We start from the raw sequence: 1,153,433 nt of genomic DNA, 5'->3' as shown, positions 1-1,153,433 counted from the left end.
CAAAGAATATAATCAATCTGATTTTGGTTTTGACCATCTGGCGATGTCCATGTGTAGAATCTTCTCTTGTGTTGTTAGAAGAGGGTGTTTGCTATGACTAGTGCATTCTCTTGACAAAACTCTATTAGCCTTTGCCCTGCTTCATTCTGTACTCCAAGGCCAAATTTGCCTGTTACTCCAGGTGTTTCTTGACTTCCTACTTTTGCATTCCAGTCCCCTATCATGAAAAGGACACCTTTTTTGGCTGTTAGTTCTAGAAGGTCTTATAGATCTTCATAGAACAGTTCAACTTCAGCTTCTTCAGCATTACTGGCTGGGGCATAGGCTTGGATTACTGTGAAATTGAATGGTTTGCTTTGGAAATGAACAGAGATCATCCTGTTGTTTTTGAGATTTCATCCAAGTATTGCATTTCAGACTATTGTTGATTATGATTGCCTGGGGATAATGGTGACCTCCTTCAAAAGGTCCCATGGAGGCACTGATACACTCAGTGTCCCCAACCCTGCAGCAGGCCACTGCTGACCCAGATCTCTGCCGCAGACTCCTGGACACTCACGGGCAAGTCTGGGTCAGTCTCTTGTGGGATCACTGCTCTTTTACCCTGGATTCTTGTGCACACAAGGTTCTCTTTGTCTCCTCCAATGTGCACCTCATTAGATGGACTTTAAAATTCTTGCCCTTTCCATACTGTCAGATTATTTCCAGGTCAGATGTTCCCTTCTCCACTGTCTCCATTCTAACACCATTTACTCCTTTCTGCTCCCCCAAAACTGGCACATCTCTCTAGGCTAGCTCTTATCACATGAGATTATTCGTAATTATTCATCTGCCCACCTATGACCTTCTGGGAAGTGTCTTATTCTCCCCTCTATTCCACATTCTCAGTTCAGTGTCAGGTCTACATAACACCTGTTCCATGAATATTTTTAGAAATTAATTAAATTCCTACATTTCTAATTATCAAATATATTATCTTTTGTAGAGGGAGTAGAGAGTTACATAAATTGTGAATGAGAAGGAAATCCCCCTATCTGTCCATTCTTTTCTGTAAGAACAAATCTTTTTGGTTCCCAACTAGTCCATTGTTCTCTGTAGGTTGTTGCTGTTGTTCAGTCACTAAGTTGGGTCCAATTCTTTGCAACCCCATGAACTGCAGCATGCCAGACCTCCCTGTCCTTCAGTATTTCCCTGAGTTTGCACAAATTCATGCCCATTGAGTCAGCAATGCCATCCAAGTATCTCATCCTCACTCCTTTCTCCTCCTGCCCTCAATCTTTCCCAGAATCAGGGTCTTTTCTAGTGAATTGTCTCTTCACATTACATGGCCAAAATATTGGAACTTCAGCTTCAGCATCAGTCCTCTCAGTGAATATTCAGGGTTGATTTTCTTTAAGATTGACTGGTTTACCTCCTTGCTATCCTCTCAAGAGTCTTCTCCAGGTACACCTGCCATAAGATAAGGGCAGGAGAATTACCTCCATGCTCCACTGGTTCAAGGCCCTGAACTCTCAAGGTCTTGCTGCTTTTGAAAGGATTGACCTGCCAGGGAATTCTTACTGAGTCCAGCTAAGCAGGTCTCAGTCAGAGACTCCTTTCCTTCTAGAAGTCTGAAGCAGCTTCACCCTGTTTTCTTAGTTCATTTTCTAGATCTTGTGGCCACAAGATGTCCTCTGAAAAACCAAACAAGCAAACCACAAAAACAAAGAAAATAGTACCCTCTGGCTTCCTTATGTAAAAAACATCCTTGTATTTTCCTGTCCTTCAACATCAAAGCTAAACTTCTCTTTGGCCATTTCATTCTCTCTTTCACAGTTCATTCTTGGGCACCAAGCAGACTCAAGAAAAGACTTCTAAAAATTTCCTGCTGTTCCGAAGAGAGAAAACAGCAGGGGAAGCCCGATTTCCTGAAGAGGGAAGGGGAGGCAGCCATCTTGGCTGCCAACTCATTCCAACATCCAAGCAATGCCTTTATTTACTTGGCAAAATACAAACCAGCAATTACCCAAGACAAGAAGTGAAGTGGTTTTTATTCTTGCCTGCATTTTTTTGCCTACATGAGGGAAATTACAAAAATTTTTATCTTGCTCTCCAAAGAACCAGTCTTGGCCCAGCAGAAAAAAAAGCTCTGCTGTGTTGTGTCAACTGATGAGAATATTTCTAGAATGTTTTAAAGAATTGATTATGGGCCCAGAGCCTTAGGAAATGTATTAAGTGACACAGTTTGGGGAAAATAGGTGTTTCTGTGAAGAAAGTAAAGCAGGACTTACTTCTTTTTCTCCTTAATGTATATACAAATATATATATATATATATATACATATATATATATATATTTTTTTTATTGAAGTCTAGTTGACTTTACAATGATTCAGTTATACATACACACATATATTACTTTTGAAATTATTTTCCACTATAAGTTATTACAAGATATTGACTATAGTTCTCTGAAGCAGGACTTACTTCTGATTATCTTAACCTTAGTTTTTCAGGCTCACCTCTGTCCTTACCCCCTAAACTTTAACAGCTTAGGAACATGAGTGCAATGACTTCTGAAACTACCTACCTGGAGTTAGGACAAAGTTCACAGCCTGCCTTTAATTTAGACATCAGTCACAGGACCCTTAGATTCCCAGGTCCCCTTGTTTCTGACTCGCTGGCACAACTCAAGAGCTCTTCCTACTTCTTCTGGTGTGATAACTCACTAGAATGACTTGCAGAACTCAGGAAAAGTCTAGACTTATAATGATATTGTTGTCATAGCCAAAGGATACAGAGAGAAGCATAAGGTGAGGTCTGGGAGGGCCCCAGCTTCTGTTGGTGAGGATGAGTACCCTCCAGTGCACTGTGGACTATTACAATGAGGGGAGCTCACTGGAGCTTAGGGGGATTTAATTACATGAGTATGATTGGTTACTGATGCTGAAGCTGAAGCTTCAATACTTGGGCCACCTGATACAAAGAGATGATTCATTGGAAAAGACCCTGATGCTGGGGAAGATTGAGGGCAAGAAGAGAAGGGGGCGACAGAGGTCAAGCTGGTTGGATGGCATCATTGACTCAATGGACACAAGTTTGAGCAAACCCCAGGAGATGGTAAAGGGCAGGGAAGGTGATGGTGAAGGACTGGTATGCTGCAGTTCATGGTGTCACAAAGAGTCAGACATGACTGAGAGACTGAATAACAACAAATGATTGATTGGTTCACGGGCATGTACTTGAATTCAGTTTCCAATTGCTCTATCCTAGAGGTGAGGGTGATATCATATAATACAAAGCTTCAACTCTCTAATCACATAGTTGGTCTTTCTCATATGATGGACCCCTATCCTCAGGCATCTCATTAGCATAAACTATGTAAGGGCCTACCAGGAGTGACTTTATTAGCATAAACTATCAGGTGAGCAGGTGTGATCAGAGGTACTTATAGGAATAGAAAAGACATTGAGTCCCAGGACTGAAGAAATTCTGATAATTTAGAGGCTGTCACCCATGCTGCTGCTGCTGTTAAGTCGCTTCAGTCGTGTAGACTCTGTGTAATCCCATAGACAGCAGCCCACCAGGCTCCCCAATCCCTGGAACTCTCCAGGCAAGAACACCAGAGTGGGTTGTCATTTCCTTCTCCAATGCATGAAAGTGAAAAGTGAAAGTGAAGTCACTCAGTCATGTCCGACTCTTGAAGACCCCATGGACTGCAGCCCACCAGGCTCCTCTGTCCATGGGATGTGCCAGGCAAGAGTACTGGAGTGGGGTGCCATTGCCTTCTCCATAGCTGAGGACAAAGATAGCTAAATTCGTTATTACACAGCAAGGAAGTTTGTATTTGGGCTTAAATATGACCTAAGCAGTGTTCTCTGACCTTTTTGGCACCAGGGACTGGTTTTGTAGAAGACAGTTTTTCCATGGACTGGGGCAGAGCGGGGATGGTTTTGAGATGATTGCAGTGCATTACATTTATTTTGCGCTTTATTTCTATCATCATTATATCACTTCCACCTCAGGTAATCAGGCATTAGATTCTGGAGGTTGGGGACATCAATGGATTTTGCCATTTTATCTCTTCTCCGCCTTAGACCAAATCATCTTAACTGATTTCGAGTGCTGCCAACTCAGCATGGGATTCTGAGAGTTCAAACACCTGAATCTCCTCCTGGACCCCCCATCTCACTGTGTAATCTTGGAAAAGTCTTTTAACTGGCTGAGCCTCAGTGTCCCTAACTGCAAGTGAAAATGTTAGACTGCAATATCTCCATGGACTACTAATACATCAAACTGATGCTTCTATGGCTACTAAGGCTCTCTGAGACTCAATCTCCTTATCTTAAAATAAGAGGGTTGGATTAAATGATTTCTAAGGTCTCTTGCTGAGCTAATAATTGTGATTTTCATACCCTAAGACCTCCTTAATGTGTAAGGAAGAGATGACTCATTGCTCTTCCACATGGTGGATAGCATTTTTGAGTTTATTGTTCTCTCCTCTCCAGGAATAAGATGTTGGCTGGCTACTACCTTATCAGCAGCCCCTCGCACAGATGCATGAGAGGATGCCAAAGACTTTTCTTAGTTCTGGAGAAATGAAAGAAACAGAAGGTGGGAAACAGGAATAAATTTAAAGTCTGTGCCAAAGAAGACTGGGTAATGGACCAGCCAAGAAGGCACAGCTAAAGGAATTTTTCTCCTCTAGATAGATCTTAATTTTGCTTTAAATACTGTATTGCAACATATAGGAAACCATTTACAGGAAAAGGACCTCAGTTCCAAAATGTGGGCATTTTCTGTCAGGCAAATGTGTTTTTCTGGAGGCCTATAAATATTTTGTACATAAAAATATGAAACAAATAAATACTGCATGATAATGCTACTAATATTCCCTGAAGCAAAAACAAAAAGTGTCCCTTTGCAGTTTTTAAGACTCCCCTGCTCTACGTCTTTGCCATTAAAGTTGGCAAAAACAAAACAACAACAACAAAAAAAGCAAACATTTATTTACTAGTATGTCTGACTCCCTGAACCAGAAACTTATAAACTTTTTTGATAATAGACCTCCAAAATGGGTATAAAGTTCCTAAACATATATCATGTATTTTAAAATCACACATAGGTCATATTTTATCCAAATATATCTATTTTACACAAAACAATAGAAAGAAAGACAGCTAAGTTAAAAATGAATTTATTTACAATAATTTCATTTGATATGATAACAAAAAATCTCATTTCTTTCACTAAAACATCTCAACATTAAAAATATTTTAGCGAAGACAATGTGACTAAATATAATCTATTACTTTTGGAAATTGTAGTTTATTATAACATGATACAACAGTCTGAAGATCTGGCTCAAAATTCAGTCTGATACTTGATTTTAATGGTCATCATAACTGGAAAAAAATTTTTTAATATGTATTTATTTGGCTGTGTCAGGTCTTAGTTGTGGCACACAGGATCTTTGTTGCATCATATAGGATCTTAAGTGCGGCGCACAGATCCTCTAGTTGTGGCACTCAGGCTTAGTTGCCCCGTGGGATGCGGGATTTTAGTTCCCTGACCAGGACTCGAACTCAAGTCTCTTGCACTGCAAGGAGGATTCTTAACCACTGGATCACCAGGGAAGTCCCTCTAACTGAAAATTGTAAAGCCAAATAGTACAGGGTTCAAATAGAAGAACTGTGTCATTGGCTGGACTGATTAAATCATAATAATGATTTTTCAACTATGCAAATGCTTTCATTCAAATCTGACTAGCATATTTTATACTCCCTAAGATTCATTACATTTTCTGTAAACAAAATGGGAACTACTGCATTGCTATATGTGTGTGTGTGTGTGTGTGTCTGTATGTATTATCGTGCATGCATGCTTTCCTGCTAAGTCACTCCCATCGTGACTGACTCTCTGACCGACTCATGGCCTGCAGCCCGCCAGGCCAGGCTCCTCTGTCCATGGGATTCTCCAGGCAAGAATACTGGAGTGGGTTGCCATGCCCTCCTCCAGGGGATCTTCCCAACCCAGGGATCAAACCTGCATCTCTTATGTCTCCTGCCTTGGTAGGCACTTCTTTACCATCAGCACCACCTGGGAAGCCCCATACATACATAAAATACATACATAATATGCATGCTGCTGCTGCTAAGTCACTTCAGTTGTGTCCAACTCTGTGCAACTCTATAGACGACAGCCCACCAGGCTCCCCCATCCCTGGGATTCTCCAGGCAAGAATACTGGAATGGGTTGCCATTGCCTTCTCCAATGCATGAAAGTGAAAAGTCAAAGTGAAGTCCCTCAGTCATGTTCAACTCCTAGCAACCACATGGACTGCAGCCTAACAGGCTCCTCTGTCCATGGGATTTTCCAGACAAGAGTACTGAAGTGGGTTGCCATTGCCTTCTCCGATATAATATGCATATATATATATATATATATATATATATAATACATATATAATATGCATAATATGGATCCAATATCTGATGGATCATTGAAAAAGCAAGAGAGTTCCAGAAAAACATTTATTTCTGCTTTATTGACTATGCCAAAGTCTTTGACTGTGAGGATTACAATAAACTGTGGAAAATTCTGAAAGAAATGGGCATACCAGACCACCTGACCTGTCTCTTGAGAAACCTGTATGCAGGTCAGGAAGCAACAGTTAGAACTGAACAACAGATTGGTTCCAAATAGGAAAAGGAGTATGTCAAGGCTGTATATTGTCACCCTGTTTATTTAACTTATATGCAGAGTACATCATGAGAAACACTGGGCTGGAGGAAGCACAAGCTGGAATCAAGATTGCTGGGAGAAATATCAATAACCTCAGATATGCAGATGACACCACCCTTATGGCAGAAAGTGAAGAAGAACTAAAGAGCCTCTTGATATAAATGAAAGAGGAAAGTGAAAAAGTTGGTTTAAAGCTCAACATTCAGAAAACTAAGATCATGGCATCCAGTCCCATCATTTCATGGCAGGTAGATGGGGAAACAGTGGAAACAGTGGCTGACTTTATTTTTTGGGGCTGCAAAATCACTGCTGATGGCGATTGCAGCAAAGAAATTAAAAGACACTTACTTCTTGGAAGGAAAGTTATGACCAACCTAGACAGCATATTAAAAAGCAGAGACATTACTTTGCCAACAAAAGTCTATCTAGTGAAGGCTATTGTTTTTCCAGTGGTCATATATGGATGTGAGAGTCCGACTATAAAGAAAGCTGAGTGCCGAAGAATTGATGCTTTTGAACTGTGGTGTTGGAGAAGACTCTTGAGAGTCCCTTGGGCTGCAAGGAGATCCAACCAGTCCATCCTAAAGGAGATCAGTCCCGGGTGTTCATTGGAAGGACTGATGTTGAAGCTGAAGCTCCAATACTTTGGCCACCTGATTCGAAGAGCTGACTCATTGGAAAAGACCCTGATGCTGGGAAAGATTGAGGGCAGGAGGAGAAGGGGACAGCAGAGGATGAGATGGTTGGATGGCATCACAGACTTAATGGACATGGGTTTGGATGGATTCTGGAAGTTGGTGATGGACAGTGAGGCCTAGCGTGCTGCAATTCATGGCGTCGCAAAGAGTCGGACACGAGTGAGCGACTGAACTGAACTGACTGATGCATATACTATTTAATCTATTTATATTTAATGTCTATGGACTTATAACACACTTCATATTTTTAGGACAGTTTTAGTTTCAAAGCAAAATTGAGTCAACATTAAAGAATCCTCATAGAATCCTATTTCTAACCTGCACTGCCTTCTCCATTAGCAACATCCCATACCACGATGATATACTCATTACAATCAAGGAACCTACTTGATATATTGTATATTTATTACAATCAAGGAACCCATTACTATCACCCAAAGTCTATAGTTTACATTAGGTTTCACACTTGATGTACATTCTATGTGTTTTGACAAACATGTAGCAAATATCCACCAATAATGCATCATATGAAATACTCTATGTGGTCTAAAAATCCTCTGTGATCCCCTATTTCTCCCTTTCCCCCAACTTCTGGCCGCTATTGATCTTTTAAGTTTTCCATACTTTTGAGTTTTACATGTACTTTGGCCACCTCATGCTAAGCGTTGACTCATTGGAAAAGACTCTGATGCTGGGAGGAATTGGGGGCAGGAGGAGAAGGGGACGACAGAGGATGGATGAGATGGCTGGATAGCATCACTGACTCGATGGACGTGAGTTTGAGTGAACTCTGGGAGTTGGTGATGGACAGGGAGGCCTGGCGTGCTGCGATTCATGGGGTCACAGAGAGTCGGACACGACTGAGCGACTGAATTGAACTGAACTGATACACTTGGAATAACACAGCATGAAGCCTTTTCAGATTGGCTTCTTTCACTTAGTAATATGCATTTAAGGTCCTTCCATGGTCTTTTCAGGGCATGATCTTTCATTTTTTTTTTTAGTGCTGAGTAACATCTCATTGTATGGATGTGCCATAATTTGTTTATCCATTTGCTTATGGAAGGAAATTTTGGTTGCTTTCAAGTTTTGACAATTATGAATAAAACTGCTGTAAATGTTCATGCTCAGGTTTCTGTTAAGATATAAGTTTTCAGCTCTTTTGGGTAAATACCAAGGAGCACATTGCTGGATTAATAGTCCGTGCAGTAATAGATTAGAATTGGACAATTATCAATTACTATTTTGTTTAATATAGACACAGTTGTCTAAATACAGAACTATTTATAGATATTACATATGAAGTAATTAGTAGATACACATCTATTTTCTCATTCTGTTGGCTGAGAGCATCTGGAAACAAAGTCACCGCAGTAGCAATGAGACTACCTTGTACCCAGATCTTGGTTTTTAATACCATTTTCTAATAAAAGAAATCCGTGCTCTTGGAGAAGCAGCTGTTCCTAAGACTGGGGCAGTGAATTTATGAGATGAATCTGAAGCTTCTTGTGGTTCCAGAAAATAAGAAAGTTTTTTTTTTTTTTCAAAAAAAGTACAATGAAGGGGAATGTCAAAGGGACATGAGAGCCTTTGAAAGAGCTGCCAAAGGAAAAGTGAGAACAATTTGAGCAACAAAATAAGACGGTATTCCATTTGAAGTATAAAATAAAAATGTATGAATGCACACTGATGTAATAAGTTATTGAATAGGTAAGTGAAGGAGAGGAGACTCATCTCCCACACAGAGGAACTGCAAATAATGTACCACATAACCCACTCTCAAGGGTTTGGAGCGTCTCTCTTCACTCCTTAAGTGTGGACCCTACATGGTTACTTCCTTGCAAAGAGCACAGTATGCCAAGATGGAAACAAGAGTACAGGGGAGAAACCTGACAAATGATGCCTTTACTGCATGATCAAAGTGAACATCTTGAAATGAGAATTCATGATGCTAGTATGTCATGAGAATGGCATTTTACCTCTTTGGTCTTCCTCCCAAGAACTCATCATCCCAGTCAAAATGTGAAAAAAACATCAGAAAGCCAATGGTAAGAGAGTCTGCAAAATACTGCCAAGGTCATCAAAAACAAGGAAAAATAGGAGAAATTTCATAGCTAAGATGAGCCTAGGGAGACACAGGTCAGTTTCAGTTCAGTTGCTCAGTCATGTCCAACTCTTTGCAACCCCATGGACTGCAGCATGCTGGCCTCCCTGTCCATCACCAAGTCCCAGAGTTTACTCAAACTCATGTCCATTAAGTTGGTGATCCCATCCAACCATCTCATCCTTTGTTGTCTCCTTCTCCTCCTGCCTTCAATCTTTCCCAGCATCAGGGTCTTTTCCAATGAGTCAGCTCTTCGCATCAGGTGGCCGAAGTATTGGAGCTTCAGCTTCAACATCAGTCCTTCCAATGAACACCCAGGACTGATCTCCTTTAGGATGGACTGGTTGGATCTCCTTGAAGCCCAAGGGACTCTCAAGAGTCTTCTCCAACACCACAGTTCAAAAGCATCAATTCTTCGGCACTCAGCTTTCTTTATAGTCCAACTCTCGCATCCATATGACTACTGGAAAAACCATAGCTTTGACTAGATGGACCTTTGTTGGCAAAATAATGTCTCTGCTTTTTAAATGACTTCAATAGTATGAAAAGGGAGCCATTACATAAATATTATGCAAATATAAATATAAGGTGGTGTTCTGAATGAATTCTGGGACAGAAAAGGCATATTAGGTACAAACTAAGGGAATCTGAGGTAATGAATTTAGTTAATGAAAATGGATTAATATTTATTCATTAGTTGTGACAAATATACTTTAGTAACATAAGATGCTGATTCATTCGAAAAGACCCTGATGCTGGGAAAGATTCAAGGCAGAAGGAGAATGGATGACAGAGGATGAGATGGTTGGATGGCATCACCGACTCAATGGACATGAGTTTGAGCAAGCTTCAGGAGTTGGTGATGGACAGGCAGTTGGTGATGGACAGGAAAGCCTGGTGTGCTGCAGTCCTTGGAGTCGCAAAGACTCGGATACTACTGAGCAGCTGAACTTGAACATAAATGCTACTAAAAAGGGTAAGTGGCTATGGGGCATTAGTGAATTTTATACTATCTTCTTAATTTTCCTGTAAACTCAAAACAATTCTGAAACTAAAAATTTATTTAAAATTTTAATTGATATTGACAAATTACTCCATTAAAATGCATCAGTATGTACTTCCACCTTCAATATGTGAAAGTCTCTGCTTCTCTGTACCCTTGGTAACAGTGAATATTATCAATCCTCTAATATTTGTACACTTGAAAGGTGACAAATGATATCTCACAGTTAAATTTGCATTTTTAAATTACAAATGAGATTTAGCAACCCTCTTGTCATTGATTGGTCATTTATATTTCTTTTTCTACAGCTGTACTTTGCTATCTTTTGCTCATTTTTCAAACTGGTTGCTGGTCTTTTTCCAACTGATCGCTGGTCTTTTTCCTGTGTAGAACTCTTGGTGTGGTTAAAAAAATAATCATTTTGTTTTATAGGTTTGCAAAACTTTTTTGCACATTGTTTTCTTTTGACATTCTTTCATTTTTTAAAAATATGCAAAAATTTAGCATTTATGGTAATCAAATCTCTCTTCATTTATAATTTCAGAGTTTCATCACACTTCTATTTTATTCTCAAATAAAGCTCCCAGTGGCTTGATTACTGTAAATGGGTCCCTTCAAGCTTGCTCCTAATTATTTTAGGTGTTCTTTTTTATTTTTTTGGCCATGCCATGTGTCATGTGGGATCTTAGTTCCTTGTCCAGGGATCGAATCTGAGTCCCCTACAGTGGAAGTGGGGCATCTTAACCACTGGACCACCAGGGGAGTCCCTAGGTGTTCTTGAAAGGATGTCTCACACAGGTTCACAGTCCACTATCACTTCAAATCTGTCTTGGGCTTTGCTCTTGTTCTTCCACTGCCATGCTACTTGTTTTCTGAAAGCCACATGGAGACAGGTACTTACATCAACCCTGGAGACTCTAATCCCCACACCAAGAGCATTGTCCTCCCACCAGGTTAGGTTCCAGTCCTCAGGATGTCAGAACAGGTCGGTTCGATGCAATGGTATAAGCATCTTCCTTTTGGAAGGACGTTTGTTTTTGAACTTGGTTCCTGTACACTTCTGGTTCCTCACCAGTTATTCTGAATATCCTTTGCTGATTTCTCCTGACTTCCTGGTGATTAAATGCCAGATTGATGCTGCAGGAACTGGACCTTGATCTCCTCTTTAGCAGCAATTATTTATTGGATAATCTCAGTTCATTTCCCTGCTCTAGCTAATGCTTACCAGTGGCACATATTCCCAGCTGTAATTCTACTCTGACCCTCCTACTCTCTCCTCTCCAGACTCATACACTGAAGCCTGTTCAGCCTTTCTGCTTATTTATTTAATGACCGTTTCAAGGTTAACATGTCCAAAACTGAACTCCTGATCTTTGCTCCAGTCTTCAACACCTGAATAACTGGGAACTCTGTCATTCTGACTTCTTGGGCCAAAATTGTTAGAGTCATTCCTTACACTTCATCCCATCTCCAGTCTGTCTGGAAATTCAGTTAGCTTTAATTTCAAAGTATATCCATAATCCAAACATTTTCCCAGACTCTTACTGATAAGACCTAGGTCACAGTCACTATCACCTCTCTTCTGGAATTCGCTTACACCTCCTAATCCTTCCTCTCACTTCAGGCTTTGTCTGCATCATCTATTCTCTATATGGCTACCAGAGAGGTCCTTGTAAAACATGTCAGAATATTTCACTTCTCAGCTTAAAACCCTCAAATGGCTTCCCATATTACTCTTTAAACCCCCAAACCCTATAAGTGGCCTCGGGCCCTAAATTATTCTGACACCCTGCTATTTCTCTGGTGTGATTACTTTTTTTTTTCTCGCTCTCATCTGCTTTATTTTCCACCCTTTATTTTATTGCCACTGGATATACTATGGCTGTTTATTTGTTTATTGTATAACTTCCCACACTAGAGTTTAAACTCTGTATGAAAGAGCTACTTTATTATTTCGTTAGCTATATCCTTAGCAGAAAGAACAATGCCAGGTACTTAGTATGTATTCACAAATACTTGTTGAATAAGTGAATACATCCCATTATGTGCCTGGCAGCCAAATCTGAAGTGAACACTGAACTCTGGATCTGATCCCATCACTTACATTTTTTCCTTCTAATCTGCGGCCATATCTAGGTCCCCTGGTGTCGCAGCAGCCAGCACATTGGACCACTTCATGCTGATTTCGTGTGTCCCCATGGGCTGTAGCCTGCTGCAAGGCTCCTCTGTCCATGTGATTTTTCCAGGCAAGAAGACTGACACGGGTAGCCATTTCCTTTACCACGGGATCTTCCTGACCCAGGTCAGGATCCTGATCCAGGATCAAACCCCGGTCTTCTGCATTGCCAGTAGATTCTTTACCATTTGAACCCCCAGAGAAGCCCATCTTAATGAATAGAACTGAATTCCAAGAGTCTTGCAAACTGGAGAGGGTCCAGAAAGAGAGCAGAATAGGGTCTCCAGGAGCAAGTTCAGAGCATGGGGAGCATGAACAGAAGCGCAAGTAGAGAGGGCTCATGAGAATCTTAGCGCCAGGTCTAGTGTCAGTGTGGGTGCAGAGGTAAGAGAACAGGGTCATTTTTCTGTGCCCTTTTCCTTCCATCAGATCTCATTTTTCTCTTTTGGATTCCAATTCCCAGTCACTGTTGGAAAAGGAGCCAGGGTTGTGTGGTGGAAAGAGTCCTGGATTCTTAGAAAGACTTGGGTTAGAATCCTGCCTCTGACACTGAGAGCTGAATGAATTTGGACACACCCTTTAATCTTTGGGAATGTCACTTTCCTTACCCATGAAAGGCGGCTAACAATGATTACTACCTCTCTAGTTCTGTATATGTATTAAATAGAAATGGTAAAAGAAAATATCCCATACCCAACATACACAATGGAGTCTCAGAATTGTAAACGGAGCCTATCAAGTTGGCAGGAATTGATCAACTTTATATGTGACTTGACATCTCTCTGGCTTTAATTATAGCCTCGGCTGATGGAATTTGTCCTGTTTATCTCTCTTTTAGACCCTTTTCCCATTCCTTCCTTGAATATCCTCTAGTCTGAGTCTTTGAACCCACAGGATTCTTATGTCTCTCTGATTCCTCTATCCACAAGATGGCAAACTCTTGGGTTTTAGAACGAAGAGAAATAAAAGAGAAGATAGTTAGATACTTTTATCTGGAGAAGTAGAGAAGTCAGTTCTCTCTCTCTCTCTCTCTCTCTCTCACACACACACACACACACACACACACACACATTGCCCGTGGTGATGGAAAGGAGTGAAAATGGAAAGGAAGTGATTTCCATACCCCTGCCTCTGCAGTGCCAGCTACAAAAGCAGAACTGCTTAACAGAGCCCTGGGAAGCCCCCTAAGTGCATCCCACCCAGCATGGCATCAGCAGCTTCCACCATTAGGAAGCAGCAGGGCAGGTGAGGGTTTAGAATAACATGGGCCCCTGGGGTGTGCAGAACTGCCTTGATGAGAATGGACTGGGGCCCCCCTGGGAGCTCTGGCTTCTGACCCATGAGAGGGAAAAGGAGGCTTTAAGAATTAGAACTACACTTGAATTCTGGGAGGAAGACGTGTCTCCAGCACCGGTGAGAGCGATCCCAGGAGCGACATACCTGAAAACATTAAAGAAAGTGAGACAGAGTGAAAGCCACCTCCAGGATGTGTGTGTCTGAGCTGCTACTGCCATTTCCTTGGGCTCCCCTCTGAGTTCCAATCCTCTGCAGAATAATTCTCACCTAGATTCAGATGAAGTTTTCTTCCCAGCATGGTGTCCTTGAGAGACACACCTATTAGGGCCATAAAAGTCTATGTCTGAATTCCATCTTTGCCAGTCACTAGAGACTGACTTCAGAAAGTTATATAACATCTCCGAGCCTCATTTTCCTGTCTGTACATTGGAGGTAATAATGTTTGTCCCTCAGAATTGTTTGAGGCATCAAATGAGAGAGCATATGTGTAATATGAATATGCTGTTGTCGATCATTTCTTATTTGCATGGACGATTTCCACGTGGCAAAGCCCCTTTCTCTTTCCCAGTTCTCTGGAGAATTTCTGAGGTTGGGGATTTAAGTGTTAACCAGAAGGATTGTGATTTATATTCCTATCACTAGTGCTCCCTGCTTGGTTTATTTCTTCCATTTCTCCCCCATCACCAAGATCTGGCCTCACCTCTTTTTCTCTTCAGAAAGACAACGTGACCACCGTGGACCACTTGGCACAGCTGGTCTTCCAAAATACTGGTCTCTTTGAATTGCCTTGTATTTCTCACCTCTGGTATCAACCAAGGAGACCCAAAGATTCTATCCTTATAAATAAAGGTAATGGAGTATGCGGTAATGCATAATTCTTTGCATTAACGCTCTGTTAACCCTTTCTCCATATGGTCATGACAATACTTTATTAAAAATTCCCAAGAATCTCACTTCTCTGCTAAAATTCTCAGGCGGCCTCCTGTCTCAGTAGGGGGTACAATGTCTTTAAGATGACCTGCAAGGTTCTCCTTTGTCCTTCTCTCTGTTTTTCAAGTTTCTTCTCTAAGCTGATAAGTTGCCAAGAGTGCTGAAGTGTGTCCTTCCTTCACTCGTCTTGCTGGATGGGCCACTCAGTAATCTTCCTAAGTAACCAGCCTTAGGATTTCACTGTTGCCTTAAAATGGTTTAACAACTGACTTTTGTTTATTGTGGAACACTGAAGAAACTAATTTAATTCTTGAGCTCTGCAGTCAGGATCCACCCCCCTGGGATCTGTGTAACTGTTGGAAACTAAATCCCATTGTGCCCATTTTATTTATAAAATGAAAATCATAAGAGTACCCTATGTAAAATCTCTGGTACAGTGCCTACCACCTAGTAAGTAATAAATAAATAGTAGGTGGTTTTGCTGAATTATATGGCAGATTCTAGACTCCTATAATACCAGGTAACACATTTAAAAAATCTTTTTAAAATTTTTATTGAATTTTGTTACAATATTGCCTCTGTTTTATCTTTGGTCTTTTGGCCCCAAGGCATGTGAGATGGTAGCTTTCTGATCAGGATTAAACCCATACCTCCTGCATCTGGAGGTGAAGCCTCAACCTTTGGACCGCCAAGGAAGTCACAAGGCTCTTTTTATTAGTAATATCCTCTAAACCTATCTAACTTTTAGATTCATCTTGTCTCTCTGTGTTTTCATAACTGCATTGCCTTGGTCTCTGTTTCTATCTGGCAAATACCCTCTTAATCTTCAAGACCCATTATAAAAATTGGATCAAGATGGTAGACTGAATTCACTTTTTTTTAATACCTTTTGCATAAAAATCTCTTTGAATGATGGAAAAAATATTGTAAAAGATAGTAAATACTTAACAGCACTGGAAAACATAAGAGAATGTCATAAGCGAACCATAATTCTGATGTATATTTAAAATACAGAAAGCAATCTATTTCTGGCTATCTGAGAAGGTTTTTGGAAAGCTCCTGAATGAGGAAAAAATACTTGGAAATGATAGATAAAATGTTGCAAGCATTCTTTTAAATGCATAGCTGAGCTTCTGAGAAAGAAGGAGAAATCCCCAGGGACCTGAAACAGAGGGAGATGTAATTCAAATTGTAAGTTACACTCATGTAGATCAACTGTGAGAGCATTTGCCATGCTTATTAAGCAAGAAGCTTGAGCTTTAGTAGCTGTCACAGAAGAAAACAAGGCCTTTGACTTTTTAAAAGTAGAAGTTGCAAATGAAACTCTGCATAAACCTGGAACCCTCAAGAGGTTACACTGTGGGTAAAATAGTGGATCAGAAAAAAATATATCCTGGAACAAAGGAGACCGCAAGGAAATCACCTGTAACCACATGAGCTTGGGGAGGGAAAACGTCTTTCCTGTATATTTATAACCCTAGGCTGTCCATTATGAAGAAATGAGGTTCTGAGACAGCCCAAGCACATCAGAGTACCTCTCAATAACAAATGAAAATCTCTTAGCAGAGAAATGCCTTCAATTTAAGCTTCACAGGATTTTGAAAGCTGGAGATGCACTGAAGAACATAGCCAGGTTCAAGAAAGAAAGCATGAGAAAATCAAATCAGAAAGCAAGATTCAGCAGAAAGAATAAATACCAGAATTAGACATGCAATCAGCTCAGCTAATAGAATTATTTGATTCAGACAAATAAGTAGAGAATTAAAAGCGGAATTGAAAATATATGAAATGAGCAGTGCACAATAAAAACTACAAAGTAAGACTGGCACAAAAAAAAAAAAACAAATAAATCTTAAAAATAAGATATACTTTAGTTTTGAAAAAGATAATAGAAAAATTTTGAAGTGGAATAAATATTAGAAGACTTTCAGAATGTGGCACAAATAGTAAAAGAGAGAGAACATGTCAGGTATAAAGAGTAAATAGAGAAATTAGCAGTACATACTGAATCAGATTTCTAGGGAAGAAATTGAATGGAATGTGGGGCAATTGTTGAGGATATAATGGGCAAAACTTTTCCATAATTGATAAGGAATTATGTTTCAGATTTGGAGAAGGCAATGGCACCCCACTCCAGTACTGTTGCCCAGAAAATCCCATGGATGGAGGGGCCTGGTAGGCTGCAGTTCATGGGGTTGCTGAGTTAGACACGACTGAGTGACTTCACTTTCACTTTCCACTTTCATGCATTGGAGAAGGAAATGGCAACCCACTCCAGTGTTCTTGCCTGGAGAATCCCATGGATGGAGAAGCCTGGTAGGCTGCAGTCCATGGGGTCGCACAGAGTCGGACACGACTGAAGCGACTTGGCAGCATGTTTCAGATTTAGAACACAATGGAAATTATTCAGGATAATTTTTTTTAAATACACATTTGAACACATTACTATAATACTGAAGAACACAAAAACAGAGTAAATTTGCTGAAGCAAGAAAGCAGGAAAGGCAGAGAAATATAGCTTTCAGTATCAAATAAATAGCTTCTTATTTTTCAGGGGAAAAATGTGAGTTTATTACAAAAGTTCCTTACTAATGAATGTATAAAAGATGTATGTTGGGAAGAAGAAACTCATGTCCAGAGGAAGGACTTAGATATAAGATGGAGTAGTGAGTAATTTAACAGAGAAATGTGATAGAGAATTTGAAAAGTACTATCTATATGAAACAGTGATAATAATAGCTAACTTGGAGGTGTATTAAAGGCAAATTGGAAATTAAAATATATGGATAATAAAAAAATTGATATGAGTATATTGTAGCAAAATTCTCTAAATTTCTTGTATAATCCTGTAGGAGATTGTACACTTAAATTTTAATGATTAGCACAAAAAGAATAGAAAGCAGTGTGTAACTTACAAAAAATGAGGAAAACACTATTTGGCCAACCAAAAACAAGTCAGGAAAAGAGAAAAATAACTATAAAATAGATAAATAGAAAGCAACAATTTATTTTCAGATATATATGAATATACAATATTTATATACTTTATATACTGTATTTATATGCAAAATATTTACATTATTGTATATAAGACCATCACACATATATGTATGTATATTATATACACATGTAAATAAATAAATAAATACATTCGTTATTGTTCAGCCAGTAAGTTGTGTCCGACTCTTTGAGACCCTATGAACTGCAGCATGTCAGGCTTTCCTGTCCTTCACTATCTCCTTGAGTTTGCCCAAACTCATGTCTACTGTGTCAGTGATGCCATCCAACAATCTCAGTCACGTCTGACTCTTTGCGACCCCATGAACTGTAGCACGCCAGGCCTCCCTGTCCATCACCAACTCCCGGAGTTCACTCAAACTCATGTCCATCTAGTCAGTGATGCCATCCAGCCATCTCATCCTCTGTCGTCCCCTTCTCCTCCCGCTTTCAATCTTTCCCAGCATCAGGGTCTTTTCCAATGAGATGGGCTCTTCTCATCAGGTGGTCAAAATATTGGAACTTCAGCTTCAGCAGCAGTATTTCCAATGAATATTCAGGGTTGATTTCCTTTGGGATTGAGTGATTTGATCTGCTTGCAGTCCAAGGGATTCTCAAGAGTCTTCTCCAGCACCATAGTTCAAAAGCATCAACTCCATGAACAGTGTGAAAAGAATACTGGAGTGGGTTGCTGTTTCCTTCTCCAAGGGATCTTCCCAACTCAGGAATCAAACTTGTCATCTCCTACATTGGCAGGCAGACTCTTTACCACTGAGCCAGCAGGGAAGTCCACAATAAATACATAGGATTTTTTTATAACTTAATGTGAGGGATGAAATTGTGTCTCCTCTCACATTCATATGTTAAAGCTCCCATCCTTCACAACTCAAAATGTGATCTTATTTGGAAATAGGGCCATGTAAATAGTTAAGACAAGATCACAGAGAAGTAAGGTGGACCCCACACCCAATTATGACCGGTATTCTTCAGTTCAGTTCAGTTCAGTCACTCAGTCATGTCCGACTCTTTGCGAGCCCATGAATCGCAGCATGCCAGGCCTCCCTGTCCATCACCAAAATCCCGGAGTTCACTCAGACTCACGTCCATCTAGCCATCTCATCCTCTGTCGTCCCCGTCTCCTCCTGCCCCCAATCCCTCCCAGCATCAGAGTCTTTTCCAATGAGTCAACTCTTCGCATGAGGTGGCCAAAGTACTGGAGTTTCAGCTTTAGCACCATTCCTTCCAAAGAAATCCCAGGGCTGATCTCCTTCAGAATGGACTGGTTGGATCTCCTTGCAGTCCAAGGGACTCTCAAGAGTCTTCTCCAACACCACAGTTCAAAAGCATCAATTTTTTGGTGCTCAGCTTTCTTCACAGTCCAACTCTCACATCCATACATAACTACTGGAAAAACCATAACCCTGACTAGACAGACCTTTGTTGGCAAAGTAATGCCTCTGCTTTTGAATATACTATCCAGGTTGGTCATAACTTTCCTTCCAAGGAGTAAGCATCTTTTAATTTCATGGCTGCAATCACCATCTGCAGTGATTTTGGAGCCCCCCAAAATAAAGTCTGATGCTGTTTCCACTGTTTCCCCATCTATTTCCCATGAAGTGATGGGACCAGACGCCATGATCTTCGTTTTCTGAATGTTGAGCTTTAAGCCAACTTTTTCACTCTCCTCTTTCACTTTCATCAAGAGGCTTTTGAGTTCCTCTTCACTTTCTGCCATAAGGGTGGTGTCATCTGCATATCTGAGGTTATTGATGTTTCTCCCGGCAATCTTGATTCCAGCTTGTGTTTCTTCCAGTCCATCATTTCTCATAATGTACTCTGCATATAAGTTAAATAAGTATTCTTAGCAAAGAGTAAAAGTGGACTCAAAGACATAAACACGTGGAGGACACATGTGAAGACTAAGGCAGAGCTCAATCGGGGTGATGCTTCTGTAAGCCAAGGACTGCCAAAGCTTGTCAGCAATTAGCCAGAAGTTAGGCAAGAGGCATGGAACAGTCTCTTCCTCACAAACCTCAGAAAGAACAAAAGCTGCTGACACCTCATCTCAGACTTCTAGCCTCCAGAACTGTGAGGCTATAAATGTCTATGTGTAAGTCATCCAGCTTATGATACTTTTTACAGTACAGTTATGGCAGCCTTAACAAACTAATATACTCAGTGGTGTGTGTTTTTCCAGACATGTATCTTTAGAAGATAAGTACAAACAAAGCTTGAAAGTAAAATAGTTAGAACAAAGATATATCAGGTAAATTCTGGAAAAAAGAAACCTGAAACATTGGAGTAATATAAGAATTAAAAAAATAACTTCAAACAATTTTGTGGTAATAAAAAGGATCACTCTATGATGTTAAAAAATGAACTGGGAAAATTGGATGATTCTGAAATTGTATGCGTATTACATAGCTACATATACACTGCATATTTACATATGTGCTGTGCTGCTGTGAAACTGTGCTAAGTTGAGTCAGTTGGTTCCTACTCTTTGCGATTCTATGTACTGTAGCCCACCAGGCTCCTTTGTACATGGGATTCTCCAAGCAACAATACTGGAGTAGATTACTGTGCCCTCCTCCATGGTATCTTCCCAATCTAGGGCTCAAACCCAAGGGATCTTCTTTTTTATGTCTCCTACATTGGCAGGAGGGTTCTTTATCACTAGCGCCACCTGGGATACATACATAATTTACAAAAGAAAAATAAACAACTCAAAACTAAATTGAAAAAATAGAATTACAGTGAACTACAAGAAGATATCATAACACACCATTCTTTGTATTTAAAGAAAAAGCAATGAGAAAACCCGGAATATATAAAAGAATAGAACACAATTGAAAAATAATTTGAGCAACATAATTGACAAGCTTATTCTAAGAGTACTGGGAACCCTGACCACAACTCAAAGAATATACATTTTTCTTGAGGATATACTCAACATTTATGAAAATGAGTAACTAGCAGATCATAAGGCTAGGCTCAATAAATTTCCAAAAATAATTATCCCAGGCATCACATTTTTTAATGCAGTGCAACTTAAATTAAAAAAATTTTTTTAATTAAGTATTTCAGGAAAGAGCAAGCATTAGAACAATGTAAATAAGACATATCACACTTTATGGGATACAACTGAAGGCACAATTAGAATAAAACTAATATTCTTTTAAATATTGTGCTAAATCTGAAAATTGATGAAACAAAAATTCACTTAAGAGTTTAGAGTAAATTTTTGAGATTAGTTGTTTGTCAGTTGCTTCATTTGCTATTATTTTCTCCCATTCTGAAGGCTGCCTTTTCACCTTGCTAATAGTTTCCTTTATTGTGCAGAAGCTTTTAAGTTTAATTAGGTCCCATTTGTTTATTTTTGCTTTTATTTCCAATATTCTGGGAGGTGGGTCATAGAGGATCCTGCTGTGATGTATGTCAGAGAGTGTTTTGCCTATGTTCTCCTCTAGGAGTTTTATAGTTTCTGGTCTTACATTGAGATCTTTAATCCATTTTGAGTTTATTCAGAAAAATAAATGACCCAATCAAAAAATGGGCCAAAGAACTAAATAGACATTTCTCCAAAGAAGACATACAGATGGCTAACAAACACATGAAAAGATGCTCAACATCACTCATTATCAGAGAAATGCAAATCAAAACCACAATGAGGTACCATTTCACGCCAGTCAGAATGGGTGCGATCCAAAAGTCTACAAGCAATAAATGCTGCAGAGGGTGTGGAGAAAAGGAAACCCTCTTACACTGTTGGTGGGAATGCAAACTAGTACAGCCACTATGGAGAAGAGTGTGGAGATTCCTTAAAAAACTGGAAATAGAACTGCCTTATGATCCAGCAATCCCACTGCTGGGCATACACACTGAGGAAACCAGAAGGGAAAGAGACACGTGTACCCCAATGTTCATTGCAGCACTGTTTATAATAGCCAGGACATGGAAGCAACCTAGATGCCCATCAGCAGAAGAATGGATAAGAAAGCTGTGGTACATATACACAGTGGAGTATTACTCAGCCATTAAAAAGAATACATTTGAATCAGTTCTAATGAGATGGATGAAACTGGAACCTATTATACAGGGTGAAGTAAGCCAGAAAGAAAAACACCAATACAGTATACTAAGGCATATATATGGAATTTATAAAGATGGTAACAATAACCCTGTGTACGAGACAGCAAAAGAGACACTGATGTATAGATCAGTCTTATGGACTCTGTGGGAGAGGGAGAGGGAGAGGGTGGGGAGATTTGGGAGAATGGCATTGAAACATGTAGAATATCATGTATGAAACGAGTTGCCAGTCCAGGTTTGATGCACGATACTGGATGCTTGGGGCTGGTGCACTGGGATGACCCAGAGGGAGGGTATGGGGAGGGAGGAGGGTTCAGGATGGGGAACACAGGTATACCTGTGGCAGATTCATTTCGATATTTGGCAAAACTAATACAATATTGTTAAGTTTAAAAAAAAAAAAAGAATTTAGAGTAAAATAAAGAGGACTAAACCAAAAATCAAGTAGGGAAATAACCAGGATGACAGCATATAACAATAAATAGAAAACAAACTTTAAATGGATTGGAAATGATTGCTAATATTTTTTTAAACCAATGAAATATATAAACTAGTAAAACAGATAACCTAGCATGATTTGTCATACCAAAAAGAGTTAAGGTCTAAGTAACTAATACGAAAATGGAGTAGAAAAGAAAGACGGTGAGCAAAGATTCAAAATATAAGTGAAAGAATGCTGTTTTAAAATAGATGATTAAAATTTTATTACATGGGCGATTTCTTAAACACAAAGAAAGCCTAGCTCAGTAAAACAAACAAAAAAGGCAAAAATCAAAACAGACTGACATCATTAAGGAAACTGAATATGAATCTAAAAAAAAAATCATCACGAACAGATTTACAGGTGGGTTCTACTAAAAAAAATCAAGAAACAGAGCTCCAATATTATGGAAAATCTCATAAGAAATCAAAGAGACAGAAATCAAAGACAATACTATAGTTTTACTGTAAAAGACTAATATGACTTTTATACCAATACCAGACAATGATTTTGTGAAAATAAAATGACAAATCTCTCATACTTATGAACTTAGAGGCCAAACATTCTCTAAATATCTTGGTTAATCAAACATTGTGTGAGTTTTTCTCACCACCCCCAACATTCTCTTTCTGTTTCCACAGACTCATAATCATGATAAAGTTGGATTTACCCCAGAATACAAGAACTTAATATTAGATAATCTATTATTGAAATTCACCGCGTTTAGAGATTATAGAGAAAAATCACGTGGTTTTCTCAATAGGGAAAGAAAACACAGCTGATAAAGATGAATATTCACAGGGACAAAATTTCTTAGCAATTAAATGGAAAGAGAACTTAATTTCATCAAGAACATCTCTGTAAAACCCTCAGAAAGTGTCATAATTAGTGGGCAAAACAGTAGACTATCTTGCCCTGTTAAATCAGAAATATAACAGGGCTGTCCGCTAGTGCTTCTTCTGGGGATCTTGCCAGCCCATAGTATTGCTGCCTTTCCCAAAGGGCATTACTGCATAAATGGTATTCCCCAGAGTCCTACAGAGCTCATCTTGTATGGCTATGCAACTGAAGTCCTGTTAGCAGAACTAGATAAGAAACAAAAAATATTAGGATTGAAAAGCTTCTTAATTCTTAGATATTATGATTATGTATCTAGAAAATCCAATAGAATCTATCTTCAAATTATTAAAATTAATAAGAGCATTGCCAAGTTGTCTGGACATAAAATAATCATACAAAACGTATTTGCCTTCTTTTAGAAAAGGCAGAGGAACCACAGACCAAATTGCCAACATCTGCTGGATCATTGAAAAAGCAAGAAAGTTCCAGAAAAACATCTATTTCTGCTTTATTGACTATGCCAAAGCCTTTGACTGTGTGGATCACAAGAAACTGTGGAAAATTCTGAAAGAGATGGGAATACCAGACCACCTGACCTGCCTCTTGAGAAACCTGTATGCAGGTCAGGAAGCAACAGTTAGAACTGGACATGGAATAACAGACTGGTTCCAAATAGGAAAAGGAGTACGTCAAGGCTGTATATTGTCACTCTGCTTATTTAACTTATATGCAGAGTACATTATGAGAAATGATGGGCTGGAAGAAGCACAAGCTGGAATCAAGATTGCGGGGAGAAATATCAATAACCTCAGATATGCAGATGACACCACCCTTATGGCAGAAAGTGAAGAGGAACTCAAAAGCCTCTTGATGAAAGTGAAAGAGGAGAGTGAAAAAGTTGGCTTAAAGCTCAACATTCAGAAAACGAAGATCATGGCGTCTGGTCCCATCACTTCATGGGAAATAGATGGGGAAACAGTGGAAACAGCATCAGACTTTATTTTGGGGGGCTCCAAAATCACTGCAGATGGTGATTGCAGCCATGAAATTAAAAGATGCTTACTCTTTGGAAGAAAAGTTATGACCAACCTAGATAGCATATTGAAAAGCGGAGACATTACTTTGCCAACAAAGGTCCGTCTAGTCAAGGTTATGGTTTTTCACATGTATGGATGTGAGAGTTGGACTGTGAAGAAGGCTGAGTGCCAAAGAACTGATGCTTTTGAACTGTGGTGCTGGAAAAGACTCTTGAGAGTCCCTTGGACTGCAAGGAGATCCAACCAGTCCATTCTGAAGGAGATCAGCCCTGGGATTTCTTTGGAAGGAATGATGCTAAAGCTGAAACTCCAGTACTTTGGCCACCTCATGAGAAGAGTTGACTCATTGGAAAAGACTCTGATGCTGGGAGGGATTGGGGGCAGGAGGAGAAGGGGACGACAGAGGATGAGATGGCTGGATGGCATCACCGACTCGATGGACGTGAGTCTGAGTGAACTCTGGGAGTTGGTGATGGACAGGGAGGCCTGGCGTGCTGCAATTCATGGGGTCCCAAAGAGTTGGACACGACTGAGTGACTGATTTGATCTGATCTGATACACAGCAACAAATAGTTAATTAGATAAGGCAGAAAAATGATTAGATACACAGAGGAAAAAATCTAAAGAAAATGTGTAAGATCTTTATTTGCCAGGGTCCAGCCCCGGTAGATCCAGGGAAATTCGAAGGAGAGACGGCTTCAGCAAATACACTGGCTTTAATTAAATATTAATTAGAGATATAAAGAGTAATAGAATGAGGATAGCTCAGTAGGAAAATTCAGTGGAGAAAAGAGGCTGAATAACTTGGTTTACATGGAAAGCTAGTAAAATTCGAAGGCAAGGAATTTACTTCACCTATGTAGGCCGCAGGCGTCCTCCCGTTCTCCCAAAGGAGAGGAGACACTAAGGCCTCCCCGGTCAGATCTTAGAAGCCCAGGCATAATTAGTAGGCTTGACGAGCCTCCACGTTCCAGATCGGGGTTCAGCCAGAAGGTGAGAAAAAGAACGACATGGGGAGACCAGTCTTTCTAGGAACTGATCCCATTTTTTATTTTTCCAGGGTCTGTTTTTATACACTGAGATGTTATACAAAAGTCACGCGGGGTCAGCAGTCCTGACTTTTATTAAAGTCAGGTGCTTCATACAAATGTGTACAGAGGTCTTAGGGGTGTTACATCATCTTCTGGCCAGGGGGCCTGCTGACAATTTATGACCCTCTCCTTGTGACAGTGGTCAGTCAACACTTATTTCTCCAAGGGTGATTATTCTTAAAACAGACGCCATCTTCCGAAGGTACCAGATAAAGTTACATTCCTATAGGGTGAGGGTGTAGTGGGTTTTAATTAAAGAAAGAATTTGCTTAGCCTAAAATATCAAAGGTTAATATTTATCTCTTCTATATATTCATTGATGTGTGTAAGGGCAGGGGATGTGGAGACTTAGAAGCAAACATTGGCTCAACAAATGAAAAACCCTTCACCAATACAATTTCTAATCAGCCCACTATACTATACTAATAGTTTTCTAACTTCTCTAAAGAACCTGTTTTTAGAAGGTTTAAAGCATCTCGTGCCTCTCGCTGTTGGGAGGCTGTGAGCAATCACATGTGGCCGGACAAGCCTGTCAGGCAGGCTATAGAACCTTCAGAGGAGTTTGTGAGTTTGGAACACTCCTGTCACGCCCAGGAATTATTATTACCTGGATCTCTAAGTTAACTCCTTCTCCGAAAGAGGTGGTGGGGGACAGCCCCCCGTAAAGTCAGAGGTGTAGGTGAGAGCACAAAGTAGTAAAGTAGGCAGACTCTGGTTTTGGGGGTAGATGCTCGAGAATTTCCAGGGAGACTCCTGGGGCTCGATCCCGCCTTTGCATATGTCGAGCCTCCTTCCTCATGACCTTTGCCACCGGCGGAGCTCCTCACACTGGCTCCCGGCATTTATTGGTGAATATTATGATATAACACTGGTACAAAACATTGTATCAATTACATACAAAAGTGGGAAAACAGCCTGTATACATTGATAAAATTAAGATCACAAAGCTGTCTCTTATGCCCAAATATGTGTAAATGTTCAAATAATTCCGGTTAGAATCCAAACTGGGTTATTTATTTAACAAGTTCATTCTAAAATTTATTTGGAAAATTGATGGGCCAAAAATAGCCAGTTCCTTTCTGAGCAAGGAAAACCTGATGAAGGGACATGTCCTATCAAATATCAAAAATTCTAGAAATACATAATATATTTTAAATATGGCATTTTAAAAGGAATAGACAGATCAAACAATGGACCAGGGTAAATAATCTGGAAACAAAATTATTTAAAGGGAAACTTAACAAATTAAAATAGGCGTTGCACACCAGTGGAGAAAGGACAGTTTATTGAATAAAAGATGTGGTGCTGTTTGATTAGGTACAGAGGGAAAACGGATTCTTAACTCATTCATAAATAAAAATATATTCCTGGTGAACTCAATACCTAAGTATAATAAGAAATCTTTCGTTTTTTAAATTTTTGTCCACACTGTGCTTAATTCTCCAACCAGGGATTGAACCCATTTCTCCTGCAATGAAATCATGGAGTCTTAACTACTGAACCACGAGGGAAGTTCCTAACAAGCAAACTTTTTAATCTTTAAAAACAAATTGAGAGGCTATCTATATAAACTTATGCCAGCAAAGTTTTATTTTAAAAACACAAAAACATAGAGCATAAGGAAAAGTTACCTTATACAACATTAAAGTCAGTAGCTTTTATCAAAATTCATGTAAATAAGCAATATAAAGACAGGCTACAAATTACTAAAAGATATCTGCAATTCACTATGATCAATAAGAATTACTAATGATTTGCATTTCTCTGATAATGAGTAATGTTGAGCATCTTTTCATGTGTTTGTTAGCCATCTGTATGTCTTCTTTGGAGAAATGTCTATTTAGTTCTTTGGCCCATTTTTTGATTGGGTTGTTTATTTTTCTGGAATTGAGCTTCAGGAGTTGCTTGTGTATTTTTGAGATTAATTCTTTGTCAGTTGCTTCATTTGCTATTATTTTCTCCCATTCTGAAGGCTATCTTTTCACTTTACTTATAGTTTCTTTTGTTGTGCAGAAGCTTTTAATTTTAATTAGGTCCCATTTGTTTATTTTTGCTTTTATTTCCAATATTCTGGGAGATGGGCCATAGAGGATCCTGCTGTGATGTATGTCAGAGAGTGTTTTGCCTATGTTCTCCTCTAGGAGTTTTATAGTTTCTGGTCTTACGTTTAGATCTTTAATCCATTTTGAGTTTATTTTTGTGTATGGTGTTAGACAGTGTTCTAGTTTTATTCTTTTACAAGTGGTTGGCCAGTTTTCTCAGTATCACTTGTTAAAGAGATTGTCTTTTCTCCATTGTATATTCTTGCCTCCTGCTGGGCATACACACTGAGGAAACCATAATTGAAAGAGACACGTGTACCCCAATGTTCATTGCAGCACTGTTTAGAATAGCCAGGACATGGAAGCAACCTAGATGTCCATCAGCAGACAAATGGATAAGAAAGCTGTGGTACATATACACAATGGAGTATTACTCAGCCATTAAAAAGAATACATTCGAATCAGTTCTAATGAGGTAGATGAAACTGGAGCCTATTATATAGAGTGAAATAAGCCAGAAAGAAAAGCACCAATATAGTATACTAATGCATATATATGGAATTTAGAAAGATGGTAACGATAACCCTATATGCGAGATAGCAAAAGAGACACAGATGTATAGAACAGTCTTTTGGACTCTATGGGAGAGGCTGAGGGTGGGATGGTTTGGGAGAATGGCATTGAAACATGTATATTATCATATGTGAAACAAATCACCAGTCCAGGTTCAATGCATGATACAGGGTGCTCAGGGCTGGTGCACTGGGATGACCTAGAGGGATGGGATGAGGAGGGAGGTGGGAGGGGGCTTCAGGATGGGGAACACATGTACACCCATGGTGGATTCATGTCAATGTATGGCAAAACCAATACAATATTGTAAAGTAATTAGCCTCCAAGTAAAATAAATATATATTAAAAAAATAAATAAAATTTTTGAATAACAACAACAACAAAAGAATTACTAATGAGCATTTAAGAAACTCCTTCTCAATAAAAAGGTAAAGTTAACCAATAAAATGTTAATTCATAGAAGAAATAACAAAACGTAATAAAATATGAAAGATACTCTATTTCACCAACACTTAGAGAAATGAAAATTAAAACTATGAGATATAATTTCATACTTACCATTTAAGCAAAATTTAGAAAGTATGCTGGGGCTTCAGGGGCAGCACTAGTGGTAAAGAATCTGCCTGCCAGTTCAGGAGACTCAGGCAATGCGGCTTTGATCCCTGGGTCAGGAAGATCCCCTGGAGTAGGAAATAGCAACCCACTCCAGTATTCTTGCCTGGAAAATTCCATGGACAGAGGAGCCTGGTGGGCTATAGTCCATGGGGTTGCAAAGAGTGGGACATGACTCAATGACTGAACATACACACACACAGAAATTATGACAATAATACGCATTTGAGGATGTGGATAAATGGGAGCTCTTACATACTGTGGTGAGGTTGGAAAACTGTTTCAAAGACTTTGGTGAACAATATGGCAATACCTACTATAGATGAAAATGAACATACTTGATGACCCAGGAATTTTAGTTGTGATTATAAATTGGAACACCAAACATAAAACCTGAAAGAGACAAAAAAAAATAAAGCATACTGGGTTGGTCTAAAGGAGAATCAAAGACAGAAAAAGTCAACTCTGGAGAGAAGTAATCACTGATGTTAAAGCTCATTCTCCCATAGACTCTCCTGAGAAATGCCGAGCTCAGAGTGAACATATACAAAGGTCTAGAGGGAACACGAGGAAATCATCAGATAAGTTAATTAAAGGACTAAATTCAAAACAGCTGCTCACATTGAACTTCTCTCCCTCCTCCGTTTTGAACATCTGGCTGCAAGGGCTTTTGCCCTTGGGAAAAAGCCTTGAGAAGTGGTATAAAAACAAAGTGAATAACTTTTCTCTGAAGGGCTCTTAGCAGAAGTGTTGGCACTGAAGAAATAAACATAGAGTCTCAGGTAAATCTGTAAGAGTGTACATACATACAGATAGAACATCACACTTTGAAAATGTTAGCTGCCTTTAAGGTCTTCAACAAAGTAGTTGGAAGTGTAGATTTAGCCTGAGAGATTTAACACATTCTGTGTTCAGAGAAATAAGAAATGACACCTAGATGATAAAGCATAAAAACTTTATATAAGCACCTTCCCCTCATTTGTCAGCACTCATAAAATGTTTTTGCAATGTCCAGAATTTAGATTCATTGACAGGTAAGCAGAGATACCTAGTTGATCAAGAAAAGGGTATACTAGCTTCCACTATTGATCAGTCTAGCCTTAACCTACTGATAGGAGCAGCCAGGAATCATCAAGTATTGGAAAAAACATGCGCCTTGAAAGAGGCATCAGATTGAATACTCAGAAAAACTGTCTTCCTTCCGCCCCCTCAAGAAACCCCAAATACAACTGAGGATATAGAGAAACCACTTCAGAATAAATACAGTTAATATCCTCAGGGAGATTATAAAACCATCTGCTGTGAAATAGAACCATAATTCTGGAACTTAAAAATAGGATAATTAGAAAAAATATATTAATAGGTAAATGACAGAATGTGAATAGCTGAAGATTCAATTAATGAGCTAAAAGACTGAACCAAGTAATTAGCCCAAGAATATAGTGCAATAAGACGAAAAGATGAAAAATATGAGACAAGAGTTAGGAGGTATGAAGAATAGATACAGAACTTCCAATATCTGTCTGTTAATATGTTCCGAAGGGAAAGTAATAGGCAAAGGAGAGTGGTAGGCAGAATAATGCCTCTACAATAAACAATGGCCTAGTCTCCAATCTGCACATATGTTACATGATACAGGAGACTGCATAGTGGTCCCCCCGATATTTCCATGTTCTAATCCTCAGAACCTGTGAATGTTAATTTATCAGGCAAAAAAAGAGTCTTTGTAGATGTGATTAAGTTAAGTATCTTGAGATGGGGAGCTTATCTTGAATTATTTGGATGGCCCTGCTTTACTTTCAGTGATCCTTTTAAGAGGGACATAGACAGGTCAGAGACAAAGCAGAAAGTGATGCTGAGAGATAGCAGTAGGAAAGAGTGGAGTGATGGAGCCAAGAGCCAAGAAATGCCAGCAGCCATCAGAAGTTGGAAATGGCAAAGACCACAGACCACTTTGGAGCCTCCAGGAGGAGCCAGGCATACTGACAACTTGATTTTAGTTCTTTAAGATTCATTTTAGACTTTTGAAATCCAGAACTGTGAGAGGTTATACAGAAATAAATGTAAAACCTAAAATGATAACATTTCTGGAAGAAAACATTGGAAAAAATATTCATGATCTTGGGTAAGGAAAAGATTTCTTTGATACAGATGGAAATCGTGACCCAAAAAGTGAAATATTGATCAACTGAATTTTTGAAATTCAGAAGGTTTTTTTTTGTTTGTTTAAATTTTTATTAATTCAACCAAATTTTTGGAATTTTTAAAATTAAGAAGTTCTGCTTTTTAAAAGATAAGTGTTAGAACTCTGTCCATAGGATTTTTCAGGCAAGAATATTGGAGTGGGTTGTCATTTCCATCTCCAGGGGATCTTCCCCACTCAGGGATCGAGTGGGTCTCCTGCATTGCAGGCAGATTCTTTACCAACTGAGTCACCAGGGAAGTCTATTAGAACAAAGGAAAAACAAATGACTGACTGGAAGTAATAACAAATATTAACAAATTACATGTCTGATCAGAGACTTGTATTTGTAACATATAAAGAAATCAATATACATTAATAATGATAAGATAGCTCAATAAAAGAGCAAATGGTTTAGTAGACATTTTACTAGCAAATAAGCACATAAAATAGTGTGGTAATGTGAGAGTTCTAACATAAAGAAAGCTGAGTGCCAAAGAATTGATGCTTTTGGATTATGGCGCTGGAGAAGACTCTTGAGAGTCCCTTAGGCAGCAAGGAGATAGACAGTCAATCCAAAAGGAAATCAACCCTGAATATTTTTCGGAAGGACTGATGCTGAAACTGAAGCTCCAATACTTTGGCCACCTGATGTAGCGAGCTGACTCATTAGAAAAGACCCTGATGCTGGGAAAGATTGAGGGCAGGAAAAGGGGATGACAGAGGATGAGATGATTGGATGGCATCACCCACTCAATGAACATGAGTTTGAGCAAACTCCGGGAGATACTGAAGGACAGGAAAGCCTGGTGTGCTTCAGTCCATGGGGTCACAAAGAGTTAGACATGGCTTAACAACTAAACAACAACAAATCAGAACAAATCAGTGGTCATAAAGGAAATGCAAATCAAGATACACATTTAAGATGTCACGACATATGTATCAGAATGTCTATAATTAAGAAGACTGATGGTACCAAGTAATGGGAAGGATATCAGATCAGATCAGATCAGTCGCTCAGTCGTGTCCGACTCTTTGTGACCCCATGAATCGCAGCACGCCAGGCCTCCCTGTCCATCACCGACTCCCAGAGTTCACTCAGACTCACGTCCATCGAGTCAGTGATGCCATCCAGCCATCTCATCCTCTGTCGTCCCCTTCTCCTCCTGCCCCCAATCCTTCCCAGCATCAGAGTCTTTTCCAATGAGTCAACTCTTCTCATGAGGTGGCCAAAGTACTGGAGTTTCAGCTTTAGCATCATTCCTTCCAAAGAAATCCCAGGGCTGATCTCCTTCAGAATGGACTGGTTGGATCTCCTTGCAGTCCAAGGGACTCTCAAGAATCTTCTCCAGCATCACAGTTCAAAAGCATCAATTCTTCGGCGCTCAGCCTTCTTCACAGTCCAACTCTCACATGGGAAGGATATGGAGCAACTCAAAATATCTTGCACAAGGCGGACTTCCCTGGTGGTCCAGTAGTTAAAACTTCACCTTCCAATGCAAGGAATACAGGTTCAATCCCTGGTTGGGGAGCTAAGATTCCACATGCCTCATGGCCAGAATATCAAAATATAAAACAGAAGCAATACTGTAATAAATTCAATGAAGACTTTCAAGAAATGGTCCACATTATTTTCTTTTTTTTAATTTCATAACACTACTGGTGTCAATGAAAATGACATAACCACTTTGGAAAAGAGTTTAACAGTTTCTCAAAATCTTTATATACACTTTCCATTGTAATGGGACATTCCATTACTGGGCATTTACCCAATGTAAATGAAAGTGTATGCCTACGTGAAGACTTACACACTAATGTTAATAGCAGCTTTCTTTTGTAATGATCTCAAATTGGAAATAACCCAAAAGTCCATCAACAGGTAAATGGGTAAACAAATTGCTGTTTATCTTTTCAAATGACTACTATTATACTTAATAACAAGGACTGAGAGCTATTTATACATGCAACAACACCAATAAAATTTAAAATACTTATGAGAGTTAAAAACAAAACCAAACAAAATGGGGTATATGCAGTTGATTTTATTTATATCAAACCTCTAGATAATGGATGCTAATGAATAAGGCATAAAAAAGATTAGTGGCTGCCTGGGGGTAGGGTGAGAGGCAGAGAGGTCAAAGAGGGAGTGATGGCAGAGGCCATTAATAAACCTCTGGAGATGATTTATATGCTTGTTTTCTTGATTTTTGTGATAGATTCATTGGTGTACACATAGGTCAAAACTTATTAAAATTTACACTTTAAATACATTCAAAGTCTACTGGATCAAAGCTGTTTAAATAAAAACTTTTAAAAACGATAATATGAACAATGGAGCACATGTGTCTTTTACATTTGTGGTTTTCTCAGGGTATATGTATAGCAATGGGATTGCTAGGTCATATGGCAGATTTATTCCTGATTTTTTAAGGAATCTCTGTACTGTTTGCCATAATGGCTGTATCAGTTTACATTCCCACTAAGAGTGTAGGAGGGTTCCCTTTTTCACATCCTCTCCAGCATTTGTTGTAGATTTTTAAATGATGGCCATTCTGACTGGTGTGAGGTGATACCTCATTATAGTTTTGATTTGCATCTCTCAAATAATAAGCAATGTTGAACATCTTTTCATGTGTTTATTGGCCATCTCTTGTGGACACAGCAGGTAAAGGAGAGGGTGGGATGAATTGAGAAAGTAGCATTGACGTATATACATTATCATGTGTAAAGTAGATAGCCAGAGGGAAGCTGCTATAAAACACAGGGAGTCCAGCCTGGTGTGCTGTGATGACCTAGAGGGGTGGGATGGGGGGATGCAGGGAGGGATATATATATATATATATATATATATATATATATATATATATATATGTGTGTGAATAATTCTGGCTGATTTGTATTGTTGTATGGCAGAAACCAACACAATATTGTAAAGCAATTTTCCTAAAGAAAAAAAATGATAGTATGAACTATAACTTATTGAATAAAATTTGAATACTTTAAAATCAATAGCACATGAATAGTTAATCTAAATGTGATAGATAAAACAATACAGATTCCAGAAGATAACCTAGGAGATACATTCATGACACTGAGACAGGCTTAGTTTTGTTAAAGTAGATACGAAGAAACTAGCCATGTTAAAGGAAAACATTGGTTAATTTGATCAAGCTAAAATTAAAACTTCTGTTAATTAAACAATATTTTTTAAAAAGTAAAAAGGCAAGGCATAGAGTAAGGATAGATAGATAGGTGATGATAGAGTATATGTTGAACAATTTTATATAAATAAAATAAAAAAGGGCAAAGCTAATCTGTGTATATATAAGTGAAACTACAGTTGCCTTGATTGAGGGGGCAAGTTGTGAGAGTTCGTGATGCATGCAGGCTTCTTGGGGATGGGTGATACTTTTTAAAATCTGGGTATAGTCACAAGGGTGTTATCACAATGTACAAATTCAATTAATTTATGATATGTACACTTTTCTGTGTGTATGTTATCCTTCAAATTTATTATGTAGAAGAATAAATTAAAGAATAAAAACTTATTATGATAATGAATACTTCTGAGTTGTTTTATACAAAATAAATGCTATTAAAAATTGCATAGAAAGGAAATAAGAATATATGCCTTTGTTCACTTATAAATGAATTCAAATTCTAAAAAAGAATAAATGAGGAAAACCTTTACTAATGAGATTATGCCTCTTTTCATGCTTCCCTGGTAGCTCAGATGGTAAAGCGTCTACCTACAATGCGGGAGACCCAGGTTCGATACCTGGGTCGGGAAGATCCCCTGGAGAAGGAAATGGCAACCCATTCCAGTATTCATGCCTGAAAAATCCCATGGACTGAGGAGACTGGTGGGCTACAGTCCATGGGGTCCCAAAGAGTCGGACATGACTGAGCGACTTCACTTCACTTCACTTCACTTCAATAAACATTGCCACAGTCTATTTTGTAAGGTGCTTTTAAAATATCTGGTCCATTATAAAAAATTATGCTATTTATCTTTTCCTTAGTACTGTGTAAAAGTCCTTTATATATTTAGGATAAAAGTTTTTACTTGGATCTCTCTTTTTCTATCTATCATCTGTTTATCTATGCCTTGCCTTTTTATTTTGTAAAATATTGTCTTTTAATTAACAGAAGTCTTAATTTTAAAACAATTGTGAGAAACAGTATCAGGAGAGGGAATTTTTGAGGTTTTGAAAAAATTTGAATTAAAAAATCTGAGGTTTGCAAAAGAAAATATAAATGGGAGGAAGAAAGAAAGGGAAGGTAGGAGAGTTGAGGGGGTGGAGAAAGAGCCTTCCAAAACCAGAGCCAGAGAAAACATGGTTGTCCATCCTGAAGATGATCAAGCAGGCCAGAGGTTTAGGGTCAACAATTCAAGGATGCCCAGATGGTGTCTCTGGGTTCTCTTGTCTCTCAGCATCTGCTTTTTGTTTCAGGGTTTTGAGATGGGTATTGTAACTTAGGACTTCATATTCGACAGACATGGCCAAAGAAGAGGAAAAAAGACAAAGGATCTAAACTGTGTCCCTTTTAAATGCTTTTCTAGAGCCCAGTCCATGACGTGGGTTTGTATCTCTTTGGCTAGAGCCCTGTCACGTGACCACACCTGGCTGCACGGTAACCTTGCAAGTGGGGATTCTGGGTAGAAGTATGTCTGTCACCCAGCAGGCTGGCTGTCACTGCACTGATTACTAGATCAAATTGGTAGGCTTGGTCCCTTGTCCTGTCTTTTTGGACTGGAATTCGTTCTTCTTAAAACTTTCTGTGGTCCCTATAGTCTTAAAATAAGCTTAATCTCCTATTTATGACAGCTAAGGGTTTCATGATCTGGGTCCTGTCTACCTCTTTGTCTTCATCAACTAATACTCTGATTGGCACATAAAACTGCTCTCCTAAATAATTTGCCATTTTCTCTGCATGCTAGGCTATTTCACCCCTTCCCATATGCAGTTCCTTCTGCCTGAAGCCCTCCTTGACCTCAGCACAGAGTGTATTTGGCACTCATCCTCCAGGTTCCTACATCACTGGTGCACTTCCTTTCAGAGCAGCAACCAATCTTTATCACAATAGTCTGCCAATTTGTTCTACGCATGTGCGCGTGCTCAGTCACTTCAGTTGTGTTTGACTCTTTGCAACCCCATGGACTGTAGCCTGCCAGACTCTTCAGTCCATGGGATTCTCCAGACAAGAATAATGGAGTGGCTTGCCATGCTCTCCAGAGAATCTTCCCTACTTAGGGATGGAACCCAAGTCTCCTTCCTTGCAGGCAGATTCTTTACCGCTGAGCCACCAGGGAAGCCCCAATTTGTTCTATATCCCTTATTGAGTTGGGATTTTCGTGGCAGAAACTCTGTTGCTTATCTCTACAACCTCCATCCCTGAGATAGTAGTTGCTAAATTAATATTTATTGAATGGATAAAAGCTAAGAAGGGAAAGAATGCAGCAGCTCTATAATTTTACCAAGCATAAACCTCAAAACACTGGGAGAAGGCATTCCTCTCCTGTAAAGCAACATCTGGCAGGCACCTGCAAGTCCTCCTTTGTTGAGAAGCTTCTGGGAAATCAGAAATGTATGTAATAAAAGGTTTGGGCTTTTTACTTCCATAGGGCATTCACTGAGCCCCACAGGGTGCTCTGGGGAAGAACTCAGGTTAGCAGCCAAGCAGAACCTGATTATAGATCAGCTGTCAAACTGCAGAAGAAATCTTTCTCATGCTGGACAGATTGCTTGCTGAGGATCATTAACCATTCGGGACACACGATATCTTTTTCCTTTAAAATTGCTTTCAAATCTAGCTATATGAAAATGAAACCCCATTATGACAAAATTATCTTTCATTTGTTATTGGAATCTCATCCTTCAAGTGCAATTAGGGAGAATTTGAGGTTGTCTCCCAGTCTTTGAGTTAGACCAGGATCAATAAAATGTTGACTTGGAAAGGGGATAAAGATTGAGTTGGCCTCCAACTACTTACGTATATGGAGCTCCTACTATGTATAAGACAGTTAACATAAATTTATTCTTAACATAAAGTGAAAGTGAAAGTCACTCAGTCATGTCTGACTCTTTGCGACCCATGGACTATACAGTCCAGGGAATTCTCCACATGAGGAAGTACTTACAATTATAATGACAAAAATGGATTTCAAAGAGCATAAGCAAAAGGTACAGACTGATAGGCAGTGTCAGAACCAAGGTCTGCCATTAAGTCATTAATTTATTCATCTAATAAATAAATAATGATTGACTGCCTAATGTAAATTCCATCTCTGGATACAACAGTCAGAAAAATGAGGTCACAAAACATAGTATTTGGTTGTCACAACTGAGAGGGGTGGTACTGGCATTCAGAGAGTACCGGCCAGGGATACCGCTAAACATCCCACAGTGTATAGGACAGTCTTTGATCCTTGACAAAGAATTATCCAACCCCAGATGTCAGTAGTAGGACTTCCCTCGTGGTTCAGTCAGCAAAGAATCTGCTGGCAATGTGGGAGACTGCCTGCAATGCAGGAAAACTGGTTTCGATCCCTGGGTTGGGAAGATCTCCTGGAGAAGGAAATGGCAACCCACTCCAGTATTCTTGCCTGGGAAATCCCGTGGGCAGAGGAAACTGGCAGGCCACAGTCCATGGAGTCACAAGAGTTAGATAAGACTTAGCCACTAAACCAGCACCACCACCACCACCGCCAACGTCAGTAGGACGGAAAATCCTGATACACACACAGACACATACACACATACACTTCATCACCACTGTCACCAACCCTTTCAACTTACTGTTTCTTCATAAATACTTCAGACATGATGAATATCAACTCTAAATTCAGAAAATCCAACTTTTCTGAAACTATCCAGATTATGGAACTGTATAGACATGTTATGCTTGAATAAATAAATTAGGAGTAGATTAAAAACTGGAATTTATAAGATTAAATCTGTGTTATTAACTTAACCAATTAGAGGTACTCTAAGCATGTTTCCTGTCTTTAATAATTATATTAAAAAGTTAAAGACTACAATTATTACAAGAAATTAGTAAGTAAGTGGTAATGTCCTTAGGATTCTCTGAGGTGTTTTGGTTTGAAATTTAGAACTTTTTTCTACAGAAATCCAAGAAGATATTAAGACATTCTAGTTAATAGAAGTACAAAGCAAAATTATTTATTTTTTTTTAACTTTTTATTTTATAGGTGTGTGTGTGTGTGTTCTCAGTTGTGTCCGACTCTTTGCTACCTCTTGGACTGTAGCCCTCTAGGCTCCTCTGTCCATGGAATTTCCCGGGCAAGAATACTTGAGTGGGGTGCCATTTCCTTTCCAGGGGCTCTTCGCCACCCAAGGATCCAACCCTCTTGGCAGGCAGATTCTTTACCACTAGTGTCACCAACCTAGAGAGCGTATTAAAAAGCAGAGACATTACTTTACCAACAAAGGTCCGTCTAGTCAAAGCTATGGTTTTTCCAGTTGTCATGTATGGATGTGAGAGTTGGACTAAAAAGAAAGCTGAGAGCCGAAGAGTTGATGCTTTCAAACTGTGGTGCTGGAGAAGACTCTTGAGAGTCCCTTGGACTGCAAGGAGACCCAACCAGTCAATCCTAAAGGAAACTAGTCCTGAATATTCATTGGAAGGAATGATGCTGCAGCTGAAACTCCAATACTTTACCCACCTGATGTGAAGAACTGACTCATTGGAAAGGACCCTGATGCTGGGAAAGATTGAAGGTGGAGGAAAAGGGGACGGCAGAGGATGAGATGGTTGGGTGGCATCACCAATGCAATGGACATGAGTTTGAGTAGGCTCTGGGAGTGGTGATGGACAGGGAAGCCTGGCACGCTGCAGTCCATGGGGTTGCAAAGAGTTGGACGTGACTGAGCGACTGAAGTGAACTGAGCATCACCTAGTTTCAGGTGGACAGCAAAGGGACTCAGCCATACATCTACATGTATTCATTCTCCCCCAAATTCACCTCAAAATTATTTTGTTTATTTTATAATAACAATCAGAAGAATAGTAACAACTCAATCTGACTTCCATATCCTAAAAATTGAGGTGATCTCTTAAGAGAAAGAAAATATCAAGATTGCTTAAATAATTTTGGAAAAAACATAAAATACTTCACAATTAAAAACTGAGGGTACAAAAATCTAAAGGTAGACACTAATTAATTTGTCTTAGTGGGATCTTCAAAAATCATTCCCAAACCCTTAATAGCCTACCCCTATGCCCAATTCACTCTACAGGAACTGGTAACACCAAGGAATTTTTAAAAATATATTTATAGAATAAAGAATGGACTTCCTTTCTCTTTACTGCAGACAGTAAAGAATCTGTCTGCAGTGCAGGAGACCCAAGTCCGATCTCGGTCAGGAAGATCCCCTGGAGAAGGGAATAGCTATCCACTCCAATGTTCTTGCCTGGAGAGTTCCATGGAGTCTGGCAGGCTACAGTCCGTGGGGTCGCAAAGAGTCACGACTGAAACGACTGACATTTTCACTTTTCAAAGAAGGAATAGCAGGCAAAAGTCCTTGAATTTCTATTTCAATGACTTGAGCAATAGCACAGAATATTGGCAAAGGGTATGAGTCTTGGACTTGTACAGCCCAGAATCAAATTTGGCTCAGTCATTTATTTGTTATTTTTATTTATGTATTTGTTATATTTGGCTGTGCCAGGTCTTAGTTATAGGACATGAGATCTTTGATCTTCGCTATGGCAGGCAGGATCTTTAGTTGCAGCACACAAACTCTTGACAGTAAGTAACTCACTAGCTTGTCTGTGCTTCCTTGTCCACTTCTGTATGTTGTGTAGAAATAGAACCCAAATTATACTTTTAAGTAGTCAATATAAGTAAAGCATTTTGAACTATGATTATCTAATTCTAGATGCTACACAAATATCAGGTGATACCAGATTAATGTTGTTGCCATTGTGGCAGATGTCATCATTATCTTTGGTAAACTGATGAGAGGTTCTAGAGTTGGAATCGTAGTAGAGAAGAAGGAGGCAAAGCCAAGGATCAGGACCGTGTAGACTGCAGAGATGGCTGAATTTGCCACATCAGTTGGACCCATTCACTGTCACAAATTAGTGGTCACTTCAACTCTATTTTCTTCCCAAGCTCCCAAGCCTTGAGGAAGCCATATCGTCTTCGTCTCTCACTTGCCTCTTAGTGGGTTCGTGTGTGTGTGTGTGTGTGTGTGTGTGCATGCATGCGCATGCACTGAGTCGCTTATTGTGTCTGACTCTTTTCGACCCTATGGACTATAGCCTGCCAGGCTCTTCTGTCCAAGGGATCCTCCAAGCAAGAATACTAGAGTGGGTTGTCATGCCCTTCTCCAGTCTCTTATGTCTCCAGCATTGGCAGGCCGGTTATTTACCACTAGCACCACCTGGGAAATCCCTGCCTCTTAGTAAGACTCTGCTCCTGCCACACACAATCTGTGCAGCAGTTGAAGGCTCCTTTTAAAAAAGAAGTTAGACCATGCCACTCCCTGGCCCAGTACCTTACAATGGTTACTCATTTCTTCACAGTGACAGACAAGGTCCTTACGATGACCCTTTAGGCTTTCCATGATCCAGTTCTTCTTACTTCTTTGTTCTCCTGGTATTCTCCCTTCCCTGGTTCCACTCCAGCCCCTCAGGCTCCTTATTGCTTTTCAAACATACCCAATGTGCTTTTCCCACAGACCCTTTGCATTATCTATTCTCTCTGCCTAGGATGTTCTTCCCACATTTACCCACTGAACTAACTCTTTATCTACTTCACATCTTTGCTCAAATATCCTTTTTCAATGCAACATACACCAGCCACACTATTTAATGAAACTACCTGCCTCCTCAACTTCAACCCCTTGGCTAACTTGGTCCTTCTTTCCCTGCCGTACAGTTACCATCATGACCCTTTCTTGGACCAACCCATAGCATCCTAACAGGATCCCTATCACTATACTTGCCACCCTGTCTAATACTCACAGAAGCCAGGGTGTGCAGGACTCATTGCATTTCAATATACTGCATAATTCACTTAATTGTTATGCATACCATTTATTTCCTATCTGACCTTGCTAGAATGTAAGATCCAGGAGGGCAGAGATCTTTGTTTCATTCAGTGATATCTTACAAACACCTTGTACAATGTTTGGCACACAGGAGAAACTAAAAACCTGAACCATGAATGAATCTCTTTCATTCTTATCCAGAACATGATAGCCAGACTCCTCAGGCAATGAGAGCCCTGGGGACATTCATTCATTCATTCATTCAATCATCCACTCACCCTACTAAGATATATTCAGTGTCTATTTGGCTTTCTGCCTTTGGCAAGGTATTATCAAAACAATGATGTTTTACCTCTGTCTCTTCTCAACCCCCACTCATTCATTTTATACTCCATCCCCACTTAGTTCATTAATTTTCCCCAAGCAAACAATGTTCTTTCAAACTCTGAGTTCACTAACCCTGTGATTTCCTCTGCACAACGAATAATAATGAATAATAGCTAAAATTTATTGAGGGCTCTGGTCCAGTGCTTTAAATGCATTTATTTATTTAGGCTTCATATCAATACAGTGATTTGGGCACTTTTAATATCCCTATGTCGACAATGGAAGAAAGCCAAGGCCCAGGAGGGTGAATTAATTATCTAATGTCATGTAGCTGGTGAGCAATTCAAACATAGGACATTTGATTCCAAAATATCTCTTCTTTTAACCACTATACAACAGAGGAAGACCCTTTTCTGTTTTTTATATGCCCTGAATCTTGTCTTTGCCTAAATTAGAGGTCATGAACTTAAAAGCATTCAGGAACCAAGCAGGTAACAAAAATATATGAAGGCATTAGATAAAATTATGGGAGTAGTGGGCTTGTAATAAATTAGCAACTTGTCTAGTTTTCTTATAAATGCTGGTATGCGTTGACCAAAGCATGTTTCTGCTGGATTCAGTCCATAGGTTTGAGAATCAGCCACATTGCTTTGGCCACATCTCAGAGATCAGTGTTGGTTATTACTCCCTCGTTGGTGTCTTTGTGTACTTAGTACTTCATCTATGACAGCACAGAATAAGTTGTTAACACACAACTGATTGAATGCAGATACATATAATATGGATGGAGTTCAAGGTATCCTGGTACATTCCTGAACACGTTTGATCTGGCAAGGAGACAGACCTATACTAATGGTATCCAACGTGGAGACAGACCTACACTAATGGTACTCACTATTACAACTGCAGGGATAGAAGCTTGTCCAGGATCAAGTAGGGGACCGAGGGAGAAAGGGGTGGAAATGCTCAGTAAAGGCGTCAAGGAGGAGCTTGCCTCTGAAGTTGAAAGAGGGAAGCAACTGGAGGGGAAAAAAGTGGTTGAGGGAGGGTTTTCTTACTACCGAAGGCATTTGAGTATGTTACTCATCGGAAAGGAAGCAGCCTAGAGACAGTCTGGAGGTACAGGGTCTGAGCTGAGATGGAAAGGCATGAGATCAACAGCATAGGTCAAGGGTGTCCACACAGAAAGGAGACCATGGCCTCTGAGCCTGGGAGAAAGGAGATGTAAATGTGAATTGAAGTTACATTTTCAGTACCCCACTAGGAAGTGTGGGAAGGTCTCATCTGATATCATCAATTTTCTCTAGGAAGTAGCAAAGAAGGACCTCCAGTCAGAGGGCCATTTTCATAATCACATGGCCCATGTTCCAGAGAACATGCTTTTTTTGCTTCTGGGATTGTTTCTGTGTGTCTTTGTACTTTCTCAGGCAGTTGGAGGGTTTTTGTTGCCATAACAACAGGATGTGGTATTTTAGACTAGTTCATAAAGAGTGTTTGTGTGTGCACGCGCGCGCGTGCTATGCACAAACAGACTTGCATATTGTAGTAAGCATGATGTGAATATGGGCTGAAGTGTCTGAGTGTTAGACTGGGTGTTTCTTGTGATTATGCATGTGGATAATAAGTTGGCAAGAGTGTGAATCATTGTTGTGTGTCGCTGTGTGGCAATGGAGAGGCAGCAACTGAGTATCTCTCTCTTTTTTTTAAAATTTAATTTTATTTTTTAACTTTACAATATTGTATTGGTTTTGCCATATATCAACATGAATCCACCACAGGTATACACATGTTCCCCATCCTGAACCCTAGGTATGAGTGTGTTAGGGTATAGGGCTTCACTGGTGGCTCAGACGGTAAAGCGTCTGTCTGCAATGCAGGAGACTCGGGTTCTATCCCTGGGTTGGGAAGATCTCCTGGAGAAGGAAATGGAAGCCCACTCCATAATTCTTGCCTGGAAAATCCCGTGGATGAGGGAGCCTGGTAGGCTACTGTCCAGGGGTTGCAAATATCAGCATGATGGTGTGAACACAAGGGAAAGGTTGGTGTCTGGGCATGTGTGTGTGATATGTAGGTTTCTGTGAGGGAGAATCCACAAGCATGTGAGTTTTGAGTGTGTATGGTCAAGTTAGTAGGTACGTGTCTGTGTATATATACCTTGTCATTGTTGTTTAGTCACTAAATTCTATCTGACTGTTTTGCAACACCATGGACTGCAGTCTGCCAGGCTCCTCTGTCTAGGGGATTTCCCAGGCAAGAATACTGGAGTGGGTGGCTGTTTCCCTGTCCAGAGAATCTTAGTGACCTCAGGATCGAGCTTGCATCTCCTACATTGGCAGACAGATTCTTTACCACTGAGCCACCACGAAGGCCCCATGTATATATTTGAGTGATGGCAAATGTGTGTGAATGTGCATATGGGTGCATGACAGTGTGTATATGAATCTGAGTGCATACAGGTAGAAACCAGAAACTACTGTATGGCCTTAAAGTCCTTATGAAGACTTGTTAAAATTTTCCACATACTCCTTTGCATTTTCCATACAGATTTCAAATTTCATTTTGACCATCTTCTTTCATGTTGACAGACACCGAGAAATGATGTTAGATTTCACCTGGTGTTAGGGGGAGTCAGATGCAGAGGACTTTGTGGACACCCTGCAGGTGTGTAAGAGTGATAAAGAGCAAATGTACATCAGAGGGTATGTGAGAATTGTGGTGGTGTGTATGTTTGAGTTTACATATGTTGTATGTGAGGGTCGGTTTTGCTTTGAGAGAAAAAACAGAGCCCAGCTCTCTTTTGATAAGTATTTTTAGAGCAAATTCTCTGTGTCAAGCTTTGTTCCAGGTGCTGGGAAACAACAGTAAACGGAAAATCATGTTCCAGCTCTCCGAAAGCTTACATCCTAGTGAGGTGTGACAGGCCATAAAGGAATAAGCTGATACATAACATGTGGTGCGGGGAGAAGTATTAAGAAGGAAAACAGAGCAGATAAGGCAAAAGGAGAGTGATGAAAGGCACTCTTTTATATCAGATGGTCCTGGAAGCCCTCTCTGGGGAGGTCATCTCTGAGCAGAGGCTGGTTTCGGGTAATGGAGCAAATGATGAAGTAGCTGGGGAAATTGTTCCTGACACAGGAAGAGCAGGAGCACCAAGGTGGGGGGTGGGTGCAGGTGGGGTGTTGAGAAGAGCAAGGAGGCCAATGTGGCTGAAGCAGGGAATTGTATGAAGATGTAAAATCTTCCTCAATCCTCACGTACTAAAGTTATCATGTGAAAGTGAAAGTCGCTTAGTCGTGTCTGACTCTTTGAAACCCCATGGGTATAGTCCATGGAATTCTCCAGGCCGGAATACTGGAGTGGGTAGCCTTTCCCTTCTCCAGGGGATCTTCCCAACCCAGGGATTGAACCCAGGTCTCCCGCATTGCAGGCAGATTCTTTACCAGCTGAGCCACAAGAGAAGTCCAAGAATACTGGAGTGGGTAGCCTATCCCTTCTCCAGTGGATCTTCCCGACCCAGGAATCAAACCAGGATCTCCTACCTTGCAGGCGGATTCTTTACCAACTGAGCTATCAAGTTATCATAAGTTAGTAAATTTGAGGATTTGAGGTCGGTCTTTGACCAGGGAAAGGGTGTACAAAGAAGGTTGGCAAAGAAAGTAGGAAGATCTTGATCATCACAAAGGATAACAGAACTGGAGCAGGGATAAAATATGGGGGACCTAAGGAAAACACAGATGTCCCCAAAGTGTTGATGTATGGCAAAACCAATACAATATTGTAAAGTAATTAACCTCCAATTAAAATAAATAAATTTATATTAAAAATAAATAAATAAATATAAAGCAGATGCTTGGGGGGAGGAAAAAAAAACTGCTTGGGTGAGAACACCAAACACAAGACAGGGCTGGAAGATCTGGCCTCCAAACCAATCTGTGTCACTTGAGTATTGCATGATCTTGAGCACATCATTTGTCCTCTTCACCTCTTTAAAAAGTAAATGGTAATCCTTTATCAAAGGGTTGTTCTGAGAACTGAATATTGTTTAATCCTCACTCAACAAATATTCTTTTAAAAAAGTTTTCTTTTAATTTATTTGACTTGAGCTTCCCAGGTGGCGCCAGTGGTAGAGAACGCACTTGCCAATGCAGGAGACAAAAGAGACACGGGTTTCATCTCTGGGTTGGGAAGACCCCTGGAGGAGGGCGTGGAAACCCACTAAAGTATTCTTGCCTGGGAAATCCCATGGACAGAGAAACCTGGCAGGCTATAGTTCTTGGGGCTGCAAAGAGTTGGACACGACTGAAGCAACTGAGCATACAAGCAAGATGAAGGTTAATTCTTTCTCACATAAAGGTTGAACTGGAATAACTTTTCCACAAAGGCAGCAAGAGGCCAGGCTGCTTCTCTCTCTCTCTCTGTGCCTCAGTTTCCTCATTTGTAAACTACCAAAAATAGTACTATCCAACTGGTAAGAATTAATTATACAGACAAACCTATATCTGTATCTAGCTTAGACTACGGTCACTTCACAGCAAGCACTATAAAACTATTTGCTATTATTGTACTGGTGAACCCTATATTTTCATAGACTCTGTTTAACATGTATGTAACTTCTTCCAAGGCAATGGTAACTATGTGCAGGTAGTATATGAAGCATAGTGTACTGGTTGTATGAGCTTCCCAGGTGGTGCTAGTGGTAAAGAAACTTCCTGCCAATGCAGGAAATGTAAGAGCCATGGGTTTGATCCCTGGGTTGGGAAGATCCCCTGGAGGAGGGCATGGAAATACACTCCAGAAATCTTGCCTGGAGAAGCCCATGGACAGAGGAGCCTGGTGGACTATAGTCCATAGGGTTGCACAGTCGGACACAACTGAAGTGACTTAGCACACACACAACATACTAGTTACATACAAGCTTTTTTTCGAATATATTCTAGTCAATACTAAAACAAACCCACAAGTTTAAACATGTGACATCTGCAGTCATCTTATACATTATTGGTGCACCTGCCCCCCACTTCAGGAAGTAATACTGGACCTGCAATGAGAAGACTCAGACTCCAGTTATTTGCGGTTTGACCCTGGGCTGTCATTTCTCTCTTCTAACACTCAGTGCCCTCCTGTATTAAACACGGAGAGAGTAAAGTCCATTTCAGGGGCTGATTGAGAAGACTAGGTGATAAAGCACCAAGACTCCAAGCCTGGTGGGGAATGGGTGTGTAGCAAAGTCCATCTGAATCTGAAACTCCCCAAAGACAGATTTTGTTTTTGTTCCCCTCTGAGAAGAGTGGGCTGTGGGGAGAGTCTTCCTTTAAAGGCTTTTGGAGAGGAAGTAGCAGCTTTAGAAGTCAATGGCCCATGACTGTCTTCTTTGCTGGATACAGAAGTCTCTTCTTTGAAGAGTGAGGTACTGAATCTGCCATGTAATTGTCCATTTCTTACAGTTCTTGCTAAAAGGAGGGCATACAGAAGTCAAGAGCAAGGTGACCTCCAAAGCTAAGATGGTTCCTTGGAAAGACAGCTCCCTTCTGCTTGCCTCCCCCACCTCCATTTTTTTTTCCCTTTCCATCTGTGCCTCCAACAGTTTCTGGGGATAAAATTTTCTTAGAATTGGGGAAGGAGCTCTGTTAGGGAGATGCAGCTCCTTATCCTAACAAGGTCACTATTGTCTCCACCTCCACCGTTTCCTTCTTATCTCTCCCCAGCTCTTCCAGATCTCTGGCTCATCACATGTCTCCTACTTTCTCTCTTCTTTGTTTTTAACACTCCCATCCTCATCTCTGGGGTTTACTTTCCAAGATTAAAAGGAAACGTGTGCCATCTGAAGACATGATGTGACTTTAGGGTCTCCTCTTTCTTTTTAAGGAATTGATCTCCACTCTTCTGATCTTCCATCCATGATGGCAACTTCAGATTCCAGGGGTGGGACGTTTTAGATTCTATTCAGTGCACTAGTTACATGACTTTGGACAAGTCAAGCTATCATACGTTCAAGAGGCCAGTTTTCCTCTTCTGTAAATCCTCTCCTCTAGGGGAAATAAAATCAGGAGATATTTTTATGGGACCTAGTGCAATTCCTGGAATGGAACAACTGTTCAATCAATGTTACTTTTTTCTTCTTTGCTTTCTTTTGGTTTTCTTCACTCCACTTCTAACTCTCCCATTACAGCAAAGGCTGGAGAGCTTATCCACAAAGAGTTGATGAAACTCACAGCTGAGGCTCACAAAGGAGATGAATTTATTTACTGTTGATATTGATGAATATGACATTAGGTTACTGAGTACCTACCTTGTATCAGATCATTTTTTATACCTTCATGTGTGTTAATTCACCTAAAATCTTTCTAAGACCCTTAAGAAATCAGTATGCTTGTTGATTGCATTCCTTGCCTGAAGTCACTGATAAAAAACTAGCAAAACTTGAATCTGTGTCCATCTTTTGTGATTAAGGTGAATACAGTTTCCACACTTTCATGCTGGTATGAGATGATGCATCATTCAGGCCTACCAAGGAACACAGAAAATATTTCAGATATAAAGCAAAGGATATTTAATTATACAGCTGATAGAAGAGCTGAAAAACCCTACAGGGTTCCAACAGTTTAAAAAAAAAAAAAACCCACACAACCACAGGCAACTCAGATTCCAGCAGTAAACTGGTTCTGCTGAAATCCCCTCTAGGGCTTTAATGTCAAGGAGAAATGATGGAGTGAACAGAACCCATAACAGCAGGAGGACCTGAATCCCAGAAGAGATAAAAGCTGGAGATGCTCCCAGAAGTCCAGAGAAAGGGGAAAAGAAATAGCCAAGTTGTCTCCTTGCCAGTCTTCTGCCAGTGCCTCCCATTGCCTGAAACCAGTTGGCGATTCAAGTGCAAAGGATTCTGGGGAGTGTAGTTCTCTGGGGGCAGGGGGTCAGGGAGCACACTGGGAGAGGACCTGGGAGTGAGCTTTTGAGAACCAACAAGCAAAAGGGCCACCAGGGTAGCAATGATGGAACAGAAAGAGAGCTTAAAAGAGGAACTGGTTAACCCTTTACACATGCATTTAAAGACAGAAACAAAGGAAAGTTGTTTGATGGAGGAAGAGGCGCTCACTTCCATTTGAGGTGATTTTCTGCCTGATTGGTTTGACTGAGAGCCTAAGATATTTCTTTTTCCAGGGAGGTAGAGAAAAAGCACACTTTAGGGGAGGAAAACAATCCAAAAGATATTACTGTAATAGGAAGACAACTGTACCTGCTGATAAATTGGGCACAAGCACTTGAAGAAAGGTTTGTTATGGATACCAATGACCTGCTGCAGGATTTTGGGGAAAGGAGAGTTGATCAGAGCTGGGAAGAAGGCCATTTTCAGGACAGCAGTAGGTGGTGGCATGGGCTGAATCCCCTTATGTTCACTGTAGCTTATAGTGGAAAATGCTTGGAAAACCGTAGGAGGACCATCCCAGGTTGCAATACCTCCTGAGGGGGTGCTGCAGAGACCCTGATCCTCTTCCCTGTAGGAACAACCAGTCTGAAACCAGGAGTGCTCCTGCACTATCCACCCACTGAGGGTAACAGCCAGAGGCAGGTTTAATTCTGTGTTAGAGCTGAAATATATTTGGAGCTAACAGCACAATGAGTAGAGATATCTACTGCACTTTGCCCCATTTCCTTTAGTATCTATCTATTTGTCCTTCTGGGTTGGACATCTGTATTCTGGGGCTAACTTTTATTCTGGTTTCTCACTGGGTTTAGGCAATGGGAGGCACCAGCTGGAGTCTGAGAAAGGAGGAGCAAGACACACAAGCCCTTGTTCCCTGCTCCCTCCTTGGGAGCTTCAGGTGGAGGTTATAGTATGTTAAGCCTAAGGCAACACCTTCCTATGGTTGCTAGTCTCTGGCTGCTTCATTGGCCCTTACTGGTCTTCTCAACTCCACCCCAAACTCTGTAAACAATCCTTTCTGTTAAACTTTCTCAGCAACCCTTTGAATGTGCTCTTTGTTTGCTGCCTGGACAATGACTGATCCAGCATCCGTAGGTTACATACATTATCACGGAATCTCTATCAACAGATCACAGAAAACCTAGATGGTGAGAAGGACCTTGGACACCACTGGGTCTGACTTCCTCATTTTACAGTTGAAGAGTCTGAAGCTCATCATAGTTAAGTTACGGCTGGATGAGAAATGACTCTTATCATAGAATATTTTCCATAACATTACACCAATTTTTTGCCTTAAGTAAAAATATTTTTTTCTGTGTCAATTACCTCTTGTAAAACTAAAACTGTGTCATCACAGCAGAACTGCCTTAATAACATGGAGATTCAATCAGCTGCTATTAAATATAACACACACCGAAGAAAATAGTAATTTGTATTATGCCACATCAGATTGTTTGAGCTGAAGTTTGTTGTGTTTGTAGAATCAAGAGTTTCCTTCCCCAATCCTATGCCTGTCTAGTCAACATTTCTTCTTTTAAATTTCTAGCTGAAATATAAAAGGGCATCTGGCACTATAAACTGTAACCATTCACCTGAGACATAAGGTGACAGGATGGTGATCATATTCAGCACCAGCCAACAATCAGCACCCTGGTTCATTTTTTAAAATTATTATTAATTTTTATTGGAATATAGTTGCTTTACAATATTGTGTTATATATACTACTGATATTATGTATAAAATAGATAACTAATGAAAGTCTATTGGGTTATTCAGTGCTCTCTGGTGATCTAAATGGGAAGGAAATCCAAAAGAAAGAGGGGGGGGGATATATACAAATATAGCTGATCCACTTAGCTATACAACAGCCCTGGTGAAGAGAATTTGAGATTTTTCTCCAATCTTGTCAAACAAAATGACCATGTCTGATGGTCCGCCCCATTTCTAGGAGCCTCCTAACTTGCTCTCACATCCAGGGGCGGTGGGCTTCCCAGGTGGCCCAGCGGTAAAGAATCTGCCTGCCAATGCAGAGATGCAAGGGACGCAGGTTTGATCCCTGGGTTGGGAAGATCCCCTGGAGAAGGAAATGGCAACCCACTCCAGTATTCTTGCTTGGGAAATCCCATGGACAGATGACCCTGGCAGGGGTGGGGGTAGGGGGCACCGTCCACGGGGTCATAAAGAGTCAGACACAACTGAGCACACACACACATACACACACACCAGGGGTGGTTCTCAGCTATTAAGTTGTATAATGATACTGTGTCTCTGACCACAGATGATTAGACCAAGAAATGGGAGGTATTTAACTCAAGTCAGCCAACTAGATTCTCTTTCCTGGGGATCCGGAAATAGGAGAGGATGACTTCTGAAGAGAGAGAAGTAAACAGAGAGACAGAGGGTACAGAATCACGTAGCCAGAAAACTCCAGAACTTGCCTGGTGATTATCCACCAAGTGGACTGGAGAACAGAGAAATCAGACCCACCAAGCCAGAGTGGTGATATGGCTTCTGATACCAACAGCTCCCATCAAGACTTGGCCATCTTCTTGGCTTGAGATCATGGTCCATGTCCTCCCATATTAAAATGCTTTCTACTTTTATTTTGCTCAATGTGTATGCTGGTTCCTGCTGTTTAAAAAATGCCTCTACCGCTCACACTCCCTAAAAGAGTTCCAGTCAACTGTGAAAAAATAGAACTTCCTTGAAGAACAAACTCAGAAGTTCTGGGCTGAAAATGGACTCAGAATCTGCCCCATGGGTCATGACACCTCCAATGTGCTAAGTTTCCTTAGGTCTGACCTGCAGGAGTTGGCTCAGAAAACCTCCTTGGCATTCAGGAAAAAGGAAGAGCTTACTAGAAAAAAGAAAAGTACATTTTACCCCAAGGGTGTAGATCCAAAGAGGTTAAGTAATCACCTATGCAGGGGTTACTTCCCACAAATTCCATTAATCAGTTCCAAGGGAACTTATCTTTACTTCTCCTTATCCCTTGCAGATGAGAAAATGGGAGTGAACAAGGTTAAGAAATAGGAATAAAGTTAAAGTAACAGTTGAGTGCTTGAGGTGAAACTTGGAGGTGGGATGCTCTACACACAAGATACGATTCCTCCTGCCCTGAGGATCTGATTTGATTATTCCCAGTTTTCAGCTTCACCCACTCTCTTGGGCTGGCATCAGCCTGTCATCCACACCTTCCAGAGTTTCTTCCAGGTGCAGAGTCCTGAGCACTCGGCCAGTCCAGTGGTTCTCCAGCTTTGCTGTGGTCAGGACCTCCTGTGGGGTGGAATGGGAGAGGTTATGAAAACACAGTTTATTGGGCTTCATCACCAGAGCATCAGAGAAGGCAATGGCACCCCACTCTAGTACTCTTGCCTGGAAAATCCCATGGACGGAGGAGCCTGGTGGGCTGCAGTCCATGGGGTTGCAAAGAGTCGGACACGACTGAGTGACTTCACTTTCACTTTTCACTTTCATGCGTTGGAGAAGGAAACGACAACCCTCTCCAGTGTTCTTGCCTGGAGAATCCCAGGGACGGGGGAGCCTGGTGGGCTGCCGTCTACGGGGTCGCCCAGAGTCAGACACGACTGAAGTGACTTAGCAGCAGCAGCACCAGAGCATCCAATTTACCAGATCTGGGGTGGGACGGAGGTTTGCATTTCTAATAAGTTCCCAGGTGATGCTGATGCTGCTGGTCTGGGGACCACAGTTTAAGAGCCTGGTCCATCTCTTTTATTTGACAGGTGAAGATGCTGGGGTTCATAAGGTGCAAGCAACCTTCCCTGGCTCACACAGTGAGTAATGCAACTTTTCATCTTAGACTTGCAGCTCCTCATACCTGTCTTTAAATCTGCTTTAACCTGCTTACATACATTTCAGGGTGGACATGAAGGTAAAACCAAAATTGTAGGTAATTTTTCAGTTCCTTTGAGAAAGAATGGTTCAGGATGCAATTTAGGCATAGAGTAAAAGTTAGAAGTTTGGACTATGTACTTCTTCTCTGTTCCATGATTTTCTCTCCTGGGAATGAAAGTACTGGGCTATGTAAGGACTCTTGTATCTCTCAGTTGTGGGACAAGATACTCTTCCCTGAAGTCAAGTCCTCATGTAAATTAGGAAACTTGCTACTTACTAATCATAAGTGATTTTGCCAATTTATTAATCTCTATGACCTCCTCCTCCTTCAATATGTCCTATGCACACACTGCTACACTCAGTGTCGCCAACCCTGCAGCAGAGTACTGCCGATCCACCCCTCCACCAGAGACTCCTGGACACTCACAGACAAGTGTGGGTCAGCCTCTTGTGGGGTCACTGCTCCTTTCTCCTGGGTCCTGGTGAGCACAAGGCTCTGTTTGTGCCCTTCCAGAATCTGTTTCCCCAGTCCTGTGTAAGTAAGTTCTGGTGGCTCTATGGTGGGTTAATGGTGACCTCCTCCAAGAGGGCTGGTCCCCTGCCCTTGTGGCAGTCCACTGCTGACCCATACCTCCTCAGGAGACACCCAAACACAGTTCTGTCTCAGTCTCTGTGGGGTCTCTGGGTCCTGGCACACATAAGGTATGTTTGAGCCCTCTGAGCATCTCTGGCGGGTATGGGGTTTGGTTCTAAATGTGATTTCCCCTATCCTATCATTTTGCTGGGGCTTCTCCTTTGCCCTTGGATGTGGATATCTCCTCAAAGTCACTCCAGAACCACCCCAGCCACCACTCCAGCACCTACCATTTTGCTGGGGCTTCTCTGTAAATCTTTAATCCAAAGTTATGGTTGTTCAGGTAGTCATGTATGGATGTGAGAGAAGGACTATAAAGAAAGCTGAACGCCAAAGAATTGATGCTTTTGAACTGTGGTGTTGGAGAAGACTCTTGAGAGTCCCTTCAAATGCAAGGAAATCCAACAAGTCCATCCTAAAGGAAATCAGTCCTGAATATTCATTGGAAGGACTGATATCGAAGTTGAAACTCCAACACTTTGACCACCTGATGTGAAAAATTGATTCATTTGAAAAGACCCTGATGCTGGGAAAGATTGAAGGTGGGAGGAGGAGATGACAAAGGATGAGATGGTTGGATGGCATCACTGACTCAATGGACATCAGTTTAAGTAAACTCTGGGAGTTGGTGATGGACAGGGAGGCCTGGTGTGCTGCAGTCCATGGGGTCACAAAGAGTTGGACACGACTGAGCAACTGAACTGATGACCTTCTCCATCTACCTGTGAGAAAGGAGTAATTATAACTCCCTCATAGAGTGGTAGAGAATATAAAATGTTGCTAAGCAGAGTATCCAACATAGTCTCTGGAAGGGAGGAGGTTCCCAAGAAATGTTAGTGCTTCTCTCAACTCTCTTTCAAAAACAGAATAAAACAGCTATAGAGTGCTATGTGAATAACAGATCGGTGTAAGAATAGAGTGTAAGACCTTAGAGATTGTCTAGTTCAGTCTAAGCATTTTGTAGATGGAGAGACAGAAACATGAGTAATGAAAGCTGGGTAGAACAGAGAATGTTTCAAGGATGAGGGTGTACAATCTCCTCTATAGTTTTTTCTTCCTAGAATAGAGTGTATTTACACATGCAATGGCCCTGTCTGAAAGCTAAAATTTTGATCAAATAATTCCCTGTTGCCATTACACAATATATTAAAAAACACATTGTAAACAGAAAAAAATGGAAGAAGATAACTTATATCTGGTGCATCTTTTATGTGTTGAGCACTATATTAGACCCTTTGCTTGTTTGATCTCAATAACGACACCGTGGGGAGTATATTACTTCTCTGACTTGCAAATATAAGAGGAAAATGAGATCCAGGGAGATAGCCTAGCAAGTCCAAGGGCACAAGATAGTCAGTGGTAGAGGCTGGCTTTGAACCAGGTCTGTCTGGTTCACAGCTCCTGCTTTCGTGTGTTTACCACTCTCTCTCACTCTTAAATTAGTATAAAGACTTCATGCTTTTGATGTACAAATGCTGTCATTGTGTGTATCCAGTGATGCCCTAGATATACCAAAGGCCACTTGACCATCTGGCACCAAAACAAGGGTGCCATTTGCATGTAAATTCCACATTTGTTAGGATCATTGGGCACCAAGGTCAGGTCTCCTTTAGGGCCCTAAGAATGGGCAATTTCATTAACAAATGAAATGGAGATGTATCAGGACCCTTGACATCCATCCATTGCCATTACCTGTACCCTAGCTGTTGCACTCCATTTGGCTGTGTACACAGAGGGGACTTAAGAGCAGCAGATCAACAGTGGCTTGCCTGAACTGAGCACTGAGCAGAAAAGTCAATTACACAGAAGAAGCTGACACTTGGGAATATCTCCTTTTCGTGGGTTATCAGACCTTGACATAACTAGAGGGAATTGTAGGCAAGTTGAAGAGCTGTTACACTAAAAAAAAAAAAAAAAGGAATACGTTTGTTAAATTCATTCCATTTTAGCCCCGAGGGGTAGAAATAGGACTATGAGATGGAGGTTACTGGAAGTCAGACTTGGTTTGATACACTAAGGAACATTTTATTCATAAGTGTGGAAAGATGGAAAGAGGGGCTTTGTGAGATAAAGAGATCCTTGTCACAGGAGGTGTATATGTACAGCTTGCATCAGTGTTTTTTGAAGATGTTGAAGATAACATTCAAGTAACAGATAAGTGGTTGTAACATTAGGAATTCTTTCTCTTACAAATGGGACAAAGTTCTGATATCATTATTGCCAAGAAAGTTGGGAATACCTAAATCCTACCTCATCCCAGTGACCTCTTTCCTATGCGGTTCTTAAGGAAACTGTACTTACAAGGAGCAGTGGAAAAATGAGAAGCAAAATGAATACTTTATGATTGATTGGGCCAGTCTGTACCTCCAAGAGAAAAATCCTCCTACTGCTAGGTTGTAGGAAAAGCTTCACCTATACATCCCGTAGGATTTCCATCTCAAACTGTTGAGTGTGTCTGTTTCCTTGACTGTGGTGATGGTATCACAGGTGTTTGCATATGTCTAACCTATCAGACTACAGACATTAAACATGTGCAGTTCCTTGCATTTCAATTATAAATATGTTCTGTATGTTTCCTTTTTTAAAAAATGTTTTCCTGTATTTTCCATTTTTCTACACTGGATATGACTCCAAAATTTCTTTATCATCTAAACTACTTTTTTGAACTTCAGACTCAGTATCCAACTGCATCCTTGACATTTGTACTTGGATGTTTAATGAGTAACTTATTAAACTTAGCATGTCCCAAACCTGCTCCTCCCACAGTCATATTCATCTTGGAAAAGACTAACTGTCTCTCCACTTGATCAGGTCAAATCCTTGAGGACATTCTTCACTTATTTCTTTTCATCTGCAGCTCAGGTCCAATCCATAGCATATCTGTTGCCTCTGTCTTCAGAGTGGAAGCTGGATTAGACCATGTGGTAGAGGATGGAATTATTTTCCAACTATCCTGACTTCTTACCTTGTGATGCTCCTACCTGTGGGCAGAAGGATTTTTCATCTTTGCATTGCTGAACTCAGGAGGAATTCTGTGACTTCATTTGGTGAATGTCTCTTTTACACCTGCCACTGTTCCAGATGGAAACCAACTTGCCATCCTGGGTTTGGAAGTGAAAATGACATGAATCAGAACCACAGACATTCCACGAAGCACAAATTCTTCAACAAGAAATAAATCTTTGTTGTTCTATGCCACTGAGATATCAGATAACTTTTGTTATCACAGCATTATACAGCCTATTCTGATGGTCACAAGTCACTTTGGTCATCTCTACTATGACCATAGTAATCCAAGTCTCCTCATCTTCAGAAGCGAGCTTGCAATAATTCCCTGTTTCTTCTTTGTCCTCTTATGGTTTATTCTCAACACAGCAGCTAGACAGATCCTTTAAAAACACACTGAACCACGTCACCCTTCCACTTAAAACCTTCCAGCTCCTTTTCTTCTTAAAATAAAGTATGACAGCCTTGTGCACTTGTTTCCAAGGCCTTATGCGACCTTGCAGGGCCATTTATGTCACTCTGTATTCAATACCACTATCTTTCAGATCTCATAAACTACTCCTCTCTTCTACTCTCTGGACTTCAATCACCTAACCTCCCTGCTGTTCCTCAGAGATGCTAAACACCACCAGGCCTCTTAGCCTTTGTGCTTGCTGTTCCCACTGCCTAGTTGCTCTTCCCTCAGATATCCCATGGCTCCTCCCTCACTTCCTTCTGGTCTGCACAGTTTTCTATGTCCACAGTTTATCTTCAAGCACTCCTTCTCCTTCTACCATTCTTTATTTCTCTCCATATGTATATTATCACCCAGAATAATATACATTTTATTTTTCATTTACATTTTAAATATTATAACTATATATTTTCTTTTCATTCCTTAAAAAGTTTTTTATTGTGGTACAAGTCACAATATAAAACATACCACTTTAAGCTTTCATGGTGCAGTCACTGTCCACAGTGATTTTGGAGCCCAAGAAAATAAGATCTGTTGCTGCTTCCACTTTTTACCCTTCTGAAATTTACCGTGAAGTGATGGGACTGGATGCCATGACCTTAGCTTTTTTAATGTTTAAAAGATGCTTGCTCTTTGGAAGAAAAGCTATGACAAACTTAGACAGTGTATTAAAAAGCAGAGACATCACTTTGTTGTCAAAGGTCCATATAGTCAAAGCATGGTTTTTCCAAAAGTCAAGCACAATGTGAGAGGCGGACCATAAAGAAGGCTGAGTGCTGAAGAACTGGTGCTTTCAAACTGTGGTGCTGGAGAAGACTCTTGAGAGTTCCTCGGAATGCTAAGAAATCAAATCACTCAATCCTAAAGGAAATCAACCCTGAATGTTCATTAGAATGACTGATGCTGAAGTCAAAGCTCCAATACTTTGGCCACCTGATGCCAAGAGCCAGCCCACTGGAAAAGACCCTGATGCTGGGAAAGATTGAAAGCAAAAGGAGAAGGGGGTGGCAGAGGATGAGATGGTTAGATAGCATCACTGACTCAATGGACATGAGCAAACTCTGGGAGATAGTAAAGGACAGGGAAGTCTGGCATGCTGTAGTGCATGGGGTCACAAAGTCAGACATGACTTAGCAAATGAACAACAATAACAGTTTAACTTTATTTAACTGTACAGTTCTGTGGCACTAAGTACATTCACAGTGTTGTGCAACTCTCACCATCATCCACCTCCTGAATTTTTCACCTCCTTAAACTGAAACTGTGTCCCCACTAAACGCTAATTCCCCATTTCCCCTCTCGACTCCCACCCCACCCCACACTGCCTGGCTCCTGGCACCAAACAAGGTACTTTCTGACTCTATGATTTTGACCACTTGCAGAGATGTGGATGGACCTAGAGACTGTCATATGCAGTGAAGTAAGTCAGAAAGAGAAAAATAAGTATCATATATTAACATACATACGTAGAAATCTAGAAAAAAAACAGTACAGATGAACATATTTACAAAGCAGAAGTAGAGACACAAACATAGAGAACAAATGTATGGACATCAAGTGGCGGAAGGAGGAGGGTGGGATGAATTGGAAAATTGGGTTGACATATATATATATACACATTCACTTTATATTTGTCATCCATCTCCTCCTCCTAAAATGTAAGCCTCATGAAGGCAGAAATTTTATTTTGTTACTTGCTATTTTCCCCAGTATTTGACTTGTACTCAGCACATGGATCAATAAATATCTACTGAGTCAATGAATAAGTGAAATTTTTATAAGCATAAAAAAAGTAATGGGTAGTGAAGAAAGTATGTTTCTTTAAAAAAGCAACTTATGCGTGGAGGAGACAGTAAGTCACATACTAACATGTCACAAATTTCAAGACTATATTAATGAATGCCATGATTTGAGTGGCATCCCTGATAAATTAAGCTTTTCACTTTGAATTCAATTAGCACCTATATAGTTGGCACAAATTTACTTCTCACTTAAAAATAAAATTCCTTAAAAATTGTGTTTTGCTGATAACAGCAATAAAAAGTCAAGTAAGAAGAAGCTGAAGTAAAATGTTACCATACTTTATATTTTGGTAGAACATTGCATTCTTACTTGCTCAGTCGTGTCTGACTCTTTGCGACCCCATCAAATGTAGCCCGCCAGGCTCCTCTGTCCATGAGATTCTCCAGGCAAGAATACTGGAGTGGATTGCCATTCCCTTCTCCAAGGGATCTTCCTGAACCAGGGGTCGAACCCAGGTATCCTGCATTGTAGGCAGATTCTTTACCATCTGAGCCACCAGGGAAGCCGAGGTAGAACATTATAGTGTTCAAAGGTCTTTTGCTTTCTTTGTCTTGAGGGGCTTTGTTTATTCCCATTTTATGGTTAGGGAAACACAGGCTCATAAAGGTGAAGTGACTTGCCCAAAGTCATAACAGAAGAGAAGTGGCAACACCAGAATTCTAACAGAGGCCTCCTGACATAGGACCAGTGATCTGTTTTCACCCTCCAAGCTACTTGACTCTGCATAATGTACTGTATGAAACATAATCCCATCAGAGAAAATCCTTTGCAAATGGTAAAGTCTACAGCACATGCTATTATTGTTATTATTTTTATTACCACAACTACCACCATTCACATGGCTTATTTTGAAAACTGTGACCTCACTGAAAGAGTTTGAACAAAAGCATCTCCTGGGGTCTTTTTCAGCATCAGTAGTCAATGATTTATTTTCCTTTAAGATCCTCTGGCATTACTAAATGGGCCTGGGCAAGTTCTTCCAGAAAGATCAAAGAAAAGGCTGTCAGGGAGGAGAGACAAACATGAAAAAGTTCAGCACCTCAAAAAAAGTAATTATTTCAGAGCAGGAGAAGCCAGCCAACAAAAACACCACACTTGAGGGTTGCAAATGAAAGTTTCTTTTCAACCATAGCTTTAATGGAAACCACTAATGAAACAGAACACCTGGTAAGGAATAAATAACTTCAAAGGGGGTTGGGACTGGGGCAGATTATGGAGTCTGATCTAAGACAGCCAAACAGGACATGGAAGGTTGGTTTTATTTTGCTGGAAGGCACGAGCATGGAGCATGTTCATGACATTTCATTTGTTTCAACAAATACTTATTGAATGCCTACTAAGTGCAAGGCCTCATTGTAGAAATAATTCACTTTCTAGTTGTGATCAAAATAGAAGGCTAACAGGAAACAAGGTAAAGATTCTGTGATCTCTCATTGATTCAAATATTCAGCTTCTCCCTTAAATATTAATACTGAAGACTTGGAAGAAGCTGTCTAGGTAGCTAGGTGCCTGGGTAAACTGGAAAGGAAGTATTTTCAAAAGAGTTGATCCTAATTCTCTAAGGACAATATGGAAACAATTATTACATAATGAGAAAATGTATCTGAGCCCAAGTTGAGACATCATGGAAAATATCACTTTTTTAGGTGACAAGCTGAACTATAAATCTTGAAGGAAGAATGGGAATTTTCCAAATGTGACTGAGGTACCCATTCCCTTCTGTACTAGTCAGGGTTCTCTAGAGACACAGAACCAATACAGTGTGTGTATGTATGTGGATCGATCAATAGATGGATGAATAGATAGGTCATTAAATAGATAATACAGACAGATAGATCAGATCTGTCTATCAAGAGATCAATGTGTTTTAAGGAACTGGCTCACATGATTGTGGAAGCAGCAAGTCCAAAATCTGCAGGGAGGCTGGCAGGAAGAGTTTATGTTGCAGTTTGAGTCCAAACAGAGAGTGTAGGGAGAATTCCCTCTTCCTTGTGGAGGTAAACCCTTTTCCTCTTAAATTGATTGATTGATCTATACATCAGTGATTGAGTTTCACTCCCATTATAGAAAGTAAACTTCTTTACACAGAGTTTACTAATTTACATGTTAATCTCATTTAAAAATACTTTCAGGGCAAAATCAAGACTAATGTTTGACCAAATACCTAGACGCAGCAGCCTGGCCATGTTGACATATGAAATTAACCATCACTCCCACTGTTCCCTGTGTACTAGGAGACACAGAGCATATTGGCTAGCCATAGTCTCACTCAATGGCACCCCACTCCAGTACTCTTGCCTAGAAAATCCCATGGCCGGAGGAGCCTGGTGGGCTGCAGTCCATGGGGTCACGAAGAGTTGGACACGACTGAGCGACTTCCCTTTCACTTTTCACTTTCATGCATTGGAGAAGGAAATGGCAACCCACTCCAGTGTTCTTGCCTGGAGAATCCCAGGGACGGGGGAGTCTGGTGGGCTGCCATCTATGGGGTCACACAGAGTTGGACACGACTGAAGTGACTTAGCAGCAGCAGCAGTCTCACTCTCAGAGAAAATCATGGCACATCAAAGTAATATCTTGGTGGTTCACTGGATCATATCTTCCATGTTCATGGGGCATCTGCTTTGCATGGTCTACTGCTGCTGGAAACAGGAAACAGCAGTCCACACACATAATGAGGCTATAACTTGTACTGACACTGGAGGGGCCTTAGGATTCCCAGTCCTCTTATTCTTTTAGAGTTTGGGCACATATTTTGGTTTAATCTCCAAAGAACATTTATTGTTGAAAGTATCATCATCATTTTCCTATGGCCTATATTCGGCAAATTATAAATGTAATTAATAGGAAAAATATGATTTTTAGCATTTTAGTGTATTACTCATAGTGCCTAAAACAAGACTGAACACATAGGACAGATGCTAAATAAAATACTAAATAACTGTACTCTGATGCATTAGGGTATTTCTATCAATTCAGTTCATCAAACTGTTAGAATCTAAGTGTATTCATGCTGAATTGATGAATCATTTAACCCCATTCATGTGCTGTATAGATACAGAATACCCAACATTTCCTATTTCCTTAACAAACCAAACTAAAAATACCTTAACACAACATTCAAATACTCTCCCAGTCTGGACCCTCACTTTTCCAGACATGTATTTTATCAGGTTTGTGTATTTTCCTAATACAGCATGTATTTTCACAACTTTGAACTTCTGCTTATATCTTTCCCTCTTCTTACAATGGCCATTTCTCATTTTCCTCAGTCTGTAAGTGTGTGTTAAATCGCTCAGTCATGTCCAGCTTTTAGCGACCTCATGGACTGTACCCACCAGGCTTCTCTGTCCATGGGATTTCCCAGGCAAGAATACTGGAGTGAGTAGCCATTCCCTTCTCCGAGGGATCTTCCCAGCCCAGGGATTGAACCTGGGTCTCCTGAATTTGCAGGCTAACTCTTTACCCTCTGAGCCACCAGGGAAGTCCCTTTCTCAGTCTAGATAACTCTTATTTATCCTTTGAAATTCAGTTGAAAAATCAATCCCACTCTTGGGCATATATCCAGAAAAAACCATAATTCAAGAAGATACGTTCACCTCCAATGTTCATTGCAGCACTATTTACAAGTCAGGACATGGAAGCAACCTAAGGTCCATTGACAGGAATGGATAAAGAAGATGTGATATATATATACACAATGGAATACTTCTCAGCCATAAAAAGAATGAAATAATGCCATTTGAAGCAACATGGATAGATCTAGGGATTATCATACTAAATGAAGTCAGACAGAAAGACAAATAGATGATATCACTTATAGGTGAAATCTAAAAAATGCTATGAATGAACTTATTTACAAAACAGAAATATAGTCGCAGATATTAAAAACAAACTTATGGTTACCAGGGGACAAAGGGGAGTGCTAAACTGGGAGATTGGGATTGACACATACACTATATACACCACAAATATATACTACTATATATAAAATAGCTAACTAATAAGGACCTATTGTACAGCACTGGGACCACTAAGAGTCGGACATGACTGAACGACTTCACTTTGACTTTTCACTTTCATGCATTGGAGGAGGAAATGGCAACCCACTCTGGTGTTCTTGCCTGGAGAATCCCGTGGACAGAGGAGCCTGGTGGGCTCCCGTCTGTGGGATCGCACAGAGTCAGACATGACTGAAGCGACTTAACAGCAGCAGCAGCAGTACAGCACTGGGAACTCTACTCAATACTCTGTAATGTCTTACTTCACTCTGTATAATAGGCACCAGTTTCATCCACCTCATTAGAACTGATTCAAATGTATTCTTTTTAATGGCTGAGTAATACTCCATTGTGTAGAATGGATACACATATTAAAAAAAATACTCTGTAATGACCTATAATGGAAAAAGAATCTATAAAAGAGTGGATATATGTATATTTATATGTATAGCTGATTCACTTTTCTGTACAGCAGAAACTAACACAACTTTGGAAATCAACTATACTACCATAAAATTTTTTTTAAAAATCACTTGTTCCATATACTATGTATTAGTGACTCTAGAGTTGATTATTCCACTCTGTACTCTCAAAATTCTTGGTACTTAAGGTAATGGCAGCATAAAATGTAATGCATTGTGATTTTTAAAAGGAAACATCAGTTCAGTTCAGTCGCTCAGTCGTGTCCAACTCTTTGCGACTCTATGGACTGCAGCATGCCAGGCTTCCCTGTCCATCACCAACTCCCAGAGCCTACTCAAACTAATGTCCATCACGTTGATGATGCCACCCAACCATCTCATCCTCTGTCATCCCCTTCTCCCCCCACCTTCAATCTTTCCCAGCATCAGGGTCTTTTCAAATGAGTCAGTTCTTTGCATCAGGTGGCCAAAGTACTGATGCTTCAGCTTCAGCATCAGTCCTTCCAATGCATATTCAGGACTGATTTCCTTTAGGGGGGACTGGTTAAATGTCCTTGCAGTCCAAGGGACTCTCAAGAGTCTTCTCTAAAACTGTGGTTTTGAACACCACAGTTCAAAAGCATTAATTCTTCGGCTCTCAGCTTTCTTTATAGTGCAACTCTCACATCCATAAATGACCACTGGAAAAACCATACCTTTGACTAGATGGTCCTTTGTTGGCAGAGTAATGTCTCTACCTTTTAATATGCTGTCTAGGTTGGTCATAATTTTTCTTCCAAGAAGCAAGCATCTTTTAATTTCATGGCTGCAGTCACCATCTGCAGTGACTTTGGACCCCAAAAAATAAAGTCTGTCAACGTTTCCACTGTTTCCCCATCTATTTGCCATTAAGTTATGGGACCAGATGCCATGATCTTAATTTTCTGAGTGTTGAGTTTTAAGCCAACTTTTTCACTCTCCTCTTTCACTTTCATCAAGAGGCTCTTTAGTTCTTTTTCACTTTCTGCCATTAGGGTGGTGCCATCTGCGTATCTGGGGTTATTGATATTTCTCCCTGCAATCTTGATTCCAGCTTGTGCTTCTTCCAGCCCAGCGTTTCTCATGATGTTCTCTGCATAGAAGTTAAATAAGCAGGGTGACAATATACAGCCTTGATGTACTCCTTTTCCTATTTGGAACCAGTCTGTTGTTCCATGTCCAGTTCTAACTGTTGCTTCCTGACCTGCATACAGATTTCTCAAGAGGCAGGTCAGGTGGTCTGGTATTCCCATCTCTTTCAGAATTTTCCACAGTTTCTTGTGATCCACACAGTCAAAGGCTTTGGCATAGTCAAGAAAGCAGAAATAGATGTTTTTCTGGAACTCTCTTGCTTTTTCAATGATCCAGCAGATGTTGGCAATTTGATCTCTGGTTCCTCTGCCTTTTCTAAAACCAGCTTGAACATCTGGAAGTTCACGGTTCACATATTGCTGAAGCCTGGCTTGGAGAATTTTGAGCATTACTTTACTAGCGTGTGAGATGAGTGCAATTGTGTGATAGTTTGAGCATTCTTTGGCATTGCCTTTCTTTGGGATCAGAATGAAAACTGACCTTTTCCAGTCCTGCGGCCACTGCTGAGTTTTCCAAATTTGCTGGCATATTGAGTGCAGCACTTTCACAGCATCATCTTTCAGGATTTTGAAATAGCTCAACTGGAATCCCATCACCTCCACTAGCTTTGTTCGTAGTGATGCTCCCCAAGACCCACTTGACTTTGCATTCATCCCTATATCCTTACTACCTAAGGGAATACCTGGCATGAGCTATGTATGTATGACATTTTTTAAATAATTGCCTTGATCTTATGAACTTAAAAAAAAAACAAGCTAGCAAAGTATGTCACATAGAACACCATAATATTCATTAATTAGAATAATTTAAATGCTTTGATTATAATTACTGACTGACAAACACAAAAGACAATACAGAAATACTCAGGTTATGAATTTAAAAAGAATACTGGACAAGAAATGCTGATAACTCTCTAAATACTACTGAGTTGGATTATAAGACCCCAAAATGTGTTTTATTACCAAAGAAACCAATTATAAAAATAGATTGTTACAGTATCTTTTAAATAGTTGTTTTCCTTGATAATAGAAGTCATTCACACTATTTGCCAAAATTTGGAAAATGCAATAATATATGTAGAAGAAAATAAAAGCAAAACATAGAACCCCACATTTCCTACCTAATAACCACTATGATGTATTTTATTCCAGCCTTTTTTATTAGCACAATATATGAAGACTTAGTGACAAAAATCAATGAAAGTGTTTACTCTTCTACTTTTTTCATTTATTATATTTTGAGTCATTTTTCCATGCCATTAAATGTTATTTGAAAACATGATTGCTGTGACGATGCTATCTGCTCACATTGGTTTAGCTGTTCTCCTCTTGTTATACATTTAGATTAATCCCTTGTTCTTTTGCTTCGATAAACAACATTGTGATGCACATGCTGTAGCAGAAAGTTTTCTTCAATACTAGTTTGCATGACATAGCAGGATAATGGTTTAAGGTTCTAACTCTCATACCCAGAGACTGCGTGGGTGCAAATTAATGGACAGTATTTATTGTCCAGACTACTTTGGAAGAGCCAGGACCTAGAAACAAGGATGAGCCTGGTCCCCCTGACCATTCACAGACCTGTCTGACAAAGCTCTCAGGTGATGGGATTGTATAAGGGGTCTTTGGTCCTTAGAGGAGGGGCACTAGTCCCAGAAGGATATCACATGATGTCCCTAAAGAGAATATACCATCTGGTCACATGGGAGCTTTTACCTTCTCCCAATCTGTGGGGCCTCAACTGTGGTGCTCCCTGACTGCTCCCACTCAGGAGAAAGGAGATGCTGGGGACAAACCCAAACATTCTTGGAAAAGAAATATGGAAATCACCTGTGAAGCAGCAAAAGCACCTCAAAACTCCATATCCAAAGGAATGCCAATTCAAGCCCAAGCAAAGATGAAGTACACATCCCAAAGGGAAGATTCAAGGGCAAGGTGGTCAATTCAATGCAATAAACAGAGTGCCTCTGGCTCTGAACTCTCCAATGCACTCAGGGTCTTATCCTGGCTTTGCCTCTTGGAGCATTTTGAGTTGGTAGGTCACCACTCAATGTCTTGGCTTCCTGATTATAAGACAATAAATAATATCTACCTTGCATTATAGCTGTAAGGATTAGAAGGGCTTTAAGATGATTAAGAACAGTGTTGCAGCATATAGAGCACAGTTAGCAAATAGCAAGAAGAGGAAGAAAAGGGGGGAAAGAGAAGTGTATTATGTCAGGTTTGTTGAAAACCAAACTCTGAGACAGATGTGTGAGCAGAAGCTTTCTTGGGGAATCATCTCGGGATCACCACCTCTGAGAGAGTGAGGGAGGCAGATAGGGTGGGGTGGGGTGGGGTGGGGAAGATACGCTGCTGGGACATTGCAACGAAGACTGTGACCAATTCCAATGGAGCTGTGAATCTGGGATGGCCCTTAAGAGTTGTCCTGAATCATGCAAGGGAGCCAGGCCCAGCTGCCCAGGAATGATCAGTCATTGGATACAGGCTGGCCCCAGAGACATGTGACCTTGGGTAAGGTAGCTCTCCTCAGCCAGCAATCCCAGTATCTGGGGAATGAGTGTGTTAGTCCTAAAGAAGGGATCTTAGATGGCAAAACACTGCATCTCCTGGAAGGAGAAAACTTATTTTTAATTTAGGCTGCGCTCAGCCTTTGCTGCTATGGGCACTTTTCTCTAGCTGCAGACAGTGGGGCTCCTCTCAGGTTGCGGTGCACTGGCTTCTCCTTTCGGCGGCTTCTCCTGTTGCGGAGCGCAGGCTCCAGGGCCTTCGGGCTTAGTAGGCGCAGCCTGTGGGCTCTAGAGCACAGGTTCCGTAGTTGTGGCGAATGAGCTTAGTTGCTCCATGGCATGTGGGATCTTTCTGGATCAGGGATTGAACCTGTGTCTCCTGCATTGGCAGGCAGATTCTTTACCACTGAACCACCAGGGAAGCCCTGAGAAAACCTGTTATTCATCTAATCCTTCTACCATGTCCCAGACACATCTTCACAATAAAATCGAACACTTTTAGCATTTGCTTTCTTTCAGGCACAGTTCAAGTTACCAATATTGACTCATGTACTCTTTAAGACAGCCCTTAGAAGGCAATGGCAACCCACTCCAGTATTCTTTTTTTTTTTTTTCCCACTCCAATATTCTTGCCTGGAGAATTCCATGGACAGAGGAGTCTGGCGGGCTACAGTCCACGGGGTTGTAAAGAATCGGACATGACTGAGTGACTAACACATAGGAAGTTTTACCACACTCAGAGTGATTAAAAAATTGACCCACTGTTACCCAGCAGTACATGTCAGCGGCAGAGTTTGAACCCCAGTGGTCTAACTCCAGAGTCTATGTTCTTAACCTCAAGGATAATGAAATATATCCTCTGCTCTGGAGTAGCTCACTATTTCAATAGCTGTGGAACAAATTCTTGTTAAAGGCAGTGATTAGTTATTTATTGCTTCCCTAACAGATTACATATTACCACAGATATAACGGCCTGTAACAAAACTCTTATCATCTCACATTTCTGTAGATCAAAGCCCGGTGCAACATGGCTCCACTGGGTCTCCTGCTGAATTGCCAATGGGGCTGAAATCAACGTGTCAAGGAGGCTGGTTCCTTTTTGGAGGTTCAGGACATCCATCTACCTCCACACTCATTCAGTTCCTTATGGTTGTAAGACCGAAGTCTCTATTTCCTGGCTGGTGTCACCTGGAAACAATATTTGCTCTGAGAGGCTGCCGGCACTTTTCCTGTTTTCCAATTGTCCCTCCTCCAGTAACACTAGGTTGAGTCCTTCTGCTGCAAACGTTCCTGACTTCTCCATGTGTCTCACATTTCTTACTCCAGCCTTTTCCTTGCTTTTAAGGGCTCAAGTGTCCCCTTGATAATCTGAGATAACCTCCCTATCTTAATTATAACTGCAAAGTCCATTTTGTCATGTGACATAAGATATTTATTTGCAAGATCTAAGGATTAGGAAGAAGACATCTTGGGATGGGGGTGCATTCTGACTTCTACCAGCATTTAGGGCAACAGTCACACCAGGCTCATCATCACAGTGAATGTTCACTCTGATCTTTGTTTTTATATCAGGCAGTGCTGCCACTTATCCATGAAGCCAGCATCCAATAATGATGAGGATGGGGCACTACCATTCAACTGATGATATTATTTTGGCTCTTTTCCTGATTAATAGTTTACTCCTCCTTTTGCTCTTTAATTTGTCTGCTTTTTGATTTTGTTTTTATCTCCATCTTCAAACCCTATTCATGTCCTTAGGCTTAATAAAGAAGGGGCTTCCCTGGTTTCCACTTGAGTCACCTACAAAAACAAGGCTCCTTGGGTTGGCAGGTCTAGGAAACCTCTCCACCTGACTGATCCTCCTTGCACTTCTTCAAGCCCTTCACTGCCCAGTCTCTGCCTACCTCTCAAACTCCACTTCCTTCTGCTAGGAATCTCCTCTCATAGAAGCACAAGGACAGTGTCTTATTCATATCTTTAGCCACAACTTCAAGAATAGTGTCTGGTGTAGGGTAAGCAATCAATACAAGCTTGTCCAATTTTGAATGGAGGGAAAGTGGATGGATGTGTGGGTGAACTAAATGAACAAAAGAGCTCAATTAGTTATGAGATAAGAAGCCTTGCCTTTCCTAAGTGTGATGATTCATGAGTTAGGCTAGCAGGGTGAAACCAAATGTATTTTCCTTTATAGTTTACTTATTAAACAAATATTTACTGAGTGCCCTTATAAATGAGATTCTATAATAAGTTCTGGTGGTGATGAATGAGACATGCTTCTTGGCCTGAGAGAGGTTTACTTTCCATCAGGGAGAGAAGCTATGTACACATTTGTTTCTTTTCTCTCCCTCATGCCTTCTGACCCATCCCTTCCCCATCTGTATTTCTTGACATTCTGCCGCTCCTTCCTAAATCAATCCCAAGACCCTGACCTGTGCCAGCAATTCCTCAAACAAAGAAATTGCTCATCTTAGGCTCAACTTTTAAAACTAAGTATGAGAAAGGGTTTGAGAGCTGGTTAAATGCCTTTGTTGGCAAGAAAGAGAATTAGAAAAGAACTTAAAAGAATTTTGTTATTTTTGACTGTTTCATGGTTACTTTTGAGGTTATTTATACTTAACTTCCATCCTTTCTGGCACAGATAAACCTGTCTTTCTACTGGTTCTATGATCAAACCAAATGAGAGAAACACCATGACTGTTGAAAGCAAGAAGATGGAAACTTTGGGGCCAGAGACACTGGGATATTTCATTATTTTTGTAGTTGTTGCTGAGGTGAAATTCACATAACATAAAACCACCAATTTAAAAGTGACAACAACAGTTTATTCAGTGATATTTAGTATAGTCACAGTGTTGTGCAACCATCATCTCTCTCTAATTCCACAACATTTTCATCACTCCAAAACGGAATCCCATATCCATTAAATCATTATTCCCTGTCCCCCCTCCCCAAAGCCCCTGGCATCCACCAATCTGCTTTCTGTCACTATGGATCTTCCTATTCTGGATATTTCATATAAATGGAACATATAATATGTCACCTTTTGGTTTTTGGCTGCTTTCCCTTAGCATAATGTTTCTGAGGATCATATATACACATTGCTGTGTATATCAGTAGTTCGTTCCTTTTTATGGATAAATAATGTTCTATTGTATGTATATACCATAATACTTCAGTTGTTTTCAACTTTTGGAATTATATTGCTATGAAAGTGCAGTTATGTGTATTTGTTTGCATACTCGTTATCATTTGGGGGCGTTTATACCTAAGAGAGGAATTCCTGGGTCACTCATATATATTTTATATATATATATATATGCCACTAGTGATAAAGAATCTGCCTGCTAATGGAGGAGATGCAGGAGATGCAAGTTGGATTCCTCAGTTGGGAATATCCCCTGGAGTAGGAAATGGCAACATGCTCCAGTATTCTTGCCTAGAAAATTCCAGGGACAGCTATCCTCATGGGCTATAGTCCATGGAGTCACAAAGAATCAAACATGACTAAACACACACACACACACACACACACACACCTCTCCCAGGTAGCTCAGCTGGTAAAGAATCCACCAGCAGTGCAGGAGATCCTGGTTTGATTCCTGGGTCAGGAAGTTCCCTTAGTGAATGAATAGGCTACCCACTCCAGTATTCTTGGGCTTCCCTGGTGACTCAGATGGTAAAGAACCCGCCTGCAATGCGGGAGACCTGGGTTTGATCCCTGGGTTAGGAAGATCCCCTGGAGAAGGGCATGGCAACCCACTCCAGTATTCTGGCCTGGAGAAACCCCATGGATGGAGGAGCCTGGCGGGCTACAGTCCATGGGGTTACAAAGAGTCAGACACAACTGAGCACTCATGCACACACACACACACGCATATATATATATATATACACACATATATACATATATATATATTTCTATGTTTAACTTTTTGAAGACTCACCAAACTATTTTCCAAAGTGCCTACACCATTTTATTTTCATACCAGAAATATATGGGTGGGAGGTATTCCTTGCCAGCGCTAGTTATTTTCCTTTTTTTCCCCTTACATTATATCTATGCTGAAGTGAAAGAAAGAAAAGTGAAAGTGAAAGTCGCTCAGTCATGTCCGACTCTTTCGGACCCCACAGATTATATAGTTCATGGGATTCTCCAGGCCAGAACACTGGAGTGGGTAGCCTTTCCTTTCTCCAGGGGATCTTCCCTACCCAGGTATCAAACCCAGGTCTCCCACATTGCAGGTGGATTGTTTACCAGATGAGCCACAAGGGAAGCCCAATAGCTATGTTAGTGGGTATGAAAAAGCATCTCACTCCTGACCCACCAGTTTCCCTCTACTCCATTTCCCACTTTCCTTCCTGTTGGAAAGGGTTTATTCTTCAGAACTTTGGCCTCTTTCATGCCAATGTGGACGTTGCTATCTCTAGGAAACCCTGTAGTCCTCATCTACCCCAGACTAAGTCCTTTATTTTGCAGAGATAACCTTCTGGGTTCTTAAAAATTACCAGAAAATCCAAGTTCACAGCATACTAAATAGGAGGTTTGGAGGAGACAACTTGACCTGAGGGACACTTAGGCTCTTTATTTGTTAAATGCATGGGAATTAACATCCCTTACAGGGTTGATATAAGAATCAAAGATGTTATGAATTGCAAATGCTTTGCTGTGTTATTGCTATTACTTGCCAGAAGGACTGGATGTATTATGACTGCATTTCTCCAGCATCGATCTGGCCAACAATAAAAGATCTATGATGAATGAATGACTATTATATCATTATTATTTCACTGTGGAAATGGCAGAGAGATGGAAAAGATATTCCAGTTCTTCTTTCATCAAAGAAGTGTGTAACAGACTAAAGTATGTGCAAACTGGAGAGTGCATAAATCTAGTCCTACAAAAGGACTCCCTCTCTTCCTGTACTGGGCAGTCCTGGGTCCACTTGAACAACAAGGTAGCAGGCTCAGAAGGCAACCCACTGCCCACCAGCCACATTTTGCTGGCATAGTCTTGGCTACCATATGCTGTAGGAAGGCAGAGATAACATGGTCTCAGTTTATGGGCCTCTAGGCTTCACATCAGAGAAGGCAATGGCACCCTACTCCAGTCCTCTTGCCTGGAAAATCCCATGGATGGAGGAGCCTGGTGGGCTGCAGTCCATGGGGTCGCTAAGAGTTGGACTCAGCTGAGCGACTTCACTTTCACTTTTCACTTTCATGCATTGGAGAAGGAAATAGCAACCCACTCCAGTGTTCTTGCCTGGAGAATCCCAGGGACGGGGGAGCCTGGTGGGCTGCCATCTCTGGGGCTGCAAAGAGTCGGACACGACTGAAGCAACTTAGCAGCAGCAGCAGCAGGCTTCACATACAGAACAGAAGAATAGTCCTTTCCATGCATGAGATATACTTGGTCCTAATCCCCATTTGGGAAAGGGGACTCCAACCCCAACTACCTGTATCTGGTTCAAATCCCTACAATTCATAATCATTTAGCTTCAGGCTTGCAACTCTGGGCTCTCTGTTATCTTTGAATGTAGCTGTGTTCTTTTTATTATATAAAATATTTTACCTACAATATCTATGCAACTGGATCAGAGAGAGAGAAGTTTCAGAGTATGCTCACTTCTCCAAATTACCCTGGAGAGATCTTCATTGCTTTTTCTACCATTCCATTAACCAGGGTTATCTGGTTCATCCTACACTCTCTCCACTTACAATCAAATAAATAACTCTCAGAGAATAACTTATAGAAGGTGTGCTATGTTTGGTCTTCATAACAACTCTATGTGGTAGATGGTTTTATTATCTTCCTATTGCATCAGAAGCATTAATTTGCTATGTCCAGGATGCCCATGTGAAATTGGATTCTTGTTTTACTCTGACTCTCACTACTGTTAAAGTTGATGTCTGTACACACTATATGGATGTGATAAAGAGAGGACACACACACACACACATGTGTATGTGCACACACATGCCCAGATACCCATATACACACACAATAGATACATTTTTTGGTCCATGCTGCTAATCAAATGTTGAAAGGATCTTTGCTTAGGGCTTGTCAACAGACTCACTTGCTTTAGATGTCGAAATAGAGCATAGTACAGTTGCTCACTTGTCTTTCCCACTTGGATTGATTGGACAAATCAAGGCCTTTTCAGTGAGCCCAGCCCTATTAGCAGCCTACAGAAGTGGGTGCCCTTTGCCCTTTCCCACCCCCTTTCTCCAGAAGCCAGAGTGTATGGAGAGACAGGGAGCACCAAATCCGACAGTAATGGGCTGTAATTGAGTTCTCAGTTTGTTTTAACTGCCTGAGTGTGATTGCCTGTGAAAACGGTTTGATTTTATGCTCTTTGTGAAGCTGCATCAAGCCCCATTTGAAATAACAAGGGCCTTTCTTTCCTTTGCTTCTGTTCAAAGTGGGGATGAGTGGAATCGGGGAAAGAAGGGAGGGTGAGTTTCCAAGAGAGCTGGCAGGGCAGGACTGTGAGCGATCATGGGTAGGAGTGAGTGGGCAGAGGGGGGAAGCAGTGCCATACAGGCACTGCCCACAGGCAACCTGCAGCCTCGGCAGATGCAGGCAATGGCATCTGGCACCTTCCAAACATCCCCTCCATTCGGCAGCTGTTCCGTGAGGACTGACCAGGCAGGCATTTGGTAGGACCTTCTCTATGTCTGTGTATAATGATAAAGCATAAGGGAAAAGTAGGAGGGTCGGAGGTTAGACATAGTAACTTGAGCACCATAGAATCCATACTGTTCATACTAGCTAGTCCCGGCTATTTCTTACAGAAACAGACCCCATAGCTGTGATGTCCAGGTCAGTAGACACATGTAGCTACAGAGCACTTAAAAGGGAACTGAATTGAGGTGGGCTCTGACTGTAGCATACACAGCAGAGTTCAAGGGCTCAATGTGATAAAAATAACTTAAAAATATCTCATTAATAATATTTTATGCTTTGCAAATATTCAGAAATATAGACAAAGAGGTAGAGAATAAATATATGGATACCAAGGGGGAAAGAGGTGGGGTGAGAGGAATTGGAAGAGTGGGGCTGACACACACTTGGAACTATGTATAAAATAGGGCTTCCCAGGCGGGACAGTGATAAAGAATTCACCTGCCAATTCAGAAGATGTGGATTCCATCCCTGGGTCGGGAAGATCCCCTGGAGAAGGAAATGGAAATCCACTCATATTCTTGCCTGGGAAATCCCAAGGACAGAGGAGCCTGGTGGGCTAAAGTTCATGGGGTCTTAAAGAGTTGGAGATGACTTAGCAACTAAACAGTAAACAGCAACCAAACAATAAGACAGAAAACTGATGAGAAAGTACTCTATAGCACAGAGAACTCTACTCAAAGCTGTGTGGTGTCCTAAATGGGAGGGAAATCCAAAAGGGAGGAGATATATGTGTATGTCTGGCTGATTCATTTTGCTATGTAGTAGAAGCTAACACAGCATTGTAAAGCAACTATATTATAGTAAAAATTAATAAAAATCAACCAAACAAAAATATTTTATGCTGATTCAATGTTGAAATGATAATGCTTTGGATACATTGGTCTAACTAACATATATTATTAAAATTAATTTCTCCTTTTTGTGCTTTGTTAATGTGGTTACTGGAAAATGTGAAATTAAACGCATGGCTCCCATTACATTTCTACTGGACTGTGCTGATCCAAAAACCAAATCCAGCATGCTCCCATAGGTTCCTGTAGGCTGCAGTAGTTAACATCGAGTTCCCCACACAGAAACCTCACTTTGGCAACCCCAAATGTAGCTCAGTTTATTATACACTCATAAAAATGGCTTTATGAGCCCTTAATTGCTGCAGTAAAAGCTCAAAAATGCTTGATGTTCCAACTCCAAATGCAGTCAGTTGCAGAAAATCTTGTGGGCAGAATGGGGAAAAATACTTAAGACAGCACAGAGGTCACAATCCCCAGGAAGACACTTGCCACATTTTTCATCCACTTTGACCCCTGTTCTTCTTCTCTCCTTTTGTATCACCACCTTCCCTTACTTGCTTTTCCTTCTCCCTCCTAATGTTGGAGAAGCAAAGCTAGCATTTACCGCATAGCTACCAAGAGCTAGGTTTATGCCTGAAATAATCACACAACATTCATATGAACTAGGTATCATTGTCCCCATTTGAAAGATGAGAAAACTAAGGCTCAGGGAACTGAGGGCATTTGTCTGAGGTCACATCAGTCAGTTCAGTTGAGTTGCTCAGTCGTGTCCAACTCTTTGCGACCCCATGAATTGCAGCATGCCAGGCCTCCCTGTCCATCACCAACTCCTGGAGTTCACTCAAACTCACGTCCGTCGAGTCAGTGATGCCATCCAGCCATTTCATCCTCTGTCGTCCCCTTCACCTCCTGCCCCCAATCCTTCCTAGCATCAGAGTCTTTTCCAATGAGTCAACTCTTCACATGAGGTGGCCAAGGTATTGGAGTTTAAGCTTCATCATCAGTCCTTTCAAAGAACACCCAGGACTGATGTCCTTTAGAATGGACTGGTTAGATCTCCTTGCAGTCCAAGGGATTCTCAAGAGTCTTCTCCAACACCACAGTTCAAAAGCACCAATTCTTCGGTGCTCAGCTTTCTTCACAGTCCAACTCTCACATCCATACATAACCACTGGATAGTAAGCAGCAAAACTGGGATTCTAAATACAAGAAGTCTGAATCCAGTGCTAATGCTAATTCTATTCCTTAACTCCACCACTCTCTTTCCCATTTTGCTAAAGCCATCTCTGGCTGTTAATTGTAATACCCTTGCCTTCACATAGTCCAAGAAGCCCAGGGCTTCAAGCTTCATAGAAAGGAAAGGATAGAACCAACAGGGAAGCATCCTTGTTTTGCCCTTTGTAATAGATACATTGTCTTGCCTTTTTTTCTGTTTGAGTGGTTGACCTCCTGTTTCCATGTTCAGGACTTTTGTCTGTGGTGCAGAATGATCGGATGTGTATAAGCAGAAGCAAGAGGGCTGCTGCATCCTGGATATCTGCTTCCAACCTAACCGGCTTGCTCACCCTCCTTGTCCTGTATGTTTCACTCTTGCTGGTGTGATACTTCATCTTATGTCCCAAAGTCTGGTAGGCTCAGTGCCACCTCCTCTCATATATCCTAGTCTATTTCATCTCCAAGTCTCAACTTAATTGCCTCCTCCTGTTGGAAGTATTTCCTAATCCTGTTTAGCGAGACATGATCTCTTCCTGTATCTGTCTTATGTTGCTCAGTTAGTCCTTTTCAGCCGTGTATTACAATGATGACTCATGCTTCTCATCTCCCCTACAATGTTTTGAAGGAAAAACAGGCATTGTGATGACTACATTGACCTGGAGGCAAAGGAACTTGGGTTCATATTCTGGTTCTGCCACTTAGTAGCTCTGTAACCTCAGGTAAGTGATGTAAACTCTCCAACTCCCATTTTCTTCATGTCTAACAAGGAGGGGCAAATGAATTTCAATTTATGATGATTTAACCTACGTTTTTTTCGACTTTGTGATGGTGTGAAAGACATACACATTCAAACTTTGAATTTTGATCTTCTCCCAGGCTAGTGATACACAGTATGATAATTCTTCCTGATGCTGGGCAGCAGTGAGCCACAGCTCTTAGTCAGCCACAGGACCACTAGGGTAAACAACCTTCATACTCACAACCATTCTGTACCACACAATCATTCTGTGTTTCATTTTCAGTACAGTATTCAAAAAATATTTTAAAATTCATATGATTTTCAGCACTTTATTATAAAATAGGTTTTAAGTTAGGTGACTTTGCCCAATTGTAAGCCACTGTAAGTGTTCTGAGTGTATTTATGTAGGCTAGGCTAAACTGTGATGTTTAGTAGCTTAAGTGCTAAGATGCAGTTTTGACTAATAATATTTTCAATTTACCATGGATTTATTTGGATGTAATCACATTGATAGATGGGGAAACAGTGGAAACAGTGTCAGACTTTATTTTTTTGGCTCCAAAATCACTGCAGATGGTGATTTCAGCCATGAAATTAAAAGATGCTTACTCCTTGGAAGGAAAGTTATGACCAACCTAGATAGCATATTGAAAAGCAGATACATTACTTTGCCAACAAAGGTCCATCTAGTCAAGGCTATGGTTTTTCCAGTGGTCATGTATGGATGTGAGAGTTGGACTGTGAAGAAAGCTGAGCACTGAAGAATTGATGCTTTTGAACTGTGGTGCTGGAGAAGACTCTTGAGAGTCCCTTGGACTGCAAGGAGATCCAACCAGTCCATTCTAAGGGAGATCAGTCCTGGGTATTCACTGGAAGGACTGATGATAAAACTGAAACTCCAATACTTTGGCTACCTCATGCTAAGAGTTGACTCATTGGAAAAGACCCCTTTGCTGGGAGGGATTGGAGGCAGGAGGAGAAGGGGACGACAGAGGATGAGATGGCTAGATGGCATCACCGACTTAAGGGACATGAGTTTGAGTGAACTCCGGGAGTTAGTAATGGACAGGGAGGCCTGGAGTGCTGCAGTTCATGGGGTCGCAAAGAGTCCGACACGACTAAGTGACTGAACTGAACTGAATAACATTGAAATTCGAGGTGGATCTGTACTAATATCTACATCATATATGTTAAAACCTAGCTCTGGAGTGAGGTGAAAGTGTTAGTCACTCAGTTGTGTCTGACACTTTGCCCCAGGGACTAGGGCAGGCTTCTCTGTCCATGGACTTCTCCAGGCAAGAATATTGGAATAGGTAGCCATTCCCTTCTCCAGGAGATCTTCCCAACCCAGGGACTGAACCTGGGTCTCCTGCACTGCAGGTGGATTCTTTACTGTTTGAGCCACCAATGAAGCCTAGAACACCACTCTACCTCTTACTAATCATTTGACTTTAGATATCTCCTTGAGTTTCAATTTCTTTACCCTTAGAATAGGAATAATACTTTTCTGATAGATTTTGAGATTAAAAGATACTGTATGTAAAAGGCACAGCACAGAAAATTATGACAAAGTTGGTATTCATAAAATGCTTACTTAATGAATTAATAAATTAACAAATGGGGATGACAGGACCAGGGATATACAACAGATGGAGTTGGAGTCTATTCTGGTTTATTTAAAGACTACATGACCACTTACTGAAGATCTTACATAAAAATTAAACAGTAATAATCAAAACCATTTAGTGAGCACCTCCAATATGCAAATATTTAAAAACAGCATCTGATAACCTTATCAGACAGTAACCATTAGCCCTGACAAAGCTCTGCCCCATTTAGACTCCAAGCTTCTCACCACTCCATGATGCTGACATTCATCAAATGGGGGAATCCAAGTTTTTTGAGAGTCAAGACACTGTTAGTCTAAATGATAGAAAGGCAGCTTCAAATAGCACAAGCCAAAGAGAAACTTGTGATTCAAATAGTTGGGAAGACTATAAGCCTCTGAGATTTGAAAGAACTCCTGGAATCTTATGTTCTCCAGGACCCCTAACTATACTCACCCCATATCCAGATAGTATAATAAAAACTGCATACTATTTAGGTGCATTTCTCTTCATTACTTTTCTCCATCTCTTCACCTTGAAACACTAATTGCTCTATTCTCAGATTTCCCTGAATACTTTGTGTGAAAGTACTTGCCATGTTTTACCTTATATTGTGGTGGTAGTCTTCTTTGCATTCATACATAGACCAGTTAGCAGATTGGCTGCTTAAATATATTTGACTAGATTGATGGGTAGATCAAGAGGTGGCTGGAGAGCTACATAGATAAACGGGTAGAGGTAAGATGAACATGTAGATGAACAGATGGATGGATAAATAAATGAGAGATGGAAATATATTGATGGATAGAATTGTGGTCGGATGAATGGACTGAAGGATGGATGGGTGCAAATGGATGGAGGGGGATATTTTGTGGGTGTTAGATTGATGTATGAATAGTTTATTGTATTAGTAGACATATTGGAGTATGTCAAGGCTGTATATTATCACCCTGTTTATTTAACTTATATGCAGAGTACATCATGAGAAATGCTGGACTGGAAGAAACACAAGCTGGAATCAAGATTGCTGGGAGAAATATCAATAACCTCAGATATGCAGATGACACCACCCTTATGGCAGAAAGTGAAGAGGAACTCAAAAGCCTCTTGATGAAAGTGAAAGTGGAGAGTGAAAAAGTTGGCTTAAAGCTCAACATTCAGAAAACGAAGATCATGGTATCCGGTCCCACCACTTCATGGGAAATAGATGGGGAAACAGTGGAAACAGTGTCAGACTTTATTTTTTGGGGGTCCAAAATCACTGCAGATGGTGACTGCAGCCATGAAATTAAAAGACACTTACTCCTTGGAAGGAAAGTTATGACCAACCTAGATAGCATATTCAAAAGCAGAGACATTACTTTGCCAACAAAGGTTCATCTAGTCAAGGCTATGGTTTTTCCAGTGGTCATGTATGGATGTGAGAGTTGGACTGTGAAGAAGGCTGAGCACTGAAGAACTGATGCTTTTGAACTGTGGTGTTGTAGAAGACTCTTGAGAGTCCCTTGGACTGCAAGGAGATCCAACCAGTCCATTCTGAAGGAGATCAGCCCTGGGATTTCTTTGGAAGGAATGATGCTAAAGCTGAAACTCCGGTACTTTGGCCACCTCATGCAAAGAGTTGACTCATTGGAAAAGACTCTGATGCTGGGAAGGATTGGGGGCAGGAGGAGAAGGGGACGACAGAGGATGAGATGGCTGGATGGCATCACTGACTTGATGGACGTGAGTCTGAGTGAACTCCAGGAGTTGGTGATGGACAGGGAGGCCTGGCATGCTGCGATTCATGGGGTTGCAAAGAGTCGGACACTACTGAGCCACTGAACTGAACTGAACTGAGACATATTAGAGAATGGATAAATGGACAATGAGAGAGGTAGCTGAAATGACAACATAAGCATCTGAAGGACACCTGTTCCTTTCAAGTATGCATAGAATTTTAGTTCTGTCTTTTATAAAATAATAAAATATGCAGCTGGCACAATTTTCATTTTTCCATGGTTAATATCTTAGAAGTCATCAGGGAAAGTTGATGCCTTCTTTCGATGGAGTCTGCAGAAATGTAAGTAAAATGTTTACCTGTGTTGTGGTTTACATATTACACATCATAAGATGTCTGAGTATCTTAGGGAAGAAGAAATGGAGAAAGATACTTTCTGTAAACATATGACAGTCCATTAATCTTGAACTCTGAGAGTAATACTGTCCACTTTTACAGGGAGAGAGAAAGGGGTTGGAGGCGAATGGAGCAGGAAGAGGAACAAGTTAATCACTTAGTATCACTCATGGGGTAAAACAGCACTCAGACAAGCAAGTCCTACTTTCTTCCTTTAGCCTGCTCTTTGCTGTGCTCCTGCCACCAGGGTTAGCTGCTTTCTCTGCTTTGGAATGAGCAGAAACAAGTTGTATTCTGGAGCTCAGTCATAAGGAAAAGACATATAAGTTCTTAGCAATAAAGCTAGCATCCTTATTCTGATCTGACTCAACTGAAATAGAGAGGAACCATCACTATTCTGGTATTAGATGTAATATGTTTCAGGAGCTCTACCAAAGATGGGTTCTTAGAGGGAGGCAAATTTGGGTTTGTGTCCAAATTCTTTCTCTTACTGAGTGAGAGACTTCTGTTTCTAGCGTCATGGTCTACCAGGTGTCTTCTATCAGCTCCCCGCTACCAGTTCTCCTGCTGAAAACAACCATCAATGCTAGATAAAACATTTTTATGCCTTTTTGAATGTTTCTCTGAGCTGGCAAGAAGTTAAATGGTGCTCATTATAAGGACCTAGAGATGTAAACATAACACTGAAGCTGCCTTGTGCCTAGAGGGCATTTTCTGATCTCTGTGAAACAAGTTTGTGCAGCCTTATGGAGCTTAGAGACAGAATACAAAACTCAGTCCACCCAACACAAGAGGATGGGACCCGACAGAGCTTTAGTACACTTTAGTGTACAGGAGAATTAGAAACACACACCCTGGACGATTTCAGAGAAATTTACAATGAAAGAAGTTTGCTCAAGAAATTTTAGCAATGAATGGAGAGAAAACACATCCCATGAGAAGTCATAAACGCAAACCAGCCATCATACAAAGTTGTAGTCGGAAGTCACTCTGTTGAATATCTAGCTACGAAAAATTTAAAATGGTTTTATCCTTGTTGTCCCTGAGAGACAGCAGAAACCTAGGCCAATCTTCTTTGGAATAACCATCTCAAATTATGTCTATAGGTAAAGTTTCAGGGAAATATGTCTATCTCAATAAATTCTTGACTGTATACATCATTTTATAGGCTAGACATAGCTTTCTCCCTCAACCTTATAGTTACCATCTTTCAAAATGGAAGGCTTTCATTTGGGTCCTGGATGATACTGCTTTATTTAAACGAAGAAAATAGAACAGAAGATAAGAATAAAAATTAGAATGAGAAGGAGGAGGAGGAGAAGAAAGGTGCAAATATATAGAAGAAATGAGTGTTACCATATTGCTAGACATACAGACTTTGACCAGTTTCAACTAATATAATTAATGCTCAAAAGAGTATATTTATACTCAGAAGTTTGACTGTATTCTTTTTATGTACTTGATAATTCCCTAAAAGTACAATTACTGGATTGAAGTGACTGAACATTTTTATATCTTCTAATTCCTGATGGAATAATTTACACAAAAGATCCTTATAAACCTCAATGCAATAAAATATAAGGGACTTAATGTTATTTTTATGAAAAGGTAGAGAAATATGAAGAGTAAGAAAAGCACTGAATTTCAGTTTGATTAATTCACTTAATATGTCTTTGAGCTCATGCTTTTTCATCAAGGGAATTCTAGGTGCTGAGGATATCATCATAATAAGTAGTCACAACAGCCTAGAGGGGTGGAATGGGGTGGGAGGTGGGAGGGAGGTTTAAGAGAGAGGGGAGATATGTACACCTATGGTTAATTTATGTTAATGTATGGCAGCAGCTGCTGCTGCTGCTAAGTCACTTCAGTCGTGTCCAACTCTGTGCGACCCCATAGATGGCAGCCCACCAGGCTCCCCCATCCCTGGGATTCTCCAGGCAAGAACACTGGAGTGGGTTGCCATTGCCTTCTCCGATGTATGGCAGAAACCAATACAGTATTGTAAAGCAACTATCCTCCAATTAAAAATAAATATGAAACAGAGAAGTAGTCACAAGCTTTGCCCTCAAGGAACCAACTACAAGTAAAAGGAGATGGATAAACAGTTGTATATCCATGCTTGGAACTGTGCCAGCACATAGCAGATGGTCAGTAAATAGTTGTTGAATCAAATAAATGAATAATTTGAATACAATGATGCCATGATAAGGATGTAGAAGGGATTTTTCAGCTGAGCCTAAGCAGAGGCAGATGTAGGTTTGAAGGAGAATTTACAGAATCAGTTTCATGGTAAAAAGGCAGTGCCCTGGAAGGAGATGTGAAGGGTGAAATTACAATTGGCTTGGCCAAAAAGTTCATTCTGGTTTTTCCATACCAGGAAAAACCAAACGAACTTTTTGGCCAACCCAGTACCTTCTGCTGGGAGACTTGGGAAGTGAGTGCTAACAAACTTGGGGCAGTGGTGGAGAGTGGAAGCACAGGATACCTTGTGGAACCTTGAGTTTGAGCCTTACTGAAAACCCCCAAGATAGAAGCCAGAATTTTGAGTTGCTAAAATCCAAGATAACCTATGCTTCAAGGTGGCACTAGTGGTGAAGACCTCACGTGCCAGTGCAGGAGGCCTAAAAGACTCAGGTTCGATCCCTGGGTCAGGAAGATTTCCTGGAGGAGGGCACGGCAGCCCACTCCAGTATTTTTGCCTGGAGAATGCCAGGGACAGAGAAGCATGGAGGGCTACAGTCCATAGGGTCACAAAGAGTCAGACACTGACTGAAGTGACTTAGCATGCATGCAAGATAGCCTACGGGAAAGACGGGTCCAGACATGGAAAATATTTCACGTGGATCAAATATCACTTCATTGGAGAGAATTTGCATGTCTCTCTTGAACTCCTTACACCCCTTATCCTATTTATCTCCATTTTACTACTAGCTGACTACTATTCTTATTTGTTGTCAACCTCCTACATGAAAAGAAAGAAGAAAAGGATATATGTCTTTTTCATTCACAATTATAACCTAAGTGTTCAGAACAAGCATGTAGTAGGTAGCAGAAGTTCTGTATAGTCTACGGTTAATAATATTCATTGTTGTGTTTATTTCACAAAAGGGTGGAGAAACTCAAGAAAATTTTGAGGTGATGGCTGTCTATTACCTTATTGTGATGGTTTCACAGGTCTGTACATATGTCCATACTCATCAAATAGTACATATTAAACATGTGCAGTTTTTGCAAATCAGTTATACCTCAATGAAGCTATTCAGAAAGGAAACTCAAAAAATATGTGCTGAATGAATAAGTAAATAAAGGCAATTTTGCCTAAAGACCCCTCTTATTTAGCTACTTATTCTTGTAGTAACTGCCATTCACTCAGTGACCACTATTTTCAGGCACCATGTTGATTTTTGTTTGTACATTACTTCATTTAATCACCCAAAAAACATATGCAATGAACCCTGTTTATTTCTCATTTTATAGAGACAAATTTTACAAGACAGAGAGGTTTTAAAATGTTCTTGGCCTAGTAGCTTTTATTTATTGTTGTTGTTTTGCTTTATTTAACATAAAGAGGGCTTTGTATGTCATCTTATTTATACCACGTAACAGCTAACAGAGTGAGGTCGTGGGGGGGAACATGGGATTTGAAATTAGGTCACCTGAATTCTAGCTCAAACTCTGGGACTATGTGGGGCTTCACTTTCCCGTTCCTAAAATTGAAAGCTTCTCCCTATCTTTCCTACTTCATAGGAATATTGTGAGCATAAGGCAAATTAATAAATGTGAAGGTTCTTAGCAAGCTATAATTTGCTGTACAAATCTGACTATACTTTTATAGCTATCCCCTCAGGGGAACTAAGTCTGAAAGACCTAAAGCTTCTGAGCTTCCAAGTATATCTTCCTTTGCATATTTCATTTGCCTAACTTTGGTGGACAGGATCATTAATATTAATGTTCAGGCTTCATGAATTATACACCTGAACCAAGAAAATTTTCTTCTACCTTTCCCATCTTATACTTCATCTCACAAGCCCAATGAGCTCCAGCCACTAACAAAGACCTCGTAGAGGATGAAGGCAAGATGTGTCCTTGGGATGGCAGGGCATGGGCCATTCCCACACTAGGCATCACCCACTGCCAGCAGGAAGTCTAGACTTATCAGTATGCCAGGATGCATCTACATTTCCAAGTATTGATCTCCATTTTCACAGAAGTCCAATTGGGCCATTTGCCACCTATTGACTCAGATGGAGACAAGGTTGGAAGTGCCTCTAGTGGAACCTGTTTACATACTCGGTCAATGGCCTGTCCACAAAATAACGGACCCTGAGGAGGCACATTAAAGATGTAACTTTAAAGGAAAAGACGGAAGAACATACATATGTGGTAAATAATGGTGTTCCTACCACATTCCACAACCAATAGGTGCCAAGGGAAGTAGGAAGAAAATGCCCCCATCCCAAAGATGTCCACATCCAAGGACCCAGAACGCATGAAGTTGTTACCTACAGGACCTTTTTTTTTATGTTATTTTTTAACTTTACAATATTGTATTGGTTTTGCCATATATCAAAATGAATCCGCCACAGGTATACATGTGTTCCCCATCCTGAACCCTCCTCCCTCCTCCTTCCCCATACCATCCCTCTGGGTCCGGCTGCAGAACATACAGGACCTTTTTAAAGTTTGCAAATAGAATTAAGGTTGCCGGTCATCTGACTTAGAGATGGGTTGATTGTCCTAGACTGTCCAGGTGGACCCAGTGTAATCACAAGAGTTTTTAAATGGAGAAGATACAGGCAGGAGAAAATGCATGTTGGAGTTAAAAAGACTCAATTTGCCATTGTTGGCTTTGGAGATGAAAGGATATGGGCAGCCTTTAGAAACTGGCAAAGACAAGTAAATACATTTCTCCTAGAGCTTCCAGAAATGAATTCAGGCCTACCACATCTTGATTTTAGCCCAGTGACTCTCATTTCAGACATCTGACCTACAGAACTGTAATATAATAAATCTGTGCTGTTTTAAACTACTAAATTTGTGGTTAGTTGTTATAGAAGCAATAGGAGAATAGAACAGTGCCAACAGTTTGTGTATCGTCTACAAGTTTCTGATCAGAGATTCTGGCTCATTGCCATGAAGGCTAGAACTACAGAGATGCTATATCAATCTGGAAATTATAAGATCATGGGCATTATTCCTGAACAATATAGTGAGTTGAAAGATCTGCCTCCTCTTTGTTCATCTGGCTCCTCTTTATTCATCTCTGAGAGGACTGGACATTGGTCTCTAGGGTTCCTCTAGGTCTGTGACCAAAGTCTCCAGGAAGGTTTTTCCTTGTGCTGATCACTACTGTCCTAATGGGAATGGACCCACTAATGTGGCTCTAGATGATAGGGTTACAAATACCAAGGTTATTTTAAAGACAATTCGTAAGTACATGAGACATTTTATAATGCATTAAGTACTCATTGCTGTATAAAAGGACTCCCCAGGTGGTGCTAGTGGTAGAGGACCAGCCTACCAAGGCAGGAGACATAAGAGATGTGGGTTTGTTCCCTGGGATGGGAAGGTCCCCTGGAGGAAGGCATGGCAACCCACTACAATATTCTTGCCTGGAGAATCCCATGGACAGGGGAGCCTGGCAGGCTACAGTCCATAGCGTTGCAAAGAGTCGAACACGACTGAAGTGACATAGCATGACACAGCATGGCTGTATAAAAAACTTGCAATTTAGGATAAGGAATATTTTCTATCTCACAGTTCCCATGGGTGAGGACTCTGAGCTCACCTTAGCTGGGTACCAATGGCTCAGAGTCTCTCTTTCACGAGGTTGTAATTAAGGTGTTAGAGCCACAGTCAACACTTGACTGGGGGAGAATCTGTTTACAAGCTCATTGTTATGGTTTCTGGCCAACTTCATGTCCTCACAGGCTGCTGGGTAGACAGATTATTTCCTTGCCGTGTGGTCTTTTCATAGAGCAACTCACGACAGGGCAGCTGGCTTCCTAAGAAGGAGTGAGCCATAGTCTTAATGGGATCTAACATCTACAGTGACATCTGATCCTTCTGTATTCTATTCATTAGAAGATAATTAATAAGTCCAGTTCATAGTCATTCGATAGGGGCAGAGGATGACACAGGGCATGAACACCAAGAGACATTGCTCATTATAGGGGCCAACTTAGAGGCAGAACACCTTGGATGCATTCTATAATATGTGGAATGATAAATCAGTGAATATCCCCCAACATTACAAAGGATAATGAGTTTGATTCTCAGATAAGGGGGAAACAGTCGTATTTTAATAAGGCTGACCTATATGCAGGTCAGGAAGCAACAGTTAGAACTGGACACGGAACAACAGATTGGTTCCAAATAGGAAAAGGAGTATGTCAAGGCTGTATATTGTCACCCTGCTTATTTAACTTCTATGCAGAGTACATCATGAGAAACACTGGGCTGGAAGAAGCACAAGCTGGAATCAAGATTGTCAGGAGAAATATCAATAATCTCAGATATGCAGATGACACCACCCTTATGGCAGAAAGTGAAGAGGAACTAAAAAGCCTCTTGATGAAAGTGAAAGTGGAGAGTGAAAAAGTTGGCTTAAAACTCAACATTCAGAAAACGAAGATCTTGGCATCTGGTCCCATCACTTCATGGGAAATAGATGGGGAAACAGTGGAAACAGTGTCAGACTTTATTTTTGTGGGCTCCAAAATCACTACAGATGGTGACTGCAGCCATGAAATTAAAAGACACTTACTGCTTGGAAGGAAAGTTATGACCAACCTAGATAGCATATTGAAAAACAGAGACATTACTTTGCCAGCAAAGGTCCATCTAGTCAAGGCTATGGTTTTTCCAGTGGTCATGTATGGATGTGAGAGTTGGACTGTGAAGAAAGCTGAGCACTGAAGAACTGATGCTTTTGAACTGTGGTGCTGGAAAAGACTCTTGAGAGTCCCTTGGACTGCCAGAAGGTCCAACCAGTCCATTCTGAAGGAGATCAGCCCTGGGTGTTCTTTGGAAGGAATGATGCTAAGGCTGAAACTCCAGTACTTTGGCCACCTCATGCGAAGAGTTGACTCACTGGAAAAGACCCTGATGCTGGGAGGGATTGGGGGCAGGAGTAGAATGGGACGACAGATGATGAGATGGCTGGATGGCATCACTGACTCGATGGACGTGAATCTGAGCGAACTCTGGGAGTTGGTGATGGACAGGGAGGCCTGGCGTGCCGCGATTCATGGGGTCACAAAGAGTCAGACACAACTGAATGACTGAACTGAACTGAACTGATGTTGAAGTTATGTCTTTAAAGTCCTCATGGGCTTACCACCTGAGCCCTGCCTGGGTCTGCTAAGGTTGAACGATGGGAGTCTTTCTGCTGCACTCTTGGTATAAGCTCCCATTATTTAACACCTAGATAACTGCAATAGCTCCTTAATGGCCTATTGCCTTTTAATCTTGCTCCTTTTCAACTCATTTTCTACAAAATAGCTAGAATTATGCTACTCTTTAAAATAAATTATGCTACTCTTCTGCTTAAGGTCTTTCAGTGGTTCTTACATAAAATTAGGATAAAGCCTGAAATTTTTACCAGCTTAAAAGACCAGCGTGAGCCAGCAGATGCCTGTCTCTCTAGTTCTGTTTCAGGCTTTTATTCCCCCTCATCCTCTGTCCTCAAGTCACCATATCCTTATTTTAGCTCCTTGAACCTATCAAATTATTTCTGGCCCAGGGCCCTTGTACAATGCAGTTGCTTCTTGCCTGAATCAAGTTTCTTTGAAGTCTACCTGGTTAATTTCTAGTTAAGTAAGTGCCATATATTCATGTGATGTTCTTTTTAATTTTACTAGTGGTTTCCCTGTTGAAGGTCTATATATTTCATTTGACTCCAAGTTTCAGAGGAGAAAAATCATATTTCATATGCTCACTGCTATATACCAGCATCCTTAAAAAGTGCCTAGCATGTAGGATAAACAATTACTGAGTGAATGAAGAAAACACAAAAATATCCAAACTTTAGCTTGGTCAAGCCACATCTCCTTCCTGTAGGTCTTAGAAGAACTATATACACAAAGAAATAAGAACAAGACAGGGAATTTACATTAGAGTTGAACTCTAATAATCATGTAAGTGCTTTTCCCCCTATACTTATTATCTCTAAATATAGCTTAAATCAATCCAGCCAAAGATATATGTCTATTTCCTCCCATTGTTAAAATATGTATCCTAATTACTTTAATGAACATAGAGGCACTGCAGAAAAAGGATATAGAGAGAAAAAGAATGTTTGCTCCATGGTATAGTGCCAACCTCGCTTAGGCTGCCCACTGACCTCTCAGCCTGGGTCAGAATCTATAGGAAGAAAAGAGGAAAAATAAAGGAAGAGAAAGAGAAAAGTAAGGCTGTACAATCACTGACTTCAAAAGAATGAAAGAGAAGGGCATGTGTACCCTCCTCATTTCCTTGAAAGTTCTACCCATCAGGATCATGGTCCTAATAAAATAGCCTGGATTAAAGTGATCCAAGAGAGCCTCCCCCTTCCAACTCTTCCTCCCTGATGGGGGAATGCTGTGACCTTGATCCTGCTGCTTCTTTAGGGACGACTAAAGATAAGAGTGGAAGAAAGATGGATTGGGGCCCTGGACTCTTTTCCCTAGAGGACAGTAACAACAGTTACTGGGGGAAATGGTTCCTGTGTATATGGAAAATTGAGATACTAGCTTGAGGCTTTTATTCTTTCCCCTTAGATAACACTAACGTTTAAAGAGCAACTTCACATTTATTATCTTATTTGATCTTTACAGCACCTCTGCAACATTGGTTGGGATAAGATTTTGATCCTATTCGAAAGATGAAGTATTAGACTTGGGTCAATTTTAGGTCAGTTTTATGTATTTGAAAATATCAATATTTCTGCATTAAAATATGTGTATATACACACATATGTTCCCTGGCTCTGTCTGTCAAGAAAATTTGGGAGCAGCAACATCCTGATAGCAATGAACACACCTAGAGTGAATATCTTGGTTTCTTAATACCACTATCCACTAAAAGAAATCTGAACTCCTAGGGAAACAGCTAATTTCATGAGTGGGCAAAGAAAGTACAAGGTCAGACTGAAATATCTTATAACAGAGAGAGATAATAAGAAAATTTTAAAGGGGTATAAAACTCAGCTTGAATGGAATCCCACTGGCCAAATTGGGAACAATTGAGTAACCAAATAAGTAATGATAGTCATAGATTATAATAACTGAATAAAATAGAAAATCATGAATTTATACTGATAAAAATAACTTAAAAGTATAATGATGGTGGCATATTTACATAATGTGAAAATACTTTTCCATAAAATACTTGTTAGTTACAAATTGAAGAGTAGTGACTTTACAGCTAGGAAGACTGGCAGATGCACCTTAATCAAGAGATCAAGGAAACACATGGAATCATTCACCACCTGATGAGAATCAATGAGAAGAATGCAGCATCACTTTGGCAATATTTCTGCCAAGAATGCAGAACCTGAATTTAATCATAAAGAAATATAAAATCAAATTGAGAGACATCCTACAAAGTGAGTGACCTGTTCTCTTCAAAAGTGTCAAGGTCAGGAAAGACAAAGAAAGATTGACAACAGACTGAAAAAGACCCAAGTCGCACAAAACCAGACACAAACCAAGAATTATAACTCAGTCTTTTAGCAATAAGGGAAATTATTTGGGACAATTGGAAAAACTTGAATGGATCTGTGGGGCAGATGACATATTTAAGCTACCTTCCTGATTTGAGTGATATGCTGTGGTTATTTAGGAGAATACCATTGTTTATAGGAGAAATACACCAACGTATTCTGGGGTAATCGGACATCATGTTGCCAGCTCACTCTCAATTGATTTAGGGAAGTGTTTATAATCTTTTGCATAATTTTAGTGCTGTTTCAAAAAATTTTAAAGGCAGTTGGAGGGATAACTCTGCGTTGGTTAAGAAAAATGCCCAAAGTCTTTGATTGGAATTAGTTTCTGATTAACACTGGTGGGATTTCTGTTCCTCTCAATCAGAAATCCTGATTTGTAGTCATGAATATCTTCTTTTTAATTAATGATTTTATTCTTGGCTGCACCGGATCTTCTCTGCTGCGAGCAGGGGCTACTCGTAATTGTGGGGCATAGGCTTCTCATTGCAGTGCTTTCGTTTGTCGCAGAGTGTAAGCCTCTAGAGCACAGTCTCAGTACTTGTGGTGCACAAGCTTAGTTGCTCCGTGGCACGTGGGGTCCTCCCAGACAAGGGATTGGACCAGTGGCCCCTGCATTGACAGGCAGATTCTTAACCACTGGACTACCAGGGAAGTCGTTCATGAATATTTTTGATCCATTTTTAATGAAGTGGTGAAAGAGGGAAAAAATTAAGCAATCCTTACATGACTGAACAGACTATATTTTCCAATTTTTGCAATTCCTAGAATAAAAGACTACAAAAAGGATCTCAGTAACAATTTGTTGTTGTTTTTAGTCTCAAAGTAATGTTCAACTCTTTTTCATGACCCCATAGACTGTAGCCTCCATGTTCTCCTGTCCATGGGATTTCCCAGGCAATACTGTAGTGGGTTGCCATTTCCTTCTTCAGGGGATCTTCCTGACAAGGGATAGAACTCATGTCTCCTGCATTGACAGATAGATTCTTTAACACTGAGCCACTGGGAAACCCCATAATTAAGGATAGATTTCATTAATACCACATTTTATGGACAAGCCCACAAATCTGATAAGTAACATAGCTGAGATTCAAGCCTGTGTATGTTGACTCTTGGGGCCAAAATTGCTATGTTGGTAATAACAACTATTAACATTTTGGCGGTAAGTATTTAACATGTCTAAGGCACAACGCTAGTAACTTGCGTTGTTCAATAGTCACATGAACCCTATAAATCAGAGTTTTCAGATAAGGAAAATGTGACCAATGATACCCAGTTAGTAAGTTTGAGTAGTAAAAATTCCAACCTGGCTCTATCTGACCCCAGAATCTGGACTCTAAGCAACTATACTACATCATCTATCTGCTGCTAAAAAGTCAGGAATCCTAGAATTTTACTTTGCTTTTCACTGTTCCCCAGAAGGTTTAGATTCTTTGTACAATGTCATTTTTTAAAAAGATAGAAATGAGGTTTGATATCTGTCAAACCCTGTTAGCAGCTGCCATGTTTAACTGATCTGGTCCTGTGAATGGTTGATCAGTTAGTCAATATACTTTCGAATAACCTTGTCTAGCAGAAAACTGACTTTGAAAGTCTCCCTCACAGTAGTGATCATGCACACATTGCTCTTATCACCCATCTTTTTCAAAGGCCAAGCTGATCAAAATCTTCTAACAGTCAGCCAAGTTGTTTCCTGAAACTTCACCTAATGGGTTCAGAAGCAGCTGTACTTTGCAAAATTGCCTCTTCTCTACTGTCATGTCTGAAATGGGATGAGTGGGAAAGCTGGATTGTATATAAGTGAAACCAACTGTCAAAGGTAGCTCTTTCTGTTGTCTCAGTGTTTTAACAGAGATCTCAAAAGTTTAGAATGTATAACAGATGATATGTACCCCTATACCCTAAAATGAGATACCATATCCCTCATATGGGACTTGGAAAGGATGTGATAAAAGCTGGCTCTTTCAGCAAAATCCCAGCCTGTAAAAATGTTAAGTTGCAAGTATTTGGAGAGTGGAACCTTTTGGAAAATGCTGTTGGAATGCTGTAGGGTCTTTTTTCCTTTTTCCCCTCAAGATGGAGGGAAGGAACTATACCTCTTGACTTTAAATTAGATAATAAAAGATTACTGGGGTCACAGAGACAACTTGGCCTGTGTCCCTGGGGATTAAAAGAGTATTAGAATGGCATGAGCAGCTGAGTTGAACATGAGTAGAGTTCCACTGAGTAAAAGCTATTCTCTCAAGGGTGTGTATTTTCTTGGACCAGACAGATATCAGCCACAAATGAGAGATTGCCCAGAATGTCTCTGAAGAATCTTGTCCATGAGGATGCCTAGAAGCACTCAGTCAGAGGATGAACTACCAGAAGACCAAGGGCTGATGGGGAAACAAAAGATTGTCCCCCAGAGAACACATTAGTTTCAGTAGAGGAATTGCCCTGATGGAAAATCCCAAGGAAAACACACAAAAATGATCCAAGAAAGAAAAGTCAGTTTTAACTGTTCACCAAGCCTAGATGTCAACATTAGCTTCCAACAATGTCAGCCACGTGCAATTACTCCCCTCTTCATTCGGGCTAGCCCTAAAGGTGACAGAAGCAGCACATTCCTAGTGGAGTAGAAGGTGATCAAAAGAAAGACCAGAGTCAACCATATTCTTTGTCCCCACTGAGGGCCAATTTCCAAGCTGAGGGAGGTCAGAAGTTTAAATTTGAATTGTGTATGGCTTTACATGCATTATGGGCTTCACTGGTGGCTCAGATAGTAAACAATGCCTGTAATGCAGGAGGCCCAGGTTTGATCCCTGGGTTGGGAAGATCCTCTGGAGAAGGGAATGGATACCTACTCCAGTATTCTTGCCTGGAGAATTCCATGGAGAGGAGCCTGGCTACAGTCCATGGGGCTGCAAAGAGTCAGATACAACTGAGTGACTAATGCTTACATGCATTATAAATCTGAACCACGTGAAATTTCTTTTACATAGATCAAAAATTATCAAACATTGGCAATTTCTCATGGCTCAGCCTAAAACCCTAGATTGTATTAAATGGTTTGATTGCCTAGATGAAATTACTCTTGAGAATGAAAGGAACTCAAAAAGTTGTGGTACCTATATGAGATTTCTTTCAAGGTCAGGTTAAGAACTGACCCTAGTAGAGCTCCATGTGCTCAATATTTGACTTGGAACAGCCCAGGGAGACTTCTCTTAGCATAAAAATGCTTCCATGAAATCTGAAGGTGTCACCCTTGGGGGCTATCAGCCACCTCCATCCCTCACAGCAGGTTCCCTCTTGAAGGGAGGTTTTAGTGGGACACTCCCACATCTGCACAGATGCCTACTTAACAAATGGGGCATCTGAGGTCCAGGGAAGTTGGGTGCCCTGCCCAAAGTCATTCAGGAACTGACAGTTGTTATTCTAACCCAAGTCTACCCAAAATCAAAATGCTTTCCACCACCACAAAAGACAGGAGAGAAAGGTCAATGAAAAGGTATGGTACCTTTGACTTCTTCTCACTGTTATCCACCCCTCCTCTGTGTTTTAATTTCATCCTGATTTTTATCTTTACTGCTCCTCCCATCTTATCTTTAATAAGTCAAGACCCAAGTTGTTGAGGCAGGAATAGCGATTTTATTTGGAAAGCCAGGTGACTGAGAAGATGGTGGACAAGTATCCCAAAGAACAATTTACCTAAGCTGGAATTCAGGCTTACTTTATACTAAAAGGGGGGAGAGTATGGTTGATTATTTCAAACTTCTTGGTGTAAGAATCATTTGTTCTTGAGCTGTCCATGTAGGTTAGGTCACGATGTTCCTATAAACCTCCAACAAGACAAATGTTGTTCTCTGTTATGAAACTTTTTATCTATATATGAATGGAAAATGTGAGAATTCTTGAGAATGTGCTCTTCTGTATATTTCAGGCTGTAGGTAACATTCTTAACTTGCAGCACAAACAATAGAATGCAAGGGTTAAAGTAAAAGAAACGGCTAACATGGAGTCAGATTCACTCTTCCTTACTACACCCTGAATCTAGGTTCCACTGAGATCCACTATACAGTCTTGGACAAGCCACTCCACCTCTCTGAGCCTGCTTCTTTGAATATAAAATGGACAATAATGCCTTCCCTCCTGGGTTGTTAGATGAATTAGATTGGACCTGAATTGAATTCTTTAAAGACATTCGATAAACAGTTCTTACTATCAGGAAGAGACTTCCTATCAGGAAGTGCAGAGGACCATGTGAACTTGACCGAGATCACACAGCAAGTTTGTGAATAAGGAACAGGACACAGGATTGCTTCTGCCTCAGTAACTGCACATCTGTGTAACTGAACCAGGAGGAGGACCTTCAGGTAAGAAAAGGACCTGGGCAGGGTTAAGGAGAGCAGCAAGCCAGCTCTGCTCTGTGGGGCACTGGGGCATGGCTGGCTGCCTGCCTGGCACATCAGATCCCAGATACCTGGTACTACGTGAAAGCCTGCAGCCAGGCAGCAGGAGTGCAATCTCTCTGCAATTAAGAAACTAATAGCATTTAAATGGAGCTGCTTCTTAAGCCAGCAAAAGCCAACTTGCCTCCAGGTTGTAATAGAAGATGGAGAGAGAGGAAGATGGAGCTTTTAAATCCAATCCAAGAGCATTAATTTTATACTACCCGTCTCTTCCTTTCATCCAGGCCACAGGCAATGTCTTCTCTGAAGGGTGGGCTAGGTGTTCTAGGTTTGGGCGGAGAGCTCAGACCCCTGGGATTTGGATGACTCCAGTACTCTTGCCTGGAAAATCCCATGGACAGAGAAGCCTGGTGGGCTGCAGTCCATGGGGTTGCTAAGAGTTAGATACAACTGAGCAACTTCACTTTCACTTTTCACTTTCATGCATTGGAGAAAGAAATGGCAACCCACTCCAGTGTTCTTGCCTGGAGAATCCCATGGACAGGGGAGCCTGGTAGGCTTCCATCTGTGGGGTCACACAGAGTCGGACACGACTGAAGTGACTTAGAGGCAACAGCAGCAGCAGCAGCTATTCTCTTCATACCCAGCCAGTTCTGGGGCCTTTTGGGTTCTGGGTTAGTGGTCTGTCACTCACTTGACAAACCCAAGGAGCTGGAGCTGTTGGTTAAGGGTTGAGCTAGGACCATGGGAAGACCAGGAAGTGGCGAGATGTTGCCAAAAGAACCCTGGCTGGGAGTTATGACACTTACGTTCTGCTTCCAGCTCTGATACTCACTAATTGTATGACCTTATAAAGGTCACTTCTCTTCTTATCCCTCCTCATCTAGGAAATAGCAGAGAGGCTGGTTAAATCAGATGATGGTGACAGTGATGATGATGATGGTGATCATGATGGTAGGCAGCATTTAATTTAGTGTTTACCACTTCCTAAGCACTGTTCTTTTCACAGCTATTTGTAAGGCCTCCTCAGACAGCCAATTTGCTTTTTTGCATTTCTTTTCCACGGGGATGGTCGTGATCCCTGTCTCCTGTACAATGTCACGAACCTCCTTCCATAGTTCATCAGGCACTCTATCTATCAGACCTAGGCCCTTAAATCTATTTCTCATTTCCACTGTATAATAGTAAGGGATTTGATTTAGGTCATACCTGAATGGTCTAGTGGTTTTCCCTACTTTCTTCAATTTCAGTCTGAATTTGGCAATAAGGAGTTCATGATTTGAGCCACAGTCAGCTCCTGGTCTTGTTTTTGCTGACTGTATAGAGATTCTCCATCTTTGGCTGCAAAGAATATAATCAATCTGATTTCAATGTTGACCATCTGATGATGTCCATGTGTAGAGTCTCCTCTTGTGTTGTTGGAAGAGGGTGTTTGCTATGACCAGTGCATTTTCTTGGCAAAACTCTTTTAGTCTTTGCCCTGCTTCATTCCATATTCCAAGGCCAAATTTTCCTGTTACTCCAGGTGTTTCTTGACTTCCTACTTTTGCATTGCAGTCCCCCATAAAGAAAAGGACATCTTTTTGGGGTGTTAGTTCTAAAAGATCTTGTAGATCTTCATAGAACCGTTCAACTTCAGCTTCTTCAGCATTACTGGTTGGGGCATAGATTTGGATTACTGTGATATTGAATGGTTTGCCTTGGAAAAGAACAGAGATCATTCTGTCGTTTTTGAGATTGTATCCAAGTACTGCATTTAGGACTCTTTTGTTGACCATGATGGCTACTCCATTTCTTCTAAGGGATTCCTGCCTGCAATAGTAGATATAAAGGTCATCGGAGTTAAATTCACCCACTCTAGTCCATTTTAGTTTGCTGATTCCTAGAATGTCGACGTTCACTCTTGCCATCTCCTGTTTGACCACTTCCAATTTGCCTTGATTCATGGACCTGACATTCCAGGTTCCTATGCAATATTGCTCTTTACAGCATCGGATCTTGCTTCCATCACCAGTCACATCCACAGCTGGGTATGGTTTTTGCTTTGGCTCCATCCCTTCATTCTTTCTGGAGTTATTTCTCCACTGCTCTTCAGTAGCATATTGGGCACCTACTGACCTGGGGAGTTCCTCTTATAGTATCCTATCATTTTGCCTTTTCATACTGTTCATGTGGTTCTCAAGGCAAGAATACTGAAGTGGTTTGCCATTCCCTTCTCGAGAGTTCCAGAAGAACATTTATTTCTGCTTTATTGACTATGCCAAAGCCTTTGACTGTGTGGATCACAATAAACTGTGGAAAATTCTGAAAAAGATGGGAATACCAGACCACCTGACCTGCCTCTTGAGAAACCTATATGCAGGTCAGGAAGCAACAGTTAGAACTGGACATGGAACAACAGACTGGTTCCAAATAGGAAAAGGAGTATGTCAAGGCTGTATATTGTCACCCTGCTTATTTAACTTCTATGCAGAGTACATCATGAGAAACGCTGGGCTGGAAGAAGTACAAGCTGGAATCAAGACTGCCGGGAGAAATATCAATAACCTCAGATATGTAGATGACACCACCCTTATGGCAGAAAGTGAAGAGGAACTAAAAAGCCTCTTGATGAAAGTGAGAGAGGAGAGTGAAAAAGTTGGCTTAAAGCTCAACATTCAGAAAACAAAGATCATGGCCTCTGGTCCCATCACGTCATGGGAAATAGATGGGGAAACAGTGGAAACAGTGTCAGACTTTGTTTTTTGGGGGCTCCAAAATCATTGCAGATGGTGACTGCAGCCATGAAATTAAAAGATGCTTACTCCTTGGAAGAAAAGTTATGACCAACCTAGATAGCATATCGAAAAACAGAGACATTACTTTGCCAACAAAGGTCCGTCTAGTCAAGGCTATGGTTTTTCCAGTGGTCATGTATGGATGTGAGAGTTGGACCGTGAAGAAAGCTGAGCGCTGAAGAATTGATGCTTTTGAACTGTGGTGTTGGAGAAGACTCTTGAGAGTCCCTTGGACTGCAAGGAGATCCAACCAGTCCATTCTGAAGGAGATCAGCCCTGGGATTTCTTTGGAAGGAATGATGCTAAAGCTGAAACTCCGGTACTTTGGCCACCTCATGTGAAGAGTTGACTCATTGGAAAAGACTCTGATGCTGGGAGGGATTGGGGGCAGGAGGAGAAGGGTACTACAGAGGATGAGATGGCTGGATGGCATGCTGACTTGATGCACATGAATCTGAGTGAACTCCAGGAGCTGGTGATGGACAGGGAGGCCTGGTGTGCTGCGATTCATGGGGTCTCAAAGAGCTGGACCCGACTGAGAGACTGAACTGAAGTGAAGCACTGTTCTAAAGGCCTCACACTGATGAACTTATTTAATTCTCATTAATCTCACTAGTCATTCTTGTTCTACAGATTGATAAACTGAGGCACAGGACATTTAAATGACTTCCTGGGACTCCCCCAGCAGTCCGGTGGTTAAGACAGCAACTTCTAGTGCAGGGGGTGCAGGTTTGATTCCTGGTTGGGCAGTTAAGATCCCACATGTCTTGCAACCAAAAATCCATAACATACAACACAAGTAGTATTGTAACAAATTCAATAAAAACTTTAAAAATGGTCCACATTTTAAAAAATCTTAAAAAAAAATAACTTTCTGAAAGTAACACTTTTGGTAAGCATCAGTTCAGTTCAGTTCAGTTGCTCAGCTGTGTCCGACTCTTGTTGACCCCATGAATCGCAGCATGCCAGGCCTCCCTGTCCATCACCAACTCCCAGAGTTCACTCAAACTCATGTCCATCGAGTCGGTGATGCCATCCAGCCATCTCATCCTCTGTCGTCCCCTTCTCCTCCTGCCCCCAATCCCTCCCAGCATCAGCATCTTTTCCAACGAGTAAACTCTTCGCATGAGGTGGCCAAAATATTGGAGTTTCAGCTTCACCCCAGAACCCTCCTTCAGGGCTCAGCTCCAGCATCATCACTTTTCCCAGCTTCTTCATGACCACTCTTCACCCAAGATAAATTTGGGTGACTACTTCATCTCTGCTACACCTTGCCTCTTCTGCTACACTATGAGCTCTTTGATGTCATAGATGGGGCTTTATACTCTTTCCCATCTCTGTACCCTCAGTTTACATAGCCTGGTGGATACATATGCAGAGGATTTACCCCAAATTAGGTCAGGTCATGGTGAGCTCTGACTAGCTATCAGGAAGGTTTAGATTTGATCTGAATTTGGGCTGGGGAATCAAATGACCCTGGGCAGATGAGTGATCCCATAAAATTTGTGTTCTATAAAACCCAAGCCAAAATGTGGGGTGGGTAGGACAATAATCTTTTCCCCTTTTCATATGGATTTAAGACAGATGAAGAGATACTTATCATTCACCCTCTATAAACTTTATGGGGCTATTGGTAAGGATGAGTATGATGGTCAAGTTTGTCTTTTGGGTTTTGTTCTTCCAAGAATTCTTTTCCTAAGCGAGAAATATTTTTTACTTATTTTCCTTTAGAATTTCTCTCTGACAGCTCCCATGTCACTTTTAGGTTCTAAGACAATGATTTCACATAGTAGGTTTAAAAAGTGAGGCAGGAGAAGGAGTTTTTCACAGCTTTTAGCATTTAGTAGATTTTAGGTCAAACAATCTAACTGAAGAGTTCCAGGTAAAATATTTCTTTGTTACCCAGATAGGCTATTTCCCCATTATACTACACTTGAAACTCGGTAGTTCTTTGTAGCTGATCAACTACTCTCCAGTTACAGGAGACACGGGAGAAGGGGTTAGGGTGGGCAGAGGAATCCTAAAGCTAGAAGCTCAGATGTACCCAGAGGAATTTTTTTTTTTTCAAAAAGTGAAAGTAGATGGAATTCAAGATAAATTGGGATGAATGGCTTTGAGGTAATTCAGATAAGAGGAAGGTGCCCCAAACTGCTTTAATCCCAGAGCAGGGCAAGAGAATTAGCCAGCACTTAGAGCTCTTGTCAGCAAAACTAGAGATGACAAGCAAAAGAATAATTCTTTAGAAATAACTAGAAAAGAAATGAGCCTCCCTAGTTGAAGAAAGAGGGAGCTGAAATGGCAGGGGTATTTAAACTTTCAGAGTATATTCATTCAAATCTTAGAGAGTGTCTCTAGAACCTGAGAGGTAAAGGCTTGACTCTTGGAAAGAACATACACACACACACACACACACACACACACACACACACACACACAGCCACAATAAATGTCTGCTACAAACTAAAGAAGCTACCTGGACTTTAGATCCTCATGTTTTATAGGCATATCTTACAGGTATCCAGGAGGACCTGCTGCTCATTTGAGAGACCACTTAAGAAGAAAGAATTCTAGCTTCCCTTTAACCCCATCTGTACTTTATTAGGTAATTATGGCTCCTGAGACCCAGCTGTCGAGACAGGACTCCTCATTAGGAAGACACAATATAGCTTCAGGTCCCTGGAACCTGGGGGAAGTCAACACCTGACAAGACACACCCCAGTGAGATTGCAAATGACATTCACTCAAACATAAACACACCCCACCTTCTCCCTCTACCATCAACACCAACCACATATCCTTCAAGTACACATTCAAACTTTCATTACATATTTATGTGCACACAGTACGCAATCACACACAAAGCCTGTCACCTCTACACAACCTCACTCTACTTCTTCACTAACTCACAGATAATGAGCTACCCAATCTCATTTCTACTCTCACAGTAAATTCTCTACCACCATTTTACATATACTCATATGCACATACACCCCACTGTCACATCACCTCCTAGATCCTTTTATTTTTTTATATGTCATGCACTGTTCTAAAAATAATTGATGCTATATCAGTAAATAAGATACAGGTGAATCCTACTCATAGAGTTTACATCCCAGTGGATAAACAAATATGCAATTATGTAAATAAGATAGACAGTTATGAGTGGAAAGAAGACATTTAAACAAGATGATGTCATAGAGACAGAGAATAATTGAGCAGGATCCACAAACTCACACCCCTACCACTCACATGCATTACACCTCAGACTCTACCGCAAATGGCCCCATGTATATACCCTACACACAAGTTCATTTTACTTTGCCATTCCAAGTCATCACCCACATCATCACATGTCCTATAGACAACTATACACATGACTCCTTCCCTACCATGTAGTATCACGACCTGTTTACATACAAATATTTTACAGTTTTACAAGCACATTCTTCCCATCACAACTACCTTACTTTACCACCCATGACAAACTCTTACAGATGGATAGACCCACACATAATTCTCCCCAACCACACTTCAGCTTCACCAACATGCCACAGGACTCCACAGGGACTCCGCATCACAGCACTCTGGTATCTGTAGATTGCACCTTCTGTTTACACAAAGTTCACACCCACTTGATTCCCACAAAAACACACACAGCTGATCTGGCATTTTGCTTCAGAAGGGAGTGCATCTGGTCTTGTTCACCAATTTACTTCAAGAAATACAGTGCCTATTATTCCTGCCACAGCCCCAAGGATCAGTCTGTAGTTCTGTTGAGAAAAGACAGAGCTTACTCTGACCTCAAGCTAAATGATATCTGTAAATAGTGATAGGAAGAAAAAAGAAACGAATTTATTTGGTTGAGATCCACATCAAGAACATTTTGTCATTTCCCTTGAAGGCAAAGCCATAGGGAACTTGCCTCTTCCTTTCCCTCACCTCAGTTTCTCCACTGGCCATTCATTTTTAGAAACAAAGATTGTTCCAGAGGTCTGATGGAGACAACAGCATGGTGACTTGGCCAACTCTACAGAGAGTGACGCAGCCGCATGTCTGCCCACAAAGCTAGAGGGGTGGGGGTGCTTTAGAGGAGTCAATGGCCCAGAGATCATTATGGAATATCAGTTTTATAGCTTAGTGACTTGAAACAACACCCATTTACCGTCCCAAAGATTTGTAGGTAAGGGACCTGAACATGGGTCTCTGCTTAGAATCTCAAAGGCTGAAATCAATGTACCAGCCAAGTTCTCATGTGAAGGCTCTGCAGAGGGGATTTATTCCCAGCTCATTCATGCTTGTAATCTGGTTCCTTGTAGTAATAGGACTTAAGCCCTGTTTCTTTGTTGACTATCAGCCAGGAGTTGCTCTCTGCTCCTGGAAGGCATACACCGTCTAGGTTCTGACGTCAAAGCTCTTTCATGCTTTGTAACTCTGACCTTCATTTCTGACATCTAGACCCAGATCTAAAGGGCTGTGTGATTAGGTCAGTCTCACCAGGATTATCTATCTGAAGGTCAGCTGATTTAGGACCTTAATCACATTTGCAAAATATCTTCCCAGAAATGCTTAGTGGGTAATATATAAACATATATATATATAATAAAATGTATATACATCAATTTTTAAATAAAATGTGTGTATATTCATATATATACACATCATTATAGCACTCAGGCTCTTCCTTGTGGTAAAGGGGCTATTCTAGTTGCTGTGCACAGGCTCTCTAGTTCTGGTGTGCAGGCTTAGTTGCCCCTTGGCATATGGGATCTTAGTTCCTTGGCCAGGGATTGAACTTGCAACCCCTGCATTGAAAGGTGGATTCCTTTTTTTTTTTTTTTTTTAGTTTTTAACTTTACAATATTGTATTGGTTTTGCCATATATCAAAATGAATCCCCCACAGGTATACATGTGTTCCCCATCCTGAACCCTCCTCCCCCCTCCATACCATCCCTCTGGGTCGTCCCAGTGCACCAGCCCCAAGCATCCAGTATCGTGCATTGAACCTGGACTGGCGACTCATTCCATATATGATATTAAACGTATTTCAATGCCATTCTCCCAAATCATCCCACCCTCTCCCCCTCCCACAGAGTCCAAAAGACTATTCTATACATCAGTGTCTCTTTTGCTATCTGATATACAGGGTTATTGTTACCATCTTTCTAAATTCCACATATATGCGTTAGTATACTGTATTTGAAAGGTGGTTTCTTAACCACTGGGCCACCAGGGAAATCCCTAGACTAGTATTTTAATAACTGGGAAAAGGTGTGTGTAACCATGGACTGGGCACCTTAGGCTCATCATAGAATTCTGCCAACCACACCCAAGGAGTTGGTATCTGACTCACTTCTGTTAAGATTTCCTTTGGCCCTTACTTAGCCAGGTATCTCTATTTCCACTTTCATTTAATCTCCTGGCTTTAATCCATTCTTAACTAATCACTGTGCTGAGACCTAAGAGTATACTCTCTTTTTGACATCTAGTCTTCAAATATTTGGCATTGATTAGCAACCCCCCCTCCAACATCATTTTGCTTTATCTCACAAAGCCAGGACTTTGCATTTTTCCTCATAAAGTACTCTTGACAGCCTTCCTCCTTCCAATCCTGGCCTGCATCCTCTAAGGACCAGGAAGTGTCATCCCAGAAAGGGCATTTAAGTCATCAAGTTCAAGTCTCTCATTTTTCTGTTGAGGAAGCTCAGGTTACCCGAGAGATTGCTCAAGGTCATAACATCAAAGGGTTGTTAGAACTACATTGTCCCTGGATATTTCTGATCCATGAGCCCCAGTGGGGAAGACGAGAATGTTCCCACCCAATGAACCAGAGCAGAAGAAGGAACCAGAGACCAGAGACAGGAAGAAAGAACCCAATACTTGCTGAGTCCACTCCATGTTGCAGACACTGGACTGGGCATTGAACACACCACATCCTAAATTCTCATGATAATCTTTTGAATCGGTGGTTCTCAATGGAGCAGTTTTGCCCCCAGAGGACACCTGGCAGTGTCTGGACATATGTTTGGTGGTCACAACTAGGGGCAGGGGTGGGTGCTACTGGCATCTAGTGGGCAGAGGCCAGGGATGCTTCAAATATCCTACATTGTGCATGATAGCCCCTAAAGTAAAGAATTCCCTAGCCTAAGATGCCAATAGTGCCAAGGTGGAGAAACTGTGCTTTGAGTTACAGCCTACAGCTCATATGCTCCCAAGATTCTCATAGTGCACCAGACTTTTAGGCAAATTGGATATAACAATAGTAATTATCTTGGTTGTGTAGGCTGTTACCTTCCCCCTCTTCCAACCTGAAAAGACTCAGCTTCCCTCTGTTATCTCACACATCTCATGAACAGTTTTCTCTGCATCAAAAGGCACTCACCAGGCTCCTATTCAACTTCAGATATTTCTGATGTCCCCTGGCCTGGGTGGTGAACACCTGTGCTGCTGTGGGAAGGCACTTGTCCCTGCTTCTGAGGCTCACTTCCCTGAGTCCTTCTTCTGGGTGCTGTTGTAGCCTCTATTTTCCATGATGCATTGCAACCCTTGGAGTTCCAAGATGGCACTCCTTTCCCAGGAGCTTACAAAGGGCCCCATAGAGAAAACTTTCCCACTCCCTAGATTGGACATATCACTTGGTCCTCTCAGCCCCCAAACAGGGCTGCCTGAGCCCCAAAATATCAAGGATTTTTTAAAATTTTATTTTATTTTTAAACTTTACAATATTGTATTGGTTCTGCCATATATCGAAATGAATCCGCCACAGACATACATGTGTTCCCCATGCTGAACCCTCCTCCCTCCTCCCTCCCCATACCATCCCTCTGGGTTGTCCCAGTGCACCAGCCCCAAGCATTTAAATGACAACAGTAGAAAGCTTTTCTTCAGTTTCTGCCTTGATTGTCTCTTTTTCTAGGATCTGGATACAAGTTAGAAATCGAGGCTGAAAGGACAATTTGTGAGAGAAATAATGTTTGCTTCTCCCCATCCTTCTCCACTCTGCTCAAGCATTCATTGCATTCCTTCTACCAAACCCCATTGAGCAAGTAAATTTATGAAAAATGTGTCCTCAGGTATCTCCCCTACAGTCCTTTATAGCTGCCTCTAGACATTTGTCAGGCCAAGTCTGGGATGCTTGCTACTTACCAACGGGGAAAGTAAGACTCAGAAAGGTTAAGAAATGTGCCTACAAGTACACGATGTTGGAGCCAAGATTCTTTCAGGCTCCGAAGCCTGTTCTGATATATCCACAGAGATAGAATCAACTACCTACCTGCTGCCCAAGTATGAGACAAAAGCATATCCGTAACCCCCTGAATCTATTGTTAGCCAAAATGTTCATTCATTTTGGTCAACTCAATATTGTCAACCATAAAACTCAGTCAACCTAAGGCCATATTATATAAAATACATAGCTAAGCCAATTCTAGCTTCTCCCTCTATCTCTTATTTAATTTAAATTAGCAACTCATTTCTTTGTATTATTTATCCTAAAATGTGAGTTACATTAAAAAGTCATTTGGTACAGCAGAAATTAATGCAACATTGCAAATGAACTATACTTCAATAAAATTTTTTTAAAAAGTCATTTGGCTTAAACTTGCTCAGCAACAAGGCAAGCCTCTTTCTGTACGCGTATTAGGCCAAGGTGTCCCAACTGACTTTTCCAAAGTGCATTCATTTCAGTCTTTTCTCCAAAATTTGGGGTCATTCTCCTCCCTCAGGAAAGCAATATTTTCATCTAGTTGGAGTCAATTCACCCTTTCCCTCCTTCACTAGAGGTTTAAACTGCTGCTTCATTGTTTTCCTGGCTTCCTGGTTGAACAAAGCCTGAGTCTTTCTCCTCCCAAGCTTCTCTGCCTACTCCTCTCAGTTCAAAGAGACCTTTCTGACCCAGTTCCCATGGGAACAGAGGTTCACATTGCTGAGGCCTTGTGCGACCAGAGCCTCAAGATTTCTTTGTGAAAACTCATTGTGATGCCCAATAGGCTCAGTTGCAGCCCTCTGGCCTCCTCCACCTGTTCTAACCGGATGTCTGCCAAACCGCTGGTGGCTGAGATTCACTTGAAGGATGTCAGATTCAGTGGGTCTGGAGTAGGACCTAGGAATTGTTATTCGTATCGATTTAAATTATCCAGGTGAGCCAAGTTCAGGAACCACTTTTCTAACCAATTAGCAATCCTGCCAAGACATCCCAGGGCCCAAGGCCTCCTACTAATGGAGATTAGGGCCAGGGGGAATGGTCCCAGGGCCAAATCCAATTTCTTGCTTCTTTGAGTCATTCATTCACTCACAGATGATTATTAAAGACCTATTGAGAGTCATGCACTGCTTTCAGGTAACACAATCCATGGAGGGACAGTAGTCTTCATCAAGAAAGCATTGCCAGAGCTCTTTGTCCCTGGTCCTGCTTACCCTGAGCAATGTCATCCTGGCTCAAGTTCAGATTTACCCATCAGGCATTGAAAAGTAAACATACCCAGAGAGTATGTTTATACCATGACGAGGCCAGTTTGCATGGAGTAGACCCTGAGGGAGCTGCTCACTTCACCATAAGAATTTAGCTGCAAAAACTGTCCCTGGGCAACCTCACCAGGTTTTACACTTTGACTGTTTCCATAAAACATTTGAGGCCAATGCACGATGTTAAGAAAAATAGATAAGGCATGTGAATTGAGGTCTAGGGGAGGAAGAGAGGGCAATAGTTACCACCCCTCCTTCTTTGGTGAAATTTCCTTCTTCTCCAATTCTTTCCCCATTCTGTGTCACTTAAAAAGAGAGCTAGGAGTTTTATGAGGCTGCAGAAGCCCTTACAGTCCAATAAGTCACAAATCTCAAGTCATCTGAGCTGCCAAAGAGCTCTGTTTGGGGTCTACTACAGGGTATATTTGTGCTCACACATCAGCCACTGTCTGAGATATATTTTCAGTCTTCCCCAGAAAGTCTTCCCCTTGTGATCCTAGGACCAACAGCTCACTGAATGCTCTGGCAGAAAGAGATGCTGTGGGTCTGAAGGGTCTCACATAGAAGAATTCTTGCAGTCAAATGATTGGAAGAGATCTCTGAGGACAGCTATTCCAAACCCTCCATTTACAGATGTGAAACTAAGGCTCAGTGAGATTTTCCTATGACCTTTCAGCCTATGGAGGGAGTGATTTGCTCAAGTGAAAGTGAAAGTGGCTCAACTGTGTCCAACTCTTTGCAACCCCATGGACTATACAGTCCAGGCCAGAATACTGGAGTGGCTGGCCTTTCCCTTCTCCAAGGCATCTTCCCAACTCAGGGATCGAACCCAGGTCTCCCACATTGCAGGTGGATTCTTTACCAACTGAGCCACAAGTGGAGCCCAAGAATACTGGAGTGGTCACCTAGTTAAGGCCAGCCAGAGTGAAAGCCAAAGTCTACATCCCAACCAGATTCCTTTCACTTCTACCAGAGAGTATCTATATGTAAAGTTGTGGTGCTTAATCTATATTGCAGAATTACAAATTATATAATTATCTCCCTGTTAGGATGAGAATTTCTGGTGGCCAGATATTTCATTTTAATTTACCAATATTTTAATATTTGGCACATAATAGGAAAAGAGTGAAGGATAAATGAGAGGATGCATGAATGGCTGACTGGACAAATGGATGAATTTAGGCAGAAGCTTTCTCCATCCTATCTCTTTCTCAAAATGTGGCTTGCCTTTGGCACTACTCTGGCATTTTCAAAGGTCCTAAACAGTGCCATCATGAGAAACGCTGGGCTGGAAGAAGCACAAGCTAGAATCAAGATTGCCGGGAGAAATATCAATAACCTCAGATATGCAGATGACACCACCCTTATGGCAGAAAGTGAAGAGGAACTAAAAAGCCTCTTGATGAAAGTGAAAGAAGAGAGTGAAAAAGTTGGCTTAAAGCTCAACATTCAGAAAACTGAAGATCATGGCATCTGGTCCCATCACTTAATGGGAAATAGATAGGGAAACAGTGGAAACAGTGTCAGACTATTTTGGGGGGCTCCAAAATCACTGCAGATGGTGATTGCAGCCATGAAATTAAAAGATGCTTACTCCTTGGAAGAAAAGTTATGACCAACCTAGACAGCATACTGAAAAGCAGAGACATTACTTTGCCAACAAAGGTCCGTCTAGTCAAGGCTACGGTTTTTCCTGTGGTCATGTATGGATGTGAGAGTTGGACTGTGAAGAAGGCTGAGTGCCGAAGAATTGATGCTTTTGAACTGTGGTGTTGTAGAAGACTCTTGCGAGTCCCTTGGACTGCAAGGAGAACCAACCAGTCCATTCTAAAGGACATCAACCCTGGGTGTTCTTTGGAAGGAATGATGCTAAAGCTGAAACTCCAGTACTTTGGCCACCTCATGTGAAGAGTTGACTCATTGGAAAAGACTCTGATGCTGGGAGGGGTTAGGGGCAGGAGGAGAAGGGGACGACAGAGGATGAGATGGCTGGATGGCATCACTGACTCGATGGACGTGAGTTTGAGTGAACTCTGGGAGATGGTGATGGACAGGGAGGCCTGGCATGCTGCAATTCATGGGGTCTCAAAGAGTCGGACACGACTGAGTAACTGAACTGAATTGAACTGAAACAGTGCCTAGGGTTGAACTAGATAAAATTGTAAAGTTGAATGAATTTCTTTCTGACACCTTCCTTTATCCTGGTCAGTTGGTGTCTCTCAAAGGACTAATATTCTCCTATGTCTACAGATGTTAGGAAACTTCCTACTATGCCACACTGCCTGGGCCTGTTTCCTTCACCTGTTGCCCATATGCTGGAGCTTTGATGAGAAACTGTTTTTCATCAGAACTTATCTGTCATGTTTCCCATTCACTCATCTATTTATTAATTCTTCCTCCACAAAGAGAAACCTGGTAATTGACAGTGCTTTTCTCCTTGCCATTGTCTACATGTGAAATCCTAGTGTCACCTTTGAATCTTATATCTTAAGTTCCACAGCCAAGTTGTCATTCAATCCACTTGCTTCTCCCTCCACGGCATCTTTATATTCATTTGCTCTTTCCTGCCTCTGATACTATTAACTTACTTCATGTCCTCACTCACTTTCTCCTTGTCCATTACAATGACAACCTAATTAGTATCATTCTCTTGCATCCATTCTCTGATTTATTTAGTCTAGCACTAAAGTGGTTCTTTTTCTGGTCGTATCACTTACTCTCTGCTATATTCACACATACATATTCACAAACACATAAATACATATTCACACACGCTCACACATATGTTCACATATATTCACATTTTCTCGTCTTGACTTCACAATTTGTAAAACAGGGCCAGGGACTATTCCTCAGGTGCCATGTAAATGCAAAAATATTAATAAGCCCTGTCATCTATTACGGAGAAGGTGATGGCACCCCACTCCAGTGCTCTTGCCTGGAAAATCCCATGGATGGAGGAGCCTGGTAGGCTGTAGTCCATGGGGGTCGTGAAGAGTCGGACACAACTGAGCGACTTCACTTTCACTTTTCACTTTCATGCATTGAAGAAGGAAATGGCAACCCACTCCAGTGTTCTTGCCTGGAGAATCCCAGGGACGGGGGAGCCTGGCGGGCTGCCGTCTATGGGGTCGCACAGAGTCGGACACGACTGAAGTGACTTAGCAGCAGTCATCTATTAGGTATTTAGCAGAAGTGAAGCACAGCACCATGATAGTAGTAGTTACGGCATGATGCCATGTATCTCCCATGATAGTCCCAGAAGACAGGTATCTTTCACCTTCACTTTATAAATGAGGACCCTGAGGCAAAGGGCTGTTAAAGCACACTGCTCAAGTTTAAGTAATAGATTCTGAATTTAAACCCAGGCAGCCTCCCTTGAGAACCACTGTACTCAATTGCTAAAGAATACCACTTACATTTTATATGAAGCACCCAGTAAACTGCCTGGCAACCTAGGTGCTCATTTAATATTTTCACTTATGTCCCCTACAGAAATGTTTCTGGCACTCAAGTGGACATTTAAAATGTTGTTGGATTGACTGCAATTGACATTGGAACTCCAGGTTTTATCCAAGTTGGAGTAGCTTGTATCAGACCCACCCTCTTGCCAAGAACAACTATAAAAGCTGAGTCAACAATAACAATGATAATATCTACAAAAGCGGCTGTTTGAGGGCTTTGGAGAGAAATCAAGTCAGCTACAATGTGAGAGAAGACATGGGTTGATTTGTTTACCATGGGGGGTGGGGTGAGGTAAATCTGCAAGGCTGAGGGGACTGGGGAGACAAACGTTGAACTTCATGGTTTCTAAATCAGCCAGGAATTAGGGACTGATACTCTCTAGCTATTCTTTTTCAAAGACTTCTTTTATCAAGGAGTTAGTTGAATTTGAAACCAGAGGTCTCAGCACTGTACTCTGATACTTCCAGTTCAGAGCTGATTTATCTTCCAGTTTATTTGCTGGGAGCAACTTGGGGGAGAGTTTCCACCCCTCAGCTCTCAAGTATTAGTCATGCAGTTGTGTCCACCTCTTTGCAACCCTCAGGACTGTAGCCCACCAGGCTCCTCTGTCCATGGGATTCTCCAGGAAAGAATACTGGAGTGGGTTGCCATTTCCTTCTCTAGAGGATCTTCCCAACTCAGAGATCAAACCTGGGTGTCCTGCATTGCAGGCAGATTTTTTACCATCTGAGCAACCAGGGAAGCCCTCGCCTCCCATATCCCATACCACATCCCATTAATCTCCAATTCCTGTTGCTTCTGCCTCCTTAATATCTCTCTAAGCTGCCCTGCTTTTCCATCCCCAATGACTAACATGCGGTGCTGTGCTAAGTCACTTCAGTCATGTCCAACTCTTTGTGACCCTGCGTACTGTAGCCCGCCAGGCTCCTTTGTCCATGGGGTTCTCCAGGCAAGCATGCCCTCCTCCAGGGGATCTTCCAGACTCAGAGATTGAACCCATGTCTCTTATGTCTCCTGCACTGGTAGGTTCTTTACCATTAGTGCCACCTGGGAACCCCAGAGCCTAAGGTGTGCTAAGTTGCTTTCAGTCTTATCTGACTCTTTGCAACTTCATGGACTGTAGCCCACTAGGCTCCTCTGTCCGTGGGATTCTCCAGGCAAGCATACTGGAGTGGGTTGCCATTTCCTTCTCCAGGGGATCTTCCCAACCCAAGGATCAATACATATCTTACAACACATCAATCAATACATCAATACAATCTCTTACATCTCCTGCATTGGAAGGTGGGTTCTTTACCTCTAGCATCACCTGGGAAGTTAAGGTAACTGCCTTGAATTGCTCAGATTTTCCTCCTGGATTCCTAACCCATCTCCTTGTCCCAGGCTCTCGCTGTGGTAATCTGTTCTTTGCACAGATGCTAAACCTATCTCCCAAAAACTAGAATCAGATCAAAAGATTTCTTGATTAAAAACTTTCCATGACTTCCCACTGCTTTCAGAAAAAGAAAAAGAAAGGTCCAATCTTTTTAGCATAATTCAAAAGTCTATTTATGCTCTGCCCCCTGCAAATATTTCATTTCTTTTTTAATCCTCTTACCCTCTGATCTGTCATCGCTGCCCACTTCAGTTCTCCAAACTCCCTTCATGTGCTTCTATATAATATACCCTGTTCAGAGAGAGTATCACCTTGTTCCCTCTGCCTTTACCCTGTTAGTTACTATTAATTGTCATACCCAGCACACACAATTCTGCCAGAACCTTCCCTAAGTGTTCCCTCTCTCCCACTCTTATGGCTGAACCACATGACCTTTCCTGTGTTATCACAGCACTTTGTATATTCATCTCTCTCAGCATTTACTATGATATAGGAAGCGGGTAGGGCACAAACCTATGAAGGAATGACATGGCCCAAAGACACAGCATAGACTGGTTGGAACAACTGGGTCCAAGATAGTGGACAAATCAACCTCCACTGGTTGTTGAGCCTTAGTATATGCTTATTGTAATACATCAGCAAGCTAAGCGACACATCCACAGGTGACATCAGAGCTCTGAGGCCAGCCATGAAAGGCCAAAATATTGACCCAACACCCCTTCCCTCAAATAGTTGGAATGATCCTCCCACTCATTAGCCTATAAAATCACCCAGCCCTATAAAAATTGACAACTCCATACCCTTGCTCTCTCTCTCACCTCTCCTGCCTTTTGAATTGGCTCACTCTCTGTCTATGTTGTGTGTTGTTGTTTAGTCACTAAATTGTGTCCAATTATTTTGTGACCCCAAAGACTACAGCCCTTCAGGCTCCTCTGTCCATTCAATTTCCTAGGCAAGAATACTGAAGTGGATTGCCATTTCTGAATAAGCTTTCTTTGACTTTATTATGACTAGCTCTTGAATTCTTCCCTGCATGAAACCAAGAACCCACACTTGGCCGTGGTCCTAGGGATTCTAATGTGACCTAGGACATGACCATCCTCCAATGACCCACTTTCTTTCCTGCAACAACTGTGTCAGAGAGAACTGACTGGCTTCTTGCCCTACTCAGCCATGACCTTGCCAAGGGTAGAGCCCCATGACTTGTCTGCACATCTCTGATGTATAGCATGGTTCTTGCCCAGCACAGCCAATATGTTTTGAATAAATACAAAAGGGTCATGGAAAGAAATGTATATGATGATAAGAGCTTCATTCAAACTAAGGTACACTCAGCTAAGCACAGAAGCAACTCAGCAGGCAAAACATTTTTTTTTTTTCCTCCCTCAGGTTTTATAAAGGAAGATTGTTTACCATAGAGTAAGGCTTCACTTACAACTCTTTGGTCGCAACTCACAGAGGCCAAGTCAAACTAGCTTGAGAAAATAGGGGATATGATTGATTCACACACTGAGTCCAGAACAAGGTCAGGGAAGGTTGACACCAGGGAGTCTTAAGGTCACCTGCTGAGTTACCTATTCATAATTCAACTTCTATCTTCCAGCTCCCTGCTCCTAGATCAGATTCTCCATTTGACAGGGATTTGAGCAATGGTAGCTTCAGGTTCATATCTTTACTGTCCCCTTTCTAGTTTGGATGAAACGTTTTTCTTACCTTGCATCAATTTTCCAGTTGAGAAGTTCCAGGAATGACTCTGATGGCCCTGACATGGTCATGTGCCCTCCTCCCACTGGACTAATCACTGCTGTTGGGAGTAAAGCACTCAAATTTTGTCCATATTGGACCATATGCTCATCTGTAGGCAGGCAAGAAGGTGGAGACAATGTAAGAATGGAGGCTCTCCCTTTGGACCCTGTGGCTAAAGAAGGAATAAGAGGAAAAGTTCTCCTGGCTGACACATCATTGGTGGCTGGGACATCACGGAGCTAGAAAGCCATTCCAATTTGTGTCAGTGAAAAATAGTTCTAGAGGAGCATTTGGAAAAGTGTGAAAGGGAGGTGTATCAGTTTGGTTGTATTAAAAAAATTAGTAGCTTAAATAACACTCTTTGGTTAGCTCACAATTCTGTAGGTTGACAATTGGTATTGGCTCAATTGATTGGGTACATTCCTGAATTTATAGTCAGCTTCTAGTCAATGAGTGGCTCTGATTTAGGGTGCTGACTGGCTTTGTTATGATGGCAGAGGTGATGGGCCTGTGTATCCCTCATTGTACAGCTGGATAGCCTGGTTGTTAACATGGTGGCTCAGCATGATTCCAAGAGAATGAATAGAAATACCAGACATGTTTTCAGTCTGAGGCTCAGAATTGGCACAAGGTCAATTTTTTTTTTTTTGGCCATATTTTATTCATCAAAGAATCCTCCTGCCAAGCAGGAAATATGAGCTTGATCCCTGGGTTGGGAATATCCCCTAGAAAAGGAAATGGCAATCTCCCTCCAGTATTCTTACCTGGGAAATCCCATGGACACAGGAGCCTGGTGGGTTAAGTCCATGGGGTCACAAAGAGTCAGACACAACTTAGCAACTAAGTAGCAGCAGCAGCAGTATTCATCAAAGAAACTCACAGAACAGCCAGATTCAAGGGGAGTGAGAAATGGATCGTACCTCTCAATGGGAAACCTGGAAAGTGCAAGGAAGAGTGAGGAATTGTGGCCACTTTTGCAAATAACTTGCCATTGGAGGAGAGAAGTGAGAAATAAGAAGAAATAGAAGAAAGAGAAGGGTTGATAAGGGGAGGATAAAGGAAACAGAGGGACTAAAAGAATGAACAGTGTCCTGGGATATCAAGGGAGTGTAGCCTGGTGGGATTGAGGACCACAGAGTCAAGTTCAGGAGTGTTCACCTGTCTGGGGAGCTTGATGGTAGACTCTGGAGGACAAACATGCCATAGTCTTAACTTCATGGCACCTAGTTCCAACACTGCCTCTTCGATTTTTCATCGAATAAAGAGTGTCTTTTCATTGGCTATCTCTAGGAAGACATTGAGACTCTGTCTTGGCCCAGAATTGCCAGGGACAAGAACAAGCCAAAGAAGAGAGGCATTTCTGAAGCAGATCTAAGTTTGGTTCTCTTCTTTGGCTTATGCATTTTGTTTTATAAAAATTAAAAAGATAAAAGGAAGGCAGCTCCTGAGTTCCACTAAACAGGCTGTTAGGAGACTCCAGAGGCAAATTAGCAATTGTGTATTATGATGATAGCATCTAGTTAAGCTAGCAAAATGGCTCCTCTGACTCCATCAGCAGAAAGAGTGGGTGGGAATTCGCACAGCATCTGAGAAAGCCAAGCATTTACTCCTAACAGGCATTGTAGAAGCTGCAGCAGAGAGAAACTTCCTACTCAGGAATTTCTGTCTGGGCTGAATGCATGAGGATGTGCCAAAAGAATTGGGCAGGTAGGTGGAAAACTGAGGAGCAAGCCCTAGGAAGAGCTCATGGTTTGGCATCAGAAAGCCTATTATTTGTGAAAAGTCCTTTCTGCCACTTTCAAACTGGGTAACCTGGGGCAAGTCAGTCTCTGAACCGCAGGCCCCACATCTGCAAAATAAGGATACCTGCTTCGATGGAAGATGTTAAGTATTCAATGAGATACACTGGTAGAGATGTGAAAAGTTTAAACAGAAGACATAGTTCTTGCTATCTTGAGGAAGGTGAGTTCCACAAGTCAAAAGCAAGATACAGAAGGAATGATAAAATTTCTTCCCTGAGCCATAAAACTCCCTGCTCCCATTCCATAGTTCCAAATAAATGAAACTTCTCTAACCAGAATCTAAAGGAAAAGAACTCATTTATAAATGCCACTCTGCCTCAAACCCCACCCTCCCACCTCCACACACATAATTATTCAACGTGGTTGGCAACATGAGGCCTGGGCTGAATCAGGACCACTGGACCCACTCTCCCAGGCTTGGGTCTCCAGGCTTTCCTTTGCGTTTCACTGGAATCCTGGGAAAGAAATCTTGATTGGAGGGATCACATGCTAAGGATGAGCAATCATATCTGCAAGTAAGCGAATATAATAAAAATAAAAATCCTTGCTGTGTATGCCCAGGAGTGGGATTGCTGGGTCATAAGGCAGTTCTATTTCCAGTTTTTTAAGGAATCTCCACACTCTTCTCCATAGTGGCTGTACTAGTTTGCATTCCCACCAACAGTGTAAGAGGGTTCCCTTTTCTCCACACCCTCTCCAGCATTTATTGCTTGTAGACTTTTGGATTGCAGCCATTCTGACTGGCATGAAATGATACCTCATTGTGGTTTTGATTTGCATTTCTCTGATAATGAGTAATGTTGAGCATCTTTTCATGTGTTTGTTAGCCATCTGTATGTCTTCTTTGGAGAAATGTCTGTCAGCAGATGAATGGATAAGAAAGCTGTGGTACATATACACAATGGAATATTATGCAGCCATTAAAAAGAATACATTTGAATCAGTTCTAATGAGGTGGATAAAACTGGAGCCTATTATACAGAATGAAGTAAGCCAAAAAGAAAAACACCAATACAGTATACTAACACATATATATGGAATTTAGAAAGATGGTAACGATAACCCTGTATGTGAGACAGCAAAAGAGACACAGATGTATAGAACAGTCTTTTGGACTCTGTGGGAGAGGGAGATGGTGGGATGATTTGGGAGAATGGCATTGAAACATGTATAATATCATATATGAAATGAATTGCCAGTCCAGGTTTGATGCATGATACAGGATGCTTGGGGCTGGTGTACTGGGATGACCGAGAGGGATGGTACGGGGAGGGAGGAGGGAGGGGGGTTCGGGATGAGGAACACATGTATACCTGTGGCAGATTCATGTTGATGTATGGCAAAACCGATACAAGACTGTAAAGTAATTAACCTCCAATTAAAATAAATAAATTTATATTTTAAAAAATAAGAAAAAAATCCACATTTAAAAAATGATATCTTTCTAAACTACAAAATCAGGAAATAGAACAGGTAAAATTGCACTAAAAGATTATTCACTCTCTCTTTGTCAGTAAGCCAGGGAGTTTGTGCGTGACTAAGACACATCAATAATTATGCCATTAGCAGACACTGCAGCGTCTGGCGGTACTGTACATGCACTCAGGAGCAAATTCTGTATGGAGTGAATCTTGTAGGTGCAAGGTAGGGAGGTGTCACACATTGGGGATGGGGAAGCAATAAGATGGTACCAAACAGTTTGGACACAGAGGTGGGTGAGAGGGCGAAAAGGAGTGAGAAAGACAAAAGAGAATGTGACGTGGACTGAAGGAGTGTAAGTTCCAAGGAGCACTGGGTATTTTCTTTCTTTTCTTTTTCCTTTTCCTTTTTTTCTTTCTTCTCATCATTTCCTGAATGTAAAATGCTGGCACATAATATGTTCTTGATAAATTTTTGCTGAACAAATGAATAAAAAGTAAATGAAGAGCAGGCCACAAATCAGGTGGGATCTCAGCCAGGGTGGAATATACGTTTAACACCATCCACTCTGAGAAAGAAGGAATTCCCAATAGATGATAGCAGTTCATTGAAGTGGAATGTCCAGATTAAGCAAATCTGTAGAGACCAAGCAAAAGTATGTTAGTGGTTGCCTAAGGCTGGGGTCTTGAGGAGAAATGGGAAGTGAATGCTGATGGGTTAGGGTTTCTTTGAAATTTATTATGGTGATAATTGCGCAACTTTGCAAATATACTAAAAACCACTGAATTTTTTCCTTTAAATGGGTAAATTGTATGGTCTGTGCATTACATCTCAACAAAGCCGTTGTACTTAAAAAAAAAAATGCACTTTGAATACTATTTCCCTTTGGTCCTAATTTGTAAACCCCCCCAGAAGCAAATACTTTGGCAGCAACACTTCCTGGAAGGAAGGAGAAACAAGCCCCTCTACTCTTCTTCCTGGGGCCATCTCTCTCTCTCTCTCTCTCTCTCACTCATCAGGGCCTCTGTCTTTTGCCCTGTTTACACAGTTCTGAATGCCACCTCCCACCAGTGTCCCTGCCAGTGTGTGTGTGACTGTGGTGGCAGCTTCTTCCTTGGCTTAGTTCAGAAGCATCAGACTGCTCAACCTGGGAAAGACTGCAGCTTGGAGTAGCAGAGAACACTGATGCACCGGACTGGGTACCTCCTTTCAGTAAGAAGAGAAAGAGAAAGAAAGGATTAAGTTACTCCTGAACAGGTCCTCCTTCCCAATTCACCAAGGGAAAAAAATGCAACTTCCGTAGAGGCAAAAAATGGAGGTGGAAGATGAGGGTCCAGGAGTGTTAACCTCATTTATGTTCCAACACATGGAAGGGAACAGCAGGAGCGAGAAGGAGATGTTTTGTCTTCACAAATAATTAAGCAAAAGGGCCTCTATAAAACACACAGCAGAGTATTTGACCCATAGCCTGCATTCAGTGATAATAATACCAAAAAAGATGAAAATAACAACAATCATAAACATTGCTGAGTGTGCTACAGGGGCCAGAGACAATGCTAGGACTTCCAATATGTATTTTCATTTACTCTTTACAGCAATTCTTGGAGGCAGGCATGAGTAGTAAGTTGAGGCAAGTGAATTTACCAATATTTTACTGTTGAATCTACAGTAGGAATGTATTTTCCTACTTTAGAGGGAAGAGGAAAAGTTAAAATTTTACATAATCTCCTGCTCCTTCTGCGTCTGTAACTCAGCTTGCTCCTTGCAAAGTCTGGATCACGTAGGTCACTTAGTCTCAGGAAGTGGGGGCTTACAATACTAGGAACTAGAGCTTATCTCACTCACCCTTGTCCTGCTCTTTGCAACTGCCCTGCCCTTGCAAACTAGCTTAATCATGCCTGTCCATGTAAAGGTCAGGCATCCCCCTCCCCATCTTGACTGCTATTTTGCTGCATGCAAAACCCCTTAGTTTAAACCAGCCTATTAGCAGCTAGTGTCCATAAAAACTCTGTAACTCCTTTGTTTGGGGCTCAGAGCTTGGAGTGTTAACTCCTCTGGGCCCACTGGTGTAATAAACCTGAGTTCTTCAGCTCTCTGAGTGTGGTGCTTGGTTTCTCTAGTACTGGTTTCTGCAACAATAGGTTGGAAAACAATTTTGATTAATATTATTGTTGTTGCTGCTGTCAATGTACACTGTCAGTTTTTGAACTCACAGAAGCCCCTCCAATGAAATGCAATGTAAGACAGATATGGTGATTTCTACTTTCTTTAATAGGGCTGAATTTGCATGGGGCCATCCTCTTTACCATACAGCAGTCCTTGTGCTCTGGAGCATAGTCCAAAATGCCAGGGGGAGGGGTCTTTCGAGGCTTGGTCTGTGCTCAACCTGGAACCACCCTCATCAATAGTTTTATCAGTTGGAGGGAGATTTAGCACATTGAGAAAATGTGCAAATGACATAGTGCCAAGACAGCTAAATGAGCAAGTATAATTTAAAAAATCTGATTAAGAGCTTTCATCAAAGGGATTAAATTCAATTAGATTACATACAACAGAAATAAACTCATCCATGCATTCTTTCACTCAAAAGATATTCATTGCTTGGGGGGGGGGGTGGGTGCAGGGGGGGGGCGGTCCCTACATACACCAGGCACTGTGCTAGATGCACAAACTTCCTTAATGATCGAATTCAGAGACCAACAAGGAAGACAAGGTATCTACAGGTGCTCTGTTGAGCTTATATTCCAGTTTCAGAGATCAACAGTAAACCAGTAAACCAATAAGATCATTACCAACTGTGACAAGAGCTATAAAATAGGGTGAAATGGAGTGTAGTCGGTGGAAAGGGGCTCTTTAGAGGTTTGTGGTTTGGAATTTGGGAAGGACCTGCGTCATAAGAAGGAGGCAATCATGAGAAATTATGGAGCGGGACGAGCTTTCCTGTCCTCAGCAATGCTTTGTACCAGGTTCCTGAGCTAGGAATGGCCTTGGTGAGTTCCAAGAATTAGACCAGAGGGACTGGAGTGGAAGAAGTGAGGAGGAGGAGGAGAGTAGCAGGAAATGAGATGTGAGCAGGGGCCAGATTGCACAGGGCCTTGGTAAGGAAAATGAGCTGTACTTCTTGTGACTAAATATGTGCTAATTCCCACAGGCTCAAAAATTACCTGCTCAAATACTGGATGAGGGAGAACTGGGAGAGACCATGAACTCCCTTAATGATCGAATTGTGCCGTGAGTCAGCATAGCAACAGCAGGCTATGTCTTTGGAAAGCTATTCATAGAGCTATGTTGTTCCTTATCAAGGAGGCGAGCATCTGGTCTCTCCGGAATGCTCAGTGCACAGCTGTGGTCCTCTGTTCAGACCTGAGCACCACACATTCAAAACAGTGTCAACAAACTGAAGCACATCTAGAAGATGGAAAACAAAGTCCAGAGTGTCTGTAAACAATGTGAACAGCCAGCACTGAAGAAAGTGTGGCTTCATGGGCTGAAGGAAAGGAGATTCATTATGATCAAAGAAACCTTAAAAGTCATTATCTCAGGACTCCCCTAGTGGGCCAGTTAAGACTTCATGATCCCAATGCAGACAGCATGGGTTCAATCCTTGCTTGGGGAACTAAGATGCTATATGGTACAAATGAATAATAATAATGAAGTGCTTATGTCACTGAATCTGTCCAACAAGCTTTATGAAGTATGGAGCATCACTCCCACTTTTTTCTATGTGAGGAAACTAGCACTTAAGAATCCTAGATTCCTTGTCTAAGATTTCGTAACTGGTCAGTGACAAAGCGGGATTTGAACTCAGGACCAAGCTGGTGTTCTTTTCATTATGTCTCACTACCCTCAAAAGAAAGACAGTCACTTACTCATCATAAGTCCAAAGGACAAAGAGAGGCAGCCGTTATATCAAGGCAGATGTGGTTTCCAGAGGAGGAGGAACGTCTTAGGAACATCCATGCTGTATGTACAACAGTGGGTTATACAGCATCATAACAGAAGGCGTTTGGCCCTAAGACTGGGGGGAACTTTTATATAGGAAGCTGTGGAGGGATTCCACCTGTAGTGGAGAGTGGACTGGGGCTTCAGCACCCACAGGATTCTCTGGTCGTGTCTCGGGAGCAGTTTCCATCCAGCAGAACTAGCATGCTCAAAGCACTATAGGAGGCACATTAAACAATGGAACAGAGTTGACTGTCCAGAAAGAAACCTATGCATTTATGGCCTCTTGATTTTTGACCAGAAAGCTAAAGAAAGAGAATGTCTGGTAAATCCCCTCCTCCCTGGGCAGTTCTAGGGGATGCGCCTCCTATTCATCTCATCTCCTTAGCTCCATCCAAGGTCATCCAAGGCAAAGTGAAACAAGTCCAAGAGCTCTGATTTGACTTCTGGCTCTCTTCCCCTCTTGGATAAAGAGTTCTGTCTCAAGATGCTGACATGGGGATACTGCACAAACTCTTTTTCAGAACAGACTTAAATTCATTTCACAGATCCATCTGACCCAGAGGCTGATGTCCCTCTAGACCCAAGTTCCACAGACGAAGAGAGATCAAGAGAGTGGAATTTACCTCTTTTCTTCACTTTTTGAAGAATTAATCGCTTAAAATTGACTAGTGCTAATGTGCTATGCTTAGTCAGGCAGTCGTGTCCAACTCTTTGTGACTGTAGCCTGCCAGGCTCCTCTGTCCATGGGGATTCTCCAGGTGAGAGTGCTGGAGTGGGATGCCATGCCCTCCTCCAGGGGATCTTTCCATCCCAGGGATCGAAGTCAGGTCTGCCACATTGCAGGAAGATTCTTTATCATCTGAGCCACCAGGGAATATACTACTCATGTTCACTGTACATGTTAAATTAGCAAATACATCCTGGCAACTTACATTCCACAAAATGAGCAAACACACAAAGTCTCCATACAGGACACAGTCATTCTAGGCATCATACACACCTTTCTACACACACCAAAGCCTCTGTCTCCTGCACAACACAAATATTCAGTGCAGATGCATTTTCAAGTTCCCTCCAATACAAGGGCATGCACATGTGTGGTACAGGCATATTCATAAGTGTGTGCATACACCTACTACTAACTAGAACCATCAGTAAACTAATCCCAGTGTGCCTGATTTTCCTGCAGATTCATGGTCAGAAAGGGACTCATCCTTTCTCCCTGCATCCCCTACACACAGAAGCCAATGGAAAATCTGCCTGTGTCTGTCAGCAGAAATATGTGCTCCCTTTCTGCACGCAGTCCCATCTATAAATAAATGTAACATCACATTCTCTGGTCCCCTGGGGCTGGGGATTAGTTAGGAGCATAGGTTGGTAATCTCTAGATAAACAATTACTCACATCTCCCAAATTGGAAACCAGGTGTTCTGAGCCAGCTGGAAAAGTATGAAAATTCTCCCTTCTTTGTCTTGAACAAATGAACTCTCTCTTCAAATACCCTTTAGCAGAAAAGTAGGAGATAAGAAGCAAATGGAAGGCTACTAATCTCTCTTTTATTTCATAAGAACAATATCTTTTTTTCCCCCTTTTTCTATTCTGCAGAAAATGCTAGTGAAAATCTAAATCAGTCTAGAAATTCATGGAAGGGGAGAAAAAGTAGTCACAGACATTCTAGCCTTAGACATGGTTTTCCTCTTCCCTCAAGGCTAAGTTTCCCCATCAGTGTAATGAAATTAACTCACACAAGAAATTTCTTGGCTCCATCCCATGTTAAATGTGCTACTCAAGCTAGTATTTATCGTAAAATAAATGTCAGACTGACTTGGGTTCAAACTGTAGCTTTGCTGCTTACTGGGCATATTCAAGTAAAATAATTCATGTCACTAAACTCCCCAGTTCTCTTCTGCAAAATGGGGAACTAGTACCCATCTCACACGATTATTGGAACTGGTCAGTTAATAATATAATAATTGTAAAACACTCTGTAAAACATAATGAGTCTAAAATCATTAGTTGTGTGTTGATCTGGGGGAATAGCAACTAATTTCCCACATTTGTAAAAGTTCAAAATTGTAGAGAATAAATGTAGGTAGACTGTTGTGTGTGGCACAGAAAATAAAAAGTGCTTCTATTCAGTCTTAGTCGCTCAGTCATGTCTGACTCTTTATAACCTCACGGACAGCAGCATGGCAGGCTTCCCTGTCCTTCACTATCTCCCGGAGTTTGCTCAAACTTATGTCTACTTTCAGATAGTACACCTGGAAAGAAAATAGTTGAAATAAAGAAGTGGTGTCAAGGTACCTGTTAGAATCCTAATCCTGTTACTCATCTTTAAGTCTCAGTATAAATATTATCTTCCTTTTATAAGACCCAGGAATGAGGTGTGATGCCTTCAGTTATTTCTCCAATAGTACCATGTTTTTTTTTTTTTCCTACTGAAGCAATTAATCACATTTTCTCCTACACTTGATGATTTGTCTGTGCTTCCTGCAGTCTATGAGCTTGATGAGATATGAATCTGAGTTTTTGTTGCTTATTGCTTTAAGCCTAGCACCTGGCATAGAGTAGATGCTTGGTAAATAATGGCTTCGTGAATGAAAGGATGATCTCTGTCTAGTGATCTGTCGCTTGCTGTTGTTCAGTCACCCAGTCACGTCTGACTCTTTGCATCCCCATGGACTGCAGCATACCAGGCATCCCTGTCTCTCACCCTCTCCTGGAGTTTGCCCAAGTTCATGTCCATTGCATCAATGATGCCATCCAGCCATCACATCCTCTGATGCCCTCTTCTCTTTCTGCCCTCAATTTTTTCCAGCATCTGGGATTTTTTCCAGTGAATCAGCTGCTTGCATCAGATGACCAAAATGCTGGAGATTCAGCTTCAGCATCAGTCCTTCCAGCAAGTATTTAGGGTTGATTTCCCTTAAGATTGACTTGTTTTATCTCCTTGTGTCCAAGGGACTTTCAGGAGTCTTCTCCACCACCACAGTTCAAAGGCATCAATTCTTTGGCACTCTGACTTCTTTATGGTCCAGCTCTCACAAATTTATGTGACCAATGAGGAGACCATAGCCTTGACTGTATGGACTTCTGTCAGCAGAGTAATGTCTTTGCTTTTCAACAAACTGTCTATGTTTGTCATAGCTTTCCTGCCAAGAAGCAATCATCTTTTGATTTCAAGGCTGCAGTTACCATCTACAGTGACTTTAGAGCCCAAGAGAAGGAAATTTGTCACTACTTCCACCACTTCCCCTTCTATTTGCTGTGAAGTAATAGGGCCAGATGCCATGATCTTAGTTTTCTTAATATTTACTTTTAAGCTGGCTCTTTTACTCTCCTCCTTCATCTTCATCAAGAGGCTCTTTAGTTCCTCTTCGCTTTCTGCCATTAGAGTGGTATCATCTACATATCTGAGGTCGTGATGTTTCTCCCGCCTGTCTCGATTCCAATGTGTAACTCATCCAACCTGGCATTTCTCATGATGTGCTCCACGTATAGGTTAAACAAACAGGATAACAGCAGACAGCCCTGTCACACTCCTTTCTCTATCTCAAAGGAATCGATTGTTCCATAGTGTTTTAACTGTTGCTTCTTGACCAGCATACAGGTTTCTCAGGAGACAGGTAGGGTGTTCTGATATTCCCATCTTTTTAAGAGCTTTCCACAGTGTGTTAAGATCCATACAGTCAAAGGCTTTAGTGTAGTCAGTGAAACAGAGGTAGATGTTTTACTGGAATTCCCTTGTTTTCTCTATGATCCAGTGAATGTTGGCAATTTCACCTCTGGTTGCTCTGCCTTTTCTAAACTGAGCTTGGACATCTGGAAGTTCTTGGTTCACATAATGCTGAAGCCTAGCATGCAAGATTTTAAGCATGACCATGATGATCTCTGTCTAGAGATCTGTCTCTTAGTACATAAATAATCTCTCTTCTCTGCTTCTTATGCTGGATATACAGCTTTACCATCTTAACATAATTTCTCAGTAATGGGATATGCTATTTCCAAACCAAATGGTTGGACCGTATGTACTTCCCTAACTTGGGAATGTCTTTGCTGCCCCGGGGGTGAAGAGGTGACAAACATGACCAATCTGCTTTGGCAGAACTTGGATGAGACATCACTGTACTTGCTGAGCCTACAATACACACAATTCCAATGGGCTTTAGGACTTGTTTACATTAATTATAGAACATGCTTCTGTATAGGGAACAGGAGAGTTTGCACTGAGTGCAACGGATCCCAAGAGTTGAAGCAGCTTTGAAAGATGTGATGTTATCATCGGTGCTATGCAAACTGAGTTTGGGTTGAAATACGAGTTCTGCTTGCCTGACTTAAAAGCACCTGGTGAAAACATCAGTGCTACTGTAAAATATGGCGACATGCTGGAGTTCATACATTATGCCGAGAGGCCTCCAATAAGACAGTGCAGCACAAACAGTTCTCCTTTATTCTTTTATTCAGTGTTTGAAGGAGTTGCTGATCTAATAATAAATTCTTCTTCTTGGGAAAAGGGCACCAGATGAGCACAAAACAACATTTTTGATGAAGAAAAATGTATATATGTTGGAGGAGAAAATTACTTGGCATTTTTTCAGCTCTTTCACAGAAGGAATGAGTGTGGAAAAACACACACTCGTTTATTGTCACAGCAGCAGAACAGCAGGGACTCCACACTGTCTGTTTTTCTAAGAAAGGAGAATGGAGCCACAGGAGAGTTTCTGAGAACTAATAGCGACATGGAATCAGGGGCCAGAATGTTGAGCTGGGTCATCACTCTTAAGACTAGTAAGGTTCTAGGGGACCGCACCATCTGCAAGGACATAAGTGTGTCCAGTGTGATTGCCAAGACTTATGCTGGGTTTGTATAGAGTGGAATGAACTTGATTGTGATACTTAGAAAGCTTAGATAAACAGTTTCTAAATTTTGCAAAATTAATTACTTCATAAATTTAAAAAAAATTTGAGTATGCATCACTAATACAGTAACTCCCCTGCATATGAATTAGTTCCGTTCTGAGAGTGCATTTGTAAGTCCAACAAAGTTAGCCTGGTTACCCAACTAATATAAACCACTGCTTTTACGCATACTTCTGGACATTCCAGGTTTGACATAAAGATACCGTGCTATTGTACTCTGTTCAGTACTGTACCGTAAGATGCACAGCAACACAACCGCTTTCGAGGATGCATGCATGTGACAATGTACGCCAGACACATGAACTAAATTATGTGGTTGGACATGCTAACATACGTGCACATCTTTGAAAATTCACAACTTGAAGTTTCTCTGTCTCTCCCTCACCTTCCATGAGGAAAATATAAACTCCATAAGGACAAAGACTCTGCCTTATTCTATACTGTATCTGAAGAGCCTAGAATAGTGCCTGGAGCATAGTGTGTGCCCAATAAATAATTGAAGAGTGAAATAATAAACATGAATAAATACATGTATATTTATTTATGAATTATATTCATGTTCTTAAACAAACCAATGTATATTCATGTAGTGAAATATTATGCAAATTTTGATACATATTGGAAAAGGGGGAGACTTTAAAGAAAGAGATATGAATATGAATAGTAGTTCTAGTGACAACTTCCACTCCCCAAATATTTCTATCTATGCCACTTTTCATTGGATATAAAAATATTTTTATACCTCAAAGTGAATATGAATCACCAGGGAAGCATTGTTTAAATGAATATTTTTATCCAGATCTCCCTTCTCTCTTCTGTCCAATCTTTGCCTTCAGTTCAGTTCAGTCGCTCAGTCGTGTCCAACTCTTTGCAACCCCATGGACTACCGCATGCCAGGCCTCCCTGTCCATTGCCAATACCGAGAGTTTACTCAAACTCATGTCCATTGAGTTGGTGATGCCATCCAGCCATCTCATCCTCTGTCCTCCCCTTCTCATCTTGCCTTCAATCTTTCACAGCATCAGGGTCTTTTCAAGTGAGTCAGCTCTTTGCATCAGGTGGCTAAAGTATTGGAGTTTCAGCTTCAGCATCAGTCCTTCCAGTGAATATACAAGACTGATTTCCTTTACGATTGACTGATTTGATCTCCTTGCAACCCAAGGGACTCTCAAGAGTCTTCTCCAACACCACAGTTCAAAAGCATCAGTTCTTCGGCACTCAGCTTTCTTCATAGTCCAAGTCTCACATCCATGCATGACTACTGGAAAAACCACAGCTTTGACTAGATGGACATTTGTTGGCAAAGTAATGTCCCTGCTTTTTAATATGCTGTCTAGGTTGGTCATAGCTTTTCTTCCAAGGAGCAAGCATCTTTTAATTTCATGGCTGCAGTCACCATCTGTAGTGATTTTGGAGCCCCCCAAAATAGTCTGGCACTATTTCCACTGTTTCCCCATCTATTTGCCATGAAGTGATGGGACCAGATGCCATGATCTCAGTTTTCTGAACGTTGAGTTTTAAGCCAACTTTTTCACTCTCCACTTTCACTTTCATCAAGAGGCTTTTGAGTTCCTCTTCACTTTCTGCCATAAGGGTGGTGTCATCTGCATATCTGAGGTTATTGATATTTTTCCCAGCAATCTTGATTCTAGCTTATATTTCTTCCAGCCCAGTATTTCTCATGATGTACTCTGCATATAAGTTAAATAAGCAGGGTGACAATATACAGCCGTGTTGTACTCCTTTTCCTATTTGGAACCAGTCTGTTGTTCCATGTCCAGTTCTAGCTTTTGCTTCCTGACATGTATATAGGTTTCTCAAGAGGCAGGTCAGGTGGTCTGGTATTCCCATCTCTTTCAGAATTTTCCACAGTTGATTGTGATCTACACAGTCAAAGGCTTTGGCATAGTCAATAAAGCAGAAATAGATGTTTTTCTGGAACTCTCTTGCTTTTTCGATGATCCAGTGGATGTTGGCAATTTGATCTCTGGTTCCTCTGCCTTTTCTAAAAACAACTTGAACATCTGGAAGTTCATGGTTCACATACTGCTGGTGCCTGGCTTGGAGGATTTTGAGCATTACTTTACTAGCGTATGAGATGAGTGTAATTGTGTGGTAGTTTGAGCATTCTTTGGCATTGCCTTTCTTTGGGATTGGAATGAAAACTGCCCTTTTCTAGTCCTGTGGCCACTGCTGAGTTTTCCAAATTTGCTGGCTTATTGAGTGCAGCAGTATCACAGCATCGTCTTTTAGGATTTAAAATAGCTCAACTGGAATTTCATCACCTCCACTAGCTTTGTTCATAGTGATGCTTCCTAAGGCCCACTTGAGTTCACATTCCCGGATGTCTGGCTCTAGGTGAGTGATCACACCATCATGTTTATCTGGGTAATGAAGATCATTTTTGTATAGTTCTTCTGTATATTTTTCCATCTCTTCTTAATATATGCTTCTGTTAGATCCACACCATTTCTGTCCTTTATTATGCCCATCTTTGCATGAAATGTTCCCTTGGTATCTCTAATTTTCTTGCAGAGATCTCTAGTGTTTCCCATTCTATTGTTTTCCTCTATTTCTTTGCATTGATCACTGAGGAAGGCTTTCTTATTTCTTCTTGCTATTCTTTGGAACTCTGCCTTAAACTCTAACTCTAACTTTGCCTTTGATTCTGACTTAATAAGCAAGTCTTGGAAATTGCATTTTTACAAGTCCAGGGAAATTATGTTCTAGTTGTAATACTTGGAATTGCACTTTATGAAGCATGTTATAGAGAAAGCATTGACTACAGGGGGCTCAATTCCCTCCAGGTCCAAGCTTCTGGAATGAGCCAGCTCAAGCTTCCACAGTGATGAAGTTCTTTGGAGCCTAGCTTAACAAATAGGAAAATACACACACACACACACACACACACACCCCATAATTCCCACAGTGCTTGGTACTCTAAAGTTCGTATTTAATTACAGTTGCCACATGCAAAATCTAAGATCCCTGCCGGTCCAGGTTTGATGCATGAGACAGGGTGCCCAGGGCTGTTGCACTGGGATGACCCTGGGGATGGGATGGGGAGCGAGGTGGGAGGGGGCTTCTGGATGGGGAACATATGTACGCCCATGGCTGATTCATGTCGATGTATGGCAAAACCACTACAATATTGTAAAGTAATTAGCCTCCAATTAAAATAAATTAGTTAATTTTTTCAAAAATTAAAAAAAAAAATCTAAAATCCCATGCCTGGGCCAGGTTAGGTCCTGGACATCTATCTCAGGACCATGGACAGCTCCCGGGAGCTTCTCAGCTGGCCAACTGCAGAGCCTCCTAAGCATCATTCTCAGTTGTCTGCTGCCCCCTATGTGGGAGTGCAGAGCAGTACATATGACTATAAGATGCTGGAGCTGGGCTTCTGCTCTCCAAGGCCTCAACAGCACTGTGCACTGCGGTGCCTCTCAGTTTCCATGCCTATCTTTGTTTCTTCTCTAGTTCTCTCTTCTCCAGAATGTTTGTGAAACTGATCAGCAACTCACATCAACATCAAATAATTCATGGCCACATATAATGTCATAAAGTGAAAGTTGCTCAGTTGTGTCCAGCTCTTTGCAACTCATGGACTATACAATCCATGGAATTCTCCAGGCTGGAATACTGGAGTGGGTAGCCGTTCCCTTCTCCAGGGGAATCTTCCCAACCCAGGGATTGAACCCAGGTCTCCCACATTACAGGTGGATTCTTTACCAGCTGAGCCACCAGTGAAGCTCAATAATACTGGAGTGGGTAACCTATCACTTCTCCAGCAGATATTCCCGACCCAGGAATTGAGCTGGGGACCCCTTATTCCAAGTGGATTCTTTACCAGGTGAGCTACTAGGGAAGCCTATTGTCATAAAATGAATCAAGAAATGTGGGATTGAGAGAATAACACCTCAGATGGGGGAAACTGGCAGATCAAGTATATGGTGCAAAAAAATTGCATGTGCATTCTCAGTTGTGTCCAGTTCTTTGCAACCCCATGGACTATAGACCACCAGGCTCCTCTGTCCATAAGATTATCCTGGCAAGAACACTGGAGTGGGTTGCCATTTCCTTGTGCAAGGGATCTTCCCAACCCAGGGATCAAACCTGTGTCTCCTGTGGCTCTTGCATTGACAGGCAGATTTTTTACCACTTAAGCCACCCGGGGCACCCAAAGCTATTCTACTAGCATATATTAAATTTCTACTGTATGCCTGACACTGTGAAGGATCAACCAAATTAAGTATCTTTTTCATCTTTAAAATTTTTATATCATTTTAGATTTACAGAAAAGTTACAAAAGTAGCATTAAGTGCTTACATTACTAATGCTAACAACTTAACCATAGATCAATTATCAAGGTCAAGAAATGAACATTAAACACTATTCAAATCTGACTAGCTTTCCCTGAATGTCCCTTATCTGTTCTAAAGTCTAATCTAGAGTCCCACATTCCATGTATTAGTTATCAGTCATATTTCATTACCTTTGAATTGGTCACAGTTCCTCATTCTCTCCTTGTTTTTCATGACTTTGATACTTTTGATGGGTTTTGATTAGTTATCTTATAGATTGTCTCTCAGTTTAGGCTTGTCTGGAATTTTCTCATGATTAGTCTGAGGTCATTCACACTCAACATTCAAAAAAACTAAGATCATGGCACCTGGTCCCATCCTTTCATGGCAAATAGTTAAGGAAACAATAGAAATAGTGAGAGACTTTATTTTCTTGGGCTCCAAAATCACTGCAGATTGTGACTGCAGCCATGAAATTAGAAGACACTTTCTCCTTGGAAGAAAAGCTATGACCAACCTAGACAGCATATTAAAAAGCAAAGACATTACTTTGCCAAGAAAGGTCCATATAGACAAAGCTGTTTTTTCCACTAATCATCTGTGGATGTGAGAGTTGGACTATAAAGAAAGCTAAGTGCCAAAGAATTGATGCTTTTGAACTGTGGTGTTGGAGATGACTCTTGAGAGTCCTGTGGACTGCAAGGAGGTCCAACCAGTCATTTGTAAAGGAAATCAGTCTTGTATATTCATTGGAAGGACGGATGCTGAAGCTGAAGCTGAAGCTCCAATATTTTGGCCACCTGATGTGAAGAACTGACTCCTTTAAAAAGACCCTGATGCTGGGAAAGACTGAAGGCAGGAGGACAAAGGGATGACAGAGGACGATGTTGTTAGATAGCATCAGCAACTCTATGGACATGAGTTTGAAAAAGCTCTGGGAGATGGTGAAGGAAAGGGAAGCCTGGCATTCTGTACTCTGTGGGGTTGCAAAGAGTCTGACATGACTGAACTGAACTGAATTTGAGGTCAGTGGCTTTGCTTAAATTCTGTAAGTGGCCAGATTTGGGAAATACAATCATGCACATGTATCGATACACATCTCATTCACTTGTCTTTATATATTCTAGAACCATAAATTCATACAGATATCTCTGATTTTAATCAATGGCACTAAGCTCATTCTAGCTTTTCTCCATCCCTTATTCTTAACTTCCTTCTCTGCAAAGATAACTAGCTCTCATTATCTACAATTTATTCACATGTTTGTGCAACAAGAATATATATAGAGTAAGAAAATACAATGCATATCCTACGAGAATACAGTATTTATGCACAGTTCTCTTTGTCGTTAACCTTAAAGCCTTCTGATTAAAAAAAAAAAAAAAAACTGCTTTCCAAATGTAAAGTATCTTTGTTGCCAATTTATGGGGAAGGTGTGTATGTTTGTGAGCATATTTTACTCAGTTCAGTTCAGTTCAGCTCAGTCATTCAGTCGTGTCTGACTCTCTGCAACCGCATGGACTGCAGCACACCAGGCCTCCCCATCCATCACCAACTCCCGGAGTTTACCCAAACTCATGTCCATTGAGTCGGTGATGCCATCCAACCATCTCATCTTCTGTCATCCCCTACTTCTCCCACATTCAATCTTTCTCAGCATCAGGGTCTTTTCTAATGAGTCAGCTCTTCACATCAGGTGGCCAAAGTATTGGAGTTTCAGCTTCAACATCAGTCCTTCCAATGAACACTCAAGATTTATCTCCTTTAGGATGGACTGGTTGTATCTCCTTGCAGTCCAAGGGACTCTCAAGAGTCTTCTCCAACACCACAGTTCAAAAGCATCAATTCTTTGACACTCAGCTTTCTTTATAATCCAACTCTCATATCCATACATGACTACTAGAAAAACCATAGCCTTGACTAGACAGACCTTTGTTGGCAAAGTAATGTCTCTGCTTTTTAATATGCTATCTAGGTTGGTCATAACTTTTCTTCCAAGAAGTAAGTGTCTTTAATTTCATGGCTGCAGTCACCATCTGTAGTGATTTTGGAGACCAAAAAGATAAAGTCTGACACTGTTTCCACTGTTTCCCCATCTATTTCCCAATAAAGTGATGGGACTGGATGCCATGATCTTAGTTTCCTGAATGTTGAGTTTTAAACCAACTTTTTCACTCTCTTCTTTCACTTTCATCAAGAGGCTCTTTAGTTCTTCTTTTATTCCTGCCTTAAGGGTAGTGTAATCTGCATATCTGAGGTTATTGATATTTCTCCTGGCAATCTTGATTCCAGATTGTGTTTCATCCAACTCAGTGTTTCTCATGATGTACTCTGCATATAAGCTAAATAAGCCGGGTGACAATTTACAGCCTTGATGTACTCTTTTCCTGATTTGGAACCAGTCTGTTGTTCTATGTCCAGTTCTAACTGTTGCTTCCTGACCTGTATACAGATTTTTCAAGAAGCAGGTCAGGTGGTCTGGAATTCCCATCTCTTGAAGAATTTTCCACAGTTTGTTGGGATCCACACAGTCAAAGGCTTTGGCAGGTCAATAAAGCAGAAATAGATGTTTTTCTGGAACTCTCTTGCTTTTTCAATGATCCAGCAGATGTTGGCAATTTGATCTCTTGTTCCTCTGCCTTTTCTAAAACCAGCTTGAACATCTGGAAGTTCACGGTTCACGTATTGCTGAAGCCTGGCTTGGAGAATTTTGAGCATTACTTTACTAGCATGTTGCAATTGTGTTGTAGTTTGAGCATTTTTTGGCATTGCCTTTCATGGGATTGAAATGAAAACTGGCCTTTTCTAGTCCTGTGGCCACTGCTGAGTTTTCCAAATTTGCTGGCATATTGAGTGCAGCACTTTCACAGCATCATCTTTTAGGATTTGAAATAGCTTAACTGGAACTTAATCACCTCCACTAGTTTTGTTCATAGTGATGCTTCCTAAGGCCCACTTGACTTAGAATTCCAGGATGTCTGGCTTTAGGTGAGTGATCACACCATCATGATTATCTGGGTCATGAAGATCTTTTTTGTACAGTTCTTCTGTGTATTCTTGCCACCTCTTCTTAATATCTTCTGCTTATTAGGTCCATACCATTTCTGTCCTTTTTTGAGCCCAACTTTGCATGAAATGTTCCCTTGGTATCTCTAATTTTCTTGAAGAGATCTCTTGTCTTTCCCATTCTATTGTTTTCCTCTATTTCTTTGCACTGATCACTGAGGAAGGCTTTCTTATCTCTCCTTGCTATTCTTTGGAACTCTGCATTCAAATGGGTATATCTTTCCTTTTCTCCTTTGCTTTTTGCTTCTCTTCTTTTCACAGCTATTTGTAAGGCCTCCTCAGACAGCCATTTTGCTTTTTTGCATTTCTTTTTCTTGGGGATGGTCTTGATCCCTGTATCCTGTACAATGTCATGAACCTTCATCTATAGTTCAGCAGATCTAGTTCATCATATCATATCTAGTCCCTTATATCTATTTCTCACTTCCACTGTATAATCATAAGGGATTTGATTTAGGTCATACCTGAATGGCCCAGTGTTTTTGCTACTTTCTTCAATTTAAGTATGAATTTGACAATAAGAAGTTCATGATCTGAACCACAGTCAGCTCCCAGTCTTGTTTTTGCTGACTGTATAGAGCTTCTCCATCTTTGGCTACAAAGAATATAAACAGTCTGATTTAGGTATTGACCACCTGGTGATGTCCATGTGTAGAGTCTTCTCTTGTGTTGTTGGAAGAGGGTGTTTACTATGACCAGTGCATTCTCTTGCAAAACTCTATTAGCCTTTCCCTGCTTCATTCTGTACTCAAAGGCCAAATTTGCCTGTTACACCAGGTGTTTCTTGACTTCCTACTTTTGCATTCCAGTCCCCTATAATAAAAAGGACATCTATTTTGGGTGTTAGTTCTAAAAGGTCTTGTAGGTCTTTATAGAACCATTCAACTTCAGCTTCTTCAGCATTACTGGTTGGGGCATAGACTTAGATTACTGTGATATTGAATGGTTTGCCTTGGAAACGAACAGAGATCATTCTGTCATTTTTGAGATTGCATCCAAGTACTGCATTTAGGACTCTTTTGTTGACTATGATGGCTACTCCATTTCTTCTAAGGGATTCTTGCCCACAGTAGTAGATATAATGGTCATCTGAGTTAAATTCACCCATTCTGGTCCATTTTAGTTCGCTGATTCCTAAAATGTCGACGTTCACTCCTGCCATCTCCCGTTTGACCACTTCCAATTTGCCTTGATTCATGGACCTAATATTCCAGGTTCCTATGCAATATTGCTCTTTACAGTGTCGGACCTTGCTTCTATCACCAGTTTTACTCAGTACCTTCCATGATTTAAATGTTCCTGCTAGTGCCATTTCCCTAATGTAAACTGAAAATAAGCCAGTATAAATAGTTATTAATATGCAAGATGACTATAGTAGGTGTAGGAAAAGTATGAATGTCACAGAAGGCATTCTGTCTCAGATATCAGTTCCTTTCGGCTCTAACCCTTTTCATCTGTACTCAGACCTGCTCTACAAAGCTCAGGATTAATTGCTTGTCACTTTTGCATAAGCAAGAGCCAAACCTTCTCTGACCACTGTTTTCCAAAGTGTGTGCTTCCACAGACATCTGTGATTGCCTCTGTCATAACATTTACTAGAAACTATCTTTTTACTATTCTGTCTCTATCTCTCTCCTCCCAAGACCCTAAGTCTTTGAAAACAAGAGATTTTACCTTACTTGTATCTCTCTCTCTACTGAGACTGAACAACGACAACAAGAAGAAGTCCAGGTGCAGAATCCATAGCTTTGACCATCACAGGAGAAGGCAATGGCACCCCACTCCAGTACTCTTGCCTGGAAAATCCCATGGATGGAGGAGCCTGGTAGACTGTGGTCCATGAGGTCGCTAAGAGTCAGGCACGACTGAGCGACTTCCCTTTCACTTTTCACTTTCATGCATTGGAGAAGGAAATGGCAACCCACTCCAGTGTTCTTGCCTGGAGAATCCCAGGGACAGAGGAGCCTAGTGGGCTGCCACCTATGGGGTAGCACAGAGTCAGACACGACTGAAGTGACTTAGCAATAGCAGCAGTGTGATGTGAAAATCCTGTGTTTTACATAGCTACAGTTATTAATAATAGATATGGACTTCCTGATGGCTCAGCAGGAAAGAATCCTCCTGCAATGCAGGAGACACAGTTTCAGTCCCTGAGTCAGGAAGATCCCCTGGAGAAGGAAATGGCAACCCACTCCAGTATCCTTACCTGGAAAATCCCATAGAGAGAGAACCTTGATGGGCTACAGTCTATGGGGTTGCAAAAGAGGCGGACATGACTCAGCAACTAAACAATAAAAGTTAACAGATATAAGTATATGAGTAAGTGTGTGTGTGTGTGTGTGTGTGTGTGTGTGTATGTGTGTTTCTTTTTGGCAGTGATGTGGCGGGGCCCCTAAAACTTAATCAGAAGCACTGTGAATTTATAATCTTTGTTCACTCTGAGGAAGATGAATGGGGAAGAGGCAACTGTGCTAGAGCACTGCATCTTGAAGCCAGCTTGATGAAGCTGAAGCCATAAATCTTCCTTCTGGTAGCAAAGCCTTCTTCCTAGGGAGACTGAAAGTGATGAGCAGAGGAGAGGGGTGCTGTCATCCAGATTATGGACATAACGGGACCTTCTCTGGGAGCCTGGGCAGCTGAGAGGCAGAGTAATGTATGATAGGAATAGTCCTCTGTTCTCTTCTCAGGCATAACAGGAGGGGACAACTAGGGACTAACCCCGAAAGCTCCAAAGAATATGCTTTGGAAACAGGGAAACTGAGGTCTCAATCAGGGCTCTTCCTCTTATCAACTTTGTGACCATGGGGGAGTCATTTAATGTCTCCAGCCTAACCCACTAATGTGGGTGATCCCCCATGTGAAAACTGGATGATAATAATATCTCCCTCAGAAAGTTGTCAGGGTGATTTAGTACAATAGTATTTCATAAAATACTAGCTTGGAGGCTGGCATCTGGTAATGTCCAGTGTTTGTTGGAGACAAACTCTTTTTCTCCTTAACTAATGGTAATGAGACTAATGTTAGTCAGCGTTTTTCCTATAATCAGACCCCAAGCACATTCTGCAAGAAACAAAGTCAAAAGTAAATCCCTCCCCAGGTTTCAGATGTGGTAGAGCCAATGGGCTATGTACATGGACTTTGGCCAAAGCTACCTGTCTTCTAAGTCCAGCCCCACTGCTCACCCGTTTTCTGGCTTGCAACAAGCTTATTAAGGTCCTGAAGCCTTAGTTTCTTCATCTGTGAAGTGGGTGATAATAGCAGTGTGCCACTGTGGGGTAGTTATGAGAGCTTGCCAGGCTAGTGTGGTTTATGGACTTGACAGAGTCCATGGCACATAGTAAACTCTTGATGCTCATTACCTCTGGTCATCATGGTACATGATATGAGATACATTGATTGAGAATGTGGGCTCTAGAACCAAACTTAGTAAACTCAAAACCTTCTGTGAGTTCCCAGAGCACAGTAGGCAACCTTGAGCAGCAGCTCAGTCTTCCTGGTCTCAGCCTGCCTACCTGTAGTATGGTGATAACAGTGTAATCCTCACGGATGTTGCTGTTAAGATGAACTGAGTTGGTACATGAAAAACACTCAGAATAATGTCTGGCTAAAATAAGGACTCAGGAACCATTACATTGTCTTAATTTCTTTAAAAAAAAGTATCTACTTTGGGGCACAAAGGGACCCAAAATGTCTGCTATTTTGTGTCCCCATGGACTGTAGCCTGCCAGGCTCCTTTGTCCTTGGGGTTTCTCAGGTCACAAGATGACAGTATATATACACAAAATTCATTCTATCAGGAACATGAGCAGAAACAACCAAATAAAACTCCAGTAAAATATCTAGGAGAAAGGAATTAAAAAACAAACAGAGGTTACTGATTGGGCAGGAAATGAAGTCAGACCATGGTTTCTAAGCTCTATTAAATGGAGAAAAATACAAACAGTTGTGTCTGTAATAGAAGAGGTTCTCAAAAATTTAAATAGATATGATTTATGTATTTAAAATTATATATTTTATAGAAGTGAGCACATTTATATTTTGACTATATAAAATATGGAAATGTAGCAAAATGCTAAGAATTCTCAATGCATGATATCCAGGAAACTGAACCTGGTCTATAGTTAAGGGAAGCAATGTGGTATATAACAGATGTTCACTAATGATTTATTGAATGAATGAATGAATATTGGGGATATAACTCAAAATTATGAATTAATTTAATACCTGACCAAAAAAGCATGGAAACCACTGGTTTACAGAATTATTCTCCAATTCCTAGTTTAAGAATCCAAACTCTCCCCATTTCAATCCCATCACCCTTCCCTTTCTTTGTTCCTCCATCCATCCTCCATCTACTTGTGATTTCATCTCATTTTCCAAACATAAATTGCCCTGCTTCTCTCTTTGTTTGAGATATTCTTCCTTCTGTCCTCATTCATCCCCAATTCTTCCTTTCAAGCCCTATTTAAATGACTCATCCTCTATGAAGTCTTTCCTAACTCCCCCAATGGCCTCTTTCTTTCTTGCCTCTATATCATCTTGTACAAAGTTTTATTACAACTCTGATCACAGTGTATTGTAATAATCCATTTTGAGTCTGTCTTCCCATTCTCTGTTCAACTGTGATACCACAGTGCTAGGCAAAAAGTGAACCCTTAATTTCTTTTTGTGAAAAAATGAACAAAATAATGAATGGAGGGATCTATGAGTGAATATTTTCAACTACTGGATGGACTCCTGTCCTCCTCTTCACTTCCCTTCTAGCAGAGACCTCTTTTTCCTCTGACTGTCCCTGAGGGACTTACTGAGTTATTTTTTCACCCTTATTTTTAAAGTTTTTGTCAATGTGGACCACTTTTTAAAAATCTTTATTGCATTTGTTACAATATCGCTTCTGTTTTATGGTTTGGCTTTGGGGTCACAAGGTATGTGGGATCTTAGCTCCCAACCACGGATCAAACTCACATCCCCTGCATTAGAAGGCAAAGTCTTAATTATTGGATCACCAAGGAAGTCCCTCTCTCACCTTTCTTAATCTTCCATCTTTGCATACCTTGCTTTTTTCTTTTCTTTTTACACGTTCTTCTATCTTTCTCAGCAATTCTAACATCTTCCATTCTCTATCCATACCTGGTCTTCTGACCTACCAGCTATTTCCCAAATGCCTTTTTTTTTTTTTTTGGATCCAGGTCTCTGATAGACACTGATCTCAAAAGTCTTCTAAATCACCCATTTGGCTCTTTCCTACTCAGCGTTCAAAATTCTTGGTGGTGAATTCATCACCACCTCCAGCAAGTTTTGTACAACCAACTCAGAGCCTTTCAAAGAGCCTTCCAGGATTCAAGTCAAGCTGCACCAGGGCACCCTCATCCTCCACATCCTTGCTGTACATTAATTTCCACTTTATGCACTTGCATTGTGCCTGGAAATCTTCCTCCTTCTCTGGCTCCACTTCCAGTCTGCCTGCTGTAACACAGGGAGTTTTGTGTCAAACGCACAATTAACAAACTACTGTATTTAAGCTAAAGTATGAAGTAAAAGTGTTGGTTGTTCAGTCAAGTCCGACTCTTTATGACCCCATGGACTGTAGCCCCCCAGGCAACTCTGCTCATGGGATTCTCCAGGCAAAAATGTTGGAGTGGGTAGCCATTCTCTTCTCCAAGGGATCATCTGGACCCAGGGATTGAACTTGGGTCTATCGTATTGCAGACAGATTCTTTACTGGCTGAGCCACCAGGGAAGCCCTGTACTGAAGCTAATCTCAGCCTAATTAATGGCTGCTTGAGGCATCAGTGCTGATAAAGCAGGGACTCAGGCAGCTCTGCTGCTTCTAGACTCAATTGTGTCAGAACAAGGAGATGGCATGCATCCTGCCTCCATCAGAGCCCAGGGATTTCTTAGTTCAGTTGCAGGGGATTGAACATGGAGATGAATTTGCATTTTCCAGCCTTCTAGAACTCTTGGGAAGGCTGTCCTGTGGACTCAGTTCCAACATCCCCCTCCCCAGCTCACTTAGAGATGCTTTCAGGAGCCTCCAGTATGCAGTGAATATTTGCCAGGCAAATCTGCTTGTTGATGTTCAGTCACCAAGTCATGTCCGACTCTTCAGGATTCCATGGACTACAACACTCCAGTTTTCCCTGTCCCTCACCATCTCCTGGAGTTTGCTCAAGTTCATGTCCATTGAATCGGTGATGCCATCCAACCATCTCATCCTCTGTCACCCTCTTCTCCTTCTGCCTTCAATCTTTCCCAGCATCAGGTCTTTTTCCAATGAGTCAGCTTTTTGCATTAGATGGCCTTCAGCTTCAGCATCAGTCCTTCCAAAGAGTATTCAGGGTTGATTTCCTTTAGGATTGATTGGTTGATCTCCTTGCTTTCCAAAGAACTCTCAAGAGTCTTATTCATCACCACAGTTTAAAAACATCAATTCTTTGGTGCTCAGCCTTCTTTATGGTCCAACTGTCACATCAGTACATGACTGCTGGAAAGACTAGCCTTGACTGCTTGCACTTAGTCAAACTCACATTTTTCTGGTGAAAACATTTCAAAACTTTTCTGCTCATTTCCTTTGATGATTAAGGTAACATTAGCATATAATATTTAAAATTATATAGAATTAAATTTCCCTTTAATAAAATGCAGCATATTCTGATCACAGAAGTTTAAAAATATGGAAGTTTAATAAAAGGAAATACTGCCCATGCTTCTAAAGGCAACCTCTTGAATACTTTTGATACATTTCTCTGCAGTCTTTTTCTATTTTCATTCTCAATGTTTGCATAGTTTCAATGGTTTTATGAGTGCAATTTTGAATCTCAATTTAAAAATTAATATATTTAATACTTCCTAAGACTTTCTTTCCCCTGGAGTGGAGCATGGCAACCCACTCCAGTATTTTTGCCTGGAGAACCCCATGGACAGAGGATCCTGGAGGGCTACAGTCCATGGGGTAGCAAAGAGTCAGATATGACTAAAGAGACAGCACAGCACACATGCAAGTTTCTCTTGCTTGCATGGGTATAAGTAAGCGTCTGGAATACAACAAAATAATAATAGCTCATTTTGAATATTTACCTTTGTCCATAGTACAAGGCAATGGCACCCCACTCCAGTACTCTTGCCTGGAAAATCCCATGGACAGAGGAGCCTGGTAGGCTGCAGTCCATGGGGTCGCTGCCAGTCGGACACGACTGAGTGACTTCACTTTCACTTTTCACTTTCATGCATTGGAGAAGGAAATGGCAACCCACTCCAGTATTCTTGCCTGGAGAATACCAGGGATGGGGGAGCCTGGTGGGCCTCCATCTATGGGGTCGCAGAGAGTCGGACACAACTGAAGCGACTTAGCAGTAGCAGCAGCAGCAGCATAGTACATATTTCTATGTTATATGTATTTTCCAAACTAGAATCTGTGCACTAATCTTACAAGGTTGATGCGATTATAAACACTTACCCACTCAGGACAATGGGCCTCAGAGAAATGAAAGAACCCATCCAAATTCACAGGGTTAGGAAGTAGCAGAGATATTGTTTGAATTCTGGTCTCCTACATCCCAAAACCTGCTCTCTTAACCATTAAGCACACTGCAGCTCCAAAACACATTGACCAGTTTTCTCTACACTAGTGGTCTTTGTACATATTCATGGGAGGGAGAAATCTATTTAGATTTTAATAGATAAAAATCTAGTTAGAGTTCACGCATTTTGGGGATTCATTTTTCTTCTTAGCAGGTTGTTGTTCAGTCGATAAGATATGTCTGACTCTTTGCGACTTCATGGATTGCAGCATGCCAGGCTTCCCTGTCCTTCACTATCTCCCGGCACTTGCTCAAACTCATAGCCATTGAGTCGATGATACCCTCCAACCATCTCATCCAGTGTCGTCCCCTTCTCCTGCTCTCATCCTTTCCAGCATCAGGGTCTTAGTAGGTGGTTTATAGTAAACCATGTGATAGATAAGGCAGAAACAAAACAGAAGAGGAGCTGTAGAGATTTCTCTTTGTCATCAACTTAAACCTCACCCGCAAGTTCACATTATCCTTTCCCTGATTTTCTTATCATGATAACATGATCCTGTGGCTATTGATATAACAAGGGCTTGGAGCATGCCAATTTAATTTGAATGCTAACTGTGCCACTTGCTGCATCTGTAGCTTTGAATCAGTTCCATACACTTTTAGTTTTCTCATCCACAAAACAGAAATAATAATGCCTATCCTACAAAGATAATTGCTTTGAGTCTTAAATGAGGATTAAAAGGTCAACAAATATAAAGCCTCTCAGAGTGTCCCTGATAATTAGTAGAGTACTGTTAATGGTAGATACTTCTTTACGTAGGATTCAACACATTTAGGGTTTTTTAGCTTTTCTGATAGTATGTATTATCATCCATTTTGTTGTAAATTTTGTTTTTACTAAGAACAAGCCCTTGAGCTAAATTAGAAAGATGCCAAGATTAAGATTTTACTTATCTTTGGATTTTTCTCTGTCTCTTCTGAGCGGTCCAGATACTCCTGCCTAAAAGGAGGAGGATGAGAGAGAAAATAAGACACAGGCTACTGCCAAATGCTCCAGCTCCAAGCAGCTTAATGGACCAGGAGAAGCAGGAGCTTGGCCAGGCCAATGTCCCTCCACACAGTAGTGATTCTGGGTTGTGGCATGAGGATTCCCATTTATTTCATTATTTGTATTAACCACAAATATACTCAGTGGCTTACTGAAACAGAGTCTGAAAAGGTTGGCCCCTTATAAATCCCCTTTGTGTGTGTGTGCGTGTGCACACTCAGTGACTGTCATGTCCAACTCTTGGGACCCCATGGACAGTAGCACACCAGACTCCTTTGTCCTTGAAATTTTCCAGGCAAGAATACTGGAGTGGGTTGCCATTTCCTTTTCCAGGGGATCTTCCTGATCCAAGGATCAAACCCGTGTCTTTAGAATCTCCTGCATTGGCAGGCAGATCCTTTACCACTGAGCACACAGGAAGCCTATAACTCCCTTTACACAAGGTTCAAATTCTTCTCCTCCCAAGTTCCTTCTTTGCTGAGCAAATTTTCAAATTTGTTCAAATACTTGCCAAATACTTCAAAAATTTGCCAAATACTTCTCTCGGCCTGCCTCCAAAATGGAGCTGTGTAGAACTTTGGTTGCTTGTCTGTAGTTATGATTTATTTCATTAGCATATGGGATTGGTTCCTTATTTCAAGATCATCACCACAGGGTGGCTTTATCACCAGGATACAACTTTATTATACCTGCACCTTCAGCTCTAGTCAGACAAATTTTTTATGTGCATACAGCAGATCTCATTTTTATGATCACAAGGGTGTAAAGATATAGCAGTTTATTTATTTTCTGAGGTTCCATTTGCCTATATACTCTTTTTTGCATTTTATCCCTGTATCTTATTCTACTTCCATTAACTAATATTGATAATTTTTCTTCATCTGATATAAAATATTCCCTTGTGATCAATGCTGCTTAATTAGCAGAGTTCACCATGTAATCCAGTAGACACACATAAAATCAAATATGGAAAACATCGGGGAAAACAATCTTACATCTGAACAGTGTGCACACTGTGGAGTGGTGACTGGAAGGAGAGTAGTTAATTCTGCTTCGAGCAATCAGGAAAACCTTTCAGGGAGGTAAAAGTTAAATTGTGTCTTTAAGACTCAGTACAAGACTTCCAGACATCTCCCTGAACAAATCAACAAAAAAGAACTGAGAGGTTAGTATGAGGCCAGACATGTGCAAAGACATTGGAGGCCTGAACCACGATAGACCAAGTAAATATTAGGTTCTTCAGCATGGCTAGAGTGTAGGGAGTATAGGGTTAAAAGTGGAAGACAATGATGGAAAATAGGTTTGAAGCCTGAGCACAGAAGGCTGTAGGTCTCTATAGGGTTTCAAACTGTAGGTGACTGGGAGCCATTAAATAATAAGCAAGCAAATAAAAAAATCTGTAATTAAAATAGCAATCATTTAGTGAGCCCAAAATAAAGTGACAGACTCTGTGCTAATTTCATGTAATTTCACTGTTAGAGATGAAAGGGAATTAAATGAGATTAAATAACAATATCATATGGTATTACAGTTAGTGACCCAGGAGGGCCTGGATGCTGCCTAGGAAGTCATACTGACCCTACCAAGAAGCTCTAATGTAGATAGTAAAATATGCAAACTTTAAATCCAGCCCTGTCACACTAAGCCTGCACTTCTAGTCACATTTTAGAGTGATTGGTAGTGACTGGGTGGGGAAAACCTTGGAGGAAGTAAAAAAGCAAGCAGAGTGTTATTTCATGAGTCAAGGTAAGGAGAAACTAAATTAAAGAAGTGCCCCTGGGGATGAAGAGAGAGAAACAGATTGGAGCGGTATTTAGGAGATAGAATAAACAAGACTTATTCACTGAAAGCAAAAAGTGAGCAAGAGAGAAAACATGACTGGGCTGCAGACTCTGAGATTTCAGGGATAAAGTACAGTTTGGAGAGCACTGCAGCCCTCTTCCAGCTGTCCTCCCATCCAGAACCTCAGCATACCACATCTTGAAACCGTCTGAAACTGCCCCCGAATGCCAGTACTCCCACTGCCTCCTCAGTCTTCCTTCTGTAACTACTGCAAACACAGAGGTGATTTAACTGTACCCTCTCAAGCTTTTCATCACCTTTGTTTGCAGTTAGCTCTTCATTGTTCTGCACTAATTGTTCTTCTGGACACAGCTCATGCTCAGCCAGCTCCAGCTCTACACAGAGCCAATTTCTCCTGAACTCTTGTGTCCCTGGTTGTAGAGTGATGGTGAATTGATCTTTACTTTTGAATCTCCAGTGCCTGGCACAGTATCTGGCACATAGAAGGCAAATGAATAAATAAATACTTGACTTTTCTAAGCTTAAGTTTCCTTGTACAAGAAAAGAGGATAGGAAGTCCTATCTTAGTGCATGGTTCTTTTTTCTTTTTTTTTTTTTTAAGGTTTTTAAAATGTGGACCATTTTTAAAGTCTCTATTGAATTTGTTACAATATTGCTTCTGCTGTTTATGTTTTGGTGTTTTTTGACCATGAGACATGTAAGATCTTAGCTCCCCGACCAGGGATTGAACCTGCACCCCTGGATTCAAAGGTTAAGAGTTAACCACTGGACCACCAGGGAAGTCCCTCAATGCATGGTTTTGATGATAAAATGTGATTTTATTTATTTTATTTTTAGAGTCACTTTCTTCTTATTATTATTTTTTTACTTTACAATATTGTATTGGTTTTGCCATACATCAACATGCTTTTAAAAAGGTAAAAATGTCTTGCAGGTTGCATTGTACAATGTCCGTGAGAGGAAATATTACTGTCTTCATTACCATGAACACTGGTTAACTTTGTGGGTCAACTTGACTGAGTCAATAAGTATCCAGATATTTGATCAAACATTATTCTGGGTGTGTCTGTGATGGTGTTTCTGGATGAGATTAACATTTGAATTGGTAGACTGAGGAAAGTATATTGCCCTTCCCAATGTAGGTGGATCCTGAAAAATCAATGGAAGGCTTGAATAGAATGAAAAGGCTGACCCTTGCCTGAATAAGAGGGAACCTCTCCTGCTTGGCTATCTGTGAACCGGGACATCAGTTCTTTTCTTGGATTCATGACTGAACTGAAAACTCAACCCTTCTTGGGTCTTGAGGCTTCAGCTTTCAAATTAGAACTTCAGTCTCAGATTGGAACTGCACTGTCAGCTCTCCTGGGTCTCCAGCTTGCCAACTTCAGATCTTGGGATTTGTTAGTCTCCCTAGTCACATGAGTCAATTCCTTATAATACATCTCTTTCTCCTATGGACTGATCGATCAATAGATAGATTGATTGATAGATAAAACATAGATATAAGTAAACAGAGAGATGAATGGCATGTAGATAGCTAGCTAGATGGATAGATAGATGACTTTGCTGTTACTGTTCAGTTGTCTGTTGTGTCTGACTCTCTGGGACCCCATGGACTACAGCACACCAGGCTTCCCTGTCCTTCACCATCTACCAGAGTTTGCTCAAGCTCATGTCCATTGAGTCAGTGATGCCATCCAACCATCTCATCCTCTATCACCCCCTTCTCCTCCTGCTTTCAATCTTTCCCAGCATCAGGGTCTTTTCCAATGAGTCAGCTCTTGGCATCAGGTGACCAAAGTATTAGAGCTTCAGCATCAGTCCTTCCTGTGAATATTCAGGGTTGATTTCCTTTAAGACTGATTCATTTGATCTCCTTACTGTCGAAGGGAGTCTCAAAAGTCTTCTCCAGGACCACAGTTCAAAGGCAGCAATTCTTTGGCACTCAGCCTTTTTTATTGTCCAGCTCTCATATCTGTACATGACTACTGGAAACACCATAGCTTTGGCTAGACAGACCTTTGTAGGCAAAGTAATGTCTCTGCTTTTTAATATACTGTCTAGGTTTGTCATTGCTTCTCTCCCAAGGAGCAAGCGTCTTTTAATTTCATGGCTGCAGTCACAGTCCACAGTGATGTTGGAGCCCAAGAAAATAAAGTATGTCACTATTTCCATTGTTCCCCATCTATTCACCATGAAGTGACAGGACTAGAAGCCATGATCTTCATTTTTTTGAATGTTGAGTTTTAAGCCAGCCTTTTCACCTTCATCAAGAGGCTCTTTAATTCCTCTTCATTTTCTGCCACAAGGATTGTATCATTTGTGTATCTGAGGTTATAGATGATAGATAGATATAGATAGAGATTCTATTGGCTCTATTTCTCTGGAGAACACTCACTAATAAGACATGGTTATTGCCAAGGCCAACATTCCAGAATTCTTCCCTTCTAAGAAGCTCCCACTGAAATCCAACCCATGATGAACAGAGTAAGAAATTTTACTGTGGAGAACTTGGGCAAACTCAAGGGACTGGAGTGGACTGTATATGTGGGAGCTGGGCAGGAGAGACCCACAAGGTCAGCAGCATAATCCACACCTTCTATTAAGCAAAAAAACCTCAGAAGTGTCCTCAAAACCACAGCAGGAGCAACGGCTGGACAGTCAACTACTGGAAGGAGACATAACCAATCGTATCAAGATAAACCCCAGGGCTACACTCTGAGACTTCCAGCTTGTTACTTTTTGTTGTGATGTATCCGGATACACTCAGGATTATTTCAGGAAACAGAATGAGAAGTGAACAGACAAAATATGTGGCAAATGGCCAGGGTATGGGCATCTTTAATATGTGAAAAAAAATCATTGAAAGATTCAAAGATGCAGGGTGAGTTCTAACAAGTGGTTCAACACATACACACACACACACAAAGTCATGGAGTCAGAGGCCTGTGTGTAAGTCGTAGCTCCAACTTGGTGTGATAACAGGAGGGAGGTGGGAGGAGGGTTCAGGATTGGGAACATGTGTACACCTGTGGTGGATTCATATTGCTGTATGGCAAAACCAATACAATATTGTGAAGTAATTAGCCTCTAATTAAAATAAATAAATTTAAATTAAAAAAAAGAAATTAGGTAAATTAAAGGCTCTGGAGGAAATTCTTTTCATTTCTTTCTTCATTTTTTAAAATATTTGAACCTAAGCATTCATTTTCCAAAAGAAATTCTCTTTAGAAACATGTGCAGCCTAAATAGCTCTGGACTTGAGTTGGAAATGAGTTCTTCCAACAGACCTTTAAACTCATCTGTCAGGCCAGAAACAAATTAACTCTAATATTGTGAAATCACCATCCCCAGCTCTACAAGGTCCCCAGGAAACATGTCCTTGGACAGCAGAGATGCATAAGAAATATGAGTGGACTGCCCTACCTGAAGGGAGACTCTGATCAATGTGTTCTTGAATGTCCAGGAAGGATCCGATATAAACTACATCAGCCTTGCTATAAAAGAGTGTGCAAAGACCTTGATGGAAGAGCTGCCCAGTTTTGAACCAATCATAAAAGGCACAGACATGATAAAGGACAAACTGGAGGATCAATGCTGGGTCTGGGCCAAGTCAGGTGGTGGACCAGATGAGCTCTACTCAGTTTCAAGGTCACCTGCTTGAATCAAGAAAGCTTACGAATAATTCAGTAGGCCAAGTGTGTGGCTCAGGGGCCTGGGTTGATCTCTGTGAATGCATATATACTTATAGAGGTACCAGTGCATTAGTAGAAAGATATTTTCCTCTGAAAGAATTCTTTTTCAGTATCATTTATAGCACTATAAGTTATGAGATATTTAAAGATTTACATACCTCTCTGATCTATCTTTCACTTTCATGCATTGGAGAAGGAAATGGCAACCCACTCCAGTGTTCTTGCCTGGAGAATCCCAGGGACAGAGGAGCCTGGTGGGCTGCCATCTATGGGGTCCCACAGAGTTGGACATGACTAACACAACTTAGCAGTAGCAGCTGATCTATCTGGGCTTTTCTGGTGACTCAGTGGTAAAGAATCTGTCTGCCAATACAGGAGATATGAGTTTGATCTCTGATCTGGGATGATCCCTTGGAGAAAGAAATGGCAACACACTCTAGTATTTTGCCTGGAGAATTCCATGGACAGAGGAGCCTGGCAGGCTACAGTCCATGGCGTCACAAAAAGTCGGACACGACTGAGGAACTGAACATTGCAATGCATTGCTGATTTATCTATCTGCTAAAAAGAAATTAAGATTCTTTGGGGAGACTTCCTTGGTTAAAACTTTGTGCTGTCATTGCAGGGGGCATGGGTTCGATCCCTGGTTGGGGAACTAAGATCCCACATACTGCATGTCACAGCCAAAAATAAATGAATAAAAATAAAACAAAATCTCTTGGGTACAAATGAGAGGAAACCAATTTAATCAAGCTTAAGGAAAAAGGAATTTGCTGATTCATTGACTTACATGGTTTAAAATTTACTTTTTGATGTGGACCATTTTTTTTTTTAAGTCTTCACTGAATTTGTTACAATATTGCTTCTGTTTTATATTTTGGCTTTTTAGCTCTTTGATCAGGGATTGAACCCATGCCCCCTGAATTGGAAGGAGAAGTCTTAACCACCAGGCCAATTTTTTTTTTCTTTAATGTGGACCATTTTTTAAAAGTCATTATAGAATTTACTGACTTGTATCAAGGAAAAGTTCAGAAAAATGCAAAAGTCAGGCAAGGCAAGGATTCAGTCAAAATAGTCAAGATTCTGTTACTCTCCCCAGTTCTCAGATACAGTCTATCCATATGAAGGAAAATATGGGAGCTGGCAACTCCAGACCCAGAGTTTATTTCCAATGGAAACAAATCCTTCCAAAAATTCCAGCAGAAGGCATCTTGGAAGATTCTAATTGGTCCAACTTGGATCATATTTCCATATCCCTAAGCAAATCACTTTGGCAAGGAGAATAGGATATTCTTATGAAAACAGAGATGCAAGAAACGGTAGTGCAGTGGTGAAATGGGTGGTATATAGATAAAAGGAACAGATGTCTATACTTGTTTCCTTTTCTATGTTTTTAGGACCAGATGAGATAACTACTTGAAAATTATGTTTTAAAGTGAAAATTCTTATAAAAATTCAGATATGTCTAGCACTTCACAGAGGGATTGTCAATGTTAATGCTTTATTCATCCACAAATAGCTGAGAGATAAATGTGGGATCTTTTCTGGCATGGCAACCCACTCCAGTATTCTTGCCTGGAGAATACCATGGACAGAGGAGCCTGGCGGGCTACAATCCATGGGGTCGCAAAGATTCGTACACAACTGAGCGACTTCACTTCTCTTTTCCACATTGAGTAATACAAAGATAGAGTTTCTGGAACAATGAGACCTGAATCCAAGTTTAGACACCCCTGTGTTACCAGATGCATGATCCAAGGCATGATCTGCTAGTTCACAGGACTGCTAGGGGGAGTAAATGAAACTTACTATGTGGAATTACTTTGTTACCCAGAGAGCTGTATGCAAACATAAGAGGAAACAGTGAGAGTTATGAAGCCATGTTCCAGAACAAAGAGAGATGGGAAAAATGCAAACAGCCAGGAGCTTAAATGCCCCCCGAAAGCCTGCAAGGCAGCTTCAAGGTCTGAGGTGGAAAGGTCAGTTAGATTCAACTCTCTGGAATGGTCAGTTACAAAAGCAGGGTCAGCCTGGAGCAGTCACTGATGTCAGGGTCTTTTGGTAAATACTTTTAGTGGAGAGAAGACCAGGTTCAAGACTTCTCAGCCATGCCAGCTTCTCTCCATCATCCCACATCACTCTGGTCCTACAGCCTACACTTCAGCCTCCTTGGGAAAGGTCCAAAGAAAGGATTCTTAACAAAAGAAAGGCTATGCAGAAAGCAGAGCTTAGTGTTAATATCTCATCATCCAAGATTCAAGAATAACATCTACATTTGCATTTACATGAGCTGGGAAAGGCAGGGAGAGGGAGACTGGTGGATGGGGGTTGAATAATTTGGCTAGAGTACATAGATGTTTTCTACACCAGACTCTTGGACTTAACCTTGCCTGATGAGCCCTGTAAGACAGAGCAAAAAAAAAAAAAAATAGCCCTTTTTGGGGGGTCATCCTCTGCCTAATTCATTGATTTAACTAAACTATTTCATTCTTATTCTCTAAACATCCCATCGAGTTGCTCAGTGCTTTTCTATTAAAATTCATTGAGTCCTTACTGTGTGCCAGGTCTCATGCTGGAATCTGAAATGTGAGAATGAACCCATGTTCCCTGTCATATCAAGAAGCCCAAGAGGTAAGGATAGTGCAGCATGATAGGGATCACAGGGGAATTAGAAAACAGAAAAGTGGTATTAAATACAGTCCAAGGAGGCATTCCAAGAATGCTTCCCGAAGGAGGAGAGTTGACATTATCCAGGCAAAGGAATGTGGGAAGACCATTTTGAGTTAAAGAAATATGAGAAGCCTCATAATATGTACAGAGATTATGAAAAAGTGTATTTTACAAAGGACAAAGTGTGTGATAGAAATGACGTTGTTGAGGGGGTAATTTGGGTGTATAAGGAGCATGGACCTTATCCTGAGGTTGTTACAGAGCCAGTGAAGGGCCTAACATGGACTGCCTGGTCTTATTTTTGTTTCAGAAATATCTTTATGGTGTCTGCATGGATGATCTATTAGCGGTAAAGCTGGGTGTAGGAAATAGAGAGCTAGAGCAATAACTCAGTTGGAAGATAATGAGGTTTTGAATGAAAACAGAGCTCTAGTAGGGATGAGAGAAGAGAATTAATTTTAAAATATATATGGAAGGTAAACTTGGCCAGATAGGCTACAAACTGATTGAATATAGAGCTGAGGGAGAGGGCAAAATCCAGTCTAACTCCAGGCTTCTGACTATGGGAACTGGTGTGGGTGTGGGTGTGTGTCTGTCATGTTTGACTCTTTGTGAATCCATGGACTATAGCCCACCAGGCTCCTCTGTCCATGGGGTTTCCCAGGCAAGAATACTGGAGTGGGTTGCCATTTCCTTCTACAGGGGATCTTCTTAACACAGGAATTGAACCCACGTCTCTTCCATCTCCTACACTGGCAAGAGGAATCTTTACCACTAGCGCCACCTGGGAACAAGTAGTACCATTAAATGAGTTACTGAAAGCAAGAGGGATAGGCTTAGTGGAGCCATGATAAATTTGCTTTGCTGCTGCTGCTAAGTCGCTTCAGTCATGTCCGACTCTGTGCCATCCCATAGACGGCAACCCCGTCCCTGGGATTCTCCAGCCAAGAACATTGGAGTGGGTTGCCATTTCCTTCTCCAATGCATGAAAATGAAAAGTGAAAGTGAAGTCGCTCAGTCATGTCCGAATCCTAGCGACCCCGTGAACTGCAGCCTACCAGGCTCCTCCATCCATGGGATTTTCCAGGTAAGAGTGCTGGAGTGGGGTGCCATTGCCTTCTCCAAAATTTGTTTTAGGATGTATTTAAAACTGTGATGTTCATGGAACATCTAAATGAAGAGGTCTGTTAAGTAACTGCATCCACAATTCTCTGTGTCAGGGTGAGTCACACCAGACTAGGGGCTTCCCAGGTGACTCAGTGTTAAACAATCCTCTTGCCAATGCAAAAGATGTTGGTTCAATCCCTGGGATGGGAAGATCTCCTGGAGGAAGAAATGTCAACACACTCTAGTGTTCTTGCCTGGAGAATCCCATGGACAGAAGAGCCTGGTGGGCTACAGTCCATGGGGTCACAAAAGGAGCTGGACACAACTTAGCAACTAAATAACAGCAATCACCAGACTAGAGACAGTAGTTAAATCCACAGAACCATGTGCTATTGCTCAAGGATAACAAAGACTGATGAAAGGTGTCAGCTGTGTATGCCAAGAATCCAAGATGTAAGGGAAGAAAGGAGGAAGTAGAACAGATAAACAAAGCCAAGAAAAGAATGGCCAGAAAAGGAAAGACAAAGAAGAGGGAAGTCTCAAGACAGAACGCAAGTGGTCATTGTTATCAAAGGCTACTTAGCTGTCAGGTGAGTGACAGGCTGAAGAGTCCTTTGGAGGTGGCAATTAGTAAGTCATAGGTGAGAAGAGTAATTGTGATTGAGAGAGATCAGTTCTGGGGGAGCCAATTAATAGCATCCCTACCTCCTCAGTCTGTGGGCAGAACCAACTGAGAAATTAAGACAGAAAAATCAGATGGAAAGCAAAATGTGGCTTAGAAGTGTAATGAGAGAGGCTTGCTTCTTCTCCCTCTTCCCTGAATTGACCTCCTCCCTTGCTAGTTGAGTTCTATTGGTTGCAGTGTAGAATGTGTCAGAGTGAGCTCACTGCATGGATGAACAGATAAACCTGAAAGAAGGCAGGAAAAGGTTGAGGAAGCAGGCTTCATCTTGTTTCCAGTATCATCCTTCAGATGAGTCTATCCATCCACAGAAAATCAGAGGGAACAGTGAAGCTGCCTTTTTGGCAAAGTTTCATTCTGGGAGGGAAGGAAAAGTTGCCTTCCCTGCTTGAAACAAAAGTGAGAGGAGAAGCTAATGTTCTCTTCTAACAGTGGTGGGGATAAAATCCAAATTTTAAGACACTGAGGATGTGAAGAACTGACTCATTGGAAGAGACCCTGATGCTGGGAAATATTGAAGGCAAGAGGAGAAGGGATGACAGGGGAAGAGATGGTTGGATAGCATCACTGACTCAATGGACATGAGTTTGAGCAAGCTCCAGGAGTTGGTGATAGGACACCATGACAGGGAAGCCTGGCATGCTGCAGTCCATGGGGTCACAAAGAGTCAGACACTACTGAGAGACTGAACTGACTGACTGACTGAGGAATGAATGGGAATGAGGAAGTAGAGACTGTCCATGTAGATAACTCATTCTGGGGGCCCAGCCAGGAAGGGCAGGAGAGAGAGACTGGGAGAGGAGTGTTGAATGTTTGGGTTGGAGCACATGGATGTCTTCGACACCAGACTCAGATTTTGTCTTACTTGCCACAAGGCCATGACTCCTCAATTTCAATTAGCATTACACCCAGAGGCAAGAGAGAAACTTCCTTATCTTAACCAAGCTGAATCAGCTGGTCTTTCCCTCAGTTTGCTCTTTGATGATAGAAAGAGCACTGGGTTTGGAATCAGAACATCTGGACTCCAATGCCAGCTCTTTGATTCACTTCTCTCATCTGGAGTAAATCTTTTTCTATTCTGAGCCTCAGATTTCCCATCTCTGAAATGGAAGTAATTGGCCATATCTCATTGGGTTGCTGTTAAAATTGACTCAAGTGGGATCACGTCAGTTTAGGCTGATATCAGTAGGAGAATGCACATGATCTGGCCTCAGTACATTGCTCAGGTACTTGATACACCTTCATTGATTCTAAATCCGTTTACTGGCAACAGCACTTTCTATAAAAGCATCTAAGAACTATAATTTAGGACTGTTACACGTGACAGTTAGTACACAGTTGTCCCTCTGGGAAGACTCTCTTTTTGTTTACATAGAAGAAACATTGGGCCAAGAGTTTGGCTGACTGCTCAGAGCACAGCACTGTCTTGTCAAAATCACACATTTCTAGAGTTTAGTCACCCACTTTGCCAATTTGGATTCTCAACTTTGTCTGAATACCTAGAGGCAGTATAATTCAAGGGAATAGATTAACAGTGGCCAAATTTACAAGAGACCTGGTATGTGATATAAGAGGTGCCAGTATATTTTTAACAAATCTGTCTATTGGTGTTATATTTAATGTGTTACTTTTCTATACTCAATCATTCATTCAAAGCTTAGTTTGTTCTGTGCCAGATATTGTGAATACAAAGATGACAATAATGATCCCTTTAGGAGCTAACAGTCTGTTAGCAGAGAGATTTGGGCAAACAGATGCCTGAGAAGCAAGAGATGAGTGCAAAATATCAAGTCTAGGGACTTCAGTATCACTGAAGAAAGGTGATCTCTTCTTGTAGGAAATCAGGGGAGATTCGAGAGTAGCAACTGCTTGAGCCCAGTCTTGAAGAGTAAGTAGGAGATGGAGATGGTAAGAAAGAGTCCTGCAGACAGAGGGAACTGTGATCTGGAGGCGTGAAAGAAACTGCTCATTCTAGAAAATGTTCATCTTGGGAACAAGTTCCATGGGAATGGAGTATTGGGTGTAAGTGATGTAAGCTGCAGTGGAAAGTGGAAAAGCAGATGTTATATCAGGGAAGACCATGAATATGAGGATTTAGGGCTCATCCCATGGGCAGAGGTAGTAAGGGAGAAAGACTAGGATGAGGCAGTCTCTGCATGCGTGAAACCAGACTCCCAGGAAATGACTTGCTGATCCTGATGTCAGAACAAACATATATTGATGACATTCTTCATTAAGATCATACAACCCACCTCATTAGTTCATTACTCAGTTGGCTTGCCATCATTAGTTTGGCAGAGCATCTGCCTTCCTCTTCTATGAACGAGGAGACTATTCTATGTCCCATATGGATAACTTGTTTCCATTTTAAAATATCTTGTTTCTAACCTATTACAATATAGCTCAGCCATCAAGAACGTGGAGCCAGACTGCTTGGGTATGAATCCTGGCTTCTTCATAGTCGTGGGACCTAAAATGTGAGCTAAAGGCTGTTGTATCTCAGTTTCCTTATCTATAAAATGGGGGGTAATATAACTGTCTACCTTTAAATGTTGTTGGATTAAATGGGTCAGTATACACATGAAGTGCTTAGAAATGTTAGTTGTTGTTATTATATCTTAGCAATTAGATTATAGCTTTAAAAGTTCTATTCTAGACTTTTAACAACACCAGGCCCCAAATGGAGTCATTTATGTTAAGCCCCATGTCACCAAACTGAGACTTAATTAACAGTTTCAGCTCTCCCAGAAATGGAATCTTAAAACAGTCAGTAAGGAATTGCTTGATCAGCCCTACTTAGGTAATCTGCCTGATATACTCTTATTATCCCCTAAAGAAAAGTCAGCTTTCAATAACAATCCTTTCTTTTTTTCTCTTTGCCTAGTATAACTTCATTATTCTTGCTTCCTTCTGCCTATAAGTCTTTCATTTTGTTCAACTCCTCAGATTTCCTTTCTATCTGTTAGATTGTATTCTACATGAATGTGCTCAGTCACTTCAGTCATGACCGACTCTATTCAACCCCATGGACTGTAGCCAGCCAGGCTTCTCTGTCCATGGGATTCTCCAGGCAAGAACCCTAGAGTGGGTTGCCATTCCCTCCTCCAGGGGATCTTCCTGACCCAGGGATGCATCATCTGCATTTCCTGTATTGCAGGCTGAATCTTTACTACTGAGCCACTGAGAAAGCCCAGATTGGATGCTACCTGATTCAGATTGATTTTTGTTCAAATAAACTCTTAAAATTCTTAATATTTCTCAGTTTGTCTTTCAACAAGACCCATGAGATTTCCCTAGACTCCGGAGGATTCTGTCTGGTGTTAATCAAAGAAGTTCAAACTGTCTAGGTTCAAATCCCAGTTTTGACCCTCAGAGTCCAGATAATCTTTGGCAAGTTATAAAATTCTGTTAACCCCAATTTCCTCATTTATAATATAAAAGTGATAATGTGCACCTCAAAGGATTAGCGTGAGGGTTTAACACAATAATGGCTGTAAATATTCTCATCACACAGAAGAGATACAATAATTTCCTATTTTTTCCATTAGGAATCAGTGAACACTGATTCTTCCCTGTAACCCAAATAAGAAAATCAACCCAACAAGAAAGAGCACATAGGGAATTTTGTCAACTAGGTTTCAGAGACGAAAAACTGAATAAGAATGGACTTTGGATTTGTCTTTAAAGCCCAGTGAATAGATTAATCATGTTTTATCCAGACACTAATTAACCTAAGTAGATTTGAAAATTGTGAAAAATGTCTTTTTTCTCTTTGACCATAAACTTGAGTCTTGGGCACATCCATCACAGATTTCTTTCATGTAGATAAATGGTGCTGAAATTGCACTATGAATAGTCACCTTGGTTATAGCCTCTGGATTCCTATACAAGTTGTTTCTGAAGTCCCAAAGCATACATCTATCTGACCTGAAGAGGTGCCAGTTGGAAGATGATTTTGAGTTAATCTAGCTGCCTTTCAGAGACACTCAAATGTATCCCTGGTTTAGGCACACCTAAGTGAATAAACTGGAAAATTCTGAAAGAGATGGGAATACCAGTCCACCTGACCTACCTCTTGAGAAATCTGTATGCAGGTCAGGAAGCAACAGTTAGAACTGGACATGGAACAACAGACTGGTTCCAAATAGGAAAAAGAGTACATCAAGGCTGTATATTGTCACCCTGCTTATTTAACTTATATGCAGAGTACATCATGAGAAACTCTGGGCTGGAAGAAACACAAGCTGGAATCAAGATTGCTGGAAGAAATATCAATAACCTCAGATATGCAGATGACACCACCCTTATGGCAGAAAGTGAAGAGGAACTCAAAAGCCTCTTGATGAAGGTGAAAGTGGACAGTGAAAAAGTTGGCTTAAAGCTCAACATTCAGAAAACGAAGGTCATGGCACCTGGTCCCATCACTTCATGAGAAATAGATGGGGGAACAGTGGAAACAGTGTCAGACTTTATTTTTGGGGGCTCCAAAATCACTGAAGATGGTGATTGCAGCCATGAAATTAAAAGACGCTTACTCCTTGGAAGGAAAGTTATGACCAACCTAGATAGAATATTCAAAAGCAGAGATATTACTTTGCCAACAAAGGTCCACCTAGTCAAGGCTATGGTTTTTCCTGTGGTCCTGTATGGATGTGAGAGTTGGACTGTGAAGAAGGCTGAGCACCGAAGAACTGATGCTTTTGAACTGTGATGTTGGAGAAGACTCTTGAGAGTCCCTTGGACTGCAAGGAGATCCAACCAGTCCATTCTGAAGGAGATCAGCCCCGGGATTTCTTTGGAAGGAATGATGCTGAAGCTGAAATTCCAGTACTTTGGCCACCTCATGCGAAGAGTTGACTTATTCAAAAAGACTCTGATGCTGGGAGGGATTGGGGGCCAGAGGAGAAGGGGACGACAGAGGATGAGATGGCTGGATGGCATCACTGACTCGATGGACGTGAGTCTGAGTGAACTCCGGGTGTTTGTGATGGACAGGGAGGCCTGGGGTGCTGCGATTCATGGGGTTGCAAAGAGTCGGACACAACTGAGCGACTGAACTGAACTGAACTGAAAGTGAATATACATTTACAAACATTTCTTCTGAAATATACTCATCTTGGCAGCCAGTTTCTCATTAGTAAAATGGGGAGTTTTGATTACCTGGGATCTTTTTTCAATTTTTTATTTTTTGTTAAGATATAACATTGTGTTAGTTTCAGGTTGTACAGCATAATAATTTGATATGTATATATACTGTGAAATGAATACTACAACAAGTCTAGTTAACATCTAGTTTGTAACTAGTTAGTTACAAAATATTTTTCTTGTGTTGAGAACTTTTAGGATTTATTCTGTTTAACAACTTTCAAATATGCAACGCACTATTATTAACTATAGTTACTATGCTTTAAATTATATCCCCAAGATTTATTTGTTTTATAACTGGCAGTCTGTACCTTTTGACCACCTTCACACGTTTCACCCACAGCCAGTCTGCATCTCTTACAATTACCAGTCTGTTCTCTGTAACTATGAGCTCACCTGTGGTCATTGTTGTGTTTTATTTTTAGATTCCACACATATATGGTATAGAAGAGAAATTTGGGAGTTGTCAATATTTTCAGGGTAGATATGCTTTCTTTAAATGGTGCAAGCCTCCTGGGTATTCTGACAGTTGCTTTCCTGGAAAAAGGAAAGAGGAAAATGCTTCCCTGCTCCCATAATGGAGAAGTCCAAAATCATGTAATAAAAGCTCTTTATTTATTTTTTGGGTAGGAATATGAAGAAGAAATGTTAAGAACTATTGGATTATAGTATTTCTGAGAGCTTAGTAAACTCTCAGAAGTGAGGTAGTTGAAAGGGAACAAGTTTAGATGCTGGAGAGGTGATATTCAAATTCCAAATGCATCTTTTATTAGTGAGAGTGAAAAGTTGTTCAAGTCCTAGCCTTGATTTCTCCATCTTCAAAATGGGGATGATCATAACTATCTCACAGAAGAGTGAGAGATTGTAAAATCATACTAAATGCTCAAAAACATTAGCTACTTTATCCCATGCAGGACACTATGGGACCTCCCCAGAACAGACACCACTCCCTCCCAACCACCATCCCTTGTCCTCAGCCTGCCTCTTGCCTGTAAAAAATTTTATCCAAAGAATAAATTTAATCAGAGAAGACAGAAAATGATGAAACAAAAGAAAACAAGACTAAATAATAATAGTTTAGCCCCATCAAGCAAAGTCAATGACCTTTAGTTCCTTCTCAAGGGCTATAGATAATATTCTGAGCCATATAGCCTTTGATTTGTTTTTCAGGTACTGAAACTCCCATCAGGTGGAAGAAGTTAACTACATGGTAACCAGATTATAGCCATGACATAAGATGCTCCATTTGGCCAAATTCCAAGGAAATGGGAACAAACCTACCCTGGAGTTGAAGGTAAATTGTACTTAAAGCAATCAAGATGATACTGATCAGACCATCACATGACCAATTTCAAGATGATTGCAGGAGCCACCTGTGCTGTTATACATGTAACCCCCCTACCTGTGAACTCCTGAATCCCCCCTTTAAAAACTGTTGCCCCTTGATTGCAGTGAGGACTTGAGTCTTTGGGACATGAGTCTACCTTCTCCCTAGGATTGCCAGCTTTCTCAATAAAGCTATCTTTCCTTTTACCCAGTATCTGTCTCTCTGTATTGGATTCTTGAGCGATGAGCAGCCCAACCTAAGTTAGGTAACAATACCATTTTTTTCCCTAACATCCTGAATCTATGATTCAGAGTAGAGGTCATAGTCATCCATCGTTTTACTCTGTATTTGAAATAAATTACTAATATTGGGTGTCTCCCAGTAATTAAATATACTGATTCATACAATTCAACTCCTGTTGCCATTGCTGGAAATACTTAAATATAGTAACAATAATCTGCTTTTTTAATTACTTTAAAAGATGATGGGATGGGAAGTTGTATTAAATGCAATTTAAACTCAAAGTCTTTAAGATTCTTTGTAAGTCACTTCTAACTTTTAAAATGTCCTAATAGATAAACTAGATGTTCTAAAGACTATTCACAAGAGTTCAAAGTGACAATACCTCAATGACCCAGAGAAAGAAAATCTTTAAACATGAGCTTGATCATGGGAAGAAAGTTCTATTTACATTATTTAACTTCAAAGGCATCAATATCCTCGAGATACCATAGAATTAATTGATTACTTTGTAAAAATATAGATTACACAGAGTCACACCTGTCAACTGCAAAAAAAAAAAAAAGGACAGGAAAAACTATGCAAAAAAAAGGTTGCTCATTTATGTGTCCCCCAAAACAAACAGTTTCACCTCTTGTCCTTTGTGAATTGACTTGAATTAACTTCAGCATTTATCAGAGGGAAGGAGAATAATACAGCCTTACAGATTGCTATGGCCTCTTTTATTTAGAAAGAAAGCAAGGTTTCATGATGCAATCCTAAGCTTCAGCCCCATCTCCACCCCTTACAGCAATATGTCTTTGAGCTAGTCATAAAATGCCCTGGAATTTCAATTTCCTCATCTGTAAATAGGAATAAGTTTTAAACACCTTGAAGAGTGGTTGTAAGAATAGTTGAGATTTGCTTTCCAAAATGTGTATTTTCTTTTTTTTTGCAAAATAGTACAGCCACTTTGGAAGACAGTTTGGCGATTTCCTACAAAACTAAATGTGCTCTTAAAATTATTGACTCAAAAGGCACAGAAAATTTATGTCCACACAAAAATCTGGACAAGGATGTTTATAGAAGTTTTATTCATAGTTCCCCAAACCTGGGAGTAGCCAAGCTGTCCTTCAGTAGATGAATGAATTGTGGTATATCCAGGCAATGGAATATTACTTAGTGCTAAAAATAAATAAGCTATAAAGACATGAACAGATATAGAGGAAACTTAAAACTTAAATGCATATTACTAAGTAAAAGAAGCCAATCTGAAAAGGCTACATACTATATGATTCCAATTATATAGCATTCTGGAAAAGAAAAATCTATGAAGACAATCTGATAGAGTGCCTGATGAACTATGGATGGAGGTTCGTGACATTGTACAGGAGACAGGGAGCAAGACCATCCCCAAGAAAAAGATGTGCAAAAAGCAAAATGGCTGTCTGAGGAGGTCTTACAAATTGCTGTGAAAGAAGAGAAGTGAAAAAGCAAAGGAGAAAGGGAAAGATATACCCACTTGAATGCAGAGTTCCAAAGAATAGCAAGGAGAGATAAGAAAGCCGTCCTCAGTGATCAGTGCAAAGAAATAGAGGAAAACAAGAGAATGGGAAAGACTAGAGATCTCTTCAAGAAAATTAGAGATACCAAGGGAACATTTCATACAAAGATGGGCTCAATAAAGGACAGAAATGGTTTGGACCTAACAGAAGCAGAAGACATTAAGAAGAGGTGGCAAGAATACACAGAAGAACTGTACAAAAAAGATCTTCACTACCCAGATAATCATGAAGGTGTGATCACTCCCACTTACCTAGAGCCGGACATCCTGGAATGTGAAATCAAGTGGACCTTAGGAAACATCACTACGAACAAAGCTAGTGGAGGTGATGGAATTCCAGTTGAGCTATTTCAAATTCTAAAAGATGATGCTGTGAAAGTGCTGCACTCAATATGCCAGCAAATCTGGAAAACTCAGCAGCGGCCACGGGACAGGAAAGGGTCAGTTTTCATTCCAATCCCAAAGAAAGGTATGCCAAAGAATGCTCAAACTACTGCACAATTGCACTCATCTCACACGCTAGTAAAGTAATGCTCAAAATTCTCCAAGCCAGGCTTCAGCAATACATGAACCGCGAACTTCCAGATATTCAAGCTGGTTTTAGAGAAGGTGAAGGAACCAGAGATCAAATTGCCAACATCCAATGGATCATCAAAAAAGCAAGAGAGTTCCAGAAAACATCTATTTCTGCTTTAGTGACTATGCCAAAGCCTTTGACTGTGTGGATCACAATAAACTGTGGAAAATTCTGAAAGAGATAGGAATACCAGACCACCTGACCTGCCTCTTGAGAAACCTATGTGTAGGTCAGGAAGCAACAGTTAGAACTGAAATGGAACAACAGACTCGTTCCAAATAGGGAAAGGAGTACGTCAAGGCTGTATATTGTCACCCTGCTTATTCAACTAGTATGCAGAGTACATCATGAGAAACGCTGGGCTGGAAGAAGCACAAGCTGGAATCAAGATTGCCGGGAGAAATATTAATAACCTCAGATATGCAGATGACACCACTCATATGGCAGAAAGTGAAAAAGAACTAAAGAGCCTCTTGATGAAAGTGATAGAAGAGAGGGAAAAAGTTGGCTTAAAGCTCAACATTCAGAAAACTAAGATCATGGCCTCTAGTCCCATCACTTCATGGCAAATAGATGGAAAAACAGTGGAAACAGTGTCAGACTTTATTTTTCTGGGCTCCAAAATCACTGCAGATGGTGACTGCAGCCATGAAATTAAAAGATGCTTACTACTTGGAAGGAAAGTTATGACCAACCTAGACAAACCTAGACAGCATATTTGGAGAAGGCAATGGCACCCCACTCCAGTACTCTTGTCTGGAAAATCCCATGGATGGAGGAGCCTGGTAGGCTGCAGTCCATGGGGCCACTAAAAGTCGGACACGACTGAGCGACTTCACTTTCAATGTTCACTTTCATGCATTGGAGAAGGAAATGGCAACCCACTTCAGTGTTCTTGCCTGGAGAATCCCAGGGACAGGGCAGTCTGGTGGGCTGCCGTCTATGGGGTCACACAGAGTCAGACACGACTGAGGTGACTTAGCAGTAGCAGCAGACAGCATATTAAAAAGCAGAGACATTACTTTGCCAACAAAGGTCCATCTAGTCAAGGCTATGGTTTTTCCAGTAGTCATGTATGGATGTGAGAGTTGGACTATAAAGAAAGCTGAGCACCGAAGAATTGATGCTTTTGAACTGTGGCGTTCGAGAAGACTCTTGAGAGTCCTTTGGACTGCAAGGAGATCCAACCAGTCCATCCTAAAGGAGATCAGTCCTGGGTGTTCATTGGAGGGACTGATGTTGAAGCTGAAACTCCAATACTTTGGCCACCTGATGAGGAGAGTTGACTCATTTGAAAAGACCCTGATGCTGGGAGATTGAGGGCAGGAGGAGAAGGGGATGACAGAGGATGAAATGGTTGGATGGAATCACTGACACAATGGACATGGGTTTGGGTGGACTCCGGGAGTTGGTGATAGACAGGGAGGCCTGGTGTGCTGCAGTTCATGGGATTGCAAAGAATCCGACATGACTGAGAGACTGAACTGAACTGAACTGATGAAGACAATAAAAGATGGGTGTTTGCCAGGAATTGGTTGGGGCAGGTGGAGGAATGAAGAGGTAAAACATAGAAGATTGTTAAAGCAGTGAAAATACTCTGTCATTAATGATGGATCCATGTCATTATACATTGGTCTAAATCCATAGAATTCACAACAGGAGTGAACCCCAAGGTAGACGATGGACTTTGGTTGACTATGATGTGTCAGTGTAGGTTAATCAACTATAACAAGTGTACCACTCAGGTGGGGGATGTTAATAACCTGGGCGGGGGGTGGTGGGGGATGCTATGTGTGGGAGCAGGGAGTATGTGAAAAATGTCTTTACATGCTGTGAACCTAAAACTGCTCTTATTTGCTGCATGTCTCAGGAAACCCAAACAGAGGCTTTGTATCAACCTAGAGGGGTGGGATGGGGAGGGAGATGGGAGGGAGGTTTAAAGGGAGGGGATATACGTATACCTATGGTTGATTCATGTTGAGGTTTGACAGAAAACAACACAATTCTGTAAAGCAATTATCCTTTGATTAAAAAATAAATAATTTAATTGTTTAAAAGTCTTTTAAAAATGTGATTCTTGTGTCACTACTGTTCTGCCTATACAGAAGGTATAAAGAAACCAAACAGATAAAGTCTGGGTCTTCTCACTCCACAAAGTCAAGAGTAGCTCTATATTGGCTCCAAGATTTTAAGTATTTGAAAACTCTTAAACATTTTCATTTAGTTATTCAGGTATTCACACATGTATACTTTATTTTGCTATGATCCAGACACTGTTGTAACTCCTGGGGATACAAGAGTGATCAAGATAGACAAAGTCCTGGACTTCATATTCTAATGGGGTAATGTCCATAGGACTGAGGGGAAAGTGATTATTATTTTATTAGAGGATTGGCTTTAAGAAAACCAACAAGTCTGGCTGTCACTTGGAGAATATGTGAAATCTGAGTTTGGAAGCCAAATCTCTATGTCATATTTTTCAAGAAGTTGTGCCAGTCTGGCCAAAATGCTTCTACGTTGGGGAAACGGAGTTGCCAAATGGCAAGACAGGTTCCAGTGAGATGGTACAGGCATCCTTCCCCAAGGTGGGGCAAGTAACCTACTGCTCAGAGTAACTTGCCAAGTATCCTCTTTATGACATAAAAAATTCACCACTCTCCACTCTTTAATCATACTGCTGCTTAACCAGCAATCAAATGCTGTCTATGGATTGCGTTGAACTAGTCTTTACTAAGCATGGGTCATTTTCATATCACTTTCAAGGTATTTCTCCTCTTTTTTGCCATACACATGTACTTTCATTATCATGTATAGATGTGAGAGTTGGACCATAAAAAAGGCTGAGCACTGAAGAATTGATGCTTTTAAATTGTGGTGCTGGAGAAGACTCTTGAGAGTACCTTGGACTGAACAGAGATCAAATTATTCATTCATAAAGGAAATCAACCCTGAATATTCACTGAAAGAACTGATGCTGAAGCTCCAATAATTTGACCACCAAAGAGCTGACTCATTAGAAAAGGCCCTGATGCTGGAAAAGATTGAAGGCAAAAGGAGAAGGAGGCAACAGAGGATGAGATGGTTAGACAACATCACCGACTCAGTGGACATGAATTTGAGCAAACTCCAGGAAATAGTGGAGGACAGAGGAGCCCGGTGTGCTACAGTCCACGGGGTTGCAAAGAGTTGGACACAACTTAGTGACTGAAAAACAACAACAACTCACTACATAGGTTTAAATCTACTCACATTTTACCAAAATTTACTTATAAAAATTTCTAGTACATAAAAACCTGGGATCACTTTCCAGAAACCAGAAGGTGTGCATAGGGAATAAATGCTACACACACACACACACAATAATGTTACTAAACTCTAACGTGCTGTCTGCTAAAGATTTTTAGCCTGAGACCTGCTTTCTCTTTTTAAAATATACTAAAGAAAGGGTTCAGTCAGTCAGTCAGTAGCTCAGTTCAGTTCAGTTCAGTTACTCAGTCGTGTCTAACTCTTTGCAACCCCATGAATCACAGCACGCCAGGCCTCCCTGTCCATCACAAACACCCGGAGTTCACTCAGACTCACGTCCATCGAGTCAGTGATGCCATCCAGCCATCTCATCCTCTGTCTTCCCCTTCTCCTCCTGTCCCCAATCCCTCCCAGCATCAGAGTCTTTTCCAATGAGTCAGCTCTTAGCATGAGGTGGCCAAAGTGCTGGAGTTTCTGCTTTAGCATTGTTCCCTCCAAGAAATCCCAGGGCTGATCTCCTTCAGAATGGACTGGTTGGATCTCCTGGCAGTCCAAGGGACTCAAGAGTCTTCTCCAACACCGCAGTTCAAAAGCATCAATTCTTCGGCGCTCAGCCTTCTTCACAGTCCAACTCTCACATCCATACATGACCACAAGAAAAACCATAGCCTTGACTAGGTGGACCTTTGTTGGCAAAGTAATGTCTCTGCTTTTCAAAATGTTATCTAGGTTGGTCTTAACTTTCCTTCCAAGGAGTAAGCGTTTTTTAATTTCATGGCTGCAGTCACCATCTGCAGTGATTTTGGAGCCCCCCAAAATAAAGTCTGACACTGTTTCCACTGTTCCCCCATCTATTTCTCATGAAGTGGTGGGACTGGATGCCATGATCTCAGTTTTCTGAATGTTGAGCTTTAAGCCAACTTTTTCACTCTCCTCTTTCACTTTCATCAAGAGGCTTTTGAGTTCCTCTTCACTTTCTGCCATAAGGGTGGTGTCATCTGCATATCTGAGGTTATTGATATTTCTCCCGGCAATCTTGATTCCAGCTTGTGCTTCTTCCAGTCCAGCGTTTCTCATGAAGTACTCTGCATGTAAGTTAAATAAGCAGGGTGACAATATACAGCCTTGACGTACTCTTTTTCCTATTTGGAACCAGTCTGTAGCCCGCCAGGCTCCTGTCCATGGGATTTTCCAGGCAAGAATGCTGGGTTGCCATTTCCTGCTGCCGGGGATCACCCCAACCCGGGAATAGAACCTGTGTCTCTTGCATCTCTGGCCCTGGCAGGTGGATTCTTTACCCCTAGCATCACCTGGGAAGCCCGTAACAAGTGTTAGAGTGCTGCTAAAGATATGCTGACAGTAAACTGGACTTCCTGCTTGCCTTAATCAGAAACATGGAAATTGAAAAAGGGCTGTCTCAGTATGTGACTCAATGATATTTAATTCCGTGGCTGCATACCACCTAAATTCTTCTCACAGCACACACTGATCTAAAATAAAAAGACTGCCATATATTTCTCCAGCAAAAATGGGTTATTTAGAATCAGCAGACAATTGCAATTTGGGGTCTACAACCATGGTGAGCCACATGCAAGACTCCACATGGCAAGGGAAGGAGAATCTTTTTATAGAGGGAGAAGAAAAAGAAGAAGGGAGGGCTGTAGTAAATGAGGAATCTGTGGCTTTTCATTGGCTGAATCCTTGTCAGGAAAAAAGAGGAGTCTCTCTTCCTCCTGTTGGGCTCAGCTACCATCGCAGGGTATGAGAGCTCCCCCTGCAGGTCTCCTGACTATTCAACTGTGGTTTCTGTTCATTTGGGCTTCCCTGGTGGTTCAGGCAGTAAAGAATCAGCCCTCAATGCAGGATACGCGGGTTCGATCCCTGGGTCGGAAAGATCCCCTTGATTTGGGAATGGCTACCCCACCCCAGTACTCTTGCCTGGAGAATCCCATGAACAGAGTTGTCTGGTGAGCTACAGTCCATGAGGTCGCAAGAGTCGGACACGACTGAGCAACTAACACTCTGTTTATTAAATGTTTATCATTTCTGGCCTTACATTTAGGTCTTTAATCCATTTTGAGCTTATTATTGTGTATGGTGTTAGGAAGTGTTCTAATTACATTCTTTTACATGTAGCTGTCCAGTTTTCCCAGCTGCACTTACTGAAGAGGCTGTCTTTTCTTCATTGTATACTCTTGTCTCATTTGTACCCAGAGGTGCCCAGAGGTGCATCAGTTTATCTTTGGGCTTTCTGTTTTATTCCATTGATCTATATTTCTGTGTTTGTACTAGTACCATACTTTTTTGCTTACGGTAGCTTTGTAGTATAAGTCTCAAGTCAGAGAGCCTGGTTCCCCCAGCTCCATTTTTCTTTCTCAAGATTTCTTTGACTATTCAGGGTCTTTTGTGTTTCCATACAAATTGTAAAAGTTTTTATTTGAATTCTGTGAAAAATATCCTAACCTTAAGATTTTGATTCAAAGGAAAAGGGAAATCTCACTTGGACCTCCAGGGTTAAACTCAATGATAGCTCAAAACAAATTTTTATCATACTTAGTCAGCCATCTGTATCTATGGGCTCAGAATCTGCAGATTCAACCAACCACAAATTAAAAGTATTTGGGAAAAAAAGTCCAGAAATTTCCAAAAAGCAAAACTTGAATTTGTTGTATGTCAGAAACTATAACATTTTCACTGTATTAGGTATTATAAGTCATTTAGACGTGATTTTAAGTCAGTGGGAGGACGTATGTATATCACAAACAAATATTACACCATTTTATATGAGGAACTTGATCACCTGTGGATTTTGGTATCTGCAGGGGGTCCTGGAGCAAATTCCCCATAGATACCAAGGGATGGCTGTACATTGAGCTTTTGGGGAACTGGATCTGCTAATGATAAAGTGGAACTTTGATGTATCCTCCTATTGGTTTTCCTGTATTTTGCTTCCTTAGGAACTTGGTGGAAATGAGAGTTGTATTATTTTCTATTACTGCTCATCAAACCACCCCAAAACCAAATGGATTAAAACAATGACCATTGATTTGTTCATCATTCTCCGGGTTGGCAATTTGGACAGGGTTCATCTGGGATGGCTCATTTCCGCTGCACCTGTGTCAGCTGGGCTCATTCATGTGTTTCCAGTTGGTGGATCAGCCAAGTGCTGGCTGTCCCTGGATGCCTGACGATTGCCGAGGGTGATGGGGGAGCTGGGCCACATGTCTCTCACCACCCGCCTTGTTAGTCTGAATGACTTCCTGTGGTGACTAAGTCCCAAAGGCAGCAAGAGCAACTTTCATTCCTTTGTTACCATTCTACTGGTCCAAACAGACCCAGTCACATGACCAAGTCCAGAGACAATGTGGGAAAAGATAGGTATAAAGCCTTGTATGAACTGGGGCCACATTCACCTCTCTGGCTTTGTCTTTAGCCAGATTCCCCTCATCCTCAGCCTCACCAGTCTCCTTCCTTCTCCATCTGCCTCACTCCCACCGTATCTTATGATCTAGACTCATGAAAACTAATTGCATTCCCTACCTTCTCCATGTTTATTTTTCATCTCTGGCCCTTTGCTCATGCTATTTACCCAGTTTTGGACTTTTTTTAACCTACCACCATCCCTCTTCTGCTTCTTGTGACCAGTGCTGGCCATTCTTCAGTGTTAAATGCAACTTCCTACTTGAAGCTTTCTGCCAATCCTCTGAGACTGTAAACTTTTCTTAAAACACGTTTTCATGGCACCCATCTCCTGTGCTATTACATAACATATGGAACTTGTCTGTTTGTTCATCTGTACCCCCACCAAACTATGGGCTTTATAAGGCTGGAAACCATGCACATTTCTGTGAATATAGCCCATCAAACTTGTTTCCTCTAACTTTCCCAAGGAAAGAGTTCTCTAGAATATAAGAAACTCACTTTCGCATTACAATGGTGTGAGAACAGGGCAAACTCAGGACATGGAGATGTGGCATTTTTCCATTCTTTTCTGGATTTATGTTTGGCTAATGTGCTCTATAATCGGCCTTCTGAATCTGAAATGTTCTCCTCTGAAAGAAGTTTACCTATTATATATAGTTACTCTAACCTGCTCCCTGGGGGTGTTATTGGAAAGGAGAAGATTTAACTGCTACAATGTTAGGATTTTTTTTTCCTTTTTTTTTTTCTTATAAAGAGCTTGTATTTGTAGACATAAATGGGGGGAAATTGACCCACATGGTACAACAATAGAGAGATGAATCAGACAGCTAGACTAGAATTTAAGGGCTAATAACCAGACCTCAACACAATCATCAGTGTTTCTGCTTACAGGACACGTGTTGTGGGGCAAACGCCAGGAACACCTTGGTGAATAACCCTTGTCTGACCTTCAAGGATTGGGAGGCATCTTGCTTTGGGGAAGGAACCCTTCACATACATACCATCCCACCACCCTAGATGTCAGTGTGGAAACCAGAGAAACTTTCACAAAGTAATTAGTCATCTAAAAGGAGACATCTAGAAACCCATCCCCATCCCCCCACCCCCTCCCACCCCCCGCCACATCCAATGGTCATGAGGGTTGGATGCATGTCTTGTTCACAAAGCACAAACACAGCTTTATGCATCAGAGATACTTAATAATAATATGATGAATAAATTGATGATCTTGACGAACAGGAATATAAGGTCCACATTCAAGCCTATGTTCCAAGTGTGTAAAATTATGAACGAAGCACACCTTCTAGAAGGTGCTGAAAAAGTCTTTGTTGAATGAAGGAAGGAAGCTGATGCCCTGGAGAATGTCATCATTGCTATTCAATCTCAGGAGTTAGCCTCCTCTCTTTGACGTTTCTTCCAAAGTGAAAGTCCATTATCCTTGAAATCTGCTCCAACACTTTGCCTCTGATTATTCTTGAATATGTAAACAAAAGGAAAAACAAAAACAACAACAAAAAAAACAAGGCAATCACCTGGGGAAGTAAAACTTATGATGGTAGGCTTTGAGAGGGAGATTTGATTCATTCTGGAACATCCAAGATGGAAACTTAATATGTAGCAATGGTAGAATAGTGGCAATGTCTCTGGGAGTGACGAGTCCGGCCTACTGCTTCTCATTCCAAACTCCTACCTTGGGAAGCTGCAAGGTCATTAGAATATCAATCAGATCAGATCAGTCACTCAGTCGTGTCCGACTCTTTGCGACCCCATGAATCGCAGCACGCCAGGCCTCCCTGTCCATCACCATCTCCCAGAGTTCACTCAGACTCACATCTATCGAGTCAGTGATGCCATCCAGCCATCTCATCCTCTGTCGTCCCCTTCTCCTCCTGCCCCCAATCCCTCCCAGCATCAGAGTCTTTTCCAATGAGTCAACTCTTCACATGAGGTGGCCAAAGTCCTGGAGTTTCAGCTTTAGCATCATTCCTTCCAAAGAAATCCCAGGGCTGATCTCCTTCAGAATGGACTGGTTGGATCTCCTTGCAGTCCAAGGGACTCTCAAGAGTCTTCTCCAACACCACAGTTCAAAAGCATCAATTCTTTGGCGCTCAGCCTTCTTCACAGAATATCAATGCTGGGTCTGAAATAGAAGCCACCTTGTCTCTGCAGCTTCTTTGACTATATAAAGCTACAAATTCATCTCAAGACAAACAGGAGGGCAGCACATGGCATAAAGACAGAGTTCCATGTTGCAAGTTGATAAACCTGGGTTCAAATTCAGGCTCACCAAAGTGAGCTCAGGCTCAACAAAGTCTAGATACTGCATAAATTATTTCTGCCTTTCAGGCTTTAATTTTCTCATCAGTAAATAACTACAATGATGTTTCAGGTTGTGGTAGGCAGTAAAAGAGAAAATTATTTTATAATGAGCCGCAAGCTGTCATTACTATAAAGACAGAGCTCTCAACTAGAGGAACTTAAAATCTAATCAGAGATAGAATCTGTGTTTGAAGCTGGAATTCATGGAAATCCATAATCCTAATCCATCTGTTCCTTGAGTGATTTTCAATCATTATGTGTTCATTTAACAAATATTTATTGGTCAGATAATGCCTAGGCACTGCGAGGATATCATGGCAGGAAGAAGAGAGACCATCACTCTTCTCATGGACCTTCTAACTAGGAGGGTGATCTGCAGACACATTCAAACTGGATGTTGAGAGCTTTAAAGGCAAATCTCATTTGATTGCCTCCTATCTTTTTGTTCCATGGACTATACAGTCCATGGTCAACAAAAAGTCGGATACGACTAAGCAACTTTCACTTATTCACTATCTTTTTTTAAAGGCTTTTTACAATGATACAACAATTTATTTACTTGTTTGTTTGTTCATAATTTTAGGCCACATGCCACAGCATGTAGGACTTTAGTTCCCTGGCCAGAGATTGACCCTTGCCCCCTGCATTGGAAGGTGAAGTCTTAACCACTGAATCGCTGTGCCAGTCCCTCTCATCTCTCTTCTTTGACTAGTGTGATCACTCTAGTTATTTCAACTGCCTAATCTTTGAAGGCAAATGAGTTGGCAACAACTGGGCCTACTATCTGGCTTTTTGATGAAGGGACTTTATGAGCCAAGTTGTTGTTGTTTAGTCTCTAAGTTGTGCTCAACTATTCTTGCAAACTGCTTGGACTGTAGCCTGCCAGGCTCCTCTGTCATTGGGATTTCCCAGCAAGAATGCTGGAGTGGGTTGCCATTTCCTTCTCCAGGGGATCTTCCTGACCCAGGGAGTAAACCCACATCTCCTGTATTGCAAGTGGATCCTTTACCACTGAGCCACCTGGGAAGCCCTTATGAGCCAAAAGGAATGTTAAGATACACCTGACCATGGAAGGGATATGAAAAAAGTCTGGGAATGGAAAGATAAAAATTCTTAGGGGTTAAAAAGATTCCCAGTCTGAACATTTTCACTGACATAAAGAATTCAGTTTAGGGACTTCTCTAGTGGGCCAGTGGCTAAGACTCTGTGCTTTCAGTGCAGAGGACCTGGGTTCAATCTCTGGTCAGGGAACTAGATCCCACATGCTACAACTAAGACCTGGTACAGTCAACTAAGTAAATAAATAACTTTTCAAAGAATCCAGTTTAGATGAAGAAGTTCTTATGTTTTTCCCTGGACTGGTTCTTCAAAGTTTTAGGAAAGTGGCCTTTGTAGAGGTAGGTCCAGGTCCACATGGCCCTTGTTTCTAAAGTCAAGAAAAGAAAATCGGTGACTCCTTCAGGGATGTAGACAAAGCTGAAGTCACTAGCTTAGTAAAAGGGACTCTGAGGAGTAGAAACATGGAAAATTTGTGAAATTCCCATTCTTGTTTCTTTATTTGCTTTTTCATACAGATCAACAGTGAAAACCCTTAAAAAAGACAAGAAGGGACCATTTCTTCAGGAGAAGCTGAGAAAAGAAGATGTGGATAATTTCTATCTCCTTTTGCAGCTAGAGTGGATCCCAAGCAAAAGCCTGGATGGGGTGTGCTGCAAAGACAACATGCTTCAGGGGCTCTGCTGGTTGGTAAGGGAGGGAGGGGGAATTAGCTGTTTGGATGCTGATCTGGACCAAAGACGGCATCTGGGGCTGAGCCAGGAAGACCAGGGAGGATTCCCCGAAGAAGGGATTTAGCTATGAAGCCAGAGAAAGTCAGCTAGGGCAACTGTGTCATTACCCAGATGGAAAGGCTGAAATCCAAGAAAGGGCTCACTTTTCACTGACAAGGACTCCTCTCCTCAACTGAACTCTAGTCAGGCCCCTCTGAGCCATCTTCTTGAGTAAGCATCAACCTTCGCCCCCATTCTGTCCTAAGACAGCCCTACAATAGCCCAGTTTTAGCAAGAATCCTGCTAAGTCAGTTCCTCAACAATCCTCTAACCTTGATGACCTCATCACCATAGATAATCTGATCAAGTTCATCATCCCTCATCTTTGATGTGTAAATCATGTCTGCCTTCAGCAAGAATCCTGTTAAGTCAGTTTAGCAAAAATCTCCCTCCCCTTAGTGTCTTCTCTTAGCAATTTTCCATCCACTGATCCCTCATTCTGTTGATTGGCTATAAATCCTGCTGCCTCTGCTCTGTTTACTATTGAGCTGAATTCTTCTCCCCAGTTGCAATAGCCTTGACTCCTAATGTGACAGTCCTGAATAAAAGTCTTCTCAACCCACTCCAGTATTCTGGCCTGGAGAATTCCATGGACAGAGGAGCCTGGCAGGCTACAGTCCATAGGGTCACAAAGAGCCAGACACGACTGAAGCAACATACCAGCAGCAGCTACCATTTTAAGTGCCAGAATAACTTTATTTTCAACATAAACTCTAGTGACTCTGCAGAATAAGAACCAGATCCCATGGTTCCAACTCCTAGGCTATTTCTCCCAGTCATTCAGACTTATAGGTTCATACTACTCTACCCGCAGCTTGACACAGGTCCTCTGTCTTGCAGATCACAGGGAAGCCTCATGGCAGGTCTTACTACTTATCATGATCTCTGCTGCCATCCTCTCCACAATGTGGCCCATGCAGTATTTCTGGAGAATGCATGGCAGAATACATTTACACCCAGAGCAGGCTCTGTGAAGAAGAGAGAGGATGAGTTGTCTCTCAGTTTGCATATGAAGGACTGGAAGTTAGATGCAGTTCTCATATATGTTTGTTTTACCCACAGTCTTTTAAAAGTTTTCCCCCCATTTGTAATTAACAAAATATATTGTGTGTGTGTGTGTGTTCTCAGTCGCTTCAGTTGTGTCTGACTCTTTGCGACCCTATGGACTATAGCCCGCCAGGCTCCTCTGTCCATAGCATTCTCCAGGCAAGAATACTGGAATGGGTTGCCACGCACCCCTCCAGGGATCTTTCTGACCCAGGGATTGAACCCATGTCTCCTGTGTCTCCTGCACTGCAGGCAGATTCTTTACCCACTGCACCACCTGGGAAGCCCAAAATATATTTTAAATGGGCTAAATATATTTACATATTCACAGCAGTCTACTGGACTCTTTTAACTCTAACTCCTTTGAGTCAGTTGATCAGGAAGCACTGTGAAGGCTTTCATAACACTGTGGATGGTGTTATTTCCACTGACACTTTAAATATGGTCTGACTTGATTAGCAAGAAGTCTGCTTCATGTCTAGTTGAGATGGAGTTGGTGGTTGGTGACCTCAGAGTTTGTTTTTTTTTTTTTAAGAATCAGTTAGTTAACAACTAGAATTAAGAATGAAAATCAACGTGAAGAATCAGCTAAGAGCCTAAATTTCTTCCCTTGAAAAAAATGGAGCATCTAGCCCTACTGGGCCAGCATTTCTAAAAGGCAACAATCTATTCATCAGTTGATGGACTTTTAGGATGCTTCTTGTCCTATTGTAAATAGTGCAGCAATGAACATTGGGGTGCGTGTATCTTTTTTGAATTATGGTTTTCTCAGTGTAGGGTGCTCAACTCAATGTTCTGTGGTGACCTAGATGGGTGGGATGCAGGTGGGGTGGGAGGAAGGACCAAAAGAGAGGGGATATAAGTATATATACAGCTAATTCACTTTGTTACACAATACTATAAAACAACTACGCCCTTATTTTGTAAATGTAATTAAAAGGCAACACTCCAGTGGGGGAGCAGTTGATGTTGTTCTCCTAGGTGAAGTGTGTGCCCCCAGTTTGCTCCCATCCTCACCGTTCCCTGTTGCTCTACCCCCATCCCCCTCCATTGAGTGATTTAACTGCCTGATCTTTGATAACATGTATGTTTATAACAATTGGGGGACCTACTTGGGCTTTTCTGTGCTGTGTGAGATTTGCAAGTTAAAGGGAAGCATGGACATGTACCTAACAAAGGAAGAGAGAGAAAAAGATTGGGTGGGCGGGGGGAAGAAGTTGGAGAGACGTATCAGAAATGGCTAATGGAAAAGTCTGATGAAGCAACCCACACCTTCCATGAAATCTCTACTTTTGAATGCTTTTTGTCATTGGCTTTGAGAGTTACAGAAAAGCATTCAGAATCAGCCACAGGTAGACATAGTCCCAGAGCAGACACTGCCTAGGGGGTTGCCCAGCAAACATGGCTTGTGGCTCTTCCTGGTCACATTGCTCTCCTGTGATGAATCTGTGGCCCTCTTTCCTGCTCAGCTGTGGGCTTCTCATGAGTAGGGACCGTGCTTTTTATCTGTGTCTCCCGTATCTTTCTATCACTTTCCTGATTAAATCCAAGTTGCTGAGACTAAAACATAAGGCCTTCAAGATCTGATTTACTTCCCAATTCTTTTTTTCTCACTTCTTACTCCAAAGCACTGTAAACTCCTTCATTAGCAAAATGTTTACAGTTCTCCAAATGCACCTTATTCTTCTACTTCCTCCTGCCTCCACATTTGATGCTTCTACTGCCTGCAATATCAAACGTCACTAAGCAAACAGAAAATTTTCTTCAAGCCTCAGCTTAAGTTTCTCCTTGTTTTTGAATTAATCCCAAAGTCTCATTTTTCCAAGGGCCAAATGAATCATTCAGCTGTTTTTGTGCATACCTGCATTACGGGCATTTCATTCATCATATTGTCATGTGAGCCCCTCTTTACAGGATTATCATCCCAAAAGTTTTCAGAGCAAAAGATAATAGTAAAAGCATCATTCCATAGCTCAGCCCCCACCTGTTAATGTTCTGCAAATGGAATGCTGGCCCATCTATGAGCATTTCTCTGCCCTCTAACCAGTATGCGCTCTGCTGAATGGATGAGTCTGTGGATGGATAAACATATACACGGCTTAAGAAATGGAAAAATGATTCCTGATGTGTCCTAAGAAAGACTGCTTGCTCCCCTCCATGCCCATGTTGTCTTGGCTCACACCCAAACTATCTTACCTCCCGGCCATTGCCGGATGCAGCCCTACACTTGAGTCCTCTTAGTCTAGAAAGTGCCACTGAAGATGCTCCTGCTTGGCATCCATAGAACCTAGGACTCTGTCTCTGGGTCACAGAATCTTTCATGTAAGGGGCCAAATAAAGCCTCTGGCATGATTCTTCAGAGTATGCTCTGTAATTGGATCAGCAGATGTTCTTTCTGTCTTACTTGTCATTTTTCTTATCATGCAGTGAAAGCCTTCCAAAAGGGATACATCTCACACTGGGAATGTTCTCATTTCTCAGACACTTGCACCATTATCTGGGTGGTTTTTTTTTCCAAGTTCCATGGAGCGATTCAGTTCCCTCCATAGGGGAAGGTGCCCTTTCAGAGAGCTTGCCCCACCTTCCAAGCAGCTCTTTCAGCTTTCTGCTTCCTCTTCCCATTTCATAATATCTCAGTCAGCAGGCTTGACTTAATTCTTGTGATTTTCTTGAATGCTTTTGCTACACATAGAGGTCTATCTCTCTCACTAGACAAGGCTTCTGAAGAGTAGGAACCATCTTTTCTCATCTTTATGGGCCCTAGCCCAGCACTGGCCAAAAGCTGTTGCTTAATATTAATAACTACTTGATAATTAATAATGATCTTAAATCCTGGCCTATAGTAGTAATAATAGCTATAATATTAATGACACAGTTTATTGAGCATGGGCATACATAAATTATGTCATTTAATTTTGCCCTGAATCCTGAATGGTCATATAATTTTTCCATTTACCAAACCAAGGTTCAGAAAAAGTATAGGAGTTGCCCAAAGTTACACAGTTTAAATAGTACCCGCATTTTAGATTCAAACAAAGATTGGACTTCAAAACACATCCACAGAATGAATGCAAGAGCAACTATGTGAACGTTTGCATTTGACAGTAAATGAACAATTAAGTGGAGCCTAAATATTTCAGTGTAGGCATGATCCTATCACCTCCACACATGCTATAATGCTGTACAGCTCTTATGAGCTGCAGGTGCCTGGGGTCTTAGAAGCAAGAAGCTTGGGTACCCTTAAGTCTCCCAAATGTTGCTTGGTGATGAAGAAGACTCAGGGGTTAGGACAGAGTAGAAGGCAGAAGGAAATAGGGGAGGAAGTTAACAGAATTTTGCTCTGATCTATTCATCCATTCTCTGGCTTGAAACACATTGTTCTCCAATTCAAAAAGGAAAGAAAAACCAGAGATCTCTTTTGCCTGCCCCTGCTCTTCCTAAAGTCTCAAGCTCTTTCCCACAGGTCCACAGAACTATCAAATATCCACTGAAGTGGAAAAAAGAAGGTTTTCTATACTTCAAGTTCTGATCTTAGAAACACCTCTGGAATGGATCTTTCAAAGAAAAGGCTGTTACCTCAGTAACTACATCACCCGCCACAAATTTCCTTGATGCCTCCAGCACACCTTGCTCTCCCTGGAATAGGTGACCTGAGACTGGAAGAGCTTCATTTTGTTGACATAGGTGAGGGGGACTCAGAGCCCTTTTCTGTAAGTGGGTTTTCCTCATATTCTCAGGACTAGGAGTGAGAGGAGTGTTGAGCCTTCTTGCTAAGGACACTGTGTCATTCCTCCAAAGAGTTGGCACCAGGGACATGGAGGTAGCTAGGCATCGTGAGGTAGGTAGCAGGCCTTCAGGACTTCTGGGCTTCCCTCAGAAGCCCAAACATGAAACACTCTCTGATCTTAGCAGCTTTTCCACTTGCTATTTTCTCTCATCCTCAAAATATGTGTCTTTGGTCTCTTCATCAAAGCTATTGGAATCCAGACTTGTGATCTCAGCCAAAAGATCACCTCCTCCAAGAAGTCTCTCTTGACCATCAGATTATGTCACAGTGGTAGAGTGGTTAAGAGTGTAGGAGCTGGAATCCCTTGGCTTGGAGTTGTACCCAAGCTACCACTTGGAGTTGTACCCATAGCTGTGATCTTTGGGCAAATTGAGCACATTGCCCTGAGCTTCAATGTTCCCATTTCATATTAAATTGGGAGAATAATGCTGTGAGCATGAACTAAGTTACAGCATATAAATCACATAGAACAGCCCCTGCCATGTAGTAAAAATTCTATAACTGTCAGTTATTGTCATTATTATTATGATTTTCCTTGATTACACTTTGGCACTTGGAGTTATTTGTTCAATATCAGCATTTGCCCCTAGACTTCAAGATCCAAGGGCTGCAGCAAGTGTGTTTGTCTTGTTTACTGCTGAATTATGACTGCTGCTCATGACACATCAATGAATAGTTTTGAATAATGAGTGACTCAATCAATGAATTGAAAATCTTTAACAAACGTTGAAAGTAACACCAGATACCTCTAAGAACATCTATCATGTTTTCTTTTAAACCCCGAAGACCCACCACAGTTTCAGGCTTCTAATAGACAAGAAAGAAGTATTTTGGGGGTGAGCAAATGACACTTCTATGGGGAGGAGGAAGAGTAGTAGAAATAAGAAATGCAGTTGCCATGCATGTGGCAAAATGCCAGAAAGTGTTTGTTTTTGCAACTGTTTAACATCCAACAAAAGTCATCTAGGATAAAGGGGCTTGCCCTATAGCAACCTATGAGAACACAGGAAGGAAGCACAGTGTGGCTGCCAAGTGAATATGTTTCAGGCAGGTGAGGCCAGGTTGTGTGGTGAAGGGTGAAAGCGAAAATAAATTCCTCACCACTGAAATCAATGAAGTTTGATTTCTGGTCCTGCTATTGGCGCAGGGCTGATCTACAGGGAGCCTGCTCCTTGGACTCCCCCAGGCACCAGGCTAATAGTGGCTCTGTGTGTGTGCTAAGTCCTGTCTGACTTTTTGAGACCCCATGGACTGTAGCCTGCCAGGATCCTCTGTCCATGGGATTCTGCGAGCAAGAATATTGGAGTGGGTTGCCATGCCCTCCTCCATGGGACCTTCCTGACCCAGGAATTAAACTGGGATCTCCTGCATTGCAGGAGAGCTACCAGCTGAGCTACCAGGGAAGCCTCAACAGAGGCTCTGAGTTCAGTTCAGTTCAGTCACTCAGTCATGTCTGACTCTTTGCGACCCCATGGATTGCAGCACACCAGGCCTTCCTGTCCATCACGAACTCCCAGAGTTTACTCAAACTCAAGTGCATTGAGTCAGTGATGCCATCCAACCATCTCATTGTCTGTGGTCCCCTTCTCCTCCCACCTTCAATCTTTCCCAGCAACAGGGTCTTTTCAAAGAGTCAGTTCTTTGCATTAGGTGGCCACAGTATTGGAGTTTCAGCTTCAGTCCTTCCAATGAATATTCAGGACTGATTTCCTTTAGGATGGATTGGTTGGATCTCCTTGCAGTCCAAGGAACTCTCAAGAGTCTTCCCCAACACCACAGTTCAAAAATTCTTCGGTGCTCAGCTTTCTTTATACTCCAAATCTCACATCCATACAGGACTACTTGAAAAATCATAACTTGGACTAGATGGACCTTTGTTGGCAAAGTAATGTCTTTTAATGTTTTTGAATACACTATCTAGGTTGGTCATAACTTTTCTCCCAAGGAGTAAGCGTCTTTTAATTTCATGGCTGCAGTCACCATCTGCAGTGATTTTGGAGCCCCCCCAAAATAGTCTGTCACTGTTTCGACTGTTTCCCCATCTATTTGCCAAGAAGTGATGGGACCGGATGCCATGGTCTTAGTTTTCTGAATGTTGAGCTTTAAGCCAACTTTTTTCACTCTCCTCTTTCACTTTTATCCAGAGGCTCTTTACTCCTTCACTTTCTGCCATAAGGGTGGTGTCATCTGCATATCTGAGGTTATTGATATTTCTCCCAGCAATCTTGATTCCAGCTTGTGCTTCATCCAGTCCAGCATTTCTTAAGATGTACTCTGCATAGTAGTTATATAAGCAAGGTGAAAAATATAGCCTTGACGTACTCCTTTTCCTATTTGGAACCAGTCTGTTGTTTCATGTCCAGTTCTAACTGTTGTTTCCTGACCTGCATACAGATGTCTCAAGAGGCAGATCAGGTGGTCTGGTATTCCCATCTCTTTAAGAATTTTCCAGTTTGTTGTGATCCACACAATTAAAGGCTTTGGCATAGTCAATAAAGTAGAAGCAGATGTTTTTCTGGAACTCTCTCACTTTTTCGATGATCCATCAGATGTTGGCAATTTGATCTCTGGTTCCTCTGCCTTTTCTAAATCCAGCTTGAACATCTGGAAGTTCACCATTCATGTACTGTTGAAGCCTGGCTTGAAGAACTTTGAGCATTACTTTACTAGCGTGTGAGATGAATGCAATTGTCTGGTAGTTTGAACATTCTTTGGCATCGCCTTTCTTTGGGATTGGAATGAAAACTGACTTTTTCCAGTCCTGTGGCCACTGCTGAGTTTTCCAAATTTGCTGGTATATTGAGTGCAGCACTTTCACAGCATCATCTTTTAGGATGTGAAATAGCTCAACTGGAATTCCATCCCCTCCAGCTTTCCATCAATACCAGCTTTGTTCATAGTGATGTTTCCTAAGGCCCACTTAACTTCGCATTCCAGGATGTCTGGCTCTAGGTGAATGATCCACCATCGTGATTATCTGGGTCGTGAAGATCTTTTTTGTATAGTTCTTCTGTGTATTCTTGCCACCTCTTCTTAATATCTTCTGCTTCTGTTAGGTCTCTACAATTTCTGTCCTTTATTGAGCTCATCTTTGCATGAAATGTTCCCTTGGTATCTCTAGTTTTCTTGAAGAGATCTCTAGTCTTTCCCATTCTACTGTTTCCCTCTATTTCTTTGCATTGATCTTTGAGGAAGGCTTTCTTATCTCTCCTTGCTATTCTTTGGAACTCTACATTCAAATGGGTATATCTTTCCTTTTCTCCTCTGTCTTTCACTTCTCTTTTTTCAGAGCTGTTTGTAAGGTCTCCTCAGACAACCATTTTGCCTTTTTGCACATCTTTTTCTTGGGGATGGTCTTGCTCCCTGCCTCCTGTACAATGTCATGAACCTCCATCCATAGTTCATTAGGCACTCTGTCTATCAGATCTAATCCCTTGAATCTATTTCTCACTCCCACTGTATAATAGTAAAGGATTTGATTTAGGTCATACCTGAATGGTCTAGTGGTTTTTCCCTACTTTCTTCAATTTAAGTCTGAATTTGGCTATGAGGAGTTCATGATCTGAGCCACGGTCAGTTCCTGGTTCTGTTTTTGCTGACTGTATAGAGTTTCTCCATCTTTGCCTGTAAAGAGTATAATCAATCTGATTTTGGTATTGATCATCTCATGATGGCCACGTGTAGTGTCTTCTCTTGTGTTGGAAGAGGGTGTTTGCTATGACCAGTGCATTCTCTTGGAAGAACTCTATTAGACTTTGCCCTGCTTCATTCTGTACTCCAAGGCCAAATTTGCCTGTTACCCCAGGTATTTCTTGACTTCCTATTTTTGCATTTCAGTCCCCTATAGTGAAAAGGACATCTTCATTACTTCCACCATAGTTTGGGAACACTGCTCCACCCATCAACAGAAAATTGGATTAAAGATTTACTGAGCATGGCCCCGTCCATCAGAAGAAGACCCAGTTTCCCCCTCAGTCAGTCTCTCCCATCAGGAAATTTCCATAAGCCTCTTATCCTTCTCCATCAGAGGGCAGATAGACTGAAAACCACAATCACAGAAAACTAAATAATCTGTTCACAGGGACCACAGCCTTGTCTAACTCAATGAAACTATGAGCTATGCTGTGTAGGACCACCCAAGACGGAAGGGTTATGGTGGAGAGTTCTGACAAAATGTGGTCCACTGGAGAAGGGAAGGGCAAACCACTTCAGTATTCTTGCCTTGAGAACCCCATGAACAGTATGAACAGGCAAAAATATAGGACAGTGAAAGATGAACTCCCCAGGTCAGCAGGTGCCCATGCTACTGAAGATTAGTGGAGAAATAACTCCAGAAAGAAGAGACAGAGCCAAAGTAAAAAAAAACCCAGTTGTGGGTGTAACCCGTGATATAAGCAAAGTCTGATGCTGTAAAGAGCAATATTGCATAGGAACCTGGAATGAAAGGTCTATGAATCAAGCCAAATTGGAAGTGGTCAAACAGGAGATGGCAAGAGTGAATGTCAACATTTTAGGAATCAGCGAACTAAAATGGACTGGAATGGGTGAATTTAACTCAGATAACCATTATATCTACTACTGTGGGCAAGAATCCCTTAGAAGAAATGGAGTAGAGCTCATAGTCAACAGAGGCTCTACCATCTTATAATTCACCATCTGAACACAAAACTTCAGGGTTTGCATCAGCATTGTGAAGAGCACACAGAAACATATGTCCCACAGTTCAGGGAAAGAAATTGAGCCTTGGATCATTTGGCAGTTCAGTTCAGTTCAGTCACTCAGTCACATCCGACTCTTTGCAACCTCATGGACTGCAGCATGCCAGGCTTCCCTGTTCATCACCATCTCCTGGAGCTTGTTCAAACTTGTGTCCGTTGAGTCGGTGATTCCATCCAACCGTCTCATCCTCTGTTGTCCCCTTCTCCTCCTGCCTTCAATCTTTCCCAGCATCAGAGTCTCTTCCAATGAGTCAGTTCTTCACATCAAGTGGCCAAAGTATTGGAGTTTCAGCTTAGCATCAGTCCTTCCAATGAATATTCAGGACTGATTTCCTTTAGAATTGACTGGTTCGATCTCTTTGCAGTCCAAGAGACTCTCAGTAGCCTTTTCGAACACCGCAGTTCAAAGGGATCAGTTCTTTGGTGCTCAGGTTTCTTTATGGTCCAACACTCACATCCATACATGACTACTGGAAAAACCGTAGTTTTGACTAGACAGACTTTTGTCAGCAAAGTAATGTCTCTTCTTTTTAATATGCTGTCTACTTGCATCTAAGTTGGCACCACTCCAGTATTCTTGCCTGGAGAATCCCCATGGACAGAGGAGTCTGGCAGGCTACAGTTCATTGTGTCACAAAGAGTTGGACAGCACTGAGCGACTAGGCAAACATGCACGCACTGAGTTGGTGCCACTGGATCTGAGTCTGTTGTACAACTCCTAGAAAGCAAAAGTCTTTGAAAGTAGAGTGGGAGTGAAAATGCATTATCTTAGGATCCGGTAGCAGCATTTTTCTTGAGGATGAAACTGTCTTTTTTAAGGGAAATGCTTTAGGAAGTTTCTTGGGGTAGGAGGTGGGACTCTGAAAGCAGTGATGCTGGCAGGAGCTCTAAGCGGAAATAAGCCATTCTGCAGGAGATAAAAGAAACAAATGTAAAGGAGAGGAAATCTCATTTGTTCCTAAGAAGGGAAAGATGGTTAAGTGAATGAAATGATGCTCTTGAGATCTAAATCATGCCTCAGCTTTCCTCTTCACACACATCTTCAGTAATATCAACCAACACAAAGACAGCTTAATATAAGCGTATGGTGCGTGAGTGTGTGGGTGGCTGAGTTCCTATATAGGCCGACCATGTATGGAGCCAAGACTGTACACTGGTGGGTGAGATATCCTGCACAACAAGGAAGCCAAAAATTCTGCCAAAGGCAGCTATGAGGAATGTACAGGCCCTGGGAATTGTCAAAAATATGGGACAGTACTTTGAATTTCCGGAGACTAGGATGGAAGCCAAAGAGATAGGAAGAGTCTGGCTAGAATCTGGGACATCTATAAATTAAGCGATCATGAAAACATTTCTTCTCTAGTGCCCTGCAGTTGTAAAAATTGCACACTAAAAATAAAAGAGTTCATGGGAAGAATGAATTGGGGAAGATCATTCAAAGCTATTGGTTGGCCAAAAAGTTTGGTATTTTTCTGTAGGATCTTACAGAAAAACATAAATGAACTTTTTGGCCAACCCAGTATTTGTAACCAGAGCACTCATAAGAAAATCGCAACCCTAGTACAAAGGTCCGTGTAGTCAAAGCTATGGTTTTTCCAGTAGTCATGCATGGATCTGAGAGTTGGGCCATAAAGAAGACTGAGCACTGAAGACCTGATGCGTTCGAACTGTGGTGCTGAAGAAGACTCTTACGAGAGTCCCTTTGACAGCAAGGAGATCAAACCTAAAGGAAATCCTAAAGGAAATCAACCCTGACTATTCATTGGAAAGACTGATGCTGAAGCTGAAGCTCCAATACTTTGGCCACCTGATGTGAATAGAAGACTCATTGGAAAAGACCCTGATGCTGGGAAAGACTGAGGAAAGGTGGAGAAGGGGGCAACAGAGGGTGAGATGGTTGGATGGCATCATCGACTCAATGGACATGGGTTTGAGTGAACTCCAGGGTATAGTGAAGGACAGGGAAGTCGGGTGTGCTGCAGTCCATGGGGTCACAAATAGTTGGCCACCACTGAGTGACTGAACAACAACAACAAAGTACAAATAATAACAGGATAAAGTTTGCAGCAGCAAATACATGCAGAGCAGAGTGAGATCTCAGGACCTTTACACCTAGGCCTTATGTCTCCTTTAACTAATAATTTCATCAAAATTAAAAATATGACCTAGGGTACAACTTTCTTCCTGAACCCATCTGTTTAATATAGGAGGAATGTCTTCCCAGATCCTCTAGAAGCTTAATATGTGGAAAGCACAGTAGTTCTTGTGGAGAAAGAAATGACACCTACTCCAGTATTCTTGCCTGGAGAATCCCATAGACAGAGAAGCTTGGCAGGCTACAGTCCATGGGGTCGCAAGAGTCAGACATGACTTAGCAACTAAACCACCACCACAGTAGTTCTTGAGATGATCAAACTAGCCATGACATGTACAAACATTGCTGGGTCACTATCTTCTGTTATAAGCTCTTCTTTAATTACAGGAAAACTTGCTCCTAATCATGTCAAAGCATTAAAATGCTGGGGAAAAACTGTGGATGAGCTAATGTGACTTCTGCCTTACACAGACATCATGTCTTTCTTAACTGATCACATAGGAGATAATTCATGTCAATGAAATATGTTGGTAGAACAGACAGTACTGGCTACTTGCTTCTCTCTATCCCTTCTTTGTTATTTTTTCTTTAAGATGATAGAGACTTTAGGGCATCTTGGATCCCTCTGAATCACCCATTCGAAGCCCTGCTTGCCCCAGACAGCATCCCTGGCAATAGAGTAGCAGTGATCATTGAGACCTGGACAGGACCAAATGTTAGTCTCTCAGTCGTGTCTGACAGTTTGTGACCCCATGGACTGTAGCCCATCAGGCACCTCTGTCCACAGAATTCTCCAGGCAAGAATGCTGGAGTGGGGTGCCATTTCCTTCTCCAGGGGATCTTCCCAACCCAGGGATCAAACCTGGGTCTCTTGCACTGCAAGAGCAAGAGCTCTTTGGAGCTCTATTTGGACCTGGACAGGACTAAATATCTGCTAATTAATTTTCAAACATTTTCATCTCCTCCAAAAGAAACCTGCACCTCTCAGCCATCACTCCTAATCCCCTCAATAACTCGTCTCAAAACTCTATTGAAAAATGTGTCATAGATGCAAAGGAATAATTTAATATATATGTAAAGTTTAAAAAAAAAAACAAATAAGCTTTCATTGAATGAAGAACTAATAAGTAAAACAATGTTAAAAAGTGAAAATGAAACAAATCTCAAATATTCATTTCCTAGATAAAAATACAAAACATTGCAAATACTATTAATGCTCCCCATGCTTTTCTCTGATTTCATGCACTTACTTTCCACCTAGAGGTACCCAGAGTCCTGAATATTTAAACACTAGTTTGATTGCTTTTGCTAATAATTTTAGAAGAAATGCATATGTTCTTTTGTTGTTGTTGTTGCTGTTGTTTAGTCGCTCAGTTGTGTCTGACTGCAGCATGCCAGGCTTCCCTATCCTTCATCATTTCCCAGAGCTTGTTCAAACTCATGTTCATTGAGTTGGTGATGCCATCCAATCATCTCATCCTCTGTCTTCCCCTTCTCCTCCTGCCTTCAAGCTTTCCCAATGTCTGGGTCTTTTCTGGTGAATCAGCTCTTAGTATTAGGTGGCCAAAGTATTGGAGTTGCAGCTTCAGTATCAGTCCTTCCAATGAATATTCATGACTGATTTCCTTTAGGATTGACTGGTTTGATCTCCTTGCAGTCTAAGGAGCTCTCAAGAGTGTTCTCCAACACCACAGCTCAAAAGTGTCAATTCTTCAGCGTTCAGCCTTCTTTATGGTTCAATTTTCACATCCATACATGATACTTGGAAAAATCATAGCTTTGACTGTATGGACTTTGTAGGCAAAGTGATGTCTCTGCTTTTTAATACGTTGTCTAGGTTTGTCATTGCTTCTCTTCCAAGAAGCAAGCATCTTTTAATTTCATGGCTGCAGTCACCATCTGCAGTGATTTTGGAGCCTAAGAAAATAAAGTCTGTCACTGTGTCCATTGTTTGCCCATCTATTTGCCATGAAGTGATGGGACTGGATGCCATAATATTCATTTTTTGAATGTTGAGTTTTAAGCCAGCTTTTTCACTCTCCTCTTTCACTTTCATCAAGAAGCTCTTTAGTTCCTCTTCACTTTTTGCCATAAGGGTGGTGTCATCTGCATATCTGAGGTTATTGATATTTCTCCCAGCAATCTTGATTTCAACCTGTGCTTCATCCAGCCCAGAATTTGGCATGATGTACTCTTAATATAAGTTAAATAAGCAAGGTGACAATATACAGCCTTGATGTACTCCTTTTCTTGTTTGGAACCAGTCTGTTGTTCCATGTCTAGTTCTAACTATTGCTTCTTGACCTGCACACAGGTTTCGCAGGAGGCAGGTCAGGCAGTCTGGTATTCCCATCTCTTTAAGAATTTCCCACAGTTCTTTAACTATGTATTATTTAGTTTTATCTGTTATCGACTAGGTTTCCCTGGTGGCTCAGTGGCAAAGAATCTGCCTAACAATGCAGGAGCCATGCTTCGTTCCCTGGGTTGGGACCATCCCCTGGAGGAGGGCATGGCAAACTACTCCAGTATTCTTGTCTGGAAAAGTCCCATGGACGGAAGAGCCTGGTGGGCTACAGTCCATAAGGTTTCAGAGTTGGACATGACTCAACGTGCAGGCGTGCATCTGTTCTTGAAAGTTGAATAAATGATATCAAACTTAATATACTTTTCTGCAACTTGTTCTTTTCCCCTTCAATGTTATGGTTCTTGAGCTGTATCCATGTTGATGCTTGTAGCTATAGTTAATTTCACTGCTTATTCATTTCTGTTGTATGAGTGGAACACAATTTATTTATACATTTCATTTATAGACAATTTAGTCAGACATTTTAGTCATTGTTTTTGCAATTCTGAAAAAAATGCTGCAATAAACATTCTTTACATGCCTTTTAATATTCATAAGTATGCATGTATAAGGAGTATAGTTTCAGTTGTAGAAAGCTGGATAATAAGGCAAGTCCCTCTTCAACTTTATGAGCTAGTGCCAAGATGTTTATCAAGGTAGTTGTTCTATTTTCCACTCCTTTTGTAAATAAATGATATTCCTAGTGTTTCACATCTTTGGTATTTTTAGACTTAAATTTTTTTTCAATTTAATATATTTATTTGGCTTTATCCCAATTAATACTGAGGTAACAAACTTTTTGTCACATACATATTAGCCAATCATGTTTCCTATTCTGAGAAATGCCTAATTTTGTCTTTTGCTTATTTTTCATTTTGATTTGTCTTTTCATATTGTTTCACAGGCACTCACTATACATTCTGGATAATAACTCTTCCTTGGTTATGCATATTGCAAATACCTACTTCAAATTTATGGCATATGTTTGTGGTGTCTTTTGATGAGAAGGAATTCTTAGTCAAAATTACCAAACTTTTCTTTACGGGTTGCATATTTTTGAATCTTGTTTAAAAAATTCTATCCTTTTTGCTGTCAGAAAGACTTTCTTTTATACTGTTTCATTCTTTATTTTTTAAGGTTTTTTGATGTAGACCATTTTTTAAAGTTTTTATTACATTTGTTACAATATTGCTTCTGTTTTATGTGTTAGTTTTTTGGCCCCAACAGAGGGATCTTAGCTCCCTGACCAGGGATTGACCTTGCATCCCCTGTATTATAGAGCAAAGTCTTAACCACTGTTATGCCAGGAAAGTCCCTTCACTGTTGTCTAGTAATTTTAAAAGTTTTCTTTCATATTTAAATCTTAGATCCATCTGGATGTAATTTTTATGTATACTGTGCAGAAAAGATCCATCCTACTTTTCCTTATGAATAAGCACTTAATATATAATGAAAAGGACTTCCCTGTAGCTCAAATGGTAAAGAATCTGCCTGTGATGCAGGAGACCAGCCTTTGATCCCTGGGTCAGGAAGATCCTGTGAAGGGAATGCAATCCACTCCAGTATTCTTGCCTGGAGAATTCCATGGACAGAGGAGCCTGGTGGGCTATGGTTCATGGGGTCACAAAGAGTCAGACATGACTGAACTACTAACACACACACATAAATAATGAAAAATAAGTAATAATACTGTTCATGTGAAACATCAGCTCCATCATGTATCATGACTCCAAGTAGACAAGGGTATGTTTATGGTACAAAATTGTGATCATATGGATTAATTACACCAATACCATCAATTACTAACTATTATAGCTTAATTGGACTTCCTCAGTGGCTCAGTGGTAAAGAGCCTGCCCACCAATGTAGGAGACACAGGAAACTCAGGTTTGATCCCCAGGTCAAGAAGATCCCCTGGAGAAGGAAATGGCAACTCACTTCAGTGTTCTTGCCTGGGAAATCCCATGGACTGAGGAGCCTGGCAGGCTACAGTCCATGGTGTCGCAAAGAGTTGGACACAACTGAGTGACTAAACCACAACAGCAACAACTCTTCATTCTTTCTTCTTCATAATTATTAGTCTATCAAGTTCCATGAATACTCTTCTTGGGATGTTGATTGGGATTTTGGTGAATTTTCAAATGAATTTGGAAGGAATCGACATATTCATGACATTGAGTTTTCCTGTTCATTAGCACAGTTATCTCTTCCTGGTATTTGAATTTTCTCTAGTGACTTTCATATAACATTTTGTACCTTTTGCACTAAAAGTCCTAGACAACTTCTCATATATTTGGTAATTTAAATATTGTTGGTTCATTCATTTTCAAGAAGGCGATAGCACCCCACTCCAGTACTCTTGCCTAGAAAATCCCATGGAGGGAAGAAACTGGTAAGCTGCAGTCCATGGGGTCTTGAAGAGTCGGACACGACTGAGCGACTTCACTTTCAATGTTCACTTTCATGCATTGGAGAAGGAAATGGCAACCCACTCCAGTGTTCTTGCCTGGAGAATCCCAGGGACAGGGGAGCCTGGTGGGCTGCCGGCTATGGGGTTGCACAGAGTCGGACACGACTGAAGTGACTTAGCAGCAGCAGCAGCAATGTATAGAAATGCAATTGACTTTTGCATGTAGATCTTTTATCTAGAAATTTTGCTAAATTCTCTTACACATTACAAAAATCTTCAATAGATTCTTTGAAATTTTTGATATAGAAGATCTCATCCTCAAAAATGACAGTTTTATTCTTGGTTTTCAGTGCATTTATCTTTTACTTCCTTTCCTTGTTTTATTTTGTTGACTAGAAATTTCCAATAAAATACTGGAAATAATTTATGATACCTATCATTTTCATCTTTTTTTCTGATTGTACAGAAAATACATTATCTATTCTACCAGAGGTATAATATTTGCTGCAGGGTTTGTGTATATATGTTAAAAGCAATTTTTAAACTCCAAATCTGAGAATTATAATGTTATTAATTGGCATGGAATTTTGATAAATTCATTTTTGTATCCATTGAGGTGATCATTTATTAATAATTTCCCTCTAACTTGAAACACAATGGTTATAATAACAAAACTTTCTAATTTGAAATAACCAGGCATCCTTGGAAGAAACTTGGTCATGCTATATTATATATTTTTATACCTATGGATTATTAGATTTAGAGTACAAGTATATTCAGGAGTGAGATTGATCTATAATTTTTTGTCATTATGATTACATGGTATAGTTTTGATGTCTAAGTTATGGAAGGCAAAGAGTTGGGAAATTTTTCATCATTTATTTTTAAAATTTATTTTAAATTTATATATAGTAAAATTCATTATTTTTTATGCATATTTGGCAAGGTTTATTTTTTTCTATTTCAGCCTCCAAATGCACTGATAGATGTGCACTGATATCTCAAGCAGTGACTAATGGTGTTGAATATCTTTCCACCGAGCCACCCATATATCTTCCTTGTTAAAGTATCTGTTCAGATTACCTGCTCATTTTTTAAACTGGATTATCTGTTTTATTATTGTGGCACTTTAAAAATTCTTTATTATTCATATGTATATACATATAGATATATATATGTGCTTCCCTAGTGGCTCAGATGGTAAAGAATCTGCCTGCAAAGCAGGAGACCCAGGTTCAGTCCCTGGGTTGGGAAGATCCCCTGAAGAAGGAAATGGCTACCCACTCCAGTATTTTTACCTGGAGAATTCCATGGATAGAGGAGCCTGGTGGGCTACAGTCCATGGAGTCATAAAGGGTCAGAAATGACTGAACAACTAATACTACACATATATATGCATATATATATGATTTAAAATATTTTCTCACCCTTACAGTTATGGTCATTCTTCAAGTTTTGATTTCCTGCTCCAGTTGGCCTGTTATTATTTTTTAGAATTCTCAGGTAGTTACTTTTGGGGGGAGTGAGGCAGGAGTCTAGAGCTTTGTTATAATCAATGGGAAAGACAGGCTATAAAAAATTAATTTCATCTCGACCTGCATGAAAATTCAGTCATTCTTTTATCCTCAAAAACTTTTTTATGAAAGATTGGAATGATTAGTTCTTTATGTTCCACAGAATTCACATATAAGACCATTTGAGCCTCTTAGGGTAGATTTTAATTATCTCCAGGTTTTGAAATGATCATAACATCATTCAGTTTTTCTATTTCTCCTTTAGCAGGTTCAGTAATATACATTTTGGAGGGAATTTGTGATATTACTTAAGTTTTAAAATTTATAAGCATAAAGTTATTCATAATATTCTCTTTTCAATTATTGTTTATTTCTAGTTATGGCTTTCTTTTGTTACAGTATTGTTTATCTTTGGCTTCTCTTTTTTGTGGAAGAGGGATGTGTCAACTGTGACAGAGGTTGACAAATACATTACCTTTTATAGAAAAGGACTTTCTATTTTTTTATACATTTGCATTCTATTTAATCTCTTCCTATTATCTTCTTTATAATTTCCTTCCATCTCTCTTCTTTGAATTCTATTTTATCCATAACTTTTCTAGTTGGCTGTGTATTTCATTTATCTCCATCTCTTCAGGATTGTGAGCATTAAAAGTTATACTTCTCCTCTATGTAGTTTTAGTCCACATGAGTACAGGTTTGTGGTTAAGAATTCTTACAATAGAGTCTTTCTTGGTTATGCATTTCTAATAGTCTATCCCACGGGGAAAATACAGGCTTTTGTTTGAGGTTTCTGCAGTTTCCAGTCAATTTTACTAGCCTCGCATGAATAGCCCATGCCTTGTTGGTCTCCCCCCAAGAAGAGTCCATCTGGGTATGACATGTCTGATTCTCATGCCTGATTTTCAGTATCTATTGTGGCAGAACCAACAGGGAATAAGTGACTGGCAATCAGCAGCTCACCCAGAAAAGTCTGATCTCTCTCTGGGGTTTTCATTCTTCTATTTTTCTTTGCTCTCATAGCCCTCAGTTATCTTTCAAAATATGAACTTGCAGTTTACTAATTTTTTCCGGTTAATACAAAGGGAAAGTGAGTCTGCCTCAACCTACAACATATCACTTAGAAATAAAAGTCCTCTTTGTACATTTTAAAACCATTTCTCATTTTCTTATGATGCATAAATTTATATCTCTAGTCCTGACCTCTTTCCTGATTCTTGAATTCACATGTTCACCTGCCCTCAGACCCATCAACAAGAACGCTCTGCTTAGAGTTTCAACAGGGTATCCAGAGTGGAACTCCTTAGGCACAGCTTCCCACACAGCTCAGTCCTCTCATGTTCCCTGCCTCAGTTGATGGTTCCCCCATCTCTCCAGTCATCCCAGGTGTTTCCATACCACGCAGCCCTAATGTGAATTGCTATCTACTTATATCTGTAAGCATAATGATTGGTTAATGAACGAAACATGCCTAAGCCTGAAATAAGAGGCCTTTTTTTCCCATCTAGAAAGACATGTGCCTGAAGCTATTTGAGACCATGGTCCCAGTCTCACGGATAAAGCAGGGTGAGAGGGTGAGACAGTAATGATAGCTCCCGTTACTTGAGCACTTACCATATGCCTGGCACTGTTCTTAACGCCTTGCATGTATTAACCGTTCAAATACTTCTAATAACCCTATGAAGAGGAACTAAAAAGCCTCTTGATGAAAGTGAAAGTGGACAGTGAAAAAGTTGGCTTAAAGCTCAACATTCAGAAGATGAAGATCATGGCATCTGGTCCCATCACTTCATGGGAAATAGATGGGGAAACGGTGGAAACAGTGTCAGACTTTAATTTTTTGGGCTCCAAAATCACTGCAGATGGTGACTGCAGCCATGAAATTAAAAGACGCTTACTCCTTGGATGAAAAGTTATGACCAACCTAGATAGCATATTCAAAAGCAGAGACATTACTTTGCCAACAAAGGCCGTCTAGTCAAGGCTATGGTTTTTCCTGTGGTCATGTATGGATGTGAGAGTTGGACTGTGAAGAAAGCTGAGCGCCGAAGAGTTGATGCTTTTGAACTGTGGTGTTGGAGAAGACTCTTGAGAGTCCCTTGGACTGCAAGGAGATCCAACCAGTCCATTCTGAAGGAGATCAGCCCTGGGATTTCTTTGGAAGGAATGATGCTAAGGCTGAAACTCCAGTACTTTGGCCACCTCATGTGAAGAGTTGACTCATTGGAAAAGACTCTGATGCTGGGAAGGATTGGGGGCAGGAGGAGAAGGGGACGACAGAGGATGAGATGGCTGGATGGCATCACTGACTCGATGGATGTGAGTCTGAGTGAACGCCGGGAGTTGGTGATGGACAGGGAGGCCTGGCATGCTGTGATTCATGGGGTCGCAAAGAGTCGGACATGACTGAGCGACTGAACTGAACTGAACTGAATAACCCTATGAGGTAAGTCGTATTATTCTCCCCATTATACAGATGAGAAACTGAAGCACAAAAGCATAAACTAACGGCCCAGACAGTCCGGTGCGGAGGCCAGACTAGGAACACAGGCAGCCTGACTCTGCTTTTAGTCGCTATGCTATACTGCCCCCTAATGGTTAGTCAGGCATTGCAGCTGAAGCACATCACTTGCAAAAGCATGATCACGTGCAAGTTCATGGGAACAAGTATTCCCATTTGTATGGAGTAAATGTTCCTACAGAAAAGAAGTAGGAGAAAAGACTGAGTTCTGTCACTTGCTCAAGGTAGCAGATCCAGCACTCAAATTCAGATCTCACTGCTAGCAGCAGTGATATTTTAGTCCATTCAGCCTGCCTCTTTATCATCAAGGTTACACAAGATTTCCGCCATGGACACCGCGCTATTGATGAGCCAGTGCCAGGGGAAAGCTGACCAGCTGGTTCCTGATCAATCACACCTGGGATCAACTGTTGTCATTCAGTTGCTAAGTCCTGTCTGACTCTTTGTGACCACATGGAATGCAACACAACAGGCTTCCCTGTCCTTCACTATCTCCCTGAGTTTGCTCAGACTCATACCCATTGAGTCAGTGATGCCATCCAACCATCTCATCCTCTGATCAAAGACCCTGCTGAACTTCCCATCAGCCCAAGAAGGCTTAAAGAAAATTAGCTTCCGGGTTGGAAAGGTAATAGTCCACGGAGTGGACTGCTGTTTGCTCTGAATACCACCAGGAAATAAAGCACAGAAAACAGGTGAGCAGTGTTCCTGGCAGCCGACGAAAGTGAAAATGAAATCTATTCTAAGCTGCCAACTCGCACCTCTCCTTCAGTTTAACAAGTATATTATTGTCGACTTTGCAGCTACGGACATGCCAGTTATGGTTCAAAACCATTTCTGTTTTAGCCCCAACTCAGTCAGATTTGGCAGGGAAGGATTTAAAAAAAAAAAAAAAAAGAATACTTTTCAGTCATTGTTCTCCAATGTGAATCTTAAGTTACTGTGACTGTGTGTGAGTAGCAGTTGGAGAAGTCCCCGGAGGTTTTTCTCAGGTCATTGAAGAGGGCATTTGGCCCCGATTCCATTCCCTTATCTTTAACTGGTAACTTCTTCAAACAGATTTTTTTTTTTCCCCTGGAATTGTTTAAAATTTCAAACATCAAACACAGCCTCCAGGGAATCCTGGTTGAGAGCATAGAATCCTTGCTGAGCCAAAGGAAAAAAGAGATGATTTTGAATTAAGGAACTTACTCCCTTGAAGAGATGCTACATTAAGACCTGAAGATGGATGATGAGTCAAAGAACCAAGAGATCCGTTGTAAGAAACAAGAAAAGGAAGAGAATCCTGCCATTCCTGCTAGGTGTTGGGTGCTGTTCTAAAAATTTACACTTATTAATTCATTTAAACATCACAACACCTTGACTGGTCAAATGCCATATTAGTCATCTCCTTTTACAGATAAGGAAACCGAGTCACTGAGAAGTTAGATAAATCACTCAAAGTCAAAAACATTGGTAGAGGTCTGGTTGAATGCAAGCTGTTGGACGCTTGTTTGGATATTGACCATCATGCCACATGCCTCTGAGTGCTTGCTTTGTTTCAAGGGACTTTCATGAAGACAATTCTCATGCAGCTGAACAGAGGAAGAGCTTAATCAGGGTACAAGCAATGTGCAATGGGTGCATACAAGAAGAAGCTAGAGGGGATGGAAAATAAGCACCCACCTTAGAGTATGGGTAGATTTGGGCAGGATCATGGGAAGTAGGTAGGATTTTAAAGGATCATAAACAAGAGGTTTGTGGATGGTTCCTTGCTCTTGAGTTCAGGCATGCAACTTCTTTTTGGACCTTCTAAACTTGGCCATTCACTGTGATTTCAACTCAGCATATCTGAAACTGAACTCAAAAGTTTTCCTCTCCCTCCAAACCTGTTTCTCTTGCACTCTGCTTCAAATAGTGGTCCCTTCATTCCTTCAACCACCCAACTCAATAATCAACCTTTATTCACTTCCTCAATATCTCATCAACAATTATCCTGACTCTCAAAATTTCTTATTTTGACAGGAAACCCAATTTATCAGGAAGGCTTGGCCTAAGGGACACACAGGGGAGTCTTTGGGAAACTCCACATGGGAAATACCCTCAAGAAGCTTGATTTGTTAAACTTAAACTGCTGCAAAATGAACACATATCCTTGGGGCTCAAATTCCTCTTCTGTAAAATGGCAGAAGAAACAATAAAGAATAAAAGTTGATGGACTAAATTATTTCTAAATTTCTTTTTAGTTTTAGCATTCTCTTGTTCTTTGCTTTCTGTCTTTGCTTGCAGTTACTTAAGAATTTATGATAGATTTTGTTTGGTCTTCATCAAGTTATAATTAATCCTTTTCCCATCCTTCATAAGTTCTGAAGGCAGAAAGAGCTTGATGGACCTGTAAATTCTGATTCCTACAAAATCAGAGGCCCTAGGGATCCTCAGGAGGCTCAGTTGTAAATAACCTGCCTAACAATGTGGATGATGGAGGAGATATGGTTTTGATCCCTGGGTGAGGAAGATACCCTGGAGAAGGAAATGGCAACCTGCTCCAGTATTCTTGCCTGGGAAATCCCATGGACGGAGAAGCCTGGCCGGCTACAGTCTATGGGGTCTCAAAAGAATCAGACACGACTGAGTGACTAACCACACACACACACGGAAGCCCCAGTGAATCACCTTGCTGTCTTCTTGTTCTCATCTTAGTTATCAAGGTTAGTCTGTTGGTTTCTCTATCCTAGATCAGAGAGCAGATCTATGGCCTCAACAAAGCTTCTTTCTCTATAAACCACACTCTGATTCCTGCCAGGTCCCTCAGGATGAAGTTTTCTCTTGAGAAGAGGCATTCCTTGATCTGCCTTATTGAGCCAGTCCCATGGGATGGAAAAAAGAAAAAAAGAATCAGATGAGAGAGAGAGGAGTCTAAGAAAGAACAAAGGAAAGAGTATCATAAATTCCCCAAATTTGAAACAAGAAATCTCAAAATACAAAGGTACCCAAATGCAATAAGAAGTTGATTTTTCCGTCCCAAAATTCCACTCCTTCCCTCTTCCCCCAAGGTCACGGCTCAAAACTGAGTCTTTGACAAAGAAACTCTCCTTTGGAGTAAAATAAGGCAGAAGAGACCTTGAGCTCCTCTTAGAACTCAAATCCTGCCACTGCTATACAACCTGCCAAATAAAAGGTAGATGTTCAATCAATATCTGTCAAGTGAAGGATGAATACATTAACATTGTTATGTTCTTCTCAACACTATATTTAATAAAAAATCTGATTCAAGCCACCATAAGTATTTGACCAGATAAAGCTGAGTTTCCTTCTCTCTGTTTTCCAATCATTTGGGCTTTGGATCTCTACTAATGTTGCTTTTATTTTTGTTTTATATATTTGTCAATTGAAAACATACTCATTATTCCATTCTTTTCATCGACGAGGAAACTGAATTTCAGAGAGTCTAGGTGCTGACTGACAAGTAATAGAGCTGTGAGGGTAGCCAAGATTCAAATCCATTTCTACCAATTTTCAACTGGATAACTTTTCCATCTCACTGTGTACTGATAGGAACAGATGTGAGCAAAATTCAGGACAGATAGACTCAAGTTTTATCATCCTCATACCCTCTAGCTTGCTGAGAAAGTAGAAATTTAATTTCCACTTTGCCTGTTCAAATATGTCTCTTAGGAGCTACATCAAGAGGAAGATAGTGTTTCTTGAAGGAGTATCCCATTTCCATGTCTACATATGATGGCAATACTGCAAGGCTGACAATACATTGCTATAGACTTTTTTTTTACTTAATTGAAATTAATGAGCATTTCAGCTGGGACTCTCCTCCTAAGAATCCATCCTAAGATGCTGAAAGTACAGTCAGGTATATCTTTGTTACTCTCTTCCATTTCAAAAAAGAATAGGGACAAAACAGCCTTCTTACCAGGTGTGCAGGATGAGTGTGAGAGGCTGACAATTTTTTTTCCTTTTGCCCTTTCCCATCTCTGTCACAGCAATCCAGTCTATTCCACTTGCAGTTTAAAGAAATTATTAGACCCTTGTTGATAATAGTTCAGTTGGTAAAGAGTCTGCCTGCAATGAAGGAGACCCCAGTTCTATTCCTGGGTCAGGAAGATCTGCTGGAGAAGGGATAGGCTACCCACTCCAGTATTCTTGGGCTTCCCTGGTGGCTCAGCTGGTAAAGAATCCACCTGCAATGTGGGCGACCTGAGTTTGAAATCTGGGTTGGGAAGATCCCCTGCAGAAGGGAAAGGCTACCCACTCCAGTATTCTGGCCTGGAGAATTCCATGGACTGTATAGTCCTGCTGCTGCTGCTAAGTCGCTTCAGTCGTGTCTGACTCTGTGCGACCCCACAGACGGAAGCCCACCAGGCTCCCCCGTCCCTGGGATTCTCCAGGCAAGAACACTGGAGTGGGTTGCCATTTCCTTCTCCAATGCATGAAAGTGAAAAGTGAAAGTGAAGTCACTCAGTCGTGTCCAACTCTTTGCAACCCCATGGACTGCAGCCTACCAGGCTCCTCAGTCCATGGGATTTTCCAGGCAAGAGTACTGGAGTGGGGTGCCATTGCCTTCTCCAACTGTATAGTCCATAGGGTAGCAAAGAGTCAGACACGACTGAGCAACTTTCACTTTCACTTATACTCTTGTTGGTTCTTATGGAGCCCACTGTTCTTTTCAAAAGACCTGTGCCCAAAATACAAAGACCTAAGTCAAACTCTTGGAGGTATCAGCATGAGCTGCAGGGCTTATCTAGATATTAGCTCAGCTGAATGTAGATGCTAAATCTTAAGGAAAAAAGAGACAATGTATATACATTGCAAAGGTTTTGGTCTTCCAAATGAATCATACACTTATAACTTTAAAGAGTTTCTGTTCTTTAAAGATAATTTTTTGTGATGATATTTCAATTTCTGTATCTTGTCAAGGTAAAATACTAGTAAAATGACTGGTTGGATAGTGCCAGTATTCATCAATTCATATTGATCCATATTCACCTGTGCCCATGTATAAGTACCCACACACAGCAGCTCCCTTTTCACCCCTTTCCACTTTAGAATTGGTAGACAGGAAGTCTTATTCCTGTAATTTGATGTTTACTTGCAAATGAATTAATATCCACTAGAAAGATTCCCCTGTGTCTTGCTGACACCTCATCCCCTCCTCCTCTGAGTGTGAGGGGCTTGCTCTGGTAACATTTATATGTTATATGACTTTGAGAAGATGAACCAGGTACGAATAGAGATCTACCTCTTCCATTCTTATTATCTCTTTAAGAGCACCCTTCTGTCAACCACAGGTAAGTTTACCTGTAAAGTCCTGCCTCTTGTTAGTGAGACTTTTCCTAACCCTGCTTGTGTCTCATTCTAAAGCTTGGTATCAGGAAGCCCACAGTGGCAACTCATCCAAGCCATGAATCTAGCTTTAATAATGCTAATACCTTCTCTCTCAGTGCTGAACACAGGCAGGAGGAAGGGAAATTATGTATTTACAACAACAACCCTCAACAATGGCAACTACAATTGCCCCTTACTATGAGAGAGTCAATTCCTAGGCAGGTTGATAAGAAGTTCAGGGGTCCCCAAGGAGAGAGGGGTCTGGAATTCTCAAGGAGGAGGAAAGGGCAAACTTTTTTTGGCTACATTCCTTATTCTTAGTCAATTACACAACTCAGTTTAAACTCTGTACTAGGGATTATGCAACAACAATGTATCCTGCTTGAGGACAGTTTCACCTTCCTGAAAACCTTCTGGCTAATCCTGTTATCTTAAAATGTAAATTATGGGAGTGGGTCTAGTGAGGTCTTTACAACCTCCAGACATTCTTTTGATTCACTGTAATAAGTAATTAAAAAGTATATAACTCCCTTGCTAACACTAGGAGGGGGGGGGGTACTCTTTCTGCCCCCTTCTGATGTCTATGTCAGAAACTTTCTCTATCTCCTTTATACTTTAATGAAACTTTATTACACAAAAGCTCTGAGCGATCAAGCCTCATCTCTGGCCCCGAATTGAATTCTTCTGGAGGCCAAGAATCCTGGTATCTTTCATGGTTCAGCAACAGCCTTTCATCTATCTGTAGAGAGCTGGTTCTAGGACCCATGGCGTACCCCAAACATTATAGATGCTCTAGAAACATAGTTGACCCTCTGTATACACAATTCTCAGGGAAGGCAATGGCACCCCACTCCAGTACTCTTGCCTGGAAAATCCCATGGACGGAGGAGCCTGGTAGGCTGCAGTCCATGGGGTCGCTAGGAGTCAGACACGACTGTATAACTTTCAAGTAAACAACCTGAGCGACTTCACTTTCACTTTTCACTTTCATGCATTGGAGAAGGAAATGGCAAGCCACTCCAGTGTTCTTGCCTGGAGAATCCCAGGGATGGGGGAGCCTGGTGGGCTTCCATCTGTGGGGTCGCACAGAGTTGGACACGACTGAAGCGACTTAGCAGCAGCAGCAGCATACACAGTTCCACATCTGAGGACCAATAGACAAGTCTGAATGGTGCAATGCTGTATATATTTACTGAAAAAACTTGCATGTAAGTGGACCTGGGCAGTTCAAACCCATGTTACTCAAGGGTCAACCTTATTTCCATTTTCTAACCTGTAAGTGGACACTGGCTAAAGGAAGGGAACAAACACATGCTATATTGATGGAACACAAAAGTCCTCCCCAGACAACAGCTCTCAAATATCCCTTCCATTAAATGGTGGGGGTGGGAAGGGAATTCTGGCTTCCTTTTTGGGCTCAGCCATGAAACCAGCACCATCACAGTACCACCAAACAAGTTACACACACTCTTATGTTCATAGCAGCACTATTCATAATAGCCAAGACATGGAAACAGCCTAAATGTCCATCAAGAAATGAATGGATAAAGCAAATGTGGTGCATATATACAATGGAATGCTACTCAGCCATAAAAAACAACAAAATAACATTACTTTGTCAACAAAGGTCTGTCTAGTCAAGGCTATGGTTTTTCCAGCGGTCATGTATGGATGTGAGAGTTGGACATAAAGAAAGCTGAGCACCGAAGAATTCATGCTTTTGAACTAGGGTGTTGGAGAAGACTCTTGAGAGTCCCTTGGACTGCAAAGAGATCCAACCAGTCCATCCTAAAGGAGATCAGTCCTGGGTGTTCATTGGAAGGACTGATGCTGAAGCTGAAACTCCAATATTTGGCCACCTGATGTGAAGAGCTGACTCATTTGAAAAGACCTTGATGCTGGGAATGATTGAGGGCAGGAGGAGAAGGGGATGACAGAGGATGAGATGGTTGGATGGCATCACTGACTCAATGGACATGAGTTTGGGTAAATTCTGGGAGTTGGTGATGGACAGAGAGGCCTGGTGTGCTGCAGTTCATGGGGTCACAAAGAGTCAGACATGACTGAGTGACTGAACTGAACTGAACTGAATGCCATTTGCAACAACATAGATGCAAATAGAGATTATCATACTAAGTGAAGTAAAGATATCTTCACACTGTGCAGTGAGGATAGACAAATACCGTATGGTATCACTTATATGTGGAGTCTAAAATATGATACAAATGAACTTATCTATGAAACAGAGACAGAATCACAGACGTAGAGAACAGACTTGTGGTTGCCAAGGGGGAGGAGAGTCAGAAAGGGTGGGAGTGGGAGTTTTGGGATTAGCAGATGCAAACTGGCATATATAGAATGGATGAACAGAAAGGTCCTACTGTACAGCACAGGGAACGATATTCAATATCCTGTGATAAACCATCGTGGAAAAGAATATGAAAAAGAATATATATAACTGAGTCACTTCGCTGTACTGCAGTAATGAACACAACATTGGAATTCAACTACACTTCAATAAAATGTAAATTAAAAAAAAAAAGATACTTCCCCCACACCCCTTGTGAGCATAGAGATCCTCTACTGACCCATTTTATAGATGAGGCACCTCTCTGGGCTGTACCTCTTTCACCTTCTGGGGATAATATGTAAATAATAGTGTTATCCACCTTATAGGGTTACTGGCGGATAAAATGAAGACACCAGACAGAAAATAGTTTTGGACACTCTAGAGGTCTCAGTAATAGAGACTTTATCCAGATTTGTTATTTCTTTGCTTTGTTTTTACTTCGCTTTGTTAGTTTTGACAATGAGGCCCAGGGAGGTTATGCATCTTCATGCAAACATTCATTTCACAATTTGGCATCTGTTTGCTTTGACATCTCACCCGTCTCTCATCTCAGCTCGTTGTTAGCATAATGCCAAATTAGCCTAAGTGGGCAGGTCTCCTTTTCATGAAGATTGAGTTAGAATCCTAATCATTTTTTCTAAGTGATCACCTTTAGTCAAGAGAGACAGGACCTCTGTGTACACAAGAGTCCTCACTCAGTCCTGCATTGATTGGTAAAGGTGTTCATGGCACCAAGTCTATAATTAATTATGCAACCCTCATAGGTCAGCTTTTCCAGTATCTCCAATTTTATTACAGATGCATCCAAAGTGAGGGAGGAAGGCACAGGGGAAGAGTCTAGTAGGCTCTTCAAGACAGTTACAACCCTGTGAGGACTCTGGGAGCCATAGCTGCAGAAGGAGCAGATCAGGTCAAGAGGAAGTGATGATTTCAGATGCGTGCATGCATGCTAAGTTGCTTCAGTTGTGTTCAACTCTTTGCAACCCTATGGACTGTAGCCTACCAGGCTCCTCTGCCCTTGGAATTTTCCAAGTAAGGATTCTAGAGTGGGTTGCCATGCCCTCCTCCAGGGGATCTTTCTCCACCCAGGGATTGACCCTGTGTCTCTTATGTCTACTGCACTGACAGGCAGGTTCTTTACCACTGGCGCCATCTGGGAAGTCTGATAGTTCAGAAAGCTGGGCCCCTGAGCAGAAAGGGTATGGCTTTGAAGTTTGGAGTTCTGGGTTCAGGTCACCTGTCTGCCTCTAAGTGGCTGCCTGAACGCTGACAATAGAAGGAAACTGGCGTCACTGAATGCTTACTCTGCCAGACTGCTCATGAATTTTATTTCACTTCTTTAAAATCGCCATGAGAGAGACATTATTTCCCCTTCCCCCAATCTACAAAGAGTAAAAATTAAGCTCAGACCAACAAAAACTGACTCAAGAGCACACAGTGAGTAGATTGCAAATATGGGATCCAAACCCTAGAGACAGGCTTGTTGCCTGGCATCCTTCTGTCTCCAAGATACCAAGCTTCTAAACTGCTAGATGAAGGATGCCTCTACATCACAAACTGTTCACATGTTGCCCACCAGCCAGCGGAAGCTCTGTGCTATTTCATCCATCACATTGCCTCTGACTCCATCCAGGTACTATTATCTTTTTGTCCTTTAGATGCCAAGGTTATGGTCATTTAGAGGAATCTTCTCCATTACCTCTGCCTTAAATATACTAGTCCTTTAAAAAGCATTTTGCTTGTGCCTATAATGGACATAAATTATTAAGACTTCCCAGAATTTCTCCCTTCCAACGGGAATAGAAATTTCTTTTCCTGGAGCTTCTCTTCCTGCAATTTCAGCCGTGGTGTTCAAGTGGCTACCACTCTCTTCTTACAAGCCCTATCTTCCTGATTACATTGAGTTCAAACCAGTCTATCATAATAGCACATCTCCCAGTCTTTCTCCACTCTTGCTATGAAACAAGCAAAGGAAAGACTCTGAAAGTGGAAGCAGCAGGATTAAAAATGGGTGGCCCATGGAACTCATGGGTGGCTATATCCCATGCCAAGCAGAGAAAGCAGTGTGTGTTGGAACTGATTGAAACAGATGATTAAGACCAAGGCAAAGGGGGCCCTGTTATTGTTATGGCTCAGTTGCTAAGTCGTGTCCAACTCTTTTCGACCACATGGACTGTAGCCTGCCAGGATCCTCTGCCCATGGGATTTCCCAGGCAAGAATACTAGAGTGGGTTGCCATTTCCTTCTCCAGGGGATCTTCCTGACCCAGGGAACCTTCACCTCCTGCACTGGCAGGATTCTTTACAACTGAGCCACCTGGGAAGCCCAAAGGGCATCAGCTCAGTTCAGTAGCTCAGTCGTGTCCAACTCTTTGTGACCTCATGGACTGCAGCACACCAGGCTTCCCTGTCCATCACCAACTCCTGGAGCCTACTCAAACTCATGTCCATCAAGTCGGTGATGCCATCCAACCATCTCATCCTCTGTTGTCTCCTTCTCCTCCTGCCTTCAATCTTTCCCAGCATCAGGGTCTTTTTCAATGAGTCAGTTCTTCACATCAAGTGGCCAAAGTATTGGAGCTTCAGCTACAGCATCAAGGGCATCCAGCGATGTTCAAATCCTCCAGGTCCTGTTTAGCTGCATCTGTACACTGCCTGCCACATTGTAGTTCAGCTAATACCAGGATACCTTCACAACAACTTCTAGTTTTTGCCTTCTTAAATTGAGTATACTGATAACAAAAATATCCTAATTTAATATCTATTCACTCCTCTTTTAGAGAAAGAGAAGGAAAATCAATCCTCATTATTCAGATTCCTAGTCACAAATTTTTATACTTGCTGAAATTATTTATAAAAATTGCTCATGGCACTTTTGCAGTCACTTGTAGATATGTAGGGATACAAAAATACTTGTTGCTGACATGCATGTTTTCAGATGAGGTTGAACGAGGCATTGGTCTGCTTTCTTGTTTCATGTCATACTGTAAACAAATGTCCTTTTCACAGTTATTTAGTTCTACTTTTTTTTGGTGATGCTATCCAACCATCTCATCCCCTGTGCCCTCTTCTCCTCCTGCCCTCAGTCTTTCCCAGAATCAGGGTCTTTTCTAATGAGTCAGCTGTTCACATCAAATGGCCAAAGTGTTGGAGCTTCAGCTTCAGCATGAGTCCTTCCAATGAATATTCAGGATTGATTTCCTTTAGGATTGACTGGTTTGATCTCCTTGCTCTTAGAGGGACTCTCAAAGAGTTTTCTCCAGCACTGCAGTTCAGAAGCATCAGTTTTTTGGCTCTCAGCCTTCTTTATGGTCCAACTCTCACATCCATACATAACTACTCAAAAAACAATAGCTTTGACTATACAAACCTTTGTTAGTGAATTCATGTTTCTTCTTTTTTATACATTATCTAGGTTTGTCATAGCTTTTCTTCCAAGGAACAAGTGTCTTTTAATTTCATGGCTGCAGTCACCATCCACAATGATTTTGTAGCCCAAGAAACTAAAATTGGCCACTGTCTGCATTTTTTCATGATCAATTTGTCTTGACTGCATGCCATGATCTTAGTTTTTTGAATGTTGAATTTTAAGTCAGCTTTTTCACTTTCTTCTTTCACCTTCAAGAGGCTCTTTAGTTCCTCTTCACTTTCTGCCATTAGGGAGGTATCATATGCATATCTTAGGTTGTTGATATTTATCACAGCAATCTTGATTCCAGTTTGTGATTTATCCAGCTCAGCATTTTGCATGGTGTACTCTGCATGTAAGTTAAATAAGCAGGGGGACAATATGCAGCCAATTTTTATTATTCACACACACACATATATATGCCTGTAAAGAGAATATTACATATATATGTATGTATATAAAGAGAACATAACTGCCATATATATTTATGTGTGTGTGTGTGTGTGTGTGTATCTTCCCTGGTGACTCAGTGATAAGGAATCCACCTGCCAAGCAGGTGGGTTTTATCCCTGGGTGGGGAAGGGCCCCTGGAGAAGGACATGGCAACCCACTTCAGTATTCTTGCCTGGGAAATCCCATGGACAGAGGAGCCTGGTGGGCTACAGTCCATGGGGTTACAAAGAGTTGGACATGAAGGGGCAACTAACACTTTTACATACACATACACACACGTATCCATATATGTGTGTGTGTGTGAGAGAGAGAGAGAGGAAAAGAGAGTGAGAGAGATTTATTAGAAGTATTTTCCAAAATCTTCCGATGGATAGGGACAATTTTACACATATTCTTAAACCCTTTCTTCACCACTACCCTACTTTCCTCTTATTATTGAGTAAATAAATGCCTACTCAATGAAATGATGGTTTTCTCACCTATCTAATCAGAGGCTGATTATCAAGCACCTACTATATCACCATAGACTGTATATTATGACTCATCTGCACAGAAATCCTGCAGAAGCAATCATAGCCACTCCCAATAAAAGGAGAGCAGCTTATCCTGGGTTTGCCCATTGTCAGGGGCATTGGAGAGTAACTTCAAGGGGAAACAGAAACATGAACTTGGGTAGTCTAATACCTGAGTTCGATTTTTAGCACTCATTAGCCCTGAGACTTTGGCCAGTCACTTAATATCTGTCCCATAAAATATTCCTCTCGCCATGAGAAGGTGCTCTAGAGAAACCCTTGACCAGCAACCCTCTGAGATGTGTGATGGGCAAATGTCCCTGCAATCATGCAGAGGAAGGGGTTCTAGAGAATAATACACTCTCAATGCCTCCCCTGATAGTGACTCATATGACAGGTAAGACGAGAGAGAGAGTTCGCATAAGACAACACAGAGAAAGCTTGAGCCCACAGCTTCATTCTGAAACCACCAGAAATAACCTGCCAGAGTCAAAGCTGAAGATGTCAGCAGGGATAAAAGGAGGTTGAGTAATTAAAAGCCCCAGCGAGGGTTCTGTAATAAGGGGAAAGGTGAATTGTGGCATGGTGGGCAGAAGCTATCCTGGAGCTATTTGCAAGTTAGGAGAACAAAAAGACAAATCTCTGAGGAACCTTTAGTGATCTGGGGAGCCAGGTCTCTATGGCCGAGCCTCCTGTGCATGCTTGGAAGCTGCTGACTAGCTAAATTTGTTGCATAAAAGAAAATAACTGCTTACACATGGCCTAAGCACTTTTTAGTCAGCAAAGCACTTTCCCTATGTTGTCTCACATTTGATTCTTGCAAATACTCTAGAAAGTAGGCACTTTTACAATAAGGAAATAGAGACACAAAAGTTAGGTGAAATGCATGAGGTTACACTGGCAGTGAGGGCAGAGCTGGGGCCAGAACTCAGGTCATCTGATTCCAAACCCAGAGCTCTTTCTGCCCACCATCACTGTGTCCACTAGACATAGGGACCCTAGGGACATTAGGAGTACATTCTGGACTTCTTCATAGAAGACAACAGTGATAAACCTAATTTCCTATACAGAAATCAAGGAAATATGATATCAACAAAGGAACAAACACCAGGGTGGACCCAAACATCTTCGCATGGAAAAGGAGAAAGTGTTTAAAAATATTCCTCAGGTGATTCCAATGTGCAAACAGGAATGAGAACCACTGGACTAAGATAGTGTTTTTCAAACTTTGATATGCATCAAAATCACCTGTATGATTTATTAAAACCCCTGTTACTGGGCCTTTATGTGCCAAGTTTCTGATTCATTCAGGGGGTCATTCATTTTCACTTTTAATAAGTTGTCAGGTGGTTCTAATTGATACAGCTGGTCCAGGGACCACACTCTGAGAACCACTGGGTTACAGCATGACAGGCTCAGGTGTGCCTCTCTCCCCTCTTCAGCCCTACCGGTTTGCAGAGGGATTTCTTTCTAGGCAGCTTCCCTGCCTAGGTGGTAAACTGCATGGGAGAGACTCTTACTCCATCAGAGTGAGATGTGCAATTTTTTTAAGGGAAACCAAATAAATCTCAGACTGAAGCTGTATTTCCCAATCCAGCTGTGCTTGAAGTGAAGTTAATGTTTCTGATTCCTTGTACAATTTTCAATTGATTCCATACCCAGAAGATGAAGACAAAGTTATAGTTCATTGGTACTCTTCAAGCTCCAATAATAGAGAACATAATTTTCAGAACTTTGAGCTTGATGCTGCTGCTGCTGCTAAGTCACTTCAGTCGTGTCCAACTCTGTGCGACCCCATAGACAGCAGCCCACCAGGCTTCCCCATCCCTGGGATTCTCCAGGCAAGAACACTGGAGCGGGTTGCCATTTCCTTCTCCATGAGCTTGATGCTAGATGGGATGAAACTTTGGGGGCCTTGGGTGAAGGTGAATATATTTTGCATATGTGACCAAGAAGGTTGCTGTGATAGATGGAATCATTAGCCCAGATGCCTCATTTCCCCACTGTGATGTTATGTATCCACAAGCATGCCATGTCATTGATGATGTTTCCCTATCTATGCTTTGACTTGACTTCACTCAATGGGATTTTAGCAAATGTAACATTGACAAGACTTAAAATATGCCTTCCTATTTGGATTTTCCCTCTTGTGCTTCTGAACATGTCACTGTAGGAAGAATGTGTCTAAAGAAGCCATGTTCCTCTGACCTCTGCTCCCCTAAAGATATATGGAACAGTGTTAATCTGACCAACACTCAAAACTGAAGCTCCAAGCAGAGTCATCTGTGAAAACCTGAGTGAGAAGTATCTGCTTATTACTAAATGTCATTGCATTTTATAGCGAACTTATGTAGCACTATTATAATGATGACTGACTAATACAGGAAGAATGATAGAAATTTCAGAATGAGATTAAATAAGAAATAGAGGAATGAAAATATCTGGAGAAATTATACGTGTATCAGTCAGAGTTGTCTATTAAAAAGAGACAGTGGCATACATATATATTAAGAAATTGGTTCATATGATGTTGGAGGCTGACAGGTCCTAAGATCTGCAAGCTGGGGACCCAGGAGATTTGGTGGTATAGTTCTAGCCTGACCTGTAGTCAGCAGACCTAAGACTCAAAAGCATCAATGTTTCTGCTAAAGACTGAAGGCAAATAAAGAAAAAAAAAATCCCAGCTCAAAGGCAGTCAGGCAGGAGGAGATTCCCCTTATTCAAGAAAGACTCCACATTTCTGTTCCATTCAGGCCTCCAACTGATTGGATGAGGCCCACCTACATTAGGGAGGGCAATCTGTTTTATTCACTTTATTACATGGCTCAGTAAAGTTGACACATAACATTAACCATTATTATCTGCAAGAATGTTCCCAAAGTAAAGAAACAATAAGACCGCATATTGAAAAACCTCATGCAATACCAAGCAAGATAGAAAAAAGAAGCCCTCAACTCAACATACATAGTGATACTGAGCACAAAAGGACAAAGAGAAAAATATAAGTGCTTATGAGAAAAACGTCTTTTTGTAGTGATCACACCAGTCAATCTTAAAGGAAATCAACCCTGAATATTCATTGGAAGAACTGGTGCTGAAGCTGAAGCTCCAATACTTTGGCTACCTGATGGGAAGAGCTGACTCATTGGAAAAGACCCTGATGCTGGGAAAGATTAAGGGCAGAAGGAGAAGAGGGTGTCAGAGGATGAGATGGCTGGATGGCACCATTGATGCAATGGATATGAACTTGGACAAACTTTGGGAGATGGTGAGCAACAGGGGGGCCCAGTGTGCTGTGGTCCACAGGGTCACAAAGAGCTGTACACGACTGGGTGACTGAACAGCAACGAGAGAAATGGAAGGCCAAGTAAAGAGAGAGAATATTTGGTTTGGGGAGTTTGGGGTTGACATAAATGCATTACTAAATTTAAAACAGATAATGGAATTTAGAAAGATGATAACAATAACCCTGTATTCGAGACAGCAAAAGAGACACTGATGTATAGAACTGTCTATTGGACTCTGTGGGATTGGGAGAGGGTGGGATGATTTGGGAGAATGGCATTGAAACATGTATAATATCATATATGAAACGAGTCGCCAGTCCAGGTTTGATGCACGATACTGGATGCTTGGGGCTGGTGCACTGGGACGACCCAGAGGGATGGTACGGGGAGGGAGGAGGGAGGGGGGTTCAGGATGGGGAACATATGTATACCTGTGGGGGATTCATTTTGATATATGGCAAAACCAATACAATATTGTAAAGTTAAAAAATAAAATTAAATTAAAAAAAAAACAAACAGGTAACCAACAGGAACCTGCTATATAGCATAGGGAGCTCTGTTCAATGTTGTATAATAACCTAAGAAAAAATTTAGGTTTTTAGGGAATATTATTTTTAGGGAAAAATATTTAAAATAATAGATATGTGTATACGTACAACTAGATCACTTGGCTGTACACCTGAAACTAACACAACATTGTTAATCAACTCTACTTCAATATAAAACAAAAGTTAAAAAACAAAGATCTTATTTAAGAGAAAAAAGCAATTTTGCATAGTCAAATTCAGCTGGACCGATGGCTAGCAACATATCATTAGTCAAGTGATGTAACTTCACTGTACCTCATTTCCTTATCTGTAAAAAGGGTTAATAATGGTCATACCCACATTTATGAAGTCTTTATGAATAGTAAATGGACTACTACACATCAAGTGCCTAAAATAAGACGTGGCACATCAGGACTGATGTTTAAGTGTTTATTTCTGTTATCTGGCTAAAACTTGTAAAAAGCACCAGATGCTAGAATATGATGTAATATTTTAAAGTGTTGTATGATGGGGATTTTGGATTTATATTTTATGCTTCACTAAACTAAAAGTTAAAATTAATATAAAATATATTCTTGGATGTTTAAGCCCTCTAATGTTTACGTTTAAAAAGACCTTTATGAAAATGTTCATGAAGAAGAAATATGGCAGGGAGGAACCAGAGAAATATGGTGCCAAGAGGGGGGATTAATGGGACTCAATAAGAGTTGATGTTGATTAAATAAACAGTAACCAAACATACAAGGAAAGGAAAAGCATACTTGTGACAACACAGACCAAAACTTTTTGATTAAATCGAATTGCTGGGGCACACACCATGACGCATGAAGTCAAATGTTCAGGCAAAAATTTGTGCACAAATGAAAGAACTTGCCAGCCAATGCAAGACATGTGGTTTTAATCCTCGGATTGGAAAGACCCCTGGAGAAGGAAATGGCAACCCACTCCAGAAGTCTTGCCTGGCAAGTTTCATGGACAGAAGAGCCTGGCGGCCTATAGTCCGTGGGGATGCAAAGAGTCAGAGACAATTAAGCAACTGAGCACGCACATTCATAGCAGCGCTGTTCGTAATGGCCAGAAAGCAGAAACAACTCAAATTTCCATCAACCAATGAATGGGTAACTAATATGTGGTATCCACAGCAGATTATTATTTAATAATAAAAAGTAATGAAGTGCTGGTACATTTCACAATGTGGATGAACCTTGAAAACACTGTGCTAAGAGAAAGGAGCCAGTCACAGAAGACCACATATTTTACAATTCAGTTTATATGAAATGTTCAAAATAGGCAAATCTACAGAGTCAGAGAGTAGATAAGTGGAGTCTAGGGCTCAGAATTGGAGGCAGGGGAGGAACACAGAGGGTAACTTAGTGGGTAAAAGTCTTCTTTTTTAGGTTACTAAACATAACCTAAGATAGATCATGACAATGGTTGCACAACTGTGAATACACTGAAACTATTGTACTGTGCAATTTAAATAGGTAAATTGAATAATACATAAATTACATCTCAACAAAGAAAAATGAAAGTTTAAGCAAATTTAAACAAAAATTCTTCAAGAATTCATAAAAATAATTCTAGGCAATAATCATTTCAAAAAGGTCATTAAAATGAATAAAATATTAATACCAGACCCAGAGGGATGGTATGGGGAGGGAGGAGGGAGGGGGGTTCAGGATGGATTTTCTTTTAAAAATTTAAAATAAATAAAAAAAATAAATAAATATTAATTTCATAGTGATTATAAAAGAATCACTCATCTTAAAGGTCAAGAAAAAGATCAAAATTTTTATATATTAGATGAGATATTCATAAAAACAATCTTTGAGAATGACTTTAATACCCCTTTCTTGCTTTGGACAGAACAGAATGTGAAAAGAGAATGACAAAGAAGGTTTAATCATTTAAACAGTATGAAAAAATTAATAAACTATATATACAAATATACTGACATTAAACAGAAGACACACCTTTGTAAGTATTCCTGTGATGTTTCCAGAATTAAATTATATTGTAGAAATCATACAGGCCATATTATATTCTCTGGCAACATTGTATGAAAGCTAGAAATTAATCACAAAGTGTAATCTAAACAATGTGAAAAAACCACTTGGAAATTAAACAACATTCTATTAAATAAGGATTGGTTCAAAGAAGAAATAAAAAGTATAATTACATGCTATTTAGAAAACAAAAAAATGAGAACAATATTTATCAAAACTGATGGGAAAAGTTACCCTTTACGTAAAGTCACAGTCAACAAAAAAGTCTGAAATGCAGTACTTGGATGCAATCTCAAAAATGACAGAAGGATCTCTGTTCGTTTCCAAGGCAAACCATTCAATACCATAGTAATCCAAGTCTTTGCCCCGACCAGTAATGCTGAAGAAGCTGAAGTTGAACTGTTCTATGAAGACCTACAAGACCTTCTATAACTAACACCCCCAAAAGATGTCTTTCATTATAGGGGACTGGAATGCAAAAGTGGAAGTCAAGAAATACCTTGAATAACAAGCAAATTTGGCCTTGGAGTACAGAATGAAGCAGGGCAAGGCTAATAGAGTTTTGCCAAGAGAACACACTGGTCATAGCAAACACCTTCTTTCAACAACACAAGAGAAGACGCTACATGTGAACATCACCAGGTGACCAACACCGAAATCAGATTGATTATATCCTTTGCAGCCAGAGAGGGAGAAGCTCTATACAGTCAGCAAAAACAGAACCAGGAGCTGACTGTGTCTCAGATCATGAACTCCTTATTGCCAAATTCAGACTTAAATTGAAGAAAGCAGGGAAAACCACTAGACCATTCGGTTATGACCTAAATCAAATCCCTTACAAGGATATAGTAGAAGTGAGAAATAGATACAAGGGATTAGATCTAATAGACAGAGTATCTGAAAAACTATGGACGGAGGTTCGTGACATTGTACAGGAGGCAGGGATCAAGACCGTCCCCAAGAAAAAGATGTGCAAAAAGGCAAAATGGTTGTCTGAGGAGGCCTTACAAATAGCTATGAAAAAAGAGAAGTGAAAGGCAAAGGAGAAAAGGAAAGATATACCCATTTGAATACACAGTTTCAAAGAATAGCAAAGAGAGATAAGAAACCTTCCTCAGTGATCAGTGCAAAGAAATAGAGGGAAATGGGAAAGACTAGAGATCTCTTCAAAAAAATTAGAAATATCAAGGGAACATTTCATACAAAGATGGGCTCAATAAAGGAAAGAAATGGTATAGACCTAACAGAAGCAGAAGATATTAAGAAGAGGTGGCAAGAATACACAGAAGAACTATACAAAAAAGATCTTCATGACTCAGATAATCACAGTGGTGTGATCATTCACCTAGAGCCAGACATCCTGAAATGCGAAGTCAAGTGGGCCTTAGGAAGCATCACTATGAACAAAGCTAATGGAGGTGATGGATTTCCAGTTGAGCTATTTCAAAACCTAAAAGATGATGCTGTGAAAGTGCTGCACTCAATATGTCAACAAATTTGGAAAACTCAGCAGTGGCCACTGGACTGGAAAAGGTCAGTTTTCATTCCAATCCTTAAGAAAGGCAATGCCAAAGAATGCCCAAACTACCACACAATTGCACTTATCTCACACGCTAGCAAAGTAATACTCAAAATTCTTCAAGCCAAGCTTTAATGGTATGTGAAAAGTGAACTTCCAGATGTTCAAGCTGGATTTAGAAAAGGCAGGGGAGCCAGAGATCATATTGCCAATATCTGTTTGATCATTGAAAAAGGAAGATTTCCAGAAAAACATCTTTGACTATGCCAAAGCCTTTGACTGTGTGGATCACAACAAACTGAAAAATTCTTCAAGAGATGGGACTAGCAGACCACCTGACCTGCCACCTGAGAAATCTGTATGCAGGTCAAGAAGCAACAGTGAGAACTGGACACGGAACAACAGACTGGTTCCAAATAGGGAAAGGAGTATGTCAATACTGTATATTGTCACCCTATTTATCTAACTTACATGCAGAGTACATCATACGAAATGCTGGGCTGGATGAAGCATAAGCTGGAATCAAGATTGCCAAGAGAAATATCAATAACTTCAGATATGCAGATGACACCACCCTTATGGCAGAAAGTGAAGAAGAACTAAAGGGCCTCTTGATGAAAGTGAAAGAGGAGAGTAAAAAAGTTGGCTTAAAACTCAACATTCAGAAAACTGAGATCATGGCATCTGGTCTCATCACTTCATGGCAAATAGATGAGGAAATAGTGTCAGACTTTATTTTGGGGACTCCAAAATCACTGCAGATAGTGATTGCAGCCATGAAATTAAAAGACGCTTACTCCTTGGAAGGAAAGTTGTGACCAACCTAGATAACATATTAAAAAGCAGAGATATTACTTTGCCAACAAAGGTCCATCTAGTCAAGGCTATGGTTTTTCCTGTGGTCATGTATGGGTGTAAGAGTTGGACTGTGAAGAAAGCTGAGCGCTGAGGAATTGATGCTTTTGAACTGTGGTTTTGGAGAAGACTCTTGAGAGTCTCTTGGCCTGCAAGGAGATCCAACCAGTTCATCCTAAAGGAGACCAGTCCTGGGTGTTCATTGAAAGGTCTGATGCTGAGGCTGAAACTCCAATACTTTGGCCACTTCATGCGAAGAGTTGACCCATTGGAAAAGACCTTGATGCTGGGAGGGATTGGGGACGGGAGGAGAAGGAGATGACAGAGGATGAGATGGCTGGATGGCATCACTGACTCAATGCACATGAGTTTGGGTGAACTCCGGGAGTTGGTGATGGACAGGGAGACCTGGCGTGCTGTGATTCATGGGGTCACAAAGAGTCAGACATGACTGAGTGACTGAACTGAACTGAATGGGAGGCAGCAGAAAGAAGTAATCATGCTCACAATGACTGTAGATGTGGGAATTATCAGATAGATGGCATAGAACTGAATATACAATTTACTTAAAAACAAAAGAGGTCAAGAAATTTAGAGTTCAATATGCAGTTATTGTTTAGTTGCTAAGTCATGTCCAACTCTTTTGCAACCTCATGGACTATAGCCCACCAGGCTCCTCTGTCCATGGAGTTTCCCAGGCAAGAATATTGGAGTGGGTTGCCATTTCCCTCTCCAGAGGATCTTCCCTACTCAGGGACCGAACCCTCATCTCCTGCATTGCAGGTGGATTCTTTACCTCTGAGCCACCAGGACAGCCATAGCTCAATAGAATGTCTATCAAAATCCCAATGACTTTTTTTTTTTTTTTTTTGCAAAAGTAGAAAAATCCACCCTAAAATTCATATGGAATCTTGAGGGACCCTGAATAGCCAAACAAAATGTTGAAAAGGAAGAATAAATTTGGAGGACTTATACCTTCTGTTTCACTTACTGTAAAGCTACCACATACAGCAGCAAAATTAAAAGAATTATTCACAACGACCAAATAAGAGTTACCTAAGAAATGCAAAATCACTTATTATAAGGAGATCTATCAGTGTAACATTTCATATGAATATACTTAAGGAGAAAACAGGAGTAACAATTTTAATAGAGGAAGAAAAAAAAAGTCAGTAACATGCAAAGTACAGGATACAATCCCCAAATTTGCTTTTTTGGGGGAAATATAAATAGAAGATTTTTTAAAAACACATTAAGGCTTTGAGTCTGAAACTAACTACTAACATTATCTTTAAGAGTGAAAACTAAAAAAGAATTCTTATTAAAACCATAGGCAAAAGCAAGCAAACAAGATATCATTGTCATCATTATCATTTGCCATTGTTCTGAAAATTCCCAGCAATGCAATCAGCATGAAACAAGAAGAAGAGATATGATTATGAAAAAGATGGCAAAACTATCTCTTTGTACAATAATGCAATTATATTCTTTAAAACTTCAGAGAATCAATCTTTAAAATTTATCTTTTTAGTTTTGTAAAATAGCTTCATAGAAGGTATTGTTAAAATCTGTATTTTTATATCAGTTCAGTTCAGTTCAGTTACTCATCGTGTCAAGAATCTTTGCGACCCCATGAATCGCAGCATGCCAGGCCTCCCTGTCCATCACCAACTCCCGAAGTTTACCCAAACTCATGTACATCGAGTCAGTGATGCCATCCAGCCATCTCATCCTCTGTCATCCCCTTCTCTTCCTGCCCCCAATCCCTCCCAGTATCAGAGTCTTTTCCAATGAGTCAACTTTTCGTAAGAGGTGGCCAAAGTATTGGAGTTTCAGCCTCAGCATCAGTCTTTCCAATGAACACCCAGGACTGGTCTCCTTTAGGATGGACTGGTTGGATCTTCTTGCAAGTCAAGGTACTCTCAAGAGTCTTCTCCAGCACCACAGTTCAAAAGCATCAATTCTTCACCACTCAGCTTTCTTCATAGTCCAGCTCTCACATCCACACATGACCACTGGAAAAACCATAGCCTTGACTAGACTGACCTTTTTTGGCAAAATAATACCTCTGCTTTTTAATATGCTATCTAGGTTGGTCATAACTTTCCTCCAAGGAGTAAGTGTCTTTTAATTTCATGGCTGCAATCACTATCTGCAGTGATTTTGGAGCCCCCAAAATAAAGTCTGACACTCTTTCCACTCTTTCCCCATCTATTTCCCATGAAGTGATGGGACCGGATGCCATGATCTCAGTTTTCTGAATGTTGAGCTTTAAGCCAACTTTTTCACTCTCCTCTTTCACTTTCATCAAGAGGCTCTTTAGTTCTTCTTCACTTTCTGCCATAAGGGTGGTGTCATCTGCATGTCTGAGGTTATTGATATTTCTCCTGGAAATCTTGATTCCAGCTTGTGCTTCTTCCAGCCCAGCATTTCTCATGATGTACTCTGCATAGAAGTTAAATAAGCAGGGTGACAATACACAGCCTTGACGTACTCCTTTTCCTATTTGGAACCAGTCTGTTGTTCCATGTCCAATTCTAACTGTTGCTTCCTGACCTGCATATAGGTTTCTCAAGAGGCAGGTCAGGTGGTCTGGTATTCCCATCTCTTTCAGAATTTTCCACAGTTTATTGTGATCCACACAGACAAAGGCTTTGGCAGAGTCAATAAAGCAGAAGTAGATGTTTTTCTGGAACTCTCTTGCTTTTTCGATGATCCAGCAGATGTTGACAATTTGATCTCTGGTTCCTCTGCCTTTTCTAAAACCAGCTTGAACATCTGGAAGTTCACGGTTCATGTATTGCTGAAGCCTGGCTTGGAGAATTTTGAGCATTACTTTACTAGTGTGAGAGATGAGTGAAATTGTGTGGTAGTTTGAGCACTCTTTGGCATTGCCTTTCTTTGGGAATGGAATGAAAACTGGCCTTTTGCAGTCCTGTGGCCACTGCTGAGTTTTCCAAAGTTGCTGGCATATTAAGTGCAGCACTTTCACAGCATCATCTTTCAGAATTTGAAGTAGCTCAACTGGAATTCTTTCAGCTCCACTAGCTTTGCTCGTAGTGATGCTTTCTAAGGCCCACTTGACTTCACATTCCAGGATGTCTGGCTCTAGGTGAGTAATCACACCGTTGTGATTATCTTGGTCATGAAGATCTTTTTTTGTACAGTTCTTCTGTGTATTCTTGCGACTTCTTCTTAATATCTTCTGCTTCTGTTAGGTCCATACCATTTCTGTCCTTTATCAAGCCCATTTTGCATGAAATGTTCCCTTGCTCTCTCTAATTTTCTCGAAAAGATCTCTAGTCTTTCCCATTCTGTTGTTTTCCTCTATTTCTTTGCATTTATCATTGAAGAAGGCTTTCTTATCTCTTCTTGCTACTCTTTGGAACTGTGCATTCAGATGCTTATATCTTTCCTTTTCTCCTTTGCTTTTCACTTCTCTTCTTTTCACAGCTATATGTAAGGCCTCCTCAGACAGCCATTTTGCTTTTATGCATTTCTTTTCCATGGGTATGGTCTTGATCCCTGTCTCCTGTACGATGTCACGAACCTCCATACATAGTTCATCAGGCACTCTATCTATCAGATCTAGTCCCTTAAATCTCTTTCTCACTTCCACTGTATAATCATAAGGGATTTGATTTAGGTCAAAGCTGAATGGTTTAGTGGATTTCCCTTTCTTCAATTTAAGTCTGAATTTGGCAATAAGGAGTTCATGATCTGAGCCACAGTCAGCTCCTGGTGTTATTTTTACTGACTGTATAGAGCTTCTCCATCTTTGTCTGTAAAGAATATAATCAATCTCATTTCAGTGTTGACTGTCTAGTGATGTCCATGTGTAGAGTCTTCTCGTGTTGTTGGAAGAGGGTGTTTGCTATGACCAGTGCATTCTCTTGGCAAAACCCTATTAGCCTTTCCCTGCTTCAAGGCCAAATTTGCTTGTTACTCCAGGTGTTTCTTGACTTCCTACTTTTGCATTCCAGTACCCTATAATGAAAAGGACATCTTTTTTGGGGTGTTCTAAAAGGTCTTGTAAGTCTTCATAGAACAGTTAAACCTCAGCTTCTTCAGCGTTACTGGTTGGGGCATAGGTTTGGATGACCATGATATTGAATGGTTTGCCTTGGAAACGAACAGAGATCATTCTGTCGTTTTTGAGATTGCATCCAAGTACTGCATTTCAGACTCTTTTGTTGACCATGATGGCGACTCCATTTCTTCTAAAATATTCCTGCCTACAGTAGTAAATATAATGGTCATCTGAGTTAAATTCACCCATTCCAGTGCATTTTAGATAGCTGATTCCTAGAATGTCAATGTTCACTCTTGCTGTCTTCTGTTTGACCACTTCCAATTTGCCTTGATTCATGGACCTAACTTTCCAGGTTCCTATGCAATATTTCCCTTTACAGCATCGGACCTTGCTTCTATCACCAGTCACATCCACAACCGGGTATTGTTTTTGCTTTGGCTCCATCCCTTCATTCTTTCTGGAGTTATTTCTCCACTGATCTCCAGTAGCATATTGGGCACCTACCGACCTGGGGAGTTCTTCTTTCAGTATCCTATCATTTTGCCTTTTCATACTCTTCATGGGGTTCTCAAGGCAAGAATACTGAAGTGGTTTGCCATTCCCTTCTCCAGTGGACCACATTCTGTCAGACCTCTCCACCATGACCCATCCGTCTTGGGTGGCCCCAAATGGCATGGCTTAGTTTCATTGAGTTAGGCAAGGCTGTGGTCCGTGTGATCAGATTGACTAGTTTTCTGTGATTATGGTTTCAGTGTGTCTGCCCTCTGATGTCCTCTTGCAACACTTACCTTGTGTCTCATTTGGGTTTCTCTTACCTTGGACGTGGGTTATCTCTTCACAGCTACTCCAGCAAAGTGTAGCCGCTGCTCCTTACCTTGGACGAGGTCGCCCCTCCTGACCTTGAATGTGGGGTAGCTCCTCTCACCTGCTCCTGTGCCGTTGCTGCCTGGCGCTCTCAGTCGCCACCCCTGACCTTGGGCGTGGGGTAGCGCCCCCCCTTTTTTTTTTTTTAATAATCCATGAGAATGCCAAAAAAGACATTTTACCATGGTAATCAGAATATAAAACTCTGAGAAAAAAAAGACTTTTGGAAGAATAGATAGAATTTATGGGGTACCCTAAAAAATTTACTGAAAATAACAAGAACAATTTTTAACTTACAGGCAAAAATATTCATGCGTGAGAGATTTGTATAATAATTCTTCTGGAATTAATTTATGGGCTTAATGAAATCCCCATTACAATCCTAATGGAATTTGTTTGGAACTTAATTATTGGATTCTTAAGTTCTCCTGGGGGAAAAAGCAATAATAAGACAAACAAAGCAGATTAATAAAAAGAAAAACTACAGAGAATTTTTTTTTTAAGAGTGATTAGGAGAGAATTTTCTTACAAAAAATAAAAAAATCAAAGCATGCAACCATCAAAATCATGTGATAAAAGCAAAAGGAGAAAGCTCATTTGAGGAGGGTGGTTGAGAAATAGGACTGTTTCCTAACTGAGTAGGAAACCTCTACTCAGGAAGTGAGAGAATATTCACAATATTTTAATGGAAAAATTCACTCTAGGTTTAGGGGAATGAACTGTAACTTCAACCAAACCACTACACACAAACTTTGTTAAGAAAAAAGTTAAAACAAACAAACAAATATACAAACTCAGAAATCAGAAATAAGGGGAAAATATGGGTAAGTGTTTTAACTTCTGTAGCTCATCAGAGTTTCTTCATCAAGCCCTGCCTTCCTCCTCACACCCCACCACTACCCCGATCTCACCCCTCATCAAGTCCTTTGGAGCTAAGTTCTACAGCCTGTCTCGAATGCTTGCCCATTTCTCCATCTTCTCTGCTACCTCACCTGCCCAGGTCACTCTCCCCTGGACCACTGCTGCTATCTCCAGGGGTCTTCTGGTCTTTCATCCTTCCAATCCATTCCCCACCTAGCAACCAAAGTGACCTTCATCACACACAAATTTATTTGCATTATTGGTATCCTTACTTCCCTTCCAGGATTCCCAGGTGGCATTGGTGGTAAAGAATCTGCCTACCAATGCAGGAGACGCAAGACACACCGATTTGATTCCTGGGTCGGGAAGATCCCCTAGAGGAGAAAATGGCAACCCACTCCAATATTCTTGCCTGGAAAGTTCCATGAACAGAGGAATCTGTGTGGGTCACAAAGAGTCGGACATGACTGAGCACGCACGCCAGTGCACTTCCCTTCCTGGCAATCTGTTGCACTTAAATACATCCCACAATCTAAAGAATTTTCTTATCTGTCTCCTCTTTGCCTCTCCAATCCCAAATTTGCACATCTCCCTCTCTCTCATCTTCTGCTCCAGCTACATTGCATTGATCAGTTTTCAAAAATAAGAAGCTTGGGAAGAAAATAGAAACAGGCAATGAAAGAATAGCTAAGAGTAAAGATTGATAGACCTGATAACATAAAATTTTAAACCTTCTTTCCATAAAAATCATCACTGAAGAAAATCATCATTAATAAGAGGATGAGAGATGATGAACTGGAGAAGGATTTGCCACAGATAACTAGACCTGGATTCAGATGCACTGCTACTTAACAAGGCTTTTCAAATTAGTGTGATAAGACCCCAAAATTCTGATTGGAATCTGGGTCTGGAATACACCCGGGAAATTCACCAACTAAATGCTTAAGACAGATTAACATGTGAAAGATTTTCTTTCTTACTGAGTCAAAGAAATGAAAGTTTGAACTACAAGATAGCATTTTTCACCTATTGCTTTGGTAAACAGATTTTTTCTTTAAAAATATGTTTCTATTGAGTTTTAATGTATACACTAAAATATTCATATATGAAACATACATAGTTTTTGTATCCATGTAACCACACCCATTGGAGAAGGCAATGCAACCCCCTCTAGTACTCTTGCCTGGAAAATTCCATGGACAGAGGAACCTGGTAGGCTGCAGTCCATGGGGTCTCGAAGAGTCGGACACGACTGAGTGACTGAACTAAGGTTTGAAGAGCACCCCACTCCAGTACTCTTGCCTGGAAAATCCCATGGATGGAGGAGCCTGGTAGGCTGCAGTCCATGGGGTCGCGAAGAGTCGGACACGACTGAGCGACTTCACTTTCACTTTTCATTTTCATGCATTGGAGGAAGAAACGGCAACCCACTCCAGTGTTCTTGCCTGGAGAATCCCAGGGACGGGGTTGCCATCTATGGGATCGCACAGAGTTGGACACAACTGAAGTGACTTAGCAAGGTTGTTGTTTAGAACAAATTTGAAGAGATTTGCTCTGATACAGGCATGTGTGCTAAATCACTCTGTTGTGCCCAACTCTTTGTGACCCTATAGACTGTAGCCCGCCAGGCTCCTCTGTCCATGAGATCTTCCAGGAATGAATACTGGAGTGGGTTTTCATGCCCTCCTCCAGGGGATCTTTGTGACCCAGGGATTGAACCTGTGTCTCTTAAGTCTCCTGCATTGGCAGGTGGGTTCTTTACCACTAGCACCACCTGGGAAGTCCTTGCTCTGATATTCTTGTATATATATTTTGGGGGACATATATATTCATTTCTCCTAGATATAAGTCTTGGAGCTGGACCAGATTGCCTGGGTCATACATATTTCATACATTCGGCTTTGGTTCAGCTCAGTTCAGTTCAGTCACTCAGTCGTGTCCGACTCTTTGCAACCCCATGAATCACAGCATGGCAGGCCTCCCTGTCCATCACCAACTCTTGGAGTTCACTCAAACTTATGTCCATCAAGTCGGTGATGCCATCCAGTAAATAATACCAAAAGTTGTTCAAAGTTATTACATCAGTGATTGGTGCTCAAGCCTTCTACAATGGAGTTTGGTTCTCTTTCCTAGAATGTGAAGATAGAATATTGTTTCCTTCTTTTCTTCCTCCACCACTCCTTCCTCCCATCCTTCCTTCCTTTTCCAATCTCTCTCTCCCTCCTTTAATCTCACACTCTTTTTTCTTTAATCTCTTTCCCTCTCTTTCTTTCCTTTACTCTCCCTACTCAACTTGTCCTCTCCCCATTCTCTCTCTTGCCCTCCTACAGGCACCATTTCAGATCACTTACAGCTGGAGATGCTTCTGGCCTGAGCAAGGCTGTAAACTAGATTTTGTGCTCCTTGGATCAGCAACTGCCTAATTAGAGACACAATTTGCGGTCCAGTGAAGTCTCCACCAGCCTAATGTGCCTCACAGAGCTGCATCCTGCCTGTAATTACCTCCAACTTCCAGTTAACAGAAGGGCAAGAGCAAATGTATCAAGAGTGATGAGAAAGCCCTTGCCCAGGGTCTTCTGCAACAAGAATGTAAAGCAGGGAGCCAGCATGAATGGTCCTTCTGTGGGCCATCCTTTACTCCTTCTGACAGCTCCTCGGCACTTCCTGTCCTCTGTCTCTCTTGCTCAAAGGAGAGGACTCAGTTTCTGCTTTTGGAGCCAGTATTTATCATTTAAATGCGAGAAGAAGGACAGAATGAGGCTTGTGTGCAGCATATATTCTTATTTTTAAAAATTAATTTTTTAATTTTATTTTTGGCTGTGCTGGGCTGTCGTTGCTGTGCAGGCTCTTCTCTAGTCGCAGTGAGCACGGCTACTCTCTAGCTGTTGTGCACGGCTTCTCTTGCTGCAGTGGCTTCTCTTGTTGCAGAGCATCGTCTCTAGGGTACGTGGGCTTCGGTAGTTGCAGCTTCTGGATTCTAGAGAACAGGCTCAGTAGATGTGGTGCATGGGCTTAGTTCCCCTGCTGTGTGTGGGATCTTCCCAGATGAGGGATCAAACCTGTGTTTCCCACATTGGCAGGTGGATTCTTTACCACTAAGCCACCAGGGAAGTCCTGGAGCCTGGATTTTTAAACATAAGAACACTGAGGCATGTTGCAAAGTTAGTCTGTTCCTAATAATTAAAGCACCAAAATCTCCAAGTGATTCTCTTTTCCTATAGATAGAAGATGCACATCTTTCCTTACAATAGCAATTCAATACCATGCGTTTGACTCTCTTTAGTACCTACCATGTGCCAGGCAGTGGAGATTCAGTATAAGAAAAATAGAAGCTGTTCCTATTGTGGTACTTTTACAGTCTAGTTGTATATTAACCAAATCATCTCTCAGTTATTTACTTAGTAACTGTTTCATGTTAGGAAGTAAAGGAGAGGTTACGGAGATTTAAGGGCAAATTTCAAGGGTCTTAAAGAAGGGTGAGGAGGTCAGGAAAGGCATCACTGAGGAAATGACAGTTGTGGGCTACAGGATGGATGGTTGTTAGGAGGTTGGAGGGCCATGGATCAAATAGTCCAGAGTGAAAGGGTGCTGTGTTGGTGGGAAAGAAGGGGCCAGAATGACAATTAGGTACTGGAATTACCAACTTCCCTGGTCATTCCCATTAGAACATCACAGGCATGCAAAATTTACTGTAGCTTAATTGGCTGGAACAGATAAAAGCAGAAACTTGGTCTGGCAGATATCATTTCTTGAGCACTTACTATGTCCCATGCATCAAACCAGTCAATCCAAAAGGAAATCAGTCCTGAATATTCACTAGAAGGACTGATGCTGAAGCTGAAACTCCAATTCTTTGGCCACTTGATGCAAAGAACTGACTCATTGGAAAAGACCCTGATGCTGGGAAAGATTGAAGACAGGAGGAGAAGGGGACGACAGAGGATGAGATGGTTGGATGGATGGCATAACTGTCTCAGTGGACATGAGTTTGAGCAAACTCTGGGAGACAGTGAAGGTCAAGGAAGCCTGGCGTGCTGCAGTTCATTGGGTCACAAAGAGTTGGACACAACTTAGAAACTGAACAACAACAACAATGATTTAAAAGTATTTTCTCATTTAATCTTTACACTCATTTTTTGAGCTTGGCCCTCTTGTCATCCCCAGTGTACAGAAGTGGAAACGGAGGCACAGAGTAGTTAAGCAAACTTCACAAAGTTGCCTTACTAGTAATTTCAGAGCCAAGTACACAAAAATTCCTATGTTCGGTGGAAGCAGCAGCAGGCCACCATCCGTCCTGGGCCTTCTCTTTAGTTGCAAACCTATTGTCAGCCCAGGGAGTTCCCAGACTCAGTAAAGCCAAAGGCTTCTCAGGGGCCTCTTCTTTCATGCAGACACAGCTGCTGGTCCTGACCTTGCCCAACTGAACTTCTGAGATATATCCACCCAAGGAATCTGGAGAAGCCTAGGAATGGCATGAGGCAGCTGGTAGAACAAACCCTGTACTTTCAACATGATATTACCCAGTGTCGCAAGCATGACTTTACTCCACAAATTTCAGGTTGAAAAATATTTCAGAATGTGTTCTCTGAACCAAAAGAAATCTGGCTTCTAGGGTCATTAACAGGCAGACCATTCCACTTTCTAAGTTCACTCAAGGGCTCAGAGGGACAGAATCGGTACAAAAAATGTTGTGAGTACCACTGTTTTCTTCTTCCCTCCAGGCTTAGTCTTCTCAGCTCCCTCTGATGAAATTTGGACTTCTCCCCATCATGGGAGTTCCAGCCCTAAAGCCCAGCTTTGGGGGTGGGGTGGGGGGAATGTTCATTCATGCCCTGTTGGGGCAAGTGGAATCCAGCCCTCCATTTGCTACATGGCAGAGCAAAATAATATATCACTTAGTACTTTCTAATGAGCTTAGGGGAGAATCAAGTTATCTTGGGGAGTCTGTGTGAGAGAGAGGAGACAGGAGAAAAAGACAAAAATCTAACTAGAAGAAAATACTCCAAATATAAATACTAATTATCTCAGCATATCAGGATTTGGGATGATTTTTGCTTCTTAACATGTTTTGCTATTTTCTAAATTTTCTAAGACTGACTCTTGTTACCATCATAATCAGAAAGGAAACAGTAGAAGTCCTTCCTCTCTCCTGCTTTTTTCCTTCCTTCCTCTGTTTCTTTCTCTCTCTCCATCCCTCTCTCTCTCTTTCTTTTTCTCATTGGCTCTTGTGTTTATTCAACTCTGTATAATTGCAGGGTGCCTTCACAGAACGTGAGCTCCTAGAATTCCACAGCACTTTCAGCTGCATTTTTGTTTCCTTCTGTCTAACTGGCATCAGCAAGCACTGTTATTATCACCAGCTTTCCCCCTGCCTCACGGTCCAGGGAAATGGGAGCTCAGACACCCAGCCTCCGCGTCTCACAGCTGCAAATTAGGTCTAAGTTTGCGGTGACCGTGGCCCGCGCCAGGAGTCCAGAACTGAGAGGGAATTTGTTGAGGCCACTTGGGCCTCCATTAGGCTAGGAGGAGAGAGGGGGAGGCACTTGGGACAAAGGGACCTGAGATGCTGTCGTGCTGGCTCTGCAATTTTGTGTGTTTTGACAAGAGTGATTTAGCTCTAATTACCGACAATAATTATTTTCCAGCCACAGTGGGAAGCTGTCAGGCTTGTAGCTATGTGGATTCTAAGGACCTCTACTTGGGCAATGCCTCTGCTGAGAAGCAGTTTGGACCCTAAGGGCTCTCTGGTATGAAGGACTGAGCCTAGAGATGAAGGGGAGTGGGGAGGAGGAATTCCAGGAGGGCGAGAGCTGCTGGAAACCAGGCTGATGGCCAGAGCGCCTGCATCAGAGCATCTGCCTGTGGCAAGAACACTAGCCTCAGCACCAGGAGCCCAACTCTGATGCTAACTTGCTGTGTGAATGCAGACCTCTTTAAGCCTCAGATTTCTCATCTGTAAAATGGTGATATAATGCCAACCTCACAGGCTTGTTGTGAAGATTGAATGGAAAGCTCTGGAAGAGAGAGCCTTTGTTGGGTTTTGGCCTCCCAGCCCTCTTCCTACCTTCCCTGAGTTAATGACACTTCAACTTCTATCTGAGGAATTTCTCCCCCCCCCAATCTTGGTTCACACGTTTCAGAGGCTTCCCTCTCTTGGCTCAAGTGGCCCCAAGTCAATCAGTGCATACAGATCCAAGACCCTAGGGTCTCACACGAAGAATGTGTGTGCGCATGTTGAGTTACAAAAGCCAAATGGAAATTGTACACGTACTCAAAGCGAGGTCACTCAAGCAAACTAAAACGTCAAATTTCCCCCCCCCCCTTTTTTTTCCCCAAACTTAGGACTCAAACTATATTCATTCAATGTTAAAAAAAAAAACAAAAAACTGATTAATTCGTGCCCATCAGTAGGTCTCTTTGTGGAATATCTTTGGTTTTCAAAAAAGCATAAGTACAAATTAATTATTACTTAACAGATGCACTGTTTTAGATATAGCCTTCTGAAACATTCAGTCCCAGGGGAAAATAGCTACAGGGCTGCTTGGGTGTTAAAAATGATGAGATCCTAACGAATTCCCTTCTGGCTCTAACCATCTAGGAGCATCCTGTGGAAATTGTAAGCCTCCTGACAGACAGAAGGGAGTGTTTGAGGACTCGGAATGTAGGTCAACAAACCTGAGACCACGCTGGACTGCCAGGTGAAGGAATGGCCGAATGAATGGCTCTGCTGGGCTCCTCCCATGAGTGTTCTCACTGAAGTCTCACAAAACCCTGAGACGTAGGAAGATTATCCACATTTTATAGGTGGGAAAATTGAGGCTTGGTGAAGTGAAGTAACTTTCACAAGGTCCCTGTAAGAAAGCAGTGCAGTGAAGGCTAGAAGGCAGAATTCAGAACTTTAAAGGGATGTTATGTCCAGCCTCAGGCCCAGCTCCCCCAAGCCGGCTCAGAGGCAAGAGCTACAGCCAGTTTCCTGACCCCTGAATCGTAGCTCAGCTGTTTTGCACCTGAAGCCAAAATTTCTAGTGTTGGAACTTCTTAATCCCCCAAATTCTTGAGAGTGACCAAGGAAGCAGCTCCATGGGTGGGCTAGTTCTGTAGTGTCATTCTGGGATGTTCTATGAGCCCAGACTTCTGGCCACTCCTCTATCCTTTCCAAAGATTCTGAGATATCCTAATCTTCTGTTTGGGCTTCCTAGGTGGCTCAGTGGTAAAGAATCTGCCTGCCAAGGCAGGAGATGCAGGAGTGTGGGTTTGGTCCTTGGGTCAGGAAGATCCCTTGCAATTGTTGTTTTTCAGTTACTAAGTCATGTTTGACTCTTTGTGACTCCATGGACTGAAACACACCAGGCTTCCCTGCCCTTCACTATATCCTGGAGCTCGCTCAAATTCACATCCATTGAGTTGGTGATGCCATCCAACCATCTCATTCTCTGTGGCCCCCCTACTCCTCCTGCCTTCAATCTTTCCCAGCATCAGGGTCTTTTCCAATGAGTTGGCTCTTTGCATCAGGTGGCCAAAGTATTGGAGCTTCAGCTTCACTGTCGGTGCTTCCAGGTAATATTCAGGGTTGATTTCCTTTAGGATTGACTGGTTTGATCTCCTTGCTGTTTAAGAGATTCTCAGGAGTTTTCTCCAGCACCACACTTCAAAAGCATTGATTCTTCCATGCTCAGTAACCCACTTCAGTATTCTTGCCTGGAAAATTCCATAGACAGAGGAGCCTAGCGGGCTACAATCTATGGAGTCGCACAGAGTCACACATGACTGAGCAACTAAGCACAGCAGACAGCAATCCTCTGTTTAAAATACTTCCTGATGAAAATACCTACCATAGTCTCTATGCCTGCAACTGATTCCTGATTGAGTCAACTCTCAACCTCTCGCACCATAAACATGCTTCTCTTATCTGGGAACAGGAGGAAAGGAAACAGCCAGCATGTCTGAACACAAAGCAGAATGCCTCCATGGGGCTTATTTTCATTTCTTTACCCAGTGGGTTCTGTCCTCTTACCTTGGGATATCTGTGACTATACTGGTTTGGGGGCTATTAAATCCACTCCTTTTTTTTCTACTCTGCAGCAGAATGTCTCCCAGAACACATTTGCTTATGGAGCAGTGTGAGCCTTCTTTCTGAGATGTCCTCCAAGGGTAAACTGGCATTTAGGAAGTCCTTGCACATTGATAAAGAGTTTAGCAAAACTATTTATCTAGATATTCCTTCCGCTGATATACCAAACTAGGCTCCGGAATAGGGCCTCAGAACGCATGTCAGCAGGAAGCTAAAAATTCCTGCGAGCAGAGTACAAATAAGCACATTCTAGGAACCCAAAGGTACCTCTAGGATCTCCCCCATCTCCCAATCCTTGCTGGAAGGCAGCATGGTTCTCTGGAACCTCCCAGGTCTAGAGTAAGTATTTTGTATTTATACCAGTTTTCCATAATACTATATAACCATGGAAAAATTTTTAACCACTTGTGTTATTGTTGCATTGACTGGAAAACTATGATTAAATGGTACCTATGTACTCCGTAAAGTGGTTGTCAGAATTAAATGAAACGATGTGTATATTTCACTTAGGACAAACAGGTCCAAGTAAAATTAAGTTCTGTACAAACACTCACTATTATTATTGTTCACTTAATGTACAAGGCAGACGATATTTCTCCATGTTACATTTGAGGAATCTGAAGCTCAGAGAAGTAACTCACCTAAAATCTCTGCTGCCACTTCCTGTCTGTCAAACAAAATGTCACCCCACTTCCTGGCCCAGTACGAATGCTCTTCTCTGTGAAGCTCTTTCTAGTACATGTACACTTATGGATGGGCAAACACACACACATACAAAGAAACAGCCGCCATGTTAGGTGTAATGTTTCCTTTTACTATATCCTTCCCATAAGATTTAACACATTTTGACATATACAATTGGCAAGGGCACTAACGTTATCCACTTTCACAAATTGCAAGTGAAATTTCTATGAGACAAAGACACTGTATTTCAGTGTTTGAATTTGCCCCAGTGCCTAGCATTTTTCCTTTCACATAATAATTATAATGATCACAACACGGGTATGTGGCCTTTCAGTTTATATCAAGCTTTCATTTGGTCCCTTAGTTCTCACCGTCCCCCTAAGGATTGGGTATCGATCTCCACATTTTACAATAAAGAAACAGAGCTGGGAAGCGTGGTGGTAGAGTGAGGGTTTGAACTTCAGTCCGACATCAGAACTCGTGGCTTTTGTAATACACTACTATTACTTCAGTAAGAATCTTTGAGACAGAATGGAGTGAAGGAGGATGGACTGGGGAGATGAGACAGATGAGAGGCAAGGCGAGGACCATGTGTACAGGAAAAACAGGATGCCTTATCAGAGTCAGATGGAAGAGGTGAGCAGCACAGCTTGATCACTGGATCACACTTTCACAATAAAACCACTGGTACCTTCCTTTTCTTCAAGGCTGTTGTGAGAGTGAAATGAGGGGAAAAGCTGAAACTGTTGAGGAGAAAACAGTGCTTTCTGAAAACATAAAGGATGGTTAATGTCATCCCACGTCATCTCAGTGACGACCAGAAGATGACAAAATTCCTGGGCACTCTCTGGGCACTCTCTCAGTCAGAAAGCCCTGGTCAGACAATACTGACACTGAAACTATTGAGGGCAAATCATGCTTTCCTCTCCTCTCACAAATGCAGTGCCCATTTCTCCTCTCCATGGAGCTGGGATGCCAGAACAGAAGGTAAAGGCTAGACCTACTAGGCTCAGGGCAGCTCAGAGGAACTGAGGCCCTGGGTCATGTTTCTAGCTGGTCAGTCAAAGGCAGGAATTCCTGTGGGGATAGTACTGTAAATCTGAGGGGGAACCATGCAGAAGCTCAAGACCTTAGTTTTAGGTCAGCATCTGGACACCCTGATCTAAGGCAGCAAGGACTCACTTCACCAGAACAGACTTCATGCTCAAAACTCCATTTTTTTAATGAATTTTGTACAGAAGCAATATCTTTCTGTCTCACTTATTTCACTTAGCATAATGCTTTCCCAGTACATCCACCTTGCTGCAAATGGCAAAATTTCATTTTTTATGGCTGAATAGCATTCCATTGTGTTTGCGTGTGTATCTCACATCCTCTTTGTCCATTCATCTTCTGATGGACACGATTCCATATCTTGGCAATTGTCAATAATGCTGCTATGAACGTTTAGGTAAATGAAATAAGTCGGACTGAGAAAGACAAATATGGCGTCTTTGACAAATGTGGAATCTAAAAAATACAAAAAAAAAATACTAGTAAATATAACAAAAAAGAAGTAGACTCACAGACATGGAGAATAAACTAGTAGTTACCAGTGAGAAGCAAGATAGGAATGGGGGAATGGGAGATACAAACAAACTACTGGGTATAATATAGGCTCAAGAATGTATATTGTACAACACAGGGAATATAGCCAACATTTTGTAATAACTGTTAATGGAAAGTAACCTTTCAAAATTATTAAAAACATAAATTTAAAATTGTAAATATTTGACACTCTTTCCACAGGCAACGCGCCTTGCAATGGATAGGAACTGGACTACAAGGACGTTCAAAGCCACGTTGACTCAAATGGAGGCACAGTGGCCAGAGCAAGTCTAGGAACAAAAGTTCTGTGATTCTGAGTCCCAGGAACTCCCCAGCAGCCATAGTCTAAGCATCAGAATTGACCAGGCTGCTCTTCTAAGCAGAGGTCAAGAGTTTCCATCTTCAGGAGTTTCCATCTTCCAGGTCATGGGTCTGCTCCTATTCATGCAAAATAAAGATATCTACTGCCGATTGTATTCAAAGCAAGTCATGCCCTTGCTTTAATATTATGGGATGTATATAAGATATGGGATGAAATCTTGGAATCACAACCTGAGCTATGGACACTCTCCCTCCTACATTTTTAGATATTTCCAGATTTCAAGAGTCCATTTATATGAGAATTCAAGAAGCACACAGCAGGGCCAATGATTAAACACGTGTGATCAGGGACCAAGGTCACACATTCATTCATTCTTTTTATTTTTTACTTATCAAACATGACAAATGGAAGATTGTCCCTGACTTTAAGGACCTTGCATGAGATAAACATGTAAATAAATGATTGTGTTCTTTGAGCAAAACGCCATGCCACTGGCAAGCATGTTAGCATTGAGAAAAACATCTTAATCACACTTGGGATGGAGAGAAGGCTTCTAGGAAGAGATGAGGCTTAGCTTGAATCAGTTCAGATCAGTTCAGTTGCTCAGTCGTGTCTGACTCTTTGTGACCCCATGAACTGCAGCACACCAGGCCTCCCTGCTGCTGCCCCTAAGTTGCTTCAGTCGTGTCTGACTCTGTGCGACCCCAGAGACGGCAGCCCACCAGGCTCCCCCATCCCTGGGATTCTCCAGGCAAGAACACTGGAGTGGGTTGTCGTTTCCTTCTCCAATGCATGAAAAGTGAAAACTGAAAGTGAAATCGCTCAGTCGTGTCCAACTCCTAGCGATCCCATGGACTGCAGCCTATCAGGCTCCTCCATCCATGGGATTTTCCAGGCAAGAGTACTGGAGTGGGGTGCCATTGCCTTCTCTGCCAGGCCTCCCTATCCATCACCAACACCAGGAGTGTACCCAAACTTATGTCCATTGAGTCGGTGATGCCATCCAGCCATCTCATCCTCTGTCTTCCCCTTTTCATCTTGCCTTCAATCTTTCACAACATCAGGGTCTTTTCAAGTAAGTCAGCTCTTTGCATCAGGTGGCCAAAGTATTGGAGTTTCAACTTCAACATCAGTCCCTCCAATGAACATCCAGGACTGATCTCCTTTAGGATGGACTGGTTGGATCTCCTTGCAGTCCAAGGGATTCTCAAGAGTCGTCTCCAACACCACAGTTCAAAAGCATCAATTCTTCTGCACTCAGCTTTCTTTATGTCCAACTCTCACATCCAAACATGACCACTGGAAAAACCATAGCCTTGACTAGACAGACCTTTGTTGACAAAGTAATGTCTCTGATTTTTAGTATGCTGTCTAGGTTGGTCATAACTTTCCTTCCAAGGAGTAAGCGTCTTTTAATTTCATGGCTGAAATCACCATCTGCAGTGATTTTGGAGCCCAGAAAAATAAAGTCTGACACTGTTTCCATGTTTTCTGATCTATTTCCCATGAAGTGATGGGACCAGATGTCATGATCTTAGTTTTCTGAATGTTGAACTTTAAGACAACTTTTTCACTCTCCTCTTTCATGTACATCAAGAGGCTCTTTAGTTCTTCTTCGCTTTCTGCCATAAGGGTGGTGTCATCTGCATATCTGAGGTTATTGATATTTCTCCCAGCAATCTTGATTCCAGCTTGTGCTTCTTCCAGCCCAGCATTTCTCATGATGTACTCTGCACATAAGTTAAATAAGCAGGGTGACAATACACGGCCTTGACATACTCCTTTTCCTATTTGGAACCAGTTTGTTCCATGTCCAGTTCTAACTGTTGCTACCTGACCTGCATACAGATTTATCAAGAAGCAGGTCAGGTGGTCTGGTATTCCCATCTCTTTCAGAATTTTCCACAGTTTATTGTGATCCACACAGTCAAAGGTTTTGGCATAGTCAATAAAGCAGAAGTAGATGTTTTTCTGGAACTCTCTTGCTTTTTCGATGATCCAGCGGATGTTGGTAATTTGATCTCTGGTTCCTCTGCCTTTTCTAAAACCAGCTTGAACATCTGGAAGTTCATGTATTACTGACACCTGGCTTGGAGAATTTTAAGCATTACTTTATTAGTGTGTGAGATGAGTGCAATTGAATACTGGGGGATAAGAAGGTGTCCAGTGGATGATTAAGAAGGAGAAGAACATCTGGGGAAATATTTAGTTTACTGAACATGTATTTGCTGAGACTATATTATGTGCCACGTCCTCTACTAGTAACTAGGCATATACAGTGAATGAAACAAGCATGGTCCCTGGCTTCATGGAAATTGCCTCTAAGTACTTAACTGTAGATACCAAATAAATTTACTTCCAGCTGGCATCCCTAATAGAAAAATAAATTGCAGAGAGACTTATTTTATATAAAGTTGTGGGAAAGAATGGTAACAGTTAATGAAAAGCTGGATCAAGTTTCCCATGGACATAAGCGATGGCTTTTATCTAGGAACTTGAACCAATGTCCTAGGAAGCAGAATCCACTCATGCTGAAGCTGAAGATCCAATACTTTGGCCACCTGATACCAAGAGCTGACTCACTGGAAAAGATCCTGATGCTGGGAAAGATTGAAGGCAAAAGGAGAAGGGGGCGGCAGAGGATGAGATAGTGAGACAGTATTACCAACTAAATGGACATGAATTTGAGCAAACTCTGGGAGAGATGGTGAAGGACAGGGGAGCTTGGCATGCTGCAGTTCATGGGGTCAAAGAAAGTCGTACACAACTTAGAGCCTCTGAACAACAAAAATAAAAAGGGAACAGAATCGCGATATAGGGTGGCAACTTGATGCTAAAATAAGACTGCATTCAAGGAAATGGCTATATCTCTGCATCTTTTGGTGGAAACCAAAGCTTTATAACCCAGTGAGAGAAGGCAGTGTGGGTAAAATAGAAAATGAATTCACAGGGATTCACTTAACAATTTTTGGAACAGAAGAAATCTGTTAAGTTGTTAGGGAGAAGTGTTATCTCACCTCAGTAGCTTTTAAGTAGAGAAAGGACTACCCTTCAGCTAAAGGGTCATTTAGTGGTCTGTATCAAGGGAGGAGGAGCTAGAAGTTGCCATGGATGGAAGGAAATGGTGGGTGCAGCCAGTGGTGATCCCTACAAGGCACCCTCATGGACCCCTGCAGGGAAGGGCAGAAGGATTTGCATTGGCGGGGTCCTAAGGACTCATTGTAGGGACTGAACTAGGGTATTAATTTTGGTGTCATCCAGAGAAGTCATGGTACCCCAACTCAAAGACCACCACCTCTCGCTCATCAAGTCCCCCCTCTTTGAGATCAGAACGGCAGACCACACTGCTGGGGACTGGGTAAATTGGTACACACTTTCTTTAAAATACTTGTAAAATTTCTATCATGAATGTTTTTTGAAAAAAAAAAATCAGGCAACATGATATTTTGATATCTATACACATTGTGAAACTATTAGCATAGCCAAGCTAATTAACATATCCATCATTTCAACAGTGGGAGAATGCCACTGAAAGAACTTCTAATTGACACCAACTCAGTACCCCCAGATCTGCCAGGATAGCCAGTAAGGAAAGGTCACATCCTTCCCCACCACTGGCTGCAAGCCATCCGCATCCCCTTGTGCTGCTGCCAAATTCCACAGCTCTCAGTGGGGACACTTCAGACGAGCAGGAGCAAGTGGCCCACGGGAAAGACAGACACTGGGGACTGGCAGAACACTTGAGACATAAAGTCAAAACCCAAGATTCTGGGAACAATGCAGCCTGCAAAGCGTACACTGTCAGCAAGTTCCAGGACTCTTCTTCCTAGAAAGTTTTTGAAAAGAGAGAAATAGGGAGTGAGAGAAAGCATTATTTTACTGACTTTAAAAGCCCTGACCTTTCAATCCAGCCAAAGAGAGAACAGTTTGTGTTTCACAATGTCTTTGGAGTCAATGAGCCTGAATACGTTCCTTGAAATAGGCGCTCATAAATCTATATATATACAAGTTAAAAAGATAACGAAGTGCTCTGATTCTGAGAAGCAGCAGTCCTTAACAATTAAAAAACTGAAAATGCATTCATCTCAAACTCTTCTCTTCTTAGACCCAAAGACCTTCCTTCCTATTCTCACTCATTTTCATAATAATTCAATCAAAGCAACACCCGGAGCATATTTTCTTGTCCAGCTTGAAGAAAGCCTTGCAGAGAATACAAAATAAATAAGAGAATGTGGACCCTAGACTCAAAGAACTTAGACCTGGGGCAAGGAAAATACAATTATTTACCCCACACGTATTGTCAGGTGCTAGAGCTATAATAGGGACCTATAGAGACACAGTCTTTCACCATATGGAGGTTAAAATCTATTGAAAATAGGTAATGGGCAACCCAAAGTGAAACCCCGAGGCTCAGATAAGTGGCAAGGACAGGAAGAAGCTGAAAGTGTAACTGGGTGAGGCTGGTACTGAACCCAAGTTCGGCTGCTCGCCACTCAAAAGGCCAATGCTTTTGAGACAAGTGTTAATGGAAAAGGAAGAGTTGCTTTATTCACTAGGTCAGCAACCTGGAAAGATGGTAGACTAATGTCCTAAGACCATGTCTAAGTTGAAAATTAGGAGACAAAGGTTTTAAAGACAGTGTGAGGGAGGGGTCTGTAGGGTGTGTGGTCAGCTTGTGCTCAGTTCTTGGATTGATTGGCATCAAGGTGAAGTTTTGAGCATCAGTCTTCTGGTTTCAGTGGTTCTGAGATCTACATGCTCACAGTCAGCAGTTCTTACCTGGTGGGGTCTGTTTCCTGTTAAAACAACTTAGTAGTGTGTGTCAGACCTTTATATCTTTCAAGGAACTGGGAGTTCGTTTGGTAACTCTGCTAAGTGGTTGGTTTATAGTCTAAATTGTTACCAGTTTCCAGGCCAAACAAGTAATTCTTTGTTTCTACATCTTCACATTTCCTAAGAGAAACCTGGTGGGCTACACTCCATGGTGCTGCAAGAGTCAGACATGACTTAGCAACTGAACAACAACTCTTGAGCCATCCTTTTGACACTCAAGGGAGACCCTGGGAGTGTCAGGGCCAAAAATCCTTTTACTTTAAAGGACAGAGACACAGGAGCTTGTATGCAGTTTCAATTCCCCCTTTTCTGTGATGTCCCTCAACCTTGAGGGGAGCACATGTTGGATAAGAAAGGGAATAAGGTTTTGGATAGAGAGGTTAATCATACACTCCTCAGAGGAGTGCTTGTTTTGTGCCAACACCATGAAGGATGCTTGGCATGCACTGTATCATTTAATTCTAGAAGGAAGGAGTAGGGATTGTACTCCTTGGTGGGAAATCGATTGCCTCCAGATTTCATGAAGAGTATGATGACATAAGCCAGGTCTCACTCCAAGTGTGTGTTCTTCCAGCAATAATAGAAGTGCTACAGGGACTTCCCTGGTGGTCCAGTGGCTAAGACTCTGTGGTCCCAATTCAGGGAGCACAGGTTCAATCCCTGGTCAGGGAACTAGATCCCACAGGCTACAATGAAAAGATCCTTCATGCTGCAACTAAGACCCAGCACAGCCAATATGTATTTTTTTTACAAATACAAATTGTAAAAAAAAAAAAAAAGAAGAAGAAGAAGAAGTTTCACAGCTTAAGATGCTGGATCCAGGGACCAAAGGATTGATTGGCTCCCCAATAAGTGATACTAGTAAAGCACATTCCTCATTGGATACTGAGGGTCACTGAAATAGACAAGATTCCTCACAGAAGGAACAGGCATACTGTCATTTCCCTGCCTCAGATAAAATCCTGCTTTGGAAAGTCTCTGTTTCCAGCTCCCCTTGGAGTGAAATTGAAAATTCCCCTCTTTGTTCCTGGGAAGCATCAGTATTGATTTTCTAGGGCTGCCATAGCAAGTTTCCATATACTTGGGGTGATAAGTTTAAATAAAAGAGATGTATTGCCTCCCAGGTCTGAAAGCTAGAAGTCCCAAATCAAGTTACTGGAAAGGCCACACTCCCTCTGAACTTGCAAGGGCAAGATCTTTCCTTGCCTTCAACTTATGGTGGTTCTGGGTGTTCCTTGGGCTTCTCTGATGGCTCAGATGGTAAAGAATCCACCAATGCGAGAGATCTGGGTTTGATCCCTGAGTAGGGAAGATCCCATGGAGAAGGGAATGGCAATCCACTCCAGTATTCCTGACTGGAGAATTCCACGGACAGAGGAGCCTAGTGGGCTGCAGTACATGGGGTCGCAAAGAGTCAGACATAACTGAGCAACTGATACTTTGGATGTTCTTCGACTACAACAGTGTAACTCCAGTCTCTGCCTTATCTTCACATGGCTTTCTTTCCTGGGTGTCTGTGGCCTCTCTTCTTTTTATAAGGATACAAGTCATTGGATGTGGGAACTACCTTACATCAAGGAGGATATCTTGATATCCTACTATATTTCAGAGACTCTATTTCCAAATAAGATTATATTCTGAGGTTCTGAATGGATATTTTTGGGTGGTACTATACAACCTATTGCTGGACCCCATCACCCATTTCTTTGTTCTATAAAAACATCTAAATGTTGATCAGTTTAAAATAATTCTTTCCTAAGCTTCAAATAGGGTATAAGGAAAAAGTGGAAGGGAAATGGTCTTCACTGACCTGAAACATTTTTATGATTTTGAGAGATGTGGTAGTGACAGTATAGAAGATGAACTGGGAGATATTGCTTTCAGTATTAACCCCATTGTTTGCCAATAATGAGACTTCAGATAATTTATTTGACATCTCTTGGAACTCCATTTTTCAGGTCAAGAACTGGAGGCTTAGAGAGGTTTAGTAGGTTGCCATTTCCTTCTCCAGGAATAGCTCACCAACCACCAAAGAGTGTTGTTATCTCTTCAATAGTATAGGTTATTGCTTTGAAGTAGTTGACCAACCAAAGGTTACATTTCAAGTTCACCTTTCATCTTACTGAGTCTTTTGAAAAGATCTTGCCAATGGGATTGTGTCACCTTCAGGCTGAGTTGGCCAAGAATTGGTAACGAGATGCCAGTCCAGGTTCGATGCACGATACTGGATGCATGGGGCTAGTGCACTGGGACGACCCAGAGGGATGGTATGGGGAGGGAGGAGGGAGGAGGGTTCAGGATGGGGAACACATGTATACCTGTGGTGGATTCATTTTGATATTTGGCAAAACTAATACAATTATGTAAAGTTAAAAAAAAAAAAAAAAAGAATTGGTTACACCTCTTCTATCCCCTACTTCCCTGTATGGAGATTGGATGAAGAGGATTCTGAGGGCCTCTGAGAGGGTGGAGAATGGGCAGAGCCTAAGTTCCTGAATCACCATATGGAAGGCTGCCCAATAACAAGGAGCACAAAGGTCAAGTTCTTAAGTGAACAAGAAATATGGAGGACAGTGTGGAGATTCCTTAAAAAACTGGACATATAACTGCCTTATGACCCAGAAATCCCACTGCTGAGCATACACACTGAGGAAACCAGAATTGAAAGAGACACGTGTACCCCTATGTTCATCGCAACACTGTTTATAATAGCCAGGACATGGAAGCAACCTAGATGTCCATCAGCAGATGAATGGATAAGAAAGCTGTGGTACATATACACAATGGAGTATTACTCAGCCATTAAAAAGAATACATTTGAATCAGTTCTAATGAGGTGGATGAAACTGGAGCCTATTATGCAGAGTGAAGTAAGCCAAAAAGAAAAACACCAATACAGTATACTAACGCATATATATGGAATTTAGAAAGATGGTAACAATAACCCTGTATACGAGACAGCAAAAGAGACACTGATATATAGAACAGTCTTTTGGACTCTGTGAGAGAGGGAGAGGGTGGGATGATTTGGGAGAATGGCATTGAAATATGTATAATATCATATATGAAACAAGTTGCCAGTCCAGGTTCGATGCACGATACTGGATGCTTGGGGCTGGTACACTGGGACGACCCAGAGGGAGGAGGGATCAGGATGGGAAACACATGTATACCTGTGGCAGATTCATTTTGATATATGGCAAAACCAAAACAATATTGTAAAGTTACATAAAATTAAATTTAAAAAAAAAAGAGAGAAAAAAAACATCAATTACATATCTCTTACATCTGGGGCTTTGTCATTCATCATAGCACATAGTATCACCCTAGATAATAATCCTAGGGTGCGCTGACATGTGATTAAAGCCCTTTCCCTTAAGACCCATATTCTTCACCATACTTTCCTGTTGCAAGATGTGAAAGGAGTGGACCTGGACTCAGGCCAGTATCTCCATCCCACAATCTAGATGAGCATTTGGCTGGAATACAGCTCATCCTAAAGCCTTAGGGAACTGAGCTTGTTGGAAGCAAGTACTAAAAGGGGTCACAGAGCGAACTGGAAAGGTGAGTGAGTGAGTGAAAGTCGCTCAGTCATGTCTGACTCTTTGCGACCCCATGGACTATACAGTCCACAGAATTCTCCAGGCCAGTAGATTGACTGAATCAGCATGAAGGTTGTTGAGGATGAGTTCAGGACCAATACTGGAGGGAATATTGTACAAGCTTCCCTTGTCGTTCAGTTGGTAAAGAATCTACCTTCAATGTAGGAGACCCAGGGTTTGATTCCTGGGTTGGGAAGATCCCCTGGAGAAGGAAATGGCAACCCATTACAGTATTCTTGCCTGGAAAATCCCATGGACAAAGAAGCCTGGCAGGCTACAGTCCATGGGTTGCAAGAGTCAGACACAACTCAGCGACTAAGCCACCATTGGAGGGAAATCTCCACACCAATGAGCAAGTCCTCAGTTTCGCAAAGGGTGCTATCTTTGAGATGCAGGGTAACCTCTTTCAGACCTGCCTCTTCCTCATCTTCCAGACGACCAACCCAACAACTTCTCAAAGATGTATAATTGTTCTTTTAATAAACCCAAGTTTCTCTTCTCTTTCCTGTCACAGAAATGTATGGGCCTATGGTAAAAAAAAAAAAAAAAAAAAAAAAAAACCCTAATGACAAAGTCAAACATCAGATATTAAAAGTCAACTGTTGGAGTTTAAAAAAAAATAATAAAATAAAAAGAACACTTCTTGTACAGCACATTCCTTTGAAAAGCCTTTGTATTTCCCATTATTGAAGTGACGGTATTTTATTCAGCCCAGCATAAGAAATTTGAAGCCATTGTAGAATATCCAGAGGAAGTTTGCAGATGGAATTTTCTGTCTGAGATTAAAGGCGTGTTAGAGCAAATGCTTAGCATTTTATTATACAGAGGAGATCCCATCAGAGCTCATGCTTTGTTAGGTGGTGGAAAGGCCTTTATTGCTACATTTAATGCCTTGTGTTATACCAAGTTTTGTACATTCAGAGCACTGGATTTGAAGCCTGACAGGCGTGATTTCAAGAATTCATTGTAAGAAGGTTTTGGTCTTTGGAACCCAAAAGAGTACTCAGATCCAGCCACCCTGGCTTCATCCCAAGGGAGAGACACTCACAAAGGACAATGACAAGTGGGAAAACTCGGTAAAATGTTATTATTAGTTGGGCTTGTGCCTAAAGCCACATGCAGAGCTTTCTGGTGAATATAACTGGAGAATGAAGAGGTTCACGTGAAGCTTGGGGCAGAGGGATCTACTCCAACCCCAAGGGACCAAACCCTATGTTTACCTGATGACAACATTCAAGTCCAAGGAACAAAGAGAGAAGAACAGAGAGAGAGAAGACAGATAGATAGAGAAGCTATTATCATCCCAGTGCTGCCTTCGTATGGATAATCAACCCCACCCTCTAGGACAGGGGTCCCCAGCCTCCAGGATCTAATGGCTGATGATCTGAGGTGGAACTTATGATGTAAGAAAAACAGAAATAAAGTGCACAATAAATGTAATGCACTTGAATCATCTGAAAACCATCCCCCTCCCTGGTCCATGGAAAATTGTTTTTCATTAAACTGATCCTCAGTGCCAAAAAGGTTGGGGACCACTGTTCTGGGATACTGAGCCAAATCAGACTTTTCAAATGTACCTATCGGATGAAGAACTCCTGAGTGAAGGGTTAAAGGACAGTAAAATTGCAGGGGGAAGGAAGACACATGATTTGGGTGCATCTCACATCCTAAAATCCTACCCTCCCTCAAAACCCATCCCTCCCGCTCACTATTTGTGTGCCCTTGGGACAGTCATTGGTCCTTCTGCCTCGACCTTCTTCAGATGATTGACAGAGGCAGTAAAAGGAGTAAAATACATAAAGTTTCTACAGCAATACCTGGATTCTATAGAGGTGGTGCTATTCCCAGGTCAGATCAAAATAGACCCTACAGATTAGGTGGAAGGATGAGCTGAAGGTAGAGGTTAGGTTTGTCAGATGGCAACTAAGAAGGACGCAAGCCTGATGAGGTTTCAAAAGTAGGGTGACAAGCCAAGAATGAAGACAAAAACTGAAATTCCTTGCTTGGAAGCAACAAGAGCCAGGGTCACCCTGGGTTTGGAGCACAGGTCACCATGAGATCCTCAGATAGGCTAGGTAGCCAAAGATTTCTGCCCCCCACCCCTACCTCTGATTAAGAGGCTGATTAGTTTCAGAGCCTGAGGCAAGTCAGACCTGCTTTGAGGACTAAATCGCTAGTGCTGCAGAGGATTGGAGAAATATGGGGGCAGGGAGCCAGGCAGGTTTATTACGAATTCCAGGTGCCAAGCTACAAAGGAAGTAGGGTCTGGCAGTCACAGGCCAAAGAACTGCCAAGACTTTTGACAATTGTCATTTAAGATTTAATTGTTCTGAGGCAGCATTGCTCAGAAGTAAATACACTTAGGAGGCTTGCAGAGAACTGGGATATTCTGGTGGCCGTTGTGGCATGATAAACAACTGAATAACTCTGTCAAAGAGGAAGCAGGCCAGGGGAGGAAAGGAGACCCCTGTGAAGGGAACTGTGCTGCCCCATTGTTTTGGCAGAAAAATGTCCAGGACTCAGAGCTCAACAGTCCCTCTTCTGGGCCCTGATCCCTGGTCTAGAAGTTTATTTAAGGTAATTTTTGTTCAGAACTCTCTGCCCTACCAGGGAAGCCAGGGATAGTTGGGCTTTTCTAGGTCTCCCAAAGGCTGGGCGTGTGCAAAGGATTTTCCTTAACCAAAGCCATTAAGTGAAGATTATAGAAAGTAAATTGTATTTCCTTATATTTGTTAAACATTTCTAATTTTCAAAGCACTACAGGAGTGCTTTCTAAGGATTATTTCATTTAACTCTCTAAATAGCCCTATGGATTCAGAACAATTATATACCCCTTGTTTAGATGAAGAAACTGAGGCCTATGTATGTTAAATAACTTACCCAAGAATGCCCAACTGGTCAGCGGTCAGTCAGGAACTCATACCAATGCCCACATCCCTAGCTATTATACATCGCCATTTGCTAGGAACCCAAGAGCCTGAAGAAAATATGTATTTGGCACCATTTCCACTAGAATACATTTGAATGCAAGTAATAGATTGTTTCAGAGCAGCTTAGAGCCTAAAAACAGTTGCTAGTAAAGTCAGCACTTCATCAACGTAAACACTGGTCAAAGCTTTTGAAGTCTTCTTGGACTTTCCCTGGTGGTGGAAAGGTCTTGCCTCAGCTGTAAGGGTTACTTCCCACCTAAGTGTCACCACCTCATTTCTCTGACCCCCTTTACAGGGCAGCTCTTCAAAATCATTTTCCATGCCCTCTCTTTCTCCTTCATCTCCAGCCATTCTCTCTAGAAACAAATCCAATCTGGCAATTTTTTCACCCCAAGCCCACCGAAACTGCCTCTTTGCAGGTCACCAATGACCTCATGTTGTCCAATCCAAGAGTCAGTTCCCAGTCCTGATCTTACGTAGCCCACTTACAGCATTTGATACACAGGACAACTCTCTCCTTTGTGAAACACTGCCTTGTTTTGCTTCTGGACATCACTCACTCTTTGTCCCCCTTTCTGGTCACTATATTTCAGTCCCTCTGCTGGTTTCTCCCCATCTTTTCCAACTTCCAAATGCTGGTGTGCCTCCAGGCTCAGGAGTTAGACCTCATTGTCCTATATTCCATACACAATCCATAGGTAACATAACCCAGCAAGGTTTTAAACACCATATGTAAACTCATCATTCAAAATGTATCTTTCCAGCACTAACTTCCAGATCTAAATATAAGACTGACTTTTTAATAGCTTCATTTAGGTACATTCAAAGTTAACATACCCCAAACAGAATTTCTGATCTCACTTTCTCTCCCAAACTTAATTCTTGTTCAGTTTGACCCTTCTCAGTAAATGACCACTCTATTTCTCCAGTCACTCAAGTCTTAGGATTGTCTTTATCTTTCACCTTTATTTATCACCCCATGTCCAACTTATCAGAAAATGTGCTGGGTCTTTCTCTGAAATAAATCTATAATCAGACCACTTCTCACCACTTCTAGTTTTCGGTTCCAACCACCACCACCTCTTATGTAGACTGTCACAGTAGCCTCTGTCTGTTCTCTGTGCCTCCACCCTTGGCCAATTACATTGCATTCTCCAAAGAGCGACCAGAGTTATGTTTTTATTGTATTTATGTATTTTTGGCTGGGCTGGGTCTTCTTTGCTTCATTTGCTTTTCTCTAGATGCAGCAAGTGGGGGCCACTCTCTAGTTGTGGTGAGTGGGTTTCTCATTGTGGTGGCTTCTCTTGTTGAGGAGCACAGGCTCTAGGGTTTGCTGGCTTCAGGAGTTGCAGCTCCTGGGCTCTAGAGCGCAGGCTCCGTAGCTGTGGTGCAGGGGCTTAATTGCTCTTCGGCATGTGGGATCTTCCCAGATCAGGGTTTGAACCCATGTCCTCTGCATTGGCAGATGGATTCTTTACCACTGAACCACCAGGGAAACCCCAGAGTCAAGTTTCAAACATATAAATCACTCTTTAACTCCAAATGTTTTAATAGCTTTCTTACCCAGTCCCCTTTCAGAACCTGAAAAGCACATTCTCTGCCCCTCATTACCTCTCTGATCTGAATTCCTACCACTCTCAACCTATCTCAGTGTAACTGTGGGATCTGATCTACTAATAGGTAATATAATCTATACAGATAATCATGACCAGACTTTTTTTTTTTTTAATTGGGGTATAGTTGATTCACAGTGTGTGTTAGTTTCAGGTGTACAGCAAAGTGAATCTGTTACACATATTCATATAGCCATTCTTTTTTAGATTCTTTTCCCGTATAGGCCATGACAGAGTATTGAGTAGAGTTCCCAATGCTATACAGTAGGTCCTTATTAGGTAACAAAATAGAATAAAATAGAATAGACAACATCAGGGTGCACTGCACAGGATAAAGGCAAGCATTCCTTTGTGAAATTTTGAGTTCAGTGTGTGTATGTGTGTGCAAGTGAGTGAGTGTGTGTGTATCTTGGTTCCAGCAGAAAATTTATGTCTCACTGTGGGTCATGGTCCAAAAGTTTGAGCCCCAGCTCACTCTGCTCCAATCATTCAGATTCCTGTTTAATTTCTCCAACATGCCAATCAAACCATTGCCTGAAGGACTTTGCCCTCTGCCTGAAATTCTCTTGCACCAGATATCTGCTTTCTCACTTCTTTTCAATCATTTCTCAAGGTTCCCCTGATGAGAGAGGTCTTCTCTGGTCACATTATATAAAATAGCACCTCATCTCTTTCTGCTCTACCCTGCTTAATTTTTTTTTCATATGACTTCTCACCACTTGACATGCTGTGGATTAATTTTTAAACTAATTCCTATCTTCCTTCTTCCAGTATAAGTTTCATTAGAGTAAAGATTTTTCTGTCCTGTTCCTTACTGTTTCCTGGCAAATATTGGCAACTCGACAAATATTTTTCAAATGAATGGATTACATAACTCAAATAATATCCTTCCTAGAGATGGGAATAAGGTATTCTCCCAGTATATTTGATTTCTCTCACTAAGAAGAGGTAGAAGAAGCCTCCTTCCAAATGCTGCTTAGTCGCTTCAGTTGTGTCCGACTCTGTGCAACCCCAGAGACGGCAGCCCACCAGGCTCCCCCGTCCCTGGGATTCTCCAGGCAAGAACACTGGAGTGGGTTGCCATTTCATTCTCCAATGCATGAAAGTGAAAAGTGAAAGTGAAGTTGCTCAGTCGTGTCTGACTCTTAGCGACCCCATGGACTGCAGCCCACCAGGCTCCTCGGTCCATGGAATTTTCCAGGCAAGAGTACTGGAGTAGGGTGCCATTGCCTTCTCCATTCCAAATGCTGGGTATACTCAAAATTGGGAAGGAAGAACCTAGACTCCAGGGTAGAATTATAAACTGAAGGCTTACGGCTTCTCTAAATGAGTTCCTCACCCAGCAGACCCAAATCCATATTGGGCTCTGTCTGGGCATCAGATTGGAAGGCTTCTTATCTGCCATCCCCAGCTCCTGGCTCACACTCAGGAGTGGCCCCAGCCCCATTTTGAAACAGCAGTGAGAATTTAGCTAGCCCATCTCAGGGGATAGTAACTCATTCATATCCCAAAATGTTGAATGAACATTTTTATATGAGGCTCTGCTCTAAATTCTTGGGATAGAGCTGTGAATAATACAGACAGAGTCCCTGTTCTGATGAAGCTCGTGTTGTAGTCAATTTTAGAATAATTAAACTAATGAATAGCTTCAGCTTGATGTAAATGCTATGAAAAAATTAAATAGGATAATGTGACAGAGTGACAGAGTGACAGAGGGAGGAGGAACAGGACCATCTGAAATAAGGCAAGTTAGGGAAACCTTCTCTGAGAAGGTACATTTGAGTAGAGACAGGAAAAGGCACATGGTAGGATACATCACTGCTCTTCCAAATACATGCAGACATTGTTGTGCACAGGAGTGTGGGATCAGAAAAATGGCCATGCAAGTAGAACAAAGCAATCTTAGCAACAGGAACAATTATGATCATTCCACGGCCTTGAAAATGTTTGTCAAAGCATCACACTGCCTACCATTTGTAAATCCATACAGAAATGAGAAAATTTAAAAATAGATACAATAGTTCTGCTTCTCTTCCAAGGTATCCCCTCTCTGTGACAGGATTATGTTTCTGCCTCATTCCTGGGAGATTTGATGAGGACAATGGAATGTAAATTCAGAGCAAAATTGTTTTTCTTTTTAATATATATATATATATATATATATATATATTTTTTTTAATTTAGCTGCATCAGGTCTTAGTTGCAACGTACGGAGCCCTGCAGTGTGTGGGATCCAACTTCTCCCACAAGGAATCAAACCTGTGGCCTCTGCATTGGAAGGTAGATTCTCAACCACTGAACCACCAGGGAAATTCCCTGAAGTGAAGTTTTAAGAGCTAACTCTTGGTTTGTGTCTCTCTTTTCGGTCTCAGTAGGGTGTGCTCCATATGCTAGCAAAGTAAGATGTAGAACAAAGCTACAGACAATCCCCAGTGCTTTTGTAAGTTTAATCAAAAGCAAACCTTTCTTATTTAAGTTTTTAAAATTTTAGTGTACACCAAAAGCAACCAGAGGTCTCGGTAAAACAAGAGAAATGGACCCCATCCCAAGTTTTTCGTTCAGGAGGTCTGGATCTGCATTTTTACCAAGTCCCCACATGAATTGATGCTGCCTGTCTAGGGATCACACCTTGAGAATCATTGTTCTAAATCACTCTAATTTGGGGGTTCAGTTGTTACGTGGGATAACTTAGCCTACACTGACTAGTACGAGAAGAATAAACAAGTTCTGTACAGACAGAGGTAAAGAAGGATGCAAGTAGAAGTTACTTTAGGGCTTTGAAATTAGACAGATTGGAATTAAAATCTTTGTTGTTGTTCAGTCTCTAAGTCGCATCTGACTCTTCAATCTCATGGACTGCAGCACACCAGATTTCTCTGTTCTTCACTATCTCCCAGAGTTTGCTCCGATTATGTCCATTGAGTTGGTGATGCTATCTAACCATCTCATTCTCTGCCACTCTCCTCTCATTGTGCCTTCAATCTTTCCCAGCATCAGGGTCTTTTCTAATGGGTCATCTCTTCACATCAGGTGGCCAAAGTACTGGAGCTTCAGCTTCAACATCAGTCTTTCCAATTAATATTTAGGGTTGATTTCCTTTAGGATTGAAAATCCTTACAACTGCTTATCATATATCAGGCATTGTGTCAAGATTCATGAAGAGGAGAGTTGCTACTTTCAAAAGTTTGTACCCTTGGAATGTTTGTCTGGATTTTTTTTTTAATGGTTCTCTAATTACTTCTATTACTCAACAAAATAACACTTATTATTCCTCTAGGTAATTTTACACTGAATCAAAAATGGGCCAATTTGAATATTTCTCCAAGAAAGTTAAAATTTGATTATAGATATTCTAGTTAAGGCTGACCTATACTTGCAAAAAGATGGTAACTCAAGATTCTACTGTGTGGCCAAGGATAGCTTGGCATGTGTAATGTGGAATATAAAAGAAAGCTTTAGAAAAATATGATGTAATTGTTCAAAGAAAAGTGAACATGTGAGTTAAAAAGATTGTCCTGATGTGTTTCCAGATCCTGGTTCCAATTTTTTTTCCTGAGACTCAGCTACTTTCTTCCCCTTGGGTGATGTAAGACACTTAAGTATTTTTATAATGAAGTCCTCTAATCCCTCATGATTTTTTTTTTTTTTTTGGTTTAGCAATCTCCAGTGGATATCTACAATTTATACTTTAATAAAGTTTATAAGAATGGAGTTTTTAAATAAAGAAATACACTATACTGTGAGAAGTATAATGGCATTAATCCATTGGATATATTCTGAATGGTTTTGATGAGTTTAATCATCCTAACAACTCTGGCAAACACATTATCCTTATGCTCTAAAACTGCAAGACAGATGTAATGAAATGTTTCTTTGGCAGCATTTAAATATATAATGACTCGCTAAATTCTCATCTGACTAGACACTGCTTTTAGACAGGATGCCATATAGGCGATGGTAGGAGGTGGAATGTTTGTTTTCAGAGTCAAGGACGGAGTAGTCTTAGAAGAATGAGACTTTATGTCAAGGATTTATCAGTTCCACCCTAATCTCAACCCCACGTTTTAGAAAGGCTCACTGCTTGGTTTTAGTAACCAACTTCAGGCATGCTCCCTACACAGAAGACCTTGAAGTCTTACCTTGGTCATCAATGTATGTCATTGTCTGCTGCTGGAAAAGTTTGTCATTTTCAAACTGAGGTCTGTTCAGGGCACAGTCTATCAGTGGGTTGGTGAGGCATTGTTGCATCTCCAGATATATTCATTTCTTCATCCAGCCAGCCAGCCAATCATCCATTCATTATTCATTATGGTGGAAGGGAGGCTCTGTATGGGGGTAAAACATATCAGTTCAGCTCAGTTCAGTCACTCAGTCATGTCCGATTCTTTACGGCCCCATGAACTGCAGCATGCCAGGCCTCCCTGTCCATCACCAACTCCCAGAGTTCACCCAAACTCACGTTCATTGAGTCGGTGATGCCATCTAACCCTCTCATCCTCTGTTGTCTACTTCTCCTCCTGCCTTCAATCTTTCCCAAACCAGGGTCTTTTCAAATGAGTTAGCTCTTCACATCAGGTGGCCAAAATACTGGAGTTTCAGCTTTAACATCAGTCCTTCCGATGAACACCCAGGACCGATTTCCCTTAGGATGGACTGGTTGTATCTCTCTCTCCTTGAGAGTCCAAGAGTCTTCTCCAACACAACAGTTCAAAAGCATCAATTCTGCACTCAGCTTTCTTTATAGTCCAACTCTCACATCCATACATGACTATTGGAAAAACCATAGCCTTGACTAGACAGACCTTTGTTGGCAAAGTAATGTCTCTGCTTTATAATATGCTGTCTAGGTTGGTCATAACTTTCCTTCCAAGGAGTAAGCGTCTTTTAATTTCATGGCTGCAATCACCATCTGCAGTGATTTTGGAGTCCCCCAAAAAAAGTCAGCGACTGTTTCTGCTGTTTCCCCATCTATTTCCCATGAAGTGATGGGACCAGATGCCATGATCTTAGTTATCTGAACGTTGAGCTTTAAGACAACTTTTTCTCTCCTCTTTCACTTTCATCAAGAGGCTCTTTAGTTCTTCTTCACTTTCTGCCATAAGGGTGGTATCATATGCATATCTGAGGTTATTGACATTTCTCCCAGCAATCTTGATTCCAGCTTGTGCTGTTTCCAGCCCAGCGTTTCTCATGATGTACTCTGCATATAAGTTAAATAAGCAGGGTGACAATATACAGCCTTGACATACTCCTTTTCCTATTTGGAACCAGTCTGTTGTTCCATGACCAGTTCTAACTGTTGCTTCCTGACCTGCATACAGGTTTCTCAAGAGGTAGGTCAGGTGGTCTGGTATTCCCATCTCTTTCAGAATTTTCCACAGTTTATTGTGATCCACTCAGTCAAAGGCTTTGGCATAGTCAATAAAGCAGAAATAGATGTTTTTCTGGAACTCTCTTGCATTTTCAATGATCCAGAGGATGTTGGCAATTTGATCTCTGGTTCCTCTGCCTTTTCTAAAATCAGCTTGAACATCTGGAAGTTTATGGTTCACATTTTGCTGAAGCCATGTATACCTATGGCTGATTCATGTTGATGTATAGCAAAAGCCATCACAATATTGTAAAGTATTTATCCTCCAATTAAAATAAATAAACATCTGCCAGTCCAGGTTCGATGCATGATGCTGGATGCTTGGGGCTGGTGCACTGGGACGGCCCAGAGGGATGGTATGGGGAGGGAGGAGGGAGGAGGGTTCGGGATGGGGAACACATGTATACCTGTGGCGGATTCATTTTGATATTTGGCAAAACTAATACAATTATGTAAAGTTTAAAAATAAAATAAAATTGGAAGAATAAAAAAAAAAAAGAAATCACAAAAAAAATAAAATAAAATAAAATAAATAAACATCAAAACAAAGCAAAAAGTCTAATTATCAATCACCTTTCATGAGTCAGATCTCATGTTGTAGATATACAGACACTATAGATATAAACATTGTTGTTCAGTTGCTAAGTTGTGTTCAACTCTTTGTGACCCCATGGACAGTAGCATGCAGTCTTCTCTGTCCTCACTATCTCTAGGAGTTTGCTCAAACTGATGTCCACTGATCTGGTGATGCTATCTAACCATCTTATCCTCCATTGGCCCCCAGTCTTTCCCAGCATCAGGGTCTTTTCCAATGAGTTGGCTCTTTGCATCAGGTGACCAAAGTATTGGAGCTTCACCTTTAGCATCAGCCCTTCCAGTGAATATTCCAGGTTGATTTCCTTTAAGATTGACTGATTTGACCCCATGGACTATAGCCTGCCAGGCTCCTTTGTCCATGAATTACCCTGGCAAGAATACTGGAGTGGGTTGACATTTTTTCCTCCAGGCGATCTTCCTGACCCAGGGATTTAAGCTGCATCTCCTGTGTCTCCTGCATTGCAGGTGGATTATGCACTACTGAGCCATCAGGGAAGCCCAGATAAAAACATAAATACAGTTTTACTCCTACCTTCCAGAAGTCTAAAGTCTTTTGGTAGTCAAGAGCATAGACTTTGTGGTTTCTTTATCTTCAAAATGATGACTTATTCATCATAAATTGTTTTAAATATTCTTTGAGGTTGGGACTTTCCTGGTGGTCCAGTGGTTAAGACTTCATTTTCCAATGCAGGGGGTGTGGGTTCTCAATGCCTGTACAGGGAACTAAGGCCTACATGCCTCGAGGCCAAAAAACATAAGGACTTTTTAAAATGGTCCACGTAAAAAAATTTTTTTTAATTTATTGAGGTAATGCATGTAAATAAAACACTAAAACAGCCTAGAATTTTGGTAAGTCTTTGCATGATGTGTGTGTGTCTGTGTGTACACTCTCCCTTTTACTTATGACCTATGTTTTTATATTTAAAGTGGTTTATTGTAAGTAACATATAGCTTGGTGTTTATTTTTTATCCAATATGAGCATCTCTGGAGCATCATACCATTTTGATTTAATGTAATCATCAGTGTGATTGTGTTTTAAACTACCATATTGCACATTTGTTTTCTTTTCATTCCATCTGTTCTTTGTTCCCTTTTCCCTATTTTCCTGCCTTCTTTTGAATTAATTCAGTATATTTTAGCATTTCATTTTGTGTCTATGATTGGCTTCTTGACTATGCCTCTTCATTTATTTTCTTAGTGGTTGCTCTTGAGTTTACATTATATAACTTTAATTAATCATAGTCTACCTTCAAACAATATTATAATACTTCATGGATAGCATAAGAATATTACAGTCTTGCGCTTCCTTGTCTCCTCCTTATCTCTTGTGTTATTCTTATATTTTTTTCTATAGGTTATAAACCTCAAAACATATTGCTAAAATTTTTGCTTTAAACAGTCAATTAACTTTTAAAGTGATTAAAAATGAGAAAAAGGAAATTCCCTAGCTGTCCAATGGTTAAGATTCAGTGCTTTCACAGCTGTGGCCCTGGGTTCAATCTCTGGTTGGGGAGCTAAGATCCCGCAAGCTGTGTAGCCAAAAGACAAAATGAGAAAAAGCACTTTATATTTATTTCAACACTAGTTACTTCTGGTTGTGTTTATTTCTTTACATATACTGAAATTTCTGTCTGATATCATTCTCCTTCTGCTTACATAGCTTAACAATTTTCATAATGTGGTTTGTTCATAAACTGACCCAGGTTTTAGTTTTCAATTACTTTTGAATAATATTTTCACTGAATGAACAATTTTTCTGATCCTGTCAAATTCGTCACTCCGATGTCTTCTTGCTTGTATAAATTTTGATGACAGGTCTGCTGTGTTTACTAAATTTGCTCCTCTACATGCTATGTGATTTTCTTTTGCTCTGACTTTTCTAATTTTCTAATTACTACTAGCTTTTGGCAATTTAATTATGATATATATTTGTGCAATTTTCTTAATTTTTTGTCAATTTTTATTGGAGTACATTGATTTACAATGTTGTGTTTCTTACTGCTCTACAGCAAAGTCAATCAGTTATACACATACCAATATCCACCCTTTTTAAGGTTTTTCCCATATAGATCATGGCAAAGTATTGAATAGAGTCCCCTGTGCTATACAGTAGGTCTTATTAGATGTCTATTTTTATATGGTAATGTGTATATGTCAATCCCAATCTCCCAATTTATCCCTTCCTTGTTACCCCCAGTGAAACTATAAGACTGTTTTCTACATCTGTGACTCTGTTTCTGTTTTATTGACTTTCTTACTAGTTTACTTAGGGTTCACTGAGCTCTTTGGTTCTGTGAGTATATACTTCTCATCAAATATGGGCTTTCTTTAGCTATTATTTCTTTAAATACTTTTTCTGTTTCCCACCTGCTTCTGAAATTTTAAACACATGTGCTACATCGTTTGACATTCATGCACAGAACGTAACAGATTTCTCTGCAGCCTATTATGAAATATTTGAGTTCTCTAAGCTTGGGTTTCCTGAGTGGTGATGCAAACTCTCTTGGACCCTTCTGTGTTGCTCCTGTGGGATTTGGGAGGCAAAGAAAACCAAGGAAAATCTGAAGCTTAGGCTTCTTGCTGTGCTGTAAGTGATCTGTGTCCTTTGACTCTAACTCAGGAATTTCATGTCTCCTACCAGCACCCAGGAAGCTGAAGCAGTCGTCACAGTTCTTGACAGTTGACTCCACATCAGGCCCTATACCACACAGTCTAGGCTAACTGTGATAATTCTATCCCCTTTTACAGACCTACTAAGGTGTGGACATGAGCTCTGATTTTAACTAATGAGATACAAGAGGAAGCTAGCTTCATAGTGCCTCTGGGCAAATTTTCTTGTTTTCCAAGAGAATGAAAAACAGGAGGAGGAGGAGGGCAGGGGAGAGGAGAGAAGGAGGAGAAAGAGAAGGAGGAGATTTCTTCTGTTTCTCTCTTTGTATAGGATGATAATTTCTGAAATTAATAGAATCATATTTAAACTAGTATAAAAATAAAGAAGTTTATCTCAAGAAAGCAAGGTCTATTTAATGGCTGAGTAATACTCCATTGTGTATATGTATAATATCATATATGAAACGAGTCGCCAGTCCAGGTTCGATGCACGATACTGGATGCTTGGGGCTGGTGCACTGGGACGACCCAGAGGGATGGTATGGGGAGGGAGGAGGGAGGAGGGTTCAGGATGGGGAACACATGTATACCTGTGGTGGATTCATTTTGATATTTGGCAAAACCAATACAATATTGTAAAGTTTAAAAATAAAATTAAAAAAAAAGAAAGCAAGGTCTAAATGTAGGAAGCTTCCAGGGTTAGGAATCAAGAACTCAGATTTTTTTTCATGTTTCTTCACTCCTATTTTTAGTGTTTTTTTTTAAACTGATCTTTGGAATGATAACCAATGGCTACTTATTCAAATATATTTTGGGGAAAAGCAGGGTCAGAGGCTGTGCTGTCACCACTTTCTTCTCCACCCTGCTCCATTACCCTGCCTTTTTTCCTTCTCTGCTTCTTCCCCCTTCCCTTCATCTTCCAACCAGAGATGTCTAAGTGTGCACTAAAACCACAATGGAGGGCTGCCATAGTAAGCACTAACAGGGACCATCCTGATGATACTATGATCACCAAGAAGGAGGCTGCTGTGGCTAAAGCTAGGATCATCCCAAAAGGGTAAAACTTTTTCTGGAGACAGTACCAAGAGCAGAAAAAGAGAAAGCAAATATAAGGCTTTTCCCCCTCCGACAGTATCTTTTTATTGGCAAAACTGAACAAAAAGCCAGATGGTAAGTGAGTTCAGGAAATGTAATTTACACAGGCTCCTGGCCTCAGCATTACAGACAGAGGTACAGGTGTATCACTTCTACTGGAGAAAGGAAAATGGACTGGAAGGGAAGAGATGATGATGACGATGATGGCATTGATGATGATGGTGGTGGTGATGCTGCTGGTGATGAAGAAGATGGTGGTGATGATGACGAAGATGATGACTGTAATGATGAAGATGGTGGTGGTGGTAACAGTGATGATGAAGATGATGATGATGGTGGTGATGATGATGGTGGTGATGATGATGGTGGTGATGAAGATGGTGGTGATGATGATGAAGATGGTGATAAGATGATGATGACAGTGATGATGAAGATAGCGGTGGTAATGATGATGATGAAGAAGATGATAGTGGTGGCCATGGTAACAGTGACGATGAAGATGATGACAATCACAACAGAAAGACTAACAACAACAGAAAAATTAGGATTTGTGGCCAGGCCCTGTTCTAAGCACTTTGAATGTATTTGCTCAGGAGAGAGAAGGAAAGAAAAGAGGAGAAATCAGGGGGAAAGGATGGACAAGAAGAAAACTCACTGCTCTGATATATAGCTTATCATCCCTGAGAAACTTCAGTTTGCCCTTGTTCTTGCTCACTGCCGTGCTCTAAAACACAGAGGAGAAAAAATTAGCATATGTTGAATGAGAAGCCAGGGACTAGATATGGTGCTGAGGACTCCTTACCATTTATCTCATCCAATGTTTGCAATAATTGTATGTTAAAAAGGGCACAAGGGGACTTCCCTGGCAGCCCAGTGGTTAAGACTCTGAGCTTCCAATGCAGGGGATGTAGGTTTTATCCCTGATCAGGGAACTATGATCCCACAGGCCCATGGTATGGCAAAAATAAAAAAATAAATAATAAATAAATAAATAACCAGATAAATAGTTCCACATCATTTTTAAAAAGGAAAAGAAAGAAAGAAAAAGGAGTACCAGGACAAGTTAAATAACTTGCTAACCATCAGTAAATAGCTTACAGAAATAATCAGAATTATTTCTGATTTTAGAGTTCCTGCTCATTCAATCTAAGTGAAAAAAATAAAAGCTATTCTCACCTGGATATCCAAGCCCCGTGCTCATACCTGCACCCTCTCAGAAGGCTGCTTCCACCCACGAGAGGCACAGGGGATATGGTGCTGTCTTTTAACTGGGAATCTGAGTGAGTCTAGAGCCTCTGGCCTGGGGCAACCCACTCGGGCCTAAAGAGGATTTGCTTTGAGAAAGGGGTTTTGAAATTGACAATGAAAGTAATTTTCTCCCCAATAGAGCAAAAATAGCAGATCATGAAAATCTGTCAAGCAAAGAATAGTTTAAAAGAGAGAAAAATTCAAAGTGCTACCACTATCCACCTTCCTTCCCCCAAAGCGGAGACATAATTCAAGACATAGTGAATTATCTAAATTAAATAGTCACAAACAACCAATAAACCTTTTTTTCCCCAGCTTTATTAGAACATTATTAACATATAATATGTGTCAGTTTAAGGTGTTCATTGCAGTAATTTGATATGTATGTATATTTGTGAAATGATTATCACAAGAAGATTATTTAGCACTTCCATCCTCTCACATAATTACCATTTTTTGTGTGTGTAGGTGATGATAACAGTTAAAAATCTATGTTCTTAACAATTCTCAAGTATGTTGTATGGTGTTGTCAATTATAGTCACCATGCTGTATATTAGATCCCCAGAACTTATTCATCTTATACCTGGAAGTTTGCCCCCTTTGACCAAAATTCCCCCTTTCCCCCATCTCCCACCCCTTCATAGCCACTATTTTACTGTTTATTTCTATGAGTTAGGCTTTTTTAGACACCACATATAAATTAGATCATATTTGTCTTTCTCTGAATTTTTCATTTAGCATAATGCCCTCAAGTTTCATCCATGTCACAATGGCAAGATTTTCTTTCCTTTTTATGGATGAATAAAACATATAAGGGAGAAGGCAATGGCACACCACTCCAGTACTCTTGCCTGGAAAATCCCATGGACAGAGGAGCCTGGAAGGCTGCAGTCCATGGGGTCGCTGAGGGTTGGACACAACTGAGCGACTTCACTTTCACTTTTCACTTTCATGCATTGGGGAAGGAAATGGCAATCCATTCCAGTGTTCTTGCCTGGAGAATCCCAGGGACGGGGGGACAGATGGGCTGCCATCTATGGGGTCGCACAGAGTCAGACACAACTGAAGTGATTTAGCAGCAGCAAAACATATAAGACCATATATACGCATATATATTTGGCTTCCCAGCTGGTACTAGTGGTAAAGAACCCTCCTGTCAATGCAGGAGATGTAAGAGACAGACGTTTGATGGATTTGATTCCTGGGTTGGGAAGATCCCCTGGAGGAGGGCATGGCAACCCACTCCTGTATTCTTGCCTGGAGAATCCCATGGACAAAGGAGCCTGGCAGGCTACAGGCTATATGGTCACAGAGTCAGACAATCTGAGGTGACTTAGCACACATGTGTGCGCGCACACACACGCACATAGATAGATATACATCACAACTTCTTTATCCATTCATCCATAAGTGGACACAGGTTGTTTCCATGTCTTAGTTATTATAAACAAAGCAGCAGTGAACACAGGAATGCAGGTATCTCTGCAAGATAGTCATTTCATTTTGAATATATACCCCAAGTGAGACTGTTGGATCATATGGTGGTTCTATTTTTAATTTCTGGAGGAATATTCATGATGTTTTTTATCCTGGCTGCATCAGTTTACATTCCCACCAACAATGCATAAAGGTTTCCTTTCCTCTCCATCTTTATCAGCATTTGTGGTCTCATGTCTTTTTGATAATAGCCATCATAAAAGGTAGGAGGTGATATCTTATTGTGGTTCTGATTTGCATTTCCCAAACAATTAGTGATAGTAAGCATCTTTTAATGTACCTGTTGGACATCTGTATGTCTTCTTTGGGAAAATGTCTATTCACATTCTTTCAGTTCAGTTAAATTCAGTTCAGTCGCTCAGTCGTGTCCAACTCTTTGCGACCCCATGAATCGCAGCACGCCAGGCCTCCCTGTCCATCACCAACTCCCGGAGTTCACTCAGACTCACGTCCATCGAGTCAGTGATGCCATCCAGCCATCTCATCCTCTGTCGTCCCCTTCTCCTCTTGCTCCCAATCCCTCCCAGCATCAGAGTCTTTTCCAGTGAGTCAACTCTTCACATGAGGTGGCCAAAGTACTCGAGTTTCAGCTGTAGCATCATTCCTTCCAAAGAAATCCCAGGGCTGATCTCCTTCAGAATGGACTGGTTGGATTTCCTTGCAGTCCAAGGGAGTCTCAAGAGTCTTCTCCAACACCACAGTTCAAAAGCATCAATTCTTCAGCGCTCAGCCTCCTTCACAGTCCAACTCTCACATCCATCCATGACCACAGGAAAAACCATAGCCTTGACTAGACGGACCTTTGTTGGCAAAGTAATGTCTCTGCTTTTGAATATGCTATCTAGGTTGGTCATAACTTTTCTTCCAAGGAGTAAGTGTCTTTTAATTTCATGGCTGCAGTCACCATCTGCAGTGATTTTGGAGCCCAAATAAATAAAGTCTGTCAAGTTCTTTAATCATTTTTAAATCAAATTTTTTTTTCTTGCTACTGAGTTGTATGAATTCCTAATATATTTGATAAAGGGTTAATATGCAACAGTTTCATTTACAAGTAACCACGGCTTTTAAGGCTCCCTGTGTATGACAGCTTCTGTTGGCAGAGTAGCTAGTTAAGTTCATGTAAGTGTGAATGGATTTACTGTCCTTTTCCAAGAGGCATTTGTGATGATGGAAGAAATAACATCCAGGCCCTAGTGCTCAAGGCAGGAAGGAAAAGGGGCCACTCCATTCATTTTTTATCACTGTTGGTTTCTGCCACTGTAGACATTACATGTTTATTATAGATATTACACATTTATTATCTCACAGTCTCTGTACATCAGGAGTTCCAGCATGGCTTATAGTTCTCTGTTCATGGGTTACAAGCCTGCAGGCAAGGTGTCGACCAGACCTGGACTTCATCTGAGACTGGAGGTCCTTTTCCAAGCTCATTTAGTTTGCTTGCAGCAGTCAGTTTCAATCTTAGTTGTAAGATTCCTAGTGGCTCACTTCTTCAAGTCAGACACACAGAGAGAAAGATTGTCTAGAGTGAAGTGAAAGTTACTCAGTCGTGTTTGACTCTTTGTGACCCTGTGGACTATACAGTGCATGGAATTCTCCAGGCCAGAATACTGGAATGGGTAGCCTTTCCCTTCTCCAGGGGATCTTCCCAACCCAGAGATCACACTCAGGTCTCCCACATTGCAGGTGGATTCTTTACCAGCTGAGCCACAAGGAAAGCCCAAGTGAACTGGTCAGCAAAATGAGCCTTACATATCCCGCTCACAGGATGTCTTATCACCCTTGACATGTTCATTGGTTAGAAGTGAGTGGCAGGGTCCATCCACACTGTGGGGAAAGAACTTACACAGGGGTGTGAACACCTGGAGTCGAGGATCATTGGAACCACCCTAGAGTCTGTCTGCCACAACCACTGGGGCTGCAGAGCAGAGTAGTGACAAGATGCTGATGGGGGCCTTCTCAGCTTCCTCACTTTCTCTCTATCTTGTGCCCTTCACCCACTCTTTTCCTACTTTGCCCTGCCACCATCCTCTAGACCACGCAGCAGCCTCTGATCACACCTCACATCTGCCTAGAAGCAACACTGGAAGTCTTTGCCACTCAGGGCTCTCCTAACAGGTCCAGGAGCAGGAAAGGAGGCCTTCAAGGGCTCTGTGTGCCTCGGCAGATCCACGCCTAAGGCCCCTGCACCAGGGCCTATGGTGGGAATGAAGAGCAGGGGATTAGCAGGTGATGAGAACAGGCAGGACTGTGCTTAAACCTTCTCCCCTATCTAAGCTCTTATTGACTGAGAAACATCACAAGGAGGTGTCTGGGAGGAATTAACACTAATCCCTTTCCAACTCCGCAGTGCCTTCATTCACCAACCTTCTCCTCTGCCTGGATGCTCCACTGGGGATCTGTCAGTCACAGAGGATCCTGGGTAATCACTTAAGATGCTCACACACCACCTTCAGAAATGCATTAGCTATGGTCCCACCAATACATTTTTAAGTAAATCACAATAGAAGTGAGATCTGGAGCATCACAAATGAATTAAAAGGGGAAAATGAAAGTGGGAGAGACAGGCATGGTACAGGTTTTCACTTAAATAGGAAAAGAGAGATAAGAAAAGGAAAGGAAGACAAAGGGAAAGGAGAGAAGAAAAAAGAGAAAGGAGCTAATTTTTCTTTTAAAGCTTAATTCTGCTGCTATAAACTGGGTCTGACAAAGTCCCCAAGAACCTACTTGAAATACATAGTTAGGCCTGCCAAAAGGTGAAATTCACAGTCGTGAAAGTGTAACAAGAGTTGAATGGTCCAAAATGAGGGACTTGTGCATTAGAAAGAAGTCTGATCCTTATGTCTTGGGTCATTTTGTCCAGCACATGGCCTGATACAGAGGAGATATTTTGGAAATGTTTTGTTAAATGAATGTTTCCTATACCAATGTTTAATCACGTTATCTTCCTCCAAGTTTCTGCTTACCCTATTTTCATTCACTCATCTATCAGTTCATCTATTTATCAGGCATTTATTGAGTTTAACCCCATCTGTGCCTGTCCCTATGATAATAAGTGGTGACATAACAGTGACTGAGATGACATTACTTTTCCAGCATACCCCTTTAATTGGGCAGATATTCATAAGAGCTAGAAGATGTTAATAAGTGATTAAGTATTAAGTTAGGACCCATAGGAAAGGCACTTAACCTCTGTTTTATGGGATATAGAGAACATTCAGGAGCTAGTTACATCTAAGTTAAGACCTAACAAGCGAAAGCAGGCAAGGGAGCTTGGGACAAGAGTCTTCCATTCAGAGAGAAGAGCATACTTGAAGACTTGATGTCAAAGCAGCACATCAGAGGAGATCAGCATGGTTCAGAATGACAAGAGCAGGGGCCAGGTACAAGTTACCAAGTATAATAAGTACAGGGGTGTCTGAGACATAAGCCTGGAGAAATAAGCAGCATCAGATTATGTTTCATGTTTTGTTCTCAGGGCAACAGAGGCCTCCTGGAGAGTTTCAGGGAAGAAAAATGGCATAAATCGATTTGTGTTTAAAAAGTGTTACCCCAAGTCTAGAGAAGTCTCAAGGAAGTAAAACTAGAGGTAGTCAAACTAGTCAGGAGGCAGACTGAGACAGCACTCTTGGTAATAGATAAAGGTGACTTGAATGTGGGTAGCAGTGGAGGTGATGGGGAAACGAAGAAATTTGGGTGGGGGGAGGGTGGGAAATTGGCAGAACTTAATGGCCGATTGTGTCTGGGTGGAAAGTCAGGAATGGCTTTTCTCCTGGTATCTCTCTTGCTCAACTGGGTGATTGGTGGTTCTGTTTACTGGTAGAGTGGTAGGACTGGGGAGGGAGAGAGGTGCTGAGTTTAAGTATAGGGACTCTCGTTTATCCACAGCACATCCAAGCAGAGATTTCTAGTAGGCTTTAAGGGAGAAATCCTGGCTAGAGGCATCATCATATGGATGGTGATCAAGATCATGGAACTAGATGAGATTACTCAGGGAGATGTGGGTCCCACAGGCATGCCTTGCTTTACTCATTCTTCCTTCCCCCATCAGATCTTGACTCCCAGCCCATGTCAGAAGTATAGGTGTGGCTGAGCTCCACTAAAATGGACTTTATAGCAGCTTTTGGTGGGGAGTGAGAGTTGGGGAGGGACCACTTCCTTAGCATTAGGTTTGGACCACAGAAAAGCTTTCTGCTGTTCTCACTGTGATTCTTAGAGCCAGAAATATGTATTTGGAACGCTAGCTATTTTTATACTGCCTGTATTCACTGCAATTATTTCCTTTCAGTTTCTCTTAGTGTTTAGTAAAACTCTTTCTGAAAATACCAGCCTGTCTCAGTTGTGTTAAAGAAATAGAAGAAAAAGGAGTTTTGTCAAGCTTGGGTTGCACTGTTGAAAGGGTAACTGTGGCCCTTGGGGCCCTGGCATGGTGTCACAGCAGGGACCAGCCAGGAAGAGACCCGAATGGAGGGTAAAACCCTGGGGAATGGAGTTGGGGGCCATGTACACATCTGTCCCCTCTTACATGAAGGGGGACATATCTGTCCCCATGTACACATCTGTCCCCATGTACACATCTGTCCCCTCTACATGAAGATGGTCTTCCAACCTGATTCTCTGCTCTCACTTGTTCTGTGAGATGTGGTGGAATATTGTGAAAAGCAGAAGGAGATTGGAGGTAGACAGAAAGGACTTTGATCCTCAAGACTGACATTTAGTAAACTGAGAGATTTGGGGCGAGTGATTTAACCATTCTGAGCATCTGTTGTCTCACAGGTAAAATGGAAATAATGATAAACAACCTTGCAATATTGTTAGAAAATGTCTATAAAACTCAAGGCACAGAGTAGGAACTCAATAGATGGTGATTATTGTCATGATTATCCCTGTGAGTAGCTGTAAGGAATGAAAACGGCTGAGGTCTAAAATTAAAAAATTAAAGATGAGCCTAAAGGAGTTGAATCTAGGGAACTAAAGGAAAAAAAAAAAAAAAAAAGGTCAACATTGGGGTCAAAATCAAGATTCAGACCCGCTGGTGAGAAACAGGAGACCTGTCAGAAACAGAAGCACAGAACAGAGAGAAGATAAGAGGCCCCACCTTCAGAAGATACCAACTTGAGATCAAGTCATGCCTCAGCCCTTGCATTCTTGTACTTTTCCTTCTGGGGCAGAAGTCTACCCATCAGCTCAGTTCCCCTGTGATCTGAGGCTGGCCCAATGGCCAGAGGGAGCAGGTGTCTGGAACATAGATGGAAGATTCTGGTGTTCTTTCTGGGATGTTGAAGTTATTGACCTATTCACACTGAGCCCCTACTACCTACCAGTGACTCTGGGTGTAGCCTGTATGCTCTATTTACCTTCTCTACTTCTTTTCTCATCCCTAAGAAATGGATTGGGATGAGACTTCAGTTACCTTTCAAAGACTGGGTGGGTGACTACAGAGAACAACTGGTGGCCTCCAGCTCATTTCCTCCCCCTTGCCAGTTGTCTGCATTCCTCTTCCCATCTCCAGTGGTGGGAGGTGGTTGGATTATAGTTATTTCCTAGGAATTACAGCTGTGGAGATGACAAGATGGCTAAGAAGTAGGTCTACCTGGCACAATTCACCCTTTTTGGGTAGATATTTATGATGCCAGGGATGAAAGAAAGAGCTCATGAACTCACAAAATACAGAAGTTGCAAACTAAACTGCCTCACCTCAATCCTATGTGCCCTTGTCCCTGGGAGACAAGGTACCCAAGCCAGAGGGATGCACTCTCCCAGGTGTCCACCAACCAGTACATGCATTCTTCTGTGGGTACAGGACTGATGTTGTCACAAGGGAATGAGCTTCAAGACATTCATTCAGTGGTTGGCAGGTAAAAAGTCATCTCTCTGCTTCTAGATGTGAGTGAGGGACCAGGTAGCCCCAGGAGCTGTCAGCATCTATAGTGTTGACCTGAGAACTGAGCCTGAGATCAAAGCCAAACTACGAAGAAGTAGAACCAAGACACCTGGGGGGAAATGGAATGGCAGCCCCATATCCCTGGTATGTCCCTAAATGCAACAAACTCTGAAACCTGCTCTCCTGGTTTCCTGGATCACTGCCTGTAAGCCACCTTGAGTCAACTTCTCATAATTTGAAATATCAGAGCTTTCTCTTGACTTACTACATGGAGAGTCTTACTGTTCTGCTCCCCTTTGGATCAACATGGGCCCCAGAAAGTACATGCACATTCCCACACTCTTCTGTACTCCATATGGAGTGCTGACTACCCTTTTGACCTTTGGAAAATTATGTAACCTCAGAACCTCAGGTTTTATTATCAGCAAAATGGGATAATAATAGATGAACTGCAAAGAATGTGCTCAGACCAGCACATGAGTGCTCACTGTACACTGACAGCTGTTGTTGCAAACTGTAGTAATAGCACTGATGGTCATTTTATCATGTTGGTATTATTACCCACAACTCTAATTCTGGGACAATTCTTCATTTTTTTCCCCTTGCTCTGTGGTCTGGAGTTAAGTCATTGGGGATAAGTATTAACTTTGTATTTAATAATCCCCAAGTCTGGGAAAGAGCCTGGGTCTAAGAGGGAGCTAGGTGGGGAGATCTGGCCAGGTATCAGTCATGTGGAGTGTGCTGTGATCTGAGTGACAAGGGGTGACAGCCAGACAGCCAGACTGAGAGGTGCTTATCAGAGGAGAGAGGAAACACATGAACAGGCAAATTCAAAGCAAACCCAAACAAACTGAAGTTAACCAAGTCTAAAAGTGATTAACCAGGTCAAAATTCAGGCACAAATAAGAACAGAACTAGGGTAGGGGAGGAAGGAAGAAAGCTTCTAGGGAGATTGCTCTCAGGCCATGTGGTCTTTGGTGAACTGGACTGCCTCCTCTAGACACAGTTGTCACTGAGGGAGTTAGCATGTTCTCAGCTCCACCTTACTGGTCATTGCTTGTGTGGGTCATGGGGATGGGGGCAGGGAGAGCTGCATTAAAGAATCAGGGTCAGGGTGGACAAGAGCTACTGAGGATTCAATGTCAGTTACTGCAAAGCCCCTATGGGTCCTGTGATTCTGTGAACCCTAAAAAACAGGAGCAATCTTTCCTGTTGTTTTTTGTGGAATTGTCAACTTCCAATGGCATCCTGAATTTTTCTTACTGCAAAGTAGTCATCAACCTGCCTGATGCCTTCCTGATCAGTGCTTCTTCCTGATACCAAGTCATTCCAGGTGGACAGAACAATTTTCCAGGGGAACCAAGAGACATCATTTTGCTTTCTTCATAATACAATTTGTCTCTGATAATCAGCTCGTCATTTCTAACTTTCCCCCTTCCTACCGGCAGCGACAAGGGCCCTTCTCATTACATGGCTGCCAGTCTGTCTCCAGCCCAGCCTGCTGCAGAATTAACTTGTCATGTCCACCTCACTATGGGGACCGGCAGGGTGTCAGAGACACCAGCAGATGAAATGCCTGAGGGAAAGAGGACCGGCTTCCTGTGTCAGTTCCCATCTTCAGCACCACGGCCAGCTCATTAAGGAGTGCGTTGGAAAGTGCTGTGGATGGATAGTGTACAAGGAGTATGGGGACTTGTTTTCGAACTTAAAGCCAGGAGGACACGTGTTTGTAGGACATTTTACACCTTCCAAAACACTTTCTCACATTCTCACGTGTGAGGCAGGCCGTTGGGAGGTGATTATTTCTCTTTTCACAGAGTTAGCTGCCATGCTGCAGGAAAAGAATCCCTGAACTCTGAGTCAGGAGCACTCGTCTAAGTAATGTCTCTGCTACCAACCAATTTGTGAATTTGTGCAAAGTCACTTAACTTTTTCAATCTTTGGTCTTCTCAGCTTCAAAATCGAGGCCATAAAACCAATGTTAAGAGGATTTGATTAGGTGAACATGATTTTAAAATGTTTTATAAATTCTAAAGTGTTGCAAACATTAATCCATTATAATGATTCAATTATGAAGCTGCAGTTCATGCTGAAGTTATGAAGTGTCAGCAAAGGCAGGAGGGCAGCATGTGCCCTGGGGCCAAACTCCCCAGGTTCCAATTTTTTTTCCTCCTCTTCCTCACTCTGTGGCCTGGGGTAAGATACTTAACTTCTTTGTGGACTGATTGTTGCATCTGTAAAATGAAAAATAATAAAAGCTACTTTGAGGTTTATTTCTTATCCCTCTGTGCTATCCTTTGGAACTCTGCATTCAAATGGGTATATCTTTCCTTTTCTCCTTTTCCTCTCACTTCTCTTCTTTTCTCAGCTTTCTAAGCCCTCCTCAGGCAGCCATTTTGCCTTTTTGCATTTCTTTTTCTTGGAGATGATCTTGATCACTGCCTCCTGTACAATGTCACAAACCTCCATTCATAGTTCTTCAGGTACTCTGTCTATCAGATCTAATCCTGTGAATCTATTTGTCACTTCCACTGTATAATCATAAGGGATTTGATTTAGGTCATACCTGAATGGTCTAGGGGTTTTCCCTACTTTCTTCAATTTAAATCTATATTTTGCACTAAGGATCTCATGATCTGAGTGACAGCCAGCTCCCAGTCTTGTTTCTGCTGACTGTATAGAGCTTCTCCATCTTTGGCTGCAAAGAATATAATCAATCTGATTTCAGTATTGACCATCTGGTGATGCCCATGTGTAGAGTCTTCTCTTGTGTTGTTGAAGAGGGTGTTTGCTATGACCAGTGAGTTCTCTTGGTAAAACTCTGTTAGACTTTGCCCTCCTTCATTTTGCACTCCAAAGCCAAATTTGCCTGTTACTCCAGGTATTTCTTGACTTCCTACTTTTGCATTCCTGTCTCCTATAATGAAAATGACATCTTTTTTGGGTGTTAGTTCTAAAAGGTCTTGTAGTTCTTCATACATCTGGGCCCACAACCTCATGGCAAATAGATGGGGAAACAATGGAAACAGTGAGAGACTTTATTTTGGGGGGCTCCAAAATCACTGCAGATGGTGACTGCAGCCATGAAATTAAAAGACGCTTGCTCCTTGGAAGAAAAGTTATGGTCAACATAGACAGAATATTAAAAAGCAGAGACATTATTTTGCCAACAAAGTTCCATCTTGTCAAAGCTATGGTTTTTACTGTAGTCACGTGTGGATGTGAGAGTTGGACTATAAAGAAAGCTGAGCACCGAAGAATTGATGCTTTTGAACTGTGGTGTTGGAGAAGACTCTTGAGAGTCCCTTGGACTGCAAGAAGATCCAACCAGTCAATCCTAAAGGAAGTCAGTCCTGAATATTCATTGGAAGGACTGATGCTGAAGCTGAAACTCCAACCCCAATACTTTGGCCACCTGATGCGAAGAACTGACTGACTGGAAAAGACCCTGATGCTGGGAAAGATTGAAGGTGGGAGGAGAAGGGGATGACAGAGGATGAGATTGCATCACTGACTCAATGAACATGAGTTTGACAAGCTTCAAGAGTTGATGACGGACAGCGAAGCCTGGTGTGCTGCAGTCCATGGGGTCTCAAAGAGTCAGACATGACTGAATGACTGAACTCAACTGTGATTTATTTTGAGGATTAAGTAAGATAGTGCAGGCAAAGTACACAACACAGAGACTAGAACATCATTACATGTTCAGTGAATACTTAGTATTGTCATCATCATCATTATTCACTTCTAGTTACTAAACTATATAATTAGAAGCCAGAATCCATGATTCCTTGTCCAGTGCTGCAGAAGTCTCCCATCAATTTGATGACTCTAAAGGGGTACTGGCAACCACAGGCCGCCTATCTACTATTATAGACAAGACAACTGGTGTTCAGAGAGGGAACTGAGCTACTCAAGGTCATAGGAGGTAAGGAAAGGGCTCAGACTTCAACTCAAGTTCCTGGGCTCTCAGTCCAGTTCTGGCACCATCCTGCTGAGCCAGAGACACATAGATCTTGGAACTGTGAAGAGTGTGAAGGGTCATCTATGCCTCCTCCCATTACTCATGATGGGAAATGGGAGGCACGTCCTATTAGTCATGATGGGAGATGGGAGGCAGTCATGACCCAGCAGACAAGGAAACAACGTTGCTACTCCAGGGTCCTCCTGATTCACCTCAAGTCTCCTAAGAAACTTTGCTCTGAGCACCAATGTCAAAATGAAAATCTAAAAATTCCAAACCAAAAGGAGAAACTGCCTTCAGAGAAACAAAAGAAACAAAGATAACACACTTATCAACAGATACCAGCAATGCCAGAAAACAAAAGGAATGGCCTCATAAAGCTCTGAAAAAAGCAATTGCCAGTATACAATTCTACTCAGAAAAACCATGCCTAAGAAATGAAGGCAAAACAAAGACATTTTCAGAAAAACACAAAAGGAGAGAATTTGTGGTCCACAGATTCACATTGCAAGAAATGAAACCTTTTGGAATGAAGAAAATTTACTCCAGATGATTGTACAACAGTTCAGGAAGGAATGACCAGCACTGAAGGGCCTAGATCTGATAGACAGAGTGCCTGATGAGCTATGGAATGAGGTTCGTGACATTGTACAGGAGACAGGGATCAAGACCATCCCTGTGGAAAAGAAATGCAAAAAAGCAAAATGGCTGTCTGAGGAGGCCTTACAAATAGCCGTGAAAAGAAGAGAAGCAAAAAGCAAAGGAGAAGAGGAAAGATATAAGCATCTGAATGCAGAGTTCCAAAGAATAGCAAGAAGAGATAGGAAAGCCTTCTTCAGCAATCAATGCAAAGAAATAGAGGAAAACAACAGAATGGGAAAGACTAGAGATCTCTTCAAGAAAATTAGAGATACCAAGGGAACATTTCATGCAAAGATGGGCTTGATAAAGGACAGAAATGGTATGGACCTAACAGAAGCAGAAGATATCAAGAAGAGATGACAAGAATACACAGAAGAACTGTACAAGAAAGATCTTCACGACCCAGATAATCACGATGGTGTGATCACTGACTTGGAGCCAGACATCCTGGAATGTGAAGTCAAGTGGGCCTTATTAGAAAGCATCACTATGAACAAAGCTAGTGGAGGTGATAGAATTCCAGTTGAGCTATTCCAAATCCTGAAAGGTGATGCTGTGAAAGTGCTGTACTCAATATGCCAACAAATTTGGAAAACTCAGCAGTGGCCACAGGACTGGAAAAGGTCAGTTTTCATTCCAATCTCAAAGAAAGGCAATGCCAAAGAATGCTCAAACTACCGCACAATTGCACTCATCTCAAAATTCTCCAAGCCAGGCTTCAGCAATATGTGAACCATGAACTTCCTGATGTTCAAGCTGGTTTTAGAAAAGACAGAGGAACCAGAGATCAAATTGCCAACATCTGCTGGATCATGGAAAAAGCAAGAGAGTTCCAGAAAAACATCTATTTCTGCTTTATTGACTATGCCAAAGCCTTTGACTGTGTGGATCACAATAAACTGTGGAAAATTCTGAAAGAGATGGGAATACCAGACCACCTGATCTGCCTCTTGAGAAATCTATATGCAGGTCAGGAAGCAACAGTTAGAACTGGACATGGAACAACAGACTGGTTCCAAATAGGAAAAGGAGTACATCAAGGCTGTATATTGTCACCCTGTTTATTTAACTTATATGCAGAGTACATCATGAGAAACGCTGGGCTGGAAGAAGCACAAGCTGGGTCAAGATTGCTGGGAGAAATATCAATAACCTCAGATATGCAGATGACACCACCCTTATGGCAGAAAGTGAAGAGGAACTAAAAAGCCTCTTGATGCAAGTGAAAGTGGAGAGGGGAAAAGTTGGCTTAAAGCTCAACATTCAGAAAATGAAGATCGTGGCATCCGGTCCCATCACTTCATGGGAAATAGATGGGGAAGCGGTGGAAACAGTGTCAGACTTTATTTTTCTGGGTCCAAAATCACTGCAGATGGTGACTGCAGCCATGAAATTAAAAGACGCTTACTCCTTGGAAAGAAAGTTATGACCAACCTAGATAGAATATTCAAAAGCAGAGATATTACTTTGCCAACAAAGGTCCGTCTGGTCAAGGCTATGGTTTTTCCAGTGGTCATGTATGGATGTGAGAGTTGGACTGTGAAGAAGGCTGAGTGCCGAAGAATTGATGCTTTTGAACTGTGGTGTTGGAGAAGACTCTTGAGAGTCCCTTGGACTGCAAGGAGATCCAACCAGTCCATTCTGAAGGAGATCAGCCCTGGGATTTCTTTGGAAGGAATGATGCTGAAGCTGAAACTCCAGTACTTTGGCCACCTCATGCGAAGAGTTGACTCATTGGAAAAGACTCTGATGCTGGGAGGGATTGGGGGCAAGAGGAAAAGGGGACGACAGAGGATAAGATGGCTGGATGGCATCACTGACTCGATGGACGTGAGTCTGAGTGAACTCCGGGAGTTGGTGATGGACAGGGAGGCCTGGTGTGCTGCAATTCATGGGGTTGCAAAGAGTCGGACACGACTGAGTGACTGATCTGATCTGATCTGATCTGAAGAGGGTAAATATATGGGTTCACTTTAAGAAATATATGGATGGTTTAAAGCAACATTAAAAGCAATGCCTTGTGAAAAGTACAACATATTTTGAGAGAAATATATAATAAAAAAAAAGAAAAAACTGAAAAGAGATAAGTGGAGTTAAACTACAGTAAAGATGAAGCAGTGTTCTGAGTGTGATAAAATATTAACTGTAGGTAGATTATAATAAGTTTAGAATGCATTTCATAATTTCTGGGATAATCACAAAAATATGATATTGAAAGGAAAAAATGGAAGAGATAAAATGGACTAGTGAAAATACATAATAAATACCTCATACATAGTAAACAGGGAGTAATAGAGCAAAGAACAGGCTGGACATACAAAAAATACCAACATGGTAAATTTGATAATCTTAACCTCAATTTTATAAGTAGCTGCCTTGAATTACAATAAATACTTCAATTAAAAGATTTCCAATGAAGCAAGAAAAAACAAGACCAGCATGTGTGTTAATTACAAGAAATACATTTCAAATATAAGGGATAGGTTGAAAGTAAAAGGATGAAAAATATATATCAGTTCAGTTCAGTTCAGTGGCTCAGTCGTGTCCGACTCTTTGCGACCCCATGAATCGCCACACGCCAGGCCTCCCTATAACATTTATCAAAACAGACTGCAGTGCAGGCTACAAATCAAGTCTTAAAAGAATTCCAGGGCTTCCCTGGTGGCTCAGTGGTAAAGAATCTGCCTGCCAATCGATGCAGGAGACACGAGTTTGATCCCTGATCCAGGAGGATCCCACATGCCAAGGAGCAACTAAGCCCATGTGCCACAATTACTGAGCCTGTGCTCTAGAGCCTGGGAGCGGCAACTACTGAGCCCATGAGGCAACTGCTGAAGCTCATGCTCCCTAGAGCCCGTGCTCCACAAGAGAAGCCACCCCAATGAGAAGCCTGTGCACCACAGCTAGAGAGTAGCCCCTGCTATCTGCAACTAGAGAAAAGCCCAAGCACCAATGAAGACCCAGCACAGCCAAAAATAAATAAAATTATTAAAAAGGAAGAAATAGAAACAATTATTTTAAAAGAACTGCAAAGAAGAAAATAATTCAATGCATACTCTGATGAATGTGAAATTAAATTAAAATTCAATAACAGAAAGATAACTAGAAAATTTCCAAGTGGTTGAAACTTAGTTAACATAGCTCTAAATAACCCACATGTAAAATGGAAATCTAAATGGAATTTAGAAGATAATTTTATCTGAATACTGAATATCTCAAATACTAATATCTAAATTTGTGAAATGAAGCTAAAGTAGGACCTGGGAGGAAAGTATATATTTATGTGCATATATTAGGAAAAAAGAAAAGTTGAAAATCAATTATCTAAGCTTCTAACTCAATAAACTTGAAAAATATCACCAAATTAAGCCCCCCAAATGTTAACAAAAACAAAAAGAGAAGCAGAAAAAATTATGAGAATATAGACTGTGGACAGGATAAATTTATACAGCTAAAAGTTGATTCTTGAAAAGATCAAAAAAAAAAAAACAATAGTGAGACAAAGAAATAAAACAAAAAGCAAACACAAATTATGAGTATCAGGAATTAAAAGTTACATTATTATAGAGTTTGTTGACATTTATGTTGACATGTTGACATTTCATGATAAGAGATCATGAAAAATTTTATTCCAATAAATTTACTAAATACATGCAATGAACAAATTTCTTGAAACACACAATTACCAAAACTTTTACTGGGAGAAATTGAAAGTGAGGACAATCCTGTAACTACAAGGCTTCACTGTCAGATAGCAGAGGATCAAATAATACAAATCTTTTTGAAAGTCTTCCAGAAAACAGAAAAATAATGAACACTTGCTAACTTCTATCATAGTTCAGTGTACTCTTGTTCTAAAACCTGACAAGAACATTGTAAGAAACAAAACTTGAGATTAATATCCTTCCTGAATAGAGAAGAAATCAGCAAATATTAGCAAATCTAACTCAGTGGCTATTTTTATTTGTTCCACTAATGCACTGAAGAATAAACATTACAGGAGACATTTTAAAAAGTTGCATGTCAACCTCTCTTGTGAACATAGTAGTAAAAATTGCAAAGAGCACTCCTATGTATGTGTACAGGAGAAATGAGTGCATATGTACAGAAGCATGTACAGAAATTTATATTCATTTATTCATCACAGTCAAATCCTAGAAATGGTCAAAATGTCCAACAACAGAAAAAGGGATAAAATTTTCTACATTAGGTATGAAATACCGCACAGCAACAAATAAGAACAAAGCACTCAAACACAGAGCAACATGAATAAATTTCACAGGTATTAGCACGAGTGAAGCCAGTTTCCATCTGCTGATTGGACTCTGATTATTGCAAACACATACTGTATGATCTTGTTAGACATGCCTGAACAGACCCAATTTATCTATGGTGCTAGAAATCAGAACAGAAGTTACCTCTGGGGTGGTAATATTGACCAGGAGAGGACAGGAAGAAATCTTTTGAAGTGTTGGTGGTATTCTATATTTTGACTAGTATGGCAGCTACACAGTTGTATACACATTGCAAACACTTAATTGAGTTTTCACTGTATGTAAAAAAGAAAAATACTGAACTGCCCTTTCAAATCATTTTACTGTTACAGTATCTTTTTCTTGTCAAGCTGTAAGCACATTTTTAGTTTACAGATACCATGTCTTGATCTTTCAGCAATATTAAATTTTTTCAGATCTATTATTTATTGATTCTGTCCATTGCTTTTGTTTATGGCATCTTTCATCACACAGAGTTTAAGTTTTTTTTTTTTATATAGACAAATATTCTGCTTTTAAATCTTCTGGGTCTCTAATTATGGTTAGCCAGTTCTCAAGGTCCCAGATTATATATGTTATTCCCTGGATACATTGTAAGATATTTATTCATTTTCCTTACATACATATTTCAATCTATATAGAATTTTTTGTACATCGTGTGTTCTATGGGTTGAGTTCTGTCCACTCAAAATTTATACACTGAAGCCCTAACCCCTAATGACTATGTTTGAATATATGGCTTAAAAGGAGGTTAGATGAGGTCATTAGGGTGAGACTCTTGACACTATAGAATTAATACCTTTGTAAGAAGAGACATGAGAGACAGATCACTCTCTCTTCATTATGTGAAGACACAGTGAGAAAATGACTGTCTTCAAGTCAGAAAGAGAATCCCCACCAGAAACCAAACACTACCAAGAACTTGATATTGGACTTTGTAGCCTCCAGAACTGTGAGAAAATATATTTCTGTTGTTTAAGCCACCAGTCAATGATATTTTGTTATGACAGCCAGAGGAGACTAAAACCATCTGTTATGTTAATCTATTTTTTATTTTCTTCGAGGTATATAATCAAACTCAAAAGATTTTAAATAATATTTCTTTATCACAAATATTTTGGGATCAATATCTGGATTCTCCATTCTATTACATTAATAAGTTTGCCATTTCTATATACATTTCAATACCGTATGAAAGAATAAATGCCCAGGAATAGTCACAAAAAAAGAACACTATACTACAAAGCTCCTAAAATCAAATTAACATAGTGTTGCCAAGGGGGATACACTTAGAAGTGCTTTCACATATTGCTGGTGGAAATGTGGAGGCCACAGCACTCGTAGAAAGCGAATTTTCCAACATCTATTAAAATTAATAATACATAGTCCCTTCAATGAACCATTTCAATTCAGAGTATATACCAATGGAAATGAAAGAATAAGTACACAAAGGCATGAATTCTGGGGTGTTTATTTCAGTATTTTTCTAAGTAGAATGCACTGGAAATCAAGTGAATACCCATTAATAGATAAAAGGCTGAGTAAACTATGGAATATTTACATGCAATAGTATGTAGTCCATTTATAGAAAATTAATTAAAACTATCTGAGGACTTGGAAACATTTCTAAAAGGAACTGTTGAGTGAGAAAAGTAAGATGCCTGAAAGATCATAAACTATGACTCCATCTGTGTAGGTTGAACAATACTATCAAACGTTTGATATGTATGTGTATTATGTGTGCTCAGTCACTCAGCCATGTCTGACTCTTTGCTATCCTGTGGACTGTAGCCTGCCAGGCTCCTCTATCCATGGGATTTTCCCAGCATGCATACGGGAATGGGTTGCCAAAATATCTATATAGAATCTTATGGGCTTTCCAGGTAGCTCAGTGGTAAAGAATCTGCCTGCCAATGCAGGAGATGTAGGTTCCATCTTGGGTCAGGAAGATCTCCTGGGGAAGAAAACAGCAACCCACTCCAGTATTCTTGCCTGGGAAATCCCATGGACAAAGGGGCCTGGTGAGTTACAGTCCTTGGGGTCCCAAAAGACTCAGACATGATTGAGAGACAAAACAACAACTCAGAACTATATGGATACCAATAGAAATATGGAAGAATTCATCATAGTCTATTAATACAAGTACACAGGGAGAGCAAGAAGGTAAAAAGATTAAGGATGTGGGGGGAAAAGTCACACTAAGGAAAAGCAGGTTTATGACTACATTTATGTATTACTGTAAAACTCTGTGTGTGTGTGTGTGTGTGTGTGTGTGTGTGTGTGTGTAGGGGACAATGTACAAAATCTTTTAAAGAATTTTTACATAAAAGGAAAAACATTGAAAATTTAAAAACTGAGGTTAAGCTCAAGAAATTACAGTAAAAAACTGAGAAATAGAGGATGAAACAACATAGAAAATATCAGAAAGTAAATAAATAGAAAAAAACAACTATAAAGGTGAGTAATAAAAAAAACTTGCTATTTTAAAAGGCTAATAAATACATCAAATGTCTGGCAAAATAAATCAAGGGAAAAGGAAGAGGGAGTGCTACTGCATACAGCAGCACACAGAAACCAGAAGAAATCTGCTAAATGATGTAACAGATTGTCCTAAGAATCTAGGTTTGGAAGAGGAGTTAAACATCACTCCAACAATTTAAACAGTGATGGAATTCTCATTCACCTTAAGGGTATCTATAATCATTTGTGCAGCTACATAGCTATTTCAGCACTACAATGGGCTTACAATGGGAAGATCTGGATCAAATTAAATGTCTACAACAACAGGACAATGAGAAACCAAATCAATTTTCTAAATATTCTTTGAAGCTTAATTCAGTGGCAAGCCTTGTGTTAAAAGCTTTAGTTGCTTTCTAATTTACTCTTCACAGCAATCTTGTAAGATAAGAACTATTATTATTTTGCCCATTTTTTGTTTTCAGGTGAGCAAGTTTCAACATGAGGAATTAAATTGTCCAGAGTCAACTCACTTGTAAATGATAGAGCTAGAACCCACTCCAGTGTTCTTGCCTGGAGAATTCCAGGGATGGGGGAGCCTGGTGGGCTGCCGTCTATGGGGTTGCACAGAGTCGGACACGACTGAAGCGACTTAGCAGCAGAATCATCCCACGTACTCAGAACCTCAGTTTCTCATTTATAGAAGGTGGCTAGTGACCTCTATCTCAGAGGGTGGATCTCAGAACAAAGAGATCAGGAGATGGAATGCTGGACATCTACTAAATCTGGATGAATGATTACCGGGTTTCCAGAGACAAACAGATCTAGGTTCAAGTCAATCTCCGTTAACTGAGAAGTGGTCTTGAGAATGCTGACTCTCTAAACCTCCACTGAGAGCTGCTAGATTTAACAGGTAAAATGCAGAAGTGGAATTAAATTTGATTTCAGATACACAGTGAATAATTTGAGCATAAGTATGTCCTAGGCAACATCAGAGACATAATTGTACTAAGAAAATGTTGTTCATTTGAAATTCAAATTTACCTGGGCAGCCTCTATTTTATCTAGCAACTCTACCTCAGTTTTCTTGTCTGAAAAGATGAAAATAAGGTGGAAGTAACTACCAAGAACATTAGTGTCACTGAGTGTGTTAGTTGTGGCCAAGTATCCATCCTCTTCTTTTCCCTAATAGAACCCTGATTTGTAGCTTAGCATTTAGGTACCCACCTAAATAACTGCATTTTCTAACCTTCCTCATAGGAAGTTGTGGTCATGTGACTTCGTTCTGTCCGATGAAGAGATAGAGGAGTATAGAATGGATTTCCAGGAACTTGCCTTGAAAGTAAAAAGATATGCCCATCCTTAATCTCATTTTCCTCCATCTTACTTTTCAAAACATGGATGTGATGGCTGAAATTCAAATAGCCATCTAGACCATGAGGTTAGCCATAAAGCTCATGTCTGTCCTAAGGTTTGCAGTGCCAAGAGTTGGAAAAATTGGGGAGTAATGACCATTATCAATGGTCTGTAACTTGCCTGCCTATTAGAATTACCTGAGCAGCATTTAAAACTCTTAATATCTCAAATGTTTAAATTAGAACCTCTGTGGGCATCTGTATTTCTTAAATACCCCTTAGGTTACATTATTTGGCCAAAGTTGAGACGTTCTCTTCTTTTTATTTTATTTATTATTGAAGTATAGTTGATTTACAATGTTGTTAGTTTCAGGTGTACAGCAAAGTGATTCATATATACATATATATGTATATATATATTCTTTTTCAGATTCTTTTCTCTTATATGTTATTAAAAATAGTGAGTATAGTTCCCTGTGCTGTACAGTAGGTCCTTCTTGTTTATCTGTTTTATACATTGGTGTTGTTTAGTTGTTAAGTCAATGTCTGACTCTTTTGTGAACCCGTGCACTATAGCCTTGCATGGGATTTCCCAGGCAAGAATACTGGAGTGGGTTGCCATTTCCTTCTCCAGGGGATCATCCTGACCCAGGGACGGAACCTGTGTCTACTGCTTGGCAGACAGAGTCTTTACCCCACTGACCTACCTTATATATATATATATTTATTTATTTATTTATACTGTGTATATGTTAATCCCAAACTCCTAATCTATCCCTCTTTCCTCTTTCTACTTTGGTAGCCATAAATTTGATTTCTATGCTCGTGGGTCTATTTCTGCTTTATATATAAGTTCATTTGTATCATTTTTAAAAGCTTCCACACATAAGTGATATCATATGATATTTCTCTCTTTCTGACTTATTTCACTTAGTATAATGATCCTAGGTCCATCCAGGTTGCTGCACATGGCATTGTTTCATTCTTCTTCCTGGCTGAATAATATTCCTTTATATATATATATATATATATATATATATATATATATATATATGTATATGTATATGTATACACCCCATCTTATTTATCCATTCATCTGTCAATGGACATTTAGGTTGCTTCCATGTCTTGGCTATTGTAAATAGTGCTGCAGTGAACACTGGGGTGATCCCATATACCTTTTCAAATTACAGTTTTCTCTGGACAGAAGTCCAGGAGTGGGATTGCTATATCATATGGTAAGTCTATGTTTCACTTTTTAAGGAACCTCCATACTGCTCTCTATAGTGTCTGTACCAATTTACATTCCCACAACAGTATAGGAGGGTTCCTTTTTCTCTATACCCTCTCTATCTTTTATTACTTGTAGAATTTTTGATTATGGCCATTCTGACTCTTGTGAGGTGATACCTCATTGCAGTTTTGATGTACATTTCTCTAAATTCACGATTTCTCTAATAATTAAGTTCTCTTCTGTGTTTCCCAAACAATATCCAATGAACAGCAAGAGTTACTGTGCCCTTCCATACCCACCCAGTGGAGACTATAATTCAGTAAATTTACATGGGGGCCCAGGAATCTGTTTTGTTTCTGTTTTCACTCGGCACTCTGAGAGATGCTTATCTTTAGTCAGGTTTGGGAAATACTAGGTCAGTGTGTCTGAGTCTGCACATCTAAAATTATAATGAGCATCAAAATCACCTGGAAAGCTTGCTTTTTTAGAACAACTTTATTGAGATATATTTTACATATCATAAAATTCACCTATTTCACATGTACAATTCAGTGATTTTTAGTAACTTTACTGAATGGCACCATAAATCAGTTTTAGAACATTTTCATTCTCCCAGTAAGATCTCTCAAGCCTGCCAACAATTAATTCCCGTTATCACCCCCAAGCCCGGACAACCACTAATCTACTTTCTGTCTTTATAAATTTTGCCTTTTCTGGACATTGCCTATAAATGGAATCATAAAATGAGTGGTCCTCGGTGTCCGGCTTTTTTCACCAAGCATCATGTTTTTGAAGTTTATCCATGATACAGCATTTATCAGAGTGCAGTCATTTATTTTTGCTGAGTGGTGTTTGGACAGTTTGTTAAAACTCAGAACTATCAGTGGGATCCACCCCTCAGAGATTCTCATTCAGTATAATTTGCATTTCTAACATGCTCTCAGGTGGTACACCACACTTGAGCAGTGGTCCAGAAAATGCCAAACCACAACTGCCTATACTAACACACCTGTCTACTAAATAGCACTCCCACTTTCCTTTAAGTGCCAGGATGTCATTATGAAGGTGTCCCCAGCATAAGGGCTCATCCTGAGGAGGCTTGTCGCTGGAAGTTACCTTTTATTTTTACTTTATCATTTACTGACACACATGTCACTGCATGCATGTCCCTGCAAAAATCTCAGAAGTCATTTAGAAAAATAGGGAAATCAGGTCATTGACATGTGGGAGCATTGCATTTGTCCAATAACTGGGAAGAAAATGTTAAATTTCACTAATAATTTAAAAGATAAAAATTAAAATCATCTTATCAAATTGCCAATGATGCATTTAAATATCAAATGCTCAGAGTTGTGGGGGTCATCATTAACTAAGTGTCCCCAGCTGATGGAAGATTAATTGGTAAAACCATTTTTGAGGATAATGTAGCAATATTGTCTGTATCAAGATCCTTAAAAAGGTTTGTGCTTCTTTCTCTTCTGAATTCTATTTTTAACTTAATCCTAACAAAATAAAGATGTACACACATAAACAATGTTATTTGAAGCAGTGATGTTTTTCATGTTGAAAGCTAACTGCAACTTAAGTCCTCAGCATGATAAGGAGAGGGGTTACACATATTTTAAGGCATTATATGGTAGAGGCCAACAGCAGGAATTTTTGCTCTAATTTAGAAGAGTTCAAATCCCAGCTGTGTCAATTGTTGGCTCCATAACTGTGGGAAAATAACTTAATACCTCTCTGCCTTAGTTTCCCCATCTGTAAAATAGATACAGTAATATTACCTATAGGCTTCCCCAGTGGCTCAGTGGTAAAGAATCCACCTGCAATGCAGGAGATGTAGGTTAGATCCTTGGTTGGGAAGATCCCCAGAGAAGGAAATGGCAAACCATTCCAGTTTTCTTGCCTGGGAAATCCCATGGATAGAGAAGCCTGGTGGGCTACAGTCCATGAGGCCACAGAAGAGCTGGAAATGACTTAGTGACTAGACAACAACAGTCTACCTCCAAATGTATGATGGTTAATTCTATGTGTTAATTTGACTGGGCCACAAAGTACACAGCTATCTGGTCAAACATTATTCTAGGTGTTTGTATGAGGGTGTTTTGGGGAGGAATTTAGACTGACTTAAGTAAATTGTCACTGGAAAAGACTCTGATACTGGGAGGGATTGGGGGCAAGAGGAGAAGGGGATGACAGAGGATGAGATGGCTAGATGGCATCACCGACTCGATGGACGTGAGTCTGAGTGAACTCCGGGAGCTGGTGATGGACAGGGAGGCCTGGCGTGCTGTGATTCATGGGGTTGCAAAGAGTCGGACACAACTGAGCAACTGAACTGACCTGAACTGAAGTAAATTGTCCTCAGTAAGTAAGTAAATGGGCCTCATCCAATCAATTGAAGACATGAATAAACAAAAAAGGCTGACACTTCTCCAGATAAAACCTCCTGAGATAAAACCTCCTACCTGACTGCCTGTGATGTGAGACAATGGGTTTTCCCTGCCTTGAGAGTCAACTGAAACATTAGTTCTCATGGTTCTCCAGCTTGTTGACTGCCGATCTTGGGACCTGTCAATCTCCATCCTCATGGGGGCTGACTTTACATAGATCTATTGCCATAGATGACAGATAGAAAAATAGAGAAAATATATGTAATGTACATATATCCTCTCGGTTGCATTTCTCTGGAGAACTCTGGATAACATAAAATGGCACTATGGTGATTTCTCAAAACCTTAAAAATAGAATTACTGTTTGACCCAGGAATCTCACTTCCAGGTTTATTCCAAAATAATTGAAGGCAGAGACTGAAAAAGATATTTGTGCCTCCATGCTCATAGCAATGTTACAATAGCCAAAAGGTTGAAGCAACTCAAGTGCCCATTTGGCCTATGACTTGATAAACAAAATGTGGTCTATATACATTAAAAATAATCCTATTCAGGCTCAATTAGGAAGAAAGTTTTTGACATATGCTACATGGTGGATTAACCTTGAAGATATTGTGCTAAGTGAAATAAACCAATCAAAAAAGGACAAATGTTGTATAATTCCACTTGAATGAGGCACCTAGAATAGTTGAATTCATAAAAACAGAAAGCAAAATGTTGGTAAGCAAGGGCAGCAAGTAAAGGAAATGGAGAGTTAGTATTTACCAGGTCCAGATTCACTTTGGGAAGATGAAAAAGTCTAGAGATGGATGGTGGGGATGGCTCCACAGCCCTGTGAATATACTTTACGCTACAAAATGATACACTTAAATGGTTAAAGTGGTAAATGTTATGTGTCAGTTCAGTTCAGCCACTGAGTCATGTCCGACTCTTTGCGACCCCATGAATCACAGCATGCCAGGCCACCCTGTCCATTACCAACTCCCGAGGTTCACTCAGACTCACGTCCATCGAGTCAGTGATGCCATCCAGCCATCTCATCCTCTGTCAGCCCCTTCTCCTCCTGCCCCCAATCCCTCCCAGCATCAGAGTCTTTTCCAATGAGTCAACTCTTCACATGAGGTGGCCAAAGTACTGGAGTTTCAGCTTTAGCATCATTCCTTCCAAAGAAATCCCAGAGCTGATCTCCTTCAGAATGGACTGGTTGGAACTCCTTGCAGTCCACGGGACTCTCAAGAGTCTTCTCCAACACCACAGTTCAAAAGCATCAATTCTTCAGCACTCAGCCTTCTTCACAGTCCAACTTTCACATCCATACATGACCACTGGAAAAACCATAGCCTTGACTAGATGGACCTTTGTTGGCAAAGTAATGTCTCTGCTTTTGAATATGCTATCTAGGTTGGTCATAACTTTTCTTCCAAGGAGTAAGCGTCTTTTAATTTCATGGCTGCAATCACTATCTGCAGTGATTTTGGAGCCCACAAAAATAAAGTCTGACACTGTTTCCACTGGTTCCCCATCTATTTGCCATGAAGTGATGGAACCAGATGCCATGATCTTCGTTTTCTGAATGTTGAGCTTTAAGACAACTTTTTCACTCTCCACTTTCACTTGCATCAAGAGGCTTTTCAGTTCCTCTTCACTTTCTGCCATAAGGGTGGTGTCATCTGCATATCTGAGGTTATTGATATTTCTCCCAGCAATCTTGACCCAGCTTGTGCTTCTTCCAGTCCAGTGTTTCTCATGACGTACTCTGCATAGAAGTTAAATAAGCAGGATGACAATATACAGCCTTGACGGACTCCTTTCCTATTTGGAACCTGTCTGTTGTTCCAGGTCCAGTTCTAACTGTTGCTTCCTAACCTGCATATGGGTTTCTCAAGAGGCACATCAGGTGGTCTGGTATTCCCATCTCTTTCAGAACTTTCCACAGTTTATTGTGATCCACACAGTCAAAGGCTTTGGCATAGTCAAGAAAGCAGAAATAGATGTTTTTCTGGAACTCTCTTCCTTTTTCGATGATCCAGCGGATGTTGGCAATTTGATCTCTGGTTCCTCTGTCTTTTCTAAAACCAGCTTGAACGTCTGGAAGTTCACAGTTCACATATTGCTAAAGCCTGGCTTGGAGAATTTTGAGCATTACTTTACTAGCATATGAGATGAGTGCAATTGTGCAGTAGTTTGAATATTCTTTGGCATTGCCTTTCTTTGAGATTGGAATGAAAACTGATCTTTTCCAGTCCTGTGGCCACTGCTGAGTTTTCCAAATTTGCTGGCATATTGAGTGCAGCACTTCACAGCATCATCTTTCAGGATTTGATATAGCTTAACTGGAATTCCATCACCTCCACTAGTTTTGTTCATAGTGATGCTTTCTAAGGCCCACTTGACTTCACATTCCAGGATATCTGGCTCTAGGTGAGTGATCACACTATTGTGATTATCTTGGTCATGAAGATCTTTTTGTACAGTTCTGTGTATTCCCACCACCTCTTCTTAATATCTTCTGCTTATTAGGTCCATACCATTTCTGTCCTTTATCGAGCCCATCTTTGCATGAAATGTTCCCTTGGTGTTTCTAATTTTCTTGAAGAGATCTCTAGTTTTTCCCACTCTGTTGTTTTCCTCTATTTCTTTGCATTGATCGCTGAAGAAGGCTTTCTTATCTCTCCTTGCTATTCTTTGGAACTTTGCATTCAGATGCTTATATCTTTCCTTTTTGCCTTTGCTTTTCGCTTCTCTTCTTTTCACAGCTATTTGTAAGGCCTCCTCAGACAGCAAAATGTTATGAACCTCTGTCCATAGTTCATCAGGTACTCTATCTATCACATCTAGTCCCTTAAATCTATTTCTCACTTCCACTGTATAATCATAAGGGATTTGATTTAGGTCATACCTGAATGGTCTAGTGGTTTTCCCTTCTTTCTTCAATTTAAGTCTGAATTTGGAAATAAGGAGTTCATGATCTGAGCCACAGTCCACTCCCGGTCTTGTTTTTGTTGACTGTATAGAGCTTCTCCATCTTTGGCTGCAAAGATTATAATCAATCTGATTTCAGTGTTGACCATCTGGTGATGTCCATGTGTAGAGTCTTCTCTTGTGTTGTTGGAAGAGGGTGTTTGCTATGATCAGTGTGTTCTCCTGGAAAAACTCTATTAGCTTTTGCCCTGCTTCATTCCGTATTCCAAGGCCAAATTTGCCTGTTACTCCAGGTGTTTCTTGACTTCCTACTTTTGCATTCCGTCCCCTATAATAAAAAGGACATATTTTGGGGGGTGTTAGTTCTAAAAGGTCTTGTAGGTCTTCATAGAACAGTTCAATTTCAGCTTCTTCAGCATTACTGGTCGGGGCATAGACTTAGATTACTGTGATATTGAATGGTTTGCCTTGGAAACGAACAGAGATCATTCTGTCGTTTTTGAGATTGCATCCAAGTACTGCATTTCAGACTCTTTTGTTGACCATGATGGCTACTCCATTTCTTCTAAGGGATTCCTGCCCACAGTAGTAGATATAATGGTCATCTGAGTTAAATTCAACCATTCCAGTTCATTTTAGTTCACTGATTCCTAGAATGTCGATGTTCACTCTTGCCATCTCCTGTTTGACCACTTCCAATTTGCCTTGATTCATGGACCTGACATTCCAGGTTCCTATGCAATATTGCTCTTTACAGCATCAGACCTTGCTTCTATCACCAGTCACATCCACAACTGGGTGTTGTTTTTGCTTTGGCCCCATCCCTTCATTCTTTCTGGAGTTATTTCTCCACTGATCTCCAGTAGCATATTGGGCACCTACTGACCTGGCAAGTTCCTCTTTCAGTATCCTATCATTTTGCCTTTTCATACTGTTCATGGGGTTCTCAAGGCAAGAATACTGAAGTTATTATGTTATGTGTACTTTACCATAATAAAAAAAAATGAAGGAAAGTTACTTACCTCATAGAGTCTCTGTGAGAAATAAAAGCATTAATATATATAAAATGACAGACACACTGAGCATGATATAAATATATTTGTTTCACAAATACAGATCTCACATATTTTCCAAGTACATTAACACATAAAAATACTCATGAGAGAAGGTAAAATTAAAATGCAGAATACAAAACTATGCATTACCAGTATAATTCCAGCTTTACTTGAAATATTTTTTAAGATCTACATATATCTCTGCTTGGCCATCTGATGCAAAAAGTTGACTCATTGGAAAAGACCCTGATGCTGGGGAAGATTGAAGGCAAAAGGAGAAGGGTATGGAAGAGGATGAGCTAGTTAGATAGCATCACCAACTCAATGGACACAAATTTGAGCAAACTCCAGGAGATAGTGGACAGAGAAGCCTGGCATGCTGAAGTCCATGGGGTCACAAAGAGTCAGATATGACTTAGCAACTGAACAGAAACAACAACAAATATCTATGCATGGAAATGTGATCAAGAGTCTTGACATGTTTCTTATTTTCCCAGTTTTGACAAAGGATGTGTATTATTTTATTAGCTTCCCCCCTAAATGATGATTGTACGTGCTTAAGGGGAGCTTATCTGTATCCTCTGTTCTAACACTTCCTCATTTACAGGGGAAGACTGTCTGTGCACTGTTTATATCCCGCAGACACTTCACCTATATGTCCAAGACAAAGCAAGGGTCTAAGTACTAAGGACATTTCTTGGCCCATTTGTTTCACATCCTGTCTTCAGAAGAATTTTGAGAATCCACAGAGACATGGAGACTATAAATTAGAAACAGGAGTCAGATAAGAAAGTTGGCTCCTGTCAGATATGGGCAAAGTTGGCATTTCTGTGTATGTTCCACTTTTTTTCAGTTAAAGAGACATCAGGGAACTCGCCCCACATCCCATGTAATCAGGGCTTAGTTGGACATCTCTGAGACTGTTCTTATCTCTGGGCTCTCTGTTGTCAACCACATCTTCTCTTGCCTTCTGTGTAGTTGGAGGGTTTCAGAAGCAAAACTTCATAGAATGTCACTTACGTCCTTCCAAATTTGGCCTCAAGTCTCATCACCTTACTCCAGGAGTTCTAAATCTAAAACATACCAGCTACAGCTTTTCACCATCCTCTGCTGGGCACATGCACAGTATGCTTGTGCTCTTCTCCCTGCCTAGATGTATTCTTCCTGTCTTCTGCCTTTCTACTTCCCATTCTTCAAGGCCCACATGAATTGTCACCTCTGGACAGCCATTCCCAACTCTCTAGGCAGAGTGGAGTTCCCCATCCTCTGAGTTGCCAGGGCAGTTGGCAACCACCCAGATGATTCTCTCTTGATGTATGTCTAGGGAGACAAATCAAGAAAGAATCTGAGAATGTGAGCTTCCTGAGGGCAAGGATGGTAGTCACTCAGCTTTGTAGCCAGAACTCATTGACTATACATCAGATATTAAAGTATTCCGTTCAGCTTCCTCTCAGCTGTGACATATCCAGGTGGCGCTAGTGATAAAGAGCCTCCTGCCAATGCAGGAGACATAAGAGATGCAGGTTTAATCCCTGGGTCAGGAAGATCCCCTGGAGGAAAGCATGGCAACCCACTCCAGTATTCTTGCCTGGAGAATCCCAAAGAAGAGGAGCCTGGTGGGTTACAGTCCATAGGGTCCCAAAGAGTTGGACACAACTGAAGGAACTTAGCATGCATGCACGAACTTGATCAATAACGGTATCCACAATGGGAAGACCATTCTTGTCTACTTTGCTTGGTTGGCAGAAGGTGAAAATCCGAAAAGTTATTGAAAATCTCTTAGTCAGAAAGTTTCAAAATTATCCCAAAGGATCATGATAACAACCATGAACTTGCCTGACTCCAACAAAGCAAGCCTGAGCCAAACCATTGCTCTGGTCACAGCATTGCTTAATACTGCTAGAAGTGGAAGCTTTTCAACTGCATTCACCTGAATAATTGAATGGTTCCATGCTTGGGAGAGGAACAATTGAGTATTCAACTGTTGGGAGAGGAACAATTGAGGATGCTCCATTGTTTGGGAGAGGACTGATTGAATGTTCCATTGCTTGAGAGAGGAACAATTGAGCATGGAACTATTTGGAAGAGAAATAATTAGGCATTCCATTGTTTAGGAGAGGAACAATTTAATATCCCATTCCTTGGGAGAACATTTAAGGACACACATACACCAAATTAGGCTGCTGTTCCACCTAAAAAGTTAGTTTCCAAGTCATTTATTTGTTTGGAACAGAGAACATTTTTATCCAGAAAAACAATGTTTATAATGATTTATAGATTTGTAGATTTCCAGAGTAGCAGTTTCACCCCCTGCAACATCTATTAACTTTCCATTATATTTGAAGGAGAGTGCTGGCTTCGATTTTCCCTTTCAACGTATCACCACTTCTGATTGTGCATCAGTAAGAAAGTGTGTCTTGGCAATACAGTCCATGGAATTCTCCAGGCCAGAATACTGGAATGGGTAGCCTTTCCCTTCTCCAGGGGATCTTCTCAACCCAGGGATCAAACCCAGGTCTCCCGCATTGCAGGCAGATTCTTTACCAGCTGAGCCACAAGGGAAGCCCAAGAATACTGGAGTGGGTAGCCTATCCCTTCACCAGAGGATCTCCCCAATCCAGGAATTGAACTGGGTTCTCCTGCATTGCAGGCAGATTCTTCACCAACTGAGCTATCAGGGAAGCCTGCTCAGTCACTCAGTCATGTCCAACTCTTTGGGACCCTATGGACTGTAGCCTACCAGGCTCCTCTGTCCATGGGGTTTTCCAGGCAAGAATACTGGAGTGGGTTGCCATGTCTCCTCCCAGGAGACCTTCCCAACCCAGGAATCGAACCTGTGTATCCTGTGTCTCCTGCATTGGCAGGCAGATTATTTACTACTGAGCCACCTGTAAGCCCTTCGGTAAGGAAATGCAACCCTAAATTCAGCCCTGGATGGCAAGAGTTTGCATTCCCTGCCTTCTCTGCAAACATGTGAACTCTTTTTTGTTTTTTACTGTCCCTGTTGTTTTGGTCCTTCACAAGTAGAACGTGCTGGATAGCCCAGACTGGTCACTCTCTCAATCACTCTATGTACATTGAAATCAGTTCTGTGTATATACAATTAAAGAAAGTAACTCTCTAGGCCATTCACTCCTCAGTGTGTCCCAAATGTCCAAAGGTCAGTGTTATACATCAGGTTACCATAGTTTCATTGCTTTATATTTCTTATCTTCTAAGAGCAAGTTACAGTGAATTGTACCAACTGCTAAGCCACTGGTACAAGATTTCTTTTTTTCTCTATTTTTTAAATTAAAGTATAGTTGACTTAAAATGTTGTACTAATTTCTTCTGTACAGCAAAGTGTGTACAGCTATAAACATATGCACATTCTTTTTTAATATTCTTTTCCATTATGGATTATCTCAGGAAATTGTATATAGTTCCCTGTGCTGTACAGCAGGACTTTGCTGTTTATGCATTCTAAATGTAACAGTTTACATCAACTAACCCCAAACTCCCAGTCCATTCCTCTCCCCACACTTCCCTCTTAGCCACCACAACTCTGTTCTGTAGTCGGCTTCTGTTATGTAGATAGGTTTCAGTTCAGTTCAGTCATTCAGTCGTGTCCGACTCTTTGCGACCCCATGAATCACAGCATGCCAGGCCTCCCTGTCCATCACCAACTCCCGAGGTTCACTCAGACTCAAGTTCATCGAGCCAGTGATGCTATCCAGCCATCTCATCTTCTGTCAGCCCCTTCTCCTCCTGCCCCCAATCCCTCCCAGCATCAGAGTCTTTTCCAATGAGTCAACTCTTCGCATGAGGTGGCCAAAGTACTGGAGTTTCAGCTTCAGCATCATTCCCTCCAAAGAAATCCCAGGGCTGATCTCCTTCAGAATGGACTGGTTGGATCTCCTTGCAGTCCAAGGGAGTCTCAAGAGTCTTCTCCAACACCACAGTTCAGAAGCATCAATTCTTCGGCACTCAGCCTTCTTCACAGTCCAACTCTCACATCCATACATGACCACAGGAAAAACCATAGCCTTGACTAGACGGACCTTTGTTGGCAAAGTAATGTCTCTGCTTTTTAATAGGCTATCTAGGTTGGTCATAACTTTCCTTCCAAGAAGTAAGCGTCTTTTAATTTCATGGCTGCAATCACCATCTGCAGTGATTTTGGGGCCCACAAAAATAAAGTCTGACACTGTTTCCACTGTTTCCCCATCTATTTCCCATGAAGTGATGGGACCAGATGCCATGATCTTCGTTTCTGAATGTTGAGCTTTAAGACAACTTTTTCACTCTCCACTTTCACTTGCATCAAGAGGCTTTTGAGTTCCTCTTCACTTTCTGCCATAAGTGTGGTGTCATCTGCATATCTGAGGTTATTGATATTTCTCCCGGTAATCTTGATTCCAGCTTGTGCTGTTTCCAGCCCAGCGTTTCTCATGACATACTCTGCATATAAGTTAAATAAGCAGGGTGACAATATACAGCCTTGATGTACTCCTTTTCCTATTTGGAACCAGTCTGTTGTTCCATGTCCAGTTCTAACTGTTGCTTCCTGACCTGCATATAGGTTTCTCAAGAGGCAGGTCCGGTGGTCTGGTATTCCCATCTCTTTCAGAACTTTCCACAGTTTATTGTGATCCACACAGTCAAAGGCTTTGGCATAGTCAAGAAAGCAGAAATAGATGTTTTTCTGGAACTCTCTTCCTTTTTTGATGATCCAGTGGATGTTGGCAATTTGATCTCTGGTTCCTCTGTCTTTTCTAAAACCAGCTTGAACATTAGGAAGTTCACGGTTCATGTATTGCTGAAGCCTGGCTTGGAGAATTTTGAGCATTACTTTACTAGCGTGTGAGATGAGTGCAATTGTGAGGTAGTTTGAGCATTCTTTGGCATTGCCTTTCTTTGAGATTGGAATGAAAACTGACCTTTTCCAGTCCTGTGGCCACTGCTGAGTTTTCTAAAGTTGCTGGCAAATTGAGTGCAGCACTTTCACAGCATCATCTTTCAGGATTTGAAATGGTTCAACTGGAATTCCATTATCTCCACTAGCTTTGTTAGTAGTGATGTTTTCTAAGGCCCACTTGACTTCCTATTCCAGAATGTTTGGCTCTAGGTGAGTGATCACACCATTGTGATTACCTTGGTTGTGAAGATCTTTTTGTACAGTTCTTCTGTGTATTCTTGCCACCTCTTCTTAATATCTTCTGCTTCTGTTAGGTCCATACCATTTCTGTCCTTTATTGAGCCTATCTTTGCATGAAATGTTCTCTTGGTATCTCTAATTTTCTTGAAGAGATCTCTAGTCTTTCCCATTCTGTTGTTTTCCTCTATTTCTTTGCATTGATAGCTGAGGAAGGCTTTCCTATCTCTTCTTGCAATTCTTTGGAACTCTGAATTCAGATGCTTATATCTTTCCTTTTCTCCTTTGCTTTTTGTTTCTCTTCTTTTCACAGCTATTTGTAAGGCCTCCTCAGACAGCCATTTTGCTTTTTTGCATTTCTTTTCCATGGGGATGGTCTTGATCCCTGTCTCCTGGACTACATCACGAACCTCCGTTCGTAGTTCATCAGGCACTCTATCAGATCTAGTCCCTTAAATCTATTTCTCACTTCCACTGTATAATCATAAGGGATTTGATTTAGGTCATACCTGAATGGTCTAGTGGTTTTCCCTACTTTCTTCAATTTAAGTCTGAATTTGGAAATAAGGAGTTCATGATCTGAGCCACAGTCTGCTCCCGGTCTTGTTTTTGTTGACTGTATAGAGCTTCTCCATCTTTGGCTGCAAAGATTATAATCAATCTGATTTCGGTGTTGACCATCTGGTGATGTCCATGTGTAGAGTCTTCTCTTGTGTTGTTGGAAGAGGGTGTTTGCTATGATCAGTGTGTTCTCTTGGCAAAACTCTATTAGCCTTTGCCCTGCTTCATTCCGTATTCCAAGGCCAAATTTGCCTGTTACTCCAGGTGTTTCTTGACTTCCTACTTTTGCATTCCAGTCCCCTATAAGGAAAAGGACATCTTTTTTCGGTGTTAGTTCTAAAAGGTCTTGTAGGTCTTCATAGAACAGTTCAGCTTCTTCAGCATTACTGGTCGGAGCATAGACTTAGATTACTGTGATATTGAATGGTTTGCCTTGGAAACGAACAGAGATCATTCTGTCGTTTTTGAGATTGCATCCAAGTACTGCATTTCAGACTCTTTTGTTGACCATGATGGCTACTCCATTTCTTCTAAGGGATTCCTGCCCACAGTAGTAGATATAATGGTCATCTGAGTTAAATTCACCCATTCCAGTCCATTTTAGTTCGCTGATTCCTAGAATGTCGATGTTCACTCTTGCCATCTCCTGTTTGACCACTTCCAATTTGCCTTGATTCATGGACCTGACATTCCAGGTTCCTATGCAATATTGCTCTTTACAGCATCGGACCTTGCTTCTTTCACCAGTCACATCCACAACTGGGTATTGTTTTTGCTTTGGTTCCATCCCTTCATTCTGGAGTTATTTCTCTTCTGATCTCCAGTAGCATATTGGGCACCTACTGACCTGGCAAGTTCCTCTTTCAGTATCCTATCATTTTGCCTTTTCATACTGTTCATGGGGTTCTCAAGGCAAGCATACTGAAGTGGTTTGCCATTCCCTTCTCCAGTGGACCACATCCTGTCAGACCTCTCCACCATGCCTGCCCATCTTGGGTGGCCCCAAACATCATGGTTTAGTTTCATTGATTTAGACAAGGCTGTCATCCTAGTGTGATTAGATTGACTAGTTTTCTGTGATTATGGTTTCAGTGTGTCTGCCCTCTGATACCCTCTTGCAACACCTACCATCTTACTTGGGTTTCTCTTACCTTGGGCATGGGGTATCTCTTCACGGCTGCTCCAGCAAAGCGCAGCCGCTGCTCCTTACCTTGGACGAGGGGTATCTCTTCACCGCTGTCCCTCCCCACCGTGAACGTGGAATAGCTCCTCTAGGCCCTCCGGTGCCCGCGCAGCCACCGCTCCTTGAACGTGGGGTTGCTCTTCCCAGCAGCCGCCCCTGGCCTTGGGCATGGGGTAGCTCCTCCCGGCCGCCGCTGCGACCTAGATAGGTTTATTTGTGCCAAATTTTATATTCCACATGCAAGTGGTGTCATACAGTATTTGTCTTTCTCTTTCTGTTCTATTTCACTTAGTATGGGATGAGACGTCAAAGCATTCATTCTTTTGGAGCTGGTTGCTTCTTCTAAGAGAGAAATCTCTGACAGTGACAGTTTTCTTCAGATAGGACTTTGAACACGTCCTTCCCTCTTTCCTTCTCTTCATTTTATACCTGTGATAACTGTTTGCCAAACTGGCTGCCATAGTCACCATCCTTGTGACCATACCCCTGGGTAACCTCTTCCCATGCTGACTCTGGGCTTGACCGTATAACTTGATTGAGCAACAGAACAACAGAGAATGCAAAGCAGGCAGAGACTTGAAAAGTGTTTATGTGTTGGGGCTTTATCTGTTCTTAAAGCTCAGCTATCATGTGGGCAGGCCTGACCTAGCTTGTTTGATGATGGGAAACACATAGCCAGTTACCCCTGCTGCCTCAACTTTCAATTGGTTTTCAACTTCCAGGTGTATGAGTGTGGTTACAGATGACTCACTCAGTCACTGGTCATTCTGCCAGGTGACAAGAGGCTCATGAGCGAACCTAACAAACATCAGCCAAGTTTGGTTGGCCCAAACCAAAAGTAAGAGTCGGTCCATGGAATCAGAAGCTGAAAAAAAAAGTGGTTAGTGTATTACTCCAGTGAGTTCTAGAGTAGTTCTGTATACAAAGGCTTCCCAGGTAGCGCAGTGGTAAAGACTCTGTATGCCAATGCAGGAGATGCAAGAGATTTGGGTTCAATTCTGGGTCAGGAATATTCCCAGGAGTAGGAAACAGCAAACCATTCCAATATTCTTGCCTGGGAAATCCCATGCATAGAAGAGCCTGGCAGGCTACAGTCCATGGGGTCGCAAAAAGTCAGACCAAACTTAGCAACTGAACTCACGTGCACACACACACACACACACACACACACACACACACAAATTATATAACAAAAGCTAACTGCTACAGGAATTGACACCTAAAAGTTGGAAGCTGCTGTAACTAAAATCTAAGGTCTCTAGATCAAAGAGACCCACATTCAAAGAACCACAGCCACAGAGCCTCATCATATCTGGGCTTGAAGAAGTTTAGGAGATCCCAGACTTTCATTCTACTGTTGTAACTGGATGATATTTCAGAGGATTCAGAGACGGAACAAGTATGTTTTGCATGTGGGTGGAACGTAATTGATTTTTCAGAGGGAAGACTGTGGTAGATTGTATAGGGAGCCAAAGACTCTTCTTAGAAAGGCTTGTACACTATGTTTTCACTTTCTTGCTTCTCTTGAAATGTGTGCCTAGTTACTCAGTCATGACCAAATTTTTGCAACCCTAAGTACTGGAGTCTGCCAGGCTTCTTTGTCCATGGGATTTCTCAGGCAAGAATACTAGAGTGGTTAGCCATTTCCTTCTTCAGGGGATCTTCTTGACCCAGGGATCAAACTTGGGTCTCCTGCATTGCTGGTGGATTCTTTACCATCTGAGCCACCAATAAGCCTCGGTAATTCTGACATGTGGAAAAGTCTTAGCTAGCCGTGAGTCTGAGTGAACTCCCAGAGTTGGGGATGGACAGGGAGGCCTGGCGTGCTGCGATTCATGGGGTCGCAAAGAGTCGGACATGACTGAGTGACTGAACTGAACTGACTGAACTGAGCCTGTTGGATGATGAGAGACCTGTGGCAGACATGCTCCTTGCCAGTAACCCACCAGAAGTTTGAGTGATGCCATCTATGACCAGCCAACCTGCTGAGGCCAAACGATACAAAGTGAATGCAAACCTATGAGCAAGCTCTGCTGAGATTCACAGAGTCCCACCTGTTAGAAGAGTCATACATCAGAAATGTGAGCAAAAACTGACACACCTCTAAACACCTATGATTTACTATTAACTGGAGCTTCCCAGGTGGAGCTAGAGGTAAAGAACACACTTGCCAATGCAGGTAATGTAAAAGACACCGGTCCAATCCCCTGAGTAGAGAAGATACCCTGGAGAAGGGTGTGGCAACCCACTCCAGTATTCTTGCCTGGAGAATTCCATGGACAGAGGAGCCTGCAGGGGTACAGTCCATGGGTGCACCATGAATCAGACATGACTGAAGTGACTTAGCATGCACAATTAACCACTTTATCAAAATGATACCATAAAACCACTGGAATAAGTTATACATATTCTAATTTTTTGTTTAAGATTTCTTTTTTTTTGACATGGAACATTTTTTAAAGTCTTTATTGAAGTTGTTAAAATATTGCTTCTGTGTTTTGTTTCAGTTATATGGCCATGAGGCACGTGGAATCTTAGCTCCAGAACCAGGGATTGAACCCACAACCCCTGCACTGGAACTTGCAATCTTAACCACTGGACCACCAGGGAAGTCCCTACATATTCTAATTTGGAAACTTTAAAGATGCTCCAACTATACCATGTACTTACCGCTCCCTTTTATCCATTCAAAACAAGGCTTCCTCCTTTATTTATTAAGGAGAAAATCTCACCTCTTCCCTATCTATACTGTAAACTCTACCCACCTCTCCCCCCCAAAAATGTGGCATAATGGTTAACTTCACAGACTTCGGAGTCACACTATGTGAGTTCAGGTCTCAACTTCATGACTACAAGTTCTGTGACTTTGAGTAAGCCATGTGACCTCACTGTATTCAATTTTCTTAGCCCTAAAATAGGTATAGTAACAGTATTCACCTCTAGGGCTGTGGGAGAATTACATGAATCAATATGTGTTACCTGCTGACAATAATGCCTGGCATTCACTAATAGTGAGTTTTATGTGTTTCCATTATTTGAGGTTCAAGATGAGTCTTAGACAATGCCAGATCCCCCTCAATTCCTCATGCTTTGATTGGTAGTACATATCTATAAATTGTTTGCTGTTTCATCACTAAGTCAAAGTCCAACTCTTTTGAGATGCCATGGACTGGAACCCACCAGGCTCCTCTATCCATGAGATTTTCCCAGACAAGAACACTGGAGTGGGCTGCTCTTCTCCAGTGGATCTTCCAGACCCAGGGATCGAACCCATATCTCCTTCACTGGCAGGTGGATTCTTTACCACTAAGCCACTAGGGAAGCCCGCATCTATAAATAAAGTAATGGTTAATCAAAGATGTGGGAAATTCCAGGGATTAATTAGACTAGGAAGGAGTGAAATAGATGTAATATATTCATAAAGTTGTCAGTATATGGTATTTGCGCAGCACTTTGCTTTTAAGAATCTGGGAGTATTCCTCAACCATTATCACAACCAGCTCTGCCACATGCCCTGCTATGTTCTAAGCCTAAAAATGGGTAGATGACTTTTTACACATTAAAGCTGTGTTTTATTATTAGAATCTCCCTTCCTGTGCAGTGAAAACAAGAAAACACCTGTGGTACTTCCTCCAAGTCTGGCCGAGGCTGACAAGGGCAGCCCCCAGGTGTTCACATCTCACCTTCTTGATGGGATCTACTGTGTGTTCTGTGAGTTCTGCTTTTCACAAGGCCTTTGTCAGGTCTCTGGACAATCAAGCAGCACAATGTCTTTGAAGGCAAAGTCACACTTTGTTGCATGAGACAAAATCTGGAAAGGAGTCCTCTGTGAGTCAGCACAGGTGAATTCTCCATAGACGGAGGAAGGGTGAATAGGTAATTCCATGAAAAGAGGAAGCTGCCTCAATGCAAGGAATCTTCATCTCAGGCATGAGGCTTGTCATCCCTCAGTCCACTGTGGTCTTGGTAAGAATGTCTACTGGACAAGTCAGGCATAGCTGGTTGCTATCAATCAACACCTGCATTGATTTAATCTGTCCTTGCATTATGGATATTTGTAAAATATGATCCTTGACTCTACATCTGAATCTCCATGAGCCAACTCAAAATTCTGATGCTGAGCTCAACCCAGGCATATCAGGTACATGTCTCTAGGGTGGGTGGGGCCTGGGAAACTCCTCTTAATGATCTCCCAGATGCCCCTTGCGCCCACTCACGTGTAGGTCAGGTGCTGACTTGTGTTATAATGACGAGAAGCACGATGAAGAGATTGCAATAGAGAGGAAACAGAGTGCATCAAATATCCATCCTTAACACATTTCTCCTTTCATTAAAGACAGAATGAATGCCTGTGCAGAACATTTTTTACATCAAGAGCTGACAGACATACCCAGAAACACACACACTTAACCAAAACAAAAGTTTCTGAAAATAATACTTACAAAAACTTCCAGACACAACTTGGCTTTCTTCTATCTTTTCAGTATACTTTTTTAAGAAACCAGTCACATTCAAGTAAATTGGTTTTTTCCACCCACTAATGGTTTGTAAAAAGCATTGGTGTGGATGAATTGGTTGGTGGTAACAGTGGAAATTGAGACTCTCTCCAAGTGAGAGTTCCTTGGACTGCAAGGAGATCAAACCAGTCAATCCTAAAGGAAATCAACTCTGAACATTCTGTGGAAGGACTGATGATGAAGCTGAAGTTCCAATACTCTGGCCACCTGATAAGAAGAGCTGACTCATTGGAAAATACCCTGATGCTGGGAAAGATTGAAGGCAAAAGGGAAAGAGGGTAGCTGAGGCTGAGATGGTAGATAACATCACTGACTCAATGGACATGAGTTTAAGCAAACTTCAGGAGACAGTGGAGGACAGAGAAGCCTGGTATGCTATAGTCCACGGAGTCTGCAAAGACTTAGTGATTGAACAAAACAACAATGGAAATCAAGGTAGATGAGAATCAGAGATTGGGCTTTTTCTTCTTGCAGGGAGAGGTGATAACTAATATTGCTCAGAAAGAAAAAGAAATCCCTTTCTTCCCCTTGCCTCAGTCACTTTCATGACATGGATCTTATGGATTCCCTATGATAAATAAAAATCTTGGGAAAGATGAATTGAGAATAAAAATGGTAGCTAGCCAGGAAGCAAACACACTGAGTTGGAGGAAGGGAATAGAATAAGATGACTTTCTGGGGACAATGAGGTTTATACCAAAGCTGTTTCTCATGGAGGAACAGTTGTCCTTAGGTCAACATGAATCTCCAGAAGTCTGGAGACATTCAGCTCTGGTTTGTGCCAAAATACCTAACTTCCCACAACATTCTTTTGCTCGTCCAACAGAGATTTATTGAATGCCTAGTGAAATGAGGGATAGAGCACTGAACTAAAAGAGAGGAAATCCCCTGCCTTCATGGAGCTCATATTCCAGTGGAAGAAGGCAGAATTTTTTTTAACTTTTTTATTTTGTATTGAATTATAACTGGTTAACAATGTTGCAATAATTTCAGGTGAACAGCAAAGGGACTCAGCCATACATCTACATGTATCACATTCTCCCTCAGAAGTCTTCTTTAAAGTGAGCAACATATGTGATATGTTTAATAACAGTGGGTGTTAAGGAAACAAGGAAGACAAGAGTAACAGAGGATGTTGGGGAAAGGGTTGCAGTTTTAGATAGAGATAGCCAGAGAAGGTTTCACTTCAAAGTGCCTGTAGTGGTAGAATTGTGCCACATCCCCACTTTTCCCACTTTGGGGGTAGGGATATGGTTGCTTTACGATATTGTGTTAGTTTCTGCCATACAATGAAGTGAATCAACTATATATGATTACCTCTTGGACCTCTACAGATACCTGCAACCTTCCTTCAAAGAGTGTTAAACTTTGCTTTAGCAAGTACTTAAGTTACTGGAGGATCACCTATTCATTTTGAGATTTCTTTTGAAACTTTGCTAGACTGTGTTTACAGCAGACTTTAATCCAGGCTAGTTTCTCCTTGGGCTTCCCTGTGGCTCAGATGGAAAGAATCCACCTGCATTCCGGGACACCTGGGTTTGATCCTTGGGTTGGGAATATCTCCTGGAGCAGGGCATGGCAACCAGTTAATCCTTAGTACTAAAGTGTGACTCCACTGGGGTCTCTACTGAATGCCTATTGTTCATCAAGGACTCTCTACTGAAGCTGATTGGAGCTCTAATGCCTTCAGCCCTGTATGGGGTCTGGAAACGATTTAACTTACAGCTTCCTGGCTATTCTTTGCCCAACCTTGCAGTTACACCCTATACATCTATGTAATGTATTAGTGATTTAGAGTCCTCCCAGGTGGCGCTAGTGGTAAAGAATCTGCCTGCCAACATAGGAGAAGGTAAGAGACGCAGGTTCGATCCCTGGGTCAGGAAGATCCCCTGGCGTAGGGACTGGCAATCCACTTCAGTATTCTTGCCTGGAAAATTTCATGGACAGAGGAACCTCACGGGCTACAGTCCAGGGAGTCACAAAGAGCTGGACACAACGGAGTGACTGAGCACATGCATTAGTGACTTAGTAGTCATCAGCAGACTCAAGAAAACTCGTGTTCAGATGTCTGAAGCTTTCTTTTTATTGCATTGATTCTCTGCTGCTAAGTCACTTCAGTCGTGTCTGACTCTGTGTGACCCCATAGACAGCAGCCCACCAGGCTCCCCTGTCCCTGGGATTCTCCAGGAAAGAACACTGGAGTGGGTTGCCATTTTGATTGTCTAGGTTAGACTAATCTCAGTTATTCTATCATAGCCAGAAATAAAAATCTTGTTTGGGCTTAAGTACTATTATAAAACACTGAAGAACTGTACAAAAAAAGATCTTCACAACCAAGATAATCACAATGGTGTGATCACTCACCTAGAGCCAGACATCCTGGAATGGGAAGTTAAGTGGGCCTTAGAAAGCATCACTACGAACAAAGCTAGTGGAGGAGATGGAATTCCAGTTGAGCTATTTCAAATCCTGAAAGATCATGCTGTGAAAGTGCTGCACTCAATTTGCCAGTAAATTTGGAAAACTCAGCAGTGGCCACAGGACTGGGAAAGCTCAGTTTTCATTCCAATTCCAAAGAAAGGCAATGCCAAAGAATGCTCAAACTACCGCACAATTGCACTCATCTTACATGCTAGTAAAGTAATGCTCAAAATTCTCCAAGCCAGGCTTCAGCAATATGTGAACTGTGAACTTCCTGATGTTCAAGCTGGTTTTAGAAAAGGCAGAGGAACCAGAGATCAAACTGCCAGCATCCGCTGGATCATGAAAAAAGCAAGACAGTTCCAGAAAAACATCTACTTCTGTTTTATTGACTATGCCAAACCTTTGACTGTGTGGATCACAATAAACTGTGGAAAATTCTGAAAGAGATGGGAATACCAGACCACCTGACCTGCCTCTTGAGAAACCTATATGCAGATCAGGAAGCAACAGTTAGAACTGGACATGGAACAACAGACTGGTTCCAAATAGGAAAAGCAGTATGTCAAGGCTGTATATTGTCACCCTGCTTATTTAACTTATATGCAGAGTACCTCATGAGAAACTCTGGGCTGGAAGAAGCACAAGCTGGAATCAAGATTGCCAGGAGAAATATCAGTAACCTCAGATATGCAGATGATATCACCCTTATAGCAGAAAGTGAAGAGGAACTAAAAAGCCTCTTGATGAAAGTGAAAGAGGAGACTGAAAAAGTTGTCTTAAAGCTCAACATTCAGAAAACTAAGATCATGGCATCTGGTCCCATCACTTCATGGGAAATAGATGGGGAAACAGTGGAAACAGTGTCAGACTTTATTTTGGGGGGCTCCAAAATCACTGCAGATAGTGATTGCAGCCATGAAATTAAAGGACACTTACTCCTTGGAAGGAAAGTTAAGACCAACCTGGATAGCATATTCAAAAGCAGAGACATTACTTTGCCAACAAAGGTCCGTCTAGTCAAGGCTACAGTTTTTCCAGTGGTCATGTATGGATGTGAGATTTGGACTGTGAAGAAAGCTGAGTGCCGAAGAATTGATGCTTTTGAACTGTGGTGTTGGAGAAGACTCTTGAGAGTTGGACTACAAGGAGATCCAACCAGTCCATTCTAAAGGAGATCAGTCCTGGGTGTTCTTTGGAAGGACTGATGCTAAAGCTGAAACTCCAATATTTTGGCCACCTCATGTGAAGATTTGACTCATTGGAAAAGATTCTGATGCTGGGAGGGATTGGGAGCAGGAGGAAAAGGGGACGACAGAGAATGAGATGGTTGGATGGCATCACCGACTCGATGGACATGAGTTTGAGTGAACTCCGGGAGTTGGTGATAGACAGGGAAGCCTGGCGTGCTGCAATTCATGGGGTCACAAAGAGTTGGACACGACTGAACAACTGAACCAAACTGAACTATTATAAACACAGATTTAAGTATGTTTTGTAGTTATTATTCTCTTTTCACCAATAGATGTCTCATAAAGGTAAGTTTCAGGTCTTCTGTACATATTCTCATTAATTACAATAGCTTTCTGGGTTCTACGAAGATGGTTCAGGCTTGTCTTATTATTTTGTCTGTCCAAGATCTGGAGTCAAACATTTCTACAGATGCCCTGGTTTCTTCCATTTGGAAGTGGGGTTGGGGACCACTCTGCTTCCTTTGCAGCTCAGTCTGTAAAGAATCTGCCTGCAGTGCAGGAGACCCACGTTCGATCCCTGGGTTGGGAAGATCCCCTGGAGAAGGAAATGGCAACTCACTCCAGAATCCTTGCCTGGAAAATCTCACGGGCAGAGAAGCCTGGTGGGCTGCAGTCCATGAGGTCACAAAGAGTCGGGTACGAATGAGCGACTAACACTAACTTACTTACTGTGATACTAGGGACACTCATTGCTACAGGACTGGTCATCGAATCCCGTACTTCTCAGTACGCTAAGCTAGGAAATAAGATTTTTATTTTCTTTTTCATTTGAGGGGATTCATTATGAGTCATATGCAAACTTCCAAATCAAATTCAAGACTAAGGAGTTTTTATTCTCTTCAATCTGACACCTTTATATCTACTACCCCCCACCACACACACACGCTAATAATTTTAGTTCTCAAGATACCAATATAAGCACTCATTTAATTTATCCCACAATGTACACACAGAAGTCTCAGAATAACCATAGCAACACTACACCAACATTATTACTGCAGATGTTTAAGTGTATTTTATAGCTATTTTTATCCATGGAATGTATGCCACTAGAGATGTAGTCAAATTATTGTGTTTGGAAGTCACTCAAAATAATTCTTCTCTATTTGATTATTGAACACACGGCTAAATTCATTTCTTTCACTTTGCTTTCAATCTTTAGAGATTGCTATCTTCTAAATTTGATTTTGCTTTGTAATTATGTAAAATGCCTTTCTGGTTCCAGAGTTGAGTCTATAAAGCCAGGTATATTCAGAGATATTTCACTTCACCCTCTATGTCCTTCATCTTGTTTCCTCACTGTCCTTAGAGGTATGCGTAACCTTTTTATTTGTGTTATCCTTCCAGCATTATTCTAAATATCCATATATATATGTGTGTGTGTGTATATGCGTGGGCTTCCTTGGTGGCTCATATAACTTATAAACTTACTCCTGTTTTCTCAAATTACACATGCTTCTTTCCACTTTTTTTGATTTACTTGCTTTATCCCAGAATATACTCTGAGATCACTCCATTGCCGTTTATAAACATACTCCTTGTTATAGCCCTGTGGACATTCCAAAGTTTATCCAGTTAGTGCCCTGTTGATGAACTGCATTTAGGTTTTCCCACTCTGTCATATGCCTTTCTTTTTGCCCAAGAGTATTTTTAGGCTCTCCTGTGGATTTTTATGGAATCTTTGACTCTATAGACAATAGGGTCTTTAATCAATGGCGAGAAATATACTCTTTATGCCTTATTTCAACTTCAAGGATATTATTGATCCTGTGCTATGTCCAAAGCACTGCGCTAAATAAGTGTACAGGCAACACTAAGATAATGAGAACCATCTTGCCCTAAAGAGCCCCAAAAGAGTCACAAAAGCATGAGACAATTAGTCATTAATAAAAGGCACAATAAGATCAGTGTTAAAGAGAATTACAGATGAGAAGATGAAGAAAAAATATGGGATGACATAGCTGGGAAGAATCAGATATAATATCATGATGGAAGAATATTGGATCTTTTAAACAATTATAAATTTTTGACCAACAAAGGTAAAGGAGGATGGGCATGCCAGGAAGAATTACAGGGCATAAGCACAGCTGTGCTCAAGGGACATGTGGCTTGAAGCTTGGGGGATTCAAAGGGAAGCATTCAGAGGTAACATAAGGATAGCATAAAATTACAACTCGGGAGTCAGACACCAGAGTTCAAGTCTTGGATGTTCACTTAGGCTCTGATCTTCAGCAAGTTCACGCAACATGTATGTTTGTTTATACTGGACCTGTTGTGACATATAATTTGCTTATATTGGACTTATTAGTTTTCCCTTGTCCAGCCGAGTCCTAAAATAGAGTTCCACAGTGCCTGACATTGTTGATGACCTCCTTAAAACTCTTCATCATGGACTTCTGAGATGTCCTCCTCATTTTCTGAGACTAACTCCCCATTCTTCTCTCCTCTGACTGGCTGCCTTTCTCCTAAGCTCACAGGGAGGAGCTCTAGCTGCAGAGGAAGCTGGACCTTTGTTCTTAGCACAGATTTCATCTTCCCCAGGTTCCTGCCTTCATGGTGTGGTGATGTGATGGCTTCTATGGCAACCATCTCCTTCATGTGCACATCTCTACTTGCATGGCCCTTTCTTCAGACATCTCAAGACATCTTCAGACATCTATTCCATGCCTGAGATGCTGGTTTGCACCAGCAATATCTCAGCCATCCTACGACTATATAAGTCAGAGAAGTTTCTCCAAACCATCTTTCCCAGCACACCTTACTCTTTGTTTCCATACCAAACTCCTTCAGGCATGTGATGTAAAATTACCCTTCATCTCTCCTCAATTACAATAATAATGATCAATTGATAGCTGACATTTTAATATATATTCAACAAATATTGATTGATTGCCTCTTTTGTACCTGGCAAAGTTCTAGACATTGAGGATAAAGTCATGAACAAAATACCCTGATGAAGCTGTTAAGGAGCATGCAATATATCAACTGTTTAGTCACTAAATTATGTAGGACTCTTGCAACCCCATGGAATTTAACCCAACAGGCTCCTCTATCCATGGGATTTCCCAGGCAAGAATACTGGAGTGGGTTGCTATTTCCTTCTCCAGGGGATCTTTCGGACCCAAGGATTGAACCTGTGTCTTCTGCACTGGCAGGCGGATTCATTACCACCAAGCCACCAGGGAAGCCCTAAAGAGAGCTGGGACACTCAGCTGAGGCACCACTGGGGTATATGCCAGTCAGTCTGCTAAATATTTTATGTCTATCAAATGACTGAATCCTTGCAAAAAGTCTGTGGGATCAGTATTTTTCTTGAGTTTGTTATAGGTAAATAAAATGAGTGTTGGTTAGAGGAACTAATGTGACACCTGAGCTTGTTTGTATTTTGCTCTTCCTCTGACGAGTTGTCTAATTTTGACACAAGTTTCTTTTGACAGCTCTGTGCCTCACTTTCCCTACCTGAGAAATAGGGATTATAGTCACTCCCTCGTAAGCCTTGTGAGAAATAAATGAGCTCTTTCCTGGAAAGGAAGTAGTAGCAGTAGTGACAGGGTATTTCATAAATGTTAAAATTATTGTTGTATGTTTCCAGACTTATCATGCTTCCCTGGTGCCGTAGAGGCAAAGAATCCATTTACAATGCAGGAGACGTGGGTTCGATCCCTGGGTGGGATCTCCAGGGGAAATCCCCTGGAGAAGGCAATGGCAACCCATTCCAGTATTCTTGCTTGGGAAATCCCATGGACCGAGGAGCCTGGCGGGCTGCAGTTCACATTGTCAGAAAAGAGTCGGACACGACTTAGCAACGAAACAAGAACAACAAAGAGTGTCCTACTCATGGGACAGGACAGTGTTGGCAATTTATACTCTTGCTACTTTCTAAGTCTTATATGATATGACATTCATTTGTTTAAGCATTTGTTCCCTTAGATTGTGAGAGTCAAAGGATCTCAATTTTGCTTTATTTCAGTTTCAAAATCCTCATGTATAAATGAGGTTGCTAATACTTTGCAGCTGAGTTGCAGGATTAGTGTGAGTATTTTGTTCTTGTTAAAAGCACAGTTCCTAATCTATAGTAGATGCTTAATAAATTTCTATTTTTATAATTATTATTGTTATTACTATCATCACTATCAATTCTTTAAAGATTAGCACAGTTCTAGTAATGAGAGAGTGTTCAAAAAACATTTTGTGACTCAAATGGAAATAAGTGGGAAAGAATTGATTTGGAAGCACCCCTGCCGTCCATGAGACCTGAGGGCATACCATTGCCCCCTTCTGCTTCCTAAATGGCAACTCATCACTCGCTTTGGTTGACACTGAGCAGGAAGGGCTTACCCTTGCTAACTACTTAAAAACTAATATTGAGTTTGCAAAAACTGCTTTTAATGATCTTCAACAGCCCTCCAGAAAACCTCATTAGCAGGCATCAAATCACTTGGGGCTGTGCAGAGTGGGGTTTGCATGCATGGCCAGAGGTCATTAGCACCCATTTGTCTCTGATTAAAGGCAGAGCATGTGCTCTGTACGAGCTCCACAGAGACACTTCCCCCAGGTTCCTGAGAATCACTTCTTCTTGTCCATCTTATCTGGGGCCTCAGGGCTCAGCCACCAGCCACCTGACCCACTAGATTCCAGATTTTTCCTGCATGGATCCTCCCTGGTCCTAACAGATAGGCACCATTCCTCTGCTCAAATGTCCAGCATGGATCCCTATTTCCTCTGCCACCAACTCTGAGCTCTTTACAGGGGCCCCTTCCCACCTCCATCACTTGCTTCTCATGACTCCCCCACCCTGAGACTGTCTGAATCAAGTAAATCGGGATGCTGTGTCCCAGACCCACAACTTCCCTGCTTCTAAGCTTTTGCCCATGAAGTTACCACCACGTGGATTGCCACTACTCACTCCCCAGTTGCCCCTGTGGCAACGTGGGGGAAGAAAAAGAACTCAGGAAGTGGACTCCATAGATAGGGGTTCTGATTCTATCTTTGTCCCTAAACAATTCTTTGTGAGAGAAAATTCCATGGTCCACCTGTTCTTTATGATTCAAAATATTTCTACAGTACTAACATGTACGGCCAGGTAATTCTTTGTTGTTGGGGTGGGTTGGAGGCTGTCCTGTACATTGTAGAATGTTTAGGAGCATTCTGGACCTCTATCCACTAGATGCTGGTACTTGTTCCCTTTCCCCAAGCATGACAATTCAAAATGGATCCAGACATTTTCCAATGTCCCCTGGGGAGCAAAACTGCTGGCAGTTAAGTAGTATTGCATCATACTGATCATAAGAACCTTTCTCATATTCTACCTAGGATACTGTAATTTTCCTCTTCATATATCTAGTATCCCTTTTAACAAAAACAGCAACAGCAAATACTTCTGTAACCCTCATTAAATGCCTAGCATTGTCCTTAAGAGAGCTACTTACATTAGTTTATCATCACCTCCCCAATGAAGTAAGTACTTTTATTGTCTGTTTTACAGAGATGAACATAAGAGTCACAGGGAAGTTAGATAACTTGCCCACAGTCACACAGGCAGAATTTACTCCCAGGCACTGTGTCTCCAGGATTTCCCCTCTGAATCCATAACAGCTCTTGAATTAAGCAAATATTTTGAAATAAGAAAGATCTAGGTTTACATTCCAGCTCTGGCAACTGTGAGCTCCAGAGTTTTGGGCAAGTTGGATCTCTAATTTCCTTAGTCATCAAAATGGAGATGAAAATATTGATGTTGCAGGACTGTTTGAAGTTTAAAACTAATATGTGTGTGTGTGTGCACTCAGTCATGTCCAGCTCTTTGCAACCCCATGGACTGTAGCCCACCATGCTCCTCTGTCCATTGGATTTCCCAGGCCAGAATACTGGAGTGGGTTACCACTTCCTTCTCCAGGGGATCTTCCTGACCAGGGGTCGAATCCATGTCTCCTGCTGCATAGCAGGTGGATTCTTTACCACTGAGCCACATATATGTATGTGTGTGTGTGTGTGTGTGTGTGTGTGTGTGTATATATATATATATATATATATATATATAGGAAAGGTCCCGGTGGGAGAGAGAGGGAAAAAGAGCTCCTAGAATAGGTCTGGCCCAGAGAAGATGCACCATTAAGAGGGCCAATGGTGGTGGTGGTGACTGAGATAAAAGAGAAGTCAAAAAAGGAGAGAAGAAACTGTAAAATCCTAGGGGAAAAAAAAAGGTCAGTGCCCTTTTTCTTCTATATATTCCCACAGTGCAGACGGTTCCTGGCGTAGAGGAGATGTCGTAACTCTGTCTTCCTGGGCCCCCAGAGCATGGGCTGGCAAACCACAGTCCACAAGCCAACACGGCCCACCATCTATTGTTGTTAATGAAGTTTTACTGGAATCCAGTTCCACCTGTTCACTATTCATTGTCTATGACCACTTTGATACCGCAGTGGCAGAGTTCAGTAGTTTCAACAGAGACTGATGGCCCACAAAGTCAAAAATATTTATTAGGTTTTTTTTACAGAAGAGGTTTGCTTACCTCTTGTATATAATGCGAATTATAAAACTCTGAATGTTAAGATCTCTAATGTTCTTTCCTGATTCAAATGCATCCTGTGATTTTCTGAATTCCCAGCTCCAGACTCACTTCTTCCACATTACCTTCTGTAATCGACTTCATCCAGTTCAGGCTTTGCTTATTGTTTTTTTCTCGTTGTCCCTCTTGCACCCTCAGATGAAGGCACTGTGCTGTTAATTTTCACCATCTCTCATGTTGTCAATCTGCAGGTGTCTCACGATTGCTTCCAGCATAAGCTTCTGCAGACAAACTCCCTGGGGCTAGCTCAATGTTGTTGCCAAGGGCTGCCCTCTGAAGCTTTCTGACAGCACAGCTGCTGGCTTCCAGACTGGAGAAACAACACTAGTCTTGCATTCAAAGGGAGCAGACTGAGACAGACCCACAGCTGACCCAACCCTTTGCATCCTGGTTTCCCCTCCATCCCTCCTAGGGTCTCCAGATCTGGTTGATTTCCTGTAGATATTGCCATGACACTCAACAGCTATCAAAACTCCTCTCTATCTTTATCAGTTACAATAGAACAAAGTTCTCTCTTAAGAAGAATTCAGAAACTTGAAGGGAAGAATAAAACAAGCACAAAAGTATAAAGAAAAAGAAGTTCTGGGTCCATTTCGCTTTCTAGAGACAGGTGCTTAATTTTTAAGGTAGCTTCCAACTCTGTAACTCCATTTTCCACAGATTGATGCTGTGATATTAACAGACAGGGTGTTCAGCAAATGTAGATCAGGGCCATTTACCAGCTGTGACACTGAGGTATCTCTCTTTATTGGGGAAGAAAACTCTTAAAATAGGTTCATATGCTCTTGCCATAGCTGCATGAGAGTTTGAGGTAGTGAGCACCTGTCATTCTCAACATCTGTTGTGAGAAGTGGTCTCTTCCAAAAGGAGGAAGAGAGAGGGAAATGGCTGTTGAGCAGAAGTGATCTGTGTTTGTCATCCTGAGTTACTACTATCCACGAACATATAATAAAATGCCCTATGTCTATACACAACAATGTATATTATTGTTTACAAATGTCAGCTACCCAGAGGGCCCACACTGTGAGTCTCTTTTCATTTTTGCTCACAGAAAGACAAGGCTCTATTCATTCTAGCAAGATGCTTTTTTCCCTTTCAAAAGGCTTGAAATTTTTAACAAATTCCTTGAGTCACCTTTTCACAGCCTGTTGAGATTGGCACATTGGAGACGGGAGCTCAGTATGTGACTATTCACTGTCCCCATGTACCCAACATCCCTCTAATTACTTTCCATTCATCACTTTATTTAGACTCAGGCAGGCCTATATCTCTATCTCATATCAACCCTATGAGAAAGAGATATGATCATCATCAGGGCCAGGGGACTAGGGTGAAGGATTGGGTACCTAAGGCTAAAATTTTAAGGAGATTATTCTCAGGGCTGAGCCAGTGGCTTCCCTGTACTGACAAGACCTAGAGAGTGGGTGCCTCCTTAAATTTTGCACTCTAAGCTCCTCACTCAACTTAGCCTCAATCTGGCCTGATCATCACCCCTGTATAGAGGAGACCATCCTAGAGGCTGTAACTTCTCCAAAAAGTTCTCCTGGAATTCTCCTGGAATTTGACTGTCTGCCTGACTCCAGAGAACTCACCCTTAAACACTGGATTCTGCTGCTTTAAGTGATGCAGGCAGGTTCCATGGAAATAGGGTGGAGGTCTGTTAGAAGAGCTGGGACCTACTGGTAAGCCAGACATCTTAAAGAAACAAGGCTCCACTTTGCTGAGTAGCTCAGCCATTAAGGGTATGTGTTGACCTCAGGTGGTAGAAGGCAGCTGCTTCCCTCCCCTCCTTGGCTTGCTGTTAAGTCCCACCCACAGCTCCAGCCCCTTTTGTTCTGTTCCTCTCTGTGGCATTTGCCTTCCCTCCTGGTAGAATACACCTGCAAGTCCCTAGAGCATTCCCCAATCCCTCTTCTGAGTAATTAATTAAAAATCTGAAATACAGCATTACCCCATGCCTCCCTGGTGTCATTCAACAAGAGATAGCTTGTTGTTTACCACTTCTTAGCTTAGATTTCCTGTGTGCTAAGTATTGAGGCAACTTAGTAACAGAGTTCTTTTCCACCTCCAGGTGAATGTCACAAGACAATTTGTCTAACTGTGTCTATGCCCTTCCAGTTAATCACAAGAATCTGAGTATAGAAAAAAAAAATCCATCTGGTGTCCAGAAAAGAAGACAATGTTCAAATGGTGTTTAATTTGATTGGCAAGTACTTGGTGAGTTGTTATGATGTGTGAGACACTGTATAAGTCTTTGCCAAGGACACAAGGACACATGTGCTGAGCTGCTGAGGTTCTGCCCTCCCTGTAACCTAAATTTATGGGCCAATTAACACCTGCCCATAGATCCATCCTGCCACAAATGTGGTGACAGATTTTTATCACTCAAGTAAGGGGTACATTACAAAAAGACATCCAAATCTACCCAGCCCCATGCTTTAGCTTTTATTTCCTTAACTAGATGAAGTGTCATTTTACTTTATAATTTAACAGCTAAGCTTCTACTGTATATCCCACATTTAGGGAGCAGGTTTCTCTTACCTCACCAGGCTTATACAGCACCTTTTCTATCCCTGGGTAGACTTCATGGTGTAATGGAAAGAACATGGACTTTGGAAGGAGTTAGATCTGTTTAGGAAAACCTGAGCTGAAGCAGGAAGGGTCCCTCCCAGTCTAAATATTACCTATGGATACTAGCTAACACTTAACAGAGATCATTTGCCAGGGACTGTTCTGGGTAGTTTATATAGGTGGACTCATTGACTCCCCATAGAAACTCTTAAGCACAGTTGTTATGTCTGTGAGGAGGTCGAAGGCACAGAGGGTTTAAATATCTTGTCCAAGTTTGCATAGCAGAGTGGTGGGGCCTCATCAGCCCCAGCAGTCACATGTGAGAGACTGTGATCATAAATACTATGCTTTACTGCTTCTCATATGAAATTATTGGACAAAAGTAAGGACAACAAAAATTAAAATTATTTTTCACTTTTAGAGATGATTCTCAGATGCCACAAAGAGAGAATTTAAAGCAAAGAAGTAAGCAGGGGTAGAAGTAAATATCCAAATTGGTACTGGAATAAAATGTGGAATTTAGGAGCTATGACTAGGGTTCTAATATCCATTGAGGAACAGGGACTGATATCTCATAACATATTTAAAGAAATAAAATAGGGTAGTAAAAGTATGACAAAAGATCATCTCTTCTCCTCCTATCAAAATTGATGGGGAAATTTTGAAAAAGAATTTCAAAATGGGAACTTTAATAACTGAATAAATAATACTAATTAAACACTATGAATAGATTACATAGTAGATTAGGTAGAGATGAAGAATCTTGGTGAACTGGAATATAGGTTTAATTAATTACCAATATTGCAATCAAGAAAGACAAAAAGACAGGAAATATGAAAAGGAATCATAGAAGATACAGCAAAAGATCTAACCCAACAGTTGGTGTCCACAGGAGACAAGAGAAAGACTAGAGAGACAAAGGTCATATTTAGATTGTTACTGAAAAATTTTCAGAATCACTGAAAGGCATAATTCTATAGTTTTAGGAAATCTAATAAGTCCCAGAAGACAAAAATGAATGTTACTGTCAAAAGGATTACAGACTAAAATATGATTTCTCATTCACAAAACTGAAAGCCAGAAGATGATTGAATAATATCAAAAATAGTGAAAGAAAATCATTGTCAATCTAGAATATATATAGTCAGAGAAACCATCTTTTCATAGAAATAAAGACATTTTCAGACACACAAAAACATAGTATTTACTACCAAGAAACTTTCATTAAGTATGTATTTAAAAAGGAAAAAAAGTGAGCCTCAAAAAAGGAGTTACATACAAGGAGGAATGGTAAGGGAAGAAAGTAAATGTGGGAAAAGTAAATGTGGGTGAACCTAAATAATTTAGAAATGTACACAGCAATAAAATGAAGTCTTAAAAAAAATGAAGTCTTGTTTGTCAGGCTAAAAAGGAACTAAAAAAATGCATCAATTTTTATTACTGGAGGGTAAGAAGTGAACAGCAACTAAAGAGCCTCTTGATGAGGTGAAAGATGAGAGTGAAAAGCTGACTTGAAACACAACATTCAAAAGCTAAGATCATGGTATCTAGTCCCATCACTTCATGGCAAATAGAAAACATTGACAGATTTTATTTTCTTGTGTTCCAAAATCAGCGTGGACGGTGACTGCAGCTAGGAAATTAAAAGACTCTTGCTCCTTAGAAGGAAAGCTGTAACAAACCTTGACAGTATTAAAAAGCAAAGACATCACTTTGCTGACCAAGATCTGTATGGTTAAAGCTATGGTTTTTCTGGTAGTCATGTATAGATGTGAGAGTTGGTCCATAAAGAAGGCTGAGCACCAAAAAATTGATACTTTTGAATTGTGGTGCTGGAGAAGACTCTTGAGAGTCCCTTGGACTGCAAGATCAAACCAGTCAGTTTTAAAGGAAATCAACCCTGAATATTCATTGGAAGGACTGATGCTGAAGCTGAAACTCCAATATTTTGGCCACCTGATGTGAAGAGCTGACACATTGGAAAAGACCCTGATGCTGGGAAAGATTGAGGGCAGGAGAAGAAGAGGGAGGCAGAGGAAGAGATGGACAGATAGCAACCAACTCAATGGACATGAATTTGAGCAAACCTCAGGCGAGAGTGGAGGACAGAAGAGCCTGGTGTGCTACAGTCCACGGGGTCACAGAGTTGGACACGATTTAGCAACTAAATAACAACAAGACGTATAAAAGCATTCTCTGATCCTTTTATTGGTCTATGCTATGCTTAGTTGCTCAGTCGTGTCTGACTCTTTGCGATCCCATCCCATGGACTGCAGTCTGCCAGGCTCCTCTGTTCATAGGGATTCTCCAGGCAAGAATCCTGGAATGGGTTGCCATGCCCTCCTCGAGGGGATCTTCCCAACCCAGGGATTAAACACAGGTCTCCTGCATTGCAGGCAGATTCTTTACTGTCTGAGCCACCAGGGAAGTCTTATATTTATTCATCAGGAAAATAATAATTGGTCCTTTTATTTGTCAGGAAGATAATTGGGCTTCCCTGGTGGCTCAAATGGTCTAGAATCTGCCTGCAATGCAGGAGAACCAGGTTCAATCCCTGAGTCAGAAAGATCCCCGGAGAAGGGAATGGCAACCCACTCTAGCTTTCTTGCTTGGACAGAGGAGCCCTGCAGGCTACAGTCTGGGGTTGAAAAGAGTAGGACATAACTGAGCAACTAACCCTTTCACTTAGATTATTTTAAGTTAAATATACATTTTAAAGGGCTTCCTTGGTGGCTCAGTGGTAAAGAACCCACCTGGCAATGCAGGAGACATGGCTTTGATCCCTGGGCCAGGAAGATCCTCTGGAGGAGGGCATGGCAACCCACTCCAGTATTCTTGCCTGGGAAATCCCCATGGATGGAGGAGAGTGGAGGGCTATAGTCCACGGGGTCACAAAGAGTCGTACACAACTGAGTAACTAAATGACAACAACAACATACATATTAAAACATCTAACTACTAAAAGAACAGAAATAGCTAACTTTAAGACTAACAGTAAGAAAACTATAAAATGAAAGATCTCAATTCACAAGATGAAGCAAAAGGAGATTGAATTGAAACATAGAAATTAAAAACAAACAAAAGTAAACCATATTATCTTTATTCCCTTCCTTCCTTTATTCCATATTATCTTTATTTCCTTCCTTGGAGAAGGAGCAATGAACTTTCCTGACCACCTGAGCTGGAGGAAGTTGTCTTCACTGGATATCTCCATAAGTCGGGACATATGGGCTCCACAAAAGTTGCAACTAAAAATGAGCTTGTAGTAAAAAAAAAAAAAAAATTAGTAACTACATGAGGAATAAATGTCAGTGAGAGTCAGTACAAGTGTTAGAGTCACATGTTAAGAACCGTGTATGATAATAACAACAACAAAGACAATAATAATATAACAGCACTATTTTATAAACATAGAACTCAGTTTTAGAGAAGTTAACCTGTTTTTCTAGTATTCAGTATGTTACTTTCTACTCAACATTCTGACATTTTGGAGCCAAGGCCAGGTAGAGGATGAGGCTTCCAACTTAAGTATGTTTAAAAATATTCAAAGAGATAAAAGAAGGAAGAGATTCACTAATACAATAACTACAAAAAATTACCACCAGATTTGAAAAAGAACAAAAAGAAACTCAAGAAGTGAAAAATATAGCAATAGAAAACAAATAAAACTTCAGTAAATAGATCGAATGGAAAATCTTTCATTGAATTTCAATTCTATAACCTACTGATTAATCACAGTTAGGCAAATTATTTTATTTCTCTAAACCTTTGTTTCTATATTTATAAAATGGTCTATTAATAGCTATCGCATAAGACTATTATGGTATTTAAATGAATAATATACGTAGACTGGCATGTGGTTATGCTCAACCTTGTTCATTTTCCACATGCTTGCCTGTTGTTATTTTTTTTTGGTCCTGTATTATAGTTATTTTTATACTTGAATTTTCCACTATCTAAGTTCTTCACAAGAAAGATCTACCACAAAGTTTGCTCAGAGAGGATTTTGAATAAATAAAATTATGTATGTATAATTAATATGAGAAAACTAAAATATATTGAAAATGAAGTAGAAAATGAAGGATCTCTGTTCAAACACACTCAAAAAAAGAACCTGAACAGTGCTCCAAATTTGAACTGATGGTTCCTGGCATTCAGCCACACTCATTAAAATAGCTTAGAAATCAACAACCTTTTTCTGTTAAAGACTGGGAAGTAAATATTTTAGGTTTTGTAGATCATATGGTTTCTGCTGTAACTACTGAACTTGGCCACTGCTGTGCAAAAGTAAGCTCTATTTAAATAATTGAGTGTGGCTGTGTTCCAATAAGATTTTACTTATACAAACAGGTAGCAGGCTGGATTTGGCACATAGGGCATAGTTTGCTAACCTCTGAAGCAAGCTGCTTTTCTCTATGCTCTTTCTTCTTTTCGTTCCTTCCTTTTCTAGTCACTATCATAATATATGCACGTTAGGGGTATGCACATCTGCCTCTATTACTGGACCATAAGCTTCTCCAGGTTAGGTATATGAATAATTCTCTTTCATAACACCCAGTAGTACTTAGCCATGCCTTGACACAGGAGAGAAGCTCTGTAAATACTGACTGTGGAAATGAAAGCTTGAGAGGTGGGGTTTAATACCCCTCTGCTTGAATCTGCACTGGTCTTAGGACTTACTTAACTAATAGAATGTGACAGAAATGATGGGGGGGGGTTGTTTCTGAAACTTTGACATAAGAAATCTTACTGCTTCTGCTTGGGTTTCATGAAACACTGTCTCGTAGCCCTGAGTACCTATGTGAGAAGTCAGACTATTCTGCAGGAGAGAATGTTTGGAGTGGCAGATGCTGAGATTACATGCAGTGACCTGAGACTGGTCTTCTAGTCACTCCTGGCAAGGAAACAGTGTAAACAAGTTATATTGGACCCTACAGCCCAGCCCAGCCCAGCCATCTCTTGAATACCATGGTTGTAGGTGCAACATGGAACAGAAGAATCATCCAACTGAGCCCTGTCTGAATTCCTGACCAACCAAGTTATAAAATTAAAAAGTGGTTGTTTGGGGCTGCTACAATTTGGGGTGGTTTGCTATACAGCATCAGACTATTGGAACCCTTGAAGATGTATTTATAACAAGGAGGTAAGCTCCTTCCATGTCTCTGGGTAGCACTTGTTTGAGAAGCTGTCTTCTCCAGCAGTCTTAGAATTTTTCTGTTCCATTCATCACTTTTCCAGAGGGCTCTCCTGGCTTATGCTGACCTTTGAAAATCTTGCCTTCAGGATCTAGACCAAGCCTTGTAGACCCCAAAGAAAGGCCTTTCTGGGTTCCTGCAGGCCATGGTCAACACTTCCTTCTCTACAGATCAATACTACTTATTTCCTGGTCCACCCTCTGGAAATTCTTACACTGCTATTATCTAAAATTGTTGTTTAAGTCTTACTTAGGTTTTTATTAACACATTTTATGTTCCAACATTTGTGGGAGATTGGGCTGTATGACTTCTGAATTCTCTTCCAGCTCAGCAATTCCTAGGTCACATCTAGGATAGCTGAGCACTTATTCTAGCTGGGTCTAAACTTCTCTTTAACAATATAAATAGCAAGGATAAAGCCTGGAGCAAACCCTCAGGATCACTGAATGCACAGGAAGAAGGGCAACACGTTTGTGGGTCCCCTGTAATCTCTTCACCTGCAGTGATGGATACTTGGGTCTGGGCACAGCTGGACAACCTGTCAGTCTGAACTCAAGAGAAGGGACCCCACCTGTTGCTCTCCCTTTGTAACAGGTGATCATGAATATGACCTTGCAAAGGGAAATACACATTCTGGACTTGTACACAGGCAGACTGAGGCTGGGTGCCAGATACTGAGAGGCACCTTGGGGATGACCAGATGCCCAACACCTGGAGACCTGGGGAAGCAGGTGTCAAGCATAGCCCTTCCCACTAGGGGCAGGGCTAAGACCCCTCTCACTGGTTGCCAGGCAACGTGAAGAGAGCTGGAGAGGTTATTCAGCCGTTCTAGGCTGCCCTGGAAGCCTTGTCCCCCGTCCCTTTTATGCTGTCCTATGGGCTAAAACAATCCTAAACTTTTGCATTGCTGGGCCCCTTCCCCCACCAGCTCTGCCTGATGGGGAACAAACAAACATGCCCTGTGCTCTTTAGGGCTGTCAAGAATTTCTTTTTCTCACACTCTGTATCCTTGAGCAGTCCTTCATGAATCCACAGCAGATGTTTCTTAGTCCTTTCATTTTCCTTTTTCAGAGGAATTGTAATCGGCTGTGCTTTAATTAGGATCTCCCTCAGGATACTCCTGCTTTCTTCCACACCCGCGAGTTTGCAGCTTCCTTCTTAGTGCACCAGGCTGATTAGATTTCTTAATTCTCTAAAATTTCCTGTCTCAAAGCCTAATACCCTTGTAGTGATGAGGTCTGCTCCTCTCCCTCTCTTCTCCCTGTGCTCACTCCAGGCACCTGTCCCTGGTTAAGAGGCTGATTCTCTGACTTGGGATCCCTTTCTCCAGCAGGTAAGCTGGCCTTGCAGATGGAGCCTCTCCTGGGCGAACAGCTTTGCTGTGCCCTCTGCATTGGGATTCCCAGGTGGAGCCAGAATTAAAGAACCCACCTGCCAATGCAGGAGATATGAGATGATGGTTCAATCCCTGGGTGGGGAAGATCCCCTGGGGGAGGGCATGGCAACCCACTCTAGTATTCTTACCTGGAGAATCCCATGGACAGAGGAGCCTGGCAGGCTACAGCCCATAGGGTCGCAAAGAGTTGGACACCACTAAAGCGACTTAGCATGCACACACTGCACTGATTTGGACAGTCCTCCTCCTCAGCAGATTGCTCTGGCCCCAGCGGGTTGAGGGCTTCCCAGGTGGCTCAGTGGTAAAGAATCGTCCTGCCAACCTGGAGACTCTGGTTCCATCTCTGGGTTGGGAAGATCCCCTGGAGAAGGGAATGGCTACCCACTCTAGTATTCTTGCCTGGAAAATTCCAGGGACAGAGGGAGCCTGGCAGGTTACAGTCCATGGAGTCACAAGAGTCTGACACGACTGAGCATGCATGCACACCACCGGGTTGAGTCTAATTTGGAGGCACCAGAATCAGCCTAGCATGGGCTATAGCTTCTTACTCATTCACCATCACGCCTTCCATGAATTTTTATGGGGTACCTACAATTTGCAGTGGAGATATCATGATAAACATGGCCATTAATTTCTTAGAAATTATTAAGAGGGAGAGACCAGTAAGTGGAAAGACAATTAAATACTCGGTGGTGAAAATGCCTTTGAGCAAAGCAGGACACCTAGGTGGGCATCTCATCAGTCTTTGTGGAATAGAGAGGAATTTCTGGAAAGAGAGGAGTTTCTGGGAAGAGAAATATTTAAATTGAGACTTGACGTGTAAATAGATGTTTCAGGCCAGGAAAGCATGACAGAAAAGAAGGTCTTCTAAGCAAAAGGAAGACACAGTGAGGCTTGTGGTAGGACTTGCAAGCAATTCATTGTTTCTGGAGGGTAATCCAGTGGACAAGCAAGTGAGGTGGGATGTATTTGTGTAAGGAGTGTTGAGAGCGAAAGCTGGCAGAGCAGGCAGAGGCCACAGCAAGAGTCAGTGAAGCAATGGGAACCATTGATCACGTGCAATGCATCTGATAGAAGTGCTGCTCTCACTGCTTTCAATCCCTTATAATGTGGGGTTTACGACCTGGCACATCTGTGTTCAGTTTACATGTGGCACACCTGTGCCAGTTTACACCTGGCACCTAGTGTTCATGGGAATTGGGAGAGTCCATCACTACTCACATCCTAGTTCAGGCTGGTCCTGGCTGCAGTGTTGCCATCAAAATCTAAAATACACACCATCTCTGCTCTTTGAAGCCTGTAAACCACTCTAATGGCAGAAACTGAGGGGCAACTGAAGAGCCTCTTGATGAGCATGAAAGAGGAAAGTGAAAAAGCTGGCTTGAAACTCAACATTCAAAAAACTAAGATTATGATATTCGGTCCCATTACTTCGTGGCAAATAGAAGGAGAAAAAGTAGAAGCAGTGACAGATTTTATTATCTTGGGCTCCAAAATTACTGCAGATGGTGACTGCAGCCAGAAAATTAAAAGACACTTGCTCCTTGGAAGGAAAGCTCTGACAAACCTAGACAGTGTATTCAAAAGAAGAGACAGCACTTTGTCTATGAAAGTCCATATAGTCAAAGCTACAGTTTTTCCAGTAGTCATGTATGGATGTAAGAGTTGGACCATAAAGAAGGCTAAGAGTTGAAGAACTGATGCTTTTTAATTGTGCTACTGGAAAGACTCTTGAGAGTCCCTTGGACTGCAAGGAAATCAACCAGTCAATCCTAAAAGAAATCAACCCTGAATATTCATTGGAAGGCTGATGCAGAAGCTGAAGCTGCAATGCTCTAGTCACCTGATGCAAAGAGTCAACTCATCAGAAAAGACCGTGATGCTGAGAAAGATTGAAGGCAAAAGGAGAAAAGGGTGGCAGAACATGTGGTTAAATAGCATCACTGACTCAGTGGACATGAATTAGAGCAAACTCAGAGAGATGGTAGAGGACAGAGGAGCCCAGCATGCTGTATCCATGGGGTCTCAAAGAGTCTGACGCAACTTAGCAACTGCACCACCGCAACAAACCTTCTGACCAAGGAAGCAGTTTGGAAAAGGCAAAATGGGTCCAGCAAAGAAGCAGACAGAAAATGCTCACAGCCTCTGTGAACCAGAAGCTGGGAGTCCTGGGCTCTTAAAGAAGAAGCCAGAGTGATGGGGCAAAGCTGCCTTCAATTTTCTACTGTCAGAAATACCCTCGCTACATCCAAACATGGCCAATAGCCTCTCCAGGTGGACCCTGTCATTGATACTTGACACAGATGTATGGGTTGTCTTTTTTTTTTATCTTTTTGAAGTTTTGAAACTTTAGTTTGTCTCAAAAGCTTCTTACTAAAGGGTAGAACAATGGAGGAATGGGGCAGACACGGCAGTTGTGTTTGTTATTTTTTTAATCCAGATTCAGGGAAAAACAGAGAAATAGAGCTTTCTCAGAGGATCCAAGATCAGGATAAATAGGAATTCACGGAGACCAGAGAATGACTGGAGTTAGAGACTAGGATAGGAAAAGAGTAAAAGGCAAGAAGACATCAGAAACTGAAGCCAGCCAGAAGACAAAACCCACAAAATCCCAGTAGCAGATTGGGCAAAAGTATCAGGTATGAGGGCTTCTCTGATGGCTCAAATGGTAAAGAATCTGCCTACAATGCAGGAGACCTGGGTTTGACCCCAGGTTAGGAAGATCCTGTAGAGAAGGAAATGGCAAACTAATCCAGTATTCTTGCCTCAGAAATCTCATGGACAGAGGAGCCTGGCAAAGAGTCAGATATAACTGAGCAACTGAGCACACACACACAAACATCACTCTTTCCTCAAGCCATGGGGTCACAAAGAGCTGGACAAGACTGAGTGACTCACACACACACACACATCAAGTGTGAACATTAATAAATATCAACCAGTTGATAACACTGTTATCAACATTAGTTACAATGATTGTTATTGTTAACATGATAATCTGTTATCAATCAATTAACACTATCAATGATCATTAACAATCAGTGTGCCATTATCAGGCATTTACTTTGTGCCAGGCACAATGTTTTCTAGAAGATTGGTAGACAAATACACACACCTACATACATTTAGATATCTAGGTAAGTAGGTAGACACATAGCAGGACTGTCTGTCTCCTGTTCCCCCTTATTAGTAGCTAAAATCCAATTACTTCAAAGCCATAATTGGGCAAAACAGTGGTCATGTATAGATGTGAAAGTTGGACTGTGAAGAAAGCTGAATGTCGAAGAATTGATGCTTATGAATTGTGGTGTTGGAGAAGACTCTTGAGAGTCCCTTGGACTGCAAGGAGATTCAACCAGTCCATTCTAAAGGAGATCAGTCCTGGGTGTTTTTTGGAAGGACTGATGCTACAGCTAAAACTCCAATACTTTGGCCACCTCATGCAAAGAGTTGACTCATTGGAAAAGACTCTGATGCTGGGAGGGATTGGAGGCAGGAGGAGAAGGGGATGACAGAGAATGAGATGGCTGGATGGCATCACCGACTCGATGCACATGAGTCTAAGTGAACTCTGGGAGTTGGTGATGGACAGGGAAGCCTGGCGTGCTGCAGTTCATGGGGTCGCAAAGAGTTGGACACGACTGAGTGACTGAACTGAACTGACATCTGAAATTAATTCAGTTCAGTTCAATTGCTCAGTAGTGTCCGACTCTTTGCAACCCTATGAACTGCAGCATGTCAGTCCTCCCTGTCCATCACCAACTCCCGGAGTCTACCCAAACCCATGTCCACTGAGTCGGTGATGCCATCCAACCATCTAATCCTCTGTTGTCCCCTTCTCCTCCCACCTTCAATCTTTCCCAGCATCAGGGTCTTTTCAAATGAGTCAGCTCTTCGCATGAGGTGGCCAAAGTATTGGAGTTTCAGCTTCAACATCAGTCCTTCCAATGAACACCCAGGACTGATCTCCTTTAGGATGGACTGGTTGGATCTCCTTGCAGTCCAAGGGACTCTCAAGAGTCTTCTCCAACACCACAGTTCAAAAGCATCAGTTCTTTGGAGCTCAGCTTTCTTTATAATCCAACTCTCACGTCCATACATGACCACTGGAAAAACCATAGCCTTGACTAGATGGACCTTTGTTGGCAAAGTAATGTCTCTGCTCTTGAATATGCTATCTAGGTTGGTCAAAACTTTCCTTCCAAGGAGTAAGCGTCTTTTAATTTCATGGCTGCAATCACCATCTGCAGTGATTTTGGATCCCAGAAAAATAAAGTCAGCCACTGTTTCCCCATCTATTTGCCATGAAGTGATGGGACTGGATGCCATGATCTTAATTTTCTGAATGTTGAGCTTTAAGCCAACTTTTTCACTCTCCTCTTTCACTTTCATCAAGAGGCTCTTTAGTTCTTCACTTTCTGCCATAAGGGTGGTGTCATCTGCATATCTGAGGTTATTGATATTTCTCCTGGCAATCTTGATTCCAGCTTGTGCTTCCTTTAGCCCAGCGTTTCTCATGATGTACTCTGCATATAAGTTAAATCAGCAGGGTGACAATATACAGCCTTGACATACAAAGTTAATAAAAAAGGTTTATATTGGGCAAGAAAGACATACAAGCACTGTGAAAAACTGAATCTTATATATAGCCCTCAGGGAGGACTTTTGGCAGAATATTAACCCTTGAGGGACAAGGTATCTGATTTAAAAAAAAAAAAGAAAAGAAAACTACTCCAGACTACTGAAGGGAAAGAGGGGGATAAAAGAGTCAAGAAGGGACCCACGGCAAATGGTTCTCAAGTATTTCCCTAACCCCACTTCACCTCCATGGTTTTCTGTCTGCCCTCACCCAGGAATAGAAATACATGCAAGAATCCTGAGATGCAGAAGGAGGCTGGAAACTTGATCATTGCTAGAGAAGGATGATGGTCTGGGAAAGGAGTGGAGGGGCCTTTCTGAGAAAGGTAGGAAGCTGCTTGACATTCTTCACGGACTAGAAGATTGTCTGCAAGGGCTCCTGGAGACAGGCAGCTGGGGAACTGCTGCAAAAGCCCTAATCCAGAGCAATTAAACCAGCTAGTTGAAAAGATGGTTAAGGAAGAGAAATCTTTAAAAATGAAAGATGCATATCTTAAAAATTTTGTTTCCACCTAAAACATATTCATGAACATGTGTTTGCCTTTTTCCAGAGGGCCCATATCTTTTTTCCACATCATCCTGCAGATTGGATACCCCCAGTCTTCACTGGGAAAGACCCTGATGCTGGGAAAGATTGAAGGTAGAAGGAGAAGGGAGCGACAGAGGATAAAACGGTTGGATGGCATCACCAATTCAATTCACATGAACTTGGGCAAACTCCGGGAGATGGTGAGGGACAGGGAGGCCTGGCATGCTGCAGCACATAGGGTCTCAAAGAGCAGGATATGACTTGGCGACTGAACAACAACACAACAATCTTCTTGTGGCTTCCCTAATGGCTCATTGGGGAAAGAATCCACCTGCAATGCAAGAGTCACAGGGGATGTGGGTTTGATCCCTGGGTCGGGAAGATCCCCTGGAGAGGGAAGTGGCAACCCACTCTAGCATTCTTGCCTGAAAAAGTCCCATGGACAGAGGAGACTGGTGGGCTACAATCCATGGACTCACAAAGGGTAGGATACAACTGAATAACCAAGCACACACACAGTCTTCTTTTAGAAACCACCTTTATGTTTCAATTTTTAGTTTCAAATCCTTTAAAATGGAATGAGAGTACAGAGACCCACGTGAAGCAATCAGACTGAAGAGTCATTTTCCGTTTTTACTACTATTTTCCAACCACTTACTATTGCCTCACGTACACCTGATGGAACAGCATTTTTTAAATGACTTGCCTTTTCCAATTTTTCCAATTAATTTAACTTTATTTTTATGGGCACGCTGCTCTATTTCCTTTTACATGCACATTTTATCAACTTATATAATTTCTAATTAGGTTAAAGTAACAAGAGTAGCAGGATCTCAAATGCAATTTTTACTGTTGACCCAGAATTAGCAAATGACAAGGTGGTGTTGAGTAGCCCATATGCTAAAGAGAACTGAGAAGACCCTCCCTCAGGGTGTCTAGGGGAGGCTGAACCTGCAAACCTCTCCTGTGTATGAGCAGATTGCTAGGGGAAGGATGAGGTTTCAGATACCAGCAGAGTCCTCATAGGCATCAGTATGGTTTTGTCCCTCTCTTCTCGCAGGGGAAAGAGAAGATGGCCCCTTCTTCCAAGACATGAAAGGAAGATGATGAGGGCACCCCCAGTAAAGGCTGGGGACACTTCAACCTTTAGTGAGTTGTTGGGTATACAGCATATTTCTGATTTCCCTTTGTTCCATGCCTGTTTGAGCAGAAGGAGAAGACAGCGGGGAAGAAATGCCAGGGCTAAGAGGAAGAAGCAGCAGAGAAGACTGTACTCTCACAGCTGTGGCAAGGAGGGAGGGCCTCCTGTGGGTTAGTGGATACTGCAGAATGTAGCCATGAGCTGGGAGCAGAGAGTTGGTCACTAGTGAGAAGACTTTCTTAGCCAAAGTATGAGAGTTGTAATATAGGAAATGAGCAGAAGACAGGCGTTACATCCTAGTACACACAGTAGAGAGCCCCCCGCCCCCCCACCACAAAGGCCCACACGTGTGTCTGAAGAGTCAGTCTATCACCACACAAAGGGCATTGCTGGCAATCAATGATGGACACAGCTGGCTTGCTGCTGCTACTGCTGCTAAGTGAAAAGTGAAAGTGAAGTTGCTCAGTCGTGTCCGACTCTTAGCGACCCCATGGACTGCAGCCCACCAGGCTCCTCCATCCATGGGATTTTCTAGGCAAGAGTACTGGAGTGGGGTGCCCTCGCCTTCTCCGACAGCTGGCTTATAGCATGGTTTATTTCTCCCTGTTGCCCATTTGTATCCCAGGAGTTAAAGAGATGCTGGTAATTACTGAAGGCAGTAGAGAGTACTTCTAGAAACTGTCTGAATATACATATAAACCTATAGATACCTAAATGACAAAAAAGATACCAAATCTTTATATGGTACCTATTAGTAGGCACTACTTTAAATGCTTCACCTCTGTGCTAATTAATTTCTAAATATTTATTTGCATATTTATATATAAGAAGATAAAAGAATATATATAACATATGCATTTTATCCAATAAAAGTGGAACTTATTTATTCAGGAATAGAGACCTGTGGCAGATACTGCTAGTTGCTTACCCACCAGCCATCCTTCTTTCTTCTTCCTTTCTAACAGAACCTGACTTTATTTCAGGCAAAATCATCCCCATCTCCAACTGATGAATTGTGATTGCTCTTAGCCTTTTTTTCCTTGCTACCCGTCTGTTTCTTCCCAAGGGGTAAAAAGGAAAGTGTACCAGGAACTTTTCAGAAAGGTTTTGCTTTTCTGATTAAAGAGGCCGCTGAAGCTGCTCCTTCCCTCCTTCTTTCTCCTTGGATATGGATGTGGTATCTGGCACAGCAGCAATCATCTTGCATTTATTAGGTAATAACAATTATTATCATTGTATTATAATTATATATTGTTATAATTATGATATTATATAATTATGATTAGGAAAAGCCAATGTACTAAGGATAGTGAAGCAGAAGGACAGAAAAATGCATAGTCTTTGACAACATTTTTCAGCAGCTGAATCAGTAACAACAACAAACTCCTTAATGGGATAAAGGTGGGTGTTATTTAACCATCACTTAGGTTTAATGCTATTAATTATAGCCACCCTCAAATAGTCTTATTCCTAAACTACTACATATCTAGATTTAAAATCCTTTTTGATAAAATTGTATCAGTTATATATTAAGATACAAAATAAAGTTTGGAAGATGATATGAGTTCATAAGAATAACATATAAATAGTACTGTAACTGAAAAGTAACTTCTACATAACTAGTCAACCTCATATAAGGGACTGAATGACTCTGAAACATGGTTCTGATTAGAAATATACATATCATCACAGGGTTTTATCAGAACAAGCAAAGTTACATTCTCATTATTTTTCTGAGCATGTCTGCTCTAATTATAAAAGGATAAGTTTTTAAAATGAAACAGAAGAGATGTGCACCAGTCGCTGGATTTCTTGAGCAAGACAGAATAAAAACAAGGGGGGGGGGTGCTATTCAATAAATAAAAGGATTGCTTCTGTATTAATTAGGAATAACTAAGAATAAGATGTCACACTCCACAGTGATCTTCATTAACTTCTGCTACCCCTAGCCGTCAGAAGTTAACTCGCACTGTGGTTTATCAAGCATTCTGTATGTTTGTTCCCCATTTGCTGAAGTTGTGCGTTCAGACCCAGGCTGAAAGGTGCCCCGTGAGAATAGTAACCATCTGACCTTAGGAGTCTTCTGAATGGACCACTCCTGATACACAAGTAAACTTGATCTAAGGAAAGCAGTAGCAGGACCTTCACTTTTTGAAAAGCAGAGGCTAGAAGCATATCTTGGTCAAATCTCTTTCGACTGCAAATGACAGAACTCAACTCTGCTTTGAAAGAATGGAGGGGTAGCTGTTGGTGGCTCATTCAAAGGCAGAGTTGGGTATTCTAGCTTTAAGCAAGACTGGATCCAGTTAGTCAGACAATATCAACAGAAATCAATCTCCCTGTCTTTTAACTGTTCTTTCCATTGTATTGGCTTCATTTTCAGCCAATGCTTCTCCATACTGGTTGGAGGAGTGGGGATAAATGGCAGAAGCTCTTGCAAGCTTCATGTTTGCATGATCCCAGCCTCAAGGCAAGAGGAAAGAAAGGTTCTTCTTTCCAGGAGTCCCAACAAAACTCTGTAATTGCATCTTATTGATGCCTGGACTGGGTCACATGCCCCCTGATTTGGTCTACTCAGACTGCTCTAACAAAGTACCATAGATTGGGAAGCTTAAACAACAGTCACTTACTTCTCATGATTCTGGAGCCTGGGAGTTCAAGGTCAAGATGCTGGTATGGCCATGTTCTGGTAAGAGCCCTCTTCGTGGCTTGCAGATGGCCATTGTCTCATTGTGTCCTCATATGGCAAAGAGAGAGGGCTTCACTTTCTGTTTCTCTTCTTATAAGGACACTAATCTTATTATGGGGATCCCATTAGCATGACTTCATCTAACCCTAATGATCTCTCAAAGTACCCACCTACAAATTCCAATACATTGGAGGTTAGAGCTCCAGCATATGAATTTGAGATGGGGCTGGGGGACACATACCTTCAATTCTTAATACCCATTGTGAACCAACTGCTGTGCTGAAAGGGAAGAAGCTATGCTGTGAATAGCCCAGCTCACAAGGGCTAGGTACCCTTCCCTGGGGTGAGGGGTGAAGTCAGCTCTACCTGAACCACATAGACTAAGCTAGGAGAGCTTTCCCAGAGGAGTATCAGGACACTGTCAAAAGGAGAAGGGGGATGGATCCCTGGTAGGAAAAAAATCAGATTTCTTCAACAGATAAGGAAGGTTATTGCACTGCCACTAACAGAGAGCATACTATGTGCTAAGAGAGCTACATGCCTTGTGTCTGTTCATCCCCACAACCACTTTGAGAGACAGACAGCATTATCCCTATTTCACAATAAAATAAACTGAGACTCAGTACCTTGAGAAAACTTTCCCCCAGCATCACAGAACTAGTAAATAAAGTCGCAGGGACTCTTATCTAGAATACATCTCATCTCTAAGTGCCTAATCCCTGGAATTCTGCCTTCTGTTGTGTCATTTACAAATCAACCAACATAGCAAGCAAGTCCCTGCTCCATTTGATGTGGGGGTAAGGTTGGTGTTTATCTTCCATAGTCTTGGGATCAGCAGGTAATTTCAATGGTGGGCAGAGAACTGAATGGGATTTTGAAGGCGAGGCATAATTAGCTAATTGTGGGGGGAAAAAAACATTCAAAATTATAAATACTGAATAGTTTATTAGAAATGTAGAAAAAGAAAAAAAGAAAAACACACAAACTGGAATCATATAACCCAAAGGTTGAGAATAAATGCTTCAGGGAATTAAAATGTAAGGAATTCTTTTTTCCTCTTTATATTTTTCTGATCTTTCCAAATTTCCTGCCATGAGAATGATTTCTTCTTAATCAAGGGAAATTTTCTTTTTTTTTTAACAATCCTGGAAATACAGGGTGAGAAAAGCTAAAATAACCACTAAAATATTTGAATCAGGTTGATTAGCTGGAAAAGCTAAAAATCTCATCAGGTTTCTGTGAATGAATTTTTTAAAAAATGAACCATTGGAGTTAATAGGAAATTCTCTGCATGAACAGAAGCTGATATTTTCATGCCCTCCGGCTCTCGGAGGCCAGAAGCACAGAGGGCAGGTATATATATTAACAACCCAGACATGAGTGCAAGTAGCAAGGTTGAAAATTTTTTCTGATTCAGCCAAGCTCCCAGGGTTGGAGGAGATGAAGCAAAGGCAAAATTCTGAGAACTCTTCCTGGAAGAACTAGAGCTTCCAGGATCACAGACAAGGGAAAGGTGAGCGATGAACCTGGAAAAGGAAAATGAAATGGAATTTTCCCCTGGGATGCAAAGCTCCAGGCAATACTTGGTGGTGGCTCCCTCCTGGTCACCACCTAAAATGCCCCTCAGATCTTTCTATTCATTACAGTTTACAAACCACTTTCTCATTTACAACCTCATTGTATTCTGGTTGTATCAAAGAATGATTTTGTTTTTTAAGAAACACTGAAGTATTTGGGGGTAAAAGGCATCAAGCTCTCAAATGAAATTATTCAGAGAGAGAGAGCGAGCAAAGAAGCAATGGAGAGGGAAAGAGAGAGGTCTACACATACACACACACACACACACACATACATATATATGCACATACAGAAAGATAAAACCAATGGTATATAAAAGTAGACATAGAGATATAGGCATAGGTATAAAATAATAAAGCCTGCTGACAGTTGGGCAATCTGAGTAGAGGTTATAAAACATTTCTTTTTACTCTTCCTGCAGCTTTTATGTCAGTGTGAAACTCTTTCAAAATAAGAAGTTTAAAATAAAGAAAATAAATAAATGAAGTACCTCTGAGTGTATAGATTTGGGGTAGATGGGCACCTGAGAAGCAAGTTCCCACTGCATTCGACAGAGGCAGGAAGAGGATAGGTGGTTGAATATGGTCATGGATGGGACTCATGAGGTGTACATTACTTGTTTCGAAAATGAGGTGTAAGTGGCTTGACTCTGTTATTTCTTCTACACAAGTCACTGTCTGGAGAAAACTCACTACAGTCACATGAGAGCTGCAATCATACCCGGACAGACATCCTAATGCATGTGAATATCATGCCTTGGATCCAAGAATTGGAGATGAGGGGAAATTAGCTATTTGTGACTCCTCTAATAAATACACTTCAGTCTTGAGTATGAGTGTTAAAAGCATTTATTTCAACTGGTCCATCTGGACAAGTAGTTGAGGAGCGTAATAAGTTGTTCTTATTACGCTGAAATAATGGAGCTTATCCATGAGCTGGACAAGTCTCTCATGTTAGCTATAATAAGATGGTTCAGCAGAGCCAAAAGCATCTATCTTCAGCGCAAATGAAATGGATCGACCACAGAAACCCTGCCCACAGCAAGATGCCAGTGACGTACATGAGATTAAGTGCCCAGACTAGGACAGCATCTGAGGAAACAGCAGAGAGATGTCTTAAATAACCTGTGTGACTTCTTTATGGTGTTTTGAAAGACTGTCAATATCACTCAGTCATGGATTAAATTTCAAATCCTCCACATCGGTCTGGGGGCCCTCTGCTTATCATCCTAGCTAACCCAACGTCTCCTGGGAAAGACAAGTCCCTTTTCCATTTTGAAGGTGAGAAAAGCCCAGAGATTAAATGACTGGCTCAAAGACACACAGAACAAGACTATAGACCCGAAAATTGCACATCTTACATCCTCTTAATTGCACATCTTAGAAGAATCACTTTTAGAACTTGTGATTTTCCACACAGTATTTCCATCTTTGTCCACTAGACAAAAAAAAATTTGTGAACAAGATCTTTGTAGATTTCGTTTTGAATTTACCCCAATTCTAGGATAATACCAGTTATGAGGTTAGTGTATAAAAAGTGTTTGTTGAGTAGATAGTAATGAAACCTTAGTGGTCATCTCAACCAGTGGTTCTCAATCATGGCTATAGATTAGATTTATCTTGGAAGGCTTATTTAAAAATCTCAGTCCCCCCAAAAATGTGGATACACGTGTTATATGTATAACTGATTCATTTTGCTATATAGCCGAAACCAATACAACATTGTAAATCAATTATACTCCAATAAAATTTTAAAAAGAAAAAGAAAACTTGCAACTTCACTCTAATCATGAAAAATCCTCAGTCATACACGAAATGAAGGACACTCTACAGACTACCTGACAAGTACTCCCCAGAGTGTTGCTGCTGCTGCTGCTAAGTCGCTTCAGTCGTGTCTGACTCTGTGCGACCCCGTAGACAGCAGCCCACCAGGCTCCTGCGTCCATGGGATTCTCCAGGCAAGAGTACTGGAGTGGGTTGCCATTGCCTTCTCCAACGCATTAAAGTGAAAAGTGAAAGTGAAATCGCTCAGTCGTGCTGACTCTTAGCGACCCCACGGACTGCACCCTACCAGGCTCCTCCGCCCATGGGATTCTCCAGGCAAGAGTACTGGAGTGGGTTGCCATTGCCTTCTCCCCCAGAGTGTTAAGGTCATAAAATGTGAGCAACTGTCACAACCAAGAGGAATCTGAGGGGACATGACAACTAAATGTCACACGGAATCCTGGCTGGGATCTTGGAACAGAAAAAGGACATTAGGGAAAAACCAAGGATGTCTGGATTTAAAAAAAAAAAAAAAGGACTTGAATTAATAAGAAAAAAAATTTAAGTTAAAAATTAAAAACTGAAAACAATCACTGACCTACCTTGGATTATTGTTTTTATTCAGTCTGTCTTTGATTTATTTGTTTATTTGTTTTATTTATTGTTTTTATTTAGTCATGTCTGACTCTTTGTGACCCAAGGGACTGCAGCACACCAGGCTCCGCTGTCCTCCACCAATTCCTGGAGCTTGCTCAAACTCATATTCATCGAGTCAGTGATGCCATCCAACCATCTCATCCTTTGTCATCCATTTTCCTCCTGCCTTCAGTCTTTCCCAGTGTTGGGGTTTTTTCCAATGAGTCGGCTCTTCGCATCAGGTGGCCAAAGTATTGGAGCTTCAGCTTCAGCATCAGTCCTTCCAATGAATATCAGGCTTGATTTCCTTTAGGATAGACTGGTTTGATCTCCTTGCAGTTCAAGGGACTGACTAAATTCAAATACATGGGATTAGGGGGAAAGTTGAGGAAGGCAGAGGTTCTATAGTTCTTTAAAGTTATTCAAGTGATTCTAAAATGCTGCCAGGATTGAAACCACAGATTAAACCAAAATCTCTCACATTTCAGAGGCAGAATTGAGAAATGTGGAGAAGAGAAGTGAATTTGTTAAGGTCTTACATAATTAAATGGGATGACAGAGACTGGAAGGCTCTTTCCTGGCTATCAGCCCTATAATCTTTCCATTCATCATGATGCTTCCTAATTCAGTCGCATTGTCTGGAATGGAATGAGGTGAGAATAAATGGGGAGGTACAGGGTGGAAACGGATGCAAGAAAGAGGAATAAGATGGGATGGGAAGGAATGGGATTGGAAGAGATAGGATAGGATGAGATGGGTTGTAATGGTCTGGAATGGAACGGAACTGAATGCAATGGGATGGGCAGAGATGATATGTTATAGAAAGGAATGAAATAGAAAGAGCTGTGATGCAGTGTGGTACCCTGCAATGTGTGCGATAGGATTATAAAACGGGAAAGACACCATCAGGCAGAAAACAGAATGTGGATGACAGATCCTAACATTCATGGCAGGAAACAACATTGCACCTGGATAACACACTCCATACTCAAAATTCTGCACAATTTAGTTCCATGTTCTTATATATTTAGATCCATGTTCCTCTCAGACAGAAGTTTGTAATATGAGCATCTGACTTGCCAACCAGGAAGATCAAGATATTTGTATCCACTGGCCAGCCAGGCAACTTTGGAAAAGTCCTTAATCTCTAAATCCCCCAAGCCTTACCTCTGTAAAGTTTCCAGAAACATCTGATACAATCCACTGCCAAATGCACAGAGCACAGAACAGCTCCCTGGAATAAATGCATTATGTTCCACTGCCTAAATTCAGGGTTGACTCCATTCACCCCATTACAGGCTCCTGAAAAGACCAACTTGAAACTCATATCAACATATAAATTGTCAGGGTGTGATTAAGCCTTAGAGAAGATTAATTACTGACTTATGTATTAACCCTCATCCTCTGCTCACATTCCCTACCCCCGACTAAGCCTCTGAAAGAATCTAACATTATAAACAAGGATCTAATTAGCAACTTGAATTCAGACTTAAGATCTTTTGTGAAGGTTTGGTCACAGGTGCTGCTTTAATCTCTGAGGATTATTCCTCAGCATCCAGAGATACATCAGTTATTTTCCAGGGCCTTTGAGGAATTTTATCCCATTTGAATACTGCTGCCAGCTTCTGAAGACCTGCTGAGAAGTGGACCCAAGATTAGCCCTGAGAGTGCTTAAAAGAGCTCTCTCTCTAGCATTAGACTTCCTTCCCATTCTGTTTTCATCTTCAGAGGAAGCTAACTCCCCTAACTCAAGTTATTGGTTGGGATGACAAGGAGAATGTAAGTCTTCAAACGCTGGCTTCATGTTGGGGAAGATACAAGAGAGCACTGGTTTGCTTGCCAACTCTAAAGAGCTTTGATGGTCAAGACCCCCAGTGTGGTCTCTGGAGCTGACATTCCTTCCCTCCCCTCATTCCCACTGTTCCATCCTCACAGGAGTTATGAAATGAAATGTTTTCTGCTCTATGTTTACAAGTAAACAAGCCTTTTCCAAATGCAGGCTTCCAGTCCCAGGTGAAACAAAGTCAGCTATTTGGAAGCCATCAGCTACTTCTTCCCCAGCTACTTTCTTCCCAGCTACACACTCTCCACTGGAGAAGAGAATGGCAACCACTTCAGTATTCTTGCCTTGAGAACCCCAAGAACAGTATGAAAAGGCAAATTCATCAGGTCGGTAGGTGCCTAATATACTACTGGAGATCACTGGAGAAATAACTCCAGAAAGAATGAAGAGACGGAGCCAAAGCAAGAACAACACCCAGTTGTGGATGTGACTGGTGATGGAAGTAAAGCCCGATGCTGTAAAGAGCAATAATTTATAGGAACCTGGAATGTCAGGTCCATGAATCAAGGCAAATTGGGAGTGGTCAAACAGGAGATGACAAGACTGAACATCAACACTTTAGGAATCAGCAAACTAAAATGGACTGGAATCAGTGAATTTAACTCAGATGACCATTATATCTACTACTGTGGGCAAGAATCCCTTAGAAGAAATGGAGTAACCATCAAAGTCAACAAAAGAGTCCAAAATGCAGTACTCGGATACAATCTCAAAAATGACAGAATGATCTCTGTTCGTTTCCAAGGCAAACCATTCAATATCACAATAATCCAAGTCTATGCCCCGACCAGTAATTCTGAAGAAGTTGAAGTTGAACACTTCTATGAAGACCTACAAGACTTTCTAGAACTAACACACAAAAAAGATGTCATTTTCATTATAGGGGGCTAGAATGCAAAAGTAGGAAGTCAAGAAATACCTGGAGTAACAGGCAAATTTGGCCTTGGATAAAAGAATGAAGCAGGGCAAAGGCTAATAGAGTTTTGCCAAGAGAAGGCACTGGTCATAGCAAACACCCTCTTCCAACAACACAAGAGAAGACTCTACACGCAGACATCACCAGATGGTCAACACCGAAATCAGACTGATTATATTCTTTGCAGCCAAAGGTGGAGAAGCTCCATACAGTCAGCAAAAACAAGACCAGGAGCTGACTGTGGCTCAGATCATGAACTCATTGCCAGATTCAGACTTAAATCAAAGAAAGTAGGGAAAACCACTAGACCATTCAGGTATGAACTAAGTCAAATCCCTTATGATTATACAGTGGAAGTGACAAATAGATTCAAGGGATTAGATCTGATAGACTGTCTGAAGAACTATGGACAGAGGTTCATGACATTGTACAGGAGGCAGGGATCAAGACTATCCCCAAGAAAAAGAAATGCAAAATGGTTGTCTGAGGAGGCCTTACAAACAGCTGTGAAAAGTAGAGAAGTGAAAGGCAAAGGAGAAAAGGAAGGATATGCCCATTTGAATGCAGAGTTCCAAAGAATAGCAAGGAGAGATAAGAAAGTCTTCCTCAGTGATCAGTTCAAAGAAACAGAGGAAAACAATAGAATGGGAAAGACTAGAGATTTCTTCAAGAAAACTAGAGATACCAAGGGAACATTTCATGCAAAGATGGGGTCAATAAAGGAGAGAAATGGTATGGACATAACAGAAGCAGAAGATATCAAGAAGAGGTGGCAAGAATACACAGAAGCACTATACAAAAAAGATCTTCATGACCCAGATAATCACAATGGTGTCACGATTACTCACCTAGAGCCAGACATCAACATCTTGGAATGTGAAGTCAAGTGGGCCTTAGGAAGCATCGCTATGAACAAAGCTAGTGGAGGTGATGCAATTACACTTGAGCTATTTTGGATCCTAAAAGATGATGCCTTGAAAGTGCTGTGCTCAATATACCAGCAAATTTGGAAAACTCAGCAGTGGCCACAGGACTGGAAAAGGTCAGTTTTCATTCCAATCCCAAAGAAAGGCAATGCCAAAGAATGCTCAAACTACCACACAATTGCACTCATCTTACATGCTAGCAAAGTAATGCTCAAAATTCTTCAAGCCAGGCTTCAACAGTATGTGAACCATGAACCTCCAGATGTTCAAGGTGGATTTAGAAAAGGCAGAGGAACCAGAGATCAATTTGCCAACATGTTGGATCATCGAAAAAATGAGAGAGTTCCAGATAAACATCTATTTCTATTTTATTGACTATGCCAGAGCCTTTGACTGTGTGGATCACAATAAACTGTGGAAAATTCTTCAAGAGATGGGACTACCAGACCACCTGACCTGCTTCCTGCTTCTCCATACAGAGAAATCTGTATACAGGTCATTAAGCAGCAGTTACAACTGGACATAGAACAACAGACTGGTTCCAAATTGGGAAAGGAGTATGTCGAGGCTGCTTATTTAACTTATATGCAGAGTGTATCATGAGAAATGCCAGACTGGATGAAGCACAAGCTGGAATCAAGATTTTGCGGTGAAATATGAATGACCTCAGATATGCAGATGACATCACATGTATGGCAGAAGGCAAAGAAGAACTAAAGAGCCTCTTGATGAAAGTGAAAAAGGAGAGTGAAAAAGTTGGCTTAAAACTCAACATTCAGAAAACTAAGGTCATGGCATCTGGTCCTCTCATTTCATGGCAAATAGATGGGGAAACAATAGAAACAGTGACAAACTTTATTTTCAGGGGCTCCAAAATCACTTCAGATGGTGACTGCAGCAATGAAATTAAAAGATGATTGCTCCTTGGAAGAAAAGTTATGACCAACTTACAAAGCATATTATAAAGCAAAGACATTACTTTCCTAACAAAGGTCTGTCTAGTCAAAGCTATGGTTTTCCAGTTGTCATGTATGGATGTGAGAGTTGGACTATAGAAAGCTGAGTGCAGAAGAACTGATGCTTTTGAACTGTGGTGTTGGAGAAGATTCTTGAGAGTCCCTTTGATTGCAAGGAGATCCAACCAGTCCATTCTAAAGGAAATCAGTCCTGAATATTCATTAGAAGGACTGATGCCAAAGCTGAAACTCCAAGACTTTGGCCACCTGAGGCGAAGAATGGACTCGTTGGAAAAGACCTAAAAGACCCTGATGCTGGGAAAGATTGAAGGCAGGAGGAAAAGGGGACGATAGAAGATAAGATGGTTGGATGGCATCACTGACTCAATGGACATGAGTTTGAGCAAGGTCTGGAGTTGGTGATGGACAGGGAAGCCTGGCGTGCTGCAATCCATGGAGCCACAAAGAGTTGGACACGACTGAGTGACTGAACTGTACTGAACTTCCTCCCCAGTAAGGGCTGAGGAGCTGGGCGAATGTGATAGGTGGTGACCTGCCACATTCACCATCTCTTACAGTAAACAAGGAATTAGTATGTGAAAAAATAAAGAAAGCAAGATTGGCCCCAGATAGCTAGATGCATATGAAAGAAATTATTTCAGCAAGCCCAGACACTTGCATCTTCCTACACATAGAAGATCGCTAAATCTCTTCATGTGAGAGATTTAGTTTTCTCTTAACGAACAGTAATCTTTTAGTATTCGGATTACCTGCCCCTTGTTGCAAACTTCTATATAGCCTGGTTCTTTCACTGGCTCCTTCTCCACCTTCTCAGAGTCTGCTTTCTCAGGGTCACCTGAGATGGTATATCCCAGGCTTGAGTCCTAATATTCACACTGAATAAAACCTAACTCTCAACTTGTAGGTTGTGTGTATTTTTTTTAATCAACAGGTTCCATATGCCTCATGCCTGGACCACATCTATCTTCATTCCACTCCCATCTGTCTTCACTCCTACATAACTTTTCTGCTACAGCCAGCTTCATGGTCTTCGAAACAGTTTTCATCATATTACTGCATTCAAACCTTTAGTGGCTCCTGGTTGTTCAGTGACCAAAATCCAGAGTCCCTGATATGGATCCAAACCACCATGTCTACCCTTCTGCCTTACCCTCACTGACACACTTTTATACCAGGTTCTTCAAGCTGCTGGCAATGGCTTATTAAGAAGGCTCTACAGGATGTCCCTGGTGGTCCAGTGGCTAACCCTTTGAACTCCCAATGCAGGGGGCCTGGGTTCAATCCTTGGTCAGGGAACTAGATCCCACATGTCACAACTAAGGCTCAGCATAGCCAAGTAAATAAATATTTTAAGAAGGGGGGGTATCAACATTTAAAAAAAGGAGGTCCTGAAAATCAATTAAGTGTATTGTGATCAGTATTTTTAATGAGGTGTACAGCAAAATGGCAAATATGCATTAATATTTGGCTTCATCCCCTGGAAAAGGGAATGGCTACCCACTCCAGTATTCTTGCCTGAGACATCCCATGGACAGAGCAACCTGGCAGGCTACAGTCCATGGGGTCATAGAGTCTGACACAACAGAGCGACTAACACTTTCACTTTTTCCTTAAAGCAGGCTCTGTGCTAAATCCTTTACATTAGACTCACAGATGAGGACACTAGGACCCCATGAGTTTAAATAAGTTGCCTAAGGTGGTTAAGCCAGGCGCCTGAGGGCAGAGGCCGTATCCCTAACCACCATGCAGTATGGCCTCCTATGCTATAGAACTATATGGAATAGAAGAGAAAATCCAGGTGCACTGCTTCCATAAGGGCAACCGTTTTATGAAGGTCTGTTGCAGATGAATGTAAATATATATATACACAAGAATGACAGAAAATGTGTGTCACCTTGAGCACACAGTGTAAGAGTGTCTTATTGGCACTTGAGGTCAAAATGTGTGAAACCCTCTCTTCCAGCCAAACTGAAGGACCCTCCAGTGGTTCCCTCACACTTCTCTGCCTCCATGCCTTTACCCACTCTGAGCCCAGCACTTGAAATGTCTTTCCTTATCTTCTTCTACCTATGCATCTTCAATCCAAATACTATCTTCTCCACAAAGCCCTTCTTAGTTCTTCTCTCCATTCTGTCTTCTAAAGTAGAACATTCTCAAGGACTTGTGTATATTAATTTCATGCTTTCTGATTGAGCCTCATCCTCCCAGAAGTTTTCACTCTTACTCCCCATCAATTTGATAGTTTTCTTGGTCTTCAACTTCTTTCTGTGTCAGTTCAGGGCAGTGGGAAGTGTGGTCCCCAGACCTACAGCTTCAGCACCACCTGGGAACCTGTTAGAGATGCACATTCTCAGGTACCGATCATCACCTACTGAATCACAGATTCTGAGGGTGAACAACAGGAATGTGTGCTACAATAAGCCCTCCAGACAACTCTGCTGTTTGCTCAAATGTGAGAATCATTGGCTTAAGAAAAAATCATTCTTATTCAATATCAGAGAAGAGTTTCCTCCATGAATCTGGGCCAGTTGATGCAATGTGATGTTGATAAGGACAAGGTCACGGGATCAACCTCATGGATGCAGGTCGGAGATATTTCTCACTTATATGCTGATCTCTAGTTTTAGCCTTTGTGCAATTGTAGGCTATTTAGTCCTAAGACAAACAATAGATGCTTCAGTGCTCATCTGTCCCCTGTTCAAGGCTAACTTGCAGCTCTAAATGATTACTGCATAGCCCTGGCTCATTTGAGGAGCCAGGCCTGGGCCATGTGCTATCAGCACTCAGAAGCAGGCAGTAAAAGCAAATCTAGGAATGGACAAGGATATGGTCAGAGACCAAGAGAACCTGGGCAGAATAGCAGTCTATAAGGCAAAAGCATTTCCAGAAGTATAGCCAAGACAGATTGAAAATGATTCCAAAAGATAACGCAAGTCCATGTGGGTTTAGAATGGGAATAAAATTTCACAGGACATTCAGTGAAAGTCGCTCAGTCATGTCCGATTCTTTGTGACCCCATGGACTGTAGCCTGCCAGGCTCCTCTGTCCATGGGATTCTTCAGTCAAGAATACTGGTGTGGATTGCCATGCCCTTCTCAGAACATCCAAGGTCATAAGAATAACAAAGAAGGCTTGGGAACTAGCTCTTGGATACCAAAGCATTTCTGTGGACATTTTATATTTGGAAACTCAAATGCATATTCTAAGAAGTACAGAAACAAGATTACACAATGAGGAAGTGGTAGAGCTAGAATGCAAAACCAGCTTTTGCTGCCTCCAGCCTCCCTGCCCTCAGGGAGCTGTCTGGTCTTCTGAGTGCACCCTTCCAATTCTCAATTCCTTTTCCTCTGTGCTCCAGCCATTGTTGTTGTTTAATTGTTAAGTCTTGTCCAACTCTAGCCACTAGCCCACCAGGCTCCTTTGTCCATGGGATTCTCCAGGCAAGAATACTGGAATGGCTTGCCATTTCTTCTCCAGGGGATCTTCCTGACCCAGGGATCAAACCTGAGTTTCCTGAATTGGCAGGCATATTCCTTATCATTGACCACCAGGGAAGCACACAACCCCAAATGCCACCATGTCTGATCCCAGGGCTCTGCCCTTTCTGTTTGTTCTCCTTTAAGTATTCTGCCCCAGAGGTTCCCACAGCTGCCTCCTCCTAATCCTCTCAGTCTCAAATGCTGCTTCCTCATAAAGGTCTTCTCTGACCACTCAGGCTACCCTCTATCCCTGAATTTGTTTCCTGAGGCTGCAAAAATCAATGGCCACAACTGGATAGCTGAACACAACAGGAATCTATACTCTCATGGCTCTGGAGGCCAAAGGTCTGAAATCAAAGTGTCAGCAGGACCCTGTCTCTCTAGGGGAGAACCTGCTCCATACCTCTCTCTTGGTTTCTGGTGGTTACCAGCAACCGTTGGCATTCCTTGGCTTGTCAATGCTTCACTCCAGGCTCTGCCTCCATCATCCCATGGCATTGTCCTCTCTGTGTCTGCGTCCATGTTTTCAGAAGGACACCACTCACTGGATTAGGGACCACCTTGACACACATGAGCTCACCTCAATTTGAATACATCTACAAATATCCTATTTCCAAATAACGTCACATTCATAAGTCCTGGGGATTAGGACTTCAATATATCTGTTTGTGGGAGACACATATCAACCCACAACAGCCCCAGACACTTCCACCACAGTATCTTGTTTTATTACCTTCATAGCACTTATCAGTACATGGTACTATCCTATTGACTGATAAGCATATTCATTGTTGCCTACTCCTACAGTCAACTAGAAAATTGAGAATCCTTCCAGCCAAGGTGTCTCTCTATCTTCTTCACAGCTACATCTCCAGCACCTAGAATGGGGCCTGGCACAAAGTGATGTTTATCACATATTGATGACTGAAATCCCTCTCTCCACTGGGATCTTTAATCACCTGGACCCACCTCTGCAACCACAGGGATGAGTGTATGACCTGGGCTGGCCAATCAGAACCATTTTAAGGAGATAAGATTGTGTAAAAGGGGGAAACCATGATCTTTCTTTGAAGTTACTGGCTGTGCAGATGATGAATGATACTGTGGGGTTGCCAGATAAAGATCAGAATAACTAATACATGTTTTAGTATAAGTGTAAACCAAATGGGCTTCCCAGGTGGCACTAGTGGTAAAGTACCTGCCTGCCAATGCAGAAGACATAAGAGATGCAGGTTCAATCCCTGGGTTGGGAAGATCCCCTGGAGAAGGGTATGGCAACCCAGTCCAATATTCTTCTTTGGAGAGTCCCATGGACAGAGGAGCCTGGTGGGCTACAGTCCACAGAGTCACAAAGAGTTAGATACCACTGAAGTGACTGAGTATGCATGGACGCATATCTCAAATATTGCATGGGAAATACTTATACTAAAATATGTACTAGCTGTCTGAGATTCAAGTCTAACTGAGCCTTCTATATTTTTATTGGTAAATCTGGCAATTCTATGATGTCAGCCTCAAACCACCAGCAGCCAGGTTGTCCACCCCATGGAGAAAGCATGCCTCAGAATGAAACTTTCGAAAAGAAGACAGAGCCAAGATAAAATGACTGATTCCTGGTGATATTTTCCAAATGTCTGCATCCTGTCATGTCTAAATTCTTTCTTTGCCACAGGGACTTTCTGGTAATCTGGCTCAATAAAATCATCTTTTTTTCTTTCCTTAATTTTTTTGAATTAGGTTTTGCCACCTGCCAATGAAGGCATTCTGGTGAATACAAGCTGTCTTCCAATCAGCACCAATTCATAGCTCCATGAACAGCAGAAAGTCCATGATCTCTCCATTTCCCTCCTTGCTTTTCTACCACTTTCTTCATGTATCCCTATTTCATTCTGATGTGGTCCTTTGTATTCAGGCCAGACATCTCATCTGCACACCCTGGATCTGCATTATCAAGTCCCACCAAGATGCAGAGCAAGAATCAACAAGATACAAAGCCTTGCATGTTGATGTTGATCACCTTTCAGAGCATAAATTCAATGTGTCATTTGATGCAATTTAGTAGTGATGAATGAGAGGGACAAAAAAGGTGAAGAAGACAGAGAACCCCATCCTGTTGCAGCAAAAACGTCAACAGAACCTCAGGAGAGACAGGCCCTAGTGCTTGAGCTGGATGCTGTAGATTTCCTGAGCAACAGGACCCCAGCCTTTCACTCCCTTCTCCAGCTTCACAGCAGAAGCCCTAGAGAAGACCTAGTTGACCATACAAGAGAGACAGCAAAGGGAAAGGCCCCCAGAGGGAAGAGAACACCCCAGAAGGCATTACCTGGAGAAGATTTGTGCATTATTTTCACTGTAAAATGTTCTCCTTTGCTTCTGCATAATAGATCTTCTCTTGTTGAAGCGGCAGATAGCTGGGATTGCTACATTTAGTGTTGACAGATCTTGATTTAATAAAGCTTGACTCTTTCATTCCAGGAGAAGAGAAAAAAGAGGCCAAATACCAATGTGCCAGTCTCTGACCATCTGAGCAGGAGAGAAGAAAGAAAACTCATGGCCTTATCAAGAGATCATTCAAATGGCCATAGGCAAGGTCACTGACCTCCATTCAAATGAAACAGTCAGGCTTCTGAGTCCCGTATTTGCCAAGCATATACTTCATAAAGACACTGCTTATTTATCCACCAAATATTTATTAAGCATAAAGAATATACAGATATTGTGCTCTGCATTTGGGAAACAATAGTGTGATCTCTTCACCCTGGCTTCTCTAGTTGGGAAGATGAACATTGATCGAATGAACACTCAAGTAAATGAAAACATTATTGTGCTAAATGCTTCCAAAAAGAGAAATATGTAATATGAGAACAAATAAGAGAGATTCAACAGACTTTATTCAATATTCAACAAATATTTGTTGAACCCCTGCTGTGTGCCAGGCACTTGTGGGTAAGTGACAACCACACTCTATTCATCCAGGGACTGGATGTGTTTATTAACTGGAGTTATTTACCACCCCACCCCACCACCAAACACCCAGTGTAGAATCTCCTCTTGGTCCCAACTTATATAATGAATATTCCTTCCATCCTGTTGCCCATTTCCTGGTTATCTTTAGCCCAGAATAGACACTTGTCATACCTGTTAGTTTAAACCTGCAGAAGTCCAGGGTCTGCAATCAGTCAGACTCTGGGCTCTCAGGGAAGCAGGGCACAGGAAAATGAGGTCCTGAATCTGAACAGAGCAGGCTGTTATTTTGTTTTTGGCCTCCACCTGAGAAGGAGTAGAATTGAGAGAATTACAGAGTGGTGTTAATGCAGTACCCAACTGGTTAGCATTCAGAGCGCTACACTTTGTTGATGACTCATGAGGTGGGAAGTCTGGAATTTTAACTGTTACATATGGACCTTTGCAGTGTTTTGTTTTGTTTAATATTCCTGACTGCCCATGGCATCTCTCCAAGTGATGGGCCCTGTGATAGCCTGACTTCAGACCCACTCACCACAGCCAGCTGAGGAAAATCCAGTGGTGGTTTCCTTGCCATGAAATTACCCTTGCTCTTCCTATAGTTTGGCTATTTGCCCAGATTCAAAATTCTCAAAAATTTTGCAAACTTAGAAAGCAAATTCCAGCAGTTCTGGATCACAGCAGTTCATGTGTTCATCAAGTCTTTTGAGGGTAAAAGCAACCCACTCCAAATGAATTTAAGCAGCAAAAACAAAAAGTGGAGAGGGACATGCCTGGTGGTCCAGGGGGTGAAGACTCTGCTCCCAATACAGCTGGCTCAGGTTCGATCCCTGGCTGGGGAATCAGACTCAACAGGCCACAGCTAAGATCTGGGACAGCTAATAAATAAATAAAAATAAATATTAAAAAAAAAAAAGAAAAGGGGGAGAGGTAGGAGGATGTATTTGGAGGACACACATGTGACTTACAGAACCCAAGGGAGCAGAATGTCACCAGCCCCTACAAGGGTCTGGAACCAGGAATTGGGAAGCCCACAGGGAACAAGATGATCACAAGTTAATTTCCTCAGTGTCCCCAAGGTCTCTCCTCTTCACTGGCCTCTATGTTACCAGAGTCATTCATCTTGTGCAGAATAGCTGTCTCTTCACTCTGTGCCCGGATGGAAGGATGACTACTCTACAGTTTCTGCATTTCTACGTCCTTACTTTCTGCCACACCAGAGGTTAACTAGCTGTTGTTTTCCTCTGAAGTTGTAAAATTCAGCCACATACTCACTTAACTGCACCTATGACAGGTGACTCAGTGGTAAAGAGTCCACCTGCTAATGCAGGAGAGGCAGGAGATGCAGGTTCAATTCCTGGGTTGGGAAGATCCCCTGGAGGAAGAACTGGCAACTCACTCCAGTATCCTTGCTTGGAAAAGCCTATTGGCAGAAGGGCCTAGTGGGCTACGGTCCATGGAGTCGCAAAGAGTCAGACACAACTAGCAAGCATGCACGTATTATGAAGCACCTGCCAGAACCCTGTTCTAAGCACTCTACAAATATTCACAGGTTGAGGTGAGCCCTTCAGAGTTATTATTGTGAGGGTTTTTTGTGAGGGTCTGATAAATGCCATCCCCTCCCATATGGTGTATGGAATAATTTGAGAGACAAGAATATCAAGCCAAGTGCAACTGAAAGTCACTCAGTTGGGTCCGACTCTTCGCAACCCCATGGACTATACAGTCCATGGAATTCCCCAGGCCAGAATACTGGAGTGGGTAGCCTTTCCCTTCTCCAGGCTATCTTCCCAACCTAAGGATCAAACCCAGGTGTCCCACATTACAAGTGGATTCTTTACCAGCTCACGTAGGAGGGAAGCCCAAGAATACTGGAGTGGGTAGCCTATCCCTTCTTCAGCAGATCTTTCTGACCCAGGAATCAAACTAGGGTCTCCTGCATTGCAGGCGGATTCTTTACCAACTGAGCTATGACAGAAGCCCCATAGCAGTAGTATGTTTTTATTATTTTCAAACCAAGTAGTATTGTTTTTATTATTAAGACTAGGTTGGATTACGTGAGTTCTATTTGTACATTTTCGAAAACTGAACCCCAGAGTTTAAGACATACCCTCAATGGCAACCCACTCCAGTACTCTTGCCTAGAGAATCCTATGGACAGAGAAGGCTAGTGGGCTACAGTTCATGGGGTAGCAAGGAGTTGGACATGACTGAGTGACTAACACTCTCAGACATAGGCGAACCTGCCAGGCTAGGCCTAAAGCCCTAAGCAGAGATGAGAGCCACTGCCTGCAGGAACAGCTTAGAACTCATATACCCTAAGGGCAGCTTATCCCACAGAAGAACCAGGAAGAGTTTAGATGAATGTGACCCGTTTACTTTTTCTAAATATACCAAATAGATAAATCATTTTTCCTCCCCTCCGGCAGAGCGTCTGAAGAGGCAGAGAGAGCTCAGGAGTAGCAGAACTATCTTGCTACATGGGAAAAAAACAATAAGAATAGGAAAAGCACCGTTCATCCTGAAATAATCATGTATACTATTATTCTTTGTCATTATCATTTTTTTAAATCTTTCATTAAAAAGCCTGATTTTCTTTATTTTTAAACTGTGTGGGCATGTTTTGCTGCTGATATTTTGGAAATTTGGGGGCTTTGTTTGTTCCAAGTGGCTGTCTTTATAACTATGTGTGATACTTTATTCTTCAGCTGATGTCTGTCAACTCTCTAATATGAACTATGACAACAATATATTTTCTCTTCCTCACATATCTTCTTTCTTTTTGTTAGTACTCAATTTTCATTGAAGTATGTTGACTTAACAATGTTTTGTTAGCTTCAGGTACATAGCAAAGTGATTCAGTTATACACATTTTTAGATTTTTTTTGATTATTTTTCATTATAGGTTAAAAGCTATGATAAACCTAGACAGCATATTAAAAAGCAGAGATATCACTTTACTGACAAAGATCTGTATAGTCAAAGCTATGGTTTTTCCAGCAGTCATTTACAGATGTGAGAGCTGGACCATAAAGAAGGCTAAGTGGTGAAGAACAGATGCTTTCAAACTATGGTGGTAGAGAAGACTCTTGAGAGTAGCTTGGAGCTCAAATCAGTCAATCCTGAAGGAAATCAACCCTGAATATTCTTTGGAAGGACTGATGCTGAAACTGAAGTTTCAACATTTTGGCCACCTAATGCGAAGAGCTGACTCACTGGAAAAGACTGGGAAAGGTTGAGGGCAGGAGGAGAAGGGGGCACCAGAGGATGAGATACTTGGATGGTATTACTGACTCAATGGACATGAGTTTGAGCAAACTCTGGGAGATAGTTAAGGACAGGGAAGCCTGGCACACTGCAGTCTGTAGGTCTGCAAAGAGTGAGACACGATTTAGCAACTGCACAACAACAACACAGTATTGACTATAGTTCCCTGTGCCATACAGTAGGATCTTTTATCTGTTTTATATATATTTGTATGTGCGTCTCAGTCACTTCAGCCGTGTCCCGCCAGGCTCCTCTGTCCATGGGATTCTCTAGGCAAGAACACCGAAGTGGGTTGCCATTTCCTTCTCCAGTGATAAAGTATGAAATGAGTGAAGTGAGTGAAGTGAAGTCGCTCAGCCGTGTCCGACTCCTTGCAACCCCATGGACGGTAGCCTACCAGGCCCCTCCATCCATGGAAATTTCCAGGCAAGAGTACTGGAGTGGGTTGCCACTTCCTTCTCTTATATTTGTATGTATCTGGTATCTACTAATCCCAAACTCCCAATTTATCCTCACCCTGCTTACCCTTTAGTCACTGTAAATTTGTTTTCTATGTCTGTGAGTCTGTTTCTATTTCATAAGCAAGTTTATTTGTATCATTTTTTGGAATCCACATATAAATGATATCATATGGTGTTTGTCTTTCTCTGTCTTACTTCACTTAGTGTGATAATCTCTACGTCCATCCATGTTGCTACAAACGGTATTATTTACTTCTTTTTTATGGCTGAATAATATTCCATTGTATATATGTACTACATTTTCTTTAATCTGTTGATGGACATTTAGGTTGCTCTAGTTGATTCTTATATTTTTAAATATACTTCTACTACTTGATTTATCAGCTTTGTGTTGTTGTGTTGTTAGTCACTCAGCCATGACCAACTCTTGCAACCCCATGGACTGTAGCCCACCAGACTCCTCTCTCCATGGAATTCTCCAGGCAAGAATACTGAAGTGGGTTGCCATTCCCTTCTCTAGAGGGTCTTCCTGACCCAGGGATTGAATCCAGGTCTCCTGCATTACAGGCAGATTCTTTACCAACTGAGCTATCAGAGTAGCCCCTTCGCCCTTACACACCCTGACAAACGTCTCTGTATCCTTCAAAACACAGTGGACTATTTTGCCTACCCTGCCCCACCTGCAGACTGCTTCTTGGGTTTGTGGTTTGTCTGTGTGAATTTCCCATTCAGTCCTCCCTTCTCTGCTTCTCCATCAGGTCAAACTGGGTCCAGGGAAACTACTGCCATGAATTTATATACCAGTCCCTGGTGTTCTAATAAGGGCTCACTGGGTTTGCCTTCTGGCTGTACCATGGACTTTGGAGAATGTGTTTGACCATTTTCTCCTGAGGATCTGTAGTGTGAACATACTCTCTCTGTACTTTCCCTCCCTTCATTTGATCTTCACTCTATCAGCAGCTCCTCTCTATAAACTGTGGTTCAGGGTTGCCGATGTCTCCTGGCATCGCTAGAGATGGAGATTTCATTTCTTTCCACACAATCTTTGTTGCTTTGAGGGTGAACTCCAAGAGGAGAAAGAAGAAATAATCTCTCTCTACCGTATGAAAGTGGAAATCACAAGATATGCGATTAGTAATTTGCTTTTAAGAAGATAAATCTTGACTATAGTAGTTAGGTTGGACTGGGAGTAGAAAACAAAAGGGCAGGTTTATACCACTTGGTAATAGCAGATGGTCCAAAGAGAGATGTCCAGGAGGCTGTTGGAAGTTAGAGTCCAAAGAGGTTACCAAAGGATTCAGCAAAACAAAACCTTAAACAATGTATTCACTCCAGTGAGCCAGTCAGGGCTCAGTTGTAAATAACAAAACTATGCTTTTTAAATTTTTTAAAAGATATTTAAGGGAATCAAATCAATACAAGACCTATAGAAGCAAGTTCTAAGTAGGGAATTGACCAGGCATGACTCTGAAAGAGCACCCCAGAACTGACTCATCAAGGGAACTCTGCAACAAAAAGGCTATTAAGGAATCAGAAAGCCAGTGTTCTAGCTACTGCTTCCACAATCCAGGCCCAGTGCCACAAATGTTGGATCCAGAAACAATGCACCTTAAGAGTCATGTAAGTATACATTACCATATGTAAAATAGATAGCCAGTGGGAATTTGCTGTACGACACAAGGAACCCAAACCCAGTGCTCTGTGACAACCTAGAGGGGTGGGATGGGGAGGGAGGTTCAAGAGTGAGGAGACATATGTATACCTATGGCTGATTCATGTTGATACATGGCAGAAACCATCACAATACTGTAAAGCAATTATCCTCCAATTAATAAAACAAAATTTAAAAAAGAATCATGTGGGGTCTGGGAAGCCACCATCAGCATGATAACCCCTCTTGAGCCAGAGTGGTCCAGACACTGGCAACATAACACTTCATGTGTTGTCCCCTTCCACTCACCTCAGTTCTGAATCCGAGTCTCACATGTGTCTGATTGGCAGGATTTTTACATCAAAAACTACACTTTCAATGGAGCATGTTATTTTTAGATTCCCAACCTGTCTAGTTTAGAAAAGCATATAAGAAGAACACTGGAGCAGATGATGAGCAAAAATACCCAACTTTGGTCCAACTTTCTCTTGCCTCCTCTTGAGCTCAGTTTATTGATGCATTGGCTGTTATTAATGTGGATTCCCTCAAACTCCAGTCCTCTCCCACAAATACCTCTCTTACTGAATATCACATACTATCATATTTTCTTTTTTTTATGTTTTTAATTTTTATTTATTTTTTAAATTGTATTTTATTTTTAAACTTTACAATATTGTATTAGTTTTGCCAAATATCGAAATGAATCCACCACAGGTATACCCGTGTTCCCTATCCTGAACCCTCCTCTCTCCTCCCTCCCCATACCCTCCCTCTTATCAAAACAGCCCTAGATATTATTAAACTTCATTTTATAGAGAAAGACACTGAGACCCATAAACGGTGAAGTGATGTGCCTAAAGTCACCCAGACGACAAATGATGGATTTGGGACTTAGCCTCACAATCTAACTGCAGCAGGAAACGGCTACCCACTCCAGTATTCCTGCCTGGAAAATTCTACAGGATCACAAAGAGTCAAACATGACTGAGCGACTGAGCACATACATACCTCACGATCTAAGGGCTTCCCAGATGGCACAATGGTAAAAATGCAGGAGACACTTGTTTGATCCCTGGGTAGGGAAGATTCCCTGGAGGAGGAAATAGCAACCTGCTCCAGGATTCTTGCCTGGAGAATCACCATGGACAGAGGAGCCTGGAGGGCTACACTCCATGGGGTTGCAAAGAGTCAGACACGACTGAGCATGCGCACTCATGGCCTAACTCTGAATCCCATTGTGTTTCTTCTGCCTTTTAAATTTATTGTTCTTCAACTATATTTCCCTTTAAACTGAGAAGGGCTTTGGCCTCTTCTGAGCAAGTAAAGTTGGTTTCTTAATCCCTATTTTTTTTTTTTTCAGAAGCCTGGTTACTCTGTACCCCTCACCACTGCATGTCCAGACGGTTAATGTTGTTGCCAGCCTGGCTGAGGATACACATAACATTCCCCTATTCTTAAGGGGCTGCCACCTTATTGGCTGCTTCATTTTGCCTGTGCGAATCATGAATCAAGTTTCCCCACACTGGCCAAAGTTACTGATGGTCACTTGCTCCTGAATATCTAAAAGGAAAACTCTGGGCTCTCTGATCCACAGTACTGTTCAGTCTATAAACTGACTGGAGCCCTCATTGTCCCAATTTCCCCTGATAACCATCACTTGCCTCCGCAAATCTGGCTGAGTTATTCTTGGGCATGCCCCTGCTTTCATGCCTTTGTTGATAACTGTCCTCTTTGCCTGAATTTTCCTTCTTTTTCCCAATGCCTGGGAACCCATAACTTCACTCATCTTACATGATTTATCTCCATCAACCCCTTGTCCACAATTCTAGACTCCTGCATAGATTTCCCCAAAATCTCCACTCCCAAATTTGAGTTCTTGCCACTGCAGACAGTTCTCTGCACCGGACATAGAAATGTGGTAACCTATAAGCACAGTTATCTTCAAAGTAGATCTAGAGGTTCAGTCGAAAGGATGACCTACTTCTCTTTTCTTCAGCACCTCAGGCCCCCTCTTAGTTCAGGGACTGTTGGCTCTGGCACTGGCCTTACCCCTCAGCAGCTGGGAACAGTGGGAGTTCATGTTTGCGGAGAGCCAGCCTGACTTTGAACACAGCAGGGGAAAGTCAGAGTCACCCTCTCCTACTGGTTGTGATTTCAACAGCATGCAGGCTGTCTGTGCTGTCACAGAAAGCTTGGGGCCATAGAAAGGGGCCTATGATCTGGAGGCACTGGTTCTAATACCTGATCGCTGGTTAGTGGTCAATGACCTTGGACAGGGCACATAGTCTCTAAGACAACTCAATATTCTAATCTGTAAAACAGGAGCAACAAGAGCTAAATTCCAGGGGTGAAGTAGGCGTTTAAATGAGATAATGCATGTGTTCACCTATAGTGGTTGCTCTGCATTCGTTGGTCTCCTCGGCACTGACCCCTTCATTCTTCCTCTTCATGCATCAGTCAGGATAGATACATGGAGGACACAACACTAAGACAGAAGGACAGACTGCAGTAATGCATCCGCAAGCCAAGGAATGTCAAAGAGTGTTGGCAAAGGGCAGAAGCTAGAAAGAGACAAGGAAGGAGCCTCCCTTAGAGCCTACATAAAAAAAGAGGATGGCCCTACCAATACCTGGATTTTGGAAACACGAGACAATACATTTTGTTTTCTAAGCCACTCCATCTGTGGTACATTGTTAAGGCAACTAGAAGAAAATACAGTTGGTTATCGTTATTATGTGGCTATAAGGCTTCTTGAAGACAAGAAGGATTTTATGCCTTTCAGACATCCTCTTTGGGTTTCTGGAGCCCTTTGGGAGCCTAGAGAGAAGGCAGTCTGGTTTGCAGAATCACGGGAGATTTTATGAATTCATCCTTTTTATGACATCATGGAAACAAAACCACGAATTATCTCCAGCCTCGTTTACTAGGTGAATTTTAACTGAGGCTTATATAAGGCACACACACAACCAAGCACTCTGCTCCTTTTTGAATGCCTCCTAGCTCTCTTACAGTTTCAACCTAACTTCCATCACCATAATAAGACATATCCCAGGACAAGCAGCAGGAATGTCATCTAGAGAGACAAGGAGAACCAGCCAGGCAGTGTAGCCTCTGTTTTCATCTCAGAAGACTTGTCATTACCAGTTAGGTCACAGCCTAACTGGTTCACTTTCTGCATTTGATGTTCTTCCCTATGAGCTCTGAAAGGGCTCCATATGGAATCAGACTTCAGACAAAATCTTGACTCCAGGTAAATGACTTAAAAACTTCCTCCATGTATTTTTCCACCCAACTTCTACCTGCTGATCACGTCAACTGGAAGGCATGTATCTTAGTGGATGGATGCGTATCCATAGTAGCCATAGTTGGTTGCCCACTCAGCATCCATTTATCCATTTCTCCCTCTTCCTCTTCCACAAGCCATGGGTCTCAGGAAACCCATCCCTACTCCCTGAGTTCAGGAATAGATCCTGATTGGTCTAAACATAGTTTTATTTCCCTGGCCAGGGGTTGGTGCAAGACTGAATGGTACCCAATTCAGAACCATAATATGAGCGGGATTCTGCAGGTGGGCTAGTGAGAAAAACATCCTCACCCAACCAAAGAATGGCAGAAGGAGGCAGGAAAGGGCAAAGAAGACAAAGAGGAGAGAGAGATGCAATCTTTTTTCTTTTATGGACATTACTGGGTCTGGATATAACACTTCGACCCTAAGGATGAAGACATCATGCAGAATAGCAGAGGAGAGATTTAGAAACTGGATTGTTGATAAAAAAAAAAAAATGCTGAGCTGCTAAACCAACCAATTTGGAAGCCTCACATGTTCTGGGTTTTTTTTTTTTTTTCCTATTATATGAACTTACTATATTTACTTTATTATTTAAGCCAGTTTGAGTCTGTGTCTGATACCAGCAAAATAAACGCATTTCAACAAATAAAAAATATATTTTAAAGAAAAATTACCATATTGAAAATAAAATTTACCTTGCTTTTTCACTTACCAAGAGAATTTTCTTATGTTGGTAGATAAACTTTATAAATTTAATTCTATAGAAAGATTATTTTTACATCATAATTTACTTAACTATTTTGGGCTAATTAGGTTTAATTTCATTTTCACTATTATAAACAACATTGAAAGCAACATCTACAAACAACTCTTTTTAGTTTCCTCTACTAGATCAGAGAGGTAACATTTCTGGTTCAAAAAAAACTTTTTGAAGGTTTTTGATATTGCCAAATTGCTTTCTAGAAAGACTAAATCTATTTAAACTTCCATTAGCGTGATATAAGAGAACCTCTCTCACCACAATGTAAATCAAAGGTATTTTATTAAGATAAAAGAATAGCATTCTCATCTTAATTGAAATGTTTGATTACTAGTGATGCAATATTTTCCTCTGTTTACTGGCCACATATATTTTTCTTCAATAAATTGCTTGTTCATGTTCTTACTAATTTTTAAATTTAGGTTTAATATTTCCCTGCATAATTATAAAAGCTCTAGGACTAATATGTGCAATAAACTTTCAATTCATAATTTACTTTAATCCTCAAAATAATTTTGTTAGGTGGTTGTTGTTTAGTCGCTCAGTCGTATCTGACTCTTCCATGACCCCATGGACTATATAGCCTGCCGGGCTCCTCTGTCCATGGGATTTTCCAAGCAAGAATACTGGAGTGGGTTGCCATTTCCTACTCCAGGGGAATCGTCCCAACCCAGGGAGTGAACCCATGTCTCCTGCATTGCAAGCAGATTCTTAATGGCTGAGTCACCAGGGAAGACCAATTTTGTTAGGCAGGTTTGATTAAACCCATCTTGGGATAGGATGTAGGATCAGAGAAGTTAAGTAAATTTGTAGCAGTCGTCAGGGTGTGATTCAAGGCTGAGTACAGGTGCACACACAATACCAGCTTGACATCTGCCATCTGAAGTGACTCAGCTGTCACCCAGGCTCTGTTCTTTTTCTAGCAGGTGAGCTTTATATCTGGGTAATAATCTAGTTCTCCATGAAAAAGAGATATTGGTAAATATATGGATGTATTTTTTCCACTTGGTATGTTTCCTGTTCTTTTGATATAACCTCAGCTCCCTGAGAGTGACATATTTCCTACCATTGGAATGCCCCCCGATGCAGCAACTGTAGCGATAAACACAAATGTTTCTAATGCATGAAATATGACCAGTAATTGCCTTCACCACCTGCTTCTTGCTTGTTAGCAATTGCAGGGACAATTGCATCCCATGCTCACACTGACAGATGACACAGTGGTCGTGGGACACTTTGAGCTCCCACTTTGGCAGAAATCATAAAAAGTAATCCAAAGAAACTGGTGGGAAGGGGGTGGGTAACATATCTGGGTTAGGAACCATAGAGCACCAGTTTTGAAACCACATATAAGAATCACCAGAGAGATTTTTAAAACCATCATGCTTCAGGTCACACTCAATACCAAGTAAATCAAAAGCTCAGGTGGGTGGGATCGAGACATCGGTGTTTTTTATACAACCTCTCAGGTGACTCTAACATGCAGTCAAGTTTGAGCACTAGTGCTGTAGAATCACACCTCTGATTTTCTGTCTTGCAAAGGAAACCTTGCACTCAGAGATGCAGGAAGGCTCCAGGAGAGACAGAAGAAAGGTAGGGCTCAGGAAGAGCTTGGAGACCTGGCAGGAGCAGTCAGACCATGCTGAGATGGCTTCTACACTGCCTGCCTCAACTCCAGGACGTTCTTTGATTTAAAAGTAAGGTACCTCCACTGGCTTAGGTGACTGATGTTGAGATAGTTCTATCTTTGAGTAAACTCATACACTGAAAAAGTCAGCTCATTGGAGAAAAGGGCACGGGTAAAATACTGAGGCGGGTCCTAGGCTTAGAAACCAAGTCGCTGTTAGGAGATGGAGCTTATGTTCTTTTAAAAAGGAAATTTCTCTTGAGCTCAAGAAAGATACAAGCATGAGGTGAAAGGATCCAGGGACCCTCTTAAGGAGCATGATGATGCTATAAGCACTTCCCAAACTCTGAACTCTTGTTACATCCTTCTGATTTTCCAGAGACTGGGGACTCATAAAACAATATCCCCCACTACTGCCAGGAAACAAACCAGAATAAAAAGAGCAGATATGCTGAAGGATCTCTTCCTGCCTCTAAGCACAGCAAACTCCCATTTCATCCTTTTCTCCTTTGGTTTTTCTTTCCACCACCTCCACAATGGTAGAACTAAATTAGGTTTCTCCTGAACCTAATTAAATGGTGATTATTTATGCACAAGCATTCTTCAACATTTCTACTGTCCTGAAATGTCTTTCTCCCCCATGATCACACTTTGAACTACAGCTTTATCTCCCCTTATGATATGTGTCTTCTACTCTCCCTCACCATTTTTAGTAAAAATCCTCAGATGTGGAACAAGAGCTACAATTCCTAATTTACAGATGAAGAGATCAAGAGAATTCCTAGGGTCCAAATCTACTCAGTGGAGAAGCTGAGAGACAGTAAGACAGGTGTGGCCAGTGAGAAAGACTAGCCCAAAGACAACCAGAAAGGAGGCAGATGTTCACAGATTCAAAGGAAAAGAAAGACACAGATTCTGGTGGATGCAACGACGTAGAAACATGAGAGAGATCCAAAGTCAGGAATAGATGAGCTTTTCTTCCACTGCAGACAGGTCTTAGCAGAAAAACCTCTTCGTAGGTTCTGCTGCAGGTGTTGGGTCATTTCCCCCGCTCAGGTTCCCCCCTGTGTGACTGGGAGTAGAACAGTGGTGACAAATGAGTATCATTTAGTGTGCCAACTCCAGTCAATCAGCAGTCACTTACACACTGTACTGACAAGGCTTTGAGGCTACACCTGGGTTCATAGAAAAAGACCGCAGTGATGGATTAGCAATGTCTGCCATGGATGCGGGTGACGAGAACTGCAGCACACATGCCAAGTGTTCTCCAGCTCTGAAGTGGATTGTTTCTAAATTCTAACTTTGGCGCTAACATTCTATGATTCGATGCAACCATGGCAAAAATGCAGAGTCTTTTCACTAGATCACTGTTTTCTTCTAAAATTGTAACTATTAACTGCCATCATTGAGTCTAAGGGAAAAAAATAGGATTGAAGGAATATTTAAAGAGGGAACATTTGTGGGTTTTCGTTTCTCCCAGAGCTTCTAGAAATACGAACATTTTTGAGTGCTAGAGGCTGCTTTTTTGCATCCCTTGGAGAGATGGAAAAAGGGAGACAGCTGGAAAAATTTAGGACACTTCTAAATTATTTAAGACCCTTTGCTTTACTTGTACTTTCCAAAAGAACACAGGCACCAAGGCTTCAACCCATGCACCCTGCTCACTCAATAAGAAATATGGAAGCTTAAGCTGTGAAAATAAAATAACCACAGCATGTGCTCAGAAACATCTGAAAGCTGGAGTTTAGTGATTTGTGTTTTACAGTACAGGTGATCGGTCCTCCAGGAACTGAAATCTGTGAAGGGATGGGGTGCTTGGCAAGGAGTTCAGACCCATGGTGTTCAGAGGGTGGTGATCTTGGGAAACAGAACTGTCTAGCTTAGGGTCTAAATACAAGAATGCCACTGGGTGCTCTTGCCCTCCTAATGACCTTACAGCACAGGCAGTCTGTTATGAGATGCTCTGGACTTGGGAGTCTAGAGATCGATTTTAGATTCTGAATATTTCAGAAATCTGTTTCTTTCTTTCTGACTCTCCCACTAATTCTCTAGGTATGTCCTCATCCAGTTTCACCCAGATTCCTCCTAAGGTCTTTTATCTCTTCTCTGGACCTGTTGGTCCATCCTCAACATTGTAGCCAGACTGATCTCTTCAAAATTTATACTTGACCACACTACTCCTACTTAAAACCCCTTAATGACCCATGTGTGTGTAAGTTTATTTTTATTTTAAATGAATTTTTATTGGAGTATAGTTGCTTTACAACATTGTATTACTTTCTGCTGTACAGCAAAGTGAATCACTCATACGTATACACATATCCCATATTTTTTGGATTTCCTTCCCATTTAGGTCACCATAGAGCACTGAGTAGGGTTTCCTGAGCTGTACAATAGGTTCTCATTAGTTATCTATTTTATACATAGTAAATTCAAATTCCTGAAAATGTTCTAAGAGACTTTGATCCCTACTTCATATGTACTAACACCAACACAGCTGAGTTTCCCCTGCATGGTGTGCTCTGTTCTACCTTTAATCCTTCATTGGGAGTGGCTGATCCATAGCTGTCTGCCTGGCTAATTCTTTAGCCTCCCCACCCCTGCCCCTGCCCCAACTCTGCATATCATGACATTTATCATATTTTGCTATAATAAATATACTGTTTCTCTACTCTTCCAGACAAGAGCACCTTGAGGATAAGAACAACATCCTGCTCATCTCTAAACTTTTGCCATCTGAAAATGTACCAGGACCATATAAATTTGTGTTGAAAACAATGAATGGAAAATATAAAGTATCTACCTTTTACAAGAATCACTCCTGTTCTTTAGCAAATTTACCCAAAGAAAGTTACAGTGTATCTTTAAAAGGATGAAATAAAAATCAGCTTGAAGTTCAAAATGGGTTTGTATGAATAGTCTACTATCCCTTTTCTTCCCATTTGACCATCTTCTCAGTGAAACCATACTCGGCTACCTACCTCTTCCTGATCATGTGGAATTATTGTTTCTTTTCATGGTTTCCTTAACATCTAATTTCAGATCTTCAATACAAAGTAAATTTTATATATCAATAGAAATATCAGTCTCCCTAGAAAGAATATGAGCTCCTTGAAGGCAGGAATTGTGGTTGATTTGTGTTTGGAGTAAAAATTCACAGTACAGATAGTAATGATTTAATAATTTTTAAAGCAAAAAAGTAAATAATTTATTATTATAATACCTTGTATTTATTGAGTACTTATCTAACTTAACTCTCATAGCAACTCAATGAGCTAGATACTATTATTATATCTATTTTGCAGATGAATTAACTGAGTCTTCTAAATGGTAGGTGATTTGTCCAAGGTTACATTACCCCCAAGTAGCTGAGCCAAAACTTGAAGTTCGATCTGGCACACAATGAAGTGCTTCAGTGAATGGATAGGTTGATGGATGGATGAATGGATGGGTGGGTGGGTGGATGGATGGATAGGTGGATGCGTGGATGGATGACGAGCAAACTACTTGGATTCTAAAATCAAAGGGAAACATTAGACATTCTTCACCACCACTACTATCACCACCACCCCCTGCTCCAATGTCTTGAGAAGACTAATAGCTCCAGCACTCACTGAAAATGATGATTTTGTAACTAGCAGAACCCACCGGGCCCTTCCCAGCACAGATTCCCTCCCCACATCCTCTGCATGCCTCTTGTCTTGAGAAAAACTTTAGCCTCCTAAGTGAAAGAAAGAAAGTGAAGTTGCTCAGTCGTGTCCAACTCTTTGTGACCCCATGGACTGTAGCCTATAAGGCTCCTCCGTCCATAGGATTTTCCAGGCAAGAGTGCTGGAGTGGATTGCCATTTCCTCCTCCAGGGGATCTTCCCGACCCAGGAATCGAACCCGGGTCTCCCACATTGCAGGCAGACGTCTTACCATCTGAGCCACCAGGGAAGCCCCCAGGCCTCCCCCAAGTCCTGAAGAATAAATTTAACCAGATAAGTAAGAAAATGCAGAAAGGAAAAGTCAAGCAAGATAAAATAATAATGACAATAAGATACTAAATAATAAATTAAATAATAATAGTTTAGCCATTATACAAAGTCAAGGACCTATAGTTCCTCAAGTGCTTATGCTCAGTTGCTAAGTTGTGTCTCTTTGAGACCCCATGGGCTGAAGCCCACCAGGTTCCTCTGTTCATGGGGTTCTCCAGGCAAGAATACTGGAGTGGGTTGCCATTTCTTTCTCCAGGGAATCTTCCCAAACCCAGGGATCAAATCTGCATCTCCTGCACTGGCAGGCAGATTCTTTATCACTGAGCCACCAGGGAAGCCCCTCCTCCTCCAGGGCTGTAGATAATCTTAGCCATATCCTCTGAACTGTTTTGCAGATACTAAAATCCCTACGAAGTGGAAGAAGTTAACTGTATGCTGTCCACAAGCACATAGACCTCAAATCAGCTGGAATCAGAAGGTTGATGGTGTTGACTCCCGATTACCTCACCACCAACCAATCAGAAGACTGTACACAAACTGATCACACACCCCAAACATCCCTCCGTCACCCTATCTTTAAAAGATGGTAACAATAACCCTGTGTACGAGACTGCAAAAGAGACACCGATGTATAGATCAGTCTTATGGACTCTGTGGGAGAGGGAGAGGGTGGGGAGATTTGGGAGAATAGCATTGAAACATGTATAATAACATGTATGAAACGAGTCGCCAGTCCAGGTTCGATGCATGGTACTGGATGCTTGGGGCTGGTGCACCGGGATGACCCAGAGGGAGGGGAGGGGAGGGAGGAGGGAGGAGGGTTCAGGATGGGGAACGCGGGTATACCTGTGGCGGATTCATTTCGATATTTGGCAAAACTAATACAATATTGTAAAGTTTAAAAATAAAATTAAAAAAATAATAATAATAAATAAAAGCCTTTCCCTGAAAGCCATTCCTGAGTTTGGGTCTTATAAACACTAGCTGCCTAGACTTGCTAGGTGCTCTGAAGTAAACACTTTCCTTCACCACAACCCAATGATAAAAGCTTGACTTTACTGCATGCAGGCAAGTGGGCCCAAGTTTGGTTTAGTAGAATTCTTTGTGGGGAGCAGGGAGAAAATCTTGGAAGAGAAGCCTAGTTCGATTCATCAAGAAATGATAATTTCTTAGTACCTGCATTGTATCTGAAAGCTTGTTTTAAGTTATAGGATCTCAGCCTTTGTCCGTATTCATTCTTCTTACTCCTTGAATATTGCTAAACTATTATATGTGTCTCTGTGTTAGAGATGAGTCTCTTCCCTTTTTACAAAAGAAATACTGACTTTTTTTTTAAGTGATTCTTGACATTTTCCCATGCCAGAAGGAATTCCCACTTAGTCTAATTAGGCTCTCTCCTTCCTTAGGTCCCTATCACTCATTTGTTTCCAGCTGAGTGATGCATTACAGGGAGCTTTCTAATTACTTTTGTTTTGTAGGCAGCCTCACCTGCAGGTAGCCAGTGAATGCTTACCTAAGCCAGACTACTGATCTCTACTGACTAGTGACCTAATAATACCTACAATCTGCTCCCCCCATCTCCTCTCACCCTATTAAGAAATCAAGAACAAAGACCCACACCATACAGTAACAGAATATCACCAAATAAAAATTTCTTAGAGGAGCATCATACTCCAGATGAAGAAGCAGAGTTTCACTTTTGAACCTACCTTTCTTAAAGCCTCAAGTTTATCTACCACATGATTTCTCAATCAGAGCACACTGGTCCTGCAGTGGCTCTCCATGCTCTACCAGATAAAACCTTTAGCTGCTTCCTACCAACTGCCATTCTCTTGAATGCAGCAGCAGCTCACAGAAAATTTCAATAACTTGAGTGACTTTATAATTTATTATCCCAAATTAGTGCATTTTTGGGAGTCAAAGTGGGCATTATCCTGATGACACCAAGGAAATAAGTGCAAACTAGGATCATCCCAGTCAACAGCCCTATCAATAACTACTTAAGCATCTTTGTATTCCACCCCTTAACCTCTGTCCATGTTTTCCAAGCCTCGTGAGGCTTTAGGATGAAGCTGCCTGAGCTACGACTCAGTTCTTACTATGGCTCTCGCCACATGCTTCCACCAAACTTCTCACGGAACACAGGTTTACTCCGTCACGGTTGCTTGCGTCATCATGTTCCCTTCTAGACGATAAGCTAGATGATGGCAGGAATCGGGCCTGTGTCCCTAGCACTTGGCACAGTTCCTAGTATAGAATCAGTGCCTAATAAATACTTGTTTTGCACATGGACAGTAACTACCATGTAACCTGCTTCACTGATGACCCAATAAAGACCTTGCGTAGGTGCTCAGTTGTGTCCAACTCTTTGTGACCCCATCGACTGTAGCCCACCAGGCTCCTCTGTCCATGGAATTTTCCAGGCAAGAATACTGGTGTGGGCTGTCATTTCCCACTCCAGGGGATCTTCCCGACCCAGGGATTGAGTCTGCGTCTCTTACTTCTCCTGCATTGGCAGGCAGATTCTTTACCAACCGCACCACCTGGAAAGCCCAATAAAGACCTTAGGCTCATGGTAATAAAGATGACGGCAATTCACCCATTCATTCCTTTTCCCATCTACTGAGCACATATTAACATGAGCCGCCAGATCTTCATTTGAGAGCAAACTAACCCAGGACTATGGGTCATCTCTGTACATCGATTTCACATTTTCTCCTAAAGTGAATCAGCTGATACCATGTGGGTCCTGTGCCTTATAACTCTTAAATTTTCCTTTTCCTTTTGCTGTCCAAAACACTACGCCTATTTTCTAACAACCGGGTCAGAAGATTTTGATCCTGACAGACCGCAATGGCATAATATGATAGATTAAGCCTAGACAGTCACAATTAATTTCTAAACAGACTTAATTTCATTTCTCTTCTCCAATAAACCCAATTTACCTCAGCGGAGGTGTGACACGTCTGATTAGACACAGCGATGCTGAGAGCAACCGGCCTTACAGAGGAAGGGTTGTGTGCACAGGGCGATAAGAAATCAAAGCGAAGTGGGATTCCTCCGCTGCGTGATTAGCAGTAATTCACCAGAACCTCCAGTTCTGCCGTCCCTCTGCTGCTCTTTAATTGGAGGGATAATTAAGCTGGAAGAGGGTGGGGAAGGGTAGGCGGGGTCAGTCCTCGCTTAGCGTTGGAATTACAGGGCGAGGAGAGACTTGTTCAAGGGAACAATTTTATAATTTTTGAATGCTAACTCAGAGTTCTGCTCCCATGCAGTCCTACTGAGGAAGAAATGGGGTCAAGCCCAGTGCTTCAGAGATACTCAGTTTTCTCAAGAGCAGCTAGAGAAACTGATTTTTAAGTCAATGTGCAAAGTATGTTTTTAAATTGAACAAGCATGATAACTGTCGATGCTTAGGGCACAGAACTTTTAGACCTCTCTGTTCGATGTACTCTGGGTGTTAAGGGTAGTGAAATTAATAAGACACACCAGTTTTTTTTTCATTAGTTCCGAAAAACTCAAGAGGTTGAGTATCACAGATTTGGGGTTTCCCCCATCCAGTTGTTATTGTTAATTCCCCTGATGAACTGATAATCAAAAGCATTTACTGAAGCATTAATAACTGCTTCAGACATTTGAGGTCTTGTCCTTTATAAGGGCAATTTCATCATCCTACCTCTCACTCCTTTAGTATCCTTCTCAAGACATGGCAAAGACAACCTACTGGGGACTTCCCTCGTGGTCCAGTGGTTAAGAATCTGCCTTGTAGTGCAGAGGACACATGTTTGATCCCTGGTTGGGGAAATAAGATTTCCTAAGCTCTGGGGCTACAGCTACTGAGCCAGCATCCTCTGGAGCCCACCCTACCCCATATAATGCAACGAAGACCCCACATGCTGCAACTAAGACACAATGCAGCCAAATAAAAATAAATGTGTTTTTAAAAGACAGCTGAGGGCTTTCCTGGTGGGTCAGTGGTAAAGAGTCTCCCAGCCAATACAGGAGACACAGTTTCGATACCTGATCCGGGAGCATCCCACATGCCTTAGAGCAACTAACCCCGTGTGCCACAATTATTGAGTCTGTGCTCTAGAGCCTGGGAGCCACAGTTACTGAAGCCCACGCGCCCTAGAGCCTGTGCTCCACAAGAGAAGCCACTGCAAGGAGAAGCCTGCACACTGCAACTAGAGAGAAGCCCGCACAGCAGTGAACACCCAGCACAGCAAAAAATAAATAAATAAAATTATAGGTATATAAAACAGACAACTGATTCTGTTTTTAATTCTTGTTCATGCCCTGACAAGCTGTGCAATCTTAGGCAAGCTACCTAACCTCTCTGAGCCTCAGTTTCTTCTCAGCATTAATAGGGATAATATGACCCGCCAAATGGAAACCAAATCAAGTAACTAACAGAAAGCAGCACTTAATATGTTCTCCATAGAACATGGTACCTTTCTTCCCTAGGAATCACTACAATGACACACTGCCCATGGGAATAGTTCAATTTCCAGATGAAGCAAGGAAGGCTCACAATCAGGGGTCTTCAAACGATAGTAGGATAAAGAAAGACAAAAGCACCTCTGAATTGTGACTCTGTAGAACAGAACTGACACAACTGAGCGACTTCACTTTCCCTTTTCACTTTCATGCATTGGAGAAGGAAATGGCAACCCACTCCAGTGTTCTTGCCTGGAGAATCCCAGGGACGGGGGAGCCTGGTGGGCTGCCGTCTATGGGGTCGCACAGAGTCGGACACGACTGAAGTGATTTAGCAGCAGCAGCAGCAGAACAGAACTGAATTTTAATTAAGCAACAAGATAGGAGACACCATGCATTTCCAGGCAATTATGGAGCACCACAGGGGGTGTTGTAAAGTAAAAGGCTGCAGGCTGAGTGACTTCAGAAGCTCACCAATTCCACTGAAACATGGACCCCAGGATATCTTGTTGCGAATGGGGAGCAGTATCTGTCAATGAAAAGAGGAGAGAACTCTGGTGGCGAGACCAAGCGAGTCATCGGACGGAAAAGCTGGATTCTCATGTCTGAACAGAATGATCCCGAGCTCTTTCTGTGTAGTGGTGCTGAGCACACACCAGGCTTTCCCGGTGGCTCAGTGGTAAAGAATCTGCTTGTTAATGCAGGGGACACGGGTTCGATCCCTGGGCCAGGAAGATCCCACATGCCGCAGAGCAACCAAGTTCATGTGCTACAACAAGAGAAGCCACCGCAATGAGAAGCCCACGCACCACAACTAGAGTAGCCCTGCTTGCTGCAACCAGAAAAAGCCCACGCAGCAACAAAGACCCAGCGCAGACAAAAGTAAGTAATACATTAATAGGTTTTTTTAATTAAAATAAAGATTAGATATTTTGTTTAAAAAAAAAGTTCTTGATGGACAGATGTTAATATCTTACCCATGGTTGGCTCTACTCATGTCAGTTTGAGGCAGGACTCAAATTTAAGTTTTCAGAATAGAATTGTTGATACTCTACCCCAAGCCTACCCTTCTCCTAATCTTCTCCATTTCATTAAAGGTTACCACCATCCACAACATCCTTGCTGCTGCTACTGCTGCTAAGTCGCTTCAGTCGTGTCCAACTCTGTGTGACTCCATAGACGGCAGCCCACCAGGCTCCCCCATTCCTGGGATTCTCCAGGCAAGAATACTGGAGTGGGTTGCCATCTCCTTCTCCAATGCATAAAAGTGAAAAGTCAAAGTGAAGTTGCTCAGTCGTGTCCGACTCTTAGCGACATCATGGACTGCAGCCTACCAGGCTCCTCCGTCCATGGGATTTTCCAGGCAAGAGTACTGGAGTGGGGTGCCATTGCCTTCTCTTCATGATCATCCTTAATTTCTGACTATTTACATACTCTGTGTCCACCAGCAAGTCTTTTAGCTCTTATTTCAAAAAATACATCCCACATCTAACCACTTCTCATGTTTGTAGTGTCCTTCCAACCGTACTCTCCACTTCCTCTTTTGCTTTGTATATTTTATTCTCTACATAGCAGCTTGAATCACCTTTAAAAGACATAAATCTCTCCCTTATACAAAACCCTCCAGTGGCCCATATTCACTCAGAATAAGATCCAAATTCTTTCCTATGACCCACAAGGTCCTACTTGATACAAGCCATACCTTCACCTCTCACTCTTGTCTCATTCCACTCTCCTTTCTCACTCTATTTCAGCCACATTGATCTTGCTATTTCTGTAAAATGCCAAGCTAGTCACCACCACAGGGACTTTTAATCTGCTTTTCTCTCTGCCTGAACGATTTGCCTCACAGAACTATCATATAACAATCAATAACATGAGGCTTGTTTCCTCATGTTACTCAGTTTCTACCACAGTGAACTTCCTTCAAGAATATTTCCCTGTCACTCATATATCCAGACAAAACTATAATTCAAAAAGATACCTGCACCCAATGTTCACAGCAGCACTATTTACAACAGCACAAACATGGAAACAACCCACATGCCCATCAACAGATGAATGAAGGTGTGCTGCATGTATGCAATGGAATATTACTTGGCCATAAAAAGAATTGTGTTGCCATTTGAAGCAACACGGGAGAACCTAGAGCTTATCATATTAAGTGAAGTAAATCAAAAACAGAAAGGAAAATACCATATGGTATCATTTAACGAACTCATCTACAGAACAGACTCACAGCCATAGAGAACAGACTCACCATGGTGGGGTGGGGAAGGGATGGATTGAAGTTTGGGATCAGCAGATGCAAATTAGTGTATACAGAATGATAAACAACAAGATCTTACTATATATAGCACAGGGAACTATAGTCAATATCCTGTGATAAACTGTAACAGAAAAGAATACAAAAAAGAATGTATCTGTGTGTGTGAGTGTGTATAATTGAAACAAAAAGAAAAAAATATTTCCCCATCACATATTCTTCTTTTCCAATTTCCCCCAAAGTTTACATTCTACCTACTTTATTTTTCCTGATAATATTTCTCTCTGCCATAAATTATACATTTATTTGTTTATTTCCCATTTTCCCTGCTAGCATACAGATTCTACCAGGGCAGGAAACTCATCCATCGGACTCACCTCTATGCCCCTCATACCTATTACAGAATCTGGCATGTGGTAGGAGCCAGAAATATTTGTTGAAGAAAAGAATAAACTGATAGTGGAAGATGGGTAACCATCTAAGATTTAACTGGAATAAGGGGAAAAGAATGGTGGGCAAGTACTGGCCACAATGTATCCCTATATAGAAGTATCTGGTTAGCAGATCAACCCATTTTCTGAATTTCCAGTAACTAAGAGGAACCACATGTAGTTGTAATAATAACAACATACATAAGAGACCAGCCTTTTCCTGGCTCATCCAAAATACTGGGTTTATTAAATATGTTCAAGAAAGACCCTGATGCTGGGAAAGATTGAAGGCAAAAGGAGAAGAGGGTGGCAGAGAATGAGATGCTTAGTTGGCATCACTGACTCAATGGACATGAGTTTGAGCAAATTCCAGGAGATAGTGAAGGACAGGGAAGCCTGGCATGCTGCAGTCCATGGGGTCCAGGGAAGCCTGGCATGCTGCAGTCCGCAAAGAGTCGGACATGACTTAGCAACTGAACAACAAAAAGAAGAAAAACTACTGAGATGTGGGACTCGCGTTCTGGGCTATTTAGACTTTTGGTTCAGAAGTTCAAAAGTAAATAAGAAGTTTGTGAAGGAGCTGCTTGCTGTAAGTGAGGTTGCAAGGTACCAGTGAAATACACCATTTCATATTTCAATTTAGCATCAGAACACGTTGACTGAATATTTCCACCTTCCTTTTTTACACAAGAAGAACTATAAGGATGGGTATTTAAGAAAGTAAAGGTAAAGATTTCATCATCCTAAACTGGTCTGATTTGATTTCAGACATAAAAGCTGAACTACTTTGAATGCATGAACTAGATCATTCTCTTCCTATAAATACAGCAGAGCAGCCTAACCTATTTTCAGGTGATGTGGCGCCTTTTTTTTTTTCCTTCCTAAAGCTTGTATTAAGAGTCTGATTTTAAGAGCAGATGATCAACACTATGGCCTCATTTGCAATGATGAAAGGCTGAAATTTTTTTCCACTTGTATTCTTCACTCTCTTTCAATCAATTGCCTTAAGATTTTAGAGATAGCTTCATTGATTCCCCAAATCTCCCCATCCACCCTTCTATCAATACTGAGTTCAAGGTTACAGGAGGTACCATTTGTCTTATTGATGTAATTCTTCCTTCTATTTCCACTGGCCTAGCTTGAATCAATTTTATTAATAATACAATTGGTATCTTTCCACCCTTTCCCCCTCCCTCAATCCCCAAATACACTTCAACTTCAACCTTTCCATTAAAAGTATTCCCTCCTTCTCAGAACATTCTGAAAAACTGTGCTGTCAAGAAATAACCCTCCCTCGGCTGTCTCTGAACTGAGGATGTTTGACCTCCAATGAATGTTTGAAAAACTCCAAGCTTAGGGAGTCTTTGTCTCCAATGTTTGCATGTTCTTTTCATCGCAAAAGGTTCAAAAGTCCAATCTCATTTTATTTATCTTTCTACTATGAATGATCTTTCTTTTTGTATGTTTCAAATTTACTTTTTTTTTTATCATAAGCTTCTTGGAGGTAGATATTGTATTTTAGTCACCTTTAAGCTTCCCCTATGGCTTAGCAAGGAGCTTGACACATAGGAGGCATTCAATAAGTATTTGGAGAATGCATAAGTAAATGGATTGTTAAGGTTTCCATAGGGACACTTACGTTATCCTCCTACAGATTTTCTAGAAGGTAGATTCAAAATGAGTGAACTGACTTCACCGGACTGAGCTTCCAGGAGCCTGGGTGTCCCTTATCTCTGTATCCCCAGGAGTGAACAAACAGCTGGTGACACAGAGGAGTAAAAGGAAATGAAATATTGTTGAAAGAAAGAATAACAGCAATACTTTCAATTTTTTGTTTACTAGGGTGAAAAGTTGCATACAAAGCTCCTCGAATTCCACAGGATGCTAGACTTTTTCTGCTGGAAAGAGAAACTTGATGAAAGGTACTGCATGGGTTGAATGGTAACCCTGACTTACCTAAAAGATGAGTCCAAGTGCAAACCCATAGAACCTGTGCATGTGTCTCTATTTGGAAGAAAGAGTCTCTGAAGATATAATTAAGGATCTTGAGATGAGATAGATCATCCTGGATTTCCTGCTGCTGCTAAGTTGCTTCAGTCGTGTCCGACTCTGTGTTACCCCATAGACGGCAGCCCATCAGGCTCCTCCGTCCCTGGGATTCTCCAGGCAAGAACACTGGAGTGGGTTGCCATTTCCTTCTCCAATGCATGAAAGTGAAAAGTCAAAGTGAAGTCATGTCTGACTCTTCGAGACCCCATGGACTGCAGCCTACCAGGCTCCTCCATCCATGGGATTTTCCAGGCAAGAGTACTGGAGTGGGGTGCCATTGCCTTCTCTGCCTGGATTTCCTAGTAGGCTTGAAATTCAATGACAGATGTCCTTAAAAGAGACAAAAGAGGAAAATACACAAAAAAGATGAGAATGTGATGTGAAGATGGAAGCAGAGACTGGAGTGATGTGGCCACAAAGAAAAGGATGCCAGCAGACACCAGAAGCTATAAGAGGCAAAGAAAGAGTCTCCCTTAGAACCTCCGAAGGAAATGCAGCACTTCTGGTCTCCAGAACTGTGAGAGAGTATGTTTCTGTTGTTTTAAGCCACAAAGTGTGTGACAATTTTTACAGCAGCCTCAGGACTCTGATACAGATGCTTACATTGAATCCTTATCCTGTTGAATCCTTTCAGCTTTCACTATTTTCATTTTTTCACAAGGGGAAAGTTGAAGCACATAGAAGTGAAGTGATGGTAGTCTCATAGCTGGTCAGTAAGAGAGCTAAGATTTCAAACAATGTGCATCTTGAATAACAGCTCAACGGATTTTCAATGAGACCAGGCTTTTGCTCCCAGCCCAGGTGAGACTCCGGGGTTATAGACCCAAATAAGGTGTGAGATCTACCTTTGAGGAGCTTTCAGGAAACCTATTGCCTTCTACCAAAGCCCATGTTCTTTCTTCTGTATGTGTTGCAAAAAGAGAATGAGAGGTTCGACTTACACACGTGCCAATTTTTCCTTCTATACTTGGCTTTCCAATCTAGATATCCTGTGTACCAGAAGACCGTGTAAACTGTCTATCACAGATGCAGGGAGGAAAGGAAGAAGAAGAAAGAGAAAGCCAGTCTCCAAGAAAGTGGTAACAAGGAAGTATTTCTGTGATGAAGGACACTGGCTATCTGATACACAACTGGAGGCTAGTTTTGCCCTCTGGAGTGACAAGAAGTTTAAAAAAAAAAAATCTTTCTCGGGAATTCTTTCCGATATTGAAAGCCAGCTATTATATTCTACCTATGTGTACTCTTTTTCAAGTACATCTTGTATTGCTTTAAGGTTTGAAAAACTCTTTCATCACATATTAAGATGTTTAACCCTTCTCATGATTGAATGAGGTAGGAATAAATTTTTAACTTAGTAGGAAAGGAAATAGTTTCATGGATAGTACATGATTTTCCAGATTAGAGATAGAATTCACATCCAAGAACTCTGAATACACATTTCCTTACATCTGCACATGAAAAATTAGGGACAGGGAGACTTTGTATCAGGGGAAGCTAGTCCTCTAAAATTCACTCTGCCTGTCAAATTTTAGCTAGGCGTGTGGTCACTCAAATAAAAGCAACATTTCTTAGGCACCTCAGCCACTAATTGTGGCACGTGACTAAGTTCCAGCAAAAAAAGAAACATACAGAAAGTTATTTCCAATTCTTAGAATAAAGTCATACACAGAAAAACTATGTTCTTCTTTTACTCCCTGTCTTCCTGATTCCTAACTGGAATGTTGATGTGTTGGCAAGACATGGGCAGTTATGGACTATGAGGTGAAGCTGTTTTGAAATGGTGGATTAGATGCTAGAAAAGAACTAAGTTCCAGTGATCATGGTAATGTCTTGTCCACCATGGATTATTTATATTTACCCACATGTACTGGGGGGGCTTCCCTGATAGCTCAGTTGGTAAAGAATCCACCTGCAGTGCAGGAGACCCCTGGGTTACCCAGATGACACCATCCTTATGGAAGAAAGCAAAGAAGAACTAAAGAGCCTCTTGATGAAAATAAAAGGGGAGAGTGAAAAAGTTGGCCTAAAACTCAACATTCAGAAAACTAAGATCATGGCATTCAGTCCCATCATTTCATGACAAATAGATTGGGAAACAATAGATACAGTGACAGACTTTATTTTGGGGGGCTCCAATATCACTGCAGATGGTAACTGCAGCCATGAAATTAAAAAACACTTGCTCCTTGGAAGAAAAGCTATGACTAACCTAGACAGCATATTAAAAAGCAGAGACATTACTCTGCCAACGAAGGTCCATCTAGTCAAAGCTATGGTTTTTCCAGTAGTCATGTATGGATGTGAAAGTGCAACTATAAAGAAAGCTGAGCACCAAAGAATTAATGCTTTTGAACTGTGGTGTTGGAGAAAACTCTTGAGAGTCCCTTGGACTGCAAGGAGATCAAACTAGTCAGTCCTAAAGGAAAACAGTCCTGAATATTCATTGGAAGGACTGATGCTAAAGCTGAAACTCCAATCCTTTGGCCACCTGATGCAAAGAACTGACTCATCAGAAAAGACTCTGATGCTGGGAAAGATTGAAGGTAGGAGAAGAAAGGCATGACAGAAGATGAGATGTTTGGATAGCATCACAGACTGGATGGACATGAGTTTGAACAAGCTCTGGGGGTTGGTGGTGGACAGGGAAGCCTGGCATGCAGCAGTCCATGGGGTCGCAAAGAGTAGGACACAACTGAGTGACTGAACTGAACGGAACATTTACTGGGAAAGAATTAATTTCAATAAAGTTTGTTTAATTTCAGTTCAGTTCAGTTGCTCAGTCGTGTCTGACTCTTTGCAACCCCATGAATGTTTAATTTATTATTACCTTAATGTTTCTGTTATTTTCTCTGAAATCTAATTTTAACTGATACAGTTTCTAAATCTTCAAGGAGACCTACTGGTTCAAAATCTCTTGGGTTTAAGGTTCAGGTGACTTGCCAATGTTAAATTTCTTAAAATTGCTTTTGTTGTCTGTAAAAACTGTAAAAATGGAAGGACATTAAAAAATCAGAATTGCACTAAACTGTGGCCTACTCATGAGGAGCTGGGATTTTGTTAAGAAAGAATTATTGACACGGATATCGAGTCACTCTATTTCTCTTGGGCCTTGCTACAGGTTGAACTATTGCCTGTTAGAGAGATTGGTTAAATAATTAGGTTTGGTGTGGTCAGCTTATTTCATCCTTTTTTGGCATCAGCTTTACTGTGACATAATTTACTACCATTCAATTCATCCATTTGAAGTATACAATCCAGTGGTTTTTATATTTGCAGAGCTGCTGGCAACCACTGCTGTAGTCAGTTATGGCACCTTTTCATTATCTCCCCAAAAGAAACCCCATGCCCTTGAGTAGTCACTTCCCATTGCACCCTATCCCTCCAGTCCTAAGCAATCAGTAATCTACTTTCTATCTCTATGGGTTTGCCTATTCTAGACATTTTTATATAAATGGCATCATGTCATGTGAGCTTTTTGCCTGGTTTCTTTCATTTAGCACAAAGTTTCAAAGGTTCAACTGTGTTGCAGCATGCATCAGTACTTTCTTTTATTGCCATAATAGTATTCCGCTGGGGGGACATACCACATTTTATTATCCAATCATCAAATGGTAGACATTTAGGTTGACCCCAATTTGGGGCTTTGATGAACATGGCTGCTGTGAACACTCCTGTCTTATCTCAACTTTGAAGAGTTCTGACCATTACAAAGTTTTTATTCACAGTAAACCACATTCTAGGACTAAGTTACTATTGGTCTTGATTTACTTTCTTGATAATTATTTTAGAAGACAAAATATGTTCCCATTGGTCAACTGGAGTCCTGTCATAGCATCAAGGGAAAAAGCAACTTGTTTCTAGGGTCAGAGTTTAACAACAGCAAAGATATTAATAACAATAACAGTACTATTAATTGTTGAGATTCTCTTATGTGTTTATCACTTCCCATTAATGCTGTTGATGCATCTTAATTTGGTGAATAATTCCCCTATCACTCCCATTTTGTAACATGAAGGTTAATACTTCAAAAACCATTTTCATGCAGAAAAGTTTTTCTTCTTTCCCCTAAGAGTATCTTCTCAGGATAAATTCCCAGGTGGTGCTCATGGTAAAGAATCAGCCTGCCAGTTCAGCAGACGCAAGAGACCTGGGTTTGATCCCTGGGTGGGGAAGATCCCCTGGAGAAGGGAATGGCAACCCACTTCAGTATTCTTGCCTGGAGAATCCCATGGACAGAGGAGCCTGGCAGGCTACAGTCCCCTGGGGTCACAAAGAGACAAACATGACTGAGCACTTGTCAGCAGCAGCAATAGAAGCCTCTTCTGAGGATAAATTCACAGTGCTGTTGGTGAAAAGGATAAACCCTCCTAACGCCTAAATGCCATATTGATTTATAAAAGCATTTAGAAATACTAATTTCAGCACACTTCACCGTCACTGGGTTCTAACCTTTAAAACTTTTACAAATTTAATCAGTGAAAAACACAAACTTCTCAATAATGACTTAATTTGCATATCTTTGATTACTTCTTTATTGTTTTGTTGAGAACTGGGGCTGGGTTACCCCATGGAGTCTTTGTGAAAAATTGGATTTAAATGAACACAAACTTTAACCCATATCCTTATGAGCAACTGACCAAAGGAGTGATGACATATTTGAATTAAAGGTGATTTCCTGGAACAAGAAGGAGCCTCAGGGGAATTTCCCAGAAATGCCTGCAAAATTCAATTTCATTGAATGTGTTATCTTCATTAATGATTTGGGAGAAAAGAGTAAACAGCACTGAAATTAACTTCACAGATGGCTCTAAATAGAGAGGATTGTAAATAGCAATGAATAATGAGAAATTACACAGGGATCAGAAAGGTGAGAACCAGCAATACATAAACACCAATCCATCCTGGGAAACAAGACTGCCATGGCAGGAAAGCAGAGGCTTATGACCACTACAAAAGTGGGGAAAAAAAGAGAAGTCCAACACACCCACACCCATGGACACCCACCCTGCATCAAGCAAGTGCCAGGGCCTCTCAGATTGCCACATGCAACCTATTATTTCATCCATGACCACTCACACACAATGTTCCCTTTACCTGAATGTCTTATTCTCCAGTATTTACCCAATGGAACACATTCCTCTGGGACTTTGTTCAGACAGCAGTTCCCTCCTCAAACTGACCCCCAACTCTTGCCCCAGTCTTCCTCCATACTTCAGGAGTATCCCCTGTCTACAGCTAATTTAGCACTTAAAAAAAAAAAAATTGGGCCACACCACGCAGCATGTGGGATTGAACTTGTGCCTCCTGCATTGTTAAGGCAGAGTTTTAACCAATGGATCGCCAGGGAAGTCCCTATTTTAGCACTTTTAGAGCTACATTTTGGAATCGTGGAAAGATGGCTACAATGGTCTGGTAGTTTTTGGATCCCTTCCCATGAGACCATACAGAGCAATTAGGATAGCAAAATAAAATCCCACAGACAATGAATATTTCCAACACAACCAGGTGATAAGATATTCTCAAGAGCAGCATAACAAGTCCCAGTGAAGACAACCCATGGTTGTCTGTGCTGCACAGTATCAGCATGTGTGTGTCAGGTAGGAGAGGGAAATAGTTAGGAATCTGGCAGCCTGAGGCCAGAAGAGCTTCTAAAAGAACCTCATATGTTCATTAGGAAGTGCAGTGAGTCAACCTAAGAAAGACCTGACACACGGTGAAGCTTCCTCTGTTGTTTGTGAGTGAATGCCAAGGGTTCTCACAAAACTGAAGCAGTCCATGCCCTATAAACAGTCAAAACTAACTGGTCGACCTACCACACCTTTTCAAGACCAAGCTTCACACTGAGGAAAACCTCTGGAAAGAGAGCTGATATTGATCAGGATAGAGACAATAGAAGCAAAAGTCAGAGAAATCTAGATAAACGTGGAAGGAGGAAAAGCAATCATGAGCTCTCAGAATTCATAGGACCTTGACTTCTTAAAACTGCAAAAACAGCAGAAAAGAGAACTCCAGAGTTCTAAAGCTAGAAAATCTATCCTGACTCATCCCTTCCTCCACAGACTACAGGAAAAGAAATTTCATGTAAAACTGAGCATGAGAAAAAGACTATACTTAAATACCACACAAAATGATTATGAAAACAGCAAGGCAAGAGCAGGAGGAGAAGGGGACGACAGAGGATGAGATGGTTGGATGGCATCACCAACTCAATGGACACGAGTTTGAGTAAACTCTGGGAGTTGGTGATGGACAGGGAAGCCTGGTGTGCTGCAGTCCATGGGGTCGCAAAGAGTCGGACACAAATGAGCAGCTGAACTGAACTGAAGAGGAGAATAACGTTTTTACATATGATAAAATAATGACCCTTCCAAACTGTACAGACAAGAGGCTGTCATATAGAGGGAAGTAAGTCAAAAGAGAAACAAAAATATCATATATTAATGCATATATGTAGAATCTAGAAGAACAGTACAGATGAACCTATTTGCAAAGCAGAAATATAGACACAGACACAGAGAACAAATGTCTGGACACTGGGGTGGGGGGTGGGGGGAGTGGGATGGACTGGAGGATTGGGATTCACATATATACACTACTGTGTATAAAGCACCAGCTTCCCTGGTGGCACTAGAGGTAAAGAACTCGCATGCCAGCACAGGAGAAAAAAGAGCATGGGTTTGATCCCTGGGTCAGAAAGATCCCCTGGTGAAGGAAATGGTAACCCACTCCAGTATCAGTATTTTTGCCTGGAGAAGCCCATGGATAGACGAACCTGGTGGGCTATAGCCCATGGGGTCGCAAAGAGTTCAACACAACTGAAGCAACTTAGCACATGTATAAAATAGAGAACTAATAAGAACCTGTTGTATAGCACAGAGAACTCTACTCAGTGCTCTGTGGTGACAAAGAGAAGATATATGTTTATAGCTGATTCACTTTTCTGTACAGCGGAAACTAGCACAAATTGTAAAGCAACTAAACTCCAATAACAAAATAAGAAATAAATTCAAAAATAAATAAAATTTTAAAAAGCAGTGACTCTTGAAGTTTTCTTGTTTTCTAGGGGCAGAAAAATGTATTGCATTATGAATGATAAGTCCTGAGCCTGTTCTGTTAATTAAAGTCATGAGAAAAAAAAATATTACTTCTTAGTGGGGAATGAGAGGAGGAAGAATCTGTTTATTAATTGCAATTGCTTATAGCAGAAAATCAACAGACCATAACTAAAAACAAGGAGATTGAAGGTGTTAGTATACAGATGAAAAAAAAAAAAAAAGAAAGAAATATCTATACACTGCTATGCAGTTAAGTCCCAAATTACATGTTTAAGGGAAAATAAGAAAATATATCAATACAATATTGTAAAGTTAAAAAATGAAAAAATATATATATAAACATGCATTTAATATGCTCCTATTTATTGAGAAAGATTATGTATATACTTCAGTTCTTAAAAAACAATAAAAGATAAACCATGAGTATTTTTAATGGTTATCTATAAGTGAAGGATTAGGTTAGAGTTAGCTTCCCTGGTGGCTTAGTGATAAATACCCTGCCTGCCAATGAAGGAGAGGTGAGCGCGATCCCTGGGTTGGGAAGATCCCTTGGAGGAGGAAATGGTAACCAACTCCAGTATTCTTACCTGGGAAATCCCACAGAGAATCCTGGTGGGCTATAGTCCAAGGGGTCACGAAAGAGTCAGACATGACTTAGAGACTAAACAGCAACAACATAGGGGAAAGAAAGAGTAGGGTGAAAGGCACAGAGATCGAAGGTGGTCTTATTTGAATACATTTTGTCTTACAAGTTTGATTTAGAATTATAAATTATTTTATGTAATTGTAAACTAAACTAAAAGTACTGAAAATGAAAAATAAATCATTAATAACAACAAAAATCCCTAAAAATGCATCTGATTTGTGGCAGAGCCACACAGACAGGAATTATTCCAAATTATTTATTTATTTTTGGTTTTATGATTTCTTTTTTTTTATTTTATTATATATATATATATATATATATATATATATATATATATATATATAACTTTACAATATTGTTGGTTTTGCCATACATCAACATGCATCTGCAACGGGTGTACACATGTTCCCCATCCTGAACCCCCCTCCCTCCTCCCTCCCCATACCATCCCTCTGGGTCATCCCAGTGCACCAGCCCCAAGCTTCCTGTATCCTGCATCGAACCTGGACTGGCAATTCGTTTCTTATATGATATTATACATGTTTCAATGCCATTCTCCCAAATCACCCCCCCTCCCTCTCCCACAGAGTCCAAAAGACTGTTCTATACATCTATATATGGAATTTAGAAAGATGGTAATGACAACCCTGTATGCGAGACAGCAAAAGAGACACAGACGTATTTCGAATAACTTTAAAGGACAGTAATTTTACCTGTACATCCCTAGTGGACTACAGACCAAGGATTTTTTTTAAGATACAATATCAAAATACTGTTTTCCATAATTATAGTGCAAGAGATGGTGTTGGTATTCTTCTCCCACTGTGTGTTCAATAATTAGGCAACTTTCTATAATACTCTAATTCTATTATTCCCAATTTTCATGAGATCAAGCATCTCCCAAGAAAGGAGATAAATATGTAACACAGAAAAGATTAAGGAAAACCCCTATAATCCTGGCATTAAATTGGAAATATCAGTATAAATTCACGATATAGATTCTCTTAGAAAATATTTCGTGTATCCCAATGTTCATTGCAGCACTGTTTATAATAGCCAGGACATGGAAGCAACCTAGATGCCCATCAGCAGATGAATGGATAAGAAAGCTGTGGTACATATACACAATGGAGTATTACTCAGCCATTAAAAAGAATACATGTGAATCAGTTCTAATGAGATGGATGAAACTGGAACCTATTATACAGAGTGAAGTAAGCCAGAAAGAAAAACACCAATACAGTATACTAACGCATATATATGGAATTTAGAAAGATGGTAACAATAACCCTGTGTACGAGACTTCAAAAGAGACACCGATGTATAGATCAGTCTTATGGACTCTGTGGGAGAGGGAGAGGGTGGGAAGATTTGGGAGAATAGCATTGAAACATGTATATTATCATGTATGAAACGAGTCGCCAGTCCAGGTTCAATACACGGTACTGGATGCTTGGGCCTGGTACACTGGGACGACCCAGAGGGAGGGTAGGGGAGGGAGGAGGGAGGAGGGTTCAGGATGGGGAACGCGGTATACCTGTGGTGGATTCATTTCGATATTTGGCAAAACTAATACAATATTGTAAAGTTTAAAAATAAAATAAAATTTAAAAAAAAAAAAGAAAATATTTCTTAGCTTTGTTGACTGAAAAGACTTAAAACATTGAAAACCTGATAGCAATGAACATTCCCAAAGCACAGACTGCAATCTTGAAATTTCATTTCCTAGTAGAAGAAATCAGGTTCCTAGCAGAAAAGACTGATTCTCTACCTGAAGCAGGAAATGCACAAGGTGAGCCTAGAACATTATTAATATAAATTAATAAATTAATATTAATATTGCCACACTGGATTCCTACAAAACTTTCCAAGATGACCGCTAGCATAGTGTCAGAATCAGGAACCAAATCAAAGAGACTTTCACTGGCCAAAACAGGACATTTTGAGCATCAGGCGGAAATAACTTCAATTGGTTAAAACACAACAAATTTCTTTGCACTCATGAGAACATAATGATGATTTCAAAATGTAAAGTAATTGGTCACTATTGAAAGATAATAGAGAACTCAGTTTACTATTTTTGAAACCTTGACTTCCTTACTCTAGGTAACGAGAGTAGAGGGGAAAAGTTTTTTTATTCCTAAATCAATAATTCTATACTGAATCAATAATTCAATGAATCAAAATGAAGCAATAAAATTAGAATGTTGCCATTTTGTAACCCCTGCTTAATAAACAAATGCAGGTATTGACAATTGTCACCAACATAACAAAAAGAGACTTCATGTGCCTCCTGGTGGAAAGTCTTGTCAAAGAAAAAATAATTAACCTGAATACTTTAGATCCAATTGCCAGTTTATAAGAAATAGAGGACAGAGAAAATGTCTTAAATGTAACATGTGGATGCAATCACTCAAATCCAGAATTAGGGAAGCTATGGGGTCGCTAAGAGTCAGACACGACTGCGCGACTTCACTTTCACTTTTCACTTTCACGCATTGGAGAAGGAAATGGCAACCCACTCCAGTGTTCTTGCCTGGAGAATCCCAGGACGGGGGAGCCTAGTGGGCTGCCGTCTATGGGGTTGCACAGAGTTGGACACGACTGAAGTGACTTAGCAGCAGCACCAAAGACAAAAGACATAGTTGCAAAGGGGAAAAAAGAGATGGAGTGAATGTTAGATTTAGGATCTTAAAATACATGTCAAACAAGGTATGGACTTATTCAAACAAAGTTATTAAAAAGTGATGCATGAAAAACGGAAATTTGACTACCACCTTAATATAGTGTTGAAGAACTCAAGTATTACGGTTACTGAAGAATTATTGTTAACTTTTGAAGGTATAATAATGATATTCTGTGTTGTTTATAGATTCCTTGATTTGTAAAAATATATAACTAGTAATTCTGGGAGCAATTATATAATGTCTGAGATTTGCTTCAATGTATAATATTATGGACAAAACACACATATGAGTACAAATACACAGGTGAAACAGGGAGAAATCTGAATAAGATCGGCAGATTGTAGCACTGTTAATATCCTAGTTGTGATATTGTATGGCAGTTTTTGTTTCGTTTGTTTGTTTTTATTTTCTGTACAGCATGTGGGATCTTAGTTCCCTGACCAGGGATCAAGCTTGCACCCCTTGCATTAGAAATAAGAGTCTTAACCACTGGACTGCCAGGGAATTTCCTGTATTACAGTTTTCACAGGATGTTACTTTTAGGGGGAAAACTGGGTGAAAGGTATACAGATCTGTTTCATTTCTTACAGCTTCATGTGATCTACAATGATCTCAACAAAAATTCAAATTAAAAAATAATAATAATTTTGAGGATATTGGTGGAAGCATAGACAAAATAAGAATGGCAATGTTGGTGATTAATTTATAATTGTTGAAGCTGAATTTTAAGTTCAAGGGAGTTTATTATACTATCTTAAAGCTCAACATTCAGAAAACGAAGATCATGGCATCCGGTCCCATCACTTCATGGGAAATAGATGGGGAAACAGTGGAAACAATGTCAGACTTTATTTTGGGGGGCTCCAAAATCACTGCAGATGGTGACTGCAGCCATGAAATTAAAAGACACTCCTTGGAAGGAAAGTTATGACCAACCTAGATAGCATATTCAAAAGCAGAGACATTACTTTGCCAACAAAGGTTTGTCTAGTCAAGGCTATGGTTTTTCCAGTGGTCATGTATGGATGTGAGAGTTGGACTGTGAAGAAGGCTGAGTACCGAAGAATTGATGCTTTTGAACTGTGGTGTTGGAGAAGACTTGAGAGTCCCTTGGACTGCAGGGACATCCAACCAGTCCATTCTGAAGATCAGCCCTGGAATTTCTTTGGAAGGAATGATGCTAAAGCTGAAACTCCAGTACTTTGGCCACCTCATGCGAAGAGTTGACTCATTGGAAAAGACTCTGATGCTGGGAGGGATTGGGGGCAGGAGGAGAAGGGGACGACAGAGGATGAGATGGCTGGATGGCATCATTGACTCAATGGATGTGAGTCTTGGTGAACTCCGGGAGTTAGTAATGGACAGGGAGGCCTGGCATGCTGCGATTCATGGGGTCACAAAGAGTTGGACACGACTGAGCGACTGAACTGAACTGAATTCAAATTTGTATATGTTTGTAATTTTCTATGACACAGTTTTTAGTAAATTTATTTCTCATATCTCTCCATCTGTGAAACTTTTGAAGACAGTATTTGTATCTCATATATCCCTAGTTGTTTGCATAGGACTTGGTTGAAATATGTCAACCAGTCAAGCTCCTGGTTCAATGAACTAATAGAAAAATGGAATAATGAATGAAAGCATATATAGATAGAAAAATACATCATACTGGTGAAGGTTTTAATCCGGGAACAGATGCCAATGTCCAATTGTTATCAACTGTGCCAAAATAAAGACTTGGGATAACAGAGCTACAGTAGACGATGAAAGTGTGTGTACTCAGTAGTGTCTGACTCTTTGCAACCCCACGGACTGTAGCCCGTTGGGCTCCTCTGTCCATGGAATTTTCCGGGCAAGAATACTGGAGCGGGTTGCCATTTTCTGCTCCAGGGGATCTTCCTGACCTAGGGATCAAGCCCACGTCTCTTGTGTCTCCTGAATTAACAGGTAGATTTTTTAATACTGTGCTACCTGGGAAGCCCAGTAGACTATGAAACTACTTGCCAACATTTGATTACCCACCTTGGTGGTGTATAATTTTATTGAAACTTTGTTTGTCATATGACTTGCTTCAGTTCAGTTCAGTTCAGTCCCTCAGTCGTGCCCGACCGTTTGCGACCCCATGAATCACAGCACGCCAGGCCTCCCTGTCCATCACCAACTCCCGGAGTTCACCAAGACTCATGTCCATTGAGTCAGTGATGCCATCCAGCCATCTCATCCTCTGTCTTCCCCTTCTCCTCCTGCCCCCAATCCCTCTCAGCATCAGAGTCTTTTCCAGTGAGTCAACTCTTCGCATGAGGTGGCCAAAGTACTGGAGTTTCAGCTTTAGCATCATTCCTTCCAAAGAAATTCCAGGGCTGATCTCCTTCAGAATGGACTGGTTGGATCTCCTTGCAGTCCAAGGGACTCTCAAGAGTCTTCTCCAACACCACAGTTCAAAAGCATCAATTCTTTGGTGCTCAGCCTTCTTCACAGTCCAACTCTCACATCCATACATGACCACAGGAAAAACCATAGCCTTGACTAGACGGACCTTTGTTGGCAAAGTAATGTCTCTGCTCTTGAATATGCTATCTAGGTTGGTCATAACTTTCCTTCCAAGGAGTAAGCGTCTTTTAATTTCATGGCTGCAGTCACCATCTGCAGTGATTTTGGAGCCCCAAAAAATAAAGTCTGACACTGTTTCCACTGTTTCCCCATTTATTTGCCATGAAGTGATGGGACCAGATGCCATGATCTTCGTTTCTGAATGTTGAGCTTTAAGACAACTTTTTCACTCTCCACTTTCACTTTCATCAAGAGGCTTTTGAGTTCCTCTTCACTTTCTGCCATAAGGGTGGTGTCATCTGCATATCTGAGGTTATTGATATTTCTCCCAGCAATCTTGATTCCAGCTTGTGCTGTTTCCAGCCCAGCGTTTCTCATGATGTACTCTGCATAGAAGTTAAATAAACAGGGTGACAATATACAGCCTTGACATACTCCTTTTCCTATTTGGAACCAGTCTGTTGTTCCATGTCCAGTTGTAACTGCTGCTTCCTGACCTGCATATAGATTTCTCAAGAGGCAAGTCAGGTGGTCTGGTATTCCCTTCTCTTGAAGAATTTTCCACAGTTTACTGTGATCCACACAGTCAAAGGCTTTGGCATAGTCAAGAAAGCAGAAATAGATGTTTTTCTGGAACTCTCTTGCTTTTTCGATGATCCAGTGGATGTTGGCAATTTGATCTCTGGTTCCTCTGCCTTTTCTAAAACCAGCTTGAACATCAGGAAGTTCACGGTTCACATATTGCTGAAGCCTGGCTTGGAGAATTTTGAGCATTACTTTACTAGTGTGTGAGATGAGTGCAATTGTGCAGGAGTTTGAGCATTCTTTGGCATTGCCTTTCTTTGGGATTGGAATGAAAACTGACCTTTTCCAGTCCTGTGGCCACTGCTGAGTTTTCCAAATTTGCTGGCATATTGAGTGCAGCACTTTCACAGCATCATCTTTCAGGATTTGAAATAGCTCAACTGGAATTCCATCACCTCCACTAGCTTTGTTTGTAGTGATGCTTTCTAAGGCCCACTTGACTTCACATTCCAGGATGTCTGGCTCTAGGTCAGTGATCACACCATCGTGATTATCTGGGTCGTGAAGATCTTTTTTGTACAGTTCTTCTGTGTATTCTTGCCATCTCTTCTTAATATCTTCTGCTTCTGTTAGGCCCATACCATTTCTGTCCTTTATCGAGCCCATCTTTGCATGAAATGTTCCCTTGGTATCTCTAATTTTCTTGAAGAGATCTCTAGTCTTTCCCATTCTGTTGTTTTCCTCTATTTCTTTGCATTGATCGCTGAAGAAGGCTTTCTTATCTCTTCTTGCTATTCTTTGGGACTCTGCATTCAGATGCTTATATCTTTCCTTTTCTCGTTTGCTTTTTGCTTCTCTTCTTTTCACAGCTATTTGTAAGGCCTCCCCAGATAGCCATTTTGCTTTTTTGCATTTCTTTTCCACAGGGATGGTCTTGATCCCTGTCTCCTGTACAGTGTCACGAACCTCATTCCATAGTTCATCAGGCACTCTATCTATCAGATCTAGGCCCTTAAATCTATTTTATTTTTAATAATTTTATTGAAACTTGGTTTGTCATATGACTTGCTTAGCCAATTACATATAATGAGAAGTCATTAGTGTCACTTCTAGAAAAATCGTTAGGCAATAAATCACCAGGGGTAAAAAAAAAAGAAAGAGAGAAAGAGAATTCACCATGTTCTCTCTCCTTCTCTGGGACAGGAAGACAAACATTAATTATTTCAGAAAGTGTTTGCTGCATTTCAATGTATGGATCCCGAGTAATGTAGAACAGAGATGCAGACAGCCAGTGATGAGTATGTAAAGTATGCAAGAAAGAAACCTCTGTGTTGAACACCACCAAGATTTTAGAGTTGTTTTTTACTATATGATAAGAATAGCATCACCTGATAGAGAGTTACTGGGGTTTTGCTTTATTTTAGCAGGAGCAAGAATAGTAAAAGCCAAGCTCACAACACCCCAGAGAGGGGTTGATGAAAACATAAACTAATGGCAGTAGAAAGTGATGGAGCTGAGAGACATCATAAAAGTAACATCCACAGGACCAGAAAAATGAATAGAAGGCATCAGGGAGAGAAAGATTCAAGAAGTTGTCCAGGAATGTCTGGGTACATGGTGCTACTATTACTGAGAAAGCACTGGGAGACGAAGAGAAGGCTGTTATGGAAGGGGAAGATAATGACTTTGGTCAAGCAAGACTAAAACTATACTCTATTTGTGTTAAAAGCTCTGCTCGTCACCCAACAGACCAATAAAAGATGCTGGGATAGGGAATAATGACTTGGAAAGCTGAAAGTCCAAGAAGATGGCAGACTAATGTCCTAGGAAATCATCTTACCCAAGTCAGAATTCAGGCTTCTTTTATACTAAAAGAGGAGGGAGTATGACTGGCTTTTGCAAACTTCTTGAGGTTGGAATCCTTTGTTCTTGCAGCTGTCCACAGAGGCCAGGTCATGATGTTCCTATAAGCCTCCATCAGGACAAATGTTACTCTATTCTGCAACTTCCTATCTCCTTATGAATGCTGCTAAGTCGCTTCAGTCGTGTGCGACTCTGTGTGACCTCATAGATGGCAGCCCACCAAACTCCCCGCCCCTGGGATTCTCCAGGCAAGATCACTGGAGTGGGTTGCCATTTCCTTCTCCTTATGAATAGGAATGTGTTAAACTCTTAAACGGAGAAGGCAATGGCACCCCACTCCAGAACTCTTGCCTGGAAAATCCCATGGATGGAGGAGCCTGGTAGGCTGCAGTCCATGGGGTCTCGAAGAGTCGGACATGACTGAAAGACTTCGCTTTCACTTTTCACTTTCATGCTTTGGAGAAGGAAATGGCAACCCACTCCAGTGTTCTTGCCTGGAGAATCCCAAGGACGGGGGAGCTGGTGGACTGCCGTCTCTGGGGTCGCACAGAGTCGGACACGACTGAAGCGACTTAGCAGCAGCAGCAGCAAACTCTTAAAAGTCACAACCTTGACAATGGATGATCTTGTATATTTCCGGCTACAGGTAAAATTCTTAACTGGAAGAAAAAACAGTAGAATACAAAGATTAAAGAAATAAATCTAATATGGAGTCAGATTTGTTTTTTCCCTGTTAATTTGTACAGTCTATCTGTTCAGTAAGCAAAGTAGAATCTCAACACAGACTGCAGGTATCAAAAGGGTAGTGATATGAGAGGGGGCTCCTCCCAGGGTTGTGTATGTGTCCAGCCAGGCTAAGCCTGCAAAATCCCTGACAGATGGGGGTGTTCCTGCTTCTCCACCTTTGCCAAGGAAGGCAAATTCCCTGACTTCTCCAGGACCCCAGCAGTGTCTGACAAGGCCAGTCGTCAGCAGGTTTTCCTCTTAGTAGGCAGGCAGCATCCACCCCTGGGGTGGGCAGACCGCAGAGCATCAATCAATAATCACTTTTATCAGAGCTTTCAAGATTTGGCATTGGAGGTAGTGTTCCTGGATTCCTGGAGTCTGTCTGAGCTTCAACCTTGAAAAGGCCTCTTTCCAGAAGTCTCTTTCCTTGCCAAAAATAAAACAAGCTATGAGAGATCTAAGCCATATATCTTTATTTGGGAGCTTTCTGTGGGCAGTCTCTTACTAGCAGTGGTAATAATAAAATAAAAATTATAAAAATTATAATTTATTTAGCACTTCATTATATTCCAGATATTGTGCAAATGGCTATTGAGCCTGGCAGGAACCGGGGAACCTGGGTCTTTCCAGTCTCAGCTGGCCTTTTCCAAACAGTGAATCCAGCCTCAGTGAAGCAAGATGCTACCCACTCAACCCCATAAAAGATCAGGAGCTTCCTTCTGCCTATCCCCACTACTGACCCCAATCACCCTACCAGAGAAGCAGGTGGATCTAGCCTGAAATGCCAAGGACTGGATCCCTTGAGTGACGTAATTTATCAGATTCCCCAGTTCCCTGACAAAATGAGGACAATGGGCAAGACCTACCTAACAATGAGCTAGTCAGGCTCAAATGGACTTACGTATATGAAAGAACTAACGACCAGGCTTGGTAGCCATTCAGCCAAAACACAGACATAGCATCTTCCATCTCCACTACTGGGAGACTCAGGACTTTTCTCTTTGAAGCATGACTTAGAGACAGGAGCTGGAAACCAGATATACCAGGGCACACATCTCTAGCTCATCGCAAGTTCTCCAAACTCTGCTCATTTGTAAAATGGGAACAATGACAGGGGCTCCTTCCCAAGACTCTTCTCAGGTCCCAGTGAGATCTTACACATAAAGCTCTCAGGATGGAGGCTGGCCTGTCATCGTGTTCACCAATCAGGCTGTTAGAACGCTTGGTTTGGTTTCGTTTTCAAACGCCTCTTCTCTCATTTCCCTGTCATGTGCTACCATGTGCAGCGCCCACCTGCACTCATTTGAGAGGACCGCGTTTTAATCACCACTCAGGCTGGTCTGCAGACGGGCAAACTCAGAGCCTCAGTCACATCCTAACGCTTCACAGGGTGCATGAAGCAGCCCTGGACTGTACTTTGAAAACATCCTGTTACTGGCTTCTGGGGAATGAATAACTCCTTCCAGATCTTTATTTTAGAGATGTCTCTGCCTAAAAGGGCAAAAGTGTTCAAGGGAAGAGGATTATATTCTTGTTCTCAGACGTTGTTCTGGAAAAGGAACACAAAGTGCTCCCAGTAGGTCGGCATCGATACAATTCTATATTTAATGGTGTGGTTTTGCTTTTGTGAATTCATTATTAGCTGGTCATTAAGAGTATAATCACTGATTGGAATTGGTGCAGAGGGAGGAATTTTCTTGCTGTCTGCTTCTGAATCTTAATTGTAAGGCAGATGGAATGAGTTTGTGAACTGACCTGGGAACGTGTCTGAAGACATCTTTCTGGTGAAGATGAAAACAAACAAATCAGCCCACAGGCAGCCTGGTTCCCAACTCAGTCTGAACGGTGGGAGGGAGGGAAAAGCAGGCAGACCTTTCTTGGGCTGAACTCTGGCACCAGTGGCAAAGGAATTTGAAATCCACCAAAGGAATTTTAATTGACCACCAGAGAGACAAAAGCTAAAGGGATACTCAAATAGATTCATCAAACTTGTTCATTACCCCTAGGAATAAGCATACCCACCTAGATGCTTATTATGTACCAACCACATGCCCCTGGGAAAGTGCCTTTTTCTCCCTGAGCCTATTTACCTGCCTGTAAAATGGGAATAACAATGTTTTCTCAAGATAATTTCTGTAAGATTTAGTGAACCTATGCTTGGTATATGGTAACTGTTCAGTATGAATTATAATATTATATTATATTATTATTGTATATATTATGCTATAATATAATAATTGCAGGTTTTACTTGTTAAGTAGTTTATACAGGTTTACACACATTACACAGATTAGTTCATGTAATACACACAATCCTATAAATAATCATTCTTATTCTTTAAAAAGAAAAAAGAGGAAAACAGAGGCAGAACACTTGATGACACAAATCAAAGCAAGATCCTCTATGACCCACCTCCTAGAGTAATGGAAATAAAAACAAAAGTAAACAAATGGGACCTAATTAAACTTAAAGGCTTTTGCACAGCAAAGGAAATGATAAGCAAAGTGAAAAGACAACCCTCAGAATGGGAGAAAATAATACCAAATGAAACAACTGACAAAGGATTAATTTCCAAAATATACAAGCAGTTCATCCAACTCAATACCAGTAAAACAAACAACCCAATCCAAAAGTGGGAAAAAGACCTAAACAGACAATTCCCCAAAGAAGACGTATAGATGGCTAACAAATACATGAAAAGATGTCAACATTGCTCATTATTAGAGAAAGGCAAATCAAAACTAGAATGAGATACCACCTCACACTCATCAGAATGGCCATCGTAAAAAGTCTATAGACAATAAATGCTGGAGAAGGTGTGAAGAAAAGGGAACCCTCTTGCACTGTTGGTGGGAATGTAAATTGGTACAGCCACTATGGAAGACAGTACGGAAAGTCCTTAAAAAAAAACTAGGAATAAAACCACCACATGACCCAGCAATCCCACTCCTAGGCATATACCTTGAGGAAACCAAAATTGAAAGAGACACATGTAACCCATTATTCACTGCAGCACTATTACAACAGCTAGAAGAAGAAAGCAACCTAGATGTCCACTGACAGATGAATGGATAAGGAAGTTGTGGTACATATACACAATGGAATATTACTCAGCCATAAAAAGGAACACATTTGAGTCATTTCTAATGAGGTGGATGAACCCAGAGCCTATTATACAGAGCGAAGTAAGTCAGAAAGAGAAAGATAAATATTGTACACTAACATATATATATGGAATCTAGAAAGATGGTACCAAAGAATTTATTTGCAGGGCAGCAATGGAGAAGCAGACACAGAGGACAGACCTATGGATATGGGTAGAGGGGAGGAGAGGGTGAGGTGTATGGAGAGAGTAGCCTGGAAACTTCCATTACCATATGTAGAACAGATAGCCAATGGGAAATTGCTGTATGTCTCAGGGGACTCAAACAGGGGCTCTGTATCAACCTAGAGGGGTGGGGTGGGGAGGGAGATGGGAGTGAGGCTGAGAGGGAGGGGACATATGTATACCTATGATTGATTCATGTTTAGGTTTGACAGAAAACAACAAAATTCTGCAAAGCAATTATCTTTCAATTAAAAAAATAAATAAATTTTTAAAAAGAGCATTTACAACTCAAAACAAACAACCAAAAACCCCAGAAAATTTAGACTTAAAGAAGGTAACTTACTTTCCTGGTCTCAAAGCCAGCAAGTACAGGGTAGAACAGGTTTTAAATTCAGATGATAATCTGATTTCAAATCTTAAGTCTTAATTCCTACAATATCATGGTCAGCAGCAGAAGCAGGAACATCTGGATTCATCAATAAATAACCCACCATCCTAGCCCCCAAACAGCTTGCAGACTTATGGGGGAGTCAGACATGGAAACACATAAATGACTCAACGATGTGTTAAGCACTGGAATAGAGTCACAGACGAATGCTGTGAATATATCAAGGAGAGACAAGCTTGTCTGTCTGGTCAAGTGAGAACAGAATCACAGAGGAGACAATATCAAAGCTCAGGAGCCCACCAGGCTGAGAAAAGGGAGCTGAGGTCAAACCAAGGAAATGGGAAAACAGGCACAAGGTCATAAAATCACATGGGCATGCTTTGCCCAGGCTGATGGAAAGTCCAGTGTGCCTTTAGTGGATAGAGCATGGATTGAGAGGGCAGAAAAAGCTCAGCATGGAGAGGTTTACTGGGCCAGATTATGAAAACTCTTATGTATGACAAGTTTCAGCATTTGTCCTGTAAAAACCATGGAGTGAATGGCAGGGAAGTAGACCCATAAGGTTATCAAACTGCATTTTTTTAAAGAAAACTCTCCCATGGCAGTTTAGGGTAGTGGAGGCAGAACTTGAAACGGTGGAAGAGACTTTGAGAATCAAAGAACTGGTGAAGGACAGACAAATAGAACAGTGTCAGCAAACTGTAGCCTGCAAATAAGGCAGAGTAAATTCTCTGGTCCAAGAACGAAATTCATGTTCTAAGATGGGGAATCATGTCTGCATAGAGGTCAGACACAGAGATGGGGAGGCTTTAAAATGAGAAATGAAGGAGGCAGAAAATGCCCAGAAAAGGCCTTTTGCTTGAAGAAGACAAGCATTTACTCAGACATTCAATAAATTCATATTAAGTGCTTATTTGTAGGCACTGGGAACACAAAGATGAACACATCGCTGTAGTTATGTCGTTCTCTCCCCTGAGCAGAGTCAGTACATGAGAAGAACACAGAGGACAGGAGGGCTCAAGGGTCACATGGGAAAGGCCTTACAAAACATGCTCAAGTTATCTCTTCACCTTCCAGCAGAGCAAGCGTGGATGATGAACAACTTGACCTGGGGGTCATCACCCAGGGAGGCAGTGCGCTCCCAGAGCACCACAGGGATCTGGTGAAACAGGATTTGAAATAGGATGACCAGGATGGAGAAAGGTATTCTTTTTCTCCTCAAGAAGGATGTAGAGTCCACAGACCCAACACTGGTAATCTGAGTGACAATGGAGAATAACTTTCTGTGACAACATTAGGACAAGATAGAGCAGCCTGGTGCCACTTTAGGAACATGAGATCTGGAGTTTGGCCAACCGAGATTCTCTCCTATTGAGTCTCTGAGTGATCTTGATTGGCAACTTCATCTTTCTCCTGTTTCTCCAGCCTCTTCATCTGAAGAATGTGAACAATAATATCTTCCACCTAGGTTTGTGGAGAGGAATACATGGGACATTATGAAATGCCTGTTGAAGGGACTGCAATATAGCAGTCGAATGCTGGGAGTCTCTGAGGAAGACTAAAATGTTTATCTCTTCTCCTTGCCCACATTTCTAAGCAAGGGGAGAAATAAAATATAAGAATGTTCTGTAATAACCTAAATGGGGAAAGAATCTGAAAAAGAATGGATCCATGTATATGCATAACTGAATCATTTTCCTGTATATCTGAAACTAATATAATATTGTAAATCAACTATACTCCAATATAAAATAAAAATTAAGATTAAAAAACACAAGAGTAAAGATGGAGGTCCAATATTAACTTTATTACTCATGTGCAACTCTTTGCAACCCTTTGGACTGTAGCCCACCAGGCTCCTCGGTCCGTGGGATTTTTCAGGCAAGAATACTCGAGTGGGTTGCCATTTCCTCCTCCAGGGATCTTCCTGACCCAGGAATTAAGCCCATGTCTCCTGTATCTCCTGCACTGCAGGCAAATTCTTTACTTGCTGAGCCATCTGGGAAAACCATTACTAATTATCTGCATAACAAAGCACCTTAAAATTTAGTGACTGAAAAACAATCTTCATTTTGCCTCTAAAGCTGCCATTTGGACACAACTAAATGGGGACGCCTTGTCTCTGCTCTACTGAGAATCAGGTGGGGCAACTCGAAGGTCAAGGGCTAGAATCATGTGATGATTCAGTCACACAACTGGCAATTGAGGCTGCCATCAGCTGGGCCCCACGGCTGGGACACTGATAAGAGTCCCCTCAATATACCAGTTGGATTCTGTGAGCAAGCCTCCCCAGAGGACCAGGCGGAAGTTGTATTGCCTTTTATGACTTAGCCGTGGCATTCACCTGGCATCACTTCTGCCATTTCCATGGTCCCATCCAGAAGTAGGGGTGGGGACACAGATTCCCGACTCTTGATGGAGGAGCATCAACATCACATTTTAATAAGAACACATGTGAAACAAGATATGTATTGACACAATCATCTTTGGAAAATACAATCTGTCCCATCGATAGGTGTAACCAGTCAGGCTAAGCTGTGGAGGAGGGTTTAGTATACACACAGATGTGGGAAAAGTTTAGGAAAGGACCTGGACCTAATTATGGTGGGAGTTGTTACCACATCTTAGCCTGAGGGATAAGGGAGAGGAGTGGTTGCCTGGCAGACTGCAGTAAAGAAAGTGGCCAACCAAAAACAGTCAGTGCAGAGAGAGCCAAGGAAATAAATACCCCACCCTCACTCTCCTTTTGATCTCCCTCCAGACCCCTCATTCCAAGTCTTCAACCAGAGGGCAAGATAGTGTGTCGATGCAGGAGGCAGTTCAAGATGCAACAGAGAAGAGAGAAAGCAGAATATGGATCTGGAGGGGCAAATAAAAGTCATACAATACAAAATCCACGTTGGGATATCTGGGTTTAGGTAGGATGGCTAAATGGTTTAACTGTCTTAAAGCCTCTCAATCTCCAAGTAGGGCCAGCCCATCCATAGGAAGCTGGCATCCTCAGAGTAGAAACTTTTACCCTGGCCATTGCCCGCCACATGTTGTGTAGAAAAAGAAGGAGGAAGGGACCATATCAGTCCCCTTTGCTTCATTAACCCAAACAGAAATGCAGATGGGTCACCAACTGGAAAATTCACTCCACCACTCCAGAGGTGGGAGGTGTAAAGAGGATGGGGGAAGGGAAGTCCCAATTAAGGAACTGGGCAGGGGTCAGAGGGGGGTTCCCTCCAACAGGGTTCAGTCCTCCTCTCCCTCTTGTCTACCAGCCCCTTGCCTCCTGCTAAAAAGGAAACCGTGACACTAAGTTATGTGAGTGGAGTGTAGAGAAGGAGATTCTGTCTACATTAAGCCAGCAGCACAATCCATCAATTTCAGGCACATCAAACAGACCAACTGAAAACAAAAGACTTTGCACTGGATTTCTGCATTTCCCATGTACGCAAATAATACGAGAGGAGACAAGCAATGCCCGAGCATCTCAATCTTCCTCCTTCCAGATCCTAACAGAAGCTGACACTCTGCAGGGCAACTTCTCAAATAAACAGCCAGGGATGGACAAGAAGCAAATGCTTTGTGCAAACACCAATAATTCTCATTCTATCCTCTTATGTATTGACATGTTCTAGCTGTAATCTTTTTTTTTTTTTTTTTTTTTAAAGCTTTCTTCTTTGGGAGAAGGTAAAGTGGCTCAGAAGGCAATTCCAGTGACAGAGAGAGCAGAGGAGAAAGAAGGGTGACATGGAAGGTGGTAGCCTGGTGGTGGCCTCATCTGGGAACCCATCCCAGATCTCCCATGCATGACCAATAACCTCTCCTTTTTACTCCTTCCACACGCTGAATTATACATGGTGTCTCTCTGTTCACATGGTCCACCCTCCTTAAGGGTAGAGGCAGCTTCCTACAGGTAGAGGCTGCATTTTTCTCACCTGTACCTGGCTCATTAAACATGAGGCGTTTAATAGCATGAAGTAGGATTGGATGGGGCTTCCCAGGTGGCACTAGTGGTAAAGAACCCTGCCAATGCAGGAGACGTAAAGAGATGCGAATTCGATCCCTGGGTCAAGAAGATCCCTTGAGGAGGGCATGGCAATCCACTCCAGTATTCTTGCCCAGAGAATCCCATGAACAGAGAAGCCTGGGAGTCTACAGTACCTAGGGTCACAAAGAGTCAGACATGACTGAAGCAACTTAGCACACATGCAGGGTAGGCCGGAGTGCACACACCTGCTATGGAGAAAACTGTAACATTCTTCCTCTTCTCCATTTGTAATGTTCTGTATATGATACATGGGAAATTGCAGTACAAGCCATAATGACTACAGTGTACTACACTCTCTGAGTGCTGAGAGGCGCAGCAGTCAAGACCCAGGGGCTCCATGGTCAGAATAGTACAGACTATTTCAAATCAGAAATACAGTACAGTTGTTAAAAGCAAGATGGCCTTGGTTCAAATCCCAGTTCAACGTATTACTAACTGTGTGATTTTTCTCAAGTCACTTACCCTGTCTGTGCCTTGGTTTAAACATTTGTAAATTTGGGACTATCATGCCATTACCTCATGGAGTGGCTTGAGAGTCAAATGAGCCAATATAGAAAAACTCTTGGGGGACATCCCTGGCAGTCCAGTGGTTAGGACTTCATCTTCCAATACAGGGGGCTATGGGTCCTATCCCTGGGCAGGGAGCTAAGAACCCACATGCTTTGAGGCCAAAAAAAAATAAAACAGAAACAATATTGTAATAAACTCAATAAAGATTTTTTAAATGGTCTACATCAAAAAAAAGAAAAGAAAGAAAAACTCGTGAAACAGAACCTGGCATAGAACATGCACTATATTATTAGCTGCCATTGATAAACATTTTTATTTTCATTATAAATATTAATAACCTATATATAGCTAGTGTCTCAATCTCCTGCAAATCTTAGAGGTATAATATTCCATCCTCTTGCCACCGCACTTCTGGTGGACAGGTGCACACTGTCACACTTTTGTCTCCATAAAATTCACTGAGGTAGATATCATTATTCCCCCATTTAGTAGATGAGGAAACTGACGTTCAACAGGAAAGCTACTCCTGGTCACACAGCCAGGAAAGGGTAGAATCGGAATCCCAACAGAGCTCGCCATACTGTCAAGCCCTAATCAGCCCTTTCTTAGCCGGAGGATCACTTTGGGCTCCAGTCACTATGTGTGAGCTAACCTTCCCTCTCCCACCTGCTATCTCCTCCTGCTCTATCCCTTCCACCCACTTTCATTTAGTAAGTGTAAAAATACTTCTACTGATTTATTTATTCATAATTTTCTGAACATCCACATGTGCCAGTCACTAGCATGTGTGCTGTGGGTTAAAAGAAAAAAAGAGTACTCCACAGTCCCTGACCACAGAGTCTAGGGAACTCTGAGTTTTTAGTGCCAGGCAAATATTCATTAGGTCATTTCATGATGGAGCTGGAGGGAGAGATGGATGAACACAGTAAATGGCTTAGGCTGAGGTCCTCCTGGAAAGCAGAGCCTGAGTCAAGGCCTTATATGCAGGTATTTTGTTTTGGACAATGAGCCAGGGAACAGGAGTGGGAGACTGGATAGTGAATCATAGAAGTGGAACCCATGTAAGGCACAATGCATGATATTGTGCAAGTATTAAGTTGGCCCACACAGTGAACACTTGGGACATGGCCCCCTGAGACCTTCAGAGGAACCCTCTAGAATGCATCTCAGAACTGTCTACCAATATTTGTCTACTATCTCAGTAAAATATATAAATGGAAAATAAAATCATATAAAACCTAGAAGAAAATCTCAGCAAAAAAAAAAAAACAACAAATTGTGACCTTTGGCAAAAAGTTCTTAGACATGAAAGCAAAGGCATGATCCACAAAATAACAAATTTATAAACTATACTTCATTAAAAAAAAAAAAAAAACTTCTGCTTTGCAGAAAGAAATGTTAAGAGGATGAAAGGGAGAGCCAGATACTGAAAGAAAATATTTGCAAATCCCCCAAATTTTGTATTCAGTATATATAAAGAAAGTAAAAACTAAGCAATAAGAAAACAATCTGATTTTTAAAATAGGTAAAAGATTTGAACAGATACTTCAAAGAAGATATCTGTATGGCAGATAAGAAAATGAAAAGATATTCAACATCATAAGTCGTTAGGAAAATGAAATTAAAATCATGGATATCCCGAATGTAGAATGGCTACAATCAGATCAGATCAGATCAGTCACTCAGTCGTGTCTGACTCTTCGCGACCCCATGAATCGCAGCACACCAGGCCTCCCTGTCCATCACCAACTCCCAGAGTTCACTCAGACTCACATCCATCGAGTCAGTGATGCCATCCAGCCATCTCATCCTCTGTCGTCCCCTTCTCCTCCTGCCCCCAATCCCTCCCAGCATCAGAGTCTTTTCCAATGAGTCAACTCTTCGCATGAGGTGGCCAAAGTACTGGAGTTTCAGCTTTAGCATCATTCCTTCCAAAGAAATCCCAGGGCTGATCTCCTTCAGAATGGACTGGTTGGATCTCCTTGCAGTCCAAGGGACTCTCAAGAGTCTTCTCTAACAACAGTTCAAAAGCATCAATTCTTAGGCGCTCAGCCTTCTTCACAGTCCAACTCTCACATCCATACATGACCACAGGAAAAACCATAGCCTTGACTAGATGAACCTTTGTTGGCAAAGTAATGTCTCTGCTTTTGAATATGCTATCTAGGTTGGTCATAACTTTCCTTCCAAGGAGTAAGCGTCTTTTAATTTCATGGCTACAATCACCATCTGCAGTGATTTTGGAGCCCCAAAAAATAAAGTCTGACACTGTTTCCACTGTTTCCCCATCTATTTCCCATGAAGTGGTGGGACTGGATGCCATGATCTTCGTTTTGAAAAGCCAACTTTTTCACTCTCCACTTTCACTTTCATCAAGAGGCTTTAAGGGTGGTGTCATCTGCATATCCGAGGTTATTGATATTTCTCCTGGCAATCTTGATTCCAGCTTGTGTTTCTTCCAGACCAGCGTTTCTCATGATGTACTCTGCATATAAGTTAAATAAACAGGGTGACAATATACAGCCTTGACGAACTCCTTTTCCTATTTGGAACCAGTCTGTTGTTCCATGTCCAGTTCTAACTGTTGCTTCCTGACCTGCATACAGATTTCTCAAGAGGCAGATCAGTAAAAAATTGTTAAAAATCCAACATTACCAAGTCCTGGTAAGTTCAGGGAGCACTGGATCTTTTGTGCTTTGCCGTTGAGAATGTAAAATGATACAGGAAAATATTTTGGCAATTTCTTATAAAATTGTAAACACACATTTATTACATAGCTAAGAAATCACAATCCTTACATGTACACTAAAGGAATGAAGTGAAAGTGAAAGTCGCTCAGTCGTGTCCGACTCTTTGCAGACCCCATGGGCTGTAGCCTCCCAGGCTCCTCCATCCATGGGATTTTCCAGGCAAGAATACTGGAGCAGGTTGCCATTTCCTTCTCCCAAAGGAATGAAGAGATATATTTACTCAAAAATCTATATGTAAATGTTTATAGCAGCTCTATTCAAAATCATTCCAAAAAAATTGTAAATAACCGATATGTCCTTTAGAAGGTGAGTAGATAAACAAACGATGGTAAATCCACACAATGGAATACTACTCATCAGTACAAGAAACAAATTACGGATACTCACAGCAGCTTGGCTGAATCTCAAAGGCACTGTGCTAAGTGAAGGAAGTCAAATTTAAAAGATTATACAGTGTGCGCGTGTGTGGGTGTGTGTATCTTCCCAACCCTGGGATGAAACCCACATCTCCTGCGTCCCCTGAATTGGCAGGTGGATTCTTTACTGCTGTACCACCTGGGAAGCCTATGCACAGTATACGGCATGAGATTTTAGAAAAGACCAAACAGTTGCAAAGGCTAGAGATGGGGAATGGTGAGACTACAGAGGAACAGCACAAGGGAGGTTTTCTAAATCTTGGGGCTGTCGTGACTGTGAAGGTAGTCACAGAAACATATATGTAATAAAACTCCCAGAACTGTAACAACAAAATCAAATGAGTTTTACTGTATATAAATTAAGAGCAAACAACCCAAAATAAAACCCAGAAGGTAGGCTCTAGGATCATTTTATCTATTTGGTTCTCAGCTGCAACTCTGGCTGTGTGACCTTCAGTGAGTCACTTAACCTCTCTTTGCCTCAGTGTTGTAAAATGAAGACATTTTCTGCCTCATAAAATTTTGGGGAGGACTGAGAAAATCATACATATCCAGAATGTGGTGTGTAAAATAAATGTCATTATAAAAAAATGCTTACTCTCATCATTAAGTTTAGTCCAGTTGTACACTGATTTTACTTTGTTATTCAAAGACTGATCTCTTCAGGGGGTTTGTACAGGAATTCTCACTTAATTCAGAATATCCTTATTTCTCAATGAAATTTTTTCATCTGTACCAGATTCAGAAGGAGTTTAAGAATTTTGTAATTTACCCTTATAAGACCCTGAGATCATCCTTCTGTATTAAGCTGTCTGCCAGGTTTTGAAGATTTTTCAAGTTTGCCAGTTTAAACTAGTTTTGGGGAGGAAGTCGGGACCAAAATTTGGAGTCCAGAAATGGAGTGGTGTCATCTGCTTAACACTGCATGGCTCAAATTCTTCCTAGCCTGTCTTGAATACCATCACTTTGATAGAGTGAATTGTGATTCTTGACACAGAACAACAAATGACTCACACACTCTTCCTCAACCGTGGAATTTCCTGTTATTCTTTTCTTTCGTGTCCTGTGGTTCTTGAAATAATCTCTCTTTTATATTCCTTCCATCTCCCAGTCCCCAGCTTCCCACCGACTCTAACACGCTCAAATAAGGAGATGATGGCCTTTGATATGCCATTTTCGTCTTCAAAGGACTAAGTGTCTCCGCTCTCCTTCTTGAGTCATCATTAGCCTCCTTTAGCACATTTTCCACTGGAGATAATTGTTGTGACATGTCCTCAATTCCTTTCTAATGAAAGTGGAGCATAACCCAAGGCTTTTCAAAATTTGAACAAAAGGATTTCATCTCAGGCACACAAAATGCAGTCATAGCCAGTTGCCAGTTCCACGCCTTAACAAATGTATATTGAACACTGTTTGTGCAACGCACGAAAGGAACAAACACGACTATGAACAGCCCCATGAAGCCACAGGGATTCTCATATATTGCTGCTGAGAGTGTAAGTGGGACTAACACTGGAGAAAACAGTTTGCCATTATTATTAATGCTGAAGATATACCCTGTGACCCAGCCATTTCACTCATGGGTCTCTATCTTAAAGAACCCACGCACGTGTGCACCAAGAGAAGTGTCTAAAAATGTTACACAGCATTGTTCCTGACAACACCCAAACCTGAACAGCCCAAAGGCTCATCAACATTTGAATGGATAACATACTGCTGTCTGTTTGTACAACGGTACACAGAAATGAAAATTAATTAACAACAGCTCTGCACAACGACATGGATGAGTCTCACAAACACTGTCAAATGAAAGAAAGTCAGACATAAAAGAGTACATTTGATTTAAATCAAGTTCGAAAAACGTATAATTAAGTCATACTGTGGTACAGATGGTAAATAAAAGATAAGTATGGAAATAGTTCCTATAAAGTCAGTAGTTAACAGTCACTTCTAGCAAGGAGGGGAATGAGTCATCAGTGATATCAATAATGTTTTATTTCTTAACCTGAGTGGTTGTGTCAATTCATACTAATTTAACTATATATATGTGTGTATATATGCATATATTGTTATATATGTATTTATGCTCTTTTCTTATGTCAATTTATACTCATTCAGCTATATGGATATAACTATATATGTGCATATAGTTATATATATATATATCTCTTATGCTCTTTTCTTATGCAAATTTGTTATGTAAATTGATACTCATTTAACTATATATATACGTGTATATAGAGTTATATATATATCCCTTATGCTCTTTTCTTATGCATATTATGTTTCATAATAAAAACTTTTTTAAAAAGGTAAAGTTAAAAGAGAAAAGTAAAGAAACAGGCTTACCATCTTTCTCCCACTGGATGCAGACTGCTAAAAAATAAACAGCAGGGGACGTCATTGGTGGTCCAGGGCTGGGGATGTGGGTTCCAACCCTAATCAGAGAACTAAGGTCCCTATGGCACTGAGTGCTGCCAAAAATTTTCAAAAATAAATAGCATCAGGTAAACTAGCAAAGATGAGAATTGGAACCACCAAATGGGAGGGGGGTTTGGGGATTGTTTTGTGGGTTTTTTTACTAATTTTATTTTCTTTTTTATTGGAATGTAATTGTTTTACAATGTTGTATTCGTTTCCGCTATACAACAAAGTGAATCAGCAATCTGTATGTATGGACCCCTTCCCTCTTGAACCTCCCTCCCACCTCACACCCATCCCGCCCCTCTAGGTCATTACAGAGCAAGGCGCTGTGCTCCAAGCTTCTAGCTGGGGCTCCAGACTCAGAAAGAGTATGAAACACTCACCTTTTCCTTCTCTCTGTTCACACGTATCCATGATCTCAAGGGGCAGAGGGTTCTATGGGAAGCCACAAGGGCCAAATTGTGAGCTAGGCGATCTGGCTCTGATCCGTGCAACTGTGATCCCAAGAAGGTGGGAGAAGGTGGGACTTTTAAAAACATGCATTTTTATTTTAAAATAGTTTTAGATTTATAGAGAAGTTGGGAAGGGAGCACAGAGAATTTCCATTTACCCCACAGGCAATTTCTCCTATAGTTAACATCTTACAGTCTGAGCTGGGCCCTGAATACACGCACAGTTTAAGTGGTTGGTGCAGAAATGTACTTAACACCCTACCTTTCTACCCAAAGGAGAGGAAAGGGGACCCCAAACAAATGTAAGGTGCCAGAGGCATGAGGGAGACATGAGAGCTCAGGAAAGTGATTGCATAAAGTGGTTGATGAATTCCTATGCTCACATCCAAGCTGTGCCCGAACAGGTCTGATCTGAATCTCTCTTAACCCTGAGACCTGGATCAGCAGCTACACCACTACTCACATACTTAGAATAACCACTGGAGGGTGCAGACATGGGCAGACATATAGCATTATGGAGTCTTGGAAACAATTGATATTAAAATCAGAGGCCACACAAGGAAAGTTGGAACTTTCCACCGGAGTCTAAGCAGATTGATTTCCTACCTGAACAAAAATGTTCCACCAGGTCCCAGAGTTACATAACAGGCAATTCAAAATGTCCACAGTCTAATCCAAAATTATTTAACATACCAATAATCAGAAAACTTTTAACTCCTATCAGGAAAAACAGTTAAAAGATGACATAGATGTTGGAATTATCTAACAAAGGCAGTCAACATACAAAAATTTTATTAAAAAAAGAATAAAAGTATAGTCTAACTATAATAATACTTATGTTAGATACCAAAAAAATAAAAATAAAAAATAAAACTCAATATACAAATGCTCCAATAAGCAATCATCAACAATCTTGAAACAGGCATAAACATAAAAAGTCTTATTAAAGAAATAAAAGATCCATCAAAGAATCAAATAGAAATTTTTTTTAAAAAACTGAAATTAAAAAAAAAAATCTCCCTGGATGAATTCAGTTGCAGATTGGATATGACAGAGAAAATATTTAGTGAACTTGAAGGTTTATTAGTAAAATTTATCCAATTTTAAGAACAGAGAAAAAAGATTGAAAAAAAACAAGCAATCCATTACAGGCCTCTGGTATTATAACAAAAGGTCTAATATTATTGTCATCTGAGTCTAAAGGGGGCAGTTAAAGAGTGTGACAGTGAAAAACTATTTGAAGAAATAAAGGCTGAAAACTTCCCCAATCTGGCACTTTGGGATTATTAAAAGGAATATAGTCAAAGTCTAAATAGAAACATTAAAACAAAATAATAAAAAACATTCAAAATAATCCATAAGAAAGCAGGATAGAGAAAATAGAGAAACAAAACCAAAGGGAACAGAGAACAAAAAACAAAAGAATAAATCTAAATCAAAACGTATGCCACCTAACAAGTTTCAAAACACCCCAAGCCAAAAAAAAAAAAAAAATCTACATAAATCCACAATTATGGTATGAAATGTTTAACCCTCATCTTTCAGTAATAGATAGAACTAATAATCAAGAAATTAGCAAAGATATGGAAGAAATAACAAAAACATCAACTGACCAGACCTCATTAGTTTTATAGAACATTCTACCCAACAACATCAAAATACATATTCTATCCGTGTGCATGTGGAATACTTACCAGGTAGACCATATTCTTAGCCATAAGACACACCTTAACAAGCTTAAAAGAATCAAAATTCTCCAGAATATGTTCTTTGACTACAACTGAATTATATATTAACAAAGTCTGGAAAATCCCAACACAGCTGTTTATTAAAAACATCCTTCTAATTAATCAATGAGCCGAAGAGAAAATCTCAAGAGAATCATGTTGAACTGAATAAAAATATAACACCAAATTTGTCAGGTGCAGGTAAAGCCGTGCATAAGGGAAATTTCATAACATTAAATGCTCATGTTAGAAAAGAAGAAAGGTCTCAAGTCAACAATCTAACTTTACACCTTAAGAAACTAGAAAAAAATGAGCAAAATAACCCAAAATTAAGCAGAAGGAAGAAAATAAAAAAGAGCAAAAAGAAAAATGGAGTATTACTCAGCCATTAAAAAGAATACATGTGAATCAGTTCTAATGAGATGGATGAAACTGGAACCTATTATACAGAGTGAAGTAAGCCAGAAAGAAAAACACCAATACAGTATACTAACGCATATATATGGAATTTAGAAGGATGGTAACAATAACCCTGTGTATGAGACAGCAAAAGAGACACCGATGTATGGGTCAGTCTTATGGACTCTGTGGGAGAGGGAGAGGGTGGGGACATTCGGGAGAATAGCATTGAAACATGTATAATATCATGTATGAAACAAGTCGCCAGTCCAGGTTCGATGCACGGTACTGGATGCTTGGGGCTGGTGCACTGGGACGACCCAGAGGGAGGGTAGGGGAGGGAGGAGGGAGGAGGGTTCAGGATGGGGAATGCGGGTATACCTGTGGCGGATTCATTTCAATATTTGGCAAAACTAATACAATATTGTAAAGTTTAAAAATAAAATAAAATTAAAAAATAAATAAAAATGTAGAGTGAGATATATATTTTGAAAAGAGATAAATATCACCTAAATAGCCATAAACAAAGAATATTAACTTTTAATTATAATTGTTTTCTAAGTTATCTGCTCTGAAGATCAAAATGTATTCTGTATTATTCCTATTATTACTTGTTACAAAGTTTAAGTTATTTAGTATAACAAATCTGGAAACATTTTTATTGAAAATATTTTTAGCATAATATTATTTAAATATGTACAAATGTAAATTAAGGAAAAAATAAAATCCTCATTTGTATGGCCCTTATTCACCAATGCAACCAAAATAAGCACATTAATTAATAATAAACATAATAAAAGTTAGCAAAATTTAAATTAAAAAAAATGAAAAGAGAAAATCAATGAACTGCTATTTTAAAAGACAAAAAAAAAAAGATAAATCTCTGAGACTGACTGTAAAAGACACCAATTACCAACATCAGAAATAAAAGAGGAGAGAGAAAAAAAAGAAAGAAAGAAAGAAAAGAGGAACTAGTAATAGAACCTACAGACATTAAAAGGATTGAAAAAATGTTATGAACAAATTGACAAGGTAAGGTAAGGTAATTGACAAGGTAAGGTAAACTTCACTAATTGGAAGAAATGGACCAATTCCTGAAAAATACACGAACTTCTCGATTTCATCCAAGTGAAACAGATACACTGAATGGACTTATACCTATTAAACAAGTTGAATCCAGAGTTTTAAAGTCTTCCAAAAGAGAAATTTCCTTACCCAAACTGTATCAGTGCAAATTCTCCCAAACATTTAAGAAATGAATAACATCAATTCTAAACAATCTCTTAAAGAAAATATAAGTAGAGGAAACACTTCCCAACTCATTTTGAGACCAGCATTACCATGATACCAAGGACAGTTCAGAGCTGGCAGTACAGAAGTGCGAGTCATAGTGTAACAAGGCTTTCCGGATAGCTCATCTGGTAAAGAGTCCTCCTGCACTGCAAGAGACCCCAGTTCGATTTCTGGGCCAGAAAGTTCCCCTGGAGAAGGGATAGGCGACCCACTCCAGTATTCTTGGGCCTCTCTGGTGGCTCAGATGGTAAAGAATCTGCCTGCAATGCAGGAGACCTGGGCTCTATCCCTGGGTTGGGAAGATCCCCTGGAGAAGGCATGGCAACCCACTCCAGGATTCTTGCCTGGAGAATCCCCTCCAAAGGAGCCTGGCAGGTACAATCCATGGGGTCACAAAGAGTCATGGGGTCACATGACTGAGAGACTAAGCACAGCACAACAGCACAGTGTAGTAGGAAATAGCAGTGCACATGCAAAATCCGTGCAATTAGCTGAGATTATCCAAGAAGAACACATCTAATAGGAAGAACCCGGAACCCATGGGAGAACACTGGGAAACCACAAAGGACTGGCAGCTGAGAAGTGATCAGAACTGAGAGCAAGGGAAGCAACAGCTTCACACACACACACACACACAAAATGAGAGGTCAATAGCATCAAGAGAAGCAGTGTGATGCTAAATGAGAAGAAAGGTGCCTACAATTATTGTCCACTTACGAGTACAGGCTCCCTAAAAGGGAACCATTGTGCACTCACTGTTGGGATTGTAAAGTGGTTCGACCACCATCAAGAAGAGTATGAAAGTTCCTCAAAAAATTGAAAATAGAACTATAAGTACAACCCATCAATCCCACTTCTGGGTATATAGCCAAAGGAAATGAAAACAGGTCATTGAAGAGCCATCTGCCCTCCCATGTTTATTATAGCATGATTCCCTGGTGGATCAGACAATAACGAATCTGCCTGCAATGCAGAGGGCCCAGGTTCAATTCCTGGGATGGGATGATCCCCTGGAGAAGGGGATGACTACCCCCTCCAGTATCCTTGCCTGGAGAATCTCATGGACACAGGAGCCTGGCAAGCTACAGTCTATGGGGTTACAAAGAGTCGGGCACAACTGAGCGACTAAGCACACACACACATTCACAATAGCAGCTATGGAAACAACCTATGTGACCGCCAGTGGACAAACGGATAAAGCCATAGAATGCATACATAATAGAATACTGTTCAGCCATGAGAAAAGAAAGAAAATCCGGTCATTTGTGACAACACGGATGGACTTTGAGGACATGATGCTAAGTGGGATAAATGAGAGAAAGACAAATACTGTATAATAGCCCTTTTACCTGGAGTCTAAAAAGAACTGAACTCACAGAAACAAAGGGTGGAACTCTGAGTTGGGGAAATAGGAGAGATACTGTTTAAGGTGCTTGTGTGTGTGCTAGGTCACTTCAGTTGTGTCTGACTCTTTGTGATACTCTAGACTGTAGCCTGCCAGTCTCTTCTGTCCATGGGATTCTCCTGGCAAGAATACTGGAGTGTTTGCTAACACCTCCATCACATAACTGCAATATAAATGCATCATCTTATACAATAAATAAATGCAAAACTTATGCAATGAAAAGTGAAAGTGTTAGTGGCTCAGTCATGTCTGACTCTTTACAACTTCATGGACAGCCCACTAGGCTCCTATGTCCATGGGATTTCCCAGGCAAGAATACTGGGACAAGTTGTCATTCCTTTCTCCAGGGGATCTTCCTGAGCCAGGAATGAAACCCAGGTCTCTTGGATTGCAGGCAGATTCTTTACCATCTGAGCCTCCAGGAAAGCCCCATATTGCAATATAAATGCATCAAATCAATATGATGCACCCCTTATACAATATTATATGTCAGTTATTCTTTAATTTTTTTTAAGGGAATATAGGCTGTCAAGTTCATCTCACTGGGCTCAAATCCTGGCTTCAGTAACTTGGTGCTGAAGTTACTTGGTGCCTTATCTATAAAATGGGCTGATAATGGTTCCTGTTTCAAAGATTGCTGTCAAAGAAAAGAATGAGCTAACAGGAATAAACACTTGGAATAGTTGCTGGGCACAAAGAAAATACTTGATAAATATTGTGTATGTATGTGTGTGCTCAGTCGTGTCTGACTGCTTGTGACCCCATGGACTGTAGCCCTCCAGGCTCCTCTGTCCATGGATAAATATTAGCTACTAATATTTCAGTGTTCTTCCTGCTGACTTTCCTGGCAGGAACTATACATAACATGCTGCTGCTGCTGTTAAGTCGCTTTAGTCGTGTCCAACTCTGTGTAACCCCATAGACAGCAGCCCACCAGGCTCCCCTGTCCCTGAGATTCTCCAGGCAAGAACACTGGAGTGGGTTGCCATTTCCTTCTCCAATGCATGAAAGGGAAAAGTGAAAGTGAAGTCGCTCAGCTGTGTCCGACTCTTAGCGACCCCATGGACTGCAGCTTTCCAGGCTCCTCCGTCCATGGGATTTTCCAGGCAAGAGTACTGGAGTGGGGTGCCATTGCCTTCTCCGATGTGGAGGCAAAATGAAGTGAACAACCAATCCCCACCCCCCACCTTAGCTGGTCTTAATGTAAACACATGATGGCCCTTGCAGCAAACTCTGACATCAATAGAGCTTCAGTCCTTCTCTGAAAATGCTCAGAGAGCACAGTGAAAACCCGGTATGGGTGTGACCTTGTTTTCTGACTGTGCCATGTAAATGAGCCTATCTTCCACATACAATTAAAAGACAACATGATATTTATATAGGATCTGTAGGCCAGTTCGCCAAAAATAATGGTTATAGCCCTGGATTCTGCCTCCAACTGGCTGTGTGCCTGAATGCTCAGTTGCCTCTGAGTCTGACTCTTTTAAACCCTACGGACTGTAGCTCACCAGGCTCCTCTGTTCACGGGATTTTCCAGGCCAGAATACTTGAGTAGGTTGTAGTTTCCTCCTCTTTCGGACTGCGAGATCAAACCTGCATCTCCTGCATTGGTGAGTGAATTATTTACCACTGAACCACCTGGAAAACTCTGAAGTGGCCACAGGACTAGAAAAGGTCAGTTTACATTCCAATCCCAAAGAAGGGCAATGCCAAAGAATGTTCCAACTACTGCACAATGTACTCATCTCACACACTAGCAAAGTAATGCACAAAATTCTCCAAGCCGGGCTTCAACAGTACATGAACCATGAACTTCCAGATGTTCAAGCTGTATTGAAAAAAGACAGAGGAACTGAAGATCAAATTGCCAACATCCACTGGATCATAGAAAAAGCAAGAGAGTTCCAGTAAAACATCTACTTTTGCTTTATTGACTATGCCAAAGCCTTTGACTGTGTGGATCACACAAACTGTGGAAAATTCTTCAAGAGATCGGAATACCAGACCACCTTACCTGCCTCCTGAGAAATCTGTATGCAGGTCAAGAAGCAACAGTTAAACTGGACATGGTACAACAGACTGGTTTCAAATTGGGAAAGGAGTACATCAAGGCTGTATATTGTCACCCTGCTTATTTAGCTTATATGCAGAGTATATCATGTGAAATGCTGGGCTGGATGAAGCACAAGCTGGAATCAAGATTTCCGGGAGAAATATCAATAACCTCAGATATGCAGATGACACCACCCTTATGGCAGAAAGTGAAGAAGAACTAAAGAGCCTCTTGATATAAATGAAAGAGGAAAGTGAAAAAGTTGGCTTAAAGCTCAACATTCAGAAAACTAAGATCGTGGCACCCGGTCCCATCACTTTATGGCAAATAGATGGGGAAACAATGGAAACAGTGATAGACTTTATTTTCTTGGGCTCCAAAATCACAGGAGATGGTGACTGCAGCCATGAAATTAAAGATGCTTGCTCCTTGGAAGAAAAGCTATAACCAACCTAGACAGCATAATAAAAAGCAGAGACATTACTTTGCCAACAAAGGTCCATCTAGTCAAAGCTATGGCTTTTCCAGTAGTCATGGATGGATGTGAGTTGGACCATAAAGAAAGCTGAGTGTCAAAGAATTGATGCTTTTGAACTGTGGGGTTGGAGGAGACTCTTGAGAGTCCCTTGGACTCCAAGGAGATCCAACCAGTCCATCCTAAAGGAAATCAGTCCTGAATATTCACTGGAAGGACTGATGCTGAAGCTGAAACTCCAATCCTTTGGCCACCTGATGCGAAGAACTGACTCATTTGAAAAGGCCCTGATTCTGGGAAAGATTGAAGGTAGGAGAAGAAGGGGATGACAGAGGATGAGATGGCTGGATGTCATCCCGACTCAATGGACATGAATTGAGTAAACTCTGGGAGTTTGTGATGGACAGTGAGGCCTGGTATGCTACAGTCCATGGGGTCTCAAAGAGTCAGACACAACTCAGCGACTGAACTGAACTGAACACCTGGAGTTCCCAATGGGCTGTGTGAACCTGGGCAGTTCCATTGACTTCTCTGAGCCTCAGTCCCTCCTCAGTTTTGACTCTTATCTTCCCGTCTCATATCGCAGCTGTGGGGCTTGAGCAATCACTGAAAGCAGACTCCTCTCTCACCTCAGTATTCCTGAAGATCTTCAAGGTGCAGCTGTGTCTGAAGTTGCCAGCCTGAGACTTAGATGGGAGGGTTTGAGGATCAACAGGCCAGTGTGGATGGTTTAGAAATGACACAATCACTCCTTTTAATCCTGGGGTTAGAAAGAGTCCTTGGAGAAGGAAATGGCTACATATTCCAGTATATTTGCCTGGAGAATTCCATGGACAGAGGAGCCTGGCTATGGTCCATGGGGTCACAAAGAGTTGGACATGACTAAGCTACTAACACTTTCACTTTCCCATCACTCCCTAGAATTTCAAATCCCCTTCTAAGAGGTCAAGAGGTTACCCAAACTTTCTGCCATAATGTTGGTGATGGAGATCTCACTACATACCAAAGCCAGACCCCAAAAGCCTATTCTGCATTTGAACAGTTCTCACCATTCAAGAGTCCCTGAGGATGTGGGTATAGCAGAATCACTCATACAACAGTCATGGGAGCTGGGTGCCAGGCCAACTCCTGACCCCAGTTAACTGTGAGATCTTGAACAAAATACTTCTCCTCTGTGGACCAGTTTCCTCTGTGGAACTACCCAAGGAGATAAACAAAAACAAGTAAATTTCCAACCAGAATACTTTACTGCTATTCAATAAGAAGGTTTTCTTCCCTCCTCCTTCTCTTTGTCTTTGGGTGGCATTTAACGTCCATGGAAAGTGTAGGTTTTAAAGCCACCGTGGCAAAAATGCTAGCTGACAGTGATGCCAAATGGGATGAGGGCAACGTCACCTCAAAACTGCTTATCATTTGGGGACACAGGAGGAAATCAACTCCCTGTTATTTCCCAATTATTTCTCCTTCTGAAGCTCATTAAGGCATTCTTAATTCATAATCAATACATTAAAGTCCCTCTGTTTTATAAAATAGTTCATCAATATTTTATGGTTTTAATAATTTATGTTTTATTACAGAAGCAGATGGAACCCTACAGCACACATGTTCTCGAGAGAGTCAACAGAGGAGAAAGAAAACCTGAGTTGCAGATTCTGGGCTTCAGTAATCAGCCTTTCTGGGCCCCTGACTCCAATTTGGAGCTTTGGGAGGCAGAATGGAGGCTGGAAGATGAGCCACCTGACCAGACACTTCAAGAGGGAGGATCTGGATTATTTCCTGACCATCTCCCCCATGTCAGTCATTACACTGAGTACTCTGTCATGGCAGTCCAAACGCAGGTTAGAAAAGAATTTCCAGACACAGAGTATAGCAGAAAGGAGTGAGTTTATTAAGAACAAAGAGCAGAGACAGTGCGGACAATGGGAGCATGGCAGGCCGACGCCTTCTGATATGCCAGGGAGAGTCGACCCTCTTCATGGGTTAGTGGCCAATTTTTCTAGCCTCAAGACAAATAAAATTCCTGCTGGAAGGGTGGCATTATGTGGTTATTTGGGGGCATTTTTGCCTAATGCCCCAAATTTAGGGGTCAGGAGGCTGGCTGGGAAGGATCATGGGGACTTCCGGCAATGGTTCCAATGGGGCTCAGTCAGTTTCGGAGATGACCTTATTTCTCCATGTCCGCGGCCTTGGTGCAAAGCCTTATGTGTGTGGGCTAGGACTCCACTCCACAAACTCAATGGGTGTTATATCATCAGCTCTCCCTAGTAACCTGACGACAAATCTTAGTTCAGGCATATAAACCAGAGTCAGGCAGTCACTGAGAATCTGATCCCAGACACATGCCTGTAGCACTGAGAACCTGAACTTTCTGGACTGTACCAGAGCTAAAGACACCACCAGTCATTTTTTAGAATATCTGCTAGCTGCCACCTTGTAGTTTCAAGGATCTCTCCTTGCAACTAGGCAACCAATTCAGACTCCAGCCAATCCTTGCTTAACAAGTACCCTTCTTACCAGCTCCAATCATAATACTTGAAAAACAATGTAAGTGTCTAACTGTGGCCTTGTGAGTTTTGCCTTTATAAGCCTCCTTCATTTTATGGTCCAGCAGAGAAAACACAGGGGCTTCCCAGGTGGCTCAGTGGTAAAGAATCCTCCTGCAATGCAAGAGAAGAGGGTTCCATCCCTGGGTGGGGAAGATCCCCTGGAGAAGGAAATTCTAGTATTCTTGCCTGGAGAATTCCATGGACAGAGGAGCCTGGCGAGCTACAGTCCATGGGGTTGCAAGGAGTCAGACACGACTTAGTGACATACAGCAGCAGCCACAGAACAAACACAATTCAAGTGCTTCTTGAATCTGTGCTTCCCGGCCTGCAGTCCTAAAATAACCCCAAATAAATGCCTCTTGACTTCAATCAGGTCTTCGTTTCTAAAGTTTTGGTTAACAAACCATAGGAGATATGTATCCTTGTCCCCACTGCCCAGATGGAAATTGGGGCTCGCAGTTAGCGTGTAACTTAGCCAAGACAGCACAGTCAGGAAACAGCAAAGCTGGGATTGAAATAAAGTCATCTGACTCCAGTATCTATGCAGTTAACAGCTTGCCATACAAGCTGTTACATTACAGTCAACAATTTCTTCCTTTGGAAATATTTGTTTACTGATCACAGGCTTTTCTAAGCATCCAGGATGCTAAGATGAGCCACACAGGCAGGAACCTGAACTCATGGAGCTAACATATTGGTGGAGTTAGACCACATACAAGTAAAGGTTTTTAAAAATCAAGAGAACACAGAACTCCCACCAGCATCCATTCAATTTTGCCTTTGCAACAAAGCTCCTGAAGCAGCCCATTTTGCATCACTAGCCAGGTCATGGCATGACGTGATCATCTCAGCCAGGCTCATGTGGTTGAGAGCAAAGACCTGGACTGGACAAAGGAGAGGTCAGACTAGGTTCCAAACAAGTACCCCCAGAAGTACATGATTTGATTGACTTTCCCGCTGGGAGTGTGTTTTCCCTATGTACCTATGAGTATTCTCCTGGGTGTTAATGTTTTCCCCGCAGCTGTTATTCTCAAGGGAGCTGTGGTTTACTGCAAGGCCAGGAGAGTACCTTCTTTCATAAGCTCACAAAGGAACTTCAGGCTTGGAGAAATACTTACTTTGATTTCCAAGACGAAGACAAATGTATAAAGGCTTGTTCCACTATAATTTCACTGTCTGCTTATGAATCTATCTCCCATATTAACTTCTTAAAATGGAGGTCTGTTTCATTACGTGCTAGACTCCATTGCCTAACACAATGCTGCTGCTGCTGCTGCTGCTAAGTCACTTCAGTCGCGTCCGACTCTGTGTGACCCCGTAGACAGCAGCCCACCAGGCTCCCCCATCCCTGGGATTCTCCAGGCAAGAACACTGGAGTGGGTTGCCATTTCCTTCTGCAATACATGAGAGTGAAAAGTGAAAGTGAAGTCGCTCAGTCGTGTCCGACTCTTGACAACCCCATGGACTGCAGCCCACCAGGCTTCTCCGTCCATGGGATTTTCCAGGCAAGAGTACAGGAGTGGGATGCCATTGCCTAGGTGCTCAATAAATGAATCAAGGGATCACTCCTATGCGACTTTGTGCTAGGCACTTCACGCTCTGTGCCTCCGTGTCCTCATAGATAAAATAAGGCATAGAATAGTACCCACCTCAAAGAGCTTTCAGGCTTTCCTGGTGACTCAGTGGTAAAGAACCCATCTGCCAATGCAGGAAGCTCGGATTCAATCCCTGGCTCGGGAAGATCCCCTGGAGAAGGAAATGGCAACCCGCTCCAAAATTCTTGCCTGGAAAATCCCATGGACAGAGGACCCTGGTAGGCTACAGCCCATGAGGTTGCAAAAGAGTTGGAAGTGACTTAGCAACTAAACAACAACAAGGTAGAACTTTCATGAGAATTAAGTGAGCAAACAGACATGAAGCTGTTAGAGGAATGCATGGTCCATAACGTACACAAAATAAACAGTAGTTTCCTGTTTGTCACAGTGGGTATGTTTAGTCATGACCATTTTCCTGATGAATATAATTTTCTCATGCATATTTTGTGCATAAGTATTTGTCCCATTCAGGATACGTTTTTGTAGGTATTTTAAATATTAAGTGTGGTTTTTTTTTCCAGAATATATTTTTATCTGTGCCTATTTTTGGAGCACTTTTTTCTCCTAGTGAAAATTTTTCTTGTAGGCATTTTTTCCAGAAAGACTATTTCTCCAGAGGTTATCCCCACCTCACCCCTATTTTTTTGCAATGATTTTTTCCAGTGTATACTTTTCCTAATGAATATGTTCCTGGTGACCATTTTCATAATTACCATTTTTCTTAGGGAGCATTTTTAGTTAGAATTCTTCTTGATGTGTATTTTTCACAGTAGGTACTTTGATTAGACAGTATATGTTTCCATGGAAAAGGAAGTTTGTATCCAGTGGTTGTTTTTCCAAATAGGCATGTTTTCCCAGAAGTTACGTGTTTCTCCTTGAGTATTTACACCAAGAAGCATGATCTTCATTATGGACTGAATTTTGCACCACTCCCCCCCAACTCAAATGTTGAGAGTACAAATGTGAGAGTTGGACCATAAAGAAGGCTGAATGCCAAAGAATTGATGTTTTCAAATTGTGCTGGAGGACTCTTGAGAGTCCCTTGGACAGCAAGGAAATGAAATCGGTTAATCGTAAAGGAAATCAACCCTGAACATTCTTTGGAAAGACTGATGCTGAAGCTCCAATATTTTGGCCACCTGATGCAAAGAGCCAACTCATTCAAAAAGACCCTGATGCTGGGAAAGATTGAAGGCAGAAGAAGGGGACAACACAGGATGAGATGGTTGGATGGCATCATCAACTCAATTGACGTGAGTCTGAGCAAACTCAAGGAGATGGTAAAGGATGGGGAAGCCTAGTATGCTGCAGTCCCTGGGGTGACAAAGAGTCAGGCGTGACTGAGAAACTGAACAACAACAACTCATATATTGAACAAGAATCCCTATGTATTTGGAGGTGGGGGGGCCTTTAAGGAGGTAATAATTAAGGTTAAATGAATTCATAAGGATGGGGCTCTGATCCAATAGGATGAGTGTCCTTATAAGAAGAGAGAGAAACACCAGGAGTGTGTGCACTGAGAAAAGGCCATGTGAGGACATGGCAAGAAGGTAGCCATCTACACACTGTGAAGAGAGGTCTCAGGAGAAACTCATCCTGCTGACACCTTGATCTTGGACTTCTCACCTCCACAACTGTGGGAAAATATGTTTCTGATTTTTTAAACCACCCAGGCTGGTGTTCTGTTATAGCAGCCGAAGAAAACTAACATAGCCCCCAGTATTTCATATTTTTCTCAATGAAGCCAAAATAGCTGTAACCTTTGGCCACTTTCTGCTGATCACTCAAGAGCATCTCTTGCTCACTCCACATTGAACATTAAGGCCTAACACAGTAGAAGCAGAAAACCTACACTGGTCTATGGCTCCCTTGTGTGCTGATAAAAGGAGATACTGTCTTTAATCCAATTTATTTCCCAGCCAGCAGCCCTCCATAACTCTAGCCCTGCAAAATCAGCTCAATAATGAGTGCCTCCTTCCCATCCGTGCAGCCTGGAGGTCATATCACAAAGTGCTGCAGACACATAAAAGATTGTGAGGAGTGCAGAGAAATGGCTTAGGTCCCTTTGCCTGGGTAATCACATCAGGGGGGCACCCCAAGAGTCCTCTCCTCAAAGGTCCATCCCTTCCATTCTCAGTATGGTTCCAGAGACCTGGATTTGGGTTTGGAGACTTCAGACTCTCTCCACTAGAGGTCTTTCAATGGAGACTGGCTTAGCATTTGGGAAGATGCACCTTATATTGCATCTTCCCAAATGATATATATCTGATATAATGATATATATCTCCTTTTATCTCCTGAGACCTCTCTCCACAGCATGAGGGCTTCCCTCACAGCTCAGGTGGTAAAGAATCCACCTGCAATGCAGGAGATCTGGGTTCGATCCCTGGGTTGGGAAGAGTCACTGCAGAAGGGAAAGGCTACCCACTCCAGTATTCTGGCCTGGAGAATTCCAAGGACTTTGCCGTCCATGGGGTCACAAAGAGTCAGACACAACTGAGCTACTTTCACCTTATATTGAGGGCTTCCCTGGTGGCTCAGACATTAAAAAATCAACCTGCAATACAGGAGACTGGGGTTCAATCCCTGAGTCAGGAAGATCCCCTGAAAAGGGGAATGGCTATCCACTCCAGTATTCTTGCCTGGAAAATTCCATGGACAGAGGAGCTTGGCAGGCTACAGACCATGGTGTTGCAAAGAGTCAGACACTTTTCACCTTATATTAATACATTTACATGTTAGACTTTGAATAATCATATATTAACTCTGTGAGCATAAGGAGAAGTGCTGGGCAAAATAGACCAGAAAACGACGTCCTTGGCAGTCCAATGGTTAAGACTCCACATTTCCAATGAAGAGGGTGTGGGTTTGATCCCTGGTCAGGGAACTAAGGTCCCACATGCCTTGTGGCCAAAATAAAATATGTATTTCTTAAAAAAAAAAAAAGAAGAAGAAGAACTGAGTTCTGGCCAATGAAATCTGAACAAAAATGATGTGTGTCACTTCTATGTCCAACTGATAAAAGCCTCTTGGCTTGATCCTCACATTCTTCCTCCAGCTAAACAGAGATGTCTCTGATGACTTGTAGCAGAGCCACAAGGTAAAAAGAATATGGGTTCCTGAGGGACTGTGTGGAAGAGAGCCCTGCCCGCCCACGCTGGATGTGATGTGAGTGAGAATTACAACTTGAATGCATTAAGCCACTAAAATCTTTGGAGTCTTCACTACAGCAGTTAGCCTACCTTTGGCCATTTACTGCCCCTAGTTGAGCCTCAGTTTCTGGATAAACTAAAATAAGGCAACCATGCAATTTCTAAGATCACTTGCCTTAAAAAAAAATCTACGAAACTCTTACCTTACTTTAACCCTCATGTAACAGAAAACATTTGGAAGCAAAAAATAAGGCAGATTTTCAATTTTCATTAAACACTTCTTAATTACCTACCAAAAAAAAAAAAAAATCTGCATGTCTCTGACTTTCTCCAGAATTTGGTTCCAAGTCTTCAGGGATAAAAAAAAAGTCAAGCGTGTCCATCCACCAAGTGAGCTCTTAATGTTATGTATGTTATGCTCTGAACAGATCCATTTGTTTTAATAATAGAACACCAGTTCCATCCATAACTGGCTCATTCTGAAACCAGGTTTCAATTGACTGAGCCTCAGAGTGTTTGAATTCCATAACAGAAAATCAGTCAGCGATTGACTGAATTTAACTAATTTCAATTTGTGGGATGGCTCCTGATTTAAACACCATTTCTTTTTCTTTTTTCCTATCACTCAGCTCTTTGCCAGCTGTACACTTCCAGATGGATGATTCTTCTAGATTTTCCAGCTAAGAGAGCTCTCTGGGGGTACCGTCCGTCTTAATGGAGCAAACACGTATCTTGATCGCCTCTGTTTGGGGAATTTGGGGCACAGCTAGAGGGAAGGACCTCTCTCTCCCCAGGCAAACTGTATTCACTGACAATAGTGAAGTCTTTCCCAGTTCCCATGATACTATCTGCCAGTGAAATCCACCAGGGCAAGTGAGAGAAAGAAAAGGTGTGTTTTGTTTGTTATATGATGATGACTGATCTTCCTAATGGTCCCACTCTTTCCCTGCTTGACCCTAGAGTTTACGCTCAACCCAGCAGCCAGTATGATCCTATTAAAACACAAGTTGGACCAGGTCACACCTCTGCCTACAGAATTTAAAAGAGTTCTATCTTGTTCAAAGTCAAAGCCATAGTCCTTCCAAAGGTTCATGGGGCCCTACATTTTCTGGTCTGATGACATTTCCTTCTCATCTATTGTTCTTCCAACCCTGTGACTCGAACACTCTAACCAAACTCCTGCTTCAGGGCCTTGGCACTTCCTGTTTTTGCTTCCTGGAACAGACTTCCCGAGATCTCTTTGTATCCACCCCCACTTCCTTCAACTCTGTTCTGATAGAGAGCTCTTCCCTGAAAATCCTATTTATAACTCCTGTCACCAGTGGTACTGCCTGTCCTTCTTCCCTGATATTATTTCCTCTGATATTATTTCCTTTTCACCTTCTATATAGTCTTACTAGCACACCTAGGTTTTATTTTATTGTCTACCTAGCCCTTCTGTGAGAGCTTTTGGTGTTCTTTTGCTGCCATTCCCCTAGCACCTGGACGACTGACTGGGACATAGTGAATACTCACTAAATATGTTTAACCAAACTGAAATTTCGCTCTGCCCTCGTATTTATCAAATGATATTTGAGGCACATTGTATTCAACATATTCCATTCCGTGCTCTGGGCGGGTGTCAATTGTTTTTACCATAACTTTCCAGTAATTGCAAGTTTCTCACCCAAAGGTAGAAAATGCAGTGGCATTGCCCCACTCTAAAAAGCCAAACTTGAGAAAGATGGTGGTGGGCACTGCTGGATCATGGAGATCCCTTTCACTGATTTTTGACTGCATGGAAGATTGGCTCCCGTAACTCCAGCATTGTTCAGGGTCAACTGTATATGTATATATAAAGTCATATAGGCCATGATATGATATTTTATATAATTGTTTCTTTTTTAAATTTTATTTTATTTTTAAACTTTACATAATTGTATTAGTTTTGCCAAATATCAAAATGAATCCACCACCGGTATACATGTGTTCCCCATCCTGAACCCTCCTCCCTCCTGCCTCCCTATACCATCCCTCTGAGTCGTCCCAGTGCACTAGCCCCAAGCATCCAGTATCGTACATCGAACCTGGACTGGCATCTCGTTTCATACATGATATTTTACATGTTTCATTGCCATTCTCCCAAATCTTCCCACCCACCTTTATATAAATATAAAATTATATATTTTATATAATTGATTGCATATTGTGTTATGCTATGTTGTGCTATAGTCAGAGCTTCTGTTATCAACCAAATAACCTTAGCTGTAATCAGATCTCAAAAGGATCTAGGATCTCCAAAGTTTAAGAATAGTGTTCTGGAATCTCAGCCATAGAGAATGGACTAGTGATTGCCCAGAGGGAGGGGGTTGGGAGACGGATGGAGTGAGGGGCTGGATTAGCAGATGTAAGCTTTTTTACAGAGAATGGATAAACAATAAGGTCCTACTGTATAGCACAGAGAACTATATTCAATATGTATAGGATATTCAATGTCCTATGATAAATAATATTGGAAAAGAAAATTTAAAAAATAATACATATATATGTATAACTGAATCACTTTACAGTAAAGCAGTAATTAACACAGCATTGTAATTCAGTTATACTTCAATACAAAATAAAATAGTGTTTTGGAGTTTTATTAATCAAATTATGGCCTGACCAGCATCAGCTTCACCCAGGCAATGGTTACAAATGCAGTCTTTTGGATCCCACCCCAGACCTATTCGATAAGCACCTGCACTTTCACACAATCCCCAGGGGACTGTTATGGAAACTTGAGGAGCCCTGTGTGAGCATCAGCATGATGTGGGAGGAAGCTGTCAGAATGGAATTCAGGAAACCCGGGTCCTAGATTTGATCAGTCCAGATCTATACTAGTGTTCATGAAATGTTTTTGAACAAATGATTTAATTAAAAGAGTCCTTTAGAAATGCACACTGAATGCAGAGAGCAAGGTAGTTTTTAATTATTACCATTATTATGAGGATTATCTCTTTAGAGATCCCTCCCCAGTTCCAACAGCCTATGAATTACGGAATGAGTCACTTATCACTTGAAGGGCTAGCAAGGATGGGTGTTTTGGAAATCGCAGACCCTCAGCTGATGCTTTTCTTAAGAAGATGTCATCAGCAGGTTATGTCGACCCACTCATAGAAACCTTCTTAGAAAACAAGGATTAACAAATAATTCACCTGCCTAGAAAAAAAAAAAAAACAGGTGCTAACTTCAACTTTATGGCTAAGCCTTGGGGAGGGGGAGTTGATAAAAGGGACTGTTTCCATAGCAACAGAAATGCACACATTAAAGAACATAGTGTCTTGCTTAAATCTATTTATAAAAGAATGTGTAGGAAATACAATTAAGGAAACTAACAGCAGATGAAGTGCTTGGGCTCTGGCTTAATTGTCTGTCTTCCATCCTTTAGCACTCGAGAAAAATGGGCTGCAAGAGGGTTGAGGGGTCAGCGCCTGAGTGGGGGTGGGGGCACCAAGAGGAGCAGTGACTTTCCTGCATGGCTGCAGAGAGCTGAGCGGCCCCCTCCCCCCAGCACCCTGGTATTCCCCCGCCCCCAAAGCAGTAGCTCCTTCTGCCAGAACCAGAACTGACCCTGTTCAGTTTTTCAGAGCTGACCAGAGTTGTAGGTTAGTAAGCCATCACCTCAGGGGCTTGATTTAACTGTCCTCTGAAGCTGCAAAAGTCTTTATTGTTGACCTGAAATTCCCACCATGAGATCCCCAAAGCTTCATCTATATTCCTTGACTCTTTCCCCAAACTCATAATGCTACCTGGTGCTTCAATAGTGCTGATAACTCAGCCTTTTTAAAAGCAGTTGCCCTTCCTGACTGGTTTCCTTCTGTCCCATCACCCTCTCTAGCTTCTAGAACTGATACCTCCCACATCCCTAAATCTTGCTCACTTTTTATCCTCAACTGTCTCTTGCAAACCTTTCCATTGTTGTATGCCAAGATTGCACAAAACACAGCTGAGCCCGGCTGAACGCAGGTCTTCTGAGGACAGTTCTGGGCTGTTTCCTGAGCCACGTCATCACTCCCATCACACACCCTGGTCCCAGGTTCCCAACCCAGGGTGTACTCAGCTGTCTAAATCCAGTATGCTAAGCAAAAACTCGACCACACAGTTCCTGAACTTCCTAGCCCAACGCTCGAGGATTTGATGCTGGAGCAAACACAGGATGGCTTTATTCCCTGTACAGTATTGCCAGGTGTTTTCGGCCTTCCCCTGGTTTTGTGGAAGCTGGGGTTCTGAGCCTTCCCCCACCACTTCCACCTTCATGCTGCGTGAGGCACTCAGGACATGGCCAACTGTCAGTGGTGACTGCTAACCTCCCTCCCCCATCCTCTCAAGCTCCACAGCATTCACAGGCTCTTATTCAACCTGGAAAAAGGAAAAGAACACCCAGAATATACCTATGTCTCTCTTACTAATGAGACGAAGCCAATTGGGCCACCTGAGACCAGCGCAAGCGTGCCTGTCCTCATCTCCTCATCACGTGGGTTGATAATGACCCAACACTGCAGCTGATAGAGAAAAATCCTAAACACAAGAACACACAGCCCCTTGCTTGTTCAACGAGCTCTCCTGATTCGTTTTTTCAGCACCCTCCTCCCTTCCATCAAACCGTAAATCTTCCATCTTTTCTCTGTAGTAACTAAAGGTCAGGATGCTGCTGGAGGAACTTCACCCTTAGGTCATCGTCCTCGAGCAAAGTTCAGGTTCTCTTCAAACAATCCAGGTGCATTCCCTTGGGACAGGCTGCTCCCTCTCCCTGAATCTCTTTCCTCCAAATCCTTCTCTGTTTGGCTCCTTCTTCCCATTCTGTTCTCAGCTCAGAGTAGCCTTCCTGGACCATCCTGTCTAAAGAACCTCCCCTTCCCAAAAATGCCATCTTCTGTTTGCTGTTTCCTTCATGGGATTTGTCCCTGCTTGCGATTATTTTGTTCATTAATAGTTTCACTTACTTTCTATTTCCTCAGTTTGGATATCCATTTGTTGAAACAAATACCTTGTCTATGTTGTTCACCGTGATATCCCCAGAATAATGCCTGAAATGAAGTAAGAGTTCATCAAGTATGCACTGCATGGATGAATGGTTTGTTCATACAGCCTAACGCTTAGAACCATAGGCTTCAAAGTCTGTCATCCTCCATGTAAATCCTGGATTGAACCATCAGTAGTTACCTGACTGCAAACTGTCCAAGGTCTTTCTCTCTCTCTCTTTTTTTTTTTTTTCATCTGTAAAGTAGAGTAAAAGAAAGCCATTTATCTCATAAGGTGACTGTGAGAACTGAGAGAGAAATCAGGTCAAACACTAAATACAGTGTCTGGCACATAACCTCAACAAATGGAAATGATCATTATCTTCCTATTTACCCTTATTCTACTTTAAAATGCTCTTCCTATTATTGCCAATTAATAAAAATTAAAATTCATATTCTATCTCACCTATAGTCTTAAGGAGGCTCTGGTCTAATCCAATTCTTCCCTATAGCCATATGGAATTCCTATCTCTTCACAAGTTACTGTAAAACAAGAACAGACTGCTTATTTATCAAGCATCTACTGTACTAAGGCATTTGACATATATTCTCTCTCACCCTTGGGGAACCCTGCCAGGAAGAGGGCAGACACTGACAACTGTCACACAATATCCTTTCTACCTTCCTTCTTCAGTGACATGGCCCTGATTATTGGGGAAGAGGGAGCAAAGAGAAGATTTCTCAGCCTCTTTTCCTTAATTGTATTCAAGTCAGTGGTACCTGGGTTTTTTCTCCCTAAGTAGGAAAACTTAATCCCAATCTTTACCATAGGCATTAAAGGTCCATGTTCTTGAAAAGCAACCAGAACTCAGAAAGAATGAATAATGTGCTTAAGATCGCACAGCTAAAAAGTCACCACCTCGTATTTGAAAGCAGATGAACTTCATTCCAATATACTAGTCTTCACAAGACATTAATCTGCAAGCTGTTTTTCAACGCAGAACAGAAACATCAGAGCAGCAGCCTAGTGATGGAGCAAAGCTACCACAGAAGCAAATAACCAATAACATATCAACACAAAAACAGAAGGCACCAAAAACATGACAACAACAGCAACGACAACAACAGCAACAACAACAAAGCCCACTATAATGAATAAGTCAAATAAAAACAGGAGCCGCTGAAAGAGCTCCCAATTGCAAAAGCTGGAAGAACGTGAGCAACAAAATAAATTACTATTGGGTTATAACCCAAACCAGAAAATATTCATGAGTTTGTGCAAATCACTGAGTCAGTAAATAAATGGGAGGAAAGAGAAAAATCTCCCACGCAGAAAAATTTCAAACACTATTTGGAAAAACTCCACCCTCAAGCAGGTGGAGCTTCATTTCATACTCCTTAAGTGCCAGCTGTGCAGAGGGACTTCCTTCCGAAGAAAACAATGTGGCAAGTGGGCAGGATAACTTTGCAGTGGAGAAGCCGGGCATACGTGACTTTGAAAAGTGACCAAGATCAACACCAGCAGTGACAAATCATGCCGATGGTGTGTACCCTTTACCTCTGTGATCTTCCTCCCCGAAACCCTTAGGTCTCCTTAAGACTATAGGTGAGATAGTCGATAAGGTGTGTCCAACTCTTTCGGCCTCATGGACTACAGCCTGCACAGGCTCCTCTGTCTATGGGATTTCCCAGGCAAGAATACTGGAGTGGGTTGCCCTTTCCTTCTCCAGGGGAGCTTCCTGACCCAGGGATCAAACCTCACTGCAGATGGATGCTTTACCTCTGAACCACCAGGGAATCCCTCCAAAACCCATAGCTCCTGTCTAATCACAAAAAAACACTGGACAAATTTCTACTGAGGGACAGCCTTCAAAATACCTACCCAATACTTCTCCAAACTGTCAAGGCCATCAAAAGCAAGGCAAGTCTGAGAAAATGTCACAACCTAGAGATGCCTAAGGAGCCACGATGCCTAAATGCAACATGGTGTCCTGGTTGGGGTCTCGGAATAGAAAGAGGATGCTAGGGGAAACTGAGGAAATCTCAATAAAGTACAGACTTTAGTTAATAATAATGTATCAATATTGACTTCTTAATTGTGACAAATATGCCATACTAATGTAAGATATTAAACACAGAGGAAACTGGATGCACAGTCTATGGGAACTTCCTGTACTATCTTTGCAATGATTCTGTAAATCAAAAACTATTTAATACACTAACATTAAAAGTGTATTAAAAACACAAAACAGATGGCATCAGACAATGTGTGTTTCAGGGCTCTGCACGTCTGTGGAGAGAACCCTGACCAGCCTCTCTAGAGCAATGACTAGTAAGGGTCTCAAAGATTTGATCTGAATTCAAAGGCCCTATTTCTCTCCTCTTTAAGATCATCTAAGATATGCTCTCCCTTTTTACTCAGATTCTAACTTACAGAGACACAGGGGAGGAAAGGCACTCTAAAAATCAATGAATTATCACAGATAAAAAGGGAGCTTAAAACACTGGACTTTGATTACTGCTTGGACCCATCCAGTGGGGCAGAGATACTTGAATGATAAGAATGATCTTGGGGAAAAAAAGAAGCTCCATTTATGCTGCACAATTAAAAAAAATTTTTTATTGAAATATAGTTGATTTACAATGTTGTGTTAATTTCTGCTTTATAACAAAGTGACTCAGTTATATATATCATTTTTCATATTCTTTTTTTTTTCACTTTCTTTTCATATGGTTTATCACAGAATAGTGAATATAGTTCCCTGTGTTATACTGTAGGACATTTTTGTTTACCCATTCTATATATGATAGTCTGCATCTGTTAATCCCAAACTCCCAGTCCTTTCCTCCCCCACTCCCTACTTCCTCCCTGGCAACCACAAATCTGTTCTCTGTGTCTGTGAGTCTGTTTCTGGTTTGTAGATAAGTTCATTTGTGTCATTATGCTGCATAATTAAATGTTATGTGCCTGAAGAGCTAAGATTGCCAGAGAAAGAATGAAAAGAACAAAAAGTTGTGAGCTGTAGATTTGTGAATAAAAGTTTCTCCCATTCTGCTGGATATACTTCTTTTGAGGCTCTTGCCCCCAGGATCTGCCTTCCCAAGTTCAAAAATAAACTTTGACTTAAATTGGTGAGTTGTAAAGAACAAGTGATTAAACAAGGACTCCATGGGCTGAAAAGTCAAGGTCCTATTAAACAGAGGAGAGTTAGTTTCCTATCCTGCCCTTGATAAAAGGTTGGTTAGCAAGCCTGTTCTAATGAAGGCTGCTCTCAGGGTGTCTGGAGTTAAACTGACATTCATAACACCCGTCCAAGGAATGGACAATAATCTCATCTATTGTGCATTTATTTTCAAAGTAATTGCTTGTATTGTACTCTTGCTAAATCATTCATTGAACACTTACTACATATTATGGTCCCTGGGAATAGAAATGAAGGACCAGACCCTACTCTTCAAATGGTTCACAATCTAAAGAGGAAGAAGGACAAATAAAGGGCCTGTGATAGTGCAATTTAATGGGTACTGTGATGAGATGTATTTGCAGAGAGGGAAGAGGAATTGACATCTGAACCAAGAGTTGAAGGATGAAAAAAAACTTGGTCTATGTCATGAACTTAACTATATGTTTGCTGCTGTGGGATTTCCCTGGGGGCTTGACAATAAGGAACCCACCTGCCAATGCAGGAGACAAGGTTTTGATCCCTGGCTTGGAAAGATGCCCTGGAGAAGGAAATAGCAACCCACTCCAGTACTCTTGCCTGGGAAATCCTATGGACAGAGGAGCCTGACAGTCTACAGTCATGGGGTCACAAAAGAGTTGGGCATGACTTAGTGACTAAACAACGTCATGAACTTAATTGTATCCCTCCCCCAGTTTTGAAGTCTTAACCCCTAACATGATGGAATTTGTAAGTGGGCCTTTAGGAGGTAATTAGGGTTAGATGGGGTCATGAAGAAGGGTCCCATCATGATGGTGGGATGAGTGGCTTTTTAAAAAGAGGGAGAAAGAGCACTCTCTCACCCAGAGAGGACACAGAGAGAAGGTGCTGTGGATGAAAAATGTTGCCTGCCATTATCAGCAAACAAAGGACGCTTCAGACATCATGCCATCAAGCCGCTATAGCTGCTCTCAACAGTGAGCCTGAGGGAACTGGGAGACAGATGGGCTGCATGCCAAGCCCTCAACCACTGCAGCTGCCTGCAAGGGTGTATCCTGAAGGGCTCAGGGTAGGAAAGCACAGGACCCCGAAAGAAAGAAAGTGAAAGTCACTCAGTCATGTCCAGTCTTTAAGACTCATGGACTGTAGCCTGCCAGGCTCCTCTGTCCATGGAATTCTCCAGGCCAGAATACTGGAGTGGGTAGCCATTCCTTTCTTCAGGGGATCTTCCCAACTCAGGGATCTAACCCAGGTCTCCCACATTGCAGGCAAATTCTTTACAGACTGGGCCCCCACTAGATATCAAAGGGATGATTTCAAGATGTCTGGATTCTTGCATCTTCCATACACAGAAAAGCACTAAATTCATTAACTGAAAATGTCTGGTTTTCTTTAACAGTAACATTTGATGTTCTGACTCCCTGGTCTTTGTCGCAAAACCTCCTATACACCCTGGCTCCTCCCTTTCCTCTTCAGAGCTGTCCCTCAGAGCTATCTGAGAGTCTGCCTTCCGGGCTTCCAAATAAAATGTAATTCTCAACTTTTCGGTTGTGCTTTTTTTTTTTTCAGTCAACAGTTTCCATCTGAAAACCAGGAAGATGGTTTTCACCTGGCACCTTAATCTTAGATTTTCAGCCTCCAGAATTGTGAGAAGTAAATGCCTTTTGTTTGAGCCTCCCAGTCTGTGGTAATTTTTTTTTTTTTTAATGCCAGTCCAGGCAGACTCAAACAGACTTAAAGGGAGAGACGGTATTCTAAGCAGCAGGAGCAGCACAAGTAGACTCCAAAAAGATGTGCTGAGTTTAGTCGCTCAGTTGCATCCGACTCTTTTGTGACTCCATGGGCTGTAGCCCACCAGGCTCCTCTGTCCATGGGGATTCTCAAGGCAAGAATACAGAGTGGGTTGCCATGCCCTCCTCCAGGGGATCTTCCCAACTCAGGGATCAAACCCGGGTCTCCAGCATTGCAGGAGGATTCTTTATTGTCTGAGCCACCAGGGAAGCCCCCCAAAGAGAGGAACTCCTGCCATTTTGGGGGAGCTATAAACAATTCTAGAGTTCACAGTTCCTGTATTACTGGTGCTACAAAGGGGGTAACAAGGACAATGAGAATTAGAAATGAAAGGCAACAGATACCCAAGTCAACCTAATTTGTATATGCCCTTCCAAGGAAGGGCAAGTTCAGTAAATGGTGAGCAGGGGCCACGGGGCAGGAAAGATGCTTGGAGGGGATGTGGCCACAGAGGGGGCAGGCGCTGGCCCCAAGCCCAAAATAGAATCCAGTACATCCCTATTCTACATCCAATTGTAATATGAGCAAGGCCTCCTTTCTCCTCTCAGCCCCTTTGCAGATTTTTTTTTTTTTCCCACCCGGAAGTTGTTGAGGGGCTTGTTTTTTTATTTGATTAAGGCAGATTAGAGAGGCGAGGCTTTGGTAAATGTACATGGAGTTTTTTCAAATTGGATAAATTAAAGTACCTTTTGGCCAAAGGATTCCCAAAAGTCTTTGCCAGGCAGGTTACACAGAGACAGTGCTATGTATCGTATCCTCTGATACTATTTCATGGGCTGGGTTGTACATCCACTGTGGACCCCTATACCAAGGTCACAGGTAGGGAGCCCTGTACCAGGGTCACAGGATAAAAACCTCAGGAACTGACCAAGTCTCATAGCAACTGTTGCCTTGAGCCTTCGGATCTAAACAGGCCGGTTTCCTGACCCCATATTAGGTACCCCCCCCCCATCACCCACCCTATAGTTTCCTAATCAATCACTTAATTCCACTATTCCAGTAGGAATTTTCTCTGTCTTGAGGCTATAAAAATTGGCTACTAGCCTGAGAAAGGTTCAGCTCCCCCTTGAGCCAGCCCACTGTTCTAACAGCATCTCCCACTCTAATAAACTTTATTCTTCTTTCATTCCATCTCGCGTCTCGAAGAGACACGCACAGCTCTATTAAACCATTTAGCACTACCATCCTCAGGCACTTGGGGCCAGAAAAGATGGTGTGTTTGAAGGGTGGTATTTAAAAAGACTCATTCCAAGCATGTACAGAAATCATTTTTTCTAACAATTAAGAAACATTCTCAGATACTTTACTTTTATGGGGTATTTCAGAAACATTTGTGTCTTTAAATGCCAGTTTCTTCAGACTGGTTATTGTAGAAGTATGGAAAAAATTCTATTTGAAGACATTTGTTTCAGAATGCACTCAGTGGTTCAGCATGGGGGACTTTTTAATTCTTTCTCAAACTTTGAAGCCTATCCAGGAGTGGTTGGGACCTTTGAGGACCTTAAGACCAGCTCCCTACCTCTATAGTTCAGTTCAGTTCAGCTCAGTCATCGCTAAAGTCGTGTCCAGCTCTTTGTGACTCCATGGACTGCAGCACACCAGGCCTCCCTGTCCATCATCAACTCCCGAGGTTTACTCAAACTCATGTCCATTGAGTCGGGATTCCATCCAACCATCTCATCCTCTGTCGTCCCCTTCTCCTCCTGCCTTCAATCTTTCCCAGCATCAGGACTTTTTCAAATGAGTCAGTTCTTCACATCAGGTGGCCAAAGGATTGGAGTTTCAGCTTCAACATCAGTCCTTCTGATGAATATTCAGGATTAATTTCCTTTAGGATGGACTGGTTGGATCTTCTCGAAGTCCAAAGGACTTTCAAGAGTCTTCTCCAATACCACAGTTCAAAGTATCAATTCTTTGGCACTCAGCTTTCTTTATGGTCCAACTCCCACATCTATCCATGACCACTAGAAACATCATAGCTTTGACTAGTTGAAACTTTGTTAGCAAAGTAATGTCTCTGCTTTTTAATATGCTGTCTAGGTTGGTCATAGCCTTTCTTCCAAGGAACAAGTGTCTTTTAATTTCATGGCTGCAGTCACCATCTGCAGTGATTTTGGAGCCTAAGAAAATAAAGTCTGTCATTGTTTCCCCATCTATTTGCCATGAAGTGATGGGACTGAATGCCATGATCGTAGTTTTCTGAATATTGAGTTTTAGGCCAACTTTTTCACTCTCCTCTTTTACTTTCATCAAGAGGCTCTTCAGTTCTTCGATTTCTGCCATAAGGGTGGTGTCAATTGTATGTCTGAGGTTATTGGTTTCTCCCGGCAATCTTGATTCCAGATTGCGTTTCATCCAACCCAGCATTTCACATGATGTACTCTGTGTATAAGTTAAATAAGCAGGGTGACAAGATACAGCCTTGACGTACTCCTTTCCCAATTTGAAACCAGTCTGTTGTACCATGTCCAGTTCTAACTCTTGCTTCCTGACCTGCATACAGATTTCTCAGGAGGCAGGTCAGGTGGTCTGGTATTCCCATCTCTTGAAGAATTTTCCAGAGTTTGTGTGATCCACACAGTCAAAGGCTTTGACATAGTCAATAAAGCAGAAATAGATGTTTTTCTGGAACTCTCTTGCTTTTTCAATGATCCAACAGATGTTGGCAATTTGATCTCTGGTTTCTCTGCCTTTTTTAAACCCAGCTTGAACATCTGGAAGTTCACAGTTCACATATTGTTGAAGCCTGTCTTGGAGAATTTTGAGCATTACTTTACTAGCGTGTGAGATATGTGCAATTGTGTGGTAGTTTGAGCATTCTTTGGCATTACCTTTCTTAGGGATTGGAATGAAAACTGACCTTTTCCAGTCCTGTGGCCACTGATGAGTTTTCCAAATTTTGTGGCATAGTGAGTGCAGCACTTTTAGGATTTGAAATAGCTCCACTGGAATTTTATCACCTCCACTAGCTTTGTTCATAGTGATGCTTCCTAAGGCCCACTTGAATTCGCATTCTAGGATATCTGACTCTAGGTGAGTGATCACACCATTGTGATTGTCTGGGTCATGAAGATCTTTTTTGTACAGTTCTTCTGTGTACTCTTGCCATCTCTTCTTAATATCTTCTGCTTCTGTTAGGTCCATACCATTTCTGTCCTTTATTGAGCCCATCTTTGCATGAAATGTTTCCTTGGTATCTCTAATTTTCTTGAAGAGATCTCTAGTCTTTCTCCTTCTATTGTTTTCCTCTATTTCTTTGAATTGATCATGGAGGAAGGCTTTCTAATCTTTCCTTGCTACTTAGAACTCTGTGTTCAAATGGATATATCTTTCCTTTTCTCCTTTGCCTTTCACTTCTTTTTATTCACAGCTATTTGTAAAGCCTCCTCAGACAATCATTTTGCCTTTTTGCACATCTTTTTCTTGGGGATGGTCTCGATACCTGCCTTTGGTACAATGTAACAAACTCCATCCTTAGTTCTTCAAGCACTCTGTCTATCAGATCTAATCCCTTGAATCTATTTCTCACTTCCACTGTATAATTGTAAGGGATTTGATTTAGGTCATACCTGAATGGTCTAGTGCTTTTTCCCTACTTTCTTCAATTTAAGTCTGAATTTGGCAATAAGGAGTTCATGATCTGAGCCACAGTCAGCTCCTGGTTCTGTTTTTGCTGACTGTATAGAGCTTCCCCATCTTTGGCTGCAAAGAATACAATCAATCTGATTTTGGTGTTGGCCATCAGGTGATGTTCACGTGTAGAGTCTTCTCTTGTGTTGTTGGAAGAGGGTGTTTGCTATGACCAGTGCATTCCTTGGCAAAACTCTATTAGCCTTGCCCTGCTTAATTCTGTACTCCAAGACCAAATTTGCTTGTTACTCCAGGTATTTCTTGACTTCTTACTTTTGCATTCTAGTCTCCTATAATGAAAAGGACATCTTTTAGGGGGGTGTTAGCTCTAGAAGGTCTTTTAGGTCTTCATAGAACCATTCAACTTCAGCTTCTTAAGCATTACTTGTTGGGGCATAGACTTGGATTACTGTGATATTGAATGGTTTGCCTTGGAAATAAACAGAGATCATTCTGTTGTTTTGAGATTGCATCCAAGTACTGCATTTCAACCTCTTTCATTGACTATGGTGGCTAGTCCATTTCTTCCAAGGAATTCTTGCCCACAGTAGTAGATATAACCTCTATTGGTTCATTTCTTTTTTGGAAAGTCTTCCATTTATCTACTATACTCAAATACTGCCAGAATGTCAGTAATCAACCAAACATTTCATGCTATTGGGTGTCTTTGTTTTTGTGCTGTTTCCTTGGCCTAGAGAGAACTTTCACATCCATCTGCCTGGTGAACACTTTCTTTTATTTTTTTAATTTTTTAAATATAAATTTATTTATTTTCATTGGAGGTTAATTTCTTTACAATATTGTATTGGTTTTGCCACACATCAACATGAATCCGCCACGGGCATACACGTGTTCCCCATCCTGAACCCTCCTTCCACCTCCCTCCCCATACCATCCCTCTGAGTCATCCCAGTGCACCAGCCCCAAGCATTCCGTATCAAACCTGGATTGGCAATTTGTTTCTTATATGATATTATACATGTTTCAGTGCCATTCCCCCAGATTGTCCACCCTCTCCCTCTCCCATAGAGTCCAAAAGACTGTTCTATACATCTGTATCTCTTTTGCTGTCTCGCATACAGGGTTATCATTACCATCTTAAAAGCCTCTTGATGAAGGTGAAAGAGGAGAGTGAAAAAGTTGGCTTAAAACTCAACATTCAGAAAACAAAGATCATGGCATCTGGTCCCATCACTTCTTGGGAAATAGATGGGGAAACAGTGGAAACAGTGTCAGACTTTATTTTGCGGGGCTCCAAAATCACTGCAGATGGTGACTGCAGCCATGAAATTAAAAGACGCTTACTCCTTAGAAGGAAAGTTATGACCAACCTAGATAGCATATTCAAGAGCAGAGACATTACTCTGCCAACAAAGGTCCATCTAGTCAAGGCTATGGTTTTTCCAGTGGTCATGTATGGATGTGAGAGTTGGACTGTGAAGAAGGCTGAGTGCCGAAGAATTGATGCTTTTGAACTGTGGTGTTGGAGAAGACTCTTGAGAGTCCCTTGGACTGCAAGGAGATCCAACCAGTCCATTCTGAAGGAGATCAGCCCTGGGATTTCTTTGGAAGGAATGATGCTGATGCTGAAACTCCAGTACTTTGGCTACCTCATGCAAAGAGTTGACTCATTGAAAAAGATTCTGATGCTGGGAGGGATTGGGGGCAGGAGGAGAAGGGGACGACAGAGGATGAGATGGCTGGATGGCATCACTGACTCGATGGACGTGAGTCTGAGTGAACTCTGGGAGTTGGTGATGGACAGGGAGACCTGGTATGCTGCGATTCATGGGGCCGCAAAGAGTCAGACATGACTGAGCAACTGAACTGAACTGAACTGAACTGATACTGTATTGGTATTTTTCTTTCTGGCTTACTTCACTCTGTATAATAGGCTCCAGTTTCATCCACCTCATTAGAACTGTATCAAATGTATTTTTTTTAATGGCTGAGTAATACTCCGTTGTGTATATGTACCACAGCTTTCTTATCCATTCATCTGCTGATGGACATCTAGGCTGCTTCCATGTCCTGGCTATTATTAACAGTGCTGCGATGAACATTGGGGTACACGTGTCTCTTTCAATTCTGGTTTCCTCAGTATGTATGCCCAGCAGTGGGATTGCTGGGTCATAAGGCAGTTCTAGTTCCAGTTTTTTAAGGAATCTCCACACTGTTCTCCATAGTGGCTGTAGCAGTTCACATCCCCACCAACAGTATAAGAGGGTTCCCTTTTCTCCACACCCTCTCTGGCATTTATTGCTTGTAGACTTTTGGATCGCAGCCATTCTGACTGGCATGAAATGGTACCTCATTGTGGTTTTGATGTGCATTTCTCTGATAATGAGTAATGTTGAGCATCTTTTCATGTGTTTGTTAGCCATCTGTATGTCTTCTTTGGAGAAATGTCTATTTAGTTCTTTGGCCCATTTTTTGATTTGGTTGTATATTTTTCTGGAATTGAGCTGCAGGAGTTGCTTGTATATTTTTGAGATTAGTTGTTTGTCAGTATACATCCTTTGAAATAGTAGAGACATGACTTCCTCCAGAATCCACAGGATAAATTTACTCACTTCTTCTCTGCTGCAGCAACACCTACAAGTTCAGTTCCTACTCTTGGCTACTCGGAGAGTAGAAGTGAGCTTCTGACCCTCTCCTCCCTGCCTTATAAAAATAGAGAATCATGGCAGTTAAAAAAAAAAAAAAAAAAAGAATGAAATAATGCCACTTTCAGTACCATGGATGGACCAGAGATTATCATGCTAAGTGAAGTAACTCAGACAGAGACAAATACCATATATCACTTATATGTGGGATCTAAAAAAACTGATATGAATTAATTTATTTACAACACAGAAATAGACTCACAGACATAGAAAACAAACATGATTACTGGAAGGGATGGGAGGATAAATTAGGAGATTGGGATTAATATATATACACTGCTGGGGACTTCCCTAGTGGTCCAGTGGTTAAGAATTCACCTGCCAATGCAGGGGATACAGGTTCGATCCCTGATTCAGGAAGATCACATATGCTGAGGAGCAACTAAGCCCAGGCTTTAGAGCCCAGAAACCACAACTACTGAAACCTGTGTGCCTAGAGCCTGTGCTCTGCAACAAGAGAAGCCACCACAGTGGGAAGCTCAAGCACTGCAACTAGAAAGTAACTCCCACTTGTCACGACTAGAGAAAGCCCACGCGCAGCAACAAAGATGCAGCACAGCCAAAATCAAATAAATAAATACATGCTGCTGCTGCTGCTAAGTCGCTTCCATTGTGTATAAAATACATATACAACAGGGCCAACTGTATAGTACAAGGAACTATATTTAATGATTGAATGTCTTATAACTTGTAATGGAGAAAGAATCTGAAAATTTTAGTATATAAATATATGACCAATGTCTTATAATAACTTACAATGGAAAAGATCCGGCAAAGTTTATATATATATATGAATCACTGCTGTATATCTGTAGCTAACACAACATTGTAAATTATACTTCAATTATTAAAAATTTTTAAAAAATGGAGAGTCAGAACCAGCTTCAGAACATGACCCTTTGCTCCTTGTCCATCCCAGACACTCATCTTCCCTGGCTCTGGCCCAGGCTTATTCCAAAGCTCTCTCAAAGCTCAAGTGGGCACATTCCTTTCCTGGTGAGTGTTAGAACTGTGTCCATCCTCTTGATGAACTTATAGGTACCTGGATGCACACATAATGATATCTGACAGTCTGTGCTGTGAGCTTTCCTAAGTATGTCTGGCGTCTTAACAAGTAGATTATGTTTTACTCTCAGTCTTTGTAGGCCTGGGCTTTTGGGGCAGTGCAAACCAAAGCTCAGCCTCATATTGGCCAGCCAGCCAGGAATGAGGATTGAATTTTAGGCATTCTGATGAGCACTTAATAGAATTTTTGGCACAGAGTGCTGTGGGAGCACAGAGGATGGACCTGCTGATTTTGCCCAGGGAACAAAGATAGTTTCACAAAGGAGATGATCTGTACAATCATTACATCTATGCCAGCGCATCCCGGACAACAATGTGGGCTTATTTGGGCTATTCGGTAGTTCATGGATGAACATTTAAGTTTAAAATATGTGTCAGTTTAAAGATAAAAAATAGTAGAGGTAGAATATGGGTTTGGCAAATATTCAAACAACCCAAGTTTATCATCTGCAATTCTATTTGCTTAATTGATGAATGCCATTTTGTCCTTACTATGAGAGGGTCACTCATTTATTGTTTTCAAATATTAATTCATTTGATAAAAAATTCATTTGAGAACAATTCTTTTTTTTTTTTTTTTCATTTGAGAGCAATTCTATGAAGTAGATACTCTACTATGTTTAAATCCAAAGGATAGAGGAACTAAGGCACAGAAATGCTACAGAATTTCCCAAGGTCATGAACTAGCAAGTGGAAGCATTTGATCCCAGGCAGTATGGGGCTAGAACTCGTGCACTTAGATACTGTAGTATGTTGCCTGCTATGCAAATACATTTGGAAAAACCATAAGCTCTAGGAAGCTAAGATTCATATCTCTTTTTTTCCCCTCAACTGTATATCCATCCCTGAGCTTACAACATGGCTCATAATAGGAGCTAAATACTAAATACTTTTGAATAAACGGACAACAGAAACAACTTTTGGTTGCATTGCTCACACTAGTGTTTATGTCTGTTTACATATTTGTCTTCTCTTTAGACCTTGAAATTCTTAAACATAAGAACTAGATTTTTTTATTCATCTCAGAATCTTCCCAGGCCCAGCCCACTCCTGTCAGATAGTATTTACTCGGTGAATTCATTAATTTAAAAGCCATGTATTTAGTCCTTTAAAACTAAGTATCACATAATAGAAGATCTGTAAATGCCGCTATAATGGTGCTCTAAGAACTTGGTGGGGGAATTTTTTCAATCAAAAATTATTAGCACATCAATCATAGGCCTATATTTGTGTACAGTCATCACCACAGCAAGGGTAACCCCTTTAAGAAAGTCCGATTTCACAAAAGAGAAGTTGACAGAACACCATGCTACTTGTGTTACAAAGAACACAGTAGGGTTCCTCCTTATATTGTGTTCTAAGCCACTTCAGTCGTGTCTGATTCTTTGTGACAGGATGGACTGTAGTCCGCTAGGCTCTTCTGTCCATGGGATTCTCCAGGCAAGAATACTGGAGTAGGTTGCCATTTCCTTCTCCATCCCTTGTATTGGTTCCCCTGAAACAGATTTCAAAGTTATAATTTTCAAAACTTTAACTTACACTTGTTCGAGGGCAGTTCTGTGATGTAAAATGAGTGTACCCATAAATCAATCAACTTACATTACACACATATATTTCACAGTGATGCACAGGAAAGGGCACAGAGCTTTCTCATCAGATAGTTCATAATTCTTCCAGCAAAATGATGTGATGGTTCCCCTTTCAGTTGTAATTAGTGATGTTATCTGGTAGAACATGTTGCAGAATAGTGAATAACAATCAGCTTTAAAGTTGGACTTACATGGGTCAGATTTCAGTCCAACACCTCTAGTTGTATGCCCTGGAACAAATGAATCCTGAAAAAAAAAAAGGAAATAATAATTGTTCGTCTACATGGACATTGTGAAACACCATATGTCAAGTACCAGATGCATAAGAGTTCCGAAATAAAAATTGCTTCCTTTTCTTTTTTCTCATGATCCTCTATATTCATAAAAAGTTATCAATTGTATATTATTAATAAGAAGCACCTAAGCTAGAAAATATATGCCTTACCAATGTCTTGACCCCTCCAGCGTTACTCAAGGAGTCTGGTTATCCAGGATGACTAATAAGGGCTAGAAATTGAAATAGGGTAATAGAATTGACTTCCCCCAATACTTTCAGGGTCATTTTAGTGAGTTCTTTGAAAACTCAATAAAGGGAATTCCCATTGTATTGTTTCCTGAGGTGAGTGATACAAGCTCCAGCAAGCTATTTATAAAATATGTATGCATGCACATGGGCTTCCCCAGTGGCTCAGCAGTAAAGAATCTGCCTACAATGCAGGAGCCACAGGAGACCCTGGTTCAATCCCTGGGTCAGAAAGATCCCCTGGAACAGGTCATAGCAACCCACTCCAGTATTCTTGCCTGGAGAATCCCATGGACAGAGGAGCCTGGCAGGCTGTAGTCCATGGGGAGTCAAAGAGTCAGACACGACTGAAGCAACTTAGTACTTACATACTTAATAGTATGATATAGTTTTCAAGAATGTGGATCCCAGAGATGGACTACCTAAATTAAAATTTGAGATTTCACATGTACTAGTCGTGTGTTCTTAGGAGATGTATGCAGCTTCTATGTGCCTCAAGTATGTCCTTTGTAAAAGGGAGTTGAGAATGGTATCTATCTTTTAGGGTTGTTCGGAGGATTGAATGAAATAAGGCATGTAGAACACTTAGATCAGTGCCCACCATGTTGGAAGTGCCCAAACAACCATGAACATCCAAATATTTAACAGGATTATGTGGGTGGTGGGATGATGGTTGACTCTCAGTACTTTATATTATTACTTATTTCTTGAATCCTTTACAATGTGAGCATATTCATTCATCCTCTTACACACACACCGAAAACCTTAATTTTGTTTTGACATGAGAGACTTTTTAAAAGTGAGCAACCTTTAATTCAAAGAGGTGAGAGTTGGAGACTTGCATAGAGTCAATGCGTAGAATCCAGGAAGAACCAACAGCTAAAGATGGGGTGATACAGTCCAGAGAAATTTCTAGGGGGAAAGTAGCTGCAAAAGCTTTTCACACAGGCCTCAAGGATGAAAAATCTTTTAAAAAATCTTTTTATGGAGTATAGTTGTTTTACAATGGTGTGTTATTTTCTGCTGTACAGCAAAGGGAATCAGCTATATGTAAACATATATCTCCTCTTTTTTGAATTTCCTTCACCACAGAGGATTGAGTAGAGTTTCCTGTGCTAAACACCTAGATTCTCATTAGTTATCTATCTTATACCTAGTAAGGTATATACGTCGATCCCAATCTCTCAATTCATCCTATCCCTCCTTTCCCTGTTGGTGTCTGTCCATAATTTTGTTCTCTACATCTGTGTCTCCATTTCTCTTTTGCAAATAATTCATCTGTACCATTTTTTTTCTAGATTATGCATATACAGAGGTGAAAAATTTGTAAAGTAAGATCCAAAATCAAATACCAGCAGATGATACAAATGAGTGAGGATGAGAGGTTGCAATGAGTAGGGAGTGGCGGGAACGCTGGAGAAATGACAATACACACAGGTTCTCTAGAGAGGGCACTTCTTGCTTGCTGTGGCCATGCAAAGTTTCTAGAGCTTGTCTTTTTTAAAGACGACTAAAAAATCTGGAACTTTATGTAAAATATACTAAAATTTAAATGTTGGAAACTAAATTTAAAAAAATATATATATTGAAAGCTAAATAAACTTGTCATGAAGCCATCAATTTACAACCAACCAATGCATTAAAAGCTCATCTCTATCCCCAAAAGAAGTCTGTAGAAGAACTCCATCTACTGTGCACTTTATTTCTGTTATTATTACATCACCTCCATTTCAGATCATCAGGCATTAGATCCTGGAGGTTGGGGACCCCTGATCTAGAGAACAATTTCATGTCAGGCAAGGTGAAGAAATAAAACTGTAGACTTGCCTTTGGCTGGCTGCCAAGAACATGGAGCCTGAGTACAAAAATCAAGGACAGAGTGTTTAGTCGGAGGCCTCAATGCCTTATTCATAACTATGTTCATCTGGCTGGTATCTGGGAAGGTCCTGGCTCTCATCTACTTGTCACTTTCTTGTACTGTCCAATTTGACAGCATATTTTCCAGTTTTCCCTTCTCAGATACTCCCAAGGCCTGAAATGAGTAGATAAGTAGAGGAGAAAACTGGGAGAAGTTAGGGAGACTGGGTGTCTGGGAGGAAGAAACTGGCTGGAAATCACTGCCTTAGGAAGATGAGCAGGAAGTTGTTATTCTCAGGGTCTCTGTTTGTAGCTCCTGCCCACCATACTCTTCCTAACCCTAACCCTATCCCTATCCCTAACCCTAACCCTGGTATAGACACTAATGCCAGCTCTGGAGAAAAGCTGAAGCTGGTTCAACTGTCTCAGAAATTTGAGTAAATCAAAAGATGAGAGCCAGGTGTGTCCAACAGGAAAGAACCTCTTCTTTTGTTTCCACATCCTTGTGCTCAGAAGTGGAACCTGAGTGCGTGCCACAAAGGGCAGGAAAGAGAATTTCTTCCCCAAAGAGCCCTATTTCCTTCTCCAAAGCCCACTTCAACTAGGAGACATGTTTTTCACCTTTCTTCCTCAAACCAGAATTAGCCCTTTGTGACTAAGGCCAGGCACATTTAAGTACTTAAAGCAGCAGCCCCCAGCCTTTTTGTTGAGTGACTAACTGAAAGAAAAATAGCATCGCAGAACATGTCACTTGGAGGAAGAGAATGAAGGTGAGGGATGGCTGTTCAATCTGCTCCTCCTCCTTCCATCCCTGTGGCTTCTCTTTCTCTTTCCCTCCCGTCTTTTCATTACCAGGAAGATCACAGAACTTGAAAACCATCTCTCATCCTCAACTTTCCTATGCTAGTTCTACTTCTGGAAGATTGACTTTTGACTAAGTGTCTTAAATCTTTCATGCTCCCTCTACAGCTAACAAGCTTCTAGTCGTCACTCAGAACCCAACTGAAGTGGTACCTCCTCAGCAGAGTCGTCTCACCTCCATCAGGGAATATAAGCACCCACTCCCCAGATTCTAAAGAACTTTGGTTGTTGTTTACAGTCCTGCTCTTACAACAGCCAGGCTGAAATCTTTGCCGTGTATGTCCTCCTCCTCATAAGAAGAGTTACCTGGGGGCAAAGACTGAGTCTTCCTGTCTCTACCTCTGGCATCCAGCAGAGAGGCTGGCAGCTAGCAGGCGCTCAGGAAATGTATTGAATAAATGAATGAGCGAATGAATGACCAGCATGTGTCCAGTTTTTTTAATAGAAGATTTCTCAGAAGGCAATAGCATTCAGACATTCCATAGCTATTTCTTAAGTGCCTATTCTGTGCTGGGGACAGTTCAAGGCCCTGGAGCTAAAGTGTTGTACAAGGTAAGAGAGATAAGAAGCAAGTAGAGAATTAAACAAGATTAAGTTGTATAACCATGATGTTATGAGGGAAATCATGTGGGAGGATGTAAGAGAGAGTCACTGGGATTTCTTATAAACAAGAGGTCGGGATGGCCTCTCTGAGGAGCTGAGGCCTGAATAACCAGCAGGAGCTGGTGGGAAAGATGAGTGAGCAAAGCTGTAACAGACAAAGTGAGCATTGAGGGAACAGCCCTCAGGAAAAATAGGTTTATCATGTTGGAGGCAGAGTGAGGGGATCTGGGTATCTGGTGAGGTGGGAATGAAAAGGGTGGAGGAGATGAGCTTGGAGACCAGATGTAAGGATGGGATCATCCAGGCTAGTGGATCATGGTAAGGACGTCAAAGGGTATGCAAAAGGACGGTGACTTGATCTCCCTTTTGTCGTTGGGAAATTCCTCTGGTTCAGGAGAATGGGTTTGATGCTATAGTGGGAGGAAACACAGGAAAACAAGTTAGGAGACCACTGCATGAGTCCATTGTCAGCTGATGGCAGCTGGTCCAGGATGTATAGTAGGGATGTAGAGGAGAGGTGCGATTCGGAAGATGTTTCAGAGGTGGGACCTACAGACCTTGCTGGTGTAGTCAGTGCAAAGAGTGAGAAAAAGACGAGAGTGGAGGGGAGTGGTTGTTTGCACAAACGCATTTATAAACTAATACATTTCCATTATTCCTTGCTTCCAGAGAGGATTGCTCTCAGTTTCGCCCCTCTACGGATCTGGCGGAAGGTGCTGGAGCATGAAATCTACCAGCACACCGGGCTGCCTTCTTCCTATTTTCCAACCCTTCTCCGCTTCCCTCCTGCATCTTTTCCTCTCAAAAGCACGGCCTAAGCCTGCAAGTCATTGCTATTGATTTCTCCAGCAAAATGTAATTTGGGAGGCTGGTTTACTTTTTTTAAAACATCATTTGTACACAGGAAAGCGTTATGTGGGGGCTGATGGCTTCTATGGAAAGCCATGCCATCTCAGGCGTGGTAAGGCACTGGATGAGTCAACAGTGTGGGGATGGGATGGGGGGCTGTAACATTTCATGAAGTGCTGATTCCTTGTGGGGTTTCGTGTCATGGAGGGAAGTGACCTGAGCCGATCTCAGGCTTCTTTGGCTCATGGTTGCCAGAGCTCTTTAAGGAGGTTTAGAGGTTCATTGAGAAAAGAGCCTGTCATATATCAGACCCCACTGAATCCTAGGCCAGGCTATTAAATTGATTTCTTGTACTTTATTTTCATGGTTTAAATAGCAAATGGGGGTGTCTGTGGTTGGTCTACAAAAATCCAGAAATTGAAAAGGCACCCTGCTTCCAGATGGCCCATTCTCTCCTCCCTTCATTGATGTACATTGGTCAGGCTGAGCTCTTCCCCAGGTTTTCAGAGCATTTAGTCAGTCAGACAATATACAAGCATTGAATGCCTCTGAATACTCTGGAGTTAAAGCCAAAATCAAGGCAGAGGTCCCCACTCTCATGGAATTCACATCCCAATGGGGAAGGGGAGACTGAAATAACAAAGGAGATGATTTCATAGAACAGTATAACAAGGAAAATAGAACTTATTGCTATAGAGTGACTCCAGAGCTGGGCCTGGCAACTGTTTTCTGTCAAGAGCCAGAGAGTAGATATTTTTGGCTTAGTGGGCTGTAGGGTCTCTGTCACAACTACTCAGCTCACCTGTTGCAGGATGCAAGCAGTCATGGACCATATATAAAGAAATGAGGAATGAAACTTTATTCTGAGAAACAGGTGGCAGGCCCAGGGACTATATTTTACCCACCCCTTCTTTAAGGGAAGGTGGGAGGAGTATTGAATAGAGTGGACTGAAATAGGGTGACATTTAAGCTGAGGTCTGAATAAAGAGACAGAACCAGCCCATAAAGATGAAAAGGGAAGACATTCCAGACAAGGAGACAGAAGTGCAAAGCCCTGAGTCATGTCTATTTCAGGAGCAGAAACACCCACCCATGTGTTAGGGCAACAGGAAGTTGGAGGGAGAGAGATAATAGGTTGACAGTGATCAGGCTGTGATTGGCTTCATAGTCCACGTTGAGACCTGGCACATAGTAGGTCTTCAATAAATTAATTATGGCTTTAGCAAAGGAAATTTAAGGAGCTATAGGTTATTACTCAAGTCTTCCCCGGTAGCTCAGATGGTAAAGAATCCACCTACAATACAGGAGACCCAGGTTCAATCCCTAGGTCAAGAAGATCCCCTGGAGAAGGCATTGGCAACCCACTCCACTATTCTTGCCTGGAAAGTCCCATGGACAGATGAGCCTGGTGGGTGACAGTCCATAGGGTCTCAAAGAGTCAGACGTGACCTGAACACGAGTCCAAGGTTACTACTCAAATAATTAGATGACATTCCATAATCTTTGAAATACTGAGGGTAGGAGGAGAAGGGAGTGACAGAGGATGAGATAGTTGGATGGCATCACCAACTCAGTAGACATGAGTTTGAGCAAACTCTGGGAGATTTGAAGGACAGGGAAGCCTGACCTGCTACAGTTGATGCAGTCATAAAGATTTGGACATGAATTAGCAACTGAACAACAGCAATCTTTGTTAGCTTTATGTGCATCATTTGTGCCAATTCTAGAATCTTACTTTGCTCCTGTGATCAAACTCCCACCTAGAACCTAGAACCTCAGTTCCCTGAATTATGTTTAGCCTTGACTCCTATAAGGGGCCCACCTGTGCCTAAACCCTGACTCCATAACCTAACTTGAGATCCCAGATCTTTCCAAACCAAGCCCTCGTTAACTTGAACCTAAGGAATTCTTGCCTCTGACCCCTTGGAAGGAAGGGTATTCCTATGTGCCAACTGCTTACAGGTGAAGACTTGTTAAGACAGTTATTGGAAATATTCACGAGTATTCTAGTCATAATTTTTCCAGGTTCTTCCTCATTCCCTGAAAGTTTTATGCAATCAGTGACTTGCTTTGGCCAATGAACTGTGTCACTTGGGCATGTGTCATTTCCAAGTACAAGCTTTAAGAGTCCAGGTACAAATTGCCACCTCTCTCTCTGTCACCACAACTGTGGGAGCATCTGCCAAGAGGGAAATATGGCATCAGCAGAAATAAACTTGTGTCAAAGCACAAAGACTTTGTGGTTATGATTCCGGCATGGTGAGCTCCTCCATCCTGACTAACACGGAAATTAATACTTAGAAGTAAGAGACTGTCATAGCAAAAATCTAAAATGCATTGCATTGACCTAGAAGTTGGACAGTGGGTGAGTCAGGATATCCAAAATTAAGTCAAGAGAGAATAAACCATGGGACGGTAGGAACACAGTAAATCTAAGAAATATGGCTCCTCAAGAGTTGTGGGCATAACCATGGGCTCACAGGAACCACTAGAGATGAATTCTGGGTCTAGATGCTCACACTCTATGAAGAGCACATCCGAGTAAGCAAGGAAAGACGATGCACTGTGTAACAAATTCCATGGTAGGGTCATGAACAGAGTCATTGGGGATCAGAGAAAGTGATGTGTCATGAATACTATCTTTAACTGTACAGTGATAGTAAGATTAATGAGCCAGGCTAACTTTCATAGATTATGTAGGCTGGATGAAAGTTGGGATTTGTCTGGCTAATCCTCTGTTATATTCCTCGAACCCTCCTATGGGACTGGTGAGTAAGTGTTTAATAGATTTTTGTTGAATAAATGAGTTTTTAATTTCAGAAATTTAGTGGTGAAAGAGTATTTCAGACAGAGGCAAGAGCATACACTGAGGCATGGGGCTTATCTCTGTAGTCTAAAGATTTCCACTTACCTGATAATGTGATGTGCCAAGGATGAGGCTGAGGAGACTTAAGAGAAGGGGTTGGGATGGTCCTGGAGAAGTAACGTGGGAATCTGATTTGCAGGCACCCTTGCATGCTTCACTGTGGCTGACTATTAACTTAGAGACCAGGCTACTATGAATGTGTGAGGTCATAAGTTGTCAAGACAATATGTGCCAGTGAAAACCAGGACAACTTGATGAACTATTGGTGCATGTTCTCCAGAAAGCTGTCAGTAAGCGATGTTTAAAAATATGATGGGGCTTCCCAGGTTGCACAGTGGGAAAGAATCTGCCTGTCAAGGCTGAAGACACAAGAGATTCCCATTAGATCCCTGGGCTGGGAAGATACCCTGGAGTAGGAAATGGCAACCCACACCCAATATTATTGTCTGGGAAATTCCATGGACAGAGAAGCCTTGTGGGCTACAGTCCAAGGGGTCACAAAGAGTCAGACATGACTGAGGATGAATGCATGCCCCAAAATATGATGATGGCCAAATACAACATGTCTGTAGGTCATAAACCAGTTGCAAGGCACCAGTTTTCAAATGCTGCTAAAAGAGACAGTCAGAAGCTGACAGAAGTTTCTAGAAAAAGAGTTCAACTCCACAATCCATTAACCCTTATCTAAAAATTCTAAAAGCCAACAACTGAAGACTTCTTCATGAGTTTGGCACAAACTCATTTGTCAGTGAACACTAAACTTACATGAACGCTATTTGTAATCTTTATTTGTCCCTCTTCATGTAAGTGCTTTTCATTTGCACTTCAGGATAGAGTGATGGTTCAAAGTACACTACAAGGCCTACACAGTGTCCTGCATCTTGATTTTCTTTCATCCGAAAGATTCTGAACTTTTGCAGCACTCCAAGTTTTAGATAAAGGATTATGGATCTCTAGCACCATCAGATTCATAATCTTTTGGTGGAAAACTTTGGCAGCAGCATTAATGATAAACCGGAGGAAGGAGAGAAGGAAGCTGGTGAAAGAGCTGTGGGCAAACCAGTGGTAATAAACACTGACGGCTGCAGCAAGATGGAAATTCTGGAAATGGAAAGCTCTGGGGGCTATTTCCCAGTCATATCAACACAGCTTGGAGCCTGATTGGAGGTGGGAGGTAAGAGAGGAAGGAATCTAAGATGAGCCTCATGCTTCTAGCTTGTAAGACTGGACAGATGGTAAGCCATCCACCACAAGAGAAAATTGAGAATGATTAGAAGTAAGAAAAAATGATAAATGTCAGTTTGGACCTGTGCCTATGAGATTCTTCTGCACCCTGGGGTTGGAGACGTGTGGTAGGGAGTTGGCAATGTGGATCTGGACCCCAGAGAGCAGCTGGTGATGGAGGTACCAATTTGGGTGGGTGTGGGGGGGGGTAGTGCTTTGAATAGAGTCCCTCCCCAAAAAGGTATGTCCAAGTCTTAATCCCTGGTAAAGTGAATGTGAACTTATCTGTAGGTAGGGTCTTGGTGGATGTAATTAATTTAAGGATCTTGAAATGAGATAATCCTGGATTTATAGTGGGCCTAAATACAAAGAATTGGACAGGACTTCATGACTGAACAACAACAATGAAACACAGTAACTGTTGTCCAAATAAGAGAAAGGAAAAGGAGATTTGAGACATGGAGGGAAAGACATATGATGATGGGGGTAGAGATTACATGGATACATCTGCAAGCCAAAGATTGCTAGTGCCTCCAAAACCTAGGAGAAAGGCATGAAACAGAGGCTCCCTCAGTCCTTCCTGGAAAAACCAAACCTATGACACCTTGATTTTGGACTTTTGGCCTCCAGAACTCTGAGAGGATAAATTTCTATTACTTTGAATGCATGCTAAGTTGCTTCAGTTGTGTCCAACTCTTTGAGACCAAATGGACCATAGCCTGCCACGCTTCTCTGTCCATGGGATTCTCCAGGCAAGAATACTGCAGTGAGGTGCTGTGCCCTCTTCCAGGGGATTTTTCCTGACCCAGGGATAGAACCTGGGTGATAGATAAGAACTGGGAGAGTGGAGGATCAGAAAGGCATGAGCTCCAGGCAGGAAGCTATGTTCCATGGTATCAAATTTTGCAAAGAAGACATCTAGGATTAAGGCTTAGAAGAGAATATCAGATTTAGAAATAAGGTCATTGGTGACATCAAGATGGAGCAGTTTCAGTAACTAAGAAAGAAATGTCAAATCAGTAGAGAATTCTTCCAAGATGTTTGGCAGTAGTGAAGGGGAGAAAGAGGCCATGTCAGTAGCTTGAGAGAGTTTAGAGTAAAGAGAAATCATAGGTAGGATGGGAAGCAAGAATATATCTAAGACTTCTGTGGAAACTGCCAGGCAAGGCTGTCAGTGAAGGAAACAACAAAGAAAATGAAAGAACCAGGATCATATGACAGCAGTAGTTAAATGTCCACCAACATTTGGTGTATAGAGTACAGAGGATTTCTTAATACAGAGTTGTTTTTGGAAAGCAGGTACCATTGAGAGGCAACCTTTCCCAGCCTCCTTTGCATCCAGATGGGGACATCAATCAGTTCTAGCCAACAGAGTAGAGTGGAAGTGGTAAGTCGCCTTTAAGCCACGGTGGGTGTGCTTTCCCTACTCTTTCCCCCATCTTCAACTGAAAGTAGAGGATTTCATAGTCCTCAGAGATTGCAGAACCACAAAAGTGAAGTGTCTCAAGTTCCTGAATCACCATTTCCCATTAATAGGAAAACCCACAATGGATTGTTATACAAGCAAGAATAAAGATTGTCTTAAGTCACTGAAATATGGAAGTTCATTTGCTACAGCAGCTAGTGTGACTCTAATACAGACTGCATTTTATATGTGTCCAGATCTTACAATGTTAGGTTCCCACCACCTGTCAGAGTCAACTCCCACCAGCCTAGCCCACTAAAGACCATCTACCTGGCAGCACCTTGGACCTGTCCCATTCTGACTGAAGGTCTTTCATTCATTCAACACAGAGTTATTAATCTCCTACTATGTGTAGTATACTGGACTGGAGTCAGGGATGTGGTCATAGATGTGATCGAGACCTGCCTTCAGGTAGATTATATTCTAATGGAGCAGATAGAAACTAAACATATAGACACATAAAGAAACATAATAACATCAGGTAGGAAAATATGATGTGCTATTTAAAGAATAAATAAGATAGCTTTGGCTATTCAAGGTTTTTTGTATTTCCATACAAATTGTGAAATTATTTGTTCTAGCTCTCTGAAGAATACTGTTGGTAGCTTGATAGGGATTGCATTGAATCTATAAATTGCTTTGGGTAGTATACTCATTTTCACTATATTGATTCTTCCAATCCATGACAATGGAGTATTACTCAGCCATTAAAAAGAATACATTTGAATCAGTTCTAATGAGGTGGATGAAACTGGAACCTATTATACAGAGTGAAGTAAGCCAGAAAGAAAAACACCAATACAGTATACTAATGCATATATATGGAATTTAGAAAGATGGTAACAATAACCCTGTGTACGAGACAGCAAAAGAGACACTGATGTATAGATCAGTCTTACCGACTCTGTGGGAGAGGGAGAGGATGGGGAGATTTGGGAGAATGGCATTGAAACATGTATAATATCATATATGAAATGAGTCGCCAGTCCAGGTTTGATGCACGATACTGGATGCTTAGGGCTGGTGCACTGGGACGACCCAGAGGGAGGGTATGGGGAGGGAGGAGGGAGGAGGGTTCAGGATGGGGAGCACGGGTATACCTATGGTGGATTCATTTTGATATCTGGCAAAACTAATACAATATTGTAAAGTTTAAAAATAAAATTAATTGAAAAGGCTTAAAAAAAAGAATAAATAAGGCAGAATAAAGGGATAGAAAGTGATGAGCAGGATATGGTGCAATTTTATTTTTATTTATTTTTTTAATTGAAGGATTGCTTCAGAATTGCTTTACAGAATTTTGTTGTTTTCTATCAGTGCAATTTTAAATAGATTGGTCTGAAAGGCTGCTTTGAGGATGTGGTATGGATGCAGAGACCTATGTGAAGGGATCAAGTCAACAAAGAAAGAGCTGGAGGAAGGATAGCCTGGACAGAGGGAGCAGTTCATGCAAAAGTCCAGAGCAGAGCACAAGCTGGGTGTTTTGGAGATGATCAGGAAGGCCAGTGTGGCCAGAGCAAAGCAAACAAGGTGAGGAGAAATGACCAAAGTGAGGCAGAAAGATAGCAAGGGGTCAAATTACAATGGGTCCTGGTGAGGACATCAAGTTCTATTCTAAGAAATAGAGTGACACTGACCCTGCCCAGCCTCCCAGGCAGGCAGAATTTCTCCCACCACTCCCCATGAGTCAGCTTCTTCCTTGCAGACCTGTCCAGCTGCCAGGACCCAGATCCAGTCCATCTGTTAACTTGCTCTGAGCTCCCCTGGGCACTGAGTCGGCAGACTGCAAGGTGCATTTGCAAGGGTGAGCAAAGCAGAGGAAATCTTTTTTTTCACGGAGAGGTAACTCCTCTGCAAAGAAAATAAAGTTCATAGGTTTCCTAGGGGAGAAGCAGCACCCACGAGGCACTGAGCACTAAGTCTATATTTGAGCTGAAAACATGCAGACGGGCGGGCGGGAGCCCAAACACAACTGCTTCTGCCTTCTGCGATGGCAAATGAGTAATTTTGCCTCCTGGAGTTTCAGGAAGCTCCTCTAAGCTCTGAAATGGAGCCATTCCTCATACTAGAAGGCTGCAAAGATACGTGTGAGGGCTTTGGGGCCGCCACAGATGGAAACAATCCTAAGAGCCACAGCAACTCTCATTTGCAATCTCCACTTCCCTCCTCCCATCCAAGCTGTTCCATCTTCACAGCAGTATAGGATGGAGCCTGGACAACTTCATCCTACAAAGGACATTCTGGCCATGAGAGGTGAAGTGTTAGGACTATATGATCACAAAGCCAGTGACTTGGCTATTCTCATGAACCACATTTAAAAGTAATCATGATTCCCCTGCTTGAAATTGTCCATGTGTACTTAAAATTCAAACCTCTCCCAAGGTCCTACAACATCTTGTACCAGGGACCAGTTAACTGCAGCCCATGACCCAACTCTGTAAATATAGTTTTACTGGGACACAGCCATGCCCTCTCATTTGCATATTGTCTATGACTGCTTTTGTACTATGACGTGAGAATTGAGTAGTTGTTTCAGAAAGTATTAGAGCCACAAAGCTGAAATATTAGCTCTCGAACCCTTTACAGAAAAACATGTCGCCCTGGCTCTTTGAGATTAGTCCAGCGCCCATTCTCTCACGTGTTCTGTCTTCCATCTGCTCGGTCTTTTCCAGGCACCTTATTCTTTCTTCTCTCCCCAAACAAGCCTGGATTTCCTGCCTCAGGATCTGTGCACTTGCCACTGTCTCTGCCTGAAACTCCTTCCTTCATGATTTGACTCTCTGACTTTCTTTCACTTTTCAGGCCTCAGATCCAATGCTGACTCCACAATCTCCATATCTAACAGCCTCCCCACCCCCACAGTACTGTCTCAAATTCATTCCTTTATTTATGGCATATATAACCTTCTAAATTATCTTATTTGTTTATGTACTTTTTGTCAGAGTGCCCCACTAGAATAACAGCTCCACGGGAACAAGTACCCAGACAGTCTCGATCATAATGAAATCCCTGATGTATAGAATAATGTCTGACACATTTTGGGTGCTTCACTGTCAACAGCTAAATGAATAAATCAAATGACTATTGAATAAATCCTAACTGTCCTTACTCTACATCAGAGTTTCTCATCACTCAATGATCTCATCAATCTCAAATGTCCAGCATCATTGACAGTTGGGGCTGGATAATCCTTTGTTGTATGGGGCTGTCTTGTGTATTGTAGAATGCTGAGTAGCATCCCTGGTCTCTACACACCAGATACCTGTAGCAACAACCCACTACCAAACTTTGACAATTAAAAATGTCTCTGTGTTTATGTGCTCTGCTGCTGCTGCTGCTAAGTCGCTTCAGTCATGTCCGACTCTGTGCGACCCCATAGACGGCAGCCCAGCAGGGTCCCCCATCCCTGGGATTCTCCAGGCAAGAACACTAGAGTGGGTTGCCATTTCCTTCTCCAATGCATGAAAGTGAAAAGTGAAAGTGAAGTTGCTCAGTCGTGTCCGACTCTTAGCGACCCCATGGACTGAAGCCTACCAGGCTCCTCCATCCATGGGATTTGTATGTGCTCAATCGTGTCTAATACTTTGTGACCCATGAACTCCCGTGTCCGCCAAGCTCCTCTGTCCATGGAAATTTCCAAGCAAGAATACTGGAGTGGGTTGATATTTTCTCCTCCAGGGGATCTTTCTCATACAGGGATCGAACCCGCATCTCTTGTGTCTCCTGCACTGGCAGGTGGATTCTTCACCACTGTGCCACCTGGGAAGCCAAAAATGTGTCTCCAGATATTGCCAAATGTCCTCCTGGGGGAGAACCACTGGGCCACATGGTTTGAATTTACCCTTGAAGCTTAAAATATAACAGTAAGTTTGTGCACAAGACCACAATCACTCTGGACTTCTGATTAATTGTAGTTGTACCTAAGGATGACCTTGGCATTGGGGCCAGCTCGATAATAAGTTGATGAAATGGCTCCTGAAAGGAAGTATCAGCATGTTTTGGAAACAGAAGTCCCAAGTTAGAAATCACTTTCGAGTTTTCAGTAGGGAACAGTTAATAACAAGAAAGCCAGAAGGTATAGCGCTACAAGTTATTACCACAGTCCAGACTGACATCACCGCAAAAAGATGCTGTTGTGTGACAATGAGAGTGGCAGGAGGAGGAGGTAATGAGCATGGTGAGGCCAAGGGGCTCTCTTGGGGATTTGGCCATTTACAGGGCATCAGAATTATTGATGTGAGTGTTTTGTTAACTCTCCCTCCATGACAACAAGAAAAATGAATGAGAACAGAGATGGAGCAAATGCACCTACTGGCAAGGCCTGCCGGTGATCTCTGGGGTCCGTGGATGAAGGAAGGATATGGAAAGTCATTTAGTGATCTTGTTTTCTACAAGGAAAATGCTGAGTGCAGGAAGGCTGTTACTGCTGCAATCTGGCCACTGCTGCTGCCTTTGATGTAAAGGTTGGTCAATGTATTTTGCTCAGTTCCCGGGGATGGAGTCTATTTTAATAGCTCTGGCCCCCATGGGGCACAGCTTAATGTGCTATCCAATGGCTATAGTTCTGCTCACCAGAAGGAGGCTTGCCCTCCAGCAGATGACCCATGGGGCACCGTGGTATTAGCCAAGAGGAAGGACTCAGGTCACACAGGCTTCCATGACCTTTAAGCTGCATTTTCTGATGAAAGTGGGGTTTGGAGTGGAGATATGGGGCATCACAGCCAGCACCCAGGCACCATGTCTATTGAAGTAAGTAAGTTTCTCCCAGACCAACTCCCCATGGGTCCCTCTTCCCTCCTGAAAGCCTCCAGGGATGAATTCTGCTTCCTATCCCTCCTCCCTACCATCTCTATTTCTCAGATTTGTCTCCCACCAAAGACTAGTTTCAAATCAGGATGTAGTCCTGGCTCCCAAATTTCACTGTGGAAAACAAGCCTCCAGTCTTTTCTTCCTTGGATGTCAAGACTAGGAAATAGAGGGATGCATATAAATAGAAAAAGGAGAGAAACAAATATAGCATAATCTGTTGTTTTAAAATTTTTCTAGCATCTATTTCCCCTTCCAATTTTAACACTTACATATTGGGGAAGATCCATTGTACCCTAACTCTCAGTCCTTGGAATTTGTGTTATGGCTAGACTCAGCCATACCAGACTCAGGGGCAGGCACATGGCCCAGTCCTGGGGCCAATCAGGATGTTCCATCTTCTATTCATGAAAATGGGTGTCCAGATGGACAAATGACCCAGGTCAATTCAATCATCATTAATTCAAATTTATATGCTCAAGAGTTTAGAGAAAAGGAATGTTTCTTCTGCCTGGATTGAGGAGAGAACAGGAGAAAGGCTAGGAACTGCTAGAAATCATTTTGTCATCACTGGTAGGGAGTCTGCCAACAGTGAAAGATAGCAGATAGAAACAGGAGATGGGACAGTGTGACTGCATCCTGGTGGCCACTTGATACAGCCATGCCTGAAGATGGTCCTACTATGAATTTAGCAATTACACAGATGTTCACTATATAGAATACTCTTTGTTGATTTTTTTTTTCTCAAGCATGTTTCAGTTCAGTTTGGTATCACTTGCAACAAAAGAATCTTGTGTTTTAACTGACAAAGTTCCAAAACTCTCTGAATTTCACAGGGACATGCTATTTGGTCAGTATTAGTTTTCCTTAGTCCCTTAAACAGTGGGTGGGTACTTTCTTAAGTTTAAGAGTATTCACTCTTTAATCCCAGCTATTAAGTATTTGTTGAGCACCAAATATATTCAAGGCATCATGTTTGGTTTTTAGCTAGGCTTTTTCATTTACCTTAGGTTATAAGAACATGTGATACACAGTCTTACTCTCGATTTAAAGGTAAACAAACTGGAATTCAGAAAATAGAGAAAGTGCTAAGTCATACAGCTAATAAAGGGTAAAGTGAACCTTTAAATCCAAGACACATTTCCTGGGTCACAGAAACTCTCCCATTGAAGCCTGAAGTCATAATTATGTACTGCTTGACAGTTCAATGTAAGTAATACAATTCACCATTTGAGTACCCACTAGAAGCCCGTGCTCTAGGCTAAATACATTGCCTATGTTTCTAATAACGATACAGTAGGATAAGGATTCTTTTCTTTTCGTCATCATCTCTTTTTTAATAAAGGAAGATACTAAGGCTTAGAAAATGTGAAACAACTTGCCTAAGATTATATATACAGTTAGTTCAGGAAAAGATTGGGTACAAAATCAAACAGACTCTAAGCCCGTTGCTCTCTCCAGTAGTTAAATTTTCTTCCAAGTCTCAAGTGAGAAATTAGCATCTTAAGAGTTTTGTCTTCTCCACCCCCAGGTATCCCTAATATGTAAGAGAAGGCTGTCTTAGAAAATTTCATCATATACCATCCACTTAAATACTTCACGCAGGAAAAGCATGAATCCCCAGTTAAAATAAGGTACTTGGAGGCTGGGTTCATGAATTACACATCCACCCAGAGGCATAGCAAGTGTGCGGTAAATACTTACTGAAGCCTACACTCTTTCCATACCTTTAAAGCCTCCATTTACACCTTTTCCCCAAGTGTGGTCTATGGAGATTTCCCCAGGAATTCTGCTAAAATTAAAAGTGGCCAGATCTCAGCCCAGGCCTATGAAATCAGACTATATGGGATGAATGGATAAAGAAAATGCAGTATATTGAAATAGTGTATACATATAACATATATAAATGATATAATTTATGTAAGCTATAAATTAAATATGCAGCATATATAATATGATTTATATATTACAAATTATGCCACATAAAATTGTATATTATATACAAGGTTCCAATAATGAGTATATTATTTATTTATGTATCAATATAAATAAATGTATTATAAAAGTATTTTTATATTTATGAATACATCTACATATAAATAAATTTACATGTAAACTATATAATTGTATATAAATAATATATAAGTTATATGACATTTAATTATATTGTATATAATTATATATAATATTATTTATCATTACACATATAATAATTACTATATATCAATGACATGATTTATATAAATCACTATTATATAACAACCCAGTGAACCACATAGTCCTTATATACTTATATGTAACACTCATACTGAGCTCTGAAGGTTGGGTAGGAAATTACCAAGTATACCGGCAAACTGTTGCAAGCATGAAGGTCAATATGTGCAAAGGTCCTGAGATGGAAAGGTGAAAAGAGGATTCTAGGAACTGAAGGAAAGGGAAAGAGTCTATGTCCTGGAGACAGAGAGTGAGAGAGAGCTCTGCATCCTCAGGCTGGAGAATCACAGCACACAGGAGTCCCTACCCCACAGTCAGGGTCACATTTTTGAGCTCTCAGTCCAGCTGCTTTGTTGAGACGAGAAGGGAAGAGGACCAGGGTGAAAGCAGAAAAAGCAACAGGACTGCGATCGTTCTCCAAACTGGAAAGGAAGGTGACATGGACTGTGTGACTGTAGACAACGGACACAACAGTGTTTTGGGGAAATAGAAACAAGTCTCAGTGATTGAGCTGATACCATGGTTAGGAGAAGAAAGAGTTGCACGACTAGGTGGAAACTCTGGAAGAGAACCAGCATGTGTCAAAGGATGGGATGAACTTGGTCTTAAAAACGTTGAATTTAGGTATATATCAGTCAAGGCTCAGTTGCAGACAACAAAACCCCCTCTAGCTATTTTAAGCAATAGTGGATTTATTTCCCAGATAGGTATTCTCTCTGCTATCTCTGGCTGTGTAACAAACCACTCCAAACTTTGTGGCTTCTAACAAAAGCCATGTACTTAGCTCATGATCCTGTGGGTTCTTTGGGTTGAGCTTAACTGGGTTATTCTTCTGGTCTTGGCTGGGTCACTCTTTCCTGTGTTCAGTTGCAAATTAGCTAAGCCTCACTGCATCTGTTGCTTGAGCATGATGAAGACAATGGGGCCACGTATTTATGATCATTCAGCAGGCTAGCTTGAGCTTTTCACAGAGCTGCTGAGAGAGTTGCAAAAGGGAAACTGCCTCTTAAGGCACAGGCTGAGAATGGGCACAATGTTACTTTGCCTCATTCTGTTGGTTAAAGCAAGTTACAAGCAGCCCAAATTCTAGGAGTGGGGAAACAGACTCTCTCCAAGGGATGGGTTGCAAAGTTTCATTGCAGAGTCATGAATTTTAGAAGGAAGAGGGGAAATTGTGGCCATTTTTTGTGACCGATCTACCATAAGTACTTAACAAATAGTTCAAATGATAGCAGAACATGCTCAGCCTCTAAGAATGAGTCTGCTCACCAGGGGAGCTTATGCCTCTGCCACCATCAGGAAGTCTATCCCAGGACCATTGATTCCAAGAATATACCACTGTCTTATGATCCTACAATCAAGAAGCCTCTTGAGCTATCCCTTCAGCAGAACTGCCTTTCCACATTCAGGAAAGCAGTGAGTGGAGCCTGGAACTCTGCTGCAGAAAAATCCAACATCCCAGCTACTGCAACAAAACAATGACCTCACCTTCCAAATCTCACACAAGTACATATAACTGATGGAGTTGATGGTTTTGATCCAAAACTTCAAGAGAGTCTAAGAAGTGTAACTGCTAGCTTTCCAACTTCAATAATATAGGAAGTCACTCTGGAAGGAGTTTGGAATGAATTCTGCATGACAAATCACTATATACATTCCATATATTATGAAAAAGCCAAAGAGAAATCATAATGAAGCAGTAGAATGGATGCAACTGCAACTCAGAGGATTCTGGGCTGATCTGGGATTTGAACAAAGACCTGAGCAGGGTCCAGAAATTCATCACTGTGTGCCTAAGACTCATGCCAAGATCAAACATCCTAACCATTTCTGGAATGTAGTTAATGTCCAATCCTATTCCCACTGACTTGGTGATTCATGCTTCAAGAGCGGAAGAGTAAAAACATTTTTCAATTACACCAAGGAGACCAGAGTCTAAGCTTGTTATTCAACAGCTCTGTGAGCTTGACCACCCTCTTTCCTCCCATAGCCTGGTGTTTTCCCTATCCAACAAGTTGAGTGGGATTTGTCTACATGGGTGAATGGCAAAAGCCTCTTTCAGCAACAGAATCTATGAAAGTTCCTTGCTCCCATGCCCAGGTAGGACTCACCTACATGACAGAGTCTCTTTGTCAAATGTATACTTCCCAACTGGTGCGTGTATGCTCAGTCGCTTCAGTCGGATCCAACTCTTTGCAACCCCATGGACCATAGCCTGCCAGGCTCCTCTGTCCATGGAATTCTCCAGGCAAGAACACTGGAGTGGGTTGCCATGTCCTCCAGGGGATCTTCCCAACCCAGGGATCAAACCTGTGTCTCTTCCACTGCAGGCAGATTCTTTACTGCTGAGCCAGTGGGGAAGCCCAGCTGGTAGAAGGGCTTATTCACTCGACACTTGGGCAATTAAAGCGAGGGAGGTGCCCTGGATGCTTGCCAGGCTGTCCTGTTCCCCACTCCTGATGGAAGCAGCTGTGCCCCCTGCACTGGGATCCCTTCTTTTTCTTTCCCACTTCACCCTTCCTTCTGATAACATTCCTACCCCATCCTGCCCTGGACCTGGTCTCTGCTGGGGGCCAATTATAGGACATAATCCATCTGTCCTACAAGAGCAGCTTAATGGCTGGGATCTCAGTAAACTCCTAATCCATCCATTACAAATCCAATAGTTACTCAGGGACCAGCCAGATGGTTGGTAAATTTGCATTCAACTCACAAATGGTATAAATAACACTCCTGTGCATCCTGGCCAGAGAAGATGCCACACCAACCCTGATCCTCAGTTACTAGGAGTATCCAGAGAATGGTACCAATGCAGTAACCCATCCATTTCTCCAGACTGGTCGAGAAAAATTTATTGGACAATTACTTGGAGCCAGGCGTGGTTCTCAGTGGTAGAGTTTCAAAGGTTAACATATTTGACAAAAGCTGTGCTGTTGTTGAGTTTGCCTTCTAGAGAGGACACAGTGAATAGAGAACTGAGCCCATAAATGAACAACAAACACTAGTGAGTGTTAAGTGCTATGAAGAAATCAAAACAGGACAAGGGAAGGTTGAGGGACTAAAACAATATGCTTGATTCCAGTGACTAAGAAGGCTGCTCGCAGGCCACAGAGGGCATCACCAAGCAAGTGGCCCATGAACTTGAACTGTGCCCGATGGTGAGAAGCATCAGGAGACAAAATTATGAGAGTATCAGGTTCCAGAAAGATGGGGGAACAAGTGCAAAAACTCTGAGAGGGGATCAAACTTGAGACATTCAGGTACAGAGAGGCAGTCTGTGTGGCTGGAACTCAATGAGTGAACTGTGGGATGTGTCAAGGCCCAAGATGTCTGCAGGAATTGATGAAGTAGAATTGAACAGGTCACTCAAGGAGGGGATTTTATTCTAAGAGCAATAGGGAGGAGTCAGAGGGTTTTAAGCATGGGCATGTGTAATCCAGCTTGAAAGATCACTCTGAGTGCTACAGAAAGAGGAGATAAAGGGGTGAGAGAAGGAGGCAAATTGATCAGGAAGCTATTGCTGAGACCTAGGTAGGAGGAGACGTGAAAGATGATGGAGCCTCTGCAGAGGTAATGGCAGGAGAGATGGTTGAGCTGTGGTCAGATTGGGGAGGGGGAGAGTTAGCCAACAGGACTTGCCATTGCAAGGGGTTAAGGGAAACAAAGAAACAGAATGACTTCTAGTTGTTTTCCTTGAGCTTGCGGGTGGGTCATGCCAACATCACTGAGATGGAAAGTTCTAGAAGAAAAAGTTGAAGAATAAAAGTGTCAAACTTGGCCCAAGTCACAGTTGAGATGTGCATACAGTGCTGAATTAGATGTGTGAAATAATAGATAATGGATATGGGGATGTGGAGACAAGGAAAGTCACATCCAGAGATGACAATTTTAGCATTATCACAAAATACATGGTTTATAAAGGTTTGCACTGTTTATATGTGGAATCTAAAAAGAAATAATACAAATGAACTTAGTCACAAAACAGAAACAGACTCACAGACTTAGAAAATGAATTTATGGGTTGCCAGGAGGAAGGACAAGAGTAAGGGATAGTTAGGGAGTTTGGAATGTACAGGACACATTGCTATATTTAGAATGGATAACCCGCAAGGACCTATTGTATAGTACAGGGAACTCTGCTCAATGTTACGGGGCAGCCTGGATGGGAGGGGAGTTTAGAGGAGAATGGATACCTATATATGTATTGCTGACTCCCTTTGCTGTCCACCTGAAACTATTACAACATTGTTAATCGGCTATACTCCAGTATAAAATAAAAAGTTAAAAAATAAACAAAACAAAACCAAGTGGAAAAATATTTTTAAAGATCATAAAGGCTTAGGCTGGATGCACACACAAGTAAAGGATCCTGGACTGAGCCCAGGGGCACTTATTTTTTTGCAATTCAGTTCAGTCGCTCAGTCGTGTCTGACTCTTTGCAACCCCATGAATCGCAGCACATCAGGCCTTAGAGGATAACAAATCATCAGGGCAGAATGACCAAGCTAGTGAGGTAGAAGTGAAAGCAGGAGATGGTGGTATCCTGAAGCCAAGAGAAGCCCAGCACCTGAGTAGAGGAGGTTTGCTCTTGCTCAGTCACTTCAGTTGTGTCTGACTCTCTGTGACCCCATGGACTATGGCCCGCCAGGCTCCCCTGTCCATGGGATTCTCCAGGCAAGAACACTGGAGTGGGTTGCCATTTCCTACTTCAGTGATAAAGTATGAAGTGAGTGAAATGAAGTCGCTCAGTCGTGTCCAACTCTTTGCGACCCCATGGACTGTAGCCTACCAGGCTCCTCCATCCATGGAATTTTCCAGGCAAGAGTACTGGAGTGGGTTGCCATTTCCTTCTCCAGTAGATGAGGTTAGGAAAGTCCAAATCAATCAGCCCTTCTGGAAGTACATTCAATCAGGGCTATTATCTCCATAGAGAAAGGGGAGGCACTTACTGAGGAAATGATGTTGGGTAAATAACTACATGATAATCAATAACCATCACCAGGGAGAAGAACTATTTGGTTCAAACAGTAATTACAAGCCCAAATCACAGATCATGGTTTGAATTAATTTTGAGAGCTTAATCTGGTAAACCCCAGTCCCAAGAATATGTTGAGACCAACTAGACAGGAAATATCATGAGAAACTCTACTCCATCCTTTAGATGATGTCTCCATAGCAGCCATTAATTTTTTAGAAAGGTCTTAATATTTAACTTGCTTAACTTACGATTGCTTTGCAGTGTTTTTAATTGTAGATAATCACTTGCAGCTTCAAAGTGAAATGAGATGCATCAGTTGCAGGAGACAGAAGAGCACCAGGGAAAAAAAGAGGATTGATTTCAAATTATTCTAGAAGCAGGGATCCCTTGAGGAGCTGTGGACAGAACTCATGGGTCTGTAAAACTGGGGGGCAAAATTTTTCATCTTTATTTTTACTAACTGCTGATACTTGGCACTTCTTTCAGTGCCTTTGTCACCCAAATCAGTCCCTTATGACTATACTGTGGAAGTGAGAAATAGATTTAAGGGACTAGATCTGATAGAGTGCCTGATGAACTATGAACGGAGGTTCATGCCATTGTACAGGAGACAAGAATCAAGACCATCCCCAAGAAAAAGAAATGCAAAAAAGCAAAATGGCCGTCTGAGGAGGCCTTACAAATAGCTGTGAAAAGAAGGGAAGTGAACAGCAAAGGAGAAAAGGAAAGATATACCCATTTGAATGCTGAGTTCCAAAGAATAGCAAAGAGAGATAAGAAAGCCTTCCTCAGTGACCAATGCAAAGAAATAGAGGAAAACAATAGAATGGGAAGGACTAGAGATCTCTTCAACAAAATTAGAGATACCAAGAGAACATTTCATGCAAAGATGGGCTCAATAAAGGACAGAAATGGTAGGAATCTAACAGAAGCAGAAGATATTAAAAAGAGGTGGCAAGAATACACAGAAGAACTGTACAAAAAAGATATTCATGACCCAGATAATCGTGATGGTGTGATCACTCACCTAGAGCCAGATATCCTGGAATGTGAAGTCAAGTGGGCTTAAGAAAGCATCACTACAAACAAAGCTAGTGGAGGTGATAGAATTCCAGTTGAGCTATTTCAAATCCTGAAAGATGATGCTGTGAAAGTGCTGCACTCAATATGCCAGCAAATTTGGAAAACTCAGCAGTGGCCACAGGACTGGAAAAGGTCAGCTTTCATTCCAATCCCAAAGAAAGGCAATACCAAAGAATGCTCAAACTACTGCACAATTGCACTCATCTCACACACTAGTAAAGTGGTGCTCAAAATTCTCCAAGCCAGGCTTCAGCAATACGTGAACCGTGAACTTCCAGATGTTCAAGCTGGTTTTAGAAAAGGCAGAGGAACCAGAGATCAAATGGCCAACATCCACTGGATCATGGAAAAAGCAAGAGAGTTCCAGAAAAACATCTATTTCTGCTTTATTGACTATGCCAAAGCCTTTGACTGTGTGGATCACAATAAACTGTGGAAAACTCTGAAAGAAATGGGAATACCAGACCACCTGACCTGCCTCTTGAGAAATCTATATGCAGGTCAGGAAGCAGCAGTTACAACTGGACATGGAACAACAGACTGGTTCCAAATAGGAAAATAAGTACATCAAGGCTGCATGTTGTCACCCTGCTTATTTAACTTATATGCAGAGTACATCGTGCGAAATGCTGGGCTGGAAGTAGCACAAGCTGGAATCAAGATTGCCGGGAGAAATATCAATAACTGCAGATACGCAGATGACACCACCCTTATGTCAGAAAGTGAAGAGGAACTAAAGAACCTCTTGATAAAAGTAAAAGAGGAGAGTGAAAAAGTTGGCTTAAAGCTCAACATTCAGAAAACTAAGATCATGGCACCTGGTCCCATCACTTCATGGGAATTATATGGGGAAACAGTAGCTGACTTTGTTTTTCTGGGCCCCAGAATCACTGCAAATGGTGATTGCAGCCATGAAATTAAAAGACACTTACTCCTTGGAAGGAAAGTTATGATCAACATAGCATATTCAAAAGCAGAGACATTACTTTGTCAACAAAGGTCTGTCTAGTCAAGGTTATGATTTTTCCAGTGGTCATGTGTGGATGTGAGAGTTGGACAATAAAGACAGCTGAGCACCAAAGAATTGATGCTTTTGAACTGTGGTGTTGGAGAAGACTCTTGAGAGTCCCTTGGACTGCAAGGAGATCCAACCAGTCCATCCTAAAGGAGATCAGTCCTGGATGTTCATTGGAAAGAGTAATGTTGAAGGTGAAACTCCAATACTTTGGCCACCTCATGCGAAGAGCTGACTCATTTGAAAAGACCCTGATGCTGGGAAAGATTGAGGGCAGGAGGAGAAGGGGACAACAGAGGATAAGATGGTTGGATGGCATCACCGACGCAATGGACATGTGTTTGGGTGGACTCCGGGAATTGATGGACAGGGAGGCCTGGCATGTTGCAGTTCATGGGGTTGCAAAGAGTCAGACATGACTGAGCAACTGGACTGACCTGTCACCCAAAGAATCAAGGAATTTCTCTATCATATTAGAGTTGTTACAGGTATCTTGAAATATTATTGATGCTCACCTACTACATTGGAGGAAACTGACATCTAGGTCTTAAAATTTAATGTGTTAATAAAGAAGTGCATAACATCATTAAATTATGATGCTTATTTGTTTCATCAATATTTTGATAGCTGAATTTCAATGTAACTCCTTAGTACTCCCTTGTGTTTTACTTTCTGCATTTAAAAGCATTACTCTGAGGGGGGCCCATCAGCCTCACCAGACTACCAAGGAATCCATGATGCAAAAAAGATGAAGAGCCTGTGTCTAGAAGGAAGCCTGGGCCCAGCAGGGGAAAATTGTTTCAGGAAAAATGGAGAAGATGGGTGACTCCAGAAACAAACCTGATCCAAAAGAGAAGGTATTCAACAGGGAAGATTCCACACATGAGAAGAACAGAGCTAAGTGGAAACGGCTCCTCAGAAAATCCAAAAAACATCAAGCAGCTCTTACTACCTGGGAACAGCAAAGAAACTCCCCACTTTTGGAAGTATCTGAGGCAGAAAAACCCAAAGCAGCAATTTTATTGTAAAAGTTAAAAAAGACCATCAGATCAGATCAGTCCCTCAGTCGTGTCCGACTCTTTGCGACCCCATGAATCGCAGCACGCCAGGCCTCCCTGTCCATCACCAACTCCCGGAGTTCACTCAGACTCATGTCCATCGAGTCAGTGATGCCATCCAGCCATCTCATCCTCTGTCTTCCCCTTCTCCTCCTGCCCCCAATCCCTCCCAGCATCAGAGTCTTTTCCAATGAGTCAACTCTTCGCATCAGGTGGCCAAAGTACTGGAGTTTCAGCTGTAGCATCATTCCTTCCAAAGAAATCCCAGGGCTGATCTCCTTCAGAATGGACTGGTTGGATCTCCTTGCAGTTCAAGGGACTCTCAAGAGTCTTCTCCAACACCACAGTTCAAAAGCACCAATTCTTCAGCACTCAGCCTTCTTCACAGTCCAACTCTCGCATCCATACATGACCACAGGAAAAACCATAGCCTTGACTAGACGAACCTTTGTTGGCAAAGTAATGTCTCTGCTCTTGAATATGCTGTCTAGGTTGGTCATAACTTTCCTTCCAAGGAGTAAGCGTCTTTTAATTTCATGGCTGCAGTCACCATCTGTAGTGATTTTGGAGCCCATAAAAATAAAGTCTGACACTGATTCCACTGTTTCCCCATCTATTTCCCAAGAAGCGATGGGACCAGATGCCATGATCTTCGTTTTCTGAATGTTGAGCTTTAAGCCATAGCCCAGGTGATATATTCTTACATTAATGGTTTTCAGTATAGAGATGCCAGATTTGGCCAATAAAAATATTGGGTGACTGGTTACACTTTAATTTTAGGTAAACAAAAAAAAACATTTAATATAAGTATGTCCCAAATAGTGCATAGGACATGTGCTCAGTCACTCAATCATGTCCGACTCTCTGATCCCATGGACTATATAGCCCATCAGGCTCCTCTGTCCGTGGAATTTTCCAGTCAAGAATACTGGAGTAGCTCAAAGAAAAAATGTTAGTGTGTTCCCCAAATATTGCATGTAATCCACTTATACTATATATATATGTAATATATATATATATGTATACTATATATATATATATAATTTCTTTATCTAACTGAAATCCAAATACAACTGATTGTCCTGTATTTCATTTGGCAACCCTACCAATAAACTGTAGCTCCCAGCAGCCATAGCTTTGCATGCCCTTCCCACATTGACTCTGGTCATGTGACTTGCTTTGGCCAATAATATGTCAGCAAACGTAACACAGACAGAGACTTGATAAATGCTTCTGCAGTGAGGCTGATTCTTTTGAAATGCTGCTGCCACCATGTGAGGAAGCTTGGTTTAGCCTCTTTGAGGATGGAAAGCACCATGGAGAAAGAGGCCCAGCTGGCCAGTTGGCTTAATCCCAGCTGATGCTCCAGCTAAACGCAGCCTCATGAGGGACCCAGGTGGGCCCAGCAGCACAATCCAGAGTGCCAACCCACAGGATTTAAAAAATAACAAATCATTGCTGTTTAGTGGTGGTTTGTTATGTAGCAACAGATAATTAATATGGTGCATCTTCATCAAATTCACTTAATGATTCTGGAGCACCTACTACCTGGCAAACACTAAAATAGGTTGATGAGCTGTAATTCCCAGAGCACTGTGATCCACCTGCATTAGAATGACATGGGTTATTTGTTAAAACTCCGTATTCATGGACCAGTCGGATTGAAACCAAACCTTTGGAGGCTGGACTGCATAATTTGCATTTTTGACAAGCCTCCCTGGTGATGTGTGATCCTCCCTCTTTAGAATTTGAAGATCACTGAACTAAAGAGACAGAAATACGTTAGACACTGCTCTGCCCTTATGCTATGCAACCTAGGAGAGGAGATAGAGAGGTACACAGATACCTATAATACAAGACTGAAGGAAAGGACTGCCCCAAATAGGTCTAAAGGAAAACTCCATGAGCCACAAAGAAAGGTTAGATTAACTCCAAAAGGGAGGTACAAGAAGAATGGGTCAGCCCTGGATAATAGAAAAGGGCTGGACTAAGAACTGGGGTTCCTGGGTTTGGGTCTCAGCTAATAATAGCCATCATTCATTGAGCGACTACTATTTGTAAATGAATAGCTAGACTCTTCATACGTACTGTTTTGAATCTTCACAAAAACTCTTCAAGGTAAGTACTGTAATCCCATTTCTAAATAAGAAAAGAGGCTCAGAGAGAAGACATCACTTGCCCAAGGACACACAGTTAGGAATTGGCAGAATGAAGATTTAACGCTACTGCTAAGTCACATCAGTCGTGTCCGACTCTGTGCGACCCCATAGACGGCAGCCTACCAGGGTCCGCCGTCCCTGGGATTCTCCAGGCAAGAACACTGGAGTGGATTGCCATTTCCTTCTCCAATGCATGAAAGTGAAAAGTGAAAGTGAAGTCACTCAGTCGTGTCCGACTCAGCGACCCCATGGACTGATGCCTACCAGGCTCCTCCATCCATGGGATTTTCCAGGCAAGAGTACTGGAGTGGGTTGCCATTGCCTTCTCTGGAAGATTTAATACCTGTATACCTGACCCCATGAATTAGGTACCTTTCACTGGCTCACACTGCCAGCTCACCCTTCTGGGCTGCCCTCCACCTTCTCATCTATGAGATGAGACAGGGTGTACAAGATGATTTCTGAGGCCCTATTATTGGGGCCTAATCAACTCTACTCCACATAATGATTGTACTTGTTGGGTGGGGGGAGGAGGGAGTGAAGTCACTGAAGGAGTGAACCTCAGCCCTTGGGGATTTGTTGCTATGTCAGCTTGTGCTGCTACAGCAAAGATCATCAACTGGGTGGTAAGTAAAATGTTTACTTCTCACAGTTCTGAAAGTTGAAAGTCCAAGATCAGGGTGGCAGGATGAGTGACTTCTGGTGAAAACCCTCTTACAGGTTGCAGACTGCCAACTTATTGCTGTAGCCTCACACAGCTGAGAGCAGAAACAAACTCTCTTGTGATTCTTATAAGGGCACCAATTGTATTCATGAGGACTCCACCCTCATGACCTCAACCTCATGTAATCCTATTTACCTTTCAAAGTCTCTACCTCCTAATACTATCCCACTGTGGAGACAGAGTTTTAACATACAATTTTTGAGGGGACACAAACATTCAGTCCATGACAGAACTCAACCCAGAATGCCAGTTACAAACAGTAACTTTAAAGACTCTGCTGGTCTCCTTCTCAAGGAAGAGAATGAGCAGGAAAAAAGGATGAAGGGAGTGATGCAAGTTAATGAATACCTGGATGATTATTTGAGAATAAGTGAATGACCAGATGAATGATTGAATGGATAGTAAGTCAATAAATAAATAATGGGGAAACAGGTGGTTGAGGAAACTCTCATAGATTGGCTTCCAGTTACTCAAATTAAGAGGAAAATTGGGGCTTCCTTGGTGGCCCAGTGGTTAAGAATCTGCCTTCCAATGCAAGGGGCACGGGTTCCATCCCTGGTCAGGGAACTAAGATCCCACATGCCATAGGGCAAATAAGCCCATGCTCCACAAATAGAGAGAAGCCCCCACACATCATAACTAAGACCCAGCACAGCCAAATAAATAAATAATTTTTTAAGAAGTAAAAATCGAGTGACTGAGAAGGAGGCAAAGGGGGTAATCTGTTTTTGGAGCAAGAAGAGTTTAGCAAGCATGGACTAAGGAGTAAGACAAGGTGTGAATGAATGGATGATGAGACCAACAACTTTGGCCATGATGGTTCAGGAGGAAGGGCAGAGAGGATCCAGCAGAGGGTGAAATAGAGCCCGAGTCTTGGGGTGGTGACAGCAGCCAGCTTGCCATGAAATGCAGGCTGAGTGAGGAGCATGTTGACACCCTCTGCACAAGTTCTACCCACAGTGGGATCAGTCACTAATTAATGATGATGTAAACAGGGAGATTTCACTGCAAAAGGTCAGAAAGGCCATTCAGATGCCTGGGTGGTGAAGTATTGGAATCATCAGATTCTGAGACAGTGAAGGCTAATGTGATGGTCAAGAATATCAGCCCATGCTGAGAGACCTTAATTCTGTACTAAATGAAATCAATTCAGATCATTTAATTAACTGTGTTTCTCAAGTCTTCTTACTTTGAAGAGAAAAAAATGCTTTCATTTTATTCTGATTTCTGAGAAAATTAGACTAGGCTCTAAGACTGTGCATGTAAGCACTTTGAAAATATGAAGTGCTTTTAAGTACAAGAGATTGCTTTGTTAAACAAAGCAATCTGCCCAGAATGGGGAAAAGGAACCAGCATTTATATGCCAAGCTGTGTACTTGATGAACATCAAATCCTGTAATCCATATCACAACCCTCAATGGTGTCTTGTCTCAACTATACAGGTAAGGAAACCCAACCCAGCAGTATCCAGCCAACAAGAAACCAAGCCCCCAGTTTGGAGCTTGGCCAAGGGCTTTCCTGTAGGACTGTGATGTGTGTGTCATTGTTTTATTTCATTTCTCAGGGCACAACCCGGAGAGTACATCTCTTCCAATATTTGCCATACTAAAATACCTTTTCCATTCCAAAACCCATTCTATTTATTGAATTTGGGAATCCTGACTAGGGTCTAATAATTTGATATTATTTAATACAATCGCTTTCTCCTAGTTAAAAGGGTAAATGTAAGAGATGGAAAGAAATTTTCAATCCAGTGTGCCTCTAATCAAGACTCTGTTTCTGGGAGAATAATGATAAATTATATTTACATGCAATGTCATAAAACTGCAGGCATTTCATGCCTGACACATTCAGAACTGAAGCCTGGATTTTCCCTGAAGTTCTCCATCCTTTCACTATCTTTCCTCATCTCAGTCAGTGTCCCTGGCACCCATCATATTGCTCAGGCTGTGTTTAGCAGGGATTGTAGGATTTCCATTCCCCAAATAGGGATAGAACCTGTGCTCCCTGCAGTGGAAGTGTGGAGCCCTAACTACTGGACCATCAGGGAGGTCCCAGGAGACATTTAATTTTTTTTCCTTTACCCCCAATTTGTTCCTCATAAAAACCTTGAGTCCCAAACCCTTTCATTTTCTCCATCCTCATTGTCAGCCTCATATCCCACCATCTCTCACTCAGTTCCCCACTGTGGCTTTCTAACTAATCCTCCATTTCCAGCCTTATCCCACTCTGATTCATTCCCAGCCAGGCCATTTTCTACAAAGACTGTCCCTCTATTATGTTTATCTTAAAGATTAGGAGACTATGTTAATTGGTTATACCCCAATACAAAATAAAAAGTTTAAAAAAGATTACTTGGACTAAAATTCAAACTCCTTCCTACAGCCCACCTGCCTCCCATAAAGAGTTATTGTTACCCTCCCACGCTCCTTCTTCTCCATTCACTGCAGCTTCTTCTCGTAGAAAATGCCAGTCATGAAAAGCCCCTCCTCACCCCTGGATCTTGCACCTGCCATCTTTTCTTCTGGTAACTCCTTCCTCCGCTTTTCATATTGCTTTTTTTGGGTCCTTAGGTTATCAGATGAAAACTGCTCAGTGTCTTTCCTGATTCCCCAGCCAGTGTGGTTTCCTCTCTGAGGTACTAATTCTCCCAGTTGCATACATATAGTAAGTAGCAGAGTCAGACTTTAAACCCAGGTAGTCTGGTTTTTGGAGAAAGCAATGGCACCCCACTCCAGTACTCTTGCCTGGAAAATCCCATGGATGGAGGATCCTGGTGGGCTGCGGTCTATGGGGTTGCATAGAGTCAAACACAACTGAAGCGACTTAGCAGCAGCAGCAGCAGCCTGGTTTTTTATTCTGTGCACTTAAATCTAAAACTATTACCTATCTTTAATGAGCAAAAAGAAATTTGCTCATTAAAAAAAAAATTCTTATTTGAGGGAAATGAGAATGTACAGAATGTTAAACTTTTGGTCTACTTCCTTTTAGGCTTTCTTGTTGTTTTTTTTTTCTAACTTTGTTTAAGCAGACTATAACCACAGTTTACATACAAATTTAAAGCCTGCTTTTGAAGGAAATGGCTACATAATTAACTTTGTTACAAATATCTTTGTAAAAAAGTTTTGCAAAGTGAAAATAATAAACATGCTTATTGCTTGCAAGTAATGGTACCCAGCCCACAAGTTGGAATTCCTCTCCAGCAAGGGTTGTAGGGACTCTGACAGAGCCTCCATCTCAGAATTTCAATCTGAAATGTAGAAGCTGACGATATTTAGTTGGTGCCTTGACTTTATATACTCAAGAACATTCCATGGCTTTCCATCTAGTGTTACTGTTTCCTCCACACACTACTCGATACCTTCTTTCCTTTGCTCCCCTTCACATCTCCCAGCTAGGGTTCTATTTGGACCACTGCTGTTGAACATAGCAGGGGACAGTAAGTCCTTGTTTTTCCTTTGAGTCCTTGGTTATCTTCTGGGGCCTGTGAGTTACACTTTGCAGAAAACAGAGTCTATGCCTTTCAAAAGCAGTTAATAAAGTGTTACAGCTAAACCTTGTATACCCTTCGCCCATTGTTTATATCCAAACACAGCATTTATTAAGCCTTCCTATGTGTTGTAAAGAATGTATCAAGTGAAAGATTTGGAAGTTTTTATTTTCCCCTGATATTGACCTGAAATATCTAAGTAGTCTCCTTATTTCTCAACATTACTTCTCCCAGGAATACATAAACCAATGTTTATATATTTTATATGATTTAAATTTGGCTGATTAGTAGTATCTCATGCATAGTTTGATTTAAATACAAATTCTAAAAATTTCCTTATCCCTCCTCGATTAGAATTTCCAAAGATAAGACGCAAAATGTTCTGATTTAGAAATATACCCCAGTGTATCTGATGGTCAGTCATACTAGGAACCACAAAACTAATTCAAGGTATACTGAAAGATACTGGGTAATTGAATTTCAACTGAAATTTTATCTTTTCACTTGGAAAACATTAATTAAGATGTAACTCGATAGTAAAAAGACCAACACAAGTGAAAGTGGGCAAAGGATCTGAATAGACATCTCTCCAGAGTACGTATTCAAACAGATACAATAAACACACGGAAAGGTCTCAACACCATTAGCAATTAGGGAATTGCAAATTAAAACCACAATAAGATATCACTTCATACCCGTTAGGATGGCTATAATAAGAAGGTAGATAATAACAAGTATTGACAACACGTGGAGAAATTTGAGCCCTCATACACTACTGGTGGGAGAAGGCAATGGCACCCCACTCCAGTACTTTTGCCTGGAAAATCCCATGGATGGAGGAGCCTGGTAGGCTACAGTCCATGGGGTCGCTAAGAGTCAGACACAACTGAGTGACTTCACTTTCACTTTTCACTTTCATGCATTGGAGAAGGAAATGGCAACCCACTCCAGTGTTCTTGCCTGGAGAATCCCAGGGACAGGGGAGCCTAGTGGGCTGCTGTCTACAGGGTCGCACAGAGTTGGACACAACTGAAGCGACTTAGCAGCAGCAGCAGCACACTACTGGTGGGGATGGAAAATGGCACGGCTACTGTGGAAAACAGTCAGGCAGTTCTTCAAAAGATTAAACATCAGGTCACAAGGTGACCAAACAACTCCACTCCTAGTTATATACATAAAAGAAATGAAAGCATATATCCAGGGAATTCTCTGGTGGTCCAGTGGCTAAGATTCCAAGCTCCCAATGCAGGGGGCTGGGTTCAATCCCTGGTTAGGGAACTAGATCCCACATACCACAACTAAAAATTCGCATGCCACAGCTAAAGATCCCACATGCTCCAGTGAAGATTGAAGACCCCATGCACTGCAACTAGGACCCAGAGCAGCTAAATAAATAAATAATAAAAAAAGAAAGAAAGAAAGAAAGCATATGTCCATACAGAATTCATATGCAAATGGTTATAGCAGCACTAATTATGATAGCAGAAACAATCCAAATATCCATCAACTGATGAATGGATAAATAAATGTAGTATATTCGTATAATGAAATATTATTTGATAATAAAAAGAAATGAAGTACTGACAGATGCTACAGCACAGAAAGGTCTTTCCATGTTTTCCTTGAAAACACACTAAGTGAAAGAATCCAAAGATCACATAATGCATGTTTCATTTGTATGATATTTCCATAATAGGCAAATTTATGCAAATAGAAGTAGATTAATGGTTGCTTAGGGATCAAGGGAAGGAATGATGGGAATTTGAGAATGACTGCTAGTAGGTACAAGATTTCTTTAAGGGGCTATACAAATATCCTAAAATTGATTTGGTGATGATTACACAACTTTGAGGGCTTCCCTGGTAGCTCAGGTGGTAAAGAATCCTCCTGCAATATAGGAGACTCCAGTTCAATTCCTGGGTCAGGAAGATCCCCTGGAGAGGGGATAGGCTACCCGCTCCAGTATTCTTGGGCTTCCCTGGTGGCTCATACAGTAAAGAATCTGCCTGCAATGTGGGAGACCTGAGATCGATCCCTAGGTTGGAAAGATCCCCTGGAGGAGGGCATAGCAACCTGCTCCAATATTCTTAACTGGGGAATCCCCATGGACAAAGGAGCCTGGTGGGCCACAGTCCATGGGGTGGCAAAGAGTCGCTCAGACACAACTGAGTGACTAAGCACAACACAGAACACAACTCTGAATATGCTAAAAAAAATTAAATTATACATTTAGATGAGTTAGATGGAATATAAATTACATCTCAATAAAGCTATTTTTAAAAAATTGATTAAGATAAACAATTAGCTTAGTCAGACAGCAGTCATTGCATCATTAAGATAGTCGGACACACCAATCAGATGGGAGGGAGGAGGAAGGAGGGTTCAGGATGGGGAACACGTGTATACCTGTGGTGGATTCATGTTGATATATTGCAAAACCAATACAATATTGTAAAGTTAAAAAATAAAAAAAATAAAAAATAAATCAGACATTTTTGACTCAGTCTTTTCCTTTGTCTGGATATGCTAACCATCCCAAAATACAGTATCTTACAATGGCAATCACTTATTTAGCTCATAGACCTGTGGATCCCTTGTGGTGATGCTGGACTGGGTTGAGCCTAACTTGGCTGATCTTGGCTAGGCTGACTCATGTCTGTAGTCAGCTGGCCAGTCATTGGGGAGTGGTGAGTTAAAGTGATGTCCACTGCAGTGATTCATGTCTGTCTTGCATGCTCTCTCCTTCAATGGAGTATCCCAGTTTTGTTTTGTTCACATGGAGATAGTAGAGTTCTAAGAGGAGAACTGGAAACCTGCCAGACCTCTTGAGCCCTAGCCTGAAATTGGAAATTGCAGTACAGTCACTGCCACCACATTGAATTGGATAAAGATGGTCATAAATCCAGTCCAGATTTAAGGGGGTGGGGGGGTGTCCCTGAAAAATCATACTGCAAAGGGCAAGCATATAGGAGGAAATAAAGAATTGAGGCAGTTTTTATAATCAATCAACTTCATAGTCTTGGAGCCATAAGTCTAGCTTTTAATTTCATATTAACCACTCATCTTACAGGTAGTGTTGGCCACGTTTATTGCTTCTTCTTGCAAAGAGATCAGGCACATTTGACCTTCCATTAGATTTCTTGGTTGAAATTAGATTTAAAACTTCTTTATGCTACCTATTAAAAAAAAATTTTAAAGGTTAAATACAAAGAGAGTATTCCATACTTATTAGCAGTAAATGTCTTATGATCCATGGATATAAATAAGGCAGAGTTTAAGCTATCACATACTGGAGAGATCTGAGATTTCTGAGAATTAAAGACCTATTTAGGTAATGCCTTCCTTGGAATAAAAACAGAGTACAGAAAATCCTTACATACATAGTATGAGTCACCCACTCTAGCCTGTTCAGTTCACTATGACACTGTGTAAGACACTGGGATACAAGAATGAACAACACCTGACCATTCCTTCCAGGAGCAGGTTTAGGTGAGACTAGGAAAAGAAAAGATACATTCTAGAATCCAAGGTATGAGAGCATTTCAAGAAGGATGACCAGTCAGCAACATCAAAGGCATCCGAGAAGACTCTTAGAGTGACAGTGGAAACGGTCCATTGGGTTGAGCTGAGCTCATTCACTCTAGACAAGTTAGTTGACCACTTCTCTGTCTTTTGGCTAAGACCAAGTGTAGTCTTTCTTCTTATCAGTTTACTATAAATGTTAGCTAAGAAGTTACAATGTACTAGGCCTTCTGTTGGATGCTGCTGCTGCTAAGTCCAGTAAACTTTAGAAACACCTGGAAATGGCAATATATTTGAATCCAAAGTAAATCTCCCTCCACCGTCTCTCTTTGATCTCAAGTGACCCAAATTGCTCTGTGTTCAGATATTTGGTTAAAAAATATGAGCCCTTCTCTTTAATGGAAGAGTTTGAGTAGGATAGGTGTTGCTAATTCACTTTAGTTGTGTCCGACTCTGTGTGATCACACAGATGGCAGTCCACCAGGCTCTGCCGTCCCTGGGATTCTCCAGGCAAGAACACTAGAGTGGGTTGCCATTTCCTTCTCCACTGTTGGATGCTAGAGTACAGTATTTTTTTAATCTTTTTTTATTTTTTGGCCTTGCCACACGGCTTATGGGATCTTAGTTTTCTAACCAGAGATCCAACCTGGGCACCCTACCGTGGAAGTGGGGAGTCCTAACCACTGGACAGCCAGGGAATTCTTTAGAGCACAGTATTGATAAGGCTCTTAGATTTCAAAGAACAGGCCAGTGGGAGAAGAGAGACATAGAAAAATAACAGTAAGTGTTTTGATGGAGTTTTTTACAAAGTGTGCTTTCAACGGAAAGAGAGTCAGAGCAAGAACAAGACCGCTGCAGGATGGATAATGAGGGAAAGATAAAGATAATACTAGTAATTGAAGAGAAAAATAAATCAGGGAACACCTTGAGGAGAAGGCTGAATTCTGGGAAATGTTTAGTGTGTTTTGTCTTGGCTTTTATTTTGGTTTGAACTTTGTATGTATTTTGCACAAACCTCAAAGTACATTTGAAGGTTACCAGAAGAAGCCAGTGGAAAAGAAGAGCTTGGAAGTCAAGAGCCGGGGAAAGCAATAGCATTGCCTCCTAGAAGGGAACTGGATCCAAGACACATGACAAAGATTTATTTGGAAAGGAAAAAGGAGCACTTTTTTCTGTAGGTAGGAAAGATAGGAGTAAACTTGGGCAAGGGCTCATATTTTGTGTGTGTGTGTGTATGTGTGGCAAGCTACTGTCTTTTTTTATTTTTTTTAATTTATTTTATTTTTTAACTTTACAATATTGTGTTGGTTTTGCCATATATCAACATGAATCTGCCACAGGTATGCACGTGTTCCCCATCCTGAACCCTCCTCCCTCCTCCGTCCTTGTACCATCCCTCTGGGTCATCCCAGTGCACCAAGCCCAGGTCCAGATGGCTTCACAGCTGAATTCTAACAAAAATTTAGAGAAGAGCTAACACCTATCTTCGGAGAAGGCAATGGCACCCCACTCCAGTACTTTTGCCTAGAAAATCCCATGGACAGAGGAGCCTGGTAGGCTGCAGTCCATGGGGTCTCTAGAGTTGGATGCAACTAAGCGACTTCACTTTCATTTTTCACTTTCATGCATTGGAGAAGGAAATGGCATCCCACTCCAGTGTTCTTGCCTGGAGAATCCCAGGGATGGGCTGCCATCTATGGGGTCGCACAGAGTCGGACACGACTGAAGTGACTTAGCAACACCTATCCTACTCAAACTCTTCCATTAAAGAGAAGGGCTCATATTTTTTAACCAAATATCTGAACACAGAGCAATTTGGGTCACTTGAGATCAAAGAGAGACGGTCAAGGGAAATTTACTTTGGATTCAAATATATTGCCATTTCCAGGTATTTCTAAAGTTTCCTGGAAACAAACAAAACAGAATAATTGAAATGGGGAGCTTCCAGGAAAACTCTGACATGAGTTTGCTCAGTTATTCTTTTTTAGAGATGAGTGTGAGAGAAGCTGAGAAACATCAGGGCAACACATCTCCATTTTTCTTGGTGGGGTTGGAATAAGGTCGTCTGCTGAGAGTAGCACTGAAGCAGGGGACTTTCAGGAGGCAATGAATTGGACCAACTGACATGAAGGTGGGAAAGGGTGCCAACCAGCAGTCATCTCCCCAATTTATTGGATATAACTGAAAATGAATTTATATAGTCTGGGATAGATGCTAAAGATCATAGGTGCTAAAGACCAGCTAAACCGTGCTGGTTTGTGGAAAGACTAATTAGGAAAGTTAATCAGATGCAAAATTATCCCAGTGAATTCCATGCATTCCCAAGCTCAAGCATTATTATTTGAGAATTGCCTGCTGTTTTGGACCCTGCACACTGCCAACTCTCCTCTACTATTGGAGATAACTGTATTCATGGTATAGGGTGTCTCTATATACAAATGTGCAGAGCAAGCCACACTTTTCCTGGGAGCCGCTTGTCTCTATGCTAGCTTGTTGCCTTGAAAACAGAATTACTTGTGGCTGTGCTTGGACAAACAATACAGCCAGATACCGCTACCGCTTGATACAGCTACAAAGCCTTTGATGGTGTGTGAGTGTTAAGTGTACCGTCCTGATTCCTAAAACTACATATTCTCTATCCCCAAAATGTCAGCTCCGATACCTCTTATTGAAATCTGCTTTCTTATTTGCTAGGAGCACAAATAGTTGAGGGAGATAGTTGACACTTTTGTATTTTTCCTTTCTTCACAGGAAAATTTTAAATGACTGTACTGAAAAAGACTTGCTGGCTACTTTATTCATAATCTAAATTAGTTTTTAAAAAAACAGCACAAGTTTTGGAGTCAGGTAGTTTAGACTAGAAAGTCAGCTCTGTCATCTGGGGTCTGCTAAGTTTTCTGAGCCTTTTGTTTTCTTCTCTGTATTACTGGGCTAACTATATGTACACAAATATGTGTATAGAGTATATAAACAGTAGAAAGATGATTGATAGAGAATGGTAGACAGATAAACAATGGATATGATGATGGTGGTGATGAAGATAGATAAATAGATGATAGATAGATAGCTAGATAATAGACAGTGAAGGAGAGAGAGAAGAATAAAAATGCACATGTAATTTGAAGTATACTAGTTAAAAGCACAGGCTATAGAGTTAAACTGCCTAAATTAAGTCCAAAATGTTTTAGTTACTAGCTATGGTAACTTGGGAAAGTTCTGACTCATAGGATGGTTATGGGGATTTAAACTCAATAATCCTCTAAAATCCCTGGCACATAGCCATATTAATAACCAATTGTTATTGCATGCCTATTTTGTGTCAGCTTCCAAGCTAAGCAATTTATGCACAGTAACCTACTTAACTCTCCCAAGATCCCCAGGAGGAAAGTATTGTCCCCGTTTTCAGATGAGAGGATGAAAAGTCCAGGCAATGTGTACAGCCAGGAGGTCTATGCTTTGCCTGCCCCATGGCTGCCGTCCACAAGGACTAGATGGGGTTGAGCCGTCATGGAAATTAAGTAACTTGCCTGAGGTTATACGGAAAGCAAATAGTGAATCAATTACTTAAATCCAGGTACATATAATATCTAAATAAATTTGTATTTTTAACTCCTAAATCCCTTCTACCATAAACTCTGTTTATTTTGTTACCCAAATCAGGCTGGTTGAAAACTCAGTTTAGTGTTCAGAAAGGTAAAGAAGGTAGGGGGATTAAAAAAAAAAAAAAAAAAACTGTTGAAAAAATTATCTTGACATGTCTCCTTTTCTTCACTGACCCTCTGTCTCGGGCATTGCACAAGTTCTATTAGCAAGCTTACAAAGCCAGCTTACATAGGATTTAAAATTTTTTGCACTTAAGCTCTGGTTGCTCCCTACTCTCAACTAATTGGGTGTGGCCTATCCCTTGCAAATCCGTTCCTTATTTCCCAACCAGTAACTATTGGCCACTCTTGCCTCTCTGTCCTTCAGAGTTTGCTGAGGGAACAAAAGCCAATTTAAATCATAGCCCTAGGAAATCTCCATTAGGATGTCTGTATGCTGTTCCCTTTCTCTTTCCTCTGACAAATTCCATGCCCAAGGGCCCAAGTCTTGGCAGGATCAGAGTGGAGACACTTATCAATGTTTAGATAATCTGGCCAGGAATAGATGCTGAAGGCGCTAGCATGCAGGTTCCAGCTCACTTAGGAGTTGTCAGCATCTCACCCCAATCTGCTCTTCCAACAGTGACTTCAGCCCATTTTCTTCCTCCTTCTTAGAGTCCTTTCCAGATGACATATATATGTCCACCAAAAGATTTAAAGTAGGGGAATAATATAGCCAGATTTGCATTTCAGGGAAAATCATCTGACGGAAGAATGGATTGAAGAGGGGGCAAGACTAGAAAAAAGAAAATAAATCAGAAACCTATTGCAACTTGTTCAGAATTCAGATGGAAGGACAGATATGACTGAAGAGATACTGGATGAATTTCTTTATGTGACTTCCCCCAATTCTCCCATTCTGCTCCAACCTCAGACTAGAATTTGCCTCTTTCTTCTCAGAATGCCATTTTTATTGATAATTCTCTTATAGTCTTGGCAATTTTCACCATTCATTATAGGCTTACCTACTCAACTGGATTGTTGCCTTTGGTGACTAGAACTTTGGTTGATTTATTTCTCCTCATTGACTGGAATCAGAGTTAGCCATTAATAAATAAATTCACAAAATGGATTAATCCTTACAAGTTAGAAAAGAAACACTCTGGCAAAATCAACAAAGGGTAAACCTGAAAAGGGAGCTGGGTTGCTATATAACACACCATTCTGAAAACATACTAACTTAAAAACATACTAACTTAACCACAATGATGATTTGCTGCTCACAAATTTACAGGTGAGATGGGTGGTTCTGCTGACCTGAGCCAGGCACCACCTCATTCATGTGTCTGTGGTCATCTGGCAAGCTGCTGAGGACTGACCAAGAGAGGACAATTGTCAGCTGGGCAATGAGGACTCCTGGACCACGTGTCCTCACCTAGCATGCTAGGTTTGGTTCTCATGGTAACAAGACAAATTTCCAAGAGAGTAAACAGAAGCATGGGAGGCCACTTGAGGTCTGAGTTCAAAAGTGGAACAATATCATTTCTTCTGTATCGTTAGCCAAAGCAAGTTGTACAACCAGTCCAAATTCACGAGGTAAGGAAAGAGAGATGGGAGGAGCTGACAAGTCACACTGTTAGGGACACAGAATAGGGACGGGTAGAAAACTGGGGGCATTTCTGCAATGAATCTACCATGGGAAATTTCCACACATGGCTTTGGCTGAGGCAAAATCCCCTCTTACCAGCAGTGACCAAGAGAGAGATCTGTTTAATGATTACAGATGATGATAATGATGATGCTGATGATAATGAAGATGTTGATAATGATGATGATTATAAAGATCACACATCACAAGGGTTCTCCTCCATAAATATCTTAGGTAAATGCTGCTGTGGTCCCCATTTTACAGATAAGGAAACGTAGTTTTCAAGCAAGGAAGTGCCTTACTCAAAATTTTCTATCTACTAAGATGATAAATAACAGAACTAGTAAAATACATCTTGTTTGTGCTTTACATGAAGTATTTTCTTAAAAGGATTTGTGTACGATTAAAATGTGTATATTTTCCCGCAGATCTCCATTGTGACTTTCAGAGATATAGCCTTAAAAAACAAATTGGTCCTGACAAATTTATTCAGTGTTTTTCCAGGTAACTTCTGTACATTGAGGTTATTAGGTCTCGACTAGACCCAATGACACCCCACTCCAGTACTCTTGCCTGGAAAATCCCATGGACGGAGGAGCCTGGTGGGCTGCAGTCCATGGGGTCGCTAAGAGTTGGACACGACCAAGCGACTTCACTTTCACTTTTCACTTTCATGCATTGGAGAAGGAAATGGCAACCCACTCCAGTGTTCTTGCCTGGAGAATCCCAGGGACGGGGGTGCCTGGTGGGCTGCCGTCTATGGGGTCGCACAGAGTCGGACACGACTGAAGTGACTTAGCAGCAGCAGTAGCAGTAGAAGCAACAAACATAATTACCTTATGGAATGCTGGACAGTTGACTTGGGATCCAACTGCAAGGGAAATTTGACACAGGCTGCCCTGCTTGGTTTGGAACTACAGAGGATTTTTCATTGTGGTCTCTTCTTCCTATTGCATCTTCTTTGTTTTCTCATCCCTCTTGACTATTCCTATTCCTGTTATGTATATTTTTAAGATCTAGTTCATAATGTTTTATAATAAAAGACTTTTTTCACTGCTTTATAGAGACATGGAGAGGATTAACACTTCATTTAATATTTGCAAATGCCTTAAGCACCTTGGAATTAAACATGTCATGTGCAAATAAATAAATAAAGGCTTTAGAGTAGAGCCATAGGTCTTCCTGAATTATATACTCAAAGCATCTAAATGCATGCATGCACACAGTTGAAAAATCCCTAGACAGGGACCAAGTGACCCTAAAATTTGCTCTTTTTCATGAGGTATTAGAAGGAAGAGATGTAAGACAAGATTCCATCATCCACCACATTTTCTATCTGTACATGGAGGAGATAAAAATAAATTAAAAATTCTAGGTTGCTTCCATGTCCTGGTTATTATAAACAGTGCTGCAATGAACATTGGGGTACACGTGTCTCTTTCAATTCTGGTTTCTTCAGTGTGTATGCCCAGCAGTGGGATTGCTAGATCATAAGGCAGTTCTATTTCCAGTTTTTTAAGGAATCTCCACACTGTTCTCCATAGTGGCTGTACTAGTTTGCATTCCCACCAACAGTGTAAGAGGGTTCCCTTTTCTCCACACCCTCTCCAGCATTTATTGCTTGTAGACTTTTGGATCATAGCCATTCTGACTGGCGTGAAATGATACCTCATTGTGGTTTTGATTTGCATTTCTCTGATAATGAGTGATGTTGACCATCTTTTCATGTGTTTGTTAGCCATCTGTATGTCTTCTCTGGAGAAATGTCTATTTAGTTCTTTGGCCCATTTTTTGATTGGGTCATTTATTTTTCTGAAATTGAGCTGCAGGTGTTGCTTGTATATTTTTGAGGTTAGTTGTTTGTCAGTTGCTTCATTTGCTATTATTTTCTCCCATTCTGAAGGCTGTCTTTTTACCTTGCTTATAGTTTCCTTTGTTGTGCAGAAGCTTTTAAGTCAGCAGATGAATGGATAAGAAAGCTGTGGTACATATACACAATGGAGTATTACTCAGCCATTAAAAAGAATACATTTAAATCAGTTCTAATCAGGTGGATGAAACTGGAGCCTATTATACAGAATGAAGTAATCCAGAAAGAAAAACACCAATACAGTATACTAACGCATATATATGGAATTTAGAAAGATGGTAAACAATAACCCTGTATGCAAGACAGCAAAAGAGACACTGATGTATAGATCAGTCTTTTGGACTCTGTGGAAGAGGGAGAGGGTGGGATGATTTGGGAGAATGGCATTGAAACATGTATAATATCATATATGAAACGAGTTACCAGTCCAGGTTTGATGGACGATACTGAATGCTTGGGGCTGGTGCACTGGGATGACCCAGAGGATTGATATGGGGAGAGAGGAGGGAGGAGGGTTCAGGATGGGGAACACATGTATACCTGTGGTGGATTCATTTTGATATATGGGAAATCCAATACAATATTATAAAGTAATAAAATAAATACAAAAAAAAACCCACACACAAAAATTAAAAATTCTTTCCTTAATGTTTGACAATCCAAGTACACACACACATACACACATCTTTCATATGTTTTTCTATTCCATCCTTTCTCTATTCCATTTCTCCAAAACTCCTTTACTTCTCCAGGATCCAATCACCTGGTGGGTGACTGAACAAAGAGGGGAAATTGGAGGGTCTGCTTTAAAGTAGACCCAGAAAGAAGTTTGATGCTTACATGAAGGTAATGCGTAGTTTATTAGCATGCTTTTATAGCAATAACCAGTTTATTGATAACCTCTCTGGCTACTGCAGTTAGGGTTTTCACTCGTGTTATCCAATCCTAGCTTCATGACTCAGCTAAGTACTACCCTGAGAACTCAGCATGCACAGAAACCTGTGATTGGAGAGAACCTCTGGAACTCGTAATTTAGCTGAAATTACACATGAACTTAATATGTCTTTGTGGGTTTCCCTAAAACCACTTAAAACATCTTCTAAACAACCGATGTATGGATGGAGTTTTAGAATAAAAATCTGTGGTTGTCAAGTATGTGGCATGCATGCTCAGTCACTTCAGTCGTGTACGACACTTTGCAACCCTATAGACAGTAACTCACCAGGCTCCTCTGTGCATGGGGCTTCTCCAGGCAAGAATACTGGAGTAGGTTACCGTGCCCTCCTCTAGGGGGTCTTCCCGACCCGGGGATCAAACCTGCATCTCTTTGTATCTACTTGCATTGGCAGGTGTGTTCTTTACCACGAGCACCACCTGGGAAGCCCTAAACCATCGCACCGCTTCCTAACTCCCTAAACCTATAAATCCTCAGAGAAATGTGCGAAACACAGGGAAAAGCAATCTTTATTTCCTCATCCAGAGCAGAAGTGGCCTAAGACACATGTGGGAGGCTTCCAGCCCAGGACCCTAGTCTGGTTTCTGAGGTATCCAGATGTAAGGGAAGAAGAGCCCCCCAAAAGGAAGCAGTTGGGTTACAGGAGAGACGAAGAAAACAGCAGCTTGCCATGAGAAAGCAGGTCTTGCATGAAACTCTTTGTTTCTTCCATGGAAAACTCCACTCCATCCTCATAGACAATTGGCAACTTTATAAGAGCTCCTCCTTCCAAGTAGGGAGGTGAGGTTAGAGCTGGGGAGAGACCTGGAGAAACTCCGAAGGGCAGAGTTTGTCCAAGTGTGGTTGTTCTACCACCTGCATCGGAGCCTCCCAAGATGCCTGTTAACATTTCCATCTCCGTTGCATCACCCTCCACACATGTGCTAATCAAACTCAGAAACTGGGGTTTTTCCAATGGGCAAAAGTGATTCTTAGTCTTGACGAAATGAATCAGACTCACTTAGGAAGGTCACTTAAAATGTACATGTCGAGGACTTCCCTTTCTATCCAATGGTGAAGACAGTGCTCTTCCAATGCAGGGGCATGGATTCAATCTCTGGTTGGGGAACTAAGATCCCACATGCGGCACTGCATAGCCAAAAAATAAATATAAAATGTACATGTCTGGGCCTCATAAGAGGAGATACTGACTCAGTAGATCCAGGGGAGGGCCCTAAAATCTACAGTTTGATGAAGATTTACAGGTGATTTTGATGCTAGTTCAAGTTAGACTTTGCAAAAAGCACAGATTTTCTTTTTCTTTTTTTTATTTTTTTTCTCACAGGATAAGCTTTTTTGAATTTCTTTGCCAGAAAAATCTAGGAATTTTCATCAAACACTGCTAACCACATAGTGGAGACTTAATATGAGCAGGCACTGTGCTGAGCTTTTTAGCATGGATTACTTCGTTTAATCCTCAAAGCAAACCCATGAGGTAGAAATGTCTATTGCAGGTACAGAATATATTATTGTTCCCATTTTATAGATGAGGAAATTGAGGCTTGGAGAAGTAAAGTCATTTCTGTGAGGCCAAAAATCTAATGAGGTAAAGCCAGAATTTACACCCAGGCAGTTTGATGCTAGGACCTATACCCTTAATTGTTAAGCCTATTGCCTTCCAAAGATGTTCAGACTAAAACGATCAAAAAATTTAATTTAAAAACCTGGCCAACTGAGCAAAAGTTGTTGGTTTTCTTTTTTTTAATCTTAAACATTTCTCCAAAATGTCAAATTACATTTTTCTGGATTTTCCTCATATAGAAGTTTGAACTAGTTAAAATGGTTGTATATGGGTGGAAAGCAATCAGAATAATTGGTTTGAGTCGAGCAAAGTAAGCAATAAATTAACTTGAACAAGACCTTTCTGAGGTGGCCTTCTATTTTGTTCCTATTCTCTGGCCTGGCATTGTCCCTCATTAATTGGTAGTTTGTTCTCTAGTCGGGCTGCCTTTTTCTGACAGTGCGTAATGTATTATGAGATAATCTACTTTCTGTGACTTCACACAGTTCCCATGGCAACCGTCAATGCCATTTCCCCAAAGAACGGCTGCTTCATTTGTTCCCAATGTGTTGCAGGAATGTAAACATCTTCGATAAAAATGTCCACTAAAATGACAGTCCAAGAAAAGGATGAGATCTATATAATTACAAAAGGGAAACAATCTATAAATACACCAACTTCTTTCCCCAAATTAAAAAAGCAAGGGAAGGATCTTGTTACTGTTGTGTTTTATTTTAACTTGTTTCAGGGGGGCGGGGGGAATCCAGAAAAAGTTTGCTTAACAAAACTAAATTGAAGAGACACAACACTTCCGTGAAAAGATCTTGTTCATTAAAGCTTTAGTTCATTGAAGTTGAGGTGGCAGAATTTCTAGAAGGAACATATCCATCAGCCCAACCACCCCAAATGCAAGGCACATGCTCACTGGGAGCATTGCCTCAGGTGATCTAGACATCTGGACATTTGAAACCAATAATTCAAGATTTTCCTCGTCAATAGAAAGAGTTCTTTATTTTTTGTTCTTGCTAGCTAGCTACTTGTGTCCTCAGAGTGAGTTCCTGAGAAAATCTCTCCAATCAAAACTCTAAGATGCTATCCCAAAGTGAGGGAAATCAGAGTCTAGGTTTTTATAAGCTTTGTGTGTGTTAGTTGCTCATTTATGTCCGACTCTTTGCAAAACCCCATAGACTGTAGCCCTCCAGGCTCCTCTGTCCATGGAATTCTCCAGGCAAGAATACTGGAATGGGTAGCCATTCCCTTCTCCAGAGGAACTTGCGACCCAGGGATTGAACCCAGGGCTCCTACATTACAAGCAGACTCTTTACCATCTGAGCTCCCAGAGAAGCCCATTTTTAAAGCTTTATTAAGGTATAATTCATACACAAAAATATGCACATATTTAATGTATACAACTTAATCAGTTTGGACTAGCATTTGGATCTTGAGATCCAAGAGCATCCGCTCCTTTTCTCTGTCTTCTTTGCTCTCTCCTCTTTGTACATGCTGTTCCTTCTGCCTTGCCTGCTCATCCCACCTTTTAGGTCAGTTCACTTCACTGTCTTTGGAACTAAATTCAAGTGTCACCCACTCTGGCAAGCTAGAGCAGGCAGGATTTTAAGATTATCCCCAAGACGCCCATCCCCTGGTATACACATACTGTGTAATCTCCCCTTGGACGTGGGTGGCATGTATGAATATGATGGAATTTATCTCCTGGCATTACAGTAATCAAGAAATTTATCCACAGTGGGCCTGACTTAATCAGGTATCAAAAGAAGTTAATATGGGGCTATCTATTTCAACTTGGATATATGAAGAGCTTAAAAATTATCACTCCTATCCTCACACCAACAAAAAATTAAACTATCTGAAAAATCAATAAATTTTTTGGACCCTTGAGATAACTGAAGATGAAGAAAAAGTCTTGTCCAGAGAGAAATAGCTAAGATCATCTTACCTGGAACAGAAACATCTGGGGTCATAAACTGATAGGAAAAATCAAAGGGCAATTTTGATGAATTTCTAGGGGCTCAGCATGTTCTAGCATGTGAGTGAGAAACCCCTGGGGACAGCAGGCTTAGGAAGACTCCCACGCTTATGAACTTTACCTCCAGGAATTCTACTAGGTTTACGTGGTGAAGGTTCAAGAAATATGCTTTTCTGGCTCAGAAGCATGAGGGGAAGAGTTCAGTTTAGTTCAGTCATTCAGTCGGGTCTGACTCTTTGCGACCCTATGAATTGTGGCACGCCAGGCCTCCCTGTCCATCACCAACTCCCAGAGTTTACCCAAACTCATGTCCATCGAGTCGGTGATGCCATCCAGCCGTCTCTTCCTCTGTTGTCCCCTTCTCCTCCTGCCCCCAATCCCTCCCAGCATCAGGGTCTTTTCCAATGAGTCAGCTCTTCCCATGAGGTGGCCAAAGTATTGGAGTTTCAGCTTCAACATCAGTCCTTCCAATGAACACCCAGGACTGATCTCCTTTAGGATGGACTGGTTGGATCTCCTTGCAGTCCAAGGGACTCTCAAGAGTCTTCTCCAACACCACGGTTCAAAAGCATCAATTCTTCGGTGCTCAGCTTTCTTCACAGTCCAACTCTTGCATCCATACATGACCACTGGAAAAACCATAGCCTTGACTAGACGGAACTTTGTTGGCAAAGTAATGTCTCTGCTTTTCAATATGCTATCTAGGTTGGTCAGAACTTTCCTTCCAAGGAGTAAGGGGAAGAGTAATCACTTGGAAATATACCAGTGCTTTCTCCAATACAAAGGGCTAGTCTACAGAAGAACTTTGCCAGAGCCATCCAGCTTGAGGGAAGCAATTCTTCCACTCTAACCCCCTTCAATATTTCTATCTCACCAAAGGGGAGGAAACAGATAGTCAAGAAGGGAGTCAAGGAAATAGATAGGAAACACCATAGCCAGAGAAAAGAGGATACAACAAACAAAAAACTCTATTCCTGGAGAAATATTTGCGAGGATCACAGCCTCAAAACACAAGCACAACAAAAGATTGAGATTTAATGGGAAGGTTATAGAATGCTCCCCCTCCTTCATACCTTACCACTGCATCAACAGGATTGTTGATATATGGCAAAACCAATACAATACTGTAAAGTAATTAGCCTCCAATTAAAATAAATAATTTTTTAAAAATTAAAAATAAATAAATAAAATTAAAAAGCAAAAACTAAAAATAAAATAAAAGGTAAAAAAAAATAATAACTTAGCAGGTCACAGTTGAAAGAGCTACAAGACACAGACTCTGAGAAGGAGCATTAAGGACGATCCAAGTCAAGAAGAGAGGCACAAATAAGGACAGTAATGAATTTGAAGCCACTGGCACCCATAGCTAAGTAACCATTAAACAGAATCCAACTTCTTCCCAGATTAACATAAACCCTTACACTAAAGGCCTACTTACCCTGGGGAGCTGGCTCCTATTGCCTAATACAACACATCTGGCTTTCAATAATAATTATAAAGTAGGTCAAAAGGCAAGGAAAAAAAAATGTCTAAGGAGACAAAGCAATCATCAGATCTAGACTCAGATATGACACAAATGTCAGAATTATCTGTCAGAGAATTTCAAATAGCTATGGTTAATATATTAAGAGATCTAATGGGAAAAGTAGACAACATTAAAAAAATAGAAGGCTGACATAAACAGGTAGAAACTCTAAGAAACAATCAAATCATGCTAAAAATCAAACACAGAAATAGAAATTAAAAATTTCTTCCAAGGGTTCATCAGTAGACTCAGCACAACCAAGGAAAGAATCAGTGAGCTTGAAAACAATTAAAAGAAACATCTCAAAATAAAATGCATACAAAGGTAAAAAAAGAAAGAAAAATAATAGAACATCCAAGAATTGTGGAACAACATCAAAAGGTGTAACATACACATGACAGAAATACTGTAAGAAGAAAGAGAGAGTGAAACAAAGAAACATGTGAAGCAATAATGTTTGAGAACTTTTCAAAATTAATAACAACACCAAACCACACGTCCAGAGAAAACCAGTGAGGATAAATGAAAAGAAAAACATTAAGGCATTCATATTCAAACCTCAAAAAGACAAAGAAAAAAAATCTTAAAAGAAGCCAAAAGAAAAGTACACCTTACCTATAGGAGAACAACAATGAATCACAAGGGACATTGCATCAGAAACCATACAAGAGAGAAGATAGTGTAGTGAAATCTTTAAATGTTGAAATAAAAAAATACCATCAGCCTAGAAATTTATATCCAGCAAAATTATTCTCCAAAAGTGAAGAAGAAATAAAGACTTCTTGCACAAAATTGGAGGAATTTCATTGCCCAAAAGACCTGCCCTACAATAAATATTAAAAGAAGTTGTTTAGGCAGAAGGAAAATTATATGGATCAAAAACTTGGATGTGCATTTTAAAAATGAAGAATATTGGAGGAGGAACAAATGAAAGTAAAATAAAATCTTTTACTTTTCTAATTTTTAATCAATCTAAAATAAAACATTATAAGGCAACAATGGTAACAAAGTATTGCATAATTATATCATATGGATAGTTGAAATAAATAACAGTAATATCACAATGGATGAGAATGAGAAATTGGGAATACTCTATTATGACATACCTGCAGGACCTGTGAAGTGGTGTAGTATTATTTGAAACCAGACTTATATTATATGTTAAGGTGTGTTGCAGATAATAAATGGAATGTGGTATCCTGAATGGGAACCCAGAACAAAAGAGGATATTAGAAGAAAACATGAGGAAATTTGAATAAAATATGGATTTCAGTTCATGATAATGTATCAATATTGGTTCATCAATGATGCTAAAAGTAAGATGTTAATGACAGGAGAAAAGAGGCGTGGGATAGATGGGGAATTATCTGTGTTATCTTGCAACTTTTTCATAAATCTGAATCTGTTCTAAATGGAAAGGGAAAAGAAAATGAAGCTCAGAGAGATGATCCCGCTAGTGCCAAGGAAGAAAGCAAACACAGCTGCCTCTGGAGAAGGGCTGCTGCTGTTGCTGCTGCTGCTGCTGCTGCTGCTAAGTCTCTTCAGTCGTGTCCGACTCTGTGCGACCCCATAGACGGCAGCCCATCAGGCTCCCCCATCCCTGGGATTCTCCAGGCACTGGAAAAAAGGGCAGAATCTAGTAACTGAGGGACTCAGTCTCACAACCACAAGTAACTGAATTCTGCCAAAATCCAAAAGGAGCTTGGAAGAGGATCCCAGGCTGCAACTGAGAACCACAGTATGGTCAACATTTGATTGCAGCTTGATGGAGCCTGAGCAGAGGTTTCATCTGAGCTGTGCCTGAATTCCTGACCCACAAAACTGTGAGATAATAGGTTTATGTTTTTTTTAAGGTGCTATATGTGTATCCATTTGTTATACATCAAAAAAAAAAAAAAAAAAAAAAGCACAAGTCTTCCCTGACGATTCTAACCCAGATATATGTGTTTCCCCTGGGGGTGCCCATCTCCTTTATCCATTCATGCAACCTACACATATTAAGACTTACTACCTGCTACACATTGTGATAGACAATGAATGCATTCATGCATGCTCAGTTGTGTATGACTCTTTGTGACCCCATGGACTATAGCCCACCAGGCTTCTCTGTCCACAAAATTTTTCAGGCAAGAATATTGTATTGGGTTGCCATTTCCTTTGATAAACAATGAGTAGATAGTGGTAAATGAAATATACTCCTTACCTTCTTGAAGCCTTGAGTGTGGTGAAAGGCACAAACAAACACCATGTAGATGCTTAATTTATAAACTATGGTATCTTCAAAACTAAGAAAAAACAGGATTTCACAAAGAGAAGAAATTTTTAAATACTGGAGAATCTGAAGAATCTTCTTTGAGGAAATTGAAATTAAAGCTAAGACCCAAAAGATACATGTGAATTGGCCAGACAGCAAATGAGAGCAGAGAAAATAATATGTGCTAAGGCTCCAAGAAAAGAAGGAGCTGGAAGGTTTTGAGGACCTGGAAACCACCACATGATAGGAAACTGAAGATCAAGAGAAAATCTTGAAAAGAGCCAGAGAAAATAGCCAGTGTGGCTGCTGTGAGTGATCAAGGGGAGAGACACAGGAGGTACATGTAGAAGGGTAGAGAGAGGTTGACTGTGTAAGGTCTCATGGGCCAGAGTACGACTCTAGGAAGCCCTTGAAGGGTTTAAGCAGGATGGTGCTCAGATTTGCTGTTTTAGAAAGTTCAATCTGGCTGATGGAAAACAGATCCTCTGAGGGCAAGAATGGGCTTGAACACAACAGTGAGGAGAGGATTCCAAAAGCCCAGGTAGGAAACCAGTCAGGGAAGAATGGTTGCCATAGATATGAAAAGAAGAAGACCTGAGAGCAACTCGGATGCTGGAGTAACTGGACTTGAAGTGAGTTGATGAGAGCATGAAAGAAACATCCGTGCCAAGAAGGACCTTGAGGTCTTCCACATCCTGGATGAAAGCATCAAATGATGCTAAGGTGAGGAAGGTTAAGCAAGAAGCCCACCTGTTCTCTTTCAGGACTACACCTTTCTATTACTATTTCCTCTGCCTCAAATACTCTTCCCAGCCATCCTTACCCAGCCAGTTCCTATTCTACCTTCAGAACCCAGCTCAATGCCACCTCTTCTGAGAAGCAACCCTTGACTACTCATTCTTCTTATTCTTGAACTTCCTCTTGTCCCTGAGCACTTGGGCACCACTCTTACAGCACAGTGTTCTATGACATGTATGTATACTCCCTTGCCCCACAAAAAAAAAAGAAGAAAAAAAAATGTACTTCAAAACTCTCTATTTCCAACTGGAATATATTTGGCATACAATAAAGGTTTACTGCATGAGCAAATAGAGTAAAAATGTAAGAATGATTCAACATAGGGAGCTACTGTTCCTCAGCGCACAGCCCAAATGTGAGGAATAAAGAAAAGTCCTTTGAAATGTGGAAGGAAATACCTTTAAAGGCAAGCAGTAAAGTTCATGCACTCTACTCCAATGCGAGACACCTTGACAGAATTGAGAAGCAGTTCACAATTTTAAGAAATACGACTTCTCAGGTCTCCTCATCCAGAACAGATTAGTTGGAATTTATGGAAGTTGCCACCCTGAAAATGAGCACAGAGCAGGAAAATAAAGTGCACTTGACTGTTGAAACCGGGGCATCTTGTAGCCAAAAAGTAGCCAGTGGGTGTCTAATCTCCAGTCCGTAGCCACATACTGATTGCAGATTTTAAAACAAGGTAATTGTAATAATGAGTATTTACATCGCACTGTCCACAAACAAGATTAATTCAATCTTCTTAACAAATGTATGAGAAATTTAAAAATCTGTTTCAAGAAATGATCCATCGAAAATTCTGGAGGGGGCTTTTCCTGGCCATCCAGTGGTTAAGACTCAGTGCTTCCACTGTGAGCAGCTCAGACTCTATCCCTGGTCAGGGAATTAAGATCCCACAAGCTGCGGAGCATGGCCAAAAACTAAAATAAAAAGCAAAATAAAAAATATAAATCACCAAAAAATAAATAAAATAAAATTCTGGAGGTAAGGGGATGGCGTGGCACAGAATACAGAGAAAGAGGATTATGAGATGAAAGATGAACTCCCCAGGGCCTCCATGGGTGTTGGTGATGATCTGGGTGATAGTATTAAGATGTTTATTTATAAGCTTTTACTTGAGAATTACATTCAATGTTTTTATTTGCATGTAGGAATTATAAGACATAGCTTGCTTGCTCAGGGTTACGCGGCAGAGCTGGTTGAAACTTCAACTCAGACTTTGCAATTCTAAGTCTAGTGCCACTGCCAGCACTCTTTAATGACATTGTTGCATAGCAAGTGTCACCATGTGCTACATCATGGCAAAACACAACTAGTATCTGTATGTGACAGGGGTATCCAGGGAGATGTGCGCATCTTCTTTGGTTAATATCATAAAGTTTGATAATAATCATGCCCATGTTATGGTTACTCTTATGGTTTTTTCACTGCATGGGTGTACATTGCTTCACTCTATAACTGAGTTTATATATAGAAAAATCACTCAATCACATCACAATTGCCCTTCAGGACAAGTCATATGACTCCCATTAAACAGAAAAGGAGATTAGGGCTAAGTAACTCAAAGACTAGGTGGAGTTTAACTCCTTTCTTCCTGATTCCAAAATGTCATTCTAGCTCTAGTCTCTTCTGGTAGTGTAGGTCTCTACTCAACCTGTTCATCATACTTCTCAGCAGTAAAACATGGTGCACACAAGATTGCTCAGGTCCTCACTTGGCCACCATGGCACCTGCTTACACAAGGGACAATTACAGAATGGTTGTCAAGACTTCGCTTCAGCCAGTTTCCCATTAGCTGAACTCATCATTGTGGAGTTCAGGTACAATGCTGAGCTTGTGGCTCAGATCTCGGGTCTAAGCATCCCTCCACCTTCTGACACTGAGGGTGAACATGCTCAAACAGACATGCAGCAAGACAGACAGAAAGACAGAGAGAACTCTTGACTCCAAGGCCCTCTGATTCCTCAAGAGGGCCCTGAGCCCAGCTACCCAGAAAGCCATGTGGATAAGAGGGAGGAGGTGTTGAGATTCATGTCTTGGTAGTCACAGTGACCTGGAACCCAGGTAATTTGAAGAGTAATTTGATATCATTTTCCTTCCTTATAGCGGTTCAGTGCCTGAAATGTGCATTGGGAGTAGACAGAGTACTTTCTCCAGACCCAGATGATGCTTTCCATATTGCTTCCAATACCAGCCTTAATGAGCCTAGGCACTGCACAGGCACTCCTGTCTTCTGAAGCACATCAACCTTATCTCTACATGCAAGAGTTCAAGGTCCAGCTCTAAGTCATAAGTAAAAGTGAGGAACCCATTCTCCCTTTTGTTGCATGCTGCATGGGTTGGTTTCCTCCTAGAATCAAACAAGACAGTCTCATGTGAGCATCACACTTAATGCTCTCTCAGCTGGATGCCCATGACTGCCCTGCAGATACCCTTTGTCCTGACACATTATTAACTTGAAAAGCTTGAGGTTATTTGCATCCTTGAAGATGCTATTGTGAAGAGCAATTGTGAAAGTACTTAAAGTCTAAGACCTCACAAATCCTGCTCTTTGAGTGTCTCCCTCAAGAGAAAGGTAATAGTCATTAGATTCTAAACATTAAGCTGGTCTATTCTGTAGTCCTCTTCCATGAGTAATTTTTTCCCAATAGGTACACTTCCACATAGAATAAATGTCTATTTTGTTTTCATATTTGAATGATAGTTTCACCAAGTTTGGAATTCTATATTGACAGATTTGAGTTTTGGTCAGTATGTTAATCTACTTGGGATCCCGTTTAAACAAATCATAGACTGAGAAGCCTAAACAAAAGAAATTTCTTTTCCCACTGTCCTGGAGGCCAGAAGTTCCAGATCAAGGTCTAGCAAGGTCAGTCTCTGATGAGGGCTCTCTTCTTGGTTTGCACCAAGGCTCTCTTCTTGTTGCACCAACACACTCGTTGCTGTGTTCTCACAAAGGGGAGAGAGAGATAGAGTCTAGTGTCTTTTCTTATAAGGACACTAATTCTGTTGGATCAGAACCCCACCCTTATGACACATTTAATCTTAACTACTTCCTTACTCAAAATACTGCCGTACTAAGGGTTAGGGCTTCAACATACAGATTTGGGGGTTGAGGGGGGACGCATTCATTCAGTGCATAACAGTGGTGATTTTAATTTTAGTTTATTGTCTTCTAGTTTGCTCTATTTCTGTCATGAAGACTATAGTCATTCTTGTCTTGACTCCCCGGTACATCCTATGTCCTTTTTCCTGGCTGGTTCAGGTTTGTTGAGTTTTTTAGACCTGTGAATTTATAGTGTTCAGCAAATTGGAAAGTTTTCAATTATTTCTTCAAATATCTTCTCTGTCCCTGCTCCTGTCTACCTAGAACTCCAATTACACCCATATTATATCACTTGATATTATCTTACAACGTCAAAAGTGACACGTTACCAAAACTTTGTTCATTTCTTCTTTTATTTTAAAATTTCTTTTGATTCAGCTTAGATGATTAGATTTCTATTGCTACATCTTCAACTTCATTTGATTTTTGAAGTCCCTAGTCATCCAGCGAATTTTTCATTTCAGATGTTACATTTTTGATTTCCAAAAGTTTTATTTGGTTCATTTTTAATATCTTACTCTCCTTAATATGTTCATATTTTCTTTTAAATCCTGGTATCTTCCCAAGTGATACGAGTGGTAAAGAATCTGCCTGCCTGTCTGCAGGAGACTCAGCAGACAAGGGTTTGGTTCCTGGGTCAAGAAGATCCCCTGGAGGAGGAAATAACAACCTGATCCAATATTCTTGCTTGGGAGAATCCCACGGACAAAGGAGACTGGAGGGCTACAAACCATAGGATTACAAAGAGTCAGAGACTACTGAGTAACTGAACATGCACACATATACACATATTTAAAATAGCTTTTTTCATGTCCTTGGCTGATTATACCATTGTTCCTGCTATTCCTGTATCTGTTTAGATTGCCTGGTCACATTTGTTTCTTTGTATGTGAAATTTTTTATTAGATTTAATTTTTGTCTTCCTTTCAAAAAATGTTGGGTATTTTCAGGCAAGCAATGTGTTACTCGGAGTTCATTCTTTTTAGTGTTACTTTTAGACCCAGGCCTTCCCTCTGGGTCTAGTCTAGCCTCACTACTAAGGCATGATCTTTCTGGGTCTCCACAAATTGCCCTGGGTCTCCACAAATTGCCACAAAGAGCCCTTCCACCCTGGATAGTCACAACTCAGATGTCTTCAGCCCTGTGTGAACTCTGGGAATTCCTCAGCTTATAGCTTACCAGTCACTTTGCCCAGCCTCATGGAGTTTCACCCTACACACACGGCTTAGCACTCAGCAAGACTTGGATGAATTCCTATGGAGATTTCTGGAGTTTTCTCTTTCAACTTCCCTCTCTCTCTCTGTATCCTCTCTTACTCTCTGTGTGTGTATGCTCAGTTGCTTCAGTCGTGTCCGAGTCTTTGGGACCCTATGGGCTGTGACCCACCAGGCATCTCTTTCCATGGGATTCTCCAGGCAAGAATACCGGAGCAGGCTGGCATGACCTCCTCCAGGGGATCTTCCTGACCCAGGGAATGAACCTGCATCTTCTGCATTGCAGTAGATTCTTTATCCACTGAGCCACCTGGGAAACCCATCCTCTCTTACTCTATGCCCCATAAGTGCCAGCCACCACAGCCTCCCTGACCTCCAAGCCCTATGTCTTCATCTCAGCCAGACCACCATGCAACATGGTTAGGACAGTGCCTCCAAGCCAAAAGCCAGGACACTGGCAGGAATTACACTCTCGTTCCACTTCTCTCAGCAGTCATTGTCCTACACTGCCTGCTATCCAATGACTGAAGACAGTTCCATATACTTTATCCTGTTTTTTAGCAGTTTATAGTGGAGAGTGCAATTCTGGCCCCAGTTATTCCATCCTGACTAGGAACAGGAATCTTGTCCCTTTTCAAGCTATTTTTAGCCACAAAATTCTCTTTTTGAATGAAACCTATCATAGGATCACAATAGAGCAGAGGGGTAAGTGTGAAAAATTTGGAGTGCCTCTGAATTTAAATCATATTCTTAGACATAATTCTTTCATTATTTATGGAACCCCTTATTGCTCCTCTGTATGCATGAAGTTTGAAAGTCATCCTCTAGATCAGTCTTCAAATCTCTAGAACAAAGAAGGCTCAAAATGAGCCTTTGGGGTTTTGGAAATAATACCTGAATTGATCTTTATTTTCAACTCATTTTTAAATGTCCATTTTGCATAAATGCTTTATGGTTAAAAAACATATTAGTGGCATGGTAGGACATTTAAATACTACTTCATAAGTAAACAAATATACATATGTAAGTCAAAAGATGTGGGTTTTTTAAGAGGAGTCCATGATCAAAATAGCTTGAAGGCCTCTGGACTTGATGTGGTCAGTAAACTTTTCCTGTAGAAAACCAAATAGTAAAGTATTTTGGGCTTTGGAGACCATATGGTCTTTGTCAAAACTACTCAGCTCTGCTCTTATAGCATGAAAGCTGTATGCACATAAATGAGCATGGCTGTGTTCCAACAAAATTTTATTTGCAAAAACAGGTGGTAGGCTAGATTTGGCCTGCAAGCTATAGTTTGTCAACCCTTGGTGTAGGTGATTTCTGAAGACCTTTTCAGCAGATTGACCCTTTCAGCTCAATCTCAATCTACAAACTAGACCAGGACAGAGTGGAATCTCTTTGATATGTCCAGCTCCTATACTTTCTTAAAGGGCCAACATGATTTATATCACTTAATCCTAACATTCCCACAAACAAAACCCTCTTCTTTCACAGCATTGAAATATATAATTAAAAACTCTTCCAAAATCACTGAGTAGTTAAAACTCAGGCACTGGAATAAAAGAGAAGTCAAAATCCTTATGCCATTGTGTAGAGCTAAGCTCAGCTTTATCATTACTTCTGTGGACTTCCATCCCCATCATGTGTAACACAGGGACTCCAAGCTAGCTAGCAGGTCTGCTCCACTGCTTGAAAGAGATAATGTATTTGAATTTGGCAGCACGGGTTTACAATAAATGCTCCTCCAATCTTCACTCAAGGACCTTTTCGCTCTCCAAAGAAAAAAATGGAAAGAGAAAAACAGGGAGAGAGCAAATGAAAAGATGGAGAGAGAGAGAAAAAGAGAGAAAGAGTTTTGTTACGCCTTTGTCCTTCTCCCAAAGGTTTTGCTTCCTGTATAGGGAAAGATGAAGCTCTTTAATGCTTTAGTAACCACACCAAAGGTACCTCCCTAAGGCAAGAAAAGTAGGTGATGGCTAGCAAACCTGGTAAGATATCCCTTAAGATGTGTGCATTTGAACTGCTCAGTTTGTCTGAATCTTTGCAGCTACATGGACTGCAGCACACCCAGCTTCTCTGTCCTTCAGTATTTCCTAGTTTGCCCAAATTAATGTCCACTGAGTCAGTGATGCTATCCAGCCACCTCATCTTCTACTGCCTCCTTCTCCTTTTGCCTTTGATCTTTCCCAGCATCATGGTCTTTTCCAATGAGTCGGCTCTTTGCATCAGGAGGCCAAAGTGTTGGAGCTTCAGCTTCAGCATCAGTCCTTCCAATGAATATTCAGGACTGACTTCCTTTAGGATTGACTGGTTTGATCTTCTTGCTTTCCAAGGGACTCTCAAGAGTCTTCTCCAACACAATTCAGAAGAATCAACTCTTTGGCACTCAGCCTTCTTTATGGTTCAACTTTCATATCCATACATGACTACTGGAAAAACCATAACTTTGACTATACAGACTTTTGTTGGCAAAGTGATGTCTCTGCTTTTTAATATGCTCTGTAGGTTGGTCATACCAAGCATCTTTTAATTTCATGGCTGCAGTCACCATCTGCAGTGATTTTGGAGCCCAAGAAAATAAAGTCTGTCACTGTTTCCACATTTTCCCCTTCAATTTGCCTTGAAATAATGAGACTAAATGCCATGATCTTTGTTTTTTTAATGTTGAGTTTTAAGCCAGCTTTTCATTCTTCCTGTTTCACCCTCATCAAGAGGTTTTTTAGTCCCTCTTCACTTTCTGCCATTAGAGTGGTATCATCTGCATATCTAAGGTTGTTGATATTTCCCCAGGCAATCTTGATTCCAGCTCATGCCTCATCCAGCCCAGTATTTCGCATGATTTACTCTGCATATAAGTTAAATAAGCAAGGTGACAAAATACATTTAATTACTGCTTAATAATAATAAAATGTATTCTCTCTCTTCTCCAGGTAAATGACTAGGGGGAAAGCATCTGTGATTTGGCTGTTGGTGCAAATGCTCAGTGTCGGGCATGCACCAGGATGCCCAACTCGTCTGCTTTGCAGAAAAACCTCATAAAGAGGCACAGTGCCCTTCCTAAGACATTATCAGCTCTTTCCCATTTAAGTTGACAGAGAAATATTTATCCAGGGTTGCAAAAATCCTCCAGGAGGGCATTACATGGAAAAAAAATAGAGAAAAGAAAAAAGAAAGAAAGAAATTTCTTGCCGTCTTGGAAAAGCAGCGCTTCCCTTTTGACATTTCATAAGGCATAAATTTGATAGCAATAGAAGCCCCAGAGACATGCTGTTAGCTGAACTGCAGGTGAAGGCATATTGCTGGGCAGCCTGGGAAGCACCGTGTCCTTGCCTCTGTTATCCTGAGCAGAGCCTTGTCTACAGCATCTCTGCCACACATCTTCCTTCCCAATATTAACTCACCGGGGACTCCAGCTTCCAGTTTACCCTCTTAGAGATGCATGCTTTAATCCCCATCCCTGGCTCCCTCCCAGAAGCCGTCCTGATGGCAAATAACTCCGGGGTCTGAGTTTAAAAAATTTGGCAGAGCTCTCTGGGCCCTGGCAAGAGCTGATTATTATTATTTCTGCTGCCTTTTAAAAGTCACCCCCCTGCTCTTTAGTAAGAGGGAGAGGAAAGCCGGACTGCCATCCAGATGGTGACATTTGGACCAAGGGGAGGCTTTAGACAAGAGTGCATTTCCTGAGCTACCAGCAACTCCTGGTGGGTTTCAATGAGGCATGTGCTGCCACCAGCTTTAAAAAGAAAAAAAAAAATTTATGGTTGCCAGGTCCATGGATGTCATGTACACATTGCTATATTTAAAATGGATAACTGGCAAGTTCTATGACACATGGAACTCTGCTCAATGTTATGTAACAACCTGGATGGGAGAGGTGTTTGGGGGAGATTGGATATATGTATATGTATGGCTGAGCTCCTTCATTGTTCTCCTGAAACTATCACAACACTGTTAATCAGCTATACCCCAATAGAAAATTAAAAGTTAAAAAAAAAAGGAAAACAATTTTAAATAACAAATGGGTGGGGTTCAGAATCTGACCCTTACTGAGATGAACTTCAGTTCAGTTCAGTTCAGTTCAGTCGCTCAGTCGTGTCCGACTCTGTGACCCCATGAATCGCAGCACACCAGGTCTCCCTGTCCATCACCATCTCCCAGAGTACACTCAGACTCACGTCCATCGAGTCAGTGATGCCATCCAGCCATCTCATCCTCTGTTGTCCCCTTTTCCTCCTGCCCCCAGTCCCTCCCAGCATAGGGATCCTCTAAGTTAATTAGAGAAGGTTGACTTGCTGTGGCTCTTGACCTTTCATGTATTTGATTTGCCTGCTTGCTTTACTGAAAATACAGAATCCTAGCCCCCATTCCAGGAAAGTCTGATTCAATAGGGTGGTATCTTTGACTCTGCATTTTGCAAGTCATAGGTATAATTTTGATGCAGATGGCTAGGAAGTCAACTTCAGGAAATTCTGATTAAATGAAAAGAAAAATAACTGCAGAATCAGAAAGCAATATCTACTCTGATTCAAACCCTCACTAGGTCATTGATTTGCTGAGTGACTTTGGGCATGGAGCTTAACCTCTCTGGGCCTTAGTTTCCTCATCTGTCAAGAAACCTCTGTCTCAGGGAGACCGCCACCACTTGGATTCCTGATCTACTGAATCTTTGAGTGGAAGAGAAAAAAAACAGGAACCAGCATTTGATCGAGCCCCTGTGGTGTAAGCACTGAGCTCTTCCCCTCCTGTGCCCTCTCAGCTGAGTATGCCTCCTTGCCAAGTCAAAAAGCCTATACTAATGTCTTTGGGCTTCTGGAAAATATAGGGCAGTGGTTTCTGACCCATATTCTAACACAAAATATGGGTGGTGGGTTAATTTTGTTCAACACACTTTAGTTGTTTTATGAAAAGAAAGTCGTTTCACATGGGTTATTTAATGCAGTTCAATTTTTTTTATTCAGCAATCATTTAATGACTGTGTTCCCAGCCATGTGTGAGATGCTAGGGATCCCACCTGGAAAAAGCGCTAGGCTGACCTCTCTGAGCTGGGCGCACTGGCCTTCCTGGCTGGCCCACAGGGCAAGTTTATTAGAAGCAGCAGGAGCAGACATTTCCCTGCTCATTCTGGGCAAGAAGAGGCTGAAGAGGAGCTAGGAGGGATTGGCTCCAGCGGCCAGGCTGAGCTGTCAGAGTTTGGCTGCTCTACACTGCAAGAGGCTCAGGCCAGGTTCAGAACACCTGCATAAGACAAATAGCAAGATAAGAATAATGTGACATTTAAACCCTGGCATCTAGACCTTTGGGGCTTCCCTGCGGCTCAGATAGTAAAGAATCTGCCTGAAATGCAAGAGACCCCAGGTTTGATCTTTGGTTCAGGAAGGTCCCCTTGGAGAAGGGAATGCCAACCCACTCCAGGATTCTTGCCTGGAGAATCTCATGGATAGAGGAGCCTGGAGGGCTACAGACCATGCGGTCGCAAAGAGTCAGACACGACTAAGTGACTAACACACATCGAGACCTCTTATCAGCTGTGCAGGTGTGTAGGGAGAAGGTTAAAACAATGGAAAGGCCACACATATCCCCTTAGATGGAAACACTGTGACTCAAACAAGCAGGATTTCTTTAAATGTGGTTCCCAGGCCACTGGCCACAAAACTACATGGGGAGCTTATTTAGAATGCAGATTCTTCCCTCTTACTCTGTTGGCGGGAATGTAAATCGATGCAGCCACTGTGGAAAGCACTATGGAGGCTTGTTAGAAAAACTAAAAATAGATGCACCATATGACCCAGTAATTCCATTCCTGGGTATTTTGGTATCAGTCACTCAGTTGTGTCCAACTCTTTGAGACCCCCAAGGACTGCAGCATGCCAGGCTTCCCTGTCCTTCACCATCTCCCAGAACTTGCTCAAACTCATGTCCATTGAGTCAATGTTGCCATTCTACCATCTCATTTTCTGTCATCCCCTTCTCCTCCTGCCTTCAATGTTTTCCAGCATCAGGGTCTTTTCAGATGAGTCAGCTCTTTGCATCAGATGGCCAAAATATTGGAGCTTCAGCTTCAGCGTCCATCCTTCCAATGGATATTCAGTGTTGATTTCCTTTAGGTTTGACTGGTTTGATCTAAAAACAAAAAACACTAATTTGAAAAGACACATGCACCCCAGTATTCATCAGTTCAGTTCAGTCACTCAGTCATGTCCGACTTTTTGCAACCCCATGGACTGCAGCACGCCAGGCTTCCCTGTCCATCACCATCTCCCCGAGCTAGCTCAAAATCATGTCCATCGAGTCAGTGATGCCATCCAACCATTTCATCCTCTGTCGTCCCCTTCTCCTCCTCCCTTCAGTCTTTCCCAGCATCAGAGTCTTTCCCAATGAGTCAGTTCTTCGCATCAGGTGGCCAAAGTATTGGAGTTTCAGCTTCCAATGTTCATAGCAGCACTATTTACAACAGCCAAGGCATGGAAACAACATAAGGGTCCTTTGACAGACGAACGGATAAAGAAGAGGTGGAATACATATACACTGGAATACTGCTCAACCATAAAAAAGAACAAACTTCTGCCATCTGCAGCAACTTGGATGGACTTGGAGGGTATCGTGCTAAAAGTGAAATAAGCCAGACAGAGAATGACAAATACCATCACTTATATGTGGAATCTAAAACATACTACAAACTAGTGAATTAAATGAAAAAGAAGGAGACTCACAGATACAGAGACCAAAATAATGGTTACCAGTGGAGTGAGAGTGAGAGAACGGGGTTAGGGCAACATAGGGGTAGGGGAAAAAGGGGTTATTATGGGATTATATGAAATCATGTGTGTGGAACTTCTGAAAATTGTAAAACACTACAGAATTAAGACTTTCACTCAATAAAAAAATGGAAAAATTAAAATAAAATAACGTAAAAATGAAGATTCCTGACATCCCTCCACCACCACCACTCCCACCTCCACCAAAATTTGCTGCGAAGAACTCAGATTGGGGGGGTGGTGGGGGTTGGTGGTTGGGAAGCTTGAAAGCTGCATATATAACAAGCTCCACCCCCTGCCCTCCCCCACAGTGAATTGCTACAGCTAATCTGAGAATTGCTGGAATCTTTCTGTATCTAACCTGTATGGGTTTTGCAGTAGATGTGTCTTCCTCCTTTGTGTTATTAGTGCCAAAAAAAATAATAATTGATAATGTTTCCTGAGCACTTTCTATCTGCCAGGGAGTGATCTAGGCACCTCACCTGAACTTGTTTTATTGCTACCAAAAAACTCTATCTGGGTCCTAGTGTTGTTCTCCATTTTATAGGTGGGGAAACTGAGGCACCAACCTTTCCAGAAAGATTGGTGATCTTCAGGGATGCAGCCAAGATTCATTCTCAGACCTATAGGCCACCCAAGAAAAAAAATCCAACATTTTGCAAAAACGAAATAAAATAAAAGCAAGATATTGGTGGCCGATCTTAGGGTAGTGGGAATACAAAGAAGTTTAATTGTTGCCTATATACCTTTCTAAATTTTCTACAATGTTTGTGTGCCTGTGTGTGTGCTCCATCATGTCTGATTCCTTGGAACACTATGGACTGTAGCCTCCCAGGCTCCTCTGTTCATGGAATTTTCCAGGCAAGAATAGTGGAGTGGGTTGCCATTTCCTTCTCCAGGGGATCTTTCAGACCCAGGGATCAAACCCATGTCTCTTGCATTTCCTACATCGGCAGGCAGATTCTTTACCACTGCAGTACCTGGGAAGCCTTTTTCTACAGTAAACATGCGGTTTTTTGTGTTTTGTTTGTTTGTTTGTTTTTAGTGTGAAAACAGACCTTGGTTCATATTTGTTATTTTGCATTTATCTGCCATATGAATTCAGGTAAATGCCTTAAACTCATTGAAGTTCAAGGTTTACATCTGTAAAATGGGTATAATAATTATTATCATCAGATTGAACTAAGATATTTTATGTTAAACAGATGGCTCAGGGCAGTTATATAGCTATTGGTGCCAAAACAGGGTCCTTTTCCCTGCTTCTTTTTCATTGCTAGTCTCTGCCCTCAAAAAGGCATCCTTGTTTCACCTATCACAAGTGATGAACTGGAGTCTTTCTGCCCTAAGGATTGTCCTGGACCATAAGCACTCGTATCCCTGGGAAGCTTGTTGGACGCTTGTGTTCCTACCTCCAAGATCTACTGAATCAGAATTATGCATTTGGGGACTTCCCTGGTGGTCCAGGGGCTTCCTTGGTGACTCAGTGGTAAAGAATCCGCCTGCCAATGTAGATGATTTGGGTTTTGAGCCCTGGGTCAAGAAGATCCTCTGGAGGAGAAAACAGCAACCCACTCCAGTATTCTTGCCTGGAAAATCCCACAGAGGAGTCTAGAAGGCTCCTCAATGGGGTCACAAAGAGTCAGACATGACTGAGCAATTGAGCAGGCATACATGCTGGTGGTCCAGTGGTTAAGGATCTGCCTTCCAGTGTAGAGGATACCCATTCGATCCCTGGTGCAGGATCTAAGATCCCACATGCTGTGACCCAGCTAAGGCCACATGCCACAACTACTGAGCCTGCACACCACAACTAGAGAGAAGCCCGTGAGCCACGACAAAGATCCCATGTGCAGCAACTAAGACCCAACGCACACACACACACACACACACAAAATATGCAATTTAAGATCCACAAGTGATTCTCATGGAAACTTGGGCTGGAAGATTAGTTTCCACATGAAGTGGTATTACACAGGAATTAGAACAATGATCTCCTGGGGTACAAGAAGAAATTATTAGAGCTTCTATTTATATTTAAGCTCCCATTTTAATGCCTGATATTTGTGTATATTCTGTGATGCCTTTGGTTGATGAGTACCAGGTACAGACATATATACAGTTTATAAGCAAACATGGTTATGGTCCTGAATGAAGGGTGCACTCAGATTTTCACAAACTCAGATGACATCGTCCCTTTGGCCCTGGATCACTGCCTTCCAGGGGCTCTGTTGATTTTAATGGGGATACCCCTTCCCCACAACCTTCCTTTGAGTAAAGGACTCTCTATTTTGGTAATATGTCCAACCTCTATCCTTCCTGGGAAAGGGAGAGTGAATTAATCACTTCATAAGTTGGTGACCTAGCCCCTTTCTCTTCCACCTCCTTGGGGAAAAGACATTTCACTCTGTTTTCCCATGACGTGTGCTATAAAGGGGCTAGTCTTTCCCTATAGGGTACCCCGTGGTCACCCCCATGCCTAGCCTGTCAAGTCTCTTGCCTGTCCTTTCTCCATTGAACTTGCCTGGCAAAACTCAAATCCTGGTCTACTCCAACACTCAGCCTGTCGGCTCCTCTCCCAGAAAGTTGGATGTAATCTGCAAAAACACACACCCAGCTGACAGCACTCTCCTGGAATTTATGTCCATGAAGGTCGAATGGACCTTTAATTTTGCGTGACCTTCCTACCGTGTTTTCCCTGTCAGTTACTCTCACTTTCTCCTTTCCCTCCTTCCTCAAACCTCCAAAATCTCCTTTCCCTCCCCACCCTGAGCTCGGGACCTCTGTCCCGTGCTTCAAGTTTTGGGAGGATGCCTGTTCCTCGCCAGGGCTGTTCCCACCTGGATTCTATATTCAGACATTTCAGCCCTCTGGGATCAAATCAGATCATCTCTAGTTCTGTGTTCTTTCCAGCACACACAGCACTGCAGGCTCCCTATCAGTGCTGAATCCAAACACCACAGCTTCAGAAACTGCCCCTTTTCTGAGCACCTTGTGTTGTGTTAGTAACTCAGTCGTATCCAACTCTTTGCGACCCATGGTCTGTCCATGGGACTCTCTAGAGTGGGTTGCCATTCCCTTCTCCAGGGGATCTTACTGACCCAGAGATCGAACTGAGGTCTCCTGGATTGCAGACAGATTCTTTACCATCTGAGCCACCAGGGAAGCCCCTACTAACCTGGTAAGAGGGTCTAATTATGTTTTAACTCTGTGTGCTCAGTAGCTCAATCGTGTCTGACACTTTACAGCTCCATGGACTGTAGCCTGCCAGGCTTCTTTGTCCATGGAAGTTTCCAGGCAAGAATACTGAAGTGGGTTGCCATTTTCTACTCCAGGGGCTCTTCCCCACCCAGAGATTGAACCCATGTCTCTTGTATCTCTTATACTGGCAGGCAGACTCTTTACTACCTGGAAGGACCCATGTTCTAACTCTAAGGGAATCAGAAAATACAAAATGCAAGGATTTCTCCCTGGCTCCCCAAATGAGTTTATATAACTTGTCTGGAAGATTTCTACAGATGTGGGCTAGTTTCAAGACCCAAAATCCAAGAGGGGTGTGAGGGGTGCCAGGGAGAGATCAACGCTCTCCAATGAGAACTTTTTAAAAAAACAAGAATGACCCGATCCAAGCTGGCTGCAAAGGGCCCTCAGATCTTTAAGTAGTTCTCAAGCACTAGGCAGGCTGATGATGGGCTTTGCAGAATCCCCTAAGTCTGTTGCAAATACATATTTCTAGGCCCTAACTTATACCAACAGTATCAGAATCTCCAGAGTAGGATCAGAAAATCTGTATTTGTAACAAACTCCTCAGCTGTTCATGATACACAGCCAGGTTCGGGAAACCTTGAGTGCCCCTCATTATGAATCTATTTCAGTCCTAAAATGACAAAGCTGGCAGGGGCATAGAGATCCTTTAGACCAACTCTTCATTTTATAGATAAGAAAATGAACTCTCAGAGAGCTGTTGCCTGTCCAAGTTCCTAGACCCAGGGTGAGTTAGCTGTGGCCCGTTTGAGTTACAGTCTCAGATCTAATTTCAGGATCAAATCAGTACCACTGAAATACACTTGAATGTTCATCCATGATGTTGCAAATGGCAGGATTTCCTTCTTTGTTAAGACTAAATAATATCCCACTGTGGTGTGTGTGTGTGCGTGCGTGCGTGCGTGCGTGCGCGCCATGTGCTACATCTTTTTTTATCCATTCAGCTGTCCAAGGAAACTTGGGAAGTTTTCATGTCTTGGTTATCATGAGTGATACTGCAACAAACATTTGAGTGCATACAACCCCAACCCACTCCAGGTTGTTTACTGTCTGTGGATCCCTCTTCAGACAGTAAACACCTCAAGGGTAGGGATCTTTGTTTCTGTTTGCTAATCTTGCCAAACATCTGAAACAGTGGCTGGAACATGGTAGGTGATTCACAAATATTTCTGAATGACTTTGATTCCGATGGAGTCTGGATTCCAGTCTCCTTTCTGCTTATTGTTATCTCTGGATCCTAGGACAATGCTGTTTTTTCGTTAGCTTCATTTTCCTTACTGGTGAATCAGGAACAGAGACTCATTCCCTAGTTTAGGGTTAGAGGCATTTAGGATCATTGGTACCAAAATCCTGGGCTTTGGAAAAGCCAGATAGACTTTCTGCCTCAATTACATACTTGCTATGACCTTGAGCAAGCCATTTATCTTCTCTGGTCTCAGAAGTCCCTGCCCTGATGGAGCTTTCAATCTAGTTCATGTTATTTCATTTATATTCAACAGCCCCATCGGATGGATAGCTACTGTAATTATACCTATTTTATAGGTGGAGAAACAGAGGCCCTTAAAAAGCAGCTGGACAGCACAGTACACAATGTTGAGGAATCTATCAGTCTCATAGGGTGATTAAAGCAACTTCAGTAGCTGAGAAGGCCCAGTCCAGTGAATGAGGGATGGCAGTTCAAAATCAATGCTGTGATTATGTGATCATATGAGCACATGATTATGTGATCATATCATATGATCATAGAAAGTCCTTTATCAGCAGAGGACAGGCAAGACTCACCTCCGACCCCAGGGGATGGATGAACAAGAAATAAATGGCAAGAACCCATGTGTACCAGGGGCACAGCTTCTGGGTAGTCATGAACATCTGTGCTTGTAATCCCTCAGTTTGTGAGCTCACCCCTGGTCAGCATACATACTAGGCAAGTCTGTGGGAGATTTCCTAAGTTGTTTTCTGTGACTCTTATACCCTCCTCACAAAAAAATTTACCAAATCTGCAAAAATCACGATACAGTTGAATCCAATATAGGAATCGGTGAAGGGTCCACTTTATGGGAAGGTTGACTCAAAGCCAGAGCAAAGCCAACCTATACAGTCAAAGGGACCACTGATGGTTGGCCAAACTGTACAAGGTAATGTTCCAGTTGAGCAAATACTTACCTGTGTGCATGAGAGAGTTGCACAGATGATCTCATTCAACATTTACAGTATTATGAGAAGCAAGCACTCTTATTCTCTGCATTTTGAAATTTAAAATATAAAATAAGGGCCAGAGAGTTTCAGTAAGTTGCTCAAGGTCGTTAAGGAGTAGAACTTGGGTTTGAACTCCATTCCATTTGACTCCATGTTCTTATTCTTAATTACTATACTCTCCAGCTCCTCAAATTAAAGGACTGGGTGTAACCTGCAGAGAGGAGAGTCTGGGGAAGAGACTGATAAGGAAGCTGTTACTCTTTTTTGACTCCCCGTTACCCTTTCTGCCTACCTACCAGGCACTTTGCTTTTACATTTCGGTGGTGTTTTAAAAAATTGGAACAAGAGCAAAGATCAACTACACAGCCCTGCATCCAGCTCTCATCCCCAAATCCTGTAACTAGTAGAACATATTTGAAAGACTACATCTACAGCAAGGATGAAAATCAATAAAGGACAAGTGGATCAGAGGAATATCTGAGAGACTGAAGGCAAATTGGATCAGACCACTGATGGAGGGAAAACATGACCTAAAACACCTGCAGGGGCTTCCCAGGTTCTGGGGATGCTCGAAGATGAGAGACAATGCCTGCCTTGCATCGCAGGAGAGGGCTCTGAAGCAGACATCAAGGTGATTGGTCAGGGAGCCTATACTTTAAGCATCAAGGCACTGAGCCCCTTCTGTGTCTTACATCTTCTTATGCCAAGCAATGGGCAGGGAGGTTCCTGTCCCACTCCCCAGTCCAGAACAGAGTTATGAGTGTAGGTGTTTGGGCTAAAGAACCTAAGTGGTGCCCAAATAGTACCACCGAGAAAGAATGTTCAGTCGCTAAGTCATGCTCAACTCTTTGTGACCCCATGGACTGCAGCACGCCAGGCTCCTCTGTCCTTCACTATCTCTCAAAGTTTGCTCAAATTCATGTCCATTGAGGCAGTGATGCAGTGCCTCAAGATCAAGGCAGTGATCTTGAGGAGTCCCCATATATTAAGGGAAAAATTACTGAGACACCATCCTTGGATTATGTCCTATCGTTTCTTCATAGCTATTAGAGATAGAAGGTAATAAAAAGAGAAGCCACAGAAGGAAGGCGGGGCATCTCCAAAACAAGTGAGTGAAAGTCACTCAGTCGTGTCCAACTCTTTGCGACCCCACGGACTATACAGTCTATGGAATTCTCCAGGCCAGAATACTGGAGTGGATAGCCTTTCCCTTCTCCAGGAGATCTTCACAACCCAGGTATTGAACCCAGGTCTCCCACGTTGCGGGCAGATTCTTTACCAGCTGAGCCACATGGGAAGCCCAATAATACTGGATTAGGTATCTTATCCCTTCTCTAGTGGATCTTCCCCACCCAGGAATCGAACCAGGGTCTCCTGCATTGCAGGTGGATTCTTTACCAACTGAACTATGAGGGAAGCCTCTCTCCAAAACAAAGAGGGGCATAAAACCTAAAATCACTGATAACCTGAGAAAAAGCAACATCCAGAGAGATGTATGTACCACCAGCCTTAGAAGAGAAGGAAATGTTGTCATATGCTACAACACGGATGAAACTGGAGGATGTTATTATAAGTAAAATAAGCCAATCACATATAGGAGGTATCTAAAACAGTCAAACCTGTAGAAGCAGAAAGTAGAATGATGGTTTACAGGAGCTGGGGGAAAGGAAAATGGTTCAATGCATATAGTTTCCATCATGCAAGGTGAAAAAGTTCTCGAGATCTGCTGTAGCTTAATGCACATATAGTTAATGATACTGTGCTGTACACCTAAAATTTTGTTTAGAGGGTAGATTTCAAGTTATGTTTGTGTTTTTTGTTTGTTTGTTTGTTTGTTTCACCACAATGGAAAGAGAGGGAGAGAGGAGCAGAGAGGGAGAGAGAGACAAAGAAGAAAGGAGGGAGGGAGAGAGGGAAGGGAGGGAGACAGAAAAAAAAGGATTTATTCTTCTCTAGAGCCTTCAGAGGGAGAATGGTCCTGCCAAAGCCTTGATTACAGCTACCCAACTTGAAAAAGACCCTGATGCTGGAAGAGATTGAGGGCAGGAGGAGAAGGAAGTGACAGAATGAGATGGTTGAATGACATTATTGACTCAATGGACATGAGTTTGAGCAAACTCCGGGAGATAGTGAAGGACAGGGAAACCTGGCGTGCTGCAGTTCATGGGGTCGCAAAGAGCTGGACACGACTGAACAACAATAACAATCTCCAGAACTGTGGAAGAGCACGTCACTGTTGTTTTGTGGCCATTTGTTACAGGAGCCCTAGGAAACCAACGCAAGACAGAAACAGCAGGCTCAAAAAATGAAAGAACTGATGCCCAAGGAAATATGAGGACGAAAAAAAAAGGAAAAATATTTTCAAAGAATAAGAAGTAAACATTTTCAATGACAAGGGAAGATATCCATAAAATAGAAATAGGCTCTTAAGAGATAAGACCAATTAGCTACCACGGATAACATCCTAAAACAAAACAGATTTGATAGTGTAAGGCACAGGGTATACGCACATGGCAGAGGGCAGGGGGGGCCGACCATGTGGTAGATGGAGCCTGGGAATTCTCCCAAAATGCTGTGCAAAAGAATAAAAAGGTAGAAAATAAGAAAGAAGGTTCAGATATAGAAAATAATTTGAAAAGACTCAACATCTTCAAACAGGTATTCTAGAAAAAGAGGACAGAGGAAACATAGGGAGTTGAAAAATGAATGAAGGACTTTTCTCATGGTCCAGTGGTTCATGTTTCCAAGGCAGCGTGAGGAGTGGGGCATGTGCTGGATCCCTGGTTGGGGAACTAAGATCCCACATGCCTGGTGGCAAATAAATAAATAAAAGTAAAAATGAATGAGAAGACATTTCCAGAGTTCATGAACGACACAAGACTTCAGACTCCATGGGCATTAAAATGCTGAGTGTTTGATGGGAAAGACAATATTTTGATGTTATAAATTTGGCTCCTTTGCTCATGAGATTGCTCAGAGGCAATCGGTTCCTCACCCTCAGCCCTGACATTTATATTAGGCACATGCCTATCTGGAGGTGTTCTCCTTTCTCTCTCATCTTCAGTGCAACTTCTCCTCTATTATCTGAAATGCAATAAAAACATCGGCTCAGACTTCATCCTTGATTCGGGGCCAATATTTGTGGTGTATGGAATTGGAAGTGTCCATTTCAGAAGAGGCCTGTGGTGTAATTAAGTTTATTAGTCTCAGTAGTGTATATTCATTAGAAGTTCACCCCATTTGACACAGTCTTGGCCTGTGACAGGCTAAAGCTTTCATCCTTGCCAAATTAGAAGGGAAATCAAAATAAGGAATCATCTCTGGGATCCTTTACTGCATATAAAGTGTGCAAAATGCTAAAAACAACAACAACCTCATGTAACAATCTGTTTGGATAATATTGGAATGTGTTTATTGGAGATGTTAACATGTTTAAGTGAGACAACTATTGTTCATAAAGTGAAATGGACTGGGGATTATAAGAATCTCTGACCAGATAACAAAAATAAAGAGCTCCATAAACCAATCAATTCTTTAAATTAAAAGAGCATTAATCTGGGCTGTGAGATATCAATTTTGTAAACATGGTTCAGGAATCGTCCTGGGTGACCTCCAGTGTCTCTTGAGAAGTCAACAATTCACAGGATTATTTTGTTAATCAGCTCTTAAGAGACAGAATCAGACAAAAAAAAAAAAAAACATTTTACTTAGTAAATGAAACATATTTAATTTGCTATCTCCTTCTGTGTTAGGCCGTCTTTAGAGGAACCCATATCAAGACATATAACAACAGCTTCCCATCAATAATTATTTGACAGTTACTATGCTACTGGGTGTACCTTTCAAATTTATAATTAGGAAGACTTAGGCAGATGGGACACATTGATCAATAACATAGTCAATTTTCCATCATGGAAATAAATTGATATTTCCATTGTAAAAACATTTCTTTCAGTACCTGAGAATACCACCATTTATTTCTAGCAAGAAAGTAACTAAGGGGAAGTATAAATGTTAGACAAATAAGTGGTGCAGTGGTAAAGAATCTGCCTGCCAATGAAGGAGATACAAGAGAAACAGGTTTGATCCCTGAGCTGGAAAGATCCCCTGAAGGAGGGCATGGCAACCCCCTCCAGTATTCTTGCCTGTAAAATCCCACAGACAGAGGAGCCTAGCTGGCTACTGTCCGTGGGGTCACATAGAGTTGGACAGGACTGAGCAGCAAGCATGGACCAGTCCTTTCAAATACACTGCATTTTCAGCATCCCTAGGAGATGTCAGTTGGAGAAGGAAATGGCAACCCACTTCAGTGTTCTTGCCTGGAGAATCCCAGGGATGGGGGAGCCTGGTGGGCTGCTGCCTATGGGGTCGCACAGAGTCGGACACGACTGAAGTGACTTGGTAGGAGGAGGAGGAGAAGGAGAAGATGTCAGATTTGCTCAGCAACTTCCTTGCAAGAGTTTTATTCCTAGATGGCTGCCTCAGGTCAGGACAGCTGGACCCAAAACTTATCTTACTGTTCATCCAAAGTGAGTGTTATTGGAAATGGAGTTGGCGTCAGTGGCAGGTGGGAGGCAGGGGAATACAGAGCACAAATGTAGAAATCAAACAGATCTGGACATAGATCTTGGCCTTGAACTTGAACACATTACTGACTCTCTCTGAACCCTAGATTTCTTGTCTATAAAATGGACCTGAAGGAATCGAAAGAGGGAGTGAGTGGCCTTAGGAATGGAAAGAAAGATATTTTAAAGGTTTGGTGGAGGAGCTGCAAATTGCTGCTCTCCTCCCCAGGGTGAGACTGTGCTTGCCAAAAATGGCTGCAACGACCTCTCCCATCTCACACACTCATCTGCAGTGTGACCTTGACTCTCCTCCATTGACACATGGTATCTAATTTCCTTCCCTTGAAATTTGAACTCATCTCCTGACTTGCTTGTAACCAGTAAAATGTATCAAAAAAGGCATAGATACATGTATGTGTATAACTGAATCACTCCACTCTACACATGAAACTAACACAACATTGTTAATCAACTATAAGTAATTTGTGTGCCAAGTCGCTTCAGTCATGTCCGATGCTCGAAACCCTATGAACTGTAGCCCACCAGGCTCATCTGTCCATGGGATTTTCCAGGCAAGAATACTGGAGTGGGTTGGCATTGCCTCTTCCAGGGGATTTTCCTGACCCAGGGACTGAACATGCATCTCGTACGTTTCCTGCATTGGCAGATGGGTTCTTTACCACTAGCACCACCTGGGAAGCTCCAATATAATTTTTCTTTAAATTTTTTAATTAATTAATTAAAAAAAAAGAAGTGACTCTGACATTTCTAGGACTAGGTCAGAGAGTCCAGGCAGCTCCCACCTGGTTTTTGTGAAACCAGGCACTACGCAGTGAGAGGGCTGTGCACACCTGTGTGCTCCGGATGAGTCACCCCAGCGCGGGTACCAGACCAGCCCAGACCTCCAGATGATTGTAGCTCCCGGGTGTCTAAGTCCCCACCAGTTACTTGAGTCTCCCCAAGGGAAGCTCCACTCATTGTGGAGCAGAGACAAGCCGTCCTCTTTGCTCCCTGCATTCCTGATCCGCACAATCTGTGAGCTGGACAACACGCCACCATCTCACCCTGCTGAGTTCGGACTGTTTTGTCGCGTGGCATCAGTGACTGGGACACTTCCCAACGCAGATAACAAGTAAGCACAAGCACACACACTCGTGCATGCTCGCCCATAGTGGGAAGTAGAGCAAATGTTACAAAAGAGAGACCGGCTCACTAACTCTCCACGGCCCAGTTTCCCCACCTGCAGGTGATGGCGAGCTGAGATGGGGCTCCCCAAGGCTCTCTCAGTTCTAACGTTCTGCTCCTGTGATCTTCTCTCCCTCCTCCTCCATTAAAGCCCAGTCTGAAATCCTTCAGGTTCTCTGAGGTACACATGACTGACAACTCCCCAGCAGTGGTTGTATTTTAGGCAGCATCAAAGCCTAAAGGAAAAGGAATAAAGCTTTGATGGTGGAATTTTAGAGCCCGTGGTTATTTATTTATTTATTTATTTTTAGAAGATGACAGAGATGGGTTATCCTAAGTCTTGAAGATGTAACTGCATCTGCATATCCTTATGATATAAATGAGTTCTATGATACAAATTAGACACAGTGATTATTTTTCATGGAGTGTTACCACCTGTTGATTCGAATTTTGTGCTGAACGTAATTCCAGGCACTGTGCATGCATTATGCTCCCACTTCATCATGAATGGTACCTTCCCTGACACCATATTTGAGAACATAAAGGAATCTGTCCCCTGGGGAGATGAGTCTGCCTGAGAATGCTACACTAAATGACAGCCCATCTAGCCCAGAGGTTTTCAAATCTCATTACACTGAAACACTTATATTCTGTATTCTGAATCAAGGTGTTCTGCTGGTAAAAATGGAATAATGGTCATTTCTTCATTTGCATGAGGAATATGTTAATGAAGAGGGTTTTCAATTTTCCTCCCATAATTTTTTAAACCTCGACATTCGGCACCACTTGCTGGTTAGGAAAACCAATTCTAGCTCGAAGGAGAGGAAAATATTAAAGCAGTTATTCAAATGGGCTCTAGAGTTAGACCAAAGTTTGAAAAATGAACAAAAATTAGCTATTTACTGCTGTGTAACCTTGGGTGAGTCACTGTTCTAATGCTTAATTGTATTATTTGTAAAGTAGAATGGCTATAGTTTCTTCCACATAGGATTGAGTTGGGACTGAAGGAGACAAGGCATTAGGTATAGTGCCTAGCACACATAAATAGTTAATCCAAGTTTGCTACTTTTATCAATAAACCATTCCTGTATCACTGTAGCCAGACACAAGGCAGAAGGCAGTTTTGTTTTCAAAGTGATTTGGACCTGCCAGAGAAAGTCTTAGGAAAAAGGGAAATTGCCTGTGAGCATGCATTCACATCTGAGTTTTGCAAAGTAGATAACGTCTTACAATATAACTTCCAGATGGGTTGCTTAATTTTCACTCGTTTCTGATATATAAATACCCTAGAGAAAAAGAATACAGTGAAGCAGGAATAGCATGGGCTTTGGAGTAGGACAAAAATGGATTCTAATCCCAGATTAGTTACTTGTCTTCTCTGAACCTTGGTGCAAACATGTATTAAGTGTTCAATAAATATTTGCAAAGCAGAATTCTAAACTTTTAATACTATTTACCTGTTTCTTTTTTAGGATTAAATGAGATACAGAATGAAAGTATCTAGCTCACAGATGCTAGCTGGCAAATGATCGTTTTCTTTATCCACACATGATTTTTTTAAATGCCTGGCATTTTTTATTAAGAAACTCCAAATTTGATCAGTTCTTTTCATCCTGATACATGTCAGTTCCTCTGTTTATCATGCAGGTAACTGTTTTAGCCACAAACCTGGTTTTGTGTACTCACTCTATTCTATCCCAGAGATTCTCTAAAACTATATGCTGTGTGGATAAAGCAATGGTGCTTCTTGAAGGAACTCAGAAACTGCACAGATATTAATCCTCATCTTGATGAAAATAGAAAACACATCATTTTTCATTAAGAGCTAGCAGAGTTTCCTTTTATCATGGAGACACACATACACACACACTCTTACCCCTTGAGTATGCTGTCTCCTTATAACCATGAAGTTCTATACAGTCATGGAGTCATTAGACTTTTCTTCCTCTGGGGATAAATTTAGATCTCTATGATTTCCTGAAAGAAGATAATTTGTTTCATCTTTAAAATGAAGGAGTAGAAGGGGAAAGTTCCAGTGATTCTTTTTTTAATGTTCAGCAACTTTTCCACTTAGAAGCAACTAAATTCACATCATGTGACTTACCTTCCTGTCATAAATCTGGTGATCAATCTATAAGCCCCAGCCAGCCAGGCATTTCCTACATAACCAACCCCAAGTGGCTTTAATGGACAGCCCAAAGCAGTCAAAAACCAGCAAGAGAAAGAAAACACTTGCCCTTCTGTACTTTTCTCAATATGTTTAAATAATTTAAAACACCATCAAGAAGCTAATCCATAGATAAAATGACATGTAAAATATGATTGCAGAGTTCTCCTCTCCCTTCATTGATTCACTCAGGAGGGGAAAGAGCCACTTACTCAAGGCTTTACTCGTCCCCAAAGAAACTTCTTCCAACCTTTGAAATGAAGTTAGAGTTATCAGGCTCAGTCTTGTCCATTGGATGAGTTACAAATGGGCATGAGCTTTAAAAGTAACAAAACTGGGTCATTTGCAGAGACGCGGATGGACTAGAGACTGTCACAAACAGTGAAGTAAGTCAGAAAGAGAAAGACAAATACCATATATTAACACACATATGTGGAATCTAGAAAAATGGTATGGATGATCTTATTTGCAAAGCAGAACTAGAGACACAAACATAGAGAACGTATGGACACCAAGGGGGAAAGAGGGTTGGGGGGTGGTTGGGATGAATTACAAGATTGGGATTGACATATGTACAGTACTATGTATAAAATGAATAGCTAATGAGAACCTACTGTACAGCACAGGGAACTCTGCTCAATGTTCTGTGATGACTTAATGGGAAGGAAATCCAAAAAGGGAGGAGGAGGAATATATGTAAGCATACAGCTGATTCATTTTGCTGTACAGTAGAAACTAACATCGGAGAAGGCAGTGGCACCCCACTCCAGTACTCTTGCCTAGAGAATCCCATGGACGGAGGAGCCTGGTAGGCTGCAGTCCATTGGGTTGCTAAGAGTTGGACACGACTGAGCGACTTCACCTTCCCTTTTCACTTTCATGCATTGGAGAAGGAAATGGCAACCCACTCCAGTGTTCTTGCCTGGAGAATCCCAGGGACAGGGGAGCCTGGTGGGCTGCTATCTCTGGGGTGTCACAGAGTTGGACACAACTGAAGCGACTTAGCAGTAGCAGCTTAGAAACTAACATATAGCAACTATACTCCAATAAAAATTAAAAAAACAAATGAGCATGAGCTAAATGTTTGCAACAGTCATGACTTCTAAGTTTCCTTTTAATTTGGAAATATCATAAACTGACTCTTTTTTGGAATATTCACTGGATTAAATTTAGTAATTCAAGAAAGTATAAAGGTTAAAGCATCCATCAGGGAGTTAGTCCACAGCTGAATCCTGACTCCAACGTGTATCAGTGCATGACCTTTGGAAAGGATACATAATCTTTTGAGACTCTATGCATTGCTTCGTTAGGTGGGAGGAATGAAAATAGATTGTATTTCATCGGATTGTTGGGGATGCCTAAATCAGGTAATACAGGTCAAACGCCTAGCACAATGCTGGTCACAGGATAAGCATTTAACAAAGGTTAGAAATAAATGAAAAAAAGAAGGAGAGGGGAATCACTTTCTTATATGTAAGTACCTCTGAGTGTCAGGGACCAGATTAAAGCATTTATACACTTGAAAATACAAGAGCCATAAAGAGTTAAATGGCTCTAATTGGAAGAAAAAAAACCTTTAACTCTGGAATATCATGGTTGACATCATAGACAGCAAACATATACTGAGCATCCTTTTTGTGCAAAACAGAGGAGCAGATGGAGAGACCGTGGGTTTAGAATCAGATAGATTTAGGTTCAAATTCTGTTTTTCCATATTAGTTGTATGACCAGGGATAAACAACAGATCTCATCTTCAAAACAGGTACAGTTGTCAGGGCTTATGGTTGCAATCTACATAAACAGACTCAGCAAATTTAACCAAACATGCAATTCATGAAAAGTACTTGGAACACGTACAGAGTCAACGAGAGACTGGAAGACCAATTTGGAAAACTGGTTAAGGTTTGGGAAGTTCTCAGACAACTAGGTGGAGAGAACCACAGAAAGGCTACACAGTAGTCTGTTAGAGGCCATCAATATTACCAGCACAAACTCGACCTCCAGTTGACTCCCTGCCCTTAGGTCACTGGCTTAAGATTCAAAGTCCTTGCTTGTGACTGCCACATGATTCACATGCTGCTGCTGGCTCTGCAGGATCCAAGAGACCTCTTTAACCTCCATCACAGGACTGTGATGGTCCCTCCGCCAGCCCATGCATGATGAGCTATTCCAGAAAAGGACAACTGGGCACCAGACCAGCAAACACCCTCATGAGAATAATGGTGTTTATAACAGAATATCAGAAACTTGTGAGGATGAAAGTGCATATCACAATGCCTGGCACGTAGTTGACACTCAAGCTATTATTACTAAATGTTCTGAGCATAGGCTCTGAAAGAGAGAAAACTTTAAATTTTTATTTTATTTATTTTTAATTAATTAATTTTTTTTTTTTTTTTTTGGCTGTGCCACATGGCATGTGGGATCTCAGTTCCTCGACCAGGGATTGAGCCCATATCCGCTACATCAGAAACTTAGAGCCTTAATCCCTGGACCAGCAGGAAGTCCCAGAAAAGTTTAACTGACCACCTATTCTGCGCCTGGTCCCACGCTAGACTGAAGATGGACTGGTGAAAATATAGCTTAATATAGTATGACATCTGCTCATAATGAGATTACAGTGGATTGAGGAAGACTGAGAAGTCAAAAATAATAATAGCAATTTTAAATAGCCATGATGAGGACCATATGCTCTGGGTAGAAGTGAAGTGCTCTAAATTCTAAAAGGAAAAAAAACTTTTTATTCTGTCTTGGATGGCTAGAGAAAGTGAGGGGGAAAAAGGAATTTCCCACTGGAATAGTGGCAGTTAAGCCTGGAAAGTATTCTTCTGTCTTCTCTGCTGATTTCGTACATTTTTCAAGGTGCTGCCTTGAATGAAACAGTCTTGCTACTTAATCCAAAATGCTCATTGAGGACTTGAATAGATAAAAGTTCTGGGACAAAACCTTCCAAGTGAGCAAGAGGTTGCCAGTCAAAGACATTCTTACATTCTGGGTTTTGTTTTGTTTTTTTCATTATTAGTCATTGTCATCTTGACATTATTCCCAGAGAAATATTTTTCATCCTTAATTAATGGTCTGGTGCAAATAAAAGGTTTTTCTCTTATTTACTCATTTATGATCCCAATAGATGGCCAACATTCACTGAAGTGACCCAGACAGTAATTTTTAGTGGTTAAGCCCTGGGATGATGGAATCAAGCAGATCAGGATCTAGACCCTACCTTTACCCTTACTCACCAAAAAATATTGGGCAACTCACTGAAACTGTTTGTTGTTTATTCACTGAGTTGTGTCCAAATCTTTTTCAACCCCAGGCTGTAGCCCACAAGGCTCTTCTGTCCATGAAATTTCCCAGGCAAGAACACTGGAGTGGGTTGCCATTTCCTTCTCCAGGGATCTTCCTGACCCAGGGATCAAACCCACATCTCCTGCATTGGCAGGCAGGTTCTTTACCACTGAGCGACCAGCAAAACCTTAAAAATGTTTCAGTTCAGTTCAGTTCAGTTTAGTCGCTCAGTCATGTCCAACTCTTTGCGACCCCATGAATCGCAGCATGCCAGGCCTCCCTGTCCATCGCCAGCTCCCGGAGTTCACTCAAATTCACTTCCATCAAGTCGGTGATGCCATCCAGCCATCTCATCCTCTGTCGTCCCCTTCTCCTCCTGCCCCCAATCCCTCCCAGCATCAGAGTCTTTTCCAATGAGTCAGCTCTTCGCATGAGGTGGCCAAAGTTAACTACATGCAAACCAGGAATACACACAATATACATGATTCTCAGAGTTGTGACCCCACACACATATATCCTTACAGGATGACAGGTGTTCAAGAAATGTTAGCTGTAATAATGAAATATGAGAGAAGTGCTTTCCATTAGCAAAAGACAGCCTAGAATTTTCAACATGTATATAAATACAAGCAGAGCCAGGAAAGAAATAAAGAAAGTTCAAGAAGTACAAAAGTTTGACCTAATCAAGAAGAGATTTCTGATTCTTTCATCACCATTGCTGAGAGAGGAAAATGGGCAGGTCTGCCTATGGTAATAATTTACGGTGGTAAAAGAGTAGAGAAATGAGGTCAGGTTCCCACGTGGCTCAGTGGGTAAAGAATCCACCTGCAAAGCAGGAGATGCGGGAGACATGTGTTCAATCCCTGGGTCAGTCAGGAAGATCTCCTGGAAGAGGGCAACCCACTCCAGTATTCATGCCTGGAGAACCCAATGGACAGAGGAGCCTGGCGGGCTACCATTCATGGACTCACAAAGAGTCAGACACGACTGAATCTACCGAGCACACAGCACACACAGACCTGGATTTAAGCTTTTTACTAAATTGTGTGATGTTGGGCAATTTACATTGGGAATCTCAAAATTCAATGAACTGTGATTCATAGAGTGCCAGGCAGAAGGGTCAACCCTGAATAAAAAGTAGTTATAACTAAAGCTTCCCTGATTGTTCCACAGTGATCGATTCTTCTGCAACCCTCTCTCACATTCAGTCTAAACAGAGTTAGCAAAGCACAACCAGTGGATCAAAAACAGCAGGCTATCTGTGCTTGTAAATAAAGTTTTATTGAAATGCAGCCAAGCTCATTCACTTACTTTATCATCTATGGCTGCTTTCACACTACAATGACCAAGTTGAGTTGCTACAACAGAGACCAGATGTCCCACAAAGCCTAAAATATTTTCTATCTCACACTTTGCAGAAAAAAGTTGGCCCATCCCTGTTCTAATCACCAACTGAATACATTTTCTGTGCTGTTTATGATGATGAAGATCTATTGTTACATGCAAACATCCTCTTCCACATTAAGATTTTAAGTTCTTTGAAGTTGGACCACTGCATGTAGTTTTCCTCTAATAATACTACTTCACATTCACTTCTTGCTTGCCAAAGAACTTTGATGTGTGAGCTGTCATGTCCCACAGAGTCGAGTATAGTGTTGAGCAAACAGAAGACACTTGAAAAATATTTGACTGACTGATTGCCTTTCTCTGATATATTTCAAGTTCTAAGCAATTGGGCCAATGGTTATTTTTATCACTGACATGATAGGTCATGAAGACCATACAAATCCCTGTATCAAATGGAGACAGAATATTTCAAACCATTGTATGAAATGGCTTTTTTTTTTTTTTTGGTAACATTTCTGGTTGTCATCCTTTCCATCTGAATCCTTTATAAGCATTATGTGATTTTTTTTTCCCCCATAAGAGACAGTACTGTTTCTGTAGAAAAGAACAATGTTTAGAGTCAGACTTGAGCTAAAAATCCCAGTTTGACCACTTCCTGTCTTTGAGGCCTCAGCCATATGGCTCATGTTTCAGGATCATTTAGAATCTAGACAAGTCAGAAATACGTTCCTCTTTCAGTCATCTGTCTTAGTCTCACTTTTCTACCTAGCAGCTCCCCAGAAACAATGGTTTAGAATTTACCAGTTCCTGGGAAATCATATTGGTAAACTGTCTTTTTTAATTCTAGGCAAAGGCACAGACTGACCTAAAGTCAGATAAGTTCACTAAGGAAAAATAATGATAACAGGCAATGTTCAAGGCAGGAGCTAAAGAGATGCTGAGAAATACACATGCCTGTTTGAGAAGCTCTGAACTGATGTGACGTTTCTTGTCATTGGCTTGACCTACTTATTGCTCCTCCATGTAACAAATGGCAAAGCACTCAACACTACTAAATATTCTAATTCTGCACAATGTGCAGTTAATTTTAATAATGGCCTCCAGTTATTTTGTGCTTTTTTCTTTTGTTTGTTTTAACTTTTTATTTTATATTGATGTAGAGCCGATTAACAGTGCTATGATAGTTTCAGGTGGACAGCAAAGGGACTCAGTCATACGTATACATGTATCCATTCTCCCATGGACAGAGGAGCCTGGCAGACTACAGTCCATGGGGCTGCAAAGGGTCAGACATGGCTGAGCAGCTAACACTTTGACTTTCACACTTGTCTCCCCCATGGGCAGGAAACAGGTGGTGCTAGTGCTTAAGAAACTGCCTGACAATGCGGGAGATGTAAGAGACATGGGTTCAATCGCAAGGTCAGGAAGATCCACTGGTGGAAGGCAAGTCAACTCCAGTATTCTTGTCTGGAGAAGCCCATAGACAGAGGAGCCTGGTAGGCTACAGTCTATGGGACTGCAAAGAGTTGGACTCTACTGGAGCAACTTTGCATGCATGCATTCTCCCCCAAACTCCCCTCCCATCCAGGTGGCCACATAACACTAAGCAGAGTTCCCTGTGCTATACACCAAGTCCTTGTTGGTTATCCATTTTGAATATATTTGTGCTTTGTATCATGTGAACAAGGAGGACCTCTTAGAAAAAATTGAATTTACCAAGGAGATTTCACTACAAAAACAAGTTGAACATGGTCCAACTACTTAATATTGTGGCTAAATGTAAACCTGATGCTGAAGATTTTAAATGGGAGATTTATGCAATTATTCTGAATTAATTCTGTCTTTATTCCAGGTATTAGATTCTTCTTTGTTGGAATCTTGTATTTACTAGATGCATTTTTTTGCTGGGTAATTTATTTTTAAAAGCCTCTGAAAGGGATTATGTAGCCAAAAAACAAGGCCGAGTGTGGAAGAGATGTTTTTCAACTAAAGGAGAATATGACATAGTCACTAGCAATTCTGCACACCATTGAAGGTAACCAAAGGCATGAATTGCCTTCCATATCATCATATATTTGACAGCAAAATGGATTTCATATTTATATTTGAATATGGAGAGAGCTTATATTATGGGAATTCACTTCAAATTAAATAATGAACCATGAAGACTTAAACATGGTTGAACGAGCTTGAACTTATCCTTCAGAACTTTAATAGTGATAAGTCTTGACTAATAAGTAATAATATTCTCCCCATGTCACTTATCTTATCTCATTTGATCACCATAGTGATCCCATAAGGTAGGCATCAGTTTAGTTCAGTTCAGTTGCTCAGTCACGTCCGACTCTTTATGACCCCATGAACCGCAACACGCCAGGCCTCCCTGTCTATTACCAACTCCCGGAGTCCACCCAAACCCATGTCCATTGAGTTGGTGATGCCATCCAACCATCTCATCCTCTGTCCTCCCCTTCTCCTCCTGCCCTCAACCTTTCCCAGCATCAGGGTCTTTTCAAATGAGTCAGCTCTTTGCATCAAGGGCCAAAATATTGGAGTTTCAGCTTCAACATCAGTCCTTCCAATGAACACCCAGGACTGATCTCCTTTAGGATGGACTGGTTGGATCTCCTTGCAGTCCAAGGGACTATCAAGAGTCTTCTCCAACACCACAGCTCAAAAGCATCAATTCTTCTGCACTCAGCTTTCTTTATGGTCCAACTCTCACATCCATACATGACAACTGGAAAAATAATAGCCTTGACTAGACAGACCTTTGTTGGCAAAGTAATGTCTCTGCTTTTGAATATGCTATCTAGGTTGGTCATAACTTCCCTTCCAAGGAGTAAGCGTCTTTAATTTCATGGCTGCAATCACCATCTGCAGTGATTTTGGAGCCCAGGAAAATAAAGTCAGCCATTGTTTCCACTGTTTCCCCATCTATTTCCCATGAAGTGATGGGACCAGATGCCATCTTAGTTTTCTGAATGTTGAGCTTTAAGCCAACTTTTTCACTCTCCTCTTTCACTTTCAGCAAGAGGCTCTTTAGTTCTTTTTCTTCACTTTCTGCCATAAGGGTGGTGTCATCTGTATATCTGAGGTTATTGATATTTCTCCTGGCAATCTTGATTCCAGCTTGTGTTTCTTCCAATCCAGCATTTCTCATGATGTACTCTGCATGTAAGTTAAATAAGCAGGGTGACAATATACAGCCTTGATGTACTCCTTTTCCTATTTGGAACCAGTCTGTTGTTCCATGTCCAGTTCTAACTGTTGCTTCCTGACCTGCATACAGGTTTCTCAAGAGGCAGGTCAGGTGGTCTGGTATTCCCATCTCTTTCAGAATTTTCCACAGTTTATTGTGATCCATGCAGTCAAAGGCTTTGGCACAGTCAATAAAGCAGAAGTAGATATTTTTCTGGAACTCTCTTGCTTTTTCAATGATCCATCAGATGTTGGCAATTTGATCTCTGGTTCCTCTGCCTTTTCTAAAACCAGCTTGAACATCAGGAAGTTCATGGTTCACGTATTGCTGAAGCCTGGCTTGGAGAATTTTGAGCATTACTTTACTAGCATGGCAGGTATTAAAATTTCTATTTTATAGGGAAAGAAAGTAAGCCTCAGGGAAAGCAAGAGATTTCTCCATGCATACTACTGGGTTTTAAACCTGTGTGTGTGTCTTAGTCGCTCAGTTGTGTTCGACTCTTTGCAACCTCATGGACTATAGCCCACCAGGCTTATCTGTCCATGGAATTCTATGGGCAGAATACTGGAGTGGGTTTCCATTTCCTTCTCCAGGATATCTTCCCAACCCAGGGATTGAACCCAGTCTCCTGCATTGCAGGCAGATGCTTTACCATCTGAGATACCTGACTTTAAATTGGTTAAGATGTCTAATCTTTTATCAATGTGCCATCCTCTGCTCTTCAGAAAAGGAGCAAGCATGATCTTAACAATTGTCCTATGTTCTCCTTCCCTACAGAGTCTGTCTGGCTTCTGACTTTTTCTTTGGTCTTGTCTCTCAACTCTAATCTACACCATCCCCTTGGGAGCCAATAAAGAATTCACCTTCTCTTTGGGGGCCATATTTCTGGCTCCATGTTGTTTCAAGGTAAATAGTACTACCCAATGCACCTGCAAGGCCTGGATCTATTCCTCTCCACTTTTGGAAGACAGTTCCTGCTCTAGTAAGTTATTTTGGCCGCCAAAGAATCTCTGTACTCCATTTACTCTGGGAGCATATGTTCAGATCTAATAGCAGAGACTAGAGTTCTGGTTGAGGGCTGAGGATTGAAGAGAAGACAAAGACTATGAGGAAAATATTCCCCATCTGGCAGGCTGCTAGAATCAGTTTTGGTCCCTATTGCTAAAAGAGAAAGACAGGATTGTGTTATTGAGAAACTTTATGAGACTCTGAGCCAAGTCCAAACTTCTTTGGTGCCTGGCACCTTATACAGGCATTCATTCAGCAAATATTTAATGAGAAACTACTGTGTGCCATATGCTGTTAATAGACATGAAAGAAACATCAGGGAATGAAACAGGGGAAGATTCCTGCTCTCAAAGAGCTTACATTCTGGTGGAAGATGCAGACAATAAACATAAACAAAAATAAAAACATTTTAGCTTTCCAATCCTTGAACATATGTTTCAATTTACTTATTTATTTCACTTCTCTCAACAATGTTTAATAAATTTAGTGTACAGATCTTGGCCTTTGGTATATTTAGTTATAAGTATTTCATGTTTTCAACTTGACTGTAAATAGGATTTTTAAAAATTTCACTTTCCAATTTTTTCCTAGCAACATGTACAACACAGTTCATAGGTTTATAACAACCAAGAATTGTGTGACCTTGCTAAATTCACTTACTATTTCTTGTAGTTGTTTTATAGATTCCTTAGACTTTTCTATGTAAATAATCATGACATCTGCAAATAGAGACAGTTTTACTTCTTTCTTTCTGATTTATAAATTTTTTAGTAAATATCTTTTGACAGATTAAGTAAGTTCCCGTCTATTCCTAGTGTGCAGAGGTGTTTTATTATGACTCAGTATTGACTTTTGTCAATGTGTCTTTACATCTACTGAAATATTTATATGGTTTTTCTTAATTATTCTGTTAATATTATCAACTATATCAAAATTTTAAACACAGATATATAAGAAAGTTGTAGAATAAATGCTATAAAGAAAAATGGACAAGTTAAAAGGAATAATACTAATAGGAAGTACTGTTTCAAACAGAGTGGACAAGGAAGTCTTTTTTAAAGATAAAATATTTGAATAAAGGTATAGATGAAGGGAAGGAGCAAACTATGCAAAAGCATGAGGAAATATTCCAGGCACCAGATCGTAGAAGAAGGGTTTAAAGAGATATCCAGGGGCTGACTATAAAGCCCTGGAGGATATTTTAAAAAGTTTGAAATTTTGTTCTGAGACCATGGGGAATCATTAGTAGGTTTTCAGCAAAAGAGCACCATGAAGTGATCTATTATCTTAAAAGATAATTCCAGCTGTTAAGTGGAGAAGTGAATGTAAGTGGCAAGAGTGGAATGGGGAAATTAATCAGGAAACAGTTTTATTATGCCACCAGGGATTCTAGCATCCTGGATTAGAATGGTAACAGGAGGTGGTAAAACATGATCTCTTTTGGAATTCCTGTTGGGTTGGATCTGGACCCAAGGGAAAATGAGAATTCAAGGAGAAATCCTAGAGTTTGGAGCCTGAGAAACTGGATGCATGATGTGCCATTAACTGATGGAGGAGAAGAGGATTGGGAGATTGAATCAAGAGAGCGGTTTTTGCAATTTGGATATTCACCTCTTTAGGTGAATTCAATGTACATGGCTGGATATAGAGTGCTGAAGCTCAGGGAAGAAGGGAGAGAAAAAAGGTCTCAAGAATACAGGTGGTATTTAACTCCACGGCACCAGGTGAGTTCACAAAGGATATGAGAATAAATAGAACCATGTACTGGGAATTTCTAAAACAGGTAGAATCAAAAAGAAGAGGGAAGGCCAGCAAAGGAGGTTGAGAAGGAGCAACCAGCAGGGTAAGAGGAAAACAGGAGGAGTAGGGTGACTCAAAAGCCAAGAGAAAAAAGGTTTTGAGAAAGAGGGAATGATCTACTGTGTCCAATGCTTCCAGGAGGCCAAGTGAAACAAAAATAAAAAGTTGAGAGGTTTGGGAATATGGTGGTGACTGAGGTAACAAGGGATGGGAGGCATAATGGGAGCAGGGTCTTGTAAGGGGAGTTAAGTTCCCAATTTTCATTATGGACTCCTCTTAGGGATTGACCAAGTAGATAGTCAGTTGTGGGGACCAACTGTAATGGTCTATAAAGTGTATAGATTTCCAGGGGCCTATGATGGTTACACCATGAGATGTCTCTCCTCACATCTGCACAGAAGCCCATACTCCAAGTCCTGGCAGTTTGGGAAGGACTGGGTCACTCTGCCCTTCGTAGACCAAGGAAGCATTGTGATGAGCATGCAGAACAGTGACTGCCCCAGACATGCTTTAAGCAGATTCCAGAGTGGTCAAGATGAATGATGGGAGCTGGAGCAGGAGAAGAAGGTCATCCTTTTAAGAATTCCCCCCAAATATCCTACATCCTTGCATGGGAGAATAGGGGTGGAGAGCTTCCTAGTCACTGTGACTTGAACGTAAGTATGAAGTGACTCCATTCTGTAATCATGGGTGGATGAGGCCAGAGGCCATAGAAGTTACAGGCAACTGTTCTAAAATCAAGTCTCCTTGCAAAACTTTTCCCAAATAACTCACTTCTTGCTCCCTCTCTTTCAAAAAAAAAAAAATTGAAATTTGTGTTTTTTGAAAGCATTCCCTGGAGCCTGCTCCTTGGAAGGCAAATCTAGACAGTGTATTAAAAAGCAAAGACATCACTTTGCCGACAAAGGTCCATATAGTCAAAACTACAGTTTTTCCAGTAGTCATGTATGAATGTGAGAGTTGGACTATAAAGAAGGCTGAGTGTCAAAGAACTGATGCTTCTGAACTATGGTGTTGGAGAAGACTCTTGAGAGTCCTTTGGACAGCAAGGAGATCAAACCAGTCAATCCTAAAGGAAATCAACCCTGAATATTCATTGGAAGGACTGAAGCTCCAATACTTTGGCCACCTGATGTGAAGAGCCAACTCATTGGAAAAAACCCTGATGCTGGGCAAGACTGAGGGCAAATGGAGAAGAGGGTGACAGAGGATGAGATGGTTGGATGGCATCACTGACTCAATGGCCATGAGTTTGAGCAAACTCTGGTAGATGGTGAAGGACAGGGAAGCTGGGTGTGCTGAAGTCCATGGGGTCACAAAGAGTTGGACACAACTTAGCAACTGAACAGCAGGAGCAGCCATGGCTCTTCACCAGATAGACTTCAAAGAATGTCTTCATTGGCAGAGCTATCCAGAGTTGAGGTGTCAACAAACTAACTGAGAAAGTAGAGCAGTCTAGCGTCTCACATACAGCCGTGCAAGTTCTACACGGGGCACCCAGAACAAGGAGCGCTATTTTCTAATCTGAATGAAGGCAACATATGGGCTAATGGCAGTCCTGAGTGGATAAACCTGAAAACAAAGCCAGAGCATGTGTCCAAGAGGCAGCAGAGTACTCTTCATCTGTATAAAGTGGGAGGACATGGACTTCATTTATGGAAAGATTCTGGTGAAAGATGGAGAAAAAGACCTGGCTATTTAAATACTTCTCAGTGTTCAATATTTTTTTTAGCAAATCTTTTCAAAACAAGCAATTCATGATATTTTGTCTTCCATTCTACATGGCGTGAAGGATCTCTCAACATCTGTTCTAGCTCTATTAAGATATTCACTTCTATGTTTCCCTTCCCTTTCTGAGGGTTAGGATCATAGTCTAATTCCTCTTATATTCCCAGGATTTGACCAAACATGGATACTCAGAATATGCTTGTTGAATGGAACTGAGCATCACATTGTCTGTAACGTGAAGCTTCAGTTCTAAGACAATTCTGAATTCAGAATTTTAATCTTACAAAATCAGAATGGAACTAAGAATAACTAATTTTTATTGAGTTCTATATGAATTATATTATTTAGTCCTCACAGTATAGTCTGTAAGGTAGATATTGTTATTACTTCTTTTATAAATAATAATAACAATAATAAATAACATATAGTACCTAATATGTTCCATTCAGTGTTCTAAGCACTCTTGCTTATGTTAGCTAATTTAATCATCTGAACAAACCTTTCAGGTAAGTACTATTATTCTCCCCCTGTTAATAGCATGATAGGAAAACTGAGTTGTAATTAATGCATTTAGTAAATAGTAGAGCTTGGAATATCTCTGGCTTCAAGGTCCAAGTGATTTCATTGCCTCTCTCCAAATTCCCCAGCCCAAATAACAAACATTCCAAGATTTTCCTAAACATCTATATTGACCTCCGTCTAAAAAACAATGTCATTCTTAACACTAAATCCAAAAGATTCTGTGTTCTTAGGAGAGGAGGGAGTAACTAGAAATGGGAGAGTGTGTCTTTGAATGTATTTCATCCCAACGTAATCTTCATGGGAGAAAAAAAAATATAAAGAGTTTAGAAATGTTATTGCAAAGCTTGACTGCACCCTTTCAATGACCTGTGTGCCCCCCTCACGGTAAGTGGCTCAAGTACAGATTTCCCATTTGGTCATTAACACCCATTATCTCACTCCCCCCCCCTCCCCACACACACACAGACTTGCCAAATTTACTTTTAACTGCTCTCAGCACTGAGACAGAAGGGGGGCCAAGATAATGAGCCTCCACAATGTATAATTATTATAAATGAGCAGAGATAAACTACACCTGTCAAAATAAATGATCAGCATCCTAAATCGCTGGTTTCTCCACGTACTGTTTTGTAAACTCGAGTTATTCATTCCTGCTAATTTCTCCCACAGCCATTCCCACGGCTTTTTTCCCCCTGATTTGAGCTCCTAGAGTTCGCTCAGAAAGTGCTTGTCACCCCTAGATTCTTCAGAGGATAAGAGACAAGCTCGAAGTAAATTGTTCCTGCAGGAAATGAATTACTACATCTCGAGAGTTCCCTTGAAAGGATGTCAGACATAGGCTGGTTCATTGTGGCTCTGTCTATCAATGTTCAGCCCTTCAATAATATCCCCTTTTTGTTCTTTTCCGAAGATTCTGCCAAAGTGACAAAAAGACAATGGTGGCACGGCATAGAAGTCAGGCTAATTCTAAGTGTAACTGTATTTAAGGAATGTTCAGCTGACAGTATTTTGGATGCAGAAAAAACACTTACTTTATAGTCTACAAAGTTCAAATCCAACTAAGAAAACTATTGCTGGTTTCAGATCTATGCATCTACACTCATGTAAAATAACTATCTATGTGGTTTTTAATGAGAGTACACACACCTCTTTTTGCTGTGATTTTCTTTTACCTTACTACCTGGGTCTATTGGTCAGGATCCCCAGGACGCAAGCAACCAAAAAAAAGAAAGGAAGAAAGGGAGCTTTGTTTAGAAAGACAATGAGTTCATTCAGCAATTCAGAAATAGAACAGGACAAACAGACAGCGTGTTGGCAATAAGGACACAGTTCCTCCTAGGGGGACTGAATGGGATTGATTTGAACACCCCCATTCTTTTGAGAAAAGATCTGATTGACCTTGAGAGACCCATGTGGCCAACCACAGGGTTGAGTGAGTCTATAACCAAAGGAAGGGAAAATAAGAACAAAAGCAAAAAATACATAGCTTACACCCTCTGATTGATTTGTTACTCCACACAAGGAACTCTCAGGCTTCCAGAGTTTAGTTCCTGTTCCAACACATGCTCTGGCCCAAGACACAGATCTGTTTTCCTTTGAGTTCTTGGGCGACAAGCAGATCTGTGGAAAGAAAGGCAGGTGGGAGTCAGCACACGAAGTTGTTCAGATCGTGCTGTGTCCACTGCCTGCTCCTTGCTGCACTGGTCTGGATATTCAGAGTTTAGGAAGAAAAACGATTGTGTAGCTTCATCTCTATATATTAAATGCCCTCAAAAGTCGCTCTCACACTCTCAATCGACTGGTGATCCTGTGGTTAACTTCACCTTGAGGGTAAATACATCCAAGGATGCTATTCAAAGCCTGCAGTAAACTGCATTGCTCAGACTACTGGCTCCCCTGCCCCCCACCCGCCCAGCTCAGTTCAGTTCAGTTGCTCAGTCGTGTCTCACTCTTTGTGACCCAATGAACCGCAGCACGCCAGGTCTCCCTGTCCATCACCAACTTCCAGAGTTTACTCAAACTTATGTCCATTGTGTTGGTGATGCCATCTAACCATCTCATCCATTGTCATCCCCTTCTCCTCCTGCCTTCAATCTTTCCCAACATCGGGTCTTTTCAAAAGAGTCAGCTCTTCGCATCAGGTGGCCAAAGTATTGGAGTTTCAGCTTCAACATCAGTCCTTCCAATGAACACCCAGGACTGATTTCCTTTAGGATGGACTGGCTGGATCTCCTTGCAGTCCAAGGGACTCTCAAGAACCTTCTCCAACACCACAGTTCAAAAGCATCAATTCTTCGGCACTCAGCTTTCTTTGTAGTCCAACTCTCACAACCATACATGACTACTGGAAAAACCATAGCCTTAATTAACTAGACGGACCTTTGTTGGCAAAGTAATGTCTCTTCTTTTTAATGTGCTGTCTAGTTTGGTCATAACTTTTCTTCCAAGGAGTAAGCGTCTTTTAATTTCATGGCTGCAATCACCATCTGCAGTGATTTTGGAGCCCTCAAAAATAAAGTCTGACACTGTTTCCACTGTTTCCCCATCTATCTGCCATGAAGTGATGGGAAGCTGGATGCCATGATCTTAGTTTTCTGAATGTTGAGCTTTAAGCCAACTTTCTCACTCTCCTCTCCAGCTCAGGACAGATCCAATTCCTGCTATGCCAAGAATTATCCCTTTAGTTGCTGGATCATGGGAGGTCCAAAAGCTAGTGGGGTGCAGAATATTTGCAGGAACACTCATGGGTCTCAGCACAACAGCTGTTTACCAACCAGCAGAGAACATTTCAGTAGGTGAACAATCTGCATGGCTGTGCTGATGTGTTTCTGATACCAACCCTACATATAGACTCTGAAAGACTTAAGCCCATGGGCCTTTGGGGTTTTTTAAACCCAAATAAAACCCAGATGAAATCTAAGGGCAGTCTTAATGATGAGAAATTTTGATTGAGTAGAGAGAAATAGAGGGGACCAAAAAAAAAAAAAAAAGTAAAAAAGGCAGATACATCCCAGCACAGACCAAATGCTTACTCCTCAGCCCAGGTGATGCTTCCTCCAGCCGGCCAGTCTCCAAGACCCTTCCCTCTTGCTGCTGCCTCTGGAGGCCCCCCTGCCAGTCATTAGGAGCATGCTGGGAGCTCTAGTCTTGGTCTTGGCATCAAGTCCTTTGTGACACAACTGAATCAGGTGTGATGAACCTGTTGTATATCTGGATTCCAGTTCTATTTTTGAGCAAGAGTCCCCACGGAGTGACCCATTATTTAGACACTACAGACACTCTTTGTCCCCTGGAACCAGCTTCCATTCCAGTACTACGCCTAGGACCTCATTCCCAACCGAGGACATGGACATGGACTGCTGGGCACCATTTCCCCTGCCATTCATCCACTGGTCCATTCACAAATATTCCCTGGGGACTCTGAGATTAATTGAAACTTAACACTTGGGACTTACCTGGTGGTCCAGTGGTTAAGAATCCAGCTGTCAATGCAGGAGACATCTCTGGTCCTGGAAGATCCCATGTGCTTCAAGGCAACTACGCCCATGTGCTACAACTATTGAACTCGAGCTCTAGAGACTCATGAACTGCAGTTACTGAAGCCCTCAAGCCAAGAGCCCATGCTCTGCAACAATAGAAGCTACCCATAACCCTGTATGCGAGACAGCAAAAGAGACACAGATGTATAGAACAGTCTTTTGGACTCTATGGGAGAGGGAGAGGGTGGGATGATTTGGGGGAATGGCACCAAGACATGTATATTATCATATAAGAAATGAATCGCCAGTCCAGGTTCGATACAGGATGCTTGGGGCTGGTGCACTGGAGTGACCTGGAGGGATGGTACGGGGAGGGAGGTGGGAGGGGGGTTCATGATGGGGAACACGCATATGCCTGTGGCGGATTCATGTTGATGTGTGGCAGAACCAATACAATATTGTAAAGTAAAAAAAAATTAAAAATTTAAAATAAATAAAACCACCAGGAACTTCAAAATAAAAATAAAAATGTTTAAAAAGCAAAAAAAAAGAAGCTACCCCAGTGAGAAGCCCAAGCATTCTAACTAGAGAATAGCCTCTGCTTGCCTCGACTAGAGAAAGCCCACATGCAGCAAGACCCAGAACAGCCAAAATAAAACAAAACCCACAATCCTTGTCGAGAGCAAAAAAAATCCTATTCTTTGAGCAAAGGACTGGCTACCTGCTTGTGGAACTCTTAAAGCAATAACCTACTTGACTTTTTGGTTTATTGCCAAGTCTAAAATTGAAGAAACTGTCCTCTACTCATTTCTTGGGAAGGCTGAATACTGAGATGGACACTACCGACTGGAGAGCTTGGATATTAGGATTCCCTGGTAGCTCAGATGGTAAAGAATTTGCCTTCAATGCAGGAGACTTAGGTTCATCCCTGGATGGAAAGATGCCCTGGAGAAAGTAATGGCTACCCACTCCAGTATTCTTGCCTGGAGAATCCCGTGGACAGAGGAGCCTGGAGGGCTACAGTCCATGGGGTCACAAAGAGTTGGACGTGACTGAGCAACTAACATTTTCACTTTCACTTTTCCTTCAACACTAGGAGCTGCTCCATTCCCTGCCCCTCCCCACCCCCCGCCCACAAATGGTATTAATTTAGCTCTCTTTACCCTCCTCTTGGTTTCACAGATGGCACTAGTGGTAAAGAACCTGCCTGCCAATGCAGGAGACATAAAGATACATGGGTTCGATCCCTGAGTCAGGAAGATCTCCGAGGAGGGCATGGCAATGCACTCCAGCTTTCCTGCCTGGAGGATCCCATGGACAGAGGAGCCTGGCAGGCTACAGTCCATAGGATTGCGAAGAGTCGGACGTGACTGAAGTGACTTAGCACACAGGTACCCTCCTCTCACATTTCTGGTCTTACTAAGTTACAAGACACACCTAGCTACATCCCCACATAGTACCCTTAAACTCACCATAAATTTCTGATTCATTGTTATCATGGGGTCTCTTGTGTTTACCCTAGGACAAGAGTAACTCTAAGGCCAAAGGCTGTCCTAGTCTGTATAAAATGTGAATGTTCAGCTTTCCCCAAAGCCTCTGCTTTAATATAAAAAGTATATTAGCTTAGAGAGGTCACCCTAAAAAAAAAATCACCAAAAATAGGTTATTAATTCAGAAGATGCCTGATTTTGAGATGTCCTACTTTATTACCCTAAATTTCAGACTGCTATATCCATATCCATGACTAGATATTATATAGCTATTGTAGTGTTCACAAAATATAGGAAATTGGAAGCATTGGCTGAAATATGTTTGAGGATATATTTGTCCTTCAGAACAGAAAATAAACTCCCAAAGACAAAATGTCACTGTGGCTATCAGACAAAATTTTTTATTCAAAGGCAAGCAGGACACATAGCTGGTGAAAACTGAGAAAGTACCAGATTGTCTTCCTCTACTGGTTCTGTAGTTAAGTGAAACCTGCAAAGGTTCATGGGTAATATTGGGTTGGCTTTATCTTGTCATTGCATCTTGTCAGTGTTGTAAGATGTAAAGAGGGAACATTTTTAGTAGTAAACAGCCACTGGCCTTCAGCCCTGCAAGAGCCTGTCTCCCTGATTCATCAACCTGGATCTGGAATGCCCAGAGTTACCTGGCTCTGACCCTCTTCCAAGGCCCACTCAGTGCATGCACTGCATTGCAACCTGGCTCCAATCCCCGTTTTCATCATTCTTTCCTGTTGATGGTCATGGTCCATTTTTAAGGTCTGGTGTTCAGTCCCTCTTTCTCTCCTTTCTTAGTATGACCTTCAATGATATTTAAAAGCCATTTCCAGCTACTTTGCCTCTGGATGCTCTGGGTAAATACCTATCCCAATTCTTTTGGATCACTGGGCACTAGAAAGGGGCTCTAGAAAAAGGAATGTTAGACAAGCAATCCTTCTCTACAATAAGCTAACATTTATCTTTCCCATAAAGACTGGCCATGGCAGGAGGCCATTCCCTTCTAAAGAAGCTGTGAAGTCTATTGCCCTTGTTTCTATCTGAGCATCCTGAGGATGCAGGATTGCAAGCATCTGAAGATGGCTTCAGAACTGATTAAGTCAAGGTTCAGAGAGTGACATATATTAAAGATCCATCTCTCTTCTCTTTTTTGACAGTGCCATTTAAAAAAAAAATTATTTATTTGGCTTCACCAGGTCTTAGTTTTGGCACACGTGATCCTTAGTTGCTGCATATGGGATCTAGTTCCCTGAAAGTGAAAAAGTGAAAGTCACTCAGTTGTGTCTGACTCTTTGCAATCCCATGGACTATACAGTCCACAGAATTCTCCAGGCCAGAATACTGGAGTGGGTAGCCATTCCCTTCTCCAGGGGATCTTCCCAACCAAGGGATCAAACCCAGTTCTCCCTGTCCAGGGATCAAATCTGGGCCCCCTGAATCTCAGCCACTGTACTATCAGGGAAGTCCCCCATGGTATTAGCTTCATGCTTGGTGAAATCATGGTCATAGGACAGCTGCTGTCATTTCAAGCATGATATGAACACACTAAAGTGTCCAAAGGAAGGAGGGGCTATCTCTTCTATCGTGTCCCTTTACATCGGTAATGACACCTGTGCCGAAAGCTGCAGAATATTTGTCACATCTCTTTGGCCAGAACTCCCTTAAGTCACAACTCTAAACCAATTTCAGGCAAGGAGTACCTCAATGGTGGATTCAGACTAACAAGCATTTCTTCCTGGAGCTGGTGGTGGTTTAGTCGCTAAGTCATATCCGACTCTTTTGATCCCATGGACTATAGCCCACCATGCTCCTCTGTCCATGGGATTTTCCAGGCAGGTATACTGGAATGGTTTGCCATATTCTTCTCCAGGGGATCTTCCCAACCCAGGGTTTGAACCTGAATAGGTCAGCTGGTAAAGAATTTGCCTACAGTGCAGACCTGGGTTCAATTCCCAGGTCGGGAAGATTCTCCTGGAGAGGGAAATGGCAACCCACTTCAGTATTCTTGCCTGGAGAATCCCATGGACAGAGGAACCTGGCAGGCTACAGTCCACGGGGTCGCAAGAGTTGGAGACGACTTAGCAACCAAACCACTCAGGCCTGGAGCTGGGGACTTTGCCAATAAGGATGAAGGAAGAATGGCCTTGGCAGTGGGCGGGGCACTCCATCTGGATGGCAGAATTACTGTGGACAGTTTGCATACTGGTTGCTTTTCAGAAAATAATCAGGCCTCCCAGGATTGCTTTCAGTGGAAGGGTACACAGTGAGTGGCCTAGGAGTGTTTTATAAACAAATATTTAACAGTGAGCTGCTCTTCTGAGCTCTGGGTGATAAGGGAACAGACTTGGAAATATCGCCTCAGGCTATTTCCTGCTAGATGTGCATTTCTGGCAATGGACCAAAATTTTTCTGTGCACAATGGATACTCCAAACTTCCCTTAAGATTCCCTAGCAGAAAGAGTCAGTTACACTACAAAGTTAGTGTGAGATTGTGATTTATAAAAAGCAATCTGTATTTAGTCTTTGTCCTTTAGAGCACAAAGTTCCAAAAACCCTCAGAATTTCCTGAAAGATTTGAAGTATCTTTTGTTATGTTAATGAGATGCCTTTGGACTGCACCTAAGGTTGGAGGCTGATTACCAGGAAACCAACTGGGTTATTAGAGGGTTGGAACTCTCAGTAGCCCCCTGACGTCCAGGAAGGGGAGATGGGTTAGAGGTTGAATCTGTAGCCAAAGACTAGTGCCTTATTCAACTGTGCTTGTGTAAAAAAAAGCCTCCATAAAACCCCAAAGTGTGGGGTTCAGAGAGCTTCCAGGTTGGTGGGCACCTGGAGGTGCTGGGAGAGCCTGGATGCTCTGTTACCTGCCTCCCAACCTGTCCTATGTATCTATTCCATCTGGCTGTTCTGGAGTTGTATCCTTTTACAAGAAACCATTGATTTAGTTTTCTTTAAAGCTATGACAAACCTAGATAAATGTATTACAAAGCAGAGACATCACTTTGCCAGCAAAAGTCTGTATAGTGAAAGCTATGGTTTTTCCAGTAGTCATGTATGGATGTGAGAGTTGGATAGTAAAGAAGGCAGAGTGCTAAAGAATTGATGCTTTTGAGTTGTGGTGCTGGAGAAGACTCTTGAGAGCCCCTTGAAGAGCAAGGAGATCAAACCAGTCCATCCTAAGGGAAATTAACTCTGGATATTCATTGGAAGGACTGATACTGAAGCTGAAGCTCCAACACTTTGGCCACCTGACATGAAGAGCCAACTCACTGGAAAAGACCCTGATGCTGGAAAGATTGAGGGCAGGAGGAGAAGTAGGCAACAGAAGATGAGATGGTTGGCTGTCATCATTGACTCAATGGACATGAGTTTGAGCAAGCTTCAGGAGTTGGTGATGGACAGGAAAGCCTGGTGTGCAGCAGTCCATGGGGTCCCAAAGAGTCAGACACGACTTACCAACTGAACAACAACAAAATGGTACAACCATTATCAAGGCCATGCCTCAGAAAGAGTGTGATTAGGAGACCACTCTGGGTCCTGTCATTCTAACGTGTTAGGTTTCTTTAATTTCTGAGCCTACACTGCTGCCATACCAGCTTTTCAGTGGTCACTGGAACCATCTCCAACTGACCTGGGTGTCTGCTTTACTCTCTCAGATGTCAAAGTCTTTGATGGGGACAATTGATCGGCTCAGCCTAATTCACCTGCTCATGCCTTAGTTCCCAGAGAGTGCCGGGAGGGAATATCTGCCCTGTGATATGTATTTGGATATTTGTCCTGGTTTTGGCTGCCCAGTTCCTTTTGATCACTTTGTAATCTCTGAGTAATCCACGCCTTTCCCAACAGGTCTCATCTTCTCAAGGTAGAAATCTGAAAAATAATTTTTCTGGATTCCTTCCAAGTCTTGGCCTAGATCTGTGACCTCAGCTCCACCCACTGACAGAGGACAACACAAGGAAATGGGTTCTATGTGAAGCTTCCATTTTATGGAAGGTTAAGAACCATGCAGAAGTGGCATCTGAACTGTAGCAACAAGTCTAGTTCCTAACAGGGGCATAAGCTCTAGAATCTAAGACTCAACGGCAGCTCCAAAGTTTCCTTACTGGACCAGCTCTCCAGAAGTTTGGTGCATGGTCATCTGCCTATTTCTTTCACCCTCCCAATGATCTATAAATGATCCCACTTTGTGTTGATCATGATCAAGATCCCTGCCTGATGATGTATCCCTCTCCAGTTTCTTCAGCTGAAGTCTGGAACTTGCCTCCTACCAAGACCAAAATAACAGGGATTTCCCCCAAAGAGGAGTGGGATTCTGATCCTGGGAAGCCAAAGATAAAAAAATACGTATTATTTCTAGGACTGCACTCTCACATACATTATCTCAAACTCTCTCAGTGGTCTCTAAATTTTCTATTTCTTGTTGCTGTTGTTGTTTAGCTGCTTAATCGTGTCCTACTCTTTTGCAACCACATGGACTGTAGCCCGCCAGGTGCCTCTGACCACGGGATTTCCCCGTCAAGAGTACTGGACTGGGTTCCTATTTCCTTCTCCAGGGTATCTTCCCAACCCAGGGATCAACCTGCGTCTCCTGCATTGGCAGGAGGATTCCTTACCACTGAACCACCTGGGAAGCCAAAGTTTGCTATTAGTATAATCATTTCAGAAATTAAACCAAGGCTCAAAGAGATAAAGCAACTCCAGAGAAGTCACATAAGTCAGCAGAGCTGTACCTAAGCCCGTCAAGTTCTGATTCCCAGAGAGCATTCAAAGCCAGTTCTTTCTAATTCTTGTGTGGTGTAGTGCATGCGTGCTCAGTCGTGTCTGACCCTGCCACCCCATGGACAGGGCCCACCAAGCTCCTCTGTCCATGGAATTTTCCAGGCAAGGATACTTCCCTGGAAATAGGAATGGGTTGCCATTTCCTATTCCAGGGGATCTTCCCAACCCAGAGATTGAACCCACGTCTCTTGTGTCTCCTGCATTGGTAAGTCGATTCTTTACCACTGGCAACACCTGGGACACCCATTACTATTTTTTCATGATAACACATAAAACACATTTCTTTTTGTTAACAGAAAGCAAGAACACAAAATGGCACCAAACACAAAAGTCAACATCCATAAAAACCCCTTCCCTTCAGGGAAATTTTACTACTAGAGTTTTCCAGAGTCCTTAGCTAGGAAGATTTCATAGGGTGACAATGTCCTTGGAGAAGGAAACGGCAACCCACTCCAGTATTCTTGCCTGGAGAATCCTGTGGACAGAGGAGCCTGGTGGGCTGCTGTCCACAGGGTCGCACAGAGTTGGACACGACTGAAATGACTTAGCAGCAGCAGCATTGTCCTTATCAAGATGTTCACAGCAAACACGAGGGGTTCTGTGGGTTCCTGAGGCAGCACTGCATCATATCTAGCATTAAAAAAAAAAAAAAAAAAAAACAGTAATTAACCTTCAATTAAAATAAATAAATTTATGTTTAAAAAATTATTTATTAGTTTATTCTGGCTGTGCTGAGCCTTTGTTGCTGTGTGCATGCTTTTCTCAGTTGCAGTGAGGAGGGGCACTCTCTAACTCCAGTGCTTGGGCTTCTCATTGTGGTGTCTTCTTCTGTGGAGCATGGGCTCAGGGCACACGGGCTTCAGTAGTGGTGACACAAGGGCTTTGTTCCCCCAAGCCAGGTGGAATCTTCCCAGACCAGGAATCATATCTGTGTCCACTGCTTTGGCAGGCAGATTCTTAACCACTGGACCACAGGGAAGTCCCAGCATACAGTTCCTAAGAGTGCAGGGTGGGGAGCCACACACACCGGACTTTGAACCCTGCCTGTGTCACTGAAGCTGCGGCATCCCGGATGCATTCCTTAACCTCTCTGAGCTTCATATTAGTCTTCTGAGCAACAGGGATAATAATAGAACCATCCCCTTTGTCATGAGAGTTGAAAGATAATGCTTTTAAAGCACTTAGGGAGCACAATATCTGACATAATATTAAAGTCTCAACAAAGGTTGGCTATTCTTATCCTTGGGTGACCTTTGCTAAAAGGCGAAGGCATTGCACAAGGAGCAAGTCAGGCTCAGAGGGAGACTGTAGTGATGTGGCTGAAGCCTCACGTTGGTCCAGCTTGATCCTGAATCTCTCTCTACAGGAGCAAATTAAGGCTGAGTTTTGTTTTATTTTTTCCCCAGGGAGATAATAACATCCACCCTCCCTGATTCACAGAGTCATTAAGCAGACAAAATAAGATAATGTATGTGCAAAAAAAGCACTAGGCAAAGAGTTAAGCGCCATCAAGTTGCAAGGTATTGCTGTCCTTGCGGCTGTTATCACTTTTGGAAAGCTTTTACCATGGTAAGAAGACTTGCCCTTGAAAGCCCTTAAATACGTACGGTCCAAGTGTGTGACCAAAAAAGGGGGAAAAAAAAGTTTAAGGGATTTAAATTAGTCTAGCAAAAGGAAGGTTGAACGGGGTGATTTAATTATTTTTTTGTAACACGAATATTGACTCCACAGGGAAGGTTGTGACCAAATCGTCTGGTTTCTACCAAGGTCTGAACAATAGGAAATTAGTTGCAAGTGCAAGTGGAAGAGATTAGGTTAACTCTAACAGATTTTATTGGAAGGATTAAAACTGTCATACGAGAATGCTCTCTGTATAACCGTAGGGGCCTTCTAGTACCAGGAGCCCAGGTGAATGATTGGACAAAATTTAAAGGTTTGTAAAATTAAGATCGTGGTTTTTATTTTAAAGGTAAGCAGAGATGGGACATGAGTTTCTCAAAATGGAAACTCAGAGTTGAGCAATATATTGGAGGTGGTCCCGGTAAAGCCAGATTACTGAAAGGTCATCCCATTCCCACAGGGAAGGAGATGACTGAGGATGGGAGGAGGGACACTTTTAGAAACTATAATAGGGAAGAATAAATCTGACTCCATACCAGATCTGTTACTTTAACCTGGGTATTCTATTGCTTTTGCTACAAGTTAATCACTAAAGATGGACTTCCCAGGTGGCACTAGTGGTAAAGAACCCACCTGACAATGCTGGAGACATAAGAGATGCATGTTCAATCCCTGGGTCGGGAAGGCCCTCTGGAGTAGAGCATGGCAACCCACTCCAGTATAATCCCATGGACAGAGGAGCCTGGTGGGTTGCAGTCTGTAGGGTCCCAAAGAGTCAGACACAGCTGAAGCAATTTAGCATGCATGCATGCATACAATCACTAAAGATAGGTTGCCTATAAGTATAAATTACATATCATATGGCCCATCTCTGGGAACCCTGCCTCCCAGGTAATGAGCATTAAGCTGAAATACCTGTGTTTAGCTCACAGGAAACATCCTGACCAGGTCCACCTGTGAATGACTGAAGATAAGAAGAAATGCATACATCCCCTCCAGATGCAGACTAGAACCAAGAAATGTTTGACTTTACTCCTTCCTCTTTCAATATAAAAGAAGCCTGGATTCTAATCAGGCAAGAGGGTTCTTTGGGACATTAGTCCACCATCTTCTCAGCCTGCTGGCTTTCCGAATAAAGTTGCTGTTCCCTGCCCCCACAATGCTTCTCTTGATTTTTTGGTCTGTTGTGTGGTGAGTGGTACAAGCTGGGATTCAGTATCAAAGCCAGCTCAGTTCAGAGTCAAAGACATATTGACAGCTTTCCAATAATCTCTCTGCTTAGGATAGTGTGTTCCCAGCATATGATTTAAGGGGGTTAAGTAGGTCTTCCAGCACAAATGAGAGAAATGCAGAGGGAAGGGAGCAGGGAGACCATCACCAAGAGTAAAGCTGGATTTCCCCACGTCTCCTTAATAGGCAAAACTGAAAGACAGACAGAGTGATAGGATTTTGCTGGAGAAAATTCCAAAACTGTGCTGACTTGGATCAGCATTAATTTGTGTGAAGTTCAAGGGACCACACTGCTCCTTGGCAACACACTTATTCATCTTTTGTTGATTCCCCCAAATGCCCTCAACAGCTGTTTATATCCTATTCCTTTCTGTAAGACTCTGCCTCCTACTCATTAACCTCCAACTGCCCTGGCCTTCTTTCAGTCCCTCAAACCTGCCATGTTCTCCTGCCTCATTGCTTTGTACATGCTCTTCCTTCAACGTGGAATAGCTTGTCTTCATTCATTGCCTGAATTACTTCTACTGCAACCTAAATCACCCTTCCTTGGAGAGATCATCCTGAACTCTAACTTTGGTCCTTTTCCCATTGTACCGATTTGGTTTCCTTTTTAGTATTTCCCTAATTAACAATTATGTATGTTTTTTGTTTTGTTTTGTTTTTTTACTTAATGTTTGTCTCTCCAACCTGATCATACTCTTCATGAGGCCCACGGGAAGTCCTGGTTGAACACATGTTAAATATCTTCAGCAGAGATAACTTCCACCAGCAATCAGCACATAATAGGTTGGGCAGGAAAGAGTTAATTCATTGCCACATTTGTCTCAATGGAAGGGCGAATCCAAAGCAACAACCAGGCTAATTGTTAGACTAATCTAACTGGCTTTGCTGTGATAATTGAGCACTAAATAGGCCTTTTTGTATTCTTCTTATGTTCCCTTGAAGTGGATGATTGTTCTGAGAGAAGATGCAATATTTGAATTCTCACAACCTGTTTCCATTGGGAAGCTGGAATATATACTTTTCACTAAATCGTAGCATCAAACAAATCCTTCAGCAGGTGATGTTCATAAACAAATTGCCTCATAACCCAGTACCAGAAAATAATAAGCTGTGGTCCTCTCCCTTGTGATCGTGGAATAGCTTTGATTGGTCACACATTGCCTTTTGTGACTTCTTACCACAAAATAACATGGAAAAGTGGGCCTCACAGTTGAGTTATTATTTCTACCAACTACACAGCTGTTGGTGAGATGGAGAGGCAAACAGTCATGGGTCAGCTTTATTGAGGCAATTGAAGCATCAGGAGCTTGAATTCATAGGTAGACCCTTCCTCTGTTTGAGAAAGTCTAGGTCTCAACTCATGAGAATCTGAAAGATATAGTCCCTGCAGGTACATCAGTATAGGGATGAGCAGTGAAGGGAACAGCTAAGAACCTTTGCCTGCTTCTCTTGTTCAGAATGTGGCTTCCCTGGTGGCTCAGTGGTAAAGAATCCACCTGCAATGCAATGCAATGCAATGCAATGCAGGAGATGGGTTTCATCCCTGGATCAGGAAGATCCCCTGGAGGAGGAAATGGCAACCCACTTCAATACTCTTGCTTGGGAAATCCCATGGACAGAGAAGCCTGGTGGGCTACAGTCCAAGGGGTCACAAAAGAGTCAAACATGACTTAGCAACTAAACAACAAAAGGAACTAGTTCAGAGTTTTGGAGAGCCAGGTGGCAGGGAAAGAGAAGATTCATTCTCAATCCTCGGCAAGCCACACGTGACCCACGTTGGCCAAGGAGGGGACATTGGGCGAGGAGCTAAGTATGCCTACCAATCTCTGCCCAGCTGTAGATCTGGAAAACAATTCCAAGCTACCACTCTTGAGGCTTGAGCTAAGGGAAATCCATCATCAGTGTACTGGTGAACACTGCATGTAGGTGGATGTGTTCTTATTTGAGGATAAATAAGCAGAAAACCACAACTACTCGAAGCCCTCAAAAAGCACCACAGAATAAGGGAAAGGGAAGAACACCTTAAAGATTCAAGGAAAGAGGAGTTCTCTCAAAACGATTTACTGTTGGAAATAAAGTAATACTTTAGAACCTGACTGACATCCATAAAACTGGAGCAGAAAGGCCAAGATGTCAAGGCAAAGAAAATGAAGTTAAAGGAGAGACAGATGACATAAATAAGAATTGTAAGGAGAACAACAACAGCAAAAAGAAAATACAAACAAAAAAATTAAAATTTACAATGAAACAGTAAAAAACAGAAGTGAACATATGGAAATGTGGATCAGTGCAAGGGAGGACAAACCAGGGTAGCCCTCTCTGAAGGTATATGTCAATGATAAGGTGCTAAAGATAATGAGATGCTGAATGGCATCTATATGAGATGACACACGTGGACAAAAACATAGGGAACTAGCCTGCATCTTTATCCACCTCTTCCCCAGCCATTATTCAAGTTGTGAATAACCTTTCAAAAGCTCCTGCAGCTCTGTTTTGGTGGCTCAGAGATGTGCCTCCAAATTCATACCTTAGTCTTGTTATGATCTTAATTTGTTTTTGATTGCATTTTACAGGAGCAATATGGCAGAGTGGTTAAGAGCAGATGTGTTTGTGCTCACTCAGTCATGTCCAACTCTTTTCCACCCTGTGGACTGGGGCCTGCCAGGCTCTTCTGTCCATGGGATTTTCCAGGCAAGAATACTAGAGCAGGTTGCCATTTCCTACTCCAGGGGATCTTCCCAACCCTGGGATCGAACCTGTGTCTCTTGTGTCTCCTGCATTGCAAATGGATTCTTTACCACTAGTGCCACCTGGGAAGCCCAGACTAGAAATAAATCATGTGTGTTTGAATTCCAGTTCATTATTACTAATTGTGTAAACTTTGGTAAGTTATATGACTTCTTTATGTCCTATTTATCTAATCTGTAAACTGGTCATGATGATGATAGTAGAGATGTGCCCTGCTGTATGAAAGAAGAGCATTCCTATGTCACCTTTCGTAAACTGACCTTAAGACACATCTTGCTAACAGATGCACATATAGATGGAGACGAAGCCTAGATGCTCACAGACATGGTTCAAAGCTATGGGGGCTTGAAGCAGAGATGTTTAATATATCTCCCTGGGAAGGAGCTCACGGGGCTGCTCTCACAGCTTGGGGTCCAGTCTCCCTGCAAAATAAATGCGGAACACTGTTTTCGTTTTTTGCCCTTTTTCATAGAAACAAAAATCCTCTTTAGATTTCTTTATGTTAGCAAAAACAGGTACTAATGTAGGGCTTCCATAAAAGAGAGGTGGTGTAAAGTGAACTTTGAAAATGTGTTATAATATACTATTCTCATAAGATGTAGTAGGATTAAATGATCCAATGTATGAAAGTGCTTTGAACATTGCCTAGTGGATTGCAAAATCCATACCAAGTCACTATTCGTACCTTTTGGTTTGTCCCTGGTTTCTTGTTTTTACATTAATTTTTAATTTTATATTGGAGTATAGTTGATTTACAATGTTGTGTTAGTTTCAGGTGTACAGCAAAATGATTCAGTTATACATACACATATATCCATTCTCTTTCAGATTATTTTCCCATATAGCTTATTATAGAATACTGAGTAGTGTTCCCTGTGCTATACAATACGTTCTTGTTGATTATTTATTGATAGTTTATATATAGTAGTCTGGGCTTCACTTGTGGCTCACTGGTAAAGAATTTGCCTTAATGTGGGAGAACTGGTTTTGATCCCTAGGTTGGGAAGATCCCCTGGAGAAGGGAAAGGGTACCCACTCCAGTATTCTGGCCTGAAGAATTTCATGGACTGTATAGTCCATGGGGTCGCAAAGAGTTGGACACGACTGAGCAACTTTCACTATATACTAGTTTGTATATGTTCTGGAGAAGAAAACAGCAATGCACCCCTGTATTCTGCCTAGAGAATCCTATGGACAGAGGAGGCTGGTGGGCTGCTGTCTATGGGGGCACACAGAGTCGGATGTGACTGAAGCTATTTAGCAGCAACAACAGCAATTTGTATATGTTAGTCTCAAACTCTTAATTTATCCCTACTCACCACCATGGTCTGTTCAGTTCAGTTCAGTCACTCAGTCATGTCCGACTCTTTGTGCCCCCATGAGTCACAGCACGCCAGGCCTCTCTGTCCATCACCAACTCCTGGAGTTCACTCAAACTCACATTGATCAAGTCAGTGATGCCATCCAGCCATCTCATCCTCTGTCGTCCCCTTTTCATCCTGCCCCCAATCCCTCCCAGCATCAGAATCTTTTCCAATGAGTCAACTTTCCGCATGAGGTGGCCAAAGTACTGGAGTTTCAGCACAACATTCCTTCCAAAGAAATCCCAGGGCTGATCTCCTTCAGAATGGACTGGTTGGATGTCCTTGCAGTCCAAGGGACTCTCAGAGTCTTCTCCAACACCACAGTTCAAAAGCATCAATTCTTCGGCACTCAGCCTTCTTCACAGTCCAACTCTCACATCCATACATGATCACAGGAAAAACCATAGCCTTGACTAGATGAACCTTTGTTGGCAAAGTAATGTCTCTGCATTTGAATATGCTATCTAGGTTGATCATAGCTTTCCTTCCAAGGAGTAAGCGTCTTTTAATTTCATGGCTGCAATCACCATCTGCAGTGATTTTGGAGCCTAAAAAAGTAAAGTCTGACACTGTTTCCACTGTTTCCCCATCTATTTCCCATGAAGTGATGGGACCAGATGCCATGATCTTCGTTTTCTCAATGTTGAGTTTTAAGCCAACTTTTTCACTCTCCTCTTTCACTTTCAGCAAGAGGCTTTTTAGCTCCTCTTCACTTTCTGCCATAAGGGTGGTGTCATCTGCGTATCTGAGGTTATTGAGATTTCTCCAGGCAATCTTGATTCCAGCTTGTGTTTCTTCCAATCCAGCGTTTCTCGTGATGTACTCTGCATAGAAGTTAAATAAACAGGGTGACAGTATACAGCCTTGACGTACTCCTTTTCCTATTTGGAACCAGTCTGTTGTTCCATGTCCAGTTCTAACTGTTGCTTCCTGACCTGCATATAGGTTTCTCAAGAGGCAGGTCAGGTGGTCTGGTATTCCCATCTCTTTCAGAGTTTTCCACAGTTTATTGTGATCCACACAGTCAAAGCTTTGGCATAGTCAATAAAGCAGAAATAGATGTTTTTCTGGAGTTCTCTTGCTTTTTCAATGATCCAGCGGATGTTGGCCATTTGATCTCTGGTTCCTCTGCCTTTTCTAAAATGAGCTTGAACATCAGGAAGTTCATGGTTCACATATTGCTGAAGCCTGGCTTGGAGAATTTTGAGCATTACTTTACTAGTGTGTGAGATGAGTGCAATTGTGTGGTAGTTTGAGATTCTAGATCTGATAGACAGAGTGCCTGATGAATTATGGACTGAGGTTAGTGACATTGTACAGGAGACAGGGATCAAGACCATCCCCATGGATAAGAAATGCAAAAAAGCAAAATGGCCGTCTGGGGAGGCCTTACAAATAGCTGTGAAAAGAAGAGAAGCAAAAAGCAAAGGAGAACAGGAAAGATATAAGCATTTGAATGCAGAGTTCCAAAGAATAGCAAGAAGAGATAAGAAAGCCTTCTTCAGCGATCAATGCAAAGAAATAGAGGAAAACAAGAGAATGGGAAAGACTGGAGATCTCTTCAAGAAAATTAGAGATACCAAGGGAACATTTCATGCAAAGATGGGGTCAATAAAGGACAGAAATGGTATGGACCTAACAGAAGCAGAAGATATTAAGAAGAGGTGACAAGAACACCCAGAAGAGCTGTACAAAAAAGATCTTCACGACCCAGATAATCATGATGGTGTGATCACTGACCTAGAGCCAGACATCCTGGAATGTGAAGTCAAGTGGGCTTAAGAAAGCATCACTACAAACAAAGCTAGTGGAGGTGATGGAATTCCAGTTGAGCTATTCCAAATCCTGAAAGATGATGCTGTGAAAGTGCTGCACTCAATATGCCAGCAAATTCGGAAAACTCAGCAGTGGCCACAGGACTGGAAAAGGTCAGTTTTCATTCCAATCCCAAAGAAAGGCAATACCAAAGAGTGCTCAAACTACCGCACAATTGCACTCATCTCACACGCTAGTAAAGTAATGCTCAAAATTCTCCAAGCCAGGCTTCAGCAATACGTGAACCATGAACTTCTTGATGTTCAAGCTCGTTTTAGAAAAAGCAGAGGAACCAGAGATCAAATGGCCAACATCCGCTGGATCATCGAAAAAGCAAGAGAGCTCCAGAAAAACATCTATTTCTGCTTTATTGACTATGCCAAAGCTTTGACTGTGTGGATCACAATAAACTGTGGAAAACTCTGAAAGAGATGGGAATACCAGACCACCTGACCTGCCTCTTGAGAAACCTATATGCAGGTCAGGAAGCAACAGTTAGAACTGGACATGGAACAACAGACTGGTTCCAAATAGGAAAAGGAGTACGTCAAGGCTGTATACTGTCACCCTGTTTATTTAACTTCTATGCAGAGTACATCACGAGAAACGCTGGATTGGAAGAAACACAAGCTGGAATCAAGATTGCCTGGAGAAATCTCAATAACCTCAGATACGCAGATGACACCACCCTTATGGCAGAAAGTGAAGAGGAGCTAAAAAGCCTCTTGCTGAAAGTGAAAGAGGAGAGTGAAAAAGTTGGCTTAAAACTCAACATTGAGAAAACGAAGATCATGGCATCTGGTCCCATCACTTCATGGGAAATAGATGGGGAAACAGTGGAAACAGTGTCAGACTTTACTTTTTTAGGCTCCAAAATCACTGCAGATGGTGATTGCAGCCATGAAATTAAAAGACGCTTACTCCTTGGAAGGAAAGTTATGATCAACCTAGATAGCATATTCAAATGCAGAGACATTACTTTGCCAACAAAGGTTCGTCTAGTCAAGGCTATGGTTTTTCCTGTGATCATGTATGGATGTGAGAGTTGGACTGTGAAGAAGGCTGAGTGCCGAAGAATTGATGCTTTTGAACTGTGGTGTTGGAGAAGACTCTTGAGAGTCCCTTGGGCTGCAAGGAGATCCAACCAGTCCATTCTGAAGGAGATCAGCCCTGGGATTTCTTTGGAACAATGATGCTAAAGCTGAAACTCCAGTACTTTGGCCACCTCATGCGAAGAGTTGACTCATTGGAAAAGACTCTGATGCTGGGAGGGATTGGGGGCAGGATGAAAAGGGGACGACAGAGGATGAGATGGCTGGATGGCATCACTGACTCGATGGATGTGAGTCTGAGTGAACTCCGGGTGTTTGTGATGGACAGAGAGGCCTGTCGTGCTGCGATTCATGGGGTCGCAAAGAGTCAGATATGACTGAGCGACTGAACTGAATTGAGCATTTTTTGGCATTGCCTTTCTTTAGGATTGGAATGAAAACTGACCTTTTCCAGTCCTGTGGCCACTGCTGAGTTTTCCAGATTTGCTGGCATATTGAATGCAGCACTTTCACAATATCATCTTTCAGGATTTGAAAGAGCTCAACTGGAATTCCATCACCTCCACTAGCTTTGTTTGTAGTGATGCTTTCTAAGGCCTACTGGATTTCACATTCTAGGATATCTGGCTCTAGGTGAGTGATCATACCATCGTGATTACCTTGGTCATGAAGATCTTTTTTGTACAGTTTTGTGTATTCTTGCCATCTCTTCTTCATATCTTCTGCTTCTTTTAGGTCCATACCATTTCTGTCCTTTATTGACCCCATCTTTGCATGAAATGTTCCCTTGGTATCTCTAATTTTCTTGAAGAGATCTCTAGTCTTTCCCATTCTCTTGTTTTCCTCTATTTCTTTGCATTGATCGCTGAAGAAGGCTTTCTTATCTCTTCTTGCTATTCTTTGGAACTCTGCATTCAAATGCTTATATCTTTCCTTTTCTCCTTTGCTTTTCACTTCTCTTCTTTTCACAGCTATTTGTAAGGCCTCCCCAGACAGCCATTTTGCTTTTTTGCATTTCTTATCCATGGGGATGGTCTTGATCCCTGTCTCCTGTACAATGCCACGAACCTCAGCCAGGCACTCTATCTATCAGATCTAGTCATCAGGCACTCTATCTATCAGGTCTAGTCCCTTAAATCTATTTCTCACTTCCACTGTATAATCATAAGGGATTTGATTTAGGTCATACCTGAATGGTCTAGTGGTTTTCCCTACTTTCTTCAATTTAAGTCTGAATTTGGCAATAAGGAGCTCATGATCTGAGCCACAGTCAGCTCCCGGTCTTGTTTCTGCTGACTGTATAGAACTTCTCCACCTTTGGCTACAAAGAATATAATCAATCTGATTTTGGTGTTGACCATCTGGTGATGTCCATGTGTAGAGTCTTCTCTTGTGTTGTTGGAAGAGGGTGTTTGCTATGACCAGTGCATTCTCTTGGCAAAATTCTATTAGCCTTTGCCCTGCTTCATTCTGTATTCCAAGGCCAAATTTGCCTGTTACTCCAGGTGTTTCTTGACTTCCTACTTTTGCATTCCAGTCCCCTATAATGAAAAGGACATGTTTTTTGGGTGTTAGTTCTAAAAGGTCTTGTAGGTCTTCATAGAACCGTTCAACTTCAGTTTCTTCAGCATTACTGAAGGTTGGGGCATAGACTTGGATTACTGTGATATTGAATGGTCTGCCTTGGAAATGAACAGAGATCATTCTGTCATTTTTGAGATTGCATCCAAGTACTGCATTTCAGACTCTTTTGTTGACCATGATGGCTACTCCATTTCTTCTAAGAAATTCCTGCCCACAGTAGTAGATATAATGGTCATCTGAGTTAAATTCACTCATTCCAGTCCATTTCACTTCACTGATCCCTAGAATGTTGACGTTCACTCTTGCCATCTCTTGTTTGACCACTTCCAATTTGCCTTGATTCATGGACCTGACATTCCAGATTCCTATGCAATATTGTTCTTTACAGCATTGGACCTTGCTTCTATCACCCGTCACATCCACAACTGGGCATTGTTTTTGCTTTGTCTCCATCCCTTCATTCTTTCTGGAGTTATTTCTCCACTGATCTCCAGTAGCATATTGGGCACCTACTGACCTGGGGAGTTCCTCTTTCAGTATCCTATCATTTTGTCTTTTCGTACTGTTCATGGGGTTCTCAAGGCAAGAATACTGAAGTGATTTGCCATTCCCTTCTCCAGTGGACCACATTCTGTCAGACCTCTCCACCATGACCCGCCTGTCTTTGGTGGCCCCACAGGGCATGGCTTAGTTTCATTGAGTTAGACAAGGCTGTGGTCCTAGTGTGATTAAATTGACTAGTTTTCTGTGAGTATGGTTTCAGTGTGTCTGCCCTATGATGCCCACTTCCAGTCATGTTGCTGCAAATGGCATTATTTCATTCTTTTTTTCCCCCCACAATTGGGTAGTATTCCAGTTTGCTTCCCAGGTAGCTCAATGGTAAAGAATCCACTTGCAAGACAGAAGACACAGTTTTCATCCCTGCATCAGGAAGATTCCCTGGAGAAGGAAAAGGCAACCCAGTCCAGTGTTCTTGCCTGGGAAATCCCATGGATAGAGGAGTCTGGTGAGCTACAATCCATGGGGTCACAAAAGATTTGGACATGACTAGATGACTAAACAACAGCAACAACAATTCCAGTTTAAGTAAATGAATGACTGCATGAAAGTGTTTTGAACAGTGCCTGTGGGCATGTTAAGTCATTTTAGTCATGTCTAGCTCTGCATCCCTATGGACTATAGCCCGTAAGGCCCCTCGGTCCATGGGATTCTCCAGGCAAGAATACTGGAGTGGATTGCTATGCCCTCCTCCAGGGGACCTTCTCTACCCAGGGATAGAACCTGCATCTCTTATGTCTCTTGCATTGGCAGACAGATTCTTTATCACTAGAAAAGCTTTATGACTGGAAATCCCCTCTGAATAGTGCCTATTGGTTTGGAAATCCATGGTAAATCATTATTCACATCTTTTGCATTGTCCCTGATTTCTTCTGTTGTACTCAAACCTGACTGGTATTTCAGGGTTGACACTTCACTTGAGGGTTTCAAATTAAGTTCTGAACTTTAGGCTTTCCCTTGGCTCTACACTCTGCAGCCCTTGGAGCTCTGGGATCACCCCAAACCTGTCTGGGGTTGGTACCCAGACCCCCACACAGGGAAGTCAGACTAAAATTATAAACATTTTTTTTTTTTGCAAAGTAAATGGAATAAATAAGACATAGGAACCATGAGTTTCGAGAAGGCAATGGCAACCCACTCCAGTACTCTTGCCTGGAAAATCCCGTGGAAGGAGGAGCCTGGTAGGCTACAGTCCATGGGGTCCCAAAGAGTCAGACACGACTGAGCGATTTCACTTTCACTTTTCACTTTCATGCATTGGAGAAGGAAATGGCAACCCACTCCAGTACTCTTGCCTGGAGAATCCCAGCGATGGGGAAGCCTGATGGGCTGTCATCTGTCACTACTGAAGCGACTTAGCAGCAGCAGCAGGAACCATGAGTTAATAAAAAATACACTTAGATATACTCGGTGGAAGTAAATTGGTTAATATGTAGGTATGGGGAAAGGCCAGTGTTAGGAAGCTGAAACTAGTAAGTGGGTTTTGCAGTATTTCAGGTGACAGATAAAAATCTGAGATAAGACAGTAACAGTTTGGATGAAGAAGTGGGAATGGATTTGAAGGATATTTTGAGGGTAGGATGGACAAGAATTGGGGACTGAGGAAAAACAGTGGATGAGTCGAAGAAAAGTTAAAAATTTAACCCTTCGTCTTTTATTAGTAATATTTCCTCTCTGTAACTTGGCATATGCTATAAAAGAAGAAGAATTGTTTATTTTTATTAAAATCCTCAATGATCAACATAATAACTGACACACAGTAGGGATTCAGATACTCTTTGTCAAATAATTCTAGACCCAACTTACATTTCCGGTTTCTGATCCCTTAAATAAATGTGTCACGTTAGCCAATCACACCTTCTGCTTAACATCTTTGTTGCTTCTCAAAGATTGAAACTTCTTCCTTTTACATATGGTCCACTCTTGCCAGATCTTCAGCCCAACAAGAACCTCCTGCTTTTAGACGTTTTCCAAAGACTAGATGAACCGTGTTTCTCTCTCTTCCAGATTCACAACACTGCTTATCTTCACTGCATCTTTTGATAACACTCAATGACACCCCTTTATATTGACTTAATGTTTGCAAAGTCATTTAACTCTTCCAAGTAAATGCTTGACTCCTGAATTGAGAATTGGAGGTTCTCAGTTGCAGGACTCACATCCACCTTCTCCACCACTCCCAATCCCATAGAATGCATAGAATGGTAGTAATATATGAATAGTAACTACTTATAAGCCATAGGCTACACCATTCTAAACACTCAAGTTACATGTTTTGATTTCTTAAGTTAGCAATTTAAAAAATCATTTAAGATGAGAAATCTTTGACTTTCTAGAAATCTTTGTCAGTGGGTAAAACACTGTCAGAAATGGCCCTTTCATAGCTTCTGTGCATACCCTAATCTCCCATGAGAGGAGACTAATTTGAGGCTTGGGTTTGGAGTTTAACTGGGACAGCAATGACTTGACCCATCTATACATAGGTCATCAATCTAAATTCCCTAGTTCTGTGACCGTAGCATCCTCAAGTCCAAACATACAGAAATAAAAGCCAAAGGTCAATTGACATGGTAGAGAAAAGAGTTGTTACGGGCACTTTGAGTCATCAGCAGTTCTCAAGTCAGATTCTTGCCAGAATGTAGATCTGCAAAGGTCAAAGCAAAGGTTCTGGAGGCAGCATCCAGCCCCCATGACAGAAATACTGGAAGGAACTATGGGGCAGGGGTGAGATGGCTAAAGGATCAACCAAGCAGGCTGGGTCTCAGGATTAGCTTCAGACTCAGTGGGGGGTTGGTGTGTTAAATAGATCCTCAGGCAAAGCGGAGTTGTGGTTCAGGAGACCAAGCATGGATGACCGGCATTAGGTTGAGAATTGCAGGTTAATGCTCATGAGGCATGTAGGTCTCTGTTCATGCCAAGCATAAAATAGCAAATGATTTCCAAACCAAATTTCACTCTTGGGAAGAGGGGGAGCACCTTGAACCCTTTGAGGATCAGCCGTCATTGCATCCAGGAATAAGAAGGATGAGATCTGCTGTATCTGAGTCTTTGGACAGGAAATCTTTTTATCTATATTGGTTAGGATGTTCTTGGATCCAAGTGAGAGAAACAATTAAAATTTACACAGTAGGTGGATTTATTGACTCATGTAAATGAGGAATTCAGAGTGAGGGTGAGTTTCAGGGTTGGTCCTATTCAGTGGCTCAGTGGTGTCAACAAGTGTGAGACACTATTAGTATGTACCCAAGAGCCACGTCCTCTCTTTCTTTGCTAATGAAACTCCACAGTGTTCTATTTCTAGAAGGTGGGTCATGATTAGCATAAGTCAATCCTAAGAGGGAAATATAGCAAAAGAGGAAATACTTTCTGCCTGTCTTTTTCTTTCTGCTTTGGATGTTGGTTTGAGAAGATGATGTTTGGAGTTACTGCAGCCATCTAGTGACCATGAGGCAACCCATAAAGCCAATGTGGCTAATAGCAGAGCAGCAGACTGGATATAAAAATCTTGGGTCCATGGGGCTTCCCTGTTGGTCCAGTGGTTGGGAGTCTGCCTGCCAATGCAGAGGACATGGCTCAATCCCTGGTGTGGGGAAAATCCCACATGCCTCAGTGCCACACCTACTGAGCCTAAGAGCCCATACTCCACAACAAGAGAAGCACTGCGATGAGAAGTCTGTGCACGATAACGAAGAGTAGCCCCTGCCTGCTACAACTAGAGGAAACCTGCACATCGCAACAAAAACCCAGTACCGATAAATGAATCAATCTTTAAAAAAAAATTCTTATGTCCTTGAGCTGTCACACCAAATCTGGACTTGCCTACCTTGAGACTTCTCATTATGTGAGATCATTACTTAAGGTCCTGCTGCTGCTGCTAAGTCACGTCAATCGTGTCCAACTCTGTGCGACCCCATAGACGGCAGCCCACAAGGCTCCCCTGTCCCTGGGATTCTCCAGGCAAGAACACTGGAGTGGGTTGCCATTTCCTTCTCCAATGGATGAAAGTGAAAAGTGAAAGCGAAGTCGGTCAGTCGTGTCCAACTCTTCATGACCCCATGGACTGTAGCCTACCAGGCTCCTCCTTCCATGGGATTTTCCAGGCAAGAGTACTGGAGTGGGTTGCCATTGCCTTCTCTGACTTAAGGTCCTGCGAGCTGGGTATTCTGTCACTGGCAGTTCAAAGCAATCCTAACTGATACAAACTGGGTTTTCTGTCTCTGAGTGCTCTGCTGTTCTCCATGTCAGTCACATCCTTTGTGGCAGCAAAATCACTGCAGTTTTGTATCTGTGGATCACGTGGTCCAGAGGTGACAGAATCTTTTCAGTAGTCCAGCATCCCAAAGTCCCAAGAGTCACCTTGATTGAACCAGCCTAGATAATCTACTAGGCTTTGCACCAAGATGGTCATCAGGAGTATGGAATGCATGGAAGAGCTTATGCTATTCAGGGTCTACTCCTGGAATGAAGGAGAGGTCAGGTCAGGTGCAGACAAAAATCTGGATTCTTTTAGCAAAGGCTGTTAGTACCTTGCTCATCTCTCCTAGACCCATCTCCTTGGGGATCACCTCCATCTGTGATGGACAATTTCCATATACACTGAAGGTTTCCTACTTAGGCACCTGTGACTCTTTGCTGTGGGTATGCTCTGACCAGGGGAGCATGGTAGAACTACTAGGAACTGACCAATTTCCAGGAATAACCCTCAAGAAGGAAGAGATTTGGAGGGTAAATACCCCTCTAGATTTCTTGGTCCTTAATGGGACAATTCCAAGTTATTTTCTATACCTATTCTGTCCAACACAGTAGGCAGTAACCTCATGTGGCTATTTAAATGCAAACTGATGAATATTAAAATAAAAGATTTAGTGTCTAAGTCACACTAGTCTCAATTCAAGTGCATAGTACTCACAGATGGCTAGTGGCTGCCATATTGGACAGGGCAAACATATAACATTTTCATCACAGGTAAGTTTTTTTCTTTTTTTTTTTGGACAATGGCGTTGTATACAGGGGCTTCTCAGGTGCCTCAGGGGTAAAGAATCTTCCAGCCAAGCAGGAGACATGGGTTCCATCCCTGGGTAGGGAAGATCCCCTGGAGAAGGAAACAGTAACCCACCCCAGTATTCTTGCCTGGGAAATCCCTCTGTCCATGGGGTGCTGGTGTGCTACATGAGGTCAAAAAGAGTCAGACACAACTTAGCGACTAAACAACAACAGCAACATTCTACACAATCTCTTAGGGGGTCCTTACCAGAAGAGCACCATTGACAGTTTATTGATTCACCCCTTATTGGTCTTCCTCCCTTTCCTATTTCATTTCCTCACTCTATTGAAGCTTCCAAATAAGTTTCTTGCCCCTAAACCCTTGTCTCAGTGTTTACTTTGTGGGGAGCACTGCTAACATAATACCCTTGGGATAAGAAAGGGGACACAGGATGTGGTTGACTACAAACAAAAGTCCTCTACAGTCTTTCTACTTAAAGTTTGGTCCGTGGACAGGAACTAGATGCCAAAGCAGAATGCTGGGCCCTACTCTAGGCCTGCTGAATCAGTGTTAACCTTTTAACAAAATTCCCTAGTGATCTGTACGCACGTCGAGGTTTGAGATGTCCTTATCTATGAGTCCTTTAGACAGAGAGAGGGAAAAAAAGCAAGACCTGATAAAATATACCCACACAACTATGACAGCTTTTTAAACAGAGGTTTTTCTGCTTAAAAGTCCCCAAAGGCATGTGCCATCATCTTTTATTTCAGAACTTCAATTTCTTTACCAATGTTTGATTTTTTTGCTTCTTTTGAGGGTCTTGTGATCCATTAGCTTGAGGTCCCCTTATCTTTATGGGGGCCATGATCTCAGGAGAAAAACACACTCTGTGCTTTATTTTTTTTTTTAAACCCAAGTGCATTTTATTAAGATGCAAATTGTACAAAAATATCTGGTATTTTATTTCACTTTGTCATCATCTGTATTACAAGCAATAATAAAATTTCCTATACTTCTCCCTTCCAAAAATTAAAAAAAATTCCTTCTTTTAAAAAGTTAGTTATTTATCTCAAAAAACCTATCATTAAGGCCAGAAAGGAGATTCAGTCAGAACCTCCCTAGAGTCTAAAACTCAGGAAACACTTTAATACTGAGGAAGGTCTTGTTTATAACTGCCTCTAGATTTAATCTAAACTCAGTGGATAAAGGAGCATATTAAGATTTTCCACGAAATTTATTCTTTTATTCTCTTATTTCAAGTGCACATTTGTAATGACCCACAGTAATAGTGTGGGGTGTTTTCCGTTCCATCTTAAAACAATTCAAGGATAATGAATTAGTACCTAAGTAAAGGACCATCTGTTACTCTTGTACTTTAAATTCATCTCTTTAGCACTGATGTTTCCTTCCTGTCTTCAGAGGGGTTTGAGTTCCCAGTTGAGCATTTTGTCATAAGGTGATCAGGGTGCTATATACCTGGCAAGGTTTTCCTCTAACGGATTTTCACAGTCAGTAAATGAATAAACTCTCTCTCCTAAAGACAATAGGATTCTCCATCTAGAACCAAATTTGTTCTCATTAGCTGGCTCTGAGGCTTTCAGTGGCAAGTTTTCTGGATGTTAATAATGCTATTTTGAGAATACCTGTACCTTACCTGCTTAATGAACATGATGATGGAAAAGCAAACTATTTTTCATTCCACTAAGAAAGACTTCATGCCCATTCCCTGTCTCATGTTTCAGTTCTAGACTTGCTTTGCTTTTTGTGAAATTATGTTCAAATCACACTTCCATTGGTGTTAATTTGGTGGCTTTTGCAATGGTCTTTAATTCTTCAGCTAGCAAGTAGCTTGTTCCCTGCTTATCCCTGATGGAGGCATTTTGTTTGGCTCAGGAATGTCTTTTGAATACTGGCTTCAGTGACAGAAGAGTGTCACAAACGGTGCTTAAATTTACACCTTAAACGTATCTGGAAAGGACATCTGTTGTATCAGCAGATTATTTATACAGTACTGGTTAATTAAAGAATAATCAGGCTTCTCCATATATGTGCAATCTGAGTGCTGTTTGATTCTTGATCCTCATAAAAGACATCTTAATCTTATTTACTGGGAAGATGTGGGAAATACATTATGTGACAGCTAAGGATTTGGAAGCCCTGAAAATGTGATTGCTAGATATTAAAGTCTAGGAAAAATTTGGGGCAACTTTATGTATGGTCAGGCTGATATTCAGTTGTTTTGAAAAATAAAACATTATTTGTTAAAATATTAAAATATTTCCACATTGGCTGTTAAGTGTTTCCAGAGGTAAGCTCCCCCGCCACACACACACGATTCCTGCTACACCCTGCCTCACCACCCCAGCAGCCACTGTTTTCCCCCCAAGGAATCTCCACCTTCCTCCTACCTCTAAAATTTTACCATTAAATCCACTAAAGATTTAACACCTGGCCTTCCGGGTTCTTCTGATCTCAAGGAGATAGCAGTGAGCAATGGCTTGGACGGAGAAGGCAATGGCATCCCACTCCAGTACTCTTGCCTGGAAAATCCCATGGACGGAGGAGCCTGGAAGGCTGCAGTCCATGGGGTTGCTAAGAGTCGGGCACGACAGAGCGACTTCACTTTCACTTTTCACTTTCATGCATTGGAGAAAGAAATGGCAACCCACTCCAGTGTTCTTGCCTGGAGAATCCCAGGGACGGGGGAGCCTGGTGGGCTGCCGTCTATGGGGTCGCACAGAGTCGGACACGACTGAAGCGACTTAGCAGCAGCAATGGCTTGGAGTGAGATCTTAGTTCCCTGCCCAGGCAATGAACTTGGGTAGCCTGGTGAAAAAATCGGAAATCCTAGCCACTAGACCAGGAAGGGTTAGAGGCTAGAGGCAAAGTTTCCCTGGCTTTTGTTCCATTTGAAAGTAAAAATGTTTCAAGGAGGCAAAAACTGTAAAAACAAGTAAAAAGTTTATTATTAGAGATATAGCCTAACAAGTTGGAGAGGGCACAAAGAAACAGTTTATTGAAGACAGAAGCAAGGCAGAGATGCACACCTGGAGAGAAAAGGGTGTGGGTTTCGTCCCTAATGGGGAGGAGTGCCCCAGAGAGGTGACCATTACTTACATAGAGCACTTCTTCTGGGCCTGTGTTTCCCTTTGGCCAATCATCTCATTGCTTTCACATCTGACTTGTCCTAGGTGCCTCCTTGGCATGCATGCACATCTTTTAATCAAGAAGGATTCCAACACAGAGGCCTATGGGAAGGTTGACAATCCCTTATGGGGTGGCACCTCTCCCTTTTGACCCCTAAGGAGACTTTCTGCGCATGAATAGTCAAGGAAGTCTCCTTGACTTGGAGAATGAGAAATACATGGTTTCTTTATCTTTTATTCAAGCAGGACGCAGCTCTTCCTCACTCCTGTCATCACCTTTATCTTGGAGTGTCTGCCCACAGGGGGCAGTTTTCAGCTGCTCAGCCTGGGGACCTTCTATCTCAAGCCTCACTTCTAGGACTTTGGTTATTGCTAGTGCCCCTGTGGCTAGCTGGCTTTCCATAAGTTGGCTGGTGGATGTTCTGCTGTACAGGTTGCTTAAAGTTTTTTCATGTCACCCCTGTGATTTATTACTGTGAGGATTCATTCATCTTGCTACCTATCACTTGAACATTCAAAGCATTCAGAAAACAGCCCTACAATCTTAGAAGGAAGGTTCTATTTGGAATAGTAAAAATAACTGAGTCGACTTAAAGTGGGTAAGACTGGCCACTTTCATCTCAATGAATCCAATATTCCTTTTACTGTTGTATTTTTTGGAGGCAAGCAGAGTGGGGCAAATATTCTTCACTCGTCAGTCAAAATGAGACTCTGGTCTTTTAAGACGTAACGCTCAACTTTCCTCCAAACTTTGCACCATGCTCCTAACTTGTTTTTAGATTCCAGTTTCATTAGTACCCAGAAAATAAGACCTGGAAAAACAGAGGTGAGAGCAGGTTTTTCTCCTTCCTCTTTGAGATGCTTTTAGGGCCCCCTAGTGGCTGTTTTGAAATAGGTTTCTTATGATTAGATCTCCTTGACCCTGATTTTTTTTTTTTTTTTTGAAGAGACCTTTTTGAATCTCTCCTATGACAGGTGCAATAACAGTATGGAGATAAATAGATAACAGTCGGTTTAGAGGGCTCAATATTTTTTTCAGTTCTCAGCTCTTAACAAAAGCAGTGTAGAGTCCTTAGAAATAACAGATATATCACCTTACCTATTCTGTTCTGCATTCCTCATACTATATCATAGCTGAAATCCTTTGAAGACATTTATATCTGGTTTGTGTCAAAGGGCTATAATTCATAGGCAAGTACATCCTACTTTTGGAGATAAAGATATAGATACAGGTATAGATAAAATCTCCCACTGGTGGGGGAAGAAATTCTTCAAATGTGGGGTTTGACGTGATATTAACTAACAGAAGGGTTCAGTTTGTGGAATAATTCAGTCTGGCAACATTCCTATCATTTACAGTATTAGATATTCCACTGACTTTAAAACACTGCAAAACTGAACTGACAGAGGAAAGCTTTTACATGTTTAAGGTGCTTACTGACTGATGCAAGTAATTTTTGTGAAACCCCTGAATAATGAATGTACCTTACTGATCAAGGTGACTATTATTCCCTTCCCTACCATGGTCATATTTTTCTTTCTAAAATCAAATCTCAAGAATACACTATATTGGGGTAATCATAATGGAGATGTTTATTTCCCACATGCTTATCTTTTAGTTTCTGATGTTATTCTATTGTTTTCCCCTTTGCTTGAAATTTATCAGGTCTCTCCTTTGTCAGTCACATTACTCTTATTCATATGCTAATATAATAATGTATTTTACACCACTAATGAATTGAAGCAAAGCAATGAATAAAAAGAAAGCCCAAATTCTTGCCATAACTTTACCCGGATCTGAGGCGAGGGTTGGACTAGCGGGGAGTAGGAGGAAGCAAGGACAGTCGGCCGCAAAAAATAAAAATGATCCCCTTGTTTTCAGCGAGTTCTAGAACAGAGCTGCACGTCACAGGAAGAGAGGAGCAGCTTTCGAGCTAAAAGGGTTGGCATTAAACTTTGACACCTAAATGGCCTCTAAGGATATTAGATAGTATTTAATCATTTAATATTCTCCGACACAGTAATGGCATCAAAACCAGAGATCTCCTATCCCTCCAAATGTGCAGGGTCAGACTCGTCCCCGCGGAGATAAGACAGCAGGACCCCAGCTTCATAGTTAACTTATCCCAAAGCTCCAATGCAAACGTTTTTTACTCCTTCGCCGGGGCCGCTGCTGTGCAACCACTACCTTCTTTTCGCATTCTCCTCGGCTCGGTGTGCCACAGAGATTAGGTAAACTGCGCTCCGAAGCTGGACAAGAGCGGGTGGTGGTGTTGCTCGCGGTGTAAGTTGGGGTGGGTGGGTTGGGGAGTCGTTGCTAAAAGAGGCTGGAAAGAAGGGAGCGGGTGGGGGGAAGGGTCCTGGCGATGACTCGGGTTATTGAGGCAGGAGTCAGCTCCCGAGCGGAGCGAGGGACAAACGTCCGGAGCCCTTGGGTCCCCAGCCTGACCTCTGGGGAATGTGGTCAGCGCAGCACCCCGAGCTCGGCGTCCTTTCCTTACGCACCCACTCCCTTCCCCACCCTTGTACTTTCTCTTTTTGCCTCCTTTCCTTGCCTCTTCCAAGAACTAGGATGGGCTTTCCGCTGCCTCCTCTGAAACCCAGGCTAAGAGAGCCCCGCGCGGAGGCGAGGCGGAGACCCGGCTGCCCACCCGGCTGGGGAGAGGTGGGGACCCTGGGGGGAAGGGGACCCCAGAAGCTCTGGGACCGAGCTGAGGAAAAACCCAGGAGCTGGATTGCGCGCCGCAGCTCCGGGCTCCCAGAGTTGTCCATCCTTCTCCCTGTCTCTCTGCTTTCTCCGTCTCTGGGTTTTCTCTCCGGGCCTCCACGTTCCAGCCACCCTCACCGCCCCCCTCCCCCCAACCCCCGGCCCAACCGATTTCACCCTTTCCTTCCTATAGAGAAGTCTCGGCGACCCACGCTGGTCTTTAGGATTGGGAGGCTGGAAGTCCATTCAATGGGATCCTGCGCTCGGGATTCTTATGCCGAGAGGGAAAGAGCAAGAATGAAATCAGAACAGGGAGGGGGCGTGTTGTGCTTGCATGGGGGTGTGTGTGTAGCGTGGGGGGTGGGGGGTGGGGCGCAAAGAAATGCAGTTTCCCCGAAAGAATACGGAGCCTTGGACCGGATTCTTGAATACGTAGCTCCAAATGATGCTGTCAAAGCCCTTCAACGTGGCTTCTCGCAGCCTCAGCCTGTCCCATATCCTGCCCACCTTCGAGAGGAGCGGCGACCCGAGTAAAAGTGGAGGCGGGGAAACTTCCTACTTTCCACGACGGCTGCTTTGTACAAGCAGGCGTGGACAGGCTGCACGGCCTTGCGAGCTTGCAACAAGAGTGTCTACGGCAGCAGCTGCGGACCCGTCCCGCTTCCCTTCCCCCTCTTTCCGCGAGGCTCGCCAAGCCCGAGGCGGCCGGGAGCGGCCCGGCTGGGGAGGGAGAAGGGCGGGGAGCTCCCAGCTTGCACCCTTTCATCTCGGCCCGGGCCAGAATCCCGGCTCCGGGTGTTGCTTCCGCCTGCGTGCGAGAGAGCAGAAGAAGTAGAAGGGAGGAGCCTCGCCCGGGGGCGGAGCCTAGGCGGGGGGCGGCCGCTAGGTCCGTGAGGCTGAGGCGCCTGCAATTGGCCGGTCCCGCCGTCACGGGGTGGAGGCGGGCGCCGAGGCGGGCACTGGCCCCGCCCCCGCTCGGAGCCCGGCCGGGGCTCGCGGTCCCCCCCAGCTGCACAGACATGACACAGACACACAGTCACTGCAGCTGCTGAGCGAGCCCGGCGCCCTGGGCACGCGGCGGCGGGGCCAGCCCGGACCCCGGACCCCAACGCTCGCCCGTCCGCACCCCCGCCGGGCCCCGCGCGGCGGCCCCCGCCTGGTCCGGCGCGCGAGGCGGGGATCGCGCGCCGGCTCCGGCCAGCGGCGCCCGGCTGCCTGCGGCGGTTGCAGCGACCGCCCAGCTCCGAGTGCTGGGCGCTCGGGGAAGCCGGCGCGTTTCGGAGGCGGCGGCGGCGGCCGAGGCCGGCGAGCGCTCCCGGAGGCAGCGGGGCCGCCCGCCTCGGCTCCCCGCACCCACTGCTCTGCGCTCCGCCTCCGCTCCGGTGACCTTCCCGGGGCGCCTCCCCCGGCCCCGCGCCCCCGGCCCCGCGCCCCAGGCCGGGGCGAGGCCCTCTCCAGCGTCTCCTTACCGCGGAGCCGCGGGCGGGCGGCGCAGGCCCGGGGGGAGGGGGCGCCGCGGCCGGTTGCAGCCCCCCTAGCCGCTGCGCTCTCGGTGCCCGGCCCGGCCGGACTGCCGCCGCTCCGCCGCCGCGCGGGAGCCCGGGCGCCCGAAGCTGGGGGCGCGGTTGCCGGGCTGGGAGCGGGCAGGCCCTGCCCTGAAGGGGCGAAGCGGCTCCGGGGAGCGCGGGAGGTGGAGCCGGCCCCGGCGGCCGCCCCGCGTCTCTCCCCAGCGCCACCTCCCCGGACCCCAGTCCGAGGCAGACCCAGGCCCCATCCCATGCGGGGCGCCCCCGGCTCGGAAGAGTCCGGGGGGCAGGGAGCAGCTCCAGGCAGCAGTGCCCAAGGGAGAGGAAGAAGAAACGGTGCTCAGCTCGAGCGGCCCGGACCCTCCCCGCCGCCTTCCGAGGCGGGGGCTGCCCCGAAGTCTGCGCTTGGCACCGACGCTCGGACTCGGGCAGCGCCTGCTGGGACCCCGACCCGGAACCCCTGCGCCTCGTAGGCGGCGGCGCCGCCGCGCCACCCGGCTCTTCCGCGGTCTCCCTCTGCCCAGCGGCAGTCACGGCCAAGGTAGGAACCCCGGGAGTGCGAGAGAGCCAGCCTGGGGCTCCCTGGTGAGCGGCGCCGGACAAGTTCTCCCGACCTGTGGCTGGTACTCCCTGTACTCAGGATGCCGGGGAAGAGGGAGGGAGTGAGGGAACACCCTCTGCCGCCTGGGCCCAGAGCCCTGGAGAGGCTGGAGTGAGAAGTCGCCGAGTTTCTGGAGTCCTGCTGGACTCGTCCCCGGGCCTGCCCTCCTCCTAGGCTCTCGGGCTGCTAACTGGAAGCAAGGAGGAATTTCCCGTTAACACCAGGAGGTGTTATCCACTCACCCTTTCCCATGCTGCTTGTTAGCTGTGAGCATCTGTGCTTTAGGGGAACCTGCTGTATTTGAAGCTGTCCCTTTGGGCGATCCCCACCAGCCTTTCCAGGCGTGATGCTGTGAAGAACTTTCTTTGCTCCATGTTGCAGAGTCGAGGCCAATTTGGGGTGAGAGCCACAGATTGCGAGTCCCTCGATTGGACAGTGCGATTTCGGTGACAGTGGTAGCTGGAGGCAGGAAACCCCATCAGTATCACCCCTATTAGACAAACCTGCTTGTGAGGGGTAGTCTCTGGGTAGCGATCCAGTCTTGTGAAAGTCATTGTTTCTGAAGGGTGGAATGACTCCAAAGTTTGTGCATTCTTAAGTTGTTTTGCTTACTGCCTTAGCACCTTCTTTGAAATTTTCCTCTTAAGGAACCTCAGTCCCCGCAAGCCTACCCTTGCCTGTTTGAAATTTACTGAACCCTTGATCTTTCCTTGGAACGATCTGATTTTAAATGGGTCACCTAGGAGGGAGCAGATTGTCTCTCCTGCCCTGAATATGTCCCCCCGGGTGACCCTGTTAATGGGGATGGATTTTTTTTTTTTTTTTTGTCCCTGAGCTGATGTACCTCAGTTGAGCAGGTTTTTGCCCATTTCTGAATCTGTGAATTTTGTCACTCAGTCATTAAAATGAACCCCCGAGGGAGCAGGATAGCAGCTTACACTCTGCTTGAATGTCACAGGAAGTTTTCCAGGGTCTTATGTAAGTGCCCCCAGAGTGGGCTCTGGTGCCAGCTTCCTTCCTGGGTGGGAGTGGGACTGGGGAAGGGGCACCAGGTGGGCATTCGTCTTCCCTTAAGGCAAGTGCCAGCCCTCTTCGACACAGGTGAAAACCCAAAGTGCTTATTCACTCCCTGCCGGCAGTCACTTCAGGTTAATTTTCCTCCTCACCTCTCTTGCCTCCTTCCCACCTCAGGAGTCAGCTTTGATAGACTTAAGATAAAGGAAGATTCTAAATTGGGAAAGGAACACGTGGAGGTTTCTTCTCTCATCCCTCACAAATGGGTGACATGAATGAATTACTCACGGGCATGGAGAGTCCTTGCTGAGGACTAAAAAAAAAACAAAACTGGCTTGAAGGTTTCACACGTCTTTTAGTGTACCTTTATTTTTCAAGAGTACTTTACACTTTAGTGAAAATTGCTTGCGGAGAACACACATTTATCGAGCCTGGCCCTATTAATTCCATCCCGGGAAGAAAACTAAATGGAACAGAGAGGCAAAATCGTCAAGGTTTAGCTCTTAGTGGGTTTTTGAGAATGGTAGGGAAAGGAAATAAATCTCCCTAGTGGAATAGAGAGGTTTTATAAGAAAATACAGTATCGCTCTGGGATAAGTGGATGTTGCTAGCAAGTATGGCTAACACTGAATGAAGTGTGCTGGGTTGGGGGTTAACTTTTTGGCGTGGGATAATGCAGATTCCTTTGCCTTTTTAAAACATAACTTAGAAGGGCCTCCATAATGAAATGCAAGGTTTTTCCATATCATTGCAGGTCCCAGGAGTGCTTCCACCTCTTGGGAAGGAAGCGAAGGTTTCCTGTGGTTCTGGGATCCTGAGTCCTGCTTGAAAGTTGATGCAGGAGTGCCTCCATCCTTCCGCTTTGTACAGTGGCAGGACACTAGGGGGGACTAGTTTTCTATTCCATCACCGATGAAGAAAACACCAGGACCTGTGTTACAAAAGGCTGTGGTTTATCTTGAAAGCTCAGGAATCCAAGTTTTTGGTACCCAGTACATGCTTGCACTAATGAGTGGATTCTGAATGCTTAAGCAGTAGGCCTGCTTACATCTAAAGTGTCATTTGGGCAATGACAGGTGATCTACAAAGTACTGTGTGAGACTCTGAAAAGACTCGGTGATAATCTAAGTACATGAGGGCTATAAGTTTTGGGGAGACAGAACCTCCTGCAAACTCTCTCCTTGGGCATTAGATGATGGTCTCATTTCCCTGGGGGTTTGTAATCTTAACACCCCCTTTTGGTTTTTTGAGCTGTACCTCTCCTGCTGTCTTCATAAAAACATGCCACCTCCATTCTAGTTGGTGCCTAAATCGACTCCATTAAGCTTAAAGTTTCTCACTGCCATTCCCTTAAAAGTACATGCCTGTATTTATACAGATGTAACAACTATTGGCAGTGTGGCTGTGCGCTCATCTCAGGTGTTCTCTGTGCACTTTTAACAGTATTAAATCATTAGTGTCTAGGTGTTATGCAGCAAAAATGGAAGATAATTCTATTTCAGCTGAAGAACAAAGCTGCCTGGCCCAGGCTTACCCACCGTGGCCAAGTCTTATCAAAACTGACTCCAGAGATGGGCAGACAGGAGAGGTTGGAGGAAGAGTCCAAGAAGAGACTGCCCAGCTTGGAATACTGGCACAAAGAGAGGCAGATGTTGCCAAGACTTAGGAGTTACTGGAGTCTTAAAGACCCAGCACAGCATCAAGAATCAGACTCAGCCTTTGGGTCTGTGAAGCTGCTGGAGTCATTACATTTCCCAGAATTTTGGAGTCTAGTGGGCTGTATTTGTGATCCTTTACCCATATGTATAGTGCATATTTAAGTAGTTTGAGGAGAGCTACTGATGGGACCTAGGGGAAATGGTCAGCATAAAACTATTTCTGCTATCAAAGGCTTTGTAGATTGATTCTCCTAAGCACAGTATAGCCAGGGGGTAAGAGATTAGAACAGGAAAATAGAAAACTGGTCTTGGGGAAGGTGTGTCCTGTAATCTTAAAATATGAATTAAGTCTTGTGACTTTCAAGGAAGCCACGTGGCAGAGGTTGAGTAAGAAATTGACACATGATTTGGGCCTCCTTTAGGGTCCAAGAATAAGGTGAAGGTGTGTTTGCAGCCAGGGATTCTCAGAGTGGGTGCACACAGGGTCATGGATGTAAGACTTAGGGGACTAAGAACTCCAGGTCACCCCCTCACCCCCAGCCCTTGACACCCTTGGTGATTCAGCCACCTCACAAGATCTGCTAGTGTTGATGAGGCTTTGAACCTCTGCTCCAGAGCATTTGACAGTGAGAGGCACTCAGGTCCTGTGTTCCTTCCTGACCCTACTGACATTTGGCGAGCAGGAGGCAGCAGCCAGTAAAGCTAAGGCTCGGAAGTGAAAGTCACTAAGTTGTGTCCAACTCCTTGCAACCCCATGGGCTGTAGCCTGCCAGGCTCCTCTATCCATGGAATTCTCCAGGCAAGAATACTGGAGTGGGTAGCCATTCCTTTCCCCAGGGGATCTTCTTGAGTGTATTCCAGGAGGCTTTTCTTCTTTTAACTTAGCAGATGATAACGGAACATCTGTCATGTGACAGATGCCATGCTCTGTGTGGAGGCTCCTGAGGGCCCATGATTAGTTTATAGTCTTCTGGGGGCAGGCAGACATTGAACCACTACAATGAGGTATTCTAGAGTACAGGTTTGTTTGAAGAATGAGCTTGAGTTTGCCAGGATAGTAGAATGGGAGGGAATGCCAGGCAGAAAGAACAGCATGGAAACCTTAAAATATGTAGTGTGAATGGAGAACAGTCAGTAGTGTGGCTGGAAGATAGGATGTTCTGGAAGAGGAAAGCTTGGTGTTACTTAGCAGGGAAATAATTTAACAGGATTCCTAGTTTCATGCTCTGTGTATTCAAGCTGTGGCAAGAATGATTGCTGGATAAGGTCCAAGAGTACCAGTTGATTATCCCACATTGTTATTAAAAGCAGAAAAGGACATTTTCTTTTTTTGTTCTTTATCCTACATGTAGCATTTTGTCTGTTTGTTGTTTTTTTTTAATAAACTATTAGCAATACAAATAAAGAAAAGGTCCCTTATCAACCATAAGTCTGTCCTCCTGTGTACATGAATTACATCTGCACCTTTCATTAGGTGATTATGCAGCAGTGGGAGAAATGACAGTGTTACTTGACAAATGATACAGTGAGGGGGAAAATTCTTCCCTATGAGAGCAAATTCCATTTTGTCAGATTTGCTTCTGGGTAGAGTTATGGCTGCATTTAACCCTCAAAAAGCGTCTTGTGTTTGGATTGTCTCAGTTGTGGCCTCAACTTTCTTTGCTGTTGGAAAAGGAAGAGTTTTGTAGTATTGAGGATGGGCATGCGTGTGCCCATGACTGTTTTGTGGGATGAAAACTTAAAGTGAGGAACAGAGGCATCCGTCTTCCTTGATGGCACTAGTGGTAAAGAACCCTCCTGCCAATGCAGGAGATGTAAGAAATGTGGGTTTGATCCCTGGGTTGGGAAGATCCCCTGGAGAAGGACATGGCAACCCACTCCTGGATTCTTGCCTGGAGAATCCCATGGACAAAGGAGCCTGGTCAGCTACAGTCCATGGGGTTGCAAAGAGTTGGACGTGACTGAAGCGACTTGGCACACACATACACACTGGCCAGAGGATATTAGAGAGAATGGAAAACCACAGTTGCAGTAGTGATCCCCAGGGTCAAATATATTTAGTTTTCCCAAAACAGTAGTCAGGATGAAAGTGAAAGTAGATGTCTCTCTCTCTCTCTCTCTCTGTGTATATGTTGTCTCTGTCATCCTTCCCTGAGTTCAATTGAGTTGACTGGGAGGCAGCAGAGTTTAGGTAAAATCTGGAGATCTGGGTTCACATCTTGCTTCAACTTATGCTGATTTGCACTTCCTGGCAAATAGATGGGAAAACAATGGAAACAATGAGAGACTTTATTTTCGTGGGCTCTAAAATCACTGCAGATGGTGACGGCAGTCTGAAATTAAAGGATGCTTGCTCCTTGGAAGAAAGGCTGTGCCCAACCTAGACAGCGTATCAAAAAGCAGAGACATTGCTTTGCTGACAAAGGTCTGTCTAGTCAAAGCTATGGTTTTTCCAGTGGTCATGTATAGATGTGAGAGTTAGACTATAAACAAAGCTGAGCGCTGAAGAATTGATGCTTCTAAACTGTGGTGTTGGAGAGGACTCTTGAGAGTCCCTTGGACTGCAAGGAGATCCAACCAGTCCATCCTAAAGGAGATCAGTCCTGAATATTCATTGGAAGGACTGATGCTGAAGTTGAAACTTCAGTACTTTGGTCACGTGATGTGAAGAACTGACTCATTGGAAAAGATCCTGATGCTGGGAAAGATTGACGGCAGGAGGAGAGGGGGTCGACAAAGGATAAGATGGTTGGATGGTATCACTGACTCGATGGACTTGAATTTGAGCAAGCTCTGGGAGTTGGTTGTGGACCAGGGAAGCCTGGTGTGCTGCAGTCCATGGGGTTGCAAAGAGTCAGACACGACTGAGTGACTGAACTGAACTGATGCTGACTTACTGTGTGACCTTAGACTGTGTATTGACATCTCCGGGTGGCTTCGGGTGCTGTCTCCATACTTCATTGAGTTTTTTGTCTTGTAACTAGGAATGCAGAGGCCAGAGGAAGGGTTTGTCTAAGTTAGTGGCAAAGCCCAGAGTACTTAGGTTTTCTAGTTTTCTAGCTCTAAAATGGGACGAGACCTGACCAGTTCAAAGGTGTGCTCTACCTTGAATTATCAAACCACTGCAAGCATACGGTGATGAAGAAAAGAACCACAAAACCTTTGCTGTGTTGATTTTAGATTCCATAGAATTGTAGATTGCAATAGAATTTCTCTGATATGTTAGGCCATTGATATGCATCTGGGCTTGCTTGCTAAGTTCTGTATTATGGAAACCAGTGGGTTTGGAAGTATTATCTATTCTTTGAGAACTACATGATGATGATGCACTTTGTGATAAAAGCGATGCTGAAAATTGTAATTGTTTCCAAATTAAGTAGATAAAAGCTGAGTTGACCCTGTGGCATTTTGCAAAGCCTGGACTCTAACAGGGAAAGGGGAACCTTCTCATTTCGCCTGGGAGATTACCTTGTAGGGGAGATGTGGGGTGAGTGTGAAGGGAGGAATTTTGAGAAGAAAAACAGATGCAGAAAAGCAATTGTGTCGAAGTAGAAGTCAGGAAAATTGCAAACCAACTTAACTTTAAGCCTTCAAATTTGTGTTGCTAGAAAGAAGTTTCCTCACCACTCTGGCTCTGATGCTCTCCTGGGTAGAAAGGGCTGTGCTTATTGGAAAGAAGAGATTAGAAGTAAGTGCAATTGTAAATATAAGGTTTGTGGCATTATTATTTCAATATTGAAGCTAAGTGGCCTATTTTAGGAGAATTGGGAGAATTTTTTTCAATCTTTAACTGTTTATTTTGTAATTGTAGCTAAGCATAGGAATGCCCTGTTTTAGGAGAATTTGGCTTATAAATCTGATTTTTAGAAGCAAATAATTCAAAGGAAGTAATTAGGGTACAAAAGTATTTTTATTTTACAAAAATGATTCATAGCAAAGCTTTTTGTAATAGTTCCTTTATTGTATTTCAAGTTATTTGAGTAACACAATCATGATGGACACTTTTGAGAGCCTTGCCTATTATAGGAAAACCAAGGATTTTTCAAATATAAACTTTTCAAGGAATAGAACTATCATAACCCCCAGCAATCCCAGTACTGGGCATATACCTTGAGAAAACCATAGTTGAAAGAGATACATGTATCTCAGTGTTCATTGTAGCACTTTTTACAATAGCTAGGACATGGAAGCAACCTAGATGTCCATCAACAGATGAATGGATACAGAAATTGTGGTACACATTTACAATGAAATATTACTCAGCTATAAAAAACATATTCAAGTCAGTCCTAATGAGATACATGAACCTAGAGCCTATTATACAAGTAAAGTAAAACAGAAAGACAAATATTGTATATTAATGCATGCATATGGAATCTAGAAAGATGGCGCTGATGAACCCACTTGCAGGGCAGTAATGGAGATGCAGACATAGAGAACAGACTTGTGGGCACAGTGGGGGAAGAAGAGAATGGGACGAATTGAGAGAATAGCATGGTAACATATACATTACCATATGTAAAATAGATAGCAAATGGGAATTTGCTGTATAACACAGGGAGCTCAGGGCTTCCCTGGTGGCTCAGATGGTAAAGAAGCCACCTGCAGTGTGGGAGGCCTGGGTTCAATTCCTGGGTTGGGAAGATACCCTGGAGGAGGGCATGTCATCCCACTCCACTATTCTTGCCTGGAAAATCCCCGTGTTCAGAGAAGCCTGACCCGTGACAGTCCATGGGGTTGCAAAGAGTTTGACATGACTGAGTGCCTAAGCACAGCGCAGGGAGCTCAACTCATATCTATAACAACCTAGAGGAGTGGAATGGGGTGGGATGGGGAGGGGGGTTCAGGAGGGAGGGGATATACGTATACCTGTGGCTGATTCGTGTTGATGTGTGGCAGAGGCCAACACAATATTGTAGAGCAAGTGTCCTCCAATAATTGTATTTTGTTCCCTACTTCTCAGTATTGTACAGGTATAACCTTTGGTGATTATAGTTAACTCAAAACAAAACAAAACACCTACTTCAGTATTCTAACAAATAATACCAGCTTCTCCTGCCAAGGAGCCTAATATTGAACTGTGTTACGGAAAAGAAGTAGTTGCATAAACTTTGTAACCACTGACTGCATAGTGTTACTTTGCTTGCTTACCTACTGGGGCCAGTTTGTCAGTTTAACCACCATTCCTCCTGGCGATTTCAGTCATAACTTCCTAACTATCCATCTGCATGAGTTCCTCAACCACCCTCATGTTCTATGTCTTAGGACATACCAGGAACAGAAGTGGTTTAAAAAGTAAATTGAGTTAGAGTTTCCAGGCTTCTGAGTTTTCCTAGTTGGAGAGACATGGAATTAATTTTGTTCCACCAAAGTATACAGTTGAGGCGATATGCATGAGACATTTACAAAAAAATCGAAATCGTGCTCACTTGCTGGCTCCTTTTTCCCTGCCCTGAAATATCTAGGGCTTTTGGGTTTTGGTTTTTTTTTTTTTCCTTTATCTCTTGTGAAAGTTTCCAAAAAAGAATTGGTTCTAGGAATGAAAGAAAATGGAAGGCGTTTAAGGCTCCAGAGGTAATTTTGGGCAACCTGGAGTGGTAGATAATCACAGGCTGGGGTGAGAATGGGATGTGCAGTCTCACCCATAATTTTAGCTTCTCGTGTCACATTATGGGGCCATGCTTTGGATGGGCAGCAAACGCAGATGGAGATGGAACCTGGGCTACTGGATGGAGCCTGCCCTTAACAGAGCCCTTTATTTTGACATCCCCAGGCCAGTTGGAAAGAAAGGACTTTCGCTGATCTTTCTCATGCTAAATGGTAGCCTGAGAATTTAGGGGGATTTCATTCTTACTCTTCTTTTTTTTTTTTTTTAATTCAGTAGCCAATCATGGACTCTTTAGTGTTACTCTGTGGTTAGGGACTGCCTTGATGCATTAGACACATGTTTGTTATTATTGAGGTTAACATTTTTGTGGCTAACTGGGAACCATCCCCTCCTGCTTTTGTTTCCAGAACAGTTGCATAGATCTTTAATCTGCCAACACTATTTGTGTACCAGCCTCCTTGACTGATGCCAGCTCTCCTCCGGGAAGGGAATGGTATTTCGTGGCTGCTTGAGGAGCCAAAACAGGCGCAGGCTGAGTGATTCACAGGGTGGGGCTTCTCTCGCCTACAAGCATGGCGCCTGTCACTTAGTGGGTCTGCAGTGAATAAACAGTTGTGTCCACACAGCGTGATTTGCTGGCCGAGTTGTGTTTCCAGCTTCAGAGTCGGGTGATGGGGAGAGACAGCTGAGTGGATACTGGTGGATTCACAGACATGGGCTTCTTGAGGTCTCTGCCGAATGCTGTTATCTTAAAAATGTGAGGGACATTTCAGATCAGCGAAATGAATTCTCTTAGGGGTTCATTGTTGTGGTTCAGACATTGATGACTTTGTAAAAAGGCAGGAGAAATAGGATCCTGGAATGCAGCGTGTGTCTCCTTTCCTCTGGGTTTCTAAGGACTGTGACTTCTCTGGCCTGGGAGGAGTGGACAGGCTCTCATGCTGATTCCCATGTGCATGTCAGGTTGCCTTGAAAAGCGTCTTAAATACAGCACACCTTTGGATGGATGGTGGATGATGACCTTTCTGTTGATGAATGTGGAGGGACTTAGATGTGGATGTGGCCAGGGCTCCCGCATTTGGAGGATGAAATGGACCTGAGTAAACAGAGGGGGGACTCAGGTGCTCGACATCCAGTAGGAAGGACTTTCTTTGCCATCTTGGCATCTTCTCCCCCTTCTCTGTTGGCATAATTCCTCCCTGCCCAGGCTTGGCAGTACCTTATAAGTACTCACGGATTCCTTCTTGGTGGACATCTGAGCTGCGATGTTGAGACACCGCTGGGGCTGCAGCTGACCCTTGAGCCCACTTGACCTTCATTTCACGGTTGGGAAACTAAGGCTGGGGAGGTCAAGAGAATGGTCCAGAGGGGAGGCAGGAGAGGACCCTGGCTTCCTGACCATCTCGTGCAAGCTGAGGCTCTCCCTCTTCATATCCCCTGCCTTCTGGGTGTCTGCCCTCTGCCCTTTCCTCCAGCACGCTCAGCTCCAGTTTCCCACGCCCACGTTTCTGGTGTGCTGCTTTTGTGCCAGCCACTCTTCCATTTGTTCATTTTATGTCACTTCATCCTTAACGATCACCCTATGAGGTAAGTGGTCTTACTGTCCCGTTTTCCGGTTGTGGAAGCTGAGGTTTGCCCAGATCACACAGTCACGGAGCATGGAGCCAGGGTCCAACTCACCGCTGTCCCAACTCCTCTGTCTGCTGTCTCTGTACTGACCTGGCTTCTAATCAGAATTTCTCCTTCCTGCCCACAGGCCCTCTACACTTTCTGTCTCCTTGAGGTCATCAGTCAACATCTACTTAGCCCGTGTTCATTCATCAGCCACCATTCAGGAAACTCCTGCTTTGTGAGGTCTCTGTTTGACGTTAGGAACATGGAAATGAGATCAGGCCTTGCATCCTCTAGTAGCCTTGTCTTGGTGAGGGAGGTCGATGGGATGAAGGCATGGATGGAGGGCAGTGGGCGTGGGGTCTTGGGTAGCATTTTGCTGGAGGGAGTCAGAGAAGGAGAGAGTTTCGATCTGGGTCTTAGTGACTAGGAGCTGGAAGGACACCTAAAACACCCCAAAATGTGCTTGTCCTCTTCTCCTTGGCATTGTCAATATCTGTCTGCTTTTCTTATTTTCTTCCTTCTGCATCAGTGCCTTGAAGCACTGAGACTGGCTTATACTCCTCCCGCTCCTCTCCTAGCACTTAGGAATCCTTCAAGAAACATTTATTAAATTACATTGAAAGCCTTCTGTCCTTGCCCTCAGGCAACATAGTTGGAGTGATTGGGGGGAAAAAAATGTGTGAGAAGTTAACAACAGAAGATTCAAATGAATGGTTCAGAGCAGCAGCAGCAACAGTGTGGCAGTGCAGTGAAACGCAGTGGATTATTGGAGCCGAAAGTTGATGGGAAATCAGAAGTGGGAGTTTACTTTAGCTGTTTCAACTCAACTGAGGTAGGATTTGACTTGGGTCCTTGGACACAGGATAATTAAAATTTGAATGGAAGGATTAAACGGAGGTAGAGGGGCTGGCTTAGGCTGATGAATGCACACATAGACATTTTGGGGTTGTGAAGTCAGTCAGCTTGGGTTTCCATTAGTGAGGAACTGGAGATGAAATTGGCAAGCTAGACGGAGGCTATGGGCTTTTGGAAGGCTTTTGATCGGGAAAATGGTGTATGTACGCAAAGCTCTGTTTTAGGAAGCTGAACCTAGTGGCAATATTGAGGCCAGACTGGAGTGGGGAGAGATGGCAGCTGGGAGGTCACCGAGTAGGCTTTTGTATTATCGGATATGAAGTTCTAAAGGCCACTGGGTTAGAACCAGTCCAGGTGGATGGAAACAGAGGGATGCGTCAGAATTTTCCTCCGGTCCCACTCACTGAAGTCCGAGATGATTTTCACTGCCCAATGGAAAGTAGTCTCATTGGAATGAAGTCTGTTTGTGGCAGTAGCAGCAGTTCTTAGTGGTACTTTCTCCCTTGTCTAGGCTGGGCATGAGGATGGGTTTGGGGTAAAAATGAACCCTTGGACCCTGTCTTATTGGGGGCTTGTTCAAATGAGCCCTTGATGATAGAATAACCCTTTTCCCAGTCTTGGATGACTCCTGATAAGAGGGGGAATGTAGAAAAATTTTCTTTTCCTTGTGAGCAGTTCCTAAAGCAGCTCTGGAGGGATGAGTGTGAAATAATTGGAACTCTGACATCTGGGCTCCACATCCACCTTGAAAGTGAAGCTGGGTCGTGCTCCGTGTGACTGGTGGTGTGTCTGCCTGAGGAGGGCCCTGCTGTGAGAGATCACAGTACACACTTTTCAGAATTGTGCAATTGGCCATTATGGTTAACAGAATTTTTCTAATAGGATAGTCCAGTTCCTTATAGAGAGTCTTTATTTTGAATCTTTAAAAAGAATGAGGGCTTTTCTAGAATGTCCTATGTATTTATCCTCACTGACTCACTCTCAGCCACTGGAAAACATCCAACTTTCTTATCAGGAAGCACAAAGCTTGCTGTGAACTGGCCCCTGCCTTTCTCTGCAGTCTCATCTACCCCCGCCACCACCACCCCAGTCCCTAGCTTATTATTTTTCTTCCTTACTGTTTGGTGTGTGTGTGTGTGTGTGTTAGTTGCTTCAGTCTTGTCCGACTCTGTGACCCTATGGGCTGTAGCCCGCCAGGCTCCACTGTCCATGGGATTCTCTAGGCATGAATACTAGAGTGGCTTGCCATGTCCTTCTCCAGGGGATCTTCCTGACTCAGGAATCAAACCTGCATCTCTTTATGTCTCCTGCATTGGCAGATGGGTTCTTAACCCTTAGTGCCACCTGCAAAGCCCTCAATGTCTTATTTGCCCTCAAACCTACCCAACTGGGCATCTCCCTCTCCTTCTGCCTGATAAGCTCTTTCCCTCTTTATCTGCTTGGGGTACTTCTATTTTTCCTTCAAACCCAGCTCAGGCAGTCTTTCCTTCAAGCTTTTCTTGATACTGGGCACTGAATTGCATCTGTCTTTGCACGGCTTCTCCTGCTGCACTTTCTGCACTATGTTCCCTGTGCATCCAGCTGGCTGGCCTGCCCGAGTGTAGGAGCCCTTCAGTACAGACAGCTTCTCACAGCTCTGGTTGTACCATGTGCCTGGACCATGTTTTCTACCCAATGAGTGGTGGATGGTGGTGGTGGTGATTTTGGATTTCATTGAATTTGCTGTCCAGGCATAATGGAATACTTTCTAGCTGAACCTTGAGTATTCTGCTGTCCTGCAAGGGGATTCTCAAACCTAAAGAAGGTATACTCCCTTGCCAGTGACCAGATGGTGGTGGGTCATCCCTGGGGTCCCTTGATGCCTTGAAGGAATGTGGTGGAGGTGGAGGGGAAGGGGGTGGTGGTGCCTTACCATTTCTCCAGGTTAGACACGTCTTCACACCAGCCTTTATACCAGTAACCAAGGGGACGGGCGGGCTGGAAGGCCTTTGGTCTCTGTAATCTCCACGACTGTGTTGCCACCACTCTCATCCCCATCCCTCTTCTACTTACTGCTTTTCCTGCTATTTCCCTGCTACATTTTTCTGCTTTTTCCATTTTCTCAGATCTTCAGCCTCCTCATTCCTCTCCTCTTAGGCTTTTTAAGCCCTGATGGAGTTATCATCAGGCAATCCAAAACACACCTTTTCTTCAAGTGTTTGATTGAAGGCCTTACCCTCAAGTGTTTCCTTTTTTCTGGCCACAGTGTCAGTCCCTCGATGCTCACGGAGGCTTGGATCGCATTTTCCGTTTACTAGGCTTAATACCATTCCACATTCCTAGAGAACCAGTTGCAGAATTGCAATGGTAATTGACTGAGAAATTATCAGACAGTGAAGGGGAGTGGCTGGGGAGGGTTGGCTGAATTTGTGCAGAAGCCCAGCGCCCAAAGACTCTTCACTCGATAAGCACGTGTTTATGTTGGAATATTTATTATTGCCTCTAGTATTTGTGAGGTCCATTTGGGTTTTTATTACACTGCCCTTGTAAGCCAGGCATTGGTGCTGCCTGAATAGGTTTGCTCAGCAAATTACGGAGGAGTGATGGATGAACCCTGGGCTTATCAGACGGGTTGTGTGATCCAGGCACCACAGTTTACGAACCTGCATGCGGCGTGGGCTCTGGTTACATGGTTCGGGAAGTCCTGCTGCTTTTCCGGCGGTGGTCTGATTTAACGCATACCCGGGGGTGCTTTCTCTGTCTTGTTCTTTGTGCCAATTTCCTTTTCCTTCTGCTCGGATTTATCCATAACGCCTGTTGAAATGGCATTTTTGAGCTCAGTAAATCTGTTAATGCGTGTGTAATGCTCAGGACAGGAACTGGTACACAGAAAGCACTCTATACACATTAGCTGTTGTAATTGTTGTTTTTATTTAGAGTCTCTCCGTTGTGTCTCCCGCATCTCTCCCCCTTCTGGTAGCTGTGCTTAGTGAAATAGGAAAACACAGTACCCAAGGGATGAGGAGAGGGGCCACTGACTTTCTCTGTTCAGCCCTGTCCGGAGGTCTCAGAAAATCTGCAGAAATCGGAAGGTGAAGGCACACACTTACCCAGTAATCACTCGAGGCCATTTTTTTCAGGAGCTTTTGGTCCATCTTGCTGCTGACTCTCACTGGGGATTTGGGCTCCAACAGGTAAAGTGGCTGAGAGCCAATAAAGAGTATAGGAAGGCACTCTTAAGTAAGTTGTCATGAGCAGTATTTAAAATAACAGTAACATGATAACAGGTGATCACCATGATAGCTCCCATTTATCAGATGCTTCTTATGCACTTCTGAGACGTGCTTGACGTGCATGGGAACTTATAACCCTCCAAGCCATACAGGTTCATGTTACAGATAGGAAACTGAGGTGCCCAGAGGCTATTTGTCCATGTGATAAAGCCAGAGATGGGAACTCAGTTCTGGCTCTAGAATTGTTTCCTTGTAATCACTGGTCCATGATCCACTAGCCCAGGTATCTTGACATTGGATTATACAGACCCCTGGGGATACATGAAGCCTTTCATGGAGTATGACAGGTGCAGGTAGTTTTAAAGGGGAGTCAACATCCAGAATTTTGACCTCGTATGTGGACGCTTTCTTGAAATTGATTGGACTGACACCACCACTTCCACCTCCCCTTTCATAGTCCTTTGTCTCCATTTTATAAAGCCACATCTCTTGTCCAGCACTAATCTTACTGACGTACATTGCTCTGAGTACAAAATCCTTAAGGGGCACTGAACAAAGGAACTGTTTGAATTGGTGTGTGGGAAACTTCTAAATAAGCAAGGCACTTCTGCAAGGCTGCCTCTTCCTCCTTTTTTTACCTGTTTAAACTTGGTGCTAAAAACAAGGCATTTGGGTCCCTTTCGTATACTAAGGAATGCTATAAAAATTTCAGATCTTAAAAAATAACTTGCTTTTAAATCTTTAAAAATGAATGATAGGTATCAGATTTAGATTCCATTTAAAAATATGATGTGAAAGTTTTATTTTAAAATGTTTGTGTTTACCATATGCTCAAAATTCTGTTCTTAGAAGGTACTCAGTTTATAATGAAAACATTAGACAGTAGCCTAAAAATAGGTGAGGTTTTCAAATCTCAGAATTCAAAAAAAGCTTGAAGATCACTGTAGTATACTTCTTCCTAAGATACTGCAGTTCAGAGGGGACAGTTCTAAAGTTGTTTTCTGCCACAGACCCTTATACACTACTGTATGTGTTTGTTTGTTTTTTTTTTTCCCCCATAGAATTTTAGCAACATCAATGTCTTCCCAGGTAGCTCAGCTGGTAAAGAATATTGCCTAGAATGCAGGAGACCCTGGGGTTTGATTGCTGGGTCAGGAAGATCCCCTGGAGAAGGGATAGGCTACCCACTCCAGTATTCTTGGGTTTTCCTGGTGGCTCAGATGGTAGAGAATCTGCCTGCAATGCGAGAGACCTGAGTTCGATACCTGGATTGGAAAGATTCCCTGGAGGTGGGCATGGCAACCCACTCCAGTATTCTTGCCTGGAGAATCCCCATGGATAGAGGAGCCTGGCGGGCTGTAGTCCATGAGGTTGCAAATAGTCAGACAAGACTGAGTGACTAAGCACAGTGCACAGTGTCTTCAAGGCTCCTTCACTGTACTCCTGATTATGTTGTTGTTGTTGTTGTTCAGTGACTCAGTCGTGTCTGACTCTTTGCGACCCCATGGACTGCAGCACTCCAGACTCCCCTGTCCTTTACTATCTCCTGAAGTTTGTTCAGATTTATGCCCATTGAGTCAGTGATGCTAACCATCTCATCCTGATTAAGCATCCTTCAAATTGTACAGAATTTCAGTAAAATGCAATCATACTTTAAATTTTGATGAAACTTTTAAGTATATAACTAGATATGTGATCTTGTATACCAGAGTGCCTAGTGACTCAGCAAGGACTGTTTCAGGCACAAGTGATAGAAACCCTATTCACACTGATGTTAAAGAAAGAGAAATGGACTTTATCTGCTTCAGTAACTAGATTCTAAAAGGCACCTTCAGGTAGTGCTGGATCCAGGTCCTCAACCTTCATCATGAAGTCCTTGCTCTGTCTCTTGACTCTGCTCTCTTCTCAGGCAGAATGTCCCCATGGGATGGCAGGGATGGTCCTCAGGAACGCCAGGCTTACATCCTATGCATCTCAGCATCACAAAGGAGAGCATCTTTTCCCAACAGATGTGATGGAAGTCCTGGCTGTGAGCCGATTGGAAGGGCCAAGATCACATCCTTGAACCTGATCGGGAGAGACGGGATCCATCCTATTTGAATTGCTTGGAGAGAGGAGACAAGGTGGTTCTGAAGGAGAAGCTGAGCAAACAGAAAACCCCAACATGTTCAGTAGGAATATTAACCCGAAGACCTTGAAGATCAAATGAACTACAGGTGTCTTCTCTAAAACTCTTTCACTCTCCTGGGCATGCGTCTTCCCTTCCACGCATTACCAGCCAATACTTGTACTTGTTGTGACACCCATCTGCCCATCGACAAAATGACATTAGTGATACCGTCTGTTCCCTGCGTTGGTAATCTCAAGACTTTTAAGGCAGTGCCAAAAATCCCTGACTTAATGTATTTTGTGATTTTTTTTTAAAGCCATTAGTTATGCAATTAAAAAAGAGAAATTAAAAATCATGGAACTCCATCTGTGTTAGTTTGCTAGGCCTGCCATAGCAAAGTACCAGGGACTGGGTGGCTTAAACAAAAGAATTTTGCTTTCTAACAGCTTAAGAGGCTATAAGTCCCCAGATCAAGTTGTCAGCCACGTTGTCTGTCCCGAGGCCCCTCGCCTTGGTTATGAGACAGCCATCTTCTCCCTGTGTCTTCACGTGGCATTCTGTATGTGTATATCTGACAGATAGTCATACTGGATTAGGGCCCATGACCTCATTTAACCATTGTCCTCTCTTTAACCTTTTCTCAAAATACAGTCACTTTCTGAGGTCCTGGGTGTTAAGATTTCAGCATGTGAATTTGTGGGGGATTCCTTTCAGTCCATACCATACCTGTTATTTTAACTCTGTGCGTGGGTTATATTTTGAAAAATAATATGAATGCACACACCTTTTTAAAAGTCCAAATTAGTAACAGGTTCACCTGTGCAAACACAAACTAACAATGTTAAATTGGACACAGTTTGTTATTTGAGTATAGTTTCCTTTGAATAGGATCAGAGAGAAGACAGAGTAGAGATGACACCTGGTTGTGAGTTTATCAAAGTTGCTTGGGATCAGAGAGTAGGCATCTGGACCTTGCTCATCCTTATGCTCAGTGCTGCCGCTGTTATTGTAGTAACAACTTCCCTGATCTGGCTGGGAGCTCTCCTTGTACCAGAGCTGGTGTGTGTTAGAGAGAATCTTGTCATTCTACTTTTTATGTCTTAGGGAGCAAAGTTTGTACACAAGGGGCTAAATGAGTCACTTTGACCCAGGTCCCTGAAGGACCGTTATTGCATCAGAAATCGCTTTCCATTCACATCCAGGGCTCAGCCTCTTTAAACGCCGCAGATGACAAACCAGCCCATTATTCTCTTCTGCTAAGCAGTTGTCACTGTTCTTTTCCCAGCATTAATTATTGTTTTAATATGGCTTGTGTGTTCATTGTCTGGTCTGTCGATGTTTGTAATGGAACATCACAGCCAAAAGGATGTGGAGAGTAGGTAGGAGCTTGTCAAAATGGTAATCTTTTCATGTCAGAAACCAAAAAATCCCCCACCTGAATTTAGCTTGCCTACAATCCAGAAATTCCAAAGCTTCAATGCTTTGCAAAGCAGTTTGCTACAGGATGTGTTTGAAGTGCACATGTGTTACCTGGGAGGAGGATGAGGTTTCGAAAAACCCATCCACATAGCATCACCCCTTCATATGCCAGTGTGGATGCTGGTAACTGATTTGGAGACTGACTTATTAAGAGTAAATCCCAGTGAGAGAACAGGACCCGGGAGCAAGAAGTTTTGACTGAGCACAGTGTTATTAGACGGCTCATCTTGGATGAGGCACCTTCCTACACTGTATGGACTACATACGGCTGCTGTAACAAAGCACCGCAAACTCAGGGGCTTAGAACGACACAAGTGCAGGGTTTCACAGTTCCGAAGGCTAGAATCCAAAATCAAGCTGTCCCCAGGTGTCAGCAGGGCCACAGTCTCTGTGTTGGCTCTGGGGGACAATCCTTTCTTGCCTCTCCTAACTTCTGGTGTTTGCCGACAGTCCTTGACAATCCTTGGCTTTGAGATGCATCACTCAGGTCACATGACCATGTTCTCACGGTGTGTTTTCACATCGTTTTCCCTCTGTGTGAGTCCCTGTGTTCAGATCTCCCCCTTTAAAAGGACACAGATTATACTTGGTGGCTCAGTAATAAAGATCTGCCTGCAATGCAGGAGACACAGGAGATGCAGGTTCTATCCCTGGATCCGGAAGGTCCCCTGGAGGAAGAAATGGCCATCCACTCCAGTATTCTTACCTGGAAAAATCCCATGGACAGAGGAGCCTGGCGGACTATAGTCCACAGGGTCGCAAGGACTCAGACATGACTGAGCGACTGAGCACCCATGCAGTCATTCTGGATTAGGGCTCAGCTCAGTGACTTCATTTTAACTTGAATCCTCTATAAAGACCTTCTTTCCAAATACGGTCACTCTCTGAGGCCCTGGAGGTTAGACCTTCATCATATCTTTCTTGGGGAAATGCAGTTCAACTCATAACTCCACAAGCTTTATTTTTCCTCCTCTAGGAAACGAGGTACACCTTCAGCCTAAGGTTCAAACACAGTCACAAGAGAAAGCACCCTAGGAAATACAACCCCTGGATGATGGCAGAACGCCCCGTGGGATGTTAGATGTCTCTTATTACTGCTGTATGGTATCTAGTGAGTGTTTGGATCTGATACTCGTGACTTCTGTTCTATGCAGGTTTTCTATGGTAAGTCCTCCAGGGGTGCTGTGAATGTTTGACCCGGGCTGTGTGCTCAGTGGAAACTTGGAGCAACTTGTAAGCTGGCAAGACTTGCAGGGGAAGTGCCACCCTGAGGGTCGAGCTGTGGCCCCGTGTAGACTTTCTGACAGTTGTGTCGGCTGCTTCATCCTGACTTGTCCATTCGCTGTTGCCTCGTAGGACTGTTTGTTTGTAAATCCTGAGATATCTGTCCCAACTCTTGAATCCTTCACGGAGAGCATGGGAATGTGTAGTAGTTTTATTGGTTTCTTTTCAAGAGTTGTGTTTTGGTATTCATAAGAGGTTCACTGGGGCAGAGGCTAAGCGTGTTTTCAGAATACGTTTCTCTTTTGCCTGCTGCTAGTAACTTGCAGTGATAAGGAAAAAGCGACCCAAGAAACAGGCCAAAAGCAACCCTTAAAGCCCTCACACTGACACTTAAAGGATTTGGTGTCTCTAATTGCCTTTTACATAAGGCACAGGCATGTATTGCTGTCTGATATATGTACATATAGGTGTTTTCTTTGAAATGCTCAAAGTTGCACAGAAATCTCACTTTATTGGTTAGTTTTAGCTCTCTTCCCATTAGCTGGATCCAGGTTTTTTTTAGAAGGGGCTACAGGTCCTGGGGGCCACTTGGCTTCACTTCATTTCTTCACTCACTCATTCAGTGAACATACTGCCTTTGGTCATCCGTATGTGCCAGGCACTGAGCTGAGCTCTGCAGCGGAAAGGAGAGCAAGGGCCCTGGCTGAATGGAGCTTTCACCCTGGGTGGCCTGGTTCATTGTGACCAGGTTTGCTTATCTCCCAAATCTCCATCCTCTTTGCAGGCAAACCTGCCTCCTCTGCCACCTGCCCCCTGCATTCTCGGCTAAAAGCTACCATATATCTAACTCCAGTTGGTATTTATTGGGTTATTACACCAAATTTTGCAAAGCCAGAGGCATCACCTGGTTAGAAGGAATCCTCTTTATTCTGCTCCCCAGAGGCCACTCAGTAGGCTTTGATGATCCGTAAAACCCAGCTCCAAATCTAACATGGGAGCTTATAACTTATTTTTTGCCTTTGAGCTCTTTATAGAGTATTTTGAGAGTTGGGCACCATCAGGCAGGTTTTATGTTGCTGCCTCTCGGATGGGTGATGAAGTTCTGAGATCAATTTTGTTATATGACAGCCTCCCACAGCATGGCTGTTGGAAGCATGACAACATGAGAAGTGGTCTTTTCATGGCATGATTTCCACGTGGTAATTGACATGGGGCTTCCCTGGTAGCTCAGATGGTAGAGAATCCAGCTGCAATGCAGGAGACCCAGGTTTGATCCCTGGATGGGGAATATCTCCTGGAGAAGGGAATGACAACCCAGTCCAGTATTCTTGCCTGGAGAATCCCATGGACAGAGGATCCTGGCAGGCTACAGTCCATGGAGTCGCAAAGAGTCGGATACGACTGAGCGACTAAACACAATTGAGACAGAGACACCAGAAAGGGCTATTAGTGTCTCTATGCTGCACACGGGAGTCCACAGCCATCCTCCAGAAGACCCTAAGGGATTTGCTGTCCTGCTTGCTTCTGATGGGGAAGAGTGCATGCTGGTCTCCCTCTTTGGGCATCTGGCTCAGCACATTCTGTCTTTGGGTATCCAGCCTTCCATCCACTTCCTGACGGATAACTCTGCGACAGGACTTGTTTACAGTATTTAGGTTGTGCTGCCTTGAAAGGCAACTCAAGGGGTGAGGGAACAGGAGGGAAGAAGGTTTCTACATGAGGGAGGATGTCTAGGACAGTTGCGTATGTGTTGGTTTTATCTTAAGATGAATCTTGTAATGATTTTATTGAGGAAAAGGTGGAAATAGAAGCTATTATTATCTGGCTTAAAGCTCTTTGCACTCTCTCTGCATCTTAGAGCAATGCAACCTTCCAGCTCCAAAGAGGCTTGTGGACAAACTGTATTGTTTGGACAGATGGAACACTTCCATCCAGGAGGTCAAAGGACTTGCCCAAGGTCACACCAACTTAATGGTAAAACCCAGGCCCCCTGGGTTCCGAACTCTTACAGTATCCTTCCAGCCCAGGCTGCCTGCCACATGATTTGGTGGCTCTTTAAACATGACTCAGGCTGTGTGGGGGGCAGGTGGGTGCTCACAGAAACAGCACAGCCCTCCTGGAAATAGTTGGGTATCTTTGGAGTTGCCACAGCCATGGCCACATTGATGTTAGAAGGAATGTCAGGGCTGGGTCTTGTTTTTTTTCTTTTTTAAAGCAGGGGTCTCATTGCTATAATTATAGAATGTATCTTTTAAAGATGAATATAAAACAGCTACCCTCCCAAGCAAATCATAAAACAAATTATGCCCTTGCCACCCAGAACTACAGAGAAACAGCAGGCTCTTCGTGGCACAGAGAGTAATGGCTGCAATATTAAAACAATGATGGGGAAACCAGGATCCAAGAGCCGAAAGGCAGGGAGGGAAACAGTCCCGTAATCCCCCAGGGATAATGGTTCTCAGTGACAGGTTCCTGTGATTTATTGTGCTTAATGTACTTATTTTTATTTGTCCCCTTCAACACAGAGCTTTGTCACTGAAGAGATTTGATAATGGCCTGTTTGTAGTCACTTAGACTCCATAATAAAGCGCCACATTTTGGCTGTCTGGGGATCCGGCGGCCTCATTGGCATTCCCTCTCCAATTTCACCTTCACTGGCTGAGATGGGATAGAGGGAGATAAGGGCTTCTCTGCTGCCCTTGGCGTTGTCCCGTCAGGCCACCCATCCCAACTCCTACCCCAGAGCCAGACTGGCTTGGCGGCTGTCCAGACCCCCCTGCCTCCCTCTCTCATCTGGTGCTACTTGGGGACAGCAGGAAGGAACCCCTTATTCTGCTGTGATCATAGATCTCCGAGACTTTGTTTTCCTGAACCACCAGTGAGAGTTTACTGCTTACAGCTTTGGGGCTAAGCAAAAATAAGAATGGAGGAATAGACGTGGGAGGTTTTTCAAAAGAATGAGCTTGATTTGAAGGCTGTAGCTAGTCGGGTCGTGGTGGCCAGCTGTTTTGCAGAAATGGGGGTGTCCCCTTCAGCAGCAGTGACTGAGTCAGCCAAAGATTTCATTTCGGCTTCTTCCTGGGTTTTAGGGGACAGGAGCTGGAAGACAGGGAGCATGTCAAAGGACTGGAGAACTGCCCACAACCTGCGAAGGTGTGGGCAGAGAACTCCACGATGCAGCAGTCTAGGGAGATGGCAGGAAAAGAAACTCCAAGTCTTTTCTGATCCCTGTTTGCTCCCTTGAGAACCCCTGCTGGAATTCAGCTGTCGGGTCTGGTGGGCAGGGAAGGGGCTCTGATGTGTTGTATCCACACTCGGGCCCTGGGGTGCTGCTGCTGCTAAGACTACTGCTTTCGCTGTGGCTTGTCTGAGGACCAGGAGAGAGCAGATAAGTTTCTAATTACAGAAAACTCAGAGAGCAGAACCCAGAAAGACTCGTTTCAAGTGCAGAATAATAGCAGAAGTCAGGAGCAAGGGTGGGTGCTGGGGGTGGGCAGTGTCCCTGGGCCTCTGTAGGTGGGTCCCTGCAAACACTGTTATGTTTGTACAACATCGCAAGGCAGCGGCACCAGGAGGTCAAAGGGGGACAGGTGATGTGGCTGTGTTACACTGCTCTTGGCTACTTGGGCACTTTTTTTAACTCACTCTCTGCTCCTATAAATCTTAACAGGTTCCCAAGCCACTCTGTTCCAGTAGAGGTACATGGAGCTTCAGCAGTGTTCATAGTACCATGTGATCCAGCAATTCCCCTTCTGGATATATATCCCAGAGAATCAGAAGTAGGGACTTGAATGAATGTTTGAACACCCAGGCTTACACTAGTGTTACTCACAGTAGCCAGAAGCAACCCAGATGTCCACTGATAGATGAATGGAAAAATACAGTGCAGTTATAGCCATACATTGAATGTTGGTGATTGTGGTTCATGGTTACGTGCCTAAGTCATGCCTGACGCTCTCGCGACCCTGTGGACTGTAGCTCACCAGGCTTCTCTGTCCATGGGATTTCCCAGGCAAGAAAACTGAAGTGGAATGCTGTGCCCTTCTCCAGAGGATCTTCCCAACCTGGGGTGGAACCTGGTCTCCTGCGCTGCAGGCAGATTCTTTACCGACTGAGCCACCAATTATTCAGCCTTAAAAAGAAGGATTTTCTGATACATGAACCATCCTGGATGAACCTTGAAGGTATCATGCTATGTGAAATAAGCCAGTCACAAAGGACAGATAATTATGATTCCACTTAGATACCTCAAGTAGTCAGATTCGTAGAGATAGGAAGGTAGAGTAGAGGTTTCCAGGGCCTGGGCCATTAGTGTTTCTGGGTACAGAGTTTCCCCTTGAGAAGATGAAAACTCTGGAGATGGATGGTGGTGATGGTTACATGATAGTGTGAATGTACTTAATGCCACTGAACTATGCACTTAAAAATGGTGAATATGGTTTTATATATATATATATATTACCATAATGAAAAAAAGAAACCGATTCCCTGTATCCCCATGTCCTGATGTTCATGCCCTTGTGTGATAACTGTATCCCCACTGTATCCCACTGTATCCCCAAGGGCATGACTTTCATGCCCTTGGGTAATCACATCCACTTGGGTGTGAGTGGACGGGACCAATGACTCGCCTCACCAACGGGATACAGTAAAGGTGATGGGATGTGATCCCTATGACTGCATTTATTGGCTGACTTTGCTGTAGCGTCTCTCCTTGCTGGCTTGATGCTGTTGGAGAAACCCACATGGCCAGGAACTGTAGGTGGCTTCTAGGAGCTGAGGGTGACTCCTAGTCAGCTGCCAGCAGGAAGGTAAGACGCCCTCAGTCCTATGGATACATGGAAGTGAATTCCGCCAACACCCACGCTTACAGGTGGATTCTCCCCACCCACCCAGAGCCTCCACCTGGGGACACCTAGATTGTAGCCTTGTGAGTCTCTCTTCTGCTGCAGACCCAGCTAAGCCATGGCCAGACTGGTGAGCCACAAAAACTGTGAGATAAAGTGCTATTTCAAGCCACCAACTTTGTGATAATTTGTTACACACCAATAGCTAACTAAAACACAGCCTCGCCAGAGGCTTTTCTGAATCTGTTCCATCCTCACTTTCTGCCCCAGACAGCCTCAGACCTCTCGCATCCCTTATTGTCCACTGGAAGTCTGTGGATAGCCTGTTTTTCTCTTTTCTACATATGTTCAAATACATTCATTGTTGGGGCCACTTCATCCTTCTGGTTCCTACCTCCTCCCTTCTGGTTTCTGCCTTAAGGGATGTGTCCCGTCCCTTAAGGAAGAACAGTAGGTTTTGTTGTTTGCTGTTTTTATTGAAGTATATTTGATTCGCAGCACTGTGTTAGTTTCAGGTTTGTAGCACAATTTCAGGTTTAGATCATTGTGCTATACACAGCTTATCTATGTCTATATATGTATTTTTTTTCAGATTCTTTTTCCAATATTACAAGATTTTGAGAACAGTGGGTTTTAATGCAGTGACTGAGTCCTGAGACCCAGGATACCACTTCCACCCACCTCTGTGCAGGCGAGCTCTTCTCTCCATCCACTCAGGCATAAACCCATGTCTTCTTGGTCACAATGCTCATTACACAAAATGCAGGTAATCAGATTTTTCTAAGGTGGCTCTAATTTCAAATATTCTGCCTCATTCATTGTCCCCATAAACTTGGCAGCTGTCCCACATATTCTGTGTTGGTATATAAATGCTTATTAGACTGGCTCTCTTATGATAAATTAGTAAAAGCCCCTGCCATGTGACGGAGGGAGGCATGTGCTATATGTCAGACACTTGATTAATGATTCTCATTGTGTCTTCCTATGAGCCCCAGCGAGGCTGGTATCACAGTGCCTGATTTACAGAGGAGCACACTGAGATGCCGTGGGCTTCATTTTCTTGGCCAAGGTCACATGGAGCTTGTGTATGTCCAGACCAGGATTTGAATGCCAAACTGGGCTCTAACTTACTTGCCTTGCAAAAAGAGTACGGGGGTATTTTTGCCAGATCCTGTGTCCCAGCTTTGCTTGATAATAGAGTTGCTACACACAGGCCACCTGGAAGGTTCTGATGCGTCCTTCCTACTGGACCACAGTGGGATAACGTGGAGCTGAGGAGCATAGCTGAAACCTTAAGTTGAAATAGTGAAGGAGCCCAGATGGTCAGGGGTGGAGGTGCAAGCCTGGTGAGGGGAGAGAGTGTTCTAGGTTTCCCGTGTGTATTAGGACATCTGGGAAGCTTTAATGTCTACTGATGCCTGGGCTCATCCCTGGAAATATTGATTCAGCTGGTTTAGGATGCAGCTTGAGTCCTGGGATCCAAAACTCCCCAGGAGATTAGCATAATGCCCCGATTCAGAGCTGTGGAAGGAGGGCCTTCGTATGACGGGCAGTTGGGCAGGAGAAAGAGAAGACAGAGGCTAAGGATGGGGCATGGTTCTGACACCACCACAGTTCCCAACCCCATTGAGAGGCAGACCCTGTGTTCTTCTAGCCTTGGACTTGTAGAGTCACGTCTCACAAGACTGGCCTCTAGGAACCCAGTTTGGGGACCCAGGGAGGCAGGCTTGTGGTTTCCTAGGGATTTGATAGACCCTCCATTGTTAGTGCCGTGAACTCACTCCTTACTCAACACACAGTGAAAGGGATTGAAGACTTGGGGCACGCACCTAAAAGGCCTTAATCAGTCAGCTGTCGGTATCTACATGGGCTGCCTTTTGCCATTGCTCAGAGTGAGTGGTTAAATCTGGGCCTTATGGTTCTTCTGTGTTACTTGAGTTCCTCTGGATTGCAAACACCTCGTAGCTAGGGCACCCCACCTTTGTGTCTGCCAGAGCAAATGACACAATAATTCACCTGTCCTGGGCGTTTTTTGCAATTTCATTTGGTGGTTGATTTTAAAAGCTTTTCAAAGTGAAAGCACAAAGAACCTAAGGTTACTGAGGGAAATGAAACACCTGGTGCTTGTGCTTGTCTTTAAGTGTGCAGCTTTCTGTTAACTCGACCCGCTGGTTTCCTCCGTCTGCTCCGTTTTTCCCAATAGCATCACTGTTAATACGATGTGCCGTTTTCTTGAGTATACGCTGATGACTGCAGAAATTTCTGCCCTGTTCTGTCTTGCACAGAAGCCTTTCAATAAATATTTGTGGAGTGAATGAGCAAATGGTGGCTTGTAGCTGGTGTCAGTGGGATCCAGAGGGAGAAATAGACTCATCTAAGACTCATTCCTTGGCTTGAGCTCCAGGAGGGAGCTGTGGGCATTTCTGGGGCAGGGGGACTGGGGAGTTGAAGGTTAATTTTATTTTGCTTCTTCTTTTGGAACAGGTGTCTCCTTTCTCAATTAAAATGTATACATATATATATATTTTTTTTAGCAATTACCTTGTAACAAAAAACGATACTTCTGCAGGTTTTCAATCTTTAATGTCTTCTAAACAGTGCATCTTCCCCTGCTGTGGCTTCAATGATGCATCATTTCATAAGTTCACGGACTTTAATGTGTTTCTGTGGAACCTCTAGTCTCAGCTAAGTAGTTAAATGGAAATTAACCACCATGGGTTTGATTTAAAGTCAACTTTTCACCTTCTCTCTCTTCATCCCCCTCCACCCACCCTATATAGGCAAAACGGTGTCGCATTTTCCTTCTTTTACTGAGCAGGTTGATGTGTGTGTTCTCATGGACTCCCAAGTGTGAATGGATATATTGATTCATTTTATAATCAGAGAGCCATGAAAAAATAACCATGTGTACATACAAGTTTTTGAAATTCCACCTCTCCAGCTAAAGTACAGTGGTGTCTAGGGACCCATCATAAACTAATATTAATGAGAGTGGTACTGATGAACCAGATTTCGGATTCATAATGACTGCTGGTAAATTGTCTTGTGTCTTGAAGACACTGAAATTTACTCAGTATTCATTCATTCATTCAGTGTCTGAAGATTATTTTATATGAGGCACCTGGGTGGTGGATGTGGTTTGCTGTTTGTATGAATGACCCAATTCTTTTACACCTTTCTGAATTCCTACCCGAAGATCCTATTGTTTTCTGCAACTTTTGACTTTGGGCTTAACGCTGTGGCTTATTTTCAAGGACAAGGCAGAGGTGATGGGGTGTGCTGGATCTGAGCCTAGTCCTTAGAAGACCCTGAGTGTTTCTCCTTTTTCCACACCCCTCCGCCCTCCCTGGCTTCTCTGCCTTTGCTTTGAGAACAGCATGCCCTAGTAGGCTGGTTGGTCCAGGGAACAGCAGGATGAGCAACACTTGGGACGGAGCTGCCCAGCCAAGCCTAGAGTCTTCAGTGAGAACCCAAGCCCACCTGAGGTCACCGGAGTTCCAGCCGACCTGCAGATGCACGAGTGAAGATGAATGCTTGTGGCCTCAAGACGCTGCTTCCTGGGGTGGCGTGTTAGGTGGTGTGCTTATACAGCAGATGACTGATAACAGTAAGATATGATATGACCCCTGTGTGATGTGGATCCCGTTTGCAGGAAGAAGTTTAGTGACGGTGGTAGGAGGGCCAGGACAAGATCAGTAACTCTTCCAGGGTAGAGAAAGTGCTAAGTGCCCTCTATGATATGACCCTTGTGTGATGTGGGTCCTGTTTGCAGGAAGAAGTTTAGTGACGGTGGTGGGAGGGCCAGGACAAGATCAATAACTTTTCCAGGGTAGAGAAAGTGCTAAGTGCCCTCAGAAAGGACTCCATATGAGGGGAATTTAAGGAGGGAGAGTCTTCTGTTAATTTGAAAAGATGCATGTACCCCAGTGTTCATAACAGCACTGTTTACAATAGGCAAGACATGGAAGCAACCCAAATGTTCATCAACAGACGTTGATAAAGAAGATGTGATAAACACACACTGCGTGGCCTATTAGTCATAAAAAAAAGAATGAAATAATACTATTCATAGCACTATGGATGAACCTATAGATGACCATACTAAGTGAAGTCAGAGAAAGACAAATATCATATATCATTTATATGTGGAGTCTAAAAAAATGGTACAAAGCAAATTTACTTACAGAGCAAACAGACTCATAGACACAGAAAACAAACTTGTAGTTCCTAAAAGGGAAAGGGAGTGGGGAGGGATAAATTAGGAGTTTAGAATTAGCAGATGCAAACTATTGTTTATAAAATACCAATAGATAAGCAACAAGGTCCTACTTATAACACAGAGAACTAACCATATTCAATATCTTGGAATAGTCTGTAGTGAAAAAGAATATGCGTATTATGTATAACTGGATCACTTTGTATACACCAGAAACTAACATAATATTGTCAGTCAACTACATTTCAATTAAAAAAAGAAAAAGGAGGGGGAGTCTTCTGGGTGAAGGATCAAAGAAAGCCTCATGAGGGTGTGGGCTTTGAAAAGGTGTTTTTAGATGGTGTATCAAAGTTTAGAGTAGAAAGGCATTGACTAGGCTTCTGAATTTAAAATATGTGATGTTTCAAAATTGATTTCTCATCTGAGCCAATAGACTATGACAGTTTCCCATTAAATAGCCAATAACTTTGCTTTCACTGTTACCAAAACAAAAAAAGACTCAAGACTTAAAGCTTCATTGGTATCAGAAAGCGACACCCCACCCGCCTTGATAATAGCCAACATTGACAATGCTCATCACAAAGAATTATCCCGAATGGGTTTGGCTTACATACTGAGTGCCATGGATCTGCTTGCTCAGCATTTTATAAGCATGATATCATGTAACCCTCTTCATCTTCTTAAAAGACAGTAATAGATACTAATATTAATTCCACTTTCCAGATAAACCAAGCCAGAGAGAGGAGGTTACTTGCTAAAGCCACACCGTGACGTCAAAGTGTCATTCCTGACTCCCTGTACCTAACTCTCCTGTTTGATTGACTTCCTTTCCATTAATTTCTCTATCACCAGCACAAAGCATGAGGCTTGGCACAGAGTAGGTGCTCCAGAGATGTTTGTTAAAGGAAAATATGAATAAACCTCTTAAAAAGGAATCATGGCTTCATCTACATCCAAATGGAAGTCATCGTCTGGTAGAGAGACAGATTCCTGGGCTGATTCTTATAAAACAGGCAAGGTCAGTGGCGGAGAGGTAGGGAATATTGATCAGTATTTGGAAGAGCACAGAGGAGAAGCCTTTGGTATAACCTAGAAAGGTAACACCTTCTGGAAATGGTAAACTCTGGAATGAGTCTCAGATAAGGAGCCTGAATTAGACAAGGGAGGTGTAGGTGGCTTGTGTTCAGAGGAGACGTGAGGTTGCAGTTTATAGCTTCTGGAACACAGTAGTTGCTCTGTTATAAATGTTTATTGTTCTGACCTGGTATCTGAAGGAGACACTGGCCATGAACCTTCTGAACTGCTCTGACCAATAAAGCTACAAAGATTGAGTCTTGGCCGTCTCATTACCTCTTTCTTTCCAAATTTCCCAATACTTGTCACATTAGGGAAACTGAGGCAGCACAAAGGGATTATGACCTACTTTGACCTAAAGATCTTGAGGAATTGTTGCCTAATAAGACCAGCTTATAATTGAGGTAATGATCTTGATGAATAGTCCTCAGAATTGTGCAGGTATAAGATACACCTGAAGTAGCCTACTACAAGGTAACCTCACCTTGAAGGTTTTAAAACTATTTACTGAAGACTCAAATTGACCCAAATCTGAATCCTGGCTTCAACATTTTCCTGTGAGATTTTGGTGTAGTTCCTTAATAGCTTTCTGAGCTTCAGTGTTTTCATCTGTGAAATAGGAATAAAATCTACATCCTAGAAATATTACTCAGCCATAAAAATAAGAATGAAATAATGCCATCCACAGCAATGTGGATGGACCTAGAGACTGTCATACTAAGGAAGACAGATACATGATACCTGTGAGTCTAAAAGGGATACAATGAATTTATATACAAAACAGAAACAGACTCACAGACATAGAAAACATAGTTAGGGTTATCAAATGGGAAAGAGGGGAAGGGATAAATTAGGAATTTGGGATTAACAGATTCACGCTACTATATATAAAATAAATAACAAGGACCTACTGTATAGCACAGGGAACTATATTCAAATTCTTACGATAAATAACCGATGATGGAAAAGAATCTGAAAAAGATATATGTATGTATAAATGAATCACTTTGTTCTGTACCTGAAACCAGCACAGCATTGTAAACCAATTATTTTGTTGTTCAGTTGCTAGGCTGTGTCAGTCTCTTTGCAATCCCATGGACTATAACCTGCTGGGCGCCTCTCTCCATGGGATTTCCCAGGCAAGAATACTGGAGTGGGTTGCCATTTCCTTCTCCAGGGGTTCTTCCCCACCCAGGGATCCAACCCATAGCTCCTGCATTGGCAGGTGGTTTCTTTACCACTGAGCCACCAGGGAACCAACTATACTTCATTAAAAAAAAAAAAAAAAAATCCTAGAGTTGTATCAGTTCAGTTCAGTTGCTCAGTCGTGTCTGACTCTTTGCGACCCCATGAATCGCAGAGTTGTATAGGTTAATTTAAAAAATAGCTACAATTTTATTTTTTTAAGCACCAACTATGTGCCAGGCCCTCTTTTAAACCTCTGTATGAATGGATCTATTTGACATTTTAAGTTCTTACCAAAAAACCTTATGATGACCTTCACTTTACAACATGGAGTTTATAACTTGCCCAGATTACAGGGCTAGTTAGGGGAGCAACTAAGATTTGAACCCCCAGATTCATGCTCTTCACACCTAAACTGTACTAACTCTGTACCTGGCACACAACAAGCACCCATTGTCCCTTGTCCCCGTTGCCTTATCTCTGCAGGACTGACCACCATTGTTCTCCCCCTGCCCTGAGGACCCAGTGGGTCTGCTGGGCTAGGGAGGTCTCTCAGCACAAGCATGGCGGGTACAGTAAGTCCCTTACATACGAATGTGTTCCCTTCCAAGAGCATGTTTGGAAGTCAGTCCAGTTGGTTCCTAAGTCCAGCAGCATTAGCCTAGGTACCATCTAACACAGTCAGCTATATAGTACTGTACTTTAATTGGTTTATAATACTTTTCACATAAATAGTACATAAAAAGCACAAAAAAAATCATTTTTATCTTACAGTACAGTAATTATTACCAGCTACATCCCCATTGCTTTTACTTTTATTTCTGGACATTCTGGGCTTAAAGATTCTGTACTCTGTATTGTGCTATAAAGTACCCAAAAGCACAACCACTTGTAGAGAATGCATACATGTGACAGTGTGCACCAGACACATAACTAACTTACGTGGTTGGATGTGTGAACACACTTGCATCTTTGAAAGTTGAAACGTGAAGGCTCATATGTAGGGATTGTTGTTCAGTTGATAAGTCATGTCTGACTCTTTGCAACCCATGAACTGCAGCACACCACCCTTCCCTGTCCTTCACTATCTCCTGGAGTTTGTGTAAACTCCTGTCCATTGAGTCACTGATGCTATCTAACCATCTCATCCTCTGTCACCCTCTTCTCCTCCTGTCCTGAATCTTTCCCAGCATCAGGGTCTTATCCAATGAGTCAGCTCTTCTCATCAGGTGGCCAAAGTATTGGAGCTTCAGCTTTAGCATCAGTCCTTCTGATGAATATTCAGGGTTGATTTCCTTTCAGGTTGACTGTTTTGATCTTACTGTTTGCCTATGTGTTTATCCTGTGAGATTGCACAGTTCACTGGGGCCGGGGCTGTGTCTGGTTTCCTGGACCGCATTGTATTTCTGGTCCTAAGCTTTGTCCCTTTTCTACATTGAGCACTCAGTAAATACTCAAGGAATAAATATACTTTTGTTCACTTCTCTCCCCACCACCCACCTGATCTTCTGGTTACTCCAGACCATTCTCCACTCAAGGTCTGGCTCAAATGATCCCATCCCTTCTCTTGGAGAAGCTAGCAGCTAGAACCTGTCTGTGATGCTGGCATTTTATGTCGGTGTGTCTGTGGGTCTTGGGGTCTCCTTTCCTCCCCACTGGTGAGCCCCTGGGGACCCCCAGAGCCCACCTCCCCACATTGAATATTCTCCATCAATGGTGTTGATGTAAGTTGATTGAACAGAGGCCCCTTTTGAAGAGTCTGACCTCTGCCTCTGCTAGAATTTCAGAAGGGACCAAGAAAACAAAGTTTATTTATGGAAGCCCTTCTGCAGAATTTCCAAAGATGTATTATTCCAGTTTCAAATCTCAAACTTAGGAGTGGATGGATTCCAAAGCTTGCATTTTCTTTTCTCCAATTGAGAAGGCTGTCACAGATGCTGGGGAGTGGTGGTCAATGTACAAGAGGCTGCCTAGCCCGGGAGAGAGCAGTCTTCCTGGACCTTTGCCATGAGAATCATCAGAGAGCTGCACTTGCAAACCTGACAATTAAAACCGGAAGATGAGAAGATTGAATAAGAATCATTTTCATTTATATTGAATGAAGGGGCTTGAGGAAAGGCTTCTGTAATTAAAAGGAGAACCATGGTACTTCATAAAGGAGCTTGAGGAGAGTTTTAGAGGCTCCACAAATTTCACTGCAGCCAGTTCTGCTTCAGAAGATAGGATTCTCTTTGGAGGAATGAATTGATGTCCTGTGCAAAACTTAAGTTTTAGGGTCAGGTCAGACCTCAATTTAAATAAGGTCCTTGCATATATCCAGAGAAAAAAATTATAGTTTGAAAAGATATGTGTACCCCAATGTCCATAGCAGCATTGTTTACAATAGCCAAGATGTGGAAGTCACTCAAGTGTCCAGAGACAAATGAATGGATAAATTTGTATATATACAATAGAATATCATTCAGTCAGAAAAAAGCAATGCCATTTGCAGCAACATGGTTGCATGTAGAGACTGTCATATTAAGTAAAGTAAGCCAGACAAGGACAAATCCCATATGATATCCTTTATATGTGAAATCTGTTAATAAAAATGACACAAATGAACTTATTTACAAAGCAAAGAGACTCACAGAGAAAACAGATTTACAGTTACCAAAGGGCAAAGGTGGGGAGGGATACATTAGGGATTTGGGATTAGCTGATGTATACTATTATATATAAAAATAAACAAACAAGGACCTACTGTATAGCACAGGGAATAATACTCAATATCTTGTAATAATTTATAAGGGAAAAGATTCTGAAAAAAGAATATACACACACATATAAAAACTAACTACATTGTAAACCAACCTTAGTTTCTGAAAATTAAGGAAAAATAGGAAAAATAAATTGTACCCTTGACTACATGTGCATCTGACTTAAATCTGCTGAGCACCACCGATTTTTGCACCTCTAAAAAGGATGAAGTATTTGTCAAAACTGTTCTGAGGATTGTGTGAGCATATATTTCAAGGTGCTCTGTAGGTGGGAGGGGCTCCAATGTTGGCAGCTTTCCTACCCCCATCCGTGATACAGAAACATCCTTCTTACATTGATCCACCAAATGCACAGCGTTTCCTGGATTGGAAGGACCATGGAGAGGCAATTGAAAATGAAGCAGGGAGGGGCTTTTTAGAGGCTGTCAAAGATTTTGACAAAATTGAAGAGAAGACTTACTAGGAATTTGTTTCTCCAACAGTGTGGGCTTGCAGGTGTTCTCGGAGTCACTATTAAAAACTGTGCCAAGTTGTGTCTGACTCTGTCGCCCCATGGATTGTAGCCCACCAGGCTCCTCTGTCCGTTGAATTTTCCAGGTAAGAATACTGGAGTGGGTTGCCATTTCCTACTCCAGGAGATCTTCCAGACCCAGGGATCAAACCCATGTCTCCTGCATTGGCAGGTGGATTCTTTACTACTATTCCCACCTTTTTGTTTTTCATTGACATGATTTAAATTGACATGTTGATGTCATCTTGATACAAGTACTCTCTGGGTTATTCACATGACCACAAATGGCCAAATACTGCTGGATGGGTACACATCCTGTGCCATAAATATTGGGTTTGAAGCAAGCTCTGCTACTTCCTGGCAGAGACTCAGCTTCCATGTGGGTGAAATAGGGGTAGTAGTGTTTCATCAGGGCACTGGGATGAAAGGAGTTGTCATCTGAAAACGTCCCCATTCATCCCTCAAGCACAGTATTCCTGCCTGTTAAGTCGCTTCAGTTGTGTCTGACTCTTTGCAACGCTATAGTCTGTATCCCTCCAGGCTTCTGTGTCTATCGGATCCTCCAGGCAAGAATACTAGAGTGGGTTGCCATGCCCTCCTCCAGGGAATCTTCCCAACCCAGGGGTTGAACCCATGTCTCTTATGTCTGCTGCATTGGCAGACAGGTTCTTTACCATTGATGCCACCTGGGAAGCCCTTTTAATATTCCTAGTCCCCCCAGATTCTTACCTGTTATTTAATTTTTTTAAGTTTTATTTATTTATTGGTTTCTTTTTGGCCATGCTGGGCGCGTTGTGGGTCTTACTTGCTGTGCACAGGCTTTTCTCTGATTGTGGTGAGTGGAGGCTGCTCTCTAGTTGCAGTGAGTGGGCTTCTCATTTTGGTGGCTTCTCTTGTGGAGCACTGGCTCTAGGGTGCGTGGGTTTTGTTGTTGTGGCGCACAGGTGCAGTTGTTAGCTGCCCCTCTGTATGTGGGATCTCCCCAGATCAGGGATCCAAACCATGCCCTGTGTATTGGCAAGTAGATTCTTAACTGCTAGACTACCAGAGAAGTCTTGTTCTTTTATTTAAAAAAAATTTTTTTTTCCAAATAAATAGTCTCCCCACCGCATGTGCTGTTGGTATGATGACGGACTCAGGTGACCACCTCTATGCTGGGCAAGCACCTTAGAAGCACAGGGAGCTTGGGCTTCAGAGCCAGGAAGGAGGTGGTTTTGAGCCACTGGGAAAGCTGGAGGTGCTCCTGTCACTGTCTCTCAGACATGAGGCTTGGCTTTTGATGTCAGTGCATGGGTGCCACCAAGATGGTGACTTGTGGGAAGTGGGGAGCCTCTCTTCCCTGGGCAGGCAGATCAGAGGCTGTGGTGTGGCCCCCAGTGGTGTGAGTAGCAACCTAGAGCATCTGGTAGCTCTGCAGGGTGGTGGCATCTGTGCTTTGAGGTCCTGCCCCATCTGGTCCTGGGCTTCCCAGGTGGTGCTAGTGGTGAAGAACCCACCTGCTGATGCAGGAGACATAAGAGATGTGGGTTCGATCCCTGGGTGGGGAAGGTCCCCTGGAAGAGGGCATGGCAACCTACCCACTCCAGTATTCATGCCTGGAGAATACCATGAGCAGAGGATCCTGGCAGGCTACAGTCCCTATGGGGGTCACAAAGAGTCAGACACGACTGAAGCAACTTAGCATACAGGCACGCATGCATCTGGCCCTGCCCAGCTGGTTGATCCCTCGCATTGCTGTAACACTTCAGCCAAACTCATACTCACTCAAATGTGACATGGACCTTCCCACGTCAGGCGCCTTGTAGGGCTGGCACGGTGCTGGGGCCTCAGAAGAGACGTAGAGGGTGATACGTGGGCAGCTTCTCCTGGATGGACTCACCTGAATGTAGTGTGTAACGAGCACGCTCTTTAATGCCAACAGAGGAAAGGGGTCCCGGGTACGTGTATGGAGACCCAGGCCTGTGTCTTTTGCAAATATACAAGTGCTTTCTTTAAAGTGATGTGTTGCCCAGGCTGAAGGGACAGCAGGTCAATGATGACTAGTTGATGGGAGGAAACCCATGTGGATTAAGGCCCATTCTGTGGGCTCAGTTCCTGCCCTCATGGGTCTTAAGCTCTGGTTGTGATGGAGAGAGGTGGTGCGATGAGCAGAGACCACCCTGTGGCAGTTGTTCAGTCGCTGAGTCACGTCCGACTCTGCAGCAAGCTGGTCTTCCCTGTCCTTCACTGTCTCCTGGAGTTTGCTCAAACTCATGACCATTGAGTCAGTGATGCCATCCAACCATCTCATCCTCTGTCGTCCCCTTCTCCTCCTGCCCTCAATCTTTCCCAGCATCAGGGTCCTTTCCAGTGAGTCAGCTCTTCACATCAGGTGGCCAAAGTACTGAAGTTTCAGCTTCAGCATCAGTCCTTCCAATGAATATCCAGAGTTGATTTCCTTTAGGATGGACTGGTCTTTCATTCAAATCTTAATTTTTTTTTATTCGTTCGCACAGATATTTATTGAATCCTATGTGTGAGTCACTGCTCTTGCACAATGGATCTATTAATAAACTGAGTGGTAGAGGGCCCTATCCTCAGGGAGCTCATCTTCTAGTTGAGGGAGGGATGTGTGTGTGTGTGTGCATGTGTGTGTTTATGGTGGTGGTGGCTAGAGTTTGCAGGTTTAAGTTGGTCACAAAGGGATTCTCAGAGAAGGTGATTTGAGCAGACACCTGAGAAGGTGAAGAGATGAGTCATCTGGAGACATCTGGGGGAAGAGCTAAAGCTGAGGTAAGTGCAAAGGCCCTGAGACCACTTCTCAGTTGCTGACTGAGAGACCACAAGGCTGTCACATGGCTGCAAGGGAGGGAGCAGGTCCTGGAGGATGAGGTCCCAGGGGAATGGGGCTCAGTTCAGGACTTGTCTGTGGCTCAGCCGGTTAAGAATCCACCTGCAGTGCAGGAGATTTGGGTTCGATCCTGGGTGGGAAGGATCCCCTGGAGGAGGGCATGACTCTCCACTCCAGTGTTCTTGCCTAGAGAATCCCATGGACAGGAGCCCAGCAGGCTACAGTCCATGGGATTGTAGAGTCAGACACAACTGCGTGACTAACAGGTGTAAGCCCTTGAGGGCCGGGGTCAGTGGATCATCACAGGCACTGGTACCTCTCCTATGTTGAGAGTTGCCCATCAGGAGCAAAGATGAGGAGGGGTGCCATGTAGGAGGGGCTTCAATTCAGGCAGCACTGAGGATGACCCGGCTAGGGTGACACTGGTAGAAGGCGTTGAAAAATGTTGGTTCTGGGTCTCTCTGGCTTACATCTCTGCTATCCTGGGCGGGCCACTCAGTGTCATTGACTTTCCATTTTCTCTATGCTGCAGCAGAGTTAATAAAACCTGCCTAGTCAGAAAGAAAAAAAAAAAACAAATATTGTACATTAATGCATATATATGACATCTAGAAAGATGGTAGGAAGAACCTATTTGCAGGGCAGCAGTGGAGACAGCCACAGAGAATGGGCTTGTGTGCATAGTAGGGGAAAGAGAGGGTGGGACGAATTGAAAGAGAGCACGGAAACGTACATTACCGTATGTAAAATAGACAGCCAGTAGGAATTTGCTGTTAAGAGGCAGGAAGCTCAAACCCACCAGGTGCTCTGTGACAGCCTAGAGGGGTGGGATGGGGTAGGAGGTGGGAGGGAGGGTCAAGAGGGAGGGGACATATGTATACCTATGGTTGATGCATGTTGATGTATGGCAGAAACCAACACAGTATTGTAAAGCAATTACCCTCCAATTAAAAATAAATTTAAAAAGAGAAACCCTGCTGCACAGGGTGGTTACAAGGTATCAGCCAAGCATTGGCCTGGCTCTGGAGGGGTCCTGCCCTTATGTCGCTGGTGCTGGAGGTTCATGTGTCACTGCTTCCATCACATCACAGGGAAAGGCTCTTATGTGGCTGAGGCTGCTGAAGCATGAAAACTTCATGCTGCGCAGGCTCCTCCAGCGTTGGCGGCCGGGGAGACCTTTAGAAAAGTTCTAACCTGACCTTCTCGTGTTATTGATTCGGAAACTGGGGCCCAAAGTGATGAGTTTTCCCATTTTCCACATAATTTGTCCAGCCGTATGTCGCATCTCACAGCCCCTGTGGATTTGTGAGGAGGCCGGTGACTTGTGGTCCAGTGTGAAGAAAATTGGATTATGGAGTGATAAATTAAAAAGAGTGCTCTATCTGTCTGTCGAACTCCCTGTAACTTTGGGTTCCTGGAGTTCAAGGTAATCCTAGAAAAGAAAGTAGAAGAAGGGTGGAAGAAAATAAAAGTTTGAGTTCCGGTTTGTAAGCAGGGAATACACTCCTGTTGGTGCAAGACTGAATCTCAGGAATTTCCTGCAGATGCTGGAGTGGGGTCGTTAAGTGCATTTGATTGCTCTGAAGAATGTGTGGAACTTGGAATTTGAAAAGTGCTTTATTTACCCTTTGTTAATTACTTTATATGACTAGGTCAACACTGCTGTTCAACAGGAGACCCCATGCTTTCCTTGCAGAATTCATCCTGGGTGTTTTTCCTACACTCTAACCATGATTCCTGCTGGGAAGTCCCCTGACCCCTTTCAGGGGTGCTGGTGGCCTGGCCAGTCTGGAAAGAAGCTGGGCCAGCTTTAGACACAGGTTCACTTGCATGAGGTCATAGGCCTTTGTCATGATGCAGATGGACAAGGAGTATGGAGGAACAGAGGCAGTCTTTTTTTAAAAAAATATTTTTATTTTTGGTGGCTCTGGGTCTCTGTTGCTTTGTGCAGGCTTTCTTTAGTTGCATTGAGCAGGGGCTCCTCTTCTTACAGTACACAGGCTTATTGCAGTAGCTTCTCTTGTTGCGGAACACAGGCTCTAGGGTGCCTGGGCTTCAGCAGTTGCGGCACACAGGCTCAATAGCTGTGGAGCATGGGTTTAGTTGCCCTGAGGCATGTGGAATCTTCCTGCACCAGGGATTGAACCAATGTCCCCTTCATTGGTAGGCAAATTCTTAACCCACTAGACCACCAGGGAAGTCCCAGGGGCAGTCTTGCTGGTGCAGAAATAGCGTTTGCACCTGCTCTCCGAATGTGCTGGGGTTGACTTTGCTCCATGTCAGGAGCCCATTCTGGTTGTTAAACCCTGAGGGCTTTTGCAGCATCAGTCCTGGAGAACAGGCCCCATAGGTCAGCATCCTGTCCACCCACAGGAGAGCGATCCTCGACTTCAGCTCTCTGTTTCATCCACAGCCCTTTAACCCCTTGTAACAATGTGATGAAACTTGTCTCCCAAACCCTCCAGGTTCAACCAGGATGAGATCGACTTGGTAGATGGGTTCTTCTCCAAACGGGATCCATGGGGTCTGAAATCTGTATATTCTGGGAGAGGGAGATGGTATTTCAACAACACTTTTTAATTAGGGGCTTATATTTTGAGGATAAACAATGAAACAAAACCTCCCTGTGATTCTTGGCTGAACTCATTTGCAATGGAAATGTAGTCTCATAAAACTAGACCTGTGCTTTTTTACCAACTTCCTGCTCTTCTTTAAAAGGGTCAGTTTATTACCCACGTTTGGAAGATTTGATAATCCTAATTGTTTGACCTTCCATTTCTCAAATCCCTCTCTAGGCGGTGAGGCTTAGGTCAGCCTTCCCCCGCAGATGCTCATCTTGCCTTTCAATTCTCTACCTGTTCATTCGAGAGAGCGCCAGAGTGACTTCACCTGGCAACGTAGCACGGGGACTCCTGGGCCGCTGCAGGCTCTGAGCGGCTCGCTCGTTACGCGGGACTGTAAGCCATGTGGCGCGTCTGCTGTGCAGCACTGCTTTTCCGGTCCCAGGGGGCTGGTAACTATGCTTCTGGAAACCTGGTACACGGAGGCATCTGGAATGTCAGCCTCTCCATATGGGAGCCTGTCAGGGCCTGTCATCAGGAGTCGGCCCAGCGGCCTCTGTGGCATCTTTATTGAATGTTTAAAAAAAAAAAAAAAGCACTACTTATAAAGTGAAAGGGGACAATTTGGAAGGGTAACATTCATCCTTTGCAAGCAGAAGCCTGAAAAGTGCATTCTCGTGTATAGGAAATCCCTCCCTCTTCCTTTGGTCCTTGTGCTTCTGTGTTTCCTGCCCGCCACACGAGACACAGCAGGCAGGAGTGAAGGACAGGGAAAATACCTGCCTCCAACACCTGTGTTCTAAGACGGGCCAAAAATGTTCCGATGAAAAATGTTCTAGAGTTGGAAAGCAAGATCTCGAGGGAGTCAGATGAAAACATCTTAAGGTGTGACAACTAGAAGGGTGGATAAACCTTTTCGGCACAGGAAAGAAAACGTCGATTGCATGAAGCTGCCTGCTTCACTGAAGTGACTGGCAGGTGGCTGGCAGGTCTGGGGGAGTGAACCAGGCCATATGTAAGAGGCAGGAGTGTGACCATCAAGTCTTGGGTGGCAGGGACTCTGCAGGACTCCTGCAGTGATGATGAGTGAGTCTGGATCTTAGCTCTGTCTCATCCAGCTGGGTGACCCTGGGCAAGTCTGTAGCATATTTCTCTGTTGAGCCTCAGTTTCCTTATCTGAATGCTGGCATAATAACAGGAATCTCATAGGATGGTGAAAGGACTCAGACAAACAAGTACATCAGAGTTCACTCAGGTACCTACCTGCTGTATGGAAGCTATGCATGGCTGAGATTTTGATCAAGACTGTTCTTCCATCTAATCTGACTCAGACCCAAAGGTTCTGAAAAACATGGCAGTCGCACAAGATCCAAAAGACTGTGATATCATTCCTTTTGCTTCAGCTTACACCTTGTTTTCTTGGCCATCCAGAAATGCTTTCATGTTAGCGTGGGTGGGCAAAATTTGGAGTGCTTGATTAACCCTGCAATTAATAAAAGTGGAGAGGTGACAATTGGTGTTACCGAGCTACAATCGAAAGCATTGCACTTGGCCTTTCTCCATGCAAACAGATTGGTGGAGAAGCCGCCCGTGGGGAAGAACATCAGAATGCAGAAAAGGGAAGCTGGTTGGCAAGAGGGATGCAGAACAAAAACCAGGGTGTCAAGACAGGTTGGTTGATTATTTCATTCAATCAACAGATTATTTATTGAGTACTTCCTATGTGCCTGATACTGTGCCAGGAACTGAAACTGTACATATGGACAAGGTAAGGCTTCTCTGAAGAGGCTCAGGCTGTTGTGGAGGTAATAGACATGTAAGCAATGAACTCTAACACTTAGTGGTAAGTGCAAGATTTGTTGTTGTCGTTTAGTCACTAAGCTGTGTCCGACTCTTTTGTGACCCTGTGGACTGTGGCCCACCAGGCTTCTCCGTCCATGGAATTTTCCAGGCAAGAATACTGGAGCAGGTTTACATTTCCTTCTCCAGGGGAATCTTCCTGACTCAGATGGAACCCAGGTCCCTTCATTGGCAGGCAGTTTCTTTACCACTGAGACACCTGGGATAGATGAAGTTTAAAGCTCATGGGTGATCAAAGAAAGGAGTGATTGGGTTTATGAAAGAGGAGAGAGATTTTTGACTTTACAGAAAATGTGGTTTGAGCCAGACCTTGCTGAGGATGAGGGGGCATTCTAAGCCAGGGGACCATAGGAGCAAAGACTCGGGAGGTGTGAAGCAGGGATTCATCGTTGTTAACGAGCACTGGGATGGAATTCCAGCTCTGCCACTTCCTAGCTGGGTGACTGGGCAGATCACTGAGCCTTCCTGGGAGTTTGTTTGCTCATCTGTAAAATGGGCATAAAGAATCCAGGTCTCAGGGGGTACAGAGAGGATTCATTCTTAGTTTGTGTAAGGCACAGCTGATCCAAAGTGACCCCTCTGGTAGCAGTTAGAGCCCTGCAGCGGCTCGAGTTCCTTGAGTGATTCCGAGTAAGAAGTAGCCAAGACTGGACTTGTCATTTGACACCTGATCTGGAATGCAAAAGTAGGAAGTCAAGAAACACCTGGAGTTACAGGCAAATTTGGCCTTGGAATATGGAATGAAGCAGGGCAAAGACTAATAGAGTTTTGCCAAGAAAATGCACTGGTCATAGCAAACACCCTCTTCCAACAACACAAGAGAAGACTCTACACATGGACATCACCAGATGGTCAACACTGAAATCAGATTGATTATATTCTTTGCAGCAAAAGATGGAGAAGCTCTATACAGTCAGCAAAAACAAGACCAGGAGCTGACTGTGGCTCAGACCATGAACTCCTTATTGCCAAATTCAGACTTAAATTGAAGAAAGTAGGGAAAACCACTAGACCATTCAGGTATGACCTAAATCAAATCCCTTATGATTATACAGGGAAAGTGAGAAATAGATTTAAGGGACTAGATCTGATAGATAGAGTGCCTGATGAACTATGGAATGAGGTTCGTGACATTGTACAGGAGACAGGGATCAAGACCATTCCCATGGAAAAGAAATGCAAAAAAGCAAAATGGCTGTCTGGGGAGGCCTTACAAATAGCTCTGAAAAGAAGAGAAGTGAAAAGCAAAGGAGAAAATGAAAGATATAAACATCTGAATGCAGAGTTCCAAAGAATAGCAAGAAGACATGAGAAAGCCTTCTTCAGTGATCAATGCAAAGAAATAGAGGAAAACAACAGAATGGGAAAGACTAGGGATCTCTTTAGGAAAATCAGAGATACCAAAGGAACATTTCATGCAAAGATGAGCTCAATAAAGGACAGAAATGGTATGGACCTAACAGAAGCAGAAGATATTAAGAAGAGATGGCAAGAATACACATAAGAATTGTACAAAAAGATCTTCACAACCCAGATAATCACGATGGTGAGATCACTGACCTAGAGCCAGACATCCTGGAATGTGAAGTCAAGTGGGCCTTAGAAAGCATCACTACGAACAAAGCTAGTGGAGGTGATGGAATTCCAGTTGAGCTACTTCAAATTCTGAAAGATGATGCTGTGAAAGTGCTGCACTCAATATGCCAGCAAATTTGGAAAACTCAGCAGTGGCCACAGGACTGGAAAAGGTCAGTTTTCATTCCAATCCCAAAGAAAGGCAATGCCAAAGAATGCTCAAACTCCTGCACAATTGCACTCATCTCACATGCTAGTAAAGTAATGCTCAAAATTCTCCAAGCCAGGCTTCAGCTATATGTGAACCATGAACTTCCTGATGTTCAAGCTGGTTTTAGAAAAGGCAGAGGAACCAGAGATCAAATTGCCAACATCCGCTGGATCATAGAAAAAGCAAGAGAGTTCCAGAAAAACATCTATTTCTGCTTTATTGACTATGCCAAAGCCTTTGACTGTGTGGATCACAATAAACTGTGGAAAATTCTGAAAGAGATGGGAATACCAGACCACCTGATCTGCCTCTTGAGAAATTTGTATGCAGGTCAGGAAGCAACAGTTAGAACTGGACATGGAACAACAGACTGGTTCCAAATAGGAAAAGGAGTACGTCAAGGCTGTATATTGTCACCCTGCTTATTTAACTTCTATGCAGAGTACATCATGAGAAACGCTGGACTGGAAGAAACACAAACTGGAATCAAGATTGCCAGGAGAAATATCAATAACCTCAGATATGCAGATGACACCACCCTTATGGCAGAAAGTGAAGAGGAACTCAAAAGCCTCTTGATGAAAGTAAAAGTGGAGAGTGAAAAAGTTGGCTTAAAGCTCAACATTCAGAAAACGAAGATCATGGCATCCAGTTCCACCACTTCATGGGAAATAGATGGGGAAACAGTGGAAACAGTGTCAGACTTTATTTTTGTGGGCTCCAAAATCACTACAGATGGTGACTGCAGCCATGAAATTAAAAGACGCTTACTCCTTGGAAGGAAAGTTATGACCAACCTAGATAGCATATTCAAAAGCAGAGACATTACTTTGCCAACAAAGGTGTGTCTAGTCAAGGCTATGGTTTTTCCTGTGGTCATGTATGGATGTGAGAGTTGGACTGTGAAGAAGGCTGAGTGCCGAAGAATTGATGCTTTTGAACTGTATTGTTGGAGAAGACTCTTGAGAGTCCCTTGGACTGCAAGGAGATTCAACCAGTCCATTCTGAAGGAGATCAGCCCTGGGATTTCTTTGGAAGGAATGATGCTAAAGCTGAAACTCCAGTACTTTGGCCACCTCATGCGAAGAGTTGACTCATTGGAAAAGACTCTGATGCTGGGAGGGATTGGGGGCAGGAGGAGAAGGGGATGATAGAGGATGAGATGGCTGGATGGTATCACTGACTCGATGGATGTGAGTCTCAGTGAACTCCGGGAGTTGGTGATGGACAGGGAGGCCTGGTGTGCTGCGATTCATGGGGTCGCAAAGAGTCAGACACGACTGAGCAACTGATCTGATCTGATGGCCTGGTATCAAAAGTGTGAGAACATCTCACATTCTAATCTTACCTCTGCAAATGCTCACTCACACCCTGGTTAAGCCACGTTCCTCCTTGCCCCCCTCGAGGTACCAGTCTTACCCTTTAAAACACAGCTACCCACTGGGGGTCCTGGTGAAAAGTAACAGACAGTTTATTCTTTCCTGGGGTGACTGTGTGGAGAGACCAGCATCTCGAAGAGATCAGTGTCTCGAGATTTGGAGACAGGACTGAAATAGAGTCAAGAGCTCGGTTCAGCACCTCTCTGGACCTGGAGTCGAATTCTGGCTCTTCCGTTGGTCAGCCTCATGGCCTTAGGCAGCTCACTTCATCTCTCTCAGGCTCAGTTTCTACATCCATGGAACTTGGTCTAAAATATATTTCTGTATCGAGAGGAGACATCTATCTTAAGAACTGGGATGAAAATTCCTTTGAAAGAGAAACCTGCCTTTGTGTATGAAGACATGTTGATAAGCTGAAACAGTGCTGCACAATAGAAATACGTATCAGGTCACATATGAGATTTTAAATTTTCCAGTAGTCATATTAAAAAAAAGAGTAAAAAGAAATAGGTGAAGTTAATTTTAGTAATATGTCAATATAGCCAAAGTATATTAAAAAAATTCTTGAGATATTTTAACTCTTCATTTCATACAAAGTCTTTGAAATCCGGTGTATGTTTTACATGTATAGCGCAATTCAGTTGATCAGTAGCCACATGTAGTTACGGCTACTGTACTGGACAGTGTCCACGTTGGTAAAAACCAAAGCCAAAGGTAAAGTGGTTCCACAGAGAAAGTGAATTTCCATCCTCCCTCTATCCCCATCCGCATCCCTTCTCTCTGTCTCTCTCTCCCTTATTTGGGTCCCCTTTCTGAGAAGGTAAATGACTTGTGAATGCTCTGGGTTGGTAGGGTTTCATGGGAAAAGAAGACAGGTAAATTTCATGGACAGATGTAGCAAAAGACACAGCTCACTGGGAATTCGCAGAAATTAACGAAAACAGCCAGAGTGCATTAAGTGCCTACTATATGCCAAGCACTGCTCTAAACATTTTACTGCCTCGTCTTATATAATTCTCTCAGAACCCTGAGGGGGAGTCATTACTCCCATTTTCAAAAAGAGAACACTGAGGGTTAGAGAGGTTAAAGAGCTTCACCTAGAGATGATACATGTGCATCAGAGCTCTGCTGTGCTAGATGCCTCAGAAAACCTTGGAGGGAAAAAAAATCATAACGAGACTCTTGGCTTCCAATAGGCATGGACTGGGAGGGAGGGCTGCAGCTGAGAAAGCCCCAGGAATCATATGGAGGCACCTGAAAGGAAGCCTTTATGAAAGAAGGAGCATTCTTAGTCTTCTTCTTGTCCGGGCCCATGCCTGGCCCACAGTAGCTGCTCAGTGAACATTTGTGCAAGCCAGTGAGGATGGTTTGGCATCACTGGCTGGGACGGCCCTAAATCCACTGGGGGTGGGGGGTCTACAGATGCCACTGGGTCATTATGGGATGGCTTTATGAATAATTTGCCATGGAATTAAAAGATGCTTGCTTCTTGGAAGAAAAGCTATGACAAACCTAGGCAACATATTAAAAAGCAGAGACATTACTTTGCCAACAAAGGTCCATTTAGTCAAAGCTATGGTTTTTCCAGTAGTCATGTGTGGCTGTGAGAATTGGACTCTAAAGAAAGCTGAGCACCAAAGAATTGATGCTTTTGAACTGTGGTGTTGGAGAAGACTCTTGAGAGTCCCTTGGACTGCCAGGAGATCCAACCAGTCAATCCTAAAGGAGATCAAAGCAGTCAATTGTAAAGGAAATCAGTCCTGAATATTCATTGGAAGGACTGATGCTGAAGCTGAAACTCCAATACTTTGTCCACCTGATGCACAGAACTGACTCTTTGGAAAAGACCCTGATGCTGGGAAAGATTGAAGGCAGAAGAAGGGGACAACAGAGGATGAGATGTTTGGATGGCACCACCAACTCGACAGACATGAGTTTGAGGAAGGTCCGGGAGTTGGTGATGGACAGGGAAGCCTGGCGTGCTGCAGTCCATGGGTTTGCAAAGAGGTGGACACAACTGAGAGACTGAACTGAACTGAGCTTGTGATAAGCCCTGGGGGAAGGGGCCCACGTGGCAAGGTAACTGGCATGTTCAGATCCAGGTTCATTCTTCGAGCTTAGGTCAAAGGCTGGTTTATACATCCCTCCCAAAGCTTTGTTTGTTTGTTTGTTCTCATAAATTCTAAAAATTGAACATATTCTACAATATTGTTTATTCTACAAGCAGCAAAGTACAAGAAGCATGCAGTGTGAAGCTTGGCATATTTTTACAAAGGGAGTCCACCTTTATAACCAGCTCCCATATCAAGAAGTAGGACTTTACCAGTACCCCTGGGCACCTGCCCCTCCTACCCCCTGCCCTGGCCCTCCTCTCTGCCTCCTTGCCCCTCGCAAAGGTGCTTGCCCTCCTGGTTTCTGATTTAATGGACTATCTTTTTGTGCCCACGCCTTTCAGTGAATTCTGAATATTGTAGTTATGGGGTTCATGGTCTCCAGGGTTGGGGTTCTAGGCTGGTTGTCCTGTCCATTGCATAGATGAGAATGACTCAGAGGCTGTGCAGCTTGTCTGGGTCTCATGGCTTAAGAATATGTCAGTGATTCAGACTCAGAGCTGTGGTGTGCCAAAGTCCATGCTCTTGACCACCCCCTGGGTTTTCTTCTCTGACGTTTTGCCTACAGTCCGGAGGTTAGGATGCTCAGGTTGAGATTGCTGGATTTCACAATATCCGGGTGTGGCTACCATGGTGCTGTACTGTATTTGTCCTGAAGGCATGCTTCCAGGCCCATGGGGACAAAAGGCCCCACCTCCCCTGCCAGAATGACTTGGCTGGTGGAGCCCATCCTGGGTGGGACTGTAGGAGGTATCAGCATTTGTAGCAGGGAGGGTTGTTCCTTGTGGCCCCATGCTTCCCATCTCCCCTTGCTGCTGACAAATGTGCTCAGGCTCTGGTGGGAGAAGCTTTCAATTAAACAAACAGCTCCCTCCCACTGCAGTGGAAGGACTGTGTGCTGCCAAGTTCAGGCTGAAGGCGCTGGTCGGCTCTGGGGGCACAGCTGGGGCTGCTGCCCAGAGCATGATGGATTTCAACACCAGTCAACGCTTGCTCAGGATGAAGCCAGGGGAGGGCAGTCCCTGTCCAGCTTGCAGGCCCCTGGGAATGGTCGGAGGTAGGCCTATCTGTGTCAGGCTGGGGAGCTTTTCTCTCTGTATGGAGTCGCCTTCTGCCCCCACCGCTTCCCATTCGAGAGTGACAGGTGGTGGCTGTCATTCTGCAGTTGGCCCTGGCCACGGAGAGATTTGCCAACAATTCTAGAGTGCAGATACCCCCAGCCTCTCCAGCTCAGAGAGTGCAGCCTGACCCATGAAGCTGTGCGTAGGCAGGCAGTTTCCTGAGCCCAGCTTTCTTTCCAACAGGATGGGAATGGATAGCCGGCAGAAACATAAGCGATTACACTAGGTTTTGTGCCCCTAGGATGGAAATTTAATTCAAAAAGGCAAAATAAAAAATCACCCCCCTGGAGGCAGTGGTGTTTATAGAAATAAAGACAGTGTATTATGATAATCCTAGCGACTGAGCTGTTGAACAACTTACTCTCTGCTGTCCACTGAGCCTAACGTCAGAGACTGGACAGTGTAGGTCTGGAGCCAGACTGTCTAGAAGTGGAGTCTAAATCCTCAGCTCAGCTGTGTGACCTTGGGCAAGTCTCTGTCCGTCTGTGAAATGGGACCATAACAGTCCCCAGTGAGGGTTATTGTGTTAATGAATTAATCCATGTTAGACACTTACTGTCTGACATGTTGACATCTCAGTAAATGTTCACATAACAATGATGAAGCACCAATACTTTGGCTACCTGATGCGAGGAGCTGACTCATTGGAAAAGACCCTGATGCTGGGAAAGATTGAAGGTAGGAGGGAAAAGGCTGGATGGCATCACTGACTCAATGGATATGAGTTTGAGCAAACTCTGGGAGGTGGTGAAGGACAGGGAAGCCTGGCTCATGCTCCAGTCCATGGGTCGGTCACAAAGAGTCAGACACTTAGCAACTGAACAACAGCAAATAATGATGAGGATGTGTATAGGGTCAATATCAGGTATTCTGGGTGGGTTAGTGGGCTTCCCAGGTGGTAAAGAACCCACCTGACGGTTCAGGAGGTATAGGAGACACTGGTTCAGCCCCTGGGTCAGGAAGATCCCCTAGAGGAGGAAATGGCAACCCACTCCAGTATTCTTGCCTAGAGAATCCCATGGACAGAGGAGCCTGGCAGGCTACAGTCCTTGGGATCTCAGAGAGTCAAAAACAACTGAGATGGCTTAGTATTCTTAGTTTACCCACTAAGAAACTGAGGCACAGACAGGCTGGGTTCCTGGCCCTGTAGCGGAGGTGGGATTTGAACCCAGAGCTGCCTGATGGCATGCTTTCCAATGAATGGTGATCAAAGTCTTGATTGGTTTATTTAGGATTTATTGCCTAAAGAGTGAATGTATTTCAGAACAGCCTCCCTCACCAAAATTGTTCCAGTAGAAACAGGATGAGTTCTATTTTATGACTCTTAAAATAATAAACATAACTATGTCTGTTAAGGGCTTCCCTGGTGGCTCAGATGGTAAAAAATCTGCCTGTAATGTGGGAGACCCAGGTTCAATCGGGAAGATCCCTTGGAAAAGGGGATGGCTATCCACTCTGGTATTCTTACCTGGAGAATTCCATGGACAGAGGAGACTTGCAGGACGCAGTCCATGGGATCGCAAAGAATCGGGCACGGACACGACTGAGCTACTAACACAAACAATGTCCGTTAAGCGCATTGGCCCATTCCAGCCTCTACATCTCTGTCGCCTTATTGTTTGGGCCATGTCCTCTGTGCAAAAGTTTTGAGATCAGATCCAGTTAGAGGTGCTGCTTTTCTCAGCAAGGCTGTCGGCCGTGCTCCTGAAAGACAAGCTGCCTTGGTGTGTGGGGGCCCTCGTGGTGGCATCTTTGGAGCCGGGGATCCTGCTCTTTCATCTGTGTCAATGCTGTGTGTCCTTCATGGGAAATATGCCCGTCACCCCAGCTGGCTGTCCCTCTTGTGGCCTGCCCGTGGTGTCTGTATCAGCTCTCACAAAGGCCCAAATCATCGAGGAAAGATGAGGTTTGGGGTTTAACAAAGGTAGGACAGCACAGTGCAGTCTGCGGAAATAATGTACAAAAATTTTCTCATTTAAGTTCTCTGAGCAGAGGTGGGAACACAGAGGACCGGAGGAGAGGCATAAGAGGGGTGGGAGAGAGAGAAAAAATACAGGATGGAATAGGGGGTGGGGACGAACTCTCGGGGTGGGAGAGTGAGAGGGGAGGGCAGGGGCAGGAGTGGAGTTGGAGGAGGAGGCGGGTACAGTGGGTGATTTGAACTTGGATTTTTGTGACATGAGCAGGACGGGGCGAGACCTTGCAGGAGGCAGATGCTCAGCCTGGTGGGAGCCGGGAGAGGAATGTGAGATGCAGCCGTGGGAGGGTGAAGAATGCGAGTCGATAGGAGAAAGGCTCTACAAGTTTGTTTTTTTAATTAATTTTTAAAAAATTGAACCATAGTTGATTTACAAGGTTGTTGTTAACAACAAAGTGATTCGATTATACACATAGATACGTTTGTTTAATGTTCTTTTCTATTGTGGTTGATCATAGTAATTTTTTTTTTTGTTAGAGATTTTCTTGGTTTATTAAATTTTTATTTATTTATTATTTTTGGCTGTGCTGGATCTTCAGCATGATGCTTGGGTTTCTCATTGTGGTGGCTTCTCGTTGCAGAGCAGGGGCTCCAGGCGCGTGGGTTTCAGTGGTTGCAGCACTTGGGCTCGGTAGTGGGGGCACACGGGCCCAGTTTCTTTGTGGCATGTGGTATCTTCCCAGAACAGGGATCGAACCCGTGTCCCCTGCATTGGCAGGAGGATTCTTACCCACTGCGCCACCAGGGAAGTCCCATATCATAGGATATTGAATATGGTACTCTGTGCTGTACAGTAGGACCTGTTGGTTTATCCATTCTCTCTATGAAAGCTCACATCTGCTGACCCCAATTTCCTACTCCATTCTTCCCCCAGCCCCCTCCCCTTGGTAACCACCAGTATATTCTTTATGTCCATGATTACTATTTTTATTTTGAAAGATGCTTACTCAAATTTATTTTTATTTGTTTATTTTTTGGCCATGCTGTGCCGTATGTGGGATCTTAGTTCCCCCACCAGGGATTGAACCCATGCTCCTAGCAGTGGAAGCAAGGACTGTTAACCACTGGACTGCCAGGGAAGTCCCTCTATGTCTGTGATTCTGTTTCTGTTTCATAGATAGTTTCATTTGTAACTGGCTGGCGGAGGCCCACTGTTGGCCACAAAACTAATAGGTGGCAGTTTCCTAATCCTGACCTACTGCTCCTCAGCCTTGTTGCCTCTCTGGCCAGAGGGCAACAAGCTCACTGAGCTGGGTCTGCTGGGTGGTTCGGTCGGGATGTGTGCAGCATTGCCCTCCCACATCAGAGCTTCCTGGGGATGCCAGGCCCCGGGGCCGGAGCAGGCACTGTTTGACCTCTTTCAGCAGAGACCACACCAGTGAACCTCACGGTGCTTTGTTAGTCGGGGGACAGCTCAAGCTGATGGAGGCGTGCCTCTGTTGTGCAATGCTCATGCCAGGGGTTAAAAAAAGAAATACTCATGTAGATCCAAGGGCTTTTTGTAAGCAGTGCAGAAATAATAAACCCAAGCACAGAGTCCAGCCACTTCAGGCTCGAGGTTGCACGTCCTTTAGGGCCAGGAGATCAACGAGGCTGCCAGAGGCGGTTGACTCTGAACCCTTCTGGGGGGCAGCTTCCCCAGCGCAGGGCAGAGGTGAGTGGGCATGTTTTCTGTTCATAGGATCCGATTTTAGTGGAAGGGGCTTGTTTGTTTACTTGGTGAGACCAATGCCACGGCTCTGTACTGTGGCCCCAGAACCACTCCAGTTGGGCAGCTTCTGGTGTGAGCGGGGCCTGGCCTCACTGTGCCCAAGTGTCACGTATTGTCCTCACAGTCCATGAGAACTCGCTTAACCAATGTGGAAATTCAGGCCCAGGCTGTAAATGACTTGCCCAAAGCTTATGTGCAGCTTTGGTGGCAGTGATGGTGATGATGATGGTGAGGATAAAGGAATAGGATCGTCAGGTTCGCTGATGGTGAAGACTGTGTTCATTCAACACTGTCGTGGCTAACGTGGATTGCGTGTCTGTGCTCTGTAACATCCCACTGGTGCTAGGAACGCCTATCAGGCAGATTCTCTGTGTCCTGTTTACAGTGCAGATAGCAGAGGTCTGGGTCAAGTCAGAGCCTGCAGTCTTTCTGCTAATCCACCTGCAAAGTGATGGCTGTGCCAGCTTGCTGAGTGTGGTGTGACCCTGTGGGTGGGTGAGTGGCCGGCTGAAAATTGGTGGCAGGGCACACCTTTATTCTAGATCTTTCTTCTTTGGCTCCCAGGAACCCATGTCCCCGGCTTCCTGGCATACCTTCCACCGCCTGTGTCCCCATCCCTTTTTCCAGGGCTGTGTCCTCCTCCATTGTTGGTAGAAATAGACTATCTCTACATCTGTTAATCGAGGGGGAGAGAGTTTAGCCGAGGACTTCCCTGGTGGCTCAGTTGTAAAGAACCCACCTGCCAATGTAGGAAACTTGGGTTCGATCCCTGGGTCACAAAGATCCCCTGGAGTAGGAAATGGCAACTCACTCCAGTATTCTTGCCTGGGAAATCCCATGGACTGAGAAGCCTGAAGGGCTTTAGTCCATGGGTTTGCAAAAGAGTCTTACATGACTGAGCAGCTAAACAACAGTTTAGCTGAATTAACACTAACCATCACTGGTTATCTATTAACTTCAGTTATTCAAGGCTCTGGCCCTAAAAGTATTTTTTCTGAAGATGACCAATTACTTCTGTTCCTTTCGTTATGGATGAGAAGTCACAAACAATGATTATTGCTGAATATCTTGTTGGTCACCTGTGGGCTTCCCAGAGATGCTAGTGGTAAAGAATCTGCCTGGCAATGCAGGCGACCTAAGAGATGTGGGTTTGATCCCTGGGTCAGGAAGATTCCTCTGGAGGAGGGTATGGCAATCCACTCCAGTATTGTTGCATGGAGAATCCCCATGAACAGAAGAGCCTGGTGGGCTACAGTCTGTAGAGTCATAAAGAATCAGACATGCCTGAAGCAACTTGGCATACATGCTCGTGGTTCATGCAGTGAAAAAAATCTAGTATTTAAGGGGAAAGTTGCGTAAAGAAGGCTAGAAAGGAGGAAGGAGGGGGGAAAGAAAGATGGGTGTGTTTGTATGTGTTGTAAAGAGGTAGGGTTAGATTAGCCTTAAAATAAGAATAAAATGCATCTTGAAATTAAAGATGCATTTCAGATGTCACCTGCTCTGAAACCATGAACTAGGTCTTCCAACAGCACCTCTGTTCTGACTTCAGAGTTAAGACTTCTCAGGATACATGGCAATCTGATCATGGGCATGTCCCTCCTGGGCTGGGGTCATGTCATTTATGCTGCCATTACCTGACACTGTACTGGCACATAGTAGGAGCTCATTAAATGTTTACTGAAAAGGCTTAGTACCTGAAAGCTTTGTAAGGGAGAAGCTTCATGTCACTTGGCCTGTTTAGGGCTCCAATAACCTAGTTACTCGTTTCCTGATTTCTGTTGTCCATATGGACCTGGGTCAGCCTCAATTGCTAAAATGAGCTAATTTAAATTTAATTTGAACTCATGGGATGTATGCAAGCCACCGCTCATTTGATTAATTTGTTTGTGTCAGCGGATAAGCATTTTAAGGGGCAACTCAGTACAGAACATTCTGTTTGGCAGGTGGACGACAAAGTAGAAAGAGGATACATGCGTTGAAACCAGACCACCTGAGTTCAGGTCCAGATTCAATACTCTTCTGGTTTTCAGTGGTTACAGTGGTTAAGAGGACAGATCCTGGGTTTGAGTTTGAATCCTGACTTCACCACTTAAACGCTGTGTGACCTCAGGCAAATTACCTAACCTCTCTCTGCCTTACTTTTTTTATTCTTCATTAAAGTGGGATAGCTTCATGGGGTTGGTGTAGGACTAGGATTTTTGTGGGGATTAAATGAGTTACTACTCTATGTAAAGCACTTTGCACCATGTTGGTATTTGTTATTGGTAAAATTTGCTTTTGATTAAGCTTCAATGCCCTCATGTGTAAAACCTGACTTTTTAGTACCTAAGTCTTCATCAAAGTGTGATGAGGATTGTATTAGTTTCCTGTGGCTGTTGTAACAAAATATACTAAGTCCTCGACATACAAATGTTCACAGAGAACATTCGTAAGTCCAATTTGTTTGTAAATCCAACAACGTTGGGCTTCCCAGGTGGTAAAGAACTCACCTGCCAGTGCAAGAGACATAAGAGATGCAGGTTCAATCCCTGGATCAGGAAGATCCCCTGGAGGAGAGCATGGCAACCCATTCCAGTACTCTTGCCTGGAGAATCCCTTGGACAGAGATGCCTGATGGGCTGCAGTCCATAGGGTCACACAGAGTCAGACATGACTGAAGCAACTTAGCACACACACAACAAAGTTAGCCTAGGTACCCAAGTAGCACAGTATGCTATACTGTAATAGGTTTATAATACTTTTCATGCAAATAATATGTAAAAACAAAAAAAAAGAAACACTTTTAATCTTACTAATCTTACAGTACAGTATCTTGAAAAGCACAGTAATAAAGTACAATAGCTGGCATACAGGGGCTGGCATTGCCTGAATAGGCAAGAATAGTTACTGACTGGAGGAGCGAGAGGAGGCGGGAGATGGTGGAGCTAAAGGATCATCAGTAGTAGGAAGTGGAGGGCACGCTGCAGTGTCACTCATGCCTGATGTTGATGGAATGTACATTTGCATCTTTGAAAGTTTGCAACTTGAAGGTTTGTATGTAGGGGACGAACTAGGTAGCCCCAAAGAAGAGAAATGTATTGTCTGACATTTTGGGAGGCTAAAAATTAAAAATTAAGGTGTGTCACCAGGCCCCAACTCCCTCTAAAACCTGTAGGGTAATCATTCTCGCTTCTTCCTAATGTCCGGTCACTTGCTAACAATCGGATGTTCCTTGGCTTGTAGATATATCACTCTAATCCTCTGTCATCACATGCCTTTCTCTCTGTGTCTGTCTTCACATGGCTGTCTTTTTATAAGGACATCAGTTGTAGTGGTTTGAGGGCCCATTCTCCTTCAGTATGATCTCATCTTCATTACATCTGCAGTGTCACTGTTTCCAAATTAGGTTGAGAGATTGACGGCAAAAGTAGAAGGGGCAGCAGAGGATGAGATGGCAAGATAGCACCACTGACTCAATGGACATGAGTCTGAGCAAACTCCGGGAGACAGTGAAGGACAGAGGAGCCTCGCATGCTGCAGTCCATGGGGTTGCAAAGAGTTGGACATGACTTAGTGACTGAAAAACAGCACCACCACCAGGAGTTAGGACTCCATCCTACCTTTTTTGAGCAGACAATTTAGCCCATAATAAGGATGAAATGGGAGAACCAGTAGGGCACTGAGCACAGAACGTTGAACGAAACGGTGTCAGTAAACATTAACTACGGTTGTTCTTAACTGTTACCCTGTCCTCATTGTCATGAGGACCGCCTTTGGCTGGATGGCTTTGGGTGGTTCTCTGGCCATCTTTGAACCCCAGTTTCCTATGTACTAAGTGTGAATAGTGTGGCCCATTGCAGGGTGGCTGAGGTACTCATCTTCCCAGATCTGCATTGTCTCATCTCCGAAATGAGAAGGAGGTAGACCCACGTTCAGGAAGGTCCCCCTTGGCAGCCTGGAGTGAGGGCAAGTGTGTACTGGTGGCTCAGACATACGGGGTCTCCTGTGTTTGCCCCTGCTTATTTCCTGCTGGTGCCTTGTAGCTCAGTGAGGTCAGGCCCCTATGGATGCCACTGTGCTGTCCAAGAAGCCTCTCCTCTCCCTTTTCATGGGGTCAGGAAGGCTCAGAGATGTCTAGACCTGAGAAGCCTGGGATTCCTCCAGATCCCCAGTTGCTTTGCATTCAGAACAGAAAAAAAAAATTTTTTTTCTTCACTTGGGAGCTGAACAGATTTGCTACAGAGAAGTCTATATCTATGGAAACAGCCCTAATTTTAGCCTTGCTGCACTTAATGCCAACTCTGAGAGTGCGGTGTTGGGTCAGGGCCCAGGGAATGGGGAGGATGAGCAGGCGGAAAGGGTCAGAACGGGTGCAGAGTAGCCAACTGACAAGCAAGATGCTGTGGCAATCTAAGTGGTCCACCGAGGGGCTGGGGTTTTCTTCAAGGAGAAAATGGATCTGAAGAGAAGGGAAGGATGGGCATGTATAAAAATTAGCACTTTGAACTGAGGGATCTCCTCGCCCTCCCCATCCCTATCTGAATTCAGCTTGTCTTCAGCTTGGTTTGAGACCCCTGTTTCCACTCTTGCCCTGAATTTGTACATCTTTTAGAATTCTCTTGAAGCACTTATGGCAGTCCACTTAGTTTTCAGGTAACTCTATGTCGTTGCTGTCCCGCATTTGTTTTTGAGGCCCTCAAGGTCAGCCATGGCCATTGTCCTGTGTGTGTGCTGAGCTTGCCATATAGAAGACATGCAGAAAATACTTAACGGGTGGAAATAGACATGGCTGGTGATTTCTGGGTGACCAGCCAGGCAGCTACTGGAAAGGGGCATTAAGCATGTGACTGTTACAAAGTGTACAGAAGCACTTTCAGTGGAAAGAATCCACTTGGATGGAGATAGAAGTTGCTGGGTAATTCTGCTCAGGACATGTTGCGGAAGGCCACAGCAAAACAAGGCCATATCTGGTGGGCATTGAGTGCTGTGGGTGATGGATGACATACATGGAGGCCATTTCAGCAATGCAGACAGAGCACGTCACTTTCCTTGGGTCAGCCCCATCTTTCCATCCAGGTCAACCCCTAGCAGAAATCACCATAGAATATAAAACAAGGGAAGGTTTCCCAGGTGGCTCAGTGGTAAAGAATCCTCCTGCCAATGCAGAAGATACAGAAGCCATGGGTTCAATTCCTGTGTCGAGAAAATCCCCTGTAGGAGGAAATGACAACCCACGTCAGTATTCTTGCCTGAAGAATCCCTCAGACAGAAGAGCCTGGCAGGCTACAGTCCGTGGAATCGCAAAGAGTTGGACACGCCTTAGTTGACTATGCACGCACCCACATATCAAACATAGGAAGAACCCTAGATTTCATCTACATCTGTGTGTTTTGAAGTGTGATAATCAAGACAAGCATTTTTATGTTAATTCTTGGTGATTTATTTTTATGTGTGAGACCTGTAATCATACATCCTGGTCCTGATGTGAGCATATGGATGGAGAGGTTGTTGGGGTGAATTCTGGTACTGAATTTCCATGTGCCTTGTATTCTTTTCAGCAGGATGAAAAGCAGTGTGGTTATAAACTTAGGAAGGTCATGTGCAAGAGATTGCAGGGTGGGCAGCACGGCCAGATCCCACTGCCCCCTCCTTTGAGTGACAAGGTGGTGGGTGAGACACAGGTAGACCAGATGGCCGTGATAAAGTAGTGACAGGATTAGGGCCTTGATCCATATCTCCTCCTGTCTGACCATCTTGATACATGAGGTAGAATATAAACTAGTTCCTACTGAGTATAAGTTATCTCATTTAATGCCACAAACAATGTTGTGAAGCAAACAGTGTTTCTTCTTACTACACCACAAGGCTGAGGCTGAAAGATTTGAAATGCCATGCTATGGCCTGCCTTGCTGGTAAGACAAAGATTCAATGATTCCACATAGCCCCTCCTGCGACTTTTAGCTGTGTCAGGGAGCTGCAAACCTACCAACATGAGCTTCAGGGTTTGGAAATAGAAGCACATTCAGAGCTGTGGTGCCATCTTCCTCTTCCTGGGAGAATTCTGCCCACTGAGTCCTAGAAGCCAGGCCAGCAGGCCAGTCTGAGGGAGGGTAGGAGTTTTCAGGGCACCCTCTTCCTCTCGGGTGACTCTGTGTGTCCAGAACCAGTGCAGGGCTATTTGCCCAGTGGGAGAGGTGGGTGCCAGCTTCCTGGCTGGTTCTGTTCCCCCCTGGGTACTGTAGAGGGGAGGGAGCCGGCCCTGTTGACAGCTTGAGTCAGAGCACAGCCCAGAATAGAAGCCGGAGGGCACGCATGTGAAGGCTTCTCTATCCCAGTTACTAGGGTTTCAAGATTCTCTTGTTAAAGATGATTAAGCTTTATACAGAACCCAGCTTGTGGACTGCTTGGGAATCATTTATTAGTGTTGCTTGGCAACAACTCTCTGAGCTAGCCACACCCATCAAAGGGTAGTTAGCTGAATCACCCAGGGCCCAGCTCCCTGCTTATGCATCTATTGGGTCTGCTCTCGGCTCCTTTCCTCCATTTGTTCATTCACTTTCATTAGGCACCCTCTTTGTAGCTACCTTTGTATTTGACAGCACTCCTTTTTGATTGGTGGGGATCTTTAATAGGTGGTTAAAAATGGAAATGTTGGTATTTCTGTTGCATTGACATCATCACCCCATTTATTGAGACTGTAAGCTTCATGAGGGCAGGGCCTTTATTTGCTTCTGTGTCTCTAGAGCCTAGAAGAATGTTGAGTACATAGTAAGTGCTTCATGAACATTTGCTGAAAAAAATGAGTGTGTGAACTGAGTATCTCTTTGGCCCCATGGGATGGGCTTTACATAAAAGTCTTTCTAATTCTCCCAACAATCCATTCTGTGTGTACCTGTCTGTCACTCACTGTAGGGTATCAGCTGGTGGCATTTATAAGCACTTGCCAGGCAGGTGATCCTCACCATGACTGAATAATACAGTGACTATTATCCCCATTCAACAGATGAGGGAATGAGGCACAGAGAGGTTAAATAACTTGCCTAAGGTCACACAGACCCTCTAGAGTCAAGCCATTTTTATTTACCTCTATACCATTGCAGTCCAAGAGAACTTAGTGCAGGATGGAACTCCCCTGTGTCTACCCTGTCCACTAGCCACAGGTGATTACCGAGCACCTGAAAGGTGTTAGTGAAATTCAGCATCTGGCTTTTAAATTTAATTTTAATTAACTCAAATGCCACCTGCAGCTAGTGACTGCTATATTGGACATTAAAGCTCCCTATGATGCTATCTCTAAATAATAGTAACAATAATAGTAACATTTATTGAGTGCTTTCTATATGCTGAAATTTTTTACATGCTTTCCATGTAGTAAGTGATTTAAATCAGTCCTCACAACCACAGATGACTGGATGTTAAGCACCTCTTCCCATCTCCAAGATTTTACAGCAAGAAACTGATGTAGCTGAATTCTACCCCAGGGAGAACTCTGCCTGAGTTTATAAGTTCTCACTGCCTTTTTTCCTATTTTCCATGAGTATCACCATAAAAAACAGGATTTCATTGTCCGAAGTGTTTTTCAGCCCCAAACACAATGTTGCCCACTGTACTTCTTGATAAAGGGGTCATTCCATTTGCAGACTTGCAAACTCACTGTTCCCACCCAATGACTCATTTAGGCTGAAAACATATACTTGAAATAGCGTTGGGTCAGTGTCACTCTGAAAACACATATAAACACACACACACACACACACACACACACACACACACACACAACAAGGGGCCAGTATTCCTTACCAGAATGTTCATTAATGTAAACAAACCAACCAAATGAAACCCACTTCTTGGTGTAATGGTGATAATAGTTTGAGGTGGGACTGGAAAGGAGAGAAAGGGGAGCTGAAATTTTCCATGTCTTGCTGGGTGAAACAGGTAACTGCAGCCTGTGGGCATAGTAATCAGACTTGACTACTCCCTTCTCGAGGATGGGTGGGTGAGAGTGAGCTCTGTATAAGGGCTGGGCATCAGAGGAGGAACCAGAGGTCACTGGATTTTGTTCCACGGTAGAGATCAGCCGTACTTGGGATAAAAATTCATCTGAATGTGTTCTGTGTGCTGGACTGGATCTGTCATGCATGCCTGTGGTTCATCCCGAGGCTGATCTTGAGGCAGGGCCAGGAATTGAGGTTAGGCGCAGAATTGGGGTAAAGGTGATTGGGAGAGGCACAAGGAAAGAGTGACAGAGAGAGAGGCTTGAGGGATGAGACCACATCAGGAGCACAGTCCACATGTAGGCAGTAGTTTTAAACCTGGGAACGCAGGTCAGGAGTGCTTTGGGTTTTGATCAAAAGGAAAAGGAGAAATGTGACGATAGACCTCTGTGGAAAACATTGTTTCGAGGACTTTGATTAACCAGTTAAATTCATGTTGTTTTTCCTGTTGCTGTCTCGACAGTCATGCAGCTTCCCAAACCATCCCCATCTCTTTCATCTCTTTGTTCATCTGTCCATTCATCCATCCATCTGTCCGTTCATTCATCCACCATCTATTCATTCATCCATCCATCCATCTACCCACCAATCCAGCCATCTATCCATCCACCTATTCATCCATCCACCAGTCCATTCATCTATTCATTTAACATTATGTCTTACCTCTTTCCGCAGTACTGGGGATAGTGTGGTGAACAGGTACCATCCCTACCCTCAAGGAGCTCACAGTCTTGTCTAGACATCTATGTTTCTGAAGAAAGTAAAGGAAGTCTTTGATGCTCTATATCCCAAAGCTAACTGCATCTTGCTGGTGTAGCTTTCCCTAATAACACGAAGCCAGCCTTGGTTTCTCTACTTACCCTCTCGTCTTTATCATACATGTACTTATTATGTGTATTGTGCTTTGGGATAGGTATTTAATTTATACTCAGTATAGCACTTTATTGAATCTTTATGGTGATCTTTTAAAATATGGGCCTCCTTGTCCTCCCTGGCCCAGTTCAATTGTAGTAGGCACAGCTGGGAATTATTGAGATAAATCAGATCCCTTAAACCTAGAAGGGACCTAAACAGTCATCAGTGATCTGAGGGGTTACTCTCAGTCTTGTCCTCTCTGCCCCTCTTAGATAAGGTCCATCTGGATAGATAAAATCATAAGCCACTGCAGTCAGTGGAAGAAGAAAGGGAAGCTCACCCCTCTCTGAAAATTACACCTCCTCCCACTTCACAGTCCCCTGGAGGTATAGGAGGGATTTGTTTGCCAGATTAACAAATGTGGGATTTTGCACATTTACTTTGCATTTAGGTAAACCTGATGTGAACATACCAGTTTGTTTGGCTACCAAAAAGAAAAAAAAGAAAATCCAGGTTATATTGCTGTCCTCGAAGTAGGGGACCACAATTTGTGATCTTTTGCAAATAAAGGCATGCCTGTGTGCATGCATGCCAAGTCACTTCAGGCGTAGACTGTAGCTCGCCAGGTTCCTATGGAATTTTCCAGGCAACAATAATGGAGTAGGTTGCCATGCCCTCCTCCAGAGGATCTTCCTGATTCAGTGATTGAACTCACGTCTCCTGAGGTTCCTGCCTTGCAGGTGGATTCTTCACTGCTGAGCCACCAGGGAAGCCCCAAAGGCATGCCTGCTGCTGCTGCTGCTGCTGCTGCGTCGCTTCAGTCGTGTCTGACTCTGTGCGACCCCATAGATGGAAGCCCACCAGGCTCTGCCGTCCCTGGGCTTCTCCAGGCAAGAACACTGGAGTGGGTTGCCATTTCCTTCTCCAATGCATGAAAATGAAAAGTGAAAGTGAAGTCACTCAGTTGTGTCTGTCTCCTAGCGACCCCATGGACTGTAGCCCACCAGGCTCCTCCGACCATGGGATTTTCCAGGCAAGAGTACAGGAGTGGGGTGCCATTGCCTTCTCCAAAGGCATGCCTACTCCCCTTCTAGTTCTAATAAAAACCTGAGCCTAGAACAAGTCCAAGGCCTGGCCCAAATGCATATTGGAATGGCATCGTCCAGGCCTTGTGAGGTGTCCAGGAGGCTGGGAGCAAGCCCAGAGGGCAGAGATCTTCAAACTGCTAAAAGAAAAGACAGTGACATTATAGGAGTTTCCTTGGTGTCAAGTATTTGAGTCATGTTGCTTCATTTTAATTGTCTCAGTTACCCAGGGAGGCTGGGTTATTTCTTCACTTTAGAAATGAGGAAACTCTGTAAGCCCAATGAAACCCATTTGGGACTTATAACCTTCAGAAGTAAGATAATAAATTTGTCTTAAGCCAAAAAGAAAAGAAAAAGAAAGAAAATCCCAGGGGAAAAAACCAAAGACTTAAAGAGATGACATGCCCAAGGTCAAACAGCTGTTGAGTAGCAGATCTGAGACTTGAACTCTACCTAATCTCTTGGCTCTGGTGTTTCCATCTGCCACCCTGCTGAGGCCCCTTGTGGAGGGAATGCCCTTTCTGGATGTATTCACACCATCTCGGGTTACTCAGCTGACTTCAGTGCCTGTGTTCTCATCTATAAAATAGGTTAAAAATAATAGTCTTATCTTGTAGATGAGTAAGGAGTAAGTGAGATTGTGCACATCATAAGCACTCAGCACAGTTTAGCTCTAAAATAAAAAGCTGTAATAGTGGCACGTCCCTGGTGGTCCAGTGGCTAAGACTCCATGCTCCCAGTGCAAGGGGCTTGGGTTCGATCCCTGGTCAGGGAGCTAGACTCCACATGCCCTTAACAAAAGATCCTGCATGCTGCAACGAAGCTCGAACATCCCTCGTGCCACAACTAAGACCTGGCACAGTCAAATAAATAAATAAATATTTAAGAAACTATAACCGTAACATGAATGATCATTATGGTTTGGATAGTTTTTACTCTTCCTAACAATGTTGACAATTGTGTTGCTGGACTGCCCCTTCTGTGTTAATAGAATTGATGTAATGATGAAGATACAGCTCTTAGAATAAGAATTTGTATTTTGGGTTATTAGGCCCCCATTGGAGAAGGCAATGGCACCCCACTCCGGTACTCTTGCCTGGAAAATCCCATGGATGGAGGGGCCTGGTAGGCTGCAGTCTATGGGGTCGCTAAGAGTCGGACATGACTGAGTGACTTGACTTTCATTTTGTACTTTCATGCATTGGAGAAGGAAATGGCAACCCACTCCAGTGTTCTTGCCTGGAGAATCCCAGGGACGGGGGAGCCTGGTGGGCTGCGTCTATTCGGTCACACAGAGTTGGACACGACTGAAGCGACTTAGCAGCAGCAGCAGTAGCAGAGTGTGTTCTGGGCACTTTCCTAGGCACCGTCCACACATTCATTCTCAGAATGGTCTCCTCTGAGCTCTGGGCTCTTCAGCTGCCTGCATGGAGGCTGGGTGACTGTCCTCAGGCCAAACTGGAGGCTAAGTGGAGAAACCAGGTTTGTCTCAGGGCATTATGACTGCAGAGTTTCTGACTGCTGTGGTTTCTCTTCTAGGCACTTATCTTGTCTGGGTCACAGCTTTCTTTTCTTTTTCCTTTCTTTTCTTTTAATTGAAGTATAGTTGATGTACAGTATTGTGTTAGTTTCAGGTGTCCAGCAAGGTGATTCCGTTGTATATATGTATTCTTTTCAGATTATCTTCCATTATAAGTTATTACAAGGTATTGAATATTTTTCTCTTTGTTGCACAGTAAATCCTTGTCATTTATCTATTTTATATGTAATAGTGTGCACCTGTTAATCCCGTGCTGCCCTTGCTAGATGTGACCCCAGGCACTGTAGCCCGCCAGGCTCCTCTGTCCATGGGATTCTCCAGGCAAGGACACCGGAGTGTGTGCCCAGGCCCTCCTCAGGGCATCTTCCCGACCCTGCAGGTGGGTTCTTTTACCCAGGTTCTGCTACCTGGGAAGGCTGTTAATCCCATACTCCTAATTTATCCCTCCCCTGCCCCCTTTTCCCTTTGATAGCCATAAATTTGTTTCCTAGGTCAGTGAATCTGTTTCTGTGTTGTAAATACAGCTTGATTTCTTATTTTGAAAATAAAGGCAATGGCAGTCACAAATATTTATTTAAACACCTCTTGTGTGCCAGGTCCTATATTTAGATTATGGACATTATATTGTCTAAATCTTGTTTCAAGCCCTGGGCTTATGTATCACTCTGTTGATTTTTTAAAAAGACATATTTAAAAGTTTTTAATTGTGGTATAATGCACATACAATGAACCATCTTAACCACTTTTAAAGGTACAGTTTAGACACATTAAATATATCCACATTGTTGTGTAACCAGTCTCCGGAATTCTTCAAGACCAAGTTCCCATAGATAACTAACGAGAACCTACTGTATAGCACAGGGAACTCCACTCAGTGCTCTGTGGTGACCTAAATGGGAAGGAAATCTAAAAAAGTGGGGATATATGTATTGGAAGGACTGATGTTGAAGCTGAAACTCCAATACTTTGGCCACCTGATGTGAAGAGCTGACTCATTGGAAAAGACCCTGAGGCTGGGAAAGATTGAAAGCAGGAGGAGAAGGGGATGACAGAAGATGAGATGGTTGGATGGCATCACTGACTCGATGGACATGGGTTTGGGTGGACTCCAGGAGTTGGTGATGGACAGGGAGGCCTGGCGTGCTGCAGTTCATGGGGTCACAAAGAGTCAGACACGACTGAGCAACTGAACTGAACTGATACATATACATAAGACTGATTCCTTTTGCTGTGTTGCAGAAACTAACACAATGTGGTAAAACAACTAAGCTCCAAGAAAAACTGAAAAAAAAAAAAAAAGACTGAGTCTCCACACCCATTAGACAAGTCCACTTCCTCCCTCCTTCCAGCCCTGGTGACCAGCATTCTACTCTCTGTCTCTATGAATTTGACTACTCTTTAGGTACCTCATGTAAGTGGAATCTTACTGTGTTTACCCTTTTGTGACTTGCTTATTTCACATTATTTCACAATCTCCTCAAGATGCATTCACGCTGTTGCATGTGTGAGAATTGCCTTCCTATGTAAGGCTGAGTGATACTCCCTTGCATGAATAAACTACACTGCATTTCTCCATTCATCTGTCAATGGACACCTGGGTTTGTTTCTGCCTTTTGCCCGTTTTCTTGATTTAAGTAATCAGTTGAGATCAAGGTCACATACGGCTGCATTTAAACCCAGGCCTCTGTTTGATGTTCGACTTTTGACTTCTTTTTACAGCTAAGGAGTTGAGACTTTTGCTATATGAGAGAATGATGTTTTCCATAAGGGAGCCAATGGGGAAAGTTCTAGAAATGGTGTCTGTGGGTCTTCTAGCCCCTCCTGCAACCTGGCTGCTGTGTGCTGCTGCTTTTCCACCCAGGCTTCTGCAGTGCCTGCACAAGGGGTTCTGGGGAGTCCAGGGAGGTAGAACAGCAGGAGCAGAAGGCGCCTGGTTTCTGGCCCTGGCGCTGTCTCCCGGCATGAGCCTGCACCCACCTCCTCTGCTCTGTGCTCAGTAAGTCGTCTGAAGAGGGCAGTTCTCCATGGTGTCCAGTACCTGGAGCTTTCATGTGCCCTTGAAGTCTGGCCCTGCTTGGCCAGCGAAGTACGTTGACCAGGCTCTCATTAAACCTAGAATGACTTTGGACCCTTTTTGAATCACTTCTCAGAGTATTTCTCCCAGAAGCTTTATAGAGACCCACTTTCTATCACTGGAAACCAGTGAAAAAGTGAAAGTGTTAGTCGCTCAGTCCTGTCTGACTCTTTGTGACCCCAGGGACTATAGCCCACCGAGCTCCTCTGTCCATGGAATTCTCCAGGCAAGAATACTGGAGTGGGTAGCCATTCCATTCTCCAGGGGATCTTCCTGACCCAGGCAGATTCTTTACCATCTGAGCCACCAGGGAAGACCCCATAATCTAGAAGTAAAGGCTTTTGTTTGTATTCTGTTGGTGCCCATAATTTTCCCAAGGTGTACTTTCTCCAAGTATTTGACTGTATCCCAGTTTGCTGGATTCATATAAAGCTCTTGCCTTTCTTTTTGTATCTAAAAACTGAGTATCTTGAGTAGTTCTTCTGAAATTAGCAAGTATAGTAATATAACACTATTGTCATTATATTGGTTTGAGTTTTCATGGGTGGCTCCCTTGAGTCTTAAGAGTTTTTTTCTGCAGACCTGATCAATGGATGGCACAGTCATGGGGCTTATGGTGGTATAAGCCAGGCCTCCTATAGGATGTGCCAAGAGTTTAGCATTTTGTTTAGATTTTGTTGTTGTTGTCCCTCTGCTTATGAGATTTTCCAGGCAAGAATACTGGAGTGGGTTGCCTTTCCCTTCTCCAGGGTATCTTCCCGACTCAGGAATCAAACCTGGGTCTCCTGCGTTGGCAGGTGGCTTCTTTACCACTGTGCCACCTGGGAAGCCCCTTTGTTTAAATAGGAGAGCGTTAATTACCAGTTGCTAACATTCAGGTTGTTCCCGAAGAAACTAACTACCCTTGAATGCTTAGTTTAGCTGTACCTTCCTCTGACCCCTTTTCTTACAATTGTGTGTCCACTGGGGATGTTTCTTGCTCCCATCTCTTGAACTCCAGTATTTGGGGCTTTCCTTGTTATTTGAGTGTCAAAAGCTCATCATGGATGTTCTCCTGATCTTGAGAAGAGCCTGTTTTTTAGCTTCCAGCTTAGAGCAAAAGAGATGTGTGAGCAATAAGGTAAACTCCCAGAGGTCACCAAGCTCCGTCTGCCCCACCAACCTTAAGATGCTATTTCTGCCTTTTCCGCTTGCTCTTGGCAAACAAAAATGGGAAGAAAAAGAAAAAGATAATGACAGGTTCATCAGACAGCTAACTTACAGGATTCTAGACTCTTTTAGAAACTGCATTTAGAAACAAATTCAGAGGTATCAGCCCATTGGGGAGCACCTGTTGTGGGCCAGGTAAGATGAGAAGCATTTTCAGGGTTTTATTAAATCTCCATGGAAATGCCTCTGAGTTCAGGGCTCTGTTATAGTTCTCCCATCACAGAAGATGTAATGGCTTCTTCATGTTGACCCAGAAGTGATTCTAAGTCCTAGCTCCAGAGGGACTCTCTCTCTGCATTTTTTTATTTTTTAAAATTGAAGTATAATTGATTTACAGTATTTCTGGTGTACAGCAAAGTGATTCAGTTATATATATATATATACACACACACACATATATATACTTTTTCAGATTCTTTTCCATTACAGGTTATTATATGATAGTCTATCCTAAAGGAGATCAGTCCTGGGTGTTCACTGGAAGGACTGATATTGAAGCTGAAACTCCAATACTTTGGCCACCTGATGTGAAGAGCTGACTCATTTGAAAAGACCCTGATGCTGGGAAAGATTGAAGGCAGGAGGAGAAGGGGAGGACAGAGGATGAGATGGTTGGATGGCATCACTGACTCAATGAACATGGGTTTGGGTGGACTCTGGGAGTTGGTGATGGACAGGGAGGCCTGGCATGCTGCGGTTCATGGGGTCGCAAAGAGTTGGACATGACTGAGTGACTGAACTGAACTGAACTGAAATATAATTTCCTGTGCTAGACAGTAGGACCCTATTGGTTATCTACTTTATTTATGGTGGTGTGTATCTGCTAATCCCAAACTCTTTATTATCTCTTCCCCTCTTTCAGTTCAGTTCAGTCACTCAGTCATGTCCGACTCTTCGTGACCCCATGAATCTCAGCACACCAGGCCTCCCTGTCCATCGCCAACTCCCAGAGTTCACCCAAACACGTGTGCATTGAGTCAGTGATACCATCCAGCCATCTCATCCTCTGTCGTCCCCTTCTCCTCCTGCCCCCAATCCCTCCCAGCCTCAGGGTCTTTTCCAATGAGTCAATTCTTCCCATCAGGTGGCCAAAGTATTGGAGTTTCAGCTTCAGCATCAGTCCTTCAAATGAATACCCAGGACTGGTCTCCTTTAGGATGGACTGATTGGATCTCCTTGCAGTCCAAGAGACTCTCAAGAGTCTTCTCCAGCACCACAGTTCAAAAGCATCAGTTCTTTGGCACTCAGCCTTCTTCACAGTCCAACTCTCACATCCATACATGACCACTGGAAAAACCATAGCCTTGACTAGACGGACCTTTGTTGGCAAAGTAATGTCTCTGCTTTTGAATATGCTGTCTAGGTTGGTCATAACTTTCCTTCCAAGGAGTAACTACAAGTTTATTTTCTATGCCTGTGATTCTTTTTCTCTTTTGTAAATAAGTTCATTTGTATCCTTTTAAAAATTACACATATAGTCAACATTGATATTTGTCTCTCTCTGTCTGACTTACACGTAGTATGATGATCTCTAGGTCCATCCATGTTGCTGCAAATGGCCTAATTTCATCTGTTCTTACGGCCAAGTAATATTCCATTATATGGCTGTGTGTGTGTATACTTATACCATATATACATAACACCACATCTTCTTTATCCATTTCCCCTTGTGTCTGTTCTCTCTGCCGATGGTTGGTACATTCTTTCTTCATCACTCCTAGGAGCTGCAGAGACCTCAGAGGCATTGTTTTAGCCTCTTAGTTTGGTCTTCACTGAGGCCCTGAGAGGAGAATAACTACTTAGACCCTTCACACAGCTGTTTCATCAGGAATGATTTCTGTCCTTCTGTGGAGGGTGCATGACTTTCTGAATGGAGAACATTTCCAGAGGAGCATGGCGCCCAAGAGTGGATTCAGCCATGATTGTGGAGCATTCTAGAATCTCTTCGGCCTGGCATAGAACTCTCTTCCTTGGCTTCCCTCACCTTGCTCTGATCCCGCTTCTGAAAATAGAGGCCATTCCTTATGCTTATCACCCAGGGGCTATCTGCAGGAGGCCCCGTCAGTTAGCAGCCCTGGGGTAAAAGATGCTTCTCAGAAAGCTCAGGCTGAACCCTGACTCTATGATATATTCTTTGTGTTCACTTAGCCTTCTATTTCGCAGTTTCTTTATCTCAAAAAAAAAAAAGAAAAAGAAAAAAAGGACAGGTGAGAATAATACCCCCATGGTTTTGCTGCAAGGACTTAGTGAGCAACAATGTTTAATGAAGGCAGGTATTTTTGTTTTATTCTGTGATGTAATTGCAGGGAGGTATTCAATACATATTCGTTGAATGATTGAAGAAATACGGAAACCTTTCATTCTGCCTCATTTGCCCCACTTTGGAAAATAAGGTAATAGTGTTGATTAGTGGTTCTTAAGGGGTTTGCTCATCAGAAATTCTTTGGGGGCCTTTTTTGGCTTTTTAAAATTTTTACAAATTTTATAATTTGTTTGAAAATTGGTGGATAACTGCTTTACAATGCTATGTTAGTTTCTGCTGTACAACAACATGAATCAGCTGTAGGTATACATGTCCCCTTCCTCTTGAGCCTCCTTTCCACCCCCGCACCTCCCAGTCCCATCCTTTAGGGCATCACAGAAAGCCTAGCTGAGCTTCCTGTGCTGTACAACAGCTTCTAAGCACATGACCAAGCCCTGCTTCTGAAGTTTTGGCTCATTATGTTTGGGGCTTGGCATGTGCATTCTGAAAACAAGATTGCCAGGTGATTCTCCTGTGCAGCCCTGGTTAAGGATGAGGGGCCTCCTGGCCTTCAAGGTCTCTTTCCTGATTCTGTGTTTGAGATGCTGGGGACAAATGGAATGGCCAGCACATCGTCAGAGTCTTCTCAATGCTCATGCCACTCCTCCACTTCCCACCCATTCTTCAAACCCAGCTTAAATGTCACCTCCAGAAGACTCTCCTATTTCCAGATTTAAATCACTCCTCTCTGCTGGATGCCCCAGGGTCATCCTCCTTGGCTTCTGTGGTGCCCCCATCATGTGAGGGCATCTTCTTTATCAGGTGTGTCTTTATGATATGTGTCTTCTTTATCAGCCAATAGACGAGTTGAGGACAAAGTCTCCCTGATTCAACATGGTGCTCCTTGCAGCATTTTCAAAGCCTAGCCTCTTGGATCTAATTGGGACATCGTATATATTTAAATTTGTCACCAGTAAATTTTATGAAAGGCGATTTCAAAAGCTAACTTCTTTGGTTTTATGTGTGTGAATCACAGCTGTCTCCCCGGAGATTCCTTCTGTACTTATTCAGACCAGTAACAAAGGGCATCTTTGTTAGATGGGTCTTTTTTTTTTTTTTTAATAAACCAGAGACAGTTGTGGGGGTGGGGGGGTGGAAAGCGATTTACTCTTCCTTTGCAATTAGCCTTGATGATTAGACTATCTTTTCTATTATGTTTTATTTTTACTTTCCTGGAATTTATCAAGTGGCCTCTTTTCTGTGAAGGTTATCCTTCAGATGAGTAAGGGAGCTTGATTAGAGCGCTGTGGGATTTATGTTGTGTTTTATGTTGTGTTTTTTAAAAAATAAAGACTATGATGGAGAGGGCTGATGTGAGCAGATGGGTGAAAGGTCAGCCCTTGGGATATGAAGAGACCTTCGTGAGAAACTGAAACTGATGCTCCAAGGACAAGACTTTTTTTTTTGGCTGACTGACGACTGCTAAAGCAATTCATAGTCACTTTTGTGTTTTGAATTTGCTTTATATTTGACAAAGCTCCCTGACCAATTCTTCATGGCTTGACCTTTATGTTCAGGGCAATTTCCTTTTCTTTTTTTTTAAAAAAGCACATTAATAATTGCATTCATCAACTATAACATTATGTTAGCTATTTGAGTGTGATTTTTATTTTTTTGGATACAGATAGATTTCAGAGTCAATTCTAGAGTGCCTTGGTAGGCTACTTAACCCTTACAAAGCGACTTAATCTTCTTGTTCAGGATCTAAAAGAAGTGTCCAGTGAGGCCAGACTGGGTACCAGATGCCTTTCTCCCTTCCTGATTAGGACTTAGCTGGGGATTTTCTGAGAACACTTTCACTTTAATACTTGCTTTCTCTTGTCCATGGCTGAATCATGAGGCTTTCTTGGTGGAGGAATGGGTGCCCTGGAGTGTTGAGAGCAAAGAGCAGAAGGAAATGTTTTCATCCATCCATCTATCTACCCATCCATCCATCCGTCATCCATCCTCCATCGATCCATCCACCCATTCATCATTCCGTCCATCTACCATCCATTGATTCATCCATCCATCCATCCATCCATCCATCATCCATCCTCCATCCATGCACTCACCTATTCATCCATCCATCCACCTGTCATCCATCCTCTATCTATCCATCCGCCCATTCATATATCCATCTATCCACAATCCATGCATCCATTCACCATCCATCCATCCAATGGCTATGTAGTTCCTACCCCAAAACAGGTTCTGAGGAAACAGAATACGACCCCAAATCCTGTCCCTGTGAACATTCTTCAGCACCAAGCTCTTTCCAACTCAGCTTATGTGGGAAGGGAGGCGTCCTTGCTGCCTTAGACCTACTTATTTAGTATCACAACTCTGTGCAGTAAACCATCGTTAGTGCATACACACACATCTGTAAACATTATACTGGTGTGTGGTGTTTTGCAAATCATTTCTAGCTATGGAATTATGAAGTCTGATTTGAAGATAGACTCTGCCTCTTAGCAGCTATGTGGTATTGAACTTCAGCTTTATAAACACAACTTTATAGACTTGTGTCCTTTGCTGAATGAGGTTAATGGTTGGACCTACATGTTGGGGTCACTGAGATAACACATGAAGGGCTTAGCAGATAGCCTGACTACACAGGGTAAGCTCTTAGTAGGTTGGAACCCTAACAAGGAAATAAAGATTTTCCTCTGCCCTGTTAGACTCAGTGGCCAGGCCTATGAAATAAACCGACAAAGGTAGATTAACAGGAGAAAAGTGTACAAATTTTATTGGATGTTAAGAGTTTTACCTGGCCAGGGCTTAGGGCAAGGGTGGGTGGAGGAGTGGAGGAGGTTTTATAGAAAGAAGAAAAAAAAAAAAAACCAAAAACCCAAAGAAGCAGCTAGGGGACTTCCCTGGTGGTCCAGTGGCTAAGACTCTGCTCTCAATGCAGGGGGCCTGGATTCCGTCTCTGATCAGGGAACTAGATCTCACATGCCCCTACTAAGAGTTCACGCTGGCATGCCATAACTAAAGATCCTGCATGCTGCAATGAAGATCAGAGATCCTGTGTGCCACAACTAAGACCTGGCACAGCTAAATAAATATTAATAATAAAAAACAGAAAGCAGCTAGGCTGGAAGGCTTGTCTACTATTCTGACAAAGGATGATAGGTTTGTAGAGAAGAGACAAGACAAATGAAAGGGTTTCTGGATTTTTTAGGGGCAGTAAATTGTGGGAATATACATATATGGAAAATGTTTTCCAGTAGTCATGTATGGATGTGAGAGTTGGACTCTAAAGAAGGCTGAGTGCTGAAGAATTGATACTTTTAAACTGGGGTGCTTGAGAAGATTCTTGAGAGTCCCTTGGACTGCAAGGAGATCCAACTAGTTAATCTGAAAGGAAATCAACTCTGAATATTCATTGGCTGGACCGATGCTGAAGCTGAAGTTCTAATACTCTGGCTACCTGAGGTGAAGAACCGGCTCATTGGAAAAGACCCTGATGCTGGGAAAGATTGAGGACAAGAGAAGAAGGGACGACAGAGGGTGAGATGGTTGGATGGCATCACTGACTCAATGGACATGAGATTGAGCAAACTCAGGGAGATGGTGAAGGACAGAGGAAACTGGCATGCTGCCGTTCATGGGGTCTCAGAGTCGGACACAACTGAGCGGCTGAACAACAACAACAAATATATAGAGGACAGTAATGGCAGACAAAGGTTATTGAACAGAATTTGTTTTTGTTGCTGCTCCTTGGTGTCATCTTCATCTCTGATAATAAGGATGCTCTCTCTTTGTTCCTGGTTTTGGAAGATGGGGGCATCTTCACAGGGGAATTGATGCCCTGTTTTCCAGTAGATATGGAGAGGGCAGAAGACTCATTCCGTGTCTGCTTTTCCTCGGTGCGTCTGTTCTGTCCTATGCCAGAGAGGCATCGTTTGGTGGGGGCTGTATTCTGATTCTCTTCAGTGTGGATCTGCAGTTCTAGCCACAGCCCATGGGAGAGTGAGAAAGCAGAGGCTCTTCCTGGTTTCAGGCCTCATGCTTCACCTGGCAGTCTGGAGTCACTCTGGCTTGCAGTCCTGAGTCTGAGATCTGGTTTGTTGTTGGAAAGAACTTGCCTGCCAATGCAGGAGATGCAGGTTTGATCCCTGGGTCGGGAAGATCCCCTGGAGAAGGTAATGGCAACCCACTCCAATATTCTTGCCTAGAGAGTCCTATGGACAGAGGAGCCTGGCATGCTTCAGTCCTTGGGTTTGCAAGAAGTCAGACACTGCTGAACGACTGAGCACTAGGCAGATTGCAGCAGAGTGTTCGGAGCCCCGAGTGCTCCCTGGCTTCCCCATATAATTGCTGGGCAGTCTCAGACACACTCCCCGGCCCCTCTAAGTCTCACTTTTCTCATTTCTGAACTGGAACAAGGGTGATGCTCATTTTCACATTTATCTCCTCCACTTCCTTCATCTGTTTAAATTTCCTGTGGAGGAGGACTTCTTTGGTTACTCTGCTTATGTTGCTACTCTAGCCTACCGCTCCTAGTCCCTCTGACTCTGCTCTGCTTTTTCTTTCCTTCCTCCCACACCCCACCCCCCATAACACTTATAACCTTTTAACAAACTGTAAGTTTTTCTTTTAATGTTTATTTTTAATTATCTCATTCCCCCCTTGGAATGTCATCTCATTTAGGGTTGGGATCTTTACTTATTTTGTACCAAGACCCCCTTATAATTGCCTGACACAAGCAGGTGCTCTAAACAGTTGAACAAATTACTGGGAAAAGGAAAAAGAAAAAACAAAACCAGCAACTTCTGACTGCTGTCAGCTCGGAGCTGGGTGGGCTGTGATACTGGGCCCTGGTATTCTCCTCTGGACATGAAGAATTTCACAGCACACTGACATGTGACAAGGTTGCTCCACGATGGTGATAGAATAAGACAAAAACAAGACCACTCCATAGTCAAGACAGAGCAGAGATGAAAACAAGAACACTGCAGTCCACAAAACTGACCAAACATCTGCCTGTCTCAGAGCAGATAAGTGACTGCTGCGTCTTTACCAATTATAGCCAGAGCCCTGTGTCCCTGCCGTGTTCTAGGTGAATGTTTACAAGGAAACCTGAGCATCGCAGTTCTGCTTTATGACTGCACCCAGCAGAGCAAAACTGTTTCCTAGAACCTTCCCCCAAATCCCCCAAGCCACATCTGTACAGTGAGCACCCCCTAACATCCTCTACTGAGATACCAAGGTTCTCTGTGGCATGGTGGCAAACCCAACTGTGTCTGACTTCACGTATGTTCCGGGTGGCCTTCTGCTGGAGGCTTCAGCATCATGTCTCATGGCAAATAAAACTTCGTAACTAGGCATCAGTCTACAACTGTGTAGGTTATTACAGCTGGCTTCCCTGTCCGTGGGTTCCATGTCCAAGTGTTCTGCATCCATGATACAACTAAGTGTGGACCGATTTTCATTCTTCTGTCCATGGTTGGTTGAATCTGAGAACATGGAACCTGCGAATATGAAGGCTTACTGTGTCATTCAAAAAAGGGACTGAAATATCCATGGATTTCGGTATCTGGGTAAGGGGCAGAGCAAGGATGCTGGAACCAATCCCCAGTGGATTTCGAGGGATAAGTATATTCGTTGGTGAGCAAATTGAACAGGTGTGCTGTCTGCTGAGCCTGAGTATTCTAATCTACAGCATGAGAGGGTTGACCAGATGACTCTCCTTACAGGTATCACATTCTGTAATTTCTGAGTATTACTAAGCACTTACTGTATGTTGTACATTGTAAGGACTATAAAAAGAAGAGGAGCAGGAGGTGGCATCTTGGAATTCTCTGCTTGGCTGCAGTGCTTACTTGCTGTGTGACCCTGGGCTAGATACAGAACCCTGAAATTTTTTAAATTGTAACATTGTGATGATGTTGGTTAATAATAATATTAATGATAATAATAGCATAAAATTTCCAAAAGCTAACTCTGTTACCTGAATCAAGCTCTCATTGATTCTCACAATAACCTTAAGAGGTCAGCACTAATACTCATTAAACTCATGAGGGAATGAAGTCAAATAGCAGTTAAATAACTTTCCTAAGATCACACGGCTCAGTAGTGTCAGATCTGTGATTCACACTGAGGTTTTTGTCATATGAAGTTCCATATCATGTTGTGATTTCTAGGCTCAAACTCTTAACCACAACCCTAGTGAACTAAGGTGGTTGCTCCTTAAGAGATGTCAAACCATATTTAACATGAATCCTGCTTTAAAGGGTGAACAGTTTAATTGCAGAACGAAGTCATACATACACTTGCTGGTAGTTGAAACAAACCAGTCTGTGATAACAAAAATTCAGGGGTTGGGGTGTACAGGCCAATAGCCATGAAGATGAGTGAAAGGGAGTGGAGTGGACTGATAGAGGACGAGGTACACTCTAAGAGCAGTGCCCCAACTCAAGTAAGCACCAATTTGGATGCTGAAAGACCCAAGGTCTTATCTTGACCCTACTACACAGGAGCTCTTAACAACTCTAATTGTTATGTTCTTAATTTGTAAAAATAGAGTCAGTCATCTCTCCATGTCCTCTCACATAGTAGGTAACACCTGTGAGAGCACTTTATAAATGCCCTGGCTCCAATTGTGGAGAAAAAAAAATTCTTATGCAGTATTAAGGCATTTCACGCAACCTAAGCCAGGTGCTAAGTGATCCATATGCCTTCCGCTGCCCCAACTTTAGAAACAAGGGTTGCCATAGGAACCTTGTCATTATCATTCAGCAGATATGGACTTGTTAGGGTGGAGTACTTCCTAAAAGACCCTTTAGGTTATAGGTAGGGTCTTGAGAGCTGGAGTGCGATGGCAGGGGCATGCTGGAGATGGGGAGGGATTAGAAGAAGGAGGGGAGCAAAAGAAGCCCTGCCCTCCCACCAGTTGAGGGAGGGGCCCAGGATCCATCAGTCACCTTTAGAGCATTCATCCTATCTCCTCCATTCTGAATCAGTCTTAATGGTTCAAGGATTTAAACTGGAAAGTGTGTTAGCCAGATTATCCTTCTGAATCAGGTTCTTGGAAGGTCTTACCTGTATTAAAGAAAGGAGGAGCTCCTTCTGTGGACTTTCAGATCCCAATGATGGTGATGATGACAATAATACTGCCATCTCCCACATTTTGGGTGGTGGATACCAGACACCGTATTCAGCATGTGCCCACATAACCTTACTGAGCACTGCCCTTTTGCAGTTGAGGAAACTGAAAGAAGTGGAAGTGAAGTCACTCAGTCGTGTCCGACTCTTTGCGACCCCATGGAGCCCTACCAGGCCCCTCCGTCCATGGGATTCTCCAGGCAAGAATACCAGAGTGGGTTGCCTTTTCCTTTTCCAGGATATCTTCCTGACCGAGGGATTGAACCCGGGTCTCCCACACTGTAGGCAGACGCTTTACCATCTGAGCCACCAGGGAAGTCAAGGAAACTGAGGCATAGGCTAAATTACCACCCACAGTCACGAGGTTTTATAGCCTAGATTTGAACTAAGTTCTTCAGGCCTCATGTCCCAAAGCCTTAAGACTCCTCACTTTGTCCTTACAGATAATCCTATAATATAAGACCTATTGTTTAGGACCATCATCTTTTAGAGGGGAGAAAGGTTAGAAGACTGAGGTCCCTATTGAAAGGCTGTGTCATTACTGGTGTCAGGGACTGTGATTGAGCCTGGATCTCCTTATTGATCCAGGGAGTTTACATTTCTTTTCTCCAGATGGATTTAATGTGTGTGTGTGGCTGCTCTGGTTTCTCAGGCAGAAGTATGCGCCTTTTGTTTTTCAATTCGGAAAGACCTAAGGCTATGAAATGGAGCAGGACCCTTTGGCCCTTGCTCTCCCACCCCACCCCCAGCCCCTGCCATGTCCTCGCCTGCCTTTTGTCTGTGGAACAGCTTTAGCCAAAGAATAAGTTTAATCAGATGGAGAAGGCAGTGGCACCCCGCTCCAGTCCTCTTGCCTGGAAAATCCCACGGGCGGAGGAGCCTGGTAGGCTGCAGTCCATGGGGTCACAAAGAGTCGGATACGACTGAGCGACTTCACTTTCACTTTTCACTTTCATGCATTGGAGAAGGAAATGGCAACCCACTCCAGTGTTCTTGCCTGGAGAATCCCAGGGATGGGGGAGCCTGGTGGGCTGCCGTCTATGGGGTCACACAGAGTTGGACATGACTGAAGCGACTTAGCAGCAGCAGCAAGTTTAATCAGAGAAGTGAGAGAACACAGAAACAAAGGAAAACAGTCCAACAAGACTAAATAATAATAGTTTAGACATTAAGCATAGTTAGGGACCTGTAGTTCCTTCTCAAGGGCTAGAGATAATATTCTGAGCCATATCCTGTAAGCTGTCTTGTAGAGACTGAAACCTCCACCAGGTGGAAGAAGTTAACTACATGATGACCAGACTGTAGCCATGTCATAGCCTGCCACAATTCCAAGAACTGACCTCAAGGAAACTGGAACAAACCAGCCCTGGAGCTGAAAATTAACTGTACCTAAAACAGTCAAGATAATTCTAGTCAGACCACAATTTCAAGATGAGTGTCAGAGCAGACTGTGCTGTTTCTGCGTGTAGCCCCATCCTTGGCTACTGGTTGTCAGTGGTGGGGGTGAGGGAGTCAGTCTTTAGACAGGCATCCACACCCCTGCGCCCTTACCAGCATCCAAAATAAAGCAAACGCAAACTTTCTTTTTCACCAACTTGGCCTCTTTATTGTCTTTTGAGCGACAAACAGCCAGACCCCACTTTGAGTTACAGTTACAGAGCCAGGGCCCCCAATCCTGTTTGTACTAGCCCTGACCAGCCATATGACCTGGGCCTTGTCACTGAATCTCTTTATACCTATACGTTCCTGCATGTGGAAAATTGAGATGCCAGGGTTGTGATGGGAACTAGTGGAACTGATATAGTTACAACTTTTAGCCCAGTGTCTGGTCGGTCGGGAGTTGTCTGTGCGTACTTTGTTGTTCAGCCACCCAGTCATGTCTGATTCTTTTTGACCATATGGACTGTAGCCCACCAGGCTCCTCTGTCCATGGGATTTCCCAGGTAAGAACACTGGAGTATGTTGCCGTTTCTGTCTGTGAGTGCTGTCTGGTGATGAAGTGCTTGTTTGAAGTTGTAGTCCTAAGTGGAGTCTGTTCCAGTTGGCTGAGGTTCCTGTTCTTTCCCTGCCCGAACCCATACCTTCCTGAAATATGGATATTGTTGAAGATATAGTGAAAGTGGTGAGGTGCTGGATGGTGGGGCAGAGAGTTTCTGGTTCCTGAAAAAATATTTGTTGGCCATGGTCACCCTGGTGGTTGGGGTGTCTAAGGAGTGGATTTCATATGTGTCCGCTGTACCTGGTGTTTAGGAGACAGGTTTATTCTGATGAAGCATCCCAGCTTTGGTGACTCAGGGAGGCCGAGGCATTGCCTGGTGATTGAGGCTGATGACGCACCATCACCCCTAGACCAGGAATGGCGCAGGGCTTCCGGGTTATATTCTGCTTATCTTTCTCTGCACGGCCCCTGTGGCAGAGCCTGTGCTTGCTGAGTGAATGGTCCAGGAACTGTCCTCAGTGGTCAGGTGCAGATAAAGTAGATGGGGTATGCAAATGAAGAACATGGAAGGGAAGCAGAGAGAATGAAAAGGGATAGGATGGAAAAGAAAGGAATTGGCCTTTCTCATGGAATTCGCCTTTTTAATCCTTTACAGAAACCTTAGGATCTTCCAGCTTGACTTGGAGAGAAGAGAGGTTTCTTAGATGAGGTATTTGTACAGGCTAGTTAGAGATGGATCGGTGGCTCAGTGGTGAAGAATCTGCCTGCAATGCAGGAGACGCAGGAGATGCAGGTTCGATTCCTGGGCTGGGAAGATCTCTTGGAGGAGGAGATGGCAACACACTCCAGTATTCTTGCTGGTATAATCCCATGACAGAGGTTCCTGGTGGGCTACAGTCTATGGGGTCGCAAAGAATTAATTGGCTATACTCCAGTACAAAATAAAAAGTTAAAAAAAAAATAAGGTGTCTGTAGTTGGTAGGTATGCCTTCGGTGAGACCACTGAGATCAAGGTCCAGTGTCTGGTAGCCTGTAAAGAGGGCTGGGCATTCCTGAGCATTAGGAATAGCCCCCTCCCTCGTCTGGCAGAAGCGGAACCTGGGTCATGGTGGGGTGGGCTCCGGCTGTGGGGACAGGTTATAATCTGCCTCTTTCTTTCTCTTCATTAACCCAGGAGGGAATGGTTCACACTTTGAGGGATTCAGTGGCTCTTGAGGAGTAGGAAGAAGAGAGCTGCTGGCTGAAAACTCTTAATGCCTGCCCTTTTTTATCGCTCGACCTCCTTGGGCCTATGAACTGGGTTTAAAACCCACTTAACCACCATCTTGTTTCCCTCCATATACACTCCATACTTTAGATGTAAATAGGTTTGTAATGAAAAATATTGTCGCAGCTGAGATAGACTAGGTGGAAGATTGTTTTTAATAATTTTGTTTATTTATTTATTTACTTCTGATTGTGTGGGTCTCCCCTGTTGTCCGGAGGCCTCTTATTGTGGTGGCTTCTTCTGTTGTGGAGCACAGGCTCAGTATTTGTGGTGTACAGGCTTAGTTGCTTTGTGGCGCGTGGGATCTTCCTGGCCCAGGGATTGAACGTGTGTCCCCTGCATTGGCAGGCGGGTTACTGTTCACTGTACCACCAGGGAAGTCCTAGGTGGGAGATTTTTGATTAGACTTTTCCTAATAAGCACTCACTTTATGCTCTGAGCTTTCATGGCAGATACAAATATTAGTAGCCTTCTAGTGTAAGACAAAATAAAAAACGAACGCCTACAGAGGACTTAAAAATCTATTTTGCCTGATTTAATTTTGATTGCTCATGTCTCTGGCTGCTTTTGTAGGACAATTAATTGACTGTTGGGAGTGGCTGCTTCTCGCCACAGTAAGTTCCCAGTCATGAAGTGGAACGGTGACATTGATCGTTTTGGGTCCTTGAGACTCGGCTACACAGAAGCAGGCTGCTAATTTTGTAACCACCAGTTAGCTTTAGTGGGGGCGGCAGGAATTACTGGTTTGATTATCGATCAGGGGCTATGATTTATGCTTCAGCTATTTGGGGGAGGAGAAAACTGATGAATGGGTGAGTTAAGGCAGTAAAAGATGGAGTCATATGGGTTTTAGGCAGTTGTTTTAAAAAAAGGACAAAATGTAATATGGTGAAGAACACGACTTGCTTGGCTTTGCTTAATTTATAATCTGAGAAGACAGTGGGAATTTTTAGAAGACTTGGTATAACATACAGTACAGCTGGTGGAGCCCTTGTGTGAATTAAGTGATAGTGTAGCAGTACTTCTAGGAAATCCACTGGATTTACTGGTATTGCTTATTTATTCAGGAACTATTCATCAGTCACTTTTTTTTTTGGGCCACTCCATTTAGCATGTGGAATCTTAGTTCCTTGACCAGGGATCTAACTGGTGCCCCCTGCCTTGGGAACGCAGAGTCTTAACCACTGGACCACCAGGAACGTCCTTGTCAGTCACTTACTATGTATAAAGCACTGTTCCATACACATGCCAGAATTTAAACTATAATTGTTAATGTGTATCTTACTGAATTTTAATTTCTTTAAATTAATAAACTTACATTGTAAAATAAAAAGTTTCAGAACAGGAGTGGAGTTTAATACAATGTGGGTAAAAATTTTAAAATACAACTTTGTGTTTATGTATGAAACATTTTAGAAGAGACAGAAGCTGAAAAATAAGCTAATATAGAAAATGGTCATCTATGGCTGTCAGCAACACAAAAAAAGAGAAACAACCGGATGTTATGTGCCTCCCGATGCAACTTGAATGTAGTTAAGACCCTGGATTTGACACTGGGATCACTAGAAAGTTCGTGTTAAATGATGAACAGAGATGCAGTCAGGGAAATTCAGGCAATGGGAAGCTGTAGAAAAATGACTCAGTTCTTCTTCAAATTAATTATGAGAAAGAGCACAGTGCAGCAGTGATCTTGGATGTCAGATGATGGTAAATAATTCATATTCTTATTTTTCTTGGTGTAGAAACCGAGGTCTAGTTTTTCAAAATCTCTATCTTTTAGATTACTGAAATGTTTTTAAGTAGTTGGATAATATATTGGAGATTTGCTTCAAAATAATCTCAAGTATATGGAAATGGACTGAGTCGAGATAAAACAATATGATAATTGTTGACGCTGGGCCATGAGTATGTGTGTGCATGTATGCTCAGTTGCTTCAGTCGTGTCCGACTCTTTGTGACCCCATGGACTGTGGCCCACCAGGCTCCTCTGTCCATGGAATTCTCCAGGCAAAAATACTGGAGTGGGCTGCCATGCCCTCCTCCAGGGGATCTTCCCAATCCAGGGATCGTACCCTAGTCTCCTCCATCTCCTGCATTGCAGGCAGATTCTTTACTGCTGAGCCACCAGGGAAACCAGGGCCAAGAGTATATGCTTTGAATATTTTTCAAATATTTTTGACATTTTTTTCATGATAAAATTAAGTAAGATCATCAGTCTAGCCCTATTTTTTATCCATTCTACATTGAGAGGTGTCATAAAGTCCGTTGTTGGGAACATCCTGAAATATTCCAATTTGATGTGATCTTAGAAAAATGATCTGGTTTGCTGACACATTCCCTGAGTTTCCAGGATTCTGGGTGTTCTAGGGGAAGGGAGAGAGGCTTAAGTAGATGGGGCTTCATAAATCCCCTTCATAAATGCACTGTGATCATAGCTGCTCTGCTGTATGTTTTATATTTTGGAGTTTCCCCATGAGATTTCATTTTAGACAAAAGGCACTTTTTTCCCTTAAAACAAAAAAAAGGTTGGGAACCTCTCCCCTCCCTCAGTTTTATAGACAAGGAAACTGAAGCCCAGACAGGGAGGGTGGTATGTCCAAGTTCATAGAGCAGGCAAATCGCAGAGCCCAGACTTCCTGTTAGATGTTGGTTACACTACTCAGTCGTGCTACAGGGTACCCTTTACACCTCCTGCACAGGGTCACCGGGGAACATCGGTCACCTGCATTCTGAATTCTGGTGCTGCTTTGCCGTGAAGTAGATGCCGGGCTGACCTCATTCCCTGCGTGCAAATAGCCAAAGAGAAAGCCCGGTTGGAGATGCACTTGCCTTGCATTCTGCACACCCTGATGTTGTCTCTTACTAAACTCCTGGCTGAGTGCCGGTGCCGGGGAGTCTTGTAGCAGGAGGAAGACATTGAATCTGGGAATAAGCACTCCAGTATTCTTGCCTGGAAAATTCCATGGACACAGGAGCCTGGCAGGTCACAAAGAATCAGGACACCTCTAAGTGACTGAGCACACACACACACAGTACCCCTGACACTCTACATGGGCTAGAGTGTAAAACCATTTTTTTTTAATGCTTGTTTCACCTGCCACTCATCTTCATTTACCTTCAGTGACACCTCAGAACCTCAGAGGGCCTCAGGAGATGTCCCCATCATTCAGGGTTAGATGCATAGGTGGAGTGCAGTTAGAGTCTAGGTGTGTAGGATGTTTTGGTAAATTGAAGGTTTTTCTCCCCCCTCCCCAATCCAGATATCCACCTAGGAAAATAGGGGGACAGGCAAACTAGAAGCTTCGTGTTTCTTACATGTATCTGTTATGTTAATGTTAGACTACTGGCCTGTAAGCTTTGATTACTGCCCCGCAAAATCTGCAGGATACATCTTACCTCCATCAGAAACATTTTGACCATGTCTTGGGGATTTGGAGAGGGTCCGGTAGGACATCAGGGGAGGTGGTGGGGGAGTCAGTTTGGATGCACTTTGACTAAGAATGCATAAAAATCTTTAATCTCCCTGGGATCTCACCCTTCTGCCCTTGCCCACGTCTGATTGAGATCTCTTTTTTAGTCTCTTTTCACATTTAGAACAAGGTTTTTTAGTCTTATGGAGGGTATTCAGAACCTAGTTTAAGATTAATCATCTTTAATGAGTGTATACTGTGTACTCTGACTCCATATTGGGATGGCTAAGGCCTAGTACCTTCTTAAAGGTGTGTAGTCTAATAATTTGATGACAAATAATGATCTGCCTCTTGAGAAATTTGTATGCAGGTCAGGAAGCAACAGTTAGAACTGGACATGGAACAACAGACTGGTTCCAAATAGGAAAAGGAGTACGTCAAGGCTGTATATTGTCACCCTGTTTATTTAACTTATATGCAGAGTACATCACGAGAAACGCTGGATTGGAAGAAACACAAGCTGGAATCAAGATTGCCTGGAGAAATATCAATAAACTCAGATATGCAGATGACACCACCCTTATGGCAGAAAGTGAAGAGGAACTCAAAAGCCTCTTGATGAAAGTGAAAGTGGAGAGTGAAAAAGTTGGCTTAAAGCTCAACATTCAGAAAACAAAGATCATGGCATCCAGTCCCATTACTTCATGGGAAATGAATGGGGAAACAGTGGAAACAATGTCAGACTTTAATTTTGGGGCTCCAAAATCACTGCAGATGGTGACTGCAGCCATGAAATTAAAAGACGCTTACTCCTTGGAAGGAAAGTTATGACCAACCTAGATAGCATATTCAAAAGCAGAGACATTACTTTTCCAACAAAGGTCCGTCTAGTCAAGGCTATGGTTTTTCCTGTGGTCATGTATGGATGTGAGAGTTGGACTGTGAAGAAGGCTGAGTGCTGAAGAATTGATGCTTTTGAACTGTGGTGTTGGAGAAGACTCTTGAGAGTCCCTTGGACTGCAAGGAGATCCAACCGATCCATTCTAAAGGAGATCAGCCCTGGGATTTCTTTGGAAGGAATGATGCTAAAGCTGAAACTTCAGTACTTTGGCCACCTCATGTGAAGAGTTGACTCATTGGAAAAGACTCTGATGCTGGAAGGGATTGGGGGCAGGAGGAGAAGGGGATGACAGAGGATGAGAGGGCTGGATGGCATTACTGACTCAATGGACTTGAGTCTGAGTGAACTCCAGGAGTTGGTGATGGACAGGGAGGCCTGGCGTGCTGCGATTCATGGGGTCGCAAAGAGTCGGACATGACTGAGCGACTGAACTGAACTGAACTGAATGTATATGAGGGCTTCCCAGGTGGCACTGGTGGTAAAAAAATCTGCCTGCCAATGCAGAAGATGCAAGAGAAGCAAGTTAGGTCCCTGGGTCAGGAAGATCCCCTGAAGAAGGGAATGGCTACTCACTCCAGTATTCTTGCTTGGAAAATTCCATGGACAGAGGAGTCTGATGGACTATGGTCCATAGTGTCGCAAAAAGTTGGACATGACTGAGCAATGAGCAAAATGCATATGAGCTCAATCTTTGCTCCTTGCCAGGCAACCTGGTAATGTTTTATCTGCATTTGATCATTTAACCATAAGGAGTTATCATTAATGACTTGATTTTACAGATGGGGCATTGAGCTCAGAGAGGTGGTATAACTTGCCTGATGTTATAGAGCTACTAATAAGTGCTAGAGCTGGGGATTTGACACTTGGCAGCTGTCTGTGGAGCACTCATTCATAGTACTGTGTCCTACCCCTTCCATTGTGGAAGGGATGGGCTTGAGACTCATCAGAGTATGGTAAGTCCAGTCACAGAAATACGCAAGCACAGAGGCAGTGGAGAAGGAGAGGTGACCCAGTCTCATGAGTGGGGAAGAGAGAAGAAGCAGCAGGGAAGGCTTCAGAGAAGCTGTGACACTTGGACTAGGTCTAGGGGATGAAGAGGAGCCTACCAAGCAGGCTAGGAGTTGAAATTCCAGACCAAAGGAACAGCATGTATAGGAGTTCAGAGCTACCAACAGATACCCTGTTTGGGGAACAGCAGGTGACTTTCTGTTGGAATAGAAAATGCAAGTGGGAGAGAGCAATCGATGACATGCCAGAGAAATTTTCAAGGGTGCCATCTGTATTGCCCTCCAATTCAGTTACCACTAGCCACATGTGGCTACTTTAAAATAATTAGAATAAAGTTTAAAAAAAAACCCTCCAATTTGTCAGTCTCAGTAGCTCATGTTTAACTAGTGACTACCGTACTGGACAGCACAGATATAGAAGTTTTGCATCATCACAGGAAGTTCTGTTGGACAGTGCTGGGCTAAATCATTTTCTCATTTGGCTCATACCCAGCAGGCTCCACCTGGTGTTCTGTGCCATGAGCGTGTGTCGGGTTTTAGAGGATGTGGTGGCTCTGGGGGAAGAGCATGTGTTGGCTGCCTCAGCCTGCTGTGGAGGAGTGGAGTGATGGTTTGTGCAGTTAGAGGAGAAGCAATGAGCAATTTCTCAAGATATGAATATTGGTAACTTTTTTTGAATGTGCTGCTCAGATCAATATGTAAAAATCCCAAGAAATATGTCATTTCCTCTAAGCTGGCAGAGCTAGCAGTTTCATTAGAAAGGCAATGGCAAATCTATTTTTAATTTTATTTTTTATTAAAAAAGGCCCTTTTTCTTGAGATTCTAATCTCCAGCTGAATAATAGGTGTCATTTTAGAGTTGCAAATAGCCAGTGCAATAGCATGCGTTGATGCCACTTAATAAATAGGAGTCGGGGCTGTACATTAGCGTAGGGACAAAACTAGGTCAAAAAGCTTTCCCTTTTTCCTTTTGAGTACAATGTCCTGACTTTGCAGATGGTGAGGAACCATTTAGAGCTGTAAAGGGATTTTGATTTAGATAATGCTCACCATGTTTAATTTTACAAAATTCATATTTTGTAAAATGAACTTGGCTTTCTTTGAAGTTCTGTAGGCAGTCGATCAATATTTTAGAATGTTATTTGTGACTAAGAGATTCCATTTGGGAGACTGCTTGTGATTTACTCTCTGTGTTTTAAACCAATTTGCCACTATTTTTGGAGCACTTGGTTTCAGAGATTGGTACTTGAGTCCTTCCTGATTTTTGTCTGCTTGTATCTGAGACTTCGGGCAAGTCATATAGTCTATGGCTGGCTCCTCTTGGTTGTCCAACTTTATTCACCCTGCTCCGTTTTTCTTTGGGAATCCACCGTTCAGCCCATGAGCATTGGTATAGATGATATTGCAAGACTTTAGGGTGAGAGAGATGATTCAAATTACCCAGACCACAGTAATTTGAGTGGGCATATAACCTTGTCAGAGCCAATAAAACATGCTGGGGATTTTTTGTAGAGACTGTTGAGAGAGGTACATGTGTTCTTTTCCATTGGGCTTGAGCCTGAGAGGATGAGGCTGTGCACATCCTTGTTACATCCTACCTACAACTGTCTGTCTACATTTGGGAATGAAGTTGGTATGATACTGACCAGGGTTCTTGGCCTTCCCCAATCAATAGAAATTGACTAGAGGCCAAACAAGACATCCAAGCAAGGTCATGGAACCCCTGCTGCAGCAAGAACAAGCAACAGGTTCCTTGCTTGATCCTTCCTGAGCAGGGACAAGCTTGTTCCTTATATGGGATGACATAAGGTGTGTCCAAGGGTCAGGCTGGAGTGGAGCTTGGGTGGCTTGCCCCTAGGTGGAATACAGGGTGCACGTGCAGTACACTGCTTTTGCTCCTGGCTCTTCAGAAGTGGTTGTTGTGTTTTTGGTCTTTTTGTATCTTTTGTCCAGAATTTGCCCCAGTTGCATGCATGCAGTTATTTTTAGTCCCTTATAGTTTCTTAGTATTTTGTAGTTCCAGGAGAGGTTTGTCCAGGTTCAAGCATTGCAGCTCTGCAGCAAAAGATCCCAGGTCCTAGCCTGTTTCAAACATGAATAAAAGCAGAGGTGAGAAGTGGAGAGAGATCAGGTCCTCCCATCTACCCAGATGGAACCTTACCTGAAGGCAGGTCTACCCTTGGGCTTCGTAGATAATAAACCACTAAATTCTGTGTTTTGTTTAGTTTTTTTTACCACTTGCTACTGGGAAAGCCTTTTTTTTTTTTTTTTTTTAAACACATTTCTAAGAGGAAATAAACAATGAGTATTTATCTATGACCTAGGGTTGTTGTAATGACAAAGGAAAGAAATATATTTTCAAAAGCATTTTCAAAGTGGTAAAACCATAATTGGATATTAGATATCTGCAAGGGAAAATGAGCTAGAACCTTTCAAAATGGATTTTGACTTTGTCTTCGTTAGAGAGCAGTAACTTTTCACAGATGAAAGCTAACGGAAGAGATTAGACTATATCATAACACTCTGTATTTTCCCAAAGTGAGTTGACTTCCAAAAATAATCTTAAATGAATATACGTAAAAGCAGTTCTAAAGGACTGGGAGTAAAACTGCAAAAGGATTCTGTATTTATTTTTAGGACCACTTTCACTTTTCTGAATTAGATCCTTTTCTTAGTATATGTGCATGCTGAGTTGCTTCAGTTGTGTCCGATTCTTTGCAACCCTATGGACTGTAGCCTACGACACTCTTCTGTCCATGGGGATTCTCCAGGCAGGAATACTGAAGTGGGTTGCCATTTCCTTTTCCAGGGGAGCTTCCCAATCCAGGATCAAACCCGCATCTCTTCTGTCTCCTGCATGGGCAGGCAGGTTCTCTACTGATGAGCCACTAGGAAAGCCCCTAGTATGTGTGGCCTCGACTCATTTTCCTTGATTTTTTTTTCTTTGAACTTTTTACTTTGTGTTCTTGCCTGGAGAATCCCAGAGATGGGGGAGCCTGGTGCGCTGCCGTCCATGGGGTCGCACAGAGTTGGACACGACTGAAGCGACTTAGCAGCAGGAGCAGCAGCATAGCTGATTTACAATGTTGTGATAGTTTCAGCTGGACAGGGAATGGACTCAGCCATACCTATACATGCATCCATTCTCCCCCAAACTAATTTTCCTAGATTTGTAAGTAGGGGCTGTTCATTGTGAGGGGTGCCTATTTGGTGCAGTACTAGCTGGTTTGCTTATGATGTCATTAAATTGAGTACTTTGTGTTAAGTATGAAGTAGGAAAGAATCCCTAACCTGGTCAGTATGGATATGTGTTCTTCATATTACACATTTTCCTCTGTAGGTTTGCATAAGCTTTTACTTTTTGCAATTCAGAGGCATTTTAGAGGCTTGTTCTCAAATGATTTGGCCAGTGCGTCATTTCATGATTTTATAATCCACAAGTGACTGGAATGAACAGTTTTAAGTCACATGCAGCAGAAAGGGCCTAGATTTTAAGGCTGTGTGGATCTGGGCTTGAAACCCTGGTGCCCGAAACACCCTGAGTTTGGGTGACCTCATCTGAAAAGCCAAAGGACCATAGTTCTGTATAGTATGTTTGTTATAAAGATCGAAAGAGGCAATGCATGTGAAAGTGCCTCATACCAGGTAGATAGTCAGTAATCACATTTCTTATCCTTTTATTTATTCATATAAATGAGATATTTTAAGGCAGTCATCCTGGCTCTAGGGAAATTAAGAATTTTATTAAGAATCGATTGGTCTCTATAGCTTTCATCTTGCAACTCTTTAGGCTACTAAATCTTATTCTCATGAGTTGTTCTGTTTTTGTGATCTGGACTAGTTTTGAGAGAATGTTTTTTGATTAGGCATACTAAAAGATGTTTATTTGTTCATTTATTCATCCAATCAACAAATACATAATTCATTATGTGCCAGGTCACCTCGAGGGAATATCTTTTTCTTTTCCTAAGTCATTTCTTGACTTCCTGGTTTGTCTGTGAACTAAACTATTTCTGAAGCTGATGTTGAGATAAAAATGGAGTTTTCTACCAAAAATTCCATGTAGGCGCCCTCTCTTGGGATAGATTTTTCTATCATGGAAGTAGTCCATTCCTTTCATTTCTTCCTCTCCTGCAGCAGATAAAAATGTGGAGAACTCTCGTGGGGAAAATGGACTGGCTAGATCCTGCAGACGTCACTGGGGAGACCCAGGAGCTCCGGGGAGATGGGGAGGCACCCCCAGTGGAACTATCAGCCCTGGAGCTGTCTGCCTGCAGGATGGGACCTTGCAGGATGCAACTGAGACCTGCTGCAGCTCATCAGGACCAAAGGATAATTTCTAACAAAGATGATCTGAGGTCCTAGTAGTTCTATGAGTCACTGAACACTGAATAGAGGAGATTCCAGCAGCCTCCGTTCCAGTAAAGACTGTCAGAAAGACCTTGACATTCTGACCACGTGATCACAGACAGCAATGGGGAATGTTTATAGCAGGAGTTGGCAAAAAAGTGTGCCCTTCCCCTGCCCTGCAAAGAAGGACGTTTCCATTTACATTTTTCAGTGGTCCAAAAGAAACAAAAATAGAGAATACCATTCCGTGGCGTGTGAAAATTACATGAAATTTAAATGTCAATGTCCATAAATAAGGTTTGCTGGCACACAACCACACCTATTCATTTACCTTTGTCTCTGGCTGCTTTCTGCTACTGTGGCAGAGTTAAGTAGTTGTAGCAGAGACCATATGACCTCCAAAGCCTAAAATATAGACTGTCTGACGATTTACATAAGATGTTCGAAGATCCCTGTACTAAAGTACAACTTCCTGACTCCTGGCAACCTGAAGCTTAGTGGAAAGTGCTAATGTTTGCACAGCACACTGGGATAAATGGTGACAGATGAGGCATTCAAGGAACATGAGGAAACAGACAGTCCTTGCCTTCTTGGATGTTATGTTCCAGGGTAAGGAAATATGAAAAAAGAATTAATGATTAGTGCTATGGAGAAGTAATCCAGATTATGGCTAGAGAGTGGCTGGTGAAATGGAAAAGTTAGATGGTTAGAGAGGGCACTTGGGGAGGGGACAACTGAAGGCTGTGATAAAGCTGCCATGCAAAGACAGGACAGTAGAGAATTTCAGGCACAGGGAATAGCAGGTTTAAAGGTCCTGAGATACAAATAGACTTTGCTTGCTTAAAGGACAGAGAAAAGCCATTGTGGCTGAGAGGTAGCAGTGGATGTGGGTTTGGAAGAGACATGACCAAGGAGCAGCTGAATCAGCCTATGGCCGAACTCATACTTGCCCAGCTAGGTCCCTTGTGTCGCCTGGGCTCTAGCTTCCAGCTCTACATTGCTTACTTGCACTATAGCTGCTGTTGTGAAGTTCACGGGAGGGCCTGCCTTCCATGTGCTTTCTAAGTGTTACCGGGAATAACGACCATTATCTGAGCTGGTGTCATCGAGTCTCTGTGTTTTGCAATCGGTTACTAATCATGGCTAGGACTTATAATACGCTGGGCCTTGTCCTTACACTTTGTGTGTGTGTGTCAGTTGCTCAGTTGTGTCCAACTCTTTGCAACCCCATGGACTATAGCCCGCCAAGCTACTCTGTCCCTGGGATTCTGCAGGCAAGAATACTGGAGTGGGTAGCCATACCCTTTTCCAAGAATCTTCCCAACACAGGGATTGAACCTGGGTCTCCTGCATTGTAGGCAGACCCTTTACCATCTGAGCTGGAAGCCCCTCGCACTTTGCATGGGTTACCTAATTTTTTTCCCAGTGAAGTAGATAATAGGATCATCCCCATTTTATAGGTGAGGAACCTGAATCACAGAGAGATTGAGTTACTGGTCTTCAGCCATCAGCTAGGAACTGGGAAGGCTGATGTTTGAACCTCGGTGGCTCATTTCTGAAGCTGTGTTGCTTCTTGAAACCAAAGAACACGGCTGGGACTAGGCAAGGGGTGGAGTTTGGTAGCAGTAGAAAGAATGTTGAGCTGTAGGGAGGCATAGACAGGTGAGGTTGAGCCTGGCCAGATACGGGCATAGTGAAGGTGGGGGTGTTCATGGGGTGCAGAGAAGCAGTCAATGGACAGAAAGGTAGGACAGTTGCTCCTATTGGCCAGAAAGAACCTTCTTTTTTCCCAGCAGACACTGAATGGAGACACGGACACTCAGTTGGCACTGCTGCATGCCAAATATTTGCTATTGTATTTAACCCTCCCAGCAGCCCTGTGGGGAGATAGCCTTGACCCTGTGTTACTGAGGTGGCCACAGTGCTCAGAAGGGTGGAGAGCCCAGCCAAGGTCACCTAGTGAGGAGGGCACAGAGCCAGGATTTGAACTGCTGAACCATCTGACTCCTTTGTTTTCCTTCTATCACACTACCTCTCTCCTGCCTGCAGGAAGCAGGCTGAACCAGAAGAGAGCTGGGCTCCACACGGCTCACTGTCAGCTCTTTCTGGTGATGATTCCTTTTGAGAGGCTGTTGTAATTTGGCCTCTTTCCCAAAAGTGCTTGCTTGTGCACATGTACACAAACACACATACACACACACACACACACACACTCACACACACACACACACACAGAATTCTGCATGCAGATTGAAGGGCTTTGCGGAATCCCTCTGGAGGCCCAGAACCCCAGAGGTGTAAGGTGTTCTGACCTTACAAAGTCAGGCTGGACACAGAGCTATAAAAGTCGGAAGGAAGAGTGATTCCTAACCTTGGTCCTTGTCCAGATCTTTCTGGCTAATAATCACTGAACTTGTTCATCTAAATAGCATCACTGGAGCACCTAGCATGTGTCAGACCTAGGCTCAAGAGCTCACATGCCTGATCTCATTTCCACGTCAGTTTAATCCTGTGACGTGGGTATTGTGACTTTTTATTTTAAAGATGACAGAGCAAAGGTTAGAACTGGAGGGATTTATCCATACCAGGTGGGCTCCGAATTGCGGACTCTAACGTAGCTTGCGTTCTGGCTCCCCACATAGCTGGGTGCTGCTGTCGGCGCTGCTGTGTGCTTAGTGTAAGTGAGCGCGTGCCGGGAGATGCCGCCAGGTCCTCAGGTGTCATTTCTCACCTGCCTTTGTCAGGCAGCTCAGATCCACCAGCCTGCGGGATGCTATTGAGTTTCTGGTTCTGGTCTTGAATGCCATCTGATGCAAGACTTAATGTGACTCTGGAGGCATCTCCCACTCAAGTAGGGGTATAGAAATGAGAAATCCTCATAGCCCATCCATTGCCATTGGTGCCATTAATCCCCACTGACGCTGCTCTGAGCCATTGCAGGGGCTGACAATTACAGGGGGCTACACAGACTCACCTGTCATTACAGACCCCAAAGTGCAGACTTGTAAATGGAAAAAAAAAAAAAAAACACTTAAAGATGCCACATATTGTGTAAATGCTTTTCTACAGGTAAAATATTATGCCAACATAAAACCCTTATAAACATGTAATAATAATTTATGCCTAAGCACCAGCCATAAAGTGAAATTCACCTCCATCCAGTTTTGCAAGAATTTTCCCTTGCAGAAAGTGCTAGCTAGCCAGTGTGTGAATTCTCATCTGGGTGAAGAAAAACAAAATCCATTTCCCTGAGCATGGTTATTCTTTGAAATAGCTTTGGCCTCAAACTTTAGAGGGAAACGTTTTTCCTGCATAGGAAATGCTTAACTGTATCACTTCTAAAACCGCAGCTTTGTGGCTGAGTCCTATTAACATGATAGAAACTTTTACCCAGAGCTGATAACTTGATCCTGTCTGCTGTTTTTCATTGACTTAAAGAAGAATGAAATAAATAAGCAATACTCTCTGACCCCCTCCCATCCCAATTTCCCTTTGAATATTCACTTTTATGGTTTAGCTTTCCTTTTTAGAAAGGAAACTGTGTTTGTCTTAAATGTTTGGAATCAAAATTCAGACTAGAATGAGAAAAAAAAATTGCTTATATTCTCAAAATGCTTCACTTATTTCTGAAGGTTGCTGTTGTTTCATTGCTAAGTCATGTTTGACTCTTTGTGACCCCATGGACTATAGCCAACAGGCTCCTCTGTCCATGGAATTCTTCAGGCAAGGATACTGGTGTGGGTTGCCATTTCCTTCTCCATTTATAAAGGTAGTATTTTATATTTATATGATGATAGTTATTTACCTCCTTCTCTAGTTATAAGCTCCATGAGAGAAGGGACTTCTTGGTCATTACAGTATCCTTAGCACCTTAAATAGATCTTGTTGTCATTCAGTCACTGAGTCGTGTTCGACTCTATGACCCCATTGACTGCAGCACGCCAGGCTTCCCTGTCCTTCACCATCTCCCTGAGTTTGCTCAAATTCCTGTCCATTGAGTCAGTGATGCTATCTATCTCATCCCCTGCTGCCCTCTTCTTCTTTCGCCTTCAGTCTTTTCCAGCATCACGGTCTTTTCTAATGAGTTGGCTCTTCGCGTCAGGTGGCCAGAGTATTGGAGCTTCAGCTTCAGCATCAGTCCTTCCAATGAATATTCAGGATTGATTTCCTTTAGGAATAATCTTAGCACGTGGAAAATATTCAGTAAATGTTGAATAACTTTCAGATCCTCAGAAAGTAGTGGCAATGGCTAATTCTCTTGATTCTCAACTGTATCACTTGGTGTCTGACTGGCTCGGGCAAGTCTGAGATTCCAGTGTTCTCACGGTAAAATGACAGTAATCACATCAAGACTGGTGCATTACGGGGTATTTTGGTTAGTTAGGGCCGCTGTTACAGAGCACCATAGACTGAGTGGCTTCAGAAATAGAGGCTCATTTGCTCACAGTTCTGGAAATAGATCAGAGCGTCTGCAGGGTAGTTTCTCCTGAGCCCGCTCTCCTTGGCTTGTAGATGGCATCACCTTCCTGTCTTTATGTGGTCATCCCTCTGTGTGTGTCTGTGTCCATATCTCCTTTCCTTATAAGGACACCAGTCAGATCGGACCGCCCAGTGATGTCATCCAAACACCATTACTTTTTTTTTTTAATAATTTTATTTACTTACTTATTTTTGACTGTGCTGGGTCTTCATTGCCAGGCAGGCTTTTCTCTAGCTGCAGCGAGACGGGGCCACTCTCTAGTTGTGGTGTACAGGCTTCGCATTGTGGGGGCCGCTCTTGCTGTACAGCATGGGCTCTAGGCGTGTGGGCTTCGATGGTTGTGGCTCCTGGGCTCTAGAGCACAGGCTCAACAGTTGTGGTGCACAGTCTTAGTCACTCCATAGCATGTGGGATCTTCCGAGACCCAGGACGGAACCCATGTCTTCTGCATTGGCAGGCAGATTCTTTATCACTGAGCCACTAGGGAAGCCCTGCCATTACTTCTTTAAAGACCCCATGTCCAAGTGCAGTCACATTCTGAGGCCCTGGGAGTTAGGAATTCAATATATGATTTTGCATGCAGAGAGGAGGGAGGATGGGAAAGACACAGTTCTGCCCATATCACAGATTGTCGATTTGATTATACTTTGTCATCGGTAAGGTGCTCTTCAGGGGTTTAGGTGTTATGGGGAGTTTAAAATCTAATTGAGATAATATCATTAACAACATAAAAGTCAACTTGCTGCCCAGGCTTATAAATTCTTAGCTCCTTGGTGAGTGTGGTGCTTTTGGGCTTCTGGAGAAGACTTCATTGTACCTCCTTAGTGTGACAGAGGGGCATTCTCCAGACTGGACCTTCCAGTCGACGATACCTGTATGCCCTGGGGCTTATGGAATCCCCGTTGCCTGCCTTTACCCACCTGCGGGCAGGGCTACACCTCAGTCAGTACAGGGTGCCTGCCAGGCCCTGCCTGGTCCAACAGCAGTGGACTAACAGCAGCACTTACCATATGCTGGGCCCAGTTCCAAGTGTAGTTTCTGAAAGCTCCCCCACAATCACACCGCATGTGCTGGAGTCTGCATTTGAACCCAGGGCATCTGCTTCTGGCTCTGTGTTCCTCTCAGCTGCTGAACTGTACTGGTTCCGTCCTCAGGGACGCTCAGCCTTGCTGGCCTGGGCTGCAGATGGGTGGCTGCTGAGCCTAGAGGCAGCTGGAAACCCCCAGGGGCAAGTCTGTGGCCGCAGCTTCCAACAGCTAGTTTTGAGGTGCCCTGAGAGTGCTCCTGTGGACCAGGGCCATCCAAGGCCATTCTGGGGTGGGCATGGGGTCCTGGTGCAACCAGGGGAAGGTGGCAGATCCTGAGGAGCTGCCTGCCTACCCTCCTGCAACTTTCTTCCAATTCTTGGCATCTTGTGAGCTCTCCAGACCTGTCCCCTTGTCTTCAGGGTTGTTACTGGAAGACTAGGAAAGCAGATGCAGAGAGATGGAGCTCATATGCACCCACACACCAGCTAAAATACAGCATTTTTACAAAACTCTTCATGAAATTTTTGGTCACCCCTTTTCCCTGCGTACCCCAGAATCTCTGCCGACATGTGAATGAAGACGTCACCACCATCACTATGACTGTTCCACCAGCACTCTCTCCAGCGTCACCATTTTCATCTTCTTTCCTTTCTCTTCCTCCTTCCTCCTCCTCCTTCTCCATCATCACCATCACCATCATCACTATCACCACCAGCATTCTCATCATACCATCATCATCATCATCTCATCACCTCTAGCCTCTTGAATGCTTTCATGACCCTCTTGATATACGTGAACTCATGTAAGTCACGTAACAACCCTGAGTGGCCATTACTTGTTGGGATCCTCATGTAACCTTTGAGGAAACGGAGGCACAGAGGTGTTAAGTGAGCTGTCCCTGATCGCATCATTGATAAGCAATAGAGGTAGAATTCAAAACCGAGCCACCTGGCATAGTGTGCACGTTCCTACCTCTTATAGAGGATGGGAAATGTGTCCTTGATGGTTCCTTATTCCTGAGCTGGGAAGAGGGAAGGACAGCAGCTGCCAGCTCCTCCTACCTGGGCATCTGCATGGCATTGGTTTCCTCTTCTCTCTGGAGCTCCCTGAAGTTTTATGTTCTCATCGAATGGGCTCAGTACTTGCCCATAGCAATTGATGAAACTGGACAACCTCTTTCTGTACTTCAAAGATAGAGGGTCCCTTGAAGACAAAGTGGCCATGGGTCTCAGGTGTAAGGACTGGGAGTGTACACACTGCTTTAATAAATGAGCTGAAGGCACCGTTGGCTCCCAGCCGGAAGACCTCCGTTGACTGATGGGCAAATGGTGCGCTACATGTCATGGTGGCGTCATTCCTCATGGCCCACGGCCATTATCTTGCCTAAGCACTTTTGCTCAGAGTTTCTCCATCTCATCTTTTCCTGGAACAAGTCATCTGTAATCTCCCAAGTAGCGACCCTGCCTGTCTCCTGCCTTCATTCTCAGGGAAGGATGGTTTTTTTCTCAGGATGCCTGGAAGCTCGGTGACTCCTGGCTCGGAAGGAGTTAAGTCCAGCCTGGCTGCCTCCTGGGAACCTGTCCCCCTGGATCACTGTTGGTTTTCATCTTCATTATCTTGAATGACAATGCTGTCAGCACCCAGGAGGGGTCCTTGAACAGCCAGATGGTGGCTGGATTTTTCTGCTACTCATCAGTTTTCATCTGATTGCAGTGCAGGTGCGGGGCTGGGGGAGGTATTTCTCAGCACTCCCCCTGACTTCCACTGTTCAAGTACATTCCTCCAGGAGCCCTTAAAGTGGCTACCAAGGCTGAGAGAACTCCGGAGAGGTAAGATAGTGGATTCAATTCATTTAATAGACATTGGCTGAGCACCTACTGTGTGCCGGCAACTACATCAGGCATTGAGGGTACAAGAATGAACAAAGCCAAGCTCTTGCTCCAGTGGATCTTATATTCTAGTAAACAAAGAAACAAGTGTGGAGTCAGTCAAGTGCAGGGGCGGGGCTGGGGAGGAAAGATACAGCTGGTTACAGTACAGGGGTCAAATGGTGATCAGCCCATGAGTGATGGCTAGGATTTGTTTTAGAAAAAGAGATTCTTAGCAGCCTCTCAGAGAAGATAACAAGTGATTGCAACACTGAATGAAGTCACCTAGGTGAGCGGGGAAGAGCATTCCAGGGAGAGGGCAAGGACGGGGCTCTGAGTGTGGCGTGTTATTAGCACTGAGTGCAGGGTGGGGAGGGTTACACACCCATTACCTGATCAAAGAATGCTTCGCTTTCTCTCATTCTAGCATTCTTACTTCATTCAGTGACCCTTTACTAAGGCTGCCATCGGTACCAAGTACTGCTTCAGCACCTGGGGATTTAGAAACACATATAATCCTTTGGGGAACCCCCTGGGATGCTGGGTGCTGGCATTTCGGCACTTCCGGAGTTTCCATTCACTTGTTTCACTGATTCCTGGCACTCAGGCCATCCATATCACTTCTCTTGCTTACCTCTTCCAGCTCTCTTTGTATGACTTTTGTCTCTGTGGAGAATGGCTCCTCATTGTAAAGATATAAAACCCTGTCTCTCAACCCTGCTTCCTTCTGCATCCACCTTCATCACCAAAGAAGAGCCTGCAGAGAAGGTATTGACTTTCTCATCTTGGCCACCAGCATCTGGCTTCTATCCCACACGCTGCTCTGTGTACCGCTGGCGGCCTGGTTGTCACATCTAAATGACATCTCTGCTGTCCTTACCTTTCCTGAGCTTGCCTGCTGATCTCATCACATTGACACCTCCTTCAGCAGAGACCTCTTTGCGATTTTGGAAGAGGGCTCGCTGGAGATCCAGCTTACTCTTGAGAGCTCCCATCCGGTCCCCTTTTGCATTTCAAAGGCAGGCTGTCTCTGGGTTCTGTGGCTTTTTCTCATCTACGAACTCACCCCCCCCCGGGGGTACAGATGTATTTTCCCACCTGTCCCACTGGTGGCTTTATATCAACATGTCAGTTACAGAGTCCTTCATCTTCCCTCCTCTGCTCTATCAGTGAGCCTTACCTTTGTCCCTTTCTGCCATCCTGTGTCTTCTCATCCCTCAGAATGCTAGGGATTCTCCCAGGACGGTCTCTGACATACATCTCTTGGGTTCCATTTCTACTGCTTTTCTCCTCCCTCACTGCCCCTAGCAGCTTCACCAGCACCTGGGAACTTGTTAGAAATGCACGTTCTTGGGACTCCCCTGGTGGTGGTCCCATGGTTAGGACACCGTACTTCTACTGCTCGGGTTCAGTCCTTGGTTGGGGAACTAAGTTCCCACATTCTTCAACTAAGAAAAAAATGCAGATTCCTGGGCCTTACCCGAGATTTACAGAAGTGCAAACTCTGGAGACGGGGCCCAGTAATCTGTTTCAACACAGCTGTCCAAGTGGCTGATGCTCCCTGACATCTGAGAGCCAGGGAAGGAGACGTTGCTTCCTTCATGGTGGCCATGGCTCAGTGCTTGCTGCTCCAGACAATGGTGCACATGATACCACCTTGCCTTCTCCAAGAGCAGCCCCCATCTCAGCCCTCCTCTCATCAGCCATCTCTTGTGGTCCCCTTATCAGCCGCCGTGTCTGAGTTCACATGGTCCAGATGTGAACCCAGGCCAGAACACTTGAACTTTTTATCTCCAGTCTGCTGAGCTAACTCAGAGATTGCTTTTTTTGGTAAATGATATCCCAGGTGGCGCTAGTGGTAAAGAACCTGCCCGCCAATGCAGGAGACGTAAGAGATGTGAGGTTTCATCCCTGGGTCGGGAAGATTCCCTGGAGAAGAGCATGACAACTCACTCCAGTGTTCTTGCCTGGAGAACCCCATGGACGGAGGAGTGGTCCACAGGATCACATAGAGTTGGACACAACTGAATCGACTTAAGCATGCATGTGTTCCTTTGTAGGGGCTTCCCTGATGGCTTAGTGGTAGAGAACCCGCCTGCCAGTGCAGGAGACTCAGGTTCTATCCCTAGGTCAGGAAGATCCCCTGGAGAAGGAAATGGCAACCTACTCCAGGATTCTTGCCTGGGAAATCCCAGGGACAGAGGAGCCTGGCAGGCTACAGTCCCTGGGGTCGCAGAAAGAGTCAGACACGACTGAGTGACTAACCAGCAACAACAATCTCTTTGTAGAGATGTGGCTCTTTTTATACAGTAGATGGGTTCCAAATTTTATGCACAGTGTGTTTTTCTGGGTGGGGAGGGAGAGAGGGTGATAGATTACTATTTTCAAGGAACTCTTTTAAATGCCCTGGGAGAAGCTGTGAATTGAAATAGCTCTTGTGTGCTAGTAGGGTGAATCTTCTGAAAGTGAAAGCAAATCACTTGCACTTCCGGCTTCCTCTTTTTCGTTGGAGGAAACAGGAGTTTGCTGATTTCCAAGGCTATTCTCAGGTTGGATGTTTTAGCTTTATGCTTCTTCCTCATTTGTTTTGAAAGGTTACCTATATGATTTTCTTAAGATTAGGTAAGATGAGAATTGTAGCAGGATGAAAAAAAGTCCCCCAAATACATCAGGTCCTAGTCCCTGGAACCTGTAAATGGTACCTTATTTGAAAAATAGGGAAAAGCCCATGGGAGATAATTCTGGCTGATGGGCGTAGAGTGGACCCTAAGTGCAACCCCATGTGTCCTTATCAGAGGGTGGCAGAGGGAAATACTCACACACCAAAGAGGAGAAGGCGAGGTGACCAGAGGCAGAGATTGGAGCCGTGCAGGCGCTAAGACGTGGGCTGCTGGCAGTCTCTAGGAGCTGGGAGAGGCGAGGAGCAGGTTCTCCCCTGGAGCTAGCACAGCCCTGTGACACCTTGAGTTTGCATTTCTGGCCTCTCAAGCTGTGAGAGAGTAAGTTTCTGTTCTTTTAAGCCACCGAGTTTGTATTACAGCAGATAGGGGATTTTCGTAGTTACAGTGTTTAATCACTAAGTCACGTCAGACCCTTTTATGACCCTTTGGACTACGGCCCGCCAGGCTTCCCTGTCCATGGGATTTCCCAGGCAAGAGTACTGGAGTGAACTACCATTTCCTCCTCCAGGGAATCTTCCCGACCCTGGGACTGAACCCAAGTCTCCTGCATTGGCAGATGAGCCACCAGGGAAGCCCAAGGGGATTTTTTTTTTTTTTAAAACCAAGATTTGCTGCTGCTGCTGCTAAGTCACTTCAGTCGTGTCCAACTCTGTGCGACCCCATAGTCGGCAGCCCACCAGGCTCTCCCATCCCTGGGATTCTGCAGGCAAGAATACTGGAGTGGGTTGCCATTTCCTTCTCCAATGCATGAAAGTGAAAAGTGAAAGTGAAGCCGCTCAGTCGTGTCCGACTCTTAGCGACCCCATGGACTGCAGCCTACCAGGCTCCTCCATCCATGGGATTTTCCAGGCAAGAGTACTGGAGTAGAAATTAAATAGAAGCTGTAAAAAAAAAAAGAGAGAGAGAGAAATGGCTATGTCTGTGTATAAAGGATGTCCCGGATGGCAGGTCTGTCTGTCCTTGGAATCAAGGTGTGGGACAGGCGGGGTTTGTGTCCTCAGCCCTGGCCTTCCCCAGCTCTGTTCTGACAATTTCCTAACCCTCCTACTCTGTCTTCTCCCTCAAGAGTGGCAGTCCTGTCTCGCATTCCCAGCCGCTCCCTCCACGTCATGGTGCTCCCCCACATCCACACCTGCTCTTTTGTGCTCACTGATTGCCACGGGGGAGTTTAGCAACATCCAGTCCCTTTTGGAATTGGGATGGACCGGTGGCGGGAAGAACCAGGTGGGCTTTCTCCTGTCTCTGTCCCTACCCAGTGTCTGGAGACCAGACAAATATCCCAATTCTGAAATGAGCAAACTGGCCTCTGGAATGTTCCTTTAGGATGCTTTTCCTTTAGGGCCCCTCCATAGTTTTTTGTAGCAAAGGCCAGTGTTCTCTGCAAGGTGCACTTGCAGAGCTGCCTGGGATGCTTAGTCATTAAGTTACCCGTTTACTGGTCAACCACCAGAAGCACAAAAATGGGGACAGGAGCGCCTCGGGCTCTCAATTCATGTTTATAGGTGAAAGAATAGAGATGAACAGGTAAGTCATGGACTCAGAGAAATAGATGGAACTAAGAAACATCAGTCAATAAAATGCTAGCAAGATTCAGGGGACTGTGTGTCTCATGGGGACAAGTGACATGAACTTTTGGTTCTGTTGTTTTCTAGTCTTTGAAGTGAGGGTAATAATATCTACCTTATAAGACTGTTCTAAGGATTAGATGGGGTAATTGTATAAGTGAAGTACCTAGCCCAGTACACACTATAATGGCATTTTTGAAATTAGTGAACACTCAGTAATTGGCTACAGTTTTTGCTCACTCTTAGGTAATGTACTTAATGCAGATAAAGAATTCATTGTCATGGGTCGTGGGGTGCCCTGGGGTAACTGTAAAGTCTTGTACCAAGATCTGCCCTTTAATCAGGACAGGGAGCATGAAGTACTGATGACTCAGTTTGAACAAGGATATCTTGACCCAAAGGGCTGCAGAAAAAGCTCTGCCCACCAATGGACCTGGCCAGAAAATTCCTCCCCGTCTAAGGGGAAGGCCAAAGAGGACAGAGGGTGCTGTTGGCTTTGGGCAGACGCATCTGTCCATGGTCACAGTGTCTCTAGGCATGAGTCATTGGCTCTGTCCTCAGATAGAGGGCAAGGACAGGGGACATGCCATGTCATCAGACCTCATCCATCAGTGAGTGGGTGGGTGGAGCTCTGTCCTTGTAGAAGGATGGCTGGGCCTAATTCCTTCTTTAGTGACAAGCTTCATGTAAACTTGGGCAAGTTGTCATAAAGATTTTCTCCTCCTTGATATCCAGCAAGAGGGTTAACTTCGATAAATATGTAATATGTATTGACCTCTACTCTGTACCAGGCCGTGTTATTAGGTTCTGGGAAGACAGGAGGAAAAGACATGGTCTCTATCCTTGGGTCTTTAGGCAGCTTAGAGCTCCTAGTAGACTTGCACTGCAGGGAAGCAGCAGTGACAGGTGCCCTCTGGTTCTGTGGATGTATTTACACACACACACCCCTTGGGCAGCCAAGGTGTGTGTCATGGTCTGAATATAAGCTTATGCAGTTTTCTCATTGGAGGGCCTCTTGGCTGATGACTCATGATCTTGTTATTTTATTTTTAATATACCATTTATATTTATCAGGATGGATAGGGTTATGCTATTTATATTAACAACCCCCAAATCTCTGTGGTTTAAATAACAGAGATGCATTTCTTACTCATATTAACACTTTCATCTGAGGTGGGTATGTGTGTATGTGGAGGATGAGGTCCTGCCCTATGTTGTATGCTGGGACCCGCCTGGAACCTGGGGAGTCATGTTCTGGCTCTTGAAGCCTTTTCTCCTAGTTCACTGGCCCGAGCTAGTCACCCAGGCACTGTTCACTTCAAGGAGCTAGGGAAGATTGAGTCTACCTGTGACGGTGAGAAGAGGAACCAGTGGATTCCTGACAGCCTGAAGGACCCCTACGCTACACCGACTGGCTTCAGGTTTGAATTCTTAAGCTAGAGAATATAACATAATGGTGTCCTTGGAAGAGGAGCTCAAGAAGCTGGTCAGAAACGTGAGAGACGAGTGGGTCTGACCTCTCGGAAAAGTACCAGGAAAACTGTGTCCACAAGCTATAAGGTCATGTAGATCTACTGTGTAGGACTCTTTGTAACTCCCAAGGGCACACCTAATGTCATTGAAGCTTAAGTAAAATTTAGTGCTACACAGTTCCTTTGCCAGGCACCATGCCAAGGTACATGATTAACTGGGATCATTAAGAAAAATTTAGAATATATTTATTATACTGATTATAAGATCAGGGAAGCATCTTTTCACTTAGTTAAAACTAAATGTTTTAGCAATATAAACAGTAAGACTTTTGTTACCTAAAAAAAGTCTCTTAAATGGTACCTGGGGAATTGGGGCATTGCTATTTGTAGTTTTGCATTTCTTTCCTGTACTGTTTGTAAGTGCTGAATCATGTGGGCAGTCTTCTGTTTCACTCCCTTTTTCTTATTTTCTTTCTTGTTCATCATGCTTATGACTGTTGAGCATTTCTAGTAATGTATTGAAATTGAGCCACTTTGATATAAGCATATTTGTGTACATACACATGTACACACACACACACACACACACACACACACACACACACACACCTGCCTGCTAGGAGATATGTGGGCTTTACCAAACAGAAGCTCATTGGTTGGGGTGAGAGAAGGTACATGGCATCATTTTGGAGTAATCTTGCCTGTTAATCTCTACTCTATTTTCCTCACATGCTCTTACTCTTCCTTTGTGCAGGTGGTTGGAAAGAAAGCTTCTTAAATACCTTTGGCTCAGTTTCCTGGAGATCTTTACTACCCAATCAGTCAAACAGACATTTATCAGACATGGTTTTTATACCCAAGGCATGGTGTGGGAAAAAAAAGAGAAGTGTCAGGTATGACCCACCCCCACTCTCTGGTAGTTTACAATTTAGGGATGGGGACATAAACTAGTAGGCACCTGCTGTGTGCCAGGCACTGTTCCAAGCCTATTCTGGATACATCATCTCATGTAAACCTATAATAGTCCCCAATAGCTTCTGGTTTTTCTACTTTGTGATGAAGAGATTGAAACTCAGAGAAGACCACTGACATTGCCATGCCTATGTAGTAAGTGACAGCATTTATAAACAAAACTAGAATACTCTTTTAAATCCAGTCAATGCTCTTACCGCAATGCCTGCCAGCCAACACAAAGCAGTTAGAGAACCCTAAAGCAGAGTAGGCTCTCAAGATAGCAGAGATTTTTGTTTGATCTCTTCACCATTGTGTTTCCAGGGACTAGGTAAGAGCCTGACACAGATACAGTGATGATCGAGGTCTCCTGCCTTCAAGGAGTGTATAGTCCAGAGCAGTGACACTGACAAGTACATTTATCATGTCAGCGTGGGGTGTCGTGGACCTCAGGGCAGAGGAGGGTGCATCCTGTGAAGGTTTTCAGTAGATGTATGGGTTTTAGACATTGTGCCTCTTGAGCAGCAGCCTGGAGAAGGACTGGAGGGGGCAAATATGGAGGTAATAAGGCCAGTGAAAACCTTGAATGAGTATGAATGAGAAGGGACTGGATCCAGACAGTAGCAGTGGGATGATGTTACAAGGGGTGGCACTGGAGATGTTAAGCATCGGCAATAAAGGAGCGAGAAGAATCTGGGAAGACCTGCACATTCCTGGCTTGTGCAAATAGGTGGATGATAGTGGACAAGGAGGAAGCCCAGGTTTGACCAAAAAGATCCTCCTATGGGATGAGAACCTCCAAAGCCCAGGTTCTGTATTAAGGACTTGTCTGGTGGCTCAGTGGTAAAGAATCCTCCTGCCAGTGTAGGAGATGCAGGAAATGTGGGGTTGATCCCTGGATAGGGGAGATCCCCTGGAGGAAGAAATGGCAACCCACTCCAATATTCTTGCCCAGAGAATCCTGTGGACAGAGGAACCTAGTGGGCTACAGTCCATGGGATCACAAAGAGTTGGCTATGACTGAGTGCGCACACAGCATGCACACGCCTGGTTCTATATTAGCTTTTTGACCTTGGGCAGAATTCTTAACCCCTGAGCCTTATATTCTTATACTGTGGAAATACTAATTATACCTGCCTCGTAAGGTTATTGTAAGGATGGTATGAAATCATACACATAAAGCACTTAAAGTTTGACATGTAAATGCTGGCTTTTGGTAATTATTAATAATTAATGATGAATAACTAATGATGAGTATGGATAAACCTAACTGTAGTGGAGAAGTTAATATCTGGTAACCTGTATTCTCCTTTTAACGAGTTGTGCCAAAAAGCTATAGGAAAAGATAAAGAGAGGAGGAAAATTATTAATCAAGTATCTGTTATATTGCCAGGGTCTGTGTCTGGTCCTATACACTGTGTTTTGCAAATTTTCACTGTTTAATTATCTTAACCATCTGTCAAGCTAGGAAAATGGTGCCTTAGGTAGAAGCCAGCCGAGTAGACCCAAGAATGTCTAATGACTTAAGATGTTTATTTCTCATTCTCAGAATGAGTATGTTGGGAGAATAAAGGAGGAGATGTCTGCTCCACACAGTGACTCAGGCCACAGGAAACCTATCGTCCACAAGTGATGTCTAAGCTCTGGACAGCAGAGAGCAAGATCGAGAGCAGTGAGTGTGGGACCACATCTTTGCTGCTCACATCCCTCTGGTTAGAACCTTGTCAGATAGGTGAACTCCAGGAGAGAGTGGAGGACAGAGGAGGTGTGTGTGCCACAGTCCATGGGGTCGCAAAGGTTCAGACACGACTTAGTGACTGAACAACAGCACCTCTCACAGCATGGAGGCTGGGGAATTGTCTCACCCTGACCAATTGCTGGACAGTTGCCCTTCTCCAAAAGAGGCCCAATTTATAGATGAAGAAACTGAATTTTTGAAAAACTAACAGTCTTATTTAAGGGCACATTGATTATTTACAGGGATGGTAAGATTCACTTTCAAGTTTGTCTCCCCCCATCAGCACCCCACGGAATATGTAGAGGATGGTTGGGGAGGCTGTGTGGGTTAAATGAAGTGGATTTGGTTGGATTAAGTACTTGATAAAGTATGTATGTAAGTAAGTAATAAAGGAAGGATATTGGAAGTCAGGGTTGTTGAGTCAGCTCCTAGAGGATGTGGAGGGCCGGGAGCTGGTACCAAGGAGGTGCAGGTGCAGGTTGTTGGCATCAAGGAAATGAGTGACTTGGTAAACCAGTGGTGTGGGTGAGTAGCCACAGTCCTGCTGGAGTTGCCCTGGATGGCAGTATACTTTGAAGATGGAGGAGCCGAGATTTCCTAAAGGACAGCAGAGGGATACAGAGCTTGTGGCCAGAAAGCCTAAACTTCAAAAAAGTCATCTTGAGCATTTGTATATGTGCACTGTTTTTTAGCTCTGCCATGAATATTATAGAATATTAAACTGATGGTGAGCTTTGAGCTCACGTACCACAGGGAGGAGATAAAATGTGATGTGATGATGGGCCTGACAGAAATTGGCTGTTGTGATCAATATCTTTGGATTACAGAGACCACAGGGGCCTGTGTGAACTTTCAAGTTGCTTGCCATCTGGGATCAGGCTGCTGGTGAAATCGATGAGTCTAGTTCTCTTCAAACTGGTGGTCTTTGAAGTTGCTTTTGAACGTGGGGATAAATCAGTACATCAACATGTATTTATTGAACATGTACCACGTGCCCAAATATTTTCAGTACCAGTTCTTAGGATGACAATGGGGAACAGGAATGAGGAATAGTCTGCAGCCTTGGCTGGAATCCAGTTGTAGAGAGGATGCCCTCCTGGGGAGTGGTTGAGGGATCACAGAAAACATAGCCCTAGATGTTGGGATGACCTGAATTCTCATCCACTGAGTTTGTGAGCCTTTGACAAGTTACTGGGTTGGCTGGTCCTTGGGTGTCTCATCCATTTAACAGCGGACTTCCCTGGTGGCTCAGATGGTAAAGAATCTGCCTGCAATGCGGAAGATCCAGGTTTAGTCAGTGGGTCAAGAAGATCCCCTGAAGAAGGGAATGGCTACCCCCTCCAGTATTCTTGCCTCCAGAATTCCATGGACAAAGGAACCTGGCGGCTACCATTCATAGGGTCACAAAAGAGTCAGACACAACTTACCAACTAAACAACAACAATAGCAAATATTGTGAATGAGTGTGTGCACTCAAATATACCACCTGTATTTTTTTTTATGAAAGATTTTCTCCTACTTTTTGCATTAAAAATGCTCTGACTGTTGAAGGACTGTTAAACATACACATGAACAAATTTTATAAACTGCACTCTCACCCTGCACTGTTCATTGACTGAACCCGGGAGCCCCACATTGGTATCTTCAGCCCCCCGTTCCCTTGTGCCCCACATTGAGTAGGAGGGGAAATGCCACGTATTCAGCAATTATGAACTGGCCCTTGTGTCATAGGGAGATCTGAATATTTGTGCCATTTGAGTAGGTATAGTAATACCCCCATTTTTATAGTTGTAAACTGTCCAAGGTCAAGTTAGTTAGGGAGCTGGGGTCTATACCTGCGAAGGCCCTTTGACCACCCACCCTGTTCTTGCTTCCTCCCTCCATCCTTCAGCTTCCCGGTCTGTCAGCTGTGGATAATGATTTTGTCCTGTCTTACTGCTGACCCCCTCAATAATATTGACCTAGCAGGAAGTTGTAAGGCATAACTAATAAAAATGACAGGGAAACCTTCTGCCAATAGAAGGTGTGCTGCTGCTTGCTAATTCACGGAGGAGCCCAGCAGTGATGGGAGGGCAGATTTATTAGGCAGCTATTTATCTAGTGGATTTTTCCTGCCCTCAGTTCAATTAGGAAGCTGCATCTGGCTCCAGCAGCTCCATCCTCTATATTTTTGCTCTGTTACCTTCCGTGATCTCTCCATATGTGGATTTGGGGACTTCGCGACCACTCGACAGCACTGTTACTTTGGGAGTTGGGTTTGGGGATGCTGTGTTGGGTGTCCAGCCATGAAAGCTGTGGGGTCTGGCCCAGGGGTCTCCTGGTCTAGAGGGAGGGCACAGATGAGTAAGTGACCAGGAGCAGCAAGGGATGGTGAATCTGGAGAAAGGCCCTGAACACAGCGCTGTGGAACACCTTACCTCTGAGTGAAGGAGAGGGAAGAGGCAGTCAGGGGGGCCTTCCACAAGGAGTGGCACTGGCAGAGTCTGAGCCAAGGGCCCTTGCAGGGGTCAGGAGCTTAAACTCTGGAGCCCACCGGCCCCTTTCTGGCTGGGAGACCTTGAAAGTGTTGTGAAAATGTTAGTTGCTCAGTTGTGTCCGACCCATAGACAGCTAGATGGATGGATGGATAGCTAGATAAGACATGCTGTGCTGGATTAGTTGCTCAGTCATATTCAACTCTTTGCAACCCCGTGGATGGCAGCCTGCCAGGCTCCTCTGTCCATGGAATTCTGGAGGCAAGAATACTGGAGTGGGTAGCCATTTCCTTCTCCAGAGGATCTTCCCAACCCAGGGATCAAACCCGGGTCTTTTGCATTGCAGGCCGATTCTTTACTGTCTGAGCCACCAGGGAATTGACTCTTTCTATGGCTGTAATACGGAAGTGGCGAGACTGTCATCATAGCATGACAGTAGGGCTGTCTTGAGCACTAAATGAATTTTAACATGCAGAAGGCTTACAACAGTAGGTGATACCTGAGTAGTTTAAGCATGAGTGTGTGTGGACCTGCGTGTTCCCAGCAGAGGCATCAGCACCTGCATGGGCTGGTGGTGAGAATGTATTTACTCAGGGCTGGGTGGGAGTTGGGGCTGGAGGCAGGTGTCAGGACACCCGTGTGACAGGCAAAGAGGGACCTACACATTGTGTGCGTATGTGTGTGTGTGTTTGTGGGTACACACACACCTGTGGCACTCACTCAGTGTCTTAACTCTAGGGACAGGTTGTGGTGAGTGAGGTCAAGTGGAGGAGGATGACCTGAGAAAAGGATGACAATCCATCACCATCGCCTTTCCAGGAGAGTATTCTGGAATTGGAGATGAGTGAGTGAGAGTCATGGAGGGGATATTAATTTGGGGGGCTAGAGAGGCCTGAACTAGAATCTTGGTCCCCAACATATCTATCTATCTGTTGCTCCATCTATCTAGCTACCACTCAATTAATCATCCATCACTCCATATGTTTATATCTATGCATGTTTTATCTATCTCTCTCCCCACCTCTATCCATCTGTCTAGCTATCTAGCAGTCATCTATCTCTCTGTTTACTTATATCTCTCTGTGTTTTATAGCTGTCTATCTACCTACTTATCAATCATCCATCTCTCTATTTGTATCTATATATATCTTATCTAGGGGGCTTCCTAGATAAGAGAGCTTCCTAGATAAGAAAGCTTCCTCAGTTCAGTTCAGTCGCTCAGTCATGTCTGACTCTTTGTGACCCCATGAATTGCAGCACACCAGGCTTCCCTGTCCATCACCAACTCCCAGAGTTCACTCAGACTCACGTCCATCGAGTCAGTGATGCCATCCAGCCATCTCATCCTCTATCGTCCCCTTCTCCTCCTGCCCCCAATCCCTCCCAGCATCAGAGTTTTTTCCAATGAGTCAACTCTTTGCATGAGGTAGCCAAAGTACTGGAGTTTCAGCTTTAGCATCATTCCTTCCAAAGAAATCCCAGGGCTGATCTCCTTCAGAATGGACTGATTGTATCTCCTTGCAGTCCAAGGGACTCTCAAGAGTCTTCTCCAACACCACCACCACCACAAAAGCATCAATTCTTCGGTGCTCAGCCTTCTTCACAGTCCAACTCTCACATCCATACATGACCACTGGAAAAACCATAAACTTGACTAGATGGACATTTGTTGGCAAAGTAATGTCTCTGCTTTTGAATATGCTATCTAGGTTGGTCATAACTTTTCTTCCAAGGAGTAAGCGTCTTTTAATTTCATGGCTGCAGTCACCATCTGCAGTGATTTTGGGCCGCCCCCCAAATAAAGTCTGACACTGTTTCCATTGTTTCCCCATCTATTTGCCATGAAGTGATGGGACCAGATGTCATGATCTTCGTTTTCTGAATGTTGAGTTTTAAGCCAGCTTTTTCACTCTCCTCTTTCACCTTCATCAAGAGGCTTTTGAGTTCCTCTTCACTTTCTGCCATAAGTGTGGTGTCATCTGCATATCTGAGGTTACCGATATTTCTCCCGGCAATCTTGATTCCAGCTTGTGCTTCTTCCAGCCCAGCATTTCTCATGATGTAATCTGCGTATAAGTTAAAGAAGCAGGGTGACAACATACAGCTTTGACGTACTCCTTTTCCTATTTGGAGCCAGTCTGTTGTTCCATGTCGAGTTCTAACTGTTGCTTCCTGAACTGCATACAAATTTCTCAAGAGGCGGGTCAGGTGATCTGCTATTCCCATCTCTTTCAGAATTTTCCACAGTTTATTGTGATCCACACAGTCAAAGGCTTTGGCATAGTCAATAAAGCAGAAATAGATGTTTTTCTGGAACTCTCTTGCTTTTTCAATGATCCAGCGGATGTTGGCAATTTGGTCTCTAAAGCTTCCTAGATAAGCTCAAATCTTCAGCTGGTAAAGAATCTACCTGCAATGCAGGAGACTCCAGTTTGATCCCTGCGTCAGGAATCCCTGGAGAAGGGATAGGCAACCCACTCCAGTATTCTTGGGCTTCCCTGGTAGCTCAGATAGTAAAGAATCCTCCTGCAATACAGGAGACCTGGGTTCAATTCCCGCATTGGGAAGATCCCCTGGAGGAGGGCATGGCAACCCAGTCCAGTATTCTTGCCTAGAGAACCCCCAGGGACAGAGGAGCCTGGTGGGCTACAGTCCATGGGGTTGCAAAGAGTTGAATATGACTGAGCAACTAAGCCAGCACAGCATGTCTTATCTAGCTATCCATCCATCCATCTAGCTATCAGTCATCCATCTCTGTATTATGTATGGTTTATCTATCTATTTATCATCTATCTATCTGCCTATCAATTAGTCATTCATCTCTCTATTTATATTTATATATGTTCTCTCTCTCTCTTTCTCTCCTTCTCTCTCAAAACCAGAATACCTCTTGAGGATTAAGTCAGGAAGGAGAACCCAGATGCTGCCCTGCTCTGCTCTGAGATAGTTTTTCACTCTTCATTTCTTTCCCACGCAGACCACAGTGGGGCGTTGTCTGAGTCAAGCCTTGAGTTTCTATGTCTTAGACACTTTCTATTTGTGAAAACTGTGCAAGCGTCCAAAAGCCAGGCCATGCCTTTGTGTGCTCATTTAATGAGCAAATTGAATGCAAAAGAGGAAAAGTTTGGAGATAATTGGACTCAGGAGGGTTGCCTGCTTTTTGGGAGGTGATGAGCAGTTGATAGTCTCATAAGAAGTGCTTATGATGATCTGTACATGGTTCAGCAGCTGTATGCCTTCCTTTTGAAGCACCTCCGGGAGGTTTTCCCTTCACGATGAACCCTCCCCATTCTCTGCAGATGCTGAACTCGCAGGGCGGTGGTATAGACGGAAGCACACACATCTTCCAGCACCATCCCCTGTGGGAAGGATGGAGAAGGAGCTCAAATCTTCCCTGTAATCCTGTGTCGAGGCTTCATTTTTCACGGCCAGCCAGTCTCTTCCCTGAAGTCACAGCCCCAAGTGTGTGGGCCCCTGAGCTGGGTTGATGGACAGGTGCCTGCACTTTGCACTCTGCTCTGTTTCCAAGATCGTACCTCGGATGCAAAGAGTTCTGTTTGGTGGTTGTCAAAGCCACTGTCCAAAGCTGATCACTTACCCACATGTCTTAGAACAAATGAGGGCCACACAGTGCTTTTTCTCCAATGGCAGATTTGCCCGGCATGAAGAAAGAACATAATTGGAAAATGGGCAATATTCACATAGCAATTACTGTGCCTGTTAATGAGGTTTACATGAAGGCTTCCAGTGAATGGATGAAGAACAGTGAGTTTGAAATTCATGTTGAGCAGCTGGACAGCCTGATAAGGGAGCAGACGAGGGGGGCCTGGGCTTAGCCAAGGGGAGCAGGACCAAGAGAAACCCTCGCCTTGGCTCTCCCCTTGCTCAGTGCTGCCCTGGTCTCCTTACTGTCCTGGGAGAAACTGAGCCTGTTAGACTCCAACCTCCAGACTGCACCGCCCCAGCCAAGAGGGAGAGGAGCCAGTTTGGCTAGGTTGTGGGACCCCTCGGGCTATGCTCAAAGTGTAGCCAGTGGCAAACTATTAAATCTCCTTTTCTTGGTATTAGGACCTGTAGTAATTTGGGGGGACCACATGTCAGGGAAAGCATTATTACCATGTTGAGTGTGAAGGTCTGAGCCTAAATCAAGGCTCTGTTAGTAACATCTGTGTAATTTGGCTGCAGGGAGCTGCGGTTTCCTCATCCATAGGAAAGTCAGTCTAATGGAAGTGAATGGTTTACATGACATGACGTTATGCATATGGTGGTTGCTGTTTCATTCAGTGTTCAGAGCAATAGAACCGATGGGAGCTGTAGATACAAGCAGATACAGATATACATATTCCCAGAGGTTTAGGTGTAAGGGATCAGCTCACATGACTATTGAGCCTGGCAAGTCTGAAGTTTATGGGGCAGCCAGCAGGCTGGGACCTCAGGCAGGAGAGAATGCTGCAGTCTGAAGGCAGAATTTCTTCTTCTCTGGGAAACCTCCACCTCAAGTTTTGCCCCAGAGGCCTTTGACTGATTGAATGAGGCCCACTCCCATCATTGAGGGTCCTCTCTTTTACTTAAAGTTATCTGACTGTAGATGTTGCCCGTGTCTATCTACAAAATACCTTCACAGGATTGCTGAGACTAGTGTTTGGTGAATACCTGGGGACTCTAGGCCAAGTTGACATCAAAGGAACCGTCACAGCCACTGTCGTTGTCATGGGCGAGCCAGAAACCAGGTGCTGTGCTTGGCCCCGTTGGAGGTGATTGGTAAACTGTCACTTCTGGCCTGACACACACCTGGTGTCTTAGCTCCAGGGACGGATTGTGGTGGAGGAGGTTGGGTTGAGGAGGATGACTTGAGTGATTGAGGCGCTTAGAGGAGGGTGACAGTCCATCATACTAGCCTTTCGAGGAGAGTATCCTGAAATTGGAGATGATTGAATGAGAGTTAAACGTATGTCATCAAGAGGATATTAATTTTGGAGGTCAGACAGAGCTGACGTGGAATCTTGGCCTCAAGACATCTTCTTTCCCACCCCACATTATGATCAGTAACTTAATCCTAATGATAGTTTTTTTGTTGTTGTTCTGTAAAATGGGGAAAAAACGTTCTCTTTTAAGCTCATGGCAAGAGTTTTGAGTATATCTGATGTGATTTGAATACTCAGTAAATTTTTGTTTCCCTCTCTGTATCTGTTCAGTGTTCATGGGATATTTGTTTCAATCTTAAGATTTTCCTGTACGGGCTTTTAAATTGGGAGCATTACAGAATGCAGGGGAGTTAAACTGGAAATACCCATCAAAATGGGGAAGAGTATGTTGCTCAGCAGTGCCTGGGCTTACTGTGTTCTTAGTGAACATGCATTTCCCCATGAGCTTTTTGTTTGTTTGTTGGACAGGCTGGGCTGGGTCTTGGTTGCTGCATAGGCATTCTCTATGCATCGAGCATACGAGCGATGAGCGGGGGCTACTTTTCGCTGTGGTACATTGGCTTCTTACTGCGGTGGCTTCACTTGTGGCAGAGCACAGGTTCTAGAGCAGGCAGGCTTCTGTAGTTGTGGCACACGGGACCAGTAGTTGAGGCTCGTGGGCTCTGGAACTCTGGCTCAGTAGTTACGGTGCGTGGGCTTAGTTGCTCTGTGGCATGTGGGATCTGCCTGGACTGGGGATTGAACCAGTGTCCCCTTCATTGGCAGCTGAGTTCTTAACCACTAGGCCACCAGGGAAGCCGCCCTCCCCCCATACACACACACACACACAACATCTTTGAGCAGAAGATATAGAGTATCCTGAGCAGTGTTTTGTCATCTGAGTGGAGAGCTGAGATAGGTAGAGGTAGAGGACTGTTTCCTGATGATTGTGTTTACATGGGACCAGCAGCACATCACTGCCTCTGAAAATGAGTGCTCACTCTTCTCCATCCTTTTTCATGTGTCCCCTGGTCTCTTAGGCAAAAGGGGTCCTACATGCGAGATGTACCTTTTCTACCAAGATGTGTGTGGGTGGGGGACAGCACGGGCACCCTGTTCTGTTTCTGATCCTGGGATACTTGACTGTCAGGGGCTGAACAAAACAATCTATGTGATACTGGTTATATTTCTACAAGCTTGACATCCTTATCTGGGACAGCTCCTTAGAATGGCACTTCTTAACGCACTAGATGTTTCTGATAGCACCCCTGCAGTAGACTGGATGTCTGTGTCATCTCCCCTCCCCAGTCATTCATATGTTGAAATCTAGTCCCTAAAGTGGTGGTATTAGGAGGTGGGACCTTTGGAGTTAGATATGATTAAATGAGAGCATAAAGATGGAACCCCCGTGAATGGAATTAGTGCCCTTATAAGAGTCACCACCACCTGCTCTACCACTACTGACTCCAAAGAGTCGGACATGAGTGAAGCAGTCTACCTAGCACATATACATGTCGAGGGGGTGACACAGACATTCAGTGGTGCTGTTACAAACATCTCCTGCATTCAGAAGTGCCATTCTAAGAGACAATAAGCTATCCCAAATAAGGATGTTAAGCTTTTGGAAATATACCCATATCACACCCAGATTTCAGACTCTCCAACCTCCAGAATTATGAGAAATAACTTCTTTTTTTTATTAGCCAGTCAGTGTATGGTACTTTGTCATAGCTGCCTGAAGTGACTTAGGACAACCACTGAAACCAAATCTAAACTAATAGCCTGAATTTATATGCTAACTTGGTACCACCTAGTGGGGAGAAAAACCAGAAAACCACCAGAACCAATCACAATAAATATACCTGTACTTTGTCTTCTTCTTTCTTTGTCTCCTTGAGGAAGCCATGAATTCCTTGAAGGACAGCTAGTTTTCTTTTCATCTCCATGCTTCACTGTCTGGGGTCTGGTGTGCTGTCACGGCCGAGTTCATGTTTGTGGATGAGTGAACAAACTGTGAAGGAACATCCTGATCAGTGTTGTGTTCTTGGCCTGGACAGCTGTTGAGGTCTAACTGTGTTTATGGAATGAATGACTCTACACAAAGGGAAACTCAGCAATGGACCAGCATCCTAAGGGGATATCTCAGAGGATCTGTTAGATGGATGGACCATCTGTGCCCTGGCCATGTGGATCAAAGATGAACATGTGATTGAGTGAGGTCTTAGCAATGACAACCAACCCTGGCTGGAATGTGTGCAATGGAAGGCTCTGGTTTGAGTCCTGGTTTCCCTTGGGGACTTGAGTGGATGGAAATGACATTGTGTTACAGAGAGCCATCACTTGGGCAAACATCTGGAGGATGTAATGACAAGGGAAAGACAATACATGCCCAAAAGAGCCTTGTCCAAAACGAAACTGTCTGTCACAAGCTATGGGCAGGTGAGTTACTCTTTTGGAATCCTAGGAAGGCAGAGTAGGGCAAGCATGATTCCCAGTACCTTCAGAGCTTGCTGGAGCTTATTAGCATGGCTGTGATCTCATGAACAGGTTCTCTGGGGCCTCTGTTCCTGGAGCAGATATTAAATATTAATATCAGATATTAAATCCTCTTGAGGAAGAAATGAGTTTTTAAGGTCTATATTTACATGTGTTAATTGTCTTCTGCACTGGTCCACTAGATTAAACCTATCAAAAGAAATTTTTCAAATCTCTTTTAGTGGCATCATTATGTCCCCAAGGTTGACATCTCGGAGTCATCCTTAGAAACATATTCTCTCTACAGTTTTCCCTCTCCTTGCCCCTGTCTTGCTTAGGTCATCAGGTTGAGCTTTAGACCAGGTAGTCCATTCCCTCCTGGTGTTGCTGGCAAGTCTTTTCACCTCCATCTGTCACGGCCTTGGGCAGGGTTCCCATCCTCTCTGACCTGGAGTGTTGTACTAGCCTGGTCTCCTCCTCCCTTTGTCTTCTAATCCATCATTCTCCTGCTGCCACAGTGGTTTTTCTAAAGCTCAGAGCAGCTCATGCAGCCCCTGCTTAAGCCTCCTTGGTCACTCCTCATTGCCTCTAGAAAAAGTCCAAACAGCTTAATAGGATGTATAAATCTGTTCCCAGGCGGGGTCCTTCCTGGCCTTGGGCCCTACCTCTATACATCAGATCTCAACTTCCCCACTCTCTAGATCTGACATATTCTCCCATGTTTCCAAGATTTGGAGATTCTTTTTCCCTCTTGGAAAGCATATTAACTTTTTCTGCCTGTCAGACACCTCCTTATCCTTCAAGACTTCAGGTTTTGTTGGTAGAACTGAATTGCAGGCAAATGATGACTCAGAAGGTGCTGAGACTGGCAGGCTTCTGTGAAATGCATGGCTTTCTTTTCGTGGAAATTCTCTCCAGCTCAAGCCAGCAGTGCTGCACAAGGGAGCCTGGTTTGTTCATGCCTTTACTCGCTCTGCTAAATTGTGTTTTATTAATGTGTGTGATTGTACTGATGTTCGGGCTACTGTGCTAATGGCTGATAATTGCCTTAATGAGATATTTGTGAGAAATACAGTAATACCAGGAGGAATGAAAGCAGTCCCACCACAGCTGGTGATGGAACAGCCCTTTGGCTGACTTCAGGGAGGAACAGCTCGTAGGATTCTGGCAGTTAGAAGAAGGAAGAGCTCCAAGTTCCCCACTTATTTTGAATGCCCAAGTTACCCAACTTCCACTCAAAAGTTAACCACGCACATGTCAGGAGAGCACATGATGCTGGGCAGCACATCTCAGAGGCAGATGATAATCAGAGTTTTCCCCATACTGTGTGTCCATCCAAGTTCAGTCTCCTGGGGCTCCGTTCCGTGCTGTTTTCACCATGGGATCCAGGATGGTGAGGCCACCCCATCAAGACTATTGTTGGTCATCTTAGCAGAGAGAGGAAGGCACACAACTGGTTCTTAAAGCTTCCTCTTCATCACTTGTGTTCTTATTTCATCGGCCAGAGTAAGTCATGTAGCTGTGCCTGGGCAGAGCAGTTCTGTCCTGATGTACTCAGAGCCTGACGATGGTATTGTGAACAGCCTGAGGGTCCCTGAGGCACAGTATAGTGGATTGTGAAATTCCTGTTGTCACATCCTCGGAGAAATACAATCCCCGTGCACACATCACCATTTGGACTGCATCTGTCTCTAGTATCAGATCTTAAGCATCCTTGGGATGGGGAGATTTCTGGGTCTTATTTACATTTGATCCCAGAGTTGTGCAAAGTGCCTCCTTCAAGATTTGTAAACACTCAGCAAATAATAGTTGATTAAATTTATATGTGACTGAAGAAGGCGTGTCATCTGGATTCCCACCCCCCTCTCACACACACTTATTTGTGTCAAGCACCGTTGTGACAGGTGGGGAGGGGTTGTGTGTGTTCTCTTGCTGACTTCTCCCAGCTCTCTGGCAAGTCTTCACCCTTCTTATTTCGGATAAGGAGATGAAGAAACTTAAAGAGCAGGAACTTAAAAATTTAATACGTGGTTGTAAACACAAAAGCTTACTAAGTAAGCACTTACTATGCACTGGTCCCTATTGTAAGCACTTCTTATGGATTAACTTATTCACTTCCCAACAGTTCTGTGAAGCAGATGGCTATCATCCTGGTTTTGCAGATGATGAAACTGAGCGCAGAGAAGTTGAGAAGGTTAGCCAAGGTCACACGCTTGGAAGTGGCAGAGCTGGGATTTTTATCCAGGCAAGCTCTCTCCAAGGCTTTGCTCTTTATAACTCTCTGTGGTCTCACCTGCTGTGCCAAACTACTGATCACACTGGGTTTTTGGGAGCTGCACAGTTTGAAAATGCAAGGGAGAAGATTTGAGGTCAGCTCTGAGTCTCATTGACTCCCTTTGAGCAGGGCAGTCGGTATCCCTGACAAGTTTCAGGGGCCTGAGTACTGCTCTGGGGACCAGAATGTAAAGATAAATAAGCTCACTTCCCATTTTCAAGGAGTTTATAGTTGGGGAGATGTCATGTTACAGATAATTTCAATGTAATGACATAGCCACGTTCTTGGAAAGTGTTCAAGAAGCTATTTGTTTTTGTCCAATATGTGATTACGTAAAGAGGTGTTTTTGCTGAAGGTCCAGTAAGCACTGCATCTAGAAAACACCAGGTTCATTTGTACAGCTCCAGACTGTCCTGAAGGCCAGACTCAGACTCTGGGCCATTCGAACATGTGTGTATAGCCAGGTTTGCTGCCGCCATCTCTGGATTTGGTTTCACAGTTACGTCTGATCCTCTCAACTCCTTCAGGGAGCCTTGCTTCAATCTGCTTTTGCTTATTTCTTCTTCTTCTGGATGATGTGACCCTTTATTCATTCATTCATTCATTCATTCATTCTACTTGTCCATCTGTTCATTCACTTAACAGACACTTAAAAATTTACCTATTTGTTTTGTTTTTGTATTTTTGTGTGTTTTTTTTTGACCAGGCACAACTTCTTGGCACAGGAAATACAAGTGGTGAATAACACAAAGACTTGTCATAAGCTTAAATTCTACTGAGAGACAGTGAAAGAAGTCAGACACTAGAAAGGTTCCATATTGTATCATCCCATTTATGTGAACCATCCAGAATAGTTCATCTCTAGAGACAAAAATCCAAGTTGATCATGATCAAGGTTTGCTGGGGAAGGGGGCAGAGAGGGGATGGGGAGAAACTGCCTAGTGTATAGGGGTTTATTTGGAGTGATGGAACTGCTTTGAAAATAGATAGAGATGCTGGGTGCACAGCACTGTGAGTGCACTAAATGGTGGTGGATGGATAGTTCGCTTTAAAATAGTTAATTTTGTGGTATGTTGCATTTCACTTTGATAAATTTATTTAAATGGTAAAAAAAAAATTCTAGGGAGGAAAGATGGACATTAAACAATGCTCACAGTGATAGTGAATGTTTCAGCATATAAGAAAGGAAAGGTAAGGGAAATAGGACATGATGTGGTGGGGGGTGATGGGCTGTCATTTTACATAGGCATGTATTAGGGGACAGCTGAGGGATCCTGAGGGAGGTGGGGGAAAGAACATCCCAGGCAGAGGGCATAGCAAGGCAAAGGGCTAAAGAGAGTGTGGCCATGTGACAGAGTCCAAACTCATACTGCTTGCTGTACAATACACCAGTGAATCAAGAAATGAAGGGCTGAACAAGAAATAGCAACTTTATTCAGAAAGTCTGTTGATCAAGAATGTGGTGGACTAGTGTCCCACAGAACTGTCATCTGAATTAGAATTCAGGCTTCTTTTATACAAAAAGGGGAAGGGGTGCGAGAAGTCTTTGTTCTTGAAGCTGTCCACCTAGGTCTGGTCACAATGTTCACATAAACCTCCAGCAAGACAAATGTTATTCTCTGTTCTGCAAGTGTTTGTCTCTGTATGAATGAAAAGTGTTACACCTCTAAAGGTCAGAGCCCAGAGAATAGGCTGTCTTGTATATTTTGGGGTATAGACAGCATTCTTAACTTTATAGCAAATGCAATAGTATACCAAAGTTAAAGAAACAGCTCCAGTATGGAGTCATATTTGTTCTTCCCTATTATAGCCATTGTAGTCTAGAAACAGGCTGAGTGAGGAGGAGGGTGAGACAGCACTTCCTCTGTCCCCCAGGTGCCTTTGTACAAATGAGAAAGACAGCTCCTTGGAGGTACAGCCTGAGGGCAGGGCCCATGAGAGGGGTGGGTTGGATTTTCACCTGTCCTGTCCGCTCCCCTTGTTCAGGGCACGTTGAGCTTGTGTCACATGGTGGCCCTGCTAAGAGCTGAGGTCAGACAGGGAAAATCACATGTAGGGTGTTTACTCGAAGTGAAATGGAGTAAGAGAACCACTGGAGGGCTCCCAGCAGGGTAGAGATGACCCGGTTGCTTTTCAAAAGAACTCCTCTGATTCCAAGGGTCAAGGAAGTAATATAGTTAGGAAACAGGGACAGTAATTCAGGCAAGAGATGCTGCTGGCTTGGACCAGAATTGCAGTAGCAATAGTGGTGGGAAGTAATCAGAATCTGGATGTGCTTTCAAGACTGGTTCAATACTTTGGCTGTGCCAACTAACAGAAAGCAAGGAGTCAGTGGTGAATCTAGTTTCTCACTGAGCAGCAATTAATAGAAGGAATGGGGGAGACTTCCATTTTCTGTAATGGGAAAGATCATAGGGATAACCAATTTGGAAGAGGATATTAGTAGTTTGGTTTTAGTCTTATGGAATTAGCAATGCTTTTCAGGTGGATAGCTGCGTGAAGACACTGGGCTGGCAGGTGGCTGGCTACGAGCCTGGGGTTCTAGAGCAAACTTGGGCTGGGAGATAGAGTTTGGGAGTTGCCGGCATTTGGGTGGCATTTCAGGCCATAAGCCTGGCTGAGATTGGTAAGAGAATGAGTGAGAGCAGAGAAGGGGAGCCTGAACTTGGCTGCTTTCTCTTCGTGCCCTGGAAAAATAAAATCTGGGCTGCACTGGGAACACTGGGGGCCAGTTCAGTTATTTTTAAAAACAGATTTCCTTTTTTTTTTTTTTTTTTAAAGCAGAGAGTTACAGCCTTACTCCCAGGGGAAAATAAAAGTAGGTTGTTCATGGTATCAAAACCACACAAATACAGCTGGCTCTCTGCAGAGCTTTCCCTGGGAAGCAGTGCCCAGGTATGTGCATGGTAAGTGTTTATTGTACTGAACAGCAGTGAGTGGGGCTGTGGGTTCTTACAGCCATCTTTCTCATACGCGTGTCCCTAGCAACTAACAAATCATCTGAAGTCAGAGGTGCCAAATACATGTTTAGGGCTCCCGAGGTGGCACTAGTGGTAAAGAATCTGCCTGGCAATGAAGGAGATCCAAAAGACGTGGGTTTGATCCCTGGGTTGGGAAGATCCCTAGAGTAGGAAATGGCAACCTACTCCAGTATTATTGCCTGGAAATTTCCATGGACAGAGGAACCTGGAGGGCAGAGGCTGCAAAGAGTTGGACACAACTGAACACACACACACAAATATGTGTTTGAAGAATGAATGGAGGGATAGCCTTTGCCCTCTGTGTTTGGAGACCAAGATAGAAGGATCCAGTTTTATTATTTTATTGTTAATTTGTGGTTTGAACCAAAGAGGCTTGTCTATACCTTGGTTGTTGGAGATAAGGTCCATCTGCATGGGTTGAAGTTTCAGAAATATTGCACACAGGGCTCTTAGGCAATTGCCAAAGAGAAATCCCAAACTGTTATGAACAAAGGCAGCATTGTTGGAATCAGTGAATGACTTCCCAAGAAGACTACTCTGGCCAAAATTCATTTGTGGGTACCCCCTCTGGAGAAGAAGTTGACTTAATGAGCCTGACCACTATCTGTAGAAAGCCATTGGCTTGAGGCTAGGGATCAAGGGATCCCACCTTTCCTAAAGCTCAGAAGAGTGACTTCCTGTGCCTACACCATTTGTATAGACAGTATCGTTCATGCTGAACACTTCTTTCCTTCTGCATGTCCAGGCTTTTAGTACATGTTAGGCAAAGGATGCTTACCTGCGAGTCCCCAGTGGAAACACTGGATGCTGAGTCTCCAAGGAGTTTCCCCTGTGGACCATGTCATATGTGTGGTCACAGCTCATTGCTGGGTGAATTAGGTGCATCCTGGGTGACTCCACTGGGAGGGGACCCTCAAAGCTTATGCCTGGTTTCCTCAGATTTAACCCCACTTTCCTTTACCCTTTGCTGATTCTACTTTGTGTCCTTTGGCTGTAAGAAGTCATAGTCATGAGTATGCATGGGTTTGTGCTAGGTGTGTGAGTCCGGCTGGAGAGTCATGGAACCTGAGGGCTCTGACACCCCCATCCCCTTTTCTTTTTGTTTGCTTTATTAAACCATCAGTCATATTACGTTATAGACCACTTAATGCCGTTAGCATCTCCTGGGTTCTCACTCTATGCATAACACATCATAAAGTGGGCAGCTCTCCAGGTGAGTTTAACTTTAGAAACTGACTCACATCCTAACATGCTTCCATGGGTGACTTGTTCTCGAGCCATTTCTGCATATGGTGTGCCATGTAAACTATAGAAGTGATAGATGTAGACAAATACAATCTCAATTTGAGGGAGAAAATGTAAGTTCTGGAAAAGCAGAATTCCCTGAACTTTGGGGAAATGAAATTCTCTGCCACTTCTCTGATGTAACAGTAGCTGTTATTGAAGAGAGGCGTTATGATTCTTGTCTCGAGGGAGATACAGAAGTGACTGTAAGGCATTAGTAGAGTTGGATGATTTGGAGAAAGAATACTTTGCTTTTCCCTGGCATCCCTTACTCTTCTTTCAATTTTTATCCGTCTGTCCATCCATCTACCCATCTTCCTATCCATCCACTTACCTGTTCACCCAGCCATCCAGTGTTGCCAGGCAACTTGTTCCATTACTGAACATTGATTATGTCCCAGGCACTGAGGTACAAGAGAGCTGACTGGGGTCCCTGCTCTCCTGTGTATGGCCTGGGGTAGGGAGATGTGGAAACAAATACTTCCAGGTGGAAAGTAACAGGCATCCTACCATGTGTCCTGGGAGATTATCCAAACAAGGGCACCAGCGCTGGGCTGTTCTCTGTCCCCACCTTCATGGTCATTTAAGCAAAGTAAAGGGAAGACAGCCTCCTCTTGTGGGAGTTCCCCAAAGGTTAATTTAAAATACTCTTTTCATTTGGCATTAAGCTGGCACAGAGCCACCCATTAGTACACAGCTAAGGACACAGCTGTGTCCTAAGGCAAATGGAGATTACCCTTCCTCACCTGCCAGTGGGAATCAAAGGACACACTCAAACTGAGTGGTTTGGAACATTCAGCAGGGCCTAAGAACTTTTCTCTAAATGCTCAGGCGTCCAAAGCCCCCCTTTCTTGTGCCTCCTTTGCAATGCTGAGCTCTTTGAAATGGGAACAGTGGTAATGGAGTCTGCAGTTGTGAGGGGAAGAAGCCAAATTATAGATTTTATTTTGGCTTTGCCTTGGGTCACAATTCCTTTTGTTTCTGATTTACCTTTTGTTTGAGAAACTTGGCCCAATTTCTGTATTCAGAGCATTCTTTAGTCATCTCTGCCTCCACCAGGTCTTTCCTTTGCACAGATGTTTGTTCACCTGCATTTTTTTCATAGTTAATTATCCGGCATTTGCTGTCAGGATTTTCCCAAGGTTGTCTGAGCAAACGAAGGTATTACACATTTTCTAATAATAGTACTAATAATAACAGCAAGCACTGTGTGTTGGGTACTGTGTAAGTGCTTTATATAGTTCAACTCTGCATTCTTAAAATAACTCATTAAGTAGGTGCTATAATTACTCTCCCCATTTTACATGTGAGGAAACTGAGTCATAGGAGGGTTAAGGATTGACTCAAGTGTCTTTACTAATTTGGGGTTAAAAAAGAGGGGGAGGGGGACACACAAGTCACAACTCATAAACAAAAAGGATACATTGGGCTTAATCAAAATTTAAAATGCTGTTTTGGCAGAGGAGTCTGTTAAGAGGAAAAAAAGATATTGAGAGACTTCCTTGGTGGTTCAGTGGTTAAGACTCTATGCTCCCAATGCAGGGGACCCAGGTTTGATCCCTGCTCAGGGAACTAAGATCCCACATGCTGCAACTAGAGAAGCCCATGGGCTGCAATGAAGACCCAGCATTGCCAAAATAAAAAACAGTAACAGTAAAACAAGATAAGCCACTGACTGACCGGCTGATCTTCAGGCCAAGATTGACCAGGGCACAGACTGTCTCAGGCGTGTTTCCAGGCTGTGTTCTCTTCCCTCAACCACTGTGGGTTCTACAATCATCAGAGCAACTCAGACCCCATGCAGACCCTGAGTCAGTCACTGGCATGGGGGCTTTAATTACACTGAATGCAACCAACCAGAAGACCTGAGGTGATGAACCCCCTCCAAACCCAAAGGGCTAGGTTATGGGGACCTTTTGGGAGGTGGGGAGAGGAGCAAATGCCTGGGAGGTAAAGCGGGTGGATGACAAGTTTCAGAGGCCTCAGGTCACCTGCACAAGGCAAGGTGGGGCTATGAGGGCTCCTTCCGAGAAGGCGATGGTAGCTGAGGGACTGAAGGCACAGCTGGGAAGGTGGATGGCCGGGATGCGAGGGGTGTCCTTCCCTCCCATTCATCCACCTACTTCCACATTTACTTGAAATCCAGTCACCCACTTATGCACCCACCCACTCCATCTGTTTCTTTTTCTAAAAAATGTATTCTTTAAATTTATTTTTTATTTTGTCTGCAATTTTTAAAGGTTACTTCCATTTATGATTGTTACGCAGTGTTGGCTGTATTCCCCCAGTTGTACAGTACATCCTTGAGCCTGTTGTACACCCAGGAGTTTGTACCTCTCACTCCCCACCCCTAGATTGCCCCCTCCCTGCCACTGGCAACTGCTAGTCTGTTCTCCATATTTGTGAGTCTGCTGCTGCTTTGTTATCATTGCTAGTCTGTTGTATTTAGATGCCACATATCAGCAGTATCATATAGGATTTATCCTTCTCTGTCTGACTTGTCTCACTTAGCATAGTGTCGTCCAAGTCCATCCTCCTGTGCTTAACCCCGTGCTCAGTCACTAAGTCGTGTCTGACTCTTTGTGACTCCATGGACTGTAGCTTACCTACCAGGCTCCTCTGTCCATGGAATTTTCCAGGCAAGAATACTGCATTGGGTTGCCATTTTCTTCTCCAGGGGATCTTCTCGACTTGGGGGTTGAACCCATGTCTCCTGCATTGGCAGGTAGATTCTTTATCACTGCGCCACCTGGGAAGCCCCAAGTCTGTCCATGTTGCTGCATGTGGCAAAATTTCATTCTTTTCTGTGGCTGAGTAGTACTCCATTGAATATAACCCGTCTGTTTCTCATGTTTTTTGTAGGGTTTCACTTTAATGAGCACCTTTTGAAATGCTCTTAGAAGAACCCAAGTCTTATCATGTCACTTTTAAGGTAGAAACATCCTCTCCTCTTCCTTCGAGGATTTTGCTATTTTCATATATAATGTATACTTGAACATCACAAAATCCCTATGAGATAGGTATAATTTTTTATCACATTTTACAGATGAGGAAACAGGTCCAGAGATGCCAGTTGAATTGCATAAAATCACACACCCTGTGGGTGGCAGAGGCAGGATTTGAACCTAGGCAGTGTGCCTCCAGAGTCTACACTCAATCATTATGTCTACTGTGTTTACAACACACACACACACACACACACACACATGAACACACACACACATATTTGTATACCTCCATATACATATGTCCATTAATCTGCCAGAATCAAATTGGTAACATCTATGTAAACAGAAATATAAGTAAGTAGCAGTGATTGTTATCACTAAGAGTTCACCAAATATATACTGTACGCCAGGCATTCTGCTCATTGCTTTATTTACATTATTCCACGCTGAGCTTTCAGTAGTCTTACAGGTTGCTACTATTGTGTCATCCCACTTTTTAGATGAAGATATGTGAGGCTGAGAGATTCATTCATTTCTACTGGGTGACACAGTTGATAAAAATGGAACCAGAATCTCTTTGGGGATCAGTTCTCTTCAAACAGGACCCGCAGCAATGATGACCACTCACTGAGTCCTAGTCCATGCTTAGAGATGAGGAAGACCACTCATGGAGTCCTGTTCTGTGCTAGGGACTAGGAAGACCACTCGCTGAGCCCTAGTCCATGCTAGAGATGGGGAAGCCACTCCTAACATCATCATATGTCCACCACTTTCTGGTATCTGGTTTCTGTGAATGGAGCTCCTTTTCACTCTAGAGATGGTCTCACTTTGGGTGATTGAGTCTGTCTGCTGCACAGATGAGGACACTTGAGTTTAGAGAACTTGTGTGAGTTGCCCATGGCTACATAGCAGTGAAAGGGCAAGTTGGCTTTGAAATATCTGCCCGAAAAGCCAAGAGGATCAGCTGTCATAGCCACTGGTTCCTGTGAGATCTGCTGCCTCCGTGCTTCTCCTGAGAGCAGTATTGGCTGGAAAAGTTAGGTCTGTGGACAGACACCCCATGCTCTAGCCCGAGTCTCCAAGGCCTCCTGGAACTACTGGTGCCTGAGATGCCACGGCTTCGGCCCCCCTCCCCTCTTTCACCCTCCTTTCCCTCCCTCCTTCCTTCCTTCCCACCAGACACCATCTTTTGTGGTCCACTATCTGGTAAAAAACACAGTGTCCTTCAGCATTTGCAAATTATCCACAAATTATATGCACAGATGCATGGGGTCCTGCCAACTACTTCACGGACTTGAATGCAGGTCTTGGGAAGATTGTGGATTTGGGAGTTTAGGAGAGTGAGCATCTCGTCAAGCATAGACTTATCTTCATGCCTTTGGCCTTACAGTATCCACACCCAGGTTATTCTTTATTTTGCTTGCAGTTGGAGGAGAGAGAGCCCCTACAGAAAACTTGGAAATTAAACACATTCTTTTGCAAAAAAAAAAAAAGAACAAACCCAAAATGCAGAAGAAAACAAAAGAAGAGCTACCTCTATCTGTTCTGTTTTTGTTAGTTTTTCTTTATTTTCAGATCTGTTTGCATGAAAGCAAGAAATTCCTTCACCTTTTTTTATGATTATAACAGAGAGGCAAGAAAAAGACAGATTTTTGAGGAAAAGAGGGGGCTGGCCTTATTTAAATAAGCAGAAGCCTGCCTGGAGGAGGAAGGAAGGCAAACCTCCCAGGTGGGTTAGGAGAGGAGCTAGGGAACGTTCTCTGTAGGAGGAAGTTTCCCTGAGTTCTTGACGGGTGGCAGGGGGCACTCGGAAATTGACAGCTGCTGTCCATATCTTTGTAGCTCAGATGGTAGAGAATCTGCCTGCAACGTAGGAGATCTAGGTTTGATCCCTGGGTTGGGAAGATCCCCTGGAGAAGGAAACGGCAACCTACTCCAGTATTCTTACCTGAAGAATCCCATGGACAGAGGATCCTGGCGGACTGCAGTCCATGGGGTCGCAAAGAGTCAGACACAACTGAGTGACTAACACTACTACTACTACATTCATATTCTGGAAGGAAAGTCTTGCTCCTGAGAGAAGGGGGATTCTTCTCTCCTCACTCACAACCAGTGCTGGGTTTCAGGTTTGCAGGTGGGGACTGGGCAGTGGAGGCTTTCATTTCCTACAGTGAAATTGTAATAAAATGAAACCAAAGTCCTAATTCAAATAAAGATGGGGGAGCTGTTGGGAGCAGCTGTTCCCTGGTTGGGAGGGTCCTTTCTGCTCAGTTGTGGGGATGCCAGGCAGGAGCTGAGATCTCTGATGTTCTTCCTCCTCTAAAATTGGAGAAGGCCAGTGTCCCCTACCAGATACAGGGCAGTTGGCTGTTTACTTTCTTCCCCAGCTGTTGCAGTTTTGGAAATTGGCAGTCCTGGAGCAATCCAGAATGGTGAGAGAGTGAAATTTCAAACTTCTGGGACATGTTTCCAAGTCTTTTTCAGATCACTAATGTGAGTGATGATGTCCCATGGAAAACCTGTCTTGGAGACGCCTTGGGAGTGCAGTGGGCATCTCCGAAATCAGGAAGGCATGGTGTGTGATGGCCCAGCCAGTCACGGACCTCCCTTCTCTGAATGCACATGGGGGTCTTTGTTGTTTTTGTGAAAAATCATTTGTGGATGTTGAATAAAATAGTACTAGATGGTCAGTAATATGGTTCCTTCTGCCTCTCACCCTATGTGGCCCCTGCCCTCCTTTTCCTTTCTTTGTTTTTTTCAGGGGTGGTGTTTGGGGAAAACTCTTGGGCCCCTCAGAAAGGGAAGTCTGTGTTCCCCTGGGAGTCAGGCGTGTTGGGTAGCAAAGGGAGTGAGGGAGACTGGTGTGAACAGTAGGGCAGGGGCTCTTCCTAAGGAGGGACAGTCTGGAAGCCTGTATTTTTGGTGTGTGTAGTTTTTATAATTTTTATTGGAAGATAGTTGATTTGCAGTGTTGTGCTATTTGTATACAGTACAGTTGATTCAGTTATACATAAACTCATACCCACTGTTTTTTCGATTCTGTTCCCATGTAAGTCATCACAGACTGAGCAGAGTTCCCTGTGCGGTACAGTAGGTCCTTATTTTTGTTGTTGTTCAGTTGCTCCAGAGAAGGCAATGGCACCCCACTCCAGTACTCTTGCCTGGAAAATCCCATGGATGGAGGAACCTGGTAGGCTGCAGTCCATAGGGTCGCTAAGAGTCAGACATGACTGAGCGACTTCACTTTCACTTTCATGCATTGGAGAAGGAAATGGCAACCCACTCCAGTGTTCTTGCCTGGAAAATCCCAGGGACGGGGGAGCCTGGTGGGCTGCCGTCTATGGGGTTGCAGAGAGTCGGACACGACTCAGTTGTGTCTGACTCTTTGCAACCTCATGGACTGCAGCATACTAAGCTTCTCTGCCCTCCACTATCTCCCAGAGTTTGCTCAGACTCGTGTCCATTGAGTTGATGGATATCATCCAGCCATCTCGTCCTCTGTTGCCCCCTTCTCTTCCTGCCCTCATTCTTTCCCAGCATCAGGGTCTTTTGCAATGAGTTGGCTCTTCACATCAGTTATATTTATATATATATATATATATATATATATACACACACATACATACATACATACATACACACTACTGTACGTGTTGCTCCCAGTCTACCAATTTATCTTCCCCCATGTATCTCCTGGTAACTGTAAGTTTATTTTCTACATCTGTTACTCTGTTTCTTGGTGTGTGTGTGCTCTGCTTTTCATTTTCGAAGACAGGATGATGAGTCTAGTTTGTAATGCCACCCTTAGGGTGTAAAAGATGCTTCTCATTCCTTGCCGGTCCCCTACATCCTGCCCTCTTTGTGAGGATCCCTAATGTCAGGTTTTCCTGGTCATGTTCTTCTCCTCCTGATCTGTTTCATCCCACCAAGTCTGCAGTCCTAGTGTGTCCTGTCGCACAGAGTGACAGTAACACTCGCCTTGAACTTGGTGTGTCTGAGCATGGACATTGGCCCTGTGCTGGTGGCAGGCACCTCGATGTCCACTCAGTCTCTCTGACATTCTGTTCCTCAGATAGAAGAGGGGACAGACGATAAGAGTGTCCTTTACTCCTTAGGGCTATTGTGGAGGATTGAGTGAGATGATATGATCCAGGGGCTCTCCATGCTCAGAGCAGGCGCCTAACAAATAAGATGTATGAAGGCTTCCTTTTCCCTTAGACAGAATAAGAGTTACGGTATTTTACTAGAAAGACAGCAGTAGTCATTATTAGTGATGGTAGTGCTATAGTAGCGATACTAGTGCTAGTATTAATATTTGGTTGGCCAAAAGGTTTGTTTGGGTTTGTCCATAACTTGAAGCACCGTACTGTACACCTGAACTAACACAACATTCCAAATCAACTCCACTCTAATCACAACTATTAAAAAAGTACACACACCAGAAGCACAAGCTTCTACAAACTGTCCCTCTATAGGAAACACAGACATTTTCCATAACACGGGATGGAAAAACCCAAACAAACTTTTTGGCCATCCCAATGGTAGCAGCAAACCTTTGGCTTAGCTTCCATAGGGAAGTCCATGAGGATTTCTATATAATGATCCACTGTATTATTATACTGAATATAACATGCTGCTGATAGTATTATTCATATATTAATAAATAATAATGTAACATAATATTAATCATCAATAATATTATTAACAGTGCAACTGAGCAGTAATATTCCTATGGAAATTTATCCATGAAATGCCCCCAAAGCCTAATGATAAGGCATTATTAGTAATTAAGTATTCCATACACTTGAATTTCCAGATGAAGGAACAGTTTGCCTTTTTTTGGCAGCAAAATTTCCCAAAACAAACCCCAAAATGCATAATGCTTTCCTGGAAGATGTTCTAAACTTGTATTTTTTTCCCTTCTCAAAAAGGCAAGTCTGAATCTTTTAAAACTCTTCCTTCTTGTGGCTCATTTCGCCTTTGTACTGTACTGTAATCCAGGGGAATTACCCAGGTGTGAAGAACCATTTGCCCCAACAGTCAATGGCCCCAAACTAGCCTGCTTTTGTAGTTCTTGTGACCACTTTTTATTGTTCGTCTTTCTTTAGCGCTGCTGTCAGACCATCCTCACCATGTCTCAATTACTTGGTAAAAATTTGAAAGTGGCTACAGCTTTTTCAGTATGGAGCTCATAGACATTTTAATTTGAATGATTTATCTCATCACTCATGGGCTTTTCTCATTTACTTCTAGGAAAGTGGATTCTTTCTTCATTTCAAGCCTCGTCTTTATAAGTAATACAAGTTATGAAGCAGAGCTCTTTATGTTCTTTTAAGAAAATTTTGTTTATGGTGCATGGAAAGAAAAGTTACCACAGCTGTTTTTGGTAGAATTTTTACCTGAAGTTCACTTTGAAAGGACGTGTGCCTGTGGGCATTTAAAGCAAAAAAAAAGAAAAAAAAAAAGGATTGAAACTCCAGAAGTCATCTAAATAAATATTCTGGATATTTATTATGGAAAAAAATTCAAGTCAGCTTTTGGAAACACCTGTCAATTCTTATATCTTGCTGAATTTAGGAAGGTGGCATGTGAGACTTGTAGATCCTCTGGGTGTGGAGTTTTTCAGGGTAAACCTAAACTTGGATCAACTTCCATGGATGGACAGTTGGCCTTTCATCATATCTTTGAAGGCAAAAGAATAGATGGAGATTACTGGGTGGTATGAATTCCAAGTATTTCTTTGCGGTTACAAATACCTCAAGGAAAAGAACTATTTTAGTTTAATAAATAACAAATATTTATTGGCTTTTGAAGCAGTTTGGTATAGAGTTCCAAAGTTGAAAACGTTTGGGTCTTAGAGTAAGAAGAGTCTTAGAGTAAGAAGATGTGCTTGAAATTCCAGCTGTGTCCTTGCATGATTCAGCTGCATTCCTGAGTTTCAGGTACCCTCCACAAATAGTTATTGAGTGGCTAGTTCATTCCAGGTACTATGCCAAGTGCACAGACAGAGCTGAGAACCAGCTGGACACTCTGTCCCTGGCCCCATGGAGTTTACAGTGGGGCAGGGCTTTGTCCCAGGTGGCTCAGAAGTATAGAATCTGCCTGCAGTGCAGGAGGACACAGGTGATGTGGGTTCGATCCCTGGGTGGGGAAGATCCCCTAGAGGAGGGCCTAGCAACCCATTCCAGTATTCTTGCTGGGGTAATCCCACGGACAGAGGAACCTGGTGGGCTACCGTCCGTGAGGTCACAAGGAGTTGGTCAGACACAACGGAAGCAACTAAGCACGAGCAGGCGCAGGGGTTTGTCAACTCCGTCATTACCGTTTTCCTGTGCAGCGTTTGGTCACATCTTCTAAGACCTTATTATTTATATGAATGCTTTTATGGTAATAAGAATAAATCTCTCCATAAGCAGCAGATAACCAAAGGAACCATCCTGTGTTCAAGTCTGGCCAGGTGCCATTGTCAGCCAGAAGCTGTGCAGTGAGAATTCCCAATTCCCCTTGTCAAGTGTTGGAGGCTGTAAGGATATACTAGTGCCATATTGAGGGTTGAAAAAGGAGGAAGAAACCTTCTCACTGAGTCCTTTTAAACTGAAATAGGAAGATTTTTAAAATGGAGTTGAGTGAGTGATTTTCTCACTCAGATGGAGCTGAGCTCTGTCTGATGGGAAGACTTCATGGAGGAGGAGATGGTTGGGTGGGGTCTGGAAAGACAATTAGGAGTTGACCTGGCAGATAACTGGGAATAAGCATATTTCAAAAGAATGGTCATCAAAATTGATTTTATTGGTTTTGAAATATATTTTATTTGTTGTGGTTGTTCAGTTGATAAGTTGTGCAACCCCATGAACTGTAACACGCCAAGCTTCCTTTTCCTTCACTATCTCCCAGAGTTTGCTCAAAACTCATGTCCATTGAGTCAGTGACGCCATCCAGCCAGCTCATCTTCTTTTGCCCCCTTATATTTGGTATAAAATATAGAAGTCTGAAATTGCGGAAATTAAAAGACATTTCTCCTGTAATGAAGAATGTTAAGACTTTACCATGAAGACTTATTTTTAACAAGATCATAGAGGGAAATGTCCTGGTCAGTCCCCACCTGCTTTTACTTCCTGCTAAGGATGAAAACATCACCTCTTGGATTAAAGTCACTAGCCTGCCTCCTAGTCCTCAGGCCATGAAACTTTACTCCCCAGCAATTTTTCAGAAGTTTGGATTAACCTGTAAGTCAGGGTGTTTCAAAGATCTTCAGAAATTTTCTATCGTCCCTGTTTAAAATTGGGTGAAAAATAATATGAGCAATTTTACTTGTATTTATTTTACTTAGAAAGAAGCCCTGAGGGAACTTACACTCTAGAGGGGAAGAAAGTAAAGAAATAAAATAACCTTGCAAATAAGTGTATTTTGTAAAGATGGTACATGCTTAGAAGGAGTGGTATTCCCTGAGCAAGTGAGAACTGAGACTTGTGTGGGATGTTAAGGGGATAAAGGAAAAAAGGATCTGGAAGGTGAAGATGCTCAGAGACCCTCTGGAGAGAGTGGGCAGAGAACTGTCTGGGGAGTAGGGAGAGAACTGTGCCTCTGACCTCCCTCCATGGTGGCTTTATATAAGGTCAGGATGTTTCATACCATTTCCCAACTTCTGGGGAAAAAAGAATCCGTCTTCTCCTACACAACCTCTGCCAGCTCTGGAGAGTCTGAAATGGAATTCCAAGGGATGTAACTGTGACATGTGCACTGCAGCATGCCAGCTTCCCTGTCTTCCACCATCTCTGAGAGTTTGCTCAAGTTTGTGTGACTTGAGTCAGTGATACCATACAACCATCTCATCCTCTGTCACCCCCTTCTCCTTTTGCCTTCAGTCTTTCCCATCATTAGGGTCTTTTCCAGTGAGTCAACTCGTCCCATCAGGTGGCCAAAGTATTGGAGCTTCAGCTTCAGCATCAGTCCTTCCAATGAATATTCAGGGTTAATTTCCTTTAGGATTGACTGGTTTGATATCCTTGCTGTCTGAGGGACTCTCAAGAGTCTTCTCCTGCACCACAATTCCAAAGCATCAATTCTTCAGCACTCAGCACTAGAAAAACCATGGCTTTGACTATATGAACCTTTGAACATAACTAATTCCTCAAAGGAGAAGTGCCCCTAGGCTATGGAATAGCAACATTGAATCTTACCTTCCAGCTTATGATGGCACAATTGGGAAACAGATATTGGGGATGCTTTATTATTCTGATTCAGTCAGTTCACTTCACTCAGTCGTGTCCGACTCTTTGTGACCTCATGGACTGTAGCACACCAGGCCTCCCTGTCCATCACCAACTCTCAGAATTTACTCAAACTCATGTCTATTGAGTTGGTGATGCCATCCAACCATCTCATCCTCTGTTGTCCCCTTCTCCTCCCACCTTTGATCTTTCCCAGCATCAGGGTCTTTTCAAATGAATCATTTCTTCACATCACATGGCCAAAGTATTCGAGTTTCAGCTTATTCTGATTAATACACTTGTATAAGAACCTTCATGTTCCTTTGCATTACAACATGCATGTCATATTAAAACATCAGTTTTCCTCTATCAAGGGCCTTATTAGAATTTGGAAAGCCATTTTTCCATCTTCCCAGCGTCTAAGCAGTGTGCCCTACTTACTTATGCCCTAGACTACAAGTTTCTTAAGGAATTCTTCATTTTCTCATGATCCCGAGTTTTATAATTTGAAACCATGTTTTTGCTACTTACAGGATTAAAAAAAAAAAGGCAGGCAGAGTTGGCTTCCAGGCGATTTAGAGCTGCCTATGGCTTGAGTGCCAAAGAATTGATGCTTTTGAACTGTGGTGTTGGAGAAGACTCTTGAGAGTCCCTTGGACAGCAAGGAGATCCAACTGATCCATCCTAAAGGAAATCAGCCCTGAATATTCATTGGAAGGACTGATTCTGAAGCTGAAACTCCAATACTTTGGCCACCTGATGTGCAGAACTGATTCATTTGAAAAGACCCTGATGCTGGGAAAGACTGAAGGAAAGAGGAGATGGGGGTGACTGCCGGGAGCCAGTGTGAGGAACTCCGCCCGTGGCAAAGGTCATGAGGAAGGAGCCTCAGCATATGCAAAGGCGGGATCGAGCCTCAGGAGTCCCCCTGGAAATTCTCGAGCATCTACCCCTAAAACCAGAGTCTGCCTACTTTACTGCTTTGTGCTCTCACCTACACCTCTGACTTTACAGGGGGCTGTCCCCCACCACCATCTCTCTCTCTGAAAAAGCGTTAACTTACAGCTCCAGTTAATAAAGTTCCTGGGCATGACAAGAGTGTTTCAACCTACAAACTCCTTTGGAAGTCCTCTAGCATGCCTGAATAGGTTCTTCCGGCCACATGTGATTGTTCAGAGCCTCCCAACTGTGAGAAGCATGAGATGTTCTAAACTGTCTAAATACAGATTCTTTGAGCAGTTAAAAAATTGATTAGAAATTGTATTGGTGAAGGGTTTTTCACTTGTTGGGCCAATGTTTGCTGCTAAGTTTCCATATCCCTTACCTACTGTGTCCCTGGGAGTGTACTGATTAATATAATTGGTGTATAGGAATGTAAGTAGTAGCTTTAATGTTTGTAACCTTGGGCAATTGAGTTAATTCTTTTCTTGTTATAGCCCACCACACCTTTGCCCTATAGGAATGCAACTTTATCTAATGCTTTTGGAGGGTGGCGCCTGACTTTAGAATAATCACCTTTAGAGAAAAATAAGTTTTCTGAAAAAAGGATCTTAAAATGTTGACAGGCCTCCAGGCCAGAAGATGATGTAAATCACCTAAACTTTTGCATATGATAAGTTTGCAGGAAGAAAGCCTGGCTTACTGCTGACTCTACCCCTTCCCCCATTATCCCCTATGCACAACTTAAGGTATAAAAACTACTTTGGAAAATAAAGTGCGGGCCTTGTTCACCGAAACTTGGTCTCCCCATGTCGTTCTTTCTCTCACCTGGCTGAATTCCCATCTGGAGCATGGAGGCTCGTCAAGCCTACTAATTTTGCCTGGGCTTCTAAGATCTGACCAGGGAGGCCTTAGTGTCTCCTCTCTTTGGGGAGAACTGGAGGACGCCTGCGGCCTACATGGGTGACGCAAATTCCTTGTCTGGAATTTTATTGGCTTTCCACATAAACCAAGTTATTCAGCCTCTTTTCTCTGCTGAATTTTCCTACTGAGCTATCCTTATTCTATTACTCTTTATGTCTCTGATTAATATTTAATTAAAGCTATTGTATCCAGTTCACCGATGCCATCCCCACTTCGAATTCCCTGGATCCAGTGGGGCTGGACCCCGGCAGGTGACAGAGGATGAGATGGTTGGATGGCATCACCAACTCAATGGACATGAGTTTGAGTAGATTCCAGGTGTTGGTGATGGACAGGGAGGCCTGGTGTGCTGCAGTCCATAGGGTCAAAAAGAGTCAGACACAACTGAGTGACTGAACTGAACTGAACTGACTATGGCTTCCAACTCGGGGCATTTTAAACATTCTCTGTCTTTCTCCTTTCTTGTGTTTCTTCATCATCCTGCCCTGGTTGTGGAGACTTAATATCTCATGCCTGTAAATATCTACTCTTTGTTTGCACAAAAATAGTGCACAAAATGGATTAAATAGCATTTCCTTTGGAGAAGGAAATGGCAACCCACTCCAGTATTCTTGCCTGGAGAATCCCAGGGACAGAGGACCCTGGTGAGCTGTCTATGGGGTTGCACAGAGTCGGACACGACTGAAGCGACCTAGCAGCAGCATTTCCTTTCTCTCCTGACAGCTTGGACTTTTTTTTTTAAGTGTCTTTAACAAGAGTCAGCGCCAAATGGCACCCCACTCCAGTACTCTGGCCTGGAAAATCCCATGGACGGAGGAGCCTGGTAGGCTGCAGTCCATGGGGTCGCTAAGAGTCAGACACGACTGAGCGACTTCATTTTCACTTTTCACTTTCATGCATTGGAGAAGGAAATGACAACCCACTCCAGTGTTCTTGCCTGGAGAATCCTAGGGACGGGGGAGCCTGGTGGGCTGCTGTCTATGGGTCGCACAGGGTCAGACACAACTGAAGTGACTTAGCAGCAGGGCCAAATTACTAAATCATCAGGGTGACCCTTTCTGTTCATCAGCTGGTAATGAGCTTAGGAAATTGGGATCACATCTGGCAGACAGAATCATTTTGTTTGACAAACAACTTAAAAGTATTTGTAAACAAGAACAAATTGGGATATGTCATTTCCAACCCCCCCCCCCCAACTGCCCCCTGCCAACAAACTGGGCCTATGATCAGGATTGCCTGGGTTTTAGAGGTTTCTTTTGTCTTTAAACTTTACTGAGAAACAAAGCACTGAATTTCTTCATATTTTAGTTACTACCATTGTGTTGTCAGCCTGGTGAATCCCGAATACAGCAGCCCTTCCAGAATTAATGAGTAGGGTGCATTAGACAGTGGTCCCCACACTTTCTGGCCCCAGAGACTGGTTTTTTGGAAGATAATTTTTCTAGGAGGGATGGGGAAAATGGTTTCAGGATGATTCAAGCACATTACATTTATTGTGCACTGTATTTCTGTTATTATGTTAGCTCCACGTCAGAACATCAGGCATTAGATCCCAGAGGCTGGAGACCCCTGCGATTAGAAAGGATGCTAGAAGCTGTGCGAGTGAGATGTGGTTTGACCAGTTATGTGTTGATTTGATGATGATGATAAAACTGAAACAGCAGCTCAAGAAAACTAAAATTCAGAATCTAGACTTAATTCTGATCTTATGCTCTCTAGATAACTTTGGACACGTCATTCCCTTGTCTGAGTCCCCGTTTCCTTATTCACATAATTTGTATTGGATTCAAGAAATGCTCCCTTTGCAACTTTTCTTTTAGATTTAAACGTATTGATTTTTAAATCTGTACCTATATATATCAATTTGCCTTAAATATGCTTGTTAAAGTTTCTTTCTGCTTTTTCTTATCCACAAAGCTGAAATTACCTTCTTTCTTTCAGTTTCAGTGTTCTAATAAATACAAAATAAGTAAATGTACTATATATTCCCATTTGTGTATGGGGGTACATAAAACAGTGGCTTTTTTTCTTTCAGGCCCCTCTCCTCCGAGAACTAATGAGACAAGTCATGTAAATTACTTAGCACAGGGCTTGGCACATGGTAAGTACTAGGTAAAAATTCTTTGCTAGGTAAATAATGGGTCACCCTGGGTAGACCAGTTGACCTTTACCCATGTGCCCTTGTTAAATTAATTGTCCCAGATGATCCCAATTGGAAGCTGCTTTGGTCTCAGGATGGGGCCTCTGCTATCTGCTCTCTTTCCCTCTCTTTGCCTTCACTGGTTTGTGGAATGTGTCAGTGTGAAATTATAGATTTGAAAAAAAAAAAAAAAAAACAAATGTCATGAGAGGAAAAATTTACCTTATTCCTCTCTCTTCAAGTGGCATGGGAAATGAAAAACGTCCAAATGAAGACAAATTTATTGGATACCAAAACCACCAGGCTATTGATTCTTAAAGCCAGACAGCAAGGTTATGAATTGGGTGATAAAAATGGAAAGCATTTAGCTTGACTTCTAAGATGGGAACCGCGTTGTGTTATCACAGCTCTTGGGTGCTCCTGACAGCCCCACAACTAATGAACTCGCACTTCTTAACTAGACTGTTTACTTTATGTGCTGCATCTGTCTAATGTGCTGTGGGAGTGAGATATATCGGAACAATTTGATTTTTTTATAGAAGGCTGGATGCCTGCGATTTAATCTGATTTAATTTGAAAGTGGCAGGAATGTTAGCTGAAAGTTCTTACCTACAGCTAGAAAAGGAAAAGATTGTTAGAAACCATGAATAGTTCTGGAGTCCTGCAGAGAAGGGATTTAAATCTCCCCATGGATTTTGGAACTGATAAGCAGATGTTGTGTTTTGGGTGTCAGAGATCAGTTATGGAACCTGTAATTATTTTAATCAGATGCTGAGGCCTCAAGAAAGTGAGGGTCCAGTTGGGTCATGAAGTCAGTTGCTAGAACTCAGTGTTCTAGAACTTGCCTTTATGCTGTTCCTTTGACACCATTTAAAGTATTGACCACCTGATGCGAAGGGCCAACTCACTGGAAAAGACCCTAATGCTGAGAAAAATTGAGGGCCAGAGGAGAAGGGGGTGACAGGAAGTGAGATGATTAGATAGCATCACTGATTCAAAGGACATGAACTCCAGGAGATAATGGAGGACAGGGAAGCCTGTCGTGCTGCAGTCCGTGGGGCTGCAAAGAGTCAGATATAACTTAGTGACTGAGCAACAACAGAGTGTTGAGACCCGTGGTAGTTTTCAGGCCATCTCATCCATCCTCCACTTGTCTTGAGTCAGCCCCACTCCTCTTTGACCTGTGACCCCTGGGGACTGGGTATCCCTGACCCTATAGAACCAAACTACCTCTTCCTGACTCTTCCTCATGTTGCTTTCTTTTCTTGACCTTTGTGTGATGGTGAAGGTAACTGTTATGGAATAAATCGTGTCCCCGCAAAATTTATATGCTGGAGTCTCAGCCCCCAGGACCTCCATATATGTTAAGATGTCATTGATGTCAGTAGCTGGAATGAGATCATACTCGATGAGGGTGGGCCCCCATCCATGTAAAGGCCAGAGCTGTGCTACCCTAGCTGAGGAACCACCAGAAGCTCAGAGAGAGATCTGGAATGGGTCTTCCCCTAAGTGTCTTCAGAGAGAGCATGCCCTACTCACACCAAGAGCTTGGATTTCTAGGCAAGTAATGTGAGCAGTGGGGAGCAGTAGATGAAACTTCACTTGCTTGCCTGGCACTCACCTCTTACTGTGCAGCCCAATTCTTAGCAGGCCGTGTGGACCAGTACTGATTAGAATTTCAATATATTAAACCTCAGGAGATACATTCAGTTCATTGTATCCACATGTGGAGCATGTCCCCAAATCAAGGACATGGCTCTTGGCTTGGTCCCCAGCCATCAGGTTAGCCTCTGGGTTGCACTTTCTTTGGCACAAACCCTGTCCTGACACTACTTGCAGAGTTGTTGGCTTCCTCAAGCACAGATACTTAGGAATCTCTCCAGGAGACATGGAATGAAGTTGATGTCTTCTTCACTTGCAAGTCAAGGCCATCTCAATCTTACTCCCTCCACCCATCAACCTTGTCATGTGATGGCTCTGTGTTCTGCTCACCCAAAGGAGTGATTGGCTGCCGTCCACTGCCCCAGGCATGCCCTTTCACTTTTCCCGTGGTTCCCTCATCTTCTAGGATGACTGCTGTCTCTTCACCAGCCTTTTGACATTGTGGCATCCTCTTTGGCTCCAGTCAAATGTTTTTCTCCTGAGAATCCTTCCTTCCCTGGCCCTGTCTGTGTTCATGTTCATGGCATCTATGTCTGTCTGTTTGCTGCATTCTCACAGGGGATCCTCAAGGCAGGGATGGGGTAAAGGACAGCTGTCAGAGTCACTTCTGTATCCCTAGCCCCAAGCCCTGGGCCCAGAGTAGAGCATGGGCCCAGTAAACATGGCCTGTGTGCAATGGATGAATGGCAGAGAGTAGAGGAAAAGTAAAGAAATCACTGCCTTCATTTTCATTTGCCACAAGAGTTATTTGCATAAAATCTCCATCGGTCTCCGCACGCGGAGGAAAAAATAGACTCGGCAAGTTAGACACGTAATCCTCCAACAGTCGGGAGGACTAGAGTGCATTTTGCAGTATCGGCCCTTGTTAAATGCTTGTGAGTGTTTGCTTAAGCAGAATGAAAATGTGAGGCAGGCCTGCCTAAGTCATCCCTTTCCAGAATGGAAATCAAAAGAATGAAGACCAAAACACTCCGATGGGTGGCTTCACGGGTAGCCTTGTGGATGTGATTAAGAGCTGATTTAACATTCAGAAGAAAAACATGAAAATCAGCCTTCGTGGAGCTAGAGTCTGACCCCAGGAAAAGTGTATATCCTCAGGAAAGATCAATTTGCATTCAAGATCTCTTTGGCAATGCATTGTTCAAAGAGGTTAATATTGTAAGTGGAAATTTTTGATTGCTTCACAATTCTTTTCCCCCTTTCTGCTTCTCCACCTGTGTCACCCCAGAGAGAGCTCTACGTTAGAAGTGATATTCACAATGCCTGCCTGTGGATGTCTCTATTAAACTTGAGTTCCTGTCCTTAAAAAGCAGAATCCAGGTTGGATGGTGTAATAGAAGGGGAGGAAATTAGGAAAAGTACCTGGAATGGAGATCAATGTATTTTGCTTTCCCAGGCCACAGGAGGTGACTGGAGGAGAAGATGACCACTGTGAATTTGTAGTTCTTCCTGGCAACTGCCCCTTGGAAACATGCACTGAGCCCTTTAATATGGGATGGACAGGTCCCCCCTGAAGAGGTGGTGCCTTCCACCTGGGTTCCCCAAAGGCAACAAAGGGTTTCAGCCCTTTGTTATTTTGGGCTTTATAACTGTTTGGGGGCTGTCCTGTACTTTGTAAGATGCTTACTAGCATCACTGACCTCTACCCACTAAATGTTAGTAAAACAGGAGGGAAGGGGGCAGGACACAACCTTTAAAAGAATGGCATAGCCATAGGACATGACAAAGACTGGTTAGAATCAATGGGTCCAAGATGGTGGAAGATTTCACTTCCAGTAGACCTTAAGCCTCATTATATGCTCATGTTATACATTAGCAACATCTAAATGACACACCCACCAGTGCCAAGATAGTTCTGGGACTGACCATAAAATGTAAAAATGTGGGTGGTGGCCCAAATCCTGGAAATCCCTGTCTCTTCCCCCAAATAATTGGAATAATCCTCCCACTCAGTAGCCTATGAAACTACCCAGCCAGTAAAAACTAACCAGGCCATATTTCAAGGCTCTCTCTATCCTTCTGAGTTGGCCCACACTCTGTCTATGGAGTATGTTTCTCTCTAACAGATCCACTTCTTACCTATCACTTCATCTCCAAATTCAAATTCTTTCCTAATGAAACAAGAACCTCAAATTCACTGGGAAGATTGGTACCCCATTCTCTCCTGTCTTGATCAAAAGTGTCCCTTCAGTTCAGTTCAGTTCAGTTGCTCAGTCGTGTCCTACTCTTTGTGACCCCATGAATCGCAGCATGCCAGGCCTCCCTGTACATCACCAACTCCCAGAGTTCACTCAAACTCACGTCCATCAAGTCAGTGATGCCATCCAGCCATCTCATCCTCTGTCGTCCCCTTCTCCTCCTACCCCCAATCCCTTCCAGCATCAGAGTCTTTTTCCAATGAGTCAACTCTTTGCAAGAGGTGGCCAAAGTACTGGAGTTTCAGCTTTAGCATCATTCCTTCCAAAGAACACCCGGGGCTGATCTCCTTCAGAATGGACTGGTTGGCTCTCCTTGCAGTCCAAGGGACTCTCAAGAGTCTTCTCCATCACCACAGTTCAAAAGCATCAATTCTTCAGCACTCAGCTTTCTTCACAGTCCAGCTCTCACATCCATGCATGACTACTGGAAAAAAACATAGCCTTGACTAGATGGACCTTTGTTGGCAAAGTGAGTAGGGCACTAGACCATTCAGGTATGATGTAAATCAAATCCCTTATGATTATACAGTGGAAGTGAGAAATAGATTTAAGGGACTAGATCTGATGGAGTGCCTGATGAACTATGGAAGGAGGTTTGTGACTTTGTACAGGAGACAAGGATCAAGACCATCCCCATGGAAAAGAAATGCAAAAAGCAAAATGGCTGTCTGGGGAGGCCTTACAAATAGCTGTGATAAGAAGAGAAGTGAAAAGCAAAGGAGAAAAGGAAAGATATAAGCATCTGAATGCAGAGTTCCAAAGAATAGCAAGAAGAGATAAGAAAGCCTTCCTCAGTGATCAATGCAAAGAAATAGAGGAAAACAACAGAATGGGAAAGACTAGAGATCTCTTCAAGAAAATTAGAGATACTGAGGGAACATTTCATGCAAAGATGGGCTTGATAAAGGACAGAAATGGTATGGACCTAACAGAAGCAGAAGATATTAAGACGAGGTGGCAAGAATACACTGAAGAACTGTACAAAAAAGATCTTCACGACCAAGATAATCACGATGGTGTGATCACTGACCTAGAGCCAGACATCCTGGAATGTGAAGTCAAGTGGGCCTTAGAAAGCACCACTACGAACAAAGTGTCCCTTAGACATTGCTAAATGTCCCTATGTATAGAGCAAAATCACCCCCAGTAGGGAACTACTTGTTTTAGAGGCTTACCATGTTGATAAGCAGGAGGTAGTCTAATAGGAACAGGAAGCAGCTGGTGGAAAGGCAGGGAAGTATGAAGGACATGGTGCCCCTCATTTACCTGGTGGGACTGTACTGGAAGTTGTGATTATGGTGGACCTGCAGTGACTTAGTTAGCAGGATTCAGACCTCAGAGGCCTTTAAAGTCATCCTGAGGAAAACACATTGAATCTGAAGTCAAAAGTCTTGGGGCGAATCCAGTGCCCCTCTTCCCAGCTGTGTGACCTGCGTTACTGAACCTTCTGAGCCCTGATACCCTTATCTGTAATGGGGACTCTCACAGATTGATTGTGAAGCCTGAGTGAACCAAGGCTGTCGGGGAGTGTCAGTGGGATACCTGGCATCCTATTTGTGCAATGAACATTGTCTTCTTTCCCAAGCACTCCCACCTCAGTTAAATCCAGTTCTCTCTAGTTCTGCCACCACCAGCTCAGACTACTGTTAATCAAACTGTATTACTACAGACTCACCTGGGCTGTCTGCCTCAAGTCCATTCTTAAGCCCACAGCCAAACTTACTTCCCTAAACAGGATGGTGTGAAGGCCTGGAAGATATTTAAACTTTGTACTGTCTAACATCATGGCCCTCTAGCACCTGAAGTGTGGATAGTTCAGATGGAGATAGGCTGTTAATATAAGGAGCCCTTGAAGGAGAGAGTGAAAAAGTTGGCTTAAAGCTCAACATTCAGAAAACGAAGATCATGGCATCTGGTCCCATCCCTTCATGGGAAATAGATGGGGAAACAGTGGAAACAGTGTCAGACTTTATTTTGGGGGGCTCCAAAATCACTGCAGATGGTGATTGCAGCAATGAAATTAAAAGATGCTTATTCCTTGGAAGGAAAGTTATGACCCACCTAGATAGCATATTGAAAAGCAGAGACATTACTTTGCCAACAAAGGTCCATCTAGTCAAGGCTATGGTTTTTCCAGTAGTTATGTATGGATGTGAGAGTTGGACTGTGAGGAAAGCTGAGCGCCGAAGAAGTGATACTTTTCAACTGTGGCGTTGGAGAAGACTCTCGAGAGTCCCTTGGACTGCAAGGAGATCCAACCGATCCATCTAAAAGGAGATCAGCCCTGGGCTTTCTTTAGAAGGAATGATGCTAAAGCTGAAACTCCAGTACTTTGGCCACCTCTTGCAAAGAGTTGACTCATTGGAAAAGACCCTGATGCTGGGATGGATTGGGGGCAGGAGGAGAAGGGGACGACAGAGGATGAGATGGCTGGATGGCATCACTGACTCGATGGACGTGAGTTTGAGTGAACTCTGGGAGTTGGTGATGGACAGGGAGGCCTGGCATGCAATAATTCATGGGGTCGCAAAGAGTCAGACACGACTGAGCGACTGAACTTTACTGAATGGAGAATAGTATAGCAATCCACTCCAGTATTCTTGCCCGGAAAATCCCGTGGACAGAGAATCCTGGCAGACTGCAGTCCATGGGGTTGCAAAGAGTTGGACACGACTGAGCGACTAACACTTCACTTCACTTAGACATGCTAAATTGAACAAAATATATTATTAAAACTAACTTCCCTTTTTAAAAAAATTTTTTAATGTGGACCATTTTTAAGGTATTTATTGAATTTGTTAAAATATTGCTTCCATTTTATGTTTTAGTTTTTTGGCCCCTTTGGGTTCCCAGGTAGCACTAGTGGTAAAGAATTTTCCTGCCAATGCAGGAGATGTAAGAGTTGTGGGTTCGATCCCTTTGTTGGGAATATCCCCTGTAGGAGGACATGCAACCCACTCCAGTATTCTTGGTTCGAAAATCCCATGGACAGAGGAGTCTTGTGGGCTACAGTCCATGCGTTTTCAAAAAGTTGGACACAGCTGAGCCTCTGAGTCCAAACAAATGTGGAGTCTTAACTCCCCAAGCAGGACTTGAACCCACACCTCCTGTACCAGAAGGCAACGTGTTAACAACTGACCTACCAGGGAAGTGCCTTAACTTACCTTATTTACTTCTGCCTTTCAAAAAGTAGCTATGGAAAATAGGATGAGTTTTATAAGAGCTGCTATTGTCTTGTCCAGGGAAGCATATTGGTTCCTCATAGGAGAATCATTTCCAGGTACTAAGTACTGAAATAGAATTTGTTTCATGAGGTAGTCCCTTTTTAAAGTACAGAAGTAGTCCCTTTATAAACAGCAGTGATGTATTGAATAATGTGGTTGTTTAGCACAGTTTATTTTCTTCCCTCCTAGTGGATGTTAGGATGGGCTTCTCAGGTGGTGCTAGTTATAAAGAACTCACCTGCCAACACAGGAGATGTAAGAGATGCTGATTCGATCCCTAGGTCGGGAAGATCCCCTGGAGGAGGGCTTAACAACCCACTCCAGGATTCTTGCCTGGAGAATCCCATGGACAGAGGAGCCTGGTGGGCTACAGTCCATGGGGTCACAGAGAGTCAGACATGACTGAAGCGACTTGGCACACACACACGTTAGGATGTTCTTTCCCTTGTGTGGTACTCCCTCTTCTGATATGTGCCACCTTGAGGCAGAGCATGGCACAGTCTTGTTTATTCATCCTCTCTCCTTTGTATGGATTGAGTGTTTGTGTCCCCCTAAAACCTGTAGGTGGTACAGTAGTAAAGAATCTGCCTGCCAATGCAGGAGATGCAAGAGATGAGGTTTTGACCCCTGGGTCAGGAAGATTCCCTGGAGAAGGAAATGGCAACCCACTCCAGTATTCTTGCTGGGAAATCCCACGGACAGAGGACCCTGGCAGGCTACAGTGCATGGAATTGCAGAGTCTGACACGACTGAGTGACTGAGCACGTGCACACGTGCACACACACACACACACACACACACACATATACAATCTGTGTGTTGAATCCTAATGCCTCAGTGTGATGGCTTTGGGAGGTGATTAGGTCATGAGTGTAGAACTCCCATGAATGGGGTCAGTGTTCTTATAAAAGAGATCCCAGGGAACTCCCTCACCTTTTCCATTTGAGGGCACAAGGAGAAGGTGGCCACCTACAAACCAGGATGCACCAGACACCATCCTCACCGGACACTGAACCTACTCGTACCTTGATCTTGGGCTTCTTAGTCTCCAGAACTGTGAGAAATAAGTGCTTGATGTGTATGTCACCAATGTATGATATTTTTGCTGTGGCAGCCCAGATGAACTCAGACGCCCTTCTGCACACTTTGTGGATGTCACAGCAAGGAGGCGGTACTCTCTATACTATCTTTAGAATTTGATCAAGCAGCTAAAAGTCAACTAATTCATTTTAATGTTATTACTACTATTAATACATAGCATCTTATGTTGTTGTGTAAATGTATTTGGAATTCATTTGCTGTCCTTTGATCCTTGCATCAACCCTTAATACTTGATATTTGCCATGGGTTTTCAGACAAAGAGATGGATGGTCTCAAGGTATTGAATGACTTTCTGAGATCCTGAAGCCAATGGGAAGAGCCCAGGTCCTGACTCCCATTCCTCTGTAAATGCCATGAGGTCTGTATGAAATCATGCTGTGCCTTGGGGTTGTATTTTAACATAATTAGAAGCAAAATGGTCAAAACTCTCAGGCTGTAGGTAGCATGTCCTAACTGCAGAGTTTTAGAAAGATGGGTGGTTAACTACTGAGGTCATGACCCTAGGAAGGGCTCCGCCCTTGATGTGGGCCATAGCAGTTGTTCCAAGGGCAGAAGAACCTATTTTCCCACAGCAGGAGAATTGACTCCGCAGTGGGATAAAGACAAAGTAAGCTGGTGGGGATGGACCCTTTGAGACCTTAAATCACAGTGAACTCCACATTGTCAGCATTTGTTTCAAAGCATATTGCATGTGGCTATTACTCTTGCAGTTCACATGACCAATCTTTACACAGTGCCTCCCAGGCCAAATGTCATTTTCTAAATGAAAAAAGAGATCAAGAGTGCCAGTTTGATAGGCCAAAGGGTCATCTACAGGAGACTGAGGCTTTGGGGCCTGATACACAGAAAGGAGATGGAGGAGGAAAGTGACTGCTGATAACCTTCAGGAGGGGGATGCTCTAGGCCCAGTGCCTCTTGTGTGCTCTTCCTCCAGGGGCAGAGAAACTAGAGGAAGTTGCCAAGGTGAAGTTTGCAAGCAGCCACAGACATCACAAAGGATTTCTGAAGGGCACACCATTACCGCAAGGCCCTAATTGAGATACTGTGAGAATTTTGTTTCTCATATTACAGATGGCATATGGTCAGACCACTGACTGGCAGGCTTTTGTTTAAAAGGGATTTGGGGACAATACTAGAGTGACAGCAAGGTGCGTGCTCGCCTAGGCTCTCCTGGCACCTTTGACCATTCATTCAAGGAATACCTCCTGGAATTTACCGTTCAGAAAAGAAGACATCTGGGGAGAAAAGGAATGTATAAATTAATTATCTCAAAGGATAGGATAGTTAAGGAATCTGGGATGGACATGTACATACTACTATTTTTTAAATGGATAACCAATAGGAACCTATTGTATAGCACCTGGAACTCTGGATATAGCCTGGATGGGAGGGAAGTTTCGGGGAGAATGTATACATAGTATGTATGGATGAGTCCCTTTGCTGTTTACCTGAAACTATCACAGTATTGTTAATTGGCTATCAGTCAGTTCAGTCACTCAGTCTTGTCCAGCTCTTCACTACCCCATGGACTTCAGCATGCCAGCCTTCCCTGTCCATCACCAACTCCTGGAGCTTGCTTAAATGCATGTCCATCGAGTCGGTGATGCCATCCAACTATCTCATCCTCTGTCTTCCCCTTCTCCTCCTGCCTTCAATTTTTCCCAGCATCACAGTCTTTTCCAATGAGTCAGTTCTTCACATCAGGTGGCCAAAGTATTGGAGCTTCAGCTTCAGCATCAGTCCTTCCAATTAATATTCAGAACTGATTTCCTTTAGGATTGACTGGCTTGATCTCCTTGCAGTCCAAGGGACTCTCAAGAGTCTTCTCCAATGCCACAGTTCAAAAGCATCAATTCTTTGGCGCTCAGCTTTCTTTATGGTCCAGCTCTCACATCCATACATAACTACTGGAAAAACCGTAGCTTTGACTAGACAGACCTTTGTTGGCAAAGTAATGTCTCTTCTTTTTAATGTGCTGTCTAGGTTGGTCATAGCTTTTCTTCCAAGGAGAAGTGTGAGTGCTGCTGCTGCTGCTGCTGCTGCTAAGTTGCTTCAGTCGTGTCCGACTCTGTGCGACCCCACAGACGGCAGCCCACCAGGCTCTGCGGTCCCTGGGATTCTCCAGGCAAGAACACTGGAGTGGGTTGCCATTTCCTTCTCCAATGCATGAAAGTGAAAAGTGAAAGTGAAGTCGCTCAATCGTGTCCGACTCTAGCGACCCCATGGACTGCAGCCTATCAGGCTCCTCCATCCATGGGATTTTCTAGGCAAGAGTACTGGAGAGAAGTGTGACTAGGACTTGCCAAATGACTGACAAGGACAGAGAGAACCATGGGGGTCACCAAGGAACAGTGATCTTCCTTCGAGGGAGGGGCAATACGATTCTGTAGTGACAGCTGGAAACCAGGAGGGTGGAGACTGTGCACTAAAAATTAGTCACAACCTGAAATTAGAGTTATTTTATTTGGTGGGAATGTTAAGGACTTCAGGACCGGGAGACAGTATCTCAGTAGCTCTGAGAAAACTGCTCCAAGGAGTCAGGAGAGGGAGTCAAGCTACATACTAGTTTCCATAAAGGGGGCAGGCAGTCTGAACATCAAAGATTTTTGTTAAGTAGTGAGGAAAACCAGATTCAAGCCACGGAATTTAGTGTTCTATGTATGGGAAAATGCAAGCCTCTGGGCTCACTGAATTCATTCCTTTCATATGCACCTCAGCTGTCTGGGGCCAAATCCTGTTTCCCGTCACTGTAAGGGGTGACAGGTGTGGTGGATGGCTGCTTCTTGCTTCTCACCCCCACCCACCCCCACATCCTCAGCAACCTCCATGGGGAAAGGGGTGGGGGCATCTGCTGGATTTCAGGCATTGTGTTCTCTTTTGGGAGCCCTCATTCACATTAGGAGACCAGAAATTGCTGATAGCTGTGACTTTTTTTTTTTTTTGCCCACCTATATGGCAGGAAATATTTCATTTCACAAGACCAAATTCCTAGCCCTTAGGTATGTGGACTCGGAATGCCACCTGCCATATCAGTAAACTTAGAATGTTGGGGCCATCAAACCCTCAGCTACTGCAGCCGCCCCCAGCTGTGCACCCTGAGGGGACTCGAATGGGCAGGAACAGGATCCTGGCCTCAGATAGCTAAGATGCTTATCAAAGGAATGATTTCAGGGAGCCCAGACCCTTGTATCTTCCCATACATAGAAAAGCACTATATTCATTAACTTGAGATGTCTGGTTTTCTTTAATTAACAGCAATCTTTTGATGTTTCAATTACCTGTTTTTTTTTTTGTTGTTGTTGTTGTTGCAAAACTTCTATACCTCCTGGCTCCTCCCTTACCTCTTCAAGAGCAGTCCCTCAGAGCCATCTGAGAGACTGCCTCCAGGGCCTGAAATATTCAGAAAGTCCACCAAATAAAACATAATTCTTAACTTTTATGTTGTGCTTTTGTTTTTTCTCCCTAGTTGATGTGTATTTGCCTTGAAAGAGTAGGGGAAAGGCTTTTCTCCTGGGAAAGCAGTGGTCTAGGGGACAGCTGTTGCCTTCACTCAAGAGCTGGAGGTAGAATGAAGCAAGGGGAAGTTGAGGATAAAGCAGAATTTGTTGCTCATATAATAGGAGTTCCGCAGGATTCCATGTTGGATTGGGGAGGAAGGAGTGGGTTGGAGGTTGTGTGACAAGAGTCGTTTGTATGATAATGAACATCCAGGGAGGCTGCTGGCTGTGCCTGAGATATTCATACCTTGACCCACTCAATACATATTTATTGATCACCTTTTTGTATGCCAGATACAGTGCTGACAACAAAGAAAACAGGAGTGACCAAATGGACAAGGTGCTTGCCCCTTTGAGGTATCCGCTCTGACTGGGGAGGGACAGATTGGTCATCACTGGTGTGTCCTGTAGCAAAGAACTGATTTTCTGTTTTTCCAGAAAATACTAGAATTTGAGTTCCAGGGTTTCCAGTAACTAATTCAGCACCCTTAGCCTCTCTTAGTCTTCCCCTTCTGTGAGATGGCTGAAGTGATGCCTCTGTGGGTGATGTCGGCGCTGTTCAGTCATTATTCAAATGTGTAAGAAGAGTTTTGATGGAAGGTCAGGATGGGTCCTGATGGCATTAGTGGTAAAGAATCTACCTGCCAATGCTGGCAACTCAAGAGATGCAGGTTCAATCCTTGGGTCAGGTAGATGCCCTGGAGAAAGAAATGGCAACCCACTCCAATTTTCTTGCCTGGAAAATACCAGGGAAAGTGGAGCCTGGTGGGCTACAGTCCATAAGATTGCAAGGAGTTGGACACAATTAAAGTGACTTTACACACACACACAGAGGATGGGTCATCAGAGCTACCGTTAGTCCTTAAGATGCTTCTTTTTAATTAGACACTTTTCCTTCTAGAAACCTGCTTCCAACTGCCAGAGAACTGTGGTAGTAAATATGCAGTCAAAGAAGTCCAGGAAGTAAATGGTGCTGTCTTCTGCACTGGCTGGTCCCTGTAGGGTAAGGTGAGGGGTAAGAGAGAGATATGTACATGCTTAGTTGCATCAGACTCTTTGCAACTCCATGGACTATAACCTGCTAGGGTCCTCTGTCCATGACATTTTCCTAGGCGAGAATACTGGAGTGGGTTGCCATTTTTCCTTCTCTAGATTAGGCGAGGTGGTGATGCTGAAAACCCGGCCTCTGTGCACTGGTGCTGAATCGAATCTCAGAGACAGAGTTTGGTGTGCCATGGAAAAGAATAGCTTTATTGCTTTGCCAGCCAAAGGATGACACACAGTGGGCTCATGCATATCAAAACATTGTGTCCAAACCCAGAGGGATTTGGTGAGGAGTTCTACAGCAGTGGTTCAAAGGCAGAGTTGCTAATAGGAGCAGAGTGTGTATAGGGCCTGCACTCCTTTAATCTGGCCTCACGTGGTCTCCTGATGAGTGTCTCTGGTTCATGGATGAAGAATGCTAATACCTACCATTGGCTCAGTGGTAAAGAATCCGCCTGCCCATGCAAGAGACCTGGGTTTATTCTCTGGGTTGGGAAGATGCCCTGGAGAAGGAAAGGCCCATCCACTTCAGTATTCTTGCCTGGAAAATTCTATGGACAGAGGAGCCTGGTGGGCTGCAGTCCATGGGGTCACAAAGAGTTGGCACTATTGAGCACATGTGTATAATGAACTTTTGTTGGGAGTTTTGGTTCTGTAAAGAACTCAGATATAGTTATGTGTATCCCTTGGGGTGGAACAAGGACCCTGCCCCAAGGCTGCAGTCTTATTTCTTGACTGCTTCTTTCTTGTCTCCCTTCCGTGATTAGCAGTTGTTCAGATTTGCTCTTTGAAACTCAGGGAAGCTCAGGGAGACTGGAATCTGTTCCCTACAAGCTAGAAATGGGAGAAACGGAAAGGCTTCTGTGCCCAGGAGCCCCACAGAGTCCTGCTTGGTTTCAGTAGGAGGCCAGCTTTGGGTATTAACTAGTTATTTACTAAGTGCTTGGGTACAGGCATCTTAAACAGTAAGGTGCGCTTGAATCACCTTGGATCTTGTTAAAATGCAGATTCTGACTTAGTAGGGCTGGGATAGGGCCTGAGATTCTGCATTTCTACTGTTACTGCTGGTTCAGGAACCACACTTTGAGTTGAGATGGCTAAGTATAAACTTCTGTCTTAGTTACTGGTAGAAGACTGGGATTCTTTGCCCTTAGGGGTTTTGATCTAATGCAGAGAGATTAATGCACAGGAAGTGACTAGAAAACAATTATGTGATCAGGAAATGTGCTTTTGACACCTATTGGGATTTAGGAAAAAAAGGAAGGAATGCCATCAAGCCTGGACTTGCTGGAGAGGTTCCAGAGAACAGCAATGACTTGAAATTCCTCCTGAGGTTCAGCAGAGGAGGAAGGACATTGCAGGTTCTGGGGCTGTGTATGAGAGGATGGCTTGGGTATAGACATGAGATGAGGGTGTCATACCAGCAATAGTATGAATAATGGTAATAGCCAAGCTAACATCAGTCGGCTATCTATCTGCTGTGTGTGGCGGGGGAGGGGTTGGGGTGGAGTGGGTGTATGTGTGCTCAGTCATATCCAACTCTTTGCAAATCCATGGATTGTAGCCCTCTGTCTGTGGGATTTCCCAGGCTAGAATACTGGAGTGGGTTGCCATTTCCTATTCCAGGGAGTCTTCCCGACCCAGAGATGGAACCTGCACCTCCTGCATTGGCAGACAGATTCTATACCACTGAGCCACCTGGCTTCCTCTCTGCTATAGGACCTATATTATAAGCTCAGTGAAAGACAATTATTTGCCTACTTGCTATAGGGGTGACAATGCTTGACTCTCAGGATTTGGTCAATCTTTTAGTGAGGCAAATTAGTGGCCCTTATCTGCTACATGTCTGTAGGATCAGTTTTTGGATCCTAAGTGATTCCTTTGGATTTTGACCATTGAATTCCTTAGATTTTTTTTTTTTTTTTTTTGAAGGTTACTTAGATTTTTATTCCCTCTTCATGTGCAGTGTTTCTGGAAAATCTGCACATCTTGAACACCCATGAAGAATCATTTCTAATATCTGATGCTAATGAAAGGACAGCCCCTGTGCTGATGAGAGATGGCTGAACACAGCAGTGTTTGGAATGTAAACCTCTGGCTGGTCTTTTGAGTGGTAACCAGCCAACCATGGAGGGTATATTCCCAACTGGCATCCTACAGATGTTAACTGACTGCCCCTAGCATGCAAAGAAGGAGTAACACATACATACTACACTGTCAGCACGGAGGTATTTCGAATCACAAGCAATACAACAAGAAGTCATGGTGATTTAAGTTTTTAAATATTTTTAAATGATAAAAGCAATGCATGCTCCTTATATACTATTTAGGAAAAATATGTGTTCATATTTGTTGAAATTACCCATATGCTATACCCAGCGATAACTTCCAACACATACCTTTTTCATATCTATAGCTATGATAGTATTTATACATTTATAAACAGTTTATCACATTGGATGAAGGATACTTGCAATCACATTTAATGTTCAACTTTGAATCCTACTTTTGTGGCTAAACAGATCATGATCATTTTTCTGGCACATACAGTGTATTTTGTAGATTTGAATTTAATTGGTTAAGATAGATGGGAGAAGACAAATGGAGTAGATACTTAGGAGGAGTGTTGGCCAAGAGATTGGATTTGGATTTGAGAGAGGGGTATTTAAAGATGACTCTTAGACACCTGGGTTAATAAGTGAGGCCTTCTCCCTTCCCCCAGGCAAGAACAGTTTAGAGACTGGTTTTCTAGTTAATACATGAATATTTGCATATGCTTGGGATGTAATTTGCAGCCCACCTCTGTTTTTTCCCTTCCTTTCTTCTTCTTGTGTTGATTCCAGTATTAACTTCCTGGAGGAACCTCTGATATAAATTGAGATTTTTCTTTAAAATGTGTTTTTAGTGCACAGAGGTGTCATTTAAAAGTCAAATTCATGAAGGAATATTTTTTACCTGCTGGGTTTAATTTCAGATGCCAGTGTTATCATAAAATGCAAACCACCCTAGACTTGGTTCTAAAACTTTGTACAAATTGTGCCAGTTGAAATTAACTTCTGCAGATGGAGAGAGGAGAGGACGAAAATAAGTGTTATAAAGAGTCTTAAAAAATGTTATTTAAATATTAATGCCACTTGAGTTCCGCTCCATATATGTTCCATCTTTTCCCTAAGTATCAACTTTTCTATAGCTTTCCAATTATATTTTTGTCTATTTAACCTTTGTGTGTGTGTGTGTGTGTGTGTGCAATGGGAGCAAACAATGGTGATAGGTTTGACCCTGGGAAAGAAAATAATCATAAGATTCAAGATGAAGGATTTAGGTTTGATCAGAAAGAAAATGCCCCCCAGCAGAGTTGATAGAATGAATTATTTAAGGAGAGCAAAGCTTGAGGTGTCTCTGCCCCAGATGTGTGTAACCTTTGGCGAGTTAATTCATCTTTCTGGATTTTAGTATTCTCATCCATAAAATGGGGAGGAAAAATAGTATTAATACCTACCTCAAGTTATTTTAAGAGTTAAACAGGTAAAAAACATAGGAAAGTGTTTGACAGATAAGAAGTGCTATTTACTGTTGGTTTTCTTTACCTTAAGTGAACTGTAAAAAAAGAAAAAAGTGATTTGAATATAATGGTATCACCTGAAGGGGACTTCCCTGGTGGCTCAGTGGTAAAGAATCCGCCTGCTGATGCAGGAGACGTGGGTTTGATCCCTGGGTCAGGAAGATCCCCTGGAGAAGGAAATGGCAACCCACTCCAGTATTCTTGCCAGAGAAATCCCATGGACAGAGGAGCCTGGCAGGCTGCAGTCCAGGGGGTCGCAAAAGAGTCGGACATGACTGAGCAACTAAACAAGACACCCACCTGAAGGAGAATTGAGTAGGCAGGTCTTTCAGGTTTAAAACACCCCTGTGGAATGTCAGGCAAGACCTATTGATTGAGATCTATTTTTTTAAACTAAGCTCTTTGGGGGTGGGGGAGAGTGGCCGGTGAAGGGATAATAATAGAAGTAAGGCTGCTTTTTGGCATTTTGGAAGGGGGTTAGGGTCACCTCTGCCAGGTGCTTGATCACTTTGCTAGTCACTTATTCTAGAGCATTCTCATTTAAGACTCATAACCACCCTCCTTGACAGAAGACGTTGCTTATCTTAGAGAGGAAAAAAATGAAGCATCCCCAGAGAAGAGGGGGCTTCCCCCGTGGCTCTAATGGTGAAGAATCTGCCTGCTAATTCAGGAGACGTTAGAGACACAGATTTGATCCCTGGGTCAGGTAGATCCCCTGGAGGAGGGCATGGCAACCCACCCCAGTATTCTTGCCTGGAGAATCAATCCCATGGCCAGAGGAGCCTGATGGCTATAGTTCATAGGGTCAGAAAGAGTCGAACATGACTAAAGTGACTTAGCACACGATGCACAGAGAAGTGGGACTTGCTAAGGTCACAGCTCTTCAGGTGTGGCACCCAGATTTGCATCCAGATGTTTCTAACTGCATAGCCTCTGCCAACACTCCCTCTCCCTGAGAGATCCTCAGCATATCTGCCATCCTCCTTCTTAATGACTAGCAGTCTGTATGTAGGGTTTGTTTCCTGTGCTTCAGAATGTAAAACTTCCCTAAGAGGGACTTCTCAAGTCAACATTCTCCTTGTTTAAAGAGATTTTGCTTTTTCAGGTTTTACTTCCTCATCCACACCCTCTAGCCCTGTGGTCTTTGATCTGTTTTTAGAAAGAGCCATTCAGGAAATCCCATCAGAGTGGTTGCAGAAGAAAGCTTGGCCTTAACAGCTGAGATTGACTCCATTAGGTGTTCATTGCCAACAACTTGGCTAACAAAGACTCCTGAAGCTTGAGAGGGTCGCCTTTGGTTAGGATCCAATTTTGTTTATTTGTTCAACAGACAGTCAGCAAGCCCTGCAGGTGACAGGCAGTAGGCTAAGTCTTAGTGAATATGAGGTGAGTCGGAGGGGGCACCTGCCTTCTGAAAGCACCAAGGGTGGTGGGGAAGGAGACACTTCAACCAGACCTTTGTCCCGTAGGGTTTAAGGGATACATCTAAGGGAACATTCAAATCAGCTCTTCCATGGCCATACCTTCCTTAGGAATCTGCAGGCTTTTGTGCCTGTCCGCCCTGTGTCCATGTGGACTTTTCACTTTCAGCCAGTATGTGATGTCCGTGTTAGGACTTGGGAGGAGATGAGACTGTATGACCTGCTGGTTTTTACATTTTTTTTAAATAAGTCATGTCCCTTCCTGGTCAAGTACTTGGGTGAAAGATCCTGGGCCCTCTAGTCCATCTGAATTGACCTTCTGCCTCTTCTTTGGTCCTCTCTCTACCAGCCTTCTGCGTGGTCTACAATTGTCCCTCTGCAGGCTGGTTGTAGGTTGTCTGTCTTCTCCTCTCCAATCTGTTCCTGTTTGAATTGTTTCATGCTTTTCTGGACATCTTCCCTGTGAAAGGGGTAAAACTGTAAAGACAGCCTCTGTGGAATGTTTCTAGGTTTTCCACAGTGACTGAGGTGCAGCCTCCCGACCATGATCTTGGGGCCTCTCCAGTCTCCTTTCCCTTGAGTGTGTTGTTCATCAGCCTGATGGGCCTTCTGCATCTCTCTCTGCTGGAACATGGGGACTGTTCTGCCTTCTTGACCAAACACAGATGGATCAGCTTCACTGGTTTGTGAAAGAATGGCATTGAAACATGTATAATATCATATAAGAAACAAATCGCCAGTCCAGGTTTGATGCAGGATACAGGATGCTTGGGGCTGGTGCACTGGGATGACCCAGAGGGATGGTATGGGGAGGAAGGTGGGAGGGGGGTTCAAGATGGGGAACGTGTACACCTGTGGTGGATTCATGTTGATGTATGGCAAAACCAATACAATATTGTAAAGTAATTAACCTCTAATTAAAATAAATAAATTTAAATTAAAAAAAAAATCCCAGTCATCACATTCTTGGGGTTCCTGATGTTGGTCTTTCTTGTTAGACTGTGCTTTTAGAGCCAGCCCTTGTTTTGGTCAATTTTGAAAATGCAGCCCTTGTTTAGTGCTTGGTACTTACAAGATGTTTACTAGGTACTCTTTTTAATAAGTGTTAGTCCAGGCTTCAAAACTCACCTGTGTACTTGTCTGTATATATATGCATGAGAGAGAGAGAGAAACAAAGTGGGGGGTGTCTGTTACAGTTCATTTCATCCTGCATTTGTTTATTTTGTAAAGAACTCTTTTTGAGATTTGACAGAAAACAAAAAAATTCTGTAAAGCAATTATCCTTCAATTAAAAAATAAATTAATTAAAAACAAGGGAAAGAAAAAAAAAAGAACTCTTGCAGTTTGGGTAGACTGCAAGACTACAGCATCATCTCTTGGGATGAAGTTGTAGATGATCTGAACCACTCTCAGGATCTGCAGGATGTTTCTCTTTTGCAATTTGCATCCATTGACAATGCTAAGAACTCAGCCCTTCCTCTTTGCTCTTCCTTCCAGAAAGTATTATGAGGGAGGCTGAGGACGCCACGCTCGGGGCAGAGACACGGTGCTGGGATTAGGGACTGCCACTTCTGAGAGGATGCTGGGGGTCTGCAGAGGGAGACGGAAATTCCTGGCTGCTTCGTTGACTCTGCTCTGCATCCCAGCCATCACCTGGCTTTACCTGTTTGCTGGAAGCTTTGAAGGTAAGAAGGAAGCTTTTCCACAGGGAGAGGGGTGGAGGGAAGAAGGAACACTGGCTGCCCTGGAGTCCTCGGAACAAGCCCCAAGTCTTCTAATCCCAACTTCTCATTCTTTTGAACAGTGGAATATTGGTGCCCCATCACAGGGAAAGATTTGTATAGGTTTGGGTCTTCCCAGGTGGTGCTAGTGGTAAAGAACCCATCTGCCAATGCAGGAGACATAAGAGACATGGCTTCGTTTTCCTGGGTTAGGAAGATCCCCTGGAGGAGGGCATGGCAACCTCCTCCATGCCTGGAAAATCCCATGGACAGAGGAGCCTGGTGGGCTACAGTCCATAGGGTTGCAAAGAGTCAGACATGACTAAAGCTGCTTAGCATGCACATACACAGGAAACTGGAGGGAGTCAGTGATGGGAGGAGAAAAAGGTAAATACAAAGATAAAAATAAGGTGCCTCTGGATGCAGCAGTATAGTGGAGGTTACACAAATGTCAGATACCAGCCTTGTAGGCTGATCGCTGTGTTGATAATGGGAAAAAGGTTGGGTCCTGCAGGGATTACTTCATGCAGTTTATGGAGTCAAATGTTTCATGCATTCTTCCATCTATTCATTCACTTATCTGTTCAGCCAACATTTTGCAACTGTTTAACATCTGTGCTAAACTAGGTGCTGGGAATCTGGTGAAAACAGATTTGAACCTTCAGAGTGTCATGGAGGAGATAGGTTAACACGTGATTGCTATACATTGCTGTACCTGGTAACTCCTTAAGATGAGGCAAGCTCACAGGGCTGGGAGATAGGGTGGTCAGAGCCATCAGGTGGGCTGATTGTAGAAGATGAGTGGTGATGCTGATGGGCTGAGTACAGAGGTTCAGCAAAGGAGATGCCCTTCCTGAGCAAACAACAAACACTCCTCCCTGCCACTTTCCTGAAATCCATAGAAGAGATGCACGCACCATCCTTCTAGCCAGGAGTTTCTAATGTAGTGCGACGCTCTGTGTATCAGAGATGCTTTTCTAAGCTTCAGGAAGGGAAGGAATGGAAGTATTGAAGAGCCTACTTTCTTTATATTTACCCCCAAACTTGACTTTAAAAAAAATGTGTATATATATATATATATATACACACACACACACACACACACACACACCTCCAGTGAAAATCTGTCTCCAGAAAGTCACTACAGTGTTTTTAAACATTTCCTTTATGCATAATTGTATTGACAGCTCAAGGCTACCTTTTAATTAGGAGTTCCACTTCACTTTCTGAGATTTGCCCTGAATCTGCTTGGCTGAATATCAATGAGCTTAAACTCTTCCCTTCAGGTCAGGGAAGGGCCTAATACCACACCCCTGTCCCTTTCCTGTCCCCAGACCTCCTTGGAGTGGCAGATAGAGCTTTCACCTAAGCATCTAGATAGAGTGGATTATGCCCTGGCTGTGGGTGATGGATTATGCCATGGCCGTGGATGGTTAAGTTTTGGTAAAGAGATCAGAGGGAGGATGGTGAGTTGGTATTGGCAGTAGAAAAAAGAAGAAGGAAGCATTCTCCAGGGATGATGGCAGAAACCCTGTGAAAGAAAGCCAAGAGCATTAGTGCCGGTACAGGTTTAACACATTGAAACGTTGACTTTGACAGGATGACTAGACTGGTATAAGAGTATAGCACTGGTATAGCAGCAATAATGATAATGACAACAACATACACTGTAATATTCTGAGCATTTCTACATGCCTGGCGTTGTTGTGAGGATTTAACGCATATTAACTCCTCCTTCACAATAATCCTGTGTGGTGGGTTCCAATGAGGAGGTCTAGGAAGATCAGCTGTGGTGATATGCCCAGGGGCCCAAAGCCAGTCAAGATGGGGCCTGGGCTGATTGGACTTGAGAGCAGGAGGTTTTAACTGCAATTCCATGTTGTGGACTGGGCTTCAGTGAGGGGAGACTTTGGGTGGGAAAACAGGAACCTGCAAGGTGTCACATGACCTTTCTGGATGTGTGAGGGAAGCTGTACAATTTTGATTTCTGCTCATTGGTAGAAACCCAACTCCAGATGATTTTGGCAAAGAGGGAATTTGGTGACTACTGAAACTAATAAGTTCAAAGGAAAAATTCGGCTTCAGGTAGGGTTGGATCCAGGGGCTCCAATGATATTTTTGTAGCTCTGTCTCCCTACTTTGTTTTGCTCTACTTTTCTCTGCTGTAGTTCTTTTCAGGATAGCTTTTCCTCTCCGGTGAAAACTTTGGCCAACAATTTATTCTCACCAGTCCCTTGTAGAAAGAGGGGGATTCCTCCCCCATAATTCTCCAGCATCACCTCTGGTTAGATTACCGCTGGTCCCTCTTGGTCTGGAGAGCAATTACTGTGGTTGGGGGAGGCGAATGAGGGCATCTCTGAGCTCTGTGGCTATTTCTAGACCAGAGTTCCCTGAAGCATGTGAAGTGACACTGGGGAAGGGTGGTCCCTAAGGGTACATGGTGCAATTCCCCAAAGAGGGGAGACTAGAAGTTGGTCTGGGTTGTGGAGAACTCAGATCTGGCTGTGCTTAGTGATGGGTTGATATCAACTTGAAGGTCTCTTTCCAGCATCATGCTCTCTAGTCCAGCTCTGGCTGATGGAGTGACTGTGCCCATGGACTTTTATTAGACTGGCAGATAGATTGCATTAAATAGGGGTTGGATGATCCAGATACAGAAAAGATCTTCATGACCCAGATAATCATGATGGTGTGATCACTCACCTAGAGCCAGACCTCCTGAAATGTGAAGTCAAGTGGACCTTAGAAAGCATCACTACAAACAAAGCTAGTGGAAATGATGGACTTCCAGTTGAACTATTTCAAATCCTAAAAGATGATGCTGTGAAAGTTGCATTCAAAATGCCAGCAAATTTGGAAAACTCAGCAGTGGCCACAGGACTGGAAAAGGGCAGTTTTCATTCCAATCCCAAAGAAAAGCAATGCCAAAGAATGCTCAAACTATCACACAGTTGCACTCATCTCACACGCTAGTAAAGTAATGCTCAAAATTCTCCAAGCCAGGCTTCAACAATACATGAACCATGAACTTCCAGATGTTCAAGCTGGTTTTAGAAAAGGCAGAGGAACCAGAGATCAAATTGCCAACATCTGCTGGATCATCAAAAAAGCAAGAGAGTTCCAGAAAAACATCTACTTCTTCTTTCTTGACTATGCCAAAGCCTTTGACTGTGTGGGTCATAACAAACTGTGGAAAATTCTGAAAGAGATGGGAATACCAGACCACCTGACCTGCCTCTTGAGAAACCTGTATACAGGTCAGGAAGCAACATTTAGAACTGGACATGGAACAACAGACTGGTTTCAAATAGAAAAAGGAGTACATCAAGGCTGTATATTGTCACCGTGCTTATTTAACTTATATGCAGAGTACATCATGAGAAACACTGGGCTGGATGAAGCACAAGCTGGAATCAAGATTGCCTGGAGAAATATCAATAACCTCAGATAAGCAGATGACACCACCCTTATGGCAGAAAGTGAAGAAGGACTAAAGAGCCTCTTGATGAAAGTGAAAGAAGAGAGTGAAAAAGCTGGCTTAAAACTCAACATTCAGAAAACTAAGATCATGACATCTGGTCCCATCACTTGATGGCAAATAGATGGGGAATCAATGGAAACAGTGGCAGACTTTATTTGGGGGGGGGGCCCAAAATCACTGCAGATGGTGACTGCAGCCATGAAATTAAAAGACGCTTACTCCTTGGAAGGAAAGTTATGACCAACCTAGACAGCATATTAAAAAGCAGAGACATTACTTTGCCAACAAAGGTCCATCTAGTCAAGGCTATGATTTTTCCAGTCATCATGTATGGATGTGAGATTTGGACCATAAAGAAAGCGGAGCACCAAAGAATTGATGCTTTTGAACTGTGGCGTTGGAGAAGACTCTTGAGAGTCCCTTGCACTGCAAGGAGATCCAACTAATCCATCCTGAAGGAAATCAGGCCTGAACATTCATTGGAAGGACTGATGCTGAAGCTGAAACTCCAATACTTTGGCCACCTGATGCGAAGAGCTGACCCATTTGAAAAGACCCTGATGCTGGGAAGGGGAAAACAGAGGATGAGATGGTTGGATGGCATCACTGACTCAATGGACATGAGTTTGAGTAAGTTCTGGGAGTTGGTGATGGACAGGGAGGCCTGGCATGCTGCAGTCCATGGGGTCACAAAGAGTCGGACATGACTGAGCAACTGAAATGACTGATCCAGATACATTAACAGAAGCAAGACCTAGGTTTGATCCCTGAGTCGGGAATATCCCCTGGAGAAGGGAATGGCAATCCACTCCAGTACTCTTGCCTAGAGAATTCAATGGACAGAGGAGCCTGGCGGGTTATAGTCCATGGGGTCGCAAAGAGTCAGACATGATTGAACGACTGACACTTCAACTTTCTAGCTAGGAGGATGAAGGTGACACATTTGTTTTACCAGGTATCAGTTAGTCCATAGCCGGGCCACTGCATTTATTTCTGGATGCTACACTTTGAGAGCAATCTAGATAAGTCAGCACATTTAGAAGAATCTAGGTGAATGACAGTGCCATTTCAAACTTTATTTTGTACGAAATAGTGGAAAGAATGGGGCTATTTACCCTGGAGAAAGAGAGGCTCCAGGTGTATATGACCAGCTTCAGCAAACAATCAAATGGCCACCATCTGAAATAGAGATTGGGCTTACTCTGACAGTCCCTGAATCTATGGAGGGATGTGGCAGGGAGCCAGATATCAAGATCATCATAATAAGGGTCATTCTGTCCAGTGCTGGGATGAGAGGGAAGGAGCCCTGGGAGGGAGAGATGAGAGGTGTGCAGACAGAAGGGTGATCATCAAGGCAGTTGCACAGGGGGAACTGCCTGCCTGGTCCTAACCCAGAGATCCTGAGACTCTAGAAAAGCCTGAATGTTTATTCAGAAACAAAAATTTCCTCCTTGGAGTTCCTGCCAGTTGCCGCAGGCATCAGTACACTTCCAAAAGGGCCTGCAGAGACATTCTTTTCTCTGTAGTTAAACATAACAACTTTGAAATCCATTTATTGACACCCTTGAGTTTTCTGTCTCGAGGCAAGTGGAACCATAAATAAGGGACAGAGTTGCTGCCTGAATTCGGAGTTTATGTGGGTTTATTTATTTCTCAACCCTGTCTAATTTCGATGGATGATCTCCTGAGAGCAGAGCCTAGAACTCTTCCTGAGATGTGGATGCTTTTAGATAGAATATGATTTTGGAGTCAGATTACACACAACATCATGATATATTGAGAGAGCAAGGGAGGGAGTCAGGGTCTCAGACTATAAAGTCAACTCAGAGTAGCTGGTAATTTGGGGCATAATCATGCTTCTCTTCTCCTTCTGCTTGAAATGATGTTATAAAAGTGAAGCTCCCCTGTTGGGGCACAACATTTTACATGTCTATGATTCTAAGCATCAGATGTGAGTGAATGAGTTGGAAATGACCAGAATCTTCTCCAGTTAATGGGAAATAGGACAGGAGGAGGAAAAAGTCTTACTGTGATTTGCTCTGGAGTGTGGTGGCGCTAGTGGTAAAGAACCTGCCTGCCAGTGGAAGAGATCTAGAGACATGGTTTGATTCCTGAGTTGGGATGATCCCCTGGAGGAGGGCAAGGCAACCCACTCCAATATTCTTGCCTGGAGAATCCCGTGGACAGAGGAGCCCGGCAAATGACTGTGCATAGGGTGGCAAAGAGTCGGACACAACCAAAGCAACTTAGCACACGCACACATGTGGATCCAGGATCAGTGCATAAAAGTTATGGGGAAGCAGGCATTTTCTTAATGTAAGAAAGAATACCTCTTCTAACTCCTTTGCCAGGTGTTAGAATTCACCATTTGGGAAAGCATTGAAATCTTCCTTCCTGGAGCTATTTGTCAAAAGCCAGGTGACCATTGGTTAAGAATGCCCATCAGGGATGTTTCTGCTGATGCTTCAATCCCCAAATTCCTAAACACTACTGACTCCATGTCCTCCCACACCTTGTGTTCCTCTACCATCTCGGTTAACATCCCCAGCTACCCATGCTGCAGGCTCTAAGCTTTGGAGCCTTTGTTCTCTTCCTTTGTCATTCCCTTGGTTGCCGTATCCTGTCACATCTGATCTTGGCCTCATGCAGCTGTGTCTTTTGTTTCCCCCGCTTTCACCACCTCTGATGCACTGGCTCTGCTGTCCACGTTCATCCTTTGGGGTCAGGTCTGATGCAGCAGCTGGCTCTCCTACCCATCTCCTCCACCCTCAGTCACAGCACCTCTCTGCTCCTCATCTGCCCTGCAGCCCCATGTCCTCACACCCTCCTCGCATTCCTGTCCAGCCAAGCTAGACTTCCCTCCATGCTCTGTGTCCTCTGGGTTTTGGATATGCTGTTCCTTCCCCTCCCGTCTTTGCTTGGCCAACTTAGAATCTCCTGTCTCAGCGTAAACATGAGAGCTCCTCACCCTTAACTAGGGTGCTCAACCTTAACTCTGGCTTCCTCTGCTCCAGCCCCCACCCCTAACTCCTTGTCCTTTTCCCTCCCTCATACTCAGGACACTTCGTTTTTCTTGTGTTTGGAATTGCTGTCTTCTCTACTGACTGTATTTCTCTATTGACTATTTTGTCATCTGATGACATTTTTGATTTATTTTGGTCATCTGATGTGAACAGACTACTCATTGGAAAAGTCCCTGATGCTGGGAAAGATTGAAGGCAGAAAGAGAAGAGGGCGTCAGAGAAGGAGATAGTTGATGGCATCACCGATGCAATGAACATGAACTTGGCCAGACTCCGGGAGATGGTGTGGGACTGGGAGGTCTGGCATGCTGCAGTCCATGAGGTTGCAAAGAGTCAGACACGACTGGGCAACTGAACAGCAGCTACTGACTGTAAGCATCAGGAGGCAAGTGGTTTACCCTGTTCATTCTTCCATCTCCAGCACCTACTGTGTGCCGGGATAACTGCTGAATGCATGAATGAGCAAAGGAACGTGCGCTCTTCAGGCTTTGAGTGTTGCCAGCTCTCTTCGTTGCCTCCTGATTAACGGCAGACTCCTTGTCATGGTGCTGGGGTCTTTCACAGGCTTTCTCTCTCAGTCTATAATTTCTGTCTTCACTCAGGTGAGGACGCCTCATCAAACATCCTGAGAAAACCCGTCTTCATTTTCACTCTTTGTTCTTTCTGCCCAGGATACAGTTCTCTTTTCCACAACCCTTCCTCCCAGCCTGCTCCTTTAGTGCCCGTATTCAGCGTCACTTTCTCCTAATGTCTGATCCTGTCTTAAAACTTCTGTGACAAAACTCACCAAGGGATATTTTGCTTGCTTGGTGTCTTTCTAGGCACTTGTGTATGAAATTCTTGAGACAACAGACTGTTTACTGATTATCACATCCCCAAAGCCTGGGCATCACTCTGCTCGATTCTTTGTAAATGTTGCCTAGAAACGATTCTGCTATTAAGGGCAGCAGGAGCCCATGTAGCTTCCCAGTTGGCGCTAGTTGTGAAGAACTTGCCTCCAGTGCGGGAAACATAATGAGGCATAGGTTTGATCCCTGGGTCGGGAAGATCCCCTCAAGAAGGAAATGGCAACCCACTCCAGTTTTCTTGCCTGCAGAAATTCCCTGGACAGATGAGCTTGGGAGGCTACAGTCCATAGGGTCATAAAGAGTCGGACGTGACTGAATCAACTTAGCATGTATGCACGCACATAGGAGCCTGTGTAGACAAGGGCTTCTCCTGGTGCTCTGAGCATCTCTGATTTTGAGACCTCAGGATATGGCACTGGACACCTCACCTGCCTTCTGGTAGGGATGTTAATTCTGGGACTTGACTGGTTCTGCTTAAACGGATCTCTCTTTGAATTTAGATCCTGCCTATTATTTTCTGCCAGAATCGCCTTTTCTCGTGGGCATGGGAGTGGTTCTTTCTTCTCTGACCATCAAGGAGATGGCGTTCAGCTGCTATTGAGTTATCAGCAGGTGGAGAAGGGTGCTTTTCAGCCACTCAGAAAATGGTTCACACATGGTGCCCTCCGAGCATTTATTACTAGCTCCGCACAGGCACTGCCTGTGGTCACGGGAGGCGGGCCAGTGAGGGTTGCGGGGGTTATTTAAAAGCAGATGCTTTCAGCGGTGTAGCACCTAGAACGTTTAAAAGCAGTACCATGAATGGGCACAGGATATTAATTCCTGGCTGATTTCAGCCGGCACCCACGTTTGTCATTCCTGAAGCCTCCCCTCATTGTTCATGCACTCTTTATCAACACAAGCTCCTCTTGAAATGAATGGTTTGCAAGTCGTTACTGTAAATTTCAACAGGAGAAAATGAGGTCCTGGCATTTGGCCGTTTTGAAGAGTTGCAGTGAGAACCAAGGAGTTGTAAGTTAAAGCATTTTCCTTGTTTGTTCGTTATGGGGGACCATGGAGCACGTGAACAGTGGGGTAGGGGAGGTGGGGGCTTGTCCAAACATAACCACTTGCCCAGCCCCACATTCCTTTGCCCCATCCTTCAGCCTGGACCTGATGCAGGAGGTTTGTGAATTTCAGACAAGGTGCTAGTGGATACTTTGCTGAAGGTTTCATTAGCCCCGGAGGCTGGGCTGTGTGGCAGCTTTGATGGCAGCCAAACCATTTTGCCTTCCTGCCGATGGCCCCAATGTATCACTTAATAAGGATATTATGAGGTATAAGAACATAGGATGCTGAATGCAAAATGAAATAGGAAGTGTAATATAAAAGTTTTATTGATCTTAAAAAAAAGATCAGAAATGAAGGGCTTTTGTAGCCAGGGCTTAATAGCATTAGTGCTGAGCTTAAGCAAAAGTCTGCAAAGGATGAGAATGTACAAGAGGCTGCAAGTGGTGCCCTGGGCACAGGGCACAGTGGGGCTGTGTGTGTCAGCGGTTCTTACCTTAGACCAAAAAGCATGTCTTCAGGGTCTTGGAATCTGAAAGTGCAGCCCAAGTCTATCGAGGTCCACGGTTTTATCTGGTTGTGAGATGGTTGCTAAGGCGACCTCTACTTTCCTTATACCCAGCTTTTAACCTTAAAATACTATCAGTGGTCCTGCTGGGGTGGAGAAAATGACCCTGAAGAGTCAGTTGGCTGCATCTCCTGGAAGAGCTCATAGCAAGAGCCTTGGGTGAGGCGTCAGGAAACCTGGTTTCCACGAGCCCCAGCAGCCCCCTGTATTAATTTTTTGTGGCTTCTGTAGTGTGTTACCACAAATGTAGTGGCTTCAAACACAGATTTGCTGTCTTACAGTTTCAGAGGTCAGAAATCCAAAATGAGTTTCGTTGGGCTGAAGCCAGGGTGTTGCCAGGACTGGCTCTTTCTGGAGGCCCCTGGAGAGAAACCGTTTCCTGGCCTCATTCGTCTTCTGGAGGCTGCCATTTCCCTTGGCTTGTGGCGTCTTCCTCCGTCTCCAAGGCCAGAGGGGTAGCATCTTCAGATTATTCTTTCTGACTGCGACCTCTGCTTCTGTGGTCACATCTCTTTCTCCAATTGTGACCCCCCCTGCCTCCCTCTTAGAAGGACCCTTGTGATTATGTTGAGCCCATCTGGATAATCCAGGATAATTGTCCCATCTTAGAATCCTTAATCTAATCACATCCACCAAGTCATTGTTGCCATGTACAATAGCATAGTCACAGGTTGTGGGGATTAGGATGTGCACATAACTGGGGAACCATTATGTGGTCCTCCATACCCCTCCCGTGCAGTCCTCTACTCCTGCATCCCCTCCATCATCATCATCTTTAGAGACAAAGCAAAGGGGGGTTGTACCATCTACTTTCTCATAAAGACATCTTATCCTGCTCCAGGAGTTTTGACTTCAATCATTTGGATACATGAATGTCTAGAAGGACTTAGCACTCATGAAAAAGGGCATTGTATTTAGACGTGTTTGCCTGTTCGATTTTGACACTAATACTTTGTCTGTAATAGGTGCTTCATCAGTAACCAGTGATAGGTTAAGGTTTTCTGAAATGAAAGGCTCAGAACTTCTGCTCTTTGAGGATTCTTGTCTGAAAATGGTTTATTTTCTAGTTTCAGATACCAATTTAACAAAAGGAGGGGGATTTCATCAACCTATTGATGGTTGAGTACATCAATTTTAAGTAAATAAAAGCCACTGTGTAACTATTTGGGCTGCTCTTTGTATTATCACCTAAACCTATCACCTACCTAAATCAGCCATCTACCAAAGAGAAATGTGTCTATATCGGCACAAAAGATGAGTAAGAAGAGGTTTACATGGGTGTGTGTAAATGCTTGTCCACAGTAAAAATAAACACATCAATAGTGGCATATTGTGAAATATAGCAGAACAATTAAAATCTATTCATGGTGTTAAGCAAAAGAAGCCAGACACAAAAGAATAAATGCTGTATGATTTCAATTATACGGGCAAACAGTCAACTTAGGGATAGAGATGAGACTGGGGCAGGACTAAAAGACTTTGTGTGCTGGCAATAATTGAATTTACTTTTTAACCTCTGATTATATGATAATACAGATGTGTTCACTTTGACAGTTCATCCAGTTTTTCATTGATCTATTTTCCTGTGTGTGTGTGTGTGTGTTTTTAATAAAAAACCTATGCAGGCTTTGTTAAATAAGTACCTGAATTTGAAAAGATGGTGTAGATCTTGCATTCTTTTCAGATGAGAGGGGTTTTATTAACTTTTGCAATTTACAAATCTATGTCACTGTTTAATTTTGAAATTCAAATGCTTTTCAAGCATGGGACTTTTCTTTGGGGATAGATGTTTAACATTTCTGTGCAACCGCATTTCCATTTTTCCTTCATGCTATACCTCATCATTTGGACACATATTCTCCCTGTGAGAGTCTGATCACAGCTCTGACTTCGAGTTCTGAAATTTGCTCATAAAACCCTAATTCTGAAAGTGTTTTTATCCATTTGCAACACGACCAGTATTCCTACCCGAATTCTGGCAATAACATAGCTCCAATTAATATTAAAATGGTATTATTTCATATCAAGGACACCAAACCACGTTGGATAAATGGTCCTATCTGCTTTAGTCAACAAAAATGCATCTTTATAAAGCCCTGGTGCCTGGAAAAGAAGACTTTTATTGTGTTATAGGGAATAGAAAACATGAAAAGGCTATGTACTATTTAAACTGTAACTATAATGGAAGCAATAGCAATAGTTTCTGTTTGTGTGTTAGTTGCTCAGTCGTGTCCAACTCTGTGTGACCCCCATGGACTGTAGCCCACCAAGCTCCTCTATCCATGGAATTCTCCATGCAGGAACACTGTTTCTGTTTATCGCTTGTTAAAACAAATTGGCTGCCTCTGGTCTGCAGGTGTATTGGGTTTGGCTTGCTGAGAGCTTTTACCATTTTGGAATTGTTACTAATAGTTAAATTTGGAGATGGCACTTAAAAATCATGATTTCTGGCTTAAGTAATAAAGTGGAAAGATCTTAGCAAATTGGACCCACATTGCACGCATCCATTGACTGGAGCTTAGTGCTGCTCCTTTGCACAGTGCACGATGCTTCAGTTTGCCATGGTCCCCACCCTCCCTGGTTGTCCCTGTGTCATTCTATGCACAGAGCCAAAGGGAGAAGAACAAGCCCCTGGTCTTTGCTAATGTCACTTACTGACTCCCAGCTGGCTCAGGTTAACTTTGGACTTCGGGCTTACTGTCTGCCATGTGCTGTGTTGGGTATTTTACATACATAATCTCATTTATTTCTCCAAACACTTTCCCATTTTATAGATGAGGAAACAGGCTTTGGGATGTTTCGTTCTTTGGCCAAGTTCACCTAGCCAGCGGGTAATGGAGGCAGCATTGGAACCCAGGCCGTGCCTGTAAAGGCCCTGCACACTGCTCTCCCGGTAACTTGTAGATACAGAAATAACTGGTAGATGACATTTTAAAGTCAACATGCCCAAGTTCTAGACAAGGACAAGACAAACCCTGTGACGAGGGAACAGGGCCATCTTAGACTAGAAGGCAGACCATGTTCTGTGGCTGGCAAGATTATTATAAGCCAATAATAAGCAGAAAATTCAATCAGACCTTCAGTGCAATTTGCATTTTGTCTCTGCCATAGGCTCATACAATTAAGAGCACAAAAGGACAGTAGGAATCTAGTCAGGCTTACAACCCAAACAGATCAAGCCTTTGAAAACTGCCCAAGGACTTTAGAGCAAGGGCTGATGGTGGAGGGGAGGTGTCCATAAATGACAGGTGACACTTAAATCAGTGATGACAAGTTGCTTAATATCACTGCTGGTCAGTTTCTCCTCCATGAGAAGGGGAATGTACTATGTAGCTCATACAGGTGTTAACAGGGTAAAGTTGAGTACATACTATGGAATGGCAGTGAGTATTTTTTCCCCTTCTCGAATTTTCCTAGAATGTTGGAAAGTCATTGTGTGTGCATGCTCAGGTGCTTAGTCTTGTCCAACTCTTTGCAGCCTCATGGATTGTAGCCCTCCAGGCTCCCCTGTCTGTGCGATTTCCCAGGAAAGAATACAAGAGTGGGTTGCCATTTCCTTCTCCAGGGGATCTTCCTGACCCAGGGATAAACCTGTGTCTCCTGCATTGGCAGGCGGATTCTTCACCACTGAACCACCTGGGAAGCCCTAAGGTCATTCTGGGAAAGACGCAGAAGATCACCCACCTGATATGAATAAGGCTCATTGAGGGACCTGAGGTCTAGAGCATGTGATCTAATGAACTAAACTCACAGCCTCGGTCGGTGGTATAATTGGAACCACCGCTCAGGTGTGTTGCATTTGGCCTGCTGACTGCTTTTATATCATTTTGGAATTTGTTATTAGCAGTTAAAAAATTTGAAGATGGCTCATAAAAAATCATGATTTCTGGCTTTCCTTAATAAAATGAAAAGACCTGATCTCACTGCTTGATATCCATGTCTTCATTTTTAGTGAAGGCAAGAGTGAATGTCCATTTATTTATGTCCTATCCATCTATATTTCCAGGCATTTTGCAGTTAGAAAGCAGCAGGTTAGGTGGGAGGGGACAGGGAGACTCTTGAGACATAGTATATGTGTGTGCTCAGTTGCTTCAGTTGTGTCTGATTCTTTTCGACCCAATGGACTGTAGCCTGCCAGGCTCAGCCATGGTCATAAACACACCAGCATCTCACTGTGGACCCAGCAGCCATGTTTGGAGAAAATTATTTCACACACATTTAAAGAGTCACAAAAAGGAAAGGACCATCCTCTGATGCAAAGTGAAATCACTTTTCTCTCTGAAGATTTTTCTCAGGGGGCTGTGGCTAAATCAGCACACTCTGAATTCCAAACCTCCCCTTAAATGCTGTGTGTCATTAATAGAGTGACTTAACCTCTCTGAACTCAAATGGTTTCCTCCAAAGTGGGAAGTACTTCTTCCTATTGAATAGGGGTTTTCTATCCTGATCTTCCCTGTAGCTCAGATGGCAAAGAATCTGCAATGCAGGAGACCTGGGTTTGATCCCTTGGTCAGGAAGATCCTCTGGAGAAGGGAACGGCAAATCTACTCCAGTATTCTTGCCTAGAAAATCTCATGGATACAAGCCTGACGGGCTACAGTTTGTGGGGTTGCAAAGAGTCGGACACGGCTGAGCGACTAACACTGCTACTGCAGATGAAAAGGAATCTGTTGTGCCTAGCATAGATTTTTAGAATCACTTTGTGTTCAGCCAGGTTCTATGTGCTGACTATGTGTCTGAAGCAAATTGTTTAAGGAATAGAGAGTTGAGTGTTAAGATTACACTATTTGGAAGAACCCTGACAATGCCAGATTCCTTTTCTTTTTAGAGTGGGATGTTCAGACAGTGGGTATTTGTCATTTTTGCCCCAGCAGAGGGCACCCCATGCCCCGTCTCCTGTCCATCATGAATTCTCCTGTTGATACAGAGCTAGTGCTGGGATTGAAGCTTACACTGATGCCTCAGAAGGAAGTTGCTGCATTGAACCAATAGTAGCTATTTGGGGTAGGGATCAGGGTGGTGTTGAACCAGAGCTCTCCCATATACATTTAAATAACCCTCCCATTACCCCATCAGGGAGTGGGGATCTTCCATTTCTGAGATGAGGTGATCGAACTTCAGAACCCTTAGGTGACTCCTCCAAGGTGGTTCATTCCTTCAACTAACACCATCAGACACTATTTTAGGATGTTAGGTACAGAGCTGTGAATTACACAAGCATGCCCCCTTTTCTCGTGCAGCTCACTCTCTAGGGCAGAAAGAGAGATGATTCATAAATTCATAGTCTGCTGAGTGGTGATCCGCACCACAGACAGAAAGCAGGGGAGCTTTGGTGAAGAAGGTGTTTTTGATAAGATGGTCTGGACAGGGGCTGTCAAGTGATGCTTTGGCTGCTTGCCTTGAAGGAACCTGAGAGTGTTTCCTCCTCCAGCCTAGAAGGAGGTCACCTGGCTCTCTGGTTCCAGAATTGCCAGATAAGAATCACCTGGACAGGACTTTCCTGGTGGTGCTGTGGCTAAGAATCTGCCTGCCAGTGCAGGGGACACAGGTTCAAACCCTGGTCCGGTAAGATCCCACATGCCGTGGGGAAACTAAGCCCGTGTGCCACAACTACTGAGCCCGTGCTGCACGAGAAAAGCCACCGCGATGAGAAGCCCAAGCACCACAACTGGAGAGTTGCCCTGGCTCACTGCAACTATTTATAGAGAAAGCCCATGCAGCAGCCAAGACCCGGCGTAGCCAAAAAGAAAGAAATTTAAAGAATCACCTAGGCATCTGTCAAACATGCAGTCAACTCATCCCACCCTGGGGCAGTGCTTAGGAGAAACACAGCGTCAGGGCCCTGTGCTAGGTCTGCTAAACCAGAGTCTGCAGGGGAGGTGCCCCCGTATCTGCATTTTTAGCAACGACCCCAGGTGATCCTTACCTTCTGGCCCATTTGGGAAGTTTAACCTGGATCAGCTGAAACCCCTGGGTGGGTGATCTTTCTCCTCTCTTCAGGCCCTGGCCTCCAGGGCTTGGGTTTAAGAAGGTGGAATCAGGCTGGTGATGACAGCGCTGATGGAGGGCCTGCTGTTGTCTCACAAAGCAGCTTTGTCGCCTTCGACATTTAAGTCTTAGTCTTCACGCCAGGTTCCTGAGGACGATATTATTATCCTCAGCCAATCTATCATTCGTGCCTCTCTTAATCCCTTGTGTTGAATCGCACCTCACTTACATAACTTACCTCCTAGGTTGTATAGACCTAATAGTGTGCATTACTTAGAAAAGTGCTTGGCGCGTAATGAACTCTGGATAAATTGTCATTAGTACTTCCTCTGATTTCTACACCTTCAGATGGCAAGGCCTCGCCTTTCTGTAGTCATCTCTGAATCCTTAGTCTTTGGCACAATACCTGGAATAAAGTAGATGCTTAATAGGCATTGAAGTGCCAGAGACGAGGATAATATTAGCTGCTCTTTATGGAGCATTTAATCTTTGACTTGTATTAACTTGTGTGTCCTTCAGAAGTGCCCTACATAAGGTAGATACTGATAGTCCCATTTTGCAGATGAGGAAAATGAGGCGCAGGAAAGTTCAATAATCAGCTCAAGTTTCCAGAGCTAGTAGGTGATAAGGTTTAACCCGAGCATACCTAGAACAATCAAATTCATAGAGTCAGAAAGTACACTGGTATGTGCCAGGGTCCCCAGGGATGGGATGGGGAGAGGGACGGGGAGTTAGTGTTTAATGCGGACAGTTTCCGTTTAGGAAGGAGAAAAATCCAATGATGGTGAGAGTTGCAAACAAACAATGTGAATGTCCTTAGTGCCGCTGAACTGTACAGTAAAATATGGTTGAAAAAGTATGTTATGTGACTTTTACCACAATAGGAAAAAAAAAAAAAAAAAGGCATTAAAAAAGAAAAAGATTTAACCCCGCAGCCGTGTTCACTGAGATCTCTCCAAGGTTTTGTTTACCTCTTAAATTGACATAACTTTTAAAAAAAAAAAAACAGGGTTTGTTTTGTTTTTTTTTTGGCTACACTGGCCTTCATTGCTGTGCGTGGGCTTTCTCTGGTTGTGGCAAGTGGGGCCCACTGTCTAGTTGTGGTGGGGGCTCCTCATTGTGGAGGCTTCTCGTTGCAGAGCACAGGCTCCAGGTGCATGGGCTTCAGGAGTTGTAGCCTGCAGGCTCCATACTTGCAGCACTTGGTCTCTAGTAGCTGTGGCTCACAGGCTCAGTTGCCCCTTAGCATGTGGAATCTTCCAGGACCAGGGATCAAACCCGTGTGTCCTGAAATGGCAGGCAGATTCTTATCCACTGGTCCACCAGTGAAGTCCTTAAATTGACATTATTGATCTTCCTCTTTGCTAAGTAAAATTCTTTCCTCTTGCTGCGCTCTCCATGGTGATTGGGAAAAGTTGGTCATTTCCAAGTATAACCTTCACATATACTTGAAAAAGATACTAGATTCAAACTTCTGTAAGCTCAGTGAACTCAGTTGTGTTCACCTTTCCGACTTCTCAAAGCATGCCTTTTCCTTGCTTGCCTCTGACCCGGTGGCTGGTTAGACGCAATCCTCGGGGACAGGTGAGGGTCAGCCTGTCCTGAGCAGTAAGGTAACTGGGCCCTCGCCTTCCCTTCCTAGGAGCTGTACCTGTGGTTTGTGGTCCCCAGGATGCTTGCCTGGCTTGCTCCAGAGAGACTTGGAGACAGTCAGGGTTCCAGGACTCCTGATGTCAGCAGTCCAGAAATGAACGCAGACACCTTCATGCCTGGAGAGGCAGGGCACCCCCAGGGCTGGTTCCAGGGTGACTGTGAGGGAGACAGGTCAGGAGAGAGAGGAGCATCTCACACACGACTTCCTCTCATGTTTTAGGTAAACACTGAGTGAGTGGCATGAAGGAACGGGTAAGTAAGCATCTCTGGGAGCGAGTATTCATGAAATTTTTCTGTTTCTCTCTCACCAGTCTCTCTTCATAGAGAGTCCTGCTCTGATGCCTGTCTGAGCAGAAAAGAGTCTGCTTTTCCCTTTGATCCACTTCTCTGCCCCAAATCATCTCTGCCTTGCTTTCCAGATCCTTCAGGGACATGTAGTAATCAGAAAGAGACCCTGGACTTGTGTATTTTCTCCATTTCCTCACTAGTTCCATTCCCAGGTGACATCGGTGGTCTCCTCTTGGCTGTGAGGCAGTTCTTCCCTTCTTGTCCTTACTGTTCAGTTCAGATGCTCAGTTGTGTCCAGCTCTTTGTGACCCCATGGACTGCAGCACACTAGGCTTCCCTGTCCATCACCAACTCCTGGAGCTTGCTCAAACTCATGTCTATCAAGTTGGTGATGCCATCCAACTATCTCATCCTCTGTTATCCCCTTCTTGTCCTGCCTTCAATCGTTCCCAGCATCAGGGTCTTTTTCAGTGAGTCAGTTCTTCACATCAGGTGGCCAAAGTATTGGAACTTTAGCATCAGTCCTTCCAATGAATATTCAGGACTGATCTCCTTTAGGATTGACTGGTTGGATCTCCTTGCAGTCCAAGGGACTCTCAAGAGTCTTCTCCAACACCACAGTTCAAAAGCATCAATTCTTTAGTGCTCATCTTTCTTTATAGTCCAACTCTCATGTCCATACATGACTACTGGAAAAACCAAAGCTTTGACTGGATGGACCTTTGTTGGCAAAGTAATGTCTCTTCTTTTTAATATGGTGTCTGGGTTGGTCATAGCTTTTCTTCCAAGGAGTGAGCATCTTTTAATTTTATGGCTGCAGTCACCATCTGCAGTGATTTTGGAGGATCTTGGCCAGCGTCTGCTCTCAGCACTGTTCTCAGCCCCCGTCTCCATCATCTCCTTCTTGTAGATCACGTGCAGGAGCCTCCCCTGGTCACAGAGCCAGTTCATGCAGACCCAGCTTGTCAGACTCGGAGCCCTGCTCTTAACTGCTGATGCTCAGCCTCCTGCTTCCCTCCCTGCCACCTTGTCCCCCTTCCTTTCTGTTCTGAACAGTAGCCTGCATGAAGTTCTTCTCTCTTCTGAGCACCATACCAGTCATTAGGTACCAGAAGTTAGAGATTTAGACACAGGAGTGAAACAGCCTGGGTGAAAGGGAAATTCAAAGGTGTCCCAAGTGTTCTGAGCTTCTCCAGTGCCTGTCGGAGAGGAAGATCACCTCCCAGGAGTGAGGACAGCAGGTCAGAGTTGGGAAGGACTTGGCTTTGCAGCCAGAAAGCTTTGGGTTTCTGTGCCACACGTGTAGCAGCTGTGTGACCCCAGGCGTGTCTCTTCCCTTTTCTAAACCTCCGTCTTATCATATATAAATGGAAACCACCCTATCTCCCATCCAGATTTATGTGAAGGTCTCATCACTGATTTAGGCAGGCAGCTGATGTATATTGGTAAATTCCTACTCCTTTTTTTATTGCCTTTATTTTTGATGAGGTCATTTATCGATGAACTTCAGATCTGTAATTGCAAATAAAATATAGCATAAGAAAATCTCTTGGCACATGGTTGTTGGCCAATAAATATTAAGCAGAGGGTTCATCTGCATGCAGTCGGACTGGTTTCATGGCCGCATAATGGAAAAAGCAAAATGAGAGCAGAGAGTGGGTAAGTGGATGGCTCGGGGTCACTCGGCTCGTAAGTGTCAGGGCTTTCTCATTAGTTCTTCAGCAGCTCTGGGTCAAGCGAGGATAGCATTGTCTTCCTCTTAGAGAAAATGTGGATCTGGGAAAGCTGAATACATCTCATCCAAGCTTTCAAGTCATTACTGCCTAGAATGGACTTCATCACCAAACAGCAATGTGGCACGACAAGGACTCAGTTTCCTCATCTGTAGGATGGGAGTGATACTGTCTGCCCTGACCTCCTCTAAAAGTGGTTCTGGAGATCAGATGGAATATATCATGAAGGAAACTATGACATACAAAGGTGAGCTGGCCTGACACAGGACAGAATTTTTTTCTTCTTTTATTTTTTATTTAAACTTTTTATTTTGTACTGGATTATAGCCAATTGACAGTGTTGTGATAGTTTCAGGTGGACAGCCGAGTGACCCAGCCATACGTATACATGGATCCATTCTCCCCCAAACTCCCCTCTCATCCAGGCTGCCCCATGACATTGAGCAGAGTTCCCAGGACAGGTGGAATTTCATTGCCAGATTGTAATTTCCCAGGGCTCCCCTATTGCGTCCATTTTCATTTTCTAGAAATGGGGAAAGCATTTGGAAATAAACTGTTTTTGGTCCACACGAGGAGCTAGGATAGAAGTCGAAAGATAAATGTCTCCTCCCTCTGAATACAGCTGAGGTCTGCGGGATAGATGGTGAAGGTATTTAGCGCCGTAGGAGAATTTCTGAATTTATTACACGCCTCATTGCATCATTCGGAGAGTAGCTTCGGGACCTGAGCTCACACCTTCACTTTCCCAGCTCCAGCCCACCTTTCAAACCCCAGCTTCAAGCCACACTGCCCTCCCAGGGCTCTTCCCCAAGCCTTATTCTTCCCAACCCCCAGTGATCACTCTTCCCTGTGCTATCCATCCACCTCCAGGCACTGAGAAGCAGGGTCTTCAGTCTTGTGTTGATTTCATAAGCTTCATGTACTTATTCACTCAAGAAACATCACTGAGGACCTGCTTAATGTAGCTCAGGCACACTTGAGTACTTTGGAAATACTCCAGTTCCCATGGAGCTTATAAGTTAACTTATAGACAAGAAAATGATGCCTGCATGCACCATTTTGGATGTTGTAATGAGGAAGGACTTTGATGAAGTGATATTTGCACTGATACCTGGAGTATAATTGTGAGCCACCTGTGTGGGGACAACACCCCAGCAAAGGGAGCAAGCATAGTTGCTCAGAGGCTAGATGGGACTGGATGTGTATGGGAAAAGCTGCTGGAGCTAAACACTTCTGGTGGATGAGCAGAAAAATACAGGTCAGAGATGAGGTTGGGGACTTTGGCAGACACCTTGTGGACAGGCCACTGAGAGGTGGTCAGACACTTCTAAAGTCCACAGGTTGTCTGCCTGAGTCTAGGCTGAAGGCATGGCTATGTGTATTAGTTTTCTGTGGCTGCTGTAACATATGGTCACAACCAGACTCTCCTTCTGTTGAAACAACAAATTTATTCTTAGAGCTTGGAGATCAGTTGTCTCGAGTCAGTCTCACTGGGCTTACATCAATATGTCTGTGGCATTGATTTCCTCCAGGGCCTCTGTTTCCTTTCCTGCCTTTTCCAGTTTATAGAGGTGATCAGCATCCCTTGGCTCTTGGTCCCTTCCTCCACTTTCAGAGCCAGCCGTCACATCACCCCAACCTGTTTCCATCATGACATCTCTCTGACTTGGATCCTCCTGCCTCCTCCTTATAAGGACTTTTATGATTACGTTATACCCACCTGGATAATTAGGGTAATCTTTGCATCTCAGGCTGTGCATTAATTTAATCACACCTGCAAAATCCTGTAAGTCAATCTAGTCATAGCTTCAGAGCGCAGGATGTGGACAACTCTAGTGGTTATATCCAGCCAAACATGCCTGGTGTGTGTTTCCAAACAGTCTTGTGTCTGTGGAGAATGACTGAAGGGGCATAAGAATTTAGGCCAGGCCTCCAGCTAGGTGACCGCTGTACTCATTCAGGTGAGCAGTGAGGTGACCTGAACTTGGATGGTGTCAGTGGAGATGAGGAGACAGGTTTTGGAGGCCGAGCCTCTGCATCTTGGGGGGATGTTTGGGCTGTGAAGGTGAGAAGTGGAATGAATCAAAGATGACTCCAGGTTTTGATGGGAGCAAGTGGGTTTCGGGTGGAGAGGCCTGGAAGCAAAACAGGGGTGGCACAGGCGATCGTTTGCTGGTTTGGGACAGAGAGCAGAATAAATATCTGACAGTCAGCACCCCTGACCTGCTCCCACCTGGATGTTGGGACACTTGAACTGGTGATGCCCAGCATGGAGGTGAACTAGGACTCCAGGGTCAACCGTCTTTCCTAGGGGGGGAAAAAAAAAAAAGGTAATATGGAAAAAAAAAAATAAAAGTTTGAGATGCCTTTTTCAATTTCAAGATGAAGTATATACTGTACTACAGCTTTTATCATAAAAGTGTGGTTGAAGTAGCGCTGGAGTGCCAGCCGTGACTGTCAGGGGTGCGGTAGAGGTGTGTTAGGGTGGGTAGTGCATGGGATAGCACGTAGGGTGGGTAGTCTGATTCTGCCACTCGCTAGCTGCGTGGTAGGAACCACCTTTGCCCTTTCTGACCCTCCGCTCCTCATCACTGGGGAGTGGTTGTGATATTTAAATGAGCTAATACGTGAGCCTTGCATGCATGGTGCTAGGTGTATAGGGGTTGTTCTGCAAGTGTTTGCTTCCTTTAAGGGAGCAGTGATGGGAAAGAATGTAATTATCATCTGTAATAATAACCACTAATTCAGTGAACACTTACTATAATGCATCATGACACACTTGCTGGATGCAGGTGTGTAAATTACGTAGATTTCACTCATTCAATCCTTACAACCATCTTAAAGTCGGTCCTATTAATATCCCCACTTGCAGGTAAGGACCCCGAAGCCCAGAGAGGTTAAATTACTCTGTCCAAGGTCACTCAGCTTGGGTTCAGACTGGGGAGCCTGCCATCTGGCCCCCAGGGACCATTCTTGTAAATTACTGAACTGTACAATCTCTGTATGTTGGGAGGAACTGTGGTCACTCCCATCTTACAGGGGAGGAGACCCAGCCACTGAGACATTAAACAGAAAACTCAGCGGGTCCGTGGCAGTTGGCACGTTTCTCACTGGTGGATGAATGTTCAGAGCTGAAGCCGATTCTGCTGGGACTCTGAGTCCAGGAGTTCTAGATCCTGGATCCAGCAGAAGTTCTGTCTGGAGGTTCTGCATGGATCCAGGCTCAGATGCTCTTACTTGGCTCTCTCCTTCCAGCCCTGGGTCTTGGAAAGGCTGGATTTTTTTGCAAGGTTTTCCCAGTGCTGCTTCCCTTTTCTCTTTTCAGGGGCACTTGACTCAGCTGCCTCACTCAGCATCCTGGTGCCCTGTAGCCCCTCCCTCTGGGTCTCCCCTGCCCCTGCCCCTTCCTGTGGCTTGGTGAGAAATTACAGTCTTGAGTGCTGGGGGCCTTTTGGTGCTTCAGCCATAATCCTGCCTCTCTGAGGACTCACAGCCCAACCGGGTCAGGTGTAATTGCTGGCTCAGCATTTCTGCACTTGGCTCGGGCATACTTGGACATTTAGGAAAGTCTCCATTCCCCTAGAAATGCTTATAGCCAACCTCGGGTGAATCACATTTGATCTTCAGCTGCTGACTTTTCTGTGGATACATACATTCCTATTAGCCTGGAAATGCCTTGAAGGTTCAGACTGGCTCTGCTGCTGCTGCTGCTGCTGCTGCTGCTGCTAAGTTGCTTCAGTCATGTCCCACTGTGTGACCCCATAGACAGCAGCCCACCAGGCTCCCCCGTCCCTGGGATTCTCCAGGCAAGAACACTGGAGTGGGTTGCCATTTCCTTCTCCAGTGCATGAAAATGAAAAGTGAAAGCGAAGTCACTCAGTCGTGCCCAACTCTTAACGACCCCATGGACTGCAGTCCACCAGGTTCTTCTATCCATGGGATTTTCCAGGCAAGAGTACTCCAGTACACCCAGTGGGGTGCCATTGCCTTCTCCTCAGACTGGCTCTGGGGCTCTTCAAATCCCTGTGGATTTGACAACTGTATGTTGTCCACAGTGGAACTGATTCAGTTGTGGAGGAGGTCCTGTATCAACCACTTTTTAAATTTCTTTTTAAACTTACTTGAGAGAGCCATGTCATTGCATGATGTATCAACTTTGGTTTTGTTTGTGTTTTTGGTATTGGTGAGCTACAGTGTTGTCAGGACTAATCTACAGGCAGACCTCATTTTATTGCACTTAGCTTTAACTGTGCTTTGCAGAGTACATTTTAAAAAAAAACAAATTGCAGGTTTGTGACAACCCTACGTCAAATCTATTGGCGCTGTTTTCTCACAGCAGTTTCTCACTTTGTCTCTGTCACATTTTGGTACTTCTTACAATATTTTGAACTTTTTCATTATTCTTAGGTTGACCTGCGATCAATGATCTCTTGTTTTAAATTGAAGTATAGTTGACTTATAATGTTAATTTGTGCAGTTCAGCAAAGTGATTCAGTTATACATATATATATATATACACGCATTCTTTTTTATATTCTCTCCCATTATGGTTTATCACAGGATACTATGAATATGCTTCCTTGTGCTATACAGTAGGACCTTGTTGTTTATCCAGTCTCTGTGTTTGTATCTGCTAATCCAAAACTCCTGCTCTGTCCCTCCCCAACTGCCTCGGCAACCACAAGTCTTCTGTCTGTGAGTCTGTTTCCATCTTGTAGATAAGTTTATTTGTGTCATATTTTAGATTTCATGTGTAAGTGATATTGTATATGTCTTTCTCTGACTTATTTCACTTAGTATGATAATCTCTAGTTGCATCCATTTTGCTACGAATGGCATTATTTTGTTCTTTATGGCTGAGTAGTATTCCTGTGTGTGTGAGTGTGTGTACCACATCATCTTTATTCCTCTGTTGATGGGCATTTAGGTTTCCATGTCTTGGCTATTGTGAGTAGTGCTGCTATGAACAAAAGGGTGCATGTGTCTTTTATAATTATAGTTTTGTCTGGATATTTGCCCAGGAATGGGATTGCTGTGTGATCATTGATCTTTGATGTTATTACTGTAATTGTTTTGGGATACCATTAACCACACCCATTGAAGATGGAGAAATTAATCAGTTGTTGATAGGACAACAATGGATTCAGAATATTAAATAAATTTATTTGATAAAGCTAAGATTTTGAGAGGACTGACTTTAAAAGAGGCCCTACCATGGGTGAAATGTTATAAAACAGCATTGCATGCTGCAGAGAAATCCTCCCTGAAAGGAAGAGTCAATCAGTGTGGCAGACTTCACTGTGGTCCTATTTTAAGAAATTGCCAAAGTCATCCCAGCCTGATCAGTCACTCAACAGCCATCCACACTGAGGCAAGACCCTCAATCAGCAAAAAGATTACAACTCCATGAAGGCTCAGATAGTGGTTAGTATTTTTTAAGCATTATTTTTAAATCAATGAAGCATTATTTTAAATCAATGTTTTTAAATTATAGTATGTACATGATTTTCTTAGACATAATGTTATTGTACACCTAAGTATACATAAACATAACATTCGTAAACACTGGGGAGCCAAAAAATTCATATGACTCACTTTATTGTGATATTTGCTTTGTTGTGTCTGGAACCCCGCCTCCGGTATCTCCAGGACATGCCTGTGATGAAAAGCTGGGGCAGAGAAGCCTCCATACTTCTCAGGCTGCCCCATTTATTCTGTGTTGCATGTACTTTGTGTTCCCATGAGCTGATGATTCTATACCTAACACAGATGCTATGTTTGTCAGGCACATTTTGGTGATGGCTTGTCCTTTTGAGTGAATCCCAGACTAGTCCCCCTTCACATTTGAAGTTTCATGCACTTAATGCAATGATTCCAGTTCACTCTGAAATAAGAGGTTAATTTCTTCTGCAGGTGATCTGCCCTTCAGGGATTCTTCCCTTCTGAGCCCACATGTCCCAAGTCCTTAAGACCAATTGTCCGCTGGGGTGGGATTTGGGGAACTGGGAATCCTGAGCTTATTTGAGATGAAAATTCACCCAGCATTTGAGTGAGGATTAGTAAAGTGTGTGGAGGAGATTAAAGGCAGGAGACAAGGGTGACAGAGGATAAGATGGTTGGATAACATCACTGATGATGACATGAACTTGGGCAGACTCTGGGAAATGGCGAGGGACAGGGAGGCCAAGCATGCTACAGGCCATGGGGTCGCAAAGAGTCAGACTTGATTGAGCAACTGAAGAACAAGTGGAGGAGATACTCCTTTTTGCTGCTGTTTGTTTTTTTTTTTTTTTTTTAATGACCACGTTTTGAAGAGTATCTTAATACTTTTGAACAGGTAAGAGCTGTGTTACCCCTGATGTATTTGTACATTTCGTCGTGATCCTGAGGTTTCCTCACCTGCATCCTTCTCAGTTTTGATGCCTCTATTTTCTACTCCTCTGTTCTGTTATTTAGATGATGGGACAAATATTAATATTAAGCCAGTGTGTGGTTAGTACTGGACTAGAGTCTGAGAAAGACACAAAGAACTTTGAGACATGGTCCTTGACCTTAAAAATAAATTGTTCTCTGGGTGGTCTTGGGTGATAATGGCCTTTCTCTGTGTGCTTATTCCTCAAAGATAGTGGATCCTTGGAGGAAAGCAGGAGATGAGGTGATAGAGATATTATTTAATGGATAAGGAAAGTTACAGGATGATAGGAAGCAAACATTCAACTCTAAGAGTAGCAATCTCTTTTGGAGGATGGCTCCCAATTGCAATCCACAGGAATTACTGTAATAGAAGTATGTATACCTGTATATGGGAGTCCAGAAGGAAGACTCATAACTCTCTGGGGATGGATGTCCAGGAAAGCTTCATGAAGATGGTGCCTCTTGAGCTTTGTTTTGGAACATGGCTTGGAGTCATCCATCGAGAGTGGAGTTGGAAGGCGTACCCAAGCTGATAACCTTGGCTGGGGCCTTAAGATTGCAAGGGGGTGATGGTCTCTGCTGAGACCATCCAGTCTTTGTTTTTTTTTTTTTTTTTTTTTGCAGATGACACCATCCTTAAGGCAGAAAACGAAGAGGAACTAAAGAGCCTCTTTTTTTTTTTTTTTTTTTTTTAGTTTTTATTTTTTTTATTTTTATTTTTTTTTAATTTTTTATTCCTTTATTTCTCATGTGTGGGAAGATTTGGGAGAATGGCATTGAAACATGTGAAATGTCATGTATGAAACGAGATGCCAGTCCAGGTTCAATGCACGATGCTGGATGCTTGGGGCTGGTGCACTGGGACGACCCAGAGGGATGGTATGGGGAGGGAGGAGGGAGGAGGGTTCAGGATGGGGAACCATCCAGTCTTTGAAATCAGCATGTTTAACCAAATTGATCCAGTCATCTTAGTAGGAAAAGCGCCAAGTACACCTAATACTGCATAGTGTCATGTGCTGCCTCAGCCAGCAGGTTTCTGTTATAACTTTTGAGCCTTGAGGAAATCCTGTCTTTGTGCATTCAGGGTGTCCCTTTCTGCTTTTGTATAGTATTGGCAAAGCATTCTCATCCCTTCCCCCACTTCCCTCCACGCCCCCATCTTTGGCCCTCAGTGATTCTGTATTAATAGAAGCGATTAAGCCCGCCTCATCTCATCAGGGAGGAGATATTAATCTTCATCAGGCCCAGGAAGGGGCTGCCTTTTTTTCCCCCTGCTCTCGCCTCCTCTCCCTGGACTCCCTCCATGAGCTCAGAGACTACTCCAGTGTCTGTGGGGAGCTTTCTAATCTGCTTCTGCAGATGCCTTTCAGGGGGTCACTTCCCTGCCCACCTCCCTTAGCCTCCCTGTATCCAAGCATCACACACTGTAATTGAAGACCACTGTTGGAGGATGGAGGGAAGGGAAAAAATGTTCCCTCAAATGGAAACTCCCAGCTTCATTGTCCTCGCTGCTGCTAGGGAAATTAGAGCAGGGCAATACCACAGCTGGAAGCTGTAGGCTCTTTTTGGTTTATGAAATCCTATTCAGCCCTTGGAGAAGTATGCTGGCACCTGGGTGCCTTTTTTTTATGCTCTGTTTCTGTGATTAGCAGTAAGCCAAGGACACTGGATGCCAGGGGGCAGGGCAGGAGGAAGGGAGGCTTGAGGATCACTCAGAGAATCAGGATGGAAAGGATTTTTTCCCCAAAGCTCAGTGTCCCAGCACTTCTGATCTGAGCTTAACTGCCAATAACAACTTCACATGCCTTGAGGTTCTATTATGTGCTGGCATAAGGAAATAACATACATTGTCTTGTGGAATCCTCACAAACTTGTCAGATGTGTATTGTTGTTCCATTTTTCAGATGAAGAAACTGAGACTGGGAGTTTCAGAACCTCTGTTGGGGTGGCATGAGGAGCAGCGTCTATGTTAAGTCCCTTCATTAATGTCCGACTGTATGTGACCCCATGGACTGCAGCCTGCCAGTCTCCTCTATCCATGGGATTCTCCAGGCAAGAATATTGGAGTGGGTTGCCATGCCCTCCTCCAGGGGATCTTCCTGACCCAGGGATCGAACTTGTGTCTCTCACCTCTAACCTGACCTGAATTGGCAGGCGGGTTCTTTACCACTAGCACCACCTGGTTGGCTTCCCTGGTGGCTCAGATGAGGAGCAGAGAGGGAACCACATTCTCTCCTTGGTTTCTTGACTCTTCCTTGGGAGAAAGCTCCTTTGCATCCTGATTCTCTGAGTGATCCTCAAGCCTCCCTTCCTCCTGCCCTTCCTTCTGGCATCCAGCATCCCTCAGCTCATCACTAATGTTGTGCCCACTGGACCTAGGAATGTGGTTACAATTTATTGTCCAAGCTGGGGTGCTTTAAAGGATGCTATAATTAGGCTGGAACAGCAGGCATAAATGGGGATGGTGCTTAGTCACTAAGTTGTGTCTGACCCTTTGGACTGTAGCCCACCAGGCTCCTCTGTTCATGGGATTTTTCAGGCAAGAATACTGCAGTAGGTTGCCATGCCCTCCTCCAGGGGATCTTCCAGACCCAGGGATTGAACCTGCGTCTCCTGTGTCTCCTGCTTCCCAGGCGGATTCTCTACCCACTGAGCCATCGGGGAAGTCCATTAAATGGGGATTGGTTCAGGGTAAACTAAGACGCTTCTGCTGTACCTGGGGGCAAGGGGATGCTTTCATGCTCCTTTGGAAGCAGAGGTGGCACAATGCACATTGCCCTACCCTGGCTTCTGCAGTCCCCTCCTTTCACCAGGAGTCATCTGAGGTCCCTGAGAGCCCCGCTGGCCTGCCACATGCCTGGTGCCAGAGGGCATGATGAGTTTGATTCCACAACATCTCAAATAACCACTGCCCCTTCTGCTCAGCATGCAGCCTCCATGCCCAAATCACCTTGAAGGATCTGTTTAACTCCCTCTACCCGGAGGGACTGGCCTTCTCTGCAGCCTTTGAGCACACCTGGGTTGAGGAAATGATTCTTTTTCCCAGAATGGGCTCTATTTGCATTCCACCAGCAATCTTCTTACTCAGAGGGATTCCAAAGACATTAAATTAACAGAAAATGACATTAGTGCTAAGAACCAAACTCGATTATCTGAAATACAAGTATTTATTGTAAGGACTCAAACAACCTCATCTCTGCCTCCCCACACCTCGATCTTATCCTTGCACAGTATTTCATTAACACCATTTTCCTTTTCGTTGGCAGTGAGTGTTTTGGGGGAGTGAGGCAGATTGTTTCAAAGGCAGAGTCTGCTGCAGTGATACTATGTACCAGCACAAGGGGAGTCTGTCTGTGGCTTTTCCCCATGTAACTCGCTGGCTTTCCAGGCAGTGGTCCATGAATATGAATTCTGATAGAAGCCACACCCTTCCCCTTCGCTTGCTTCATCTCCTTCCTCTGCTCACTTTTGCCATCAGATCAGATCAGTCGCTCAGTCATGTCCGACTCTTTGTGACCCCATGAACCGCAGCACGCCAGGCCTCCCTGTCCATCACCAACTCCCAGAGTTCACTCAGACTCACGTCCATCGAGTCAGTGATGCCATCCAGCCATCTCATCCTCTGTCATCCCCTTCTCCTCTTGCCCCCAATCCCTCCCAGCATCAGAGTCTTTTCCAATGAGTCAACTCTTTGCAAGAGGTGGCCAAAGTACTGGAGTTTCAGCTTTAGCATCATTCTTTCCAAAGAAATCCCAGGGCTGATCTCCTTCAGAATGGACTGGTTGGATCTCCTTGCAGTCCAAGGGACTCTCAAGAGTCTTCTCCAACACCACAGTTCAAAAGCATCAATTCTTTGGTGCTCAGCCTTCTTCACAGTCCAACTCTCACATCCATACATGACCACAGGAAAAACCATAGCCTTGACTAGATGAACCTTTGTTGGCAAAGTAATGTCTCTGCTTTTGAATATGCTATCTAGGTTGGTCATAACTTTTCTTCCAAGGAGTAAGCGTCTTTTAATTTCATGGCTGCAGTCACCATCTGTAGTGATTTTGGAGCCCAGAAAAATAAAGTCTGACACTGTTTCCACTGTTTCCCCATCTACTTCCCATGAAGTGATGGGACCAGATGCCATGATCTTCGTTTTCTGAATGTTGAGCTTTAAGCCAACTTTTTCACTCTCCACTTTCACTTTCATCAAGAGGCTTTTGAGTTCCTCTTCACTTTCTGCCATAACGGTGGTGTCATCTGCATATCTGAGGTTATTGATATTTCTCCTGGCAATCTTGATTCCAGCTTGTGTTTCTTCCAGTCCAGCGTTTCTCATGATGTACTCTGCATAGAAGTTAAATAAACAGGGTGACAATATACAGCCTTGACGAACTCCTTTTCCTATTTGGAACCAGTCTGTTGTTCCATGTCCAGTTCGAACTGCTTCCTGACCTGCATACAAATTTCTCAAGAGGCAGATCAGGTGATCTGGTATTCCCATCTCTTTCAGAATTTTCCACAGTTTATTGTGATCCACACAGTCAAAGGCTTTGGCATAGTCAATAAAGCAGAAATAGATGTTTTTTTTGGAACTCTCTTGCTTTTTCTATGATCCAGTGGATGTTGGCAATTTGATCTCTGGTTCCTCTGCCTTTTCTAAAACCAGCTCTAACATCTGGAAGTTCACGGTTCACATATTGCTGAAGCCTGGCTTGGAGAATTTTGAGCATTATTTTATTAGCGTGTGAGATGAGTGCAACTGTGCGGTAGTTTGAGCATTCTTTGGCATTGCTTTTCTTTGGGATTGGAATGAAAACTGACCTTTTCCAGTCCTGTGGCCACTGCTGAGTTTTCCAAATTTGCTGGCATATTGAGTGCAGCACTTTCACAGCATCATCTTTCAGGATTTGGAATAGCTCAACTGGAATTCCATCACCTCTACTAGCTTTGTTCATAGTGATGCTTTCTAAGGCCCACTTGACTTCACATTCCAGGATGTCTGGCTCTAGGTCAGTGATCACACCATTGTGATTATCTGGGTTGTGAAGATCTTTTTTGTACAGTTCTTCTGTGTATTCTTGCCATCTCTTCTTAATATCTTCTGCTTCTGTTAGGTCCATACCATTTCTGTCCTTTATCGAGCCCATCTTTGCATGAAATGTTCCTTTGGTATCTCTGATTTTCTTGAAGAGATCTCTAGTCTTTCCCATTCTGTTGTTTTCCTCTATTTCTTTGCATTGATCGCTGAAGAAGGCTTTCTTATCTCTTCTTGCTCTTCTTTGGAACTCTGCATTCAGATGCTTGTATCTTTCCTTTTCTCCTTTGCTTTTCACTTTTCTTTTCACAGCTATCTGTAAGGCCTCCCCAGGCAGCCATTTTGCTTTTTTGCATTTCTTTTCCATGGGGATGGTCTTGATCCCTGTCTCCTGTACAATGTCATGAACTTCATTCCATAGTTCATCAGGCACTCTATCTATCAGATCTAGGCCCTTAAATCTATTTCTCACTTCCACTGTATAATCATAAGGGATTTGATTTAGGTCATACCTGAATGGTCTAGTGGTTTTCCCTACTTTCTTCAATTTAAGTCTGAATTTGGCAATAAGGAGTTCATGGTCTGAGGCACAGTCAGCTCCTGGTCTTGTTTTTGCTGACTGTATAGAGCTTCTCCATCTTTGGCTGCAAAGAATGTAATCAGTCTGATTTTGGTGTTGACCATCTGGTGATGTCCATGTATAGAGCCTTCTCTTGTGTTGTTGGAAGAGTGTGTTTGTTATGACCAGTGCATTTTCTTACTTGTGTGCCTTTATTTGTGCCCCTTCTGTTTTCTCCCCAGAGAAAAATTCCTGTGTCAGAGTTCAACCCCAGGTCCCCTTGTATGTGGGGCTGTGTCCCCATCCACACTGTGCTCCTGGCCCTTACTCGCCCTTCTATTAGAGTGCCTTGTGTAGGATTGGTGCCTCATATGCACTGTAAACAGAGGACCAACAGCCCTACGTCATAAAGTTAGTTATGAATGCATGTAGAGCACAAAGTACAGAACCAGGCATTTAGTAATTAATATTATAACTACAGTTGTTGTTATTCAACATTGGGAAGGTGATAAAGTGCCAGGTCTTGGTGTAGGTCCCCCTTACTGAAATGACAGCTCCTCTAGGGCAGGAGCCGTATCATCTTGCTCAGTTTTGTATCCCCAGGGCTGAATACAGGTGCTGCTCAGTGTTCAATAAATTTAATTCTTATTGCAAGGTAACAGTCCACTTGGGAAAGATCCTTTTGATAAAGATCCTTTAGCCCCCTACATACCTGGGGGTCAGTGTGTGGCAGAGAGCAGGACACAGGGTCTGAGATTAATTAGGGTTCTGTGATAAGAAGCAGATGACAGACATGGCAAGTCTTGCAGGCACGCAGGGTCATTTCAGGTCACTGCAGGGCTGAACCTTAGTGTTTACATGGGGTGCCACCGCCTCTGTGGAGAGGGAGAGAGGACCCTTCTGACCCGTACACCGTTGGAGACGTGGGTGGATTGCAGGAGGTTTGGTCTTTATTGTCAAGATGCTCCTCCTTTCTAGAAGCTTTACCATAAGGTGGCTTGGTTTTGGGAGAGTTAAATTTCATGTGGATTACCATCCCCTCAAAGGGTAAAAATGAGCATCAACTCAAAATGGATCATAGATCTCAAATAAACATAATGAAAGCTGTAAGGAAGGAAGGAAACACAGGAGTAAATCTTTGGGACCTTGAATTAGGCACTTGTACTTAAATATGACACCAAAAGCATGAGCCAAAAAAAAAAAAAAAAATTGGACTTCATCAGAATTTAAATCTATGGTGTGAATACCATTAAGAAAGTGAAAAGAGAGCCAAAAACATAGAAGAAAATATTTGCAATCATATATCTGATAAGGGACTCATATCCAGAATAGATGAGGAACGTTTGTAATTCAACAAAGACAAATAACCCACTTTAAACAGGGCAAAGGACTTGAACAGACATTTCTCCAAAGAAGATTTACAAATAGCCAATAGGCACTTGATAAAGATGCTCAGCATCATTAGTCATTGGGGAATGCAAATCAGACCCACAGTTGGGTACCACTTCATACCCACTAGGGTGGTGATTATCAAAAAGATAGAAAATAGCAAGTGTTGGATAGGATGTGGAAAAATCGGAACCCTTGGACCTTGCTGGAGGGAATGTGAAATGGCCCAGGCACTTTGGAAAACAGCTGGGCAGTTCCTCAAGGTTATACATAGTCTACAACTCAGCAATTCTACTCCTACGTAAATGCCTAAGAGGACTGAAAACAGATACTCAAACTTATGCACAAATGTTCATAGCACCTTATTCATAATATTAGGAAAGAAACTACCCAAATGTCTATGTATTGATTTTTAAAAATGTGATATAGCCATACAGCAGAATGTTATTCAGAACCCACTCCAGTATTCTTGCCTAGAGAATCCCTTAGAGGAGCCTGACGGGCTACCGTCCACAGGGTCACAAAGAGTCAGATACAACTGAAGCAACTTAGCACGCAGCCCGCAAAAAGGAATGACGTATTGATACCTGCTACAGTATGGCTGAACCTTGAAAATATAAGTGAAAGAAGCCAGCCACAAAAGGATGTACTTATGATTCCATTCATATGAAATGTCAAAATAAGCCATTGCATAGAGACAGCAAGTGTTTCCCAGAGTCAGGGGAGGATAAAATGGGGTATGACAAGGAGTGGGTAGAGGGTTTGTTTTTTGGGTCATGAAGTCATTCTGGAATTAGATGGTGGTGATGGTTGCATAACTCTAGGGATATACTAAAAACCACTGAATTATGTACTTTAAAGGGGTAAATTTTATGATTTGTGAATTATAATGTCTCAGTAAAGGTGTTATTTTAAAAAAGAAAACCAGTAGATAAAAAGGGAGCTGTTTTGGGTAAGGCAGGACCAGGAGGCCTGGGTTGTCTCAGCTGTTCGTTGTCTTGACCTCACCTTTCAAGGTGTTCCCAGAGATGCCATCACCTTTCCAAGGGGCAGAATCTGGAGGGCTTCTGTGTCCTCTGGCTTGGGTATCATCTGGTTCTAGGAAACTAATGTGAGGGATGTCAGGGCAGCAAGAGGAGGTGTGGAGATGGTTCCCTTTCTCTCTTAAAAAATATTTGTCTTTTTTCGGCTGCTTTGGGTCTTAGTCGCAGCACTCAGGACCTTGTTTGCGTCATGCGGGGTCTCTCACCGAGGTGCACACCCTCTGTGGCGTGCAGGCCCTAGAGCACTCAGGCTTTGGCAGTTGCTGTGTGTGGACTTAGTTGCTCCATGGCATGTGGAATCTTAATTTCCCGACCAAGGATCCAACCCACGTCCACTGCATTGCAAGGCAGATTCTTAACCCCTGGGCCACCAGGGAAGTCCTAAGACGTTTCCCTTTCCATTTGGTTCTGACTCCCTGGCTGTGAAAGGGGTGTGCCCGCCAACCTCCCAGTCTAAATAGAAGGAGGAGGTCACTGGGATGACTTGGCACTTGAGGTACAGGTCAGTTCTGTGCCAGAGTGGAGGCAAGGTTGTTAGGAAAGAGAAACTTGAACCCCAACTTCCCTCCCCCATTGTAATCTGAAGGTTGAATGAGACTCCCCTGCCAGTTCTTGGGACAAAGGCAGACAAAGGGACAAAGTAAAAAGTATGTTGCAAACGGCCACAAATATGTTGCAGAGCACTGTACTGTTGTCGCAGTTCCGTGCTTCAAGCCCTTCAGTGGTTTCTTGATTCTGTTAGGATGGGAGCCATTGTCAAGGCCTTGAGTGACCTTATCTGATCTTCCATGCCCTGACCTGTGTCACCAGCCTGCTTGCTGGACAGTCCTACTCTCTCCTAGTCTTCCATTCCCTTGACCGTGCCTGTGATCTTCTGTCCTGTCGGTGAGCTTGTGTTTGTCCTTTAAAATCCAGCTTTTCATCATGTTGTGGGTTGACTTCTCTCCCTACCCTGCCACCTGCCACAAACAAAATTGAAGTTACAATTCCCAGTGCCTATAGATGTGACCTTACTTGGAAATAGAGTCTTTGTGGTGGGTCAGGTTAAGATGAAGTCATTAGGGTGAGGTCTAATCCAACATGACCGGCATCCTTACAAGGGGAAACGTGGATGCAGACATGTACAAAGCAAGGACTCGAGGAGACCTAGACGCAAGCCAAGGAGTGCCTGAGGCCACCAGCAGCCAGTAGAGAGGCCTGGGACCATTCTCCCTCAGGGCGGTCAAAAGGAACCAACCCTGCTGGCATCTTCATCTTGGACATCCAGCCTGCAGAAATGAGAGGGAAGGCATTTCTGTTGTCTGTGCCACCCTGTTTGTGCTACTTTCTTATAGCGGCCCCAGGAAATGGATGTGTACCATCTTCATGAATAGTTTTCTCCAACAAACCATTCACTACTTGTAGCTCTTTATCATTTGACTATTATACTTAACACATTACATTATATTTAATTCTGTGTGTGCCTCTGAATAGACTGTGATGGTAGGGATGACCTGTTTGAATTCCTAAGGCTTAATGGTATATACGTCATACAGGAAGGACGGATGGATGGATCAAAAAGTCAGCTAATCTTTCTTGGTTCCAAAAGAGAAGAGCTAAGTTCTTTGTATCAAAGTTAAAAATGCAAATTAACATTTGAAAGATAGATGTGTCACCTCTATTTGAGTCTCTCTTTGGCAAGCAGTCTTCGGGCATGCATATCCCAACATAAATAACTTTGGATGTGTTAAAGAGGTCACCAGTGTTTAAGTTCATTAAATTAATGTTGTCATTTGAGTTGCTGAGTGTGTTGCAGGTTGTAAACTATTCACTGCATTTCTGTGATTCTGCCGTAGAGTCATCTTCAGGAATATGGGGTGTATTAAACATAGAGTTGCTTCATACTATAGAGTCCTAGACCAGGAATTAAACAGTGCAGGTCTACTGCTTAATGCTGTGTGGATTTTATTTGTTCATCCACTCAGGTGTTCAAGCAAAATTTAAATGCAAACATTCTGCCAGGATCTCTGAATATCAGGGGTACAGAGAGAAAAGCAGTAAGCTGTTCCCTTTTAGGGGCTTGTAGTCTGGATGGCATGTGAGAGATGAATGAAGTGAAATTATTGTTGTTGTTCAGTCACTAAGTCATGTCAGACTCTTTGTGATCCCATGGACTGCAGCATGCCAGGCTTCTCTGTCCATCACTATCTCCCCGAGTTTGTTCAAACTGATGTCCATTGAGCCAGTGATGCCATCCAACCATCTCATCCTCTGTCACTCCCTTCTCCACTTGCCCTCAATTTTTCCCAGCATCAGGATCTTTTCCAATGAGTCAGCTCTTCACATCAGGTGGCCAAGGTATTGGAGCTTCAGCTTCAGCATCAATCCTTCCAATGAATATTCAGGGTTGATTTCGTTAAAAGTGATATGATGGTAGTGAGGGCAGGGGAGCTGTGGGCATCGAACAGGATACTCAGTCTCTAAAGGTGGTTGTCAGGAAAGGCTTGGTCACGGGTGATTTTCCTGGCCACAGGTAACAGGGAGGGTGGTGTTCTGGACTCAGAAAAGCATATGCAAAGGCACTGTGGCCAGTCCAAGGCCCCGCAGGCAGATCCCTGAGCAAGGCCTGCAGTGACAGCCAGCAGTGGCTGCAGCATGAGAGTAAGTACAGTGGCCTCTGACTGTGAGTGCTTTGGAAGTGACTGCAGTTGTTTGGGTACAGAGGTTCCAGGGTACTTTTTGGAAATTCAGTCACATTATTGTTTTTCTCATATGCAAATGATTTGCATACTTTTCACTTACCCACCACTCACCTGTCCATCCACTGGCAGAATGCATACACTTGTGCACACACCTTGTGTCTGCAGGAACTGTACATTTCTGTCTCATTCCCAGGACCACTGCAGGCCTTGGGACAGCCTGGTCCCTCCTCTCACTAACCCTGGGCTGCTGACGTGCCTATCATGTCCCTGAATTCCACTCCTTTATTACTGTCTCCTCACATTATCCGATTGGAGTGTGCCATCTTCCTGCCAGGAATTTGACAAGCTATTCCCTTTCCTGAAATACAGGGTTTTGTTTTTTTTTTCCCCCCCTCAGATACCCAGCTTTTGCTGAAAGACCACCTGCTCCATAATTTCCCTCTGATCACTCAGTCTATTTATTGGATTGGCCAAAAGTTAAATAGGATAAAACCCTAACAAGCTTTTGGGCCAAAGCAAATAAAAATGCAAACCTGTCTCCCATGACTTATCTCTAGTTTCTACTTGATTTTTCTCTTTAGTACTTATCACTTTTTGTGTGCTTATTTGCTCAGTCATGTCCATCTCTTTGTGACCCCATGGACTGTAGCCTGCCAGGCTCCTCTGGTCCATGGGATTCTCCAGACAAGAATACTGGAGTGGGTTGCCATGCTCTCCTCCAGAGGATCTTCCCAGCTCAGGGATCGAACCCAGGTCTTCCACATTGCAGGTGGATTCCTTACCAACTGAACTACCAGGGAAGCTCTCACTCTTTAGTATGTTGCAGAAGGTGTGTGTGTGTTGTTTTTTGTTTTGTTTTTTTTTAACTTGGGTCTTCCCAGGACACATACACACAAATAAAACCTTCATGGGATGCTCAGCATCACTCATTATCAGAGAAATGCAAATCAAAACCACAATGAGGTACCATTTCATGCCAATCAGAATGGCTGCTATCCAAAATTCTACAAGCAATAAATTCTGGAGAGGGTGTGGACAAAGGGGAACCCTCTTACACTGTTGGTGGGAATGCAAACTAGTACAGCCACTATGGAGAACAGTGTGGAGATTCCTTAAAAAACTGGAAATAGAACTGCCATATGACCCAGCAATCCCACTGCTGGGTATATATACCGAGGAAACCAGAATTGAAAGAGACATGTGTACCCCAATGTTCATCGCAGCACTATTTATAATAGCCAGGACATGGAAGCAACCTAGATGTCCATCAGCAGATGAATGGATAAGAAAGCTGTGGTACATATACACAATGGAATATTACTCCACCATTAAAAAGAATACATTTGGATCAGTTCCAATGAGGTGGATGAAACTGGAGCCTATTATACAGAGTGAAGTAACCCAGAAAGAAAAACACCAATACAGTATACTAACCCATATATATGGAATTTAGAAAGATGGTAACGATAACCCTGTATGCGAGACAGCAAAAGAGACACAGATGTATAGAACAGTCTTTTGGATTCTGTGGGAGAGGACGAGGGTGGGATGATTTGGGAGAATGACATTGAAATATGTATCTTATCAAATGTGAAACGAATTGCCAGTCCAGGTTCGATGCATGATACAGGATCCTCGGGGCTGGTGCACTGGGATGACCCAGAGGGATGGTATGGGGAGGGAGGTGGGAGAGGGATTCATGATGGGGAACACATGTGCACCCGTGGTGGATTCATGTTGGTGTATGGCAAAACCAATACAGTATTGTAAAGTAATTAGCCTCCAATTAAATAAATTAAAAACAAAACCTTCATGGGACTAAGGATTTTTCTCTTTGTGGAATGGTGTTGTACCCCAACACTGAGAACTGTACCTGGCGTGTTATAGGTCTCTGTAATTATATGCCAAAGGGATGCGAGGGGTAGGCAGTGTGTGTGTGTGTGTGCGTGCATGCGTGCGTGCAGGTCCTCACACAGCTGTCTCTTCTACTTCTCCTGACAGCCTTCTGCAGGAAGCTGGGAAATTGACATCTGATGTGCAGGAGGAGCCAGGGCCCGGGTTGTGTCCATCCTGCATTCTGACTATTGGCCTTCGTCATTGTTCTCAACATTGTCTGTTGCTTGAGAGTAAGCTCTGAAGGCACATCTAAACAAGGGCAGTGCCACATTGGGGGCGATGGTGGCATTTTTAGCTGATTTTTAGTTGGAGTAAATGAAACGCCTCTTAAGATGCTGCTCTGAGGGAGACAGAAGTCAGTGGATGTGGGAGGCCTGGAGGGTTCCAGTCTGATTCATTATGTTCTTAGCACATTGCTCTTTCATGCGTCCAAATAAGGATATCTTTGGTTCCCTATCTCTTAATACAATGCATTGAAGCTTGTATATGTCCCCCAAAAGCTGGCTTTTAATGCTTTCCCCATGACATTGTTTATTGCCCCTGCCCTGGTCACATGAGAAAGAATTTCTTCAACTCATCTGCCTTTCCTGCCCTGACTGCCCCTTTCAATGGGAGGGTTGATTGTAGTCACTGTCTTTGCTGGGACTCAGTGTGTGATTATCTCCTTTCCAACACCCTACCCCATCACGTATCTCCTCTTGCCAAATCTACACTTGGAGTTCTTTATATATTGTGTTTAATCACCCATGATAAAATCAACCATGGCCACTTAATGAAAGCAAAGGGTTTGGAGCACTTCTGGGTGGGTGAACACTTGGAGGTGCTGGGAGGGTGGTGCATCCGAATGGCATGGGTGTGCTGTGCCCTTCTCTCCTATTTCCTACCCAGTGCATCTCTTCCATTTGGCTGTTTCTCAGCTGTATTCATTAAAATAAACTAGTGGTTGTAGGTAAAGTGCTTTTCTGAGTCTTGAGTCAGTTCAGCAAATCACAGAACCTGAGGAGGGGATCTTGGGAACTCCCAGACTGGTTGGTTCAGGAGGCCCAAACTTGTGTATGGTGTCCAAAATGGGACACATTCTTGGGAGCTGAGCCTTTCACTTGTGATGTTTGCATTGACTCCAGGTAATGTCAGAATTGAATTGGATTCGAGGGCACTCAGATGTGCGAGGGGAAAAAAAAAAAAACACATATATTTGATGTCAGAAATGTTGAGTTCAACCTGTTTGTTGCTTTGCACTGTTGCCATTGTGTCGTTCAGCATGGTGTTCGCTGCACTCTCTTTGGGCAAGTTAATGGCCCAGTGGCTCAGCTTTTTCAAAGAGTTATTAGGAGGATTAAATAATTTGTCAGGTTCAGCACTTAGACATTTGGGACCTGAAAATTCTTTGTATTTGAATGAAGTTTGGCAGTTTACCTAGCTTCTACCTGCCAGATGCCAGTGGCTCCCTGCTCATGACACATGCATGTCCAGTTGTGATATCAAAAATGTCTCTGGTCATTGTCAAGTGTCCCGGGGTGGGAGGCAGGGGGCCAGTACCCTCAGCTAAGTACTGGCATAGAATAAGACTTCATTAAGTGTTTTTAAAAGCATCGCCATTCTTCTTCTGATGATGACGGTGATAGAGATGTAGTTCTTTAATTTATCTCCCAAGTATTTATATAGTGCTTACTGTGTATATTGCATGGCATGAGTTCAGAGAGATAAATTGTTGTTGTTTAGTCGCTAAATCGTGTCTGACTCTTTGCAGCCCTATAGACTGCAGCATGCCAGGCTTCCCTGTCCTTCACTATCTCCCAGAGTTTGCTCAGATTTGTATCCCTTGAGTTGATGATGCCATCGAACTATCTCATCCTCCACTGCTGTCTTTTCCTATCCTCAGACTTTCCCCAAATCAGGGTCTTTTCCAAGGAGTTGGCTCTTCCCATCAGGTGGCCAAAGTACTGAAGCTTCAGCTTCAGCATCAGCCCTTCCAATGAATATTCAGGGTTGATTTCCTTTAGAATTGACTGGTTTGATCTCCTTGTAGTCCGAGGGACTCTCAAGAGTTCTCCAGCACCACAGTTCAAAAGCGTCAATTCTTTGGCATTCAACCTTCTTTATGGCCCAGCTCTCACATCCGTACATGACTATATGAACCTTTGTTGCCAAAGTGATGTCTCTGCTTTTTAATACACTGTCTAGGCTTGTCATAGCTTTTCTTCCCAGGAGCAACCATCTTTTAATTTCATGGCTGTAGTCACTGACTGCAGTGACTTTGGAGCCCAAGAAAATAAAATCTGTCACTGTTTTCTTTTTTTCCCCATCTATTTGCCAGGAAGTGAAGGGACCAGATGCCATGATCTTGGTTTTTTGAATGTTGAGTTTTAAGCCAGTTTTTTCACTGTCCACTTTCATGGAGACAAATAAATAATGTCAGCCTGTGGTTCTTGCCCTCAAGCAGGTTATGATGGGGTAGGAGAATCTTCCAAGTGTTGTCTGAAGTGTTTTGGCTTGACTTGATTACAGCAGAAGAATGATGATGAGGCAAGCTTACTGGCTCTCAGGCTTCTTCCTGGTGGACATGGCGATGCAGAGAGGAAACACCCCTGTGGATTGATGCCCTGGTTCCTGATGAAACCTGGCCTAGGAAGGGCTGACCCTGACCCAGAGCAGTGGCTCTTTGAAAGGGCAGCCATTGTCCATTGGGGCTGCTCTTTGATGCTTTCAGAATTCCTGCCAGGATCTTGTGGGGAGAGCACTGCCACGTCCTCAGTTTGTATCCCATAAAGCAGCAGAAGGGTCCTTTGCACCCCCAGCACATTGCACAGCACCTCTGCTCCACAGTCTCCATCAAACCTGACCACTGGCCTTCTGGAATCTTCTGGAACTGCTGCACCCTGCTCCTCCCCCACCCCTGACTCACTTCCACCAACTCCTCTCCTGTCCCTGCTCCTCCTTCTCCTGTCCAGTTCACCTGTTCCCACCACAGTTGCTCTCCTGGCTGCCTCTCTGGGAATGTTCTCCCCACCACGATCCATCAGAGCTCATTCCTTAACTCCCGCTTCCCTTAGGGCCCTTTATGAAATAGCAAGCCTCCTCCTCCCCCTGCCTGTATCTCCTTGCCTTGTGTCCTTTACAGCTCTGATCACCACCTGACACAGCCACTGTGTCCTGCCATCGTTGAGGCTGTTGCTTGTCTGTGTTCTTCCTCTAGAAGGTGAATGTCCTGAGGACCGGCCATTTGTCCATCTTATTCAGTGTCCAGAAGAGTGCCTGGTGTGCCTGGCACTCAGTAATAGCCAGTGGATAATAAATGAATGCACAGGTGGATGGACGGACAGATGGATGGGTTCTCGCTTGAGAAAGGAGATGTTAAGGTGATTCTGTGTTAAGAAAGACAAATATCAGATGATATCTCTTGTCTGTGGAATCTAAAAAGATGATACAAGTGAACTCACAAAGCAAATAGACTCACAGACATTATAAACAGCCTTAGGGTTACCAGAGGGGATAGTGGGGATGGGGGATAAATTAGGAGTTTGGAATTAACAGATACACACTACTATATATAAAATAAACAGCAGGGACCTACTGTATGGCCCAGAAAACTATGCTCAATATCTTGTGATAATCTATAATAGAAAAAAATCTGAAAAATAATATATATATATGTGTGTGTGTATGTGTATAACTGAATCATTTTGCTGTACACTTGAAACTAACACAACATTGTAAATTATACTTCACTTTAAAGAAAGACAGACTCTGTGTTAATACAAAGTTGCCAAGATTGTGCAGAACCTTTGTTCACCCTTTTCTGGGAGGGATGGGCTTCTCCTACCATGACCTGGGTGCTGGCGGAATCAGTACCTATTTAAAACTCTCACTAAGGTCAAGTCCAGGGCTTCCCTTATAGCTCAGTTGGTAAATAATCTGGCTGCAGTGCAGGAGACCCTGGCTGGATTCCTGGGTCAGGAAGATCCACTGGAGAAGGGATAGGCTACCCTCTCCAGTATTCTTGGGCTTCCCCTGTGGCTCAGTTGGTAAAGAGTCAGCCTGCAATGTGGGAGACCTGGGTTCAATCCCTGGGTTGGGAAGATTCCCCTGGAGAAGGGAAAGACTACCCACTCTAGTATTCTGGCCTGAGAATTCCATGGACTGTATAGTACAAGGGGTCATGAAGAGTCAGACATGACTGAGTGAGTTTGACTTTCACAAGGTCAAGTCCGTGTTATGACAATCCTTCCCTCTCTATCTCGAGATAATTTTCTCCTGGTTAATGAGCCCACCTGGGCATATAGATGAGGGCATGAAGGGCGACCCTTGTAGAACTCTGTGTCTGACAGCCCCAGGGTCTCACCTTTGACCCACAGCATCATCAGTCTTGTCTTCATATTTTGGGTTCTTCGTCCCTGGACCTTTGCTGTGCTCTCTGCTTTGCTCATCCCTAACATGCAAGACAGAAAAGGCAATGGCACCCCACTCCAGTACTTTTGCCTGGAAAATCCCATGGACCTAGGAGCCTGGTGGGCTGCAGTCCATGGGGTCGCTAAGAGTCGGACATGACTGAGTGACTTGACTTTCACTTTCACTTTCATGCATTGGAGAAGGAAATGGCAACCCACTCCAGTGTTCTTGCCTGAATAATCCCAGGGACCGGGGAGCCTGGTGGGCTGCCGTCTATGGGGTCGCACAGAGTCGGACATGACTGAAGCAACTTAGCGGCAGCGGCAGCAACATGCAAGAAGGATATTGCCATCCTTTTCATCTAATGCATGTGGAATTTTCAGGAGGAAATAAAAACATGCATTTTGTCGTTGTCCCTCCTCCAACTGGTTGTCTTGCACTCAGCATCCTGTGCAAATTTGCCCGTCACCCTGGTGGGCTCCATCACCCGCACACCTCTGCTTCCCCAGCCTGTTTCCTTGTGCATGTCCCCTTCTCCGCCCTCTGTTGCTCTCGCTCACCATCCCTCCTGTTCCCCTCTGCCCCTACCCTGAGCCTGGTCCATGCTTTTCTCTCCAGTAAGCCTCCTTTGACTCTTCTTCTCTTGGTATGTACAGCCTTCTTCACCTGATGTATCAGAGTCACTCCATTTCTAAAGCAGGAAACTGTCTTGTTTGAATAAGCCTTCGTGACCTTTTATCTGACCTTGCCTTCTGCCTCCTTTTATTCCTTTTATTTTTTTATTTAAAATTTTTATTTTTTTGTCTACATCATGTGGTTAGTTCCCCAACCAGGAATCAAACCTGTGCCCCCTGCAGTGGAAGCACAGTCTGAACTACTAGAATCACTAAAAAAAAGGGAAATGGAGTTGGGGTTGTACACAAAGCTTTTCTGTTCCAAGTAGCAACAAGGAAAATAACTGCTCAGACCAAGTCAGTGGTTTTTTGTGCAGAGGCAGTATGAATTCTAGAGCTTCTGTGAGAAGAGAATTTTGTTCTTAAACCACTTGTAGTTTTACAACTGTACCTTTAGGCTGCACTGACCAATCAGTGTAGAAGCGGCACTGCTCATGTTTGTTCTCTGGCTGCCCTAGTCTCATCTGTTGAGTTTTCACAATGCCCTTCAACTGGGAATCTAGATTTGACTTAAAAGACACCTCTTCAAGGCACTTCATGAAAATGCTGGAGTGCATTTCTTTGTGCTCATGCCTTTGTAGCCTTTCTTACTGTTTGTCTCAATTCACCCGGATCTTTAAGTGAGGAACTTCTAACTTTATGGTCAACCTCCCGTAATTGTTGAGTATTGTATTAGGTTGGCCAAAAGGTTTGCTTGGGTGTTTGTAAGATGGTACAGGAAACCTGACCAACTTTTTGGCTAACTCAATGCTTAGAAGCAACTCATCTATTCAGATTCTCATGTAGTCTTCATAATAAAGCTGAGAAGACAGGTATTTCTGTCCACATTCTCTGAATGAGACAACTGAAATTCAGAAGGAATACACATTTTGTTGTTGTTCAGTGACTTGCCCAAAGTCACAAACCTGGAGAACCAAGATTTCCATCTAGAGCCGGTGGCTCCAAGTTCAGCACTCTTTGCCCTACGCCTGATTCCAAACTCACTTTGACTTAAAAATCTGAATCATGCAAGTGGTTGTAAATAATAAAGCCCAGTTATGTTGTTTAGTTGACACTGCACTGCTGAATCCTACTTCCTCCTGCCTCTGGCTTTGGTTTTGTTTTCCATAATTTTTTTTTCTTCTTTTTACCCCCACTGTGTGTCATGTGAAATCTTGATTCCCTGACCAGGGACCAAACTCATGCCCCCTGAGTATTAACCACCAGACCTCCAGGAAAGTCCCTCCATCAAAATCTTCAAAATCTGACTTGCCTTTACTGCTTTGAATTTGTGGCTTCCTTCCAAGCTCTCAGGAATACCGTAGGCACTAGGAACCCAGGAATCGCCCTCCCAGAGCTGAGCCAGGGCTCTGCATGGGGATGGCAGTCCTGGAGGACCAAGCTCTGCTTCCGCCGGCCCTCTGGCTTCAGTCACTTCAGTTTTTATCAGCACCCATCTTCTACTCTGCAGCCAGACTTAACCTCCCACCACCCCACCCCACAGTGGCGTAAGACAGTGTAAATTTCTGGATCTGTTCAGAGTAGCCCCTGCCCACCTTGCATCTCTGGCCATTTCCTTCTGTGACATCTTACATGTCAACCTTGTATAACCATAGACTGTCCTCTCCAGCCTTGGGCCTCACATGTGCACTAGTATACCAATTCTCAGAAAAGAGGGATTTTTAAAAGGCTCTGATAGGTGGCATTTGCCCATTTCTGTAGTGTAAATTCTCCCACCAGTCAGGAGTCAGCTCTAGCACCCAGCTGGAGCCAGGCTGCCTGGAATGCCCTTCTCTATTCTCCTTGTTGATTCTTAGACATTGCTTCTTTCAGGGTGACTTTCTCAACCAACGCCCACCTGTCCCCTGCCTGGCAGAAGCTCTGTGTTTCTACATGCCCCCTTGCTAACACCGGTTATAAATAGCACTCACCAGACTGGCTCATAATTGTGTGTGCTTGGCCATCTCCCTTCTGTTTTCTGCACTCTGTGGGTGGGTACCAGCTGTGTGTTGATTCATTTCTCTAACCCAATGCTACATACAAGGTCACAGACATACAAAGATGCTCAAACAAATGTTTGTTCGATGGAGGCGCGTTTTGACTTTAAAAGGACAGTAACCTTTGTACTTAGTTCAGGAAGAGGATTTCGTGTGGATGCAAGTTCTAATCTTCCATATTTTAGTTGCAAGACATACTGATCTGCTCGAAGAGAGGGATGGCTGTCATGACACTTGGGTATGTGTCCAAACACCCAGGAGCAGGAAGTACAGCTCAGTTTTTACCTGAAAATTTTGGAATCGAGGCTCTTTCTTCTAGGAGGTAGGAGGGACTGTCTAGTTCTGTCTCTTGTCTCTATCTCTCCATCTTTTCCCTCTGATTCTCTCGTTCTCTTTCTCAGTCCTCCACCCCATGTGCTCTCCTTGGTTTCCTTGTTCACCAGCTGCGTTCTTTTCCCCTTCACCTGTCCAGCTCCCTCTGTTCTTTCATCTTTTGCGTGACTCAGGATGGTCTCCCAGCCCCAGCTGTAAATGACTGTCAGCTTAGACACTTACCATCCATGAGAACTTGATTTTGTGCCTTCTGTAAAATTTCCATGATAATAAATATGTTTGGCTCAGCACTGCTGGTTGAACCACCCTCCCCTCTGCCCAGTCCCCATCTCAGATCGGGCATCCCTGGCTGGTGTGATGAGCAGAGGGGAGAGTGGGGTTGGGGTGGGACACACAGGCATGACAGACCTGTCCAGGCCTCTCGAAAGCAAAGATGTTTCCCTCTAGATGTGCAATCCCAGTCTGTTTGAAGCTAAAAATGATGGCAACTTGGAGTTGGTAGGGTGACCACTTCATTTCTCAGTAGAATAATCATGGATCAGAAAGGAGAGAACTCAGCCCATTGACCATGTGGCCAGGCAGCTCTTGTATTGACTTACATTGCATCCACCCAATAGGAACCTAAGTCTATTAAAATAATCATGGCTGCAGCTTCTGTGATTGCCTTGGGGAGTCCCATGAACACATTAATTAATTATCCTCAGTGTGAGCAGATTTCCTCTCGAGAGCCTCTTGTCTGTTTTCTTAGCCTCGTTCTGTGCCTTCCAATTTTTCCACCTTGCTCCCTTCATAAATTATCCACTGTCTTCAATTTACCCCCAGAATCTGGTTTGGCTCTGCACAGCATGGTCTTGGTGAGCCAGCTGTGGTTCTGATGGACTACACTTAGCCTAGAATCCTTGAAGCAGAAAGGTGGGGATTTGTTATGGTCTGCCTCTTGATCAATACCTCAGGGTATTGACATCCTTGGACATTTTCTCTGTAGACACAGTCAAAGTGCTAATAAGGGACTGTGAACTGATAAAGAATAGTAGCCCATTGGCTTGATTGAACTGTGAACTGATAAAGAATAGTAGCCCATTTGGCTTGATGAAAGAGAGGTAAAGACAGTACCTCAAGTTGTCAGCAGTGCAACAGAAATAGTTGTCTACACTGCAATATTGTGATGGAGCTTTTATTTTATTTTTTTATTTTATTTGTGGCTTTTATTTAAAAGTATTACAGGAACCTAGAGGCTAGAAAGAGAGAAGCTTTAGAGCTGAGATGGAAGGAATAAAAGCAGAGTGATGACAAATAGAAGGATGTCTCAGAGATGGAAAGTAATGGTGAAACGAGTGGGAAGGCCCAGCCCAGGAGGGCTGAAACAAGGATAGACAGCCTGACCCTTTGGGACAAAGTGACTTCAGAAGAGTATATTTGAAATGAAATTTTAGGATGTGGTTGGCTAAGTGGTTTCATGTATGGTTGTGGTAACCTTTAATCCTTCATGCATGAAGTTTCCTTTGCCATTTGTTGCACCAGGGAGAGAAATAAGTGCCAGTTGGTTTCTTAAGCACAATCATTAGTGCTTGGGATTGTTTAAAGAGGAAGAATCTGTTGGGTCAGCAGCCTTCTCAGGTAACCTGTGGCTGGGAGCCCTCCTGCCCCACTGTGGGTATGGGAATGTCCTGGAGTGGCTTTATTAGTGTTCTGGAATGGATCTACAGGGTTGTGATCTGAACTTAAGGAAGTATACTGAGTAGGTGAGGAGAGAGTCCAGTTCAGTTCAGTTAAGTCACTCAGTCGTGTCCGACTCTTTGCGACCCCATGAATCACAGCACGCCAGGCCTCCCTGTCCATCACCAACTCCTGGAGTTCACTCAAACTCATGTCCATCAAGTCAGTGATGCCATCCAGCCATCTCATTCTCTGTCATCCCCTTCTGCTCCTGCCCCCAATCCCTCCCAGAATCAGAGTCTTTTGCAATGAGTCAACTCTTCTCATGAAGTGGCCAAAATACTGGAGTTTCAGCCTTAGCATCATTCCTTCCAAAGAAATCCCAGGGCTGATCTCCTTCAGAATGGACTGGTTGGATCTCCTCGCGGTCCAAGGGACTCTCAAGAGTCTTCTCCAACACCACAGTTCAAAAGCATCAATTCTTCGGCACTCAGCTTTCTTCACAGTCCAACTCTCACATCCATACATGACCACAGGAAAAACCATAGCCTTGACTAGACGGACCTTTGTTGGCAAAGTAATGTCTCTGCTTTTCAATATGCTACCTAGGTTGGTCATAACTTTTCTTCCAAGGAGTAAGCATCTTTTAATTTCATGGCTGCAGTCACCATCTGCAATGATTTTGGAGCCCAAAAAAATAAAGTCTGACACTGTTTCCACTGTTTCCCCATCTATTTCCCATGAAATGATAGGACCAGATGCCATGATCTTAGTTTTCTGAGTGTTGAGCTTTAAGCCAACTTTTTCACTCTCCTCTTTCACCTTCATCAAGAGGCTTTTGAGTTCCTCTTCACTTTCTGCCATAAGGGTGGTGTCATCAGCATATCTGACGTTATTGATATTTCTCCCGGCAATCTTGATTCCAGCTTGTGCTTCTTCCAGTCCAGCGTTCCTCATGATGTACTCTGCATATAAGTTAAATAAGCAGGGTGACAATATATAGCCTTGACGTACTCCTTTTCCTATTTGGAACCAGTCTGTTGTTCCATGTCCAGTTCTAACTGTTGCTTCCTGACCTGCATACAAGTTTCTGAAGAGGCAGGTCAGGTGGTCTGGTATTCCCATCTCTTTCAGAATTTTCCACAGTTTATTGTGATCCACACAGTCAAAGGCTTTGGCATAGTCAATAAAGCAGAAATAGATGTTTTTCTGGAACTCTCTTGCTTTTTCCATGATCCAGTGGATGTTGGCAATTTGATCTCTGGTTCCTCTGCCTTTTCTAAAACCAGCTTGAACATCTGGAAGTTTATGGTTCACGTATTGCTGAAGCCTGGCTTGGAGAATTTTGAGCATTACTTTACTACCATGTGAGATGAGTGCAATTGTGCGGTAGTTTGAGCATTCTTTAGCATTGCTTTTCTTTGGGATTGGAATGAAAACTGACCTTTTCCAGTCCTGTGGCCACTGTTGAGTTTTCCAAATTTGCTGGCATATTGACTGCAGCACTTTCACAGCATCATCTTTCAGGATTTGAAATAGCTCAACTGGAATTCCATCACCTCCACTAGCTTTGTTCGTAGTGATGCTTTCTAAGGCCCACTTGACTTCACATTCCAGGATATCTGGCTCTAGGTGAGTGATCACACCATCGTGATTATCTGGGTCATGAAGATCTTTTTTGTACAGTTCTTCTGTGTATTCTTGCCATCTCTTCTTAATATCTTCTGCTTCTGTTAGGTCCATACCATTTCTGTCCTTTATCGAGCCCATCTTTGCATGAAATGTTCCCTTGGTATCTCTAATTTTGTTGAAGAGATATATTAGAAGGAAAAAAGTCTGGACTCTATGGCAGCCCCTGGCGGCAGATTTACAAAGTACTCTTTTAAGGAGGCTTTTGATGGTAAACATTGGCGATTGACTCTCAGAGTCCATTAGAGGCACTAGTTGGGCTGTCTCCCCACAGCCCTAGAGCATTGCTCTGTTGGATGTTACAACTGAATAAAAAGACAAGGTGATACACATTGTGTATCCCTGGTGGCTCAGACGATAAAGAATCCACCTACAATGCGGGAGACCTGGGTTTGATCCCAGGGTTGGGAAGATCCCCTGGAGGAGGGCATGGCAACCCACTCCAGTATTCTTGCCTGGAGAATCTCCATGGACGGAGGAGCCTGATGGGCTATATAGTCCATGGGGTCACAGAGAGTCAGACACGACTACACCACTGAGGGACTAACACAGCACAGCACACTGTGTGTAATGGGCGGGCAGGTAGGAGGACGAGTAATGAAAGGGAAGGAAAGAAGAGATCCAGCAATCTGACTCTTCAGCAGAAACAATTTTTGGTCCACTTGGAGAGGTAGAAGATAACATACATAGCAAAGACGAGTATCTTTTGTGTATCAGTTGGGAATCATTTTGGTACTAGTAGCAGAAAACCCAACTAACAGTGTCTTAAGTAAGGGTATATTTGTCTCTTTCTTTAATTGGAGTGTAATTGCTTTACAACATGGTTGGTTTCTGCTGTACAACTGAAGTGAATCAGCCATCTGTATACATATATCCCTCCCTCTTATATCTCCCTCCCACTCCACTCCCATCCCACCCTTCTGGGTCATCACGGAGCACCAAGCTGAGTTCCCTGTGCTGCACTGCAGGTTCCCACTAGCTACTTCTTTTACACATGGCAGTGCATCTACATCAAACCTAATCTCCCAGTTCATCACACTCTCCCCTTTAAAAAATGAAGGAAAAAATGTACATTATCCAGAAGAAGTGTATTTGTCTTGCTGTATAAGATCATGAGAAAGGTGGTTGTTGCCATCAGTGGCATGGCTAAATGATCTTGTTGCTCTGGGTGGGCTTTTCCGCTGACCTGTCGTCTCCTCATATTTTTGCAAGCTGATTGCAGGAAATACAGTCTCAGAAAATACTGAAAATTATCCCCACCCTAACAAATACTTTTTAAACATTTACCTTACACCCCTGCCTATTTGTCTTGTAGCAAGCAACACATCAGTTCAGTTCATTCACTCAGTCATGTCCGACTCTTCAACCCCATCAGTCACAGCACACCAGGCCTCCCTGTCTATGACCAACTCCCAGAGTTCACTCAAACTCATGTCCATCGAGTTGGTGATACCATCCAGCCATCTCATCCTCTGTCATCCCCTTCTCCTCCTGCCCTCTCCCAGCATCAGGGTCTTTTCCAATGAGTCAACTCTTTGCATGAGGTGGCCAAAGTATTGGAGTTTCAGCTTTAGCATCATTCCTTCCAAAGAAATCCCAGGGCTGATCTCCTTCAGAATGGACTGGTTGGATCTCCTTGCAGTCCAAGAGAGAGCCTCTCAAGAGTCTTCTCCAACACCACAGTTCAAAAGCATCAATTTTTCGGTGCTCAGCTTTCTTCACAGTCCAACTCACATCCATACATGACCACTGGAAAAACCATAGCCTTGACTAGATGAACCTTTGTTGGCAAAGTAATGTTAATGTCTCTGCTTTTGAATATGCTATCTAGGTTGGTCATAACTTTTCTTCCAAGGAGTAAGTGTCTTTTAATTTCATGGCTGCAGTCATCATCTGCAGTGATTTTGGAGCCCACAAAAATAAAGTCTGACACTGTTTCCACTGTTTCCCCATCTATTTCCCATGAAGTGATGGGACCAGATGCCATGATCTTCGTTTTCTGAATGTTGAGCTTTAAGCCAACTTTTTCACTCTCCTCTTTCACCTTCATCAAGAGGCTTTTGAGTTCCTCTTCACTTTCTGCCATAAGGGTGGTGTCATCTGCATATCTGAGGTTATTGATATTTCTCCCGGCAACCTTGATTCCAGCTTGTGCTTCACATAGTAGAGGTTTAATATATATCTTTTGAATGAGTGCACAGGTATAGTAGCAGTGTCAGTTAAAACACAAGGGTCTTTATTTTTTTTAATTGGGGTATAATTGCTTTACAATGTTGTGTTAGTTCCTGCTGTACAACAATGTGAATCAGCTCTGTGTATACATCTGTCCCCTCCTTCTTGAGATTCCCTCCTCTGCCCCCAGTCACACCCTTCTGTGTTATCACAGAGCAGAAGCTGCTGCTGCTGTTCAGTCACCAAGCTGTATCTGACTCTCTGCGACCCCGTAGCCCAGGCTCCTCTGTCCATGGGATTTCCCAGGCAAGAATACTGGAGTGGGTTGACATTTTTTTCTCCAGGGAATCTTCCTGACCCAGGAATCAAACCTGTGCCTCCTGCATTGGCAGGTGGATTCTTTACCATGGAGCCAAATGGGAAGCCCACAGAGCACAAGAATCTTTATTAAATCTGAATTTCAGATAAATGTTTAACAATTTTTACTATAAGTACATCCCAGATGTTTCATGGGACATGCTTATATTTTTTTAAAAATCTTATATAGTTCATCTGAAATTCAAATATAACTGGGTATCCTGTATTTTTCTTCTCAGTCTGGCAACCTAAGGGCATAGGAGTGACTTTATGGAAATAGATTTGAAGATTTACCTCTATTTTGCAAAGTGAGGGCTACCTGTCTGAATCATTCTTCAGCATATGGGATGAGGTAGAAATTTGGTCACAGATTGTACAAAGGGTTGGAACAATTTATCTAGAGGGAAACATGAAATTGGAAATAGTAGTTAGTGATGGAGAATTAACTCAACATTAAATAAATTGTGGATGGTTTGTAACTCCTTAGAGAGTTTTTTTTTTTTTTTTCTTAGTGTTGGTTTCAGAACAGTGAAAAGAAAGTTTCCTGCCAGCTGGGACCCATAGGATGTCAGTATGGGGTCCCTTGCTCAGTGACATTTGTCTGTGATCTCAGGAGAGGTCTGAGCTGTGTCTGAAATCAGAATGACTTTAGTCAGGTATGTCTGATGCCATTGGCATCGCAGATGGGGGCTCTGATTTGCGATTCTTGGCCACATGTCACCGGATGGGGGAATTTGGCAGAGGGAATTTCTGAACCTACAACTTGTTTGAAATGCAAATTCTTGGACTCCACTCCAGACCTACTGCAACAGGTGCCTTGGTGGCATGGGGCCCTGCATTCTTATATTTTAGCCAGACCTCAAGGTGACTGTGATGTCCACTGAAGTTTGGGAGCTACTGTTCTAGTTGGTAGAGGAGCCATGGAAGAGTGGTAGGTTTGCATTCACCAAAGGGCCACTTGCAGTGTGGGGTCAGAACACAGCTGGCTTGGAGAGACCACTTGTGGACTAGGTAATCGCCTAGCTGTTACTGTGATATTGATATATGCTTTAAGTGATTACCCTGATATCGATTACCCTTTATGTGATTATTGATATACCCCTTAAGTGAACATTCACTTAAACAGATGGCAAAGGATCTGTGGCACTTCTGAAGGAGGAGTGGGGAGGGCTCTGTGGTTGGTGGAATGGCTCGTGTTGATGGAAAGATGTGGGTGATAGGTAGGTACCCTGGGTTCTAGTCCTCACCTGGCCAGGAACTTGCTGCCCAGTTCTTGCTTTTTCCTGGACTCCAGTTTCTGACTGTGTAAAATGAGGATCTCAGAGGAACAGCCCATTTCCAATTCTTTCTAGCCCAGAGTGAAAGTGTTAAACACTCAGTCGTGTCTGACTCTTTGAGACCCCATGGACTGTATCCTGCCAGGCTCCTCTGTCCATGGCACTCTCCAGGCAATAATACTAGAGTGGGTTGCCATTTCCTCCTCCAGGGGATCTTCCTGATCCAGGGATCAAATCCAGGTCTCCTTCACTGTAGGCAGATTCTTTACTGTCTGAGCCACCAGGGAAGCTCCAAGCTTATGGGAAACACGTAGAGAGTGGAAGGCAAGGGTTCCCCCCAGTTGAGCATGACTTTCAAGTCCCCCTGCTTCCGTCCAGGCTCCCTTCTCTCTGTGCTGTGGACGTCATTTCTCCCACCACTGCTTGTACACAAGCACTTCTGGCAGTGTGTCTCATGAGGATGTAAGTTGGGGACGGCTTGTATTTGAATTCCAGAGGATGGCCTGGGGTGAGCCAGGGGGATCTTGGAGGACTTCAGAGCTAAGTTGACCTTACTAAACTGGGCAACAGACAAGAGGATGTCGGATGAATAATCTATCGAGCCTCACTTTTTCCATCTGAGTAATGGGCTAAGGAGCCCAGACTCAGCAGGGCATGGTGATGGGATGAGTGAGGCATTGAGAGGCTAATTCCCTCCCTCCCTCCCTCCCTCCCCTTCCACCCTCCCTCCCTTTCTCCCCTCTGCTTGTTCTGATAGGATCATCTCAGGATGTCTCCCTGGGGCCGCCTCTGCATATTCAGAGCCCAATGTTCAGGACACGTGAGATGGCCACCCTGAATCCTTCCAGAACCTGAGGTGGCTCACATAGGAATTCAGGGTGCCCCATCGGCAGCGTGAGGTTTAAATGGGTCAGAGAGCTGTGCTTGGTTGGCTGGTCTTAGAGGGGCTGGTGATGGGTGCATGTGAGGCAGTATGGGTGGCAAGATTTTACCTGGACACTGCAGATTTTTTTTAATTCCTTTTGTTTTTCTTGTGATTGGTTTGTTACTCAGGTGCATTTGTATTACAATGCCCAATTGAGCACTTATATGATCAAAGCAGTGCTTACTGTCTGTATCTCCAATGTGGTGTCTTTAAAAAAAAATTAATTGGAGGATAATTGCTTTACGGTATTGTGTTGGTTTTTGCCATACGTCAGCATGAATCAGCCATAGGTATACATATATGCCCTCCCACTTGAACCTCCCTGCCACCTCACCCCCAACCCCGCCCGACCCCAGGTTGTCGCAGAGCATGGGGTTGAGCTCCCTGCTTCATACAGCAGGTTCCCACTGGCTATCTGTTTTACATATGGCAATGTATATGTTTCCATGCTGCTCTCTCAGTTCGTCCCACCCTCTCCTTCCCCCACTGTGTCCACAGTCTGTTCTTTATGTCTGCGTCTTCAGTGTGGTGTCTTTCATCTCAATTTTGACTTTGCCCATCTGATCCTGTGAAGCAGGTGTAATTCCTTCCCCTGGTTTACAGGTGAGGCCACAGGCTTAATGAGGGAAGTGCTGTGCTCAAGAGTGCACAAAGAAGTCAAGATTTAAAGTGGTTTATCTGACCCCAGAGCAGACAGTTGAATCTTTCCAGGCAAAGATCAACTTTTTCATTCCTCTGGAGTTACGTGGTCAAGTGGCAGGGTAGAAAGTCCACCTCTGGCCTGTCAATCACCATAGTGACATCATGACACCACTGTAGTTACCACTATCCTTCCAGCTGTCTTAGCCAACTTAGTAGAAAGGCAGGAAGCAGTCCCCAGTCGCCTGGACCAGTCTGCTAGATGGCCTGGTTTATCCTTACTGACTGGTGGGGGCTGATTTTTAACCCAGACTATTGAAGAAGACTAAATACAGGGATTCATCGTTTATAACTTAAGAAATTTATACCTGGGGTTGAGGGAGCCTAAAACAAAACCACCAACTAGATAATTAAGGAACTGTCAGATTAAATAGAGTGTCAAAACCTGGTTTTCTGTGTCCAGCCATGTGTGTGCCAGCTGTTGTGTTTAAAAATAAACCACCAGTAACTACAGTAAGGAGTGAACCCCAAACTGTAATTGATGTGCTTCCGAAAGCCAGAGATGATGCCCTGAATTTATATCTTTGAGGAGTAGCCAAGGTGGGAGGTTCTTAGCGAAAGGCTGTCTGGGGATACATTTTAATGTGGTTCCAGAAGGAAGTAGAGATAACCCTCTCTTTTTTCTTTATCCAATTCAGGGGAGGCAGGGGGAGCTGGAATTTTTTTTAAAACCAACTCCATCCATTTCTTTAATGATCATCTGAACAGCAGAACCTCCTGGGACTCTTATGCATAATTGTTCTCTAAATTGTATCCATTTTCCTTGGTCTGTAGATATATATATATATTGCCTTCCTTCTCTTTAAATAAAACTGATTAATTATAAGAGATTGAAGCTCCAAGATTCACTGATCCCTTAAGTATATGTGATTTGCTCTCAAGATGGAGAGGTTCATAAAGGGGAGATTTTTGAGGACAAACACAAAACAAAGCCATGGAGATAGGCAGCTTAGGTGGCTGTAAATTAGTAGCTGTCCTTGTCACCATTGCCAAATATTTATAACACACCTCTGTGAGGACTGCCACACATGGCAAATTCCTGAAGGCGCTAGAGTCTGTGCCATGGGAATATAATTTAAACTTGATTCTGGTTGAGGCTTTTGAAGGAAGTTGGGGGCCAAGGTCACTGGTCCTTCTTCCCCCTGTTGTTGCCTCTACTTCCTTTTAAAAAATAAAACTAGTATATTACTAGGTTTTGTTGCTGCCCTCATTAGGATGCATGATACCCGCATGTGTATGCACACACACGCAACACACAAACTCATTGTCTCTCCCTTCATCCTTCATCCCTGTGTCCATCCCTCCTCCCCTCTCTCCATCTCTTCATTCGCCTCTCCATTCTCCTCTCCCTCCATCCTTCCAGCTCTCAGTCCTCTTTCTCAGTTGCTGTGACTCTAACTCTTCTTCATTTCCTCCAGTTCTCTACCTGTTCCCTTCTGTGTCTTGACTACCCTGGAGCCGTTGAGATTTCCTGATGTTTTTCCATCAGTGATGGAATGGAGTGCGTGGCTTACCTAGTTGCTCAGTGGTTGGGCTTTCATTCTGCTGTGTCTCATAGCCAGTGAGTCCCTGGCCTTAGTGAACACTCCCCTTGAAGACCTCAGGTCCCATGAACCAACTGATCCTGCCTGCCTCAAGACAGCTTAGATGCTCAGGAAAGGACCATTTCTCCAACTGAAACTGACATCCTTCCTGGTACAAGGCCTGGCATCCAAGTTCCTGGCTTCCCTCCCAAGTAGTTCCAACTACCAAGGTGGCATCCACCGTCTTGTTCTTCACCCCACAGGGTGGTTACATTGGGTAGCAGGAGTGATTGAAGCTCTCTAGAGGCAAACTCGGAGAAGGCAATGGCACTCCACTCAAGTACTCTTGCCTCAAAAATCCCATGGACGGAGGAGCCTGGAAGGCTGCAGTCCATGGGGTTGCTGAGGGTCAGACATGACTGAGCGACTTCACTTTCACTTTTCACTTTCATGCATTGGAGAAGGAAATGGCAACCCACTCCAGTGTTCTTGCCTGGAGAATCCCAGGGACGGGGGAGCCTGGTGGGCTGCCGTCTATGAGGTCGCACAGAGTCAGACACGACTGAAGTGACTTAGCAGCAGCAGCAGCAGCAGAGGCAAACTATATGGTTTGAGTCTTGGCATTAGCTTCTAATGGCTGGGTGATTGTGACAGGTTACTCTACTTCCCTGAGTCTCAATTTCCTCATCTATAAAATGGCACAGCACTAAATATGCAGCTAGCAGGAACTCTTACCTTCATTTTGTGAAATCTGGAAGAAGCAACTTTTATTTAAACCCCACATTTCTCCTCGCTTTCCCCGCCTCTGTGCTCTTTTCTGTCTGTCTGGGCTCGGGTATTTCTGCTCATATTGTTTGGCTGGAGGCAACGCATATTTTTTCTGAATGGCACGTGCCATATGGATCAGTCTACTGTGGGCAACTTACCTTCCTTCTCTACAGTGAGATCATCAACCCTTTTCCTGGTTTCCAGAGCACTCCTCAGACTTCTATTCCGTGTAGTATTTTAGGACACATTTAAATGCACGTATGAAGAATTTGAATTGAGGCTGAGTATAGCAGAGTCTTATGTCACAGTTAGAAGGCTTGACAGGGCTCAGTGCAGTCTGCTTTTGGAGTCTCAGTTTCCTCCTCTCTTGCAAAAGCTATGTTCTTCCGTCCCTCCTCCTCTCTGTCCTTTGTTTCTCCGTCCTCTGTCTCTCTGTCCCTTGGCCCCAGCGGTTGACAAATTTGCTGGCCCTGAGGCCACACTTTGTCCTTCTGCCTTAGCACAGACCCTTTTCTCTCTCCTGCCTTGGTTCCACTATTCACTGTGTGAAACTGCCACATCTCTGAGGAATAAAGCTGGAGTCGGGTGTTTCTCGGGCTTCCCTGGCGGTTCGGACAATAAAGAATCTGCCTGCAATGCAGGAGACCTGGGTTTGATCCCTAGGTCAGAAAGATCCCTTGGAGAAGGGAATGGCTACCTACTCCAGTATTCTTGCCTGAAAAATTGCATGGACAGAGGGGCCTGGTGGGCTACAGTCCATGGGGTTGCAAAGAGTCAGACAGGACTGTGTAACTAACACTTTGACTTTTTTGCTTCAGGTGTTTCTCATCCCCTTGCTGCTGCTGCTAAGTCGCTTCAGTCGTGTCCGACTCTGTGCCACCCCATAGACGGCAGTCCACCAGGCTCCCCCGTCCCTGGGATTTTCCAGGCAAGAACACTGGAATGGGTTGCCATTTCCTTCTCCAATGCATGAAAGTGAAAAGTGAAAGTGAAGTTGCTCAGTCGTGTCCGACTCCTAGCGACCCCATGGACTGCAGCCTACCAGGCTCCTCCGTCCATGGGATTTTCCAGGCAAGAGTACTGGAGCGGGGTGCCATTGCCTTCTCCTCTCATCCCCTTACTGCTCTTGTAATACCTGGCACACTCATGCCTGCTCCGTGCCTAGCATGGTGCCTCATACACAGTGTGGGCTCAATAAGTGATGAATGAATGACTTCCTAAAATAAGGGTTTGGAACAGTTTGCTCTTAGAGCTCTTTTTCCAGTCTGTGATTTGTTGCTTTGGAAATCTCTAAAATTTATAACTGGTCTTTTGAGAAAAATGTCATATAACACTTATATTCCACTCTAGTGCCCTATCGTTGAAGGAAAATCTTCCTGTTGAAACGTGTCCCTGGTTTTCAGGAACTTTGCTCTTTCTTTCTCTAATGCATGGGTCCTCCTCACTGCCCTCGAATCATCGTGTCTGCCATTGAGGGTCACCTCTTTGATTCATTCGACTCCAATCAAAGCAGTGCAGTTGGAATGCTGTCAATTCCTCAGAAACCTCCTACATAATTTTGTTCCTCTGCTCAGGATAATGGAATGGCTTTCTGATGCCCATTATGTCCAGTCTAAATGTCTCAGTTGAAAGGATCACTTATGGCCCCCCAGGAACCTCCTACACCCTGTGGTTGTCAGCTCCATCTTCCTTCTCCAGACCACCCCCACCTCCTTTTTGCCCCTTTTCCCATGACATGTGTTATAGATTCTGGGCCTTTAATTTAAGGCGCTGTTCTTTCTGACTTGTTTACCAGCCTGGTCAATCTATGCCCATGGTCATCCGTCAGACCCAGACCTAGCTATTTCCTGTGGTCAAGGCCAAAGTTTCCAGTTTGAGTTTCCCATTTAATTCTTTGATCTACTGATTCACGGTCTCTTCTCTTCAAAAAGACTCTAAAATCCTAGCTATCCACTGGTCACTGAGTATTCTTCAAAAAATAAACATGTGTTAATATAATTTGCATTATATCATTCTGCATTCTTGTATTTTTTATTTCCTTTAATTACTTGTAAATGCCTTGAGTTATATCATCTTTTGCTTCTTTGGTAAATGCTTTCTTTGGAAAATGCTCATGGTAACTCTTTGCTTATAGAATTACTCAAACACATTCCTTGAATGACAGTGGCATTTTCCATAAAGGAGCATAGATCACAGGGACAGTGGAGTCAGATAATGACTGAAATTTTCCTTCTTTCTTTCTACTCAGTAAGGGTCTGGCAAGAGAAGAAAGAATATCAAGTTAGTGTTGGGATTAATTCTAAGGGAAAAGTTTCATTGGTCCCTGGACTCTCCATGCTGTACCTGGGTAAGGGCTGTTATCCTCAAGGGCACTTCATTTCCATTGGTGATGCTGCCCTGATTTGCTGACTGGGTGGAGGAAGATACACAGTAGGAAGGAAAGGCACTGGTTTGGGTATGATACAGTCCTCACCCATGAAGCAGCAATCAAGTGTCACATCCTGTATCAGATCGTGGAATTTAAAACTGGTTGCCTTGACTACTCCTTCCATTCCTATGTACATTCATCCATTCAGCAAATATTTATCAGCTGTCTACTACATGTAAGGTTTTCTGCTGGGTACCATCATGAGGCTCTTAGGAAGCATGAAATCCAATTTAGAGAACAAGCATCAATCAAATGGGGACTTTCTGAGGGTTGTCATGATTCTACAGTTGAATGGCCTGCAATGAAGTTTTTTTTTAAACATTTTTGCTGTGCTATGGAGAGTGTGTAGCTCTGCACATCATGGTGTCTAGACAACCCTGAATAGAGGAGAGTGAGTCAGGATGATGGGCAGTTACTGACTCAACAAAGAGCAGTTTTCATCTGAGTAGTCTTGGCATGTTCTGTGCAATTAACTACTGGGGATAAAATTAGCTAGACCCTGGATGCAAGTCCCGGTGGCACGCTTTTAAGATTCATAGCTCTCTGGTAAGCTACTTCACCTTCTTGAGCACTGGTTGGAGGCAGCTCTTCTGTTTGTTTGTTTGTTTGTTTTTAATAGTTTATTTCTTTTTGGCTGCACTGGGTCTTCGTTGCTGTGCATGGGCTTTCTCCAGTTGCTGTGTACAGGCTTCTCGTCGTGGTGGCTTCTCTTGTTGCAGAGTCTGAGCTCTAGAGTACAGGCTCAGTAGTCGTGGCGCATGGGCTTAGTTGCCCCCTGGCATGTGGGATCCTAGTTCCAGCCCAGGGATAGAACTTGTGTCCCCTGCATTGGCAGGCAGATTCTTAACCACTGTACTACCAGGGAAGTCCATGGAGGCAACTCTTTTGGAGCAAAAGGATTGTGTTTTTAGGGAATAGGAAAGATGGGTTTGAATCTTAGGTGGGCGTGGTGTGTCTTTTGAGAAGTCAATTGCCTCCTGTGTGCCTCATGTCCCTCAGTGGTGTATAGATGGTAATGACTTTGACGGGTTGACTTGTCCCCCTTAGCATTCTTACGTTCAAATCCTAACCCTCAGTATCTCAGAACGTGACTGTGTTTGCAGTCGGGACCTTGAAAGAGGTAATTAATATCAAATGAGGTCATGTCTAGTATGACTGTTGTCCAGTATTGACAGTGTGGCTGTCCTAATCCAGTGTGACTGTTGTCTTTATAAGAAGAGGAGATTGGGATACAGAGAAGGACCGTGTGAAGGAACAGTGAGAACACGGCCATCTGCAGGCCAAGGAGAGAGGCCACGGAGGAAACCAGCATTACCGACACCTTGATCTAGGACTTCCAACTCCCAGAACTATGAGAAAGTGAATTTCTGCCATTTAAGCCACTTTTTCTGCCATTTAAGCCACCTGACCTGCCTCTTGAGAAATTTGTATGCAGGTCAGGAAGCAACAGTTAGAACTGGACATGGAACAACAGACTGGTTCCAAATAGGAAAAGGAGTACGTCAAGGCTGTATACTGTCACCCTGCTTATTTAACTTATATGCAGAGTACATCATGAGAAACGCTGGTCTGGAAGAAGCACAAGCTGGAATCAAGATTGCCAGGAGAAATACCAATAACCTCAGATATGCAGATGACACCACCCTTATGGCAGAAAGTGAAGAGGAACTAAAAAGCCTCTTGATGAAGGTGAAAGTGGAGAGTGAAAAAGTTGGCTTAAAGCTCAACATTCAGAAAACGAAGATCATGGCATCTGGTCCCATCACTTCATTGGGAAATAGATGGGGAAACAGTGGAAACAGTGTCAGACTTTATTTTTTTAGGCTTCAAAATCACTACAGATGGTGACTGCAGCCATGAAATTAAAAGACGCTTACTCCTTGGAAGAAAAGTTATGACCAACCTAGATAGCATATTCAAAAGCAGAGACATTACTTTGCCAACAAAGGTTCATCTAGTCAAGGCTATGGTTTTTCCAGTGGTCATGTATGGATGTGAAAGTTGGACTGTGAAGAAGGCTGAGCACCGAAGAATTGATGCTTTTGAACTGTGGTGTTGGAGAAGACTCTTGAGAGTCCCTTGGACTGCAAGGAGATCCAACCAGTCCATTCTGAAGGAGATCAGCCCTGGGATTTCTTTGGAAGAAATGATGCTAAAGCTAAACTCCAGTACTTTGGTCACCTCATGCAAAGAGTTGACTCATTGGAAAAGACTCTGATGCTGGGAGAGATTGGAGGCAGGAGGAGAAGGGGATGACAGAGGATGAGATGGCTGGATGGCATCACTCACTCGATGGACATGAGTCTGAGTGAACTCCGGGAGTTGGTGATGGACAGAGAGGCCTGGTGTGCTGGGATTCATGGGGTCGCAAAGAGTCGGACACGACTGAGCAACTAAACTGAACTGAAGCCACTTTTTGGCCTTGGTTACGGCAGCCCTACTACTGTGACAGTCACCTGAAGAGATACAGTGACTCAGAAGGCATGCCATTGGATGTCTAGGCGAAGGTACATGGCACATGGCAGGCATCCTGGCAAAGCCATGTGAAACAGGGTCAGGCTGGCCTCTCTGTGGACACGTTCACTACTGCTGCCACCTTCTGTGGTGCTCCTTCTGGTGGACAGACTCAGGGCCTGGCAGTAGCAGCCTTTAACTAGATTCCTGTATTATTGGCAGCTCCTCTGCATGTCAACAGCTTCCCTTCAATCTGGGGAGGCTGGTCGCATGGCAGTGCCAGGCTCCGTTGAAGGCACGTTTTCTCCTCCAGGCCATGTGGCTGATGAGTTGAGCTCTCCATCCTGGGAAATGGTCAAAGACCTTTTTCCTAAGGGTCCTGTCAGGTGTCATTTGGGGCCACACCATTCTCAGCCCCTCAGACTTTGTCGGCCTGGTGGAGTGTTTCTACCTCTGAAAGACCTTGGCTCAGTCTGGCTGACACGTGTGCACAATGTCCTTCTGATGGGTCTCTGCTTGGCAATGCTGCAGACATTTTCAGAGCCAAGGACACATTGGTTCTCTCGTTTTTATCTCTTTGGCTTGCTCACATGTGCTTGCTGTTGTTGATTTTTATGGGGGTACTTGCCCAAGGCCTGCACAGTACTACTAAAATCACACCAGTGCCTTCAGCCTCTTGGGTGTGTGGGTAGCCAGTGGGAGGCAGCTCCATCTGGAAACTAAAAAGAGAAACAAAATCCTCTTCTTTTACTTCCCCCGGACTTTTCTGTGTTTTTACAGGTAGACAGGGCCAAGTAGGGAATTTACAAATTGACATCTTTTTTCCCCCAAGCAGCTTGATTTTTTTTTTAAGTTCCTTTGATTCCAAAGAACTGGGAGCAGGGAGTCAGTTTGGCTGGGAAGCCAGAGCAATCGGAGAGAGATTGGGCTTGGGGATGCTGATGCATATATGCCTGGAGTCTTGTGTGCTCAGAAAATCTCGGTTGAACACTGTGAATATGGCTGTAAACCCCAGCAAGAGTAACCCACTAACCATTTCCAGCTGTTAACACCTGGAGACTTCCGAAGTTATGATGAAAAGAGCATCTCTGGCAAGCCAAACTTGACTTTATGAATTTTGTTATGTTGGCGTGAATACTTTTCCTTCTCACCTGGGCATTCTGTGTACTTTACTGATAGACACACAAGAAAAGCATTATGGTGCTGGTGACAGACAGCAGGGTTTTAGCCGTTGCGGGAGGATGACAAGGATAAAGGCACATTCTGCTCATACTGGGGCAGTAGGCAGGGAAGTAGAGTGACCTTTCCCCCTTCTCCCTCCTATTTCTTCACTAGTCATAGCATTGTTCAGCTGGCATTGGTGTCCCTTCTGCCGATTCTGGATCTCTTGGAGATGATCAAAGTCTTATTTGATGGAGGTAATGATTTATTTCTTAGACTGTTTTCAGTCTGGAGTATTACTAAGCTGTGAATTGGTGTAAGATCATGAAGATGCTGTGATGGTAGCTGCCTTAGGGCAGAAAGGGTCCAATGCATGGGTTTTTGCCTGTGCATTTTGAGGACGAGAACTTCTAAGATGAATGGTTACTTGTGCAAATGATCTAGGACCCAGGTATCTTGTCTTGATTTGCTGAATCCTTTCTTTAAGAATTTAAGTCATTCTTTACTAAGAATCGCCCCCAGTTCTTCCAGAGGGAAGTTCAGAATTACATCATGTTGTTTAATAACTGTGCTAGTGTCCATGAAGCCAAGACTGACTTGCTCCAGGTCACACTTTGGGTTGTGGGCAGGGCTGGAACTTGAACTTGTGACTTCTTTCCTAGCCTGATGCTGTTCCCCTTACACAAACCTGTTAGCTGCTTTCTACTCCTGCCTCTGCACTGCAGAGGGCGCCCCTGAGAGGGAGCCTTCCTGTATTCTTCCAGGCTCTGGTGACAAGGTCCCTCTTAGCCCTTGGAGGCTTGTGTCAGGATATGTACCAATCCTTGTGGCTTTCCTTTGCTATAATGGGAAGCAGCTCTCAGAAGAGCGAGAATGCGTTTATATGCAGCCAGCCTGATGGTGTTGAAATAAACGCTGCATGGATGAAACTACACACAGCGAGTGCATCGTGGGGAAGAGGAACCAAAATGGAATGCTGATTTTTCTCACCGTCTTCTTTAGAAACCCTCTTCCTCGCCACCCACCAGATGATGTTGGCTGTTGGGGCAGTCTAGCATTGCAACAAAATGATTAGGTTTGGGAGACAGCCCTGTGTTCAAATTCGTTTATCAATGGATGTGGTTTCCATTTATAATCTGTGGGTGCTCTTGAGGGAAGTTGCTTTTCTGAGCTTTACTCTTTCATCTATAAACCAGTCCTGTTAGAGACTCGCTCATAGGTGTTGAGAGTTAAAATAATCGATGAATGTAAAGGGCTTTGCACAATGCCTCACACATGTTAGCATTCAGAGCCGGTTGGTGCCAGCCTTATCAGAGGCAACATCATCGTTATGACTGCCTCATTGACTTGGATGGATGTGGGAGCGTATATAATAAAGTACCCATTCTAGAACCTGGACTATGGTTATCATTAATAAATGAAAGCTGTTGTCGTCATCGTGTGGAAAAGCTCAGAGATCCGAATCATTCAGCAGATACAACACAACTGGAGGATTCTGGGACTTAGATTCTTCTCCCAGTCCTGTCTCAAAAGAACTGTATTGCTCTGGGCCAATCACTTTATTACCTCGCTTTCCACATCAACTGAATGGGGCTTAACTGAGGTTTGTGGTTGCCAGGTGGCTCAGTGGTAAAGAATCTACCTGCCAAACAGGAGACTAGCATTCGATCCCTGGATTGGGAAGATCCCCTGGAGGAGGGCATGGCAACCCTCTCCAGTATTCTTGCCTGGAGAGTCCTACGGACAGAGGAGCCTGGTGGGCTATAGTCCACAGGGTCACTAAAGAATGAGAACACGACTTAGTGACTAAACAACAATTACTGACCTTTGTGGGCCACTGAAAAGAAGACAGAAGAGAGGTGCTTAGCTCAGTTTTGTGACAAAGCCAGGGCTCCATCAACGGCTGTCCAATCTGGATTGCTGGTCACATCTGCATCGTTCTTTCTAGAGAGTAAACTGCTGGTTCATCCCAAGAACTATAAATTGGCCTTACCCTTTAACTCAGTGATTCTCTTTTTTAGAGTGTACTGTCTCCACATATGGATTCTTAAAGGAAAGTTGGAGCTGGGTAGCGTAGAGCCTGTCAGAGGGCTTTGTAGCAGTGCTCTTTGCATGCGTGCATGCTAAGTCCTTTCAGTCGTGTCCAACTCTTTGCGACCCCATGACTATAGCCTGCCAGACTCCTCTGTCCATGGGATTCTCCAGGCCAGAGTGGGTTGGAGTGGGCAACTGGAGTGGGTTGCCATATCTTCCTCCAGGGGATCTTCCCAACCCAGGGATCCAACCCACATCTCTTATGCCTCCTGCATTGGCAGGTGAGTTTTGTTTACAGCAGGTCAAATAGACTCCACATGTGCTCAAAGGTGTCAGGCATCTTGGGTGTTTTAATACCACAGAGCCCTCTGGGGCTGTGGGGAACGTCAGAGCCTGGGAAGTGTACGTGGCCTTCACGTTGTGGGGTATCCCGTTTGGGAAGGAGCCAAGCGCTGCTCTGAAGGCAGTGACTTACTATTTTAACTGAGGTCTGAGAGGGCTAGTGATGTTTGAAATTTGTTCTTCAGTTAGTTGAACGCCGCTCCCCTGGGTCCCCTGCTTTGGCCATAGCCAGGGCACTGCCTTGGAACTGGGCCTGTGCCATGGCCTCAGGGGTTGGGTAGTGGTGCCAGAGCAAAGCCAACTTGTTCAGATCTAGGGCTGCTTTGATGCCACCTTGGCAATGCCTTTGGAAGCAAGTGACATTTGGCCAAGGGCGTGGCTGGAAGAGGAGGGTGTTGGGGGAGGATGTGATGCACAGAGAGGGTCTGGGGGGCAGGGAGCCTGGTGGTGGCTGCACTTGTGTGTGTCAGGCTGTTCTGCGTGTAGACCCTGGGCAGAGGCTTGGGGGGCACAGGACGGAGGGATAGTCTCCTGTGCCTGGTTTCTCTGGTGGGCTTTATGCTCGGGAAATGGAGCTCAGTCACACGAGACTCACAGAGCCCCTGGCACCTAGTGTGTGCTGAGAAGGGTGATCATCGCCCATCCTTAGAATCCACCAAGGTGGTGTTCACATGCTAGTGGCCCTGAGTCAGCGCTCAGTATGTAGGTTCCTTCCCCCTTCCTAGAGGTGGAGAAGGGGGCTGTTGATTATTTGAGTGTGTGGCCTTTTTATTTTTTAATTTTTTAAATTTATTAACTCATTTATCTTTGGCTGCACTGAGTCTTTGTTGCTTTGCACGGACTTTCTCTTGTTGCAGCAAGTGGCAGCTACTCTTCATTGTGATACGTGGCTTCTCATTCTCGAGTTCTTCTCTTGTTGCAGAGCATGGGCTCTAGGGTGCTTGGGCTCAGTAGTTGTGATGCACGGGCTTAGTTGCTCTGCAGCATGTGAGATCTTCTGAGACCAGGGGTCAAATCTGTGTCCCCAGCATTGGTAGGTGGATTCTTAACCACTGGACCACCAGGGAAGTCCTCATGGCCTTTTAAGACATACAGTAATCATCTGGCTAGAATCTGGGGGGAAACTCCCAATTCTGGTGCAGTCCAGCTGCCTGCTCATGCACGCTCATCCTTGATTGCAGCTCTACAAATATAGCCATGCATGCGTCTTCAGAAACATTTGAATGGAATCAGGGGATTGGAAATAGTTACACCCACCAGTTATTCCTTCTTTTCCTAAATTCATTACAGCCCATGAGAAAAATGTGAGTCAATAAAGTGGGGAATTAGACATGTGGTAATTCCTAAGATGTAAGGTCTCCAAGTTTGAGGATTCAGAGATTTAGCAATCTTATTCTCTCATCCCCCTACTTAATATCTGTTAGCAGCAGCTTCACGTGGAAGATAATTCAGCCCGGTACACAAAGCCTTTCATGCTTTGGCTCGTGGCTTGCATCCTCAGCTGGTTTCATCTTTCTGACATGTTTCTTTAACATTAGTGAAGATGCACCTTAAACAATGTATGTATATTAATTTCTTGCTGCTCTAACAAATGACCACACACTTAACAACTTAAAATAATACAAATTTATTCTTTTATACCTCTAGAGATTTGAAGTCCAGCATCAGTCTTTCCTGGATAATGTCAGGGTGTCCATAGGGCTGGTTTCTTACGGAAGCTCTGGGGGGAGCATCCATTGCCTCACTCTTTCTTAGCTTCACGTGATGGCCTGCATTTCTTGGCTTGTGGCCTCATCCTTCATCTGTGAAGTGCATTTCTTCAATCCCTGCTTCCATTAGTACAGTGACTTTTTCTCTGATGCTGACTCTTTCTGCCTCTCAGTACAAGGATTTTGTGACTATATCAGATCCAGCCAGATACTCCAGGATAATTGCATGTCACAATCTTAATCATACCTACAAAGTCTCTTTTGCCATGTAATTGACATCTACAGATTCCAGGCATTAGCACTTGGGCATCTTTGGGGACTGTTACTCAGCCTACCGTAATGTGTCCCCAGTCTTTGTGCCTCATCTTTTTGCTGCCTCGAATGCCTTTTCCTGCCTTCTTTGCCAGGCCAACTCCTGTTCACCCTTCAGAACCCAGCCTCAGGGTCTTCCTGGTAAGAAGACTTCCTTGAACATCTTTCCTCTCCTGTCTCACTGGTCGAGTAGTGTGCCTCTCCTTGCTTACCTAGTATCTTGTGCCTGTACTCTTAGTATCATTATCTCACACTGTACTATAGTTGTCAGTTTGTCTGTCTCAGTCACCCTTGCAGGGGGACTGCACTGTAATCGCTTTCTCATTCCTACCGTGTAGACTCAGGGCTGCACTTCTTAGGCACTGGTTGATGCATGTTCAGGGGACCAGGGTAGGAGTACGACTCCCATCTTGAAGACATTCCCAAGGAGAAGCCCCTTGTCCTGATTTCTATTCCTCGTTGGCCTGGAATTGCATTTCCTCCCAGGACCTGAAGTCCTTTGGGCTTCAGTATGTCCAAGTCCCATGTTTTCCTGTCCCTTCTGCCATTTGATTCCCTCTTTGTTGGGCTGTGGGAGAGCAGCCTAAGTTAGAGCAGAGAGACAATTTCTGTTAACATTTATATTGCTTTGCTTTTCTATTTCTTGGCGAGGCTTTGAGGACTGGATGGCTGCAGAAAATGTTCTTTCATCTAAATAATGTCCCTGTGGGGGGTGGATTTGGGCTTTTTTCTCAGCTGTGGAGAAGAGCTGGTGTGATAGACATATGAGCCCAGGAAAAATTGAGGTACAGACATCAATGCAGAAATTGCAAGTTCAATTCAGTCAGTGTTTATTGAGAACCCACTGTGTGTCTGCTTCCATGCTAGGGCTTGGTGTCCAGGATTAATGTCTAGTATTTATTAAGTGGTTATTATGGTAAAGAATCTGCCTGCAATGCAGGAGATCCAGGTTCGATTCCTGGGTCAGGAAGATCCTTTGGAAAAGGGAATGGCAACCCACTCCAGTATTGCCTGGAGAATTCTGTGGACAGAGGAGCCTGGTGGGCTGCAGTCCACAGGGTCGCAAAGGGTCAGACATGACTGAGCAACTAACACTGACATTGGCTAGGTATCAAACATTGTTCCAAATGCTTTGATTCTCTCACCTCTTTGAATTCGTAGAACTACCCCGTGATACATAGAGTCCCATTGTTTTCTGAGTCTTACAGGTAAAGAAACTGAGGCAGAGAGAAAATGCCTCAAATGTTTTAAGTTACACTCTAGTAGGTGGCGTGGGCTCCAGAGCCCACTTCTGTACCGCCTTGCTGACGCGGGAGACTTGGTCTCTCTCCCCAAAACCCTCATGGAGGCGGCGTCTGAACTGAGAGCACATTGAAAGGTGAATGAGGGGATCCACAGATTTTCAGAAGTTTCAGAGGGAATTAGGGGGAAAAAAAGAAGGGCGTGTAAGTATTTTGTCCATGAAAGAGCGTAGCAATTCAGGGTGGTCTAGGTGGCGTTTAGGGTTGTGGCAAAGATTGAGAAAGAGTGAGAGACCCAGGGGAGGGGAGAGGGTGTAGCCAGAGCCTGTGTCTCCCAGCCTGTGGTCTGAGGTGAGCAACTGCAAATGAAGATGATGGTGGCAGTAATGTCTCTCAAGCTGTGATGGACATAGACACATTTCCTGGGATTTGGTCAAAATGCAGGCTTTGATTCATAAGCCTGGGGTAAGCCTGAGAGTCTGTTTTTCCGATAAACTCCCAGGTGACACTGTGGAAGTTGCTCCCTGGGTCATACTTTGAACAGTGAAGTGTAAGGGGGAATGCTACAGGGTGTGTGGGTGAAAACACTTGGAAAAGATGCCCTTATTTTGTTGTCAGCCTAAAGGGTTGGGTGGGTCTATGAGAATGTTCTCAAGAAGAACAACTGTGGATGGAGGGGAAGATGGGAAGTGGGAGCTGAGGTATTCAGCAAGAAGAACCTGGAGTTTTGCAGACCTGAAGGAGGCCGATGGAAAGAGAGCAGCACGCCAGTGACAATTCGGCTCCATAGCATATGACAGCAGGTCCCCTGTAACTGTGGTTTCACCAGAGGGAGGCTGGTTTCTCTCTCCCATCCAAGAAGTCAGGGTGTTGGCAGTGTCAGGTGGCATGGTAGCCTCACAGTGTCATCAGATCCCAGCATACTGTCTTGCAGTTTTGCCATCCTCAGCTCTGAGCCAAGGCATCTCAGTGTCCAGTGTGGCTCATGGGCATCAGTGTCCTTGCGGACCAGCAGCCAAGAAGAAGCAGGGAGAAGGCAAGGATGGGCACACATCTCAGCAGGCAAACTGCCTCCGAGTGGTCTTCCTGACCACTTGGTCTTCTGAGTTGCACGCCCTCACATGGTGCCTGGCATAGGATGCATTCTCAGAATGTTCTAATTAAATGTCAATGAGTAGTTGAACTTGAGTGATCAAGCTGCTGGTATATGGTGCTTGGTGATTTTCCTGAAATAGGGCCTCTTAAACACTACAGTGCATCAAAATCAACTGGAAAGCTATTTATAATAACTCCCCTCCACACAATTTCTGATTTAGGAGGACTTTGGAGGGCCTGGGGCTTCCCGGGTGGCACTAGTGGTGAGGAAACCACCCGCCAAGGCAGGAGACACAAGAGACGTGGGTTTGATCCGTGGGTTGGGAAAATCCCCTGGAGGAGAGCGTGGCAACCCAGTCCAGTATTCTTGCCTGGAGAAACCCCATGGACAGAGGAGCCTGGTGGACTATGGTCCGTGGGGTCGTAGAGTCATACACGACTGAAGCAACTTAGCATGCGTGCATGGGAGGACCTAAGGGTGTGCATCTCTAAAAAGTTGCCACATGACACTGATCCTGCTAGCTCTAGGACAATCCTTCAAGAGGTCATTATCCTTGAGAAACACTCAGATTTGCTTCTTCCCTCCAGGGAAATGCATGATATAAATCAGGCCTGAAAATAGACACAGGGATTAAATACAGGAAAATTAAGTCAATGGATAAACCAGGAGAGAAATACTTGGGGTCAAGAGTGCATTAGAATTTTGTTGCCAATTTTTTCCTCAAACAAATTTCCTATATCGCCTAATCTTAGATACTGCCAATTGTAAGATGCACCATCATTTTATCTTAAGCCAAGAAATTTTAAAAGGCTTTTAATTAAGCTGTGACACAATGCTTTCTCATCTGTTTGAATCTTTTATATTTATTGAAAGAGCCCTTTTAGACCTAATCAGATGGGTTTTTATCATATTTTACTGCTCTGCCTACGTATGAAGGAAAATATGGGCAAACATGTTGGTTCACGTATTCTTAAAGCTTCCTCATATTGAGCCTCACTCTTTGGAATTCCTCCTCTACTTAGTGTCATTGCCATCTGTATTTTCTGCATCATACTGTCCTCCACATTATTGTGAGTGTCAGGTTTCTTATAAGAATCCCACGAAGAAGGCCCTTATCCCCACTTTGTAGTCGAGCAAGCCTACTCTTGGCTCCTCTTTTGGGAATGTTGCAAACACATCTGACCCTCCACCTGCCCCTTCCCACAAGCATTTGGTGCACAGAGTTACAAGAGAGAACCCCTTCGCTATCAACTGCCAGATGTTCCTGGGGCCCCTGACACCTGTTGTCCACCTATTTCTGAATGTGCAAGCTGTGCGGCTATGTTACCACTGCTGTGTGGTCTCCGGTTATTGCTGTTGGCTGCTTGATTTCAGAGGTGTTTTCAAATGTTAAAACCAGTTTGTCCTAGAATCAGTAAATTTTCAAAAACATCCGCCGCATGTGTTTCACTGTTATGGCTTTTCATATAACCCATCTCAGTATTTATGATGGTTGTTAAAAGTCAGCATTGTGACCTTGGGTTTAGAGGTGAGACCCTTGGGTCCCCTTTAAACATGCAGACAGGTAGCTTGAGTTCATTCCTCACATTCATTGAGCTCCTACTATGTGCCAGTCCAGAGAAGGCAATGGCACCCCACTCCAGTACTCTTGCCTGGCAAATCCCATGGACAGAGGAGCCTGGAAGGCTGCAGTCCATGTGGTCGCTGAGGGTTGGACATGACTGAGTGACTTCACTTTCACTTTTCACTTTCATGCATTGGAGAAGGAAATGGTAACCCACTCCAGTGTTCTTGCCTGGAGAATCCCAGGGACGGGGGAGCCTGGTGGGCTGCTGTCTATGGGGTCGCATAGAGTTGGACACGACTGAAGTGACTTAGTAGTAGTAGTATGTGCCAGTCATCATTCTAAGCACTGGGAATACTGACATGGAAAATAGCTACATCTGGCCATCTGTAACTGTGCATTCCACATCTCTGGATTCAACCAACCTTGGATCAAAGATATTCTGGGAAGAAAATTCCAGAAAATTCTAAAAAGCTAGAACTTGGATTTTCCATAGGCCTGTAACTAATTAGCAATTCCATTGTATTAGATATAATAATAAGTGATATATTCTAAGATATATAATCTAGAAGTGATTTTAAGCATAGAAAAGGATGTGTATAGGTTATATGCAAACACTACACCATTTTATATGTGGGACTTGAGCATTTTGATATTCCTGGTATGGTGTGGGGGTGTCCTGGAACCAATCCCCCATATATACCGAAGGAAGACTGGTCATAAGACTGAATCACGTATGTGCTATAAGAAGAACAGCAAGTCAAGATATGCCAGTATTCATTTTTTCATTCATGTTATGCTCAGCCGTGTCCAACTCTTTGTGACCCTTTGTACTGTAGCCCACCAGTCTCCTCCGTCCATGCGATTTCCCAGGCAAGAATACTGGAGTGGGTTTTCATTTACTCCTCCAGGGTATCTTCCTGACCCAGAGATGGAAGCCACATCTCTTATCGCCTGCATTGCAGGTAGATTCTCTATCTGCTGAGCCATTGGGGAAGTCATTCCAGTTTTTGCTGCTGCTGCTGCTGCTAAGTCACTTCAGTCGTGTCCGACTCTGTGCGACCCCATAGACAGCAGCCCACCAGGCTCCACTGTCCCTGGGATTCTGCAGGCAAGAATGTTGGAGTGGATTGCCATTTCCTTCTCCAATGCATGAAAGTGAAAAGTGAAAGTGAAGTCACTCAGTCGTGTCCGACTCTCCGAGACCCCATGGACTGCAGCCCACCAGGCTCCTCCATCCATGGGATTTTCCAGGAAAGAGTACTGGAGTGGGTTGCCATTTACTCCTCCAGGGAATCTTCCTGACCCAGAGATGGAAGCCACATCTCCTATCGCCTGCATTTTAGGCAGATTCTCTATCTGCTGAGCCATTGGGGGAGTCATGCCAGTTATTAGGGAAGGCTTTTTGAGTAAACACTAGAATGAAATGAAGCGCATGCCATACAGATCACAAGGATGCAGGCTCCAACCAGAGGAAATTACAGGTGCAAAGGTCCCATGGCAGGAGTCTGCTTGTCTTATTGGAGGAACAGCAAGTCAACACAATTTTTATCTACACTTCCGACATCACATACATGGGGGTTACTTCCCATACCAGTTTTCCAACTCCCTGCACTCCAGCTGTGTTCTGGCACTACTGATGCAGGGCCTCATTCCACAAGACTGTTCCCACTTCAGTACATGTCTCAGGTTGGCACCTGTCCTTCTGACCAACTGGGTATAAATTCAGGGGGTTTCTACACCTCCCTCCCCTGGAACTCAGGAAAGTGCTCTACTTACTATCCTAGTTTACTCTTCAAGGATGCAACTTAGGAACATGGTATGGTGGGGCAGGGGGTGCATACTCTTACATGCTCCCTAGGCATCCTTTTCTTAGGACCTTCTCTGTCAACCCAGAAGCTGTGTTGAACCCTGTCCTTTAGGGGGGTTATAGACAACTGAGCGACTGAACAGTACAATACAATACAATAATAGAGGTTCATTTTACAGCAATGATTGATTAAATCATTGGCCCCTGGTGCTTAACTCAGCCTCTAGCCCCTCAACTCTTCCTGGACTTTGGGGGCCTGGTAGGGCTGAAAGTTGCAACTCTCTAATCTTACCGTAGTCTTTTTGGCAACCACACCCAATCCTCAAGCTACCTAGGAGTATCCAGCCACCAGTCAACTCATTAGCATATGTAAGACCCTCATCATTCCAGAACTCCAAAGGTTTAAGATGCAGTGTGTCAGGAACTGGGCACAGAAACCAAGTATGTTTATCACAGCCAGGAAGCCAAAGGGGCTGGAGTAGTAGAAGCTCAGAAAAAAAAAGGCTTGATCAGTAACCCAAGTTGGGACATAGCTGGACTGCACTTTTCAGATCTTTGAGTTCCAAGTTCAGGGTTTGTCCACATGCAGGTGAGCATGGGAAACCACTTTAGATTACATCCTTCTCTGTTTACTAGAGTGAGTTTAATCTTCAAAGAAACAAATGTCTTGATTAATTCAGATCCAGTAGTGAGGCACAGCAGAAAAATGTCCCCATGGATGTCACCATTGTGCTATCTGGAAAGTACCCACAGTGTCTGGGTCCAACCCAGGTAATGATGACGGCGGGTGTGGGAAAGTAGGCAAAGGAAATGGCATAGTAATACAAACATTTTATTCCCAGCGCATGTTCTCAAAATAGAGTATGGGACTTCCAACTCTTTCTCCTTTGAAGAACGTTGTCAGGAGAGAGACTCCAGCAGCGCATAGTAGAAGAAAGAACAGAGATCAGGTTTTGATCCCTGCTCTGCCAGTAATTAGTCATGGGACTCTGTCTATCAGAGTTCAGTTACAGACTAGAGAATGCATGAGTTTAAGCAGAAAAGGATTTACTGCCGTTGTTAGGTGCCTTGCAGAATTCTAGGAGAGGCTGGAGGCACTGACTCTCAGCTGAGCTGCGAGCAGCAGTTCTGGGAACCACCCAGAACCAGACCACCAGGGAAATTGTGGTTAAGAAGCCCCAGGACCGCTCTTCCCATAAGGAGCACCTTGTCTGCAGACATGTGTGAGGGCAGTTCAGGCAGTGTGTTTTGGCTCTCGTGAAGCTCAGGACTGGACTTGGGGATCTAACTACAGATGGCTCTGAAAAAACCAAACATCTCTTCCTTGCCAGGAAAGACTCAAGGCAACGGAAGAGCTGCCCTACCTCCTGTTGTTCATTTTTGCATCTAATCTCACACAGGTGTGTCTGCTTGTTGGAAACTAAGTTTCACAGTAGGTGTCCAAGATATAAAGGCATTTTGAAAATGTCTGATGTGGCTTTCGATGTATGTCAGGGAAATATTAAAACAGTTTGATTGTAAATGGGAGAGAATAAAGGGATGCAAAAGAGGTAAGGTTTCTGCACTTTGCTCAAACTGGTAAAATGTCTGCCCCAGTAGGTGTTACTAAGTTTTGTGGGTATAATGCAATATTCAGAGCAACCACTTGAAAAGCCATATGAAGAGATACATTGAGAAACACCATAAGCAAATTAATGGAATTCTATTCAAAGAAAAAGTTTGAGGACCCCACAAAAAGGCAGGAAAAACTGTGACGAGATGCTTCCACAAACCCACCGGAATGGCTAAAATTAAAAAGATTGACATCAAATATTGGTGAGGATGTGGCACAACTGTAACTCTTGTACTTTATTGGTAGGAGTATAAAATGGATGATCTATTTTGAAAACTGGCAGTTTCTTATAAAACTAAACAGACACCTGCCTTCTGACTCTTCAGTTTGAATTGTAATCATTGCCAGAACTGCAAACAGGCCAGGTGCTCATCAATAAGAGAGTGATAGTGATTTATTAATACAATGGTGTATCATTCATTGAGCAGTACAAAGAAACAGCCGATAAATGCAACAACATGGTTATATCGCATAAATGTTACACTCTGAAAAAGGCATACCCAAAAGATTATATACTTTGAATCCTAATGAATGAAGTTCTGGGATGGGAAAAACCAATTTATAATGGAAATAAATTTAAAAATGGTTGCATATGGGGAGTGTAGGCAGAGATTAAGTGGAAAGTGGGTTGAGTGAATTACATCATTACCCCAATATGGTCTGTATCTTAAAAGTGATTTGGGTTATATACGTATCGACATTTGTCAAAACTCACCCAGTGGTTGGCCTGTGCATTTCGTTGTATATAATTTTATCAAACCCTAGTTGATGCAATACATACCAAAGTGGCTAGAGAGCGATACTGAGCTGATGACTAACGTACTATTTTGAAATGCATTTTAAAAATAGGTTGATGGATGGTGAGAAGAATGGATAGTATGATATAGCAAGTATGATTAGATGTTAATAATGGTAGAATATACATGTGGGGATTTTCATATCCACTGTAAAATTCTTTTATCTTTATGTTTGAAAACTTTCATAAAATGTTAGGAGAAAAAAATCTGAAAAAAAAAAAAATCACAGAATTACTGGTTCCTTCCTCTCCTGCCTCAGGTAACAGTTGGTTAAGGTCACTCCAGTTCTCTGACACTACTTTATTGGACAAAGTGATTTTTGCTGAACTGGAAAGCTGTTGTTCAGTCGCTCAGTCATGTCCAACTCTTTGTGATCCCATGGACAGCAGCACGCCAGGCTTCCCTGTCCTTCATCATCTCCCAGAGCTTGTTCAAACTCATGTCCATTAAGTTGGCGATGCCATCTGACCATCTTGTCCTCTGTCATCTCCTTCTCCTCCTGCCTTCAATCTTTCCCAACATCAGAGTCCTTTCTAATGATTCGGCTGTTTGCCTCAAGTGGCCAAAGTATTGGAGTTTCGGCTTCAGCATCAGTCCTTCCAATGAATATTCAGAATTAATTTCTTTTAGGATCGACTGGTTTGATCTCCTTGTAGTCCAAAGAACTCTCAAGAGTCTTCTCCAATACCACAGTTCAAAAGCATCAATTCTACTGTTCTCAGCTTTCTTTATAATCCAACTCTCACATCCCTACATGACTACTGGAAAAATCATAGCTTTGACTAGACGGACCTTTGTCGGCAAAGTAATGTCTCTAATTTTTAATATGCTATCTAGGTTTGTCATACATTTTCTTCCAAGAAGCAAGCATCTTTTAATTTCATGGCTGCAGTCACCATCTGCAGGGATTTTGGAGCCCAAGAAAATAAAGTCTGTCACTGTTTCCATTGTTTCCCCATCTATTTGCCATAAAGTGATGGGACTGGATTCTATAATCTTAGTTTTTTGAATGTTTAGTTTCAAACAAGCTTTTTCACTCTCTTCTTTCACCTTCATCAAGAGGCTCTTTAGTTCTTCTTCACTTTCTGCCATAAGGGTGGTGTCTTTATGGGACAAAGTGATTTTTACTGAACTGGATGGAGACCACCGGGGCGGGGGAAAAAACTCTCAAAAATGTAGGTAACTAAAATAGTTGAAATTGAAGATCAAGTGTGGATAGAAAATCCATCCACAGATGATGGCCAGTAGGAAGCTAACTACTACTCTTACTCTTGAATGATAATCCCAAACTCTGACTTCTTTTTTTCACCCCCATCCCAGTCTCTGCACCCTAGACTCAGGGCCAGCCTTGCAAAGACTACAACCAGCTATTTCAGAGATGAGATTAATAGCTCAGATGATAAAGAATCTGCCTGCAAGGCTGAGACCCTGCATTGCAAGCCCAGGGACTGAACCTGAGTTGGAAAGGTCTCCTGGAGAAAGGAATGGCTACCAACTCCAGTATTCTTGGCTGGAGAACCCCATGGATAGAGGAGCCTGGTGGGCTACCCTCCATGTGGTCACAAAGAGTTGGACATGACTGAGTGACTAATTTTATAGTTGGAAGAGACCGAAGGACTACCTGATCCTATTTCTGTTTTATATATATATATTTGGCTGCTCTGGGTCTTAGTTACAGCTCACAATATCTTCTATCTTTGTTTCGCCAAATCTTAGTTGTAGCATGTGGGATCTAGTTCCCTTACCAGGGATCCAGCCCAGGTCTCCTGCTTTGGGAGTGTGGAGTCTTAGCCACTGGACCACCAGGGAAGTCCCCCTATTTCTTTTGTGTGTGTGTGTGAATTTACCTAAATCAATTCAGTCATGCAAAAGTCTTGAATGATTTTGTTTGGTAACACCAGTGGCCAAAAGGTTTGAGGTGAAAGAGGGTTAGCATCCCACTACACCCTCACTATATTCATTAGTCAAGAGTCCTCAGATGATTCTAGCAACCTCTGTGCCTTAGATCATTTCAGATGCTCTAGCCAGCACCTCACAGACAGGCTAACGAGAGGCAGGCATGGTGTTATTATAGGGTCTATAACTCTCACATTATTATTAATAGCTTGTGTTAGGCAAACAGAAAGAAGTCTTTCCAAATAGAGTCTGAAAACAAGACTGCTTAGCGATCACCCCTGGGATGACCTCACTAAGGCTGCTCACTCTAGTCTCTCTAGATGTTCAGTCTGCTTATGAAAAGGAGGAGAGAACCTCTAAAATATTTTATCCAGTCCACATTTCTTGAAAACCTTGTCTCACCAATGAGCCCTCTTTTCCAACAGTCCAAATGCCATTTAACAAGCTGCTCTGTCACCAAGAAAACTTCATTCCAAATTCACTAGATCCAGATATTGATAACATACAACCTATAGCATGCTTCTGGGTTGAGGTTTTCCAAGTAGAGTACCTGTCATTCAATTGTCATAAAATAAAACATAGGGACTTCCCTGGCAGTCCAAAGGTTAAAACTCCATGCTTTCACTACAGGGGGCATGAGTTACATCCCTGGTTGGGGAACTAAGCTCCTACATGCCTCTTGGGGTTGCAAAACCAAAACATATATATATACATACATAACATAAAATTTACCAGTTCACTCATTAAGTGTGCACCTCCCTGGCATTAAGTACATTCACAGTGTTGTGTAACCATCGCCAGGTTTCATATCCAAAACTTTCATTACGGCAGTTTCTCATTCCCCGCCCCCGGCCCCTGGTAACCTCAGTTCTATTTTGGTTCCATCAGTTTGCCTATTCTAAGTTCCTCACATATGTGAAATCATGCATTATTTGTCCTTTCAAGTCTGGCTTATTTTACTTGGAAGAGTATCATTAAGGTTCCTCCACATTGTAGCACGTATCAGAATTTCCTGTCTTTTCAAGGCTGAGTGATACTCCCTTGTATGTATGTACTGCATTTAGTTTATCCATTCATCTTTTGATAAATATTTGGATTCTTCTATCTTTTGTGGACTGCAGGTAATATTATTGCTCCCCTTCTTTTTGTTTTTTAATACTTTGTATAAAGTACGTATCTTTTTTTGTGTGTGGAAAATTTTTTTTATGAATGTTTTTCTCACCCTTTAATTTGGGTGATTAAACTGCAGGAAATTTTATAAAAAAACTGACATGAGAAATGAGCCTGGTGGCTAGATATGAAAATATGTGTCTATTCTTCCTTTTTTTTTTAATTAATTTTTATTGCATTAAATAGTTGCTTTACAATGGAAAGTACATATCTCAGTGTATTTGGGGGATGATATTTATATAGAGATAATTTTTATTTGCAAAATCAATATATTTTAAATAAAATAATACAATAAATAAGTCCTAGACCAGATACAGTTAGTAGAAAATTGGAATTGTCTACAGACACTCTGGAGCCTCCCTGGTGGCTCTGTGGTAAAGAATCTTCCTGCCAACGCAGGAGATGTGAATTTGATCCCTGGGTTGGGAAGATCCCCTGGAGAAGGAAATGGCAACACTCTCCAGTATTCTTGCCTGGAAATTCCCTGGTCAGAGGAGCCTGGTGGGCTAGAAGAGTCAGACCACAACTGAGCATGCACGCACACACGCACATCCTAATAGACACTCTGAGACACCTCCAAGCCTGAACAAGCCAGGGATGTGTGTGCTGCCGGCACTGAAAATGGCCAGGCGGCCTCACGCTCAAGTGCAGGTTGACAGCAGCACGGAGCCTGTTCTGATCAGGAAGCGGTGTTGTAAACATTTTACATCCTCACAGGAGAATTTGTCGCTTCTGCACAGGTGTCTGATGTTTACGATGTCTTTATTTCATTTTAGGAAATTGGGAGGGGAGAGTTGGTGTCACATCGAACGCATTGTTAAGTTTCAATTACCATCTAAATTTATAATTTTAATTAGAACTTTTCCCATTGAAAATTATGGGAAATTGGTTCCCTGTTAGCTTTGTGACTCAGGACATTTTATTTAAAGGAATGAATTACTGGAATAAGGGAGATGCTTGCCTTTAAAGGTGTGTGACAGAAACTAAGACACAGAAGAAGGGATGTGGGTGCAGAGGAAGGAAAAAGCCTGCTCCCTCAGAATTCTTGGTGCTACCTGAAGATGAACAGTGTGGGTCCCTCCTAGACCCTCTCTCTCCCTGGTTCCTTAAAGGCCTCCCATTGTGTCCATATCAGAACCATCAGGAGGCTGGCCCAGAGAGTTGGGCCAGGCTCACTGTTGAGAGGAGTCATGGCCTTTGCCCATGCTTGTTAGGAGTGGGCCAGGACACACTGGGAAGCTTAGGAGAGGTGACTGGGGGGCTTGGTCAGTTTTTGTGTCTGAGTGTGTATGGGCGATGGGTGGATGTGAGCTGAGAGGCATGGATTTTGCTTGCTGACTTGCCCACTCATGGCCTTTGAAGGTCCATGATCCAGTCTTGGACTCGCAGGCTTTCTTACTGCACAGTCAATATTTGTGGGTGAGAAATGAGTCCACTGGTACCTCCATGTCCAATACTCAGCCACGTGGATTCTCTCTGATCAATGTCGTGTGTGTGGCTTGCAGTGTTACGGCGACAACAAATCTATTTTTAATTCCCCCTTCCTCCCATCTTTTAGAAAGGTATGAAACCGTTCTTCCTGACCAGCAACCTCATCTCTTCCTCCCCTCCTCCCTGAAAATGTCAATTGAATTCAGATTTTGCAGTCGGGGCTGACTCCACATCTGCTTACAGCACGTGGCTGGACTTTGGAAAGCCTTTGCATGGAGTCCTTGTGGAGTTTCAGTATTTATTTTCTCTTGGTAACGTCCACAGCAAATTTACTCTGCTCTCGAGCCAAAGGGTGATGCGTGCAACTGCCAGGGCTGCACAGTCGAGCTGGGTGCTCCCCAGGCAAGGGCTGTGGGGCCTGATGCTTCATCAGCTCTAATGCAACTTCTGGAGCTAGGAAGGGATCCTCATGCTTTGAAGAGGTTCCGAGGCAGGGTCTGTGGGAGCCCCTGTTCTGTGCAGTAGCAGTGGCTTTGTGGTGCTGGATGAGTCCAGGAGAGTGTTGGATGCTCTATGGGAGGACCAGCCCAGTGTGACCCCTTCCTAGAGCTGGCCTCATTGGCTAGAGGGACCCAGTTGGCCGGATGGGGATGGTCCCTCAACTTGGTTACCTTTGTCAAGGTCGGGCTCTTTCTGCCCACTCCACCCCTTTGTTCTCTTCCCTCTTCTCTGATTTCTTTGCCTTCTCAATGTCTTCCATTTCATCTAAAGAGAAAATGATGCTTCTTCCTCTGTTTCTGGTTTTTTCTCTTTTACATGCTCTCCTTCCCTCCTTCCTCTCTCCTGTGGTCTGTAGTCTGGAGCTTGAAGTGTGTTTGAGTTCCATCTCCTGCTGCTTATTGGGTGTATTAACTGGGGTACCAGCATCTTCAAGGGTTAACTGGGGATGCAGGTATCTCCATCTGGGGTTGTTGGGAGGATGAAGTGATCAGAGCAGTCGTGTAAACTTGGGTAGCTCTGATGATTATATGACACTTACTGGTTCTACATGTGTGCATTCAATCCTTAGGACCACCCATGGGGAAAAACTGTTATCCTCAATGTAGATGAGGAAACTGAGAGCTGGAGAGGTCCGCCAACTTGCTGAGAGTCATAGAGCTATTACAGGATGAAGGCTGTGTTTGGCCCCAGCCTGCCCGGCTTCACCCCTCACACCATGACAGGATTACCCTGGAAGCATCTAGTGCTTGGGGCAGTGACATTTAGTGAACATCTATGGGCAAAAGTTCTTTAAGATGCATTGTGAAAGATGTATATTATATGCGTTTAAAATATTTTCTCTCCATTTTAATTATCCTTTTTTTTCTCTCTCTCTCTTTATGTTTCTACTTATCCCTTCTCTTGGGGACTTGGTCCAGCCCTCCATCCTCTTTCCTTTGTCTCTCTTACTTTTTGGACTCCCCCAAATATGTTTCTCCTTCCCTTTTTGTTTATTTTTTCCCCAGAGATTCCCCCTTCCCTTTTTGTCTCCCTAAATCTCTCCTCCTAGCCCTCTGCGCCATGCCTGTTTTTTGGGGTTTTTTTTCTCCTTTCTTTCCCTCATCTCTGTCTCATCTCAGTGGCTTTTTCCTGTCTTGATATTTGCCAAACTAAATCCTGAAATTCCAGCAGGGTTTGAAGTCGGCCCCCAGATGCACAGCATGACATGAGCCCCAGGATCTGTGGGGCCTCCCACGGCATGATGGACAGGAGCAGAGGATGGAGCATGGCTGCTTGAGCGTCATCCGGGCTCACTCTGTATTTGCTCCCGTTAGAGGAAATGGACCACATGCTGACGGCGGTCACTGCCTCATGACTGTGGCTGAGGATTTCATCTCCCCAAATCAGAAAAGTTCCAGAATGAATTTTTGCGTTCCTCATAACTTAACCAGGCACATGCGCATGCACACACATATATAAAGGAGGTATGTTTGTCAGCCCATACAGTAATACACGGTTCTAAGTAGGAACACAGTAGGAAGAGAGATGGTTACTATGGGATCTGTAATTTTTAATTTACTGACTTGGAGGCTCTAAACCAGGGCCTGGTGCTTAATGTAGTGTTCTTACATTTGGATTGGAAAGGCATAAAATCTTGCAAAACGCAGACCAGTGTTGTGGGGGAAATCACTGGAGGGGGTTCAGGCTGTGGAGTGAGTGGTGGTTGAAGAATTTGGAAGATGAAATGGGGCCAAGTACTGTGCCTATATCAATCAGAGGCAAGAAGCAGACAGATCCCAGAGAGCCCAGCTCATCAGCTTGGGCACTTAATGACCAGCCACGGCCACTTCTGTCAACTTTTAGATGAGACCCAGGTCCAGAGAAAAGGGGTGATGTGTCTGGAGAAGGAGGAGGGTACCCAGAGGATATGTTCAAAACAATGCAAAATACGAGGAATTTGGACTCCAAACATCTGAGCTTAAAGAGATGCTGACCACTTAGGTTCTACTTGCTCTGTGCTGGGTGCTGTTCTTAGCAGTTAAGACTCACACATTTAACTTTTGTTGCGTCTCTGAGAGGCAAGTACTACTCTTCTTGTAGTTGCTTTATAGATGGACGTTATGGTAGAGAGGGTGTTAGGCCTCGGTTTCATCTTACGCATCCCAGCTATCAAGTTCTTACGTTGAACATGTTATGTTTCACTGCATTTAAATCCTGACTTGGTTACTTCCTCTCTTTGCGGTCTTGTGTATGTTACCTAACCTTGCTGAGCCTGGGTGACAGAGGATGAGATGGTTGGATGGCATCACTAACTCAGTGGACGTGAGTTTGAGCAAACTCCAGGAGGTGGTGAAGGACAGGAAAGCCTGGAGTGCTGCAGTCCAGGGATCACAGAGTCAGACGCAACTTGGCTACTGAACAACAACAACAATAAAATGAGAACAGTCATAACTACCACGTGTGGTTGCGTGGAATCTCGGGGGAAAGTGAACATATGGAAGTTCTCTGCAGCCATGGTGTTTTATTGTTTACCATGCATAGGTAGAGAAGCTGATTGAGGGCCCTTTTTTTTTTTTGTAAAAACTGGGGTATAGTTAGTTTATAATGTTGTGTTTCAAGTGTAGGGCAAAGTGATTCAGTTTTACATACATATGTATATATTTTCTTCAAATTCTTCTCTATTGTTGATTATTACAAGATACTGAATATAGTTCCCTGTGCTGTATTGTAGGTATTTGTTGATTATCTTTTTCATATATAGTAGTGTGTATCTGTTAATCGCAAACTCCTCATTTACCCCTCCCCACACCTTTCCACTTTGGTAACCCTAAGTTTGTTTTCTATGTGAGAGCCCCTCTTTTTGAGGAAGAATAGGCCAAGGATTGGCATTGAGGTATCTTTGCTATTTAGGTAGACATCCCGGTTGGCATCAGCCCTCCCTGACAAACAGGTCCCCTGCTGCCTCCCAGCCCCCTCCTGCCCTGCCACACTTTCCCAGCATGATCTGTACCTGAGTTCATGTCCACTCCTGAACGGCCACCTGCCCATCCCCCACCTGCCAGGTGTTTCTGGCTCTCACAGCTTCTGTGGGGCTCTCATGAGTGGAGTGGAATGCAATGCCTTCTCCAACATTCCTTCACTCCACGATTATTTATTTTGTACCCACTATGCACCACCCATGTTCCTCAGCTCTGGGAGTACATTCGTAACTAAGAGAGGCTTTGTCTTCATAAAACTTGCTTCCCAGTAAGGGCAATGATAAGAAATTCTGTCCACTAGCAATGAATATTGGAGAAGGCAATGGCACCCCACTCCAGTACTCTTGCCTGGAAAATTGCATGGACGGAGGAGCCTGGTAGGCTGCAATCCATGGGGTCGCGAAGAGTTGGACACGACTGAGCGACTTCACTTTCACTTTTCACTTTCCTGCATTGGAGAAGGAAATGGCAACCCACTCCAGTGTTCTTGCCTGGAGAATCCCAGGGACAGCAGAGCCTGGTGGGCTGCCATCTATGGGGTCACACAGAGTCGAACACAACTGAAGCGACTTAGCAGCAGCAGCAGCAATGAATATTATAAAATAATAAGATAAACAGCTAGAGCCTGAGGGAGAATGTCTTTGAAGAGGCTGTCTTAGATTATAGTAAATTCCCTGCATAGGAACGTTCAAGTTATGGTTTCAAAGATGCAAACATGCATCTGGTGCCTGCAAGGAACCTGTGCCATCAATGTTGGGTGTGATGAAATTGCAGCTTTCCTTCCATCTCCTATTGCTGAGGATCCTTCAGCTCTGCCATCTCCCACGTCCTATCCCTCCTCCAGTCAGTAACTCTTCTTGACTGTTCACTTGATGCCAGCCCCTGTATGCCGGCTGTTGTCCTGTACTGCTGTACTTTTCATGTTACTGTGTGGTGGTGGTTCAGTCACTATGTCGTGTCCGACTCTTTGCAACCCCATGGATTGCAGCACACCACACTTCCCTCTCCTTCATTCTCTCCTGGAGTTGGCTGAAACTCATGTCCATTCGGAGAAGGCAATGGCACCCCATTCCAGTACTCTTGCTTGGAAAATCCCATGGACGGAGGAGCCTGGTAGGCTGCAGTCCATGGGGTCGCTAAGAGTCAGACAAGACTGAGCGACTTCACTTTCACTTTTCACTTTCATGCATTGGAGAAGGAAATGGCAACCCACTCCAGTGTTCTTGCCTGGAGAATCCCAGGGATGGGGGAGCCTGGTGGGCTGCCATCTATGGGGTCGCACAGAGTCGGACATGACTGACGTGACTTAGCATAACATAGCATAACATCCATTGAGTGGGTGATGCCATCCAACCATCTCATTTTCTGTCACCCCCTTATCCTCCTGCCCTCAGTCTTTCCCAGCATTAGAGTCTTTTCCAATGAGCTGGCTCTTTGCATCAGATATTGGAGTATACATCAGGTATACTCTTTGCCAAAGTATTGGAGCTTCAGCATCAGTTCTTTCAAGGAATATTCAGAGTTGATTTCCTTTAGGATTGACTGGTTTGATCTCCTTGCTGTTCAAGGGACGCTCAAGAGTCTTCTCCAGCCCCACGGTTCAAAAGTGTCAGTTCTTTGGTGTTCAGCCTTCTTTCTGGTCCAACTCTCACATGCCTACATGACTACTGGAGAAACCATAGCTTTGACTATGTGGAACTTTGTTGGCAAAATGATGTCTCCGATTTTTTATTACACTGTCTAGGATTGTCGTAGCTTTTCTTCCAAGGAGCAAGCATCTTAATTCCGTGGCTGCATGGTACTGTACTATAAGATTAAAAATGTTTTCATAGCAGATCCTCAAAAAAATTTGTTGAGTGAATAGTGTGTGTTTGAATACAAAATTGTTATGCATATACAAATTTATTTTATGAGTATATGTCAACAAAAATTATTGAAAACAAAAAAATAAGTGTATAAATAGAAAATTTTTATTTTTTTGTTTGTTCTTTGTGTGAAAAGTATTATAAACCCTATTATAGTGCAGTATTTTACAGCTGATTGTATTAGTTGGGTATCTAGGCTAATTTTGTTGGACTGACTTATGAACAAATCGGACTTACCAACACACTCTTGGAGCAGAGCTCGTTCATGTGTAGAATACTTACTGTTAAGGGCTGAATGGAGCCAAGGCTAGAACCAAGCAAAGATCTGAGAGAAGAACGTCATAGATGGAGGGAATGACAAGTGTAGCCATCCTAAGGCTGCAAGATAGATGTGCTCAGGGAACAATGAGAGCAGGAGGTGAGAGCAGAGGGTGAGGCCGATGCCAGTGGTGTGAGGCTTGCAGATGCTAGTCCAGAGATTGGTTTTGATTCCAAGTGCAGCAGAAAGCCATTGATAAAAGTTGCCAGATAAAATACAGGACGGCCAGTTAAATTTGAATTGCAGATAAACCATGGTTAATTGTATAGTTTGGACATAACTGGGCATTCTGTATTTTTATTTGCTGAATGCTGGCAACCCTGCATTGATGGGCTCGGAGCAGGGGCCTGCTGTTTGGAGAGAGTGTTGGCTGGGAGCAATTTTGCAGTCAGGGGACCCAGAAGGAGGCATTGTCTTCCACAAGCTGGGGCTGGTCCAATCCCTGGTGGTCCCGTGTGGAGGGGCTAAGAAGTATTTGGGTTGGACATGCTTTCGAACTTTGGTGCTGGAGAAGACTCTTGAGAGTTCCTTGGACAGCAAGGAGATCAAACCAGTCCATCCTAAAGGAAATCAATCCTGAATATTCATTAGAAGGACTGATGCTGAAGCTGAAGCTCCAATACTTTGGCCACCTGACTTGAAGTGCCAGCTCATTGGAAAAGACCTTGATGCTGGGAAAGATTGAGGACAAGAGAAGGGGATGACAGAGGATGAGATGGTGGGATGGCATCACTGACTCAATAGGTTTGAGCCAGCTCTAGGAGATGGTGAAGGACAGGGAAGCCTGGCATGCTACAGTCATGGGGTTGCAGAGTTGGACACAACTGAGGAACTGAACAATAAGAACAAATATTGTGATACCTATGGGACTTGGTGATGGATTGGATATGCCAGGGAAAGAGGGAGTCAGGCGGTCTTAAGCTGGTTCCTAAGCTCTGGTTCACAAAAGAAAGCATTGTTTGTCAGCCTGGTAAGCTGTAGACTAGGTTGCCTGCTGTATCCCTGAGCTCTGATGGGTTAAAGGTTCAGATGCTCAAAAAGGAGGGCAATTTGCCATGTTTTGCTGCATCTGTTTGTATACTTGGTAAATTTATATGCAACCATATAGATGGATCGATAGATACTGTCATAGAAGAATATATCATCTTGTGAGCACTTAGGCTGTGCCAGACCCTCTGCTAATTGCTCTCCATGTCTGCCTCCACTTGTCTGAGTCTTGCACAACCAGCTGGGATCATCCACATTTTACATCTGAGAAAGTCGAGGTGCCATGAGAACGTGACATGCATGTTCTTTGCTTTACTTATGTCAGGATTATTTCTCTGTTCTCTACAGGGTTGTGGGCATGTGAATACCAGTCCCACATTCAGCCCTCAGCAAGGACATCGCTTAGATGAGGGACATCTTCCAAAGATGTCCTCATCCTCAGGACCAGACTTAGAACCTAATTCTGAGTCTCCAAATTTATATCGCTGTGTCCTCTGTCTTTAGTGGGAATAAAAACCACTGAGGGGGGTTGTTAAAAAAAAAAAAAAAGCAGATTCCTGAAATCCTTGCCTGGGATTCTGATTTGATCAGAACGGGGTTATGGCCCAAGAACATGCATTTGGATAAACCTTACAGTTGATTCTGATGCCATTGTTTTTATAGCATGCCAAACATAGAAAACCTCTGCTCCCCGAGATGTCCCAGTGGGTATGCTTCGATTCCATAGTCTGGCTATTAGGAGTGCAATTTTGGATGCAGTTTAATAGCACGTGTTCCTCATATTCATATTTTCAGGAATTTCCACACATCTTCATAGATGCTTCCAGGAGGATCTGTTTTCAGCATTTCAGGCAGAGTCACTCTGGGTTTCTTTTGTGTATCAATGCCCTTGTGTTTTCTCAGCACTCACCTAGTACCAAGGGTTTCCCAGCCTTCATCATGCTGCCTTTGTCCTTCTTCCATCTCCAGGACCTGTGACAGCTGTCCCCACACCCCTTCCTGAGCCAGATGCTGTCTCCTCCCCTCCCTGGGTGCCGAGTTGAAAGACAGAGTTCAGTGGACTCTGTCTTGGTTACATACTCACTGCCAGGGAGATCTCTGCTGTTAGGAGTCTGGAGAAGCATGGTGGTTCCACTCTAGGAAGTTGTCAAAATGAAGACGCAAGATGATGTGGACCCTCAGCAGAAGTCGCAGGGCACCTTAAGGAAGGGAAGTAAAAAGCTCAGACCTCGGCTGGGACAGTAGGAGCCCTGGAGGGAAGAAAGGGGAGGTGGCTGTGAGAAGCCAAATGGGACTGGAGAACCACCATGGCCAAATGTGCAGGGGATTGCAGGGAGGAGAGGGTAGCATTCTGTAGCCGGTTCTCTGCTTCTTGGCTACACTTTAGCAGGCTTGGCAACATTTTTCTCCATCCCTGGGTGCATGACTCATGACTAATGAGAAACGTGTTGTGATATACACAGTGACCTCCAGTGCATTAGGTCCTGAAATTCCACAGTTCCACACGGGGTTCTCTGCAACAGTGACTGTCCCTAAGTGAGCCACTCCCTTGCCAATAGGCAGTACTACTTAGGAAGCCAAAGAAACACAAGATTAATCCTCAAGGAAAACGTCATCAAGGGGTCTCTTGCATCAATTCTGTTCCTTGAGGGTAGATTGCACCCTAGTTGCACCAGCGATGTGAAGTTATAAAACACATGGATAGCCTGTGGCCAGTCTTTGCACTCTTACTGGTCTCTCTCACTGTGTCATGGTTCTCTCATATGTTTCCTGTAAGTTGTGGTCTAGGTGCCATTGGTTGGGTGTTTGAGTAGAGAAAGGGAACAGATGCCAAAGAGAAGGGATTCCAGAGAGAAGGGTCTTATGACGCTCCTTCCCCAGCCACATTCTGTGCTCACCGTGGGTACCACCCGAGATAATTTCTGGTGCTGCTGACTTAAGGGCAAACACATTTGGTACCAAATCTTGCTTCATGTCTTATTAAAGAGCTTCTCACTGTAAAACTCTTATGTTAGTATCTCAGGATGATTTAGTGTCAACACCACCCTCACCTCCTGGCTTCCATGTCGGAGGGCAGCTTTCAGGCTCGAGCCGTCTTGTTACTATTACAACCAATGCTAGTAATGTGAAGATGCTGCGTGTCCTAGACTCTGGGTCAGGGTGGGGCTGGGGGGCGGTATTTGTCTCCAGTAAGACATCTGTTCTAGTCTGGTAGTTCTGGACCCACACTTGAGCTTTCCACCAAGGGCTGCCGAAAGGGTTCCCCGGTATCCTGGTGGGGTACAGTCAGCCTGCTGGGAAGAGGCAGGTATGGTGGGTGGTTCACATGCCGTTTCCGCCATTTAGTTGCTGTGGGCTTTGTGGTACCTTGCCTAATCATTCTTTTCCTCAGTTTCCTCTCCTCTAAAAATGGAAATAATAACAGCATACATCTTACAGTGTTGTAAGGCTAAAATTAAAATGCAAAGTGCCTAGCACAGTACTTGTTACATGGGAGGGTTGTAACGTGTTACCTACTGCTATTTCCATCATCGTTACTGTTTCCTCTTATGTGGTAGGTTGAAGCCAGGAAACCTGGGATGAACTTCTCGCTCTGCTTCCTGCTCTTGGTGTCACTTTGGGCTAAGGATTGGCCTCCCAAGTCCCAGTGAAATCAAACCACATGTCTCCGGTGTTCCCTTGGGTTCAGATAACACAGTGGCAAGCACCCAGAAGAGTGCCTGGCCCACAGTGGGTTGTGCACTCAGAAGTGGATTTTCACCGAGCTTCTGCTCTATGGCACATTGTGCGTTAGTTGGGGTAAATCCGGTGATTCAGAGGCACGTGCTCTATGGTTTGCAGCAGCCTTCTGTTTTCTGAGAACACAGATGTGACCAGAGAGGGTTTCATACAAAGAGATAGTTACTGAAGTGGAAGACTGCATGCACAGTGGCAGAACCAATCGAAGAAGAACTAAATTCTGCCTGTGGGAGTTCTATGGATGGGTGTTAGGAAACGAGAGTTGTTTAAGAATTTTCCATTTGGAGGAAATAGTAGAGGCCTGAGTGATAGGGAATAGCATGGGGTGCTCTGGTGAAGGATAAGGGGTGGGAGTGGGTGCGCACCAGGGCCAGGTCACAGGCCCTTTCATCTATCTCTCTTCAGGCTAAATTCTTCAGCTTGAGTATCTTGCAGTCCCCTTCCCAAGCAACACAATTTTCACAGACATAAGTAACTTTCATGGTGTTACTTTCATGTGCAACTTTGTTGCAACTGCTGTGAAAAGACAGTTTGAATTAATTGGAATAGCGCAATACACAGATTTATATAATATTTCTAACAAAACTGCAGAGTCAACAAGAAGTTCACATTATCAACGTGATGTTAATACATCAGGTGATGCTGTGTTGGTCTCCCAGCATGAGTGTGGGAGGGAGCTTGGTAACAGAATTTGGAATATCCCTGTGTCATGTGATTGCTTGCTTTTCTTTGCTTTCCTCTCTTCTGCCCAAGAGTCTGGCCCTAGATCCCTTGCGCCTAAAAATTACAGACATGAATTGACCTTTCAACTCGTCTTTTGGTAGCTACCTACCCAAATAACTAATGACCCTTTTTCATCATTCTCTGAATGTGTTTAGTGGTTGACGACTTGTTAAAACTTAATATTCAGAGCCATGCTGCCCACCGCTATTTGACAATTTCAGATATAAATCTACCTTAAAGATGTACAAGTACAAATTATGCAATTTGATTTTTAAGTGCTTTTCCAGCAATATAAATAATGAAGGGTGTTGGAACTGGCAGGTATATACATTAAATTGAGTGCAATTAAAACACTGTGCTATTTTTAAATTAACAAGAAAAAATAAGTGGCAAAATTATAAAATCCGAATCTGTCTTTGCAGCCTCCTCCAGCTGATAGCAGGCTGGGTGACTGCAGAGGGTATTAGTAACATTTATGCTCTGGATTTCAAGTGAGATGATAGTCACATTTAACACAAAGAGCACTTTGATTTTGCTTCTGCGTAACAGGCAGATGACATTTCCAACAACATCATCTTTTCAGTTTTTTTGAAAGCAGATGACAAGGGGGTATTCTGGGAAGACATCTGAGTTGAAATAATGACTTGCCTTCTGGGTAGCGTCTCAATGAGACATCTGAAAGTCAGGATTCTCTTTGCTAAATGCGAGAAGAATCTGCATCTTCCACCCTCATGGGTGGGCTTCACCCTTTCCAAAAAGCAAGAGTCTGTTCTTTGGGACCCAGGAGGATGGCACAGCTGTTCAGATTGTTTTTCATGTGCCTCCCAAAAGCTTGTCAGGTGGGGCAAGAGCTGCTCCCAGCTAATCGTTACTGTAAAACCTGGTGGATACATGTTTGTTTATCAAAGATCTCCTTTGGACTTCCTCTCAGTTCTGAAGCTGGGAAGGTTCAGACAAGAGACTACTGACTGATTTTGATGTAAACATGCCTGTACCTCTGAATTCATGTGAGGGTATTTGCCCCGGAAATGGTTATCTCATTTACCTGTCCACTTACTCCCAATGCTTATTTCCCTTTATCATTGCTCAGAGGCTCTGTGAAAGTTTTAGTTGCACAGTTGTGTCTGACTTTTTGTGACCCCATGGACTGTAGCCTGCAAGCTCCTCTGTCCATGGAATTCTCCAGGCAAGAATACTGGAGTGGGTACCCCTTCCATTCTCCAGGGGATCTTCCCAACCCAGGGACTGAACCTGAGCCTTCTGCATTGCAGACAGATTATTTACCTTCTGAGCCACTAGAGAAACTCGGTGTTCAGAGGCTCCATGGAAATCCCATTTTTTGACAGTGGCCTGGAGAATGTGGTTTCGGGTGGCCCAGCTGGGAACCGTGAATAGCTCCAGACTGGAATGGAATATCCTTGGTTTGAAGTCCCTGTGTATTAGTCTGCTAGGGCTGCCATGATACAGTGCCACAAACTGAGTGGCTCAAACAAACGAAATGTATTGTCTTAACATTTCTGGAGGCCAGAAGTCCAAAATCCAGATATGAGTAAGTCCGTGCTCCATCACAGGTGCTAGTGAAGGTCTGTCTAGGGTCTCCCTCTGGTCATCCCTCAGCTTGTGGCTGCATCACTCTGGTCTTTTACAGCCTTCTCTTGCCTGCATGCTTCTTTGCAGATTTCCCATTTTCTAAGAACACCAGTCATACTGGAATAGGGGCCCACTCTGCTGCAGGGTGACCTCATCTTAGCTAGTTACCTACAACTACCCTGTTTCCAAGGTTAGTGTGTCAAAGTACAAACTTGGGGGATACGTGGGCCAACCCATTACAGCCTGTAACCAGCCAGTGGCTGTACATGGATCGGTTCCTACATTCATTGTTCAGTCGGTGAAGACCTGAGAAATTTGTGCCAGGTGCTGTTCTAGACATTGGAGGTAACCAGTCAGCAAAACAGACTTCTTGATCTCAGGAAGTTTACTTCATGATGGGAAAGACAGACTTCTAAAACAATATATTTATTTTTAGGGTCTTTAGTTGTGGCATGTGGGGTCTAGTTCCCTGACCAGGGCTAGAATCGTGGACCCTTGCATTGGGAGCACAGTCTCAGCCACTAGACCACTGGGGAAGTCCTGGGAAAGACGAATACTAAATTTTAAAAATATAATGGCAAATCGTGGTATGTTCTAAGGAAAAATAGGAAGGCAGATAACCAGTGGCACTTGGCATGGGAGGCTGTTTGAGACAGAGTGCTCAAGGCAAGTGTCTTGGACCTGCAGACATGTGGACCAAGTTTCACTGAAGTCAGGAGTAAGCCATGGAGAAATCTCGAGAACGAGTGTCTTCGAGACAAGTGCTCATTGTACGTTCATTAATAGTATGTGTAGAGTCATTTCAAGGAGGTATTTTGGGGTGAGGAGGTTATTTTTAAAGCACCTTCTGAGTATTTGGGAGTGAATTTTGATAAATAAGAAATGGATAAGCATGTTAGGGGAAAAGGGAAAAGCAACTTAGGTTTAATACATGGTAGAACTCTCAGAATCTTTTGTCACATTGAATCTGAACATTGGCCTGGAAAACCATTCCAGAGGCCACAGGGCATCCTACCTTGTGTAAATCTTGGATTCATGGAGTTTCAGAGAAACTCCACATCCACTCAGCCCCTCCTCCCACCTGATGCAGAGATGAGCCTCCTCTTCTGACATCTCCAGTGCGGCTCTGCCTTCAGCCCTCTCCTGAGCCACCTCTTAGGTGTGAACTCAGCTGCAGTACACAGCCCCTGCACAAGCAGCTCCAGACCTCACTTGCTGGCCCGTAGAGATCTTTATGTTATGCTAAGTCGCTTCAGTCGTGTCCGACTGTGCAACCCCGTAGACGGCAGCCCATCAGGCTCCGCCATCCCTGGGATCCTCCAGGCAAGAATACTGGAGTGGGTTGCCATTTCCTTTTCCAATGCATGAAAGTGAAAGTGAAGTCACTCAGTCGTGTCTGACTCCTAGCGACCCCATGGACTGCAGCCCACCAGGCTCCTCAGTCCATGGGATTTGCCAAGCAAGAGTACTGGAGTGGGTTGCCATTGCCTTCTCCAATAGAGATCTTTATTCATCTGCTTTCCCTCCTTGGCTAAGGTGTCTGCATCCTTGTTTAAATGTTTCTTGCCCTAAACCAGCAGTCTTCAAGGCTGACTAAATGACAAGAGCCATCTGAAGGACTCTGTGCTTGTGCTCAGTCAGTTCAGTTCAGTTGCTCAGTCGTGTCCGACTCTTTGTGACCCCATGAACAGCAGTACGCCAGGCCTCTCTGTCCATCATCAACTCCCAGAGTTTTACTCAGACTCATGTACATTGAGTTGGTGATGCCATCCAACCATCTCATCCTCTCTCATCCCCTTCTCCTCTCGCCTTCAATCTTTCCCAGCATCAGTCTTTTCAAATGAGTCAGCTCTTCGCATCAGGTGGCCAAAGTATTGGAGTTTCAGCTTCACCATCAGTCTTTCTAATGAACACCCAGGACTGATTTCCTTTAGGATGGACTGACTGGATCTCCTTGCAGTCCAAGGGACTCTCAAGAGTCTTCTCCAATACCACAGTTCAAAAGCATCAATTCTTCGGTGTTCAGCTTTCTTCACAGTCCAACTCTCACATCCCTACATGACCACTGGAAAAACCATAGCCTTGACTAGACAGACCTTTGTTGGCAAAGTAACACCTCTGTTTTTTAATATGCTGTCTAAGTCACTTCCTCATGTCCAACTCCTTGGGACCCTATGGACTATAGCCCACCAGGCTCCTCTGTCCTTGTGATTCTCCAGGCAGGAATACTGGAGTGGGTTGCCATGCCCTGCTTCAGGGGATCTTCCCAACCCAGAAATCGAACCTAAGTCTCTTAAGTCTCTCATATTGGCAGGTGATGGATAATTAATTCCTAGATCCATATTAAACTAAAAAACATAATGTGATACATGCTGAATTGGAGTTTTGTGTGTGGGTACCTGGCAAATTTTTTTTTTTAATTTTTTTTCCTTTTTTAAATTTTATTTTATTTTTTAACTTTACAATATTGTATTGGTTTTACCATATATCAACATATTTTTATTACAAAACTCTAAAGATAATTCTGCCATTAAGACTCACTGCCTAAAGCCCTGAGACTATGTCCTCAGTGTGCAACTCTTTTACTAGCAGAACATCAAGAAAAAGAATTGGGGGGGGGGGGTCACTTGTGCCACAATGTCTTGGCCATCGAGATGCAAAACTGTCTCAGATGCTCTTCTTCCTCATGGTGGTCATGAAAGGTTCCGTCCTGTAGCGGAACTCCGCTCAGAATTGTGGAGGATCAGCCACCTCGTAACCACACACTGTCCTCAGATCTCAGCATGTGTTTAAAGAACGCTGAGAGATCTGGGTCAGCTTGGAGAAGCAGAGGGAGAGAGCTGGTTCCAGTGCTTATGCTAAAAACAGAACTTGAGCAGAGATTTATTTTCTCATTGCCTAAGGTCCATTTGGACAGAGAAATCAAAGAAATTAATGAGGTTTCCTGGTCTAGCATCTCCATGTTGAATTCTGGTACAAAGTGAAGAATTGTTTGCAATGCTAGTTAACCTCCCCCTTCCCACGTTCTGTGTACACATTCAGGTTAACTTATACCTAGTTACTTAAGTCGATTCAGACACTGTGTTGTACCCATTCACGGCCTCTGTTGGAATTTACTATCAACTTCTTCGTGTCAGACAGGTGCCCCTGCCTGGGTTCTTGTTCTCTGGTATTCTCCCCTTCATGGGGTTAAAAAGCAGCTTTCTGCAACTGTTCAATAGTACCCCTTTTTACATAAGATAAGAGCAGCCTTCGCCACAATTGTATTTTTATAGTTTTGCATACTGGAGTTTTTCATCCATATGATTATTTTTATCACTTTCATTTGGTCTCTCTCCAAGAATCTTCAGATTCTTCCCGAACTGAGTAAACACATCCCACTTCTTTTAAGTACTTTTTTGATTCCAGCTCGGCTTTGTGCTCCTCCAGCCTGTCTGCTGTTGCTCTTGGATTGTAGATCCCAGTCACCCTTCCTCTCTTTCTGATGTTAGGCATGTTTGAGGTGAACGCCAGCCCCTCTCAAAGAACTAGCTGTTGCCCATGGCTCCGGCAGGCATCCCTAAATATGTCTGGCATCACAGGTCTGCTCCATCCTTGACCATGGCAGTTTGGGCTAAGAAAGCGCCTGTGACCCAGGCCTGGTTAATCCCTGAGCTTGTGACCAGTTGGATGCTCCATCCCAAGAATTTGGACAGAGAGACACTGGGCGGAAGCTGTGGGTCCAGAGCAGAAGGAGAGGGTGGCATCAGGGCACTGGTGCCACTCTGGCAGGTGTACCCATTCTCACATCAGCTGGGGATGTGGAGGCAGACACCCGAGAGTTAGCAGAGAACATTGGATGGTAGAGCAGGGAGAATGTTGTGGACACCTAAGGAGAGCATCGCTGGGAGACTCTGGGACTTTGGACAGAGAGGTAGGGAGGTTGGGAGGGAAGGAGAAGAGAGAGAAAGGGAAGGTGAAGGAGGGGAGGGATCGAGGGGGAGGTAGGGAGGGAGAACAAGGGAAGGATAGAGAGAGGGAGAGATAGGGAGGGTGGCGGGGCGGGGGGTGGAAGGCAGGAGGATCGGTAAATTATGGACTGCAGGTAAAATCAGGCTCACCGTAGGTTTCTGTAAAGAACATTTTCTTGTAGCACAGCTTTTTTAAATATACTGTCTGTGGCTACTTTGAGCTACAGGTGACCCAGCTGAGTCAAAAATATTTAGTATCTGGACCCTTATAGGAAAAGTTTTCCAACACCTTTTCAAGGATCTCAGAGTCTCCGTGGGAATTAATAAAATAGCATCTACTATTCCTGTTGTATATTATCTTAGACTCTAACTTTCACATTTTATTGTTTAGCCCTATTGGTCTTTATGTATTTTGGCTTTTCACTTAAATTTGTCTAGTATACTTGATGCCATTCTTGGTTCTGTTTAACTGTCTTTAGAAAGCATTCTGAGATAGGTGGTAAAGAATCCACCTGCATGCAGGAGACGCATGTTCCATCCCTACTGTGGGAAGATCCCCTAGAGAAGGAAGTGGCAACCCACTCCAGTATTCTTGCCTGGGAAAGCCCATTGACTGAGGAGCCTGGTGGGCTGTAGTCCATGGGGTTGCAAAGAGTCAGACACAACTGGGCAACAACAAATGTTTTTTCTTCCCTTTGAGTCTGTAAACATGTGATGTTCCGGATGAACCCACCAGACACACTGTCACTTGCAAAGAACCGCTCGTGGCCTCTGACATGGCTCGGAGGATTCTCCCGCCTGTAACTGACTGGCTCTTGCTCCTCTGGTTTCATTTCCAGAACCTGGCTTCTTTGGGGAAACTTAGAGCTGTGACATGAGTCTCCCAGCAAGTACAGTGAGCACTGAATCTGTATTAGCTACTTTTTTATATTTTCTGCAATAAAAAAAAAATCCCTAATATCCTTTGTTACTAAAATATCACCTACAACTTGCATAGACTGCTGTATTGTCTATGATGCCTCAAAACATAGAACTGTCTTTTGGAAGAATTTAAATAAGTATTAAAAAAGAAAAAAACAAAAACAAAAAAACTCCAGGCTTCAAAAGGACATGATTTGGTGAAAACTTCATGGATGTTGAAGACAAATCTTGTCCAGATCTCAGACTCTCACTTACCAGCAGAATGACCTTGGGCTAGTTACTTGTCTTTGCTTCAATTTACTATCCTATAGATTGGAGAGGATTATTTACTTCAAAAAGGTGTTGGGAGGATTAATTGAGACAATGCATATAAGAAATTAGAGTTATTGCCCTGCCTACAATCCTTATGTGTGGTAAGGGTAGTCTTGGAGAGTTACTTAGAGACGGTTCTTTTGAAAAGCCCCTCAACAGTATAGTACTTTTTACACTAGAACTTGCTGGGATTAGAAGTCTTCAGAGATTATCAATTTGAAAGTGAAAAAGTGAAAGCGTCAGTTTCTCAGTTGTGTCTAACTCTTAGCAGCCCTGTGGACTGTAGCCCGCCAGGCTCCTCTGTCCTTGGAATTCTGCAGGCAAGAAAACTGGAGTGGGTAGCCATTCCCTTTTACAGGGGATCTTCCTGACCTCGGGATTGAGCTTGCGTCTCCTGCATTGCAGGCAGACTCTACCACCTGAGCCACCAGGGAAGTCTAATTACCTCTTTGCTCAGGCCTTTAGGTCCTATTGCTTGGGGCAGTCCATCTCCTGGAACCCCCTCCCTGTTCATGCTCCTCCCCTCACTCTGGTTTTTGCTTTGTGTTATGTAGTTTGTTTTCCGGTTTCCTGAGTCTACCAACCTCCTTCTCCCATGAAGACTTTGACTTCCTGCCCTTCTATTTTGGATCTACTATCTCTCCTGTGTTTGCTAATTAATCTTTTTATCATTTTTTAGTTCTTGGATCAAATCTCCCTTTCTCAGGCATATGCCTTTCCTGAACCCATGCAAGGCAGGTTTTACTCTTGTGCTCATTTGTTCCCCAATGCTGGGTGCTGCAGAGAATGGAAATCAGGCACTTGTGAGCCAAGAACATTCTGCTAGGCGAGGGAAGCCAGCTGTCCAAAGACAGATCTTGTGTGATTCCTCTTATGGGGGCTACCTAGAGTAGTTAGATTCAGAGAGACAGAAAGTAGAATGGTTTTTCCAGGAGCTGAGGGGAAGCAGTATGGAGAATTTTTGTTTGATGGGTATAGAGTTTCAGTTTTGCCAGATGAAAAGAGTTTTGGAAATGGATGGTGGTGACGGTCAGAACAATAAGGATGTACTTAGTGCCTCTTCCTTGTACATTTAAAGATGGTAAATTTCATGCTATGTTTATTTTACCACAATTAAAAACACTTTTAAAAAACAATGGATCCAAGCAGATCAATTGGGAGACGATTTGCAGCAGTCAGGTGAAGAGACCAACTGGGAAATTGATGTGTGGACTTTCTGGTAGGGATAGAGAGAGTCTGATTTGCCTGCAAGGTGATGGGAAGATAAGTAGCTAGGACTGAATGATGGATTAGCTCTGGTCCAGGATGGGGGCCGGTGCAGAGAAGGCAATGGCAATTCACTCTAGTGTTCTTGCCTGGAGAATCCCAGGGATGGTGGAGCCTGGTGGGCTGCCATCTGTGGGGTCGCGAAGAGTCGGACTGAGGTGACTTAGAAGCAGCAGCAGGAAGGGGGGTGGAATGTTGGTGTTGAGAGTGGTTCCTGAGTCTTAGCTTGCCCATGTGGTGGAGACATTGACCACAATAGAGAATTTCTTTCTGTTTTGTTTTTTTTAACTTCTTATTTTGTATTGGGGAATAGCCAGTTAACGATGCTGTGATAGTTTCAGGTGACCAGCGAAGGGATTCAGCCATATGTACACATGTATCCATTTTCCCCCAAATTCCCCTGACATCTAGGCTGCCACATAACACTCAGCTGAGTTCCCTGTGCTATACAGTAGGTCTTTGTTGGTTATCCATTTTAAATATAGCAGTGTGTACATGTCCATCCGAAACTCCCTAATTTCCCCTCTCCTTCCCTCCTGCAACCATAAGTTCGTTCTCTAAGTCTGTGAGTCTCTTTCTGTTTTGTAAGTAAGTTCTTGTGTATCATTTCTTTTTAGATTCCTCATATAAGGAATGTCATATGACATTTCTTCTCTAAGACAGAGATTCTTGATGAGGTCTCTCTCACAGCACTTTGCACTTATCACAAATATGACTAAAAAGTAACTGTGGGGGCGTTGATTATACTCCTGTTGAACTATAAATAGCTCCCAAGGAAAAACCATATCTGCCTTCTTCCCCAAGTGTCCCCATCAGCTAAATAATGTCTTGAATACAATGGAGACTCCGTATTATATTTGTGCTCAGTCGTGTCTGACTCTTTGTGACCTCATGAACTGTAGCCCACAAGGTTCCTCTGCCCATGGAATTCTCCAGACAAGAATACTGGAGTGGGTAGCCATTCCCTTCTCCAGGGGATCTTCCCGACACAGGCATTGAACCTGTGTCTCCTGCATTGCAGGCAGATTCTTTACTGCTGAGCCATTGAGATGCAGATGATTTGTGGTTTGTCAGATCTACCTTTCAACCAGCTGACTTGGTTCTTTGCCTTCTTTATAGAGTTAAGGTTTTAGAGGTCAGTACATAGTACCCCACCCCTTCCATGTCTGAGATGAGAACACATTGAGAGAGACACAGGACCAGGCAGAAAGAGCTCAAGATACTACTTTTTTTGATGAAATCATTTGGGGAATAAATGTGTCTCCACGAGGTAGACTTATTTGCTCATCTGAATCAGACCATCTTAGCAGCAGAGTAAAGCACATCAGGTCCTTTTCCTGGGGACTCATGACACATGCTCCCTATAGGCAGATGGAGCTTGAAAGAGCAGGGAAGCAGGGTCAAGCTGAGAGCTAACACATCCTTCACACAGACTCCTGACCAGCTGTGTCGCTCCTCTTCCCTGGGGAGGGGTGAGTGATGGCTGGGAGGACAGCCTGAGCTTGTTTGTGGCTCTGTAGGGCTCACTCTTCCTGGAACCCTGAGCAGTGAGGTGGAAGGGTTAGTAAACATAGGATAGCTTTTCTAGATGCAGTTTTCAGAGCTAGTAGGTTTTTCTGCTGGAGATCTTGGGAATAGCCAACGTCTCTGTCCCCTGACCATTCTCTGTCCTGTACAAGAGAAGGAGCTTGTGATACACATGTGCTCCTGGCTCCTCTGCTAGGCGCTCACTCTCAGTCAGCCTTTAAGACATCCCCTCCTTCCATCTTTCAAAGACCCAGGGTGGCCAGGAAGACTTTTGTCTTCCTGTTACTGTAATTTTTTTTTTTTCTAACTTATGGACATGCCAGGGACTTGGGAGTGACAAAGTCAGTTTAGCTTTAGGCTGATAAAGCTTTTCTGTGACTGGTAAGAAGCTTTTCTTCAATATGACACTTTAAAGGATAAAAGAAACCTTCATGTAAATGTTTTAGGAGATGGGTTTTCCATATTTATTGTAAATCGTATCACACAGGCAGACAAGAAGAGTCAGCATTCTTAAAACTCTTAGATTACACTTCAGAGAAATGACAACATGCATTGTTTCAAATGCTTCTTCACAATGGGCTATTATTGAGCCATGAAACAGAATGAAATAATGCCATTTGCGGCTACATGGTTGGACCTAGAGATTATCATACTAAGCAAAGTAAGTCAGAAAGAGAAAGACAAATACCATAGTTCAGTTCAGTCTCTCTGTCATGTCCGACTCTTTGTGACCCCATGGACTGCAGCATGTCCTTCACCAACTCCCGGAGCTTACTCAAACTCATGTCCATCGAGTTGGTGATGCCATCCAACCATCTCATCCTTTGTTGTCCCCTTCTCCTCCTGCCTTCAATCTTTCCCAGCATCAGGGTCTTTTCCAATGAGTCAGTTCTTCGCATTGGAGAAGGAAATGGCAACCCACTCCAGTACTCTTGCTTGGAAAATTCCATGGACTGAGGAGCCTGGTGGGCTACAGTCCATGGGCTCGCAAAGAGTTGGACACGACTGAGTGACTTCACTTTCACTTTCACTTTCTCCTCCTGCCTTCAATCTTTCCCAGCATCAGGGTCTTTTCCAATGAGTCAGCTCTTTGCATCAGGTAGCCAAAGTATTGGAGTTTCAGCTTCAGCATCAGTCCTTCTAATGAATATTCAGGACTGATTTCCTTTAGGATGGACTGGTTGGATCTCCATAGGATATCACTTACATGTGGGATCTAAAATATGACACAAATGCACTTATCTACCAAACAGAAACAGATTCACGGACATAGAGAACAAACTTGTGGTGCCTAGGAGGAGGAGTTTAGGGAAGGGATGGAGTGGGAGTCTGGGACTAGCAGATGAAAATTCTTAGATACAGAATGGATAAAGAATAAAGTCCTACTGCACAGCACAGGGAACTATAGTCAGTATCCTGTGATAAACCATAATGGAAAAGAGAAAGAATATATATATATATATATATATATATATATATATATATATAGAATCACTTTGCTATACAGCAGAAACTAACACAATGCTGTGAATCAACTATACTTCAATAAAAATAAACGACTCTTGAAGTTAAGCAGTCTGGAGAAGGGAATGACTACCCACTCCAGTATTCTTGCCTGGAGAAGTCCATGGATAGAGGAGCCTGTTGAAACACAACTGACTAACACTTTCAATAAAAACAAATGCCTCCTGAAGCTAAGCAGTCCAGAGTTCACCATATAGCTCTTTCTTGGTTTTTCCAAAAGTTGTTTTAAGGATTAGAGGAATAACCATGCATGAGCTTTGGAGGTGATACAGAATAAGGAAAGGAGATGATAGCAACCCACCAAAGAAGGGGTCAAGGCAGGACTGATATTCACTATTGGTTGGCTACTTTTAGAATATGCAGCTCACATATCGGAATGCTAGCTAGTGATAAAGCATTCTACACTTTACACTGTTTTTCCTTAGGTTCAGTGAATTAGGTGATGGTGCAAGCCATTCTGCAGAAGCCTCACAAGAGCTTCTGCCAGAACTGGTCTGGTTCTCACCTGTTCTCACCCATCATTCCTCAAGTGGACTCCACAGTTTGGTATCCACATGGCTGAAATGCAGCCCTTCCAAGAACTGAGTAAAATCCAGTAAAAGTCGGGTAGTATTTTGTGCAACAATGAAGTTTAAAACTCCTGTGGCTTCCCCTGGCCTCAGAGTGAAGGCCAAGTTCATACAAGTGCTTGCAAGGCTTTCTGGGATCTGTCCTATCTACCTTTCCAGCAGCATCTTTCACCAGTCCAGTCCTCACCTTGTCCTCGGTGTCTTAGTCAGATGAAAGGATTTTCTGTCTGCTCTAAGGATTGTCTCTCTGGGCTCTAATCCAAAGGTTTCCCACATTTTCTTATTTCTTGGGACCCTTGGTGTAAAAATTTCAGTAATTTTCTCACCCTACTCATAGGCCAAATCAAAGACTTAGCTATTCCATTTACTAAGTGGTTATGTCCTAACAGTTTAGTAGTTGTTTGAAAAGAGAACACGCATAAACTGAAGGAAAAAGTATTTTTATTTCCCTCTTAAATAACCACAACCATTTATTTGTGGGATGTTTCAGTCAGTTAGTTCAGTCGCTCAGTCGTGTCTGACTCTTTACGACCCCATGGACTGCAGCACGCCCGGCTTCCCTGTCCATCACCAGCTCCTGGAGCTTACTCAAACTCATGTCCATTAAGTCAGTGATCCCATCCAACCATCTCATCCTCTGTCGTCCCATTCTTTGTTTACCTGTTGGGCAAACATCCACAGACCTTCTTGTCAGACTTTAGCATCAGACTGGACACCCATTGCACATTAATTTTCATGCAGCTACTGCTTTTTATCACAGCGAATTCTGAAAACCCAGCTTTGCAAAAAATTCAGGGTGCGGTATAATCTACTGTGGAAACCCTGAGCTACCTAGTCACGCAGGAAGTGCCCAGAGATACTGAGAATTGCTATACTTCTCGGGAGCTTTTCAAATGTCCACGGTGCCCCTGGGAGTTTACTGTGGTATGCTGGGGCACCTGGGCAGACAGTATGGGAACTATGGTTCTGAGCCTTTGTGTTTGCTCTTAACTCTGCTTGAACGTGTCTCCTCACATGCTTTAGCTCTCAGCATGGATGCGATGACTCATAGAAGGTTCCCTGAACCTCTCAGACTAAGCTCGGAGGGGCTCCTACGTGTTCCCTAGCACACACTGTCCTTAGTCCTATAAGTAATCTCTTCACACCGTCATTTTGACTTCTCTTTCCTTGCACTGGGCTTTCAGTTCCTTGAGGAGCTGCCCTCATGTTATCATATTGCAGATGCTTTATAAAGGTGTAGATTGATTGAATGAATGAATGAGTGAGTGAAAAGCTATTGGTTTGTAATAAGCTTGTATATTGCAGGAAATAAAGTAATAGTTGACATGTACGCATACAGGTTGACATGTACACGGCTCTTTTCATTTGTATGAGGATGTCTTTTGAAATGGCCTGACCTTAAGGACATGCCATATCTATTTCTCCCCATGGCCTCATTTTCTCTCTGGCCACTTTCTATTGACCTCTCTGGGAACAAGCACACCATCCTCCTAAATCATAATACCAACCATAGTGGAGGGCAGTTTGATTCTTATGCATTTATTCGTGTTGTGAGGCATTGACCCATACATACATCTCTGGGCTCAGAAACTGTAGATACAACCTGTTTCAGATGTGTTTGTTGTTTCCTTGAGAAGGAAATATATTAAGTTGCCTGATGGCTCGGATTCCCAGGCCCCTGTAATATTCTAGAAAATACAGCTGTGCTTGCAGCTACTTAACTGAAAGGTGATGGCTACTTGGGGACTGGGGCACGGCTCCTCTCAGAGGGAGTAGGGCTTGGGTTTTACACTAAAGCAGGTGGGCAAGGTCACTCCAGGCCTCGACTAGCAGATGGTGGCCAGTTAGGGGCCTGCTCACTGTCTTGTTTATTGTTCATGTCTGTTCCTGGAACTAATGTAACATCAGGAGCCTTCTGACATGATGAGTACCCTCCACCAGGTTGGAAGGACTCACATGGCTTTTCAGAGCTCTATGAACATTGTTTGTCTTCAGTTTTGCCTTATCTTTATAATATGAGGATGGCAATGCTTTCATGAGCACAGAGCACTGTTTTTACTAGTAAATTAAACAACAGGCTCACCTGAATAGTAATACAGACTTAGTCCTGTGTATCTTCACTTAGGAAGAACATTGTGTCCTGTTCCCATAAGATTGCCTGTCCAATCTAGGCCTTTTCCATAGGCTGTTTTTTAAAAAAAACATTTCCCAATGGCCCTGGAAAGTGACAGAAAAGTTTGTTCCTTGTTCATTGAGGCTTAGCAGTGTTCAGCGACTCACCCAAGGGCAGCGCAGCTGGGAAATCCTCTGCTTTCTCCTCTGCATTGACTCCCTCACTGCAGACAAAGATTTTGTTCCCTTCTACTGCAACTGTGCAGTCCTTGAAGACTTTAGTTACACAGACTGAGGCTTCAGGACTGAAGGTCTGGCCAGTGTTTCATGTGGGAGCCCATGGAGGGCTGAGGGGTCTGCAGAGATGTTTCCATCTACTCACTCCTGATGTTTTTGCAAAGGAATATCTGTTTCTATTCCCCTTTTCATGTCATTAAATAATAGCATCTTTATAACTTTAGAAGAAGTATAAGAAGCAGCATCATATGCATTAGAACAACTTCAGGAAATGTGAAATAGCATGAAGAGAATTCCTTTCATCTTCTGGTCCTGCTCCTAACATTCTCAGAGACGTTAGGCAACTGCCTGTTGTCCCTGGATCTCACTTGCCTCATGGAGAAGTTATCGCTTCTCCACCTGCATCACTTCACGTGAAGGAACAATGGACTAGCACATCCACGGGTGCTCCAAATTGGGCTCTGGGTGTTCCACCAATGGGAAGGAGTAGTATTTTTATCAGAAGCACATGGGAAGTGATTTCAACGCTAGCATCCATCGTTGACAGGAAAAGTGGCTTGACTGATGTAATGAGATAAATTACTACTAAGAAATTTTTACCAAGTCTTGATTTCATACCTATTATGGGAATCTAAATGCCTCTTGTGCACTGTCTTATGTATTCATCCCAGCAGTGCCGCCAGGTAGATACTCAGTGGAAGATTTCTTACTCCACATAAGAACACACCCAGTAACCTAGCATTCCTCCAGGCCCTCTCTCAAGCACTGTCCACTGTCTGGGCCATGTGGAGTCTCTTGCTCTTGGCTGTTTTCTAAGGCTGTTTGGCACTGCTGATTCCCCCAACTTGAACTGTGTTCTTAGCTAAAGTCATTTTAATATATCATCAAGACTTTTGGGTGTACCTTTACCATATAATTAAATAATATAATTAATATAACTAAATTATAATTAATAACAATTTAATTGTTACATAACAATGACATAGTATAGGAAGAAGCATGTCAATAAACAACTAAGTTGTATATTTTGGAACAATCTTGATTGCTGTAAAAATTAAATATAAACAAGACAACTAAAAAAAAGGAGGGAAAGATAAAAATGAGAAAGGAATGCTGTACTCTGATTAGTTCACAAATGTCTTTTTACATTTTCCCTACATCTTAAAGATACCTAGGCCAAAAGCATTTGGCAATTTCTTTGTGGTTTTAGCACATGAAACAGGAAGGCAATGTTTTAATAGAATTTCCTACCTGAGCATGTTCTTACAGGAGAAGTCTTAGTTTCATATCAAAACATTGTCTAATGAAGGCATGTTTATAGATGTTTGCTACTGCTGCTGCTAAGTCGCTTTAGTCGTGTCCAACTCTGTGCAACCCCATAGACGGCGGCCCACCAGGCTCCCCCGTCCCTGGGATTCTCCAGGCAAGAACACTGGAGTGGGTTGCCATTTCCTTCTCCAATGCATGAAAGGGAAAACTGAAAGTGAAGTCACTCAGTCGTGTCCGACTCTTCGCGACCCCATGGTCTGCAGCCTACCAGGCTCCTCCATCCATGGGATTTTCCAGGCAAGAGTACTGGAGTGGGGTGCCATTGCCTTCTCCATAGATGTTTATAGATCTTATATTAAAATGTAGTTGGCCTCATGTAAGAATTCCTGCAGAATCTTTACTCCCATTTTCCAGATGGGGCAACTGAGGTGCCAAGAGGATCATGGACTTTAGCTCAGAATGGAAAGACCCAGAGTTAATCATTTATATTGTTTCTTCATCCTGTTGTCTGTTTCTGTCTTTAGAATGTCATGGGTATCATCTTAGACATCCTACACAATTTAGACAATCCTGGCAGTTTCCTTATTACAGTCATGTCCCAGCAAATGACATTGGTCTTTTGAAGTCCCTGATTTTTCAAGCCATGCTAAGGACAGTGTCCTCGCTATACTCCTGGGAATGAAAGCTTTTTTCTGTGTGCCATCTTTTCCCGTGGGAGGAGAGACAAGCTCAGTAACTTCTTTCCTCCTCGCAAGCCAAGATAAATGTCATAACAGAGATGAGCCATCAGATACTTGGAATTTGATGCTGTTTGCGTTTCCTTCTTGCTTCTTTGGGGCTGAAGCTTCTTAATCGACAGGTGCCAAGATTGAAAAGTGTCAAATATGTGAGGAGGATAAAAGCCTTCTTTTTGGAGAAACTAATAACCGCTCCATCATCCTGTACAATAACCCAGGTGTGTGTGTGTGCCTGCCCACATGTACCAGATTGGGTAATCTCAGGCCTTACAGACACCTACCACAGTAGACTGCCTCTTCACCAGAGCTGAGAGGGAGGTCTCTTATCCGAGCTGGGGATTTTGACAAAGGCGCATTTTGAGATGTGGGGTTTATTTCTGCTGAGTATCTGGCTTGATGAGTATGGAGAAGCACGTACAAAGCAGGCTGGAGCCCCGCCCGGCCCCAGCCTCCCCAGGGCTGCACAATCAGGAAGTGCTTCTCCCTCCCATTGTGGCTTCAGAGGGAAGTATGCTTTACATATGCAAATACAAGCCCCCAGTTTCACTTAATAATTATCAGCTGGAGATTCTATTGATGAGCAGCTGAAGCTACTCATCAGGAGAGAAACTGTGAGTTAACCATTTCTAGGTCCCCCTGGAGACTGCTGCTTCCAACCAGCCTCTGAATATTCTGTTGATGGCAGACAAAGGTTCTGATTCCCCCCATTCTTCCCTTCTCCTGTCTGGTGGGAGTCTGGCAGCTGAGCCTTCCTGACCCCTTTTATCATCGTGTGTGTATCTTTCCTCTGCCCCCACCTCCTCTCTGTTGCATAGACTACGGAAGGCAAAATAGGTCCATCTCTATTTACAGCCTTGGGATTGCTTACAGCTTCACAAATAATGGCCTCGTGTTAACTCCTACAGTAGCTCTCCAGCTTAGGTGACCAAAAGGCTGGCATTCTTTCAAAAGGACCCAAGATGGGGAAGGGGATTGGGAAGAATGAACTGGGAGTTTGAGGTTAGTAGATGCAAACTATTATGTATAGAACCGATGGACAGCAAGGTCCTACTCAGTAACACAGGGAACTATATTCAATGTCCTGGGATAAACTATAATGGAAAAGAACATTAAAAAGAGGAATTTCCCTGGTGATCCAATAGCTAAGACTCCAGGCTCCCAATGCAGGGGGCCTGGATTTGATCCCTGATCAGGGAACTAGATCCCACATGCTGCAACTAAGATCCAGTGTGGTCAAATAAATGTTTATTTTTTTTAATAAAAGAATGCAAATACATGTATAAGTGAGTCACTTTGCTGTACAGTAGAAACTAACACAGCATTGTAAGTCAGCTGTGTTAGTCACTCAGTCGTGTCTGACTCTTTGCGACCTCATGGACTGTAGCCCGCCTGGCTCCTCTTATCTTTCCAGGCAAGAATACTGGAATGGGTAACCATTCCCTTCTCCGTGGGATCTTCCCCACCCAGGGATCAAACCTGGGTCTCCTGCATTGCAGGCAGATTGTTTATTGTCTGAGCCACCAGGGAAGCCCCCAAGGTCAAATGTACTTAAATTTAAAATACAAAATTTGATGGTGAAATAACACAAGAGGACTTCACAGCGGGGCACCCAGGATGCTGAGATCAAGATCAGTCAGTCAGTTCAGCTGCTCAGTCATGTCTGACTCTGAGACCCCATGGACTGCAGTACACCAGGCTTCCCTGTACATCACCAACTCCCGAGTTTACCCAAACTCATGTCCATCAAGTCGGTGATGCCATCCAACCATCTCATCCTCTGTTGTCCCCTTCTCCTCCTGCTTTCAGTCTTTCCCAGCATCCATTTTCCAATGAGTCAGTTCTTTGCAACAGGTGGCCAAAGTATTAGAGTTTCAGCTTCAGCATCAGTCCTTCCAATGAATTCAGGACTGATTTCCTTTAGGATGGAATGGTTGTGTCAGGCGAGTGTATTCTCCTTGGTTCTGTCTTGTCACAACAAAGATTTGGAGCGACAGACATTAAAGCCCTCAGCGCGTCATAGCTCTCAGGTCTTGGACAAACCATGTTATAGCTCTTAGACAAATCAGTGTTACAGCTCTATTTTATTTAGAAGATAGCAGGAGAATCCATCCTCAAAGTGTGAGGGCATGCCAACCCAAAGACGCGAAGAGAAGAGAGTGGAGGAGCACGCTGCTGGGGGGCGGAGAGAGAGAAGGCGGGGGGCGGGGGACGGGGGTGGGGGGGGGGCTTTGGCTCCTCCTCTTGTATGTTTTTTTCCTCCCCTGGGCCTGCCCTATGTAAATTGGGCTTAGCTAGGAGTGCTGTTTGTTCTTCCTGAGGTCTTCACTCCAGTCCTCGGACCTTCCTTTGACCTTCCTTTGTTCTATTTTCTTGGGCTTTTCCCTTCCTTGTCTTTTAGCCACCGCCATTTTAGACTCCTGTTTTCTATTCTAACTACCTAACAGTTGGATCTCCTTGCAGGCCAAGGGACCCTCAAGAGTCTTCTTCAACACCGCAGTTCAAAAGCATCAATTCTTCAACGCTCAGCTTTCTTTATGGTCCAACTCTCACATCCATACATGACTACTCGAAAAACCATAGATTTGACTAGGTGGACCTTTGTCGGCAAAGTAATGTCTCTGCTTTTTAATATGCTGCCTAGGTTGTCATAGCATTTCTTCCAAGGAGCAAGTGTCTTTTAATTTCATGGCTACAGTCACCATCTGCAGTGATTTTGGAGCCCAAGAAAATAAAGTCTGTCACTGTTTCCATTGTTTCCCCATCTATTTGCCATGAAGTGATGGGACCAGATGCCATGATCTTAGTTTTCTGAATGTTTTAAGCCAGCTTTTTCACTCTCCTCTTTCAGTTTCATCAAGAGGCTCTTTAGTTCTTCTTCACTTTCTGCCATAAGGGTGGTGTCATCTGCATATCTGAGATCAAGATACCAGGAATTTTCCTCTCTGCTTCCCCTTTTCTTTCTTCTGCATGTGCTTGTCCTCCAGGACATCTGATAGTGTAGTTGGGTTGCTTTGTCAGCCTCATGTGTTCTGGCTGTGTTTGAACAGAGTTCAGAGGGCTGTTAGAAATGGTTTTATGAGGATTTTCTTCCTATCTGTCTTTTTGCAGGAAGTTCTTTACTTTCTTGATTGCTACTGAAACTGTTCTGCTACTTGTCTCTCTTATAAGTATACGCCATGCAGGGTGTCCCCACTTGTCACATGGGAATGCAACCTTGATTTCCTGGAAAGAGCTATTTAGAGGCAGAAGGTGAAATGAAAACAGGGGTTTGGTGGGTGGTGGGGGAGGTGGTGTGGTGTCAATTCAACCTCATCCCTTTGTTTGCAGAAAGTCTTGGCAAGTTACTACAGCTCAGCAAGCCCTTGCTTTTTCCTTTTTAAAATGGAAACAATAAAACCCTCTTCAGAGATTCAGGACCTAAATAAGATAATGTCTGAGACTCACTCAGCCAACATGCGTGGTCAGTAAGGGTGCTCAGAATTGTCATCCTCATTCAGAACCCAATCACTGTCATTGACCTATTCTAGTAATTGCTTGTATTCCTTGCCTTGGTCATTGAAGATCTTGATTGCAAGCCTATTACATGCTTGGTTCTATAGACTCTGGAGGTATAATAGTGGCTGAGACAGATCCACAAAAGACCCTTCTACCACTGAACTTGTATTCTAGGGGTAGAGACAGGCCAACAAGAAGGAAACAAAGAAATGTCTACATGGGGAGAATGCTGTGATATGTAGAGAAGAAGAGCTAGAGATGGAGTGAGAGAGACTGGGGCTGACAGATGGGCAGGGGTGGGGCTTCAGGAGCTGGTGCACAGATTCTTCTCTAAGGACTGGTAATGAAGCAGGCCCCCTAGTTCAGAGTGTGAAAGCCAACAGCGGGTGCAGAAGCCCCAAGGTGAGACAGTGCTTGGTACATTCGAGAACGCCTAGAAGGCCAGTGAGGTGGCTGCAGAGGGAGTGGAGGAACTTTCTAAGGTCAGATAGATAACTGTGGTCAAGGTTTCATGGGACCGTGTAACCCATGGTGAAGTGTTTGGCTTTTGTCTCTGGTTTAATGGGAAGCCATATGAGGGGTGGTTTGAACAGGGTGCTAAGAGGGTCTGAGAACCATTTTTAAGTGTCCTCCAGCTGCTAAGTGGGGAGTGGACTGAAGCAGGGTGGCTGGGTAGGAGGCTGTTGCATGAATCCAGGTGGGAAATGGTGGGGCCTGGGACTTGCGTGGTGATGGTGGTCAGATTGTGGATTCAGGATGTACTTTGAAGGCAGAGTCAACATTCCGACACATTGCTCACACAGCGTGTGTGGAAAGTGAGGGAAGAAATTCAGGGATGAGCCCTGGGTTTTTGGCCTGTTGCACTGGGAACAGCAGTAATGCTGTTGACTGAAGTGGGGGGCAGAAGGTTTAGGAAGGTCTCTAATCTGTTTGGCTGTTTCGTTTGGCTGCACTGGGTCTTAGTATGGCACGCAAGACCTTCAGTTGTGGCATGTAGGATCTAATTCCTTGACCAGGGATCCAACCTGGGCCCCCTGCATTGGGAACACAGAGTCTTAACCACTGGACCACCAGGGACGTCCCAGGAAAGGCTCTCTTTGGATGAGGGGCATCACTTCACTCCTCAGTCGTCGTCGTCTTTCCGCAGTTGGGAGCATGTAAGAATGCCTATCACTTACAGACATGCTGCTGGACATTCAGGAAACTAAAGTGGCGCGATGTCATCCCTGCCTTCCCTGGCACAGTATCTGCCTTGAACAGGTGCTGAGGGGATGGGAGTCCCAGTGCCAAGCAGTTTGCACAGACAGCTGCTACAAATATAGTAAGACCCCTCACCTTAGATCCATGGTAGGGGGTTCCAGGAAATCTAGTTACTGGGAGAGGAACAGAGCAGCCAGCCCACTCTGGGCAGATTGGATAAGGCTGCCTCGAAGGGACTTTTGAACCAGGTACTGGAGAGGCAATGGTAATTCACCAGGTGACAAGACCTGCAAATGAAACAGCACAAACAATGCTCATTCCAGTTGCCAGTGGTGCCAGCCAGCATCTTAACACAGGGCTTCCATGTGTAAGGGCTTTGGAAATAACTGGGTAGTGAAGATCCCTGGTTCTTGGAGGTACACTTCAGGCAGAAAATGGAGTCAGAAAGTGCAGGAGATTTCAAGAGCAGTTCCAGAAAGCCCGATGAATAAGGATTTCCTCTTGATAGATCCTCTCCGATTATCCCATCTTGACGTGGCTTCTGAGGTCAGTCCCATTAGTACAGCCTCAGGTGGGCCTCTGGCCTGCCAGGGGATCTTCTATCTGTGGCCAGGAATTGCAGTCTGGCCCTGGACCACCACCACCCAGGTATCCCTTGGGTCCTCTCTAGGTGCTCCCTGCACCCAAGCCCATGCTTCTTTGAACTTGCCAAGGAAACTCCTAGCTTTGTCCCCTAGTGGAGCTGAGTTGAGAGTCCTTCATTTTCTTTTTGCCTCTGTGATAAGGTTGGAAGCACCTTCTAGAAAAATCTCTATTACCTCTGGAGTAGGACTTGGGAGAAAATAACAATCTGCCAAAAGTAGAGATGGAAGCTTTTTCTTAATAGGTATTAGCACGATATTTTACCCAAGCATCTATCTTGCTCTTGGTAATGTCTTATCTTTGCCAAGTGCCCATCCTGATAAAATACTATTTCTGTCAAACTGAACTCCTGATAAAAATCTTCTATCTATCCCTGCCCCCAATCTATGCTGATAAAACCTCATGCTTCATTTCTTATTTCCTCCCAAGGGATAGTTTGGATTTGTCAGAAAAGGGTGAAAAAAGGATGATAAGGGTTTTTCTTCTTCTTTTTAAAAATTTTGTCTCCATATATTAATAGATGCTCATGGCAATTGGAGTATAACTTTAAGTCAAACTGATAAGGAGGGCATTGGGGACTGTGAAGAAAGGAAAAGGAGAGAAGGAAAAGCAGAGCAGTCATTTATAGGCAAAGGGATGCTCAGGCAGGCTTTTGCTTGCTTTCTCTTGTTTTTAATTTACAATTGAGCCGAGGCTGGTAACATTGATTTAGGTGACGTGGCAGTTTACAGGAAGGGGATGCTGTTGAAAGAATCAACCGCATTCACAAAAATACTCTCTTCCTCTGGTCTTTGAAATGTGTAGAAATAGTCTCTTTTATTATTGAAGTATAATTGCTTTACAGTTTCTGCTGTACAATGAAGTGAATCAGCTGTGTGTTTTATATCTATCCCCTCCCTCTTGAGCCTCCCTCTGCCTCCCTTATCCCAACCACCTAGGTCATCAGAGTACCAAGCTGAACTCCCTGTGCTAGACAGCAGGTTCCCACCAGCTGTTTACACATGGTTATGTGTATATGTCAACCCCAACCTCCCAATTCATCCCACCCTACCCTTTCCCCATGTCCACCTTCTGTGTCTTCATCTCTATTCCTGCCCTGGAAATAGGTTCATCTGTAGCATTTTTATAAATTCCACATACATGTATTAATATACAATATTTGTTTTTTTCTTTTTTTTCTCTTTCTGACTTCACTCTGCATGACAGATTCTAGGTCCATCCACAACTCTGCAAATGAGCCAGTTTTGTGCCTTTTTATGATTGAGTAATATCCCATTGTGTATATGTACCACATCTTCTTTATCCATTCATCTGTTGATGGACATTTGGGTTGCTTCCTTGTCCTGGCTATTGTAAATAGTGCTGCAGTGAACACTGGGGTACAATGTGTCATTATGAATTCTGTTTTTCTCAGGGTATATACCCAGAAGTAGGATTCCTGGGTCCTATGATAGTTCTAATTTTAGTTATTTAAGGAACTTCTGTTTTGTTCTCCATAGTAGCTATATCAACTTACATTCCCACTAACAGTGCAAGAGGCTTCCCTTTTCTCCACACCGTCTCCAGCATTTATTGTTTATAGATTTTTTGATGATGGCCATTCTGACCAGTGTGGGGATGATACTTCAATTGTAGTAACAGTTTTGATTTGCATTTCTCTAATAATTAGTGATGTTGAGCATCTTCTCATGTGCCTCTTGGTCATCTGTATGTCTTCTTTGGAGAGATGTGGCATATTCTTTATGGCATTACTGGTGCTGGTGGTGGGCTCCATAACCATTTCAGACTTTAACCATGCACGTCAAGAGTCCTGCTTGTCTTGGATAATTCTTTCTGCTGGTCTGCTTCCCAACTCCTTTTTTTCGGCATCTCATCAGGTCTAACTATATCATGAACACTGCAGGCCAAGTTGGGTTCTCCTGAGGCAGGGCTTTCTGTATGAGGTTTGCATGAAGAGCAGTGGCTATGTCTCAAAGCCAGTTCAATGTAGAGCAGATGAGGTGTGTCAGAGGGCCCAGAAAACGTGATGCAGATCAAGCCAGTCCTCACTGACACAAGACCTCCTGAAATACCAGAGGTGGGAGATGGGGTTTTTCCCCTCACTAACATGCAGCCCAGAGAAAGAGCCTTTGCTCAGATTGGCATCTGCCTCATTTCAGATGCCGTGGCGGATAAGCACAGTGATCCCTGTCACTGACGTAGAGCTTGGAGAATACTGTCTCAACTTCTAGTCATGTTTTGCACTCAGTTTTCCTTTTTCACTCCCAGAACATTCATGAGAATGTGCCAGCCTCCAAACTCAGGAGAATATCCAAGTCCAGCTGTGCTGTTTGTTTGTCCCCTTCTTCCCTAGATGAGCGGAGCCCCGTCCTTCAAGTCTGACACGGTCCAGTGAAAGATGCATGCATGCTAGAAGGCGATCGTTCTTTTTAGTCCTTTTTACAAGAGTCCTTGACTCTTTTCCCTAGATCTGAATTCCGCTCTGACACTTCACTTCTAAAATGAGATAACCTAGGAGCCCTGGGGGTAGGGGGGTTTCGCTGGTGGCTCAGTGGTAAAGAACCCACCGGCTAATGCAAGAAATATGGGTTTGATCCCTGGGTGGGGAAGAAGCCCTGAAGAAGGAAATGACAACCCACTCCAGTATTCTTGCCTGGAAAACCCCATGGACAGAAGAGTCTGGCAGGCTATAGTCCATGGGGTCGCAAAAGAGTCAGACACGACTTAGCAACTAAACAACAACAGCAACAAAGAGCCCTGAGGAAGAGAAGGGAGCAGCATGGATGAGTGAGGGCTTTGCAGATTTGTCTTGAGTCCTGACGCAGCTGCTGTCTGCCACTGAAATCTTCTATCCCTCCATAATCCAAACCAGACATTCATGTCAACACTCCTCATTAAAATTATTTTTCAATGTTTTCTGATGAATAAAAATGGCCACCAAGAATGACAATGTGAGGCTTACGCCAAGTATGAGTTCACATTTTTAGAAAAGAATAGTTTTCAGTATCCTTAGTGTGATGGATATAAAATTTAAAACCTTGATGAAGAGTTCATCCCATGTAGCTTCCTTGATGTGAACAAGATTTTAGTTACCAAAAAAAAAAAAAAAAGTAAGCCTCATTAAGAATGGTTTACTATAAAATATGATTCTCTCCAATGTATATGATTTGCTACTCTTGGAACATATTAGTGGGATTTTATAAGGGCTATGAATATTTCATATAAAATAGCACATTTATTGCTAAGGTTAAAAAAAATAGATCAGTGGAAAAATATGAAGTCATTTATCTTGAGTGTTTCCAAGAAGGAAATTACAAGGAAGAATTCTAGAATATTTCTGAGTCTGATTATTTCATCAAAGGCCATGTTGGTTGGTAACTTGGGGTGGCATGTCCATTTCACACTTTGCAAAGGATAAAATCATTGTCCTCATTTTGCTTCTGGTTTTGAAGTCTCTCCTAATTAAGGGAACTTTTTCCAACTATTGCAAGTATATGAACTATGTCTCAAGGGACTATAGAACAGGAAACAGCCATTGAAGATCACCAGTAAAGCTGGGCATCTTTGAGGCTATGCAAGAAACACATGATTGAAGTTAATGAACTAAATGGGGGCAGAGAGTGATCAAAGGTGATGGGAATGTGAATTTATTTTGCTCTCACACACTGGTTGATTCTTGAGATTGGAATAAACACCACATTTTCTGGGATCCACCGTATTGTTAACCTCCAATAGTTGTTTTCTAAACTACCTAAGTGGTCTAAGAACTCAACTCTGCTCCCCATGTCATTCAATTTTATAAAAAATAGAGCTCTAAATACATTATACTTTGTCTTGTTTGGTGACGATTTCAATGCTAACAACAAAGTCTGTCTGTTAATACTTAGATTCTTTGGACATCAAAGAGAAATAAGATTGGCCAGATTTAGAAGTGGAAAGATTCAGTTACACTTCTATAAGAACAGTGGTTCAAAGACCAACTGTCTCCGACTTTCAGAACTTAGGATGTTTGGGGGGGGGCGGGGAATTGAAGCTTTGAAATCATTGATCCTGAAGTTTCAAGGGGCAAACCACTGACACTGTTGCTTATTAGGATCCCTTTAAGCACTTCGAGCCAAAACCCAGCTAGGGAGACAGCAAATTGGTGCTAAAAATGTCTTCATTTTCTTGACTTAATGAAGCTGTTTAAGACAAGGTTCTGGAAAACAATTTCATGAAGGAAAAATCTATTACGATGAGATGAATCTAGGCCACTTTTCCTGGCCTCCTGGTTGCAGTTCTTTTCTGCCTTTTTTTTTTCTTTATAGTATATATATATATATATTTTTTTTTTTTTTAATTAGAGGATAATTACTTTACAATATTGTGATGGTTTTTGCCATACATCAACATGATTTGGCATTAGTTATATGTATTGTCCCCTCCCTCTTAAACCCCTATCCCGCGTCCGTCCCCATTCCACCCCTCTAGGTTGTCAAAGAGCACTGGCTTTGGGTTCCTTGTATCATACAACAAACTCTGGCTGTCTGTTTTACATACAATAATGTATATGTTTCAATGCTGTTCTCTCATATCATCCCACCCTCTCCTTCCCCAATGTGTCCAAAATGTCTGTGTTTCCTTGGCTGCCCTTCAAGTAGAATCATCAGTGCTATCTTTCTAAATTCCATATATATATACATTAATATGATATTTGTCTTGCTCTTTTTGACTTACTTCACAATAACAGGCTCTAGGTTCGTCCAGCTCATTAAAACTGATTCAAATGTGTTCCTTTTTGTAGCTAAGTAATGTTCTATTGTATACATGTACCACAACTTCCTTATCAATTCATCCAGCGATAAACATCTAGGTTGCTTCCATGTCCTAGCTACTGTAAATAGTGCTGCAGTGAACATTGGGGTATATGTGTCTTTGTCAGTTCTGGTTTCTTGGGGTATATGCCTAGTAACGGAATGACTAGGTCATATAGTAGCTTTATTCCTAGTTTTTAAGAAATCTCCATACTGTTCTCCATAGGGACTGTATCAATTTACATTCCACTAACAATCTAAGAGTGTTCCCTTTTCTCCATACCCTTTCTAGCATTTATTGTCTGTATACTTTTTGATGATAGCCATTCTGACTGGTGTGAGATGATAACTCATTGTAGTTTTTATTTGCGTTTCTCTAATAATGAGCAGTGTTGAGCATCTTTTCATGTGTTTATTAGCCATCTTCTTTGGAGAATGGCTTCTTTGTCTTCTTTGGAGAAATGTCTGTTTAGATCTTCTGCCCACTTTTTGATTGGGTTGTTTGTTTTGCTGGTATTGAGCCACATGAGCTGCTTGTATATTTTGGAGATGGGAAAACTGGCCAACTATGTGTAAAAGAATGGAATTAGAACACCTCCTAACACCATACACAAAAATAAACTCAAAATGGATGAAAGACCTAAATATAAGACCAGAAACTATAAAACTCCTAGAGGAAAACATAGGCAGAACACTCTCTGACATACACCATGGCAAGATCCTCTATGACCCACTTCCTAGAATAATGGCAATAAAAATAAACAAATGGGACCTAATCAAACTTAAAAGCTTTTACACGCGGAGGAAACTATAAGCAAGGTGAAAACTCAGCCCTCAGAATAGGATAAATTATTAGCAAATGAAACAATTGATAAAGAATTAATTAATCTCCAAAATATACAAGCAGATTCTTTTTAGAAGCGTGTGGGGTGCTCTTTCCTTACTATTGTGTTTGATCTTTGCCAGATGATCTTCAGGGTCTTTGCTGGAACTCAAGTTTGCTTTGGTTGCTGAACATGACTTCCAGAAAATGACTTTGGAGAATCTGGGTAAAACATACCCTATTTATCCCATGACAAGTAAGCAGCCTTTTCATGTCATCACTCCCATTTTTCTTCTCTGGGTGAGGTGGATTCCATAGGTTCAGAACTTGGGAAAATGGCTCCACCCAGACCTGCGTCTTTCTCTGAAACTATCAACTACCAAGAATTAGTGATACCTGGACTTGGGACATATCAGTAGAATCAACTGTCACGTGGGGCTCCAGTGATTAAAATTTAACAACAGTTTTATCTGCCTGTACTGCGGGAGACTTGGGTTCTATCCCTGGGTTAGGAAGATCCCCTGGAGAAGGAAACAACTACCCACTCCCGCATTCTGGCCTGGAGAATTCCATGGACTGTATATTCCATGGGGTCACAAAGAGTCAGACACAACAGAGTGACTTTCACTAAAACGTGCAACTTTCAAGGTTGGACTGAGATTTCTAAATTTTTCTAAAATGACTTTGGCCACAATGTTTAATTTATTTTTCAATTTCAAAATGCACTGAAGGAGGGTGTGAAGTTTTTGAGCTTCCCAAGTGGCCCTAGTGGTAAAGAACCCACCTGCCTATGCAGGAAGATGTAGGAGATGCAGATTCCATCCCTGAGTTGGGAAGTACCCCTGGAGGACGCATGGCATCCCACTCCAGTATTCTTGCTTAGAGTATCTCATGGACAGAGGAGCCTGGAGGGCTATGGTCCTTGGGGTTGCAAAGAGTCAGACAACTGAAGCGACTTAGCACGCACGCACGTGAAGTTTTTATGTTGATTGAAAGAAGGGCATTGTGTTTTGTAAAGTTACAAAATGCATCCCTAATGAGCAGAACCTTAGGTGGAAAGTGAAGAGTTGGACAGGTCACTGGAATGAAGTGACCTATTGGTCTTAGAGATGGGTGTCTGGGTGAACCAGGGAAGCTGGAAGTTCTGGCTGCTGCAGTCATAGGGCCCTGCTTTGGGAAGAGCTCTCATCCTGGAAGGAAGGGGGATGGATAGCAGCAACAGCCCCAAGCTTGGAGGAGCTAGAACACCGGGTAGCCTGGGGTATAAAGGAAATTAAGTTTCCCTGGGTTACGTGATGGGAGCTTCTAAGAATATAGTAGAGACTCAAACAAAGAATCTGGGCCCTGAGTTAGAGCAGCACCAGAATTAAGTGCAGCAGTGCTGCTAAAGACCTGTTTGTATCTAAGCCAGTTTCTTAAATTTGCTTTAAGGAGCAAACAGTGGTGGCTGGGGCTTGTGGTATCTCAGCCTGAGAACTGGGGGAAATTCCTAAGCCGGCATTTCTCAATCTCAGCTACACAGGAGAACCAGGAGAGTGGTGCTTCTTAAAATTCTGATATCTAGACCTTAATCTCCAGAGATTCTGAGCTAATTAATATGGGAGTTTTTGTTGTTGTTGTTTCTCAAGGGATTGTAATGGTAGCCAAGACTGAGAACCACTTGCCTAAGGGACCAAGAGATGAAGCAGAAGAAACAACAAACTAGACTGTACTTGTTTGGAGAGGGGCAAATAGGAAACATTATGGTTGGGGCAAATAGAGAAGTTGATCTGGAGCCAATGAACCTGGGTTCAAATTGCTCCGTTTGCTGTTTGTTGCTGGGATGACATTGAACAAGTTAAATCATGAGCCTGTTTCTTCTTCTTTTTCCCATTTGTCTAACACCGTGAGAACACCCACTTCATTTAAAGTGTTATATGAATTAAAATGAAATGACACAGCCTCTAAGCACAGGACATGTGCTCAATAGGAACTGACGAAGTGTTTGATTGATGACGTTGAAGCAGACGGAGTGGCTTCTGTACATTTTTCAAATTGCAAAATGTGACGGAAATAGAGTTCTCATTAAGAACATGATCCTTGGCACCTGTGAGTAAGGCTGGCTGGAACAGAGAGAGATTGGAAGTGGGGAGACAAACCGAGGAGACCAATGTGCTAGAACAATGGCCCAGGCTAGGGCTTGCAGGCCAAATCTGGCCCAGCACTTGTTGTTTTAAATAAAGTTTTGTTGGAACACAGCCATACTCATTAGGAATTTCTGTGTCTGCTTTTGTGCTGCCATGCCAGTTGAGTCCTTGCATTCGAGACTGCACGGCCTGCAAAGTAAAACATATTTAGTCTCTGGGCTTTTATAGAAAAAGTTTGACCCCTGTTTTAGGATACCATTAAAAGGCTGGGTTTGAGATGGAATGTTTGAAATAGAATGAGAAACAAGTGCTTCAAACATCAGGAAGGGAAAATTGGCAGGCCCTGGCAACAGATTGTACGTAGGGGGATTTTGCTGTATAAAGGTTAGGGATGCGGTGTCTTCATCATGGGTAGGATGATGTAGTTGGGGTGGGGTGGGGTGGGCAGGGACAGCCTTCATGAAATCTGAGGATGAGTGCAGGGACTCTGGTGTTCTTGCCTAGAAAGATCTAGGGGTCTCACCTCTGGAAGGGGCTGGTGTGAGCCCCCAACATGGATGGCCTCAGGGCTGAGGGGCCCTGCCTCCATTAATGAGCACCCAGTTCTATCTATCCATTTTCAATGATGGATATCACGGTGTGAAATGCCAGCACTCCAGAGAGATTTCAGCACACACAAATTGATTCAGATCATCACTTAGGAGGTTCTGGATGCCAAGTCCCTAATCTCTGTCACCGCACTGCACGGAGGTTGATTTTCAATTTACCTTTTTTGTTCTGAATCTTAGATGTTTTGATTCTTAATTCAGAACATTCATCTCAAGTGGATTCAGAGATTCAAATCCAGTGATAAATTCATGTTTTTTAAGAAGTTTGGGAGGGAGGAGGAAGATGTTGTCAAGTGAGATTTCAAATGATGTCTTGTTTGACATTTTAAAAGTGGGCTGCACTGTAGAGCAAAACGTATAGGCATTATGTGATAAAGATGCTCTCTGTGTGCAAATTGAGTGTAGATCAAAAAAGAGAAAGAAAACTGGAAGGAAAGGTAACAGAAAAGCAAAGGTCAGGGGGGCTCAGAAATGAAGGGTCCTCTTCACCATGTCCTTGTGTCCTGCCTCCAGATTTGGTGGGGTGGGTAGAAAGGGGAAACTTGAGTGTCTACTCTGAATAGGCCTGATGCTGGGTAATATGCTTGACACACACACACACACACACACACACCACACACACCACACACACACACACACACACCACACACACATACACACCACACACACACACACACCACACACACCACACACACACACACACACCACACACACCACACACACACACACACAAACACCACACACACACACACCACACACCACACACACCACACACACACACCATTTTACATATGGGGACAAGGAGTCACAGAAGGTATGTACTTTGCCTGAAGGGGAACCCACTCCAGTACTCTTGCCTGGCAAAATCCCGTGACAGAGGTGCTGGGTGGACTGCAGTCCATGGCGTCACACAGAGTTAAACATGACTGAGTGACTAACACACAATTATAAACAGGTGGCAGTACCATAATACAGACTCAGCTTTTTCTTATTCCAAATCCTATGCTCTTAGGAATAGATGTGATTTGTTTGCTTTTCTTGGCTATCTCTCCCACTTCCCCCAGCAATTCAGATTATAATGAGGTCACTTTGTAAATACAGTTGATCCTTGAATGACACAGGTTTGAACTGCACTGACCCTCAACGTGCAGATTTTTTTCAACAAATATGTATCTCGCTTGGTTGAATCTGCAGGTGTGGAACCACAGGCACCAGTGGACCTATCTTGGTGACTAGTGTATAGACTACTTGGTTGAATTCAGGTGATGAGTTGCACGTGGGGCGGGCTATGTGCTCGGCATGTGTATTGGGCCAGAATTTTATCCAAGCTGGATTGGAGGGGAAAGCTTCACCACTGCCAGCATGACAAATAATTGCTGTGGGTACAGTAGTTTCCATAGGCCAAAAAGTCCCATGTGATGGGAGAGACCAGGGCCCAGAAAGCATCACAGAGATGTTCAAATCACTTCTAAGAGAGCAGAGCTTGCACTGTCCTAACTGTCTCCTCACCCCACCTCCAGAGGGCTAGGAGAAGCAGGAGCAAAGGGGGCAGGAGCCAGAGAGGAGAGTAGTCCAGGAACAAAAGCCAGAGTCAGGCTGAATAAAACTGGAATGAGCAGTGGCAGGGCAATGGGCCCCACTGTCTTGATTTCTGCCCACGCAGTGCTGGATGGGTCGCCCGGGTTAGAGACAGAGGGTCCATCTGTACTTGAGCTTCTGGGAAGTTAGAGCTGAGAAGGGCATTGGAGCACATCTCCAGGACACTCACTCCCTGTCAGAATGAAAAACCAGCTGAGGAAGATGAAGGGTCCTGCTCAAGGTGGTGCACTGTTCAGACAAACACACAAACCAGCAATTCTTTTTTTTTAATTTATTTTTTAATTGAAGGATAATTGCTTTCCAGAATTTTGTTTTCTGTCAAACCTCAACATGAATTAGCCATAGGTATACATATACCCCCTCCCTTTTGAATCTCCCTCCCAGCTCCCTCCCTGCTGTTTACTGAGCCCTTCTTAGGTGCCAGGCACTGGGCACAGTCAAGCATGTTGCTTTAACATCAGCTCCCCCCTCCTTGAGGCCTGGCTTTTATTACTTTATTATTTTTATGTGACTTCATCAATGACAAATTTATGGAGTTTTATGGTAGAGAAAACACCTGCAAGTCTTTGAGAGCTATGTTTGGTCAAAACCAGCTGGGATTTAAAGCAGGAAATGGACACAGGTTACTGAAAGCATTCTCACTACCCTGGATTTAGAATTGCTTCGGGATTACATAATTGTGTCTTTACAAGCACATAATCAAATAATTAGAAATAACGCAAAATGCGGAGCTTTGGGGAGAGGAGCTAGAGGAAGTGACCGCGTCCCCATGGGAACCCTGTTTGCCTTTCTCTTTTGCCTCTGGATGAAATTTGACCTGCCTAAGGCTGAAGGGAAGAAGGTGCAGGGATGCCACATATCAAAGTAAGTGAAAGTTTGCTGGCCACTTGCTCCCAAGGACCACTCAGAGAACAGCCTGTATTCAGTAGATGGAGAGCCCTCAGCACCCTAATTTACAGCATCAGCTCATTTTGGCCATAACATCACGTGCACCCCTTGGACAGGGGTTGCGGGAACTAATTGACACCAAATGCCTTCCAATGAGAGGCCAAATGGTTGGTATTTCAGTGTCTTACACTTCCTGTCACCTTGCAGGGTGAGGGTTTCCACTCTCAGAGAATGGAAAACCAAAGTTGAGAGTATTTAATCCCTCTAAAGAACAAATTTATTAGAGTTTCCATTTGTTATATTTTTTTTTCCGGAGCTTCTGGGATCCTGGTGGGCTTTCAGAGCCTCCTGGGTTCCTCCCCAAATATGCTAAGGTCCTTTCAGAAAAAAGAAGACTCCTGAGACACCAGAACAACTATACCTCCAATTCAGGGCCTAAATGCAGGAGCTCGGCCACGTGCAGTCACAGAGACCTTGTTTCCTGTCACCACGAGGGGAACACGGCTTAAACTTTTAGAGGCTCAGTTCCCTCATCTGTAATGGGAACACCAATGGCCACCTGCTTGTGCTGTGATAACCCAAGACATTACCAGTGTCAACTACCTAGCCCTACACAGACCCATAGCAGGTATAAAGCCTAACTGTCCTGCCCACTGATGGAGCTAGGTGGTCATCTTCCTCACCCCTGCTGGAAGGGTCGATGTTGGCTGAGAAAACACAATTGCTGTTGCTACCTTTTCTTCTTCGTTTTCAGTGAAACTAATTTGGTTTTACCAAGCAAGGAGACAGGTTTCAAAAGCCTGGGTTGAGCTTGTAATCAGAGAGCTTGGTAACAATGCAGTCCTAATCAACCTGTGATTTCATGTCCCCACACACACTGCCTCGGCCTTTGATCTGCGGTCCCGAGCAGTGGAATTCAGCAAGTCATATTTGCTGTGTGGATAGCAGAGGACCCAGAGCTCACGTGTTTTACCCTGAGGTGATTAAGAGGGAAAAAAGGAGTTGTGTTTGTGCAAACCCACAGACACATCAAAAGGCCCTGGGCAGAGGCCATCACGGCAAGGCAACACAGGTGAAACTCATAGGGTGTAATTCATCACAGTCTTTGATCCTCAAGTTTTGTGAGTCACACAGTCTCCCTGGGACAGTCTGCAAGCTCAGTGGGGTCTGGGCAGGAAGGAGAAAAACTCCAAGTGGGAGGAAAAAAAAGAGCATATTTTTTTTTTTTTTTTTTTTTTAGCAGGCGGCTGAGAGAGGATAATTTTCTAGAGACGTGATTTTTGCTTGGTTGTCTCTGAGGCAGCTGTGTTGTAGCTGGATCCCAGGATTTCTGCAGCATGGGACAGTTTGGGGTGTGTCTTGTGTCCCTGCGGCTCCTCAACAGTAAGATTGCATTGAGCACCTACTGTATACAAGGAGTTATGCTAAGTATCCTTAGAGAAGGGGCTTTTGTATTCATTTTTAAATCCATGGCTCTTTATGTGGCCTTTTATGAAATTGCATTTAAGTGGAGATTGCACAGGCTCTGAGACAAGAGTAACCTGGTATAAATTCTGATCCCCCTGTGTTCCGTTTCTGTGACTTTGAGAGATGTAGTTGCCCTCTCTGTGTATGGTTTCTGACAGTGTATAGACTGTTTCTGGCATTCAGTTACATGATTATGCTCCTACTTCCTTCTTCGTTTTTGCACTTAACTATTTTACTCTTGGCATGGACAGATGCATCCACCATGCCAGCATTTATCAGATATAATGTTACCACAAAGATAAGTAAGACCCAGTTTTTATCCTTATTAAGCTCTCAATCTTCAAAGGAAACATTTAGTAAAACAATTTACCAAATCCAGTATGATAGATACAAATTTGTCTTAGTGCTGTGTTGAAATATGCTGATAGATATTTTATCTGAAAATTGAAGAAGGCTTCCCTTGAGAGGTGATGCTTCTGAAACTGGGTTTTGAAGGATGAATAGGAGTTTACATAGGAAGAACTAAATAAACTTAGTAGTTAATATTTCTCCTTTTTATTTCTTCTCTTCCTTTTGCTCTTCTCCACTTCCTCCTACCCACCCCCATTCTTCTCCTTCCCTCCCACCACCGCCTCCTTCATATTCATATTTTATTGCTAACAAGAATATCTACCTGGAAGTGTGCCCAGTAGGGAAAAGAAGACAGTGGATTTAATTAGGAAAATTACAACTGTCTTCTCTAAACAGCCTGTTAGTTTTTCTTTTTTTAACTGAAGTATAGTTGATTTACAGTATTGTGTTTCTGCTGTACAACAAAGTGAATCAATTATACATATATACATATTCTTTTTCATATTCTTTTCCATTATGGTTTATTACAGGATTTTGTATATAGCTCCCCATGCCATACAGTAAGACCTTGTTTATTTTATATATTGTAGTTTGAATGTTCCAATCCCAAACTCCTAATTTACTCTCCATATCCCTTTTCATAACCAAAGTTTGTTTTCTAAGCCTCTTGAATCTCTTTGTGTTTCATAAATAAGTTCGTTTGTATCATATTTTAGATTCCACATATAGTAGATATCTCATGATATTTGCTTTTGACTTAGTATGATAATATCCAGGTCCGTCCATGTTGCTGCAAATGGCATTCTCTCTTTCTTTCCATGGCTGAGTAATGTTCCCAAGGGTATATACCACAGCTTTATCCTGTCAATGGACTCTGGTCTTGGCGATTGTAAATAGTTAAGCAGCATGTTAGTTTTTTACCCTCATGGCAAGTCATTCTGTTTTCAACTCTGTTCCCAGTTCACTCTGGATGCATACATGTGTAACTCACTTTCTACCTGCTTTCCCTTCTCAGTGGGACTGTGCAAGGAATCTGGATGTCCCGGGCACGTGGAGGGGCTCACGTTGTTTTCCTCGACCTTAACTGTTCCCATCTTGCCCACAGATGGGAAGCCGGTGTCTCTGTCCCCGCTGGAGGCCCAGCCGCACAGCCCGCGGTACACTGCGTCCAGCCAGCGGGAGCGCGAGAGCCTGGAGGTGCGCGTGCGCGAGGTGGAGGAGGAGAACCGTGCCCTCCGCCGGCAGCTCAGCTTGGCCCAGGGCCGCAGCCCATCCCACCGGCGTGGCAACCACTCTAAGACCTACTCCATGGAGGAGGGCACCGGCGACAGTGAGAATCTTCGCGCCGGCATCGTGGCAGGCAACAGCTCCGAGTGCGGGCAGCAGCCAGTCGTGGAGAAGTGCGAGGTAAAGAGCTCTGGGAACCTTCCAAGGACCCAGCCCCGCATTGCCCATCCTGGCCCCAGGCCAATGCCTCCTGGAAGCATGGCCAGGGGCCTGGAAAGAGCTGGCATCCTTGACCCAGGCCTGGGCGTGAATCTGGCCTGGTTACTCACTTTGCCTGGCAGATTGTTTAAGCCTCAGCCTCAGTTTTCCTTATCTGAAAAATGGGGATAAGAAAGCCTGCACCACAGAGGTATTAAGAGCAGCCAGTTGATGGAAACTGCTACTTGTTTCTTTGCGGCTCATTTTGGCATGCTGAGAATTTCTAGCTGTCATCCTGGGGGCCCTGTTTCTTAGCCTCCAGTGGCAGTGCTGTCCCTGGCCTGTGGCTCAGCTGGGCAGTTCCCCTGGACCTCATTCTCACTTTACACCCAGCTTCTGTAATTCAGAACCAGAGACTTGCTCATCTAAAGCAGTTTTTTGAACTTCGATAGCTTTCCTTCATTTTCCCCCTTTTAGGGTATGCTGGCTTTCTTAGCAACTCTTTGGTCATTTGAAAAACTTACCCACTGCCTCTCCTTGCTGCCCCTCAGCCCTCTCCTTCATACATCTATGCTCTTCTGTGCTCTGAATGTGCATGAGGACAGACACACACACTCATTTTATACTTCTTCTAGTCCTAGTGGAGGGAAATTAGAGCATCTCTGTTAAGTGTTAGTCACCCAGTCGTGGCTGACTCTTTGAGACCCCATGGACTGTAGCCCTCCAGGCTTCTCTGTCCGTGGGATTCTCCAGCCAAGAATACTGGAGTGGGTTGCCATGCCCTGCTCCAGGGGATCTTCCCGACCCAGGGATCGAACCCGGGTCTACTACATTGCAGGCAGATTCTTTACCGTCTGAGCCACCAGAGAAGCCCCTCCTTGTTAAAAGCAAGACCTTTTGAGATAAAGAAGCCTGAGTTCACTGCCCAACCCTGTTGGCTTTAGCTGTGAGTGCTTGAACAAATTACCTAACCTCTCTGAACTTCAGATGTGCCTCCTCAATAAACTTTAGAAAATAACACCTGCTTCATGCAGTATTGTGAAAAGGAGGTGGGATGGCCAGAGAAAGCCACAAATACTGTCTGGTACAGACTGTGTTTTCAATTGTGGGTCATTTTTGTTATTTTTAGTTAGATACAGACATATATTACTTGGTGTTTGTTTACTCTGTTTCCTGACCACATTCTCATAATGTTTAAACTTCGAACTCCCTGAAGAGAGAAGAATTTGAGAACTATAAGATGCTATTCACGTGAAGAAGGTTTTTAGTGATATCAGTGAGACACTGTAGTATGTCATAAGCAGATACAGGGCTTAGTTATGAAGTGATGTAGACTCAGGTCTGTGCAAGGTCAGGGAGGGGATTGTAGACTGTAGTGGTCAGGGAGAGCCCCTGAGGACTGGAACATTTCTTGTGGACTCTCCACACTGGTTGAAGTGTGGGCTGGTGGAGAGGTGGAGAAAGGTAGATGGGGGATGTCCTATGAGGACTGTGTGGGTGGGTAGGGAAAACGTGAAGCAAGACTCTGTCAAGCAAGAAAGGATTTAGGGCATGGTGAGATGGTTGGTCAGGTGAGCCCAGAGAACCCAGGCAGGGAAGTGGCTGAGGTTTCGTCATCATTCATCCAACGAGTATTTATTGAGTCTCTGTTGTGGATCTCACACTGTTTTCTGTGCTAGGAAATAGCAGTGATGGGAAAAGAGACAAAATTCCCTTTCTTCTGGTTCTTACCTTCTGAGGTGGGAAGTCAGGAAGAGATGATGGACGAAAAGAGAAATTCTGTTTGTTCCCAAACTCAGGTTTGTCTGCTCACCATTCAAAAGTCAATAATTTGAGAGGCAAGTATTAATAGAAAGGAAAGATGTTTTAATCCTAAATCTGGCAGTCTGGGGAGAAGATGGACTTGGGATCCGAAACCAACTCTGAAGATTGTGCTCTGCCATGATCATTTTTTTCCTTCATAAATTTCATTTTTGTTTCACTTTGTAAAGAAAATTTGTTTATTTATGTATGTATTTTCAGCTGTGCTGGGTCTTCACTGCTGTGTGCAGGTTTTCTCTAGTTGTGGCCAGAGGGACTACTTCTCCAGTTTATATGGGCTTCTCGTGGTGGTGGCTTCTCTTGTGGAGCATGGGCTCTAAGTGAGCGGGCTCAGGAGCAGTGGCACACGGGCTCAGTTGCCCCACAGCATGTGGAATCTTCCTGGACCAGAGATAGAGCCCGTGTCCCCTGTATTGCCAAGTGGATTCGTCACTACTCGACCACCAGGGAAGTCCTACAGGTTTGAAAGGGGAAAGGGGAGAAGGGGAGAATCTCATTGAGTCATCGAGGCAGGAAGTTGGGTTCTGCATCCTTCTCCATCGTGTGACTGACTCCTCCAAGCGTTATCTTGCCTGCATGGTCCACCTGCCAGGTTGCTTGGGGGTGCTGTTGGGGAGTAGAGAGCCAGCTAGTCATTTGTTAACTGCATAATTCTTCATTCTTCCTTCTATCTAGGAAAAGAATCAGTGGGTTAGCCAAGGCATGGTATGCATTCAGGAGAGCATAAGACAGGAATTATGTTAAATTGCCTGGTGATCTGCTTCCTATAAGTAGGTACTGACTATATGCCAGGCCCAGTCTCATTTAATTGTCTACAACCATTGCTAGTGGCCTCTGTTATGGAAGATCTCTGTTTTACATCTTTGAAAATGAGCACTTAGCAACTTTAACAGTTAAATGTTCATGATCTAGGCTGGTCTGGGCTGGGCCCTAACTTGGGAATGGTCTTTCCCTGCCTGAGGGAAGGCTGGTTTGATTTCTTTCAGCTTCTCTACTCTCTGGTTATGATCATGACATCAGTTTAGAATGTGGGCTGGCCCGGGGGAGGAAATGCTTTTCCTCGAGTGTGTTTACATTATTATGACTCAGACTGACTTAAACCACTGGGTAAGATTAAGGAGGTGAAAAATAGAAAAGGAAAAGGAAAAAAAAATGTGAGGGTGCAAATGTAACAGAGGGCGAAAACTGAGGATTCCTCTTCTTGCTGTTGCCTGTGTGGCCAGTGGCTTCCTTCTCCTGCTCAGCTTTCTGAGATACACACATCCTATTTCTAAAGAGGGCTTCTGCCCCAAGTGTCCCACAAAATAGTGTGGGCAAAAGACCACTGGCTTTTTATTCCTGCCCTGTATCATTTTTCTAGATTCTACATACATGTGTTGATATATAATAATTGTTTTTCTCTTTCTGACTTCACTCTGTGTGACAGACTCTAGGTCCATCCACATCTCTACAGATGACCCAATTTCACTCCTTTATATGGCTGAATAATATTTCAGTAATGTGTATATGTACCACATCTTCTTCATCCATTCGTCTGTCAGTGGACATTCAGGTTGCTTTCATATCCTGACTGTTATAAACAGTGCTGTGATGAACATTGGGGTGCACAAGTTTTTGATGGATGGGAGGGAGATCCAAGAGGGAGGGGGTATATGTATACATGTAACTGGTTCACTTTGTCATACAGCAGAAACCAACACAACATTGTAAAACAGTTATACCCCCATTTTTTTTAAAAAAAGGCTTTCAACGTGGGAGACAGGAGCCCAAATCTGGCTCCCTTCCTACGTTGATGGTGGTGAGGCTCTGAGCACTTTACATCACTCTTCTGAGTGTTGGTTTCTTTATTTGTGTGTTATGGATTAAAATCAAGTTCTTGCCTCAAACTGTTTCAGTGGTAACAATGTAACAATACTAGAACTTTAGGCAAACGGTAGCATTATTATTGTGTTAGTAGTTGATTTCACTGTGATTTATCAAACAGTTCTAAGTAACAGCTGCTTTGCACCTTCTTTCTGTTTACATGTAAGAAGTCTGGAGGCTGTCGGTGTAGGGACATACCTGGAATGCAGGCTTCCTGTATCTTGTCACCCAGCTGGCTTGACTGGCATTCTCAAGGTCATTGCATGGTCTTTAATGACTCAGAGCTTCAGCTCTGTCAGTCACATTCCAACTAGCAGGAAGGGTGAGTGTATCAGCTTGCTTTAAGAACACGTCTTAGAAACTTCACAGTCAGTCCCTTTTAGATCACATTGGCAGAACTTCATTTAGCTGGTACCTTTAGCTGCCACCTGGCTGCAAGGGAGCCTAGAAAACAGATTTTTCTTCAAGGAAGCCACATTCTCTGTTAAAATTTAGGAGTTTGGCTACTAGAAAGTGAAAGTGTTAGTCACTCAGTTATGTCCAACTCTGTGTGATCCCATGGACTGTAGTCTGCAGGCTCCTCTGTCCATGGAATTCTCCAGACAAGAATACTGGAGTGGGTAGCCATTTCCTTCCCCACGGGATCTTCCAGACCCAGGTAACAAATCCAGGTTGCCTGCATTGCAGGCAGATTCTTTACTGTCTGAGCCATTGGGGAAGCCCTTGGCTACTAGAGAACCGATGTTATGGTTACAGTGAACATTCTCTGTCAAATGAGTAGTTACCGGATTGGGTTGTACATTAGAATTACATAACCAAACATCCATATTCATGGAACCCATCCATCCTACTGATTGAGAATCCCTGAGAATAGGGCCCAAAATTTAGGTATTAAAATTTTGTATCCAAATGATTCTGAGATAGTAGAAACTGTTTGGAAACTACTGCTTTAAAGAACAACTAAAATAAATTGTGGGGTTCACTTTATCTCTATGCTCTTTGAAAGATAAAGATCTTGGGCTTGTTGCTACCATAACTTATTTTTTAGTCTTTTGCACCTGAGAATTAAGGTTTTGTACATTTATTTATTGAGTACACCCCATGGCATGTGGGACCTTAGTTCCTCGACCTGAACCCATCCCTGCTCAGAGTCTTAACCATTGGAGTGCTAGAGAAGTCCTTGTTCATTTATTATACTCTGTGTGTGTCTTGATAATGTTACTTCTTTTTATTTTATTTTTTTTTTTTTTTGGTGGAATTCATCTGTGAACCCTGGATTCTGTTCAGAGGTTCCATAGATGAATTAGCAAGTTCTGGCCCGCTGGCATCTTATTTCAATGTTGTCTCCTCCAGGGGCACACGTGCCCTGTGATGCTGGCTTCAGACCTATTAGCAATATGCTTCCTCTGTTTCCATCACTTGGCATCTTTAAAGATTTTAGGGAAAATTCCATAGAGGCAAACAAGAAATGTCAGTCAGCAGAGTCAAAATAGATTCCTCCTCCTTCGGCAGCGCTTATGGTTACGAGTGCTCAAGCTGGTCCTGACACCCTGTCAGCATGCAGGGCCTCATAACTAGGGACGTTGTCATCATCTCTGGTGGCACTGGAACTTCTCTGGGCTATGACAAGTATTTCTGAAAACGCTTCTGTAATGACACCTGGGCTGTCAGCTGAGATTGCTGGTGATAGAAATTGGAGCCTTGTGCCCTCTTATTCCCTAATGATGTCCCCTTCAAGTCACTGCTGCCCATTTTCTTCCTGCATATTTCTGTTGTCAGGGCAATTCTCCTTCCATGAGGGACTGGTTTCTCTGTGCTTCTGGACTTGGAACAGAATGATCCTCTTTGATCTCCAGTTCTGCCTCTGTTTGTACAGATATGTGCATTTTTCTTGCATTTCTGGTTCTGGTCCATCCTGGGAGTCAGCCATGGTTCAGCACAAAAACTGTAAACTGGAGTCAGAATGTCTAACCAGAAATCTTTACTTTGCCACTCACTAGCCATGTGACCTGGAGAAGGCAATGGCACCCCACTCCAGTACTCTTGCCTGGAAAATCCCATGGATGGAGGAGCCTGGTGGGCTACAGTCCATGGAGTTGCTAAGAGTCGGACACGACTGAGCAACTTCACTTTCACTTTTCACTTTCATGCATTGGAGAAGGAAATGGCAACCCACTCCAGTGTTCTTGCCTGGAAAATCCCAGGGACGGAGGAGCCTGGTGGGCTGCCGTCTATGGGATCACACAGAATCAGACATGACTGAAGCGACTTAGCAGCAGCAGCAGCAGCCATGTGACCCGGCGCAGTTCAGTTACTCTCTTGGAGTCTATTTTATTAATACAAGATGAGAATAATAATGTGTTCTTCCCTGTGCAGATGAAATGAGATAGCAGGTCGGAAAGTAACCCTGGATAGGTGTCACATATGCTTATTATGAATCTTCCAGTTGCCAATTGCTGCCTAAGAGATCACCTAAAACATAATGGCTTAAAACAACACCAATCATTTTGTTAGCCCTCATGGTGTCTGTGGGTGAGGGATTTGAGAAGGGCTTAGCTGAGTGATCCTGGCTGGTAGAAGGGCTCGTGCAGTTAGTTAGTCGCTGGAGCTGGAACAGCGAGGGTTGGAGCTGTGGGCATTGGCCTGGTATCTGTCTTCACTGTTATAGATTTGGGGCCTTCCTTGTGGTCTCTCTCTGTGGCTGGTTTGAGCTTCCTCACAACATGGCAGCTCCAGGATGGCCAGCTACTTCCATGGCAGCTGATGGCTTTAAGTACAAGTATTACAGTGAGCAAGGCAGAACAGAAACACTTTAATGACCTGATCTCAAAAGTCACATGGTGTCACTTTTGTCCATAGTATAGTCTGTTGGTTGAAACAGTTACAAAATCCCACCCACTTTGAAGGGAGAAGGGCATACACCCTATCTCTGAATGGAGGGAATGTCAAAGAGCTGAAACAGCAACAATTGATATTATTATTACGGAAAGTCAGGTGAATGGTAATGGCTGATGTCACACCACCCCTTGAGGAAGTATCCCTTTCCTTCTATCCCATGCTTTGAACGGTATTCAAAATTGTAATAGCAATGTAATAATAACAAAAGTGAACATGTATTGAGACCTGCAAATGTAGGAAACAGCATGCTAAAATTACATGAAGTATCTCATTTAATCTGCATAACATACGTTCTTCTTTTTATGGAGTAGAAAGCTACCACTGAGAAAAGTTAAATAATTATGGCAATGTCATACTGCCAGGAAGAGGTGGAGCTCACATTTAAACCTAGGCAGTTTGCTTCCTAGAGCCTGTGCTTGGAACCACTCTGCTGAACCCTGTGAATTAGAGCTGCTGGGACCAGTGCTCCATCAGCTCAGAGCTGCAGTCCTTATTCTCTGCCTGGCAGGTGCCTCATCTCAGAAGGCTTCTGGGTGACAGGCATGAATGATGTGGGGGTCACCTTTCAGTTTGGGGGCTGTCGCAGCCCTATGGGGGTACTCATCCCTCTGGTCTAAGCAAAGACCTGACTGTTCTTTAAAAAGAAGTTGGGTTGTTTTACGGTGCCTGCCAGATTGTGATTGCATTTGTCAGCTCAGTAGGAGTTGAGCATTTTGCTTTAGGTTTTATGTTTATAAACCTTGACACCTCTTACCTGCATTTTCTGGGTCCCTAACAAACCCAACAGAATTTTGATCTGTCTTTTTGTTTTTACTTCGTCTTCAGGGTCTTTCTATAATTACCCCACAGTGAAGGGATTTGTCTGACATCTTTTCATACACTGTGTCACTATTGGAAGATACTTGTACAGCCTTTGGATTCACATTTCATCAGCTTCATATGTTGTCTCTGAGGCTCCTAAATCTGCTAAAATATTTTCCCCTGAATGTCGCACCCTTGAACTAGGGAACTTGTACTAGAAGGTACCTCCATACGAAGCCACTTCAGTCATGTCCCAATCTCTGCCACTCCATGGACTATACCCCACCAGGCTCCTCTATCCATAGGATTTACCAGGCAAGAATACTGGAATGGGTTGCCATTTCCTCCTCTAGGGGATCTTCCTGACTCAGGAATTGAACCGAGTCTGGTGGATCTCCTGCATTGGCAGGCAGGTTCTTTATCACTAGCACCACCTGGGAAGCCCACTGGAATGTACCTAGTAGGACTTTTTTCTGGAGTGATTTTCAGGGACCCAAACTCTAAGTGACCCACTCCAGTGTTCTTGCCTGGAGAATCCCAGGGACGGGGGAGCCTGGTAGGCTGCCGTCTATGGGGTCGCACAGAGTCGGACACGACTGAAGTGACTTAGCAGCAAGCTCTAAGTGTGGCCTTTCAGATGCCTCCCTTGAGTATCTTATTTATTGCTTCAGGGCAACTTATTCCCAAAACTTAACAGTTTCATGCCACATGCATTTTATTATCTCATAGTTTCTGAAAAGTGGGAATCTGGGAGCAGCTTAGCTGGGGGTTGTGGCTCAGGTCTCTCCTGAGGTTGCAGTTCAAGCATCTGCTGGGGCTGCCTCAGCCGAAGGCTTGATCAGGGCTGGGGCATCTGTTTCCGAGCTGGCACACTGGCCTGGCTGGGGGCCTCTGAATCCCTCTTTTTATAAAGGAGTCACTGAGGACCAGAGAGGTTAAGTCACTTGTCCAAGATCACCCAGCTGGCCAGAGGAAGAGCTAGGCCCACCATCTGGCTCTTCTGACTTCCGGGGCTTTACTTTTGTGCAGGAGAAGCCTGTGTTCCCTGTTCTTCTCCCTCTGCCTTTTCCTCACCCTGAAGGAGGAAAGGGAGACTGGGGTAGCTGTGGGCGGAGCTCTGCCTCTCCTTGTTCTGTAGAAGTGAGGGGGGTGGTCCTCCTCAGAGAAAGTCGGAAACAGATTCTGTGGACACCCCTCCTCTCCCAACAGAATCACAGCTAACGTCTGTGGAGTGTTTAACCAGAGACACTTCTCAGAGAGCTTTAGCTAGAGTGGTTCTTGAGGTGGGGTCCCTAGACCGCCAGCATCAGCATCACCTGGTTGCAGGAAATCCTCGGGCTCCTACAGAACCTCCTGAATGAGGAACTTTGGGGGAGGGACCCCGCACTCTGTGTTAACACACCCTCCAGGGCTTCTGATGGATGTTAGAGTTGGAGGACCACTTATCCTCAATGACCCCTAGAGGGTAAGTAGAATCATGTCCCCATTTTACAGATGAGGACGTTAAAGCCAGGGGATGACGCCCAGCTTCTCTTTGTGCTGTGTGCAGTCAGTGACATGAACAAGCATCAGTTCAGTCATGCACGTATGTGTCTGATCCCCTCAGTTATCCAGTGGGGTATTTATTTTTATCTCCATTTTACAGGTGAGTCAATGAGGTCCAGGGATATAAAGCAGCTGTTCCAAGATCACACAGTGACTTGTGTTGACACTGCGGCTCAAACCAAGGTCTCTTCTACCTTTGTTGGGTTTTCCCTACTAACTGGGGAAACAGCCTCTGTGGCCAGCTGTGTGCCTCTCCCCAGCTGCTGCGACAGCATCTGTCTTCTGGGAGGTCCTGCCTCCCCACCCCTGTCCCCGGCAGCTTCAGTCCAGGGTCTAGACCTAGCCTTGACTTTTCCCCTCGCATCACATGCCAGCATTTAAATAGGTTTCCCTCTCACTCCCACTCCAAAAGGCTCCCAGTGAGCAGAGGCTTTCACTGCATTGTGCCTCTGGGGCAGAATGCCCTGAGGGGAGCACCTGAGCTTTTAGGTCTCTGCTAATGGTGTCAGTGGTGGAAGCAGGGTGAGCAGAGTGGTGTTTACTTCTGCCTGGGCCACAGCTTGCCTGCCATCCCTTATTAGTTTGGCCCAAATTTCATTTGGGACAGAGGTTCTTCTCCTGCATGCATGTATGAGCAAACAGCCCTATGGGACTCTCTCCTGTTGGAGGGCGGTTCTCTCTCAGGTTATGAGGAGGCTGACATAGCTATGAATCTGTGCTGACTCTGGAGACTGGAGTGAGTGTTGCCCTGGTCTAGTAACTGTCGTGTCTTCTGCTGGAAGCTCATGCTGCATCCGCTTGGTCTCAGTGCTGCTGGCCGCTCTGGGGGGCAGGGACCCTGAGCCTGTGTATATAGGAGCATCCGCAGTCTCTGATGGGATTGTCTGGTTGACTGTATTTCTCCCTCTCCCTTGACCAGGGGGACAAAGGCCGATTGACCTTTTTGTCCTTTGAGCCCAGGACAGCGCCTGGCACATCAGTCTCTCTAAAAGCACTCATGTCATGCCTGAATTCTTCCTGCAGGCCCCAGCAGTGAAGGTCACTTGACCCCAGTGGTGTCAGGAATAAAGCCCAGTTCACAGCTCTGGCACTCTGACCTGTGTCTCCAGCTACAGCTTGCAGCATCATATTGATGACTAAAGGGAGAAAGCAGGACGCTTTCCTTATTATAAATCGTGTAGTCCCTGTGTCTGAGAATTTTGTATAGTGCTTTAACATTTTTTTTTTAAATTAAAAGAAAAATTATTTTGGCCGCACTGCATGGCTTGTGGAATGTTAGTTCCCTAACCAAGGATCGAACCCAGCTCTCAACAGTAAAAACACTGAGTCCTAATCACTGGATCTCCAGGCAATGTCCCTTCCAATTTATACCTACAACTTATCCATTCTCAGGTTCATTTGGATGCCCTTCTACCTTGCTTTGCCTTAGGGATCAGTGATACGTCTATGGATGCTCCAAAGTCATCAGAGGTCCCCTTCTAGCCCCCAGGATAAATGGGGTGCTGAGGAATAGTTACCAGAATTAGTCAGGTCCTGGGAAGAAACGGGGGCACACTCACAAAAGGTGGGGAGAGGATTTAACACAGGGCCAGAGGCATGGGCGGGGTTCAGGGGAACCAGTGAGGGTTGTAAAGCTCGCAGGAGGGAGTCACCACAACCCCTGGGCCTGCGGGGGCAGGAGGAGTACTTGTGGAACCAGAACTAGAGGTAAAGAGGGAGAGGGGCTTTGTTCTCCCACTGAAGTCTCCCATTGACCAAACTCAGCCAGAAACCAGAGGCAGGAGGAACACAGTTTGTTATTGTTGTTGTTCAGTCGCTGAGTCATGTCTGACTCTTTTCCACCCCATGGGCCACAGCAAGCCAGGCTTCCCTTTCCTTCACTATCTCCCGGACTTTGCTCAAACTCATGTCCATTGAGTCTGATGCCATCCAACTATCTCATCCTCTGTTGTCCCCTTCTCCTTTTGCCTTCAGTCTTTCCCAGCATCAGGGTCTTTTCCAGTGAGTCAGCTCTTCCCATCAGGTGGCCAAAGTATTCTAACATCAGCATCAGTCCTTCCAATGAATATTCAGGACTGATTTCCTGTATGATCGACTGATTAGATCTCCTTGCAGTCCAAGGAACTCTCAAGAGTCTTCTGCAACACCACAGTTCAAAAACATCAATTCTTCTTTATGATCCAACTCTCACATCAATATGTGACTACTGGAAAAACCATAGTTTTGACTAGATGGACCTTTGTCAGCAAAGTGATTTCTTTGCTTTTTGATACACTTTCTAGGTTCATCATAGCTTACCTTCCAAGGAGCAAGTATCTTTTTATTTCATGGCTGCCCTTACCATCTGCAGTGATTTTGGAGCTCAAAAAAATAAAATCTGTCACTGCTTCTACTTTTCCCCCTTCTGTTCACCATGAAGTGATGGGACCAGATTCCATAATCTTAGTTTTTTGAATGTTGAGTTTTAAGCCAGGTTTTTCACTCTCCTCTTTCACCCTCATCAAGAGTTCCTCTTAGCTTTCTGCCATAAGGGTGACGTCACCTGCACATCTGAGGTTGTTGATATTTCTCCTGGCAATCTTGATTCCAGCTTGTGCTTCATCTAGCCCAGCATTTTGCATGGTGTCCTCTGCAGATAAGTTAAATAAACAGGGTGACAAGAACCCAATTAATTCGGTCTAAAAAAGGTTCTCGAGGCACAAATCCAGTTGGAAAATGGCAGTGAGTCCATGATCACACTATTCAGATTTTCTGACCAATAGAGACAAGTATGATGTCTGCCAAGTATAGGGGAGGAATGGACAAGTGGTCACAGAATCTGATGCTAGACCCTTTCTTTTGAGGGGAAGAACATCCAGGTGTCTGGGACCACCTTTAAGCCACCACATTGAGAAACTTGAAACCTGGACTTCATAGCTTCAGAATGGAAAATTCTCTTAGTGAGGCCATGTATGCACCCCTGGTCCTTCAAGGAACCTTCATCCCTGAACCCAGACTGTCCCCACTCCTGCCTTGAGCCTCGCCTCACTCCTGCCATTCTCTTCTGCACCCATAAAATTTGGGACCATCCCAAGCTCTTTCAGGTACGTGTTCGTGACACTCCAATTTTCTGCCTTCCTGGGTAGCAGGGCTCTGCGGTGGCAGCTGCAGATGATGAATTTATTCATGGTGGCAGGTGTACGGGATGAAGCTAAAGAGATTGGGAAATTATGTAAAATGTTTGAGAACGTGCGTGCTTGTGCTTACATTTAATGGGCCCATTTAAAAAAGTCCCTGAACCCTGAAGCCAAGACAAAGTTTGATATCTCAGAGGCCAGGTATTTAAATATTTGCGATTCCAAAGAGCCTGATTCAGCGTGCATTTACCCATTCTTGTTCCCACCCTGGTTATACCTCCCATGGGCAGGCATTTTCCTATTCATCTCCTCCACTATTCAAACAGTGACAGTTGCATCTGCCTTACAGACTTTGATTCTGAGTCTTTGGGAGATGTTTTCTAGAGATAAACAGGGCTGTCATCATTTTACAGGTGGGGAAGTTGAGATGTGCAGAAATGAGATTGAAAAGGTGGCTTTGGTGTTCTGTGGGATCTGAGCCTTTCTCACTGCCTCTGAGCCTTTCTCACTGCCTCTCTCCTTCCTTAAAACAGGGTTTCCTAGAGACAGTGCTCTTGACCTTTTGCACATAGGGTGATTCTTTTGGGACCACCCTGTGCATTGTAGAATGCAGAGCAGCATCTCTGCCTCCCTCCGTAGAATGCCACTCCTCACATCCCCAGGAGTGACAACCCAAAACGACTTCAGACATCGCCACATGTCATAGGGGAGGCAAAGGGGAGTGGATTACCCCCTATTGAGAACCACTGCCTTCTAGTAGAGTAGTTAAGGTCTTGGACATATGAGAGTGTGAGTTAATTGGTGTGAGACAGGGCTGGGGCACAGGGTACATTTTTGAGATCTTTTGGATGTTTCTGATGCACCACCAGCAAGGTGAAGAATCTCTTATGCAGAATTAAAATGCCATCTCTCTCAGCCTGTTTCCTGATCTCTAATACTGAAACAGTAACCCTGTACTTGTCTCGTACAGCTTAAACCTGGCAATCTGTATAAATTGCTGAATACTGTACCCAGTATGTACTAATTTGCTCAATAAATATTAGCTCTTAGCGTAGTGATTCTTCTCTTCTGTCTTCCCTCGTCTTCCTTCTTGGTCCCCCGTGTAAGTGTGGAGCAGGGATCCTGCTGCCCTGACTGTGGGGTGCTGGCTTGTGTATTGCATGTGGGGCTGAACATTTCAGGGAGCCAAGGGCAGGGTAGATGGGTCAGGTAACCAGGTAGGGCCTGATACACAGGACGAAGTGAGGGGTCTCCGTGAGGGGTCTCCATGAGGGGAAGGGGCAGCTGCAAGAGTGAGAGGCTCTGAGAATCCTAGAGCTGTGGGTGAACTGATAATTTCTCAAAAGTGATGATCTGGAGGAAGCTGAGGTTCAGTACCTGGCGCTGAGAGTGAGTGGCCAGGGTGGAGTAAAGGTCATTGGAATTGAAAAGGTCTTGCAAGTGCATCCTAGACTCTCGGTTGGTTTATCCTGGATATGGTTACCCTTTCCTTGGTGATGTCAGGAGGCATAGGCTGATGTAGGTCTGGGGAAGCCTGTATGGAAGTGAGCAGGACATCAGAACTGCCCTGTAGCTGGAAGTGGCTGGTGAGCAGAACAGGCAGTCTGGGAGCCATGCGCTAGGAGGAAGGGCCATGCATGGTTCTGAAAATGAAGCAGTGCCTATCAAGACCCCTTCTTTGAATTTCAGTATTGGGTGCCCAGAGGAACATAAAAATTTCAGGCAGCAGAGGGCAGCCAAGCCTGAGGGGTAGCCCTGCCTGGTAGCCTGGAACTCTCACTTGAAGACATGTGTTATCTTCATCACCTGTAATTCATTCATGGCACACCAAGATGGCAAATCACCCCCGTTTCGGAAGCTCAGTTCTCAAGGGCCTTTCTTCTGTGATCAGACTGCAGTGTGCCGCATCTCTGTACTTGACATAGTTGCCTTCCGTGACATCCTGCATGATGTGCGTCCTGACTGTCATGTTACAGTGAGCCACCTGATGCTGAAGCGTTCCTGGGTCACCAGGGGTTAATGGGCATGCTGGGGCCCATGCCCTCAAGTGCTTTGGTGAGATGATCCATCCATGTCCTATTGATTCTGCCAGCCTTCAGCTCCCTGAATGGTATCCCAGCTGGGCCCTTCGGTGTTTCTTGGTTCCCTTTGTCCTATTATCAGATTGCCCCTGACCTGAGATGTCCTGTGAGAACATTTCCTGAACTCTGAGCCACCACATCTCCAACTGAGATCCCCGGTTGTCAGTTCATACATTCAGGCGTATTTCTTTCTCCTCTCTTGTTACTGATTGTCATTGTCTCCAGGCTTGGGGGCACGGGACGCACTGTTTGCCTATTCAAGCCAATTGCCATTTCTCTCGTTCCCAAAATGTAATTGAAAAGAGCCTTAATGGTTTCTAAATGATGATAGCTCCATAAACCGATTAAAAAGGCCTTAATAAAACTGTCTGGAGTTATTCTTCACAGCTGCTGCCAATGTTCCTTGTGTCCCGACCATCCCAACAAGAATTAGGGCACTTTCTCATGCCGTCAGAAGCACCAGGAAAATCCTTCTCCTCCATCTAATTGCTCCTCTGTTCTCTTCCCAGACAATCCACGTTGCTATTGTCTGTGCCGGATACAACGCCAGCCGGGACGTAGTCACCTTGGTGAAGTCTGTCCTGTTTCACAGGTAAGCGCGCGGTTGTCCTCTGCAGGTTCCCGTGTGTAGCTGCCGGCCCGCGCCTTTCCTCCAAGAAGCGTTAAAGTAAAGCAACATTTCTCATCCATCATTTAAGCTGCCATGAAAATGTAATTATTGTCTGAAGCCCCGGGGAGATTATTGTGTTAATAACTTTTAACAGCAGGGTTGAGGTGCCCTCTCGCAATGTTGAGAATCGTAGCTCTGAGACCTCAAGGGACCTTCAAGGATGCTCTGAATTTGTTACTTCAGTTTCTTTATTGGTTTCCTCTGGTTGACAGCCATCAGACCTCTGTTTACACATCCCTGTTGACAGGTTGTGTTGTGGACTGAATTGTGATCCCTTAAAATGTATCCTTGGGAATCCTAAACCCCAGTAACTCAAACTGAATTTGGAGTTAAGGTCTTTGAAGAGGTAATTCAATTAAAATGAGGTCCTATGGGTAGACCCTCATCCAGTGGGACTGGGGTCCTTATAAGAAGAGGATACAGGATGGAGGCACAGCCATTTGCAAGCCAAGGAGAGAAACCTTAGAAGAAACCAACCCTGCTGACACTTTGACTTTGAATTTCTAGCCTTCAGAACTAGAGAAAATGAATTCCTGTTATTTAAGACACCCAGCTTGTGGCATTTTGTTGGGGCAGCTCTAGCAAATTTATACAGATGCTTACTCTGTGCCAATGTGGCCCACCCCACCTCCAGGTGTCTCTGACCCTTAGACAGTCCTGCTTCATGTCAAACTGAACTTTTCCAATCTGTGGATGGTGTGATGATGTTCTCTGACACTAGTGTATCGCCATGGAGACAGTCCTATGAAAGATGGATTCCTCTTCCACCTGGAAGTGACCATCCTCTCCTGAGTCACCTCTTCTCCAAGTTAAACACCTGCCGTTTACTTTTCCTTTTTCATGGGACTTTTCTTCTGTCCCTTCACTGTTTTGATGTATATCTAATTATATTCAGAGTATATCCAGAATTGGGTCTACAACTCCAGCTAAGGTCCTTGGTTCTGCTTCTACCTTCTTACCAAGGGTTTGGATGAAGCTTATCCATAACTACAGCCACCAGTGTGGGAATGTATCAGATATCCATGGCAGGATCCAGAAGGATCTTACCAGAAGGAACAGGCATGTAAAGCTCCCAGAGTTTAACTGAACAGAGATCAAAGTTTTGCACCCACATCTAACTGTCAAGAGCATAAACAGAGTTGGGAAAGATGGTGGACACCCAAGACCTACCCACCCTGCAGGAAACTGGGGTTCATCTTGTGTCTACCCTCTCTTGCATTTCCCCAGCCAGCCTGTCCATTACCAATGCCTCCAGCTTCTCCCTCTTGAATAATTTTCAGTTCCACCTCTTCCTGTTCATCCCCACTGTGACTGGCATAGTTCATGTCTCCATGGACTCTCACCTGTCCTTTCTGTCTCCCTGACCCATCCTCTGTGATGCCAGAATGATGTTTCAAAGATGCTGATCTGATTTCCTAAAACCTTTCAGTAGCTTCTCCTTGTCCAGGATAGAGCATTGAAGCTTTTTGCCATGGCACGTGGAGCATCCAGGGCCTGATGTCATTCTCAGCAGTGTTCCCCTGCTGCTCCTCAGTCTCCAGCAGCACTCGCCTGCTGGCAGCTCCACACCCTGTCTGAGGCGCACCCTGCCTCTTGTCTCTTCTTACTGCTCTACTGTGCCTTTCTCCCATCATCCTCCACTCCAAGCTGGCAAACTCCCTGTCTTCTTTAAGCCTTGCCTAGGCATCATTTTTTTTTTCCTAACTTTTTTCTTTTTTTTTTGGAGTATAATTGCTTCGCAATATTATGTTGGTTTCTGCTATACAATGAAGTGGATCAACTGCATGTATACATATATCCCCTCCTTCTTGGACCTCCCTCCCAACTCCCCACCCCACCCCCAGGCCATCACAGAGCACCGAGCTGAGCTTCCTGTGCTTTATAGCAGTTTCCCACTGTCTGTCTCGTTTACTCATGGTAGTGTATATATGTCCCTCCCATTCATCTCATGCTCCCCATCCCCGACCATACCCTGTGTCCACATGTTCATGCTCTGCATCTGCATCTCTGTTCCTGCCCTGGAACTAGGTTCGTCTGTACGATTCTTCTAGATTCCACATACATGCATTAATATATGATATTTGTTTTTCTCTTTCTGACTTATTTCACTCTATATGACAGACCCTAGGTCCATTCCCATGTCTACAAATGACACAATTTCATTCCTTTTTCTGGCTGAGTAATACTCCATTGCATATATGTATCACATCTTCTTTATCCATTCACCTGTCCGTGGACACTTAGGTTGTTTCCATGTCCTGGCTATTGTAGATAGTGCTGCAGTGAACAAAGGGGCATGTGTATGTTTTGAACTATGGTTTTCTCAGGGTATGTGCGTAGTAACCGGAAGCCCACCTGTACCTCTCAGCCTGAGTCAGGCCTCCCCTTCTACCCGCCCATAAAGTCCTATGCATTTATTATCTTTATTACATTATATTTTGTTTATCTATACATGTTATATTTTCTAGTAGAATCTGGGCCTTCTGGAGATAGGACACCATGCTTTGATTTTCCTGTTTTCCCAGTATCTCAGCCAAGTACTATTTATATGCTCCATAAATGTTTCCTTGTTTAATAACTAAACCTGGGAGACTCTTGAGAGTACCGTGGACAGCAAAGAGATCCAACCAGCCCATCCTAAAGGAGATCAGTCCTGGGTGTTCATTGGAAGGACTGATGTTGACGCTGAAACTCCAATACTTTGGCCACCTGATGTGAAGAGCTGACTCATTGGAAAAGACCCTGATGCTGGGGGAGATTGAGGGCAGGAGGAGAAGGGGACGGCAGAGGATGAGATGGTTGGATGGCATCACTGACATGGGTTTGAGTAGACTCTGGCAGTTGGTGATGGACAGGGAGGCCTGGTGTGCTGTGGTTCATGGGGTCACAAAGAGTCAGACACAACTGATCGACAGAACTGAACTGAGGAGCCTGCGTTAATAAATAACCTAAAGACATATTTATTCAACCAGTTACCTATTAGCCCAGACTTAATTTTATTTCACTTCACATTCAGGCCACTATATAGCTCAGTGATTTTCAGCAGGCCATTTCACTCTTTAGACTGGAGTTTTTTTTTATCAGTTAGCTTATATCAGTTAGTTAGGAATCAGTTCACCCCAAAACTTACTTGGTAAAAGACAGCATTTATTTCCTAGCTCAGCTATTTGTACTGATCTCACCCGGCTGGTTCTTGATGGACTGCCCTGTTCCTGCAGTCAGCGGGCAGGTTAACAAAACATCGCATTGGCTGCCTTCCTGGAGCAGGGAAGGGAGGTGGGAGCTACTAATGACAGGGTCTACATTACATAGACTACATTACAGGGTCAGTTACTGCTGGGGACGTGGGCCCTCCTGGTAGCTCTGTCCATTTGCCACTGTGCTTTCAGTTGTACATCCGAGGAGAAAATGGGAATGTGGAATAAAGAGGAACCTTTTCCCAAAACCCTGGTTTCTGTGCAGTTTTGGGAACTTGTGGTTCTGCAGCCTTGATCTGCTGCTTGAAACCAGCCATCATGTAGGCTAAGCATTGAATTAGACAAGTGATTTTCAGCCTATATGTATTGGGGTGGCCAAAAAGTTCATTTGGGTTTTTAAACTTTTTGGCCAACTCAATATTTATTCCTTGTCTGCACTAAAGAACTCATGGTTGGGAGGAAAAAAGAAAAAAAACACTCTTTAAAGAAGAGTATTTGCACGATTGGGCTTCCCAGTGGTGCAGTGTAAAGAGTTCACCTGCCAGTACAGGAGACACAAGAGATGTGGGTTCAGTCCCTCGGTCAGGAAGATCCCCTGGAGTAGGAAATGGCTACTTGCTCCAGTATTCTTGCCTGGAGAATTCCATGAATAGAGGAGCCTGGCAGGCTTCAGTCCATGGGGTCGCAAAGAGTTGGACACTACTGAGCATGGCAGACATATGTCGTATGATTACAGATAGTTATGCTCTTTCTCAGTTATGGCACATTTTAAGATCATAAAAAGTTCTTATGATAGTATTGGGTGTAAGTACTATTCCAGCTATAATAATGTATATGTACAAACCTAAATAATTCCAGTAGTTGTTGAAATTGTAAAAATCCTATTGAGTATAAACTCTTCCTCCTACAGTAGCTGCAGCACAAAGATGTTCAATTTAGAAATAGCAGTAGTTTTATTATCAGCTGCCTATGGCAGGCCATACTTTCATGGAGGCATGGAGATCTGAGAAGAAAGCAAATTCTCAACATGTGATGTGAAAATTCTGCACCCCACATCAGGGCCTGCTTGATCTCCCTGAACTGAGCAGCCAATTAAGTCCCTCCCATCCTTGGGATTCTACAGATAAGAATGATTCTGTGAATTGATATGCTGGTCATAATGATTTGAGATATCAAGACAAAAGGACTTTTGAAAGACATTCCATTCAGGAAGTCCAGCTATAAATAGCTTCATTGCTTCCAAAGCATGTTATGAGGATTAACTAATACATGATTATAAAATACTTTGACAAATGGAGTACCTTCCTAATGTTAATAATATAATAATAGTGGTGCCGGATGCTTCTTTTGGCTTTCACTGTTAATTACAGTAATTAGATTTATTTTCCGGACAAGATTTTTAGCAAAATTTCATTTAAGGTTTGCTTTGTTACATCAAATCCGTTTTTCTGCAGCATGCCTGATGATAGTGGACACACTATATTTTAAAAGATAGGAAAGGAGTGCTATGCGCACAGTTTTTGTTTTTTTTTAATTCTTTTTAGTATTTATTTGGATGCATCAGGTCTTTGTTGTGGCATATGGGATCCTTAGTGGCGCACAGGCTTAGCAGTTGCAGCCTGCCGTCTTAGTTGCCCTGCAGCATGTGGGATCTAGTTCCCTGAGCAGGGATTGAACCCGTATCCCCTGCATTACTGCTAAGTTACTGCTAAGTTGCTTCAGTCGTGTCCGACTCTGTGCGACCCCATAGACAGCAGCCCACCAGGCTCCCCTGTCCCTGGGATTCTCCAGGCAAGAACACCAGAGCAGGTTGCCATTTCCTTCTCCAATGCATGAAAGTGAAAAGTGAAAGTTAGGTTGCTCAGTAGTGTCCAACTCTAGTGACCCCACGGACTGCAGCCTACCAGGCCCCTCCGTCCATGGGATTTTCCAGGCAAGAGTACTGGAGTGGGGTGCCATTGCCTTCTCCGTCCCCTGCATTGGAAGGCATATTTTTAACCACTAGACAGACCACCAGGGAAGTTCCTGTGAGCACTCTTATATACTGATGCTGGCATTAAAAATTGCTATAACCTTTTAGAAAGTTCATAGTATTGTTGCCTAAGATGTTTACCCTATATGACTACATTAAGGGATTCTGCCTTAAAGGGATAATCCTAACTACAGAGGAAAATTTTTTGTGAAATACTGCTCATAATCCTAAAAATTCTATTAATACTTAAACAGTAAGTCTAAATTTAATACTTAATAAGTCTAAATAATGGAATATCCCTCTTATAGTAAACCATATTCTTAATTGGTTATAAAAAGTATATTATAACATGGCTAAGTGATAGTTTATGATATAAAGTAAGTGACAAGACAGCTCAAAAACTCACACTTATCATCGTTCCACTATGTAAATACATACACATCTACATGGTTGACATACAGGGGGTGAAAGAGTTGCAAAAAATACATGAAAAATGAAATTTTTGCATATTGTATTCAGAATGGAAAAAGTACAAATGATCTTGGTTTTGTTTTCTCTTTACATACATTTTTGGTCATCTCATTTTGCACCCTTTGTAATGAAGAAAGAAAGTGGAGGAGAAAAAATAAATACAACGTATATGTGAGCAAAGGTTTACCTCGTTGAAAATAAGACAGTATTGTGCCTTCGTCACCTGGATGGGATAGTATTTAAACAAAAATTGGGGAAATGCCTGTAACTCCAATCCTAATTGCAAATAAACTGGGAGATATAGCTATTCTGTAAGGAAACTGAGCTTTTAATGAGCAGAGAAAAAATTCTTACTTAGTCACTAAGTGGTTACCTTAGTGGTCAGAAAGGTGGACCAGCTTGTAAAAAGTTAATATTTGTTTGCTAGGAGGATCTATTTACTCGCTCACTCCATCACCCTGTTGGCAGGAGGAGACTGGGTGGTTTGCCTTGCTTTTCATATCAAGCAACTTTTTTGTGTGTTTGTTTTTAAATCTGTGCCCCTCAAGAGCAGAAAGGATAAAACAGCATAGCGTCTTCATGAACAGTATTTGCCTCTAATTGTCTTATTGCTTATTCAGGCTTAAACTTGGTATAGAAGCAGTTTCTAGATTCTGCAGGGAGGAACCTAGGATTGAATAAAACAAAGAACTAGAAGTAGGTTCTGATTCTGGTCTTTCTGTCTGTGAGCTGCTGACCCAGGGAGGTCACTCTCCTCCTTGGAGCTTTGCTTTGTTCCCCAGTCTCTCATAGAGCCCTGTTGTGAATATCAAAAGAGGTAGTCAATGTGAAATGCTTCTGTATTTTATTTATTTAACAAATAGAAGGGTAGTTCTCACTCTGTTAGGCTGTGCTCTGAGTGTTTTTCAGATACCAACTCACTGAATGTTCTTCTAATTCCATGAGGAGGTCTACTGGGTATCCCCGTTTTACAGATGATGAAACTGAGGATCCATATGTGAAGTCATGAATCAGGGTCACAGAGAGGAAAGGCAGGGCTGGGTTTGGACCCAGACAGTCTAGCTTCAGAGTCCAAACTCTCGAAAAGTTACTGTTTTGAGTATGATTTTCTTATTTTCACTCATCATTTTGGGTGACCATGTAGACATTGTTACTATTCCTGTGATCCATTTCCGTCTTTATCCCCCACCCAGGTTATGTATTTTTGAGGTATTAAATATAAATAGTGGGGTTTCTTTTTTGGCTGCCCCATGAAGCATTTAGGATCTTAGTTCCCCAACCAGGGGTCAAACTTGTGTACCCTGCATTGGAAAGTGGAGTCAATTGCTAGACCACTGGGGAAGTCCCTGGACTGAACATTACTGTTCTGGTAAGGCTTAAGAAAATGCATGGGGAAATGAAAATCTTCATGAGGCAATATATACATTAATTAGCTTGATTGCAATGATGATTTCACAATGTAGACATATATAAAAGTATCACCTTAAATGTTTCATAGTATTAAATGTACTTTGGAAACACAAAGTATATAATACACTTTGCTGCTGCTGCTGCTAAGTCACTTCAGTCGTGTCTGACTCTGTGCGACCCCATAGATGGCAGCCCACCAGGCTCCATCATCCCTGGGATTCTCCAGGCAAGAACACTGGAGTGGGTTGCCATTTCCTTCTCCAATGCATGAAAGTGAAAAGTGAAAGCTAAGTTGCTCAGTCGTGTCCGACCCTCAGCGACCCCGTGGACTGCAGCCTTCCAGGCTCCTCTGTCCATGGGATTTTCCAGGCAAGAATACTGGAGTGGGGTGCCATTGCCTTCTCTGTAATACACTTTAGATATACAGATTTTTATTTGTCAATTATACCTCAGTAAAGTTCGGGGGAAGAAAATAGCAAGGACATGTAATATCTTTGAACAGGTAAAAGATGTATGCTATGTAGTCGTGCATGTAAAAGCAAAAAGAATTAGTTAATATAGTTTATAGGTCCCAAGGATAGGTCATTTGACTTTCATCCCAGCCATGTACAAGTGCGTACCCACAAATGGATGAGGAAACTGAGGCCCAGAGGTTAAATCCTGTGTTCAAGGTCACAGGTAAATAAGTGATGCTCCTGAGGTTCTACCCTTGGCTCTGGCCAACCTTGGAGTCCATGCTACTTTTACTACACTATGAGGTCTTTGATTTGCTCTGTTCTTCTCCGCTGGAGAGCTCTTCTGACATGATACTGAGGTGTCCTCGATTCTCTCCACATTATCAAGGCCACTTGTCCTCCCCCACACCAAGAGCTCACACCAAAAAACCCTCATTTGGGCTTCTATGCTTTTCTGCAGTGAGTTCCATTAAATCTCTCAGTGTAACAGATTCACTGAGCATTCGAGTTGCTGTCACAGGCTCTTTCTTTTTCTAAAATTGCAATTCCATTGTAAACTTAATAATTAAGGATTATTCAACTCAGCTGTCCTTGTATATTTTAATAAAAAACAGACCTTGGGTTGCCTTATAGGGACTGTGACACATTCCTGACAGAAATAAGAAAGGAAAGGCAGGGAGAAAACTGGGGTTTAATCATCTTTGCCTCTTTGTATTACCATATTTATTGCATCCCAGCCTGAACAGGGGAGCAGTTAAGGAAACCAGAGGCAGCGGGAGCATTGCTCATTATGAGCAAAATCTGCAGGCTCTGCTGAAGATGAAGCATGCACTTGCTTCCTTCTTTGTTAGGAAAGCGTGATCTGGTCTGAATTAGAAGAGACCTAATGTCTGGGTTGCTCGACCCCAATCAAGCTATGTGGGACCCATTGTATTTGAAGACGTATACTCAAGCTGGCCCATTCAAGTAGAAGCCTTTTCGCATGGGCTTAAAGCATTGCTCCCAGAATGCATATGTAACTGGTGGACTGATATTAAAGGCTATTTTAGTTGTTTTATAGACACTGAATCATATATTAAGAAAATCATTCCTTTTGTGATTCTTCTGAATGAGTTCTTATTATCTTCAGTTGATGAAACTCATTTTGGTACAAATATGTTCTTAACATCTGTCCAACTCTTGCTAATCTCCCTCCAAACAACAGAGAATAGGATGGAGGCTCACGGCCTTTGGCTGGTTTGGGGATTTGCAGGCCTCTAGCATTAAAACGATTTTACCAGCCTGAGTTAGGAACCAAATGCAAAATCAGCCTTGGGGATTACACATTGGGAATGAAATTATCACCAGTGTTGCTGTTTGTCCTGAATTGTGGAATGTTCTTTGAATTGAGGGCACTTTTTTGTCCTCATGAGTTGGGGTTACTTATAGTCTGAGCCAACCTGGACAATTGCTGGCTTTTCCTACCTAGGCAGATCTTTTCTTGTACAACACAGCTTCTAAGACAGCTGAGTAGACCAGACCTCATTCCCGCTCCCAGACCCATAGGTTAGACTGTCACTCTCCATCTCAGGCCAGTGGAGAAGCATTGGGATGTAATTCACATACTATGAAATTCACTCTTTAAAAGTGGACAGTTCAGTGGTTTTTGGAACATTCAGAATTGTGCAACTATCCCCACCATCTAATATTATCAATGGCCCATTTTCAGCATCTCATAAAGAAACACCCGTCCGCATGAACAATCACTCCCCACTCCCTCTCCCTCCATCCCCTGGCAACCACTAATCTTTCTGTTTATGTGGACTGTTCATTCTGAACATTTGCTATCAATGGGACCATATGCTGTTTTGTCTTCTTGTAACTGGTGTCTCCTATGTAGTATAATCTTTTCAAGGTTCATCCACGTTGTAGCATCTGCCAGTCCTTCGTTCCTCTTCTTTGCCTAATAATGTTCCATTGTATGGATTTACTTCATTTTGTTTATTCATCACTTGGTGACCATTTGGGTTGTTTCCACTTCTTGACTGTTATAAATAATGCCAGGGTGGATGTTTGTGTTAAAGTTCTTGAGGGAACATATTTTCATATATTATTTGTTGATATCGGATTGGCCACAGATAGTTCAGGTGTTTCCAAAACATGTTACAGAAAAATCCCAGTAAACTTTTTGGCCAACCCAATAGCTAGGAGTGGGATTTCCGGGGAAGTCAGCAATGGTAACTTTATGCTTCATGTTTTGAAAAGCCGCCAAACTGTGTTGCAGAGCAGCTACAGTCATTGATTGTATAATCCCACAAGTAGCAGCTGAGGGTTCCAGTATCTCTACATCCTTAATGACACTTGTTATTGGCTGTTATTTTTACCTTAGTCGTTTTAGTGGGTTTCAGAGTGGTATCCCAGTTCTGATTTGCATTTCCCTACTGACTAGTGATGTTGAGCATCTTTTCCTCTGCTTATTGGCCTTTTGTATGTCTTCTCTGAGAAATGACTGTTCAGATCCTTCGCTCCATTTCTAATCTGCTTACTTGTGTTTGTATTGAGCTGTAAAATATTTTTATACTATGGTTACAAGTCCCTTACCAGGCATATCTATGCCTTGCAGATATTTTCTCTCATTTGGTGGCCCTCTTTTTCACTTTCTTGATGGTGCTTTTTGAAGTACAAAAGTTTTTAATCTTTTGTATTTTTCTTTTTCTTTTGAGCTTTAGATGTCTTATGTCAGAAACCATCACCTAACCCCAAATTAAAAGATAACGCTCTCACATTGTCTTCTAAGGGCCTCTACGCCAGACTTGCAAGTAATTGTGTCCACTCTGAGGGAATTTGGATCTCTTTGGTAATTATTCATTTGTCCTTTTATTCTTTTTTTTTTTTTTTTTTGATAGACTATTACTGGATGAGTATATCTATAAGGAATTGTTTTAAAAATCTGAGGAAAAGATTATTTTTAATAAAATTTATTTCATAGAACAGTTTTCAATTTACAAAGAAATTACGAAAGGAATAGCACAGGTTTTCCAAAACCCGACAGCCCATTTCCCCTCTCCTGACATCTCATGGTATATTTGTTGTAATTAATGAACCAGTCCCTAGTGGCTCAGCAGGTAAATAATCTGCCTGCAAGGCAGGAGACACAAGTTCGATCGTTGGGTTGGGAAGATCCCCTGGAGAAGGAAGTGGCAACTCACTCCAGTATTCTTGTCTGGAAAATTCCTTGGACAGGGAAACCTGGTGGGCTACAGTCCATGGGTCCTAAAAAGAGTTAGACATGACTTAGCAACTGAACAACAGCAACAATTGTATCTTTCTTATACAATAATAAATGGTAGGCATCCAGACCACCGATGCTGGTTGGGTAGTTGTATTAGTGCTAACTTACAGACTTAGTTTCCTTTCCCTGGTGGCTCAAATGGTAAAGAATCTGTCTGCAATGCAGGAGACCCAGGCCCGATCTCTGGGTGGGGAAGATGTCCTGGAGAAGGAAACGGCAACCCACTCCAGTATTCTTGCCTGGGAAAATCCCATAGACGAAGGAGCCTGGAAGGCTATAGACCATGGGGTCACAAAGAGTCGGACATGACTGAGCACATAAAACTCATTACTCGTTGATATATTATTATAAAGTCCTGTCCTTTGTTTCAGATTTCCTTAATTTTTGCCTAAGTTCTTTTTTCTGTTCCAGAATCCCATCCAGGATATGATACTGCATTTAATCATGTCTCCTTCGGCTCCTCTTTCTTGAGATAGCTGGGTGAAAGATTATTTACAAAATGTAGTTCCCAGTGCCAAGACTCCATCTAACAGGGAACAATTGCAAAAGTGTAAGTTTTGAGCCCTGAATTCAGTGGGAGGCTCTGAGAAAGGGCATCTTGACACCATGGAATGTCTTCCTCGGAGCTGTGGTGTCTGAACTGAGAGCCAGAGGCTGGAAGCAGGAGGTGTGGTACCATGCAGGCAGCTGTGGACACCACTCCAGTGTCAACACAGCCTATGGGAAGGTGTGGCTAAGCCCTGACCTGACTCACGGACAGACACTTTCTAGGCACCAGGGCTGTGGAGAGAGTAGACAAGAGAGTAGGTGCTTTGTGAAATAAGACAGTCTCTACCTTAGACAGCTTGTGTTCTACTGGAGGGTGGGCATAGATCTGTAGATGTGTTGGAAGATTTCCAGCCCTGCTAGTCACTGCTGGAAAGAAACCAATCGTGGCAGTGGGGTGAGGCATGATGGGTAGGGAGAGGGGCTTTGGATGGAGTGGTCATGGCGAGCCTCTTTGTGGAGGTGAGATTTCAGTGTATTCCTGAAGGAGACTTTGGTTTATTCCTGAGGAAGAATGCAGAAGAGGGAGAAAGCCCCATAGAAATGCTGGCAACATCATCCTCTGAGAGCCTGTTCTTCTTACCCACACTGTCCATCTTCTGCTTGGTAACCAGATTAACCTTCTGAATTACAGCTTCGGTCTGCTGCCTGCCAAGCCCTATAAACCTTATCTGGCTGTCTTTCACTTGGAGAATTGAATTCTGTTTTTAGGAATTCACACACCCTGGCCCATCCTGTTGTTAATACTCTCTCTCTTCTTTTCTTTCCTCCCCATTCCTGACATACAGTGGACGTTCAATAAACATTGTATGATCTGCTCTAATAAGACTGTGGTTCTTTCACAGACATGCTATGAACTTCTCCACCTGTGTTCTTTTCCTAATTCTGTTACATACTGCAGGATACATTTCCCTCTCCTTCATCTTTTCTCATCCAAATGTCCGGTTTACTTGCCACATTATCCGTGGAAACTTCTAGATTCGCCACTGCTGAGGAGCCGTCTCTCGTTCTTTTTCTCCGTGAACGTGTGCGTTTGTCCTTGTGTAGCTGTTCTGTACGGTCGTGCAGGCTGTTCACTGTCCAACTCCAGGAATCCCTTTACTCACCATTCAGGTCAGTGTCTTCACATGGCTGCAGGGCAGCAGGGAGGGCCTGCTGTTCCCAAACTTGCAGCTGTGTGTGCAGCCCAGTGTTACAGAGCCCTTACGTACTAACATTTATGTGGTTATTTGTATTCTTTCTCTGTCTCTGCTACATTGATTGCTGCCTGAAAAGAGGACTCTGAGCTCATTCATCACCTAAATCCCTATTCTGCCTTACTTGATGCTTGATAGCTCTTTGTTGGATGTTTATCCATTCAGTGCATTTTTTGGTCTATGAGTGGAAGAACTAATTGAAAATACTTTATTTGAAAAGTGATGTAAAAGCAGTAGAGAAAATAACGGTTTCATAAGTTCATGTTGATAACAGTTCTGGTCCATTCAGGCAGCTGTAACAAAATAGCAGGCCAGGTGGCTCATAAACAACAGGAATTTATTTTTTCCTCTCAGTTCTGGAGGCCAGGAAGTCCAAGATCATGACACCAGCATGGCCTGGCTCTGGCGGGGGCCAGCTTCCTGATCACAGACTGCAGACTTCCTTCTGTGTTGTCTTGTGTTAAAAAAAGCCAAGGAGCCTCTTTTGTAAGGGCACTAACCCCTTTCAGGAGGACTCTGCCCAGGGACCTATTCACCTCCCAAAGGCCCCACCTCCTGGTACTCTCACCCGAGGGGTTAGGGTTCAACATAATGAATTTGGGGTGGGAGTCAATGAACATTCAGACCATACCAATTATTAACATGTATCGAAATATTACCCACGTGCCAGGCAATTTGCTAAGCACTTTATATATATCACATGTCACAATTAGCCAATATATTGATACTACTGCTTACTTACCATTATTGTTCCTGATTTGAAATGAAATTGAGGCCTAGAGAGATGAAATTACATGCTTGCATTCACTTAGTCATTAATGCAGCCAGGGTTCCAACCCAAATGTTCTGGAGCAAAACGCCAGCCCTGAACCACTGATGTAAGCGTGTCTTCAGCTGCTTCTGCTTCTTATGGGGAATGTGAACAGTGATGGGGAAGGAGAGAGCACTGGCTTGCTTTTCCTGTTGTATGAGTGTTTCTTGAGCACACGTACTTGCCAGCCTCTCTGCCCAGCACTGGGGGTGGAAATGAAAAGATGGCTGCTGTCCTTGGAGGCCTCATGGTGGAGGGAAGGAGCCAGGTGTTTGAATTTTTTGTTTGCTTTATTGAAGGATAATTGCTTTTCAGAATTTGTTGTTTTTTGTCAAACCTCTGCATGAATCAGCCATAAGTATACATATATCCCCTCCCTTTTGAAACCTCCTCCCATCTCTCTCCCCACCCCACCCCTCTAGGTTGATACAGAGCCCCTGTTTGAGTTTCCTGAGCCATACAGCAAATTCCCATTGGCTATCTATTTTACATATGGTAATGTAAGTTTCCATGTTACTCTTTCCATACATCTCACACTCTCCTCCCTTCTCCCCATGTCCATAAGTCCTCATGTCTCTATGTCTGTTTCTCCACTGCTGCCCTGTAAATAAATTCTTTAGTACCATTTTTCTAGATTCTGTATATATACATTAGAATACAATATTTATCTTTCTCTTTCTGACTTACTTCACTCTGTATAATAGGTTCTAGGTTCATCCACTTCATTAGAACTGACTCAAATGCACTCCTTTTTAAGGATGAGTAATATTCCATTGTGTATATGTACCACAACTTTATCCATTCGTCTGTCGATGGACATCTGGGTTGCTTCCATGTTCTAGCTATCATAAATAGTGCTGCAATGAACTCTTTTTCAATTTTTATTTCCTCAGGGTATATGCCTAGGAGTGGGATTTCTGGGTCATATGGTGGTTTTATTCCTAGTTTTTTAAGGAATCTCCATGCCGTCTTCCATAGTGGCTGTATCAATTTACATTCCCACTAACAGTGCAAGAGCATTCCCTTTTCTCCACACCTCTCCAGCGTTTATTGTTTACAGACTTTTTGATGATGGCCATTCTGATCAGTGTGAGGTGATATCTCATTGCAGTTTTTTGATTTGCATTTCTCTAATAATGAGCGATGTTGAGCATCTTTTCATATGTTTGTTAGTCATCAGTATGTCATCTTTGGAGAAATGTCTGTTTAGGGCTTTTTCCCATTTTTTGATTAGGTTGTTTTTCAGGTATTGAGTTGTATGAGCTGCTTGTATATTTTGGAAATTAATCCTCTGTTATTTCATCTGCTATTATTTTCTCCCATTCTGAGGGTTGTCTTTTCACCTTGCTTATAGTTTCCTTTGATGTGCAAAAGCTTTTAAGTTTAATCAGGTCCCACTTGTTTATTTTTGTTTTTATTTTCATTACTCTAGGAGGTGGGTCATAGAGGATCTTGCTTTGATTTATGTCATTGTTTGTTCTGTCCATGTTTTCCTCTAAGAGTTTTATAGTTTCTGGTCTTACATTTAGGTCTTTAATCCATTTTGAGTTTATCTTTGTGTATGGTGTTAGGAAGTGTTCTAATTTCATTCTTTTACATGTAGCTGTCCAGTTATCCCAGCACCATTTATTGAAGAGGCGTCTTTGCCCCATTGTATGTTCTTGCCTCCTTTGTCAAAAATAAGGTACCCGTAGGTGCATGGGTTTATTTCTGGGCTTTCTATCTTGTTCCATTGGTCTATATTTCTGTTTTTGTGTCAGTACCATAGTGCCTTGAATACAGGTGTTTGAATTTGATCTCACAGTGCTTTGCTGTGAGTGCTCAATTAGCTTTTCATTGGAGGCACCCAGTTACGAGGAAAAGGGAAGGATAAGGATCCACTCACAGAGGAGGAGATGACTGACAGACAGTTGGAGGGGATGAACAGGAAATCACAGGCATTGGGAAGAATTCTGTGGGGAAGGAACAGCACAGGTAAAGATATAGATGTGTAGAAAATGTAATGTGTGGAAGCAAATATGTGTACCTTGGTTTGTTTGGTATTGTTATCCCCATGTCTAAAATTATGCCATCCCTCCACCGTGGATAAAAATGCAAGTTGACAATTATACAGTTTACATTTATCCGTTCTTCATACGTAAGATTCCTTTGTGGTTCCCGTGGGAGAGGGAGGTGGTTGTGCCAATACTGAGGGCTAAAGGGACCCTCTGTCTTCCCAGGAGTGACAAGTTACCACTGGCTTAGCATCCAGGTTAAGTCACTGGCCAGTGAACAAACACACCATCACTCCCCCACGCCTCTGGTCATCACTTAGGACCTCAGGAAGCAATGGCCGCTGGCAGTTTTTATAGGGAAGCTTCTTATAGAGCTTCCAGGAAGGCTGTAGGGCAGGCACGCCACTTGCTTCTGAGCATACGTGGCTTAATCAGAGAGTTTGCAGTGTCCAGGCAGTGGGTACCGTGAAGAAGTTCAGTGGTGCTGATGGCTTCTTTGTCATTGATTCAGCTCAGCACCCTTGAGCACCTATTACCTGTTTGACAGATTGACCTTGGATAATAACTTTCTTCAGGTCTAGGCTCATCCTCCCAGCTCCACTTGGCTTTGCTTCCCTCACCTTCAACTTGCTATATCCAATACCAAACCCATCATCTTCCTCCAGTGTGCCTTTCTTCCCGTATCCCGTGTCCTAGAGGCATCACCACCAACCCAGGAAACCCCGTTGTATTCCTCTTCCCTGCTACTTTCCTCATATCCGTGATCTCTTCTGAAATCCCTCAAGATTTGACTTCTTCGTTCTTTGTTGCTCTTGTCCAGACGCGAAGTCAGGTTTTCATTTCACATTCATTTTTTTTTAATCGAACTCTTACTGCATCCGAGGCATGGAGCTCCATCCTGGGACTCTCCATTTCAGCATCATTGGCATTATCCTTCATCTTTTTAAGCTCACAGTCAAGGAGGGATGCAGACAAGTAAGCAGACAGTTACAGCCTAAGGATGGTACAGATGCTGAGAGGACTGTGTGTTAGGAAGGGCCCCTGACCTCGTCACAGGTCATCAGGGAGGGATTCCAGGAGCACCCGATGGCCGACCTCAGAAGTGAAGGCTGGGTGAGAGAGAACCAGACGCTGAATGGCGACTGTGAAAGGGAGGGAGGTGGAGGAAGGAGAGGACAGGACTGTAATACGTGAGAGCAAGGACGGTGGGTTACCACCATGTCCCCAGCATCCTGCTCATCGCTTGGTGAGTAGCAGGTGTTCAGAAAGTGTAGAATAAGCAAATGCATGAGAATTTCCTACCCAGTAAACCACATATGCAAAGGCCTAGGTGGAAAGGGTGCATGGGGGAAGGGAGAATTGAAAGACGTGTATGTGTCTGGAACTTAGAACAGTGCTGGGGAGCCACTGTACAGGGGTTGAGAGCTATGGGGCAGGTCGTGTGACCCCCCCTGCTGAGCTGATGAAGTACAGACTGTTTATTGCACTGCTTACTATGTGCCTGCATTTCTCCCCTTCTCTGTTCCAACCCCCGAGTCCCTGCTAACCTTCCTGTCCCAACACACTCTCAGCGCCTGCTGGGCTCCATTCAGTCTCTTATTATTCTCCCTGGATCATGTCCCCTCTTCCTTTGCTTCCTGTGCCAAGGATAAAGCATCCCCAATGCTTACAATCCTTCTGACCCAGCCCAGATTCACCTTTTGTTTTCTTTAGTCTTCTGGAGCCTTGTATTCTGTTGTAGCTGTTACCACATTCCACCTCCTGTTTATATTTAATTATGTCTATATTTAACTATCTCTTCAAATAGTAAGAGCTCCTTGAGATTGGGGCAAGGGGTGAGGTCCTTCCCATCTTTAGATTTCTCAGCGGTGCCCCTTCATTACAATGCATGCTCTTATTATTACTAGTGCTGTGGTGTCTCTGGTAGTAGTTCTGCTGGGTTCAACTGCGGCTTTGTTCCTGGCAGTCCCTCAAGAAGGCATCTCCACTGTCTATTATTATCCCACCTCTGTTTGCTGTTGAGATGCAGTGAGTGTTGTACTACCTATCTCATCCAATTGACCCAGTAGCCCCAAGGGGACTCTTCATTGTGCACAGTGAAGAAGCAGTACAGAGGTGTAAGTGACATGTTCAAAGCCCCCTCCATAGATGCTAGGTCTGGGCTTTGGACCTATTTACATTTGAATCAGAAGCTTTGCCCTTGTGTGCTGCTGGTTTGTATTTTGGGTGCTGGCTCAGTATGACAGCCGGCCAACTGAGATGGAATGCTAAAGACTTTAGAAATATTACATATGAGGGTGAGCTGATACTCGGTAATGGGAGCCCCAGGTAATGCCATTGTGGCTCCCTGGGGGATGGGAATGGACATGGGGGAACAAGCAGGAGACAGGATTTAGTGCTGTGCTATGAGAGAAGTACTTTCCAGCTCCATACAGCCAGTCTAAAGACCTCACCCTCTGTCCACGTGCTTCACTGAGGCCAGTACATCCAGCTGGTAAAGATAAAGCATTGACCAAATTGTACACATGCTATGATTTTTGGAGATATAGATGCCGTAATAGCAGGTATGGTGGTTGGCTTGCATTGAGTGTCACCACAGAGAAGGCAATGGCACCCCACTCCAGTACTCCTCCCTGGAAAATCCCATGGACAGAGGAGCCTGGTAGGCTGCAGTCCATGGGGTCGCTGGGAGTAGAACACGACTGAGTGACTTCACTTTCACTTTTCACTTTCATGCGTTGGAGAAGGAAATGGCAACCCACTCCAGTGTTCTTGCCGGGAGAATCCCAGGGATGGGGAGCCTGGTGGGCTGCCATCTATGGGGTCACACAGAGTCGGACATGACTGAAGTGACTTAGCAGCAGCAGCAGAGTGTCACCAATGATTTTACCCTCTCCAGTCCTTGGAGTTGCCACATCTCTGAAATCTTGAGGTTGGATTAGGTATCCTCTCTCCTTGTCACCTCTGACATCCTCCCCAGCAGGCACTGGTTAGGCAAAATGCCTGGTTGACCTTCCCCATTGCTGTTACAAATTGGTTGTGTGTGTGTGCTCAGTCGCTTCGGTCGTGTCCAACTCTTTATAACCCTGTGGGCTGTAGCCCTCTGGGCTCCTCTGTCCACGGGATTTCCCAGGCAACAATACTGGAGTGGGTAGCCATTCCCTTCTCTAGGGGATCTTCCCAACCCAGGGATCGAACCCACATCTTCTTTGCAGGAGGATTCTTTACCACTGAGCACTGAGGAACCCAAATATTACCAGTTGGTAAGAATGGGGTTTTGTGGCTAGAATTCAAAGGTCTTGGTTCTCCCTCCTGACTCCTCCTCTCACTGCCCACAGGCGGAATCCCCTCCATTTCCACCTCATCGCCGACTCCATCGCCGAGCAGATCCTGGCAACACTCTTCCAGACCTGGATGGTACCTGCGGTGCGTGTAGACTTCTACAACGCTGATGAGCTCAAGGTACTGGCGGGAAGGGGGTCATGCTTTTCTTGTTTATGGTTTAGTAGACAGAAGCAAAGGCAGAAATCTCAACTCCCAACTGGAAATGTCCAGGTATATCTGAGGGTTTTTGCCACTTGAAATTGATTTGATTATCTGAAGCGTTAACCACCTCTTTAGCACAGGATACATGTTGGTCTATGCAATTCTGACCACCAAGCGTTTCTGTGGAGACTGGAGGCCTCTGGCCTGGTCTGTATCTAAAGGAGGCCCATGATGGCTGATATCTGGAGAATTCGATTACCTGGTCAGGTCACCACTGAACTCAGAGTGTGATGGGACTGGGTTTGAACTTGTGTATTGTCATTTACTGGTCATAAGACACAAAGTTATACCTTTGTTGGGTCTGATTTTTCATGAGTAGAAATGTGATTATAACAACAACCTCATGGAGTAATGGCTCAAATGAGAGAATATATCTGAGTGCACTTTAAAAGACTATGCTGAATAGAGACTTCCCTAGCAGTCCATTGGTTCAGACTCTGCACTTCCACTGCAGGGGCCACAGGTTCGATTCCTTGTTGAGGAACTAAGATCCTTCATGCCATGTGGCATGGCCAAATAACCCCCACAACATTAGGCTGAATAAATATTAAGGATTATGTTGGGCCAGAAGGTTTCAACCAAATGAAGATCATTTGGCCATATAATTACCTTGCTTGAAATCCTGCCGTGGTACCACGTGGTCTGTGTCAAGCTTGAGTTTCACAGTCTGATTAAAACGCCCTTCATATACTGGCTCTAGACTCTGCTTCCAGTCTCGTCTCTGGCCGTTCCTGCAAATTCACTTATGACTTAGCTTTAAGAAACCACCTCTGGGCTCTCTTCCCTCCTCCCTGTGTTTGAGCCTTTCCTTCTATCCGACATGCCCTTCCAGCTACTTTGTCACCACTCCACTCGTCCTTCAAGACTCAGCTCCATGGCCGCCTCTTCTGAGATCTTTCTGTGACTCCCTCAGGGGAGAGGAAGATCTTTTCTGTTCACTTGTCCAACTACTGCTTTAGTTTAGAACCTTCTTAATGGGGGATGGGGCTGGGAGCACATCTTGTTCTTTTCTGTGTTTCTGATGCATTGCTTGTTACCCTGTGCTGCTAGTGGATTTTACAAATTGCTGTTATTAGTGGAACACGTAACTTTGCAGAAATTGTGGCTGCTCCATCTCCAGTCACCTTGGGAAGGACTAAACACCTAGGCATGAGGCTGATTTTAGCAAATTGCTTGCTCTAAACCTCATAAAGCCATTATCTTTTCATTTCAGAGCCATAACATTTTAAATAGATCACTCAGATGCCGGCCAGAGTTTCTGATTTTCCCGTATTTCAGGCTCTGGGGTTGATCGAGATGTTGAGAATTTAGCATTTGGGGATTGTCGTGGCAATTTGTGTGCCATTGCAATCTATTCTGAGCTAAAATTGATTAACACTCTTAAAAAGGGAAAAACAAAATTTAGCAAATTGCTGCACTAATTAAGGTGAAAGCAAGCCACTCTGTCTCCCAGGGTCTGAGCACCAATTCCATGGGGAAGAGCTATGAGAGGGGAGGAGCTGTGTCTGGCACAGAAGGCTGCTGCTTCTGTCTTAGTGTGGTTCCAAGTCTGTGCTCTGTGTAAGCCTGGACCCCCCTGCTTTTTAAGAGAACACGGAGTGGTTGAAAAAACCCCAACTTCATATCCCATCTTGCCACTAAAGAGCTGTCTGACTTGGGTTTGAGCCATGAAAGTGAAAAGTAAAGTGTTAGTCAATCAGTTGTGTCTGACTCTTTGCAACCCCGTGAACTAATATAACCCTGCCAGGCTCCTCTGTTCATGGAATTCTCCAGGCAAGAATACTGGAGTGGGTAGCCATTCACTTCCTGACCCAAGGAATCTTCCTGACCCAAGGATCAAACCCTGGTCTCCAACATCACGGGCAGATTCTTTACCTCTGAGCCAAATGGGTAGGACACTGCCAGACACAGAGGAAGATACTGGATTAAATAAGACAACTCACGTGAAGGCCCAGCTGTGCCTGAGATGCAGCAGGTTCTTGATAGTCCCTTATTCCCCTTTGTAGCCATGGCAATGTAGGATTAAAATGCTCTTAATTGTATGGCCTACAGGGAAATCTCCGGGCCTTTGGGAGGTTGAAAGGTAAGGCACTGTGGCCTGTAACCTACCCTTGGGAACCCCAAGAATTTCTTAGGGTCCTGGAAGAAAGGAGGCAGGTGAGATTGGGAAAGACTGGAGTTCTGACTCCATCATGCCCACATGAATCCAAGTATCCATTATTTTTACACACTTTTTTTTCTTTTGGCCACACTGGGTCTTCATTGTTTCGTTGCTTTCTCCAGTTGCAGCAAGCAGGAGCGACTCTTTGTTGGGGTGCGTGGGCTTCTCATTGCGGTGGCTTCTCTTGTTATGGAGCATGGGCTCTAAAGTGTGGGCTCCATAGTTGTGGCACAAGGGCTTAGCTGCTCCTTGGCATGTGGAATCTTTCCAGCCTGGAGATCAAACCCATGTCCCCTACATTGGGAGGCAGATTCTTAACAACTAGACCACTAGGGAAGCCTGCACACTGAATTTTTATCCATTTGAAGACTGCATGGCTTAAAAAATAAGAAAAAGAAAATTGCCATGTGATGTATTCTGAAGGATATGGTCTCCAGAGTCCTGCCCTTGACCCTGCCTTCTACTGATGATTGCAACGCAAAGTCCCTCCCACCTGCATTTCATTTCCCTACCACTTAAACATCTATCACCCACAGTCCTGTATCCCATGAGGCAAGTTGTCAGAATCCAATAAGGACAAAGAGTATGAGGCATTCTGTAAAATGTAATTTTTCCATAATTCATGAGAATGGTCATAATAATTTATGCATAATTCTGCTTGACAAACCTAAATCATGATCTGCCCACTCTCCCGACCTGAGCCTTCCTCACATCTAGCACCACCATCTACTTAGCTGCTCATCCAGAACTAAGAGTCTGCCTTCAACGTGTCCCTTTCCCTCTCTCTATATCTGGCCATTTGAGGTCCAAGCTTGTCTCCGTCTCCCCTGACACTATCATAGTCTAAGCACGTGAGATTTTCCCCCAGACAAGTATCTTCCCTTCTTATCTGCCTACATCTCCTTTACTGAATCTATTCTTCATCAGTAACAAATCAACTTTCCCACAGGAAAGCCCAGCACACCATCCCTGTCCTCTGTGTAAAACCTTTGATGGTTTCCTAGTGCTTTTAGGATGGAGAGTGCACTCCTTAACTGAGTTGTGTTTCTGGCTCCTGCCTCCTTCCAACTTCTAGTATTGTTAGCACCGCTGCTCACCTGCTAAATTTTCCAGGCTACTCTGCTCCTTCCCTTCTGCTGGGGGCCTTTGCACAAGTATTTCTTCTGTCTGTCGTATTAGGAGTCTGTTCTTTCCCCATTGCTAATTAATTCCCTATTATTTTGCTGAACCTCTATGTACTTGAGGAAACCTTCTCTGCTTTCATCATCTCATAGGGGTTTCTTTGTTATATCTTCTTGGAGGATCACATACGTTTCTTCTGTAAACTCACCACTGAGTGTAAACTTTCATGCCTTTGTGTGATGAGCAGGTAAATGTCTACCTTCCCTCAAGTGTAGGGTCCAAAAGAGCTAGGCTTCTGTTTTTTATCCCTCTTGTTATCCCTACCACCTGGCATGATGCCTGGCCTATGAAAATATTTATTAAATGGATACACAGTAAACTCAATGCTGGGTGCCTAAGAGACAGACGCAAAGTCATTAGGAAAGGATTTCAGTTTGTTTGTTTGCTTTTTAATTGGAGTATAGTTTATTTGGAATGTTGTGTTAATTTCTGCTGTACAGCAAAGTAATTCAATTATGTGTGTGTGTGTATGTATGAGTGTGTGTACTGAAGTAGGAAATGGCAACTCATTCCAGTATTTGCCTGGAAAATTACAGGACAGAGGAGCCTGGCAGGCTACAGACCTTGGATTTGCAAAGAGTCAGATGCAACTGAGCATATATTAATATATATGCATTCTTTTTTATATTCTTTTCCGTTATGGTTTATCATAGGATATTGAATATAGTTCCCTGTGGTTTACAGTAGGATCCTGTGATTTATCCATTCTCCATACATAAAATAGTTTGTATCTGATCCCAAACTCCCAATCCATCCCTCCCTCAACCCATTCCCCCTTAGCAACCAGTCTGTTCTCTATGTCCATAATTCTATTTCTGTTTCGTACATATGTTCATTTGTGTCATATTTTAAATTCAACATATAAGTGATATTTGATGTCTATTTGTCTGACTAACTTTACTTAGTGTGGTAATCTCTAGTTGCCTTGATGTTGCTGCAAATGGAATCATCGCCCTCTTTATGGCTGGGTAGTATTCCATTGTGTATATGTACCACATTTTTATCCATCTTTATCCATTCATCTGTCAATAGACATTAGACTGAGGAAAGAGTTCTGGATCACCGTCAGGACTTTACCACATTCCTGAGGCCCATTGCACCTCAGGGCACTGGCAGACAGCCAGGTGTTTGACCCTGCAATAGCGTAGAGAAAACAGCTCCATCTGTACCAACCCACCTTAATCCCAAGAGGTGGGGCAGACATCTTTCCATGACAAGTAAACCAGGAAGGGGATGTATTGAAACACCATCCATCAGATGGTGTTAGAGGAGGGACAAATGATGTCGTGGAATCGTGCTGATTCTGCACTTGCATCCAGGAAACATATTGGATGGTACCCACAGCGGATGCATAAGACGGCCTCCCCCGATATGGCTGAGAAATCATTTTATATAGCTGTTGGAAATGACATTTTTCAGAAATACTCCTCTGGGGCCCTTATTCTGTCTGTTAGTGCTGGAGAATGGACAAATAGGGGAAAGGAAATTATGAAGGATCAGTGTGTGATTAAAAACAAGCTGTGAGAAATTTGCGCTGGACTGGTATGCTTCTCTCCGTAATGACCAGTTAGTGCGGATTTGCAAACAGTGATCGCTCAGCATGCTCGTCCCCGTGGCCTGTGAAACACTCATTGGTCTTTCTGATGTTTTTGTGGTTCATTCATTTCCGGCTTTCTAGTTCCCAGATCCACAGGCTCCCAGGACTGAGTGCCTCCACATCCACTCAGGACACGAAGCCCCTGTCACCAGGGGAAGGAGCAGCAGGATGAGGACCATGACTTCTTTTTGCATGGAGCTTTGCAGGTGGTGGCATGCATCACTCATGCCTTGGGACAGCCCTGTGGAGTAGAAAGAGGAGCTCCATTACCTCCATCTCACAGGCAATTTGTAAACTGAAGCCCAGAGGTGAAGGATATTTCCCTGAGATTAGGCAGTGAATAAATGCCGAGACCACTATTTGATTTTTCCTTTCCAAATGAAATGGTGTGAGATCCGGGGTCATGTAACTCAGCAGACACGGAGGTGGGATGGATCTGAAGAAAAGGAGGGGAATGTGGGCTGCCACCTGACTGGGGGATGAGGTTGCCACTGTTGACTTGCACTTGAACTCAGAATTCCATTTTCATTGACTTTGAACCCTATATGCTATGGTGTGTGTTAGTCACTCATTGATGTTCGACGCTTTGCGACCCCATAGACTGTAGCTTGCCAGGTTCCTCTGTCCATGGAATTCTCCAGGAAAGAATATTGAAGTGGGTAAGTAGCCATTCTCTTCTCCAGGAGATCTTTTCAACCCAGGGATTAAACCCATGTCTCCTGCATTGCAGGCAGATTCTTTACTGTCTGAGCCACCAGGAAAGCCCAGGCTACAGTATAAACCTCTGCTATATACGGAACAATTTCTTTCTTATATTCTATGGTTTTCACATGGAATGCTCACCATAACTCTGTGGACTGATTCTATTATGATCCCCATTTTACAGATAAGGAAACTGAGGGTTAAGGAGATAAAATAACTAACCCCCAATCACATGCGTAGCTAGCGTTTGGCAGTTGTCATTTAGTTGCTGAGTCATATCCAACTCTTTTGTGACCCCATGGACTGTAGCCCACCAGGCTGCTCGGTCCAGGGGATTTCGGAGGCAAGAATACAGGAGTGGGTTGCCATTTTCTCCTCTAGCTGATATTCCCATCCCAGGGATAGAACCCACATCTCCTGCACTGGCAGATGGATTCTTTACCACTGAGCCACCTGGGAAGCCCAGTACGTGGCAGAGCCAGGAATAAAACCCAGAACTGACTCCACAATCCATGTTCTCTCTCCTCTGTTCTGGTTCCTTCACTGTGGGCTATTTTTAAGCTAAGATACCACAACTGTGTCTAGACAAAGGTCCTCTGAGCTCTCGGTGCTGTTCTTTTTCTGGTTGTTCCTGAAGAACAAATGTATTAAACCTAACTCCTCCATTTAAAGGCCTGCGGGGAGTGGCCTTCCTGCTGTGGACGAAAGTGTGTCTTACTAATGATGCTGTTGAGAGCTGGGACGGCCCCATCCCTGCCATCCAAGGATCACTAAACTAAGCAGTCCTCACTCTGGACAGTTTGCCTTAAATCAGCAAGATATTTGCCAGTGTTCAGATGAGGCCCTGAATACCCTGCCTTTGATCTTGCCCCTGGTTGGCCCAGGAAGTCACCCCTGGCCCCCACTGGGGGATAATCCAGAGCTCAGGAAGGGAAGTGGCTGGGGCAGGAGCTGTTTCATGAGGCCCCTGTCTCACTGGGAGCCCTCATTTATCTCCTTTTCTCTTAGACCTGATGCCTGCTCATTACCAGCATCAGAAAGATGATGAAGTAGGATTCAGGACCATGGTTACAGAAAGTGTTGATGGTTGACTCTAAAAATTAGCTTCCTACTCACATTCAATTGCCTTTGTGCTGGTCCCTATGGAGTATTGTAGAGGTTCTCTTTAGATAATCGCCGTCTTTCATCACCTGCTGTCCTCTGGGAGACAAACTTCTATTGTTCCTCTTCCTGGGGCAGGTGGAGACACGACTGCCTGCCTCATCTGTTTCCTAGGAAGCTATGCCTCCTAAGTGATGGGCATGTTCACTCGGCAGGGATTGATAATGGCATGAACTCATAGAGTCTCGGGGTTAAAAAGAAGCTCAATACTCATAGCTATATTTTTGACAAATGAGGCCTCGTGGTGGAGGGTTAAGCAGATTGACCAGAATCTCACATAGGATTCTTTCCGATCAGTCCTCTTCCTCAAATTGGATTCAGGTTGTATGATCTCGGAGCCTGGATTATAGTTCAGGGGGACCACACACTTGGCAGTGGCCAAGCTTCCAGTGCAGTGACAAAATACCCCCATGGGCAGGAGCAGTTCTGATTAGACTTGACCTGCAGAGGAAGGACCAACTCCCCCAGACGTGTCTTTCTCATGGAGGGTAAGATATGTTCAGAGATGCCCTGCACAAGAATGAGAGATGAAGCAAGCGATATTTGGTCTTCAGAATTACCTTGTCCAGCATCACTAATTATATGGTGACAAGGAGAATGATCATCTTTCAAAGTTAGTGGCTCTAGGTCCCCTTTATTGGTGAAGAAATGCAGTCAAATGAGGTCTTATAACGGAAAGCATGGTGCTTGACACATAATAGGCCCTCAACCATCTCATCTCATCCTCTGCCACCCTCTTCTCCTTGTGGACCATGGAGTTGCAAAGATTCAGACACGACTTAGGGACTGAACAGCAACAACAAAGGCCTTCAGCAGATTCTGTTTCCTTCCCTTCCTCTTTTGTGTATTTGAAGATGGCTGTGATTAACCTCTTAAGTCTTCTCTTTTCCAAACCTACCACATCAGCACACCTCTTCCCCTACATCGAAGAAACAGGTGACTGCTGACCGCTCCTTAGAGGGTGTATGTTTTAGATTGCTTTCCTAGAATAGTTTATGAATGTAGGCTCTTGTTCTTACGCAGGAGGACTGGCTGAGGTTTCCAGGTCTGGAAAAGGTGGCATTTTCCCACTTGCTTTATTGTTTTATGGTTCCTAGATTATACACATGATTTGTGAGTGGGAAAGCTGGTTCTTTAAGGCCTGAGATGGACCTCGGGCTTTTGTCTCAGGCTTTTCTAATAGTGAGGATGAGGTCACAGAACAAGTGTGGATAAGTGACATGTGTAACATGCTATTCTATATTCAGAAGACTGATCTGTGGCTTTTAAATATGAAACATGGAACCTTGTAGACAACCAACAGAAACTCATCTGTGTTAGAAAAGAAACTGTGTCAGTTGTACAATTCACTTTATGCTCAGGCAAATGTTTCTTTATGTAACATGGTGTCTTAATGAATGGGCCCTGTCCCCTTTTGAGAATCACAGAATCTTAATTAGGCAGGAACTTGGCATTCATCTGACACAACCTCCCATTTTCTTCTATAATATTCTATATAAATGGTCATTAATCTTCTCTTTTTGAGTCCTTCCAGAGATAAGAGATCATTACCTCCCAGAGGAACTTGTTCCATATTTAGAAACACAATTAGAAATGTTCACCTTGTGCTTTGCTAAAATCCTCATCTTTTTTATCTCCCCCCTCCCCCCTCCCCCATATTGGTCCTGAGTATTAAGAAAGGCCAAATGTCAGTGTATCTGTCATTGTCTGGTCACTCATCTGCCTTCCCCACCAGACTGGGAGAGGCTGGACTACAAGGCCTATACCGTTTATCTTTAGGCCCAGGGTTTAGGATAAAACCTGGCTCATGGTGGTTTCCAGAAATTGCATGAGTTCTGTCTTGGAGTAAGTCAGACAGGGGGTTGAGGACCTACTGTATTTACTGAGTCCACTGTTCATCATCCCTGTTCCCTCACCCATGATCAGAATGGCAGTGCAGGGAGCCTAGTTAACACTTAAATGTGTCCTGTGACCTGTTAACGTGATAAGTGGTTTCTGAGTTCTTATCTTCCATGAATGGGCTCACTTTTTTCTCTCTCTTTCATGTGTGCCATTCTCTGTGGTTCTTCAGCATACAACAGTTGTTCCAGATGTGTGTATGTGACATACCCCAGCTGGAGCTGTAATTGGTCTGAGCACAGACTTAAACTCATTTTTAAAGCAATTAAGTGTCCCCTGACTCACCCTTTCCCCATCTGGAACACTGATCCCTTTGCATTTTCATTGCTGTGGTTTTCTTGTCCATTCCTCTTGATAAAGAAGGAAATGCTTTCCTGTACCTGGTTTCATTGTGTGTTTTCAAGAATCCCATGCTATAGAAACATCATATGTTTTCTGTGGTTAATAAAAATTTATCAAAGGAATTAGCAGCATGCTGCTAATCAGAGATCTAAGTGATGCTAGAATCTAGTTCTCTTGGCCTTCAGTAAAGTGTTGTTCTCTTGTACCACAGATCTTACCTGCTCAGGATTTGAGTTGAAAAACAACTTAAGTGATTCAAGAGAGTAGCTGTAATGAAGGATTTTGGGAATATGAGCTGCACCCCCCAAAATAAAAAAGACCGAAAAAGAGACCAGAGGTATTTATTTCATGGATAGTAAAAAGTAACAGCCAGAGCAAACTGGAGATTATGGTGTGGTTAGAAAACTTTTATAGTGAGAACAGGAGTTTCTGTCCAAATGCTTTAAAAGAATAAAAGGCTGGATTTGGGGAGTGAAACATTAGAGCTTCAGTGTTTCAGAGGAGGTACATTTTTGGCATGTTACCCTGGGATGGAGTGACTGAGTGTGAAAAGCTAACGAAAATTAAGGGCTGTAGGCTCATCACTTCAAAGTCAAGGTGTTAGATGGTTCCTCCAGAGTTTGATGAAATCTAAGAAAAATTTTCAGGAGCAGAAAACAATTCTATGCAGGTAGATCAAAAGGGGCCCCTACAATCTAGGTTAAATCAGTGGTAAGTTGCCTACATCAGGCTACACCCTGGAAACAAAATTTTTCAGTTTATTTTATTGAAGTATAGTTGATTTACAATGTTGCATCAATTTTCACTGTATAACAAAGAGATTCAGTATATATAATATTCTTTTTCATCTCATTTGCCATGTGGTTTATCACAGGATATTGAATATACAGTATGACCTTGCTGTTTATCCACTCTATATATACTAGCTTGCATCTGCTAATCCCAAACTCCCAATTCATCCCTCCCCCATGCCCTCTCCCCATTAGCAACTGAAAATCTGTTCTCTGTGCCTGTGAGTCTCTTTCTGTTTTGTAGATAAGTTCAGCTGGGTCATATTTTAGATTCTACATATAAGGGATAGCTTATGGTATTTGTCTTTCTCTTTCTGATTTACTTCCCTCAGTATGACAACCTCTAGATCTATCCATGTTGTTGCAAAGGGCATTATTTCCTTCTTTTTTGTGGCTGAGAGGTATTCCGTTGTGTATATATACCACATCTTCTTTACCCATTTATCTGGTAATGGACATTTAGATCTCATCCATGTCTTGGCTATTATTAGTAGTTCTGCTGTGAACATTAGGGTGCGTGTATCTCTTTCAATTAAGTTTTGTCTGGATACGTGCCCAGGAATGGGATGTTGGATCACATGGCAACTCTATTTTTAATGTTTTGAAGAACCTCCATGCTGTTCTCCATTGTGGTTATACCAACTTACTTTCTCACTAATAGTGTAGGAAGATTCTCTTTACACCCTCTCCAGCATACGTTATTTGTAGACTTTTTAATGATGGCTGTTCTGACCAGTGTGAGGTAGCACCTCATTGTAGTTTTGGTTTGCATTTCTGTAATAATTAGCTATGTTGAACATCTTTTCATTTACCTGCTGACCCCCTATATGTCTTCTTTAGGAAAATGTCTATTTAGATTTCCTGCTCATTTTTCATTTGAGTTGTTTGTTGTTGTCTTCTTGAGTTGTATAAGCTATTTGTTTGGTTTGGAAATAAAGCCCTTGTTAGTTGCCTCATTTGTAAATATTTTCTCCCAGTCTGTTAGAAAAATAAATTATAAAGAAAAAAATTCTTCCTTTAAGAATAATTCTCATTAAAAAAAGAATAATTCTCATTAATAAGAATTGATTATGTGCCAACTTAATAGCTTCACATGCATAATCTTATTTTATTTCCATAATAATCCTTGAAGTGAGTGTAACTATTTTCACCCATTTCCAGGTGAGGGAATAGAAGCTTATAAAAGAGACTTGTGGAAATTACTCAATACTATGGAACCAAAATAGGAATCCGAGTAGTCTGTCTCTTGAACATTGCCTAGGACTTCACTTTCACTTTTCACTTTCATGCATTGGAGAAGGAAATGGCAACCCACTCCAGTGTTCTTGCCTGGAGAATCCCAGGGACAGGGGAGCCTTGTTGGGCTGCTGTCTATGGGGTCACACACAGTCGGACACTCTGAAGCGACTTAGCAGCAGCAGCAGAGCTGTAATGGTGAATCACATGTAATCAAAAGTTCCCTTGTTACCGTTGTTGTTCAGTTGCTAAGTCATGTCCAACTCTTTGCAACCTCGTGGACTGCAGCACACCAGGTTCCTGTGTCCTCCACTATCTCCTGGAGTTTGCTCAAATTCATGTCCATTGAGTTGGTGATGCTATCTAACCATCTCATCCTCTTTCACCCCCTTTCTCCTTTTGCCTTCAGTGTGTCCCAGCATCAGGGTCTTTTCCAATGAGTTGGCTCTGCATCAGGTAGCCAAAGTATTGGAGCTTCAGCATCAGTCCCTCCAATGAACAGTCAGGTTTCCTTTAGGATGGACTGATTTGATCTCCTTGCAGTCCAAGGGACTCTCAAGAGTCTTTTCTAGCACCACAGTTCAAAGGCATCAATTCTTTGGTGATCAGCCTTCTTTATGGTCCAACAAACTGAAACAATTGAAGTGAATTTTAATACTACATTTTATTTAATCCTGTATATCTAAAATATCATCTGTCAACATGGGATCAGTATTTTTTAAATTACTAATGAGATATCTTGCATACCTTTTTCCTACATGAAGTCTTTGAAGTCCAGCATATATTTTATTTTTCTCAACTTCAACAGGCTACATTTCACAGGCTTAGTAGCCACATATGGCTGGGACCATGGGCAAAGGGTAGAGCTTGCTATCTAAGCCTACCTCATAAGGCAAAGGTAAGTGGAGAAAACCCTCCTGTGTTTGAAGAACCAAAATTTTCACTATAATAATAAACGCTCTACTACAATGTCTATAGAGTTTTGAGCAAGACAGAGACCCAAGAATACCAGTCAAGTTCTCTTATGTAAAAGACAACAGAAAAAAAAAAAAAAGAAATGCTCTGCAAGTGCTCACAAAATATGCACTAGTATATAGTTCTTGAAGAAAGTATCATAAGTTATTTGCCAGCCAACCAAAAAAGCAATCAAAATGAATATTCATGATTGAAGAGGTCTTGTTTTAAAGGGGCAGGCATTATATACTGGAAGAAGTTACACATGGAATTATCTGTAAATAATTATTTTGAGTCAGTTTCTAAGCTGAATGCAGATGTCAAAAGTTGTATACCTGTGGCGGATTCATTTTGATATTTGGCAAAACTAATACAATTATGTAAAGTTTAAAAATAAAATAAAATTAGAAAAAAAAAAAAAGTTACTCTTGCAAACATACAAGGAACCAGCTGATCACAGGCATTTTAAAGCAGCTTTGGAATTATGGGTTTGAAACCTGCTTTGCTTCAGGCATTGTGTGGGGTAGCTCAGATGGTATTTAACCCTTCATTCTGATTATCAGGAAAAAAATAGATGTTTCTGAATAGCTTAAAAGAGACCACTGGTAAAGTTATGTTGTTGTTCAGTCGCTAAGTCATGTCAGACTCTTTGCAACCCCATGGACTGCAGCACACTAGGCTTCCCTGTCCTTCACTATTTCCCGGAGTTTGCTAAAACTCATGTCCATTGAATCAGTGATGCCATCCAACAATCTCATCCTCTGTTGCCCCCTTCTCCTCTTGCCCTCAATCATTCCCAGCATAAGGGTTTTTTTCAGTGAGTCGACCCTTTGCATCAAGTAGCTGAAGTATTGGAGCTTAAGGATCAGTCCTTCCAAAGAGTATTCAGGGTTGATTTCCTTTAGGATTGATTGGTTTGATCTCCTTGCTCTCCAAGGGACTCTCAAGAGCCTTCTCCAGCACCACAGTTTAATAGATTTAAAACTAAGTTATTGGAGATGATTACTACAAAGGAAACAGACACTATATAAAATATGTAGGAAGCAAAGAAAATGAGAAAAAAGTAATGATGCTGCAGTATTAAATAGCCATATGTGGAAAAATGAATTTTGACCTTCAGTATATAGTATATGCAAAAAATAACTTGAAATGAATCTTATACCTCAGTGTAAGAGCTCAGATGGTAAAGAATCTGCCTGCAATGAGGGAGATCTGGGTTCAGTCCCTGAGTTTGGAAGATCCCCTGGAGGAGGGCATGGCAACCCACTCCAGTATTCTTGCCTGGAGAATCCCTGTGAACAGAGGAGCCTGGTGGGCTACAGTTGCAAAGAGTCAGGCAAGACTGAGTGACTAAGCACTCCACAGCACATATAGCATATACAAAAATTAACTTGAACTGAATCTTACACCTCAGTGTAAGAGCCACAAATGTAGAACTGGTAGAAGAAAACAGGGGTGAAAATCTTAGTTAGGTAAAGATTTTGTCAATAGGATATGAAAAACACAAATTAAAATAGAACGATATTGATAAATTGGACTTTACCTAGACTACTGGATTTTGTTTTTCCAAAGACATTAAGAAAATAAAATGACAAGCCACAGTCTGGAAGATGATGCTTGCAAAGCATATCTGATGAAAGATTTGTATCTGGAATGTATATAGAGAACTCTTATAACAAGAGCATAAATGACTCAATTTGAAAATGGGCAATCATATTGTGAGATGTATCACTGACAGGCCATAAAGATAGCCTACAAATGAAATCCCTGAAAACTGTTCAACATTGTTAGTCATCAGGGAAATGCAAATTAAGATTATCATCTTCACACTCACTACAATGACTAAGGTCAAACAGTCTGACTATAATGAGTGTTGGTGGGAATGGGGAACAGCCAGAACTCTCGTACATTGTTGGTGGAAGTATAAAATGGTACAGCCACTTTGGAAAACAATTCCTCAGTTTCTCAAAAAAAAAAATAAATAAATAAAACGAGAAAACCTGTACTCACAATATGGCCCAATGATTCCACTCCTGGTTATTCATTCAAGAGTAATAAAAATGTACATGCACACAAAAATTTGTGAATATGCATAACTTTATTCATAGAACTCTAGAGTCTCTCCATTGGAGAAGACATTTGTGGTATATCCATTCAGTGGAATGTTACTCAGCAATGAAATATATGATGCCTGTAACAGTATGAATGACTCTCAAAGCGGTATGCTAAGTGAAAAAAGCCAGGCACAAAAGACTGGCTGTTACATCATTTCATTTATATGGAATTTCTGAAAGCAAGTCGGAAGTTACTAGGGATCAAATGGCAGTGTGATAGGGATTGCCTTCAAAGGAGCATGAAGAAACTTTGGGGCCTGATGGAATTGTTCTAGAAAGTGCTCGCAGTGGCAGTTTCAGACTATGCTTTCATTGAATTGTACATTTTAAAGGGCTCTTTGTAATGTACTTAAATTTTTTTTCTCAAAGCTCAAAAATAGTTTTTACTCAAAGCATAAAAGTACTATTCCAGAAACAAAACCAACATCCTTTGTTTTAATAAATATAAATGTTTTAAACTCTTCTATTGTTGGACAACACTCTGGTGCTTGATTAAATAGTCGTTATCTTAGCTGTGTGCTTACTGTGCTTAGGAAGTACACCTAATATAAAATTATAAAGTTTAAAAATAAAATATATATTATGTTTCAGACTTACAAAGACAAATACAGCACAGATATGTTAATTGCAGATGAACACAAATATAATTAAATATATTTAATTGGATAAAATTAATAATTTATCAGTTCAAAATTATTAATTTTATCCAATTAAATGAATTTGATTTAATTACATTTGAAGGAGTGTGGTTTTCACAAGGGGATATAATAGCTAACCTGTTTTCCAAGTAGAAATCTTCCAAATATATAAAGCAAATGCTGATAGAAATAGAAGGTATATTGGGAGAATTTCAGCCACTGAGAAGGCAAATTGTATTCTTAAAAACATAGTTTTAAAACTATTCCATATCAATAGGTATCAAATTTCATATCCATAACATGGAATGAAAATTGATTTTCAAATGGAATAAAAATGGATTTTCAAGTGTTCATGAAAAAATTACATAAATTGAAGGCCAAAGAAAACCTTCTTAAAATTCAAATCATAAAAACTATATAGGCCCCACTTTTGGCCGCAGTGTAGTAAAACTGCATGTCAGAAACAAACTTTTAAGTCTAATCTCTGTGTCTGTGAGTCTGTTTCTGTTTGTAGATGGGTTCGTTTGTGCCAAAGGGAGGGGATTGAGGGGGGAGAACTGGGAATTGGGGATTAGCAGATGTAAACTGTTATCTATAGGATGGATAAACAAGGTCCTACTCTGTAGCACAGGGAACCATATTCAATCTCCTGAGATAAACCATAGTGGAAAAGAATATTTAAAAAGTATTTCTCCATGTGTATAACTGAGTCGCTTTGCTATACATCAGAGATTGGCACAACTTTATAAATCAACTATACTTCAGTTTCAAAAAAATTTTAAAGGAAAAACAAATTTTTAAATGGGTGGTTCAAAATACTTTGGAAATTAGGAGAGGGTGAAGAATTTTTCTAAATGCTTATTTAATCGAAAAGGAAATAAAAATTAAAATGATCGCCTATTCTGGAAACAGCAAAAGAAGAACATTTCACAATAAAGTTTATGGCATGTGCCCAAAGCTGTCACTGGAGATGTTTTAATATCTTTCAATGCTTTCATTACTCAAAGATGATGATCAATGAATCTCACATTCCAACTGGTAATTTAGACAAGAACAGTGGTATGGACCTGAGGAAAGCAGAAGGGAAATAAAGTTAGCAGCACAAGTCCATGAAGTAAGAAAAATGGAAAAAAAAAAAACTATTAAAATTTTCAAAGCTGCTTCTGTGTATAGAAAATGACAGACATCTGGCAATCTAATAATGAACAATGGAGAAATTATTAAGCTAAAGAATAAAGATAGTATACAATGATACACATAAAAAATGATAACAAATACATTAATATCCAATAATTTATTTGGTATTTATCACATACCAGATATAGTCATACGCATTTAATGTACATTATCTCATTTATTTCTCACAACAACCCATTATAATCAGTGCTATTATGATCCCATTTTGCAGATGTGGAACCTGAGAAGAGAGACTGAGACAAGAGACAATTTGGCCAGAACCTCTGGGTTAGAAAGGAGTGAAAACAGGAAGGAAGCCCCTCAGCCTCGCCCTAGGTCTGGGTTTTAAACAACACATAGCACTGTGTAAAACCCCTTGCTGATTGGTGAAATCGGTGGGGTGTAACCCTCTGTTGGCCTGAAAGAGTGTTTGCATTTATTGCTGCCAGTTGCCTCAGGCACTGTCAGTCCTGATTACTTTGAATTAAATTCTCCATTTGATGTTTATTGGAGTAACAGGTAGCCTGAGTATGGTAGAGCTTACAGAATGGGTGCTCATTCTCAAGGCTCCCTGCCTGTGTCCAGCCACAGTCCCCCGCCAGGTTTAAGGACCAGGTGTTCCCTGTCTTTTCTCTCCCGGATGGTGGAGTTTATTTCTAGATCACCTTTATGCAGGGAGTAGTCTTTCAGGTCCTAGCTTTATACAGTGCCCTCTCTCCTTACTAGGGCAGACCATGATCCCTGCCTTCTCTCTTCTGCACCCCAGCCATGGCAATGAAAGCAGAGTTCAAGGACTGCTTCCCTCAGGGCAACACTTGGTTTCAGGAATTACTTATAGTCTAATTGTCCAACTTTGCTTTGCTCTTAATGTTTGTAGTTTTTCCCAATTATGTTTTATATATATATATATAATATATATATAGTATAAATATATATAATTATATGTACATAATAATGACTTATGCATAACTATTATATAATATATATCTTAATATATATGATATACATGTGTGCTCAGTCGTGCCTGACTCTTTGCCCACCAAAGAATGGACAAAAGACTGTAGCCCACCGGGCTCCTCTGTCCAGGGGATTTTCCAGGCAAGAATACTGGAGTGGGTTGCCATTTTCTCCTCCAGGGCATCTTCCTTACCCAGGGATCAAACTGATATCTCCTGCATCTCCTTCATTGGCAGGCAGATTCTTTACCACTGAGCCATCAGGGCAGTCCAATATATACTGTGTATATATAAGGTATATAATATGCACAGAATATGTATATATTATTCCTATATTGAATATATCATATGTAAATATATATGCATATAAAATAGGGATAGGGAGGCCTGGCGTGCTGCAGTCCACGAGGTCGCAAAGAGTCAGACATGACTGGGCGACTGAACAACAATATATATATATGTCCCAGAGAGAGTGGTTTGGGGTTATCTAGCTCATGGTGTTACCTGAAGCAGGCATCTATCATTTAGACCTCTGGTTAATCTCAAGGCCACTGCTCTTGGCCCTCCATTCTATTGCTATTTGGGTCCTCCTCTTACGGATTATCATGCCGCTCTCTGCTTTCTTTGTCATACACTTGTCATTGTATAATTATTTGTTCAGTATCTTCCTTGTATAATTGTTAAGTATCTTCAAAGTCTGAAGTTCTTGGTTATAAGTCTGACTCATCTAGTACAAAGTAAAATCCACTGGATGGTCTTAACTACCCCATCCCTGTTGGCATATTGCTTTCCCATAATTGACTCTAAGTAAACAATTGAATGAAGTCTCGGTAAGGATGCTGAAATTTTTTCCTCCATTCAGCAAGGAAAAGTCCCAGGAGCAGTTATTTCTCTCAGCTGTGTATATGAAAAAGAGCAAGAGAGATACCTTATGTTCTAGGTATTTGTCACCCCTTTCTTTTTTTTAATATAAATTTATTTATTTTAATTGGAGGCTAATTACTTTACAATATTGTAGTGTTTTTGCCATACATTGACATGAATCTGACACCCCTTTCTTAAGGAAGAGTTAGCAACCTATAGAGAAAGAGTGGATTATGTAGCAAAAAGCATTATTATAAAGATTAAGGATTTGGGGGAAAAGTCAAATAGAAAATCGTCAGATGCAAAAGATAAATTTTGGGTTGATTAAAGAGTTAAGTTTAAAACATAGCTGGAAGAAAATATGAACATTAAACATATTAAACAAAGTTGGAAGAAAAATACAAATGTTTTCATCCAAGGGTAAGTAAAATTTGCATATGGCCAAGGGAGACAGAAAAAATTGTCAAAGGAAAAGTCTAGTAGATGTGATTAATTAAAATGGGAAAAAAAAGGAAATTTTTGAATGTCAGTCAGCAACTGAACCAAATTAAACGGCAGACGATAAATTGGAAAAATCATACTTTAAACAAACATAGCAGATAACATATAAAGGACTTTTACAAATCAATAGGAAAAATAAATAGACCAGTGAAAAATGAGTAATGGATAAGAATAAAGGAATTCACACAATAAGATAAGCAAATGGTTTAAAATATACATATAGAGAAATATAACAATATTACTATTTAATGAAATAGGAAATAAGATTTTTATATCTAAATGGCAGATCAAATTGCTACCTTTTGTTGGATCCTAGAGAAAGCAAGGGAATTCCAGAAAAATATCTACTTCTGCTTCCTTGACTATACAAAAGACTTTGACTGTGTGGATCACAACAAACTGTGGAAAATTCTTAAAGAGATGGAATACCAGACCACCTTACCTGTCTCTTGGGGAACCTGTATGTGTATCAAGAAGTTAGAACCTTACATGGAACAATGGACCATTTCAAAATTGGGGAAGGAGTATATTGTCAACCTGCTTATTTATCTTATATGCAGAGACATCATGCTAAATGCAAAGCTAGATGACTCACCAGCTGGAATCAAGATTGCAGGGAGAAATTTCAACAAGCTCAGATGTGCAGATGATACCACTCTAATGGCAGAAAGTGAATAGGAACTAAAGAGCCTCTTGATTGAGGGTGAAAGATGAGAATGAAAAAGCTGGCTTAAACTCACCATTCAGAAAACTACGATTATGGCATCTGGTCCCACCACTTCATGGCAAATAGAAGGGGGAAAAGTAGAAGCAGTGACAGCTTTTATTTTCTTGGGCTCCAAAATCACTGCAGATGATGACTGCAGTCATGAAAATAAAAGATGCTTGCTCCTTGCCAGCAAAACTATGACAAAACTAGACAGTGTATTAAAAAGCAGAGACATCACTTTGCCATCAGAGGTCCACATAGTCAAAGCTATAGTTTTTCCAGTAGTCATGTACGGGTGGTGAGAGCTGGACCATAAAGAAGGCTAAGCACTGAAGAATTGATGCTTTTGAACTGTGGTGCTGGAGAAGACTCTTGAGAGTCCCTTGGACTGCAAGGAGACCAAATCAGTCAATCCTAAAGGAGATCAGCCCTGAATATTCACTGGAAAGACTATGCTGAAGTTGAAACTCCAATACTGTGGCCACGTGATGTGAAGAGTCAACTCACTGGAAAAGACCCTGATGCTGGGAAAGATCTAAAGCAAAAGGATAAGAGGGCATCAGAGGATGAGATGGTTAGATAGCATCATGACTCAATGGACATGAATCTGAGCAAACTGTGGGAGTGTAGGGGAAGCCTGGTGTGCTGCAGTCCACAGGGTCACAGTGTCAGGCATGACTTAGTGACTGAACAACAATAATATAAATGGCAAAAGCTTTAAGCGTGTATCACCTAATATTGGTGAGTATCTAGCAGGACTAACTCTCATGTTATAGATGAATATCAGAGTAACCTTTCATTTTAATAGTTTGGCAGTACTTATCAAGATTCTTTAAAATGATATACAAGTTAGATGATACAAAAATGTGTGGTCAAACAGAGTCTCATTGTGGTATTGTTTGCTTAGCAGCAGCAAATGTTAGACACAGTTTACAGCTCTACAGTGGTGAAAGGGTATCTACACTATAGTACATCCTTACAATGACAAACCTGAAGCTTCTCAAAAATCGCTCTTTTTAACAAGATTTAATGGTAAAGAACCTGCCTGCCAATGCAGGAGACTTAGGAGACGTGAGTTCAATCCCTGGGTTAGGAAGATCTCCTGGAGAGAGGGCATGGCAACCCACTCCAGTATTCTTGCCTGGAGAATCCCATGGACAGAGGAGCCTAATGGCCTACAGTCCATGGGGTTACAGAGAGTCAGACATGACTGAAGTGACTTAACACACACACACATGTTGATTTAATAACATACAGTTGAGCGTCACTTGAATAAATGAAAAATACTTGCAATGTAATACTAAGTTTAAAAAGAAGACAATGCTACTTCTCCTATACCTTGATGTCATCGATACAGTAATTATTGCAAAAGGAATAGTAGGTCCCCTCTGGGTACTAGAAATCTAGTTCTCTTTGTTGATTCATTTTACAAAATTTCTATAGTACCACAGTTTTTAAGAAGTGTGATTTTCTTTCTGAAAGAAGGGAGGAAAAGAGGGAGAAAAGGAAAGAGAAGATAGTGACATGAAACAGATAAGTAACCAAAAGAAGAGCCTTTTCTCTCAGTGTAGAGGGCAGCACGGCTTGTTCACAGGTATCAGAGTGCACATGCTGTGGGTCCAGCCTGCCTGAATACGCATCGTGGCTGTCAGGGGTGTGATCATTTATGTATGAGGGGCTTGCTGGCGAGAAGCTGGTTGGAGGGGCCTCTAAGAATTTCTCAGGGCTTTTTGTCCTTTGGAGAACCCATCCTTTTCACTTACATCAGGGGTCCCGCAACCTCTGGGATCTAATGTCTGATTATCTGAGGTGGAGCTGATGTCATAATAATAGAAAATAAAGTGCACAGTAAATGTGTACTTGAATCCTCTGGAAACCACCCCCCCTGCCCTGGTCAGTGGAAATAGTATTTTCCATGAAATTGATCCCTGGGGCCAAAGAAGTTGGGTAGTCCTGACTCAGATCATATCTGTGGTGTGTTTGTAGAATAGATAACGGGGCCTAATGTGGGCAGAGAGCATTAGGAATTTGCTTCACACCCTTTTGTCAGCCCCAGAGACACCTGCTCTATCTGTGTGGTCAGAATATTGTTGGTTCATCTATTCCAGGCTTAACCATTTTGGACTACAACAGTTCTCAGGAGAATTTCTGAAAGTGTTTTGGTTAAAACAAAAGTGTTTGGCTTCCTAGTCTTTAACATGATGATCTTATATAAAATAGATTGCTTTTGGTGCAAGTGGAGGTGGGGGAAGACCCCAATAAAGACAACTTAAACAACTTGGTTATTTTTTCTCACATAGCAAGAAGCCCAAAGTTTGGCAATTTTATATGAGACTGGTAGTCTTCCTGGGGATTCTCTTGGGTTCCTCATGGTCACTGTGGTCATTGCAAATCCAGCAGTCATCTCCTCGCAGGACAGGGGAGGGAAAAAGAGAACCTTAATTCCTCTCTACCAAGGAAGGACTCTTTCTCCCCAAATCTCCCAGCTGACTTCTCCTCAGCTGCATTGGCCATGATTGTGTCCTCTGTCCACTCATATCTACAGAGGAGACTGGGCAAGTGTGTATGTTGAGGGAAGGAAAGGGAAAGATTACAGTCTTTACAGTTGAGAATGAGCAGAGTGGCTTAGGGTGGGCAAACAGTCTCTCACACTACCCTGAATAGGTTTACTGTAAGAAAATATGTGCTTAGGAAGCAAGAATGATCACTGTAAGTGTTGCCATCCCCATCTCTTTCTCTCTCTCATCTGAGACTTCTGAGTTAACTAGTTTGGAGCTTGGGTTGTCTGGCTTTGTTGGGATTTCCTGAGGCACTTAGTCTGTACAAGAGGAGGTGCTCACACGCCCCCAATAAGACCAAGGTGAATGGACTGCCAGCAGTTGCCATTCTCTCAGCAATGCAGGGCAGCTGTCTGGCTTGGGAAAGTGGATACTGACTAATTAATAGGTAGCTGAATTCTCTCCTAATTAAGAGGAAACAACTCAGGTTGGTGCCTGGGTGCCAATCAATCAGGAGATAAGGATGGGCTGAATGCACACTGTGGAGAAAGCAGATGCAGGAAAGCTAATGTCTTTTCCAAGGATTTATTTGGAAACCAGAGAAATAGGGAGGGACTTCCCAGGTGGTACAGCGGTAAAGAATACACCTGCCAGTGCAGGAGACGCAAGAGACGCAGGTTCGATCCCTGGTCGAGAAGATCCCCTGGAGTAGGAAATGGAAAACCACTGCAGTATTCTTGCTTGGAAAATTCCATGGTCGGAAGAGCATGGTGGGCTACATACAGTCCATGGGGTCACAAAGAGTTGGACATGACTTGAGCGACTGAGCACAGCACAGAGAAATAGGAAACAGAGCCGTACCAATCTGTTAGCAGCTGGATAGTCAGGGAAGGCTTCCGGGAGATCTGGGACTTGGAGCTGGGCCTGGGGGCAGTGTGAGATCCGGAAGGGACAGAGCATTCCCCATGCTAGGTGCATCACTATCAGGAACAGGTGGAGAGCTTTTTATCTTGCTCTATGAATTAACGATAGGCTTTCATTGCCTGAAGAAGAGAGTAGCTTTCCCCAAGCAGAACTCCTCTGCCTGCTTATGATCTGCTGAGCTTAGCTATAAAACATAATACCCTTATCATTGCACTTTTTCTGTCAGAAAAGAAAGAAATGCATTTCTTTTATCTGCCTGGCACTTCTTTCTATTTTTCACTTAGGAAGGCTACAACTTTTCATAGGGGAAGCACCTTATAAACTAGATTACGAAAAGTATCTCCCAGCACTGCTGAGGATGCCTGTAGATGGGGAAATTGGGATCATTTTACCTCTGGTCTTCACTGTCCAAGTAGTCATTGTATCCACATTCGAACGAAAAACAAATGGAATGTCTTTTATTTGCAAAATGTCTTGGAAAGCACTAAGGTAGTTTCCAAGGTAAAAATTGTGAGTCTTCCACAAAGGATAAAAAGGATGCTTGTATGGGGAGATAATTAATAGATACACGAATGCTGGAGTGTGTTACCTGTGTAGTTAATAAGGTGGAGAGGAGCATGCTTAGAAGCAGATGAGCGTGGACCTATTTGGCCTTACATTTGGAGAACTGAACTTTCATTTTATGTCCAGAGTTCTTTTTGTTTGTTTGTTTGTTTGTTTAAATTTATTTATTTTATTTTATTTATTTTTTTAAATTTTATTTTATTTTTAAACTTTACAATATTGTATTAGGTTAAACCAGTTTTCCTGACCTGTTCAGTGGGTTTGAGGGCAAAAGAGACAGCTGGATGGGATAGGCATTGTTAAACTCCTGCCTGAAGTTCTTTATCTCTTATTTATTAGATAATGTGCAACAGAAAGCCAGCTCTTTGCCCTAGGGGCATTGCCAAAATGAACCAGTGAGTCCAAGATACCAAGCCTAAGGTTCTCAGGTCTAGAGACCTGGTGACAATGTGGTCAGATGTCATGGGAAATGAGTAGAACATCAGGAAAGAATAGAGTTGGCTCCTCTGCTCCAGATCTACCATTGTATGCCATGATATTTCCCAAAGAGAAAGCTCATAAGTGTTTTTGTTAAAAACTGCCTCTGGAGGCTGCCTTCATCCTCTCCAGGTAACTGCCTTGAAAGGCAGGTATGTGTTAACAGCAGGTGTGACAGGATTTGGACCTGCTGGATGTAGGGAGAGAGGGATCAAGTTCAACTCCTAGAATTCTGGAACAAGCTGGTGGGTGCCCAGTGCTATTAGCAAAGGTTGGGAAAACTGAGGAAGAGACAGGCCTTAGTGGGAGAAGCAGAGGTTCTGTCTGCTAGGGTTAGGGTTATCAACATTGTTCAGTTGATAAGTCATGTCTTTTGCAACCCCATGGACTGCCACATGCCAGGCTTCCTCTGTCCTTCACCATCTCCCAGAGCTTGCTCAAACTCATGTCCATTGAGTCAGTGATGCCATCCAACCATCTCATTCTCCATCACCCACTTCTCCTCCTGTCCTCAATCTTCCCCAGCCTCAGGGTCTTTTCCCAGGGAGTCAGCTTTTTACATCAGGTGGTCAGAGTACTAGAGCTTCAGTCTCAGCATCCTTGGTTCAGTGTGACGTTGAGTTTAAGATGAGGCTTACCTGGTTGGCAGAGGAGACATTCAGCCACGTGGAAACATGGAATCCCTCTTGTGGAGGGTTCATTGATCCAACTGTCTCTTGAATCTGCCCCTGGACAGTCTTCTTTGTCTCAAGTTTGTATTCTTTCATTTGTAAAGCCTCATTTAATTATCTTTCTTACTTGTGGAGGGCTGTGGACTTGTCACTTTTTCTTTAATTCAAGATGCTGAGGAGGTTAAAGCCTTAACCTCTTTCCTCAGAAGCAGTTCCTTAACTTTGGATAATGTAGAATTTTCTAGTAGGTCAAAATTGAGCAAAACGTGTACTCTTGTACAAGGATCAAATTAAGAACCTGCTGTTCACCCACACATTTTTGTGAGTCTTCACTAAAACTTCCCATCAAGGGGCCTCAACTCTTGATGTTCTGGGCCTGATATGTCTTTGTCATGGGGGCCATCCTGTCTGATGCTGTTTGACAGTCTCTCTAGCATCTGTCCTCTAGGTAACAACAGCATTCTTTACCTCATGTTGCAACAGCCAAAATGTCTCCAAGTATTGCCAAATGCCCTTTAGGGGGGAAATTTACCCCTGGTTGAGAAGCACTGCATTAGAATCTGAAAAAATTAATGGTGACTCCACTGTTTAGGCAAGCCCTGACCAACCTGTGGTACTTCGGATGGCAATGGGATAGAAAATTAAGTCCCTATGTCAGAGACCAGCCAGATGGATTTATGTCTTTTTATTCCCAGTCATATCAAATGTAAATAGATGTTCGTTACTAGATGCTTGACCTGAGGACCCCATGGTCCATGGTGATATTCATTCATAATTCTGACCTCATTTGGGATGCCAAGGGGCCAGATCCTCTTTGGTCCCTAATTGATATATGTAAAAAACTCCAGGATTATTGCAAAACAAGGATAACATTGAATAGGAAACTTGGAAACATTTCAAGTTTTCACACCGTGTTATACCATATCACCAACTGGATTTTGGCAAAAGGTGTCAAAATGTGAGTTTTGTTTAAGAACAATAGACAGGACTTTACAGTCTGTAAATTCTGTCTGGTCCCCATGATCAAATCAAAGTATCACATAGAGGCATCAGAAGGCCATAGACTTAATAAAAGTGATTTTCCTAAAGGTCAGAAGAAGCAGGTTTCAACCTTACCATTTACTAACTATGGGATTTTGAACAATGATGCTTTTGTTTGTTTTTAATTTTATATGGAGTCTAACTGATAAACAGTTTTGTGATAGTTTCAGGTGAATAGCAGGAGTGACTCAGCCATACATATACATGTATCGATCTGTGTGTGCTGAGTCGCTTCAGTCTTGTGCAACAGGGTTGCTCTTTGGGACCCTTTGGACTGTGGTCCACCAGACTTCTCTGTCCATGGGATTCTCCAGGCAAGAATACTGGAGTGGGTATGTTTCTGATCCAGGGATCGAACCCATGTCTTCTGCATTGGCAGGTGGGGTTTTTACCACTGGTCCCACCTGGGAAGCCCGTACATGAACCATTCTCCCCTGAACTCCCTTCCTATCCCGGCTGCCACCCAACATTGAGCAGAGTTCTCTGTGCTATTTAGGAGGTCCTTGTGGATGGTGATGTTTTGAAGTTTCAGTTTCCTATATGTAACATGGAGATACAAATTTCTTCCTTGCTTAATTCACAGAATGTTTTCAAGAATCAAATGAAAGGGATATAAAACTGCATTGCAAACCTAGCCAATGCCCTGAATCCATGATTGTTATCATCAATACCATCATTATTCCTATTGTTTTTGAAAGATGGACATCTTTAGAAACTGACCTGTTAAATATCCTTTTATATACTCAACTCCCTTGGCTAAAAACTTATCTAACTAGGATGTTTTCATTGGATTTAACCACTCAGTCAGGCTAAATTCAAGAACCCCAGTGGGTTTTAAATATGCTCACTACTGGCTAAATAATATGTTTGAAGAGAAAATAGCAAGCAGTGATCAACATCTTATTCACAGGCATAATAGTGCTGCTGAAACTCCCCTTTCTCATCCCCTGTTATTATTAATATGGTGCTATTACTTAATGTACATTGTGTCCCCGAGTGTGCTTGTTGCCTTTACATTTATATACATAATACATAAGCCCTCCCCTCCACAACCAGCCATTATAAAGAAGCGAGGGGAATCACGGGCGCTGGCAGCTGTGGTGAGGCACTGGCATTCTGAACTCCCTCCCTGTGATCAGACCTTTATTCTACTTGTCAAGTAATGAAATATTCCTTATTCTGGATTCAGAATTAACTAGCAGCTCCTAAACGCAGACCCTGTCAGGCCCTCTGCTAGCTGCTTCTGTGTACATCATCCCATCCTCAGTCTCTCAGGACCAATGTCAATGGCTTTGTCTCTGTTTTTCAGATGTTGAATCTGAGACAGCTGAGAATGGACCAGACTCCAGCTTGTGCTTTCCAACTCTGAGTCCAGGCTCCTTTAATTCTTCCAGGTTGCTTTCAAATCAAGAAGGCTTGAGTATTCCCACACCAGAGAGTAAAAAACAAACAAACATCTATAGTTAGGGACTTGCTGATATCTTTGCAGGTAACAACAGCACACTGAAGTTACAAAGCTGTGCCGTTAATCTGAGTGTTGATGGTCCCAGCCAGAAGTTAGCATGGATTGGTTGGTTCATTTCCCCAGTTGTTGGGTACCTAAGGCTTGATTGCACAAAGGAGTCACTTGATAGCTTTTTTAATGCCAAACAATACCCAAAAAACAATTCCAGGCCTTCCTCTTAACTGTATGTTAGCATCACTCCTGTGTGATCTTTATGAAACCAAAACAAGCAGTGATGCCAGGCCCCATCACTAGATACCCCAAGTTAGTTTTTCTGGAACAGGCCTGGGAGTGGGCCCAGGTGATTCTCATCTGGGTTGTGACTGCAGCTGATCTTCATCCACTTTCTGGAGAAGGGCACCCAGCCTCCAGAGGGCTTTTGCTCTGGCCCCTCTGAGCATTGCTATGAGCGTTGCTCATATAAAAGGCTGAGCATCAGAGGCCAAGATTTTCTCTGGCTCCCTCTTGAGGTGCTAAGGATTAACAGATAGACAGAGACATGCCGACAGAGGTCCATATAACCAAAGCTAAGGTTTTTCTAGTAGTCATGAATGGATGTGAGAGTTGGATCATAAAGAAGGCTGAGCACCAAAGAATTGATGCTTTCAAACTGTGGTGCTGGAGAAGACTCTTGAGAGTCCCTTTGATGTCCCAGGACATCAAACCAATCAAGCCTAAAGGAAATCAACCTTGAATATTCATTGGACTGATGTTGAAGCTCCAATATTTTGGCTACGTGATGCAAAGAGCCAACTCATTGGAAAAGACCCTGATGCTAGGAAGGATTGAGGGCAGGAGTAGAAGTGGGTGACAGAAGATGAGATGGTTTGATGGCATCACCAGCTCAATGAACATGAACTTGAGCAAACTCTGGGAGATTGTGAAGTACAGGGAAGCCTGGCATGCCACTGTCCATAGGGTTACGAAGAGCTGGACACGACTGAGTGAGTGAGCAACAACTACTATATATAAACAGATAACCAACAAGGACCTGCTGTAGAGCACAGGGACCGTTATGGGGGGTGGATGCCAATGTATCTCCAGTCTAAGTCATCTTGAAACAAGGCTTTTGGAATCTAGACTTACTTTTCAAGCTTTTCTTTCTGCGTTTTTATTTGATGTTATTGACAGATTGCCTAGTAGAATGTTACTGACCACTTGGAAAGCTACAGAGGTTGTACATTTGTGCTGAGAAGGTTGGTGACTCTTTGTTAGTTGCGTTGACCGTCTCTGTGTTGCAGGGTTCGTTTGTGTTACAAGTATGAGCTCAGTATAGTGGTCACCTTCTCCTTGTCTGATTTCACTTCCTACTTCCAGGTGCAGTTGGTGCTCTATTTCAGGAATTCTAATAAGACTTTATATTTAGCTTTCACTGCCTAATGATCATTTGAATATCTTCTTTGAGTCAGTTTCCACAATGACTAAGACTTTTGGAACGAAGCAAATCAGATTTTCTGCCCCAGCTCCTATAGTTCTTCAGGATTATGCGACTTCCTTGAAGTCTACTTTATTAGGGTTATTGTGTAACGTAAAAGATAACATTTGTAAATTTCTTCTAGTGTCTGTTACAAAGTGAGTATTCAACAAATGTGTTATTGTAATTATCATAAATATAATACTCTTTTCCTTTAACTGTGATCTCCTAGGAAATCGAAATGTTCCACGTTTGTTTTTTGTTTTTTGTTTTTTTTTCCCATAACATCTAGTACAGAATCTGGCACACACAAAGAATGTTTAGATAAATGAGTCATTTTCAGAATTAGGTGATTTTTTTTTGAAGGGGGTTTTAAAGCATTAGGAATTCCTTTGATCAGTAACCAAATCCCCAAGTGGAAGCAAAGGCTTAAATGGTATTATCTTGTACTATGCACCATCATCTGTAGTACTTTCTAAGGGTGACATTCTGTTCCATTCTGCATTCTCACGTATGATAAATTGTAAGTCTAGACAAGTGAGGCAGCTATCCTCAACACCTGGTTTCCTTGACAACCCTTCATATAAATAGTAAGGGCCTATTATGGGGGGTGGATGCCAATATATCTCCGGTCTAAGTCATCTTGAAACAAGGCTTTCAAGGTCAAGGTTAAAATATTTGAAATGATAATAAAACCTTTGGTTAATGTTTCCTAGATGCATTATAAGAGTTGAGTAAAGGCATCATCTCTTCAGGGGTGACTAGTGAAGAGGGTCATCTCTGGCTGTGAGCCAGGAGACTTTGTGACTGTCATTGACGAGATTCTCCTTTGGATCTTTTTACAACACCAGGAGAGTTTTGCCTTCCATGTTTCATTAAAAGAAAACAGTTTTCAAACCAACCAGAAATTAATTAAGTGGCACCTCTGGTTCATCCTCCTTAACCCTCCTTCCCTGCTTGGCGTTGCCCTCCCCTGCGTTTAGAGTAAAGCTGACCTGCAGGGCGGATCTCTGAAGCCGGGAACAGAGTGTGTCACAGGCAAAGGCTTCACCTCCAAAGGATGACAGAGCCCTCTGAAAGGGGAAAAGCTGCTCATTAACGCAGAGCAGCATGGGGCCTCGTTAATTGCAGCCTCTGAGGCTGCCCTTTAGATGGTTCCCTGTGAGGGAGGTGGTGAGCCTGGAGGAGGAGGAATGGGGGTAAGAGGATGAGAATGGGTAAAGTATCCTCCACTCTCCAGGTGAACTTGAGAACAGATCGCTGGCATGTTTTGTGATTAAACTGCCTTCTGATTAAACTCAGGAAGGCAGCAAGAACCGCTCAGCTCAGCACATGCAAGTGTCTGGATTCAGGTTTGGGTTTACTTTTCTGTTCTCACACACTTTTCTGTTTTGTAGCTAGTTTGGTGTCATATCCTACAGAGTAAAGTTTTTCAACTCTTTTGAAAAATGTGTTATCACCCACCCCTCCCCAGGAGCCTTTTAATATATTTTTTAATTGTCCCCCCCCCAGTAGATTTTAATAACATATCATAGTAATATCCAAGATTTTTTCATCCCACAAGAAGCAGTTTTTGCTTTCTTGCAAGAAGCAAAATGTTTGCATTTTTAAAGAATGAATGCTAAAGAGTAATTTATGGTAAGGAAAGAAGAGTTTTCTTTTTTCTTCACATTTACTAGCAAAGTGATTGTCTGCATTCTTAGCAGGAGCTGAGTGTGCATGTCAGTGTATGGGTATATTTATACACGTTTGTGACTTTTAGCTGGGTCCCCTTAATTGCTAGGTTCACTCCAGGTTACATTCTTCCCCCTTGGTCCTTTGTGATGTCTTTCTGTACACACAGGCATACACAAATGGTTGAAGACTGCAGATTAATAGATTATGACCTATACCAATAAAACACCACGCTATCTAACTTAGAACTATAACAGTATCACCAAATATACCTGGATGCCTTCCCATTCCATCACCCTACCTCCTCCAACCCCAATCAAGATAAACCTCTAATTTGAATGCTGTAATAATGCTTTTTGAAATTGTTTTTGTGTCTCCTCAACTGTTCTGTAATCTCCGAGCATTCATCTAATCTTTGAAGGAAGGAATGATGAACAAATGAATGAATGAAGCAGGGTTACCAATGTATCCCCATCAAAGGAATGGTTCTCAATAAGCATTGCTGGTTTACATGTGTTGTTCCAGTTTTTCAAAACTATTCATTGATTTGCTTCTGTGTGTCAGGCACTGTGCTAAGTAGACATACATAAATATGTGCCATGGATTGTAATAAGAAGAATTGCAGCTTCTAAAAATATTAAGTCCAGGCTATGCAGGAGTTAATGCAATTTTCTCCTCAGTGCATTGAAAAATCTATTAGTTAAGAAGGCAGCAATATTTCAGGAAATTAAACCACTGTAACAGTCCAGTTCACAAATCAGAACTCCCAGTGCTTTGAAACGCTCCATTTCATAACATAAAGTACTCAGAGAGGTTCAGACGATCCATAAATGCTCCAGTGACCAATCCCCCCAAGCTTCACAGAGCTAAATAGAGGATGCTTCTTGCCAGGCATGAGCAAGGAAGGGGTCTTGTTGCTACTGATACTGGGAGGAATGTGTTTACAGATCTGTGATCACATTCCTCTTGATTCGCTGTGCCTTTGTCATCATCCTCGAATTAATTATGCTTGTGGAAGATGGCTGCTCAGTCGATTTCTGAATAATGAGCATTTCAGGTGAAAGCTAGATAACTCATTTTGGGCTGGGGTTATATTTTCTGAATAAATGTTCATTGATGCCTCATAGTGAGCTGGGGTTATATTTTCTGAATAAATATTCACTGACACCTCATAAGGTCACTGTCACCCATAAAGACTAATTTGGGGGCTCTTACAAGGTTTCCTGTGAGACCCCATTGTGGGAAGATGGGAACTGTTTCACTTAGCTCTCCTGTTGCTACTGGTCACTTAGAATTTCACAGGAGGTGACCTAGAGATGCTTTTATTGAAATGGGATTTCTGAGTTTAGAAGTAGAATAGCCAGGAAGCCTCCATGCCATGTGACATAGGGTTATCTAAAGGACCCCTGATCTTCCGTCAACACTTTCTTTTGTTAGTCCTTGAAAAGGGTCCTCTCTCCCTATACATCGAACCCTGTCAAGTTCAGGGCTATCTTTAAAGACTTTTTTTTTGTGTGGGCCGTCTTTATTGAATGTGTTACTATATTGCTTCTGCTTTATGTTTTGTTTTATTGGGCAGGAGGGATATGGAATCTTAGTTTCCCAACCAGGGATTGAACCTGCACCTTTTGCATTGGAAAGTGAAGTCTTAACCACTCTACTACCAAGGAAGTCCCAGGGCTATCTTATATCTTGTTTCTGAGCAGTAAGCTACCTGGTGATCCAGTGTAAATGACTCCACCAACAACACCTGAAGAAATAAACGCTTCCTATTTCTCCAAGTTAGTGTTTCTTAGGGTGTATTCTGGAACACCTGCTTTAGGGTTCATGGGTCTCTGGTTAACAATTCAGATTTCTGGGCTCTACTCTGGACCTGATAAATCATTACTTCTGGGTATGATCCTGGCAATCTGCATTTTCTGTACACGTCCTCCAAGGTCTTGATGCCTGTCAACTGCCTTCTGTTAATCTTTCTTTTCCATGGTTTGCTAGAGTATATTTCAAAATTACAATTGAGCTTTTGTGTCTTTGCTAGTGAAAACCTTTTGTTTCTTCCGCCGGGCCCGAGGATATGATCCAGAATTCTTTAGCGTGGTATCCAGAGCACTCCAACATTTGTCTGTCTCCTCCTCCCCAAGGCCTTTTCCATCACTACCGGCTTCAAGCTTTACCTAGATATATCAGATTATACTTATTTTACACACACAAACACACATGACTGTTTATTTATAACTCCATGCCTCACTGATGCAGACACCTCTCCCAACCTGCTTTTCTCGCAATATTTGAAAAACTCAACTTTCAGCTCATTTTGTCCAGATCAAATTGAAGGCTCATCTTTTCCAGACATCTGTGATTATTCTCCCTTCCATCCAGCCACCCTTCTTTGACTGTCCTTCTTATAGGCTGCTGCTGTGCATACACCTGGAGTTTATCATACTCCATTTATTACCATCTTAGTATTGGAATTGTGGAAGCCAGTTTCTAAAATAGCCCTCAGTGACGGCATCTCCTGGTACACACACTTTTGTCTGATCCCTTCCCACGTTGCCCAAGGCTAACCTGTATAATCAATAAGATGTTGCAAAAATGACACCATGCAACTTCTGAGGCCAAGTCATAAAAGACATCCTAGCTTCTTTCTTGTTCTCTGTTGGATCTCTTACTCTGGGAGAAGCCAGCCACCACGTTGTAAAGGCATCCAGACAGACCAAGGGGTGGTCCATCTGGTGAAGAACTGAAGTTTCCTACCAACAGCCCTGGTGGGCTTCACTGGTGGTGCAGACTGTAAAGAATCTGCCTGTAATGCAGGAGACCCGGGTCCGTCCCTGGATCGGGAAGATTCCCTGAAGAAGGAAGTGACGTCCCACTCCAGTATTCTTGCCTGGAGAATTCCATGGACAGAGGAGCCTGTGGGGCTATAATCCATAGGGTCACAAAGAGTCAGACACAACTGAACAACTAATACACAACCAACAGCAAGCGTCACTTCCCAGGCATGTAGTAGGAGTGAGCCATCTTGAAGCAGATCCATTGCATTCAGATGTCTATAAGGTCAACCAAGGTCTTGACTACAACCTGATGAGAAATCCTGAGCCAAAGCCACCCAGAAAGTGGGCTCCCAAATTCCTAACAGAAACTGTGTGAGATAATAAACAATTATTGAGGTTTTAAGCTTCTGTGTCTTGAGATAACTTGTTATGCAGCAAAGGATAATGAATATCCATTAGACCATAAACTCTTCAAGCACCAGCCATGTTTTATTCATTGTGGACGCTAGTCCCTAGCCCCTTCTCAGTACCTGACCCATATTAAGTGTTCCGTCAATGCTGATTTAAATGATTCCAACTGAGCTAAACTGGAGCATTTTTTTTTTGCTGGCAAGGGTAAATACAAATGGAGATGACTTTATCTTGTAGGCAAGAATCTCATCTTCTCTTCTAAATATCATCAGTAATACTAACAATTAAAAATAATAGTCAATCCCTATATACAGCATCAGAATTCTCACAAGCCTGTTGAGTATGTTCTGTGTGGATGCCCATTTTGCAGATGAGAAAACAGAGGTACATGGAGCAGTGTTTAATTACTTGGCCAAAGTGACCCAGCCTGGTGAGTGATGGGGCCAGGATTCAAAGCCAGGCAGTCAGACTCCAGAGTGCGAGCTGCTAGCCAATTGAAAAGCTTATGTTGAGCGCTTGCAGTATAGCACACACTGTACCAGACCCTTTCATTCTCTTGCCTCATTTAGTGCTTTTGCAAACCTCATGGGATACATATTTATTTCCCCTCTTTTTTGGGTGAGCAGATTGAGGGTGAGAGCAGTGAGCTTGCCAGTGGGAATCTGGCCGTTCAGACTCCTGAGCTAGTGTTTAGTTCAGTCCTCCACGGCACGGCCCAGGGTCCCCCACCCACCCACCCACCCAAGCTTCTTATCCTCCATTTCTCAGCAATTATGTTCTGAACATACAGGTTGGTTGCCAAGACAACCACTCAGAAACAACATGAAAGGCAAATGACTTTTCAGACATTCTGCAGCCAGGATGGTTTCTTCTTTAACTTTTAAAAATGAGTCAAGGTGATTTGTAATCCACAAGAAAAAGTGGATAGGTAAAAGAAATGTATTATTTTTTCCTTTTTGAAAAAAATGTATTGGAATATAGCTGCTTTACAGTGTTGTGTTTCTGCTGTACAGCAAAGTGAATCAGCTATATGTATACATATGTCCCCTTTTTTTTAGGTCCTTCCCATTTAGGTCACCACAGAGCCCTGAGTAGAGTTCCCTGTGCTATACAGTAGGTTCCCGTTAGTTATCAATTTTATACACAGTATCAATAGTGTATATATGTCAATCCCAATCTCCCAGTACATCCGATGCCCCTCCTTCCCCCGCTTTGGTGTCCATACATCTGTTTTCTATATCTGTGCCTCTGTTTCTGCTTTGCAAATAGGTTCATCTGTACCATTTTTCTAAATTCCACATATATGCATTAATAGACGATATTTTTTTCTCTTTTTGACGTAGGTCACTCTGTATGACAGTCTCCAAGTCCACCCATGTCTCTATAACTCAGTTTCATTCCTTTTAATTATTGTTGTTGCTAAGTTGTGTCTGACTCCTTGTGACCGCATGAACTGCAGCATGCCAGGCTTCCCTGTCCTTCACTATCTCCCAGAATTTGCTCAAACTCATGTCCGTTGACTTGGTGATGCCATCTCACCCTCTGTCACCCTCTTCTCCTCCTGCCTTCAATCTTTCCCAGCATCAGGGTCATTTCTAGTGAGTCAGCTCTTCACATCAGGTGGCCAAATTATTGGAGATTCAGCATCAGTCCTTCCAATGAATATTCCAGGCCAATTTCCTTTAGGATTGTCTGAATCTTCCATTGTATATATGTACTACATCTTCTTTATCCGTTTCTCTGTCGGACATTTAGTTTGCTTCCATGTCCTAGCTGAAGAAATTTATTTTGAGCAGAAAATATTTCTAGGATGATGAAGAAAGATTCCAAATTAGAAATAGAGCAATTCCCTAGGAAGGGAGCAAAATATACTACTCTTACTCCCGTTTTTTCACATGAAAAAATTAATCTCCACAGAGATTTTCAATTCAGGAATACCCAACTCCAAAGCCTTTGTATCTAATTGCCTTGAAAAAAGCTGCTTCTTGGTGAACATAGATTTTACTGATGAAGGCAGGGGCGTGGCTACGACCCTACAGTTACTAGCCCTGAGGAGTGGAGGACAGCTCTGAATAGACCAATAACTATGGGAAGGGTAAAGAAGAAAGAAACACTGCATCATTTCAGAGTAGAGCATCTAAGGCTGGGGGGCTGAAATTTGAGGAAGGGGAAAGGACTCGGTCCTCTCCCCGCACAGTTCATATACTGCGATATTAAGACCTGACCTTTAGTCTAGTTGGAAGTAATGTAAATAAGATAGCACATAGAAAGCTCTCCCCACAGTGCCTGCATGCTTGCGTGCTCAGTCGCTAAGTCATGTCTGACTCTCTGCAACCCTATGGACTGTAGCCCACCAGGCTCCTCTGTCCATGGGATTCTCCAGGCAAGAATACTGGAATGGGTCGCCATTTCCTTCTCCAGGGGATCTTCCCAGTCCACGGATCGAAGTTGCATCTATCTCTTGCATTGGCACGTGGGTTCTTTACTACTAGCGCTACCTAGGAAGCCCCCCAGGGAGCTCCCTGATGGCCAGTAAACAGCTCAAGCCCCAGCAAAGGCTAGATAGTATTATCATTATGGGGGCATCCCAGTGCCCCCATAAGAATTGCTTATGCTCCTTTATGTAAGTGGATTCAGTAGTATTCTTAAGCTCAGTTGCATTTTTGCTAATTAAATCTTAGAGCATGTCTGCTTAGAATTATTAACAGCCATTGCAAGGATAATAATCTGTCCATTAACATAAACCTAGCTTTCATTCTTATTATTATTTTAATTACATGAACCCTTTGGCGTGTTCAGTGATGAAGAACATGCTAGGATATTGCTCAGCTAGGTGGTGGTGTTTCTACAGGGTACTCTGGGGGTCGGTCTGCATGACACTTTCCAGGTCTCTGTAACTTGCCTCTGAAGATGATCTTCTCCACATTGATTCCCTGGTGGCTCACATGGTCAGGAATCTGGCTGCAATGCAGGATACCTGGGTTCCTGCAGGTCAGGACAATCCCCTGGAGAAGGGAATGGCTACCCACTTCTAGTATTCTTGCCTGGAGAATTCCATGGACAGAGGAGCCTGGCAGGCTACAGTCCATGGGGTTGCAAAGAGTTGGACACTACCAGACGACTAACACTTTTACTTTCTTTCTGTTGATTCCAAGAATTTAATATCCTCAGTTGGACTGGAGTTTATTGTATGTAGGCTGGAAGTGAGATCAGTAGCAGTGTGGATTGTATGAGGAGACTCCCCCTAAAGGTTATATGGGCGAACACGCACACCCATTTCCGCCCCCCGCCGCCCCCCCCCCCGCCCCCCGCTAAAACCCAGGAGTGTGGTCCAATTTGGAGATTCACTAGAGAGGGCTTCACATTTCCCCATAGATCCCAGTTCGTGATTTATTAATCTTATATATAGAAATATAGGGAAAAGATATGGGTGATTTATTTTCCCTGTTAGAACTATCTCTGTTCCTTGTTTCCTTTTTATTGTCAAAGTTATTAATACCATGGGCTTCCCTGATAGCTCAGTTGGTAAAGAATCCACCTGCAAAGCAGGAGACCCTGCTTCAGTTCCTAGGTCAGGAAGATCTGCTGAAGACGGGATAGGCTACCCACTCCAGTATTCTTGGGCTTCCCTTGTGGCTCAGCTGATGAAGAATGTACCTGCAATGCGGGAAACCTGAGTTCTATCCCTGGGTTTAATGTCTTATCTTTATCAAACTCCAAATCATGTATCATCTGAATCTGGGTAGTGCTGACACACACTCATTGGGAGAAGGGAAATGGACTTTACTTCCCTCCTCTTTTTTTAAAAAAATAATTTTATTTATTTATATGTATATTTTGCCTGTGGTGGGTTTTGGTTGCTGTGCGGGCTTTTCTCTAGTTTCGGTGAGTTGGGGCTACTCCCTAGTTGCGGTGCCTGGATCTCTCACTCTGGTTTCTCTTGTTGCTGAGCATAGACTCTAGGGCACATGTGCTTTAGTGGTTTCAGTGGAGCACAGGCTCAATAGTTGGAGCACACGGGCTTAGTTTTTCCAAGGCATGAGGATCTTCCCGGACCAGGGATTAAACCCGTGTCCCCTGCTTTGGCAGGCAGCTTCTTTACCATAGACCCACCAGGGAAGCCCATTTACTTACCTTCTCTTAATGAATAGATGCTCTGTAATCCTCACAGCAATATTGTGAAGTGAGCGTTTGAAGTTCCCATTTTACAGATGAGAAAACTGAGGCTTATGGTGGTTAAGTGACTTGCCTTGAGTCACATAGCTTATAAGCTTATTAGAAGTGGTGCTAAAAACCAGGTTCTGGAGCTCAACAAGTTGTGCCTTTTTCAATGTACTGTACCGATCTGGACCCAAGCAATTACAGATGCCTCTTCTCCTAATTGGCAAAAATATCACAGGTGGCATTTGAACTGAGGCCTGGTTAAGTCTGCAGTCATACACATGGTCAAATGACTGTGTTGTTACCATAATATGAATGACATCATGCCTACCTCAAGGATTTCTAGTCCAGAGCTGGAAAGAGACATGGAAAATTAGTGTGATGGCTTGTTGTGCCAAAGGAAAGGAAACAGCTCGATTTGGGAGCCCTCACCCAGCCTTGGGCAGCAGGGAGGGGGGCCGGAGGCTGGTGCCTTCTAAGTTGGGACTTGAAGGAAGAGCAAGATTTGGACAGAGGCAGACAGCACAGGTTGCATGCTGCTGCTGAGAGAAGGAGCCATTTGTAACAAATACATCTGCTTCTCACCACACGTTCTTCCCCCCTCTAGATTCCTTAGTTTTCTTTCTGGGATTTTCTTTCTGAATACAAACCCATTCGAATGCTTCCTCTACCTCTAATTGAACACTCTACTTAATTGATTATGTATTAAGTCGGGGACTTGGGGTGACGTTCAGGCCTGGGCTCATGTTGAGATTAATTTATTCCTGTAGTCCTACTGTTCTGTGATGCATCCGAGTGCCTCGCCTGTGTGTGAAAAATAAAGCCGGGAGTTGGAGCCGCCTAATTAGACGGCTTAACCCAACGTCTCCACCAAGCTCTCTTGCTTTGATGGTAACCAAAATAGATGAATAAGTTAATCAAAGGTCTGATTAAATAGCACGACTCTGCGGCATGGGCCGGTGACGGCCAAGCTTCAGTTCAGGCAAATTCTCAGGGGAGTGAGGAAACCAAGCTGAGTTCCAAAGGCCCAGGCTTACACGAAGAAGAGTTTTATAAAACCCACGGGAGGGAATTATTCAGAGTCCTCAGGCGTCAGATCTTAAGGTGATGGCTGGCCTGGAAGCTGACTTCAAAGGAAGACTATGGTTTGGGAAAGGAACACAAACATTTCGCCTGACGGATTCCAGCTATAGCTTTGCATCTTGCTTGGTGAGGATTTGCGACTAATCAGTCTCCTTCCTGTGCCATCCATCTGTCCGTCCATCCATCCATCTGTCTTCCCATGCATCCTTCCGTCTCCCCAGCCATCCTGCAGATGTGTGTTGTGTCTGTGATGTGTGAGGCTTGGTGCTTTGATCTTGCCATCATTTGTTTAAATTAATGGCCATTCTATTCTGTTAGGTTTGTCCCTCTGGATTCTTTCTCATCTTTCTTCACTCTTCCCCTTGAGCTGATGCCTAAGGGCTGCATCCCCAAGCTTACTTTCTCACTGGATTTTGTTTGGGTTTGCCCAGTGGGCTACCCTGGCAGGAGTCCTAGGGGCAGGAGGAGAGGGGGAGCTGAGATCTCTCTCCCTGATCCATCCTGAGGGATTGTTGCAGCAAGGTCATGTCTGTCTTCTGAAGGTCACTGCTCCTGCTAAGGGGCTTATTCATCTGACTCCCCTCTTTGGACACTAGCAGCAGCTGGCATTGGCCCTTCATGCGTTGAGTGGTAACGGCCCCCAACTCTTCCCCTCACCAAGTCTGCCCAGTGCCTTGTTTCTGCCCTTAAATTCTGCATTCATCCACACCCTGACCGATAATGATACACTGGAAGTGACTCCCTTTTGTAAACGGCAGAGACTCCCCTCGCAGATTTGGCCAAGTTGACGTGGTGATTAATTGACAGTGTCAGAATATGAACTCAGGTGTATCTGACTCCAGGACCCAAGGTTCAGTTCTGTACTAGATCCCAGAGATGCCCCCAGACTTCAATATTAAGTATTGAAGAGGCGTATGCGCGCGCGTGTGTGTTAGTTGCTCAGTTCAGTTCAGTCGCTCAGTCGTGTCCAATTCTTCGCTGACTCCATGGACTGCAGCACACCAAGCCTCCCTGTCCATAACCAACTCCTAGAGTTTACTCAAACTCATCTCCATTGAGTCGGTGATGCCATCCAACCATCTCATCCTCTGTCATCCCCTTCTTCTCCTGCCTTCAGTCTTTCCCAGTATCAGGGTCTTTTCAAATGAGTCAGTTCTTTGTATCAGGTGGCCAAAGTATTGGAGTTTCAGCTTCAGCATCAGTCCTTCCAATGAACACTCAGAACTGATCTCCTTTTAGGATGGACTTATTGGATCTCCTTGCAGTCCAAGGGACTCTCAAGAGTGTTCTCCAACACCACGGTTCAAAAGCATCATTTCTTCATTAGTTGCTCAGTCATGTCCAAGTCTTTACAACCCCATGGACTCCTCTGTCCATAGAATTTTCCAGGTAAGAATACTGGAGTGGGTTGCTGTTGCCTTCTCCAGGGGATCTTCCTCACCCAGAGATCAAACCCAAGCATAGCTATGTACATACTGGAAATGGGGAGAGAGAATCGGGATGAAGGGTGGGACCACATTTGCTGAGGATCTTTTGTGTACCAAGCAGTTGAGTCCTTTAAACTCCTTCAGTTTTTACATTAGCCATCTATTTGCTATGCTGGATGCCATGATCTTAGTTTTCTGAATGTTGAGCTTTAAGCTTTAATTTAAGCTTTTTCACTGTCCTCTTTCACGTTCATCAAGAGGTTCTTTAGTTCTTCCTCGCTTTCTGCCATAAGGGTGGTGTCATCTGCATATCTGAGGTTATTGATATTTCTCCCAGAAATCTTGATTCCAGGTTGTGCTTCATCCAGCCCAGCATTTCTCATGATGTACTCTGCATATAAGTTATGTAAGTTAAATAGCATGGTGACTATATACAGCCTTGACGTACTCCTTTTCCTATTTGGAACCAGTCTGTTGTTACATGTCCAGGCAGATAGATGGGTAAACACTGGAAACAGTGACTGACTTTATTTTCTGGGCTTCAAAATCACTGCAGATGGTGATTGCAGCCATGAAATTAAAAGACGCTTACTCCTTGGAAGGAAAGTTATGACCAACCTAGACAGCATATTGAAAAGCAGAGACATTACTTTGTCAACAAAGGTCCATCTAGTCAAGGCTATGGTTTTCCCAGTGGTCATGTATGGATGTGAGAGTTGGATTATAAAGAAAGCTGAGTGCTGAAGAATTGATGCTTTTGAACTGTGGTGTTGGAGAAGACTCTTGAGAGTCCTTTGTACTGCAAGGAGATCCAACCAGTCCATCCTAAAAGTGATCAGTCCTGGGTATTCATTAGTAGGACTGATGTTGAAGCTGAAACTCCAATACTTTGGCCACCTGATGCGAAGAGCTGACTCATTTGAAAAGACCCTGATGCTGGGAAAGATTGAAGGCAGGAGGAGAAGGGGACGACAGAGGATGAGATGATTGGATGGCATCACCGACTCAATGGACATGGGTTTAGGTGAACTCCGGGAGTTGGTGATGGACAGGGAGGCCTGGCATACTGCCGTTCATGGGATTGCAAAGAGTGGAACACAGCTGAGCAACTGAACTGAACTGTGATGTAGCAGCAGCTCCATTTTTACTGATAAAGAAACCAAGGCTTAGGGAGATCAACCCTTCCTGTGGGGCTAGAGTCCAGATTTGAACATTTGTTTCTTTTTTCCCTCCTCCATGCTACCCAGGAACAAGGTGACAGGTTGTAGGCAGTCAATGGTTCTTTCTCTTGAAATTGACACATGGTGAAGAGTTCAGTTTATGTTTTCTTTTTTTCTGCTCAAAATTGTACTCACTTAATGCAAAGAGCCATTGCAAAACTGAGAATAAGGAATAGCTAAAATTGTATTTTCAAACAAATTGGAGATGAAAACAGCATGGAGTAGGTGTGAGAAATGGAATGGGTCATATGGGTTATCAGAGAAGGTCCTTTCTGATAGCTTTCTTAAACTGACTTCGTGCACTCCGGTTTCCCATCACTGGATCCTTATATGTTTAAAATGAAGACTGTCACACTTAGTTTTTTCTTTACAACATTAGTAGTTGATAATTTTTAAAGTTGGCAAGTATAGATTAAATGTGTGTATGTAACCTGAATATATATATATATACACACATATATATGTATGAATGTATGTATATCTGTATCTGGGGCTTCTCTGGTGGCTCAGATAGTAAAGAATCTGCCTACAATGCAGGAGACCCTGGTTCAGTCCCTGGATTGGGAAGATCCCCTGGAGAAGAGAATGGCTACCCATTCCAATATTCTTGCCTGGTGAATTCTGTGGACAGAGGAGCCTGGCAGGCTACGATCCATGGGGTCTCAAAGAGTCAGACACGACTGAGCAATTTTTCATATCTATGTCTATCTATAGAGAGAGACTGTACTCCTATCATCCCCCAAATGATTGATGTCAGTGGTTTGATGCTGTGCTTCCATTTCTTTTTTCTCTGCATTAATCTGAGTGGATATGTTTTCGTATTGTTTGATTATATCTAGTAGTTAATAAGCAAAAGCAATTTTTAAGCTTCCTTTTTTTTTTTTTTTTTTTACTTTTAACATGTCAGTTTCTTTTCATTTCATCTTAGTCTATATTGCTTGTAACAACTGCATAGTGTGCTATCAATGTTTTTTGTCTGCATCAGTTTTTAGTTGTGACATGCAGGGTTTTTTGTTTTTTGTTTTTCTTTAGCCGCAGCATGAGGTCTCTTTGTTGAGAAGGAAATGAAATGGCAACCCACTCCAGTAATCTTGCCTGGAAAATCTCATGGACAGAGGGACCTTGTGGGCTACAGTCCATGGGGTCACAAAGACTTGGACATGATTTAGCAATTAAACAACAAATATCGGCTCTTACCTATGGCATGTGGGATCTTAGGGTATATGGGTTCTAGTTCCCTGACCAAGGATCGAACCTGGGGTCCCCTGCATTGGGAGTGTGGAGTCTTAATCACTGTACCACCGGGAAAGTCCCGTATCAAATGTTTTAAATACTTTGTTTATATTAACTGTTTAATTTTTCGGCATTTGGATTGTTGCTATTTATTTACTTTTATGACGTGATGAACTTCAGGAATAAAACTTTGATCTCGTTCTTAAGCGTGACTTTAAAAAAAAAAAAGTGTGTCCTCGAATGGAATTATAAGGACCAAAAGGGAGAATGTTTTTTGGAATTTTTATGATGTGACCACATTTTCCATTAAAGGGTTCCATTCCAAATGTTCATTTCTTGAAAACAAGTGTACTTTGGCTTCCATGGAGATTCCCGTGGCAGCTGAGACAATACCCTGTCCATAGGGTCTTCATAAATGACCTGTGCTTCTGGAAGCTTTCATCACACTGGTGTTCGGTATTATTGTTAGCCTTCATTATCATTAGTATTAGTCGTAGTACTAGTAGTATCATTAGTAGTATCATCAAATGGTACTAAGGTGTGTGACTCGCTGATGTTCCCACCACCTGAGGGACATTGGTTGTTCCTTTGTTTGCTCTTGTATGTTCTCAGTTGCTCGGTCGTGTCTGACTCTTTGGGACCCCATGGACTGTAGCTTGCCAGGCTCCTCTGTGTATGGAATTTTCCAGGCAAGAAAAGTGTACGCCTTAATGATACTATTAAGTAGTCATTTTTAATGACACAGAAATGGAATAAGACTTTAAGAATCCAGGAACAATTAGACATCGGTTGCAAAAATATATACAGTATGATTCAATTTTTGAAACTTTTATTTATTTTGTGAATATTATTTTCTCCAATGAGCCTATATAATTTCTATAATAACAGAAATCTTATTTTAAAATATCTGAGTGTAGTATTTGCATAGGGTAGTTATTTCAAAAACATTACTCTCCTTCTCCCTTGATTCAGATACATTTTTCTTCCAAAAGAACTTCACAAGCCAAACTGTAAATTACATGAATAAATCTTTAAGAAAACATTCATTCATTTACTCAACAATTTTTATTGGAACCTTTTTATGTACCAGGCACTATTTATAATGCTTGTACAAAAAAATTAAATGTAGTGATTTTTTTTTTTTTTTTTTGCTTTCTCCTACTCTTTCTCTTCACTTCCCTGTCTAGTCTGAAGTTTCCTGGATCCCCAACAAACACTACTCTGGGATTTATGGTCTGATGAAGCTCGTCCTCACCAAGACTCTTCCTGCCAACCTGGAAAGGGTCATCGTCCTTGACACAGACATCACCTTTGCAACAGACATTGCCGAGCTCTGGGCTGTGTTCCACAAGTTCAAAGGTAATTGTAGCTCTTTTTTTTTTTTTTTCCCTGATATCTGAAGGTGTCAAATGACATAACAAGAATAGCAATTGTATTTTTTTTTTTAATGTGAGGGCAACTCTTAATGAGGTCATGCTAATGAAATAGACAAGGAATTATAAATAGAGGTGAGCATCAGTTCTACTCTCACTTGGTACTTGTTAGAGGAAAACAGGGATTGGCTTGTATGTCTTTAATAATTGAAAAAGTAAGATCTGTGTTCATAGGAAGAACCCAATTGAGGGTTGTTGAATTGCTTTGTAAGAGACAGATATCAAATGTGTGTATTTTGTGTGCCCATAATTGAGTGTTGGCTTCTTTGTGTGGAGACGCACATTTATCGGTTTTCCCTTTTTATCAAATGATACTTTGATTGCTGAGAAAGCCTGTGAGATGGTGGTGATGGGTATTCATTATAGAGTGTTTGAAAATGTTCTTATGACTTTTTCTTTCATTAAAAAGTTGATGGTTTATCATTTTAAAGAAGTATGTAAGTTTGGCTTTCTAAGAGGTTCTTGCTAGTCAGTTTCTTCGTAGTTTTTATTGTTAACTCTTGTCACTGCCCCAAGGTATGTGTGAGTATCAGGTGGGAAATTGTGAGGACAATCAGTGTTTATAACTGGTGTGGATTCATGAGAGAAGTGGCAGGCACAAACCCTACTATTATTTTAATACCCCTCTACCAGGTGTCATCCTTTAAATTATGATATTAGTTTTATATTCTCAATATTAGACAAATACATTGAGAGATAAACCTAGCGGTGTTTTTTTTTTTTTTTTCCTGACTTTTGCACTCTGGCGTCTGTGTTTAAAATCCCTCCTGCCTCTTCTCTATAGCTCCTTATCCTCTGAAGGTGAAATATTGCTTAATGATTTTAAATCACAGCATTCTCAAGAATCACAGGCTATTCCAGTTGGTTTCTGTTTCCATTCACTGACAGAAGAGTAAATTCCTCACCCACTCCAGTCTCTGCCTGCTTCCTTCTGGGAGCCTCCCAGCTTTGGGATAATTGAAAAAAGTCCTCAGCACACCACGGGGGCAAAACACTCTGACCCTTGGCTCTTTTCCTTGTCAGGATCAAAACTTTCCTTATTCATGTCAATAATGACACTAATAGACTGTTGAAACAGAGCATGTCTCAGCTTTCCGATCTCTTCTTCATAGAATGTTTGGATCTGTTGTTTTAGTTCACAAATAAAGGAACAGAAGCTTGGTGGGATGCAAGGTTCCACTTGGAGCTGAGACCGCAGTGCATGTGTGTGTTGTCTTCCCTGAGCATCTCTTTTCAAGTCCCCCATCACATCTATTTGTTTTTGTTTTTTCCTGATTACACTGCACTCATTAGGGACTTTTTTTTCTATAGTTATGTGGCATTTTATTCCTATTTCAGTGCTGACCTTCAGTATTCAGTGATGTATTTATTCAGCAGGCATTGTTGCATCCCCGCCAGGGATCACCGGCTATAAGAAGTCATCCACTGGGCCCTGGCTGATGAAAAGTGAAGGGGAGGGAGAGTCACCACCTCCCATGGAGGAAGGGAACTCCACCTCCAGCTGGGACCATGTGACTGTAGAAGTGATGATCATGTCTGTCTTGCAGGATGAGAGTAGTGATTGTGTGTGGTAGACACTCACATTCCCCTTTGGGAGGAAAGGCTCATTCCTCCAGCTGCTGGAAGACTGCCTGCAGGTGGGCTCTGCTCTCAGCCCTCTTTGGGGAATGGTCTCAGGTGAAGAGAGTCACCTTGCCCGGGGCCACATCCCACCCCATGGACTGACTAATGCATGTGATATCTTGCAGGATCCACTGGCGTCTGCCTGGCAGCCCCATTTCTCCCTGTGCCCAGTCCTGCTGGCGTGCCGCCCCTTTCATAGATGTTGTCCTGAGAATTCTCCCTAAGTTAACCCCCAGCGGGCTCACTCCCATTCCCGTGTCTACTTCCCGAGAAACTCAGCCTGCCATATGCATTCAGAGCTGCAAGTCTCTCCTGGATGAGTGTAACCCAGCAAGATCCCAGGGACAGGTGGTCCCTAAAGGTAACCTGTCACTGGGAAATCACATCTATTCTGTCCCAGCAAGGACCTGCCACAGCGCTGGTAGGGTTCTGTCACCAGTCACAAGCACAGTAATAATCTGGTGTTAAGCCCGCCCACCCCCATATCCCCGTGGATGGGAAGGCATCCAAGGCTCTTGCTGCTCCCGGAGATGACCCAAGGACGTGGATTTGGAGGGCTCAGAGACTCAAGGCAGCTCCTGGGGCAGAGCAGAGTATGTGGGCCAAGGTCAGGGCCAGGGAAGTTTGACTGCAAGGAGTTCAGTTAATGGGCTGCATTTTATTTGCTCATCCTCTCGTTGGTTCATTTCGAGCATTAGTCAGGCCCCCACAGTGCAGAGGAATCTATTAGATGCTCTTGTTAGAACAGGGCACCTGCCTTCAAGGAGCTCATAAACAAGGGGTACTGTGTATGTGTTTACCTATCACCAGCAAAGGAGTGTAACAAGTGTCTGAGGTTTTCCCATGCCCGCCCTAACTTTTCTGGGGAAATAAGGAAATGAAAAGTAAGTAAGCTCCTCTCTTTTCCATATGGCGCTCTTTAGTATAGGGGTGTGTGTGTGTGTGTGAGAGAGAGATAGAGAGATTATTTTTTCTAAATGGAATGATTAGAAGCCAGTTCATGGAATAGGAAGGAAGTCCCTTAGGACAGACCCATAAATGTGGAACACTCTGATCCAGGAGGGAAGGTTCCCCTCTCATAAAGGTAATCGCAGTTGATATGTTTCACTGTAAACCTTTTGAGTGACATTGATGCCATTTGGCCTTGCTGGGTTTTCTCTGGTCTGGAACACCTAGTTTATCTGGGCTGCAGTGACTGTAGTGTTCAGTCTCATATAGACTTGACTCCTTAAGGATGCTGTGAAATCCCCCTTGCCTAAACTCATTACATGGAGAACCTAGTAAAGAGCTTTTTAGTAAGGACTTAGACCAGCCTCAGTCTCTGCTGTGGTCGTCGCCTCCGTGGCATTTGCCTGTCTCTGCATCCTGATCAAGTCTACTCCAACTGGCATGGGGGCAGAATCAAAGGCATAAGGAAGTGTGATTTTCCCCAGATTTGAGAAATAAAACCTCCATCTGCAGAATACTGGCCCAGCTTGCGAAGTTCCAGGACACCCTCTTTAAAGTAGCTGTGAGCCCTAGGAAGTCTCCACATGTATTCATCATGGTCCAGTAGAATAAGCCAGAACTAGAGCCCCTCTGGAGACTCTGTGACTACAGGCAGGTTACTTGACTCCTCTGGGCCTCAGTGAGCCAAGAACAATGCCAGCAGGGTCCTTGCAGGAAATGCACAGATAGTTTGCATTATTCTTCCCATGTTCCATTTTCTCTAAGGACTCCTGCCAGCAGGTGTGGGGTAACAGCAGATACCATTAATGGGTGTCTGCTCCATTACCTTGCAACTTTGCCCACAAAGCCATGGGGCAGCTGTAAAGTGTACAATAATGTAAAAAGGCCAAATATGAAGAACTTTGGAAGTATTGTTTTTGAAAAGACATTTAAGAACTTCTGTGGTTTTAATCACTTGCCTTGAAGGGGTTTTTGGACCCTCTTAGAACCTTTGTGTGGGACCTTCCCGCATCCCTTCTTCCCTGTTCCTCCAACCCCACCTTCCACATCTATTTGGTCACTCATTCATTAATTCATTATCTTTTGAGCCCTTGGACCTGTCCTTGGCCCTGGGGATAAAAATAGTAAGTCACACAGACCCAGACCTGCCCCCATGTTGCTAATTCCTATCAGCTGTTTTTTTCTGTGTCGGGAGCCAGACTATCTTGTTTCCCCCTCAAAAGTCTCTAAGTGTCTTGCCTGAGACCCTACAGCCTGCACGAGGCCATGGTGGAGCCTGGATTGAAGCCAGGCCGACCCCAGGCTGACCTCAGAGCCTACTAGGTGTTTAACCACTAGATTCTAGATCCAACTGAACTCACAGTTACATTAAAATGTGGAAAGTACCTTGAAAGGCAGAATTGACGGTGAAGTAGAATCACATTTGAGGGTGCCTTGGCAATGGCACCCCACTCCAGTACTCTTGCCTGGAAAATCCCATGTATGGAGGAGCCTGGTGGGCTGCAATCCATGGGGTCACTAAGAGTCAGACACGACTTCACTTTCACTTTTCACTTTCATGCATTGGAGAAGGAAATGGCAACCCACTCCAGTGTTTTTGCTTGGAGAATCCCAGGGATGGGGGAGCCTGGTGGGCTGCCGTCTCTGGGGTCACACAGAGTCACACACGACTGAATCGACTTAGCAGCAGCAGCCTTGGCCAAGGGGCTTCCCTGATGGTTCAAACAGTAAAGAATCTGCCTGCAATGCAGGAGACCCAGGTTTGATCCCTGGGTCAGGAAGGGCCCCTGGAGAAGGGAATGGCAACCCACTCCAGTAACTCTTGCCTGGAGAATTCCATGGACAGAGGAGCCTGGTGGGCTATAGTCCAAAGGGTCGCAAAGAGTCAGACAGGACTGAAGCGACAAAGCAGCAGCAGCAGTCCAGGCCAGGGAGGCTTGTGAAGGGAAGAAGCAATGGCAACATTAGCCTGATGGCCCCGCTTAGAAGGGATGCAGTATCCAGAGGCCAGAGGTCCAGAGAGAGAGCCGTGCAGACGCTGAAACACACTGCAGTCTGTTCCTCAAACAGACCAGGCGGGCCCTGCCTTGGTCATTTGCTCTGATGTCCCCGTGCTGGGAATGCCAGTCCCCTAGGTCCCTCCCTGTCTTGCTGCCAGAACTCCCTTTAAGGTTTTGCTCCAAGCTCAGCTTCTCTCAAGATTTCCACCAACTGGCCCCTTTAATCCTGCAACCTGGGATACCATCCTATCCCTCTCACACTGTTCTTTCCTATTTTTTACTGCACCCATCATCTTCTAATCTAGTCCATAATTGCTTATTAAGATTGTTCTGCTCCACCCAGGCAGCCACACAGACTCCCAGATACCAAGGACCTGGCTGGCTTTACCTGATTGTTCTGTGTCTTTCCAGCTAATACATACATACCTTGAGGGCAGGGGTCTTTGTCTTCTTCCTGATGCTTTCCCAGCACCTAGAACAATACCTGGCAGGTGCTCCTTAAATAAATGAACAGATAAATCGTGATTCCAGGTTTGCAGAATAGGAAATAAGGCAAGAGAACCACAAAAGGTTTTGTCAAGTGCAGCTTTGGTGTTTATCTAAAGGTAACTGAAAACCAGTTGAGAGTTTTAGGTACAGAAAAGGATGCTAAGATTTTCAGATTTGAAAAGGCTCCTTTGGCTGCAGCGTGGGGTTGTTCTATAAGATGAACCAGGAAACCAGTGCCTTGAAAGAAAGTTTTGGCAGCAGGTGGGAGGTTGTCTACTGCTGTGGTCCAAGCAAGATATGACAGTGGACTTTCAGCAGGATGTTGCCCTTGGGGGCAGCAGGTGATGTCCAAGAGAGACGAAGGCAGGAGTGGAGTGGATGGCCCCAGGTGACGGGTTCCGTGTTGGGCGTGTGCAGATGGAATGAATAGGTCTGGATCTTACAAAAGAGTCTGGGCTGGAGGTATCTTTAGGTGATTCATTTTTGGAATGAAAACAAAGCTATTTTATTAAAGTGTTCCCGTTGGGCTATGATAGTTTCCTTTTCTGATTTCCAGGTATAGAATCCAGGGGTGCCGATGCTGTGGTTCCCAGCCCTGAAGGGAGGGTGGCTGGCTGGATCTGCTGTTGATCCAATGGGAGGTTCATTGGGTGATGGCAGGTGGGGGTCAGCACATCCAAAGGCTGGGGGAGGTGTGATTGGCAGGCTGGGATTAGCAAGGACTGGAAAAAGGGTCATGGAGTGCACCCTGATTGTGTCAGGAGACCCTGACAGTGCAGCTCACACCCAGTGAGCAATGTCAGTTCCTGCGTCTAGTTACCACTGTGTCACCAAGCCAACCACGTCCTGATTGCCCTGTCTGCATGACTCATGGGATGGGACAGGACAGCCACGCCCATGCTCCCCAGGGTCCCCCGATGGGGCAAAGGGACCTCTGTCCACTGTGTGAATTTCCTTCATGCACAGGGATGCAGGCTCTCTGTGAAGTGAGCTAGAGAGACACTATGAGTCCCCTAGGGAAGAGAAGGAAAGAGAAGTTTCTGGAGTCCTGTGAGGTATGTCTTCCACCTCATCCTCGTTCAGCTCAAGGGTCCACTCCCGGAGCTGTGGACATAGACGTCCAGGGCCTTTCCTAAGGCTGCCTCCCACCCATTCCCTCACCGCCGTTCTAACCTTGGCACTACTCACGTCTCTGGACCTGTTTCTTACTGGCAGAGTGGGGATGATGATGTGGTGAGGGTGATGTGAAGTGAGACGTAAAAAGGTCTCAGAACGGCGCCTGATGCAGAGGAAGGACCAGCAGTGTGTCATTGCTGCTGTTTCGAATATGTGAGAGTCATTTTACTGTCGTCACAGTAAGACAGCTGTCTGCCTACCTAAAAGAGTCAGGATGGGAAAATCTTCATCTTAGAGGAGACGGTGTTCGTCCTCTACGAGTAAGAAAATTTCCCCAGATATCCTCGATCAAGATGAGGATGGGGTGGTGGGGGCGGGGGGGGGGGGATACAATTATACAATGGAATATTGCTCAGCCATTAAAAAGAAGGAAATAATGCCATATGCAGCAACATGGTTAGACCTAGAGATGGTCATCCTGAGTGAAATAAGTCAGAGAAGGAGAAAGTAAGTCAGAAAAGGAATGTCAAAAATAAGTTTGACATCCCTTATATGTGAAATCTAAAATGAAATGATACACTTGAACTTAGAAAACAGAAAAGCACTTACAAACTTAGAGAACAAACTTCTGGTTGCCTGCACATACTGCTTGTGTTTAAAACAGATAACCAACAAGGATATACTGTAGAGCACAGGGAACTCTGCTCAATGTTACGTGACAGCCGGGGTCAGAGGGGAGTTTGGGGGAGAATGGGTACGTGAATATGAATGGCTGAGTCCCCTTGCTGTCCACCTGAAACTATCACAACATTGTTAATCAGCTATACTCCAATACAAAATAAAAAGTTGTGTTTTTTTAAAAAGCTAAATGATAAAAAAAATTTTTTTAATGAGGATGGGGGTTTGGGAGGAAGGTCATGTAAGAAGAAGAATCAAGATTTTGTCCTGATGGGAGCTCACCAACTGTGTGTCTCAGTGGGGAGAGCAGAGACCATGGAGTGTGAGGTTCTAGGACCTGAGTGGAGGCCCAGCTCTCCCCTGCAATTTACACTTCAGTTTTAATAGAAATAATATTTCAGAAGCAAAATATGTAACTCACCTAGTCCTTTGCAGAGATCTGTTAAATTATCTCACTTTTTGATGCAGATTTTTTCACATTTTACAGTTTCTGAAACTGAGATGTGACTTAACAAAGCCCCTTGACTGTTGATCTTTTTCTCCTAGAAAATGTTTTGCTATATCAGTGTCCCCTTAGAATCTAGAAAATATGCCGCTGCTATTTTTATCAGTATTGTTTCTCTAGGTTTTCCTTTTATCTTAGAGTGCTGGAGGGAAAATGGAGGGTGGGTTGAGTTCTGGGCTAGACAAGGAAGAACTGAATCGGGAGGCTGATTAGAATCAGTGAGAGAGAAGGATCTTAGGGTCTCAGATCTTAGGGTCCCCTTGAGGACCTTTTATTGTGTGACCATAGGGCCCTGGAACTTGTTCTGTTGCCATCTTTGGTAAATACCCTGAGTCTCACAGTTAGAATGGTTACCACCTCCTGACGGGCCCACAGGATTTTTTTTTAAATTTCAGGGAGAAATAATGATAAGTTTAAGGATTAAGACTATAGGGAGTTCCTCTGCCCAAAGGTATTTTCTTTCTCATTCAGACACTCGATAAATGTTTACTGAACACCTACTTGGTACTGGTTGCACAAGTTATGCAATCTAAGGCCTAATGCAGTAGAAATTCATGTGACTAATTCATCCTTATTTGAAAAATATCAGACACTTCCGGGGAACATTTTGGGGTTACCTGCCATTAGTGTGAATTACTCACTTCAGTTGCTTTTCTAATATTTTTCTGATATCAACTACCTTGAGTGAAGGAAATTTTGATCGTGAATGTAGCCCCTGTGGGTGCCTGGATGCGTGGGCTGTCCTAGGTCATTCTGGGGGAATTAAGAGATGAGAAGGTGGGGCAGGATCAAATAAAGGTACTGAAGACTTAGTGGGGGTAACTGTGAGAGACAGATGCAGACCAAGTAGCAGATGCAGACCAAGTAGCAGGAAGAGGCAAGAAGCAAATACTTACTGAATCAGTTTATGAAGGGACTTCCCTGGCAGTCCAGTGGTTAGGCTTCACCTTCCAATGCAGGGAGTGCCAGTTTGATCCCTAGTCAGGGAGCTCAGGTCCCACATACCTCATAGCCAAATAATCAGAACAAAGAACAGAAGGAATACTGTAACAAATTCAATAAAGACTTTAAAAGTGGTCCACATCAAAAAAAAAAAAAAAAACTTTAAAAAATAAATTTATGGAGTTAGAGACAAAGCCCATCTTGAGAATCACGTGCTCAGGAAAGAAGGTTTTTTGTTCTTTTTGTTCTATAAGTATCTGGGCCAAAGGGGTCTTCCCTGAGGGTTAGCTCTGTTCCAAGTCTATATTAGTGAAATACCAAATCAGATTAACAGGCATATGCTAGTCAAGCAGCTAATGGTCATTTGCAATTGTGTTCTCTGAGCAGTAATTCTGAATTGCAGGGTGGAGGCTTTCAGTATCAGAATTAATTACCTGTGGTGTCTTCGCAAACTGTGCAACTCCAAGGCCCCTCCCATCTCCTACCAGCAGTCTGGACAGCACCAATGCTTTGGCTACCATTGCTTTCATGCATTCAGAGAAGGCGATGGCACCCCACTCCAGTATTCTTGCCTGGAAAATCCCACAGATGGAGGAGCCTGGTAGGCTGCAGTCCATGGGGTCGAGAAGAGTCAGACACGACTGAGCAACTTCACTTTCACTTTTCACTTTCATGCATTGGAGAAGGAAATGGCAACCCACTCCAGTGTTCTTGCCTGGAGAATCCCAGGGACAGGGGAGCCTGGTGGGCTGCCATCTATGGGGTCGAACAGAGTCGGACACGACTGAAGCGCCTTAGCAGCAGCAGCAGCTTTCACACAAGGTTTCTCCACCTCGGTGCTCTTGACATTTGAGGTTGGGTAATTCATCATTATGGGGGGCTGTCCTGTCATCCCTTGCCTCTACTCAATAGATGCCAGTTGCACCCCCTTCCCCAGTTGTGACAAGCAAACATATCTCCAGGCATCTGCAAGTGTCCCCTGAAGGACAGTCTTTCTCTGTTGTGAACCACTTCCTTAGTGGTTCCATTACTGATTTTTGAAAAAGGTATAGGATGTCCAGTGCTGGTGGTGCTGCTTTACGTGGTTGATAATGGCCAGTGCCAAAGAAGAAATGAAATCTGAACTTTCTGCTGCTTGTTTATTGGTTCACATCTTGGAGACCCCCTTACCATGTGCCCTTAATGAATGACTTTCAGAGTCAACCCTATGCTCAAGCTTCTACTGTGTGCACTTCAGACTTCCTGTCCCCCTTTTTTATGCTCAACGCTAGCTTCCAAGATGCTTGATCTGTGAATTTTTTCCTCTCTTAGGGCTACAGATAGTTGAATAGCCACTAGTGAATTTCGTCCTTCAGAAGATGAATTTGTTGTTGTAAGTAGCTAAGTTGTATCTGACTCTTTGGACCGCATGAACTGCAGTACACCAGGCTCCTCTGTCCTCCACTGCCTCCCAGAGTTTGCTCAAATTCATGTCCATTGAATCGGTGATGCTATCCAACAGTCTTGTCCTCTCCTGTTGCCTTCTCCTTCTGCCTTCAATCCTTCCCAGCATCAGGGTGTTTTCCAATGAGTTGGCGCTTTGCATCAGGTGGCCAAAGTACTGGAGTTTCAGCTTCAGTCCTTCCAATGAATATTCAGGATTGATTTTCTCTAGGATTGACTGGTTTGATCTCCTTGCTGTCCAGGAGACTCTCAAGAGTCTTCTCCAGCCCCATAGTTCAAAAGCATCAATTCTTTAGTGCTCAGCCTTCTTTATAATGCCTTCATTCCCTTGTACCTGGAAGGAAACTCAATACCAAGGGAAGGCATGATTGAATTGACCTGACGCAAATGCATTCTTAGCCATAAATTTGGGTAGGACCCTCTGGAATTTATTATTTTTCCCTCAAAAGAAGAGCCAACATGCTGCTCATCTCCATACTTGTGAAGAGAGGAAATCATGTCATTCTGTGACTATTGCAAGGACACATTTTTTTTTCTCCTAAACACGTACACATAGATTATTAGCAGCATCTAATATGTGACAAGGACGGACGTGGCCTGTCAGGGAAGACAAATGGCTGTTCTCTTCTCCATGCGGTGCACTGGGCTTGCGGATCTGGAGAATGTAGTGGGCAGGGTTGTGTGTGCTGAGTCCTTATTGAGATGGATGGAGGGGCTGTTGAAGGGAACACTGTCAGCCAGCACAGGACGGAGTGAAATCACCAGCTTCCTGAGAAGCAGAAGGACATTTTTTTTCATTATCCACCATCTCCATTTGACCAGGAAGCTTGGGTTTCTGTTTTCTTGTTTGCCTTTTGATGGGTCTCAGGACAGAGAAGGTGTGGCAATTTTGAGGCTTCTCTTCTTTATGGCTTAGATATCAAAAGATCATATCCCATGATGGCAAAAATGCTTAAAAGATTAAAAAAGGATTTCCCAAATCTACCCAATAATCCATTTTCTGGGGCAGGGAGGAGAATGATGTGATACTAGAATATTTTTTAAAAAGAGGCATCCTTTGAAGGATTTTTGGAAAGAAGGAAGGGAGGGAAGGGTTGGTTGGCAGAGATGGAACTTGCTTTTTTCTTATTTAAGTGAACTTTAAAAATCTTTGAAACAGTTTATTATTTACAGAAAAAATATGAAGTTAGTACAGAGTCCCCATATACCTTGCACCCAGTTTCCCTTATTATTATTAATATCTTGAAGAGTTTGGTACATTTGGGGGATACCTTGCTTTGATGAGATGCCTGATGCAGTCCAGATTCTGCGTGCACCTGGATGTTCCATATACATTAGCTCCTTTCATCCTCACAACAGTCCTGACAGATGGCTAGTCCAATCTGCGTCTTACAAGAGGGAGAGCTAATGCTTACAAAAGTTAAACAACACACCCACATCATCTGCCGGGTAAGTGGGAGAGCCACAGCCTCAGCCCTCAGCCTGTCTTTTTCATTTGTGGATTTAGTCCTTAGGTTTTTAAGCAGTGCTCCTTGTCCTTCTCAAAGTCAGTGCTGAGCTGTAAGGATGGGTAAGACGATACACCAGCCTTCATGAAGGTGAACTCTAGTTGAGAATTCAGAAGGGCAAATAAATAGTAAGAACGGGTTATAGTGAGAGATAGGGGCATGTACGAAGCACAGTGCTGCCATCATGGGAGGAGAGATTAACTCTGGGAGCTGGGAAAGTCATCACTAACAACACAAGAAAAAATGGGTCTTGTGGGTTGGCTGGAGATCTCCACATGGGAACGTGGGACCAAGGAGAGCAAAATGGACCAAAATCATGATGTGAAACAGGACAGCATGTTGTCTGAACTTCAGGGCACTCCTACTGCTGGAATTTTTTTTGTGCAAAGAATTGAGTATGGGCGGATGGATTGGGAACCTGAGGGAAGATTGCCAAGTACGCGGGAGCTAGATCACGGAAGGTGTGGCGTGGCATGCCACACCAGGGAATTTGGGTTTTTCTAGGAGATGGTGAGAACCCATTGACAGTCTCTAAGGCAAAGAGTGACCTAATCAGGCCGGTATGTCCTCAGGACAGAAAGGTAACTGGGCTACAGTGGGTGGGATGGGCTGGATGGCGCAAAACCAAAAGCAGAGTCCAGTCAGTTGGCCGTGTCAGTAATCCAAGAAACCAGTGATCATTGCCTGAGCTAAGGTGGAGGTAAGATGGAACAACATAATCATTTAAAGATGGGTGTCCCAGTAAGATGTGGTACACGAGAGAAGAGATTCATCCCTACTTTCCCCATTTAGACGATTAGGTGGGAAACAAGGAGAAAGCATATATTTAGGGCAAGAAAGTTCAGCTATCTTGGCTCTGTGATTCTTTGCCGCTGCTGCTGCTGGTGAATGTTTATGTAACAAATGCTTCCTCATTATGCACCCCATTTGTGCTCCACTGTGGTAGAAGTTCTGTCTCAGCTGCTCAGCATCCGTACCCCGCTTCCACCAGCATCAGCAGGATGTCTCTCCTTGTCGTGATTGGTTTTTGGTGTGTGTAACGGTTGGTGATCCTATCCCTGGTTGCAGGGATAAGGGCATGACCCTGTCCTGCCTAGCAGTGGGACTACAGTCATCTCTCAGGCTCTGCTGACTAGTCCACAGTGGTGGTATGCCTGAAGCTGAATCCATCGCAACTAATGAGGATAAGCCAAGAACTTTTATTGGAACTTTTGGGAAAGATTTTCTATTACAGTTGCTGTTACTATGAAAAGATAAGACCGGAACTTTTGTTGGTCATTTTGCCACTGTGTCAGGGGTCCCCAAGACCACCCCTAGATTTGGTGTTCTGTTAGGAGGACTCGTGGGAGTCAACATGAGTGGATTTCATGGCTGTGACTTATTACAGCAAAGGACATAAAGTAAAATCAGCAAAGGCAAAGGTGCATGGGGTGAAGTCTAGGGGAAACAAGGCTGAGGCTTCCAGAATCTTCTCCCAATGGAGTCACATGGGACACACTCGATTCCTCCGGCAGTGTGTGAAATGCTGTCCACCAGAGAAGCTCATTAGAAACTCAGCACCCAAGACCTTTATTCGGGGCTGGTCATGTAGGCACCTCTCTTGTTGTTGTTTAGTCATTAAGTCTCTCTGACTCTCTTGTAGCCCGCCTGGTTCCTCTGTTCTTGGGATTTCCTAGGCAAGAATACTAGAGTGGGTTGCCATTTCCTCCTCTAGGGGATCTTCCTGACCTGGGGATCGAACCCATGTCTCCTGCATTGGCAAGCAGATTCTTTATTACCTAGCTACCTGGGAAGCCCCAGGCATCCTCTAGCACATAGCAAAATCCCAGACTCCCAAAAGGAAAGCGGGTGTTCATCATAAACTATAATATTTGCATAAGCAATTTTAAACACATTGGGCCATTCTTACCAGGGAATAATATTAATATCAACCTTCCTGGAACCCACGTTCACACATGCCAGCCAAGGGCCAGCTTTGCAAGCAGGTCTTTCTAAGGATGGCCACCTCAGGCTGGGTGTGTAACCTCTTTCCTGCACAGCCACTGAGTCTGAGAGTGAAAGCAACTCTGATATCCTGAGAAGAGAGACAAATTCCATATTATGCTGTGTTGCAGTCTCTAGTTCCAGCCATGCTGGGAGCAAAATATCTTTCTTTTTTTTAATTTCTTAAAGTCAGTTTAAATTTCTGTCACTTGCAGCCTTAAGGAGCACACTGGCTAATAGAACCCATTCTACATACAGTATTCTTTTTTTATTCCCTTCCCACACACCCCCATCACCACTTCCTGTCTCAGACAGACAGGGTCCTCCTCCGTGACCATAACAGGTAATAGACATTTGCACATTTGTGATACATGAAGAGATTTTTCTTTAGCATTTTAGAGTGCTGTTATGTCTAGATGGAGAAGGTAGATTTTGGAACCTACTGGCCCACAGATGTGGCCTAAATTGAAAGTTTAACATACCTGAATATCTCCTTGATCTTCCCTTTTGCAAATTGCTCTGCTCTGAGAAATTGTACGCTGCTCGTGGTAAGTAGTACCTGCAGCTTGGGCTCTGTTCTGGGCTTTCTTTCTTGTTTGGTCTAATTAATTGTGTCATCATTCAAGCAGATGAGGTGTGTGCCTTCCTGGGACATCAATTACAAAATAAATCAGTGTTTGCCAGAGTGAAAAGGTGACATGTTGAAAGATAAATTTTCTTTCCGGTCTTGTACAGAAACAACAGGAAACAAGGGAAGTTGTAGCGTGGCTTTGCTGGCATGTACACAAATAGAAAACAGGATTGAAAGGAATCTTAGGGATTGGGAACTAGTGCACCACTTTTTGTTGCAAAGGCGAGGAAGATCCAGAAGGTCTTGCATTTGTGTGGTGCAGTTGCAAGAGCACTTAACTTGGGTGCGGGTCTGTGTTCTACCGTCACTAGCCTCAGGCAAGTCGCTCTCCCTTTCTGATCCAAGGATATCTGTTCAATAAGTATTTGTTGAATGACTGGTAAAGAGATGAATGAGTCTGTAAAATAGGTTTGACTGGGATCTCAGTGCTCCTTTCAGGTCTGCGAATCTTATACAAATTCACACTGGCAGAAGCAGAGCCAGAACCATATAAGGTGTGAGTACCTTTGATATCTTTCTTGCCCTCATGCTCTGCATTTATCTGTTGGCTCAGCCTTCAAGGTCTGTCCCAGTCTGAGCCTGGCTGATGCTAAAAAATTAGTTCCTATAGTCCCCCCTTATCTGCAAGTGGATGCCTAAAACTGGATAGGACCAAATGTTTTATAGGCTATGTCTTTGCCTACATTACTTTGGCAACAAAGGCCCATCTAGTTAAGGCTGTGGTTTTTCCAGTGGTCATGTATGGATGTGAGAGTTGGACTATAAAGAAAGCTGAGAGCCAAAGAATTGATGCTTTTAAACTGTGGTGTTGGAGAAGACTCTTGAGAGTCCCTTGGACTGCAAAGAGATCCAGCCAGTCCATCCTAAAGGAGATCAGTCCTGAGTGTTCATTGGAAGGACTGATGATGAAGTTGAAACTCCAATACTTTGACCACCTCATTGGATAAGACCTGATGCTGGGAAAGATTGAGGAGGATTGGGAAAGGAGGAGAAGGGGATGACAGAGGATGAGATGGTTGGATGGCATCACCAACTCAATGGACATGAGTTTGGGTAAACTCTGGGAGTTGGTGATGGACAGGAGGCCAACCTCCATGGGGTTGCAGAGTCAGACATGACTGAGTGACTGAACTGAACTGATACGTACCTTGGACTACAAAGAGATCAAACCAGTCAAACCTGAAGGAAATCAATCCTGAATATTCATTGGAAGGACTGATGAAGAGCCGAAGCTCCAATACCTCGGCCACCTGATGCAAAGAACTGACTCACTGGAAAAGACCCTGATGCTGGGAAAGGTTGAAGGCAGGAGGAGAAGGGCATGAGATGGTTGGATGGCATCACCAACTCAATGGACATGAGTTTGAGCAAGCTCCGGGAGTTGCTAATGGACAGGGAAGCCTGGTGTGCTGCAGTCCATGGGGTCACGAAGAGTCAAACACAACTGAGTGACTGAACTGAACTGATATGTACCTACCTATGATAAAGTTTAATTTATAAATTAGGCATAGTAAGAGAGTATCCACATTGTCAACATCAGTACTCTTGGCTTTGGGCCATTGTTAAGTAAAACAAGGGTTCCTTGAACATGAGCATCACAATACCTAAACATCCCATCTAATAATCAAGGCAGCTATTAATACTAAATGACTCGTGTGTGGGCTTGTTTTCAGTTGCTAAGTTGTATCTGACTCTGAAGTCCCATGGACTGCAGCATGCCAGACTTCCCTGTCCTTCAGGATCTCCTGGAGTGTATTCAAACTCAGGTCCATTAAGTTGATGATGTCATCCAACCATCTCTTCTTCTTTATTCTCTTCTCCTCCTACCCTCAACCATTCCCAGCATCAGGGTCTTTTCCAATAAGTCTGTTCTTTGCATCAGGTAGCCAAAGTATTGGAGCTTCAGCGTCAGTCCTTCCAATGAAAGACATTAGAAATCAAATTCAGGATTGATTTCCTTTAGGATTGATTGCGTTGATCTCCTTGCTGACCAAGGGACTCTCAAGAGTCTTCTCTAGCACCACACACAGTTCGAAAGCATCAATTCTTTGGCACTCAGCCTTCTTTATGGTCCAACTCTCACATCCATATATGACTACTGGAAAAACCATAGCTTTGACTATCTGGACCTTTGTCAGCAAAGTAAAGTCTCTGATTTTTTAATACACTGTCTAGGTTTGTCAGAGCTTTCCTTCCAAGGAGCAAGCATCTTTTAATTTAATGGCTGCAGTCACCATCCACAGTGATTTTGGAGCCCAAGAAAATAAAATCTGCCACTGTTTCCACTTTTTCCCCTTCTGTTTGCCATGAAGTGATGGGACCAGATGCCATGATCTCAGTTTTTTTTTGAATGTTGAGTTTTAGGCCAACTTTTTCACTCTCCTCTTTCACCCTTTTCAGGAGGCTCTTTAGCTCCTCTTTGCTTTCTGCCATTCGTGTAGTATCATCTGCATATCTGAGGTTGTTGGTATTTCTCCCAGCATCTTGATTCCAGTTTGTAATTCATCCAGCCCAGCATTCTGCATGATGTACTCTGCATATAAGTTAAATAAGCAGGATGACAATATACAGCCTTGTCTTGAATGAGAAAAATTAGCTTTTCAGTTTCTGTGGCTCTTTGGGTTCTACAACATTCTTTTTTTTCCCTTTCTGCTCCTGTGAAGTGGCAAACCACAGACGCCCTGGAGTCACCCTGGGAGCTTGTGCCACCAAGTTCCTACACCGGCAAAAAAAAAAAACAACACTATGTAAGGTAGAAACAGAGACACAGAGTACAGGGGAGTGATGATGTCAGGCCCCAAACAGAGTTCTTAGAGAAGTTAGATCTCCCAAGAGTGAGTGGTGACATGTTGGCTCAGCCTAGTGAGAATCTCAGAACAGATATCTGGCTTCCAAACCCATACTAGGTTCTAGTCTCTATCTCTGGAGACCGTCTTGGAAGCCACTATGGTGGGAGGTGGGGTTTTGAATACTCCTGGAAGCTGTTCATAGCAGCATACAGTAGGCGCTCTTCCCCAAATGCTTGTTTCCCTTAGGACTTTAGAGATGCATTGATGGCATATGACATCACCTCCCCCTCCCCTCCCCCCGACATATATATACATATATATATATATAGAGAGAGAGAGAGAGAGAGAGACAGAAAGAGTGTGTATTTATTATACAATATATATTATATATAGTTTTTGCTTATTTTTTGGTCATACCATGTGGCATATGGTATCCTAGTTCCCTGACCAGGGGTCAAACCCATGCCCCTGCTTTGGAAGCTTGAAGTCTTAACCACTTGATCTCCAGGGAGGTCCATATTATATATATCAAATATGTAAACACATGTGTGTGTATATATATACATATTCATTTCAAGGAAAATATGTATTCTTTGTAGAACCATAAGATCAGAATTCCAGACAGGACAGGGTGACTGCAGCATAAAGTGTCCCCAGGCATTACAGTAATACTGAAAGGCCTTCACTTCAGAGGCAGAAACAAGTATTTACTGGACCCTTTCAAAAGTAGACTCTTCTGTCGCAGGCATCATTAAGGTTCAGTTTGTGGATCTCCTTTATATGTGTGTGTCATGAATAAAACAGTGCCTATCCATAACACACAATGAAGAAAATACAATTCCTCCTGTGTTTCTACTACCTAGAGTTTTATTTAGAGTACCATTAACGTTTTAGGGTAAAATGTTAGTTACTTGTTATTTAAGTGTTGTTGTTATAGTTATGTTGGCTTCCCTGATAGCTCAGTTGGTAAAGAATCCTCCTGCAATGCAGGAGACCCTGGTTCGATTCCTGGGTTGGGAAGGTCCACTGGAGAAGGGATAGGCTACCCACTCCAATATTCTTAGGCTTCGCTTGTGGCTCATCTGGTAAAGAATCCACCTGCAATGCAGGAGACCTGGGTTCTATCCCTGAGTTGGTAAGATCCCCTGGAGAAAGGAAGAGCTACCCACTCCAGTATTCTGTCCTGGAGAATTCCATGGACTGTGTAGTCCATGGAGTCGCAGAGTCAACACAGCTGAGCAACTTCCACTTTCATAGTTGTTAGTTATTTTCTTTCAGGCACTTTTCTGTTTTTCTAATACATAAATTGGGATCATATTATAGTAATGTTTATATTCTAGTATTTTTTTCTTTACCTCCATATTATAACCATTTCCCCACCTTATGCATCGGGTCATTTGTTATGCTTCATGGTATTCCATGATTATTATTTATCTGTTCAAGCCTTGGATTCTCAGTCTGTTTCCAGTTGCTTTGGGTCTTCTAAAAAGAGCAAAATGCTAGTCATCTCTTGAACTTTAGAAGACTATAGCCTGAGGCTGCTCACATTACAGATGTCTATAGATGCTCTGAGCTCAACAGTGCAAAGTCATGGCTACAGAAAAAGTCAGACAGCCCTGCATCCAAGTGCCAAGTGGCTATGTGATCTTGGGATAAACCAGTTAACCTCTCTCTGCTGGTTTCATATTCCTGGTATGAAACTGAGCACTTTCTCCACCAGTTCACAGAGGCGGGCCGGAGTACTGGACCAGATCATCCACATCTCTGTTCCCTTCACTTCTCCCAAACACAGTTATATTTCACACTGGCTGCAGGTTAGAATCATGGCTTGGAGTGGGGATTGCATCTTAAGAAGAATGATGCCCAAGTCTGCCCTTTGCCAACCAAGCCAGAATGTCTAGTCTGGCCCCTCGACAGCCATACTTTCCAGGCTCCTTATCTAAGGCTTAAGTGCAGATGGGTCCATGCTCACTGCACAGAAGTTACTGGCCCAGGATCTGCTGTCGCCTGCAACAAAAGAGACATTGTGTCTTGGCCGTTTTGTCACTGGGGCAGGGTGGCATTTGGGAGAAGTGTTTGGAGACCAGGATTAAAATCCTGGCACTTGTACCTCCCAGGGAAGTATGCCAACCTGTTTACTTTGTGTCGAGAGCTCAAACAGTGATCAAAATCCGATCCGACATCATAAATACCAGAAAAGGTCAGGGTTGGGCTGGTTATGGGATCAGGCGCACACAGCCACACTGGGGCTGGCACTGGGTCAGCTCCAGACTTTCAGTTGGGGGCAGGGGGACTCAGCCAGACCCAGGCACACAGCACCCCCAGCCAAAGAACGGGGATTCACATGGCTCTGTTGCTTTTACTGAAGGAGGAGAAATGCCATTTTCTCAGCAGTGGTTCTTCTTGACTCCTTAGTGAAGTTGGCATGTGGTTATTTTGTAACTTCTCTGCAAACATTCATAGAAAGAGAAGGGGAGCAGAAGGCCGGAGGTATGAATGTCTGCTGAGCTCCTATTCTGTGCATGCCTTCCCAGGGGTTGACAGGACATCTCCCTTACCCCAGCCCCTGCCCACAGTGCAGCTGAGGGTCCCGCGTCAGTCACGTGGCCACCAAGTGGCAGAGACGGGGATTTTGTTCCAGGTCAGCAGAACTTTAAAGCCTGCCTTTTACTTTTTCTCCTCAAGGCTACACATCATAATAGTTAGGGGGATTTAATTAGGCCATTTCTAGATAATCAGATCTTGATTGTGACAATGAGAAGGAAATCCCATTGAAGGCTGTTTAAAAGAACTTTCCATGTACATTTTTAAAGCCAGTGGAGATAGTGGAACAAAATGATCAGGTCCTTTCCCCCTTGGGGCTCAGATGGGAACCCCACTGGCTCCTTTAATAAAAGAGCATCCCAATCCTCAGGGATGGCAACAGAGGGGGTGTGAAATACAGATACCCGTGGGCTTGGGGAGCTTGCCTGCTTTTTATTAAAAGAGCTGGTGGGAAAGATGCCCAATAAAATGCATTACTGGTGGAAAAAATCCATTGCCAGGCTTTGCTTTTTCTTTGTAACCAGGTAGAAATATTGGCCCATCTGTACTTTTCATAGCTTATTGACTTATTGTATCCCACAGTAGGAAATACATTTCGCATCACAATCCAAAAAATACATATGTGTGTGTTATACACATCTATACATATATGTGTGTGTCAGTCACTCAGTTGTATCTGACTCTTTGCAATCCCATGGACTGTAGTCCACCAGGCTCCTCTGTCCGTGGAATTCTCCAGGCAAGATGAATGGAGTGAGTATCCATTCCCTTTCCCAGAGGATCTTCCTGACCCAGGGATCAAATTCGGGTCTCCTGCATTAGCAGGCAGATTGTTTACCATCTGAGCCACCAGGGAAGCCCACATATGTATGTACAGACACATTATGTAGATGCACAACCTAAATTTTTCTTTCATAAAACAATACTTTATCTTACTGTGTTCAATGAAGTTTATATGTTCAGTTTATTTGGTGTTTTAATTGTTAAAATGCTTGTCAAATCCACTCAATTATTTTCACAACCCTGTAGTGTGTGGCAAACTCTAGTTGCAAAATATTGGACCAGAAGGTCTCTTAAGGTGCCTTTTAACTCCGTGTTAAGCATTCTGAAGTTCAGCAGAGCTGCCTATAATCATGGAAGAGATCATGAACTCATTTTCTAAAATCTATGTGCTGGCAGGGGGCACGGGGATCTCATTGAGGCTGCTTCCCTCTTCCCTGGCAGACCTCCGCTGAGGTCCTTTAAATGAGCTAATGTGTAGGGGTGTCATGCACAGTGGTGGGCACATAGCAGAGGACTCAGTGTATCTCATTATCCTTTCCTCCCAGGCAGGTGTCATGTTTTATTCATCTCTGTGTTGCCAACAGCTGGTATAATGCACTGCACTGGGCTCAGTAAATTGACGGAGGGGAAATGAAAAAAAAAAGTCTCAATTCTCTTTTACTTAGTCTTTGGGGAAGGCTACACAGTCTGCCTTTTATCATGCAGTTCCTTTCTTTTTTTAAACTAGTTTCAATTTAATTCAGGAACATGTAATGAATGCTCTGCTATGTGCCGGGTAGTGTTGGGCATGGAAGACACTAAACAATCCATATAGAAAGGGATTCCTGTATAAACAGGAAAAAGCAGAAATAACTGCCAAGTTATGTGACTGTTGCTTGTACAGACAAGTTACCAAAGTTCTGCAGGGGCATTGAAGATGGAGAGCCAGTCCTGCTCAGGAGTGGTAGGAAAAAGATACTGAGGAGAAGCACTTGAGCTGGGCCTTGAAGTTTCAGTAGGAGTTTGTGAGGCACCAAGTAAAGGGAACTTTTAGGCAAAAGAAACCTAAAACCATGTCTTGGAAAAGACATGGAGGAATGGCCTTGTAAAGGTGTGGGGCACTGTGATCATGGGTGTGGCTAAAGCTCAAGGTTCAAGGGGGAAGTGGGTGTGCAGGGTAGTTGAATATTTGGTCTTTGGGCACAAGATTCTGGTCTGAACGCCAGGCTTTCCTCTTTCTGCGGGCATACGTGATAAGTCACTTCAGTTGTGTCTGACTCTGTACGACCCCATGGACTGTAGCCTGCCAGGATCCTCTGTCCACGGGATTCTCCAGGCAAGAATACTGGAGTGGGTTGCTGTGCTGTCCTCCAGGGGATCTTCCCGACCCAGGGATCGAACCCGAGTCTCATATCTCCTGCAATGGCAGGCAGATTCTTTACCACTAGCACCACCAGGGAAGCCTTGTAGAAGAATATCTTCATCCTAATTGCTGGAACCTATGAAAGTTAACATATAAGGTAAAAGGGACCTTGCAGGTGTGATTGAGTTAAGGTTCTCGAGGTGGGAAGATCGTCCTGGACTGTAAGTGTCAGCCCTAAATGTGTCCGTGATATAATAAAAAATATGTAATCGGTCTTTGTCGCAGATTCCTCACACGAGAGTTCCTAAACTCTTTGGAATTTTCCAAAGGAAAATAGGAACATCTTTTAGTCTATTAAGGCCACTCCTGGTCCCTCAATAACTTTAGGATGGGGCTGGTTGCTGGAAAGACCAGGGCATGATTAGAGGTTAGGAACTTTTAGCCACACCACCTCAAGGCAGAGGAGAGGGGCTGGAGATTGAAGTAGTCACCACTGGCCAGTGATTTGATCAATCCTTCTATGGCCTGAAACCTCTGATAGAAACCCTTAAATGATGGGATTAAGTGAGCTTCCAGGTTGGTGAATACAAGGAGGTGCTGGGAGGGTGGTCCAGCCAGAGAGAACCTGGATGTTCTGTGCCCCTTACCTGTCCCATGCATATCTTCCATATGGATGTTCCCAAATTGAATCTTTTATAGTAAATGAGTCACAGTGTGTAAAGTGCTTTCCTGAGTTCTCTGAGTCTAGCAAGTTATCAAACCTGAAAGGCAAGGGTTGAGGGCACCCCTGACTTTCTAGCCAAGTTGGACAGAAGTGTGGGTACCCTGGAGACCCAACACTGACAACTGGCATCTAAAGTGAGGGCATCGTTTAAGACTGAGCCCCTCAACTTCTAGGGTCTGTGCCAATTCTATAAGCATGAGAAATAAATTGGGTTGAAAGACACCCAGGTGGTGTCCAGACTGTTGGGAATTGACTGGTGTGAGGAAAATGCCTATACATTTGATGTCCCAGGTGTTATGAGTAAAAGCAGTTCCGAGTATCTTCAGAGGAGGGGGAGAGGGAGATTTGACTGCAGGGAGAAGCCGCATGATGACAAAAGCAGTGGCTGGAGCAATGCGCTCTGAGGAAGGACCATGAGCTGGAAGATGCAGGCAGCACCAGAACTGCAAAGGGCGCGGGAGTCAGAGTCTCGCTCAGAGCCTCCGGAGGGACGCGCCCTGCTGACACCTTGACTTTAGCCTCATAGGGTTTGTATTGATCTCCAGAACCATGAGATAATAAATGTGTGTGATGTTAAGCCACTGAGTTTGTGGTATCTTGTGACAGCAAGGAAGACACTAACACAATGCCAAAACAGCCTTTGAAAATGACCTCTTCTCTTAAGCGCAGGGATAAATGGAAATAATCGTAGTGGAGGAGCAGCCTCATAGGGTTCTAGTGAGGATTGCATATGTAAACTTTACCTGAGGCTCGGCTGAGGATCTGGCACCAAGTAAGGCTAGGAAGCAGATAAAGATGAGCTAAGAGAAGCAATCACAGATGGGCTTTACATCTTATTGGGAGTGCATGTTGACATGTCTTTGTTTCTGGTGAAATACGATGGGAAGGGACCACACCTGTCTAGTCATCGCTGTCTCCTAGTATATAGTGGGGTCCCAGCCTGTTTCACCTTCTGCAGTTAACTGGTGAACGACTGAAGGCAGGAACCGTTGTATTTAAAGGTCCTGAATCAGAGCAGAGAAAGGAACAGCACAGACGCTGTTTATAGAGGGAGGGTCCCAGGTAAGTGTGGTCAGCACACTGATCCAGAGGAGAGATGCCTTTTCCCCATATCTGTTTAAAATTCCTTTATTGTTGCTCTTTCGTGCTCAGGACCTGTCATTCTGTTCTCAGAGCAAGAGAAGAGCTGCCAACTGTCCTCCAACCGTCTCTCCTATACTGTTAATTTGTTCTTCCACCTTCTCTTTCCAAGCAAAATGACCCAAATTATTTTGGCTTTCCCTTACGCAGGGTCTAGTATTACAGTGCCTGGCAATGTCCCAGAGGAGGAGTCTGACTTGTACATGTGTTTTAAGTGACCCACACATTCTTTTTTAAAAATGTGGTTTATACAAGATGGCAGATTGAACACAGGAGCTTATTGTTATACCTTCCCAAAGTCCACTAGAGTGGAGAGAAAGAATAAAGAAAAGACATAGTTCACAAGGGCAAAGATAATAGAAAAGGAGAAGAGCTGACAAGTCTGGGAGCCAGAATGTAGATGGAAGGGCAGGGCGTGGCATCTCAGAGCATCAATCTGATTGGGTCACAGGACAGCAGATGAGTGCTTGGCTCCATTGATCTCAGACAAGGCTCAGCCAGGAGAGGCTGCAGGTATCCCAGATGCAGCATGGAATGAGTACAAAGACAGCTGGGACTCCAGCCTTCCTCAGTGCAGCCAGGCAGCCATTCACCCCTGTCCCCCAAGGCGCTGGAGCTTTTCTCTTGGGACACACCACACCCTCATGGTTCAGGACACAGCTCACCATGCACAGATAGAGCTGGACAAGGTGCTAGAGTAAAAGTCTGCATCCAGAAAGAAAAGACCCCTCAGCCCCTTCCTCTACTCAGAACTTAAGAGGTCAGAGGCTGGTACTGTATTCTGCAGATAAGAAATTGTGTGATGTCTTCTGGGAAAAAACCCAGCCAAAGAATCTGGTACTGATGTTTGGGATACCCACACCTCACTGTGCTCACTTAAGGTAATTTTAAGTTATTAGTCTCAGTTTCAAACCCACCCTTCTGGACTGAGCTCTAGGCAGGGACCCTGCTAATATTTCGGTGTTGCCAGGGGCTCCTAGGAAGGTCGGCTTCGGGGAAAAAGGGAAACTGAGGCTGGAGAGAGTGAAGGGTTCTGCTTCTGCTTGTCCACTTTATATCTTGGGGAGCACCATCCCAGCGGGGCTTCCTCATCTGGTTGTGCAGTTCCTTCTGGTCTGTAGCCCTGCATTTAGATTCCCCCTTCCGCGAGGCTGGGTCCTTGTGCTGTGGCCCCCTTTCCAAGCTCCAAAAGCCTAGGAATCCTGACTCCTTCCTGTCACTGACCCAGCCCTAGGAATGGCAGCTGCCACTTTAGGTGCTATTTATGGACTGTCTTTGTATTCCCCTCTTGCTTTTACGGTCCATTGTACCTGGTGAGCAGGTCTTTATTAACATTTCTCTGTGAGGGCTTCCTGTTTCTTGAATGGACCCTGATGGATGGACCCAATAAAAGCCCATGGTTTGCTTTATTACCCTTTAGTGAAGGCCAACCACCAAGAAGCCCACCCCCATGAGATGTCAAAAGGTACAAACTTCCACTTGCAAGATTAGCAATTTGGGGACCCACTGTGCAGCAGGGTGATGATAGCTAATAATGCTGCATCTTATATACTTAACCAACATGGCAAGAATAGATTGTAAATTTTCTTACTACTGAAAAGAAATGCAACTGTGATGGGACTGAGGGGCTACCTAACACTACAGTGGTGATCATTTTGCAATTTGTAAATGTATTCAATCAGTATGTTGTACACCTTAACGTACAGAGTGGTATGTGTCATATCGCAACAAAGCTGAGGGTAGGAAAGAAGCTTACCCACAGACTCAAAGCTACCAAGCCATCTCTAGGGCCTTACCCATCTGTACTGTGAAGAGTCAGCAGATACTGGAGGGAAAAGAAATGGAAAAGTCAAGGGTCTGTTTTGACAAATTAAAAAAGGAGTAGGTAAGAAACAAAGATATGGCAGAGGGGAGCAGGGAACTTCAAAGAAAAGCTAAGGTCGTTGCCCTCAGAGAGGAGAAAATGGCTATTTCAGTCATAAGATATGAGCAGATCCTATGCTTAAACAAACAAAAAAAAAGGATTATTCAGAACACAGTCACTGTAAAAAATGAAAGATCTGAGAGCTGATAAGTTATAGAATGTTTAAAAGTTAGAAGACAAGGTTGAACAGTTCTTGAAGCAACACAAAGAGACAGATCTAGAAAAGAGGAGATAGAAGATAATTAGAGGATCAATTTGGGTCGGGGGAGATGTCTACATCTAATCAGTAGGAGATGAAGATGAGGAAAACTTTTTTCTTGTTTTAAATTTTTATTGAAATATAGTTGATTTACAGTGCTATGTTAGTTTCAGGTGTTCAGTTATGTGTGTGTGTGTATATGTATTTTACATTCTCTTACATTCTCCATTATAGATTATTGCAAGACACAGAGCATAGTTCCCTGTGCTATACAATAGGTCTTTGTTGCTTATTTTATATTTTTTAAAGCCTGCATTTCCAGATTGAATGGGCTTACCAAATCCTCTGCACAGTGAATAATTAAGAAACATCAAGGCATATCCTTGGGTAGGAATTTCTGACCCTGACACTTAATAACTTTTGGTCTTAAGAAAGATACTAAGTAGTTCTGGACTTCTATTTTCCTGTAAATAAAATGGGGATGACAGTACTTAGTCCCTCAAAGAACTCTTGTGAGTGTATATCATAAAATATAGACATCTAGCAAAGCTCTTGACACAATATTGCATAAACATTTTAATAATACTGATAAGTAATAATAAATAATAAGGATTGTTCAGCTTCATATCTGCTTAGCAAGGGAGCCTTACCATCTAGGTTCTTTCACATGTCTTTAAGCACACGAGAGAGAAACACAAACTAACATTTATTGAACACCAAGTGCCAGATCACTGGGCTCACTTTCCTTCCCTTTCATTATCCCATTGATTACTGGTGAGAAATCCACAAAGTTGAGAGTTTTACCTGTGCTGCATTGAGAAATTGATGCTCAGAGATCACTGCCTGATTCACAGCTCCTGTTAAAAATCCTCTGTGCCTCTGAGAAGGGGAGCTGCCTGAGAAGAGGCAGCATGCCACAAAGTTTCTGAGGGGCCATATGGACAGACAGCCTCTTCGTTGTCTAGTTAATTTAAAAACAGGAAGGTGTTCCAAATAGAACCCGGCTGATAGGAATAGTCCCAAGTGAAGTCTTGTTCTTTCAGGCATGGACGGGGCCACCCGGCAGCTGACAGCATTAATAAAATTGTCAGGCAGCTATTAGAATAGCTTAAAATTATCCACATTTGTATAGATACCTGAGGAGTTCGAATAGCTCTTGCCTTTGCTCATAAAATGAACATCTGTTAGCTCCTGAAAGACTGATATCTGCGCTTTGTGGCTGAGCCTTAGTGGCTCACTCCTTCTGGGATGCTCAGTGATACATCAGGTTTTTACCCCCTTCTCTAAAGTGGTCCTTACAATAAGTGCATCTGCTTGATGTTTCTTTGTTCTAAATATTTTTTACCTTTTTTTCTTTTAAATGACCCCCACTGAAAGATCTTGAAGTCAAGAATTCAGATTCAACAAGCATACCTCCCGTGTGTCTTGCTCTGTGCTGGCATTTGGTACTCTAGTTTACCATCTCTGTGGCCATTTCTCATGAATCAGTTCAGTTCCGTCGTCACTCAGTCGTGTCCGACTCTTTGCAACTCCATGGATTGCAACATGCTAGGCTTCCCTGTCCATCACCAACTCCCGGAGCTTGCTCAAACTCATGTCCATCTAGTCTGTGATGCCATCCTAACTGGAGATTATCTCGCAGCCATTGCCAACCCAGTTGTGCTTAAACACTGTGTTTGGCAATCAGGGAGGAATGAACACAAACTTGTATATATAAAGGAAAGGGGTCAAAAGACTGAATACTTTCATCCTGGTATATCAGCACAATCTGAATGTTATGTCTTAGAAATTCCAGGAGGAAGTAGCCTATAACTTAAGCAACTATTAATAATGGTGATGATGCCGATCCTTTGCAGACAAGAGCTATGATCACCTGTTAGTTGTCTACTCTTGAATCAAGGACAGTCATACCCTCTTAGCTTCAGTTTTTATATCTGTAAATTAGAGTGGTAGTATCTTAATTATTTGAGATAATCCACATGAAAGGCACAAATTGGCACCTGCACAAGAGTAGGGCTCAATAAATAGGTGTTCGATGTTGTTGTCCAGCCACTAAGTCATGTCCTACTCTGCGATTCCATGGACTGCAGCATGCCAGGCTTCCCTGTCCTTCATCATCTCCCGGAGCTTGCGCAAACTCACGTCCTTTGAGTCAGTGATGCCATCCAATCACGTCATCCTCTGTCGCCCCCTTCTCCTCCTTCCCTCAATCTTTCCCAGTATCAGGGTCTTTTCCAATGAGTTGGCTCTTCGTATCAGGTGGCCAAAGTATTGCAGCTTCAGCATCAGTCCTTCTAATGAATATTCAGGGTTGATTTCCCTTAGGATTGACTGGCTTGATCTCCTTGCTGTGTTCTATAATCTCCCTCTTTTTAGGACTTGCACATCTGTGCATTCACCTGTTACAGGCACAGACCCATCTTCCATCCTTGTGGGAACAGAAACAAACATAACTGGTGTTATAGGTGGGGAAAAAAATGGAACATTGAAAGATTAACAAGACCATGGCTCTCATTGTACAAGAAAAGAAGGATTTATAGAGTTTAATACCATTAGCACATGATGGAGATAAAATAAGGGAAATACCTGGTCCTCTTCATCCCTGTTCTATTCAGTTCGCTTGTTTGGCAAATATGTGTCACACATAGAGTTGTACCATTATTGCATCTAAGTTCATTTAAAAATTGTGCTTAAACAGGCTTCTGAATCTTCTTGGTGCTCCTGAGGCGTCAAGCCCTTGCTTATAAACCCTACCTTGCAAGTGTGCAGCTGGTGGCTCAGATGGTAAAGCATCTGTCTACAATGCAGGAGACCCAGGTTCGATCCCTGGGTTCGGAAGATCCCCTGGAGAAGGAAATGGCAATCCACTCCAGGACTATTGCCTGGAAAATCCCACGGACAGAGGAGCCTGGTAGGCTACAGTCCATGGGGTTGCAAAGAGTCAGACACGACTGAGCAACTTCACTCACTCACTCACTCACTCATATATATACCTTGGAAGGAAGCTCATCTGGCAAGATAGTCTTCTCTGTTTCTGGGCATCTGGAATAAACTTGGTATGAGCCTGAACCAAGGCTCTGTTACTTCCTCTCTCTGGTGTGAGTTCTGTCCTTGAGACCATACGGCCAAGGTTGGTTAATCCTCTTCTGACTGTCCTTCTAGTCACTGAAGGCTGTTTCCACACTGCCTGGGAGTTTCTCTACTCCAGCCAAATACTCTGAATTACCCTAGGAAAAGGCTCCCAAGTTCACAGGACCCCTGGCTGGGACAGCAGCGCAAAATCACAGGGTAGGAGCTGTTTCCTGTTACGCTCTGCCGTTTTCCAGCTGCGTGACCTTGAGGTAGTAAATCAGTCAGTCTGCATTAAGGCCCCTCAAAGGAAGTGGAGGTCACAGTGGTGTCCAGCCCCTGGGTCATGGGAGGTTAATTGATGCAATTTTATATACGAGTGTTGTACTTGGGAGTGGGGGTCCCAGTTGTCCACAAGTGCAGAGCTACTGGTCTCAGGTCATCAGTGAGGAGGCTGCAATAAGATAAGGACAGGCCAGTCTCCCAGAGTGGCTCATCTGATGAGGGTGAAAGAGGAGATTGGAAATGCTGACTTAAAACTCAACATTCAAAAAAAAACTAAGATCATGGCATCTGGTCCCATCTCTTCATGGCAAATAGAAGGGAAAACGTGGAAACAATGGCAGATTTGATTTTATTGGGCTCCAAAATTATAGATGGGAAACAATGGAAACTGAGAGACTTAATTTTGGGGGGCTCCAAAATCACTGCAGATGGTGACTGCAGCCATGAAATTAAAAGATCCTTGCTCCTTGGAAGGAAAACTCTGACCAACCTAGACAGTGTGTTAAAAAGCAGAGACATTACTTTGCTGACAAAGGTCTGGATAGTCAAAGCTATGGTTTTTCCAGTAGTCATGTATGGATGTGAGAGTTGGACCATAAAGAAGGCTGAGTGCCAAAGAATTGATGCTTTCGAACTGTGGTGCTGGAGAAGACTCTTGAGAGTCCCTTGGACAGCAAGGAGATCAAAGCAATCAATCCTAAAGGAAATCAACCCTGAATTTGATTTCTAATGTCAGTGATGGTTAACATTGGCACTCACTTTTGAGGGATCCTCTGAACTGCCACTCAGGAACCACCAACCACGAGTCTTGTGAAGATTGACCTCCAGTGTGAGGATAAATCTCACCGCCCTTGCTCTTGCACCCACTCCACACCCACCTGGCCCTTTGGAGCCCCTGCCACATGACAGTATCGTTGTCCCTGCGCCTGTGTTTCTCAGAGTTGTTCTCAGGACCACAGGCCAGAAGCGTGTGGGGCATCCTTGGGAAAGCAGATTTCCATGTCTGGCTCCCCAGACCCACTAGGATTCGTCCTTGGTGATAAGTATTTTTAACCCTCCCACAGTGGTGGGACCGCAGTCTTTGGGCCATGCTTTGCAAAACTGCTTGAGCTGCATGGGAGCAATTCTGTGCCCCTGTCTTTGCATTCCCAGCACCTTGCCTGATGTAATTGTTTTTAATTGAATGGTGAGTTAATTGAGTTACTTGATTAATTAGGTTACAAAGAGAACAGGAGTTATTCCAGGAAATGGAAAGTTGTAGTTTCCTAAGAGTAAAGCAAAACAGAATTAATCAAAGTTGCCCTGAAAGACCAGAATGGCATTTATGATTTAAGGACTTGTGTTTGACTTCTCCGTGTGAGCTTTCCTCAGGGCTACACTCAATGCAGGTGCTGTCCTGAGTCATACACACTGAGACTGCAGGCTCTGGATCTTGTACTTGGCAGAATATAATCTCAAGCCAGACCCTCAATTGGAGAACCTCACTGAAATATAAACAGATGCCTGTACTAGATGGATTCACCTGATCACTGCCTCCCAAGGCCCCCTTCCGGTGTGAGCATCACCTCCTCTCTCAAGTGGATTCTTCTCTCCCCAAGACGAGGATGAGATGAGACGAGGTCTCATCCCCAAGATGGACCCCAGACGAGGTCCATCTCTGCTTTATATAAGCACTGCCTGTTTCTAGAACAGACCTCTTTAAGAGCTTTGCATTGTAGTTATTTAATATGTTCATGTGTGTATCTCCATCATTAGACTAGAAGCTCTTGAAGTCAGAACTGCCAGTGCTGTATACATAGTTGGCATTTAAATCTTTCTGGAATGCATAAATGGTTAATGGAATGACCATAGTTAATGGTTAATGGTTGAGTGATGCTGGTTATGCTTCTTCTGAACTAGGTGACTTCATCCCCCTGCTTCTGATTTTCTAGAATCTTAGAAAATGAATGATTAAGTAGTGGAACAGGCTATGAATGGAGGAAGATGCTAAGAGGTGGGCTGAAGGCTCTTTATTATCCTTTTATAACATGTACCATAGAGACCAATTACTTTAACTCATCTTCCAAAGTTATAAGGATGCTGGTTAACTTGGCTTTGATTTTTTTTTTTTTCCCCTAGTACTAATTTTTTAGCAGGCATTCATTTACTGGGTCTTTCTTCAAGTATTGTATTTGGTAAGCCCATTTCTTTCTTTTTTAAATAGCAGCTTTATTGAGATATAATTCTTACAATTCACCCTTTTAAAGTATGCGGTTCAGTAATTTTTTTAGTATATTTGAGTATTCGAAGAGCTGTGCAGTCATCATGGCTTTCTAATTCAGAACATTTGAATCACCCCGAAATAGATACCTCTTTCCCGTCAGCAGTCACTCACCATCATTCTTTCCTCTATGGGTCCATGGTAACCACTAATCTGTCTCTAGAATTTGCCTGTTCTGGATGTTTCATATACATAGACTCAAACCGTTAGTGATCTTTTGTGACTTGCTTCTTTCGCCTAGTATCATGTTTTCAAGGCCCATCCGTGTTGCAGCATGTAACTGTGCTTCTTTATCTTTTAAGGTCAAATCATATTCCATTGTATGGATGTACCACAGGTTTAACATGCATTCATTCACTGACAGACATTGTTTCCACTTTGGGCCAATATGAATAATGCCACTGTAAATATTCACATACATAGTTTTTGTGTGGATATACTTTCAGTTCTCTCGGGAATAGACTTAGAAGTGAATCCCTTAAGTGTCATCCCTAAGCAAGGTGATTCCTGTTTAATATTTTGAGGAACTGCCAGATTGTTTGTGCCCAAGCAACTAGACCATTTGCAAACCTCTATCTTGGACTTAGCTGTTCGTGTGCTAAGAATACCAATGCTTTGTATCTTTGTTGCATGCCAGCTAATCAGACAGGTGGAGCAGGTGATGAATGTAGAGTGGAGAATTGCAGAATCTTCTCATCCCTGCAGCCACGCTGGGCACCAGTTCAAACCCAATGAGTTGGTCCAGTGCACTGGCTTCAAACACAGAGGATCCTGGGTATAGGGGTCACCAGAGAACAGATGAAGTTGTTTAACCATGAACTAAAGGCATGATGCTATTTAATAGATTCCCATGTCTGAGCCTATATCCTATTTACATATCATATATCACTTGCATTTGTTTGTCTTTAATTTCAGTGACATGTAACAAAATTATTTGAAAATCTATCTTTTGCAGCTTCTCCACTTGCTTAGATCTCTTTTTTCCTTTGCACAATAGTCACAATCAAGATTCTTAATCCCTCCAATCTCTAATTGGAGGTTACGTGCTCTAAGCTGCAAATTGTGCTCATACTGTGGCCCTGGGATGTTGGTGGAAGTTGCACAGGACACGGTTTCATTGAAGACATCTTTTCTCTGGGCCAAGAGAAAGAATGGAGCTGAGCATATTCTTGCCAGAAGGCCCAGGGATCCCTCTGATCCTGATAGCAGAGCATGTAATGGGACTTTTCTGAACAGAGTCAGGGCAGACCCTTGTCCTCTATCCTCCCTGCCCTGATTATGTATCTCAACTGAGATGGAACTTCCATGTTTATGACAATATCTGCCTGACAGAAAGATCCGAAACCAAAATTAAACACGTAAATGCTTCCTAAACCACAAGAGCTTTGTACTAAATTAATAAATGCTTATTCATCTCAGCGGTAGCAACCCTGCTGTGTTTCAGGCAGATTCTCTAGAGTCCTTCTTGCTGTGCCAACCTGAGACAAAGTTAGTAGATATGCATGGGGAAGAAAAGGCTCCTGGGCTGTGCCTTCTCCCACTGCTGCTGCTGCTAAGTCCCTTCAGTCATGTCCGACTCTGTGCGACCCCATGGACTGTAGCCCACCAGGCTCCTCTGTCCATGGGATTCTCCAGGCAAGAATACTGGAGTGGATTGCCATTTTCTTCTCCAGGGGATCTCCCCAGCCCAGGGATCAAACCTGTCTCCTGCATTGGCAGGTGGATTCTTTACCTCTGTGCCACCAAGGGATCTTTTTTTTTAAATCTCTACCTTATGAATTTTGGTAGACCTGTGACTTCAGCTAGCCAGAAAAAGAGAAGGAGCCTTTTCAGACCACCAGGTGCACATTTTTCCCTTTCTCCTCACACCCACATTGGAATGTGAAAAGAGATGGGCTGCTCCTAAGATCTCTGGACTGGGAGACAGTTGTCTGGTACCTGTGATAATTCTAGAAAAGGGGTAATTATAGAGAATCGGGGAGTTCAGGAAAGTGACAGTGAGTGAGATGGTATGTGACCCAGGACCAGTCAGAAGTCTGCTCTGCTCAAGTGAACAAGTTTTATATCTAATCCTATACCTGGAGCACTAGAGAAGATTTTATAAGTTGATGAGAGTATGAAGAAACAATCAATATATTAGAAAGGAAATAATATTAGCAGTGGCCAGGAGTTAGGGGTGATGGGGGAGGGGAGAGTGCAAGGGGATAGCTGTGATTTTTAAAGGGTTAAATTAGGGAGATCTTGGTGGTGATGAAACAGTTCTGTGTCTTGACTGCTGTGATGGTTTAATGAATCTACACCTATGATAAAGTGGTATATACACATGATACTAATGTCAGGTTCCCAGTTTGGTTGCTGTAGCCGTCTAAGGCGATGGTACTTGAGACCTCTTTGCACTGTGTTGTAACTTTCTGTGCATTTATAATTATCTCAGAAATTTTAAAAAAATGTTTAACCTGGGAGGTAAAAAAAGGAAAACAGTAATGCAAACAGAAAAAAGTAAATGATATGATAGACAGTGAAAATAATGGCATAGCCTCTAGGTAGGTATAACCTCTATTAGGCTTCTGACAAATGGTGACATTTAAAACAGAAAGATAGCCACACTGTGACTAATGTAGTGGCTGTCATTAAGATTTCCCAAAATGTCTGTGACTCATGTCACAGACAGTGGGCTAATCTCAAAATTATATACAAAGAACTTCTAGAAATTAATATGGAAAAGACCAGTAACCATGGTCAAAGAATATGAATATATAGTTCATAGAGGAGGAAATACAGATTTTTTTATATTTTTTATTTTTATCTGTTTGGTCATCCTGTGAGCCTTGTGGGATCTTAGTTCCCTGACCAAGGATTGAACCTCCGACCCCTGCAGTAGAGGCATGGAGTCCTAACGACTGGGCCACCAGGGAAGTCCTGGTGGTCTTCCAGGACTGGTTCTTAAACTCAACTTTACCACTATCAAAAAAAATTTTTAAACAGTAAAGCAAATTTAAAGATACCAAGATGCCACTTCTTAAACTCCTAGTTTACTGAAAAATCTAAAAATTTGGTAATACATTCTGCTCGTAATGCTGAGGCCCTCTCAGGCTTTACTGGTGGCAGCCCAGATGGATACAGCCCCCTACAGACACCTACTTGGCAGTCTTGACTCAGTTCCTGGAACAGAAATGGCTAAGTGTTCACCAAGATTCATTTTTCCCTTCCATAGTAATACAGATGCAACTGGAAAGTGGCTAGGCAGATACAGAAAGCACTCTTCAGCTCCCCTGCCAGACACATTGCACGTTCTTTCCAGTGGGATATGAGTAGAAAAGTAGCGTGTGCAAATGCTTGTGCATGTGTGTGTGCCTGTTTGCAAAGGTGGCCAAAAATTCTTCCCCCCCCCCCCCCCGTGCCTGGGTCATGACTTGGCAGCCCCTCCCAGGAAGAGAAGTCCGTCTTAACTTCCTGAATCTGGCCTGCCCTTATTGCTTACTGCCAGTGCAACAGTAAGAGACGTGCTAGGAGCAGAGACCTGAAAGCGCTTGCATTGGAGCTCACTCTCCTGCTGCTGTTGGCAGACTGCTGCTGTGATAGGAACAAGCCTGGGCCAGCCCGTCAAAGGATGGAGGACCATGCAGAGAGAAGCCCCGGTCATCTGAGCTGTCAGGACTGGCATGTAGTAGCTTTGCCAGCTGGTCCACAGATGCTGAACAGGAACAGCCAAGAGATCAGCCATACTGGGTCAGATCCAGACCAGCCCGACTGAGTCAGGCCAGATTGCCCACCTGCACCTATAAGCCACTATATTTGGAGTGATTTGTTACACAGCAGTGCTAACTGATACAACGTCCTACTTCCAGGACAAGGTTTCTCGGAACTGCGTATACAGATGTGGACCTGGGAAGCAGTGGTGGAACGGACCTTGATTCAGAACTGACCTAACTCCCAGAAGGGTAGTGGGGGCATGTGCTAGAGATGTGTGTTAGAGATGACCTTGTTCTGTGTTTGGCAGAGAGAGGTCTGTTACCTGCGATGCTTGTTGGAAACAGAAGTCTGGAGGGTTCTTTCTGCCCAGCTGTGGGTTCCAAGAAAGGACATTTTATGAACTCCCGCACATGTATCTCAGACCCACAGCAGCTTAAGAACCACAGGAACAGACCAACAGTCTCTTAGCCTACCAGAGGAGGCCAGATGGAGAAACTTTTTAACCCCAAAAAGAAGAAAATGCTCCTCAAATGAATAACTGATCCCCCTTTCCTTGAGAACATGACTTGGTCATCTTCTCTTTTATGCCTCAAAGTAAAAACAGACTGTAGGCTGGCGATGTAGTCCTCCAGATCAGATCTCTGAGCGATTGGCTTTCCTTTACTTTCTTTTTTTTTTTTTTCCCCTCTCCTTTTAAAATACTAAGTTGTTTCTTTTGTTAAGTAACAGACTTTCTTCAGTAGAGGATGTAGAAAGGGCAATGATTTAGATGAAATCTGAGAAGGAATCTATCAATTTTTAAAAAATATTTAGGAGGTTAACTGCTTAGGGGCAGGAGATGGAGAGCCTAGTGTCTGATCTGGGACCTGAATGGCAGTTTCTGAAGGGTCTGCTTGATTATTAGCAGCTCAGGTAAGTAGCCTCAAGACCTGTATCTTAAGGTGGGTTTTAGAGGTAACAGTGCCCCCTTCTGGTGCGAATGGGGTTTTAAAGTATAATGTGCAAATCTGAGCCCACTGGCAGCTTTCGTCTCCTGAGAGGTGGAATCCTTGCCTTAGCAGATCTTCTAAGGGATAAACCTCTCTCTGGGATGTCTCTGTCTTCCCCGACGTGGGCAGCTCAGGGGCCTTTGAGTTTTGCCAGAGATCACTGCATTCCCTGGTGGCTGAGACAGTAAAGAATCTGCCTGCAATGCAGGAGACCCAGGTTTGATCCCTGGGTCGGGAAGATCCCCTGGAGAAGGGAGTAGCTACCCACTCTAGTATTCTTGCCTGGAGAGTCCCATGGACAAAGGAGCCTGGCAGGCTACAGTTCATGGAGTCGCAAAGAGTCAGACATGACTGAGCAACTAACATTTTCACTTTCTTTTTTTTTTTCCCCCACTGTGCCGAGTGAGGAGTTCTTCACTTGCTTTTCGAAGTCATCTAGGGTTCGCTTTCCCGTGGCTCAGGTTGTAGGGCCTCCAGATGATCAGCCAGGACTTATTCACAGTTAAGGAGTATATACAGAAAAGAAAGGCACAATTGCCTTCTGGAGCTGGCATTCTCATCAGCTCGTCTGAATTACTCACACTCCTCACTCTCTTTATTGTTGTAAATAAGAGTTTGCTGCAATTTGGAGTCCAAGGACCCAACACAAGAGTGTTTACATTATTGTTGATTTATTTTAAGGCTCTAGTAAACATTTAAATAAATGATGATGCTGTCCTTGTGGGCTTTGCTGTGGGAGTCTTGCCATCACTCTCTAGTAAATGAGAGACAGGTGCTTAAATAGGAGAAAATTGGGGTGCTCACCCTGGTTAATGCAGGCGTTGTTCTCTAGGGTGCTCTTGGTCAGTCCTCCACCAATGGTGTGGTAGGAAGCAGGACCAACTTTGTAATCTGTGGGGTCCAGTGCACAATTAAACTTGGGGCCCTTTTAGAGTGATAGTTACGAATTCCAAAATGGTGACACAGCAGAGCTTCAAACCAAGCAGGCTCCTTCTCAGCACAGGGCCCTGTGTGATGGTGCAGGTCACAGGACCCCAAAACCAGCCATGGCTGGGATGCTAGCATGTGGGGCTCCTTCCCCTAGCCCCACTGCCCTTCAGTCTTGCTCCCTGCTGTGCCTTCATCATGCCGATCACACGCCTGCCTCATAGCTTCATGCTTGCTGTTCTGTTCCTCTAGATTTCTGCTCAGATGTCATTTAGTGGTGACACCTGAGTCTGTCTTCATAGTCTCCCTGCATCCTTTGCAATAAAGATATGACTCATTATGTATTTCCTAGTTTATCATTTATCAGTGCTCTTACCCCAGCAAAGCGTGAGCTCCTGGAAGACTGGTGCTTGATTGGCACTGTTCCCCAACATCATCTTTAGGGCTAGTGCAGTGCTGGGCACACAGGTGTGTGTGGAGTGCACAAGTCAGGGTGCTTGGGCCAGCTGATGAAGGCAAGCCAAGAGTTAAGAGTTCAAGGAAATGGTGAAGGTTTGCTTCTGACTCTTGGCCCACTTATCATTGATCTTCTCAAGTAGAAACTCTTTCTTCCTCCTGGTCTCCATCCCTCTGGGTGCCATTTGTAAGATTCAGGACCCTGACCATGAAACAGAGAAACTGCCTTGATGTGACAGAGGCTGAATTTGTCACTGATATTTGAGAATCTGCTAAAACATACTCCTTTCCAAGGCGTGTTAAGGGCTGTGGTATAGGAGGGCTCTGAAGGAGTATGAGTTAGACAAGGTCACCTGATGCTTGACTGCAGGATGCTCAGAGCCCTTTGTTCACTGATACACATTCCTTTTCACCAACTTACTAGGCCACAGGAAGCTATAATTCATCAAGCATCACAGGGCACCAGTGATCTCTGAAGTATGTTCATACCTGCTAAGTCTCTTCAGTCGTGTCCAACTCTTTGTGATCCTATGGACTGTAGCCCACCAGACTCCTCTGTCCATGGATTCTCCAGGAAGGACTACTGGATTGGGTTGCCAAGCCCTCCACCAGGGGATATTCCTGACCCAGGGATCAAACCCGCATCTCCTGTGGCTCCTGCATTGCAGGTGGATTCTTTACCACTGAGCCGCTGGGGAAGCCCAGTCTATGAAGTATACATGGTTATATATTCACCCTGGCGTGGCGGCCTGCACGTCAGGAGACTAAATCCCATCCACCCTCAGCTCTGCCTTCTAGTCAGATTAAGTCAAAGCACCACCACCCCTCTCCTGGGTTCTTGAGTCTGTAAAAGGAAGACTTTTCTGCATTTTACTATTGAATATGTTCTGGTTGATCCCAGAGTTCCTGTCCAGCTCCAACATTCTAGAAAAGACAATATTGGCTGCTTCTTCTCTGATCCCTGTCAAAATTCATTTATTCAACAACTGTGTGTTCAGTGCTTAACATATGCCAGGGATTCTTCTAGCCCTTCAAAAAACAGCAGTGAAAATCAACACACCAAACCTCTGCCCTCTGGAGCTCGTTTTCACAGATGTCCGGGATGCACAGGCTGGTGGGGAAGGGTTTGCTGTCTGCCAAGGTCTGAGTGGATCAGTTAGCATTGACAAAACGCATCATCACACTGTAAAGAAAACAGCATTGTGACCCAAGTCTAGAGACCCAGCTTAAAGTCTAGCCCTCGCCACCATCAGGAGTGACTTTGAGATCAAGAGCTTGTGCTCTCAAGTCTCTCCATACAGGTCCTGTCTTGGCTCTCCTGCTTGCTGAGACCATGAGCTCATAACTTCTGAGGATCAGTTTGGGTTTGTTTTTGTCTTCATCTGGAGGATGGGGTCGGAGCCCCTTCCATCACCTTGGAGACGCTGCCCACGAGGCACTGAGTCCAGGTCCTGGTTCCTGCTGTTCCTGCGATGATGCTGTTCACAGTTTCTTTCTGTTGTCACACCCTCAGCATACTTAGACATGTCAGCCTATTTTGACCTTGCTGTCTTCTCCTATAAGATGAAGTGCGTGTCTGAGCTCCATGTGAGTCTGCGTTTCAGACTCAGTTTGAGTAGTGTTGGAACTCGGATGACTGTCTCTCCTCCACACGTAGGCCAGTCGGCTGGAACGTGGCTGTGTGTGACGTCTTCATCTCTGTGTAGGTTCAGGCATACCTCGGAGATATGGCAGTTGAGTTCCAGACCACTGCAAGTAAGGCAAAGGTTGAAAAAGGCAAGCCACTTGGGTTTTTGGTCTCCCAGTGCATGTACAAGTTATGCTTTGCTGCCGTTGTTCAGTTGCTCAGTCACGTCTGACTATCTGTGACCCATGGACTGTAGCACACCGGGCTTCCCTATCCTTCACCATCTCCTGGAGCTTGCTCAAACTCATCTCCTTTGGGTCAGTGATGCCATCCAACCATCTCATCCTCTGTCATCCCCTACTCCTGCCTTCAATCTTTCCCAACATCAGGGTCTTTTCCAGTGAGTCAGCTCCACTGTGGTCTACTAACTGTGTAATAGAATTATGTCCAAAAAACCCAATGTACATGCCTTAATTAAAAATATTAGTAAAAAATGCTAACCATCATCAGAGTTTTCACTGAGTTGCAGTAGTAACATCAGAGATCACAGATCGCCGTAACAAATTTAGTAATAATGAGAAAGTTCAAAATATTCTGAGAATTACTAAAATGTGACACAGAGACATGAAATGAGCAAATAGTCTTGGAAAAATAACACTAATAGACTTGCTAGACACACAGTTGTCACAAGCCTTCATTCTGTAAAAAAAAAAAAGCTTAAAAAACACAGCATCTGTGAAGTCCAATAAAACTGAATGTATCTGTATAAATATATATGTATACATAAGTCTCCGCATATATATACCTGTGCTATGTGTATGTATGCGTCATCACTGGTGTGTGTTTGCATGTGCATACACACACACACACACACACACACACACACCTCAGTTTCCAAGCCTCCAAAGCTTTCTGCACTGCACCACAACCTTTCAGCCAGCCTTCTGGCCTCTGAGACCTGTTGCTTTTGCACTTGCAGGTAGGCTCCAGGGTCAGAAAAATGAATTCCTGACCCTTCCAACGCAAGAATTCTATCATTCCTGTTGTAATCCAGGGAGATCTCACTTCCTCTTTTGCATATGTCTTAGGTTTTTTTTTTTTTTTTTTGCAAGTTAACTCTTCCTCCCTCATGGGTCTCTACCCATCAACCTGCTTACCACTTTCAGATTTCCTGGGGCAGAAGCATGTTCTTGCTGCTGGTCCACATCCATCTGCCATTTGTAAGATTCAGGAACCCAGCCTTATAACAGTCTGGAATTGGAACCAAAAAGTGCTTGAATGGCTCCATGCTCAATAATATTCAGATTTCACAAGAGTTAGCCCATTTAGCACACAAAGGAGGCTCAGCCAAAATTTAGACATGGGTAGCTTTTCCTATTACCTTGAAATTAGTCTCGATTACCCTTAAATTATTGAAGATTGACCACCATGCAAAATGGTTTCTCTTTTCATTAATCTTACTAACCGGCTGCATTTGTTACAAATCTTTTTTTTCCTAGCCAGCACATGGTTCCTTTTCTGCAGAAAGCCTTCTGTCCTGCAGTGCCTTTATTTTACATGACTTACTTTTATTTGAGCATTTGATTAATGGTCACACCAGAGCACATCCTGACAGCCTGTTTCTACCTGTGTTTCGCCAACAATGGCATCTGGATGCAGTGTTTGCATCGTCTGGGATCCTTGGGTACTAAGGACTTCTTTTTGCAAAAACTTTGGTCTGAGTGATGCAACACATCTGGCTCAGGTATTTAAAAAATGATATAAAAACTAAATAACAGTGAATATGCTTCTTTGTTATAGAATAAAGCATTTACATCACAGAATATGTTGGAGACTAGAGAAAATCAGGAGGGAAGAGAGAGAAATCATGTATTGCCTACCTAGAGATTGCCGTTATTTGATTAGTTACTTCCAATTTCTTTTTCTGCATATTTTTAAATATAGTTGTCTTCCTTCTGTGCACAGTTCTGGCTCCTGCTTTGTATTTTCACGTAACATTGTTGATCTTCATAATCGCTTTCACTGGCTGGGTTATGTTCCATCTAGTGACTTGTCATCATTATTACTTTTAAGACAGTCTCTTATTTGGGACCAGTTAGGATGTTTCTGAATTTTTGTAGATTTAATGAAGACTTTGTTGAATTTCTTTAGCATATAGCATTCGTTCTTTTGGTTCATCACTGAGTATAAATGAGCAGAATGTGATTTCTGAGTCAAAGGACTTGAATTTTCCTAAGGTTCTTAATCTACAGTGTTGATTTTCTTCTTAAAAGGCATGTGCTGCTTTATAGTGAAAAAAAAAAAAAAATGTCAGAAAGAACCCTAGCAGAGATAAAATTTAATGTTTAATGCAGTTATGCCCATGACTTTGATTTTTCTTTAAGAGGATGGTTTTTATTTTAAAAAAAAAAAAAAAAAAAAAGGTGGAGGGGAATAGTGGCTTTCAGAAAAATCATTTTAATTGTATGCCCACCATCTGACAAAAAGATTGTTCCATTTTCTGGACTTCAATTTTCCTCCCTGTAAAATGAAGAGATCAGATGAGATGTTACACCCTGGTCCCTTCTTGCGTGGGGGTGGCCATTGCAGGTAGACAGTTAGACAGAAGCATCTCTTCTGGTGGAGTAGAAGGAAGAAAACCTGGCCATTAAGTAGAAAAATGGCATTTGGTTTCATGGGGAAAAAGCAAGTTTGACATCACTCAGATTTGTCTCACCAAGATGGAGTAGGCAGAAAGGGCCTCGAGATAGAAACAGGATGCCATGGAGGCAGTTAGATGTGAGAAGACATGCTCTGTGTAAACATATTTCTTCTCGTTCTCCTGAAGCATGCCATCCCTGCCATAGGGGCTTGCAAATGTCATTCTCTAGTCCAGAGTCATCCTGTCTTTATGGGATTAATCTCAGTGGTGAAACTGCTTAGTTCACCTAAATCCTTAGAATATTCGGGAACTTATGATAACAGAGCCGAAAAGGCTCTGCGGTTTATGATGCAAAGCTGATTCCTGCTTTGCTCTCTGTAGTAGCAACATGGATAACATGTAGAAAACCTCCTTAAATGCCAGGAAAATACCACCCGTGCTGTCTGTGTCAAAGCCTTCAAGCCTCCTTAACAGTGTAAAGGAGACGCAAATATTACCACGTAAAGTATTTAGCTTCCAGATCTCTCCATGTAAAGGCATAAGGAAGTGAAGACACAGGTACCACTCACGTGGGTGGTACCAGCGGCATGAGGATGAGGCAGCAATAAAAGCTGTGTGTGAAGATACCCAAGTGCAGCTGCCACATGTGGAAACATCTGGCCAAATGGGAGCAAAATCTGGCTCCCCCAGATTGGTGTCATTAGTCATTTAATAGCCCATCAGTAGAAGAGGAAGAGAGTTGCTTTATGTGTGATGGATGGCTTGACACTATAGTACCACCATGGCACCCTCCACCTTAAAACCTGTGCATTTATGAGCCTGCCACTTTCAAGAACAGGAACTATGTATCTGTCATCAGAAAGCCCTGGGAATATAGCACAGACTTCAGAATCAAAAGCTAAGTCAGTTTCTAACTTTGCAGGTTTCAGTTTTCTTACCCACTGAAAGATGGGCGACATCAGTCACCAGCAGCTTAGTCCTTAGTCAGTAGGACCCTCTGGAGCCAGTTAATGTGGGCACACATTTTACCTCCACCTTTTATTAGTGGCATGGCTTTGGCCAAGTGACTTAACCTCTCTATGGCTCAGTTTCCTCATCTGTGAAGTTCCTACCATGCAGGGTTGTCTGGTGCTGAAATAAATAAGCAGATACGTGCACAGCGCTCAGAGGGAGTGTGGGACCCAGCAGGCACTGTGTGCACGTTCCCTGGCATCAGCAGTCCTGCCTCATTCTTTCAGGGGGGCTGCAGGGACAGAGACTCATACGCTGCTACCGCTTGGGACACACAGCAGGCTTCATAACTGGTTGTTACAATGACCACGCTTATACTCTGAGGCCAGTGATTCTCAACAGACCACCTGGGACCTGCAGTATCAGCACCACTTGGGAACATCTGAGAGATGTTCTTGGCCTCCCATCCCAGACCTACTGAATTTCTGGGGGGTGGGGCCCAGTGATCTGTGCTTTCATAACCCTCCTGGTGATTCTGCCACATAGGAAAGTTTGAGGGCCACTGGGTTAGGCTGAACATTTCAGGTAGGTGATCCCTTTGATAAGACCAGCCTAAGGCCTGGTATACTTGCTCTTTTTCCTCACTCCCCAAGCAAATATATACCTGTGACCACACAATCAGAGCGGTAAATTGAAGCCAATTAGCAGCTAAGTAACTGCCAGCACTTGTCACCAGGGTAGTTGTTAGTAATTAGCACTAATGACTCTAGAGAGGAAAGCAGTTGTGGTTCAAAGACATCCCCACCATTTGAATTCGCTCAGAGTTTTCTTCAATATCCGCCTGCCATGTTTGTCTTTTACATGCAAACACCATCTCAGTAGGATGGATGCTTCTCTTGAGGCAAGAGCACATGAAGCAGTAATACATGGTGGTGTTTTTTAATGAATGCCAGGATGAGCCGATTCAGTTGGGGTGTGCTCCAAAGTGGTGAATCAACCTTTGGGATGCACCCTGCATAGTAACTATAGAGATGTCAGGATATACCTTGTAAATTTCTCCAGGAAGCGCAAAGTGATTTATCGGCATGACAGAAATTGATGGATGAGCTCACCAAATGACAGTTCTTTCTGAATTTTGTGAGAATAGACCCAAGGGGAAGGAAGAGAAGCCAAGAAAGAATAATTTTCAAATAGGAAATCAAATATGTAAACTTTGGTGTGGAGTTACCAAATGCAGGTTTTTAACTAATGCATCATTGATTTATAATGTTGTGTTAGTTTCAGGTGTACAGAAGACTGATTCCTTTATGAATATACAAACATATATATATTCTTTCTGAGTTTCTTTTTCATTATAGGTTATTTTAGAATACTGAATATAGTTCCCTGTGCTATACAGTAGGTCCTTGCTCGTTATCTCCCCTGCTTTCCTCTTTGGATACCATAAGTTTGTTTTCTATGTCTGTGGGGTTTTTTTTTTAAGTTCATTTGTATATTTTTTTAATCCACATATAAGTGATATATGATATTTGCCTTTCCCTTTCTAACTTGCTTCACTCAATATGATAATCTCTATTACATCTATGTTGCTTCAGACTGCATTATTTTCTAACTTTTTATGGCTGAGTAGTATTCTGTTGTGTATGTACACCACATCTTCTTTATCCATTCATCTATCAATGGATATTTAGATTGCTTCCATGTTGGCTATTATAAACAGTGCTGCAGTAAACATTGAGAAACCTATATGCAGGTCAGTAAGCAACAGTTAGAACTGGACATGGAACAACAGACTGGTTCCAAATAGGAAAAGGAGTACGTCAAGGCTGTATATTGTCACCCTGCTTATTTACTTATATGCAGAGTACATCATGAGAAACGCTGGGCTGGAAGAAGCACAAGCTGGAATCAAGATTGCTGGGAGAAATATCAATAATCTCAGATATGCAGATGACACCACCCTTATGGCAGAAAGTGAAGAGGAACTAAAAAGCCTCTTGATGAAAGTGAAAGAGGAGAGTGAAAAAGTTGGCTTAAACCTCAACATTCAGAAAACGAAGATCATGGCATCTGGTCCCATCACCTCATGGGAAATAGATGGGGAAACAGTGGAAACAGTGTCAGACTTTATTTGGGGGGGGGCTCCAAAATCACTGCAGATGGTGATTGCAGCCATGAAATTAAAAGACGCTTACTCCTTGGAAGAAAAGTTATGACCAACCTAGACAGCATATTAAAAAGAGACATTACTTTGCCAACAAATGTCCATCTAGTCAAGGCTATGGTTTTTCCAGTGGTCATGTATGGATGTGAGAGTTGGACTGTGAAGAAAGCTGAGCAGCAAAGAATTGATGCTTTTGAACTGTGATGTTGGAGAAGACTCTTGAGAGTCCCTTGGACTGCAAGGAGATCCAACCAGTCCATTCTAAAGGAGATTAGTCCTGGGTGTTCATTGGAAGGAATGATGCTAAAGCTGAAACTCCAGTACTTTGGGCACCTCATGCAAAGAGTTGACTCACTGGAAAAGACTGATGCTGGGAGGGATTGGGGGCAGGAGGAGAAGGGGATGACAGAGGATGAGATGGCTGGATGGCATCACTGAGTCCATGGACGTGAGTTTGAGTAAACTCCAGGAGTTGCTGATGAACAGGGAGGCCTGGCGTGCTGCGATTCATGGGGTCGCAAAGAGTCGGACACGACTGAGCGACTGAACCGAACTGAAACATTGGGGTGCATGTGTCTTTTTGACTTATGGTTTTCTTCAGATATACCCCAGGAGGAGTGGGATTGCAGGATCATATGATGGCTCCATTTTTATAAGAAGCTAAAAATAGAGCTACCAAATGCAGGTTTTAGAAAATTCTTCCAAGAAATAGTGAGGGATAGGATTAATGTGATTTCCCAATCCACTTGTCCATGAACGTGGGGTGTGTTGGAACAGGGGACGGGCTACCTTGGAACCCATGGTGCTCCTTCCAGTTGGCAGTGACTGTATGTTCCTTACCCGGGGTTGACTTTCCCAGCGGTCTTCAGGAGGTTGGATTAAGTCGAGTGGCGTTGGAGTGAATGGTCTGATTTGGGCTTTGTGAAACTCTCCTGTTCAGAGCAGATGCTGTGTGCTCTACTGTGATCAAAGCTCATCACTGTGAAAGTTTTTGAAATTGGCAGATGTTTAGTTGTGCAGGGTCTTGTTAATTAGAAGAAGGAGCAAGTTATCAAAGGGAAGCCTGGCTGTCTCAGCTGTCTTCTTCCTTCCCTCAACCCAAAGGTATAAAATTAGGGGCATTTGTTAAAAAAAAAAAACTTAGGGAGGAGGGGGAAATTATGTGATTGGAAGTTTCACCTCTTTCAGGAGGTGACAGCTACTTAAAACTGCTCGATTATTTGTAAAGAGTGAGCCTGAGACAGTTCCCACGAGTATATGATTTCCATATCGCATCAGCGCAAAACAGCCTGAGATTTCTGAGTTTCTACAGATTAGAGAAGGGTGGTCCTAAACATGTGTTTACCAGCACACCATCCTTCCTGGGTGCATTCTTTTTTTAAAAAGAGAATTATGGTGGTAAAATATACATAAAAGAAATCAGCATTTTAACCATTTAAGTGTACAGTGGCATTAAGTACACTCACACTACAGGCAGCCATCACCCCATCCACTAATCTTCCCAAACTGAACTTCTGTATCCATTTAACACTGACTTCTCATCCCTCCCATCCCCCTGCCTGGCAGTTACCATTGTACTTTTCATCTGTATGAATTTGACTGCTCTAAGTACCTCCTATGAATGGAATCATTGGGTATTTGTTCTTTCTGTGACTGGCTCTTTTCATAAAGCCTTCAGGGTCCATCCATGCAGTAGCCTGTGTCAGTTTCATTTCTCTGGGCATGTACTTAAGGACCATCGGCATCCTTAGCTATATGTTCAGGGTTCCTCTCTAGGTTTCCCTTCCAGCCCCAGGCGTCCACACAGATCCTTTGTTTCAGCCATACTGAACTCTTTGTGGTTCATTAGACTCACAAGTTCTCAGGTCTTTGTGCCTTAGCAGAAGCTCATACCTGTGCTCCAAGGCTCATCTCATCAACCTGCTAAGTTCCAACTCATCCTTAAGGCTTCTCTCAGGTGTCACCACAGGCTGGGTACTCAGATCCCTCTATTTACATGGCTCACACCTGTGACATTCTCATAATTGGCAATTCTCTGCCCCTATTATAATTGTTCCCTATCTCTTCACGATGCTTCGCTCCTGGTCCCTTCAGCCTGTGAGGACCCTGAAAGCAGAGACTCTCGCTCTGAGGTCTCCCAAGTATCTGGCACAAAGCCCTGCAGTCTGTGCTCGTAACCTCCGTTGTTCAGATGATTCTGAGCAGCTTGCTAATCTTAGGCAAGAAAGCCCAAAAATTCACTAGAATTTTTACAAAAGAAGGGGATCCATTTGGGACCAAATGGATTCTTTATCTAGCTCTATTATACTATCTCAGCTCCTTCCTGGGTGGAATTATGCAACTGGTGTCCAGCCGAGGCAAAAAAGAAGTCTTCCCCATAGGATACGTCAGCAGTCATACACCCCTTATGTTGAATCCTTGCTCCAGGGGAGTCAATTTCTGGCCCCAGGAGCTGTGTGGTTTCTATGCCTGGTCCGCAATTGTCACTTACTGCTGGGTTTAAATGGAAAATTGTTCCAGAAGTAGCAGCTGCCTCCCTAGCCCTGAGTAAGAAGAATATCTCTTTCTCTGATTAAAACATTATATAGATTTTATGCAGCAATACTATGTTCAAGGGTTTTCCAGGTGGTACTAGTGGTAAAGAACCTGCCTGCCAGTGCAGGAGATATGAGAGATGTAGGTTCGATCCCTGGGTTGGAAAGACCCCTTGGAAGAGGGCATGGCCACCCACGCCAGTGTTCTTGCTTGGAGAATCCCATGGACAGAGGAGCCTGGCAGGCTGCAGCAGTCCATGGGGTTGCAGAGAGTCAGACACAACTGAAGCGACATAGCATGCAGCACGCACCGTGTTCAAGGCATCTTGTGAGGCCCAGAGGTTTACAAGGAGACTCATTCTCCCTTCAGGGAGAGTCAGGCAGGTGTCAGGAAGAATGCATTGCCGTGAGTCTTGAAACTGAGTGAGAACATTTTGTAATTGTAAAGCATAGTGGATGCTGCTGCCACTCTGACTTGGACTTTAAGCTCTGACTGTGCCTTAGGGCCCCAGAGTGTCTGGGACTAGTGGCGCCCCTGGCCAGGCTGGCAGCACAGCACCATCATGATATCCAGTATAAAATGGCCCAGGCTTTGTTGAGCAGAGGACAGGTTGCCCTGGAGAATAGTTGTCGTCAGATCCTTCTTTTTCTTAAGCATTGATAAGTGAGGGAAGACAAGGGAAATTGATTCCAAATGACAGGAAGTGAGAGATAACACCAAAAATGACCCACTCTCAGCATGACAAGGAATCCTGAAAGCCTGGGATGCCTGCGTGTCTTGCCTAAATCATCATCAGCCTGTGTGCACACACACAAACACACCCCAGTGACAGGGAACTCACTACCTCTCACTGCAGCCCACCACACCTGCTCCAAAGAGCTCTTGACCTTTGAAAATTCTTCGTCTTGAGTCCTAGATCTCCTCTTGTAAGTTACGCATGGGCTCTTGAAGTCACGTGCCTGCTCGGTTTTGGCCAGACTGACAAGCAGAGACTCTTCAGGAAGACCCTATGTTCTGAGCGTTTTCAACTTTGAATATTGAGCTGTTAGAAATGGAACAGCTTTTTCTGTCAGTCTGGCAGTCAACCCTTCATTGCCTGCTCACCCCTGATGCCTTCAGCCACTGCCTCCCTTCGGACCGGGGCTGGCCACCTGAGTCCTGTCTCCACATGCAGACTAGGACAGTGAACACATGAGTAATGCAGCACTTGCCTGAAAATGTGATTCACTGTGCTCCTGAATTCCATTTGTTGTTTCAGTAATCACAGCATCTAACTATGGGATTTAATTTTGTTAACTGCTCTATTCCCTTTGAGATGCGGGTGTCTTATGGGAAATAGGGTGCTTAGACTTCAGGTGAAATATTTCATTTCAGAGCGGCAGCAGCCCCATGAGTTGATTTATGCATCTTGCACAGATGTGGAAACGAAAGCTTGGCGAGAAAAAGAATTCACCTGCCCTATTTCACATGGCTTAGCGATTAGTAGAACTGGGACTCAAAATCCCGTTAGACTCTAGTATTTGAACTCTTACTTACTGTTCTTTTTTAAGACATAGTTCAGAGGTAAAAATCCACCCGTTTATAGAGTACAGTTCAGTGGTTGTAGTGTGCTTGCATAGTTGTGTGACCATCACCACAATCTAATTTTAGAACTTTTTCAAAAGGAAACCTGTCCCCATGAGCAATCATTCCTCATTCCTTCTTCCTTTCAGCTCTAGGTAACTGCTAATCTACGTTCTCTCTCCATGGATTTGCCTGTTCTGAACATTTTATATCAATTGATTTATACAACATATGGCCTTTTGTGACTGGCTTCCTTGGCTTAGCATAATGTTTTCAAGATTCATTCATATTACTGCAAGGAGCAGGGTTACATTTCAGTATGTAATATAGATGCATGAATATACTACATTTTTTTATCCATTCATCAATTGATGGGCATTTAGGTTATTTCCACTGTTTAATTTTTATGACTAGTGCTACCATGAATATTTGTGTACAGATTTTTGCATGGATGTATGTCTTCATTTGGTGTATACTTAGAATTTCTGGGTCATGTAGTAGGTCCATATGTAACATTTTGAGCAACTGCCACCCCGTTTTCCATGGTGACTGCACCATCTCCTACTCACTGTTGTTGACTGCTTTTCTGAGAGCAGGAATTGTGTCTAAGGTATTCTGGGCAAACTTCCCCCACCTCATTATTCTAGTTCAGTAACTCACCTGGTGATTTTTTACTCCACTGCACAAAACGGGAAACTTCCTGAAGCATACTGGATTGGGGTCTCACCCTTGGGATACACCACTTCCATAACTCTGGGTTTATCAAGTCTCTGTCAGTAAGATGAGTTGATTTGATGAGAATCAGTGTGGGACAGGATATAGAAAAGCCTGGCACAGAGCCTAGCACATAGTAGATACTCTTTCATTCACTTGGTATTTCTACTTGAACTCCTTCTATGCACTGTCAAAGTACACAGCAGGAGCTGGAGGGGTAAGCAGTGGACAACACAGACAAAAGTCCACACCAGGCTGCTTTCAGCTCTGCCTGTCCACACCTCCCTCTTCCCAGCTGACTCCGGAAAGACTGGTGTTCTGTGTTTCTGGAGTGAAACTCCTTCCCTTCTCAGGCCCTTTCCACATGTTCCTCCCTCATGGTGGAGCGGTCTTCCCTGTGTTCAGATCAGTTCCTCCTATTTTACCTCTACATAAACACCATGTGTTTCCCCCTGTAGCACTTATCTTGGCTGTCATTTTATGTTCATCTGTGTTTGCATGATTCTCTGATTAATGTCCGTGTCCCCCATTAGACTGTAAGCCCCAGGAGTGCAGGACCTGGGCTGCCATTGTTCATCGATGTATCCCCAGCACCTGACACGCCGTAGTAAATGCTCAACTAACATCTAATGAGGGGACAAATACCCATTCCTCTCCCCGTCTTTACAAACTGTCCAACGTGACCTGGTTTAAGCTGGAAGGCAGCATCATCCACACCATGCCTGGGTGAGTGAACAAGCTGCCTTGCTGTGCAAGCTGCCTGCCACCCCATCTGGACCTCTGTGTTTATTTAGAACATGAGATGGTGGACAGCCAGGTGTTCAGCAAGGCTGAGACTAAGAAAGACTTGGACCACTTCCTACCGGATCCAGGAAAGGACAGAGCACATGAGACCAGAACTGAGGGCTGTCAGAAGGCAACTGCAGGGCAGCCAGCCCATCTCCCACCCCACAATAAAGTTCATTAATCGTCCCTCTGATCCACTGTGCTCCCCGACCCCTGTGACCACTGCTAGCTCCTGATCACCAAAGGTGCATGCATCCAGACCCATGCCCCCTGGAGCTGGGCTCTTTTTGCAGCAGGGACCCAGGGGCGACCTCCCACGCTGTCTCCAAAGCAGCATGTTCTATTTCCTGCTCCTCTTCGGAGGAACAGTGCCTCTCCCCAGCCCCTCTGCTGCTCACTGCCTTTGAAGTGTAAGTAATAAACTTTTACAGATGCTGACAAGAAAAGCCTCATTAGCTCCATCCCTGACTTGGAGAGTGGCTCTAATCCACTCGCCTTCTCAGTCCAACTCTTTAATGTATCATTTCCAATCCCGTACTTCTCACATTCAGCTCAGCAGCTCCTTTGAAGTGTCTCAACACCTCCCCCCACCCTCCTGCACCGCACGTCACTCTCTTGGTTCCTCTTTATGTTCTAAGCCTATCCATGGAGGGGCCTGGGCTGGGCCTCCCATGGGATCTCCAGAAGCTTGCATCCTTTCACTGGTCTGGAGATGGAGGTCTGCCCCTCTCCACTGCACTCACATCTGAGCTGAAGGCACGTGATCCTCCTCCCGTCCTTCTGGGGATGGGGACTCTTCCTTTAACTGCTCAGTGAATCTCCATTAGGTCATTTGCTTGGACTGGCCTCTGTGTTACCAAGTACTAAAGTCATAACAATGATAATAATAGTAATGCCAGCAGTAATAATAAGACATTCCATTTATTGATAAAGCTGATCATTAGACTAATGGCTTCATACATATTGCATTATTTAATCTCCCAACAATCATTGAAAGAAAAGTGCCTTTTTTTTGGTTTTTTTTTAGCACCATTTATGGACGAGGACACACAGATTTAGGGAGGTTAAGTAGTCAGCAGAGAGAGTCTCTGCACTTAGAATCGGACAGAATGGTGCAAGCACATACACTAAGCACCTTATAAACCAGAAGTGATGGGATGTGTTTTTCTTCCAATACAATATTGTAAAGTAAAAATAATAATAAAAAAAGAAAAGAAAAACGCACTAGAATTTGTATGTCTGAGTAGTCTCCCTTGGGAGATTTGGCACTTTAAATAATACTTTCCCTTGCGTTAATTGTCAACATCGTGGTTTTCAAATGGTATTTGTTCCTATAATTGGACAGGTGAGATTAGGGATTTGGAGGAGATTGAGATGAAGTAAGTATCTTGCTAATTCCTTCACTGCCTAAAGATGTTCCAAAGCTTAAATGTAATGGTCTTATTTTTTTTTAATTGGAATATAGTTGCTTTACAATGTTGTGTTACTTTCTGCTGTACAATGAAGGGAATCAACTATATGTATACATATATCCCCTCCCTCTTGGATGCCCCTCCTCCCCCCACCCCCATCCCACTCATCTAGGTCATCACAGAGCAGTAAACTGAAATCTCTGTGCTATGTGGCAGGTTCCCACTAGCTATCTGTGTTACACATGGCAGTGTATATGTCAATTCTAATCTCCGCTTGTCCCACCCACCCCTTCCCCGACTCCCGTCCACACATCCATTCTCTACATCTGCGTCTGTATTCTTGCCCTGCAGATAGGTTCTTCTGTACCATTTTTCTAGACTCGACATGTATGCTTTAATGTATGATATTTGTTTTTCTCTTTCTGACTTACTTCACTTTGTATGACAGACTCTACGTCCATCCACGTCTCTATAAATGACCCAGTAGCATTCCTTTTTATGGCTGAGTAATATTCCATTACAATAAGCCTGGCATGCTGCAGTTCATGGAGTCCCAAAGAGTCGAGCATGACTTAGTGACTGAACAATATTCCACTGTGTGTGTGTATATATTATATACCACAGTTGATGGGGATGTAAATTGATATAGCCACTATGAAGAACAGTATGGAGATTCCTTAAAAAAATAAAAGTAGAACTAACATATGATCCAGCCATCCCACTACTGGGCATACACCCTGAAAAAACTATAATTGAAAAAGATACATGCACCCCAGTGTTCATCGCAGCACTATTTACAATAGCCAGGACGTGAAAGCCACCAAAATGCCCATTAATAGATGTGATGGTCTTTTGAGAGAATCCTCTCCCACTTAGCACCTCACTGTGTGCTAAGCACCAGGGATTCAAAAGTGAATTAAACCCATTTTCTACTTTGAGAAGCTTACACACAGAAGAAAAGAGAAACGTATAAGCAGAGCTACATATTATCTCATGGATACATATGTACATATGTGTTTTAATGTATATATATTTATGATATAAAATTTTGACTCTGCATTCACATATCTAATAATTATTGTAAGGCCTGATGACATAAGGTGCTATGGAAACAGGGTATTAGGAAAAAAGTCAGAAGTAACTAATAAGATATTACATTGATGCTCATGCCTCACGCTAGAAGTGTTGCTCTTACTTATTCAATAGTTTCTGGACACTTTGTATGTTTTATCACATTGAGAAAGTGACATGAATATAGCCCTGTGCTTCTGGCAATAATCTTCCATGAATCATCTCCACTGAAGTACAGGACTCTTTTTAAAACTGTGCAGAATAATGACTGTAGCTGGCACTTACATAGCCCTCTTGGCCAGTCACCACAAGGCAGGCATTTTATTATGGTCCTTAGTGTCTAATGAGTATACTGAAGCACAGTCTGTTTATTTCCCTTAATTAAAAAAAATAGCAAAAATAGGGTCTTAACATGACAGTCTGGATCTTGAGCCTAGGATCTGGGTCCTTCTCCAAGTATCTCAGAATGCTACAGAAAGAGCCCAGTTTTCGTTAATAGAAGCAAAAAACAAAAATCAACAGATATAAAAACATACAAACAATAAAAAGAAACAAAACAAAGTTGAATTTATTACTTCCTTGTCAGGTCAGGGAACACACACCAATGGGGAAAAATTACTGAATAGATGGCAGAGAGAAAAGTTAAGAGTTTTTAAGTGCAAAAAGGGGAAGGTCAGCTAGGAGATGAAGTCTGAAGACTGTGTTCTGCATAGGAAGGAATAAATTCATAGGTTTGCACAAAGTTGTTCATTGACTAGAAAAGAGGAGAAAACATCACATTGGACCAAGTCAGAGCTTGCCATGATGCCAGTCTATTGAAATACAAACTTCAGTTTTGATCTCCCCCAGGCAGGTACTGGTGAGGGCATGAATCTTTCTTTTCCTGCTAAATTCCAAGAGCTGCATGAAGTGAACAATATAGGCACCGGGCTTGTAGATTTCTAGTTGGGGGAAACAGACCATAAAGAAGGGAGTTATCTCAGATGGGAGTCAATGCTATGAGAAGTGCAAGAAGGAGCAACATAATAGATTGAGGAGTGAGAGTTGAAGGCTGTAAGAGGCTACTGTTTAAAGTCACAAAACATGAGGGACTTCCCTGGCGGTTCAGTGGTTAAGACTCCAGTTTTCCAAGACAGGGGGCATGGGTCCCATCCCTGATTGGGGAACTTGGATCCCACATGCCATGCAACACTGCCAAGAATTTTAAAAAATTAAGTCACAGAAGATGAGAAGGTTCAGCCGGGAGAAGATACCATCACCTGCAGGAGGAGGAGTGTTCTAAGCAGACAGGAGCGTGTGCAGAAGCAGGAGCGAGTTTGTGATGTTTGATGAAGAGAAAGGAAACCAGGGTCACTGAAGGGAAGCAAATGGAGGAGCAGGAGTCAGAGACTAGTTCCTGAAGGACTTCCTGATGAACTGCAGGCAGGAGGCAGAGAGAAGAGAGGAAGTCCTTAACTCATCCTGGACTTGGGGCTTGGATGGCATCTGTGAATGGAGTTTGGCTCTCCCTCTGAACCCCAGGATGCAGCCATCTGCCTGAAGGCAGCACAGGGAGAGGACAGAGACTTCTGAACAGTTTCCTGCCTTCTCATGGGCTTGCTATGTGGTCCTGGAGAAGTCGATGAGCTCTCTTGGCTGTGATTCTGCAGGACCTGCAGGTTTTTTCTAAAAGCAGTGGCAGATTAAAAAGGAGAATCCAGTTCCTGGTCTTAGCCACATGATATTCATTAACCTAGTACCTTGAAGCCAGTTCTTTAATCTCACATTTCTCATCTGCAAAATGAGTATATTAGTTGAGCTACCTACCTGCAAAGGGAGTTGTGATTCTCCACTGGAAAAACTAGTGGGAAAGCAGTTTGAGACAGTTGAAAAGATACAAATTCACAAGGCATTAATGTTATTGAGCTGACCAGTTCAAAGTATAAATGGCAACACAGTGTCTAATATTTTGACGCAGTTATTGTCATCATCAGCTACCACTTACTGAACGCTCACTATGTGGTAGGCACTGTAGTGAACACTTTCATGGGCAGTAATCTGTGTTGGATTTTAGCAGCAGCTCAGCCATTCCAGTCACTTATACAAGCCATCACGTAGCACTTACCTAGGGAAGCTCATCTCCATTGCTTTTTACAAGAGCCCCAATAGACGAGCATTGCTATCTGCATTTTACAGGTGGGGGAAACAAAGATGTTGGTTAGATTCAGTGCTCAGAAGCTTGCAGCCCATAAGTGGAAAAATTCCAGATGTACACTCAGGGCTGTTTGTCTCCAAAGCTGATCATCTGACCACAATGTACTGCCTCCTCTCAGCAAAGTTCTCTATAGCTGTAAGCATTGCTGGTACCTACAAATTACCTAATACTCAGACTCAGCTCTTTGGCTGAAGAGATTCAAAAGCAAATGTCTCCTGGGCATTTACCCCTGTACCATGTTAAACTTAGGATGGGCATAGCCATGCTTGAAGTAACACCTTTGAGATGAGGACCTGTAGAAGGGATTGAACGACTGCTGTGTACTTTGCAAAAAGAAAGCGCCTCATGAGTGCTACTGTCAGAAGACAGAGGATCCAACAAATATGTTAGCAGGGCTTCATAGTTGTGTCAAGAGAATGGATGCTGATATATACTAGCTTTGTATGATGCATATGTGGACCAAGGAGATAAGCTGCCTGGGACCACTGGGTAACATGAAGGCTCTTGAGTCCAATTACACAGCTGTGAATCCCAGTCCCAGGATGTCCTAACTTGGGTCCTCTCCTGGGGCAGTGGCTCAACCACTGTGTCCTCAGTTCTCTCATCTGCAAAATGTGTATGACTGTGCTGCCCACCTCATAGGGTTGTTGAGGATGGGTAACTGGGCAGATCTCATGTAAAGCCCTTTGGCCAATGGACTGGACCAGCACTCAGAGTCAATCTGTCATTTCCATTAGACTGAACAATTGTATTACTTCCACAAAAGATGCTTATAGAGGTAAGCATGTAAAAACAAAAAAACAACAACAAAACCACACCATGCTGGTAGGGACATCCACTTGGACAGAGATGAATTTTACCAAGAAAGTAGCAGAGATAGGTTCTTTCTCAGTTCAAGAGAGTACACACATTTTACTTGCCTGAGCCCAACTACCCTCCTCACCAACCCAGCCATTAAACATAACTTTGATGGGGTATGCTGCTGTTTCCTATTTGGCCTTGGAAATGAAATGCTAGCAGGCAGGATGGTAGAATACATTGCCTTCAAGACAGAGTGCTCATCATCCCGCATTGCCCTCCCAAGGGGACTCGCTATCATGGCAGGTACTGTTCTAAACCCCAGGACAAGGTCAATAGACCCTTCCATATAGTTGTCCTTGTTGTTCAGCCACTCAGTCACATCTGACTCTTTGCAACCCCATGGACTGCAGCATGCCAGGCTTCCCTCTCCTCCGCTGTCTCCTGGAGTTTGCTTAAACTCATGTCTGTTGAGTCGGTGATGCCCTCCAGCCATTTCATCCTCTGTGGCCCCCTTCTCCTCCTGACTCATTTGAGCATATATTCATTCCTAAGGACTCTTAGGGATTATGTTAGTGATAGGACACGCAGAGCTCTGGGAGTGCACGATCTGTGCCTTTGGACAGATCAGCCTGAGTCTGTACTTGCTTCCCACTTGCTGTGCAACCAGAGTGTTGCTCAGAGCTTCAGTTTCCTCTGCTGTAGAATTAAGATAATATTGCTTTCCACTTGGGTGGTTTTGGGGCAGCATCAAAAGAGATGACCTGCATCCAGACAGAGCACAGTGCCCAGCAGATGGCTGACACCCAGTTCATCCCCCACCCTCCTTCAGCTTCGCTTTGGCCTTGGGGAATCAAGGTGGGCTCTGTTGCTGGCCTTACAGTCTGCAGCCCGAACTGCTAGCCCTCTGTTCCTCCCCGCTACAGAAGCTTCATCTGGAGCTCAGAGCATCTCAATGCCTTTCTCACATCTCCCTTGGTGACACATTGTCTCCTCTGTACCTGCTAGTGGACAACCAGTCTCCATCAGTCTTGCTGTTACCTAATCATCTGCTTGCTTTTCTTCTTTTCTCTCATCACCCCATTAGTACTTCAGCACTTTCCTGGCACCCACTCTGTGCAGATAGAACCCAGCAACTTTTGCATCTTTCTGGTTCTCTAATATTTGGTGAAACTCTTGTCATCTGTCTAGTCCCACGGCCCCTTCAGTGGGTTGGTCCCCATCTCAGCAAAAACTTTGCTTTATGGCTGCCTCTGGAATGCTTTTTTTTTTTTTTTTTAACCCCTGACCGTGTCTGCATTTTATAGTAGTTCAGCTGCATCTTGGATTCCTCTTCTTTTCTGTGTCAGTTGGACAGTTATGCTTAGTTTCAGCTACTCAGGCAGCAGTAGTCGAAAAGACAGATGGATCCATGCTATCCAAAAGCTTTTCAAACCTACCCAGTGCTGGGCACAGAATGGAGTTGTAAAGCCAGTGATAGAGTTCCAGCTTCAGAGTAAGTGGCTTATTGTCTAGGCAGAGACTTCTGTGACTTCTTCATCATAAACAAAGAGCTATAAGCTCAGGGGAAATGTAGCCAACCAACACTTTAATTAAAAGGAAGCTTTGAGAAGATTCTTTCATCTTCAGAATTTCCTCTCACCTTGAAATGAGTGCCTGGCATTGTCTTTTAAATTACTGAGTCCTGACTGGTTGTGATGCACAGTGGAGAATATGCATTCATCTTCTTAACTACTTTTATCAGCAGTTCTGTCTGACCTGCCTCTGATGCAGGTCTAGTGACCTCAGTCTCTTCCTAGCTCTATATAAAGACATAGTTCCTGCTTGAGCCTAATTAATAATTCTTGAGCTGTGTCTTACATAACCACATCAAGTAGATGGCCAGCTATTCAGTGAGAATGTTTTTGTGTCCTCAAGCTTTCAGAAGTCCCTGAGCTTGGAAGTAGACACAGAACAGCCATGGCGCTAATAACAATTCAACTATTTAAAAGCCAGTGTTGGGTCTTCCCTAGCAGTTTAGTGGCTAAGACTCTGCGCTCCCAATGCAGGGTGCCTGGGTTCAATCCCTGGTTGGGGAACTAGATCTCACATGCTACAACTAAGACCCAGTTCAGCCAAAATAAAAACAAACAAAAAGCCAGTGTTGTCCCCACTTTACAAGAACATTCTGAGACCAAGACATATCTTCCCAAGTTGGTCTCACACACTTAAGTGGGACAGGCGGGTGCCACACTCAGTTTTGTCTGGGTGAGCTGCTGAGGTTGTTTGTGGTTTCTAAAGGACGATCTATGGGCAACATAAAAGAGGAGAAATAGGGGACGAAGAGGGAAGAATCCCCTGGGAGTTGGCAGCAATGGTGGGAGGAGGCAAACAGTAGAGAAGGTTTATGAAGCGAGGGCTGCTCTGCAGCTCAGGCTTGGGAGCAAAGGGCCACCAAAGGGTCAGCACTGTAGGCTTTGAAGACAAAGAGTCTCTCCACCATGTCTGAGTATGGAGAGTATTGGAAGTGACATAGGTCACCTCTGACTCAGCTCATATTTGAAGACATTGCACCATCTCGTTAGTGAGCAGACAAGCTGTACAGAATTCCCAGGAGCTGTAGCACCCACTGCGGGGCTACTCTGGTCAGAGACTAAAATCAGAAATGTATCAATAGTATACTAGGTAACAGAACATGTTATTATAGTGGATCTCCAAAAATTGATATAGATTAGTAATAATCTAAATTGCCCATAAGTCCTGAGCAGTTTACACATTCTGGTACTGTTGTATATGAGACACTTGCCATCTATTATTTCATTTAAATAGCACATGAGTCCTTTGTTACAGATAAGTGCAGTAAAAAGAAAGGCAGTCTTTCCAGCAAGGACAAAATGTCAGGGGTTCCTCTTTTATTCTCTACGATAGGGAAGCTGGGCAGGCTTTGCCCTGGGTGTTCCATGAAAGTTTCTAGAGTGAATAAGTGAGGATGAATAAGACACAGTCCTTGTCCTCCAGGAATTTGAGCCCAGCAGAACTAACAGAAACCTAAACACAAAAGCATAAAGCAATATCATGTGATACTATGTAAATCAGAGTATTTGCAATGTACAGGGAGGACCAAGTTGAGAGAGGATCCAAAAAACTCCAAGGAAGCACCATTGCAGTCAGGGCTTGAAGGAGCAGGCGGCCCCATGTGCACCGTGGGGAAAGCACATTCCAGCAACTGTAAGCCAAGTGCATATGTCATCTGCATGTGCAGGTATAGTGACCTTCTCTACGGGTGGGAACGCCATCTACGCCAGCCCCATCTGTGTACTCCCATCTTCCTTCACCTGCTTTATCTGCCTTACCTTCATCTGAGCTTTTACAGTATTATCCTGTTTATGGTCTCTCTCTGCCGCTAGAAGGTAAGCTCCCTCAGTTCAGTTCAATTCAGTCGCTCAGTTGTATCTGACTCGTTGCCACCCCATGGACTGCAGCAAGCCAGTGTTCACTGTCCATCGCCAACTCCCAGAGTTCACTCAAACTCGTGTCCATGGAGTCAGTGATGCCATCCAACCATCTCATCCTCTGTTGCCCCCTTCTCCTCATGCCTTCAATCTTTCCCAGCATCAGGGTCTGTTCTCATGAGTCAGTTCTTGGCATCAGGTGACCAACATGTTGGAGCTTCAGCTTCAGCATCAGTCCTTCCTATGAATATTCAGGACTGATTTCCTTTAGGATTGGTAGGCTCCCTCAGGGCAGAGCTTTTGTCTTTTCTGTTCGTTGGTCTAATCCCAGCACACGTAGCATCTCTCAGCACATACTAAGGGTTCAGCAAAACCTCATTGAGTGAATGAATAAACAAATACAGCTTCAAAGGCTTTAAGAGAATAATGTAATGTCTAAATACAAAAAACTGCCCCACCACCACCCATTTTTTTGGCCTTCGTAGCACCATCACTATTTGGCATCCTATCAATATATATCTTAAACATGTTTATTTCTCTGTTGTCTGTCCTCTCATATTACAATGGAAGCTCCATGAGTGTAGGAATCTAATCTTGTTTTCTGTTGTCTCCAATACTACATTTCTAGTGCCTAGAGTAGTATCTGGCACATAGCAGTGCTGGATTAGTATTGTGGAAGGAATGAGTGGCTGAATGAGGCAGCCGCTGGAGGGTTGGGTGGAGAAAAGGCAGTGAGGGCAAGGGCGGAGTGATGGAGAGAGATGTGACAGATTGCATAGTCCCTTTGTGAAGGGGATCCTGCCACAGCTCAAGGGCTTCTGATGGGTACTCTGGGAATTGGAGTGCTTGAAGGGAATTTTGAAGCTGGGTGATGTGATCACATTCGCATTTTACATGGAGCATTGGGTGTGACCTGAGACAGGCTAGGAACACTAGTACATGGTAGGTTAAACTAGGCTTACCACCACTCCTTGTATTTGGGAAGTGGCCCCTTAGGGACAGATCGTCAGAATTAACATTGTCAGGGTAAATGGTAGGAGTGGATTCTGTATGCCTTTTTAAAAAATGTCTTTATTTTTGCTAATTAGAAAAAGATCTGAAAATACAGTACTTTTGAATGATGCTGAACTGTTGGTAACCATAGCTATTAAAGCTGCCTTATAAAGCAGTTGTTCTACGTGCTCTGCTGCTGCTAAGTCGCTTCAGTCATGTCCAACTCTGTGCGACCCCATAGACAGCAGCCCACCAGGCTCCTCCATCCCTGGGATTCTCCAGGCAAGAGCACTGGAGTGGGTTGCCATTGCCTTCTCCAATGTGCTCAGTCATGTCCAACTCTTTGCCACCCCATGGACTGTAGCCCACCAGGCTCCTCTATCCATGGCTTTTCCAGGCAAGAATACTGGGAGTGGGTTGCCATTTCCTCCTCCAGGGGATCTTCCTGACCCAGGAGAAGGTGAACCTGCATCTCCTGTGTCTCCTGCATTGGCAGGCGGATTCTTTACTGGGGGGGATCGGGGGGTGTGGGGTAGTGGTAAAGAAAAGCCCTATAAAGCCATTAAATATCCTGAAAGCACTTTTTCAGGACAGTCCACCAGTGAGAACACTGTTGGTCCCCACAAATGTTTGAAACGATATAAAAATTGCATGAGCCTCTGTGGAATTGACCCTCAGGCCCTCCTGTTGACTTTTCTGTTTTTCCTGTCATAACTGATTTTCCATCTCCCAAGTCTATCCAACAGAACCTTTTGCAATGATGGAAATGATTTATATCTGCACTGTTCAATAAGATAGTTGCTAACCACATTGGTCATTAAGCATTTGAGATGTGGCAGTTGTAACTAGGAGAGGTAAATTTTAATTTGATCTAATTTCAATTAATGTAAAATTGAGTATCTACATGTGGCTGGTGCCTATCATATTAGTACAGCTGTAGACGTTTGGATCAACTCTGTCTGAGATTTCACCAAATTTTGTGTGCACCATTGATTTAAGCCTGGAACTATCTTGGTTGCTCCAGGAAAACATTCTTCCTGGCAAACAGAAATGGCAAATCCTTCACCAAGGCTAGCATGAGTTCAAACAACTGAGATTAAATAAGATTCTGTTTGTGAAAATGCTTCACGTGCTGCCTGACTCATTGTAAATGTTCAATAAAGGGAGCATTTACTTCATCCTCACAGTAACCCTGAGGCGAGATCTCTTTATCTCCATTTTACAAATAGGGAAACTGAAACACATTTTTTTTTATTAGGGTATAGTCATGTATGGATGTGAGAGTTGGACTATAAAGAAAGCTGAATACCAAAGAATTGATGCTTTTGAACTGTGGTGTTGGAGAAGACTCTTGAGAGTCCCTTGGACTGCAAGGAGATCCAACCAGTCCATCCTAAAGGATATCAGTCCTGAATATTCATTGGAAGGGCCAACGCTGAAGCTGAAATTCCAATACTTTGGCCACCTGATGCGAAGAACTGACTCATTTGAAAAGACCCTGGTGCTGGGAAAGATTGAAGGTGGGAGGAGAAGGGGATGTCAGAGGATAAGATGGTTGGATAGCATCACCAACTCAATGGACGTGAGTTTGAGTAAATTCCGGGAGTTGGTGATAGACAGGGAGGCCTGGCGTGCTGCAGTCCGTGGGGTCGCAAAGAGTCGGACACAACTGAGCGACTGAACTGAACTGATAGTTGTTTTACAATGTTGTGTTAGCTTCTACTCTATAGTAAAGTGAATTAGCTACGTGTACATACAGCTCCTCTGTTTTGGATTTCCTTCCCATTTAGGTCACCACAGAGCACTGAGTAGAGTTCCCTGTGCTATACAGTGGTTTCTCATTAGTTATCCATTTTATACACACTATCACTAGTGTGTTTACGTCAGTCCCAGTCTCCCAACTCATCTCATCCCTCTTCTTTCCCCCTCGGTGTCCGTACGTTTGTTCTCTACATCTGTCTCTGTTTCTGCTTTGCAAATAAGATCATCTGTACCATTTTTTTTCAGATTCCACAAATATGTGTTAATAGATGATATTTGTTCTTCTCTTTCTAACATACTTCACCCTGTATGACAGGCTCCAGGTCCATCCACGTCTCTCTTTTAAATCAGCACCCGAGATGGTCCTGAAGCCAGTGAGTAGCAGAAGAGAAATTCCTTACCCAGGTCTGTTTGTGCTTTCCTGGATAGCAGGCCAAAAAGCAAACTTGTTTTCCAGATTTCAGTGCATGTTATCACCTTCTTCTGCTAAACGAGGTCAGTGACCTCTGCACACCACCAGTACATACACTGTCTTTTGCAGCTCGTTTGCCCGTGTTCTTTATTCAGTCCATATGCTGACTCTGAGAGATGGATGGATAGGTGCTTTCTCTGAGTATCCAGCTAGGTAAGGCCTTTAAAAACCAAGTGCTTTCCAAAGGTCCTGACTCTGGTAACTCACGAGCCAGAAAAGCTGCCAGGGGGTTGTGTACTGGGGACAAGGACTTGGAAGGAAAAAGGAGGAACATACGCTGCCACAGAGAAACCCCCAGACTGATGTAAGTCAGAGCAGGAGGTCTCCATCTCCAGGTGGGAGCAGGGTCCAGGGATTCAGCAGACCTGCAATGAGGACAGGAGACTGCTTTCTAACTGCTGGCTCTGGTGACTGGTATCTTTTTCTCCAAGTTTGAATGACATTCTTTATCCCCCTTGCCTGGATCAGTGACTTGTTGATAGGAGATGTTCAATAACTATTTGGTGAATGGATGAACAGGTGAACAAATAAATCACTTGATGAGTATAAATTTGCTGTTGTCCTGAAGCACTCTTCCTTAAAAAAAAAAAAAAAATGGTATTTGCTCTTGCAAGCTTACAGCAATCCAGAAAGACTGGAGAATAAACTTGGACTGCAATCACTCATCTGGAGAGAATGTGAAAAGGAATATTTGTGTCGGCAATTCAGATCTAGCCTTTTGATAAAAGTCACAGAATCACAATAAGATAGTTATATAACGCAGTAAACAAATTTGATAGGAATCTGGATATATTCTCCTAAATGAGTTATGGGAGATTTGGCAGCAGCTTTCAGAGGATGCCGCAACCCTTCCTTGTTTTCTGCTCCCCCTCTGAGGGGTGGAGGAGGAGGCACCAGGTTCAGATTGGCACCTGTTTGAGTAATCCCCGTGGAATTAGTGCAGTGTGACAATTGCATAAGGAGGACTTAAATAAGATTTGGATGTATTGTGCGAAAATTAGCTCCCCTGCCTTTTTTGGGGCTCTTCTTTTCCTTTTCTCTGAAGTTAGCATTTAATCTGATGGATGGAGTTTCTCCGTCTTTCTTACCTGCCTCTCCCTATCTCTTCTGTTTAGTCCTGCTCGGTCAAGGTGTCTTGGGTGCCCTCCATGCTTCTGTTTGAGAATCTCAAACTGGTTAGCCAGTAGGTGAATTCATGAGATGGGCTTCCCTGTTGGCTTAGCAGTAAAGAATCCATCTGCAGTGCAGGAGACACGGGTTTGATCCATGGGTCAGGAAGATCCCCTGGAGAAGGAAATGGCAACCCACTGCTGTAAACTTGCCTGGGAAATCCCATGGACAGAGGAGCCTGGTGGGCTATAGTCCATGAGGTTGCAAAAGAGTCAGACATGACTTAGCAACTAAACAACAACAAATTAATGAGATAATTGAAATGAAATCACTTAGAGAACTGTCCATTGCTGTGCCAGTGGAAGGAGGTGGACTGCATGGAGAGGTCGTGGTTAGACACACACCCTGCTTTCTCTGGGTTCATGTTGTTCTCCAAAGAGTCTGTGTAGTATTGAAGAGCAAGGCAATGGAAGAGCCTGTAGGCATTAGGCCCTCTCATTTGCGTTAGCCAGGAGACTGGGTCTCAGGGTGGACAAGCCACATGCTCAAACTCAACCCAGAAATTAGCAACGGAGCCCACACTGGCCACAGGTCTCCTGTCTCTCCCTCCCTTCCCTCTGCTGGCAGAAGTGCCAAGGAGCAAGCCAACCTGCAAAGGCCATCGTTTGTTCCTAACAGCTCTTGCTTCTCTTGTCAAAGAGAAGCATTCTTGGTTTTCTGGATAACCTGGGCTTATTCTTCAGCATCCTTTGCCCTTGAGCACTGGGGATATGGCCACAAACAAAATCCATGTCCTCATGGAGCACATATTCTCCCTTGGGAAAATGTGTCAATATATACATACTAGATAGTATTATCTGCCTTGATGTAAAGCAAGCCAGAGTTAGGGGGACTGGAAACTCCAGGGTTCCCGGAAAGGGGGTCTCTGTGGTAAATGGCAGGTGTGGGTCAGCAAGGTCTTGCCGATAGCGTGATACTTAGACTAATTGTTGAATTTGGACAGTGGTTGAACATAATTTATTGACCAGAGACGTATTAGTACATCTTCTGTTGCTGCTGCTAAGTCACTTCAGTCATGTCCGACTTTGTGCGACCCCATAGATGTCAGCCCACCAGGCTCCCCCGTCCCTGGGTGTTTCAGTATTTGTTTACATAAAAAGTTGTTGGCTGCAGACATTAGTTTCTTCAAACCACTGCCCCCTAATCAGTAATGTGTTAAAATCCAAATTCAAAGTAAGAATTTGGTAGAAAGTAGTTCAAGATTTTTTTAAAAGCAAAATTGATAAGGTCACTGAATATCCACCAAAATGTTCACAGTGCCAATCTCTAATTCATGGGACTACAATTATTTTGAATTTGTAGGGTTTTTTTTCTTGCTACATAGTATGTGGGATCTTAGTTCCCTGACCAGAGATCAAACCCATGCCCCTTGCATTGGAAGCGTGGCATCTCAACCACCTGATGGCCAAGGAATTCCTTGTTTTGTTTTTGTTTTTTTTTTTTTACTTTATGAATTTTCTACAAGGAATATATAATCCTTAAGTAATTTTAAAAGCAAACAAAAAGCCCCCAAAGACTCATTGATTACGTTGGATGTGGGGATTTTGCTGTAGTGTGGTGGCAGCAAGCCACTGTGGGAGGGAGTGAGAGGTGTGGGGGAAGAGAGATTAAACTCAAGTACCAGATGAGGGCAGGGCTTTAGTTCTGGCTCAGCATCTGTTGGCAGGTTTAACTAAAAGAATTTGGGAGAAGGAAAGAAAGAGCAGCCATTATGATTGACCCTTAAAGTCAGCAGGAGAATACCTCCTCAGCCTCTCCAATATCTGTGTTTCTGCAGTTTGAAAGCTCCTCCAGAGCCTTCCTGCATGCCTGTCCCTCCTCAATTTAAGACATGAGAGTCCTCAAGCTCGTTAGCATTGCTCCCACCTTCAGATGCAGAAACTCCAAGAAGATGGGAAAGAGGAATTTATCATCCTTTAACATTTGTTTTCCAGAAGCATTATTCCAAGTATGATTCATAATAAGATTTATTAAGTTCTGTACCTGCATTTAAATCATGATGACATTGAGTTTCGGTTGCGGGGGGAGACTCTTAAATAGTCATTAAGTTGAATCTCTTCAAGGTTAGAGACTGTGGCTCATTTTTCTCTGTATCACCTGTAGCACGTAGCCCCATAAATATTTATTGATTTTATCTGAAAAGAGTGTTTGAGAAAGTGAAAGGAGCCGTGGAAATGTAGCTAACTAGTTTTTTAAACATAGGGACATCAGAATCTTCCCCAAGTTGTCCATTATCCCAGTGTATTTGTTTATTTAGTGAAGAGTGTCTTTGAGAATTTGGTCATCTTCAGGAGCGTCTTTGGAGAGAGAAATGTCTATGTAAGGAGGAGGCAGTGGTCATCAGCCTAGATCACTGCTCTCCGTTCCGTACAGTCAACTGTCTTCTCAGATGTGCTTGAGGATTAACAGAAAATCTAAAAACTTCGCAACTATCTTGGCATGGGTCTCACCTTGCCAAACCACCATGATGACTGCACCTATCACAAGGAGATGCCCAGCAGCAGGCTGAAATTCACAAGGAATGGGAAGTGCCTGCTAACAGGTACACCTCCCCTGCCCATCCAAGTGTGTTACCCCTTTGAGATCTCCAGCCCTCTGGTGTGTCATCCCTGTTTCTGAAGAGGGTTCTAAAAGCCAGGGGCCCACTGCCCTGCCTCCATCAGTTTAACTGACTGAAGATAATTTCATTGTTCCTTAACAAGGCAGGATCTGCAGTGCCTCTGGTTATAATTAAGAGCATCAGCGATCGTTATAAGCATCTATTATTCTGGTGTGGTCTCCTCCTCTTTTGTTCCCTGTAGTTACTCCTCTGCCCACCCTCACTTACCTCCCTCTGAGTTTAAGTGCCCTGAGCTTCCATCTCACAATTTCTAACCTGCTTCTTCACTGTCCTTATCTGCTTACCATCCATCCTTTCCTCCCCAAACTTTGCTGGACTACTGGTCATATGGGAGAGCATTTCCATTAATACATACTAAATAAATATATTAATATTGATAATAATTAATGCAAAGATTAAAAGTAAAAATGCCATCTTTTCTAAGAAGAGTTTGGTGCCCTCTAAATCTGTCATGGACTACAAGTCAGTTGACACATGTGAAAATTTCTATGGCACAAGTAATCAAAAAAGGAAAAATATAACGGGGATTAAGCACTGGCAGTAATTTATATACACAGTTTCAGTGATAGTAAAGATTTAAAAAATGTAGACCCTTCTTGCTGGAGATACTATAAATTACAAAAGCATTTTTGTAGGACAGTTTGACAAAATGTATCTAATTTTTTAAACACTATATATATATATATTTATATATATGTGTGTGTGTGTGTATGTAACATAGCACTTTTTAAAAATTTGTTTGGAGTATAATTGTTATAGTTTCTACTGTACAGCAAAGTGAATCAGGACATAACACATTCAATTTCTAGAAAATCATAGCAGAAGAAAACAGAGAGATCTTACCATTATTTATGACAAGAAAAAATTTCAGACGAACCCAACTTCTAAAAACAAAGGCTTGTTAAATTTTGGTGTGTTCATATAACAGAATAATATGAAACTAATAAATAAGATGTAGAATTGGCATATTGCTGCTGTTGTTCAGCCACTCAGTCCTCTCTGACTCTTTGAGACCCTACGGACTGCAGCATGCCAAACCTCCCTGTCCTTCACTATCTCCCAGAGTTTACTCAAACTCATGTCCATTGAGTTGGTGATACCATAAAACCATCTCATCCTGCCGCCCCCTTCTCCCGCCTTCAGTCTTTCCAGTCTTTCATAGATAAGCTGTTAAAAGTGGGTTACATAATATTTCTACCGTTACCCTATTTTTGTCAAGACATGTGTCTGTATATCCAAACATGTTATACAAGTCTGATTACGGTCTAATATTATCTCAAGGTGGTAAGATTGCAAGTAGTTTTTGTTTTTGTGTCTATGCTTTTTCTGCTTTGCACGTTTCATGCAAGGAACACTTTTTGGTTTTGTCCTCGGAAATAAAGGTAATATACGTGTAAAGTTATTGGAAACATGAGATTTGATTTACTGGGATTCCATCTATGGAATCACCTTTGGAGAACGTGTTTATTGTTGAAAGCAAAGCCCATGACTCTACAATTAGAATAAGGGTTTCTTTCTGGAAAATATGCCCAGGGATGACAGGACAGTCTGCTCTAGGGCACTGGAGGCTCACCTTTCCTCCCTGGGCTTGGGGGGGGGGGGGGGGGGGTGGGACAGAGAACCAGAGAAACGAGCAAGAGATTTATACCCACTTGACTTCCTGTTCTTATCCCTTTTGATTAAAAAATACGTCAAGACATGAAATGGATGGAAAAACCCATAAAAATTGTTTTACTGCATCATAAAAGGCTTACATTTCTGACACTGGGATCACAGAGGGATTAATTGATGCTGTCAGTCTCTGCCTTGCTATCAGAGTACACTCCAGTTGGGATGGGTGTCCCTTCTCAGCAATCCTTGAAGCCGAGGGTGGTGTTCCTTCTCCCTGAGCTGCTGTCACCCTGGACTGCTATTCAGTCCAGGCAGGGTTCTGGATCTTCGTGCTCTTGGAGGGCAGTGACCTTGTCTTCTTGCATCCCCTGAATTTTGTTTGTGGCTTAGCGCACAGGAGACACTCATTTTTCTTACTGGCCCTCATTTTGGATTATATGAAGATTAAAATACCTGAATAATTTGGGAGAATAAACAGACCAGAAAGCAATCTGAGAGCAGTTTCATCTGTCAGTGAGTAAGTATCTTTAGGAGCCAGTTTTCCCAGTGGTGGCTTGGCTTATTTTTCAGTCATGCATCTCTTCATTCAATAGTTCCTACCAGTGCCGGGCAATGTTCTCGTCCCATTGGATACATGAGAGCTAACAAAGGACAAAGGTGTTGTTTTTAGGGAGATTATATTCCAGGAGCATTGCGGTTAGTTCCTTTCTTTACTCCTTCTTTTCTTTCCTATCCTCCTTCCTTCTTTTTGTCCATCTACCATTTATTGAGTGTTCTTCAGGTGCCAGGTGCTGTGCTGGGCATTGGCGGACACCAGTAAACAAGACCCCATCCTTATTCTGAAGGTCATAGAATTTAATGGGGGAAATGAGACGAGGTCCGGAGCATCCACAAGACCTATGCCAGACATAACTCCAGGGTGCCAAGGGGGGCATATGGGCCCACCCCCTACCAGCATCAGCTCACCTCGGTTCCTACCACAGAGGTACCTGCCATGATCTAGTTCCTGCCACTGTGGTTCATCTGTTCTGGTAGAAAGGGGGGCCTCAGGAACTGGACATCAAGAAGTCAAGAGATATTGCCATTTTTCCAAAATCACACTGGTGGATAGTACAGCTTCTTGAGGAGGTAGCTGCTGACACATGCATTACAGAATGCAAATAATAAGACTCCTTGGGGAAACTGGTAAAATCCTCGATGTCAACCACACATTGAGCTGCCTCCTGCATTTTGGGATTCAGTGAAAGTGTAAGTCTTGGGAAACCCAAGGTCTAATCCCCAAGGAGCATTCTAAGAAGAGAGCTTGTAGTACTCACCTACACCTTTAAATGCCAAGTCAGTGACTCAGACTGTCCCTAGGAAAGGAATTCCATGAACTAAGAGGAACAAGTGCCAAAGAAATGATACTTTCAAATTGTGGTGCTAGAGGAGGCTCTTGAGAGTCCTTTTGACAGCAAGGAGATCAATCCAGTCAATCCTAAAGGAAATCAACCCTGAATATTCACTGGAAGGACTGATGCTGAAGCACCAATACTTTTGGTCACTGATGTGAAGAGCCAACTCAGGAAAAAACTCTGATACTGGGAAAGATTGAGAGCAGGAGGAGAAGGGGGCAACAGAGGATGAGGTAGTTGGATGATACCACTGACTCAATGGACATGAGTTTGAGCAAACTCCGGGAGATAGTGAAGGACAGGGAAGCCTAGCATGCTGCAATCCATGCGATTGCAAAGAATCAGACATGACTTAACTACTGAACAGCCAGAGGGACAAGAAACAAAGTCCTATCTATCACCTGTTAGATTTCTTCCAGGCATTGTATCAGATGCCTCCATGTGCTATCTCATTTAATTTTCACAGAAATCCTGTGACAAACAGTTCATTATGTTTTCATAGATGATGAAATAGTAGTTCAGAGAGGTTAATTGACTTGACCAAGGTCACAGGTATCTAACTGCTAAACTCAGTTCCCAAACAGAACTGTCTCACCGCTCCCTCCTTCTGCAATTAGGAAAGCCACATGGAGGACAGTGTACCCTCTGGCACTTTATTTGAAGTTCTCTCCCAGCAATTATTTCATCCTACTTTCTAATGCAATGCTGTGTCCCAGACTGTTTTGTAGAAGACCAGATGCCAGTAGGTGTTTGTGGTTAAAAACATTGAGGAGATACTGAGTTAAATAGGTTTAGGAGGGAACTCTTTCATGCCTTCAGTATACCCCCAAATATTGTGAAACTCAAGGAGAAATTGCAGTAGGTGTAGACGAACACTGGAGAAGGCAATGGCACCCCACTCCAGGACTCTTGCCTGGAGAATCCCATGGACGGGGTAGCCTGGTGGTCTGCAGTCCATGGGGTCTCGAAGAGTCGGACACAACTGAGCGACTTCACTTTCACTTTTCACTTTCATGCATTGGAGAAGGAAATGGCAATCCACTCCAGTGTTCTTGCCTGGAGAATCCCAGGGATGAGGGAGCCTGGTGGGCTGCCATCTATGGGGTCGCACAGAGTCAGACGTGACTGAAGTGACTTAGCAGTAGCAGTAGACAAACAAACAGTGCCTCAGGGCACTGATGTCCTGTGGAAGCCAGTTTGGGAAGTATTGTTCATTTAACAAGCATCTGATGAGCTGCTGCTCTGAGAATGGCCTGTGGTCCATGCTCTTGCCTCCCTCTGGATATAAACAGAGACTGTGTTGTGTTCCTCTCACCAGTGCCCACTGACTTGTCGTGGTTAGAACTTAATTAGTGTCTGAGGAAAGGAGTGAAGTGGGCTTTGATCTTGACCCTGAAGGAGGTCATAGAAATAGTTGTAGACTGAGAAGTGGGCTTCCAGGAAAAAGTCATAGGAACTGACAAGTAAATTCTTTCTCGGAAGAGACCCATTGGTCATGCCTCCCTTTTGCTTGTGTTGTAATGACAGTCTGCTGAGCTCCTCCCGATTCATATAAGAAGGGAGAATCTATACACTCAAGTGTCAGGATTTCTCCAGCCCCAGGTAGGACTTTTTCTAAGAGCATTGCTAACAGTCCCCTTGTCACCAGCGGCACTTTGAAAATTGTAAGTCACAGTGAAGCTCTTAGCACTTCTTCTTCATCTCTTTGAAAACTTTTTCCAAGGAAGTTATTTCTGCATGACCTGAGAAAGGAGAGCTTGTGACAGGCTCGTGAGGCAGCCTCCTACAAGAAGTTTCTTTGTGTCCTGGGCAACGCTGTGCCTCCCCACTGCCCTTCATTTCAAGCAGGCTAGACTGAGGAGTAGCCAGTGTATTAATCTGCTCAGGCTGCCGTCACACGACACCATAGACCAAGTGGCTTGGACATTTATTTTCTCACAGTTCTAGAGGCTGGGAATGCACGTGCATTCATACTCAGTCGCTCAGTCGTGTCTGACTCTTTGCGACCCCATGGGCTGTAGCCCATAGGCTTCTCTGTCCATTGGATTCTCTAGGCAAGAATACTGGGGTGGGTTGCCATTACCTACTTTGGGGGATCTTCCTGACCCAGGGATCGAATCTATGTCTCTTGTATCCCCTGGGACTCTGCATTGGCAGGCAGATTCTTGCCAATCTGAGCTACCTGGGAAGTGCAGAGGCTAGGAAGTCCAAGATCAAAGTGCTAACGAGGTAGGTTTCATTAGGAGGCCTCTTCCCTTGGTGTTATAGGTGGCTTCCATCTCACTCTGGGTTCACACAGCCTCTTCTCTGTGTCCATGGAGCAGTGGAGTGTGGGGCGGGGAGCACATGCTCTCTGATGTCTCTTCTTAAAAAGTTATTATAAGAGCACTAACCCCATCAGACCCGGACCTGCCATCATGACCTCCTCTAACCTGAATTACCTCCCAAAGTCCCCCTCTATAAATCCCATCTCTTTGAGTTACAGGCTTCACTAAAAGAATCTTGGAAGGAAGTAAACTTTCAGTTCCTAACAGCAAGATATCACCTTGCATTTCTGAGTCCTGTCACTGAATTTTGTTGTGCATAAATAAAGAAAAATCCTATGTTATCCACACCCCAATGCAGCCATTCTGGTCTTTGATTCTTCTCCTTATTGTTCGTGACCTTGCCATGCATTTAGGGCCTGCATAATGAATACTCAGTTATTCCCTGAGGTGTAGGTATGGAACAGAATAGGAATGAAATGTTACTTTGTTTAAATGACAGCCTTCTCTAATTGTTCCTATTCAAGCTATGGTTTCTGAACAGTGTGTTGGTGGTGGTAATATGATTTAAAAGAATGCCTACTTGTTCAGTGCATTAATTATATCTTAATAAAACTGTAAATAAAAGATAAATGATGGATAACTGATACTGAATATCCAGAATAAAGCAGGAACTGGACAAAACATTTTCTCTGCATGTTCTCCTTCAGTTTTCTTCAGAACAACCTCTGTGGTATAAATTCTGTTATTAAAGAAATCAACCCTGAATATTCACTGGAAGGACTGATGCTGAAGCTCCAATACTTTGGCCACCTGATGCGAAGAGCTGACTCATTAGAAAAGACCCTTATGCTGGGAAAAATTGAGGGCACAAGGAAAAGGGGACAACCAAGGACAAGATGGTTGGCTGGCATTACAGACTCAATGGACACGAGTCTGAGCGAGCTCCGGGAGATAGTGAAGGGCAGGGAAGCTTGGCATGCTACAATCCATGGGGCCACAAAGAGTTGGACATGACTGAGTGACTGAACAACAACAAATCATCCTTACCAAACAAATAAGGCAGCCAATTATTTATTAGTCAACTTGGCTTTGACTGATAGGGTTATGGAAGAAGGAAAGGATTAAATAGGAATTTGAACCCTAGTGGTCCAACCGTAGAACCCACATTCGATTTTGGATCAGGCAAGATTTTGGAGAAAAAAAAAAAAACTTATTCTAAATGCACTGTTTTACATCCAAAGCTCTATGCCAGTGAGTTGACTCCCTATCCCCTTTCCAAAATTCAGGTCTTCTGTCTGTGCCTTGTTGCCAGGGTCCAGCCCCGGTGGATCCAGGTAATTCAAAGGGGAGACGGCTTCGGCGATCAGGATACAATAGAATTAAAGATATAAAGAGTGGTTAAATAAGGATAGCTCAGAGAGAAAATACAGTGGAGAAAAGAGGCTGAATAACTTGGTTTACGTGGAAAGCTAATAAAATTCCAAAATAAGGAATTTGCATCACCTACGTAGGCCGCAGGCATCCTCCCGTTCTCCCGAAGGAGAGGAGACACTAAGGCCTACCCGGTCAGATCTTAGAAGCCCAGGCATAGTTAGTAGGCTTGACGAGCCTCCACGCTCCAATTCAGCCAGAAGGTGAGAGAAAGAACGACATGGGGAGACCAAGTTTCGGTGAACAAGGCCCACACTTTATTTTCCAAAGTAGTTTTTATACCTTAAGTTGTGCATAGAGGATAATGGGGGAAGGGGTAGAGTCAGCATTAAGCCAGGCTTTCTTCCTGCAAACTTATCATATGCAAAAGTTTAAGTGAATTACATCATCTTCTGGCCAAGAGCCCTTGTTAACGTTTTAAGATCCTTTCTTCAGAAAACTTATTTTTCTCCAAAGGTGATTATTCTAAAGTCAGGCACCACCCTCCAAAAGCATTAGATAAAGTTGCATTCCTATAGGGCAAAGGTGTGGTGGGCTATAACAAGAAAAGAATTAACTCAAGGGCCCAAGGTTACAAACATTAAAGCTACTACTTACATTCCTATACACCAATTATATTAATCAATACACTCCCAAGGACACAACAGGTAAGGGATATGGAAACTTAGCAGCAAACATTGGCCCAACAAGTGCAAAACCCTTCACCAATACAATTTCTAATCAATTTTTTAACTGCTCAAAGGAATCTGTATTTAGACAGTTTAGAACATCTCATGCCTCTCACAGTTGGGAGGCTCTGAACAATCACATGTGGCCGGAAGAACCTATTCAGGCAGGCTAGAGGACTTCCAAGGGAGTTTGTAGGTTGAAACACTCTTGTCATGCCCAGGAACTTTATTAACTGGAGCTGTAAGTTAACACTTTTTCAGAGAGAGGTGTTAGGGGACAGCCCCCCGTAAAGTCAGAGGTGTAGGTGAGATCACAAAGCCGAAAGTAGGCAGACTCTGGTTTTGGGGGTAGATGCTCGAGAATTTCCAGGGGGACTCCTGAGGCTCAATCCTGCCTTTGCATATGCTGAGCCTCCTTCCTCATGACGTTTGCCACAGGCGGAGCTCCTCACGCTGGCTCCCGGCACCTTGTCATACTGCTTATAGGGTTCCCAAAGATGGTTGCATATAGAGGTGTGGCTCAACCTAATAGGCCATGCTGCTAAGTCACTTCAGTCATGTCTGACTCTGTGCGACCCCATAGACAGAAGCCCACCAGGCTCCCTGGTCCCTGGGATTCTCCAGGCAAGAACACTGGAGTGGGTTGCCATTTCCTTCTCCAATGCATGAAAGTGAAAAATGAAAGTGAAGTCTCTCCGTGGTGTCTGACTCTTAGCAACCCCATGAACTGCAGCCCACCAGGCTCCTCCATCCATGGGATTTTCCAGGCAAGAGTACTGGTGTGAGTTGCCATTAAGAGGCCATGCTGCTGCTGCTGCTAAGTCGCTTCAGTCGTGTCTGACTCTGTGTGACCCCAGAGATGGCAGCCCACCAGGCACCCCAGTCCCTGGGATTCTCCAGGCAAGAACACTGGAGTGGGTTGCCATTTCCTTCTCCAATGCATGAAAGTGAAAAGTGAAAGTGAAGTCGCTCAGTCATGTCCGACTCCTAGCGACCCCATGGACTACAGCCATGAGGTCTTGTTAAATCCTGACATTTCAGAAGCAGATGCTCTTGGCTTCTCACTTCCATTCGTCTGTCTTCTTTTGCAAACAATTCTCCCTTAAACAAAATTGCTTCAAGATTGCAGATGAGCAGCTGTGCTTTGGGTATAGGCACTTTCACATTTTGCTGACAGCTGAGTTTCCTCGGGGGACATCAGCCCACCAACAGTACCCTGCTCCTGTTCTGCCTGCCTTTATTTTCCTGAGAGCTTTGGTCGGCTTCCTCTTGTGACCACAGCTTAATTTCACAGAGAACCGTTTTTTAGTTAATGCTTATTATCTCAAAGCAGATGTTCAAGGTGAGACTCAAGATCACATATCCAAAATATAGAAGGTATTTGTGTCTCCAAGTCACAGAGCATGCACTCAGACTCATATGTATGCAGGAAGAAGGGAGGTCATGTCAGTGCACAGAGCTTTCCAAATGCAGGTTGGGAGGCATTCTGTCTCAGGAATCATAACTGAGTGTGTCACCTGTCAAGTTATATTGCCTCTTAAAGGGAAGGCTATACACAGGGGCCACAAATACATGTCTGAGACCCTTTGAGTGAAAAAGATTCTTCCATTTGAATGATTTTGAGGTTCCAGTGAAAATCCATGATCCTGTGATGATATGATTTCTTTGTGGAAGTTGAGTCAACCTATTTGCCAGTGAAAAAAATGTGTTGGGGAGCAACTTTGCATTCAACTGTAAGACTGTGTATGAGATGTCATCATGTTACAGGGTGGTCAGAAGGTGCGCCTTCATATAAGCCACACATTTCTAGAAAGGAGCATGAATAGGGGTAAAATTTGTGTAACTGAAAAAATGTCCTCCTCTCTCTGGTTTTTTTTTTTTTTTTCTCCTCTCATCTCTCATTCATTTAATAATATTTTTTCAGCACTTTCTATGTGCAGGTACTAGGAGAAACATGGAAACAGTGAGAGAGACTTAATTTTTTTTTTTGGGGGGGGGGTCTCCAAAATCACTGCTGATGGTGACTGCAGCCATGAAATTAAAACACGCTTGTGCCTTGGAATAAAAGCTATGACCAACCTAGACAGCATATTAAAAAGCAGAGACATTACTTTGCCAACAAAGATCCATCTAGTTAAATCCTCTATGTATGGAGGGTATAAAGGAAAAGAGGTGATATGATTTTGAAAGTATATTTTGGGAGGAGGAGGATTTTGTTTTTCTTTGGTGGGTTTTTTTTCCCCTTTGGCCACATCACATGGCATGTGAGTTCTTAGTTCCATGAATCAAGGCAAATTGGAAGTGGTCAAACAAGAGATGGCAAGAGTGAATGTCGACATTCTAGGAATCAGCGAACTAAAATGGACTAGAATGGGTGAATTTAGCTCAGATAACCATTATATCGACTACTGCGGGCAGGAATCCCTCAAGAAATGGAGTAGCCATCATGATCAACAAAAGAGTCCGAAATGCAGTACTTGGATGCAATCTCAAAAACGACAGAATGATCTCTGTTCGTTTCCAAGGCAAACCATTCAATATCACAGTAATCCAAGTCTATGCCCCAACCAGTAATGCTGAAGAAGCTGAAGTTGAATGGTTCTATGAAGACCTACAAGACCTTTTAGAACTAACACCCAAAAAAGATGTCCTTTTCATTATAGGGTACTGGAATGCAAAAGTAGGAAGTCAAGAAACACCTGGAGTAACAGGCAAATTTGGCCTTGGAATACGGAATGAAGCAGGGCAAAGACTAATAGAGTTTTGCCAAGAGAATGCACTGGTCATAGCAAACACCCTCTTCCAACAACACAAGAGAAGACTCTACACATGGACATCACCAGATGGTCAACACCAAAACCAGATTGATTATATTCTTTGCAGCCAAAGATGGGAAAGCTCTATACAGTCAACAAAAACAAGACCAGGAGCTGACTGTGGCTCAGATCATGAGCTCCTTATTGCCAAATTCAGACTTAAATTGAAGAAAGTAGGGAAAACCACTAGACCATTCAGGTATGGCCTAAATCAAATCCCTTATGATTATACAGTGGAAGTGAGAAATAGATTTAAGGGCCTAGATCTGATAGATAGAGTGCCTGATGAACTATGGAATGAGGTTCATGACATTGTACAGGAGACAGGTATCAAGACAATCCCCATGAAAAAGAAATTCAAGAAAGCAAAATGGCTGTCTGGGGAGGCCTTACAAATAGCTGTGAAAAGAAGAGAAGCGAAAAGCAAAGGAGAAAAGGAAAGATATAAGCATCTGAATGCAGAGTTCCAAAGAATAACAAGAAGAGATAAGAAAGCCTTCTTCAGCGATCAATGCAAAGAAATAGAGGAAAATAACAGAATGGGAAAGACTAGAGATCTCTTCAAGAAAATTAGAGATACCAAAGGAACATTTCATGCAAAGATGAGCTCGATAAAGGACAGAAATGGTATGGGCCTAACAGAAGCAGAAGATATTAAGAAGAGTTGGCAAGAATACACAGAAAAACTGTACAAAAAAGATCTTCACGACCCAGATAATCACGATGCTGTGATCACTGACCTAGAGCCAGACATCCTGGAATGTGAAGTCAAATGGGCCTTAGAAAGCATCACTACGAACAAAGCTAGTGGAGGTGATGGAATTCCAGTTGAGCTATTCCAAATCCTGAAAGATGATGCTTTGAAAGTGCTGTACTCAATATGCCAGCAAATTTGGAAAACTCAGCAGTGGCCACAGGACTGGAAAAGGTCAGTTTTCACTCCAATCCCAAAGAAAAGCAATGCCAGAGAATGCTCAAACTACCGCACAATTGCACTCATCTCACATGCTAGTAAAGTAATACTCAAAATTCTCCAAGCCAGGCTTCAGCAATATGTGAACCATGAACTTCCTGATGTTCAAGCTGGTTTTAGAAAAGGCAGAGGAACCAGAGATCAAATTGCCAACAGCTGCTGGATCATGGAAAAAACAAGAGAGTTCCAGAAAAACATCTATTTCTGCTTCATTGACTATACCAAAGCCTTTGATTGTGTGGATCACAATAAACTGTGGGAAATTCTGAAAGAGATGGGAATACCAGATCACCTGACCTGCCTCTTGAGAAATCTGTATGCAGGTCAGGAAGCAAAAGTTACAAGAGGACATGGAACAACAGACTGGTTCCAAATAGGAAAAGGAGTACGTCAAGGCTGTATATTATCACCCTGCTTATTTAACTTCTATGCAGAGTACATCATGAGAAACGCTGGACTGGAAGAAGCACAAGCTGGAATCAAGATTGCCAGGAGAAATATCAATAACCTCAGATATGCAGATAACACCACCGTTATGGCAGAACGTAAAGAGGAACTACAAAGCCTCTTGATGAAAGTGAAAGTGGAGAATGAAAAAGTTGGCTTAAAGCTCAACATTCAGAAAACGAAGATCATGGCATCCAGTCCCATCACTTCATGGGAAATAGATGGGGAAACAGTGGAAACAGTGTCAGACTTTTATTTTGGGGGGCTCCAAAATCACTGCACATGGTGATTGCAGCCATGAACTTAAAAGACACTTACTCCTTGGAAGGAAAGTTATGACCAACCTAGATAGCATATTCAAAAGCAGAGACATTACTTTGCCAACAAAGGTCCATCTAGTCAAGGCTATGGTTTTTCCTGTGGTCATGTATGGATGTGAGAGTTGGACTGTGAAGAAAGCTGAGCACCGAAGAATTGATGCTTTTGAACTGTGGTGTTGGAGAAGACTCTTGAGAGTCCCTTGGACTGCAAGGAGATCCAACCAGTCCATTCTAAAGGAGATCAGCCCTGGGATTTCTTTGGAAGGAATTATGCTAAAGCTGAAACTCCAATACTTTGGCCACCTCATGCGAAGAGTTGACTCATTGGAAAAGACTCTGATGCTGGGAGGGATTGAGGGCAGGAGGAGAAGGGGACGACAGAGGATGAGATGGCTGGATGGCATCACTGACTCGATGGACGTGAGTCTGAGTGAACTCCAGGAGTGGGTGATGGACAGGGAGGCCTAGCGTGCTGCGATTCATGGGGTCGCGAAGAGTCGGACACGACTGAGCAACTGAACTGAACCGAACTGAACTGAACCAGGGATTGAACCCACAACCCCTGCATTGGCAGTACAGAGTCTTAATCACCCAGTTAGTCTGGACCACCCAGCGTATTTTTAAATGTTCCTGTTAATAGGCTGTCCAGCTCATCCCACTTTGCTGATTTAGCATGAGAAGTCCTACATCCAGGAACCCCATCAGGACAATTAGTCACCCTAACGCTCAGAGTGACCACTCAAGAAGAAATGCTGGGAGCATCACAGGCAAGCATCAACATGTAGCATTCCTGTGCATGTAACAGCCATACATGCAGAAGGTGCAAGGGTGGCTGTGTTGGTGACTCAGGGACTCCAACCAGCACTGCTGTTGTTGCCATTATTTTACAAAAAGATGAACAACTCTTGGTAAAATTCCAAACAAAACAGAGTCAGTCTTCCCTCAATTTCCACAGCTGAACATTGCTAGAAAATCCAGCATATATCAACAGGTGCATAAACCCTGGGATAGCATCAACAACTCAATGGGCATGAATCTGAGCAAACTCCAGAAAATAGTGAAGGACAGGGAAGCCAGGCATGCTCTAACCATGGGGTCACAAAGAGTCAGACATGACTTAGTAACTGAACAATGACAAAACCCTCGAAGCTTGAGTGTAAAATATGACTTAGATTTTATACACAGATGATTATTGACATCTTTTTCACTTAAATGAATATCTTTTGAAAGCCATGAGAAGCAAGGGACAGTTCTTTGTTGTGTGGAATTGTCCCATATATTGCAGAATATTGATATCCCTTGACTTTGTTTCTCCATTTGGCCAATGGCATCCTTCAGTCAAAGCAACAACAAACCATATGCTTCGACTTCCGAAATATCCACTGAACAGCAGTCTTTTTTCCTTGGAAACCACTCTACTAGATATTTGAGAAGAAATAAGTATTTAAGAAAAGATAAAGTATTAGCTGAATCCTTTGACTGTCCTTTTCTCTTTATTCTTTTTCCCCCTCCTTCATCAACTATAAACTGTTCACATTTTCTTTATGTACAACATCCTGCAAAGTGCTTCCTGAAAAGTCTACATATAGGTACCATCTTTGTCCACAAATGGCTTAAAAGTATGCTTGGATATATGAGCAATCTGAATGACCATCAGCAGATGAATAAATAAAGAAGACGTGGTATCTATAGACAAGAGACTATTCACTTCAGTTCAGTCGCTCAGTCATGTCTGACTCTGCAACCCCATGAATCGCAACACGCCAGGCCTCCCTGTCCATCACCAACTCCCGAAGTTCACTCAGACTCACATCCATCAAGTCGGTGATGCCATCCAGCCATCTCATCCTCTGCCGTCCCCTTCTCCTCCTGCCCCCAATCCCTCCCAGCATCAGAGTCTTTTCCAATGAGTCAACTCTTCGCATGAGGTGGCCAAAGTATTGGAGTTTCAGCTTTAGCATCATTCCTTCCAAAGAACACCCAGGACTGATCTCCTTTAGAATGGACTGGTTGGATCTCCTTGCAGTCCAATGGACTCTCAAGAGTCTTCTCCAACACCACAGTTTAAAAGCATCAATTCTTCAGCACTCAGCTTTCTTCACAGTCCAATTCTCACACCCATACATGACCACAGGAAAAACCATAGCCTTGACTAGATGGACCTTTGTTGGCAAAGTAATGTCTCTGCTTTTGAATATGCTATCTAGGTTGGTCATAACTTTCTTTCCAAGGAGTAAGCGTCTTTTAATTTCATGGCTGCAGTCACCATCTGCGGTGATTTTTGGAGCCCAAAAAAATAAAGTCTGACACTGTTTCCACTGTTTCCCCATCTATTTCCCGTGAAGTGATTACTCAATCATAAAAAGAATGAAATAACGCCATTTGCAGCACCATGGATTGACCTAGAGATTATCATACTAAGTATGTAAAACAGACAATTATCATGTATCACTTGTATGTGGGATCTAAAATATGATAGATGAACGTATTTACAAAACATAAACAGACTCATATAGAAAACAAATTTATCATTACCAAAGGGGAAAGAGGAGGCATAAATTAGGAGTTTGAGATTAGCAGACAGATACAAACTATGTAAAATAGATAAACAGCAAGGTCCTACTGTATAACATAGGGAACTATATTCAATACCTTATAATAAATTATGACAGAAAAGAATATGTGTATAACTGAATCACTTTGCTATGTAGCAGAAACTGACATTGTAAATTAACTGTGCTCTGCTGTGCTTGGTGCTGTGCTTGTGTCTGACTCTTTGCAACCCCATGGACTGTAGCCCGCCAGGCTCCTCTGTCCATGGGGATTCTCCAGGCAAGAATACTGGAGTGGGTTGCCATGCCCTTCTCCAGGGCATCTTCCCAACCCAGGGATCGACCCAGGTCTCCTGCACTGCAGGCAGGTTCTTTACTGTCTGAGCCAGCAGGGAAGCCCAAAATTTCCATTTAAAAAAATAAGTAAATAAAAACGAACAAAAGTTGGATCATCCGTAAGATGACCCACAGCACTGACTCAGGGATATCTGCTCACCTCCAACTGTAGCTAGTAGACTGGAGGGTGGGCTTTCCATCCCTTCCCTGACTTTCATCCTAGTCTCCACTTCTCTTCTGTTCTTGTTTTCAGTTGCTAAGTTGTATCTGACTCTTTGCAAGCCCATGGACTGCAGCACGCCAGACTTCTCTGTCCTTCACTATCTCCCAAAGTTTGCTCAAATTCATGTCCATTGAGTCGATGATGCCATCCAACCATTGTATCCTCTGTAGCCCTCTTCTCCTCTTGCCCTCAATCTTTCCCAGCATTAGGGTCTTTTCCAATGAGTTGGCTCTTCACATCAGGTGGCTGAAGTATTGGAGCTTCAGCTTCAGATCCACTTTTCTTTTATGGGTCATAAAATCAGCCCAGTGTCTCCAGCCTCTTTTTGTCTCCTAGCTTGGCAGTGAGAGGGAAGGAAGGAGCTATGACCCATACCTGCTAGAGTAGAATATCCTGGATGGTCTTATATTTGCTCTCAACCAGTTATTCAACATATTACATATTGGCATTTTTTCAAGTGGGGTGAGGTTCAGTGGTGAGAAATAAGATGGATAAGACATACAAAATTAGAGATGAATGAGAAAAGAGACCTGAAAGAAATTAGAGAAGCACGTTGAGAATGTGAGCAGATGTTTCCTACTGCTCGAGAAGCAGCAGTAATAACAGCAATAATAATGTAGAACAATAAAAATATAATAATTGTTTTCATACTTCATGGGGTTCTTTTGGACTTTTCCAAAATCCACATTTCAGGGCTAGAAGAACAACTCAGATGTTGAATCTCACTGCATTTATAAGTCACTTTTAGAAACATTATCATATAAACAGTCATCCCTTGGTATCCATGGGGATTGGTTCCAAGACTCCCTGCAGATACCAAAATCTGCAGATGCTCGCCTCCCTTCTATAAAATGATGCAGTATTTGCATGTAACCTACGCATCCTCTGTATACTTTAAACCATCTCTAGATTACTTATAATACCTAAAACAATATAAATGCCATGTAAATAGTTGTAAATGCAATGTAAATGTTATGTAAATAGTTCCCTGGGCATGGAAGATTCCAATTTTGCTTTTCAGAACTTTCTGGAATTTTTTTCCAAATAGTTTCCATCCAACATTGGTTGAATCCACAGAGGCAAGCCAACTGGGCTCAGGAGAACCTACTTCCTGTCCCCAGTTTACAGAAGTGTAACCTGAGGCTCAGTGAGAATGGGTGATTTGGCGAAGGTCTCACAACCAGAAAGTAATTGGCTCCTATGGCTGGTGTGGTTTCTGTAACACCACACTGGTCTTTACATAATGGGTGTTTGTGGAACAAATCTACATGAAGCATGAGATGTGTGGGCTATACAAGAGGGATGGCAGGGCCTGCTCTCCCTAATGGAAGAACTGAAATTCAAACTAGGTCTAGAAATGGGGGGAAGATTTCTGAAGGGAGTGAGGGGCTCTTCCTGGGAGATGAGGGAGAGGGGCGTGCCTGCAAGAGAGCCCAGAGGCTTCATAGTGAAACCAGGATTATTGGGCCAGTAGGTGCTTGTGTGTGTTTTGACAGGGAGGGGAATGTGGAACAAAAGGAAGAGATTTTGAGGTCTTTAAGGCCAAAGTCTGCCTATTCATGTTTATCTCCCCAGGCTACGGAATATAGATGCCTGAAACAGAAGTAGGTGCCTAAAAAATGTGCACTTGAAGGTTGTGTGGGCAGGTTGAAGTCAAGCTTTTTCTTTTTTTTGAGATTTCTTACATATTAGGACAGACTTTTTTATTTGATTTTTTTTTTATTGAAGGATAACTGCTTTACAATATTATATTGGTTTCTACCACACATCAACATGAATCAGTCACAGGTATACATATGTCCCTTCCCTCCTGAACCCCACTCCCAACTCCCTCCCCCTCCCAGGGCTCTGGGTTGTCACAGAGCACTGGGTGGAGCTCCCTGTGTCACACAGCAAATGCCCACTTTCTGTCTCTCTTTCATGTGGCAGGGCTTATGTTCTCATGCTATTCTCTCAATTCGCCCCACCCTTGGCTTTACCCACCGTGCCCACAAGTCCATTCTCTGTGTCTGCGTCTCCGTTGCTACCTGCACGTAGGTTCATCGATACCATTTTTTAATGTGGACTGTTTTTCAAAGTCTTTATTTAAAATGTTACAATTTTGCTTCTGTTTTATGTTTTGTTTTTGACCATAAGGCACATGGGATCTTAGTTCCCTGCAAGGATCAGATCTTTACCCCCTACATAGAAAGGTGAAGTCTTCACCCTTGGACCACCAGGGAAGTCCCCAACCAAGGAGTTTAGACTTAAAGATGTCAGCAAGAGAGAACCTGTCTCCAGCAAGGGAGAACCTATCAGTCCATTAATAATATTGTGGTTTCTAATTACTAATGAAACTCACAGCTCCCAGGTAATGATTAATGGTGGACATGGTGTTATAGGAAGAGTAATCTGGTGGTGTGAAATGGAGGAAGATTCGGATAGAGGTCTGGGCTCATGAGCAATCCAGATGGGAAGAGCTGAGAAGCTATGAGACTCTCCAGGAGACAGGCCTGGGTAATTGAAAGAATAAAATTTTGTGGTCTCGCAACCGTGAGTTTGAATCCTGGCTCTACCAGTGTCTAACCATCTGCCCCAGACAGGAAGCCTCAGACATCAACCTCAGTTTCCTCATCTATAAAAAATGAGATACATACCTCAAAAAGCTACTGGGAAAAAATAAAGCAGAGAGTACTTGTGAAGTTCCTATGCCTAGGAAATAATCAACAAATGTTGTGCCTTTTTGTCTTTGTTTTTTTTTCCCCCAAAGGAATGATTGATCAGAAGTTGATAACCAGTTGAGTTCAAGGCCCCAGATGTGTTGCCTAAAAAAATACTGACCATGTTAGAAAATGTAGGAGTTTGAGTTTTTGATGTGTTGAATTTGAGTGAGAGCCTAGGTGGACGTCTGGTGTGATGTTGGTGACATGAAACTCAGAAGAGATTTGATAAGAGTGAGTAGCTCTGGGAATGTTGATGTGGAATGAAAAGTGAAAATGTTAGTCATCAGTCATGTCTAATGCTTTGTGACCCCTGGCCTGTAGCCCACCAGGCTTCTCTCTCCACAGAATTCTCCAGGCAAGAATACTGGAGTGGGTAGTCCTTAGCAAATAGATCCTTCCTGCTGAGAGGGTGACAGGATCAGAGTAGAGACTGGGGTCTTTGTGTTCAGTAGCATCACCATGTTTTAGAAAACAGGCTGCTTAATTCCATTCAACAGGATACTTCTCAGATGTTACTGTCAGATTCCTCATGGGGCCACCCCTCAGAGCCCCATCATGATAGGAGAGGAACTCAAGCTGGAACTTCGTAGCATTCTGGAGAGGCTGAGCTCTGCCCATCCCCACAGATGAGTGAACCAATGAGCAAGGCTTCAGGTGGCTTGGGACTCAACCAAAGCCACTCCAGATGTTAGAATCAGAGCACCCTGCTCTGTTGCTTTTCTCCCGTGTAGCATTGAAATTATCCAGAGCGCGAGTGCCAAGTAATGAAGTCTGGGTCATTCCCCGTCTGTCTCAGTAAATGCCACTTGGAGCCAGAGCCTTCTCATTTGACAATAAAATCAATGAATGAGATATTGCAGGGTTGCCTGCAACGCTGTGCAGAATTCATTACGGGCGGTGCTGTGTTCAGGGAATGGAAAGGCTTGGCCCACTGTACTTTACTTTCCGGAAACATCAACACATCTACTTAATGAAACTTGAACCTTCTGTTAATCCTTCACCTTATTTGCTTTTTAAACTTGACTCCTTTGAACAAAACTCAGAAGTCCTTCTCTTTGGATTCTGCCTCATTATGAATGAGCTATAATGAAAAAACTGGAATATTCATCAGTTAAGGCAAAAAGGGACTATTTAATTAGGAAAATAGTTGATGAGATTAGAGGGCTTTTTCTGGTAATCACCAGGTCCAGAAATAGTGCATGAACACTATTTCTTTTGGAATTGTTCTTTCCTTCCAGGGATCATTTCAATACTGAGTACACTGAACTGAGTATTAGGATTTGTATAGATTCAGAGATAGCCATGGGGTCAGTGGGCAAAGAAGGATGACCAAGGGAAGGGAGGGTTTTCTCTAGGCTTTTCTTTGGAGTTGGCCCTGCCCCTTGGAGAGTATAAGAGACTATTGAAACAATAATATCATTCCTTCAGAAGTGATGAGAAGATAGGATTAGGGTGGGAAAACAACCTCTTAAGCTGTGTATGTGGCAGAGTGGGGAGAACAGGAAAATCAGGGAAAAGTGAAGCAAGGGCTGGTTGTTCTGCTGCCCTTTTGTTACAAGGAAGTGTTCTTTCCTTAAGAAAGCAGGTGTTAAGTGAGGGATCAGGAAAGAGGAAGAACATCTGGGATCACAGTTAATGGCTCATCTAAGGAATACCTTCAATTGTAATCCAGGCTACCACTTTTTTTTTTTTTCCACCTTCAACAGATAGTGGACTTTCCTGGTGAGTCAGTGGTTAGGAATCCACCTGCCAATGTGGGGGACATGGGTTCATCCCTGCTCTGGGAAGATTTCACATGCCGTGGGGCAATTAAGCCCATGCTCCGCAACAAGAGAAGCCACCACAATGAGAAGCCCTTGCACAGCAACTAGAGAGTAGGCCCCGCTTGCCAAACCTAGAGAAAGCCCACACACAGCAACGAAGACCCAGCACAGCCAAAAAATTAAAATTAAGAAAAAAAAATTATTGAGCACTTACTATATTCCAGACCCTACTGGGCTCTAGATATTTATATATAATAGCAACAACTCATAGCCTTTACTAAGAGGCTCACGTCCAAGTATGGAAGAGAGGCAAGAGAAATGTATCAATGGGAGCTATGAGAATAAGGGCCTAGGAGCTACTTTGGAGAGAGGGTTGTGAAGGAAGGCCTCAGAGTTGCTGATACTGAAGAGGAGAGAAAGTGGAGGAAAGCATTCCAGCTTGTGTGGACCCTGGGGTAGGAAAGAGCTGATAGCCTTGGAGGAACAGGAAGTCCCCTGTAGCTGGACGAGTGAGTGGGAGGCACTGTTGGGAGGGACAGGAGATGAACAGGGGCTTGTTCCTAAAGGGACCCGGAGGCCATGAGAGTGAGTTTGCTTTTTATGTTTATAAATAGAGTTTTGTAGTGGGGGGCTAAGAGCTGTAGTGATATGTGATTTGCATTCCAAAAGCCCTGCTGGTGTGCTGTGGATAATGAACTGGAGGAGACAAGCATGCAAGCAGGGTGACCGGTACACAGCAGCATTTGCAGAGAGGAGATTGGACCTCACATGCATTTGAGATGTGCTATTTTGGGATGCTGGGATGTGGTTGATGAGGGAGGGGGAGGAATCAGGGTTGACTTTTAGCTTTCTGGCTTAAGCAACAGAAGGAGGCTGTGGTCACCACAAGTGCTGGTGGCCCGTTAACAATGTGCTCTGTACCTCCCCAGCCAGGGCTAAGGAAATGGACTCGAGTGGACTACAGGCCCTGCCCTCTCTGGGTTCACAGTTGAAACAGAAAGACACTTAATAGAATGTAATAGAACCTGTAGGTACAAACTTGCAGCTGGAGGTTTTATTAGAGTCCCCCTGTTCATTTGTTCTCCCCACTCCGGTTTATATTTATTTTGTAACAATTGTTGTCATTTTTGGTCTTGCTTAGATATTTAAAATATATATTGGGGGAGCATGGATACATGTATAGGTATGGCTGAGTCCCTTCACTGTTTACCTGAAACTATCACAACATTGTCAGTCAGCTATACCCCAATACAAAATAAAAAGGTAAAAAAAAAAAAATTATAACAAATGCCTATGAATATAATGAGTAATTAGAAACAACTCAAATTCCTCCAGATAGGAGCAACAGTAAAAATGAAATAAACGCTGTGTTTCAAAATTCCTCATGGGTGGTCAGCGTTTACATTGAATGTGCCAGGCAGCAGTAGAGCCATGTGGAATGCTTTACATGCATTAAAATGAAGCCAAGGAGAGGATGGAAATATAAGTAATTGTAGCTTTGGGCTTATTTTCAGTTTTTATGTGCATTTCCTAAATGTTTCCTAAAAACTATCATCTAAAAATAAGTACATCAACATCATTGTAATACGTGAGAAAGTGCTAATTACCTTAAAATGTTCAAGATTAAAGAATAAGGACATTGTAGTCTATATGGCTGGAAAAAATTTCCTTCTAACCTGTGATTTTGGAATAAAAACAATTAGTGTTCCAACAAAAAATAAAATGTATGATACATACTCTACATGGATAGGAATATATATTTACATTTTGTTTAAGTAATAAGAACTCCAACATCCATATATCTACCACCAAGCCAAACAAGTCAACCTTCATCAAACCCTTTGAAGCCCTATGTACACTATGACTCAGAGTTAAATATTATTCTGTATTTTGGATTTATCAATTCCATGATCTTCTTGGTAGTCAAATTCCCATGTTCCCAAACAGTATTTGCCTGTTTTAACTTTATGTAAATGGGAGCATTCTATATACACACTTCTGTAACTTCCTTTTTTGGCTCATTGTTGTAACATGTTAATTGAGCTCATTCATTTTCATGCCATGTATGAACAAGTCACAGTATATCAATTCTTTTGTCACAGATCACTTAGACTATTCACAATAATACTTCTGTGAATGTTATTTTAAAATCTGCTGGAGTTTTCCTGAGAACTTTGGGTTATAAAGTATATATGCTCAACTTTGTTTATAATTGACAATGGTTTTGCAAAGTGGTAATTACAGCTTACATTCCCATCCTAGTGATGAACAGTTCCCACAGCTACCCATCTTCAGCAGTATTTGCTCATTACTTTCCCTTTTTAATCTTTACCAACCTAGTAGATGAAGTATTATATGTTAATGGCATATTAGTTCACATTTTTATTACTAATGAGGTTGTACATTTTTAATATGTTTATTGGCTGGTTGAATTTTCTATTCTAGAAGTATTTGTCCATGTCTTTTGCACATTTTTAGTTGAGTTGCTCATCTTTCCCTTATTGATTTGTGGCCATTCCTTATACGTTCTGGATGCCAAGCCTTTGCCAATTTTATACGCTACAATTATCATCCCTGGGTTTACTGTGTGTCTTTCCACTTTTTTATGGTGTCAATTTCAGTTGATATACTGAAGTTCTTAATTGTAGTGTAGTTGAATTTATCAGGTTTTCCATTATGGATAGCATGTTTTTATATTTGGTTTTAAAAAATAATTGATACTCTGAGGTTGTGAAAATATTTTCCTTAGAGTTTTGCCTTCCATTTAATTCTTTCATTCATGTGGGAGTGATTCCTATCTGAAGTATGGATTAAGTTTTTTGTTTATTTTTTGTGTAGTAACCAGTTGTTCCAAGATAATTTTTCAGATAATCTTTCCCTCATTTATCTGCCATATATCAAGTTCCTACATATGTATTATTTTGTTGCATTGCATATCCCTGTCAATATCATATTATCTTTATATAATTATACCTTTATAATAAATCTTAACATCTGGTAGCTCTAGTCCCCTCACTTGTTCTCCTTCCTTTTTAAAAACTTTAAAAAATGGAACTGTAACAAAAATACTGTGTTTACACATTAATAAGTATGTAACATAATGAATTATCACAGTCTTGGCTAATCTCAAATATACATGTTTTAGAATAGACTTGTCAAGTTCTGTGTATGTGCATACATACACACACATATAGACACACAATGGAATTTTGACTGAAATTTTATTGACTCTCTATCCATAAATCACTTTGAGAATTGTTATCTTTATGGTAATGAGTCTTCCTGTCTATAAAATTGATTTGTTATTCTTTTGATTTGTTCTTCTTTCATATCTTCCAATAACATTTTACAGTGTTCCCCATATGAGTTTCACACATCTCTTGGTAGCGGTATTTCTGGATATCTAATATAGTCTGTTGACATGGCCAGTGATATTTTAGTGTATTTTTTTACCTATTGCTAGTATATGAAAAGGCAATTAATGTGTGTTATTCAGAACCTACTAAACTCTCTTGCTGATTCCAATAATTTATCAATAGAGTTCAAGTTTTCTATAATGTAAACACGTCCTGTAATAATGTCTTCTTATTAATAGCCATATTTCATATTTGCCTTTTGGATATTTTTTCATCTTTTTATGTTCAGTTTCTTTGTTTTCAATGATATAAAGCTGCAGTTTTAAAATTTTTGTGTAAGTATCTTTCTCTCAGGAAGTTTAGTTTATTAAGCCAGGTAGCTGTTACCAATATGGTTGCTGTTGTTTCTGCCAGTTGATTTTTTGCTTCCTGTGTGTCTCATATTTCTTCAATTCTTTCTTATTTCTGTAAACTGATTATGGATTTTTATTACTCATTCAAAATTTAACATCTACTAGTTGAAAGTTACACAGAAGGGATCTTAACATGAATACTTAATGTTTGAAATTAGTATCTTCCCTTTTCTAAACAATGTGAGACCTTTAGAATACTTTGTCTATAATTACCTCCTCCTGAATTATATGCCTGTTATTTAAAGTATGCTTATTTATTTTCTGGTTGTTCCAGTTTCTTTCATCACATGGTATTGTTGATTTTCACTTGGTGCCTAAGTGCATGCTCAGTCACTCAGTTTTGTCCAACTCTTTGCAACTCCACAGAATGTTGCCCACCAGGCTCCTCTGTCCATGGAATTCTCCAGACAAGAATACTGGAGTGGGTTGCCATTTCACTTTGTACATTTTAAGAATTTTATCTATAAATTGGCTGTTTTCTTTTTTCACTCTCCTTTCTCACATTTTAGACTTCCTTCTGGAATCATTTTTCTTCCTCCTGAAATATATCTTTTAAAATTTCCCGTAGTGAGTGTCTGCTACGAGTAAAATCTGTTTTTGATTCTCTGAGAAAAAAGTCTTTATTTTGCCATCCTGAAGGATGTTTTCACTGGATCTATAATTCTTGGTTGACAGTTATTCCTCTTGGCACACCAAAGATGTTATTCCACTCTCCTGGGCTTACATTGTTGCTGTTGATAAGTCAGCTGTCAGTTATTTTTCATTTCTATACCTTTTGCTTGGTTCATTTTCAAATATGCTGGGTCATTTTTTGACAGTTTTCATGTTCTTTGTTGTACTTTTTATAGTCTGTATAGTTGTCTATTCATGTATAACAAGTTACAATAAAACATAGTAAGTTCAAACAAGTTGCTTTATTAGGTTGTATGGTTTCTGTTAGACAGAAATTCAGCAATGTCTCAGCTAAGCGCCTCTCTTTTGGCAGCTCTCATGCAGTTATGGTCATGTGTCAGCTTGGGCTGGATAATTGATTTTTTTTAATTAAAAAATGATATTGTGTTATGGTGTTTGTATTTTGGGTTTTGTTTGTTTTGTTTTCGGTTTTATTGAGATATGATTGGCTTATTGTATATATATTAACGTCTACACTTCGTTGATTTGATACACTTAAACACTGCAAAATGATTACCACCGTAGTGATAGGTAATAATCTCCATTATGTCATATTACCACTTCTTTTCTTGGTGATAAGAACATTTAAGATCTAGTCTCTTAACAACTTTCAAGTATATAATATGCTATTATTAACTTTAATCACCGTGTTCTATATTATTTCCTCAGAACTTAACTCATAACTGGAAATGTATACCTTTAACCAACATCTCCCAAATTCCCTCATCTTCCAGCTACTGGCAGCCACCATTTTCGTCTCTGTTTTCTAGGAGTTTGACTTTCATATTTCATATATAAATGAGATCATACAGCATATATTTTTCTTTTTCTGATTTATTTCATTTAGCATAATGCCCTCATGATCCATCTGTACTGACCCAAATGACAATATATCCCTGTTTTTATGGCTGAATAGTACACCCTTTGGCAGGGGACATTTTCCTTATCCATTTATCCATAGATATACACTGAGGCTTTTCATCTCTTGGCTATTGTGAATAATGCTACAATAAATGTGAGTGTGCAGAGATCTCTTTGAGATCTGTTTTCAGTTCTTTTGGATATGCACCAAGAGGTGGGATTACTGGATCATGTGATAGTCTGTTGTTGGTTTTTTAAGGAGCCTCCATGCTGTTTTCCATAGTGGCTGCACCAATTTACATTCCCACTAACAGTGCACAAGTATTCCCGTTTCTCTACATTGCTGCTAATGCTTATTATCGCTTATCTTTTTGATCATAGCCATTCTTTTTCTTAAATTGGAGTACTTTCACCCCGTTCTAACTAGACGGGAAGTGATGTCTCAGGGTGGTTTTCATTTGCATTTTCCCGATGATTCATGATGATAAGATACTTTTTGTGTATCTTATATATCTTTGAAAAAATGTCTTTTCAGTCCTCTGCTCATTTTTTTTTTTATCAGACTTGACTTTTTTGCTGTGGAACTGTTAAGAATTCTTTTGGACATTAACCCTTATCGTATATACTATTGGTAATATTTCTCCCATTTCATAGGTTTTGTTTTCATTTTGTTGATTATTTCCCTGTGCAGAAACTCTTTGACAATCCCACTGATTAATTTTTGCTTTTGATTCCTATGTTTCTTTTAATTTAATTGGAAAAGAATTGCTTTACAATGTTGCGTTGGTTTCTGCCGTATAATAGCATGAATCAGCCATAAGTACACATATGCTCCCTCCCTCTTGAATTTCCCCCTCCCACCTCTCTAGGTTGTCCTGTTTTTTGTGTCATATCTAAAGTATATTTGCCAAGATCAGTGTCAAAGAGCTTTTTCGCTGTTTTCTTCTAGATGTTTTATAGTTTCAGTTATCTTTAAGTTCGTAATCTATTTTGAATTAATTTTTGTGACTGGTATAAGATAGGGGTCTAATTTCATTCTCCTACATGTGGTTATCCAACTTTTCCAATATCATTTATTGAAGAGGCTAGATAATTGACTTAAGATACACTGACATAGCTGGCAGATTGATGACTGCTATAGGCCAGGGCCTTTCTTTTCCTTCCTTGGGAGCCTCTTCACAGTACATCCTGAGTATCCCATGACATGGAGACTGACCTCTCTCAAAGTGAGTAAACGGCGAGAGAGAGAAGGACAGAGAGAATAAGAATAAACAGGCAGATAGATAAGGAGGGTGAGGCAACAGAGGCGGTATCCTTTTCATCACCTGAATTCAAGGGTCATATATAGTATCATATATAGTCGTATATAGTATCACATCTGTCACCTTCTGTTCATCAGAAAAGAGTCACTGAAATGAAGCATTTAATGGGAAGGGGTTTTGTTGTTGTTCAGTCTCTCAGTTGTGTCCGACTCTGTGACCCCATGGCCAGGTTTCCCTGTCCTTCACCATGTCCCAGAGGTTGCTCAAACTCAAGTCCATCGAGTCAGTGACGCCATCCAACCAAGCTAGTCTTCTGTCATCCCCTTCTCCTCCTACCGTCAATCTTTCCTAGCATCAGGGTCTTTTCCAATTAGTTCTTCACATCAGGTGGCCAAAGTATTGGCGCTTCAGCATCAGTGCTTCCAATGAATATTCAGGATTGATTTCCTTTAGGATTGACTGATTTGATCTCCTTGCAGTTCAAGGGACTCTCAAGAGTCTTTTCCAATACCACAGTTCAAAAGCATCCATTCTTCGGCACTCAGCCTTCTGTACGGTCCAACTCTCACATCCATACACGACTACTGGTGAAAACATAGCTTTGACTATTCAAAAATACTTTGTTGGCAAGGTAATGTCTCTCCTTTTTAATATGCTCTCTAGGTTTGTCATAGCTTTTCTGCCAAGGAGCAAACATCTTTTAATTCTATAAGACCAAGGAGGGGGTTTAGGCTCTGTCTTTTCATGCAAAAAGAATGAAAGAATCTGGCGATATATTGTAAAACCACCACCTATTTCTTGTTACTTCTTTAAATATACTAAACAGATCTGCCTTGTCTTCTACATATATTAATTTCAATCAGTCTTTTGGAGTTAAATTCACTATTACATCTGCAGCATTTGTTTCCAGATAGATTTTGTGTGTGTGTTTGTGTGTCAGTTCATTTTCCTCGAATATTTATCTGTGGAAATTGAGACCAGGTTTTAAAATACAGTCCTCTAGAGAGAATCTGTATTTACTTCCCCCAAACAACAGTTTGCACCATGGCCGTGAGACCAAAAAGGTAGCTATGAGTTCTGGCCCTCAAACTACCTAACTCTGGGCCTAGAGTGAAGCATTCTCAGTAGTGACCCCTTGATCATTGCCTTTCACCCAGATCCAAGACTAAGACGAGTTTTTTACCCTCTTCTGCTATGGTGCTGGCTTTCTACCACTTCACCCTCCGAGGGTCTGACTTTTGGGAGACTGGATTTATACCTTGTTCTCCAGCCTGCTTTCACACAGAGCTATGTTTGGCTCATTTAAAATAGTGCTTCATGATGCCAGGGATGGGCAGGTTCTCCAGCTTACATCCTGCCGTCAGCCCGCTTCCCTGTCTGAACTATGCTCTCTTACAATTTTCATTACTGAATCTGAAGAATTACCTTATTTTCTTGCCTATTCATTTTTTTTCTTACATTCACATGTGCATTGATACATACATATATTACTTTTTATTGATTCAGCATTTTTAGATTGTTCTCTACCATGGTTTTATTTTTCAGGATATATTGCCTTCCATGATATTGGATACTCATGGACCTAGAAAGCACTTTAAAAATACAAATTCCCTGGCCCAACCCAGACTTAGCAAATTAGAATCTCCTGAGATGGAGCCAAGTGCATATATATATTTTTAAAAAGTCTCCCCAGAGGAACCTGATGCCCACTACTCTTAAGAGATAATTATTCTAGTGAAGACATGGTCCAGAAGCAACAGAAGTGCAGCAGGAGAGCTAAATTTGGCCCACAAAGTTGGGGAAGGTTTTATAGAGGAGGAAATTGCTTTTTTTCTAAACACTCTCTTTTATCCTTTAACTGCTGCAGTTAGCTTTATGGTGTGTGAGCACCCCCACATCAGCATCACTCCATGTATCCGAACACCCCTGGGGGATGTCCCCAGGCAGCCATCCTCTCACTGCGTGTGTATCAGGATCACATGACCTGACCTACGTTGTGGTATAAGGCTCCCAGCACTTGCTAATGCCTATCCACATGTCTGCCCGTTGTGTGGGCTCAGAGCTACCAGGAGTCCAGCTTACAGAGCAGGAACCCACTGGCATTGGTCTCTGGTCCAATTGAGGGTATGCAGTGGACTTTCTGAATTGACAGGTAGAGCATGAAAGTCAAAGAATTTCAACTATATTGCCTGGGCAAGGAGGATTCTGCCAAGAAGACAACTCTCAGAAGGTCAGATCCCATTCTTACACAATCCTGAGCTGTACCAAACCCTATGATGTCAATAGAGCTTTGTTTAACCTTACTCTTCACTATTGTGTAAAGGCTTTCACATCTAGTCGATCTAGTGAACCATACCCCTAGATCCACTTTGAAAGGAGATGCTGAACAGTTCAAGAGGCTTCCATACCTAGGGTCAGGAAGACCTAGTTTTGAATCCCAGCTCTACAACTTACTAGCAGCATAACCAGAGGCAGAGGACTTCAATCTTTCTGAGCTTCAGAATTTTTCCATTTCTGTTACATGGAAGATAATGATATCTGTCTTATAAGGTTGTCAGAAAACTTAAGTACCCAGTATAGTGGGTACTGGGTGCTTCTGTTTGTTACTTTTGCTGTTGCTCTTGATTCTTAAAAACCCTGAGAGATAAATAGGACAAGGATTATTTTCATGTTCTTCTCCTATTTAGAAATTTGAATATGCACTTTTCTCTCCAAAGAGGTTGAGACCAGCCTTCTGTCTTCACATGCTGACTGAAGTCTGCTAAAATTTCCCAACTTCAGTGTGCAAGTAAAAGAAATTCCCTCTGTCCGAGTCGCATATGATGTGGAAATGGTGGCTGGATCGAATCTCCTGTTCCCAGTCCACGTCTTTCTCTCCAGCCCCCTTTGGCATCTCAGTTCTCACCTGGCATGGTATTCCAAGTCTGCAGAAGGTGACTGGACAGAATGTCAAGTTCTCTCCAATCAGAGCTGCAGCTGCCACCATATACAGGCTCTTTAAAGTGATTCACCATGACGAGCCTTACACACGAGTTCCTGGGTCAGCATCAGTCAAAAACTGCATAAATGGAGTGGAATTAGAATCTCTCCAGGGCCAAGAGGTTGCATTTGTAACAGGTTCTTCCATCTCTCTGATGTCTTTCATTCAATGACATCTCAGTGGAAAGTTAATTGAAATGGAAAACATCAAGCACAAAGGCAAAAAGGACTTGATAAGATGTTCAGGATTAGTCTACACTTGGATTTAGGTACAGATGCAAAAGTCACAGGCAAACCGAAAACTGTATGTTTGAAAACTGTTAAGACAGTGATATTTCCAAAACCTTCCTTTCTCTAAGATTCAAAACACCCAAAATGGGGAGCATTGAGTCAGCAAATAATGTAAGGTGGGGTTCTTAGATCATATGGGAGATTTTTTGGTACAGATGGACTAGTGATTGGGTCTAGATCTTAAACAGCCATGGAATGATTGACAGCCATAGAATCCTAGACTATGAGAACCCAGCAGAGCCTTTGGGGTTATTTTTTGGAAATCTTTCGCAAAAGTGGAGGTCAAGGTCTCAGAACAGTTGGGCCTGGCCTAGAACTCAAGGTCTCTCGTTGCTTTTTTCTAATACCGACTGTAGCAATGACTCAGACTATCACAAAGCTGGCCACAACATAGGAAGAAAATGTATAAACAAATCATCACTGTGTGATAGGAGAATTGCTCCAAGTGAAGGTGATTTTACAGCCACAGATATTTCTTTGAGTTAGAGTCCATTTATTAGACTTTTGTGGAATTTTTCTTACATAGCCTATACCTGTAATGTTATTTCCAATTCCAGTTATTTAAAGCAGAGTTAATATTTAAAGGCATGCTTCAAGCACTGAAATCCAGAATCCAGCTAGATTCTTACTACCTTTCTGAGTTGTCTAGTACAATAGTATTTTTTTAAGTACTCATCCTTATCAAATCTTTTTCAAGAATTCAATTTAGTTTTCAGAGAAACAACTCTCTTTTCACACTTGTAATTAATCCATTTACATAATATTTACTTAGCATACTTAATTGCAACAATAAAAACTGATATAAAAAGGTTTGAGAACAACCACAACTCACTGTTGGTAAACACACAACCCGATGGGTGTGGGGACAGGGACAGTCCACATGCTGAGAGCTGCTCCCACTGAGCTTTGTTCTGTGTGCCGTGTGCTCCCATCCGTATAAAAATACTCCTGGGAAAGAAGGAAAGGGCTGGTAGCAGGCCCTCAGTGTACTGCAACCCAGTCCCTCCCTTTATTGGAGAAGACAATAGCAACCCATTCCAGTATTCTTGCCTGGGCAGTCTCATGGACAGAGGAGCCTGGTGGGCTACATACAGTCCATGGGGTCACAAGAATCGGACATGACTTGGCAATTAAACCACCACCCCTCCCTTTATGGACCTAGGAAAGAAAGAAAGAAAGGTGACTTGGTATGTATCAGCATGTCATGATGGAACTTCCATCACTCACTCGTAGTACTTATTGGGAGGGAATTCGTATCTATCATCTATTTATCTGTCTCTTTATCTCCATCTCTCTACCTCTCTGGCTGGCTGGCTGGCTAGTTAGCTAGCTGTGCCAGGTCTTATTTGTGGCACACAGAATCTCTAGCTGCAGCATATGAACTCTTAGTTGCAGCATGTCAGATCTAGTTCCCTGACCAGGGATCAAACCCGGGCCCCCTACATTGGGAGTGTGGAGTCTTAGCTGCTGGACCACCAGGGAAGTCACTGGGAGGGAGTTCTTATCTGTGGGTCTCTTCTAGCAGGCTGTACTAGGATTAATATGGTGTGTTAGTCTCTTTGGACTGTGGTAACAACCCCACTCCAGTACTCTTGCCTGGAAAATCCCATGGACGGAGGAGCCTAGTAGGCTGCAGTCCATGGGGTTGCGAAGAGTCGGACACGACTGAGCGATTTCACTTTCACTTTTCACTTTCATGCATTGGAGAAGGAAATGGCAACCCACTCCAGTGTTCTTGCCTGGAGAATCCCAGGGACGGGGGAGCCTGGTGGGCAGCCGTCTATGGGGTCGCACAGAGTCGGACACAACTGAAGCGACTTAGCAGCAGCAGCAACAGCATACCATAGACTACGGGACTTAGAAACAACACGCATTCATCCTCAGGGTTCTGGAGGCTGGGAAGTTCAAGATCAAGTCACCAACAGATTCGCAGTCTGGTGAGAACCTCCATCCTGATTCACGAATGGCCATCTCGCTGTGTCCTCAAGTGGAGAAAGGGGCAGGGGATCTCTCTGGGGATCCTTTCTAAGAACACTTATCCCTTTTAGGAGAGCTTTACCTTTATGACATAATTATCTGCAAAATGCCCCACCTCCACATAGCACATTGGGGGTGAGATTTTTACATGTGAATTTTGGAATACATAAATACTCAGTCTGTATGTGTGCTCAGTAGCGTCTGACTCTTGTGACCCCATGGACTGTAGCCCTCCAAGCTCCTCTGTCCGTGGAATTTTCCAGGCAAGAATACTGGAGTGGGTTGCCATGCCCTCCTCCAGGGGATCTTCCCGACCCAGGGACTGAACCTGCGTCTCTTGTGTCTCCTGCATTGGCAGGTGGACTCTTTACCACTGACACCACCTGGGAAGCCCATTCAGTCTGTAGCGTATGGTAAACAAAGCTGATCAGTGGATTTATGGGACAGGGCTCCATGGACAGTAGCACATAAACGGTGTAACTGTTGGAATATAAAATAGGGATGTTTCATGGCTGACATGTTCCCTTAGTGTAAGTGATGGCAGGATACATAACACAGCTCAGAGACCTCATATGTTTCATCTGGGCCAGAGCACTTGCCAGTGAGGAGAGGAATCAGGGCGTGACACTGGCCATCATGGCTTCTCTCTGCCTGGCTCATGCCTCGGGATTACTTGATTTTAGGAAGGAGCTCCAACCATTGTAGATCGGACCCTCGATGTCATTTCAGTTGCTTCATCCAGTACGTAGATTAAATGTGCTTCAGTGAAGAGCACCTCTGATATATGTTCAAAATGTTCTGGGTAAAGTATAAAATGAGGGGTTTTCCCATTTTTCAGTTTTCTGAGAAAACTTTGAGAGAACCCAGGCAAGTAGTGGAAAACACAGAAAGTAAAACAATCATAGGAAGTGGAGATCAGAGCAGAGTTACTACTGTGTGAATTTAGCCAGAACCAATTATTTAAAAAAAAAGAAAAACAGAATCCAGGAGAGAGAGGGAGACAGAGTCAGATGGAGTCAGAATGAGGAGGAACTTGCCCCAGTCAGCTGTTGGCTGTGCGCCAGGTCAAGGTTCGTGTTCAGGGCCAGGTCCCTTGGTCATGGGTGAACCTCTCTCTCCTTGACTGTAACTGACTCTCTGGGCATAAGATGTAGCTTGTAAACCCCACCCACTGCGGGTGGGACGAGTGGCTTGCTGTGTGGGATACTAGACTGTGTGTATGGAGTTGTCCACATTTGGAAGCCAGCAAAAGGACAGCATCTCAAAGTCTTAGCTCTAAGACAGTCCTAAGTTTTTATATGGTGACAATGAAGTCACTTCGTCCCTGGCCCACCATTAGAAACTGGAAAATGGGAAACAGGTTTTGAAAACTCACGTACAGCAAGTCACAGAGACCATGGAAGACGTTTAAACAAAGAGGAATCTAACAGGCACTGTGTGTGTGCAAATGTTCTGTTTTATTTATTACTCATTTATAGCCTGCTGTCTTTTACAAAAGGTTTTAGGCAACTTGGAAGAAGAGACACAGGAATTTATGGACAAGCATCATTGTGTGTGCTAAGTTGGTTCAGTTGTGTCTGACTCTTTGGTACCCTAGGGACTGTAGCCCACCAGGCTCCTCTGTCTGTGGGATTCTCCAAGAATAATGGAGTGGGTTGCCATGTCCTTCTCCAGGGGATCTTTCCAACTGAGGGACTAACCTCGCATCTCTAAATCTCCTGCACAGACAGGCGGGTTCTTTACCACTAGCGCCACCTGGTTATATCTGACTCTATTTTGAAAGTTGAACTCTGAGCCTCTTGGCAGTCTGCTTAGTCAGTTAGAGGATTCTTGCTCCAAAAGAATATATATCATTTATTTTCAGTGGATTTGAGTTAACCCCATTGTTTAGTTTTGAAAGGAATTTCTTACCTTGGATTTCCCAAAAGGAATACTGACCTAGAACCATGGTAGACAGTGTCCTCAACAGTATCCCTGCCATAAATGCAACAGAAAGTTTTATAAAGCCTTTCTGTTCCGTGTCCAGCATCCCATTTTCCCCTAAGGCACTAGCCTTCCGTGCAGACCCTGGCAGTGTGGGTTAGGCATGCAGGATTCTACGATTCCACTACTGGCCTTCAGAGAGTCAACCACTGTGTCTTCTCTCTGCTGGGCCTTTGGCAGACCTACATAGCAGATTATCCAGTATTAATTTCTGGCACAGGAAAAAAAAAAAAAAAAACAGGCCATTTTTTAAACTATAATGTAAATTAATTGAAGTAGTCCTCACTTTGGCTTAGGAAAGAGGATGGGAAAACTGCAACCATCTGCAAGGGAGTCACACTAGAACTTCTAAACCTGTGGGCTGAAGGGAGTGTGTCATTTTTCTGCAGTTTTCAGTCTTTACCCAAGTTGGGCATCTTCCCCTCCTTGGATGTCTCTGGAGTGTTATTCTGACATATCCACCATGCAGCCAGATCCCTTGCTGACCTATTCATTGTCAAACACTCCTGAGCCCTAAATAAGGAACAAATGTCATCCCAGGCCTATTTTCACCTGCCACTTGCTACAAAGTCGGTGACCTTTTCCAAATCGAGCCTGTGACAACAGCTTTTTACGCAGTCAGCTCACCTGGGACAGACACGTGGGAGCTGCCCCCAGCGTCCCTTTTCTGGAGGCCTCAGCACTGGAGCCTCGCTGTTCACCTGTAGCTCTTTCTGCTTCCCCTGGCAATGCTCTGAGCAGGGAACATGTCCTTTCTCCTCAAATATCAGCTCAGCTCTGCTTTCAACCCTGCCCTCTGTCTTCTCTAGCAGATATCCCTCCCCGTCACTCTCCATGCCTTCATCTATGTTACTTTCATAGTATCTCTTAGCATCACTCGGAGTTTTATCATATATCTATTTGTCCAGCTTCCCTGCTGCAATGAACATACCCAAGAGACAGAGACCTTGGGATTCAGGCTTTGTTTTTGTTGTTGTTTATGACTCAGAGCCCAGAACAGTGCCTGGCACATAATTGGCACTTGGATGGAGGATGGATGGATGGATGGATGGACGGACAGATGGATGGGTGGGTGGACAGACAGATGGATAGGTGGATGGATGAGTGGGTGAGCGGGCGAACTTGGATTGAAGTGCAGTGTCTGGCTCCATATTCAAAGTCACTGCTTAGTGCTCATCGCAGGCATCCTCCCCTTTTGCTCTCCCAGCCACTACCCAACCATGGCTGTGACTTTACCAGACAAAAATGTTCTACCCTAAACTTGGAAGCCTGCACTTAGTTTCTATCAGAAAGGATTTCAGAACTATGAAGGGCAAGGTTCTGCTCCTTGTTATTGTTGGTGATTCGGTGCCATTCCAGGGGAAGGCCATTAGCTCACTCCTCTGAGCATGTTGCCCTTGGCTTGCTAAGAGGACTCTCTCCCAGAAGGGCAGCAAGGTGCAGGCTTATAGAGGGGGCCTTCTCTAGCTGAATCCCCAGGGGCCATGTGGCATGCTTGCTGCTCAGCATTCAGGGATGTTGGGTGGGAATAGTCTGTGTCAGGGCCTGAAGGAAGCTATGCTTCATCTATGCACCCAGTTCTAGCTGTTCATTTCAGCAGCCTTCATTTCCAAGTTGATATGGAGTGGCTGAGAGGCTCAGTTTTGTTAAGAAACAAGGGTTCTGGTCCCTACTCAGCTGTGTGATCTTGAGAATATCATTTCCCCTGGCTACAACTCAATTTCATCTGGTATACTGTGGAAAAAGTTAGACTACATGATTACTAAGGTTTTTGCCAGGTGTAATGTTTTTAATTATGTTAAGATCTCCTATTTGTATGGTCTTCAAATTTCCTCTTAAAGTCTGCCTTTTGTTAGCATATCTCCATAACACGTATTAATAGTTCAGTCTATCTGGTCATGTGTGCTTTGTCCCACAGCCTTTTCAAGGGGGAGAACCCCATCTCATCTACAGACTTGGCACCCAGAGACTGACACAGTGCCCCAGTACTCGTGCATTCAGTGAGCAGTACAACCCACCTCTTCCTTCTGCATTTGCATACTCATTGGTTGAGTTATAAACGTGCGTGAAGCATCCCCAAAGACAGGTAACTTGTGCAGAATTCATAAATCATCCGTGCATAGGTTCTCAGAATCTTATCACCCATGCATGCCCTCTCTGACACCTCTTGGAAACGGAAACTTCTTTCTAATCCTTCTCCTTTAACTTCATCCCAGTGAAACAACACCAAGGCTTTGGGATCACACTCAGATCCCAGCTCCATCATTTGCTACCTAGTTGTGTGAAACTGTGCTGGTTACTTTGCATCTTTGAGCTTCAGGTTTCTTCATTGTAAATAAGGATAATAATACTAACCTTGCAGGGTTGGTTGCAGGATCAAAGTAGCCTCTAGCGCAGTACCTAAGATGTACTCAGTGATTTTAGTTGCTCCCTCCTGGGTTTAGTGCAAGACACCCTTTCCCCTCAGAGCTTTCCCAGCCAACCCTTGGCAGTTGTTCTCTAGGCGTCTTAGTCTATGACACCTTTATTGTTATCTGTCTTGAAACATCTGAACTGACTTCTGAAAAAGGACCATAGGGTGCTACGAGCCAGGGCACACCGTGGTACCTACGGAAGTGTTTCCTCCTTTCATAGCCCAGTGTCCTGAAAACAACGGGTGCTCAGTTCATGTTGCTCGATGGCAAAGGCGACAGCACAGTGTGCAGGAGCGGAGCATCTTCACCATGTGGCCTTGCTCAGGTCGCGGGCCCTCTTTCTGCTTTAGTTCTCATCATTCAAAAGAAAAGTCTGGATCAAAATATTCCCCAGGCCCTTGCAGTTTTGATATCCTGTGCTGTGACGCTGTATCAGGTTTTAACAAAAGTACAAAAACCTCCTCTTGGGTGCAGGAGTTTCCCTCGACACAGAGAGGCCTCCTGCATATGGGAGCGCAGACTTCTTGCGTGAGCAGCTGCCCTCAGGTCGTTGACAAAGAGTAATGTGTTTGGGGCTCAGCTTTCCTTCAGAAGTAGGCTGGCTTGGCCATCCCATTGTTCTAGGGGGAAGGACCGGCACTGGTTTCTCTCCCGGAAGAATGTGCATCATGACACATGGGTACCAGGTGTTTCCAGCTGAAGCAGAAGCGAGGAAGAGACCTTGATTTTTCACTAAGAATGCTGAGGACGTCTATTACAGATCTCAGGATCTCACAGAGCATCTTGTGAAGGAAAGGTGAGGACAGTTATAATTAAATGGTGGTAAATATGAGCTTTGGGATCAAGACTGCTTGTTGGCAGATTTCAGATCTAGAAAGATCTCACACAGGGACCGTCTAGAATCTCGACCCTTAGATCCCCATTGGCTCCTCTTGACACAACACCGCATGGAGGCCTTCTGCTGTTCGCTGGGGGAGGAGGGGGACATGCACAACCTCTTTCAGGAAGACTTCTTTTCTGGCTTCTCTTCCTCTTTTGCTCAACAGCAGCTAAGCATTGCGGGGGAGGGGTAGCCCTCCACCTTGGTCTTCTTTTCCACTAACCTCTCCTATACATGAGCTTATGTTTTTAAATATCATTTAAGGTCAAAATCTGCAGTTTGGATCTCAGGCATAACTTAGGAAAAACAGAACTCCTGATTCCACCCAAATGGTTCTGTCGCCATACTTTGGAAGACCACTCAGTAATGAAAAGGAATGTGATAATAATACAAGTGACAACTTGGGTGAATTTCAAAAACATTATGCTGAGTACAGGGAGTCAATCACACAAAACTGCACACTCTGTGATTTTGTGATTCTTTTCATGTGCAATTCTAGGAAAGGTTAAACTGTGGTAACAGGAAGGAGATCAGGGGTTACCTGGAGCTGAGTTTCAGGGAAGTGGATTAATTGCAAAAGGGCCATAAAAAAACTTAGGCTGCTGGAATAGTTCTGTATCCTGATGGTGATGATGGTTATGTGACTGTACACAACTGCCACCGTTTGTCAAAGCTGCACTTACTTAACGTGGATGAACTTAGTGAGTTTTATTGTACTTCAGTAAAGCTTAGGGGAAAAGAATGACTCCATAGTTTCTGGCCTAAGCAACTGGGCAGCTGGAGAGAGTGAGCAGCTCTTTCCTGACCTGGGTGACACTGGTTAGAGCAAGTGCAGAGGAGAAAAGTCAAGATTTCAATTTGGGATTTTAAATCTGAGATGCCTCTTAGCTGTCCAGAGTAGAGGCGTCAGGTGGGCAGTTGAATTTATGATTCTTGAAGTCAGTATAGAGGTCAGACTAGAGACATAAATTTTGGAGTTATCGACATATAGGTGGTATTTGAAGCAGTGGCCTGGAGGAGATGACCGAGGGTGCAGGGCGGGAATGGAAAAGAGAAGAGCTTGGGGAGGTGGGGGTTGGGGTCAGGAGTGAGGGCGTCCCAGGCACAACAGCCTTTGTAGTGAAGATGCAACAGGACAAACTGTGTAAAAGTACTATTGGCCTACTGCAGTTGTTCCTGCCATGCTAGCTGACCATTCTCATTTGTTTTATTAAGTTGAAATTCACATGATTTATAAATAGCCATTTTTTAAATGTGCCGTTCAGTGGTGCTTAGTTACTTACAGCATTATGAGGTGATCTCCTCTGTCTAGTTTCAGGACTTTTTCATCACCCCAGATAAGCACTGTGTACTCATCAAATAATCACTCCACATCCCCTCTCCCCTGTCCTCTGCTAACCACTGATCTGCTATCTTTATGGATCTGCCTCTTCTGGATACATCCTATAAGAGGAATCATAGACTATACGGCCTTTTGTGTCTCGCTGCTTTCATTGAGCGTGATGTGTCTGAGGTTCGTCCAAGTTGCAGCGTGTATCAGTACTTTGTTCCTTTTTATGGCTGAATACATTATTTTATTTTATTATTCTCCTACTTCTGTCCCCACACTGACTCCTGAGGATGCATGCGTGATTGAGTGTTCTTGCCCAAAAACTTTTCTCCAGTTCTCTGAAAACTCAAGTGGGTGTCCTACAGTTCATTTCAATTCCGGTAGTGGTGTGAGCAACAGACCCCACGGGTTTAGGGCTCAGACCCACAAGACTACCTATACTTCAGATACCAGTGAAATGAGGTCATTAGGGTGGGCCCTGATCTAATCTGATTAGTGTTCTTATAAGAGGGGATGAGGACATAGACCCACAGAGGAATGACCACACGAGGACCCAGGGAGAAGATGACCCTTTTGTGGGCCCAGGAGAGAGACCTCAGAAGAAACAACTTGTCAAAACCTCAATCTCAAACTTCTAGCCTCCAGAACTGTGAAGGTGTTAGTCACTCAGTAGTGTCCAACTCTTTGCGACCCCATGGACTGAAGCCAGCTGGGCTGTTCATTTCATGGTATTCTCCAGGCAAGAATACTAAAGTGGGTAGCCATTCCCTTCTCCATGGGATCTTCCTGACCCAGGGATCGAACCCAGGTCTTCCTCACTGCAGGCAGATTCTTTACCATCTGAGCCTTAATTATCCACTGTTTAAGCTACCCAGTCTCTGGTACTTTGTTACAGCAGCCTTATACACACTATAAGGATGTAAGCTCCACCAAGGGGAGGAACCATCTCAGGGTCCACCCATCTTTGCATCCACGCAACTCATCTTGGCTCTGATGTATATTCACTAGCTGTTTGGTGAATGTATGAATTACTTACCTCAAGGTGAAGATAGAGATCTTTGAAATATGGATATTCTGTTAACCCTGTACAGAGTGGTCCATGGGCAGTGCTCCTTTATCCTTTCAGTTTCTCTGTTTTGAATTTCCTGCCTGTCCTTCTTCACAGAAGGAGCATAACTACAGCTTGATAATCTGCCCAAGGACCAGCCTTAAGAATATAGAGAGATTTTTGTGCTCAAGCTTCCTGAGTGCTTCTCAGACACACAGGGGCCTCTCTGGATAACTCCCACCTGCTAGGCTGTGTGTCAAAGAATAAAGTTTGCTCAGTATCTGTATTTTGCAGAAATAGAATACCAGTAAATAATAATGTTATAATTTCAGAAACACTGCTATTGAGGGAAAAAAATCAGGTAATAGCTACATAAGATTCAGAAAGGCTTGGTCATAATGATAAGACTGAAAGTTAAGCAGTATTTTATAGTTTACAATCTTTCATTTCACCCTGAAAACAACCTTATGATGGCATAAAGGTGAATTTTATCATCATCCATTTTGTAAAATGAAAATAATAACAAAATGATAAAAACTAAAGCTCAAAAGTGGAGTCGTTTGGGCCCAGGTTGTGTACAGTAAGTAACTGGAAAAGCCAGAAGTTTAAATGTTGCCCTTTGAATCCTGCAAGCAAGTACTTCTTATGGAACCCCAGTGGGGAAAGTTAGAGGGTTTCTCCTAGGCCCTTTTATTAGTGATTCAAGGAGTGTCTGTGAGTGAAGGATCTGAAAGATGCCAACCCACTGTGTTTTTAAAGAGAGACTGACCCAGGGAGTTCACGGATAGAAGTGGTAGTAGCTGGACTCAGGCCAGCTCTGTGCCCCAGCTGAGGCCCCGTCTGAGAGGTGACAGCAGCCGAGTGTCCTGGGAGTCGGTGTGATAAAAGCAGCCTTGGAAGAGAGCCCAGCGGCTGGCTCCACGTCCCTTTTTCATTTTTCCCATTTCCAAAGACCAGAGATCACGGAAGGAAGAAGAGAGAGATCATTATTTGAGATCGAGCAGGAGTTTTCAAACCATAAATTAAGTTAAAGTGGGCTCACTTGGGACTGACTCGAGGGATGGGAACTTGTCCTTGTAACTTGGCAGACGAAATCATTGTCTGGACCTTTATTGGATTGCAGGCTCTTCTCTGTGTCTCAGCCCTGCCTTTTTTATTCTCCCTAGATGCTCCTGGGTAGGATGTGCTCTTAGCTCAGCACCCTGGGATTACCGCTAAAAGAGATTAGACTCAGAGTGCCCTGATGGGGACCAAAGGACTCTTTAGAGCCCCCTAACCCTAACCTCTGCCTGTAGTCCCAGGACGCACCATGGGCAGAAACAGTGGGCTTATCACATATTCCTTGACCAGCCTTTTCCCCCATCTTCTCTAGGTCCTTTGGAGCTTTTTGCCCACAGCTGTGCCAGCTGCAGCCCTTCCCCTGGGGAGAGGAATACCTTACAGCTGGTTCCCAACCACGAGTGTAGCTATAAAACATGGGTTTTTTGCAACAAGAAGACCTGAACACAAGCCCCAGCTCTCTGGTGCTTAGTCACACGTCTTTGACACATGACTTTCCCTCTCAATCTCAGTTTCCCTTCTGTGCTCACCTCACTGGCTTGTTGTAAGGCACTCTGAAATGATGCAAGACAAGCACGTTGTCTGGTGCCTGGGCGAAGTGCTCATGGAGCAGGGACTGCCCTGGGAACACAGCCTTCAGCTGTGCATACACACACAGGAAGAACGTGTCTGAGGACAGTCCAGCATGAGGAGAAAGGCTTTGCTTGCCTAGAATAAAGAGATCTTACGACCAGGTTGGAAGGGAGCTTCGAGCTCCTCAAATCTAGTGTTCTGCTTGATGTAGGTGAGCCCTCTCCCACCTGCAGCCTGCTGGGTGACCTCCCACTCCCAAAGGTCCCCAGGCCCGCTTTGCATCAGAATTCATGCTGCTGTCCTTTGCAGAGAAACTCCTTGGCCTCACCCTGGGAGAATCTGCTTCAGTAAGATTTGGGCAGGGCCTGGCAGACCACAGCCAAAAGGCTTGAGAAGCTTTTTGTAGAGATCACATAACCCAGAAGGTTATGTTCTGGGTCTGTTCCTTTACCACTGTGTCTCCAGCAGTTGGCAGGGTCCCCGGTGCACAGTAGGAATGTGATGAACACCTGCCAGGTAGGTGTTCAATCATGCAGCCTCATCTAGAACTGTCCCAGTGCCCAGAAGCTTCTCCCTGAAAATGCAGCTCACTTCTGTTTGGGCAAACTCCGGTGGTACTTACAGTCTGGCCCATAAGAAGCAAAATCTATCTTCCTTCAATCTTAACTCATGCAGCCTAATTCTACCTTCTAGAGTGACACTGATTCTAATTCCTCTTAGAAGGGATTATCCCTCAGCTATAGAGGTCAGTAAGGGTGAAGTATTTTTGTCCAAATGAAATCAGGGTTGGCTGAACCAAGGTATAAACTGGAGCCAGGGGTGCTTCAACAAGCAGCCCAAAGGAAACAAAAGGATGGACGATGGGACCTTTTTAATTAGAGCATGTGGACTCCATCTCAAGGACCAAAACGTGGGGTATAGAAACCTGGTTAAGGATCTCAGTGCACCCTTGTGAAATAGAATCCTTTGCCATTTTAGAGAGGCAGAACCTGAGAAGCTAAGAACTTGCCCAGGATTACCATTCAGGCATAGAAGAGCTTGAAATTTGAACCAGATGAGAATTAAAATTCAAGGAAAGAAGAGGAGGCCAAGTTGGAGAAGCTTAAACATAGGGGAAAAACAAACCACGTGGTGTAGAGTTGGTGGTGGAGTCCCAACTCTTGTGTTGATGGTGTAACATCTCCCTCCCTTTCTGTGGGCTTCATCTGTCAGAGTAGGCGATTCGAGGGGAATTACTAAGCCCTCCTCAGCCCCTGTGAACCTCTGTGATCCGAGAGTGCATTTAGCTGGAGCTGAACGGAAGAAGTTGGAGCTGTGAAACCTGCAAGTTCAGAAACAGTCCTTTCAAGCCTTTCAGGGTTGTTTAAATACCCTTTTGTGTCGCATCTTCTCAGGAGATGTTTTATTGTTCGGCACCCACTCGTAGTGGGGGGGTGGGGGTGCACCTGTGGCTGTGAAGGATTCTGTCAGATGTTTAGTAAATGACAATGTGATACTCTTGTGTTTTCCTTATTACAGCCATCCTGCACTCACACATGCATGCAATGGTGCTATTAAAGCCTTTCTCTTTTAAAATAGCTTAGTAGAATATGTAAGAGGTTGGAAGTGCATTGTTAACTTTCTCTGCTGATACTCAGGACAGTTTTCATATTCACCTGCTGCCTTAAGCACAGCTGGTTTGGTGTGCAGCAGTGATTGGCAGACTCCCTCTGTGTACCCAGGAGCTTCCCAGGGGGTGAGGAAAGAGAGCTCTGGAAGCATCCATGATCAGGACGAGAGCTACTGCTCCTGGTGTTTACCTGGAGAGGTTAACTAGTGCCCACCTAATTCCATGCCATTCACATAGAGCCCACCAGTTCCAGGCTAGGTTTATGGGTAACAGATAGTATTTACTTTTCATTTATCCATTCATCTGTCCCTCCATCCACACTATACTAGGCCCCAGGAGCATTAACTTTTTCAGTCAAGAAAGCAAAATCATTAAATTTGACTTCTAAATATTTCTGTGGCCAAGTAAAGCAAAATATTGGGTTGGCCCAAAAGTTCATTTGAGTTTTTCCTTAACAGCATACTAAAACCCAAACAAACTTTTTGGCCAACCCAATAGAGTAGCAAGGGGCTTCCCTGAGGGAAAGGCGACCAAGTATGAATCTGCTAAGGTGTCAGGGAAACAGAGGTGATGAGGATGGAGCCAGGAAGGGGATGAGTTTGAAAAATAAAAGATAAAACCTGTAGGAGCTGGTTATAGCAGTGATGTGAGAGGTGAGGGGGGCAGGGTGTCTTGGTTGACTCAAAGGTCCTGGCTTTGGTGACAAGTTGGGTCTTGATGCTACCAACCAACAGAATAGGCAGGAATCAGGCTGTTATTTATGAAGAGAAAATTATGGATCTGATTTTGATCAGTTTGAGTTGAAGGTCTCTGTGAAAGAGCCAAATGAACCCGTGAGCAGGTAGTTGGATTTAGGAGTAAGAAGCTCTGGAAAGCAGTCTGAGATGGAGATGGGTAACGATCTTCCTTTTGGTAGTATTTGAAGCCACTGGAGTAGATTCCATCACCCAGGGATAAAATGTAGAGCAAAGAGAGGGGCCGAGGATGGGCGTTGGGGAGCCCAGCTTTGAAGGGGAGGCAGAGGGAGGGGAGCCCCTGAAGGAGGCAGGGAAGGAGTGTTCAGAGGGAAGAAAACAGCCCCGAGACTAGTGCCACAGAAGTTAAAGGCTTCAGTGGGGCGGGGGAGAGGCCAGTAGGGCGGCAGGTAGGGGAGCCATTGGCCAAATTTCCTAGAGTCCTGCCTATGTAGCTAGTGTCAGTGCTTCAAGCAGAAAACCTAGACTTCACGAACAATGACGATCACAAAAGAGAAGTCGAAAAATGCCTCTAGTTGAGCACCTACCAAGGCCCGGGTGCTTTATTTATGCATATTATTTATCTGCACATTTATTTTTGGAGGCAAGTGGGGAAATTCTATTCTTGTCCTTTTACTGATAAGGAACTTGAGGCCCAGAGAAATTATGCCTTGGTCAAGCCATAGATAACTGGGGCTAGAACTCTGTTTTGCCTCGTTCTAAAACCCTTTGTCTTTCTAATTTACACCTGGTGGATGAATGCCCCACCTGTCCTTGCCATATCCAGGGTGCCCCCTGGAAGCATCACCATGCCCTGCTCCCTTGGGCCCTCACCTCCTGAATGGCAGGAGCCTTGCCTGGAGCCAAAAGCTGCGGAAGGAGGGAGCCAGGGGAGCTCCCAGTCTGGAGTCATTCGTCTGCTGGCTGGTGACACCAACACCAGGGCCCCACCAGAAGAGCAAGCTTGTTTGCTCTTGTCTGGCTGTTCATGGTGATGTATGAATAAGCAAAGAAGACAGCTTCATTTTCGTAAGTTAACTTGTGCCTAGAGTAAGGAAGACGGGAAACAGTGCACTTAATCATAACCACAGGGCCAGCACAGAAAACAATGACAAAGCCTTTTCTGTTTGCCATGGTGTTTTATGATAATAACTCCTAAGGAGAGGAGACAGACGGTGTGGGATGCTGAGGGAGGCGGCACACCAGCCACCTGAGTCATCTCCCTGAGAGGATTCCCTGGGATTTTTCCTCTTAATGGAATGGCAAGCCCAGGATGTGTTTGCATCATCAAGATTAAGGTTTTAGACTTTGACGTCAAGAGACCACACCCTGATTGCAGATGCCGCCTGGCTGGTGAGCTGGGATTGGCAAAGCTGTGAAGGATAATCTGTCTCACATGTGCTGTCACTGGGGACCTGGGGGGACCTGATGTCTAGGAGGGTGTGACAGAATAGCAGTGTCATCCGAGAAGCTTTGGGGGAAGCCCAGGAGCTTGGAGGTTGGGTGGAAGGGGCAAGTGTGGCTGAGGTTCGGCAGGGGCTGTGGTAGATGCTCCAGGGGAGATGGGAAGTAGACTTCACCCACCCTGCCCATAGAATCCACTACTCCCTGCCCTCCACTCCTCTGACTTATCAGCATTTCTGTCATTGCAAGCATCTTGCTAAGTCATAATTGTTTATCTTTCTCCTTCTAACTGCCTCTAGGGTGCAGACTGTATTTTATTTGTCTTTGATTCCTTAGTACTTTGTGTGGTATCTGACACAAAGCAAACCCTCAGTCAGTATTAAACTTAACCAAAGCCTAGGCAGAGTAAGGGTGGTGTCAGCTAAGGAAGCAAGGAAATGGCTGAGACCACAGATGCCTGAATCCAGGTAGAGGGGAAAGAATATAGGGCTGGGGGACTCTGGGTATAATGTTAAGTGTAGATACCTACTGAACATTTTACTGTTTTCTGGACATTGTTTACTGGCGATCTGTGAATAAGCAAAGAACACAGCTTCATTTTCACGAATTAACTTGTGCCTGTGTGTGTGTACTCAGTCGTGTCTGACTCTTTGCAACCCCAAGGACTGTAGCCCACCAGGCTCCTCTGTCCATGAGATTTCCCAGACGAGAAAGGTGGAGCGCGTTGCCATTCCCTACCCAGGGATCGAACCCACGTCTCTCGAGTCTGCTGCATTGGCAGTCAGGTTCTTTACCACTAGCGCCACCTGGAAAGCCCTAACTTGTACCTAGAGAAAAGAAAATGTTTAAAGTATGTACTTTTTGTCCACACCGTGTTATAAATGAACGGAAAAAAAAAAAAAAAAACAGGCACAGAGAGATTAAGTAACTAGTCAAAGGTCACACAGCTATCAGCTGGGCAGGGAGCCAGGATTGGAGCCCAGGGAGTCTGGCTCTGTCATTCGCTTTCATCACCACTGTACTACACTCGGGAAGTGTAGCACTAGAGGAGGCCGCTGGACTCTGCTGGTCGATGAACTGGATTTATACACCACATGAGTTGATTGTGTGCTAGTGGCTCTTCAGGGGAACCTTGCCATTGACTAAAGCAGAGACAGAGCTCCCAGACCTTGATGAATAATTCTCAAATTTTAATATACATCCAAATTACCTGGGGAATTTTTGAATGCATATTACCAGACTCAATGGCCAGAATTCTTATTTAGATGAGTGTTAGGTGACAAGGTAATTAATATGTAATATTATACCCACACTCCCAGACCTTAGAGATAAAATAGAAAAATGAGAACAAAATGTCACCTGATTTTGCTGGTAACAGTAAGTTTGGAGGATTTAACTTAATGTGCATCTACAGTGGATATTCATTTTGCAGACAAAAGTCCATATAGTCATAGTTATAGTTTTTCCAGTAGTCATGTAGGGACGTGAGATTTGGACCATAAAGAAGACTGAGAACCAAAGAATTGATGCTTTTGAACTGTGGTGCTGGAGAAGACTCTTGAGAGTCCCTTGGGCAGCAAAGAGATCAAATTAGTCATTCCTAAAGGAAATCAACCCTGAATATTCATTGGAAGGACTAATGCTGAAGTTGAAGCTCCAATACTTTGGCCACCTAATGCAAAGAGCCAACTCATTGGAAAAGACACTGATGCTGGGAAAGACTGAGGGCAGAAGGGCCATCAGAGGATGAGATGGGTTGGATGGCATCATCAACTCAGTGGACATGAATTTGAGCAAACTCCGGGAGATAGTGAAGGATAGGTAAGCCTGGTGTGCTGCAGTCCATGGGGTCACAAAGAGTTGGATACATCTGAGTGAGTGAACGACAACAGCAGTGGATATTCAGAATACCAACCCCAGAGCTGGAATGGCCCAGCTTGTCACAGGAAGCATGCAGTGACTGCAGCCTGGTTCAGAGGGGGCCTGCCCTGTGAGACTCATCCAAGGCTACCCTCTGCTGGCAGGCTGGCTCCTGGGAGCGAGGAGGAAGGAGGGCGGGGCTGAGCTACCTGAACTCAGGTCTCTCTGAAACTCATGGGAGCAGGTAATTCCTTCCACATGCCCTTAATGAGAAATGGGAAGCAGCCTTCCAGTCACAATGAATTTCACAGCTGAGGCCCAGAAATCTGTCTTAACAAGAAGCTCTGGTGTTTCTTGATCTTCCCAACCCAGGGATTGAACCCAGGTCTCCTGCATTGCAGGCAGATTCTTTACCATCTGAGCCACCAGGGAAGCCCTAATTGGTCCTCAGACCACACTTAAAGAAACAAAGTTCTAGCGACTTTCCTGGCAGTCCAGTGGCTAAGACTTTGCCTTCCAATGCAGGGTGTGTGGGTTCAGTCCCTTTTTGGGGAGCTAAGATCCCGCATGCCTCATGGCCAAAAAGTCAGAACATAAACAACAGAAACAATACTGTAACAAAGTCAACAAAGACTTGAAAAATGGTCCATGTCAAAAAAAAAAAATCTTAAAAAAATAATATTCTAGAAAGTCTTTGTTCTAGAAACAAAGTGCTAGCTGACCTCCAAAAAGAAAACCATGTGGATGGACTTGCTGTCTTTCAGAAGCTGACAGATGAGCTTGAATGATGGTATTTCAAAAGAGCTGTTACATTACTTACATGGTGTTTCACATGGCCCAGCCCCTGTGGTTAGCCTTAACATATGTGAAGTCATTTAAACCCGTGAAGTCACAATAGTTAGATATTAGGGCAGAGAGAGGTTAAGTAATTTTCTCCAAGCTGCACAGCTGAAACGTGGCAGGGCTCGAAATTGGAACCAGGATGTCTGGCTCCAGTCTTGCCCTCTGGCTACACTGCTACAAGTGGTTCCGTATCCACTGACACAGATTTCTGCAGGGGTGAAGGCACCAAGCAGTCCGCCCAGGGTGTTCCCAAACCCACTGGCAAACCCCAGCTATCAATTTACTCATTGACAGAGCAGCTAATGAATTCATCTAAAAAAGCAAAATGAAGTCTTAGTAGCTGTTTATTATTTTGCCTTCCCAACCAGTGGATATTAAAATTCTAACTATCATGTTGCTAATTAAGGATTTTGTTTTCTTCACCTTGAAGAGGACTGGCATAACGTGAAAGGGCTGTATGCCACCATCATAAGAAATGCAGCCCGGGTGCAAAACGAGAGAAGGAGCACTTGGATGTTATTCTTTGAGATCACATGTTTTAAGGTTAACAATGCAAATTACTCCTTCTCTGGAGATAAAGACCTTCAGTTGAAGACTCCAGTAGAGCAACCCATATAAAAAATGCTTCAGGAGCTGTCACCCCATGTTGGCAGTTTTCCACGCAGCTGAGAATAATGCCAGGGTTCCCAGAGCCGAGTGGGAGAATGTGTTGATTTTGGCAAATGGAGAAAGGATGAAATGCTTTGCAGTGTCAGAAATGTGGGGACGCTAATATACTAACATAAGTGGTCTCCAATCAGGAGAGATTTATGTACCAGACATCATTTATTTAGCAGACATTTATTAATGCGTTAGTGTGTTAGCTATTACACAGTCCTTCCCTTGGTCAAATGGAGAGATGGACATTTACAGATGAGATGTGTATGTGAATATTATCCACTGTGTCCTTGGCAGGACGTAAGTCAGCAGACGGCAGAAATACCCAGAAGTGCTAGGTAGAAATGTCCCCCATCACAGGCATCTTCTTGCTAGAGATGAGCCTGAAAGGAATACTGTTGAGGGTTGGCAGGTGGGCAGGCCTAGCGAGAGCTGTATGAGCAAGACAGATGTGAGGACACAAGCAGCAGAACTGTGCACTTTCGTGTGGCTATTAGAGAATTCACCTGTAGAAGTAGATTGAGGCAGAATACAGTTCACAGAATTCCAGAAAGTGGAATTTGGACTTCCAGACAGCTGAAGATTGTCTTTTGTGAAATTCAGATGGCCATCCTAGATTCAATGAAACCTCATTCCCTTTTGTCATTTCTGAGCAGGTGACACTCTTCCTTCATCGTACCAAAAAGCCATGATGGTGCCAACTAAGGTCATTAGTAATGATGAACAAGCTCCCCCAAAGACCCCATATCCCCTTTGCATTCTAACCTCAGAGCGAGATTATTTAGTAGGCTCTCTAACAAGGTCACAGCATCGGGACTCGGCACGCAGCTTGCTTGACTGAGGGCACCGCGCCTTTCAGTTCTGTTTTACACAAACGTCCCAAGCTTGTTGCGTGTGAAATTGATTGGCTCTTGCACTTGCTGAATTGGTGATCTGTTTTTCTGAGGGATTCTACATGTATTGGATATGATCATATACAATGACAAAGTGGGTGGTAGTATTTTTCCTATGCCTCTAATTTATGTATTTGTGCTGGGGTGATGATTTAGATGGGAGCTCGATAAATTGATCAAGTAAATTACACCAAACCCACACACCATCATTTCAAGGAGCTGTCATCACACCAAGGAGGTTTTATTTCACCCAGCATGGTATTCTCGGAGAACCACTGTTTTCTTCACATGCTGCTGGGCTTTCATTTGGTCAGAAACGGCTTTATTTCTCAGACTGGCCAACAATATAAGAATTTTAGCTCCAAAAGGCATTGGTTAGCTGTGACAGACAGTGCCTGTTCATCTCCTGTGACCTTTAGCAAGTTATTTAAACTTTCTGCGTCTCAGTTTCTCATCCTATAAAATGTAGATTCATCATTTCTACCTCAAACATTTGTCCTAAAGGTAAGCAATAATGCACTGACAGTGGAAAGAATCCGGACGTTAGACGACTATGGATGCATATCTTAGCTCTGCTGCTACTTGTGCAAATCATGATCCCACGTGAGCCCACAGTTTCTTAGTCTATAAAAGCTGTTGATCATAGTTGCATGGAGGAATGGCTTCTGCACGTGGCAGGATAGGGTTGTCTAAGAGAAGACAGCTGATTCTGATGCCTACCTGCCCCACCTAGAAGACCTGAGTCCAGAAACATTAACACACAAGGAAGTTGGGGTGAGTGGCGGACTCACCTGAGGTGCTAAAGCTGCTAAGAAATTGCCTGAGAGACCTGACTCACCTTTGATCCTATGTGATTCTCATTATACTCACAAGCAACGCCAACGTCAGAGCCAAGCTCTGGGGACAGAGAAGCAGTTGTTCCTCTAGAAAACACTCCTGCCTTGCTGACACAAGACAGACTGGATGTGATAGTCAAAATGCTGTGAGAGGGAGGCTGTTCTCTGGGATATCCTTTCTCATTAGCCAAGGGTCCTTTCTTCCTTTCTGAGTGAGAAAATTAGCTCATGCCCTGAAAGCCAGTACATTAATATACCTTGAGAAAGAACTGGAACATTTAAAGAAGAGTATAGCAGTAAATAATACATGTTGCATGAGTTAAGGGATGGATGGATGGATAGATGAATGATTGGGGATTCTGGCTTTATCACAGACTAACTGAATGACCTTGCATACTGTCAGTTCAGTCCTGTCCGACTCTTTTCGACCCCATGGACTGCACCCTGCCAGGCTCCTCTGTCCATGGGATTCTCCAGGCAAGAATACTGGAGTGGGTTGCTGTGCACTCCTGCAGGGGATCTTCCTGACCCAGGGAGCAAACCCACATCTCCTGCATTGGCAGGCAAATTCTTTGCTACTAGTGGCACCTGGGAAACCATGAATGACCTTGGGCAAGTTAATTAGCTATTGTGGGTGACCTCCATTTCTTTTCTATAAAATAGGGATGATGAAAATGGCTAAGCTGCCTAAGTGTGAGAATTAAATACGTTAATAGAAGTTAAGCACTTACATCAGGTCTCGGTACCTCATAAACGAAAGCTGCATTACGATGATTTGCTGCTGTTCCCTGTTCTGTACTCACGTGGCTCGGCTTCTTTTATGACTTTTGCATTCTCTGTACTTTGCAGGTCAGCAGGTCCTGGGCCTGGTAGAGAACCAGAGTGATTGGTACCTTGGAAACCTGTGGAAAAATCACCGTCCTTGGCCTGCCCTTGGAAGAGGCTACAACACAGGTAAACTCAGGAGGGTGACATGCTGGGCACTGGAGGGTGGGGTGCAATGTGATGTGAGGACTTTCTCAGGAAGAGGAGGTAAGTCAAAGCACGGAGAAGCCACCTGGTTGCCTGAGCTTGGCAGCAGACTGTACTCGAGTTCGCCCTCTGGTGCTTGCTTAGGGCTGCAGCTACAGGCAGTGTCGTTCCTGGGCCGTGGCAGTCGGTGGCATTCTCTCCTGACCTCCAGTCCCTGATCCAGCTGGCATCTTTATGAGTGTCACCTGTAGGATTCATTGTCTTTGTATGGGGATCAAAGTAGCTGATTTTTTTTTTTTTTTTTTTTGCCTACAACCTGTCATAGTTGCAGCATGTAGGATCTAGTTCCCTGTGTGGGTACTAAGTCACTTCAGTCACCTCTGACTCTTTGCAACCCCATGGACTATAGCCCACCAGGCTCCTCTGTCCATGGAATTTTCCAGGCAAGAATACTGGAGTGGGGTGCCATTTCCTCCTCCAGGGGATCTTCCCAACCCAGGGATCGAACCCACATCTCTTACATCTCCTGAATTGGCAGGAGAGTTCTTTACCACTAGCGCCACCTTGGAAGGCCTTAATTCCCTGACTAGGAATCAAACCCAAGCACCCTGCATTGGGAGTGTAGAGTCTTAGTCACTGTACCCCTGGGGAAGTCCCCTGATGTCTTACTGACTCTTAAAGTTTCTGATTAAAAGTGACATAATTTTCTTTTGCAATTTTTTTTAACTCGAAGTATAGTTGATTTATAATGTGTTAGTTTCAGACATATGGCAGTGATTCAGCTATACATATTTTTTTTCAGATTCTTTTCCCTTATAGGTTTTTACAAAATATTGAATATAGTTCCCTGTGCTATACAGTAGGTCCTTGCTGGCTATCTATTTTTTATATAGTAGTATGTATATGCTAATCTCAAACTCCTAATTTATCCCTCCCCCCTTCCACCTTGGTAACCATCAGTTTGTTTTCTATGTCTATGTGTCTATTTCTGCTTTGTATATAAGTTCATTTGTACCTTTTTCTTTCAGATTCCACATATAAGTGATGCATATGATGCTTGTCTTTCTCTGAATGGCTTCCTTCACTTAGTATGATCATCTCTAGTTGCATTCATGTTGCTGCAAGTGGTATTATTTCATCCTTTTGTGGCTGAGTAATATTCCATCATGTGTATATACCACATCTTCTTTATCCTTTCATCTAACAAGGAACTTTCACGTTGCTTTCATGTTTTGGCTGTTGTAAATAATGCTGCAGTGAACACTGAGGTGCATATGTCTTTTCCAAGAAGTGACATTTCCAACAACATTAAATTGGCTAAAGGATACCATGTGGTTGTGCCCACCTTCATTGGGTGTGGCCAAATGTAACACAGCCATGTGCCTGGAAGGAGAAAAGGCAGATATATTTGGTAATTGGTAGTTAAAAGGAGCATAGCCCCTAAACACCCTGTGTCAGAAATCAAATCCATTTTCTGTCTTGCTGCTAACCCCACACATGGGTCTCTTCTCTTCTTTGTCTCTATTGGTAGTGTCATTCATTCATTCATTCTTCGTTCACCTCCTGTCTGTCTAACACTTACTGTGTGCTGGGCCCTGTGCTAGTGTACCAGACATAGCCCATGACCTTTAGAGCTTATAAAGAAGGAAACTAGAGTAATCTCCCCTCTTTAGGCTCTGGTCCTGCCACTGTCTACCTTCAGAATGCCTCCGGAGATCCTCTTTGCTTTGACACCCAGTTCTCAAGGGTGAAGACCTGTGTTGTGGGTCAGGATGAGAACTTGGAGCTCAGGGAGAGCAGTAGGATAGGCCAGACCAAGAAGGGCTGGGACTCAGAACCTAGACCAGCTCTACTGAGTTAGGGCAGGGTTCTGGGGGTGGTGCCCCCGAAGGTGATATGTGGTAGACGATCCTGGAGACTCAGATGAGTCTGTAGTGGGAGGAGTCAGTCAGCTTTGAGTGCTGAGGGTCAGATGCAAATATGAGACCCCAGCGGCCACAGGATGAAGGATGAGAGTTGAGCATCCAGATGTGCACATTCAGAGATCGGGTCAGAGTGGGGTCAAAGCTGGAATAAGACAAGGAAAGAAAGGTCCAGGCTGAATGTCCTGGGCAGCCAGAGGTCAGGGATGCATGTATTGAAGGCCGTCCTGAGTGGGGAGACATTCCTTAGCTGACATTTGCCAGAAGGTCCAGGCGTCCCTCACAGGATGTCATTTTCCTCTGTAACACCTACCAGGCATCACAACCTGCGGGGGCTGCAGTTGACAAATTTTAACCTCCAGCACTTCCCTGCTGTACAGGGTATTAACCCTTGAGTCACAGAATGGTGGGGGATTCTGGCCATCCCTGAGAGAGGCCATGTTCAGGGTGGTTGTTGTTCGGTCGCTCAGTTGTGTCCGACTCTTTGCAATCCCATGGACTGCAGCACTCCAGGCTTCCCTGTCCTTCACCATCTCCCGGAGCTTGCTCAAACTCATGTCCATTGAGTCAGTGATACCATCCAGCCATCTTGTCCTCTGTCATCCTCTTCTCCTCCTGCCTTCAATCCTTCCTAGCATCAGAGTCTTTTTCCAGTGAGTTGGTGCTTCACATCAGTTGGCCAAAGTATTGAAGCTTCAGCTTCAGCATGAGTCCTTCCAATGAATATTCAAGGTTGATTTCTTTTAGAATTGACTGGTTTGATCTCCTTGCTGTCCAAAGGACTCTCAGGAGTCTTTTCCAACACCACAGTTCAAAAGCATCAATTCTTCAGGTTCAGGGAGGGGGCCCCAAAATGGGCTCAAATCAGCAGCTCTGATTAGCTGGTGTGGAGGTATTTCTGTTATGGTAATGGGCAAGGCGATGTCTCTGCATCCCAGCTAAGTACTGGCCAAGTGCTGTGCCCAGTGTGTTCTAGGTGTTACTCTCATCTGATCCTCACACTAACCTCATGGGGCAGGAACTATTCTCATCTCTATTTTATACCTAGGAAACTCAAGCTTAGAGAGTTAAAGGTTGGAATCTGATAAGTAAGGAGCCTGCTGTTGACCACTAACCTTCCTAGCTTGAATTTTAGTGGCCTCAGAATCAAGAATCCTTTTTTAAAAGGTAACCCTGTCTCAGTAAATCACTTTCAGTTGGGACTGTCCGCTGGTCACCTGGCTCTGTGTCAAAGATCTGGGGACAGGTGAGATTTGACTACTTAAATCTATGAGCATGTTAGATCATTTTAGCTGCTAGAAAGTTCTGAACGAAGTGACTTTGGTCTTTGTAAAGCCTTTTTATGTGAAATTCCTGGACCGTGCAGGTTATACAAAGTGAGGAAAGAGAACTGCAAAATTGTTTAAATCATTTCTCTACCTTAACTACAAAGTTAACAATGCATGGAGAGAAATTTGATCTGATTAAGAAGAGAAAACATGAAAATAATTTCTTCTTTCTGTGACTTCGGAATCATTGCAATATTTTAGGCAAACAATAATGTAAGAACTCTTGATGCTTTTGTTATCTTATTCAACAAATCACAAAATACAACAGAATAATACTGTTTTTAAAAAATGTGGGATCTTGACTCTGCACCTTGAAAGGTCTGGAGGAGCCCAGGGTTCTACATTATACAAAGTCTCCAAGATGTTTCTGGAGCAGAAGGTGCAAGGATCTGCACTGATTAAACATGATACCTTGTTTCCCCTTCCCCTCCAAGGGACGGTTTTATCAGTGCGTTTGAGGCTGGACCCTTTAGAGACCCACAGTGGGCCAGTAAGAGGGCTTCCCCTGCTTCTTTTGCTCAGAGAATGATCACCTCATGTTGATCTCCTGCGCCTGGATTTCTACACCTTCACTCCAGGCTTTCTTAAAGCTGGAGACACCCATGCTTCTCTGAAGGGTGAAGGGGCATTGCAGGTAAACCCCGGTGTGTGTTTAGTCCCTGCCTTCCACAGCATGGAATAACAGAAAATGTCACATGGAGATAAACTATAGTGCCTCCAGGGCACAGGATCAGGGCCGTGATTATCCACATCAAACAAAAACCACCGGTTATCAATCTGGGTTTGCAAGGGGAAAGAAAAATGTAGCACACTGGGGAATTTATTATGACCAAAATGGCATGTCCCCTCCTGCTCCTCCTGGTCTATCTCTGCCTGTGAGGTTAGGAGACAGACAGGTACCTAAACCCTCTCAGCTCCTACTTGGTATGCCAAGACAGTGAGTTCCTTCCCTTCTTGCTGCTTTTGAAAGGGCAGAGCAGATGGGGGAAAACCCTGGTAGAAGTGATGTGTCCATTTAAATCAGCCAGTGACATCAAGTGATCATTAGAAAAGGATTTATGGGACATCAAAATGCATTGACTTTCATGATGGGATTTGTTATTTTAAGACTGAGGATTGTGCCACACATCAGTGGATGAGTCATCCAGGCCAGTCATTTAGATTCTCTTGGAAATTGTGAGGACTCCACTTGAGGGAACCTGTCTCCCTGAATCCAAGTGCATCTCAGGCATCCAGACAGGGTGTCTTCAGCCAAGCCCTGTGCTGAGCCTTCAGCTTGGTGCTGGGAAACTAAGGCAGTTTCGGGTTAGGCTGGAATTCAGCTGCTTAGTCTCTGGGAGCTTAGCCAAGTTGCCTCCTTAAACCTTAGTTCTCTCCCTGGTAAAATACGATAAATAACAACAGTACCTAGTGTGTGAATATTAATGAGGTTAGTTGTTTAATCAGCTTTTAGTCTATGGCCTGTTGTATTTTTCTACCACTTATTCCATTAGATGAATGAGATCCACCTGCTTTGTTGTTTTTTTAACATCTTTTTTTAAAAGATTTTATTCACTTATTTTTGGCTGCACTGGGTCTTTGTTGCTGCACGTGAGCTTTCTCTAGTTTTGGTAAACAGGAGCTGCTTTCTAGTTGCCGTGTGCAGGCTTCTCACTGTGGTGGCTTCTCTTGTTGCAAAGCACAGGCTGTAGGTGTGCAGGTTCAGTCGTTGTGGCACGAGGGCTTAGTTGCCTCGAGGCACATGGGAACCTCCCAGTTCAGTTCAGTTCAGTCGCTCAGTCGTGTCCGACTCTCTGCGGCCCCATGAACCGCAGCACGCAGGCCTCCCTGTCCATCACCAACTCCCGGAGTTCACTCAGACTCATGTCCATCAAGCCAGTGATGCCATCCAGCCATCTCATCCTCTGTCGTCCCCTTTTCCTCCTGCCCCCAATCCGTCCCAGCATCAGAGTCTTTTCCAATGAGTCAACTCTTCGCATGAGGTGGCCAAAGTACTGGAGTTTCAGCTTTAGCATCATTCCTTCCAAAGAAATCCCAGGGCTGATCTCCTTCAGACTGGACTGGTTGGATCTCCTTGCAGTCCAAGGGACTCTCAAGAGTCTCTTCTCCGATACCACAGTTCAAAAGCATCAATTCTTTGGCGCTCAGCCTTCTTCACAGTCCAACTCTCACATCCATACATGACCACAGGAAAAACCATAGCCTTGACTAGATGGACCTTCGTTGGCAGAGTAAAGTCTCTGCTTTTGAATATGCTATCTAGGTTGGTCATAACTTTCTTTCCAAGGAGTAAGCGTCTTTTAATTTCATGGCTGCCGTCACCATCTGCAGTGATTTTGGAGCCCAGAAAAATAAAGTCTGACACTGTTTCCACTGTTTCTCCATCTGTTTCCCATGAAGTGATGGGACCGGATGCCATGATCCAACCCATGTCCCCTGCATTAACAGGTGAATTCTTAACCACTTTACCACCAGGGAAGCCACCACTTGCTTTAAAAATGGGGATTAACTGATTGCCTAGGGTTTGCTAAGGTTTCCTAAGCCCTTGGGTCAGAAAAAGTCCTTTTTTTGCCTTTCGCCAAGTATGACATAATCACCTTGCAGATTTTAATCTCTCCACTGCCTAGAAAAGGTTAACTTTTTCATATTATTTTAGAAAAAAATGACAACTTATATGTATCAGCTGTGTTCTGCTTGGAAGATCCCCAGAAAATGCATGAAATGTTAGAGTTGGAAGATGGGCCTTCAAGACTTGACCTTGTTGCTTTGTGCCTTTGGAAAGCTGCTCAGGTTCGATCCCTGGTTTGGGAAGATCCCCTGGAGAAGGGAATGGCTACCCACTCCAGTATTCTGGCCTAGAGTATTCCATGGGGTCGCAAAGAGTCAGACAGGACTAAGTGACTTCCACTTTCACTTTCAGGCTCTCCAAGCCTTGAGTTCCTTGTCGGTGATCTGAGAATGATAGTCCTACCCAGAGCCGTCAGAGAGGCTCTGAGGTCGTGGTATAGCTTCAGGCAGGGCTGGTAAATCCAAGTGATTTTGGAATTTGGTTGTTTTTCTTTCTCTTCTTGACCGTAGCCTAGCCGAGTACCTGTTTTCAAGGAATTCAGGTTTCAGCCATGTTGATCAAATTCAGCTGTGTTCACCAGGCATCCTACAGAGCACCGTAACCACATGTTGTCTTTGTTAGATCTTAGAATTATCTTCTCGGAGAAGGCAATGGCACCCCACTCCAGTACTCTTGCCTGGAAAATTCCATGGATGGAGGAGCCTGGTGGGCTGCAGTCCATGGGGTCGCTAAGAGTCGGACACGACTGAGCGACTTCACTTTCACTTTTCACTTTCATGCACTGGAGAAGGAAATGGCAACCCACTCCAGTGTTCTTGCCTGGAGAATCCCAGGGACAGGGGAGCCTGGTGGGCTGCCGTCTATGGGGTCGCACAGAGTCAGACACGACTGAAGCGACTTAGCAGCAGCAGCAGCAGCAGCAGAATTATCTTCGGAGAAGGCAATGGCACCCCACTCCAGTACTCTTGCCTGGAAAATCCCATGGACGGAGGAGCCTGGTAGGCTGCAGTCCATGGGGTCGCAAAGAGTCGGACATGACTGAGCAACTTCATTTTCACTTTTCACTTTCATGCATTGGAGAAGGAAATGGCAACCTACTCCAGTGTTCTTGCCTGAAGAATCCCAGGGACGGGGGAGCCTGGTGGGCTGCCGTCTATAGGGTGGCACAGAGTCAGACACGACTGAAGCAACTTAGCAGCAGCAGCAGCGGCAGAATTATCTTTTGTGATAGACATTCACCTTTGAAGAGCCAGCCAGATCCCCTTCCTCTTTGTTTCCCTTTCCAGTCAGCTGTACAGAACCCACAGGCCCCTAAAATAGGAGGGAAGATCTGCCTACCTCTCCCATTTAGCCCCCTCCCTCCTTATTAAAGCAATTTATGATTTAACTCACTACTGACCAGGGGATTTTTGTAGACACTAATGACTATGGCTTGGCGGTTTTTCTTTTGGCTGCCCCAAAACTAATTAATTCTGGTATTTCACTAGCAATGGTTATAATAGTCAATAGTTACACTTGACATACCTATAAAGTCTTCTAACTTTCGTGAAATGTCTTCAACCCACTCTTTTATAGAAGCTAAGGAGTGTTTTCCAGCACCCTGAGTTTCATGTTCACTGAATGTATCAGAATCAATCACTAAAGTTGTTGGTCTTACTGTTGATCCAATATTCACGTCTTCTGAATCAGAACTATATTCTGAAGAGCTATCATCTTCTGAGACACTAGTATATGTGTTGCTCGGATAATAAGAGAAAATGTCTACATAAAATTCACCTAAAACTTCCTCTTCACTCAAAATTTCACGATGGGCCATTTTTTAAAATTTTGCATTTATAATATATGCAAGATTGGAACAAAAACATAATGGAGCAAAATGTGAATGATAACAATCCTAAGCTGTATAATGAACTCTTGATCAACTTTAAGTTCTAACAACTTCCCATGGTGATGTTTATTGCATCACTCTCTAAAAATGTATTGATATGTCTCCAGTCAATAACGTTCAGGTAACAAAGATGTATTAATATGTCTCTGGTGATGACAATATGCCATGACCAAATGTCTGTAGTCAATAATGTGTTAATTCTGTATTAGGGGAGCCCCTAAAGCATAGCAGCTGTGGATGACTATATAGACACCAGCACAGGGTCCTTGCTGCAGCTGCCCAGGTGGAATAAAGGGGAACTCCCACATCCTTGCACAGAGATGTTTTCACTCCCAACTGTTCTATCTATTCATCATCTCTTCTGTGCAAGCAGCTGTCATTCACCCAGCACTCAGCTGTCTGTAGAACTTTAAAAACAAATAAAACTAAGATGATGATAGTCTCATAAAGATTCAACCCACTTCAGTTCATATGCTGTTAGTGAGTATCTTAAAAACAAACACCAGCAAAAAAGAGAAGGGGAAGACAACTCAAAGTAGCAGGTGATTGGAGAAGGAGTGGGGGAAGGCAGGCCAGCTGAGAGAAGATGGCAAGTTTATAGGAGGCTTATTTGCACAGGATCCCAGACATTGCTTACAGAGAGGACGTGTTCTTCTGTATTAAGGACATAACATTAACCAGAAGATGTGCTTTAAGGAACAATTTAAAAGTAAACTGCATCCTGTTCCTTTCAGTCTCCAAATTAGGGCAGAGACAGGCAGATGGAGACCTGGCTCTCTAGGGAGGGAGGAAGAATTTCTCTAGGAATCCTTATCTGCAGAACAACAAAATTGGGATATTCAAGGACTGACTCACCTCTGAGTTTGGATCAAACTGGGTCATGAACAAGTAAGGGAAAGGTAATTGATGGCAAAGTTGGACACCGTGGTAAATTTCATGGTGGTGATTAAGGAAACCAACATTTGACAACTTGCTAAATAACCGTGAAAGAGATACTTTGAGTGGGATGACTGGCAGTATGAGATGTAGGTCAACCCTCTGCTCTGGCCTCTGATACAGGGCGTTCTACAACCCTAGGCAAGTCTTCATTTCCCTGAGCCTTCCTTGGGTCAGGAACCAAGATCTCTTCATGCTGGAAAGCAATATTGTGTTTGGATGATTTCTGTCTATAATAATTCCATCCAAAGAAACCAGATTTAAATGTAGCTTGTTCATTCAGCACATGCTGAATACCTGTTATTTGAGACAGAAAATTATTTTTTAAATGTGATACCAAGAGCCTTCCTTCAAGAAGATGATTGTCTAGTAGAGGAGAGTTTGCATATCTACAAATAAATTCAGTGTGACTTGAGCCTGTAGCCTGGTTGAGATTCACATTTGAACATCAGCCCTGCAGTAACCCTGGACTGGCATTTTCTAGACTAATTCTGGGAGATATTGCAGGAGACGGTAATATGTGCTCAGAAACTGTGGACGGAGAGGTTGAGAAATCCGCATATTCTACCCCTCCCTTGGACGTTCAGATTACATGCTGGCATATTAGAAATGCTGGGAAGTCCAGAAGTAAAGCTGTTAAACCCACTAGCATTCCCCACTCCTACTTGATCCTAAAAACATGGAAACAAGTTTGGGAAAAACCACCTTTACATGAACTCAGGACAGAGATTATCACTTTTTGAGCTCTGTAGTCCTTGGTCACCTCTCCATAGCCCGATTTCTCTGCTTGAGTCCTTGGCATACAAGTATTTAAATGGAGTGTGTAGAATAGTCCTTATGAAAGATGCTTGCTGTTCTAGGAACCATTCATCTGATACCACACTTAGTAGAAATGTTTATTATCTTTCATACTATAGGATCTCATTCATTTTCCTACTGTAAGGACATAGACACCATATTATTACACCTTTTCTTATGAATTTTTATTGAAGAATAGTTGATTTGCAATGTTGTGTTGTTTTCTACTACATAGCAAAGTGAATCATATACATATATCCCCTCTTTTTTTAATTTCCTTCCCCTTTTAGATCACCACAGAACACTGAGTAGAGTTCCCTGAGCTATACAGTAGGTTCTCATTGGTTATCTATTTTATATGTAGTATCAATAGTGTATACATTGGACCTTCTTAACAACATGTGTGCAGTTGCATATCTGAAATAGTCATCAGACAACAGCCCTCTAGAACTTTCCATATGAAAGAATGGGGTGTGAGATGGCTTTAATCTTGATTGGTAGGTCACCTCTCCATAGCCTGGTTTCTCTGCTTGAGGGTGACATTCTAATTCTGATGGCATCCTCTGGCTCTTATCAGACTATCGGAGGCTCACACCTCTGCCTGTACACTTTCGCACACTTTTCTGAATCATTTAACATGCCTGTTTAAGGTGTCACTTTTTAGGCCCTAACCTGGAGAAACTGATAAGAACTTAAATCCTTGTGTTTTTTATTTGGCTGCATTTTAGTTCTTAACTTAGGGTCCATCAAAAAAATAATGAAAATGGCTTCTTTTCATTCAGCCCATGGTCTTGCCCTGTTTTTTGTGACACATATTTTGAGCACCTCTTTTACAATCCTGGAGTAAAATTCAAAGATTGCCTATATTACACTGTCTACAAGTGTAATTTCAATAAAATCAATACAATGCCTTAGCTGTGATATAAAGACAAAAAGGAAATTAATTAACTATAAAATAATATTGACTGCAACATGTAATTGTTGAGGCTTGGCTACAAAGTACATAATGAAGTACTAAATGCTTCTTCATTTGGAGTAGAGTTGTCTTCCGCATGACTGCACAGCAAGATGATTCTGATGGGAGACTGGTGATCCAGGTTCCTTGAGTGGGGTTTGAGTGGGGTATCTGAGGGAGAGAAGATGAATAATACATTGTAGTCTCCTCTTCTGGGGACTCATCACCCCTGGTTCCCTGTAGGTACTGATTCTCTGAGCCCCAGTTTATTCGGAGTAAGATGCACATGGCTGGTCCTTCTACCTCACAGAGGATTGTTGTAGGCCAGTGAGGTCACAGAGTACATTTAAGATGATAAGGCAAGATGGGCTTATCAGGGCTAATTAAGTCAAGGCTCAGTAAATGTATGTTGCATGTTGTCATCAGTTACAAGGTAGAAAAAGAGACTGCAGGATGTCTGACCTCTAACCGTGTTGATCACCCTATGCTTTTTGAGCTCCTATTTCATTTTTCCTATTAAAAGATAGTATTGCTTATGTCCTGGAGAAGAACTATCCTGAGGTAGTCTTGCCTCCATGATTTGCGGCAATGGCCAGTTTCTTTCTTTAGTTATCATATCAGGACAAGAAGAGTTCCCACCTAACAAGGCTGCTTTGAGGAAGAAATGAGATCATATTTGAAAAGTGCTTAGGACGATGTTTGGATCAATAAATTGTCAGATATTAGTATTACTTGCCCCTTCCTTTTCTATTTGAGATCCACAGGCAGGACAGACAAGTGTGACTCTTCAGCATCTTTTGATATTAGCTGTCTTTTGTCCAGTGAAGACAATTGGGGCTGAGCTCTCCCTCCCCAGAGCTGACCATCCATGTGTCCATTCATTAGGAACATTCATCAGGCACCTTTCAAGGCCCTGGAGATGCCACTGACTGAGACAAACAGGAGCCCTATTCATAGGAGATCTCTTTTCATCATGGGAGAGATGCAGTCTTCCCCTGGTGTCCTTTGATGTTGTCATCTCCTGGGCTCCCACACCCACGCAACTCCAGCCCTTCTGCCTTTCCTGCTGTCCCTTGAACATCCCTATTTAACCCTGTGAGCCTCTCCATCCACCTCCAGACTGCAGCCTCACTCTAACCCTTGCCTGCCTCATTCTTCTCCATAGTGTTCATTGCCATCTGGTCTGTGATCATTTTGTCTATTTTATTCATAATTATCTGTCTCTTTTCTTTTCCATGGGGATGGTCTTGATCCCTGTCTCCTGTACAATGTCACAAACCTCATTCCATAGTTCATCAGGCACTCTGTCTATCAGATCTAGGCCCTTAAATCTATTTCTCACTCCCACTATATAATCATAAGGGATTTTATGTAGGTCATACCTGAATGGTCTAGTGGTTTTCCCCACTTTCTTCAATTTAAGTCTGAATTTGGCAATAAGGAGTTCATGATCTGAGCCACAGTCAGCTCCTGGTCTTGTTTTTGCTGACTGTATAGAACTTCTCCATCTTTGGCTACAAATAGGCCTTACAAATAGCTGTGAAAAGAAGAGAAGTGAAAAGCAAAGGAGAAAAGGAAAGATATAAGCATCTGAATGCAGAGTTCCAAAGAATAGCAAGAAGAAATAAGAAAGCCTTCTTCAGCAATCAATGCAAAGAAATAGAGGAAAACAACAGAATGGGAAAGACTAGAGATCTCTTCAAGAAAATTAGAGATACCAAGGGAACATTTCATGCAAAGATGGGCTCGATAAAGGACAGAAATGGTATGGACCTAACAGAAGCAGAAGATATTAAGAAGAGGTGGCAAGAATACACAGAAGAACTGTACAAAAAAGATCTTCACAACCCAGATAATCACGATGGTGTGATCACTGACCTAGAGCCAGACATCCTGGAATGTGAAGTCAAGTGGGCCTTAGAAAGCATCACTATGAACAAAGCTAGTGGAGGTGATGGAATTCCAGTTGAGCTGTTTCAAATCCTGAAAGATGATGCTGTGAAAGTGCTGCACTCAATATGCCAGCAAATTTGGAAAACTCAGCAGTGGCCACAGGACTGGAAAAGGTCAGTTTTCATTCCAATCCCAAAGAAAGGCAATGCCAAAGAATGCTCAAACTACCGCACAATTGCACTCATCTCACACGCTAGTAAAGTAATGCTCAAAATTCTCCAAGCCAGGCTTCAGCAATACGTGAACCGTGAACTTCCTGATGTTCAAGCTGGTTTTAGAAAAGGCAGAGGAACCAGAGATCAAATTGCCAACATCCACTGGATCATGGAAAAAGCAAGAGAGTTCCAGAAAAACATCTATTTCTGCTTTATTGACTATGCCAAAGCCTTTGACTGTGTGGATCACAATAAACTGTGGAAAATTCTTCAAGAGATGGGAATACCAGATCACCTGATCTGCCTCTTGAGAAATTTGTATGCAGGTCAGGAAGCAACAGTTAGAACTGGACATGGAACAACAGACTGGTTCCAAATAGGAAAAGGAGTACGTCAAGGCTGTATATTGTCACCCTGCTCATTTAACTTATATGCAGAGTACATCATGAGAAACGCTGGGCTGGAAGAAACACAAGCTGGAATCAAGATTGCCGGGAGAAATATCAATAACCTCAGATATGCAGATGACACCACCCTTATGGCAGAAAAGCCTCTTGATGAAAGTGATAGAAGAGAGGGAAAAAGTTGGCTTAAAGCTCAACATTCAGAAAACTAAGATCATGGCATCCAGTCCCATCACTTCATGGGAAATAGATGGGGAAACAGTGGAAACAGTGTCAGACTTTATTTTTCTGGGCTCCAAAATCACTGCAGATGGTGACTCCAGCCATGAAATTAAAAGACGCTTACTCCTTGGAAGAAAAGTTATGACCAACCTAAATAGTATATTCAAAAGCAGAGACTACTTTGCCAACAAATGTCCATCTAGTCAAGGCTATGGTTTTTCCTGTGGTCATGTATGGATGTGAGAGTTGGACTGTGAAGAAGGCTGAGTGCCGAAGAATTGATGCTTTTGAACTGTGGTGTTGGAGAAGAGACTCTTGAGAGTCCCTTGGACTGCAAGGAGATCCAACCAGTCCAGTCTGAAGGAGATCAGCCCTGGGATTTCTTTGGAAGGAATGATGCTAAAGCTGAAACTCCAGTACTTTGGCCACCTCATGCGAAGAGTTGACTCATTGGAAAAGACTCTGATGCTGGGACGGATTGGGGGCAGGAGGAGAAGGGGACGACAGAGGATGAGATGGCTGGATGGCATCACTGACTCGATGGATGTGAGTCTGAGTGAACTCCGGGAGTTGGTGATGGACAGGGAGGCCTGGCGTGCTGCGATTCATGGAGTCGCGGAGAGTCGGACACGACTGAGCGACTGAACAGAACTGAACTGAACTGTCTGTCTCTCTATGAGGATGTAAGCTCCTCAAGGGTTGTAATTATATCTGTTAACTTCACTACTTTATCTCCTGTCCCTAGAATTATACCTGGCATATAGTATACTACTTACATATTGAGTAAGTAAGTTTTTGTTGTTGAATGAAATAATTTTGGAAGATGGTGTTTTGAAGACTAACATAGAACAGTGGTCATCAAAGGATGTTAGTGGCACATTTGATGTCCTAGGGGACAACTGAAAGTGTCCAGAGACATTTCTAGTTATCACAGCTGGGGAGATACTGATGGCATTTAGTGGATAAAGGCCAAGGAGGCTGCTACACATCTTGCACTAAACAGGAGGGTCTCCTACAACAAAGAGTTATCCAACTTAAAAAGTCATAGTTCTGAGTCTGGAAAACCCTGACATAGTGTGATGGCTGAGAAGCACGGGAGGGAATTGGATTCTTCTAGAAAGAACCTTCTTTTACAGAAGGGTTCTCTGAGAAAGTAATATTTGAGCTAAAGATCTGAGGAAGGGAAGTTGGCAGAGATCTAGAATAATAATATTCTAGGCAGAGGCCTCTCTTGACGGCAGAGACTTCTGAGTGGAAGTGGACCTGGATGTATCTGTTTCTTTCACATCATCATGCCTCACACCCCCTGGTCAGAGACATCAAGCAGGCAGGAGTTCACCAGGCTCCAGATGAGTAGCCCATGTCCAGGCCATTCCTGTCCCCCTCGCCTACACTCTAGTGATACTCTAGTGAATCAGATTCTGCAAGTTCTCAGACTGAGAATGCTGTCAATTCTTCCTTCCATGCTCTTTGAGCTCCCTGAATTAATTAACATGCTTTAGAGCTGTGCATTTGATCCTGTTTTCCTGCCTTAGCTTTAGAGTTTGTAAAGAACACCAGCAGCCCAGAGTGAATTGTGTCAAAGCCCAGCATCTGGGCAAGGGTCTTCCTGGGCTGGTCTTGGCTAGCTCTCCAGACACATGGCCTCTTCTCTTCCCTGGGCACTCCTGTTGAGCCCTGCTGGCCTCTGATTGTTGCCCAAATGCATTCCCATCCCTGCCTCAGCCCTCTGCCTGGACTGTTGTTCCACCAGCCCCCCACACTCCCACTCACCCCATTACTTCCTTCAGGCCTCTTGGGTGTCATCTCCTCATGGTGGGCCTCCCTGTCTTATCCAAAGTATCAATAGCACCTCTAGTGCCCTCACTCAGATTCATTCTACATTGTACTTTCTAGCAACATTATAAAATATATAAATCAAATACAAATATCAACTACAAAAATCAAATAACATTTTGATTATTCCCCTGCTGCCGCTTTGGTAGGCAGAATGCCTACCCACCCAAAGATGTCTATGCCCTAATCCCTGGACCTGTGGTTGTTATGTTACATGGCAAAAGAGATTTTGCAGCTGTAATTATGGAGCTTAAAATAGGGAGATTATCCTGGATTATCTGAGAGGCCCAGTCTAATCATGGGAGTCCTTAAAAGCAGAAAACTTCCTCCACTGGGGAGCAGAACAGATGTTGCAGAAGGGAATTCAGATTTGAACCACAAGGAAGACTCATTGTGCCTTAACTAGTTTGAAGATAGAGGGGACAAAGTGACAAGGAATGTAAGTAACCTTTAGGAGCCAATAAAGTGTCCCAGCTCACAGTCAGCAAGTAATAGGGAAGCTCAGTCCTACAACCATAAGAAACTGAATTCTGCCAACAACCTGATTAGCTTGGAATAGACTTTCTCCCAGAACCTCCAGGTAAGATTCAGCGGGCTAACACGTTGATTGTGACTTTGTGGGAGTTCAAGGGAAGAACCCAGCCCAGGCCCTAGATTTCTGACCTATACAACTGTGAAATAACAAACTGATATGTTTGAAGTCACTAAGATTCTTTGTTATGGCAGCAAGAGGAAACTCATGTCCCTGACTTTGCCTGTAAAAATGAAAGTTCCTTGAGAGAAAGGATCTTGTTTTGTTTACTCCTGTGTCCTTATCTGGAACATGAAAAGCTCTCAATAAATATTTGTTGAATGAAGAAGCGAATTCTAGCTTTCTGTACTCACGCCTTTCTGGTCATGGGAGAGAGCATGGAAAACTGTTGATGGGAAACATTCTGTATTCCCAGGTCTTACCATGTTTCCCATTCAATAGGCAGAGCCCTCAGCAGGTACTGGCTAGCTGGCATTGGATCTTGCACCAGGAGTTGAAATTAGAAATAAGATAGTAGTCTCCACAAAGAGGACTGAGCACCAAAGAATTGACACTTTTGAATTGTAGTGCTAGAGAAGATTCTTGAGAGTCCTTTGGACTGCAAGGAGATCAAACCAGTCAATCCTAAAGAAAATCAACCCTGAATGTTCATCAGAAGGACTGACATTGAAGTTGAAGCTCTAATACTTTGGTCACCTAATGCAAAGAGCCTATTCATTGAGAAAGACCCTGATGCTGGGAGAGATTGAAGGCAAAAAGATAAGTGGGCAGCAGAGGATGAGATGGTTAAATAACATCACCTACTCAATGGACATGACATTGAGCAAACTCTGGGAGATAGTGGAGGACAGGGAAGGCTGGCACGCTGCAGTCTGCAGAGTCACAAAGTCAGACACGACTTAGCAACTGAACAATAACAGAGTCTCTGCTTACACCGTCATGACCCCCTGCCCCCTACAGTTGGTCCACCATATAATTAAAGGTCAGCAGGTTAAGGACAGCTAAATGCCACGTGGTTGGGTGCTGTGATGGAGGAGCACATCCATGGTATAAAGAGCTAGGTTGGAGGTGGGCTTGGCTACATTGAGAAGGGTGTCAGAGCCAGAAGGGCTGTAGGTGGGGAAGATGGAGTAGATGTTCCAGGCCAACAGAAGAGCAAGTGTGGAAATACTTGGCAGGGTTAGGGAACAACACATAGTTTGTCTATTTAATCACTTGTGTAATCTGCCCAGTACACAGGGTATGCTGAAGTGCCCAAACTCTGTCTCCATCCTTATTAGTAGAACAACCTTGGGTACATTCCTTCATCTTTTTTTGTCTTGGGTTTTGTTTGTTGGTCAGACTTTTCTCATCTGTATAGTAAGGGTATCGGTACAGACTCACAGGATTGCTGGAAAGGTGTTTTTAAAATTTTATTTGTTTTATTTTATTTATTTAAATGCACCGCTCTGCATTTGGGATCTTAGTTCCCCAACCAGGGATTGAACCTGTGCCCCCTGTAGTAGAAACACAGAGTCTTAACCACTGGACCACCAGGGAAGTGCCACGGGAAAGATGAAGTGAATGGAAATACTTAGCAAACAGGAAGCACTCTGAACAGGATTACTGGAACTCCTAGTCCCACCATGGAGCTAGATGGGAAGTACAGGCAGGGTAGGCAGGGAGGCTGGGAGCTGAGTGGGTCAAAGGTCTGAATGCTAAAGAGGCAGTTCAGCTTTATCCACTGGCTTCAGGAAGGGTGTCAGTTAACAACGCAGTTTCACTCCAGGCCCCAGGGAGAAACCACCCTCACCCACCATCTTCTTCTCTTTATATGGTCTCCATTTATGTCTTGTCCCTGAGCCGAGTTTTCATCTCCTAACCCAGGGGCTCAGCCTGTTCAAACACTATGCAAAAGTTCCCATCAGCAAGCCCCGGGCACTTAACCCACCGCATCGCCTTCAGTGGCGCTGGGTCCTCTGAAGTACCCTCTGGAGGCAGCCAAGTGGGAGCGCTGCTCCCCGCCTTATTGGGCTTGGTGGGGGGCCTCTTATTAAGCTGAACTGCTGAAGAGTTCTCCCAGCTGCATCCTGGAAAGATGGGAAGATTTCCCATCACCCGCCCTCCTGAGCCAAAGCCACTGTTATAGAAGAGTTACTCTGCCATTGCTTCCCCCTTCCGGTTGCACAGCCTCTTGGTGGGGATAGAATGTGTATTTAATTTGAGGCTTCCAGAATCTGACCTTAAGTGCAAGAAGACTGCCCCAACTTCTCCTCTCCCTCTATCAAACCTTTTCGCCTGAACTATTTTCCTTATAAATGGTTCTATTTCCTGAGTGGTTCTGACGGTATGGTTTTCCTCCCTCTTTGCTAAGTAAATCGCAAGGCTTCTGCATGCTGGATAATGAGAACAAAACAAAAAGAAACCAAAACCTTTCCACTAAACTGGGCCTCACCTGCCATTGTCCACATGAGCTAGAAGGGCTGCATCTGTCAGGCTGTAGAACTGGACACAGGGCGCTCCCTCCTGGGGTTGTAACTTACTGCTTATGCTTCTGAACTTAAGGCATCTCCAAGCCCCAGTGTCCTCTTCTGTGAATTGAGACTAATGATGCTCTCTTAGTCTTTTCAGGCTTCTGTAGCAGAATACCGTAAGCTGGGAGCTTATAAATGACAGATGTTTATTCCTCCTGGTTCTGGGGACCTGGAGGTCCAAAATCAAGGCAGCTGGTAGATTCTGTGACTGGCGAGAGCTCACTTCCTGGTTCATAGTCGGCTGCCTTCCTAGTGGAAGGGGTGAGGGAGTTTTGTGGGGTCTCTTCCATAAGGGCACTAATTCCATCCCTGAGGGCTCCAACCCAATGACCTTTTGTTGTTTTTTACTCGCTAAGTTTTTTCGATTCTTTGCAACCCTGTGGACAGCAGCACACCAGGCTTCCCTGTCCTTCACCATCTCCTGGAGTTCACTCAAACTCATGTCCATTGAGTAAATGATGCCTCATCCTCTGTTGCCCCCTTCTCCTCCTGCCTTCAATCTTTCCCACCATCAGGGTCTTTTCCAATGAGTCGGCTGTTTGCATCAGGTGGCCAAAGTATTGGAACTTCAGCATCAGTCCTCCCAATGAATATTCAGGGTTAATTTCCCTTAGGATTAACTGGTTTGATGTCCTTGCTGTCCAAGGGACACTCAAGAGTCTTCTCCAGCACCGTAATTCAAAAGCATCAATTATTCAGTACTCAGCCTTCTTTATGGTCCAAATGCTCAAAACTCTTTACTTTCTAATCATTTTACTGTTACCTAGGCTCTGGCACCCCACTCCAGTACTCTTGCCTGGCAAATCCCATGGATGGAGGAGCCTGGTAGGCTGCAGTCCATGGGGTCGAAAAGAGTCGGACACCACCATCGGACACGACTGAGCTACTTTGCTTTCACTTTTCACTTTCATGCATTGGAGAAGGAAATGGCAACCCACTCCAGTGTTCTTGCCTGGAGAATCCTAGGGACGGGGGAGCCTGGTGGACTGCTGTCTATGGGGTCACACAGAGTCAGACATGACTGAAGTGACTTAGCAGCAGGCTCTTAAAGTTATTTACATCTGCTCTGTCTATATGGTATTAATAGAAACACTGCATGTCCTACTGCACATAGCTTCCCAGTTCTGGTTAGTAGCCTGAAATCTGCCATGGCAGGAGTATTTACATCATGGGAATGAGCAAGCAGTACAAATCAGGGCTTTTCTTTCTGTCTGTCTGTCTGTCTCTCTCTCTCTCCACCCCCCCTCCCTCCCTGTCCTCTTCCCCTCCTCTCTTCCTCCCTCCCCTCCTCTCTTCCTCCCTCCCCTCCTCCCTCCCTTCCTTCCTCACTTCCTCCCTTCTTGTCACACCTTTACCAACTGCCAATGAAATAGATGAATATACAAAATCCCCTCTCCTCATCATGTTCTCTAGAATTAAACCCTGTTAGAAGTTTGTAGTATATTCTTCTCTTTCCACTTGTGTAATTATCTATTTCTCTCTGTATATGCATTTCCTTTTTAATTATTAAATGCTCAATTTACTTAAAATGCTGGTTATCTTTCTATGTTGATACTTAAAGTATTTTTTTGAGAACAGCATAGTTTTTCCATTTGATGAAGGTACCATAATTTATCTCATTTCCTCTTAATTGGAATTTTAGTTCCTAGATTCTCCATGCCCCCAGTTATAAGCAGCAGCACGCACAAACATCCTTTATATTCATCTTTGTTTGCTGATACAGTGGATTCTCTGAAATGGTACTGCTGTAGTATAGATATTTTAAATTTTTATGCTTTGTAAAATGTCAAATGTGTCAGAGGTCAGATAGGTAAAAATAGAAGTAATATTTGTAAGTAAACCATTTTAAAATTAAACATTGTGTGTGTGTGTGTGTGTGTGTGTGTGTGTGTGTTTGTCTTTTGCTTGTTTGGTTTCTGTGCTGGGAATACAGTGTGTGTGTTGTAGAAGAATTGGTATTTTGCAGAGTAGCTGCTTTAGAAGAACCTGCTTTGGACTGAATTGTGTCCCCCACCCAAAATTTATGTGTTGAAGCCTTAAACCCCAATGTGAGTTATTTGAAAATAGAGTCTTTGGGAGGTAATTAGGTTCAGATAAAGTCAAGAGGGTGGGACCGTCAGGGTGGAATTAGTGCCCTTTTAAGAGGAGACCAGAGAGCTTGCTTTCTCTGTCGTCTGATCACACAGTGAAACAGTTCTCTTCTGCAAGCCACGAGGAGAACCCTCATTGTACCAGCACCTGGGTCTGAGACTTCCAGCCTCCAGAACTCTGAGAAAATTCTGTTGCATAAGCTACAGACTCCATGGTATTTTGCTGCAGCATCTCAAGTCACCCAACAGAGAACCTAATTTCAGCTTTTGTCAACGTGGGCAATGGTCTCTTAACTAAAAGGGTCAGCCAGGCTTTTGAAGCCATAAATGATGGATGTTTCCTTGCTGTGGATAACTTTACCTGGCTCTGATATTTCAGTAAATTGTTCTGGCCTGTGAGTGGACACAGAGGGTGGCCATTTCCTGAAAGTGTTTCTGCCCTGCTCTGCTGACCCATGCAAGGTCAGTGGTTCTGTGTCACTCACTCAGGTCTTAGCATAGTAAGCACTAACAGGAGCTGTGCCCTAGCCACCCTGACGCTGTGTTGTTCAGTTTGCAGTGCAAGGGAGAGAAGGGAAGATGTGATCCTGAATCCTCCTGCCATAAAAAAAGTAATTGTGTGTTTATTCAGTGCACAGTTTCCATGAAGGCATATTTATGATGAGAAAAGGCATCTGATTTCCTGGAGGTCTCTCGAGTTCACAGTCCCCAGCCCTTCGATTTGACTCATGCATTCATGTGCATTAGCTCACGTAATCCCCATTACAGAGGAGCCAGTGGAGCTGCAGAGAGACTAATCAACTCCACAAGTTGGCAGCTAGTAGACCACAGAGCCCAGTGCCTCAGCCTACCTTCCAGTCTCTTCTTGGTGCTTCAGTACTTCAGGTTGGTGGAGCATTTGCTCAGAAGAGACCCTTCCTCAATACACAGGACTAGACAGCTGAGAACCATCTTGTAGACCTGGTGCCATCTTTTAATTGAGAACCCATATATACACACACACACACACATATTCATATTCATATTCATATCACCAACTAACATTCACTGAGCATTGACTTTGTGCCAAGTCTATGCTAAGTGCTTTTCATGCTTTATTTCATTCAGTTCTCAGTATATTCTTTGCAAGGTTTACATGCTTATTCAAAAGTCATTCTTTAGAACATCCTTCAGAATCATGGCTATACATGGAAATCACCTGAGGAAATTTTAAAAAGCTCTGAATCCAAGGCTCTCCTTAAATCATCAGGACCTCTGATATGGGACCCCTCCATTAGTAGTTTCTAAAACCATGCAATTTGTTGTTGTTGTTGTTTAATCTCTAAGTCATATCTGACTCTTCATGAGTCCATGGGCTGAGCCCACCAGGCTCCTCTGTCCATGGGATTCTCCAGGCAAGAATACTGGAGTGGGTTGCCATTTCCTTCTCTAGAGGATCTTCCCAACCCAGGGATGAAACCCACATCTCCTGCATTGCAGGCGAATTCTTTACCCCTGAGCCTGTGGGAAACCCAAAACCATGCAGGTATACATCTATAACTAATATAATACTCTAAGTCAACTATACTTCAACAAAAAAAGTAAAACCATGCAGGTGATTCCTATCTACTAGATAGAAATGCTTGCTTATCTTTGCAAATATTGCATTAGAAAAACACATTAGTACCATTTTTTTGTAACCTTCTTTCCCTCTTCTTTATTCTGTTTGTCCTGTTTTCCTAACCATCACCAGACTCTGGGACTCCATAGCTGTTTGAATTTCTGTATATTCATTCAGGAGAGATATTTTGAGTATTAGCTATGAATAATACCATTCCCCCAACTAGGCTATGGGGATGCTTAAGTGACACCAGAATCCTGACCTTGAAAGGCTACTGTCAGGAAGGATGTAGGACAATGAAATGCCCTTCAGATTCATCCCTGGTATTACAAATGGCAGGATTGCTTTTTTTTTTTTTTAAGGCTAAGTAATTTTCCGGTGTTTGTGTGTGTGTGTGTGTGTGTGTGTGTGTGTGTGTGTGTGTGCATGTGTACACATTGTTTATACCCACACTGAGGAAACATTTCATTTTTAATCTTCATATACACACACACACACACACACACATATATATATATTTTTTTTTTTCCTTTATCCATTCATCCTCGAGGGACATGTAGGTTTTTCCATATCTTGGCTATAATGTTGCAGTGAAATGGTGTGTGGATGTCTTTTCAAGATACTGATTTCAGTTCCTTTGGAGAGTTACCTGTGTGAGGTGTTGGATGTGCTAATTGTCTTGATGATCATTCTGCAGTATATACCATATCATCATGATGGACACTTGAAACATACACAGCTATGGGTCAGTTATTCCTCAATAATATTGAAAACCAAAGGAAGACTTAGGAGAAATTACAAGAGATCATCATGCATAAATGCCCAGATGGAGAAAGCCCTTGGGCTACTTGTAGGGAAAAGGGGGTGCAGGAATGCCCCTTCCAGGGGTTGATCTGCACCTGGTTCTTGTCTGGATTATGATCCTGTGCTTTCTCTGGGACTGATGGAACCTGGCAAAAAATATGAGTGACAGTAGAAAGGGAGAGAGCAGCCTGCTGGTCATTTTCAGCAACCTTTACACTTGAGCATCCCCATTGCCCCACCCCTGCCCTGTCCCCCAAGCCCTCAGCTACTGAATCTCCGCTTAGATCATAGGTGACTTTTTGCCCCAGCAGGTCAGATGTATTTGAATCAGAATGACATGGTTGATCCTGAATTGGTTACTGGAGCCTTGTGGAACCTGCCACAAGTAAGGGAATCTCAGCTCAAACAATTATCCAAGAGAAATGGCCCATCTCTGGGCCCCTGACACTGCTCTTTCCAGGCAAGCTTTGCTGACTAGACCCACATGTGTTCATTCAGGCTAGACTGTGTGCCCAGCGTGGTGCGGAGGCTCCTTATCATCTCTGTTCAAAGTGAAAATGTTAGTCTCTCAGTCATGTCCGCCTCTTTTCGACCCCATGGACTATAGCCTGCCAGGCTCCTCTGTCCTCTGGATTTCTCCAGGAAAAAATACTGGAATGGGTTGCCATTTCCTTCTCCAGGCAATCTTCCTGACTGAGAGATCAAGCCTGGGTCTCCTGTGTTGCAGGCAGATTCTTTACTGTGTGAGCCATCAGGGAAGCTTGTTCAAGGGAGGCAAGAAAAAAAGTAGAAAACATGGCTCTTGGTTCAAAAAGTTTTAAAAACCCTAACATCAAGTTGGAGTAGCAGGCAAATATACTGAGGAAACATGTAACTCCTAATCGTATTCAGAGTCGATTTAATATCGTCCTGAAGAATGCTTAACTGTTTACAGCAGGGGTTGGTTCGTGCCAGATTTACCTGCTTTTGTCTGTCTCAAGAGAGGAATGGTTTTCACATTTTTAATAATTGAGGGAAAAATCAAAAGACATGTTATGTTTTGTGGCACATAAAAAAATACATAAAATTCAAATTTCTGTGTCCAGTAATTAAGATTGAGTGATAACACAGTCACACCATTCATTTTTGTGTTGTCTGTGGCTGCTTTGGGGTTGAAATGGCAGAAGTTGGGCTGTTGCTGCAGAGACTTTTTGGCTCACAATGCCAAATATATATATATAGAGAGAGAGAGAGAGAGAGAGAGAGAGTCTGGCCCTTTAAGAAAAAGATGACCAGGGAAAGCTTGTAGCTTAGCAGAAAGAGCATAATTTGGGGAATTCAGGCTTGGATCAAGATGTTACCTCTGCCACTCAGTTTTCCACATCAGGAAAATGGGAATAGGAAGATGTCCTTAGTAGGCTATTGTGATGATTAAATAAGCCATTGTAAACATAGCACAGAATCAATGATCTAGAACTAGTGTGTGTGTGTGCGCGCACGTGCGCACGCGTATGCACTCGCGCCTGCTTTGTAGCTTCAGTCATGTCCAACAAAGAGTTGTAGCCTACCAGGCATGTCCATGGGATTCTCCAGGCATGAATAGTGAAGTGGATTGCCATGCCCTTCTCCAGGAGATCTTCCTGACCCAGGGATCGAACCAAGTCTCTTGCATTAGCAGGCAGGTGATAACTAGTGTAGATGCTCCATCAATATTGGTTATCTTCTCCTACCTTAATTGTTGTTCAGGTATGATTTCATTTCTAGGCACCGAAAGGAGGACAGAATTGCTTGAGATTTAGTCCTACACTTAACTGGAGAGTTCAGTTCAGTTCAGTCACTCAGTCATTTCCAATTCTTTGCAACCCCATGGACTGCAGCACACCACAGGCTTCCCTGTCCATCACCATCTCCTGGAGCTTGCTCAAACTCTTGTCTGTTGAGTCAGTGATGCCATCCAACCATCTTGTCCTCTGTTGTCTCCTTCTTCTCCTGCCTTCAGTCTTTCCCAGCATCAGGGTTTTTCCAGTGAGTCAGTTCTTTGCATCAGGTGGCCAAAGTATTGGAGTTTCAGCTTCAGCATCAGTCCTGCCAGTGAATATTCAGGACTGGAGAGAGATGTCCCCAAAGGTAAAGAGGAAAGGAATGGGACTCATGTATGTATGTGATCTGTTGAAATCTTCACTCCCCACCTATAAGGAAGAGACAGAGGGAGGGAAGAAAGACAGGAGTTATAGGTTGTGATTACTCCCTGAAGTAATGAACCAGGACTCTGAGGGTGAGGATATCAGGACAGACTTCTCTTGAGGGGATGGTGTTTGAGCTGAGACCTGAAGGGTGCACTGGAGCCGACCATGGGCCGATCTGGAAACAAGAGCACGACAGCCCTGATGGAAAGTATGCCCTTGCCTCGTTCTGGAACTGACTGCAGGGTGAGGGGCAGGAGAAGCTGGAGGTGAGGCTGGGAGTCACACAAGAGCCTCCTAGGCTGTGATGAGATGCTTTGGAGTGTGGATTTTATTCTCTAACACGGTGACAAAGAAGCCTCTAGCTGAGAACATCAGTGATCTTTTGTCCATTAGTAATTAGTAATAATGACTATTATAAAATCAATTCCCATTTATCATTACTCATTCAATGCTGATTTTACAGGACATGCCCCCACTTGCATCTCAGTAAGATGTTTATCAGTGTGCTTTGCTTTGCCCGCCATATGTGGTACTCTCTCCAAGTGTTCATACGATTGTAGGACATTGAGGGAGACATTCCCAATTCTGGGTCCCAGCTGTGACTTAAATGACTGGGGTGAAAAGCACTCCCAGTAGCCTTCACTTGCCCTTCAGTGTTTCTTAGCCAGATATTTGCATCATCTCCCCACCTCTGGCCTCCTGTAGCTCCTTCCAGCACTCAGGTGAGATACTCCAGATGGCTCTGGACTGTGGAGCATGGCCATTCCAGCACCTTCTACTGCTTTATCTTACCATCCTCTTCCCCCGTTGCCTCCCTTCTTTGGAATTATCACCAAAAGGTATGTTAAAATCTTTGTATAACTGAAGTATAAGTATTGTATTTGAAGGACAGAGCCACAGAAGTAACTGCTCACAGAGTAGAATATCCCCAGAGAGAATCTTGCCTCTGGAGAAAAGAGCTGTATTTGCTGTCCCCATTTCACAGGTGAGAACAGGGACGTTAAGTGACTGTCCCAGCATCACACAACCAGGGAGCATCAGAGACCAGGTTCAGACCCAGGTCTGTCTGACTTCCAACCCTAGCTCTTTCCAAAACCCTCTGCTTTGGCCCAGAGTTAGCAAGTGGGCTAAGGAGAGGGCCTGAGGAACTTTATGATGCAAAGTTGTGACACCTTTCACTATGATTGGGAGATACTGACTTCTTGGTCTGATTTGTCCTGGCCACCCTTCCAGGACACGCTTACTATGCTCCACAGGGCTTCTCAGATCTCTGTCTTTAACCAGTTTATTTGCATGTATCGAAACCCTCTTTACCATTAGCCATTCAGTAGATATTAACTGAACTTCTGTTGGGTAACTCTGGGCAGGTTCTCTATCTTATTTCTGAGCTCATTCATTTGTTTATCAGCTCAGTCGTAAGTGTTCTCTGTGTCTGTCTGCCGGGTCTGCCATAGGGATGGGTTCTCCCTGCCTCAGAGAACTCATCGTCTATAGGGGACCCCAAGAAGTAAGGTGAGTAGTGTAAGGGACTAGCTTATGGGCAGAGAGGTGTGTAGCCAGCTGTGCTGCAGGGTCCAGGAAGGCATTCAAAGAGAAGGCTGGGAAGGGCAAGAAGCAGAGAGAGAAGCGGGTAAAGGAAGACAAGAGGGAGAAGAGCTCAGAATTTCATGATTTTTTTTTCTTCCAGTATTATTGACATATAATTAACATACAGCCCTGTATAAGTTTAAGGCGTACAGCATAATTATTTGACTTACATATGCCATGAAATGATCACCACAGTAAGTTCAGTGAACATCCATTGTCTCATATGGATACAAAATAGGAAGGAAAAAACAACATTTTCCTTGTGATGAGAATTCCTAGAATTTGTTTTGTTAACATTTAGTTTAATTTTATTTATTTTGTTCACATGTAACATATAGCAGTGTTAGTAGTACTTGTGTACTATATCACTAGTACTTACTCTTCTTATAACAGGAAGTTTGTACCTTCTGATCACCTTCATCCAATTCACCCCCCCACACCTGCCACCTCTGTTAACCACAAATATGACCTCGTTTTCCATGAGGTTAGTTGGTTGGTTTTTAAAGTATAGTTCCATGATTTTAAAGAGATTCATCATTGTCTTGAAGAGACCAATTATAAGAGACCTGGGAGGGTTGAGGGTAGAAAGTAAGCATAGCTTAGGATAACTGCATGCCCTTAAAAGCAAACATCAGGAGGCCAGCAAATTCCTTTATCTTCTGATCCCCAGCCTCCCAATACAGAGTCCATCCATCTGGTATCCCCTTTGGTTACATCATTCCTGAGAATCTCCCTGAACAATTGCTGACTGGTTCGGCTCTCACCACATGCTTCCCCTCCCCCATTTAAGAGAAGCAGAAATTAGTTTCCAGGGTAAAAATCTCACCCTGCATTAAAGAGCTCCTTAAAAGGATGAAGGACTTGGCTCCACCATCTCCCACCTCGCCTTCCTCCTTTCTGTGTTATTGAATGCTAGAAAAATTACCAAGGGAAGGACATTGATCACTCTTACCCAAAAGCTTGAACTAGGGATCATTTTGCACATTCTTTAAAATCATTGACACCACATGACAGCACAACAAAGATGGGTTTATTATTAGTTCTTCCTTCTTTTTCCCTAACACTCAATGCATGCCCTGCTAATCCAGTTTACAGGAAATCCTCTCCCAGGAACTGGACAGCCCATGGGTTTGCCACATCAGGCTGGCAGAGCGCACATAGTCCATTCATTAGTGAAGGTCCAGACCCCAAAGAGTGACCATGGCCTCCTCACCTACCAGAGTCACTTTCCAGTAAATTGGGGCCTTTATGTGCCCACAGGAATAACATTAATAGTCCTAGCTAACATTTATTGAGCACTTGTTATGAACGTGATATTTAAAATGGATTATTATCTTGTTTAACTTTCACAGCAACCCGGGAGGCAGGCACCCCTCGTTGTTGCTACAGTCAGTCAGTTCGCTCAGGGCCTTTGCACTTGTCGCTGATTCTGCCTGAGTTCTTGCCTTGTATCAGCATGGCATGCTCCCTCGCCTCCTGCAGTTCTTTGCTTGAATCATATCCCTTCTCATAGAAGCCTTTGCCAACCACCCATTGAAAATCTCAGTAGTTCCCCCACCTGAGTCCCCTTGGCTTTCCCTACTCTGTCATTATCATATGTCATCCTGTATGTTTAACCTACTTACCTGTTTAATGTCTGTTCTCTGTTTGCCTGAAGCCTCCATGAGGATAAGTATTTCTATCTGAAGAATGGGTTCTGATATATCTGAGTCTCTCAGCAGGTATCCATTGAGTGAAAAAAATAAATGCAGTATCACCATAACCATTTTACAGGTTAGGTAGGAGAAGTTTACCTAACATTCAAAAAACTAAAATCATGGCATCTGGTCCCATTAGTTCATGGCAAATAGATGGAGAAACAATGGAAACAGTAACAGACTTTATTTTCTTGGGCTCCAAAATCACTACAGATGGTGACTACAGTCATGAAATTAAAAGAGACTTGCTCCTTGAAAGAAAAACTATGACAAACCTACACAGCATATTGAAAAACAGAGATATCGCTTTACCAACGCAGGTCAGCATAGTGAAAGCTATGGTTTTCCCAGTAGTCATGTGTGGATGTGACAGCTAGACTATAAGGAAAGCTGAGCACTGAAGAATTGATGCTTTTGAACTGTGGTGTTGGAGAAGACTCTCAAGAGTCCCTTGGACTGCAAGGAGATCCAACCAGTCCATCTGAAAGGAAATCAGTCCTGAATATTCATTGGAAGGACTGATGCTGAAGCTGAAACTCCAGTATTTTGGCCACCTAATGAAAAGAGCTGACTTATTAAAAAAGACCCTGATGCTGGGAAAGACTGAAAGCAGGAGGAGAAGGGGACGACAGAGGATGAGATGGTTGGATGGCATCACCGACTCAATAGACAAGAGTTTGAGCAAGCTCCAGGAGATGGTGATGGACAGGGAAGCCTGGCCTGCTGCAGTCCATGAAGTCGCAAGAGTCAGACACGACTGAGCAACTGATCAGCAACACCAAAGAGAAGTTTACAGACATTCACCCACAGGCCCCAGGTTCTATGGAGAACAAGTAATGGATCCAGAATTAACCTGCATCTCTGGCTTCTAAGTCTTTTTGACATTACAGAGCCAGCACTCAGCCAAATCCAAAGCCTTCTCTTGAACTGTGGTTTTGCTGGGAAACAAGGGGACAGAACTACCTGTTCACCGATTGAAATGTCCCATTGAAGTCAGCTTTGGTACAATAGGGATTTACCTTAATAGAAGAACCATCTCAACCCCTCCTCTGCTCTGGGCACTTGCTTATTGAGATCCAACTCCCTGGAGAGTATTCAGTTCCATTCAACATCAGTGCAGGTCATTATGCTTGAATGAGCAGACTGACTGTGTGCTGTAGATAGTGTCGGAAGCTGTGGATACAAAGTCAGTGAGATGCATGACTGCCTGTATGTATCTACACTCACTGTGCATTTTAATGTCACACGTAGACTGGTCACTTAGTGCTTTTCTGCCTCTAGTTTCCTATACTAGTCACATCCTACTTCATCTTATGGGCTTCCCTGGTGGCTCACATGACAAAGAATCTGCCTACAATGTGGGAGACCCAGGTTCAATCCCTGGGTCAGGAAGAACCCCTGGAAAAGGGAATAGTTACCCACTCTGGTATTCTTGCCTGGTGGGCCACAGTCCACAGGGTTGCAAAGAGTTGGGCACGATTGAGCGACTAACACTTTCATTTTCATTTTATCTTATCAACAGTGATATTAGAAAATGCATGGGCTTGGGAGCCAGAGGAAATGATGTATAAATCTGGATTCTTCCTTATTAGCCTCTTACTTACTATTTCTGGGAGGTTATAAGGAGGAGGGGTGATGCCTGGGGCCTGGTGGGCACCAAGCAGTGGTGTGCTGCCAGCTTTGTTAGCTGTCACTGCCATCATTTATTTTTGGTCAGCTTATGAGTGGTGGCTTTGGTGCCTACAAGAGAATAGGAACTTATTTTGAGTTTTTTAAATATCTGCCCGAGGTAATAACAATAGCTCTTATTTAATTGAGACTAGCCTTTGCATTGGGCTTCCTTGATGGCTCAGTGATAAACAATCCACCTGCCAATGCAGAAGACTAGGGTTCAATACCTGGGTTGGAAAGATCCCCTGGAGAAGGAAATGGCAACCCACTCCAGTATTCTTGCCTTGGGAAATCCTGTGGACAGAGGAGCCTAATGGGCTACAGTCCATGGGATCAAAAAACACTCGGACATGATTTAGCAGCTGAACAGCAACAAAGCCTTTGTATTAGTCACTGTGCTGAGTGGTCTCTTTTATCTTCTTTAATCCTTACCACAGTCCTATGCTTTTGGAGTCTATAGGTGAATAAGAGCTTAGTTTGGGTTTTAAAAAAATCTTCCCCAGGCAGTACCTGTGGCTCTTATTTAATTGAGACTACCCTTTGTATTGGGCTTCCATGGTGGCTTAGATGGCAAAGAATCTGCCTGCAATGCAGGAGACCTGGGTTCAATCCCTGGGTCAGTAAGATCCCCTGGAGAAGGAAATGGCAACCCACTCCAGTATTCTTGCCTGGAAAATCCAATGGACACAGGAGCCTGGTGAGCTACAGTCCATGGGATTGCAAAGGAGACCAACATGATTTAGCAACTAAACAACCACAAAGCCTTTGTATTAGTCACTATGCTAAGTGGTCTGTTTTATTTAAACCTTGCCACAGTCCTATGAGTCATTATTTATACCTATTTTACAGAGGAGTACATAGAGCAGTAATTTGGGCACATAGCCAAGGTCATAGAGCTGGTAAACGGGGAGCTGACATGTGGATGGATGCTGGGACCTTACTCTGATCTTTGTGTCAATTCCCCCAGGTGATCCAAATGTGGGACTTGAGAGGGGACTCTCTTCTTACGATCTTTCTCAAACTAGTCAGGGAAGCAACAAAAAGTACTGAAACTGGAGTCAGAAGACTTACACTCAAATCCTGATTCTGCCACTTGCGTAAGCATCCTGGCTTTAGGACATTGAGCTCACTTCTCTGAGTTTTGATTTCTCTATTTATGGCAAATTAAGAGATTGCCCTGGATGATGTCTGTGAGTCCTTCCTACTCGATGGACTTCTTTATTCAAACTGAGACAGGCTGAAGAATCTTTAATAACTACCTTAACTACAGTAGGTTTGAACTCAACAGAAATGCATACCTATGACACCAAAAGACATGTTCAAGAATATTATGTCAGCTTTCAAAATTGGAAACCACCCACATATCCATTAGCAAAGTAATGTATAACTAGGGTGAGATATATTCATAGCGTGGGTAACAATACAGCATTATTGGCCTTTGATTCATGCCTGTTTGTTCAGCATGCTGCAGGCCTGCAGAGCCAGTCAGCCACACTGCCACTGGGGTCAGGAAGACCTCAGTGGAAATACCAGCTCTGCCACTCATGAGCTGTATGACCTCTCTGAGCCTCAATTTCCTTATCCATAAAATAAGCATTGTTGTTGTTCTTTAGTCAGTAAGTCATGGCAAACTCTTTGCATGAGTTGTAGCCTGCCGGGCTCCTCTGTCCATGGGCTTTCCCAGGCAAGAATATTTGAGTTTCCATTTCCTTCTCCAGGGGATCTTCATGACCCAGGGATCGAACTCATGTCTCCTGCTTTGGCAGGCAGATTCTTTACCACTGAACCACCAAGGAAGCCCAGAATATGCATGATCATTCCAATTTCCATGGGGGCAGTCCAGGGAATTAAATAAAATAACATACGTATAATAGGAGCCCATCATCTTATCAGATTAATTCCAGTTCTTTTAATGAAAGGACTGTTTATGGAGTGGACAGAGAGCATTGATGTATCAGCAAGCAGGCTGAGGCCCCAGAGACCAGCAGAAGTGGTCACTGTTACCAGCTCTGGGCCAAGAGATATGTGTTAGTTTCCTGAGGCCACTGTCACTAAGGACCACGGACTGGGCGGCTTAGCAGAATTTATTTTCTTACGGTTCTGGAGGCTGAAAGTCCAAGATCAAGGGTTGGTTCTTTCTGAGGCCTCCAGCCTTTACTCACAAGATGGCTGTCTTCTCCTGGTGTGTTCACATGGTCCCCTCTCTGCCTGTCTATCCAGATGTCCTCCTCTCATAAGGATAACTGTTCCTTCTGAATTAGGGCCCGCATTCATGACTTTAACACTTCTTTGAAGACCCTCCCTCTGAATATAGTCACATCCTGAGGTCCTGGGTGGGGGTTAGGACTCCAGCATATGAATTAGGGGGAGGACATAGTTCAGCCCATAACAGGATGCGAAGGAGGTGATGCTGTCAGACACCAGTTGAGACTTTGAGCTGTGAAGGGTAGCTGCCTGGCAGAAGCTGCAGGGGATGGGAGACAGGCCCTGCTGGAAGCACTGCCCAGACCCAAGAGTGTGCCAAGAGGACCGCCCCCTCCTGCCTCCCTCCCTCTGGTCCATTGCAATGTTTCCAGTGGGAAACCAGCCACCAGGGATCCCAAGCGATTCCGTCTGAAGGCCATGAGCTCTACGTTCTTCACCAGCTGTTCTTTCAGCGCCTACTTTTCCTTCAAGTGTGTGAGCAAGTTAGCAATGAAGATACGTAGGGTGCCCTTCCGTGTGGGTTGACTTTGTTTAAGTTGGAAGTTGCAGAAATTCTCCTTGCCCTTCTGCTGTCCATTAGCGCCGTGTTCAGTCAGGCTCTAGTGCACATTCGGCTGGTCCACACGTTCGGCCTCCCAAGCCGTATCGCCCTTCTTGGTGAGCAAATGAGACATCATCTTGTGCAGCAAAGCATCTAGCCAGACTGGTAGGGAGATGCAGGTTCATTATTTGTTAAAAATTAAAATCTGCATGCCAACAAGCCAAGCAGCAGATCTGACTTCTCTTCACAGAGTAGTTATTTTTCTGTTCCTGATAGAAAGTCTGTGGGCCTTAGGACCCCTAGGCAGGCTCGGCACTGTCCTCGGCTTTTGCACCCACTCCTGACTTTTCTAAGCATCATAACATGTCCCGTTTTGGTCAGTGGTCATTTTAAGATCAAAATCTTGGACACTGTATTTTTCCCCTATACAAATCCAAAAAACACTTTCTTCAAACTGAAAGAGATGGGCTGAAGTCTTTAATAACTACCTTAAGTACAGTAGGTTTGCACTCAACAGAAATGCATACCTGTGACACCCAGAGACACGTTCCAGAATGTTATATCAGCTTTCAGAACTGAAAACAAGCTCCATGTCTGTCAGCAATGTAGTGGAGAAGCAGGGTGAGATATGTTCATAGTGTAGGTAACAATGCAGCGTTAAGTGAACAGACTACAATGACGTGCAGTAACATGAATGGGTTTCACAGATTTAATATTGAGCCAAAAGGCCAGGCATAAAAGGAGTCCATACTGTATGATTCAATTTATGTATAATTCAGAACCTGATGAGGTATCCCAGGTGGCACAGTTGGTAAAGAATCCACTTGTCAATGCAGGAGACACAAGAAACACAGGCTCAATCCCTGCGTCCAGAAGATCCCCTGGAACAGGAAATGGCAACCCCCTCCCCCCCCCCCGCCCCCCGCCGCCTGCCCCAGTATTCCTGGCCTAAAAATTCCGAAGACAGAGGAGTCTGGAGGGAGCGAAGTCCATGGGGTTGCAGAGAGTTGGACATGACTGAGCATGCACTGCTAGCTGGCGGAACCTGATGAAACTGAACTATGGTGTGAGAATTCAGGATCACAGCAGGGCGGTGTGTATGTATGTGACTTTGAGCCCACAGTAAGAGAGATTCTGGTCTGTCTGTGATGTTCTGTTTCTTAGTCCAAGTTCCAGTTAAAACAGTAATTTCACTTTGTGAAAATTCATCACACTATGTACTTAAGATCTATATACTTTTATGAGTGTATATATTAATAATACTTCAATATAAGTTCACTATAAAAGGAGTGGTTAAAAGGTATTTGCCAACCACACCATCCCCATGGAAAAGAAATGCAAAAAAGCAAAATGGCTATCTGGGAAGCCTTACAAATAGCTGTGAAAAGAAGAGAAGTGAAAAGCAAAGGAGAAAAGGAAAGATATAAGCATCTGAATGCAGAGTTCCAAAGAATAGCAAGAAGAGACAAGAAAGCCTTCCTCAGCGACCAGTGCAAAGAAATAGAGGAAAACAACAGAATGGGAAAGACTAGAGATCTCTTCAAGAAAATTAGAGATACCAAGGGACCATTTCATGCAAAGATGGGCTCGATACAGGACAGAAATGGTATGGACCTAACAGAAGCAGAAGATATTAAGAAGAGGTGGCAAAAATGCACAGAAGAACTGTACAAAAAAGATCTTCACAACCCAGATAATTACGATGATGTGATCACTGACGGGACATCCGGGAATGTGAAGTCAAGTGGGCCTTAGAAAGCATCACTACGGTACTCTTTCTGCCCCCTTCTGATGCCTATGTCAGAAGCTTTCTCTATCTCCTTTATACTTTAATAAAACTTTATTACACACACACACACACACACAAAATCAATGTTTGAAAAGCCTTCCAAGGTGGTTTTAGTATGGACGCAGGGAGAGAAACAGTGGTGTAGAGGGACTTACCTCCTGGTCCAGTGGCTAAGACTCCATGATTCTAATGCAGGGGGCCTGGGCTCAATCCCTGGCCTGGGAACTAGATGCCACATGCTGCAAGGAAGATAGAAGATCCCAGGCACCACAAGTAAAATCCGGCACAGCCAAATAAATAGTTATTAAAAAGAAAGAAAGAAATAGCGGAGAACCGTGATTTTCTAACTTCAGTGGGCATACACCTCACTGGGGATCTCCTGAGACCGGAGTTTCCTTCTGGCAGGTCTGGGAGGAATGAAAGCTTGCATGTCTAATGAGCTTCAGAGATGGGGACGCTGTGAACCCCGGGCTACACATAGGATGCCAAGGGTCTCTAGAGCTACCTCGTCAATTATGGGCATTGAACTAAAACTTCTCATCAATAAAGTACAATTCAGAGCCAGGGATAAACCTTTGCAACATTCTGGGCAAAACCACTTTTCTTACCATGTGTGGGAGAAGACGGGGGTAAGCAATCAGATCAGACTGGGCAGAAATCAGAACAATTTTCCATATCAGTTGCATTTTTCAGTAAACATGACTTCAACTGATGAATCAGTAAACAAAATGTGGTATATCTTTACACTGGAATGTTATTTGGCTATAAAAAGGAACAAAATCTTGATACATACTACATGGATAACCCTTGAAAATATTATGCTGGGAATTCCCTGGTGGTCCAGTGGTTAGGACTTCATGCCTTCACAGCCCAGGGCACAGGTTCCATCCCTGGTCAGGAACTAGGATCCCAAAGCCAAACAGTGCAGCAAAAAAAAAAAAAAAATGCTAGCAAAAGAAGTCAGTCACAAAAGGCCACATATTAAAAAAAAAAAAAAAAAGAAAGAAAGCATCACTACGAACAAAGCTAGTGGAGGTGATGGAATTCCAGTTGAGCTGTTTCAAATCCTGAACGATGATGCTGTGAAAGTGCTGCACTCAATATGCCAGCAAATTTGGAAAACTCAGCAGTGGCCACAGGACTGGAAAAGGTCAGTTTTCATTCCAATCCCAAAGAAAGGCAATGCCAAAGAATGCTCAAACTACTGCACAATTGCACTCATCTCACACGCTATAAAGTAATGCTCAAAATTCTCCAAGCCAGGCTTCAGCAATACGTGAACCGTAAACTTCCAGATGTTCCAGCTGGTTTTAGAAAAGGCAGAGGAACCAGAGACCAAATTGCCAACATCCGCTGGATCATAGAAAAAGCAAAAGAGTTCCAGAAAAACATCTATTTCTGCTTTATTGACTATGCCAAAGCCTTTGACTGTGTGGATCACAATAAACTGTGGAAAATTCTGAAAGAGATGGGAATGACCAACCTAGATAGCATATTCAAAAGCAGAGACATTACTTTGCCAACAAAGGTCCATCTAGTCAAGGCTATGGTTTTTCCAGTAGTCATGTATGGATGTGAGAGTTGGACTGTGAAGAAGGCTGAGCACCGAAGAATTGATGCTTTTGAACTGTGGTGTTGGAGAAGACTCTTGAAAATCCTTTGGACTGCAAGGAGATCCAACCAGTCCATTCTGAAGGAGATCAGCCCTGGGATTTCTTTGGAAGGAATGATGCTAAAACTGAAACTCCAGTACTTTGGCCACCTCATGCGAAGAGTTGACTCATTGGAAAAGACTCTGATGCTGGGAGAGATTGGGGGCAGGAGGAGAAGGGGACGACAGAGGATGAGATGGCTGGATGACATCACTGACTCAATGGACATGAGTCCGAGTGAACTCTGGGAGTTGGTGATGGACAGGGAGGCCTCTCGTGCTGCGATTCATGGGGTCACGAAGAGTCGGACACACTGAGCGACTGAACTGAACTGAACTGAAACCCTTTATGTTCTTCCTCCTATCACAGCTCTGTTCAGTGAGAAGAGATTATGGTAACATTGTATGCTCTTAAAGGACCACTCCCTATGATGTGAGATCTGAACTCACCTCTTTTTGAACCAACCTTGCTTGCCCAAAACACACCTTTCTTATTTCAGTGCCCCAAACACCTCCAGGCTCTTGAGAGCCGGGATTACTGTGTTGTTCATCTTTGTATACCTAGTGCCTAGCATGTAAAAGTCACTTGATAGACATTTATTGAATGAACGAATAAGTAAGTGAGTGAGTGAATGACCACCAGCCTTTTATAAGATTGAGCTGCTTTTTATACTTCATCCATTCACACTTTCAGAAACCCCAGCAAAGTCAGGGAACGCTTCAGGAGAAAGGATTTCTATATTCTCTCTCTCTGATAAAGAATTTTCGAAAAGGAAAACACTTAAAAGCAAAAAGCAGAACCTTTTAATTTATATGATCAAAAGTAAGTCCTAGGTAAAATCAGCAGGGGATTTTAAATTAAGCGAATTTTAATAAATTCACTTTCCATTGGGTCATCATGCATAAGAAGAGAACTCTAGTGCTTCAAAGCAGAAGAGAGGAAAGTCAGAATTATGTGGGACATTGTCATAAACATTTCTAGGATGAGAGCCGGCATATTCCCCAGAGGCTCCTGCGTAGACAACCACTCCATCTCCACTTAAAGTTTTGTTTCTTTGATGAAGCCAGCAAAGCTACAGGAAGGGCTAAAGGAAGGACCAAGGGATAGACTTCCATTTTCATATATCAGCCCTTGAAGTGCAGGCAGAAAGTTGAGAAAATGCAGACAGAAGCCAGAGAGGACTCAGGCAAAGGGAAAAAGCAATATTCTACCAGTTTCCTGGGGGAGAGATCCTGGTAAATAAATCTAGAAAGTGTCAGATGCAGTAACCACCTTTGAGATTCACCAGGCACATTGATAAAACCACCACAGTTTAACTGTATTTAACCCCCTATCTCCTAAACTTATTTAACATAGCAGACCCTGCTTCCCATAACATCTGTTAGCATCCTGCAGCAGGCCATGGAACATACTGTGGGAAACACTGCCTCTGGGAATAAAAGGTTTAATCTGAAATTTGTTCTCCACTGGTCGGAGGCATCAGGTAGCCACTTTGTACCTCAGTTTCTTCTGATTTAAGTAAGCACGTGATTGGAATTGACCTTTAGTCTGTCCCAGCCGTATTCTTTAGCTTGGCTGAAGCTTGAAAGCAGACTGCATGGATGGAAAGAAAGAAAACAGAGGCAAAACCTCCTCATTTTTTACTTTTTTTTTTAAAAAAGTATTTATTTGACTGTGCCAGGTCTTAGTTGTAGCACAAAGGATCTTTGATCTTCGTTGCAGCGCGCATTCTCAGTTGTTAAGTCATGTCCAACCCTTTTCGGTCCTATGGACTATAGTCTGCCAGGCTCCTGTGTCCTTGAGATTTCCCAGATAAGAATACTGGAGTCCGTTGCCATTTCCTCCTTCAGGGGGTCTTCCCAACCCAGGGATAGAACCTGTGTCTCTTGCATCTCCTGCATTACAGGAAGATTCTTTAGCACTGAGTCACGGTGACCTTTTTAGCTGTGGTATGCAATCTTTAGCTGTGGCATGTGGGATCCAGTTCCCTGGCTAAGGATCAAACCCAGACTCCTTGGAGCATGGAGTCTTAACCAGTGAAAAACACCAGGAAAGTCCCAGAACCTCCTTTTAAACAGCAGATTTTCTTTAATACGAGCTTGAGGTCTTCCCTTTGCTGGAAGGGTTTTAAGGGATTCTCCTGGCCTGCAGGAGGTGGTACAGCACAGGCTAAGAGGTTAGTTGTGGACTCAGATACAGAAAGAAGAGAATTTCTGTGCCATGCGGGAGGGGAATTGACATGTTAGCTATAGAACAGCACACTGTTTTAAATTATTCTTGGCTGAAACCCCTGGTCCCTTACACAGGTTCAGACTCCACCTACATGAGCAGCCTCAGTCACACAGGGCTCCCTGTCTCTCCTGTCTTTGTATGCTTGGTTTCTTCCAGGTTCTGACACAAGCAATCTGATTTTGGCCTGTGGTCTTCACAGAATCCTCCAAACATTCCCTAACTGTTCCTCTAGGAGCTCCCTGGCTTGTTTTGGCTTCAGGTCACAGATTCAGCAAAGTCTCGCCATATTTACTATGGTCATGTACACAGACACACACTACCACAGGTGATCTAGTGTAGCTCAAAAGGCCACAGGGCTAAGAGTGAGAAGAATTTGGTCACCTACCAGCTAGACAAGAGCCTTAGTTTCTTCGTCTCAAAAATGGAAATAATTCCATGAACCTAGCTGGCCCATCATAAGAGTCGGAGGTTATCTAGGTCATGCACCTTGTCTTTCGGATACAGCAGTTGCTTAATAAATGGCAGGTGACACTCATCAGCTTGTCACCATTTTTATTCTGCTTCCCTCTTGCAGTTGCAGTGGTTAAAAAAAAAAATCAGTATCTGGCTCATTTTTTTTTTTTTAAAGCGTTATATTCTGTCTCTGCATTCACATCCAGCCTCCTCTCCCTGCCATATTGGCTATCAAGCTGTTACTACATATTCAGTTTGGGAAAAAGAAACATTGTCCTCTGATCCAGAGATGAAACGCCCCACCACTGGACCAGATGTTCACAGGAGAAGCCTTTGATTTTTCATTTATTTATTCATTTATTTATTTAGTGTTAGTCTCTTAAGCTCCCAGCACAGCAGCAGAAGGTAAGGCTGTGCAAGCCCCACGCATACCAGCCAGCTCCATTGGGAGGGCTTTTCAAATTCCAGGCATGCTGCCTCCGTGCAGAGCTCTGGCCTCCGGGGCCAAGGGCTCGCTCTTCGCTCCCAGACCCCAACGGCAAGAATAGAAATGGCAGATCACGTAGCAGCAAATGCCAGGCAAAGGCCAGAGTCAAGCTTTTTGGCACCTCTGTCCCCCTGACAGCAGGAAGCAGTGTCAGTCTCTGTCCTGGGGCCCATATTCCAAAGCCAAAGCTGTGTTGTTTCAGCTTGAAAGGGTCCAATTGCAGAAGGAGCCATTTTCATCATTTTTAACTAGGGTTCACTGAAAAAGCTTCCTCCCACATTGTGTGTGTGCCCATTAATTTGTGTTAATTCGAGTGGGAATCAAGCCAGTTCAATGAGTGATAATTAGGTACCTTAATGAAGAAATGTATAGTTTCTGTAACTGTTATTTACAAGCTTTTATGTACCACTTCATATTTCCAGAGGCCTTCACAATCATTCATCAGGGCAACCCTCAGTACCGTAGGAGTGATGTCAATAAGTACTGAGAGTTGTGGTTCCCTTGGAAATGTTGTTTTTCAGCTCTTGTATAATCTAGGTACAAATTCCCCACCTTTGACAAGACAGAAAGATTATCTTACAAGTACATACCCATGTGATTATATTTAACAGCTTAACAGGCTCCTTAGCTGCTTGAGGACACAATTATATACATGATTGTAAATACTTGGAGTGTATTTTCTTTTTCTTAAATCATTAATTTTTGTCTTTTTTTTTTTTTTTTTTTTTTACTGTGCTGGGTCTTCACTGCTGAGCAGACTTTTCTCTAGTTGTGGCCAGTGGGATCTACTCTCTAGCTGCGATATGTGAGCTCATTGTTGAGATGGCTTCTGTTGAGGCTCTAGGGTGCGCGGGCTTCTGTAGTTGTGGCTTCCGGGCTCCGGAGCACAGGCTGTAGTGGTGCACAGGCTTAGTTGCCCTGCGGCATGTGGGATCTTTCCTGATCAGGAATCCAACTCGTGTCTCCTGCATTGGCAGGTGGATTCTTTACCACTGAGCCATCACGAAGCCCTGGAGTGTATTTTCTTTCCTTCAATCTTCTTTTTTTTTTCATTTTCTGTGGGTTGTATGCCTTGGCAGCTGCTTGCAATATCCCGAAGGGAGATCCTAGTCACAAAAGTGCTTAAGTGATGAGCCCCTAAGCTGTTGCTGTTCAGTAGCTCAGTCGAGTCCGACTCTTTGTGACCCTGTGGACTGCAGCACACCAGGCTTCCATGTCCTTCACCATCTTCTGGAGTTTGCTCAAACTCATGTCCATTGAGTCAGCGATGCCATCCAACCATCTCATCCTCTGTCATCCTATTCTCCTCCTGCCTTCAATCTTTCCCAGCATCAGAGTCTTTTCCAATGAGTCAGTTCTTCACATTAGGTGGCCAAAGTATTGGAGCTTCAACTGCAGCATCAGTCCTTCCAATGAATATTCAGGACTGATTTCTTTTAGGATTGACTGGTTTGACCTCCTTGTAGTCCAAGGGACTCTCAAGAGTCTTAAGCTACCTATTGACAGAAGACTAAGAAGCAATATGGACCTGGCAATATCTCACAGTTTTTAAGTGTCCAGTGCATTCTACCTGCACAAGGGGATTTTTAGAAAGACCAAATAATTTAGGTTCATAAATAAATGAGTGTGTATAGACATTTATTATCAATATTTCTCAAGTCAGCAGTATTGAGAACAGTTTCTACTGTACTCAGTAACTTTTTTAATGTCATGGAATCTTTATTTCAAGGTAGAAAATCATAAATCATGGCTTATACCAGATACTTTTAAAGTTTTAGAGCTTCAGCATCAGTCCTTCCCATGAATATTCAGAGTAAATTTCCTGTAGGATTGACTGGTTTTATCTCCTTGTCCAGGAGACTCTCGAGAGTCTTCTCCAGCACCACAGTTTAAAGCATCATTTGGTGCTCAGCCTTGCAGCCTTCTTTATGGCCCAACTCACATATCTGTACATGACTACTGGAAAATCCATAGCTTTGACTATATGGACTTTTGTCACCAACGTGATACCTCTGCTTTTTTAATACTCTATCTAGGTTTGTCATAGCTTTTCTTCCAAAGAGCAAGTGTCTTTTAATTTCATTGCTGCAGTCACCATCCACAGTGATTTTGGAGCCCAAGAAAATAAAATATGTCACTGTTTCCACTTTTTCCCATCTATTTGCCATGAAGTGATGGGACTGGATGCCATGATCTAATTTTTTTGAATGTTGAGTTTTAAGCCAGCTTTTTCACCCTCCTCTTTAACCCTCATCAAGAAGCACTTTAGTTCCTCTTCGCTTTCTGCCATTAGGGTGGTGTCATTCACATATCTGAGGTTGTTTATATTTCTCCTGGCAATCTTGATTCCCACTTGTGATTCATCCAGCCCAACATTTCACATAATGTACTCTGCATATAAGTTAAGTAAGCAGGGTGACAATATACAGTCTTGATGTACTCCTTTCCCAATTTAGAACCAGTCAGTTGTTCCATGTCTGGGTTCTAACTGTTGCTTCTTGACCTTCATACAGATTTTCAGGAGGCAGGACAGGTGGTCTGGTATTCCCATCTCTTTAAGAATTTTCCACAGTTTGTTGTGATCCACACAGTCAAAGGCTTTAGCATAGTCAATGGAGCTGAAGTAGGTCATTTTTTGAAATTCTCTTGCTTTATCTGTGATCCAGCGGATGTTGGCAATTTGATCTCTGGCTCCTCTGTCTTTTCTAACCCAATTTGTACATCTGGAAGTTCTCAGTTTACATACTGCTGAAGCCTAGCTTGAAGGATTTTGAGCATTACCTTGCTAGCATATGAAATGAACACAGTTGTATGGGAATTTGAACATTCTTTGGCATTTCCCTTCTTTGGGATTGGAGTAAAAACTGACCTTTCACAGCCCTGTGGCCACTGCTGAGTTTTCCAAATTTGCTGGCATATTGAGTGCAGCACTTTCACAGCATCATCTTTTGAGGTTTGAAATAGCTCAGCTGGAATTCCATCACCTCCTCTAGCTTTTTTCATAGTAATGTTTCCTAAGGCCCATTTGACTTCACATTCTAGGATGTCTGGCTCTAGGTGAGTGACCACATCATCATGGTTATCCAGGTCATTAAGACTTTCTTGTATACTTTTCCTATGTATTCTTGCCACTTTTTCTAAATCTCTTCTGTTACAACGAGATGCCAGTCCAGGTTCAATGCACGATACTGGATGCTTGGGGCTGGTGCACTGGGACGACCCAGAGGGATGGTATGGGGAGGGAGGAGGAAGGAGGGTTCAGGATGGGGAACACATGTATACCTGTGGTGGATTCATTTTGATATTTGGCAAAACTAATACAATTATGTAAAGTTTAAAAATAAAATAAAATTAATTAAAAAAAATAAATAAATAAATCTCTTCTGTTAGATCCATATGATTTCTGTCCTTTATTGTGCTGATCTTTGCATGAAATCTTCCCTTGGTTCTCCAATTTTCCTGAAGAGATCTCTAATCTTTCCCATTCTGTTGTTTTCCTCTGTTTCTTTGCATTGTTTACTTATGAAGGCTTTCTTCTCTCTCCTTGCTGTTTTCTGGAACTCTGCAGCATTCTGTTGGGTATATCTTTCCCTTTCTCCTTTGCCTTTCCCTTCTCTCCTTTTCTCAGCTATTTGTAAGACCTCCTCAGACAACCACTTAGCCTTCTTGGCATTTTTTGCAATGCTCATGGTTAAAAATTTACCAGCCTACCACTGGGGGCATGCGGCAGTTTTCTGAGTTTGCAAAGGCAAGTAGCCCTGGTGGCTCAATGGTAAAGAATCAGCCTGCAATGCAGAAGACATGGGAGTTCAATCCCTGGGTCAGGAAGGTCCCCTGGTGAAGGCAATGGCACCCCACTCCAGCCTGGAAAATCCCATGGACGGAGGAGCCTGACAGGCTACAGTCCATGGGGTTGAAAAAGAGTTGGACACAACTTAGCAACTAAACTACAACAACCCAGGTAGAAACCAAAAGTCAGAAAATGAACAAGTCTTGGTCTGAGTCACAGAACTCCATAGAGGCATTGCTGGGCCTCTGAGTGTGGTGTCGCTGAAGAAGCTCTGGCTTTGGAGTCAGGCAGATCTGACTTTGGATCTCATAGAACTGCTCTTACACAGTAAACTGTTTAAGTGTCTGACCCAGCGTCTACCCCACTCAGCCTCCCCACCTGCAAAATAAGGATGACAATATCTAGCTTATCCATGTGCCAAAAAAAACCTAACAAAGCACCAGGGAGATGTGCAATAGGTATGATTTGCCCTTTTGACTTACAAGTTCAGATCTGTGTGTATTACCCCATTCTTGCCATAACCATATATATGTTTTTTTTTTTTATTTCAACTCTACCCAATGGACCAAACACCTTTCACAAAATAGTAAATATTCTTTTTTCTCCAAATATGTTCCACTGGAATAAGTTTTTTTAAAAAGTCTCAGTGCTGACATTCATGTGTGATTTGGGGAATCAGTTTCTTTCCAACAGTCTTAGAAATGTATGTACTAGGTATCAAGTAAGATCATTTTTCAGCCGCCCGGAGTTTTCTCCACCGACTGTTCTGCTGAGCTAAGCTTCCTGAGGAGGATTGATTTGGGAGCCCATGGGTGCCATGGTTCTGTCCACCAAATTAACTGCAATAGCCTGCAGGGTGTCCTTCTCGCTGTTGTGTTCTGTGCCGTGTGCGTTCTCTGCATATGCTCACCAACCAGTTAGTAGACACTCGCTTCTAAGCTATTCAGCTAAGCCAAGAATGTACTTTTCTTTTTAGACTTTTACTAATTTATTTTTACCCGAATAATACATTTAGTTGTTTTTAACATTTTTAAAAATACAAAGGTGTATAAAATGACAATTGCCATTCCTGTGTGGTAGAGTGTGCTCTGTTCAACTCTTTGCAAACCCATGAACTGTAGCCCGCCAGGCTCCTCTGTCCATGGGATTTCCCCTGGACAAGAATACTGAAGTGGGTTGCCATTTCCTTCTCCAGGGGATCTTTCTGACCCAGGGATCAAACCCGCATCTCCTGCACTGGCAGGTAGATTCTTTCCACTGAGCTACCAGGAAATCCCTTCCCTTCCTATACAATCACCCCATTCACTCAAGTCTCTCCCATAAACCGCCCCCAACACTAAAAAGAGGGTAGAGAGGAGGAGGAAGCAACCTCTGACAATTAGTTTCTTATGAACTTGAAGGCTCCTGGGGCCCCATCTTGAACACCCAGCGTCAGCACAGCCTTCACCTTAGTTTCTACCTGTGTCTAATGCATTGGGCCAAAGAAAGCTATTAAAACCAGCAATACTGCAATGAGCTCATATGGCTTGTCAGGAGGTATAAAGCAAATTGGCAAAGACATACCCATAATAAAGTTGGAGAGGATCTGCTTTGTTTCTGTAAAGATAAATGACACAGGTTGTACAAACACCATCTATCAGCTAACCCTCGGTAGGTTGTCATTTATCTGGGGAAAAACAGGAGAGAATCTGTGTTTACAGGGTATGTACCATGTGTCAGGTGTACAGTGCTAGGCTCTTTTTTTCTTTTTTCTGGTGGTAAAATATACAAAACATAAAAATGCCATTTTAACCGTCTTTAAGTGTACAGTTCAATGGCATTAGGTACATTCACAGTGTTATACGACCATCACCACCATCCATCTCCAGGGAGTGCTAGGCTCCTTTGCCCATCTCACTTGTTCCCTGCAGCAGCTTCTGAAATCTGTGTTAATATTCTCCATACAGTGAGGATATTTCAGAGAGACTATTTAACGTCTCATACCAAGTACCTGGCAGAGCCTGGGGTGAACCCAGGCGTGTTCGTCTCCAAAACACATGGTCAGGCGTGCCTGGCTCACTCTCTTATCTGTGGTTTTTTCCCTCTGTTTCATCCTATACTGTTGTCCAGGGGTGATCCTGCTGCTTCTAGATAAGCTGCGAAAGATGAAGTGGGAGCAGATGTGGAGGCTGACCGCAGAGAGGGAGCTGATGGGCATGCTCTCTACGTCCTTAGCCGACCAGGTGAGTCACCAGCCTAAAAGGTATGGTTATTCCCAAGCCCCCGGTGTGCTGCTTCTCAAACTTGCATGGGGCTGGGTCTACATTATTTTTCCAGCTCTTGCATGACTTCATACTTGGATAAATCTGCTTCATTCTTGCCAGCTGAAGACCACAGCCCTCTCCTTAGTTCATTCCCCCTGTTCATCCGTGTTCATCACACTTTTTCCTGCACACTGTGCGTGCCAGGAACTATGTTCAGAAACAGGATTACAGGGATAAACGAAGGACAGAATCCTTGGCCTCAGAAAGTCCATAGTTTATTGATGTAGACTCTCAAGTAAGTGATAGTTTGGTGTGTTAAGAGGAGGTCACGGTCTTCACCTCAATGCAGAATGCACAGTGCCTGCCCCCTGAGATTCTGAAATGCCAAGGCATATTTCCCGGAAAAGATTTCATTTGTCTTTTTGGCAAATAGAATCAAACTTTTAAAGCCACGCCTTTTGCTTAGCTCCTGTACTGTGACCCCCATCCTCAAGGGGAATGGATTTAAATAGAAGGGACAAACCTCCTTGGCTGGTGAAATCAGCTTTTAATCCAGGCAGTCTGAAAAAGTCCATGAACTCCAGCAAGCAACTAACATAAATTCCTAAAACCCCCATTTCTCATTTCTGCTGAGCCTTTGACTTTGAATCTACTAGGGTCACACATCTTGATTCTGAGATCCCCATGTTATATGTGGCCATCTCAGAATGTAAAGATATCTCTGAGTTCGTTGCGTGTTATTCTTTCCTGTTCAACCAAAAAGCAAGCCCACTCTCCTTGTTTTTGCTCATCATTCAGCTGCCTGATTCATTGAATTCTTACAGAGTTTTCTAGTATGAAGGAAAACAAGAAACTCTGTAGGGTTACTTTACTATTTTTTTTTTTTTAGCATTGTTATTATTCAGTATTTCCCAAGCAGCCAGAAACTAATTTCCTTTTTCATACAGGAGATATGGTATAATGGATGAGTTAAAAATTACCCAGGTAGCTGTTTTACACCTGAGGGGAAAATTGTCCTCCATCATCATATTTCAAGTCGGGTCACAATGACTTGAGTGTGTCCCCAAAAGCTAGCAATTGCATGTCCATGTCCAGAGAAGATAGTTTATTCAGCCGTCTCCTTCTGTGAAGGCCCATAATTCACCTTCCGGCTCCACTTGTCAGCAGCTAGTTAATAAGCATGGCCTGGTGGTGCAGGAGCTTGAAGAAGAGCTGGAAAGAGGGAAAGCCCCATAGAAAAGTCAGAGTTGAATTTGGAGATGGGGAGCACAGATACAGGCACCCTGGCCCATAGGAATCCCAGGCACATCCATCATCAAGTCTGCCCAGAGCCCCAGGAAATGCGGCTGAAGCAGGATGTATCATTTGTCTCAGCCCCTGAATCAGCAGAGCAACTTGTCATCACACAGTTTCCTCTCCAGGAGGCTCAGGATGGATGACATGGGGTTCCTCTGTGAGGTAAGAAGCGGGCCAGAAAAGCGGCTTCATTTATTATATACCAGCTCAAGTGGAAAAGATGCTCTGTGTCTGCCCCCATGTCCCTTTGCTGGAAGGGGATCACTGAGACCAGCAAGACCCGTGAACATCAAGTCAGCATGGGGCATTCCCCCCAGTGTAGGGGGATCTATCCAAACAGGATTGCTTGGTTTCTAGAGATAAAAGGCACGGGAAATGCCCAGCAGGGCAAGCCAGCCTGTGCTTCAAGCAGGAGGCTCATGAGAGATTGCACAGGAGATGTCATGCCTCGAGAGCCAGCATCACAAGCTGAGCCCATTTGACTGACAGTTGTCTCTGGCTTTTATCCCCCAGGACATTTTCAATGCTGTCATCAAACAAAACCCCTTCCTCGTGTATCAGCTGCCCTGCTTCTGGAATGTGCAGCTGTCAGACCACACCCGCTCCGAGCAGTGCTACAGAGACGTGTCTGACCTAAAGGTAGGATAAGGAAAGCCCTGGTGGGCATCAGCTCACCCCCCGGGTAAAGTGAGGTGCCCAGCAGTGGCAGAGGGAACCCGAATGGGGCATGAGTGGCTCGGAGCCTGTGTGTAGTGTGGGGAAAGAGAGAAGGGTGCAGGAGAGCAGAATGAATGTGCTTTTCTTCTTTGTTTGGTTCCCCACCCATCTTGTTTGGGCTTCCTGGAAAGCATAAGGTCTCCAAGCACAAGAACCAGCTTGTGTGGTTATGTTTCCTGCCACCTGCTGCTGGCTGTTTGGGTTCATGTCAGCTCCCCAAATCCAATCATTTAATTCAAACAAAGCATTTAGGGAGGGTCTACTCTGTAGATGTTATACAGCCAGATGCTGTAGATATGGATATGAACAATTTATTTTCTACTTTCAAATCAGTCTTGGCAGAGAGGAACAGAGAAACAAGTAAAGAAATAAATGTTAAAAAAAAAACTGACAGATGCTATGATAGCTATCCATGAGGTGAGCTGTTGAATAGTTATATGGATAGCTAGGGCTTCCCTGGTAGCTCAGATGGTAAAGAGTCTGCCGGCAATGCAGGAGACCCAGGTTCGATCCCAGAGTCAGGAAGATCCCCTGAAGAAGGGTCTTGGAAAAGGAAATGACAACCACTACAGTATTCTTGCCTGGGAAATCCCATGGGCAGAGGGACCTGGTGGGCTATACCCCATGGGGTTGCAAAGAGTCGGTCATGATTGAGCAACTAACACACATATATGGATAGCTATTTATGATAGCATAAATTTCTCATTCAACCCCAGGGAGAAGGGACAGTGACAGAAAAGCCTTCACTGTAGTGTCTCCAAACACACCCAGTAGGGCCTAGCATTAGATAAAGAAGAAGGGATGTATCAGTTACCTACTGCCTTAGATAATGCTGCATAACAAGCTCTTCTAATAAGGGCTTAAATCATTGATTTAATCATCAATTAAATCATTAATTGTAGACAATTTAGTTGATCAGTCTAAAAGTTGGCTGGATGATTGTCTGATAGTGGCTTAGCCAAATGTCTGTGGTCAGCTTCAGACCAGGAGTCTGGCGGCTAGCGCAACTTGCTTCTCCTCTAGTACCTACTGTGTCCCATCACCTGGCCAGTCTAGCTTGTTCCCACAGCAAAGCAGAGGTAGAAAAGGAAGCCCTTGGGTACATAAGGAAAACTGAATCCTTTTTGCTGGCATCCTATGTACCAAAGGAACTGTGGGACTGAGCCTGGAGTTAAGTGGTGTGTCAGAATTCCTTGCTGTGGAACATATACACAATGGAGTATTACTCGGCCATTAAGAATACATTTGAATCAGTTCTAATGAGGTGGATGAAACTGGAGCCTTTTATACAAAGTGAAGTAAGCCAGAAAGAAAAACACCAATACAGTATACTAATGCATATATATGGAATTTAGAAAGATGGTAATGATAACCCTGTATGCGAGACAGCAAAAGAGACCCAGATGTATAGAACAGTCTTTTGGACTCTGTGGGAGAGGGCAAGGGTGGGATGATTTGGAAGAATGGCATTGAAACATGTATAATATCATATGTGAAACAAATCACCAGTCCAGGTTTGATGCAGGATACAGGATGCTCGGGGCTGGTGCACTGGGATGACCCAGAAGGATGGTATGGGGATGGAGGTGGGAGGGGGCTTCAGGATGGGGAACACGTGTACACCCGTGGCGGATTCATGCTGATGTATGGCAAAACCAATACAATATTATAAAGTAATTAGCCTCTAATTAAAATAAATACATTTATATATTAAAAAAAAGAATTCCTTACCTATCGTTGTGAAAGAATGAAAGAGTGAAGAGCTGACTTCAGCTATTAAATGACTGCTTAACGATTTAACCTAGGCCTGTCTGACACCAAGTGTGTTTGCCCTCTGGCTGTAACAAAAAGGAACAAGATACGTGTATCCATAGAGAGTTTATTTCATTAAAAATTATACCCATCGCCCAGGTAACAATGTGATAACAATAATTGCAAGTTATCAAAAGGAAAAGGGGACCAAACCTTACTTTTCTAATAAGTCAGCCTTTTCTTACTGACTTTTGGGCCGTGTCTACATTTTGTGTGTGGTCCATGTCTACATCGTGTGCATGTTATGTCTTATTTATGGTCACAATATACATGGAATTTTATACTTTTCCATTACATCGCCATAACTGATACTTTAGTTGTTTCCAAATTTTTGCAAATATAAATATGTTAAAATCAACAGCTCAAAGTTCACACCTTCTCAGGAGTAAGATCACAGAGTCAAAAAGAAAGAACTGTTTTTTTAAACGCAGTTGAAGTTCATTGCAAAATATTTAAAACAGAAGTACTTACATTATTCATTCTTTCAATCAGCATTTATGTAATTCGTTCAATAGACCATGTACTTCATAGACATAAGGAAAACAGATGAAATGCACATTTTCTAAGAAAATCATGAACAAAAAGTTCAAAGGGGAGGAAAGTAAAAACAGCCTTATAAAGAACACTTAAATATGCTGCATAAAATTTTTTTAATGTTTTGAAGGCATAGTTGATCAGTTCATATGGTAAATGAAGTAAGCAGAGTCCAGAAAACAATGATAACGTGTAACTCCAGACTGATAAAAAGCAGCTACATGTGCTACTTGCTGGGTATTTGCTGATTCTTGGTGGCTGGGAGCCTGGTGTCAAGGTAGATAACTGTATAATTATTTGTTCAAACAAGGGAATGCTATCGTGAGTTGCATGGAATAATAGTTGTCTTTCACCATCTCCCAGAGTTTGCTGAAACTTATGTCCATTGAGTCGATGATGTCATCCAACCATCTCATCCTCTGTTGCCCCTTCTTCCTTGCCCTCGATCTCTCCCAGCATCAGGGTCTTTTCTAATGAGTCGGCTCTTTGCATCACGTGGCCAAAGTATTGGAGCTTTAGCTTCAGCATCAGTCCTTCCAGTGAATATTCAGAACTGATTTCCTTTAGGATTGACTGGTTTGATCTCCTGGCTGGAGATCCCTTGGACTCTCAAAAGTCTTCTCCAGCACTGCAGTTTGAAAGCATCAATTCTTCAGCACTCAGCCTTCCTTATGGTCCAATTCTCACATCCATACATGACTATTGGAAAATCATAGCTTTGACTATACGGATCTTTGTGGGCAGTGATGTCTCTGCTTTTAAATATGTTACCTAGGTTTGTCAGAGCTTTTCTTCCAAGGAGCAAACGTCTTTTAATTTCATGGCTTTAATCACCATCTGCAGTGATTTTGAAGCTCAAGATAATAAAGTCTGTCACTGTTTCCATTGTTTCCCCATCTATTTGCCATGAAGTGATTGGACTGGATGCCATACTCTTAGTTTTCTGAATGTTGAGTTTTAAGCCAACTTTTTCACTCTCCTCTTTCACTTTCATCAAGAGGCTCTTTAGTTCCTCTTCACTTTCTGGTATCCTCTGCATATCTGAGGTTACTAATATTTTTCCTGACAGCTGACATTTGCATGATGTATTCTGCATATGAGTTAAATAAGCAGGGTGACTGTACACAGCCTTGCCATACTCCTTTCCCAATTTTGTTGTTCTGTGTCCAGTTCTAACTGTTGCTTCTTGAACTGCATACAGGTTTCTTAGGAGGCTGGTAAGGTGGTTTGGTATTCCCATCTCTTTAAGAATTTTTCACAGTTTGTTGTGATCCACACAGTCAAAGGCTTTAGTGTAGTCAGTGAAGCAGAAGTAGACGTTTTTTCCAGAATTCCCTTGCTTTCCCTTGTATGATATAAGAAATTTAAAAAAATAATAATACTGAAAGTAGGTTAGAAGAACAAGAGGTTACCAAAAATGAATAGGCCTATTTGGATCAACTAGAACTTTTAGAAGTGAAAAATATAATTATTGAAATTATAAATTAAATGCATATGTTAAGCAATAGATTAGTGCCAGCTGAAGAGAGATTTAGTGAACAGGAAGAAATATCTGAGGAAATTACCCAACCCAGCACACTGGGAAAAAAAGATGGAAAAACAGAGGAAAGATAAGATACTGGGATGTGTCTAATTAGATTATAGGAAAGAAATAAAGAGAAAAATTGGAAGTGAGGCATCACTGGATGGGATGGTGACTGGGAACTTTTCAACTGTTAAAATGTGTCCATATGTTTTCTGAACAGTTTAAAGAGAAAGGATTTTGTTTGCAAAACACAATAAATAAATAAAGAGAAAGCCATGTTTAGACTTACAACAGTGAAATTTCACTGAGGTAAAGAAAAGTGGTTTTAACAATAGCCAGAGTGAAAAGACAGATTCTCTACACAGCAGTTCCATGTGTGATGAGACTTCCAAAGCAATGGATGTCTGAAAAGAGTAAAAAGAATACCTTCGACGTGCTGAGAGACAACAACAACACATTGTATACCCATGAAAACAATCTTTCAAGCATGAGAGAGGAATATCCAGATGAGTAAAAACAAAGAGGATTTACCATCAACATACATATGCAAAGCAACTTCCAAAGGGTATGTTTTGGAGTCTGTGGGAAAATGGTTCCACATTCAAGAAGGAATGTTGAACAAGCAAGTTAGAAATGTGTCAGAACTCTAAATAGAGTTTCTAAATGATAGCAATAATAGTAATAATAATGCTATGGCATGTTGGTTTAAAAACATTATACCTAAATTATCAGAAAATGACAGTGTGTAATCAGGAAGGAAATGATGAGAATTAAAGTACTCTGACGACCCAGAGGGATGCTATGGGGAGGGAGGAGGGAGGAGGGTTCAGGATGGGAAACACATGTATACCAGTGGCGGATTCATTTTGATATTTGGCAAAACTAATACAATTATGTAAAGTTTAAAAATAAAATAAAATTTAAAAAAAATTTTTCAAAGTAAAAATAAATAAATAAATAAATAAAACAACTCTTGGTAGGAAAATAAAATTTTATAGAGGAATAGAAAACAAATTCCCCCTCACCAGTATACGATTCTCCTATTCATCTCATACATCTAAATACTATGATTAATTTCTATTATGTCCACACAAAATTTTCTGTAATACACATGCATATCTTTATATGGACTTTACTTGCTAGTTTAGTCAACATAATGCCTTGCTACTTTCTCTTTGTTATATATTTATGTGTGTGTTTGTTTGCATATGAAACCTTTCTATATTAGCACTCTCTCACATTTCAAGTGATTGTTAAATAAATATAGACCTTATGAAAATAAAAATAAATAAATAAAGTACTCTGAAATTATTGCTTTATTGAAGAGGGTATGGGATAAGTTAGAACTGTATGTGTGAGCTTCCCTGGTGGCTCAGATGGTAAGGAATCTGCCTGCAGTGCAGGATACCTCGGTTTGATCCCTGGGTCAGGAAGACTACCTGGAAAAGGAAATGGCTACCCACCCCAGTATTCTTGACTGGAGAATCCCATGGACAGAGGAGCCTGGCAGACTGCAGTCCATGGGGTTGCAGAATTGGACAGGACTGAGCGACTAGCATTTTCACTTCGCACTTAGCACTAGCCTATGCATGCTAACATTTCGAGATTAAGCTCTCATAGAATTGAAAAAGGAGGTGGGATGGTAAGGAATAAGAAAAACCAAACAACCAAACAAAACACCTCAATTATTTAAAAGAAAAATTAGATTTCAAGGAAAAAAAAAATAAGTGAAAGTAAAACTAGGGAGAAGTAGAAAACAAAAAATCAAGATGATATAAATAAGTCCAGATATATTGATAATCAAATAAACTAATTTTGCCAGTAAGAAGATAGGTTGTCATATTGAATAGGAAACAATATCCAACATATGCCATTTACAAAAGATATGCCTAATACAAAACAACTCATTAAGTTTGACAGTAAAAATTTTGGAAAGACTATCAAGCAGAAATTATCCCAAAGGAAACTAGGTAACTATCTTGATATCAGACAAAACATTGGTAGGCACAGAGATTGTCACAACTTAAAAACATAAAGTACATCAAGAAGATATAAGAATTCTAAACTTGTGTGCCTGTCATGCTGTAGCATATCTGTATGCAAACCTGAATAGAACTCCAGAGAGAAACTGACAAGTCTACTATCATAGTAGAATATTTTAACATACCCTTTTCAAATTGAAAGATCAGACATGAAAAAAATGACATATATTCTTCTCAAACTTACATAGGACATTTATTAAAGAGTAACCACGTATTAGACCATAAAACAAATCTCAGCACATTTCAAAGAATCATACTAAATCATACGTTCTAAACAGAAATCATAATTGAAACTGAAAAGTACTTAGAACTGAATGAAAATAAAAAGAGTACATGCCAAAATTAGTGAAATGAAATAAACATACAGGGAAACTTATAGCCTTAAATGCTTATAATAAAAGAAAAGCCTGAAAATTAACCCAAGTATACAACTTAAGATGATATATGAAAAACATTAGGATAAACTCAAAGTTAAAAAAGGACCAGAAATTGATCAACAAAATCTTCAACAAATTCAAAGTTGGTTCTTTGAAAGACACCAATAAAATAGACAAAGCCATGGCAGGATTCATTGAGGAAAAACTAGAGAACTCACCAATAAATCAGTCGGTAGGCACGCATGCAATTTCATTCATTCATTCATTCTCCACATGTTTTTGAGCCCAGTGAATCGTCTGAGTTTTAGGAATACAACAAAGATTAAAGCATACAAAAGCCTCGCACTTATGGGGCTTTCAGTCTAGGAGATACAGCAGAGTTATAGGGGATAATATGAGAATACTGTGAACAAAATTATGTCAATAAATTTGAAAACTGTGAAAGGAACATATTCCTAGAAATGTATAATTTACTAAAACTGACTTAAGGAAAAATAAAAAGTCTGGATTATTTTCTAGTCATTAAGCTTCCTTACAAAGAGAGTAGCAGCCCTAGATAGTGAAAAGTTGTTCTACCAATTTTTTTAACCAAAAGATATTTCCAGTTTTAAGTCAACTTTTCCAGGGAATAGGAAAAGAGGACACTTTTTAATTCATTCAGTGAGGTCAGGCTATCCTTGATACCAAAACCAGTCAAGGAGATTACAAAAAAAAAGAAAATTGCAGGCCTACCTCATTCATGAATATTGATGTAAAAATCTTAAGCAAAATATTAGCAGACTAAATCCACCCATGTATAAAACAGATCATACATCATGGCCAAGTTGGGCTTATTCCAGGAAATCCAAAAGTGATCTAACACTGAAAAAATCCATAGCAGTCATTTAGCATGTTAATAGGTTAAAGGAGAAACACTGTCTGGTTATCTAAATAGATGGCAGGAGAATTATTTGATAAAATTAAATATTTGTGATGAAACCTCTTATGAGTAGTATCTACTGAAAACCTACAGCAAGCTTTTGCTAAAGAGCTGTGCTAAAAAATGAAAAGAAAACAATAGGAAGCCCAGAAACACCCACACATTTATGAAAATTTGATATATGACATTATATGAGACATATATATGAGATGGCATTGCTGGCCATTGGAGAGAAGATGTAATCTTCCATAAATGGTGTTGAGACACTTGATTATGTATGAGAATCAAGAAAAAATGAAAATAGGTCCCTGTCTCACACCATACACAGAACTTATTCTGATAGAGACTTAAAGGCCAGAGGGCTTCCCTGGCAGTCCAGTGGTTAAAATTCCATGCTTTCACTGCAGGGGGCACAGGTTCAATCCCTGGCCAGGAGACTAAGATCCCACATGCCAAATAGCACAAACAAAAAAATAAAAACTGAAAGGCCAAATTAAACATTTATTTTTAAAAAACTGGAAAACTAGCCTATTACCTTAGAATAGGAAAGAATTTACTCAGGAAAACACCAAAAGTCATAGTTACTCAGTTGTGTCCAGCTCTCTGCGACCCCATAAACTGTAGCCTGCCAAGGCTCCTCTTGCCGTGGAATTCTCCAGGCAAGAGAATGTTTTAGCATTGTCCACTGGAGTGAGTAGCCTTTCCTTCTCCAGGGGATCTTCCCGATTCAGAGATCAAATCCAGATCTCCTGCATTGCAGGCAGATTCCTTACCGTCTGAGCCACCAAGAAAGCCCAAGACACCAAAAACATATATATCAAAATGAAAATGTCAGTGAATTCAACCACATTGAAATTAATAACTCATCAAAGTGGTATCAAAAAGAGAAAACAAATAAATAGTTGCAACATGTAGCACTAACAGTTTAGTTCAGTCGCTCAGTCGTGTCCGACACTTTGCGACCCCATGAATCGCAGCACACCAGGCCTCCCTGTCCATCACCAACTCCCGGAGTTCACTCAAACTCACGTCCATCGATTGAGTGATGCCATCCAGCCATCTCATCCTCTGTCATCCCCTTCTCCTCCTGCCCCCAATCCCTCCCAGCATCAGAGTCCTTTCCAATGAGTCAACTCTTCCCATGAGGTGGCCAGAGTACTGGAGCTTCAGCTTTAGCATCATTCCCTCCAAAGAAATCCCAGAGTTGATCTCCTTTAGAATGGACTGGGTGGATCTCTCTGCAGTCCAAGGGACTCTCAGGAGTCTTCTCCAACACCACAGTTCAAAAGCGTCAATTCTTCGGCGCTCAGCCTTCTTCACAGTCCAACTCTCACATCCATATATGACCACTGGGAAAACCATAGCCTTGACTAGACGGACCTTTGTTGGCAAAGTAATGTCTCTGCTTTTGAATATGCTATCTAGGTTGGTCATAACTTTTCTTCCAAGGAGTAAGCGTCTTTTAATTTCATGGCTGCAATCACCATCTGCAGTGATTTTGGAACCCAAAAAAATAAAGTCTGACACTGTTTCCACTGTTTCCCCATCTTTTTCCCATGAAGTGGTGGGACCAGATGCCATGATCTTCATTTTCTGAATGCTGAGTTTTAAGACAACTTTTTCACTCTCCACTTTCACTTTCATCAAGAGGCTTTTTAGTTCCTCTTCACTTTCTGCCATAAGGGTGGTGTTATCTGCATATCTGAGGTTATTGATATTTCTCCCGGCAATCTTGATTCCAGCTTGTGCTTCTTCCAGCCCAGCGTTTCTCATGATGTACTCTGCATAGAAATTAAACAAAGGACTAGTAAACAAAGTATAGAAAAAGTTTTAATTTTTAAGAAAAACATGTGAAAGCTATAGAATAATTTCACAGAATTGCAAAGAAAATGGCCAATAAACACTTGAAAGGATGGACAACCTTTTTGTTAATCAGGGAAGTGAAAATTAAGACCACAGATAACTGGAAAAGTGATAGTAATACAGTCTCATTTATCAGTAGGAACACTTCTATACTGTATTTTTTGTTATTTGAGTTTCTTATTTCTAGTGTTTACCTTGACTGTTCCTAAGTTTCACTGGTGATGAAGAATGAAATAAGTACTCTTTTTTTTTTTTTTTAACATTTATTTATTTATTTCACGTGGGACCTTAGTTCCCCAACCAGGGATCAAACCCAGGTGCCTATATTGGAAGGTGGAGTCTTAACTGCCGGGGACCAGCCTTGGCTGATCCAGGGTATTCGAAGGAGAGACGGCATCGGCGAGGGTCAGGATACAATAGCTTCAATTAGATATTAATTAAAGATATAAAGAGTAATAGAATAAGGATAGCTCAGTAGGAAAATTCAGTGGAGAAAAGAGGCTGAGTGGCTTGGTTTACGCGGGAGACCAATAAAACTTCAAGACAAGAAGTTTGCACCACTTACGTAGGCCGCAGGCGTCCTTCCGTTCTCCCGAAGGAGAGGAGACACTGAGGCCTCCCCGGTCGGATCTTAGAAGCCCAGGCATAATTAGTAAGCATGGTGGGTTCCGCGCTCCAGATGGAGACTCAACCAGAGTGAGAGAGAGCGCGACATGGGGAGACCAGTATTTCGAGAAACTGATCCCAGTTCTTTATTTTCCAGAGTCTGTTTTTATACACTGAGATGTTATACAAAAGTCACGTGGGGACAGCAGTCCTGACTTTTATTAAAGTCAGGTGCTTCACACAAATGTATACAGAGGTCTTAGGGGTGTTACATCATCTTCTGGCCAGGGGGGCCTGCTGACAATTTACGACCCTCTCCTTGTGACAGCGGTCAGTCAATCAGGACACTTATTTCTCCAGGGCTGATTATTCTCAAAACAGACGCCACCCAAGTAAAGTTACATTCCTACAGGGTGAGGGTGTAGTGGGTTTTAGTTAAGGAAAGAATTTACTTAGCCTAAGGTCTAACGTGATTAATATCAAAGGTTAATTCTATATATTCATTAATGTGTGTAAGGGCAGGGGATATGGAGACTTAGCAACAAACATTGGCTCAACAAATGAAAAACCCTTCACCAACACAATTTCTAATTAGCCCACTATACTTATACTTATAGTTTTCTAACTTCTCTAAAGAACCTGTTTTTAGAGGGTTTAAAGCATCTTGTGCCTCTCACGGTTGGGAGGCTGTGAGCGATCACATGTGGCCGGACAAGCCTGTCAGGCAGGCCAGAGAACCTTCAGAGGAGTTTGTAGGTTAAAACACTCTTATCACGCCCAGGAATTATTATAAACTGGAGCTCTAAGTTAACTCCTTCTCCAAAAGAGGTGGTGGGGGACAGCCCCCCGTAAAGTCAGAGGTGTAGGTGAGCACAAAGTAGTAAAGTAGGCAGGCTCTGGTTATGGGGGTAGATGCTCGAGGAGTTCCAGGGGGACTCCTGAGGCTCGATCCCGCCTTTGCGTATGTCGAGCCTCCTTCCTCATGACCTTTGCCATGGGCGGAGTACCTCACTCTGGCCCCCAACACTTAACCACTGGACCTCCAGGGAAGTCCCTCTCCTATAGTGTTAATGCAAGTTTCAGTTCAATTAAGTTCAGTCACTCAGTCATGTCTGACTCTTTGCGAGCCCATGGACTGTGGCACCCCAGGCTTCCCTGTCCATCAGCAACTCCTGGAGTTTACTCAAACTCATGTCCATCAAGTCAGTGATGCCATCCAACCATCTCATCCTCTGTCGTCCCCTTCTCCTCCCGCCTTCAATCTTTCCCAGCATCAGGGTCTTTTCTAGTGAGTCAATTCTTCACATCAGGTGGCCAAAGTATTGGAGTTTCAGCATCAGCATCAGTCCTTCCAATGAATATTCAAGACTGATTTCCTTTAGGATGGACTGATTGGATCTCCTTGCAGTCCAAGGGACTCTCAACAGTCTTCTCCAACACCACAATTCAAAAGCATCAATTCTTCGGCACTCAGCTTTCTTTCTAGTCCAACTCTCATATCCGTACATGACTACTGGAAACACCATAGCTTTGACTAGATGAACCTTTGTTGACAAAGTAATGTCTCTGCTTTTTAAATATATTGTCTAGGTTCACATAGCTTTTCTTCCAAGGAGCAAGCGTTTTTTAATTTCATGGTTACAGTCACCATCTGCAGTGATTTTGGAGCCCCAAAAAATAAAGTCTGTCACTGTTTCCATTGTTTCTCCATCTATTTGCCATGAAGTGATTGGATCGGATGCCATGATCTTAGTTGTCTGAATGTTGAGTTTTAAGCCAACTTTTTCATTCTCCTCTTTCAGTTTCATCAAGAGGCTCTTTAGCTCTTCTTTGCTTTCTCCCATAAGGGTGGTGTCATCTGCATATCTGAGGTTATTGATATTTCTCCTGGCAATCTTGATTCCAGCTTGTGCTTCCTGCAGCCCGGCATTTCACATGATGTACTCTGCATATAAGTTAAATAAGCAGGGTGATAATATACAGCCTTGACATACTCCTTTTCCTATTTGGAACCAGTCTGTTGTTCCATGTCCAGTTCTAACTGTTGCTTCCTGACCTGCATACAGGTTTCTCAGGAGGCAGGTCAGGTGGTCTGGTATTCCCATCTCTTTCAGAATTTTCCACAGTTTCTTGTGATCCACACAGTCAAAGGCTCTGACATAGTCAATAAAGCAGAAATAGATGTTTTTCTGGAACTCTCTTGCTTTTTTGATGATCCAACTTTTGATGATCCAGATGTTGGCAATTTGATTTCTGGTTCCTCTGCCTTTTCTAAATCCAGCTTGAACATCTGGAAGTTCACAGTTCATGTACTGTTGAAACCTGGCTTGGAGAATTTCGAGCATTACTTTGCTAGTGTATGATATGACTGCAATTGTGCAGTAGTTTGAACATTCTTTGGCATTGCCTTTCTTTGGGATTGGAATGAAAACTGACCTTTTCCAGTCCTGTGGCCCCTGCTGAGTTTTCCAAATTTGCTTGCATATTGAGGGCAGCACTTTCACAGCATCATCTTTTAGGATTTGAAATAACTCAGCTGGAATTGCATCACCTCCACTAGCTTTGTTTATGGTGATGCTTCCCTAAGACCCACTTGACTTCTCATTCCAGGATGTCTGGCTCTAGGCAAGTGGTCACACCATCATGTTTATCTAGGTCATGAAGATCTTTTTTGTATAGTTCTTCTGTGTATTCTTGCCACCTCTTCTTAATATCTTCTGCATCTGTTAGGTCCATACCATTTCTGTCCTTTAATTGTGCCCATCTTTGCATGAAATGTTCCCTTGGTATCTCTAATTTTCCTTGAAGAGATCTCTAGTCTTTCCCATTCTATTGTTTTCCTCTATATCTTTGAACTGATCACTGAGGAAGGCTTTCTCATCTCTCCTTGCTCTTCTTTGGAACTCTGCATTCAGATGGATATATCTTTCCTTTTCCCCTTTGCCTTTGGCTTCTCTTCTTTTCTCAGCTATTTGTAAGGCCTCCTCAAACAACCATTTTGCCTTTTTGCATTTCTTTTTCTTGTGATGGTCTTGATCACTGCCTCCTGTACAATGTCATGAACCTCCATCTATAGTTCTTCAGGCACTCTGTCTATCAGATCTAGTCCCTTAAATCTATTTCTCACTTCCACTGTATAATCATAAGGGATTTGGCTTAGGTCATACCTGAATGTCTAGTGGTTTTCCCTACTTTCTTCAGTTTAAGTCTGATGGAAGTGTAAGTGGATGCAATCCAATTGAATAAAGACTTTGGCACCATCTTGTAAAATTGGAGTTGTGCTGTTTTACAACCTAAAGCTTGGCTGTAATTGGTCAAAAATTGAGATGTGGATGACTTCCTGCTAAAAGGAAACAGAGACGGATGGAAGTCAGGTCCCGCGTCCTCATAGTAAATGACGTTGTTTGAGTAGGAGAAGATGTGGTGGACTTAAACTCTCAAGTTGTATTTACATATCAAAAAGAAAAACATGAAACTTCCACTAAAATCGGTGCAACTAAAAACCTTGGCAGACCTTAAAAAAGAAGGAAATTATGACACAGGCTTTAGCATTGATGACCTTTGAAGACGTACTCAGTGACATACTCCAAACACAGGGCAAATATTGTATGAGTCCACTTATGTGAGATACCTAGAATAGTCAAATTCACAGATACAGAAAGTAGAATAAGGTTCCCAGGGGCTGGGATGAGGGGAGAATGTGGAGTTAATGGGTGCAGCGTTTGAGTCTGGGCTGCTGAGAAAGTCCTGGATTGGGCAGTGCTGGTGGTTGCACCACTGTGCAAATGCGCGAAGGGCCCTGAACTGTCCTCTTAGAAACGCTTGAAGTGCTAGCTTTTATGTATATTTTACCACAGGGAAAAAAAAATTATAGGGGTGGAAGGAACTTGGCAAGTATCCTATGAAATTGGTTGTTCCTAGAAGGATTAGTATGAGCTTCATTAAAGAAACTCTATGGGAGAGGTAGAGGGTGGGAAGATTTGGGAGAATGGCATTGAAACATGTAAAATATCATGTATGAAATGAGATGCCAGTCCAGGTTCGATGCATGATACTGGATGCTTGGGGCTAGTGCACTGGGACGACCCAGAGGGATGGTATGGGGAGGGAGGAGGGAGGAGGGTTCAGGTTGGGGAACACATGTATACCTGTGGCGGATTCATTTTGATATTTGGCAAAACTAATACAATTATGTAAAGTTTAAAAATAAAATTAAAAAAAAAAAAAAGAAAAGAAACCAGTCCTAAGCCAGTATATTTGGCATGATTTCTGAATAGCTCTGTATTGGCAGCCAGTTGTGAACTTTCAGTTTTGACATTTTATAGATGCACTTGGTCTCCAAATGTGTGTCCTGTCTTCCCCCCACGCATGTACCAGTGTGCTCATGTTCCAGTCTTTACTGAGTGGTACTATACGCCAGGCACTGTTACAGGTCCTCATAATGCTGCAGACAAAGCCACTGGCAACATCCAGCTTAGGCATTGATGCAGCAAACTTGATTTTGCTTAGTGGTTGCTTCATTATTTCATTTGATGGGTTCAAAGTGACAAATGATTTGTGAACCCTCTTTGGCCGCCTCTTCTGTATGTAAGTAGAGGAATTTCCATGATATGACAAAACCACAAGAATGATTTAAACCAAGTTTATTCATCCATATCTTTTTAGATAAACCTAGAAAAGAAGTCATTTTATCCACTTATAGCTTATCTCACAAAGGCTGCTGCTGCTGCTGCTATTAAGTCACTTCAGTCGTGTCCAACTTTGTGCGACCGCATAGACAGCAGCCTACCAGGCTCCCCTGTCCCTGGGATTCTCCAGGCAAGAACACTGGAGTGGGTTGCCATTTCCTTCTCCAATGTATGAAAGGGAAAAGTGAAAGTGAAGTCGCTCAGTCGTGTCCAACTCTTAGCAACCCCATGGACTACAGCCCACTAGGCTCCTCCGTCCATGGGATTTTCCTGAACCCTGAAATACAGGCCATATATAAGAAGAGGAACTGCCCTGGAGTAGGGGAAGAGAATTAAGGGATGAGGGAGAGAGATTGGAAGGTCTGAGCCCCACCTTCGGGGTCTTATCAGAGTTTGAACATTGATGAGGAGCCTAAAGAGCTGGTCCAAGAACCCAGCATGTCTGTAGGTCCTTCCAGGCCAAGCTGGGCCTCAGATTCCAGTTAAAGGTGCAACTTTGATGTTTTCTTTCTTCTTCCTCCCACCCTCTTCATTCATTCATTCTTGTGTTCAACATCTATAAAGAAGCTCCTGTTTGCTGATTATTATGTCACTTCCTGGGGAGTATCTAGGGTACCCTGAGCTCTGCTCTCCATCAGCTTACACTCTGTTCCCCAAAAGGGTAGCCAACCTGAGAAGCCCACCGGTGGGACCCACAGGCTCCTGAGCTGGGTCAGCTGATGGCAAATGTCAGTTTAAGCAAGAATCATAAAAATATGTTAACCTGACTGTCCTTTAGGGCAAACCAGGGCCGGGTCTTTTTGTGGCGGATTGTGCAGTACGACACTCATGTGACTCTCCTCCTGGTCCTCTGTGGTTCTCACGGTTCCTTCAAGTTAAGCTAGAACTTAAGGACCTTCACAAATCAACTGAAGAAGAGTCCTGGATTTTTGCATTCCCTCCACTCTTTTACGCTCATCTCACCCACACCTCATCTGACTTTTTTTTTTTTTGTCATTTATTTTTATTGAGTTGTTCCAGAATATTTAACTTGCCTTTCATGGAAATAGTGACTCTCACTTAATTCAAAGAATGTTAATTGCATTTCCAATCACATTTGAAGTAGAAGTAGCGTAGAAACACATTTGGTAACAAATGCGGCTTCCTCCTGGTAGTATGGAGCTCAAGGGTAGGAGCTGACAGGCTCCCACCTCCTGCTAAAGCAGGGTTTACCAGCCTTGGCATCTAGCCTGCCCTGGATGTCAGCTGACAACTTTGTGCTAAGTATAGGTTGGTTAAGAGAAGGTCTAAGGGGAGTAATGGTTTCATTGAGGAGGCAGAAGTAGATAGGCTTTTGGAGCTAAGCAATCTTGTAAATTCTAATGACAGTTCTGCCTCTTACCAGTTCTGTCTCTGAAGGACTTGAATAAGTCACTTCACCTCTCAGGCTCAGTTACAAGATTCTCAATAAATTGGAGGCCATTATTCTCGGCCCCATTCTCAGCCAGGCCCCTTGAGTGCTCCATTGAAATGCACTTGACTTTACCTCAGCCTTTTGTGTTTCAAAGACCTTCATTTTTATCTCTTCCATCCTAAAGCTTGATGACTCAGCCTTCCCTGGCTGAGTCTTAAAAGAGAAGGACCCAGAGGAGCAACTTTTTATTCCTTCACCAGGAGTGCAGACTCAGGAGACCAGCAAAGAAGCTGTGGGCTGGCTTAAAGGAGGGAGATAGGAAGATATTCTAGGGAACTGTCTGGTCTTTGAGTCTTGAATAGACTGTTTATTAGGTGAGGAAGCCCTAGTCAGAAATAATGGGCAAAGCCAGGAAGTGGCAAGCAGAGGGTCTAGTCCTCAGGTCTAAAGAACCCAAGGTTGAGTAAGCCATGATTCCTGCCCTTGGGAAGGTCACAGACCAGGATTAACCAGTAAGGAAACAGAAAATCCCAGTGCAGCCTGCTTAGTGCTGTGAAAAGGGAAGAAGTGATAGCGTTAGTCACTCAGTCGTGTCTGACTCTTTGTGACCCCACATAGCCTGCCAGGCTCCTCTGTCCATGGGATTCTCCAGGTGAGAATACTGAAGCGGGTAGCCACTCCCTTCTCCAGGGGGATCTTCCCAACCCAGGGATCAAACCCACATCTCTTAACATCTCCTGCATCTGCAGGCAAGTTATTTACCACTAGTGTCACCTGAGAAGCCCAAATTCTTGTGAACCCTCTTTAAATTAAGTGGATTTTTGAGAGCTAACCCTAGAACAGAGACCCTTAGTATAACATTCTCTCCTTGAAAGAACATTTGAATTTGAAGCAGCAGGCACAGATGCTGAATTTTTGAATTGGGAACTGCATGTACTTAAAAAGAAAAACCCTAAAGGAGAGGAGAAAAACCAAGAGAAAACATGCCATCCGTATGGGGAAATGATCTATGTTCCTAGAGGCAATCTGTAGCATTTGCATAAGAGGAGTAGCACATAACTCAAGTTTTAAAACATTTTATAATACTTAGAGAGGTGTCAGATTTCGCATCTTTTGAGGAAGATAAGGGACCGCCATGGATTAGCATCCTGAGCTTGCCTTAGCTAAGCAGACTGCAGTGAAAAATGAAGCAGGGGAAGCCTGAGAGAGGGTAATAAGAATGATGAATGGTGAGGTTGATTTTGGAAGATTGGGATGGATCGAGGAAGAAAAAACAGTTGCGTTGGGGGAGAAGATCTAAAATCTAGAATTACCACCTTCCATCCAGCCCACTCTTTCCTTCAGGCCAGTGCCTGTTTGATTTCATTGCATTACCCACGTCCGAGGACTCGAGTGTTATTGTCTCCGTGCACTGCCGTGCTGGTAAACCCAAGGAGTTCTGGGATTAAATATGAGGCACCTAGCCCCTATCCAAGGAGCCTGTCTTTTGGTACCATCACCCATGGCTCATACCTGGGAATCACCCATTCACCCAGCAAACTGGGGAGCACCCACTGTGGGCCAGACTCCCGGGCTGTTACTGGGCTATCTAACCTCTCTGCACCTTGTCCTCATCTGAGAAATTAGGGAAGTAATAATTCTACAGAGGAGATGGAAAGATTAAAAGAAGTGGTACATTAATATGAGACGTAGTGAGCCTAGCATTCTTTCTTTTTTGCCTTTTGTATTTTTTTAAATTGAAGTATAGTTGATTTACAATGCTGTGTTAGTTTCAGGTGTACAGCAAAACGATTCACTTATATATGTATGTGTGCGTGTATGCATATATATGTTTATGTATATATGCACACATATGTATTTTTTCAGATTCTTTTCCGTTATAGGTAATTACAAGACACTGAATATAGTTCCCTGTGCTATATAGTAGGTCTTGTTGTTTATCTGTTTTATATATAGTAGTATGTATCTCTTATACCTAGTATTCTTTTAAAAGAAAAAAAAACACCAATTTCTTAATCCCATTTGTTTTCAAAGAGAAGGATGGTTTTTCACGTGGCAGCGCTAAAGAGCCCCAGCCTATAAAAAGATATTTTCCTATAGCACATCCTAGTTGTGGTCTTTTGTTTTCTTGTCTTTTTGTTTGTCTATTTCAGGACTGTTATTTGACGTGAAAAGGTGCATGCCTGCTGTATTCCCATTGTGAATTGTACTCCAGTCCATTAAAGATAGGTCCTTTGTTTTAGTTTTCTTTTGATATCTGAATTTTTGTTTATTTTTAATTGGAGTATAGTTGCTTTACAATGCCATGTTGGTTTCTGCTGTACAACACTGTGAATCAGCTATATGTATACATATATTCCCTCCTTCTTGAGCCTCCTTCCCAACGCCTTCCCCATCCCACCCCTCTGGGTCATCACAGAACACTGAGCTGAGCTAGGATTCTTATTACTAACAAGCTATGAGTATTGTTTGCACTCTCTCTTGGGGTAATATTCAGTCAGACTAGTAGGCAAAACCAGGTGTCTTCTTCCTCATCCATTCCAATGCTTACATTTCGCAGACCGGAATCAGGGACCCACAGAGGGGAAGGGGCTCACCCCAGGTTAAGCACTGATGGGTGGCCCATCACCTGATGTCTTGACATTGTGCTAGAGAATGGCTCACTCAGTGGAAGGGACTTAAGGTGCTTTTAGCCTTAGTCTTTCGTCTTTCCTCAACACTCACCCATTCTTGGCTCATTGGGTAATTTTTAGAACTTAACTCCTTTGATTATTATTAAGTTATCCATTGCTGGCTTGGTTACACAAAGCTGATAAAGTTCAGATGCATTTATTCCTGGAAACATCAACCCTAGAAGCCAGGTGATGACCCTTGGAGAGTTTGCCTTGCTATATAGCACTTGGTGGAGCGTGTGGCCAAACGGTTCTGAGAACCATTAATGGGTTTTCTTTAAGACAGAGGAGACCTGGGGAGAGGGGATTTCTGTATACTATGTACTGTTCCGAATGCCATATTATAAAATCCTGCACCAGGGAAATCTGACCAATTTTATGGATCCCCCAGCCTTTTCCCCCACATATTCTGTGTCAACACACAGAACTGTGACTGTGGAATGCCTTTCAGACAGTTTCCTGAGAAGCCCACCATAAGAAACACTTCCCCAGATACACTGGGTTCTATTTAGAAGGAGAATGATTTTGAGAGAGTGGAGCATCAACTAAGCAGTATTTGTTAATTATGGACATGAGTCACTGAAGTTTTTAAGAATGGAGAAATGATGAGTTTGATAGGGAACAACATTTTTACCTAAAAATCCCTATATAAAGAGGGAAACAGTTTCAAATATTTATTTCTAAAAGCTCCATCTATGTTACAGATTCTTTATAAAAGGAGTTACTTTTACATTCATCACATTTACATTGAAGGTCAGATTCAGGGGTGTATTTTTTTTTTTTTCCAAAAGCATGAGATAGCATAACACCAACAACCATTTTTTCATAAAAGCAGAAATGCGTGAATCATCTTTACATATGCCATGTATTATACTTCCTTTGCCATGAGTTAACTGGTGAAGCTCTATGTTGGCCAGAGGGTTTCATTCTCATTCGCATGTCATTAGAATGTATTGGAAAAAGTCTGCGATACCTTCAGTCATTATAGTTACCCAAATGGGCGCCATCTATTAATAATAGTACCAAAATACTGATGCACACGGGCTTCCAGTGTTTTGTTACAACCTTGCCCATCAGTGGTGCAGTACAGGAATTCAATAAGGGGCACTCCCTCTGTAACTTTTCTTAGAATCCTTTTGTTATTCCAGTTAAAGCAACTGTACCTTCAGTGATTCCACACATGCACTCTCCATAAAACATTATTGTCATTGAAGTAGGAATTCACTGCGCAGAATAGAATGTCCTCAGGACATCTTTCCTGTAGCACTCACTGGGGAGTTGCTTTTTGTGTATTTCATTTTCTAAACAGAAGCTTGCAAATAACATAAGATGATGCACGTTGGAATCCTCTGTACTTTGATTTAACTCTATAGCGAATCTCCCATGTAATTTGTTCTAATACTAGTTTCTTCACGCTTTCATCATCTGTTTTCTAGGACTCTTCCTACAATATTTGCTGACCAAGGAATTTACTTCGTTTGTTAACAGATTATCTTCTGTGTATTTTTCCAGCCATTTTTGCCAAGGCAGGAAAAACAAGTGTTTTCCTTATTGGATTTTATTATCTTTCATTTTGATGTATGAAATCTCCAAAGAGACTGCAGAACCCTTTTCATGGGGTTTTAGTGAACATTGCAAAGTTCAAGACTGGCTATCAGAAGACTTAAAACATCATCAAAAATTTATAGAGGCTCATCTTCATATTCTGGATGCTTTGTTTTTAAATGTCTTGCTAATCATGCATCTCTGTACTAATGTTAAGTAATATCTCAAGGCATAATACACACTTGGGGTGAAGTTCTTCCTTAACGATCATGGTTGTAAATTGTTTTTGAAGTAGTCTTGAGGATTTAATTTTTCTTTAACCAATTTCTTGTCAGATCTAATTAGATAGGCATTGCTGTACTTGAAGATGTAGCTAAGAAAGAGCTTGTGTTGGGAACAGAAGTATCAGCTCAGCTGTTTTCTTGCTGGTCACATGCTTGTGTTCTTAGTATGCTCAATCTGTCGTCCCTTTGTAGAGCTCTTTTTTTGTTTTTAATATACACTTTTATTTGGAAGAATTTTAGACTTGAAGAAAAAATGTGAAAGTAGCAGGCAGAGTCCAGTTTTCCCTAATGTTCATATCTTGTGTGTGTGTGTTCAGTTGTGTGTGACTCTGCTGTCCTCTAGGCTGTAGCCCTCCAGGCTCCTCTGTCCATGGAGTTTCCCAGGCAAGAATACTGGAGTGGGTTGCCATTTCCTTTTCCAGGGGATCTTCCTGACCCAGAGAAAGAACCCGCATCTGCTGTGTCTCTTGCATTGCAGGCAGATTCTTTACCTGCTGAGCCACTGGGGATGCCAACATCTTATGTAACAATGGCCAACTTGTCAAAACTGACATACCAACATGGGTGCGTTGCTGTTACTAAACCCTCAGGCGTTAGCTTCATTTCACCAGTTCTACCGTTTATGTCCATAGTCTCCTTTAGTCTCTGACAGTTTCTCAGTCTTTTTTTGTTTTTCTTTGATGATTGACCTTGATACTTTGGAGGTGTGAACTGATAAGGTAGTTTATAAATATCCCTCAAATGTGTATTCTCTCGTGATCAGACTGATAAGTTGTATAAGTCTTTGGCAAGACTGTCTCAGAAGTGAAATGCCCTCCTCATGACATTCTGTCTGAAGGAATCTCATCTCTACCTGTGGCACCACTAAGGTTGATAACCACCTTTTCCTTTTTTTTTTTCTTTTTGAATATTTTATTTTATTCTTTGTGGGTTTTTTTGGTTGTGCTGGGTCTTTGTTGTGGCATATGAGATCTTTAATTGCAGCATATGGGATCTAGTTCCTTGACCAAGGATCGAACCCAAGCCCCCTGCAGTCTTAGCCACTGGACCACCTTGGCAGGCTTCTGTGCTGTAAATTACTGTTTCCCTTTCCTTCTTCCTGTTTCGGAAGTGAGTCATGATACCTACCCCACACTGGAAGTGAGAAAATTGATCTCCGCTTCCTGGGGAGGGGGTGGAATCTACGTATATCATTGGGGTTCTTCTCCAAGGAGTTTTGTCTCTTTCCCGCATTTATACTTATTTCTTAGATCATGAAGTCATATCCCCATGGGCTCATATAGATTTATTTTGTACTTTGGGTTATAATGCAGGACTCTTTTTAAGTCCTTTGTTCATTTTGTGACAGTTATTTTAGCTAAATATTATTGTTATTATCAAGTAATATTCATAAATGCACTGAAAGAGATATTAGTATGATTGGTAATACACTTAGCCAGGCATATTTGTTCCCAGTACATCTCAACATGAGAGTTCAGGACCCTGCCCTCTGCACTGACACAGTGAGACACGGACACTCCAGTGACAGAGCCCTCCCTGCCTCTCCTCCTCTCTCTGTTTCTTGCTCTCTCTGCCTCCTCTGTCCTGGCAGGGTGACTTCCGGCAGCCTCCGCAGCTAGTATGTAGAGCTTCGTCATTCAACAAATACGGATCACACGTGTGCTGTGGACCAGACACTGTTCTGAGCACTGATCATACATGGTGAACCAGACAGTGGGGGCTCTGCTCTCCGAAGCTTATATTCCAGTGCAGAATACAGATATCAACTAAGAAAACAAATGATCAAACTGGTCCTTTCAGGCAGGAAAACACTGTGAAGAAATCCAAGCAAGGGAATATAAAAATGACTAGTACTCAGGATCTCAAATTGAAGAGAGAGACCCCTCTCTCCCTCGGTGCCCCTGCAGGGCAACTCTGTTGACCCTTTCTGGGACTCATGCCCGCGAATGGTCTGGAATGTCTCATTGGTTATGCCCTTTGAGTTGCATGCCCTTGCTCTGGCAGGTCAAGCCTGACCAGTAGCCCTGTTATAATCATCGGAAGAAAGCAAGGTCTGGTTCTGTGAAGGAAAGCACAGAGCACACAGAAAATCGACAGCCAGGCCTGCTGGGATCCTGAAGCCAGCTCTGCCTTCTCGGAGTCTCCAAGCAATGACTCAGGGGGTGTTACTAACATTCTACCAAACTGGCTTCTCAACCAGCCTTAATAGCATCCCTCACCTAAAGACTTCATACCTCTCTCTGGAGGTGGAACCTACTTCCTTCTGTCTTCCTGTCCTCAAATCAACAGAGACACCCTGGAGGGCCCTGTGCAGATTCTTTGAAAGTGAGTACAGTAAGTCCTCTACAGACGAACCTTCAAGTTGTAAACTTTCAACAATGTGAACATGCATTTGCATGTCCAGTCTTGTAAGTTAGTTCATGTGTCTGATGTACATTGTTACATGTGTGCATCCTCTACAAGTGGCTGTGCTTTTGTGTCCTGAACAGCACTGTATGCAGTACACTGTATGCAGTATACAGTACTATACAGCAGAAGATATTAAGAAGAGGTGGCAACAATACACAGAAGAACTGTACAAAAAAGATCTCCACGACCCAGATAATCACGATAGTGTGATCACTCACCTAGAGCCAGACATCCTGGAATACGAAGTCAAGTGGGCCTTAGGAAGCATCACTACGCACAAAGCTAGTGGAGGTGATAGCGTTCCAGCTGAGCTATTTCAAATCCTAAAAGATGATGCTTTGAAAGTGCTGCACTCAATATGTCAGCAAATTTGAAAAACACAGAAGTGGCCACAGGACTGGAAAAGGTCAGTTTTCATTCCAATCCCAAAGAATGCTCAAACTACTGCACAATTGCACTCATCTCACATGTTAGTAATGTAATGCTCAAAATTCTCCAAGCCAGGCTTCAGCAATATGTGAACTGTGAACTTCCTGATGTTCAAGCTGGTTTTAGAAAAGGCAGAGGAACCAGAGATCAAATTGCCAACATCTGCTGAATCATTGAATATGCAACAAAGTTCCAGAAAAACATCTATTTCTGCTTTATTGACTATGCCAAAGCCTTTGACTGTGTAGATCACGATAAACTGTGGAAAATTCTGAAAGAGATGGGAATACCAAGGCACCTGACCTGCCTCCTGAGAAACCTGTATGCAGGTCAGGAAGCAACAGTTAGAACTGGACATGGAACAACAGACTGGTTCCAAATAGGAAAAGGAGTACGTCAAGGCTGTATATTATCACCCTGCTAATTTAACTTCTATGCAGAGTACATCATGAGAAATGCTGGACTGTAAGAAACACAAGCTGGAATCAAGATTGCCGGGAGAAATATCAATAACCTCAAATATGCAGATGACACCACCCTTATGGCAGAAAGTGAAGAGAAACTAAAAAGCCTCTTGATGAAAGTGAAAGTGGAGAGTGAAAAAGTTGGCTTAAAGCTTCAGAAAACTAAGATCATGGCATCCGGTCCCATCACTTCATGGCGAATAGATGGGGAAACAGTGGCTAACTTTATTTTTTGGGGCTCCAAAATCACTGCAGATGGTGATTGCAGCCATGAAATTAAAAGACGCTTACTCCTTGGAAGGAAAGTTATGACCAACCTAGACAGCATATTGAAAAGCAGAGACATTACTTTGTCAACAAAGGTCCGTCTAGTCAAGGCCATGGTTTTTCCAATAGTCATGTATGGATGTGAGAGTTGGACTATAAGGAAAGCTGAGCACCGAAGAATTAATGCTTTTGAGCTGTGGTGTTGGAGAAGACTCTTGAGAGTCCCTTGGACTGCAAGGAGATCCAACCAGTCCATCCAAAAGGAGATCAGTCCCAGGTGTTCATTGGAAGGACTGACGTTGAAGCTGAAGCTCCAATACTTTGGCCACCTGATGTGAAGAACTGACTCATCTGAAAAGACCCTGATGCTGGGAAAGATTGAGGGCTGGAGGAGAAGGGGAGGACAGAGGATGAAATGGTTGGATGGCATCACCAACTCAATGGACATGAGTTTGGGTGAACTCCAGGAGTTGGTGATGGACAGGGAGGTCTGGCGTGCTATGGTTCATGGGGTCGCAAAGAGTCAGACATGACTGAGTGACTACTGACTGACTGACAGCACTGTATAGAGTACAATAGTTTAGTATCTTTATTTCAAGCCCAGGATGTCCAGAAGTAAGCATTAACAGCAGCAGTGATGTAGTTGGCACTGCTATACTTTTCAAGGTACTGTACTGTAAGATGAAAAATGTTTTATTTTTTGTGTTTGTTTGTTTTTTATGTATTATTTGTGTGGAAAGTATTATAATCCTATTACAGTACTATATAGCCAGTTGTGTTATTTGGGTGCCTATGCTAACTTGGTTGGACTTACGCACGTGCTCTTGTTCATATGTTTGGATATAGGGGACTTAGTGTAAAGTTTTAGTAATTAATTCCCTCTGCAGGGAACACATAGGGCAGGTCCCCATCCACAGGTCGAGTCATTGCAGAGAAGCCATGTTAGGCAACGTCATAGAAGATCCTTGTGCTGAGTGCATCACTTTCCCACTTCTGGCTCTCAGAGGTCCATCTGGAATTCTTCAGATAGACCAGACAGAATCCAGTTCAAGTTGATTGGTATTCCCATTTTTATAGCAAACAAAACAAAACATTGAACATGATGAATGTTAGAGAACATAACTGAATCTTCTTAGAGTTACGACCCTCCCAGCCCTGAGTATTTTCAAAGCTATCTGCTTTCCTGGTTTGGTTTTTTTTTTTTTTTTTCTTTGCCTCTCCTCAACCTCTACCACCTCAGGCAGGGAAAAATGAGAAATGTTACATATGACAGACTAGACATGATCAGCTGTAAGACAGGCCTCAGGTGCATGCCCTGGCCTAAGTGTCTACATTTTCCAGATGAGGGAGCTAAGTAATCACTAGTTTGGTCTTTCTTCCCCTTTCCTGGGTAATGATGCATTTTTGTCTGGGGAGAATTTTTTCTGGGACTTGTGAAAACCAAGAAGCAACAGGAACCTTTGTAAAAGGAGGAGGAGAGTCACAGAGGATCTGTGGCTTGTAGTCTTGAGTATCAAGGACACCGTTTTATTTAATAGCAGCTACCTGGCACTTGTCAGGAATGAGAAAAGAGAAGGGAGAGAACTGGAATAGAATCTTTAGCAGTTGATGGTTGGGGAGCAGGAAATGGAAGTGGATTCCGTGGCAGTCAGGAAACACTGACCAAACACTGCCACTGTGCGTGTGGAGACGAGCAAACGCAGGTCTCGCATGCACAGAACCAACGGTCTAGGTTTAAGTACAGCCTGAGGGTCAGCATCACTTTAAAGACAATCCCATGGGGACAGATCACATATATTCCTGAGACTCCTGCACACTGAGTGCCGGTCTGTTTCAGGCTCCACAGCGGACACCTTTCCATTTCTTGTCTCACTGGTCCTCTGAAGCATGTATTGTTATTGATAATTCCTTTTAACAGATTGGAAAATAGAGGTGCAGATATGTTAAGTTGTTTGGATGACAGAGTTGGGAAAAGCAAAGGTAACATTTGCCTCTCTCCCCTGCCTTTCAGCACTCTCCAGTCTCTGCCCAAGGAGTTAAATCCACCTGAGTGTCTGCCTTCCTGCATAGCCCCTTCTTGAGGTTCTACCAGGAGGACCTTCCTCTGGGCTGTGTTGTCTGCCTGCATCCTACCGTTCTGCCCCTGGCTCCCTCAACCTGCAGTTTATCCTCTTAAGTCTTATTGCTGATTCCTCTTTGCTTTCCTGTTTTCATCCAGCCTTCCTAGTTGATAAGGTGGCTGTTTCATGAAGTCTAAAACCAGGTTTATTTTGTAATTTAATAAACACAAGTGGAATGCCTTCACGCCCATCAATCCCTCAGCCCTGGTCTTGACCACACACTGAAAGGCAGTTGCTTTTAGTCCCTTTTATAGATGAGGGACTATCTTCATGATACTAGGCAGCCATGTCCAAGCCACCTTGCAGATAAGAGCTGGAGCTGAGACTCGGATAAGGTGTGTGTCTTGTTCTTTTCTAGCATGCATCATAATCCTCAAGATGACAAGGAAAGGAACTTGTGAGACCATTGTCCTTCTTGAAATACCAGACAAGGGAAGAACAGAGGAGTTTAAACTCCTTCAGGAGAAAATGGCAAGCTGTTTGGTCCTTAGACGAAGAAAAGAGAATTGTGTTTCTCCATCCTAAAGCCCACATGAATAGGGCTTTTATAACTGATTTGCTGTAGACAGACAGAAAATGAGGATTATTGAGAATGTCATCATCATGATTTCCATTCTTGAATGAGATTGCAACTACTGAATACTAACTACCTGGCAGGCTGTATGGCACTCAGAAAGAATAATAAGTCATGGTCCCTGCTGGTTCAGAAATTCCTATGCCAATGCTGCCAGGTGCAGGAATGTAAATAAATAATTACAAGAGCATGCAATGAGTTCTCTAATAGAATTAAATATAAGAGCATTAAGGAAGGACCCAACAACTGCCTTGGGTGTTATATTACGAATGCTCACAATGAAAATCAGAAAACCCAATTTGTAGTGGCTAAAAATAAAATAGGGGGTTTGAATTTCTTGCCTGAGAGTTCTGGTGTAAGCACCTATAGAATTGGTTTGTAGATTAGCAGTGTGTTGACCTCACAGTCACAGAATGGCGGTCATAGTGCCAATCTTCACATCTCTATTCACAACAGAAAGGTGAGCGGGTAGGAGAATGATATCTGAACCTTATGACTAAGAAATCAAATATATGCTTTGCTATCTCATTTTGAGCAATCCTGGGCCACATGGCCTCCCCTAGCAGCAAGGTAGTCTGGGAAATCAGAGTAGAATCATGATGATTAGCTGGATCTTGAATGAATCGTGAGCCACTCACGGGGGCTAGGGACATTGCAATTACAAACAAAATCAATGTTAGGAATGAAAAATAGGGAAGACAGAAAGACTGCTCAGAGGCAACCTTCTGACATGAGTCATCAAGGAGAGAATTACAGAAAGTCATCAAAGAGAGAATTACATGAGCTCATCCATGAAGGATAAGCAGGCTTGTGTATGGTAGAGAAGAAATAAGGATATTCTGGGGGCGGGGGGACATATGCAAAGGCACTGAGTCATGGAAGACATGTTCAAGAAATACCAGAAAGTTCTTTTCTCCTGGAGTTAGAGTTGTAATTTTTAAGTGGAACAGGTTTCACTGCCGATCTAAAGAGGATAGTTGTTATTCTGTAAACCAAGAAAGTCAATGGAGGTTTTGAGACAGAGACCCATTTTCCAAATACTCTTTATCTCAGTAATTTGGAACACATTAGCCCTGTGTTCTTATTTACCTGGCATTTGGACACAGGTTCTGATTTCTTAGCAGTTTTGCACCATCTATTATTTTTATGAGCCCTGTGGGTTCCAGAGGGCTTCCCTGGTGCCTCAGATGGTAAAGGATCCACCTGAAATGCAGGAGACCCAGGTTTGATCCCTGGGTCAGGAAGATGAGGGCATGGCAACCCACTCCAGTATTCTTGCCTGAAGAATCCCATGGACAGAGGAGCCTGGCAGGCTGTAGTCCACATGCACACACAGTCAGACACAGCTGAGTGACCAACGCTTTCACTTGTGGGTCCCAAGTACTTCAGAAGTCAAAGTATTGGCTACGCTCTTCCCATAGCCTTATCCTTGTACCAGGGTCTTGTTTCAATCTTTGAGATGCTTTTTCCTGCACCCTTGATGGGTGACAGTTTGTTTCTCCTTTAATCACGTTGACTTCTGGGTCTTCTCAGATACTGTTTAAGTTTCCTGGACAGTAGTCAATTTCCATCAACTTCTCAGGCTTATCTCAGGCTGACTCTAAGGCGGCACGTATTTTCAGCCTTTACAGACTTTTCAGATCCAATCAGATCACACCCCTGGGGCCCCTAGTGCCTGGCAGCTTCTGCAGCCCACCTGCCATGCAATGTGGATGCCACCCTTCAACTTCCCTCTCAGTTGGAGGTTCAGCTTGTGTATCTAAGAAGCGCTAAGTCACCCTGCAGCCTTTGTATTCCAGGTTTGGGTGCAGTCTCTACATTCAGGAGGGGAGAGCAGGTATCATTCCTCATCCTGTAATCTGAAGATCTCATATTCATTGCTGTAATCAGTCATTTGATGATCGCATGGGAGAAATAAGAGAGAGAGAGAGATTCTTAATGTCTCTACCTCTGTGGGTTCGAATCCTGCATCTCCCACTCTCTAGCTATGTGGCTCGGGGAGATTTGCTGAACTTCCCTTACCTGTAAGATGGGATCTTGAGAACATCACTTGTAGTATTAAGTAAAGGACCAATGAGCTATGAAAAGTGAAGTGTCCAGAGCAGTGCTTGGCACATAGCAAGCATCCAATATATGTTAGCTGCTAATATTAGTAATATTTTTATTACTGTGCTAATGTGTCCCAGCAAGCAGAATAAGTTAAGATCGGTTTTCAGAGACTCAGAAGTACTTGCAAAAATGTTTTGGGGGCACATTCCCAGCATCAGTTTCTCTCATAGGTGAAAGCTTGTCAGTGTATACCATCTACACCACCAACTTGCTGCCCCTGAGCTAGCGATGATGGGTGATTCTGCCCCTCAAGGGACCAGGAAATGACATTTCTCAGTAGTCAGACATGTGCTGATCAGAATTATCAGAAATCCTCATCCTGAGTCAGAGTTTCAGAAGCAGGCTGATGACTAGTGGCAGGAGCAGTGGCCTGGGAGGCAGAGCTGGGCCCTGCTTCTCCCTCTGCTGTGACTCTGGGCAAGTCCCCTTCTCCCTCTGTGTCTTAGTTTCTCTAAACTTGCAGTGACCCAGCCCAAAAATGACCACCAACAGCCTCTCTTTACCATCTCTTTAAAAAGCACACGTCATACTTAATGGATGGTTATGTAATATCCTCCTCTTCCCCTCAGTTGTAAATTCCAGAAATAGAACTTTGATCTTTTGAGTACATCACTGCAGCCAATTCAGGAGACCTAAGAAACATGAGTTCCATCCCTGGGTTGGGAAGATTCCCCTGGAGGAGGGCATGTCAGCCCACTCCAGTATTCTTGCCTGGAGAATCCCATGGAGTCTGGAGAGCCACAGTCCATGGGGTCACAAAGAGTCAGACACAACTGAAGTGACTCAGCACATGCACGAACTGCAGTCACAGACCCTGTCAGTACCTGACACAGAGTTATTGCTCATTCTAATATTTTTTTGAATGAATGAATGATGTGGTAGAAAGAAAAAGATTTGGGAGTAAGACCCAATTTAGAATTAGGATTTGCTGCTTACTGAGAGACACTCAGGATTATTGCCTGTAAAATACGAATGATAACAGAAAAAAATTGCCAGGTTGTTTTGAGGACTGAATGTGAAAGTTTACACACACACACACACCAGCAGCCCTGGCCTATGCCTAGCATATAATCAGTGTTAGGTAAACAATAGATATTTTACTTACTTCTATAGAGCCTAGCAAAGGGGAATGGAGTGTTCTGTGTTCTGATGATTAAATCCTAGGTGGCAAAGGTAAATCTGAATATATATTAATAGACTTTGAGTGCACTTACCTATCACAGGGCAGCCTGGTTCATGCGTGCTTAGTCGTTCAGACACATCCAACTCTTTGGGACCCCATGGACTGCAACCCACTAGGCTCCATTGTCCATGGGATTCTCCAAGCAAGAATACTGGAGTGGGTAGCCATTCCTTTCTCCAGGAGATCTTCCTGACCCAGAGATTGAACCCAGATCTCCTGCACTGCAGGCGGATTCTTTACCGTCTGAGCCACTAGTGAAGCCAAGTTCCTAGGGTTTTCTAAAACCCCCTTGGCCTGCTAGTGACCCACCATCTTCTCCCCCTACCTTCCTTTAACTTTTGCTGCTTTTTATATAACCTCATATTTTGCCTTAGATGATACACAAATCTAGATCCCTGGGCAGACACAACAGAATGAGGCATAATGGGATGCGAGATGGCCAGGAGTAAGTGGAGGGTGGGAGGCAGTGGGGGAGCACCAGGAGGCCCGTATCCTCTTCGCAGCCCTGGCCTGGTCCAAGCTCACCACGTGATTGTGAGCAAACCGTCTCCTCTGCAGGTTTCCCTCTCCACACCTGTAGAACTCTCAGCCACTGACACAGACCACGACAGCACTCAGGAACCTGGGGTCTGGGGTTCAGAGCTGGGTTTGTGTCTCAGCTCTGCACCCTGACTGCTGTGAACTATGGGCAGGTCAAAGTACCATCTTTGTACAATGGACAGTGGGATTCAGATGGGCTCGTTTAGAGCAAGGACACGGTGTCTCCAGAGTTTCCGGCAGGCTTGTGAATGCGAAGTTACAATTTGTTTGTTGGGAGGCTCACAGGCTGGCCCTGACTTCCCCCTTAGTTAAAGTTTCTCCCTGATGAAGAAGCTCAGGTTTCCTGAGTCAGATGCACATCCATCAGCCTTCCTGCTGGCTCAGCACTTGGCAAGCACCGGCATCTTTCACAGCAAAGACATGATCCCCACTGGGTGTGAGTGTCACCAGCTCGCATGCAATTATTTTAATGTCTGGCCCGGGACCTCCTTCTGCCCCGATTGGGCATATCTCAAGAGAGTCTCCCCTCTTTCACCCTTCAAGCCCCAGCTTGTGGCAAGGGCTAAGTCTCCTTCTAAGAGATGCTTCTCTGACCTTCCAGAGATGCCATTTCTTCTTGATCTTCCCTCCATGATTGCCTTCTACTAGCTGTCTGGGGACCCATCTCCCCAGCAGGTCACAGATGGGCACTGCCAACAGGGGCCTCTGCCATCTCCCAACTTTGTGTAATGTAGGCACCTAATAGTCAGAACCTGCATGTACTGAGCACTCATCCTACGCCAGGCAGTACTTCCATGCTTTACATGTATTAATGAGTTGATTTTTCCCAGCAGCTCTGGGAGACAGTGCATCCGTCAGTCCTGGCTGGAGGCAAAAACCATACCAATTATTTGAACAGAGAATTTAATCTTTAAAAATGATAACTAGATGTAAAGAGTTCACTTGGTAACTATAAAAGCAAAAATAGAAAATTGCAAGAAGCAGTTCCCTCCCCTGGAGCTGAAGGAACAGAGGGAAGAGGTGGAAATTAGTCCAGCTCGGGCCTGGAAGCCACACTCTGAGGTGGGGTCTGCAGGCAACTCCTGAGCCAGCAGCACCCGGCAGGGACAAAGGACCATGAAGCGGGGGCTGAGTTTTGGAAAAACTGCAGAGTGGGTTTAGCTGCTGCTGAAGGAAGGAAGTGCCACAGCTGGTATGGAGAAAGGACATAGGGACAGGAAGCAAAAGGAACGGGCAAGTCTTTCTTTCTCCCCCTCCTGACTGTCTCCCTCTCATGAATAGGAAGTGGCTGGCAGAGCAGAAGTAGAGTTTGCAGAGCCCTGGCTTCAGCATCACAAAACAGGTTTGGAGCTGAGAGGCAAAAGCTTAAAAGACTGATCTCAGCTGGAGCTGTCACTATTCAGTTTCACAGATGAGGAAACTGAGGCACAGAGAGATTCAGCAATCTGCCCAAGATTAAACCACTACCTAGAGCAGAGCCAGGATTTGACTCCAGGCAGTCTGGCTTCAGCACCCTGGTTCTTAACCTCTGGACCATAAATGCTGAATGGTGAATGGATGGATGAATGAATGGGCAGGTGGGTGGATGGATGGATGGATGGATGGGAAGGCCCCAAGATAGTGCTTAGACCAGTGCCCAGCCATGCTTCCCACAAGCACAGGTCCTCCTGGCCTGACTATCTTTGTTGCCCACCAGGTCATTCACTGGAACTCCCCCAAGAAGCTGCGGGTGAAGAACAAGCACGTGGAGTTTTTCCGCAACCTCTACCTGACCTTCCTGGAGTATGATGGGAACCTCCTGCGACGGGAGTTGTTTGGCTGCCCCAGTGAGGCTGACGTCAACAGTGAAAACGTGAGTGGCCCCAGGGCTTGGCCATGCAGGCAGGGGGGGCTCTCTGCTGGTCTGCCAAGGACTGCCAGTGCTTGGCTCTGTGCCAGGCTCAGGGCAAGCCCAGGAGGAACCAGGCGCCATCCCCCCCTTGGAGTGGGGAACAGGGCGGTGGAGCGGGGGTGGGGACACATCAGTAGGTCACTTCCACGCTCATCTCTGTGGATGCAGAGGGGATACGCATGCCCAGACCAGGTGAAGTCAGAAGGGAGCTACCAAGCAGAGGGATCAGTGTGAGAAAAAACTCAGTGAAACAACAAGCAAAGGGTCTCTGCACACCTGGGGACTCTGAGGGCTTTGTGGACAAGACACCCACATAGGAGACCCAGGATTCAGGGTCAGTACATAGGGTGGCACAAAATATCTTCATAGCTAGATCACAGACATAGCTGGCATCTACTTTATTATCCTGTTTCTTCACTGTTTATAATTTCTTTGTATATCTTATTTGATGCTCATAGAAACCTTTTTTTTCCCCCCAATTAGAGTTGAAGACATTTTAGACACAGAGAGGTTTTGCAGTTTGCTCATTGTCCCACAGCACGTACAAGCAAAGTTGAGACTGATTTGAAGCTGTGAGGAGCAGGTTGTGGGGAAGCAGCTTACTATAGTGGAAAAGGCAGGGTGTGTGGGGTCAGCTTGGCCTGGTTGGGCTTTAATCCCTTCTGATTTCCACTTCTGTGATCTCAGGCAAGTTACTCAATCTCTCTGTGCTTCAGTTTCCTCATCTGTCACATAGAGATAAAAACTGTCACAGGGCTATTCTGAGACTGAGACTATGTGTAATCCATCTCTGTCAGCATCTGCACTGCGTTGCTGCTATTGTTGAGTTGCTATGTCGTGTCCAACTCTTTGTGACCCCATGGACTGCAGCACGCCAGGCTTCCCTATCCTTCACCATCTCCAGGAATTTGCTCAAACTCATGTCCATTGAGTCCTTGATGCCATCCAACCATCTCATCCTCTGTCATCCCCTTCTCCTCCTGCCTTCAATCTTTGCCCTATGTTAGATGCTTGATAAATATTTGCTCCCTGTCCTTTCCTTGACCCTTAGTATTAAACACATGAGTAACTGGTTCATTCAGTCAGTCAACAAACATTTATTGAAGGCCTTATTCTGAGCACTGAGGATTCATTCACAGGACAATGATCCCTGCTCTCATGGTGCTGATATTAATATTTTAGTAGGGAAGACACAATGACTAGACGAGCTATCAGGAAAAATTATCAGCCAGTGGCACGTGTTACATAATGACATATGAAGTCAAGGAGGACTTCTGAGGAGGTGACATTTTATCTGAGACTCAAATTCAAGAAAGAGACAGCTGTGGAAGAGCACAGGATCAGGGGAATACAAGTCAGAGTCACACAAGGGGGCGGCACCTCCTCACACCTGTCAGGAAGGCTGGTAACAAAAGATAATAAGAGTTGGCAAAGACGCAGAGAGGTTGAAACCTTGTCCACTGTCGGTAGAATGTAAAATGGTGTAGCTGCTATGGAAAACAGTATGGAGGGTCCTCAAATAATCATAATAATAGTAGAACTGTCATATAATCCAGCAGTCCTACTTCTGGGCATATGCCCTAAAGTGAATTGAAATCAGGTTCCTGGAGCAGTATCTTCATTTCCATGTTCAGTGTAGCAGTATTCTTAATAACCAAGCTATGGAAGTAACCTAAGTATCCATTGACAGGTGAATGGATAAGGAAAAGGCAGGATGTACATACACAATGAATATTGTTCCACTTTAAAAATAAGGCCAGTCTTATCATCTGTGACAACATGGATGAACCTGGAAGACATTGTACTAATGAAATGACTCAGTCACAGAAGGACAAATACTGCACAAGTTCTCAATATGAGGCTTCTGAACTAGTTCCACGTATTGATGCTGACAACAGAATGGTGTCTACCAGGAGCTGGGGAGAGGGAGTCATGAGGAGTTGATGTTCAGGGGCTATAAAGGTGCAGTTAGTTCCAGAGATGCCCTCTACAAATATATTTAAGAGTGTAGACTTCACGTTAAGTGATCTTACCACATACACACACACACACACACACACACACACACACACACACACACACACAAAGGAAAAACCAAGAAAGTTTTGGAGGCGATGGTTATCTTTAATACCTTAAACGTGGTCATAGTAGCATGGGTACATAAATATAGCCAGACTCACTAGATTGTTTTAATTATGTGTCATTTTTTGTATACCAGCTATACTTCAGTAAGCCTTCCCTGATGGCTCAGTGGGTAAAGAATCCACCTGCAATGCAGGAGACACAGGAGATGTGGGTTTGATCCCTGGGTCGGAAAGATACCCTGGATGAGGAAGGAGCAGCCCACTTCAGTATTCTTGCCTGGAAAACCCCATGGACAGGAGCCTGGCAGGCTATAGTTCAAAGGTCACAAAGAGTCAGACACGACTGAGTGACTAAACATACACATACTGCAGTAAAGGCTGGAAAGGGGAAAAGAACAGCAAAGGAAGCGTATTCCAGGTGGATGAAGGTGCTGGCACGGATGTCCTGAGGCCGGGCAGGTTTGCTGTGAGGACCGGAAGGATGGACCGTTTGCCCAGGGGCTGATAGGAAAGGTGGAGAGCAGGAGATGCCGAGCAGCGGGGAAGCAGGAGGCAGGCTGGAAGGATGCTAGAAGTGTTGTTTGTATTCTTGGATGTCAGGAGGATTCTTTTAGGCTCTAGTGCAGGTGGGGGCGGGGGGTGGGGCAGAGCAGGAAGCTCTGCCAGCATACACCTACCTGGCCCTTTATCAGGATGACCAGTAGCACGGCCACTCTTGCTCTCTGTCACTTACCCCCAGGTCACAGCATCATCCCCTCAATCTCCAGCCTTTCTCTAGTCACCCTCCATGCCTTCCTCAGCCTCTGCCCTTCTTTTCCACTCACCAGAGAGGAAACAAACCCATTAAGCTCTTGACCTCCATCTCAGACTCTGGGACACCCTTAGAGGTCTCCACAGACACTGTGTTATTCTGGGTTTTCCTTCCGTTCTTTTCACTCAAGTCAGAATTTGTTATCATCATCAATATTTGAGTGCCCATTCAGCACTTTTCCCCCAAACATTAAATATAAACTGTTCTCCTGCTCCCTTTTTTTTTTTTCTTTCCTCCATGGAAGAGGCTCAAATACAAAGCCTTGCAGGGTGATGTCATCCATTAATCTCTGTAGGGGTGAGTTCCCGTGGTGTGCCGCTCAATGCCTTACGAAGTGGAACTGCCTTTAACAGTGACTCACCAGCCCTTCCTACACCAGTCTCCCCTGGTGGATCATCAGAGGGGAGAAATCTTCTGTGGTCCTTCTTGGAATCTGTGGCTGCATTTACTTGGTGAATAAGCACTTATGAGAGCTGGCCACCTGCCAGGTGCCATGCAGGGCACCACGGTTGAAATTAGAGGCTGCTCCAGGCCCTGGAGATGGAGCTCACCATGTGACAGTGTCAGAGATGGTGAGAGGACAGTCTGCCTGGGGGCGGGGAGAGCGGCCTTCTCTAAGGCTCACCCCACCTGTCCCCCCCAAAACTCTCCCCTTGACACTGAGCCTACACCCACCACCTTTGTGTTCCTTCCAGCATCCCAGGCTCCCCCACCCTCCTCAGGGCCTTTGCACTTGCTTCTCAATTCCTGGCACACCCGGCCTGTCCCAGCCTCAGGTAATCCTTTACCTCACTCTCTGTGAGGTGCCCTATTTTCTTTTCATGGGCACATACATGCTGTCCACAATTACTGTATTCATGTCATTTTTTCCCTATTTTTCCCCCAAGTATAAGACTGTTAGACACTCTACGTGTACCATTCACCCCTAGCAGAGCAGCAAGCACATAATGAACACTCAAATATTTACAAAAAGAGCAGAATGAAGGACCAGACCTGAAGAGCCAAGTAGAGAGTTCGCAAAGGACATGCTGGTGCTTTCTCTACTGGAGCAGAGGCGAATCGGGAGAAGGGCAGAGAATGAAGCTGACCCTTGCGGGGCCTTGGCTATGCTTGGGCATTTAAATTGAATCCTGTTGACCATGAAGAGTCCCCAGAGGGCTTCAAACATGGTCAGGTTTACATTTGAGAAAAGTTTCTCTGGGTGGAGAATAGAATGGAAGGGTCTAGACTAGAAGCAGGGAGCCTAGGTAGAGGCCATTGCTGCATCCCAGGCAAAAAAGGTGGCAGTGGGGCTCTGAGCAGAGGCAGTGGCAGTGGGGACAAAGACAGCTGGAGTGTTTTCTGGGTACTGAGAACAGGGGAGCAAGTGCAGCCAGTACCCATAAACCGAGGCGGCAGGTCCCTGGGCCCTGTTGCAGTCAGCTGCCTTCGGCCCGGCCAGCCCAAAGTGAGAGGGGCTAGAGCAGGAGTCTGTAACATACAGCCTGGAAACACATCTCTGCACCCCTGGTCCCTTGCCGCTTGCCCAGTGTTATTTGCAAACACTGCCAGAGGGAAAGGGTAAGACCTTGGATCTGGCCCAAAGCCGACTGCTCTCAGTTCTGGGAAGAGGTCATTGGAGCCGTGAGAAGCGTACTGATAGTGGTCCTCCTAAAGAGAGGAAGTCAGGGACCTCTCCATTGGACTGCGGATCCCAGGTGGGAAAGGGCTCCAGTGGCAGGCGCCAAGTCTCAAGACACGTTCATCCACTCGGCAGATAGTCATTCAAATAGTCATCAGCCACAGGGCCAGTGATCTGGGGCAGCAGTGCAGATTGAAGCCCGACTCTCACAGTGCTTGTCTGTTGAGGGGTGCGGACAGGCAGGAGGTTGTCATCAGTGTGAGAAGTGCCGGGACAGGGTGGTGCTTTGAGAGCGCACAAGAAGAGGAGAGAAGGTGCGTCAGGGAAGACTTCCTGGAAGAGGTGGGATTCAAGGGATGACTAAGGAGGAGTGAGAAGGTGTGGAGGGAGCAGCATGGTCAGTAGGGACCAGAGGGGAACAGGAGCATGGCACTCTGCCTCTAGCAAAGCCAGCATGCACACAGGGCACTGCGCAAGTTCATTTTGTGTCATTATTGTTCCTTCATGGAGAAGGCGATGATGATAAGCTTCCTGGTCATTCCAGGCTGCTCATTCAGTAGACACAGGAACCTTGGAGAGGTCACATGGATGCTCTGAGCCTCGGGTTCATCCTCTGATAAGTAACTGCAGGCAGTGATGCCTTTGTCATAGTGTCTCACAGATAATTTATGTTAAATCACCAAAAATAGGGCTTAGGACCCAGAACACAATATTCATTGAGATGGGGTTTTTTACAAACCACCTGCCTGATCATAATCTGTTGTTATACAAATGGGTATGGGATCTTTAAGATTTTTTTTTCCTAGGAAGGCCTAGTAGAGAGATGGACCTATATCTCTGTGTATAAAGCATGAGTGGGGACTGTCACATTTGCTCTGGTTCAAACAATCCCAGGTAGATTTCCCTGCAATTAAGAGAATTTGGGTAGGAAGGAAGAGGCCATTTGGTTGGTCTCAGTGCCAGAAAGAAAGAGGGAAAGAGAAAGGAAAAAGGAGAAGTAGGAGGGAAGGAGCATAAATTCAGGAAGTTGGGGATTCAGCCCTTCAGTAAGCAGCAGACCCCATCTTCCAGCCTCTGAGGTACTTGATCCAAAGCAAGACGATTTTGTTTGGAAGAGTTCAGGCTCCTCGTGTGGTGTAGAATGACAGTAGCTAATGGGACACAGTCACTCCTGTGTAGTTTGTCTGGGCATCTCTTCCTGGAACCAGTAAATTAATCTGTGTAATACAATAAGCATTCACTTGGCCTTAGTTACTATAATTTGATTGAAGTCGCAATGAAGGCTAGAATTTTATATATTAGCATTTCTCTCCCCTTTCCTCAGCAACCCAGCCCCTCAAGCATAGCCAAGAAACCCTGGGACTCCTCAGAACACAGCTGGATAATCATGGATATTCTCCACCCCCTAATCCATGCAAAAATCCTTCTACAGCATCCCTAACAGGCTCGCATCTGGCTTCTGCTGGGATCTTCCCAAAGACAGGGAGCCCACCATCTCCAACAGCTTACTGCACTGTTAGAAGGCTCCAGATGCTAACCCATTCTTCCTCATGTTGAGTTGAAATCCCCGCTTCTGGAAATAATCCATTAATCTGAGTGCTGTCCTTTGGAGCAGTGAAAAATAAGGACACCCCCTGTGGTCCCCAACAACGGGGCAGATAGTGTCGCTTCCATACAATGTGTTATCCAGAAACATGTAACTTTCCCCCAGGCACTGTATTTATAGCAGGCTGCTTTTATCATCAAGAGTGCCCTGCTCCACCTCAGGGATTTTTTTTCAGATAAAAGAAACTCACCTTTTTAAATGCAAGGCCATTAAAATATACATTGTTATAGATGTTTTATACTTTCCAATTTGGATGGGAAGTACATGCCCTTCCTCAGTAACCAAAGTGTACCAAACTCAATTTACAATTTGCAGTGACTAAGGTTGCACTGAGTGGGCTGAAGGGGCAGGAATTGGCCAGAGGAGGGAAGATGCTGTTTATCCTGGCAGGAAATGGCCTCGGACTGTTTGCTGCTTATTCTGCAGATTTCATTCTGACAGCTGTCACTTTCAGTTCATCAGCTTCAGAATAGCCCTTTCTGGACTCACCACCCTGTGCATCCTTCCTCTAGCAGCCAAAAAAAAAAAAACGGGAATCCAATAGTCCAAGTCCAATGGTAAAATAATTATCTACTGTCATGTTAGAAGTTAAATTATGAAACATAACATCTAAGGCGTGGGAAAAAAAACAAGACCGGACATCACTGAGTTTTCACATTTATATGTAATTGTAAGTCAGTAGACAGTGTCAGCAAACAGAGTTTTCTTTCATTTCTTTCTTTATTTTGGCTTTGCTGGGGCTTCACTGCTGCTTGGACTTTCCTCTGGTTGCCCTGAGCAGGGGCTACTCTCTAGTTGCGGTGTGCAGGCTTCTCATTGCAATGGCTTTTCTTGTTGTGGAGCTCAGGCTCTAGGCCATGCGGGCTTCAGTAGTTGTGGCACATGGGCTCTGTAATTTCGGCTCCCGGGCTCTAGAGTACGGGCTCAATAGTTGTACACAGGCTTAGTTGCTCCATGGCACGTGGGATCTTCCCTGACTGGGGATCAAACCTGTGTCTCCTGCATTAGCAGGCAGATTCTTTACTACTGAGCCACTAGGGAAGCCCCCAGCTTAGAACTTTCTTATCCCATGCCCACAGCAGACATCACTAATTGATGACCTCACTCAGCCATCTGGGGTCAGCCCCAGACTCAGAATCCTCCCCAAGACAGCACGCCAGTGAACCAGTAACAGTTTCCCAGTGATGACACGAGATGCCGAAGCCTACTGGGGCATCCACGCCCTATGCCTTAGTCACTGTGTTCTCTCCTGCCTTGGAAGTGCTCTCTGTGCTGCTCAAAGAGCTTTCTCTGTTTCTTCTGGCCTTTGACAATTAGAGATTTCCTGCAGAGAAAGTAAAGAGGAAATGCAACTTTCTTCTTCACCACAATCAAGGGAGGGAGGCATTAACAAGTCACATTTCACAGAGAAGAAAGCTCAGAGATGAGTTACATGCTCAAAGTCAAGCAGCTCCTACATGGTGGGGCCGTTATTGGAAACCAGGTTGCCTGACTTTGAAGCCATGCTTCTCAAGTGAATGTAGATCCCTATTTAAAATTAACAGAAGATGGACTGCCCTGGTGGTCCAGTGGTTAAGACTCCGTGCTTCCACTGCAGAAGACATGGGTTCAATCCCTGTTTGGGGAAGTTCCGCATGCCATATGACATGGCCAAAAAAATATATTGTTGTTGTTTAGTCACGAAGTCATGTCAGACTCTTGCAGCCCCGTGGACTGCCAGGCTCCTCTGCTCATAGAATTTCCCAGGCAAGAATACTGTAGTGGGCTGGTTGCCCTTTCCTTCTCCAGGGGATCTTTCTGACTCAGGGATCAAACCTGCAACTCCTGCTTGGCAGGCAGGTTTTTTACCACCTAGCCTCCAGGGAAGCCCCAGAAAGACATACATAATTAACATAAGAGGAACTACAAGTCATTCAGTGATTCTCCTAGCACCTTTTAGTGTGTATCATTTTTCTTACTCTTTTATGAGCCTGCAAGGTGGTTATTATTAGCATTACTTTTTAGAGGAGGAAAAGGAGGCTCAGAGAATGGAATTCAGAGGATAGGTTGGCAGCAGCTCTGGAACTGGTGTCAAGCTGAGTGGTCATTTTTCAACGACTGAAAACACTCCCCAATCTAAAGTTGTCATACCTTCCCCAACCCCTGCTCCCCATCTCCCAGAGCTCTTGCTTCTCATTTTCTCTGCAGCTCTTATCACCAATCAATGATTATATTCTGGACTTATTTATTTTTTTGGTTATATCTCTCCAACTAGAATGTAAGCTCGGGGATCGCGGGGCTGTTTATCTTTCATTCATCAGTATATCTTTATGCCTGTAAAAGACTGCCTGGTATGTGCTCGATAAATTTTGTCAAACAAATTAACTATTACAAGTCCTTGTCTTAAAGTATTTGTGGTGCTCTGGAAGGATCCCTGTACTTAAAAATCAGAAAACCTGGCCCTAGGACTAGATCTGCACCTTCAAATGTAACTCTTGCCTCCCATGAGCTTCAGTTTTCTCACTTATAAAATGGTCAATAAATAAACCGAGCCCAGGCTGGGATGAGGGCTCAGGGGGGTAAGGTGTGAGCAGGGCTGCAGGGTGCAGGAGGTCTCGTTACTAGTGTTGACCAGAAATCTCATTCTGGACACCTTCCCATCCAGCTGCTCTGAGATCTCTGCCTCATCGCTGAAATGAGGGCTTCCAAGTTCAATGCCCTCGTGCTACAAGGGTGATGGGCTGCCTGCAGGGTCACATACCCAGATGCTGAGCTCACTAAGAAGGAAAGAAAACGGCAACACCATGGTTTAATGAGAAGTTAAAAATAAGACACATATAAACAGATCCTACAAACCCTTTACAGCATCACTGCACGGCAGTTCCAGGGAACAGATGGCTCTGTAGAAACAGCTGTATCCCCGAGAAACCCCAGAGAAACCCCGGAGTGCATCATTGCTCTCACATGCGAGCCGCGTGTCACCAGCTCCTTCATCACGCAGTGGGCAGAGGAACCCAGAGTGGATGGCACTCAGAGTCCCATGACAGGTTGCTCAAGGCTGGCCTCCAGTGACCCTCCTTGGCATGTTAAATCTCAGAGCTGAAGCATCTCAGTGTTTGCCTGGGTGGCCAGGAGAGGGGATGAAGAAGGAGCCCAGGGTCCAGAGACTCACAGGGCCACGGGCACACACCCCTCCTTCACACCCCTAGTCTCTGATCTATCCAAACATCATCTGTCCAAACCTGCCAAGTGCTTGACTCTCCCACATCTTTGTCACAGACCTCTGCCTACTTTTACTTTGGCCCTAACTGGCTCCTTGCATGAAACATAAGAGGAAAGCTCTGAAGCAACATTGCCTCGTGTAAAATGGTAGGAATACTCCCTATGGGATTTCAGGCCACTCAAACTCTGTGCCTCAGTTTTCTCATCTGTAAAATGGGAATCAGGTAGCACTGTTCCTACCTGGTAGGCTTGATGAGGGCTAAATACAGAAAGATAAGTCAGGAGCTTAGGTCAGTGTAGCACATAGCACACCACCACCCTTCCCTCCCCAGCTCCCTGTCATTTTATTTGTATTATGAATACACAGTTTTTACAGTCGCTAACTCACTTCTTTATTCCCCCAACCAGACGGTATAAGCAATTTAAATGCAGACACTTGGGTTCATTCCACATTCCTAGCATGGGGCTTGGCATAAAATAAGGGCCTATTAATTGTGTGGGATGTTCACGTTAATACTGATACCTGGGAGGTAGCAGACCATGACATTTTCTTCTTTATTTTCTCAGAGCCTCGATCAGTGCTGGGCAGACGTCTCTGAACCTTCACTGAATGGTCCTGAGCCCATGCCTCTCCCTTCCCATGAAAGAATGAAAGTGGCCCATGGTTTGGTTTCCTTGGAAGACAGTGTTTTGGGTTCCTGGAACTTTGATCATTACTATACACAGCAGGCAACCAGTGAACTGGTAATCTTTTTCTGCCTGCCCATGTGGTTTAATAAAATTTAACTGCTTCATGGAAACCACAGGGAAGAACCATGAATGAGGTTCCAAGAGATGTGTTAGGGCCCCAGCTCTTCTGAGCACATCCCTGGTGCCTCAGTTTCCTCATCCGTCAACTGAGGGCAAGAGGGTAGCCCTCCTGGTCTCATACACTTACTGGGAGGGACAGATGAAGAAATGGATATCAAGGCTGCTGAAAGCGAAAGGTGCTGAAAGTGTAAAGCAACACTCCTGAGTGTTATTTTATCCCGATGTTTCTACCCATTGTCCTAAGGCATCAGAAGGACACGTGTCACGAAAAGGGGTGGCCTTAGAGACTTCTGAATTGGTCTGCTGTACTGTCTTCATCACGTACTCAAAGAGTTCAAGTAAGCATGTTAGTTAAGGGAACACAACTACTTATAAAATGGGCTTGGCAGGCTGGAAGTTTATGACTCACACAAAGTCCAAGTGGGTGTTCCTAATTGGCAGGTGGCTCTTCTCCATGTTCAGGGTCCAGACTCCTTCCATCTTGTGGCTCTGCCCTCCACGGAGCATCCTCCACTAGGCGCTCTTGCTTTTGCATGAGACAGTCTTAAAAATGGAGCCTGTAGTAGCCAGAATCTACCCACGTTCTACTGACCTGAACTTGGCCACTTCTCTCAGCCTGAGCACCAAAGATCTCTGTCACCAAGGGGGACACATGATTCAGAACTCTACAGTCACTGAACCATCTAGCATTAGACCCAGAGGTTGATGAACAAGGCATTGCAGTGACTTTATTACGTACAAGAACTTGGAGGAAATACCGCTAGTTGTGAATCTCAGCTGCTCTGTTCATTTACTGTGACCTTGACTAAATGGCCAAACCTTTCAGATGATGATCATCTTCGTCTGTAAAACAGGACTGCTGGTGGTCCCTGACCCATGTGAGTATTAATGAGGAAGTGCCTGCAGTGCTCTCAGCACTCACCTGGCCTGGTGAGCACATGATCCTTGCAACCCAAAGTCTTTGTCCTGCTCTCGAGAGAAGTGACTTGCTCCAGGTCACATAGCAAATGAGGGTCAGAGAAGTCAGGCCTCATTGCCCACTGATCCCCATAATCTCTCCATGTAGTTTTTCCTGACTTTGAGCAGAAGTTCAGAGGCCAGAGCCCCAGGACACAGTTCCTATCCCTCTAGAGTCCGTAGGCATGACAGCCATCATCTCTGGCAGCTCAGGGGTCAGTCTAGGCCACTGTCCTTAAGGATGGGAAGAAATAAATGCAAATGGCTTAAAGGCCATTTTCCTTTGAGTCCAAATTTCCCTGTGCCTCAGCTGGCTGCCCAAAGAAGCAATTTAGCAAATGCATTTAATCTCAGGAGGGATCTGTCTTTTGTTTCTGCAACTTGCTGGTTGGGAAACCCCCTGCTCCCCGCATGACTGGAGTGTGGAGTGGGGGTAGCATTCAGACCTGTTAACAAAAGCCACACCACCGTTGCCCTCCAGCTCAGCATCTCCCTGGAGATATTACCTGGATGTGAAGGAGACAGGTTTCAAGCTGCTGGAGTCTTCTCCTTGGGATCAGCCTGAAATCCCATCAGCCATGCAGTCAGCAGTGAGCAGTTCTAGATTAGAATTTGAAAAGGAACATAATGCAATCATAATATTTCTGAGGTGTGTGTAGCACTCTACAGTTTACAAAGCACTTGTACATGCATTAGCTCATTTGAGAAAATTGCAGGGAATTACTTAAGTACAAAAAGTATAACAAGGCCAATAAAATTCATCTGTGAATCCTCCACTCAGAAAAGAGCTTGGTTAACATTGCAGTGGATTCCCTTTGGTCTGTTTCCGCCTGGTCTGTCTCTTTGCTGTGTTGTGATCATACTGCAAATGCATTTTTGTGGCCTGCTTTGTTCACACTGCATGGTATCTTCCACCAGCACATCTGACCTTCACATCCATCCCCCAGGAGAGAAGTAATTGTGTCGTGAGATGTCCCTGGTGTGAAAGGTCTGAGGGCTGGATTCACAGTCCAGACTGCTGCTCTCTAGCTGTAATTGGCAGGTGACAGACACTTTCTGGGCTTCATTCAGTTTCCTCCTTTGTAAAACAGAGATCTGTGCTGAAAACAAAGCAGTGTGTCTGATTTAGCACTGCACCTGGCACACCGGAGGTGCTCAGTCCACATTAGGACAGAGGTGCGAAGCACCATGTTGATAATTAATATTAAAACTCAAGAAAGGCATTGGTTGGTACAGAGTCCCAGACTCTAATGTATGTCTAATGTCATATCCGCTGGGCTCTCCACAGCCCGCTGTGTGGCTGGTAAACAACACTGTTATAGATCCTAGCCTTTAAGCATTGTGATGGTTAAGGGTGACCTTGGGAAGTGGCTGCCACTGAACCACATTGGTTCCATGCGGTTCCTAGATGGAGGCTACTTATCCCCCAGGACTGCTGGTAGACCCTCTTAGAAAGTGACTCTAGAAGCACTTTCATTGGCCACTGTTCCCTTTCTTAACATGCTATGAGTGGCTGTGAGTATATCCACTAGAGGCTTGCTGGGCATACAAGAATCAGGGAGGAGTCCTGTAGGCCAGGAGACATTGAACTTAATCCTGCAGTCAGAAGGGGTCACCTGGCTCCTAGGGCCTTAGGCGGAGGGAGAATTCTAGTTTCCAGCCTTATATCAGTTAGCTCCCCTGTTGGCATAGGGGGAACTTTCAAATAGGCAAGGACATCAAATTGGTCTTGAGAAGCTGAGGAATATCCCTGACTGCATCCTTTCTAAAGGTTAAAAATGTTCAAGATAGCTGAGCATATCTCAAAAATCACTGGATCACAACTGATTACCCAAGTGGCCTTTGGGAATGTATGGGAGCATTTGGAGTTATACTCAGTCATCTGGAGAATGCTACGATCATTTATTGGGCTGGGGCCCAGGAGGCTAGCAGCCCTGTGTTGTGTGGGACAGACTCGTGTGATGAAAGTGACACTATCTGTCGTCTAGTGCTCAAAACCCGTAAAACCTCAGTGGTGTACAGAGAGAAGCGTGAACAGTGAGAAGTGCTCGTAGAGGCAGCTGACCTTCGCCAGGCTTACTCGCGTGATGGGCAGCCGGGGAGACTCCACTCTGTGCCATCTGTCTCACCTCCCAGCAGGCCAGTCCAGGCACTTTCCCAAGAAGCATGCACTTCCTCTTGAACCTGATCCCTCACGGTTGGGACATCACTGCTTCCCCTCCATTCTGTTTGCCAAAGCAAGTCACAGGTCCAGCCAAGGAGGTTCAAGGATTGGGGAAATAATCTTTGCCTCTCTAGTAGGCAGCACCAAGAGTCACATGACAAAGGGCAAGGATATGGGGCAGGGGAAGTGAAGAAATCGGACCATTTAACGCAGTCAGCTGTTAGAGTACACATCTTGAGAAATAATATCATAGTTTAACCCAGCGGTTCCCAACCTTTTTGGCACCAGGGACTGGTTTTGTGGAAGACAATTTTGGACTGAGCTGGGGTGGGGCGGCGGTTTCAGGATGGGTCACACATTACATTCACTGTGTACTTTATTTCTAGTAGTATTATATTGTGATAGATAATGAAACAATTACACAGCTCACCATACCATAGCATCAGGGGGAGCCTTGGGCTTGTTTTCCTGCAACTAGATAGTCCCATTTGGAGGTGATGGGAGAGTGATGGGTGCCGCTGTAAATATAAATGAAGCTTTGGTTGCTCGCCAACCGCTCTACCCTCACTGTGCAGCCTGGTTCCTAACAGGCCACAGACCAATACTGGTCCAGGGCTTGGGGACCCCTGGTTTAACCTATCAAGGCAATGGTCTTAACTGATAGAAATCATATGAAAGTCATATGAAGCCGTAGAAGTCATATGAAGGTCATAGAGAAGTGAGTGAATGTATTTTTTTATTGATTACCACACTGTTGGTTTGGAGATTTTAAAAAAATATTTATATATATACACCTTCTTGGAAAAATGTTCTATTGTATTCAGCTATTAATCTTAATAACTCTAGCCATGTAAACTTTCATCCATATTCAACTATGTATCATCATATAATGGACAAGGCTCATGTAACAGAAAAAATATTGGAAATAACCATGTGAACTTTGGCAAATTGTTTTCTTTCAATAAATTTTATTGAAATACGATTTGCATATATGCTAAATCCCCCCATTCTAAGTGTACATGTATTTTCACAAATGTGTGCTCCCATATTACCATCACCCTGATTGCGACATAAAACATCCCCATCACCCAAAGAGCTTCTCTCCTGTCTCTTCCCAGCCCTTTCATTCTGCTACCGCATATCCACTGGTCTGATTTCCAGTGGATATCGAAGTTTTCATATCCAGTGGATATGAACTTTTCTATTGAAGTTCATTAAAAAACTGGAGTCTCCCCAGCTCCCCAGCTTTTTCATTGCAATTCTTCACCTGTAGAACAGGTATAGTCACCTCTGCCTGGGAGGGATACTGTGTACCGAACATCTGTGTATCAGCAGATCTGGAAACCTGCAGATCTGCATGTGTTTATGTTGGATGCTAAGTTCCTCCTTTCCTGTTAGTGGGACAGCTCACTCTTTCACTAGCTGGTTAGGAAGGAGGATGGAAGAGCTAAGTGAAGGAGTCCTACTGGCAGATTAATGAAGTAAAGGATCTCAGAGTACCAGAATAGGAGAAAGAGAGAAAAGCAGGAACTGAGACTGATTGAACTTGGATGAAATTAAAGGAGGAGATTTTTTATTTATGGGATTGCTTTTCCTTTCCAGTACATGGTATAGAGTTTTAAGTCTGTAGCTCTAGGGAGAGAAAAGCATCAGGTCACACAAAGGTACTGTTCAGTTTGGTTTTCATTACTCTGTTCTTTGACAGTTACCACCTGTTGTTTGAAATTGTTGTGCTGGGTCATCAAAGAAAATGTTTTTTGTTTTGTATAAGGAGTTGTGGTTGCTTATCCACTTGTCAGTGCTGCCAGCATCACTCTCAGCTCAGAGGGTCTCATTCCTCAGATGATGAGGCAGCTGCCCTCTATCATCACCTCTTTGAAATCAGATTATATTGCAGAAGAACATGAAGACAGGATCCTGTCCTTCTCTGACTGGCCGATCAACAAGGTCCAGTGGATAAGAAACTCAGGGAAGGACAGGGCACAACAGGCCAACCCCCTTGGGGATTTCCTTCTTGTTCCCAAGCCTTCTTTCCTATCTTTCAGCTCCAGAAGCAGCTCTCAGAACTGGACGAGGATGACTTGTGTTATGAGTTCCGGAGAGAGCGGTTCACCGTCCACCGAACCCACCTGTACTTCCTGCACTATGAGTATGAGCCCGCTTCAGACAACACAGACGTCACCCTGGTGGCTCAGCTCTCCATGGACAGGTAGGCAGATGGACCCCACTGCCCACACAGTCTCCTCACAGCTGCCCTTCACCTGGAGAAGGCAGAAATGGCCCCACCAGCTTGGAACATGGAAGCCTGCTAACACAGGGCCTAGTCTTATCCCTTCTCCAGCACTGAAAACCAAGGGCTCCTGTATGTTGATGATGCTGGTTGTTTTTGAGGATGGAGGAAGAACTGATTCTAAAAAAACAGAGTTCTAGTCAAATTACCTCAAGGAAAAGGGGAGGTGTGTTATAAGGAAACACCTGGACTGGACCCACAGTTGATGTTGGAAAGCAACTGCTACTTCTTTTCTTACACATGTATTGATGCAGGGATCATTCTTAGAGCCTTTATCAGGAAGTACTGCTGTGGTCCCTACCCTCATGTGGCTTACAGTCTATTGCACTGATTCTCAGCCTTAATTGGGGACAAATCAAATTACCAAAGGAGCTTTAGAAAAGAAAATTCATGGTCCGGCTCCATTGCAAACTAGTTCAGTAAGCATCTTTGTGAAGACCTTGCATCATTTTAGGTTTGCCGTGTGCATCCAGTATTGCTAATATAGGGCTAGTAAATAGTTAAGTCAAACAATTAACATTGTGATAAGTGCTTTGAAGGAACAGTGATCGATATTAACAGTGTCAAGTGAGGGACCTTCTTTAGGTGGTATGATCAGCGGGAGGTCTTTCAAAGGAGGGGACATTTCTGCAGAGACTTGAGGATAAGAAAAGAAGTCAAGCATAGTGGGGGAGTGTGAAAGTATTAGTTGCTCAGTCATGTCTGACTCTTTGTGACCCCATGGACTGTAGCCTGCCAGGCTCCTCTGTCCATGGAATTCTTCAGGCAAGGATACTGAAGTAGGTAGCCATTCCCTTCTCCAGGATATCATCCCAACTAGGGATAGAACCTGAGTTTCCTGCATGGCAGGCAGATTCTTTACTGTGTGAGCCACCAGGGAAGCATATGCGTTGCCAAAAAAAAAAAGAAAAAGTTTTCCAGGCATTTAAAATAGCAAGTGCAAAGGCCCTGTGGTTGGAAGAGCCTTGTGTGTTCAGATACCCTGATAGAAGACCAGTGTGGCTGAAGCATCACTTGAGAGGGACTTGAGATGGAAGCTGCATGAGGTTAAGATTATAAACATTCGAAACTCATAAAATATTTGGGTTTTTTTCTAAACGTGATGGGAATTTATTGTAGACATTTACACAGAGTTTTTGCTTTGGTTTATGTTTTTGAAAACATCTCTGGCTGCCAGGAGGTGAGTGGATTTAAAGCCTTTCAGGGTTATGCAGTTTTTCTATTTCTGGCCACCCTGTGTGCTTCCTGCCCACCTCTGCTAGCCAGCTTCCTCTCCAGTTGACACATGGTGTGCAAATGGCTGCCCTGGCCCCAGCTTTCTCCATGTCATTCCCTCTTGACTCCCATAGTTAGGAAGGGAGTTTGATGGCCTTATTCTGTCTTTGAGCCACTTTGGAGATGCCTGTGGATATGATTTCATGGGGTGGTTTTAGGAGGAAATAAGTTCATGCCTTTAAAGTGCTGAGGACAGTACCTGGCACACTTAGTAAGTGTTCAATAAATGTCACTTATGATTAGTCACGAGTGATTGGAGAATGAGCAAAATGAAGAAACAAGCACTGGGGCACAAAATGGTTCACAGACAGTAAGCAGCCTGAGAGTCCCAGAGAATGAGGGGGGACCTGGCCTCCGGAGGTATCCGGGAATGATGCATATTGACAGTAGCTGTGGAGGCGGTGAGTCCCACTGCTTCTTAGCAAATGACAGCTCGTGTAATTAAATCGCTTCATGGCTAGTGTCCTGGAGATTCAGACTCCAGAACACCTGTGCAGAACTTGCTGGCCATCGTTCAGTTGCTAAGTTGTGTCCGATTCTTTGCAATCCCATGGATTGCAGCACACCAGGCTTCCCTGTCCTTCACTATCTCCCAGAGTTTGCTTAAACTCATGTCCATTGAGTTGGGGATATTCTCTAACCATTTCACCCTCTGCCACCCTTTTATCCTTTTGACTTCAGTCTTTTCAAGCATCAGGGTCTTTTCCAATGAATCGGCTCTTTGCATCAGGTGGCCAAAGTATTGGAGCTGCAGCATCACCCCTTCCAATGAATATTCAGGGTTGATTTCCTTTAAGATTGACTGGTATGATCTCCTTACAGTCCAAGGGACTCTCAAGAGTCTTCTCCAGCACCACAATTTGAAGGCATCAGTTCTTCAGTGCTCAGCCTTCTTTATGGTCCAACTCTCACATCTGTACATGACTACTGGAAAAATCATAGCTTTGACTATACAGACCTTTGTCGACAAAGTGATGTCTCTGCTTTTTAGTATGCTATCTGGGTTTGTCATGGCTTTCCAAGGAGCAGGGATCTTTTAATTTCATGGTTGCTGTCACTGTCCACAGTGATTTCACAACAGATAACAACAAAGACCAAAGGGACGAAAAGGACAAGTACAGAGGTTCTGGCACCCACGAGGTCCTTGTCCTGCTGTGTCCTCTCAGGAAAGGTCTTTCCCTTCTCTTAACCCCAGTTTTCTCATCCCCAAAATTCACGTGATCTCTCAGCAGACACTATGTAAGCATCTATTACTGTGTTGTAGCCAACTCTTGTGGGGCTGGGACTATATAAGACCCTATTCCGCCCTCACAGAATATGTAGTGAACTCAGGACTCAGATCATGTATTTGTTCTCTGTTGTGGTTTAATCAGTCACCACAGATCTTGCAGCTTTAGAAACACATTTTTTCCTTTCTGACTGTGTCATGGATCAGAAGTCTGGATACATGTTAGCAGGTTCTCTGCTTGGGGTCTCAGGCCTGAACTCCAGGTGTTGACTAGACTGTAGCCTTACCTGGGAGTCAGGGTGCACTTCTAAGCTCATTCAGGTTTTGGCAGAACTCAGCTCTAGGACCAAGGTCCCCATTTCCTTGCTGGCTGTTAGTTGGGATCCTTCTGGGCTCCTAGAGGTCACCCTTGGGTCTTAGCTGTGTGGAGCAGCTTACTTCTTCGAAGCCAGTAGGAGAATCTCCCCAGTCTGTTATGTGACATGATCACAGCCGTACTAGTCTATCATATAGAATAGTACCAGCTTCTGCTCACACTCGAGGGAGGGGTGATCCAGGACCATACACCAGGAGCTGGGGCAAGAGTCTTGGGGCCAACTGAGAATTCAGGCTGCCACAGACAGGGAACAGGTTTGACAACAGACAGGTGCTATGAGAACCCATGGGAGGAGCCCCTGTCCTGGCTGGGGCAGAGAATGGAAGAAATGGCGAATATCCCCAAGAGGGGTTCTGCCTACATTGAGCTGGAGGCTGAATGGACTGACAGTAGAAGGCTTATAGGGAGAGAAGGAGCCCCCTGCAAGGAAGGAGAGGACACCAGGCCCGCTGGGATGCACAGTTAGGGCTTAAGTGCTAGGGTGAGGAAGGAGAGAGCAAATGATGTCAGCCAGGTAGGCAGGGCTTGGGGAAACCAGGGTAGGTGGCCAGCCCTTCCAGCTCAAACCTGCCAGGCTGCCAGTGAGGCTGCATGAGGGACTGACCTAGACCCATGTCCCAAGTCACCCCTACCCTTCCTTACCAGCCTGGTTGCACACGCCCTCTCCCACCAAGCACAACAGCAGGTCACCCACCAGAACAGTCCACTCTTTGTGTTTATTTTTCCTTCTTCTCTGTGCCATTTAAAATGAAGACAAAACCTAATCCTTGATCCTTGTGCTGAATGATGGTCAGGCTTGGTCTTCTGTTCTCCAAGCAGCATAAGTATATCTCAGTCCCCCCAGAGGAGGCACATGAAGCTCAGAATCTATGATCTGCCCAGGTGAGTGAGTTCCAAGCGATTCCAGTTTCCCATCTTTCAGAGCATCCTGGTTTTCCTTGGTCACATTCATACCTTCTATTTGTATATTCAGTTTATCGCCAAGATATTCTCCATCAAGATCAGTAGCCAATGGCCACCTGTGAACTCAGGAGAAAAATGTGAGACTCTCTGGGGAAGCCCTGGGACATAATGATGTTCATTTAGTGCTTGCTGGATCCAGAGACTCTGACCACAGCTTCTGCACAGGGTAGGTATTTAGGAAAGGGAAAATGAAGTAGGGGGATAAAGGAGAGGAAGACTTGGGTTCAAAGTCAAGTTGCACTACAGACTAACCATATGAATTTAGACAGTTTATTTAGGCTGTTTGAGCCTCACTCTACTTACCTATACCCCACTCCAGTACTCTTGCCTGCAAAATCCCATGGACGGAGGAGCCTGGTAGGCTGCAGTCCATGGGGTCGCTAAGAGTCAGACACGACTGAGCGATTTCACTTTCACTTTTCACTTTCATGCATTGAGAAGGAAATGGCAACCCACTCCAGTGTTCTTGCTTGGAGAATCCCAGGGACAGGGAAGCCTGGCGGGCTGCCGTCTATGGGGTCGCACAGAGTCGGACACAACTGAAGCGACTTAGCAGCTTAGCAGCAGCAGCTACTTACCTATGAAGTGACAATAATACCGTCAAGCTCATAGGTTACCATCTATGCTTTATAAAGTAAGAGACTGGAAAGTGCCCAGTGATTAGCAAATGTGCCACAAACACTAGTACAGTTCTCTCAATGGTTTTTACCTTTATGCTGGCTATGGCATTTGCAACCTGGGATTCACAATTAGAAGGAAAAGACTTAAGAGGTGGTCTAGTGGTTAAGAATCTGCACTTCCACTGCAGGGGGCACCAGTTCAATCCCTGGTTGGGGAACTAAGATCCTCCATACATCTAAGTGCCCCCCCCCCGCAAAAAAAAGGAAAAAAATTAAATTATTAACAACCCAAATCCATCCTTATGTATATACTTGTTATCAACGAAACACAGATAGAACAGAGCCCCTCCTTCTGTGGCTAGCCCTGAGCATCCTCCCGGCCTGGGCTGCAGGAGACCTGACACCTACCCTCACCACCCCCTTAAAGACAGGCCAGGCACCTCTCACATCAGCTGCAAATACCAACCACAGATGCCTTCCCTTCAAAGCACATGCATCCCCCAGCATGGCAGACATGTGATCCCCCCTAACGCATTGTGACAAGGACTGCCATCCAGACAATACCTCAGAGAACTCAAGGAATTCTACACCCAAGCAAGAGACACTTAGCGGGACATAATCAGAAATTATAAAGCAGTAGCACACAAGCTGATGAAGACGGCGGAAATGCCTCCTTCCACTCCATCCCACACATCCAATTACGATGCAGCGGGCTGACTGGTGCCTCTTGGATTGATTTTTAATTGAAGAAACATTTTGGGTATGTTTGTAAACCTTTGAGTCAGAAGTAGGCCCTACGTGAGTGCCACAACAAATTAGGGGAGCCGGCATGCGGGCTCCTGTGCCCAGCTCCCTCTGGAATTCCATTCAGAAAGAATGAATGTCGCCTGCTGCAGTGATGGACCCGGCAGGGCTGCTGCTTGCCCGGCCACTCACTCTGGAGGGTGATCGAAAGGACAGAGGGAGCTGGCCTGATTACAGCATCCCTGCCACCTGGCCAGGAGACGCTTGTCTTCCCTGCTTCTTGAATGAAGCCTTTGAAGTGCCATCTGCAGTTCCAGGGACTCATGTGGCTGATGGGCCTGCTCTTTGTTTTCTGCAAGTGAGGGAAAGAGAACATGAACTGAGCTAACGGGGTCCCATTCTTAGGTCCCATCGCAGCACAGCATCTCTTGGGACTTTGTTAGAGCGCAGATACATGGATCTCACCCCAGATCTGCCCAACAGGGATCTCTGCAGTGGGGCCCAGGAATCTGTGTTGTAATAAGCCTCCCAGGTGACCCTGAGCCTGCTGAAGCTTGGAAAGCATCATTCTAGAGAGTGAAAAGTACTTTCACCATGTGACAGCCAGGGCGATCTTTAAATACATACAGCAGGTCACATCATTAGAACTCTCTGATTCATTCTTATCACCTTAAGAATAGTCTTAGAGCTGCCCACCAAGACCTTGATGTCCCTGTATGACCTGATCCCTGACCATCCCCGAACACCTCTCTCCTTCTGCCCCTTGCTTGTCCATCTGCCATCCATGCTGGTCGTGTTGCTTCTTACTTGAGAACACACTAAACTCTGTATCCCAAGGGCTCCTCCCTCTTGGAAAACTTTTTTCCCAGGCTTTCTCAAGATTAAGACCAGTCTTTCTCCTTGTCCAGGGCTCACACTGACTTTTCCACTTGCCCCCACCCTTACTCTTCATCCCATTTCCTCTTCTGTGGCCCCTCTAGCCCTCAGTTCACTCTAATCTTATCTTGGTCTGCTTATTGTCTTCTCTCTCGGAACTGCATTTGAAAACCTTGTTTTTCTCATTCATTCTGGGGCCCAGCACAATACCTGCATGTTGTAGATGCTCAGTAGATATTTGCTGGAGGTGTGTGTATTTGAAAGGCAGGAATCACAGGTGTCAAGTACCGAGTGTGGACGTGTGCTGTCACTTCAGTCGTGTCCGACTCTTTGCAACCCTGTAGCAAAGAGTAGCCCACCAGGCTCCTCTGTCCATGGAATTCTCAAGGCAAGAAGACTGGAGTGGGTTGCCATGCCCTCCTCCAGGGGATCTTCCCGACCCAAGGATCGAACCCACATCTCCTGCAGCTCCCCCGTTGCAGGTGAATTCTTTACCACTAAGCCACCAGGGAAGCCCCCATGTACCGAGTGCCTGCTGCATATCCAGCTCTGTGACAGACACTTGATGGTCATGACTAAGGCTGTTCACAGGGCAGTGGTCACAAGGTTCCTGGGGCTCTGGGCAAGCCCCACCAAACAACCACTTTTCAAGTCCCCTGTTTGTGTCATTTGTTAATGTCCCATTGACCAAAGCATGTCCCATGGCCAGCCCAGAATCAGTGAGGGGGGAGGGTAATATCAAAGCATGTAGATAGAGGGGAAGAGTTTATAGCCAATTTGTCATTGACTAAGGTATTATTGTCCCCTATATGCATGTGCGGAAATGGAAGCACGAACAACTACAGTCACTTGCCCAGAGATACTGACACAGGTCAGAGTTCAGACCTAGTTCTGCCTGAGCCCAGAACCCTCAGTTACCCTCTGGACCCCTCAGCCTGCCTTGCTCAGGGTACCAGATGGGAGTCATCTGCCTTGTAGGGAGCGGGTTCCCCATTCCAGCAGAGGCTGAGTGGCCACCTGCCTGGCTGCTTGGAATGACTGACATTCTAGAATTCCTTCCAAGCCCAGTCTTCTAGATTTTGGACTCTGCCATCTCCCTGCCTGCTCCCTGACACCTCCACAGACTGTCTGGGGCTCCCTTCCTCAGTAGGACCCCCTTGGGGAAGCCCTGCCTCTTTCAGACATCTGAAAGCGGAAGGCCTCCCAGACATCTCTAGGCATTCCTGAGCCTTTGCCCTCCTCTTCCCAGCTCTGACAGGGCGGGGAGAGCAGGGGACAGAGCATCAGGACGGGTCCTGGTGTCAGCATTTCCTCTCCGACACTGTGTGCTCTTCAGCAAGTTAAGACCCTCCCTGAGGCTGAGCCCTTTCATCATCATGATGGTGTAATCAGACTGAAAATCTCAGAGATTCTTTCTAAATGGATGATACTGCACTTGCAGAATTAATCTTTGTCTCTTGAAACCCTCTCCATTGGTCCAGGTCCTTGATATGCCAGATCCTTATCTTCCTACCTAAGAAAGACTCAGCACAAAACTCGGTCTCAACAAGAACTACACAGGGATAGACCTTAGGGAACAAGTGTGTTTGAGGGGAAAACAACCAGGAGAAGAATGAAGAGGATGGGGGACCTCTGACCCCAAGAGAGACCAAGGAGGAAGAGGAGGAGGAGGGAATAAAGGGAAGCTGATGCCAAGCTTAGACCAGTTTCCTGTTTGGGGAGACAGGTGATGGGGACATCTTTCTCAGCCAAACCCAGTTCATGTTGAATAGTGGTCTGGATCCCGGGCGCTGGAGTCAGACCTGGCTGTGTGGATCCAGCCTGTCTACCTTGTGACTTGAAAGAAGTCACTTCACCTCCTGGAGCATCCTCCCCTGTAACACAGTGATGAGAATCTGCACTGTGTTTAGAGCATTACTGTGAGTCTTAAAAGTGCTACCAGCCCAAATGTGGCTGGCATGCCATAAACAACAGGTATGTGGTAGAGATTTATTGTATCATGATCACATTCTCTCCATTATCATTATGATGAACCTCGGTTTGTCTGTCTGCCTGCTGCTCAGATCCCGGCAGAGAGCTTTGTTTTAAGGGACAAGAGAGATCGGAGCTGGTGGCAGAGAGACAGGAAGTGGTCGTGGCACCACTCGTTTTCACTCACTGAGGTTTTTTGGAACCTCTGGCGCTGTTTCCTGTAGAGTCCACGTGGATGTGACGTTTGTCACATTACCAGCACCTTTCTCCCGAAAACACTAAGTATTTTGTGTCTCTGTCCTCACTCTAAAATCTTTGCTGAGGGGGGAAGATGAGCTGGATTAGGCAGGGCTTGCTCCCTGCTTAGAAAACTCCTCAGACACAGAGTCCAAAAGCAGGTCAGTGGGAGAGTCCACAGCCAAAGCTGTCCTCCCTTCACACTCAGTCATGCCTCCTGCCTCCCATCCCCTCCAGCAGTTCTGACATACACATGGATGAGAAATTATCCTTGCCCTTTACTCCCCAAATTTCAAAGGCTTTGTATAAACAGCTCTCTCATCCAATTGCAGAGTCCTTCCATTTTGCAGACAGAGACCGAGATGCAAGTGGGATCATTCAAAATCCCAGGTTCTTAGAGCCCAGAAGAAACCAGGGGCCTTGTAGCAGAGGCTGAACACAAATTTCAGTGAAATCAAGCATTGTGGAGAATATAGTGCCTCTTTCAAAACTGGCTGTGGTCAATTTGATTAACAAGTGCTATAAAGTATGAGAAATGGAGGGCATTTTACCCCGATGAATACCTTAATCCTCCTTAGTGAAAGAGGAAGCAAATCCAGGCAATACCAATTCACAGAATTACTGAAACTGAAAGTCCATCAGGAAAACCATTGACACAAGATAGGTGTGCCCATTTTCTTTTGTTTAGAAGCATGGAATCTATTTCCTGGTAATTGTCCAAATAAAGTGAGCATTCTGATTCTGTACCTCTTGCTGGGTAGGGGGAAAAAAAATTGAAATAGGCTTTTGCTGTTTTTTAACCATAGATTTTATGTAGTAGACACTTCTAATGCTTCTGGGGGAAAAAATATTTTTTTTTCTAGATCTCTCTCCAAACATTTTTGCAGAACCCTCTTGGTTGGGAGCACCTTTTGTTTTTTATCTGTGCTCCATTCCCCTCCCCTCCCCCCTCTTCCCACCCCACCACTCTCCATGGCCCAGTGTCTCCCAGGTAGCCTTCCAAAATTGCAAGGTACCCTGGAGCTGTAAGGGCTCTGAAAAATGAAGACAGCATCACCCCAGGCTCACTTTTGTTTCCAGCATTCACGTATTTGGGGTTTTTTCCTTCCCTTTGCCAGTGTTTTCTTTTCACTGTCTTCAAAGTCCTGTCCAGATACCTGTCCACACAGTCCAAGCTCAAGAACTAAAGCTGACTGGACGCCTGGAGCCTCAATTCCTTCATCAGGAGAATGGGGGAAATGACAGATGGGGGCACAGGGTTTGGGAAGTGTCTAGTGCATAGTAATGAGTCAGTAATTGTGGTTATTATTATTATTATTTTTACAGCTTGTTTTCATGCTGCTTGTAACTCATGGCCTCCCTTTGGCTAAGCCTCCTATCCCGGTCCCTGCTTCAGGAGAGTAGTAGCACTGCTGTCTACCTTTGCTGACCGAGACGGGGAGGTGGGGGAGTTTTAAGCTGGAAAGCGATCTTTACATCATTTCATGTACATTTCCCCACCCACTGTTGAAAAGAGGAGCCTGAAAAGGCTTATAGTGAAATGTGACTCCATGTCAGCTGTCTGGTTGTAAACATTCAAAGGCTAGAAGCAAAAAGGTGAGTGTTTTGTGCCCATTTTATAGATAAAGGAACTGAGGTTTGGTGATTGGCCCCCATCACATAGTGTTTAACTAATGCTTAGCGCAGGGGTTTGGATTTGGCGCCAGTCCCAGGCTGGCGGACGATGCGCAGATGCACAGATAATGGTTGGTTACGCGGGTGCGTCCCGCGCATGCGCAGGTGCGTCAGGTGGCCTTTCTCCTCGCAGGCTCCAGATGCTGGAGGCCATCTGCAAGCACTGGGAGGGGCCCGTCAGCCTGGCACTCTACCTGTCGGACGCGGAGGCCCAGCAGTTCCTCCGCTACGCACAGGGCTCCGAGGTGCTCATGGGCCGCCACAACGTGGCCTACCACATCGTGTACAAGGAGGGCCAGTTCTACCCTGTGAACCTGCTGCGCAACGTGGCCATGAAGCACGTGGGCACGCCCTACATGTTCCTGTCCGACATCGACTTCCTGCCCATGTACGGACTCTATGAGTACCTCAGGTGAGGACGCGCGGAGTGCGGGCTCCAACGCCCCTCTGAATGGGGCGGCTGGAACACAGAAGGGGATGGGAACTACCTAAATCCACCCAGGGATACGGCCTCTGACTGCCTGCCTATTGGCTTGAAATCCCAGGTTACCTCATGAAATGTTCGAGGCAGAGCTTGGTCTAGGAAGCATCTCTTGTCTCCCAGTCTAATGCTCTGTCTATAGCTTTCATGAAAACATCCCTCTTCTAATTTTGGATCAGACAGCCTTCATCTAAGCATTCTAGTAAGATCACTGCCTATTCTGTAAAACAAATCAAAGTGGTAGTGATGGCTAACATGTATTGAAGTGCTTGCTGAGTGCCTGGCACAGTTCTGAATGCCTGACAAGTGGGATTTCATTCCCTCCCCTTGCAATCCTTGCCACAGGTACCATTATTAATCTTTGTTTTCCCAGTGGGAGACTGAGGGACTGAGATGGTATGTGGGGCTGCATACCTACCAAAGTGGGAGCTGAGGGCAGCTGGCCTGACCCCGGGGTCATGTACTGATCATTGCTGCTGCCTTGGTAGCTGTGACTGCCTTCCAGCCCTCCCAACATGGAGTGCAGGTGTCCAGCAGCTGGAGAAAGCTCTTGGCTTGTGAGAGGCATAGATGGCTGTGTGGGGAGTGGCATTTGTTACGGAATAACAAACCATCTGAAGTGGAAGGGACTGTAGAATCCACCTAGCCTGAAAGTCCCTAAGCAAGCAAACTGAAGTCACAACATATAACTGGTCAAAGTTTGTTTTAACCCTTTATCCCTGTTGTATGTCAGCATGAGTTACCTCTGTTCTTGAATGCCTTCCTGATCCAGGTACCATGAGGGGTGGTTTGCATATATTGTCCTGCTAGATCCATACATCAAGTTTAAAAGACAGATATGGTTACACTCTCCCTGTTATCGTGGTGAACAGGGAGGCTCAGGAAGTCAAGGTAACCTGCTCAGGTACACGTGGGCTGCTTCAGGATTTGAACCAACATCTTTCAGACCCCAGCTCTACAACCTGCCCACTTCATACTTGTCTGGCTGCTCTGTGGCTTATGACTGTGCCTAACGGAGCAGGATCAGAATTCTTTCTCGCCTGGACTCTGGCCCTCCCCACTTCCCTCCTTCATGTGTACCTGTCTGTCTCTCAGTCTTACAGTCTTAAAAGAACTCTCCCAAGAGTCTTTAAACCTTTGGTCCTGAAGCCAGAGTATGTGTTTGATGTGAGCACATCCGTTCCCCACCCCCCAACCCCCACCCTGCTCTCGAGAGCAGGGGAAGGCAGCCGGTGTTCTCTGTCCACTTTCTGAATTGAGTTTCCATCCAGGCGTATCTTGGGATATTTCTCCCCTCTGAGCAGGTGGAGTCCCTTCCAGCCTGTCTTGGTTAAGAATCACAGATGAGTGACCTCAAGGCAACACCCCTCAGTCAGGCAGGGTGGGAGGTGTCTTCCCAGAACATGTGGGCAGTGGCACTGAGCACCATGAACCCACGACCCTGCAGGGGCTTCAGGAATGGAGCTGTCCTCTGGTTCCCGCTGGGCCTTGGGATCTCTGTGGGTGGAGTGAGGGCGCCCCCGCGTGGCAAGACCATGCTTTCAGCCCCTGATTCTTGTGAATCCTGAGACCTCAGCTGCTTGCAGGTTGGTGACAGACTCTGGGTGCATTGGGTAGGGTTTCCAAGCAAACAGGTGGTGGTGGGGAAATCTGAGCTCCACCTGCCAGAGAGAGGCTTCGGGACTGGGCCACAGCCCACCCTGCACCCTCTGAGGCTCTTGTTCAGGAGCACCTGTGGAGACTGCCTTCCAGCTAGTTGAAAGGTAAACTGGCCCCATCTTAAAAGTCTGGTCTCTGCTCTCCCATCCAAAGACTGTTTTATTATTTTGCCTCATGGTCCTCGTCATTTGAAAAACATTACACGTGAACAGACTGTTCAGAATGTGTTTTATCTTCCTGTGTTTTATTGATCAAAGATGTCAATCATTGCTAATCATGACCTTACCCAATGTGATATAACTGGTATTGCCCATTAATTAGCACTTTCTTACTGCAGAGCAACTTGAAGTTTCTGCTGGCCTGTAGCCACATCAGAGGAACATGTGTGGCTTCCCGTGTGCATTTTGAAATATTGCAAATTGCCCCTAAAAGCCCATTCCTTTCTTCACAGGCCAAGACCCTGAGCCGAGAATAACTGCTCCTATCCAGTGCTTTTTAATTATTTTTAATTGGAGAATAATTGCTTTACAATGTTGTGTTGGTTTCTGCCATACAGTAACATGAAGCAGCCTTAAGTATTCATGTCTCCTCCCTCTTGAACCTTCTCCCCACCCCATCCCGCCACTCTAGGTTGTCACAGAGCACAGCATTAATTTCCCTGTGTTATACAGCAGCTTCCCACTAGCTATCTGTTTTACATGATAATGTATATATTTCAATGCTACTTTCTCAATTTGTCCCACCCTCTCTTTCCCCCACTGTGTCTGCATGTCTGTTCTCTGTATCTGTATTCCTGCCCTGCAGATAGGTTTATCAGTACCATTTTCCTAGATTCCATATATATGTATTAATATATGATATTTGTTTTTCTCTTTCTGACTTACTTCACTCTAACAGGCTCTGGGTTTATCCACCTCACTGGAACTGACTCAAATGTGTCCCTTTTTATGGCTGAGTAATATTCTGTTGTATATAGGTACCACAACTTCTTTATCCGTTCATCTGTCAATTCGTCCAGCCTCTTTTAGTGCACATGTGAAGAGAGACCAGAGAAGCGAAGTGACTTCCCATCTAGGGTGAAAAGATAGTGGGACTTCCTTGACTTTTCTTCTCCTCCATCCAGAGTCTCCATTCGTTGAATAACCATGACAAGGTACCTTAGGGCCCCCATATTTGTGACCCACACAGATAGGATCTGTGAATCCCATAGCTTTAGACCAACAGGAATGATGGTTGATTAAAGACAGACTCTTTAGGTACCCTGATGGGTGTGTCCTGTCCCAGGGTTGTCAGCTGACCTGGGGTGGAGGCAGTATAGGACGGATGTCCTACTGAGTTCGACCTAAATGGAGGCTTAAAGAATGAGCTGGAGTTCACCAGGGGAGGGGTGATGTTCCAGGTGGAGAGAGAGAGAGATCCATTCTGGAGAGGCAGGGTGGTTAGAGCCCTGATGGGGAGAACAGCAAGAGCTGATGTGGCCAGAAATGTAAGCCAGGGTGGGTCCTGCAGGACTTCTCAAAATATGCTAAGGAGTTTATGAGCAGGGGTGGAGGGACAATGGAAAAACACTGAGAGCATGGCATGACTAGATGTCCATTTAAGGAAGATCATTTTCATTGCATCAGGAAAGGATCATAGTCAGGGCAAGAGAAGATAAGTTAAGGGACGACTGCATTCATTCTGGTGAGAGATGAAGGCCAGCAAAGGGATCAGAAGTAGCAGCAGAGACAGGTAGATGGACCAGAGAGCAGTTCTGCAGCTGAAATCAAGAACTGTCTGCAAAGGTGGCTGGACTTTAGAAGGCAAGACAGGGAACCTCTTTCAAATGTTGCCACCCAAGACTTCCTCTGCAAAAGTCTGTACCTGGAAGTCCTGCCTGCTTTGGTCTCTTTCTCGTACTGGCCCCCTCTTGATCTGCTGTGCCTGTGTCCTTGGGCTAAGCAGGATGTCATTGAATTTGAGTGTTACAGTGGATGAGGCCTGCACGGTGACCCTGGCTCCAGCTTGCGCCCTGTGCCATAAGTAACTGTGTGACTTGCAACAGTTCAGTTTTTTTCAGCCTGTTTCCTCATTGTGAAATGAAGAAACAGGCATATCAGGAGTTGCAAATACAGATGCCCGCTGGGGCCAGGACCTTGGCCTAAAGGAACCAAGGGTGGTGAGCATGATTCATTGCTAGGGAGACAGGAGTCCCCATCTCAGGCAGCTGCCATCTGTGCACTCCGATGTGGAATTCACTGGTGAGGGTAGAGGTCAGGCATAAGGTCTTTATATTTTGCAAGAGGAATGAGAAATCTGGATTTTCATGTTTTAATTTCTAGCATTGACAACTAATTTAAAAAAAAAAAACTGAAACACTCTTGAGTCAGACCAAACATGTCTTCAGGATGAATAGAACCTTCTTACCCCCAAAGACCACCAGTTTGTGACCTCTGACCTTTTAAAAAAATTTTATTGAAGCATAGTTGATTTACATTGTTGTGCTAGTTTCTGCTGTGCAGCAAAATGATTCAGTTATATTTCTTTTTTAGGGTCTTTTCTCATATAGTTTATTACAGTATATTGGGCAGAGTGCCGGTCATCTACCTTAGACATAGTAGTGTACATGTGTTCAACCCAGGCTCCTGATTTACACCTCCCCACCCATATCTCCCCTTCAGTAACCATAAGTTTGTTTTCAATATAAGTCTGCTTCTGTTTTGTAAATAAGTTCATCTGTATCTTTTTTAAAAATTAGATTCCACATATGACTGATATATATTTGTCTTTCTCTTTCTGACTTGCTTCACTTACTATGTAATCTCTAGGTCAAGCCATGTTGCTGCAAATGGCATTATTTCATCCTTTTTACAGCTGAGTAATACTCCATTGTATATATGTGTGTACCACATCTTCTTTATCCATTCCTCTCTTGATGGACACTTAGGTTGTTCCCATGTCTTGGCTGCTGTTAATAGTGCCGCTGTGAGCATAGGCGTGTGTGTATCCTTTAGGATCATGTTTTTTCCAGATGTATGCCCCAGAGTGGGATTCTGGATCATATGGTAAGTCTACTCTAAGGGTTTTAAGGAGCCTCCATACTGTTCTCCATTAGTAGTTGTACCAATTTACATTCCCACCAGCAGTGTAGGAGGGCTCCCTTTTCTCCACACACTCTCCAGCATTTATTGTTTGTAGACTTTTTGATAATGGCTGTTCTGACCATTGTGAGGTGATACCTGATGGTAGCTTTGATTTGCACTTCTCTGGTAATTAATGATGTTGAACATCTTTTCCTGTTCTTTTTTGGCCATCTTTATGTCTTCTTTGGAGAATGTCTTTAGATCTACCCTTTTTTTTTTTTTTTTTTTATTCCATTGGGGTTTTGTTTTGTTTTTTACATAGAGTTGCATGAGCTATTTGTAAATTTTGGTGATTAATCCCTTGTCAGTGTGACCTCTGATCTTGATCATCCCTAGGAATTAAAATTTTGAGAAATGGTAAGGAATATGATTGTATCAGAATAAGTCCCAAATCAGCACGCAGTCCTTTTCATGTGAAGATAACCATATTGACTTGCCGTAGGCTTAAGGAAAATTTTTTCCAGTGAGCGGGATAGACTTGTTCCTGATCCAAACACTAGAAGTGGATATGTTCGTGACCAGCATTATATAGCATTGGTTTGGGATGAGGTTCAGGGCACAGTTTGCCATGGCAGCTGTGAGCCCCAACAACACCCCCAAAGATTGACTTCTTCAACGTGGATATCCAACAAAATACTCTACCCAAGCCTTGTTAAAACATTACTGCTAAAAATGATGATAGTTGCCACTTACTGAACCCTTACCAGCTACCAGCATCCCTGCCAGCTGCTTTGTATAAATTTCCTCTACTCTTCAACACTTCTTTATGAGGTAAGTGTTATAACGGGTGACCAAAATGATGCCCAGGGAGGTTAACTCTTACTGTCCAGGAGAAAGGTAGATAGCCCTACACTAGGCTGCTCGGTAAATGGAAGCAGCTATATTTCCCCTTGAAACTCAGTATACCAGAGCAGTCTGATTGGCAGTCTTTTGATCAGACCCCCAAATACTTACCCATATCACCTTTTTTGGGGGGAGGGGCGTTATTTGATTACCAAAAAAAGGTCAGCATCCTAGCTCTCCAGCAGTTGCTTAGTAACCAGCTAACATTACAGCAAAAACAAACAGATCAATTGGGAAATAATGAAATGGGCTCTATGCATAGACATAGCTGCAGAGTTTCACTGAAATCTCTCTCCCACCCCCTCCACCTGTTTCTTCTAAAAATCGAGCATGGAGATGTGTGGCTTTCACTCCTGATTTCAGAAATGTCAAGTGAAATTCCGCAGGCATGGTGGAAGTCATGCAGACCTGCCTTGGAACCCAGGTTCTGCTGTGCTCATCAAGGATGTGCCTTGGGGCTGCTTGTTTCATCTCCCCAATCCCGTTTCCTCAGTTAGTAAAGGGGCTAATAATAGCTTTGTGGGGGCTCTAGTAGGCGTTCAACAGGAGTTAATTGTCTGTGTTTTGGCCCATTGTCAGCACACGGAACTGAATGTCTCTGCCAGGCCCCCACCCAGAACCCCCACTCTTGCAAACTCTGCTGCCTTCAGTACAGCCTGGCAACTTAGTGTAACGATCTCGTTTTTTGAGAAATGAGAAACTATGTACTCATACCCATTCACTCTTAAAACTATTGAGTGAGCACCTGCTGTACACTCGGCGGCAGGCAGCACTGTGGCTGTGCTGTCCCTGGAGTCACTCAGACCTGCATTTCGACATTGAGCACATTCTACCCTACATTCACTGAACCTTCCGAAAGGTACCTAACCTCTCAAGCTTTCTATGAGTGGGGACCATAAGATTTCTTCACACTTAAGGTTCTGGGAGGATTAAGTGGAGTAATAGTTGGGAAGCACATGGCTGAAATGTTCTACACTGCACAGGTGTGGTGGTGCATCTGCATGACCAGGCCCTGTTCTAGGCACTCGGGCTGTCGCAGTGCATGGGACAGGCCAGGTTCCTATCCATACAGGGGCTGCGCTCTAGAGGGCGCTCCAGCTGTGGGCACTGCCACTACTCTTAGCAACACAGGTACAGAGATACATATACAGGAGCTGAGACCCACAAGAAGATGACCCAGTGTGGGTGAGTACGGCGGCCTTGAAAGTAGTTCAGGCATGAAGGACTAGTTGGTAAACAGGCATGGAATGTCTTGGCATGTTTGAGGAATGTTGCAGAATGGCCGGAGCTCGGACAGCTCCATCAGCTGGCACTTCCCACGTCCATAAGACTGGGGCAGGTTTCTCACCTCTTTCCCTCACCCAGCAGAATCCTCATCTTTGTTCAGTGCTTGTAGCTTTAAACCTCTCTGCTGTGCTTTTTTTTTGCCAGTGTTGCCTTGCTCCCTAGGGAACAGACCTGCCCCATTGGTCGAGACTATGTATCCTGGCTGTACAGGAGTGACAAATTCCGCTTTTATTGTGTCCTCTGCAGGGTGGTGTCTCACCATCCTCCCCCATCACAAGTCCCCTGGCCCGTGATGGCTGCTCTGTCAGCACCGGTTGAATGAGGGTAGACAGGTGAACAAGGGGCCAGGAACAGGTGGTACCACACGAGGCCAACTGGCTACTTGATGAGGGACACGACCAGGTGGCGTTTCCTTGTGTTCGTCATTGTTTCTGCAACAGGGAACATTTGTTGAGCACGTAGTATAGGCCAAGCACCGTGGCAAGCACGTCTGCATGTGTTTTGTCATTTAACCTCATCACAGTTCATTTAACAGATGAAGACACCTGGGGGATATCACACACCCACAGGCACAGCACTACTAAGAAGAAAACTCACTTAGCCTGGGTTAATCCAAAGGCATTCTGTGCTTAACCTGCTTTTTTTTTTTTTTTAATTGAAATATAGTTTATTTACAATGTTGTGTTAATTTCTGTTCTATGGCAGTGATTCAGCTATACATATATATACAGTATGTATCCTCTTCAGTTTTGGTTTATCGTAGGATATTGTATATAGCTCCCTGTGCTTACAGTAGGGCCGTGTTGTTTATCCATTCTATGTATTAATATAATAATTTGCATCTGCTAATGCCAAACTCCCACTCCATCCCTCCCCAGCCCCTTGACAACCACAACTCTGTTTTCTATGTCTGTGAGATTGTCTTGCAATAAATTCATCTGTGGCATATTTTAGATTCCACATATAAGTGATGAAAATGTTAGCTGCTCAGTCGTGTCTGACACTTTACAACCCCGTGGACTGTAGCCTGCCAGACTCCTCTAATCCATGGAATTCTCCGGGCAGTCTTCCCAACCCTCGGATCGAACCCAGGTCTCCTGCATTGCAGGCAGATTCCTTGCCGTGTGAGCCACTAGGGAAGCCCGATGTAAGTGATACCATATGGTATTTGTCTTTCTCTTGCTGGCTTACTTATATGATAATCTCTAGGTCCATCCGTGTTGCTGTAAACGGCATTATTTCATTTTTAATGGCTAATATTCCATTGTCTATATCACATCTTCTTCATCCACTCATCTGTCGGTGGACATTTAGGTTGTTTCCATGTCTTGGCTGCAGTTAACATAGGGTTGCCTGTACCCTTTTTGAGTTTTGTCTGGATATATGCCCAGGAGTAGGATTGTCAGATCATGTGGCAAGTCTGTTTTTAGTATTTTTGAGGAGCCTCTATACCTTTTTCCATAATGGCTGCATCCACTTACATTCCCACCAACAGTGTAGGAGAGTTCCCTTTTCTCCACACCTTCTCCAGCATTTATGGTCTGTAGACTTTGATGATGGCCATTCTGACTGGTGTGAAGTGATACCCATTATAGTTTTGATTTGCATTTCTCTAATAATTAGAAATATTGAGCATCTTTCCATGGCCTGTTGGCCATCTGTATGTCTTCTTTGGAGAAATGTCTGATGAGTATTTCTGTCCACTTTTTGATTGGATTGTTTGCATATTTTGGAAATTAAGCTCTTGTAGGTTGTATTGTTTACAAATGCTTTCTCTCCATAGTTGTTTTTTAGTTTTGCTTTTGCTTTCCTTTACTGTTGTGCTTAACCTGTTTGTGGGTCCAAATGCCTGATGGGCCCATCTCTGCCATCATCGTGACAGCCGTGATCACCCTCAGCTTGTAGTTATCAAGTGCCTTCTATGCATTGAAGAAATGTCTCTGCTTCTACATGAGATGACCCATTTAATCTGTAGAGAACTCCCCTGACCAGGTCCTGATACTAGCTCCAGCTCAGAGAGGATAAAACAGTGGCACAAAGATGTAAGTTGCTGGAGAGTAAGAGCAGGTGAGTGTCCATGTAGGGCCTGAATCTGCACAGGCTGCCCTCCAAACTTTGAAGCTCTTGACAGCCCCCCCACTGACCTCTGGCTCACAGCTAACCCAGGACAGCACACAGAAAGCACCCTTGTTCCTTCAGCCATAATTGCTAACAGGTAGGAATGAATAAGGATGTTGAGCCGGACATGAGACGCTGACTAGAGTCCCTGGCAGAGATCTGGGTGCAAGCAACAGTAGCTTTTCTTTCTTTTCTGCCCCTCCCTCCCTGATATAACTTCACCTGGATATGTTAACACCGCCAATTCAGAAACCGCCCAGTCTTGCTGCCCCCCATCCCAGCCTTCAGAGGGCTCTGCCATCTCTGTCTGTGTTCCTGATGTGCCTTACAGCTCCATTCCCTGTAGTCAGTCTTGCCTCCCTCATTTGCAAGCCCTTGCTGTTGTCCCCACATTCCTCCTGGAAGCCTGTCTACTGGGAATTTATTTCCTAGGCAACTGGAATAGAATCTGAGGAAAACCATATTACCTGGCTGCCCGAGCAGGGGTGTGAAGCAAGGCCTGGGGCGGGCTGTGCCCAGGTCAGCCTCCATAGTTATCACACTGATGAGCAGCACACCCAGCCCAGAGGTAGGCTGCTAAGTTCTACCTGAGAAGTGTTATTCAGATGATCTCTCGTTGCTCTAGTGGAGGCCAGGCTTCTTTCGGGTCCTCTTGAAGCTAGGCAGTGTGAGGGGTGTGGGGCAGCTGGAGACAGGGGGGCTTCTCAGAGCTACACACACGCTTTTCTGTGGCCATGTTAACCCTGCTGCTTCTCACCATCTGCCAGCTTGCTCACTGGTTCGTTTGCACTGTACCCACACAGTTCCAGGAATAAGCAGAAATCAGAGAAGTACGGGGGCATTTCAGACACATGTCTCAGCCTCCTCTTCAAGTAGGGATCACCCCAGCTGTGCCCATCAACTCCTCGTGAGCCTCCCAGGAGGATATGAGGGTGCAAGCAATCCCTGCAGACTGAGGGATATACAGGCACCCTCCATGCACCAGGAGTTGTGCTAGGTGCTTGACAAATCTGATTGTTTTTATCACAAACATTACCATTTTTTAAACGCAGAAGATAAACTTGATCAAAAGCCCCATGTGGCAGAACTACAATTGCCATCCAGCCCTGTCCTGTCCAAGGGCCTTCTTCACAGTACTATCTGTTCTGTCATGTAAGATAACCGCAGATTGATTCCTTCATCCCCTGCATATTTATTTAATGCCTGCTGTGTGCCTGGCATGGTGCTGGAGCAAGAAACATAACCATGAGCAAGGCTCATCCCTGACCTCAACCGTAGCAGAGCTGATGGGTACATGAGCAGGCAGTCCTGTGTGTGACTAACGCTGCCACCACCTACCGTCCCTGGTGAGCAAAAAAGTCCAGGATGATGCTCAACATTGCTACTTATTAGAAAAATGCATATCAAAGCTACAGTGAGGTATCACCTCACACAAGTCAAAATGGACATCATCAAAAGTCTACAAACAATGCTGGAAATGATGGAGAGAAAATGGAACCCTCTTACATTGTTGGTAGGAATGTAAGTTGGTACAACCATTATGGAGAACAGTATGGGGGTTCCTTGAAAAACTAGAAATAGAATTCTCATATGATCCGTCAATCCCAGTCCTGGGCGTATATCCAGAGAAAACCGTAATTTGAGAAGGTACATGTACCCCAGTGTTCATGTTGGCACTATTTACAATATCCAAGGCATGGAAGCAACCTAAATGTCCATCAACAGAGGAATGGATAAAGATGTGGTACAAATATACAGTAGAATTCTACTCAGCCATTATAAGGAATGAACTACCATTTGCAGCAACATATCTGAAAACTAAAAATGCTACAAATGAACTTATTTACAATATACAAATAGGCTGAGACTTCAAAAACAAACTTATGATTACCAAAGGTAGGGAGGGATACATTAGGAGTTTAGGATTAACATACACACACTTGTTGTTTAGTTCTAAATTGTGTCCAGCTCTTTTTGTGACCCCATGGACTATAGCCCACACTGCTCCTCTGTCCCTAGGATTTCCCAGGCAAGAATACTGGAGTGGGTTGCCATTTCCTTCTCCAGGGGATCTTCCCAACCCAGGGATCAAACCAGAGTCTTCTGCACTGGCAGGAAAATAAGAAAATCCATAAGGACCTACTGTATAGCACAGGGAACTCAGTATTCTATGAAAATCTATATAGGAAAAGAACCTGAAAAAGAATGGATATTTGTGTAATGGAACCACTCTGCCATACACCTGAAACTAACAACACTGTAAATCAGCTATACTGCAATATGAATTTAAGTCCAGAATGAACTAGTCCATAGAAGATGTAGCTCCCCATCAAGCAGGACACATCAAGACCAACAGAGGTGGTCAGGGGAGGTACAGGGAAGCAAGTTCCTCTAATTGGCTGCTCACAAAGCCTTGAGAGAGTGATGCTGTTCTGGTTTTGGAAGCGGAGGCACACTCCAGCACACATTTCTTTCCCTCCTCCTGTTCCTCTTACTATATAACTTTCCTGTGAGTGAGTCCTGGGAACTTGTATAAGCATCGCTTAGATTCCTTACAACTCAGGTTTCATTAAAAAGCAGGCTCTCTGACATTTGATATCCAAATGTGGGTATCCAAGCTCTGAGAGCTGAGGTCTCGTTCTCTCCTGGCAGCCTGACAGCAGACCCTGTACCTTCAGCCCCATGGTTCCCAGCAGTTTGTCACTTGTCAGCATCAGCCTCAGCCATTCATTGCACCAACACAAGGAAATCACCACAGCCACTTCTGTTAATGGAGTAGAAGCTTTCATGACCAGAGAGTGAGGATTTTCACCCCTACCCAGGGAGTAGGGGCAGCAAGAGCTGTCCAGATGACAACGAGCATCAAGAGGGCTCATGCACAAAGCAGTGAGAGTGGGGGAGAGAGTGGGAGACGGTGTTCTCAAGCTAAGGGCAGAGGGATTGGTCTTCAGCACCAAGTGCAAAGGAAAGGCAAAAATGAGAATGGCAAAATCTGTTGGATTTGACAGTGAGGGGCCATTTCTGACCTTGGCCTGATCCAAGGAGTCAAAAGCAGACTGTAGTAGAGAAACTCGTGGGTGGTACAGAAAAGAAAAATCACCAGTGTAGGAAGCTCAGTAAGCCAGGAGGTCTGTGCACGCCTCTGTATCTCCAAATGCTGCCTGCATCCTGGCCTCTGCTCAGTTAGCTGCTACAAGGTGGGATCCCCCCGTGGGGATGCCGTGTAAGGAGCATCAGCATGCAGGCTCCAGCCTCCTGCCATCTCCCTCCATCCCTTTCCTAACCTCTCCCACCAGCTGCCTTGATCCATGAACTCCCACGAGGCTCATTGCTCTAGCTGCCAAGTCACCGCATTAACAGACCTGGTCCATACAGATCCTGTGATTGTTGATCTTTCCAGGTTATTTCTACACTGGTGTAGCCTTGATTCATACAGTACTGATTTCAGCATCTTCATCCTTTGTTAATGATGGTGGTGACCACTAGCTGTGCTTTAAGGCAAATTACTTAGCCTCTCTGAGACTGAATGTTCTCTTCAGTAAACTCGGAACACTAGTACATATGTCACAGGTTGCAGTGATTCAAGGAGTAATGTTGATATAAAGTGCCCAGCACAGGGATTGATACTGAATACATTGAAGAAATACAGGTAATTCTGATAACTGTGTATTCACCACCTACAATATATCAGGCACATTATAAGAAATTCAGTTCCCCTGGGTCCTTTATGCCTCCTTATTTCCAAACTTTGCAGATACCTTGAACCCCCTTCTCCTCCTGACTGGCTGACTCCTGCTTCTTAGAACACAGCTTAATCAATGGCATTTTTCACAGAATTAGAACAAAAAAAATCTTAAAATTTATATGGAAACACAAATGACCCCAAATAGCCAAATGAAGCTAGAGGAATCAGACTCCCAGATTCAGGCTATACAACGAAGCTACAGTATTCAAGACAGTATGGTAGTGACCTAAAAACAGAAATACAGATCAAGAAAAGGATAGTGAGCCCAGAAATAAATCCACACGCTTATGGTCAATAATGCACAATGAAGAAGAGAGAGTCTCTTCAATAAGTGATGCTGGGAAAACTGGACAGCCACCTATAAAAGAATGAAATTAGAACATTCTCTAACACCATACACAAAAATAAACTCAAAATGAATCAAAGACCTAAATGTAAGGCCAGACACTATGAAACATAGGCAGAACACACTTTGACATAAATTGCAGCAGTATCTTTTTTAATCCACTTTCTAGAGTAACAAAAATGAAAATGAAAATAAATGGGACCTAATTAAACTTAAAAGCTTCTTCACAGCAAAGGAAACCATAAACAAAACCAAAAGACAACCCACAGAATGGCAGAAAATATTTGCAAACAAAGTAAGCTACAAAGGATTAATCTCCAAAATACACAAACAGCTCATGCAGCTCTGTGTCAGAAAAAAACAAGCCAATTGAAAAATGAGAAGAACTAAACAGACATTTCACCAAAGAAGACATACAGATGGCCAACAGGTACATTAAAAGATACTCAACTTCACTAATTACTGGAGAAATAAATGTAGTTTATTATCTATAAACGCCAATCAGGTATCACCTCAAACCCAAAATGGCCATCAGCAGAAAGTCTACGAACAATAAATGCTGGAGAGGGTATGGAGAAAAGGGAACCCTCCTACACTGTTAGTGGGAAGGTAAATTGTTACAACCACTATAGAGAACAGTATAGAGACTCCTTTAAAATCTAAAAATAGAATGACCATATGATCCAGGAATCCCACTCTGGGACATATATCTTGAGAAAACAGTAACTCATGAAAGATACGTGCACCCCAGTGTTCACTGAAGCACTATTCACAATAGCAGATGACTGGATGAAGATGTGGTGCATATACACATTGGAAGAGTACTCAGCTCTAAAAAGGAATGCAGCAGTGCCTTCTGCAGCAACGTGGATGGACCTAGAGATGATCGTACTAAGTGAAGTCAGTCAGAGACAAACATTACCAGTCATGTGTGGCGTCTAATGTTTTCAGAAAGAGATACAAATGAACTACTTACAGAACAGAAATAGACTTAAAATTATCGAAAACAAACCTGTGATTACCAAAGGGGAAAGGTGGTGGGGAGGGATAAATCAGGAGCTTGGAATGAACACACAGACACACTACTAGGTATTATTAATAATTGATAACCAACTCAATATTCCATGATACTCTATGTGAGAAAAAATGATGAAAAAATAATGAACATATGTATAATTGAATCACTTTGCTATACACCTGAAACTAACATTAAAAAATGACTATACTCCAATAAAATTACAATTTTTAACAATGCATCATCCTAACCCATCTGTACATCTTTGAAGGGTAGAGTTTGGTGCATTCATAGTTTTGCAACCATCACCATTATCCATCTCCAGAACTATTTGTACCTTCAGAACTGAAACTCTGTAACCAAACAGTAACTCCCCACTCCCTCTCCCTTCAGTTCAGTTCAGTCGCTCAGTCCTGTCCAACTCTTTACAACCCCATGAATTGCAGCACTCCAGGCCTCCTTGTCCATCACCAACTCCCAGAGTTCACTCAGACTCACGTCCATCAAGTCAGTGATGCCATCCAGCCATCTCATCCTCTGTCGTCCCCTTCTCTTGCCTCCAATCCCTCCCAGCATCAGAATCTTTGCCAATGAGTCAACTCTTCGCATGAGGTGGCCAAAGTACTGGAGTTTCAGCTTTAGCATCATTCCTTCCAAAGAAATCCCAGGGCTGATCTCCTTCAGAATGGACTGGTTGGATCTCCTTGCAATCCAAGGGACTCTCAAGAATCTTCTCCAACACCACAGTTCAAAAGCATCAATTCTTCGGCACTCAGCCTTCTTCACAGTCCAATTCTCACATCCATACATGACCACAGGAAAAACCATAGCCTTGACTAGACGAACCTTTGTTGGCAAAGTAATGTCTCTGCTTTTGAATATGCTATCTAGGTTGGTCATAACTTTCCTTCCAAGGAATAAGCATCTTTTAATTTCATGGCTGCAGTCACCATCGGCAGTGATTTTGGATCCCAAAAAAATAAAGCCTGTCATTGTTTCCACTGTTTCCCCATCTGTTTCCCATGAAGTGATGGGACAAGATGCCATGATCTTCGTTTTCTGAATGTTGAGCTTTAAGCCAACTTTTTCACTCTCCACTTTCACTTTCATCAAGAGGCTTTTGAGTTCCTCTTCACTTTCTGCCATAAGGGTGGTGTCATCTGCATATCTGAGTTTATTGATATTTCTCCTGGCAATCTTGATTCCAGCTTGTGCTTCTTCCAGCCCAGCGTTTCTCATGATGTACTCTGCATATAAGTTAAATAAGCAGGGTGACAATATACAGCCTTGACATACTCCTTTTCCTGTTTGGAACCAGTCTGTTGTTCCATGTCCAGTTCTGTTGCTTCCTGACCTGCCTACAAATTTCTCAAGAGGCAGGTCAGGTGGTCTGGTATTCCCATCTCTTTCAGAATTTTCCAGTTTATTGTGAACCACACAGTCAAAGGCTTTGGCATAGTCAATAAAGCAGAAATAGATGTTTTTCTGGAACTCTCTTGCTTTTTCCATGATCCAGTGGATGTTGGCAATTTGATCTCTGGTTCCTCTGCCTTTTCTAAAACCAGCTTGAACATCAGGAAGTTCATGGTTCACATATTGCTGATCTTTAATATAGTGATACTTTGTCTCTCTAGGAAAAAAAAAAAAAAAAAAGAACCCAGCTCAGTGATGAGAGATTCCACACCAGAGACCCTACATTTCTGTGTCCCTCACTCCCTGCTCTTTGGGTTGTCACGACAGAGATTATCATCAGTTTGCTCAGTTCTGGACTCTCTATCTTTTCCTGGCTTCATAAATATTCACTAATTAGTGAATATATTATCTTAGCTTTCTTAATAACCAAGCCTGTGAAGTAATTATTCTTACCAAGATAAGGAAACAAAAGCCCAGGGTTAAGAAAATTGCCTGTGATTACACAATTAGTGATACTGAGATAGAATCTGCATCATCCGATACAGAAGATGATGCTCTTTTTCTCACTGCTCAGTCTCTCTTCAAATTGGCATCCCCTGAGAGACACCCAGCCTTCACATGTGTTGAAGATCACTTTAGTTGGCTCCTCTTGAAACATCAGAATATCTGGCCATCTTATGTGGCAGCACCTATATTATGTCAAGGGCTTTGTGATTGATCTCCTGGGAGACACTACAGTCAACTCTCAGCAGCAGAGTGATTTTTTTAATACAGAAAACTGATCCTCTCACCTCTCAGCTCAGAGTTCTCCAGTGGCTTATCTCACTGAGTAAAACCCAAGATCTTTGTATGAGTTTCCTGTGGTTGCTGTAAGGATTCTGAGAAGGGTCAGGGTGTCTGCAGGGCTGTACAGTCTCTGGGGGCCCTAGAGGAAAAGCTGTTTTCTTGCTCCCTGGAGGCAAGACTTGTGTCCGCATCACTTCAGCCTCTGCTTCCGTCATCCCGCCTCCTTTTCTGACTCTCACGTGTGTATGTGCATTATTCGCTCAGTTGTGTCTGACTCTTTGTGACCCCATGGACTGTAGCCTGCCAGGCTCGTCTGTCCATGGGATTCTCCAGGCAAGAATACTGGAGTGGGTTGCCATTTCCTTCTCTTACCTCCCTCTTACAAGGATCCTCACTGTCACAATGAACCCACCTGAATAATCCAGGATAACCTTCGTATCTCAGCATGCTTAATCACATTTGCAGCATCGCTTTGCCCTGGAAGGTCACATATCTGCAGGTTCCTGGGATTAGGAGGTGGATGGCTTTGGGGGCAGGGGGTTCGTTTGCCCACCACACCTTTCAGTGGCCTGTGAACCCTGTATATCCTGCAGGAGCCTCTCCAGTCCCCTTTCTGGGTCCTCTCTCTGCTCCTTACTGTGCTTTTGTCAGGTGGGCCTTTGCACTGGCTGTTTCCTTAACCCAGAAAGCTCTTACCCCAGATCACCGTGCGGCGTGCTCCCTCACCTACTCCAGCCTTTTGTTTAAATATCCCCTTCTCTGTGAGGCCTGCCTGGACCACCTTATTTAAAATCACAACCCATTCCCCACCTCTGGCATTCCTAACATCCTCTCCCAGCGCCATTCTCTCTCAGCAGTTCTCACTTTCCAACATACCATACTGTTCACTCTTTGTTCTTCTCATCTGTCCCCTGACCACAAAATGTCAACTCCACGAGGGCAGGGATGTCTGCCTGTTCTGTTTACCAGTGTGGTCCAGGTGTTTGAGCAGCGCCTGGTACAGGGTGCAACGAGCCAGGAAATGAACCAATGACAGTGAAATGGGAAGATCCAGGATGGGTGCCAGGCTGTGGACAGGCCAGCATAAAAAGAGGACAGGTGCCCATGCTGATGAGCAGTGCACACCACAGCTTGTCATCTGCCAGGCACAGGCTGAGCACTCGATGCGCACCAGCTCAGTCCTCACCAGCACCCTCTGAGATCAACGTTGGGATCACCATCCCCATCTTACAGACAGAAACTGCAGGACAAAGAGGTTAAGTAGTCAGCTGGGATGCATACCTAAGCCCCCAGCCTCAGAGCCCTCATCTTTACTGCATCAGAACCCACAATGTATCCCTGTTTCTTATTTCTCTGAGACTTTCCCATCATCTCCTCGTGTCAGAAACCTGGGCTGTTTCCTGATGACAGAGGCCTGCCTCTAGGATGGAGGATGGAGTTATAAAGAGAAGGGCTGTGGGTGTGTCGGGGGGTGGGGAGTGGGTATACACGCAGTCAGCTACCAGGATCAGTCTTGCAGTTTGGTCATTTTAAGCACCGGGAAACCCATCTACCTACAGTAGAAAGTCTACCCTTTCGTGCTATTATTTGACTTAATGCTGAACCCCACGAAAGCCTACAGTCTCTACCCACCTCCACTCCCTCAACTGGAAACCTTGCTACTCTCACATTCCCTCCTCATCCCCACCAGCTTTAGCAAGTGGGAGCAAAACTGTCTGTGAACAGTTTGCATACTTGAGTAAACTAACACGAGAGGCTGAGGGGAAAAGACGCACAGGTGAGGAGACGGGACTTGGAAGACAGTGCTGGCTCACAGTCTCCTAGCAGGTCAGCTGGGCTAGGCTGGATGGGATGAATGGACTCTGTCAGGAACACTTGAATTGTTTGTGATGTGAAAGAGGACTCAGGGAGCTGGCTAGAGACTGAAATCAAATCAACTGTTTCCATAGACAGGCAGGCTGGCAAGCCAGAAAATGACCCTGGTTTAAGCAGTTGGTGGCCTTTACTGAGCCCTCTGTTCTCACCCTTTCACTTGCTCTGACCCACCGGGAAGCTGAACCTGAAGAGAGAACGCTAGCTCATTTGTTACTCAGTTATTCTAGAGTGTCTCTAGAGCGATGGTTTCACTTCATCCTCATAGCAGTTCCGATTGATAAGATCATGTCCATTTTACAGATGGGAAGGCTGTTACTACAAGGTCCCCAAGGTCACAGGAGGGTGACAAGCAAGACCTGAACCTGGTGCTGGCTGCTTCCAAGTCACTGTGTTTACTGGGCGCTCTGTTACACCAAAGATTCTGAATACTGCTGTAGATAACTAAGCTGCCTTTTAAGAGTTCTGCATGCCCGAAATATTCTAGTAGGCTTGTGAATATTTTTGAAGGGGTCGTGGACAAAGGCAAGTGGGCCAGTCAGGATTTTTCAGAGAAACAGAACCACAGGATGATTAGATGGCTGGATAGTGACCTTAAGGACCTGTGATGGTGGCAAGTCTGAAATTCATAGAGCAGACCAGCAGGCTGGAAACACAGGCAGGATTCCTGTGATACAGTTTGGGGGTAGAATTCCTTCTTTCCCAGTAAAGCTCAATTTTTGCTCTTAAGGCCTTCAACTGATTGGACGAGGCCCATCCACATTATCAAGGGTAAGGGTTTTTACTTGATCCTAAGTGTTAATCACATCCATGAGATACCTTCACAGCAACATCTGGCAGGTTATTTGATCAACCAGATGAGCACCACAGCCCAGCCTAACTGACACATAAACCATCAGGAGCGGCCACCATCAAGTGGTCAGTGCCTAGCGCATACCAGGCACTGCACCAAGCGTTTCTACATGCAACACGTACCTTTTCTCATCAGAATGTTTTACACGTGCGTGAACCCTGAGACTCAGAAGGGTCCAGGTGACTTGCCCAGAGGAGTGATGGAGTCCGGGCCAGAAACCAAGTTGCCTGGTTACTACCATACCAGACTGCCTTCCAAAATCTTCAGTTGAGGGCCTTCCCTCGGTGGTCCAGTGACTAGGACTCCATGCTCCCAGTGCAGGAGGTCCAGGTTTGATCCCTGGTCAGGGAACTAAATCCCACATGCTGCAACTAAAGATTCCACATGCCACGAGGAAACCACAGAGCCTGTGTGTGCCACAACTAAGACCCGGTGAAGCCAAATAAGTAAAAATGTTGTTTTTAAAAAACCTTCAGTGTGACTACTCTAGATTAACTAGTCTCAGAGGAATGACAGGCTGCAGAGCCGTTGAGCCTGTCAGAGCTGGCTCCAGGCTGCAGGTCTCTTGGCCCCTGGGCCAGCGTGCCCACTTCACTGTCCTCCCTCTGCTCCTGGACGAACCTGCACTGGAGTCATTCTGTCCCCTCCTGGACTCACTTTCAGGTAAAAGTGGCCATAGACCATGCCACTCAAGGTGGTCAGCAGGCCAGCCAAGGTGGGAGGTGCTGGCTGGACACACTAGTGCAGGAAAGCCCAGGCTGCCGTTACCAGCTCAGGGAACAGATGTTCTCAGAGTCGGTGCCCTGAAACCACTTTGTTGCTGAAACAACTTCTTAATAGGAACCATTCAGGACATCGATATCAAAGCCCCCTTGAACTGAGGCTGAAACGAACCTATCTAGTGACAAATCCGTCTCCGTGGCATTTTGTGTCTCAGCGAGATTAAATGGAATTTACAGAAGGCACTCCAGAATCTCATGCTCTCTGTGCAGAGGGAAATAAGGTTTCTCAGAAATCAGTTTTGGGCGGCATGCTGCTGACTGGGTATGCTTACTCTGGACCTTGCAGTGTATTGGTTGTTTGGTCACAAGCAACAGAAACCAATGCTGGATGCTTAATTAAAATGAAAAGAAATCAAAGGGGAAGCATAATTGCTGAGTGGTTTATCTTATGGAATCAAAGTAGGATTCATAAAACTAGTACTTGAGACCATAAGTAACCCGTGGCAGCTCTGGGCCCCTGTGCAGCAGAAATTCAGAAACCTCGGGAGTGCTGCCTGGTGTTAGCACAAGTGAGCTCTGTGGTCTCCAGCCTCTGCATCTGTTCAGATTTCCAAGAGTGAGAAACTGATTTACTCAGCCTTAGTGTCTGCCCCTGAACACCTGGTGAGGGCTTCACGTAGGGCAGCACAGCTCAGGGCTGCCCCTGTGTACAGGCACCATGAGAAGGGGAATTAGCTTCTATTCCAAGAAGTGGCTTCTAGAGACTTCCCTGGTGGCCCAGTGGCTAAAGCTCCATGCTCCCAGTGCTGGGAGTCCAGGTTCGATCCCTGGTCAGGGAACTAGATCTCACATGCAGCAACAAAGATCAAAGATCCTGCATGCCTCCACTAAGACCCAACACAGATAAATAAAATGTTTTTTTAGAAATTTTTTAAGAAGTGGTTTCTACAATAACCTTGATTGTAACAGCATTTGAGGTTCATGTAGAGATACCCACATTCATAGATCTCTGTAACTGTTGTGTACGTGTGTACACTTTGCCATTCCCTTTGTCGTTCAGCCCTCCCAGCCTCCCACTCCATTTCCACAGCAATCATATCTTCACATAATTAGCTGCAAATGCAAGCTTGAGTCCTAGTTTAGCTATCCTTGCCCTTGGGCTTTTAGCATCCTGAAACATTTTAGATGAGAATGTCAGCATCAGGCAGGAAGAGACTTTGGAGGTGGTGTTCTGTATTTCCAAGCACAGTGCCTGGCACATAGTAAATGCATGGTGACTGTTGAAGGAATAATGACCACCCATCAATGCTGGGATGTCTTCCCTCCCTCCAGGGGCTTTGGCATTTTGATCCAAGGATATTTTGTCAATAAATAATATGCATGCCTTTCCTGAGTCTCCTAGGTTGCTCAATGGTAAAGAATCCATCTGCCAAGCAGATGAGCATTCGATTCCTCGGTAGGGAAGATCCCCTGGAGAAAGTAATGGCAACCCACTCCAGTATTCTTGCTTGGGAAATCCCATGGACAGAGGAGCCTGGTGTGCTGCAGTCTATGGGGTCACAAAGAGTCAGACACAACTTAGCAATTCAACAACAACAACGTACCTTTCCTGGAGGAAAGGTAACAAGCCCCTGGTCTGCCAGTGTCCAGCATAAGGTTGATATGAAAGAGAATGTCTGGCCACAGGCCAGGGAACCTTAGGTGTTTGTATAAAGGCATTGCTTAGAGGAAGAAGAGGAATGCAGGCCAGAACAGGCTGACTCAGACCTCTGATCCTCCAACCGGCCAAGGGTAGCTCACCCAGATTCTATCTTGGTGTCATCCTTTACAAATCTGTCTTGAAATAGTGATGTGAGGGTCATATCATTTGGTATATACTTAACTGAAGCATAGTTATAGAGTGAACTGCAAATGATACTTGAAGAATTCTGTCAACTTCCAGTCCATCTCAACCACCCTCTTGCACTGGGAGCTGGTGAGACCCCTTCACCAAGAATGGTTCCGAGAAACCCCTCCTTATCTCGAGCTGGTCCAGATTCCCCTCATCTGTGGCTATCAAACCCTGCTGCTCTTCTTTTTTGGATTGCTTCTCTGTTCGTGTCCCACTCTGGCCCGGGCTCACAAGTTACTTCCTTGCACAAGTTACTGCTCCTTGCAGACCAACCTGGCCTGCACACAGAGCTCAGAGTTCTATTGAGTAAAGTTACTTTAAGTAAGAAGCAGTTGTGTTGCACTGGATGACTGCTCTTTACAGCAGTTTTGCGAAATACCTCGTGTTACTCCAAGGGAGAATTCTTTCTCTGTCTCAGAGATAATGAGCATCTCAGGCTGGCCTGAGACCCCAGGGTCAGTAATCTGAGCAGGAAGCCAGCAGGAAGTATCACAGCCATGGCCAAAGAGATGCCTGGGAATAGGACAGCACTGCAGTATGTTGGGGACTGTTTGCCGTGTGCCCGGTACGCCTGGCAGTACTAGTATTTCTGGTACCTTGTCCAGTTTCCACAACAGCTCAGCAGGGAGATATTATTGCCCCATTTTGAGGAGGAACCTGAGGTCATGAGAAACCGAATTACTTGTAAAATATAGCAAGACACCCAAAGTGAAGAGCCAGGCTTTTAAGTCCTATCTGTGGTTCATTACCAGCCTCATGTGCCGTGACCTTTCTCTCTTTCAAATGATGGCCTCAGAGCTGGCCCCAGGCAGACAAATCCAGAAGACAGGAGCTGGGTCTCGGAGATGCAGAAGGCAAGAGTGAGAGAGAGGATGGCGGGGTCCAGAGCTCTGGCATGTTGGGTGCTGACTCTGTGGGGTGTGTCAGGCGAGTTTGAAGGTTTAGCATCGGAAGGAGTCCAAGGAGTGAAGAGTCCCAGAGATGGGACCACAGATGCCCAGGTTGACAATCATCTCATCAGCGTTATGTCCAGCTCTCCTTGTGGCCAGTGATGCATCAGGCGTGCGGCCAGCCCAGGGGACCCAGCAAGCAGGCTGGTCTGCACATCTTTGAATCCTGGTCTCTTGGCTTTTGCACTTGGCTCTGACAGGGGCACACACTGTGAATGTACAACCCCTCCACTTCCTCTCCAGAAAGACTCTGCCTTCTGGCCCAGAGACAGCCAGGCTCCTGAGTGCTGCTGGACAAGCTTCCAGGCCTCCCTCAGGTCTTGGATTCCCTTGTGTTTAAACTGAGAGGCTTCCCCTGGCTTTCTCTCTGACCCCTCCTTGTGCCAGCCACCTCCACGCCCTCACATGGGGCAGCCTCTACCTGGCATTACAGGGGCCCTGTCTCTCTGCCTACCCTCTCTCCAGGAAGTCTGTCATCCAGCTGGACCTCGCCAACACCAAGAAGGCCATGATCGTCCCCGCGTTTGAGACACTGCGCTACCGGCTCTCCTTCCCCAAGTCGAAGGCAGAGCTGCTCTCGATGCTAGACATGGGGACCCTCTTCACATTCAGGTGAGTGGCCCTCACTGCCACGCGCTGGGAGGGGGGGAGCCCAAAGTCCTTCTCGCTACTGGGAAACCAGAAGCCAGAAGAGCTGCTGGCCCAAACTGTGTGCTTGGAATACTCTTTGTCTTCCCACGTGCGTGTGCTTTTTGTGTGACTGACCTGTAGGGCTTCCCTGGTGGCTCAGTGGTAAAGAATCACCTGCCAATGCCTGAGACCTGGGTTCGATCCCTGGCTGGGAAGATGCCCTGGAGGAGGAAATGGTAACCCACACCAGTATTCTTGCCTGGGAAATCCCATGGAGAGAGGAGCCTGGCAGGCTACAGTCCATAGGGTCATGAAAGAGTCGGACACAACTTAGCAATGTTAGAGAGATAATTCGCCCTGTGTACCCAGATGGAAAGGAGGGAAGGCTGGGTAGGGTGGTCAGCTTCTTTCTTTCCCACTTTAATCAGTTGATGTTCTGCCCCTGTCTGCTGACTCTGACTTCTCCTTTTGCTTTGCTCGTCCATTCACTCGTTTGATCAGTGGGTTTCGTCACATTAGGGCCATGGTGTCCATCTCTCATTTTCTTTTCTTGTGAGCGGTCTGTTCTCTGAGGTCCTCAGGCCTAGGATGGGCAGCAGTAGCTTCAACAGCTAAAGGCATCCAGGTGACTCCAAGATTGGATACAGCAGTGTGGCAGCTGTCTGTCCTGTTGCCGGAGTGACAATTTCGAACAAATCCCTCATTTCCCTGACTTCCCAGACCCCTCAGTCCTGCAGAAACATAGCAGAGGAGCTACCCATCCCCCTGTCCAAAGGGCCAGGGAGTCTGCACGATGGCACAGATGCAGATGGCTTCTGTCCCCAGGGACAGACTGCAGCATTAAGGGGAGCACCCCTGGGTGAGTAGGAATCCTGCTCGGTCTCCTGATTATAAGAGAGAGCCGTGCTCGCCTTCTGCTCCCATTTTAAAGAAAGGCCTCCCTTTTAAACAGTATAAACACTTCCTTTGAACTAAAAAAAAAAAAAAAAACCACGTGCATGCTCAGTCACTTCAGTCATGTCCGACTCTTTGCGACTATATGGACTGTAGCCTGCCAGGCTCCTCTCTCCATGGGAATTCTCCAGGAAAAAATACTGGAGTGGGAAAAAAAAAAATACTGGAGTAGTTTGCCATGCTTTCCTCCAGGGGATCTTCCCAACCCAGGGATCGAACCCACGCCTCTTATGTCTCCCACATTGGCAGGTGGGTTCTTTACCACTGGCATTACCTGGGAAGCCCCCTAAAACATACATTTCTATGCAATCTGAATTTTGCTGAAAAGATCCTAATAATAACTTAGGTTTTTATACCACTGTTAAGTTACTAGAAGTTTCTAGAAGGTTCTCTCAAGCAAACATTATTTTGTGAAGATAACTTTATGAGATAGGTTATTCATGCAAAAATTCAGAGGTGCTCCCTTTTCACCTCTCATACAGATAAAGGAATTGAGGAGTGGAGTGAAGGACGGGGAAGCCTGGTGTGCTACAGTCTATGGGGGTTACAAAGAGTCAGACACAACTTAGCAACTGAACAACAAGGCATGAGCTGGGCACTGGGATCAGCTCATTTAATCCTCACAACAAATACATGAGGCAGATATGCTGTCCCCATTTTACAGATAAAGAAACTTGAGGCTCTGAGAGGCTACATAACTAGCCCAAGCCACACAGCCAGGACATGACAGAGCCTGAATTCAGCCTAGGTCTAAAAGCCACAGAGCCTAGGCTCTTAACCAAAATACCATGAGACCACTGGTCAAGTCCTGAATTTACTTACCAGCATCTGAAAAATGCAGGCAAAAGTGGGGACTTTGGACTCCGTAGCCTACTGGCTGTGTGTGCACTCAGTCACTCAGTGGTTCCTGACTCTGAGACCCCATGGACTGTGGTCCTCCAGGTTCCTCTGTCCATGGGATTTTTCAGGCAAGAGTACAGAAGTAGGTTGCCATTTCCTACTCCAGATGATCTTCCCAAAGGCTGACCACCTGGCAAGTCTCCAAAGCACCCTTCCTTCCAAATCCCCAGGTTATTTAAGAACTCATTTCAAGGCCAAGTCCAAGGGCCTGAGAGCTGGGAGAGCTGAGGGTTGGCCTGCTGTGTCCGAGATTGCTGCTCTGGCCAAGAGCTTGCAAGCCATCACACCAAGTGCTGAATTACAAACCTTCCTTCCAAGAAACTGCTTTGTCACCTTCCCTCCAAATGATGAGCTCTTAAACCTCCTAGCAGCTGAAGTCTACTCCCAACTGCACCTGAACTAATAAATCATGCTCAGGTCTACCCATCCTCCAGGGCAGCAGTTCTGAGCGTGGTCCCTGGACCAGTAGCATCAGCACCCCCTGGGAACTTGTTAGAAGGACCAAGTCTCAAGCCCCACCCCGGCCCTACTGGATCAGAAACTCTGGGGGTGGAATCCAGCAATCTGACTGTTAAGTAGTCCTCCAGGGGATTCTGATACACATGCCAACTGGAGAACCTCTGCTCAACGCAGAGTGCCCCGAGTTTCTTCTAAGCAGCATCCCACAAGGTGGACCCAGGAAATGTCTCTCATCACTGTTTTTTTTTGTTTTGTTTTTTTGAAGGCTAATGTTGATTTTCTCAGAAAGCAAGTTCTGGAGACCACTGTCTACTGGTGTGACAGTAGGTTTCTTGGGGCATTTTCTGAAGCTTTTCTTTCTAGAATTTTCTTTTTCTTGAACCCCATCTGCTGCTTCACTGGCTCTCAGCCCCCATCTCTTTTAGCATCCAGAGACATATTCCTGCCCCACTAACTGGCTTCTGTCTTAGGTGCCTCTCAGGTTTTTAGATTTCTTTCATTCATTCAACTTGGTGTATAGGCCCCATTGACTACTTGTTCTAGATACAGGTCAGAGAGTGTGGTGACAGTGACATATAAAAAGAGGTAATCAGCATAGTTAACTTAAACCTTAACCTGATTAAAGGTCCTATCCCTTGAACCAGGCTGCCTAGGTATGAATCCCTGATCTACCTATTGCTATTTGTACTTGATATTGGGTATATCATGAAAACTTAAAATTAAGGGTAGTACAATATAACCAGTTTAGAGTTAAGTGCTTACTAGAGCTTATTATCATCATTATTGTTGTTCAGTTGCTAAGCCATGTCCAACTCTTTGTGACCTTATGGACCATAGGCTTCCAGGCTCCTCTGTCCATGGGATTCTCTAGGCAAGAATACTGGAGTGTGGTGCCATTTCCTCCCCCAGGGGATCTTCCCGACCTAGGGACTGAACCTGCATCTCTTATGTCTCCTGCATTGGCAGGTGGGTTCTTTACCACTAGTGCCACCCATAATTATATTCATTTCTATTGCTGTATAACAAATTACCACAAATTTAGAAGCCCAAAACAATACAAATTTATTATCTTACAGTCATTTTCTGAGGGTCAGAGGTCCAAGCATGCAATGACTGGATTCTCTGCTTATGGTTCTCATTTGGCTGAAATCAGTGTGGGCAAGGCTGCAGTTGTCCCTAGAGTGTGTGGTTCTCCTCCAGGCACATTGGTTGCTGACAGGATTCCTTTCCTTGTGATTGGAGGACTGAAGTCACCATTTACCCACAGGCTTTTTGCCACATGACCCCCACAGGCAGCTCACACATGGCTTTTTGCTTTCTTCCAAACCCAGATCTAAAGGTTCATATGATTAGGTCAGGCTTACCCCAGTAGTCTCAAGTCAACTGATTAGAACTGCATCTACAAAAATCCTTTTTGCCATATAATGTAACATAACTGTAGGGGTGATATCATGCTCATAGGTCCTGCCTCAAGAGGAAGGACATTATACTAGGGCAGGGTCACCAAAAGTCATCCCAGACTTCTGCCTTCCACTTCCTGTTACAGACTAACCTGCTGTTCCACATAAATGACAGACAGCAATCCAGAAAGTCATGTACCTTTTCATAGTGATAGCCTCTTCATTAGTGAAGGATGTACTGGATTGGTCAGAAAGTTCATTCAGGGTTTTCCTTAAGATGTCATGGAAAGCCCTGAACACACTTTTTGGCCAGCCCAAGGGGCTTCCCCAGTGGCAGAGCAGTAAAGAACCTGTGTGCAATGCAGGAGACGCCGGAGACACAGGTTTGATCCTTGCGTCAGGAAGATTTGCTGGAGAAGGAAATAGCAACCCACTCCACCATTCCTGCCTGGAAAATCCCAAGGATGGGGAGCCGGGCGGACTACAGTCCATGGGATCTCAAAGAGTCAGACACGACTGAGCACATGAGCACAAGGGTAGGAAAAAACAAAAACAACAACTAGGAATTCAGGAAAAGTAAATTTCAACGTTAATTACTTGGTCTTGGTCAAGCTGCTCAACCACTCTAATGCTAAAAAAAAAAATGTAAGAGGCTGTCTCTGTTGCTATAGGGCTTCCCTGGTAGCTCAACTGGTAAAGAATCTGCCTGCAATGCAGGAGACCCTGATTCGATTCCTGGGTCGGGAAGATCCACTGGAGAATGGATAGGCTACCCACTCCAGTATTCTTGGGCTTCCCTGGTGGCTCAGTTGGTAAAGAATCTGCCTGCAGTGTAGGAGACCTGGGTTCAGTCCCTGGGTTGAGAAGATCCCTGGAGAAGGGAACAGCTGCCCACTCCAGTATTCTGGCCTGGAGAATTCCATAGACTGTGTAGTCCATGGGGTCACAGAGAGTCGGACATGATGGAGCAACTTTCACTTGTGTTGGTAGAGCAAAGTACTACAAGCTGGGTGGCTTAAAATGACGGAAAGTCATCCTCACCACTCTGCAACCACAAGTCCAAGATCCAGGTGCTGGTGATAGTTGCTTGCTTCCTCCAAAGGCTCAAGGGCAGATTTCTCTCTTGCCTCTTTCTAGCTTCTGGTGTTTGCCAGCAATCCTTGGCATTCCTTGGCTTGGAGGTGTCTCACTTCGTCTCTGCCCACGTCTTCACATAGAGCTCCTCCTGCATATCTCTGTGTCCAAAATTTCCTCATTTTATAAGGACTTTGGATTACAGACCACAACAAGCCACTGTGACCTCCTCTTAACTTAATTACATCTGCAAAGATCTTCTCTCCAAATAGGTTGCATTCATGGATACTAGGGGTCAAGACTTGAACATAGCTTTTGCCGGGGCCAGGGTGGAGGGGTAGGGGAGGAATGGGGACAAAAATTCAACCCACAACAAAGACTATATCAGCATATACTTCTTCATCCTCCAGACCAGCATTTGGAAACCTCTGCTTCCCTCCCCTCCACCAATGGCTTTTCTGCTTGTGTCCCAGGTACCATGTCTGGACGAAAGGCCACGCACCCACAAACTTTGCCAAGTGGCGGACTGCCACCACACCTTACCGGGTTGAGTGGGAGGCTGATTTCGAGCCATATGTTGTTGTGAGACGGGACTGCCCTGAGTACGACCGGAGGTTTGTGGGCTTTGGCTGGAACAAGGTGGCTCACATCATGGAATTAGATGCCCAGGTGAGAACAGTAGAATGTTATGGCCCCAGTACTGTGGGGGTGGGGGGGGGGTGCAGTGGGGGTGGGGGAGGCCTGGACCTCAGAGCTGAAAGGGCCTTGGAGATAAGAAGGCAGGGACTCAAGAAGGAACAGTATGTGTTCACGGTCCTAGAGTAAGAATGTGACAGTACTTGTTCTCAGCTCTGTTGATTCCTAATCCATTTTTCTTTCTCCTCCCTTGGGTGAGAGTTGGGTTCCCAGCCAAGTCCCCAGCACATCTGAGTGTCCTAGAACAAACCATTTCACCCCCTCATCCTCATTCAACCAAGTGATGAAGATGAGTAAATGATGACCATTCATCACTCAGCCTGTCTGACACAAAGCATTCTAGGAATTCCACATAAATGACACAAAACATGCAGATAAGGTGCAGCTATTCTATCCTGTAACTAAAGGAGTGATTTAGTTACATGTGTTTAATCATGAAACCCTTTCGTTCATTCAGCTAATACTTATTGAGCACCTGCCTCAAAAGAAACTACAGAATTCTAATAGATTAAACCAGAGGTCTGCAAAGCTTTTCTCCAAAGGACCAGATAGTAAATTTAGGGGGATTTGTGGGGCTGGTAAGTTTCTTTTTGAGCTCCTCAATTCTGCCTTCGTAGTTCAGTTATAGACTGTATACTATAGGTGTGACTGTGGTAGTAGTCTCAAGGTAGTAGAATTACTTTCACTTTATAGATGAGAAAACTAAGGCTCAGAGAAGCCAGGTAATGTACCCATGGCCATGGAGACAACCTTGAACTAACTGCCCTCATCCACGTGGTGGTGCTGTCCATGGTGCTGCCCTGGTACTGGTGTCATACACGACTTCATTCCTTTGTTTGCTTGGGCGCTCATTATACATCACTGGGGGACTCTGCAGGTCTCAGACTGCTCTTGTCTGCTTCCAGGAGTATGAATTCATCGTGCTGCCCAATGCATACATGATCCACATGCCTCATGCCCCCAGCTTCGACATCACCAAGTTCCGGTCCAACAAGCAATACCGCATCTGTCTCAAAACCCTGAAGGAAGAGTTTCAGCAGGACATGTCCCGCCGCTACGGCTTTGCTGCCCTCAAATATCTCACGGCCGAGAACAACAGCTAGCACCAGGAAGCCCACCACAAGCGACGGACGTTCTACAGAGCGGGGAGAGCCACTTGCTGTTTGGGGCCCAGCCTTCAAACTCAAATTGAGCATCACTGTTTTGGTTTGTTTTTGTCTCTTTGGCCCAACTAAGCTGCCCTCATTATGGAGATCTGGGGCAAGGATCCGGCCAACCCCACTCTGGCCAATGATCCATCATTCCCAAAGCAGGGGAATCACCTGTCTATGCAGTCTCTCCAAGAATGGGACACGGAGGGTGAGAGGGAGCAAAGGGGTTATCCTTCCACAAAGCCACACAGCCAGGTCTTTGGGATGTTTTGTTTTTTTTTTTTTTTTTCTTTTTTTTTTTTAAGGGAAGGCAGGGTTCTGGGGGTTATCCATCCCAGGAAATAAAAGCAAAAATGTCTCTATCAGAGAAAACTTTCTTCTTCACCCTACAGTTTAACCATGTATCCAAAAGGAGGGCACGCCAATGATCGAACTATTGTACTTGACGTTGTACTTGACAGGTCCTGGAGGGAGGATTGATTGGCTCCTACCCTCAAGGTCACTCTTGTTTTGTTCCGGGGGGTTTTGTTTGTTTGTTTTGAGTCTGGGAATCCCAAATAGAAAACCTGATCCTTTAAGGCTCCGAAGGAAAACCAGCTGCCTCAGCTAACATCCCTTGATCAGCAGTGGCTCAACCAAGAAGACAAGAGTCTTCAACCAGTATTTAAACATGGGTAGCCTTCTTCAGGATGGTCCTCAAGGCCCCATGACCTTAAATTTCCAACTGTTCAGAATCCAGGGGTTACAGAGGACTGTGGAAGTGCAAAGACCAGCTGTTGTGCAGCTGTTCACGTTTTCTTTGGGCAGTGACTGAGTCATGGGGACAGGGCTTTAAACGGATGGTTTCTGTGCACGTGAAAGGTCTGAACCTCTCAGGCCTTTAGAACTTTTTCAGTCCTGAAGATTCATGAGCCCGTTGGGAGAACTTTGGGAAGAATGTGTGGGGCTCCTCTGTGTTCATGTCTGCTCTGCTGCGGCTGGGCCAAGGTCATGACCTCAGGCTCCCTTGGGGACCCATCCAAGGGTAGGCCAGCACCTTCACCATCACACAGACTGAAGGGACACTGGACTTTTTACCCATTTTCTTGAATCTTCAATATTAATGTTGTGTTTACATTGATGAGAACAAGAGTCAGGGCCCCACTCTCTGCCGGGCTGTTTGTATCGAGTTGCAGTGTGACCAGCAGACGCTGCATCAGTAAATGCAAGTACAGACTGCTTCTTCCTCACTTCCCTCCCACTCTCTCAAGGACCTGCTGGAAACACTTCAGTGTAGAAAACAAAGTCGATAAACAGCAACTTTACACTTCTGTCCTCCCGGTGTGTTCGCTCGTCATTTGAACTTGAACTTCTTTTTCTCCCTACCTGAGGTTAGATCTCATTTCACACTCGCGACCTCAGAGCGGTTTCCCACTGTCCGTTTAGCTTCCATCACAACATAGAAGCCAGGGATTTTAGGTACCAGATGTGCGCTAGCAAGGCAAATCATGGCAGCTTATGACAATTATGAAATTATGAAACCCTGCGACAGCCGGATTTATGAGAGCCCCTCAGTGTGTTACACACTCAAGTGCATTCGCTCAAATTTACTAAAAACTTTAGGAAGACTGTTAAGACTAACTCTCACACAGATATGTTGGGTTGACCAAAAAAATTGTTCAGGTTTTTGGTACGATCTTATAGAAAAACCCAAATTTTTTCAGCCAACCCAATATGTAAGTTCATGTGTATATTTATGTCTGTGTGTATGTATATGTATATATATCATGTACATATACTACATATATGCAGGATTTGTTATTATGAAAGTTATACATGAATATTGTAAAAAGTGAACCATCACAGAAGTATTCAAAGTTCATGTTAAATCCCCATTTTCCATTACTGCGTGG

General features: G+C 43.1%; 1 protein-coding gene and 1 long non-coding RNA gene across 16 annotated transcripts; one reads left to right on the top strand and one right to left on the bottom strand.

Moving 5' to 3' along the window:
* Positions 1–304,622: 304,622 nt before the first annotated feature.
* On the bottom strand, positions 304,623–350,371 carry LOC147372405 (uncharacterized). Of its 10 annotated transcripts, none has more exons than XR_015164061.1 (6): positions 350,188–350,371; positions 332,982–333,086; positions 332,383–332,514; positions 331,568–331,767; positions 322,271–322,337; positions 321,067–321,455 (listed from the first exon to the last, which is right to left on the bottom strand). It is a non-coding gene; the product is annotated as an uncharacterized LOC147372405 (long non-coding RNA). The 10 variants fall into 10 exon arrangements; XR_015164056.1 differs by lacking the exon at positions 322,271–322,337 and adding an exon at positions 321,643–321,741 and having other exon boundaries at positions 321,067–321,543; XR_015164062.1 differs by lacking the exons at positions 321,067–321,455; positions 322,271–322,337 and adding an exon at positions 304,623–304,797 and having other exon boundaries at positions 350,188–350,370.
* Positions 350,372–540,912: 190,541 nt separating this feature from the next.
* On the top strand, positions 540,913–1,152,855 carry LARGE1 (LARGE xylosyl- and glucuronyltransferase 1). Of its 6 annotated transcripts, none has more exons than XM_086401201.1 (15): positions 543,612–543,750; positions 698,058–698,245; positions 822,616–822,917; positions 837,570–837,652; positions 856,392–856,515; positions 899,843–900,014; positions 1,016,268–1,016,372; positions 1,061,274–1,061,386; positions 1,063,217–1,063,342; positions 1,095,472–1,095,627; positions 1,110,966–1,111,129; positions 1,121,308–1,121,586; positions 1,144,743–1,144,889; positions 1,150,168–1,150,363; positions 1,151,296–1,152,855. In XM_086401201.1, exons 2-15 carry the CDS (start codon positions 698,140–698,142, stop codon positions 1,151,491–1,151,493), a joined length of 2,271 nt encoding a protein of 756 aa, XP_086257327.1. In that variant the 5' UTR covers positions 543,612–543,750; positions 698,058–698,139; the 3' UTR covers positions 1,151,494–1,152,855. The 6 variants fall into 6 exon arrangements, with proteins under 6 accessions (XP_086257330.1, XP_086257327.1, XP_086257329.1 ...); XM_086401202.1 differs by lacking the exon at positions 543,612–543,750 and adding an exon at positions 594,315–594,456; XM_086401206.1 differs by lacking the exon at positions 543,612–543,750 and adding an exon at positions 1,144,478–1,144,594.
* The last annotated feature ends 578 nt before the right edge of the window (positions 1,152,856–1,153,433 follow it).

The sequence above is a fragment of the Bos grunniens genome, chromosome 5, assembly GCF_055505025.1.
Source record: "Bos grunniens cultivar Pamir isolate PY7600 chromosome 5, Bosgru_T2T1.0, whole genome shotgun sequence".
Classification (NCBI taxonomy): Eukaryota; Metazoa; Chordata; class Mammalia; order Artiodactyla; family Bovidae; genus Bos; species Bos grunniens.
Note: the sequence above shows the minus strand (reverse complement) of the source record. Positions and strands in the feature narration are given on the sequence as shown.

Bases quoted from the DNA above. Each gene is read 5' to 3' on its own strand.
- LARGE1 (XM_086401206.1), top strand. From the start codon at position 698,140: ATGCTGGGGGTCTGCAGAGGGAGACGGAAATTCCTGGCTGCTTCGTTG. The intron at 900,015-1,016,267 runs GTAATTGTAGCT...TGTACTTTGCAG, and splicing joins TGTGTTCCACAAGTTCAAAG to GTCAGCAGGTCCTGGGCCTG. The intron at 1,144,595-1,144,742 runs GTCTTGGATTCC...CCCTCTCTCCAG, and splicing joins AGCTTCCAGGCCTCCCTCAG to GAAGTCTGTCATCCAGCTGG.